This window comes from Lacerta agilis, chromosome 6 (genome assembly GCF_009819535.1).
Source record: "Lacerta agilis isolate rLacAgi1 chromosome 6, rLacAgi1.pri, whole genome shotgun sequence".
Taxonomy (NCBI): domain Eukaryota; kingdom Metazoa; phylum Chordata; class Lepidosauria; order Squamata; family Lacertidae; genus Lacerta; species Lacerta agilis.
Window position 1 is genome coordinate 21,276,939 of NC_046317.1, and position 1,153,433 is coordinate 22,430,371.

General features: G+C 42.9%; 2 protein-coding genes and 2 long non-coding RNA genes across 10 annotated transcripts; 2 read left to right on the forward strand and 2 right to left on the reverse strand.

The window, feature by feature from the left end:
* Positions 1 to 247,637: 247,637 nt before the first annotated feature.
* On the forward strand, positions 247,638 to 297,680 carry PTBP2 (polypyrimidine tract binding protein 2). 6 transcript variants are annotated; one of them, XM_033151580.1, is made up of 14 exons: positions 247,638 to 247,827; positions 250,195 to 250,225; positions 260,240 to 260,315; positions 271,314 to 271,486; positions 274,926 to 275,069; positions 282,611 to 282,775; positions 284,777 to 284,887; positions 288,071 to 288,266; positions 292,590 to 292,744; positions 294,213 to 294,246; positions 294,662 to 294,754; positions 295,508 to 295,724; positions 295,823 to 295,900; positions 296,023 to 297,680. In XM_033151580.1, the coding sequence occupies exons 1-14, from the start codon at positions 247,820 to 247,822 to the stop codon at positions 296,153 to 296,155; spliced, it is 1,614 nt and encodes a 537-aa protein (XP_033007471.1). In that variant the 5' UTR covers positions 247,638 to 247,819; the 3' UTR covers positions 296,156 to 297,680. The 6 variants fall into 6 exon arrangements, with proteins under 6 accessions (XP_033007471.1, XP_033007472.1, XP_033007466.1 ...); XM_033151575.1 differs by lacking the exon at positions 247,638 to 247,827 and adding an exon at positions 248,628 to 248,651; XM_033151578.1 differs by lacking the exon at positions 247,638 to 247,827 and adding an exon at positions 248,628 to 248,651 and having other exon boundaries at positions 292,605 to 292,744.
* A 104,475-nt stretch (positions 297,681 to 402,155) lies between these two features.
* Positions 402,156 to 897,289, reverse strand: DPYD (dihydropyrimidine dehydrogenase). Of its 2 annotated transcripts, XM_033151582.1 has the most exons (23): positions 897,078 to 897,284; positions 858,511 to 858,621; positions 827,234 to 827,316; positions 757,878 to 757,965; positions 738,455 to 738,616; positions 731,637 to 731,833; positions 727,795 to 727,876; positions 723,318 to 723,405; positions 661,674 to 661,781; positions 657,774 to 657,943; positions 649,471 to 649,681; positions 637,426 to 637,610; positions 623,263 to 623,478; positions 573,808 to 573,972; positions 548,907 to 548,975; positions 541,265 to 541,348; positions 516,534 to 516,654; positions 515,078 to 515,197; positions 481,094 to 481,236; positions 467,120 to 467,299; positions 419,269 to 419,412; positions 406,988 to 407,128; positions 402,156 to 403,113 (listed from the first exon to the last, which is right to left on the reverse strand). In XM_033151582.1, exons 1-23 carry the CDS (start codon positions 897,114 to 897,116, stop codon positions 402,943 to 402,945), a joined length of 3,078 nt encoding a protein of 1,025 aa, XP_033007473.1. In that variant the 5' UTR covers positions 897,117 to 897,284; the 3' UTR covers positions 402,156 to 402,942. The 2 variants fall into 2 exon arrangements, with proteins under 2 accessions (XP_033007473.1, XP_033007474.1); XM_033151583.1 differs by lacking the exons at positions 402,156 to 403,113; positions 406,988 to 407,128; positions 419,269 to 419,412; positions 481,094 to 481,236 and having other exon boundaries at positions 467,131 to 467,299; positions 897,078 to 897,289.
* Positions 407,139 to 410,128, forward strand: LOC117048144. Its single transcript, XR_004426810.1, has 2 exons — positions 407,139 to 407,330; positions 410,006 to 410,128. It is a non-coding gene; the product is annotated as an uncharacterized LOC117048144 (long non-coding RNA).
* A 140,613-nt stretch (positions 897,290 to 1,037,902) lies between the features above and the next one.
* Positions 1,037,903 to 1,042,913, reverse strand: LOC117047764. The gene is made up of 3 exons (XR_004426758.1): positions 1,042,799 to 1,042,913; positions 1,040,617 to 1,040,891; positions 1,037,903 to 1,038,006 (listed from the first exon to the last, which is right to left on the reverse strand). It is a non-coding gene; the product is annotated as an uncharacterized LOC117047764 (long non-coding RNA).
* Positions 1,042,914 to 1,153,433: the final 110,520 nt, after the last annotated feature.

Below are 1,153,433 nucleotides of genomic sequence, written 5' to 3' on the forward strand. Positions count from 1 at the left end.
GTCTCTAAGTTGTAGAACTCAGCAGGGGAGAAGGAGGAGGGAGAGAAACCTAGGATTGGTTGGCTCCACCTGTCATTAACTGTGGCATCAACTCTTGCTCTTCTCCTGGCCTTCCCATCTACCAGACATCATAGGCCCCAGTCACCCTTTGGGGTGAAGGGAGTATTATTGCTGACTCTACTGCTGTTCTGTGTCAGAGCTGCAAATGATTATGCTGTTGACTTTTAAAAACTCTTGTTTATGATTGTGTTTATGTTGGTTGTTATTTGTTAGTCTTCTTCAGGAGGAAGAGCAGGATAGAAGATGGATGGTATAAATAATGAAAAGGACACACTAGCATTCCTAGAAAGGTTCTGCTATTCATGTGATGTTGAGAAAGATGTGGGTTGTTTCAATATCACCATCATCATTTTCATTAATATCATCATTATTGCCATTCATATATGACAGAACAAAGCACAGTCTAATGCTCGCTTATGGAACAGGTCTCTTGAATGTAAATCCTGTTTATAGGGCTTATATGGTGTCCAAATAATGCATTTTGGGTTGAGATGTAAGTCTATTAAAAGGGTCATTAATGATCTGAACTTTATTGTGGTTTAATTAGCTGAACTTCATTGTGGCTTAATTAGCTGTAGCTACAGTGAAATAAATGATGCTCAACAAAAGAAGAGGAAAAATCTCCCCCCCTCCACTCCACAATGCATTAGGTAACATTAGCTAAAAATATAAAAGGCTGTCAAGTCATGATGCTTTCTGTAGCTATTTTCTTAAATTCCGAGGCAGGAGCTAAAATGGAGAGGTGCGGTCATTGTTATATTTTTCATTCCCGTGAACCCATTTACCACCGGGATGAGCAAACCTAGTTAATTTTCAGTAATGCCAATTATTGTGGATTCTGCTTTGATTCCATGCATCCTCCAGAACTTGTTACTTTCTTGTAAACAGTGTGAATGGCTGTTAATCCTCTTTGGATGTGTTACATGCTTGAGGGAGTTCATTGTTCAAACATCTTTCAGAGACATGATGCTGTATGCGGAGTTCACCCAGTAAGGGCAGCCCTGCCCTCATTAGTTGGACAAACAAGAGAGTGTTTCCAATGCAAGACGAAAGGAAAAGCAACAGAAACCGCAGCCAGGGAAATCTGGAGCAATTGCCTACATCTGACAATGCGGTCGCTTTCACACTTTCAAAGAAGCGAGGGCATTTGCATCTCACGAAATCAGCCCACAGAGCCAACGTGAGGGACCAGCTTTGCAACAAGTGAAAACAGCCTGATATACTGGAGACTGCCTAGTTAGGACATCAAAAGTGGGAAAAGCTAATTTGCCTACCTCCACAAGTCTCAGATAAATGGATATTTCACCTATATATCAGATATTTTAGTCCCTTGCTTAAATCACTTTTCTTCAGGCTAGCCTATTCAGATATGTACCGTATTTACTCAAGTTTAGTGTGCCACCGAATCTAATGTGCTGCTCAATTTTCAGAACCTTCAAACAAACAAACAAACAAACAAACAAACCAAAAAGGTATTTGCTGGCGAATGCAAATGTGCCATCAAATCTAATGCGCACCTTAATTTTCTCAACGTCATTTGGCCAAAAAGGTGAGCATTAGATTTGAGTAAATATGGTAAGAATGCTGACATGTGCTTTAACCTCCCCCCCCTTTGGTTACTGTTGATTTTAATTTTCTGAACGTTTTAAAAATATCTCCCTTTAACTGTTTTTTAAAAATTGATAATGTAGAATGTTTTATTGACAAATTTGTAAACTAGTTAGAAGTTTTATTACAACCGAGTAGTATATAAATGCTGCAAAATATGTAAATAAATGCAAGTGTGCAGAAGGAACAGATCTAAGTGAGAATGTTAAGAGGCCCAGAAACTTTTTTGCTGTGCCACTGTATATATTAGAAGGTTGCTTGCAATTTCAAAATTATTTGATGGGCTCTTTGCCTGGGGCTCGTGACCCCATGAGTAGAGAAAGAGCCCAGTGCCTCCTACAAAGGGACTATGGGAAGGGGCTTTCTTAACTATCCCAGATGATGGGAAGACACTGTGGATCTTATCAGGGACATGTTGTCCAGCTCCATTAACCTGTGACTTCACATCCCCCTTCACAACAGATGTCAAATGGAGCTATGTTCTCTCTCTCCTCTGAAAACAACTTAGAATAGGTCGTTTTAAGGGTGAAAACCAACTCAGGACTAAAAACTAGGAAGGAGCTGCCTGCCTGGGGTTACACTGTTGCACTGGGTGGAGAAATCACCTCCCCAAAGTAGTACAGTGGTACCTCGGTTTATGAACAGTCCTGTTTACGAACTATTCGGTTTATGAACTCCGCAAACGTAGTGTTCCGGTTTGCGAACTTTACCTCGGTCTAAGAACGGAATCCGAACGGTGGAAGGGCACCAGCGGCAAGAGTCCTCATTAGGGAATGTGCACCATGGTTCAAGAACGGATTCAGTTTAAGAATGGACTTCAGGAACTGATTAAGTTTGTAAACCAAGGTACCACTGTATGTCTGCTCAGCTCAGGGCTCAGCAGCCATTTCTGATACTTTTTGAAGTATTCAGAGCTTGCATTGAACTGCATGAATTGTTTGCTGAATTTGATTGCCTTTGCCTTATTTATATGCCATTGTGCTATGATTGTATTGATAGAAACATTTGCTAGTTTTTAATTCTGTTGTCATTCCTGTGAGTCGCTTTGAGCTCAACATTGTTGCTGGAAAAGTCTGCTCACCTTTTGGGTTGAGGGCGTTGTGGCCAGGCATCGGGGCCCCTGCAGTGATCTGGTGGGGGGTGGAGATTGATGCCCCCCTCATCATCACTGAGCAGGGCCCCACCCAGGGGTGGTCCTGCTGTCCAATCAGCACCAGCGGGAGGCATGGCCATGGGAAATTAACTGCGGTACTGCCAGGGAACCCTACTCTCATGCCCATTCGCTGGATCTCCCAGCCCGCCCACCCTCTTTTCATGCTTTGCTATGACACAACCTGGATATGGACAAATGTTGGCCACCATAGTCTCAGAACTGGGTAGGATTTTATTTTCCACTTGGCAAATTGGCACCAGCCATTTGGTTTTTGCCTACCATGTAGCAATCATCACAACTTGTGAGGTTAGGCATTGGGTAAGCTTTTGTTTGGATGGAGGGGAGGTTGTAGCCTCCACCTGCCCCTCATCATTAAGGGTATCTTGTTAAAGGGATCTGGGGGTGTGGATTCTGTCTGATGCCTGGATGTGGGAAAGGGCCATGCCACAACCCCAACGGGGACCCCTCGGGGTGCCCCTATTTGATGTAAGTCATAGGGCTCCCCCTATGGTGAAACCCTTAGGTGGACTCCCTGCAAACGGGCAGGAGTCAAGATATAGTCTTGCTTCACCCAATGCCTAAGCCAAACCACTCACATCTGTAACCAATAAAGTTGTGGCCTATTTGAACCAATAAACCTAAATACTCATGTCCATGTGTGTATTATCTACTAGGGAACTGCGGGTCACGGGGCCTTGGCCATAATGAGATGTAAAGGTATGATCCTGGAACCCTAATTACAAGCCCATTACATAAATAGGGAAAGTGAGAAATGATTCTGATATCATGTGCGAAAACATCTGTGAATAGCTCTGCCTTAAAAGTTTCAATAAACTAGCTATCTGAACGAGCCATCAAGCAAAATTTCAGAAACTGAGCTGACATGTTGGAAATATGGAGTGAAGGCCAGTTTTATTTTATTTTTTCCTGGTGTGGATTTGTTGGCAGCATTCAGTCCCCCTTTATGAGTTTCACATTGATATCATTGTATTTACTGTCAGCCACTGTTACTGAACATTCAAGAGTTCTCTGAATTTGTGAGCTTGATTTCCTTAACTTTAGAAGCTGAAACTGTAGTCATGTTCATTGTTATGAATGCAAGAAAAGCTCTGAGGTTTAACAAGGAACTTCCTCCTCTTAACCGTTTTGGAATTATCTGTTTCAAATCCGGAATCTTGGCTCAATCAATAAGTCTCATCAGAATTTGACGCATTCGTGGATGCTAACAACAACAACAGTTGGTTTTTAGCGTAGAATAAGAGAGCTATGTACATTGACTGCATAGAGAACCTTCAGATTTAGCAAAGAGAAAGTGTGAGGCAGCAGTAGTTGGAGGAGAACAACGCATGGACAAGAGGGAATTAAAATAGGAACAAGAGGTTCACAATCCATACTAAGATGAGGTATGGACTGGGTAAAATCTACACTATAGGCTTCAAACGTATGATACAGACATATTCTTGATCTAGGTCACCCCATTAAAGAGTGATTAGCATTCCCACAATATCCTTCCTGGTGCCTGGAAAATGTTGATAGGGAACAGCTGTGAGTGAGCAGCTGACCATCTGGATCTCAAGATACATGGTGGCAGCCTTCCCCTTAAGTAAAAATATTCCCCCAAGCACTGCAGCATGCTGCTTGAAAGATTCCATTGCTGATTCTTATCTCAAGTGAATTGATCTCAAGTGGAGTTGCAACACGACAAATCTTGTACAACGTGACCAACAGAAGTGCTGCTATGTTTGGTTCCTTTGCCACCAAAGCAGATAGGTGGGAATGAAGGAGCAAGAGAAGCTGGGAATGGGGAGAAGACATAGAAGCTTTTCCTAAGTGGAAAAGATTGCAAACCAGCTGAGGCATTCAGAATGACAAAAGTTGTGGTCCAGCTACCTGGACAGCACCATGCATGCTGTAACATGGCCCATTGAGGCAACCCCCATTCATTTGCGTTATTTCATCTGCTTTGTAATAGTTCGTCTCTTATTAAGAAGTTTAATCACACCTTTTCCTATAATGCAAGACTGGGGAGGACAGGCAAATGAACTGAAAGGTTGAAGATAATTAAAGGGAGGTAATGCCATGGAAACACTCCAGGCATAATGTATCTGTCCAAGGTACATGACATGGAAATGGGGGTGAGAGGGAAAAGAATGAAGTTTTTTTTTATTTTATTTTTTAAATAGTGCTTTACTCTCATACTGGTGGTATGAAGAAGTATATCTGCCTATTAAAGGCTAACAAGTTTACATGGAGTAAACGAATGGAGTAACTATGTAGAGTCTCTTGCAGCAAAAACAGCAGAGAGTCTTCCAGCACCTAAAGACTAATAGATTTATGATGACGTACGCTATCAAGGATTGGGGTCCACATCGTAAAGGTTTGATAACATTCTCTAAATTCTGAAGTGGTGATTCTTACCAACTTGAGTGACTGTGAGGACTGGGTTAGCCCTGGAATAATTAATTGGGAATAATTTGGAATCAATTTATGTGCTAAGGCAAAAATGACCCAACTCTCCAGTCTGCATTTCTCCTGCCCAAGCTGCTTGAGGTTTGTGGCCACTATCAATCATATCATCTCGCAACAGAGCAGCTCGGCCAGCTAGAATCCTCAAGTGGAAGAAGCTGGTGATCTTATAATTCAGCCAGTGGATGTACCTCCTATTGGGCAATAGGGATAGGCAAATTTGTCAATTTTGGTTACATTCAGTTTCTCGTTTTGCAATACTAAGTTCACTTCTCCACATTTCCACATGAGTTTTTTTTTTAATCCTCCTGAAGATCCAGCAGCATTGTAGTGCAAATTCACTAGCAAGGAGAGGGCTGTCACACTCATTTACTCACAGTGAGCACAGGATGCTAGACTAGATTTGTCTTAGGTTTGATCTTGCAGGTCTCTCCTTATCTAATGAGAAGGACACATTTACAGGCAACAACTGATTAACACACATCCGAAAGACGTGCAATTGCACACACAAACAGCTCTGAATCTGAAAGTTGCCTGAAAATGTCACTCAACACATCACAGAAAGGGAAGAATGGGAGAGGGGAATAACGGGGGCAGGAAATAACCAACTGTGGCACAAGGAAGGCCACATGTTTGAGCATCTATGCTATGGAGCATTGGCTGCAGCCAGCTGATCACTTATTGGCTAACTCTCCCTTGTTTAGTGAATGCCTATTTAACAGCTTCCACTCTCTCCCCACTGGCAGTAGAAAACACCAATGCCTCAAAGAAGACAACACTGTGCTTTGTGTTGCCGTTTCATTGATATTTCTCAAAATCTGACATGTAAGCCGTTTCCTCTGGGAAGGACCAAACAAACTGTAACTGATCAACACTTGCAGTCCAGGTTATCACCTCTGTTCTGAAAGTACCCCAGGCGATCAACAACTGAACCTGGATATCTAAGTCCAGATAGCATCCTGTTTTATTTTTACTTTCCTTCAGGTTTGTTTTGTCCTTGGAGGCTTTTGTAACTTGAATCCTTCCAGCAACTCCTAACAATTAGGGATCTTCAACTTCCTGGTTCTTTGTTCTCAGAAGAGCCAACACAGCAAGAGGTGATCATCAACTGAGCCAAGCAACACCTTTCTTTGCTTTTGGTCAAGCATTGTGTGTAATAACTAAAACAACAACAACCCACAAACCTGCATCCGGGATTTTATTTGTTCTAATGACTTTGTTTCCTCTGTTTTTCATGATTCTTCAAGAGTTCCTTATACTCTACACAAGCTTTTCTGCTCCCTTCTGAAATGTTTCAATTTGCATGACCATCTGGTACTTATTACTTCCTCGGCTACATCTTCCCCATCCATCGCCACTGCTCCTCACTGCACTGCATCACCAACCATTCCCACTATTTCCTCATTTCTACCCTATGAGTTTCACATTCCTCCTCTCCTACCAGAGTTTGGGAGTTAACTTTTAGCATACCAGGCAGAAAATTCAATCAAACACAGAGGCTTGTAGTCCAGGTCCAAAATTTTTCCCAGTGATATTAGAGGTCCCCCCCCCCACACCTACCTTCCTTCTTCACTTTCTTTAATCACTTTCTTTAATCAGTATTTAATTGTTTACTGTATCGTGCAATATTACTTCTTCTCTTGCTTGCTATCATTGTTTAACTGCAGATTTATCTTCTGAAGTATCTATATCTATCTATCTATCTATCTATCTATCTATCTATCTATCTATCATCTATCATTGTATTGTGTGTGTGTGTGTGTATAAGATGTTACAGGAGTAGCCAACATGGTGCCCTCAACATGTTGTGGACTACAATTCCCATAATCCAATACCATTTGCCATGCTGGCTGGAGCTGATGGGAGGTATAGTCCAAAACATCTGAAGGGCACCACATTGACTACTCCTGCTACCAGTCACGCTACACATGTGTATTTGACTCTCTCGTTGCCTGGTGTGGCATGCCTTAGAGCATATCTAAGGCAGCCACAAACAGCCTTGGCCCAGTATACCTGAAGGAGCGTCTCCACCCCCATTGTTCTGCCTGGACACTGAGGTCCAGCACCGAGGGCCTTTTGGCGATTCCCTCACTGCAAGAAGGAAAGCTACAGGGAACCAGGCAGGGGGCCTTCTCAGTAGTGGTGCCCGCCCTGTGGAATGCCCTCCTTTCAGATGTCAAAGAGATAAACAATTACCTGACATTTAGAAGACATCTGAAGGCAGCCCTGTTTAGGGAAGTTTTTAATGTGTGACATTTTAATGTATTTTTAATCTTTGTTGGAAGCCACCCAGAGTGGCTGGGGAAACCCAGCCAGATGGATGGGGTATAAACAAACAAACAAACAAACAAACAAACAAACAACAATAATAATTATCTGAAGCCTTCCTGGGCTCCTAAAGCCAGTCTTCTTCTTTTCAGCTAAGGAAAGGGGGGATGTAAAAAGTGTGTGTGTGTGTAGGATCATAATGAACTAAATAAATTAAATAAAGACAGAAGCATAAAGAGTATTGCTTTTTCACGGAATGCAGAAGGCACCTAGTGAGTGGAAGCAACTTCCGGGTTTGGCAGAACTGCTGCTCTTTGTTACTGGCAGGTAGCTTACTGGAAGGGAGAGGGAAGCAAAGTTACAGGGAAGAAGAAGAAGAGTTTGGACTTGATATTCCGCCTTTCACTCCCCTTAAGGAGTCTCAAAGCAGCTAACAATCTCCTTTCCCTTCCTCCCCCACAACAAACACTCTGTGAGGTGAGTGAGGCTGAGAGACTTCAGAGAAGTGTGACTAGCCCAAGGTCACCCAGCAGCTGCATGTGGAGGAGTGGAGATGTGAACTCGGTTCACCAGATTACGAGTCCACTGCTCTTAACCACTACACCATGCTGACTCTCAGGGAGGTCAGCCACAGTGCAAACACACCAGCCAAAAGCTCCTGATTGGCTTTGCCATTGCACATGTGTCCTGCTAACCTCCCCACCACCTTGCCTATCCCCCTAAGCAACTGTGACTCGATGAGCTGCTTCTGTGTTTGGGTGCAGTGTGCCTCTTTCTGGATGGATGGAGGTAGCAGATCTCCTACCTGGTAGGAGTGTGCATGCAGCTTGCTGCCCTGGTGTTCTACTTCTATATTTGTAAGTAAACCAAATATTATTGAATTGTAAGTGTCTAGCACCCTTTTCTCCAAAGGAAGGCAAACCCTTGCAGTTTTACCTCTAGCACTTCCCACCGTGGAAGTTTGTATGTAACAATATTACCCTGGGGCTGCAATGACATCGGGGATTGCTTTTCTCAAAGCTGAGGGGGACTTCTTAAAATAGGAGACATCTGGCATCTTTAATCAAGAGTTGCAGAATATCTAAAGAGAGCGGAAAACAGCCACTAAACCAAATGAACGGTTGTGGTCAGTCATTACTGTGCTTTAACTAGAACTGATTGGATAAATCCAGAGGTTTAAACCGAAATGGGTAAACCTTGGAGCTTGAGGATGCAGGCAATTTCTCAGCATCAACTATGATGGCAATACCAAAAAACAGTAGAGAGCAGTGTGGAGCCATTTCTGAAGCAGGTAAGTAATATGAAGTCTCTTGAAGAAGGGAAAGGAATAAGAAGCCTGTTGGTTAATGGCTTTCCAACTTCCTGTCCTACCTATGTGTGTTCCCATATGTACTGCACATTTTCAAATGTTGCTTGTATGAAATGCATATATAGAAGCTGCAGTGCTTTCATATCTTCCCTTTCCTCTAAGATGGCTGAACGTGGTATTGTTTGAAGGTGGGGAAATGCAGTTTGGGATTATATGCAAAAGAGACTTTGTCTTAGAATACAGGATGCACCTAACTAGATCCATTATCTCATGTGCACATATTCTATATGCTTTAGCGGGGGGGGGGGGGGGGGACGACGACGACACCTTGTGTTTTCTTGCTATCTAACCTGTTTTGTTTTTAGAATGCTGTCACACTGTTCATCTCAGTTTGGTTGCACTTGAATATAATTAAAGTCAGGAATGAGCCATTAAAACAAAGCACTGTTGTGTGAAAGAGTATGTCTGCTGGCATAGCGCTGCTTGTCACAAAATGTGTGCGCTTTTGCTCTAATTAAGTAAGGAAGATGTAAGCCAGAAAGATGTTCATAAGTGACACAATCTGGTCCTGTCTTTGCTCATCGCATCATATGATAATACTGTCCATCCTCACTCTTGAAAAGAACTCATTAGCCTCAAGTAGTTTATTAGTCATGAAATGTAATGTTTCAGAATGGGATAGCACCAGAAGCGTCTGTGACTGTCTCCCAATATATGAATGGCAAATGACAGGAACTCTGAGAAACCTTTCAAGACGTTCATCTGAGACTACAACTCCCACAATCCCTTGCTACTGGCCATGTAGGCTGGGAGTCAAACAAGCTCTGGAGGTCCACAGGTTCACTGCCACAGTCCTAATTCCCAACAGAAAGCAAATATATGTGAAAATAATTAACTGACCCTGGATAGCTCAGTTGGTTAGAGCATGGTGCTGATAATGCCAAGGTTGCAGGTTTGATCCCTATATGCAAAAGCTGCATATTCTGCATTGCAGGGAGTTGGACTAGATGATCCTCGGGGTCCCTTTCAACCATGATTCTGTGAATCAAATGTATACAATACAATACAATACAATACAATACAATACAATATGTGTGTGTGTGTGTGTGTGTGTGTGTGTGTGTGTGTGTGTGTATTAGGGGTCCTCAATTTTTTTAAACAGGGGGCTGGTTCACTGTCCCTCAGCCATTGTTGGGGGCCGGATGGGAAGTTTTGGAGAGTGGGCTGGCACGCTTGCGGGAGCTGGGCGCCTCAGAAGCTGGGAGCCTGCAGGAGCTGCCCGAGAGTGGCCTTTTCAAGGAGCATGGAGCTGGTCAAGGACAAGGACAAGCTGGTCCCTTACCTGAAGCTGCCGTCCTGTGCGGGCGTTTCCACCCCTTCGTCCTCCTGCTCCCTAGAGGTGAAGGCCGCCGCCTGGGCCACTTTGCTGCTGGCCTCATCATCCTCCACCATCACGTTGGCTGCCAATGGGAGCACGGCGGCGGCCCTGCCGAGCCCTAGCCTGGGCCGGCTGTCCTACTCCAGGAACGCTGCTGCCGCCCCCCTCACGGGGATGCAGAGCAGCAGCAGCAGCCACAGGAGCACCAGGGTGGCGGTGGGAGGAAGAGGCCGAGTGGCGGTGGCTTTGCCAATCAAACACCATGCCTGGTTTACCTTGGTGTGGTGTGGTGTTTGATTGGCAGAGACGTTCCCATGCCGCACTGAGGTAAACCAGGCATGGTGTTTGATTGGCAGAGGCGCCACCACTCGGCCTCTTCCTCCCATCGCCATCGCCGGGAGTCTCGGCTTCGCGGCAGGTTCTTAAATGGCCAGGCGGGCCAGATTTAGAACCCTGCCAGGCCTGATCCAGCCTGGGAGCTGTAGTTTGCCAACCTCCCCGTGTGTGTGTGTGTGTGTGTATTGTTTCCTTTGCTTCTTCATACAGTAACTCTTTGTTTGTTTCTCCACTCCATTGTGCTGCTCTTCCCCTGCTAAATTTTATGTTGTATATTATATTGGCAAAGACCTTTAGTTATTGCTGTACAAAACATCAGGTACTATGTTGGTGATGTGTGAATTAATAAGTAAACAAACAAACAAACAAACAAACACAGCAGCAGCAGAAAACATTGTTACAAATATTTCACAATTTGCCCACTCTTTTCTAAAGGCTGGAGATGGTGTAATGGCTGATATGCAGAAGCCTTAAATAGCTTTCAGGATTATTCTCGTCTCAGAGTGAGTTTAAAGGTTATTCACCACTTAAGGCTACCTCTGTCAAGCTAGCATTGGTCTTCTCCCATCTGCAAGCTTTAGAAACGAAACAGCTCTTCTCCCAAGGCCCAGCCACCTAGCTATTAGAGGAAGATGCAGAGATAGTCTCTATCAAAAAGGTTAAACTCATAGGATTATATGTAAACATTCAATTCCTCCCTCCCATCCCCTGATATAGCCTGTAAAGGTTTCATTTTGGCTCACTTATCTTCTCTCTTACCCTATGCAAAACTGCCCCGGCCTTTGATGAAAGAATCATGTCTCTGTTCATTTCCTATCTTTCTGAATTGCTTTCGCATTTCCTATCATCTGCACATAATCCTATTTTCTCCATTATTGTCTTAATATCAAGTACAGCACAAGATAATGGATAGGCACTGTAATAACAGTGTGGCCTGTAGGAGCCCCTCAAGGGAAATATCTTTGATGCTGGTGGAATATTAATGCATCTCAGGTCCCTGATCTTCCTCTTTCACTTCATCTCCTGTTTTCTAAACTGCATAATGATTTTCATATACATGACAAAAGCATCAGAACAGGGGCTAAGGGAGGGCTCAGTGTTGAAACACAGGATGGCTCGCTGCTAAGTAGTTCTGCACTTCAAGCTTGGTACACTTTCTGACCACCATCAGACTAGACTATTTATGCCGGCAATTTCCAATTTTGAATGACTGGAAGCCGAGCAGAGGCGTATACCATTGCTGCTCTACTCTCTTAATCCAAATGGCCCCTACGGACACAGCGTGAAAAGGAATTAAAATGTAATTATTCAATAATGCAACTGTTGACAGGGTGGTTTTTGATAGAATCAAAGCACAGTGCTTGGTATTGCTACTTAGATACCACGCCTTCAGTGCGTTTGCTCTGCTTATCCAATCCGAGCTGGAGGAAGGTAGTGGTTAAGAGACTGTGCTATGAATCAGGAAGTCTCAAGTTTGAATCTTGCCTCTGCATTAAACACTCCTTGGGCCTCATTTCCCCCACCTGAAACATGGCAGGCAGCAATACAGACATCATCATCATCATCATCATCATCATCATGCCTTACTGGGTTGTTGTTACATGAATTGCAACGAGATCATCCTTGCAACTTGTGATAATGCATGTGAAATGCTTTGAGCACCAGAAAGCGCTGTGCAGATTTAAGTATACACGAAGCCCTGCTATGCATGCATGGGAATCCCCAATATTTACTATTAATATGGAACCTTGCTTAGTAATCCCACCCACTGCCCTGGCTCACAACCATACCCTCTTGCTTATTAGCATGAATTGTGTGTCATGAGATGGCGGAAGCAATAATAAGCCTGCCGGGTTCCTGACTTATAACCAGCATATTAAAAACAATCCAGCTATTGGCTATCAATCATTACAGATAATATCAGCAGGGAGATGATTTCAAATGAAAGCAGCTGGGGTTGTGTGTGTGTGTGTGTGTGTGTGTGTGTGCTTTTAGTGGCAATGCAGAACAGTAGGAAGGATGAGAGATCAGAAGCAGAGGCATCGCGCCTAAAAATAGCAATAAAAAGAATGCTGAGTCCATTGAGAATGTCAGATATTGAGAGAACAGGGTGGGGGGAGGGGAGGGTAGGTGAGGAGGAAGGAAGAAGAGGTCAAGGCACCATCAGTATGCACAGCTGCATTTACTCCTCATCAGGACTGGGCACTGTCTAATTCACTCCCCTCTTCAGGGTTTTGCAGAACCGCATAGCCTTGAACTTCCACTCAGCAGAGCGTTTAACTAATTTTAGACTCCAGACTTAATGGTCTTGTGATGCCCCTTCTATGGGCTATTGGTCTTACAAGGGCACTCCTTGTTAGATTGCAACGTGTATTGCTTCACTCCCTTAGAAACGTAGCAAGTCAGCTCTGATTTGATCCTGGAATGTCCCGCTTTTCCTTAGAACGTCCGCATTTTCACCGGACAGTTGTTGGAGGGTACGGTGGGACATCCCTATTTTCATTGGATAAGTGTTGGAGGGTATGGAGCTATGCAACTCTTGAGCCAAGGAGATAAGTATCCATGCTAGGGTTGCCATATTTCAAAAAGTGAAAATCTAGACACAAAAGTTGTGTGGTGTTGTTATTTTTGGTAAAGTTGTTGAGCTTCGGTAGATCTCAGCTTCGGAAGATCCCAGACATTGGTTGCCATATGTCTGGATTTTCCCAGACATTTAAGCAGTTTCTGCCTGGACACTGTTTACAGTGGCCAAATCCCAACAATGTCTGGGAAATTCCAGGCATATGGCAGCCCTAAAGGATGCAACCATTAGAAGACATTTGAGGGCAGCCCTGTATGGCAAAGTTTTTTTTTTTTTAATGTTTAATGCTCTATTATGTTTTTATATATGTTGGAAGTCCCCAGAGTGGCTGGAGCAACCCAGTCCCATGGGTGGGATATAAATAATATAATTATAATATCTCTATTTTCATCAGAGAAATGTTGGAGGATATGTGAGTTGGGGTGCTGAACTTCTGCCCTGAAGCCCAGAGCTGGTGACACCACTTCAGGTAGCTGTGAAACTTAGGAAACACTGTATGAAAGCAATTGACTGAAAGAGGAGTGCCCCAAAGGAGGAAAAAGGTGGGTGGTGGAGTTGGAAGGAGACAGACTGTCCATGTTCTCTTCTGACATTTGGAAAAAAAGAAACTTTAATGTTATTTCAAAATAATGAATTTGATTCCTGGTCCTTCTAATGCTGTTATTTCTGCTGTGTTGTAAAAGTGCAGCACTGGGGAGCAGGCCTGTGATTGGATTATAATGCCTCTGCATTTTAAACCACACTAGGCAAGGAGGGATAATTGAATATGCAGCTCGGAGACATGGTCCCCTACTTTAGCAATCAACTTCTGTTTCCTTTCTAGCCCGTTGAGGATAGTGTCACCTGGCCCTGTTGCTATCTCAGCCGTGCCGCTCACGCTTTCACATGTATTAGTCTGCCAGCAACACTGTTGGTGTTAAGAGTCTAGCGTGAGGCAGTACATTACAAGGAAGGTTGTCGGAAGGATGGGCGCAGATGAGGGAAAGCTGCTATTTTGAGAGAAAACTAAATGTAGAGCAAAGTTTCTCCCCAAAGTATATTAAGAACTGGCATCAGGCAGGTTGTTCAAAATATTGCCCACACTGGAAGACTAATGCTAGCGGCTAATGATATTTCACAGTCACTGAATTTGTGGCTGATTAGGTTTTCAGTGTTGCTTCTTCTTTTTTAGGGGACAATTCAAAGTACTCTTTTCAATCTTTAAAACTCTAAAGCTGCATACGCAAGACATTTTATTCTAGAATCAATGGAGACAATGTACTCTCTAAGGCATGGAATATGAATTTTCATAGTATTAGTCTAATTAGAATAAGGGCTATACCCAGTGCTTTTTTTTCCTGGGGGGACGCAGGGGTATGCATACCCCTAAACTTTTTGTGAATCTAATGGGAGAAGAAACTAAAAATTTTAATTTTTTTTAGTTTCTTCTCTAGCACGGTGAATTGTCAGTTCCATTGAATAGCACGATGAATCGTCAGTTCCATTGCTACCCCTGTCATTTCCTGTCACGGTGTTTCCTGAGTCTCAGATGGAAGTGTTTAATGTGTGAAGTAGAAGTTGGAATTTAGCACGGTGATTGGTCAGTGTTAGGAATCCTCCTAAGCCCCTTCAAGGTGTTCTCCCCTCACAAACTAACAATCTCTTGCAGGAGAAAGCAGGCACCAATGCTGTGTCTTTGCTGGCCTTTCCTTGATTCGTTGGGCAAGGGAGCTTCTTGTATGTGTGTCAGCTCCCCATGTGATTTACAACTCAAATGTTTAGACCTTGCCCCATTGTGTAGATTGTGTGGGAATGTGGCGTCAGGTGTTGGGCCAGCAAGCACATTCTCATTCTCTCCCTCTCGTGTGAGTGTCATTGTGTGAAGGGAGAAGATGTGAAAAGGAGTCTACTTAAATTGGAATTTGGGAGGGCGTGGAATCCGGTGCAGAGTTGAATCCATAAAGAACTATAAAGGAACATAATGGGGGCAATTGTTGTAAACCAAACCAAACCACAACCCCAGAGCTTGAGGAGAGTTCACAGGGGTCTGTGCAGGGGTGCCAACTTGAATAAAATATGGGGGGGCAGGTAAGCCCCACCCCACATAATGGATCACATGACATGGTGCACACATACCATTTGAATGGCAGTGCCCATCAACTTTGGGGAGGCCCAGCCCCCTCAAATATTTTATTTGGGGGCTGAAGCCCCCATAGCCCCTAGAGTTAGTGAGATACAGGAGTTAAAGGAAGTATCCCAAAGACATCAGAATGGCCACTTCTAATGCTTTATGGAAGAAAAGGATAGGTTTACCGCAAACAGCCTGCTAGTTCCCCATGAGCCGGCTCAAAGCCGTCTGTGGGATGGACTCCACAGCAAGGAGTTGGCTTGTCCACATCCAAGCAGCCACTTGGTGAGCTACCTGACCAAAGACTGCAGGTGGCCTATACCCAAACATTACAGATAGTACCTCTTCTGGGCTCTGAGCCCAACATCCCCGTTCCCACAGATAAGGGTGACATCAAAGCAAACCAATTAAGGTCTATCAAAGAAGGCATAGCAACTACCAATTAATTGTAGGGTTATCTTGAAGTTATACACTTTTGGGGGGCACTTGATCTGCAAGGATAAAGTATTGGCTATGGGTGCGTTATTTTATTTTACAGTGAGTCATGTTATGTCACCATCACATGCTAGGTTACCATGCCTGAGCAGGGTGTGACATTGCTACCATAGATATGATACTCTTGTGACTCCTTTTAGCGGTTCCTCTTCCTGTGACAACATTCACTTTGGGAAATACAGGAACAGCCTTGAGTCTTTTTTTGCATCCAGCCTCCATGTAACATTGTAGAAAGTAATGCGGATGAGTTGATTGTTATGCAACCATCTGCCCATGCCTGGCTCTGCAGATCATGCCAACAGGACATGTGTTGACATTCAGAAAGGAGGGGGAAAGAGTCCGATTATGCTTGCGAAAATATTATATAGTATTTCGGGCAGATAGCAGTTCACTGGAATGGAAATGCACACAACTCCATTTATGGTACCTGTGAAATTAAAATAAAAAGCCAACATTGAAAAACACCTTCACCCTACATTATTTGAATACAGACTTCATTTTTATAAAAGCTAATGGTCATGACTGAAATCTTAAGGTGCTCCTATGTGCGTCATGGAGTTTCCTTTAAACAAAATCCACCCTTTCACTGCAAAAGGAAGAAATCCTCTATTCATTTTCTTTTGTGTGCCTGCATTTCAAAACTGATAAACCACTTTTAAAATGTTGGCAATTTGGTGACCATATTATGAAAAGCAGTGCTATTTTAGCTACTGTTATCTGAGTCATTTGTTTAAGTAAAACATTTTTACATAACCCTTCAGTTGAAAAGCTTCCCAGAGCTGATTACAGAGCAATAAGCAACAAGGCGGTCATTGCCTTCAGGCATGTTGTTGTTTAGTGGTTTAGTCATGTCCGACTCTTCGTGACCGCATGGACCAGAGCACGCCAGGCACTCCTGTATTCCACTGCTTCCTGCAGTTTGGTCAGACTCATGCTGGTAGCTTCAAGAACAATGTCCAAGCATCTCGCCCTCTGTCGTTCCCTTCTCCTTGCACCCTCCATCTTTCCCAACATCAGGGTCTTTTCCAGGGAGTCTTCTCTTCTCATGAGGTGGCCAAAGTATTGGAGCCTCAGCTTCAGGATCTGTCCTTCCAGTGAAAACTCAGGGCTGATTTCCTTAAGAATGGATAGGTTTGATCTTCTTGCAGTCCATGGGACTCTCAAGAGTCTCCTCCAGCACCATAATTCAAAAGCATCAATTCTTTGCTTTCAGGCATATTGCAGTCTAAAACAGTGTTTTTCAACCACTGTTCCGTGGCACACTAGTGTGCCGCGAGATGTTTCCTGGTGTGCCGTGGGAAAAATTGAAAAATTCAAGAGAATTACTTTATATATAGTCAATAGAGGCACAGAGTTAAATTTTTTAACATTTTCTAATGGTGGTGTGCCTCGTGATTTTTTTCATGAAACAAGTGTGCCTTTGCCCAAAAAAGGTTGAAAAACACTGGTCTAAAAGACACAACACAAAAGGAAAGAGAGAGGAGGAGGGAGGAGTGAAAGCCAAGCCAAGCAACAGGTTTTTTTTTTTTTTAATGTAAGAGATACAGTCTCCTGATTAGGATTAGTGGGATGGAAACCGTTCAGGGAGATAAAGGAGCTGACCTCTAAGCAGACCTGATGGAGTGCCCTTGCTTCCCTCCTTACCCTCTGCCGCAGCCTGATGGAATAGCTGTTGCTTGGGGATAGTTCAGGGAGAGGAATGGTGATTTATTGGGGGGAGTCGCTATACAAAAATAAAGTGCTAATGACCTGTGATAGCATACAGCAGTGATACACTGAAACTCTATCCATTCATTTGCTTCTACAGAGTTTTTAAAAGATGCTGAATGCAAAATACTTCCATATAAGATATATTCAAGCTATTCTCAAGCAAATAGGCAAAGCAAACAATAAGTTTCCAAGGAACTGCAACTTAAAAGGTTGGGGGGGGGGGATATCATCTCCATGGCCTGTGTAATGTGATGACGACCACCATCATTTTCTACTGTAATCTTTGCTGTCGGCAAATAAACATCATTTCTGCTTTGATGGAACAGTTATGTTAAGACTCAAATATGCAATGACATCTCACAGTATCGGTTATTTTTCTTTTCTTTTCTTAAATGATGGTATTGAAATGAATGTAAGAGAGAATTTTATTGCACATTGCATGAGTATCATGTTCTGTTGCTAAATGATGTGATTTTATAAAATGTGCACAAATGTTGGTAATAAAAATGACAAAATTCCTCTGCAGCTTGTTTGATTGAGGTGTGATTCTCCACCAAGACACTATTTTTATCATCTCTTTTTAATCACATGTGAAGTGTCATATTCAAACCACATGCTTCAACTCCCTAAGCAATGTAATCTTGAATGTGCCTAACCTTTTTATGAGAATCTTAGCCTTGATACTGGAATCTTCTTCAAACCATAGTTAGAAGCAAGTTTCAACTTCTGATTTGAAGCTAACAATGGTTATTGTTGAACTCAGTGCAGACGGGCAACCCATAATTAGCCACAAAAAGGAATGAAAGAAGAAAATTCAAGCAACACAGGAAAGTAGGAGCTTACTGAAGTGTAGATGTGTTCCCACAAGGCAAGACACAGTGATAACAGCAAGAACCTTTATTAAACTAACAGAACTGGACAACAGGGGCAAAGCAACTGCTTATATACATTTCTGAAGGCCTGGGCCACTCCCACTCCCTGTGGGAATGTTTAGGAATGTGGATGAGTATATATTATTTATATATCTCAATCCCAGCTTGTGTGAGCAAGCTCCAAACTTAGCAGAGTTTACATTCCCTTTTAAAACACAGCAAAAAACGTTTGCATAGGCTTGCTTAAGCCAGCTATATTCCTGGTATATTTCCCCTTGTTCCCTCTTAAAAGCAAAAAGACACAATACAGTACTGATTATTAGATATAATAGAGTTTACTCACGGACATCCAAGAGTCACAGTACAGGCTTCAAGGAGGCATATAAACTTAGATAAATGTATTTACATGTGGTGAAGCTGCTTCCATAGGGGAACAGCCTTCACCCCTGCTTCTCTCAGCTGCAGGCTGAGAGATAGCATGCTGCTTCTTCAAAGGACGAGGCAAAATGGGGAGTCTTCTTTGGGATCTTGTTCCCAGGTAAGACCACACCTACTTCTGGTTCCTGTAACTCAGTCCAGGTAAACAGGAAGTTAAGCCTGGAGGACTGAGTTACCTTCATGTCCTCTCTAGGAGTGTTGTGTTTGGCTGCTCTGTGTTTACATCCCACAAACCCCTTCTCAGACGAACACAACATACAAAAATATACAACTTTATTCAACCACCCAGAGTCCCAGCTTGACACGTAGATTCTGGAAACTCTCTCTTGGGAGGGGCTTCGTCAGGATGTCCGCAGCCATCTCATTGGTGCAACAGTACGACAGTTCCACAAGTCCATCCTGGACTGCCTGACGTATATAATGGTACCTCACACCTATATGTTTTGTCCTGGCAAGGAACTTTTCACTCTGAGTCAGTTTTATGCAACTCTGATTGTCCTCCAGCAAACTGACAGCTTGCTTTCTCACCAAACCAAAGTCCTTGATGAGTTCATCAAGCCAGGCAATCTCTCGGCACGCTTCCGATGCAGAAATATATTCAGCTTCTGTGGAAGATAATGCTACACAGTTCTGTTTATAACTGCCCCACACAACAGGTCCATCCCCAAACATAAAAACATGACCACTTGTTGATTTATAGTCAGCATTATCCCCAGCCCAATCTGCATCAGTGTACCCCACCAACTTAGGGTCACTGACAGCTGGCAACCTTAATTTACAGTTCACTGTACCCTTCAGATAACGCACCACCCTCTTCACACCAGCCCAATCATGCTCAGTGGGAGAACTCACTTTCCTGCTAAGAATCCCCACTGCATTGGCTATGTCAGGTCTACATGTGGTAACTAAATACAAAAGTTTACCAATTACCGACCTATATTCACTGTTATCTGGCAACAGCTTCGAATCCTGCTGATTCTTCAGGAAGTCTGTGGCCATGGGCGTTGCAACTGTGTTTGCATCTTGCAACTGCATGCATTCAATCAGTTCATTTATTTTCTGTCGCTGGCTGAGAAGAAACGATCCGTCTTCTTCTCTTTCCACTTGGATTCCTAGGTAGTACTTGACATCTCCTAGTTCTTTGACTCCCACCTCTTTGCTGAGGTGCTTCACAATTTGCACATAGTCTCTGTTATTAGATGTTGCGATAATCAAGTCATCAACGAAAGCCAATATATAAGAAAATTGTCCATTACTTGACTTACTGTACAAGCACTTGTCAGCGTTTCCTTGCTTGTATCCAAGTTGCACCAGCATACTGTGCAATTTCTGATTCCAAGCTCTAGCAGCCTGCCTTAATCCATAAAGTCCTTTTTCTAATTTGCAGACTAGATGAGCCTCATTCGGTTTTATAAAACCCTTAGGCTGTTTCATATAAATCTGTTCTGTAATCTCGCCATGCAAAAACGCAGTCGAAATATCGATGTGACGCACGTCCATTTGCTTAGAGGCTGCTATGCTCAAAAGCATTCTTACGCTATTGTATCTTACAGTTGGTGCAAACGTTTCATCATAATCTTCACCATATTTCTGCGAAAATCCTTGTGCTACTAGCCTTGCTTTGTAGCGTTGCACTTCCCCTTCTGACCCCTTCTTAACCTTGAAAACCCACTTGCAGCCAATGGCTTTCTTACCCGGAGGTAGTTCTGTGAGGGTCCAAGTCTTGTTTTGATGCAGTGCATCCATCTCCTCCTGCGCGGCCTTCTTCCAGAGACTAGCTTCTGCAGTTGGCATCCGCTGAATCTCTTCCCATGTGGAAGGTTCCTGTGGTGACGCCGACCCTGCAAGGTAGGACAACCTTACCGGTGGAACACCTCTGTTGGTTCTGGATGAGCGTCTGACCTCTGGTTCTGGTTCCTGAACCGCATCAGCTTCTTCATCATCCTCCAACGCTGGCATGTCCCCTTCTGGATCCTCTTCGTCTCTGGAGCCGCCAGGATTCTGGTCCTCTGCGTCTTCTGGTGCATCACCTGTAGGGGGCGCTATGACACTAGAAGGCAGATTAGTACTTTGTGGGGTTACAGAAGGAAAGTGTATAAGTTCTTGAGTCCATTCTGACTCTTTGGAACAGTCAATGACAGTCTTCCTTGTGTCAACCTTTGCAGACTGGCTTTCTGAAAGATCAACCTCATAAACATTATTGATTAGCTTTCCTTGGATATACACTTCACCATGCTTGGTTACATTGCATTGTCCATTTTCAAATGTGACCTTGAAACCTTTCTTTTCAAATGTGGATACACTAAGTAAGTTGCAGTTCAATTCCGGTACAAACAGAACATTAGACACTCTGGTTCTAAATGGTTCATTGTCTACATTGAATTCCAAATGCACAGAACCTGCACCTTTCGACTTCAAAATGCGGCCATCTGGTATCTGAATTTCAGATTCTTCATCATTTAGTTCATCAAAGTACTTTTCATTAAAACAAAAATGGGAGCTCGCTCCAGAATCTAAATACCACTTATTATGCACATTTTCATAATTCTGGACAGCTAAGCTCCTTTCTTGCAGCAGCATGTTGCACTCATGCTTCCCCCTTTTGTCCCCTTCTGGCTTAAAGGGGCGGGGTTTGTTCACTTTAGGAGATTTACAGTCCTTTGCCATGTGATCTCTCCTCTGGCAGTTAAAACAAGTTATTTCTTTGGCCTTTTTAAATTGCTTTGAAGCATAATTACAGTCACTTCTCCTAGAGTTGCGTTCTTGAGAATCCAAGCTTTCTCTGCATTCCTCTCTTAAGTGGCTGATTAATTCATTAAAAGTCAGATCTTTTGTGTGATCCATTAGGCTTCTAAATGAAGAAAATGCTGGTCCTAGCGATGCTAGCAAGAAAGTCACCTTAGTCACTTCATTAAGAGCTTCAGGAGTGAGAGCAATTCTTTGCACAATCTCTGAAAAACTCTTAACATGCTCTGTGAACTGCTCTCTGGAGTTCATCTTTAACTTGAGCAATTTATCTAGCAAATGCCTGTAGGAGTTCTGTGTAGATGCTCCATAAATCCACTCAATGTCTTTTAAAATCTGGGATGCATCATCCTCAATGTTTATTAAGGATAGATGCTCATCGCGAAGTGCACTTAAAATTATGTGCTTGGCTTCGCTATTCTTCCTTTCCCAGGCTTCAATTTTGGCTAAATCTTCTTCTTTATCTCCTGTAGGCTTTTCATCTTTTATAGCCTGCAGAACGTTCCTTGCACTCAGATATACCATTAAGCGTTGCTTCCAGTGCACAAAATTATGGTCGTTCAGCAGCATATAGTTTGGCCTTGCTTCACTAACAAAAGCTACACTAGCCATCTTAAAATTCAAAAAGTTGAAAAAAAAAATTCAAAAATCCAAAAATTTGTCAAAAATTCCAAAAACAAAAACTCAAAAATGCTCAAAAATACAAAAACCTCAAATAAATCTTCACTGCCTCTGAGTACTGTAAACTCTGAGGGAGGGGAGGGGGGTTAATCCCTTTTCAGCACAGTAACAAAAGAACAAAGACAAAGACATGTGCTCACCAGGAAGTACTTTCAAAAAAAAATCCAACTCAACTCAAAAACACAATCCAATGCAATCCTTCAAAAATACACAAAAATATGCAATACTGGGGCCAATAACCCTTTGTGGGAATGTTTAGGAATGTGGATGAGTATATATTATTTATATATCTCAATCCCAGCTTGTGTGAGCAAGCTCCAAACTTAGCAGAGTTTACATTCCCTTTTAAAACACAGCAAAAAACGTTTGCATAGGCTTGCTTAAGCCAGCTATATTCCTGGTATATTTCCCCTTGTTCCCTCTTAAAAGCAAAAAGACACAATACAGTACTGATTATTAGATATAATAGAGTTTACTCACGGACATCCAAGAGTCACAGTACAGGCTTCAAGGAGGCATATAAACTTAGATAAATGTATTTACATGTGGTGAAGCTGCTTCCATAGGGGAACAGCCTTCACCCCTGCTTCTCTCAGCTGCAGGCTGAGAGATAGCATGCTGCTTCTTCAAAGGATGAGGCAAAATGGGGAGTCTTCTTTGGGATCTTGTTCCCAGGTAAGACCACACCTACTTCTGGTTCCTGTAACTCAGTCCAGGTAAACAGGAAGTTAAGCCTGGTGGACTGAGTTACCTTCATGTCCTCTCTAGGAGTGTTGTGTTTGGCTGCTCTGTGTTTACATCCCACACTCCCAACATGATTGGCTGTCTAAACTTCCAAGCTGCGAATCATGACTCAGAGTTTAAGTGCCAATGGCAGAGGCCCAAATCCTGAAATGTTCTGTGATTGGATATCATGCATTGAATCAGAACACAGGGGCTAAAGATGTAAAATTTCTGGAAATTTTGAAGCCACGAGAGAGAGAAAAAGCCCCCCCCCTTTTTTATGGGAAAATTGAAGTTTTAGAAAAAATGAAAAAAAAAGTTCAGTGTGGAGTAGTTTTACAAATTGTGCGAAACACAGTGTAGATAAAAGTATTATGCTTGCAATAAAACAGGTAACCACCCCCTTTCCCTCAAAAGTAACAAAAAAAGGAAGAAACAATCAACATTTTTTTTTATCAGATTTGCCCCTTAGCACCAACAGCAAATAAAGTTAAGGTCCACCTCAATATTTAAGCTCCATAGAAGGTCTACCCTTTGAGTAGTGCTTAAAACAAAACAAACAAACAAACAAACAAAAACCAGAAGGCACAACATATACATTCAGTTTATTCTATCTCATTTACTTAACTACTGCTACCATGTTCCATTTCTTCTTGTTCTTCCTCTGTCATTTTTTATTTTTAAAATCACACAGAGCTTTTCTCATGGACTTCTAAAAACAGCTTTGGGGGAAAAACAGTGTATGGGGGCACCTGTTTCCCTCCCAATTTTTCTGGTTTCCCACCATACCTTTCCATCTCTACTTGAGGACAGCCAGGGCAAAGCATAAGGCAATTTCTTTGTATGCCAGGCCCGGAAGTAACCAACATCCAGTTACTGAGTAGTATGCTGCACTAAGGCTCAAACTCTGAAAGGAAAAGAAGTGTGTGTGTGTGTGTGTGTGTGTGTTTTAAAAAAATATATACAACAGAATATTAATATGATTGGTGAAACACAGTTAAAAGCAGGTATTTAAGAGTATTCAAAAGACGATTAAAGTCAGCAGTGGTTAAAAGGAAGTAAATTGCATGCAGCTTCTATGTGTTCAGATGGGCTGGTCCTAACGAAAATGTTTTGAGCAGTTGCCGAAAAGAGTACAGTGAGAGCACCTGCCTGGTGTCAGTCGGCAGGGAGCTCCAAAGTGTGAGTGCTGGAAGGCCTGGGAGAAAAATGGAAGAATAGGGGGGAGGGAACAAGTCCCCCCCCCCCCAAGCCATTTTTTTCCAGGGAAAATTGGGGGGGGGGAAATAGTGTGTGGAATACTCAAACTATATCAAACTACCAGAATTTTTTCATTTTTTCCGGGAAAAAAGGCTTTGGGGGGGGGAACGGGGGGGACTGCCCCCCCATTTTTTCAGGGGTTTTTCCAGGCCTTCCCATCTCTAGTCCAGACTCAAGCTTAGGCAAACAAAGACCACTGAATGCATAACACTTACAAATCTAAAGGGCATGCAGGAGAAGGGAGCAGTGGAAGGAATGCATGAGCCCTAGTCCTGATCTCTAAGCTTTGCTTAAGAACTGGGGAATATGACTGCATTGTAAAAGTCTGCCCCATCCAAGGGAAATTAGGAAGCTTTGCTGTCATGCCATTCTTCTTGGTCTTCATTGGGGGCTTCAGAAGCTCTGCACACCTGGCTTGCCTATATTATAGACAAATCCCGGTGGCTATGTGGTGTTATGAAGCCAGATCAGAGTGAGGGCAATGATCCCTGCCCTCATTCTTGTGGGTAAACATGATGAGAGAAATGGTGTATCTCAATAGTACCAAGGAACACTCTTGCTGCCACTTCCAGGACCACACAAGCAGATATAGAGACCAGTGGGAAAAGGTGGACATGTGCGTATTTGTGTAAAATCTTTTGCTCTCTCAAATTACCACTTTTGAGCACACCTGTTTAGCATTGTGCATGAGCGTTCTGTCAGAATTTGATGGTTTGCAGTGTCAAACTTCATTAAAATTAGTTGTAAGATCAACAGAAATTATTTATTTTGTCAGGCTCCAGATACAGATTGCCTATTTTTTTTATAAATCATTTTTATTAGTTTTCCAATAAGAACATCTAATTAACAAATCCACCAAATCATAATCCATTTAAAATAATAAAATAAAATAAAAAACAGCCAAATTACAATACAAATTATTAATTATTATTTTTTCCGGGCTTCCCATAGGCTGGACCTCTGAAGTATATCTTGCAATATTTTCATTTATGCCTTTTTCTTGTTGTTCTCATATTTTCCACATTCCGATCTTAACACTTTAAAGTTCCCCGTCCCTGGCTGTGCGATTCTCAATCATGTCAGAAATCATATATCCTTTCATTCATCGGGTACAGCTCTATTTGTGTATATATATATTTTTAAACTGTCTATTTGCCAGCGCAGCTTTTCCTGACTTCATTCCGATCTTCCAATCCGGGCTGTTGTCCAAGCCTTTCATTTGAAGTTTAATGACACAGTAACTCCCAAGTTGTTAAATTGTTACTGTTCACGATAAATTCCCAATATTAGGTTGTTAAGCATACTGTTTGCAATATTGCAATGTAAATGAACTTTATTCCACAGATGTTAAGTCATTTGGCGACCGATCAGCTTTCCTGGAGACCACACCCCCCTCTGGGCCGTAGAAGGGGGGTTGCTAGACATCCACTTAGCCTTCTCTCTCGCTCATAATGAAAAATTATGCAAACAGATGCACTGTATGTTGTTCCAAATTGTTATCTCAAGTCATTATAAAGTCAGCTAGCAAGTATTTCCCACTTCTCTCGAAAAAGGGAGGAATTCTCATTTTTCCGTGCTGCGTCATACTAACAAGCACCATCTTGTTTCTTCTTTTATCTTTATCAAGTCTAAGTAGCTGAATACTTAATTATAAATAGAAGTTCATCTGCACTCCATTTTTTTAAATAAAAATAGATTTCTTAATGAGGCTTGGCATAGAAAAACAATTGTAGGTATAGAAAAGAAGAAAAAAGAACTTACCAATCACCTCCATAAATCCAAACACCATGATGAGAATCTCTTTGAAGTCCGAGCTTAAACACCAGGGACTGTGCAATTCTGCAGATTTTTTCTCAGTCTTCTGTGGTCCAGACTATGTCTGTTTATTGTCCAAATCTAATTATTTTATCAAACAGATATTTCTGGCTTGTGAGAGTGACTTTGGAGAGTGCCAGCCATGCCGTGCTCTGGGACCCAGCGTCCTGCCACTTGCACCTTGATGCCAGCTGACAATCTTGGACGATCTGCGGGTCTACAAGACAGTCCTCCCCCACCCTGGGGAGTCTGTCATGGCTAATTACCCCCATATCAACCCTGAATTACTGGCATGGCTGAGGTCCGATTGTGTGGGAGTCAGCCATTTCTCACCACCGGAAACAGGAAGCCCGCCTGCTAGGACAATTGGGAGGTGGTTGATCAGTAGTGGGACTTGCTGTTGGCTTGATATGGATTCTAATACTGGTTTTATTGTGTTTTATAAAATACCCATTTCACAGAAGAAGTGGTGATGCGCAGACCTCTCCCCCCTCCCACAGGCAAAACACCTACGCACTTCAAGCAAATAAAACAAAGGCAAAAAAAACCCCCGCAGGCATCCCCCAACAGAGCAACCCTCAGTTTCTTTTAAAAATAAATAATTGGCAGAAGTCTTTGACAGAAAGGTGTAGTGTCCATTGTGCGGGTGCAGAAGATTTGCAGCTGTTTCCCCCCCCAGTGCTTTTTACTCGATTTTGATACTCAAGACTATCAGTCCACTTTTATTGGAAGCCTTGGCTCAATTTTTAAAGTGCATGTTTGGAGATATCATCATGCCCTTTAGGCCATGTGTTTCCTTAGATATGACTTGACTGCACATCCATCCTCACATGGCCCATGTTTACTGGAGACTAGGCTGAGAGAATTTATGCCCAGAAGTTCCTTCCAGCACCATCGGTGCAACAGACCTAGTTATTCCAGCTATATCGCATTACCTGTATGAAATCATCCTGAATCAATCAGCTGCATACCTGATTTCCTAAACCTATCGGCGGAATTTCATTGAGATTTGTCTATTGCATTTGGGCTATTCTCCAGAGAAGCCTGACTTATGAACCTGAATGGGAAGAAACCTGTTTCTCTTAAACGGTCTCCTTCTGGCTGATTTGCCTCATATTCTCAGGAAATCTCATGGAAAATATTTGTCTCTTACTAAGGAAGCATATTGGAAACTGCAGCCAAACTCTTGTTTTGATATTCTCTCTCTCTCTCTCTCTCTCTCTCCCCCGCCCCCTGGCTTCCCCCACAAAGCACAAACAAGGCAGCTCTTTCAAGTACATCAGACACTTCAAAAGAGCCAGCATGTTTTAATAGAAACATGATGAGTGTTCAGGGGATGGAGTTGTCCTAATGGGCTGGTACATCATACCATTATACCCCAAAAGCAATTACAAACTTGTAGCAGGTACAGATTGGGGATTTGTGATAGACTTCATTTAAGTCGAAAGCAACTGCATCTTGTTGACACATCTTAAATCATAAGTAAGGTTTATGTTCTGTCACTTTTCCTGTGCTTCACTGAAGCGTTAATGGCAAATCTTGATGATAAAAAGGCCGACATGTAACTAAGTAGTAAACCTGTCCGTTTATTTATTTCATTTCATTTGACTCGGTAGATTGGTGTGTGCTTTTTTGTCTCTTAAATGTCGGTCTTCCGTTCCATATCGGGCATTTACTTTTATTGTAGTATCACTGGTATTTGTTTCATCGATTCCAACTTTTGAGGTGTCTTATGTATTTCAAAAGGGAATATAGTGTATTATGACTGGGTTTCAAGCCTGCATCATGCTCAAGTCATGTTCCCAGTGTATCTGCACAGGACAATCAGTGGTGCATGGTGACATTCACCATGGAAAGCAGCCTTGTGAACATTCACTAATGCAGTCTTTGCCAACCTGGTGCCCTCCAGATTTGTTGAATGTGCTGGCAGGGGCTGATGGGAGTTATAGGGTTGCCATGGGTGTCCTCTTTTTCCAGGACATGTCCTGTTTTTCGGGGGCAAAATTTGAGACAAATTGAATTTATTTGCTTTGAATGGCCATCATGGCTTCTTCTTTTTTGCTCTTCAAAATATGGCAACCCTAGAGTTGTAGTTCAAACCATCTGGAGAGAACCGTGTTAGTGAAGGCTGCATTGGTGAATGCCTTCAGTCCTTAGGTTCTAATGGTTTACCATATTTTCCGGCGTATAAGACGACTGGGCATATAAGACGACCCCCAACTTTCCCAGTTAAAATATAGAGTTTGAGATATACTCGACCGCAGATTCTCCACCCGGCATATAAAACGACCCCCGACTTTTGAGAAGATTTCCCTGGATTAAAAAGTAGTCTTATATGCCAGAATATACAGTATTTATTTCTCCTCCACATTTATTCTGTTAGGACATCTTCTGCTAAAGAAACCGTATCCCAAGCAATGGGAAGGGATAAAGTGGAAGAGTTATTGGCCAATTGTTCTCTGTGGTTAATGTGGTTTTAGTGATAGGTAAGGAATGGCATTGTTCCCATTTATGAGACATTTGGAACACCAGTAGCCTTTCAGCCAAACAGAAGCAAAATAGGTAATTAACAGGGTAAAAGGAAATACGCATGCTATTTAATATGTTTATATGATTGTGAATGTATTGACAGCAAGTATTCAGAAAAAAAGCATGTGGTACTCTTGTCCGGATGCAGGATGCTTCTTATGTACATACTACACTGATTAATTTATTTTTATTGCTTTTAATCTGTTTTTATTTATTTGTGGGCCACCTTGCTGGCTATTGTGGCAGAAAGGTGGTACTGAAAAATCTGCTAAGGGGATAAATAAAACACTGGGCCTATATCAAAATCAGATGCACATGGGGGAAATGCGTTGTTTGAATGCTTTTCCACATCAGTTCATGGAAGGCCGGCATATTATGGAGAAAGCTAGGCTTGGGTCCTTCCTCCTGACATGCAAACTTTCTCCGATGAAAGGAAAGGCTTTTAATCTGGAAGCATTCAAATAAGCAGTGCCCCCTACCTCTATTCTGAAACAGTACATTCCTAAGATTGGTAGCATGAGATGCATTTTCTGAACCTGTGGATTGTAGTGTCATCAGCCCAGCCCCGTGGCATGCTTTTCCCATTGAGATTCAGCAAGCACCTTCTGTTTTAAGTTTCAAACATATTCAAACTTTTCTATGTCATTGTGCAGGCAATTAACAAAATACATTTTTATAAATAGTGGATGATCTCCGGTTATAATTTTTATTTATATTATTATTTATATTATTTTTATTATTAAAGGTAAAGGGACCCCTGACCATTAGGTCCAGTCGTGTACGACTCTGGGGTTGCGGCGCTCATCTCGCGTTACTGGCTGAGCGAGCCGGCGTACAGCTTCTGGGTCATGTGGCCAGCATGACAAAGCCGCTTCTGGCAAAGCAGAGCAGTGCACGGAAATGCCACTTACCTTCCCGCCAGAGCGGTACCTATTTATCTACTTGCACTTTTGACGTGCTTTCGAACTGCTAGGTGGGCAGGAGCTGGGACCGAGCAACGGGAGCTCACCCTGTCACGGGGATTGGAACCGCCGACCTTCTGATCAGCAAGCCCTAGGCTCTGCTGTTTAACCCACAGAACCACCCACGTCCCATTAATAATAATAATAATAATTTGTTGTTAACTGCTTTGGTTATTTTGTGGACTTAAAAGGTAAAGGGACCCCTGACCATCAGGTCCAGTCGTGTCCGACTCTGGGGTTGCGGCGCTCATCTCGCTCTATAGGCCGAGGGAGCCGGTGTTTGTCCGCAGACAGCTTCCGGGTCATGTGGCCAGCATGACTAAGCTGCTTCTGGCGAACCAGGGCAGCGCACGGAAACACCGTTTACCTTCCCGCTGGAGCGGTCCCTATTTATCTACTTGCACTTTGACGTGCTTTCGAACTGCTAGGTGGGCAGGAGCTGGGACCGAGCAACGGGAGCTCACCCCGTGGCAGGGATTCGAACCGCTGACCTTCTGATCAGCAAGCCCTAGGCTCTGTGGTTTAACCCACAGCGCCACCTGGGTCCCTCTTTGTGGACTTAGCGGTATACAATTTTTTATATATATGTAAAGCCATAAATGAATAAAGTGTACATTGATGTGGCAATTTTGTATTTAAAGATCTAGCTTGGTTAGTCATTTTTGTTTCATACACTTTTGTACACGCAGGAGAAAAGCGTTGCTGTGAGGCAGGCAAGCGAGACGGGTGAAATCTGCGAAGCACGCTACATAAAGAATCGCTGGTCTGAAAATCAGGTCTAGAAAGGAGAATAAAGACACTAATAGCATGATACAAATAAGGCGTGAACTCTGCGATTGACTCGTGGCACTCGGCAGGAGGGTCTGAAAAGAATAAAACTCACTTGTGTGCAGTGGGCCAAAAATAAGGACACCAGGAATTCAAAAGAGTTAGGCAGAAAAATCTCACCTGGGCAAATATGGAACAATGGGAGTTGGGAGGGAAGGGGGTTAATGGTAGAAAAACCTGGCCAGGATATTGCGAGTTTAAAAGTAGGAGGCCCAGTCTTCCTACTGACACAATATGAAGAAGATACCGCAAACTTTGTCCTTATATCAGGTGAGGATGGAAGATAGTAATGACAGGATTCCTGACTGACACTTGGCACTAGTTAGAGGAGTCCTGAAGTCACTTTCAGAAGAAGGATTGGTGACATGTTTGATACTCTGATAATGAACTAACTGTATCAAATTTACCCATGTGGAGTTAGAAATGGCAGCTGCCTTTTTTTTTTTTTTACCAATTAGTGATCTCATGAGAATCATGCAGAGCTGCTATAGGTAGTGAGAAAGCCCAGCATCCCAAGAGACAGTGTCAGGCCTGAAAGTGATATGTCACTGGCTTCCTGAATGGGCTTCGATGCTCACCTGAGTGATTCCAGGTAGAACAAAATGTCAAGTTTGAGGGAGAAAGTTTGTGCCTGAAGAAATGTACCCTCCCAAGTGTACAGCAGGTGACAGACAGAGAGGCAGACAGAAAGGGAGAAAGTGAGCAACCCTAAAGGCAAAATAAAAAAAATAAAAATAAATAAACCGAAAGACTTGGTGATTGGTCTCAGGGCACGCCATACAGCTCTACTGATAATGTTAAAGGGGGTCTGATCCTGAGTATTACCTGGACGAGATGGGAGGCCACCTGACAGCCATCTACGAACTGCCATGGCAAAAGTGTGGAATAGCAGTGGCGGGGGGAGTATACATAATTCATTGCGAGTTGTCAATGGGCAGAATAGTTGCTTATTAGGAGGATCAACTTAACAATAGTAGTTACCTTCAAATTGGTGTGCAACTTGCTGAATGCCTCAGAAATCCTCCAGAGGCTTCTAAACATTGCCTTCCGGTTGGAGGACTGTGAATGAATGGCTGTTGAGCTGAATGTGCTTAAATCAGGAACTCCACCTTATTATGGTTTCCAGTGGTAAGAAGGATTCTAAGCACGTTCACCGCAAAATGCTTGTAATCCCATTTCCCGCCTTCCTTCTCATTGTCAGAATGTCTGAACTATAGCCAACAAATCCAGGGAAGGTCTGCTCTTTAGCAAATGACTGAAGAAGCCTATGGTCTCCTTTCTGGACCAGATAAGTGGTACCTTGGTTCTCAAACGTAATCCATTCTGGAAGTCTGTTCCAAAACCAGAGTGTTCCAAAACCAAGGCGCGCTTTCCCATAGAAAGTAATGCAAAACGGATTAATCAGTTCCAGATTTTTTTTAAAACAACCCCTAAAACAGCAATTTAACATGAATTTTACTATCTAACGAGACCATTGATCCATAAAATGAAAGCAAGAATCAATGCACTGTACTATAAAATAAATAAGACAGTATTGCAGATGATAAAAATGAAAATTATTATTATTATTATTATTCTTACCTGCACTGATGATAGTCATTGTTTGGATGGGGGGGGGGCTTTTATCCATTTCTGCAGTCACACAATCAATCAATCAGTAGCTGAACTGGGTTCCACACAGTCACAAAAACAAATTGACCGGAAAAGCCTCAAAAACAAAAACGCAGAATAAATAGCAAAAAGCAAAAGTGCCAACCTTAATCCGTTCCAGAAATCCGTTTGACTTCCGAAATGTTCAAAAACCAAGGCGCAGCTTCTGATTGGTGCAGGCACCCCAGAAACAATAGCCAACAGCCGCATCAGGTGTTTGGCTTCTGAAAAACATTTACTTCTGGGTTTTCGGTGTTTGGGAACCAAGTACCACCATATGCATATGTATTCAGTGCTGTACAAATGGTTTGTAGCAGTAGCAGCTGGTAGCCCCTGGACCTGGTGGGGTGTCCTGTGGCCAAGGAGGTCATGTAGGCAGGACCAATTAGGTCATGTGGGTGGGGCCAAGGAGGGGCCAAGCTATTCTGGTTTTCTTCCCACCCTCCTCTTTTGCAAAGGTGTGGATACAAAAGCACTGAAGTTGTATAACTTAGAGCCTAAGTAAACCGAAAAGTGTCTAGCCTGGGGTTAGTGGGGGTCCCTGATGTCACAATTTCTAGTGTGGATTAATGTCACAATAGCCATACATTACTCAGAAGTAAGCATCACCAAATTCCTTAGGGATAGCCCTCAGATAGGACTGGAGTCTGAATTGGGTAGTCTCAAAGGTCCCAGAAAGAATTGTTAACAAGGTCACCTACTAAACTTTCTGACAAAATAATCTACTGTCCTTCCCGGGCCTTTTGTATGGGAGAGAGTTGCTGGAGACAGGGGTGGGACCTCCTGGTTGTGATGATTTTGATTGGCTAAGTGGAAGAGATGGTCAGAATCATGATCTAGTAAGCTGCTCAGTCATTGGAAATGTGTTAATAATGACTGTGAGTGACAGGAGAAAGTCTAGGCTATGGCTTTGTGGGTTTTTGTGGGTGTGGGGCTCAGTATCTTAGGAGGGTTATGCCACACTTTGCCAAACAGAGGAACTTCCACTGGTTTGGAGCTATCAGCTTTTATATCACCCGCCACCTGTTTAGGCACTCATTTCGCATCCACACAATACACTTAGAGCGTTCTTATTAAGAGGCATGGGGTGTCCCCACCCCAAGAATCCTGGGAACTGTAGTTTGTGAAGGTTGCTGAGAGTTGTTAGGAGACTCCTCAAAGATCTCCTGCTCTCATCACAGCCACTCTCTTAGGGTGCCAAGTTTGGGTAGTAGCAAACATGCAAACATGGCATTTTGTACAAGCAAACACATTGTTTTCATTCAGAGCACATATCAGAAAGATGAAGTGATAGATGCACTGAACATTATTAGCATCCCATTTATAAACTCAGCGACAGCATTAGGATCTGGGGTAGGGTTATTATGTGCAAAAGTAATAGGCAGCATTTGCATCTATAGTGAGCCCTAGCAAAGAATTTGGGCCGCACTAAGTTCATTTAACAGTATTTCACATCTTCTGAAACTCGAATTGTGTAGCATGCAAAACAATTTATATTTTATCTGTACCATCTAATTAATTAAATGGCCCCAGAGTAGCAGACTCACAAATCTCGTTAATAGCTGAATACTGAAATAAAGGCTGTTCACCCCTACTAGAATAATATTTGCATATCCCCACCTGTGATGGGTAATAAGTACCTGCCACAAATCAGAATTATGAATTTTGTACGCCTAACAAAACCGCAGGGGAAATTATACCTCAGACATTCCATAATAATTGCAGCTAAGCTGTTTAGTGCCATCCACTTATTCTGCCTGAAGTGTTTAAAACAGCAACAGTTGTAAATGAATTCAGGCACATATCCAAGGAAGAATGTTTTTTAAAAAGTTTCCTCTGTCTTACCATATGTATTTATCTTTCTAAAAATGTTCAGCTGCGCATTGTAACACACGCACACTTTAAACCTGAAAAAAAATGTCAAAAGACTTTAAATTATGGTTGTTTGGGATGACTGTTGTGTTGTTTCTTTAGCGTTTTTAGTACAAAAGTCTAGAAAATGCCCCAAACTGTATTTGTTTTATCAGTTACCTAGAGCTAATATAGTGCTATATAAATAAACCGGCCCAGTAGCTTGATTTAACAGTGCTTTCTTTCCATATAATCCAAATTCTGCAGGGGAGTATTAAGTGTAAAATGTTGCACAGAACTATATTGCAATGTAGATATTTTTTTCATAGGTTTGGGAATTGGGGACGGTAAGGGCAGACAAGTAGAAGTTGCCTCTGGTTTATTTATTTTCCTGTCAGGAGAAGAAACTATATCCTGGAAGGCAGCCAGAATGTGGGATGCACGGGGGGAGCTCTGATATGCTAGTGGTTTGACTTCCCCCCTAGAAATATAAAGGCACAAAAAAGCAGCATTTTATATTCCACATAGCAAATAGAATCCCTAAGGACTCCAAGGGGCCCAAAATCTGCAAAAGCTTATTAAGGTAAAATGTTTCAAATACACCCTTCTTTTGGCAAAGCACTGTTGAAGTCTCCCACACAGAAGGCATAGGGTGAGCCATTCTTTCTTCACAGTTGCACCTCATAGATTGTATTATTTATCTGCCATTATTACCATCTTCATAATTTCCCTTCATGGTTTCTGCATACGTAAAGCAACTCCCTTAGAATGCAGGAGCACATTACTTTGTAAACTAAAAAGACACATGCCCTCTAACATATTTCTGAGGAAAATAGGGATGTCCTATTTATTATTATTAATAATAATAATAATAATAATAATCATACCTCATCCATTTGACTGGGTTGCCCCAGCCACTGTGGGTGGCTTCCAGCATATTAAAACATTAAACAACTTCCCTATACTGGGTTGCCTTCGGATGTCTTCTAAAGGTAGTATAGTTACTTCTCTCCTTGGCTCGGGGGTCATCTATCTCCATACGCTCCAACATTTATCCAATGAAAATAGGAATGTCCTACAATACCCTCCAACATTTCTGTTAGGATTGCCAAGAATGTATGCTCATACAAAGATATTTTTTTAAAAATGCCCTTATACTCCACTGTGGTCCACCATTTTGTTGCCCCTAAATGCGAGGGCAACAATGGGAATGGGGAAGTCTACCAGCAATGTGCTGTGAATTATGCATATGTGAGAGCACATTTTTAAATGAGTTGGAGCAGAATTATTATTATTATTATTATTATTATTATTATTATTATTATTATTTGTATGCCACCTATCTGACTGGGTTGTCCCGGCCACTCTGGGCGACTCCCAACAGAACATTAAAGACACGATAAACACCAAACATTAAAAACTTCCCTAAACAGGGCTGCTTTCAGATGTCTTCTAGAAGTCAGATAGTTGTTTATTTCCTTGACATCAGATGGGAGTGTGTTCCACAGGGCGGGCGCCACTACTGAGAAGGCCCTCTGCCTAGCTCCCTGCAACCTCACCTCTCGCAGACAATAATGGATTATTGTTTGTCTAAACAACTTAAGGCAAGTCCTTCAAAACATCCCTGCTACTTCACTGCACTCTTGAAAAAATAGCCCAAAGCTCTCCCAAATGGGAAATGGGAAGAGTCATTTTGGTTCAGAACTATTAAAGATATTTTGTGGTGAATATTGATATTCACATAAGAATGTTGGCAATTCCAGATAATTTCAGCTGCAGCTCTCCAGTGCTTCAGACAAAGGTCTTTCCTACTGCATGAAATCCTTTTAACTGGAGATGTCCCAGGATTGAACATAGAACCTTCTGCACACAAAGCATGGGCTCATCAAATGCCACATATGTCCTCAGTTTCTGTACACACGCAAGTGAATATGAAGAGCCACATTTCTGCAACTGTCATGATTCGCTGGTCTTATCTTTAGGTTTTCAGACATTCGTGACACCTGTCTGGGATTGGTAACATTTGTGTGACATATTATAAATGTTAATATGTCACCTAATTGTGTATACTCTCTGTAACATACCCATGCCTGTATCTGCCCTACATTAGCCTCTTTGGGGTTTCTGCTGCAGTCAAGAAATGCCTGTAAAATAACTGGCACCTCTTATGACTGCCCAAATGTTAAAACGTCCACTATCTGCTCATTTTTCATTGCAAATAAGTATAGTGATAGCTGATAATGCTTTAGTTAAGACACTAGCCACCCCTTTCTTAAAAGTTGGTGATTTGTGGATGTGGCCTAGGGTCACATGGGGCTGTTGAAGCAGAGGAAGTGTTAAAAATGCAGTTGCCAACAGAAGCTCTGCTTTATGCCAGTTCTCATTCTAATGTTTTGTGGACCCCAAATCATTACAATGAGGATTTGGTGGGCCAAAATAGAGGTGATAAGCAAAATCTGAAAGAGATATGGCAAGAGCTTCCCAGAGTACACTGGGAAGACAAATTGGTTGTTACACCACTCTGGGAATTGTAGGTTTGTGAGGGGAATAGGAGTCTCCAAAGAACTCTCAGCATTCTGAACAATCTACAGTTCCCAGGATTCCTGGGTGAAAGCCATAACCACCAAAGTAGTACAATAAAGTTTTGCATGTATAGTGCAGATGGGGCCCAAGAAGCAGAACCAACAAGGACTTCTCAGCTCCATCGCCCAGCCTGATGGGGATCAAGGAAAGTCACTGAGGGCCCAACTAGACATGACCTTTAAAAAACAACAACCCCTAAATAGATGAAGAGGGAGCAGCAACTTTGGGGTCATGACATTGGGGGGAGGGGACACAGGGAGAAGCACCTGCCTAGAATGAGACACACACTGCCTTCATGGCGCCAATGGAAGCTTCCCTCCTATTGTGAATGGCAGACACATGGGGCCTGAATCAGATAGGTACTGAAGCAGGGGCAAAGGATTTAAGCTTCCCCATGCTTCCCCAATGGCACAGTCCTGACTTGGATCTCCTGCTGCACAAACATTTACTTATAAACCAGCTACACGAAAACATCTCATTTGGACCCTATGACCCCTTTGTGATGACCACCTGGAAAGATGCTCCTAGTTCTGGTTTGAGGATGCAGATCTGAGGCACTCTGCTGATCCCACCTCTCTAGCTCTAGATATTGCTGGTGCATCACTTCTTCTTAGCTCATTTCTCTGTAACTGGGCAGAACCGTTCTTCTCATGGAAACTTTGCTCCCTCATTGGTTGGCCAGTCTTGCAGATAAGAGAAGAATCTAAGCCATCCAGTTGCCACAATGGAAATGGGATACCCTTTCAAGTCAATACTGCCTGATTCCTTCTGTGTCTGGTAGCTGATGGAATTACACAGTCTATGCGGAGTTCCAGTTAGACATCACCAGGGTGCAGTTTGCTGTCAGGCTACCTTTCAAGCTGCACAGGGCTGAATATTTCCCTGTAACAGACCCAACTTGAGTGACACAGGACGGGCAGGGTCATGGGACTGGGTGGTCTTTACCAATACATGTGTGAAGTATTTTACAGTATTCTGCAGGAAACTGCAGTTACCTGCTCTTTTAAATTTGACCATTCTTGGTTTTATTTTTTATTTTTAAAATCACCCAGGGCTTTTATACCATCTTCTACAGAGTGTTTATTAGTTTCCTTGATGTATAAATAAATCACTATATATAATGCAAGTCTTCTGTTGAATAAATTATGAAAAGAAAACCCACCTGAGGAAAAAGAATTGAAGGAAACAATCACTTTTCAGGGTGACTATTTATAAACCATTCTTCTTTTCTTTTTAAAAAAGTATGTTGTCTTCATAGCCTTGAGTGTTAAAAAGTCTGAAATTTCAATAAAACGTAGCATTTTGGAAGGGAAGAAAGCTCTCACTCAATCCCAAAACAACAAAGGGATTATAAATTGTCAAATCAGGTTCTTCTAGATGGCTGCTGTTTTTTTTGTATGGTGTGAACTGTCTGAGGAACAAACTGTTGGGCATAAAATATGAGGACAATATTTTAAGCACAGAAAAAAGCCACAATTTCTCATCTCCCTTCCCTGTTCTGAGAAAGACACATGAAATCTTCCTGACTGATTAGCAGAAGTACTTTCTCCCATCACTATTGACCCTGAAGATATTGGTATTAAGTGGCACATTGGAGCTTATAAATCTGGTGGTGCCTGCATTCTTAATGGCAAATTTTGTAAATGTGTATAATCAGTAAATTAGAGAGGAACAGGAAAGGCAAGCACACTGTAAATCTTCAGTACAGAGAAATCTATGCTTTTCTCATTCTGCTAGTACTTTTGTGGTTCTTAATAGTTACTGAAATGTGTTCTTAATATATACTGTTAATCAGGCGTCTGGAAATAGCTTGTGGATGTAAACAAGGGCTATAATTGAGGCTGTGCAACTGCAGCTAATATTCCATTCATATTTATAGACTTGCATTTTGCTTTTTTTTTTAAAAAAAAGTGTGGGGAGTACCTCTTCAGGACTGGCAGTTCCATTGGGGGGGGGAACCCAGCTGTTATAGGACTACAATAAATTGAAGGGGTTGTGCAAATCAAACATCATATAATGATTTCCTAACATGCAAATATGGTGCCTATTTTCTGGTACATGTCCTGGAAAATCTCGGATCCTATTCTGAACTCTGGGGAAGGTTTTGTCAATTCCTGTTCAAAATGTTCTTAGTAGCAGAGTTGCTAGACTTTTCTTCTCAGATTTTAGCACTCTTTCCCAGGTCCCCAGAAGTTAAATCTCTTGGGAAGGATTATTATTATTTTCTGTGGCGCATGAGTCTGGAGCACGGTGCATGCACACAAACATTAAAGGCTGCAATCCTATATCTATATACCTGGGTAAACCCTATTGAATGCAGTGAGACTTACTTCTGAGTAGACATGCATGATAGGGTTGTCCTCTAAAACACTACATAGTTGCCAGCTTCCTGTTGTTTCACACACCATGCTAGTTGAGGTTCCTTTTGAACAGTTTGTAACTAAAAATATTATAGGACAATTATGCTCCTAGTAGGTTGTGGACTAGGAAATGTTCAAACTGCTTTTAAGTCAATGCAAAGTAGGTTCCTTGGGAAGTAAATTGATGTAGCCTGTAGCACAGCTTTGTGAATAAGCTCACAAAACATGGTGTGTTAGTAAAAGAAAAATGCCTATCTCACTGGGGGTTGACAGTGGAAAGACAGAATGCTCCGTCCCTTCTGGAGCAACCCAGTTGGTTTGTGTATGCTGGGTGTGGAGAAGCGAGACTCCCTCCTGAACACCTGGCATGGTTTCTATGCTGGCACAGAGGTAGGCTAGAATCTACAGTTTCTGGGAATCACAAGTGAAGAGGGTCCTGTTGAACATTTGTGCTCTTCCCAGATGCATCCGGTTGGCAGAATGAGAGCAGAATGCTGGACTAGGCCTGACCCAGCAGAGCTCTTATTTTGTTCTTGTGGATTGCTCCATTCCTCCTCCACCAGCTTGCTCACCTTCCTGCAGTAGTGGCTGGTGAGGTGGTGCGGGTAGAGCACCATTGCTCTCTTGGCTTCCCAACAAAGGGGGTCACTGATGTTTACCAAGAGGAAGAGAGTTGAGGCATGAGGAGCTTGGCCTTGTGTGGTGAATGCTGGCAGGAACATCAGATTATCTCTCCTCTCTCAATTAAGTGCCAGTGACCTGTTGTGTTGAGAAGCCAGGAGAGCAACAGTGCCTCACCTGTGATGCTTCACTGGCTGCTACAGCTCTTCTGCATGGAATTCTGTGGCCTCACCTGTGCAAAATTCCTTGTAACCAATGCCTACCAGGCAGGTGCATAAATACAAGGCTGATATAGCAGGTGGGGTGGGAGTGGACTACATAAATATGTCGTGTCTGTGGGGGATGGTAGCAGCATTCCTTGGTGCTAGGAAAATTGCAAGTGCACAAAAATGCTACTATTTATATATTTGAATGTTGGAGCTTGCTGTTCTATAGAATGTAATAACACCTTTTGGAGATTTCAGTGACAACTCTTGGACAACTCTCAAGCAGGCCATGAAAGAGATCTTTCTCAGCATATGCTTTGCATTCAAAATGCCCCAATTTCAAACATCAGTGTGTCCCTTTCCTAGTAAGCCACAGTGTCTCTGGTAACAGGAGATCATCAGTGCCCCACCAGCGTCTACTGATCTCATTATGTCTCTTGTATTGATGGAAGGAGCTGTTCCACCTTCCATGCTGTTCTGAAGGACCCCCCAAGCTTGTGAACCAGATATGGGGATTGATGGAGCTGGCGGGGGAGAGAATGGAATACTCCTCTATAGTCTAAGGAATCGGTTTTGATTGAATGCTGCAGTCTACTGCCACTGAATATAGAAGTTTCATATGCCTACAAGCAATGGGTAGACCTTTTGGTTTACCTTACTTTTTAAAAAAAATAATCATAGCTGTTCTTGCATCAGGTAACTGTGCCACAATTTATTCACAAAACAAAAACATGTATAGTAATTGCTCTATAGCTTGGCAACTTTGTCTGCGCTGAACCAGTCCTCCACTCGATGTCCCTTCTTCCTGCTACCTGCCTTTTCAGATTATATCTCTCATCAAATTGTGCTCCCAGGCCCATTGACTGCAGTCAATACTGTACCTAAGAACACCACAGCTTCCTGTGACAATTAATTTCATTAGTCAATTATACTGTGTGTTTAGAAGTATTTCCTTTTGTCTCTCCTGAAACTGCGATGAATCTGTTTACTTGGATGATGCAGAGATGTTGTGTTTGGAAAGTTATATTTTCTCTAAGGAAAAAAGCTTCAAAGTTCGATTAAATAAGAATAAGGGAGATATTCTCTAAGGCCTATACCCTGATCGTTTTGATTGCCCTTTGTAAAGGAACTGCTGTGATTGTACACAGCATGTGGGGAGGGGCAGCAGGAATCATGTTGACCAATCCATTTCCTGATGTCTGCACATTGGACATCACAATTTGCATATGTCATACATGCATCAGCTGAAAACATGTGAGGGGAGAGACTCCATCAGGCAAGGCCTTCTTCCACCTACCTTGCCCCACCCTCCAGCCTCTGTTTCTTCAGCTTGTAAACCACCTTGAGTTGATAGAAAGGCGGTATACAAATTAAAAGTGATGATGATGATGATGATGATGATGATGATCTGCAGTACCAACACCAGGGGAGGACTTTGATCCAGATGCCCAGTCGCAAAATGCACAGGAAGACCCCCAAATGCGGCAGCGCTGCCTTGCCACATTTTGTGGTAAGCCAAGTACGACGTATTACCAGTGAAAAACAGGGTCCAAAGAATGACAGGAAGGACGCACACACAAAACACTATGACTATTTCAAAAATAAGTCGAACCCAAGAAAAAAAAACACCCCTGCACCTGTTTCATGGAATTCCACCAAAATGTGTCAGAAGCATAATAATAATAATAATAATAATAATAATAATAATAATAATAATAATAATATTTTTCTTTATACCCCACCCATCTGGCTGGGTTTCCCCATCCACTCTGGGTGGCTCCCAACAGAATATAAAAAATACAATAAAACATCAAACCTTTAAAAATTTCCCTAAATAGGGCTGCCTTCAGATGTCCTCTAAAAGTCAGATACAGTCATACCTCGTTACATTTGCTTCACGTTGCGTTTTTTCAGGTTAAGAATGCGGCAAACCAGGAAGTGTTAACTTCCAGGTTCACCACTTCACGCATGCACAGGAGTGATCTGCGCGCTTCGCGCATGCGCAGGAGCACTCTATCATGTTACGCACATGCGCAGAAACGGCACTCTACTTACGGACTTTTCGGGGTGCGAACGGCACTCCGGAATGGATTGCGTCTGTAAGTAGAGATACCACTGTAGTTGTTTATTTCCTTGACATCTGATGGAAGGGCGTTCCATAGACGGCGGGTGCCACTACCGAGAAGGCCCTCTGCCTGGTTGCTTATAACCTCACTTCTCACAGTGAGGGAACAGCCAGAAGGCCCTCGGCGCTGGCCCTCATTGTCTGGGCTGAACGAAGTGGGTGGAGATGCTTCTTCAGGTATAAGGAGATGCTGGGATATTTGTGGTTGAGCAGTGATGCCATGTTATGAACACTGGTACCTAGTCATAGAGTAAAGGTAAAGGACCCCTGGATGGTTAAGTCCAGTCAGAGGCAACTGTGGGGTTGTGGCACTCATCTAGATTTTCACGCCAAGGGAGCCAGTGTTTGTCCACAGACAGCTTTCCGGGTCATGTGGCCGGCATGACTAAACCACTACTGGTGCACGGAGGACTGTGATGAGTGCCAGAGCGCACGGAAATGCTGCTTACCTTCCTGCCGCAGTGCTACCTATTTATCTACTTGCACTGGTATGCTTTCAAACTGCTAGGCTGGCTGGAGCTGCAACAAAGCAATGGGAGCTCGGGTGGACTCGAACTGCCGACCTTCCGATCGGCAAGCCCAGGAGGCTCAGTGGTTTAGACCACACCACAACTCTGAATTCTAGAACGGAAAACTATTCACACAGCTCCTGTTGGCAAACATGGTTCCTTCACTGGCTAGGGATGAAAACAAACCATGAAAGCGTACATCATGTTATAAGCCACTCTGAGCACTGTGACTCTAGTGAAAGGGTGGGATATACACCAAGTGAGGTCTAGAGAGTGGCAACATGAGAACAACCCTTTTCTGGAATACACTCCCCAGGGAGGTTCATCTAGTGCAGGCTTCCTCAGCCTCAGCCCTCCAGATGTTTTGAGACTACAATTCCCATCATCCCTGACCACTGGTCCTGCTAGCTAGGGATCATGGGAGTTGTAGGCCAAAAACATCTGGAGGGACGAGGTTAAGAAGCCTGATCTAGTGCCTTCATTATATATCTTTAGGCACCAGGCAAAAACGTTCCTCTTCAACCAGGCCTTCGGCTAATAAATATTCTATAGCTTTTTTATTGTTTCGTTGTTCCTGTTGTAACTATTTATTTGTGCTTTTATCTCATGTGTTAATCTTGTGAACCGTTCTGAGATCTTTTGATGAAGAGTGGTATATAAATCTAATTAATAATAATAATAATAATAATAATAATAATAATAAACCAGTAAGCAAATAATTTTATGGTTATCTAAATCACATCACGTGGGCAAACCTTTATTTGTACTGGTATTTTGCAGTTGTTTTAATTTGTTCGCGACATGTGCTCATTAATGCTGGAAACAGAAACGTACTCTATCTCAGACCCATAAGCGTTTTCTGTAGGAAGATGTATGAGGACACTGACAGGAAACACATACATAGGGTTTATTTTAAAAAATAAAAATAAATGTGAAATATGGAAAATAAAGCATTTTTTTGGATTGCATATAATTACCGAAGCTTCTAGGATTTCACATATGTGAACTTGTTACTTTTGTTTTTGTTAGCTGTCATTAAAACGCTCACCAGAGTGTGTACACCGTCCATTTTAACTAGATCTTGAACATTACTAATTTAAACCTCCTGCATTTGCATGCTACTCCTCAGCTACGCTGCTTTCAAGCCTCTCTCTGTTTTGTTCTCCTGTCAAGAATTCAGCCGTGGTGTCTTCTTCGCTCTGCTATTTCTGCATTACAGCCTGAAGGACAGATCTGTTTTGTATGCTCAGGAACTAGGCCTGCCTTGCACTTATCACATCTATTTTATATTCTACATTGGTTAATTTTTTATTTCCCTGGCACCTGGGCAAGGAATAGTCAACACCATTAACAATACATTGTGCCACAATAAATATTTTATTGGACATATATCCATGTATAATCTGCAAAATTACAAAGTAGGTTTTTTTTTTGGAAGGCTGTTGGGATCCAACTAGAATTTATATTATCTAGCAAATGTACATATTCATAATATGCCACTGTGTTGCTGGCAACCATCCCTCTTCCTTACATAACAGCTTTGCAGCATTTCTCTGGGTGACAGCAAGGATAAAGTCTCCTTTTCTGCAAAAACCTGAGAAATAATAGAAAGACTCAGCCTTGATCAACCGAAGCCCTTCCATGTGACGTCACAAGTTGAAGAGGGAATGCAGCAGCTAAGATATCTGGCAATGGCTTTGTTCCAGGGGTTTGGTGGGTCATGTATAAGCACCTAATTCCTCACAAGGGCCCTTTCCACCTTTTGCCTGGGTGGAAGCATGAAAGCTTCATATCTCTCCAGCTAGTCACAAGCCACTGGGAGCCACAAGTTTAGTAACGGCGGTTTGTACTTGATACATCAAAGGGGCGCGATTGGGTCACTTGAGTGCTTAGTGGTCTGGTGTCTGTGCTGTGAATACACAACTGCTTGCTGCTGAGTCTCCTGTTGGAGGTGCAAAAGCTTGCCCTTTGATTTCTGTGGATGTTCCCACCTTCCCATGCACCAGCATTATATGCTATGGGCACTTAATCTGCGAAAATCCGCGTGCTGATGTTGCAACGCAAACCTGAAAATTCGCAAGGGAGCAATCCCGCTGTACATTTACGGGCTGGGGGAGATCATCTGCTGTGGGAATATGTTATGTAGGTGCCCTAAATAACCAGGTGCATTTGTGGTTATTTATGTTTATTTATGCTTGTTTATGTTTATTTGATGATATCCTTCCACCTTGGAGGGAAGGGTAAGAAAGGGGATCCGACAGGCAGTTCGCTGCATGGATCCCTCTGCGGGTAGAAAAAGGCTCCAACTTTGAACAAGGTAACGGTTGTTAGTCTTCTTCCCGCCTAAACTTAGCCCGGTAACAGGACTGTAATTGGTTGTTATGTTTATTATGATGTTGGTTGATCTTCTAATAAATAGTGGCCGCTCCCTGTTTGTGGTGTGGAGAAAGCACGAGGCAAGCTGAGGAAGAACATCGTTGCGTGGCAAGCACAGATAGAAAGAGAAACTGAAACCAACCACGCAGGGTAGCGGTAGGCTTCTTCACCAGACTGCAGTCTCCGTTGTATTTATTTCATTTTCGTTTTTACTTTAAAACCTTTTATTTGGCCGTTAGTTTTTGGCCACCTTTTAGTTTAGTTCTTCTTATTTCCCGGAACATTTTGGAACTCACAGACGCTCGCAGAAGACTCACGAGGCATCAACAATCCGAACTCACAAGCTCAACCTTCAGATTCCAGCCAGCGGACCCTTTTTCACGGCATGGTGGGAGCAGGGCTCAAGAATTATCGGCCGTCCCATCCGCAGGCTGGCCCCATAGCCGGTGCCCGCAAGGCATCGGCTATCCCCACAATCTGCTGTTTTGCTGCAGACAGTGCAGGAGGCGCTGGGGGGGGGGGCAGGCTTTTCTTTCTAAACCGATGCCAGGACGTGTGTGAAGTTGTGCTATTTCTCTTAGCATGTCAGAGAAATCGAGAGGCTTCAGATGTGATGTATCCACTCCTGCCCATGACACAACCCATTTCTCCCTGCTTTGATATTATAATAAAATAATAATTTTTATTTATACCCCACCCTCCCCAGCCAAAACCGAGCTCAGTGCGGCTAACATCAAATGTACAGCACATTAACATAAAATCAGACAATCAATTAAAATACATCCTAAAATGTAATATCACCAGGAAGCATCTATACCACTTAAAGCTTTCCAGTGGCATGCCTGTTGACTTCTACCACTGTAAGTGTTGTTTTGATGGTGGGGGACATGAGTGGCGCTGTGGTCTAAACCACTGAGCCTTGCTGATTGGAAGGTTGGCAGTTCAAATCCTCGCGACGGGGTGAGCTCCTGTTTGCTCTGTCCCAGCTCCTGCCAACATAGCAGCTTGAAAGCACGCCAGTGCTAGTAGATAAATAGGTACCACTGCAGCGGGAAGGTAAATGGTGTTTCCGTGCGCCCTGGCACTCATTACAGTGTACCGCCAGAAAAGCAAGATGGGCACCGCACCCCATAGTCTCCTTTGACTGCACTTAACCATCAAGGGGTCCTTTACCTTTTTTTTACTTTTTTTTTTGATGGCACAACTCCATCTTCTCTGGTGGTGTAGCATTTAGGCAGCATTCTTAGGCCTCTCACCCAGGTTTATGGTAAGTATAGGACTTCCCCCTAAATTGCATCATGATCTCCTTTCAAATGTGTAAGCTTCTCTCTAAACAGTATAGAGCAAATTGGAATCATTGCCACAAGACGCATACGGAGTTGACTGAAATGTACTGTTTTCTTTCAAAACCTTACTAGAATAACCCCCAAACACATGCCGCTTTAGGACATTTTAAGCACTATTTTATTTTTTATTGATTTAACAAATATTATATAACATTTGATTGTAAAACACAACCGCAAAAATATAAAACAAAACATAAAAATTCTAAGCCAAAAAACAAAACAAAAAAAAGCATTCAAATGATGAATTAAAACAGTCCCAGTTCTGCAGGTCAAAGTGGTCAAAGGGGCATCTATGGGGATGTATCCCATTCATGTCTACTCAGGAGTTCAATGGGACTTACTCCCAGGTAAGTATGTATAGGATTGCAGCCTCCTAAGTGGATATGCAGTTTTTATATCTGGAGTAGAATACTAAAGATATCTCTGTATCTCCGACATCTCCACTTATATTGCAGATAAGCACTTCCACGCTGTACTGTAGTGGCTTGACAGATTTGACTGCGACTGATCAGTAATGAGAGAGAAATAAGAGGTCTCCGTCATATATGCACTGTTGGCTGAGTTATAGACTGTGTGTGTGAGAGTGTGTGTGTATATATATATATATATATATATATATATATATAATATGCAGTTTAATACAGCTGTATATGCAGTGGTACCTCGGGTTAGCGTCTGTAACCCGAGGTACCACTGTATGTGTTACATTTCAAGTTGCGTGCATAGTACATTATATTTCATCGCTCCTCCTACTGGACTCTGCCACCTAACTGCCCTCTATGAGACAGTTTAATCACACACTATAAAAGGAAGATAAATATCTTCATAATATATATTTAAGTTGATCAACTACATTTCCTTTTTTCTTTCTATGCCTTTTGGGCTGGGCGTAGGAAAGAGAGAGAGAGAGAGAGAGAGAGAGAGACAGAGAGACAGAGAGAGAGAGAGAAATGTTCAGTTTGCGAAGCCATCCCCTGCTGTCTTTAGTGACACTTCATCCAAGTGCCAATATTGTAATCTAGAGAGTTTGGCATATATCTTTTCACTGAGATGCTTTGGATAGATCTTCACACACCATACTACTGTGTTTTCTTAACTTTGCCATGGGGCATGTTCTGAGCTTTGCTTCCTGTAATAGAAGAGTCAACATTTGTAACCAGTGACCAAAAAAGGAATCTTTTAACAGCCCAAGCCCTCCATAGAACTGTAGAGTCTTAAGGTATGAGCCTGTGCACCAGGGGAGCCAACTTGAATAAAATATGGGGGGGGGCAGGTAAGCCCTGTCCTGCATAACTGGTCACACGATGCAGTGCACAAACACCATTTGAATAGCAATGTTCATCAACTTTGGGGGCCCCGACTCCCTTAAATATTTCAGGGGGAGGTGAATGGACCTCAGCCCCTAGAAGTTGGCTCCTATGTTGGTGCCCACTTATCTGAGAGTAAGCTGAATTACAGTCCAAACCATCCTACTCAAAAGTAAGTAAGTCCTATTTAACCCAGTGGGGCTTTTTCTCAGGGAAGTGGGGTTAGGATTGTAGCATTGCTTCTGAGTAAAGATGCACTGTTAAGCACAAACAGGAAGAGAAGTTACAGGAAGCTTTCATTTGAAAACTGGTGCTTCAAGTTTGGCGGTGCTTTCAGAATGGGTTCAGTTCTTCCAGTCCTTGTTCAGCATCACTTCAGGTCTCAAATAACTATTTTTCTGCCCCAGGAAAAATGACTTTGGCAATCCCACCTGCCATTGAACCCAGTGTATTTTGACTATACACAATTTTGGCTTTAGGTGTTATCCCTGGAATGTAACCCACACATAAATTGTGGGCTCAGCTGTATTTCATCAGTGAATAATGGCACTATGCTAAGGATGGCCATTACTGAGGAACTGGGAGAACCAAAACCAACCATTTGCCCATTCCTAGATGGTAGTCATGTTTTACCTAGAAATATACATGCAACATGAAGTTAACTAACTGGATGGGAAAGAATAAAAGTTGATTTAGTTCTTACTTGACCCTGAATGTTAAAGCTACCTTTCAAAGCTTGTTGTGGGTGTAGGTTTTAAGACCTGGAGGTCTCAAAATAATAATAAGAAAGTTTCGAACATCAATTGTAGATGGTTAAAGTAAGGTTGAAATTAGGTCAGATTCCTGATGGCGATACATTGGGCAACCCAGGTTATTTTTACTTTAGATCTGCCTACTAGGTAGAGACTGTGGATGTGAGTGTAATGGGCTGGATCCATAGTTGGGTGAAATGAGCTCATGCAAAGAAGCTTTCTTGCCTCCTCTGCCTCTAGAACTAACAGTGCCTTCTCAATAGCTGATCTTGAGCGATAACAACAACAACAACAACAATTTATTGTTTGTACCCCATCCATCTGACTGGGTAGCCCCAGCCACTCTGAGCGGCTTCCAGCATATATAAGGGTTTCTAGACAAGAGTTTGTCTGGAATGCCATGTGATGGAGGAAGAGAGAGACTCCAAGATGGGAAAAATCAGGAGAAACTGGCTTTTCCCAAATCTCTGATTTCCAAGCCTGTGTTCTTTCCAGAGATAGGGAGTTTCAGTGAATTTCTGTGAATTTGGGCAGTCAGCCACCCCTGCCACATTCTCTAGGAAGGAGATTGTGCTTCAGCTGCATCGACGGCAAATTCCTCCTTGTGCTGTTCTCCTTTAAAACCGTTTTCAGCTGCCAAACGCCATTCCCCTTTCAATAATGCCAATTAAAGGCGCTTATGTGAAATGCACTCCTCAAATGCCAAAGCCCAAATATTTTTGCACTATAGTGAAAAGATGTTGCTTCCTCCCTCTTTCTCCTTTGCAAATGTTGTTTAAACACAGCAGCTCCACCCCAAACAGCCCCCCCCGCCTCCCCAGCCTGCTCCTATCCACCACCAACGCCGTGCCTCCTGTTCAAACAAAACTCTCGTGTTTTCCCTTTGGTCCTCCAAATGCTACCTCCAGAATTTCTCAAACATTGCAGTGCATTCAGAGCCACAGCAGATGGTGCTTTTTGATGATGTCTTTCTACATGAAGCAACGTTTTGTAGTGTATGCTGTATTATCCCCAAAAAGGAGGGGGGGGGGAAATCAAACATGTAATTATGCAAATATGTATGCCTTTATAATAATCAAGTTTTATTGTAAATGGTTGATGCACATCAATTTGATCCTGTAGTGCTACTTTAAGTGCAGTTTAAGTGGTTTTTCAGTGTACCCAGAGGCAACACAAATGCATCTCTGGAATATTAATAAAATCCTGAATCTTTGAGACACCAACTGGTGTTGCATTGCTCATACTGAAACTAAATGCTAATCCTTTCCTTTATTTAAATAGATCCCCTTTGTTATTTAAAACACTGATATCAGTATGGTATGAAGAGCCATTTTATTTCAAATTGTATTGTAATGTAGTGGCTAAAATAATGCCTAATCATACTACATTCAATTTCTACAATGTAATTTTGATGAGGCATGAATCCAATCATTTTGCAGCTATGAATATAATGTTATATTTTAACCAGTCCATTTCCCCCCCCCTTAATTCTATAAATTTATGTAGCAAATGTCCTCTTCAAGATTTTAGTCTCGGGTCCTGTAGTTGTGTAGCTAATTTTCGAGAGCTTGCATGCCAGAGACAATGGATTGCAAAAATGGTTAAGCTGAACACTTGTGGGATTCTTTCCTTGTCTCGTTTTTTTTAACACACACACACACACACACACACACAGAGAGAGAGAGAGAGAGAGAGAGAGAGAGAGAGAGAGAGAGAGAGATATATTTCTACATGGGAAGTGGTTGAATCTTATTACACAGAACTGTGTTTTTATTTTTAAACAAAGCCAGTTATCGTTTTATCTCTCAGTACACATACAAAGGCAGATGCTCTGTTGTTTCTGGAAATAACAGGGGATGCCTCAGTCTTAGTGCCAATGTTAAAGTCACAGTGCAATGCTGTGCATGATGACTCAGTGATGGGTTGTGTGTATGTGCCGTTGACATCCTCCTGGTGGCAGTGATGCTGTTCTCATTGGGATGGGGAAAGGAAAGGGTGGTGGTGAGGTCAGAGGATCTCTACGACAGCAGTTACCCTGCAGGTGTGAAGGCACCTGCATGAATGCCACTGCTGACCCAGAGATCCACAGAGCTCGCTGCTGCTGCCTTGCCCCATCTCATCCCTAGCCCAACAAGTAAGATAGAGCCACCACCAAGAGCAGTGGCGAAATTTTTCCTAGGGGAACAGTTACGGCCAGAGGCACCAGCTTGTGAGGACAATTGGGGGGCACGTGAGCATTGCATCTCCCTCCCTAAGCCAGGCAGAAGCTTCCCAGCATTAGGGGAGGAGACACCAGGCCTGGAGCCCTTCTGCCTCTTCCCAAAGCCAGGTGGGCTTTGGGAAGGTGGTGGTAGGGCTCTTGGATCCTGTAGGGGACTAGCCCAGTTCCCCAAGTCCACTGATCGCACGCCACTTACCAGGAGCACCCCACTGCCTCAGCATCCCTCACTTGCGAGTCTATTTCTCAGGTGTAGAAATAGGTGAGAATGAATTTGGAATGATTTAGAAGTCTTTCACCCAAGGCGGATGTGATATTAATTCTGTGAATGCAATTGATGCACATCTTTTTGGGAATGGATGACTGAGTTTGCCTTGTGAATGCAAACAGCAACTTTGGAGAGGTAATTTTTGTCAAGACCATGGCAGGGAGAGAAAGGGTTAATCTCCCCTTTCCCTGCTCCCCACACTGCTGAGGCTGCTGTTTGCACAACAAAGGCATGCATTGATCAATTTCTTGCCACATCTAATTTGGCCCTTAGTGGATGCCCAGAATCCAATACTTGGGGGATTTTCATTATTCTACTCAGAAGCAAAAAGTCTGGGATTTGTTGTTTCTCCATGGGAGGAGGTGGGCAAGGCAGTACCCTTCAAATGTTTTAGGGCTCCAACTCCGACCGGCCCCAGACAACACGACCAGTGGTCAGGGATTATGGGAGTTGCAGTCCAAAAACAACTGGAGGGCACAATGTTGACTGTCTCTGGCTATGGCTAGAAAAATAGTATGAATTTCCCAGAGCTGGAGTCAGCTGTTCAGAAGACAGACCTGCACAGAATGCAGGAAGAGTGTAAAATCTTAGCTACCAGGGTCAAACATTTAAGTGCCTGGGCTAACTCTATTTTTAAAGCCCTGGGTTTGTCATTTGCAGCAAACAGGTTTGTTCCAATGAAACCCTAGCTACTGATTTTCATGGGATCACAATGGTTGTATCTGAGCAACACTCATACGCCTCTAGAACAGCCTTTCTCCACCTTGGGTCCCCAGATGTTATTGGACTACAACTCCCATCAGCCTCGATCACTGATCCTGCTAGCTAGGGACCAGTGGGAATCCATCTGGGAACCCAAAGTGGAAAAAAGCTGATCTAGAGTAAGAAAAATGAGCAGAACCCACCTGCACAAAGCTCTGGAATGTGGCCAGTTTTTTTGTTTTTTTTAAAATCCACAGCTCTCTGGTAATAAATGGTACATTACAAAAACAACAATGTTGGAAATACACGAGTGTGTTGTTGTTTTTTAAAGCAGTGGTTTCTTCTTGCTGCAAACTGCTTCTAATGATGGGCTCAGAAGACAAACTGGCTGTTTGACTCACCCCCCCAAAAGCACACAAAGAACTGAACCAAGTATTTGAAGTCCAGCGAATGAATATAATAGCAGTGCATTCTGCTGCCAAGCCCTGGATTTCAATAGCAGAGCAGATGATATGACTATATATTCTCTCCTAAGGGTTTGTTCTGTGTCAGAGAAGGCCGCAGTTGCATTTCACTGTCTCTCTGTAGAGTGAACAAGCTTTAATTAGCATCTGATAGTTTTCTATTGTAATATCACACTTGTAAAAAACAAAGAGATCTAACCATAGTCTCATAAATGACAGTTTTAATTGCATCAGTGATGGTCCTGAGGTTTTCAAGCTCCACATTTCTGCCACCCCACCCTGCTTTGAAGCTTGCTGTAAACTCATCATATTTTTTTTTTAATCAGACAAAGTATCGTTAAACATGGAGATGCAACACACACCCCCTGACTGTGTATGGTATTTCATAAAACACCTGCATTTTCATATCACAGTGCTCTGTAGATGAAAACATCTGATTAGAGATGTGTCTCTAGCAATTTATGACTGATACGTGTGCTACACAAACAGGATAAATATCTGAGACAAAAAGGAATTGCCATTTCATTTCCTCCACCCCCCCCCCCTTTGAATTGTGTATAGATCACTGTACCTTTGTAGGACTTTAGATTGTTTTTTTCTCTAGTTCCGTTTATGTCCAGTCAAGATGAGTCATCACAAAATTGCCACCCATTTCAATGTTCTCAACCCTTTGGGCTTAGATTGCTTTCAAAGAATAAGACTGGGCCTATTTATTAAGCTCATTAGGGTATATTTGCATGGTATGGAGGGAGAGATGGGCTTGGTAGCAATATAGTTCTGATCTAGGTCCAAACATTGGAGGGAGCTTGGGCTTGGCTTGTAATGGGCAAGGATATTCTGAACTGGAAGGGTTTTCCTACAGCTGAAAAGGGTGCCAATCTTCCCTTATCGTGTGTTGACATACTAAGCACCACGACTTCATTAGTAGAGAAATGCATACCCTCCAACCCTTGAGCCCTCCTTCTCTGATGAAAATAGGGACGTCCTATTCCATAATAACAATAATTTTATTATTTATACCCCGCTCTTCTGACTGGGTTGCCCCAGCCACTGTGGGTGGCTTCCAACATATACATATATAAAAACATAAGAAAACATTAAACATTTAAAAACTTCCCTGTCCAGGGCGGCCTTCAGATGTCTTCTAAAGGTTGTACTTTATCTCAATGGCTGCATAACTCCATACCCTTCAACATCTCCCTGATGGAAATAGGGCCGTCGTACCGTACCTTCAAACATTTCTCCAAATAAAATAGGGACAGCTGTCGGGATAACCAGTTGTCTGAGAGCCTGCTCCGACTGGTTATGAAGGTTCGCTGGTTATGAAGGTTCTTGAAGGTCGTGAGAAGTTTTAGGAGTTGCAGAAGGTCTGAAGAGGATAGGATAGGCAGCAAGAAGCAAAGCAAAAGGTGTGGCCGAAGAAGCAAGAGGAGGCCAAATAAATGAGACTGCAGTTGGTAGTTTTGCGAGCGAGCTCTCTGTCTCTCTGTCGCTCTGCTCATACTCGTTGTTGAGCTAACAGAGGCAGGGCTATTTATTGGCAAATTATACAGCGTCATCAAATAAGCATCAACCAATAACAGCATTGCAATAACGAGTGTTTCCGGGCGGGAAACCAGCCTTGCGACCGTTACCAGGAGGCTTCCTGGCATGCTTTTGGGGAGGCGCGGAGGGATCCAGGCTCCAATCTCCGGCCGGATCTTCTTTCCTTCTGCGCAGTAGCGCGGAAGGATTAGCAAAGCGGCTATCGCGCAGGAAAATCCTAAAACGTATTCCCACAGACAGCCTAAAGAAAAGCAGGATATTCTGGGATCAAATCAGAAACCGGGACAGTTTCTTTAAATGTGGAACTGTCTGTTGAAAATAGGAGGGTCTGGAAATGGTTTGGGGCACATGGTAACATATTATTTCTTTAACAGGGCTCTCCTTTAAACTTCTTCTACCTGAGGAAGAGGACTACTGGCAGTCCCTGAGCAGGTCTCCTTCACATCTTTTCTGAGCTCAGAAGGTGGCTATTCTTCTGACAGGCTGCAGAATATGGTTCGCTTTATGGGCCCACGTACCCATCAATCTGTCCTTCGTAGAAATACATAGCAGTTTTATGGCTGGCGTGGAGAACTTGCTCACCTTAGGGTGTTGAAATAAGTCCAGAGTGCCAATCACATGTGAAATAATTAAATTGTTGTAGCCTTAATTGTAAGTGAATGTTGTCTTTAATTGTGCTTTAATAATGCCATACCCTTTTATAACCCAAATTAATGTATCTGTCTGGTTTTTGAAGTACATGTCAGTTTAATTAAACTATTAATGGTAGACAGATTTTTAAGTACTTTATATTCTTCATTAAATTGTATCTGTTCTACAAGCGTAAACAAGAAAATAGACTCAGTTAGGAGCAGATTCATGTTCTGCCTGATAAATCATTCATCATCGGAGGAGATGATGAGGCGTGCTTGTTTTTCTTCATGCTGCCAATGATAAACAAATCCACTTTTATACTCTAATATTCATTGGGTTCATTGAAAAATAAACAAGCCTGCTCTTTCTTTCTTTTTTTTAAATATTAGCAGCAAGGCTCAGAGCTGTTACTTGTGTTTATGAAAAGCCAGAAAGCAGAAAACAATATTTGTGGGGGTTGTTCACTTCATTGCCCCTTCTTTTTTGGGGGGGAGTGGTTGTGGTGATGGAAGCGAATGGAAGCGAATGCTTGTTAGTGGAATATTTCCATTCCAGTTGTAATGGGATGTGGGCGTGTCCCTCTTCTTTGCAGCATTGCCTAATTGCTACAGGGATCTCTCTGAAAGCATTATTTGATTTTCCAGAAATGATGGTTTTTCTAAAGCAAACACCTCAGCTTCAGTTGGCGCCAGTTCAAGGGAAGTAATCAATAATTATTCTTTGAAGATTAAAGAGGAGGTTGGTGTGTGATGAGTTCCTTCCCTTTTCAGTGATGAGGTGTGTAAATCATTACAGGGATTTTAATTGGCTAATTCTAAGAAGCTGGGAAAACACCACGGCTATTCTTCCCTAACAAGAGGAATGGTTTTGTTTGCCGCGTTCTGGTACACATGTGATATCGTCAAAACTGTGGCTTGTTCCCATAGATGCAACTTTGTTCTTTTGTGTGGCAGATCAGTCAACAGCCATGCAAGTGATCTCGTTCACTATTGTGTTGGTAATGAAAACCTCGTGTGATGTGGCAACTGTAGCATAACATTTGGTCACAAAGCTGGTGTTAACAAGCAGAACTCGCACTCTGGTAATTAGATTGATTCCTGGTTTTCTTTAGCAGATTGTCAATAAATGTGGTAAGCAACCATTGGGCTTCTCTTTTAAAACCATTTCATCATACACCAGGCAACCGTGCTGCTGTATTGTACTCTCATTTTTGTTTTTGTTGTTTAATTGCAGACCATGACAAAACGGGAAGAAGACATGCCTCTTTCCTTGATTAAAACAAAATCACAGTCTGTAATAGATGCTATACATCCTTTGTGCAATGATCACCCAATTAACCTAAGCATTTGTCTGCTAGGAAGGTGATTTATTTCCCAGTTGCACTTTGCAGGTAGACAGTAAGCCACTAGTCATCAGGTTAAAAACTCCGACATTCTCTACTTCCTGACAGGAGCTCCGAGAGAAATGGGTTTCACAGCCTCTTCTTCATACACTTCTAGAAGCACCATTGTGCAAATGCAATTAGCTCTATTTTTATCTGCGCTCAGAGATTCTGCCTGGAGATATATGTTCTAAGGAGCAAGAATGTTAACACACGTAGGCACACTCTTAGTTTCTTTCCATGACCAAACCGGTCTTGCTGGTTCAAATGAAAATCCTTGCTGATACAGACCTAATATAAGAATGTAGGAAGGCCTGCTGTATTCAGCCAAATATCTATCAAATCAATTATTCTGTTACCAACAGTGGTCATTCAGATGCCCATGAGAAGCTCAAAAGCAAGACAGGGACAAATGAGTGATCGGCTGTGCTTTCTACACCATCTGATATTCAGAGTTATAGTGGAATTATGTATATGACTCCTCAGCAGACACAGCTAGTTTCATTAATGCACCTTATGACATATGTATTGACCATTGAAAAGGTTTTGTGGGGAGCTGCCAGCCCTTATACACTTCAGCAGTTAGTAAAAGGACTGGCAGCTTTTTAAAAAAAATGCTGAACCTTTTGTATGATGCCATAATAATAATAATAATAATAATAATAATAATAATAATAATAATTTATTATTTATATCCTGCCCATCCGGCTGAGTTTCCCCAGCCACTCTGTGCGGCTCCCAATCGAGTGTTAAAAACAATACAGCATTAAATATTAAAAACTTCCCTAAACAGGGCTGCCTTCAGATGTCTTTTAAAAATAGGATAGCTGCTTATTTCCTTGACATCTGATGGGAGGGCGTTCCACAGGGCGGGAGCCACTACCAAGAAGGCCCTTTGTCACGTTCCCTGTAACCTCACTTCTTGCAATGAGGGAACCGCCAGAAGGCCCTCGGCACTGGATCTCAGTGTCCGGGCTGAATGATGGGGGTGGAGACGCTCCTTCAGGTATACTGGGCCAAGGCCGTGTAGGGCTTTAAACGTCAGCACCAACACTTTGAATTGTGCTCGGAAACGTACTGGGAGCCAATGCAGATCTCTCAGGACCAGTATTATATGGTCCCCGTGGCCACTCCCAGTCACCAGTCTAGCTGCCGCATTCTGGATTAATTGCAGTTTCCGGGTCACGTTCCAAGGTAGCCCCACGTAGAGCGCATTGCAGTAGTCCAAGTGGGAGATAACTAGAGCATGCACCACTTTGGCGAGTCCGCAGGCAGGTAGGGTCTCAGCCTGCGTACCAGATGGAGCTGGTAAACAGCTGCCCTGGACGCAGAATTAACCTGCGCTTCCATGGACAGCTGTGAGTCCAAAATGACTCCCAGGCTGCACACCTTCTCCTTCGGGGGCACAGTTACCCTATTCAGGACCAGGGAGTCCCCCACACCCACCCGCCCCCTGTCCCACACAAAACAATACTTCTGTCTTGTCAGGATTCAACCTCAATCTGTTAGCCGCCATCCATCTTCCAACTGCCTCCAGGCACTCACACAGGACATTCACCTCCTTCATTGGTTCTGATTTAAAAGAGAGGTAGAGCTGGGTGTCATCTGCATACTGATGAACACAAAACCTTGTGTATTTCATTATGTGTGGATTTTGATACTGGCTCTCAGACAAAATACAAATTTGTGCGCCATACACACACACTTTAAAAAATACACACACACATGATGATGATGATGATTATTATTATAATTTATTATTTATACCCCGCCCATCTGGCTGGGTTTCCCCAGCCACTCTGAGTGGCTCCCAACAGAACATTAAAAACAATAAAAGATCAAACATTAAAAACTTCCCTAAACAGGGCTGCCTTCAGATGTCTTCTAGAAGTCAGATAGTTGTTTATTTCCTTGGCATCTGATGGGAGGGTGTTCCACAGGGTGGGTGCCACTACCGAGAAGGCCCTCTGCCTGGTTCCCTGCAACCTCACCTCTCACAGTGAGGGAACCGTCGGAATGACCTTGGAGCAGGACCTCAGTGTCCGGGCTGAACGCTCCTTCAGGGAACCCTAATTATGTAGGACACCTTTGGAATCTTGATAAATAATTATGAGAAAGTGCTGTGGGTGCCAGTCACAAAATGGCTGCCACAGTGGGGTGGCCTAACACAAAACAACTGCTGCATCTAAAAGAGCAGAAAAGGAGGCAAGACCAGACAAAGGCACAGGCATGTTCCTCCCTCCCATCAATGAGGAAAAGGCACCTATCTACATCAGGCACAACAGCATTTACTCACAGAGGTGACTTCTTTGTGGTTCTCTGTTCAGAATGGATGGGTATCCAATCTTGGCATCCAATGAATTGTTTGCATGTTAAAAGGTGTGTGTTTGGTGTAAAATAGGCTGTGCCAATGCAAACAGCAACCGAGCAGGGAGAGGAATCAGTCTCTCATTCATCGTGGATTTTTGTGGGAATATTTACGAAGACCTTTTGTGGGTGCCATAAGAGGATATGGTGGGCACACTGACATTTGTTGGTCTGCATTGGTGACCCTGGGCTAAAAAGAGACCCTAATGCTGTTGAAATAGATGGTTTGGCAGGCTGGCAGTGGTGAGGACTATGAGTAATGCAGTTTACAGGCATCATTAGATTTCATCTAATGTGTGCGCTTGGACTTTTCGGTGAGTATCTATCAAGTAAAATCCTATAACTGGATCCTCTTGGCAAAAACAAAGACCGGACATAGCCTTGCAAGGGAAGCTGCCGATCACTATTAATTCAGGATGAGTTCACACATTGTTTGATCACATGATAGCTGCAGCAACAACGCTTGTGAAACAACTGCCACAGATCATTCACTTTTACTAAACCTAATGATGAGGATAAAGCTAAGAGGTGAAAGGATGATCACTTCTGTTTGCATCCACTTAGAGTGATCATTACCTCAATCCTTGTTATTTGCTTAGTAGTTAAATCCCATTAAATTAAGTAGAATTGAGTTCCTGATAAGCAGACTTAGCATTTCACCTTGAGGTGGTGAAAAGGCAGTGCGATGGCCAAAGGAACTCACAACACACAATACTGTGTTAGCTAGGAAGATTATATTATAAACAATATTATAAAGTAACTTTAAACAACAGCTCCCATCATCACTGCACCCTTGCGCTAATGTGGAACTCTAAAAATTTCTCTTTTTTTAAAAAAGTGGCTGGCCATCTTTGACAGGGAGCAAGCTGTCAAGGGTCATGTAAATCCCACAGATTCAGGATTTTGACTATAGTCCCTAGACACACTTCCCCGTGGGAGTAAGTACTGTGTTGAACACTGTGGGAATTGCAAGTTAATATTAGACCTGGCCTTGAGTCTGAATGCTCTGAAGTGCAAGCCCTATTTTTTTTAATTTAGTTTTTATAACCCACAATTTTATAAAAGCATATTGAAAATTATATTTAAAATTGTAATAAAATCAGCAAAAGCATCAATAAAACATCAGTAAACACTGTTGAGTTGAAAAGAGTCATTCATATTGGAAAGCCCTGCCTAAACAAGACAGTTTTCAAAAGATGTATTAAAGAAGGTGGGATGGTTCCTGGCGAACCTTTATTGGTAGGCAGTAGGTCCTTATTGAAGGCCAACTGAACCTCAGTGGCATGTGGAACCACCAGAAGTGTCCCACTAGAGGATCTGAGTGAATGAGGTAGAGCATAAAGGATCAGGAGGCCCTTAGGGTAAATTGGCAACCAGCATAGCGCTCTCTCTCTCTCTCTCTCTCTCTCTCTCTCTCTCTCTCTCTCTCTCTCTCTGTCGTATAATCTTTTTATTGAGTTTTACATTGCAGATTTAAATTCAAACTTTCATCATCATCATCATCATCATCATCATCATTTAGGATTCCCTGAACCCTTAGGCTCCCCTCCATGCTTCCATGGTTACCATTTTCAATTTCAAATGTCATCACATACATAAATAATCGTTTCTGCTCCTCTGGTATCTCTGCACCTAAAATTCCTAATAAAAGAGCCCCCCCACCAAATATTATTTTAAACATTTTTAACTCATTATATATCATCTCCCAGAATGCTTTTGTTATCTTGCACGTCCTACCACATGTGGTAGGACGTGCCTTCCTTCTCTTTACATTTCCAACATACATTTGAAGCAGTTCAACCAGCACAGCTCTCTCAGCCATCAGCAGGACCGGTGCTAGGGCTTCTTGCGCCCTAGACAAACCACCTTCTGGCGCCCCCGCCCCCTGCCAAAGCCTGCATTAGTGGGAGGTGGGGGGGGGGGTGGAGAGGCAAGCAGCAGTTTCTCCGCTGTAGCAGAGAGCTGCTGCTCGCCCGCCCCGCCCCCCGCCCCCGCCAAAGCCTGCTTTAGCGGGGTGTAGGGGGCAAGCAGCACCTCTCCACTACAACGGAGAAGCTGCTGCTAGCCCATCCCGCCCAAGCCTGGCCAGCGCCCCCTCCATTTTGGCGCCCTAGACAATTGCCTAGTTCGCCTAAATGGACGCGCCGGCCCTAGCCATCAGAGTAACATGTAGCCAGGCAGCTGTTCCTGTGAGCATTCTGGCCGCTGTACTCTGCAATAGTTGCAGCTGCTGGACGAGCTTCAAGGAAAGCCGCACATAGGGGGTTGGACTGGATGGCCTTTGTGGTCTCTTCCAACTCTATGATTCTATGATATAAAGTGTGTTATTGTATGGAGAGTAGTGCTTATAGTGAGAACTCAGAAAGGGACAAGAGGTGGGGGAGGGGAGCCGGTCGGAAGCAAGGCTTCTTCAGCAAACCTCCGCTTGGGATTCCATTCGTACGCAAAAGTGCTTGAAGTAACACATTCGAAATCGGGGCCGGAACTGGCAGAAACAGTCCAGGAAGACAGCAGCTTCTATGGAGGCAGGATTCTGAATCTGTCTTTGAGACCCTGGAAACTTTTGACTCCATTAAAATATCATTTCAATAATGTATATCAATATCTGGGGATTTTGCTTTTAAAAGCTGCTGAGAGACCTTTCATCAGATTAGGAAGTAGCAGAGGCCAGCATCTCACCTGACTTGTCTGGGTATCCTGCATTCGGTAGAACCATCCTCGGTGAGGCCTCTGTCCCCAATTATTTCCCCGCCTCAATTTCTCGTGAAGAAGATCACGGGGAAATAAAAGCCAAGGGGCGCTGCTTGTGAGCCTTCTTTCAGCTTTCTCCCAGCAGCAAACTGCTTAGCTGTGATGTGCGTGAAAGGCCTCTGACATAACTCCCTGTGACATTCAGAGCTGAGTCAACCTTTCAGCATCTACTGTGCATTGCTTTCACCATTCACCGTGAGCAGAGGGAAAAGGCGAAGAGATTGAGAATGAGCTCAGAACAGAAGTAGCAAGGGAATAGAACTACCATATTTTTCTGTGTATTGGACGCCCCCATGTATAGGACACCCCCTGTTTTGGGGGACCCCAAATTAAGAAAATGGGGGGAAATTGCCCTGACTTGTTGAAATTTTTTGGAGGGAGGATTGCCCAAAGGCTAACAGGCCCATGCATCTAACAGGCCACCTATCAGCTGTTCCCTCGCCAGCAATCGCTGAGCTTTTTTTGGGGGGGGCAGAGTTGAGCTTTCTTTGTGGGGGAGAGTGGGGAAGCTTTTTCCCCAATTACTTTTCGCCTTTCCTGTGGAGCCTCCGTACAGCCTCCTTCCACTCTGCCTGACCTACAGCAGGGAGGGAGGCTGTAGGCAGTCTGTTTTTGCCGTGCGGTGTCTTCGCGTGGCTCCATTTGTGTGTGGGCGGCGCAATGTTACACAGGAGGAGTGGGGCGGTTGAAGTAATATCCCCCCTCTGCGCCTTTAACACCAGTGAAACACTGCGCCTTGCGCTCCTCCTGTGTAACGGTGTGCCGCCTGCACTCAAATGGAGCTGCGTGAAGACCCTGCACAGAAAAAAACACAGATCGCACGCAGCCTCCGCCACGCAGCCTCTGCCTATAGGGTGGGCAAAGTGGGAGGAGGCAAGCAGACTGAGAATGCCCCATGGGAAAGGCGTGGAGGGGAGAGATATCTTCGATCGCCGTGGCCAACTGGAGAGGCAGCGTGAAGACACTTCACGGTAAAGATGGTCTGCCCACAGCCTCCCTCCCCGCTGTAGGGCAGGCAGAGTGGGAGGAGGCAAGCAGACTACGGAGGCCCCGCGGCTTGCCACTGCCAGGAGCTGCGGCTGCTAGAGCAAGTTCCATATTTATTTATTTATATATATATTCTGTTTTATGCATGGCGCATGAATTTGTGCCACAGCATCTTCTGCTCTGACAACTTACCCAGCTGTGCCACAGGTTCAGGGCGGACAGCTTGATAAACGGAGGGAAATAACCACAAATCTAATTGACTGAATCTCCTTTGGCCTTCCCTCCTCTTGTTTCAGGCCCAGAAGGAGGAAGCCCTTAAAGCTGATGAGATAATAAATTCAATTATGCTGCAAACTGGCTTTGGCTGCCAGGGTTCTGTGCTGCCTTTACCTGCTCTTGCCATCCATTCTACTGGAATTGTTTAAATTTGCTCCTATGGTAGGTTTGCCTATTAGCGTTGCTAATGAATTTACTAGTGCAAAAGACCACTTGCAGGGCTGTTTGAAACACAATTAATGCAATTATTTAGCACCAAACTGGGGCACCGGCTTCTCCCCATTTGACAAGAATAATTCTTTACTCTCTCATTAGCCATGGGCCTTGGTCCCCGTAAACTAGTTATCGAACCACTTGTTTAAAGGAGCTTTGCTCTCAATGTACCTTCCCTTATTTAACTTGGACAAGTTTCTCTCATTTCTCTTCTCCGTGCATTGCTGCTAGCATGCAAAAAGTAACCATTGTTCATGTTGTTGTTGTTGTTGTTGCTGTTGTTGTTGAGAAAGCGACGTGACGGGGAGCTGTCCTTAGTGAGACGCTTGGCTTCTCGACAAGCTCCTTTGCCTGTCCTGCTCATAATGGATACAAAACTGTATGGGGTTAGTAGACATCATATAAACGCCATAGGAAATCAGAGCCAATGAATCATAGAGACAGACCCCTACTGAGTGGTGTATGTCTGAGCAGCCTGTAACTGCACAGAGAAGGAGGCAGCGAGGGAAAAACCCACTTAAGCAAGTAGCTTTCGCATGACATGGTCGCGGAAATTTGAAACGAGTCCGTTTAGGTACAGCCATGACTGAAAATAACCAAGGACTGCTGGCCTGGGTGGGCATGATGATCACTGTAGCAATACTAAAGCTGTTAAGTACACTTACAGTGCGATCCTGTGCATGCCTGTAAGCCCCACTGAGTTCAATGATCCCAGGTATGGGTGTACATAGGATTGCAGCATCCATGTCTAAAGGTGCTTTAGGATGCAGGCTGAATATTGCAAATGTAACTGGCAACAGGTTTTTTTTTTTTTAAAGAAACTCCTTGGATTTTCAGGAAAGCTTAAATCCATATTAAAGAGGGGCGGGAGGATATGCAGTGGCATTTTCAGGCCCACAGTGTCATGCCGACCCTGGAAAAACTTGCATGCATGAGCAGGATCAGTCCCACAATAAACGCCCATCTGCAGCACCTTACAAAGCAGAAAGAGAGAGAGAGAGAGAGAGAGAGCGTGCTGCAGCGGCGAGGAAGCTGCCCAGAGTGCTGGGCAAACCCAATAAGAGTGGGGTATATATAGTAAAATTATCATTATGGAATGGGACGTCCCTGTTTTAATCGGAGAAATGTTGGGAGGGTATGTTGGAGTTCTTGAGCACATTCCAGCCAGGCCAAATGTCAAGGAGCTGTCAACAAGGCAGGTCAGCCACAGGGCAGGCACACACATGGGAGACATGGAATTCAATTAGCTTTTCATTACCAGAAAAACAACAACATTGCAGCAATGTCCCTGGTTTGTTTTAACTCAACGAAGCTGTTGCTGAAACAAAGCTCTAGGCATGCCCTTCCCCTTTAGCCTTTCACTCTGGATCCCTCCCAACCAAATTAAGGCTGCACTGAGGGGGAGAGTGCCTCCTCTGAGCCCATCTGGCACCTTGCTCAGCAATGTACAGGACCTTTCTTGAGCAGGAAGTCAGAGTAGGAAGAGAGTCCGCAGGACTGGTAATGTCTGTGCGCACACTGTGACTCTTGGCTTCTAATCCTATCCTGGAAGGGCCTCTGTCTCCCAACCCCTCTTGATCGCTCAAGTCTCCTGCTTCTATCAGCTCCCAGGTTGTTCCTTCTGATGACTGCTCCTCAGTGTCCCACCTCCAGGCTCCAGGTGTCCTCTTCAGAGCTCTCTCTGGGAGGATCCTGGGAGGAAGGCTCCCACCACGCTTTTTCATCCAGCCTATCCCTGACACCAAAACACTCAAGGAGGGTGTGAAGGAAGGCTGGTTGGAGGTGTGACCTGGGGAGAGAAGGTGTGACTGGGGAATGGGTGTGGCCTGGAGAGAGCCCCAAGGGGCTCCAGGCCTGATTTTCTGTGGCACATTGTGCAGGCATAGATTCAGCCACCACTTTGACTTTGCATGTATACTTTGAGACACAATGATGGATGTATTGCCTGTCAGAATGAGGGGAATGGACAATTGCCTAGGGTAATACAATGAATATAAAATAGTTGTGCACCCAGAGGTGGGAATAAAATTAAAAACCTTATTAATCTTTCTGCATTAACCACATTATTGATATATTTCATTGCAAGAAGATACTTATTGCCTAGAGATGCCAAATCCTCATTTTTTTCTCTCTCCATACCCTTCCATTTTTAAAATCAAAGCTTATTTCCATGATGTCAACATGTTCAAGCTTCTCAAAGGTAAATCCAGGGAACGAATGCCATATTTTAAAAAGTAACATTTGTTTGAGCAGATGGAACTGTAGTACAAAAAAAAACCCCACCAAAAAAAATCCAAACCCACATCAGGGGAACCTTGTTAACATTTATATTAGCTGTTCTCTTTTAAGGCATGAATAATGATGCTCTTATATATCATTATATAGCATGGCAAAAATCCCTGAGTCGTTATGAAAATAATCTGAGCGTTTTTCATGTGAAAGACAAATGCATGAAAGGAAAAGCAAGTTAGTTAACAGGTCTTGAAAGTACAGGTGGAGATGGGAAGTATGCATGAAGAAGTTGCCCCTAACCCTGTTCAAAATGAATATGAGATTCTTTCATGGTGTTTGTTTGAGTCTTACGCACTTGTGGATCAGGCTCCCCATTCAGACTATTCTCCTTCCATCTGTGGAAGGCAGGCAGAGCAAAGTTAGCACGTGTGTGTGTGCGCACACACACACACACACACACACACACACACAATCAATCAATCAATCAATCAATTAAATGTTGGTTTGCACAATTCCCTGAATGCCTGAAGAGAATCTACTTGGCATAAGGAGCCAGTGTGGTGTAGTGGTTAAGAGCGGTGGACTCGTAATCTGGTGAACCGGGTTTGCATCCCTGCTCCTCCACATGCAGCTGCTGTGGGTGAACTTGGGCTAGTCACACAGAGTGTTTGTTGTGGGGGAGGAAGGGAAAAGGAGATTGTTAGCCACTTTGAGACTCCTTCGGGTAGTGATAAAGTGGGATATCAAATCCAAACTCTTCTTCTTCTTCTTCTTCTTCTTCTTCTTCTTCTTCTTCTTCTTCTTCTTCTTCTTCTTCTTCTTCTTCTTCTTCTTCTTCTTCTTCTTTAGAATCATAGAGTTGGAAGAGACCACAAGGGCCATCCAGTCCAACCCCCTGCCAAGCAGGAAACACCATCAAAGTATTCCTGACAGATGGCTGTCAAGCCTCTGCTTAAAGACCTCCAAAGAAGGAGACTCCACCACACTCCTTGGTAGCAAATTCCACTGCCGAACAGCTCTCACTGTCAGGAAGTTCTTCCTAATGTTTAGGTGGAATCTTCTTTCTTGTAGTTTGAATCCATTGCTCCGTGTCCGCTTCTCTGGAGCAGCAGAAAACAACCTTTCACCCTCCTTTATATGACATCCTTTTATATATTTGAACATGGCTATCATATCACCCCTTAACCTTCTCTTCTCCAGGCTAAACATACCCAGCTCCCTAAGCCGTTCCTCATAAGGCATTGTTTCCAGGCCTTTGACCATTTTGGTTGCCCTCTTCTGGACACGTTCCAGCTTGTCAGTATCCTTCTTGAACATGTATTGAATACATGTTTTTCCTTCCGATTGTTTTCCAGGAAACACTGGTGTTCTCTGGAAACTTTTCTAGTGTTTCTCAGTGGCTACGTGCAAAGCTTTAATCTGCACTACAATTCTTATCGGCCTTAGCCACTCAGGGGAAATAGTGTGAAACATCTTTAGGCTACCAGATTGGGAAAGGCTACCCTAAACTTCCGAGAGCAGGATAACTGAAGGACCGTCTTTTCCCAGATAAGCATGTCCCATGTCCTGTTGCCTACTAAGGTGTGTTGGCTGGGATGCAGGGAATGTTCTTCATGGCAGCACTGAGATTCTGGAACTTGTCGGACTCCTTCTTTGATGGAGTTTAGATGGATTGTGGATTTTTTGTTTGTTTGAATTTAATTTTACACCTGCTTTGGTTGGTTTCTGATTGATTTTCACTCGCTCTGGGGTTTTTGTGTTTGTATTTATTAATTTATTATTATTTAAGGCATTTACTATATTTTTCCATGTATAAGACACCCCCTGAGGGAGAATCACCCTAGTCAACTAGTTCATATCAGTAGTACAATGTGCTACAAGTCAGAGAGGAAGAGATATCACAAGACTAAAATCCAGGATGCATGTTGGTATGTCTGTATGTATGAGTTTGAAACCAGATCTCCCCTGTCTGAACCTGATCCGCTATTGATTATGCCACAATGGTTCTCAGGAAGTACGTAGTTACTTTTTAGCTGCTAAGAAGGTCCTAGATATGTTTACGGTGTCAGAAATAATTTACCGGAAATTGCATCTGCGCATGTCCGCGACACCGGAAATTGCATCTGTGCATGTCCATGATGCCGGAAATGGCGTCTGCGCATGCCCAGACGCCGAAAACCGTACCTGTGCAGAAGCGATTTCCGGTGTCTGGACATGCGCAGACACGATTTCCGGTGTCGCAGACATGCGCAAACGCAATTTCCGGCATCACGGACATGCACAGACGCGATTTCCGGCATCATGTGCAGATCCCATTTCCAGCACCACTCGGCGAGTCCCCACGCTGTGCCAGTTTAGCGCGGCGCGTAGGGGACTTGCCGAGTGGGCGGCTCGGTGAGTGGGCGGCTCGTGGGCCAGTAAAGCGGTCTTCGTGGGCCGCATCCGGCGGTTGCCAACCTCTGCTCTAAATCATTTGCTGTGGTTCCACTTTTTTGTACTCCATAGCAATCCTAGCAATGTTATCAACACAGGTCAGAAACAATCACCCATCAAGCAGGAATAAGGAAACTGCAGCTCTTCCAAATGATGTTGTTCTCCAATTCCCATCATCCCTAGCCAGCATGTTGAAAGTTCAGGAATAATGGGAGTAGTAGGCTAAGGAGGGCAACAGGATACCCATCCAGGAGTTACAGCTCAGGGCCATGCAACAAATTTGTGGATGCCTGTACCCTTCATGGGGTATTTTGTGGGTGCTTGGGCACCCAGGGTCCTAGGGAGTTGGCATTTATGTACCCATCCCTGTTTTAAAATGAGAGGATTTGCGTCTTCGGCATGCATATCGAGTAAATAGGCCTATTTAATTGCTCAGAATACAAATCACTGAATAAAACCAGAAGAGTTGCTCCTGGAGAGTAATCACTGGTGATCTGAAATAAGCTTTGGATGCAGTCCCCAGATTATCCCGGCAACTCAGAAGTCCTAACACCCTAATCATTGTTTTGAAATTTATGGTATTTAGACTGCAAAACGAATAACATATTTCCAACACTGCACCTACATATTATTAGATCACATCATTGTGCTCTCAGAATACTAGCTAGCAACTTAATGAGAGATACAGCAGTAAAGAATGAGCAGAGGGGAAGACAACTGCGGTGCTTTAATTAATTTCCCACATTTTTCCTAGTTCTAGCAGTCATTGCATTTCTATGGGAAGTGATTTGGCACAGAAATATTATTGTAAGCTGCAAGATGATTTATTCATCTCATTGCCTGCCAAGTGTTCCTGTTACATAGTCAATAACCAAACCTTAAATCTTACTTTGGTTTTACATATTGGATTCAAATTAATCTTATGGAAAGTTAAGGTAATTTGGGATGTAAAAAATCCTGCTAGTTCTTCTTTCCTCTGGCTAGAATCCTCCCTTATGTTTGCCTTTTGTTTTTAAATGTGTTCAGCTAACTTTTGAGCAAGACACTACAAATAAGGTTTATTATGTTACTACAATGAAATGATCATTGGTCAATTATTTAGAACATGTTTATGGTGCTATTACACATTCCACTGAGACCATTTATTTGAGAAGAATATAAAAAGCGGCATGTGAAATATATGAAAATGGTGGCCTTACTTACTGGGCCATCATTGGTAGTATTTCTAGAACAGAGGAGTGTGAGGCGGGCAAGCAGGGGAATCAATGCATACATATGCATATATTATATACAATTGTTGGAATTTAAAAATGCCTATAACTTTTCCCCTTTTGGACAAAGTGGGTGAAATTTACAAGCATAGGCGTCTTTCCAGGATGGATTAAGCCTGCCATATTTCAGAAAACTAGGTCCAGGTCATATTGGGGGAGAAGTAAATGGGATTCAGACATAGGTTTCTGATTGTTGTTGTTGTTGCTGCTGCTGCTGCTGCTGCTGCTGCTGCTGTGGCGGTGGCGGTGAGGGGTTTGTAGCTACAGCTTGTTGACTTACTTTCAGCCTTTATATGACTGAACCCCACATACCATGACACGGTGCTGAAGAGAAGCAACGAGAAGCAATGGGTTGTGCCTGTTGGGAGACTCTTGAGAGTCCCATGGACTGCAAAAAGATCAAACTTATCCATCCTTAAAGAAATCAGCCCTGAGTGCTCACTGGAAGGACAGATCCTGAAGTTGAGGCTCCAGTACTTTGGCTACCTCATGAGAAGAGAAGACTACCTAGAAATGACCCTGATGTTGGGAAAGATGGAGGGCACAAGGAGAAGGGGACGACAGAGGATGAGATGGTTGGACAGTGTTCTCGAAGCGACTGGCATGAGTTTGGCCAAACTGCGGGAGGCAGTGGAGGATGGGGTGCCTGGCATGCTCTGGTCCATGGGGTCACGAAGAGTCGGACACGACTGAACGACTGAACAACAAATGGGATTATACATTTCAGAACTGACTTTTAAGAAACTGCTTTATTTGTTCATTAGCAGTTAGTAAGGCACTAGAAAGACATACAGCTTCAATTATTGAAGAACAATACCATTGGACTCTAAACCAAATTCTAAGGGTCATTTTCACACCTTTTACACTGAATCTCCTTTGGCTGTGGTGATGCAAATTCTGAAACCACTCGGGCTTTTTTTGGTTAATGCTTGATATGTCCATAACATGAAGAAAATGTAATACAAAGTGGATAGTTCTGTGGACGTCTGACCTGTCTGTGTGTCTGTCTGTGGACCTCTGACTTTAACATGCCTATAATGTCGCTGAAGTGTCCGTGGGTTTCCACGAGGTGAGACACAGTGATAATAGCACGAGACTTTGGACTCAGCTACATTAGCCACGACTGAACGACTGAACAACAACAACAACACATTAGCCAAGAAACAGTGTTTTGAATGCGTTATAAACATGCAACACCAGATGGCGCCAGAGAACAAAAAAAATTATAAGCGATTTTCTATAGCGTTTTTTTTCCTTTCGTAATAACGATTTAATTTCTGACTTATTTATAGCGTTTCCCCCCTATGTGTAGATCCATCCTTTATTGAGCAAACAGAACAGAACAACAGGTGCAAAGCAACTGCTTATATGTATTTCTGAAGGCCTGGGCCACTCCCAATCTCAACATGATTGGCTGTCTAAACCCCCCAAGCTGTGAATCATAACTCAAAGCTTAAGAGCCAATGCCAGTAGCCCAAACCCTTATAATGCTACGTGACTGGATAGCATGTATGGAATCAGAGCACAGGGGCTTAAAATCCTTAGTGCAGACTCAAGCTCAGGCCACTGAATAGATAATAGTAGCCTACTGTGTAAAGATAGGAGTTGCATGCATTACTCTACTTACTTTGGGCCTCGGGCCCCACTCAGCACTGGCATGTGGCCTCTGGAAAGTTGCCTGGAAAAGTATATGGCCCTCAGGTTGAAAAAGTTCCCCCACTTGGTGTAGAGCTTTGTAGATATGAGAAAGAGAGAGAGAGAGAGAGAGAGAGAGAGAGAGAGAGAGAGATGGGTGGAGAATAAATAACACGATGCCAATATTATAGCAAACTCAAGAAAAAACAGGAGGAAACTTATAGGTATGCATCTTCCGGGAGTGGGAGGCTGTCACCAGCAGTGGAGTGCCACCAGTCCGACAATGACAGGTACAACAGTAACATTGTAAAAGAATGAGATATACTTTGGTCCAATACACATCAAACAAGCCAAGAGGGATATTTCTCAGCAGGCTGGGAGATGATCATTAATTTTTAATAGTGTTAATGTTTATTAGTGAAAGATGATTGACTTTAAGTGCCTGATGAATAATAAATAAATGATGTAGATTTCTGGCGTCTTGAGTTGCATTAATATGGAAGGCCGGTGGGAATATACCCTTTATTCTTTAAGAGGGGTACTGCAACGGTCCCCGGAGGGGTGCAGCGCTTGATTGAAGCTTTCCGATTCAGAACACGCCAAAAAACTTTGAATGGCTTCCCCCCGCTCCTCCCACCCCAACCAACCCTCCGTGTTTTTTGGTTACTTTTCTTTCGGTCGTGAGGATTATTGCAAAGCCCCAGGACGACACAGGCAAGTTCATCCCAGCTGTTGTCGCTAATCCGAGACTGCTGGAGAAGGTGTGTGATTCACTTGGAGGCCCTGTTGGGTTTCATAACAAACACCTGTGTCCATCAAAGAGAACACACAGGATCTCTGCAAGAGCTCTCCTTGACTTTGTAATTTCATTGACTGACAGTTTAATATCTATTTATTTTCACATCTGACTCCAGTAGAGACAGGCTGGCATCCTAAATGTCAAGATATTATGCTGACAACTGTGTTTTTTTCATTATTTAAGAGGAGAAAAAGGTTCTTCGTAAGTAAAGTGTCATTTTCAAGCACAGCAGATACAATAAAGATCAAATTATAGTGCATATATAATTGCCAGTATAACCACTGGTAGGTTATCAGTACACATTTTTTCTATTATTATTATATAGGAATAGGTAGAGGTATGTGATTCGATTTCCTTGCAAGCTTACTCCCCCCCCCCCTCATATTCTGACTTTGAAATGTGCAAATTGCATAATTTCAATTGATGGAGCAGCTGTCATTTCTGGGGACTTATGTGAGCCGTGTTTCCTTTGCTAAAATTAAATATTTTAATAGAGGGCCTTCTGTTTTGATCCAGTCTTGTTTTGTCTGTAAATGGAAACAAGGGGTTTTGCTCCATCTAAATTCTGTAACACTGAAATGGCTTAAGAAGAAGAGACGAAATGAAGAGTAAAAACATAAATATAAGCCTTAATCAAGACCACAGTGATTGTCAGGACGTCAAGAAAGAACATAACAAACACCACACATGGGACATGGGACAAACAATGGCGATTGTGCAATAATGTTCTCCAGATGTTAGACTCTTAAACCAGGGCTAGATTGCACTGCATTTGCTAACTTAAAAGCCATTCACCACATTCCGTGTTGAAAAGAGAATTGCTACATTTAATCTCGCTTTTTCAATGGCTTATGATTACTATTGTAATAGTACCAATTCATCAGAACTTTTTAGCTCAGACTTTTGGGACAGCAGGGAGGGGAAGTGTGTCTCATTGTAAGAAAAAGTGGTAATGATTTACTCAGGCTGCATGCTGCATCTGGTACAGAACAGATCTGCAGCCTAAAATCACTGCATGGTAGAGGTCTGCTACCTCCACCATTGTATAGTTAAAGAAAAATCACTTGGAATCAAGTGAGAAAATGGCTTTCTTAAGCCCACCACCATTTCATTTTGCTGCTAAGAAAGTGTTCATTCTCACAAGGAATAGTACTGCACTATGTTTAAGATTTCATATTAGTTGGTGTGTCTGCCTTCCACATCTGGGTGCCTCCCAGGTGATCTGTTTTGCAACTCGCAATTGCCACCCTAAACATCTGGAGGGCACCAGGTTGGGATACATAGTTACAGACCACCTTGGTTAATCTCTCTTTCATTCCTGGGGGGATTGACATTTTAGGGTACTTACATATGACATTTGGTCCATGCATAGTACAAGGCATCATAATTAGTAGAAAAACCAGGAGGGGAAATAAAATATTTTCACACCTCCCCTTCAAAGTATATCCCAAAATGTTTAAGTTTCTCAATCCTCTGGGACTCCCTGTCTATTGATATTAGAGAGGGTTGCCATATTCCAAAGAGCAAAAAAGAGGACACGTGTGTGTGTGATGGGAGAGGGGGGGGGAATAGCAGTGTGTGCAGTAAAAGATAAAAGGTGTATTGAAATATTTAATAATGGCAACTCACCGCCTTAAGTCCTAGAGAGGCCCTGGTAAAAATGGTACAAAAGATTAAAATTAAAACCTGGACATTTTGCAAAATATATAAAAAACAACAACTGCCCAGATGGTGATTTTACCTTTGAAAAAGAGCCCTACCTGCACAGTACTGATATTGATGTATGAATGAACGAATAATTGAATAAATAAATGTTGAGATAAGCCTACCAAGACGTGTTAGTTTATTATGGACATTTGTTTTCAAAATCTGTTGATTTTACCTATATATTGATAGTTTTATTGTGTTTACTGTTTCAAAGCCAGTTTTTTATTGCTATTTTCTATAACACTAAGTGATAAATGGCAAGCTATTACACTGACATCTGTGGTTTTTCTCATTATTTAAGAGGAGAAAAGGTTCTTCATAAGTAGATGTCTTTTTCTTTTGTTCCTGTGTGTTATTGAAGGGCATGTGCTTGCTTATACAAATAAAAAGATGTTTAAAAAACCAAACAAAATAAAAAGAAAGGATGCTTACAAATGTCTCCACATCTAAATTTCTTCCCAGGTTTGGGGTTCTAATGCCTATTTTGGCATCAAAGTGCATCTAATTAATTATCTATTAATTTGTGGCATGGCACAATTGCATTCAGTATTCTTTTGCTGCCTAAATGTCCAAGAGGCCACTGTATGAAGCATTATCTGTAGCCAGGATCAAGGCATGCAAATAGTGGCCCAGATAAAATTCCAGTCATGTCCTTATTTAAATATATGCTAAAATAGGGACACAGGTGGCGCTGTGGTCTAACCACTGAGCTGTCATGTGACAAAGGTATTTGAGAGCAGAAGCAGTAAAGGAAAGCAGTAAAGGAGTTTAGAAATGCTGTGAAGTGCTGAAAAGCTGCACAATCATTCAGCATGCTGAATCACTGTGACTCATCTTGAGGATGACTCATTCTCTATATAAATGTATTGTATCTGCTTGCAGGCATTTTGGAGCCTATGAGCTGTGGAGCTATAAGTTAGGGTGGAGTCAGTGTGTGTTTGGAGCCTGACTCAGAAGTAAAGCCTGTAACTCTGTGTATGCTCTGAAGCTAGTTTAATCTTCTGTTCACTATGCTGTTTATTTGCCAACAAGTTTTAACTCAGTAAAGCTTTTATTCTTTTACTGAAGAAGACTGCATTATTAATTTATCGCTGCGTTTCACGAGCCTCTTGGGCTTGCTGATCAGAAGGTCGGTGGTTTGAATCCCTGCAACGGGGTGAGCTCCTGCCAACCTAGCAGTTTGAAACACGCCAATGCAAGTAGATAAATAGGTACCATTGTGGTGGGAAGGTAAACGGTGTTTCCGTGCGCTCTGGTTTCCCGTTGCGCCAGAAGCGGTTTAGTCATGTTGGCCACATGACCTGGAAAGCTGTCTCCCTTGGCTTGAAAACAAGATGAGCGCTGCAACCCCATAGTCACCTTTGACTGGACTTAACCCTCCAGGGGTTCTTTACCTTTATCTTTTTACCTATATGCTAAAATAATATTCAGGTGACTCTCAGCAGCACTTAATGGCGCTCAGTTTCAGGACTGTTGTTGTTGTTGTTACTATGCCCTTCATCTGTAGAACAGAATGAGGTAATAAGAATTCTGAGGTGGTAGAAGTTCAAGTTGCAGGTGTGGGATCCATTACTGAATGCTCATCAAACTATAAACAAAAGGGGGGACACACTACTGCAAGTTGTTGTTGTTTAAAAAAGAACCCTAAAATCCTCTAGCTAGGGACTGAGGGTGAGACGATCAGTTTTGATCACATTTTCTGAAACAATATGCGTACCTAAACACAGCTGCTCTTCAAAATCTGTACCTACCCAAATTTCAAGATGTTCTTCAACCAAACGTTGTTTGCAAAAACTCATATATGAGGAAAAGTGTGTATACATTGGTGAAAATAATGTACAAAAGGGCATTAACTTAGGGGAGATCGCTTTCAAATGTGCGTCCTTAAGTCAAAACTGAGTACAAAACGTAGGAGGAATTCGTGCAAAAATGTTGATGAATTTTTGTGAGGATTTTTTAATCGCAAATTGCTGCAGAAAGGCAGAGAGCTGGATTTAAGATATGGAAAAATGAGAAACGGAGGTAACTGAAACTGACAGGGTCTTCCACCCCTATCTCTAGCACGGGGTAGCCATTTGGACACCTCCCAGATGTTGTTGGACTGCAGCTCTCAAGTAATGACCATGCTGTCTTGGGGTGACAAGAGCATCCAGAGAGCACCTCGTTGACCACCCCTGCTTTAGCGCATAAGGCACATAAATTGTAGCCCCGCCTGCCGCACCGCTGTGCTAGTTTTCTACTAGCAGAGAGTTTTCAGCAGAATACTCTTTAAAAATGTGATCTCCTGGTTGTCGTCTAAAGTGCCACAGTCCTTCATTCTACCACCTCAGGCCCCTGCCACCTCATTTGGGACATGAGTGCAGCTGGCCTGAAAAGGGGGGGGGAATGTGAATTGCCTCCACTGTGTTTGAGGTAATAGGAGAGTTCTGTCTCTGGTGTTTGACTTGCGATGGGTCATTCCCTCAAGCAATTCACCAGCCTGCGCTGCCATCTCCATTCCTGTCCTCTTGCTGTGCTCCTTCACCCTGTTGACAATTCAGCCTATCAGACCGTCAACATGGAGCTGACATCTCTGATCATTAGAGCAGTAGACTGTGTTTTGGGGTTGGTTGTTTTTTTAGGGAAAGAAGGTATTCAACGACTGACTTACAAATGAACTGAATAGCCCATACGTATTTATTCTGCTGGAAGAGCCCTCGTTTTAATTATTCCCTCTTGCCCTGCTGTGAAATTCTCTATAAACATTAGCTGACAGCTGATCCACACATGGACACATAGCAATATATTAATATGCACGCATTTACCACAGATCTTCCGTCACCATCATATACTTTGGAGTAGGCTATTTTTGGTGCTGTCCTCCCCCCCTCCTTTTTTTGTTATTTCAAAGATTAGAAATACAGAACGGCAAGCAGTTTCTCTTCTCTTATAGGAAGCTAGCTTGGAATGTAAAATGTCAGGCCGAATGCCCCTTTGCTCATACGCTGCAGGTTTAAATTGTGAACAAGACAGATAGTTCAAACTCACCCTGAGCACAGTGAGAAAGTAATTACTCAGTCATTGAAAAAGGTCCTATTATCATTACCAGATAACCTGAATGTCCACTGAATATCTGGCTATTATTTTAAATGGTTTCCCAAAAGCATTTTCAGAATCTCAAATTTAAATCACATGGAAATAGTTCAATTTATCATTCCCCCCATTTTATTTTATTTTTTTGAAAAAAAGGGGAGTTCTGCGATTATTCTAAATGTCAATTTAGCATATATTTTAGCCTACCGGATATGGAAAAAGTATTGAATGGAACCTTCCTTTCATGGAATAAATGCCTTTTTTGTAAACTAAAAGGGACAGTGATATGTAAAGGTCAGTTAACATGGTGAGTTGAGTTTTGTTATTAATATATCCAAGTATATTACCTTTACACAACATTACCCCACCAATTCCCATTAAAAAAAAATTTGCAACATCAAAACGCATCTCTGCCTGCTGCCACCGCCATCCTACTTTTCCAACCCTCTCCTTAATTCTACAGTTTTTCATTCTTCTGTTACTTTTTTTTCTGCATGTAACAATTTCTCCGGCAAATAACGCTAGATGATCTTCACTCTGCTTCTGCCACAGTGCATTCAAAAGAGTCATACATTACGGTTGCTGTCAGTGCTGTGAACTAGAAAGCACCTCTCATTTCTACATTACATTCTGCCTCCACAAAGCCGTGGCACACAAACCGCCTCGCAAGCAATTGTTTAACCGCTTTCGCTTGCTAGGAAATGACAATTGATTTCATTCTAAGGTTGCGGGGGGGGGGGGAATAATAGTGATAACAGTAGCGACCATAATAACAACCCCTTGCAAAGTGGAAAGTGCCTCGTATAACGTAACACTTGATTGAAAGACAATATGGCATTTGGCCATCTGTTCATCCATGATCTACTGCAAAGCTATATTCTGCACAATGGAATTATTCGAGTTGGGTTAGATGGAGACCAGCAGCAGAAGCTATGGGTTAGAGCAGGCATCCCCAAACTTGGCCCTCCCCTCCAGATGTTTTGGGACTACAATTCCCATCATCCCTGACCACTGGTCCTGTTAGCTAAGGATGGTGGGAGTTGTAGTCCCAAAACATTTGAAGGGCCGAGTTTGGGGATGCCTGGGTTAGAGGGCAGTCCTATGGCCAGGTCCACCAGGGCAGCAGCTTAGGATGTTGTGGGACGGCAGCTCAGTTGGCTGACTCTTGGCTCAGCCACACTCTGACCCTGACCCCAGCACATCCGAAGATACACAGACATAGCTTGCTCATTGTGACTGAGTCAAGGATGGCGTAAGTCCCCCCACCAGTGGTGTTCCAGGCACGTGGTGGGGGCAGGACCAAAGAAGGGGTCATGTGACCAGGCAACCCAGCATAGAACAGTATTTTGAAGGCTTGCTTCTCCTCTGCCAGTGCAACTTTACGCTGGCTTCATTTTTACTGGCTTGCTTTACACCAGCTTCTTGTGTCCAGGATCACTCCCTTAGCTGGGGTGCCAACTTGAATAAAATATTGGGGGGGCAGGTAAGCCGTGCCTCACATAATTGATCACATGACATGGTACACAGGCGCCATTTGAATGGCAATGTCCATTAACTGGGGGGCTTGGGCCCCTCAAATATTTTATTGGGGGTTAAAAAATATTTTATTGGGGGAGGCCAAAGACCCCTCGGCCCCTAGGAGTTGGCACCTATGTCTCTTAGTCATATAAGACCTATTTAAATCAACATTATTTTTTTTTAGGGGGGTTCCTGGATTCCTAAGAGTTACTGAGGAGCTAATTTATGTACTAAAGAAAGAGCGATCTGAATGCGGTATAAACATGCAACACCAGATGGTGCCAGAGAGCAGGAAATTTTAAAACACAGTTTTCCATAGAAATTTCTTTCCTTTGTTATAACGATCTAATTTCTTACTTATTTCTAGCGGGCGGGAATCCGGGTCCTCGCAGCGACCCTGGAGTGGGCGGAGTAACGCTGCCCATGTCATCAGGATCCCCACCCGTGTCACGCCGCTGGCCAGCCAATTGGGTTTGCCTGGGAGCGTGGCTACGCCTGTTTAAATCGTGCCGTGGCCGGGGAAGCAGCCTCCTTGTTTGCCTCCATTCGTGGGACCTCCCAGCCCGCCCACCCTCTTTGCTTGCGTGGATTGACTATAGCCTTGCTATGACTTATGTCGGTCACCTGGTTGTCGGGGCTGGGTAGGAATTTTTCCACTTGGCAAAATTGGCACTAGCCATTAGGTTTTCACCTACCTAGTAGCAATCGTCACAACTTTGTAAGGTTAGGTATTGGGTAAGCCTTATTAAGGGAGGGGAGGTTGAAAAATATGGTCTGAAATAAAAATAAATTTAGAAATATGGAGTAGAATGAACCTTTCCCTACCAGGAAGAATAGCGGCGATAAAAATGAATGTGCTACCAAAAATGCTCTTTCTTTTCCAGACAGTCCCAGTAATGACAGCCTCAAAAGATGGCAAAAGGATATTTCCAAGTTTGTCTGGGAGGGCAAAAGGCCAAGGATTAAACATAAGATACTTACAGATATAAAAGAATAAGGAGGCTTCACCCTCCCAGACCTTAAACTGTACTATGAGGCTGCATGTTTGGTTTGGATTAGGGACTGGATAAAACTGGAAAAGGAGGAAGCTTTAGATTTGGAAGGCCCCTCCACTTTAAGGTGTTATGGAAAAGTCCAAGTGCCTGGGCATGGGCTAGGGCCATGCCACAATCCCAACAGTGACCCTGGAGGTGCTCAATTGATGTACATCATAGGGCTCCCCCTTCCGGTGGTAGACCCTTAAGAGACTCCCTGCAGTTGGGCAGGAGTCAGGCTATAGTCTTGCTTCACCCAATTGCCTAAGCCAAACCACTCACATCTGTAACCAATAAAGTTGTGGCCTTATTTATCCCATTAACCCAATATACTTGTGTTGGTGTATTTATTTCGGGGGAAGCTAAGGGGTCTGGGGCCTCACCACGCAAATGGCTCAACATTACTTCAGCAATTCAGGTTTTTCAGGGCTGCTTTGTTTTACAATACAGGGAAGCGAGGTCCCTTGCTTTTTGACCTGGAAGAGGATTCCACCTTCATCACCCGCTACAGAACAATCTGTCAAACACTCCAGTATTTGAGCTTTCCATTCCACCTGGTTACATCAAGGCTCTAAACAAGCGAACCACCTACTTGCATATGCTAACAAATGTTTGACTGGGGAAGAATGGCAAACTAAAAGCAGCTATTAAGGATTTATTTAGAAAGCTTGCCTGAAACTTCTAAAGGCAAGACAAGGTGTAATTCAGAAGATTTGTTTCTTTTGTTAGTGATTTCTTTTGAACATTTTTAATCCGCAGTGCTAGCAGAGCCTGGTGAATAAATGCCCCCCCCCTTTATAACCTAGTTTCGAGCCAAACTTTACTGTCAGTAAAACTAATCAAACACTATAAACTTTATGAAATACTTGTTTGCACAGGTCTTATGGTTAGAATTTGCAGGTGTCTTTCATTTCCCCGTACTTTTTTACATGAATTTTTTTTTTTACACACATGGCAACCTCCGTTGGAGGGCTGGGAACATAAAAGCTCCCTTGCTTTTCATTAACACTGCAGGGTGAACCATGAAAAAAGAGGCATCATATGGTACGAGTAGGAGAAGGATCCTGGTAATGTGCCAAGGTGACCATCTGTGCATGCCCAACAGAAATTTTACAGATGCTTTGATATGATGCGATGCAGGATACTGGTCAAGCCACCAAGAGCGCTTCCTTCTGGACTTCGCAGATGTTTGTAAATCCTACAGCTGCTACAGACGTACTGCATGGGATGTTTGAAATCTCCCCGCATCAGAAGCTCGAGAAACATGCTCCCAAAAGCAAACACAGAGCTCCAGATAATGTGTGTGCATTAGATGCAATTAATAATATCCCTATACAGAATAGCACAGACATTCCCTGTTCTGCAGCACAGATCTCTAAGTAGAACAATGTAAGCTGGGGTGGCTGTTGTTAAATTAATGTAGGTATGCACCATTCTGCAGTTCCTGTGTTTAGCTATATGCACATGCTTATTTGATCATAATAATCTCAACCCCACTTTGTTGTGGTTACCTCTACCTCTTTCGAAAGAGGGCCTGCCTCCGAATATCAGTTGATTATTAGTTTCTCTGAAACATCATACTGTTTACTGTTAAGACGCCATATGTTGGACTGAATGGACTTTTTAAAAATTTCATGCTCTTAATATTATTATTTTATTGAAAAATCTTCAAATAAGAAAACAAAAAAGGAGAAAGAAACAAAAATACGTAGAGGGGAAAAAAGTGAATATATATTAAAAATACCATAATCAGGGGCAGTATTTCAATATGAGTAGGAAAATGAGAGTACCCCTAAACATTTTTTTAAGAAAAAAGCACTGCCCTAATCCATACATTCTTCTATAAGTTTGATATTATTATCCTAATTATACATATGTAAAAATTAATAGCCTACCACATTTTGTATAAACTCATTCCAAATATTTTGTATAAACTCATTCCAAATATTGTCATATTATCCAAACAAGGTCTACTGAATGGACTCTTGGACTGATCTAGAGATTTTTTTTACATTCTTTTGCCAAGTTTTATATTCATCCTAGGAAGTTTCCCAACAACCCTTCTCTCGTCAAAGCTCTTAGCTACATTGGGAACAAACGAGAGTGAAAAGGAACCTGCCTATAGTTTTCATGTAGTGAGGATGAATGGACAGGTGATGTTCTGAGGTTTTGTCTTAAATTCAGCCCCAAAGCAGTTAATAACTGTAGTTGTGTTGTGCAATGTGCATTCTCTCCAACCTGCCAGATTCCTGTGTGTGTACTAAACATTACAGCAGTAAATCCTGCTGGCCGGAACATCTGCTTCTGGTACCCTCAGCAGTACTAATAACAGATTCTCTGACAGCAGCTGACAGGTGGATGCTATAGGTAGAGCTGAGAGGCGTGGAGGAGAAGCTTTTGTTGTTCAGAAGATGCTGTCCAAGTTTGGTGGGTGTTTTTAATAAATAATAATAATAATAATAATAATAATAATAATAATAATAATAATAATAATAATACAGAGATGCAGTGTCCAGGATTAATACTGACAAGCCAGAGATGAAACCTGCCTGTTCACCGAAAGCAAATACTGTACAATAGGCCGGGGGGGGGGGAGGGGGAGAGAATTTGCCTTTATCCTAAACTATATGGGGTTTTTTTCCATCACCATTTCTGGTATATGGCTATAATCATATAGGCACGCTCTGAAATTTCTCTCTGGGTTCTATTTTGTGCGAATGATTTTTCTAAAGAAAAGAAAGCTGAGGACATCTTACATCAAAACAAATAACGACAGAAGAAATACTTGGAGAAACGGAACATAAGTGATTTCCCAAACATTGGACCACATGGCAGCTTTGATCACATGGGCCCTGAAATCCTATGGCCCCTGTAAGGGCACCCTAGACACTACAGGATCTCTTTGCAGGGTATACTGCTTGTTGGAACCCTCAAACAAAGGAGTTCCATGTCAGCTGGGATAGCTCAGTCAGTAGAGCATGAGACTCTTAATTTGGGGGCCGTGGGTTCGAGCCCCATGTTGGGCAACTGTTTCCTATATTGCAGGGGGGACCCTCACGGTCCCTTCCAACTCTACAATGCTATGATTCTATGTCATTTTCTAACACTTGGCAACTGTAAATGTCAACACAAGGAGGGAAAACCGATTCTCTGAAATCATCTGGGAAGTCAGGCTGGATGTCTATATGCACTTTAGAAGCTTTACAGAAGCTTGTACCTCTGTACAAATTCTCTGCAGTACATTCAGTATGCTACAACCACCACCAATGATTTTTCAGGCCGGCTTCATTTTACCCAAAATGAACAGCTGAAAAAGAAACTTTTGACATGTTCAGCATAACTGTAGCTGAATCAGAAACCAGGAGTTGTGAACCAATGGCAGGTGAGCGTCCTTTCTGCTGTGTTCCTTCCACTTTCTGATTTTAGAAAATGGTCATAAAAAAATCTAGCCTTAGGCCTCACCAGGGGTGCCAACTATAGGGGGCTCTAGGTGCCTGAGCACCCACAAAAATTGTTGTGGGTGCTCAGCACCCATACCACATGGCCCACAACACAACCTCCGAGGTCTCGCAAGGCCTTGGACAGCATCTCTGAGGCCTCAGAGATGCTTTCCGAGGCCTTGCGAGGTCTCAAAACATGACCTGGTGCTGTCATGATGTCATGCCACATGTGACATCATGACATCATGTGCACTGGGCACCCATAACCTGGGACCCAAGTTGGCTCCCCTGGGCCTCACCTGTTCCTCTAGTTCATCTACCTGCTTGCCTGACTGCCCACCACTTTCACCTTGGGATCATGCCTGTGTTTCATCCTAGCCAGTCTCTGTCACATATTTTTCTCATTTGCTGTTCTCTGTGTTGCAAGGGACCACATCTCTCCAGAACTTCTGGTGGAGACCTGCATGTTGTATTGCTCATTTTATTCACTGATTTCTGACACTTCTACATTCCCTTTCTATATAGTAGTATAACTAAATCTATTTAGAAATAATAATACAGCAATCAGCAACAATAAGTAACGGCTTACAACAAAGGTAAAAGCAGCAGCACAATCTTTTCAGAAAATCAGTAATATGGAAAGGGCTGCTTGAAACCATTTTTCATTGCTCATCTAAAAATACAGTGTCTTTGGGGGCGTTTGGAGATTATGCATGCTACAACAAAAAGGTCTTGCTTTTGTTGCCCATCTGGAGACCAACAAACTGGTGACATGGGTGCATAGCAAGATCTCAGGAGAAGTGAGGCAAAATACTCAGGCAGGCTCATCATGCCATCCAACATTTATCCAATGGAAATAGGGACATCCTATTCAATCATCAGCATCTGTGCTATTTTTCCAGAAAAAGAGGTGCCAGAACCTACCATAAATGACTCCTGTGTTCTCTTATATTGGCAATGGTGCCCACCTGGGAGGGGCCAGCACTTAGGTCCGGTGAGTTCCAGCTGAAAAAAAGCCCTGATAATAATTTTATTATTTATACTCCAGCAACTCTGGGCAATTTCCAAAATACAAAAAAGGTAATAAAGCATTAAACATTAAACAAATCTTCCCTAAACAGGGCTGCCTTCAGATGTCTTCTAAAGGCTGTATACTGGTAGGTACTTATCTCCTTGCCTTGAGGGTCGCATAACTCTATATCCTGCAACATTTCTCCAATGGAAATTTGTTGTTGTTCAGTCGTTCAGTCGTGTCCAACTCTTCGTGACCCCATGGACCAGAGCACGCCAGGCACCCCTATCCTCCACTGCCTCCCGCAGTTTGGCCAAACTCATGCCAGTCGCTTCGAGAACACTGTCCAACCATCTCATCCTCTGTCGTCCCCTTCTCCTTGTGACCTCCATCTTTCCCAACATCAGGGTCTTTTCCAGGGAGTCTTCTCTTCTCATGAGGTGGCCAAAGTATTGGAACCTCAACTTCAGGATCTGCCCTTCCAGTGAGCACTCAGGGCAGACATTACACAATCAAATCAGAAACTGGGATGGCTTCTGTAAATTAGGGTTGCCATATTTTGAAGAGCAAAAAAGAGGACACATTTGCCGACTTCTACTTTTAACTATAGGGACCCAGGTGGCGCTGTGGGTTAAACCACAGAGTCTAAGGCTTGCTGATCATAAGGTCGGCAGTTCGAATCCCTGCCACGGGGTGAGCTCCCGTTGCTCGGTCCCAGCTCCTGCCCACCTAGCAGTTCAAAAGCATATCAAAGTGCAAGTAGATAAATAGGGACCGCTCCAGCGGGAAGGTAAACGGCGTTTCCGTGCACTGCTCTGGTTCGCCAGAAGCGGCTTTGTCATGCTGGCCACATGACCCGGAAGCTGTCTGCGGACAAATGCCGGCTCCCTTGGCCTATAAAGCGAGATGAGCGCCGCAACCCCAGAGTCGGACACGACTGGACCTGATGGTCAGGGGTCCCTTTACCTTTACCTTACTTTTAACTATGGAACGCTATGATGACTCTACCCATGAAAAAGAGGACATGTCCTGGAAAAAGAGGGCACATGACAACCCTACGATAAATATGGGACTGTCTCTGGAAAATATGGACACTTGGAGGGTCTGTCATATGGTGGAAAGCAGTCCTTGTGATACTCTCGGGTCCAAGGGTTCAAAGACTGGGACAACCATCTTGAATTAAACACCAGAAATCAATGAAATTGATAAAGGGTCAGGGTAATCTACCAGTTCCAGGCAAGACCCTGGCATCTTCATTCTGAAGCAACTGGAATTTCCAGGTTGCCTATATAGTTATAGGGAGTGATGAAGCTAAAAACATTTATTTGTTGGGTTTTTCTTTCAGCCCATGTTAAGAAAATGTCAAGCAGGAGTTGTCCAATGGTCATGAATTACCTAAGTCTGATACCTCTGATCAAAAAAGCATGCATCCACTCAAAATCCGCAGCAGGAAAGATTGCTAAGTAACCCGCATACTTTTAACAACCGTGCACTAGGTCTTCAAAAGCACACATTCATTTAAAGATGGTATTCAGTATAGGACTGTTGCTGGTTTATTTTCTGATACATCTTGCCAGTGTCTGTGGCAATGCTCCACTGACTACTGAAATATAATAGCTGCCTTTTCTTCACCGTACACAATTTGACAGCATTTATTCTTTCCTTCAGTGAACATAATTACTTCACATATGGAACCTGTGATAGCCTACAGGCGTCTGAGGGAAACCTGAATCATACAATCTGTCCCCTTTGTGAGCTTAATTTACATTCACAAGTGTCATTTTAATAGTGCCGGCAACATGTAGGATAAAAATTACAGGTCAGCGGCAGCATGTCACAAGAAACTATGCTTAACTCAATAACATGGGTATTATTACATTCCGGATAATTTTACAAGGTGGATTGCCCGGGAAGAACTTGACCCCTATTTCTGATTGTCTTTTTAAAAGTTCTCATAGGTTATTCGTTTTAGAGACAAATGCCACAGATCTACAAACATGTTTATTATAATTAAATAGGTTCTTCTGTGGCCAATAGTTGCACCGTGTGTAGTTGCGTCCTCCAGTGTGACATCATTGCCTTTTTCAGAGCCAGATGGATGTGAGTGTGTTTTAAAGTTTCCATTGCTTGCTCATCAGTTGCTCTGATTCATGTGGTCTCCACACTGACTACAAGGAAGAGCCTTCTGCCCTGTGAGTAACAGAGCGGTGCTGCCAACTGACCCAGGGAAACCCGGCACAGCCATTTATTTTATTTTATTTTTTATTTGTTAAACTGTGGCCTGCTGTGTGTATAAAAGCCAGGCATTTGGGCCGGTGGATTTCTTTTATAAAGCAAAAGTCAGCCGCGGTATTTTCACTTTCACACATGCCTGAGCTATGTGGCCCGAGCAACTAAGAATGAAAAGAGATGTGGTATTTAAAGCCAAATCACGCCTGCAGCATGAGCCTGGTGTTCTCCTGACCTCACAATCTCCATCACAGACTAGCATCCTATGAAATCAAACCACAGGCTAAACATCTGTCTTTCCACTCCCCAGACTTTGAGCAAGCTGTTTCATTTTAAAGAGGGGGGGCATGGATAAGTTCATCTATTATCATTTTTTAAATGAACACTTAAAAAAAAATACAAACACACCCCCTCCCGGGAATTTGGGATGGTGATGTCTTGTTCACATTATAGGTAGTAGACAATTGCCACCATCCATATATTACTTTTGCTGCAAACTTGCCTAACTATGACACTTGACCCTTGACACTATGTTTCCATCATGGAGAGGAAACCAGCTGCAATGCTCTACAAATGATACCCACTCTGTTTGGTTTTTAAAAAAATGACTAAAAGGCAGAACATCTGGTTCATAACTCAAGGAAAGAACAGTCACAAAAAGGAGAGGAAGGTACAGAGTGGAGGGGACAGAGATGAAGAGCTGGCTATGGTTGGAGGAATCTTCTCTAGGAGAAATCCCATCCCCTTAGGGCTGCCGTATGCCTGGGATTAAAAAGGCAGAAGTGACCCTTTCCCCCCTCAACTTTTGTGGTGTCCTGGTTTGCTTTTGTTTTCTAAAGGGAGAGTTTCCCTAAAACATATTGTGCACACTTTTAAATAATAATAAAAAAACATGGCAACCTTAAGTTTTTAGCCACAGAGCATGTAAGAAGTGGGCTGACCCTGTGCCTCCCAGACATTGGTGTACTGTAGTATGAAAAAGGCTGAAGATAGATCAGTCAGTAGAGCATGAGACTCTTCATCTCAGGGTCATTGATTTGAGTCCTACATTGGACAAAAAAAGATTCCTGCATTGCAGGGGGTTGGGCTAGTTGACCCTCGGGGTCCCTTCCAATACTACAATTATATGATTCTATGAATTAGAAGAGTGTAACTCTAGGGATATAAGGAAGCAGTGACTACCTTCACAACCTGGGTTCATCACAACCAGTACTGCTTCTGTTCTGCTGCAGTTCAGCTTCTGCTAAACCTCTTCATTACCCGTCTAGTTATCTGCTGTGGACAAAGTTTATGTAATTAATCACACAATTAATTTCAGTGGAGTAAATAACACAGTAAATAGTGTCATTATTTATGTAACATTTGCAAATGAAAAAACTATTTTACAAAAAAAAGATCACTGTGTGATTTCGGTTCTGGGCTTGTAAATAGACAAGCAAATTGTGTGGTTTTCCACCCACATTTCTAATCCAACATCCGTTCCTGTGGTGGGTGTGGTGTGGCAAAAAAGAGTAAGTTATCTGTAGAGCAACTACTATTAGAGAGGATAGTTCATGTACACCAAATTTCCTTCCTCATTGACACTGGCTAACTGCCTTGCCTGCAGGCTGCCGAGTAAAGCTTTAGGACACAAGGGGTCAAGGATGACAGAGAGGCAGGGCGCCGCAGTAACAGTACCATGGCACATGGGGTAGATGAACAGGTATATCACATTTAGAACAGTACAATTAGTTGCATCAGCTTTGGTGTTTTTTTAAGCACTCAAAATTTAATGGATCTAGATAAGTATGTGCTTATGAATTTTTTAGCTAGGAATTTTCCTTCTGCACTTTATGTAATTGTGAGAAGTATAAACTAGACTGTTCCATTGTGTTCATTTGTATTTTACCTCTTTCTATAACTTTGTGTCTTGTAGGGTGCATGATCTTATTCTCTGGATTATTACTCCGTATGGAACTAAGTGGTCAGAGGGCATTTAAAATATATTTAAAAAACGAAACATAGCCCCCTGAACTTGTATGATGGTTGGTTGCTAAAAATACAATGAAGTCTATTACCACTACTACCTGTGAGATGGGTGGCAGAATCAGCTTTGTGATGTTCCTCCACATTCACACACACACACACACACACACACACACACACACACACACACACAACAAGTAGAAAAGCTTAGAACCATTCTCCATGGTTAGCTAGTTTCCCAGCTTCTCACAGGTCTTAGCTAGATTCCCACATGTCACCTCAGGGCTTCTCAGGATCAGCCCATATGTGGAGGTGGAAATCCGTTTTACACACTTGGTGCTGGTATTTCACCATGCTGGTGAAGGTATTTCACCATCTGTCCGTTTGCTGTTCTCCCAACCAAAATCTACCCTGCCCAAGTTGTTGGTAGGCTATGGAGGTAAAATACAGGCACTTTGTTAGATACCACTGCACACGGACTGCTGCCCAAACAAATTGGCATTTTCCCAGACCTAAATCTGGAAGGAAGGAAGGAAGGAAGGAAGGAGGAGAAAGAAAAGCTAGTAATTGATTTCTCATGTCAGGTATGGTTTGATCCGGGTAGAATGTGGCCTTTCTGTTGAAGTGCTTTGGTTGAGGTGCTTGACCAAGAGACAAGCTCAATGTATGGGTCTGAGCAGTTTTGCATTTGCTCTGCCATTTTCCATCAGAAAATGTACTCTTTAGTGCTGAATCGGAACAAATGGCAGTCCATGCTAAACCTCGGGTATCCCTGTGGGAAAGCAGCGGGGCAAACGAAAGTGTGGATGAGCCCTTCAAGAGGTTAAAGTGAGGTGAAGTACAACCTAGGGAGATGATTTCAGTGAGACAAACTGGAAGCAAGAATGGCAGGGCAGAGGACCAGGGAGCAAACCGGGAACAAAAAGAGAAGCAGAGTTTTTGACCAGCACAAAGATGATTTGACGGGGTTTATGGAGGGCAGGAATGGACAGTGGCAAGGGGTGGTTGTGGAGCAAGGCACTGGGAAAGCTATGGGTTTCTGGAGGCCTACAGCTTCCATCGACGCAATAACTCAAGGAACAGGAGCTCCAGGAATGCCTGCAGCTGGTTTTCCAGCAGTCCCACACTTACATAAGAAAAAGAGTATTTAAAAAACAAGGTCTAAAAGCATATTGCTCAAGATAAGAAATGTCTACCTTTCCGTGTGATATTTAACAAGCTTGATCTCTTCCATCTATCAAAGATCAGCTTAAGATTTTGCTTGAAAACCCTTTAAGTATGTCTGTGAGCAAACTGGAGGATAACTAAAGAGGAAAGATAACTTGATCGTAAAATGAGAGATTGGAATGCTGGCGAAGGAAAGGATGGGAGAGAAAACAGATTATTTGAGCTAAGTGAAAGGAACGAGAGAAGGGAGATTGATTGCTTGATGAAATTCTCAGGTAACAAATATGTTATTTAAGATACATAAAACAAGATATACCTGGGAAGAAGAGGAGATGCAAGAAGGCAGCAAATGGATTAAATAATAATCAGTTTAAGAATCCAGTAAGATCATGCAGGAGGAGCCAGTACAGACAGCAACTATAGTTTGATCATGATGAAATGTGGGCCCATTATTTGATATCCTATTAGTACTACTACTACTACGAAGTTGCTACAGATAACAACTATAGCAGGATTGGGGAAGCAGTGGCCCTCCAGATGTTGTCCAGTTCCAACCCCTATCAGCTCCAGATATCAGGGCCAAAAGTAGGTAAAGATAAAGGACCTCTGGATGGTTAAGTCCAGTCAAAGGTAACTACAGACTCATCTCGCTTTCAGGCTGAGGGAGGCGGCGTTTGTCCACAGACAGCTTTCTGGGTCATGTGGCCAGCATGACTAAACCACTACTGGCACATGGAGGGTTGTGACAAGTGCCAGAGCGCATGGAAACACCGTTTACCTTGCCGCCACAGTGGTACCTATTTCTCTATTTGCACTGGCATGCTTTCAAATTGCTAGGTTGGCAGAAGCTGGGACAGATCAACAGGAGCTCGCTCCATTGTGTGGATTTGAACCACTGACCTTCCGATCAGCAAGCCCAAGAGGCTCAGTGGTTTAGACCACAGGACCACAGGGCTTTTGGCCAATAGTACATAGCTGTCAACTTTCCCTTTTTTTGCAGGAAATTTCCTTATTCCAGCGCCGTTTCCCATTGCAAAAAAAAGGGAAAGTCGAAAGTTATGGCTGTTTCCCAATGGAAAAAAAGGAAGGTTGACAGCTCTGCAATAGTAGCTGAACAACAGTGTAAGGCAAAATTCAGTGTCATCTAAAGTACCAAGGCAAACAGAAGCTAGCACCCAACATATTGTAATATTAAGACAAGACGTGACTCTGAAGGCCAGGGCTCCACTGAAGAAACCTTCACTAAAGAGGGTACTTGAAAAAAGGGCTTCTACAGACAATCTTAAGACACAAGCAGGCTGGTATGTGGAATGTGGCCCCTATATTGGAACAACTTACTGGAACCAACGTGTAGAGCTGCTAGAATTTTGAGGTGGAATAGGAAGAGACTGGCAGGAAAGGATGACTCAAAAATGCCCTGGAAGGGGGGGGGGAATGACAGCAAACATGAGAACAAAACAATTGCCCACCCAACGGCAGATCCAAAAGGAGATACCGTGAGAGTAAAGACCCATTGGAGACTTGGAGACTTCCCACATGTGAGACAGAGGGAGAAATGGTAACTGGGACATGACTAATGGTACACTACAAATCCACAAACACGGGCAGGTAGCAGTGTCCTCCAGGATCTCCAGTGAACAGAAATTCACAAGGTAATAAACTTCTCCCTGTGGATCCCACAGGGCATTGCTGACAAATGGGATGTAAGAAAGCAGTAGCAAGAGAAGGCGGATTAGCCCAAGAACTTCTGCAGAACTTTGTGGCTGAAAGCAGCACCTGAAGTGGTGGTGGAATTGATCGTGCAGTGTTTAGCAAACGTATTTACAAAAGATGTGTTGTTTTGAGCATCCATCTGTTTTGAGACACAATGGAATGCACTTTCAGGGGTGAAGCCAAACCACTGTGTTAGCAGCACCAAAGTGACTTACCTGGGGCACAAACCTGGACAGTGCTTATGGAGGTCCCAGGCTGCCCAGATGACAAGACCCCGCTCGGCCCCACTGAAGTGGGTCCAAAGGAAAGCAGTTTGACTGCAGGAGTTGCCCAACTGTCTTAGGGACTCCACTCTGGATTTGTATAGGGGTTTCTCCTTAGCCTCTTCTTCTCCTGAAGATATCCTGCAAGGCAGTGGAGGTTTAGGATGAGAGTTTTCCTTCTCCTAGATGCTGTACCTTCAAAGGTTGACAACCCCATCTGGCCCCTGCAAAGGATGTGGCCAATAGGTTTTTAAATATTTTTTGTGGATAGTATATTAGTATTCAGATGCCAAAGGAAAGCTGCAGAACATATTCAACAAAAGGACTTTGGTTTTTCCAGGGCATTGAGCAGGCACTAGAAAATCTAGAGGGGTGTGTGGACAGAATAGGGTGGCATCACAAGACTTAAATGCCTGGTGAAATGTACATTATATGAAACATTTACTGGCAGGGGAAATCGGTTTACAAGTGAAAAAGAAATTATCTTTAAAAAACAAACCTATGAAGTATAGCTCTTTAAGAATATGAAGTATGGGTGACGGGGAGGAAAAGGAATAAGGAACCAAAGGTGTGTGAAATGGGAGTTTGAAAAGTAATTTATAAAAGGAGCTGGATATGAATAAACGCTGGGCAGAACTGTTTGATACGGAATGATGCAAGTGGGAGGAAGATGAAAATCAGTTGTGATGGAACACATTCCCAAAATGAGGGGCTACTTCAAGAAATGATTGAAGAGAAGTTAGAAGCGAGAGGAGGGAAGCAAGAGGAAGGTCTGCATACAGCAAATTTAAGAAAAATGGGGTGGGGGATATTTGAACCTAAAGGGATTAGCATAATAATAGGGGGTTGGACTGAAGCACACAAAGAGGTGCAGAAACCGAGGCTTCTAATCTGCCATATGAATCAGACCTTGATTACAAGTGTATTGCAAGTCTTTAGACCTAAGGAGGCCGATGACAGTTAAGGCCAACACTTGTCAGGTAAATCTGAAAGCCAACGGAAAATAAACCAAAATTCATTCCGGCCTCTTCATGGGAAATACAATTTAACGTGGGGAGATTATAAATGTAAAATACTTGTGATACAAGATTTTTGTCCTGACATTTGTTGCATATTTCAAAGTCAACCAAAATGTCTACATAATGAAACAAAAATGCCATGTACCTGGCCCTAATTTTAGCTGTAGGCATGGTCTGATTGTGGTGTGGAGAGAGTGAGAATGAGATTGATTGATTTATTATATTTCTGTGCTGCTTTTCTTTTACACACACACACACACACACACCCCAATATCCAGTAGAGATGGTAGGAAGAAAACAGAGTATACGAAACCCAGTATAATGCATTAATTAAGTACAGTATTAAATGTAGAATTAAGAACAATCCCAGAGCAGCTTACCAACAATAAATAATAATAAAATGAAAGGACTTAATAGAACCTCACAAGTACAGCATAACTCACATAGCTTTAATTAACAATCATCAGTGAAACCATCTTTAAAACACAATTGAAGCCAAAGTAATATTAAATGTTTAAACAAATCAATACAGCCAGTGTTATTTTTCTAGAAAAAGAGGTGCCGGAGAACTCACCATGAACCTCCCCTGTTCTCTTATAATGACAGTGGCACCCACCTGAGAGGTGCCGGAAATGAGTTTCCAGCGTGTTCTGGCTGAATAAAACCCCAAATACAGCCTTAATAACCTATAAACAATAATAACAGCATTAACCAAGAGCAACCAAAAAATGGGACACGGGTGGCGCTGTGGGTTAAACCACAGAGCCTAGGCTTGCCGATCAGAAGGGTCAGTGGTTCGACTCCCTGCGACGGGGTGAGCTCCCGTTGCTCAGTCCCAGCTCCTGCCCACCTAGCAGTTCGAAAGCATGTCAAAGTGCAAGTAGATAAATAGGTACCGATCTCCAGCGGAAGGTAACGGTGTTTCCGTGTGCTGCTCCAGTTCGCCAGAAAGCGGCTTTGTCATGCTGGCCACGTGACCCAGAAGCTGTACGCCGGCTCCCTCGGCCAGTAACGCAAGATGTGCGCCGCAACCCCAGAGTCGGACATGACTGGACCTAATGGTCAGGGCCCCCTTTACCTTACAACCAAAAAATAAACTAAGTTCACACTCACTCACTCACTCACTCACTCCACACTCCCATGACTCATAACCTTTGTTCAATTCATTAAATTGTGATGGCCTGGGACTCGGGCTCGGACTCAGAACCAGAGGAGTCTCAGTCTGCACCGGATCCTCTGCCTCAGACATCATCTGAACCAAGTCTGGGGCCTGATCCTGAAGTGCCCCAGTCTGCACAGGTTCCCCTGCAACAAGCAACCAGCTGGGCCGAAGTCCAGGGGCCTGGCCTGGCCTGGCTCCAGATGCGGGGAATACCTGTTGCCGTCAGCTGGGTCATCATTTACAGCTGCTCCACTACCGGCTGGGTCAAGAGAGGCTGAGGCGGCCCCTGGGTCTAGTAACCCACCAGTGTCTCCCGAGTTGCAGAGACTCAGGTCTGAGAGAACGAGAGACCGGAGTACTCGCAGGAGGAGTGCTTGCTTTTGGGCAAGACAGGGTGGTGAGTCATCAGGAGATCGGGATCGGCCATTATCTCATCAGAGATAAAAGGCTGTTGGACCCGCCCCAGGTTGCAGGAGCAACATTGCTGTTTGCCAGATTCTGCCTGGTGATCCTGTTCCTGACCTTGCCTGGTTTCTTGCCCTGTATCCTGCCTTGGCTTTGCCAACTGACTCCTCGCTGACTCTTTGGACCCCGGACCGGACCTGGACCTCGCTTCTTGGATTGCCCTTGGGACCAGCACAAAATTAAACATGCACTAATGACTGCGGCAGCAACTTCCTTTGATGGTTCCTTGGGCTGGTTATGTTGGGCTGAAATCAACCACCCACTGATGGAAAGAGAGTGAGAGAGGCATTCCATCACTGGCTTTCCTTTGTTATATTGGTTCCTTCCAAAAAATAATTGTGATAGGCCATCAATAGACATGTTGAATCTCTTGATGGACTGTAGGCTATCCAGCTGCTTGTAACCTTCTGAGTTTTTCTGCTAAGAGCTGGTCTCTCCTCACACACACACACACACACACACACGAGAAATTTTGGATTTGCTTTCTCAAAGAATACCCCAGATTCAATCCCCAGCTTCTCCAACTAGGTCCAGAAAAGATCCCTGCCTTACATCCTAGACAACAGCCTTTTTGTTCCTAATGAAGGGAGGGGGTAGAAGGTTGTTTAGTGTGGGGGATTTCAAGGAACTGGAGGATTTTAGCATACATAAAAATTGAGGAATAAGATCACCACCGGCTTATAGGAACAGCCATGCTTTTGTGAAAGCTACAGTCGTTTGGGGTTGTATCACCCGCATGACCCTTACAGCAGCCATTGTGCTAGAATGAGCTGCCTCTGGAAGGTTGTGAACTGGGTAACAAGATAATTGTGAAGTTTGGCAGGGATGGGTGGTTTGCTGAATGGACCCACAGGAAGACCTCCATATACCCTGAAAGGGCCTACGGACTCCCATTTTGAAAACCACAGTTAAGCAAAAATCAGAGTCCTACCAGTGTTCAGCATTTCATATACTTTCATCGTAGCAGGGAGATCCTGTTTTGTTCCTCCCCTTGTAAATTATTACATGCTCCACAGACTTCAGTGTCAGGAAGCAAGAGATAAGTGGTATGCTGTGATTATGTGTGTTTTTCTCTTTCCCATCTGCAATAATACGATTCAGTGCCTGGTTTTACTGGAAATGATTGCCAGTGGGGAAGACAGGATGGTGCATATTACAATTATAAGCCAAAGCTGCTAAAAAAAAAATAAAAATGCATGGCAAAAATACATGCATTCTCATGTGCAGATCTAAATATGCTCCGAGTCACACCTAGAAAATTTCCCCATCCCATTTATTTAGATTGGAACAGGCTAATCTGCATATGAGGGTTTCTTTTCTGCTTTGGAACTGATAATGTGTTAGGGAAGCTGCACATGTGGATGAAGGTTCCCTGGATAAGAACAGTTGGAGAGAGAACAAAAGAATCATAGTGTTGGAATGGGTCCCAGGGATCATTTAGTCCAACCCACTGCAATGCAGGAATCTCAACTGAAGCATCCATGGCAGATGGCCACCCGACCTCTGCTTAAAAAAAGGCAGTTTGCAGTTTGAGGCCCATTGACAGGCCTGGCACCAATGGTTGCCCAGTCAGGCACTGGCCTGGAATTAGTGGTTGCAGAGATATTTTCCTAGTTACCTCACCCAGAATGCTCAGCTCTGAAGAAGGCACTCCACTTTGTCTATCTTTCAGCTAGCTCCTAGAGGGCTCCCTCATAAAATATTTGAGGGGGCCAATCCCCCCCCCCAGTTCACGGGCATTGCCATTCAAATTGCATGTGTGTACTGTGTCATGTGGGGACACGAGTGGCGCTGTGGTGTAAACCACTGAGCCAGGGCTTGCCGATCGGAAGGTCGGCGGTTCGAATCCCCACGGCGGGGTGAGCTCCCGTTGCTCGGTCCCAGCTCCTGCCAACCTAGCAGTTCGAAAGCACGTCAAAGTGCAAGTAGATAAATAGGTACCGCTCCGGCGGAAAGGTAAACGGTGTTTCCGTGCGCTGCTCTGGTTTCGCCAGAAGCGGCTTAGTCATGCTGGCCACATGACCTGGAAAAAACTGCAGACAAACGCCGGCTCCCTCGGCCTGTAAAGCGAGATGAGCTCTACAACCCCAGAGTCGTTCACGACTGGACTTAACTGTCAGGGGTCCTTTACCTTCTTACTGTGTCATGTGATTGACTATGTAAGGTGAGGCTCACCTCCCCCCCAACTTTTTATTCAATTTGGCACCCCGTTCTCAGATCTCAGAGGTGGCAGAGAAGCTGTTCCAAACTGCTTGGAGGAGCTGCACACTGTTGGGATGAGGCCCAAGAGGCAGCTCCACAGTCCCTTTCTCGCTGCTTTGCCCCTTCAGCTTGGGATGGTCAGTCCGTTTGCCTGACTATCGTCAGTAGGACACTCTAGCGAGGTTTGTTAATCTTTTTGTGGGGAGCATGTGCTCTAGGTAAATATATCTGAGTTCTGTGTGCAGAGTCATTAGCAGCTCAGAAACTGTGGCTGGAATGAGAGCATTGGAGGGCAGGAGAATTTTTGCACATTTTGTAATTAGCTATCAGTACCACAGCACAAAATAATAAGAAGCCATCCATTGTCTCTGATGTTCTAAAGTGGTTTTTCTTCTTCTCCTCAGCTGATTAGTTTTCATTGAGATTTGAGGCTACTCAGTACCTCGGTGCATCCCATTCACAATTTTGGAAATGCTTTTTTTAATCTTTTAAAAGAAAACATTCACTAACTAGAGGGGAAATGTGCTGTTAAGAAGAGAGAGAAGGCTGCGTTTTTCTTCAGTTGGTTGAAAATCCATATTCCTTATAACACTGAGGGGAAACTGGAAAAAAGAAAAGAAAAGAAAAAAGTAGTTGCTTGTGTTAGGGCCATATGGGAGTCATTTAGGGGATTGTGTCCATTTACTGTTCAATAAAACATGAACGCTTACCATAGCAACCGCAGTGGCATGTGGTATAATGCTGCCTCTGAGATGCAGGATGCAGCATTTAATAGAAGAAAAATGCTCAGTTTTGAGAGCGTAACAACCCAAGAATACTTTTCGTGATAATTTTCTTTTTTAACACCAGAAAACAATTTTGTTCAACAAAGCACTTCCTCCTACCAAGTAAATACAAATAAATGAATAAAAAGAGCATAGATAATAATTAATTCTCTGTGTTACTTTGCATTTTGGGAGGTCTTGTTTAATGGTGTTAAAAGTGGTTGTCTGTTCAATGGAATCAGCACAACCACACAGTTTTGTTTCAGCCATAGTGACAGATTGTGATTTTATCATCCTTCTGTTGATGCTGTAGGGAGAGGCAGATTTGGGCCCAAGAAGGTGAAATGCTTCATTTTTAATTTTTTTGTATCCATTTCTGTGCTGCCTACTCCATACAGAACCCTTTTCTGTGACTATCTACCTCAGAGCCAGAAACAGAATCTATTTGGAGCCCACACGCTAAACCCTGTCCCCGGAGCCTATCCCACCTCCCACCGAAATGAGAAATGACAACAATGTATGGGTTTAAATTAGGCCACAACTTTATTGAATTTCAGGTGTAGGAACCTTGGCTTAGGCCTTGGAGAAGGTATCCCTCTCAACCCAACAGGGGCTGAGGATGTGCAGGGCAGTCAGGTGCAGTGGGAGGGGACTGTAAAGCATGAATTTACACAGCGCGCCCTCCCACTTTAACAAAGCCAGGAGTCCGACCTATATGCCGCCGCTCTAGGGCCAGTGACTCCCGCAACCAACCCCTTTAACAGGCCCTGCAAAACGCCGCTGTGGTGGGTGCATGAAGATGTTAACCCCCCCCCCATCTTGAAGATAGACTATAGGATACCGACCAAGGCCTAAAACCATCAAAGTTGTGACGAATTGCTATGGGGAAGGCAAAACCTGCCAATGCGGGAAATTCCTTCCCGGTTCTGAATACAGCAACCATCTTATGACCACAGCAGCGCCTGCTGACCTAGGAAGCAAGAGGTTAGCCTGCAAAAGAAGACCATGTCATTTTTAGGGAGGGTGGGTGGGTGACTCCAGCATGAAAACAAAGTGAGTCTGGGCCGAAGAGCATCAGCCCTTTTTCTAAATCAGGGACCCCTGGAAAATAGGGACACTTGGAGGGTCTGCAGTTGAATGCAACCCAACTCTGGTGAGGGTTCATCATCGAGCCTACTTTGTGGCAGTGAAAGCTGCGAGGAAGGCATGCTTTGCATTGATTGTGCCAGCAGAGTTTACTTCCTGTGGTTTCAAGAAGTCACTACTTAGGATTTAGAGTGCTTCTAACATTCCCTTTCATCAAACTCGTCTGGGCTGTGTTCAACTTCAGTTCCAATCTTTATTGGGAATGTATCAGATTAATCATGCATATTAATTACAAACTGCACGTTATATTTATCCATGATAAAAGTGTGTTCTTTGTGCAAAGATTCATAGCAAAATAACATTTCTCACCAGCAGAAGTAAATTAAATTGAAGTAAGACCCCTAATACCACCATCTGTACAAGTAAATTACTTTCCGAGTAATTAAATATGCATATCTGAGCTGCACACTGTACAGATGAACCAGGTTTTATTGAAGCAATATGCTTATAAATCCCTTAGGTATTAAAGATGAAGTATCATTGGCATTTTGTATTCATGCAGCTATGAATAAGGAGTACATGTGAGTGAGTGTGTGTCTGTCTGTCTGTCTGTGGGCTGAATGGGCGCCATATTATGGCTGTCACATATTTTTTTTAGGGATGTGTTTGATTAACTTTTCATGATTAATTATTATTTGCCAGCAAATAACCAACATGATCAGTCTATTTATAATGGTGACATTTCACGGAAATGTTAGGCTCCATAAGCTATATTAATATTGTATGTGTTTGAATTTACGACGGCAGGACGCTCGCTTGCCTTCTCCGGGTTCTGAGAAAGTGGAGCAATGCTGTGAAGCTACTTTTCATTATATTGAAGGGATTCATTACAGCTGCATTCGTCCCTCCATGAAATACCAGTAGGCGGCCAGTTGGAATTCATGGTCACAGCCCTTTATTAGATCATCAGAGTTTGTAACCCATAACAAATACAAGTACAGAAAGGAACAATGTCATTAGGAAATGACTCACCTACTACCCAACCGGCCATGGGTCTTGCAGAATAGCAACTTGCTGGCTAGAAATGTCTGACCTTGGCCCTGCAGCTATCAACACCCTGTTTTCACAAAAGAGAACAAATGAGCAGCGTGTTCAAGTTATCAAGTTATATGGAAGGATTTACAGGGCTATGTTTTTCACACAGTGACTGAAATGATCTCAAGGTAATATATACACCTGAAGCTTTCAGCACTCTTTTTTTTTTAATATGATGGTTTAGTATATGTGGGTATTAGATGTCATTGGGGGATAATTTGCCCATGATGAGCTGGTAAACAACTGAATGAGACTTCGGTGTGTTCTCTGAATTCACTCTTAGCGATCTGAAAATAGAAACTTCTTTAGTTGAGGGAGTAAAGGGAGGGAAAAAAGATCCAGGAGCAATATCCTGAGCCTTAAAAAGGAGCTTTGTGGCAGCAGAAATTGCAAGATAGAGAGGAAAGTTACTATAACTGCATGCCATGGGAACCGTGAAAAAAATAACAACAGACTTTCAAAAAAGTTCATCATTGTCTCCTTAGATTTTCTCCCACATTTAAATATGGATACGACCAGTGCTTCTTGTTTTTTAAGAAAAAAGGTGCCAGTACTCACTATGAAGTTGTTGCAATTGGTGCCACTGGACAGAATCACTACATGATCTGCAAGCGATCAAAACCTCCCAATGCTCTCCTTGGTTCCCCCTTCTAAAAACATTGCATTTTAGAGCCAGATACCTGTTGAATCTCCTGCCAGCCTCACTTAGATCCGCTTTTACTGAGCTGTGTTTCCAAGCTATGCTCTCTGCCGTCCTAGACGGATGATATAACAGGGTACCGTACAAAGACAGACTCTGTATAAGTGGGCAACCGCAGGTGGAAGACATCTTGCACTATTTACTATATTGCCCACGATACATTGGACCCAGGAGAAGATTTCTCACCTTTCTGTCCAAACAGGAAAGATGTCTCTCCCTGGCAGAGAAGGTCCTTTGGTTTCTTAGTGATGTAAATGCTTCAGTGACTCATAAAGTCACCCTTTTTGCTTTGGTGACCAAAAAATCAGAAAGAAGACCCAGGACAATATAGCAGTGAACTGTAAGGTAGACGCAGAGATCTAAATAGATACCATTGTTTGTGTCATGACACCCCTTTTGCTTTATTTATTCTTGGATTCAGATCTGTCATGTCCAATGGCTAGTACAATAAAGTTACTTGGATTGGATTGGCATTGTTACGGTAAGTGCCACAGTTTTAACATGCAGGGGGAAAGGTGCTGGTACTGTGTACCCCTGAGTACCCCCAAGAAAAAATCACTAGATATGACTGCAGATAGTCTAAATCCAGAAATAACTTAGTCATGATATTACTTTAATGTCGTCGTGAGTAGTGCTTGTAGTCTGAAGAGATTTCAAAGTGCCTACGTGCAGAAAGTCAGCTATCTACCTTTTGGCAATTAACTGTTGGCTGAAAGCCAAGATCTGCTCTCTCTCCAGACCCTTAGCAACAACTTGTGACTGGTTAAGGAGTTCCTAAAGAATGAGCTCTGTGTGAGAGCTGTGTGGTGGTGTGGTGTTTGTAGTTTGGTTACTGAAGGTTGAGAGAGAGAGAGACAGAGAGGAAAGGTTTTACTTTTGTTTCTTTTATTTCCAAAGTCTACATAGTAACTTATGGATACTAGTTGCTTCAATAAATACTGTATATAGTTATCCAAGTGAGTTGCTGAGTTCCTGCGTTGTGCTGTCCAGTCAATGCTCTACTGCCAGAAGCTGCCAGAAAACCTGCGTTCACTCTGCTGTGTCCAGGACTACGTTATTTCCTGACACTAAATCTTAAGATGAATGAGTCAAATGAATGAACCTTCTTTTGTTATGACCCCCTGCTGTGCAGATGCGTTTGCAGATCAGCCAGCAGAGTATATCAAATGCCCTATGTCTAAGTTTCCATTGTCACCCAGTAGCCATATTGGTACATTTGCTTGCAGAATATTTGAGACTTCATTCTCCCCCTTTTTGTAAGAGGTAGCTGCTTGCAGCCTCGGTTGCAGACAGACTGCACATTTAAAGCACATTGCTTCCAACAAAGGTGTAGTTTACCTTTCATAGAGTTACAGTTCCCAGAACGTTTAGCAAGCTACAGTTTCCATGTTTCTTTGGGGGAAGTCATGTGCTTTAAATCTGATTTTAATGTTCTATAAACATGGGGTGTGCACTCCTGAACCAAGACTTCGGCTGATTCGCATCCAGTACCCTTTTAAATGTGTTGGGGAGGGGATGCATTATTGGGTTGTTCCTGTTATTATTTTTATTATGTGTATTGTGTTTTTATATTGTAACCGCCCTGAGAGCTGCAGGTATAGGGCAGTATACAAATAAATAAATAAATAAAAATACCAAGCCATGACTTTTTTTAAAAAAAATAAATAGGTGAGGCTGACATTATGGGGAACTGCTGAGTATGATTTTGCTATGATTGAGAATATACTGCTGCAATCCAGAGTACACTTAGTAGAGATTAAAAAGGTAAAGGACCCCTGACAGTTAAGTCCAGTCATGATCGACTCTGGGGTTGCGGTGCTCGCTTTACTGGCCGAGGGAGTCGGCGTTTGTCCGCAGACAACTTCCGGGTCATGTGGCCAGCATGACTAAGCCGCTTCTGGTGAAACCAGAGCAGCGCACGGAAACACCGTTTACCTTCCTGCCAACGGTACCTATTTATCTACTTGCACTTTGACGTGCTTTTCGAACATCTAACTAAAAACAGCGGAACTTACTTAAAAGGAAACATGCTTAGGATAGTTAACACTGGATTTTTTTTTTTTTGGAGTGCTACAAAACTGTTGCTATAAACCCCATGCCTTACTGAGGCATTTGAAAATTATATATGTGGCTATATGAAACAACAAAAAAACAACAACAACAATGTATTGTGCAAGAGCGGGAGGGAGAGATAAAAAATTTCTGCCTTCGGTTTTGCTATCTAACAGTAACATGCCTCGAAATTGTATTGAGAGGTGGATATTAAGTCTCCACTTGCCATTTCTAACCATTAAGGCATCATTTTGTTCAGGGACCGTTGAGCCTTTTTGCAAGCTAGGAGTAGCATATCCCATCAGGATTTCCTCCTCCTCTGTCTAGCTTTCATCTACTTACAAAATTGAGTTAAGAAAGAAACCTTCACCTGAAAAGCTTTTTGCTGGTTGCTGTATCTTTAAAGCTTTAAAAGCCTTCCCCCCCCCTTGCATTGCTCTTTCCTCTTTTTTTGTGGAAAGGGTCCCTATTTTTATTATATTTCCCCCTAGAGAAACAGCATCATTTGAACATTTTTTGGGGGGGGGCAGCTGCATTTCATTGTAAAATAATAATTCAGGGCAGATCAATCATACGGACATTTTTATGGAGTGCAGGGGAGGAGGGGAGCAAGGCCCCCAAATAAAAATCTACATTTCCCTGTCCAAAGTACAGATGTTTTTACAACCAGCCCTGCCCTCAACAACCCCTCACATCTCCATTTGCCAACAGCATGCTAATGTTCCAGAGAGATATGTGCTAATGCTTCCTTCTCCTTCGTTAATGGGAATGCTACTTTGTAGAGGAATATCACGCCTAATGTGCAAATCTTAGTCATTTTTAACAAATAATAAAACCTTTTTTTTAATCTTCTGCTGGTGTTTACTTTTCAGCGCCTGCAAGTTTTTTTTTTGTATCTGGGAATAGCCTTGGCCAATTTTGTATCGATGTGGTAAGATGAGAAACAAGCAGATATCAAATGAAAATGAAGTATCTTAATAGATATGGACCGGAGGCGCTGCAAACCACTATCATGCATTTCCATTTTCTCTGATCCTCCTAAACACTTCAGATTTCACCTTTGAACGAGATGGCACTAACTTTGATCTTTTCAATTTTGTTCAACTCCAGGCGAGGGCAAACTACTTGAAGACTGTTATCATTTAGATCTTTGACTCCATCTCACCTCCCTGCTGCCGCTCTGTTGTTTTATTTTTTAATAAAACAAAACAAAACAAAAATAAAATAAGCATGAAAACTGTGTTCAATATTTATTTTAGCATTTAAAGTCAATACTCTACGCCATTTTACATAAAACCGAGTATGTACATAAAAATAACATCTACAGTTGCAAGATTGAAATAACAGCCAGTTGATTTCATTTAAAGGATCCAAGTTCTGCTTTGTATAATGCTTTTTTTTTAATTGAAAAAGAAATTATAGGAATCCTGGTCACTGAAAATATAATGCAACTGAGCTGTGGTGATACATCAAATTACGCTCACAGTTCAACAGCATAATCAGAGATAAACAAACTTTCAAATATCCATCACAAATTTACATGTTCACATGAAGATTGGAAGAAATCTAAAGACTATTTGAAACGACGTGAAAAGATAGACATTTGAAATTGAAATCAGAGGACATTTAAGGCTACAGTAATGTCAGAAGTTATATTAAGACAGGACATAAGAAGTAGGTAGAAGTGTGTTATGTTGATTTTCATTAGGATTAAGATTATAGGTAAATGATGTTTATGGTTTATAAAGATTAAGATTAGTTGAGAAGGAAGATTTTATAATGTTATAAAGTTACTAAAGATAATTAGAAATGTACGCAGAAGAGAGGATGTGAGGAGGTCCCAAAAACAATGTTAGGAACAAGATAAGAATAGTTGAATAAGTGTTTGTTTGTTATGATTTTTGTATTTTTTGTAGTTTTGTAGTTTTTGTAGTGTTTTGTAGTGTATTTTGTAGTGTGTATTTGGTATTGTTGTTAAAACTCAATAAATTTCTATGGGGAAAAAACACATTTACATGTTCACAGACACACAGATTTGTAAGATGAGCTTGTTAACCATTTTGCAGCATCCTGTACGCAAATGCTTGCCAAAAGTTTTCAGTTATTTTGAGTTTACCTCGTGTATTCATTTAATTGCAAAAAAAAGGTTAGCCGTGTTCTGTAAGAAAACTCATGTTGGGGCAATATTGCTCCCCATTTTTATTATACAAAACGAAACACCACAAAATAGTGTGCAGCCTTTCAAGTTTTTCAGAACTCTTTATCAAACTAGCTAGCTAGCAAACAGAGAAATGGTTGTTGTTATGTATTGAAGTTCTCACCCTAGGCCACTAGGGGTGTGTGTATATAGTTCATTCTGCTGCAGTTTTCACTCAGGTCAGCATATGCAAAAGAGGGATTGTAAAGGGACGTTTGGGGATTGGTTAACTGTGGAAAGTTGTTACTGTTGCTTTGTAGCTGAGTTCTATATAAGCAGGCTGCTGAGGCCTTCAGCTCACTTCTGTTCCAGCCTGAGAATAAACAGGAGCTTTTTGGAAATCACTGTGTCGTCTGCTGTGTCCACCCACAACTTAACAGTTGTGGTGGCTATTTCTTTTTTGGGGGGTGGGGGTTGATATTGAAAGCATGGAGTCTACATGCGCTCACAGTCTTAAAAATGGAATGGGGAAGAGGCAGCAAAAATTCAAATGAGGGTTCTTTTTAGTACTATGCAGGTATCAAAACAAGAAGTATAATTTGGCTGATTCCTAATCTCTGGCAACACAAGAACAGACTGTTGCTCAGGCCTCTCCTCATCCTTAAGCAAAGCGTGCAGATTTCTTGACAGGTGGAAGATAGGAATCGACAGGAACTAGGAAGTATTTATGTTAGCAAAGGTGAGATGGTGTGATGGCAAAAAAGCTAAATAGGGTAGCTTTACCTAGCAGTTTGGAGATACAGACCCTGTGGATTCGACAATGGCCAACCCTGCCCACATTACTACCTAGCCTAGGATTTCTCACACTTGGGTCTCCAGTTGTTTTTGGACTACAGTTCCCATCACCCCTGAACACTGGTCCTGCTAACAAAGAATGATGGGAGTTGTAGTCCAAAACAACTCCAAGTTTGGGGACCGCTAATCTAGCCTGATGAAAAGTGCTGCAGAACTCAAATGCTTGCACACTATTTTGTGATACTTGATTGACAGCAAAGAGGAACAAATAAAGAGCTTCAGGGGGGGTAACAACAACAACAACAACAACAACAGATTTATATACCACCCTTTATCAAAAGATCTCAGGACGGTCACAAGATGAAAATACAAGGTGAAAGCACAAAATAAATAAAAAAAAAAAAAAAAAAAAAAATAAAAAATAGTTAAACAAAATAATACCCTACCTTTCCCCCCCCCCTACACATTTAAAAGAGTATCGGATTTCAATCAGCCAAGGCCTGGTTGAAGAGGAGCATTTTGCCTGGTGCCTAAAGGTGTATAATGAAGTTGCCAGCTGAACCTCCCTGGGGAGAGCATCCCACAAATGGGGAGCCACCGCAGAAGAGGCTCGCCCATGTGGAGGAGGCACACGAAGAAGGGCCTCAGATGATCACAGAGTCCGGGTGGGTTTAGGTATTTCAACTACCCTCCCGTTTATGGAGCAAATTCCCAACTACAGAGAATCTCAAAACAGTTTCAGATGTTTGATTTGCCTTAATGCAAGTGTGTCCCCTTTCCTGTATGTGCATTTTGTTGCTCTGAAGCTTCTCCAATTTCCTTAACAAGTAAAGAGCTGTGTGTTTATCATGTACTCTTTCCAACCTTCAAGTGCCATTTTAAACCATTTTAGAAATTGTTGATTTTTATTTAGGATTCCATTGTCCTTTTCTTTCTTTGCACTTATCTTACATCTGAAAATCAATTGTCTCCCCAATGCCTTCCCATTCAGGTTTGCTGTTTCATTTCTCCTAAACAACCTATTTCAATGGCCGATCTTGCAGAAGAATATCGAGTGCAAACGGTTCAATTAAAACAAAAATCACTTTAGAGAAATGTCTACCCATCATACCACACGTGAACCTCATTACTTAAAAAATATATGATTTCAGTACCAAAAATAAAAATCAGGCTTGGCATTTTAATAATTGTTTTCATTTAAGTTGTTTGCCTAGAGGTATTTAAGTCAAAATTCCTAGATGCATCCTAAGCAAAAACATCCATTAGAACCCATTCTTCAAGACTAATCAGTAGATTTAAACCTCATTTCCCCTGCTTGTAAATTCTGAGCTGTCCACTTCCTGTGAGTTCTCTTTGTAAGACCTTAGAGCTGAGCTACTCAGCTTCTGCTATAGCAAGTGACTCTTGATTATTTTAAGTCATCTTGCAATGAGATCTACTTTGATCTGGCAGCTGACAGTCAAAGCATGTATCATGATGTAAGAGCTGAGCTTTATCCATGCAAAATGTGTTGCCTTAGCTGTTTAAGTGGTTACAGTCATGAAGCCCTAATTAAGTGGAAGGGACACGAAAGTGCTCTGTTTTAATCTACCAAACTTGGTCTTAATTATGCATAGTGAAAGTTAACTGGGCCGATTAAAGGGGAAATGGGGAGAGCAGAGTGCCAAACTAGACAAAGTGAGAACACTCTGAAAACTAACTGTCACCAACTCCAGCATGGGAAAGTGACAGGACTGTAGATGCAATGTAGTTCCAAGTCAGTTCAGTTTTCAACAGGCAGCTGGATATTCTGCAATATATTGCAGAAACTTAACAGCACACCGTTCCAATTTCCACTGCCTGTGGGCCCATCCAGCCTGAAGACAAGCACCTGTTTAAATTCCCCATCACTGTCATGTGAGCTTCTGTGACAACCCGTTTCCATGGAAACCAAATTATCTTGACAAATGTTCAACAGACTGCTGCCTAATCCATCTACACAGCGTTGTAAATTAGTCATCTGTCTACTCTAGATCTCCTGTTCCTGATTACAACAGGCCTCCAGCTGGCCGGTAGCAGAAGTCAATGTATCGGATTGCTTTCTGAGCTGAGGCATTGGCCGTAAAGGACCTCGGGCAGATGCAGTTTAGAGGAAGTTAGAGGAAGTGTGGCAGAATTGTGAAAATAATAATAATTGCGAATCAGACTATGCACATCAGTCCACTTCTTGTTTTCATAGGGATCTTGAATCAGGCTGAAAATGTCAGTCCTCTCAAATGAATCCCCCCCCCCCAAATACTGAGGGATAAACCAGAATGTCAGTTCTATTTCACGGATTAAGATGTTCTCTTGGCCAAGGAGACATGCTAACAGAAAAAGAGAACTACATGGCTAAGATGAGTCACTGGATGAACAATGTTATATGGGTTGACAAGGGGTGATTTAGGGCAGCAGCCATAGTTTAGTGTGAAGCTCACATTTTATAAGGTCCGTGTAATCCCTACCATCTCAATTTACAGATCTCAAATAGCAGGACTTGGAAAGGCTATTGCCTACGACCTTGGAGATCTTTGTCAGTCACAGTGGGCAGTCCTAAGCTTGATAGGCCAATGGTTTGATTCAATATAAGGCATCTGTCTCCCCCTTTTGTTATTTTAGCATGGTTTTAAGGCTGCAGAACAGATGAGCAATAATCAGTGGATGGCAATTTGGTGCTTAACAGCGATATATCCAGGAGAAGATGACTCCTGGTCTAAGCTGGAATGAGATGAACTTTGAGGAAACTAAGGACTCCGTCTCTAGGGTGCTAAGCCATTATTTTGTGTAGCTGTGGGAAATACCACAAAGAAGTATTGCTGATGTCATGCAAAGATTCACTGCATGACCAACCAACACTGCTATGAAATGCTGCAAGTTCAAGTTCCTTTTTAAAAAAATGTATTATTTGTATCCCGTATTTAAACTTAACCAAAATTCAAAAGGCAGCTTCCACAAAGCATCACATAACCCTTGTCCTTCGCAACTGATGAGCAACTGAGGTTCCAAAAATAACTTGCTGAAGTCTCCAGTGAGCACATCATAAAAATCAAGCCTGGGTGTGTCTAGACACAGGGGTTGCTGTGGCCAAATCAGAGCTCTCTCAGTAGGGCCACAGTTGGCACACCAGCCAAAGCTGATGAAATGCGTTCCTCAGCTAGGAGTTCAGCAAAGAGTCTTGCCAGTCATAGCAGATTCTCAGCCACGCCAGGTATGGTCCTCCAATTTTCCCTTTGGATGCACATGGCAATACCCTGTAACATGTAATTCCAGAGTTTGGGCTATGCCAAACCCTGTTAAGGTAAACTATCTTTCCTGGTGTTAAGTAAGTTGCCGTCTGTTCTTTTAGCCCAACACTGTTGCCAAGGGTGCTTTCTCTCACCGTTATATGATGGAAGTTCATAATGGTGTAAAATATTTCCTCTGAATTGCTGTTATCCATAATTCTTACGAGCGTCTGATAGTTAAAAGCCACCCTTACGGTTACATTAAGGAAGTGAAACCCACACTTATTAGTCTCTCATTTCATCCTGTTTCACGTCGCCTCACCTTTTTGGCCTCCGCAGCTCTTTTGCCCATAATGAACTCCATTTAGCTTCCCTGCAGTAGGACCTTGTCTTTGTTAATCACTGACCTGGCAGCATGAAACTGCATGGAAGAGCAGGCTAGGATTTCTTTTGTTGCTTTTCTGGATTCTCCACTTCCTCCAGCAGTCGTAGCTTCCAAAGAAAGGGAGAAAAATAGCCTGAAGAATAAAAGATAACTAAAATAAAATACTTTAAAGTTGCACAAGTTAGAGTCCCTGATTTCGCCTTCGTCTCTCCACAATAGTCAGATATGTGGGAATTTTAAGGGGAGGAGACAAAATGTTCAGGCAGTCTGACCAACAGACCAAATTAGGTCTGCATTGGTCCTGATTTGACTCCAACTGTGCAAACCAGTATCACACTTGACGCTGCAGGTGATGTCAGGTGTGAGGAAGGTGGAGGCACAACCACTGAGGAGCAATTGCAAAGGCTCGTTGCCAGCACTGATTGGTGGTAATAGCAATCCTGCCAGGATTGGCTGTGCTTTGGAGTTCCCTGTCAGGAACATTGAACCACAGCCAATGCCTGCCTAAAGCAGACTTGCTGGAAGCACAACTAACCCTGTACATCATTGGTTTGAATTGAAGTCAGCAGAGTACAGGAATTTCTTCTCAGGTGCATCATTGCTGCCACCTGTTGCTTGCTCGCCCACCTCTTCCTCTGTCCCACAGAGAGCAAACAACTTAGATGGGGAACACAGCTATAATGGAGAAGGCAGGGAGAGATGAAGACAGTCACTCAATGAGGATACCATGGTTAACGTAATCAAATACTCCTAAGAAGTTCAGGAGAACTAACAACAATACATAAGTTATCCACCAGGGTGACCAAGGCTGTTTCTGGTCCACAACATGGCTTAAAGCTGGATTGGAATACAGTGGAACCTTGGTTTGCAACCGTTTTGGATTACAACCATGTCTAACCCTGAAGTACGTGTCCCTTTTGGGGGGATTGCAACCCTTTTTTCTTTTTTCTTTTGGATTACAACCCATTTTTTTGGAGGCCCCATTGGCGAAAACGCACCTTGGGTTACAACCTGTTTTGGTTTACAACCAGACCTCTGGAACGGATTATGGTTGTAGACCAAGGTACCACTGTAGATCCAAACTGAGGCACCACTCGGTAGATCCACTGAGGAAATATGCAGATTATCATCCCAAGAGTGCATACCAGGAATCCATCCTGAGAACCTATTGAGAACCAGTGGATAAATTCCATAAAGAGAGCATGTTTTGCCACAGTTCTCAGATCCTGGAGAACGAACGTGAACACAGAGGAATGGTTGGCCACAAATTCTCAGCTCATGAGTAGATAACAGAATGCATAGTTGCGCATGCACAGAAATCTATATGCTGGGGAGCACACTATTTCCTTTATTTAGAGAAGGGATTTTCATTCAAGTGTTCTGTCATACTTACCCAGCTGCTAGAGCTGCTCCCCCGCCCATCTCTTGACCTTTGGATTCTGTGCTGTTGCAAAGATGGCAGGATGTCAATGCCCCCCAAATTGAACCTGTGATGTGTTTTTCTTTGATTTATGGGTTTGTAGTCAAACTTTATAAATAAAGTATCAAGCTGAGCAATCAATCAAAAGATAAGCAGATTCCTATCTTTTAGAAGGATTCTGGCCCAGTAAGTGAGGTCTCATCCATCTTTTGCAAGCTTCACTTCCAGCTTCTGACCATGAGGGAACTCCTCCCGATTGCGGGTTTCTTGGCATTAAATACTACTCAAACCACAAGCTCTTAAAATGTATCTTTCACTTGTTGCTTTTGCTGTTCCAATCCAATTTCAAGAACACTTACATTTTCTCCTTGCACTTTATTATCCAAACCTTCCTTCAATGCTGTAAATTCCAAGGAAATGGTGCCATTTTAAATCCTCCTAGGTATTAGTGTAAATCTGTTTTGCAATTCCAAACAACACACACCACAATCGAGCACACTCAAACTGAATCCCCATTTGTTCTATTAGCATCCTCTGAATTTTTCTTCCAAACAAGACCAATATTATCATGTAATGTTTTGCTTTTCTTTAGCACAGATGGTATGAATATGCAGATTGGTGATTTTCTAATCAATACTGTTGCACTTGGGAGTATATGTAAGTATTGTAATAATGCATTAGTCAGTGATGTTGTAACACACTGAGATCACACACATAAATCTAAGACACCACGTCTAGACACTCCAGGGAAGACAGCAAGCCACGGGTTAGAGCAGGCTTTAAGGGAGTGAAGACTTTCAAATATGATGGGGAAATAATGCAATTTGCAGACTTTAATAAAACCATTGGGGAATTAATTTCAGCAGGGCAATATTCTTTCTCGAGACATCCATGATCTTATGTTAGCTTTGCAGCTAATCAGAACAAGAGGCATTTTACCTGTTATCTCTGGCATAAGCACAGTGTGGTATCTGTGAATTGCACTAGATCTTTAATGTGCTGAAAATGAAAATAATCCCTTTATAGATAGCGGTTTAGCACTATAAAACTGCATTATGCAAACAGCACACAGGCAGCATAAACCTTGGAGATTCAGAATCTGAAGAGCTTACAAATTAATCTCATAAATGCCGGCTGGAGCATGCTCTTGCAGAAGGCATCCAGCCATGAAACCTGACCAACTGAACCTGCAAAGTTTTAATTAGTAGCATTTTTTATGATATGGTATAAAAGGACAATGCATGATTTGTGCCTGTTTTTATTTTTGCACACACATGTGTGCGATACACATTCTGCGCACTTGAGTTCCTCGTGAAGGTCTAGCTTTAATTCCCTCTCCTTCCTCTCTTTGTGACTTGAGTTGCCTTTGGCAATTTTGCTGTTGGTACGGCTTTTGGCATCTGATTTTTAATCAGGCAACCTCTGTTTAAATTACTGCCAACCGATCAGAGACACAAGCAAGTAATCTGCTGCACCATGCCAGCAGTCGTGTGATAAAAATGTCAATTTAAACTTGGCTAAGGATGACAAGGCACAATATTTTCCCCGAGCACAGAATGAACTGCATGCATAACAGGATCCTGTCTATTAGGTTTACCAGAGCTATATAAGCAGTCAAGCCCACCCTCTAGATCTGTACTGAAGAACACTTGAAGACGCTAATCAGAGGAGACAGGTACAACTTTCTGGAGTTGCTTGTCACTCAGTGATGGCATTCAAAAGCCAGCCTGGGATGCTTCAGAAAGGTGGTGTGTGGATACCACCCATTATATAGATTAGTCACTAGGTGGCACAGGATTTTTGTAAGGTAAAAAGGTAAAGGACCCCTGGTTGGTTAAGTTAAGTCACAGGCAACAATGGGGTTGCAGCACTCATCTCGCTTCCAGGCTGAGGGAGACGGTGTTTGTCCACAGACAGTTTTCCGGGTCATGTACTCTGTATGACTAAACCATGACAGAAACCATAGCGCATGGAAACACCATTTACCTTCCCGTCGCAATGGTATCTATTTATCCACGTGCACTGGTGTGCTTTTGAACTGCTAGGTTGGCAGGAGCTTGGACAGAGCAACAGGAGCTCACCCCGTTGCAGGGATTCAAACTACTGACCTTCTGACCCATTATATAGATTAGTCACTAGGTGGCACAGGATTTAGTTGTAGCCGAGGAAACTAGGAGTTTGTTGTATCTGTTCTGCTCTCTGTTTAAGAGAATCAATGAAGTTCTTCACCTGCTTCCCAACTAGTGTTTCTTCTAAACCTTCCATAACAGGTGGCACTCTAGAGAAAGATATGAGAACCTCTTCACACAGTACATAATTAAACTATGGAACTTTACAGTGCAACTGAATATCTGAAAGTTCAAAATATGACTTAACTGTGTGCAGGGGGAGTCAAGCCACATCCACTTAACCTATATCTCATCACCTGTGAATTGCTGGGTAACATTGAAATTCTGTCTTTCTTTCCTTTGTTTGTTTGTTTTGCCATTCTTATCTTTAAGGTAAAGGGACCCCTGACCAGTTGTGTCCGACTCTGGGGTTGTGGCGCTTATCTTGCATTACTGGCCAGAGAGCCGGCATACAGTTTCCAGGTCATGTGGCCAGCATGACAAAGCCGCTTCTGGCGAACCAGAGCAGCGCATGGAAACACCGTTTACCTTCCTGCCGGAGCAGTACCTATTTATCTACTTGCACTTTGATGTGCTTTCAAACTGCTAGGTGGGCAGGAGCTGGGACCAAGCAACGGGGGCTCACCCCATCGTGGGGATTCGAACCACTGACCTTCTGATCAGCAAGCCCTAGGCTCTGTGGTTTAACCCACAGCGCCACCCGTGTCCCTATTCTTATCTTTATTTTAGCCCAAACCACGAGGTAGTGTATTTGCTAGAACATCCCTCTTTCCTCTGCTTTAAGACACGGAAAACTGTCACCTCGGGTGCATATGGCCATCAATGCAAGTCTCTGTTTTTAGAGAGTTGACATGACATACCTGCCAACTCTACCCTTTTCAATTAAACCATAGTCCTGATCTATGGAGAATGAAGATACTGGCTGGCTCATCTGCACACAGAGAGAAAGAGGGTGGAGTGAAGTCAGAAACATTTCAAAACAATCAACACCATTATTATTATTATTATTATTATTATTATTATTATTATTTGTACCCCACCCATCTGACCATGTTGCAATATATGGAATATGTGGCTATGTGGCATCAGTTTGGGTAACATGTTTTAGATTTGGCAGGTGAATAACATATCGATCAGAAACATGTTTACTTAGGCAAGGATATTAATCACCGAAGAGGGTGAGCTTGTGAGTTCTTAATGAAACCTTTTAAAAAAACAAGAAGTCATGAAATTCACAGAGTCAGAAGTCTGGCCCCCACTGGCTGCATATGTGAAAAAAATATAACTCTTATTTTGTACAGAAGTGGGTGGGGAAGGTGAGAGTGAAAGCTCTCATAAGAATTTGTGGCAGGTGTCTAAACACGGAGGTAAGTAATAAGCTGATATTGGCTCCTGTTGGGATCAATATGGAGGTTTGGTGACCCGAAGAGGTTAAAATTGACTCAAAAGTAGAGCAGTAAATCTTGCCATTGATCCAAAAAGCAGAAATCAATATATATATTATTATAAACATTTTTCTCTTTGTTGGAGATGATAAAGGTAGGGTGGGTTTTAAGACTTTATGCTGACATGGCTTGGACAGCTGAGTTGTTTATGCCATTTAACTAAGGAAGGAAGACAGGATTTTTCTGGACTTCCTTCCCTAGCCGCTTCTGCCTATGAATTTGTTCTGAACAGATTTCAAATCCTATGCCCTTGTTTCCATTGCTATACAGCTTGGCTGTGGAAACATGCTTAGGCTAGGCGACCGGAGGCACACCTAGGGTCCCTTGAACCCTTGGCAAAGAGCTGTATTGGCATACCCCCTCTGGAAAAAAGTCACGTTACCGCAATAACTACATGAGAAATTATTACATTTTGTGCAACCTGAGTACTTGAAATGTCCGGAGTGATGGCAAGGCAAAGAGGAAAGGTGAAAGGAAATTGCCTGCCTTTGTGCCATGGTGCGAGAAGGACGGGAAGCTTCTCCTGTGTTTGATCTTGCCGTGATAGCATCATTGCATCAGTACATTTTGCTCTGAGCATTGAATCAATGCCTGGATGTGCTTGTGCGCATTGGTAACCTGTAGGGAAAACAAGGAGATGCGACCTGAACTGCATCTTCTGTCTTCACATTTAATGTACGCCTCTTCCTCAACGAGAGCTGGGCTCCCAGATTAGGCAGGATTGGGGAAGAACAAAACATCCCAAAAGCCAGGGTTGTTCTGTGTCCTGTCACATCTGCAGAGGAAGCAATTCTCTCTGAGAGCCTGTGTGGTGTAGTGGTTAAGAGTGGTAGACTCATAATCTGGGGAACCGGGTTCGTGTCTCCACTCCTCCACATGCAGCTGCTGGGTGACCTTGGGCTAGTCACACTTCTTTGAAGTCTCTCAGCCCCACTCACCTCACAGAGTGTTTGCTGTGGGGGAGGAAGGGAAAGAGAATGTTAGCCGCTTTGAGACTCCTTCGGGTAGTGATAAAGCGGGATATCAAATCCAAACTCTTCTTCTTCTTCTATAATGGCAGAATTTTCTGGCAAAGCATAATAGAAAAGCCAAATTAGGGCCAGCTTGTCCCTCATGCTGTAAATGGGCAGTGAAAGAGAGAGAAAGAAGTGTTCACAGTACATAACATACTCCATAGTTTCCAGACCTTTGAGCCATGTAGAACTCCCCACCCCTTCCATACCCTCCAACAAACCACTGATCAAAAACGGGGTGCTTGTTTTTGAGTCCCGGACTCTTGCAGGAACCAGGTGATTTGCACAAGAGCATGAGACCAGGGAACAAGCATATTTTGGTCTGGCACAAACCAGCTGGCTCACACCATAACAGGGCATTCTGGGATCTCATCAGAAGACAGGATGGCTACTGTAATTCCAGGATATCATGCTGAGCGGTATGCCCTTCCCTAAAGAGGGTGACCAGAGGCGGGAGAACATCATGGTGTGTGATCTAGAAAGGAAGTCCTACAAGAGCTGGGAATTTTTAGCCTGGAGACTACAAGATTAAGGGAAAGCATGCCAGCTGTTTTCAAACATCTGAAGGGCTGCTATGCAGAAGACAGAGCAGACTTGTTCTCTTTTGTTCCAAAGAGGAGGATTACAGCTGATGGGTAGATACTATGGATGGGGTGGAAGAAGATCTTGGATAAACATCAGAAGAAACTACCTAATACTAAGAATGTGTGACAGGGGCACTTACTGCTTTGGAGCCACATCCACACCATACATTAATGCACATTTTTTTAACTTTAACAGTCATGGCTTCCTCGCAAAGAATCCTGGGAATGGTAGTTTATCCCTCACAAAGCTATGATTCCCAGCACCCTTAAAAAAAAAACCTGTTCTCAGGATTCTTGGGTGTAGGGATTTAAATGTGCTTTAAATGTATGTGGTTGTGACCGAGATGGTGGGATCTCTTTCACTGGAGGTGTTTTAGCACAGCCTAGACAACCATCTGTCACAGATGCTGAAGTTCCAACGTCCCACATGCAGTTGGGCTAGACACTCTCCAAACCACCTGCCCAGCTAATTCTAAATTCTTGGTATACTTCATTACTCTCCTTGTTTTGCCACTCTCCAAATGGCATGCTGCATATCGATTTCCTAGCTGTCTTATGGTCTACTTATACAGCAAATGCAGAATATTTTCTTTTCTTTTTTTCTTTTTAAAGCACGCACACAGGCAAATGGTACTTCAGCCTTCTCCAAAAATATATTTTTTAATTAAGAGACTATCATCATGACATTTTAGTACCGTAAAAGCTGCATTTAGGGGGCAACGTGAGGTTTGCCTTTAGATATGTATCTCTACAGGAAATCTTCTTAACTCATTTTCTCCTTCACCCTCCATGTGTTTCTCCACTGGAGTTAAAAACACACTGTACAACCCATTTCCTCTGTAACTGCGTTTTCCTTTGCTTCTGTGGTTTTAGTTCTTGGCTAGTGAATTGACAAGATGTTCACTCAGTTTTCATATACGTGCACTTCATTACAACTTTAAACTTCTAGAGAACAAAGTACCTAGGAATGCTGTCCTCCCTCCTTCATTCTTTGAAACTTCCACTTTGTATATATCCAATAAACCAAAGTGATATCGCCCATCAAAAGTTTAAATGAGCAGAACCTACCATCTAAACATTTCGAGATGACGCCTTGACCCTGTATACCCGAAGAAGTGCCTCAACCTCTGATGTCGAAGCATCAGGCACTGAGGCCCAGCTCTGAGGGTCTTCTGGTCATTTCCTTACTATGAGGCATGAAGCTACAGGGAACCAGGCAGTGGTGCCCGCCCTGTGGAATCCCCTCCCATCAGATGTCAAGGAGATGAACAACACTATAACCTTTAGAAGACATCTGAAGACAGCCCTTTAATGTTTGGATATTTTATTATGTTTTTAGATGTGTTGGAAGCTGCCCAGAGTGGCTGGGATAACCCTGTCAGGTGGGCTGCATATAAAATTATAATAATTATTATTATTATTATTATTATTGTCATAGAAAACACTGGAAATAACTTCATGGCCTTCCTGTACAGTGAACTGCACTGCTGTACTGTATAGACATTTGCTTCTTCCTTTTTCACTGCAGTTATGTGGCATGGCATTTTTTTAAAATTCCCTCATACCAAACCTCTGGCTTAGAAACAGCCCACCCATTGGATAACTGAGCCATTTGTTCTGTATGTTAATCAACTATAACACAAGTATCAATATGTTACTGGAAGCATTTGGGCAGAGGCATTCCAAGTACAAATTACCAACCTGTATATTGTTGGTCTATTTCAGGGATGGTGAATCTGTGGCCTTCTGGAAATTGTCAGGCTCCGATCCCCATGACAGATGGTCAGGGACAATGGGACATGCACTGCAACAACCTCTGAAGGCCACAGGTTCTCCATCCTAGGTCTAGCAAATGAAACTATGTTGAATAACCAGTACAGGTTTTCCACGCCTATCAGCTGATCACCCATTCCCACCACCCTTCTGAGTAATACCCCTCCCCACTCCCTCACTATATTTAAGGATCTGGTGACTTCTGTTTCAGTGGATCTGAAGAAGTGTGCATGCACACAAAAGCTCATACCAAGAACAAACTCAGTTGCTCTCTAAGGTGCTACTGGAAAGAATTTTCTATTTTGTTTCGACTATGGCAGACCAACATGGCTACCCACCTATAGCCAGTACTGGGTTTGAAAAGCCATTAATTTCAAGCTTCTGCCATTAATGTTCAAATAATACATTGACAAGCCTATTTATCCACAAGTCTTCCATTCTGAGAGTGACCTAAAAATAAATGTGACAAGTCTACTGTGCAGCCCTACTTAGACGGATGCTGAAGTGACTGACATGTCCGTGAGTTATTTATTTAAAAGCCACAAAACTACATGGCCTTCCATTTTTATCTAACTTCTGCTCGTCAGCATTGTCCCCCCCCCTTTGATGGCACAATTCCTTAGCAACAGTTTGAAATATGGATAGCTAATGAGAGAATTGTTTCCTTGCTGAGCTTCATTCATGTATTCCCCTCACATCTAAGTCTCTCTAGTTTGAAAACTCTGATGAGAAGCAGAGGAGGCAGGAAAGGAAGGCAGCACTCCCCAAATTTCGAAACCTGAATTTGGCACTTCATAAACCCGAGGTACCTGACATGCTGCCCTCCAGACATGGTTGAAATACAACTTCCATCAGTCCTAGCTAACATAGCCAAAGGCCAGGGATGGTGGGAACTGCAGTCCAATAATATCTGTAGGACATCGTACTAGCTACCCTGTCATAAATTCTGAGCCATCTTGTCTCCAGCTGTACCTGAATAGTACTTCTAAGTGTAGCTCAATTTGTGAATGTTTTGAATAATTCTTTTTATGTAACTGACAGAGAATCAGAATCCCATCTTCTCTTCTCTTCTCCTCTTCTTCTTTCCCTTTTCCTCTCCCTTCTTTTTCTTGTTTTATTAAAAAAAACTTTAATAAAGATAAGTATGCAAAAAAAAATGTAGCTCAATTTAACCAAACAACAACCAAAAACCCTTACACATTAATACAGGGGTGGGAGACATCTTACAGTCAGCAGACGGGATTCTGAGTTGCCCTATCCCCTGGTGGGCCATTCTGATAGGTGGACAAGGCTGCCCAACTGTCAATCACCTGATGTCAGCATGATGTCAGGTGACCCACTCTTTCCTCTGTAGAGTGTCTTGAATTCAAACCACACTGCAAAGGGCAATCCAAGTGGATTGGTGCTGACCTCAAGTCCTGCTTTCAGATCTCCACTGAGATCAGCCTATCAGGTGGCTGGTGCTGACTTCAAGCCCTGCTTTTCACAGAGTTCAGCTGCACTGCAAAGTTCCCAGTAGCACAGTTGATTCCAGTGGGATCCCAGTAATTTAACAGCTGTAATTTCCTGGCATTTTGGAGCTCAAGTAAACATGGAAAGCCCTTAAGTGATGTGTTAAACCAGAAGGTTGTTTGTTAATTGAATCTGATTACTTTTTGAGAAGCCTGCAACTCTCTCATTAGGCAGACTGAAAGTTACAAAGGGAGAAATAGCTCCTTAATAAGAAATCACACACCATTTAAGAGCAAGAAGTCGCATCCAGCTAATCCTATATCTATTGAGTGTCAAATTTATTGGGTGAAGTAAGATTAGAAAGAAGGGTTGCCAACTATTTTGCTAACTAGGCTGCTGTGTTCACTGGGTGGTATTAGCATGGGGTATTAGCTGGTTGCCATGTCCTACAAACACCCTGGATAATTTCTGTACATTGTGCGGTTGTTAAAGGCTCAGGAACAGGCCCACCTTGGGGGTTTCAGGTCAATTGGCAAGTCTAGGATTTAAAGGCTGCAATAGGAAAGTCAGCATTCTCCCTTTTTTCCTGAAGGCTCTCCTATGCTTTCAGAAGCTTCCCACCAGTAATCAAGCCACTGTGTGCCTCAGAGATATTTTCCGCTTCCTCTATGCCTCTCAAATTATTTCTACTCATCTCCTGTGATTTCTTCTCCTTGCCTTTCACACCTAACGTCTGATCTCTTGACCTACCTGAACTGTACAAGGTTGACACCAAGTCTCCAAGTATCTTGCCTAGCAATAACAAACTTCTATGGTTTCAGAGGCTAAGATTGGCCAGAAGCCATTGCCTAGCAACAGCAAAATGAGCAAGTCCATTGACTAACATTGGCCAGAAAAATGCCAGTGTTAGTCAATGAACTTGCATATTCTGCTGTGGCTAGGCAATGGTTTCTGCCAAATCTTTTCATAAAAATGACAAATATGTCATAAATTCATGGGTAAAGAGCATTCAAAAAAAACTAAGATCATGGCCACTGGTCCCATCACCTCCTGGCAAATAGAAGGGGAAGAAATGGAGGCAGTGAGAGATTTCACTTTCTTGGGTTCCATGATCACTGCAGATGGTGACAGCAGTCACGAAATTAGAAGACGCCTGCTTCTTGGGAGAAAAGCAATGACAAACCTAGACAGCATCTTAAAAAGCAAAGACATCACCTTGCCAACAAAGGTCCGTATAGTTAAAGCTATGGTTTTCCCAGTAGTAATGTACGGAAGTGAGAGCTGGACCATCAAGAAGGCTGATCGCCGAAGAATTGATGCTTTTGAATTATGGTGCTGGAGGAGACTCTTGAGAGTCCCATGGACTGCAAGAAGATCAAACCTATCCATTCTCAAGGAAATCGGCCCTGAGTGCTCACTAGAAGGACAGATCCTGAAGTTGAGGCTCCAGTACTTTGGCCACCTCATGAGAAGAGAAGACTCCCTGGAAAAGACCCTGATGTTGGGAAAGATGGAGGGCACAAGGAGAAGGGGACGACAAAGGATGAGATGGTTGGACAGTATTATCAAACCTACTAACATGAGTTTGGCCAAACTGCGGGAGGCAGTGAAGGATAGGCGTGCCTGGCGTGCTCTGGTCCATGGGGTCACGAAGAGTCGGACACGACTGAACGACTGAACAACAACAAAGAGCATGTGCTAGACTTTCCCCTTAACCTAAAACAACAACCTGTTTCCCAAACACGTAACACAAAAAAATATTTCTGGAAAAACTACTCCAGCATCCATAGAAGAAAAACATACAATGTCAACATGCCATCAAACATTTACCTCATTCAAAACAAGCCATTTCTTATTCTTTCCCCCCAAATCAAGCAAATCTTACTGCCATTTTCAAACTGTAAGTCCTAGAAGATACTACCCCCTGGTTTCTCATCCTAAAGGCATAATGTGATTTAAAAATGGCTGTGGTATACACACACACACATACACACACACAGAGAGAGAGAATTTCTCCCCCATTTCTTTTAAGTCCCCCATACCAGCTCCTGAGTGTGTCAGGTTTAAAGCCAATTCAGTTGAGTCTTTGAGAGATGTACGATTCCTCTGTCCAGACATTTGCAATTAAGGCAAAGTTGCCGCTGCAAACTGTTGACTCATTATATGATGAACCTGGGCAAATAAGAAAGGTGTAGAGGGTGCATACATTTAATAATCAGGAGATATTGACTTTTGCTGAAGGTCAGGATCACAATTTATTAACCCAATAGGTAAATATGACTGAAACTTTAGACAGCTCTTGCCCACCTCGCTTATCCCCCCCCCACTTCTTTTAGCCTAGAGGACTCAGGACTTGCTAAATAATTCTGTCTGCTACTTAGTAAGTTGTAGGATTCATGTTTTACTTGCAGAGAGTTCGTATTGCTCTCTTGGGGAGCAGAGAAATTTGCAATGTATTTTAAGAGGATACTTAAAATCATGCTAATTACTTTCGATCAGTTCTGCATTTCTCAAGCAGAATCCTTTTGCTGAACTGGGTTTTCATATCCTTTTCTAGTGATAATTGTCCACGTTTCTTTCTAATTTTCCCTGTTCTTCTTTGGACTTTTGGTGGATCCCATTCATTTCTACTGCCTTTGGAAGAATTTACTCTGGTGTCCATAGAGAGAGGTTGTTTACCCTTTTAAAATACTTGGTTAGCTCCCCCATCTCTTTTGCAATAAAATTCTTTGCAAATCTCATTCCTTGTACATAGTATACAAATAAAAGTTACAGCACATTTCCACGGCAGTGCTAAATCACTCTTCCTGACCTGATTAAAAATACATCTTTTCACCCAGTAGACCTGACACGGCCCGTAAGTGCGCAATATGACGAAACTCTAAATAATATGCAACTAGTATAGATTGTGAAAATTGCTGAGTTTTGTTTTTATTTTCTCTACAGGGTACAAGGTTGTAAGGCTGTGTTTCTCTGTCTGCAGGCTGGGTACCAGAAGTGGATCTCATCTCCCAAGCATTGGTTCTTGGACGAACAACAGCTGCCTATATATGTCGTACATGTGTGGAAGTGGAATCTGGTTAAGGAGTGTGTCCGTCACTCCTTAAAATCCATCACAGTTGAAAGGGAGGAAAGGAAAGGAAAGGAGAGGAGAGGGAACCAGACAGAGTGACTGGCAGAGTCTGAGGGAAAGAAGAGAAAGAACTTAAAGGAGGAGGCGAAAGGAATGGATGGACTGAGGTAAAGGAAAAGCCTATGTCCAGCTTTGTTTGAAGACCTCCATCAAGACAGAGCCCACCATCTTTCCTCTTGGTAATTGGGCTCTGTTCAATTAGCCTTTTTTTGCAGCCACATCACACTATTGCCCAGGTGTGCCAACTTGACTAAAATATTGTGGAGGCCAAAGCCTTCACGGCCTCTAGGAGCTGGTTCCTATGCTACTGCCTTATGTTCAGTTTATGACTGGCTGCAATCCTGAGATGGTTTTTCCGTGATATGCTACTGCCATGCCAGGTATCTCTCCACCTCTTCCAATTTATACATGTACACTGGGATTTCCCCCCGTAATGCAGCCCTTTATGCCAGTCCTCTTTCTATGATTTTGTGGGGCCCAAGAAGGATTTGGTGGGCTGAAAAAGAGGTGATAGTCTCATACTTGTATATTTTAGACAAGTAAATAGGTGTGCGTTAACAAATGGCTGTCCCCAACCCCAACAAGGAATCCCTATTTGCTTCCAAACAAATACCCACCCAGTCCAGTTCTACAGGTCTGGGATGGTCACAAGGGATGTACAATCCTAATGCTCATTTGCATTGGTGATGCGGTGCCGCCAGGGCTGAGCTATCTGAGGTGAGCCAGGAACTGGGAAGCAAGAGTAAACAAAATAATAATAATGGATAGACCAGGAGAAAGGCCCAAGTCAGGACTGACAAATATCCAAGGATGCAGAGCTCAGGAAGACCTTGTTGCTCTAGCAAGGTTCAACTGGAAAAAGAATCCCTTTTGTACTCCTTCCCACCAAGAAGGAGCCAATGGTCAGCCTGGGTGGACAGAATCAGTCAAGAGAAGCTGCCACCTGCAGTTCAGTCGTTCATCATGCATGGCAGCTGCAAACAGATCTAGCAGTGGAAAGCTGCTTCTATTTCACATTCTTGTAGGACATTTCCTAATGGTCTTTTTTTTTTAATTAATGGGGCAAATATATTCCCCAAATGCTTTCTTGGGATGTTGCGTTGCATTATATCCCTTGAGCTCTCACAAACACACACACACACACACACACACACACACACACACACACACACTGCAGCCAATATCATTTAATTTGAATTTAGATTCTGCCCTAAACAAAGAGTTATGTGGCCTGCATTTTTTTTTTACTGCCATATCATGATTTACTAACTCCATTTTGGGGGTTAAAGGGAGCATGACCTTGCTCCGTATTAATATTTAAAGATTACCTTGTGCATGAAATCAGATGCTGACACAAGTCTCACAGGACTGGGGAGCTTTCTAATCTTTTGAACGAAGCGGTGCCACATTGCAAATATGTCTTGCAAAATATTCAAGCTACGGGATATAACAAAACGTTAAGCCAGCAGGAAGCATGTCGTGAAAATTTCAATCTGTACAAGCAGTTTGGCAATAATCTATTTTTAAGTGAATTGCAATACCATGAAGGACATTGCTTAACATCGTAGCAAAGGCCAACAGCTTAATCTGAGAGACTGCAGCAAGGAGAATAATTCTCCTAGTCAGTCATAAATGCATTTTGTGCCCTTTTCAAGGTAATAAACAGAATCGACTCTTTTGAAAAGGGGAAAAGGGGGCGGGGTGGAAATCATCCCAAATTTTACATACAGTTTGTGCAACAATTTTGCACTTTGGGGCTGGGGGGGAATCAACCTTGAAATGTTTTGAAATTACAGCTGGTCACCCTGAAGCAATAACTGGTGACAATGTTTATATAGATTACAAACACACAAATACTCACATACAATTTTGTGTGTGTGTTTGTGTAACTATAAGAACTAGCGAGAATAAGGAGGAGAAATCTCCATCTCATTTCAATTTTTCTCAGTAGTCAAAATGTCCTCTTCAAAGTTCCCCTTTGTCATGCTCATCTCAAGGAACTATTGTAAAATCAAGGGATTGGCAACCTGTGTTTTTTTCAGATCTTGTTGGAATCCAACTCACCTCAGCACCTGCCAGTATGACCAATGACCAGGGCTGATGGTCACTGTCTGTCTTGAGATACAATGGAGTGCGCCTCTGGGGATAAAGTCAAATCACTGCACCAGCAGCACCAAAGTGGCAATGTGTATGGACATCCTGGGCTGTCCAGACAATGACACACACCCCCAGCCTCCCTGATGTGGTCCAAAGGAAAGCAGAGCAGTGTGTTTGGCACCAGCTTGGCTGTAGGAGTTGACGGGAGGAGGCATACAAGACGCCATCCAACCATTTTAGGGACTCCAGGTTTGTGTAGGGTTTACTCCTTAGCCTTTTCTTCTCTCAAAGATATCCCACAATACAGCAGGAGTTTAGGATCCTAGTTTTCCTACCTTTCCAGGTTGACAAGCCCCATTTGCCCCTCACTTCCCTCTACAGCAATGTGCAGAAACCACCTTCTGACTGTTGGACCCCACGATTGGCTTTGTCCTCTCATACCACTGGAACCTGTCTTTGCATGCAGGGGAAGTTCATACGTCACTGAAGGTTGAGACCCATCAGCTAGTGTCACCTGGTTGCTGGCCAGTCGAAGCGGTTTCCCTGGGTTTGACCGCTGAGTGCAGGGCGGGACCAAAGGTGGACAAACTACCTCAGAAGGAGCACGACTTGTCCCTCACCAGACTTACCACCGCTCCCCTAATAACCCACACTTCCCAATGGTTGTTGTAGTCCTACAACATTTGGAGGGTCACAGGTTGTCTTCCTTGGCAGGGTGTGGAATGAGATATGACCATGAGAGCAAATGTTAGCATCCTGGGGGGGAAATCAGCTGCTGTAACCACTGAAAGCAACAAAACTGGTGGTGGTGGTGATGAAGACGACGACAACACATATGTGTGTGTGTGCGAGGAGAAGGAGAGGTGTGTGAAGGAGAGGCCCTTTACACTTTTTCATACACTCTAGGGCTTTTTATAGTGTAGACCAAACCTTGGATGCTCAGATGTTATTGGACTACAACCCCCATCATCCCTAGCTAGCAGGACGGTGGTCAGGGATGATGGAGTTGCAGTCCAATAACACCTGGGGACCCGAGGCTGAGAAAGTATTGGTGTAGACAAACAAATATTCTTCTCATGTTAATCAAAATAAGTCAGTGCATTTCTACAGTTTCTCTCAAAAGCATATGTGGTTTGCTGAGAAATCTCGAGGTCAATTTGATCCCTTTTAATCTCATACTTAGCATCAAGCCCTCAAACAATTAGTGACTGCATAAGAGAGCACGGTCTTGCTTATCTTCCAAGACAACATCCTTGAAGATGGTCCGGGGAAACCAGCTGATACAGAATATCGCTGGTGCCCAACTGTCAATTGGCACCATTATTTTATTTTACTTTATTTATTTGACAACATTTATATACCACTTGATTGTGAGAAAACTCCCAGCGGTTCACAAAAATATAAATAAAACGATACAGTAAATTCTCAATTAACAGCAGGTATTTAGAAGCATTCACAGATTAAAACCAACAATAAACTAAATACAGATAATGACACCCACACCCCAACACCATGCAGCTTCTACATGTCTGGAAACAAAACAAACAAAACAAAAATGTTTTTGTAACAGGCACTAAAAAGAACATAGTGAATAGATGAATCTTGCTTAAAATAGGAGAAAAATGGAATCCAAGAAGGGAAGATCGAAGGAGGTGCCATCAAGATGTAAGAAAATTAGATAAAAATAGTATATTGTTGTTGTTGTAATGGTTTTAAGCGTGTTCTACTTCATGGAGAGCACGTGTTGCGGTGGGGGCTAGCAAGTCACCCCTCTGTTGCTGGGCGGGTTTGTATGGATGGCCACTACTGCGATTGGGCTCTGGCTGTCATTGGGGAGATTCATATGTTGCAACTGGTTGATGGACAGTCCAGAGCCTATAAATGACCCTGCACTCAGCGTAGGAGCCCTCCTGGCTTCGTGCATCGGATCGCCCGCCCTCCTGCCCTGTTATTAGGCCTCTGCATTGACCTTGCTATGCCTGTCATGGGGTCGTCTGCATTGGGCAGGGGCCTGGTAGGAATTTTTCCATGTGGCTGATTGGCTGGTGCCATTTGGTTTTCGCATACTGCGTAGCAATTAGTCACAACTTGTAAGGTTGGCGTTTAGGCATGGCATTGGTTATAAATTGGTTGAGGAGGGGCAGAGTTGGCTGTGGTTGCCCTCCTATGCTGCGAAGGGGCAGGTTGGCTGTGGTTGCCCCTTCAAGGCTGCTGCTGCAAGGGGAATTCCATTAAAGGAATCCAGGGGCTCACCATGCTTGTCCGTTTCCCCCGGTCAGGGGATAGGACCCACGCAAGAGCCCCTGGGAGCATTAGGGGAGAACGGGTGCACATTCTCTCCCCAAAGTGTTTTCCCCTATACTGACTCCACAGGCGGGTGGATGTCAGTTCTGTCCCCCAGAGGGACAGATAGTCTTAACCAATGCCTAAGCAACCACTCACTTATTTTGTATTCAATAAAGTTGTGGCCAAATTAATGCCAAAAACCTTAAACTTATATCTGGTGTGATGTGTGTTTTACTTGAGGGGTGGTTGTTGTTGTTGTTGTGGTGGTGGTGGTGGTGGTGGTGTTTGTTTTGTTATATATTATAAAATGAATAAAATTATTTTTTTTAAAAAGAACACAGTGAAGATAGGTGCTTGGTTTCAATAGGAAGGGATTATATTATACCAATTTTTAAACAACTGTATTTGGTTACCGGTTTGTTTCTGTCCTAGTTCAAGGGGTTATCCTACATGATGTTTGGCATTATCCTAAATGCCTCTTAATTATCTCAAGGAGTGCCTTCTCCCACAATTCCCCCCCTCCCTGCTTTGCCCACTGAAAACTGCCAAAGAAGTCGCCCCTATTTTTTTTATGCCGATTGTTTTAATTTAAAAGTGGCTGCCAAAACAGATTAAAGAACCGTTCAAATATCTTTAAAAGACCAATGCTCCAGATACTTTGGAGTGCATCTCCCGCCATCCTTGCCCATTGCATGTGCTGGCTAGGGCTGATGAGAGCTGTCATTCAGAACAACTGGTTGTGGAAGGCTGGAGTAGACAATGCTGAGCCAGGGGTCTGACCTGGTATAAGGAAGCACACCCTATGTTCCTAACCATACGGCTGCAAACTGCATAGGAACCTAGAAAGCACCCTTATAGCATATCACAGTATGCATCCATCCAGGCCAGAAGCGCAGCAGCAGCCCTCCAGCATCTCAGGGAGAGGTTTTTTTCCTATGGCTGCTATCAAATACTTTTAAGCGGAGATGTCAGGAATGCAAGTTGGGACCATCTGCATTCCATTGCACTCTGGGATGTCCCTGCCTCTTGGTCCTGCGGTTCTTGCAACCAATCCTGCATGTATTTTCTACCACATTGGCTCTTAGGATGAGGCCGCCAGTGCGGCATGAGTCTCAGATAACACGGAGCTATTTAGTGAAAGGAACTCACGTCCCCGAAACATTTTGCAATATCATACAATATTCATATTTTGGAGAGTTCTGATAATATAAATGGAATTGAACTACGTGATAAGGTTTCTGGTCTGCTGGATTCACTTCCTGATGTCTTTTCTCCTATTCACATTTCTAAACTTTTTTTTTGGGGGGGGAATCCCATTAAATTCTCTTTAAATACCCTTATTGCTGGTTTGATGCTCTCAGCCAAGAGTGATCACAATTTGTTAAGATAATATATACTAGATCATGAATGTTTCATGAATCAGGCTTGGAAAATAAGGATAACATCTTTTTATATATATGTGAAAGGAAAGTGAGCCTCTTTTCCATAGTGAAATTATTTCGCTGGGGGAGGAGAATGAATGCTATTTCGGAGGCTTAGGACACCTGATGTACCGTTCTAGATGAATTCAGATCATTTAGGAAAATGCTACAAGGTACTTTAGCTTATGACTCTCACCTGTTAACGCACGGCTTGTTTAAAGTAATAAAAAGCTAATTACAGAGTGGAAGGATTTTGGTAACTAAATTAACGTAGATTTATCCCTCTAAACAAAAGCCCTTGCTTGAATATTACTATTGCATTGTGTTTCCTTGCTGATATAAATGTGTATGGGTGACACCACCAGGTGGCAGCCTTGTGCACAATCTTCCAACTAGTCGTCCCCCCCCCCCTCACTTTAGTGTGTAGCAAATGCTCATATTTTGCAAATATAAGTTTATTTTGGGCATGCTTGTTTCTGAATATTGGGGACCGTGTGTACTGTCAGCTCTGCATTTTTAGCTTTACTTGGGGACAATTTTTTTGTTCTGACAGTGCTTTTCATGAAAACAAATTGGGAAACAGATACGGAGCTGGACTGAAATTCCCTTCAAGAATCTTCAAGATGTGTGGCCCATTCTGTTCTTTGATTATGATAGAGGTGCGAAAATATACTTTTGAAATCCTCCAAGGTAACTCACTAAAATATATGATAGGAATCAGCAACTGGTAGCCTCAGGGTCAAAACTGTATGTCTGCATACACACACCTTCCCTCATTCATTCATAAAAATATTTCTATACTGCCCTCTTATGTAAAATACCGAGGCCTCTCATGTACAGTGGTACCTCGGGTTAAGAACTTAATTTGTTCTGGAGGTCCCTTCTTAACCTGAAACTGTTCTTAACCTGAGGTACCACTTTAGCTAATGGGCCTCCTGCTGCCACTGCTGCACGATTTCTGTTCTCATCCTGAAGCAAAGTTCTTAACCCGAGGTACTATTTCTGGGTTAGCGGAGTCTGTAACCTGAAGCGTCCGTAACCTGAAGCGTCTGTAACCCGAGGTACCACTGTAAAATATACAATAAAAAGCAGCTCAAAATATTATTTAAACTGACTGGCTAGTCAAGAACATATTAACAGCTGCACAGCCTGCATAAAAAGTTTCTGGACACACCTGGAAGTCAATAGTGAGGACCAGCTCTCTGCGAGAAGTGGATTCCACAACATGGGAATGGTGACATTGTATATATTAGGGATGAGGGAATAAATCCGATTGAGGTCATATTGATTAGTGAACCTAAACTAATTAGCACTTTCTGAAATGATGTGAGAGCTGAATCAACAGGCGTCCTTCAAAATTCGCACTTCTCCAAATTTTTCAGTGTGGTTCTCCTGCAAAAAAAAAAAAAAAATGTAGACTAAACTGCATATAACAAAATGAAGTAGCCAAACAAACAAACAAACAAAGGCATGTATTGGTAGAAATAACACACAGAAATTGCAAAAATGTGTGTGTTGGCAAAAATATAGACAAACTCCCTTTTAAAAAGAAATCGCATTAAAATGCTTATGAATTTTTGTGAGGACGTTTTAAAAAACAAATCAAAACTGGCAAACTGGTTGGTTTGGGTCTTACCCTCCAGAGCAGGAGGAAAACAAGCTTGAGCCAGTGTGGTGTAGTGGTTAAGAGTGTGGTAGACGCCTAATCTGGGGAACCGGGTTTGCGTCTCCGCTCCTCCACATGCAGCTGCTGGGTGACCTTGGGCTAGTCACACTTCTTTGAAGTCTCTCAGCCCCACTCACCTCACAGAGTGTTTGTTTGGGGAGGAAGGGAAAGGAGAATGTTAATCGCTTTGAGACTCCTTCGGGTAGTGATAAAGCGGGATATCAAATCCAAACTCCTCCTCCTCCTCCTCCTCCTCCTCCTCCTCCTCCTCCTCCTCCCTCCTCTTCTTCTTCTTCTTCTTCTTCTTCCTCCTCCTCCTCCTCCTCCCCCATGTGACAGCCCTTTAGATATTTGAAAATGGCTACCATGTCTCCTCTCAGTCTCCTCTTTTCCAGGCTAAACATACCCAACTCCCTCAATGCTCTCTTTGTGTGAGATTCATTGAAGGTGTTAGGACTTACTTTCCATGCTGGCCTAATGGCGGGTTGGAATGGGTCGTTCTTCCTTCAGGGCAATCGATTTTAGTACAGAACTACATTGCCTTGGACCCAGTTAGCCCACTGTACTTTGGTTCTCAGAGCTTTGTTTGTGTAAACAGGGTATACCGAGTCCAGTGTGGACAGTAGCTGAGGATGACTTGCATATGAAGCCCAAAATAGCTTGGGACCCAAACACCTCAAAGGGCACTTTCCCCAGTATCAACCATCTTGAACCCAATGAATGGCAAGTGAGGCCTTGCTGGAGGTGCTGCCAGTGGGGGTGCTCTGTGACTGGTCCTTTGTTTAGTGGCGGTTCCCCAATTGTGGAATGACCTCCATGGTGATATGCCCACCCCACCTCCCTACTTACCGACGTTACCCAGGCATGTGGTGTCTGAAAGCTACTGTTCCTGACATCCCAAAAACCATTGGTTGACTGAATGCTTTAAAGCTGTTTTTAGGATGCTTTTCAAAATGATTTTGTTATTGGTGTGTTGGCTAGCCTAGGTTCCTTGGAAAGAAGGGTTGGGATATAAGTTGAATAAATTATAATAATTATAATAAAGATAATATAAAGTAATACTTGAATTCTGTGGTACTTCCTCATGCAAATCAGAGGCACTTAATGAAAGGACCTGAGCCTTAACTCTCAGTGTAACGTTGGACAAAGGACAACATCCCTCTGAAAGGTAACTTCTGGGAAAACCAAACATGATAACCAATGCCACAATATTAAGTATATCATAAAATATACAGCAGCTGTTGATCTTGCTGTTTGATCCATCAAAACAGGCAATTTGAACATAATCTGCAAATTAAATTCAAAGCAAGCTCCATGCTTCTGAACTTTAGGCATTAAAAAAAATAATTTTTACAGAGCCAGAAAATAAACAAATCTTGTTCTCGTGGTTAAACTGTGAGAACTATTGGGGGGGGCATTTTCAAATGAGATCTACCAGGGTGTCTCCTAGGACTGAGGTTTTAAACCAAAGTTGCATCAATTACTGGCTGTTTGTTAGGGCAGCTCCTTGCTGAGTAAAGGTCTCTGGGCTTTCATCGAAACCTCCCTCCCTTCCTGTTTGTTCTTTAGACAGAGCGAGGCAAACACCTCCTCCCAGCACCAAAAGAATGCAAATGCATCGTATATTTTATTTTTCTTTCTTCAGAAATTCATACAAATATTTAAAAGGTAGCGGATGATACAGTCATAGAGATGCACATCTTCAGAGTTGGGGAAATACTTCCTTTGATGCTTTGCAAATGAATCTCTTTTTTAAAAAGAAAAAAAAAAACTAGAAAAAGCAAGGTTAGGAGAGAGCCACAAGAAGTAGAAATTTTACAATAATTTTACAAGGAAAAGGAAACTCGTTAACACATGGCGTGTTATTTTCTTCAGAAGTGAAGGCCCCATGGGACTATGGTCCTTACTACTTAATCACTACAGTAATTAGACATGATGTGGGTGAGTATTTAATTGAACCAGTGGGCCATTTCAGATGTTAAAGCACTTTGGCATAACATTTCATTTCCTTTCCCTCATGTTCAGGGGATGATTAAATACATACCAACTTTGGTAGGAAAAGGGAGAACTTGGCCTGTTAAGCTATTAATTGGTATTAAAAACTCTATTTGTTTGCACTCATTGCGGAAGAGAGTAACAGAATTGTTTAGTAACAAATTAATAGAATATCTTATGCAAATCAGGTTATGTGTAATGCACCAAGAACCCCAAGAAATCTCACTAATATATAAAGCATGGTGTTTTAACATACTGTGCAAAAAAAAAATATATATTCTGTGGTTCCCCCCACCCTACCATTCTGATCCCTTAATAAGAAGACATTGCATTCAAGGAATAGAGAATTTCCCTTAATTTCTCATAGGTAGAGTGTGGGGCTGGGGGAATCCACCAGTTCTATATGGTCTACTAAGAACCTCACCGAAGAATCGCCGAATAATTGATGCTTTTGAATGATGGTGCTGGAGGAGACTCTTGAGAGTCCCATGGACTGCAAGAAGATCAAACCTACCCATTCTTAAAGAAATCAGCCCTGAGTGCTCACTAGAAGGACAGATCCTGAAGTTGAGGCTCCAGTACTTTGGCCACCTCATGAGAAGAGAAGACTCCCTAGAAAAGACCCTGATGTTGGGAAAGATGGAGGGCACAAGGAGAAGGGGACAACAGAGGATGAGATGGTTGGACAGTGTTCTCGAAGCTACTAACATGAGTTTGGCCAAACTGCGAGAGGCAGTGAAGGATAGGCGTGCCTGGCGTGCTCTGGTCCATGGGGTCACGAAGAGTCGGACACGACTGAACGACTGAACAACAACAAGAACCTCAGCAATTTTCAAGCGGTCCATGGAGAGGAGGGAGGTTTGGGAACAACTGATTCAGGATATAATATTTGTGAGTGTGCTGAAAACAGTGATGCACTCAATGGGTCCTGTGAATTTTCGTACACCCTGTAAGAAAAAGAAATTTTAGAGCAGAATCTTTCATGTAAATAATCTCAGAAAATGTTGCCTTTCATATGAGACAGGGAGGAATGATTGCCAAGAAGTTTTGAGCTAGAAAACGGAACCTTCTTTTTTCATTGTCTTTCCCCCCCGGTTCATTTTCTCGAACAATACGACGTTAGCATCCCACAAGTGGCCTAAAAACCCACAGATAATTAAATATGCTGGTATCGTTTGGCCACCTGGAATCAAATATCATGGATGGTAGGAAATGACTTATCATAAGCTCGGAGCGCACAATGGGGATCTTTGTGTTATTATTTGTTTAAGCCCCTGCAGCCCTTTTGCACTTTTGATGGTAATCTGTGTTTTTCAAAACATCAATTCAAAATGACATTTTTTGAATGTTGCTTTTGTGAATAGCTTTTGATGAATAGAGGGTTCCTTTGAAAGGTTACATGTGGGCAGGAAAGCGAGGGCACAGCTGAACTGGATCTTCCCTCCCCCTCCCCCACTTTTTTTGACCTTATAAAGGTGACTATGACACCTTTTCCTGTTATTGTTTATACTGAAGGCAATGACTTACCAAAAAAAAAAAAATTCTGCATAATGGTAAAAACAAAAGTGTTCCACTTTTAGCCATGAATCCAGTTCTCCTTTCTTGCACTGAAATAAAACTTTGAATCATAGAATTGTAGAGTTGGAAGGGATCCCGAGACCAAACCCAGTGAAATGCAGGAATCACAACTTCATTAAAAATAGGGCACATCCACACTGTACAGTCAACACACATTTAATTACATGGCTTCCCACAAGGAATCCTGGGAATTTAAGGGTTCTGGGAATTGTTACTCTGTGAAGAATAAACTACTGTTCCCAGGATTCTTTGGGGAAATTCATGTGCTTTAAACACACTTCAGATATGCTTTAAATCTGCTGTGGATGTGGCCTTAGAGTCCCTGGCCCATTTCAGAGGCTCAGAAATTATTTTAAAAAGCAAAGTTATGCATGTTGGTTTAGGAGGAGGAGGAGGAGGAGGAGAAACAAGTATGGAACACACAGTTGTTTTCCGATACTGGACCCAACCCTAATGCCTTAAAAGCACGACAATTTCTCCAGAACACTTCCTCAAGCAAGGTGTCACATGTGGACAAAGAAAAATGAAAAGCAAAGAAGTATTTTAAAATAGCTTGAGGTTCTACAGGGGCGTACTTTGGTAATATGGCGCCTGAGCAAGGACAAAATCCGCCCCTCCCCTAAATATATATATTTAATTTCACAGTACAGACGACTCCCCATTTGCGTGGGGGTTAGGTTCTGAACCATTGTGTGCATACACCAAATCTTGTAAAATGAGGAGTCACCTGTATCAGCTCAGTTGATGGGCAGGAAGAACCTTCCCCACCTGTCAGCTAAGCGAGAACCACGTTGTCCCTCCATGTGTGACAGGCGGATGGACGGCTTGGCTCTCACACAGCTGACAGGAAGGGAAGTGCTCAGCAACAAAGAGACAAAAGTTTTGAAGGTGCATTACATATATTTATTTCATATTTTATTATCCTACCTTTTCTTCCAGCTGCGAAAAAAATAATCTCTGTAGAAATTGGAGTTTGCTCCTTAATCTTAGGGGTAACATTAGCAGCGGTCCAATCAGGCTGCAGCCGGTTCTCTTATCACACAGCTTTATTACCTCAACCTCTGGAGAGCCTAATTACTTAAGTATTTCTTGAATAAATTTAAGAAGTGGTCACAGTCCATTTATTGAAGAAAATCTATTACCTCTGGTGTAAAAATGTTTTGCCAGCAGTTCGGATAGTAATAATAGTCGTCTGAGGGTGCTCCTATTACAAAATGGCCAGGTAACTGCCTACTGCCCCCAACCCCCAAAATGGATTCACTCTTGGGGAAACCTGTGTGGTTGCAAAACAAACAAACAAACTAGTTTCCATTCGGTGATTGCTGGCTACAAAGGGTGAGGATGGATATAACATACAAAGATACGTCATAGAGCAGCCTTCCCCTGCAATGTGAGCCTGGCTTGTGGTTTGGATGACACATGTACAGTGTTCTTTAAACAGAGCTTTTTTGTTTTCTAAGTGGCATATATGCATTCTGTACATATTCATCCAGTTTCATCTTTGATTTTTTTTTTAAAATAAAAGTGAAAAAGGCAGGGCAAAAAATGATGTGCTGCTGAGGATTCATTTATTCTGATCTCACAATGCTCTGTTTCTAAATTACTATTTCTATCCGATGATTAAAAACCACGGCATTTTCTCATTTGAAATGTGTGGCCTTCCCTTTCTTTCTCTCTATCCCCCCCCCCCCCAACATCTAATTCCACCTACACTGACTCACCCACGCGGAAGTAAAGCAGTGCTGGCACTGGGCATTTACACAGAAAGCAAGAAATAATTGCACAACAGCTATCCTCAACTTGTATTGGGACTTTTTAAAATCCACAGTGCAGGGCTGTAAGCAGGCATCCGTTTCCGTTCCAACCAGCGTTTGGTGCTGTTTCTATTCCACTGCAACTCAGCTACCTTATCTGGCTCACTGTCCACAGTAGTGAAATTTTACTTATTATTGTTGTTATTGTTTTGCATTTGTATGTCTCGAGACACAACAGAGCACACCTCTGCATTAGCAGCAACAAAGTGACCTCCTCAGAGCACAAGCCTGGGCAGCATGTATGAAGGTTCTGGGCTCCCCAAGTGACAAGCCCACCCGACTCAGCCTCACTGATGTGGTCCAAAGGAAAGCTTGGCTGCAGGAGTTGCAAGAAGGAGGTGAATAAGATGTCCCCAACCATCTTAGGGACTGCACTTCAGACCTAGCCTTTTCTTGTCATTAAGATATTCCCGGGACACGGGTGGCGCTGTGGGTTAAAAAACAGAGCCTAGGGCTTGCTGGTCAGAAGGTCAGTGGTTCGAATCCCTGTGATGGGGTGAGCTCCCGTTGCTTGGTCCCAGCTCCTGCCCACCTAGCAGTTCGAAAGCACGTCAAAGTGCAAGTAGATAAATAGGTACCACTCCGGCAGGAAGGTAAACGGCGTTTCCGTGCGCTGCTCTGGTTCGCCAGAAGTGGCTTTGTCATGCTGGCCACATGACCCGGAAGCTGTATGCCGGCTCCCTCGGCCATTAACATGAGATGAGCGCCGCAACCCCAGTCGGACATGACCGGACCTAATGGTCAGGGGTCCCTTTACCTTTACCTTTAAGATATCCCGCCAGGCAGGGGAACATTAGGATCAGAGTTTCCCTTCTCCTAGATGGGCTGTCTTCCCAGGATGGCAAGCCTCATTTGCCCCTCATTTCCCTCTACAACACGTGCAGAAACCACCCTCTTGACCATTGGATCCCTTATTGGTTTCATTCACTCAATCCTCTGGAGCCTGTCTTCACATGCAGGGGAAGTCCCTAACCCACTGAAGGTTTAAGACCCATTGGTTACCTTCATCTGGTTTAGCTGGCCAGCTGAAGCCATTCCCAGGGTGTGGCCGCTGTTGCATTTTGAGAGCTTCTAGGAGCCACAGGTGAGAGCTGAGTGCCGAGAGAGGATTAAAACTGGACAAACAACAGCATAAGGTGCATGAACTGTCCCCTGCTAGAGGTACTACCCTTCTCTTAAAACCACATATATTATTGTTACATTATTTTACACCATTTCAATGCAAATAAAACACAATGCAAATTAGGAGGGTGAAATATGGTAACATCATATTTCATCATATTTCAGTTTGCAGACTGAAAACAGCCACGGCTGTTGATTTTCATTCGGGACATGGGAAAAATAAGCAAACATTTTCTCCTTTCGTTTCCACTGGAGTCCTCCAGCAACCCTACTTAAGTGTTACGTATTTGTGACATATGGAATTTCAACATGTTTCCAGTTTCATGGATGGTTTTCTTTTGCCACAGAGTTTTTATCCTTTAAAAAAGCGTATATTACTGAGCACTGCTTTTCTAAAGTGTGATAAAATCTCACGAGATATGACCAGCAAAACGTAACTCCGTACTATATGCCTGTTGTAACTGACTGAAGGACACCCTGCCACACACACACACACACACACACACACACACACACAAAATGTGGTTCATCTATACATTTGCCAAAGTGTAATTTGGATATATCAGGTCCATTTGATGAAAAGGCTGCAGTAGTTGCTCTTCCTGAAAACCTCCATAAAATAGGGGCAACAGCAAAAAGAGTTTTTCAAGATGAGCAGCTCCTTCCATCCACAGAGGACTTTTGATCCAGCTTTCCGGGTGGAAGGGGAGAAGAGGCAATCTTTGCTGTTTTTCCCCTCCCTTGAAGCCCACCACAAACTGTTCCAGAGGACCCTCAACCCTCCAGAGCAGATGTCTGAGAAGATGCAAGGAAATGTAGATGGAGTGAAACTCTATTGGTGGGAGCAAAGTCTGGATCCAAGCCATAGTACTATTAGTTCCTATAATGACCCCCAAGGCAGCATACAATGGAGGTCATCCCATTTTATCTTCACACCAACCCTATTAGGTTGTTAACAGTGAATGGCCCACTAGACTGCCTTCCCAGCTCAAGAATTTCCTGGACGAAACCCACAATCTTGATACATTTCAACCCAGCTTCTGGCTTGGTTTTAGAAACGGTTGTTCTATTGCACAGCCTATAGCAGTGATATAGCATTTGATAGTTGGCATACATATTGTCAAATACTAAAACAGCTGGCAACGGTAGTACCTGATTTTACTGATAAATGACACATATTTAATATTTGACAGTTGTCAGCTTATGAGATTTCATACTTGATGCCTGCCAAAATCAAAACTATCAAGAGATGCTAATAAGGCATTCACGCTCACATTTTGAAGGGAAAGTTGCACACTCAGGATCTGAACTTGAATTGCAATGGAGAAATGCTGCATTTTCCATTTTAATGGAGCAACTAGACATGTTAATGGATATTTGCAACAACAAAAAATTGTTTCAGCTCTAATCTTTTCAGATAATGGAGTGGCTTTATGCTTGTGGTATTTGACACGTTCGCCCACTGTTTCTCAAAGAAGAAGAAGGCGAGCAGCATGATGGATCAAAAGCGTTTTTTCACCATAAATGGTCCCCCAACCTCATCAAATCTCTTTGAATTGCTGGGGAGTGACAGAGGTGATCTTTTCTATATCCATTATCCACTCAGTATAATACAGCAGGATATGTCATTTGTGTTTCCAGCGCTATCAATAATAAGAGTCTCTTTAGATTCTATATTTGCTTGTTGGAATTTCCTTGGACGCCCATGTTCAAGGAAAGCTACAACTAAAATAGATGTCATGTAATGCTATTAGCATACTATTCTCATGTTGAGCTTTTCTCAGAAGGACTCCTGATTTTGAACCAATGTGGTTGTATCTTGTGGGCAATGCGTCTCAGCATCAGTTGACAAAAAAAAACCAAACCCTAATTTCCTGATGAAGAATTACATCTGCAGATAAACACATCAAGATCACAGGCATCAGTGTACTAGAATAAATCATCTATCATTTTGGGCAGTGTATTTTTTTGCAATGCTGGTTGTGAACTCCCCTTGTGTCACAGGAGGACAGCCTCTAACTGCTTCTGGTCAAGCCTTTGATCCAGAGGGCTCTTGCCACTTGCTGTTTTTAAAAAGAGGCAAACAGAAGAATGCAAGGAAGGAAGTACTTGCAACTTATCATATCACATCTGTAGAAAACTGGTTAGCATACGGGTGCACTTATTGCATGGAGCAACATTTATAGCATAGAGTAGGAAAAGCGCATGCATTTAAAGCATTTCACCTACAAAAGCCATGTGAAGCAACTTAAGATAATAAAAGAAAGTGCAAAGGTTCTGGGCAGGCCAATCTAACCCCACCTCCCTTGTGTTGGGATAAGGGGTGGGTGCCCTTCCACCAATGCAGCAGCCAAGGAAAACCTCTGAAATGAAGCTATCTTCATGAAAAACAGTGCATAGCTAGGAACTGTAAGTTCCACATTTTTTTCTTTTCTTTTCTTTTTTGATGAATTGGGGCTGAAGAGGGCTAAAAATTGACTGTAGAAAGCTCAATGAGGTATTGAAATGGTTTTTGGGAGCTGCAGAATGGACCAAAATCTGCAAAAAATTGTAAATCATGCACGGAAAAATACTTACAGCTTGGTGGTGGACAAGCTATGCTTGGTCTTCTGCATGTTGTCCACCAGCTGGGAGAAACAATAGTGCCTAGAGAGTGTGGGTGATGCTCCACCCTTATAATGTATTGAAGTTTTAATGTACTTTTAATCTTCTGCTGGAAGCCACCCAGAGTGGGCGGGGTAAAATAATAATAATAATAATAATAATAATAATAATAATAATAATAATCATCATCATCATCATCATCATCATCATCAATATGAAATCAATATGAGGCAAGCTCAAGATCAACTGCAGAAAGGAGGGGAGAACATTCTTCACAGTCTTCAGCACTGCCATTTTGTTTTCCTAGAATGCCTGCGATGGTGAATCATTCCAGGGCATTCAAGTAGAGGGGTAACAGTTGCCACAAAAATGGTGACAGCTTGTAGGGTTGGTGGCCTTATTTTTGGTGGTCAGTATTCCTCTGCTCCCTGAGAATGTTCTGGAGCAAGGTCTGTGACCTTCTGGGGAAATAAAATGGCACCCACCACTACGGACAGTGACAATTTTTTTTTTAAAAAAAAAACCCCAAACAATAACATAACTACACCAATCCGAGCAACAGAAGCAAATGTGATTAAATAATGGACGCTGAAACGAAAGTGTGTCCCCCCCCCCCCCCGCAACCCTATAAAAGACCAGAAAGGGGAAGGAATGGGAAGAGCTACCAAGATGTAGAAAGCTGAAGTTCATGTACCACACACTCTTATTCTGTGGGTACTACTACTAACCTCCCTACTTACTAGGAAAGAGAGGGCTGGGTGAGGCAGTGCGGAGGTTAACATTGTGCAAATCAAAGAATTGTGGAGGTACAAGGGATCCCGAGGGTCATCTAGTCCAACCCCCTGCAATGCAGAAATCCCAGCTAAAGCATCCATGACAGATGGCCATCCAACCTCTGCTTGAAAACCTCCAAGGAAGGAGAGCCCACAACCTCCCGAGGGAGACTGTTCCACTGTCAAACAGCTCTTACTGTCAGAAAGTTCTTTCTGATGTTTAGTCGGAATCTCCTTTCTTGTAATTTGAAGCCTAGGGTTGAATCCTACCCCCCACCCCATGCAGGAGAAAACAAGGTTGTTCCCTCTTCTGTGTGACAGTCCTTGACATATTTGAAGGTGGCTATCTGATCTCCCCTCAGTTCTAATGAACTAGGAGGAACACCAGCTTGGCTCCACATGTCCATTTGCATCACACCAACCTCCCCACCACTTTGCCCTTCTGCTGCCTGTAAACTCTAGTGACTCAGCTGCCAGGAGGTCAGGCGGGCGCCACCCCCTCACCACACCTTATGCCGGTGCAGACCCACCTCTGCTGCTGTTCCCTCCATCACCAAGTATCCCCCCCCCCAGTAATCACAGGCCCCTCTCCCACATTACCTCAGACACAACTCAGTATCAATACCTGTAGTGTTTACACAAATACACCCACAGGCACTGTCACTGCGCCTCAAATTGACTCAGGCCGCCTCATTCGACTGAATCTCTATCATGGTGCAAATGTGACTTCGTCAAAGCCAATGCTATGGGTGTGAAAAAGCCATTTCTTTTTAGTGCCCATTATTTGCTAGCTTCTAATCATTGCCCTGTTGACAGGCGCTAGCTGTGCTTCTTCATAATCATAACATAAATAGCCTGGCAGACAAGCTATTGGGATAATTTATGCAATTTTTGACTGGGTTCTGGAGTTATGTCGGCTAAGTTGGTCTGTGAGGGCTTTGCTTTTTCTCGCTTCCATCTTCACCCCTTTACTACGGTGCATTTCCCATTAACATTACTCACCTGCCTGCCCCACTGCCCCCTCCTTGCCAAAAAGGAATGGAATCTTTGGTTCCATTTTGAAATTTCACAGCATAAAAAAAACAAAAAACACACCACCAACCACTTTCCATTTCCAAAGCACTTACAAGTCATAAAGGTACTGTGTGCAGTTAAAGTCAAATAATAATAATAACCCTTCTGTACAACCAATGGCTGCCTTCAGCATTATTGTTTCTCCCCCTCCCCTTTCCCCCCTTTCCAGATCCATAACTGTCTTTAAAATCACTGTTCCCTCCAGCACCAGAGAGGCTGTAAAGATTTCAGGGAGAGCCTTTACTGTCTATCACTGCTTCCTATTTTGTTGTCACTGGCAATTTCAGTTCATTTCATTCCAACGTTTGTGTCGTTCCTGCTTCTACCCTCAGTTTTCGGAGGTCTGGAGAACTTCTAAGCTAGGCTTCCTTCATATCAGGCCTCCCCTGCAAAATAAATGAAGGGAAGGTAAAACGGGACAAGAGTGAGCTTACTGGCTTTCTTCAAGCCTGTCCAAGACATTTTGTTATCTGAGGCAGTGCAGGAAATTGTTTTCAAGGGTAGGGAACCAGGCCCGTCTTAGAGGGATCTGCCGCCCTGGCGCAACGATCCCTCGGCGCCCCCAGCCTGCCGCCTCTCCGCCCGCCTCCCTCCCGCGCTGGCCGCCCCTCGGGAGGGGGGGTGGGCGAGCGGGGGATGAGAGGCGTGGCGTTGGAGCGGGCGCCCGCGCTCCGGCGGGCGGAGGATGAGGGGGGGCGGGCGGGCGGGCTGCAAGCCGGTCGCCCTCGCTTCCCAGAGCCCCAGGTGGAGTGCTGGAAGGTCGCGCAAAGCCCCGCGCCGCTCCAGCGCTCCAGCTGGGGCTCCGGGAGGCGAGGGCGGGCGGCTTACAGCCCGCCTGCCTGCCCGCCCGCCGGCGCGCGAGTGCCCGCCTGCCCATGGGGGCGGGGGCTGGTTGGGGAGGGGGAGCCCGGTATGCCGGCGGGCTCACGGGGGCGCCCCTGGGGTGCCCTGCGCCCTGGCGCACCGCGCCACCGGCCTCTATGGATGAGACGGCTCTGTAGGGAACCTAAGGCCTTTGGGTCCAAAAGTGTCCCTCCAGGCCTCTTTATAACGCCAATATTTTATTTTTTTACATAGTTCTCTTCAGTGCTATATTTCTAGAAAAAGAGGTGCTGGAACTCCCCATGAATGCTTCCCTTGTTCTTTTATAATGTCAATAGCTCCCACATTGAATTCTGGTGACTTCTGGCTGGAAAAAAGTCCTGGTTCACTGCCTCTCCATTTTATCCTCACCACCTGGGTTTTTTTTCCCCCAGGAGGAAGTCACAGGATCTTAGTTACAGCATCTCTCAGGTGGGTGCCATTGCCATTCAGTGGGCGGTGCGTGGTGGCAAAAGCCCTGTCCAGTTGCCGCTGTGGTGCGCAAGTGTGCGTTTGCCGTGCCGTCATGATGTCACAATGTGACAGTGTGCGGTGCGCACCGACATTGGGCACCCACAGTGTGGGGCCCAAGTTGGCGCACCGCTCTGCCCAACTAGTCTTTCCACCAGACAGGGGATAGGTACCCCCTCCTTCAGGCAGTAGCTTTCGGGATGCAATTAAAAGTAACAAACTATCATTTCCCCACCCCCCAAAAAGTTAACCTGAATTTTCTTCCTCAAGCAACAAAATTTCTCTGGAAGAAAATACTAACTTGACTGATGTGAGAGACGAGTGGATATGCTGGTGTATTTATATGCCCTTCTACGACAAGTCAGTAGGCTGGATCATGTACAGTGGTACCTCTGGTTAAGTACTTAATTGGTTCCGGAGGTCCGTTCTTAACCTGAAACTGTTCTTAACCTGAAGCCCCACTTTAGCTAATGGGACCTCCCGCTGCCGCTGCACCGCCAGAGCACAATTTCTGTTCTTATCCTGAAGCAAAGTTCTTAACCTGAAGCGTTATTTCTGGGTTAGTGGAGTCTGTAACCTGAGGCGTACTTAACCTGAAGCGTATGTAACCCGAGGTACCACTGTATATGGCAGCCAGCCCTCACACGGTTGCTTACGTTATCTGCCATGTGGCCTTCTGCATTGTGAGTGGGCCATAATGGCAACAGTACTTTCGAGAGCTACTGCTAACCCTGACCAGGGTAATGTCCACCAGGACGGAGTCATTTGTTTTGTTTGTGTTGAAAGCTGTTGATTGGCCGGTCCCTCATTTGCCATTTTCTCAAGGGTCAGGCAAAGCGAAATCATTTTCGCCCTTCTCAGAGACACCCCCAAAAGCTGATTAGAAGCAGCAGCAGCTAGAATCTTGTACGTGCAGAAGTGGAAAGAAGAGAAAACACCAACAGAAGACAAATGGATTTTATAGCTAATGGACTATGTGGAGCTGGCAAAACTAACAGCAAAAATAAGACAAAATGATTTTTTTTTAAAAAAATCCTTCCAGTAGCACCTTAGAGACCAACGAAGTTTGTTCTTGGTATGAGCTTTTGTGTGAAGAAGTGTGCATGCACACGGAAGCTCATACCAAGAACAAACTTTTATTTTTTAATTTTGTTTTGACTATGGCAGACCAACACGGCTACCTACCTGTAGCAAAAATAAGACACCAACATAACAGACTATTCATGGAAGAATGGAAGCCCCTTTTTTGGGATATCTGAAAAAATATCATAATCCGAAGAAATCACGAGCAGGATTTGAAATAGGAGCAGCAGTAGAAAATTGATAATATATGAAAGTACTAGTAGATGTATTAGGTGAAATGTTTATTAGAATGCAGTGTGTTAATGGGATGGAACTAAGAACAGCATGGAGGGAAATATGGGAAGTCAAAGTTTAAAGAGAAATGTACAACAAATGTAGAATCTGGAATTTATATGTAAAGATTTAAAAATTAATAAAAAAATTGACCAAAAATAAATCATATTTTTTTTGCCCCTCCTAAAGGCAAAAAAGCACTCTTTCCGATGGTTTTCTTACTTTTCCCCATAAGGATTTGAACTTTAAACAGGAATCGCTAACACAACCAATCTTGTGTTTTACACCTCCGTTCCCGCACCACTTAAATCAGTGTGCAGCAGCAGCAACAGCTCGTATCCTGCTGGGACTCCAACCCAGTCCTTAGCTTCTGTTTCCGTGGCTGTAAAGCACATCTTTTTCCTGGCTGTAAGTATGCTGGATCAAACAGGCTTCTTCCTTCTCTCTCCCCTGATGCCTTCCTGCCTGATTTCTCTACATTCCTAGGAAAGGTGCCATAACACTTTAAAATTCTTAACTTGCAATTCTCTGGCTCAAAGCAATATAATGGCCCTGGAGTGGACTTTCTAAATCTCTCCTTTCTCTCTGAGGCCTCGTGGATCCGGTTGCCTCATCTGAGCACTGGCCTGGTTTCTTGCAAATTAGAAGCTGGCGTTAGGGGACGGAGTGGGTTGGAGGTTTCGCTCATACTCTCCAAGGTTTCATGTCTTCTAGCACTTTATCCTTACTTGTATTCATTATAGCATTTTTTTTCTCCTCACAGCTCCGTAAAAAGGGTCTCAGGAGGCCCTTGTCAATGTCGGCTCGCTACTCTTGGTACGCACAGGTAATGTTTTCATGCTTCATTTTTGGCTCTCCCAACACTAGGCCTTGTAAACAGCACGGCCAGAATCCGACTCTAATTTAAGCACATGTAAGTTCCATTAGTGTGTAAAATAAATGCACAAAAACATTACTTATTCAAGCATTATATGCTTGGAATGTACTCACTTGTTTTAGTAGGAGCGACCTGCCCCTGGCATCACATTTGGGGCTAGCCCCACCCTCCAATGTACACATGTTGAGCATGGGTGATGGAGTAGGGCATGCTTGTGCACGTAATTGTGGGGGTGGGGCCAATAGCACAGTCCCACTCCTATGGCGACATGTGAGTGACTTGCACACATGTAACACATAAAAGCGGCTGCTCTAGAGTGTTGATACTGATGTATCCTATTTAACAGAAGGCCATAACTCAGTGGTAGAGAATCTCCTTTAGATGCAGAAGGTCACAGGTTCAATGTGAAGTTTCGCTGTCTGAATCCCTTGGCTGCCACTGCCAGTCAGGGTGGACAACTGTGGTAAATGAACCAATGATCTGACTCACAGAAGGTAGATTTAGATGCTCCTTAATGCTTCTTGTCAGAATCTCCAAGTTTTCCAAGGGATTGTTGAAGGTGTAGCACGGACTAAACAAACAAACAAGTCACACTCCTCCTATTATCACAAAATACTTTTGTGGTGCAGAAGAAGAAGAAGAAGAAGAAGAAGAAGAAGAAGAAGAAGAAGAAGAAGAAGAAGAAGAAGAAGAAGAAGAAGAAGAAGAAGAAACAAACAAACAAACCCACAAGGCTTAGAGCAGAACAAAAGGTAGGAGAGTGTCCAGCAAGAGGAATGCTGTCATGCCAACATTGATTCACTTAAAAATTATTGTCTTTAACCTTTTCTTCTTCAAATTTGTACTCTACCATTTTGCCACTCAGTGTGATTTGCAACAACACAAATCTTATTAAACACACATATCTTTACTGTCAAAACAGTGAGCAAAGATAAGAGAGCAAATAAATAGAAGTAAATCAGCCTGACAAAGCCCCCACAAAATCCTTCAGGGCATTTCTAAACATCATGAGCATGTAGAGTTTCTTAGGTAACAGTTGACACTTTCCACGGTATGAGTGCCATCCCACAAAAGGCCCTTCTCTTATGACTTTCCACCTTTGTTCTACAGTCCAAAGTACTTGTTGCAAAATCTCATCTGAGTACATAGTGTAAAAAATACAGAACTGAATGGGATCCCAAAGGGACTAGGGCAAAAACGGAACTCCATAGTGCCGTCTGGTGTCACAGTGTTATATCACATATAAAACACTTTTTTTTTTTTAAACCAATCTAGCTGAGTCCGTAGACTTTTTCTTGACTGCTGGGGTAAGAATGCCAAGATCACTATGCCAAACAACTGTATTCTGAAGTGTTTTATGAAGCTAACATGCGATTGTATTGCAATAATTACATGTTAGAACAATTATATATAAAAGAGCCGTGGCCCTGTAACTCGAGGTACACTTATTTGACGAACAAACTGCCCATCTCTGCTTTTGTGCCATGCTAATTGTTATGTTCCAGATTAGATTCAGACATCTCCTTATTTCAAACTAGCAGGCGTGCTCTACTTTACTTCATTTGCCTCTTTAATTTAAAACAGATGCCGGGGGTGGGTGCAGCCTCCGAGCCCTGGCACAAATTGTGCCCATTGTAAACTACTTTGACTTTGCTTCTCCATCAAGCTCTAATAGAAGGGAAGAGTATATTAACATTTCAATCTTGTCATATAGGTAACGTTTTGGAAATTTCCTTTCGAAACAGGGGATGGTGCATTTTCAACCCTCGTACAGGACTTGACCCGTTTGCCAATAAAGTCAAAGGAATGGCTTTGATTTTGCTTTAATATGTAATAGATCAGATCACTGGGGAGTCTGCAGAATGTGACAGGTGCAAGATTTGAATTAAAAGGGGGCAAAATACTAATACAAAAATGGATTGCCTTAATATCAGATGCTTGCAGGCACTTAGCTCATTTCCATGCTGTCACAGCTTCTGAAAATTCTGTAGCATCCCCTGGGGTGACCTGAACTCAGATAAGGGCATCTACACAAGAGTAGGAAATGTCTGTGTATTGAATTGCGAAGTACAGACAGTCCTCATAATCTTGAATTAATGGAGTGGACCCTGATCATGTAAATGAACAGCACCACACATATCAGACCGTATGGCTGTAGATATTTGGGTCCAGTGCTTTGCTGGCTAATGATTCTAAGAAAGCCATTCTGCTGCATGAATAAGTTTGGGGTGGGGGTGGGGGGGTTGGAGAAAATAACTTGGCTCTCTGGATTATGCAAGGACCACAGATGAAACAAAGTTTATTTATGTTGGTGGTACAGTTTAAATTGTTCATCAACTTTCTTTCTTTCTTTTTTCAAATGCATTCAATTCTTTAAAACTTTGCAATTATCAAAATATTTAAAACAAAGGATTTGCATGTTGTATATCTGATCTTCATGAAAATCAGTGAGACCCCCCTTGGGCTTAAATGCCTTATAGTGGGTATAGATAGGAACCCCAGGCTGCATGCTGATAGCCACTTGCCTAGGAGATACAGCGTATCTCAAACAATCCCAGCATGTCTATGCTTAATTTGTTTTTATTTAGAGAACAAAATGTTCTGTCCATTTTTTTAACAAAATAATAATAATGAGGTGCCAATACTCACATCCTTATAAAAGTACTGTGCGTGACGGTTCAAAATGGTGCCATGGACAGCAAAGAAGAGAGGGGAAAGTACTCCAGGCCATCACAAAAAAGTTCTGGTGGGAATAAATAAAGTGTTTAGGCTCTCCCTACTTGCAAAGCATCATAGGAATAGTTACCTTTTACTCACATTGAATTAAAACAAATATTGGAGGCCTGTGTGTCCGTTATCCATTTAGCAACCCACAAAACTTTGCAAAATACCCTTTAATGACAGACCGTAATGCGGTCTTATAAATATTGAAAAAGGGCAGCTTGAATTCTTCATGGCAGACACACTGAAGATACGCAAATCCAATACTTCCACAGATTCAAATATGCTTGCATCTTGTCCGAAATGTCCCTGCTAATTTGTCTTGGTTCGACTCCCCTCCCCTCCCCTCCCAACTTTTGCCACAAATTGCTTTTGTCAGGGACCCTAGCGGATATGTTGCTGTTAAAATGTTCTCCTGAAACATCAAACACCCGCTGAGAAAATTATCTCAAAAGGTTAACACAGTAAGGCTTAAACATAAAATGCCAGTGCCACTCTCACATTCCGCCACCTTAAAAAATAAATAAATTACCCACAGACTGGTAGAGATGGCCATCAGAGTTTTAAGTGTAGGCCACTCCCAAACATCAGGAATGCTTTGTAGTGGGGCAAAGCTGTTTGCTCAATGCATACAGCCTGATGTCTACACTGGCAGTGCCGTAAGAGCTTATACAAACCCAGTGAAATATTCAGGCTTGTCTCTCATTCAAAATCGTCCTCCCTGAACTCTCCAAGAGAACCGAGCAATTTAAATCAATGGACAACTACAAGGGTGGGAAATGGCGGGCAGGAAGAATTAATAACATGCTAAATCTCAGCCTGAGAATAGCCATCGGGGTCTGATGTCAGCTGTTTCTGTTTTGGAGGATGCAATGGTATTTGGCAAGGAATGGTGCTTTACAAAGAAAATGGGGAGTCCCATCTGCTCTCCTGCGATGCGACGTAATAGCAGAGGCTGAGATGGCCTATGATGCATTGGGTCACTGGCTGCTTGATATTACTGCTGCTAGGATGACTATTTAACATTTATTGCTCCTTCGCATTGGGGGGTAATATTTCAGTTAGGCCATATAAAATATAATTTTAAATCATTATTATGTCTCTATCCCTGATGGCAGGGCACAGGTGGAAACCATTAAGTATAAACTATGACCAGTAACTGTTGTATGTTGATGGCAATACAGCAGAGCGCTGCTTCCAAGGAAACACTCTCAAGGAACGGATCGTTTCTTCCGATTCACTGGCGCATTGAGATAGCACCAGCCCTCGCAGTGAGGCAACTCAGTTGCGCTGCGAAGGGCAGCCCTACAGACTGTCTTGTTACATATGAGAGTAAGGGGCAGTGGTGTGCGGTCAGTGGGCTAAGGGGACTAGGCTAGTCTCCTAAATGTTCCCAGTAAATTAGAATATTATAGTGTTGAAGCCTGGGGCCTCCTTCCCAAAATCCAGGATTCTTCTGCTAGCCCCCCACCCATCGCCCTTGCAAGCTGGCACTTCTGGCTCCAACTATTCCCCTACAAAAAATTTCACTGCACACCACTGGGAAGGGGTAAAACCCTGCTGTGCTAGAGGGAGTCTTTTTGCTAGCTTCGACTAGCAAAATACGTTTAGTTGAATCCGGCCCTAAATATTCACATCCCACCTTTCCTACAATCTACCAAGAGAATGTCGTCCCCCCCCCCCGTTCAATCAAGCCTTACCTTTCTTAACTTATCGTTCTCCCTTGTGTATCTATTCCAAGTATTATGCATTGCAAAGGGCATGATCCTGCCAACGTTAAGTGCATCAGTCATTGGCTTTGTGGGAATTAAGCACTTCAGCAAGTTTTATAGATCCTGATCAGCCAGCTAGGCTTAATCCCCCCCCCACTAAACTCAGTGGCACTCCAAAGTGCTTTACTTTGCCTGGGTCACGTCTAACAGCAACAAAGAATATTAATTACAATAATTACTATCTATCCAGAGCTTACAGTGCTTAGCTTCTGTACATAGAATTTTTTTAAAAAATTATTAATTCAATTTTTATCTTGCCCTTCCTCCAAGCACCTTGGGGTGGCATCAGTGGTGCCAGCTCCAGGGGGTGAGCCCTTTTGGCCCTCCCCATATATTTTGGGGGGTCAGGGCCATGCTCCCCAATATTCCAGAATTACAGACATGAAGTGTGCAACTGACCATGGTGTGGCTTCAGTGGTGTGGCTTCTCCTCCTCCTGCTGCTGGCATGTCTGGGTGGCATACATGATTTCTCCTTCCCTCCCACCCATTTAATTCTCACAACAACCCTAGGAAGCAGGAAATTAGACTGAGGAAGAAAATGGCTGGCCCAAGTCACACAGTGAAGTTCATGGCCAAATGGGGATTTGAACCTGGATCTCCTCAATCAGTTTCCCCAACTTAAACCAGTAGTCCCAGTTTCTGATTTGACCCTGGAATGTCCCACTTTTCCTTAGGACATCCCTATTTTCATCAGAGAAATGTTGGGTGGTATGGAGTTATGTGACCCCCCGAGCCAAGGAGACAAGTAACTAGATAATCTTTAGAAGACATCTGAAAACAGCTGTCTATAGGGAATTTTAAAAATGCTTTATTATGTTTTAATATTTGTTGGAAGCCACCCTGAGTGGGTGGGGGAACCCAGTAAGATGGGTTGGGTGTATTATTTGTTTGTTTGTTTGTTTGTTTATACATACCCCACCCATCTGGCAGGGTTTCCCCAGCCACTCTGGGCGGCTTCCAGCAGAATATTAAAAACACGATAAAAATATCATACATTAAAAACTTCCCTGAGCAGGGTTTGCCTTCAGATGTCTTCTAAAAGTCAGATAGTTGTTTATTTCTTTGACACCTGATGGGATGGCGTTCCACAGGGTGGGAGCCACTACCGAGAAGGCCCTCTGCCTGGTTATTATTATATAATTATAATAATTGAATAGGACGTACATCAGAGAAATGTTGGAGGGTATGCTGTCACCTGAGGGAAGTAAGGGATCACAAAGAAAATCTGTGACTTACATATATATATATCTCCCCAATTGAATTATTTAGTGCATGATGATGGTGCTTTTCATTAGGAAAACCAAGCACTGTATAAGCTATCTCCGACAAGGTGAAGGATCCAGGTCCCTTGAATGGCAATGAAGAAAAAGAGAGACAAGGTGGAAACACTTTGGGATTGAATTGTGACACTCATCTGTTCTTTAATCTTTCATAAGGCATTGACTCTTCTATAACCTTTCTTGAAACAGCACACCAAGTCACGGTACTATACACCTCTGCTGTCACTTCCCGAGACACATATTGCAATGTTTATCTTTTTATCCATATGCCCTATGAGTTTCCGTGTGAGTCCTTTCATAGATGGCTGTTCCTCGCAGCTGGCTTTATTCTCTTTGACACTGTTGTACTGACGCAGCACTGTGATAGCTGCAAAATATGTTTCAGGTGACACGTTTGACTTTGGTGACATGACAAGGAAAATAATTTAAAGCTTCCTCTGTTTGAACGGAATGCTTAACAGGTCACCACTAGCTACCAGGTGGCACTGGGGCCTTCAGATCAGTTCTGGAGAGCCTACTGGACAGTTCCACGTTAATGAAACTATATAAGAATTGAATGTATAGAATTGTCCTTTGTCAACAACAAATTGTCACTGTTTTTTGTGTTCAATGTATGCTATATGGTAATTTATGGACCTAATAGGTATCTAAAGCCATTTGCACATGCAGAATGTAAGCACCCTGTATATAGAAATGAGCAAACCAGTGATATTTTAGAGAGCAGGCTAGCAGGTGGGGCCCATTATTTACATCATAGGACACAACACAAAACACTGTTGCTGTATGTAGGTTTTATTTTATTTGTTTTTTTATCTTATATTTTGGAGATGTACATCCAGGTTTTTTTTCTTTAATTTTTTGGGGGGCCCCCAAGAGAGTGGGGCCCTAAGCTATAGCTTGTTTATTTTATACGTAAATCTGGCACTGAATTGCACCCAAGGCTACTACCGCTCCCTCGAGGGGGGGGAATAGTATCACCCACTTTGGGAAACATTGATATAGCCCACCAGAATATTCAGGAGTGGGATGCGGGTGGCGCTGTGGATTAAACCACTGAGCCTAGGGCTTGCCGATCAGAAGGTCGGCGGTTCAAATCCCCACGACGGGATGAGCTCCCGTTGCTCGGTCCCTGCTCCTGCCAACCTAGCAATTCGAAAGCACGTCAAAGTGCAAGTAGATAAATAGGTACGCTTCCGGCGGGAAGGTAAATGGCATTTCCATGTGCTGCTCTGGTTTGCCAGAAGTAGCTTAGTCATGCTGGCCACATGACCCTGAAGCTGTCTGTGGACAAACGCCGGCTCCCTCGGCCAGTAAAGCGAGATGAGCGCTGCAACCCCAGAGTCGTCCGTGACTGGACCTAATGGTCAGGGGTCCCTTTACCTTTATATTCAGGAGTAGGGGGTTGCCTTTTAAAAAACATCTCTAAATTGCCAGCTAGACCCTTTTCCGATCCAAACAGTTGCACTTGTCTGACACTTGAAGTCTCAATTGTGAAGAGAGAGAGAGAGAGAGAGAGAGAGAGAGAGAGAGAGAGAGTCCCCCAGAAGAAAGCATTTACGCGGTGGGATTCTCTCATAGCAATGCTAGATGACTAGTTTTAAAGGTCAGGGTGATTAAAGCATATTAAATAATTCATTACCCTGAAACACACTCAGAAAATGAAGAGACTGTTCACGTGCTGGGATAAGAGTCTGAGACAGTTTTGGGGAGCAATTGTGCATTTGCAGATGGTGCCTGGCCTCACTTCCAACAGAGGCCGGAGCAGTATATGTGTGTGTTTGTGTGTGTGTGTGTGTGTGTATGTGTATATATATATATATATATATATATATATATATATATATATATATATATATATATATATATATATATATAATCTCAGAGCCAGGAAAGGCATTGATTTCAGGTACCAAGCTCCTCAGTCCTGAAGTGCCTCCTCTTCGAGCTTTGCACCTTATGACAGCTGCAGAGAGAGAGGCGCCCAAATGAGAGATGTGCTGAGTGAGAGATTATTTGAAAGGAGGCCAGGTGCAAAGAGGCCTCCAACACAGCAGCAGGCACAACTCGCAGCCAAAAGGAGCAGCTGCATCCCCAAGGAGCAGCAGAGCTCTGTGGCTGAGCGTTGTGCTAGAAATAGCCCTGGTAATAGCCCCTGCAGGAGGAACAAGCCAGTTTTTATATAAAGTTGTACCGGTGGAGTTCCAGTCCAGGTGGCCAAAATGTCTGAAGATGCTGCTTAGGTAAAGTTTGGCCCTTGTGTCGTTTCCATCAATCTCTAATAAGCAACAACAGTTCTGGTAAGAGTGGCTGCTATCAGTGGACATACAGTCCATGGTTTAGTGGTAAAAGCACCACCAAACCATGGGAGGTATGTTCATGCAGCATCTCAGATCACCTTGGCATTGGCCACAAAACTGCATTTGTTCTGAACGGTTTGTGTCCCAGGCTGAACGTGTGTTTCTCAGTGGCTTATGTGATCAGGCTGTTAATATCTCCAAAATGAATATCTATCTACTCAACACCCACAAGCAGAAACAGGATTATATTTTTATTTTCAAATTGCCACATAGATTATGGTGAGAAGTCTCCAAAGATTATCTGCTGAATGCCAGTTTTTAATGAATCACATTTGTCTTTCTTGATTAAGTCCATTATTACCCCCTTTAGTCTTTCACCAACCTATTAGCTGGATTTTTCACTTCACAGTTTGGAAGAAGAATTAGCCAATGAGGAAGGCACTTATCATCAGTCGGTTTATGTAATGCAGTTTACAGTTTATGAATTCAAGAAATTGTAGTTTCATATAAGAAAAATTAATAACAATGTAGTATCTAAATTGTAGCAGTACTGTTCAGTCCAGGCAAAGCAGCTTGCATGGAGTTTATAAAGTTTTCTTTGTTTTGTCATGACTACATTTAGGAGCAACATCCCCTAGAGAAGAGCATCTATTTTGTGGTCTAAACCACAGAGCCTAGGGCTTGCCGATCAGAAGGTCGGCGGTTCGAATCCCCGCGATGGGGTGAGCTTCCATTGCTCAGTCCCTGCTCCTGCCAACCAAGCAGTTTGAAAGCACATCAAAGTGCAAGTAGATAAATAGGTACCGCTCCGACAGGAAAGTAAACGGCATTTCCGTGCTCTGCTCTGGTTTGCCAGAAAACAGCTTTGTCATGCTGGCCACATGACCCGGAAGCTGTCTGCGGACAAATGCCGGCTCCCTTGGCCAATAAAGCGAGATGAGCTCCGCAACCCCAGAGTAGTCCGCGACTGGACTTAACAGTCAGGGGTCCCTTTACCTTTAACAACTCATCACTCTTGACAAACTACAGCCCCCAGAATTCTTTGTGGGAATCCACGATTGTTTAAATTGGTATGATACTGCTTTAAATGTATAGCGTAGATGGAAGCACAGAAAGCATGGCTGCTAGGGTGCATGGCTGGGGTGTGGTGCCACTTCCCCACATATGCGCATTTGACATCATGTTGCCAGTGCCCTACTTACTTAAGTAATGGAACTACCTTTAAAAGAAAGATAAATTGTTGATCTGAATTAAAAGTGTGCGCGGGAAAACTATCTCAGGTTATGCCAAATCTTTTACTTACTGGATTCCAAATAAGAGCACATGTACTAAGTCACCTCAGAGCATATAAGCCGTTTAATGATTACTCACAAATCCCTGGGTATTTTTAACATTATGGGAGTGATGAGAAGCACCAAAACTACTGTCGTCACTGCCTCTGTGCTTTCCCCCCAAGCTGGTTAGGGTCTGCATAAAGGTTTGACCCATGTGGTTTGTCTGACAGTATGTTTAGTACGTTCCACAAGAGATGTCCTTCCCAAGAGGTTGGTCATCTCTTGCATAGCAGGTTAAAAACACTGCCAGAGGATTCACAGGGAGAAAAGCTTTTACTCAGAGACAAACTGGTATGGCAACATCTATAGGAAGGAATATAGGAAGCTGCTTGGTTCATAGCACTGTGCCCTCCCCTCCAAAAAATTATCCTGCATTTCCCCCTACCATTCTCCATCAATTTATGAGAAACTAAACTGCATTTGGATCATTAAAGGTGCTAGAGATGTTTGGTGAAATTCTCATGGATGGGATGGAGAAACATAAAGAACCAAAACTGATTTGTCCACCCCTAATTGAAAAGAAACCTGTCCGTTTCTGTTTGTCTTGGTTTCATCTTTTACTGTCTTAAGTTCATTCTCCGCTTTTCCACAGCTGATTGTTAGTATGGGTTTCTCCTAACAGAAGCACTTTTGTGTGCAATTTTGCTGAATGCAAAACATTTTTGCAAAGCAATTTCCCCCCAATGTGCTGAAATTTTGTATGTTATTTTCACTAAAATATGCATTTTATGATTACTTTACCTTGGTATGTGCATTTTTGAATACATTGCTTGGCTGGAGAAGTGCAGTGCAAAATTCAAAGAAGTGTAAGCTTCGAAGGACGGCTGTGTTTCAGTTCATGTATTGTTTCAGAAACTGTGGGTTAGGTAGGTTTGGCTTATGTGAACTGAGAGTAACTCTCTGGAGTTTCAGATGGGACTTTTCCCTAGTGCTGTAAATGTTGAGGGTTCAACCTGGCGCCATTTGCACACAGAGCATGTCCTCTGCCACTGATCTGCAGCCTTTCCCCAAGAAGGGGCCTGTGTAAAAAAAATGTTTTGGAAATGTAAAATTTCTTCACAGTGCTACAGTTCATTCATTGGGAGCCATGAAAGTTAAATGGGCTTCAAATTGGGTTTTATTTTCAAGTGGAGATATACTATGATTCTTAGATACAGTGTGCTGCTTTCAGAATTTCTCTCAAAAACAGAGTTCTTTCATTTGGCCTAGCTTTAAAGCTCAGGGGTGAATGGCTATTTTGTTATATTGCTTTCTGTCATATTGCAGGGAGAGGGGTGCTTTAAGCATGTTTTAGAGAGGACAAACCATCCCTTCCCACACTACATAGACAACACGAGGATATCAGAGCAGCTACTGCTGTGACTAGAAGTCTAGGTTAGTGGCAATCATTGTTGCAGCTCAGGAGAGCCCTTCTAGCACAGGAGGGCATCATAGAGACCCTGGAGTTAATCAAGAAATGACAACAAGACATGTTTCCATCATGTATCATGTGACTTGACCCTGTGGCACCATGGCACCATGCATTCATACATGCTAAAAGTGTGCTGTCCTAATCTCGGAAGTACATGAAGTGTTCCCCACATCACCAGTCACCATATCAAGTCCCCCGAACATCTGGGCTTGAGAAGAAGGATCTCTTTCACCCGACACTTTTTAAGAATTGGGGACTAAGCTGCTTTCTTGCACAAGATCAGTTTTGGGTGCAATACACGATGCGCAACCTCCATACAGACCCTAGAAAACTCGAACGGTCCTCAAAAACTTCCAGACTGATTCTGAGAATGCTATTCAGTATACAGAGTAGTTTAAGTAGTTCATCATCCCTAGAGGGATAAATTGTACAGGCATTTTATTGAGATGATTTGTTTTAAACTCAGCTTCTCCTCTTTCTTTCTTTCTTTTTAAAAAAAAATTCTGGTGGAAATTCTGTGACCTATAATCCTGCAAATGGTCATTTTGACACTCGTAAAGAATTGCTGGTTATTTCAGGTTAATTCATCTCTTAAAAGCAGAAAAGCTTTGAAAATGATGTGGCTTCCCTGTTATTATAGCCACTGTATACGCACACCCCTTTCCCCTTTTAGTTTCAGCCAGAGACGTGCGCTTTGTGTGACCTCTGCAGCTTCTACTAGATACTCAAAAAGCATGACCAAGGTTAAGGGCAGGCAACAGTTATTAAAATACATTGTCAAGTACCATTGAAAACTCTAGCATAGATGCATCCTTGACCTTAACTACTACCATCTACCTTCATGCCTTCCCATGCTAGTATTAGCATTTCTTTCTGATTCTGTAAGCCCAGAGCAGCTAACTTGTGATCATCGCCCTCCGTTGTTGATAAGACAACGAGGAATGCAGACGTCTGTGGCTCGCGGCGCCATTTTTGTTGTCCCTGGCAATTGCCGCAGAAAGACGGAATCTCAAGCGGGAAAGATTTATCAGTCCAATTGCACTGTGGGGGAAATTGTAGGGTGGGGACTCCCTCAGATGTCATTTCTGATTCCCTGTAATTTCCCCCTGGTTTCCACATCAGCCTTCCCTCATGTGATAAAAACTACCGCAGAAATAATGAGAAAAGGAATCTGCAAGACTGTGATTGAATTAATGATATGGGCTACATCTTTGAGATTACATTTATTTGTTTACTTGGTTTACCGGTATATACAGTTAAAACACGATGCCATAAAGTAACAACCTGCTGCCTAAAAGTTTCCATCAGAGAGAGAGAGAGAGAGAGAGAAAAACACACACCTTAGATGACTAAAAGCAAAAAAACAAAACCCACCCCATTGTTTTTCAAAACAGTAAAATCAAATATATTTTAAAAGCCCAGGAGAATTTGTTTAAAGAACAACTGACCCAATAATGACTTTAGAGAAGAAAGCAGCTACTAGCCATGATCCCTATGTTCTACTTTCCATGCCAGAGATAGTATGGGAGTCACAGGTGGGCAGAGTGCCCACAAGCATCTGGAAGGCCACTATGACAACAGGATGCTGGACTAAATGGGCCATTGGCCTGATCCAGCAAGGCTCTTCTTATGTTAAGGTGCCAGGTGAGCCTCTCTGGGGAAGGCTATCATCTTTGAGAAGGCCCTCTTCCACATCACTTCACATGCAGGAGGCATCCAGAGCAGGACCTCTGAAGAAGAGCTGTCTAAATTCTTGTAAAACAACACTTGCCTCTCAGCGTCCGTATGTGTCAGGGACTGGGCAGAGGAATGGTGGAGACCACCTCCCCAGCCTGGCCCTTCCAGAGAAGAAGACAATTCAGAATTACAACAAGGGTTTAAGGGAAGTCACAGCTCAGAGGAAGTTGAGGGGGAAAGTTGGAAAATAATGGGAGATGAGGAGGAAGAGCCGGAGCAGCTGGCTGACACATTATCACTAGAAAGCATTCCAGACCCACCATCTCCCAGAACCTGGTGAGCCTTAAAAGTAGGGGAGCAAAGAGCTCGGAGACAAATGGCCCTAAGCAGCAACCATAAGGGGGGTGCTATTGACGAATGAGGTAGTGGGAGAAAAGCAGGGTTGAGATTTACACGGGGCAATGCCTTTATTTCAAGAGGCTGCATTCTCAAATTTCTCTCTGTAAATATTGAATAAAAAGCAGGTGGTAAGAACTTTTCCTTGTCTTATCCGTTCCTGGCAACCTGCCATGGGGGTTGATTCCTCTGCTGCCTGACAGTATGTAGTCCAGAAAGAGAAGAGCACCCTAGGTTCAAACCCTGTCATGTCCTGCCTGAAGAGACTCCTGCCTCATACCCCTGCAAGCCTCTTTCAGTCGCTGAGCTAGATGGACTCAGTCTTAGACAGCAGCTTCCAATGTTCATTATGATGCCTCTTCCTTTGCCCATGAGAGTGATCTCAGGATGGTTTCTGAGACTGGGGAGGGCATCACCTTCTGCACAACTGAGGCTGTGTGAGACATGATGCTGTTGTTGGCGTGCAGTCAGAAGCACTCTGTATCCATGTCAAACCTAGTGTGTTATGAACCCCTTGGGTGGGTCCATGCAGAGTCCAACCTCCTATAGAGTTGAGAAGATGTTTGTTGAGTGCAATGGTAGGTCTTTACTGGTCCACGTCAGTAGTAGAAGTATTCCTTGCCCAATAAAGTATACTGCCAAATTGTATTCAGTGGGAACTAGCAAAAGCCATGCTGACTGAGGCTTGAGGACATGGACAAGGTGCTTTTGATGGCCTGTCCCACTACTTGCCCTCTTGACCATTGCCCATTCTAGCTTCTTTGCGCAAGTTTGGAGGAGACCCAGGAGTTGGTGAACTCACCCTTGTATGAGGGGACAGTTCAAATAAGGTTACTGTTGATGTCAAACTATGGAAATATGGGATTCAGATGCTGGACTGTTGGTAAATGGGAGGGTTCCACCCTCTTTGAGGCCTGTGTAAAAAGCCTAGACTAAAAAATAGGGTGCAAATGATTCAGAATGTCTTCTCTGAGGCTAGTAGGTCCCAACCTCTACGTCTCTTGCACCCCTCCCAGCATGAACCAGACCCCATTCTGCCCTCCCTGCTTGGATGGGGAAGAGGGACTCAATATTTATAACAACAGTAGAATCAAAGCTCAAGGCCCTCCAAGTCTCCTCCTGCCAGAAGAGGTCCCCAAGGACTGCAAAGATGTTTAGAGATCAGGCCCATCTGCATCTGGGAAATGATGGGCGTGCATTTTCCTGGATTAAGTGCTAATCAAACCAAGAGAAAGGACTGACTGCCAATCCCTTGCAAGAGAGCTGAGAGATATTCTAGCTGTTACAACAGGGGCTTGACTGCTCTGAGTATACTGGTGTGTGGAGTTTAGTGTTTTAACAGAAAGTAGCACATTTGTGAAGATGTAAACGGCATTTAATGCACTGAAGTAACTATATGATTTGTAGTTTCCAGCATTCCCACCTACGCAGCAGAAAGCCTCTAGGAACTTTGCACTTTCTGATTTTCTCTCCCTCTCCCTCCAACGTCCCAAGCAATTATCCCTCTTCAGTGCCAGTTAATTTGTGAATAGAATATCAATAATTTATACGAGTATTAACGACGCTGATCACACAGGGGCAGAAAAGAAACATGTTGCTTGACTTCTCTCTCCAATCCATAAAAAAGAGGCAATTAATTTTGGGTTTCTCCTCTCAAATCTGAAGAAAACATATTACATCTCGAAGTATATTTAGCAAGTGTTCTCCTCTTTAAAGTGGAATAATTCATCACTGTCTCTAAAATGAGGTTTATTCGAATGGAAATAACATGGTTTTTAAATAAAATATTTCATTGCCAGCTCCTAGTCTCCATATCATTACCTGCATTTTTTTTTAAAGAGAGAGAGGAAAAATATGCCCCTCACTTCTTCTTTCAAGAGTCTCTTTAAAAATACATTTCTTCTGATGTTGATCCTGCTAACTCTGGCCCTTCCCGCCATCTCGTTTCCGAATCACTCCACCATGTAATTGTATATTACTGAGATAAGTTGTGACTTGTTCTGACTTTAGTATATTTCTATTTCTATTTAATTAAATGGGGTTTAGCACAGTGTTGAGAGGGGGGCCCAGCTGCAAGGAGCAATGCTGGGTGTCGGGTTTATTCTCTTTATCTTCCTCCACTTGAACCATCCTCCCATAGCATCGCAGCCATATAAATAACCTATGTGGTACTCGAATCAGGTTTGCTCCAGGCTTGAGATTGGAAAGTCTTTAGGTCAGGAAGGCAGAAGTGTAATATGAATCAAGGTGACAGGAATGGCTTTTGAATAATTTTGTTAATCAGGCACCTTCAGCAGCTCCAGTCTCGTAACTTGTTTACCAGACAAGCCTCGACTAAATCTATGCATTTTTTTTTAATTGCTAGGCGAGCTTTATTGAACCGAGCCTTAATTAGGGCAGCTGTGATTGTCTTGCATAATTAACTGGGCTTCATTTATAATTATTTTCTGATAGTTGAAATTGTTTTCCACATGTAGTGACACACAGTACTAATGGCATGGCTGCAACCCCTTTGATTTCTGTTTATTAAGTAAAGATGTGGACTGGACAGATGGAAAGGAGGCCATTGCTCTTGATGAAAGGAACCGCTTGCCACACGGGTCCTAGAAAAGCCAAGGTAAAGGTAAAGGACCCCTGGATGGTTAAGTCCAGTCTAAGGCGACTATGGGGTTGCGGCGCTCATTTCGCTTTCAGGCCGAGGGAGCCGGCATTTGTGCACACACACACAGCATTCCAGGTCATGTGGCCAGCATGACTCAACCGCTTCTGCCACAACGGAACACTGTAATGGAAACCAGAGCGCACAGAAACATCATTTACCTTCCCGCCACAGCAGTACCTATTTATCTACTTGCACTGGTGTGCTTTCGAACTGCCAGGTTGATAGGGGCTTGGACAGAGCAACGGGAGCTCACCCCGTTGCAGGGGTTCAAACCACCGACCTTCTGATCGGCAATCCCAAGAGGCTCAGTGGTTTAGACCACAGCGCCACCAGCATCCCTATAGAAAAACAGTGTTTCCATGTGCTCTAGCTTATGTCACATTGTTCCATTGCGCCAGAAGCTGTTTAGTCATACTAGCCACATGACCCGGAAAGCTGTCAGAAGGCAAACACTGGCTCTCTTGGCCTGAAAGCGAGATGAGCGCCGCAACCCCATAGTCGCCTTTGACTGGACAGGGGTCCTTTACCTTTACCTAGAAAAGCCAAACATGGCAATGGAACATGTTTAATAAATATCATAAATGACTGTTTTTTCAGAAAAAGAAGAAAAACAACTGTGTTTTCTGACATTTCTCTTCTGTGCAACTGCTAATGGTACAGATATCCTGTCACCTTTTGCCTCTGTCCTCTCAAAGTAATAATTCTCAGCCTTCATTTCCATTAGGATTAAGGTGGTTTTGTTTTGTGGGTTACCTGTGCAAAGGGGTATCCCGAGTGGAATGAGGTTTCAGGGGTGTGACTCTGGTCCTACTCGTGACAACCTGTGACTTCTCCTAATACCACCACTCTCCACCCATATGTTAGCACAGATGTCTGAGGCAGGGAACTCTCTACATGTAGCAGTGGTGTAGCATGGGAGGGGGCCCAGAGGGGTGGCGCAAAATTCTGAGAGGGATGTAAGCAGGCGCAACATTTGAGCACTCTGCCCTTGATCTGGCCAAGCCAAGAGGCAGTGGAGCTGCTGAGCCAAGAAACGTGTGCAGCCATCACTAGCAGCAGTGCCAGCAGTCACTGCCTCATGGACTCTGTGTGTGCCCCCACACTGGCTCACGCCTCAACCCCAGCTGCCTTGTTCACTGGGTGGATGCAACACTTTCCCTGTCCCGGGCACCAGCAACCCATGTTATGCCACTGGCATGTAGATCTCTCTGCAGATAGGCTTGCCTGGATCGTGGAAACCTGAACTTGCAGGGTGCCAGGACCTGCCTCATATGCCCATGCTGATGCATGGACTGTTGCAATGGAGGGAAGTGGGAGCTACGCATTGTCACCAGAGTGTGTCCTTTTCCTCCTCTTAATATGTCATTTCTTAAGCACCTAAATAAAAATAATCTGTATTTGCTATATATTTGGGAAAGTTACTTGTCTGTTTGCTATGCATCTGGGGTTCCTATTTCAGCCTTGCATATTTGGATGGTACCCATGCCAGTGCGTCCCACCAGTGCAAGGATTTAATCTTGCTCAATGGAACTTCTCCCTCCCCTTCTCTCAGTGTGCACCTCATGCTGTCCCGCAATCTGCTGTGGAGGGTGGTGGGGGTGAACCCTGGACATATTTAGGGGGCACACAAGGGAAGGAGAGGGGGAAAGTTTCTTTGCGCAAGTGTAAATGCGTCTGCTGATGGGAAAAGTTGTGTGGCACTACATTGAATACAACCCATAGTTCCAAAAACATAAAGCTTTTGGGGGGCAGGATGAAGAAAGAATTACATATAATGCTGTTTTCATGAAATGTATCCTGCAAGAGTTCTGTCTCTTGGGGGGAAATTGCATTCTGCCGTTTTAGCAATTACTGCAAGTGTTTCTTAACTACAACCCCTGGGGCTTATGATTTTGCTTTTGTCAGCTATTCCTTTTTTGGTGGTGGTGGTGGCAGTATGTGTGTGTGTTTCTCTCTCTCTCTCTCTCTCTCTCTCTCTCTCTCTCTCTCTCTCTCTCTGTGTGTGTGTGTGTGTGTGAAACTTGCTCATTTTTACCTGATAATTCAGAATCATTTGTTTAGCCTGCGATCCCACATATACAAAGCAAAATATATTTTTAGGAAAAGATTAACTCAGCAACAGTGTGATCTGAAAAAATATGCTGTATTCAGAAAGTAACCCTTTCCCCATAGCTATAACGTCGTTCTGAAATGAAATGTTCACTTTTGTCTTGATTTGAATTACCAAAAGGTTTAATTTATTTTAATCATTGTTTAAGTGACTTGAATTTTCCTTAAATGCTAGTCAATAAGAAGATTAAAACATAAATGGCAGTAAATGTGCTCTAAATATCAGGCTTCCTGAAATATTTCCAAGGCCCTGGATCCTCTTAACCATAATCTCCTTTTGAAAACAGGGGGAAAAAATGTCATCCATATGAGCATCTCATGAATTTAAGCTCTGATTAGGCAAGGAATTATGTGCAGTAGCTTTAGAAATCTGATAATTAAAAAGGAAACACAAGATCCTTTTAGTTGTGACATTTAAAAGCCTAATAATGCTAGAGAAAGGTTTCCAGCATTTCAGGACCTCACGTTGGGAACTACACTAGGTAGTTTATAGGTGCTTAAAACACCAGTTTAATCATTATGTTACTTGAAAGCAATAACTGGGTTGACATTACTTGGGTTTCAAGCCTCGCTGGCCTTTCCTAGTGAAAGGGAAAACAAAGACGATTAACAACAATAACTAGCATTTTTTTCACCACTTTCCAAAGCTGGAGATTGGAGTCGGTTGTTTTAATTTGTACGGTACACCTATGACACAGCCCTGCCTATTTTACAGATGGAAAGAGAAGGTGTGTAGACAAGGCCGATAATTTTAATTCAGAGTGCTTTCCTAGTTTCCCAGACATTCATGGAGAGTAGATTTGAAGGGCCTCTCTGTGTGAAGCAGAGAAATCTTCCCCTCCTTCCTGCTTCCACTGAGAAGCCACAGCTGTTGTTGCATCCTCTTTCCCCCCTTCATCGTATCTCACCTTTTACATATGAGACATTTACTATTTACTACTACTACTACTAGCTCACCCTCCATTGCATAGCATCAGAGGTTGGTAGTCAACCGTCTAATAAAACACATTATAAATACAGCAAGAGCAGTGAACAAAAGCACAACATCAAATACCGAAAGGCAGCAGCTTACTGTGCTTTCTCTCAAAACACGTTTCAGAAATGTATTTTGTGATTTGCTTAAACTGTTGAGAACTATGCCACGATACCGAGAGAAGTGCAAAAAACGATGGGATGCTAATATCTGGTCTACACCCAGATCAAATTCCTCAAGCAGTCCTTGAGCCAAAGTCATCTTTCTGCCAAGAGCAGCTAGCATACGTGGTAGCCCAGCAATGAGGAAGTTGCTGGGTCTTTCTGTGAAAATTGCAGAATGGTTTCTACTCTAGACAAGGGGTAGGGAACCTGTAGCAACACGTTGGGGGGGGGAGGACAAATCTGGCAATTTCTGGTAATTTCATTGTTCAGTTCTCCACATTTCCTCATCAGTTTGCATTTGCAATTTTTTTTTGTCAGAAAGTAGTCCTCATGAAAATTCATCAACCTTTCCTAACGTTCAGTTTTTGTATGCAATTTTGCCTAACATGCAAAATTTTGCTATATAATATAATGTATATAATGTATATGTAATGTAATGTTTTGCTATATAATATAATGTATATATTTGTATGCTGGTTTGGCTAATACATGCATTTAATGACACCCTCATCTATACATTTTTGTACATATTATGTGGCTGGAGGACTACATTGCGTAATTCAGAGAAATGTGAATGTCAAAGGATAGCTATGCGTCAGTTCATGCATTGTCTTGGAAAGTGTGAATTAAGTGGCTTTGCTAAGTATACTTGGTTTAATTCACACTGAAATGAAAATCCCTGTGCATTAATGAAGGTTTACTATATACAGACTAGACTAGACTAGACTAGACTAGACACATAAATGCTCACAGCCACACACAGCCTTCTTAGATCACAACATCAGCTCACATTGGCTTGTGACCATGTCAGATTTTCTTTTTGCCTTTGCTGATGTAATGCTGCAATGCACAGAAAGAGACAGCAGGTGGTGACTATCATATATTCTTGCTAGGGTCAGAGGATAAATTCAACCCAGTTCACATTTAAAGACGAACTTTCCTAGTTTGTGCTTTCTGAAACAATACGAGAGCTGAAACACAACCATCCTTTCAAAATTCTCACTTCTCCTATTTTTGCAATGCAGTTCTCCAGCCAAGTGATGTGTGCAAAAAATGCATATACTATGGTGTATGTGTGCATATAAATGTGCATATTAGTGGAAATAACACAAAGGCCTCGGGATGAGAGTTTGTTTGTTCAGCATACCAAGGCCAGTGAATCCAGATCATGTGTGCATGTGAGATTTATCCCTCTGTCACTAGACATTTACTGAGATTCCACAAAGTTCTGTGTGGTCCAGGAACACTGCTTATGCAAGGATTCAAATCTGGATTTGGATCCAAAGGATGTGGGGATAACTGTCTCTTTCCCCTACTGCCACAACTGACACACTTATTTCCATACCAAGTTTCCACAATTGTATCAGCTAGTCTTTCCTGCTCCCACGCACATGCACATGTGATTCTGGCAGTGATAACCGTAACTGAGACAGAACAATGGTGCAAAGGTTATGATCAGCAGGAGCATCAGGGACAATCGAACTCTCCAAATCTTCATGAACACATTTGGGGAGATAGACTGCAGACAAATCCGATGCCCTAATAAAAATAGCTATTTAAACTTGATGCCGCTTGGCCCAGGTGCTGGCAAACTTCCCTACTAATTTAAGATTTGGATTCAGGCATCTGGAGAGCATCCCGCTGACATACACACACCTTTTACATTTATTTGGATCAGTGGATTCCAAACCTTTTTCCTTGGGGGAACCCTTTCCTCATCAACTTGTCTGTCTTGCCATATTACTTGGTCTGCCCAGGTACCGGTAGTTTGCTTTGGAATGTGTTGCAGAGCATTCTGGGATACAGTCTAGGGTCCATATGGAGCATTAGCCAGGCCCATTGGGTTTTGCTGTTGCTGGGCTACATACAGCTCCTATCATCCAGACCCTGACTATTAGCAATGCCAGCTGGGCCTGATGGGGGTTGGGGGTCCAACAACAACAAGGCCCATAGGTTAACAACTCCTGCCCTATATGTGTTCCTTAAAGGTAAATGTAAAGGGACCCCTGACCATTAGGTCCAGTCGTGTTCGACTCTGGGGTTGTGGCGCTCATCTCGCGTTACTAGCTGAGGGAGCCAACGTACAGCTTCTGGGTCATGTGGCGAACCAGAGCAGCACACAGAAATGTCATTTACCTTCCTGCTGGAGCAGTACCTATTTATCTACTTGCACTTTTGACGTGCTTTCGAACTGCTAGGTGGTCAGGAGCTGGGACCGAGCAACGGGAGCTCACCCCATCGTGGGGATTCGAACTGCTGACCTTCTGATCAGCAAGCCCTAGGCTCTGTGGTTTAACTCACAGCGCCACCCGCATCCCTATATGTGTTCCTTAGACTGCATCAAATACTCCCCTCTAGTTACACACAGCAGTTGACAACCAGCAGTGGTGCACAAGCTGTCTTTCAAGAAAGCTGGTCTGTCATTATTGATCTTCTTATCAAGGAACCCCTCATAAGCTCCCAAGGAAGCCCAAGATTCCCCGGAGTATGAATTGAAAGCTACTGATTTAGATTGCTGGTAATCCAGGACGCCCAACCTGGTTGAACATCAATATCTCTTTTCACCTTCCCTTTTCTGCTCCGACATGATTCATCTCTAGTCGTAAGCGACGAGTAATTGCTTAGTACAAGTGAATCCTCATAAATATTGATTGTGAAATATCCTGTAAATGTGCAATGAAACTAGTGAGAAACATTAAAAGAAACATGTTTACCAAAGAATCTTTAAAGGCAGGAAGGTGGTGGGGGGGACTAATTCCAGAAGGAAGTCACACGTGTCAACCCTTTTCTCCAGTTGGCTAAGTAACAGCAAGGCTGTTTCCTAACTAAACAGTCTAATTAACATAAGCATAACTACAGGGTAAATTTTCAAGCTCATTCCACGGAATTCATGGAAGGGGAGGGGATATTCTTTTAATATGCACAAGTCATGCAGACGATGATATGAAGCTAATTCGTTTCATATTATCACCGTATCACATTAGCTTAAAAGAAATAATAATGCAACATGTAAAATGTTTGCATATTAGTGGAAACTCTCATTGTACCCTATTAGCACCATATCATATTAGTATTGCATTAGGCGATTATGCTTCAGTGCTAAAATGATGAAATCCCCACTGCGAAAACTGATATTGAATTCTTGTAATGTTTTAGAACCATTTTTAGCTCCACACATAAATAATTCATGGGAGAAGATCTAATGAATTGATGAGAGAGAGAGAGAGAGAGAGAGAGAGAGAGAGGAACCATCCCTTGACATTATGAGAATATTTATGAATGTAAAGTCATGAAAAAGGATTTTTTTTAAAAAAAAATGGAGACCAAAATATCTGGCTTATTGCCATAGCCTGCTTACATACCCTGAGCAGAAAACTGAGGCAGGCACCCATGTTTTCATGTGAACCTGCCGAATTGATTGAAAGAAATGACTGTCTATGGGCTGGCAGAGTCTTGACATCTTGCCTGAAGCAACTATAGAATCATAGAGCCGGGTGTCAAAGGTCATCTAAGCTGACAGCCACCATCACCTCTGCCAACAAGAATTTCCAGGACTGCAAACAATTGCCCCAGAAACACTTATATTTGAAATGAAGCCATTTTCACAATTTCTCTAGGCAACCAGGAGCTGGAATACATAACCAGGAGAATCGCATGGTGTGGCTTTCAGACCACAAGTGAAAAGATCACAGTATTTTTAAAGAGAGAGAGAAATCCTGCACATTGAAAACTAGTTCATCAGGAACAAAGGTTTCGCCCCTGGTGCAATAGTTATCATTGCTTTAGACATGGGGACAGTGAGGCGGGGTGGACTGAGCAGTTTAAAAGTACCCCTTTATATCCAGATGAAGATGGTGGAAGCAATCTTAGCCCATGAGCAGATCAAGAGATAGACTTGATAGAAATAGGTTTATGAGTCTGGGGTGGTAGTTTTATCCTGGTATATCTGGAGCTGTGCTGTCATTCTTTCCAGGGCAGGGGGCTATTTCCAGTATAGTTTCAGGTGTATGAGCAAAAAAACATCAAAATGTTGGTGTAGCATTAAAAACACACAAATGCCTAGAGCTGATAATGCCTGCAGGTAATATCTGAAGTTCAATCCCATGTTGACCAGCATTGGTTGTTGGGCGTTGTTAGGAGACCTCTGTTCCTCTCCCAGAGGTACAATTCACAAAGTTTCCTGAGAAGAGGGGCTTGATTGCCAAATCACTCCAGACTTTTCTTCCTTTTTGGGGGCTCTGGGTGAGCAATAGGGGTGTTCTAACGACTTTTTGCATCCTTAACTAGGGTTGCCATATTTCAAAAAGTGAAAATCCAGACAAGTTGTTGAGCTTTTTCTATAGGCTGCTTGTTGTAAAAACAACAACAACAACAACCCTGAAAGTGGTTTATATAAACCCACTAAGAGGAAAACATACCCTTGGGGAAAGTGAGGCACTGAGGCAGGGATGTCACTGGGTGAGTAAGCCCGCTTCTGCCTAACCATGTCCCAGAGCATTTTGAAACACTGCCTTGCATATACCCCGCAACATTGCTCCAATGAAAATAGGGACATCCTATTCCATAATAATAATTCTACTATTTATACCCTGCCCATTTGAGTGGGTTGCCCCAGTCTCTCTGGGTGGCTTCCCTGCCTTCAGATGGCTCGGGTGTCAAATAACTCCATACTCTCTAACATTCCTCCAATGCAAATAGAGATGTCCTACCATACCCTCCAACATTTCTCTGATGAAAATAGGGTTGTCCTAAGGAAAAGCAGGATATTCTGGCATTAAATCAGAAACAGGGACAGCTTCTGTAAATCCGGGACTGTCACCGAAAAATAGGGACACTTGGTTGGGTGGAGAGAAAACATCCATCTATGGACTATGTATATTTCAGCTGCTGTCTCCAGGTTGAGGAGAAACTCCATGTTCAGGTAAGCTGAGTTGTTATTCAAAGAAATCTGCTGATTTCCTAACGCCTCTGATGGCAAAAATATATCTTACATTATTTTAAAAAGAACTTAAGCATGCCTTCCAATCTGTGGATCACACCTAAGTACCAGAAGAAGAATTGGGCCAAGCTCTTTCAGATAACTAAACAGCCTTTGGATACAATGACAATAGGCTTCTGCATTTTTCTACAAAATGTAGGTGGATGAACTACTTTGTGATCAGATTCACTGAGTTCAGCTCTTCTTCATTACAAGCATGAATGCACCCACCAAGTTTACACTGAAGAGCAAGAAAGCTTATGGAAAACATTTGCCCTTATATTCTTTACACAGCATGCCGGAATTTTTGTAGCAAATCTCTATAAAGGCTAATGGCTACCTGACTGTGCACAACTGTGAATATTCAAGGTATAAAAAAAAAAAGCTCTCGGAATGATAGGGGTTCTTTTCCCCTTAGTGATATGACCACTGAATGCTAATTTGATTATGGGAACATATATATTTTCATGGAATTGATGTGATGTTCTCAATTCAGAATTCAATGGGCAAAGATAAGGAAGTGCTTCCTAGTTCACAGGCCTTGGGCTTGATTCGGAGTTGGCCTATGCTTATGGCAAATATATACAGCCATATTTAGGACTGGAGCCATAAGAAGCTGATCCTAACACCCCCAAATCATGATGTGGTGCCTAGGAATTTGAAATATTTTCCCTGCCATATGATAAAGTTGCCAGATTCAGGACGTCTCTCTCTCTCTCTCTCTCTCTCTTGAGACTCTCCTAGACCACATCTACACGATTCATTCAGGGACTATCACACCACCTTAAACAGCCATGGCTTCTCCCAATAATCTTGGCAAATACAATTTGTGGTTGAGTTGGCTACGGAGATTGTCTGCATCACCACTACTTTGCAAGGAATGCAGTGGCGGCGGCAGCACTCCAAGAGTGGTGGGTAGGCAGGCAGGAAGTACTCCATCTCTGGCTGTATAGTGGGCAGGAAGTGGCAGGAAGTTAAACTAGGATTGCCATACATCTGGATTTTCCTGGACATTATTGGGATTTCAAAGGCGGATTTGACGTCCATGGGAAATTTCTGAAAGGTGGTGCTTTGTCCCAAATCTTAGGCAAGTCAATCAAAAAACCATGTTTTTTTGTTTTGTTTTTACTTTTTGAAATTTGGCAACCCTAAGTTAAACAGCAGTCAAGCGAGAAGACTGGCAGACCACAAAGGTGACATTCCCATTGGTGTCAGATGAGGGGGTGCAGCCTGTCACCTCCTGAGCTCACCCTGGCTCATCATTGGGTTGATTCTGGACAGGAAGTGAGCTGGTCCACTTTTTTGAAAGATGCGCTCATATACATCACACAGCTTGTCACTGTATATTTAAATTAGGTAAAGGTAAAGGTAAAGGGACCCCTGACCATCAGGTCCAGTCGTGTCCGACTCTGGGGTTGCGGCGCTCATCTCACTCTATAGGCCGAGGGAGCCGGCGTTTGTCCGCAGACAGCTTCCGGGTCATGTGGCCAGCATGACAAAGCTGCTTCTGGCGAACCAGAGCAGCGCACGGAAATGCCATTTACCTTCCCGCTGGAGCGGTCCCTATTTATCTACTTGCACTTTGATGTGCTTTCGAACTGCTAGGTGGGCAGGAGCTGGGACCAAGCAACGGGAGCTCACCCCGTGGCAGGGATTCGAACCGCCGACCTTCTGATCAGCAAGCCCTAGACTCTGTGGTTTAACCCACAGCGCCACCTGGGTCCCTATATTTAAATTACCACCACTACAAATAAGTTTAAGTAACCTAGCTAATGCTCAGGGATAGTCTTCTGTATTTGGAAAGAGATATAACAGAGAAAATGGCCTGTGGAAAAAAAGGGAGGGCAATATTTCACCCCCTCTAATCACATTTTTTTTGGACTCTATTTTTTATTTTATTTTTTTTGTTCCCCTCGCCCCGTGCTCTTTGTATGGGAGATATTACCACAGCTGCTGCAACAGATGCTCTTCTGGCCCTGCACAGATTTCATGTTTCATCTCCAAAACCTTGAAATTTTTACAATATTCATTTTGCAGCTGAATCTGAAAGTAAAATGCAACCGCCATTGCCAAGGAAAAAGAAAACACAGCTTTCTCCAAGGAATCAGAAGAGCATAATCCCCTCAAGCTGAGAAAAGCACCTCGCATTCTAACAAATGCTGGCTACATGGCTGATGTGCCTGGATTCCCCCCACTGAAAACATGGAACAGAAAAGCTCAAATATTTGACTTCGCTCTGCATCCTTCTTGCTAATGGTGAGGTATGTGATGAGTGCCATCCACCCCCGAAACCATATTCTTGGCTTGCTTGAGGAGTTGTCAACTGTCCAGTGCCATCAATCTAAGTAAGGTTAATTATGGTGATCTTAAGGACATTGCCAGGTGGAAGATTTTGTATTCCTGAAACCCACAGTGGGAGATGCCTTTCCAATGTTGTTGGACTCCAGTTCCCATCAGCCACAGCCAGCATGGTCAATGGTCAGGGATGATGGGAATTGCAGTCCAGCAGCATTTGGACTCCCCAAATTAGGGAAGACTGTAAAATACATTTTTAAAAGGGGGGCTTGGGCATATCCACACTGCAGACTTAACCTGGTTCAGTGCTCATTCCCTATGGAACTCTTGGAACCATTGTTCTGTGAGGAGCTTAGAGTATCTAATGAGTCTCCGGGATAGCTCAGTTGATAAGAGCATGAGACTATTAATCTCAGGGTCTTGGGTTTGACCTCCCTGTTGGGCAAAAGATTCCTGCATTGCAAGTGGTTGGACTTGATGACCCTCGTGGTCCCTTCCAACTCTACAATTCTAAGCTTCAAAATGTCTCAGCCAATTGCTAGTCCCAGGAGCTTTTTGTTTTGTTTTGTTTTGCCTTAGGGGAGAACCTGTGAAAATTAAAGAGGTATAACCCTTTTTAGGGTTTTGCAGTGAAGATAGACCCTTTGAAACAGTACTCAGTTTGCCCGAGGTGCCAACATTCATTCTTCGTCTCTTGCGTGGCTTATGGTCAAAACCATTCTGCATTACTTTAGGCTGAATTCCAGAATATCTGAAGTCCCCCAGAGGCATGATCAGTGCTGCTTCAATAGGCAGGTATGTTCTGATGTGATGCTGCAGAAGGATGCCAAAATAAAAGCAATGCTGCATCAGGTCCCATCATAAGCCTAGTAGTTAGGAATAGTGAGTCAGTTATATCCTCACTGCAAATACACGGATTCCTTTTTTATCTGACGTTGGGTTGCAAAGCTCTTGCTTTCTGAGCTGCTTTCAGGTTGATCAAATGCGAACAAAAGCCACGTTTGAATTTTTCTACCACCTCTTCTACATATTCCTCCGTGTGCAAGTGAGACGCATGGGAATGGGGCAATACCTCATTGCCTTCTTCTTCTAACTGTCTGTCCTGAAGCTAGCATAGATTTAGTCATTTTCCATCCACATAGTGCCAGGGTGGGGGGACCTGATGCCTAGGGGCCAAATGGAGCCCCCTATCTGCCTCATTTCATCTCATTTCACTTTTAATTTGCATGCTACCTTTCTTACATTATTATACACAAGGCAGTTTACAAGCTGAAGAAACAACAAGATAGGCAGCAAAGACCACACACCTAATAATCTGATCAAATACCTGTACAAAAAAGTCACAATAACTGAAGCAATACTCAACAATCCATCAGAATATAATAGGAAACAGTAAAATTAAATATAAGCAAATAATAATTACACAGTTTACATTTATCAATTACAATAAAGAATTACTAAATTATAACCAATAGTCTGGTCCTTATGACTTGCCCCAGGCCACCCACCCACTTGTCAGGCCACATCCTCACCATCTTCACCCACTCCTTGAGTATTTTTGCCTGACTGGAACGTGTCCTTGAATTCTGACAAATGACTCTTTCTTCCCTGGGTGGAGTACAGAGAGCAGCATGTGGAGCAACTGGCAAGATGTGCATAGGTAAATTTTAGTTGTGTTTCTCCGCCCACTTCTGCCTCTAGCCCCGCCCATCACCTCCATGTATCCCCCATAAGGTTGACACCAAGGAAATGTGGTTCTTGTGCTCTGATTCCTCAGCTGTGATGTAGTGGCAATGGGAGAGGGAATTTACAAATGGCTAAATGGAGAAATAACAGAGAGCCAGTGTGGTGTAGTGGTTAAGAGCAGTGGACTCGTAATCTGGGGAACCGGGTTCGTGTCTCCACTCCTCCACATGCAGCTGCTGGGTGACCTTGGGCTAGTCACACTTCTTTGAAGTCTCTCAGCCCCACTCACCTCACAGAGTGTTTGTTGTGGGGGGAGGAAGGGTAAGGAGAACGTTAGCCGCTTTGAGACTCCTTCGGGTATTGAAAAGCGGGATATCAAATCCAAACTCTTCCTCTTCTTCTTCTTCTAACACCTCTGAATACTGTTTCTCCTGGTTGGGATGAACTGGCAGGGCCAAGAAAGTGGTGGTTTCTCCATTGTGGAATTTCCCCCCTTCCACCACCTGAGGATCACTCGGCCGCTCTTACCTGGATTACTAATCCAACCTGATTTCATAGAATCTCAGAAATGCAGAGTTAGTTGTAAGGGACCCCGGGGCTCATCTAGTCCAACCCCCTGCATTGCAGGAATCTCCACTAAAGTATCCATGATAGATGACCATCCAACAGCTGCTTGAAAACCTCCAGGGATGGAGAGTCCACCAAATAGTGCATTGCCTATTTACTGTGGAAGAACTTTGAAAGCAGCCTTGCCAAACAAAACTTTGTCAACTGGCCAAAGGGTGTCCAAAAAGCTTTTAAAGGCAATAACAATGCGATGCAATGATGAAACACACCACAAAAAAACTGAATTGTGTTCCCTGGCACGATAGCAACAATGTGGATGTATGCATTCCAAAGTGCCGTTCTTTATTCATTCATTTTGACAGGAGTGCCTGAAAGAAAGATAATTGTTCAGAGTTTGGATGGATGTGTCCTCCGCAAAGACAATGAATTTTCCACTCATGAGCTATTTCTACAACCTTCTGCCATTAACCCATCTTCACTGAAATGGAAGGGAAGAGTGCCATTTCTGAGCAGAAATTCCAAAATGTGCTGATTGGCGAGCTTCCCTGTCGCCTTCTAACTAGATAGCACAGCAGGCCTTTGGCAAATTCCTTCTGCCAAAGAGTCAGTGACAAATGACGCTCCTGGTATGTGTTATGGAGACACAGTAGGCAGTGAGTCTCATTTGGCCAAACTTCAGCTTTAGGAAACTTTTTCCAAAGTGGAAAACTTGGGGCAAGGCTGCTTGGCTACTGTGGAAGCTGAAGGAGAGCAAATGATCATTTTCTTCAATTTAACAACAACAACAACAACAACAACAACAACAACAACAACAACAACAACAACAATTCCATCAGTGGTGTGTGGAACTAGGATTTTTTTTTTTTTTTTAAAAAAGTTTTTAAACATTATTTTTGTGTTCTTTTTTAAAAAAATGCTTCACTTTGGCATCTCTGTATGTGATGTGATTGCATATAGCTTATGCGGCGGTTAGACAATGTCTGGTCTTCATTGACTGTTCATTCTGATTTGTATATAGTGTGGTTATACGACAGCGAGCATTTGTTCGTAGGATGCTTACACGTTTCCCTGTTAAACGTGGGTGGTGCTGTGGTGTAAACCAGCTAGACTCTTGGGCTTGCCGATCAGAAGGTCGGCGGTTCGAATCCCCGCAATGGGGTGAGCTCCTGTTGCTCAGTCCCAGCTCCTGCCAGCTTAGCAGTCCGAAAGCACGCCAGTGCAAGTAGATAAATAGGTACCGCTCCGGCAGGAAGGTAAATGGTGTTCCTGTGTGCTCTGACTTGTGTCACGGTGTTCTATTGCACAAGAAGTGGTTTAGTCATCCTGGCCACATGACCCAGAAAGCTGTCTGTGGACAAACACTGGCTCCCTTGGCCTGAAAGCGAGATGAGCACTGCAACCCCATAGTTGTGGCACTATGGGATTGCAGCGCTCATCTCGCTTTCAGGCCGAGGGCTCCTTTACCTTTGTAAAAATCATTTGTTCATCCCACACTTTACAATACATTCCCCCATTGCTTTCCAATGACAAAATGGCAGATTTGTTGTGCTAAGCCCTCACTGCACAAATTCAAAGTTCCAGGATGCACTTGAATCCCTCCCACAAAATGACAACAGTCTAGAGGCACCCTGTGAGTGGAGACACTGAAAACACAACAGAACTCAATGGTAGCCTATCCCCACTTTTCTAGTGCATGAGGACTGACATCATGGGGGGGGGGACATCAGTGGGTGCTTGCCAAGGCTGACACTCCAGGAGGGGGTCCACCACCAACCACCAGAGCCCCCAGGCCCTGATGCTCCTCTCTTTGCTGCTGCCGCCTTTTCACCAACCCCCTCCAAGCAGGGATGGGAGAAAAGGGAAGGTGTAGCAACCACTACTCTCCTTATATGTTCTTTCTGGCTGTGTTGGTTGGGTCCAAAGTGGAAAGAGGCAGACAGGGCCGTCTTAAAGGGATCGGCCGCCATGGCGCAACGATCCCTCGGCACCCCCGGCGTGCCGCCTCTCTGCCCACCTCCCTCCGGCACTGGCCGCCCCTCAGGAGCGGATGAGGGGAGTGGTGCTGGAGCAGCGTGGGGCTTTGTGCGCCCTTCCCAGCACTCCAGCTGGGGCTCCGGAGGGTGGCCGGCTTGCAAGTCGCCTACCGGCGCGCGAGCGCCCACCTGCCCACCCATGGGGGCAGGGGCGGGTTGGGGAGGGGGCGCCCAGTATGCCGTGGGCTCACGGTGGCGCCCCTGGGGGGCCCGGCGCCCTGGCGCGCCGCACCACCCAGCATCTATGACGAGATGGCCTTGGAGGCAGATATATGGGCAGCAAATGACAGCAGCAAGGAGGAGGTGGATAAACGCCCAAGGTTTCTTCAAATTCTGGGGCTGGCCTCAGGGGCACATCGATTGTGAAACTAATGAAGCTTACATTTCAGGGAGTCTATTCCCAGAGGGGCCCCTGGGGGGGGAACCTTTAGTCCACATTACTGCTTTTTTTTAATGGTCCAGTAGACCCAACCTGAGTTGCATGACTCAAAATGATTGATTTTTGTTATATATATTTCATCAGTCCCAAAATCTGAGAGTCGGTAGCACAGATGTTGTAGAGATGGAGTGTTGTGGTGAGTTGGCTGTTCTGCTGGGACTGTTCTGCCCCCTTTTAACAGAGGTTAAGACCCCGGAGGAATAACAATGAATTCATAGTTCAAGCTTCAGGGCCCCCAAAATGTAGGTCCATCACTGGCTGGCCATGCACACACTGGGAGGCCCCTGCTCACTTCCCTACACCCATCCCTTCCAGAAGGAACTCACCTTCCTAATACTGTACCCCGGCTTGCAAGTAACTTGGGCCCAAAGGCTTGCATGAGTGAGACTCCACATTCCTATCCCCAGATGGGAATCCATACACTCAGTTACTGGGCGTGTGTTCTTATACTGAAACTGTGTCTGCTCATAGGCATCTGGTTGGCCACTGTGGGAAAAGGATGCAGCCTCTGCCAGCCCATTGAGTTCCTGTCCTACACTTTCCCTTTGCTGGGCTTTGGCTCAAATGCATCTCTGGCCCAGCCCTCTCTGCCTCACCCCTTCCCTTGTTCTGGAGTTATAAAGAACCCTGACGACTTGCTACCAACAAACTATCTCCCAGCCATTTGCCCCCAGCCAGCCCGGCTGACCAAGGACCTGATCCCAGGGGGCAGTGGGGTGTTGGTACCAGGCAGTCTCTCGCACTGTGCTATTATTTCAGAGTCTCCGTATTTCGTTCCCATTCTGTAGTCCGCTCCCCCTATCCCCAGCTCCCTTTTCTAAACACGAACGCAAGAGCGGTAGAAGTCGCAGACTTTTCTGAGCTGGGCTAGCTCGGAAATCTATAATTCATTACCATAGTTAAAAAACAGACCAAGGAAATAACTGGAACAGTTTTAAGGAAGCATAACTGTCAATATGGCAGGACCCCAGCCATATAGATTCTGCCATAATTGCCACTGCAGACACGGCATTAGATGAGTATCATTTTGTCAATTAACCTTTTTTTCCCGTTTCATAGTTTATTATACCCCGGAAGAATCCATTTGTAATGACCTTACTTTACATGATGCCCACCACTTTAAACAATTTACTACCTGCCCCTTTTACCCTTTGCACATATTCGGTTACACTTTCTCAGTGTAATGCATAACCTTATGGCTTGCAGTGAAAGCAACTCTTTTTTTAAAAAAAATTATGGAGTGTTTCCTTTAATTAAATATTATGCTGGTGGTAAACTCTTTCTAACTCTTTTTTATCAGGCTAGCTAAGCATGCGAATATATCTAAGGAGATCCTCTTAGTTTATCATCCTTTAAAGCGTTGGTTCCATTATTGAAAATGCTTTCTTTTCTGCCTAATTAGTAATAGAAAACATGCTTCTTTCTTGATATTTATCTCCTAGAAAGGATGATAAAATATTAACCCAATTAAAATTTATTGTGATAATCCAGCTGAGAACACAACTGCAAATCTCTCACCAATTGACCTTTCAATTTGAAATACATTTAAAACTGAAGGCTTGATATAACCAAAATGTAAGTTCCATTGATCTTAGTAGGAGAGCTTTTAAGCATCTCTGTAACTTTTGTATTGAAACAAATAGGAGCTAAAAGCTCCTCTCCTTGACGGAATAACATTTTGGCTCTTTATTCTAATTTCTTTTTTTAAGCTGTTGTTTATCTGCAATCGACAAAAAAACAACAGAAAAGAGTATTTTTGTGGCCTTGCCGCCTTTGAAGCAGCCAACAATTTATGCAAACAACTTACCCTCAAAAGTTCTGACAATGCGGAGTGCAAGGACTTGTACGGGGAATAGTTAACAAATAGAAAAGAAAGGATATATTTTAATTTCAAGGTTCACTGGAAAAATAACATGGGAGGGAATCAATGTTTGCCAAACAGAAGGACAAACTCAGATGGGAAATAAAAAATGTATTTACAAGATTCAAAGACAGTCTGATAAGTGATGGCAAGCTGAAAAGAAAATGTTAAAGCAAAGCGGGTTGTTTTTTTTCAGGTTTGCATCCAGATTTGGCTGGAAAACTATTATTATTCAAGGATGATGCAACAATACCCAAACCTCTTAGAATTCAGTTTCTAACCCTACAAGGGCCTATTGGGAACTCCTCGCACCCTTTAAGGTATGAATGAAAATGGAACAGATCTAAATACCAATGCATCGGCTTCCATTCTGCTTAACCCCTTCTCCAGCTTTCTTTTGTCTCCTTGCTTCCTTCCGTTCTCATATTCTTGTTCATCTTGCAGTACAATTAAGGAAGCTTACAAAAATAAACATTGACTCGCACAAACAATTCACATGACCTCCGGGCACCCAATTTGCCCGTCCAAAACCCCTGAATACTTTGGCTCTTTTGCGCGGGGTCAGCTCGCCATCTGCAAACACCAGCAGACATTTCAGAAATGACTTTTATGATTAAGTGCACAAGGCTGTGTGTCGCAGCAGCAGCAGCTGCTCCCTGCCAGGTCTTTGAGCCTCACGCCCTAAGTGCCTGCAGGCAAGCCCAACCACTGATTGATTGCCCCATGTGGTACCTGAAGTGGGGACAGGGTAGCAAATTAGAGAGCTTGCCGGGAAGAAAACGATTTCTTTTCTCCCTCCCTGCACCTTGTGCCCGGGTCTCCCTGTCTGCCTGGTGTTCTCAGGAAGCTGGCATTTGGTGGGGTGCAAAATATATACAGTTCACACACACACACACACACACACACACACACACACACACACACACATATATATATATATAAACTGTACTGTACATATTGCTTTAAATGGAAAACTGGCTTCTTCTCTTTCAGCAGTTTCTGGCGTTGTTGTTCTGCAGTTCAGACATCTGCCAGGTGGGGGCAGGAGTGGAGCTGGACAAGGTAAATCTCACCAACACAGGCTATGTTGCGAAGCATCGGTCCTCATTCCATACTGGTGATTCCAGAGAATGGTATATTTTTTTGTGTCTTTCTTTTTTCTTTTTCTTTTTTTTTTAAAAAAAGCAAGTTAGACAAGCTGAATCAACTGATTTATTTCTCTTTCCCATTCCTCCCACCTCCCCTCTCCCCATTCTCCATTTGTTCGCTAAGTTGTTAACCACAAACAGAGAGAAAAGATGAAAAATCCAGCAGCTTTGATAATAAGATGAAAATGTCTCTCAATGCCAAGGCTTTCACGCGACCACATCGATAACAGCTTAAAGCTTCCCTCTTTGGACGGAGAAAATCACAGCCATTGAGGGAGCCTAACCAATGAATCCTCGGGGAGAGATTTTCTCTTTATGACATTCTCCTTCCTCATCAGCTGCTCCTGGTAAGTAGAGCCTGTGGAGAAAGCGAAAGCCTCACCTATCTGTAATAACTAGCAAACAGAAGCCGAGATGACATTCTGCACCATGACAGCAACTGCTAACTTTGGACAGCTTTCACATTTAGTCCTTTGGCTGAATGAGGGTTTTCCAAAAGTCTGCTTACCCTTTTGCACATTTTTTTCCTCAGTCTAGATTTGGATATGGAAGTTAGATGGAGAAGAAAGATGGTAATGCATTCAAGTTCTCATGCATCTTACCACACAAGCCCAGCCCCTCCAAGTGTCCCTATCTTCCAGGGATGGTCCTGGATTTACAGAAGCCATCCCACTTTCTGACTTGATCCCGGAATGTCCCACTTTTCCTTAGGACGCCCCTATTTTCATTAGGAAAAATCTTAGAGGATATAGAGTTATGTGACCCCCGAGCCGAGGAGATAAGTAACTATACAACCTTTAGAAGACACCTGAACACAAACATTTTTAATGTTTAACAATTTATTATGTTTTTATATATGTTGGAAGCTGCCCAGAGTGGCTGGGGCAACCCAGTCAGATAGGTGGGGTATTATTAATAATAATAATTTATTATGTTGGGCTTTTGGTTTTAACTGGAAAAGCCTCAAAACCAGTTTAGCACGTGGTGTCCAGCTATGCTTCCTCTATGTTTTCCTGCTTCTCCACTGCTTTTGCAGAGTTTTTCAAACCTCTTACTTCTTCTTCTTGTGCAACGGTATGTGTGCCTTTCTTGCCGGCAAATAAACTCCCACAACGTCTGGGTTGTTTCAAAGCAAGTACACTTTATTTACAAGCATATAAATCACAGAGCATATAAAAGCACAACAATACATCAAACATTAAAAACCTCCCTAAACAGGGCTGCCTTCAGGTGTCTTCTAAAAGACAGATAGTTATTTATTTCATTGACATCTGATGGGAGGGCATTCCACAGGGTGGGCGCCACTACCAAGAAGGTCTTCCACCTGGTTCCCTGTAACCTCACTTCTCGCAGTGAGGGAACCACCAGAAGACCCTCGGAACTGGACCTCAGTTTCCGGACTGAACAATGGGGGTGGAGACGCTCCTTCAGGTATACTGGGCTGAGGCTGTTTAGAGGTTTAAAGGTCAGCACCAACACTTTGAATTGTGCTCGGAAACGTACTGGGAGCCAATGTAGGTCTTTCAGGACCGGTGTTATATGGTCTTGGCGGCCACTCCCATAAACATATTGTTTTGGATATTTCATACCAAATCTCCCAGGGTCCCTTGTTAAATATAGAAAAGTTTAATGGTTTGAATGCTTTGTATTTAAAATGCTATGCAGAGAGATTTGCATTAGACAAAAGAGAGGGTTCACTTTTGCATTAGACAAAAGAGAGTGGCTGGGGAGACCCAGCCAGATGGCGGGGTACAAATATATTATTATTATTATTATTATTATTATTATTATTATTATTATTATTATTATTATTATTCACTTGGACAAATGCGGCAAGGAGAGGCTGAAAATTGCTATTTCATAGTGAAGGCTAATTAATGACTCATTTCTGGAAACCCAAACAGTCTATCATCTGCAGGAAGAGGAAACCTGAAACCTCACCACTGAGACCCAGCTTAGCATGGTTTGTCAACGACTGAGTGATAGTTGTACTGTAGATGTGAAGCTCCACAATGATGAACAAGCTGAGGATCTCTCTCTGGGACCAGAGAGAGGAAAGTTTATTGAATTGTAATGGTAAAGGTAAAGGGACCCCTGACCATTAGGTCCAGTCGTGACTAAAAAAAAGGACTAAAAAGAAGATGGGGCCACATTACAAGATCATTAAATAGCAATGTGTTACTTTGTAACTTGCAATGTTTAACTGTAACTATTAAATACTGTTTTAGTAAAGCTTTGAAACTCATTCTTTGTGGTAGATGGCAAATTCTCTTCTACTTTACACAGGGTCCAGATCAGGTATTTCATTGTAACAACATTCCTGATAGCTGGAGTGACAAAGGCAGCCTTGGGAGCGAACTACTGAATCTCTGAATTTCCCTGCATTGGATTTTGCCACTTCCTGGCTGTAGAATGTGGATTGTTTTTAGCCCAAACTATGACTTAAACGTATGATTACTACATTTATCTAAAGGAGGAGGAGGAGGAGGAGGAGTTTGGATTTGATATCCCGCTTTATCACTACCAACTCTCCAAAGCTAGCGAGTGCTGCTCATTATGAGAAAAGTTGCCACCCAAACAATGTTCTTGTGTGGCTGTGAGCAAGCCAATTATGGGAGGGAGGTAGCTACCCACTGGCCCTCTAGATGTTGCTGGGCAACAACTCCCATCATCCCTGACCAATGGCCATGTTGGCTGGGGCACATGGGGCAGTTGAAAAACAATAATATCAGAAGGGCCACCAGTTTACTACCCTTGCTTTAAAGGCTAATGGTGCCCTGCACTGGCAGTGTTTTTGGCACAATGGCAGCAACCCCAATAATAGGTTAACAGTGGGGGACTGGGTAGGAATGTTTTAGGTAGTTCCCACTACAGGCTGCAGAGATCTCCCCTTTCTCCCACCAACTTGACACTGGTTTTTACTTACTGAGGTGAGCAGTCACAATTGAACTGGTCTGGTTTTTCCTTGCACTGGCCATTGTAGGCTGTATCAATGCAACATGGGAAACATGAAGCACAAATTACGTGCATGCCTAAGGAAGCAGGAAAAAATGTACACCCTTTGTGCTACAAGGGGCTCAATTTTTTTCCCCCAGGACCCAAGCCAAAATTTAAATCCAACTTTGCACAATTAAATCTTGATGTCAGACTTACATACGACTGCATTAGACAAAACTTTGTTTACAGTATCAGCTTGGTGTGATCCTGCCGGTGGTTCAAGTGAGTGTGGTTTCAACATATAATTTCTGCAGAATTATGCCAAGGGAGCTGCTTCCTCAGCTCTCTGAACAATTTCTGAATGCTTCAGCCTCATCAAGGGCAATTGAAAAAAAGATGAGTAAGATAACATACGGAGCTATTGATGCACAACAATATGTCATCTGGGATTCAAACTGGACTCTGAGGGACTTAGACCAATATATCATCAGCTGGATCTGTGTTAGTTACGTAGTCACTCTATCTACTGATGTCATGTCCAGTGCCAACGAAACTTCAAATATGGATCTCCTCTTATGCTAGAAATAAAGCACAAAAGGAATCTGTGGTCTAATCCGTATAATTCTTTGATCATGGTGACATGCACCACCAAGCACTGCATGAAGGTTCTACCACACAGTCTCTTTGTAATGCAAACCATAAATAACTCAAAACTGGCTCCGTGATTCAGCCTTATAAGACAGATATGGAGGGAGATGGAGGTAGGGAGAGGCACTGATCTCGGTCTTCAACCAACTGAAGAAGTAGAGTTGGCAGAGCTGTACTCACACTCAAAGGGCACAATGCAGTAAGGAAGCAGACCTTGTAAGCCTCAGATGAAATACAGAATGAAGGGATCAGCCTTTGATGGGGAGAGATAAAGTCAATAACTCCACTCAGATCCACACAGCAGCGCTCACCTTTGACATTTCGGCTCGCTCTACGTGAGTGACGTGCCATTGATATCAACAGGAGTCCCTGGCACATATTGGGAAGGAAAGAATATCAGAGGAAAGTACTACTGAGAAAGATTTCCCCTAACTCTGTAAAGGAAAAAGACTTCAGTACCAGGCTTGTGTTGGATTATCGTAAACAGTAAAGGGGATTGTGTGGTGTGTGTGTGTGTGTGTGTGTGTGTGTGTGTGTGTTTTCTTGTTTAAAAAAAACTTTTCACAGCAACCCTCTTAAAAATTAATGACTGAACTTTCATAGGTTCTTTACAAATGTGAGACACCTTAGAAAGAAAATGTAGAGCTGCCATCCTGTTGCCCTGATGGTTTTTTACCTGTTCATGAAGCATTTGCCCCAGAATTGCTGCCAGTGTAATAATCCAAATGTGGGGGCAACATCCACTTGCATTCCTCATCAACTTTACAAGTTTTGGGGCTTATTCTTAAAGTTCCTGGAGCAGCATTGTTGGCACTGCCTCATGGCTCCATAGCACACCACTTAGCTGACTTTGCATACAGGAAATGACATGGGATGGGGTGATCATTGCTCTCTCAAGTATTTGAACAGTTTGCATTTTAATTGTTGGAAGCAATCATTTTTTTAAGCAGCAGAAATGCAGTTTTTGCTCTACTTAAAAAAACAAAACCTTGTATTTAAATATATTGGTTCTGATTCTACTAGCCGATTCCTCTAACAGAAGCCATCTCCATGTGTTGCCTTTTAAGCTAGATCTACTATTTCCTGTGCTCATACACTGGCAAATCATTAGGAATGCTTCAATATCTTATTTCAGAGTGACTTAAGTTGCGTTTTCATTGAGGTTCCTTTGTGCGTAAGAGAATTTGTACACCATTATTTTGAAACCGAAGCACGTTGTGTTTTCAGTGTTCCTAATTCAGGTAGGTGTTGGTCTGACACAGTCTCTCTCTCTCTCTCTCTCTCTCTCTCTCTCTCTCTCTCTCTCTCTCATTGTCCAGTAGAACCTTAGAGACCAGCTAGGTTTGTTCTTGGTATAAGCTTTCATGTGCATGCACACTTCTTCAGATACTGTGTGCATGCACACCAAAGCTTATACCAAGAACAAACTTAGTTGGTCTCTAAGGGGCTACTGGACAATTTTTTTTAATAGTGTTCCTAATTGTTTAGCTTTGGAGCTTTCGGGGGGGGGGGGAAGTCTCTTCTTGTGTGCTTGCTCTAGAGTGACCTAGGAGCTGATCCTCAATGGCTGACTCATCTCCTTGGTTCCAATCAGCCCAAAGGGTGAGAAGCCTTCTTAGTGGCTAAAAAAAAATCCTCTTTCATGCTGATTGGTTGGCTCTAGAATGCTAGAGTCAGGACTCCTGCTGCGGAAGCAGTATGGGGTGTTCAACCCCTCATGACCGCAGACTGTTACACCTCTGAGCCTGACAAGGGGTCTGACAGTGTGAAGTACCTTTTAGCCAAATAGTTTGCAGTTAGTTTGCACCGATTTGCTCTTATGGGATTTTTGTTCGAATAAATAGTAGGTTTGTGGCCCAGTGCAAATGTTACTGTAGAAAGATGAGGAGGTGCTAGCTGCCTCTTGAATAGCCTCCCCATTTGATGAAGGGATAATCTCAAACTCCGTGATAGAAGACGAAGTAGATATATTTGAAATATTGATTATATACAGCTTCTGAAAAATGGTAATGGGGAATTCCTGGATGTAGTATGCATGGTTCTCCTCATCTGAAAAGTTTGATTAATGCACACCTAATCTTTCTTTCCTGCTAATAGACTGTAAAGTGTTCCCTTGGAAAGAAATGAATTATCAGACCAGTAGTACAAGTGGTTTTAAAGAAGTTCATTTATAATGCTGCATCTTCAGCAAGTAATTCTTGACCTAGAAAACTGTTTCACTAAAAATGACTAATTTTGCCAATTTGATATTTTTGCTTTGGGTGTGATTTTACACCAGCAGGCTAATCTATTCTATAGCGTGCTTACCAATGGGAGAACAGAAGAGTCAAATGAACAACAGCATCAACCCCCCCTTTCTTTCTTTCCCCCCCAAACAAATGCCTAGATTATATTTTCCCTCCTTTTAAAAAAAATATCAAGTGGAATCAAGCCATTTCAGGTTGGGAACTCCAAAACCTCTAAAGGTTTGGGCTTGAAGTTGTTTAGCTTTGGAGCATTGGGGGGGGGGGGAGTCTCCAAAGGTTTGGGCTTGAAATTGCACATCACACTTGAGAAGCAGAATTTGGTCCTTTTTAATTGCCGCTTTTGCCTCCATGCTTGTGTTCCAGAGGGTAAGAAACAATTTTCCATTGTGCAGTAGAAGTTTATGTTTTTGTTTTGTTTTTTAATCTGGCGGTAAGTATCACTGTATTCAGTGTCAGCTACTTCCCAGATAAATATGCACAATATTACAGCCCTGTAGTTAGGGAGGGTGGGCTTCAAATTAGGGTTGCCATGTTTCAAAAAGTGAAAATCCAGGTTCAAAAGTTGTTGAGCTTTTCAGTGATTTCTGCCCGGACACTGTTTACAGGGGCCGAATACCAGACGTATGTCAGCCCTGCTTCAGCTGAATTATGTGAACCAAAGTTCAATCACACTTCTCCAACCAAAATATATGTACAGAAGTGCATATATTACGGGGAGATGTGCACAAAAGCCTAAATATTAGTGAGAATAGCATAGAAAATGCATCAGAGAAGGGAAATTGCTCACAAAAAATATGTGTATTATAAAATTGTGTTTATTAGGACTAAAATGCTGACTAATTTCCATGAGGATATTTCTAAAATTAAAATTGCAGCAGAAATGTGGAGGACGGAAATTGACAGATTTGTCCATTCCTGGTAATGGGACAAACCAGGATCCCATAAAAGCTTCTGGGTCAGGCTGAGTTGCTGCTCTGAGCCTTGAAGAGACCTGCTCTTGTTCTCTACAGAGTGTCTTTTCTGGCACAGGAGCTGGATCTGTGCAACTAATTAACAAGATTAGATGGTACCCTGTGCGGATTTCTTTGTCTAATCAATCAGAGTTCAAAAGATGAAAATGTGACTCTGGGTTGTGTTAAAGTGCATTGATTTAAAGTTTGTGTGAGGTGTGTCAATCCCTTTTTCATGAATGTTTTAAGGGGGGGGGGGATATTCTTATGAAAATGCACCAGTTAAATTAGAGATATTTCCCCTTCCTCGGGAGCATGCAGGATCTGAAAGGGCAAAATTCTTCCCCTACATTTATGCCATCTCCTCAGGCAAAGTTGAGGGCCCTGTGTACTAATGCTGCTTGATGTTTAAATAGCACTTTTGAGTCTTCAAAGTCTTCCACATGTTCTCTTGGCAATCTGCTGTGGAAGGTAAACTGATATTATTGCCCCCATATGGAAGATAAGAGCACAAGAAAAACCCTGTTGCAACAGACCAAAGGTTATATATAGTCCTGCCTTCTGTTTCCCACAGAAGCCTACCAGATTCTTCTGGAAAGACCACAAGCTAGTCTTGAAGTCAACAGGGCTCTCCTTCTGTTATTCAGAGACGAAGGTTCCATAGGCTTATTGCCATTGAGAGGCTCCATTAATTTCTCTAGTTTCAGCTACGTTCCATCACACCTTGTAGCAGTGACTTCTGTGAACAAAATACTGTTTGCTTTCTTTTCCTTATCCTGACTCTTCTGTCATGCAATTTTGTTCATGCTAGTTTGCATACTTAAAAGACTCATAAGCTGGTTCATCTAAGGCATGGGTGATTCTGAAATCCAGCCAAACTCAAACCTGCAATGAATCTTGAGCTGGTGACCTAAGATAGGTGAACTGTCAGTCTAGGCACAACCACAGACCTGTCATTTATATACGTTTGCAGGCAAGTGGGGCTGACTGCTCTCCTGAGACACTGGGATATTTATACAGCTGCAACACAGATCTCAGGGACGAAGCATGCCAACCCCACTCACACCTGCCTTGATAGCAGTGAACTTGTAACACGAGTGCTTGCTGAAGTGACGTTACCTATCTGGTTCAGTCTAAGGCTGCCATATTTCAAAAGTGAAAATCCAGACACAAAAGTTGTTGAATTCCAGACGTATGGTAGCCCTAGTTCAGTCACAACCCTGCAAATCTTCTGTTGCTCTCCCAGTTCCAATTTGTATCAGTAATATATATATATATATATATATATATATATATATATATATATATATATATATATATATTTGCTGCCCAACTGACTGGGTTACCCAACGTACCCCGGGCGACTTCCAACAAGTCAAAACACAATACGACATCAAACATTTTTTAAAAATACCCTATACAGAGCTGCCTTCTGGAAGTTGTATGGTTACTTATCTCCTTGCTGTCTCATGGGAGGGTATTCCACAGAGTGGAGCACCACTACCGAGAAGGCCCTCTGCCTGGTTCCCTGTAACCTCACTTCTTGTAGTGAGGGAACTGCAGAAGGCCCTCGGAGATGGACCTCAGTGTCTTGGGCTGAACGATGGGGGAGGAGATGCTCCTTCAGGTATACAGGGATGAGGCCATTTAGGGCCATTTAAAGGTCAGCAATGACACTTTGTAGATCCTTTAAGACTGGTGTCACCAGTCTGGCAGCTGTGTTCTGGATTAGTTTCTGAGTCACCTTCAAAGGTAGCCCCATGTGCTAATGAGAATTATTATTAATGTCTATTTGTCATGCAAAAGGGCAGATTTTCAGTTCTTCTCTCTCCACCAGCTCCCCTTACTACCAAAACCTGCTCCCCTCAACATGGCAATTAGGCTTTAAAGCAACTTCTATTGGCAATTGTCTCTTCTGACTATTTACAGAATTAAGAAGGATATTGACAAGCTGGAACGTGTGCAGAGGATGGCGACCAAGATGGTCAAGGGTATGGAAACCAAGCCTTATGAGGAACGGTTGATGGAGCTGGCTATGCTTAGCCTGGATAAGAGGAGATTGAGAGGAGATACGATAGCCATCTTCAAATATCTGAAGGGCTGACACATGGAAGATGGAGCAAGCTTGTTTTCTCCTGCTCCGGAGGGTACGACCCGAACCAATGGATCCAAGTTACAAGAAAGAAAGAAGATTCCAACCAAACATCAGGAACTAAGTCCCCCAGAAGGGGATGGACTCTCCTTCATTGGAGGTTTTTAAGTGAAGGTTGGATGGCTATCTGCCATGGATGCTTTAGTTGAAATTCCTGCATTGATTGGGGTTGGACTAGATGACTCTGGGGCTCCCTTCCAACTTTACAGTTCTATGATTCTATGTGGGGGAGATCGAGGCCTAACATCACAATCTCAATTCCCCCACCAGATGCACTAAATAGGCAACGACTGATTGTGGGAACACGGCTTTTCAGAGTCAATGAAAGAGAGTATGAGAAATATTGATGGACTCTCTGTCTAAATGTGCCAGCTGTTGAGAGAGAGTTGTTTTCACTTGGACCGGAGAACGGCATGTGCCCAATGGGGAACTCAAGGCCATCTCTTTATACTGTGCTTTCTACTAACAAGTTCCGTGCAGCGTGTTTCCATCTGCCTGCATATGCTAGGAATGCTTGTTGTTGTTGTTGTTGTTGTTGTTAGGTTTCTTCATACCTTTCAAGCTTTGCAGTCCCCCCTTCAGCTTAAAATTTCCCATATGGCTGATCATCACTGTCTTACAAACTCGAGCTGACAATTGGTATATCTACAGTATTTAGCAAGCACTAGCATGGCTTATTGCTGCAGATTGGAATGCTTACAAATAAGTGACCTTTGGCAGGGCTGTTAAACGTTGCCTTCTATCGCCCATAACTCAGTGGTAATGCACATGCCTGGCATGCGAAAAGTGCCAGCTTCAAGCCCTGGCATTCCTATGTGAAACCCTGGAGAGACAATGCCAATCAATGCAAACTAACCCTTTGCTAGGAGGGCTGGTGTTCTCGCTTCGTATAAGGAAGTTTTCCCCCAAAGAACCCCGGGAAGTGTAGCATGTCAAGGGGGCTGAGAATTGTTAGGAGACGTGATTCCCCTCGCAGAGATATAATTTTCAGAGCCGTTTAACAACCAATCCCTGCAGCTCTGTGAGAGGAATAGAGATCTCCCCTCAGCACCCTTAAAAATAACACCTTTCCCAGAATCCTTGGTGGGGAAGCACTTTAAACTCATAGGGTGAATGTGGCCTAAGGCTGTGATTTTAAGCGTGCTAGCCTAGAAGTCAGTCTCTTCCACTATGTGGAAACCAGCACCAGAATTGAGAGCAAACTGCAAAATGGCACCTCATGGACCAATGCATTCAAACACAAACTGATCCACATGAGCTTGCAGGCATCGGTGACACCACTATCTCAAAAGCTCCAACTGTCCCTATTTTCCGGAGACAATGCCGGATTTGCAGAAGCGTCCCTGGATTCTGATTTGATCCAGGAATGTCCCACTTTTCCTTTGTTGTTGTTGTTGTTGTTTAGTCGTTCAGTCGTGTCCGACTCTTCGTGACCCCATGGACCAGAGCACGCCAGGCACCCCCATCCTCCACTGCCTCCTGCAATTTGGCCAAACTCATGTTGGTAGCTTCGAGAACACTGTCCAACCATCTCATCCTCTGTTGTCCCCTTTTCCTTGTGCCCTCCATCTTTCCCAACATCAGGGTCTTTTCTAGGGAGTCTTCCCTTCTCATGAGACTGAGCAAGGAGATAAATGGAGTTATGTGACCCCTGAGCAAGGAGATAAACATTTAAAAAAGCCCCAAACCCTCTGTTTTTTAAAACAGGGTGTTTTTTTAAAAAAAATAATTAATGTTTTATTACGTTTTTATATGTTTTGGAAGCTGTCCAGAGTGGCTGGCGCAACCCAATCAGATGGGTGGGGTAATAATAATAATAATAATAATAATAATAATAATGGAATAGGATGTCCCTATTTTCATCAGAGAAATGTTGGAGGGTATGCACCTGCATGCTGTCTGTCATTAACACCCCCACAATACCCTGGCATAGTGTCACTCCAGGGCACTGGGCAAAGGTTAAAATAGTGACTTTCTACCTGTCCACAGCTGCTACTTGGCAGTAGGAGTGTGGATAAGGAGGGCCCTGCTGAAGTGATACTATACCCTCCCAGGGCATTGAGCCATTTGCAATCACCTAGCCATACTGGGCGTCGCCACTGGTTTTGGCCTCATTGAAAGGGGCAGTTTTTTTGCCACACTGTCAAATTGTCCTCACATGTAACACTCCCCCCCCCCCCGAGTGGATGGATGGCTGCTATTCATTTTTATATAAAGGACAGTAGAGACTTTAGTTTGAGACTTAGTGTCTGAGGTAACTGTAGCTGTGGATTTATCTCACTACATGGTGAGTCGCTCTATTTATGAGGTGGTAAAGCAACTGTTTGGAACAGCTTCTCTTTTTTCACTGTTCACCGGTCAAAACAGTTGAATCAGGAAATTGAACGTGTCTCAGCAAATAGAAATCAGCTAATACATGGAAATGCGGGCCTCCACATGCATTTTCCTGCAATGCGCACATGTCAAAAAGAAGCACGTGTGGGGTTATTTTTAATGATGGAAGTTTGTTCGGATGAATTAACTTTTTTAATTTTGTTTTTTTCTCAACAGATAAACTGAGAGTGAAGTCTTTTACACGTCCACCCAGAAGCAAGTGCCGCTGAAGTGAATAGGACCTACTCCCAAGTAAGTGGGCATGAGATTGCAACCTCACTTACTGCATAAATCAGAGGTTGCCAATGTGGCACCCACTTGTGCCAGAGTGCCCACCGTTATTACCTATGATGCCCATGAAAAGTATCAGGAACTCTCCCCTCAAAAATCCACAATGCATTTTTGCTCTTCCTGCTCATTTCAGCCTCTCCTACCTTGAAGCAATTATGCCATGCCTCCACGGCAGCCATTTTGTGTGTTAAGCCACACCCCTGTAACTGGCACCCACAGGCACTTTCCTCAAAATTCCTCACGTTCACACTGGCCGAAGAAGTTTGACAATACCTGCTTAGGAGACCTCACTGGAGTACAGCTTAACTTGCCTTCTACCCCTTTGTCCAATTTTTTGGGGAAATGTTTTCCATCTCTCCCAACAAAGGAGCTGGTTACAGCTTATACACCAAAACTATCTCCACCTCCGTGTGTGTGTGTGTGTGTGTGTGTGTGTCCAGTCCAGCCTAAAGAACACCCAAAACATGACTTGCCAAAATGATAGGCTGTAGCACTTTGGAATTGATTGCAGTTCATTGACGGACAGCCAGGAATCTTGACTTTCGCCTCGTCTTGTAAAGGAGTCAAATGGTTTTTGATTGCCAGGCCATATCTCCTAAATCCCATTTTAGTTCTTGCCGCCAATGAAGCTAGAAAGATCTCTAACAACAACAACAACAACACACCAAACAAAGGATTATGTGTGCAGAGCTTGAGTGCCACTGCACATGTCTTGATTTTGCTGCCTAGACATATATTTAGCCTGCGTAGGGAGCAGTAAATCAGTGGGGTGGTGCATGGTTGCCTGACTTGCCAATGCAGAGTGTTGCTGCTGGTTGCGAAAGGGGTGAGGCGGAAGTGAACCTGGTTCTGTGGAGATGTAGCGGTAAAGCCAATTTCCCCCAGAATTCCCCCTTCCCCCAGCACATTTCCTTTCCTCTTTTCAGTAACCAGGAGCAACACTCAGTGTTGGGAAACCAGGTGAGCAATGCCACCACACCTATGCCTCCCTGCTATTGGTGAGGTGAAAATGCCATCATTTAACAGTTTTTAAATTTACAGTGGTACCTCGGTTTTCAAACGTAACCTGTTCTGGAAGACCATTCGAGTTCCGAAATGTTTGAAAACCAAAGCATTTACTTACAGAAGCATTTACTTATGGAAAACTCAATACAGAAGCCACATAGCATATTTGACTTCCAAAAAGCGTTCAAAAACCGAAACATGTACTTCTGGGTTTTCGGCATTTGAAAACCGAAAGGTTTGACTTCTGAGACATTTGAAAACTGAGGTACCACTGTATTTTTATTAAAGTAAGCTAGGATTTCATTGTACATAACTAAAAAAACCAAAACCCCAGATTCAGTAGATTTTATTACAACTTTTCATAGTGGAGATTTTTTCTGGCTCTTGTCAAGGCCAATGGCTAGTACAGTCAAGTTGTTGCTTAGTTGTCTTGCTTTATCCCATGGTGAGGAGCCTGGTGATTCGCAATTTGCAAGTCCAAACAAATTCAAGTATATGCAAAGCTGAAGTCCACCTGAACAGGGCAGCAAGATGTTACGTTCACAAAGCTCCAAGACTTGTTTTCGTTCCAGCTTTTTATTGGGTGGAGAATGAGAGCATCTCTGTGGCCTTTCCGGACAATCTTTTAACTAGCTGACAGCTGCTTGGAAGCCCTGATGAAATACCTCTGCTTTGACTCTCCCGTGGCACCGCACACTTTGATCAGGAAACTGACAAGGAATGTTTTGCCTCAGGCTTCCTCACTAGCATCCCTCATGTTCTGCTGTAAAGCTATTATTGTTTGTAATACCTGTTAAATATGGTGATAGTGAAGCGCTTGGCAGTGGGCCGCTTCAGGAAACAAACTGTAACTGGAGATCAGAAGCTCGTCCAGTCTTTTTCTCTCCTTTCCTTCTCTCTCTCTCTCACACACAACATGCCCCCTCAAAAATCTGCACCCGGGGCCACGGCCCCTCTGGCACACCCAATGCTATGCCCCTGCACTGATAGAGGTTTGAAAGGATACAAAAAGGGTGAGAGCCTTCTCCCCACTGATGGGGTGCTCTCCCCAGTGAGGTCCACCAGGCATCATCATCCACATCCTTTTGGCACCAGGTAAAAACTTATCTGACCAAACATATCTGACCAAACTGCGGGAGGCAGTGGAAGACAGGAGTGCCTGGCGTGCTCTGGTCCATGGGGTCATGAAGAGTTGGACATGACTAAACGACTTAACAACAACAACATATCTCTTCTCTTAGGCATTTGATGGATGAGGATGTTTTTGCTGTTTGCTGACGGGGTCTTTTTGCTACTGGATTTGTTTTACAGCTTTCATTGGGTCAGCTTTATATGCCAAAGTCAGATTAATATATGTCTAACAACAAATAAGTGGAAATGATAATAGCCTTCAATAGCCGTAATCTTCCATGAATGTGTCTAAGCTGGTGGCCGTCGCTAAATCCTGTTGCAGGAAATCCTGTTGTTCCCTTCTAAGAACCTGGTGCTCACCTACCACCACAGCACACAATAATAACGATGCCACAGCCCAGCTAGGAAGCCATTCCTGTCCGCATCACTCTTTCACTTGACCTTAGGCCTGAAGTGCATCATATCCCCTTCGGTTCGATGGGTAGCACTGACTCATTGCTGACCAAAGTCAAGGTTGCTGATGAGGTCAGAGAAGCGAAAGCACGGAAGGGTGAATCAGTTCATTACAGCGCTCCATTCCGCCTGACCTGTCCTGGTAAAGGCACAGCTATTCGATAAAGGAATGCGCCAAGGGCCGTGGTATATGAATGCCAGTCCTTATGTTTAGATTTTAAGTTTCCGAGCAGGTCAGTTTCGACCAAATTGCCTCTGTAAATATAAAAGTGCCCTGAGTGTAGCAAACTCCGAGACATTCAGGCCTTGCTATTAAAGGGGCATAGCCGCCTCCTCAGTGGCTTTCCGTGTTACAGAGGAAATCATCTGTGAGATGTATTGAAGCTTTGCCAAGTTGCTTCCCTGACGATGACCTGACTGTGGTGGTTATTGTTGGGAAGGCCCTACTTGAAGGCTTTATTGTGCTGTAGTATTTCAGCCCAGGAAACAGAGCAAATATTGGCATGAAATACCGTTTGCTGTTGCTGCTGGTACTTTGGAACACACCAGCCAAGAGCATAAAGTCGTAAAATAAAGATGTATGCTTTAATTTCCAACCGGTATCTTGGTAGTCTATAAAACTGAAATACAGTACCATTATTAGCCCTTTCTTTACATCATTATTGTATCGAGCATTCCCTGCATGCTAGATTTTTCAAAATGGGCAGGGGAGTGAAAACGACAACAACTCTATTCCTATTAGAAAGGTCAGAATAAGAGAGATGTTCGTGCAACCACACTAGCTGGGGACTAGGCCCCTACCGGTATGTAGGCAACAGGCCATTTTTTAAAAATGCAAATAATTCACTTTGTTTTGCAATTCTTTGGGGAATCGGTTAAACCAGGATGGGGAACCAATGGTCATCCAGACATGTTGTTAAATTGGTCATCCCTGACCACTGGCCATGGTACCTAGGGCTGATAGGAATTGGAATCCAACAGGTTCCCCATCCCTGATTTAAATGCACACAAAGAGAGTTATTAGTTATACAATGAGTTGCCTGAGACTGTGTTGTACTATGTGTACAATATGAATGCATAGTTTTCTTTTGGGATTCTTGGCCAATCAAGCCTTGGACCTGGAATTGAGTGTTGGTTGCAAATTTTGGACCAGCCAATATGGAAGTGTCAATAAGCATGTGATTAATTAATAAAGAGAAATGTGGATGGAAAAGGATAACAATCTGATAAAGCTGGGGTGTTCCTTAACAGTTGCCACATCTAGGTACCTATCAGTGTGTGTTTTCATCAGACGACCGGAACATGTGCACATTTGAAGAGAGAATGGGTGAAAGACATCTCAGTGGGGACACACTTGCAGTTTCCTAAAAGTGACAAATCCAGCTTCCTCTGACATTTATTCTGGAGCCAGTTTTGAATCATGGATATTTAGTATATCAAAATGTATCACAAATAATGGCCATAATTTATCAGAAAATAATTGAAATAAAAGAACTTAAGCATGCTTACCTTTCCAATGGATTGCGGTCAGTGCTTCTATCTATCTATCTATCTATCTATCTATCTATCATCTATCATCTATCTATCTATCTATCTATCTATCTATCTATCTATCTATCTATCTATCATCTCTATCATCTATCTGGTGCTTTTTTCTTAAAAAATGTTTATTATTCTCCTACTCATATTGAAATACTGCCCCTCAATGAGGCCAAACTTAGATTCACAAAATTCTTAGGGATATGCGTACCCCTGCATCCCCCCAGAAAAAAGCAGTCTGTCTGTCTGTCTGTCTGGCTGGCTGGCTATCTATCTATCTATCTATCTATCTATCTATCTATCTATCTATCTATCATGATCTCTATCATCTATCTAAATATCTATCTGTCTATATATTCATGCTATGAATGATTAATCACAGCCAACTTGTCAAAGGAAGTAATGGTGTAGAATTCAGTTGGAATGAGGTGAACAAAAATGGGCGGTGGAACCCTTGTGCATGGTAAGAAATATGACCCTCTAGTTCAGGCATCCCCAACCTGTGGCCCTCCAGATGTTTTGGCCTACAACTCCCATGATCCCTAGCTAACAGGACCAGTGGTCGGGGATGATGCGAATTGTAGTCCAAAACATCTGGAGGGCCAAAGGTTGGGGATGCCTGCTCTAGTTCATTTGAGTAAGACTATATTTTTGGTGTGAAACAAGGAGAAGAAGAAGAAAGTAGATGCAAGGGTACATCAGCATCAGCATAATGAAAACAGATAGTAAAGGTATGCATGCACACATATGCACAGCCCTACTTGAGCTTTATTCTAATGGGTAATTTATCATCTAAATGCATTCATTCAGGGAAGGGGGAATTACACTCAGTTATCAGTAAAATAAATGGAGTCGGCTGAGATTACTTATTCATGCAATTGGGGTGTTCCAGACTATGGGAATGAAGCAGATGAGTGATCTTCAAGGAATACTCACCATGCTCTTGATGCTCATGTTTATCATATTTCTTAGGGATAGTAGTCTTAACAGACCAAAGAAAATCAGATAAATACTGACCAGGCAGACAGTGCTGTGTTTGTATCTGCCACTGCCGGCTAATTATATGGTGAGGAATTAATAAGATGGAAAGTGGTCGTGTTTACTCTCTGGCAATGTTATCAAGTGCACATCCTCAAGCTAGAAAGGTCAGTGCATTCAGCTAATGAAATGCCGAGTATTAGAGCAAGGCATATTTCTGTACCCCTCTGGGTAAACTGGGCCTAAATTCGCTCACTTACTGATAGAGGGACTGAAATTGCTAGAGAGAAAGCTGAATGTGGGTACTGCAATCTGTGCTGGCATCTGTCTGACTCAGGAGACAATGGAGGAGTGAGCCTTTGGAGATGAGGTCAAACTGTTGGAAGGTTGCAGTGCCTGCTGTGGCTGTAAAGACTGATGCGGGAGAGACATGTTTTATTGCAGCTGAGGCAGATGAAGGCATCCAGTTGTTCTACTGCAGATGCACCATGGCGTTTCTTCTCTCTGAGCTCCTCCCAACAGTCATTTCTCCTATGGTCACTGCTATGGAGACATGACCTGACTGTCTCCAGGCGCTGCGGTTGTCTGCAATGGATTCTCATATGGTGCAGTTAATGTTGCCAGCCTTCATGTCATCTTTCTAACACAGAGTTGGCCTGACAACAGGCCTGGTGCCTGGTTGCCACAGAGCACACCCTTGGGGATCCTGCCATCTTCCATTCTGTGGACATGACGAAGCCAGAATAGACATTGCTTAGACAGGAGTGCGAACCTGCTAGGAATGTGGGCTTTGAAGAGCACATCTCTTTTTGAAATTCTGCCCTGCCATTTGATACCCAAAATCCTCCTGATACAGTGGCTGTGGAAGGTGTTGAGGCATCACTCCTGATGGCTGTAAGTTGCTCACAACTCAATTCCATAAAGCAGCGTGCTCAACTCGCAAGCCTGGTGTACCTCATCTTGGATGTTAGCATCGCATTCTCCCATACACTTTTGGAGAAGCGAGCCATTGCCGTAGCTGCCTTGCCAATACATTTGTCCAGCTCAGCATCGCTGGAGAGATTACTGGTTATGGTGGAACCCAGGTAGACAAAATTGTCTACCACCTCAAGTGTGTGGTCTGTTAGTATTTCACCCCCTCCCTTTGTGAGAATCGTATGACTTGTGGTCTGAGAGAAGGGGGAGGGAACTGAGTCTTTGATCTCCTATTTAGCTTCTCTGTGTTAGTAAGACAGACAGGGTTTGTTCTGTTTCAGTTCAGTTCTAGTTATGAGTTAGTTCTATCTCTGCTGTAGATAAGATGTGTGGAAGAAACTTAGCCACACAGGCTGTATAATTTATGTATATAATGTAGCTTGTAGAAATAAAGAAGAACTGTTTCAAGTTACCATAGCCAGCGCTTTATTCGACCTCTGAAGTAGTGCAGGTGCTCATGGCACACAGTCGTGAGTCCAGTTATCCGGATTAAGCTGAAGGTGTTCCAGTCTTCTTGCCTGGCCCAGTCGGGGCACAAAGAGGGGCACAAGACATGGACAGAGCCTGGCTTAAATCTACATGGTCACCAATGTTGATGCGTGAAGTGCTGGTGATGTCCTGACCCAATATGATGGTCTTCGTCAGACGAAAAGGAACAAAAACAGCAAATAGTGATAATATCCACTGGTTTGTTTACCCATTCTGGACAAGGCAATTTCTGCTCTCATTTCTGTTTTCTCCAGCATTCTTCAACATCCCTAACTCAGGCATTAGATTCCTATCTACCATGTGATGTGGAGCTCATTTTACATAGAGATCTGAGAACTGGACTTTTTAGCTTTCACATGGCAATCCTGAGCAGGTCTGCTAAGAAGTATGGAATTCAATGCGACTTACTCTTAGGAAATTGGGAAGAACTTTGCAACCTGTCTCTCATTCATTTCCCATAACAGATCACCATATTTGAGAGTGAGAAGGAAATTGTATCCATGTCAGAATGGTTTGTGGTCCTTGCTGAACTTTTTGCATGAGTTTCTTTGTTCCCCTTTGTCTTCCATTAACTGGTAGCTGACTTGTTTCAGTCATCTGGAGCCATTTTCCCCAAACTTAAATTCAGTTCTCCAGATTTCTGCCGCAATTTGTGTGTGTGTGTTTTAAAAAATACTCATGAAAATTCAACAGCATTTTGCTGAGAATTTCTCCTCATGAACACATTTTTATAGGCAGTTGTGGCTAACGTACACATTTTCGCAAGCAATTTCACCTAATATAATGCATTTTGTATGTTATTTTCACTAATATGTTCACATTGATGCACACGTTTACCTAGTATATTCTTTCCTGAGAACTCTGTATGTTTGGAGAACTGCATCACAAAATTCAGATAAATGCGAATTTTTAAGGATGACTGTATTTTGGTTCTCACATTGCTTAGGGAAGTATGGATTGGAAAAATTTGCCGTTAAATGTGAACTGAATCAGATTTCTCCCTCACCTCTAGCATCAATTGAAACCTCTCTCAACTGAAGGCTGGCAACTGGGATTTCATCTTGAAGATGCTTAAATTCAAGTAGGCTATTTTATTTGGTTGTAAGTCAGATCTGTATATAAGGGAATTAATAAAACCAACATTCTCCTTTCACAGACACCTCCTTGCACAAGCTGCTGTGAGCGTCTCATAATCAGGCTTTGTATAATGTTGCTTTGTACCTCGTTATTGATTAAATAAATAGATCAGGGATCATCCAAGCACACAACTTTAAATGAATCCAAACATCTGCCCTTGAAAATATTTGAATGTTAGACTTTTGTTTGGAAGATTGTCATGAGCAGTAACAAATGCAAAGCAGGGCTTTCAAAATGACTTTTGTTAGAGGCATATTCTTGAACTATTCATCTGTGCTAAATGCATTTTGCTTGAATTGTATGTCATGTTGCCAGAAAAGAGTTGTTTCCATGCCAACTCATTTGCAGCATGGGAAAGAGGAGCGAGGGGGTGGGGGGGAAAGGGAGAGGAAAGTGGGGTGGACGGAATCAAAGCCACTAACATCTGGAAGATGTCAGTACTGATAGAAGCTACTTGCCATGAAAGGCAAAAGACTGCAGGAGGCTTTGCCAAATAGACGTTATGTAGAGGGTAGCACACTGTAAACTCACTGCTCAACAGTGAATCATTATTCCATTTTTGGCAATATGTTGGGTCTAACCCTTGCGCCAAAGATAGGTTTGCTATGAAAGGAATATAAATACCATCCATAATTCTCATGTGCATGTTCTCTCTCTCCCTCTCTGACAAAGATCTAAGTGGCATATTTTTTACACTATTATTCTTACCATATCCACCCCATGTAAAGCAAAGTGAACTAGTGAAAGAACTGCACTCCGCTTCCCAGACTATTTCTTTCCATTCTCAGTACTGCTGGGTCTCCCTTTTATAGAGACCCAATTTATCAGTAAGATTTGCGAGTGCTGGGTGTCTGAAACTATGGATTTGGTCTTTGTGTCCACTCCATTCTCTCCTGCACCCACATGCAGAAATTCTTTCCTCCTCCTCCTCCTCTTCCTCCTCCTCCTCCTCCTCCTGCTCTCTCCCATTTTCTTTCCTTGTTTTGCCCTCAGATAGAAATGAGATTGTTTGGTTGTTACCTAAGCATTATGAAATGCCCATGGCCAGAGCTGTGGTACTTGAAAACTTCACGTACCTAGATATATTTAATTTTGAGACTGTCTGGGAGCTGCTGTGCTGTTAGGGCAACAGCAAGCGGCAGAAGCAGCATTTTTTGCTTCATGGTGCTGGGACACTTCTAATTTTCTTAACTACGGGCTTACAGCTTCATTTAATTTATATTTGTAGAGGCACAGTTATTGCTAACTGAAATGTTCTGCAGTAGAAGCGGTGGATGCAATACTCCTGCCGTCAGTGGATGGAAAAAAATACCATTGGTTTTAATGGATTATGCTGTTTCTGTGGTTCTTTCTCTCTCTTATAATACACTAGTAGCAAAAACTCAATTTATGCGGAAGCTTGGTTCAGGTTCCCAAACACCTTGCATTACAGGCCCATGTTTCCTCATGTTTTGTTTTGTTTTTTAAATGTATTTATTAACTTTTTTCAAAACATCAACAAAACACATAAAATAAACCAATACAACAACTACAAACACTCCACAAATACAAAAACAAAAACTATACAAACTACAAAATAAAAAAAATAAAAAACCAAAAAATTATTTGTTAAAGACTGCTTCTTTCCTTAACATTGTTGCTTGACTTCCTCACGTCTGCCCTTCCTGCATTCATTGTCCTTCATCTTTAGTAATTGCTTTACATTATACCAACCATATTTTCCAAAAAAAAAATCTTATCCATTTCTTAAAATTATTTTCTTAATTCATTATTTCACATTCCGTTAACACTTAACGTAAGTCTAAATCTGCAGTCTAACATTTCTTCCAAGTTCTTTCTAAATTTCAATCTTACTATATTTTTTCAAATACATTTTAAATTTCTTCCATTCTTCTCCCACCGCGTCATCCCTCTGGTCACGGAGTTTCCCGGTCATCTCAGCAAGTTCCATATAGTCCATCATTTTCATTATTTTCAGTCGTTGGTAGTTCCTCTGTCTTCCAGCTTTTAGCTATCAAAATTCTAGCTGCTGTTGTGGCATACATAAATACAGTTTTATCACATTTTGGGATTTCTCAGCCTAGGATGCCCAGTAAAAAAGTTTCCCCGTGTTTTAAACCCTTCCCAAACAGCCACCTCATGGCCTCAATAAACCAGAAGTGTTCAACTGTTTTCCAGGGAAGCAGGGTTTTCTTAGAGCCCTCTCAGGAGTTCCTCGGTAAGGGCAGGCAAGTTTCACGAAAGGGAATTTGATTACTTTCCTAATGGGTAGCAGAAGATCAGGTGAGGCAGAATAAGGCCTTTCAAACACACCTGGCTTTAGTGCTGCATAACATACCTGGGTAGAGCTTCACCCATCAGCTGCAGAAACAAGACAAATACAGGAGTCCTAAAGATGCAAAAAAATAAAATAAAAAAGTTAGCACACCGTGTGAGTCTACCTACAGAACATTGTCCAGTGTCAAGGGAGCTGACACGTAGCACAGTTCGTTTGCAGATCAGAGAGAGACAAGGCAACAGTAGTTGCCTTGCAGTTGGCCGTTTTATTAAGGAACCAGAAAAAGAAAACATACACAGATTCCTGAAACATACTCCATTATTGCAAGCCTGTTGCTCAGACTGTCTTGTACCTCCCACTTCACTCTGTTCCCTCGGTGTCAGGACCCTTGGTGAGCCCCAAGGGACCCTCTCTGTCTCTGTCTGGCTCTCTGCTCTGTTATGTGCATCAAACACCATTTTCAGGGACCGGGAGGAGTTGGCAGGCTGTCAGCAGAAACAGGCTGTGGGGGCTCTGTGGTGAAGCTGCCGACTCCTGCTTGTTTGCCCCTTTTCCTCATTCTCCAAGCTCCGAGTTTCTCGTACCTCCCAGCTCTTCCCCTCCTCCTGGGTGTGCCCCGTTTCCCACCACCAGGAGCCCGGATCCAAGTCCTCTTCCTCTGCACTTTCCCTGGGGGGCTCTTGGTCAGGCGGTTTCCACCGCTCCGCCTCACCTAGCCAGTCCCTGACATCCAGTAATGCACAGCCACAGGGGGCTATTAACTCAGCATTCTAAGGCAGGGGTGGGGGACTTTTTTCCACTCAAGGGCCACATTCCCTTCTGAGCAACGCTCTGAGGGCCACATGCCAGGGGCGGGGGGGGGGTGTGGAGCCAGAGACAGAAGGGTGTGAAGAGTGAATTGCAAATGTCACCTTTGGACAATAGGCTAGTTTCTACACACACACACACACACACACACACACACCATCTGTATCCTCAAGGACACATTCCAGCTAGGCGAAAAACAAAACCCTGGGATGTGAGGGATGTGTGCTGGGGAGAGTTCCAAGGGCCTGCTTGAACGGCCACATTTGGCCCCCACACCTGAGGTCCCCCACCCCTGTCCTCATGTGTGCTTTTGGGGCAGCGGCAATAGGGATGCCAGTGTATCACTTCTTCTCATTTACATGACTTTGTCTCCTTTACATCTGGAGGTGTGGTTGTTGTCTTGCCTTGGTAATAGATTAGATGGGAGCCAGCAAATGTCTTTACGGTATAGTTGTTTAGTTATTTTAGCTCCTTCCTTCCTTCCTTCCTTCCTTCCTTCCTTCCTTCCTTCCTTTACCATCATTCTGAGGGGGGATAGGTAATGTAAGAGCTATTGTTCTGACACCCTACACGTTTAATATTTTCTATCTGTCGGTGCATCACTTTGGGAGATTCTTGTTAAAAAGCTGGGGACCCCCACCACACCCCACACACATAGGGATTATCAGAGGCCAGTGGATTTCAAATTTTCCACTTTCAGGGAACCCTCACTTTGCCTTCTTGTTTCTTGCTGAGGATTCTGGATTCAAAGCATGCTCTGCCATATTTATTTATTTTATTAAATCCTATACCGCCCTTCATCTGAGGATCACAGGGCCATTTACAGTATTAAAAAACACAGCGATATATAACATAACGACAGACAAAACAATACCCCTCCACACATACACACAGTTTAAAAGGCCATAGATTGTTTAATGGGGGCGGCTCTATCAAAGAAACACACACACATACATTCAGGACTGCTAAAATTAGTATATTAAGTTTTCAATCCCTTTGATTTCAAGGGGGAAAGAAAACATCTTGATCATGTAAGCGGAGTGTTGCCGAGCTGGGCCTTGAAATATTTTTAAGTGTTCCAATGAGAAACCATTTCCAAGTCAGCATTTGAAGCCGTTCGAATGTAATTTTAAACCACACTGTGGTTGTAATTTTATACACACTTACCTGGGAACACGCTCCAATGGAAACAATGAGACACACTTGTATAGGAGTGTGTTGTAACTGCGCTGCATTGATTTTTGTCTTTCTCCTAATCAAATATTTCAGTTCAGTTAATTTTGGCTATTTGGTGGGGCAGGGGAGGAATTTCAAATGATTCATCCAAGTTTCCTCACTGTATTTTTTTCCTGTCTCTTTTGCCCATCTGTCCTAGAGAAGTGGGGAACTTCTAAGCCCTTGAGATGATGTTGGATTTGCGAATCCCATCCTCTCTGGCCATTGGCTGAGGCTGATGGGAGCTTGGAGTCGTCAACATCTGGGGGGGGGGCAAAGGTTCCCACCGCTAATCTATCCTTTACTCCATTTCCCCAGACCCCTTTGTTTCTTTTTATTATTATTATTTTGCTAGTTATTTTTTATTGATTTTCCATCATTTTTAACAAATTGTCACCAAATTTATACAAATTAATAAAAATTTAAAAGATGACTTCCCACCCACCCCAGATGCTCCCTCTATTTTCCTCCCTCCTTTGCTGCTACTAGTAGAATAACTTTTCCAGATATCATTTCAAAAAGCAGTCATCCCGCAAATTTGAAGATTTGTCCTAAGACAAAACATCTCAAGAAAGTGAAGGCGATGGAATTAAAGGTTTCTTTATAATGGTATTAACTTATTTTATTTATATTTTACTATCATACTATATTAAAGTAGCATATACTGCCTCTCCTCGATCTGAGACTGGTTGCATTTGATAAGACTAACCAAAGGAAAACAGCTATTGGTGAGATGGAAGAGAAACTACACATCTAGGTAAACTATTCAAACTGATCTGTTTATGCTGTACTTAAATCCCAAACTTTTCTTAGTAAAATAAAATCAGTGTTTTGCCTCTAAGGTGTCGCCAAAGTGAGTCAGTAAGTGATGGTGGTGGGGGGGGGGGAAGGAGCCCCACAAGTAATCTGTCCTTAAACAAACGGAATATTTATTGATGCCAAATCATGTTCCTATTGTTAGAGAGGCTTGATCACAATGCCAAATTGTATTGTTCGGCAGGGATACAAAAAGCACCAGCTTTGCTTCTGTTATGTAAAATAGGCATTATATAATTATGATGCCTCGTCTTCTTACAAAGTCTCTAAATCAACAGTAAATGCTCTGCACTCTCTCGCTGTAAATAGGAACATATTGGCTTTGATTTCTCCAGAACGTTACATAATTGCTTTGATCTTTATCGTGAATTACTCTTCAGCTGAGTTTCATGGCCTGTGTTGTCAGTTTAAAATTTAGGGGTTGGGGAAGAGGTATTATAGACCAAAATGAGAAGAGACAAGGGTTTTGTTTTGTGCCGGAACAGCTGCTCTGAATACCAAGGCGTCCGTGAAAGAGATTAGGGCTCTTCACTTGAGACAAGAGATGGCTGAGTGGAAGACATGGTAGAGGTATATAAAATCATTAATGGCTTGCGAGATGTGCTTAGGAAACACCTGTTTACCCTTTCACAGAGCTCAAACACACACACACACACAGAGGAGCACCTGATGATTTCCCCTAGCAACAGGTATTTTTTTTAAAAAGCAGAATGCACACAGTGCAAACTTTATCTATAAAATGCTCTCTATCAGAGGTTATAATAATGGCCAGTCACAGAATTAAAATTGCTACAGTCTTTATGTGGCAATTCTGTTTGCCACGGTTATCCCTCCTTTGTCTCTCCTTCTCCTTCTCACCGTTTGCTCCATAAAGGCCCTCTGAAGTAGCGAGAGATGTGCTGGGAGCAGGGCATCTAGAAAAGTGTGTGTGTACGCGAGGCTGGTGGAAATAATCTCCCTCCCCATTTGTGGAAGTCTCCACTATGTCAAAATGAGCAAGCAAAGCACCCTTCCATTCACAAAAGGACCTCTTTGAATCCAAGCCTGGGGTTACCAATGTGTCACCCACAGGCACCCATGCACCCATGCACCCATTCCCCCTTCCTCAGCCCAAAATTAGGCTTGAAATAAGATTATATTGTAGACAGCAAACTGCAGCCCATCTGCGCTATACATTTAAAGCAGTATCATACCACTTGTAACAGCCATGGCTTCCACAAAGAATCCTGGAAACTCAAGTGTGTTAAAGGTGCCGAGAGATGTTAGGAGATGCTAATTCCCCTCACAGAGCTACAGTTCTGAGTGGTTTAACAGCCAGTCCCTCTTCTCTGGGAATGCAGAAGGGGCCAAGCAACTATTAACTGGGAAAGGGTTCCACAACTGCGGAGCCACCACCAAGGAGGCCCTGCTATGTGTGCTCACCAACGTAGTTTATTTCATTGGCAGACCCACAAGCAGAACTTCTGGTACGGATCTTAAATTACAAGCAGGGTCATATGGGCACAGGTAGTCCTTTAGGTAACTTCCTTCTGACTCCACTGAAGTCTTAATTCAGCACTGCTGCTGCACCTTAGAGGTGATCATTGCTTTGCATTGTTTTTATGCATGCCTGTTTTGTCATAGCTTGGTCCCCGTGACATTATCTTATGGCTGAAGGCATATGGGTAGTCTGTGCTTTGATGACAGTTTATGGTGTTGATGTGACCAAGGTAGGAAAAAGGAAACACAGCAATCGTGACCATTTTACGCCATAAAAATGTTAAATTTTGTGGTATGATCAGCAACGGACATGAGATTCATTTTAAATCTCAGCCTTAAAAAGACCCTACATGCACACTCCTTTGCAAAAATTTAGCCGGGTCATCATGAACCATATATGAGGCCATTAAAGCTAAGAAGAAATCTACTGTCAAGATATTGCAATAAAGAATTGAAAGTAGAATAGGAGAGTCTTATTGCTACACTGTGCCAATTATATTACCACATTGTTTCTTTGCTACAAGACTGATAAGAATCTACAAGCGCCCAGAGCCCAGGGGACTTGAACATGTCTGGTGAAAATTGGAAATCAATAGGACTCTATAATCGCAAGCAAACTGCATCATTTTCACTGGGGTGAAAGATGACAGGCATTATCACATTGCCAGAGACATCGTTACACAAAAGTGAAAGCCTTCTTTACTCCTCTGGAGTAATCCATCAGGATAGTACAGAAGAAGCACTTGGCTTTCTTCTTAAAGGAGGCATTTAAACAGATGGTCCTTTTGGAGAACAAAAATAGGAAACAAATGTATTATTAGCCTTTATATATATATTCTTTAAAAAAGATGGATGCGTTGTGCATTTAAGAAAATGATTATTCTTTGGAAGATGCCTCTTGCTGACTGAGCAAATGCTGGCTAGCTTATCGTCGCACCTTCACCTGATCATCTCTCTTGAAGCAAAGTGTGGGTGGAGAGATCATTTGACTCACAAAGTCCAGGTGCGGGTTGGGTGTAACTTAAACAAGGGCAGCCAGATCTGATTGTTAGATTTGCTTTCAGTCATGCAGTTGTTTTCATTCCAGGTTTTGGGAAGCCCTAGGTTCCTTAGAAGCTCCTCAGAGGTTTCACCATTAGATCAGGAATGGCAGAGAAACTTCAGCTGAGAGGGGACCCCTTTGAATCCAGTTTTGAAGGCGCTCAGAGCACCCACCAGCTGATCAGCACTGAGAGGAGCTCATTTGAAGGTGATTTGTCAGCTGATTTGGCATGGACAGTGTACTTTCACAGGAGCCTTGCTCTCAGCACTTGGTGGGTGCTGAGGGGTAGCCTCTTTGGTGCTGCCACATGACATCATGATGACATCTAGTGACCTCATCCACTTGTCAAAGTTGGCCCTTGAAGTGGTGAGGGAGGTAAGGATCCAAGCCACTAGGCAGAACCTGTTCCCCACCCCTACTCCCTTCACAGAACAACAATTCCCAGAGTTCCCTGTGAGGAAGAGGGATTGATTGTAGCTCTGAGAGGGGAACAGAGGTCTCCTAAGAACTCTCATCGCCCTTAACAAACTACAGTTCCCAGGCTTCTTGGTGGGGGGGGGGAGCCATAACTGTTTAAAGCTGCTGTTGTTGTTACTGGTAATTGATTTTGTATACGGCTCTTCATCCACAGATCTCAGGGTGGTTCACAATATAAAATCACAATATAAAAAACACAAAACATACAGTAAAAAATAAGAACAACAAACCAATAACCCCCCTCCCACAACACATTTAAAAGGGCATTGGATGTCAATCAGAACAAAGGACTGGTTGAAGAGGAACTTTTTTGCGTAGCGTGTGAAGGTGTATAATGAAGGTACCAGTTGAACCGCCTTGGGGAGAACACTCTACAAATGGGAACCCAATGCAGAAAAGGCCCATTTTTGTGCTGCCACCCTCCAGATCTCTTGAAGAGGATGCACACAAAGAAGGGACTCAGAAGATTATCTCAGAATCTGGAGAGGTTCATACGGAGAGAGGCGACCTTTGAAATATTGGGGTCCTCAGCCGTTTAAAGCTTTGTGGGTCAAAACCAGCACTTTGAATTGGGCCTGGAAACTAATTGGCAGCCAGTGGTATCATAAAGTGGTATCTGAGTGTTCTTTGCCGAAACCAACAGCACACCGTCCTTCACATTTTACACATTCTCAAAATAATGAGGGTACAGTATAGAAAGTAGAAGGCCCTGTTTGTAAGCTGGTGGTTGCGCTATTCAATTGAGTTTCAGGGGATTATTTTAGCCTTATTCTAGGTGACATTGGGAAGATTAACAGAACATTCAGTTTTATTATTATTATTTCACTCTTCCCACAAAGCAATGAAAATAAACATTAAAAATAAGTATTAACGCACACACCCCATCAAAGTTTATTAAAATGGAGATGGGTACAAAGGAGTGGTGGTCAACCCTTTCTTCATACATCTTTCTCTCTGTGCCAGTGATAACTATTTATTCATGCAACCCTTGCCTTGAGGGTTTCTGTGTCATGAAGAGCCAGGAAAAAATATAATCAATAAGTAGCTACCTAAAATGCCTTGCTATATCGAGAAGACTGGTATCTTCATTTCTTACCAACTCATCCCAACATTTTATTTTTGCTGCATCAAGGAAACCTAAAAGCAGGCTTTAGCCCTGCCATTAGAACAGTGTCTCGCTCATTGATTAGAGACTTGCTAATGTCAGCATGCTTTTTTTATAACCCTGTAGCAATTCTGCAGTATTTACACAATGAGGAGGATTATGGTACGGGGAAACTGCTGGTAGCTGTCTCAGAAAACCAGACATCACATGAGCAAAATGTGCAAAGGGTTCTCCTGCATACATATCAGCAAAATGTAGGTGGCTCATATTAATGGGGAAATGTTGGGCTAAATATTTGGGGGAGGAGGGTGTGCCGGTTCTGCTCTGGTCCACAGAAACCCCACCTCATGAAGGAAGAGATGATGCGACTCCCTGCATGTAAAATCTTAACACACACACCCCCTCCCAGTACTCACTTCTCATTACAACCTACCTGAATAATGAAAAGAACAAAGAGTCTTGTGGTATCTTGAAGTCTAATGCATTAGTTAGTGCTGTAGAATCATAGAATAGAATCATAGAATGATAGAGTTGGAAGAGACCACAAGGGCCATCCAGTCCAACCCCCTGCCAAGCAGGAAATACCATCAAAGCATTCCTGACAGATGACTGTCAAGCCTCTGCTTGTTGTTGTTGTTGTTGTTGTTGTTGTTGTTGTTGTTCAGTCGTTCAGTCGTGTCCGACTCTTCGTGACCCCATGGACCAGAGCACACCAGTCACGCCTATCCTTCACTGCCTCCCGCAGTTTGGCCAAACTCATGTTAGTAGCTTCGAGAACACTGTCCAACCATCTCATCCTCTGTCGTCCCCTTCTCCTTGTGCCCTCCATCTTTCCCAACATCAGGGTCTTTTCCAGGGAGTCTTCTCTTCTCATGAGGTGGCCAAAGAAAGACCTCCAAAGAAGGAGACTCCACCACACTCCTTGGTAGCGAATTCCACTGCCGAACAGCTCTCACTGTCAGGAAGTTCTTCCTAATGTTTAGGTGGAATCTTCTTTCTTGTAGTTTGAATCCATTGCTCCGTGTACACTTCTCTGGAGCAGCAGAAAACAACCTTTCACCCTCCTCTATATGACATCCTTTTATATATTTGAACATGGCTATCATATCACCCCTTAACCTTCTCTTCTCCAGGCTAAACATACCCAGCTCCCTAAGCCGTTCCTCATAAGGCATCGTTTCCAGGCCTTTGACCATTTTGGTTGCCCTCTTCTGGACACGTTCCAGCTTGTCAGTATCCTTCTTGAACTGTGGTGCCCAGAACTGGACACAGTATTCCAGGTGAGGTCTGACCAGAGCAGAATATAGTGGTACTATTACTTCCCTTGATCTAGACGCTATACTCCTATTGATGCAGCCCAGAATTGCATTGGCTTTTTTAGCTCTGTGGTAGAACATTTGCGTTGCACACATAATGTTTCAGTTTCAACCTCTGGCATTTCTAGGTAGGGCTGGGAATGTTTTCCAGTCTGGAATCTTGGAGAGATGCTGACAGTCAGTTTAGGCACTATTGAGCTAGATCATGGGTAAGCAACCTAAGGCCCGGGGGCAAGTCCGGTCCAATCGCCTTCTAAATCCGGCCCATGGACGGTCCGGGAATCAGCATGTTTTTACATGAGTCAAATGTGTCTTTTTTTTTTTTTTTTTTTTTAAATGCATCTCTGGGTTATTTGTGAGGCCTGCCTGGTGTTTTTACGTGAGTCGAATGTGTGCTTTTATTTAAAATACATCTCTGGGTTACTTGTGGGGCATAGGAATTCATTCATTCCCCCCCTCAAAATATCATCTGGCCCCCCACAAGGTCTGAGGGACAGTGAACCGGCCCCCTGCTGAAAAAGTTTGCTGATCCCTGAGCTAGATGGACCAATGGTCTCACTCAATATAAGGTAGCTTCCTATGTTGATATATTCCTATTTATTGTGGCGTAAGCTTCTGTGGATGAGTGTCCCACTTCACTGGATGTATGATGTGGATTCAAGCCCACAAAAGCTTGTGCCATATTTATTCTGTTCCTCTTTACGGTGTCTCTTTGTTATTTTTGCTGCCATAAACAACCATGGCTATCTCTATGAAAACTGAACAATGAAATGCCCAGTTTAGAGGTGTTTGTTCTGTAATTGTTGTTGTTGTCGTTATATTTCAAATCACTTTAATCTGACATCACTACATTCACCAGTGAGAAGGAACTTCTGACTTGTGGGCCAAATTAGGTGTGCCAAAATTCCGAATTTAGCCTGTGAAATTGACGGGAGCCAGCCCGTCCTGTGCGAAATGACCAGTCTCACAACAGTGTAGGTTGAAAGAATCTGATAGCTCAAAGACTCCAGGAGCCTTTATTTATACAAAAACATACAGAAACATTTCATCATATTTGGACTACATTGCATCAGCCAGGGGTATGGAAGTGCCATATATGGGTAGGGTGGGCTTCATACTTAGAACATGCCATGTTTACGTAAGTAAATGGGCCTGTGTGTATGTGATTCTCACTACACCCAGTTAGGTGTGGTGCACGTTGGTGCATGGTCTTTCTGATAAGGGCAGTTAGTGGTCTGTGTCATATACGCCCAAACGGCCAGTTTCCCTACATGAAATCTACCTTATGATAAAAGGCAGGATATCATTTTTTTTTAAAATCCTCCGAGTCAGTATGCCACTCTAAATTTCTGGATTGGAATCGCTGCTCATTTAAGGACCAGGTTGTTAGGGTGCATAGAGAAGAGATCCACATACATATATGAAAAAGGTAGCAGTAAAAAATAATGAAGAATGATGCAACTTGGGATCTGGTCCAAATTCAGTCATCTCTCTCTCTTTCTCTCTCCTGCTTGCAGATTTGCCTTAAGTGCAAGTCAAACAAGATTTTTAACACCTTCATCACCTATAGGGGATCAGGATAATAGGATTGTAATGACGGTGAGGGCAACTTTTGATAGGAGGTGGGGCATGGTGCAAAACAGAATGCTACCCTTTCTGATATCCAGCCATCTGGAGGATTGAAAAGCATAAAGATGGGTGCATCAGGGGTGAGTTAGAGAGTCTAGGCTCTTCCCATCAAAGGTGTCGAGCATTCTGATCTGGAAAAATGATTGACACATTCCTTTTACTGAGGTTGCTCTCATATCGAATCATAATATTATACGTTTGTCAAGCGATATAAATGGCACCAGAACCTAGCTGCAATGCCTGTCCCTCTGCCTTTGATATCCCGCTGGTGATGTTAAGCATTGGCAATATAGCAGCAGGAATTGTAGTATTAGTCATTCTATAAGCAAAGCTTACTAGGATGTTATTCATCCTATCAGTTCTTGTCATATTTGAGATTTAGAAATGAGCGTGTTTCATTTTTATTGCAAGTACTCTACCATTTAACAGCCCTTTTACTTCCTGCAGAATAATAGGGCAGCAACTTGCCAAATAAGAATCTTCTGAGTGTGCCATGCTTTTCCTAAATTCTTTATTGTGGAGCAAAGTAATAAATGACCTCCAATCTGTGGGATCTATTAAAATAAATAAAACCTAGAGGCATCTCCCCCCAGTCAATTGCCACCCAGATTATAAAAGGTTAAGTGTTTATCCAGCAGTGCACACATATCCCAGCTCCCTTATTAATTTGGCACTCAGTTTAGCAACAGCACAAAATCTTTCCATATAGCTGCAATGCCCACAAAGTGCTTGAGAGAGAAAATTGTGCCATACTAATCTTGTTAGGCTTTCTGGTGTCATTGACAATGAAATATTGAAAAAATACCTCTTTTTTTTAGTAGTTTCAGTCATTTTTACAAGGGAGACTATGGACTGGCACATAGCATTTGGTATTGCCTTTGCCCTAACGCTGATGGCAACCAACTCTGTTTCCCATTCCACCAGGTGCTATGGTGCTTATTTAGTTTATCTCATCATCAAGCCTCCTGAAACTGAATTGAGGAAAAAACTAAGGTAATAATGATCAGCCACAGGTCACGTTTATGAAATTCATGTGTGTGCATGCTCTCTTCCTTGGGTCAGCTAAAAGCATACCATGTACCAAGAGTAAGAGCCGATTCCTTCATTCATTTGGTAATCAAATCTGACCAGGGAGACCCTTGTCTACTTTGAAAGTGACCTAAAGGGGTAGCTTCAAAGAGGAAACTGATCACGGGGGAGGGAGAAAAAAAAAGAGGAAACTGCTTTTTCTGATCAAAAGATTAATTACTTTGGAGTGGATGGTTAGTACAAACTAAATGAGAAACCACAAAAGCAGCTGAATGGAAAACCAAAGAGATGATGTTTGCTTTGAACTAAAAGTGGAGTAGATATTTTTATAAAATGGATGTCATTCTACTGAGTCAATCTGAGAGTGGTCTCTTTCAGAAGTGGATGGTAGGATTAATGGCCTTTTTAGCTGGTAGCAATCTAAGTAGCCCCAAGGAAACAGATGTTCAAAAATTATGGAGCATTGGGGGTCTGCCTTTATACCACACACTCTGCTGGAGAAACTAGGAACACTTGCCCAGTGATGTGAATATTCCTTGGAGAAGGTTTGTGAAAATGTAGTCTATACACTAACAGGGCAATCTCAGAGATGCTTTCTTGGTAGTTAATCCTATTGGGGCTCACTCCCAGGTAAGTGGGTACGGTCACACTTACATTCCCGTAAACCTCCCCGAAGCCAACAGCACACACTTCCGTCCTCCATTGAGACAAGCAAGAGGCATTATTAGAGATCAAAGACTTATTCCTGTCAGGCAAAAATACTCAAGGAGGGTGGAAAACAGGGCTGGTGAGGCTGTGGTGCCAAGGGAGAGAGGGAGAGTCCCAATGGTCAGAAAGGGAGGAATACATTTGGACCTCAGGCCTGAAGTTCCCTGCTTCTGGCATGCCACATCTCTGGATATGAATGAATGGGGACATGCAACGGATCCATAATGGTTGGCTGTACAGAATGGCATGGCCAGCCCTACCATTTGGTAGAGTGAGGCAAGTGCTTTGAGCAGTTGATTTTATTTTTATTTTTTGTAATGAAAGAGCCCCAAATTTTTCCTTTTCAACGTATTATTGTATTTTTATTCCCGATGAGAGGGTCTTGTGGGGCGTTCTGTCCCAAATGACAAAGTAAATGGTTGGCATTGAGGACTATATACACTTTGACCAGCTTAGAGGCAGCCATCTGTCTTGGGTTGAGCCAGAAGAATGAAGGCAAATATAGTGGTTGCCTGGAACATTTTTGTCATATTTGGGTCTCTGACAGATCAATTCTATGTGTGCTTACATAGATGTAAAACCCCACTGTGCTCAATGAGGCTCTCTCTCCCTCTCATCTTGCAGCCTTGATACAGGAGACCAGGGTCAATGCAATTCTCCTTAAGGCAGAAGAATTAAATTAGGTTATTATTGCATTTCTCTCCGAGCTTCGACTTTGTAATAAAATGCTAAGATTTTATTTTAAAACAAAGTTTTGTAAAATAGTGACTTAGTAGGAGATATCAAGCAAATCCACCGAGGTAGATTAGAGGAGAACAGATAAGAAAGCATTTACTGGGTTATTTGGAGAATATAGCCAATTTTGTAGGCAATGAAAACTAACAGGTTCTCATTTAAACATTAGGGATAAAAGTGCTATTATGAAAAATAATAATCTAAAATGTTTTAGAGACCACCAGGGAACCTTTTGCTATTCTCTCATTTAAGAAAGTAAGAAGAATTTTGCTGGATCGTATTAATGTCCCACCGACTCCAGCATTCTTCTCTTATAGTGGCCAACCAGGTGCCTATGGGGAGCCCAGAAGGAGGAAATGAGTGCAACAGCACTGTCCCCATTTGAGATTCCAGCCGATTCATTCGGCTTCCAGGAGTGTACAGGTTGCGCACAGATGCACCTGTCTCTAGGAAGTGAGTGTAGGTATTCCTGCCTTGAGGTTTGCTCCATCTCACCTTTAGTCAAGGGTCTGCCAAGGTTTTGGGAAAGCTATTCCAGTGACATGTCATCTGGCTGCCCTGCCGCAGTCCCCCCTTCTTCTAACACTTCCCAACTTTTCTGTTCTTCTCTCTCTGAGCTGTGACTTTCCTCAAACCCCTGCTGTAAATCAAGGCTGTCTCCCTCTTCTCCTGCAGCGTCAGGAGAAGGGGGGGGGGGGTTGATCTCGTCCTCTTGAGTCTGATCACTGACACCTTTGTTAGGTTGGGAAATGACTCTGCTTTCTTAGGTGGCTCTTTCTGGCCAGATAGTCAAAGGAACTTTTTTCTGGCTGGAAAGGCTGGAGGCCTTTCCATTCTGAAAAGAGAGTTATTTTAGATGAGCAAATGCAATACCTCAGGAAAGGAGCTTCAGGAACAGAGTGAGACAAAGCAATGGAGATGCCAGGAGGCAGGAACTGCACACAGTGTGCACTGATGGAGATTTACTGTTTATCTAGAGCCAGCCACCTAAAGGAACAAGCGACTGTCATCACTAGGGCAGCCACAGGGGCTTTGGGTGCTCATTATAAGCCAAGCTGGGATAGCTCAATTGGTAGAACATGAGATTCTTAATCTCAAGATTGTGGGTTCAAGCCCCACATTGGGCAAAAAAAAAAATCCTGCATTGCAAGGGGGGTTGGACTAGATGACCCCCGTGACCCCTACAATTCTATGACTCTGGCTCAAATATTGATTTTTGCTGCTTCTCCACACTTGAGCAAGCTTTGGGATTTGCAGGGGCGGCGGGGGGTGGCAGGATATATTTCTTTCAAACACTGAACATGCTTATCATGATAAATTTTTGTTTGGCAGCCTCCATTAAAAAGCCTCCATGCACTGGCAGAGGAAGGGGTACGGGGGTGCGGTCAACCCCGGGTGTCATCCCTGAGGGGGTGACATTGCCGCCCCGCCCCCGCCCCCCGCTCGCAGCATAGGCGATGGGTGGCTAGGGATGCTCGCCGAGCGGGCGGCTACTCCCACCCCCACAGGCTGGCTAGCCCTGCCCCCCACCACTCTGGGTGCCGGTGCCGGTAGCTCCGCCTCTGCCTCCATGATTGCCATAAAGGCCAGCCAATTGAACCTGAGCACAGCTGGGAGGGGATAGGAGAGATGGCTGCGTCATTGTCACCTGGGACAGCCAATCAACGCTCTGCACAGCCAGCATCTATTGGACTTAGATTCGGCTGCTCTTGACTTTGATTCATTTAAAAAGAGATAAATGTGAAATTATGCCAGACACACGTCTCAGGATATGCACATCTGTACACAACCTAAAAGGGAATTAGTCTACCACGGTCTTCTAAAGCTGTCCTGGCCTCTAAGGAATAAAGACAGCTTGTCTGTAGTGTGGTTTTGATGCTAAATCCAAAAATGTTTCTCTCCTTGTGTCTAAATTTAGTAATGAGGCTATAATGGAGCAGTTTCCAAGCTTCTGTCTTCTTTATGCTGTAGGAAACTGCAGCTTAAAATTGTGTCAAATACTCAATATTAATTTGTCTAATCAAATAGATTTTCTGCTTCAAGGAATGTGGATCAGAGCCAACGTTGCTCTGAACATATGATAGCTCTAGACATCTATATTTCATTCCAGTTAGTTTGAGATATGTCTAAATCCTCACCATTTCTGAAGCTTAGTATTATTGCCTTTATGCTCTGTTGCTGTATTTACCGATGAGCCAATGCCCCAGAGTTACGTATGTTTACTCAGAGGTAAATACCACTGAGTTCAATGGGGCTTATTCCCCAGTAAGTGCACGTAGGGGAATTGCAGCTATACAGGGGAATCTATACCTGGAAATCTGGCAGGCTGTTTTCCTTCATTACTCAGAGGACAAGGAAGCTGCTAGCAATCTAATGCAGAGGGATTTTAAAAAAACACTTTTACCATTAATACTTCCGTCTAACGTTCAACCAAACTCTACCTTCCTGTAATGTAGGCTCATTAGACGTAGTCCTAATGGGCAAAAAGCTGAGAGCAGTTAAGGAATTAGACAGGGCAGGATCACTTACTTCTGGGTATTTCAGCTAAATATATATATATGGATATATCTACAAAAGCAACCACTGCTGATTTTGCTGGAGTTGGCTCCCTTAAGAGTTCAGCTGGATCCACTCCTGTAGAACTTGCCAAACAGCTTGTAATTTTGTTTTAAGAAAGAACAATGTGTCAGTTATATTATTTTGTAATAAAATGTTTGTATCTCTGCTTTATTTATTTTATTTTTTACTATTGTGGTGGTGGTAGTGATGAACTCTTGTTGGAGAGGTGGATCATAAATGAAATGACTCTCTTATCTTATGCTCAAGAAGCAAAACTCGGAGTAGCAGATCTTTTTCTTTCTTTCTTAGCATGGTGCTGATAAAGCCAAGGTCGCAGGTTCAATCCCCATAGGGGACAGCTATATATTCCTGCATTGCCGGGGGTTAACTAGATGATCCTCAGGGTCCCTTCCAACTCTACAATCCATCCATCCATCCATCCATCCTTCCATCCATCCATCCTTCCTTCCTTCCTTCCTTCCTTCCTTCCTTCCTTCCTTCCTTTTGCTGCGGCGTATTTATTATGTGCCAAGAACTCAATCACAGCTTATTCCACGCATCTGTAAGAGAGCACAGTCTCGCCTGCATATACTACAACGAGGCAGAGACTTCACATATTAATTCACAAAACCCCACAAAGAGCAGCTGGAATATGCAACATCAGCTCAGCAAGGAAGAAGGGAGAATTTAGGACACTAGTTCTTTGGCACACAGCTTCCAAAAGAGAAGAAATAATAAAACAAAATCAAAAGTCCCAGCACAATCTATAGGTTGCGCTGCTGGCTTTACCAAATTCCCTAAGGGCAGTGGCATAGCATGGGGGGAACACAGGGGGGGGGGGTTGCCCCAGGGGCAAATTTTGTTAGGGGTGCAAAATTTCAGCACCCGGTGCTGCCTCAATACAGCTTTGCGCTTCTGTCACTAGGCTCTGTTGAAAATAGCTTCTCCATGCGAACCAGGAAGTGACCTCTCCAGACAACGGAATGACTCTTCTTTCCTTAACTCTGCTGCTGTGATCTCCTGGGTGACATGGAGACCTTAGGCACTTGAATGTGCATGTGTACATTTCCCTCCCACCCACCCCCACCTGCATGCAGTCCCAGGCATTGGCAACCCACTCTATGCCACTGCTTAAGGGTACCTCTCTTCCCTCAGAACAGAATAGCGCAGAGAGTGGCAGCTCCTGAGCTTGCTGGTGACAGAGAAGGGGAGCTCACTTGCAGCCAGACTTCCTGGTTATCTGCTGTTGGGGAGGAGGGCTGAATTTGCATAGCCTTGTCCCATCCTGCATGCCAATATCATGCAGTGGCGATTCGGCCACTGTGTGTGGGGTAGCAAAGTCACTTAAAGAGCTGGGAGTCCAGAGAGAAAAGTCTTGATTACTGAATACTGCTCTGGGCAAAAAATAGCTGTAAGAATGGACCACATCTTGCATTTAAAACTTCAGAGTTGTTGCAGGTTACAAGCGATGTATTCTAGAAATGTATTTTTTAAAAATAATAACAACAACAACAAATAAACCTCATTTTAAGAATAGAGGCGTTTAGATATACTACTTCAAATTGTGATCACAGACCCACTTCAGAGAAAGGTGGGGTGGTGTTTACCTTTTGAAATGCAAGCTTCCCTCTCACCGTCCATTTCTCTCTGTTCGAAGAAAAGAGCCCCACGCTTCTTAACCTAATGACTTTCCGATATTCTCTCCCAATTCCATGGGATAAAAACTGTCACTCCCTTATTTTATCCGCTTCCTCTCCAGCCAAGAGTCATTACAGCTCTATATTTAAAGTGAAGCTCTTTTTTTCAGGAAAGGGGACAATTATGTAAAAGCAAAAAGTGACGATTTTCTGTTAAAATATCAGCAGAAGGCTGCTTTGCACATCCAAAAAGGCTATGACCTGGAGAGTTATGAAAACCGTATGTCCTACTCTGAAGTTAAGCGCCCTCTTTCTGAAGGCATCCTCTATTCAAAAGGCTGTCTGGTCCAAGTTGGGTTCAAAGATAAAGAACCAGAGGGAGGGGAGGGGAGGGACCTTGGCCAGGTGAGCTGTGCACCCACACAGAAGAAGAAGAAGAAGAAGAGTTTGGATTTGATATCCCGCTTTTCACTACCCGAAGGAGTCTCAAAGTGGCTAACATTCTCTTTCCCCTTCCTCCCCCACAACAAACACTCTGTGAGGTGAGTGGGGCTGAGAGACTTCAAAGAAGTGTGACTAGCCCAAGGTCACCCAGCAGCTGCATGTGGAGGAGCGGAGACGCGAACCCGGTTCCCCAGATTACGAGTCTACCGCTCTTAACCACTACACCACACTGGCTTGTTCAGGTGCTAACTGGTGAAGCTGCCCATCAACACCACCTGGACCAGCACTCTGAGCAGGTACAGAGCCCACCTGGTCACAGTCTTCCCTACTACAGTAAGATGTATTGTATTTCTGTACAAACTATAGTAATTTTTTGCACCTGTTGTTGGCATCCATCTGTCTCAAGAGACAATGGAGTGTGCCTCTGGGGGTGAAACCAAACCGCTGTGTTAGCAGCACCAAGTGACCTCCCTGGGGCACAAGCCTGGATGGTGTGTGTGGAGGTCTTGGGCTGCCCAGACAACAAGACTCCCTTCTCAGCCTCACTGATGCAGTACAAAGGAAAATGAGTAATACGTTTGGCACCAGCTTGGCTGCAGGAGTTGCTAGAAGGATGCTGACAAGTCACCATCCAACCATCTTAGAAACTCCACTCTGGATTTTTGGAGAGTTTGTTCCTTAGTATTTTCTTCTCCTGATTATGTGTCAGAGGTACTTCTCCTAACACCCCATACATCTCTATTTGCACCAACACATATGAATTAACATATGAATATTTCATGCAAATTTCTGTCCAAATTTTGGTAATGCATTTCCTCTTTGGTACAAGTGCCCTAGAACTGAAAGTGCAATCCTATGGCTCCTTACCTGGGAGTAAGTCCCACTGAACTCAATGAGACTTATTTTCCATGTGATAGGATTGTACTGCCATTCACTCACAAGCTTGTCTCTCCTCCTCCCAAGTTCAGGCAATCTATACAAGACAAAAACTTGCTCATTTATTAGTAACTGGTCTTTGACCATTTCTTTAATGCAAGCCTCCTACTTTCCTTGGCAAGCTGATTTGCATAATGTGTTATTATGTCTAAATGCAAAACTAAATGTCTCCATGTGGTCTTTAAATGACAAGTGCTTGTCAGCTTCATGCAATATTCAAAAGTAATGGATCCAAATCACAACAGCTCGAAACAAAGAAGTTAAAATAAAAACTTGTTGTGTATCCTTCCTTGACAAATTTACACTTTGGTATGGAATTGTCAATTAGAGTTTTCATGTGTTAAACATTTCAGTTCAACTGTGAACGAATTTAGTGTAGCTTTTATTCTGCCGTGCTTTGAGAAATTACTATTCACACAACAGGTTTTCGTCCCCCCTCTTCCTCTCAAACAATTGCTGCACAGGGAATAATCTTCAGATGACCTTGGCAAGATATACTCAAGAACTTCAGCATTAATTATTATGGGAAACACAAATGCCTCGTGACAATGGTTCCAAGCGCTGTGAAGGAAAAAAAACCTGTTACCAATCTTCCATTTTAAATAGTGATTGACTTGAAATCTCCGACATTGGCATACTGTCTTGGGTTATTCCTTGGAAAGTTCAGGACAGCTTTCATGGAAATCTTGTTTTTGGGTGTTCACATACGACTATGAAATGAATATGTTTGTGCGTTGAGCCTCAGAATATGCAAGCTGAGAATTCTCTTAGGCTCCATCTGATGTTTTTGGTTACACTTGCAAATTGTAAATTGTGCCACTGTTAGGGCAGAGGATTTTTGGCTGAGCTTTGGACATTTCCATTTTCTGGAGAAGGCCCTGGTCTTGTGAAGGAATTAGGATGAGGCCCAGTGGCCTTGTCCCCTGCCTCTATGCAGTCAAGTATCCTGTTTTTAGTACAGAGCTTTTCTGCATATACCTAGACATTTATGGGCTCTTGTGTATGTGATCCACACCCCTCATTTTTCCAGGTGTATGTGGGACACTGTGAAAAAACGGGATGCCTAAGTTGTGGTGATCGGGGGCAGAGATAGAGGTGCAACTCTGAGCCCTTCTCAACTACCCACTGTAGCCTCATCAACAAACAGACCGCACCAAAGCCTATAAAGGTCAAACCACTCTAAGTAACCAGCAAGCATTGATCTAAAGTATTCCTTGGGTTGTACAAAGGCATCTGTGAATGTACCGGGACCTCCATCACACCTGAACACACAACTGAGGATCATAGAATTGCAGAGTTGGAAGGGAGCCCAAGGGTCATTTAGTCCAACCTCTTGCAATGCAGGAATATGCAGGTAGCCCATACGGGGATCAAACCTGTGACCTTGGAGTCATCAGCACCATGCTCTCGCCAACTGAGCTAACTGCCACAGCTTCAATGCTGAACTAGATCCAACAAGGCTTGGTCTAGCAGAGCTGCTGCTATGTTATTGAGACACACCTTTGTGCATCCATAAAAATGCTTTTACCATTCTTAACATTTGTCTTCCCAAACAATTTCCTTGGCAGATTCAGCTGATAGGCGATAGTGGTAAGTTTCACAGCTGAGCAACGATTTGAACCTTTTCAGGCACAGAATTCATTGGTCCTCATTGGCTCATAAAGATGTCTGAGCATTCCTTGCCCTCACTTTCTCTTTCTTTTTTTAAAGCATCCAATTCCAAATCAGTTTGAGAGCAGGTAAGATGCTCTCTGAACATCTTCTTCTTCATTGGTGATCACTCGTAGCCAAGTAAGATTGTCTTCCATAAACACAGTTTTAAACGTGAGTCAGTAAATGATTGTGGAGGCCAATTCTAGATCCACGCGTCCTTCCACAGTGGGGACATAGGTTTCTGGGTGGGAGTTGATCACGGTGAGGGTTTGCCAAGCGTGCCTTCCTCTTAGCGTGTTTCTCCCTTTCATCCTGAGTTCAAGCGTCTTCAAAGCCCATGACACCTTTGGTAAAGGCAGGCCAGTGTTTCCTAGTTGTCGGTGTTTATACTACATTTTTAAAGATTTGGCTTGAGAGAGTCTTTGAACCTATTTTGTTGACCACCAGCATTGCTCTTTCCATTTTCAAGTTCGGAATAGAGTAGTTGCTTTGAAAGACGATAATCAGGCATCTGAACAACATGACCAGTCCAACGAAGTTGATGTTGAAGAATCATTGTTGAAGAACATACAGAGTTCCAAAGACAGTGTGAAGCCTCTGCACAGAAATGCCTCTCCACACAAGGCCTTCCCCTTCCCCCATGGTGGTGGGGCCAGCAAACATAACCCCACTTTCCCCCTTCACATGATTTTTTGGGGGTGGGGGTGGGGGGCAGAAAATGACTTGAATAGGGCTGTGAAGGCTTCTGTTTCTGAACAAGAGGGGCAGGTTTTCACAATTCATGTAGCTGCGGCTAACTCTAAAATTATCTTTGGTGAAATGATATCAGAGACTGAAGACTTTATCTATCATAATGGCAAGCAAATTTTGTGCTCCAAGTGGCTGTTAAATAGCCTCATAGGCTGCTGTGTATTGAAATAAGGTACAGTACAGTTCCTTCTGTTTTTGTATATTCCTGAGTATTGGTGTTTTCTCTCTCTCTCTCTCTCTCTCTCTCTCTCTCTCTCTCTCTCTTGCTGTTGCTATTTGTTAAGAAGACTTATAGTCTAGATATACGCACAGTGATTTATACATGCAGCTCTCCATGTATCAAAATGAGAACAAACCCCCCGTTGGGTGAAAACAGTAGAAATGAAGAAAAGCTTCCCAGTGCAGCTTTTAGTAATCTGCCCTCGCCGAAAGAATAGATTTAATTATCTAACGAGATGGCAATCATTCCTGATCTTAGTGCAAAAGAAAAGCGTCTGGCAATGTGCTATTTTTTTAAAAAAAAATTGAACGAAAACAAAAACAACCCACTGCTATTAATTTTTGCTTTTATTCTCCTGCAGACAAAAAAAAAGATTTTTAAAGGAAATATGGGAGTCCCTTATGGGTCTGGCGGAAACCGTATTCGAGAGACTAATCACGCCTGTGGAAGTCTCAGTGAGGGATTCTGCGTCCAGGGAATGCACATTGCGTTTTTTCGGCTGCTGACGAGGTCCAGTTGCGTTATAAGGCAGTTGGACCCTCCAGCCAACTTCGAGGGGGGCAATTAGGACACATTTTTGAGTGAGTCGCACACTGTGATCAAGCTGATAGGAGGGACTCAGCATCAGCCCTCGCCTTGAAAGGGGGACTGATTACCATTTGTGCTCTGCATTTTAGTAATCAGAAATCATTATACAAAAATACCAGGACACATCTCTTATAGCTGAGTTAAATTGGCAGCATGGAAAAAAAGCAACTTGTAAAAAATAATAATATTACTTTTATCTGCACGGCAGCCTGATCCTAAACGCAGCAATATCTGCCATGAAAGATGGTGCAATGCTTCTGAAACACCAACACGCTGTTTTAAACATTGTCCTGGAACCAGAGGTAGGTCACCTCAGATCTGGATGTGGACCTCCAGGCCTTTCTATATGGCCCTTGGGAGCCTTCTCAAGACCCACCCCTTTTCCTAGGCCATATCCCTCACCTACACCCTCTGTGAGTGCCTTTGCCTGGTTGGAATGTGTCACTGAGCAATGATTATGCCTATTTCTTGCCCAGTTGAAGGATGAAAGCATGTTTGCGTTTTGTCTACAGAACCGCCAGATTTCTGTGTGGTTGAAATGTAGCCTAGGCTAGAAAAAGAATTATATGAAAATTATGTACCAGGGGTATTTGACTCCTACAAAGTTGGCAAAAAAATGTATAGGACAAGTACAAATACCTACTGGAAATGGAAAGAAAACGAAGGTACCTTTTGCGTGTTAAAATCCCCAGGAGCTTCCCAATAAAAAAAGACACAATTGACACGGAATTTAGTTTTAGGTTATTGGCGTAATTTTGGCCACAACTTTATTGATTATAGATAGTGAGTGGTTTGTTTAGGCATTGGTTCCCGACTAGCTGCACCTGACCTCAGCAGGGCAGCACTGACGACTGGGCCCCCACCATATCGTCAGTACAGGTAAACATCGTGGAGGAGCAATGGTCCAGGGTCAGACTCAAGCTCACCCCAAATGCTCCCAGGGACTCTTGCATGGCCCTACCCCCTGAAAGGGGTCAACAAAAGCATGGTGAATCCCTGAATTCTTTTAACGCAATACCTTTGTGCATTGGAAGGGACAGGTGCTTCAACCCCACCTCCAGACCACCTTGAACCAATGCCTAACTGCCAAACCTTACAAAGCTGTGACGATTTGCCATGCAGCAGGCGAAACCCAAGTGGCACCAGCCAATCCGCCAAATGGGAAAATTCCTACTGGGCCCCACCCCAACAGCAGATGACCCACAATGCCATAGCAAGGTCATAGCAAGACCCTAAATATAGGGAGAGTGGGCAGGTCATCTGGTGCAATAAGCAAAAGAGAAAGCTCTACACAACGTGTAGTGATATATAAAGGTCCCTCGGTTAATACACAAAATTCCCCATTGGCCAGATCTGTCCAGCAGCCCAATTGGGTTGTTGTGGCTATCCAATTGCTCCCACCCACACAAACAGTGAGGTCAGTCCTGATGATCTCACCGCAACACATGCCTTCTGTGAGGAGGACTCGATTTATCATATGTGGTAGACCTGTAAGGTGGTAAAAGCTTTCTGGGAGATGATATACAATGATGTGAGAGAAAAAATGTTTAAAATAACCTTTGTTTAAAAAAACCAGAAAGCTTTTTTATTAGGAATTGCAGGTACCGAGATCCCAAAGGACCAGAAAAGACTTTTTATGTATGGAACAACAGCTGCCCAGATGCTACTAGCCCAGAGATGGAAAGAAGGTAAAGTCCCTACCAGAGAAGAATGGCAAAGCTGACTGGAAAACTGGAAAACTGAGGAACCAAGAGGGCAAAAACTTTAAAAAAGAATGGGGGGGGGAGAGAATTATAAGTTATTTAAGAGACCACTGTAACCAAATGGAAACATTGGCAGGATTTTGATTTCACTTGTAGTGTAACAATTACCATGGAAAATATGGATTGATATGATACTTAGCGTTTGGAAGAAGATGCAGTTTTAATGGTTTAAAACAGGATTCCAGTGAGGGGGTGGGGGGAAAGCCCCGGGATTCGGAGGAATCTCTGTATATGGATATGTATTTGATTTTTTTTAAATAATTTTGTACTGTAAAATGATTTGAAAAAGAAAATAAAATAAATGTAGCCTAGGCCAGTGTTTTTCAACCTTTTTTGGGCAAAGGCACACTTGTTTCATGAAAAAAATCACGAGGCACACCACCATTAGAAAATGTTAAAAAATTTAACTCTGTGCCTATATTGACTATATATAAAGTAATTCTCTTGAATAGGAATCAAATAAACACAATTTTCCCCACGGCACACCAGGCAACATCTCACGGCACACTAGTGTGCCGCGGAACAGTGGTTGAAAAACACTGGCCTAGGCTACATTTAAAGCAGTATCATACGAATTTAAACAGACTTGCCTTTGCCTAGATAATCCTGGGAAGTGTAATCTGTTAAGGGGGTTGAGAGTTGTTTGGAAACTGCTATCCTCCTCAGAGGGCTACAATTCCCAAACAATCCATCTTTCTGTTGAACTCTGGGAATTGTAGCTCTCTGAGGGGAACGGTGGTCTCCTGATGACTCATCACCCTTGGCAAACGACAGCTCCCAGAATTCTTTGGGAGAAGCCATGACTGCTTAAAAGGGTATCATACTACGGTACCTGACTTTAAAAATATGGCATAAATGTGGCCGTAGTTCTAATTGCAGACAGGGGTGTGTCTGTATTACTTATGCTGTGTAACCTTTTTTCCTACTAGGGTTTGAGTCAACCATAAAATATTATATTCAAAATATACACCGTCTAGTCCATGACACTTTATTTTTTGTTAATATCAATTCATTTCTAAGAAAACAAGACAACTTCATTTCCCTTAAAAAAAAAAAAAGCTCTTCCAGAAACATGTTAACAGGTGTGAAATTCCATGTTAGAGTTACTGAATTTTTAGACTGAATTACCATTGATCAGAATATAGAAAAAACATCTTCTGGAGGACTCATATGGTTCTCCACACCCCCACCCCATTCCCTGTAAAGTACCAAAGTGATGCTTTTTGACATATTTTGACACCTGGCTCTTCAAATGATTTGCATCAATTATGTTATGGTTATAACGCTGGTTCAGTCCTCCTGTTTGTCATCGAAATCGGAATGCCTCCTTTACACAAACATACACACACAGAGAAAGCTCACGTGCTCCACTTACCTTTGTAGGCAGTCCAATCGCCATTTTCCTCTGAAGCAATGTCAGTGAAGTCAATGGAACAATGGATGTCAGCCACGATCCAGAGGGCCACGAGGGGAAGAAAAAGCAATTGCTTCTGCAGAACCATCTGCAAATTAGAAATGTACACATCACCAGCAGCCTCCTCAGTTTGAAAAACTATGAGGTGCTCCTTCGAGGAGCAGCTTCAAACACTGAAACCATTTGAGTGGAGTTGACCCACTTGCTAAAAGGGCTTGGTATTCTGTTCAGGTTGGCTGGTATGGAAGGATCTTCTTTGGGGTCTGAATTGGAGGGTGAAAGCTAAGCCCTCACACCGCCCCAAGATTACCCATGGTCAGGTAGCTCTCAGCACCCATTCTCCAGTTTTGCCTCTGCAACTTGTTCATGTGGGGCCAGGAACAAGCACCTTAGAAATTGGAGTGGGGGTTTTTGTGTGTGTGTGTGTGCTGAAGATAGAGGTGACTTTTGGCCTCGACTCTCAGCTTTTCCCCAGCCTCATAGTGTCGCCCGAAGCACTTGAATAACGCAGTTGAGTCTGGAGAGAAATTCTTGGTGAATGTTTACTGAACAAAATGAACAAAATAGTGTACTGCTTTAGCTGTAGAGAGGCATGCCAGTGTATCTGTCAAAAGCGCCAGTTCTATATCACAACAGGCAGTGTACATTAGAAAACAAGACAGAAACACTAGTCTTATAACCAGGAAAACTAACACAATAATCCCCACATCTGAATGCACTTCTAGGTTTGTAACTGGGGGGGGGGGGGTATTACCCAATTTGGCTAATTTATATTTCAGAAGTATACTAGATTATTAATGTCTGTGACAATGCGAAAGTGTCTTTGTCAGATTAAGAACAGAATGTAGGCTGTGGTTCTAAATGTGTTTGCCAAACTATAACTCCCATAATCTCTGGCCATGCTGTCTGGGACTGGTGGGAGTTCAGCAACATCTGGGGGCACCCCTGCCTTAGAACATTCTTGGTGAGAGAGCGTACCACAAACTTCTTGCTGGTACACACTGAGGAAAAAATCAGTACTGAGTGGACTGGCTAACCTTTCATTACTCTATTCTCATGGGATGCTGAGGGTTTATCTGAAAACCATGTGAAAATCCCAATTAGAGTTCTTTTTTGACATTGCTCTCCTATGAATTTTTTTTTACTGAGGGGTCTTTGATGAAAAAAATTACAGGGTCTGCTGTTTGTGTTGTGTAGGAACTCCAAAACGTGTGTGTGTGCATATAGATATACAGACACATATGTGCATATGCTGTACTGAACAAGTGCAATTTGAAATAAATGAATTGGGCTTTATTTTTTAATAAGGTAAGACATGCAATTATGTGATACCTAATTTCTGTGCATAATTAACATGATTGTATGTGCAGATCAAGTAATTATGCATGCAAATAATCGCAATTAACTGTTTTATGGGTAATTATTCAATTATTCAATTTCCACACACAATCACAGTAATTGAGTGCACAAATTAAGAATGCAATTGTGTGTACCAAGTTCAGTGCACACTTGTGTGCTTAATAATCAAGCTCTCATAGGGGACCCCCCTCCCAAAAAAAATTGCCTGCTTGACATGGGAATTCTAAGGATACGTCCTATTATAGTTTGCCACCGGCAATCTCTCGTCTATGGTTTATGTCATAAGACTGCAGTAAGTGGTTATAATTTCTCTTCCCAGATTTCTTTTTTGTTTTGCTAATGTTTCCCTTGAGTACTGTGAATGCAAATGATCCCTCAGCTGAGGGAAGCCTGATTTACACATGCAAGTAATCTCTAAAGTTGTCCAAAGGAAGAATGGCAAGTTCCTCCTGCTATCTCAGGTGCATTCTTGTTAGCTTTGCCTCCTTGGGCACGCGCGTGCGCGCACACACACACACACACACACACACACAAGCTTTCTCTAAATATCTGGATTGGGTCAAAATCATTGATTTAAAGCTGGTGGCAGCCACACGAAATCATGGTCAGTTACATCACATGACAGGTATCCTTTCATTGTGACCTGTTTGTGGGCAAAGGAATCGCCACAGGCCAAGGCCTGAGTATTGTATGTAAAATGGTCTATTGGATGGCTTTCAGACAAGCCTTGGTTCCTTTTTCCTAATGCTGCCTTAACCTGATAATGCCTGTTTCACGTGATCACACAATGTAAAATGCAGTTCTGGTGGAATTGAGTAGAAGCTTCGCACTCATTTCTGTGTTAACTGCTTCCAGGAAAAAAAATCCTTTCGCAAACTTGTTAACCCGAAAAACATTGGGGTTTTGCACTGTAATTTCCCCGCCATTGTCACGTGACAAAATTTGGGGTGCTGTTCTTTCCTGCCATTCCCATGGGTGAAGAGAGGCACACATGCACATAAAGGGTGAAGATATGTCCAACAACATCCACTGTTGCGTCACCCTGGTATGAATGCAATTTAGCACAACATGGCTGTGTATCCATCAAAAAGACACAGGAACAGAACAGGGAAGGCAGTGTGAAGGGAATGTTAGAAACCAGAACAGAAGCACTTGAATTCTAACCAGGAAAACTAACACAATAACCTCCATGTCTGAATTCACCCAATGTCTTGTTATATCATAGGTGGGGAGCTTTTTTTTTTTTTTAAGCCCAGCCACCATATTCCCTGGTAGGCAAACTCCCAAGTGCCACATTCCAGCAATCAGTGGGGCAAGATACAAAACTCAGAGATTTCTACACACGCAAACACCCCTCTCTCTTCATCCTCCATGCAGGGAGGCATTCAAACAGTTCAAGGACACCTTGCAGTCAGGCAAAAGCACTTGAGGAGGGCGCAGTCAAAGCGAAACACATTTAGGAGTCAATGGGATTTGAAATCGGCCATTTCCTGTATATTCTCCAACATTTTCTCTCTCCCTTGGAAACAAACCAATCTTTTAAGTCCACCGTCTGGGCCTCACTAGTTTTTATTCACAGTATATACACCCACGTCCACCCAAACTAGAATTAAAACCTCTAGAAAAGGATAATTTTGAAATATCCATAAATGAGCATAATTGGAATGACTTCCCACCCAGTAATATGAGCATGGAATTTGAAGTGGAGGGACAAATCGCCAATTAGCAACAATAAAAACGTTGGATGGTGTTGTGTGTGTTTCCCCCCACCACCACCACTTTTGCTGATTTCACAGCTTGCAGCTGCTTTGTAGATAGGGTTCCCATTTTATTGTTCTGTTAGGTTTATGCTTTACCCCTCCCCCTTTGTGATTTCAATATTTCTTTACCCTTATTTTTGTGTTTCTAAAGAAAATCCTGATTTCCTTTCACTTCTCCTCGTCTCTCCAGGGCACGTCTGCTTAACGGCTTATCATGCATGCAAAGGAAATCCAGATGCATTGACAAAACCCACATTTCCCTCAGGTTAAAGTTGCCCTCTGCTATAATAAAAAAAGGATCAACCTGGTGATCATATCTGACCTAGTGCTCCACCTCTTTCTTATTGCGACAGATTCAGTCAGACAAGTTGTTCCTCAAGACAGACAAGACATGACCTTGTGGAGACTCGGGAGAATTCAGGACAAGCTGGAATTCTAAGTAATTTATCTGCTGTTAACAATATTACTTCAAATGTCCTAGAAATCTCTTCCTAGAAGAAAGGACTTTCCACAAATAGTAGTGATATTAATCTCAGAGAGACACACACACACACAAATCAAAGATGGTGCGGAAATCAAAAATGATGACACAAGTAGAGAGATCTGAACTCATCTTTAAAGGGGACACAAGCCTATGCAATTTTAATCTGAAGCAATTTTTTTGCTGTGCTCAATGAGACTTACTTCCAGGTAAGTGTGCATCGGATTGCAGTCTTGATCTTCTTTGCCCATATATGAGAATGTGTTCGTGTAGCTAGTAAAAGGCTGAGGTCTTTCATTCCCAGATAAACTTTACAGTAATACTAGTATGGTTTGTCTACAGAGTTGAAGATAATAATGTTTATTGTCTTCCTTTACCAAGTGGAGGGGGGGAGCTTAACGGGGATATGGGAGGTGCATGCAGGATGCAGGTTTTCTATAATGGTCTCCGCTACAGTGGAGAAGCTGCTGCTAGCCCGCCCCTCCCCGCCCCCCCCTGCCCAAGCCTGGCCAGCGCCCCCTCCATTTTGGCGCCCTAGGCAATTGCCTAGTTCGCCTTAATGGATACGCCGGCCCTGTGTGTGAGGCAGGTGTGGGGAACCTTTGGCTTGCCAAATGTTACTAAAATACATAGCCCATCAGCTCCTGCAAGCATAACCAATGACCAGGGGTGATGGGAGTTGGGTTTCAGCAACATCTTGGGGGTGGGGGGTTGAGCAAAAGTTACCCACACCTGGTATGAGGGATCTAACAGTGGTAGTTTAATGTCTATAATTTGTACAGCTAAATAATTTGCTAGTTATGTTCCTTTGACTCTATAGAAAAAGCCTAATAGGAAAATGAAGACAGGAGTCCCTTCTACTTATTTGAGACATTAGAAAACTGAAACGTTACTAATTGCACATTTCAAACCTTTTTTATGTCATTCCTTTGATTGGAACATTATACCATGAGTTATAATAGAGTAGGAGCACTTGGCTTGCTTTGTATCCGTTTTTTCTTTCTCTTTGCAGGAATTCATTGAGCACGCTGTTTTGAAGGAAAGGCCTTTTTGTGTGTATTTTTAACAGCCAGTTGACGATGACTTGCTTTCCGTCACGTGAAAGGCTTTGCTCATAGATCTGATAATGAGAAGCATTTTAATAAGTTATTGTTGTTGGCATCCATGTTTCTCAAAAGACAATGGTGTGCGCTTCCGGGGGTGAAGTCAGACTGCTGCATTAGCAGCACCGAAGTGACCTCCCCTGGGATGCAAACCTGGGCAGTGTGTATGGAGGTCCTGGGCTGTCCAGATTACAAGACCCCATCCCAACCCTTGGCCTCACTGATGTGAAAGCGAGCAGTATGTTTGGCACCAGCTTGGCTGCAGGAGTTGCCAGAAAGAGGTGCGCACCTTAAGGACTTTGTGTAGGGTTTACTCTTTAGCCTTTTCTTCTCCTGAAGATATCCCACAAGGCACTGGAGGTTTGGGATCTGAGTTTTCCTTCTCCTAGATGGGCTACCTTCCTGAGTTGATGAGCCCTCATTTCCTTCTACAGCACGTGCAGAAACTTCCTTCTTGACTGTTGGACCCACTTGACTGTTGGTCTCGCCCACTCAATCCATCAAAACCTGTTTTCTCATTCAGGGGAAATCCCTAACTCACTGAGGGTTTGAGACCCATCGGCACACCTTCACCTGGTTTAGCTGTCCAGTCAAAGTTGTTCCCAGAGTGTGGCCACTGCCACATGATTTGCAACAGGGCAAAGATATGATTTAAACTTCTAAGTTTTCAAATGGTCATTAGTGACATTGCTGTAGCTCTCCTAAAGAGCCATAGTTTATGTAAAGGAGGCACAGTCAGAACACACTTTCCCAACTTTGGCTCTAACTCTCTTCTGTGTTATTTTCTATCACTGGTTAAAAGTTGAACAGAGCCAAATACCAGCTCTCGGTCATCCGTGTAAAAGCATATTAAAGGCATATCTCAGAAAAAAATAACAGAGTCACTGTAGCGCCTTTTCAGATCTCTTGTTTTTTTTTCAGTCTAAAGTACATTAGCAATGAATAACACTCTGCTAGGGATGTCTGGCAAGCAATATAATTAGATTATTGGCATGTCACAGTATGAACCAGGAGCACGTCAATCTGTTTGATAGTATAGTAGATACTTTAGGAAAGTTCCCCATTTGGCTCGGGAAACTTGTTATTTTCTTCAGATGATGCAGCTGTAGTGAACGGGGGGGGGGAAGCATTTCAATCTTCTTTTGGCTCGTAGCACTTTATACAGGTGCAAATCATGCGCCCTCTCTCTCTCTCTCTCTCTGCCTAATGTTTACAATGAGTGACTGTTAGCTACCTGTATAAATGTATCTGGCAATGGGAATGGAGAAATGATCACAGCTCCCTCAGCCCCCTCCACCCCATTCTCTCTCTTGTCTCTCTCGCAGTACCTTGAAGCATGCAAATGAAAGGCGGCATTCTGCAGAGGCAGAGGAATGTGGCTGAAAGACCAAGGGAAAGTTAGGAAGCACAGAGGCTGAGTCCTAAGCGAGGTGAAGCTGTAAGTGGGCGTCAGGGGCAACGTGTGTGGGCTTTTTGTGTAGCAGCTCTACACCAGTGGGATGACCTCCTCTCTACAGTGTGCCTTGCCTAGTGAAAGGGGAGAAATTTGATTTAATATTAATTAATATATTGCTAAATCATAATCATATTCTTTTTTTTAATGATAAGACACAAGACATTGTGTAATCACACCCACTCCTTCACACAGAAATACATTAGTTAGAATAAACCACAATGAAAATTAGAAGCCTGGGGCCTTTATAATGTCCTTCATTTAGGCCTGGGGACAGAAATACCATTCCGATATCTAGGGGTGGGGGGGAGGAACATTTTTTTTAACATTTTTATTGTAGCCGCCTTCTTTTAAAAGATGAATAAGTAAAATAAAGTTGGCGCCTAGGATGTTTTTTTAAATAAGTAATGCAATCAATTGTCACTTCCTAGATCTCTATTCGGCCCTGAGTGCTCACTAGAAGGACAGATCCTGAAGTTGAGGCTCCAGTACTTTGGCCATCTCATGAGAAGAGAAGACTCCCTGGAAAAGACCCTGATGTTGGGAAAGATTGAGGGCACAAGGAGAAGGGGATGACAGAGGATGAGATGGTTGGACAGTGTTCTCGAAGCTACTAACATGAGTTTGGCCAAACTGCGAGAGGCAGTGAAGGATAGGCGTGCCTGGCGTGCTCTGGTCCATGGGGTCACGAAGAGTCGGACACGACTGAACGACTGAACAACAAAGATCTCTATTTGCTTTATGTATTTCTGGGCTATAAACCTGAGGTACATTGCATAGTTCAGGTTTAATCAATTGAATAATTATTTCATCCAAGGAATGGAGAAGAGAGTTAAGACTCCACCCATTTTCAGTCTGGATGCTATATAAGTAACATGAACCAGATCCAAATATGTGTGCTATTTTTTTTTGGGGGGGGGTGTTAATTCTCAGCTATGCACACACTTCTAGAATACAACTTCCTTGTGTGATGGAGACATATAAAAAGCTCTGCAGAGTCTTGGTCCAGTGTAGTTAAGCTAATGCCTGCTCCCACATGAACCTCCTCAAAGCAATATGGCCTTCAAATACCTCAAACCACTGATGCTTCAAGGCACAGAGACTTTCCATAAGTTTCACACTGCCATGGTATTCCCTGCTAGAGAAGCCAGACTTCCTCTCTAATGGTCTTCTGGGGACTGGTAAAAAAGTATTTGTTTGGAAAGAGCATTTTTGAATGAGCAAGGTGCTGTTTTAATGCTTAGATTATTAAGTTTTTCTCCTTGTTTTTATTGGAGCTGCTATTATTTGAGATTAAAATGTGACGAATTTCTACTACCAGCAAGCAGACAGCGCTGATAGACCTTGATCAAGAAAACAACATTCATAAATGGGGTTTCCAGAATGACCCACTTGCTAGATTCTGTGGCAATGCTTGTGGGTACCATTCCTATAATCGAAGAAACAATGGAATAACTTATATTGTTGCTCCTTTGCTCAGACTTGACAGGGTTAAAAGCCGTATGGCTGTTTGGAAAGCATGAAGCCAATGCGATGCGACCTTCATTGTTCAGCATCCTCTGGCCCGAAAGCAGCTAAGTTTTCCATGTGCTTAGTATTCATAGGCAGCATTTTCACACCCCAGTGGACACTTGTACTGTGATTTCAGGACAGTCATGGCACTTGGAAGCTGCTTTGCAGACAAGAAGAAAGGGAGTACAGACTTCTTGCACAGTCAGGATCCCAGCTACAAATCTATTCAGACCTAGCTTCCAGTGACATGCTGGTACTTGACAAGGGCACAGCTCACCTACCTTCCAGGTGAAGCAGTTACTATGGCAGAGTATGCATTTCCCCCTCTGAATAGTAGGAAAAGACATCCAGAGACTGCATCATGGAACTCCCATGTCATGTCGCATTTGACCATGACAGCCCATTGGTCTCTACAGAAGGCTTGAATAGGGTTCAGTTGGGACTTGATTGCCTGGTTTTAGTCAGCAGTGCATTTAGGCAACAGATATCCAATCTCAGGGAGCCAAACCGACAGAGCAGGAAGTGGTCAACCTATTCAGGACCTGGGAGAGCTCCAGAATTATTTGGACACAACCTGAGCAAATCTGAGTATTTAAATTAAGGTTACCAGATTTTTTTTTCAATGGATCTGGGGACACTATAAATAAATAAATAAATAAATAAATATGTTTTTTTAAATAAAAAAAAAGAGGGGAAAAGTTATTTTAAAAAATGAAGAAGTAATATCTTCTCTTCTGTGGTCTCCTCCGTTGCGCGGCCTTCCTCTGGGTCCCGGCCTTTCTTGTAGCGCTAGCCATGCTTCCCCCCTCCCTCCCCCTCCTTGCACTGTGATCCCCTACAGGCTTACTCAGGAGTAAGCATTAGTAGAAACCCCCTCCTCCTGCGGCTGGCCTGCCCACTTGTCTGGGCATCTCCTGCTCAGGAATCGTCCGGCGGATGCCCATCTGCACCATGGCATGCCCAGTCAGCAGGTCTGGGGCAGAGCTGGTGACGAGCGAGTGGGAGGAGGTGCGCTTGGGCCGGATCAGCTCGTCTCCTGCTCGCCTCCTGTCTGCAGTGGCCAAAGACGAGCTGGCCAACAAGCTGAGCCATCGCTTGCAAGCCGAGGAGCAAAATGGTGAAGCCGAGCAGCAGCTGCAGCCACCCAAGCACCACCCGGAGGCCGAGCCAGAGCCTGAGATGCTGGTCTTGCACAGCAGCACCAACAGTGAATTGAGTGCCAAGTCACAGTGGTGCACCGAGCTCAACGACCCTGCGCAGCTCTGACCTGGCGGCAGTGCCCAGCACCACGTCTCCAGCCCCTACACCAAGTCCCCATATGATGTGTCTTGTGTGCAACACATCATATAGGGACTTCCAGCGAGGCAAAATGGCAGGCGCCATGGCAGCGAGCAGCTCCTGAAGCCAGCCAGAGCCAACTGTGCTACCGGGCTGGCTTCGGGCTCCTGAGATTGCTGCTGCCGCTGCTGCTGCCACATTTCCCAGGGACATTAGATGAAATCCGGGGACATTCCAGCGATTGAATTTGTCCGGGGACAAATTTGCAAATCCGGGGAAACCCTAATTTAAATAGCAAAACAAATCTGGTGGGTGCTCAGACTGGTTTCAGGATTCAATGCTTTTTTGTGTTTTTTTTAAGCAGGCCCTGGTTTGAACCTTAGATGCCTCCCCTCCACAACCTGATATGCTTGCTGTCTTTTCTGCTCAGAAATTACAGGAGGTGAAAAAGATTGGGCAGGTAGGTAAGCTGTGGGTTCTGGTTCTTTGCTTAAGGTGCTTGAACCCAAGCCCTCGGTGATAAAATCCTGTATCAAGTCTTCTTCCTATGAGTGGGCTGCAAAGTGTTCTCTTTTTCGGCTAGTCCTTGGGCAGGTTTGGAGCCTGCAGGATCCCTGAACTAAATTTTTGATGACTCACAGTTATACTAATACTTTCTGGCTTAGAATTATCAGTTTTTCCCAATCTGATATTCTCTTGGCTGTTTTGGACTACGATACCCATCATCCGTAACCATTGACCCTGCCATCTGTGGCTGATGGCTGTTGTAGTCCAAAATATATGAAAGGCACCAGGTTAGGGGAAAGCTGTTCTGAGGCCAGGGTGGCTAACCTGTAATCCTCCAGATGTCGTTGGATGATAACTCCCGCCACCTGCATGGTCAATGGTCAGGGATGATGGGAGTTGTAGTCCAGCAACATCAGGATAGCCTGACATCAAAGGTGTCTGGAGACTTGGATGTGATAGATAATGTAAAGGATCCCCCCCCCCTTGTAAAAATGTAAGTATGTCATCACACAGCCCCCTTTGGAGGATTTGTAGTGTGAATCACCACAAACCTGGATTTGCATGAAGTTAGGGTGGGAAACGGGAGCAAAAGGTTACACGATGTGCAGGTGGAAGAAGATGCAGGAAGTCACCATGGAGATGGTGCACAAAATGTGAGAGAGGAGGCATGAAAATGGGTACAAAGCCTGGCTGCAGAATAGAAGAGAGAGATGGCTTCAGAAATGGGGTTGGGAAGGTGAAAAGCAAGCTAGGAGGTCAATGTGGGGAGATTGCAGGGGGGTTGGAGTCAGCAGTGGTACAGCCCCAAGTTGGAAATATGTGGGGAAAGCTAATGCCTCTGTTGGTTCACCCTGAAGTACAAACCATCAGCTATATTGCCAGTGTACATTTGTGCAAACAGACAAGGATCTAATAAGTTCAAACGTATTTTGTTTAGCTGCTGATGCGGATACGCTCACCATTATGACAGGTAGCCTTAGACTTCATTTCGCGCCTTATATGCATTGTTATTTGTATCCTATGGGGTAAATCAGACGTGTTACCAGTCTCCGTGAGATCGATGGAAATTTCTGATGTGTCTGCTGCCACACTCGAGTGCAAAGCACTGGAGGGCATTTCACACGCCGAGAAAGGTCAGAGCAAGACTTACATCAGTCTCTGAACCTAAAATATTCTGAACTCTTCGCTACCCATTAAGAAGAATGAAGAAAAGCTGTGATTTGATGTACACCATCCAAAAGAACTGCTTGAGGCAGGAAAAAAAGTTACTACTACTCACTGGGCGGAAACTAGGTCTCTTTAAAAGATAGGAGTGTGAAACTGCTTTTTAAAAGCAAGAACGGCCAGGAAGATCCTCTCTCTCTCTCAGTAATTCCTTGTCAGGGCTTTGCAGGGATCTCTCCTGAAAGCAATCAGCTGGAAGGGCCACAGGCAAGCAGACAGTCTAGGTCAGGCAGACATCAAGGGTGCAGAATGGTCAGTCGAGGAGGCATAGGCAAGATATACAGCCAAGATGGTCTGGATCCTGAAGCTGAGAGTCCGTGGGAAGAACAAGTAAGGCAAGGCACAGGAGCCTCAAAGGCAACTGCTCCCTCTTATAAGCTGAAGTCCTGCTCATGGACTTTCCACTGGTTGGCCACTGTGAGAACAAGGATGATGGGCTAGAGGGGCCTCTGGCTTGGCCTGGCAGAGCTTTCCATGTGTTTTTAAGTTGCTTGGACTGAAGAACCAAGCCTGAAGAGCCAATGGTGCTACTAGGGCAGCCACCCAGGCCCTGATTGGCTCCCCAGGTCACCTAGTACACAAGCTGTGGTACCCATCTCATGTCTGGACATTATCTGGGGGTGGCATTTAGAGGAGTAAATAATAATTCCATCTGCTGTAGAGATGCTCTGGCGGTGCAGAAGGTCACCGTTCTTTGGTCTCTGCTGCCAGATCGTCTGATGTGCACCTACTGGCACCTTAAGTTCCCAAACAGCACCAAGAGAACTACATTACTTCATTAACGCTCCTGTAACTCCAAAGAAAACACCTAGAGAGAAGGCTGCCCTCTGTGTGTCAGAGTACTTTGTTCTGGACTCAACTCCCTCTAATTGGAGGCTGTTCTCTCTGTATGTAATCATATCGTTCAATCTTTGCAATGGGCGCGATGGGTGAAAAAATCTTTACTTTTCCATTACTCCCAGTGCAACAGAATTAACTGCCCTCAAAGTACACTTGTGACTGGGCCAGGCCCAGCAATCTGAAGTTATTCAGACTCCAGGAACCATGCAAAAGCCAGGAGGCAGGAATGAAGGACAAACTAGGAAGCAGGAGCAAGGGGCAAACCAGAGGAGTCACTGGGCCACACCAGAGCTCAGACAGACCATGTAGTCCTGCTCAGAAGTATCCAGTGGCAAGGGTCTAAGAAGACTGTGGAGTTCATGGGGCAGGTGCCTACAGATCCAGCGGCTTCTGACAGACTACTCTCATATTTGCTTCCTTTCAATCAAGACCCATGCCCAGCAACTTATGCCAAAAAATAAGTGTGAGTAGCTACTCTAAGAACAGGTAATTTTTATGCATATGCACCCTAAAAGGGGAACCCTTTCGGAAGTAAAGGGTGTGTCCATTTTTAGATTTTAGGAAGAATCCAGTGCCTTAGTTATCCGGTATTTGGGAAGCTGGATCAAAGTTTTGCCACCTTTCTCTGTTGATTGTATAACCCAGTCTTACCCAAACTCGTGCCCTCTAGATGTTATTCCAGCGGAATAACTTTCTGACAGTAAGAGTTGTTTGACAGTGGAACGGTCTCCCTCAGAAGGTGGTGGACTTTACTTCCTTGGAGGTTTTTAAGCAGAGGCTGGATGGCCGTTTGTCATGGATGCTTTAGTTAAAATTCCTGCATTGCAGCAGGGGGTTGGGCCAGATGACCCTTGGGGTCCCTTCTAGCTCTACCATTCTATGATTCTATCATTCCTGTCATTCTTGCCAGCTGGGGCTGATGGGAGTTGTAGTCCAAGGCATCTGGAAGGGGTACCAGGTTGGACAAGGCTAGTATAAACTGACCATCCCTGCTCTACAGATAGCTTTGGTGAGGCGTACCTCGTCCCCTCCTGCCCTCTGCTTGTGACAGCTTGTGGTCTCGATTACGAGTATCAATCTGTAGTGGACCAAAGTGCAAAAGATGCTGCCTTGCCTCCAGTCAAGGGATCGGAACGGATGACCTTCTCATTCTTCCCAGTCCTATAATTCTAGATTAAGTAATTAAGCATAAGGCTCGACATGGATAATTAATACAAAATGTTCATCAGCCTAGTGGCTCTGGGAAGTAATAATTTACATCTGTAAATTAATCAGTTAATTAATTGGTTAAAAGCAAGAGGGATAATTGATTAAAAATCTTTAATCAGCTGGCAGCCATACTTACAAGGTGAGTTGCAAAGCTAACACCCTGGTCGTCCGCACACGTAGTCGGAACCAAGTTCTATTGATTTCAGTGGAATTATGCTCCCAGCAAGCACGCTTACGATCAAATTTTGAATTTATAATCTCTGGTGAAATGAGTTCATGACTTATAGGAGCATTACATTGTTTCACTATTGCTATTCAGCTCATCGTTTAGGGAAGCGCATTGGAGAGCCGGCCCACACTATCCTTATCTCTGTGACATAATCTCTAACTAAATACTTGCATTGGTTGGCCATCCCAGTAAACTGTTTCCAATACATTAATGCCATTATCTTGTTAACTCCGACAAATCCTAACCTTGTTATAAATGTGTCATTAGATGAAGAATTATTATAGAATCAGCAAACATAATGAAAGGAAAGCAAGGAGTGCAGATGTGTGTATGTGGGGGGTGGAATTGCTCCTGAAATTGTTGCAGTGTTTGTAGTTTTGTAATTCATTAATACATTACCATGGCCTCCGAATGTGGGTTTGAAGGATCTGGGCGTTGTGAATCGCGCCAAAAATCCATATGTGAAATTGATCTGCAGGCGCAGTGCATATCTGCAGCGATAAAAGAACAAATCCAAAATACGAACCTGGCTTTCTCCTAATTCAGGCATAGGCAAACTCGGCTCTCCAGATGTTTTGGGACTACAACTCCCATCATCCCTAGCTAACAGGACCAGTGGTCAGGGGTGATGGGAATTGTAGTCTCAAAACATCTGGAGGGCCGAGTTTGCCTATGCCTGTCCTAATTGATAACCCCTCATCCCTTGCCTTCTGAAGCATAAGCGGGCTAGTGAGAGCAACAGTGTTTTGCAAACTGGATCATAGATGTCTCATATTAATTGGTTATCAATTAATAAGTAGGGCCTATTTCACCCACACCCACGTACCTGATACTACGCACATTTCATCGATGGCAGTTTTGCCACCTGCATGCTTATTTCTCGGGCCTGATTTACCCATTTGACAGAATGAGGTGGTAGAATCCTGAGACTGTGCCACATTAGTTTGAAGGGGTGTACATCACCTTTGGAACGCCGTCTCATTTTTGCAGTGAAATGTAGCTCAGTTGGTTAGAGCATGGTGCCGATAATGCCAAGGTTGCGGGTTCGATCCCCGTGTGGGACAGTCACATATTCCTGCATTGCACGGGGTTGGACTAGATGATCCTCGGGGTCCCTTCCAATTCTATAATTCTACAAAAGCTCCCTGCAAGTTTGAAACACACAAACCCAACACAGGAGAAAGGTGCTGGCTCAGCCAGTACTTTTGCTTCTGCTTGGGTGGAAGTGTGGTTTTTTTGTTTTTGTTTTCTTTTTCTTTCTTTTTTTAATTAAATAGGGAAGCGTTTAAAACTGTAGCAAACAAAGTGATGCCCTCATGCAGCCAGAAGTAATATGGTTCATTTTACCCAGTGCTTAAAAAAATGTTTAGGGGTACTCTCATTTTCCTACTCACATTAAAATACTGTCCCTCAATGAGGCCAAACTTAGATTCACAAAATGTTTAGGGGTATGCGTACCCCTGCGTCCTCCCAGGAAAAAAAGCACAGATTTCACCACCTCAGGGCTCTACCACACTATATTTTTTAAGTGGATTATTTCCCTCAAAGAATTCTGGGCACTGCAGTTTACCCCTCACAGAGCTAACTACAGTTCCCAGAATTCTTTGAGGAAAAGAATGTGCTTAAAGGTGCTCTAAACGTATATAAGTGTATACACAGCCCCATTGCTAAATGTGGGAAGGGGAAAACAAAGTAGGGCCAGCTGGCCCCATCCCACCATTGCACCCCTGCTTGCCCCACTCATCTTTCAGTAGGATTCTAGATTTTTCCAGGAAACCCAGTCCAAGGATTATATGCAACAAGAGGTCTAGGAATGTTGTCAGTTGCTCTCACGATTATAATTTGCATTTGTTGTGATGCAGCCCCAGGTTCTAAAATTAATAATTCTAGAAAAGCAGTGGCTTTAATGTTTTGCTAAGTACGACACGGCCTAACATATCGAAGTGTGCTTTCCTAGAACCACTTGTCTCTGCGGGGCATTTATGTTCCTTTAAGGGGACCGATGAACTTACTCCAACAGTTTATCAAACAAGCTACGCTTTCGAAGAGCAGATCTGCTATACCAAAATATATGAACGCCTCCAGATGTATTCAGCTTATTGCCGATTCATTGGTGCACTATTGCTCCATCTGTCTACTTAAAAGCTTTTTATGAAGAGGAATGAATTAACTGTTCCTACAGGGAAAACTCATTGGACACTGTGAGCGCAATGCTGGTGCCAGAGGGAGACCAGAAGGGGAACACCTTCAGCCAAAGGACAAAGTGAAGGGGGCATATCTAAATTGATGCTGAGGTGAGTGTAAGGTCCGTGAAGCGATACAGACACAGAGTTGCTTTGCTGCTCTTAATGTTGAGGATGAGATGGCTAACAGAAGACTAAACTGATTGAGATGGCTGAGGAAATAACTGAAGGTTATTAGGCTGGACAGGGTATCGGGCACAAAACTGCTTGGACCTTTGCTTTCTAGGCATGAGACAACCACAAGTCTGGATGAACCCTTGTTTCATTGCAAATACATGGTGAATTTATTATTATTATTATTATTATTATTATTATTATTATTATTATTATTGGAATGGTGGAGACCGCCTCCCCATCCTGAGCCTTCCACGGAGGAGGAAGATGAAGACAGTATAGATTCACAACAGGGGTTTGAGGGAGGTAGCAGTTCAGAGGCAGTTGAGGGGGAAAGCTGGGAAATCATGGGACAGCTGGAACAATACCCAGCTGACACGTTGTCATTAGAAAGCATTCCAGACCCGCCATCTCCCAGAACCCAGTGAGCCTTAAAAGTAGGAGAGCAAAGAGCTCAGAGACAGAGGGCACTTAGCAACACCCGTAGAGGAGATGATGACGACGAAGTGGGAGAGATTCACTTGGGACAATGCCATGATCCAAGAGGCTGGGTTCTATAGCCCCTCTCTGTAAAGACTGAAATAAAAAAGGACTGTAGGAAACTTTCCCTTCCCTTTATACATTCCTGGGTAATCAGCCAGGAGCTGCTGACAGCATCCTGACAGTCATGGAGAGAAACGTAGGATCTGGGATTTCCCCCCCCCCTCATGGTGGACCAAGCATATACACCAAACTCTCCTCTGCTAGCTTCCAGGAGCCATTGCAAGAGTGTAGGGACTGTCTAAAATCCTGAAAGGCTCTCATTGCCTCTCCTCCTAAGTTCTGAACATGCCCCCCTTCCCTTGGAAGATTTGTAAGTCACTCCCTGAGAGGCAGCATGACCTCAATCAAGCGTGACTGGTCTGCTGGATCAGACCAAATATCCATTTAGACTAGGGGTGAAGAACCTGTGATCCTCCAGATACTGCTGGACTACAAATCCCATCACCCCTGACCATTGGCTATACTGATGGTGCTGATGGAAGTGTGAGTCCAACAGTATCTGGAGGGCCACAGGTTCCCCAGCCCTGACCTAGGCTGGCACCTTGTTGCCAGCCAGGTGCTTCAGATCATTAAGTCAACAGCTCAACCATATTTGTCCCCAGCACCTGGTAATTCAGGGCATAGGTTTTGCAGGTCCAGTTTAGGGATGTGAACAGTTTAGAGGTGCAGCAGTGGAAGAACAGAATTATGCTGGTCATTTTAGAGTCCCCGTCCTAACCTCCTTAAAATGATGTATGTGAGGTATTTTGGGCACATGAGGAAAGTGTGCCTTGGAAATAATTAAAGAAGACGGGACTGTTGAAATATTTTATTAAAAGTCCTTGGAATGTTAGAGCAATGCATTCATTCCTCTGCCCAATTGCATTGCTATTGTGGAATTCATTCTATTAGCTGGAATATATTGTTCAATCTAGTGGAGCTCGGCTGGTACAAATGCATTTGGGATGGCAGCCAATGTTTCCCAGCCTAAACATGTTGCTTATCTACTAGGCAATCGTTTGGCTCCGTTGATTACAAACCTCTTTAAATCTCACTCTTCTCCTGCAAGGGGAAAACAGAAGGAAAGGCCACCTTTTTCGAGGCTGACAATGCTGTCATTTCCTCCGTGAGGAATGTTAAATAGTAAGAACTTTTGAGATCCCCCCCCCCCCCCGCTTTGAAAGTTTATTCATCACTGAAGGGATTTCACCTTCAAAGATCATCATTCCAGAGGGAATCCCCTTTTGAGGATTTTCACTCTGCAGAGGAAAGTCTTATTGCCTTTGATTTCCTTCTTCAGACACAGTCACATTGCTTGGGTATCCTCTTTGAAGTTGAGTTTCTTCTCTCTCTCTCTCTCTCTCTCTCTCTCTCTCTCTCTCTCTCTCTCTCTCTTTCTCTCTCCACCTTAAAGGATTTCCCCTTTGAATACTTTCACATTGCTGAGAGGTGATCGTTCCTTCACTGACATTGATCGTCTTTGATGATTTGCAGGATGTGGAAGAGAATCCACAAAACCGGCATTGTGATAATAATTGCACTGTGGTTAAATGGGAGTGCTGTGGGCTTAGCCACTATTCATACTGAAAAGGATAATAGTGATACTTTAAACTATAGTCCTCTTTGTCCAGATTTGGTTATAACTCATTAGCATGGCACGTCCTTTTCACATATGAGACACCGTCTCCAGAAAATACATTTAGAAGCTGCCTGAGAACAGGCCAGATAATATTAGCTATTACATTTTTATTCCGCTCTTGTGCCAAGGAAGCAATGTGCCATACAAGTCATTATCCCATTTTAACTTTGCAGCAGGCAGAGGCAGAATGTTCCAAAATAGAGGCTGTGTTCACAGACCACAGTAAGCCAGGGTTTCTGGGTTATCGTGGTCAGAATCTGTAAGTCAACAATGAATTGTGTTTAAGGCCCGCTAGTGTTTGTGGCTTGCTGAGAAAGAAGCCACGATCTCAGATTCAGATGGAGTAGGAAGCCAAGGCTTCTGGGGTTTTTTTTTTATCACAGTTACACCAGGGAAGTGTGAGCTGCTTGTTCACAGTAAGCCATGATAAACCAAAAAAATCTGGTTTATTGTTGCATGCGGATGCATCCACCGTGACTTTCCCAAGGTTAAGGCATTTGAACCAAGATGTTTCTTCTTTCCATGACAGAACAATGACTCTAATGATGGGTGAACACACGTTGATCTGATGTGGAATTAAACATCACTTTATTCTACATGCGGAGAGTCATCCTCATTTGCATGTAGCACTAAGCCAAAACATGGCTTTGCACATTGTACCAGCTCCCAGGGCGGAGATTGTACCTGCTTTGATCCTCTCTAGCCCTTTTAGTTTGGTGCTGCGCAACAGCTAAGTCAAAGTTTGGCTTTGCATGTCATCCAAATGTTGGATTGTGGTTAAGTTCTATCCTCTTTAACGATGATTTGTAGCCAAGAAGAAACTATGGTTGCAGATCTAGGTTAAAGGGGAGAGAGCTTAACCACAGTCCCATGTTCAGGCAACATGTCAAGCCAACCCATGGCTTAGTTGCTGCATTGCCCTAAGCTAAAAGGAGCAGGGACAAATCTCCTCTCCAGGATCCAAAACATGTGTGTGCTCATTATATTAGCACCACCACCACCATCATCACCACTCCACCTTTCCCCCTGACAGGGATCCAAGGTGACTTACAGCTAAAATAAGAACAGCTAAAGGCATTGAAAAAGAACAAACTAAACATTAATCAAATTAAAACTCTCTCTCTCTGTGTGTGTGTGTGTTTGTGTGTGTGTGTGAGAGAGAGATCTATTAAAAACAAACAGATAATTCCAATAAAAACAGCATGACACCAGCTCTTTCATTAAAAACAACCAGTTTCCAAAAGCCTGTTGCTATAAGAAAGGCTTCACCCATTGGAGAAGGACAATAAGGAGAGAGCCAGTCTAACTCATCTAGGGAAGGAGGTCCAAAGCTGTCTGGGAGCAGCCACCAAGAAGGCCCTCTCCTGCATAGCTACCAAGTGTGCCTGTGAGGAGGGTGGGACCGAGAGAAGGACATCTCCCATTCCAACAAGGGTGACTCTTTTGGTGATGACATTGTATTATTAGATACATTGCTGATATGGTATAAAGCTGGGGGTGAGGGGTGGGGCATGGCCAGTCAGGTGTGTGTGTGTGTGTGTGTGTGTGTGTGTGTGTGAGAGAGAGAGAGAGAGAGAGAGAGAGAGAGAGAGAGAGAGAGACAGGTTAGCCACTCCCGTAGCTGTTATAGCCCGCAAACATTTTATATAGGGAAATCACAGGTTCATAGACAGATCTTCCTTTCCTCGGTCACTAAAATGGAGATGCATCTCTACAAAGACAAAGGGGTTTGTATTTGTGCTACCCCCTCTACTGAAGTTCAGTAGGGGAAGTACAATCAGGCAGCTTCATCCTATGCATGGGGACAGTCCTTGTAATTTGGATTGGAGGTGATCCTCCATTCAGCCTACATGGTCCAGTCAACTCATATGCCATGGCGGTTTTCTATGCTGGCGATGTAACACAGAAGGCTGGCCACAGGAAACAATTGGGTCTTATTGATAGCATTTTTGGAACTCTGCTGGCTTGCTAGCCACTTCAGATGGTAGGAAGGCTGGAGACTGGGAATTCTCCAAAATAGTTGTTTTTCTCTGAAAGCTTCTGCCATTTCCCCAGGGGCACCGCAGACGGAGCCAGCATTTGTACATGGGCTTTGAGATCTCCAGATGAAATGGATTCCTCAATTGTTTGGCTTCGGAACAGTCACAAAGCATCCCACCACTGGCTCCTTCTTTAAGGGGGGGGTTGTGCTCAGTGGCATTCTGTCCAGCCATCTGCTTCTCTGCGAACACCTCTGAGAATTTTGGTCGTGAACAAAAGTAACACAGACATCTAGGCTGTCACCGAGAGCTTTTTATGTGTGAGACAAAGAAAAACCAATCTAGGGGACTGAGAAATGAGAATTTGAATTTAAGCATCTGTACTGGGAGGGGAAGGCAGAAAACAATGTCCTGGGGCTCCTTTCGCGCTGCAGAGGATTGGATTGTTTCCCAGTTCTATTTTTTAAAAAAATAATATTTGAAACCAGTGGGAAGGAAATAGCCTTGATGGCAAAGGAACGGATGTCTTCACCCACCCTCCAGAAGCCTGAGAAGGTGGAAGATGAACAGTTAAATCTTACATGCTTTGACCTGTAGATAGACAAGGCCAACCGGCATGTCGTCCCAGAGAATGGCTTGTTTTTATTTCAGGGAAATAAACCATAACCTGCTAAGAAAGAAAATGCCAGAGGATAGCCTATAGGACTTGTTTTGACATTTCAGATCCCTTGCACTAACAGGAGAGCTTCTGATCTGAATGTTGAAAGAAAAATACCTTTATGGAGGCTTTCACCTATAATGTCACCTTTACGCAGCTGCACGGCTGGGTCCACTAAAGCAAGTCAAAACCAAAGCTGACTTTTGGAAATGGTTAGTTTACAGAGCCACCAAATCAAATAAATAAAAAAAGGCCTAGTTAATGGAACAAACCGTCTAGCTTGTCAATTGTGCAAATTGACTACTGGGACAAAACTGATAAAACCCCTAGCTGGGCTGAGATGATGAGTACTGAGCAATGAGGTTTAAAGGAGAGATGGATGAACACACACTTCCGTAAATTCTTACTCCATATGTTTTCTTGGTTGTAGCTTAATGGTTGTTCAGAGTTAGCAATGTGATGTGCATTAAACTCCTTAAAAGGTAAAGGTGAAGGGACCCCTGACCATTAGGTCCAGTCGTATCCGACTCTGGGGTTGCAGCGCTCATCTCGCGTTACTGGCCGAGGGAGCCGGCATACAGTTTCCGGGTCATGTGGCCAGCATGACTAAGCCGCTTCTGGCGAACCAGAGCAGTGCACGGAAACGCCGTTTACCTTCCCGCCGGAGCAGTACCTATTTATCTACTTGCACTTTTGACGTGCTTTCGAACTGCTAGGTGGGCAGGAGCTGGGACCGAGCAACGGGAGCTCATCCCGTCACGGGGATTCGAACCGCCGACCTTCTGATCAGCAAGCCCTAGGCTCTGTGGTTTAACCCACAGCGCCACCCACTTAAATCCAGGCTAATAATCACCATTGATCTTCACATCCAACTCCTTTATTCAGAGACTGCATGCTTCATACGGGTCTCAAACCATCAAGTGAAGGAAAGTAGAATTTCCCATAGTTTTAAAGGCACATTTTAATTTCTATAAATTATTTACTAAAGTAGAACATATGTGCATACTTTACAAATGGCATGAGAGAAAATACTTGCATGTGGTTGTGGATATTCCTGGAGGAGAGGGGTCATGGCTTCCTTGTCCAATACTTACTTAATACCCATTAATTAATACTTAATACCCATTCCATTTTCCACTGTAGATATGACATGAATTTATTCTCCGGTAAGCTCAGTATCTTGCAGCAGACTTATCTGTGCGCAACCCTTTCCTGTACTCACAACATGTTGGCTTTGCGTATAAGATCTTTAGGTATATAGTGGAGCTGAAAAGGTCCCCCTCTCTTGGTATGCAAGCTCTGGGAGCTTGTGAGGAGATAAGCTAGAGGCAAAGAAATTCAGTAGGTTTCACACGGAACACTCAGCATCCCATCACTATTTCATCCCTGTCTCAGGTATTGAGCAAAGAGAACAGACTGAGTTTACTTTTTATCTGCACCTTTGAATTGGACTGTCTTCTCTTTCCATACCACATCCAGCATGACAGAAGCAGAAAATTGTACCAGAGAACTGGCGACGTCTGAAGATATGTAGTATTTTTATATCACTTACGACATGTGGTTGTCTATACAGGGCTGAAGAGTCCTTTCGTCTTGGATGAAGAAAAAGGAAAGTGGGGGGGGGGGTCAGAAAATCAAATATTTCTAGTAGGTCACATCCATTTTGTAGCTAACATGAAAGATCCCATTAGACCTCATCTAATTCGAACATGTTTAAACCAGCACATTTAACTCAACTTTGCTAATGACTCTGTCTTTAATGTGTTTCCCTGAACCAGAACAAATTACGTGGTACATTTAAAATGCAAATATGCCCACTTAAGAATTAGGGCTATGATCCACAAATCGCTAACTTTCTAAAAGCCCAGTTCTAACCACATTGACACAAAAGTCCCACTGTGTTTACTCCTGGGTAAGTTTGCAAGTGAGTGTAGACTAATCATCTTTATTGTGGTCTGTGGGGCTACTCCAGAGTAAGAGATATGAAATTCCAAGCTGTGCCAGGCTGATCTTATGCATACATGTTTAGATTAATTTCACTATGCTCAGTGGAGCTTACTAACAAATGTGTGCACAGGATCACACTATGATTGTATACTGTGAAAAAAATGAACAAAACCTTCAAAATCTTTGTGGACCCTACAGATACACATACTTTTAGTTATCATACTTCTTTACAATGTCCTAGACTCTGCTTCTTAAATACCTGGATGTTGTCTGAGATACAGGCTATATTGTGTAAAATCTGTTATTGTTTCAGATAATATGTTATGAAATACTATAGAGTTTCTGCTTATGCTTAGGATAGTTTTTAATGCATAAATGGACTCTGATCCAAAATCCAGTTAAACCACAGTATTTTGTAAGGCACATTATATGTGTAGACTGGGCTAAACATGACAAGTTGCAATTATATTGTGCATAATGGCACAACTACTTTCACTGTCATCAGGAGGACATCATATGATGTCTGTATGATGTCTACCTGTAACTGGATCATATGATCATATAAACCTATGACATAAAAACAAATTATATTCCATCTTTATCATTGCACAACCTGTTGCATGGAGGCAAAGTGCTGTCCTCACAATATGGAGGGTGGTGCCCTCCACATGGTGGACTCTCGTCATCTCTATTGTCTATGCTGGTTGAGACTGGTGGGACTTCTGTAGAGCACCTCATAGGCAACTCCTGTATTATGGGGTGATTATATCTTCTGAAGCTTTCTTCTCCAAAGACCTCCTAACTTTACAATTTATACTTGGTTATGGACAGTACTTTGTTTCTAGAACAAGTACTCTGGGCGGTTACCCTGGGTGCAAAATTTCCTCTACTTCTGCTTCATTGACTATGCAAAAGCATTTGACTGTGTCGACCACAGCAAACTATGGCAAGTTCTTAAAGAAATGGGAGTGCCTGATCACCTCATCCGTCTCTTGAGAAATCTCTATGTGGGACAAGAAGCTACAGTTAGAACTGGATATGGAATAAATGATTGGTTCAAAATTGGGAAAGGAGTACGACAAGGCTGTATATTGTCTCCCTGCTTATTTAACTTATATGCAGAATTCATCATGTGAAAGGCTGGGCTGGATGAATCCCAAACCGGAATTAAGATTGCCGGAAAAAATATCAGCAACCTCAGATATGCTGATGATACAACCTTGATGGCAGAAAGTGAGGAGGAATTGAAGAACCTTTTAATGAGGGTGAAAGAGGAAAGCGCAAAATATGGTCTGAAGCTCAACATCAAAAAAACTAAGATCATGGCCACTGGTCCCATCACCTCCTGGCAAATAGAAGGGGAAGAAATGGAGGCAGTGAGAGATTTCACTTTCTTGGGTTCCATGATCACTGCAGATGGTGACAGCAGTCACGAAATTAGAAGACGCCTGCTTCTTGGGAGAAAAGCAATGACAAACCTAGACAGCATCTTAAAAAGCAAAGACATCACCTTGCCGACAAAGGTCCGTATAGTTAAAGCTATGGTTTTCCCAGTAGTAATGTACGGAAGTGAGAGCTGGACCATCAAGAAGGCTGATCGCCGAAGAATTGATGCTTTTGAATTATGGTGCTGGAGGAGACTCTTGAGAGTCCCATGGACTGCAAGAAGATCAAACCTATCCATTCTCAAGGAAATCGGCCCTGAGTGCTCACTAGAAGGACTGATCCTGAAGTTGAGGCTCCAGTACTTTGGCCACCTCATGAGAAGAGAAGACTCCCTGGAAAAGACCCTGATGTTGGGAAAGATGGAGGGCACAAGGAGAAGGGGACGACAGAGGATGAGATGGTTGGACAGTGTTCTCGAAGCTACTAATATGAGTTTGGCCAAACTGCGGGAGGCAGTGGAGGATAGGCGTGCCTGGCGTGCTCTGGTCCATGGGGTCACGAAGAGTCGGACACGACTGAACAACTGAACAACAACAACATGGAGGAGGATTGTTGGAGAACTGGGAAGACTGAAGTTGTAGGACTTCAGCAACTATGGACTTGCTGGGAACTTTAAGCAAGAACTCTGATAGCTGAAAACCCTCTCTGGGCTCAGAGAGAGAAACATTCTTGAAGCAACTGTATATAGTGTGTGTATGGTGCGTTTCATGTTTACTGAGTAAAACTCTGTTACACTTTGTCTGCTGTAGGAAGTTTAATCGCTTTGCTGAACTCCTGACTGCGCAGTCACCCAGCAGGTTATTGGGAACAAACATCCAACAGAGACATTGTGCATATACTCTTCAATCCTTGGAAATTTGCAGGTGTTCACATTTCGCAGAGCTCAGATATTCTGAATATTTCTTTGCCCATTATTCAGTCATCTAACAGAGAACTGAAGTTTCCAAAGGCTAGAGGAAAGCTGTTTTGAAATGAGTGAACAGTGAAACAAGTTTTTGGAACTGTGTTCTATTTCCAAGGATATGCTTTGAGGGACTGTCCTTATTTTGGAGCCTCTGTTGGAATGCTACCAGACTTGGTTGGCCTTGTTGACATGCTTGAGTTTCTGATGAGATTAAGGCTGCATTTGGATTTTGAGTTTATTGTGTTACTTTTACTTGTTATAATGCAAGTGTTTCTGTCCCAATTTCTAATGTTTCTTTTACACTGTATTACCTGCTGTGTTACGGAACTGTGGATTTTTGATAAATATATTTCCATGCTGCCCTAGATTTCATTCACACCAGTAGACATGGTGTGACACAAAAAACAAACAGCCTTGGATGTGTTGCTGTTCCCCAACCCATTCCCTTGTGATTCACTATGCAGTATGCCAAAATATCACCCAATTTCTTTGTTGCATGAGCAAAACTCATGTAATGTTATAGGTTTCCAGGGCTGCAGATGGACTACCCCCCCCCCCGCCGCCGCCCCCTGTAAACAACATGGGAATTAGCACTAAACCTCCACTCAGGTTCCAGCTGTGGATTTTATGTTGTGCGGGAGATCAAATAAAATGTGGAAATAAAGAGATAAGGAAATGTCAGAAAGCTGAATATAGTGCACTCTGAACACAGGCATAGTAACCATGTGACCCCCAAGATATTTGTGCAGGCTGTGGGGGTAGCAAGGAGGATTTACAAATATGTAACCAGAGGATGAGACACACACATATGTGTCAAGTACACTGAAGGCCTGTCTGCTTGAATATTATGATTGGAAGTAAGAGAAAGGTAATTAGTTAATTAATTATATTTGTATGGGCTGTGGATTTGTATCTGTCTTTACTTTTTGGCCTTTCTGGTCCATCCTGTTTTATTAATATACAAAGGAATATATATTTATAATAAAAAAGGCTGAAGCTAAGGAAGAACGACCCCTGTTCTTATTTGTCAAAGCAAGGCGCTGCCACGGAGCCTGCCTATCTGAGGGACGTTCTTGTCCCTGGGAAATTTGAGGCTTGCAGCATCTCTACTGCTTTCCATGTTTCATCACTCAAGTAGGAAGTCTCTGATCTCTGGCACATGCAGCCTTGGAGTTACGTTCTGTGGTGTGGGGACTAACAGATGCGCAACGTAAATGGACCCTGTGAGCCCTTATGATTGCAAAAATACTTATGCAGCAAGGCTGAAATACCCAACATCTACTACTCAGTGCTCTGAATTTGTCCTTGCCCTTTCTACATCAATCTCATCTGGATACCTGTTCAGACATATGGGCTGCCTATATTAATTTATACGTTTAAATCAGGACCAAAGGAGTATTTTTTATCGTTCATGTCAGCTGATGATGTTCCTGTCTTTTGTTTTACTGCTATATTTGCAAAAACAAAATTTAAGTGAAAATGGAGCAGACGTGTGCAGTCTCAACCTGTAACTTCGGTGGCAATCTTGCCACCCATTCCTTTTTAATAATAATAATGATGATGATCTTCCATTCCTAACTTCCTTGTCTAAAGCCTGCTTGGGCATCATTAAGTATATTCCTAACTTCTCTTTCTGGAAGTAAACCCCACTAATGTCAATGCTGTATCTATTCATACACCGAGGGGCAAAATCAACGGAAGTTAGGGAAAATATAGTTCTTGAAGTAGGCAAAAGGGGGTGTGTGGAGGGAGGGGAAGACCCAGTGTATGAGAGGGTTTATTTCTCTCTCAGATCAAAGTCAGGCAATTTATGGAGTCTCTCCCCCTGCAAATAACCATTATTATCAAAGATATGCATATTAATATGCACAGAGATGAAACTCCAGGGTGAAGAGATCCTATCCTAAACATGTGCCTCAAAAAAACCCAACCCAGGTTACCCCCTCCCTTTTAACTCGTGCTTCAATGCCCAATATAGGGAAAGAAAGACAAATCCCGCTCTTTTTTCTTTCTTTTTTTTGTGCGTGCGTGCGTGCGCGCGTCCCATTTCTCTCGCCACCTCTCCCCCGTTTGCCTTCTGAGGGCAAGAAATATATATACACAAAAGCCCTCAGCCGCGCGCACTGCGCATGCCCGAGGCCTCTCGCGCATGCCCACTGAGAACAAAGGAGTTCCGCGGGTTTGATGGGGAGAGCGGAGCCTGCTAGATAGAGCGCTCGGCAACCTTCGGCGGTTTCCGTTGGGGCCCGGCCGCCATTTTCTCGCTCCCCTCTCTCTCTCTCTCTCTCTCTCGCTGCTCGCTACCTGCGCGGCTCCCTGCCCTGGTCGCCAGCGCTTTGTCCTGTTCGGCGATGGACGGGTGAGTGAGGGAAGGAGTGAGGGACGACGGACGCCGCCACTGCCGCCGCCGCCACCGGGAGGAAGAGAGGGAGGAGAGAGTTGCCGCCGCCGCCTCTCCCGCCTCCCTTCTCCCCCTTTTCCGAGGGGGGCAGGCAGCGCATCCCTTACGTGTCAGGGGCGCTTCCCGAGCTCCTTCCTTCCCGCCTGCCGGGCTCGGGGCGTGAGGAAAGCCTGGGGGTCCCGGGAGGAGGGGAGAAGAGGGGCGTGTGTGTGTGTTTTCCTCTCCCCGGGGGGAGGCGCCTGGCGAGGCGGCTGTCACTGCCCCGGGTAAGGGGCGGTGGTTGGGGGGCCGGTCTTGCCTTTTGACAGAGGCCTGGGCCTCTGGAAGGAGGCATCCCCGCTAGGATGATTAGGCTAGACAAGGCCCCTGTGGGGAGAGGCCCCCCTTTCCCCTATTACATCCCCGCGACCCGTGGCATCCCCGCGTTCACACGTTACTGGCCCTTTTCCCCCCATGGGGAACGCCCTTTTCTTCCCTTCCCTTGTCTCCTCCCTTGTCCCGTCCCTTCTGAGCTCACCCCTCCCCATTGTTTTATTTGGGTTAGGGTGACAGAGGAACAGCAGCAACAGCGATGCCCCCCATTTGGGGCAAAGGAAGCAGAAGGAAGGAGGCTCTTTTGTTTCCATTTGGGCCTTGTGTGTGTACATACCACCTCTTTTCTCCCAACCAACCTCCCAAGGTGGGGGAAAAAGATGCCTTTGTGTTTGCTGGAGACGAGGCAGACCAAGGATTGCAGGCATCAGCCATATGGAAACAAGGCAAAGGGCCTCCCTCCATTGGTGGTGAGGAGCTTGGGTGGGCAGCCTGCGGACGTATCACAGGCAAGACCCTCTTTTTATTGGAAGCTGGGAGGTCCCGCTTTCGGGGCCCTGCTCAGTGACAGCGTAAATAGAGGGCTGATTATTATTTTTTTAACTGCCTTCGCCAGACCTGAATCTGCTTTTGAAATGAAGTCGGCCAGCTCTTGTGCACATGATAAAATGGTTGCACTGGCTATATGTATGTGTGTGTGTGTGTGTATATATATATATATATATATATATGTATATATGAAATAAGATAACAGCACGATGGTTGGCGATCATAACAGGGGCATGACGAGCCCTGCTAAAACTTGGGAAAGTTAGTCAACTTCCATGGCCCAGGCTTGCATGTAACTCGAAACCAAGCGGGTGAATGGGCAGTGGGCAAGATTATTATACACACAAATTGTATTCTCTTGAGCAATTATTTGCTACATCCACATTCATCACCGGGATCTAGTTCTAGGCTTTATGAAGTTTCTTGCCCTGCCTTGCTAAAATCCATTTGCTGAATTGCCTGTGCAACTCTTTGTTGACATTAAAACATAAGAAGAGTCCTGTTTGTTGGTTTAGGCCAGAGGTCTATCTAGTCCAGCATCCTTTTCTCACCTTGGCCAACCAGACGCCTGCAACATGAGGGCAGTACCCCTATTTCACTCTTGTTCCCCAGCAACTGGTATTCAGAGGTGTGCTGTCTCAAATGCTGGAGGTAGCATATAGCCATTATGTAGCTGTGATAGCCTTTTTTCTCCATTAACTTTTCTAATACCTTTCTGAAATAATCATCACATTTCATAGTAGCATAGTGTTAACTACATACTGTGTAAAGAAGTACAGTGGTACCTTGGTTCTCGAATGGCTTAGTTGTCGAATAAATCGGCTCCTGAACGCCGCAAACCCAGAAGTAAGTAAGTATTCTGGTTTGCAGATGTTTTTCAGAAGCCGAACATCCGACGCAGCTTCCAATTGAGTACAGGAAGCTCCTGCAGCCAATTGGAAGCTATGCCTTGGTTTTCGAGCGGTTTTGGGAGTCGAATGGACTCCTGGAATGAATTAAGTTCGAGAACCAAGGTACCACTGTACTTCCTTTTGTTTATCCTGATTTTCCCACTATTCTGCTTCACCGACTCCCGACTCTTGTTTTGAGACATGGAAAATAACTTCCTCTACATCTAGTTTTATAAGCCTGGTCAGTTGTGCTTGATTAGATCTGCCTAGGATTTGCTCTCTTGTATGTGGTTTTACAATTGTAAAGAAAACATGAACAAAAGTTATTCTTTATCCTCTTTTGCTCCCCATTATCACCAATCCAAGTTTGGTTGTATGTGTGGCACCAAGGTAGTTTTTGCCACCTTGTTACTTTAGTATGTCATGAGTAAGTCTAAATTATTACAAATAAGCATTTTAATGCCAATATATTTAAAATATATTGAATGTTTGGTTTCAAAGAGAATGCCTTTCTTATTAGAAAGGAGAAATAAAAGTGAATTTCCTCTTTTAAACATTTCTTTTCCTTTTTCAGCATTGTCACTGATGTTGCAGTTGGTGTGAAGGTAGGTTATGAATTTAATAAATAATCCCAAATTTGGTATGAAAAGGTTAATTTGTAATGTTGACTATTTGTCCCGGTCACTTTCGGTCAGGGGTGCCAGCAGCATTTTCTGCTTCTACACTGTTATGTGGATTGAACCCTCAGCCTCACCCACAAAAGAAGGACCAATCTGCAAATAACTTGAGTACTGTGTGTTAATTTATAGATAAATTTAGAAATAATAACTAACTTAAATAGAAATTGAATATTTTGCCATAGTGGGAAAGACTTATCCTTGTCAGGTGACCTTGTAACTCTATGTGAATTTGATTGTTTGGTAAGTATAAGGCCGTGATGAGAAAATTTTTCTTTCTATAAAGGGTCATTGCCCCCCCCCAAAAAAAATCATTCCAGGAGCAATACACAAATACAGTGACTGACAGACAGAATGTCAACAGATGAAGCTTTCCCCATACTGTAATTGTATTTCCATCCTAGAAAGGACTTAACCAGTTGAATTTTGGCCTGCTATGCAGCTCTTAAGGGCACAAGAACACCACTCTCCTCCAATAACAATCCTAAAGTATGCAAAGAATACACGTTTCACGAGTCCTAAACTGGCTATATTTTCGTAGGTCCTTTGATCAATTGATCTTAGTCTGGCAACATTCTGTCCAAGGCCAGGCAGGATATTTCAAATGTGGGTATCAAAAGAGATTTAAGATTTACAGCAACATAGGTTCAATTTCCTGTGCTTGGATAATTCAATATGTGTAAGGGTCGGTGGGGGACATAACTGAAAGTGGATGAACTGCCTCTTTCCATGCCCTGCCACACCCATGTTTTTTTAAATTTTTTTCTACTAGTTGTGTAATTTGTCCCGTATTCCAGGTGTGTGTCTGGAGAATGGAGGAGATGTGGATCCACAGCCTCTTCTGGAATGCGTTCTTCCTGCACTTTCCAGTGTTCATGCTCTGTCAGAACAGCACTGGCTATGTACCTTTCCCTTGCCTCATACTGAAGGCCTAGGAAATCACATCTCCCTCTCTGCAATATTTGCAATATATCTCTGCCCTCATAGTGAAAAATCTGATGACTTCCTGGGGCCTCCCGTGGGCTGCAGGATTGGTATAACCCATGCTCTCACAATAACAGTCCACTGCCCTCTCCTTCAGTATATATGTGTGTGAATATACTAGTGATGGACTGCCTTTGCAGGGTAATTGTTGTCATTGTTGTTGTTCACCTGTACCATCCTCTTGTCAGGCCTACTGTTAAGTGGTTCTTTTCTCAACAAGTTTTAGCAAATGGAAAGTGGACGTTAGCCACCTGAAATACCTTCCTATAGGTAGCAAATGATTAAGTAATAGTCAGGGGCGTAGCAAGGTAAATTGGTACCCGGGAGCAAAAAATTTTTTTGTCCCCCCCCCCCCCGAGGCGTAGGAAGGTCAGGTGGTACCCGGTGCAGAAAATTTCTTGTCACCTCCTCATTGATCTCTCCCCCCCCCGCAAAAATGGTTTTACATTATTTCATATTTTCTTACAAAGGAATGATAACAATAACAATAATAATAAACTTTTATTTATATCCCACCCTCCCTGGCCGAAGTCAGGCTCAGGGCGGCTAACATCAGATACATAACATGGTATAAAATCAAACAATAATTAAATTACCTCCTAAAAACATCTCAAAATCAAAATAACGTCTAATTAGATGGCTTTCCACAGGGTTAGGGTTGGGAACAGTAAGTGCTCCACTGAACTGAAATTTCAGCCTTCACGACATAGAAAAACAGCCAAGTAAACAGCTGTTTTGGTGGAGGAGGGTCAAGATATTAACCGATATGCATGAAATTTCATATATAGCTATATAATCCTTAGTATAGTAAGGTAAGACCTTTGGAGCAGGCATTTTTTTTTTAAAAAAAGTTTTTTATGAACTGCCCTAGTAGGGCAGTAATTGTTCCTTGATAATTTGTCAACCCCTCCATTATGGAACCTGGGGTGGTCCGCCCCTACCTTGCTACGCCCCTAGTAATAGTCCTCTGTATCCAACCAGCTTTATGTCTGTGGAAGAAAAATATTTCTGTTTTTACCTCATGGTGAATTGAAATACTTTGATATTTTTCTTATCATAGTTCCTACTGTAGGGACTGTGTGTCTTAAGTGGAACTAGAATTGGAGAGTTTTTAATAGATTTAATACCCAGTTCATAAAATAGGACTGAAAGGAACTAGATTCTAGCTATACTATGAACATTGCAAAGCTCTAGGATTCTAATCAGTGACCCAAATGTAGCCATAATGTTCTCAGTTTCTGGACCGCAGACTGGAAGTATGTTGTAGATTTGTGCACTCATATCTCCTTTCTTCCTTTTGTGGCTTGCTTTTACTGTGGTATTACATTACATATGTGATTCAAATATTGCCAAATTGTGGTTTGACATTACATGCATGAGCAGACACCTCCAAGTCACCCTCCTGCTTCCCTTCATGTGTCATGATTTCTTTACTTAATTCTGGGTTCTGGGTTCTCCACAAACTGCAGTTTTCCATTTAATACAAACCCAAGCTATGGTTTGAGCAACCAAGACCAAACCATGGTCATTGGTATTGTGTCCCTGCTTCTGCATGCAGTATTAAATGATGTGAACTAACCTTATGTATGGAATACTAATTCTGTAACATTAGTGTTAAACAGGGTGGCTTTTGTATGCAGGCTTTGAAGTGGGTTTGCAAACCCTGGTTATGAAGGATTCAGGTTAATGTTAATTATGTATTTGCACCAATGTACCTGTAATGTTACATCATAACAAAAGCAGGCCATGAAATGGAAAGGGGAATTCACATTGAAGATGGGAACATGCAATCTCAAAGAATTCTCACAGGGATAAAAAAAAAAAAAACATGCTTGCACTGGACTTGCAGTAAGAATCTTCAAAATTGTCTAATCTGAGTACATATTATACTAGGAGAACAGGAAGTAATAACCTTTAATTTTGGGGTATTTGAGATCCTGGTTTATTTTGGGTAATCTTGATTAAAACCGCTACTGCTCTGAAACACGGAACTAGTAACATTATAAATTCGGATTAACATAGGGTAAAGGCCAGGTGCTTTGTACTTTATACTCATATACCGTACTGCATCAGTGCTTGAAAAATGGTGGTGGTAAGAGAAAGAATTAAGCAACGAAGTACCTCTGAGCATACATTCAGTCTAGGAATTTGTTTTCAGTATCAGAATTGCTTTTGAAATCCTTTCACATGCAAATCACTCTTATTTTCCCCAGCTTCCTTTGTTTTTAAATATTTGATAGCCAGGCACCCTTTAGATCCATTGTAAATTATTCATCTACCAGTGGATCCTGAGATGTCTGCTACCCCATACCTGACTTAGCTAAACCTTGATATGGTACGATACTGTGCTTATAAAATGAATATGCCTTTCTTTTGGGAGCATGTGAACGTATTTGGACCAGCAACAGGAGTAGAATCTCTCATAGCTACGCATTTTTCTTTGAGAATGGAATTGAATTCTGGGAGCACCCATCTTATATTCTTCAACTCAACTGCCTGTAAGAAGAATATAAACTGTCATTCTTCCAGATGGCATTTTGCCTTTTGCAGAGTTGAACTGACAGTTTTGAGGAGATAGTTTAATTTGTCAAAAGCATCATTGGTGATATCAGCACAGTTCTGGTCAAAGGACTGTCTGGCTTGCTGCCTTCTTCAGCAGAATAAGCATGTCATTAATTGCACCTCTTAACTGGAAATGACTTAAAATAAAGTAATACATATTAACTAATAACTTATAAGAATACAATGGTAGTGGGAAGCAAAACATTTCCTGGCATGCTTTGTAGCTGACCAGCTGATTGACATAAAAAAAAACAATTAATTGAATGGAGCTCTGTTGTTAAATGGCTTTTCATAAAGTGAAAATTGGGCAGTGCAGGTTAAAAATCTGTCTGGCTATATGGATTCATTGGGCACACACATCTTTCTGAAATGATCACAGTTTTCTTCCTCAAGGCAAGTCATATAGTTTAATCTGTATGAACTCTTCTAACTAGAGCTATAGACCAAATTTTATAGGCCCTAAATGAGTTGTGTGAATATTCTAGAACATTTCCAAAAGCCAAAACAAAATAAATAAATAAATAAATTTCCTTCCAGTAGCACCTTAGAGACCAACTAAGTTTGTTCTTCCAAAAGCATGAGTCTAGGATGTACTTTTTGTGCACCTAACAACCTAATCTTGCTGTTCCTCCTTGGAACATGTTTAAAACAGCTAGAGCTGGATATGAGTCTGGGCAACAAAGTCTTAGAGGAGGGTCTGTATTGATTGGGGGTTGGGGTGAAAGCTGGCCTTTGTTAGACTGATTTTGGTTTAGGAGTTTCCATCTGGCAACTTCTTGGCTATGGTGATGATTCCATTTTTTGCCTGCAAAAAGTGCTAGCACAAGAAATTGCTGGTTTACAGTTCTACTTTACAAAATGTATATTTCCTATTCCAGTTATCAGTATAGGAATTGCTGTTTGAATAGTAGCTGATTATAGGTTTTGCAGATTTATGTGGTCCTTGCTATGATGGGACAGGTACATTTGTACAAATATGCAGTGCTTCGCCATATATTCCATTGCAGTTATTTCTGTTAGTGAAACTAGGCTATTAGTTTTGTAAATCAGTATTTGACTTGTAGACTGAATCACTTTTTGTTTGAAACCACCTACACAGATTTGTTTGGAAATATTTGGAACACACAACCCACTTGATTTTTTAAAAATATTTTGAGGCATGGGAGATAATGACAAGAACTTTATTCCAAGGAAGGTCAAAATCTGTACTGTCGAAGTGTATGAAAACATGTTTCAGGTCCAGGTTTCCATTCAAGAAAACAACTTGCCAGAATTCTTGGAACACTATAATCATAGTATCTTTTTTGTTAGGCAATGAAATGTTGTATGTAGTCTACAGAAAGCATTAGGGGGGCAGCTTAAATGAATAAGAATTGATTTATTTACAATTGTCTGTAATTAGATATAACCTATTTTATAAATGATTTTTTTTCATATCTATATCCTCACTGCCCATGAGCATTATAGCGCAGGTTAACAAAAAACAAACAAACACTTTTCCTGTAAGAAATCCTTCCTAGTTAATGGCTCCGGAGGCAAAGTAATATACAAAAAATACTTTAACCTTTCAAGTTATGTTACTATTCTCATGCCTTTCACAAGAATGTGAGAGCCTTGCTGGATCTGACCAAGGGCCCACCAGGTCCAACCTTCTGTTCTCAGAGCTGCCAATCAGAGACCAGTGGGAAGCAGAATATAAACAGGAGAACACTTACCCACTTACGTCCCCTCCTCCATAAATTAATTTGCCTAATCCGCTTTTAAAGCTATCCAAATTGACGGCCATCACAATGTCTTATGGTAGTGAATTCCATAGTTTAATTATGTGCTGTGTGAAAAATTACCGGTACTTCCTTTTGTGTGTCCTGAATCTTCCAACATTTAGCATAATTAGATGACCCTGGGTTCTAGTATTTATGTGAGATGGAGAAAAACTTCTCTTTATCTACTTTTTCCATACAATGCACCTCTTACTATGTCCTCTGTTTGCTTCCTTTTTTCTAAACTAAAAAGCCCCAACTGCTGTAACTTTTTCTCATAGGGTAGTTGCTCCATCCCTGGAGTCATGATAGTTTTTTGCTGTAAAAAGAGCAAGAACCAAGACTCTTGTGGGACCTTAAGCCATAATAAACTTGTTAGTCATTAAATCCAACGATACTCTTTTTTGTATTTTTAAATATTTTTTTTTACCTTTTTCTACACCTTTTCCTGCTTTCCTTTTTGAGGTGTGGCAAACAAAACTGGACACAGTATTCCAAGCATGGTTGCACCACAGATTTTTTTTTAACGCCTTCTGTATTACTGCAGTGTTCTTTAATCTTGTAGAAATGCCCTACCTAACATTACTATTCTTATTCTTATTCCAAAGTTAGTGGCTTAATGAAGTGACAAGGTTTTGAATACTTGAGAATTCAAAGTTTTTCTTCTTGCTATTCAAAAACCTAAATGCCTGTGTTATGCTTTCCTAGTAATTAAAGAGATTAAAGGGCGAGTCATCACTTGACCTACTATGATAGGCTCAGAGAATTGGAGAGAATTTATGGCCCTGTTTCAGCTATGTGGACAGATGGCATAAAAAAAAAAAACCTCTACTGTGGCAAATCTAGAACAGATCTATTCTGTACGCCTAGGAGACAAGAATGTCATGCCAAGATACTACATCTTTGCAGGTGCAAGGATAAGATTAATATTTGTAGAATCAGATCTTTGACTGTACCTAGCATATTGTTGGCACTAATTAAGTACCTAACCCTCTGTATTACTATATTATGGTGCTTAAGGAAGGGAATACAATTTAAATTTCCTCTCTTTGGGGGAATAAATTCCAAGATATGGAGGTGCTTGGAGGAATACAGCCTAAATCCAGCCTGTCTGTTCAATTCCATGCCTCTCCTGACTCATTTATGCTGATCAGGAGAGGGTTGACCAGCTGGATTCAGGGAGTGATTAATATCTCTCCGTGAGAAGAAATAGTTGCAGTCATTTTGAAGGAGGTGGGTTTGAGGCCATTTCCAAAGGAACTCTTTCTAGACACCAAATATAGTCATGATTATTGTCCTAATAAAACCTTCCCTGTACTGGAAAGGTTGTCTATGGCTAGAGGGTGGTGACTGTAAAATTCAGGCATAGTTTGAATGATGATGAAATAGATTGACTTCAGTGTGGCTTCCGACTTGTCATCAGAACTGAAACTGCATTGGTTGTTATTTTATATGAACTATATTAGGAGAAGGAAAAGTGAAGTGTGATCCTGCTAATATGTCTGGATCTCTCAGCATTTCTTGATACCATCAAACATAGTATACTGCTGGAGGGGCTACCTAGTATTGGAACTGGAGGGGGCCATGATTCAATAGTTTTCTACCTGCTTAGAGAGACAGTTCCAGAAGGTGGTGCTGGGGGCTATTGCTCTGAGCCATTGCATCCGTGTTCTGGAGTTCACTAGCACTTCCTTTTGTGCCTTATGCTCTATATAACTTTGGATAAGGGATTATCACCAGGCTTTTTCTTCATTTTATCAGTGCATGTGAGATGACATGGGCATACTGAATTTGTGTCTGAAGACAGTAGTGGTTTGCATGAAATTTAACAACATTAACTCAGTTCAGACAAGATGGAGGTGCTGTTGGTAGGTGGCTGGTATGACCGCTAATGCAGTGTTCAGTCTCATTTGGGACTGCACTCCCCCAAGTGGTGCCCTCCAGATGGTTTGGACTAAAACTCCTGTCATTCCTAACTATGGACCATGCTGGCTATGGCTTTATGGAAATGGGTGGTGAACCTGTGATCTGAGGATCAATCTTGGCTTTCATATTTGGCCTGTGATCCCGTCCCCCTAGTTATTGTGTGGTGATTCATCCCTTTCAAGAGATCAAGCAGGTAGTGGCTGCTGAGCTCTAGGGCATTCGTGAGTGATCCTGATTTTCTAGATGTACTTTACTCTGACCTCTGCTTCATTTTTGAGACAGTCTGATGGATTGCTTGTCCAGGATGAGTTTTCCGGCTCAATTCTGAGTTATACCAGCATCTGTCCACCAAGAAGGAACTGAAAGTGATGGTGGGAGACTGTAGCTCACTATCAGGGCATTTATTCTGTGGTATTCCTCACGGTTTTGTATTGTGCCTTGCACTGTTCAACATCTTCATGAAACTACTGGTAGAACTCATTTTGATGGCTGCAATCAATATATGGTTGATACCAAGCTCTCTCTCATTTCTTTTCATTAAATCCAGGTGTAGCCATAGGTGCATACTCATTAGTAAACTGACAAGACGAGAGAAGTGCCATTAGCTGATAATGGCATATCTTTCCATGGAAGCAATATTGAACCTGTTCTGAATTGGGTTGGCTTCTTCTTGAAGGATCAGCTTCACATTTGATGTTATTTTACATTCAGCATTGCTGCTGGATGCATAGGTGGCATCCATAATGTGCAGTGCCTTCAACCAACTTCAGTCATAATGTGGTCTATTTAGGCTTCCTTTTGAAAACAATTTGGAAATTCAACTGATGCAAAATGTGAAAGTGGGACTGACTACTCAGAACATATGCCAGTCACAAAAACATCACTAACTACTACTTTACTTTAGGGCTCATTTCTAAGTGATAGTATCCACTTGGGAGGCTTGGTGAATAAGTTAATTAAATTATTATTGAAATGAGCAGGAAGAAAATTTGCCTTAAATCATTGATTTGAATTAAGATTTTCATTGATAGCTTATTCATATATTTCCTAAACAGGGCTCCAAGAAAATAAATATCCAGGCAATTTTGTTGATTCATAATTTCCTGCAATGAGAACATAATCTGTGACTGCTTGTAACATATTTATATCAATTGCCATTTGAAGTGAATTCGTTTTCTTTTTACATAGAAAGAGACTTTAATTCAATGTTCTTGTTTGAACGTAGTGCTAAATAATGGTTTAGAGGTACATTCCAACTTTAGCCTTAGTTTTAATTGTGGTTCGTTGGTCCAAGAGCAGTTTGTAAACCATCGTTTGAAATTTACTTGTTTTGACAAACTATAGTTAAAGTTAACAATAGTTTGCAATGGTTTTGATATATTGGCAAATCCTGGTTGGTAGAAAATGGAAGTAAATGCTTCTAGTCACCATTTGCAGCTGTGCCAGAGATGGGGAAGTAGAATTGGATGAGTCTAAAGCTTGTTTATGTAGCACCAAATCATAGTTTAATGTTGTGGCTGAACACATCCATTATATTTGAAAAGGGTTATATGTGCAGTTTTAAGATAAGTATATAATTTACATTTTTTGTATTAAGTTCATATTTCATTTTCATCCTGCTTATTAAAAAACCACTTAATTGAAATTTAAAGAAAAAAATCAGTTTTAAATAAAATATCAATAAAAAGTCTACTGTGATTGCAACATGAGGAAGCAGCAAAAAGAATATACTTTGCCACATTTCATATGCATTGCAAGAAATTGATCTTAGTTTACAAATTTAAGGGTGACTTGACCCTTTATGAAATATATCTTTGGAATATTTCTTCTCTTTCCAATGTGTCAGAAAAGTTCATTTTGAAACTGGAAAAGACCAAAAAGGAGATGGGACCTAAATAGCTAGATTAAAAATCATAGTGTGCGCACACATACACACAAAATCTTTTTGGGCTAACATTCAGGTTCCTTTACAAATATTAATTTTGATTGTATATAGATATTTTTTTATGACTGTTGCAAGCTAAGGATGCACTCTTAGTTGCTTAAAACATTTTAATCTTTCCATAGGCTGTTGAGTAACTCTTGCTATCTTTACAAGTTATGTGTAGTTTTCAGTGAAGAAATTGTCTGGATTGGATGAACAATTGCATGTAAATAATTTTAGTTTCTTTTGACTGGCTACCTGAAAAGAGTGGTGGAGGAAATCTGATAAGTCTATGTTCGCACATCACCTTAAACCATAGTTTAAAACAAACTGTGATTTAATGGGAACAAGCTCTGTGCTGTTGCATGCTGCTCAAAAATTCCTGAGGTTCTCATTTCCCATGTCTGAACCTGAATTCGTGCTTTGTTTCCCCCACCCAAAAAACCACAAGCAGTGAGAAGTTGGTTACCGCTTCTGGTTTGTTTAGGGGGAAAACAAACTAGGAGTCTTAATTTGGATGACAAGCCAGGCTCTGGTTTGTTTTGTCTATGTCATGGCAGGAGGAGGGGAGGAGTACTCATGAATATTTGAGTTGTTTGCACTAGTGTGCTGCTCGTTGACATTAAGCAATAGTTTGTTTTAAACTTTTGTTTGATGTGACATGTGAATCAGGCCTCTAGGTTTCCTAGATACTCATTTTTAAAAAAAGATTTGTCAAACTTACATGCTTAATATTAGTGTTTGCATTTTTAAATGGCAAAGTGCTTACTGTTTCTTTCTTTTTAGAGAGGATCTGACGAGCTTCTTTCAGGCAGTGTACTCAATAGTCCGAACTCTAACATGAGCAGCATAGTAGTTACTGGTAAGTGATGCTTTTTGAAAGGAGACTTTTTTCATTGTAGTATCAAAATGTATCCATGTTGCAGAAGAAGAATGGACATCTGGACAAACAGTGTGTATTATGCCTTCTTAGGATCTGAGCACTGAAGTTTTAAAATATCAAATGCCTAATACAATACTTGTAAAAAAAAAATTCTGATGCATGGCTTGGATTCGGAGTTGCTCAGAGCAGAACTACACTAGCTGGAATTTCACGGGGGCAGAATGGGATGGGGGTGGTGAGGCAATCTTCACCAATTCCTTCTGTGGCCCCCTATACATTTCCCCCTGAAAATCTGTTCTGGAGGGTTGGGGAACCTTCTGTAATACTGTGGAGAGGAGGCATAAAGGACTGCAAGGGGAAGGGAGAATCATTGGACATTACCAAGGAGCCTCCATTGGATCTTAGTCCCTTCTTTAAATGATAGAAACTCTTATTTACTGCAACACCAGGTCTGAGTCCAAACCTGCATAACTTTAAAAAAGGGATTCTCACAGTTTATTCTTAATACCTTTATTTTTTATTGGTTTTTGGAGAGGGACCTTCCATCAGGCAAGGAAATACTCATGCAGGCATTTGCACTTCCTGCCTGTCTGCACTGTGTCATCCAGCCAGGATCTGTTTTTATATCCTGTGTTTCATTCATGTTGAAACCTCTCACCCACCCATATTTTTTTAGACAGGTTTTGTTGCTTCAGGAAGTCAGAGGAACACATGTCGTTTGTACCAGGTCTCCTATTCCTCTTTGCAGGTTACCTCTCCATCCCTAAGTGAAACACCAATTCAAATAATGAAGTGTAATAAAGTTTGCTCTGCTAAAGGAATGGCTATACCCTATTAGTTTGGGTGGCTTTTTGAACTACTGATAGTACTACTACTGTCCATAGCTATTATACCTGGTTGTAGCAGGAGAGGAGCGGGAAAATACAAGCCCCCTCCAGCGATCTGTCCAGGATCAACTGTCATATGTCTCCTTCCCTCCAAGGACTCTGTTGTGTAGTCATTATATAGCTATTAGTAACTGGCACTTGAATCTGCATATTTTCACTTCCACTCTTCCTCCTGCCTTCCCTTAGTGCAGGGAAGGGACTCCCACTCACATTAGTTGCAGGCAGCATGGGCAGTAGTCAGGAGTAATGAAAGTTGTAGTCCAGCAACAGTTGGAGGGCCACAGGTTCCCCAAGCCTGCTTTAGTGTCATATGTCTCAGCTTGTAAGATCTGTTCCAATCATTGTACAAAGCTTAAGAATGTATTAAGTGCATAATAGAACTTATTGTGAATTGTGAATAGTTACCCTTGAATACTGGTGTCAGCTTTGCAGATAGGTCTGAAGGGGGTACCTGTCAGAGTGGCTGTGGTGTGTGTGTGTGTGTGTGTGTGTGTGTGTGTGTGTGTGTAAATAAATAAATAAATAAATAAATAAAATTATTATTATTTCTGCATGAGCCTTTGTCTCCCAATACTAAGAGGGGAAGAGAAAATCCCATACTCAAGCCTTCATGATATAGTTGTACAATGTCATAGATATTGAGTGCTGAATTATTTCTCTTCTGTCACCTTAGATAATTAATGTGTGCTCTTTATGCTGGACTTTTAACTGTCCCATCAAATTCGGGTTTGTCAGATTTTATTGTTTATTTAATAAGCCACTCTGGGAGGTATGGCTGAAGACTGGGTAATATATGTTTTGAAATCATATATAAATATATTAAAATAGAATTAGAGTGGGAGAGCCATATAGCTATATCCCTGCATCTGTGGAGACTTGTGCAGTAGCCTGGAGGCAATTTTTAATTGCTAGGTAAGTTGCTAATTATAAACTTGAGTTATGTAAATGTTAATTATGGAGCACTGTAAACACATTTCTTGTTTATAAGATTTCAAGCAGGGATCAAAATTAATGATGTAGCAATATATTTAAAATTACCTTTACCTTAAGTATTGAAATTAGTTCCAAGTTAAAATCGAAGGGCAAGGGAAATAATTTTGTTAATATTTTCATGAACCCCTCCACAAGCTGTTCCTTGGGTGACTTTTTTTGGATGAAGCGGGGGTGAAAGGCTATAAAAAACTTGTTTATTGTGAGAGGGAAGTATTTCTTCAGTCTATGAAGATAGGAAGCAAACTTTTTGCTGAAAATGTAGATTGCCTTGGGAGCTGGGAAGTTCCTTGCCCCTCTTCATGAACATCCAAACTGAAGTCAAAATACTCCTTCATTTGCTCTCAGTAACATAGCCAATCACCTTTGGCTTTTCACATTCAGCACTTGATTCCTATTTTTTGATGAAGAAGAGTTACTTTTTTCCAAATGATGTAGCAGCAGCGTAATATCTAATAATAATAATAATAATAATAATAATAATAATAATAATCGGCAGAAGGTCTGGAGAAGATTTTGCATCTTTTAAAGGTTTTTGCCATTAAAATCTAAGTGTTAGTATTTAGTGCAGCACTAATTGGAAAGAAGAGTCCCATGTTAACGCCCAAAAGAGTAGCTCAAGGGTTTTTGAATATATATATATATATATATATATATATATATATATATATATATATATATATATATATATATATTGGTTGCAGCTCCTTACATGTCAGATGCTACATTATAGGAGACCTTCCCCCAGCCCAAAAAGGGGCCTAAAAAGCACCCCCACTCCTCTGCATTCATGCTTGATATTTTGGTCACATATGCCAGGCTACTATTTTCTTTGACTTGTGGTGTGATTTTAGGAAGTTTATTGTAACAAAAATAACAATAAATACTGGCTCTTAAACTTCCTGTTAGCACATAGCCATCTTAAAAATTATACCAGATTTTGTTTACAGTAATTTAAAGATTTTATCACTATGCATTTAGTTTCTGCTCTTAAATCAAGAGTATCCCAACATGATACACTCTTATGCTGTTGGTATACTACAATGTTATTTAAAACACAATTAACCCAGTTAGTATTGGCAATGGTCATATGTGAGGGGAGTTGTTGTCTAGCAACATTTGGAGGTACCATGTTGGCTATCATCAACTTAAATGGTCATTTATGAAGTATAATGAAAGTTATGGGGTTAGATGTGGCTGACTTGCTTCTAGTATATTTGTAATCTTGAAAGTTGCTGTTCCTGTTTGGATGAGAAACAATATTGACACTACCAATATTGGACTTTGTTACATGTGATATAAGTTTAAATATTTGCATATTCAGATTCCTTAAATTGAAAGAAAAGTTTCCTGCATTTCTCTAAAGATCCTCAGCATCATGAATAAGTTAAGATCCTAGACCAGTGTTTTTCAACCACTGTTCCGCGGCACACTAGTGTGCCACGAGATGTTGCCTGGTGTGCCGTGGGAAAAATTGAAAAATTACTTTATATATAGTCAATATAGGCACAGAGTTAAATTTTTTAACATTTTCTAATGGTGGTGTGCCTCATGATTTTTTTCCATGAAACAAGTGTGCCTTTGCCCAAAAAAGGTTGAAAAACACTGTCCTAGACTGACTTAGAACAGACTCTCTATGTGGTCCTACTGTTGATTTTCTAATAAGGCAGAGATTTGTTTAACCTTTTGTAAAAGAGAGAGTGAAAATGTTATCAAAAAATTCCACATTAATACAGAAGTCTTTCTGTTGTGCACCAAGAGGCCTACTGCAGTCTTGTAACCTCTGAAGCAACACTGGATTCACCCTTTGCCATGAGAGGTCTGGTGTCTGATGAGGTAACAGTTGCTCTGCGGGCTTTCCCAGCACCCTTTGCTGAAGATGCCAGGGATCACCACATGCTAAATGGGGCCACTCTGTGCCCTTTTTATTAGCAGGCTAAAATTCTCTCCTAAGCAGCTCACCACAGGTACTCTGGTAACTTTCAACCTTCAACGATTGATGAAGGAAGGTTGCTTCATCAGTGGAGGCAGGTGTTAGAACATGCAACAGAGCCAAGAAAATGAACAGCAAGGACTCTAATGGTGGTGGCCTGCAATGTAAGTTTCTTGCCTGAAAGCACTATAGACCACACCAGCTGCACGTATAACCCTGTTGCTCTGTTGGAAGAGATGAAAAGAGGATAACAGGAGCAAATTTCCATACTTCCATTCCTCATTGGAGAATAGAAGGAGATCTTGAGCAGGAAATAGCAAGCATTGTAGCAAAGACAAAAGAAGAAAGAATATTGGAGTAGAAGATGACAACCGGAGTTGTGAAGAAACTGCAAGAAAGACATCCTATTAGGAGCAGGAGAATCAGAAGGCAGCTTGAACAATAGAACTAAGAAATCACTTTCAGTATTAATTGAACAAGAACAGCTCTGAACATCTTGTTGGATAGCTACAGAAAGATATTCTTGGTGGGAAGGAAGACTCTCAGTGCTTCAAGAACCAAGGTGACAGTCATAGCCTGCAGAAAGAGGAAGAGAAGTGTCGTGGTGGTGGTTGAAGACTCTCTACTGAGAGGTACAGAGTGGCTTTGTGAATGTTCCAGACCTGTTAACTCGTGACATAAGCTGCCTTCCCATTGTGTAAATTCAGGAAGTGATGGACTGGTTTGCCAGACTTACCAAACCTGCTGGTTATCCCTTCTTGCACACCATGTGAGATCAAACAGTACTGCCTAGCACAACTATGACTATCATATGTAAGTATGAAGTTCTGGGGATGAAAGTGAAGGACTTTGGAGCTTAAGTAGTGGTCATGCCATTTCTGCTTATTAAAGGTGGAGGGCTATGAAGAGAGAGAATAATACTTCAAGTTATTAGAGTTGATGGGAGAAGTTCTGTTTCTGGGACTGGTGTAAGCATCCTTAAGAAGGACTATTGAAGGAGATGGGCTGCAACTTACTAGGACTGGAAAAATGTGTCTGGCAAAAGAAAAAGTATGAACCTGATCAAGAGCTTTGAACTAAATTCTGTAGCAGTTGGAGATAGGTAAGTTCAAAAGGTAAGCACTGATGATAGGGATCTGTGTGCTGTAGTAGAACGGAATTGTGTGGCTGACTAGCTAACTAAAATCTCAGGAGAGTGGAGCAGAATTTTCAAGGCTTTCAATGACTATACACTAATATGCAGCATATTGAAAATAAATGAGTTTGAACTCCAAATACAGGAAGATAAATACAATTTGCTGGGTATAACAGACTTGGTGGGAAAACTCATGTGATTTGAATGTAATAATTGAAGGTTACAAATTGTTCAAAAAAAGGTGCAAGAGAAAGAGAGTAGCATTATATGTCAAAGATGCTCATATCTGCACAGAATTCATGAGAGTGAACATGGTAGCTTTGTGGATATACCATCTGGGTCAAAATAAATGGAGAGAGAAAAATAAAATTGTGGTTGGAGTTTTCTATGGACAGTCAAACAAACGTGGTGATGTGAATTATCCTTTCCTGAAACAATTTACAGGTGTTTCATGGAAGCAGATTTAGTAGTATAAGAGGGTACTTCAACTGATGTCTTCTGACTGATACCACGGAAAATACTAGAACAGAGAAGAAGGGAATCAGTTTGAAAGTGCTTAGTAGAACCCAGCATTCGTCAAGAATAAATCTTATAACTCTTTAAAATCATGTTAATGGATGGTGGGAATGCTATGGGTGTAATCTATCTTGATTTCAGCAAAGTGTCTGACAGAGTACCCCTTGATAATTTTGTTAAATGTGGCTTAAATGTGGGCTAGGTAATAGTATTGTCAGAAGGATTCACAGCTGGTTGGAAAACCATACTTAGTGCTCATCAGTAGCTCCTCATCAAACTGGAGGGAGGTTTTGAGTGGGGTTCTTCTGCAGGCCTTTGTCCTACCCACTTTCAACATTTTTCATCAGTCAGTGACTTAGATGAAGGGGTAGAAAAAATTCTTACAATATTTGTGGATGACACAGTTGCTAATTAGATAAAAAGTATGATTGTGTATATTATTTATAAAATCAAATAAAAATGTACAAGGAATTAAAATGTGATATAAGACAATCATTAGTTTTTCCATCAATAATGCAGCTTTCTAACCTTTTAAGAAGAAGCTAAACATAGCTTAAAATGTGTATCATTGCAACAGTCTATTCCAACTAAATAGGTCAGAAAATTGTATAGATTTCAAAAGAGTTACATTTTTCAATTCTTCTTTAGCAAGTGAATACTCCTCAATTATTACTCCAAATTTCAAGATGCTTTTTTTTACCTTTATTGTCAGGTTATTGAATGACCTTAGCACTTACTACATTGATGAGTATAGGGTTCATTTGAAGTAAAAGTTTACCAATGCTGATACATGGCTGCTTTTAACATAGTAAATTAGCATTTCATAAATACAGTTTTGGGAATCATCATGTATTGAAAATGAGTATAAATAATTGGCTTCCACATAGCAAGAATATTCCATCATAGGCTTTGAGTAGTAGCTTTATGAGAAATAATTTTTTATTTCTCTTACAAATCACTGTAATTCTGAAGTACAGAGTTTGGCTTTTCATATCTCCCTGGTATTTGAATTGGTAGAGGAAACCTGAGTTGTACAGTAAGGTCAGCCTCTGAAAAGTGTTGTCTTCCTCTCTTGCAATATACAGAAGCCACCCATGACAGAAAAGTTTTCAGACAGGCTGTGCTGCACTAGATTACTTTATGAGTGAAAAGAAAGCAGGACTGTGGAACAATTAAATCATGCCCGTATCTACTTCCATCAATATGCAACAACTTTGGTTTTATTTTATTTTAAATTTTGTTGGAAGCCACCCAGAGTGGCTGGGGAAATCCAGCCAGAAGGGCGGGGTATAAATAAATTATTGTTATTACCAGAATAATAATAATAATACAACACCCCTGTGTTATCCACTTGCAACTATCATTTTCTAAGAAAATGCAGTTGAAGTAGGGGCTGTAATGTTTATTATAGCACCTGTGCTGGGGAAGGGGGAGGCACAAAGTGGGTGATTGATAGTTTTCCATCCATTGGGGAATTGTGAGTGTGTAGATTGGTGGAATCACAAAACCACCCATCCACTAATGCTGCTTGCTTAAGTTACCAGCTTTGCTGCCCCCTTGTCTGTACAAAAACCTGAAATCACTACATGTAGTTTTAGCCTCTCTTTTTTAAAAAGTGCCCTAAAAGGCTGTCTCCTGCCAACCTAGCAGTTCGAAAGCACTTCAGAGTGCAAGTAGATAAATAGGTACGGCTCCGGCAGAAAGGTAAAGTGTTTCCGTGTGTTGCTCTGGTTCGCCAGAAGCGGCTTAGTCATGCTGGCCACATGACCCGGAAGCTGTACGCCGGCTCTCTCGGCCAGTAAAGCGAGATGAGCGCCGCAACCCCTGAGTCGTCCGCGACTGGACCTAATGGTCAGGGATCCCTTTACCTAAATGGCTACAGTAGAAGTTACTACTCTTTTAGTGATTTGTTCTGTTTACAACTCTCTTTTTCTTTTTTCTTAACTGGCAATCAATGCTATGTTTACAGTTAAACTAGTTACATTGGAGCAAATTCAGTGCCAAATGCTTAGATTGGCTCTGCTTAGGAGCTCCCTAGTGTTCTTCCAATTGTTTCTTTGCAACAGGGCTTGCATCTGGCCCTGTTTAAATTCAACATGGTATACAAACCCTGCTGCTTTCAAGTGGACTCAGAATCCCCCCACATCTGATGACGTAAGGCGATTGACAGAGCCACCCACCTGATAAAAAGTGGTTCCCCACCCTTGCTCTTAGGAGAAAGAAAAGGCTAATTGTATAAGCGGCAACCTTTTTGAGTGGCATATGATGCATTTGTATTGGGTTAACTTGTGGTAGGAAGTGGTGAGAGACAAACTGCAGTTTAGTGTATACAGTGGTACCCCGCAAGACGAATGCCTCGCACAACGAAAAACTCGCAAAACGAAAGGGTTTTGCGAGTTTTTAGTTGACTCGCGAGACGAATTCGTCTATGGCTCTTTTTCGCAAGACGAATTCGTCTGGCGAGGTACCACTGTAAGCACCGGATCCTCGCCCCGCCGTGTTTTAAAGCTGCAGGGAGTGCTGCTGTTCGCTCCTTGCAGCTTTAAAACGCTGCGCGACGCGGATCCGGTGCGCGGGGGGCGCCGTCGGATCGCACACGGCCATCCAAAATGGCGGCGCGATCCCCCCCGCCCCCCGGAGCCTTGCCCCGCCGTGTTTTAAAGCTGCAGGGAGTGCTGTTGTTCGCTCCTTGCAGCTTTAAAACGCGGCGCGGCGCGGATCTGGTGCGCGGGGGGCGGCGTCGGATCGCGCACGGCCATCCAAAATGGCGGTGCGATCCCCCCACCCCCCGGAGCCTTGCCCCGCCGTGTTTTAAAGCTGCAGGGAGTGCTGCTGTTCGCTCCTTGCAGCTTTAAAACGCGGCGCGACGCAGATCCGGTGCGCGGGGGGGCGGCGTCGGATCGCGCACGGCCATCCAAAATGGCGGCGCGATCCCACTCCGCCCCCCCGCGCACCGGAGCCTCGTCGCGCCGTGTTTTAAAGCTGCAGGGAGCCAACAGCAGCACTCCTGTTCGCTCCCTGCAGCTTTAAAACGCGGTGCCGCGCCATTACAGGGAGCTGTAAAGGCTTACCTTTTTCTCCGGTCGGGAGGGGTGTTGTGCATCGCGTCCATCTTGGATCGACTGTGCATGTCAGACATGCACAGACGATCCAAGATGGACCCGATCCATCTTGGATCGACTGTGCATGTCTGCGATCTCCAGACATGCACAGTCGATCCAAGATGGATGCGATGCACAACACCCCTCCCGACCGGAGAAAAAGGTAAGCCTTTACAGCTCCCTGTAATGGCGCGGCACCGCGTTTTAAAGCTGCAGGGAGCGAACAGGAGTGCTGCTGTTGGCTCCCTGCAGCTTTAAAACACGGCGCGACGAGGCTCCGGTGCGCGGGGGGGGCAGAGTGGGATCGCGCCGCCATTTTGGATGGCCGTGCGCGATCCGACGCCGCCCCCCGCGCACCGGAGCCTCATCGCGCCGCGTTTTAAAGCTGCAGGGAGCCAACAGCAATGCTTCTGTTCGCTCCCTGTAGCTTTAAAACACGGCGCGGCGAGGCTCCGGTGCGCGGGGGGCGGAGTGGGATCGCGCCGCCATTTTGGATGGCCGTGCGCGATCCGACGCCGCCTCTCCCCACCGGAGCCTCATCGCGCCACGTTTTAAAGCTGCATGGAGCGAACAGCAGTGCTGCTGTTCGCTCCCTGTAGCTTTAAAACACGGCGCGGCGAGGCTCCGGTGACGGTCGGAAGGGGCCCCCGGACTTTTTTTCCCATAGGAACGCATTAATTAAATTTTAATGCGTTCCTATGGGAAACGGTGCCTCGCAAGACGAAATTTCCGCAAGACGAAAAGTCTTGCGGAACGAATTAATTTCGTCTTGCGGGGTACCACTGTATCACTAAGACGGCAGTCCTGTGCACACTTGTCTTATGAGTAAAAAAAATATAGGATTGTGCTGTAACTATTGTCACAAGTACATTCCCTCAAAGGAATTATTTTTTCCAATTCATCATTTCTATGTATGTGTTGGAAATGTGACCAAATGCTTATCTAATGCAGTCACTGGTAGGTAGAGTTGGAGATATACTGCCTGTGATCCAGAAGGTAGCACATAGCCATCATGGCTAGTAGCTACTAACAGCCTTATCTTCCATGAATTTGTCTAATCCCCTTTGAGTGCTTCAGGTAATTAATTGTAATGAGCGATCAAATTTAAAACCTGATAATAGCCATGCTGCTAGATTTTGTAGGACAGTATTATTGCATTCTTCACTTCGATTTTAATACATTATTTCTATTAAATCATAGGAAATAAGAGAACATTTACATTGTTAACTATTCTCTACATTGTGATAACCATTCTCTGTCTCACTGGTGCATTCTTCGTTGTTTCTAATCTAATTGCCTGTTTCTCAGTTGCCAGTTCCCCCCTCCACAAGTAATTGATTTCACCTTCTAGTAGCTATTAATATCTGCTTTTTTCTCTGTGCTAATTGTGATCACATCCCTTGCTCACAACATAAATCAACCATCTCATGTTGAGTAGCACATTACGATAGCAGCCTGAATTTTGAATAGTATTTTTAGTATCATTTAAGGATTCTTAAACTTTTGGCATACTGTTCTATCTAACAGAAAACAAAAGGTGGAAGCAATGCATTATGTCTGTTTGGAAAGAAATAGGGCCTTCTCAGTGGTTGTCCATGTTGCTTGACTACTTAGGATGAATTCATACATTTTTTTTCTGAAACATCTGACAGCTAAAGCACTTTGTTTTTAAACCTCAATTAAAATTGAACGTAGATATCACACTCAAAGCCCAGGCAGTTTTCTTGGTTTAATGAGAATTGTCTGCCATCAGAACTCCTTTTTGCGTGGTTCCTGACTGGAAAAAGGCCAAGCCACATCAGTAACATATAAAGACTCTGTGAGCTACTTTCTAGGATAGGTAATTATCTGTGATTGCACTGGGATGATGTCGATCCCACCATAACTGTGATGGAGCAGGACTATTTACCCATGGAGCAGTGAAGGTTAATTCAAAGAAAACCAAGACTAGAGCAGTCAGCCATGCAAAAGCACAGTGAGGAGGCTCCTTTCTTGCTGAATTATTGCCTTTTGGGCTCACCAGTGTTTTTATTTTTTGAGGTGTGCTACCAGTTATCCCATGGCACATTAGTGTTTCCTAGCACATAGTTTGGGATAACCTGAAATGGTTATCAGTTATTGTACAATTATCATTGCTTTTCAGTGCTTCAGGCAATTAATTATGTAATGGTTGCAGGAAAAATCCATGGTAAGTTGATTCGCAAATATTACAGGGCTTTGTGAGGAAGCACATTAGCAGCTGCATTTTACTTCAGTTAATCTCCTTTTTTAAATGTTGGTTGAAAGAAAAAAATACTCATTTCACATACTGATTTGGAAACTGTATGCATGCACAAATTGTATTTTTTCTTGATGAGTTTATAATAAATAGGGTAGCTTTCAGATATGAAATGAATTATAAAAAATGTCTTTCAGCCAATGGTAACGACAACAAGAAATTCAAAGGTGAAGATAAAATGGATGGGGCTCCTTCTCGTGTTCTTCATATCAGGAAATTACCAGGGGAAGTGACAGAAACAGAAGTTATTGCTTTAGGCTTACCTTTTGGTAAGGTAACCAACATTCTCATGCTGAAAGGAAAGAACCAGGTACTTTCTAATTTTGTCTTACTATTTTAGTATAGAAAACATCTACCCACCAATCAGTCTAAATACTCTGTCTGCCTTAAGTTGAGGCCATATCCCAGCAACGGAGCCTACTCTACTAGCCAGGCTTGGAGAAATATTTCAAGTTAATAAGTGCAGAATTCAGTGTTAATGGACACACACACACACCTTCTACAAGAGTGAGATAAAAGGTCAGATTTCAAGCATCAGTACCCATTGGTTGGTCATTTGCTTTTATTCACTTGATCCTATCCTTCTGCTGTTGTGTTGCAGTACATAGGTTTGGGTCCTAAGCACAATCCAGTTAAAGGTAACTACATCTAGCTCATGCTGATTTCAGTGGGAGAGAATTATGCACATTCTAATCTCCCCTTGAAATTGATTATGGTGGTAGATTTCAAAATGGTGGACTCAAGTGTGTCTCCTCCCCCTGCCCCCAGTCTCATTTTCCAAGCTGTGCACAGGCCCATTCAGACCTACCAAAAAAAGGGCTGTTTTTTGTATGACCATGCCCCTCACTACCAGTTTCACCTTTCCCAAGCCTTCTCTTGTTAGAGTGGGGGACTACCAATACAGTGGTCTTCTGGCACTGGGAGCTACCTTTCCCACATTCCCCAGATGTTTCTGCAGATACAGTAATGAACAGTTTAAGTTCTCTGCTACTGTCACCACCTTATGAGCATCAATTCAGAGAGGGACAGCAGCAGTGGCCTGTGCTGTGGCCCAATCATATCCATATTTGATTGAGCCCAATCCATATTGAGCTCCATGAAACTCATCATGAAGAGCCTAACTGATGCTACACTCTCCAATGTGAGAGCTGCCTGTTTGCTGAGAATTCTGAAGACTCAGAGTTCTGATGGAGATACAAGCTAACACTCTTAAGAAGTCCCCCCCCCCCCGTTTCATATCTCTGTAACTCATTCATTTCCCCTGCTCCTGCCAACTTTAAAGGAAGGCAATCATTATGGGGCAGATAAGTAAATACCAGTTCTTCCTTGCCCTGCCTCTGTTTTTTTGTACCTAAATAGTAGGAAGGGAGAGCAGCACTTCAGATTCTCAGCAATCGGAGCCAAGTTGCTCTTTTGCTTAGCATATCAGGTTCTTAAATATGGCTTGATGGTTGCATTTCTTTCCAATACTGGTTAATGCAGTGTCTCTTCAGTTATCATTCTATATTTCTATTTTTTGTTTTTAAAAAGTGTGTCTTTCAATGTGTTTTGTGAAAAGCTTATGTTTTGGTGTCTGAAAACTAATCTTATCTAAAAATATTTCATTTGAAGAAACCTAATTTTTTCAAACTGTAAATTCTGATAGCACTTTACCAAATCTTGTATAACAAAGATTATAGTTCTGCTATGATAATAAAGACTTAAGAAGATGAAAACTTTTGAGGAGCTTCTCCTGCCTCCTTAACATGGGATCACATTCACAGCCTAATTCTAAACATTCAGAAATAAATCCCATTTAGGCTGCAATCCAGCCCTGCAAGCTTCAGCCTGTGGAAGTGCAGGAAGTGGGAGGGACTGAATCAGCTCAAGACTGCTGTATCCCAAGCTGGCTCCACCGCCATCCATTGACACCATCAACCTTGATCTAGCCTTGAGTGCTGGTGTGGTGGTTTTCCTATCCACTCCCACCTTCCACCCTGGCCAGCGTGACCAAGGGGCTGTGGATGTGGCAGTGGCTGTCATGCCTTGCAACCGGGCTTTGGATTGTCATGTTACACTCACAGAGTTTACTCCTTCTAAAAGGGACTGCTATTTCTTCAAAGGGCTAAACTTGGAGAATGAGGACGAGATAACTATCCATCTTGTTTTGCTACTTAATCGAAAATTACATACATGGGTTTGCAGGAAACAATAGACTCGGGGAACTATGAGATGTGATGTATCTTGTTGAGCAAGATTATTGAGGATGTTCTTGAGCAAAAAGCCTGAGGAATGCTTTCTGCTGAATAGTGTTTTTACATAGTTATTAGAAGATGCAATGAAAGAGCACTTAACTCTGTAACCAGCCTGAAGACTCATTTTAGGCAAATAGAATAGTTAGTCCTGCTTCATATTCTTTCCCCAAATATACCCAATATTAGTACATGATCCAAATGAAATGTTTGTTTTCTTCACCATAATAGCTTCTGCAAAGGCCACTAAAAGCTCTCTCACATAATTTGTGCAGATTACCGGTAGCTAAGGAAGACAATTCTTAACCCTTCCCAACTCACAAAATTATTGAACTGATGGCCAGATTTAAACCTCTCCATCGAGCCGAGCACTGTATCTTCTTTTTTTGCAGTCAAAATCAGCATGGTCTTGGGAGGCCCAAAAACTGTTTTTGGGGGCCTGGTTCAGGTCCCCACACCAGGAGTCAGCCCCTCCCTGCTATAAGCCATTTCTGACAGGCACATTATAAACTTTTGACTTCTTGGTCAGGAGTTCTAACAGCTAAGTCAGGAGATCACAGGCCTTTATAACCTATGGTAAAGGGATATAACTCCAGATCCTTTCTCCTACAGCATTGGATGCTGTCTGTTGAAAATAACCTTTGCCCGATTCCCTCCTGTGGTTCGCAGCCACATGGTTTACTGGAGGTTTTTATATGAAGGCTTTTAAATAGTCACCTACCAATTTGAAACCTGTGGAAAAATGAATACTTTTATTGGGTCGGGGGAAGGTAATTGGCCATCATGTCGTTCAACATATTGCTGGAGCCTGCATATTTCTCTCAGAAATTGGGATAGTGGAGCAGTGCTCCCTTTCATTTAGGATCAGGTTTGGCAAACTTCAAATAGCCACAGTGATCTGGTGGTGGGTGTAACAAGTCATTTGCTTTTTAAGGTTATGGAGTTTGGAGTGCTGTTACTTGTTCAGACCTCTGTGCTTCTCCCTTCAGCCAGGCTGGTACTGGTCCTCCTGTCATCTGTGTTTTGGAGAGAAGAACCCACGTAAAAGTACTTTTCTTTCTGAAAATTGTTCTTGGGATTCCCTCTGCCATTTTTTATTATTTTTATTGTTTTTTTTTACTGTTTGCCATGTTTTGGTTGTCAACAACCTATGGATAAGAGCAAGTCGACAACCTTAACTGTCAGATTGTAAATATCTCCAAGTTTGCTTCAAGTGGGTATGTCTGAAAAAATTGTACATGCTCATTTCCATAAACAGACATCAGAGCTGTGGCTGCTTTTGCCCTCGAGGGGACCTGTAGCATTTTGTGAACAGTTGGGGCACATTCTGACCTAGTCCTTGCTTAGTAAGGTCTATAGATCTGTAATGTGTACATTTTTACATTTTAAGGTCTGGATTCTGAATGATTTTGGCAAGTGTTTTAAATGTCTCATCATGAAAAAGCCTGGCAAATTCAGAAACAGAATATAGTTATGTATGCTGCAAATACTACAAAACCATTTTTAATATTTTTATAGGCTTTTTTGGAATTGGCAACAGAAGAAGCTGCGATCACTATGGTCAATTATTACTCTGCTGTGACACCTCACCTTCGTAATCAGCCCATTTATATCCAGTATTCAAACCATAAAGAGTTAAAGACCGACAATACACTGAATCAGGTAACTTGTCCATTCTCAAGATTATAGTTGTTAATGTTGAATTGATTCCTTGTGTGTAAACACCCCATCATCAATGTAACCCCCCCCCATTCTGGTTAACATAGGAGGTTTGCATTTGGTATTATTTTATGGTAAAGGCAAATAGTGCAAATGCCTAATAGTGTTAAACAGTTAAACTTCCTAAACATTTTTTCCTCAAGTCAACTTAGACATTAATTTTGGCTCAAGAGCTCGAGTTCACCTATACCTTGGTACCTCTGTTTGGCTCAAGAGCTCGAGTTCACCTATACCTTGGTACCTCTGTTTGCGAATGGGATCCGTTCCAGAGCCCTGCTCACAACATGAGCAGAATGCAACATGAAGCGTCACGTCTGTGCATGTGCACCGCGTGATTCGGCGCTTCTGCGCAAGCGTGAAGCGCCAAACCCAGAAGTAACCCATTCCGGTACTTCCGGGTTCGGTGCGTTCGTATCCCGTGACGAACGCAACCCGCAGCGAACGTAACCAGAGGTATGACTGTAAAAGGAACTTGTTTCCTTCTTATGTGGATAATGTGCAGTCTTATTTCCAGTATGTTTAAATAATCCATTTAAATTTCATAGCACTGGTAACCTCACTTTATTTGATCTACTCTTCCCATAATGCAGTCACTGCAAAATATATTCATATTCACTCCAGGAAATAACTGAGAATATAGTCATTTGATCTTAAAGACGTTAAAAACCTATTCTTTCAGATCAAGACTGTATTCTTACTGGAGCAGGGAAACTACTGTTCCTACAGGTGCTAACTTTAAAGATCTTTTTAAGCATTTGATGTTCCCATTTCCTATGAAGGATGTTAAAGCTGCACTGACCCATGCTATGTCAAATGGTAATATCTTCATGTTCGTTTCTTGTGGTTTTTCCCTTGATCATACTAACAGTGCTATAACAAGCAACACTTTTTAGGACTCTTTCTGTTCTAGTCCTCTCTTCGTTAAGCCTTTCCTAGAGACTGAGCATGTCTCATTTGAAATATAATTGTCCAATCAACTTTTTAGCCAGTTTTCCATAGGTGTTAAAAACTTGCTTGTTACCTGTAGTGGTAATCCTTAGAAAGTGTGTATTTTCTGGTAAGACCTGTTGGCAATTAGCCTTCATGAGCTGTTAGAGTTACAAAATAATTTTACATAACAGGAGCAGGGAAAACTGTCTTGATGGTTGCTGAATTCTGTTCTGATAACATCCAGTTGAATGACACTTTTAAGTGTGACAGCCAGAGAATGTGCTGCAATTTGAAGAGCTTAATTATTCCATAATAGGAGGCCAACACAATTTTTAGAAGTGCTGCATCCTGCCCTGCACTCATTGGACATTGCCTTTATGGGCTAGCACTGTGAACTAGTACAGATGTCATTGTCCTAAAGTGCTGCTGTGTCATCAGCTCTCCTTTTCTTGTACAGTGGACCCTCCAGATACGAAGTAAATTCATTCCAGGGGTCCGTCCGCAACCTAAAAAGTCTGTAGGCAGAGGTGCCGCTTTTGCATACACGCGAGGCGCCATTGAGCACTTCTGTGCATGCACGCAGTGTGCAGAGCACTTCTGCGCATGCATGAAGAAACTCGGAAGTTACGTATCCAGAGCGGTACATAACTAGAGGGTCCACTGTACTTTAACAAACTGCATGTTTTAGTATATATTGGTTCCCTCCTCACATAGGATTCCCATTTATAACCCTGTAGTCATCATTGTAGTAGCTGATATAACCCAATCATATTGAACTGAAGAAATGTTTGCATATTAGTAGACAGAAGAGGGAACTATTATTGCTGCTGTATTGAACTTGACTCTCAATCATGTAAGATGTAAAGAGTGTCCGTGTAGATTGTAATGGGTTTTTAAAGATTGAGAAAGAGCAAATGGCAATGCTAAAGTGAGAGTTCCAGAAGATTCCTTTCAGTCCAAAGCACATTTACTGGGAAGTAAGACTTACCTATTGATATCCAGCTATCTTGCTTTTAATGAAAGGTGGCATAATGCCAAGCATAGCTTTTTCAGTATGATTTTATAATATTGCTGGTGGGGGGGTGTCTCCTATTGACTTCTTAAACATAATTCCATTTTGCTACCACAAAAGTTTTGTGTAAGTATTAAGAAAACAATATTCATAAAATAAAGTTTTAAAGACATAAACAAAAAGGTTATGTTCCATTGATTTCAGTGGTAACAAGACACCATTTTATTTACATTCTGCCCACTAGAACGTAAAACATGTATATTTTATTGTTGGTGTTCTTATGGGGTGTTTTATGGGAAGTGAAATATGAAATAAGAGTGGCATTCCTTTCCGGCATATTTTATTTAAAATTATGCTGGTGGGCGTAAATATGCACGTGTGTTGTTTAAGTTGTGACAAATAATAATAATGAGAATATTTGTATACATTTTTGTAGCATCTCTATAGTGATACATTCAGGCCAAATGGATCTACGCTTTATTTAAGGAAAAAAGCAGTATTGACAAAAGTATGGACAATTTTAGAAATGGTGACTGCATTCTGATTATCATATTTCAGCTTAAGAAAAAAAAAGCTGAGATATGAACAAGCATTTTGGCATTTTCATGCAGCTCCTTCATGTGAGTGAGCAAACCAGGAAGTCTTTCATTAACTGTAGTTTCCCTTTTTGGTCAAACCATTAAACTTTGATTAACAGCAGCAGAACAAGCTAGACAATGAAGGTTAAGAGTGGGTGGAGTGTTGGGATAGGTCCTGGTAAACCAGGAGTCAAATCCCAGTCATATGAAGTCTACTGGGTGATCTTAGACAACTGATTCTCTCTCTCTCTCTCAACCTAACCTACCTCACAGGGTTATAAAATGGAGAGAGAAGAGAAGCACATATGCCACATTGGGTTTCTTAGTGGAAAAGTGGGATATAATTGTAGTAATAAATTTTAGAATAAATGGTTTGAAGTTGGACTTCTATCCTGGTTTTGCTGATGTTAACCATAGTTTCCTGATCAAACACTCAAATCAAGATCAACCACTCAAGGCACCATTACCTTGAAACACTGACTTTCCCACAGCTGCATAGGACTAAGGTTCCAACAGATGCCCTCAATGTATTTAGAGGGGAGATACCTGAAACTCCACATGGAACGCAGGTGCATTTATGGATGCAGTCAGGTTGAGGATGCTGTGCATTACGATATGCTTTGCCCCTTATATTCAATGTTGAGAGATTTTTTTAAATCACCTGTTCTTGACTGTCTCTCAGTCCGATCACCACACAAGGTGACAGTTGAGCTCCTAGTTCAGGGGTCGGCAAAGTTTTTGTAGCTTGGGCCCATTCATGGTCCCGCAGACACCATGGTGGGCCAGAGTGTGCCCGCACGCATGCGCAAACACTATTTCCGGCACTCCTCCAGTGCGGAGGAGGCCAATGGCCTCCTGCAGCCAATGGGAAGCCAGCCAGCGTCGTGGAAGACAGTCCCTAATCTGCTCCACGCCGTTTTAGCATGGCACACGGGAGCTGACCAAGTGGGTGGCAGGGGTCCCCGAGCGGGCGGCGGGGTCCATGGGCCGGTTAAATGACCCCCATGGCCGCTTGTGGCCCTTGGGCCTTTGGTTGCCCACCCCTGTCCTAATTGATAAATATCTGTAGATTACATATCTGGTACCAAGTTCGCTCTGGCAGCTGAAAAGCTCAGTTCTAGATACGTTAATGCTTCCTAATTTTAAAACCTCATGCTGTAAATCTTCATTTTAACTTTTATAGGTCATGTTGTGTATTTCAGCATTGTTCTTATCCCCTGCTGTACAGTGGTACCTCAGGTTACAGACACTTCAGGTTACAGACTCCGCTAACCTGGAAGTAGTACCTCGGGTTAAGAACTTTACCTCAGGATGAGAACAGAAATTGTGCAGCGGCGGCAGCAGTGGGAGGCCCTATTAGCTAAAGTGGTACCTCAGGTTAAGAATGGTTTCAGGTTAAGAACGAACCTCCGGAACGAGGTTTGTAACCAGAGGTACCACTGTACATTGTAAAGGCCTTTGGATATATACAATAAATTGATTGACTTTAAAAGTGTAAGTTCACTGTGTCAGTGGGAATTCTGTCACTGTGTTGAGTATAAAGTTGATGTGGAGAAATGGTAAAAGTTGCATAAATATGAAATAAATGTATATGTACATTTATTGGGTTGGTAGATAACAGTGTACTTTTCACTGAGATACAGTGTTCAGGCTGCCTTGAGTTGGCAAACTGCCAAGAAACAGCTAGCCAAATACATTCCTAAAGAGGTGATTGTGTGTCCCTTGAGCTTTTTGTCAGTTGATGTGCAAAACCATTGCTCTTGTGTCAGATAGTGGAATCAGAAAGGTCAGGCTCTGATAGGTCCTTAGTGGACTTTCCAAACTTAAAAATCAGTGAGCTGTTGAATTATCAGAGAGTAGCTTTTGCTTGGTTAAAGGGTTTTGGTTGAAGAGAATTAAAGTGCAGACACACCACTTTAAGATTCTATTCAGAGTTTGGAGAAGAAGCTGGAGCAGGGCTGAGAAGCGAAAGGTCCTGGTGACATCAGGGAGAAAGAATTCAGGACACTAGGGCTGAAACCACAGAAGGCTGAAGCTGAAGAAGTGACTAGAGGCAAGACTTAAGGTTAAATCCTCTGCAAAGCCCGTGTGTTAGCTTGAAGGGAGGGATAAAGGCTATTAACTTAGAATAGGGAAGAAAACTAGAGCATAGTACTTTGAAATAACAGTAACATTTTAAAGTAAATATCAAACAAAATGTTTCACACCTAACTTGCAAATATCATGTAATCTGATAATATAAGCAGATTGTTATAAATATTTGACTTTCAGTGTTAAATCTTCTGGTCTGTTCATCACATAGTCTAAACACAGTTATTCTGGGCTAACAGGTGAATCTTTAAAACTAATGGGGAGTTTAAAGAAATAAAAATGGATACCTTCAATATATAAGCTGTAAATGGCAAGGATCCTGTACAAGATCTTTACCTTGTACAGATAAAGGCAGGATCGTAGACTTAGAGATAATACATAAAAAGTAACAAGGCATCACAGTGGATTACACCTGCATGACTCCGTACATGGATTATAATGCCCATCCAGGCATCATTAGGCTGACTGGACACAAATAATAATAATAATAATAATAATAATAATAATAATAATAATAATAATAATAATAATTTATTTAATTATTTAATTATTTATTTGTACCCCGCCCATCTGGCTGGGTCTCCCCGGCCACTCTGGGCAGCTTCCAACAAATATTAAAATACATTAGAAATATTTGATACATATGTAGATTCTCATTGCCATCCAGGGTCATTTGTTGTTGCATAGGACTAGGTTTGCATGACTAGAGCTGAACTGCGAATAGAACTTTTAATCACATTTAAAAAGTGTTGTCAAAATACTTTGGGGTGCCTCGTGGGAGGTGACTCATAAATGAAAAAACAATAGTACCTAATATTTTATTTATTTATTTAAACTAATTGCACACTGATTAATTACAATAGTCTCTAGGTGGTTTATGAGGATCCAGTACAAAAAGTAAAAAATCAATTAAAACTATAAAATTGGTTAAAATGCCTTCTGAAATAATAATAAAATAGACTTCAGTAGGCACCACAAAGGTGGTCCAGGAGGAAACCATGGTCTGTGGGATCAAAAGCCCCGAGAGATTGAGAAGCAGAGTTGCACTCCCCCATTCACCTCTTGATAAAGGTCATCCATTATGGCAAACAAGGCTCATTCAGTCACAAAACTGCACCAGATCCCAGATGGAAAAAAATCCAACTATTCATGTCCTCCAGGAATTCCTGTAAGTGCTTGTCCTCCAGCCTCTCTTACCTGAGAAAGGGATATTTGCAACCAGGTAATAGTTGTAAACCATAGGATCCAGGGTGGGTTTCTTCAGGCGTGGTTGTGCCACTGCCTGTTTATGGGCAGCAGGTGCCACTCCATCACATAAAAATGCAATTCACCATGCCCAGCTCCCATTCGGTCAGCCCCTCTTGACTGGATTTCACTAACCAGAGTGGGTAGGGGTCAAGAGAGTCCTGCAATTATGAAATAGCATTTAACAATTTACAATATGATTTCTCCCACTCTTTTTCTACTTGTTTAATTCATTTAAGGGGCATGTTGTGGGATCTTCAGTTTGTACAATAGCTTGGGCAAAAATGTTAAAATATATGGTACTGATCATTACCTGCCATGCATTTTTTTTAAATAGATAAAATTGGGCAGTATCAACCAACACGTTCTGTCAGCACAAGTATTTCTGCTCATGGAATGGAACGTTCCTCTCCTTTTCCCATGTGCCCCAAACCCTCCCCAAAATCTGTTCCAGAAGGTTTGGAAGAACTCCAGACTTAGGGGGCATGTTGGAGGAGGAGGAAAGGAGAAGTTTCAGCGTATAGGTGGGAATCCTCGCATTGGTGGGAATGAGTTCATTGGATGCCACCCATTGATTTGCCTTCTTAAAGCTCTCTGTGTGACAAATCACTTAAACCAATTTGACCATAGTAGTAATTACACTGACTTGTTTGCATCTGTGCCATTAATAGAAATTGACTGTGCTATCAAGATTTTTATCCCATGGTCAGGGGTGATAGAGTTTGCATTCCATCAACATTTTTGAACTCAAGGCTGAAGAACACTTGGTTAAGCTGACCTTTATTTTTGACTGGCTCCAGTTAAGTTTTATAGTACAAAGAATTGTTGAGTTACCTAAAACGCTAACTGCAAAAAGTGGGAGGGGTCCTTTTTGTTAAAACTGAGTGATACATTATCCAGAAGTGTTCTGTAAGAAAATAATTATTCAGAATGCAGTAGCTTGGCTTCCTTTGCACTCTTATGTTCTCATGCAGTCTTATTATTTACTTCTTCCTGTTCAACAGCAAGCAGTTGTATTTTCTTTACTGGAGGTTTCCTTCCAATCTTTGGAACTGGTTGGACTGAAGAGGAAAGGTGGGGAATAATGGGTCTTGGGCCCATCAATGAAAAAGAAAATAAAAAATGGCTAAGCTTACATTCCTGTGCATCTAGAATATACCCCAATCTTCTAGAGCTTGCTTGTAGCCAAATGCTGCACCTTATTTCAACAAAATCAGCTGATGAGAAGCCATCTCTGGCTTCTCTTCAGCTGATGAGAGTACTGTTGTTTCAGATGCTTAGAAGTGATAGGTAAGTCCTGCAATAGCACAGATTTCTCCCCTTCCATCTTGATTTCATTTCAGAAAAATATACATCTGCTAAGCATTAACAAATTTAGTCTAAATTATTACACTCAGATACACTATCAACATCCAGTTTATTGTAGATAAAGAGTGTCAAGATGTGGTGCATGAAAGTATTCATACTGTCATATGGAGAGGAAAAATAAAACCTAAAATATTTTTAGAAATTCCATCCTGTCATTGACTTTTTAAAAAGGTGCATTGAAGCAACTACGGAATATACTAATCTTTCAATCTAATTCACATATTCTCATTTTGAATGCTTTCCCTTCTCTTTTATTGTAGCGAGCTCAAGCTGTTCTACAAGCAGTGACTGCAGTACAGACAACAAATACTCCCATAAGCGGAACCACAGTTAGCGAGAGTGCAGTAACGCCAGCTCAGAGTCCTGTCCTTAGAATAATTATTGATAACATGTATTACCCTGTAACTCTTGATGTTCTCCACCAAGTAAGTCTTTCTTTTTAAGGGGATTTTTGAGCAGAGAACCAAGCAAATGTATCAGTAAACATGGTCATTGAGTAAACAAAACAACTTCAGTTTGTGTAATGGAACTTACCTTCCCACTCCTCCTCCTGTGACCCTCCACACTCCCCCCCCACCTGCTCTGGGGAGTTCTTCCAACCTTCCAGAGCATATTTGAAAGAGGGGGAGAGGGAAGGGGAGGTTCTGCTGCACAATTCAACTCACAGAAACCGGCCAGGAAATACACTTTCAGGATCTATGTAGAATGTTTGTTTTGCCCCCAGATGTGGAAGGGGGTAGAAACTTTTAGCAAGAATTTAGCAGAACCTTGTGTTCCAAGATTCATGAATGTTTTCAGAAGTGCACATTTCCATGAGTTTCATATTCCTGAGACTTCCTGAATTTGCCACACTGTTGCAATGAAACTGCTACAGAACAGCATTGCAAAATACAATGTGTTGGGTTGGGTGTATCTCTGAGTGCAGATATTGTATGTTGACACTTGACTGCTCTTAGTGCAGTGTTTTTCAACCACTGTTCCGCGGCACACTAGTGTGCCGCGAGATGTTGCCTGGTGTGCCGTGGGAAAAATTTGTTTATTTGATTCCTATTCAAGAGAATTACTTTATGTATAGTCAATATAGGCACAGAGTTAATTTTTTTTAACATTTTCTAATGGTGGTGTGCCTCGTGATTTTTTTCATGAAACAAGTGTGCCTTTGCCCAAAAAAGGTTGAAAAACACTGTCTTAGTGAATTGTGTACTTACATGTGCCTTCTGGTGCAATTAGAGCTGAATCAGGGCTGCAGACTGGCCTTGTGACATCTTCATGTAGCCAGAAAACAATGGGCTGAATGTCTTTGACATTTATCATGGTAACTGCATGAAGGGCTCAGTGAATGGTCTTATGGTACTTGATCCTGAAGCTTTACTACAGTTTAGGTGGGGTGGACCTGATCAGTTCCTTAGGTGGGAAACAAGTTGGGGCATCATGTAAGAGCAGGCTACAAATAGAATGTGTTCATTATGTGATCCCTGATTGGTTGGTATTATGTCATAAAGGAGAGAGAAGTCCTGTTAAACTTTTTTTGTAAGTGGAAAACGGGGGAACTCAAAAATGTTTGAAGGTGAAAATTCAGTTCAGCTCCACTTGTAAATGCCTGACATTCACCTGTTTGCTAGAATAAGCACAGTGGAAAAAATAGGACTTTAGGGTGCTGGGTGACTGCCCATTGAAGAGCCCTGACATGAGCTCTTCATGTCTCTCCTGGCAGTGTTTATTTTCATTGCTATAATTGGATGTGTCATTCTTTTGGCAGATGTACAAACATAGGTACAGGTGGAGGGATTGGGAAAGCTGTGGCTAGATGGAAATAAAAAGCCAAAAGACAAACAAACCCCAGTTCTGAAACTACTACATTAAAAGCTTTAATGTACAATTTGCTTGGTGGCAGTAGCAAAGTTAAGGGTTGGTTTGACTGGTTTGCTTGCCTCCCATGATATCGACTATTTTATTGTTCAAGTTTGTATTTGGGTCTTTATGCTGGCTGTCGCTTAAGGTTTTTGTGGTTCTAACGTTACCCACCCAAAAAAGAATCAAAGTGTATGATGCCTAGATTGTTTCATTCATTTATCACAAATTGAATGAATGAATGAATGAATGAGTAAATGTACCTAACTAATTACCCAAGGGAATGCAACCCTCAATAGGAAAACAAATAAATCTTATCCTGCTGTAAATCCATGTGTGTACATACCTGCCAAGTGAGCATAACGCTTTCTGCCTCTGATGAAGTGGCCTCTAGTCCAAAAAGTATTCATTTTTTTAATGTGCCCCAAGACTCTTTGCTGCAACAGACCATTGCAGCTGCCCCTCTGAAACTAACCAGATACATTGATGTGAACATCTTAGCGGTTTGTGTGGGTGTGTTTTCTTTTGTGACTTGTAAAGTTGAGTACCTGTGTACTTTTGATTGTTTTTCACAGATATTCTCTAAATTTGGTGCAGTTTTGAAAATAATTACATTCACAAAAAATAATCAATTTCAAGCACTGTTACAGTATGGTGATCCAGTAAATGCCCAACAAGCAAAGCTAGTAAGTATATTTAATTCTGTTTAGCCTTTATTAATAAGTATAGGGTTAGGTATAGTTGGCAGTACTTGTTTTGTCAAAAATGTATTTATGTGGACAAATTATGTAACTTTTGAGATTATAAATGAACATCAGCATTTTACTGCCTGTGAGTAAACATTTTGTTCCTAAATCAACAGTATCATCACTGTTTCACCCAAAAATAACCTGGGACCAAAATGAATATGTTATTAATTGAAAACGAGTTTCTTATTCTAATACTAATGTAAATTACTAAGTTTCTCTTAACTGTTTTCTTAAGGCTTTGAGAAATAAACTAATGGAAAGTATTGACAGAGGTTCTTTTTAAGAAAATGCTGGGCAGGGAACTTCATAGCTAATATTTCTAGCTAATGCTTAACTACGTGGAGTTGGTACATTGATTTAGGTTGAACACCTGAATTTTGTTTATGTGCTACATTTAGAAAATAATCTAAATTGGGGTGGAGATCCTATAGCCTGCTTTCTAATCTTAGCCAGCATTTATAAACATTAATCTAAACATTAGTTGAATTGATAAGTAAAGCTACAAAGCAGAAATGTGAAGAGATAATTTACAATGCAATCATTTGTGTGTCTATTTTAAAGCAAGTCCCACTGAATTCTATTGGATTTGCTCCCAAGAAAATATGTATAGGATTACAGACCTTAGACATCTAAATACACTGTTAAGATGCTTTTTAAAGTGGTTCATGATGTGCCTCTGGGTGATAAAATATCCAACATTCTGAAGGGTCAGTTTAAAAACCTACTATTGCAGAAGAGAAGCTAAATGAAATTTTCAGTTTTTTACCATAAAGGTTAATGGTAAAATTACTTTGCAGATAGTGCTCTTTATAGGGAATCGGAATGTGGCCTTCAAAGAAATTGAAGGCTCAATAGGGAAGTTTAAAGAGCAATTTAAGAAAATCAAGCACCTAGATGAAGTAGCATTTCCTAAGGAGTCTGATGAAAATAGCCTTGTCAACATCACTGTTGGCTATGAAGTGCCTATGATGTTCAGACTTGCTATTCAGGTTGAAAAAGTGAATTCTGGCATAAAATGATTCTCTTTATTTCACATTGGCTCACGTTGGGTTATTTCCCTATCAGACTGTTGTTATTGTAGCTGAAGAAGTTGCCTTTGCCTTAAAATTTCTGCCTTTGCAAAACACACCTAGTTATAAATAAGCTCTTCTATGCATACCATCATGGTGGATAAATGTTGGCTTTTAAGATCAAGTGTGCAAGTAATTTGTATATACGTATAAGATCAAATGTCTCCATCAAAAATAACCAGCAATACATTAAAATCTGGATTTAACAGAAACAAGTGTTAGTCTACTACTTTCAATCTGCTCAATTAATTGGAAACTTTTCCTTAATCAAAAAGTTTTTAAGTGATCAGTTTGATTAATCAGCTATACATTGCCGCACAGCTTATTGCCAATTAATTCTGAAAGAAAGGCCTTGATTAGTTCTCTTCACAGGAATATTGTCAAACTGACAAGTGTTGCAACATTGTTGTGTGTTACTTTGTTTTCAGATAAACACATTCCTCAATCCAATCCCCCTGTTCTCAGTTTTAATGTGCCTGGAGGACAGCGCCATTTCATTTTTTTTTAGTACACCTGCTGTCCATATACTTTGACATTGCTTGGTGTTTCTTGACTGAGGTGGTGATAAGATACTGTTGAAGATGGGAGAGAGATGAGAGAGAAATTTGAGAAGAGGTGTGAGACAGGGAAAAGTGTTATCACCACAGCTATTCATAGTGTCAGAGCTTGTGTTCCATAGGTTGGATTGGTTTCCTTGAGGTCTCAAAACAGATGGCAAATGTTTGCATCATCTAAGAGATGCTAATTATGTGCATGCATGCTGTGAGATGCTTTTATGGATGCTCATTTAGAGTCACTTGTGAGCTCAAGTTTTTCTTGTTTCCTCATTTTTGAAGTTGGAAAGGAACTTCTATATTTATTTTTACAATTTAGTAGGGAACATGACAACATAACCTATATTTTATGCTTTTGTGCCTGTATGGTATCTATTTGAGCTTATTTTGGGGGCATTTTTTTCATACTTACAATATACATTATATTGAAGCCTTACAGGAGTTCGATATGAAAAGATGATCAGTTTCTGCCCTTAAAACTACTGTCATCCAGCTATGCCATCTGTGCCATTGGGTGTTTCACTCACCTGGAAGGCTTGCATTGATACGCCATTTCTCATTTCATCTGAGGGAAGGAATAGGTCTATCTGTAGTAGCCATGTTCACCTCTATTTCAGTGGAAGGTATGATCGCTGAAGTTTAGATTTGAGGAAGGAAATACCTATTTTGAACTTTGTAACTGACACCAGTTGCTGGAAACTGCAGGAGAGGAGAGTGTTCTTGTGCTCAGGGCCTGCTTACATGTTTTCCATAGGCATCAGGTTGGCCGCTGTGAGTCCAAACCTGAGCTCGGGCCATACACATCTGAGCCCAAACCCAAGCCTGGGGCACCCAGGCCAGAACCCAGGCCTAGGCTGCCTGCACTAGAGCCCAAACCCAAGCCCAGGTCGCCTGTACCAGAACCCAAGCCCAGGCCAGCTGTGCTCAGGCAGCCCGCACCCAAGCCCAAACCCGGGCTGCCTGTGCCAGAACCCAAGCCCTGACTGCCCGCATCAGAACCCAAACTTAAGCCCACGCTGCCCATGCCAAAGACTGAACCTGAGCCCGGGCCACCTGAGCCTCTGTGCATTCACCATCCATGTATAAGACAACCCCCAATTTTTGACTAATTATTTTTTTTAGCAAAAACCATTGTCTTATACACAGAAAAATATGGTAATTCTAGTTCCAATGGTTTTAGTAAAATTTCTAGAATAACTAGGCTAACCAGCCTGTAATTTCCTGGCTCTCTTTTTACCTTACATCCCCTGTTTTTGTAAAATAAAAAATAATACAAAGTTAATAAACCAACTATAATTATATCAGCATTATCTAGCTGACAATGTCCAACTACTATTGAATATAATATTTGATAGTATCCAGTTCCATATATACAATGATGCATTTTAAACATTCTCATATTAATTACAGTGGACGTACAGTATGGGTATATATACTTAAACCTCAGCTGTAACACATGTCATGTGATCTTCATTAATATTTTCCTATTTTTCTAGGCGTTAGATGGTCAGAATATTTATAATGCCTGTTGTACCTTACGGATTGATTTTTCCAAATTGGTCAACTTGAATGTAAAGTATAATAATGATAAAAGTAGGGATTATACTCGCCCTGACCTTCCCTCTGGTGATGGCCAACCAGCTTTGGATCCTGCTATTGCTGCTGCCTTTGCAAAGGAGACCTCTCTTCTAGGTATGATTTTGTTTCTTTCTCTCTCCATTCTCATTATTTATTTACTTCTAAGATAGTATCTGCAGATTGTATTAACTTTTTATCCATGCAATCATTAATGAGAATACTGAATAAAGTAGACCCTGAGCTCTGAAGAATAGGTCTGTTGATTATTACTTTCAATAAACTTTTCTTCCCTTTCAACAAATTCTGCCCAGATTAGCTGATTGCTCACTCATTAACCTGTATCCCTTCCATTCTTTTAGTTTGAGTACCTGCTACTGAAGCTAACAGGGCTGCGCATTATTTCAGCTTCTTTTATTCCATTTCTTCACTACGTATGTTTTATATTCATTGGGTACCCCCCAGAATCTATAAAATGAATCTTAATACTTGTGCTGTTTCATGTAAGGCCTTTTCTAGTATTATTGGATGGGGATTGCGTGGCCCCACATAGTTGAGAGCAAGAGCACCTGGTTTTTCCTCAATCTCAGATGCATTAACTCCTATATCGCTACGGTTCCTCTTTTATGAAAACTGAAGCAATGCGGTCTTCCCATCACAGAACTGATGAAACCTTACTGCTTCAGGCATGACTTTAAACCTTCTCTGTGTATAGCATTTGCTCTACCATTAAGTTACAGCCACTCTCATGTCATCTGCTGCCAGGTTTGCAGTCTGTATATATGTATTACAGTGAAGCTCAGTGGCATATCAAGGCATTTTTAATAAGTTTGAAAATGTAATTCTTATGTTTACTTCTTTCTATATGTTCTTGCTGCAGAGTTGAGAATTATTTCTCATTTTCCTTTTGCTTACCTCTCTGTGGTGTAAGCAGTGGGGTGGGGGCAACCTTGTTGCTGAAATCATATTACTCTTTCCCTTCATTGGGGCAACACATTGTATTGTCGAAAGACAATTAAATTTACTTTTTGCTTTGTGCTGATGAATATTGCTTCAAGGGAAAATGCACTGAACTGTGAGTATGGCTATAGGTGAATATGCATGCAATTTGATTCTATTTATTTTATTTATCAGCCAGGCCCCATTTGATATAGAAGCAAGAATGTTCTCTTGAGAAATACTTAGGTGCACATGAGCTAGTGATTTTCCTGACCGTGTGAAGTTTGGACATAATCCCTCAGTTTAAAAAAACCCCAACAACTTTGGGACTCTGCTGTCTGTGTCTGCTATCTCCTGATGTAACATAATATTCAGAACTAGTGCAGTGCTATTTGTACTTCCTCTTAACTTTCATTCTTTAATGCATCTGAGGTATATACAGTCTGGTGCTATTTCTGGGTCTTTCTGGGTGTCCAGGATTAAAAGGTTAAACTTTAATGGATATCATTGGCCCAGATGTATACGTATGATGTGTTTCCTCATACAATTTTTTCTTCTACAAAAGGATAACTGTTCATTAAAAAGGATGGCCAATTTACAAATAGAAAAACTTGCTTTCAATCTATTAGGAGAAGTGCTTGATTCCTATTGATGATATGAATTTTGTACTTTGTTAAAGAAAATTGGATGAGGAGAAATGCCAGAAGTTCACTATGTCTATTTGTGTATCTTAAGAGCAATAACATGATGGTGGTGACTTAATTCCCACCCATGGGAATTAATTTAAATTCCCACCCATGGGAATTAAAAGTTCGCAAATTTAAAACTAAAGATGCATTTGAGTCATTCCTGTCTGCATTTGGATACTTTCACCAGAATTCACTCCTGTATTTTCTGTGAATAAGCCAATCGCTGTCAGTCTTCTCTGTGAGTCCTTATACTACAAGTAATACCTAGTTGTAAGAAAGAATTAGCGTTGAATTGGCTTTAGTAAATTTATTCAACGTGGTTAAAAACAATGGATACCAGCATATAGCAAATCAATACATAAAACAACAACAGCATCCACAAAAAACAATTTTATCAGCAAACCAGAGTAACACCATTAAAAAAAAAATTAATTGCTTACTAACATAAAACCTTGGTACATATCATATTTCATCAAATGCATGGGAGAAAAAGGAAGCCATAACCTGGTGCCTGTGAGAAAAGGAAAGTGTTGGCGCCAGACCCGTGTGGCTGGAGAGATGTTGTCTGGATAGTAGTTGCAAAATATGTGTGCTTCTTCTGATGCTGTGGAGGTAGCATGCCTCTGAATACCAGTTGTTAGGAACACCAGTAGACAGTGTGTTGTTGCACTTCCATTCTGCTTGTGAACTTCACATAAGGATCTGGTTGGCCACTGGGAACAGTAGGGTTCTTCTTACGTTTTTATGTTTGAATTTTTAAAAATGAATTCATAACACGAGAAATGTGGTTCGGAAGGTTTTGCCTACGTATAGCTTCCTTAAGGAAATACTTTGTGTAAAAGGAGTAGGGGCTGTGCCCATATCTTATGTAATGTTTATATGTGTTTGCTCTTCTCCGGCCTTTAGTAGAAATGGGAGAAAAACAAAAACATTTTAAGCAATAAAATTAGGAGTATGGCAGAGAGTTGAAAAAGAGTAACTTTTAGAGGGTAGATAATTTTCAATAAACCTATAGACTTTTTTTTAGCACCCTTTCATACAATCATAAAAGGGGATTTATTTTTTTTGAAAAAATGACTTTAAAATGAAAAGGGTAATAGTGCTAAAGGCTGAGATCATTATCACCTTTGAGTGAGTTTTGAAAAAAAAATGCTTTGTATTCACTCACTACAGATTGGCAGAGTGCTTAAAGAGGAAGATTAAGAGTAATTTAAAGCAGTCTTCCAAAAAAAGCACCACCCTTTAAATTACCCCCTTTAAACATCCTCACAAGTCACAGTAGCTTCCAGGATCACCTAGCCACAATGAAGGTGGTAATATTCTTCCCAAATACACCTTGAGCCAGGAGACCTCTTGGTAAGGGAGAACTGGGTGAGTCATTGGGTGAAGTTTGCTGTACTTCTGCTTTCTTGTAAGTTGATGGAGCAGAGGAATGACAACAGCTGCAACTGGGTTTTGTTTTTTTACTAGAAATGTTCTGTTCTCAGAACAAGCATACATTCTTTATATGGAAGCTTTAATGTTCCAGGGTTTTTTTTAATAATAAAAAGCTTGTTTTGTTAATTTTTAAAACATCCTTAGATGAGGTGAGTGCGGCAGATGGCATTGTGCACCTAGTAGCTCTTTAGCAGCTACAGCACTGCTACAGGGTGTTCCCCCATTAATCGCCAACGGTTTCAGCTGATAGTACATGCACATTTTCCAATTAATCTCTGCAGCATTGAATAATTATTTATTTAGACTGTATTGAACAACCAGTTCTTATAAGACATTAGTTAGGTACACGTGACTTCTACATCCGGCACAGGTAGATTGTGAATAAAGGATTCTGGGAAAGGTGTGCCATGGTGTTACTTGTTGCTCCTTATCTACAGCATTTTCTTTTAGAAGGCATTTGATTTACAAAGTTGTGGTTTCTGTGTTAGGAGGAGTGACTGTCCAGACTTGAGATTTGGTGCTTTGTGGCTCTGGGCCTTCTCTCTAACTGTATATCGTTGCAGGAAGTTGTGATGAATGAAGTGGTAGGAGGAATGCTTTTCCTCACAGCATTTAGACTCAAGATTTAGACCCATCAGAAAAATCAAGGAGATGAAAACCACACAGCTTTTAGAAGGCATCTGTTGAAGGCAGCCCTATATTGGGAAGTTTTTAATGTTTGATGTTTTCTTATGTTTTTCTGTGTGCTGGAAGCCGCCCAGAGCGTCTGGGGAAACCCAGCCAGGTGCGCAGGATATAAATAATAAATTTATTATTATTATTATTATTATTATATGATGGTTTGTGGCTATAAGCCTTCCTTCACTATCTGTAGATACTTGCAAAATATCAAGGGGAGCAGGTCAGATGTATTTATCTTTTCTTTGTTTTCTTATTGATAAAGGCACGTTGGAGGCATGCCTTATAGAGTAGCTGAACTTGAAAGTGCTTTGCCCATGTGTTAGTGTGACTTGTTTTCATGTGCCATTGAAGCTGCTGTAGATTTCTGATGGGTAAATTAAGCACAAATACCTTCAGTGAGCTATTTCTTACAGGATAGTGTTTGTGTTAACTGAAATGGTAAGCTAAGGACTAATATGGAGGAAATGCAAGGTTCTGTGTTGCGTGCTAGAGAACTAGTAACGAGGCAGCTGCTTTTCGCTCTCAGGATTCTTTGGAACTTTGGTTTGTCATAAAAGAAGCGGAATTTCACATAGGTCAACCTACAAATGGATAGATCTGGACAAAGGCGCAAAACCAACACAACACTTCTAAATTAGATTATATTGGAACGACTTGTGTGTGTTTCGTAAAATATGCTTTATTTTAAAATTAGGGCTTCCTGTTGCAGCTGTTCCAGGAGCGCTGAGTCCATTGGGAATTCCAAATGCGGCGGCTGCCGCGGCGGCGGCTGCTGCTGGCCGTGTGGGTATGTCTGGAGTTTCAGCTGGTGGCAACACAGTCCTCCTGGTTAGCAATTTAAATGAAGAGGTCAGTGAACCTACTTGTTCACCCTTCTTTTCCTTTTCTTTACCATGCTTCATTTGTAAACTGCATAAGTGCTTCTTTATCTTGAGCTTGCTTCTACTTTTTTTTAATTAATATCATTGGCTCCCCCCCCCAATGCTACTCAATATTGTTTTACAACTAGATTCCAATAAATTGTTTCTGTTATAGTTAAATACTTCTGTTTTCCTAGGTAGCCAGCATCTTTTAAAATACCCTTTGCTATTCGGCTACCTATTTTTCCTAAGAAAAATATGGTAAATATTGCATGTTCTGGATGCCTTTTAGTTTATTTTTCCAAGTACCTATGTGCTCAATTTTGTAAATTAGTTCTTAAGAAAACTGCCATTCTGTTTTGCCTGAGCTAATTATTTGCTTGTTCATTTCATGCTTACATGTCATTGCATTTTTGTAGTATTAATTTGTGAACAGCTCTAACACATTTTTCTTTGAAGGTTCTCCCAAAGATCTTGCTGCAGCACTCTTCAATCTCTCTTAGTAATTTTATCTTTCCTTCACAGTTTTTATTCATCTTTTCTCCTAAAAACAACACTTTACTTCAATACTTCTTTAACTCTGAAATCGAAGTTGTTTTCTTTAGTTTTGCATTTTATCATCTTGTACCTTTACTTTGACTTGCTGTGAAAGCTGGTATGAAATGTGGGATAGTTTGTATCCGTTTGTCTCCTTTAAATATGTGTTTCATTTTTTTATTGGCCTCTGTTTTTTAATATGAGCCATTATGCTTTTCTCATTTTTGTCATTTACACTCTTGCACATTAAAATGCTTGGATCAGAGTGCCATTTTGAAAAACTCCTGCCTGCATTTCATAACCAGCCATGCTTATGCAGTTAAAGTTTAGATTTGGGCTTGTTTTTTTGTTTTTGTTTTAAGTTTCTATTGCATGGATTTTTCTTTTCTTTTCACATTCAGATGAGACGTAATTTACTGTTTGATATGGATGTACTTTACCCATATTTTGTCTTGGGTGACTACATTTTACTCAGTTTTCTTGTACAATACATAAACCAACCATTTTCTGACCAAATTCCTGCATTTCCTATGTACTGACCTATATTTTATTTTTTTTTGTTCCCCACTTCCTTATTTTTCTTCTGCATTGCTGTTTCCCTTCCCCATTTCATCCTTCTCCCTTTGTTCTCACCTACCCTTTCCCTGTCTCTTCCCAAATTCCCACACCCTTCCCTGTCTTTTCCTCTGCCTACCTTGTCTACACCCCCTGTCTCCATCCCCCTATGTTCATGCTTCTGTGCTTGAACAAAATGTTCCTCGGACCAACTTGCCCCAATTAACCGCCTTGAACCATGATCCATGACCACCTCACCATTCTGCGGGAACCACCCTTCGTTATGGATGATCTGTTCATCTCCGCTCTTCCTCGACTCTTCTCTCTTCTTGTCTTATGCTGCTTGCTCTTCTCTCCTTCTAAAGATGGTTACGCCCCAAAGTCTGTTTACCCTCTTCGGTATGTTATCGTTAGCACTATACTTTTATTATTGATTTAATTATTTGTTTCACCTTAATTCTTATTTGTAGCTAGCACTTTGGCTTTAAAGTTGAATAGTAAATCTTTTGCTATTTTTCTTTTGCTGTTTTTAAAGCTCTCCATAGATGCAAATTTTTCTTTTAATGCATGCTTTTTTATTTTGCATGATCTTTAATTTAATATCATTCACATAGCTTTGAGGGTTTATCAAAAAAATGTCTTCCTTTTTTCAAAATTCACCTATTCAAAATCTTGTTCTTCTTTATTCATTTGCGTGAATGTTGGGAGAAGTGAGAGACATGTTCCGAATGTTTCATTGATATGTCAAAATGTGCTATTCAGCTATCCTTAAAAATGCTGTTTCTTTTGGATTTACTTCTCTGATTCTAAAAAGGTGTTTATGGGGATGTGCAGCGTGTGAAGATTTTATACAATAAGAAAGACAGTGCTCTTATACAGATGGCTGATGGAAACCAATCACAGCTCGGTGAGATTAGTTGGTTTTTCTCTCTCTTATTTGCCACTTAAATGTTAGTTTTCGGTGTCCTTCAAGACATGTTTAAATTTCAGCGTTTGCTTCTAATCTTTCTAAAATCTGAGATTGTGTAGGAAGAATGTTTTTTCCCCTCAGATCACAACTCCTTACACCGCTTTGGAAATCTGATCCTGAAGTTCCCCTTGCTTTTGAGTGGCTTGCTAGGACAAAGAGTTCCTTGTTATTAAAACGAGCTCCTTTTGTGAATACCATGGTTGGGATCCAAAGAGCCGTGTGTACACATAAAATGCTTCTTTGCTTGCACAGGTGGAAATAACTGCATCTTAAGGCATAGCTTTTGGGAAGGGGGGGGGCAGATGTATGTGGAGCTCAATGTGTATGGCCTTTTGGATACTTGCCCATAAACTTAACATACGTCTGAAGAAAATAAAGCCCTATTAAAATCATAATTTGCATTAATACAGTGACCATAATAATGACTTACTCAAGTCTGGCAATGTATGTAAAAGTAATTTGTTTATTGCATTGCTGGGCACATTTGCAAATATGAGCACAGCTTTTAGATTAGCTGTCAGTAAAATTTAGACTGAAAGATTTCCAGATAGCAATAATAGCTAAATTTGTCAATTTATCGAAAGAAAATTGCCGTCAAATGCTCCACCCCAAACACTGAACAGATTAGAAATCACAATACTGAATTCAATAGAAGAAACACTGAAATGAATAATTGGTTTTGTTTTCCAGCCATGAGCCATCTGAACGGACAGAAAATGTATGGAAAGATTATTCGCGTGACTCTTTCCAAACACCAGACAGTTCAGCTACCTCGAGAAGGGCTTGATGACCAAGGACTGACTAAAGACTTTGGCAATTCACCTCTTCATCGTTTCAAGAAGCCTGGGTCAAAAAACTTTCAGAATATTTTCCCTCCATCTGCAACTCTTCATTTATCTAATATCCCGTAAGTGTGGGGAACACGGCTGAAAGAGTCATACAAGATCCAAACGTTGGCTTCTAATCGTCTCTCTCTTCTCCCCTTTGTCCTCCTTTTTTGTTTAGACCATCAGTATCCGAAGATGACCTACGCATGCTGTTTGCTAATACTGGGGGAACTGTGAAAGCATTTAAATTTTTTCAGTAAGCATGTTTTCTTTGAAACTTCATTTAAAACGAGAGAACAGCTGCCTTTGGTAAGAACAAGGTTTATGTTACAATTTTCTAGTGCTGTTTTGGTATCTAATTTTATTGCTTTGTTCCAGAAGAGATCACAAGATGGCTCTTCTTCAGATGTCAACAGTAGAAGAAGCTATCCAGGCTTTGATTGATCTGCATAATTACAATCTTGGAGAAAATCATCATCTGAGAGTTTCTTTTTCCAAATCAACCATTTGAAGTGCGAGATCAAAATAATAAGGTTGTATCACGTTGTTTAGTGTTGTCATCTATGACTGTTCGGGAAAGCGGGGACCAGAGATGGACATCTGTTTTTCATGCTGTTACCATTCCTTGATTGTTTATGTATAAATGAAAACAAAAAAGGATTTACAAGGAAGAAGCAGTGGTATTATCTGCTGGTTTTGCATATGTTTATGAAAGGATTTTGTTTAAAAAGGGATTCTGAGGAAATCCCATAGTTTTTCAACTTAGTTAACATATGTGCCTTAAAAAAGGAAAACCTAGAGTTGCTAGAATTGCATTTGCTAGTTTAAGAAATTGGTTGTCTGGGGCACATTGTTACATGGGAATTAATGGGTGCAATCCAGTAAACATTAGGTTTGCCTACATCCCATTGAAATCTATTGATTTTTAAAGCATTGATTTCAGAGGGACATCGCTGCACCTAACTTTTGCAGGATTATGCCAAATGTGTATTAGGCAGGAGTGTGTAAAAAGGGTTAAGCTTTGTTTCTCCTGCTTGGAATTTATTGGCTTTCATGAATCTTTTTTTTTATAATGAAATATGTTGCGTTACTTTAAGAGAGATGCAGCACATTTGACTTGTGCTTCTCTCTTGTTTCTTTCTTTTTTAATTAAGTAAAAAGGCCTTGTGTATTCCAGATTTAGTTTGGTCAATGATATAGGCATAAGTCAGAGTTAACAAGATGCAGAGAAATAATTTCTTTTAAAGACAGGATGATTATTTTGTTTGGGGTTTGTTAGTTAGTTTGTTTTATCCCTCAGGCTTTGAGCCTCTGTGAGGAAAGCATTGTTAAGTCTTAACCTTTTTTGTACACACACTCTGGGGGCGTATCATATAAATGTTGGCACTAAGTAATGTCTTGTTTGTGGCTGAATATTTTTTGTAGATGTTTTTTGAAGTTGACATGACTTATGTGCATTTAAATATATATTGCCATTTTTAGTTAGTAATTACAATTTGAAATATGGTTGTGGATTTCTGAGCATGTGCAGACCGGTCTAGCTAGTTCAGGAGTTGGTGCATGTATTTCAAGGATGAAGAAAGTGTATTGCAAACTTTTGCAGGAAGATTAATAATTTTTGTGGCAGTTTTCTTTATAAAACAAAAACAAAACTGACAACCAGGTGGGACCAAAGTTTATGTGCCTTTAGTCTTAATTTACCTTGCATTGTAATATTCAGTTTTAATAAATCTCTTCAAAATATTTTGTATCTAGAAATGGATCTGACTTTACTATAAACATGACTCAGAATCTACAGGAAAAATTAATTAATTTGAAAGCAGTTCCTCTGTCAGTCTGAACTGTTGTCTTGATTCTGTTCAAATGACCAATACTTTTTGCAATTGATGTACTTAGTTCCAAGAGTCATAGATTCTGTTATCTATGTAGAAAAAGGTCATGTATATTTTCTATTAGTTGAGTTTTTACATCTTTAGAAATGTAATATTTCAGTATAGTTTGAAAGCGGCACAATTAAAAATTAATTTTCTAACAAAGTTGGGAGGTTTGATGGTTGTTTAATTTCTTCTTATGTGTACGCTGCTTGCCTCTGTAGCATGCTCAATAAACACTTCTGTAGCTCTGTATTCACCTCTTCTGTCTTTCTCTGCTGCCTTTTCTCTCTTTTCTTCTTTGTTTTCCACTTCCACTGTGCTTCTGAATTCATGTTTATTCTCTGCCAGGGTGGGAAAAGCATAATAATCTGATTTTTACAATTGTCTGGATTTATACAATATGAAAATCAAATGCTACAGAGAATGTAGCATCTCTTAATGTGTATATATTTCACCAATTTAAGATTGTAAATGCTTTGTTGAAGCACAGATAGAAATCGATATTAAACATTTCCCACCCTGTTATAACCTACAGCTTTAAAGACATAACTTTTATTGTAGCTTGTAAGTTCTATCTTTTCTGTTTTTTGAATATATTTATGCACTAATTGACCTTTCAGGTTTGCCATGCTTTTGCTGCAGTTTCATCTTCCATTTTCTGTGTCTGCTAAACAAATTTCCACTAATCATAAGATAACCTTCATGGGTTCAAAGCAAAATAGCCAACTTGCTCATACAGAAATTTTGCGGTGGCTGTGTTCAAGATACAATGAAGGGGTGGGAGAGGGATGGAAGGAAATGGTTGTGGGGACACATCATCAACTCCATGCTCTAAACAGTGCTGAAAAGATTAGTCTGACATTTTCCAGGGGGAAAAAACTGGCATCAAATACTGTACAGACTTAACTTCCTATATGTTCAAACTATAAATGCTACTATACATTTCCTTCATTTAACTTCAGCTGAACAGTTTAGTAATTCCAGATTACTTTGAACTTCATGTTCTTTAGGATAACATCATCCGTATTTAAAACACACATATCAATGATGGTTGCTTATTGATTTCAGTAGGGTGTACCTTGGACTAGTCTGCTGATTTTCAGCCATCATCTGTATATTGGTCACAATATGTTGATAATTTGGACCTTGATATCTTAATTCCATGTACTTTGTTAATGGGCCATGTTTCATTATAGTGAAAACAACACAGCACAGACTCATTACATTTAATTGCTGCTTACATGCGTGACAACATTAACACGTCGTTGTAGGTTCTGGTCCTGCTTGATCTCAGAGTACACAGATTAGGAGACAGGTAGGCAAAGTATTTACCAATAGTGAAGAAAACCCTCCCTTGCAGTAACAAAAAGTGTGTGTGTGTAACCCCAATCCTCACATCTAAATACTTGTGTTTTAAGTTGTTTGTGTTGTTTTAGACATTTTATTCCTCCGAATCTTTTGAAAATCTCTAGGCAGCTTACAATACAGAAACGGACATTATAGTGCAAGAAGCAGAGTACAAAAGATGTTCACTACCATGCAGTACAGCTTGCACACACTATTAGATAATCTTTTTGAAAAGTATTATGCCAGAGATGAGAATAGCTGCTTTAGGAAAAAAGCTAAAAGTCGCACTAGACAGGAATGGATCTTTGCACCCACAAAGGGCATCTTAACTTTACAGCATATGATTTGCTGGTGAACCCATTACATTTACTCTGCAATAATTTTGTCATACAAGTCATTCTTAAAAGTGTGAAACTTGAAACATACCTTGCCAGATCTGGAGAGATGGACTTGAGGATTGAAAAGAAGAGGATTTTGGCTTCCCTCAACATGTCTTTTTTATTCCTGATTCTTCAGGAACAAAATGTCTTCTTACGTTAGAATTTCCCCCCATTAAGTTCAACATTTTATTTTAAGCTTTCTTGATATTTAAGAACAAGTTTGGCTAGAACAGTACATTTTTCATTTTCCAGGAAAGCTGGGATTTTGAGAATTTTTGCAAACCCACACTGGCTTGTAGAAAAATATTTCAGTGGCTACAATTTACTATTCCTTGCTTTAAAGCAGGAGTTATAAGATGACAGTGTTTTCTTTAAGGTTTTAGTTGTTGACATTGAGTGACTCATCTCTTCATTTTGTTCATTATGGGTCTGTTAAAAGTTCACAAAATTAATAAGCAATTGGTACGATGCCTTTGTCAGGTGACATGCAAATGATGTGAATGTCATTTGCAAAACCAGGTGAGCTTTTTAAAAATGTAAATAACTTCAGATACCATGGGCTTAGTTGATGAAGAGCAAATGTACCGTTGAATGATTTATTAGAATCATTTTTCCTGATTAGTAATTGCATCAGATTTTTCATTTTGGAGTTGCACATTATTCGGAGGGTGTTTTTCTGTGCAACAGCAACATATTTCTGAACATCTATCAAATTTCTAATAAGCACTTGAACATTACTAGTCATATATTTGGCATTTACTAGAATTTGTTATTGGAACTTTTTTTGTATAGAATTGCAAGCCTGGATTCAGGTTCATGCATACAAATCTGTACAATGAGTTACTCCACATTGAATTAAGCATTGGGCAGTGTTTAGAGTTTGGATCATTCACTTGACATTGATGTCAGGGAGAAACTCCATCTCTGCTAACATTGGATTCCATATATATCTATCTGCCTTTGGATCTATACCAAAGTCTCTGTGCCAAAACAGACATTACAGGGAACATTTATCCTTGCTAAGTCACCTCTACCTGAAAGATCTAGATTAACTTTTCCTATATCCTGATGTCATCATGATGTGTATGTCTCTGACATCATATATATGACACCTTCCTCCAAAACTCCTAAAGACAACCACCAACAGCTTCATATATATGTTAAATGGCATTGCTGGAAGAATAGTTCCCTGTGGAACCCATTGGAAGAAATACCAGGCGGCAGATGAGCCCTCACCCATTTCTCCTTTCTGAACATGGGCCTGAAGATAAGAATGGAGCCATTATAATACGGTGCCTTTGATACCCACCCCACTGAGCTAGTGGAGGAAGATACAATGGTCAACGGTATCAAAAACTGCTGAGAGATTGAACAGAAGTAGCAGGGTTGCACTACTCTTGTCTCACATGATAATGGTCATCCATCAGGGCAACCATCAGATTGTAGTAATCCTCCTCCAGGAATATCTGCAGTTGCTCCACAACCACCTTCTCCACCACCTTTGCCAAGAAAGGGGCATTCATGACTGGGTCCAGTTATTACAGCTAATTACACTCCCCTGGGTCCAGTGTGGGATTTTTAAGGATGGGCCACTTCCTCTTTAAGGGCAGCATGCAACCCTACATCACACAGAGATAGGTTTACCACACCTGTGGACCCATTTAGTCACCCCACTCTTAGCTAGCTTAAAAAAGGCAGGATGGACAAGGCTCTGATGGGTTGTTTGTATAGAAATAGATATTGTCAAGACATAAGATTGCAGAGGAGCTTAAAGTAGCTGCAAGGGGAAGCTCAGTTCTGCCATTTTTGGTGATTGCACTCTGTTCTTCGTAGTGAGTTTTGCCCTCTGGTACACTTTTGAAATAAAAGGTTTAAGGCAGGGATAGGGCACCCCAGGATCAAGAGCAAAATGCAGTCCTCCAGGCCCCTCTGTCTGACTCTCAGGACTTTGCCAAGCTGCAATGTATCCTTGAGTTGGGATAATGCTTTTTGCGTGCCTGGGTGAAAGATAAGGTTGGAGGCGAGCAGGAAGAAAGCCAACTGCACAAAGGTCACTCTCCACTTTACCTCTATGCCGACACATCAACAGCATGTGGTCCTTGGAAGGTTGCCTCAAAGGGCTGAAGAAGATTCCCCATCTGTAGTTTAAGGGGAAAGGTTGAGGCACTCATTGTTCATAACTTACCCAACCAAAATCCTAAACTTGATGTACATCCCAGTAAAAAGCTCGTTGAAGAATCTCCCTCTGGTAGAGGAATTGTTAAAGGTAAGCAACTGTTTACTTGCTGTATATAGCTTTTTCAGGGAAATGTCAGATCATCTTCGTGATCCTCCCAAAATTTTACAGTCAATTGGAAGTTTTTCAATTATTAGAAGCAATAGGCAAAAGGAATAAGCACCCAGAATGAAGAAGTGTTTTAGTATGTGGCCTAGATCTGGTTCATCTCTTGCGCCTTGGGTAAAACACTCGGGTGTCACCTTACTGCTTTAATGAAATCTTGCAGCTCTCATATAGTGAGAAAATAATAAGGTAAGCAACTTTATTCTACTCACTGGAAATTAGATATTTCAGGCATGAGACTTAGTAGTAGATATTCAGCCTCGGGGAAATGTCTGGTATAAAAGTATAGATTTTTAACATTAAGTGTGGAACAGGGAATAGATACCCAAGATACTTTTATAGTAAGCAAACAAGACTAAACAGCTGTCTGCTTTTAATCTGGATATGTTGGATCCATTTGTGCTGTATTAATGCAGCCAACTAATGTCTTTACAATTATGCTAAGTTGTACCACGCACATTGTGTGTGTGTGTTTTTTTAAGATGCATACTTTGCACACTGGTGTTTCTTGTTTTTAAGCAGGGGTAGGCAACCTAAGGCCCGGATGCGGCCCATTCGCCTTCTAAATCCGGCCAGCAGACGGTCCGGGAATCAGCGTGTTTTTACATGAGTAGAATGTGTGCTTTTATTTAAAATGCATCTCTGGGTTATTTGTGAGGCATAGGAATCCATTCTCCCCTCCAAAAAAAAAAATATAGTCCAGGCCACCACCTGGTCTGAGGAACAGTGGACCAGCCCACGGCTGAAAAAGGTTGCTGACCCCTGTTTTTAAGAGTGAAAATAGTATTGAGAACGGACTGTCTGCTTTGGGGAGTTAAAATGTTGCACTTGGATCTGAAGACAACTGCAGAAAGATTCCTTCTATTTTCCAATTTTCTGGTTTGAGTTCCACTGCTTGTATAGTCAAAATGGCACCACAAATGCACAAGAGGGATGTATTAGCAGGGGTGGGGGAGCCCCAAGCTTTGCAGCAACAGCAGCAACAACAACAACTTTGGGGGGGGCCCTAAAGGAGGAGCTCTACTCCTGAACTATGTCCCTTTCACAAGCACATGTGCTCTATATCCATAACACTTAATAGGCAATAATTTCATTATAAGGTTTGATCAGAGTTTCAGATTGTGCGGCAATGAATTCAATCCAATTCTGTGCCTTCATATCTACTCGAAAGTAAGTTTTTTTCCCAGTGCCGCACCCTAGTGGAGTTGGGGAGACTGCTAAATGTTTTACCTGCTAAAATAAAACATCAAATACAGATTTCTTCTTTTTACTTAGAAAAAGGTGTTAACTATATCTAGTAAACCTATTACAAACTTGGATCCTAGTGTCATGTTATTCACAGGGTATTTCTTGATGGTACCAAATCCTGAGTCACTAGCAGATTGTGTTGTTACCTCAATTCACATTGTGAGCATCTCTGTGTATATGTGCATACTATAAGCTGTTTTGCAATACTGTGAATAATGCATTTCTTGACTGGAGAACTAGCTCATATATTTTATCCTGACAAGATGATACTCTCAGCTACCTAGGGCTCCATTTGCTTACCAGGAAGTACGTTCCACTGAACTCAGTAGGACGTAGCTCATTCTTCTGCCCTTTCCATTTCTCATAGAATCATGGAATTGGAAGGGACTACAAGGATCATCTAGTTCAACCCCCTGCAATGCAGGAATCTTGTCCAATGTGGGGCTCAAACCCATGACCCTGAGATTAAGAAGCACACGCCCTATTGACTAAGCTACTCCGGCTGTGCTATCCCAGCACATAGAATCACAGAACCATAGAATTGTAGAGTTGGAAGGGATCCCAAGGGTCATGTAGTCCAACCCTCTTCAAGCTTTTTTAAAAAAACAAAAACATAAAAACACAGAAACAAAAAACACGCTTTTTGCCCCAGGATAGCATAGCAAAACAGTACTGCACAAGTTATTCTTTCTTTGGGTACAAAATTCCTATTAGAACTACAAATGTGAATATCCTGAAAGCATCAGTGTTGTTTTTTGTAGTTAATAGATCTCCAATAAATTTTTCTGGGATTGCCAGGGGCCGTTTCTGAAGATGCTCAAATTGCAGCCCAAAGAGAAGTTGTGGTCTTCTTTTAGCAGCACTGGAAGTAAATACAGGCACTTCAAGCTTGCTTTCTTTCTTTCTTTCTTTCTTTCTTTCTTTCTTTCTTTCTTTCTCTATTCAGGACAAGGGGAAATAGACAGGGGATGAGCCAAATCATGGCCCCCACACTTTTTCTGTGGAAGATGATGGGTGCTCTGCAGGTTGCTATGGCCTGGCAAACCCTAGCTGCATCCCAGTATGTACTTCCTTTGCATACGCATCATAAACTGCAGCACCTAACAGCGACTATGTAGCCTGGAGAGGAGGGAAATAATGCACCTTCCAAGGCAGCTAATTAACACTCCTGGAGGAAAACACACTTATCGCAACGTTCAAAAGCAGCGAGCACGTATGAATAGTGAACTTATTAACCTGCAGAGAGGGCACAGTGGCCAGAACAGAATACAATTAGTGTCCCTGTAGCTGTAAACACGATTCAACCAGCAAGACTAGAGAACACCGGGGTGATTGCATAAATGCAGAAGGGGAAGCAATCTGAAGGGAGGCAGCTATAATCCAGGAATCTCTTAAAAGAGAAATATGCTCGGAAGTCAGTAACAGGCACACCTACCCGTTTTAGCAATGTTTGGGGTGGGTGACACTCATTTTGCAAACTTTATCTCATTTGTTAGTTGCATAACACGGGGCAGTATTTAGGTGACCTGCAATTGAGGTTTAAAGCTTCACATTTCATCAAATGCCTGGGTGAAAAGTCTTGACCGGAGGCCAAAAAGATGCCAGTATTGGCACCAGACAGACCTCACATTCCACAGACAAGGGGACCACAACAAAACATACCCTCTCCCTCATTGTCATTCTCCGAGCCTCCCTTGGTTCTCATAGGGTTTCAGATGGTGCTCATAAGGCCTGGCTATGTTCTTGTTGGGAGAGATCGTCAGTCAGGTATTCTGGATCCTGAGCCATTTAAAGCTTTATAAGCTTGAATTGTGTCCAGAAATGTATAGGCAGCCACTGCAGTTGTGTCAGACTACTTAGAATAATTGAATTGTAGAGTTGGAAGGGACCACAAGGGTCATCTTTTGCCCAACGAGAGGCTTGAACCCCCGACCCTGAGATTAAGAGCCTCGCGCTCTACCGACTAATGCCTATCAGCAGTCTGGCAACTGGCAGAGGAAAGCCCAGAATGAACCCTCAAGCTCCAAACCTGGTCCTTCAGGGAGAGTCTGACCCTGTCTGGAACAGCCAACTCCACTCACATGAACATGGAAGATAGGGCTAAATCTTGCTTAGAAATCACCCCCTGTCTCAAGGTCCGATTCCCATGTTTTAAAGAAAAAGCATAATATCCAGGCCTTTCTAGACCAAGGATGAACCTGCGGCTCTCCAGATGTTGGACTTCAGTTACCTTCCGCTCCAGCCAGTATGCAGTGGCCAAGGAATTTGGGAATGCAGCAACAGCTGAAAGCCGCAGATTCCCCACCCCTGTTGTAGACTATACCATGTGTCCCCGGATGTTAGGCTACAACTCCCATCATATGACCACTGCCCTTGCTAACTAGGAATGGCAGCTGTGCTCTTAACAGGCTTCCTCAAACTTGGCCCTCCAGATGTTTTTGGCCTACAACTCCCATGATCTCTAGCTAGCAGGACCAGTGATCAGGGATGATGGGAATTGTAGTCTCAAAACATCTGGAGGGCCGAGTTTGAAGAAGCCTGCTTAACAACATATGGGGGGGCAAGGTCGTGAAACACTGTAGAACGTTGGGCTGTTAAAGAGAGTCCCTAGCCCAGATTTCCATGTGCTGGCTTTTTTCTATGCAAGAAAAAACATTCAAAAGAGATTTCCTCACCATTTGTGTTCCGTAGCATCAGAAGTCCCAAAGAAAGGAAGGCCGTGTTTGTTTTTCCTGATTAGTTGTCTACAATGACTCGTACCGAATCCAACCAATGGTCTAATCTAATACGGTTGGCACTGACTAGTTTTGGCTTTTCATGTCTTGGGGTTTCCCAACTCTGTTGTATTTTACCCTTTAGCTGGAGATGCTGAGATTTTGAGTATGAGGCCTACGAAAAGCATGTGGGGTTAGCACTGAGCTGTGCACTACTTTCCCGAATGTTTGCATGTTTCAAGTTTGAGCGTTGGCATGAACAGCTGACTATGGTGCTAAGCTGCTCTAAATCCCAATCTTGACAGCTGGTTCCAGTGTTAAAACTCAAAAAGCCCCGAACCGGACACATCTATCAATCCCCCCCTTTCTTTTTATAAAAAAGCAACTTGTTCCATTTGCAGTATCATCACATGTGAGGCCACTCCAAAAAACAACAAAACTATAAACAAGGACATGTAGGCTTATGCTTCCTGTTCCTCTATATATTCTATTTCATGAAAAATAGAACATTTGCATCACCCTTTGGACAAACTGCCCCAACAGTGTTTGCTTGCCAAAAAGGAGATCCGTGAAAATTCAAATTTGGGTGTAATAAAGATGGCCAGGAGACTGGATGTACAGTCATACCTCCGTTTATGTAACGCTCTGGTTATGTAAACTTCAGGATGCGTGTGTGGCAAATCCGGAAGTATTTTACCAGGTTTTGCCGCATGTGCAGAAGCGGTCCGCTCATGCGCAGAAGCGGTCCTCGGGTTGTGGAAACCTCGGGATCCGACCGGACGTCTGGAACAGATCTCGTCTGCAACCGGAGGTACCACTGTATTTGCACAAAATGTTGCATCTTCTGCCTTGGTTCTCAGCTGAAGGGTTAAAACTGAAGTTGGGCAGTACATATTCAGGTTGCAGGCAAAGGGCTCGTGATCGAATGGTTCTGCACAAAACACAATCCAGAAAACTAGATGTTGGAGACGAGCATTCTAGTTTAGCTTCCTGTCATCTACTTTTTGGTATGCTTCAATCTTATGAGTCCCTTTCCATCCTTCTGAAATGATGCTGCCCACAGAATACCAGTTACCTCAAGTTCAACCAATTTGTTCATGGCTATTTGGAGGAGCACAATATGAGTAGATTCCCCGCCTGCCCGCCCCTGTTTTAGCAAGCAGTTTTACACAGTCAGAAACAGCACTTAAGATGCAGTAGGTACTTGCCGCTGACATCAGAAAATGTCAAGTTCATCAGGCATGTTAAAGAGAAGAAAGACTATTTTAAGCCTAAAAAATTAAATCGGATCCCACTTATTTCATAGCAGCAGTACACAGATTTGATTTGCTATTGATTTGCAAGGAACAAACAAGTAGGGTATATTCCATAGATGGACTGGGGTTGCAATTTGTGGGAAGAAACTAAAAATGAACTGGCAGGACAATAGGGAGGAGAAAGAGGAGGGAGAGGAACCCAGTGAGGGGTGTAGCCAGGACTGGGGCAAGCTGGGGATGGGCAAGGAGAGGTTGGATGGGGGTCAGGGCACAGGAACCAGAGGGGGCCCTGTTTCCATGAACTTGGTGGCCTCTGAGGCATAGGGAGCAGCAGGAGGGGCGCTCTAGAAATTGGAGGCAGGCAAGGGCCCATAGCCCAGCTCTCTAGCTGGTTGGGGGGGGCTCACTAGCTCTGGAAGGAGGGAAATAGGTTTGGAACAGGTGAGCTTCACCTGCCTCATCAAGCCCAGATGCTGCAATCAGCATGGAAATTCCAAAAGGAAGCAGAGCTGAGGTGTTATGTCTGCTCAGCTGCCTATATTGATGGGCCTTGGCTTGGAAGCTCCATGATTTCTGTGGGACTGTGCTTTGGTTTGGACACTGGACACATGGATTGACCCTCGTCTGGGGTCTCAACATACTGAATTGCTGTCAGGTAGGCCAAGGGTTCAGGACAACTTGCCTGTTTCCTTCGCTATGTTGCCGCCCAGTAAGCGTTTGAATGGAACCAGTTCACAATATGCCAGTTAAGTGTACTGAGCATTAGCAATTGCTTATTTTGTTCTTAAAGCAGCTAATGGAATTCTAATGGGGTGGTGAAACTTGAAAGGAATAATGGGCAAGGGTTTGAATAAACATGCCGTCAATGGTGTTAATTTTCATAATATTGATCATCTCTGATTCACCAGGCAATGATCTACAAAAGGTATTTTTTATGATGTGGTTGTAGTGGAACGTTCTGAATAGGAATTAGCTCTGTTCCACACCTGTTAAAGATAACTTCAGCTTGGAATGAGGAGAAGAACAATTATATCTAGGTCAAAGAGCTAGTCCCCACCCAGATACTGCATAGACCCAAAGGTGAGAGAGCCTCAGGCTCAGGGACCAAATGCAACCCCCCCCCCCCCCCCAGAATCTCTGCCGGACCCTTAAGACTTTCTCCAGGCCACAACATTTCACTGCCCCCACTTTATGCCCACCTTGGATGTTTCTGCCTGACTGGAATATGTCCTTAAACTCTGATCGTGCCTTTTGCTTGCCTGGATGAAAGATAGGGAGAGGTGTGTGACTGTGTGTAGAAACCAGCCTACAATACACAGTCGTACCTTGGCTCCCGAACACCATGGGAGTCAAATGTTCCGGCTCCCGAATGATCGGAAACCGGAAACGTTCCGGTTTTCAAACGTTCTTTTGGAAGTCAAATGTCTGGCGGGGCTTCCACGGCTTCCTATTGGCTGCCGTGAATGGATTCTGTTCAACTTCCAAGGTACAACCGTAAAGGTAAATTATACATCAGTTGCTCCACTCAGTGTAGCTGAAGGAGTGTCTCCACCCTCATCGTTCAGCCCGGACACAGGTCCAGCTCCGAGGGCCTTCTGGCAGTTCCCTCACTGCGAGAAGTGAGGTTACAGGGAACCAGGCAGAGGGCCTTCTTGGTAGTGGCGCCTGCTTTGTGGAACGCCCTCCCATCAGATGTCAAGGAAATAAACAACTATCTGCCTTTTAGAAGACATCTGAAAGCAGCCCTGTTTAGGGAAGTTTTTAATGTTTGATATTTTATCGTGTTTTTAATATCCTGGTGGGAGCTGCCCAGAATGGCTGGGGAAACACAGCCAGATGATGGATGGGGTACAAATTAGTAGTAGTAGTAGAAGAAGAAGAAGAAGAAGAAGAAGAAGAAGAAGAAGAAGAAGAAGAAGAAGAAGAAGAAGAAGAAGAAGAATTTCTCAGGCTCTGCCCGACACTGCCACGTGGCCCCTGGGAGGTTTCCCCAAAGGCAATGTGGCCCTTGGGATAAGAAGGGTTCCCTCACCCTGCTCTGGATGTTCAGTAAGAGTGCAGCACTAAGAGCCAGGCCAAACCCACAGCAAAGTTAGCAACTGAGTTTTCTCCCTATAGATAAGGGTTTGTTTTCTCACAAGGTTGGAGCAGGAAATACCTCTGTGCATTTGGAAGAGAGCAATGCTCCCTACCTCCCAGCTCTGTCCTCATGTTTTGTCATTTCAGTATTTCTGCCTTTGGTGCTGATGCGCTCTTCATTCCCGCTTCTGTTTGTTCCCACCGCTGCTGTCATCCTGCGCTGTTTCAGCCATACACTATTCCAGGCTTTTTAATCTATCTTCTGTAGTTCATTTTCCTTTCATTAATAAAACAATGACCTCTGCAAATAAAAATCAAATCAGTGTGAAAGTCTCATTTGATCAGGGTTACTGTTAATGGTTACTTAGAAAATGAGTTCTTATTTCAAGTGCCTGATTAATGGATCTAAGAATTAATCAATTACAGATTCCTGATTACTTTTGCCAGAGAGTTAATAGGCCATTGATTACCTTGGGTTGGGTGTCTGAGTGCACACGGATCTGAACAGTACGTGGACTCCTTGCTTCCTATGTCCCGTCCCCACCCCTGCCCCTCCGACAACCACCACAGGGATAAAAGTGATGCCTCTCGGCTTATGGGAATATTTTAGTGTGCTGTGCTCTAAAGTCTTTGCTGCTTTGCCATCTCAATCAACCAATGATGATGATGATGATGATGATAATTTTTTTATTTGTACCCCACCCATCTGACTGGGTTGCCCCAGCCGCTCTGGGTATCTTCCAGCATATATAAAGACATAATAAAACATTAAACATTGAAAACTTCCTTATGCAGGGCTGCCTTCAGAGGTCTTCTAAAGTTTGTATAGTCACTTGGCATTTGATGGGAAGGGCATTCCACAGGGTGGGCACCAGTAATGAGAAAGCTCTCTGCCTGATTCCCTGTAACCTCACTTCTTGAAAGCTCATACCAATAACAAACTTAGTTGGTCTCTAAGGTGCTACCGGGATGGGAAAAAATTATTTTGTTTCAACTACAGCAGACCAACAGGGCTACCTACCTGTAACTACTCACTTCTTGCAGTGAAGGAACCGCCAGAAAGGCCCTCAGAGCTAGAGCTCAGTGTCTAGGCTGAACAATGGGGATGGAGAGAGGGCTGAGGCTGTTTAGGGTTGATTGACCAAGTCGTGTTCCATTCTTTGCAGAAATGACCCAAGCCATTTTGTCGCCTGAGGCAAAGGACAAGATGGTGTATTTCGCGTTCTGTGCACAAAATTTGACTAGACCCGGGTTGACTCTTCCTTCAGCACTGGTGATGGAACAAATCTTCCTCTGCGCCCCAGGGCAGCAAGCTAGCTTAGGGGTTGCAGGGCAAATGGCACACATTTCTAGCCACTTCCCACCCCTCAGAATTTGACACCTGATACAGCTGGTTCACATTGCCTCATGCAAGCGCTGGCCCTGGTTCTCTGACTCCTTTTTAGCATTTATGTGAAATACTTAAGGATGCAGTCGTTAAACCATCAAAGCATTTGCCTATTTAATTGGCAGGAAAGTCCATGAATTAGGTGCTCAATTGCTTACTTTAGAGGCTATTTTTGGGGTGTGTGAGAAATGTATGTTTCAACTCTTGACCGCCCTTCATCTGAGAAGACGGTATACGACTATATTAAAAAATCTTGCAAAAAAATTAAAAATCACAATATTTAAACTTCATAAAACATACATTATGTGGCAATCCTCTTTGGAACTCTTAAGTGTTATGTGCAATATTCACCTATACTCTGTTCGTGCAAAGATTTTTTGCTTGCACAATGGAACTATCCCCCTCATCCCCCCACACATTGAGGCTAGCCAGCGACCTGGGGTTATGGGAGTTGTAGTTCGGCAATGTCTGGAGGGAACCACAGGTTAGCCACCCCGGAAACGTATATGCCTAATTATCTCTCCAAGAAGAGAAAACCAGTCTGTTTAATGTCCTTGGCACACGTGGCTATACTACTCTATTTCCTTCAGCGACAGAGTATTTTTCTAGAGCTGAGAAAACTGCAAGATTGGGAAATACGCACTTTGTTTGGTGCCAGCAACCTCATAATCATTTAATATGGTTGCCAGCCACAGTATTTACACACTGCAGCTGTTTGGAAAGATTGAGCTAATCAAGGAGCATTAAAATGTGGTTGGTTTCTCCCCTCTCCCCCTCCCACCACCTCGTTCAGCCTACCAGCTTGTATATGATGACAACAAAATAGTTGTGGCATCCCTTTGAAGCTGACATTTCAGCTACGCAGTCATTTCCATGTAGGAAACTGCCCGTATCCTATATGCATGCCATCACATCTGATCAACATACAAGTATATTGTTCATTGGTTGTACAAGTGATGGGGAAGCCTTGGTTTTATTTAGATTTTGGGTGTGTTTCTTTTAAAATTTGTTTTTAACTTTTAACTTTTATGGACAATTTCAATGTATAGTTTGTAGTCTTTGTAAAGACACCTAGAGGTTTTTATTTATTTAGAGAGCCAGTGTGGTGTAGTGGTTAAGAGCGGTAGACTCGTAATCTGGGGAACCGGGTTCGTGTCTCCACTCCTCCACATGCAGCTGCTGGGTGACCTTGGGCTAGTCACACTTCTCTGAAGTCTCTCAGCCCCACTCACCTCACAGAGTGTTTGTTGTGGGGGAGGAAGGGAAAGGAGAATGTTAGCTGCTTTGAGACTCCTTCGGGTAGTGATAACGCGGGATATCAAATCCAAACTCTTCTTCTTCTTCTACAACTGAGTGTAATACAAAGTCTGTTAAATAAGTCCTGATTGGCAGTGATGAAGTAGACTTTGGCTACAAAATGTATGTGCTGTATATTCATCACACGATAAAGTGTACATTAGGTGCTTTTCCTGTGTGGAAATGTTATCCATACAGAAATTCCATCCCCGATCAAAGTAGCTGCAAAAACGTATTTTCCGTTTACAGTGTATGTCCTTTGTGAAAGTGAATGTGGTATATGGATGCTTGAAGGGAGATTTTGAAGTTATTCTATTCCACACCGTGTTTGGGAAAAGCAAAAACCAGAGCAGAGAGGGAGGAGATTCTGTGTCGCCAAGAAAATGACTAGAGCTACAAGCCTAACCCCACTGTGGGGTAAGCCCCATTGGCTACAATAGGGACTTCTCAGCAGACAAGGTGAGGATTGTGCCGTTATTTATCAGTTAAGTGAGGACAGCCATTAGGCTGCTGGAATGTCAGCAGATGCACACCCTCTGCACATGAAATTTCAACAGGGGCGGAGGAAGGGGGTGCGGTGGGGGCAGGCCGCCCTGGGTGTCACCACTGAGGGGGGTGACGAAATGCTGGGTGGCACTCACTGCGGGGCTGCAGCGCACCCGAGCCACACATCTCTCCTGAGAGTGACGTGGTGGCTTGGGCACTTATAGGCTCCGTGCTGCCCCAAAGGGTCTGCCCACCGCCTCCCCCTCAGCTGTAGGGTGGTGGAGTGGGAGGAGGCAGGCAGACTCCCCGGAGGCCCCGCAGAGTGCCCTGCCCTGGCTCGCCCCACCCCTGCGGGCAGGTGGCCCCGCCCCTGGGTGCAGGGCACACATGCCACCCCAGGCGCCCGATCGGCTTGCTCCGCCGCTGAATTTCAAGAATGAAGCCTAACGGCGATTGCTTGATGTGTTTCTTTCTACATGGTTTTTTCCCATCTCTCTGTCCTCCCCCCCTCTCTCTTCCCCCCAAAATTGTTCCCTTGAAATGTTTACCCAGTGCCATTGCCACAAATCTGCTTGAGTACACACCAGTCCTGGTTCCTATCCCTTTCTCAAGCCCCCTGATCTGTGGTAAATGTCTGAGAAGCTCCAGAAGGAAGATGCACCTCTGTGTCAGGTGCATTTGGCCACTCAATGAACTCTGTACGTTCTCAGAGTCTTCGAACAGCAACGTAATCAGCAGAATCACAGAGATTCTTCACCGACTGCATGTTGGGAATGGATTAAGTGTTTCAGCACACTTATTATATACCTCAATGTACAAAAGTGAATTCTAAAGAAAAGGGGTTCTAGTTTGTTTGCTGGCTGTTAAATTATATATACGCATGTAGGTGCATTTCAGCATTTGACCCCTACACCTGTAATTTGGCTCTTATTTCCGCCAGCAGAGGCTGAAGATAAAACCTCTTATGAGAAGCTACCATAGAGAGCAGCTGTCTAAACCAGGGATGGGTGCCCTATGGCTTGCCAACTCCAACTCCCATCAGCCCCGGCCAGGAGGGACAATGGTCAGGGGATGATGGGAGTTGTAGTTCAACACCTGGAGGACCACAGTTTCTCCATCCCTGGCTAAACCTTGTTGCACTTGCCATTGCACACACATTGCAGGCTTGGGTTCATTTGCATCCGAGTGCTAATATTTTCATGTAGCAAGATGTGCTTCCACTTAACTTACTCTTGAAGATTTTAGATGGCTTCTTGTCCTCTCCTGGTTGTTTTATCAGGGAGTTGATAATTGAAACTCTCGGAGAAAAAGAGAGCAATTTCTGCTCAAGGCAAGCAATTGGAGGGAGCGGGGGTGAAGCCTATGGTTATTTGGTTACAATTTTAAACAAGTGCTTTATATAATATCTGAGGTATACTTCTGTTCAGGTCCAGCAGGCTTCACTAAATCAACTTCCCGCTCTGTTCAGTTAATGTTTCCCTCCACCCCCTGTGTCTGAGGAGACTACAAGGTGGGAGGTTTGGAGAATAAAAACAGAGAAGGTAAGATTAAAGAACCTGTCGAAAATTACCAGAGCCTATTTTAATAACCCGCTCTGATTGCTGTGCACGAGGAGTTGGGAGGCAAGAGGTTTAATCTCAGTGCAGGTGCCTTTGCAATTATAATCGGAATTGAGCAGAAATACTGGTCAATACAGCCTGCACTCCTTAGGGTAGGGAGAGGACAGTAAGTGGAATTAAGTCTTGGGACTTTAGGTAAGGAAACATAAAAAATAAACCTAAGTGGTTATGGAGTTCTCTCTGATTCAGAGATGACCGTTACAAAGAATGTGTGAGTTTTTGGTCGTGTGCGCACACACGTACACATATGCACACACATGCATAATCGGCAATAAATTAATAAAGACTAGATTATCCAGGGCAGCCGCAGAGCAGAAATGTTGGTTTCTCATTAATGTTTAGTGAGTTTTGATTGAAGAGAAAAGAAATGCTTCCAGCTTTACCTTTAGGAAAGATGCGTGTTCTCCTTTTCTTCCAATTTAGGGTTAAATTGGTGTGGTGTGTAAAGTGTGGGGGGGAGGAAGTTCCATTAATTTTAGACAGGCTAAGGGTTGTGAAAATATATAGGGTGTTAATTGAAAATACCAGCCTCCAGGCTGCCTTCTCCCTTGATCTCTCGGGCTAAAACCTTGCTCTGTTTTCTACTCTCACTCCCTTTCCTTCGGACATTTTGTCGCATAATGCCCGTTGAGCGTGTGTGTTGTTGCTGTTTTTAATTAAATGTGGGCTGGAGAATGGCTGAGGCAGTACTATATAGAAGCTGGCTTGAGGAAGCTTTTGAAAGCCACCCCCCCCCATCCTCCTGCGTCTTTTCTGCACCTTTGTCAGGATGAAATGCGGATAGCTCAGGCAAGCCTACGAAAAACCTTCAGCTCCCTAAGTGAGATTCCAAGGGAATCCCCAAAGACATATAAATAAACCTCAGATAGCATATAAATTTTCGGGGGGGGGGGGGATGCCACGTAGTTCCCAATTTTTACAAATTCCACCAACTTCAGACTTGCCACCCCTTTCTCACCTGCCCATTGTGATTTAGTGTTTCTTAAGTCACTGGAGAGAAACGAGAGATTCCGTAGCTGAAGACAAGCTTTTAAAGCATTGCGCCTTGAGCCGACAGTATGTTGACATTAATAAAATACTTACGTATCTAAGGAGAGTGCCTAGGTTTGAATATTCCGTCTCTGAACTCTTGCAATAGAACAATTTGGTTCGAAATATTACTTTCCCTGGCTTGGTGCAGTCCCAGTGTGTAATCGTGGTTAATCCAAGCTACACCTTGTTGCCTTAACCCTGATTAAGACTCACAAGCAGGCTGCATACAAGCTATATACTGTATTTAAAAAAAACATCAGTTCCCAAAGAATCCTGGGAATTGCCATGGAGCTACAGTTGCCAGCACCCTTAACAATCTACAGTTCCCACAGTTCTTTGCAGGGATTAGTGTTTTTTAATGATTGGCGCCCATGCAGTCACAGTGAAAGGCTTCCTGGCTGTGAGGAACAAGTAAGCAGATTAGGGAGGGTGGAGGGTTTCAAGGAGGCTTGCAAATAGTAATGTCTGTCCAACTTTGCTAGTATTAAAGTTAGAGATGCATTACTATTCTCTGTGCCCTTTTAGTGCATAGAAATAGAAATAGAATTTTATTTACGGCCATAGGCCCATACAAGTGAAAAAACAACACCACATAGATAACAACTTGTGCAAGTGGGAACAACAGCTGCTAAAACACCACAGTAACAATAAAATACAATAAAATAGAATGGCATACTAAGCCTTAGCTAGCTTGTAGTGCTCCTTGGCGTCGCTTTTGGGTAAGGACAGCGACCAGGAACCTTGCCACTTTCAGGGTCGTATGAGTATCCTTATCCTGCAAGATTTGGGCGAGGTGGAATTCTGGTGGGGTGCCCTCTAGTTTCTGTATGATTGATCCCAGCAAATTTGCCCGTGGCACGTTGAACAAGGGGCAAGCGAACATAATGTGCTGGAGAGACTCCAGTGTCTCCTTATCACATTCGCACATGGCGGAGACTTGGCCCTTTGAGAATCTATGTCTCAGGACGTTGGAGGGAAAAACATTGAACCTCACTTTGGTGAAGACCAGTCTATGGACAACAGTCGAAAGGGAGGAGAGGTATGATGGAACGCAGTAAGTTAAGGTGATACCGATGTTCTGGGGCAAACAAACACCTCCCCCCCAGCATATAATTTCACTGTAGATCGATGTCATCCAGTCTTTGGCGGATCAGTCTTTGAGCAGTAATTTGATCTAATTTTAGGGAATCTGAAGGAGAGATTCCATAACTCAGGAGTTTAGCATGAATTCTACTAGTCCAAAGGCTAGAGAATTCATCTCGCCATAAGCATTGGACAAGGTAGTGGCTTTTAGTGCATGATTTACCCCACAGGCAGGGAACCTGTTTCGGTCAGAGACTACAGCAGTTCTTGGTTATCCTTCTGAGAGTCATCTTCAAATATCCGAAGGGCTGTCACATGGAAGATGGAGCGAGCGTGTTTTCTCCTGCTCTGGAGGGTGGGACGCGAACCAATGGCTTTGAGTTGCAAGAAAGGAGACTCTGACTAAACATCAGGAAAACTTTCTGATAGTAAGGGCCGTTTGACAGTGGAACAGTCTCCTTCGGGAGGTTGTGGATTCTCCTTCCTTGGAGGTTTTTAAGAGTGGCTGGATGGCCATCTGTCATGGATGCTTTAGCTGAGATTCCTGCACTCAACAGAGGGTTGGATTAGATGACGGGGCGTGGCGCTGGAGCGGCGCAGGGCTTTACGCGCCCTTCCAGCGCTCCAGCTGGGGCTCCGGGAGGCGAGCGCGGTTGGCTTGCAGTCTGCCCACCAGCGCGCGAGTGCCCGCCCACCTGTGGTGGCGGGGGCGGGTTGGGGAGGGGGAGCCCGGTATGCTGGTGGGCTCGCGGGGGCGCCCCTGGGGGGCCCAGCGCCCTGGTGCACCGCGCCACCAGCCCCTATGGACGAGACGGCCCTGCACACACACATACATTCCCCTACACTCTCCTCTTCTCAACATTTAGACTCAGAGAAGATGTCACAGGCCGGATTGGAAGTCGCCCTCCCTACCCTGGTTTACATGAAATGAGTCCACGTGTTGGAGTCCACATGCAACTCTTAAATCCTCTGGAGACTCCCTTTTCTTTCCTTAGATTTGGATGGGTCATGTCTGTGATTTCTAGATCTTCTTACTTACCTGCCCCACTGCAGCGAAAGCTGTTGATTGGCTTATTTACTTGAGTCTTCTGGGCTATTTCTCTAGAAGCCTGTGATACAACTTGTGAGCTAAAGTTTCCTGTCAACTATTAATAATAATAATAATAATAATAATAATAATAATAATAATAATAAACCTTTATTGTCACTACACCACCTGTGTGCAGTGAAATTAAACGAGCATGGGGCACCTGTGCTTTTAAGAGATGGGCAGCTGTTTAATAGATGGAGGGTTCCCTCACTGCATTTCTTTGCGGAGCATATCTTCACCTGTTCCATTTCAGCCTGTTGTACAGTAGCTAACAGCAAACCTTTCTACCTGGACATCTATAGGAGGGTTCCCACGACTGTTGTTTCATCAAAGAAAACAAGAACAACAGATATTTGGATAAAAACCCAAAATATATCAAATCCTTTAAAATAACTGCTACAATCCTAAACCTTCTTATTTCGGGTATAAATCGTATTGAACAATTGGAACAGTTTAAATACGTTGAGGGGGAAAGTTTTGATTTAATGTGAAATACAGAGAGGTTTTCTGAGTCAGGGCTTGACTCCTCAGTATCTGCTATATGCCCCTCCCTCATTCTGTTTTCTGACTCACTTCAATTAGAAATGTCACAGAAGTTCTTTTTATCTGTTTAATTAAATGCGCATCCTGCCCTTCCTCCCAAAGGAGCCCAGGGTGACAAACAAGAAGTGATAAAACAATTTTTAGAATCTCAAACTATTCCAATACAGATGCAGACTGATCATTCCCAAGCTGTATAGGGCTTTGTACACCAAAAACCTATTTGCAAATTGGCCGCCACTGCAGTTCTTCAGACTGTGGAATCATTAGGTGTTGGGGTTTGGTAATAGGCCCATTTCATATGTGCAGAGGCTTAAAGTGTGGCTGTGCAGGTCTGGGCAGTACACAGTATATAGACTGAGCGTGCACCCTAAAACAGGTGTGGGGGATATTTTTCAGCCTAGGGCCCCCATTCCTTTCTAGTCAAACTTCTGGGAGCCAAAGGTGGGCAGAGTCAGAGGTGAAAGTTGGGTGGAGCAATGTGGATTTTCCTTTTTAACAATACACGCCCACCCCCCACACACCCACACCCACACACCCTACTCTGACCTCCATTCAGACATAAAAGATGCATTTTCAGAACTCAATGACATCTTCCAGCCAGGCAAAAACACTCAGTGACAGTGCAGAGCAGGTTTGGGTCAGGAAGGTGTGCAGCCTAGGGAAGAGTATTGAGGGGCAGGTAAAGAGCCCTGCAGGACTGAATTTTGGCCCCAGAAGCTGAGGTTCACCTGGCCGCCCCCTTAAATAGGCTAGGTGTGGGCTGGTTGCAGGCCCAAGCCCCTGCCTCCAACTGGCTGAGCAGGTATTGCCCACCTGAGAGCCTGACACACCTGGAGGCGGACAACACCTGCCATCACCTCTCCCTGCCGTGCCAGAAGATGGCCTTCCTGGACCCACCGCAGTTGTGCCATGTGGCAACAGCTGCCCACCTGGAATCCCAGTTGAGCAGATAGTCCCTGCCCCCTTTCCTGTCCCAGAACGTGGCCTCTCCAAGTCCTCCATTCCATGTGAGGGTTCTTTGGTAGGCAAGCTGACGGCTTTGCCTGCAGGAAGAAAGTATAATTCCAGTGAAACGGAATTATACTGCTTTGTCTTTTGCATGGACCTTAAAATGTTGACCAGCTAGATTTGACTGGTCAGAATTTTACGCAGCCACCCTTGAATTTACGTATTGGTGGAAGCAACCTTCCCTCTTCCCTTGTAGCTTTTGCAGGATAATAGCAGCATTTGGTTTTTGTGATATGATAAGAGTGTGCAATTTAAAACAAAAACAAAAAGGGCTGCTTCTTGTATTTTTATACCACTAAGAGCTGAAAAACCCATTTACATTACAATGAACATTTAGTACGTTTGCGTTATTTCCCCCGATCCAGGATATAGCATTTGAGATCTGCAAAGCAATATACCAGTATTAGGCAGAGGCCTCTTCTGATGTAATGGCGGGCGCTGCCATTACATAAGATGGCTTTTAGAGATTGATGAGTAGATATTTCTGGAGGGCGGGGAATGCATTGGAATTCATTATCCGTGCACATTTCTGTAGGCAGTTCCAGAAAGCACAAGATTTTGCCTAGGAAAGTTAGACAAGTATAATGAAAGTTAGAACACATAGGTACTTAAGAGGTTGTTTCCTAAAGTCATCCTGAGTGGGATAGAATTGATGCTAAAATTACCTTGGAACAAACCCCATTTCCTGTTGCCAAAGCAATCTTTAAAAGGCAGGGATATTTTTGAAAACAGTTTTCCAAATGTGTGCTAATGTGTCTTTTGGATGGGTAATTTATCACAACTGTAGTGCTTTTATATCCTTTACACTGCACTGTTGTACAAATGCCCATTACGTACCCAGGTGTGCGTATTATACTATGCCTAAAGTTTGAATAAACTCATTAAGTTTTCCTAAGGTACAGGAGAAGATCATTAAAAATCTTGCTTCAGACAGCTGACAACTTAATATTTTTTACAGCATTCATAAAGTTATCTGTTCAGTCACAGTGGGACCAATCCTGATCATGGGAATTGCGGGTACAAAACAGCTACAGACTGTGGTCCAAAATGTATGCAAAATAAGATGCTTAGAATGCTATTAATATTCAGACATGAGTAGTGTAATTATGCAGCCTTATTCACATCTAGACTGTACCTCTTTAGTTTAAAATTAGCATCAATCGTTTGGAATTCTTAAACATGCTATTAAGGAATTAACATATTATTAGGGAAATAAAGTTATGTTGTTCCAAGTTTACTCTTGGCATAAAGATGCAAAGACACACAGTGTTCCTAACAAAAAGGAAGTGAATGCAGAGTTTGGTGAATGTATGGCTTGTGTACATGCCTGGCCTAATAAAAAACAAAACAGGATTATTCCAGATGAAGTGATATGCCATAAGAAGTGTCTTGCTTTAAACCAGGGATGGGAAACCTGTAGTCTATTATTAGCAGTAGTGGTAGTAACAGCGGCAGTCATTCTCTTTCTCCTTGACATCTGATGGAGGGCGTTCCACAGGGAGGGCGCCACTGCCAAAAAGGCCCTCTGCCTGGCTCCCTGTAATTTCACTTCTCTCAGTAAAGGAACTGTCAGAAGGCCCTCAGAGCTGGACCTCAGTGTCTGGGCTGAACGATGGGGGGTGGAGACACTCCTCCAGGTATACAGGGCCGATGCCATTTAGGGCTTTTAAAGATTAGCACCAACACTTTGAATTTTGCTTGGAAACGGACCAGGAGCCAGTGTAGGTCTTTCAGAACCAGTGCTATTCTAGGCCCTTGTTGGGACTCCACCCACATCAGTCGCAGCCAGTATGGCCAATGGGAATTACATTATATCAGGGATTCTGGGAATTGTTTTTTTTATATATAAAGATTTTATTAGTTTTTCATAACACAAAACACTCCATCACCTTCACCAACATTAACCCCAACACTTACCCACCACTATGACTAAACAAATACATACATACTAACAATTCTTCTTCTTATTTAAAAAAAAAAAAATTGAATCTTCATTATGACTTCCCCTGTTTTCTCTCCTTCGGTTCCTATTCCAAATTTACTTGAATAACTTCATATCTCTAAAATTAAATTCACTTCAAAATTCAAAACTATACATTCTTCAAAAAATCTTATTTTTTTCAGTTTACAATAATATTTTTGTCCTTATCTTGTATAAAATCAGATCATATTGCAACTTCATATAGTTAATCACAAAACATATTATTCTTTATATCTTAACATATTATTAACATATCTTAACAAATTATCCTTCATATCTTAACAAATTATTCTTAGATCAAATCATATCAAACAGCTTCTTTCTCTAAAACTGTTGCTAATATAGAAATAAAACGAAATATCCCTTATCTAGTTTAAAAGCTTAAAAGAAAAATAACTTGACCCACCGGCTTCAGGCTAACAATACAGTTCATCCTATCCCACTTCTAACCATTTTCCAAAGGGATTCTGGGAATTGTAGTCCAATGGTAGCTGGAAGCCATCAGGTTCCCCATCCCTGCTCCAGACCCTGACAGAGGACATATGCAAGAGAAGAGATCCCCTTTCTCCTCTATAGTCCAGGATAGCCAACATGGCATCTCCCAGATGTTTGGGACAACAACTCCCATCAGCCCCACTCAGAATGGCCAATGGCCAAGGGTGTTGGGTGTCCCAAACCTGTGGAGGGCACCACATTGGCAACCCCTGGTTTAGTCCATAACCAGCCTATTTATAACCCAACTTTTCAGAGCAGGATTAAAGTAGTTACCCCTCCTCAGTGCACTTTTTTCAAAGCTAAGCATGCTCAGTCATCCACCCACCCACCCTGCTACATTGACACCAGTAATTTGATGTGGTCATCTTGCGCCTTAATTTTAAGTAGGTGCTGGGGAATAAAGCAACAAGATACAGTGTTGTGCTTGTTTGTTTATCTGCTACACGTAAACCCCACCTTTTCTCTCAGAACGCGCTGGTCACTAAATCACACACTTCAAAGTTGGAGCTAACTCTTTATTAGCAAAAACACAATCTCCATAGACTTGACTGAGTGTCAGGCCTAATAAGCAGAGCAGCCCATTCCCTGTGGGTCATACTCCATGAAATCAATCCCTACAGCTGTCTATGTCTCCTCGCCTTCAGGGCTTTCCTCAAGCAATCGGAGACTGTCTGCATGTAGCCAATCTCTCCTCTGCCCTTTTCATGCCTCTTCTGGTTCTGGGAGGCAAGGGAGAAGGGCAGCTAGTTGCAGCAGGAGGGGGAGACTTCTGTGGCTCTCCATCAGTCTGACTCATCTGACTCACCAGCCTCTTGACTTCTTTCTGCCACAGACTCTCCCAGCTCACTAAGCCCTATTGCAAACCCGTTCCACTTTTAGAAAATAACAGAACCACCTGTCTTGCTTTTAAAAAATTAATAATAAAAAGGCACAGCCCTAAGTGTGCCCAGCAACAATATTGTTATGATGTGGTGGAGTGTGCTGCATTTCTAATAGAAAGATAATTCTTTTTTTTTTTTTAATCCCTTCAAAATTAGACTTCGGAGCAACATCCTAAACATTCCCATTGTGAGAGGGCTTCTGATGATGTCCCTGCACTGACTGGCTTATCTCCTACCAGCAGAGCTCTGGGCATTGAGAGGTAGCAATAAATATTTATTTTACACCATACTCTGCTGAAATGTAATCCATTTGGAAGGGACAGGTGGGTATTCCACACACACACCCCGCAATGGTTCTTCCACTGTAATCTTTTTGGAGAACAGGGCAATGAAAACTACAGGCACCATTCCGCTCTAATATTCTAGTAAATGGAAGTTGAATCCTTCAGTTTCCATAAGCAATGAGCACCTCCCATGATGCTCCAGAGGCTGCGAGGAGCCAGTACAGATTCCAGTATACTGCTCTTGTACCATTACCTGTACCATACAGGTTAAGTCCAGTCAAAGGCGACTATGGGGTTGCGGCGCTCATCTCGCTTTCAGGCCGAGGGAGCCGGCATTTGTCCACAGACAGCTTTCCAGGTCATGTAGGCAGCATGACTAAACCGCTTCTGGCACAACGGAACACTGTGATGGAAACCAGAGCGCACAGAAACACTGTTTACCTTCCCGCTGCAGCGGTACCTATTTATCTACTTGCATTAGCATGCTTTTGAACTGCTAGGTTGGCAGGAGCTGGGACTGAGCAACGGGAGCTCACCCTATTGTGGAGATTTGAACCACCAACCTTCTGATCGGCAAGCCCAAGAGGCTCAGTGGTTTAGACCACACCGCCACCTGCACAACAGTATATGCTAAATCAGGTGTTGTTGTTTTTGCTGAAGGCCACAAATACTTTCCCGGAGATCTTCCTTTCCCAGCAAATCTCAACATTTCTGATCTACTATGGATGTCCATGCACAGTTTACCCAGAAGTCTGTGGCCGCTGCACAGTTTTGCCGAAAAGGATATTGTGGCTACGTCAGGCCAATGCCACCACATTATTACAGGCTGTAGTCTAATGAAGGTCCAACCGCATCTCTCCATTCTGGCATTCAAATTCAGCAGGTTCCTTTCCCCACTGCCCACGTCAGAGGAATTGGTTCTGTGTTTTGCCCTCTCTTAGTGGTCTGCCAGCTAAATGCAGAATTGGTTTCATTACCTGGTCTGACTACTGAAGAGGATGACTCAGGCAGGGGTGATATTCTGTGCTTCCTGCAATTTTTCTTCCATGCATATAGCTGGGTTGTTAAAAGGCTATTTTTAGCAGGCACTGGAGTACAAGTGAAGTTCCTTGTTTTTGAATAAAGACAGAGTACAAAGCAGAAGGTGAGGAGCACAATGGATCTTGCCCCGGAGGGTATAGGACTTTAATCACATTTATATCTTCATCTGAAGAAAGTGCCTGAGAATTATTTGCCTCCTGCAAGCAGATGTGATGTAGTGAAGGAAAGAAACGAGTTCGAAATCAAAAAACACAGAAAACATGAAGATACCAATATTCTGTGTTACATAACAGTGTGTGTGTTTGTGTGTGTGTGTCACATATAAAACAGAAGTATTAAGCTAAAATGGTAAAAACCATAAGTCATAGATCTAGGATGTCAGAGTCTGTTAGTGAATGGTAGAAACTAATACATGGTAGCATTTAGATAATACTTGGGATATGAATAATAGACTTGGTAGGTACCCCAAGGGTCATCTAGTCTAACCCCTTGCAGTGCAGGAATCTCAACTAAAGCATCCATGACAGATGCCCATCCAACCTCTACTTAAAAACTTCCAAGGAAGGAGAGTCCACCACCTTCCAAGGGAGTCCGTTCCACTGTCAAAACAGCTCATACCATCATAAAGTTCTTCCTGATGTTTAGATGGAATCTCCTTTCTTGCAACTTGAAGCCACTCATTTGAGTTCCACCCTCCAGAGCAGGAGAAAACATGCTTGCTCCATCTTCCATGTGACAACACTTGAAATATTTGAAGATGGCTATCACATCTCCTCTCAGTCTTCTCTTTTCCATGCTAAACATACCGGTACCTAGCTGCTTCAACCATTCCTCATAAGACTCGGTTTCCAGACCCTTAATCATCTTGGTTGCCCTCCTCTGCACAAATACAAGCTACAGAAATGTGTCAGACAAAAAAATCCTGGATTGGCTCATGCAAAGTAGTCTGGCAAGGCTAGCTAAGTGCAGAGCCATAGTGAAACAATGTGGAGCCAGGTGCTGGGCCATTTGTGACAAGTAGAAATGCAAAGAAACATCCTTGCTGCCTGCCCCAGGAATGGACAAAGAAAGGAGATTTGGGAGGTTGCCAAGGTGACTGGGGGCATGGAGTCACAGAAAAATGTGTCCTTTTTGAAACCTAAAGGTGTTCTGGGAACAAGATGGAGGAAGGAAGCAGAACCATCTTGACACTGGCTGGAGGTGGCTGCACAAAGAGACTGGGAGCCATGACTCACTGTTGCTTTGAACCCAAGGTTGCTGAAACTATGAGAGTGGCAATGAGAGACATTCTTGGAGTTTAACTGGTGACTGGGAGTGGCCGCTGAGACCATATAACACCGGTCCTGAAAGACTTACATTGGCTCCAAGTATGTTTCCGAGCACAATTCAAAGTGTTGGTGCTGACCTTTAAAGCCCTAAATGGCCTCGGCCCAGTATACCTGAAGGAGCGTCTCCATCCCCATCATTCAGCCCGGACACTGAGGTCCAGCGCCGAGGGCCTTCTGGTGGTTCCCTCACTGTGAGAAGTGAGGTTGCAGGGAACCAGGCAGAGGCCCTTCTCAGTAGTGACACCCACCCTGTGGAACGCCCTCCCACCAGATGTCAAGGGAATAAAAAACTATCTAACTTTTAGAAGACATCTGAAGGCAGCCCTGTTTAGGGAATTTTTTTCATGTTTAATGTTTTGTTGTGTTTTTCATATTCTGTTGGGGGCTGCCCAGAGTGGCAGGGGAAACCCAGCCAGATGGGTGTGGTATAAATAAATTATTGTAATTATTGTTATTGTTGTTGTTGTTGTTATTATTATTAATGTTCCACACCCCCTCCAACGAAGACTCCCGGTGTAAATATGTGTAAAAGAAACCATATTTCTTAAAGACACTAGCCTCTGCTGTCCCTCAATTTGCCTAATTTAAACACAACGCCCGGAACCCTGTGGAATCTTGCTGCCACTTGGCAGAGTTTGGGGGTGACATGCAACCTTACTATATTTCCCCCCTCTGGATGATAGCAGAGTAAAGCCAAGTTGATGCACGCACACACGCACCAATGCACGTCCATAGCTGATGCATCAAGCTGCATTTGGAATGCTTCCTCTGTTCCCTTTTCTTCTAATCTAGTGCCCTTTCTTCCTTATCCAAAATAAGCTTCTGAAAGTTCAGGTTAGATTCAACTTCCCTGTCGCTTTGGCAGGTGAACGGAAAGCTGAGCGGACTGATCACACACTTCCCATCTGTCAGCTCTGTCACTGCCGGTATGTGCTTAAAGGAAGCAGCACTCATTTTCTCAGGTGCTACGTTTAGACAATTCGCACAATAAGCAGAAGTCTGCTTACAAAAAAAGGAAGGTGAAATGTTACGGAGTGTGTGTTTACAAGAATCCGTCTCTGGGCTTGCTGAAGGTGGTGGCATGGCTGTCATGGAATGTCCAGCTTTTCCTTAGGATGTCCCTATTTTCATGGGAGAAATGTTGGAGGGCAAGAAGTTATGTGACACCCCCCCCAAACAATCTGAAGGCTGCCCTGTATATGGAAGCTTTTAAAAATATGTTTAACGTTTTATTAAGTTTTTATATGCCGTACTTTTCTGTCTATAAGACACTCCAATGTATAAGATGCCCCCTATTTTGGGGGACTCAAATTTAAGAAAATGGGGGGAGATGGCACAGAGTTGAGCTTTTTTTTGCGGGGGATTGCCCAGGGTTGTTGAGCTTTTTTAAGGGGGGATTGCCAGAGCGTCAGCCAATCAACACCACCCATTGACGCAGTGACCAATCAAATGTCCACCCTATTCACCAACCATGTACAAGACGACCCCCACTTTCTAGCATGATTTTTTAATGAGAAAAGCATAGTCTTATACACAGAGAACTACGGTATGTTGGAAAGTGCCCAGAACGGCTGGGACAGTCCAGTCAGATGGATGGGGTATAAATAGTAAAATAATTAATGTAGGGTTGCCATATGTCTGGAATTTCCCAGACATATGCAGAATGCTGTGGTTGGCAGCAGTGTCTGGGTGGAAATTGGCAAAATGTCCGGGAAAATCCAGATGTATGGCAGCCCATGTAAGCAGTGCAACTTTGGACAAGTTCTGTCTGGATTTTTCACTGTTTGAAATTCCTGATTTATGACATAGGGTGTCCCTATTCTCATCGGAGAAATGTTGGAGGGTATGAGATGCTCTAACACTGAGCTACAGGCCTACCCTTAAGGGAGTATGTCCAAGTATACTGAATGCCAGAAGTCACAATCCCATTTCGGTTACTGTTCATTGAACAAATCATTTTTGAGTGGGGCTGGGAGTGCTCCGCAGTCCACTTGAACAAATAAAGTCATTTATGCCCCAACTCCCCCCCCCCCATTAAGGCAGTGAAATACAGCAAAGAGTTTACTGCTGTTGGCCCTCTTGAACTTGCTAAGAGGGTGGTCTCAAGCACTTTTGTCTAAAGGTGTCTAAAAGTCGCTTAGTGGCTGCCTGGAACTTTTGACGGAGGCCTCTGAGAAACCATTTCAGCAGCTTATGGTGGCTTAAGAGCTTAATTCATCACTGTAGGCTGTCTCAGCACTTTGCTGGTAGGAGGGGGACAATTTTTTATTTATTTGCTGACCATTGTTGCTTTTCTCCCCACTTACAACAAGCTTGTTGCTGTTGGAGTCAGCTTTTATATTAACTGACGGAAAGCAGCCAAATGCACATCTGCCTGAGAAAGTTCAGGGAGGGCTTGGGAGGATGAACTGAAATTATCCTAGTTTAAGAGAGTTGGAGGTGGGCGGCACTTCTGTGGTTGCAGGAACGTTAGCATTTGTCCTTGTCATTTGTCGCTTGCTTAGCCTAGTGTCATCAGTGAAATGAGCGAGGAGAAAGCATGCAAGAGATAGGTCCCAACAGGGAACTATGTACCCTGTCCCTTCAAGGAGCTTAAATCTACATTTAGACTAAAAGAGCGAGAGGACAACAAAGAGGTAGAATGGGAAGAAGAAGAAGAAGAAGAAGAAGAAGAAGAAGAAGAGGAGGAGGAGTTTGGATTTGATATCCCGCTTTATCACTACCCTAAGGAGTCTCAAAGCGGCTAACATTCTCCTTTCCCTTCCTCCCCCACAACAAACACTATGTGAGGTGGGTGGGGCTGAGAGACTTCAGAGAAGTGTGACTAGCCCAAGGTCACCCAGCAGCTGCATGTGGAGGAGCAGAGACACGAACCCGGTTCCCCAGATTACGAGACTATCGTAACAATGGGTAAAAAAGCCAATACATTTATATTGTAGGGCAGGGCCAGGAACCCTTTTTCACACTGACAGCTGCATTCCCTTCCAAACCCTCCAAGTGCTCCTATTTTCCAGGGACAGTCCCGGATGTACAGAAGCCATCCCAGTTTCTGATTTGATCCCCAAATGTCCCGCTTTTCCTTAGGACGTCCCTATTTTCATCAGAGAAATATTGGAGGGTATGGAGTTAGGTGACCCCCGAGCCAAAGAGATAAATAACTAGACAACCTGTAGAAGACATCTGAAGGCAGCCCTGTATAGGGAAGTTTTTTTAAAAAAAAAGTTTAATGTTTTATTATGTTTTTATATATGTTGGAAGCTACCCAGAGTGTCTGGGGCAACCTGGTCAGATGGGTGTGGTGTAAACAATAAAATGGTGATTATTATGATTATGATTATTGAATGGGACGCCCCTATTTTCACCAGAGAAATGTTGGATGGTATGCCCTTCTGGTCAACCCTCAGAAGGGCATCCTGATTTTGCTTTTGCTTATGTTTTTAGTTTTTTGATGTCCAGTTTAATGAGGATATGCACACGAAGGTGATGGAAGACTGGTGAAAGACTCTGTGTGAGAGGCAGGGAAGGGAAGATCTGCCAAGGTGGGAGAAGAGAGGGAAACCGCCATGTGTGAGCTGGGGGGTGGGGTTCCACTCCCTTCTGTGTGAGACAAGGGTAAGATAATGGTGGATAGGTCCAACATATATAAATTTTGCCTCTGTACATTAAGCTCATTTCTAGACACATGCTCACACCACTCTCTGTCATCCATCCTGTAAGGGTGTGTGTAGATGCTAGGAGAGGATATATTTATTAGACGTTATCCTTCCTTCCTCACACTTGTGAGTTCAGCAGAGTGCATCCCTTTGCAACTCCCACCCTCGGTGCGTTCCTTGAAGGCAAGGGGGGTGTTGTCTGAATGCCCCACTTGAGTGTATATGTCTGCGTGTTGCTTATAGCCCAGCTCTCCCATAACCTGTCAAGGGAGAGTTTTGCTATTTGAAACAGCCATTGTGGTTTATCTGTGGAGAGCCATCTCTCTTCTTTGCATGTGAACATAAATGGAAGGAAGGTGGGGGGGGGGGAGAGAGAGACAGAGAGTAAGAAGTTTACGTGGCACTTACTGCCGAAATGAATTTTGTGAGCTGAGACTTAATCAAAGGAGGGAGGTGAACTGAAAAATTGCATCTTCGCTACATTAGCTAATACAAAACAAGAGTTTCGGGGCAGTAAAAACAGGGCTCTGTCGTATCACCACACAGCACCGTGACATCAACCCTAGAAAGGGTTCCATGTAACATTCCATCACCTGGAGAATGCAGGGGTGTGCCTTTGGTTGACGAAGAGCTCACAGATTCTTCAATATCTTTGTTATGTCCATTTCCTCCTTCACAATCTCTCACATCCTCCCCCCGTTCTTACTCTCACACACTCATTCCTACTAACATGCGGTACTCATGTACCTGTGCCATTCACACAAGACCCTCACACATGTGTTAACAGTGACTGAACATTTGGATGGTGGGGCCTAGTCCTCTGATGAAGCCCTTCCCACACACAGTACACTTGAGGTGCAGTGGTACATTCTGAAGTGCAGGTTACTCTTTGTGACAGTCCCCACAGCCACACCCTCACACAACAATTCTGATTTTTTTTTTTAACCAATGCAGATGAGGTGGCTTCAATATTAAGCCAGCCCTTCCCTGCCCCACATGCCCAGACCTATTTATCTTAACCGCCTGATCAAGAGCTTGCTAATTTTTGACATTTTGGCTGGTCTGAGAAAGGGGCTTTGCACTCCAGCCCCTTGTGGAAAAAAAAAGTGGTTGTTTAACCCTTTTCATGCATGCAATTCTCCTCTTCCTGGCTGATCTGGCGAGTTCCTCTCTGGGGAAAAAAATTGGCAAGTCAGGTCCTGGGACGCACTTTCGCCATCTCCCACTGCCTTTGGCTTCTGGGCAGGGGTCCCTGAGGTGCCCCTTAGGCTTAGCATGCACACTTTAGTGAACTATGGAAAGGGGCTTTGGTGTGTGCATGCCAGGTTCACATACCAAAGGAGGGGAATTTCTTCCAGTTCTTTGCTGTGTTACCACAGTTGAAGCTGTAAGCGGGCCCAAGACATGAGGTGTGTGTGTGTGTGTGTGTGTGTGTGTGTTCTCCTTCCTTGTTGCATAAACTCACTCTTTTGATTTAGCTAATCTGGGTAATTGTTTTTTTGCAAATCTTCTAATTTTATTATATTTAATAACTCTAACAATTTTACTACTCTGTTTGGCTGTCAAGTCTCCTTTATGGGTGTGCTGGCAATATTCATTTACATGCTGTGCAATGTTCTGTCTGCTGGTTTGTTTCATTTCAGCTTGCTGTTAAATGCACAAAACAGCCTAGCCATATGTGATGGATTGGCCCTAGGGTGCAGGAGGTATTACATCCCAGCACAGAAGGAGTTAATCCACCTTCATCTTGATGGACAGTTCATCCTTTGGGGGCGGGATGATCCCCGGTTTAAAAGGAGGGAACGGGCCGTTTTTGGCAGTTGAGAAGAGGGAGGGTGTGTGTGGAGACAGGGAAGAAGAGGGGTGTGGGGCCAGGATAGTGGTGGTTAGGCTAGGATAGGATGAAGATTAGTCGGTTATACTGAAAGAGTTTATACTTTAGATGTAACTAAGCTGATGAACTATTGAAGTACTTGAAAATGATGTTCTGAAATAAATAAAGACTTGTTTTTGTTAAGCCAAGAGAAAAGAGGCATTTATTTGGTCCAGCGATATATGGATGCTCATGAGGAGGTGAACTCAGGGAAAAGACAAAACTGACCTGCAGGGTGATAGTTTGTGTCTTGGAGTTTCACTCAGGAGGGGCAAAAGGGCAGAAACCTTGGTAAGGCTACACAGTTGCTAAAAGGGTTTAGCTAACTGAAGCGGTGGGGGGATCTAATGAGAGAGAGAGACCCGGAACTGATAGAGCTGAGAGGTATTCTTAACCCAGGAGCCCAGAGCAATATATATATATATATATAACAAGCCACGACGGCTGGACAAGAGAACCCCGTTACTAAGTTACCCCCAGTTATAGTAAAAGGGGATTATCCACACAGACGGACCTCAAGGATCGAGGTGGGGTGAATAGAAAAAGTGACCCGGAACACCTCAGAAATAATACACTTAGTAACAGAAGGGAAGTTGGCAGGGAGGTTCATCGCTCCATGCCACACACACACCCCGGACAACCCAACTCGGTCCCTTAGTCACAAGCCATCATAGACAAGTAGGCACTTTGATTTCCACAGGCTATAATCTATTGGATAGATGCTTACTGTATATACTGGCTAGTGGAGCATTAACGTATTCCAGTGTGTGTGTGTGTGTGTGTGTTTAGCACACTGCACTGACTTGAACTGCAAGCAACTGAAAGGCCCATTAAAATTAATTTAAAATCAATGTAACCACTTGTCAAGCTTAAATATTTCCACCTTTCATTTTCCCCCTCTTAGGCACCTAGTAAATAATTCTCGGCTGTGAAATAAGTAAGTAAAATTGTCTACTTTGCTACTCCCTCATGACCTGTATTTTCCCCAAACCTGGCCTTTGTGCTCTCCTGAACACTCTGCTTAAAAACCTTGTTCTTGCATTCTTTCTTAACCTAGTGCAAATTATTTGAAAGGTTTTTCTTGTCCTCCAAAGCATTTGAAGCTTTCAGCATAAATTTGATGGATGCCATCTCTTCCTCTCCCTCTTGCTGGCAAAACAGAGAAGTCAAAGGCAGATTGTTCCATTACGTATCTGATCTGATTTGGGATCTAGGGGCAGATTGTGGGGGCAAAGTGTTCAAAATTACCTCTTGGAAAACTGGTCTTTTGATATCTCTACGTCAGCTTTTGTCAATTTGCAAGTTGCTAAATATTAGCGGTGACACTGTGGTCTAAACCACAGAGCTTAGGGCTTGCCAATCAGGTGGTTGGCGGTTCAAATCCCTGTGATGGGGTGAGTTCCCGTTGCTCGGTCCCTGCTCCTGCCAACCTAGCAATTCGAAAGCATGTCAAAGTGCAAGTAGATAAATAGGTACCTCTCTGGTGGGAAGGTAAACAGCGTTTACGTGCGCTGCTCTGGTTCACCAGAAGCGGCTTAGTCATGCTAGCTACATGACCTGGAAGCTGTCTGTGGACAAATGCTGGCTCCCTCGGCCAGTAAAGCAAGATGAGTGCCGCAACCCTAGAGTCGTCCACGACTGGACTTAATGGTCAGGGGTCCCTTTACCTTAATATTAGCTTCACAATTAGAGGACCACAGTAGAGTCAGGGCCTACCCCATGGGGGCACCTCTGTTATGGGCCATGGCTCTGCTGTACAACATCTGCTTTGTACACAGAAGTCCCTGGTTTAATCCCCAGCATCTCTGGGTAGGACTGGGAGACCCTGTGGTCTGAAATTGTGGTGCTCCGGTAATCAGTGCGTTTTTACATGAGTAGAATGTGTGCTTTTATTTAAAATATATCTCTGGGTTAATTGTGGGGCATAGGAATTCGTTCATTCCCCCCCCAAAAAAAAAATATCGTTCAGCCCCCCACAAGGTCTGAGGGACAGTGGACCAGCCCCCTGCTGAAAAAGTTTTTGACCCCTGGTGTAGACAATCCTGAGCTAGATAGAACCACTGAGCTGACATAGAATCGTAGAATTGTAGAGTTGGAAGGAACCCTGAGGGTCATGTGGTCCAACCCCCAGCAATGCAGGAATCTCAGCTAAAGCATCCATGGCAGATGACCACCCAACCTCTGCTTAAAAGTCTCCAGTGAAGGAGAGTCCCTCACCTCCCAAGGGAGACTGCTCCACCCAGTATATGGTAGCTTCCTATGTTCCTAGGAATATCCTTCCCAGGGAGTCCAGCACTGATTTGTTTGATACCTACTCATTTGCCCAGGCCAAACCTTAATATCTGTATTAGTTGTTGCTATTGTAAGAGTTGCACTGGTTGCAGAGTGTGTTTCTAGGATTGCTTACAGTTTATTTTTAGGTGTGTGTGTGTGTGTGTTTGTTTTTTGCTAGTTTTTTGCTAGGTTTTTTTGGGGGGTTGTGTTATATTTGCATTCCCATTTTAATTGTTGTAGCTCATGCTGATATTGTAACATGAAGGATGGGACAAATATATGCTAAATAATAAATACGGTGGTTTAAAACATGGGGAATTCTTAAATCAACCATTCAATCTAACATACTTCAGAACGGCAAAATGGTGTTTTAAAGGGAACGGGCCCAAGTCGTGATATTTGATCATCACTATAGAACCTCAATCAATTTTTATTATGATACCATACAAACCTTATTATCTACAAACCTTGTAGTTAGAGCCCAAACTTTGGATTAATGAGGGATGATTCTTTTATTGCTGTTATTTAAATCAGTAATGCATTTTTAAACATTCATTATATGTAATATTAATAACTAATAACAGAAATGAAGGAGAATAATTGTAACTAAAAATGGAACAAAAAATAAATCCATAAAATAATTACCGTTGCTCTGGGCTGGTATATACAGTCAGGAAGAGGTTTCTTATAACATTAATTATTGCAATCTAGTGACTGTACAGAATTACAGAATATCTGGGCTCCCTTTTCCAATCTCAAATTCAGGAACAACATAGAAGAAGTAAGAGCTGAGCAGGAGCGGGGGCATATTTTTGTGTCTCAGCTGAATAGTAAGTCATATTTCTAAGTCACAGCAAATGTCATTTTTGACAATAAAATTTAGGGCAATATTTTGTAGTCTAAACACTCCTATGGTACTTCTAGTGTAATTTTCCTCACCATTTTCAACTTGCGGTACTTTATGTAATGTCCAAAGAGTTTACTTCCCCCCCCCCAAAAAAAACCACCTCACAAAAAACCTGAGACAGGATATGCAGCAGTTCACTTGAAGACGAGGAGCTGAACTTATCTTGAGTGCAATAATTACTTTCCCAATGTATCCCACATCCTGTAATGCATTTTGAAAAACAAATGTTTGACGACCCAGACATTAAAAATTTACAGCATTTTCGAGGTTCTTCAGAGAGTCATTAACTTTTTAACCTGTGTTTGGACACAGTTCCTTTTCTTTCATTTCTTATCTCCAACTGACCTCCTATAGGTTAACTGTCTGAAATGGTCTCCATGTGCAATTTTTGCATGAGAAAATCCTCCCCAAGCTTACTGTCATCTTTACATAGCAAGCTGAACAATCAATTGGTTATAAACTATATTTATCTGACGGTGGTGTTTGTTTGAGAACTTCAATCAATCACTTTATTTCAGCTTTAAGCTCATATAAAACAATACTAAGACAAATACACACATTAAATTTAAAAATTAATGACAATAAAAGCCTCAATAAGGATACAAAATTAAATATGGGAATTATAAGGAAATTGTGTTCGAGAACTTATTCTATAATGCAGGGTGGGCACCATTTTTTCCTGATGAGGGTCACATTCTCTCCATGGCAGTGTGCCACTGGTGGGTGGCATCAGAGCCAGTCATGGGCAGAGACAGAGACTGAAAAGTGTTTTGGGTTAACTAATCCAGAGTGAAGTCTGCCTTGCTTTTGTTTTCAAAACAAATTCAATACCTTGCTATGCAAATACAGTTATCACAATACGTAAAGCACAACAGGCTGAATAATAATAACTGTAAACATTTTATTGGTCTGCTGATCTATAAGCAAAAAACATTTGTGTTACTATATTTTCCAGTAACGATACAGCAGCTATCTTATTCACTATTATTGTACCTTGGATACCAAATATTGTATTACCAAGCGTTTATTTATATTATATAGCTCTAATATCAGCAGAGGAAGCCCTTCGGGGTGAAACAAGGAAGATACCTGGAAACCTTGTTCTGCCCAGGTTAGCAGTTTGCACCTGCACCAGCCAGCTTGTAGCAGCAGTCTACATCAGCTGTGTTGTTCTTGTTACCTTGAGGACTTTTCTATTTTTACCTAAGGACTGTGTTATACAGGAACTTACAAGAAGAAACAATAAGAAAGCCCAAGGATTGTGTTATACAGGAAGTTATAAGAAGAAGCAATAAGAAAAGATAAGAAAAGAAGAAATGTATTAATATTGGAATTAGTCTCATAGGTTATATACCGTGCATAGGAACTGTATATGTTGCACATACTGGGCTAGATCTTTACGTTAGGAAATAACCAGTACAATGTTTACAGTTGTTATTATTCAGCCTGTATTGCTTCTGTTTTCATCATGGCTACTTCATCTTAGAATTCCCAGTCCTGGGCAGGGATAGGAGTGAAATTTGATTAGGTTTGCATTTAAAGATCCTTATCTTATTCACATCCTCTGAAACTGACGTGTGAAGCGAAAAACAGCCATCCGTTGAAATTTGCACTTCCCCGAATTTTGCAATGGCGATTTCCACTCGGCGTGTTCAAAACTGCATATACCAGAGGAAAGTGTACATATAAATGCATATGTAAGAGTGGCGGGGGAATACCAGAATGCATTGTGGAAGAGGAAAATAGCTTTGCAAAAATGTGTATGCCAAGCAAAACTGCACACACCAAAAGTGCACATTATAATAAATTTGCACTAAAATGCTGATGAATTTTCATGAGGAGATCACCCAAAAGTGTGTGTGTGTGGGGGGGGGGAAGAAATCACAAAACTGGTGTGGAAATATGGTGAACTGAACTTCAGAATGGAAAAAGGAGAAACCGAGATAAACCAAAATGGACAGATTTGCTTTTCCCTACTCAGAGGTAAGCCCCACTGGGTTTGTCCTGGTTACTTGCAAACACAGATATAGAGGATTTCCCCCCCACCACTATAATAGACTAATTCAGCTCCTGTTCTAGAAAGTGAACAATGGTAATTCCCCATCCACTCCTGGCTTTGGTGTGTTACACACACATACACAGCAGAAGCCTACCAATTTGTTCTCAGAAAACCACCTTTTCCTCAAGCCATACAACCAGGGTAAAAAAAAGAAAGAAATATCAGTGTGCTTTTTATCAAATACAATACTGCCCCTTTAGATTGTTCAAAAACTGCATACAAAGAAGGAAGAAACCCATTAAAAAGCCTGGAGTCATAAGAAGGGAATGTCCAGGAAGGAAGGATGAAAGAATGGTGCCTTTTCAAGTAGTGTTGGGAGCTGCAGAAAATGAGGTTGAGGCTGCAGGTTGCCCACCTGAGCTATGACAGCGGACCTGAAATACATTGGCATTTGGTTCAGGGCATAAGAGGGGTGGAAAGCACATCTTCATTCTTAAGGGGTTTGGGAAGTCAAGCTCCTATAGTAGCCATTAGCTTAGATGGGTTAAAAATGTATTAGACAAATTGATGAAGGATAGGTCTGTTAAGAGAAGATAGCCAAGAGAGCAAAATGTGCGCTCCTAAATTTCGATCATTTATGAATGTGTTAAGAAGCACAGGTCCCATGACTGACCTTGGGGGACTTACCTTCCTACATCTCTCAATTCAGAGAACTGTCCATCCAGCCCAACTCTCTGCTTCCTACAACTTAATCTGTTCCTGGTCCACGCTAGGTCCTCTCCTGTTATTCCCTGCCTGCTAAGCTTACTCAAGAGTCTTTGGTGAAGTACCTTGTTGAAAGCTTTCTGAAAGTCCAAGTTCACGAGCGACCCACCCACACCCTAATTTAATGTGGATTGTGAACATCTTGTGCCTTCTTTAACCACCACCTATCCATGTGGTGTCCTTCAACTACAGTTGTCCAACACTTTCTTCTCCCTAAATCTGGCAATTCCCTATACTTTGAAAACTGGAGTAGGAGAGCTAGGTTTTTCGGGGGTGGGGTGGGGTTAAGCATTCCTTACTGTCTGCTTGCAGAGCTTTTATTTTTGCAACAGTTTATGTTCCTTTTTGTTCTCTTCAGGTGGACAAGACTTCCATTTTTTGAAGGATGCATTCTTGCCTCTAATAGTTTCTTTGACCTGCTGAATAACCACACTGCTATCCTCTTGGCCCTCACAGCAGCGTTCACACTCTACTTGAACTTCTAATATTGTGGTTTTAAAAAAAAACAAAAAACAAAACTCCCAAGCATTTCAGAGTGATTTTGACCCTCTTGACTTTTCCTTTCAACTTCCTTTTTATCAATCTCCTCATTTTGGGGAACTTCCCTTTAAAAAAAAATCAAATGCCCCTATGTCAGATTTTCTTGACAATTGGCCATTTATGTGTATATCAAATTTAATGGCACTGTGGTCGCTGCTCCCAATTGGCTCGACAACACTTACATCTCACACCACATCCTGGGCGCTATTCAAGAAGCCACGCTAATCCCCATGACAAAGTCAGAAATCCATAGTTTGGCACTACTGCATTTGGACCAACCTGGGATGGCCTGGGATTCGGACTCGGACTCAGAACCGGAGGAGTCTCAGTCCGCATCGGATCCTCTGCCACAGGCATCAGCTGAACCTAGTCTGGGGCCTGATCCTGAAGAGCCTCAGTCTGCTCAGGTTCCCCTGCAACAAGCGCCACCTGGGCCGAGTCAGGGGCCTGAGCCTGTCCTGGCTCCAGGTGTTGAGGATACCTCATTGCCATCAGCTGGGCCATCAGAGGCTGAGATGGCCCCTGGGTCTAGTAACCCTCCGGCGTCTCCTGAGCTGCAGAGACTAAGGGCTGAGAGAAGGAGGGACCTGAGTACTCGCAGGAGGAGTGCTCGCCTTCAGGTGAGGCAGGGTGGTGAGTCATCGGGGGATTGGGACCAGCCATTACCTTGGCAGAGATAAAAGGGCGGTCAGATCCCACCCCAGGTTGCAGGAGCAACATTGCTGCTTGCCAGATCCTGCCCGTGTTCCTGTGTCTGCCCTCGCCTAGTTTCCTGCCCTGCACCCTGCCTCAGCTTCATCGGACTGACCCCTCGTTGATTCCTTAGATTTCGGACCGGACCCAGACCTCGCCTCTTGGAATACCCTTTGACCAGCACACAACCAAAATGTCACAAAATAGTAAGCTTTCAAGTTATGAGCAACATAGAAACATAGAGTTGGAAGGGACAACAAGGATCACCTAGTCCTGGGTTTCCTAAACTCGGGCCTCCATTTGTTTTTGGACTACAACTCCCATCATCCCTTGCTAGCAGGGCCAGTGGACAGGGATGATGGGAGTTGTAGTCTAAAAACAGCTGGAGGCCCAACTTTGGGAAACCCTGATCTAGTCCAACCCCCTGCAATGAAGGAATATTTTGCTCAATGTGGGGCTTGAACCCACAGCCCTGAGATTAAGAGTCTTGTGCTCTCCTGACTGAGCTACATGCTCAAGACAACACACAATTTTTTCACTCATCTGTTTATCATCACAGCACAACCTTGGTGGGTAATCCTCCCTCCATTCAAAGGTGGATGGCATTTTAATAAACTACTGTATATATTTTTAAAAAGCACTACATAAAACTAAAATGACATGTGGTGGTATTTATTGGATGTTTCTATTATTTACACGATTGTCTCTATTTTTAAAATACTACACACATAGTGCAAAGAGTTTAGCAGTTGCCTGGGAAAAATAATAATTGAAGTCTGTCTGCCATCCATTTAGAATTAGCTCCTCCGGTTTGTTCGGTGTTCGTGGATAAATGGAGCTAGCAAATCTTATCCATTCAGGTCATGGAGATGAGGAAATAGCCTGACTGATGTGAGGAAATGGGGGCTTATATTCTGATGGGCTTTAAACTGAAATAGCACAATTTGAAGTCAATTAAGGCACACAGCTTCTCTGCTGTATAATAGAAAGGAAGTCATTTTAATAAAATTAACGCTGGAAAAAGAGAGGAGAGGATTATGGCAAGGGCTCTGCAGTGGAGTTCAACAATGACAGGAAGCTGTACTGCTAAGGGGAGCAAGACTGCCGAAAGGATAGACATCAGGCACATTCCCAGCTTGACTTCTGGGATACATATATGGTGCAGATCAGAAGTAGGCCAGAATCAGCTTGACTGTCATTGTTGCTCCACAAAGGAACCCTGGCTTTATTGTTGAATACGCCTCTGTCATTAAGTCAAGATGCTTCTCTCTGTGGAGTAGTGCGAAAGCCCAATTCTTCTTCTAAGAGCGTGGAATGTAAGCAGGACTCATCTAGACCAGCATCCTGTTCTCACAGTAGCCAACTAGTATAGTTATTTAATTCACTGAAGTTGTAGGTTCTTGCGTGTATTACTATGTGTTTTAATTTTTACTGGTTGGTAACTGAATGCTAGAGAGTTCTCTAGTAGTTCTCATGTGATTGGCTAATGTTGGCTCACATAGGCGGTATCTCATGAAGGAGAGACTCCATTTTATGTGAAGCAAGATGACTGTGTTTTAGAATCCACTGTGAACACTGCTAATTTCAATAGAGTGTTGGAGTGCTTCCTCTCTACTTGAAAGGAAGAGAGCAAGACTGCAGAAAAAGGTGAAAGTGGAAACCTCTCCTAGGAGCTGCCAGGCATGGCTTAGTTGAGATACAGAAGACTCTGGAAAAACAGGAAAACACAGTTGTTTGGAAGTTAGAAGAAGAGACTGTAAACCCATGCTTGGAGAAGCATGTGACTGCAAATATCATGTTTTGATTCATCTATAACTAAGTTTCTGCAAGTAAAGTTTTTGAATGTTAAAAGTCTAGACATTGGTTTAATTTGCAAAGAAGGGTGTCAGTCATGTATGATTTCAGCTTCTTAGCTGCAATTTTGCTACCCTAACCTCAACAACTAGATGCTGGCAGGAAGCCTGCAAGCTGAACCTGAATGCAACAGCACTCTCCGACCCTGAACTGCACAGCAAAGTGTGTTCTCCTTCATGGAGAGCACGTGTTGCGGTGGGGGCCAGCAAATCACCCCTCCAGAGTTGGGCGGGATCGTATAGATGGCCACAGCTACCATTGGGTCTCTGGTGTTGTTGGGGAGATTTCTACGTTGCAATATGTTGATGGACAGCCCAGTGGGTTTGAAAGGCTTGGCACACCCTGCGTTATTCCTCTTTGCTGCGTGCAACGGATCACCCGCCCTCCCCTCCCCTTGTTTATTAGGCCTCTGCGTTGACCTTGCTATGCCTGTCATGGGGTCGTCTGCTTTTGTGGCAGGGGCCTGGTAGGAATTTTTTCCAGTTGGCTGATTGGCTGGTGCTTTTGAGGTTTTTTGCCTACTGCATAGCAATTAGTCACAACTTGTAAGGCTGGCGGTTAGGCATTGGTTTTGGTGTTCGTCGCTGGAGGGGTAAAGATTGGCTGTGTCTGCCCCTCCAATGCTGCTGCTGCTGCGCGAGGAATTCCATTAAAGAAATCCAGGGGCTCGCCATGCTTTTGTCCATATCCCCCGGTTGGGGGCCAGGGCCATGCAAGAGCCCCTGGGAGCATTTGGGGAGAGTCGTTGGGTCTGACCCCCGGCTCCTATTCTCTCCCCAAAGTGTTTTCCCTTTACTGACGGTCGTCAGTTCTGTCCCCAGTGGGACAGATAGTCTAAACCAATGCCTATGCAACCACTCACTTATTATGTATTTTAATAAAGTTGTGGCCAAAATTATGCCAAAAACCAAAACCTAAATTACTGTCTGTGGTGTGAGTTATTCTGAGGGGTGATTGGGGACCTCGGCGTGCAACTGGTGTTCAGAAGCACACAGTGGAGATCAGAGGGGTTTGCATTAACCAGAGAAGACCTTCAGGTCAGAGGCTATGGCTTTCAAGCAAATGTGAACCCTGACACCTCTCAGTTAAACACTAATGGGTATATATGAGTGAAGGCGAGATTGTGATCAGAATGAAGCAGTGAAAACAAGCCTCTTTCCTGACATTGGTACATGTAGGTCTTGGCCCCCACCCTGCAAGCTATTTGGCTTCCAAGTTTTGCAAAACATTTTGCTCTCCGGCAATTAGTTGCTTGCAGCCTGGAACCTCAAGATTCATATTTTAAGTCTGAAAATTAAATAGAACTATAGTCCAGCCCATTCTGTCAGTGACAATTGTGAGAGCTGAAAAACAGAACATGATTAAAGAATGGTCATCTTCACCGAGATAATATTTAGTATTTAGTTGCATATCCTGAACTATGGATCTGTGAATTAGGACATCAAATATACAACACTGGTAGAAAAAACTTCTGATCTGACCTACATGATGAAAAGCTTTGGTTAGTAAAGTAGCACTCAATCCATTACAAGAAAGGGGGCCTGCTTTTGCTCAACATAAAGGAGATGGTTAATTAAGCTTTCATTTTTTAAAATATTACATATTGATTTACAGATGTTCAAGCAGCAGACACAAAGCTCTCTTGTGGGGATAGCAGCAATTGAAATATATATAGAGGGGGAAATTCTCTATGTAGAATTTAGTATTTATTTTTAATTAAAAATGTATGAAAGAAGGGTTAAAAATATTATGAAGTCTTTCAAATGGGGAGTTGGTTCCACCCTCTGAGGCCCCTTCAAATGGAAACGGATACATTTCCGAGAAGCTTTATATTGCCTTTTGGTTTATTGAAGTGTCAAAGGGTTTATGAGCTCTTCAGCTCAGGTTCTGATTGTTTTACCCAACTGCTGTCACTTCTTATCACTATTAAAGGCAGGGATCGAAGTGAGGGACCCAGGAGAGAGAGAGAGGCTCCCAAAAATGCAGAGTGACTCTGTCTATGCCACAAGCGTTGCTCACTCTAGGCCTAAAAGCGGATCCCAGCAGTTGGGAAACAAGGTTAAAACTCCACATGTCTCATGTGTAATAGTGGTCTGTTTTTTTGGTTATGTTACAGAAGTTGGGTATCTGCCAGGTGGTGGCAAGAGTCCATGGGATTCCATGCACTCACTCAGGGTCTGTGTTCCTTTGGAGAAATGAGGCATAGTAGAGACTGTTGGAGCATTCAGAAATGTGGGTGGCTGTTATGTATTGAAGTTCTCACCCTAGGCCACTAGGGATGTGTATATAGTTCATTCTACTGCAGTTTTCACTCAGGTCCGCATATGCAAATGAGGAATTGAAAAGTGATGTTCAGGGATTGGGTGACTGCAGAAAGTTGTTACTGTTGCTTTGTAGCTGAGTTCTATATAAGCTAAGGCCTTCAGCTCACTTCTGTTCCAGCCTGAGAATAAACAAGAGCTGCTTGGAATCACTGTGTCATTTGCTGTGTCCACCCACAACTTAACAGTGGCCATCTGCCATGGATGCAGTGGTTGAGATTCCTGCATTGCAGGGGGTTGGGCTGGATGACCCTTGGGGTCCCTTCCAACTCTACAGTTCATTGATACTATGATCCCGGTGATCAGGATGATTGTTCTTGGTCATAAGCTCTCATGGGAGCCAGCTGACTCACGTGAGAGCAACAAAAAATGAGTGTCTTTTGGTCTGCCGCTATGGCGTGAGCCAGCTAACTCGCCCCAGAGTGCCAGACAAAAAATAAAATAAAAATAGGACATTCCAGGATCTAATCAGAAGCTGGGATGTCTTCTGTAATTCAGAGATGTCTCACTCAAATTGGGATGTTGAGGGGTATGTTACGAGAGATGTAAGGGATTGAACCTGGGATGTTCTGCAGGCAGTTATGGTGCCAAATGATGGAACCATGGGTGGCTCTGACCACTTGTCCAAGCTGACCACTTGACCAACCCAACAGGGGTGTGGGGAGATGAAGATCTAGCCTGCTAGGCGAAATTTCCCCCCACCCCTGACCTAGAGTGATTGCTGCTCTCATGCCAATTTTTTTTAAACCCCCCCATTTAAAGTTCTGTAGTGCTTTAAATTCAAATTGTCTGTAGCCTTTTTACTGCATTTTAAATAAAAATGTATATATTTTAAAAAGTTATGTAGCTGAACTACATAATGCTATCTAAAGGAGACAGTATTTCAGTTTGCCAATATGCGAGGATATTTGAGACTATAAAAACATGCCACCTCGGCCGCCATTTTGCTGTTTCAAATTGTATAATTTAATTTGCCATGTAGCCTGCGTTAGTTTACCAGAGGATTTCTCTACCCCACCCCCCACCCCAGAAAACACACCACTACATACCCGACAAATTCTCATAGTCCATTTTGCTTTGCTGATTTCCCAAGTATATACAATTTGCAGCACATACAATTCGCAATTGACTGTTTAAGGCTGATCTGATCCATTTCGGAACGTTCTGCAGGATATGCAGAAACACTTTATGCAAGGTGGGGGGAACGCAGCCTTTCTCACCGTCGTATCAGTTTATTAGGTTTTCAGAAATGTATTCACTTTGCTATCAACAACAGTAAGTAGGAGAGAGGGAAGAGAAATGACAGAAAATCCATTTGACAGAGTAAATGGGCTCTCTCTACATGCATGTATATGAGCAAGAGTGTATATAGGGAAAGTAACCTTAGGAGTGCAAATAGAAGAGGCACCTTTTAGCATTAGAATGGCAAATCATAAAGATGATGTGCGCCGGAGACTTTATTATTTCATATCCAAAGCAAATAGAAAATTGACTTAAGCTTGAGAATCTGGCGACTTTGGATCTGAATGCAAAATTTAGTTGTAGCTACACGGTAAGTAAAAAAACAATTCAAAGGGCAAGACACTCATGTGACCCAGGCGAAGAGGATGCTTTGTAGAGAGAGAGAGAGAAAGGCATCCCATCAGCAGAGGATGAAGTCAATATTTAAATCTTGAACGCCCGCGGTTATAAAGGGAAATTGTTTCAGCTTGGGAGTACTGCAAGCCCCATAAAGATGAGGCATTCACAACAGTTTATTCAAAAACATCATAATACAGTGGTACCTTGGTTTAAGAACAGCTTAGTTTATGAACAACTTGGATTAAGAATGCTGCAAACCTGGAAGTAGGTGTTTTGGTTTGTGAACTTTGCCTTGGAAGCAGAACATGTCCCGCTTCCTGTTGAGTGTGTTCCATTTGTAAATTGAGTCCTGCGCTGCTATGGGAAAGCACACCTTGGTTTAAGAACGCTTTGGTTTAAGAACAGACTTCCGGAACGGATTAAGTTCGTAAACCAAAGTACCACTCTATACAAAAATGTATATTACTTCTATAGTATTATGGGCTTACTAGTGAAGGCTGATCATTTCCAAGGCTGTCGACTATCACCTTGTTGGCTTTGCCATGGATGGAGAAGGAAGGAGAGGGTGGCCTTATGGGTCTGCTGCCTTTTCCTTCCAGCAGGCTAATACATTCATTATGACAAATGCGGTTTTCTGCAGCCAACAAGACCACCTCTCTTTCAGACTAATACAGTGGTACCTTGGTTCTCAAACTTAATGCGTTCCAGAAGTCTGTTCCAAAACCAAAGCATTCCAAAACCAAGGCATGCTTTCCCATAGAAAGTAATGCAAAATGGATTAATCCATTCCAGACTTTTAAAAACAACCCCTAAAACAGCAATTTAGCATGAATTTCACTATCTAGCAAGACCATTGATCCATAAAATGAAAGCAATAATCAATGTAACTGTACTATAAAATAAATAAGACAGTATTGTAGATGATTTAAATATTTTTTTTCTTACCTGCACTGATGATAGTCATTGTTTGAAGGGGGGGGGCTTTTTATCCATTTCCGCAATCACACAATCAATCAATCAGTAGCTGAACTGGGTTCCACACAGTCACAAAAATAAATTATCCGAAAAAGCCTCAAAAACAAAAATGCAAAATAAATAGCAAAAATAAAAGCACCAAACTTAATCCATTCCAGAAGTCCATTTGACTTCTGAAATGTTCGAAAACCAAGGCACAGCTTCTGATTGGTGCAGGCGCCCTGGAAACAATAGCTGACAGCCACATCAGACGTTCAGCTCCCAAAAAATGTTCGAAAACCAGAACACTTACTTCCAGGTTTTCGGCATTTGGGAACCAAGGCATTTGAATATCAAGGTACCACTGTAAATATTCCTGACCTAAATACATTTTAGAGAGATCAGAAATGTACCAACTGACCCACTCTTACATATTGTTGAGAGGAGGCTTCCTTGGCTGGTGTGATATGGCTGGTTTCTCTCTTTTGAGTTGGGTAATGAGAACCCTCCAGTTACCTGCTCATGCCTCACAGCTGGCTTGAGTCCTGACTTTAGAGTACTAGCCAACCCTTAAGGGGTTTATCAGGGGATGAGCAACCCATTTTCATTGTTGCTTCTAGCTCAAACCATGTCTGGGAGGTTTTCACTGGGCACAACAGTAACTTGTGGCAGCCTTTGGGAAATCAAAATGGTGGGGTAAACTGTCCCAGAGCAGCTTGACTCACTCTGTTTTGGGACATGGTGGCGGAATTCCAAGAGGTTAGCCCTCACTAATTTCACTCCATCCCCACCATATAGGAACACAGGAAACTTCCTTACATTGAGTCACACCATTGGTCCAACCAGCTGAGTACTGTCAACACTAATTGGCAGAGACCCTCCTTCCCAACCGTACTTGGAGACGCTGGGGCTCAAACCTGGGAACTTTTGCATGCAATGTGTGTGCTCTATCTCTGAGCTGTGGCCCCTTCCCCAGCTTCTTTGGATGGAAGCTCAGCTGTGTAGAATTGCGTCTGCATAATTTGTGTGCCAGGAACTGCTGTCGTGCCACCACAGGGACCCGTTTTCTAGCTTCACCGTGGAAATGGTCCGGACTATTCACTCTTAATTGGGATATATTTTAAATGGGAGAAAACAGAAGAAGAAAACAGTAATGACGGGAGAGGCAATCAATGTTTGGGTCAGTGGGAAGCGGGTGATGCCCACTGCTTCTGATGTGGACTCGTTGCACCAGCCTTCAGAAGAATGTATTTGTCCGTGTAAACACAAAGCAGCCCCCCCCCCCTTATTGGTATGTGGGGAAGTTTCTTCGGCTATGAAAATGTTAGATTCTCTCCGACCAAGCCTTGGCCGATAATGAAGTGTTCAGGGATGAACCGGCATCCCGTACTGACATTTTTGGAATGCTAAGTTTTGCATTTTGATGGTAATGCATTCTGAAAAGAGGGCAACACGGCTCGTTTAATAATGTATACATCATTTACAGTTTGGAGAGTTAGCCAGCTTCGGGGTGATGAGACCTCTCCCAGCCAAATGGTTATCAATGTGGAGTTCTAACATTTTTAAACAGAGGGTACCCCACCCAACCACCCCCACACCCCCAACTGAATGATACACTCAAAATGATCCATGAAGAGGAAAGAGTATGTATTGCAAAATGGGAGAATATTTGTGCATTATTTAACAGCAATAATGTTTGAATTCATACATTATGCAAATATCTTTATAATCAGGGAGAATGAAAGAACTTGGACTGCTCTGGCCTCTTTAGATCTGTCATTAGCGACTTATTTGTGCATAACATTTAGTCTGACAAAACTGCCGCAGCCTGTCAGTTGAGAAGAAAGGTTATCATCAGAACTTAATGGTCCCGCTAGAAAGAAAAGGTGACAAATCACAGGCTGTTACCTTGAGGCTGTCTTCTGCAAACATATCGGCAACAAGTGTTAAGGAGGGATGGTGGCTTCTGAGGCCCAATCCAGTTTTGAAACATAGAGGTTTCCTTTTGGGGGTTTCCGATACTTGCATGTACCAGCTGCAGAAAATGTGTCTGAAAACGGGAGCTTGCTGTAATAGGCTCCTATTAAAATATCAGCAAACCTGTTCTGTAGCAGTCAAAGCAATCAGTCACTCTCCCAGTAAAACCACGAACATTCACCTCTTGTCTCCTTCCAGAAATAATCAATTCTTTCCCATCTAAAAACATACCCATTCAGATCTTCAGCGTATTTTTTCTTAGTGTGCTATATAGTATTGTGAGTATTTGGCAGGGGGGGGGGGCACAGTTAGGCTGTATGTCCGAGTCCTTTCTAATTCCTGAATCATAGAGTTGTAGAGTTGGAAGGGACCATGGGGTTTTTTCTAGTCCGACCCGCTGCAAAGTAGGAATCTTTTGCCCAGTGTGGGGCTTGAACCCACGACCTTGAGATTAAGAGCCTCATGCTCTACCGCAGGCATCCCCAAACTCGGCCCTCCAGCTGTTTTGGGACTACAACTCCCAACATCCCTAGCTAACAGGACGAGTGCTCAGGGATGATGGGAGTTGTAGTCCCAAAACATCTGGAGGGCCGAGTTTGGGGGATGCCTGCTCTACCGACTGAGCTATTCCAACAGGGATTCAATTGCTAGAATTGCCAGCCCAGCTTCCTGGTGAGGTAATGGCCTAAGTATGGGTTGTTAAGGGAGCAAAGGAATGGGCTCTGTGCCAAGGGACAAGTGGGTGGGTGGGGTCTCCACTCGCTGGTAGTTAGGAAGACAAAAGCCCAAGTTGAGGTGTTTGTGGGCTAGCAGCTAGAAGCAGGAGGGAGCAGACTGCAATTATTTTCCTCCCAGAAAAGTTTTTGTCTTTCCTTTCCACTGACTTGGCTGTGTCCTTTTGTCTTTCCACATCCATAAAAAGGTATAATTCCACACTCTCGAGTCAAGAGTGGGACACAGAGGAGAGGTATCTCCCCATTTCACAGACACACCCAGAGACATACCTAAAATATATGCCAGAACAGAACCTGATGCAAGCAATTACCCTCTCTTGGACTTTAATGGGGGAGAACAGACTGAAATATTGCTTTTCCTGTCATGGTGTTTCTATTTCCTCCTCTCTCCTCTTGAGCTGGCATTGGTTTCAGCCTTGTGGGGCTCGGGGCCTCCACATTCCCAGTCACAGGAGTGCTCAGCTTGTTTATATATTTATTGCTTACATATTTATTGTAATATGTGTTGATTGGGCTAAGAGGCAGTTACTGGCCCAAAGCCAGCAGGTGAGCTCTTCATGGCCGAGTGAGGATTTAAACCCTGGTCTCCCAGGTTCCAGCCCAGCACTCTAACCACCAAACCACATTGGCTCTTATTTATTTCAGGTTATTTACATCATGTGTTTTTCCACCACACAAGTGGTCTCTGGAAATGGTTTATAGTCACAAACAATGCAGTCACAGAATAAAAAAATAAAATGCATGTCATCAGTTAGCGAGTATGGGATCATCAAAAGATGATGTCCTGCTCCACTCATGGGTGCATAGGGGGATTATGCAAACTTGCTGGGTGCCATAATGTTGAGGGCTCTCAACATCTTGGTACAGACATCTGCTGCAGATGAAGAAGCAGTTGTACCTTACTCAGTGGAATGTACGCAACAGATCTGGACTATAAAGCAATGGGTGAAAATCTTTGGTGAGGATGGTTGTTAAGATGTTAGAAACACTCAGGACTTTGTGATAAGCATGACAAAAGCTGCAGGTGGGTTGCTTTGAACCATACTTAAGCAAACTGGCTGGAAAATGTATTCCCACAAGTCTGCATGAACCACAAAAGTGCTCAGTTGCATCCCCAGATGGATTGCGTCCCACAGATGAGTGCAGCTTTAGTAAATGGAAACTGATAATCACCTAAGATCTACCACAGTTCTGTGGAGTAAATCCCACTGTGTCCAATAGTGCTTATTTCCTAGTAAGTGTGTTTAGGACGGGGGGGCAGCAAACTTTTTCAGCAGGGGGGTGGTCCACTGTCCCTCAGACCTTGTGGGGGCTGGACTATATTTTGAACTGGGGGGGAGGAGAATGAATTCCTATGCCTCACAAATAACCCAGAGATGGATTTTAAATAAAAGGACACATTCTACTCATGTAAAAACCACGCTGATTCCCGGACTGTTCGCGGGCCGGATTTAGAAGGCGATTGGGCCGGATCCGGCCCCCGGGCCATAGTTTGCCTACCCATGGTTTAGGATGTGGACTTATTCACTTTATAAGGCTGCCCACGGAAAAAGAACTCACTAGGTGAATATTTTTTACCCTTTTAAAAGTCTGCAACCCTTATAAATATTTACCCAGGAGTGAGCCCTATTGAACTCAGTGGGACTTACTTCTGAGTAAACATGCTAATAATAAGTTTGCCAAAATGAAAGCAAAGAAGATGTCATTCAAGTAGTATTAAATGAGTCATTAATTATTGTAATAGGGAAATTTTGTTTGAATTATGCTAATGTTCAATAATTTCTGCTCTTAATTTTAGTAGATGTAAATAATGTTTATTTGATACTGTTGATTCTTAATTCCTTGAGACGGGCAAGATACTCATTCTGCATTCCATTAAAGGAGGTTGGATAAAGCAGATACATTCATTAATAACCACAAATGCTGATTCACTAGATGGGCAAACTATTCACGTAACTACTGAATCGTCGTTCAGGGTTGCTAGGTAATATTGTATATCACTATTAAATACTACAAATTGAACTATATAAATATATATATTGTGTTGATATTCCATATGCTCAAAAGAGGATCTGACCACAGGGCACATTTCAAATTTGGGGAGAGCGCTCGGCGCACCACTCACAAAATATTTGCTGGGGAGGGTTGTGTGTATGTGGCGTAACACAAAATGCCTGCCATGGAGAGCATGGCAAAACAAAAAACTAGAAAGACAGTCACTCCCAACGACATTATATTTATCATGGGAAGTCAGCCACATCCTGCTATCCCTAATTGTCCTTGCTCTTCCTTTCTGGTGAATCTTTTTAAACAATGTTTGGAGGTTTTAATTGGCAAATCTGCTCACCCACAAACATTCACAAGTCAGTAGGACTTATTTCTGAACACATTTCTATTCAGAAGGGACCCCCACGGCAACCTAAGGGCCTGTTTATACTATCAAGTAGCAATTGATTTTCTGGGCTGCACTACTTAAATTCAGCACTATGTATGTATGTATGTATGTATGTATGTATGTATGTGTATATATATCCCTGCACACAGAAAACAAGCATGCCAAGGAAGAAATGCTCAGCCTAGCTTTCTTCTTGATATACACCATTTCTAAATGCAGGCAGATTTCCCCTTTTTCTTTCTAGGGGGATTTTGTGCTGTGGAGGGGGGATATTCTACTTTGCCCACAGTCCAGTGCCATTTTGTTACTACTAGTAGACTCCCAATGTAAGACCATAATGGGCTCTTGAGCTCTTGAGTGGTGGATTCAGGAACACGAAGAGGCAAAACACCATGCAGGGTTCAACAGGATTTATTTTGAGTTGCATATGCAAAGCAAAAGGCACAATCCAAAAGTTGGACTGAGCACTGAGAGACTGGCGCGTATTCCTTATAAAGACAATACAGAAACCAAAAATAGAAACCGAAAATTGGCTCAAGGTCCACATGTTCCCTAGGAGGGTAACCTCCCTAGCCTTCCCAGCTCGCTCTCCCCAGTCTGGGAATGTGTACCTGGCGAGCTTTGAATATACTTGGCAGGCTTCCCAGAAATATAGCAACATCACCTAGCTTGTCAGCACACAGATCCGCTATTGTATGCTGAAAGCTGTATCTATCTATAGGACATGTGTCTGCCTAAACAATATCAAAGCATAACTTTAATTAACCGGCAATAATACTTGTTGCATTAGATAGGAAATACAAAAGCATAAATCAATAATACCCATGCAGGGGGATGAGTCTACTAACTAGGAAATACCTTACATCTTAATGGACTGAATATAATGTTAATACAGTTGGCAGGAGCCAACTCCAGCTGCATTCCTCCTGTCTGCTCAGAAAGCGCGTGCATCCCGTCCAAGGCTGAGAGCCCCCCCTTGCTCACACAACTCAGAGCTGCCCCTCTCCCAAAGACCCATAGGAACAATACACAAAATATAAATCAATACATACCAATACATGTAAGGATACACAACTCCAACAAGCCTGATGCCTCCAGTATGATCAATCAACAAGACCAGCTCTTAAGCCCATTAAAGGCTAACCACAATTAATATTAACGGCACATTCCTTAAAAGGGGCCCCTGTGATGTTTCTATGGTAACAGGCAAGGTGCTGGACACTTTCAAGACCTCATTGTCTTTAGCCCAGACAGTGTACCGTTATCTAAACCTTGAAGCTGCTGACTAGTTTTGGCTGATTTCCCAGAAATAGTTGAAGAAGCAACATTAGGCACATTCCTTTGTCTCTCTTAATATTACAGAAAAATACAGAAAATATATTAATGCACAAATGCTGTGAATGATACACAAATAAACAAGCTTAGAAAGCAATTAAGGCATTCATAATCAATATGGGATATTTAGCTATTTGAACTGTCCCCTTCACCAATGCAAATCTCTGAAAAGTCACAGGCCTCGTTTCCTGTTAGCCATCTCTCTTCTGAATTCTTACCATGTCAGTCGTTGCTCTAGAGAAATGTCAGACCTTTATTGAGCTACAATGCCCATAATCCCTGGCCATTGGTCATTCTGGCAAGGGTTGGTAAGCACTGGAGACTCACAACACATGGGGTCCCAGAAACATACATCTGCTCTGATGTTTTGGATGCCATCATAATGATACACGGTTTTTACAGAGAGAACAAAAAAAGAGATACGCAGACCTTATTGAACACTTTGTATGAAATGACATCTCCATGGCATCTTATAAACATGCAATGATGTTTCTTTTGGGAGTCCATAACTAATTTGGAGCCTGATGAAATAGATATTTCAAACATTTTTAATGTGCTTCAGCTTCGACTGAAGTGTGTTTGGAATTATTTCATCAGATTTCCTGTTGTATAACGGGTTTAGTGGTATGCCGACTCTGAACTCACTGCCAGTTCCTTTGGGATTTAATAAGCAAGACTCTTTTTCTTTAACAGAGCTTTGTGTGTTGTGTAAACACTGTCGTGTCCAACACAGCAATGCAGGGTTGCAATCCTTCCGAGTGTCCCTATTTTCCAGGGACAGTTCCAGATTTACAGAAGCCATCCCGGTTTCTGATTTGATCCCAGAATGCCCTGCTTTTCCTTAGGACATCCCTATTTTCATCAGAGAAATGTTGGAGGGTATGGAATTATTTGACTCCTGAGCCAAGGAGATAAGTAACTATACAATCTTTGGAAGACATCTGAAGGCAGTTGTGCATAGGGAAGTCTTTTTTAAAAAATGTTTCATTATTATTTTTTATATGTTGGAAGCTTCCCAGAATGTCTGGGGCATCCCAGCCAGATTGGTGGGGTAATAACAATAACAATAACAATAATAATAATAATAACTACTACTACTACTACTATTGAATAGGACACCCCTATTTTCATCAGAGAAATGTTGGAGGGTATAGAGTTGCTAGCTGTTAATAGATTCTTTAAAAAATATTCTTTTTAAATGCCTTTTTAAAAGAAGATAGCTCTGAATATAGTTGCCATAATAAATGCACATTTTTGATGATATTCTTTTCTTATCTGATAAGCAGGAAAAGGTCAGCCTGACGTTAAATTGGCTACTGAGCGAAGGATCAGAGTGTAAATGGAATCTTGAAAGTTGGTAAGCAGGAGTGTGATAGTGTAAATAATGTATTAATTATTGACAGCCAGGGGACAGGAAATCCCTATCCTGTCCCAACAGCTTTGTTTTCCTTTGACTGACAGCATTTTCGGTGTATTAATTAAAGGGGCCTTCTCCAACTCCGAATGGGTATGATCCTGCAAAGAGTTAAGGATGCTTAAGCCCACTGATGTTGTCCCAAAACAATATGTTTGGCACCTGCTTGGCTGCAGGAGTTGGCAGAAGGAGGCCTGCAGGGCACCATCCAACCATCTTAGGGACTCCACTCTGGATTTGTGCAGCGTTTACTCCTTAGATTTTCTTCTGAAAATATCCCACAAAGCAGCAGAGGTTTAGGATCAGAGTTTTCCTTCTGGGCTACCTTCCCAGGTTGACAAGCCCCATCTGCCCCTCACTTCCTCCTACAGCATCTGCAGGTAACTGCCTTATTGACCATTGGATTCACTGTTGTTCTCGTCCTAGAGACTGTCTTCACATGCAGGGGAAGTCTCTAACTCACTGAGGGTTTGAGACCCATCGACTACCCTCACCTCGTTTAGCCAACCAGTCAGAACCATTCCCAGGGTGTGGCTGCTGCCGCATGCTGAAGAAGCAGAGAAGAGTTTGGATTTGATATCCCACTTTATCACTACCCTAAGGAGTCACAAAGCAGCCAACAGTCTCTTTTCCCTTCCTCCCTCACAACAAACACTCTGTGACACCTCACAGTGAGGCTGAGAGACTTCAGAGAAGTGTGACAAGCCCAAGGTCACCCAGCAGCTGCATGTGGAGGAGCAGGGAATCGAAGCCGGTTCACCAGATTACAAGTCCACCACTCTTAACCACTACACCACACTGTCTCTCTCTGACAGCTTCTAGGAACCGCAGATGAGAGTTGAGGTTCAGGATGGGGACCAAAGGTGGACAAACCACCACAGAAGGAGCATAACGTGTACCCTCTTCTCCTAACACGTAATGTACCTATATGGGACCACAGTGAGACTGACTTAGCTTGGGTCGGGTGGAGAACCATGGCATTAGATGACCCATTTTTCCTTTGTGATAGGTGGTGACTTCAAGCCCAGCGGGGATGCACTTTAGAGCTCCCAGTGGGAAATGACCCAGGGCAATTGATCCCAGCAGGCTTGGTGACGAGCAATTGAAAACACAGCTTACGGCTCCCAGTCCTGCCCTGACAGCCGTGCTTCTACTTGCCCCATGCCTGATGTTTCTTGGGTGGGTATGGTTTTGGAGAAACAGCCTCGTGGGCCAAGTTGGTACCTAGGCTAAGGCTAATTGCGCCCATAGGCCAGACACTCCCCATTCCTGCTATATATTCTCAAAGAAGGACTGGCCTGGGCCACTGTGTCTCATCAGCAGAGAATTCTGCACCTTGAAAAAGGAATGCCTTATCTCTTCGCCTTTCATAAATTGAACCTAATCCAAATTAATGTACATGCAAGATTTAGGCTCATTGCTGCTATTGTTTAATGAGATGCATGTGAAGGATCTTATTAACCCGGACACCCAATTCTCTCATGCTCTGTGATGTAGAATATCTTCATACAGACTAAACGGTGCTGCTTTTAATGGGGCTAATAACAATGCATATAGCTGCTACATCATGAAAGTAAACACCCATTGAACTCAGCACCCCAAGGACAGGTATTTTTCAGGGCACCCAGAACTGGGAAATTAATTGCTAGTGGTTTTCTTCCATTATGAAACAAAGCAAAAATGGATTTTTGTTTTTTTTTTCCATTTTAAAGTGCGAATGACTGACTGGAGCAGAGAGGAATCTGTCAGAGGAGGGTGGCAAGGGGTCGGGGGCCAGTGCATAGGAACCAGAGCAGAGGCATAGGGACAAGCAGGAGGGGTGCTCTAGGAGGCTGAGGCAGGCAAGGCCCCACAGCCCAGCTCCATAGCTGGCCAGGTGGGGCTCGCTAGCTCTGGGAAGGTGTGTGTGACTCCTCATCTGGAGTAGGCTTAGAACAGGTGAGGGTCACATGCCTCATCAAGCCCAGATGCTGCAATCAGCAGGCAAAGCAGCAAAGGGAAGCAAAGCTAAAGGGCTGTGTTTGCTCAACTGCCCACATCGATAGACCTTGACTTGGATGTTCCTAGACTGTGCTTCAGGTCTGACTCTGAACTGTATCCTGACTGCTGGACTTCAGACCTGGCTACTTGGATTGACTGTGGACTGCATTTCCTAACCTCTGGACTTGGCTTGTGTGGAAATTTTGGACTTCACTTGCTACGAGGTAGGCCAGGGGTTCAGGACAGAAGTGTTTATTTTGCATTGTTTAAAAACCCATCTTTCATTGGGTTTTCTGCCATTTTTAAAGCTACTTTTAGCTACTTTATGGTGTGTTTGTAAATTGCCTTGAAATGCATGCAAAAGGCGACTCTCTTTAATAATGATGACAACAATAATTAATATACCTGGGTTTGGTGCCCACTGATATTTATTTCTTTCCATTTTGTTATGTGGTATGGGCCTCTTTTTGGTTGAATGAAACCATCCTATTGCAAGCAAATTAACCCTTATGTGATGAGTGCTCGGAAGGCCTTCACCTCCTGATATTGCTGTACTATCCCTCTCATCACCCTGACCACTGACCATGCTGTCTGGGGCTGAAGTCCCAATTATGCCTAGAGGGCACCAGACTGACGAAGACTTTACTTGCATTGTAGTGATGATTCAGTGATGACGGTAGGATCAGCACCTAGGGAGCATTGGATCATTAATCATGTTTGGTTTTTGGTGTACTATTTACTAGATGCTCAGTTCTGGATTTGGCTAGTCCAGTCCAAAACCTGTCATTTGCAATTGCCAATGCTTTTAGTGCAAGGTTTGACTTCTCGTCACTAGAAATCCACTGCTATTTGCAGAACCTGTGCATCAAAAACATTTTTTTTTAAACCAAATGCCATTGTGGCTGGATATATTAATTTCTCTGCCTTTACTTCCTAATATAACTTTGTCAGAACGAGGCTTCCTGCACTCTTAAGCCAGTCACCATGGCAACTGCATTGTTCACCTGCGGCAGGCACAAGCTGTTGGAACCTGAGAGCTAGCCAGGATGAGTCACGCTTCTCCCCCATTGATGGTGGAACAGGTGTGCTTCCTATGCATCTTCAGAATGTGTGGGAGCCTATAGCACAAGGGGAATGCACTTCGCTTACGTGAAGTATGGCGGTAGCATGTTGACAGTGCCTTGGCTTATCCACAAATGCATGATTCTCAAAATATAAGGGGAACTGAAGACACTGAGGAAGTTGCAAGCGAGAGAGGTGGAATTATGTTTGTGTGGAGAAGGTGGATGGAGAGTAGTTGTTCTCCCTCTATCATAACACTAGAACCCTGGGTCATGCAATGAAGCTGAATTTTGGGAGACAAGAGGGCAGGCAAAAAGAAGCATTTATTTGCACAGGCCATGGTTACAGGAGATGTACTGCTGGCTACCAACTGGGAAAATTCATGGAAGAAAAAGCTACCGGTCAAGATGGTTGTTGCATTGCCTCTACTATTTGAGGCAGTTAAGGATTGAAACACCTGTTGCTGAGGATCGCAAGTGGGAAAGTGCTGTTTTGCTCACGCCCTCCTTCTGTGTGTCCTAAACAGGGATCTGGTTAGTCACTATGAGAACAGGATACTGGACTGGATGGGCCTTTGGCCTCCTCCAGCTGGGTTCTTTGTATGTTCTTATGTAAACTGTCTCTTGATGTCTCTCCATGAATCCCTGCTTCTGTGATCGGCTCAGAATTAAAGCACAGACTTGTTGCATTCGCTTAACAGAATAGCTGCTAGAGAAAAGATGGGTTAAACTCAGGCTCAGAGGTCAAATGTGGAAGCCCACTCAGGAGTGCCATTATGTGGCCTAGACCAGGGACACAAATTGCCTTGAGAAATTACCAGATCTGTGGTGCTTTTCATGTCCAAGTTCTGAAATCTATTCACTGGATTACAGCCATTGCTTTGAGCTGGGCCACATTCTCACAATTCATTGAAAGCGGTAGTTTGTTCAAGCTGCTGAGAGTAGTTTGGAGACCCCTCTTCCCCTCACCGGGCTACAATTTCCAGAGTTCCCTGTGAAAAGGGATTCATTGATAAATTACCCACCCCTAAAATAAACCCAATTCTGTGTGCGAATAACCTCCCTGCTACAACATTTAATTACAATTTTAATGGCGAGCTGGACACAACACTAAACCCCTGGGCCACCCAAATGGAATTCAGACCCTTGTGTATCCCATAGCTTGTAATGAAATACAACTCGCCAATAAGAAACAAATGCTCACATTTGGCAAAAATGTGAAATTTATTTCCCGGAGCCGTTACTGAGATCATTACACAGGGACATGCCCCCATGCTGGTAAAAGCAGAAGCGTGACAGCTACCTACTTGCACTGGATATTTTGAGGTGCAAAAACTGCTTTTAACTGAATGCAAACTTCAGAGTGGAATGTTTCTGCTAGCGCTAAAATGATAATTAGTGCTAGCAAAATATGAATGGGTCCCCCACGCCTATATTATGCTGGTAAGCTTCCTTGCCGTTAAGTCACTGCCTTTGCTCTTAAAAACTCCCCCCCCTCCCCACACTTAGCTTGACATTGTGAATTCTTGACTACAGGTGAAGCAAAGAGCAGAGGCAGAATGATCTATGATGGAAAGATGTTCAAAACTGATTGCTACAGGTTGCTCTGAAAATGTAGCACGCTGTCCTTGACATGAAATACTTCCCCCCTTGCTTTTATTATAGTTCTCATTTCAGTGTCAGTGTTTACACTTCTGATGCAAGCCTTCACCTCCACGTTCATTCAGAGAGTGGAGAGGCAAAGCCCCTTTCTTTTGTATTTTAATAAAGGAAAAGCGGGAGCTAGGTGACTCATCCGAAAAGCTGCCATCGAGTTAGCTCCGTGGCCGTGTAGATAACTTTGGCTGAATAGGAAAGCCGGAATATTGGTGGTTCAAAGAGTGGGAAGAGAACCCTGAAATCTATCCTCTCCCTCTCCCTTCCTCCCACTCTTTATGTCAAGGTGGTCTCCCTGGCACAGTATGGAGGTTGTCCCATTAACGTCAATGTCAGTGCTTTCAATTCCAAGGACATTTGTTTGGAAGCAAGTTCTACTGAAGTCAAGAACATGTGTTTGAGTGGAGTGTGAATGTGCTCATAAACAAGCTAATGGTGTGAAGTGTTGCAAAACCTCCGACCAGAATTTTGCAGCCAGAAAAGATTAGCCTGTATTATGATGGAGAATGGCCATAGCTCCATGATACCTTTCTATGCGGAAGGTCCCAGTTTCCATCCCTGGCATTTCCCTTAGCTGGGCTGAGGCTAGTGCTTCAGGCGGCGGAAGCTGCCGGGGCAGCACCACCACAGGTGCAGGTGTACTAGGCTGAGATCTCACCCAAAATTGCCACTCATGCTGGCACCGGTTCTCCAGCGGCAGCAGAGATGGCAGGGCAGGTGGCAGGCAGGGGTGACAACTTGAGTAAAATATTGAGGCGGCTCAGGTAAGCCCCACCCCCCCCCCCACATAACCAACCACAAGACATGGTGCACACAGACCATTTCAATGCCATCAACTTTGGGGGGGGGGCCCTGCCCCTTCAAATATTTTATTGGGGGAGTGAAGGGACCTTGGCCCCTAGTAGTTGGTTGGCACTTTCTGTTTCACTTCAAATGGCAAATGGGGACAAGCTGCCCCTCTCTCTAGGTAGGGCTGGGAATGTTCCCTCCCTGAAACCCTAATGAAAACCCAGTGTAAACAATACTGAGTCAGATGGACCCCTAAGTATAAAACAACTTCCTGTGCTATTTTAAGGTTTCTCCTGTCCCATAAGGTCCTTTAATCCCTGCACTCAGCGCTGTATTTTTAATAGCACACATGTATGTATGGGCCTTCATTCTCCTCAATCCAGAGCTCCTGCAAAGTCCCTGCACAGAGTCCTGGTCACTTTCCTGAGAGCCAGTGTGCTGTAGCGGGTAGAGTGCTGGACTAGGATCAGGGAGAACCAGGTTCAAATCCCCCCTCCCCTCCCCCAAAGATGGCTTTGTATGTCTTCTGGAAAACCTGGGGTTTCCCCAAGCCTGCTGACACCTCCCACTTGTGTGTGGACATCGCCGTTGGGCTGCCAAGGGATCCGCACTCGGAGAGTGAATGTGCAACTGGTATATATAGGATGAGCAGCTGCAGCAGAAAGTTCAATGTCAACTTCCATACCGCATATGCATCTATCTAGCTTTCTAGGACTGTGGCCAATGGGGCTTCTGCCAGCGTGGTTTCCAGCAGTAAAGGAGATTATTGCAATCTATTCAATTCATTTTGTATTATTTTTTTGCAAGGTGAGAGGAATCTGGGGAATGCTCTCTATTGACCAAGTATCTTCAGTTAGTGAACTATTTCATATTGCAATGTAGATATTCGCCGTTTCCCTATTAAAACGAACCGGAGCTCCGGCAAAGTGGAATTCCAGCTTGTTGATCCTGTCAAACCTGCTTCTGATTTACGGCAGGAAAGATGAGCCCTGATAAGAGCAGGTGAACTTGCTCATCCGAAAGTCAGCTTTAAAATTAAAACAGGGTGAGTGGCGGCAACATATTCTTCCTGACCCCTTGCCAAGCAAAAGGGAAGGGAAGGAAGGAAATCTCTGCTGCCTTCAATGGCTGTAATGAAAGCTGAATTCCCCCCCCCACTCTTTGAATGCCCTAAAATAATTTCTTGGTTAATTTTATGCCTCTTATTTTGACTGCGAAAGCAAGCCATCCCTCCCACCTCTCCGCCATACCATTAATAGGGTCAGTCTGTGTGCTGGTGGTGGTTACCATGCCTTCAGTCGTGTGGAATCCTAACAACCATTATAATTTGTTTCTAAACAGATCAAGAGCTATTTACCAGCTCAATGTTTTGTGCACAGCTGGGTGCCTGGCAAATGTCCAATACCCATTAACATTTAAAAAATTAGTCCCATAATGCATCTTTTCTATGGCTTGAGGAGTATACACACTGACACATGTTGGGACCCAATTAGACTTCCACCACCATTATGTTGGCTGCATTCAACGTCTCTGTAAATGAGGGCTAATTTAGTTGCCAGAATGGTCTATCTTGAAGGCACACAAATGACCTTCTGCTGCAAGGGGCTAAGGGAACACACAAATTGGGGGGGGGGAGAAGGCTCATTTCCTCCCCCCAATTCCTTTTTGGAAGCAGAAGCGTGGGTGCACTTGGTGGGCTGATCACTGCACATTAGCCAGAAGCCCATCAAATGTTGGAAATGTCTGCTGTGGTCATAAAGAGGGGCTGTCAGTGAGTAGGACCAGTCAGCCCCCACCTTCATAGCGGATTGCCCAACTTTTCTTTCCCTTGGCCCCCTGATTACTTTCTCTTGTCTGCATTGTTGGCATCGGTCTGTTTCAAAGGGCAATGGAGTGCGCCTCTGGGTGTGAAATCAAAATGCTGGAGGATCACAGCACCTGCTGTGGCTGCAGAAACTGGCAACTGGTAAATACTGCCTCCCTTGTTGTTTTTGCTGCATTAGCAGCATCAAACAAACATCTCCAGGGCACGAGCCTGGACAGTGTGCATGGAGGTCCTGGGCTGCCCAGACGACAAGACCCCCTCTCAGCCTTGCTGATGAGGTCCAAAGGAAAGCAGAGCCAGTAAAGGATTTATGTATAAGCTAAACAAGCTATAGCTTAGGGCCCCACTCTCTTGGGGGCCCCCAAAAAAATTTAAAGGGGAAAAAACCCTCAATGTACATTTCCAAAATATAAGATAAAAAACAAATAAAACAAAACCTACAATACCTATTAGGTCCATAAATTACCATATAGCATATATTCAACACAAAAAACAGTGACAATTTGCTGCTGACAAAGGACAGCTGGACATATAAAGGGCCCCATTACTTTCAGTAGCTTAGGGCCTCATCAAACCTAAATCCGGCCCTGAGCAGAGCAATACATTTGGTACCAGTATGGCAGCAGAAGTTGCCGGAAGGAGGTGTGCAAGGTGCCATCCAACCGTCATAGGGAGTCCACTCCAGATTTGTGTAGGGTTTACTCCTGTGCCTTTAATTCTCCTGACGATGTCCCGCAAGGCAGCAGGCACAGATTTTATCTTGGGGTTTACTCCTAAAGCTTTTCTCAAGAATGAGTTTAGTCTCAAGGCAGCAGAGGTTTAGGATCAGTGTTTTCCTCCTCCTAGATGGGCTACCTTCCCAGGTAGATGAGTCGCACCTGCCCCTCTGTCTGCGTATACACCATATATATAGAGCACGTGGCTTCCTCTTGAGGTAAAATTAAAAAGCAAAATAAACCCTGTAAGTCTTTGTGGGCTTCTTCTGAAATAAACAGTTTGTTTAGAGAATAATATTTTGAAGAATAAGAAGAGGTAATTTGAGCACGTTAACAAAGAAATGTATCCCTTCTGCTTAATTTGTTAGTCTCCTACTAAGAAATAGCTCCTCGGAGGTCAGTTATTCTTCAGGGATCTCTTGAACAAAAAGGAAAAAAAAATGCCTTGATTTTCTCTTGAATGTGGAACTTGTGACAATAGTGTGTGCTGAGAAAATAAAAACAAAAAAACCCCTCAAAGATAATACCGGTAATCACTCCTGATATGTACTGTGATGAGTTCCCTCTAATTGCAACTTTATTTATTTATTTAGAAACCCTGCTACAATCCAATATCATCAGCCTCACAAAGGATCTCTCGTCCCACAATATTTGGGATTTGAAAATGCAAACAAGAAAAGTCTCATGAAAGAAAAGCAAACCGTGGTATTTCTCAGGTGCCCAGAACCCTGAAAGAAACACTATTGGATCTGGTGGGGAAAGACATTGAGTGTTTGATTTCAAATGAAACAACCACACACTAAATATTTGGAAACGCCATGAATATGTCACTTGTTAGTGAATACTACACGAACAAATGCCTGTTTTCTTGGTACATCCCATGCAGTTCGGTGGGAGGAGATATTTTGGGTGGCTGAGGAAAATTGTGCATATTTTGCTAGGTTATGTATGTGTGTGTGTGTGTGTGTTTTAAATAAAAGGAATTGTGGCAGGAGGTGTCATGGAGGGACTGTAATTGATCGTGTGCTAGGATGGGACTCCACAAAGACACTAGTCAGACTTGGAGTATTGGTACAAGAGATCAGGATCCCCATCAGCTGTCTGTGGTGCAGCAAGCTTAAGAGCATTGCTTTCATTTTTTGTATTTTGTTTGTTACTCACCCTGCACCCTGGGGTATAATGATGGACAGGAGGGTGTTGTTGGAGAATGTTGTCTTTGTCAAGTGATATACAACGTTGTTGTTGTTCAGTCATTCAGTCGTGTCCGACTCTTCGTGACCCCATGGACCAGAGCACGCCAGGCACGCCTATCTTTCACTGCCTCCCGCAGTTTGGCCAAACTCATGCTAGTCGCTTCGAGAACACTGTCCAACCATCTCATCCTCTGCCGTCCCCTTCTCCTTGTGCCCTCCATCTTTATACAACGTTAGTCGTACTCGAAGTTGACCTATTGAAACCAATAGGCTTGAAATTGTGTTTTATGTTACACACCAAAATCAGACTTTTTGCAGTAATGAAAGCAACAGGAAAGTGTTCTGGGGAGTGTGGAATAACAGTTGTTTGCGGCAACTTCATATAACCTCCCCACAAACAAATAAGGATGAATGATTGATAGCAGCTCCTCTGGAAGCAACTTGTGAGCGGAGGGTTTTTCCTCTCTTTCCCCCCTCCGAGGGAAAGCTGTTATAACTTTAAAATGCTATGCCCTCTTTGGCAGCCATAGGCTCTGATGAGGCCTGACAGTCTTCTTCGCTCCCTGGCTGTGGGGCAGTAGCAACGGGGTGCCCTCTTGCACAGAAGACAGTTCTGCGAAATCTTACATGAAGTTTCAGGTGGGGAGAGCCTGCACCTGAGACGACTCCGCTGTGAAACTCTCTGGCAAGTTGGGTATTTTCATGGACCTACATGGTTCTGCTCCTGGTCTTCCACATCACGTGTGGAAACAGGGCCAAACTGTAATGTAAAGAATGATGGATGGGATGCTTGAGTAAGAGAAGGAAATATGAATGTAGTCCATGTAAGAAAAGGTGGTTAGTCATGCAGTGCTCTGGAGCCTTGCCTCTTTATTTGAATAATCTTGATAATTAAAAAATATGAGCTATGAGCAATTCCTGTTCTGGGACTGAACACTGTGGGTTACCGGCCAGGCAAGTAGGCAGTAGGGATGGTTTGTGTGTTTGAACGAAGGCCTATATTTTCCAGAAAGCAACATTTGCTCCAACACCAGATTCTGTATGAAAAACTGCAGATAATTATTTGGGACAAGGAAGCAAGTGTACATAGATCTTGGAAGCCAAGGGGAGTGGTGGTTAGCCAAGGGATTCAGACTCCTGTTGGGCAATGTTGGCTGCTGGAGTTGGGCACCTGGAAGCCACACATTTGAAATGTCATCAATGGTTTAAGAATATCACATTATGTCCACAAGCAGATTGCATATTCTTCAGCAATATCGGGTTTTTTTGGATTTCAAATGATGCCTGGTTTTCAGATGTCCAAAAACTCTTGATTGCATGGCTTACTTTCAGAAATAGCATGTTGAGGAGAATGAGTTAATCAAATGGCACAAGGGGAAACTTGAAATTCTCATCATGCAAACATTCAGGCGGCTTGGGGAGAGAAGGCAGTGATGCTGAAGTACAATGGCCGTACGCCAATGATTCTCACAAGGAGCAGTGGGCTGAACGCTTGAAGCAGCATGCAAGGCTTGCTCTTTTCCCCAAAACGAGAGGCTCGGTGCTTTCTGTTCTAACTGGGCCGAACATTTGTTAGGCCCTGAATCAAGGTGTTGGCTGTGGGGTCCCCACCTTAATGTGCATGGCCTGTCTATGCATTGGAAACATTGCTTAAGTGTTAATAATAGTACTAGTAATTATAAATATAATTTATTGTTTATATGCCACCCATCTGACTGGGTTGCCCCAGCCACTCTGTGTGACTTCCAACAGATTAGACAAATTAGACACATTAAACACAGTCAAACATCAAACATTAAAAACTTCCCTATGTAGGGCTGCCTTCAGATGTCTTCTAAAAGTCAGGCAGTTGTTTCTTTGACATCTGATGGCAGGGCATTCCACAGGGCGGGTGCCACTACCGAGAAGACCCTCTGCCTGGTTCTCTGTAACCTCACTTCTCGCAGTGAGGGAACCGCCAGAAGGCCTTCGGCGCTGGACCTCAGTGTCCGGGCTGAACAATGCGGGTGGAGATGCTCCTTCAGGTATAGTGTGTGTTTTTAATGGATATGAAACATACACATTATTGAAATTATCTCAATAATGAAAATGGCATGGAGAGATAAATACTATGGTTATATGTATCATTCCAGTATTGAATAGATAGGTCCCATGCTTCATGAAACTTCTCTACTAATTGGCAGCCCCTTGTCAATAATTATCCAATAATCTTTTTGAACTGCTGAACTGGGGCCCTCGCATATATGACCTTCTAATGAAAGAAAGCAAAATGATAGCAATGGCCATTTATACCAGAGGTAATTGCTATTATTTTCTTCATCTATGAGAAAGTCATATGTGTTAGGGCCCCAGTCCAGCTCAAATTAGTCATGACTAATGGCACAATACTGTGCGTATTTACACAGAAACAAATTCCATTATTTACAGTGAAGCTGCCTCCCAGATAAGTATTCCCAAGGTTGTAGCCTATTTTGGCAGTCAAAGACTTAAGTCTGCTGTGATGAATCATAGAATTGTAGAGTTGGAAGGGACCCAAGGGTCATCTAGTCCAACCCCCTGCAATGCAGGAATCTCAGCTAAAGCATCCATGACAGATGGCCACCCAACCTTTGCTTTAAAACCTCCAAGGAAGGAGAGTCCACAACCTCTTGTGGGAGTCTGTTCCACTGCCTAGTTTCACTGGGACTTTGTCATGATGTCCAGCCATAAACGGAGTAGGAGTAGGTTTTCAGTTTAACTCGCTTTCCAAGCAGCAGGCGTAACCACCCTAGCAGAGCAAAGCAAGCCAATTTTAATGTTCACCACTAGATCTCCTAATGGAATTGTTCCTGGATCCATGATTTCATGATTCCGACTTGAATTCATGCACTCCAGTTCACCATGTGTAAAACAGCACTTATTTGTTTTTGTTTTTTTAAAGGTTTTTAATTTGAAATGCAACAGCCAACATCACATAAATAGTTATATATGAAAGCTTGGGCGTCCCAGACTGGCTTACTGATTTTGAGGCTATCAAGATAGTTTGAGTTGGTCCCAGTGAACTAGAATGGTGACATTTGGTGTATATCTATAGTCAAAAAAGCACTTGTTCTAGTATTCTAGGCAGTTTATGAATAGCAACCAGACCTTTGCCTTCTTGAATGACTATTCAATGTCTTTAAACTTCAAATCGCAAGAAATTCTCATGGGGTCTAGGCTGACTGCTGCTTTAATGCAGAGTTGTACAGATAAAACATTTGATAGTGCTGTAATAGGGTATAACTTGTGAACCTTTAATTGGGATTCAAAGTTCAGTACCAATAAATCATGCTGATTTTAATGGGAAAGTTAAGCATGCTCTCTCTCTCTCTCTCTCATGTAGTAGAAACTGACTAAATTTAAAGATGTTTCCATTTAGCTGGATTGCTGTCTCTGTAAACCTCAACTTTCAGAATCTCAAAGCATGAGTTTCCTTCCCTGAAATGTGACAGTGATGGAAGCCAATATTAATTTTAAAAGTGCATCCCACTTCACAATAATAACATCACAGAACTTTTAGAAACAGAATAATCAGTGTTGTAGTGGCTTGTTGTAGACTCTGGAAAACCAAAAAAGTGTATTACTTTTCAAAGTGCATTTTTTAAAAAGTGAAATTCAACACATGGGTTGCAAGATTTTTTATTTTTTTTTGGCTTGGACTTCCATTCACACTACTTGTAGCCTTGGAATTTGGATAGATTTTTTTTAACTGTTGCAACTCAAAAGATAATCCCATGTGCCCTGTAGATCTAAGCCAACTGAGAACATGCTAAGTTCAGTGAACCTCAGATGCAAAAGGGAAATGGTTTAGGAGGACGAAGCAATTGAAATCCGCCTGGGTAACCTTATTGTGAAGCAGCTTGCCTCTCTGCCTATGTGTCCCATTCAAAGAGCAGGCACAATAGCAACAACTCATATGGAATTTGTAAAGTTCACTGCATTTCTGATTCTGGTCAACTGTTACTTGCTTGCAGCCAATTGCACTATGCCACTGTGATTAAATTAGCACTTGAAAGGCTCTTAAGTTCCCGGCTGATCAGAGGCTTGGGACACACAGTTCCTGTAATCTTTTAAGAGGCCTGTGCTAGCAACTGCAGAGTGAGCCGAGATCTCTTATGTCATGTTCAACGTATGGGGATTCTTTGTAGTGCCTTGGTATCATCGTTGTGTGAGGTGCTTGATGGACAGCGAGTTAACTACACGAAAGCTGACAACAAAGAACCAGAGTTCAACACTCTCATTGTGGGGTTTTCATTTATTTATTATTATTTTTATTTAAAAAAAATAAAAACCAAGTTCAGAGACACCATATCTGCCATTTTCACACAGGGCAAGGCAGCCCCAGAACTTTGCTCACAAATTGTTCAGCAGATATGCCTTGCTGAATGTCGGAGGTGAATGGCAACAGAGGGGTGGTTGGGCAGGGAGAGAGAACCTCTTCCACTGACAGTAAGGAACAAGAAACAGTAGAAGGTTGACCAGACTTTTAAAACAGCACAGTGAGGCAGGTCAAGAGAATCTGGTTGCCAGCAGTGTGGTCAAATGCATTCCTTGCATCTAGCCTTTTCATAAGTATTGAAGCATGGACGAAACCTTCAGCAAATTTCCCCTCAATATATAATATTTCTCTCTCTCTCTCTCTCTCTCTCTCTCTCTCTCTCTCTCTCTCTCTCTCTCTCTCTGTTTCTATTTTATCTCATTGGAACCTCTGCTTTCTCTTACAAATTTGTCTTATGGTGGAGTTGTGGATCTGTTGAAATGTTCCTTGGAAGTTAATACCATTGTGCTCAACGCGTGTTATTTGCCTTTCATGTTACAGTCCTGTAGCCACATATCTAGGAATTAGCCCCATTGAACTCAGTGGGGCTTACTTCTGAGTTGACATGTAAAGGATTCCATTTAGGATTGCAATCAAAGGCAGGATCGGAAATAGCTACTTGCTTTGGGGTAGACTGACAGATATACCGGGAGTATGGCTAAGCTTTAGTTAATTTGGGTCATGATGTTTTTCACCCTTTGACCAGACAATATCAGGGATTGCATATATAGCTCTTTTCCTCCAAGCTGCAGAGCTTCCATGTGCTGTGTTTGTTGTCAGAAGCTCAGAGGCTACCTTGTTCTCCTACACCACCACCACCACAGTCGTCACGGATTGCCCTTATACATAATTGTAATAGGCTGCATCCTCCTTGAAGGCACTGTGGAGATTTAGTGTCTGTAGATATGTTTAGTGGCCATAATCCAACCAAGAGTTAAGTGAAATCAATAGGCATCCTTCAGAATGGCAAGCATTAAATAGTACCTTTAGCAACAAAGTGTTAAGATGATGAATTGGTGGTGGGGCGATTTTTAATGGATGGCACTAAGTTAAGGAACACTTTGTTTACATGTTGTGTTCTTTGGAGGTTATGTGTTGAGGTACGATGTTGTAGTTGTAATAAAAAAATGAAAAATATTTTTGTAAGAACAAGTGGGTAGTGTAGACTGGTTCTGCTCAGGGTTTCAACCACTCTATTATATTATCCCTCCTCCTGCCCCCTCTCCCTCTAGCCAGTCAACATTCTGTGTTCATTGGGCATGCTCTGGCCTCCTTGAGGTCTTCCTTCCTTCCTTCCTTCCTTCCTTCCTTCCTTCCTTCTTTTTTTGCACTTCTGCAAACCTTGAGGCTCCCCTGAGCATGCTGAAACTTCTCCTTTCTGCACAAATGGTCTTGTTCTGACTACATGATGGCAGAACACTTGGAAATTTGAGTTTGCTATTGGTATATTTTTTCAAAAAACTTTTTTCAAAAACAAAAACCGGTGTGGATTTTCACTGTGAAAAAATGTATTATATTGAGCTTTTGGTGCTATGTAAATATATTTAAATTAAGGAAGCATCCTTCTTTAATTGATTGACAATCTGGTACCCTCAAAATGTTGTTGGATTCCAATTCCCATCAGCCCCAGCCAGCATGGCCTATGGTCAGCGGAGCTGTAGTCCAACATCTGGAGAAACTTGATCTACACAAAGAGAAAGAGAAGGAGCTTCCACATCCTTTTTCTCTCTTTGTCCAATTTACTTAAAAATAAATAAATAAATACATCAACTGAACTTTGTGCTCAGGCTGTACTGAAGTCATGCTTCTGCATTTATTAACATTTTAAGGAGTGTTATTAAAACAGCCCTGAAGAGAATAATTATAAAAGCATGTTTGGAAGGATACGGGGGTGGGGCAATGTGAGGGAAGAATTAGGATTGGCAGCTTTTGCATTTGTACCCAGCATTGCCACCTCTTCGGCTTCATCCAATTACTGAGCTGTTTAGCTCTTCACATGGGCCATGTTTATTCCTTCCCTGTCCTCAGATATGAGCCTCATTAAGGCAAAATCTGACAAGTTCACACTCTGCCAAATGAGAACTCTGGAGTTCTTGCTCTATTTGGATACATCATCGGGTCATGGACTTTCAGTCAGATTTGAGAAGATGAACTGGCATAAAAATAATCTCCTAATGGTTCCCCTCTTCATATACTTGGAGAATTTAAGAAAAGCAAGTCAGGGGGGGGGGAGCGCACATAAATATTCCCAGGCTCCAGAGAGTCTAGCAACACAATGGGGAGGAGGGGGGGGGGGGAGACGGAAATCCTCCATGTCAATCTGCCACAAAAGTATTTCAGTGACCTGGCAGTAAATTGCTACAGCAATTTTGTGACAAGTGTGGGAATGGATGCGCGAATGATTTGCTCTATATTCTTCACATTTCTGACATGCCGAAATGTCATGAGTAGCAAACAGCTACTAATACACTCTTTTGATAGTCAAAGATTCCATTGTTCCACCTCTGGTGTGCTTCATTCTCCAGGAACGTTGAGGAAAGTGGTACACACAGCTTCCTGATAGACCCTCAAAATGCTCAGCTATAGGGAGAGAGAGCTCACTTCTGGGTTCCCTTCCATCTCTTCACATCACCACCAGTTAGTGTCCCCCCCCTGTACTTAACCCCTATTCCCTTCACAGAAATACTATTTGTCAATCTCTCTTCCCAGGGAACTCTGGGAATTGTAGCTCTGAGAGAGGAATAGGGGTCTCAGTTAAGCCACAGAGGCTAGGGCTTGCCGATCAGAAGGTCAGCGGTTTGAATCCCCACAACGGGGTGAGCTCCAGTTGCTCAGTCCCTGCTCCTGCCAATCTAGCAGTTTGAAAGCACAAAGTAGATAAATAGGTACCACTCTAGTGGGGAAGGTAAACAGTGTTTCCGTGTGGTGATCTGGTTTGCCAGAAGCGGCTTTGTCATGCTGGCCACATGACCCGGAAGCTGTACGCCGGCTCCCTCGGCCAATAAAGTGAGATGAGCGCCACAACCCCAGAGTCGTCCATGACTGGACCTAATGTTCAGGGGTCCCTTTACCTTTACCTTTACCAACCCACAGCACACTTAACAAACTACACTTTCCAGGATTGGGGGGGGGGGAGGGAATCCATGACTGTCTGATGTGGTATGATAAATGTATAGTGCAGATGGGTATAGTGCAGATCTGCTCTGCTATAGTTCTGTATTACATTTTATACTAATAGTGGGGTAGGAGAACTGAAAATAATATCAATATATCTCACATCTGGCAACCAATGCGTCCCTTTGGTTTCCGATAGTACATGGGTAGACGAGTCTAAAAAAAAGCCTGGGACACAAATTTCCATGCCCCTCTAGAAGCTATGGTTGCTCATTTACCAGAAGTAATGTAGTTAGCATTAACTCAGGAAGTGTATACTCGACTCTGGCCAAACTAAGCCTCATATGAGGCTCTATGAAAACAAACAAAACTGGATTCATGAAGGATGAGGCTGTCTGCTGATGGGGGGCACCTGAGGAAATGGTGCTGTTGTACCAGGCATCTGGTTGGTGTTGGGAGCCAGAGTCAAGTGCAGGACAGCAATAAAAACACAGCGTAGGTGACGTAAACTCTTTATTCAAAGCAACCAAAACAGACCAGACCTAGTAATCCCAGGAAGTCTTCCCAGTAGGTCTTGCCACAATGAAGCAGCTGCGACAACTGAAGGTGCCCTCTTCCCATAGCTCCCTAAATCCCCTCCTCTCTGGGATTTCCCTCCCCCCCAAGCAGTTGTATTCTGTGTCTGGGCACAACCAATCTCTGTCTGCCCTTTTCATTTCTCTGTGTGTTCCAGGAGACCAGCGGGGAGGGGAGCTGTTTGCAACAGGAGGGGGAGACCCCTTGGATTCTTCAGCCTCTTGCTTCATTGCTGCCTCTTGGCCCCCTCCGCCTCCAGCCTCCACTTCTGCTTCTGAGTCCACACTGCTCTCTGCCCAAGCCTCTTCCTGCTCACTAAATCCTGTTGCCCCTTCAGTTTCTGAGACCACCACCTCCCAGTCTGCTCCCTGACCACTCATCATTGTCCCACCACCAATCCCCGGCTTCTGAGCCTTCTTCCCTTGGGTGTTCCCCAGCTGGTGCCTCCCACCACTTCTCTGCATTCAGCCAGTCCGTAAGAGCTGGCCACCATGTGGAGGAGATGATTGCCGACATAAGCCTTTGGCCTGATCCAGCAAAGCTCTTTCTATGTTCTTCTGAAAGTTTAGTGCAGTCACATATATCAACTTGTTTAATACAGCAGGTGTATTTGAACCATGCTGATTTTGCATCTGTGCATCTCTACAAGCTGCTTTCCACATTAATTATAGTGTTAATAGCACCATGTCCTCTTCAGCACTGCTACTGCGGTTCCTTTCTCTTCCTGGTCCACATCAGAGCCTTTGTAAGGAGAGCAAACAACACAGTGTCATCTCTTGGTTCCATCAGCATGCCTTAGCTGTATGGATGCTTTTGACTAGACAACTTATTAAAGGTCTTGGCAGAAGGCTGCTACTTCTATTTGTACTTCACATGCTTACCAATGCTGCACACATTTATCTCTCCTAAACCTGTTCAGACATGACACAGAAAGTAAATGCTCTCTTTCATGTCACCAGGGATGGATGTCATCCCTTGAAACGTCTGCATTTTCAAGCAATGAATTCTGCATTACTGACACACAATAAAACTCCCACTCTGTTAAGGCTCAGTCACGTTGCTTGTCAACTCTCAAGCTCAAATTGAGCTGAAGCACCTACAACTGGACAACTGACAATTCCTTTGAATTTGGTAAGGGGGGGGGAATCTCTTCTATTGATCTTAAAAGGGAGAAAATGACAAGGTGTGAATTATTCCAACAGAAATGATCCAGGAGATAAAGCAAGCTGGCCTGTTGGACTTTAAGGAGATCTTAAATATTGGGGTGGTGAATTTGTCAATTCTGGTTTCTCTTAGTTTCTATATTTTCCAGTCATACTGTGTAACTTGCCCCTTAAAGATAAATAATGTGGATCTCTGATTCTGCTAGGTTCTGAGCCTTGGTTTGTAGTGAATTAATCTGACAGAGTCCGGCTACATGTTACATGTTCAGGCAGTGGACAGAGGGTTGATGATAGGTAAACACACAGACTAGTAGGAGATGCTACTTTCCCCTTCCATTGTTAATCTCTGCCTTTTCTCTCTGCTAAATGGCTAATTCCCCTCTTCTCAACATCTAAGCAAAATTACCCACCAAGCAGAGAGAGATCAGGTCTATATAGTATGTCAAAACACACACACACACACACACACACACATTTGTGGCATAAAGTCACCTTGTGCATCAAGCTGTGATGAAACTTCAAGCCGTTTTGTCTTCTGACCAAATCATAAAAGCTGCCACAGCCTGTGCATATGGGTTCTGCCTTCAGTCTCCTCAGCCTTAACATTTTGCAGAGCTGAAGATGGATTCACAAGACCTTAGTCAGCTGAAATTCCCATTGAGTGTCTGTTCTCGTACAGCCACTGCCTCGCATGCCAGCGCTACCTGTCAATTGAAGGCAAAGCTTACATGCGACAATCACAATGTGAACTGCTCATGTGAATCCAGCCTTAGCAAAATATCCTACGCACTTTCCTCCCTACTGATGCTGCCTCTTTGCTTGTGAGTGTCCAGCATTTTACAAACTGGCAGCGTGTGCAGAATATCGTGCAGTGAGGGCTGAAACAATTCCAAATCGTCATGTTTTCTCCTCCCCCTCTTTCTTTCTCTTCCTCCCGCTTTCTTCTTGTTAATTTTGACAGCCACTCCCATTATATTCGCTTTGAAAGGTATGTGAGTTGGCAGGATGCCAGACTCCAGTGTCAAACGTACAAGGAATGTTGCAGGCTCCTTAGCTAGCACAGCCAAAAATAAAATAAAATTTAAAAATATCTTGTGCTTTTGCTACCCATTTCCCACTCCTTGCTCCCACCATTTTCCCTTTCTATGAAGGGATCCACAAATTCGTTGCTAATTAAAATGTCGCAGTTACAGTTCTTCACAATGTTAGCTCTGATATTTATATAGAGTCCCCCTATTTAGCTTCAACAGCTAATAAGCAAAGATAGAGTGTAGCTGTCAGCGCACACACAGAAAGTCGTAAGAAACTTCATTGAGCTTGCTTTAAATTGCTATGCACCCCGGTATCTCTCTTACAGCCATGCTTGCTGGGTTTTCGCCGAGTGTCCTGATGCACAAACTGGGTTTATCTGCCATTTCTCCATCAAATATTGAGGCATTATTGGTAATTTTGTGGAGATGCCTTAATTCCCTGGCGAACTAGAAAAGGATAGCGGACCAAACCCAAGCGGTTTCAGTTGTGGAAAAGGACAGTTCCATAGAGGTCTCCAGACGTTGCTGGACTACAATTCCCATCAACCCTGGCCATTGGTCAGGCTACCTGAAGCTGATGAGAAAGCACTGTTTCAGGTGCGTGGCAATGAGAAGCAAGGCTTTCTCTGTGGTGGCCCCCTTCCTGTCAAGCAAAACCTATCTGGCTAACTAAAACAACAAACACCATTCAGCCAACCATTCTCTGGCCTCTGGGCCATATTTGACTTTTTGGGTGGGGTTTCCACACACACACACATGGTGTGTGTGTGTGTGTGTGTGTTGTTGTTGTTGTTGTTCAGTCGTGTCCGACTCTTCGTGACCCCATGGACCAGAGCACGCCAGGCACGCCTATCCTTCACTGTCTCTCGCAGTTTGGCCAAACTCATGCCAGTTGCTTCGAGAACACTGTCCAACCATCTCATCCTCTGTCGTCCCCTTCTCCTTGTGCCCTCCATCTTTCCCAACATCAGGGTCTTTTCTAGGGAGTCTTCTCTTCTCATGAGGTGGCCAAAGTACTGGAGCCTCAACTTCAGGATCTGTCCTTCTAGTGAGCACTCAGGGCCGATTTCTTTGAGAATGGATAGGTTTGATCTTCTTGCAGTCCATGGGACTCTCAAGAGTCTCCTCCAGCACCATAATTCAAAAGCATCAATTCTTCGGCGATCAGCCTTCTTGATAGTCCAGCTCTCACTTCCGTACATTACTACTGGGAAAACCATAGCTTTAACTATACAGACCTTTGTCGGCAAGGTGATGTCTTTGCTTTTTAAGATGCTGTCTAGGTTTGTCATTGCTTTTCTCCCAAGAAGCAGGCGTCTTCTAATTTCGTGACTGCTGTCACCATCTGCAGTGATGATGGAACCCAAGAAAGTAAAATCTCTCACTGCCTCCATTTCTTCCCCTTCTATTTGCCAGGAGGTGATGGGACCAGTGGCCATGATCTTAGTTTTTTTGATGTTGAGCTTCAGACCATATTTTGCGCTCTCCTCTTTCACCCTCATTAAAAGGTTCTTTAATTCCTCCTCACTTTCTGCCATCAAGGTAGTATCATCAGCATATCTGAGGTTGTTGATATTTTTTTCCGGCAATCTTAATTCCGGTTTGGGATTCATCCAGTCCAGCCTTTCGCATGATGAATTCTGCATATAAGTTAAATAAGCAGGGAGACAATATACAGCCTTGTCGTACTCCTTTCCCAATTTTGAACCAATCAGTTGTTCCATATCCAGTTCTAACTGTAGCTTCTTGTCCCACATAGAGATTTCTCAGGAGACAATTGAGGTGATCCGGCACTCCCATTTCTTTAAGAACTTGCCATAGTTTGCTGTGGTCGACACAGTCAAATGCTTTTGCGTAGTCAATGAAGCAGAAGTAGATGTTTTTCTGGAACTCTCTAGCTTTTTCCATAATCCAACGCATGTTTGCAATTTGGTCTCTGGTTCCTCTGCCCCTTCGAAATCCAGCTTGCACTTCTGGGAGTTCTCTGTCCACATACTGCTTAAGCCTGCCTTGTAGAATTTTAAGCATAACTTTGCTAGCGTGTGAAATGAGCGCAATTGTGCGGTAGTTGGAGCATTCTTTGGCACTGCCCTTCTTTGGGATTGGGATGTAGACTGATCTTCTTGTGTGTGTGTACACTTATATAAACATTGAAATTAACCCCAGCCTGTTGATACCTCTCCCTTTTGTGTGGATGGTGCAGGTTTGACAATGTAAGGCTAATGGAAAACAATATAATATCCATGTTTTATTTTTAAAAACACACACCAAACAAATAAGGTTTTTGTGTTAATAAATTTCTGCCATGAACATCCTGAGGAGCGAGAGGGGGAAAGTAAACAAAGCTAGATCATGTGGGTTCTCTCCCCCCCTCCCCCCGTATTTTATACTTTTTGCTTTCTGCTAGTGAAATAGAATATAGGCTTCACTAGACTTTTCTTCAGCCGTATCAGCTGCCTTTAACTCCCTAGGAGAAAAATCATCCACCTTATCTAAAATAGCTGGTCGATGATACAAGCCATTTTTAAACGCTGGGAGTCTCTCTTCCTCCTCCCCCCCCCCCGCCTCCATGTCTCAGGTAAAGTTTACAATTCGGTAAATAATGTGGGAGGGTTTCAACCTAGGCTTTCTGACAAGGGCACAGGCGTATGGATTTATCCAGACCTTTAAAGCTGCCAATAAGAACATTTAGAGTTTATCACAGAAAACCGTAGTCTCATGAAAAGGGATTAGATAAGGGCATAATGCTAGGAGCCAAAGTCGAGTTTCAGATTCTGACAGGCCCCTCTTCTGTAAGATCACCCCATGCTGAAGATGCGAGGGAAACCAAGCATCCTTGAACAGCCATTTTAACTGGGATGAGGGTCAGGTCAGGAAAGAGTGATGAAAGCCAGAGCATACAAGCATGGCTGAGTCTCTTCAGTGCGAGCCACAGGCTTGGCAGACAGTGCCTCACTGAAGAATTAGATCATGAAATGTGGGGATATATATGTATATGTTTATTTATACCCTGTCTTTCCCTCTGATTGGCCTTTGCTGGAGCACTTGGCGCTTTGGCTACTGCTGAAGGGACTGCATACTTTTCAACATTTCTCCAATGAAAATAGGGATATCCTATTTAATAATAATATTTATACCCCACCAATCTGAATGGGTTGCCCCAGCCACTCTGGGAGTCTTTCAGTATATATAAAGACATTAAAAAAATTAAACATTAAAATAACTATAAATCTGAAGGCAGCCCCATATAGATAAGTTATCTCCTTGGCCTGGGGGTTGCATAGCTGACTGTAGTCTTAGGTACCGTGAGCTGACCGCCTCAGGCAGCATATGCTAGGAGGAATCCCAGCCCCCTGATTGTTTGCCAGTATTTAAGTACGATTCAACTGCCACTGGAGCTTCTGTCTGTGGAAATTGAAGGGTGCCATCTTGATCTTTGCCTCAGGCAGCAAAATGTCTTGGGCCGGACCTGCTCTCAATGACTTGGTAGGAGACCACTGGAAACACCATGAAACACATTTTACATTTATTTTTAAAGAAAGGACAAGAGGATATAAATGAAATAAAAATTTCCTTTTGAATGTGTGGGTATCTGTTTCCTTGTGTCCAACCCGCTCCAGAGACTTAACTACCCCCTTAGGCTGGTCACCAGAATGAATTCTGCTGCCAATAGGCAAAGTAATGCGTCATAAATGGGATACCAACGATGGTAGCTCTTTGTACCCATTCATTGCTCATTACATTTGCTTCAGAATGAGGGACAATGGAACCCAACAAGCCCATTTGACTTGCATGTTAAAAATTCATTCTGAAACAAATGCACACCTCTGAAACCCTCATCAACCCCTCCTTACATGTATCCCAGGAACGGTATGTCACTCTACTAGTGCAAAACTTTTAGATATTCCACTACTTGGGGCTTCAGGGCGTTGTTTTCAGGGAGCATTGCTGCATAATTCAGCTGAATGGCAGTGTGCGAATGGCATTATTTATAAACCGTGCATTTAAAACCCTCCAGTTCTTGAGTAACTTAATGATGTAAATTAGGAGTCCAGGTTTTTTGGTTTCTTAGTGCTGTCTCTTCTCACAAAATCAGCAGACAGAAATTCTAGCATTGCTCTCCAGTCAATTAGCAGCATGGGAGTTGGCTAGGAAGCGTCTTGCAGTTTTTCATGAGCTCTGCTGGAAAGACCAAATCTATATCTCAGGTAAGAATCAAAGGCAATCCCATGAGTTTGAGGAATGTTCTGTCTGCTACAGAATCTTTGCTTGTCTTATTAAATAGTTTTACAAACACTTTCTACATTGGGGAAAGCCATTTCTCACAACACCTGAATTTTCCCAGTTAAAAATGCGAAAGTAGAGTGCTTCGACAACCACGCAAAACGAAGCATAGAGTCACGTGTGTGTATCCATCCCTGACACTTGAGGTGGGGTTTTCCAATAAATATTGCAATAGAGCCTGGCCTTGTGAATGGACAGAATACATTATGGCTGCCATCCGTCTGAAATTTTCTGGACATAACCCTAATACTGCAGTCAGCAGCTAAATGAATCTGGTGAATTTGCCAAAAAAAAAAAAAAAGGCTCAGCAACTTTGTCCCAAAACCTTTGTGTCTGGGTTTTCACTGTTTGAAATATGGCAACCCTAGGATATATGGTATGCATGGATAGAGTCACTCTCTCCAAGAGAACCAGTTTTGAAGCTTGAAATCCCTTGTAGTGGTCTGTGGCCCATAGGCTGATAGACCAGGCACCCATTCATAGAAGACTGTGACCTGTCCCTTGTCATTCATGATTAGGTTACCCTGCGTAGGACTTCCTATGAAGGTGGTCTGCCACTGCAGAGTGCTGCTGCCTGATCGTTTGTGGCTTTCCACCTATCTTAACACACCCGCATCAGTTTGTTTCTGGCCTAATTCACAAATCCTGATTATTTAGGGAACTCCTGGCCCTTCACATTTGATCTCCTAATGAGGCCCTGCTAAAACGTCAATGTTGTATAGAGGCTATGTTGACCTCCATTAGAAGCAGAGGGAGTAGATCCAGTTATTTGGACTTAAGTCTCAATGACATTAATGGGGCAAGTTAGCCACAACTTTTCTGAAGTCCCATTGATTTGAATGGGAATGGAGTTCAAACTGTCTTAAGCTGGGTCTAAATGGGAGTTAAGCTCACCACTGAGCTCAATGGCCTGATTCAGTATAAGGCAGCTTAGCCTGGATCCAACCCAATATATTTTCTGGTGAGGCCCAGCTGCTTAGAATGCATTCATTGGGAGGGTCACACCTTATTTCACAGGCAAGTTAAGACTCCTTGTGCCTTTGTAAAATTAATCAGATTTACGGGATGGTTAGTCTCTGCTGTTCTATGATACCCCCCCCCCCAGCCGATTTTGTTAGTGTTGATTTTAAATGTATATACCACTTTGATCATGTTACTGAATAGCAGTTGGATCCACCACAAAGTCCCTCTCTCCATAAGCTAGAACTGGTCAGGTGGCCATGAACAATTGTGGTAGGCCTCAAGGTCTTGGGTTGATACTAAAGCTGTTTCTGTAACACCACACTCTGCCTTATCTGCATTTTCAAATGTCCCTGGAGATACTCGCACAATGTGATGTTGTGGGATAATTAAGCTAAGCAAGAACTTTGGGCAGGCTGTGATGGGTACCTGTTTTCTGAAAGGGCAGGAGATGGAAACCTTCAGAAGTCAATGATCTCCAGCTGTGATGCTAATGAACTAGACTGGGGTTGATTCACTGGAAGGCATATTGGGAAGAAACACAATGTGCGTCAATGGCAACTGCTGAGTCATCTGGCTGAGTCATCTCCATACACAAACAACATGGAAAGGATTGCAACTGAAGTGGAAGCAATTCTTTCAAGTGGGCATTACTGATGTATTTGACCATGCGGAGCTAATTTTGGAGCAGGGACCAAGGAATCCTTTGAGAAAGTGGACAGTGTGTCCATGATCCTTAGGACCTGATTCTGCAGCCACTGAGAATGGGAGCTATAACCTGGGAATTCCCTGGTTCCGAGCTTGCTTTGGCCATAAACTCTCCTAACAAGCAGTTTCTTGACCTGCTCCTTCCTTCTCCATTCACAGGATTGACAATAACATAGCCTTCCAAGTCAGATAAAGCATGTGCATGATCTAAAAAGTGGGATAAGCAGCATAATGTTGGTATGTGAAGTGCTCCTTCCACTCCATTCAATTTGCTTTCCAGAGTGTTCTGTTCCTCCAAAAGTCATTCAGGGTATGGCCACCCTCAGATCTCATTATGGGTTGGTTTGTTTTTCTTACATTTCTATCACACCTTTCCTCCAAGAAGCTTGATGTGGTGCATGATTTCCCCCTCTCGCAATTTTGTCTTCTCAACAACCCTGTGAGATCAGATAGGCTGAGAGACAGTGACTGGCTCAAGGTCACCCATAAAGCTTCATGCCTGAGGGTGGATTTGAACCCTGGTTCAGCACTTGAACCACTAAGCCACGCTGGCTTACAGACATGCCTACTATCACCCAGAGGTCCTTACAATGGGCAATCCCTCTCCCTCCTCGTACAACCCATCTGTCATCATGATGGGCATTTTGCTGGGGGTGGGGGTGGGGGAGAGAATCTCCCATGAACTTAATGAAGCTTCTCTGACATGTCTTTTGAGGATAGCAGTCCTTCCAATTATATGAAAAGCATTCACAGCTGTGAGTAATTTTTTTCTAATGAGACATCACCGAGATAATATAATATTTAGACATTGCATAAAATGCTGCTTCATAGGACTTCTGACAACTACACATCTCTCCACAAATAACGCACTACCATTTCAGCATCTCCTAGACATCTCTGTATATCTTTTGTCCTCAATGTTGTGGACTGTTTGAATATATATATGGAATTCATTTGAGAGTCCTGTCCTGAAGGTATGGTAAATCTTCTAAGGCTCAAATTAGAAAGAAGAGGGAAGGAATTAATCAACAATTAATATATGGATGGCATGTCCAGTAAACAAGATTTTCTGTAATGAGATTAGCCTCAGACAGGATAAACCACTTGATGAGTTCATAGAGGTCTGACACAACCCTGAAATGATGGTGGAGGGGGGAGAGTGTTGGAATAAACAGCAAAAACAAGACTCTTAAGCTGCAGTTCACTCACCTGGCAATAAGCCTCATCAGACTCAGTTGGTCTTACTTCTGAGTAAATATGCTTTGGATCACCCTATAATTTTTTTAATAATAGTTTTTATTAAGGTTTTTTTGTGTTACAAAGGAAATGGATAAACAGAGAGTGGTACATCTATTGTCTCCATTTTCAATTAATAGGCTTTTTCACAGTTCATTTACGTTTGGTGAGAGAGACTTTTGTCATAGACATCTTGCACTTGGGGGAGAGGAGACATCACGAGCCCCCTGCAGCCTCCCCTGCTGCCAGGTTTCAATGAAACCACAGAGGGAGACAGGAGATCTCCCCCATGGGGCTTTTTTCAGATCAGGAACCACAGGCAGGCTGCAGGCAAATGCTCACTGGCAGGGGCACTGAATATAGGGGGTGAAGAGAGCTTCAGTCCCCTCAATATTTTGGGACAGGGGGCTTAGCCCCCCCAATATTGAGGGGGCTGCCACCCCCTGCTGTGCCCCATCCCCCCACTGCTGGGTGGGACATGTAAGGGTGAACATTACCCAATGTGCACCCCATCCCTCTCCCCCCACCGAGTGAGTGCTCCCAAGCATTCGGCAGGACGTGTGAGGGTGAACATCACACTCGGTGCACCCCTTCCCCCACATACCGCAGCCCCTCTCCGCTACTCAAGTTAGGCTTGACCTGGGGATGGAGCAGTCATGGTGGGGTGCCTCGTGTGCCGCAGCCTCTCTCTTCCCCTGGGTCAAGCTTGACCCAGGGATGGAGCTGCCATGGCTGGCAGCCTCTCTCTGCTGCAGTGGAGCTGTGCATGGTGTAGCCAGCCCAGTTGAGGAGAGGGGCAGTAGCTCTTTACCACCAACTCTCCACTCCAAGGAAGTTTTCTCAGCAGCTTCCTCACATGCTGGAAGCCAGACTTTAATGGGAGCCTGTTTTTTGGGGGGGGGGGACCTGGTTGTGCCTCTTCCAGAAAATGTGCCCAGCGGATGGCGGGCAGAATGGGTCTGGCCAGGTTGAGGGGGCATTATGAGTGTGATGTCATGCATACGTGATGCGTGTTGGGCGCAACTTGGGAGCCCCTGCTCACTACCCTCAGTAAGCTCAAGATGCGGCACCCACCAAAACGCAAAAGAAATTCTCAAGTGTCCCCACAATGAGACATTAAAATGGACGCCCTTTCGCATTGGACGAAAACGCTGGAGAAATTGGAAGGCGGGTTTGGGCCCAGCACCTGTCGCAGCAACTATCTGGGTCACTTGTGACGCTGTCTGCTCGCATTAGTCACCTGCATGGATATCTCAAGGCCGACTCATAACATACGAATCGGCCCTCTGACAACAGACCTTCAGATTTCTGCAACCGTAAAGCAACATCTGAAGCAGAGAGAGGCTTAGAGCTATTTGCTTCCTCCACACTCCCGAAATCCAGTCCTCCTGATCTCTCACTTCAGCGCTTGGCTCGTCGGTTAGTTCAGCGTCTCCAAATGCCATCATGTCAAAAAGGGACCATTCACCCGTAACTAATTAGCATGGCAATTTGGCATTCGCTCCTCACATTACATCTCACATTGTACGCACCATTATCCTTGCGAATCCAGCTGGCACAGGAAGTTTCAGTTTTAACTTTATGAAGGAATGCATTTTGTCTCCGAATGCATCATCCATAAGTCCCCCTAGTTAAGTTCCTGTCTTGGGAATGGCGCCGCCGTCTCACAGAGAGAAGGGCCTATTCCCAGAACATCCTCGTCACAGCAATACATCCAGCATATTTATTGCATTGCTTGTGTGTTTGTGTGCATGCGCAAAAAGAAGACAATTCGATGGTTGCGTTTCATGCCTACTAAATAAAGGCCAGGCAACAGAGTGAATCAATGCTCTGGAATGTCAAACGAACAAACAGTGCTTGATTTAAATTTGTGGCTACACTGCTTAAGTGCTGTAATGATAGAGAGCTGAGCTACACAACTCATTAACCCATTTGTAAATAGAAGACTCTTATTGGGCTTGTGTGGAATCATAATGAAAAGCGGGGAAATGCTCTCTGATATGGTAAAGAGAGACTTCTTTGCTAATGCAATCCTCTGTGGAAACATAAATTCTGATTCCACAACAAACAGATTAATGAACTAGGGCAAACATCTCCATATTACTGCTTAAACCCTCATTCTTCTGCCCAGCTTTGGCTGAAAAAGAAATGCATGCGAAAGGAAACCTATTTTCTCTGCTGACAATGCCTTTGCTTGTTCGGTCTACATTATGTCGGTATTTCAGGCTGCACCTTGTTGCTTTCTACTGTCCACTTTCCTTGCACTTTGGAGGTCACCATTCAGCAGCATGGTGTGATAACTTCATTACCCTACCTTTTAACCCCTAATCTATACCAAGGGTAGTCAATGTATTGCCCCCCAGTGGTCATTGAGCTACAACTCCCATTATTCCAAACTATAGGCCATAGGATATTTTTTTTTTTTTACTATATCCCCCATTATCGCTAACCAAGGGTCTAACCTGGAGCTCATGAGAAGTGGTTTCCAACACCTGGAGGGCAGCATATTGACTATCCCTGATCTATACCGAAGGACCACTTTAATGTTTTTTGATCTGGATGTATTTATCACACTTGTTTCTTGCCTTTGCTCGAGAAGTTTAGGGTGGCATACATTGGATTGGCTCACTTTATCATCACACCCAACTTGTGAAGTGGGTTAGACAGAGAAATAGCTGCTAGCTGATCTCCCTGGTCCCAGTGCAATGCTCTGTTCATTACAACGGGTTTGCAAGATCTAACTGTTAGCAAAGTCACTTGCAGTCCAGAGAGAAAATAAATCTTAATAATACTTTCCTGAGGAAACTGAACCAAAACACAGAGGTTTTCTCTTTCTTACCTTAGGGTTTGTACATAGCAAGGAGACATTCAACCAAACATGCAAAGAAAAGTTCCCTCAAGACTACACACCCAATCAGGACATGTGTTACCTCAAAACTAAGTCCCATTGAGTTCTGTGGGACTGACTCCCTTATCCTACCAGTAGATCCCAATTTACCCTCTGCCCAGAATGACATTTCCCAGCAAGCTCTGCTATGAACGTTTTCTCTGGCCTGGAGGAAGGAAGCTACCATCCTTATGAGAAAGAGGGTGGAATGAAGGAGAGATGAGAGAGAGAGAGAGAGAGAGAGAAGAGAACAGCCTGAAAGCAGGTCTGCGAAGGCTACTAAAGCACAAGTTGGAGTGGAGGACAGTTATTAACAGACTGAAAACCAAGGTAGCTCTGTGATTGTACACAAACCAAGTGTGTCAGAAAAGCTCTGGGAGAGAAAGGCCTAATATGTTCCTGAACTTGGCAAGGCCTACCCGGACCGTCCGTATCATGAGGGAGAGTGAAATGCCAGCCTTGGGCAGTTGGATTTTGATGTCATGAAAGGGCAGCACATTTTTAACCTGCTTGATTTATTATTACTGTATTTTTACTCCCAGGGAGAGGCACTTGAGGAATTTTCTGCCTCAGGTGCCAAAATGAGTTGAGCAGCTTACACACCTTGACTTGGAGGGGACATTTGCTGTTCAACCTCAGACAGCAAAATGTCTTGGGCTGGAAGAGGCATGACTTCAAGCTGCCAGTTAATCACCGCCTGTATATGTGGATGTCAGGAAACAGAAGATATTTACCAGTCACTTTGAGATGTTCTATTTATACACTGCAGAGAGCTGCTGTTGTCTTGGTCCCTAGTTTATAGATTCCACTGCTGCTGGGGATGACTTGAACAAAACCTGCAATTTCCAGAGAAATCAAAATGTGTGTGCCACTCAGGGTCGTCTTAAGCATATCCAGCGCCGTGGTGCAAAGATCCCTCCTGCGGCGGCCCCCGTTTCCCAGAGTTGTTGACCTTTTCCCAAGCCTTTGTGGGGATTGCTCTCCTCCCGCGGAGGCTTGGGAAGGAAATTGCACGCCCGCCAGCCATATAGTTGACGGGGCGCATCTTCCATCCTAAGCCTCTGCAGGCATCACTCTCCTCCCACAGAGGCTTGGGAGGCAAGCTGCATGCCCGCCAGCCATATGGTTGACGGGGCACAGCTGGTGGGCATGCAGGGAAAGGGGCGGCCGCTGGCAAAGCCGCACAGCTCCCCCACTCGCTGGGGCGCCCCTGAGAGGCCAGCGCCCTGGTGCAATGCGCCAGTAAGCCCAATAGGAAAGATGGCTCTGGTGCCACTTACAATATTGCATTGTGGCACAGAAACTTAGGGTAGTATTCAACTAAGTTTTACTTGGAGCAGGCCCTACAAATTTCAGTGGGTCTGCTCTGAGTAATATTGCACTGGATGCTACTCCCAAGAAAAAAAAAAACTTTGCTAAAACAAACACTGTCTTCTATATCCAGTGTTTCTGATAGCACAAAGTCTTGAGGAGCTGTAGTTGAGTTATAGGTAGTGTTCTGCCTCCATGGCTGGAGTCAGTATGTCTTCTCTACACCAGCTGCTGAGGACAGTGCTGTTGTGGTCATGTCCTCTCCATGAACAATCTGTAGGCCTCTGGTTGACCACTGTCAGAACAGAATACTAAGCTAGATGGGCCTTCAGCTGATCCAGCAAGGTTGTTCTTATGTTCATAAACAATAAACTTCCACGGCAGCTCAGCTTCCTTAATCTGATAATGGGACTTATACACTTGGAGTGGGCACTCAACTTTATTTTAACATGTTCTAGATCACTGGTCTTGAACTAGTGGGTTGTGGCCTACTAGTGGGTCATGACCTGATACAAGGTGGATCGCAACAGGAGCACTTCCACCATGCAAATATATGATAAAAGATTAAGAAATGGCATACCCTCCAACATTTCTCTGATGAAAATAGGGACATCCTAAGGAAAGGTAGGACATCCCAGGATCAAATCAGAAACCAGGGCGCCTTCTGTACATCTGGGACTGTCCCTGGAAAATAAGGACACTTGGAGGGTCTGAAAAGGGTCCTGGAATGGATAAAGTTGATAATAGCTGTTCTAGATTGTACGTTTGTAATTACCTATGGCTAATTTTATGCTGTGAACTGCCCTGGCATTGTCAGATGAAGGTTGGTATACAAATTTAATCAATAAAATAAATCAATGGAATGTGTGCATTTATTTTCGAAATACTGCTCTTCTCCTCCAAAACGAAAGCAAGGGGCTAGATTATATCTTGCAAATCTCTGCTTTCTTCTGTTCGCCAAAGAGTTGTTTGAGTGTCAGAGTACCTACGTAACTGGGGCTGTGCATATATTTGGACCGGGGCCATATCACGTAGCTAAACCAGAAGTTTGAGTGCCGAATGTATTTAGCAGAGGCTGTCTGTTTTCCTAGGTTTTGTATGCACCATTTTTGATGTGGCTTTCCGATCAACATGCCATGCATGTTCCAGCCCCTGCATGGAAGAAACAAAACGTCCCTGTCACTTGGTGTTGTTTGACTTTGCAAATGTAATTAGGCAACTACCTGATGTTGGTACATCGGGGCACCTCATGGAGTTTTTAATAGCGCTAAGTTATGAGTCGCTGTAGCATGGAGCTGAGTTGTAATTGTCACACTTTACTTTTGGCAGTGTATTAACTCCCGCCAGATTTCTAACTCCCAGAATGTAGGTGGTTGCCAAGTTAGGCCATCTGTAAACACTAACACTTGGTGAACTAACCAAATACACAGTTTGACTATATATTTTTTTCCAGGACACGAATAGATATTATCTCTGGGGATGCAAAAGAGAGAGAGAGCATAATCCAGCCAGAGTTAAATCTCATTGATTTTAACAACAGAAACTTAAAACACCTAATTAGCTCTTCCACCAAACTCATTGTTACTCTGAGAGTGCAAGTCTCACTCAGAAGCAAGTTGCTGTGAATTGAATGGGTCTTATTCCTCATTGCAACCTTAGACTGCAATCCTGAGCACATTTATCTAGGAATACGGATAGACCAAACTGTTAATTTGGATCTCTTTCAGTCCCCGCCTCTGTTAAATTCAGTTCTAGACATTTCCATATCTGATTTAAATACTTAAAAAAAAGCCCTCATGAACATTTAAGTGTGAATTTCTCCTAAAATACACAATTTTGCCTGATACACTTTTTTTTGCAAAACAATTTCGCTTACGATAATGCTTTTTAATGCACTATTTTCATCAACCTATGCATTTTTAGGCACACTTTGCCCTAGTATATGCTTTTTGGCACACATTACTTGGCTGAAGAACTGCATTGTTTTGTAAAATGAGAATTGGGTAGGTTTACTTTCACGCCTACCTGGGTCTGGTCTCGGTTGTAGGTAGTGGATCTTCTTTTGGATAACTATGCTTAGAAATAGATGGCAATGGATCACTCTCAGAGGTTAACGTGTGAGGTGAATCTACGTGAACCTTTTCTTCAAACCAGGCACTCTCTTTTGGAATATTTTGGAAGGATTGTCTTGGTTACAAACCTGTAGCAAATAAGCTGAATAAACAGGCATACTTTTTATGGCACAATCCTATACATGTCTACTCAAAAGTAAGCCCTATTGAGTTCAGTGGGGCTGACTCCTGAGTAAATGGGCACAGGGTTGCAGCCACAATCTATTGTGTCTGTACGATGATAGCATCCTCAGCTATGCTATCCATGTTCCAGTGTTACTATTTCATTTTCTGAGAAATGCCCACTATTTTCAGTGTTGAAGAGGCCACACACTGTGTGGGAGTGCCAGGAGTACTATATTTCTCTGTTGTAAAGATGATGATCAGTGGCTGATAATGTCCATCTTGAGACTGTAGCTGTTTGCAAGAATAATGTATGTCAAGCAAACCATTCACATTAAATAGACAGACCTCTGGAGTTTCGAACAGCAAAGGATTATTATGTACCCACCACTTCCTATGTGTGCATTAACCACACTTGGTGTGGGGGGCAGGGAGTTCATAAACCATGTAAGACAATGTGTGTGCCTGTGTGTATTAAGCAAAAATCACAGAATTGATTGAACGTACCAAATTGAACGTGCAAGTACATTTCAGTGAGAAATGTATGCTGTCTGCAGAAACATGGGAGCAGCAGACAAACACAGTTTAGAATACATGTCAAATATGAGGTCACCTGTGTGATCACCACATCTAGACAACATATCAAATGAAAATAAAGATATACAAAAAGGCAGTACATTGCTTCACATGGGCTTTGTGTGTGAGGGTAGCCTTCCTGTTGTTTGCTCCTGGGTAAAAAAAAAGAAAGAGATGGGGCAGGGTGATAAAACAAATTGTGCCTTCATGTGGAAGGGAAGGGAAGGAGAACATATATGTTGCTCTTTATTAATAGTGTTACCAACCCCCCCCCCAAAAAAAATAGCCCGATAGATTCTCATGCACTTACACAATTACATTCTGCACAGCAACAAATCACAATGTCACATTTTCCCTGGCATAGAATATTGCGCCTTGAATATTTCAGAAATGCAACAGAAGTGCTCCTGCAAAGAACAAATGGGTTATCTTTTCAGTATCGTCAGCTAACACCAGCTTTTTCTTTATAACCAAAGAGTGCAAGTAGCAGATCCAAAGGCAGTTTGGCACCTGTTATGGTTTGGATTTATTCTTTTAGACCAAAACGGTCTTATCTCCGGGCAAGACCATAATATGTGGAGTGAATCAGGATTACAGAAAGCACATCTCCAAGAGGAGTTCTTTGCACCATATGGTTGAGTCTCTTAAGTGTTTTGTAAAAACCGAAAAAAACAAAGCTTTCATGCACTGAACATGGTAATTCAAATGTTGGTGACGTCTCATCAAGGTAATTAAAAACTTCAGTGAGAAGTCACCAGTTGGATTGCCATGTTCAATGAAGAAACTTGTTGAGTTCCTAATGCTCAGCTGCATTGCGGACCAAGGACCATTTGCCCCATAAAGTCTTCTCTTACTTACAGAGTGATCCAAAGTCCCCTTAGACCAAGTGGGATGTGTGTGTGTGTGTTGAACAGAGGTTTCCTTCCACTCAACACAAGTGGCAGAGCTGCCTACAACTGGTTGCTGAGCAGCAGGCAGATCTCTCGAGATTTCTCGAAAGCCCTTAAGCATTGTGTTCCAGGAGTGGGGCAAAGCTGGCCAGGGATCTCGTAGATTTGCTGCCTCTGCAAAGTGGTTGGACCAATAGCACAACCCAGGAGACAACTCTATGAAACAGATATGCTTTTTTCCCCAAAAGCCTACAGGAAACCCTTTAACGATTGAGCCAGTTCCCAAACTGAGTCAAGGAGAACCACAACCAATGAGAAATGAATGGCTATTTATTGAGGCTGGGTGGGTGGAGAGGGAATTGTGGGAAATAATGTTGTTTATGGAAGTGGCCTCGTTCGCTCTGTTGTGTTGTTCCTTGTGACTTGAGAGGTGTCTTCTCGTTTGTCCCTGGGCTCTCAAGCAACATTTTTAATTACAAAGGAGAGACGAATTGGTGAGACCCGTTATTGCTTGTTCTTGGCAAAGTGTACGCAGCTTCAGTGAATTGCTGTTGGGAGCCACAGGAGGGAGGGACGAAGGATTTAAACCTGGGAAGCATGGAAGGATTAAGTGTAGGAAACAGCGGGAATAAATGTTACGAGAAAAGGACTGACACAGGCTTGCATTTTCTTGGTCGGAAAACAAGTGCACAAGAGGAACATAGCCTTCAAAGAACTATTTGATGGGGGAGGGTCAGGTTTTAATTTGGGGGGGCTGCAATGACTGGCATGGTACAGCATTATTTATGGCATGTGACTGCTTGTGATGGTGACTGGTGGAAAGGAAAACAGTCCGCCTACATACTACCGCTGCAGCAAATGGCTTTTGTTTATTTCAGTGACTGGGTTGTTCACCTAGTAAAGGGAGCTTTTTTGAGTTGATTAATGTGCCTTTCCACCAATTAGGCTGTAATCCAAAGGGGGTTCAGCACCATATCCTAAGCCCGGCTCTTACCAGCAGGGGAGAGAACTGAATTCCTGTGGGTTTCCCACCTCCAAGAATTTCCCTTCCACTAGAATGATAGAAGAAGCTCAAGTAAGGGCTTGGCAACACCTCCATTTGATCTGCTTTCCTTCAGGGAAACTGAGTTTACTTCTGAATCAGACCAAAGAGCAAGCAGGTTTCCTGCAGAATGCTGTTTGGTAAAGAATTGCCTGTCTAGTGATAAAAAAGACTTGTCTTGTCATGATATGACATGACATGACCGGCCCTGTTATGACATGACCTGACCTGACCTGTCATGACCTGACATTACCTGTCAAATGCAAAACAAAAACACAACAGAGGGCGTAGATTCAGGTATGTAGCTGTGTTGGTCTGACACAGTCGAATATAAAATTTTTTTTAAAAAATTATGTCCAGTATCACCTTAGAGACCAACTAAGTTTTGTTCATGGTATAATCTTCGTGTGCATGCACACTTCTTCAGTGTATCTGACGAAGTGTACATGCACACAAAAGCTTATACAGTACCAAGAACAAACTTAGTTGGTCTCTAAGGTGATACTGGACATATTTTTATTATTATTTATATTTCGATAACAGAGGATGAACGTCCTAGAGTGGCAAAAAACAGGAATGAGGGCAAAACTCTTTTAAACTGCTCTGACTTGCCCTGGGATGATTGTCTGGATGCAAAGAGCAGAATGGGGCCTCCGCTGCCCTCCCCCACAGCTGATAGGCTGGGCAGTCAGTTCCTGCAGTGGTGCTGGAGGGGGGAAAGGGGACATTCCTAGATCCAATCGGATGCTGGGGTGAGCTTTGTGAATTTGTGATGTCCCAGGAAATTCAGGGCACTGGAGGGTGTGCAAAAAACAACCTACACATGCGAACCTGTCTACGCAATAAACCCAGGGTTAGCAACCTTTTTCAGCTGTGGGCCAGTCCACTGTCCCTCAGACCATGTGGTGAGCTGGACTGTATTCTTTTTTGGGGGGGAGGGGAATGAACAAATTTCTATTCCCCACAAATAACCCAGAGGTGCATTTTAAATAAAAGAACACATTCTACTCATGTAAAAACATGCTGATTCCTGGACTGTTCGTGGGCCAGATTGAGGCGGTGATTGTGCTGCATGTGGCCCACGGGCCTTAGGTTGCCTACCCCTGCAATAAACAGTGTGATTCTAAACACACTTCCGAAAAAGTAATTTCATTGAGCTCAATGCACTGTATGGGACCTCCCTCTGTGTAAACATGGTCAAGATTGCACTGCAGGTTTCTGATTGAAACTTCATTAACAAGGGATGGATCCTTTCTTTTGTGTAGCAGCAGCTCAAGCTCCATTTGTGATCTACAGTAATACCTCCACGAACGTCCGCCTTGTCTAGCGTCCATTCCGGCGAACATCTGCAGCAAACCTGGAAGTACTGGAATGGGTTACTTATGGGTTTGCCACTTGCACATGCGCAGAAGCGCAAACCACTCCATGCGCGTGCGCAGACATGGCGCTTTGCCCGCGTCCTTTTAACTAGTGGCTGGGGCTCGTTAAAACGAGGTACGATTGTATTTGCAAGTACAATTCTTTAATCCTGGAAACTGAAAACATTTTGGCAGTTTCATTTGTGCCCCACAAAAACTGTTCTGTTCCCCTCAAGGGACAGTCATTAGGGTGTTGTGTGACCAGCCAGCAAGGCGGACAAGAATGGTATTTATTTTGCTTATCGTGATCGTTCATTCTTCCACATACAAATAAGGAGAGCATAAAATCCAGAGCCCCTTTCTGCTGTGGCAAACAATTTAGTTTTTAATGCCCCTCGTTTCTCGCCTGTAAGATTGTGATTCCCCACCCCACCAGATAACCAGGATAAAGTTAGAGCTACGAAGGTAGAACAGCTTCTCTTGGGGTTTAGTGACTTTACAACATGTAGCCTATCATAACCTGCAGTCTCCTTCTTGCCTCAGTTACGTGAAAGACAGCTCTGGAGCAGAGAGGCATCAGGTATTCAAACATTTATGTAACACTGGAGATAAAATGTCACTAGCAATATAAACAGTTGACTTGCAGCCCACGCCATAAATCCTTGGGCACACAAGAAAGGAGTCAGCCGGCATAGGGATTCCTGACATCTTCTGGTAACTGTACTTGCTCCAGATAGCAAGCTAAGCCGGGCAGGAGCTTATTTCATGCATTAAATTACTGTGGCCGAGGCAATTAGAAAATCCAAACAATTAGTAAGATATCACATGTCTGCCATGTTATTGTAAACCGGCACAAAAGCTCTTCCCAAAGTGCCATGTTCCCCGGATTTAAGGAAACGCTGCCCTCTTGTGCAGGAAAATGAAGCAACCACAATATTTCCCCCCCTTTTCTTTGCCAAATAGCCCACTTCCTAACAGCAAGCACAACACAGGGACTCAGCCCTGAAAACCCATTCACAAGGGGAGCAGGGTAGGCGGAGGAAATCTTTTCCTTTTTTTCCTCTCCTCTGTATCCCAGAGAGGAGGTTGTATGCACAGGTGAAATATTGCTTAACTTTGCAAGCAGTCTAGGAATTTCGTATCTTTTGTAGTGTGTCTCAACACTCAGATCCAAATTACATGGGGGAACTGGTCTCTTTCCTGCCTTTGTATTATTAGGTCCATAATAGCCTGGTGTGATGTAATGCTGGAAAAGGCTCTTGCTCAGTGGTACAGCATGCAAAAATCCTCAGGTTCAATCCCTGGTGTCTGTAGGCAGGAGAAGTCTCCTGCCTAAACTCTGGTTAGGCACTGCCAATCAATGTAGACAACACTGAGCTATGCTGAGCTAGATAGACCAATGGCCTGATTCAATATAAGGTGGCTTTGCGTGTGCCACTAATGAAAAAGGGGTTTGATTTTAGCAGTTAAGCATAATGAATTCTGTCCACTCTCGTTACATGAGAATCTGATGGCCTCAGAGTCATGCTTATGTTCACAAACGTCATGTCTGTGTAACCGTTTTTGCTGTCTGTCTTTCTCTTAGAACCATCCTTCAGGCAGTAAAGCGCCAAGCAACGATTAAGATTTGCTGCAATTGCGAAGTCTGGCCGGACGGAGGGCCCCCAACAGTTCATCGCCTTCACTGAACTGTTTAACAAACGCGGCACATTGGTAAGTGGCAGAAATGAAATCCGGTCCCTCTGTTGCGCAGAGCGAGGGATGCAAAGCAGATAACAACTTGCAAGCATCCAGGATCGCTGTAGAGGCTGGAGTGAGCGGGGCTGTTGCTCTTTGTTTAGGCAGCCATAAAAATCCTTTACAGCTTCATCTCTGTGGTGGAAAAATGGAACAGGGACAGAGGGCGATGAAACTTCTTTCCAAATTCATGTTTAGGCTGCATCCTGTAGCCCATGAATAAGCTGCATTGAATTTCACAGGGCTTCCATCTGAGATCACACTTTTTAATTACTTAACCGCAATACCATCGGATGTGGCCATAATGACAGCCATTGATGCAGTTTAAACCAAGACCCACTGCCCTGAAATAAAGTCCTCATTGTAGCAGGCCAGGATGTTGCTGTGCTGTTTAGAACATTGGTGGGGAACCTGTGGACCTCCAAATGGTGTTGGAATCCAGTTCCCTTCAGTCCCAGCCAGCATGACAAACCCTGATTGAGAAACAGGGACAGTCAAAGACATTATGCTGCCTGAGGCAAAGGTGACAATCCCTCTCAATTCTATGTGTAGAGGCCAGTGGGCTGGTAGCTGAATCTTCCTTCAGCACTGGTGATGGGATAGCATCCTCCACCATACCAGAGGACCTCAGAAGATACTGCATGCAACGAAGAAGAATGGCTGGGTGCTCAAGAGGAATGGCTGGAGACTGTTCCTGTTTCCCCTGAGCATCTGCTGCCTGAAATCGTTTCCTGTCTCTGCCAAATAGTAGGGCCAGCCTTGTTTAGAAGACAGTAAGCAGGGAGAGAAATATTTATAACATTATGCAGTGTGTAGAGAAAGCACACAGAGAGACATAAGACTAAAATGAAGCTGGTTGGTGGAAGATTCAGGACAAGAAGAAGAAGAGGAGGAGTTTGGATTTGATATCCCACTTTATCACTACCCGAAGGAGTCTCAAAGTGGCTAACATTCTCCTTTCCCTTCTCCCCCACAACGAACACTCTGAGAGGTGAGTGGGGCTGAGAGACTTCAAAGAAGTGTGACTAGCCCAAGGTCACCCAGCAGCTGCATGTGGAGGAGCGGAGACGCAAACCCGGTTCCCCAGATAACGAGTCTACCGCTCTTAACCACTACACCACACTGGTTCTCTTCTTCATAAGAAAGCTATGTAACTCAGAACTTGGAAGGCGTGGTTATGGTCAGCAATTTAGATGGCTTTACAAGGAGATTAGGTAAAAAATGGAGGACAAGTTTATAACCACTCTTAGTCATGTTGGCTTTGTACTAACCTCCAGGTTCAGAGGCATGAACCTACCAAATTTGCACATTCTGAAACAATAGAAGAACTGAAACACAGCATTCCTTCAAAATGCCCACTCCTCTGAATTTTGCAATGCAGTTCTTCCACGAAGTAATGCATACAATAGTGAATATTATTCGGCAAAGTGTCCATAAAACATGAATATACTTGTGAAAACAACATATACAATGCATTATTTTAGGGGAAATTGCCTCGGGGGGGGTGTGCATTTGGGGCAAAATTGCATACAAACATCCCTCTTAGGAGGGGGGAAATCACAAACTGATGTGAAAATGTAGAATGCTGAATTTAACATTTGAAAACTAAGAAACAGAGAGAAGCCAAAATTAACAGATTCACCCCTTCCTAGAGGGGACCATTATGCTCAGCTTTGGCCTTCCCAAGATCTGGTTGGCCATTGTGGGAAACAGGATGCTGAAGTAAATCATCATTTTGTCTGATCCATCAGAGCTCTTAATATGTTTCTAACTAGAATTTGGGGGGGGGTGTCAAACAGCCTGGTTTGCACAACCAGGGAGGTGGCTAGGCAGATATTTGTTGGGAGTGAGTTACTTACAGCGGTGTCAGGAGCAAGCTAGCAGTAAATCACACTGTGCATGTTGGAGTCCCCCTCCCCAAAGCAACCAGACTGTGCCTGTGTGGCTGTCTTTGCTTCTCCGCTTCATGCCCGGGAGATGAGTGGGGAAGGGAACTTGCCACAGCAGGCGGGGGAGACACCTGTGACTCTACACCAGGGGTGAGCAAACTTTTTCAGCAGGGGGCCGCTCCACTGTCCCTCAAACCTTGTGGGGGGCCAGATTATATTTTGGGGGAAAAAAATGAACGAATTCCTATGCCCCAGAAATAACCCAGAGATGCATTTTAAATAAAGCACACATTTACTCATGTAAAAACATGCAGATTTAGAAGGCCTTAGTTTGGGGACCCCTGCTCTTCACCATCCTGACTTATCTCTGCTATTGGCCTCTCTCCTCCACCCTCCTGCTTCAGCTTCTCTGATTCTGGACTTCTCTCTGCCACATAGACTGTTCCAGCTCACTAAGTCCTGTTACCTCCTCAGCTTTGAAGTCCTCCTCCCAGTCTTCTCCCTCTTCTCCCCTGACCATTCATCATTGTACCAACACCACTCCCTGGGCTCTGGGCCTTCTTCCCTTGTGGTTCCCCTACTGGTTCCTCCCACCATTCATGTGCATCCAACCAGTACATGACAGGCATGTGTCACAACAGAAGAGGTTAAGAACACCATGCATACTGTTGCACTCTTTATGGAGCAATCATTTGGATTTGTTTATGGGGCAGTTGTAGTCAATAAGCATTCATTCTGCAGTTGATCTCACACTTTTCAACTCGGTTCCTCTTCACTTTCCCAAACCTACTATTTTTTGATTATTTTTTACATGTGCATTCGTTGTGCTATGGAAACAGAGCACTTTAATTCCTTTTAATAGCATAAATGCGAAGTTCTGTCTTGCTAAATGCTGAGCTACGACCCTTGCCTCCTTTTATGGGCTGGTATTGATTGGACCCAGAAGAAGAGGCAAGGAGATAGGCAACAGCAACAATGGCAAGATGGTGATGGGTGAACTGTTTTTTTGTTTGTTTGTTTGTTTTTTGGAGGAGGGCAAACAAGCTTGAATTCTGGGGGAAGGGTTCCTCTCCACTCACTTAATATCCAGAACTGCTGCTAGTCTTGTGTCATCTAATGCTCAAATAACCCCTCACACAGAATGTTGATTTTCTAACTCTTACTATTTCCATTTTTACAAAATCTGAAAAGGGAGGCAGTCGCTATGAACAAAGCCCTTGTCTTGCCAAACGTGGAATGGAGGTTGAGACGAAACAAGCGATTTTCTTTTCTTTTTTTCTGGTTCCTTTATGAGGTTGTTAAATGACTGCATCCTCACTTCCAGTGGTCATTTGTTCTGTAGTCTACTTGCCTTCTCATGGGGACACTTAGCAGCCAATGAAGCAAAATGAAATGTAATGATAAAATACACTCTCACTTAAAAAAAAAATCCTTCAGAAGCATTGAGATAATAAGTTGGGCATAAGGGGAAATCCCCCAGAATTCAAGCTTGTTAAATATTTTGAAATCTGAGGGGGGGGGGGATTAACTGGGAGGACAAAGAAGTTTAGAATGCGGTTTATTCCATTATGTTAATGAAATGGTTAATTCTATTGCCATAGCAACAAAGAGCAGCCATGAAAAAAGCTAAAGGTCTCCACACAAATGCCTGATACAAGGTCTCTCTAGTTCTAAAGCTGATTTTTAGTAGCTACAATAGAAGTGATATGTGTTTTCAATATCGTCTTAAGCTTCCGTATCAAAACCCTCTCGCTTAATCCAATAAATAGACTAGTAGCATAAAGTGGCATATATGTTTGCACGTTTAAAACCTGACAAAAGAGGTTTACCGCTACACAATCTTAGCGGAGGATCTCAAGCGAAGATACGGAGGGCAGGAGGGGGACCATAGGCAAGAGTAAAACCGAAAATAAAATATTGTAAGTGGGGAATAGCTGTCAGACACACAATACTATATTAAATGCCCAGAAAGAGAACCAAGAGAGAGAATGAAATTTAAAACTGAGGATGCAGACTATTGCTCCTTTTTAGTCCCCTTCTGCTTGCTTGGCTTTCTTGAAAAAGCTGTAACAGGGCTTCAGGCAGGATGGATGGAAGCAAGATGATGGAGAAAGCAGCAGGGCACACCAGGTGATCTGGATTAAGAGACTGAGACCTGGTTCGAAGTATAGGTGTAAACAGCTGGGAGGTGTTTGCGCCATCTTAAGAGTCATATTCTTTCTCATTCTGTCCAATTAGAAAAAACTGAGAGGGTGTGCTAGGATAACTATGCAAAGGGCTGAATTAACAACAACAACAACAACAACCTCACCCTGGCAAATCATTACTTTGGCTGCCTTGCAAAACTTGTAGAAGTGCAAAATTTGAAGGGAGGTTATGCGTTTCAGTTCACATCTCATTTCAGAAACTCAAATGAGGTAAGTTTGCCTTTAAATGTGAATTCAATCAGATTTCTCCCCCCCCCTTCCCTACTAACAACCTTGACTTACCACATGCGAACACTGTCTACAGCTGTTTATTTCTAAAGAGAAAGCCAAAAACAAGCCTCTTGGGTTCAAAGAAGATTTCTAAGGACAGGTTTAAAAAACATCGTGCATCACTAGCAATTAAAAATATAGCGCCAACTAAAAGGTGAGCATGTGTAAGTCAGGGAGCAGTGCCATATTTATCTGAATTTGTGAAATGGTTTATTTTTTAAAGAATAATCGGAGAGGTGCAAAATCCCACTGAAGCCAAGTATGAGCAAGAGTTTTGACAAATAATAAATTAAGAGAAGATTTAGATTGTCTGACTGCCAACATATAGCTAGACAGGGAGATAATTCTGCCAATTTTAGGGCTTGGTTGAGCCCAATTAGTTTTTCTTCTCTCAAAAAGTTAGAGAGTTAAGAGAGTGCTAAATACATAAATCCTAGTAATTAGTATCTGATTCCCATGCATTCATCATTTGATTTTATGCTTTGATTTTTTTTTTATACTATCCCCAAGGAAACCTGGCTAGCTGTGAAACCTGTGACCTCTTTAGCAACGTAGCATCACCCTGTCACCGCCATGGATATGAATAGATATTACAATTCACAGAGGGGATGAAGCTACAGTGCCATCCGATTCTTGGTAAGACAAGTCTTGATATGCCATCTGTCCAATTGCATTACAGATAGTTACCATGGAACGTTTAGGATTGGACCCAGATTACTTACTTTATTTCAGGATTTTGCTGTTTTTTACTTTACGTATACTTTATTTATTAAGGCAATCCTATGCACTCTAAGAGTGCAATCCAAACCCAAGATCTGTCAGGATGAGTGAGTTTGGAACAGGCAGATCTTGCGAGGGTTATTCCAGTGTAAATTCCTCATTCTGGCCATGAATATGCCAGCATAACACCTTCAACCTGGCTGAGTTTGATCATGCTGGCTAAGCCGCAGCTCAGCAGAGGAACTTAAGCTGGAGGAATTTATACCATCTTAAGTTCCCCAAAGGCGGAGCAAGCAGACACTTGCATGTGTTCCAAGTTAGTCACATGATCTGGCAACCCAGTGGGACTCATGCCAGCCAAACTCTATTTTAAAGACTTGTTTTTCTGCCAGGTTTGGGCTGGGTCTGCTGGCAAGAGTCCAGTTCCTGAAGCAAGCTTGGAATATGGGTAGGTAACACCGGCTTAACTTAAAATACCAGTTTCCTATGCTTCATATTGCACTGTAACTTGGAAATAAGGCCAGTTGAACTCAGTGGGATGTTCATTTGCCTAGGCATGCACAGGATTGCAGCATATACTGCCTTTAGGGTGCTGGGCAGCTAAATTAATATCATCCTGGAAAAAGATTCAGCATGTTGATATACTCTTAGAAAGCGTTAGTTGTCAAAGTCATCTGTAGAAGTCATGGTCCTTTTGTTCAGCCAACTTCTGTGAACAAAGGGGGAAAAGCTGGTTGACTTTCCCCCACCAAAACTTGAGTTGCTGTTTTCCTATTAACAAAGTGAAGAAATCCTCAAGAAGGATTTGTTTTCTGAGTCTAATATAATATAATATATATAATATAATTCTACCACCCATCTGGCTGGGTTTCCCAGCCACTCTGGGCAGCTTTCAACAGAACATTTAAAAAAGAAAAAACTTCAAACATTAAAAACTTCCCAACAGGGCTGCCTTCAGATGTCTTCTAAAAGTCAGATAGTTGTTTATTTTCTTAACATCTGTTGGGAGGGCGTTCCACAGGGGGCGCCACTACCGAGAAGGCCCTCTGCCTGGTTCCCTGTAACCTCACTTCTCACAGTGAGGGAACCGCCAGAAGGCTTTCAGAGCTGGACCTCAGTGTCTGGGCAGAATGATGGGGATGGAGATGCTCCTTCAGGTATACTGGACCGAGGCCATTTAGGGCTTTAAAGGTCAGCACCAACACTTTGAATTGTGCTCAGAAACATACTGGGAGCCAATCTAGGTCTTTCAGGGCCGGTGTTATATGGTCTCGGCGGCCACTCCCAGTCACCAGTCTGGCTGCTGCATTCTGGATTAATTGCTGTTTCCGAGTCACCTTCAAAGGTAGCCCCACGTAGAGCGCATTGTAATAGTCCAAGCAGGAGATAATTAGAGCATGCACTATTCTGGTGAGACAGTCCATGGGCAGGTAGGATCTCAGCCTGCGTACCAGATGGAGCTGGTAGACAGCTGCCCTGGACACAGACTCTCCATGGACAGCTGAGAGTCCAAAATGACTCCCAGGCTGTGCACCTGCTCCTTCAGGGGCACAGCTGTCCCATTCAGGACCAGGGAGTCCCCCACTCCCGACCACCCCGTCCCCACAAGCCAAAATAACTGAGAGTCTCTTAGGAAATCACAACACATCTAAAACAGCATTATTTCACAAGTAAGCAGACGAATGCTGAAATCTGTATGCATAATGACATATTTAGAATTATATCTCTTGCAACCATGGCAATTTTTGCATTGCATGTTTCTGTGGTTCAGGAAAGCTGTAGTGACCAACGCCCAGCTAGTTTCTTCTTTCAACATTAATGATGCCAGTTGTGAATTAAGAACTCTCGACATTGTGGCAAAGATGTTCCTGTAATACGGTGAACAATTATAGCACCTCAGAACAAGATAACACACAGCAGGTGGTCTGTTAATGGTGCCTCTTGAGGTCCTCGGGGGAAGTTGCAAGACAGAAAGAGCATTTTGATACGACTTGGAAACATACCCACAATTTTCTTCTTCTTTTTTGGCCTCTATTTTTATTGATGACATAAGTAAGGAGATGCAACTTGTTATAAAACAGCCTTACTATAGAATCTGTTTGTCAAGAAGATCTCTGAGAGAGATCGAGAGATTGTACACAAACGCCTAAGGTATGCATTCTTCTAGAATGCTCCCAAAGGAAGCTGAAAACTTTTCATCTGGATTTAAGTACAAGACATGAGTGTGAGACGCAGAAGCTCCTCAGGGCTTTGCAGTTGGGCCAAGTTTATTTCCATTTAGGTGTGTAAAAATACTCAGAATAATTACATAACACAAACCATGTGGTGGAACTGCCCCCTGGATGGGTGTTGGAATTATGTAGTCGGGCACTAGGAGGCAAGCGGGCAGTGGAGGTGTCAATGACTATCAGACTCCGAAAAGCTGGTACCACTGGAACAAGTTCATCAGTTTTGTTGAATTAATTAAACTAAATAGTTTTACTTGGATTTAGAATAAATGTGCAATTAACTGTTCTTGTTTTGAAATTTACTGTGTTATTGCGGGCCCAGTCACAGAGCTGCCCACTCCCAGGTCAGTGTCTACGTGTAATATATGAGATAAACTAAGGAAAAGAATCCTGTATACCTGAAGGAGCGTCTCCGCCCTCATCGTTCAGCCCGGACACTGAGATCCAGCGCCAAGGGCCTTCTGGCGGTTCCCTCACTGTCAGAAGCAAAGCTACAGGGAACCAGGCAGACAGCCTTCTTGGTAGTGGCGCCCACCCTGTGGAACGCCCTCCCATTTAATATTTGTTGGAAGCTGCCCAGAGTGGCTGGGGAAACCCAGCCAGATGGGCGGGGTACAAATAAATTATTATTATTATTATTATTATTATTATTATTATTATTATGGTCACAACTTTATTGACTACAGATGTAGGTGGAATTTTGGTTCAGGGATTCCATTCCAGCCCCTTGCTGGAAGGCTGGAAGCACTGCAGGGCTGTGTCAGGATTATGGCCTCCTCAAGTTGTTGATCCACTGAGTTGGCCACCCCAAGACCGCAGAGTGTGAGAGGCCCCAACAGTCGCCACCCAGAGGAAGGGGTAAGCATCTATTATCTTCCTTAGTGGGTTGGGCAAAGAACTATTCTGAACAATGCTTTCTATAGGATAGGGGAAATCAATTTATGGAACCACTGCTTTAAAACTCGACTGACAAAAGGACACACCAAAGACAAACAGTGTAGATTTATCTGCAATGCTGTTGGGTTTTTGATACTTTCTAGAAACCAGGTGGTCCAAGCCTCACAGGTTCAATACAGTTTAAATTACACAAACTCTTGATATATATTTTAAAATTTTTTTTATGGGTTCCATTGAAAAGAATGGAAAGGAAGAAAACCCAACAAATGTTTCCAATGACATGCTTTTTTTTTACCAGATATCAAAATGCCATTTTTGTGTCTGCATCTTTATGAAACTGTTCTGATGTTGTGTTTTTGTATACCGCTTATAGATTTTAAAATACTAAGTTGTTTAGGAATACTTAAAGACAAAACCAAATAGCTCCAAGAGAAGCAGTGCAACTTAGCCAAGCTATGAATCGATTTAGTCTGTGAAAATATCACATTAATCTGCTTTGTCTTTGATTTGCTTACCTGCTTGGATGTTATTATTTAATGTTAATTAAAAGCTATGAAAAGATCCCTGACACATAGCCACAGAAAACACAACATCTGTCAGAGGTAGTAGGTACTTTTAACATGCCTGTGATCACTTTAGGATTGCTACCTTTTAAGTGTCAACGGGGCATGTGTATCTGGTCATGTTGGATTATTAAATATAGAGGGGGAATCTCTCTCCCTAGCAACATTATAACTAAGTGTCATGAGGTTGATGGAGAATTACACAGTATCTACATTGCCTGATAGAGTGAATTAATCAATATGTCCTCTATCAAAATGGTGAACACATCATCTTTGATTTGTTAATGCTGTAAAAATTACCATTGTGTGCTGGGATTTTATTTCCTATGAAAAATAAGTCATGGCAGCCACACCTATGAAGGAAGTTTCAAGTTGCTATGGGCAGAGCTCTTGAAAAATGAACAATCTGCATGGGTAATTTCATTTATTTGCACATTTAAATCCTGGTTGTTGTTGTTTTGCATGCAGGGAGGTCCCCACCTGCACCCCCCAAAATAAAAAGAATTGCTTCTCTATATCCCCAAAATTATGGAGGGCTGTTAATTAATTTCAACAATACTATGGTCAGTAAAATATTAGTTGAATACCATCCTACAGATAGTGATGAAATTGAATCTGCAAATTTCCCCACAAAAGCCATTTAGAAAGACACATAAAACAAGGTTGCACAATGTTCTTTAATTCTGATTTATTTATAACCTTGTAAAAAGTACAGAAATCTGAACATAAGGATTATTTAATAAACATGATCCAAATTTTGTATTTTTAAGTTGATGGCAGAGAGTATAAAGAAAGGAAGAGATCCATTGTTAGCTACTTTAAATATTGAACAGCACATGGCTTTCTTTGAGATACAGCAGTTAGTGCATGAACACCCTTACTGAAAATGAGGAATAAGTTGTAACTGACTAGGCTTGGGCAATATCCGGCATGCCAGCTTTACTCAGCGGTATATCACTGGTGAAACCACCACGGTTCTTGAGTCCCCCTGCCTCCAGCACCCAGAGGGAAAAACAAGCTGCAGGCAGAGGACTCAGGAGCGGTGGCGGTTTCACCAGAGATACACCCCGAGTAAGACCGGCATTGCACTCTGCCCTCCAAGTGTTGCAGATGAAGAAACAAGCTGCTTTGGTGAGGCACGATACAGCTTGTTCCTCCCTCCTCTTCCTTAAACAGTTTGGCCAAGGAGCGCACTGCTGCCCTCGCCTCTGCCAAGCAGTTTTAGGGATCCCCGACCCGCTGCCAGCTTGCATGACCCAGTGGCAGGGTGGGGGCTCTGCTAAAGTGCTCCCCTTCCCAGCAGAGCGAGCCCCGATTGTGCTCCTGTTTGCTTGTTGGGGAGGGATTGTGGCTGCTCAGCGGGCTCCAAGCAGATGCTGCAGCTTTTCTTCCTGGGTTGAACAACCACCGCAGGAGGAAAGAGGCAATGCTCCTGCATGGTCGAAACAAAATAGAAAATTCTTTCCAGTAGCACCTTAGAGACCAACTGAGTTTGTTCTTGGTATGAGCTTTGTGTGCATGCACACTTCTTCAGATACCCAGCACACGAAAGCTCATACCAAGAACAAACTCAGTTGGTCTCTAAGGTGCTACTGGAAAGAATTTTCTATTTTGTTTCGACTATGGCAGACCAGCACGGCTACCCACCTGTAACTGCTCCTGCATGGGTGAAGGTAAACGTAGTCCAACGTATGGAGCCTGACAGGCTCTGTGCCCTTAGCTACTGCAGCCTGGTCCATCTTCGGGGATTGCGGGGTGAGGTAGCTCACTCAGCTGGTGGCAGAAGCCTTTTTGCTGTCCGCTGCATTGGCCGCAGCCCAGGAGCCACTGGGGTGAAAGCAGGGTAGCTTCACTCCACGCCTCGCCGGCTGGGGCCAATACAACTTCTTTCAACATTGTGGTTTATCGGCAAACTGCGATGCTCGGCTGGTGATACGCCACAATGTTGAAAACCCAACATCGCCCAGCCCCTGTTACTGACATTCTGATTTAGAATAGTGGGAAATCTCTGTCTCTCCCTCCCTCCCTTACAGTAGTTCTACTGTAAACAAACACACAGCCAATTTAGGTTGAAAACTCTGAGGTAAATAGTTGTCAGCATATTACTGCCATATGTTGCAAAGACATGGGTTCTATTTTTGAGAAGCAAATACTCAAAAATAAAACACATGCCTTTGCAACATATGGCAATAATATGCTGACAACTATTTACCTCAGAGTTTTCAACCTAAATTGGTTGTGTGTTTGTTTGCAGTGAAATACACGGCTAATAAACATTTCTCATGTAATTAAAAAGTTATTCACTTGCTGGCATGGTGCTTACTTACCGCACAGTTGCAGAACGTGAGCGTAACTTCATCTATATGCATTTCCCAAGCCATACTGCACAAGATAGATATAAAATTGCTCTACTGTGCCTAGAACTTTCCACTCACAAAATTCTGCCCATGTGGAATGGATGCCACTGTGGCCTGCTTCCCATGGGTGCCTTCCACGTGGATGGGTTATGCCACTGTCCTGGATGCACAAGAACCCTCCTGGCTGTTCCCAAAAACGTGAGGGCCTCCTGCACTTCACTTAACTTTGGGCTGCTCCTCTGCCCCAGGGCCCATCAATCTTTTGGAAGACAGGATGTGTGCCTGGAGTGGGCACCTCAGTGTTAGTAAGGTACAGGAGGTCATCTGGAAATATCTGGGCCCCATTCTGTATACTCAGCACAGAGGCTGTATAGGTCTGGGGTGAGGAGAGATGGCCCAGTGGAAACGTGTGGGCTCCCCATCCATGCATGAAATGGACATCTGTAGGGCTGGAAAACATTCACATATGTGACATTTTCACTTAGCGTATCTGCGTTACTGCTACAACTGGTACCACTCTCTTTTGTTTGGCAAGAGTTGCAAAGAGCCTCTCTTTATGGGCAAAAAAAAAAAAAGAATTGCCGCCTTGCACTGCAAGAATAATCTCATCTTCCAAAGAGTGCACGGATGCAACAGAAAGACGCCATCAATCAGATTCTTGAGCTAACGCTTGCATTTGAAATAATATAGCTAATAGACATGCTCTGGAGATTCATTAACAGAAACAAAGAAATCATGCAAGCTACTGAAAAAGCCCTGAATGGTGAAGAGTGCATTGTATTTGCAAATTTAGTTTTTAATGCCTAGTCAAAGCAGAATTTAGGGAGAATTAAGGTAATACAGTGCCATATGCTGCAGCCGTTGAAACTGATTAATAGTTCAGAAATACCCATTTAAACTCTTTTTACATCCTCCTGTAAAACACACACACATTGAATCTGCATTGCTTTGTTTGTGTGTTTTGCAGTTAATTACATCTTCTAAAAAACAGTTTAAAAGGAAATGAAATGTGTAATTACCAAATGTTTCCCTGGTAACAAAGTTGGTTTGCGTGTTGGGGTTTAGCTGATTTGGTGGGAGCGGGGAGAGACCCCTCTCCTAATTTTGTGGGTTGTTATGAGGAAGAAGTCACCAAAGTCGTCATAGCGTACAAGAATTTGCAGAAAGAAAAAAGAAAAAGTTAAGTTCTGCTTCTGGGGGGTGGGGGTGGGGAAGACAAGGATAGCTAACATTTGATAAAACTAGCCGCTGCTGGTCTGAAGACTAAAAAATAAAATAAAAATTAAATTGGAAAATGCAGCTGACATTATAGCAGTCTCCCATCATTAGGTGTCCCCCCGCAATTCTTTTTTAACATAGTTGTTGTTGCTGGTACTAATTAGATAGCAAATCAATAGAATCAAGTAAATGTAAGGTTCGCTTTAACTGCTGGTCTGATCACCTCAGCACACTGGGTTCACAGCTAAGGGCAGGCCTCTCTTTGGTTCATAAGGTGTTGTCCTGGAAACCATTCGGATGCAGTCAATAATAGGGCAGACACTGAGACACAGAGTGCAGCCTGTACAACTGTCAGTAACAGTGGGCAGGTGGGTTTCTGGATCAAATTGTATAGCCTGCAAGCAGAAATAAACAGCACTGATGTCACTCACAGAAAAGGTCAAAAACAACCCCATTTTTAGCATCCACATTTCCTGTAGTTGAGGTGCTTGGAGACATCTTTGTCTGCAGCTATAGTAACGGTTTCAACCATTAAGAAAATGCATTTTGAAAAATTACGAACACAGTAGCCCTGCTAGAAATCAACACACACACCATTTTTAGTTAAAAACAGAGCTGAGCCTCCGAGCCTCAGGACACGTTGTGTCCATGATATTTAACTTCCATGAAGATATTTTTGTTTTCTGTGAAATCAATCTTTCGGAGCACAATGATTTACTGGTGTTATTACTGCAGAAAGCTAAACAGCTTGGTTCTGTGTGGCTTCTGCAGAAAGATTTCTACAAATGTTAATATTATTAATAGTGGTGCTGTAGCAGTAGTAGTAATAATAATAAGCTACATAAAGTCATTGAAAACAGCAACAAATCTTGGTTTTGCCAGAAGGTGTACCTAAATTTATCAGTGAGCTGCAGCCAATGGATTTTCATTGAATGATACACATCTTTTAAAAATGCATTTTGGAACGCTTGAAAAATCTTCAGTGTGTATCTGATATGCCCCATTTCCTTATTCTGCTTCTGCAGACCATGAGACAGCACCCTTCAGAGAATTAACTCTGAAGGCGGCTTACTGATTTACACTAGGGGTGGATCTACACAGTGAAAAAACACACTAAAACAAGTCAGAATTTAAATCATTTTAAGAAAAAATGCTATGTAAAATTGCATAGAAAAGTTTTCTGCTCTACAGCACCATCTGGTGTTGCATGTTTATTTAAAATGCTGGTTTTTGTTTGTTTTTTACTAACGTAGTCAATGTGTGTTGGCTCCATTTCTGAAGAACAGGCTAGGCACTTGCCACACTTCATGTGTGACTGCTTTGATTTTTCTTGGGGGGAGGCCACCTTCTCTAGTGGTTCATTTGCTTTGTTTGCTCCAGATATTAGAGCTTTTGCCTGACTGGGAAGCATCCTCAAATTGTGTAATGCCTCCATTACTGAGGTAAGAGTTACCCCTGTTGCTCTGCACACCTAGGCTCATGGCTGCATCTCCCCTGTCAATGCCCCAGGATTAGGGAGCATGGACCTCTGTCCCTAATGCAAAGACTTCTACTCCCCATATGTCTGAGCTTCCTGGCAGCTTTGCAAACCACCACAACACAGTGGACCTCTCAAGGGGCTGGGCACTCCTGGCATGGTTTGCAAACACATCAGAAATCTGATCCACACACCCGAATCAAAGGAGAAGCAGCTAACGAAGCAGCAGCTACTATGATGCAAAATTGAATACAGTGGTACCCCGGGTTACGTACTTAATCCGTTTCTGGGTTACAGTACATAACCCAAAAAGGATGTAACCCGAAAAAACGCTCTGCGCATGCGCAATCGCATGCGTCGGGTTGCGCTTCCGGGTTAGCGGAGTTCCTAACCCGAAAAGTACGCAACCTGGAGCGTACGTAACTCGAGGCACGACTGTACTTTAAAAGAGACCAGAGAGGCTATAGGTTTTGGCAAGCAGACCTAGCACAGCGCTGCTTACATCAGGGAATCACGATCAGGGCTTCCCAACTAGCACTGCCAGATCAATTATTAGAGTGCAAGGACTGTTGGTCAGGGTTAGTGCGACTTTTCCAGTGCTACCACAGCATGATGCACGGATATGCTTTATTTTCAGCATCATGCATTACTATGCCCCCTTTGAAATGCATGGGTTAATCACATTCTTTTGTTGTTGTTGCCACTGCTTCATTTCAGAGCAAGTTCCTTTGGCACAGAGAGGCCACTATTCGCATTGTTAAAAACAAAACACCCGAAACATTATTGCTGCTGCAAGTGAACTAAATTATTTTGCACTGTCACTGTAACATATTATAGTACATTTTTTATTAGACTATGATGGTCTTTGATAACAGCGCTCTGTAAGACAAACTCAGCACTGTTGGCTCTCTTATCTTCCGTTTCCATAGTTTCAACTATGCGAAGCTGGGTTTTAAACTTCATGTTTACTGCATTAACCCTTTTCTGGGGAAATATCTCTGCGGACCCAGACAGGCTGTTCGGCCTCCACGCCCTGCGATTTGCAGTAACCTCAGATATATATATATATACTGAACTTTACAAATGGTTTGCTTGCTGCTTGCAGCCACCTGCGGAGAACATGTGCTTGCCAGCTCACCTTAAGCAGACATACAAATTGATCTGACCGGTGGAGCTTAGGGGGAAGCAATGTACCAGCAAAGACTGCTAGTTGGCAGTGGAGGCGGGGCTGGCTGAGAGGGGTAAACATTTGGGAAAAGATACACAATTTTTTTTAAAACAACAACAACAACAACAACATATCACTGCTTCCGGCAGGCAGGCTCTGTGGGGAGGTCTTTTACAGGATTATCTAGCTAGAGCAAGGGTTGCCAAACATTTTGGGCCTATGGGCACATTTGGGATTTGAAGAGAGTGCCAAAAGGCACAGCATCTCCGCTCACTTCTCTCCCTGTGCCTCCTGGGTCATGCCTCTCAGTGTTGAGCAGGCACAGAGAAAATGCATAAACATACACACATGCACCTGCCAGAGTTTCTCTGCTTTTCCAAGAGGTCTGAGAAAAGCCAGATCTGCAGAATTAAAACAACTGCTTGATTTCCTCGCAAAGTCAGCCTCAAATTAAAGCGTACAGTAGTAGACTGCACAGTAAAAACCAATGAGACAGCACAAAGCTCCTGTCCAGTGCTAGCTGCTGCATGTTGCCACACAGCTAGTAGTGCAGATATGAAAGCCCATCTCTACCAAAAGATGCAGAAGACCGGTATGCACACTGCAATGTGGACACATAAATGTAGGAGTTGTATATGTTCATATCCTCACTGGATCAGGATGCTGGTTGTGAACAAGGGCTCACCACCACCACCACCACACTGCCTTGCCTTCCAGCAACAATTTCTTTCCTTATTTTCAGGATAAAAGGTAAAGGGACCCCTGACCATTAGGTCCAGTCATGTCCGACTCTGGGTGCGGCGCTCATCTCGCGTTACTGGCCGAGGGAGCCGGCGTACAGCTTCAGGGTCATGTGGCCAGCTATGATAAGCCATTCTGGTGAACCAGAGCAGAAACGCCGTTTACCTTCCTGCCGGAGCGGTACCTATTTATCTACTTGCATTTTTGACGTGCTTTCGAACTGCTAGGAGGGCAGGAGCTGGGACCGAGCAACGGGAGCTCACCCCATCGCGGGGATTCGAACCGCCGACCTTCTGATCAGGCAAGCCCTAGGCTCTGTAGTTTAACCCAAAGCGCCACACACGTCCCTTATTTTCAGGATATTTGCTATTTAATCTATACTACGTGCCTTACCGAAGCTGAAAACTTTCTTGCTCTGATATAGATACCGAGGCTGTCACTGAACCAGCTGAAACCTATTGGAGTTTTACATAATTTGTTTAGACTCTGGCGGTACACCATCAAAAGGGACGCATGGCCCCATTGCAAGCACAATTCTCTCAGTGTGGATCTTTCACAGTTTTCTGCAGCCTGCAATGTTGGGAGGAACATGGCAGCTCCGCTCTGGATGCTGTGCAGCAGGAAAATAAACAAGGAAAGGCGAAGGCGTGTGCTCTGTGCAATCCCAAGTCTCTAAGAAACCGCTTTATTGACAACCCCTGCAAATGGATCAGACACGGTTCATGCAGTCTATACCTGAGAGTGCGCCAGTGTTAATTTCCAGTATCTTGTAAATCTCCTTTTCCCACATGCCCATCAACAGACAGACAGTAGATCCCTTCTGCCTCAGCGGCGGAAAAGATAACTCACAGTGCCCTTTTGCTAATTACAGCTGTACTCTTACCTGGTAGCCAGAATCATTACAGGTCATGTAGCATTTGCCACAGTTGATACACATTTCCTCATCAATCAGAGCCAGAACTTGCTCCGTATTACTGAGCTCTCCATATGTTCCAATATACCGCAGTGCTTTTCCAATTACATCCTAGGGTGGGGAGGTGGGAGGAAGAGAAGAAAAGCATTATTGAAACACTTTGGAGATACCCAAGGTTGTTTTATGGCCAAAGCAAAGCACTGACAGCATGTTTCTGAAGGATGTTGTTTTTCAGGCACTACGGCAATGCTGGGAATGATGGGACAAGTCAAAAGCACTTCATGCTTGCTACACTGCAAAATGTGGATAACAGGTATTGATGGATACGCAGCTCAGGCATTGGCAGAGCTAAAAATAGCCCAATCCACACAAGGACCCTGCCTTTCAGATCTGCATGCATCAGAGGTAGCATTTAATTAAATCATCCTCAGTGACCCATTGTTTAGCGCAACAGGAAGCAACGGGAGAAGTGACATGACACGCACAGCCTGCCTATAGCATCCATGGCTGCTGTTCATTAGCACACCTCGGAGTACTCATTACGAGAGAAGAAAAGGAGGCCATTAAACAACAGGGAACAAAGGACAGCGCCATTGGAAAGAACATGCAAATGGCCTGGCGACCCAAACACACGTTATTGCAGTCATCATTAGTTTTCAGCCAATTGAGCCGATCGTGCCGTGCTGTAGTTTCGTTACCCAAATCTTGTTTGGATGAATTTTGCCAGGGGGTATTTACAAAGATGGCGTGCTAGCCCTCTGTACCTAAGGGCCGCACAACTTTTGCAATAGGACAGGGGCAGCCAATGTGCTGCCTCCGGGATGTCATTGGACTCCGACTCCCAACAAACGCCAGCCAGCCTGACCAATGGGCAGGGATGATGGGAGTTGCAGTCCTGCCACATCTGGAGGCACCAGGATGGCTACTCCTGTAATAGAGGTTCAGGTTGGCCTCTTGCAAGTTTGCAAAAGTGGGATTTGTGAATGATTTTATTTCACAACGTTTATATACCTCTAATAAAACCTTTAAGCGGTCAACAAAACAAAACGAGTAGCACAACGTTGGAGAAGCAACGGGGCAGAGCCAAACAAGGCAGCAGCGTGGCTTCAATAGCCGGCAGCAGCTCCTCCTACTGGCCAGGAGCTGCTTCCCCCTCCTTCCCCTCTGTGGCAGGAGGAGGAGGAGGAGCCAACCACTGAAACCACGTGGCTCCACGTTTGGCCCTGACTTTTTTTGGACACAGCCCTCTCAAATACTGGGGGTCTCAAAGAGTTGGGCCCCCAGGAGTTGGCACCCTGGATTGACATATTAGCCGATGCTGAGTGTTACTGAATATGAATAATGTGGGAATTAGAGTCTGGTTCCCACTTGCAGAGTATGCAGAAGACATCAATTAGTTCTCTTTCCCCCTCCTATAAAACTACGCAAGACACTCTCTGTTTAAAGTTTAAAAAATATACAACTTTTACTTACTGTACTTGCACTTGCAGATTAAAATCTACAATGCAGTTGGATGTTTCTTAAATTGATAAAACCTTCCTACATGAATTAAACTGTTACAGACTGACGAACTCTGAGGCAGACAGCACACAACACAACACAACACAACACAACACAACACAACACATGTGCTGCTCTAACTGTTAAGACTGTACAACTAACTGCCATAACTGCACCAACCACCATCACAGAGTTTCTACAGCTCTTGCAATTAACTCTTTACATATGCATTTTGGATGCTAGCACCCCACAAATAACACTGAAGGAGCACAACAGACAACCAAAACTATTAAGATAAGAAAAAAAATGGCTACAAATGCAGAACACCTTCACTAAGTGCTTGTAGATTTCCAGTGGGATTTATTCCCCACCCACGCCAGGAGCATCAATTCAGCATGCTGCATCCCGAACTGTTTTTGTGAGTCCCCCTTTTAAAGTGCTTTGCTAGAACACACAAAGAAGAAAAAGCCAAATCGCTCCACTGAGTGTGAACATTCAAACATCTATTATGGAAATAATAGTTGAGCTGGGTGCAAGTTTGGCAAAGTTGGGCTGGATGCGGATCCTGGGTGCAGGATCTTTGGCAAAGTGCCTCCTAACGAGATCCCTCTGAAATAGGAGCACCAATTAATTAATTTTCCCACTATGTACTGTAGAGGGAAGTGAGGGGCAGATGGAGCTTGTCTCTAGATGGGAAGGTAGCCCATCTAGGAGAAGAAAGAAAACTCTGACCCTAAACCTCCACTGTCTTGTGGGACATCTTCGGGAGAAGAAAAGGCTAAGGAGTAAACCCTACAGAAATCTGGCGTGCAGTCCCTAAGACGGTTGGACGGCACCTTGTACGCCTCCTTCCAGCCACTCCTGTAGCCAAGCTGGTGCCAAACACATTGCTCTGCTTCCATTGGACCACATCGACGAGGCCACTTTGGTGCCGCTAACACAGCAGTTTGACTTTACCCCCAGAGACATACTCCATTGTCTCTCGAGACAGATGGATGCCAACAAGCACTGTTCTCTACACTGGACCCTACTATTTTTAATTGCCCATTATGTTTCAGAGCAATGCTACATTGGTGAGCGCTGGGGGAAACTTAAATGGCAGTTCTCAGATGCAAACTATTCAATGCAACAACAACAACAACAACAACAATATTTAAATGTGGTTTTGGGGGGGTGTGCAGGTTGGTGTTACCACACTAGACAGAAGCCCTGGCAGCTGTCTAGAGATGTCACGTGATGATGTTGGCCTGGCAGCATGGGCAATCGAGTTGTGCCTCGCATTTTTCCGTCACATGATCTGAAACCAATGCAGATTATCCTGACAGAGAATGCAATGAACAGGAAGCACAAATCACCTAAGTTTCTTGTTTCCTTCGCGTATCATCGTGTCCAGAACATTGCCTTGTCACAGTTCTCTGGATTGTGCCTTATGTGAGGAACAAACTCCATTTGTCTGAAATTCTATGTTTCCGTCTTTGTTTTATACAGAACAACCCAGCATCTAGTCAGCCAGGAATCTGAGCGTTGAAAAAAAATATAAGTAAGCCCCCTTTCTATTTCTTCCGCAAACAAAACTATTTATAGATCAACAAATACACTTTAGTAGATTGATGGACTTAGCATTTTGTTTTTATTGCTCTCTAGCTGTTCTAATGACTCAGTAAGGAGATAGGCATGCTTAAATCTAATGGAAATCTATGACACTTAATATGTGCTTAACAGAGCAACCCCATATTGGGAAAGGAGAAGTCCAGTGGCTCAGATATTGCCACTTCCTAAGCTTTGCTGTTTCATTGCGGCCATTTCTTTTAGCCTTGTTTTCTTTTCTCTCTACCAATAGGAGATGATTTCTTTGCCAGATCCAGAACTGGTGCAGTTTATATCCATGTTGGGGTGGGGGTGGGGTTCTAGTAAATAAGGAGGTTTAGGATCTTACAGATATATGGCTGCCCCGACACCCAAATCACATAACCTCTACTGTTGATGGACATTACACCTGTGATGATTTCTGCAGGTGTACCAGCAGCACTAAGTACCACCCCAGTGGCAAACCAGCATTCAAATGCTCTGCTAGGCTGTCCTTTGGACTGCTCTATAAGCCTTGCTGATTTCATTAGGGGCTGTGCACTTAAGCAGGGTGTTGGAGGAATCCACTGAAAACGATCAGGTGGAATTCCTTCTACCTGCCCATTTGACATGCATCATGTCACAGAATCTTGCTATGCATGCTTTTCACCTTAGTTTCCTACAAAAAAGGTGTCTTTTAAACATGCACCCATTATATATCAATTGTTTTGCAATGGATGCCCCTTTACAGGTGCCTTCTTGCGTTTCTTCCTGAAGTGATGCTTGTTGACTTTGTGCAAGTTGTTTGTTGCTAGAGGCAACCTGTATGCACTAATTTGCAATCCTGTCTACTCAGAAGTAAGACCCACTGAATTAAATGGAGCTCATTCCCAGATATGTGGGTTTAGAATTGCATCCTCAATCCATTCCTATTGTGAATGCTATTCTTTTTTGTTATCTGTAGGCTTTATCTGTACGCCTCAGTTCAAGACCAAGCCTCTTCGGGAGAACTATCTGGATTTGACCATTTATTTTTCTCTGTCCATCGATCAATTCGCTAAATCTGTATTTTAAGACTGTCCTCAATCCACTCCCAGCAAATCTTAGGTGCTTTCCTTCCTCCCAACGTGAAGTTTTGTTGACTTATAACTCATTCTTTACTCAGTGTCCTCTGTGTTGTGAATTTATTCACAGCACATTGGCACAAATAAGAATATAAAGCTGTCAAATGGAAATCGTGTTTACAGTGAACATTTTCATAAATTAGCTTTAGCTTTTTTTCAGCACACACACACACACAACCATTTTCTGAACAAAGTATAGATTTATGTAACAAAATGCTGTAATCAAAAGGGACTTGTTTGCTCACCCTTTCGGTGCGGTGGGGTTGCGGGATAACAGAGGCTCCACTAAGGCCCCGATGAGGGAATCGTGGCATCAATGCCCTGTCTGGATAGGTGGCGGGGGCGTAAGCTATATTGTGGCTATGGTGGTCGCCGTATTAAGGGGCTGGGTAGGCATTTGTCCACCGGGCAAATTGGCTCTAGCCCAGTGGTTTTGCCTACCTCATAGCAATCACCGTGGTCCCTTGGGGGGGGGGGTCACCCTATTTGATGTAAGACTTAGGAGACCCCACCAGGATTGACCCATGTGTCATTTCCGGTGGGCGGGCCGGAAGTATTTTGATTGCCCCATGCCAAGCCAAACCTCTTTCATCTGTATTCAATCAAGTTGTGGCCTATTTCGATCCAAAGCAGACTTAGTGGTTTTTTATTTACCTGGGGGTTGGGGAATGGGGAGCATGATGCCTGGGCCTGCAATTACCATTAATCTGCTCGAAAAAGAAATTGATACAATCCAGGACACAAGGAGCCAAAGTTCAACAGGGGGTTAAGATGGGATGACAAATTTATACTGAACTATGAAATCAAGCTAGTGAAATAGTCCTAACCCCATTTACCTGAGAGTATGCTTTACTGAATTCAATGGGGCGTATGTCTAAGTAGACATTGATTAGAATTGCATTGTGTAGGGCACTGGCCACTGCATTTACTTTTTCTTTATAGGTGTCATAAGACAAATTGCTATTTTTGTTGCCAAACACTAACAGATTTGTAAATCTCTGTTGATGACTGTGATGTGTGTGTCTATTGAACATTACAATGTACATGAAAACAATGTACAGCAAATGATGAAATGGAAGAAAGACTTGTGGAAAATAAACTAATTGCAGGACAGAAAATACTACATGAAAGTGTGAATGAATATCGGAACAGACTGAGGTAGGTTTGCACATCCCTACACTTAAGGTTCTTTTTAGATGGTGGTCATGGATTACCATGGTTTACAGTTCTAATTAGGTTACTCTACTTTTTAAAAGGGATGCAGGTGGTGCTGAGGGTTAAACCACAGAGCCTAGGGCTTGCTGATCAGAAGGTCGGCGGTTCAAATCCCCACAACGGGGTGAGCTCCCGTTGCTCGCTCACAGCTCCTGCCCACCTAGCAGTTCGAAAGCACGTCAAAGCACAAGTAGATAAATAGGTACTGCTCCGGCGGAAAGGTAAACGGTGTTTCCATGCACTGCTCTGGTTCACCAGAAGCGGCTTAGTCATGCTGGTCACATGACCCAGAAGCTGTACACCGGCTCCCTCGGCCAGTAACGCGAGATGAGCGCCGCAACCCCAGAGTCAGACACGACTGGACCTAATGGTCAGGGGTCCCTTTACCTTTACCTTACTTTTTAAAAATTGTGGCAGAATTTGAATGAGGAGGAAATAAAGGCATAGCTGGGCTAAGAACCTAAGAGATCAGCCTGGGGTGCACGTGGTGGGATATACACCCTTCCCCCTTTCAATCCTCCCCTTTATTACTTTTGCACAGTAATTAGCTTAGCCAATTTTGGGAAGGATTGGCACAAATGTAGCTGCCCCCCCCCATCATTCCGGTTATGCCTCGATCTCTATAAGAGGCAAGTTCCATGGGTTTTGTGCTGGGGGTTGTTCTTCCATGTATAGTTTCATGAGAACCTCATTAAACTGTGCATCATTTAATTGCAAATGGCTTGCATCAGTACCGTTTTGTTAAGTCAAGAACGGGGGCATTACTTGTGTGGCAAAACAAGTTATGCAGCTACAGATAATAAGCGCAGAAGTTGCTTTGCAGGTGCAACGCTTTACGGCCTCTGAAACCACCTTAAGAGCTTTCTCCTTGGGCTATCTCAGGCATTCTTGGAACAAAATCATCTACCCATCAAGATTAATTTGGTGAGTTCTCTCCCCGCCTCCCAATGTGAAGCAGAGATTTGCTCCCGAAGAGTGAGATGCTTCAAAATGGCACTGTGGGCTTTATCTTGGTTTCCTTTCCTCTAGATTGCATTTGTTCAGTTTACAAGCATAATGATGTTTTTGTTAACTGCCAGCTCCATATGAGGGCACGCCAGTTCTTCTGATAGTCAAGCTGTGTTCTTTCTGACTGGTGCATTATCTCCAGTAATGAGGATTGCACCGGCCAAATCCTGCCCTTAATTAGACCTCTGCTATCCTGTTGCTACCTAATTCTGCCCTTGGTGACACCTGTGCAGCTCATCCTTGTCAGTGGGGCTACCAGGTGTGTGAACAGAACTGGAGCCAGCTGACGATTCGGTTGCTAATGACCTAACTCCACAGTCAAAAAACAATTAGCTGCTGGGAAAACAGAAGCAGGGAGAAAAGGAGGATTTAAAGTGATTTTTAATTTGACAGTGCTCCACGGATTCAGTGGGAAACAAATTAGACCCAGACGAGGGAAACCTGGACTTGTGTCCCAGGATGCTGTGTTGGGCAAGAACAGCCCAAGAGTGGGATTGCACAATAAGGGTAATGGCAAGGCTGGCATTGAAAATGGTGGGGCTGGAGCTAAACCCACCATTCCCTGCAGTATAACTTAACTGGGTCCTGAAGTCCTGCCATTCTGCATTATGGCTCTGCTCAATATCATTGCCTGTCGTTTGCAAGTCAGCCCCTCCACAGGGTGCTACTGTGAGCCTCCATTTCCTCCCGGCAATGATGTGGCATCATTAGAAGTGAGGCGTTGTGCGGGGGGAGGGGGAGCAGCAACTTGGGGGGAGATCCTATGCACAAGAATCTGGCATAAAGTTACACTAGATCCAAACCCTGTTCAGCAGCTCGGTTGCTCCTGCTGCTGCTGCTCTGCCTAAGCCTGGTAGAGCAAGCCTTTTAAATAGTGTGACTTAACTAAGCGGGCTTAGGATCCAGCCCAAGTCGCCCCAGCCACACTGGAATGACTCTTTTAGAGCGGCTTACACCAGCCTCAGCTCAGTCAGCTTGGGCTGAGCTGGCAGGATGAGCAAGTTATGATGGCGTATCTTCAGCTGAGCTGGGGTTGGGGAGCCAGGAGTCAGTCAGCTGAGCTAGAGGTCCTCTGCATCCTCAACTGCTCATCCTGGCTGATCATACCATAGGATTGCTCTCCCTCCATTTGCTGAGAGCGGCATCACTACTGCTTGTGGTGACAGCGAAGCTACAGCGTCTTCTTCTTTTTTAGAAAACAGAAGACTACTTGTCTGTAAATACTTGTGTAGAAAGCACCCCCTGAAAAGTTTCTGATTTTTCCTCTCTCTCGCCATTGTCCCCAAACACACCCCACTTTTGCAGTCTGTGAATGGGGATGCAAAATTTTCAACTTAGTTTTAGACTGTGCTGTAAACAAGGCTACACAGATGACAGTTTACCAACAACTGAAGCCGGACTATGTGAAGGCAAATGCAACAGGGGGGGGGGGGAACACAGTAGGGAAGAAGGTGTACTTTTTAATAAAAAAAATTAACATTTTAAATTGATTGCTACAAGAACAACCTCAATCGTGATGATGTGGTTTACCAGCGAGGTTATTGTCTTGTTTTGCGATATTGTAAAATACAGCAAACCCAAGAGACCAGGGCATAAATTAAGAGGAATTCTTTTATCCAAGGCTCCAACACAATGCTTGTATTATGTCTCCCAGAAGACATACTCAAGGGGAACACACATGTGCCTGAAAAGTCGCATTGTTCATTTTAAAATGAAAAGAGCTATTTTGGTGTACAGCACAATATCTGGGAAAATGAAAGATTTGCAGATTAGATATGTCAAGCAGTTATTAATCAACAGCAATGGAGAAATGCGGGGGGGGGGGGAGGGGAGGAAAATTAGACAAAAACAGAGGGGAGGGAATAAATGTCTGACGGGAGGGAAGATGGATGGGAGCTAAGTTGCCAAAATGGAGGAAAAGGGGATGTATTTCTTCTGAGGAGTAACATCCTACTCGGTGGAAAGGCCAAGGAGTTTCAGTCATCATAGAGAACACGGAGATGCAGAAAAGCTTCAGTGATAAAGTTGTAAGAAAATAACCATAACAAAGTGGTTACATTAGATCCTACCAATCATATTCGATTAAATCATTTATATGCACGTGCTGTCATGTTCATTGCACTAGTCTTCAGTTGGTGTAGATTTAATGAGTCCAGGATATAATTAGGAAAAGGAAATTAAAAACAGAGGGAACCTAATAAGCTATTCTGTGTTTTGGGGAAACTTGGAGCTCAGGGTTAGCACTACCATTAGGTAGAACGAGCCACGATCCATTCTACAGTGGTACCTCGGGTTAAGAACTTAATTTGTTCTGGAGGTCTGTTCTTAACCTGAGGTACCACTTTAGCTAATGGGGCCTCCTGCTGCTGCTGTGCCACCGCCGTGCGATTTCTGTTCTCATCCTGAAGCAAAGTTCTTAACCCGAGGTACTATTTCTGGGTTAGCGGAGTCTGTAACCTGAAGCATCTGTAACCTGAAGTGCCTGTAACCCGAGGTACCACTGTACATCATTGTTGTGGTGCCGTCTGCAGGGGCACTACCCTTAAACCACACTACCCTAAAACCACCTCTGCTAGACTTGTAAAGGCCACATCATACTGTGCTCACTAAGATGAAGAAAGTTGGGTCAAATACTTTAAACAACAAACAGGATAATCTTCACAGAGAAGCCAGTAGTGGAAAGGAGCTATGAGGTAAAACAACAGTATTGCAGCTGGAATGGCAATATTATTAAACAGGTGACACTGGCCCCAAAGAGAAGGGGGAAATGAAGTGATGAGAAAAGCTCACAAGATCTAGTAAGAAAAGGGGAAAATAAATGAGAAATATGGGGAGGGAAGAGCATTCGGAGGGTATATACAGATAAAAGGAGCTTAAGAAAATAAGGAGCCACAAGTATCCTCTGGATGTCATGAGGAAATCAGATACTAAGAAAATAATATGACACTCGCTGACGAAGAACACCCCAACGGAGAGAGCTTATCGCTGGCTAAAGTGTTTATTGTACATGGATTGCGAACTGAGAGGAGTTGGGGGAGGTACTTACGGGCTGCTTACGCTCAGCTGGGAATATCATCAATGTTCTGTGTGTTCTAGTGCTAGTTACACAAAGTGTTGCCTAGTAGCAATTTCCTAGTCATTCTTGGGGAAATACCTTGAGTGAAAGTGGTTGTGGGAACAAAATGCGTTAAGCTGACAGGTGATGACAGAGATGAGGAGGAAACAATGGAGGTCTGGGGAGATCAAGGGCCAGGGCAGTCCTGAACTCAAATCAACCTTGCCCAGGTGCTGAGGAATGGATTTAAACCTGATAATACATTCCAGTTCCGCAGCCTCTCATTAAACACTGGGCCATTGTACTGAAGCTAGGAATGGGTGAATTAGTCTTTGAGTTTGTGCTACCTTTGCATTTGCTCATCAGTCCCATTTCTGCATTTATAAGAGACTTTATTTTTAAAACATGAAAATTCATATTTAAGTATTTTAAAAAGTATTTCCCTTTAGAAAACATCTCTAAATATATTTTATCTCCAATTGCAAATTGCTAAACTTTATTGATTGATTGATTGATTGAATGCACTAAGAACTGTATTGAAATATTCAGGAAGTGCAAAAGGCTGTGGATAACTACCTTCCAGTCTGTAAATTAGCCTGGGAGGTCTGGATTTGTGCAGCAGAATTTGAAATTTGAATTTGCAAGCATTCCTAACTGAAGCATAATATATATTTTTTTAAATGCATTTTTCTTTTTGCACTTGGCAATTTCAATTACTAGTCCAGTGAAGTAGGCTGTTGCCAACATATATCATGTCAAAGTGTCTAAGGTCCAACTTGCACTATACATTCAAAGCAGTATCACACCACTTCAAACACTCATAGCTTCTCCCAGAGAAGTTTTTTTTAAGGGTACAGAGAGTTGCTAGGAGACCCCTATTCCCTCTGCAGAGCTCCAATTCTGAGTGGTATTTTTTACTATTTTTTTACCTGCTGTTCTAGGGTTCATATGGATTTGTTCTAGGATTTTGACTTGGTCATCATATGATAGTAATTGTAATATCTGATAATAAGTCATATTGAGGTTCCAAAAAGCAGAGTATAAACATTTTATTTTATTAAGTATTATTCTTTGTCTATCTTATTTTCCCCCCTTTTCATCATTCCAGGCCCTAGATCGGTATCAGTGCCCTGTTCAGACTGTGGTATATATATTTTATATATTTCTACTAGGTTCTATCCTTTCCTACCAAAATGCCTGATATATTTCTGGTCTCTCCACCCCCAAACACTGCCTGCCCTTTCACACCTCTCCAGTATTTGTTCTTGTTTCATCTGCCATGGCAAAGTTAGCTCTCATTGAAACTGCAGGTGTTTTTCTCTCTGACAATTACATCAATATTTTCCCTGAAAATAAAAAAAAACTCCAGTAAAACCCCTAAGGTGAGAGAAGTCTTTGAAAGCTTCAAGCCTCTTTCAAAACAAACAAACAAACAACGATATTTGCTGGGTGTTTCCATGTACACAGAGAGAAGGCTTGCAGTCAGAACAATATCAGAATAGAGCTGTTTGAACTATCAGTATGATGTAAGTCAAGGGTAAACTAACGTGGTACCTTCCAGCTGCCATCAACCCTTACTGTCATGCTGTCTGGGGCTTATGGGAGTTGTAGTCTGACAAAATCTGGAGGGTATATTCCCTTAATGTAAGCCAAGGGAAAGAGAAGGAGACCAGACATACTGTACATGAGGCTATAACACCATTAACAGTCATGTACAGACCAATCATGGCTAGGAGCAGCCAGGAGATAGGTGAAGTCATAGATCTAAAGAAACAAAAAAACACTTTGGCCAGCTTCCGTTTTGACTTCTAAGAAGTATGTAAATGCAAAAAGCAGGCAGGGGGAGCACCAGTCCGGAACACCAGGTACGCTCTGGTGAAAAAATGCATTGCATATGGGTGAAATGTCTGATTGGGGCTTGAGTATCCTCTGAATTGAGAGTGTACACAAGTGCCTTCTTCCCATCCATGCATCCAGCATGAAGACTGGCCCCACTTTTGCCTATAACACTCACCTGCTACTTCAGAATATGAGATGCTTACTAACAGACATGAATTAATCTGGATCTGGTATATATCACAAAACTACCCCAAGATGATCTCTCTCATCCCAGAATAATCTGGTCTTTTGTATCATCTTGGCAGACGAAAAGCAGAAGGCGCATAAGGTAAAACGGTGTACAGTGGTACCTCGGGTTACAAACACCTTGGGTTACAAACACTTTGGGTTACAGACTCCGCTAACCTGGAAGTAGTACCTCGGGTTAAGAACTTTACCTCAGGATGAGAACAAAAATCGCGCGACAGCAGCAGCGGGAGGCCTCATTAGCTAAAGTGGTACCTCAGGTTAAGAACAGTTTCAGGTTAACAAATTAAGTTCATAACCAGATGTACCACTGTATATTGTCATCAATTTGAAAGGGAGTGTGTTCTTCCCTCACCCGCAAATGAAGATACACAAAACATTTTAACCATTTAAATCAGGCTGGGAAACCTGTGGATCTTCAGATATTGCTGCACTACAGTTCCCATCATCCCTAACCACTGGACATGCTAGCTGAGGCTAAGGAGAGTTGGACATAACACACACACATACATTCTGTTTTTCAAAAAATAAATAAACACCCTCACCTAAGGCTGGCGTTGCATCTCCTAAAGGCTTGTAGGATTTAGTTTTCTTCCGTCACTGTTCCAGTGCATATGACAACCATAAGCCATCCCAAACTCTCACCACTGAACCACGACACTTTGTACAAGAGGCCCACATTCTGTGATGCTACTTACTTTCACAGCTGGGATGGGCTTTTTAGGAACAAGATGTTTTCTCTCAAGCTGGGAAACCAGGGTGCTCTGTTCCATCATGTTCACTTTGGACTCAGCTATTATTTTCTTGCGCTGCTCAAGGTAGGGGCCAAAACTAGGAAGTTTCTAAAAGAGATAGAAAGTATGCCATTACTGTTGTATAGAAAACAGTGGCCCCAGTGAGAGCGAATGACTTCATTCCACATTTGACAGACATGATCAATGATTTGAATGCTGAATCTATCTTTCTTGCCCTTCTGCCATGCTTCAGGGAGGCTATCCACCTTCTTCATTTTAAAAGTGCCACGTGCATATTTATCCAATTAAAACATATATTCATCAATATATGAAAACTTATTTTAAAATATTTTTAATAGTAAAAATTGTGCTAGGTTGTGTGTTTGTTTATATCCGTTTGGTTCTTAGCCAGTTAGCCACAATTTCCCCAAGAAAATTTTTGATAGGAGTTTAAGTGGCATCATTAGTCTTGATGCAAAACAAATAAACCAATCAACCATGGATAAAGACTGCAATGTATGGACAACAACAAAAATTGGAAAGTTTGGTAGTGGGATAATCTGTCCCTCAGTTACTGCTTTTCTTTGGGGTCCTGCTATATAAAAATACACATCACTCATTAAAATAAATGAAATTCAGTCTATGTTTATTATTATGGTGCAGGGAATATTATGCACTAAAGATTCATAGAACTTGGGTGACAAACCTCCATTTGCTTAATGCCTTGCATCAGTTTCCCCTTACAGCTAATGGATTTGCTAGCTAACTTTATAAAGCATGCTCTGAGATTATTTTGACATGGCGCTTAAAGGGATATTGGATCGGTTACTATAATGGCAGCCAGTTCCAAGCAAACTCTGGAAAGTGCTAATTTTATTCATTTCACTATTTGACCTCATTGAGCTTCTTAATCTTTAGCCTCTGGGCTTCTTTCATATAATGCAGCAAAGGGAAAGAATACTAAGCTCCAAAATACTCCACTTCCAGCCAGAAACCTATAAACGCCGGCTCCAATTTCTAAGCACACCAGTCCCAACAGATAATGACTCTACACCACCAATCCATTAAAGTTCCTTGCAATCCATGAAGGTCATTGTGATCTTCCACCTAAGAAAGAGAACCATAACTCATGACACAGCGTCTGCTTTGCATGTAGAAGGCCCCAGGCTCAAACTATGATATCTCCAGGTAGAGTTACCAGCAGCCAAAAAAGTGTAGCATAGGCAAGGCAATGTGCTATGCAATGGTACTACATCACATATTTCAGGAGTCATCCTCATGCGTTCAAGAGAATACCTGAATACCCAAAGGAGCATCTCCACCTTCATTGTTCAGCCCAGATACTAAGATCCAGCTCCAAGGGCATTCTGATGGTTCCCTCATTGCGAGAAGTGAGGTTACAGGGAGCCAAACAGAGGTTCTTCTCGGTAGTCATGCATGCCCTGTGGAATGCCCTCCCGTCAGACGTCAAGGAAATAAACAACTACCTGACTTTTAGAAGACATCTGAATGATGTCTGATGCTTTTATTTGCTGGAAGCCATCCAGGGTGGCTGGGGCAACCCAGTCAGATGGGCAGAATGAATGAATGAATGAATGATATAAATAAATAAATAAATCTAATAATAATAATAGAATATGTGTGCAGGGGGAACAGGTGTGGGCACTGTTCCAATGTCCCAGAGCAGATTTACAGGGCATGCAGGAGGCATGAAGTTAGAGGAAAAGGCAGGGAAATACCATTGCACTAGTGGAACTGTTTAGTTGGATACTGTCCTCTGTTCACATTACGTTCATTTCCATCAAAACAACCATATGGTGAGATTACCACCTGAAGATCATATAATCCCACTTTAAAGTGAAAAATTCACTATGATCAGCCACATATTCCACACCCCATATTGACCCCATCCGAGAAGTCACCCCAAAGGAAATGTATCTGGGATATCTATGTCTCTTCCAACATCCCTGATCCTATCTGACATATTCAGGAGAACTGTCTGTTGAGATGTACATTTTGCCCACATAAGGTCTGCATTCTGGAACCTGTGACTTTCTTTGAGGAAGGCTATTGGCGCTGTGGGTTAAACCACAGAGTCTAGGACTTGCTGATCAGAAGGTCGGCGGTTCGAATCCCTGCCAAGGGGTGAGCTCCCGTTGCTCGGTCCCAGCTCCTGCCCACCTAGCAGTTCGAAAGCACATCAAAGTGCAAGTAGATAAATAGGGACCGCTCCAGCGGGAAGGTAAACGGTGTTTCCGTGCGCTGCTCTGGTTCACCAGAAGCGGCTTAGTCATGCTGGCCACATGACCCGGAAGCTGTCTGCGGACAAACGCCGGCTCCCTTGGCCTATAGAGCGAGATGAGCGCCGCAACCCCAGAGTCGGACACGACTGGACCTGATGGTCAGGGGTCCCTTTACCTTTTTAAGAGTTGAGAAGAGAAATGGGACAAGCTGATGGATCCTGATGGAGCTGTCCATTCAGCACTTCACCTGAGCTCTTCTTCAGATTGCAAGAGGAAGGTAAGGAAACACACATTGTCCTTCACTTGAAGCAACAATGTGTCTATGGCTGGCCTTGAAGATGACCCAGTGCTGGATCCTCATGATGGGGTTTGAATAGAACTGGCAAGCTGACCCTGATATAGACAGTACAGATCAGAATAATTTGTAGGATGGCAAAGTATCCCAGTGTGAAATGTGGCAGAACTCCCTGTCCCTTTGGTTTCAAGCGTTACAGTGCAGGGCTTTTCTCTTGCCTCCCCTTTTTATCCAAAAGTAAATCTCTGGCACTCAGCTTCCAAAAGCAACCTTGTAACTGATGAAGTGTACAAATCTCCTGCAACCATGTGGTTTTTGTTTCAGTATTTCTCCAGGGATTCATCATTGATGAATTTGTTCTCACTGGATAAGCTAAATCCTACTCATTTAAAGATAACAGTATCTACCAGTAGAACTGTTTCTATCTAGATATAAAAAGCATTAGACTGCCAATAGAGAACTGACAACATAATGAATCAACAATGAAACCTTAAGCCAGCAAAGCTTTAAGGTGAATAAGCCTGTTTCGATTATAATTTATTCACAGATCAATCTAAAGCCAATTGAGCATATTATGAACTAGAAAAGAGGCTGGTTTCCTAAGAGAAGCAGGCGCCTGATATCTTCATTTTCAAATTACTGTATCTTTTTTTTTAATGGAAGAAACACTGGCCATGTTCGAGTAAGGAAGATAATATGACCAGCTCATACTAATTCTCTCAGATAATAATACTAGTAGTTCATTACTTAATTATGAATACATGTACCTTATCCCGACTAGATATTTGCAAAACTAATGCACTTGCAGGTATTTAGTAACCTGGCAAAACATTTCTTCTGCTTCCAAGATTACAGGACTTTAGAGTGTCTCACTAGCCCTTTCAGTAATCATGTGATTACCACTGCATAAAGGTAAGAGGAGGGCTGTCCTCACTGACCTTGCCATGGTGTTCTCAGTGGCTCTGCCCCCTAAACCCAGTCCATTCATTGGAGGGGAAGTCTTAAGCGGGAGCCTACTCTACACATGCAGGCTCCCCACTCAGTTTAGAAACCTAATTGTGCATGGTTCAAAATTCCATAGGGAAAATATGTATGCGCAATGGGCTCTCCATTTCAGACTTCCCCTGCCCCACAGTGGTGTGGGCAGCAATGATGCAAGGACAGGGGTCCACAAACACAGCCCACTATTTCCCTCTCATGACATTAATCAAATATTGAGTGGGCATCAGTATACCACTTAGTCAAGTCTCAGATATATTTTAAGATTAAAATTCAAAGCAGTAGCCAGTTTTAAGAATATGGGTTTTGTCGGGGCTTTCTTTCAGCTGGAGTTTGCCGGAACTCAGTGAGTTGTGACACCTCTTTTAAAAAAAATAGCACTGGGTTTCGTAACGATTTGAGGAGGAATTCAACACCACGTTCTTCTGATCTTTCTTTTCATGACAATCATTTCTGCTTGGCAGGCAAAATGTTTCCCCCCTGCTCCCCTTACATGCTGTTCTGGGGGTTCTCCTGACCCTCCAGAGCAGATCTGGAGAGGTGCAGGGAGCATGGGAAGAGGAAAGAGGTGAAGTCCCATTTGACTAGTGGGAGCCCTAGCACTGTCTTCCACTTGTATTGTAGCTTAACTGAATCCAAATCCAATTTTTTTTCCAGGCCTCATAATAAACTGCCTTAATGTTATTTTTTAATGTAACGCAATTCATTAAATTTGTATACAGGCAACCCTCATTTTGTGTGGGGGGTTCCATTCCGGACTCCTGCACACATAAGCCCACTCCACCCCCCCCACTCTGCTCCTTTCCAAGATGTCTTTATGATATTTTGTGGCTGCTTCCAGGTTCAGCACATCATTCGGATGTGCCTAAATTGGGAGTTGCCTGTACTGCCTTTCATCCATAGATCTCGGGGCAGTTCACAGCACAGAAATAGTCACATCATAATCACCATCATATGATTTTATGAAATACATGTCTTTTTGCTCACTTTGTTAGGACAAAGGCTCGTTTCATTATTTAAAACACCGCCAGTGGATTCACCAAGACTTAATTTGAACAGTTCAAGGCATGGGTCACTTATAAGGTTTTTCTTTTTTGTTCAGGGGTGATGAACCTGTGGTACTCATGATTTGTTGGGCTCAAATTCCCAGCATCCCCGGGCAGCATGGCCAATGTCTGGCAACACTCGGAGCCCTACTTTTTCTCCACCGCTGTTATAAAAAGCAATTCCTAGGGTTCTGTGCAAGTGAAGCAGCCATAAGCAGTTTGACTGAACATCAGTGTTTGTGTGTTGTATTTTGATAGCAGCACATCTGTGGGGATTCCAAAAGAAGTAAGAAGAATATTGACAAGATTAATGAAGTATCAGGGGAGGAGGGAGACGTTCCTCACACATCTAATCCCCTTGTAGCTAAACAACAGGGAGTGTAGCCTTCATCCCCCTTGAGAAATTTTGTTCACCTTAAAAAAAACAAAAACAACTTTCTGCCTTCAACATTCCACGAACGTTTTGCTTGAACAGGGACCACCCAAATCTGCCTCCAAGTTTCGGCTTGGATAACATCACTCTCTGCAACATCACATCATTTGCTCATCTGTTAAAGGCAACACCATTCCTTCCTGCTTAAACTTCACTCAATGATCTTGATCTGATTTATTTGTCAGCTTTGAAACAAGAAGAGTTGAGGGATTATTCTTTGCTACAGTACAACAACATTTCGTGTTCCAAAAGACCAACTGGTCTGGTCTTCTGGCTATGTAATATTCATCACACACAAAAAAGCACCATACTGCGTGTTTAACCAAATGCTTGATTAGCAAGGATGCCAAAATGAATGATATACCTCTGTTGTGGGACGTAGGGAGGTGTTGGATAGAGGGGGCAAAAAACACAATGGAAGATTTCAACAGATTACTGTGCTACTTGGTGAACATCTGGCAGACTGTCACTTAATAGACAATAACATCTTCTCTAAACAGAAGAGACTTGAATCCATCAGGGATTCCTTCAGTACCGTATGTGCTTAACTTAGGCTGCAATCCTACAAACACTTGCTTGGGAGTAAATCCCATGGAAACCAGCAGGGCTTACTCCTGAGTAAGACATGCCTACACTTCCACTGCACAACATCTGCTTTGTGCTCTTTCCATAGATTATCATATTCATGACACTTTGAAGTGAAAACCGTTTTACTGTCTCACTCTAGCCAAAGCATGAAAAAGAAATTAAAAACACTGGCAGGTTCTTTGCTTTCAGTTTTTTTCGGGCATGTATGAGGAAGGCCTCCCTGGCCATTTTGGGGAAAGAAATTCTGACAGCTTAGCAGACTAAAGTTGTAACAATGGCGACAGCAGACTGCCTATTAAGAAACACCACAGAGCAACAAAATGTAGCTGCTTTCCCCTCGCCTGAATAAATATGGCAGGGGGACTCTATGCTTCTGTACTAGCAAAGTGTGTGCAAATAACACTGTGGATCATTCTTGGGGTGTTTTCACAAGCAAGCTTACAATTTTGTTTTGCACACTGCAAAAGTGGCACTGCATATAAAATATACAGCTGAGAAATGGCCACTGTCCATTTTCTTTTTCACATTTAACAGAGTTCAGAAACTCTTGGCAAGTTGTATTTCCAAAGAGGACACACCTGATGTGATCTGCCCGGAACCATGCGGAGATCAGAGCATGAGAATCTATGCACTGCTGGAGTCCCGCTCTCTTACAAAATTGCACACAGGGTGGTCTGAGGGTTATCTGTCGGTCTTCTCTAAAAAGCGATTCCTGCCACCTAGGAGCAGCTAGCTAGTGCACATGGGTCTTGCTGCTACGCACTATAAAATCAGTGTAGGAAGTTCTGCTGGGAGAGATGTGTATTGATGACACATGCTCTCAGGGTTCTTTTTACACATTTTACTTACTTTGCAGACTCCAAGGGGGAAACTGATCACAAAAGACATAAAATGCACCCAAAATATGTATGTGACAGGATGTAATTAGGACCCGTTGCTCCCAGCAAGACTTGCTACACCGATTTTTGGTGGCTGAAATTACTTTTTAAAAGCAACAAAAATGACAGACCAGCAGCCCTCAGAGCACCTCAGAATCACTCACAACCCCACACACGTTTTTATTATTTTTGTGTGTCATTTTGGGGGGGGGGGGGTAGCTTTTCAAGGATACAATCATTAAAAACCCAGCATGGAAATGAGATGGAAGAAACTTTAGCCTGACATAGATTTTTGTCAATCTCTACTTTTCACATGCTGCAAACACATGCAGAATGATGGGCGGCGTGAAAAGCGTAGGGGCATTGTCTGATAAGGGCAGTTTTCCAAGGCAGATTACCTGGCCAAGGAAGCCTTGAATTTATTCAGGCTGGCATCACTCAAAGCAACTCTCCTTCTAGCTAATAAAGACAGATAAATCAAGGACACTGCTTTTTTCCGTATTCTATGTCTGTTTCCTAAAACCTGCACCAGCCACTCAAAGCCCTACCTTCTAGCTGCCTCAAGCTGTTTTCTTTGGCAAGGAAAAGCCTGTTGCCGACACAGCGCGAGTTAATTTATTGAAGGGTTTACCATTCCCTTTGGTTCTGATCCCAAGTTATAAAGGAAATAATTTAGTTCTGTGAAGTGTCCTTCATGCTCGGTGCTCACCAAAACCCTTTATATTACAGCAATGATTTAAATTCTTGTAAAGGAAAAAGACAAAACAGCACTGCTGGCCAACTTACGGAATCGTGAAAACAATTAATTTTGCCCAGCAATAAAAGTTCCACCTCCAAACAAAATATCAAAGCAAATGGAAGTAGAACTACAACTTTCGTTTTACTGTAGTTTGCCTTCTGCCAATGAGCTGGGATGAGCTGTCCCATTCAGTTTCTGAAAAGTGTATTTTTCCCCCCTATACTGCTTTATATTTTTAATAAAACTCTCCAAGTGGTTTACAGCATATTAAATCAATCAATCAATAAAACAATAGCCGGGCAATGTTCCTCCAGCCTCATGAGGAGCATCTTCAGTAGGTCTGGTGAATCTGGGCCCAGCCCCCTAGACCAGGTGGAAAGGGTCTTGCAGGGACTGGCCTTCACACTCACAGCTAGGCGATGTTCCTCCGGCCTCATGAGAAGCCTTTTAAGCAAAGCTTCACCAGAGACAGTTTTAGCTTCTTGAGTTCTTCAAGCCTCGAGGAGCAGAGTGCCCTACAGGGTCCTACTGAAATGAGACTAGATGGGGCCAACCTGGGGAAGCTTCCAGGTGAGCATCTCCAAGTTCCACACTACCAGGGGAATAGGAACACGGAAAACAGTCTTCTACTGAGTCAGACCACTGGTCCTTCTAGCTTGGTATTGTCTACGATGACTGGCAGTGGCTCTCCAGGGGTTTCCTTCAGTCCTAACCTGGAGATGCTGGGAAGTGAACCTGGGACCTCCTTCATGCAAAGCAGACACCCCACAACTAAGCCATGGCCTTTCCTATTGTGAATAGCTGACATTGAAAGGGGTGTGTGATTCTGTGGGATAAGAATAAAGCTGCCTTTCCCTCATGCCATGTCTCCAATCCAGCTCAGCCCTCTCCCACTACAGTTTCTCAAGTGATCTGGTAAGAATCTCATGGGGGACACAGAGAGATATCTATATCTCTAGCACAGTTGGCCAGTTGATGCACTGACATTTTGGGGATGGGGCTATGAAGGAGTATCCCTTCGGTTTACATCAATAAGAAACCTAGCTTAGGCTTTGAAAAGCACGACTTAGGAACTGTGAGGATTCTGTAGGTTGACATTTTCTTGAAATTTACACTTTAATGTAAAAAAAAATAAAAAATAAAAAACAGAATCTAATCTCAAATGTATGCATTTCAGATCCAGAAAACAAAACCACTCTCCTTCTGGCCTGGCCTAATAAATGTCTACTTAGGATATTTTTTTCTACTGAGGTCACCGAAAGGTTCTTTGGTACACAGAAATGCCAAGCATTTCTCATAATGGTTTCCTCATCTCTCTTTTATATTAATTTATTAGTGCACAAGTGACAGTTCCTGGTACTCGAAGCAGCTTTTTTTTAAAGATTAAAAATATGTGATAATACAATGCTCAGATGCTCTGAGACACATGCTTTATATCTTGAACTACTCTAAAGGGAAAATATTAACTTCTAGCAAGCACTGGTGATTTAGAACAGTGTGCAATTGAGGTATGTGCATACTTTGTGTAAGCACACAGGTTATATATGGGTATGGAAAAGTCAAAGGAAGATTCAGTTGCATTTTTGTTTCTCTCCCATGTTGAATTCTTTTGTTTCGTTTTTTCAAAAAAAAGGAGAGAAAAAAAATAGCATGTGCCTTGCATATATTAGGTTCTGAGCTGCATTGTAAATAGGAAATCTCTCTGATAAATCTAGAAGTAAACTCCCCCTTCTGCTGGATCACATAACTCTCCTTGTGTTATACTAATAGATTACATAAATGCAAACCATTGCTAATAATTCCTAAATAAACCTTCTTCCACTTCAGATTCACTGTAATCCATCTCTTATGTCAGATGAACTGTGGTACTTATCCTCCTTACTGCAAAGGCTATAATGCGGCTCCTTATTCATCTCTCATACACAGTAATCCCTCCACCTCAACTTTGCAGATTTCTAATTTAAATGTAAAATATTCATGGCAGACAAAGGAGCCCTAGTCTAAACAACAGCTCTTATAGCTAATACAAAGGATTCTGACATTGTCTTTACCTAATCTTTTTAATAAAATAAAAAACCCACAGGCTACATAGTGATTTTATTCATCACAATGATTATCTGCATTTTCTGCAGAAATACAGGCTTTAATAATAGCAATTAGGAATAATCTTGAAGCTGCTATAAAGGTAAAACATTCTTCCAGATATTTTTTTAAAGTCTTGTTGTTTTATTCTGCAAGACCATATGCTGTCTTGAATACTACATTTTTTAAAAAAAATTCCATGATATTAAAATGTATGGCATTCACAGCTACAATGTCGGGCACTGGCCATTGGCCACTGGCCACTGTTTATGGTTTTAAAGGAGGATTAGACAAATTGCCATAATGGAGAAAAGGGCTATAATATGCTTAACTCAACCATCCTGTTCTGAGGCAAGAAGCCTTTGAATTCCAGTTGCTGGAGTTGGGAGGCAACTGGGTAGGGGTGCTTCCTCCATGGCCTGCTTGTGGATTTCTGGAAGCATCTAGCTGGTTACTGCTGAGAACAGAAAGCAGGACTGTTGTTGTTTAGTCATGTCCGACTCTTGTAAGCCCATGGACCAAGCTGGACTAGATGCACCTTTGATCTCATCCAACAGGGGTATACTTTATGCATCCAGATTTGGGATGACGAACCTGAAACCCCCTAGATGTTGTTGGATTCTAGCTCTCACCAGCCCCAGCCACCACACCCAATGGTCAGAGTTGTGGTTGAACAACATTTGGAGCACCACAGGTACCCTATACAGATCTATCTATACAGATACGCAATTGTTTTGTTGTTGTTTAGTCGTTTAGTAGTGTCCGACTCTTCGTGACCCTATGGACCAGAGCACGCCAGGCACTCCTGTCCTCCACTGCCTCCCGCAGTTTGGTAGTGAAATCTTACAGTGGTGCCACATGGGAATGGAATCATTCCCCGTCCCCAACCTTCTGAAACTGAGTAATTTAAATTTCTTTGTAAGAATAGGGCACATGCATTATCCCACTTTTATGGGACTACTGAAGAGCTCATTGCAAATCAGAAAAATGCATCCCTATGCAGCAATTTACAAGGAGTAAGAGGAGCATAACTCTATATTCAAAGAGCAAATGGATAGGGTTATGGTTGAGCAGGGACCTGAGCTCATTCACTGCTGACTTCAGCCTTCCCAACTGCAGAGGATTATGAATTATTACAGTAGCTAATGAAAATATATTTATTGTTTTTGATTTATTTTAACAACCCTAAGTCCACGAGGCAAGTAACGTTACTAAGCAAGTAACAAGCACCAAGGAAGTGTCACAGGGGAGAACAACACTATCTCTTGGGTGTGCAAAGCCAAAGCTCTTTCGGGTCAAAAATCAACATCTAGAACTGAGCCCAGAAATAAACTCTGGAACAGAGGTCTAAAGTCCTCTGGTGGCCCATCCATTTAAGGAAACACATACTTTAAAAATATATATTCTGAATATAGCAGCTTTTGCTAAACCATTCATTCATTCAGTCATTTTATTCACACCCCACTTTTCTCCAAGGAACTCAAGTGGCATACATAGCCCCCCCCCCATTTTATCCCCACAACAACCCTGTGAAGTAGGATAGGTTTGGAGAGAGTGACTGGCCCCAGGTCATCCTGTGAGTTTAGTGGGTAGGTGGGGGATTTGAACCCAGGTCTCCGCACTTCTAGTGCAACACTCTAAAAACTACGCCACAGTGGCTCTATTGAACTTTGGTATCCGATTCTGAGTCGATTGTTCTTTGCCAACCAGCCTTTTTAAAAAATAAAATAAAATAAAATTAGAGTCAGCGTGGATGCAGTTACTCAGAAGGCTAGAATATTGAGACTCAGCTCCTTCTGCAGCCCCATATAACTGCATGAAATATGCAAAGGGAGAGAAGGAAGCAGTGAGAGTGGGATCACGCAGCATTTCCAGTTGAGTCATGAATGATAACCACACTGATTCTGTGTAACCACCCAGTATCGGTAGTTTAGATGGACACACCTGGGAATTTTAACCTAACACCACCTTGCGAGGAATTCCAGTTAACAGGAACAAGTAATTAATCTGGATAATTAATCTGGGACGACCCAACCAGCTTCTGCTCGCAGTTCATGCTGTGCTTGCTAAGTCTCTAGAACTTTCATTAAGTTTTAAATATTTTAGATACACATCTAGAGACAACTCAAAATCATTAAAATATGATAAATCATCACAGCATTATAAATCATTATAAAGATTATACAAATCCATGTCACGAGTACAATAATAATGGTCCTGGTACCTAAATGAGAGTAAAATGTTCCTTCCCTGTAGCAATAGTGAAATGTCAAGGCCTAGCTTTCAACGTGATAAAACGATACTATATAATACGTAGGGCAGATAGATAAAAGAAAGATGCATTATAATAAAGTTTCTTTATTTCCTCAAATAATGAAATGCCCCCCTTATCTAACAATCACTAACTATAACCATCACAATTTTCCCAAGGAAAAATGAGCTTGCGCTATTCATGCATTTTCAAAGAGCTTACACTATTCATTCATGTTGTGGGCAGTGAACTCCAGGGAGAAAGCTGTCAACCCTCCCTGCTGTTTCCCAATGCTATAATAAGGAAATTTCCCGCAAAAAAAGGGGAAAGGTTGGATCTGGCAGTGGCAATGGCAGCAGTGGTGCTGGCAGTGAAACCAGCAGCACCAGCCATTTAAGTTCTTCCCCCAACAAATGCACACCTACCAGCACAGTTGCAGGCAGGAGCAATTTGCCTGCAATTGGGCAGATTTCTTACCCAGGGAAACGTCTCTCACGTCTGCTATTTTGATATCATTTGCAAGTATTTCTGCTTGCCCAACAGAACACACACACCCCTTTTCAAGCTACCACTAGTGGAAATGTAAGGGCTGCATTTGAGGAAAAACCACTGCAGCTATCCTTCTGAAAAATGAGCAAGATTAGTGTTAGTGACAACAGAGAAGGGGCAATGGCTGCAAATTTCATCCACTTCTGCTCACTAAGTTATAGACAATTCCTTAAGCTAATATTCCCTACCAATAAACCCTACATGTATTCGCCTGTGATTTGGCAGCCTTAATCCACACGAGAGAGGTTGGCCTGCCTGAAAATGCCATTTGCTTCTGCTAAAAGGGGAAAACGTTATAGTCATTTTTTATTCCCCATAATAGTGAATGTAGAAAAGCAAAGTTCAATTCTTTCTGAAATGAATTTGGACCCTGAGCCAAATTGCACAGCCTCCAAGTGCTTCAAACCAAATCTTCTGTTCTGAAGCACTGAACCCAGATCCAAACTGAACCCATACTATGAACATTTTTCCAATGAGTAAAACCCATATGTGGCCAGATATTGGACTATATAAAAAGTTACAGACTGATTGTCTATATATATAGACAAAAGCCGCCGCTGCCGCCGCCTCAAGAGCAAGCCCAGCTGCAAAAGCCACCTCCACCACTGCCTCCAGAGCCAGTCTGCCCCCAAAGCCGCCTCCGCCGCCACCTCGAGAGGCACCCCAGCCCCAAAACCTGCCTCCGACGCCTTCGCCCCCCCCCCTTGAAAGTCAGGCAGGGCCCAAAAGCCACCTCCGCCTCGAGACCCAGGCCGGGCCCAGAAGCCGCCTCAGACACTGAGACAGGCCGCATCCAAAATATAGTCTACCCTCAAGTATGATATTTTACAACTTCAAAACGTCACCTTCTCTTTCCTTTCTTTTCAATTTCACACACTAAGCCACAGCAACGCGTGGCCAGGTACAGTTTAAGATTAAAAAGGTACAGTTTGAGATTAAAAAAAAAAATCAGTTGAAAAGTTTTATGTCACTCTCAAATTTTGCCAAAATTTTAATCCTGTGAGTTGCTACTATGATTTCAACTCCTATATTTAGAACTAAGCATATATTCAGATGAATCCTAGAGCAGTGTCTTTGAATTTAACTGCAAATTAGCATAGACTAGCCCACCTGTCTATCTTCACCTGGAGAGAAAATGAGATTTTTGCTACAGTGGAAGCTCTGCTTAAAATGACCGTCTCATCTTCATCCTGACTGCACTCAAATAGCTTCCAAATAATATATTTCAGATGAGCAATTGCAGAGATCCTGCAGTGCTTGTATATTCAGAAACATAATGCTTCATACCAAGTATTCATTGAAATTGCAGGAAATGTATTTTTTTTATTTTATGTCTGGACTTAATTTTTCTTTCTGAAGTGATGAATGATACTTAAAAATGCTTATTAAAAACAAAGGAATCCCCATTGGTCCACAGGGGGGGAAAGCAAATCCAAATCCACAGTCGAGCTATCCCTATAATTAGAACCAAGAAAACTTGTCATAAAATACAAAGGAAGCTTTTGAGTTTTCTGGAACCCTTCGTCAGGTGGGCTGTTACACAAAGAAGCGAGTGCTGTAGAGGATGAGGAAAGATAAGGAACTGCACAAAGCATTTGCTTTATGTTCTAGTTATAAGGTCCACAAAAGGCAGGACTGGAACATTTGTGTCCCTCCAAATGTTGCTGGACTCCAATTCCCATCAGCCTCAGCCAGCATGGCCAATGGTCAGGAATGATGGGAGTGGTAGTCAAACAGCAGTCCATGGGCCCCAGACTCCTCATCCCTGGCTATAAGGTTCTGGCTATAAGGCACTTGTGTGTTTCTGGGTAAGTTCTGGACTTTGTGTTTCAAAAAATGGGGGTGGATCAGCCATGCCTTTTCTGTCTTAGAACCCTAGACAGCACCATGAGATCCGCAGCATCTAGCAGAGACTAATCTGATTAAGTCTGCAGTGTTCGTCTTCAGACTGAACATAAATGTAGACCTTATGCCTACAATATTAAACAATTTTGGGTTTCTTTTTTACACCCCCTTATTCTCCCTACCTGTATTGCATAATAGAAAACTTGACGAATATAGTTCTTGTTGTTTCTGATACAAGTGTTGCCTAACTTCTAAATTTCTGAAAGGTTTTACTTAGCATCTCTTTTTATAGGTCACACTCTTGATTGGACAGTGGTTTTTCATGTTAAACTATGGTCCTGCACCACCACTGAATTTGTCACAGGGCTTTTGGTTTCTCAGGTTCCTTTTGTTTTGCAGCCCTTAATAAAACATTTGCAGACTGGGGCCATGAAAGCTTTCAGTTGACATATACCGTATTTTTTGTTCCATAAGACGCACTTTTTTCCTCCTAAAAAGTAAGGGGAAATATCTGTGCGTCTTATGGAGCAAATGGTGGTCCCTGGAGCTGAATTGCCCAGGGGCCAAAAGAGGATCATGCTTTTTATTTTACAAAGAGAAAAAGGGGGTGTTGAAAGGACCCCGCTCAGCAGCTGATCGACAAGAGATCGGGAGAGAGATAAGAGTCCCCGGCTCCCTTTCAGCCCCGCCCCCTTGCCCAGGCCTCCATTGTTGAATGTGCTGCAGAGGGAGGTTGTTTGTTTCCCCAGCTACTTGTGACTGGCTGATTAGATTATCTGTCTGGAAACTGTAGAAAAGGCTCCCTTTCCTTTAGAAGCTGAAGAAATGTGAGTTGAACCCCATAAAAACAGAGCTTTTCCTCTTTGCTTTTCCCCCTTTGCAAAAAAACTGCAAAACTTTTAGCTGTTCCTCAAAAAAGGGGGGCTTTTCCCTTTGCAAAAAGCTGCAAAACTTTTAGCTGATCCTCAAAAAACCAGGGCTTTTCCCTTTGCAAAAAAAGCTGCAAAACTTTTAGCTGGTCCTCAAAAAAACAGGGCTTTTAGAGGAGGAAAACCAGAAAAATATTTTTTGCTTGTTTCCTCCTCTAAAAACGAGGTGCGCCCTATGGTCTGGTGCGCCCTATGGAGCGAAAAATACAGTAATTCCTGAGAGTTTGTTCTGCATCTCAAACAGTGCTTGGGAAGTTCTAGTTTATCCTCTCCAAAAGGAACTAGTTCAAAATCAAGTTCATCCTTTCACAAAATGAACCAGTTCATTTCAAGTTCACCCAATTTCCTCAGCATTCAGAAAGTTACAATTTAAATTTGTGCAAGTCACACAGCTGTTAAAAGCAGAAGGCAACATTCATTGTTTTCTTATACCTGCCCTTCTCACTGTAAGCCAGTGATGGTTAAACTTGGTCCTCCAGCTGTTTTGGGACTACAATTCCCATCATCCCTGACCACTGGTCCTGTTAGCTAGGGATGATGGGAGTTGTAGTCCCAAAACAGCTGGAGGGCCAAGTTTGGCCATCACTGCTGTAAGCCATTCTTGTTGGATGAGAGTGAATCTCAGCAGCAGGGAAGACAAGGAAATGCCTCACATTCTTTCCTTTAGATTTATTAGCAACCGTGATTAAGCAACTAAGTATTCTTAGCAACATCAACACCTCTCTAACTGCCTAATAAGACCATAAATGTTGCCTCCATGTTTTGCTTACTAACTTTGTTTATGGATGTCTGATTAAATTATTATTATTTTTTAATGAAAGCTTCTAATTTTTTTTTGGGGGGGGGTGTAGCTGGATGAAGGAATGAAGCTGAATTAGCAATTAGTTAAAATTCTAACCCAAAATGAACTTAGTTCACCCAGCAGGTGTCGTTCAGAGATTTTTGAACTAGACCAGTGAATGTTGTTCAGCTGAACTAATTCATTTCAAGCACTGATTTCAACCAACCTCACCTCAGGGTTACTATGCGGTCAACAAGGGAAACATCTAATAGAAAGATAGGTAGCCTTTCTACCAAAACTCTGCCATACTTATTGTGAGAGAGCCAGTCACACAGATTTGACACTAAATCCTAGCTAGTGCTTGTAGGCTGTGTTGTTGAGCCATAGAAAAAGCATGCCTAAGGCAGGCACCCCCAAACTCGGCCCTCCAGGTGTTTTGGGACTATGACTCCCATCATCCCTAGCTAACAGGACCAGTGGTCAGGGATGATTGGAATTGTAGTCCCAAAACATCTGGAGGCCCGAGTTTGGGGATGCCTGACCTAAGGCATCAGACATGTTGTCTGCAGAGGTAAGAAGTGGTGGAACAAGGTCACCTCATTTCCAAATTTGGAACCGTGTAGCTGGGTGAACTAAGGGTAGACATTTAGCAAGAAACTTGGACTTGCAAATTTCAGGAATATAATCAAGCTTGCATTGAGGACAATGCTTAGAAACAATCACGCTAAAACACCTTTTCTTTTTTTTTTATACATGAGAAACAATGGCCAAACCCTTTGTCATAAATTTAACTGGGGCCAGATGAACTCTCCTTGGGCTTTGGATCTGGTCCACAGGCCAGCATTTGACCTTCTCTGATTTAAACACAGGAATAATTTTCCTTAGATATTTCAACTGGATTTGCTGGTCTTGTCTAAATCTCCTGTTCTAATTGGTATGAACACTTGGCCATTGTACCTCATACCACTTCCTAACAGAAGGTGGTAAATAAGAGAAATAATAAATCCTTCATTATAAATGCAGACTGAGCAGAGCTAAAAGGAAAATCAATGTTGCAATTTTAATTTACCACTTCATTGTGTAAATTTATATGCAAGCCTTGTGCAATAAAGTTTTCTCTGGCATATTAACCAATTCTTGTCAAACAGAAATGCTGCACTTTCATTTTGCATTCTTTTCTACACCGAATAAAGGGCCCCATTTTTTTTTCTTAACTTTGTCCAAAAAACATAGGCTTCAAGCAAGACAAACTAAACATATTGTCATTGGTTTATCTGAGAGCTATCAATTCTACGAGCCATTGTGGTAAGGACATTATTTAAACAAGAGTCCATCAAATGCAGAACATCGCAGCTGATGCTTTATTGCTTCCATAAAAGCCATCTTGGCTTCAGTATACAAGGACCAGCACAAACACAAACTCCAACACAGCTGCATAGCCAAACCTACTTAAAAATGTATTGTTTTCTAATTCTGCTCAGATATTCAATTTAACACACTTATTTAAATAATCTTTGAAGTTCTTCCATTCCTTGTACACCTTCTCCTCCCTCTGGTCTCGGATTCTCGCGGTCAGTTCAGCAAGTTCCATAAAATCCATCAGCTTCATCTGCCATTCTTCCACTGTCGGGATCTCTTCACCTTTCCAGTTTCTTGCAAGTAGAATTTGGAAAGGTGAAGAGCAGAATTAGCTAGATTAATTGGCTTTAGCTAGTTGATGTTACATAAAATTGTGTATAAGAAGTATTGTTATGATGGACTTAGTTGTTTAAGAATTTTAGAATATATAGTGTAAGTGATGAAATATATGTGATCAATTATTTTTAAAGATTTTAAGAAGTTTGGTTAATGTTTATGGGGAAAAGATACAAAGTTACCACAGTATATTGATATTGAATGCAGCCGAGTTTGCGGGGGAGGTCCCCGGTTAAAGAAGATCGAAACATGAGAGAGATAAGGATTAATGTAAGTTTGTGTTTATTTAGGTAGGTATAAGTTCTTTTTTCTTTGTTTATTGTGTTTTTCTGTTTAATTGTTTATTATGTTTTTCTTTATGTGTATTTGAGTACGTGTATTGTCGTTTTTTCCTTATACTGAAAAATAAAAAAAATTATAAAAAAATGTATTGTTTTTGACAAAGGGCAACTAAGCCAGTTTTGAACAACATCTTCTGAAATGCCACTTCCAGAGAACTAGTCCAGAACACATGGCAAATAGCCAAATATTAAGAGCTTGCAGCTTTCAAGCTGTGTATGGGGAAACCTTGGAGTTCCTTGGAAGCTTATGAAGGACTCCTCAATGTGAGTATCAGAAATGGCACACATGGTTACCCAACAAGCAGGCTGCCTACCCACATGGGGTGGTTGTTATATGCTCAAGCCAGAATGCAGCGTTCACCAAGCTTTCTGGATCTGTTGGCTCAAACTATGTGAGCCTGTAGATCATTTTAAACCAGAAATGTTATGTCCAGCCCAAGTTCCCATTAAACAATACAGGAATAAATACTTCAATTTATATAAATTGAAAAGGAATAAAATTGAACATGTGTAGTGGAAACTCGCGGAAGATCTTTGTAATCACGAGGAGTCAGGTTACATGTCCTATTCCCTTTTCCTCCTCTTATTAGCAAAGTAAGGTTGCTTGTGAGGAGGATGCAATTAGTCGAGAACACCTTCAGCTGCCAATGACCTTGGCCAAGCCACACTCAGGTGCCTGATTCCCTGACCATTCGGGAATGGTGCCTGATAGCCAGGTGAAAACAATCAAACTTAAGTCAGCTATATAAGCAAAGGAATGGAGGGGACAGAGGGGGGCTTCGCCACAGACTAGGTCCCGGGTGCTGTGGGGTTCCTGGTGTGAGGGATCTCTCCCGCTGCTCTCTTGAAGCCCCGGGCGGCAGAAGAGGAGGAGATTTGTGTTTGGGCGTTGGTCAGGTACGCTACGTTTGTCTGATTGTATCTAGAAAATTAAAGCATACTTTTTTTGTGTGTTCTTCTTCCATCTGTGTGTTTTATTGGATCCAGATTCAAAAAAAAGGAGAACCCTGCCCCTTGGCAGAACATTTGGCGCTGTGAGCAGGATCTGGAGACAATGCCCTGGTGGAAGAAGAAAAGCCCTAGGCAGGAGGATGGCCAGAGCCACATCCCTGGTTGGCCCAGCACTAGTGCTTGGGCACCAGTGGCTCAAATTTTGAACCAGTTGACCCCACCAGTGTCATGGGATGCTGAGATGGCTGGGTTTGGAGGTGCTACCCCTATGGCTGTGTCTAAGTGTCTGCAGCTAATGGGGATAGAGAAAGGTGCGGGGCAGAAGACAGTGGGGGGGCTTGGATGGGTCCTACTCACTGCGCTCCGGAGTGTTTGGGAGCAATTAGAAGCCTCTCAGAGGAAGGTACAGCAGCAATTAGAGGACATCGCTGCTTTAAAGGACCAGCAGGCAATTCTTAAGGAGGTGCTAGAAAACGCTCGGGGGAGGGAAGAACTGGCTAAGGAGCGGGCTGCCACTATGGCTATTCGCTTCGCTAAAATGAAACACCCAAAGCGGGTAAGAAAGAAGTGTATCCCTAACCCTCGGAAGGTTAGAGCCCTCATTGCTTCCCGGGAATGGGACCCCAAGACATGGAGTGGGGACATTTGGGATTCTAGTGATGAGGAGTCAGAATGGACAGAGGGAGAAGATGAGGGGAATGAAGAGGAATGGGTTGCTGAGGCACGTCCTCTAGTGACCAACAAGAGTAAGGGACCGCCAGGTAACCCACAGGCGGCCCAGGCCACCCGGATAGTACGGGATTACACTCAGCAGGAGTTGGCGGAAATGGCAAAGACAAACAGGCAAAAACCCGGGGAGGGGTTGAGCCAATGGCTGGTTAGGTTGTGGGACCAGGGAACTACCAGTCTTTACTTGACGGGGGAGGAGTTGGTAAAATTGGGAACCCTATCCCGTGATACATTGGTTAATCAGTTTTTGCGCATGCCTAATTTGGGTGCAACAGGTTCCCTATTTCAGTGGTGTGTAGAGGCTGTATACGCCAGATACCCCGCCCCAATGGATTGGGAAGAACAGCCAGGCCTCTGGCAAACCATTGAGGAAGCCATAGAACAGCTGCGTGGCATGGCTTTGCAGGCTGGGATCTATCAGCAAGGGTTCCAGGGACCAGAGAGTCAGCGTCTCACTGCCGGCATGAGGGCGCGGCTGTTAAAGGGCGCACCTTCACATATGCGTGGCCCATTGTTAGCGCTGCTGGGCCCCGCCCAAGGGAGACCTGTTGGTGAAGTTGTTCTCTTGATAGGACAATTAGGGGAGGCAGAGAGAGAAAATGTCGCTAAACCCCGCGCCCGAATAGCACAGGAGAAGGGAAAATCAGGGACTGATAAGAAGTCCTTCACCAGGACAGATAAAACATCCTCCACCCCTAAGGTGACGAGGAAGCAGATGTTTTTGGAACTATTGGAAGCAGGGGTTCGCAAGGAAGATATAGATGGCATTCCCACTGCAGAAATGTACAACTTGTGGAAGCAAAAATGTGCAGGGAAAATTAAAAAGGAGGGGACTGGCCCCCGGGTCAGGGGCACGGTTACGCCGACTGCCCCACCCCCGGAGTCACTGTACCCCTCTTTGTCAGAACATAGGTGGGAAATACCCCAACCTACTGGATAGGGGTGTGGCAGGGCTCCAGCGGTGAGGCCAATAAAGACGGCTATCCCTGGGGACCCGCGCCCACACATTCCCTTAACCATTCATTGGTCCAAAGCAAATGTGCAGCGAGTGTTAGCTCTCATGGATACTGGAGCTGAGGTCACTCTGATACATGGTAATCCGGCAAAACATAAGGGAGAGATTGTATATATTAACGCGTATGGGGATGGGGAAGAACTCACCACCCGAGTAAGACTGCGTGTGGCCTTGGGGGATTCGCTCCCCTTTTGGGCAAGAGTCTACATATCCCATGTACCAGAGTACATCATTGGGATAGACCTGTTGCAAGGTCGGGAGTTTTATACCCCGCTAGGAAGATACGTTTTTGGGGTCAGAGCAATCACAGTAGGTAGGGCCAAGTGGACCCCACTCAAGATACCACCACCTGCCAAGCCTGTAAATGTTAAACAATATCGGCTTCCAGGTGGCCATGAAGAAATATCTCGTACAATCCAAGGGCTCCTTGAGGTGGGGATATTAAGGCCGGCTGTATCTCCCTTTAACGCCCCCGTGTGGCCAGTGAAAAAGCCTGACGGTACATGGAGGATGACGGTAGATTATCGTCAACTGAACAAACATGCCCCGCCCCTGGCCGTAGCTGTACCTGATATGGTAACTTTGTTAGAACATATTGAGAAGAACGCCGGGGTGTGGCATGCGGTAATTGACTTAGCAAATGCCTTCTTCTCTATCCCAATTGATGCAGAATCGCAAGATCAGTTTGCTTTTACATGGGAGGGAAGACAGTATACTTTCCAAGTCTTACCGCAAGGGTATCTGCATAGTCCCACCTTATGTCATGGGCTAGTGGCTAGGGACCTGCAGCAGATTACACTGAGCCTAGCCCTGTTTTTAGCCCACTACATTGATGATGTCTTTATCTCGGGACCCACGGAAGAAGATGTGCAGCAAGGGTTAATAACAGTGATTGACCATATGCAGTCCCGAGGGTGGGAGATCAACCCCAAGAAAATTCAGGGCCCTGCTCAGCAGGTACAATTCCTAGGGGTGGTGTGGGCTGGACCAGTGAGGCATATCCCTGAAAAAGTTCTGAATGTAATCGCTACCCTCCAGGCTCCTACGTCCAAAACCGAAGCCCAGCGGCTGGTAGGACTGATGGGGTACTGGAGACAGCATATACCACATCTAGCCCAGATACTAAGACCCGTGTATAACGTGACACGAAAGAAGGCTCAGTTTGAATGGGGGGAGCTGCAGGAGAAAGCTCTGTCTGATGCCAAAGCGGCCGTGGCAGCTGCTATGCCTTTAGGTCCTTACCTTAAAGGGCAACCATTTGAGTTACAAGTCTCTGCAAATAAGGAAGTTGCAGTCTGGAGCTTGTGGCAGAAAAGCCTGCAGGGGAAGCGCGTCCCCCTAGGATTTTGGTCTCGTAAATTGCCCACGGTTCAGTACACCCCTTTTGAAAAGCAGCTTTTAGCATGCTATTGGGCCTTGGTTGAAACTGCTAGGCTAACTGGATCCGACCCTGTTGTATTACGACCAGCCATTCCTATCATGGCTTGGGTGAATGATGATTCTACCAGTCCCAGGGTAGGGAGAGCTCAACAATCTTCCCTTATAAAGTGGAAGTGGTATATTGCAGAAAGAGCTAGACCTGGTTCTCATGGGGTGAGCGCACTGCAGGAGCAAGTGTTGGCTGTGACTCCTACAGGGGAAGAAATCCAAGAAATTCCTAGCTTAGAACTTAAAGATCCCCCAGCACAGGAAGCTCCCCCGTATGAGCAGGTTACTCATGACGAAGTCTGGTTCACCGATGGCTCCGCCCGTTACCAGGGAAATGAGCGAGTCTGGCGTGCCGCCGCTTTAAATCCTCGAAAACAAATTACTCTGACCAGAGGAGGAAAAGGGAAGTCCAGCCAATATGCTGAGTTAATGGCTGTATTAATGGTCATGGAACATGCAATTGAGCAAGGAGGGGATGTTGTATATATCTATACTGATTCTTGGGCTGTGTTTAAAGGGCTGACTGTATGGTTTCCAAAGTGGAAACAGGATGGCTTTTGCATCCACAACCGACCATTGTGGGGGCAGGACCTCTGGATAAAACTGGATCAAATGCTCTCAAAAGTACAAATGCACATTGGACATGTAGATGGACATACAACAGGGACACCTGTTGCCCTGTACAATCAGGCTGCTGATCGGTTAGCAAGAGTACGGACAGCTACTCCAGAAGACGAAGAAGAGGAGTTATTGGTATTAGCACGCTGGGCGCATGTCAAGGCAGGGCATCTGGGGGCCAAAGCCACCAAAGAATGGGCCATCAAGAGAGGCATTCCATGTTCAGTGAGTGCCGCTGCCACAGTGGTTGCTAATTGTCAAGTGTGCTCCCAGGTGAGACAGATGCCTCTGTCTAAGACACCCATGGGAAAATTACATCGGGGAAGTGGTCCTGGGCAAATATGGCAGATTGATTATATAGGACCCTTACCCAAATGTGGACGTTGGCAGTATGCATTAACCATGGTAGACACCTTTTCAGGGTATCTTTTGACTTACCCCTGCGCACGAGCGAACCAGCAGAACACCATAAAGGGGTTGGAGATGTTAATACGGAGGTATGGAGCGCCCCTTCAGGTACAGAGTGACAATGGGAGTCATTTTGCAGGGGGAGAGGTAAAAGATTGGGCAAATGAATGGAATATCCAGTGGATATATCATATTCCTCACCACCCACAGGCTTCTGGGTTGGTAGAACGGCTAAATGGGTTACTGAAGCAAAAGCTTAAACAGTTGACCCCCACCCATACCCTGAAGGGGTGGGGTAAAGTTCTAGATCAGGCTGAATTTGAACTAAATAGCCGTCCAATATGCGCTGGCCAAACACCATTGCAACGAATGATAAGTTTGCCAGCGCCAGCACCAGTGGAGCACCTAAAGGTCTGGAAACTCCAACCTTATGGCCAGCCACCCCTCCGAGCGACGCCCGATAGTGCTGGGGCTGACCTCATAACCCCTAAGGATGTGGTGGTACCAGCCGGAGGGCAGGTACTAGTACCCTTGGGGATTGGGGTCACCGTTCCCCATGGAACCTATGGGCGCATCGCACCTCGATCCAGCCTAGCTTTAAAAGGCTTGCAGGTTTTAGGAGGGGTGGTGGACGCCGACTACCAAGGAGAAGTAAAGGTGCTCCTCCATAATGTCAGCACTCAAGATGCATCTCTGCTAACAGGACAACGAATAGCGCAACTCATTTGCGAGCGTATCAGTGTACCCGATATTCAGGAAGCACCAGGTCCACCTCCATCTACTGTCAGGAGGAGAGGAGAGTTTGGATCTACAGATACCACTCTCACCTCTGGACAGAAGGTATGGGTGGTATACCCCGATCAGCCAAACAGACCTGGAGAGATTGTTAGTAAGGGACCTGGGGCCACCTACTGGGTGCTTCTGGCAAATGCTACTGCACCCATATGTTTAGATGCAGCCAAGCTGAAGCGGCGAGAATAATGACTCTCCTATTTCTTTGTAATACGCCATAATAATTTTCTTATTATATGCTTCTAGGACACCATGAATTGGTGGTGGTGGGTAATAGTCTGCCTCTGTGCGCACATCTATGATCAATCGAATCCTCCTGAGTTGAACACGACTACGCTGCTGCTGTGTGAACAACCAGCTCTGTCTCAAAGGCGATGGCTCCCCGGCATCCATGGCAGATGTATGAATGTGACTGGACAGGGGACATGGATGATGTCTGGCAAACGACTGTACTTCTCCATCCCATGGACGTATGATAATTTTACGCTGTCATGGTCCATCACATGGAATGTCACTTTCCAATATTTTAATGGCCAACGATGGATAACGCAGGGGAGTTGGCAGGATATCACCAGGTGGAAAGATTCCAGAGAGGGCAGATTGAGGGGGGATCATATAGATAGTCATGAGTATGGTTTTTTCTTTGTAAATTTGATTAGAGCACACCGTTTGCAGGAGGCAAGTCCTTCCACTGTTATTTTGTTAAGGGATCAGCCGCATGCCGTAATAGAAGCCTCACAACGGCGCATTTACCATATAAGTATTAATACCACGGCATACAACATTTCTATGTTCGAACCACAATGTAGGCTATGGGCGTTACCAATTTACAACTCCTGGATGCAGACAAGGCATAAGCGATCTTTAACGGAAACTATTCTAGGAGGGATAGGAACAGGGACAGGTGTTATTAACTCCATGGATATAGAAGCCTTGGAAAACAAAATGGCTGCACTAGGGCATAATATACAAGTAATGAGCTCGATCACTGAAAAGCAAGTCGTACAAGAAGTGAATGTGCTCCACCAGAATATAGAAGTAATATTAAGCTATTTCAATCTAACCTCATATATGATTAATGTAACCCAGCAGGGACAGCGTATGTTATCTACCATGACTCGTTGTGCCCTAATGCAGATGGGAAATATCATGAAATTGGAACACAGTATCCAAGACTGGTCAGCTGGAGAGACAAATGCTTGGAAAGAAATTATTACCGATTCAGATATAGATTGGGAGTGGATCCGGGTTACCCGGGTTAAAAAGCAATACCCTCTCTTGAAATTCGCGGTTACGGCTATAGTAAAAGGCACAGTTGTAACTGCCTACCCCTATCTTCCACTCCCTGATGTAGTAGGCAATCATCTTTGGATACCCCATTTCAATTCCCGGTTGGCGACTGACCAATATTTTATAATGACCACTCGTTGTGAGCAGTGGGGATTCCAAAAGTGGATATGCCCCAGCTATAGCACCCCTTTTGAACCCTGTGGCTATAATTTCAGTAGCGCTACTTGCATATGGATCCAATTAAATGATGATACCCCTAGAATAATTGATAATGGAAGGGGGTGTGTTTGTGTAGCCTCCACCGACCCTGTACAATGGGAAGATAATCACATAACACACCCTCCTGTTCGGGAATGTAGATGTAATGTATCCCGTGTTCAGACCACTATTGGATATTATGTGACGATTAAATATGAAGAGCGAACCCTAGGTTGGGAAGCCAAGGAATGGAATTTTACTTTACCAATGGGATTTAATGTTAGTTCTATAGCCCAAGTATTATGGAAGGATAATAAGATTCAAGCTCAATTACTAGCCCTAGCTAAACAAGACAAAGGAATGATGTTAAAAATTAAACATGAGGGAGCAGAGTTAGTGCGAGTGATGCGAGATGTTGGGGATCTCACTGTGCATCATTGGTGGGACATATTCTCCGGATGGAGTCCCACCATGACCAATATTTTGAACCTGGCCTTGCATCCGGTTATCATTGTTTTGGTGATTATATGTATTTCCATGATCTTCACTTGTTTTTTGTTTGTTAAAATTAAGCAGCTGTATGCAAAGGTGCAACCTATGTGGGCTATACTCAATCAAATGACACCGAGGATGAAAAGGAAATAGGATATGTTAAGGGGTGGAGTGTAGTGGAAACTCGCGGAAGATCTTTGTAATCACGAGGAGTCAGGTTACATGTCCTATTCCCTTTTCCTCCTCTTATTAGCAAAGTAAGGTTGCTTGTGAGGAGGATGCAATTAGTCGAGAACACCTTCAGCTGCCAATGACCTTGGCCAAGCCACACTCAGGTGCCTGATTCCCTGACCATTCGGGAATGGTGCCTGATAGCCAGGTGAAAACAATCAAACTTAAGTCAGCTATATAAGCAAAGGAATGGAGGGGACAGAGGGGGGCTTCGCCACAGACTAGGTCCCGGGTGCTGTGGGGTTCCTGGTGTGAGGGATCTCTCCCGCTGCTCTCTTGAAGCCCCGGGCGGCAGAAGAGGAGGAGATTTGTGTTTGGGCGTTGGTCAGGTACGCTACGTTTGTCTGATTGTATCTAGAAAATTAAAGCATACTTTTTTTTGTGTTCTTCTTCCATCTGTGTGTTTTATTGGATCCAGATTCAAAAAAAAGGAGAACCCTGCCCCTTGGCAGAACAACATGTATTACAAAAAGAAAATTTGGACATTATATGTTGGCAAGAAACTCATGTAGCAAGAAAACATAGAATAGTATTGACAAATAAAAGATATGGGATTGACTTTATAACATCAGGTAAGACAAAAACCCCGAGGTGTGGTAATTTACGTAAAAGACAAATACAACACCAAACAGCTATTTAAATATGAGGACAGAAGAATGATAGCTATAGAGATAACATTACAAGGCGAAAACATTGTGAAATAATCGGAATCTACAACCAAATGATAAAAAATTGGAATTTTATAAAGAATTGGAAGAAAAATTGTTTGATTTTATGGATAAAAAATAATTTTAATGAGTGACTTAAATGGGGTAGTCTCATTAGAAATGGATAGGACAATAAGAAAAATGGATTCAACAGAAGGTAGACTACCTCTGACTTTCTTCAATTTGGTGGAGAAATTAAAATTGACTGATGTTTGGCAATTTAGACACCCATTTGAAAAAGAATATACCCATTATTTAGAGCCAAATCAGTCTGCTGGAAGAATCAACTTGATGAAGGTATCAAATGAGTTAACACTGAGAATAAAAAGAACTGAAATATTAGAGTTAAAAGGAGAATAAAACTCCACATTGAGGTGGAGGCGAAATGAAAGTCTTCAAGGTAACCAAATAACTATGCAAAAAGCTGAAAAAATTCTGAAGGATTATTTTGAACTGAACTGAATTTGGATAAAGGGACAGATCTAAATGTATTATGGGATACAAGCAAAGTGGTAATGAGAGGTTTTTTTATTCAGCAAAGTGCACATCAAAAAAGAATTTGAGAAGGTAAAAACAAAGGAAATTATGGATGAATTGATAAAATATGAAAGAGTTGAGACAAAGAAATTTTGAATTTGCAAACTAACCAGGGAAATTGCTTCATGTTTGTGAAATGCTCTTCACAGAGAAGCTATGATTAGGTGCTAGGCAAAAACATTCCTCTATAACTAGGCCTTTGGCTGATTAAACAATCTATGGCCTTTTAAACATATTTGTGGGAGAGGGTTTATGGGTTGTTTTTGTTATTATAAGTATTCTGTGTTTTCTGTAGTTTTAAGCTATGACTCACCCTATGATCTTCAGATGATGGGTGATATATATAAATAATAATGATGATGATGATTTTATACTTAGAAGAGGCAATAACTGTTCTCGGAGTTGCTCAGGTCTAAATCCAATGTAGAGATGGGGTTGCTTGTATCAACCATGCCTTTCTCTGTGTTGGATTTAAACCCCAAATTCTTACACACAATGCTTCCTCATAGCTTTATTAGTGTACATGTTGTGTGTGTGTGTGTGTGTGTGTGTGTACTAATTCCAGTATTTCTGAAACTTCGATGTAAGCACACAAAAAGGTTCTGTGCCTAATGTTTTAATTCTGTTCAATATTCATATTCACACACACACACACAAAGAAAACTTTACCATATTTTTTTCCTGTGGCATCTGGTGCTTGCTGAAGAGGAAATAAGTTTATGGGCTGAGATGATGAGAAAATGTGAAGTACTCTTGCAGGACCGAGCTGGGAGCGTTGACGATAGTTGTGGGTTAAGACTGTTATGCATCAGTTGCTTACAACCCAAATTGTTTCACTGCCAGTTCATTACTGAATGACAGCACAGAAGCAACAAGAATGCGACTGTAATCATGATATTACAGACTCGCTCATCATGGTCTCAAGATGAACACCTCTGTCTTCTCAAAAGTATTTATAGAGCCTCCATACATGATGAAGCTGAAATGTCCCTGCAGTCAAAATGGTTGGGTGATGAGCAAGACCTTCCGCCTGAGACCCAGGAGAGGCAGTGCGAGTCAGAGTGGACATTATGGGGCTGGATGGACAAATAGACTGGCCTGGCACCCTACGTTCCATGTCTGCATATTAAATTTAAGTTAAATTGAATAATTAACCACGAATGCAATGTTGTTGAATATAAATATTCAGCATACCACCAAGTCATAGGGTGGAATTCAGTGCTGCACTATGACAAATGCTTCACCAGTAGAAGCACTGCACTTAGCCAGATAGAGTGATCCCTCGTCTCCTCCCCCTGGGATTTCCTGACATGCACATGCAGCCAATTTTGGGGTGCATGCAGTGGATGGAGAGGAGGAGAAGCCCCATTGTGCAAGCAGGTGTCCTTCCACAGGGCTTCCACTCACATGGCTCATTAGTTGGACACAACCCTTTGAGCAGGATTCACCTAAGCATTACTCAATTAGCTTCAATTGGGAAATAGCTTCTACCAAAAGCGTCATGGACTTTGAAGAAGGATGAAAGTGAGAAATGAGCTAAGAGGAAGGCAAATTTGGCAAATCTTCACCGTGATCAACTCCTGCCCGGAAACCTATGTCCTCACAGTGGAAGGTGTGGCTCCAGAATTAGCCTGCACAGTCACTTACGGACACACCGTTAAGGCCATGTTCATGGAAGACAACCTTACTTGGCTACGAGTGATTGCCAAAGAAGATGAGGACTCAGTAGGAGACCTACATTGAAACCTGACTCTTTATCCAGGTAGGGCTGAGAGAGAATCCAGCCTGAAATCCTGGAGAAAATACTGAGCTAGATAGAAGAATTGTGTGAGTCACTATAAGGCAGTGTCCTATGTTTTGTCTCTTACAGCCCTTCGTATATTTATCTGGTCATTTAATATAAAAATAATTAATGGCCTGCCCTTTGTCTGTAAATCTCAGGATAGGTTGCAACAGTAATTACTGAAATAAGTTTACAACCATCATCCCATGGTCGACAGCTATCTAAAGACAGCTATCGTATCTTCCCTGAATCTTCTGTTCTCCAGGCTAAACATGCACCAGGGGATTGAAGGAAAACTAAAAGGCTTGCCTGTGGACACAGCTGGTTGGCATGTGGGTCCATCAGAGGTAGTGATGGAACGAGTCAGCACTCTAGGACTTTGGCATCTGTCCTGGAATGTCAGGTGCCGACTCTGGGATTGTGCTTTTCATGCAGGACGGATATTGCAATCATACACACACCAAGTGCAACTTACACCGATTTCCTAAAGGACATGCTTCTCGGTATGAGTGCTTAGGACTGAAGAATGAACAAAAGGTCAAGGAATATGTACAACAACCTTAAGCTATTATTTAGTATCGTGATTTATCATCCCTTGTTTAGGGGTGAGATGACAATGTTTGTCACCACAGTGTTTTCATATAGTGAGAGACTGGCTTTTAAAAAAATCTGTTTCTCAGTTTCTACAGCAGCCCTCCATGCTTTCGGCAGGGTACTCATCTTGATTAAAGCTGAAAGCTTGGTCTGCATGTTTATCCACTTATCTTTGAAAAATAATAAACCTGCAAATATTTTCGAGAAGACTTGCAGAGCTGCTCTAGAGATTAGAGTGGGTCATGGGGCTGGTGACATTATAGCGTTGGCCAATAAATGCCCTCCACAAATTCATCTTCCCCATTTTATATCCTGCCTGCTAAACTGTTTTGTGTTAAGCACTTGCATAGGAGCTGAAGAAATGCACATGTTTACAGAACAGCGAAACGGCCTCCATCGGTCAAAAAATGGCACATTTGTACACACCCTTATTGAAGCTCACAGAAAGCCTGTGAAGGAAGTTAGTAATTTCTTACTACCCTGTGATGTCACACAGTCAGCTTTATGGGTACACAGGAGACCTGGTGGGTCTGCTATATCCAAATCCAATAAAACTATTCACCATTACGCCAATCCCATTAAATAAAATTAAATGAATGTTCAAATAATGAATGAATAACTAAATAATAAAAGACCAATACATTCTTCAAATTAATATTAACACCTATCTACTCATTAAATATATTATTAGGACACCTTTCATCAAAATTAATTCCAGGTTGGTTTACAACAAGAACAAATTATATAATATATATGTGCCTGTATACACTAACAAAGACCACAAAAAACCAGCAGATAGAAAATCAGGAACACTGTGGAGAATGGTTCAATAAGAAAAAAGTTTTTTGACTAACATTAAAAGGTAACAATGCTGGCATCCAAATGCATTTGCAAATTATTATTTTTTAGTCCTATGAAAAGTCATCAGTATTTTAGTGTGTATTTCTAATATACAAAGCTTGAAATGTGATTTTTGCCTAACATACACCTATTTGCAAAGCAATTTTATCTAGTATAATGCTTTTTTGTATGGTATTTTACTAATGAATGCATTTTTAGACACATGTTCCCCTACCATTTCTGGATTTTTGTACACATAACTGGGCTGGAGAACCACATTTCAAATTTCAGAGGACTGAGAATGTCAAAGGATAGCTCTGTTTCAGTTTTTGTATTGCTTTGGAACGTGCAAATTAGCTAGGTTCGCCTTTAAATGACAACTGATTTAATTTCCCCCCTCATCCCTCTTTGTGACCCTCCAGATGTTAGATTCCAATTACCGTATTTTCCGGCGTATAAGACTGGGTATATAAAACGACCCCCAACTTTTCCAGTTAAAATATAGAGTTTGAGATATACTCGACCGCAGATTCTCCACCCGGCGTATAAGACGACCCCCGACTTTTGAGAAGATTTTCCTGGATTAAAAAGTAGTTTTATACTCCAGAATATCAGTAGCCCAAGCTAGCACAGCCAATGCATGATCAGGGGGTGATGGGAGTTGCAGTCTACTAACATCTGGAAGGCTATAATTTAGCCATTCCTTGGATGAGGTTACAACTGTGGTTGTCTTGGTTTTGTTAGAATGTCTGCTTTTGGTTTTAAAGCAAATTCTTTACTTATTTTTTTTTCAAACAGTGCTCCTCTTTTGTTACCTGCCATGATGTAGCACACACAGAGTGACACTCCATTACATCTGCATAATTGGATTGTTAGAAATCAACACCTTATATACTGGATTCCTAAAGTAACACTAAATTTCACTGAAGTAAAATATCGCTTGCTATTTACAAACTGTGAAACAGTGTACCATTGGCGAGGGATCTCCATACATACGGTGCGTGGAGCAGCATTCCTAAATAATTCCCAGTTGTTAAAGGGGCAGGTTGTAGAAAATGATATATGTAAGAATGAAGATGCAAGGCATGGCTTATAGTCACCGAGTTACACAATGAATTACATGAAAATCTCTAATGAATATGACAATCAAAATCTAAGATGCAAAGCACAGCGTATCACGGAGCTTTCTTCATTAAAAATGGTCTACCGCTGATCTGAATAAAGGGCAAATAAGGTCAGCAGGGAGGAGGCATAATCATTTTAAGCGTCAGTTTTCAAAATACAGAAGTGCAGTGAGAATGAGTAAGATTCCAAGAAATTAATAGGATGCTTCCCAGAATCTTTTGAACAACTCCAGGCACGCCTGGAAGAAGCGGACCATTTGGATCCCTTCCAGTTGGGATTGAGGCCTCATCATGGGACTGAAACTGCCTTGGTTGCACTGGTCAATGATCTCCAGCGGGCTAGGGACAAAGGGGAGAGCTGTTTCCTAGTTCTGCTGGATCTCTCAGCGGCTTTTGACACCATCAACCATAACATCCTTCTAGACCGTCTAGAGGGGTTGGGAGCTGGGGGCACTGTTATACAGTGGTTCTGCTCCTTCCTCCTGGGCCATGTTCAGAAAGTGGTGGTGGGGGATGAGTGTTCAGACCCCTGGGCTCTCACTTGTGGGGTGCCTCAGGGTTCTGTCCTCTCCCCCATGCTTTTTAACATCTACATGCAGCCACTGGGAGAGATCATCAGGAGGTTTGGGCTGGGTGTTCATCAGTATGCGGATGATACCCAGCTCTGCCTCTCTTTTAAATCAGAACCAGTGAAGGCGGTGAAGGTCCTGTGTGAGTGTCTGGAGGCGGTTGGAGGATGGATGGCTAACAGATTGAGGTTGAATCCTGACAAGACAGAAGTACTGTTCTTGGGGGACAGGAAGCGGGCAGGTGTGGAGGACTCCCTGGTCCTGAATGGGGTAACTGTGCCCCTGAAGGACCAGATGCACAGCCTGGGAGTCATTTTGGACGCGCAGGTTAATTCTGTGTCCAGGGCAGCTGTCTACCAGCTCCCTCTGGTACACAGGCTGAGACCCTCCCTGCCCGCGGACTGTCTCGCCAGAGTGGTGCATGCTCTAGTTATCTCTCGTTTGGATTACTGCAATGCGCTCTATGTGGGGCTACCTTTGAAGGTGACCCGGAAACTACAACTAATCCACTTGAAAGACCTATAGGTACATTGGCTCCCAGTACTTTTCTGAGCACAATTCAAAGTATTGGTGCTGACCTTTAAAGCCCTAAACGGCTTTGGTCCAGTATACCTGAAGGAGCGTGTCCACCTCCATCGTTCTGCCCGGACACTGAGGTCCATTGCCGAGGGCCTTCTAGCGGTTCCCTTGCTGCGAGAAGCCAAGTTACAAGGAACCAGGCACAGGGCCTTCTTGGTAGTGGCACCAGCCCTGTGGAACACCCTCCCACCAGATGTCAAAGAGAAAAACAACTACCAGACTTTTAGAAGACACATGAAAGCAGCCCTGTTTAGGGAAGCTTTTAATGTTTAATAGATTATTGTATTTTAACATTCTGTTGGAATCCGCCCAGAGTAGCTGGGGAAACCCAGCCAGATGGGCGGGGTATAAATAAATTATTATCATTATTATTACTGCACTGCTGTAACATGTCCCCAAGTCATAGATTAGGCAGAGGCTGAAATCCTGCACTTACTGGGGCAGAAGGGCTTCTGCTAATGTTTTGTTTTTTGTTTTTTGTTTTTTAGCAAACTGGACAATGCAAGAAGTTAGCCCCTTCAAAAAGGCAACCTAATTTTTGCAGCCTGGGTGTGCCTGAACTAGCCACTCACAAGCCTGCAGGAGTTTCTTCAACTCCATGTATCAGAGCTGGAGTACAGGATGCACCAGGTTAACTGCCTGTGAGGGAATGGGAATATGCAGTCAATGTGCACATCTATTTTGGTGGAAGACAGTGGCATAGCATGGGTTGCAGGACCGCGTAGAGGGAGGGAAAGGGACAGAGTATGCATGTGCATTCAACTGCCTAACAGTGTCTGTGTCACCCAGGAGATCCTATCCGCGGAGATAAGAAAAGAGGAGTCAATTCTGTTGTCTGGAGAGATCACTTCCTGCATTGCACGGAGAAGCTGCTTTCATCAGAGCCCAGCAATGGAAGCATGCAACTGTACTGAGGCAGCAGTGAGTGTTGAAATTTTGTGCACCTAACAATTTGGCTCCTGGGGCAACCACACCAGTGCCACCCCCCCCCCCACGCTACACCACTGTTGGAAGATGCCTGATGATTGACGCATGCTATGCATGCACCAGACAGCAAATCATTGTTGTGAGGAATAAAGATTGGACATGGACAATCAAAAGAAATATTAGATAGTGCATGACAAGAAAGTTAACTTCTTGTCACAGCTCTCATAGATAATTAAAACGTTCAATTGCGTAATTGTTTTAATTAATTGATTTTCAAAACTTCTGATCAACTAAAAAGGTCACCTGAAAACAGCAGATGGCAAACTTCACCTTCTAAGAACACTTAGGATAACCCATCTTCTAAGATGGTGTCTGCTGAAATAAACACGTGCTGAACTTAAAACAAGGATGAAGCATTTTTGGGCTTCGAGATGTTGCTGAATTGCAACTCCCATCATCCCTGACCACAGACCATGGCAGGTGGGGAAGATGGGAGTCAGAGTCCAAAATCTGAAGGGTGATAGATTCCGGATCCCTGATGTAAAAGAAATGTCTTCTTTTTTTGTTGCTTCAGAACTACTGCTTTACTTATATGAGAATGCAAAATTAATGAATGAATGAATCAACTAAAACCCACATGAATAATGACTAAGATGGTGACATAGCCTTGATTAAAATCATTCTTTCTAAACAAGTAGATTAAAATCATTCTTTCTAAACAAGAACTTCTGTTTCCCAGTCTGTTCTGAACTCCTTTCTGCTTAATAACTAGTTGACAACAGAGTGAGCCATAAATGAACACAATGAATGCAGCTATTTTTTGCAGATTTGTCACAATGGAAAAGGAAAACTTTGCATCTATTGTGTTTCATAGTTATTTGTGCTTCCCCCACCCCTGTCCCGTCCTTCAGTGATTTTCCAATTGAGGACTGCCTGCCCAAGAACTCCTCTAGATGACCTGTTTATTGAGCATTCATACAGATTTGCTTGCACAAAGCTTATGCAGAGGTTATATGGTGTCTGTGGTTTATTGAGTATTTGTTCCAATTTATTTGTGGGGATGTTATATGACAAATAACATTCATCCTGATTTTTTTTTTATGTAGAGGTTTTCAGTTTTCCCATCAGTCTATTTGGGTTTAGTGCATTTCCCATCCTTTTCCTAATCATATAAAGTCAGTATTTTTAAAAAGTGGATTTGTTGCAACATAACACGTTAATCCACTTTAATTGTGCAAACTTAACTTCCTGGTGCGTAACTGAATTCCTCCCATAAACAGTCTGGAGACAACCCTAAATTACCAATGAAATAAGAATGCTAGTCAAAATAAGAGTGAACATATACTGTGACATACATGAAAGCATCACTTCTAAGAAACATTACTAAATAAAAGGAGAAAAAACTAAGTAACTAGACCCTGGTTGCCATTTGGCCACTATCTTAGTGTTCAGTTAGCCTCCATCTCCAAGATGAAAGTAAAAAAAATAAAAATGGCCCATTTCAAAAGGGTGTTTGTTATACGGGAAACAAAATGAAATGGTGCTAAACACTTTCCAGATTACAAGTGCAGTTAATTATATAATAAGTAATTGCAATGCATTTAAGCAACGGACAATCTTGAATATGCATTTCACCAGTGCAATTCAAATATTCTACAGTGCTTTAGACATAACAAAAGTTGAGGTGCGGGGGAGAGAGAAAGAGACGGAAAGCTTGCTCGGAATTTAAAGAACTGCCCTTCTCTGCCATTGAAGAAAATTCTTCCACCAGCAAATTCTGGCTGACTGCTAAAACAGTGATTATTATTCTTGTCATGACCCCTCCGGTCATCAAATCATAGGGTCTTTTGTCATGAAACAACTGTCCAATAAGGAATAATCTAGGGAAAAGCCTGTAGCATAATATCTTCTACCTCTTTGTAGTCACAGTAGGTGTTGGAAAAATCTACTCCTTCAAGTTATTGCTTGCTTAAACCCTTTTTTGGAGGAGAATATATCTTTAATTATGTGACATAAGAAACTGGGCTTCCATAGCAGTTGAAAAAGAACAGTTTCTGTTTCAAAACAACCTGAAAGTACTCGCAGAGTTCAGCAAAGGTTAAGCTCTACACAGATACTAATAGTCTGGTATATTTCCCAAATAAGCATGGCAAGAACCTGCCTCAGTGGGACAGGTGGAGAAATTTAACCTCATTTGAATTTTGCACTATTTGGATCAGATTGAGAGCAGATCCTACTCAGGAACTGCACTGCAGTTGCCTAGACAAAACCATTTCAAAAGCAAGGCTTGTTTACAGTAGGTTCTCAGATGGCCCCACCCAAGATATAATGCTAAATGCTTCATTAGTTGTGCAGTTTGAGGCACTCCTTATATTGCTATTGTGTGTTGTTGTTTATATCTACCGATTTACCTATCTATCAAATCTATTTATTTAATAAAAAAATATCACTACTTAAAAACATATATAGTTGTGCTGAAACATTCAGAATTATTGTTGTTTTAATGTCATGCTATGCATTTTGTGTTTTTATACTGTAAACTGCCCTGTGGTCTTTAGATGAAGGGCAGTAAGTAAATTTAATAATTATATTTATATTAGCCACTACTTCTATTTTAATTTACTACAGAAGTAATAAAAGGTGACTTATTGCTTTTGAGTTTCTTGAGCTCTATTCACTTAGAAGAAAGCTCCATTATGGTCAGAGCCCCATAACTTAGTTATACCTGCAATCCAGAGCATCACGCGTGCAAATGTCTCCCATTTTCTACTTATATGTGCCGAGAATTTTCCCATCTCACAGACTATGAAGCTACATGACTATGTCATACTTTCATGTTATATATATGTATAATATCCCACAGCTTTTCAGGCCGTAGTTGGCTTACAACAATGCACAGAACACCGTAAAATGGTAAGAAATCAATTAAAAACCACACCATCAAATAAAAATACATTAAACAGCGGGAATAAAAAATATATAGGAACATATTATCATAGAATGGTAGAGTTTGAAGGTATTCCAAGGGTCATCTAGTCGAACTCCCTGCAACACAGGAATCTCAACTAAAGTATCCATAACAGGTGGCCATTCAGCCTCCACTTAAAAACCTTCCAAAAAGGAGAGTCTGCCACCTCCTGAGGGAGATCGTTCCACTGTCAAACAGCTCTTCCTGATATTTAGTCAAAATCTCCTTTCTTGTAACTTGAAGCCATTAGCTTTTTTTTTTTAAAACAAACAAACTGGTGAATCACATTGCTGACTCACGTTAAATTAGTAGTCTACTAAGACTCGGGACACGGGTGGCGCTGTGGGTTAAACCACAGAGCCTAGGGCTTGCCGATCAGAAGGTTGGCTTTTCGAATCCCTGCGATGGGGTGAGTTCCCGTTGCTCTGTCCCTGCTCCTGCCAACCTAGCAGTTCGAAAGCACGTCAAAGTACAAGTATGAGCTTGTTGTTTCAGGAACTTTCTTAGCACTTCAACATTAAGGGTTATGCAAAGAAATGAATCAATAAATACTGTATATACTTGAGTATAAGCCTAGTTTTTCAGCACATTTTTGTGATGAAAAAGCTGCCCTCGGTTTATACTTGAGTGAGGCGGGCAGTGGGGGCAGTGAGAAAGAAGCCCTTTCTCTCTGCTCGTGCCGCCACCCACTCTCCCCAGTCAACCATTCCTTAAGAAGCGTACAAGAACGGCGGTTCTTTACTCTCCCCCAGGCAGCTTGTTCCATTCCTGAACTGCTCACATAAATGCAAACTTGGCAGAGGAGGAAGAGGAAGGAGCGGCTCGTTCCTTCTCCTCCTCCACAGCGGCAAAGGTGAACCGGCTTATACTCGAGTCAATAAGCTTTCCCAGGTTTTTGTGGGAAAATTAGGTGACTCGGTTTATATTCGGGTCGGCTTATGCTCGGGTATATACGTAAATAGAAAAGGACCACAAGTAGGCTGATTTACTCCCAGAATTTTTCCACATGACCATACACACCATGAGCCAGCATTTATCACCATGAACCTAATTTCTGGAGGGAAAGCAGACCAAGCCTATCTACCTGCGTCTGTGATCATGCAGAGACATTTGGCAGCAAACTGCTTCAACAAACGCAAACACAAAAATTGGGATCTGAAGGCTTGCCACCACAAGTCACTTGTTTCCTCGTCATTTGCCTCGCTGCTGCCCTTTCTGGCGACGCATAAACCCAAGGCTCTTTCCTTGCAACATCCCATCTATTAATCTAACCCTAAGCCATGAAAAATGTGTGTGTGTCGGGGGGGGGAATGTATTGAGTGAAGCCACACTTAGTGCGAAGGGGTTGATGGAACATACAGAGATGTTATGTATGGCAAGAGGTAGAAGGGGGTAAGGGTTCATCGTTAATAGGAAAAGATGTCAAAAAAATTGAAACATAATAATAGTGCAATTTATCCTTGCTAAACGTACTGCAGTGCACTGTAATTAAATATGAAAACCTAAATTTATCTCTGTGTTCGGCTGTCATTAATTTAACAGGGAATGCACATGTTGTAATCTAATGGCTGATTCCACCAGTTCCCCTACCAACGTGCAGCATATTAAAATGTATATTAGCCTCAAGGTGCATAAACACAAAATAATAGGGCAAAGGTTTTGGTGTGTGGAGTAGGGGAGAGAAAAAAAAAAACCCATGCTCAAAGGCCGTCAAGTAGCTGGTGATGCAAGGGAGCCACTCACTTAGCCTCATTAAGCCAAAGCTCTCTTTTGCTTGTCTTTTGTTCTGCATGACAGCAGCCTCTTTGTTGTATAATAATTCATTCCAAGTTCGTTCCAAGCTACCGAAACTGGTGAACTGTGGCCATTTTAATGAGAAGTATTGGTGCTATGCATAATCTGGGAGGCCACGTGGACCAGGCAATCACAGAGCACTGCAGCCAGCAAAATGAGACACTGTCGAAATCACAAATTTGTCAACTTGTTTTTGGACAGGGGTATTATAATAAGCACTAAAATATGCATCCTATTACTTTGCATCTGCCAGTCAAAGATCACTGTAATGAATGCATGCTGCAGGGTATGACCAGGCCGTTGTTGTAAGTAAAACAAACTGGAGAGTACAAAAAAGAATTATGTATTTTTGGCAGGGCTTGACTTATTTTTAAATCCTTTTGCATCAGGAGCTGGATTTTTTTCTGGCACTGTGTCCAATGCCAGCAGTGAACACACTAAAACTGCCAAAGCTAAAGAGTTAACTGGAATACATTGCTGTTGATCTCTCTCTCTCTTTCTCTCTCCCACTCTCTCTAATGGCTGTGTTTACTAGCTGAAAAAGACAAAATCTTAAAACACAGCACTCCCAGCAAATGTAACATACAGCCCACGAAGGCACACAGAGATTAAAACATTTTAAAACTCACCTCGCCAAAAATAATAATGATAATAACTCACCTCGCAATCATTTTAGCATCGTTTGTTTAAAAGTTGCTACTGAAAATAGCTTGGCGCTTTGCAGAAAGTACACCCCTCACCCCCAGACTGGTATGGTTGGGCACAAGCTTTAGGCTTGCGGATGCATTGCATGCAGAATCTTCACTGATATCGGTTGCGTGCGAGTGTTCATCCCTGTGCACAAACTCGCTATATTCAAATTCCATTTGACACAATCAAGGATGGGCAACTTGGACAGAGGCACATGCTAATGGGCATGCTCACACATGACATTCCTGGGAGGGGGGCGGGGGCTTGCAGACCTTCCAAGTGTCCCTATTGTCCAGGGACAGTCCTGGATCTACAGAAACCATCCCGGTTTCTGATTTGATCCAGGAATGCCCCCATTTTCCTTAGGATGTCCCTATTTTCATCGGAGGATATGGAGCTATGCGACCCCTGATCCAAGGAGATAAGTAACTATACAACCTTTATAAGGCATCTGAAGGCAGCCCTGTATAGGGAAGTTGTTTAATGCTCATTATGTCTTTATATATGTTGGAAGCTGCCCAGAGTGGTAAGGGCATATGGGCGAGGTCATATAGGCGAGGTATTATTAATTTATTATTATTATTATTATTACTACTGAATAGGGCTAGCATATTTATGGGCTTGTGAGGGCAGAGACTCATTTCCTGCTCTCCACTACACACCAGAGGGCTCTGTGGACTGGGCTGCCAGAAAGAAGAGGAATGCTAGGCAATCTCCACCTTTTTACACAGTGGTGAGATTCAAAACTGCTTCATGCTGTTCAGATTCTTACCACTTTGTTGATAATTGGGATAATTGGTGAGATTTCTCCTCACTGCCCCGATCGCACGTCCTGACTTAATGCTGCAATAACGAGGGGTTAGTATTTTCATTCTTTAAAACGGCAAGCTGCCTTCTTTACACAAGCACAAATTTGCTACGTGTAGTATATATCTACAACCAAGTTGCGCAGTTATGTTACTAATCTATGTAGCCGTTTCTAATCATGTGTACGTTTGTAATTGAATAGCAAACAATAGATTGAATGATAAATATGTGGTCTGCCTCAGTTTATGTGTATATGATGCATATGATTTACATGTATAAAACGCATATGCCTAGTGAAGCACTGGTTTGTTTGTTTTTTAAATAGCCATTGGGGTGGGCAACTAGGCAGGTTGAGGAAGGTCTTTAACCCTTTTCCTGCCTCTGCGCTTTCCTCTCAAAAACGGCCTCTCCCCAAACTGGTTTTCCCACTGTGGGAATGCAGGTGCTGCTTACTGAATGTGAACCTCAAATTCCAAAGTAGGAGCAGCAGTAGCTGCATGGGGATAATTTTGTGAGGAATGACACTAAAGAGTGGGGGGGGGGGGGAAGAGTCAGGCACTTCCTGCATCTCTTCCGTTCAAAACAAAGGCCTCCCCAAGCTGCATCTCCTCCTCAGGACAGTGCTTGGCTGCATGTAACACGCTGCTTGCCTCGCAAGAGGCTCTTTCTGCAGCTCAGCCTATATCGGCTCAGAATCAATAATGGAGCCGGAATGCATATCTCTGAGGTAAAAGTAAACAATGGAACTGAGCTAGCCCTTTAATGCAGAGTGATGGGAATGTTCTCCTCCGGGAGTCAAAAAGCAGCTCATGGATTTTTCAGTTCTGTTGGAAATTATCAACTTTTGTATTCCAATGCCTACAACACATTTCGTTTGGTGGCCCAAAGTCGCTGGGTTGTGTGTGTGTGTGTGTGTTAAAAAAAACCTGACTGATTTAAAAAGGCCACAATGGAAGTGAATCTGTTCTGGTTTCCTAAAAAGTATTTAAAAGCAGTGTTTTTTTTGTTTCCCAGGGGTACGCACACCCCTGAACATTTTGTGAATCTAAGTTTTGCCTCACTGAGGGGCAGTATTTCAATATGTGAATGGAAATGAGAGTACCCCTAGACATTTTTTAAATAAAAAGCACTGTTTAAAAGTATTGGATCTCCTGTCTTGTGCAGCAATATAGTTTGATGTTATGCACAATAATCCTAAACTGATACTACACCCTTAATAATTTTGTATCAGCGCCCTTAATAATTTTGTATCAGTTCTCTCTCCCTCGCTCTCTCTCTCTCTGTGTGTGTGTGTGTTTGTGTTTGCATATGTGTGTGGTGGTGGAGTGGAGAGAGCAAGCTTTATTTACATGTTTGTACACTGGTGGCACCTGAATAGGTAGATGAACTGACTTAAAGGCGGTTATAGACTAGAACATTTATGTTACCACCAGCAGACACAAGTACATTTTTCCAACATAATTGCAGAAAGTCTGCAGAGAGCGATCAAGTAAGCAACCAATGAAAGACTCTGGGAAGAGACAGACAGCACCAGATAGTGACTACTTATCGATCCAATTCTACTATGGGGAATATGATGTGAAAACACACACACGTTTTAGCAGACTATTTTTTTACACTATCCTGAATGTCCCCTGGAACATTAGTTTGAAGGCAAAAGCACCCTTACACCTATATTAATCAGCTAATGCTGTTTTATATCCAAAGTTTTTATTTCTGTTCCACAGTACAGTTTGTCAGGTTGCAAGGGAATACCAAAGGAATCGTGGAAATTAATGAAAAACATAATGTGCCATGTTTGCTGTGCTGGGTTTTCACATGAGAAGTTAGATCCTTTTTCTCTCTCCCCCCCCCACCAAAGGTTTTCCACAATTCACTGTACTGTATTACAAACCTTCCCTCCAAACTAATACTTGCTGGATGAAACGACATCAGAGTCTGATACAAACAATTGCTGAAGCTTAAAACATTGCATGGACACATTATTAACAATGCAAAAGAATCAACAAACCCGCAACAAAAAAATAGGCTGCTATTGTTATCAATTAAAAAAAAAAAATCACCACCAGCTAACACAAAAGTTAAGTAGAAGCAATTCACAGCAGGACGTCTGACAGCACCTAAAACAGCACAAGGCTTACGAGAGCTTTTATTAAACGCTTTAATACACTTAAATTCTAACTAACCTATGATGAAAAAGTGATGCAGAGAAAGAACTTCTGTCAGCAACAAGAACAATGAAGCAAATTCAATAAGCACAAGTCACAAACTGCACTGATGGAGAGAGACAACAGTTGATAATCGTGCTATTGCTGCCTTTGACTGGAGTGAGGTAGGATAGGCAAGAGCTAACATCGTGAGTACAGGAGTCTGCTACACAAGGCATTGCTGTTCTACACTTCAGCCCCCCAACCCCCCCGAAAAACTGCTCTGGAAGGGGGGGGAGGACTCTCCAGAGCAGATTCTTTCTTTTGAGGAGGGGGGGAAATATGGGATCTGGAGAGAAGAAACCCAAAGTCCTGTTGCACAAGCAGTGTTCCTTTTCTGCAAGCAAGCAGATGTAATTGAGTCTTGTCCTATATCTTTGATTGACCACACAGTTCTGTCCTTGTAAATTTCTGCTCAGAGGTAAGCACTATTTAGTCCAGTGGCGCTTATTCCCAAGTAAGTTTGTATAAGATTCAAGGCTTGGACCTATCTCGTTAGCAGGGCTGTGCGAGATTCTTCAAGGTTCTTCAGAACTTCCTCACCCCTTCCCCTGAGTCAACCTTCCTGGCATGCTTCTAGAAAGCAACATTCAAAATCCCACCTGCATCTTATCCATATCCAAAATATCTAATCTACAGTGGTACCTTGGTTTACGAACTTAATCCGTTCCTAAAGTCTGTTCTTAAACCAAAGCGTTCTTAAACCAAGGCGTGTTTTCCCATAGCAGCGGGGGACTCAATTTACACTCAATAGGAAGTAGAACATGTTCTGCTTCCAAGGCAAAGTTCACAAACCAAAACACCTACTTCTGGGTTTGCAGCATTCTTAATCCAAGTTGTTCATAAACTAAGCAGTTCTTAAACCAAGGTACCACTGTATTGTTGTTCAGTCGTTCAGTCGTGTCCGACTCTTTGTGACCCCATGGACCAGAGCACGCCAGGCACCCCTATCCTCCACTGCCTCCCGCAGTTTGGCCAAACTCATGCCAGTCGCTTCAAGAACACTGTCCAACCATCTCTGTCGTCCCCTTCTCCTTGTGCCCTCCATCTTTCCCAACATCAGGGTCTTTTCCAGGGAGTCTTCTCTTCTCATGGGGTGGCCAAAGTATTGGAGCCTCAACTTCACGATCTGTCCTTCCAGTGAGCACTCAGGGCTGATTTTTTAAGGATGGATAAGTTTGATCTTCTTGCAGTCCATGGGACTCTCAAGAGTCTCCTCCAGCACCATAATTCAAAAGCATCAATTCTTCGGCAATCAGTCTTCTTTATGGTCCAGCTCTCACTTCTGTACATTACTACTGGGAAAACCATAGCTTTAACTATACGGACCTTTGTCAGCAAGGTGATGTCTCTGCTTTTTAAGATGCTGTCTGTATACCATTAGCTAGATATGCAATTGGGTAGTTGTCCACATGGAGGAAACAAAAGTCACTATTTATTTCATTTTGAAACTTCAAAGTAAAAAATAATAATCACCAAATGGTATACAGATAAAATTATACTTAAAACCTGATCAAAATCTATAAACTATTTAAAAACAGATTTAAGAGCTGCTACATTTTTTCTTTTTTTAAAAATCATACCTTGGCATTTATTTATTTATTTATTTTAATTGTAGTGCATCCCTTTGAAAATAACAACATCATTATGAAAATCATAGTGTTCTGACCACTTTACTCACTTGGAAGTAGATCCTTTGACTGATACTAAGTGAGATAATTCCCTTTTATACATAGTTATAACTAATTTGTCAAGTTTTTGAATCATGGGTTACACAGCTGTGGGGTTGAGCAGTCTGTCAATATTTCTGTTCAGATTCTCCTAGTAAATGACCTACATTGCTGGGTCACATTAACAGGGAAGGGGAATTTGGATAACATCTGCTAAATGTTTACGGTGGCTGGGAGCAGGCAAAGCATTCCAAATTCATTGGGTGTTCTCCAGGCACAGTTAAGCAAATCATTGGCACTTAGCTGTGCCCTTCAATAGAATATAGGGAGTAGATTACACCCTTTTCATTTCTTTCCAATGTATAGGCTCTTGCGCTAAATACGGCTTCCAAAACGAACAGGACTTTGGACTAAACATGTTGAAGATCAGACTGCAAATGACAGGACATGGGTGGGATAATTTGTTTACTTTATTCCTTAAATGTATATCCCCCCCCACCCTTCCTCTCAAATGAAGGGTTTCAGAGAGCATTCCTGAGACAGAAGGCAAGGTTCCGCTTCCTGCATGGGCCACATTGCCACTTGATGCAGGGTTCTGTCAATATTTTTAGATGACACCCAGATGCAAGTTTTGCCACTTATCTCCATCAGCCTTCTCACCCCGGAAAATGAATGTGGCGCCTTATCTGCATCTATAAATGTATGTTGTAAAAGAAGACTAGAGGATGAAAGGAATGGTTTTCTGTTTTGGGGCTCAGACCCCATTTGTATTCCCTTCTGTGAAATGGGTGTCTTGTGGCTGGTTACGCCCACATCGGCAGCCATCTTGTGAATGAGCATGACAGCTCATCCAGGGCATTCATTTTGTAATGGCACCCAAGGTGCACTCTCAAAATTCCAAATGTATCCATCCATGGGCCCCCCAAAAAGCTGGAGAACCCATGCATTAGACTCAGGGCTGTGTCCAAATACCCACTCAACCATGGAGTTCACAGATTGACCACCAGGCACTCACTACATCTCAGCTTAAACGTGTCTCAAAAAGTTGTTGTGAAGATTAAATGGGAGGAGAGCCATGTGCGCTGCCCTGAGCTCAAGGATAAAGGGAAGGGGAGCATAAAATTGTAATGCTAGAATCCCATTGGTGATCTGCAAGGGCTTTTCAACCAGGTGGAAGCATTCATTAAGGAGGGAGGAGGACAAGGGGAGGCAATTTTTCGGGAGGCAGTTTTCTCAATCGTCCATCCCTTTTGCAGTCTCCAGAACCCCCCCCCCCCAAATCTGGAGGATGTCACAACCCAACCCCACCCCTTAGAATAAATTTCGGAGGTGTGCTGGGGGACTGCATTGGGGAGGGGAAGTCAGCAAAAATTCCTTTCCTGCCTGCATTAGCAGACACCTCTGCTTCAGCAACAGTCCCTTTGTTTTTCCATTCATGTTAGATTTCCAACATAGCCAGGTAAGCTAAAAAAAGAAGAAGTAAAGTTAAAGGACCCCTGGATGGTTAGGTCCAGTCAAAGGTGACTATGGGGTGTGGCGTTCATCTTGCTTTCAGGCCAAGGGAGCAGGCATTTGTCCACAGACAGCTTTCTGGGTCATGTGGCCAGCATGACTAACCCGCTTCTGGCGCAATGAAACACTGTGACAGAACCCAGAGCGCATGGAAATGTTGTTCCCACCACAGTGGTACCTATTTATCTACTTGCCACTGGTGTGCTTTCAAAATGATAGGTTGGCAGAAACTGGTAAAGTGTAACAGGCGCTCACCACCGTCATGCAGATTCGAACCGCTGACCTTCTGATCAGCAAGCCCAAGAGGAGCAGTGTTTTAGACCACAGCACCATCTGCATCCCTTCTAGCCAGCTGAGCTACCTTGGATATGACAATATTCCCTCTTCCCTCACCCACTTCAATCTTTTCCATGGCATCAGCCTTTGGGTTAAGATTCATTTATTTTACTAAATGTTTAAGAAGCTTTTTGCACCATACCTTTATATAGAATTATTTCTTGATATAGTGACAAGCTGAGTAAAGTATGAATTGCAGTCCCTCTTCTCATTCAAAACACTGAAAAGTGGGGTGAGATGGGAGGGGGAGATTCTCCCACAAGTGCTATTTTGCATCATGCAAAGATACAACAAAAGATGAAAGTCCTTGTGTTTCTGGATGGCCCTGTGTTAGGCAAAGGAGAACAAGCCTTGCGATACTATGAAAATAAGTGTCTGGGGAGGGGACTGCTAAAGGGGAGGGGGTGGCGGCAAAGAGACCCCAAGCAGAAGAGAGTTAGTACATAACCTCAGGCACCTGAGTTTAACCACTGAGCTTCAGAAGTTGAAACAACCCCCCAAAATGTTTAATTATAATTCTTTCTTTTTTCTAAAAAAAAAAGACCTAGAAAGACTGTATTCTCCAGAGCTTAGTGATAGGATTGTCTCTACAATCGAAAGGTAATGTTATAATTTTCAGAGCTTCACAGAGAACAAAGAAACCTTCCCCCCTCCCACTAACCCCTTCCTGAAAAGAACTCCAGTCTCCAGCAATGATAACCAGAGATTTGGAGGTATCTGACACTCCAAATCCTATTCTTTTGTAAATCTTTGCTTTATACAACATTTTCAACCATGTTATATTAGATTTTTCGAAGGATAATCAATAGGCATGATGTATAACTGAAAGCACTCTTCAAAGTGAATCTCTTCCAGAAGCCAGAAACAAAAGCCTAGTGCTTTCTCTCTTTCTTTCTTTCTTTCTTTCTTTCTCTCTCCTCCTCCTCCTGCTGAAAATCTAGCCTGAGCAGTGGGGGGGAGGCAAAAGCCGCCGGGGAGCAAATTAAAAAGCCAGTTTTGACCACGGCTCTCCTCGTTGAAAGCAAAAGTCACCCTGAGCCGGCTGTAACTTATTCCAGCTGGCAACAGTCCCCGAGGAATCCTGTTGCAAATTGGGAATGCTTAAGCATGGCAACGACGTGGAGAGAATTCCGACATGGCTTCAGTAGCGTGAGCTATCTGGGTTTCCTCTGCACCAACCCGATCAGCTGGAAAGGGAGGTGGAGCTCCTCCAGGGAATGGGTCTCTGTGTTCAAGACTGTGACCCAAACTCTAAATCTGATTTAATTGGTACGACATTTCCCCCCAAAAAATAAAAATAAAATAAAATAAATTGTTGTATTTACTAATTATAAGGAAATAAAAGTTTGCCCTGATAAAGCCTGAATGAGCCCCACATACATCAAGACTGGCTTAGTTCAAGGTATTGGAGATGACCTACAAAGCTGGAAGTGGCCTGACTCCAGCAATATCTGGAGACTTGGCTGCCTCTACTCTCACGTTGGGGGACGCGGGTGGCACTGTGGGTTAAACCACAGAGCCTAGGGCTTCTCGATCAGAAGGTCGGCGGTTCAAATCCCCACGATGGGGTGAGCTCCTGTTCTTCGGTCCCTGCTCCTGCCAACCTAGCAGTTTGAAAGCACGTCAAAGTGCAAATAGATAAATAGGTACCGCTCCGGCGGGAAGGTAAATGGCGCTTCCGTGCGCTGCTCTGGTTCACCAGAAGCAGCTTAATCATGCTGGCCACATGACCCAGAAGCTGTACGCTGGCTCCCTCGGCCAATAAAGCAAGATGAGCGCCACAACCCCAGAGTTGTCCGCAACTGGACCTAATGGTCAGGGGTCCCTTTACTTTTACCTTACTCTCACATACCTTTAAGACCCATTTGCAGCCCTATGAACAGACTAGGCGTCCGTGGGGATCCCTTCTATCTTGACAATTCTATGGTTCCATGAAACCCCACATTACCAAGCTGTAAGGTCTCGATGGGATTTGATAATAGTGTGTTCCCATACCTGCACACCATGTAATGATGATTTTTAATGGATCAGCTCAACAACTGCTTTTCTGGCATGTTTTTTTTTAAAGGGGAGAAAAACTGAAGTTGGCTAAGTGGGAGGTTAGGAATGTGGCACAGCTTCCATTGTGAGTCCAAAACTTACTAATTAAATACTTGGGACCCCCCCCCCCCCTTCTCCACCCCAGACAGTAGCATAGTGGCAAGCTTCATACTATGTTGAAAGGTGGCATAAAAATCTTGTAAACAAATAACTAATTAACAAGCCTTGGAGCCCAGTAGCCAGCATAGCCAAGCATCTGAGAGTGAGTGGTCTAATGTAACATACCTGTCCCACCAAGTCAGCGATCTTGGGCACAGGCTTTCCCTTCTGATGCCTTATAGTTGGTGGGCTCTGTCCATCCCAGTCTTGAAACTCCTCTATGCTTTGCAGATAAAGCAGAGCTCTCAGCCCAGTGCAGTAATCCTCAATCACGGTAAAATCTTGATTCTGTATTGCGCTGCAAACCTACAATAGAAGATGCAAACTTTGTTAACTATGGGAATGTGTATCTATTGATGTTAGAGGCAGAAGGTACAAAACTCAAGTGAATGAAGATGACTTATCCTTAGTACCCAAGTCTTTTTGAGGCACTCATTGATCATGGATTGTTTTACTTGATGTAGCGTTTCAGGTAAATTGTAGCCATGAGTAGGTTCAAACAGGAGAGAGTAATCAGTTGTTCTTTACTCTTTTCTTTTCTTTGTTTTAGTACTATGAATTTGGCAACCAATCCATTGGTCCAGTTCTATTTGTCAGTAAGTGTTCATTGAATATTCAGAATTTTTAGCCCATATTACTGCTACACAATAACGCAAGTACTTGGATGTATTCACTGATAAGCAAGCTGCAGCAAAATAACTGGAACTTGCCCCTTGTGCATTTTATTAGTGTGTGGCATAAAAAAAATGCTTTTCCTGATCAAAATAACTTGAAAGCTTGCCATTTCCAATTGCTTTTCCTACCTGCTTGTTTCAAACTTTAATTGGAAATGAGCCTTGAAGAACAACCCTCGAAAGAAGAATTCAACATTATAATATACCTCCCTGGCTTCCATTTGCATTAATAACAAAGAATTGCATTATTTAGTGCTGTGCTGAAATGTGTTCTCCAAATTTTTCAAAAATCTTCTTCCCCTATAAAAGCAGCTTAAGTTTTTCTGCCTCTTTGTCAGAGTGCTTTAGAAAGTCTTCAGAATTTCTGTTTTTTTCAGCTTTGGAGGGTGTGGAGTTAAGCTTAGCTTTATTGGGGGGGGGGCATGGATCTGTGCTTTTCTTTCCATTAGACATTACTCTAGAACAGCCTTTCTCCACACTGGGTCCCCAGATGATGTTGGACTGCAACTCTCACCATCCCTAGCTAGCAGGACCAGTGGTCAGGTATGATGGGAGTTGCAGTCCAACAACATCTGGGGGACCCAAGGTGGAGAAAGGCTGCTCTAGAACTTTGCAGCCTCCCTGGCTGCCTGCGCTCTCTGATCTGAAAAAGCCACATGGAAGGAGTTGCTTCCTGGTGGCTCCTTCTGAACTTTCATTAAAGAATGGGAAGTCAGAGAGTTCGGCTTCTGAGCACCTGAGACCAATGTGCTCACTGGTTTGGCTTTTGAAGTGTGTCCTTTTAGCTGCTTTTTTTTAAAAAAAGGAAAATCTGCACTGATTTGTTTACAAGTAAAAATACTTTAAAAAGAAACAAGGAACAGTGTTACACGCACACTAGGCAGCCTCCCCAACTTTTCATGTTTATAGTAAAACCCAGCTGTGGACTTGAGTTTTTCAGGAAACAAAGGCACCCAGGAGGACTGCAGAGTGCAGAGAAATGGTCAGTAGTCTGAACGAAAAGAAACTCACACACTCTCCAGGCCACTTTAAAAGGTAAAGCAAGCACACACATTAAAATGGCACATTCCTCCCCCCCTCCCGGGGTCCGCTTTGATCTTTTTTTGAAAGTAACTTCTTTTCTGATTAATAGACTGAGAATAGTAAAATAAAAAGGCAGGAAGAATTTTCAGCACAGTGCTAGTATTATTCCAAAGCAAGGCAAACACTCTTGCACATTTGGGCATAATATGAAATGCCCAGCTATTCCAAAGACACACACATACACACACCACCTGACCACCTAAAATTAACCTGCACAACTTTGAAGCCACAACTGATGAAATCCTAGGTAACATCATCAAAGTTTTTTTGGGTGCCACATGCTATATCATACAAGCTATTGTTCATGGGGCAGGGTGGAGAGGAAGGGGGGGGGGAGAGTATACTTTGAAATATTGTGCACTACAGCTGCTCAGGAAGAAACAAGGAACAAGTATAAAATATGCACAAGAACATTTCCTATGCAGCCCATTTACATTACACAAAATCTGTTTCTCTGGAGGAACAGTGTGAGCATTAATTAGGTCTGTTATACCTTCCATAGATTTAAGCTTTATCTTTCTTTCTCTCTCTCTCTCTCTCCCTCCCCCGCCTCTCTTTCCTTCTCAGAACAATTATAGAGAACATCATTATAATTTCCTCCACAGGTTATTTAACTGTAAAACTCAACCAATGCTTTATTTAAATTTCTTTGTTCACTAAGGGCTTCTAATTTTTAAATATATGAGTAATATTTTTTTTTCTTCCTGGATGCTGGGGGAAAAAGAAAGGGGGCATTGAAAATGCAGGTAAAAGATATGCTGGCTTATATAATTCAAACACGCCAGATTCCCATGCCGAAACATTATGGTATTTTGACAGTTTGTATGCAGTTGAAATACGCAGGGGCACAACTATTCTAATTTTATACACAATGTGACTTTTAACATGGTGTTTTTTTTTTTTTAACCTTATTTTAATGGTACCAATTGAAATAATATCAGGATGCACTGCCTTCATAGAAATAGGGAGGCCAGCCAATCAAATTCCCAGCTGTGCATCAAAGCATATATCATGACTGATCCAGGCTGGCTGAGATACCACACCGGACTAGAAAGCAAAGCAGGGTGCTGCGACAATTATGTATTAGGAAATGCAAAAACCAGTCGGTAGGGTACTGCATGATCTCAACAAATATATCAGGCGAAACTAAATTCTTACATCCCCAAGCAGGGCCAGTGCCCCCCTTATGAAGGCAGGATGCAATTGAGTATGTGAGAGATCACCATGTGGCATGGATCCAGAGCTGTTTACTGCGGCACAACTGAATGCCCCTCCACTTGAACTTTCTACCTCCACCAACAAGGCATTAAAGAGAGTGGGCAGTTTTGGATGGTTGCTGTTTTGATTAGGAGTCCTCAACCCCACCCCACCCCACCCCACCCCACAATCTATACTGCTACAACCATGATCTTTATCAGAGAGGCAGCTCATTAGTCAAGGTTGGCCCGAGACATTTTGCTGCCTGAGATGCTTCAAAAAATGGTGTCTATCCCATCCCACGTCAAGGTGCATAGGACCCAAAGGTGGTCAAGTTATTTTGGCACCCGAGGCAGGAAATCCCACAAGAGCTGCTCCCTGAGAGTAGAAATACATTGGTAATAAATTAATAACCGTCCTTTCGTGACACCCCAAATCAGCCACATCTTTCTTACTCTGCCTAATCATAGGGCTGACCGAGAGAGCTTAACCTACCACTTAAACCTGGAGATTGCACCTGTAGATTTAACTGTCATGAAGTGAAGGAAAGAGAAAGAATGAGCTTTTCTGAGCCCCTTTTCTCCCTTTTCTTCATTCAAGGCAATGTCCAAAATCCCTTGTTGATGCGCTTTACTTCTGCACACTCCCCATTTATTAGCCACATCACCTACTGCATGCGAAAGAGCATGTTTGCCTGTGCTTATGTACATCCATCAGCTAACATTATAAATATTTGTTCCCACTTAATATATCTGTACAACACCAAAAACAGCGATATCTCTGTGTACTGCATTTAGCAAAAGAAGAAAAAGAAACATTAACAGACAATCAGTGGAGATCAAAGTGAGTTTCCAAGTAGTTTCCTGGCAATTGAGACAGCAGCCTCTTTCATCTGTGCTGTTACGGTGGCAGCGTATTCTTTGGAGATCACAAATGTTTCACTCGACTATCATTTCCCCCCTTTGTCAAAGTGATAAAATTCTAGCATTTACCAGAATGCCACCTTGCTTCCCCCAAAAGGTGGAGGCTCAGTTCAGCTTTGCTACTGAACTGCAGAAGATTGCCAAGTAAAAGAGCTTTCCAAATGCCATCCTATTAGGAAGCCAGCCTTTCACCTCAGTGTTTCTAATATTCTCACCGTATCAATGGGATAAGCAACAAAAACTGTACTCAAGGTATCTTAGAAAGGTCCTGCAATGGATAGGTTGTTTTGATTATATTATGTTTAATTTGGCTGACTTTGAAATGTTACTCAGTGGTAATACATGAAAGGTAAGTAAAAAGTTATGCATGCAGTCCATTAAGCACACTTGCCGCATTATTTCCTTGCATTTTAAATTGGCAATGAGAGACGCAAAATAAATCCACTGATGACTTCAGGGTTACAAAAGTGCCTTATTCGTTTCTTTTTGCAAAGTCTGATCAAGACCATTTCCATTTTTTGCTCACTTGGGTAATATTTTTGGCACTATAGAAAGTGGCATGAAAGCACATCATGCAAGTGTCATCAAAACTTCAGTAGATGCTGATGTGTCTAATACAAATTAACACTTTGGGTGGTGAAAAGGTGCATATCATGGGTGGGATTTATCTAACACACCCGGTCAGTGGAAGTCTCAAACAAGGACTTAACATTAATAATAGTTTAATTATTTGTACCCCACCCATCTGACTGGGTGGCCCCAGCCACTCTGGGGAGCTTCCAGCATATATAAAAAAAACATAATAAAACATTACACATTAAATCCTTCACAGTACATGGCTGCCTTCAGATGTATTTTAAAGGTTGTGTAGCTATTTCTCTCCTTGACATCTAATGGGAGGGTGTTTCACAGGGTGGCTACCATTACTGAGAAGACCCTCTGCCTGGTTCCCTGTGACCTCACCTTTTGCAGTGAGGGCCCTCAGAGCTGGATCTTCTGCTTGCACAATGGGGCATTCTCTCTTATCCTCCTGCACTACGCAAAATTGGCTCCGGGGTAGTAGAGAGAAACCCCAGAACAATGCAAGGTGAGGAGAGGAGAGGGGGGTTGTTTTATCTGATAATCAGAAATGCTTGCACTATTGGAGGGATCCGCTTATTGCAACACTGCATTCTAATCCCTGCACAGATGGAATGTTCAGAACAGCACAATGTTAAATTCTACCCAAGATTTTATAACATGATACGCATATTATAACATACTTTCTTGAGACTGTAATAGCACACTGCTGTGGAGAATAAAATTCCATAGCAGATGGAATCCCTGCTCCCAGAGAACTTGCCAAACAGGTTGAGGTCCATTTGCTGGAATCTACCATACACGGGTAGGACGCAGGTGGCGCTGTGGGTTAAACCACAGAGCCTAGGGCTTCCGTTGCTCGGTCCCAGCTCCTGCCCACCTAGCAGTTCGAAAGCACGGCAAAAGTGCAAGTAGATAAATAGGTACCACTCCGGCGGGAAGGTAAACTGCGCTTCCGTGTGCTGCTCTGGTTCACCAGAAGCGGCTTAGTCATGCTGGCCACATGACCCGGAAGCTGTACACCGGCCAATAATGCGAGATGAGATGTATGGTAAGATTTACCTTACCATACATCTTGCCCATTTCTTGAACTCCTCATGATTGAGCTACAAGCAATGTTAGGTCTTTGGAGAGGCTTCTGGGCACCAACACAGTCAAATGGCATCAAACAGCTTCTCCAAAGGCCTACCAAGAACCCTGCCTTCCAGTGAAGGATCTCAGAACCAGGTGCTTTCTAAATATATATATATATATATATATATATATATATATATATATATATATACACACACTAGGATTGAAGTAAATTTAACATTTTCAGAATTAAAACAGTTTAGTGTTGGCCATCTCTATAATCAAATGCAGGGCCGAACATGTATTTCTGGACCCCCTTCTTCATCTTCGATTGTATATTCTTACGTTGTTAGTGATGCTTTTGTAACCTGCAACAGATCAGGCTGAGTCATTCATTAGTGAATCCTGACTGTCAGTTGGAAACCAATGATCTAATAAGCACAGTCTACGGGAGTAAGGTTGAACATACAATGGGTGAGATCTAGAGTTCCTTTGAGTGGAAATCTACTCATAGGATGTTCCTGTTGAAGGAAGGGGAGAGGAGTGATTTTTGCAACTTCCTCCTTCCCTCTGGAGTTCCTGTGCTCCCTGAAAGCTGCTCCAGAGGCATGGAAAGTGCCCTGGAAACTGCAGATAGGAAGAAAAGTGTGAATTGAAATAACTATTACATTCATATAAATTCTATGCAAAATATAGGTTTGCTAAATTCTTCGGTTGTGAGGGCTGATTCACATACCTGTATACGGGTTCACTACCAGAAGTCTCCACATTTGCTGGCTTATCACTTGACTCTCAGTTAATTTTGTTGGGGCGGGTGCAGAGTGCCCATTCAACTCCCCAGCAGAGTGTGGCAATGGAACAGAAAAACACCAGACAACTCTTGGAAGGGTCAGTCCACTTACTGACAGTAAAATGCAGTCCCACTGCTTAGCAGTTACATACAGTAGTAGTATACAGTCCTTCCAGCAGCATATAATCTCCTTGCAGCGTTCCAGCACAGACTAAGTTCTGATCAAGAAGCCTTGCTTCACACAAGTGCATTTATACTTTAGATTGTGCTGAATCACTCTCACATGCTTGTTCAACCACTCTCACGTGCTTAACTAGCTGCAGGTGCAGAACAAGCGCACCCAAAATTAACTAGCACACCTAACTTAACCCTTTCTTGTCCTAATATATAACCTTTCTTGTCCTTTTTCTTTGCATGCATAAACCCTTTGTACATCATCAGATTTCCTGGGAGCTAAGCTGATAGGGCAAGGCAAATAAAAAAACAATAAACAACATTGTCTTCATTCAGAAGTACTGGTGCTAGCTTTGGATGATACAGATATTCTGAGGGAACTGAGAATACTTTAGTATTGTATTCATTTATTCATAAAATTTATATACTGCTTGGTTGTTGTTGTTTTAAAAAAACCCTCAAAGAGTAACAAAAAGAATTACCCGATGAAATTATCAGTAAAAACAATTCAAAACCTTCAAAAAAAGTTTATAGTCAACAATAAGCTAAAAAATAAAGTTAAAACACACATCAACGTTCTACTTGTCTGGATATGCTTGCCTAAATAAAATGTTTTTAGCAGGTGTCAAAGAGACTACAGAGAAGGATACACACCTGACCCAGCACATCAGGAAGAAGCTTGCCTCCCCTCGCCCGCTAATTTTGCATGAACTTATATAAGAGCAGCATTCAAAATTGCACAGTGGTATCTTGGTTCTCAAACTTCATCCGTTCCAGAAGTCTGTTCCAAAACCAAGGCATTCCAAAACCAAGGCACGCTTTCCCATAGAAAGTAATGCAAAATGGATTAATCCGTTCCAGACTTTTAAAAACACTCCTAAAAGAGCAATTTAACATGAATTTTACTATCTAACGAGACCATTGATCCATAAAATGAAAGCAATGCACAATGTGCTGCAGTCACACACTCAATCAATCAATAGCTTAACTGGGTTCCACGCAGTCACAAAAACAAAACAAAAAAGGCACAAAAACGCAAAATAAATAGCAAAAACAGACAGACCTCAGCATAACACTCAAAACAGATGTGTGGCACTCAAATCGGAACCGTAACACTCAAAATGGAGCACGTTCGGCTTCCGGAAAATGTTTGCAAACCGGAACACTTCCGGTTTTGTGGTGTTTGGGTTCCAAGTTGTTTGAGTACCAAGGCGTTTGAGAACCAAGGTACCACTGTAATTTCTCACCTGCCATATATAATGGTTTTGTCCATATGATGCTCTGCCGCTCAAGTTTGCCAAATGCACAAGGTGGCCCAGAGCCTATGATTGCTGTCAAAAATCCAAGACCACTTGAACATCAACAGACCCATGTATCTGCAAATGGTCTTAAAACATTTAAACCAAAAAAACTGAGGCAGAAAAATGGAAAACAAAGGTGGGATGAGCTAGAATGCAAAGAATTTCAGTATTTTTGGCTGAATTCAGGATGGACCGTCCTTGGTCCACAGAGACGGCATTGTGGGCAGACAAAAATCTGTAATGAACAATATCATTACAGCAGGAGTCTGTTGTTCCCTTGAGACACATTCCCAAGGGGCCATATTTTTGTAAACTGCAAGTCTATCAAAACCAGCCAGCAAAACAATTTTTCTGTCTTGGGACCTCAATTTAGTCCTGGAGTGATTAACCTCTCATCCTTTTGAGCTTCTTCCTTCAATACTGCTATATTTTCTTTCCGTTAAAATTGCTTTCGGGCTCCATCAGCTTGGCTATAAGAATTTGTGAACTCAATTTGGTGTCCACGAAAGAAACTTATTTGTGATCTATGAAAGGAGAAATGTTCTCTGACCCCTAGAGTCCTACAGGAATAAAGTAGAAAACCCACTTTCACACCACCCAAGAGACTGTTTTCTACTTCTTGTCTTTCTACCCAGATAATAACTTTCAAGAAGGAGGAGTAAAATGGAGGCTCTTGGAACGTTTTTACAAATAAATAAATAAATAAAAATCTCAGTTTCTACAATATTTCTCTTTCTTCCTTTCATACTTTCTGCTTCTGAGAAATCACTTCTGGGCAAGGTAGCCCATGTGCTATTTCACAGAAGGTCAATTTTGGAAAAGATGTTCATGGGCCATTCTATAAGATGGTGCATTAGTTCCTCCTTGGAAGAGTAGACATCAAACGTAATTGAAAATTGGGCACAGTCAACCTTTAGTGATACAGCCGAACCATGGTTACACCCACACAAATAAGGGCTGCGCTGTGAAGTTTGAAAACTACTGCACTCTCACCAATAGATTTTTTCCCCCAATACAGAAGAGAATTAATGGTTTTTCTCCTTTTACTTTCTCCTGTGGAAGCAGCGTTGAAGAACAAGCATTCTTTCACATGGTATTTTGCAAGGGAACTAGAGGATGCTAAGACTTCCAAATATTATTTTTAGGGACTTAAGCCTGCTGAAAAGCAGCAGCAGCAGCATTCAGGACATGTTTCTGAAGCCACTTTTTCATTCAGTGGACATCAGAGGTCAACCATGGAAAAGAAAGGAAGGCACATCGCTAGGAATATGCATTATATCACATGTCTGATATCCTGTCCGAAAGGACAAATGCATTCGTCCAGCTGAGCAGCTAATCATTCAAAGATTTCTTAAAGCAAAAACAGGCCAGGTTTCATATTCTAGAGCTGCTGCTATATGAAATGTCCACATGGTCGAAATAAACCCCTTCATTCTATTCCCTTTCCGGTTACAGCTGCTAGAAATAATGACTGCAGAATCCTTTTCAACAAAAGGTCATTTATGTCAATGGACAGCACATAGAGGATCAGATCACCTGCGGTAATTGCAAATTAATGCTCTACTGCTAATGCATTAACTACACACTATTGATCTACAATTGAATCATACGGGCTGCTGTGAAGTGATTTTTTTACTTTAATATTTTTTGTGCTTTTATGGAGTTTTCCATAATGCATTTTCTCTTTCAACTGGAGTTTTCTATAATTGTCTCCATTTTTAATTTCCTACAGTGAGATGACTTCTAAAAATGCATGTCTCTGCCTCAAAACCTACACACACACACACACACCAAAATGAAAGATGTGACTCAGTAGAACACATACGCGAGAGAAAAGAGATATGCGAAAAGGGATGAAAGTCTTACTTGTCAAATCAAAGATTTTTTTTGGGGGGGCTCACTTTTAGAAAAGCAAAACATATGTTGAACTGGAATGCTACACTTTGTTAAAAATAACTAAATCTAAGGATTAATTTGCCTCTCTTCAAAGAAATATCAAGCATCTGGAGTGATGTATATACCGGGAACTGACTTTTTCTTAACACTATTACCTTTGGGCTTTTTTTTCATATGTACGCAGCAAAGGAAATGATGGCTCTAATATGTTTAAGCAATAACTACTGCATATCCCACTAATTAGAAAAATACCTAAGAATTTATAATGCTCAGAAAGAGTCAGAGGTTGGGTTTTGTCTCACACTCCACCTACATCACCAAAGCAAATTCTTCCCTTAATTAAAAATGTTCAATTCAGCTGTTGAATGTGCTTAAATTAACTGTACTGGCATTTGTTCAGATGCTGATCTCCTGGTTATATATATATATATATATATATATATATATATATATATATATATATGGGAGAACCCTAAAAGAAAGCCTCGGTGACATTACAGAGGGTGAAATGGGTCCCAAATCAACTCAAGGCCCATATCCAATGTTTAATTAGGAATTTAAACCCTAAGTAAACATGCAGCCAGGAACAGAAGAGCAGGAGAAAGAGGACGCATTGTGTTTACCTCCTCCCCTCCCAACTCTGTGTTTAATTAGGGTTTAAAACCCCTAATTAAACATATGGTCAGGAAGAAGAAGCAATAGAGTGGCTGGAAGCAGACAAAGAGGGATAAGGCAGCAGGGATATCTGGGTGGGGTGGAAGCTGCAGTGGAGTCAATCCAACACTCTGGCCACAACACCCACACTGCACACAGCTTCCTCCTGCCTCCCCCTTTCGATAAGTGTGTGGCATTGGAAAGACAGGTAAGCAATGCTTCTCTGCCCACGCTACCCCCTCAGTCACTGCAAGGCAACCTTGCTCTGCCAAACACTACTGCACATGTTGACTTGAAAGCAAGTCCCAGAGAATAAAGAGAGTTTAATTTCTAGTAAGAATGCATGTCTGTGTCCACCCCTCACCCCAGAGCTACCACTAGGCCCGTCTTAAGCATATCAGGCGCCGTGGTGCAAAGATCCCCCCCCACCGTTTCCCAGAGTTGTTGACCTTTTTACGACACTGGTGGCAGCTTTGCGGGTCTGGAGGAGGTGGGCAGCAGCTGGAGGGTGGCTCCTCCGGTGGGGAAGAGGCAGAGGCTCCGGGCGTGGCAGTGCTTCGGTACAGCATGGCGGAGGTGGGCAAGGGCAGCGAGCTGATGCCAGGAGCCGCCGCGTCCAGCCTCCGCCTCTTCCCTGGCGCCCTCCAGAACTTGGCGCCCTGGTGCCCTGTGCCACTTGCCTCTATGGGCAAGATGCCCCTGGCTACTGCCCTGCTTTTTCATAGCCCCGGGCTGATCTAGGGTCATCTTAATCTGATTCGCCCAAAGACTGGAACCACCCAAATTTGTTTCAGAATTCAGACCTCAGCTGAATCTGGTGCTTAGCTCTAGTGTTTTAGCTTTTAAAACAAGAAAACTGGTATTTAGTACAGCAGGTGGAACCAGTTCAACGGACGGGTAAAACAGGAACGTATTTGGAAACATCTTGCATGCACAAGCTTAAATTTGTTTGTAGAGAAGAAAGCATGGGCACTGTGTTGAGGGGGGAAAACATTGGAAGGATCTGTGCTCTTCAAAAGGTTTTGATAGGGGAAATTGTTTGATAAAGATCGATAAAGCTGAAGTCCAACTAAACTTGTACTTTTAAATTGTTGCAATCCACCTGGGATGTTATGGTGAAGGGTGAGTAAGAAATCAAATAAATACATAATATATATATATATATATATATATATATATATATATATATATATATATATATAAGCACTTGCTTTAACCTACTGGCACCATGGGAGATCTAAGCAGCAGTTTAACTTTCTGGCATGAAAACGCTTAACATGAGCAGGACTAACACATGCTTGCAACCAAATCTTGTCACTCTCCTGTGGGAATGTCACTGAAGCAGTAGAAGAGAGCCCTCGGTTCATTTCAGTGGGGCAAGCATGAAGACATTTCCTATGGTGCTGGTTCCTTTGCCTTTATCATTGCACATGCCTAGATTCTGCAGAAACCTCTCCTTCCAAGTTGTTTTGGTAATTGTATTTCCCCCACGCTCAACAGAAAGGTGTTGGGAGTTCAAGCACAACCGGGAATAACACCATGCGATAAATTTGGGCCTTGTCCACTAGCTCCCAGTTTTCTGGAAGCTGGTGGTTGTGGTTAACCAACGGCAACAAAGACACCCTTCTATGAAGAGAAGGACTCTTTCCAATAATGGGAGGGATTCTCCTGCAGTGGCAGCCTCTGCAGGATGGGAGAGTCAATTTTCACTGATCGCCCCATTCTCCCGTGCCCCCCCATCCAGTGAACTGCCCTGAAACATCGCCACCACACTGGGGGCATGGAGTCACTGCCTCACGCCCCCCCCCCATTTAGGAAGATGACTAAAGGATTCCGCCCAAGGCCTGAAACCACCAAAGTTGTGACAAATTGCTACGGGAAAGGCAAAACCTGCCAGTGCAGGGAAATTCCTTTCTGACCCTTCAACAGCGGCCTTGGCATAGCAGCGCCTGCGTGCCTGTGGAAAAATGGTTAACCTGCAAAGTAAGCATTAATTGAGGGAGTGGAGGGTGAGAGAAGCTCTGGAGCCGACTGCTGCTTCTCAGGTAAGCTACACACTCTATTGTGTGGGCTGGGTAGTCCCTACCCTTACCTGGCCAATCCCTTGGCAACGCCTCCCCCAGGTGGGATTGGACGGTTAACTGGATAGGCGGAAACCCCAGGTATCCCTTCTGGGGGAAGGCAAAGCCAGTCCGAACTACCAGGTGTCGCCCAGGAATTCAGGGGGCTGCGCCCGACCACGCAAACGTCGCCCTCCATTTGAAGTGGGGAGCGGTCATTGTTTTTTTAAAAAAAGAGTAACATTGAACCTATTCACTTTTGCCTAACTATACATTAGTCAACTAATCAAGTCATCCATTTTTTTAATGTCAAATCAAAGTCCTTAAGCAAGTTGAGTACAAATGGAAGGAGCACTGCAATATATTTCAGCTAATATAACATTTTAATGGAAATCTTCAGAGGCTTGGTGACAAATTGTAGGAAGTTATATACTCCTTTGGTTGAGGTTCAGTTCTAATTAGCAGTCATAAATGAAATCAATGGAATATTCCCTTCCTGATCATACTTTTCTGCAGACATAAATGCTGCTTTAGATTCAGGAAGGCAAAACGAGAAAAAGAAAGGCTCAGAACTGAAGTCTCAGAAATCAGCTATTTTTATTTAGACAATCCTGTGGCGTATAACTACAAGACTGTCTAAATAAAGCAAATGTAAGTTTCTCTACAGCTATAAAATAATATTAATACCAGCCAAATTAAAGAGTTTGAGACATGGAGAAGGGATACCTAGGTTCTCATACTCTTCTCAACCACTCAGCCTAATCCAGCACTTGAATTATGGAGGGAAGATTATATCCTTAAATCACTCCCTGATTTCACCCAATTTTAGGCAAATTGGCTCTTCCAAGAAGGGGACCATCACAAAATGTATGGAACTGAGTCTCCTACACACCTGAGAGCTACAGAACTGTGCAATAAAATGCACACCATCTGCGACTTTCTTAGAGGAACAAATCTGATAAATCAATCAATATGTGTGCACAATAAATTAATTACCAACACATCTAAAGTTGAAATGCAATGGCTCTCAATTTACCTGCCCATCATATATGTAACTTGAAATTTGCCATGACTGTAGGTAGCAAGAAGAATTTTAAGCCCACCAAAACTTAGAACATACTGCGTAGTAGGATTGAAATACTTTTCTAATACAGCAGCTTGGCAATATTCAGGAGGTGGTTCCAAAGACTGGAAGAAACATCTGTCCCAGCAGCCTGACTGAGCAATAGTTTATAATACCCAAAGTTCAAAACTGAACTCGGTGGAGGCTTCTCTATTAGGGCAAAAAAAGAAAATGACTTTACAACACAAGATTATTTTCAACAGCAAACCTTCAGGTGCTCATTCATTGCACAGACATACCCTTGCCATTCCTGGTATGAGTAACATCCTAAAGTAACGAGTTGATCAAATGGTGTTGTCATGGGAGCTACATGGAAATCCAACTAGAGAAGAGGTGGTTATTGTGGCCCCTGCAGATCTTGCTGGACTATAACTCCCAACATTGCATTGGCTCTGCTGGCATCCACACATTAATTTTCATAGCAATTCCCAGAAAAAAAGAGATAAGGGTAAAGAGATATATTTGGACTTACCATGGGCATGTCCCTCCTCCAAATCTCAGTTGTTGTTTTATTGTAAAACATACTAAAATACTGTGGTTTTTTTTTAAAGCTATCAGAATAAAAGTAGTACCTGCAAAACTGAGGCGCCACTCTGAAGAAATTGCAAGCCACTCTCAGCTGAGTCAATGCCTCCTGTTGCCAGGACAGGAAACCCTGGAAGAGCACGGGCTATTGCAGAAACTGCTCGAAGGGCAATGGGTCTTATGGCATTTCCTGTACAGAGAAAGAGTGAGAGTGCATTAGTGAGGCGGCAGGCAAGGAGGGTCACGGACTCTCGACTCCTCTCTTTCCTCTTCTCTCCATCCAGTTGCGGGCTTCATTTCCTATCCTGCCCCCTTTTCTACGCTTGGAACCACCACTTCATCTGTTATTTGTCCAGCCACACCCACCCACCCACCCACCCACCCACCAACCAACCAACTCTCCTCCTCAGCATAGTTTCCCCTGGACTCGCACAGAATTGCTGTGGTTACCCACCCAGAAAACCTGCTCTGTTGACAGGGTGGTGGTTGTTTCCTTTTTGGAAAATTCCAGAAATTTGGATGAGTTGCTAGAGAAAATCCTGCGTGTGTCCGAGGATCTACAGCCCTGTTCTGGTGTTGATAAGACTGTGGAAGGCACAGTGGACACACAATCACTGTATGGGAAGGTCGAGGTTGGAGTGGCCAGGAGTGACACATGCAGCGCTATGAAATTCTGGCTTCATCTCTATATTTATTATTATTTACCATAATCCTTATTTTAATTAGAAGCATTTATGGACCACTTAATCATAAACTCTCTAAGCAGTGCATATATTAAATTTATCTATTTATTTAGAAAGATGTCTAGGTTACCGAACCAGAAACCTCTCTAAGTTTATAGTATATCACTTATATGTATAAACACGTATGTATAATAATGCATATACTATGAAATAACTGCTCATTTTTAAGTGATACCAGTAAAAAAACCAAAAAAACAAACCAACATGTTCTTGTTAATATCAAGGAGTGAAACGGGGCTTAGCAAGGAACCAGGAAGGTAAACTTGCTTTTGAGTTTTTCAGAAACTTGTTTGAACTAACTGCGACCCCAGAGTCGTCCGCGACTGGACCTAACGGTCAGGGGTCCCTTTACCTTCATGAAAAGGCCAAGCAACATGGGGAAAATCACCCAGTAAGTTTGAATGGGGATTTGCACCTGGATCTCCCAATCCTAGCCTGAAGCTGTAGCTACTGCAGCACCTCGGGCGTCCCCTTTCTTGACCTTGTGCTATGTCTGGCTCTTCATAAACACTGCACACAAGACAGCAAGAGTAGTTTACATTTTAAGGGAACTGGCATAATAAAGCAAATGCTTCATGGGGCACACTTGTTGCATCAAGCTCGCCGCGAACTGGAAAATGGGGTGAGACAAGTGTGATCCATGGTCATCAGATAGTTTTGTGCATCCAGATGGATATATCCTGTAGTTGCTTCCACACTCTCCTCCTTGATTCCTTTTGTGAATCACCAGTGTTAAGTCACAGCATGTACATATACAATACAGCAGAATACACAATGGCCACTCGGCAAAGGATCTTTCAGCCAACAAGTTTGTGGGCTGCCAGCATAGTGAGGAAGCAACACCCCACTAAGGTGTCTGAAGTATTTATGGAATATTGCACTACCATTTTTTCATATATATATTTTAAAAAGCAGGGATCTGTTTGCTGATATGGTTTTTCAATGGAACACAGAAAAATCTGTTGTGTTGTCAATTTTCGAAAGGTGTTTCTTCTGTGCTTATTGCCTCCAGCGAAATGTCACCTCCCTCTCTCAGCCCACCATTTTTACAGTCAACACTGTGGTCTTTACAAACAGGATGTCTGACAAGCCTCTCCCATCAATGCTAGTTGCTACTGAATCAGCATCCAAATACTCAGACAAGCTGTCTGTATTGACATCTGCTCCTGATTCAGCATACGAATTATCCTCTAGGGTTGTGCCACCTTCAGCTGCTTCAGCACAGATTCCTCTTCATTATTCACCTACGCTGGCATTTCCTCCATTCTCAACGCTGAACTTGCACACACCCCCATCAACAACCGCTCCAGAACCAATATTCAAGCTAGCCCCGCAGGAACCCCATTAACAACACATGTCTTCAGGGGATAGAGAACCATCGGCGACAAAGAATGCTGATTCCCCTCCCCCCCGCTTTGCATAGGTATGAAGGTGCAGCGAAATTGTCCTTCAGACAGGCAGAATAGTGATTGAAGGCAACGAGGGGGAAAGATATGAAGTTTAATTAGGCCCCTGACTCCAAACTGCAAAGGTGGTGAAGGGTGTGCGAATGTGTATGTTTGAGCAGAGGTGGGGATTTCTGCAAGAAGACCTAAAAGAGCGTAAGTAAAGATCATAGCAAAACAGAAGCTCACAGGGGGAGAAGCGAGAGGGCAAAGAACTCCCATTGGTCATTAATGGATGGCTTGATATTTGCAGTTAGCTTAGCAAAATCAATCTTAAGGAGACTGGGAGGAACACAAAGAGTCTTCCTAAAGTCATACCGGTGGCATGTGCTCTCTCAACACTGCAAAACCTAGTCTTTCCTGTATTGACTGTGAACGCCACGATATGTGTTATTGGGTGGGGGGGAGGTTGCTGCTGTTTAATAATTTGTGTTTTAAAATTGGCTCACGGTTGGGGTTTTTTCATATTTACTTTTATATGCTGCTTTTGGCATATGCTTAAAACTCAAGCACTCCTGGGCCATTAATGGTGAATTTTGGACCAGCACAGATACCATCTACAGTGGATATTGTTAACAGATAATATTGTTAATCGTGCTTAGCGTATACTCACTGAAATCCATTAGACTTAAGTGACCAATGACTCACTTGTCCCCTTGATTTCTTTGGGTCAACTCTAAGTGTAACTAAGGCTGCAATGCTCACCCCATGCCACAGAGCTTGGCAAGGACAATACTGCATCCAGAGTGGATGGGTGGGGTGATTTGGCCTGATTCCTGTGCCAGGGATCAGGCCCATATCACGCCTGATGTTGTCTCCTAACAGAAGTAATATGCCGGGCCAGCTTATACACAACCCTTCCTGCCCTCAGAACACACATTTTGGGGGGTTTCTGCTGGAGGGGGTGTCATCAGCAGGCCTCCCACCTACCCACCCAGTGGCTGGTGGCTTGCCTCTGCTCAACCCAACGCTCCCAAAATTCGGTGCAAGGGTGTGGCTTGAAGTGCTCTGTCTGTCTGGATCCAATTCACTGTTTGTTGTGGCAAGTCTGGGTGATGCCTTTCACTGGTAGAATGGTAATTACCCTGACAAATAACTCTTACACACATGTGGTTTGTCTTTTTCCTTCATCGTTACTTCAAAAGCCCGCCTGGATCTTTTGTCCTATCAACAGAAACAAAAGATACACCACAGGGTTGGGGGCAGACGCTTCCTGCAATATCTATCGTACCGTGTTCCTAGCATAAAAATGAAATTGGATCATAATTCTCAGTAGTGCACTGCATACAGCAAAGCAAAATTTAGCTTTAATTTATTTATGTTACAGTAATTACAGCATGGATCTTCCTTGCAAAATTAAATTTAAGATTCACTCAGCGCTGTATTAAACATGAACTAAGAATAAACTAAGAAGCTAACATAATATTAAACATACAATTTATTTTTAGAGAACTGAGGGTAATTTTGGATACTGTGCTGTTATTAAAGGGGGGGAAACAATTGGCATATATTAGTACTTGTTGTGTTTTACATGTATGCAGGGCTTTTTTGTTTTTATCCGGAACTCGCTGGAACTGAGTTCCGGCATCTCTCAGGTGGGTGCCATTGCCATTCGAAGAGAACGAGGGAGGTGTTCATGGTGAGGTCCGGCACCTCTTTTTCTAGAAAAACAGCACTGCATGTATAGCTGGTGTGTGGGCCATGGGGAAACTGTCTTATGCTGAGCCAGACTGTGATTCTAGCTCAGTATTGGGCTCACCCCTTGCTCTGTTGCTTTTCCCTGGAAAAACTCAATCTTTACTGCTGAATCAGAGCAAATATCAATTGGGTATTTTCCAAATTGATGTTTGCACTGATTTATTGCTAAACGGCGGGTATTCCAGGGGAATGTGGTGGGAGAAGAAGAAGAAGAAGAAGAAGAAGAAGAAGAAGAAGAAGAAGAAGAAGAAGAAGAGTTTGGATTTGATACCTGCTTTATCACTACCCGAAGGAGTCTCAAAGCCGCTAACATTCTCCTTTCCCTTCCTCCCCCACAACAAACACTCTGTGAGGTGAGTGGGGCTGAGAGACTTTGAAGAAGAGAAACCAGTAGAACACTTCAGTCTCCCAGGACATTCTCTACACGATCTCAAAGTAGCTGTCTTACTACAAAGGAATTTCAAAAATAGACTGGAAAGAGAAGTTGCTGAATTGCAACTAATTACCAAACTTAAAACCATGGAGAGACCTGGTCTGAACAAAGACATTGGATTCTTATCTCATTATACACGACAAAGCTATCTTTAGCCATCTCACCCCTTGCTTTTTCCTGTAAGACCAATTGCAGTCATTAACGGTCGTCAACAGGTTTTCCACACCCATCAGCCAATCACCCATTCCCACCACCCTTCTGAGTAATACCCCTCCCCACTCTCTCACTATATATAAGGGTCTGGTGACTTCCATTTCAGTGTATCTGAAGAAGTGTGCATGCACACGAAAGCTCATACCAAGAACAAACTTAGTTGATCTCTAAGGTGCTACTGGAAGGAATTTTTTTTACTCTTTAGACAGATTCAGCTGCAAATTCAAAGGTGCCAGCTATATGACACCACCTGTGTGCCAACAGAGAGGTACGTAGGGTTGCCAAAACACACACAAAAAACACAGTTCTTCACAGTTATAATGCCCTCCTCGCATTTCCCCAAGAGTCTAACCCACCCTAATTTACTCTGCTTTCAGAAGTCAGTATTTTGGAGGCAGGAGTGTGAGCGGCATTTTCATAGTACTATAATCTAATTATTTTACTCTAATGTGTGGGTTAAGTCAGTACCTAGACGGGATGTGTTCCATAGGAGCCAACTCCTAAGGGATGAGGTCCCTTCGGCCCCTGCAATAAAATATTTGAGGAGGCCGTATGCCCAAAGCTGATGGGCACAGTTATTCAGGTGGTGTGTGTGCGACACATCTTGTGATAGATTATGCAGGGTGGGGCTGACCTGCCCCTTCCCCAATATTTTATTCAAGTAGGCACCCCTGACGTGTTCTAACTCAAAATAAACAAGCTCCTACCTAGAGAGGAGGCGCCCACTATTAAGATGTGATTTTGGTGGAAACACCTTCAAACTAAGCTTGCTTGGGATTGCGTCCAACTAGCTATGCTGTTGGGCATGCAGCACACTGTTGGTTTCCTACCATTACAGTTAATAAAATTGCTGAATATGGCAACAAGTGGTTTTTGTTAAGCAAACAAGCACCTAAGAGTAAATATCAGCACTCAAAATGGCAGAACGGGAATTAATCTGGAAACATTTGCGATTCACTTATTGTAAACACGTTAGCGTAAATACTAATTAAACTAGACATTTCAAGGATTAGGGCAAACAAGCAAATAAAGCAAACGGAGAAGTCTAACCTTCCCTGGCAGAGAAACTCCATAAACTTGCAGTTTGCAACGTGACATTTGGGAAGTACTTGACGCAGACTGATGCAAATATAATAAACAAGACATCTGCATCCACCTCCTTATTTGGGGTAGCAAATTCAATATTGTTTTTGCTCCCTTCCACCTGTAGGTGGCCTTCAAAAGCTGCACTTATCACATAACTCATTAGCAGGGTTTTCAATACTGTCATATCCAGATAATTAGCAATTTATTTAAATAACCAATTTCTGTGGAAATAATTGCCATGGAATGCCCTGAACCTTCTTTTTATAAACTATAATAAAAGTGTTAAGATAATCCCTGACATTTGCAAATGCCATTAGTTCACCTTTCCTTTTGATAGTGCTGTGGCTTTATGTTTAAACAATTACCCGATAACGCGGCAGCTTAATGAAACAGCGCAGCAAGCACATCTTTCAAAATGGCCAATGAATGCATTTAAATGCAGAAGAAACGCAGTATACATTCAAGTTTGTAGAATATATGAAACTACAGTTACATTGTAAGACGAAATTCAGTGTTGTAGCATCACACTTAATCTCTTATTTAAGACAAAAATATCAGAATACTGCATTAACTATAAAAATATGAAAATCTCTAATGTCTTTGGAATCTTCATGGGAATTATTTAAGCTACCTCACAGTCCTGATCTACACTACAACCTCATATTGGTTTTATATCAATTTAGCTGCCATGGCTATTCCTCCATTTGCCCTGAAAATTGTAACCTGATAGGATGTGGAGATAGGTTCATCCCTTCAAAGAACTACAACTTCTCAGATCTCCGGGGAATCACATTAAACCACTTTAAGCAGCACCTGTAGTCTGGGGTAACCCCTCAGAATCAATAGGAACAACATGATTTTCTTTTCTTTTTCAGAAGTATCTGTTGATGGTAAATCTGATCATCATTTTTCTTGAGCCGCATCAAGAAACTACACAAAGAAGTGTGGTTCTTCTGCCATTTGTAGAGCAATAATCAAATTTATCCTTAGGGTGATAGATACAGCCTACAGTCACTTATAACCTGAAGGAGCATCTCCAACCACATCATTCAACCCAGACACTGAGATGAGGGTTTTCTGGTGGTTCCCTCACTGCGAGAAGTGAAGTTACAAGGAACCAGGCAGAGGGCCTTCTTGGTAGTGGCGCCCACGCTGTGGAACACCCTCCCATTATATGTCAAGGAGATAAATAACTATACAACTTTTAGAAGACATCTGAAGACAGCCTTGTATAGGGAAGTTTATAATGTGTGGTGTTTTATTATGTTTTTATATGTGTTGGAAGCTGTGCAGAGTGGGGTCAGATGGGTGGGGTACAAATAATAAAATTATTATTAATATCATGTCCTTGTTCAAGACTTCCCCTGACAGGGTGTGTTAGTTAAATCCCACCCATGATGTGCACTTTTTCACCACACAAAGTGTTCTTTTGTATTAGGCAGATCAGTATCTCCGGAGTGGCTGGGGCAACGCAGCCAGATGAGCGGGGCACAAAGAAGAAGAAGAAGAGGAAGAAGAAGAAGAAGAAGAAGAAGAAGAAGAAGAAGAAGAAGAAGAAGAAGAAGAAGAAGAAGAAGTGGGAGTTATATTTTTCTAGAAAAAGAGGTGCTGAACTCACCATGAACTCCTCCCTCTTTCTCTTAGAATGGCAATACACCCACCTGAGAGATGCTGGAACTGAGTTCCAGTGAGTGATCCCTAATAATGATAATAATAATAATACCACAGAATAAAATTGCTACATCAGTATGAAGAACTGGCTATCTGTACTTTCAGCTTACACTGTGAGGTGGTTTGCCAAATAAGCACTCAGAGCTTTGGGGTGGTGTGCAAGGGCTTCTATCTGCACAATCAAGCTCCTCCCGTAAATGACTCTGGGGAAGGTTGGGACAAACCCTTGTCGGGAGAGGGAACCATTCCATCTAGCCACTGAAGTGCTGCAAATACTCCATCATCGGCTAGTTTGTTACCGCAGCAAGCTGGCGGGCTTCCCCACCACAACTGGAAGATACCAATTTCCCACTCTGCCCATTGAAGCAACTTTGGGGCATTCAAGTAGTGAGGTGGGGATGGGGCACATATTGCTGCCCTCCCACTTCCACTGGTAGAAGCCTCCACTGATCAATTCTCCTTCTGTCAGCGTAAGGGTCACAACTGGATACAACCCAGGATTTGGGTATAAGATTAGCAGCATTGTACATACTTTTTTTTTTTTTTAAGATTTTTAGCACAGGGCTTCTCTTAATTTTCTTTGGAAAAACTAAGGCTTAGTAAACCGAGTGATCTTGAAACTTCTGGAAGACATAAATTCAAACACATTAGCACACGGCATGCTCGGTGTTTTACCTCAGGATACACGAGCAGAAATGCTCCTTTGTATTCAGGAGCAGTGCGCTGAGGGCTCGGCACATAACTTGTCTCATTGACTTGTGAAAGCCAGACGACTGTGGTGCTTAACATTCCTCGTGGGGATGGTGGGAGAGTAATATGAAATGAGTGTATTTTAATTAAGGCTGCCAACTGATGAGAAAGGATTTTAACTGATTGCCTTTTTAACTAATTCATTGATTAAACAGAGATAAAATATGCATATAATCAGAGCCTCGATATAGGTGCCTTGTAGAAATATTAAAAGGGTATATGAGGCAGCTAAAAAACACAATAAACAAATACTACCACTCATTTTTAGGACTAGGCCTTCTCCTTTTCCCCCTGTTGCTGCCTGAACTTTTCCATCACCGATTCAAATTGAGCCTCACCAATAATCAACTAAAGCTTGAGTAGATGACACCCACCAGCCCTAACATTCAAGTGAATTTGGGATGCAGCGGGAGGGAAATCTAAATAAATAAACTATAGCAAACAGCCTTCTGGAGGGTCCCTCATTGCAAGAAGGGAGTTTATAGGGAACCAGACAATGGAGGAGCAGAACTATAATAGTCTGTATAGAAGCTCCAGATTCAGAGAGGGTATTCCTGAGGAGAAACAGCCAGTGATGTCCGCCATGTCAGCTTTCCGGGGGCATCTGGTTGGCTCTTGGGCTTGGGTATGCTCTAACAGGACTCTCATTTTGTTATTCATTCCCAAAATCCTTATGCCGCCATTCAGTTAAAGGTTTCCAGGAGAGTGGGCAACCACAAGGTCAAAACACAGCACCAAAAACATAAAGATGTTTAATCACACCACCAATGGAAAGGCAAGATAACAAGTCTCAGCATAAAATAAAAATCAGATATCAAGCACTTATGTTCCTAAACTTTGCCAGGGTGTGGAATAGGTGGGACATTCATGAGGCATGGTATAAGATGGCCCTTAAATCCTATAGATCAGGCATCCCCAAACTCGGCCCTCCAGATATTTTGGGACTACAATTCCCATCATCCCTGACCACAGGTCCTGTTAGCTAGAGATCATGGGAGTTGTAGTCCCAAAACATCTGGAGGGCCAAGTTTGGGGATGCCTGCTATAAATGCTCATTTTCCAAAGTAACTCCTCATATATTATAAACTCTTTATATCGTATATTACAAATTATTTGTCTAAACCTCCAGCAGAATAAAGACATGTTCCACCGCTGTCACCATTGACAGATAAAACACCACCATCATTTGGTAGTGGAATGGGGATAAAATGCAATGAAAGTTGTTCGGGGAGGGTAGACAGGGAGATATCATGATTTCAACCCTTTAACTTTCTACTGCGGTGATTAGTTCCAGAAAGATGAAGTATCATCATTTCTGTGAAGGCATTCTGGCTTATAAGATTGGTCCTTAGGAGCTGGCAACGTATAATAGATATCTTTTATTCCTAAACATCAATCAGTTTCAAGAAAGGCGCTTGCTTGCTGAATGGTAATAACAGGAATATTCAGCTAATAACTACCACAAGCATTAAACCACTAGATGACAGATGTGGAGTCTGCTTGTGCAACAAGAATACTTTTTGTAATTATGTCTTCATAACCATTTCCAAACATTTCTTTCTGCTATTGTTTCTATAGCTTTGAACTGAAACCCCACATTGTTGTTTTTTTAAAATGAAAATATTCACAGAAGTCAATGAAGCTTCTGTTTTTAATGCATCACTTCTTTTTTATTTAATTGCTTTTTAATTTGCAGCATTTTTTAAATGAAAGACTTATTATTATTATTTTAAAAAACCCAACTACAACAAGGGAAAGCAAGGAACCTAAAATAAATGAGATGCAGGATGTGCCAAACAATTCATGCTCATACTATGTCTGAGACTATATTTAGGAAGCTAATATTATGGAGCTCTGGATCTATTGCTAATGACACAATCCTCTGTGCCTTTACTCAGAAGTAGGTCAGAGTAAATTCAATCAGAGTTACACCCTACTGCTTCCTGGATCCGAAAGTGGGCTACCACAAACAATGCAGCACAACTTTAATTCTACCACCCATTACTATACTCGAGAGTAATTCGGATTTCTAGAAACGTATTTGTCATCAACATTTTTGGGGCCCATGGGCCCAAATGGAAAAATAAATAAATGGTGTGGGCAGCACACACATACACACACACTGCAAACTATTTTATCAACTACCCTATTTTCAGGATGGAGAGAGGCCCCTGTGGGTACTACGGGAGGCCACTGGGGTTGCATGTGTGCCCACTGGTGCCACGTTGACAATCCTTGCTGTACTGTAGCATAATGAACCTAGAGTAGCAGTTAACGATGATTGAAAGAGAAGAGTTACATCATCAATGGACAAAAGGAGGGAAAAAACAATTTGCATTAAATGTGCGTATGGCAATTTATATACGAATTCAGAAATAATTTATATAATTTAAATAGAAATACAATTCAATATCTCACTATAGTGGGGAAGACCCCCAGGTGACCTGTGTGCCTGCTCAGTTGCTGGCCAGGTGTCGGCCACTCCCGTGGGCCCTGTGCTGTGATGCTGAAAATCCAAAAAAGGATTTCTGAGCCCTGCAGAACCCTAAAATGGACCCCCTTTTAAGCAAAAATTAATAAAAATTGGACATGCCCACTTTGATATGCAGCACCCAAAGGGTTGACTGTTAGTCACTGCGTCCACAGGGCAGAGAAAGTTTAGCCAGCCCTGCTCTAAATGTAATGGGGTGAAGGAGAAAGTCTGGGGCTCATCTGTGCATTTCCTCATGTGTCATCGGCTGTATACATGCATACACCTGCCATAACAGTGTCATCCATCCATCCATCCATTAATTATTTGGGCAGAAAATATAGAGCACACATGAGTTGGCTATACATGCTGTCTAACTCACAAGAAGGAGAACAGGCATGCTCACTCTTCTGGGTCTATTAGGCAAGGAGCCTGCATGCATCAGCTATTCAGATATTACCATCACTACTTGGCTGGTCAGTTAGAGGGGATGCCATGGTTTATCGGATTGCCCCAGTAAGTAAGCTACTGCTTCACACGACTGACTGTGTATTACTCACACAGACTGGTAAGTATAGTATCTTTCTTTTTCTTTTTTTCAGAGGGAGGCAGTTTCCCAGCTAGTTTAATTAGCCTAATATACATACTCCCAGTATGCTGGCTTCAGGTTTTGCAGGTCATATTTTGGTTCAGAGTTTTTGCATTGATGAAAGTTAAACAGGATTAGCGGCAGTGCTTGATTTATTCAGAAGCAACACAAAGAGATGCAAGAGAATCCCAACGTGCTGCTGTATCAGATCATTTTAATTGTTATCTAACAAGGGCATCTCAGAGGGTGAGGAGGGTCCTTAATTTTCGTACACAGCGAGTTCCCCAGCCTGCATGAAAGAGAAAGATGGCAATCATACAAAAGTGTGCCTAACTGTGCTCAGCAGATTTCTTCTTTTGGAGCAATGCTGGCTGATCAAAACTGAGTTGAATTAACTCTGTTCCATGCACCCACAAAGAACATGCCTGTTTGATCTGACAACATTTAGCATCAGACCCAACCAATCTTTGCAAGTAACATGCCTCTTTCATCGGAAAATATCAAAGTGTTTTAACAAAAAAAGAGAGAGGTATTACACAGAATCACATCTCACAGGGGACACAGATGCAGGAAAATCAATGCCTTGCAACAAATGCAGAGAGGTCTCACCTTAAATATCATCCATACAGGTGAGCACCTCTTGAAATAAAAGAAAATGAGATCTGAAAACATACATGTGTACTACAAGGTAAGAAAGAAGTATAACTTGAGGCAATGAGGCATTAGAGGGGATAGAGTGTTGCCCTTTCCCCATTGTCATGAGTGTGCAACCTCTCTCCCATTGCAAACATCGCTAGGCTGTCAAAATGCTACAAGTGAAAACATTTTTCTCAACTGTCTTGAAGATTCTGCTTACACTGATATCCCATATTTCTTTCAGGATGACAGCCAAGGTATGAAGCCCGTTACTAATCCCAGATTGATCTGGTCTTCACCTGTTTACATGCCTCGCGTATAAGGCCTGAGGGTTTACTTTATTTGCGTAATTTATAACCTGCTCCTTCAACACAAACGTCTGTTTCCAGGGTGCTTAGCAAGGTAGTTAAGAAACAACAGAAGTGCAATAAAAACATAGATAATAAAGCAACACATTCCATCATGAGACGAGCTAAAACAGCAAACATCCATTCAAGTAGACAGTAAACTCAAAACCGTTCTCAGCTTAAAATACAGTGGAAACCTTGGTTCTCAAACGCCTTGGTTCCCAAACGCCAAAAACCCGGAAGTTAATGTTTCAGTTTTTGAAGGTTTTTCCGAAACCGAACATCCGATGCAGCTGTTGGCTATTGTTTCCAGGGCGCCTGCACCAATCAGAAGCTGCGCCTTGGTTTTTGAACATTTTGGAAGTCAAACGAACAGATTAAGTTTGGTGCTTTTGTTTTTGCTATTTATTTTGCGTTTTTCGGTTAATCTGTTTTTGTAAGTGTGTGGAACCCAGTTCAGCTACTGATTGATTGATTGTGTGACTGTGGAAATGGATAAAAGCCCCCCCATTCAAACAATGACTATCAGTGCAGGTAAGAAAAAAATAATCATTTTCATTTTTATCATCTACAATACTGTCTTATTTATTTTATAGTAGAGTGCATTGATTATTGCTTTCATTTTAAGGATGAATGGTCTCGTTAGATAGTAAAATTCATGTTAAATTGCTGCTTTAGGGGTTGTTTTTAAAAGTCTGGAAGGAATTAATCCATTTTGCATTAGAGTGGTACCTCTGATTACGTACTTAATTCGTTCCGGAGGTCCGTTCTTAACCTGAAACTTTTCTTAACCTGAAGCACCACTTTAGGTAATGGGACCTCCCGTTGCCGCCCTGCCGCCAGAGCACGATTTCTGTTCTTATCCTCAAGCAAAGTTCTTAACCTGAAGCGTTATTTCTGGGTTAGTGGAGTATGTAACCTGAAGCGTATGTAACCCAATGTACCACTGTACTTTCTATGGGAAAGTGCGCCTTGGTTTTGGAACGCTTTGGTTTTGGAATGGAGTTCCGAAACGGATTAAGTTTGAGAACCAAGGTACCACTGTACTAACACTGGTGGCTCTTAAAAGCCTGGAAAAAAACAGGAAAAGGGGGGGAAATTATTTTGCCTGATGTCTGAATGAGAGTAACCAGGATACCACATGGCCTTCCTGGGGAAGGCTTTCTAAAGGTGAGGAGCTGTCACGAAAAGGACTCTCTTCAGTGTCACCACCCACCACATTTGAGATGGAGGAGGGCATCCAGAAAAAGGCCTCAGATGACAATCTCAGCCTGATGTGGGATGAGAATGTGGTCCAACAGGTACTGGGGTTCTAAGCCATGGAGGGCTATGAAGCTTAAGACGAATATTTTGAACCCAGCTAAGAAGCTTATAGGGAGCCAGATGAGTTATTTAAAGACAGGAGAGGTATGATCTCTTTGCCTGGTCTTTGTTACCGGTGTAGCTGCTGACGCTAGGAGGGCTCAAAAGAGAAGGAGGTGTGGTTCGTGTACACTAAAGAATGTGTGTATGTTGTGTGCCCTGGCACAGTCCAGGTCTCTTCCATTTAAGTCCTGGAAACGTTCTATGTACTTAAATCCCATCCTTAGAATACGCAACCCCCAAGCCAAAGGGGCCTACAGTTCTACTATACAACCTTTAGAAGACATCTGAAGGCAGCCTTGCATAGGGAAGTCTTTAAATGTTATTTGTTTTATTGTGTTTTTACATATGTTGGAAGCTGCCTAGAGTAGCTGGAGCAACCCAGTCAGATGGGCAGGGTATAATAATAATAATAATAATAATAATAATAATAATAATAATAATAATAGGGACCCCTGACCATCAGGTCCAGTTGTGTCCAACTCTGGGGTTGCAGCGCTCATCTCGCTTTATAGGCTGAGGGAGCCGGCATTTTTCCACAGACAGCTTCTGGGCCACGTGGCCAGCATGACAAAGCCGCTTCTGGCGAACCAGAGCAGCGCACAGAAACGCCATTTACCTTCCCGCTGGAGCGGTCCCTATTTATCTAGTTGTACTTTGACGTGCTTTCCAACTGCTAGGTGGGCAGGAGCTGGGACCGAGCAACGGGAGCTCACCCCGTGGCAGGGATTCGAATCGCCAACCTTCTGATCAGCAAGCCCTAGACTCTGTGGTTTTACCCACAGCGCCACCTGGGTCCCTAATAATAATAATAATAATAATAATAATAATAATAATAGGATGTACCTATTTTCATTGGAGAAATGTTGGAGGGTATGGAATAGATAGAAATAGAATAGAATATAAAGGGTATCTGCCCTTTTCTTTCTTTTAAAGGAAGGAAGGCTTTGCTGTTTATTTTATCAATTACCGATTTTCTTTTCTCAGGGATTTGGTATAGCTAGAACAATGAACCTGAAGTTAGATTCTGTGCATCTGGTGTTAGTATAGAGCAGAGAGAGAGAGAGATTTTAAATAATACTTTTTTAATGTGTTCTGTGAACTGTCTTAAGGGAATTGAGAAGCGGGGAAGAAATATATTTTTACAGGTTGATATAAATATACCAAACAGGAAAATGAAATGTGGGCAACTTTCATGTTATACAAGCAGCTATGAAGAAAGATTAATCTTTTTTTAATCTGCAAGATACAGAATATAAAAAGAGCAATAATAATATTCAAAATTCAACTGGACAGCATCACCTATAATGTCAAAACAAATGGAGTAGAATAATAGTTTTCAGACTCGGGTTACTGTGTCAATGCAGAGACTTGAGCTGTGTTAATTCAACAAGCTTGATCCTGCTTGCCAGAGCATGCTTGTCAATATTTAGCACCCAGGGAGCATGTCACGAGTCTTTACAAAAACTCGCTTATAGACAAAACACTGGAGAGGCTGCTGTGATCCTTTTTCTAACATTGAGATTAAACTGTTGAAATTTGTTTTGAGCCTTTTAAAGTAGAGGGGTGTGTGGGTGTGGGGGTGTGTACACACACACATTCCTATATACCATTGGCAACTGAAAAGTGATAAAGTGCATTATGCGATTGAAAATGCTGTTTGTATGAGCGTATTAGATACTTTTTACCTTTATTAAATACTAGGCACTTTACATCTTTGCGGCGTTTCTTTTGCATCAAATGCCAAAATCCACCTTCCTTCCTTCTCTTTTGCTATGATATTGAAAACTGAGCAAAGTTCATATCAGATGCCTTGGGCAGCCCTTTGATGAAGCAACTGCTGTAGAGACGAATTCACTTACATTTCCAAAATGTTCCCCCAAAATCATAAGGAGGAACAAACTTCCATTTGCTCATATCACCTGAGACTATTTGCTTTGTGAGTTGTGCAGTGTGGTGTGCCTGCTCTCTGGCTGCAGCACACGCCTTTAGGATGAGTACAGAAAGCCCTTTTGTTAGGGCTGCCATTCTGAATGATTTCCCCAAGCCTGAATTTTCGACTTCCTTTGCCCACCAAAACTTCATGTATACTCAAAGAGCAGCAAATGGTTTCCTTGTTCACTGTCCTTCAACTCACAGGCACCCATTGTAGTCTATTTTCTATTCAGATCGTCTGAGCGTGTCTCAGAGATTCACCCCTTCTAAAGGACCATATGAGTCATGCTTGCTCTTGGGCTCCCATTGCTGCTGGTGCTGCCTTATATATTATGGGATTTGGGTCTTGACACCAACCTTGTAATATTTCTGGTTGACCTCAACGCAGTAAGAGCTCTTTGCCAACCACATTTTCAGTATGTGCATACATGCTCACAGTTCTCAAGTAGCCCTGCCCCTCCGCCCACCTTTATTCCATTCTCCTCGCTTTATCAATCTGGAAGTGAATAGACCTACGTGCAGGCAGGTGTTTACTCAACAGCTTGTTTGCTTCTAGAGCCATGGCAGTAGATCGGTTACAAACTTATGATACAAAGGAAGCAATAGTGTCTTGGTGCAAGTGACAACGATGGAATTACAGCAAGTAATTTCACAGGCAAAACCTTTGAAAGCACCAGGACCTGATGGTCTTTCAAGCAATATACTATAAGAAGTTGCAGGATTATCTTATACAAAAAATTAAAGGACATTATGAATATGATTTTAAATACAGGCGAGCTGCCAGAATCATGGAAGAATACTTACATAGCTTTGATTCCTAAACAAGACATGTTAAATTAATTGTAAAACTAATGAAATGTATAAACTTGAAAAGTATAAATTAAAAACCTAAAAAATAAAATAGTGTCTTGGTGCACAGAACACCATGCTTACCAGAACAACATAACATATAATCATTTCTGTTCTTCATTCCAAAGAAGAACATGACTTATAGCTATCTACTTGCCCGTTCCCCCCTTCAAGGATCACTGCCTTGTCGTGGCAAAGAGGCTTGAATAACTCCAAGAAGCTATGGGCTATGCCGCGCAGGGCCACCCAAGACGGACAAGTCATAGCCGACAGTTTAGACTAAATGTGATCCACCTGGAGAAGGAACTGGCAAACCACTCCAGTATTTGGCCAAGAAAACTCCATGGACATAAAAAAGGAGAAGCTTTGAGAAGAAAGTGAGTGTTTCCAAGGCATGTTCTGGTTCATGGGGTTAAAGAGAGTCAAACACAACTAAGACGACTAAAGAACAACACTTGCCTGTTCCACCTTCTCATTCCCTTGACAACTGGGCATTTGTGCCCATCGATGGACCCTCTTATAGCTGTCAGTATGAAACTCAGTAATAATGGCTTAAAAGCATGTTTTGAATAGTGTTGATATTGGGTCATAAAAACTTTGACCCAAGTAGTGCTGCTGGCCGGCACTGCAATCAATCACCTTTACGATCGTCTCCGACATCAATGGCGCCCAGGCACACTTCTGCTTCGCCCTGAGCGTTCTCCAATTGCAGAGTTAAGCACAGCGTCGGGATGGCTTTTTAGGTCTGCTTCTCCGTGGCGTCGTGAAATAACTTGACAGACGCCAGTGCTACTAAACTAAACTAGACTTTATTTAGTAGCACACACACACAAGTCCTCCAGACTTGAGCTGCATGCTTGCAGCAAACTAACATACCGCAGTAACACAAAGCAATAAGGCAGAATGAAGCAGAGGGGAAAGTGAAACCAAACCTCCCCTTTTCTAGACAAAGGAAAAGTGCCCGTATTACAGTGGGCAAGGCTAAACTCCCAGGATCAGAACGCCTCTTGCATCATTAACTCTAAGATGCCCAGAAAACCTGACACCCCCTCTCGTTCGCAATCCTGGGTAGACATATATACATTTCATTCAACATTTAACCCATCACAGAAAACTTCGTGTTTCTGGAAACGCAAGGGCTTTGTAAATCCATCGGCAAGATTCATTTCGCTAGGACAATATTTCAGCGTGACCACATTTGTCCTAACGCTCTCATGCACATTTTTGAACCGAATATCCAGATGTTTGGTTCGTGCGTTGAATTGACCGGATTCAGCCAACTTCAGGCATGGCTGGTTATCCTCCCATATGGTGATGGGTAGGTAACACTTCTCACACACTTCCTGCACTAGGCACTTGTAGAATTCAAGCTCTCGACACATTTCTGAAAGAGCACTGAACTCTGCCTCAGTTGACGATAGAGCAATTAAACTCTGCTTTTTGGATCTCCAGCCAATTACAGAACCTCCAAATTTTACCACTATTCCAGAAATTGACTTTCTGTCTGAGCCGCAAGCCCAATCAGCATCCACCCAACATTGAAGCTGTTCATCACCTTGGGCTGTCAGTGTGAGGCTAAACTCTTTGGTCTCTTGCAAATATCTAAGAACTCTTTTGACCCCATTCCATGCCGTCACACTGGGCTTTGCTGCCTCTTGGCTCAGCAGATTAACTGCAAATGCAATATCGGGCCTGCTCCACTGCGAGAGATAGAGCAAGCTTCCCAGAGCAGATTGATATACCTCTTGGTTCTCAAATTCTCTTTTTTCAACAGACTGGTTATCAGTTACAAAACTCGTCTCCATTGGTGTCCTTGCACCTTTGCAGTCTGCCATATTGAATTTCCTGAGTAACTGATCAATCTTTGCACTCTGGTTCAACACAAAACTGCCATCTTGGTCTCTGTGAATCTGAACCCCTAGATACATGTTCACAGGACCCAACTCCTTGAGTTTGAAGTGCTGCCTCAGCTTACTTGCAAACTCCTGCACCTGTTTGTTTGTGTTGGCCACTAGAACAATGTCGTCGACAAAGATCAGGGCCAATTCTTGTTGCTGACCTGTCCCTTTTATGTACAAACAGTTGTCCGCATGGCTTTTCCTAAAGCCTAGCTTCTCCAGCGCTTGGTCGAGACACTGATTCCAGTTTCTCGCGGACTGTTTGAGACCATAAATGGAGCGGTGTAGCCTCCATACCAGACCTGGCCTGTCGCCCTCAAAACCCGGAGGAGGTAGCATATAAATTTCCTCCTGCAGCGGTGCATTTAAGTAGGCGACATCAATATCAAAATGAGCAGCTTCTGCGCCTCTCTGCGCTGCTACAGCAAGAAGCAATCTCATTGTTTCACTACGGGACGTGGGTGCATAGACTTGTGAGTAATGCACTCCTGGCCTCTGACTGAAACCTCTTGCCACCAATCTAGCCTTATATTGTGGCTCTCCACTTGCAGTGGGTTTCAATCTATAGACCCAGCGACAGCTCACAGCTTGCTGTCCAGCTGGCAAAGTGGTCAGCGTGAAAACTCCAAGAGATTTCATGGCACTAAGTTCTTTCTCCATTGCTTGTTGCCACTTGCTGGATTCTGCCTGAGGTAATCTCTGCACCTCAGCGAAACTTTCCGGTTCGCAGTGAGCAAAACCGGCCCAAACATTAGTGGCTTGAAACTTGTCAGGAGGTTTCCCCTTTGTAGTGCGCTTGGAACGCCGTGGCACCACCGGTGACTCGCCCCCTGACCCAGACGTGCTAGACTCAGCCTGGGAGTCCCTGGCGTCTGGTGAACCACCAAGCGACCTACTGCGCTTGCTATGTCCCCCTGGACTGGGCTTCCCTGTTGGGGACCTTGGAGACCTACCTCGCTTGCCTCTCCTAGCTACTTCTGGAGATGTGGGTGCACTCCTTGGTTCTGTCTTCACCTGTCTTTTTGGGATTGCCCCCTCTGACACTGCACCCTGGTCGTGTTCGGGAATGCGGCCCGAAACACCAGCAGGTTGACCACCTTCTGCACCACTAGCAGGTGTAACTGGCTGATCTTCATAGTCAAGATCGCTGAACGGATCTGTGAGCACCTCAGGATTTCCATGAATCCTTTTCCAGCCTTGCTGCTCACAAAACTCAGCGCTCCTGCTGATTATGACTCGTGAACGATCGCCATCTGGGAAAGCAAATCTCCAGGCTTTCGAACCTGTCTCGTAGCCACAGAAAATCAACTTTTGTGATCTTGGACTGCCCTTTCTACGTAAATGTTTGGGGATAAGAACCCAAGCTTCTGCCCCGAAAGTCCGAAAATAGTGGACCTTGGGCTTCTTTCCATAAAGTAGAAAGTAGGGCGTGGTCCCTATCACAGAACTATATGTCCTGTTAAGAGTGTGGCAGACAGTTCTCCAGGCTTCAGCCCAATAGCATCTTGGCAAGCCTGAATCAAACAAGAGAGCATCTACTGCCTCCTGCATTGTTCTATTCCTCCTCTCAGAAACACCATTCTCTTGAGGAGAATAAGGAGCAGTTTTTCTATGCTTGATACCTTTGGCACGAAAGAAATCCTGCAGCTTAGATGCAGTAAATTCTGTGCCTCGGTCTGTCTGAAACGCTTTCACGCGGGTTCCAAACTCCACCTCTACTGCTTCCACCCATTCTATAATCTCCTTCGCTGTTTGTCCCTTGTCTTTGAGCGTGAAAATCCAACCTGCTCGACTAAAATCATCAGTGAGACAAAGAACATAACGAGAATTACCCATGCTTGGCACCCCCATTGGACCACAGAGATCCGCATGCACAAGCTCGAAAGCTTGCTTGGTCACCCTATCAGATGATGGGTAGCTGCAAGAATGCACTTTGGCTCTTTTACAAGCTCTACAGTCTAGAAACTTGGAGCACTCCTTCATTTTACAACCATCAGTGCACTCTACCTGCTTGCGCACGTATTTCCAATTCACGTGCGAGAATCTGCGATGCCATAAATGCAAACACTGATCATGCGTGGGTAAGTTGGCATACTGAGCTTGAGTCTCCTCAGAGATGCCATTACTTGTTTCAGCACCCTGCGCCCTCTCTGTGGCGCTGTTGTCAGTTTCCAGCATATACACCCCATCATGGCCTTTCACCTGGACCAATTGTTTCCCATCTTTGGAGATGGTGCATACCTGGTTCCCAAAACTGACCAGATAACCTGCATTGTCTAAAGCTGAAACAGAAAGTAAACCAAATTTCATACCATCTAAAACATACACATCAATATCATCATTAAGACAAGGCATGAACATAACACCAGTTTTGGTAACAGGTCTTGTGGTTGAATCAGCCAGAGTGACTGCAGTTGCATCTTGGATCGGCCTGCAGTTCCGCAACTGGCTGCTAGGTGGCGCGAGATGTCTCCCCGCACCACTGTCGATAAGCCAACGCAGCTTGGGGGTAGCAACTGTCTTTCCAACCAAAGCATATGCAGCTGCTTTGCAGTGGGCTCCAGCCCCTCCTCTGCTTGCTCTGGAAGGTCCTCTTCTCCCACGACGTGGTCTTCCTTTCATCTCCCGGTTGCCATGGAAACCATCTTTGAAGTCAGCCTGATCGCAGTCTGCCTGAAGATGGTTATCAGAATTGCATAGATAACAGCGCTTAGCTGCAAAAGCTTTAACAGAGCTCTCAGCGTTTTCTCCACTCCTGGGCTTAGGCAAAAAGCAACCCCCCTTAACAGCTTTCCCTTTCTCTCTCTGCCTCCGGTCCTGTTCGTCCTGCAGCCTCCCAGTAACATAGTCCAGATTCAACTGGCTTGCAGGCATGGACTCCAGCGTTAGGGAAAGAGTCTCATAACTGGGGTCTAGTGAGCTCAAAAGGATATAGACCTTTTGTTCCTCTGAAAAAGGAGCATTCAGCTGTCTCAACTTGTTGAAGAGTGCCAGCATTTTGGCCACATGTTGATGCACACAGCCTCCTTCTTGCAAACGTAACTCAAACAGCTGTCTAGTTGTATGAAGTTTGGCACCAGCTGACGTTCTTTGAAACACACGCTTAAGACACTCCCAAATTTGGTGGGCATTAGTGGCAGCGTCTATGTGCACCATCAGCTCTTCCTCTATGCCCATGACTATGTGAGCAGTAGCCCTCTGGTCTTTCTTAAGTGCTGCAGCAGCTTCAGCAGCAGGGGCTTGAACTGGTGGGCTCTGAGTACAAGTCCAAAGGTCTTTAGCAATCAGAAAAATCTCCATTTTCTTGGCCCAATCTTGCCAATTCCTCCCATCCAACCTTGGAAAGGGTGGCACGAAACTCTCATGGGACTGCGCCATCTCCCCCCTGGGGCTTGAGGTAACTCACGTGGCTGCAAACTCAGCACTCGCCTCTCAGCTCCCAGCTCCGGAAAACGGCTTCTCTTCACCAGCGAGGTTTCCCTGCTTTGTGCCTCAAAAGCATGGCACAAAACAGTCCTCCAGCTGGGCTATCGGCTGCCGGCCCCGCAGACATGCAGACCTCCCGTCCTGGCAATCAATCTCCTCAGGACGCCTCGCCATCAAAGCGTAGCTTCTTGGCAATAAAGCAATTAAGCCATTAAGCCATAACCTGTTTTGAATAGTGTTGATATTGGGTCATAAAAACTTTGACCCAAGTAGTGCTGCTGGCCGGCACTGCAATCAATCACCTTTACGATCGTCTCCGACATCAATGGCGCCCAGGCACACTTCTGCTTCGCCCTGAGCGTTCTCCAATTGCAGAGTTAAGCACAGCGTCGGGATGGCTTTTTAGGTCTGCTTCTCCGTGGCGTCGTGAAATAACTTGACAGACGCCAGTGCTACTAAACTAAACTAGACTTTATTTAGTAGCACACACACACAAGTCCTCCAGACTTGAGCTGCATGCTTGCAGCAAACTAACATACCGCAGTAACACAAAGCAATAAGGCAGAATGAAGCAGAGGGGAAAGTGAAACCAAACCTCCCCTTTTCTAGACAAAGGAAAAGTGCCCGTATTACAGTGGGCAAGGCTAAACTCCCAGGATCAGAACGCCTCTTGCATCATTAACTCTAAGATGCCCAGAAAACCTGACAAAGCATCAGAAGTATTACATGAGAAAGCCTAGCGCAAAATGTTCCACTGCTTTAATGATTATTATTTATTAAATTTCAATATCACCTTTCATCCAAAGATCCAGTTCACAGCATAACAATGCAAAATGAAAACACAAAATAAAATGAAAACAAAGCAAACCAATAACCCCCCACAATTTTTTTTTAAATTTTACAATGTAATTATACAACAATACATAGCATAATAACAAACTGAAACAATACCCCCCCACACACACGGCACTAATGGCATTACAATGACCACACTATTAGATTCATGTTTGAAAGGTTCAAAAGGATGGGTGGAAGAGCTGGCCTTATAGGAGCAGGAAATCAGGGGACAGGAGACAGGGGAAATCAAAAGCCCTATACAGTAGATACTGTCCAGAAAGACCTAACACAGATATGGTTGCCTATCAAATGAAATTATCTGACCCACTATTACTGCTCAGCATAAAAGATGTACTATTGGATTATTGGGATGCAGTCTATGTGGGGCTGTCATTGAAAGGAGATTGGTAATTCCAGCTAGTCCACAAGATTGGTGGACCCGAAGTTACAGAAGCAAGTGATTTCCTTATTACATCAACTGTACCAACTTCCAGCTCACTTCTGGGCCCAATTCAAGGTACTGGTTAGGGTTAGGACCAGGTAACCTAAACAGCTTGGAACCTGCCTGTCTATTAAGCTCTGCAGGAGACACTCTCCTCCACATTCCATCAACATCTGATGCACGTTGAGCAGAGATGGATGTGAGGGCCTCCTCAGAAGGGCTGTAGCTCAGTGGCACAGCATTTGCTTTCCATGCAGACAATCCCAGGTTCAATCCTCTGAACCTCCAGGCAAGGTTGGGAAAGTCATCAGTCTCAATCCCTGAAGAGCAGCTGTCAGTGTAGAGAATACTGAACTAGATTGTTTGACTTGGTATAAAGCATTTTTCTATGTTCCTCTATGTGTCCAGGCTCTGGTTTGAACTCCCTGCCTCGAGGTAACCCATCTAGCTGTTTCTCTGTCAGCTTTTCCTCAATACACCAATAGCTTTTTGGTTTGGCTTACTAGGTTTTGGTTTGCTATACAGTAGTACCTCTAGTTACGAACTTAATTCATTCCGGAGGTCCATTCTTAACCTGAAACTGTTCTTAACTAGAGGCGTGCTTTCGCTAATGGGGCCTCTTGCTGCTGCTGCGCTGCTGGCACACAATTTCCGTTCTCAGCCTGGGCCAAAGTTCTCAACTCGAGGTAACTCTTCCAGGTTAGCAGAGTTTGTAACCTGAAGAGTTTGTAACCTGAGGCGTTTGTAACTCGAGGTGCCACTGTATTGATTTCTCGGCTGTGTTACACTGTTTGTGGTTCAGGTAGGTAGCTGTGTTGGTCTGACGCAGTCGAAATAAATCAATAAAAATAAAAAATTGTCCAGCAGCACCTTAGAGACCAACTAAGTTTGTTCTGTGTATAAGCTTTCGTGTGCATGCATCTTCACACGATCTGAAGAAGTGTGTGGTAATTCTTACCATTAAAAAAAAAAAACAACAACCTGTGCATGTATAATACTCAGTAAACACACCATGTTAATTAATGCAGCCTACTGTGTTTCGAAATGTGAAAGCAAACGTGTGTTTGAATCCCTGCATGTGGCAAATTTGGAGCTGGGAAATGGCAGGCAGGGAAGGTCTCAGGTCCCACCTACACTTCACTTTTGCTGCTCTCAAGTCAGTGTTTTGCAAAGCAGCTGTCCACTGAAACAGACAAAAGAAAGGCCATCACGCCAATGGTACATATGTGGGCATGATATGTGTATTTTGGGCTCAGCTAACTAAAAACTGTATGCTGCAGACTTCTCTGTGTGTACCTGTGTTTCCTCTCCTGTTCCCTCACTGCACCCTTGTGTGCCTTCAAAGTCTGCTTCACAGGGTTGGGGGACCCATCAGGGAAGCAGCAGGGGAAGGAGAGCAAACGGAAGTCCCACAGTGCCAATGGAACATCAGATACAACTCCATGTCAGCCACACAACACACTCTGATTAATAACAAAACAAAACAAAAAAATCCCCTATTTTACAAGGATTAGAGATAGCGAGTGCTGATTTGTGCGGACTCCAAGGCTCTGGAGCAAGATGCTTTGGCTCTTAGCCTAAAAGCAGCACTGGGCATTTCTGTCTGATACTTGGGAGATACAAGGCAACTCGCAGATAAATTTTGTGGAGAATCTCATTCCAGTCATGCCTTCCTTTCCTAATTTCCCTTTTCACTGTTTTGTCTTCCTTTCCTTTTTCCTTGGGGAGAAGGGTGATTGATAGCCTAATCCAATGACTGTATTACAGCTGCCTCAAGTTGGACTCTTTTCCTTATCATTAGCAGTTAGCCTATGGTTAAATTCACAGCTCACTGCTTGGTACAACCCCTGAGATTTAAGGTTCTGGCCTTTTAGAAAATATTTAACATAAAATTGAAATCTTGACATACTCAGAACTCAGTTCCCAGCAAGGATTCTTTAATTAATCCAATGTACTGTGCCATTGTTCTATGTAATACTGTGCTACAGTGAACAACTATCTAGCCACCAAAAGAAGTATAGCACTAAATTAAACAGACTCTGGCAGAATCTACATCCTAAGGTGTATTCCCCCCCCCCCCTTCCTGAACAAAGTAGATGATTTTTGAATATTTAAATTCACTCTCAAGAAATGTTACCGGGGGTGGGAGATGAGGGGGAGGAAGGACCCCAAATTCCATTCCCTTCTTGCTGCAATTTCTATTCCCAATTACTTAGGAGTAAGTGCTCTTGAACTTAATGGGGTGTATGGATGTATAGGGATGTATTGTGATATAGTTAAACATATGGAAAGCGGGGGTGGTGGTGGTGGATAAATATATATATACATAAAAAAGAGAGATGCTGGGCAGCCAATTATGGAACTAGGTATCGTAACTGTGTGAGCCAGTGAGTCCTCAATTTAAATTAAGCTGCAGACATGAACTCACCAGCTTGCCTAAGGTGAAATATTATTCTCAGCCGAAACACACCATCTGCAATGTGCTGAGAAGAATACTGGCCCACCTTGCAAGGCTATTGCAAAATTTAATCAAGCTCTGAACCCCTGAAACACACCAAAAATGCTAAGTATTATTATTATTATTATTATTATTATTATTATTATTATTAATTCATGAGCTTAAAAGTGTCTGAGAGAACAACATATGCTGCTGTTCGTTGTGAAAATTAAGGCAAAAAATTGCAGGTAAGCCTCTCTGAGCTTCCCAAACAATAGGAATAAAACAATGTCCATTCATTCTTCTTTAAAAATCTACTTAAGACTGCACATGTGTTTTGACAAAGGCTGCATGAAACACATGACTTGGCGGTTGTGTGGGAAGAGTTGCAACTTTTAAGGCTTCTTGTTTATTTAAAAGAAGTGCTGATTGTGAACTTCCTGAGGATTCAGATTATATCCCTCGCCTTTTGAAAAACAGCAGCGGAAGGGGACATAGCCCCTGGTCCGTGCTCCATAAACCTTTGCCCTGGTTCTTAAGTCAGTCGATGAGCTGCGAGCTTCTATGGAAATGGCAGCTGAGTCCCAGCTGAAAAATTATGCATCTCATAAGCTGCTATTCTGCTGAAATGTCAAGCTATGGCAGGCCTGTACCTCAAACTCAGCACTTGGCATTTTCCTCCTGTCTGCTTTGTTGCCATGAAGCAAACATGAACAGTGGGGATTAGTGTAGGGCAGGTAGCAGGCAAGCTCACTGTCAAAAATCTATTATTAGGACTCTGATCTCTTTCTGCACAGACCACTGACGGCAGTGCGTTGGAGGGGGGTGGGGGGAAGCGAGACGGCATGCAGTACTGCCCTAATGGAATAAAGAGAATTCTTTGTAAGTCTGTGTACATAATGCATGCAAATGAGCCGCTCTTAATGGGTGAGCTACACTTAACAGAAATAATAGCCCCAAATTAAAATCGTATCCGATTTGTGTTGCAGCCCTGCTCTCAGAGTAGGCTCTTCGTGGCCCCCCGGCTCTCCAAAGCAGGCTCTAACGTGCTCTCGCCTATTCTGTCTGATTCTCTCTCCAGGTGCAATTTACCTCCCACTAAAATAAATGGTAAAAGTCCAATTGATTTTAACCGCGCTGAATTGCACCCTCTGCTCTCGGCGCGCATGCATATCACATACGTTTCCTGCCTCGCGATGGCTGGATTTCGATTCGTGTCTAATGACTAGAGCTGACATCACGTAATCAATAAACAACTTGTGACTTAGAAAACAGAAAGCTCTTTGCTTCCCCCCCCCCACGCTAGGTCTCCACCAAGTGATGTGTCAAAGAATAACAACAACAACAACAACAACAACAACAACAAAAAGCTAGTATTCCTTCAGCCTCTTTGCTCTTCAAATTAACGTTATCTGTTTCTAAGAGATTCAACATATATGGGTTCTATTGATAACATTTATTTCACTGTGTGTTTCGACGTAAAAAATTATCTTATTGGTAATTCCCTGTCAGGATTTTGTCAGATGGTTTAATTACATTATTTGAAAGACAGACAGATTTTTAAAAATATTTTTGTTAAAGATTCTTTCCCCCTGTTCAAATGAAAACCATGGCAGGAATGTTTTGTGTGTGGCCTCTTAAGATGAGAGGCAAGATTGTGGGTTTTTCTGCGTAAGAGTTAGTTGGTGGTTTCTGGTTTTATTGTTTTTATGCGTTTTTATTACATACAGAAACTATTGTAAACCACTTTGATATTTTTATGATATGGCAGTATATAAATATTTTAATGCATAAATAAATAAAATATCCCCAGACCCTCCAAACACAGAAATTAGTAGGGATTGACAAACTCAGCATCCATTGCAATACTTTATCTCTTAAAAAAAGAGAGAAAGAGGCAAAAACATAATTAGGAATACTTTTGGTTAGGACCTGAATGTGTAATTTTACATTCCTCTCAGCTGAAGAAAACAGCTTTTTGATTTTTATTCTCTAGTCAAAACATAGTCACCAAACTCTGTAGCAGTCAGTTCTTTCCCATCTCTGCATAAGACAAAAGGATCCTCTCTCATTATATGTAGACAATGTGATTTTAATATCATATCCATTAATTAGATTAAGGCAGCTACTAAAGGCTCTGTTATAATAAACAGGTTACATGGCTGGTTACATGAGACAGGGCCTTTTTCATGGTGGCTCCCCATCACAGGAATGCTCTCCCCAGAGTATTGCTGCTGTTGCCAACCTCACAAGTTGAAGTCCTTTTTAGTTGCCCAGGCCAGTTAGATCTTCTGCCTTACGTTTATGATTTGAAGATAAATTGTCACCTTTTCTTGTTCTATTTTCTTGTTCTGTTTTCATAAGCTCCATTGTTTTCACCTAGCCATTCTGAGAGATTTCCTGCTAAAATTAAGTGAAGCACACACCTAGCATCTGTATTGGTCTTCTAAATGTTTAAAATGAAGATTGGATGTTGCTAGCATCTCTGAACTCACCCACAGGCGTATCAGATTCTGATGTAAATCTTTATTTCCTCCTTGTTCCTGAGGTAGATCTTCACTCGCCCCTTATTCCCCGACAAGGAAGGGGCACCATTTTGTGGTTCGCCTCAGGTGTCAAAATGTTTTGGGCAGGCCTGTCTCTTGGGGTCCCAGGCCTGAGCACACCCATCTTGAAATATGATAATCTTAATTATTGACTAAACTTTGGCTGCAGATACTCACTTTACTGGACTAAATTACAACCCAGGGGTGAGGAAAAGCCACCTAAATTTTATCATATAGTAATTCATTTGTTTCAAGTGTCAGTATAGAGGAAACTTTGCTACATAATTTAAATGATTTATTGAAAAAAGGGGTGTGGGGAAAGGAGTTGCTATCTGGCACTTAAATCCAAGTCAATTTAAGCAGAGAATTAATGGCAAATATGTCAACCCAAGCACTACACAGGGTGAACAATAACTGTGACCTTTTAAGAAACAACAAAAATGTTACTAGTAGTAGTAGTACCTGAGCACTCAGGGATTCCTGATAAATTTAACTTTTGCAAATTCCAGTATGAACTGAACTGACCACTATCTCCCAGGCGAATGTGTAGAGCAGAACTTTATCCTTCAGATTTTGCACTTCTCCCCCCGCCCCCCAAATGATGAAATTTTCTGCTCCGAACAATGCATTAAAATGCATTTTAAAATTTATGAGATAACATACATTTAGAACTGCATGTTCTGAGAAGGAAGAACAGGCTATTGATGTTGGTCAGGAACATAGATTTAGTTAGGATTATTTCATATTTTACACTTCCTTGCTGATGGAAAGTGCCCAGTCAGCTCTCATAAGGGAATGTGTTTTCACAAAAAAGGTGAAAACAGCTCAAAATCTGGGTTTTAGGTGGGTCACACAAGGTCACAGTGACTCATAAATCCTCAGGCATCCAACTACCCTTATCCTCTGCGTGCCAGCATGGACAATCCCCTATTTGTTATGTACTGCAGATGTGTTATATACCATGAGTCCAAATCATGATTTGTTATATAAATAATATGAAGAAGGCTGTACTATATTATTCCTCAAGGAGAGAAGCGCCCTCTTCCTATTGTGCAAGTTGGCTACCTGCCCTGAATTCTTCATAAAGGGTGGGCAAAATTCAAATAAATAATTTGCATTATTTATAGATTTTTCTTTGCTGCCATTCATTCTGAAAAAAATGGGCTTTTCTTTTAAATAAATAAATAAATAAATAAATAAATAAATAAATAAATAAATACCAACAGCCAGTAATGCAAACTATATTACTCTTTACAAATCTATAATTTAGAGCTAATCCTATTAGAATAATTTATTTCAGTAATACAAAAATAGCATGGCAGCTTGCAAACAGCAGGCTGCCCACCTATAGAACAAATTGTAGCCACAATTGCACAGCACAGAAATAACCGCAGCCAGACAGTTTGAACTATAAATCCTTTTAAGTGGAAAGCTTCCAAATAAAAAGTGCCTGTGTTCCGCTTTGTACTCTCAGGGCAATCCACGGGACAAATACTGTTGGGTTTATATTTTAAAACACGCAGGCAGTCATGACTGATGGAGACTTGTGGCATTTTGCATTGGGAGGTGCAAAATTCTCCGGGTGTGAGGGACTGGGCAGAGGAGGAATGGCGGAGAACGCCTCCCGAGCCTGATCCTTTCAGAGGAGAAGAAGACAGTTCAGAATTACAACAGGGGTTTGAGGGAGATCACAGCTCAGCGGAAGATGAGGGGGAAAGGTGGGGAATCATGCGGGAGGAGGAGGAGGAGGAGGCACAGCAGGAGCAGCTGGCTAGCTGACATGTTACCACTAGAAAGCATTCCAGACCCACCATCTCCCAGAACCCGGCGAGCCTTAAAAATAGGAGAGCAAAGGACTCAGAAGCAAAGGGCCCTTAGAGCCACCCGTAGAAGAAATGACAAATGAGGAAGTGGGAGAGAAGGGGAGTGGAGATTTACTGAGGGCAACACCATTATTACAAGAGGATGCATTCCCAAGCCTCTCTCTGTAAATGTTGAATAAAAAGTAGATAAGGACTTTTCCTTGTCTTATCCGTTCCTGGCAACCTGCCGTGGGGGTTGGTTCCTCTGCCGCCTGACACTGGGGCATTTCTAAGATGGATCTTTTCATACATGACTGAAACTCCAATTCCTGGGACCACCTAGGTCCAGCAGTGAGCCTGACTCATGCTCAGAGGCGTGGTCTTGCACCCAACATTGAGGGGACCCAGCACCACATGCTCCTGTGATGTCTCGTATGCAATGCATGTACATCGTCGGGAGGAGGCTGAACCCAGAGCCCAGCACCGTGTGGCTTCAATGACTGGCGGCTCCTCCTCTCTCATGCTCAGGAGGAGCCAGCCACTGATGTTCCACCATGCTCAGCCTCCTACGCTCTCTCAACATTGGGCCCCTTGCCAACAAATATTGAGGGGGCTGAAGACCCCGTCACCCCACCTGTGTTCATGCGTGAGCAGGCCCCAGTCCGGTGATGGCTTAAAAAAATGCACAGGTATGCAAACAACCCATGTGGTACCTTGATATTCCCTGGGGAGGAACCCAATGGGCTTTGGCCAGAACTTAAAGAGTCCTATGTTAGCCAGGTATCAGAAGACTGGTGAGTGAAGTAAGCACTTTCAGAACACTCGCCTGCTCCATCAGAAACACAACTTTTGAACAGATTTCTCCTTGGGTGGAAATCTACATTGTTCCTCACCACTCAAGTTGCAGTGCCAAAGGGAGCGAGCCTGGCATGAGCCACTCTGCACCTTCCTCCTCTTCCTCCGGCTTATATATACTGCAGCAAACTGGCTCTTTGGTACATGTAGAGGACTGTGTATACACATACCAAGCAACAATCTTGCCTTCATTCTTCCCAAGTTACTCCTGCACTGAGTCAAGGGACTGGGGTTATAGGGAGGAAATAATCTAGGTGGGATGGATGCCCTAGCTTGCCATTGTACAGATGGCCATCAGTCTGTGATCCACTTGTGCATACAACAGCAGGCAGCGAGTCTCACTAAGCGCATGGACACAGCAACCCTTGCAGGAGTCTAAAATGTTCTCTCTGTCCAGTCATGTCAGGAGGTGCTTGGGGGACAGCCAGGAGAACTCGCAGGAGCAAGAAACATATTAACAAGTTCTACTAAGCAAAGTGGATTAGTGTCTCTTGACGAAGATAGCACACACATTTCCATACACAGGTATCCTAAGGGGTGAAGTTTCTTCTGGCTCTCATATTGGAAAAGCCAGACCCTAGTAAAAGCTGAAGTCCTGGGCAACACAAAGAGCCTGAGCTAATAAAGACCAGAAGGCTTGTACCCATATCCGTTCCTTCCAGCAACACTTCAACATAGGCAAAGCATGTTTGTTTGTTTTTGGCATGTAGGTATTGCCCTTTCGGCACAAGGGCTCTCAGAGCAGCTTAAATAATCAGTATTAAAGCAGTCCCTGCTCTCAGGATAGCAATCTAAATGACATGACACACAAGGAAAAGGGAATGGGAGGGAGGAGGGGAAAGCAAGCACAAGCTCTTAAAGTAACAGCTGAATAACTGTTTGGCTCTCTTTGGAATTGATTTACCCCTAGCCTACATCTGGATGTTTTTTAATGAAGTTAATTAAAATATAGGATAACTTATTGGTCAACTATCAACTTCCCCCCCCCCTGAAAGCTACCATGCTTAACAGCTGAATGAATGAGCTGATCCCCTGCTTATCAATCTCCCATTCAGTGGTGTGTGGTCAGTGGACTAGGGGGGTCTAGGCTAGTCCCCTAGAGGCACAAAGGAAGGAGAACCGCCCCCCGGTGTGGGATGTCGGGGTCGGGGCAAATCGCCCGGCGTGCATATGTGTGTACCGCTACGTACTGCGCATGCACGTGCGCATGTGCCGTATGAATGGTGGCGGGGTCCTCTGCTCGCGGCTGCAGCGGCGGCACAGGGATCCCACCGCTGCCTGTAAGGCATTCGAGTGCCATACAGATGGCGGCGGAGGGCGCATCCATGAGCGGAGGATTCTCCGCATGTGGCTGCAGCAGTGCAATAGCAGCGGCTTGTGCTGCCACGCCCGGGGGGCAGGGTGAGTCCCCCACGGGTTGCCTTCTTGTCGCCCCCTCAGAGATGGCACCCGGGGCAGACCGCCACCCTGCCCCTTCCTCTGCCACTGGTCCCCTAAATGTTCCCCAGGCGCCTCCTTCCCAAAGCCCGGGAAGCTTCTGCTTAGCTTAGGGAGGGAAGATCGATTCTCACGCACATGACATCAGGACGTCAAGATGTCATGCATGTGACGTCTCTCTGCCCATCACCTTCGCAAGCCGGCGCCTCTGGCCCTAAATGTTCCCCTACGAAAAATTTCACCCCACCCCACACTGCTCCCATTGAAAACAATGGGACTTGAAATGCTTGCTTAAGCTTGGTTGTCCTACTTAATTTTGCTCTCCCACTCTCCTCCCGTGTAACTGCGGAACATTTAAAGCCTAGCTACAAAAGAAAAGAAAAGGGCGGAAGGCTGTCTATTATTGTTTTCAATACTCTTTAAGTTTAGCTTCGGAAATCTCTCACCCTTTTTTTTTTCACAGATCAGGAGGGTTCCAGTTGTGAGTGATATTTCCTTGCTCCCCAAAGAGGTGGATTTCCAACCGTGAAAGCAGAGCTTTACTATGGAAATGGGGACAGGCCTGGAAAAGCGCAAGGAGTCCAGGTACTGCTGTAATCTGTACTATACACATACTTAAAATATGTGCCATAGAGGACATGCTTTTCATCATGCAGCAATTTTATAGTTTTATTGGTCTGACATTGCCATGAAGGAATTCAGAAATGGCAGCTTAAAATGAAAGAAAGGGAGGGGGGGGGAAGACCACCGAACTGCATTACTTATATAAAATACTACTGCAATAGTTCTTTTATTAATTTTTAATGTGCAGCACCCTCTGTGACCTCTTTTATTCTTTTGCTGTCAACATGGCAGACTGGGAAAAAATTGAAGTGGGATAATAAAGCCTAGGAAGTCCTTAAACCCCAAGAGAACACACGTGGGTCTCCTCTTCCTCTCCTGTCCGTCTGTCTGCGTCTCAGTCCCTTTGCGCACACTTGGCGCGCACAGAGATTAAACCGAATGGCTCTATTTTTGCCTCAAGCTAATGCCTTTCTTTACATTTCTATATTTACTTTAAATACTGCCTATTAAGCACAAAAGTGTATTTATCTGTGCAAGGCTACAGACCAATTTACTGCAGTAAACGATTTCCATACATTTATAAGTCAATTAAAACACACACACACACACACACACACACACACACACACACGGCACACTCAGCAAGATAATCGCCACAGGACAGCCTTCCTGTTTTTGACACACAATAGAACTACATGAAAGAAAGCTGTTTCCTTTTGTCTGTCCGGCCTGATTCAGCTGCATTTTGCTTGAACAGTGGGGCACCATTATGCGATGAATATTTACCACTGTTTATATCTCCAAGGAGACTAATCTCCATACCACTACAGTCCAGAAGCTCACGGCATTTTCTCGGCAGGACCAGGTTCATGTTGTCACAGCAACTGAGGCCACGGGGTCAAACAGATTAATCCATCAGTGAAAATAAAGCATGGCACGGGTGCACCACAACTCCCCCTACGCCTCCGACAGAGGGTTTAAAATCATGTTTTGTGCAGGCACCCACTGTAGAGTGTGTGTGTGTGTGTGTGTGTGTGTGTGTGACAAAGGAGTGAGACAGAGAAAAAATTAAATTGGGGAGTGTGGTTTCACATCCCTGGGGGAGCCACTTATGGAAACATGGCGGGAAGGTGGATTTCGAGAGGGAGACAGATGCCAAGTGCAGCACATAAAGAAACTCCCACGATGCATTGGGAATGCTTGTATTTTCCTCTCGTGGTGCCCTTTGATTAGCCTCTGTCTAACATGTGGCCTGACAACTGTGACAGAATGAAAAATTCCAGGAAAACTGTGGGTCACGAGAGAAAAGAGATTTCCCCCTTCCTCGGGGTTGACCCTATCACTGCCTTTCGTTGCAGTGTTTCACCATTAAGGAAAGGGCAGCCCAAGAGTGTTCACACTCAATCTGCTCCATCTGTCATGACTATTAGGGAACACACTGGCCGGCAAAAAAGCGTGGAGAACAGAGCAGCCACAACGCCCCTAGCCGTGCTGCAAGTACTGCCTGATCTTTCGCTGGCCCCAGAGGAGGCGTTTTTGTCGGGAAAGGGCAACACTTACCTGACACTCCGCCGTAGGTAGTCCTCTTCCCCAGCCCGACAGCTGGCCAAGGTGTGCCATCTGCTCTCAGTCCCATCAGCCCTGACACGGTGTTGGTGGCTGTAACACCATCTGCGCCACCTGAGGACAAATTTAGGTACAGACTTAATAAGCTGGAAAAGAGATGCTGGAAGTTATCCCACAGTGGTAGCGCAAGAAGACCATAAAGCTAAGTCAGCCTTTCTTTCTAGCCATAATCCACCCTCAACCAATTCGTTGTCCTATATATATCTTACAAATTTAGAATTTATAGAGTGCATTTCAAATATCCCAAGGATGTCACACAGAGTAATCTTTACACCAGCTGCTCTTGTCATGGAGTGGGGATTGCTTTCAGCTCCTGGCTAGCGGCTGTGGTCAGAGAAGGGCTGTGGCTCATTGGTGGAGCACATGCATGCAGAAAGTACCAGGTCCATTCCCCCAACATCTCCAGGTAGGACTGAGAAATAGCTCTGCCTGAAATTCTGGAGAGCTGCCATCTGTCAGTGGAGAAATACTGAGCTAGATGGACCAAGGGTCTGACAATGAAGGTTCCTATGTTCCTGTGTTAAGTGCACACTTGATAACAAACCCATATTTATTTTGATGTAATGCTGGAAATGGTCCAAAAAACCAGAGGGATGCAGCCAGGGAACTCTGGCCTTCTCTAGCATGGGGTGCTTGGTTTATATGTGAGGGCATCTGCATGGCAGAAGAAAGCAGGCCCAGAAACAGGGATTGGCATGATTAGACACCTGCTGAAGCCCACATCCCAGTGAGGGCTCCACAACCAAGCCCCCCCTCCAGATCTGCTCCTCTTCTTCCTCACCATCAACACCTGCTTGCTCACAAGCCCTCCCCTTCTGGTCCAAATGGAGTAAAGCAAATGACCAGTGGTGGAAAATAAGGAGGAGGAGTTGCCACAACTCTTTGTACTCTGCCTGCCAAATGAGAGCAGGTGGCAGCAATGGTGAGGAGCAGCAGCATCTGGTGGTGCAGGCAGTCAACCTGGTGCCCTCAAGATATCTTGGACTACGACTTTCAACAGCCCCAGCTAGCATGGCCAAATAGTCAGTGAAGCTGCGAGTTTAGGGAGGCCACAAAGTTGGGGGAAAGTTGCACTAAGGGATTCAGACTTGCACAGAGAATAGGATGGACTGAGGGTGTCTTGCCCCCATCCCACCTCAACCCCCCCCCTCCTGAAAGACAGCCCTGGAGAAGAAAAGATGACATAACCTCCTTCAGGCCCAGATAATGTATGAACCAGTGGCATCCCTTCACATACGTTTCTCAGTGAGAAAAGAGGGCGAAAATGAAAATGGCAAATGTCTCGTGTCCCTTGGTAGATTTCTCTTGCTACAACGCCACTTACATGTCCTGATTAATCAAGCTGTGAGCTTATATGACAAGTAGATGCCAAAACATCTGAGCTTGGTACCTTCTTGGGAAGCCCTTGCAATGCTCACAATATCCGTGACATTTGGGGTCAGCTTGGCAAAGAAAGGAATCCGAACAGCTTGCCTCACCCAGCGACAGATGTTGCGCACCAGCTCTGGATCCTGTTCAAATAGGTCAGATAAATACAGTGCATAATTAAAAGTAATGTGATCAAAACTTTCCAACAATCTGCTGCACCGCGGCTTGCTGAAATGATACTTAAATGCTCTGCTTTGCCTCATTATCTTAAGCTGCATCTGCATTCCTTCTTCCCAGTCCAAGGCAGCAGGAAAAGAATGCCTGCCATATTATATCTGATACCTAAAAATAAAACTTAAAAGAGGGCTGGCAGTATGATATAAAATTGCTCAAGCTATCACTGTGGACAGCCATAAGTATCCGCTAGTGGAATGCCTCAAAACTGTGTGGATTGCCCTGGAAGGGAAACAAGTGCATGGTCTATGGTGGGGGCTGTTTTTTTTGGGGGGGGGGAAGGGGCTTTCAAAAAATGTGAGCCTCCTATTTGAAAAAAACAACACAAAGCCTTATGACCCATTTTAAGTGATTCTAGAACCTGTGTTGATCCTTGAAGTGGGTTGCAGTGGGTCACAAACACAAATATCCCTCCCCTGCCAATTCCTCTCCCTCTCACTTTGCAAGGGTCAAATAGTGCACTGAAAAGCACTTGGATATCTGGATTTATTCTTAAACATGACTGGATTTCATTTTATTAAAATGGCGTAATAAGTTGAGCAGCTTTAATTTGACCATATAAGATTGTACGTAGGATTTAGCTGTTTTGCACCGAGGAATTATGATGAGCTGCACATATAGCACAGAAAGGTTAAACGCCACAAATAGGAAGAGAACGTCTTTACTATGGCTGTACCATGGGTGAGCAATTCCACAGCAATGCACAAGTCCAAGAAGAATTAAACCTTAACCACAGACCAAAACATTTCATACCAAACTGAAACAAAAAGTCAAAGTCAAATATTTATATTTTGATTATTCTGTAGCCCAGCGCCAGCCAACTGGTAGACCCTTGTAGGGGTATGGACCCAAACATGACTGTATCTATTTTTATCTGCCCTCCACGGGAGTTGCCATTTTTATTCAAAATGTTTCCCCATTGTTGCAATTTTAAGAAAACAAAGAAAAGTAACCAAGATGTATGAAATTCCACACTTGTGATTACACTTCGTATGAACCTCTATGCAACCTGTACTTCTGTAGGGCAGGGATCAGGGGTCTGTGGCTCTCTAGGGGATGTTGGACTTTAGCTCTCATTAGCCTGGCAAATGCACAGGGATAGTGGGAGTTGCAATCCAATAGCATCTGAAAGGCCATAGGTTCCCCATCCCTGCTGTAGGTAATGCTATTCCTGAGTGCAGGTGATTTTGAACAGTGAGCCCCCCCCCTACTACTAAGCAGAAATTTGTTTTCAGGTCTGGTGCCAGCATCTGGAATCCTAAAAGGTAAAGGTAAAGGTATCCCTGACCATTAGGTCCAGTCGCGGACGACTCTGGGGTTGTGGTGGGCCTAAATCCTGCCCTGGGTCTGCCACACAAGGCACTGCGTGGCTACCAGCTGCCACCTTAAATTCCCCACAATGCAGCATTCTGTGGCACTGTGAGAAGTCTAAAATAGTGCCTTGTGGTCACCTGCCACTACCACTGGTGAAGTGCATTTCCACCCAGCCCCAACATAGAAGGGGTCCCATGAAGGGCGCTTTCCCGCCGGGCTGTGAAAGCTCAGACTACTCCTGTTTATTATGTTATTTGTCCAGTGGTCAGTTTGTGAGGGGGGTGGGAAGACACTTCAGACCCATGGACTGGACCATACAGTGGTCCTACAGAACTATCCCGGAGGTAATCAATGCCATTTGAGCCACAGGAGTCTTCAATAAACTAAACATGAGTTGACAAAGATGTATTACTGTAAGTCATCCCCTCATACCTCCCTCCCCCAAATAGCTCCTAAGCACAGTTATTTTGGAGAGGTCAAATGGTTTTTCTGAACACTCATTGCCTTTGAAGAACGGTTCAGGATGACAAAAAGCTAAATGGGGAAGAAGAAGAAGAAAAAAATCAACTCGCTCTCTTTAAAGCTAGAAATAGAAATCTTCAAGCACTTACTGCCCTCGTGGGACAGCCATCTTTTAGAGGACAATCAGCTATCTGTTCTATTGATAATGGGTCTATAGTAATAATGCTCTTTGATTCCAGAGCATGGAACAGTCTTTCACTTTATTACTCTGTAATAAGTTTCTCCCTCTTGTGACAGCTACTGATAATGCCTTTTGATACATTATGTTAAAATCGGCAACACCGATTCCGTGACTAATATCTTAATGAGTTAAAAAAGTTCTGAGGAAAATGATAAATAATTTATCCCAAAACAAACCATACGAGCGCGCGAGTCGTGTGTCAGCTGGATCCTTTCCTATAATTATTTACATGTATTCCTCCCATGTTCTTTGCTGAAGTTAATTAAATTTGTCATAAAGAAAAAGGCCTTTGATGAAAGGGGGTATCGTCACACACAAAAAACAGCCAATAACCAGATTTAGATATAGGCTGAATTTGCACATCAACACTAAGCCAAACCATGGCTTACTTAGTGTGAATGCAGAGGCTTTCATGGCAGAAGCCATTTTACTCCTTCTGGGTCCATTTAGCTCAGTGTGGAGTGGCAGTTGAGCCAAGGTTTGGCTTGGTATGTCTTCTGTTCGTGCTTAAGCACTTTCCTCCTTAACTTTGGCTTTGGTGTCACATTGCCCTGAGCTAAAGGGCAAGGGAAGGGGGGGGGAAAGGTGTGAGCTCTTCTCTGGGATCCAGCATGTTTGTGTAGTATTGGTAAGCTGTTCTTTTGGCTTGCCGTGCTGTGCAAACCTGGCCACTGCGATCCTAATCTGATAAAACCACCATTCATCAGGCCAAGAATGACGTTTGTATTGAACAGATGTAACATTTTAAGTGCAGTGGAAATAGCTCAAATGAGCATATCTGTTTTCAGGGTAGTCAACGTATGTCAAACCACTTCCATCACATTTAAATGTTATGTCTGCATCTTCAGCCTGAGGTAAGCATCACTATATTTAAACCACTGCTGGCTGACTTACAGTGCAGAGCGTTATCTTAAAATATTCTGATAATGGAGCACCCATAAATAACGATGTGTTCCATTGCTCGTCCTTGCACGTGTCTTGGGTTATTCCTCAGCAATGCACCTTCCTCTTTATTGAATTAAGAGATTTCTTTGCTAAGGTTTCAATGGAGAACAGGTGACCTGTGCTTTTGATTGTTGAGAACAGCCTGTGTGGTACCATTGTGAAGAGACACTTAAGTCTGAGTTGTGTGGTAGATACGGGGGGAGGGGCACTGTAGACTGCTGGGCTTGCATTGTTGTTGTTGTTGTTGTTGTTATTGTTGTTGTTGTAGTAGTAGTAATAGTAGTAATATTCATAACCCACCTAGCTGGCTGGGTTTCGCCAGCCACTCTGGGTGGCTTCCAAAAGAATTGATAATAATAATAATAATAATAATAATAATAATAATAATAATAATAATGATGCAGTGATAAAACATCAGACATTAAAAACTTCCCTTAAAAGGGCTGACCTTACAGGATTATTTTGAGGACAAAATGGGCCCAATCGTATAATATACTGGATTTCTTGGAGGAACAGTGAAATGTAATAATACTAATAATAATAATAATACTAACAACAATAATTCAAGAGCACTGCTATCCATAGGGGCTCATTTTCTATTTTACCCATTTCACAACAAAATGTTTACCATGTGCAGTTATAATTCCCAGGGAGAGTTTTCCACTTAGGAATAATGGTGGATATGAGCAGAGCTTAAAGAGGAGGATGTGTTATGCTTTTGATCCGCAGCTCCCGTTTAGCAAAACTTCAGGGGCATTTCCCTTTTCCCCCCCTGTTGTGTTTTGAACGCTTTAATAATTAATCGCAGGCATTCAAAGACACATGCCACGTGCATCGGCAGGGCCTAAGGTGTATTTACATGAACGATGCCCCTCCCAGACTTAGGTCTGCACATTTCTAGCTAATAAAAATGGTGATCTCCCCTGCACATGCAGCCTTCATGAAATATTCATGAGAGTTGCACCGGCGTTTCGAAAGCAGCTGCATCCTTGCGACTTCCATTGCTCTTCTTATGAATATCCTGATGGGACCCACTTTAGAAGAGAGAGAACCTCCAGAAGGTACAAATCATACAGGCTTTCGTGATAATTTTCTCCAGCTTAGGCATTTTAACAATAATGGGGAGAATATCTGTATTATAAGCAAAGCAGCGTGTGCCGTGCCAACATAATCTCTCTCTCTCTCTCTCTCTCTCTCTCTCTCGTCATCCTAACACAAGGAAGCTTTTCAAAACAGAATCTGGAAGATCCAATATTGTTTATTTCCACCTGCCTAAAAGTGTCAGTGGTCTACCTGTTCAAAGGAGTCAGCGGTTCAAAGCTTTTTTATTATTATTTAAAGGATGTATTCCTAGACCTTTTTGAAATTGCCAAAGTAGGTCTTTGTATTCAGGCATCCGTGTCCTAGAGACAGAGATGAATGAATTTGTCCATTTCAGCTTCTCGCAGTTTTTCGTTTTTCCAATTTTATGTTGTTTTCCACATTTCCCCATCAGTTTGTGAATTTCTTGAAAATTCAACAGGATTGTAATGTGAATTTCTTTTTTTATATATCCATGTTCATATGCTGTTTTGCCTATCATGCACATTTTTGCAAGGCATTTCCCCACAATATAATGCATTTCTGCATATTATAATGCATATTATAATGCATTTCTGCATATTATTTTCAATGACATATGCATTTTTATGCACGTTACTTGGCTGGATAACTCCATTGCAAAATACAGAGATGTACAAATTTTGAAGGGCAGCTGTTTTTCCGTATGGTTTTGGAAAGTCCAAATTAGTTAGGTTCACCTTTAAATGTGAAGCCAATCAAAATTATCTCCCTATAAATGTGAAATCAATTAATTTTTTCCTCCCATCTCCACACGGTCATTGAATTGCTGAAGTTAAAGCAGAGTTAGCACCACTATAGCAGCATGAAGAAAGTTGCTCTACAGAAATAATACTCTACAGAGCAAATAATCTGCTGCCACTTTTTCTCACAACAAATGTTATCAACATTTCTCACAACAAATGTTATCAACGCTACACTGATTTTTCTCTCATTCATATTCAGTTCCTTAGCAAGTGTCTCAAATTAGCCTTCGCACCTGAGATGGCAGATTTTCATCAGCTTGCAAAATGTCAATGATGACAGAAAATGGATGAAAATTGATTTGCTTTATCAAATACTGATTTACTTTATTTCTCTAATGTATAGTTTGCTATTTAATATAGCTAGGACTTTGTGGAGATTTCAAGTAATAATAATAATAATGATGATGATGATGATGATGCAAGAGTGAGTGGGTGGATAGAGAGATACAGCTGAAAAAGTGTGCAGAGAATCTGCTCCTGTATACTTGTTGGAGAGCCTGGTTTACAGACCATAGCTCCCCAAGAAAGTATACATTCTTCAGACATAACCCCCCCCTTAAAAAATAGAGCATTTATCAGGTTTAGGGGGCTGTACCAAGGCAACCATGGCTACCAGCTAACCATAGTTCACCATTCAAAGGCAGCAGTTTCCTTCCCTAAGAAAAAAATCCCCATTAAGCACAACTAAACAATTCATAAGCACCAGCATTACCCACAGTTGAGACTAATGGTGATTTTCCATAAACCAGAACCTGAAAACTGTAGCTAGAAGTGGATATCCGATCTTGCATCAGCCCCCAGTAAACAATGAACATAAGTTAACGATATACTGTGCTTATAACAGCATGGAAGCTACATCTTGATGGCACAATTACATGCCACAAAGGCACATGTGTGACTGAGCCTACCTACTCTGTCGCCCCCCATGGTCTGATTGCACTGGGTAGCTACACGAGACAGAGCCTTCTTAGTGGCAGCACCTAGACTGTGGAACTTTCACCTGGCTTCATCATTACTGGTGTTCAACTGGCACATTAAGACCTCACAGAACACTTGGGACTGGGGGAACCAATTTCTGCTTCATGTCCTTATTCAACTTCTTGTTTTATAGATGGGTGGGGCTGTCAAAAGCTCCCTAGAGCACGCGCCTCCCGCCTGAGAAACAAATGCTTCCCTACAAGCAGGACTCTTTGTGTGGGTCATTCCCAAGCAAGCTGCTTCACAACCGCAGAGATGGTAGTAATCAGATGGGAACCATGCACTCAAGTCACCTCTGCCCACCTTGCCATGTTATTCATACACACAGCCTTGCATTGTGGGATTCACACCAATCAGAATTGGCTCTGGCACTGCTAGGAGGACGTCTGATGAGAGTCTGAGCTGAATTGAAACAGGTTACAGTTTCACTAAAAGGGCTGCCCATCTGGAGTTTTACTGAGTTATCTAAGCTGGTTTATATTCCTTAGTGTAAATCTCTGTGAAGTCAAGGCTTTAACATACAAAGACCGGTATTATGAAGACTGAAGATAGGAATGTAGCCTATAAAAGACCGTACCTTGGGGCACTCAAATTAAATTAAACAATGATCTTCTTTCTGCTCAGAATACCTGCGTGACTAGTAGTGTAATACAAATCTCTCCTTTATCCAAAACTCAACGTTATGAGAGAGCCTTAGGCCTGTACTTCTGCTATTATATATAAAAATAAAAAGTTGAGGAAGCTTATGTGGAAAAAAGGGTTTTTTTTACTGCTTGGTATGCAAAACATATTAGCTGCAAAAAAGGGGGGAAACAGATGGGCATTTGCATTTGCAAAATCAACAAATGCAAACCACCCCAAAATGGCTTTACTTAATCAGGTTAAAGGATCTTAATGTTTGGGGTTGAACAACAAACAAACAACACTATAATAATTACAGCATAATTTATGCCTTGCCATATTGAAAATATATCTCGCTTTGGTTATCTCTCCCCCCCCTCTCTTTTACTAATGACTGTTTATTGTAATAATAATTTTAAATTTGTAACATAGTTTCAGTCCAGGGAAATAAGTAGATGACCCCGAGGGCCAGGAGAGATTTACTGTAGCACAGAAATCTGCTAATTTGGCTTCCAGTACCCCTATTACTTTAGCTTCCTGTACCAAAATGCATTTAGCTTATGGATGCTGTTATATTCTGCTAATCAGTTCAGAAGCAACTGGCAGCAGCAGAACCACTGTGGATGACTCTCGGAGAAGGAATCAGATGTTCAGCCCTTGTTCCCTCTCTCCCCTCCCATATCATCTCCATCTATTTAATGTACTGCATATTATTATTAGTAGCATTAGTATTATTTCACTGCCAGAGACCATAAAATGGTCTCATGGTGACTTACAGAGAAAAATCTAAAACAAGGGCAAGAAACACAGTTACAATTGAAACACATAAACCAAATAAATGTGATCCCATATTCATTCCCCACCCCAAATAAATAAATAAATAAATTGCTCACAAACTCCACGCCCTAGCATCATATAACCAGTGACTCCCATTTCTCCCCCTCTGGGCTACACTTTCAGAATAAAAATTTGTTCGCCCCACACATTTTTTTATTGATAAGAAATACATTTGAAAAGAAAACCAACTCCCACCAGTGCTTGGTTTATAACATAGAACACAACTACTTTACAATATGATCATAGGGCACACAGAAAGCATAAAACAATGCAGCTATGTAAGAACATGGATCATTCCCAAAATATAAATATAAACGAGCCTCTTACATATGTACCTTAGGAATGTAAACAAACTCAGTGAGAGACGCGAGCTTCCTTTTGCTGGGTAATCTCATTTATATTGGGTCTAACATGAGACAAACAAACTCTCATTTCCTCATCAACACGAAGAAGCCTTTGTTTTTATTTATTTATTTATTTATTTATTTATTTATTTGTTTATTTATTATTAAAGATTTTCTTGGTTTACAAAGTGTGTGTAATGCCTCTCATATTTTTCCATAAAACATTTTTACAGATCAATTTTAGTTGTTGAGACATTAGGGAGAGAGGGGGGGAAGGGAGTGGGTGGGATGGGTGGGAGGATGGGGTGGGGAGATGATGTTTCTATTTTCCTCAATATATGTAGGATTTGGTATCAGCGTCGCTAGCAACCTTAAACTAGCACGGGGAGATACAGAAGAAGACACCTTCACCCCTGTATGGTCCCCCTTCATCGCACACACAGCCCAACAAGACAATGACAAAAATCTACCGACAGCATACAAATCAATATGGCTAACCTGATCCAAAACACCCACCCACCCCACACACACAGGAAACCAAAAACCACCACAGCCAACCACAAATGAACAACCAAACCCTACGCCAATCGCGACCTCTCACCGCCAAAGAAACACACGCAAACAACAGAGAAGCCTTTGTCATGTCTGATCTTTCATATTTGCCAGAGTTGAAGATCACTGTTTATGACAATATGTCGTGGAGATACTGTTTCTGGTTGTGTATATGTGTACGCTTCACAGGCTCATGTGTAAACCAATTGGCAGAGTATAACCAAGTGATGCAACCAGGCCTATATCCCGAGGATAAAGCTCCAGAGCATCCATTGTAAGACCACTGCTTTTTAACACACAACTTGCATCTAAGGCAGTGTTTTTCAACCACTGTTCCGCGGCACACTAGTGTGCCGCGAGATGTTGCCTGGTGTGCCGTGGGAAAAATTGTGTTTATTTGATTCCTATTCAAGAGAATTACTTTATATATAGTCAATATAGGCACAGAGTTAATTTTTTTAACATTTTCTAATGGTGGTGTGCCTCGTGATTTTTTTTCATAAAACAAGTGTGCCCTTGCCCAAAAAAGGTTGAAAAACACTGATCTAAGGAAACATCCCACCCCAGCCCCCATTAGCCTCCAACAAACACCCCACAGAATTATGCTATGTAATTCTGGAAATAATGTTGACCTCACTGAAAAACATTCCATAGTTACTAATTTTTGGAGGTTAACTGCATATTGAGTGTTTGAAAAACGTATTAATGTTTTATGGTTTTAAGAACAGGTGCATTTCAGATTTATTGCCCCTGTTTTGGAAAAGTTTTTTTTTTTTTTAGTTAACCTGTCTTGTGTGGATGACTCTGGGAAAAGGAAGTGTTGCTAACTCTTGTTTCAAACGGTAAAACCAAGAAATGGGGCCACTGTGCATTTTAAAAGATATCTAATCAGAACTTTTTAGAAATTTATCAGCACAATGTTTGAAAGACATTCCTCTTCAAACAACTCTGCAGCCACTCCACACCAGGAAAAGCTGAGAACCAAGTATAGAAAGTCAAGTAATATACAGGTTTGCAGGCCCTCCCGAACTTTTGAAAATAAGAGAAAAGCATAACTCTAATTGACACCTCAAAGACATAGTTCTCTTAAACTACAGATAAGCTGGAATAATAATAATAATGATAATAATAATAGGTCTTGATTGAACCACTTCACACTATCAACAGGAGCTCGCATGACTGAAATTTAGGCTGCACCATGTAGTTTCCAAGTCACTGGAAATAATAGTTCCATTTTACTCTGTGCTGCTCAAATGGGGAACAGTGTCCAGTTCTTGCCACCATCATTTAGGGAGGACATAGAAAATTGAAACAGGTTCAGAGAATGGTAATGAATATTATCAGCAGTATGGAAAAGAAGTCCTACTAAAAAGTTGAAGGATTTAGGTTTATTAACCTCCAGAAGAGAAGACTGAGGAGAGGAGTTGAGAGAAGTAGAGAAGGGGACAAAGACCTGTTCTCTGCTGTCTCAGAGGGAAGCACTGGATTTAACGGGCTTAAATTACAGGATAGTACATTTCAGTTGAGTGGGGGGGGGGGAAGCCACTGGACTCTACAGCTCTGTGATTCTCAACAGTTTGACAACATCCAGGATTTTGACTTGAACATATAATACCAATTCTGGCACGGCTGCACCAGCTACCAATTTGTTTTGGGGCTCAATTCAAAGTGCTGGTTTCAACTTATACAGCCTTATGTGGCTCAGGATTCACAGTACTTCAAGGCCTGCCTTGAACATCAACTAGCCTGGTCCCTGTGGTCATCATCTGAGGCCCTTCTTCATATGGGAGGTTTAGAGAAGGGCCTTTCCAGTGGTGGCCCCTTACTTGTGGAATGCTCTCCCCAGGAAGGCATGGCTGGCACCATCTTTATCTATTTTGAGGTGCCACAAAGACTTTTCTCTCTACACAGGTTTTGACCTTTTAATGTGAAGAGTCACACTGTGGATTCTTTCAGTGGGGTGGGATCAGTAAGTCCTGAATTGTTTTATATCTTTAGCTGTGTTCTTACATTTTTATTGGGTACTCTTAATTGGTTTCAATGTACGTCACTCGGGGTCCCTATGTGAGAAAAGCAGCTAACAGATATAAGAAATAAACTATGCAAAATACAAAAGCATCACCAAGAGCATCAGCCAAATTCATGAAGAATAAACTCCAAAAATGGTTATTAGTCATAGCAAGTGGGGCCCTGTGACAGAATGTTGCAACGAGGTGTGTTTCCCGCTCAGGATACTCCATTCCATTCCCTTTCACTCTTGGGTATCCCATCCCCAACAGTCAGTCTGCATTCAATGGCCACTGACCATGCTCAGTCCTAATTGGGCTATTTGGGTTTCCCCCCACCCTTTAGGGATATATATATATATTCTGAAAACCTTGGATTTCTCCAAGACTATGGAAAGTTCTTTCTTGCGTGAATGTCTGCTGATTTGGATACAGCACTCTGAACATCAGAAACAGGAGAAGTGATAGCCAGTATGGAATCTTCACCTTCAGAATCATAGCATCATAGAACGGTAGAGCTGGGAGGGACCACAGGGGTCTCTAGTCCAGCCCCCTGCAGTGCAGGAATCTTTTGCCCAACGTGGGGCTCGAACCCACAAATAGCATGCCAGCGCATATCTGTTTGTGGGGGGGGGGGTCTGGGAAAATAGCAGGAAATAGTTACTGGCTTCATGCGCTGCTGGTGGGCTCTGATGGCTACTGCAGGGAATGGGAGTCTGGGCTAGATGGGGCTTGTTGTGGTTCGGCAGGGCTGTGTTCTTAGAAGCTGAACCTAACAATTGCTTTGAAAATTGTCAATCTGTTGGTAGCTTAATTGCTATTGTTAATACTGCTACTACCACATTTATTTATCTCCAGCTCTTCCACTGGAAGCACCTAGGGCAACCCATGAAGCCTCATAATATAATCAATAAAACTGCCAGAACAGCTTACAAACAATTGCTAAAAGCAGCTAACAAATTAACATATAATACAACAACCTAAAAACAAAAACATAATGGATATTAATATTAGTATCAAAGCTCCCATCTCTTGTCAGTAGTACAGGATCAGGCATGTGCTAAGTACTCTGTTGTTTGTTTCCACCAAACTGCAAGCAATGCCAAAAAAGTGAAAAAGCAAAAGGCTTCGTTTTCCATTATTGCAAGATCAATGCTTTCTAAGTGCCTTTCCACTATCCGAATTCCACCTCTTAGATTATTCTTTGCCTTGTTCATGATGATACACCAAGAACATAATCGCTTCCCACTCCTCCTGTGGGATGTCCAAAATTACCTTCAGAAAATTGAATCTGCCTTAATCCTACCCGAAATTTCACAGTACCTAATTACAGAATTGCAATCAATCATTAAAGCAAAAGAGACACCATTTGTGAATTTCACAGCTAATCTTATTGCAGACTCATGTCCTAGCAAGGGGCTTTTTAGTCTATGTGCTTGTCCCATTTCAAACTTAATTAAAGCTAACAATTTGCTTAAAGCCTGTCAAATTAAGGGGGGAAATTTCCCAGGGTAGGAAGAAAAATAACTCTTGGCTTAGGGTTCTGCAGAATGTATTTCCTTACTTCTCAGGAAACTTGACAGTAAAAACTCAGCCGGCATCGTCTACCATTGACAGCTGTCAGAAGAGACAGAAAAAGGGGAGCTTCTAATGCCACAGTAATCATTTCCATAGCTAAGTGTGCAGTCACTTGCACAACGCTGCTACTGGAGACACTCAGAATCCACTCCTATTGTTTGGTTAGCTTATTTCCCTTTTACACCATGTGCCTTCCTATTTTGCAAATGCACAAGGGTTCCCGAAGAGGTCACCTTTCGTTCATTAGAACACATGAATGGTAGAACACACCAGTCTTCCCTATAGGGCTTCTCTAGGTAACTCATGTATTCAACATTCATCCCAATTTGCTTGCACTAAGCTTACATGGGGGTTAGATTACTTCATACTGATTTGTTTACTGAGTGCTAAAGGATGAATATTCTTCCTGCATTCTTCCTAATTTGTTTGTAGGGTCTTCTCATTGGTAATCCACCCATCCATCCACACCTTCTCGTTGGTAATCCATCCACCCACCCCATACTTTTCAGTGCATGTCCCCACCACTTTCCTAATCACGGAAGTCATTAGGAAAAAAGTGGATCTATTGCATTTGGACAGCAGTTTGTTTCCATCCCTTTTATTGCTCCAGTGCCTCCTGCAACGGAGTGCCTGTGTGGAGACACCCATAGTTCAGCAGTGCGTTTCTGACAGTGACCAAGCATGTGCATCAGGGCAGTAGGGATGTGCCCAAATGGCTGCCCCCAATTTGCCTGTGTTTTCATAGATGGCTGAACTGGGGTTGTCTGTTCAGTTCTGTTTTAGGAATCAAAATCCAACCCTCAAAATGATCCTTGAAATTGTTTCAAAGGACAAAGGGGATGCTTGCAATTCTGGAGTGAGGAGGAGGAATCTTTTAAGTTGCAGCTTAAAAAAATAATAATGGAGGCTTTATTGTTTTTTTATTCCTTTTCTGACAACCTATTGCAGTTTAAAAGCACAAGCTTCATTCCCAATGTGAAATGCAAGGGCTTTTGGCTGCACTTAAGTAAAGCTGTAAGCAGAGTGTCGTGACTTGCACAGGTGTTCTGAAGATCACTCACTCCAAGTTCCACTTGGCGGCGCCTTAATGGAGACAGATTCTCCCTTTTTTCCAATCATACTGACTGTTCCTGGACAGAATCAAGTTACTCTGAATTAGGTCTGGGCTTTCTGTCATGGCTGAACTGAGACGTCACAGCTCGAATCATTGCCTGAGCTATGAGAAATAGTGGCAGCTAGCTGAGAAAAGACTTGAGCGCTCGGCTGTGACCAAGTGGGTGTTCCCAAACCTCTCCTCACAATTGGGAGCTTCGTAAACCATTTTTTGTCAGAGAACTCCAGCTTAAAATCCAGTGTAGTAGCATGAAGCATATGTACTGGATAGCAAGAACAGAGTATAAACGAGGCTCATTTTGAATACACACACACACACACACACACTCATTTATTCACACTCTTGTTTTTGTTATATGTCTAGAAGCTCAAAGTATGGTGTGGGCAATTATAGTAGGTCAGTCACAATGTCTTTTTTTAAGCTTTCAATTGGCTCTATTCTCTGGTGAGTACCGTATTTTTCCATGTATAAGACTAGGTTATTTTCTTAAAATATTGTGCTAAAAAATTGGGGTCGTCTTATACATGGATAGTGGACAGGTGGGACAGGCGATTGGTGGGTGCTGCAGCGTTTTTGTTGGTGATTGGTGGGTGCTGCAAGGTCCACTGGCTATTGGCTGCTGCGGCAATTTGGCGGGCGATTGGTGCTTCCAGTTGGTGAGCGTGCAGCCGGTTGCTTGCTTTGCCGATGTGCGTGTGATTGACTATTGCGTGCCTGCTGCAGGTGAGCGATTTTTGGCACCCCCCCCAAAAAAAGTTCAACAAGTCTGGGCAATCCCCCTCCCCCGAAGAAAGCTCAACAACTCTGGGCAATCTCCCCCCCCCCATTTTCTTTATGCGGAGTCCCAAAAAAGAGGGGGTGTCTGGGGCAGTCTCACACATGGAAAAGTACTGTACTTCTTAGGTGCTACTTAATGTTTTAGGTAGGGTTGCCATATTTCAAATAGTTAAAAGTCCGGACAGAAAAGTTGTTGCACTACATTTTTGAGCTCTTTTTATAGAAAATCAGCAAAAACGACACTGGCGACATGGGTTGCCACACTTCCAGATTTTCCTGTTTCCCGATTTTCGCCTAGATATTGCTGCTGTCTGCAGTATTCTGCATGTGTCCGGGAAATTCCGGACGTATGGCAACCCTGTTTTAGGGTGACCTGGGGAGCTAGGACTGAAAGGAAGATAGGCTGGAAATAGCACAGACTTTTTAGGGGGAGGGAAGGAAGGTAGTAAGAAGCAGGAGTCAACAGCTATGACTCTTCTCATGTTTGTTACTGGGGACAATATCCAACCTATCTTCTTTGACACACTACTCAGAATTGATCTGGCATGTGTAACCACTTCACCATGCCAATGCCACCCATCCATCCATTCTCTAAAGCACTTTCTGAAAGTTGGCTTGCCTCCTGTCAACTATAGCTACCACAATGTGTTAGTTTAGGATATGCCCGAACTCAGCTTGTCTGCCAGACACATCTGCACATTAAACTCCAATGACCAGAATAACCACACATGAGTTGCAGCACAAAACAGAAAATGAGATTCCCCCCCTACTAATTATACCAGTAGGCACAAATTTGAAGTACAGGGTTGCATTGAACCATGTGTTACTCAGAGCAAAACCCACTGAAATTAATGAATCTTAGACAGCAATGAATGTTGACTTCAATAGGTCTACTCTGAGTAGCACTAGCACTGAATACCACCCATAGGAATTTTCCCTTGAGTTGCGAATGCTGATGGGAAAGTTGCCAGGTCCAAGTAAGGATGGACCAATGTGTCAATTTCAATTTCTCTGTTTCTCATTTGTCCAGTCTTAAGTTCAGTTTTCCAAATGTCCACGTCAATTTAGGATTATTTTTTTTAAAAAAGTCCTCATGAAAATTCATCAGCATTTAATTGCATTTCCCCGATACACTAGTTTGCATGCAATTTTATCTAATATACACTTTTAAAAAAGCAATTCTCCCTAATACAATGCATCTTTGTAAGTTAATTTGAACAATATATATATATACTTCTCTGCACAATTTGTCCCAGTTTATGTATTTTGTACACATTATGGAAATTGCAAAATTGGGAGAAGCACGAATTTCGAAGAATGGCTGTGCTTCTGTTCTTGAATTATTTTTGGTGGTGCAAATTAAATAGGCTCACCTTCAGATGCAAACTAAATTGAATTATCCCTTCATCTCTAGTGGCAACTACAGTCCTATCTTTAAAAGTTTTTGAGAGAACTTTGCAACAACTCCCTTTTCCAGCTCAAATGAAGGCTTCCCCGCCTTCAGTTTACCTCAAAGTCTGAATTTATCAAAATGTTTTCTTTAGTGACCATGTTACATGAAATAAAATATTCCTTAGTGATGGAATATCTCGAGCTACTGTAACAAGACACAAGGCATGGCATGCAAGAGTGCTCTTAAAAACCATGGCATACCAGTTAAATCTGGAGCAATAACCATTTACACTATTGATTTCTGTGTGACATTAAGACATTATTCTCTTTGGTTGTCAAAGGTTAATAATAGCTGAATTTTGGACAGAAGAATCAACACAAACATTGCCAGGTAAAAACAGTAAATTGTTTCCTTCTGAAGCAAAGTCAATACATGACTCTTTTCTTCTTTTTCTTCCAAGTGGCAGCTTCTTGTGAAGGCCTGGGGGAGAAGGGTAAGAGAAGGAAATGCCTTCCTCCTTTCAAGCCCACTGGTTCTTCACTAACCAGTTCCTCCACTAACCTACTCATCTTCAGTCAATTCTGCCAAATATTTGATCACTCTCCCACAGAAAAGGTCCGTTCTGTCTACTTTCCATATAGAAAATAGTTTCGTGGGGAAGGAAAGTGGCTTTCATATTGCTCCTCCAATTCAGTTCCCCAGAATCTCCATTTAAAATGTGTTAGGTGGAAGTAGGGTTGAGCAAATGTGTCAATTTTAGTTTCTCTCAGATTCTCATTTTTCCAGTCTCAGGTCGATTCCCCCCACATTTCCGTGACAGTTTTCTTTTCTTTTCTTTTCTGAAGACCTCATGGAAATTCATCAGAGTTTTATTTCGAATGTCTCTTAATATATACGTTTGAATGCAATTTTGCCTAATATACGCCTTCGTGAAAAGCAATCTGTTATCACACAAGGCATATTTTGCATGCTATTTCCATGAACATATGCATCTTTACACACACTTTACCCCTATTCTTGAACATGTTACTTGGCTGAGGACCCCATTACAAAATTTGGATAAGTGCACATTTTGAATGATGCCTGTATTTCAGTTCACACATTGCTTTTCTATGTGTTGGAAGCCTCCCAGAGTGGCTGGGGCACCACAGCCAGATAAACAACAATAATTAATTAAAATGTGAACTGAATTGAACTTCTCCTCCATCTCTAGGTAGACAGATGCTTGCTATTTCCTCAGTTCCCAGCATGTTCACAGCAGCATCTCCTGGGTCTCAGGCCATGCGGTGGAAATTCCAACCATCCCTCCTCCTCACATTGAATAGTTTGCACAAAAGGTGAGGTCAGGGTCAGGGATCCGGGTAAAGACAGTGGGTAGAATTGACTGAAGTGAGTGTGAGAACACAGCAACTTTGGGTCGCAGAACCAAAGCTTCCTTCCTTCTCCTTCCCTAATTGCATCCTCCAGATCGACTCCGGATGCTTGGAGAAGGAGCCCCCAGAGCAAATTTTGAGAGTGCATGGACACAAAGGAGAGGGGATGTTTTCTTGTGTGAGTGGAAATAATTCCACTCATGTAATGACTTCGAAGGATACAATCCACTGACACTTGCATTTCAGACGAAGGACGACTGTGGTTGCTCTAAGGTCCAATTCAAAGTGGATCCAAAGAAGCAGATGTATAAAGTCCAGCATCCCTCCTCTCCTGCCACATCACGCATCACTAATATATTGTGCAGATTGAATTAAAAATGCTCCATGCAAGCAGGTATCTCTAATCTTATTTATGCCACTGAAAAACGCAAAAGATTTAGCTGAAAAATGCAAAAGAATTAGCTGTAGAGCGCCCTTTTAAACTGATAGCCAATGGGGAGAAAATAGACTTTCCTGACTCTTACAGGGCAAAACATTTTATCCTGGCCATTTCTATAGGAGTAAAATAGTATTTCTTCTATCACTGTACAAAAAGGTGGTAGGTGGTATGATTAAACAATATTTCAGCTCTTTAGTTCATGCAGAGGTTACCTGCCAGAGGGCATAAAGGTTTGATTAGGTTTATGTCGGACATGAGAAATTTCAAAGGAAAACCATACACCTTTTCTAATATATGAGTGCTGCACCTACAAATGACTTTTTTTTCTCTCCTGTGGCCAGGTATGGCAAGCATTTAGTCCCTTTCTGATTACTAACAGGAAGAAAAGAATAGGAATCACGGGAAAATAATAATAACAGTCTTTCATACAATCAAGGGTGTGCATTAAAGAGCATAAGGATTATGTACTGGCTAGATCTTTCATTTTTATTTGGTTTTTGGAGCAGAATAAATAGATTGTTGATGGTATTTGATCTCAGCCCTGATAAAAATAAAATGGAAAATGATTTTAAAGCCTTGAAACTGCTCTGTTTGGTAATTTCAACAGTCCATCTAGCCAAGCTCCCTGCATCTGAGAACAACTCCTCCTGTGTTTAAAGAACCTACGAGGTGTAACAAATTCCTTTAGAGCAGTGATGGCCAAACTTGGCCCCCCAGCGATTTTGGGACTACAGTTCCCATCATCCCTGACCACTGGTCCTGTTAGCTAGGGGTGATGGGACTTGTAGTCCCCAAACAGCTGGAGGGCCAAGTTTGGCCATCGCTGCTTGAGAGAAAGGGGCACATTCAGGCAAGTTAATGGCATCAATCCAATGTCTGTGTACTAAAGCAGAGATAGCAAATCTGTGGACTCAAACTCCCATGGGCTCCAGCCAACACAGCCAATGGTCAGGATTGATAGGAGCTGTAGCCCAAACGCAGATTCCAACAGGACCACAGATTCCCCCGTTGCTGTATTGTAACCTTGTGCTGAGGCTACACTGACGTTGGTGCATGTGAGAACATAGTAACATAATAAGAGTCCTCCTGGGTCAGAACAAACATTGATCTACTTCCAAGTCGGTCTCCCATCCCCCTTCTCCCTGTGCTCACTCATCAGTATCCAGCCATTCCCTGACTTCTGCACCTTTCCCAGCTCTATAACCACCATTTTGGGGTGTTCCAACCAGGAACTGTACACAATGTTCTGAGGGTGTTTACATCATGGATTTTATACTGGCATTATGTTATTGGCAGTTTTTATTTCTTTCTTTTCCATTTCTAAGAATCCATAACACAGAATTTCATCATTTCCACAGCTTTTAATGTTTAATAGACTATTGTATTTTTTAAATATTTTGTTGGAAGCCACCCAAAACGGCTGGGGAAACCCAGCCAGATGGGCAGGGTATAAATAAATTATTATTATTATTATTATTATTATTATTATTATTATTATTATTATTATTATTATTATTATTATTATTATTATTACTACTACTACTACTACTGCAAACTGGGCTGATGTTTTCATTAAGCTATCTGCCATGGCTCAAAGTTCTATTCCCTGGTCAGTTACTGCAAATTCAGACATGCATGGGAGCATATAGTGTGGTGTATTGGAAAATGTTGGACACTGACCAGAGATATTTAGGGAAAAAGGAAGTAAGCTTTATATTAAGTCAAACCATTTATACCTCTAACTCAGTATTGTCTACACTGACAGTGGCTCGCTGGGGTTTCAGATATCCATCTTTCCGAGATCTATCTTGAGATTTTAAGGACTGGACATGAGACCTTTTGCATGCAAAGAATATGCTCCATCTCTGAATTACAAGCCTTCCTTTATCAGGTTCAAATCCCTGCTGAGGCACAAAGGAAACCGGGTGATCATCTCTGACCTAATTTTTATGAGGGGGAAGGGGAATGAGCAATGTGCACCACCCAAAACATTTGGAGGGCGTGGATAAAAATGGAATAAACAAATAAGTATAAATCATTGAACCAAAAGTAATAATTTAACCATATTATTAAATAATACATTGAAGAAATAAATATAAATAATTGAATCTCTGCAAGAGGAGGGTCACTGGTTTGTTTTTCTTTTCTTTTTGTTTTGTGTTGCCAATTTGTATTTTTAATGTTGTGAACTGCCCTGTGATTTTTGGATGAACACCAGCATACAAATTAAATAAATAATAGGAGTTATTAATAAGGTTACCTTATTAAATGTTATGGTCCGCTTTATAAACACTTACTTTCTGGATTCTACAATGATATTGGGCCAAAAAAAAAAAAAAAAACAACCCTTCACAATGGTTTGTGCTTTCAAAGTCTGCCTTAAGGCTGAATAACACTAAATGCAGCAGATATGTTTGTTCCAGATACCCTGAGGTTAGCTATGGCGAATGCAGGCTTGAAACTGTGACCGGTTTTATGTACAGGGATGGAAAGACCTGTCCATTTCTGACCTGTGTCAGATTCAAGAGAGCAGATTACAAGAAAGCAAATTCCCACTGAACATTAGGAAATATTTATTGTTATTTCTTGGAATTTGGCTTAAAATCAAGGAACGCAGGGGAGGAGAGGTGGATCTAAAAAATGTAGGAATAAAACATATTTGGAAAGCAGCCAGCAGCAAAAGGAAGACATGGAACTAAATGAGTTATTGGTATATTCCAGTAACAGTAGTAATTTTGTCCTTGCTAGAAAGCAACAGCAGGAGAGGAGATTAAAGAAAGCAACAGGGAGAAATGGAAAACAGACACCCAGAAGGCAAAGGGAAAGAAAAGCAGTTAAAGCACACAGAACTCAATAAAGAAATAGTGGGAAATTATATGTGACCTAGTAAAATACGATAAACAAATAAGAAAAAAAAATGCTAACGAGAAATGGCAACAAATCTGAAAGAAAAGTAAAAGGTAAAGGGCTGATTTGTGCTTGGTTCGATCTCGTTGTTTGTCATTCCAACTTGAATTAACCAATGATTGCTGGATGGGTGAACAGTTTCAATCAATCAATAAATATATCAATCAATCAATCAATCAAAACATTTGATGTTTGGGCCAGAGGTCATAATGAGATCAAGTAGACAAAAAGCTTAACTCAACTGTGTGCAGACACGGTTCAAAATATAATAGAGAGTAGGCAGCCAAACGTAAAACAGAAGGAATTGTCACAAACTGTTGCAATTTAATCTGCAATGCAAATACATCTTTACAAGCCTCATGCACTGCAAACAAAAATTGATAACTGCTTCTTTAAGATTCAGAGGGGTCTCATGTCTCTTGCTTACTAGGTAGGCTCATGTCCCTCTGAAATGTATTCTCCAGATCTGCTAGTGGAATTTTCCATGTGAGATACCAGAGTAGGGCCTATTACTAAACGACTGGGCCCGAGACAAAGGTCACTGAAACATCACAGGTATTTAGCCTTGCCTTGCGGCTGAGATGCTTAAAGTCAGCTGGTCAATTTTATTTTTAACCCTTGACCTCATCTAGCCATAACAAATTCTTTTGGGGAACCATCAATCTTCAGTCCTTGCTAGGTTGTAATTATAGTTCCATCCAACATGGGATAAAATGAGAGTCTGGATTTCTCCCATAGGGGGAACATTATTTCATTGGAAGGTACCGATACTTTCCCCAAGAATAAAAATTAGGGTCGTATATATAGCATTAGTATATATATGTTAGTGCCAAAGAGTGAATCAAACTACACACCGCACTATTCCTGAGACACTGAAAAGCAAAGCTGTGTGCAACCCTTACAGAGAAGAAAAGAAAGTCTGCAAGAAATCCAGTTTTATATGTGTGTATGCATTACATATGGTGCATTTGAGTTCTTGTATAATGCACAAGTGGGAATGGGTGAAAAATCGAGAAGCAGCAAGTTTGGATTAATTAAATTTTGTCATAAGATTTGAAGCTCATTCATTGTTGGAGGCAGATAAGCATTTGACCTTCAAACAAACTTCTAATTTCACAGCATATTGGGGGGTAGCGGGAGGGGGAGAAAAGGGACACAGATGGCCAGATGGATACTTTCTGATATAGGATGGAATAGCACACACACGCTATTCCACACACACACATTCAAGGTTTTGTGTTTCTAGTCAAGGTAAATCCTGAAGGGGTTTTTCATCAAGATAGAAATTCAAGCTTCCCCCCTCCCCCACCCATTTCTTTCTTTTGCATAAGCCGTTTTCAACCTGCGCCAGCAGGAATAATGTATGCAAGTACTGGAAGCCTCTTGAATGTGTAGTCAGTGGGGAGCAGCCTGGCTACATGCGTTTTTACATATCTTCGAGCTAGAGCGGAATCAAAGAGCCAACTGCTGAATTTCAGAGCCCAAGGCTATCCTGTGGATTTATAAGACCCCTTGAAGGAATCAGATCCATAAGCCAATAATATGCCAACGTTATTATTATAAAAACATATATGTATATAACAGTAGTGTGTTTTGCTTCCCGTATAAAGTGGATTTTTTTATTTTAATATTTTATACTCTTCTATTATCTTTTTAACCAAGTTACTCATTTAAAAGTTATTTCACTGGCTCGGAGCATCGCACTATGGAAATCGAGTCGGTGTTAACTTACAATTTTCATCCCGAAGAATGCTGTGCACCCCAAAACACTTCCTGATTGTTTTTATTTGAATTCATAAAGCGGAACAACTTGTATTTCAGCTCCCCTCTTCCTTGGTATAAACACTCTTGTCACCTTTCCAACCTTCCCTTTTCTCGGTCCTTCCTTAAACAAGCAGGCATCCCCTTCCGAGGGGATGAATACTGTGACATTTCAGACAGATAGGTGCAGGGATTTTTGTGTGCAAGGAGAGTCTTCAAAGTTTTTAAGGGAGGGAAGAGATGCACACATACACATCATTGGGGGTAAGCATACAACACAGAAGTGCCCCTAGCAAGTAATCTGCAAAATTTCAGGAAGATTGGTGCAGGGGTTTTTGTGCAAACGCAATTAGTTGCGTGTTTAGACCTTTAACCCTCCCCACATAAATTCACACAAGAGACAAATATTTGGTTTGGTTTTTGGCAGAATTTAGGCCACAACGTTATTGATTACAACCAAGTGAGTGGTTGCATAGGTTCTGGTTCGACTATCTCCTTGCACCCTTGCAGGTAGAACTGTCCCAGAGCCACGTTCGTAGGGCAGACAAGGATGAACACCAGGGACAGCTGCTGGTAGGGGTATCAGCTGTCCTGATGTCCCCGGGACTCAGGCACCGGCCGGACCCCTTTCGGGGACCGACAAACCAATGAGTCCCTGGATTCCTGTACCGGAATAGCCTGCATTTGCATAGGTGTGGCCACATCACGTGCCATGCCTATCACCTGAACCAGAGCCTATCCGCAACTTACAAGTTGTGACTAATTGCTACACGGCAGGCGAAATCCAAATGGCACCAGCCAATCAGCCAAGTGGGGAAAATTCCTGCCGTGCCCCTGCCCCAAAAGCAGGCTACACACGACAGCATATATTAGGTGCAAGCCCTAAATATAGGGTGAGGTGGGTGGGTGTTCCGATGTGAAAGGCCCCAAAGAGGAAGCTCAGCACCCTCGCATGGGCTTAAATAGGTCCCGCGTTGCTGTATTTTACGACGTCCCATTGGTCAGATTTCACCCCAGCAACACGGGACCGACCTATCAGGGGTTGTGGCCATGATTTCTAATTACCCCCACAACAGTGGGTCGGGTTGCCGGTCGCACCACAACATGGGCCCTCTTTCAATGGAGGACCCGATTTTCTAAAGTTGTGTGTGGGAGATGGCTACTTCGTTTCCTGCTCAGTTGATTTCAGCTGGAAAGTCCCTTCTACATATCTTCCAAAAGCACAGCGATTGGATGTGAAAAAGAGAGCTTTGGTAAGATTATCTTCTGATTTGAAGCTATAGCCATCCAATACAAAATAAAAGCTCCTCCTCTCGCTCCCTCCTGTTACATGGAGAGCTTCTGGAAATACAACAACGAAAGCTTCTAAAGATCTTCCCTAAATAATTGTTGTCCCTTTTCCGGGACTGAGGCCCAGTCGTTACTTTATGTAAGGTTTTAATTGGTGTTTTCATGTGTGGGACAGTGGTGGCAATACTGATTTCTATCATTGTATTTTTATGGTTGCAAGGTGCATTTGGAAAGTTTTGCCTGGAAAAGCAGCAGAGAAATAATTTAAAACAACAACCACCATCAGTCTGTTTTCTTAGACCTCTGAAGTGCTGACGTGGTCCAGTGGCTTCAGAGGAAGCCTGATTCATGCCCCTTGAGACACAATGTCACCTCAGAAGATCCCCACATTTCCCCCCAGAGCTGTCCAATTTGACTCTCGGTTCAAGATTGATCAAACAGAATGCACACCCCTAAATAATACATGTAAATCTGAAAGAGTTCCTAAAGTGACTGACATGTTTGGCCATTTATAAATGATCTCCTTTACTAGTATGAACATGTTCATGGAGAGCTCACACAATACATCAACATACTTTGTGATTTTGTGTCCCCTAAAATGACATGATGGCAGTGCACCATGCCACTGGAAAGTTGTCAGCAACACAGTCCAACCTGCACTGCTGTCTGCTACTGCAGTCCAAACAATACAAAATAAGAGGAGCGAGGCAACCCGTAAGTCACTGCCATTATTCATCAAATAAACAGAGAAGGGCAGATACAGTCAAATGTTGGATCCCGAACGCCTCCGTTTTGGAACGTCTCGGCTCCCAAAGACTGAAAACCCGGAAGTAAATGCTCCGGTTTTAGAATGTTTTTCGGAAGCCGAACGTCCGATGCGGCTTCCACTTGAGTGCAGTAAGCTCCTGCAACCAATCGGAAGCTGTGCCTCGGTTGTCAAACATTTCAGAAGCTAAACAAGCTTCCAGAACAGATTACGTTTGAAAACCGTGTTTTGACTGTAATTAATTCGGTGTAAAGGATGCATGAAACACTCAAGTCTCAGTAGAATGCCAATAAGGAGTCAAACCACTTGGGCTTCCCGGACGAATTTGGGTGCTACAATTGAAAGGGCCCTGTCCTACGTCCCTCGCCAATTGGATTCTCAGCGTCCAATGAATGTGGAACAAGGCCTCAGGCACTGATAGTAGTGGACTGGTGTGTCTACTTTGGAGTTTACAAGTGCAGGATTGGACTACCAGGCATTCAGTTAACAGAATGACAAACCCACCAGTTTAGAAGGAGCCTCATGTTGTCTCCTCGCCCAGCTTCTAATAGCCATAAAATGCCACGGCTGTAGCTAACCTTCTGTAAAATGCCTCTGAGCTCAAAATCGCTTGTACTGCATTTCCCCAGAGACGCTGGTCAACATTAAGAATGTATAAAGTACAATTCTCTCAGAGCATTTTGGCAACTATTTGTTATGATATTGCTTCCTGTCAAGCGCATAATGCAATTTTGCCTTCCATAAAAATAAACGCGCTGTTTGTGTGTGTGTGTGTGAAATCTCAGGCTCTTGTCATTTCCCACATTTCTGCCACTAAATATTTAAACAAGGGGAGGCCAGAGAATCCCAAGCTAGCAATCGGCTTCATGTAGTTTACCTCCCTAAGGTTAGACTACGAATGAAATGGTGCTGCATCATAGAAGAGACTTAAAAGAGATAGCCATTAAAAGCCCTACCTGCCCACAGGCTAGGCCCATGCCTCTCTCTCCCATGCCATGCGGACATGATAAATTTAACTCCAGGGCATCTGCTCCAGAAGCCTGTATGACACACAAGAAAGAAAATATCAAATATTAACTGCTAAAATGGTACACCACTTCAGTGAAGGTAATTTCCCAAATGACAACCTGATGTGTAGATGTATAACTCATGCCACATGTAATATCCACCCCCCCTCACAACCCATCAATATTTACTTTTAGTTTATGACTAATTCAGTGCAAAATGCAATTTGAAGGAACAAAACACAACAAACTTTTAAAGGGGTTACATTGCAAAATGAACTATAATCTGACACAGACAACTTTTGTTAACCTCTCTTTCCCCCTTCCAAAAATACCTCTGGAATCATGGCAGTTCTACTAATTGTACTGAATAATCATATGAGTAATATGCTAAATAATGATAGAAGTCTGGGCTGTATCACTTCATAATGCAGGTGAAAGGCCAAAGGTGTATGAAATGGTTGAACATTTCTCCCAAGTAAAATATATAGGGGACAGATGCAACAGAGAATAGTCTATTAAACCCTTCTCTCTGACAAACTTGTATTTTACATGACCAAAATTTCTCACAATGGGTATTTTGTTAATTGTTTCAGATAACAGCTTATGGCTGGTGGTCTCCAAACATGGATAAATCCATTACATTTGTTTGATGTTGGTTTGCTTGTAAAACAGAAACAATTTTAGAGGACGTTATTAGTTCTGGAAATACATTAGGGTTCTGTAGAGAATGGACTTATTGGAGGATATAAACATACACGATACATATACCAGAAACTGTTACATAAAATCCAAGCTGGGATGGGGCTGTGTCTAAAGACTTTTCATGCTAAAATCTAACCAAATGCAATTTGAGCTTTTCCACTGCAAGCCACCTCTTTGGGCTTAAATTGCCCCAGCCTTCCCTTGGGATTCTATTCCTCACACTTTATTATCAGGAGCACAGAGCTCCCAATCCTGGAAATATGCAGATAAATTGCATGGTGCAGTGAAGTATGAGCAAAACAACATGTCAAGGAGGTTTGCGGATCAGGCGGCAGTGTGAAAGAGGGATTGCTACCCATGGCTTGTATATGCACTCCTCCGTGGATCAGCTGTACCATTAGGTAGAGTGGGGCAGCCACCTCAGGCAGCAGGTGCTAGGGAGTAGGAAGTGGGGCAAGGTGTTTGAAGGCAGATCTGTGAGTGCCAAGTGGCCTGGTCTGTTCATCCTTAGAGAAGCACCTCACCAGGTGAGATGGAAGCAGCTCCTATCCTAGTTTCCCAGCAGGTAAGTCACTGCCGCTTGCTGGGAGGGAGACAGGGAGGGGCGAGGCGGCAGGAAGGTCAGTGCAGTGTAGACGCACCAGCAGGAAGGCTGGATTGGCTCTGACTGTGCAATTGCTGCTGTGGCAACAATGACCCACTGGCCAGGAAGCTATCTCCACCTCACCATTCACTGCTACACCTTTAGCTAGCCTGTGGTCCTTGGCTTTCAATGGAGAACAGAATCCAGTTGCCAGCACTGAAGTTAAGATTCATCTGCATCCGTTTGACTTTTGTAAATGTAATTTTGGGGTTGAGTACCTTGTCCTTTGCCTCTGAAAGCAAAATGTCTTGGTAGCCAACCCTGCTCACCTTTGCCACTGGTGAATATATATATATGCATTGTTTTAAAAATAGGAGTCACAGTGGGGTAAAATGAAGCATGAATGTTGTGCATCCGTGCATCAGAGGAATCAAAAGTTCCCTGCACTGGTTTCTGGATTTGCACATTGAGAAAGGTTTCATGGAACTAATCTCCCTACTAAGATCTGGTGGTGGCAGCAAATTTTCCTCTATGTGCTTAGTTCTTTAGCCCCCTCAGCCCTCTACCAGTATGCACTTAAGTGCAGCACATGAATGGGGAGATGGCAGATATGGTTGGCAATAAAATCTCATGATCACTTGAGGAAATCTCAGCAGTTGCAAGTCATAAGGATTGTTGCTGCTAATGAAACCTGCTATCCCTTTTCACACAATGTGTTCTGTCCAAGGAAGGTCCCAAATTCAAAGTGTATTGTTTGAATTGATCCTTAATCCCATTTAGGGTTCGCGGGCAAGGCTTCGAGGTAGGTCTCATCACAGAATAAATAATGATAATTGAGCTGCCCAATATTTGGCTGTCTATCTAAAGGTTAGCAAAAGTCATTTAAGCCAAGGATCTGATGGCAAACACTCTTGCTGTTGATTCCAAAGTGAAGTCAAGAAAAGCGCACTGAGAATATGGAAGCAAGCAAGAGAGAAAGAAGTCGGCTAAACTTCTTTAAAGGTCACATTTAATTGTGAGACAGGAAATAGGTCTTATATTATCTGAACACTTTCCCAATTGTTGTGAATTATGAAGGAATAGCAGGTCTACTGTTAAAAGACTTGGGCCACAAAAATCTTTATTCAAGTCTCAAGAAAGAGGAAAAACCTGGTGATTTCTAGAGAATTATGGTGTGGACTTCAGGAAATCTGTGCTTGAAACGAAATATGTTATCTTCACCATTCAAGACACCATTAAAACAGGTCTAGCCCACCTAAGTAAATGCTCCTGCTCAGAGGCTTATAACTCCACACAAAGAAGAAGGGCAAAAGCAAAAAATCTGCCCCTTTGTCCCAATTTAAAAGCCCCAGGGCATTATGTGGAGAACGTTGGTTCCTCAAGGCTGCGTTTTAGAGGCTGCTTTGAAGTCAGGCAGCAACAAATGTGAAATGAAAGCTCAACAGAATTGTCTTGAGTTCAGGCTTGAACCCTCAAAATACCATTAGAATATCTTATCACCTGAGCCACAGACGACATGGCCTCCTCAGGCTATTAGTCTCCTCAGGAAACTGCATCTGTGTGCCGTAATAGATGTGACTTTAACAGCAAGCAAGCATGGAAGCGTAGTTTTTAAAATCCCAATAGCTGCTGCAGGAGTGTGTGTGAACAGAGATGAGAAATGTGCACAGAAGATGCAGCAACATCTTCCACAATGCTTCATGAGGGGAATCTTAACATATACATGCAGCGGAATTTATTCCTAGGCCAAGGGAAGGAGCATGTGAGAAGGGGTGGGATCCAGTTGTACTTAAATGGCCAGGGCTGTTCCAGTCACAAAACAACCACCCCAGACCAAAGAATTCTGAAGTATATCTCTTCATTGAATTCAGAAACAAAGGGTCAACCCACACAATGGAGACTCCTGCATACCTTTAGGGTGTTTTGTGGTTTGTTTGTTTTTAAGAAAAAGAGGTGCCAGAGCTCACCATGAACTTCTCCCTTGTTCTCTTAGAATGGCAGTGATGCCCACCTGAGAGCTGCTAGAACTGAGTTCTGGTGAGTTGCAGCTGGAAAAAAGCCCTGAGCTTTAGAACCTTTTTAGAATAAATGGTTTTATGTAACTTGCTTTTAAAGAATATTTTAGACTACTATAAACCACTTAGAGGACTTTTGTCCTAGGAAGCGGTATATAAATTTTGTAATAGACCCTTGAAATCTACTCCTTTTTAATTACTGAAGGTGCAGGGACACAATTTTCTGTTGTAGCTGTCACCTTTATCAGTAGATACTGATCTACTAGCAAACCCAATAAAAGCCAAAGCAACTGTGGATTTGGTGAGTGGTTCTGCAGCAGTTCTCGCCTTATCAAAGTCAGCGGTACTGCGATAGAGTAAGTGGTTTAAGAGTCAAGCGGGGAGAGGGGGATAACTTCAGTCAGTATTAAACATACTTTCTGATTTAGCAAAGCAGGAAAAAACCCCTCTCCATGTGCTTTAAAATTATTACTTAGGCAAGGTTAGAATCTGGTTTGCATTTTGTTGTTTCTGAGCGACAGGAGTGACTTTTGCCTGCTGTGTGGCCATGGTTTAGAAAGTCCAAAGAGACCCATCAGAAGAAATGCTATCCATCATTTTCCTCAAGCGTTCCCCTTCCCGTTGAGCTTCACAACCTATGCATGTGGGCTTGTTGTTATTTTTGTTATTTACTTCCATGACAGGTTGACCTTTAGTGTATATGGCTGGCCTCCTATGGAGACCTGACTGCAACTCCTCTAGGGCTTATGCACCTTGGAAGGTCACAAGTATTTGGCAGGGAGAGGGTTGTTTTCTTTCTTCTGTTTTTTTTTTTTATTATTATTAAAAATTCATGTAGGCCATAACCTGTGGGGCAATGTTGAGAATTTGCAAAATAAGAATGATTTTATCATTTCTAGAAAAACAATAATTGAGAAGTAATAATTGAGGGGGGAAACCTGCCATGCTTTTAAAAAAATATTAAGACCAAATGGAATGATATACATGACCAATAAAAAACTGCTGAAGCAGAATTTCACAAGGTATACTCTCCATTCATTTCAGAAGAAGAGGAACTTGAACAGCAGGGATGAGGACCGAGGGCCTTCCAGATGTTGGACTACAATTCCTGTCGTTCTGACCATGGTGGCTGGGGTTGATGGAGATCAGAGTTCAACCACAACTGGAAAGGAACCACCAGTTCCTAATCCCTGTTGCACAATACCAACATTTATGGATGTAAACAGTGGAGACCATTTTAGATTTTAATAAGGAAAGATGGGGAAACGAGATTTAGCAGTGCATCCCAGGCACTCAACTGGAAGCTGCGGAAGCTGCGTCTGCGTCAGACGTTCAGCTTCCAAAAAACGTTTGCAAACTGGAACACTCACGTTCGGGAGCCAAAATGTTCGAGTCGCAAGGCGTTTGAGAATCAAGGTATATTTGCTCTGAGGACTTTCCTATTTATATCTCCTAATCACTACAATAACTTTATCAACATAAAAAAAATTATAATATTTTTACAACTACTTCGATCAAATTTTAATTTTCATGGGAGTATGCAATAAGTGAACAAATGTGTGTGTGTGTGTGTGTGTGTGTGTGTGTGTGTGTGTGTGATAGATATGCAAAAATAAGAGGCAGAAAATTAAACCGTAGAAACAACACATTTTAAATGCCTTGGTGACTAACAACTAATGTTGTGATCTGACATCTAAAATCTTGCATCGTGGATGCAAGGCACACCTTCCCAAATAGGGAATTCCAGTCAGGGTGCTACCACTGAAAAGGCCATCTTCTTTGTAGCCACATAGCACATTTCCTATAAGGAAAGTACTTGGAACAGGGTCTCAGCAGAATATCTTAAGGCAAGAGTAGACTGGTATGGGAAGACACAAAACACTGCCTCAGGTTTTTGGGTCCCATGCCATTTAATGCTTTAAAGGTTAAGTAACCTCACCTTGAATTCAACAAACTATTTAAAAATTAATCTAGTTTTGAAGCAATGAGACATGCACCTTTTGCAATTGCCCTGACCCAGCTAGGGCCCTTTCATGTGTGGGGGTGAACTTACTCCTCCAAGTGAATGTTGCACATGTAATTTCATAGCTGAATCCACCAACCAGGGCTGTGCCTGCTTTACTCTGGTAATGCAGATTTATCAGCTGTTTAGGATGGGGAGTGGGACAACTGCTCGTTTCTTTTCAGGAGGATCTCACTGGGGCTGTGATGAAGAAAACAATCATTTCATAAAACTCTATCGTTTTGACTATTCCATTTTCTTTTGAGCCTATGGCCTAGCTAAACTGAAAGGGCCTATTCCTGCCTGCTAGTTGTTTTCAGGTACTGCATATAGCGAATGTTCATTTTGGAACACTGAAACCAATATAAACTATTAGAATCGATGGTGGCCATTGTATGCAGGAAAAGAGAATCGGCTAGGTGTGGCAATAGTGGTTCATCTTGAATTGTTTTGTAGACAGATGAAAGAGGATATGGGGAGGCAGTTAATACGTACGGAAATTAGTCAAAGCCTTCATAAGGAAATATATTGGGGGGGGGGGAAACGATTATATGTAATTACATGATATTATGATGAAGCCTGATCTGAAGAGCTACATGGTTTTGATTGGTTCAGGATGGTGACATTGGACTGCAACTGTTAAGATCGCTGTGATCCTTTGAATGGTAAAATGAAATGATGTGTGTAATCTAGAAGTGTATAAGAAACATTGCTTTGGATTATGTTCTTAGCACCTCTTCATTTTCAAGGCTGTCCCAATCCAATTAAGGGCCATCTTTTTACAGTGGTACCTCTAGTTATGAACTTAATTCGTTCCGGAGGTCCGTTCTTAACCTGGAACTGTTCTTAACTAGAGGCGTGCTTTCGCTAATGGGGCCTCTTGCTGCTGCTGTGCCACCGGCACACGTTTTCCGTTCTCATCCTGGGGCAAAGTTCTCAGCTCGAGGTAACTCTTCCAGGTTAGCGGAGTTTGTAACCTGAAGCGTTTGTAACCTGAGGCGTTTGTAACTTGAGGTACCACTGTACTTGGAGCCTGCATCTTATTTTGGGTTTCTGGGAGGGATAGCGCCAGTCTAGGAACACCTTTTAAATTTCTCCAACAGCTGCACACTTGTAGATTTGGATTAGGTCCTAATATTTCACTTTATTTCTCCAAGGACTTGCAGTTTCATTACAGTGCGAGATGAAAACGGTACATTCAGCAGAATCAAACGGCAACATTTTTCCTGTCCCATATCATTTGACACTGCAGACGGCAGAGTCTGTGTTTTGATGCTCCTTCTGTGGTTTGTTTGTTTTTTAATCCTACCTACTCACGGGGGGGGGGGGGATATCAAGGGGAAGACTAAGCCTGAGTCCTTCTCCTTCACACACTAGCTTTTTGATGTACAGGAGAGCCCCCTCCACACTCCCCATGGATGTATTCAAGTGTGCAAACCCCACCTGTAGTCTGCAGTGAAACAGTCCACGAAAAAATTACCACTTGAATATCTAGAGTTCTGGGAAAGGGTAGGAAGATTTGCAGCTTCATTTATAATTTCAGCACACACATTGATGCAGGCAATGCATCTTTCAGCCTATATATTACTGCCTTAATAAAGTATTTCTTGGGTAACCTTGATAAAGCTGCATTTTTAAAGGTTGCTTTAAAAGGGGGGGGGAGTGTGTATGCTAAAATTCCAGGTGCTTGACCAAGATGTTTCATTTGTACAAGTAGGTATTTATTTTATAGGAAAACCAACAAACTGCTATTATGTACAATAGCTTTTGTGTCGCCGACACTCCCCACCCCACCCCCCCTTTGCAAATCTGTATTAGAAGCAGAACAGCATTAAATGAGCCTTTTATACTTTAAATATTCAAGAGTTTTATATTCAAAATTTCTTCTGGTGCTGTCAAACTAGAGTGCCTGAAGGCAGGGTAAGATCAAGTTAGGTTCTCAAAGGTAGAATTAAATTTTATCAGGGCATCCGTCATAATACCGGTATGTGGGTTGCTTAAAATGCAAATAAAAAGTGTAGAGATTCAAAGGCTAAAGAATTTTCAGGTAGAATGCAAAGTCCAGGGGACCGCTTCTATGCAATAGAGTCATTTAATTTACATTTCTACCATTTTAATGAAAACACAGAAGAAACAAGCAATAATAGATATGTCTTAAGCTCTCGGTTTTTTTGCTTGGAATTTCCTTCCTTTCGCAGTCTCTCTCATGGAATAAAAAAGTAAAAAGGGTAAGAGAGAGGAAGGGAGGGAGAGGGAATAGGATGAGAAAGCATATTAAGACACCATTACCTCAGCCACTTTGGAAAGTTCAGTCCAGTCGTCTTTATTATAGCTGCACATGATACTGGCGATGACAATCTGAAAAGATAAGTATTGGTTTATACAATGCTGTATTCCTGAATAATTCCTTCTGCATATATTGCAGTGTTTCTGCTTCTAACCCTCTTCTGATCCTATTTTCTTGTTTTAACTGCAATACAGCAGCCTTGGGGATTTATTTATATACTCGTTGTGATAAAAGACAACAAACGTTGGGCATGAATGGGATTGGGAGGCACTGTGGGGCCACGTAACAATCTTCCAGCACTACCAACCTGAAATCAAATGGCTATTTACTGTAACACCCCCTCCCCAACAATTCCTCAACTCTTCGGCCTTTTCCGTTGGAATTCTGCTAAATGTAAACTTGCCAAATTCAAGATCTTAATAGCTATCTTTAAAAAAAAACCACCTTGAATTTGGCAGCACCTATATCAGGAATTTTGGAGACAAGTAAATAAATAAGATGAAACTAACAGAAAATAAAAATTGAATTTTTGCAAGCAAGCTGGAGACAGGATAATTCGTATGAGAATTTCCCTCCAGTACAGTGGGGTATTACTCCTTAGAAATCATCTCCATGTAAGAAAATAATGTAATGTGCAAAGAGTCTCTAAATGCACAAACACACAGGTTTGCAAAAGTTAACATTAGGGAGGTACAAAGGAAATTGACAGCAACTCAAAAACTCAACAACTTCATCTCTATAGGTGCGAATTAGCACAGTCAGACAAGTAACTGGAGTTTCGAATGGGTCACATTCTTATATTGTATACATCCGGTGTCTGCACAGAAATGCGACAGATTTCAACCACCCCTTGCATGGTCCCACTGATTACAACCCCCCCCCCCCGCCCAATAAGGGTGTACATGTGAATTCACACTCACATATAGATAGATTTAGGGGTAGATGACACAATCAACCCTCTGAGTTTCCAGGCTTGGGGAGCCCCAAACTGTCCCTCAACTACCCATTCTGTCAACTATTGAGCAGCTGGAAGCAATTCTCACAAGCAATTCATCTTCACTTTGTAAAGCTGGCGGTACTGACATACTGTAGGTGCCCAATGCTGTGTTAACTTCTTTAAAATTATTCTTTGTATGAGCTTTAACAAATGGCATTCAGAAGAGCGACTGCGGTCACATGCATCCATGCAAATTTATCATCTTACGTGGCAGGGATGAATCATGCATGCACACTGTGTGTTCAAAGCAATGATACAGGCTTCAATTCAATAAAAAAATAAGGTGTTAAAAATTAAATGGCTGGAGGGAGGGTGCCAATGACGCCCCTTACCTTGGGCATCTTTGGTTTAAGGCCAGCCTATTATATGCAAGAACTGCTATCCTCAGTTAATAGTTTTATCTGAATATGATACACTCACAGACACATATATACTTACCAGCTAAGGATAACAGCTCACACAAAGAACAAAGTGATGTGCCTACAATTATGCCACAATAAAATCCTTAATCTTCACGGTGTCGTGGGACTCTGTTCTTGCTACAACACGCATATCTTCTGCTGCTGCACCCCCAATATTTGTCTCAAATTGAGTGAGGCACAATAACTAATAAATCTGTCATCTACTATAGTTTATTTGCTGGAACAAACTGTGATGGTGCCAGACTATGTTATTATCTGACAGCAACAAAAGCCGGTATCTTCTGTAGCTTCACTGTGTGTATATGAGGGAGATGCAGATTTCCGTTTTATAGCAAAATTATTTCAAACATTAGGCTTAAACTTTCCATGTGGAGATAATTGTGACTGACAGTGCTGTCCAAAACACCTTTTTTCAAAGGAAGGCAGCGGTGGTGGGTTGGGGAGAGAGATGCTTAATTGGATTACTGACATGTGTTCATTTAAGAGAGTGTCCTAATTTTCAAATAACTTTATTCTTAATGTACTATCTGTTAACTGTCCTTCTATTCTTTACAGACACCCAAAAAATCTTCTAGTCTAGGTCCAATTCAAAGGGGTGCTATTAACCTTTAAATCAGCCTTCGACTAGCTGATGCTTTGCAGAAGTTTTGGACTATCCAATCCTATCAGCCCCAGCTAGCAAGCCCTGGTCGAGGCTGATAGGAGTTGTAGTCCAAGCCATCTGGAGAACACCAGGTTGGCAAAGCCTGATGTAAAGCCTTAAATGAATTGGGGCCAAGTTACCGGAAGAAATCCCCCCTCCTTTCTGTTCATACCTGTCCAGAGATCTTCACTGGAGACTTTTACCCAGTTTCTTGCAGTAAAGAATCTGGCTGCATGATGGCCCTGCAAAGGACAGGTCCCACCACCCTATATTTCGTGCTAATGAGACCACCACACAACTTTAAGGAAACGGCGGGGAGACAGGACGGGACAAGTTAAGGCTAATCAGTGACTTAAAAAAAAAATGCACCGTGGTCCAGTCACAGCACCCTAAACCCCTTTGCAAAGGTAGTAGCTATGTTGTAAAGGAACAAACTTAACAAGGCTTGATCTGGGATAAAAAATGGCCACAACTTTATTGATTACAGATGAAGGTGGACTTTGGCTCAGGCATTGGCTACTGGAGGGCTGAAATTTAGAACAGGGTTGCGCCAAGGATTGTCGCATCCCCAAGACACTAATCTACCAAGGTAGCCACACCCAGGCTACCACTGGAAGCGCTATGGCCCATCTGCCCAACACTTTGCTTCTGAACAGAAACTTCCATCTAGACCCCTCTGATAGGGTACCCTGAGTTCACACTTGCTTTAAATTGGGGGTGGTGTATCACTTCACGCAAACCTAGATGACTAGGATTCCACACCCAAAAAGTTGTGACATTTTGCTATGAGGAAGGCAAAACCACCCAACGAGCCAAATCTGTTTGCAGGGAAATTCCTTACCGGCTCTGAATATGGCAACCATTGGGAAACCATAGCAAAGACAAATGCAGCATGCACAGGAAGAAAAACATGGTTAAGACAATTATGTCTTATGTCTTCAGAGGTATCTGAAGAAGTGTGCATGCACACGAAAGCTCATACCAAGAACAAACTTAGTTGTTCTCTAAGGTGCTACTGTGGAAGGAATTTTTTAATTTTTAATTTTTTTATGGTTAAGACAAAATTAACTCAAGGCAGCATGAAAGGAGGGAGGGAAGGGGGGTTTGCTCTGCAGCCAACTGAGCTGCAAACACTAGACACAGTCAGCTTTTCTCTTCAGTCGGCAGACAAGAAATGCTCAGGTCCAATAACCAGACTGCGCTTTATTGGCTTACCATGTTTCTGCATCATTTTGTGCCTTCTTTAAAAAACAAAAGTCAAAAAAATTGTCAGCGTTTTAGAATGTAGTTCTTCTAATATTCACTTTTTTGGTAATAATTTTTCTGTAATACAATATATATATATATATATATATATATATATATATATATATATATATATATATATATATATATAAAATTTATGCACGCTTCCCCTAATATATGCACTTTTGTGCACTTTTGGGGTATGTGTGGAGAAATATATCAGAACATTCAGAGAGGTGTGGATTTTTTAAATATATTTTTTGGGATAGTTGTTCCGGTTTCAGAACGCATGAATCAAGTTCCCATTACAATGTGAAGTAAATGAAATCTCTACTAGTAGCACTAGGGTAGGAAGTAACTTCACCTTCTTTAGGAGCTTTTAATTGCCTGCATATTTCAGTAGGCACATTTGTTATATCATGTTATTCTGTGCCATTTTGGTTTGCTTTCATCCTACTGTTGCAGGGGGGTAGCAACTCCCTTGACAAACACACATTGGAAAGGCAGATTTAAAACAATAACAAAAGAATCCACATGATGCACACAGGTCCTGTGCACAGAAATGAACAGTGCACCCTGGGACTGGATTGTGCAGAAGTGCTCATCATGCAACATGGCCTACAAATGAACTGGTGGTCCCAGGATAGAACGATGAAAAACGGTATACTTCCTCCTCTCTCACACACATCTTACAGGCTAAGCAGAGTTGCACAGGAGGGGAATTTGGACCAAATGGTTAAAGCTATTTGCCCTACAAGAGAAAGGCAGCTGACCATTAGATCTGACCAGGGAATTTGTCTTGCTTAAGGCTTTCATAGGTAACCTGTAGTGTTTAAATCCCAGAACTGAACCATCTGCACAGTGCAGACAAGCAGGAACTACTGAGAGTTTTTTTTTCTTTTCTTTTTCTGTATCTCCCATCTGAGCATTCAGTCAGGTGTGTATAGTGCTGAGTACATTGCAATTCACTTGGCTATGGCCTGAGGACACATGGTGCGATCACCCGGCTGAAGTAAAGCAGGTCTGAATATACATGGAAGCCTTATGGATGATGCCTTGAATTCCCTGATATTAATGTGTTAAATAAATCGTTTGAGAGGTCCACCTTCATCTCTGAGAGAGGGATCCAGTGACTCCTCTCCTCTTGGCATACTCGGGTGCCAAGAGGTTGCAGAGTGTGATTGCCATATCTTTGTATGGGAGCCCAGAGTTGGAATGGGCTGCCCCAGAAGTTGTGCTGCCATGCACAGTGTGCTTAGGATGTCAGCCAAGGCACCTTTTGGTAGATTTGTGGGGACAAAAATCAATGGGTTGGCTGGTTGGGTTAAAATAGGCACACTAAGCAAAACAAGCCTGCCTTGAAAAAATAATGTAGATATGCAAAACATGTTGCTAGCATCTGCTATCCATGTACAAAAAGTTAACCTTTCTTGGTTTTTTGGTTTCACTAACCACCACAAATGTTTCCTTGATTAAACATGATCAATCACTGCTGTGTGCTGCATTTTATTCAACCTTGAAAAACACACAAGAGGAACAAAATGTCAATTATGCAAACAATATCCTTTTATAATGCTGCATTTTTTTATGTGAAGGCCCTTCTAGAGTTAGAGAACAGATGGAATGTTATTTCGTAAGTATTTAGAAGTCGGCAAAGTCTCTTTTCCAAAACAGCAGACTTGCAGTTCCCAATATCAGAGATAGAAATCATGCTTCAATTTGCACGGGGCTAAATTAAAAAAAGGGTCCTTCAGAATTTGCCACCCCTTTTACGGCAGTGAATATTGCGGGCAGGGGCATTCCAGAGGTTTGGGGAGAGAGGAGGCAAATTTCATCAAAGTCTTTTGGTAAGGAAAGTGTGTGCATCCCATTCCGAGCTAGTCTGTGGAGTGACCTCTTTGGAGGAAGAGACTTTGGGCCCCACAGAGAGCCCCATGGCAATGAAAGACCTTGAGGAACCTGTCATAGTCCAAAGCAGCCTGAATTGTTCCATCTCAAGGATGCCTTACCCAGACCCCCTCCAACCCTTCCTGCCATGAAGGTGATTTTCATATCATCAATGGTTTTCCGTGAAATCTGAAAAAGCTGAGTTTCAAAAAACGTGGAAATGATACAGGAGATGCAATGCTTTGAATACTCTTAACTAAGATAGCTAATTTTAAAGTGTTGGTTCATCTAGTATTCACTTTTCAGAATCAATGATATATGTATGATGAAAATAGTGTCTTCTACTAGAAACAAAATATTTCAAAACTGGCCTCTCATTTCGTGTGTATGGAAGTGAGAGCTGGACCATAAAGAAGACTGATGGCCGAAGAATCAATGCTTTTGAATTATGGTGCTGGAGGAGACTCTTGAGAGTCCCATGGACTGCAAAAAGATCAAACTTATCCATCCTTAAAGAAATCAGCCCTGAGTGCTCACTGGAAGGGCAGATCCTGAAGTTGAGGCTCCAGTACTTTGGCCACCTCATGAGAAGAGAAGACTCCCTGGAAAAGACCCTGATGTTGGAAAAGATGGAGGACACAAGGAGAAGGGGACGACAGAGGATGAGATGGTTGGACAGTGTTCTCGAAGCGACTGGCATGAGTTTGGTCAAACTGCGGGAGGCAGTGGAGGATAGAGGTGCCTGGCATGCTCTGGTCCATGGGGTCACGAAGAGTCAGACACGACTGAATGACTGAACAACAACAACATGTTCATGTGACATCAGCAGTGATGGAAAAGAAACCCTATACAGTACTTTCAATCTATTATGCATCCAGGGTGTTCATAACAGTAGAAGCCATTCATTTCGTTTCTAAGAAGCTTATTTACAAGCCACTGTCTATTCTTATACGAAAAGCGCTTATACCAAAAGATCAGTTCCCCCCCCCCATGATAATATGTAGTAGAAAAACTGGCAGGGCTTGTTCAAGTGTAGTTTTCCTTTCTTTTCCCTTTCGATAAATGCATTTTCCTATATTTCTAATGGAGCATATTTTAAAGCTTTCTTCTGGCCAGTTCAGACAACACTCTCCATTAACTTCACCATAGGCACAGTGAAGGAGCCAGACTGCACTTTCCTGCTCTGTCTACCAGACATACAGGTACGTGCTCTAACCAAACATCAATGCATATAGGTGTGATATTTGGAAAGGGGGTCTCTCTCTCTCTCTCTCTCTCTCTGTGTGTGTGTGTTATATAAGCCCAAATTGCATGGTTGATTTGCCCACTCCTCCCAAAAGTAGAAATCAATGAGATAAAATAACTATACAACTTTTAGAAGACATCTGAAGGCATCCCTGTATAGGGAAGTTTTTAATGATTGATGTTTTAGTATGCTTTTATATTTGTTGAAAGCCATCCAGAGTGGCTGGGGCAACCCAGTCAGATGGGCGGATATTATTATTATTATTATTATTATTATTATTATTATTATTATTTACATGACTCACATTCACAATTCAAAACCATGTCTAATGATACAGGCCTTTGAGGCTCAAAACTGGCACTGTTAATTGAAACTATTTGGCAGTCAGGCTGGAACTAGTGTTATATATCATCACACTTTCCTATGACTTTCTGCATTATCTGAAGTTTTCCAATAGTCTTCAAAGGCAGTCCCATTGGCAGTGCTGTGCAGTAATCCAGCCAGAGGCTACTAGAACATAGGCAACTGAAGCAAAGCTGTCTCTGTCCCATATATTTATTAAACACATTCAGGGGGTCATGGAAGTAACGATATTTTTTTTGGGGGGGGGGTTCATGCATTCCTAAGAACTTCAGGGTATATTGGGTCATCTCCGCTGGTACTGGGTAAGTGTAATAAGGTGATCCAGGGAAGGGGGCAATGGAGAAGACGGATTGCTAACCCAAAGACCTCAGACTCTGCTGAGGCCTCAGATGCTGCCCATGCAGAAGTGCAATCCCACTGAAGTCTTGCATGGAAACCCCAATGAACTTTTCAAGACCAGCCACCAGAAAGGACTTAAGTAAAGGCAAAGGGACCCCTGACAGTTAAGTCCAGTCGCAAACGACTCTGGGGTTGCGGCGCACATCTCGCTTTACTGGCTGAGGGAGCCGGCGTTTTTCCGCAGATAGCTTCTGGGTCATGTGGCCTTAGAATGTTTTAAATAGATGGGTGCTGTACAAAAGCGCCACTTTCAAATGAGTGGAATCTCCACAAGATCACTGCCTTCATGCCATTTGCAGCTCCGATTCACTTTCGGGTGGTTTATCTCCCAAGTATTTTATAGACTGAAACCATTTCAATGGATACAGCTACTCAATCTTGCACTGCCCATAATCTTGTCTCTGGATAGCGCATATTATGAAGAACATTCTCTATGGGATATTTATTTTAGAACATTTCCATGCTTCCTCCCGACCCACCAAAATAACAATAAAATGAGATAAATGAGATAGTAATATGAGACATGCAAAATGTTCTCTATTGTGCACACCAAAACTTTGGAAAAAAGAAAGCTTTTCAATAAAGTATGACTCGAGTGCATGTGAAACAATAAGATGAATGCTTGGCATTAGATTACAGGATTCTAAGCTACGCTTACAATTACTGTATGATAATGAAGGCATTAGTAATTGTTGTTCTCCGAAAGACACTACCAAGATACATCCCTGCAGTTCTTGCATGTTATTTTACAACTCCCTCAGAGCTAAGAAAGAAAGACAAACTGCTGACTAATATTGTCCTCCTTTTCATTAGGTTTGTGCCTTTGCATTATAAATGCTGAAATGCTGGTTTGCTTGTTCCCACCCCTAAAAAAACTTCCATTGAAATACTTGCTTTGAATATAATTCACTAGTAACAAATCTTTACAATGAACTCTAAAATGATTACACACACACACACACACACACACACACACACCATGAAATCCAACAGTGCCCATGGGAATTGGAGGGGAGAGAACATCTTTGGGCATTATATTCTTTTACATTTCCTGCTCAAAATGTGGTGCGTTTGTGTTAAATCTTTGAGCTACATCCTTCCTTTTAATTTGGCTGGACAAACAATGGAATGTTGCTTCTATCGGCATATCCAGTACAACTGTAACATTTGCTAGAACCTCATCTTTTCTCCTTAAGTTTCAAGGCCTTGGTGTTTACAAAGGAAAGGGTTAAAAATGAATGGCTTCTCTGTTTATGGCTCTGAGACACGCAAGCCAGCCTGGTAGCATGTAGACAGCTGCTGTGGATGGGTCAGTACAGATTTACCTTCTCTCTCTGCTGGTACCCATTAATAGATGGGATGAAGCATAGTCAAAAAGGGAAGTCTTTATGCCTCCTTTATTGTACGGGCAGGTTTTGGTCCTATACAAGGAACGCTGCATCTGATCATTTACTTTACTAATCCTCATCTAGTCCATGTAAACAAGCTGTTTTAACATTTGCACATGTGAGAAAGCTCATTTATCGTATGGAATAAATTTAGCTTGCTACTATCATCGACCATCCATAGTGCTATCCATAGATGTTTGGACATAATAGAAAGGGCCAAGCTCTTTGAAATGGGGGCAAGACAGATGTTGGAAACCCCCTCCCTTGCAAGTATGGCTGCCTTATGGACCTTTTTAAAAAACATATTGTGTTTTTCCCTTGAAATTTTGATTCGCCACTGGATTGAAATAAAAAAAAATAAGCTTCTTATTAAAACCCTCTTAGAGCTTCAAATCCCATGCAATAAGAGAGTTAACCGTTGTAAACCCTGTCATGTCTGTGAGAAGCAGAGGAATTATCTTGTTATCAATTTAATAATGGAGCATTGAAGTAAATGATGCCATCCACTGACACCAGTAACGCTGCGCTCCCCTGGGAAATTCAAGTCTGTAGAAACTGTCAATCTAGATGGATATGGACATACTAAACAATGTACCTCCAAGTCCATAAATCTATTCTTTCGATGCCGCCTTGCTAAAAGAGATTCTGCATAGAGATAGAGACAAGTAATGCAGGGTGTCTTTGACATTACTGTCCTGCAAGCCTCTTCTCTCTCTCTCTCTCTCTCTCTCTCTCTCTCTCTCTCTCTCTCTCTCTCTCTCTCTGTAGGGAGAATTAAAAATAAATAAATAAACCCAGAGTGGGGCCAGTAAGCAATTTAACCATTTCTTCCCTTCTTCTGTTTTGATCCACAACCTGCATTTAAGATTTGCTGCTTCTGCAGCAGGGGAGGTCTCACACATGCAAACCTTTTAATAACTGAATTTGAGTGGTAGATTCTCTCGTAACAAATTACTCATCTGTTTATGCCTAGAAGCCTTCTTGGCTTTTCCTTTCTTTTCTTTTCCCCCTTTCCCTTTTCTTTCGGCTGCTTGCTCGTCTGTCGCTTTGTGGCACTGTCCGCTGCCCGACCAGATTGAGATGCAGCGGATCTTTTGCCGCCGCCGCTGTTTGTTTTTAATAAAGCAAATATCCTTCCGGCGGGCAAATAATCTCGGATAGCAGCAGCCTTGAATACAAGCATGTTGGCGTTTGTTCACAGTGGGGCAGAGAACACAGAATGGGACTGGCAAACAACAAAGGCTAAATCAGGGGCGTTCCATCTGAGTGCAGGAAATGGGGAGCATGCAACCAGCGCTGCATTACAGTAACCCTCCTTGGGCTGCGTCTCAGGGATGGCCAGCATGAGCCTCTGAGCATGTGCAAAGCAGAGAAGATCAAGTGGTGATAATTTTAATCTAGCAACGAGGTAAGGCGTTGAGCTGCTAAGAAGACGGCAGCATTAAACATTCCCGGTGGAAGTACTGGAAACCAAAGGCAACTATAACAAACGGGTTTCGTAGCACCTCAAAAGACTGGCGGCTTTATTGCGGCATAAGTGTTTGTGGACATGAGTCCTGCTTCATCAGATGCATGGAGTGTTATCCTAATTTGCAGAGTTGGGGAAAGGGGACTGAGAGCGGTGATGTCACAGGGAAATGATGCGCAGAAAGTGCCGAAAGTGACAGCGATGCAAAAGTTTAACGGGGGCCCTTCCGAAAGCAGTGCTGGCATGGTAGCACAAACATCCCGGCACTGGGGAACCAATTAACATGTGAGATACAAAAATCCCATTATCTAAGCCACAGGTGATAGAACTTCTTAATACGGTAAATTGCAATTCTGTGGGTTCACACCGGAGTCCACCTTCAAACCTATTTATTCAAGAATAGCCACATTAAGGTTAGTTCTGCAAGGTTGAAATGTTTCTTTGCTAGGCTCTGTACCATGACAACTATTGCAGCAATTTCCAGAGGGGGCAGCTGTGTCAAATCTGTTGCTGCAAAACACGTGCAGTGTCTTGTGGTACTTTAAAGACTAACAAATATATTATACCATAAGCTTTCATGGACTACAGTCCACCACCATAAATTTACTAGTTTTTTTTTAATAAAAAAGCCACAAAACTGCTGTTTTTACAGTAACAATGCCACGCCTCTCCCCTCCCATTCCTCCTCTTTCTTTGCTACCATTTCCATACCCTGCCCTTCCTCTTTAGTTTTTTTTTAATCTTCTCTCCTGTGCAAATCTGCATGCTTGCTGTAAATTTGCCTTAATATGTCTTCAACCCATCAAAGCTACTCTTCATTAAAGCCTTCATTTCCTGCCTTGCCCATTTACTGCTGGCTGCAGGCTTGGTTTTCCATTTATGATCAAAATGAACACATCTTTATTTGGGATGTTTTTGGCAACTCCTTGAGATGTTTGCTACATTCTGCTCAATTCCTGACTGTAAGCTTTTGATGCAGGGCCATGCCATTTCTGAATATAGAACCCAAGACTTGTGATTGCGGCTAATTACTTCACAAACATGGGGAATAAAACCTTTGTCCCTGTGAAGATGTACATCGCTGGCTTGCTAAATCATAGTTTATCAGGTAGGAGGAGTCTGGGCCTCTGGACTATCCCTTTTGACTCCTCCCTTGAGAAGTGTGTTCACAGGGCTTTCTTTCCACCAGAAATCACCAGAATTCAGTTCCCGCACCTCTCAGGTGGGTGCCACTGTCATTATGAGAGAACAAGGGATGTTCTCATGGTGAGTTCTGGCACCTCTTTTTCTAGAAAAATAGCACTGAGTATTTGTTTGCTCTGTTTGAGATACTGTACTGTCATAGCATATTCATCCTTTGGAAGGACTCCTTTATTGTGGGGCTTCCATTCCATTCCAAGTCTGGTTAAAAAAATAAAATACCCCAAGAAGGGAGACTAGGGACCTTGAATGGTTAGCACTTGGGCACCAAACTGAGCAGAAAGACAACACCTGGCCACAGTCTTCCTCATCAAGTGAAATGTATTGTGGAACCATCACCACTATACATTTAAAACAGTATCATACCACTTTGAACAGGGGATCCTGGTTTGTTTAGGGTGCTGAGAGTTGTTAGGAGGCCTCTATTCCCCTCACAGAGATTGGCTCTTAACACACTCAAAGAACTTTATCTCTGTGAGGGGAATAGGTGTCTCCAACAACTCTCAGCACCCTTAACAAGCTACAGTTCCCATGGTTCCTTGGGGGAAGCCATGACTGTATAAAGTGCTATTTAAATGCATAGCACAGGTGGGGGCCCGTATTTCATTCTAAAGGTAAAGGGACCCATGATCATTAGGTCCAGTCATGGACGACTCTTGGGTTGCGGCACTCATCTCGCTTTATTGGCCAAGGGAGCATGTGTACAACTTCCAGGTCATGTGGCCAGCATGACTAAGCTGCTTCTGGCAAACCAGAGCAGTGCACAGAAATGCCATTTACCTTCCCACCGGAGCAGTACCTATTTATCTACTTGCACTTTGACATGCTTTCGAACTGCTAGGTTGGCAGGAGCTAGGACCGAGCAATGGGAGCTCACCCTGTCGCGGGGATTCGAACCGCCAACCTTCTGATCGGCAAGCCCTAGGCTCTGTGGTTTAACCCGCAGCGCCACCCGCATTTCATTCTACATGCGTGCATTTATTTCTAAATTTCCACAAATCTCTCTGTCCCTAAAAATACAAGTCCTTGTTTCACTGCAAAATCACATCCTTTCTCTGCTGCAGAAAGAGGTTTGGGGCAGCATTAACTTGCTATTCAGAATGTTGCTTGCTGTGCTCTAACATGGCTTCCAATTGGCTCCAGCAACTCCCACGAGATTGGGAGAACTGGCACATGGATATGTTTCCATAGACAAACTCAAGCACAATCTTCGCTTTAGCCTCAATGCTCCCTGCTCTGCTAATATGATTGCAGGAAAAGCCACAAGTAGAAACTCCCATTGACCCATGTTGGGTCCCCATTTGAATGAGAGAACTGGTGCTTAATGTGCATTAACTAACCAGCATGATGCAACGTTGAAGGGATGGAACCAGGGGAGGGGAGCATGCAGATCCAACACTTGTTCGTAGCTTGATAAACTGGTTGAACAGACCCTCCAAGAAGACCTTCCAGAGACAGTCCGAGATTTACAGAAGCTGTCCAGGTTTCTGATTTGACCCTGGAATGTCCCACTTTTCCTTAGGGCATCCCTATTTTCATTGGAGAAATGTTGGAGGGCATGGGGTTATCTGACCCTAAGGCCATCTGAAGGCAGCCATTTATAGAGAAGTGTTTTAATGTTTAATGTTTTATTATATTTTAATATATGTTGGAAGCCTCCCGGAGTGGCTGGGGTAACCCAGTCAGATGGGTGGGGTACAAATAGTAAATTAGTTAGTTAGTTAGCTAGTTAGTTAGAAGAAATGTTGGAGGGCATGTGAGAGTATGCATCCAAACCGACCCTTCCTCTTGCTATTTCAGATCATTGCTGTTGAAGGCCAAAAGTCTGAGAGAAATAAGTACTGGCGATGAGGAAGCGGTATCAACATATGAGCCAAGAGCAAAAGAGCAAAAACAACAAAACCACAACGATGCTCACTCAGAAGGGAATGTGGAATGAAAGATCCTTACCATTTGCAGCTCAGCCATCCCCACCCAGCCAAGCATGGAAAATTCTGAATGGCTTGAGAATAGCCGGCCACCCCACTTTGCCAACCCTAGCAGGAACAGCATACTTTTAAGATATTGCCTTGGTATCAGGGGAACAGGAGAGGCCAAGGAACAATCAGAAGAGCTAATGGAAAGTGGTTATGTCTAGTTTTACAATATTTCAAACACCTAAACTATAACCTGCAGCAAAAAACTTAACAACAGGGTGCTGACACCTTATTGATTCTTGAGACCACACACTGAAAAACAAGGTAGGCAGAAGGCAAAGAAATCTCCAGGGTTTTCCCCTTTCACTACGCATTTCCTCTCCAGTATTTTTATCTGAAAATGAGGCACAAGCATTCGGAGCAACAGATGCATGCACAATAGCAAAGAAGCAGGAACAATGCAGTCTTCTTTTACCATTTAAACAAGAGACGGGGAACCTGTGGCTCTGCAGATGCTGGTGAATTCCAGCTCTCATCATCATCCTATGCTGCCTCCAATCACTGTAAGCCAGGCATAGGCAAACTCGGCCCTCCAGATGTTTTGGGACTACAACTCCCATGATCCCTAGCTAACAGGACCACTGCTCAGGGGTGATGGGAGTTGTAGTCCCAAAACATCTAGAGGGCTGAGTTTGCCTATGCCTGCTGCAAGCTGATGGCATCCCATGTGAAGTATCTTCACAGTTGGGACACCTGCCCGAAAATTGCCTAGGCGTACCTGGAAAATTTATTCTTACTAGACACATTTTTGCTTTGAAACTATTTGTTTTTGCTATGTAGCAGAGCTGAAAATAATGCCAATCTATTTCATATATGGCAATCAATGGGCCCCTTTCTTTCTTTTAAAAATCTTTTTTATTGAATTATTATGCAAATACAAACGAAACAAAGCATACAAACATTTCAACTGAATATAAAAAAAGAAAAGAGAAAAGAAAGGAAACAAAAAACCAAAAAAGAAACAAAAAAGAAAACAGAGCAAACGCAAAAAGTAAGACCGTAAGTGAAATATACTCAGGGTCAAGTGTGCATTTCATGCTCTTTATTCAGCTCATAGTAGTAATGAACGAATCTTTCCCCAAAATGTCTGCTATATATACATTATTTACACCAGTGTTTTTCAACCACTGTTCCGCGGCACACTAGTGTGCCGCGAGATGTTGCCTGGTGTGCCGTGGGAAAAATTGAAAAATTACTATATATATAGTCAATATAGGCACAGAGTTAATTTTTTTAACATTTTCTAATGGTGGTGTGCCTCGTGATTTTTTTCATGAAACAAGTGTGCCTTTGCCCCAAAAAGGTTGAAAAACACTGATTTACACAATGGGCCCCACATGTTTGGCTAATTCCGGGCTACTCCTGTTGGCCAATCAGGTTGCGGATTCACTTCCACATGGAGCTGGATTGGGTGGCTCCTGCGGACCAATCAGACTGCTGCATTCTGGATCCTATTGTTCTAGGACCAATCAGACTGCTGCATTCTGAATCCTATTGTTCTAGGATTCGGCTCAGTACATAACAGTAAGTATAATACAAGGTAACTAAAATAGACATTCCAGAGTGTTATTTCTCTACCAAGATGCTGACCCTTCTGGGGTGGATCTCTTTTTATTATACTTTTGACTTCCATCGACCTCACGGTGGTTCATTTCCTACAGCTAGTACAATTTCTCTGTATTTCAATATATTCCTCATCTTGGTATAAGGAGACATTTTCCCACTTACAGGTTTATTCTAAACACAACCAAATGTTGGTTGTTGAACCTTGACTCTATAGATAGGTATTTAGGCATTCCTTCTGGACTATTTTATTTGGCTTGTTCCTTAAGGCATCAGTCAACTTAGCGATTTCCATGTACTTGCTCAGCTTTTGTAGCCATTCTTCTCTAGTTGGTATATGGTCACCCTTCCAGTGCTTGCAATGGGCCCCTTTCATTTCAGATAGTACATGGGTAGATGAATCTAAAAGCCTGGGACACAAATTTTCACGGCCTTCAAGCAGCTATCGTGGCTCATTTACCAAATGTAATGTACTTAGCATTTACTCCGGAAGTGTATACTCGATTCTGACCAAACTAAGCCTCCTAGAACAAAATATGCATCAGGAAGTTTCTACAAAATAGGCACTCCTCCCCTTAAAGGTAAAGGGACCCCTGACCATTAGGTCCAGTCATGGACGACTCTGGGGTTGCGGCACTCATCTCACTTTATTGGCCGAGGGAGCTGGCATACAGCTTCCGGGTCATGTGGCCAGCATGACTAAGCCGTTTCTGGCAAACCAGAGCAGCGCACGGAAATGCCGTTTACCTTCCCGCCGGAGCAGTACCTATTTATCTACTTGCACTTTGACGTGCTTTCGAACTGCTAGGTTGGCAGGAGCAGGGAGCAAGCAACAGGAGCTCACCCTGTCACGGGGATTCGAACCGCCGACCTTCTGATCAACAAGCCCTAGGCTCTGTGGTTTAACCCACAGCCTTCACACAATTTGAAATGACGTATTAGACTACCAGCCCAAAAAGGGAAAAATAGCACACAGGAAAAGTATGGAAGCTTGTATTTCTGGCATCATTCTACATATTTGAAAATAGCACATACACATACACATACTCTCCTTGGCCCAAACTGATAGCTCGGCACAACAAAGGGCTCTTAACAGCTGGGCTTTGCAGCTGAAGGTGGATATCCCCATCTGCTCCCTTCCCCAAATATTCAGTGCTTAAACTGAGCCAGCATTTGCTCAATACGAGAAGCTGCCTTCAGTGCCAGGTCTCAGCTCTGAACATATGAAGACTAAAGCAAAGGAACACTAGGCATGTGGAAACTTTTTTCCAGTTTAGTAGCCTTGATCAGCCTACATATTACCCCCCCCAAAAAAAAACCCAAAGGAAAATAACCACATTTTGAAAAGAGATGTGTGCTGCTACTACCCTTCTGTGAAGAAGCCGAAAGCAAAAAGAAGACCCAAATTTCTTTTTTTTTCCTTTTTTTGCCCAGACCTGTTACCCATAAAGAGCAATTCCCAGCAAACTTTGCAGCCAACTATGTACATTAATCTTTTGTCTGCCAGGCAGTGCCTGGGAGGTTCCAACATCTGTGAAGTACTGAAGGGCCTCTAAACATGTGCAAAATACCTTTGGTCAAAAATATACCACTCAAATTAACCTGAACACATTCAGGAGCAGGGAGAACTTGGGAATTCCTAGAATAAACTGCAGGTATCCAAAAGGGACCCAGGTGGTGCTGTGGGTTAAACCACAGAGTCTAGGGCTTGCTGATCAGAAGGTCGGCGGTTCGAATCCCTGCCACAGGGTGAGCTCCCATTGCTCGGTCCCAGCTCCTGTCCACCTAGCAGTTCGAAAGCATGTCAAAGTGCAAGTAGATAAATAGGGACCGCTCTGGCGGGAAGGTAAACGGCGTTTCCGTGCGCTGCTCTGGTTCGCCAGAAGTGGCTTTGTCATGCTGGCCACATGACCCGGAAGCTGTCTGTGGACAAACGCCGGCTCCCTCGGCCTATAGAGCGAGATGAGCACCGCAACCCCAGAGTCGGACACGGCTAGACCTGATGGTCAGGGGCCCCTTTACCTTTACCTTTTATCCAGAGCAAAGCAGCTATCCAGGTTTCACTTCTTTTTCTCCCTCATCAACAAACAAAATACAGTTTGTTGTATGATAAGATTGTGTTTTAAGAAGTTTGTCCTGAACTAGTCCTGAACTAGTTGAAGGAGAACAAATAGGCAGAAAGGAATATAACAAGAATGTGACTGGATTTTATGAATAAAGGTTAAGGATCTTCTTAAGAACCACTAGAATCTATTTCTCATGTATAAGGGAGTAGATACCAATCAGTTCATACATTAATTAATAGTGAATGATTAGTTAATTAATAGTGAATAGAAAATGTAAGGATTAAATCCCAGCCATTCTGACAACTTTCCCTTTCCTCACTGAAGCTGAACGACAAGCATTCTGAGCAATGAGAAAGCGCGTTTACATTCTGTGCTATCATGCCGTCTTAGCTAATCAGCAACCGGAGGGTTCACTTCCATGCGTGATACAATATTGATGTCTTTTCCTATTCTATCTTGTAAGTTCTGTCTCTGTTGTCTTAGGAGACCCCCACATGCCATTATCTCATGAGCATTACTAGTCCCGTGTTACTTCCGAATTCCATCTTTTGTCAAATAGTCAACAGATGGGCTGTCATAGAACTGCTTTTTTTTAAAAAAAACACCATCAGCTACGGTGCATATCAGCATCGATTTCTGTCCTCAAGAAACCAGTATTGTGATTTCAAAGCTAAAATGGACAGCTACTGGATTAATGGATTCCTGCAGCTCATAGTCAAAATGGCCAAATGAGAGTAGCAGCTCTTTCAATATGATTTTTTATGAGAGGGTGAAGAATTGCAGAGAATAAAGCTACGGAAAACTAGGGCTGAATGATTGAAGATGGTTGTGAATGCCCTCTGCATACCGTGGCATGCCAAAAACTTGTTCCCCCTTCCTACAGCCTATTTTTTTTTCCCCTGGCAAGAGTCAGGAAGAATGGTTCCATATTGGATGTGAAATTTGGGATTAAAAAGTAGCAATGATGGAAACAAATGTTTTGGAATGGGGGGGCTGAAAATGAATGCAAATCCCCTAAAAAGAAATACCCAGCATATCATAAGCTAAGCAATGTGAAAGCCTTTTCCAAGTAAACTTATCTTTGTGAAATGGAGGAAAGCTGGGGTAAAGAAGAGCTAACTGATAACAGCAGGGATTTTGTGGGCCTTTTTGTTCCACAAGACAGTGGCACAATGGGTCACGGTATCTGTCTGCTAACCAGAAGGTTTGAGCCCACCCAGGGATGGCTATGGGAAGGATTCCTGCAATGCAGGGGGTTGGATTAGATGACCCTTGGGGTCCCTTCCAACTCTACAATTTTATGAATGGAAACATCCCTTCCCATGCATCCCTCTAGCCTTCGGGATGAAGTCTTCAAGGCGTCTGCTTCGACTTTTCTTGTACCGAGTATCTGTGATGCTTCTCTGGAGAAGGCATGTGACAGGCATACAGCAAAACCATGGAGATGCGTGTCTCATCCCTTCAATAAATGTCCTTTTGGACTTGACGGAATGGCACCTGGCAAACTGTAAAATCCTTATTACACTATTTAACTTCTACTGGAAAAATGGAACTGTGCAGTTGGGCTCCAGGGCTGGAGAAAGGCAAAGATGGCTTATTGCCAACTCCTCAGCTTCACCCATTATTCCTGGTTACAACTATGCCCAAATGTTTCCTCATGGTATTGTGGAATATTCCAAGGCCAATATTTATATACTGCAGGTATAATTGAATTCACTGGTTTGAAAGCTCCACAGGCATGATCCCAAAGCTAGAGCTGAAAAGGAGAAGGAGCCAGGGGACCTATCCTAGTCAGCATGAACCAGCAAGGTTTCAGGATACAGTGATAAATCCTCCATATCGCTCCACCCCAACATCTCATTAGGATAGGTCTGTTAGCTGCAATCCTACACTCACTGATTTGGAAGTAAGTCTCACTATATGAAACGGAGCATATCTTGGAGTAAAAACACACAGGGCTGTGTTCAGAATCCTATCTCACTGTTCCATTGAGCAGAATGTGTGTCGATATAATTTTATATTTTTTTATTTATCCATGTATACCCCACTCCTCAGCCAAAAAGGGTCCTAGAGCAGCTTACGTTCAATCAAAACAAGACAGTTCTTAACCACAGGCTTACAATACAACAACAACAACAACAACAACAACAACAACAACAACAACAACAACAACCCACACAAGGGGGAAAGGACAGGCATGGAAGAAGAAAATAAAAACCAAAACTCAGGCACCGGTTTCTAAACAGCTGTTCCTATAATGACCAGCTGGCACTGTTCAGGGGCAGAAGGTGCCTTATGGAGCTGTAGTTCCAGTAAAAAGGATGAAATGTTGTCCAGCCTAGACAATGAGGTGTCCTGCTCTGAGGACCTTCTGGTGGTTCCCTCATAGTGAGACATGAAGCTATGGGAAGTCAGATAAAGGGCCTTTTTTGGTAGTGGCGCTTGTCCTGTGGAACACCTTCCCACCAGATGTCAAACTGATAAACAACTATTTGACTTTTAGAAGACATCTGAAGGCAACCCTGTTCAGGAAAGTTTTTTATGGTTTATGAGTTATTGTGTTTTTAATATTTTGTTGGGAGCTGCCCAGAGAGGCTGGGACAACCCAGTCAGATGGGTGACATTTTATTTATTTATTTATTTATTTATTTATTTATTTATTTATTTATTTATTATTCCTATTCCCCCCCCCCCATCCATTGAGGCAGCCTGATGGAATGGCTCCTCTGGGGAGGGGGAGAATAGGCCTGATGGGGCCAGCCTGCCACAGCAGAGCCAGTGGAGTGAGCTCTGCTTCTCAGATCTCCCACTGCTGGAATGCAAAATTTAAGCAAGGTTCTGCAATAAGAGGAAAATGTATTTGTGCACATGAATATTCATGCGTGTGTGTGTGTGCGCGCACACACACACAAACACAAACACACACACAGAGCACTTTTAACAATAGAATTGTGCGTCATATTTCAGGAGAAAAGGAATGCTGAGCTACAATATGGCTCACATTTTAAGCCATGCTCCATATTCTTGCAAAGAGCTCTTCTCCCGTTCCTTCATAGAGGAGCTTTCAGCACAGACATTAGCTGAATTGTTAAGATCAGGTGCTGTGAGTACTAAAGCTGTCTTTCGCTATTAAGGGTTTTTTTTCCCCAGTAATCAAGAGAAGCTCTCAGCTCATTTTCCGGAAGAGGCCTGGCAGATTATTTCAGAAACAGCTTTAATTTTCTCCTACTTTACACCTTGGGGCAACTTCTTCAAGATGTGCTTATCATCCTCATCAAATTGTGAAATGCGTTCCTTCCTAATAGGACCAATGTCTTGCGCTCTAAGCAAAGGATGCTTCTTACTGAAGATACAAATCTCCAATGTGTGTTACTGTTTTGTACCATTGGCTATCGCTTTTTTCATAAAAAGCTATTTCAGCAACACAAAGGCATGGGATGGAGAGAGAGACGGCCATTCTGCACAACTGAAGGTAAATCCACAAAAAACTTGGGAAATGGAGCCCTTACTTCTCTCTCGCACAAGCCCTTGACATAATTCCCTCCCTGCCCTAGGAAAAAAAAATACAATGTGTATGCCATATGCATTTCTGCCTAGGGAACACCTTTTCTGGTGTGAGATCTCAAATCGAAGTGTTTCATGGCAATAAATTGTAATGCATCTTCCTGATAATGAATCACAGCCAGCCAATAAGGCACAGTGGTTCCTTCAGGAGTGCAAACTGATACTTTACAGGTGTAGTTTGTGGCCTTCTTTCTAAGAGAGGGAGGAGAGAGGAGAGAGGAGAGAGAGAGAGAGAGAGAGAACTCCAAACACTCAACTATACATTTGCTTAGACACTCTCGTCATTTCGAGATAGTGAACACTTCCTTTCCAACTTCAAGGTTCTTCACTCAAGAACCTAAACATCTCATATAAAATGAACACCTGTGATTCCATCAGACTGGACAGGATATTATAGTTCGGCTATGAAAATATAGCTCAATAAAGTGTTGCTTTTAGATATCAGTCCCCAGTTATAAAGAGTATGGAAGACAAAAGGGTTTCTGACAGACACCATAAATATATATTCTTCATAGCAGCACTGTAATTACATATATGTGCTCTCTCTCTCTCTCTCTCTCTCTCTCTCTCTCTCTCTCTCACACACACACACACACACACACACACACACACAAATAATAATACACACACACACACACAGGTTCCCGAAAAGGAATATTTACGTGACAAGAAGCATATCTACATTATACCACTTTCCCTGGGGAAAGCCAAAACAGTGAATTGTAGGAACTGTAATTAGGCAAATTGTTAGTAATTCCAGTAGTTCCTAATTCTCTCACAGAGCTCACTGGAGAAAGGTGATATTAAACTTAGCCTGTAGGTCTAGGTTGTCAATAGGATAGTTACAACTACCATGCCTCCCCAAAACCCCCACCCATCATTGTATTAATTGTATTATCGCAATGTGCTTTGTATGGGGCAACCCTTAACACTGGTCCGGAAGCTACAGCCAGTGCAGAATGCTGCAGCAAGGTGTGCTCTTGTGCTGAAAGAGCTGTGCCAGCTACCAATATCCTACCAGTCAAGTCTAAGGTCTTGCTTTTGGTTTAGAGAGCCCTGAGCAACTTGGGACCAGATTGCCTCCTGCCACTTCAGTCCTCACAAGAGACTTTCTTAGTGGTGCCATAGGTTCCCAAAGTTTGTCTTATGGCCACTAATGCCAGAGCCTTTTAGTGTGGTGACATCTGCCCTTTGGACTACAGTATTGGCATTTAGGTGCCCGCTTAAAGGCCCCCTTTTCACCCAGGCTTTCCCTGAGGGGTGAACCAACCATGTTGACGCATCCATCACAAATCAGTACATCAGATTAACACATTTTGCATTTGTTTTATGAATGTAATGTTACTGTATCATTGGATACATTGGAAGGACAAAAATTATAGCCTCTTTCGATCAATGGATAGATGACACAACAGCCCTTGCAACCCATTAATGGATCGCTTTCAGACGAAGATTATGTACGGACAAGTTTAATGATATCTGGAACATATTTACTGAAGCCATCATGACCCATGAATCAATTGACATTTGAGGGAAACAATAAGTTTATCCATTTACATACATGTTATGTAGTTCTGCAATCTTAATTATAATTTGCTGTCATATTATTGTTTTTCCCCTCAACCTTTTGAAATGTTTTATGTATTCTTCCCCCCTTTTTGCTTTTAGCTCATTGTACTATTGTACTATTCTTAATAAAATTATTTTTTAAAAATGAATACGTTATTGTTGATTTTACGTTTTTCACCACAGTCTTTTTGCCTTTAGATCGGTGATGTATGCAAATAAATAAATCGACTTGGTGGCTATTATAAACAGACATGTATTGCTAGACGACTAAGACTCCCTTCATGTACACCTTAGGGCGGTATAGAAGTAGACACAAATGTGATGGCAACCCACAGCTCAAATTATGTGGGACCTAAGTCTACAATCTTGTACCAGTCTATATCCAGTCTCTCTCTCTCTCTCTCTCTCTCTCTCTCTCTCTCTCTCTCAAAAATAAATAAATGTTTAGCTCTTGTGGTATGGTTTTTAGTTTGCTTAGCAAGTCATTATTTACTGACAATAAATATATTTCCTGAACCAATGGTGAAAGGATTTAATTGTCAGTCAAACATCACTAATATACTTTACTCAAGATTTCTGTTTGGCTAAGGAAATCCCTGTTTCCAGGACAGCTTAATTTATCAAATGTTCCATTAAAATGCCACGACATGCACTGTCAAATACCGAATAAGGGTCACTAAGTGCTTATGTACACTCAGGGAAACTTGTCACTCACTTTCAATGATATTTTTTTAAAAGCTGTATTCATTGTGGATGTCTTTATTAATAGTCAATCTTCTAAAGCCCTTTCTTGTGCTCCATTCATTACAATGACGGTCTGGCAGACACCCGCACATCAAAATTGATTGACTGACATTATGAGCCAATTCACTGACTGCTTACATTTGTGCAATCCCACTGAAGGTGACAGAACTACACCAGAGGAAGGAGGTACTGCATCCACCCACCACCCTAGCTCCAGTTGATGATTTCACCTGAAAGTCAGAAGTGTTGTGCTTTATTCAATGGCTGCCATGGTGGTGAGCAAGCTCTGCTCATGCTTAACTACATGCCTTAACTACATGCCTGAAGGAGCATCTCCACCTCCATCGATCAGCCCCAATATTGAGGTCCAGCTCTGAGGGCCTTCTGGCGGTTGCCTCGCTGTGAGAAGTGAGGTTACAGGGAACCAGGCAGAGGGCCTTCTCGGTAGTGGCGCCCACCCTATAGAATGCCCTCCCATCAGATGTCAAGGAAATAAACAACGATCTGACTTTTAGAAGACATCTGAAGGCAGCCCTGTTCAGGCAAGTTTTTAATGTTTGATGTTTTGCTGCATCATCATCATCATCATTAATTCTGTTGGGAAACCCAGCCAGATCAGCATGGTATAAATAAATTATTATTATTATTATTATTATTATTATTATTATTATTATTATTATTAACTAGGCCTTGAGATGTTCAGCTGCCTCCAGTTCAGTTGTAATGTCTCTCTATGTATGGAATACATGGTCAATGCAAGGTCATGTTTCCCATGCTGCATGTTCTGGAGAACCAAATAATATCATTCCTTGAGTATCTTAGGAGAAGATAAAAGCAACTAGACTCCAGACAGTCACCACAGTGAGCATCCTGACTTACTCTTTCTCTCATTCTCACTAAGATTCTGACAATTTTTTGTGAGGCTTCCCCCCCCCCCAAGTGCTAATTGCGGCTGAAATGTGGAGGACTGAATTTAAAATAGGAATCAGAAACTGAAAGAAACCGAAATTGACAGATGCATCCATTCCCTAGTGGAGAGGTTCTCTGAAATCACGTCAAACAGCTGTTATCTCACACCTCCCAGTGCATTTCCTATCACTTTCCTTATCCACTAAAATGGCTTTTTAAAGGCGTGAGCTTGTTGTGCCAAATCCACTTTAATTGTGCAACCTGCATTTGCTGGTGCACAATTGAATCCCATCTGAAAATTAGCAACAGCCCCTTGCAAGCTCAACTCCTGTCAGGGCCATGCGAATCATAAGAGTTAATGCAGCTAAATTTTGGATAATCTGAATACAATTCCTTTTGTACCAAACATCAATTCAAAGCACTGTCAACTGCCTTGATAGTGACAAAGGCTTAATTCTTAGCATGGTGACTTTTGAACCCACTGTTTAAACTGCATCTATTACAATGCAAGGCAATTATACATCAAATTTCCTTCTGTTTTTAATATTTACCATAACACAATAATTTACTTTACTGTAATCACTAGTTGATATTCTTTTGTACACTCGTCTCTGCTTTTTCTCTCATTTGAGCAGAGGATGTCATTCACTTGCTCATTAAGTTCATTTAGGAAAGGATAAACAACAACAACCTTTCTGAGTATTGTCTAAGGAAATAAGTAAGTAAAAACAATGCACCCCCTTATCAAGCATTATATGCTTTTTCAGGGATATGAACAAAAAACTTCCTAAAAGCCCTAATTACACAGAGCATTTTATTATAAGCACCAAGAGATTTCTACTCAGGCTGCAAAAATTTTTCCTCATTTAGTGATAAATTTACCATTACAATAAGGATAGTTTGTAACTGAATGCATGGCTACATTTAACTACATTACATGCATTACTATTTGCTATTGTACAAACAATGTATTTGCACATAGAACTGGAGACGAAAATACAGTAGTGTTTTTTTTAAGCAAGCAGTTCATGGCATAAACACATTTCTTTTGTCCTACTTTCGCCTCTAGTTAAACAGGTTTTGCAGGTTCCTAAGCCATTAAACCCTGCAGAACCCATTTACCAGATGTGAAAACAGGATGAATATACGCATCATGACAGCTGTCTCTCAGACTACAACTCCACTCCTCGGAAAAGAGTTGTTGCCTTTCTCCAGCCCTTATGGGAACTTCCTTTGCATCAAAGCTCAACTTACTTTGTCAGGGAAGTCCATCTTCAGCTCAGAGACACTTTTACACCAGTAGGCTGCTGTTTTCTCACTGATGAGCTCAATGTTCAGGAAAGAGCCTTGGCCTGGACCATAGATGGGGCCTGAGGTAACACCACGTATTATTCTTGGAGAAACGTTTGTTACAATGTCCTATTAACACAACGAGAGAGAGAAAATAAGTTACACAACAAGAAGAAAATATCACGTAGAGTAGTGCAGGGGGGAAATAGTTTTGGAGAAAATGTAGAAATGTCGTAATAGAGGAGAGTCTGCCACGTATATCTGAACAGATGCCTGCTAATCTTACAGCGAAAATGTAGCTATGGCATTACTGTTTTGTCAAGTGCTGTGTGCAATGTGTAAGAGGAATTTGGCACACGCAAGGAAGACAGCAGAGAAGGGACAGGGGGAGAAGTGGAATCTGGGTAAAAGGAGTGATACAGCAAGCAATTGGCCTAGTAGGCCATGGATGGTGTTAAAGACACAGACAGGCTGAGCTACCACTTTGAGGCTGGGTTCAACCATATCTGGGATGTGGCTATTTCAGAGCAACTAACTGGGCTTAGAGGGGTCACAATAGGTGTTGTAAAGAGAGACACCTTTGATGTAACAACCTGGGCCCCTTTCTTTTCCTAGGGAAGTAGATAGAAAATTTCTCCCATCAATTTCACAAACATGTTTGTGGAAAGCCTACATTGACCATTAATGTTTTAATAATATGTGAAATGATGCTATCAGCTCAATGCTCTGTTGTTGTTGTTGTTGTTGTTGTTGTTGTTGTGTGGAGACTTAGTAAATTTAGTAATAATAATAATAATAATAATAATAATAATAATAATGTTGTTGTTCAGTCGTGTCTGACTCTTTGTGACCCCATGGACCAGAGCACACCAGGCACGCCTATCTTTCACTGCCTCCCGCAGTTTGGCCAAACTCATGCTAGTCACTTCGAGAACACTGTCCAACCATCTCATCATCATTATCTCCATGCACAGCTAGAAGGAGGAGGAGGAGGAGGAGGAGGAGTTTGGATTTGATATCCCGCTTTTCACTACCCGAAGGAGTCTCAAAGCAGCTAACATTCTCCTTTCCCTTCCTGCCCCACAACAAACACTCTGTGAGGTGAGTGGGGCTGAGAGACTTCAGAGAAGTGTGACTAGCCCAAGGTCACCCAGCAGCTGCATGTGGAGGAGTGGAGATGCGAACCCGGTTCCCCAGATAACGAGTCTACCGCTCTTAACCACTACACCACACTGGCTCTCTAGAGGCAATTCCCACCTATCTTTTGAGTGTCTGAAGATGGGGACAAAGACAATGCTGTCTATTGGCCATACATTTAGTTGCAAAGCTAGATGTGGGCCTGGGATCACACCAATGTGTTAACACAATGAGAAGTGGAACACCTTCTATAGAACTGAGAGAGAGAGAGAGAGCACAAATGAATGAACCTCCAGGCATTGAAAATGAAAATGAGCGTTTTCATTTCAGTAAACCAACATTCTTTTATTTCAGCCAGACAGCTCAGCAACCACTCAGGGTGAATGATATGGACAATATTAAGAGTCCAATATTATAATATGCTATAATCAAACCACTTCAGATCAAAACCATAAAGTTATAAGGAAATCTTCATCCTGTGGAGGAAAGCAAAATTAAGCTTCCTCCTCATTCCCCCCCTCCCTACCTGTCTCTCTCTCTCTCTCTCTCTCTGTGTGTGTGTTTTAAGACACTTAAATCAGAAAAAAATGCTGTATGTAAATAAGTTATTTTGGCAATTTATAATAAAAAATGATTTTTTTTGGGTAAAGGCCATTTAGTTAAGGATTTCATAGAATTATTTGGTTAAGTACCCCTACTCACCATCTTGTCACTTCTGGAGAGATAACATGAACCCCCATTAGTATATAGCAATTAAGGTCAATTTACATATTTTAATTAAGATCCATCCCATATAAAACAATTAGGGTAATAGGCATACTAACTGATTTCATAACATTTGGACGTTTTTCCAACTAGATAGACAGGAAACCTTAATTAGCATTAATTAGTGCTGATCTGCATATGTTTGATAAGGCATACCCTCACCACAAATGATTATTTATTCCCGAATCTGCCAAATGCTACCATTGCAGAGGATAAAGGGACTTGCTTCATATTGTATGTAAATGTCTAGTGATTTCTATTTGTTTTTCTGTTTGGACTATTTATTATAAAATAAATGGCGAGAAATGGTGTGAATGTACAAATATGTACATTCGCATATAGAGAAAGCATACCAATTAATGTGCAGTGGTTAATCAGCACGGCTGACATTTCAGTGGTAACTGGGGAAAGGATAATAGCACTTAGAACTTTTCCTGTCATATATTCTCCTTACATCCCAAGGCACTGCGTGTCAATAAAGTTTTCAGTTAATTTTCCAGCAGCCTCTGAAGATGCGGGCATTGTGATACACAAAGAAATGCAGCCCTGTTGTCAGCTTTATTAATCGTCATTAATGATCTACCTATGCTACATTTCCCTTAGTTTTGTCCAGCAGTTATACTCACAAAGTGGCTTGTTATTTCATCAAAATCAATTGGGCGGTGGGATTCTCCTGTGCTTGTGATCATTTTGTTTGTATCACAGAGATCTTCTTTTCAAAAAAACAAACAAACCCAACCCTCAAATATTTAGGTATAGTCTCTGAAATGTACACAGCCTTTGATCCTCTTTATTTTAATTTGTTTTTAAGCTGATGGGGTTGATACTGCTGCAGCATTCCTGCTTGTAAACCGCCATAAATTTTGTTGATCGATTTTTGTCTTTTATTTCCTGTAAGCGATGATCTGTTTTCTCTCTTATTTTAATTGTGGATTGTGATCTCCTTGGGCTATGAGCAATGAAGCTTGTGTAGTTTTATATATAGATATTTTAAGATCACAGAGATGGGATTAAACCTATGGATCACCTGTCACAGTTCCATCCCCAAGGGAAGGACAGATTGGCTATGCAAAGCTATCACATAGCCAATTCACACTCAGGACAATGCAATGTGCTTACACAAAATAAGTGTCAGGTTCCACCATCTGCCGCAACACTTTAAGCAGTCGTGGCTTCCCCCAGAGAAGCCTGGGAACTGTAGTTTGCTATGGCTGCTGAGAGTTGCCAGGAGACCCCTGTTCCCCTCACAGAGCTACAGTTCTCACAGCGGTTTAACGATCCATCTTTGTTCCTAGAGAACTCCAGCTCCGTGAGGGGAACAGGGGTTTCTCAATAACTCTTAACACACTTAACAAACTGCAGTCCTGCTACTGCTCCGCTCATGTGGGCTAAAACTTCCCCAACCCACCTCATGCAACTCCTAAACCCCCTTTCTCCTTCCCAACCCCATTTCTGAAGCCACTTCTCTCATCTATTTTGCAATCCTGGTGTGCGCCCATTTTCACATTCAACCCCATGTCCATGTTTCCTCCTTCCCTCCTTTCCTGCAACTCCCCTTGCAAACAGACCACTCCCATAGTCAAAACAATAAAAAATAAAAAAAAAATCCTTCCAGTAACACCTTAGAGACCAACTAAGTCACACGAAAGCTCATAACAGGAACAAACTTAGTTGGTCTCTAACGTGCTGCTGGAACAATTTTTTATTTTTTATTTTGTTTTGACTATGGTAGACCAACACGGCTACCTACCTGTAACTAACACTCCCATAGTGACCTCCTTGTCCCACACACTACAGCTGCTGAACTTCCTCTACACTTTACACTGAAATATGAATCTGCCTTTTATTACCCTGCATTCCCTATTGTACCCCATTTCACCTCCACTCCCTATTTCTCCTTCCCCCACCCCTCCTTGTACAAAAACCAACCCATTTCCATGCCTCCTTCTACCTCCTATTTGGCAGCCCCCTATTGCAATTTTGATGAACTGAATGTTTGGTTGAATTATTTTTAACAGACTTATTATTTAAAATATATAAATTGCCATGTTATGAATGTGCATTTTAACTATTGGGGTGTTGCAGACAAATTGTTCATAATCTTATTGTTCTGCATTTTTTTTGTCAGATGGATGTAAACCACCTCGAACATATATGGGAAGGTGGTGTGTAAGTAATATTGACATGGGAGGAAACCAGACCAGAAAGTCTCCTATTTTCCAGGGATAGTCCCAGATTTACAGAAGCCATCCTGGTTTCTGATATGATCCTGGAAAGTCCCGCTTCTCCATAAAGGTAAAGGGACCCCTGACCGTTAGGTCCAGTCGCGCAAGACTCTGGGGTTGCGGTGCTCATCTCGCTTTATAGGCTGAGAGAGCCGGCATACAGCTTCCGGGTCATGTGGCCAGCATGCCTAAGCCGCTTCTGGCAAACCAGAGCAGCGCACAGAAACACTGTTTACCTTCCCGCCGGAGCGGTACCTATTTACCTCCTTGCACTTTGACTTGCTTTCGAACTGCTAGGTTGGCAGGAGCTGGGACCGAGCAATGGGAGCTCACTCTGTTGTGGGGATTCGAACTGCTGACCTCCTTAGGACGTCCCTATTTTCATTCAAGAAATGTTGGAGGGTATGGAGTTACGCAAACCCCGAGGCAAGAAAGATAAGTAACTATGCAACCTTTAGAAGACACCTGAAGGCATCTCTGTATAGGGAAGTTTTTTAATGCTCAAATTTTTATTATGTTTTTATATATGTTGGAAGCTGCCCAGAGTGGCTGGGGCAACCCAGTCAGATGGGGTGGGGGGGTGGGAGGGTTATAAATAATAAAAATATTATAGAATATGATGTCCCTATTTTCATCAGAGAAATGTTGGAGAATATGGGAAACTGAGTTGATGGCAATTGCAAAAAAATAATAATTAGGATTTCCACAGGTGAAAGTAGGTGCCCTGCATCCCATGCAATGCTCCCCCCACTGCTGTTCAAGGAATTATCATACATGCCAACCGACTGTAAAACCCAGCCACCCACACCCCACTTTCAAACCTCACCTATTCCCCACTTCACCCAGAGAAACATGGCCTAGGTATCAGAGTCCTATGCAAGCTCTGCTTCAGGTGGGGAAGTTGCCATCACATCCACACTAATCCAGGGAGCTGGAGAAGCAGGAATGCCTAATCAGAGGAGGAGGAGGCAGCGACACTTTCAACTGTAGGTTGATACACTTTCCAAGTGGAATTTAGCCATATACTGGCGAATTCAAGTAGCACAAATATAATTGATTGGGATGTCTGCTGCTGCAACAAACCCACCTCCCCCAAAACATGGACTTTTTGTGATAGGGAAAGTGAGGGGGGGGGGAGAAGAAGAAGAGTTTGGATTTGATATCCCGCTTTTCACTACCCAAAGGAGTCTCAAAGCGGCTAACATTCTCCTTTCCCTTCCTCCCCCACAACAAACACTCTGTGAGGTGAGTGGGGCTGAGAGACTTCAAAGAAGTGTGACTAGCCCAAGGTCACCCAGCAGCTGCATGTGGAGGAGTGGAGACACGAAGCCAGTTCCCCAGATTACAAGTCTACCACTCTTAACCACTACACCAGTGTTTTTGGGCAAAGGCACACTTGTTTCATGAAGAAAATCACGAGGCACACCACCATTAGAAAATGTTAAAAAAATTAACTCTGTGCCTATATTGACTATATATAAAGTAATTTTTCAATTTTTCCCACAGCACACCAGGCAACATCTCGCGGCACACTAGTGTGCCGCGGAACAGTGGTTGAAAAACACTGCACTACACCACACTGGCTCTCTGGAAAGAGTCCTGGAAAGTGTGGGATGACATTCGCTTCGATGCACCAACATCTAACCTCCCTACAAACAAATCAGAATAGACAACGTTGTCTGATTGGGATGAACATTCAATACACAGGTCATCTGGAAGTCCCTCCCCCCTCAAACAAACATCCACACAGATTAATTGAAGCAATTCAAAGTCTACCGAGTCTTCAGCAAAACTCATCGCATCTTGCCTGGAAAGGAGCTTTGCAGTGTTTGGACTCTCAGAAGCAAAAGAGACTAGGACAAATGCCAGCCTGGAAGCACATTGCCTTTTAGGCCCTGTTTCCACAATTATATACAAGTGAAAATGTTTTTACAAAGTAAATAAATAAATCATACATATGCTCGTGGTGCATAACACACACACACACACACATACAACAAACAAACTGGTAACAAATAAGATAAGAATTCACTGCACCCTAATATAAATGAATTAGACTAAATCATCTTAAACTTATTTTGCACTGATTCAAGTACGGGGAAAACAGCTGCTTTGCATTACAAATGTCTGTAGACAAATGAAGGTCTTGGATATGGATAATTTTACAAAGAACTAATTTTATTACATCTTTCTCACATTATACATTTCCTCAATTGCAATCTACTCTTGAGGGCCTCCTTAAATATTGTTACTTTTCCAAATGGATTGTGGAAAATGGAACTGAATAAATTGAAACACAAAATATATTTATTGGCACAAGTTAGAGGGCTGCGATGTAAATGCTCACATTTTCCCCTCCTTAATTGTTGCCTCAGGCTCCTTTCCCAGTTTGAGACAATTTTTTGTGCCACTGCATTTGAAATTTTTCTCTCTCTCTCTTATTTACTCACTATGACATGGTGTCTGATTTACTGGAGCTCCAAAAGATTTTATTTGTGGTTGTTCCATGACATCACAGCATCATGTGTCAAATCAATCACATCACTTTGTCTGCTACGTGGTACCTGATTTTGTTTTCAGAGTCACATGACCCTATTTGTCAACAGTTGCAACTAGAGTAGCAGAGGAAACTATTGACCCAAAGAATTCAGATAAATTGTAACCCAACAAGTTAGCCAACGAAGAAATGCTACAACCCCAAATATCTATACATAGATATATAACCTTTCTCCATCATTTATCTTACTGCAGATTTAATGTTTTTAATGGTCAACTATGGGTTAAACCACAGAGCCTAGGGCTTGCTGATCAAGGTCGGTGGTTCAAATCCCTGTGACGGGGTGAGCTCCCGTTGCTCTGTCCCAGCTCCTGCCCACCTAGCCGTTTGAAAGCATGTCAAAGTGCAAGTAGATAAATAGGTACCACACCAGTGGGAAGGTAAACGGCGTTTCCGTGCGCTGCTCTGGTTCACCAGCAGCGGCTTAGTCATGCTGGCCACATGACCTGGAAGCTGTACACTGGCTCCCTCGGCCAGTAACGCGAGATGAGCACCGCAACCCCAAAGACATATGGATGCCAACAACAACAAAAAGGTGTATTGGCGCATGGAACAAATTTTGTGTTTCCTTGGATCCTGGCCACAGATTTCAGTTGCCACAGAGACTATATACTTTGGCACATTGGGTCATATCCAGAGAGAGATGGCAGAATTCCACTCTCTCAATCAGGTTTTCCAAGCTCCTTCTGCCTGCACCCATTGAAGGTCACTCCTGAGGTCAAGGGACTTTAGGGAATGTGGGGAGGGGGAGCTGTAGAACTACAGGAAAACAGAGATAAATAAGCTCCCTTGAGCCATCGTAAGTACGTTTCTGCTCACACTAGGTATTTATTGGACCCAAGCCAATATGAGCGCATTCAACACACTCTTCAGATCCACCATGTGTGTCTAAGTCAGTTTCATCTAGTCTGTTTAGCTCTCAGGTAAATTGTCAGTTTAAATTGCAACTTAGCTAGGATGGCACAGATATAGCAAACATCCAGATGAACCAAACTAGAATTAAGGATCTCGCATTTCTGTTCAAGAGGGAGACTGTGCTAAATATTCAAAGAAGTCACCAGTGAATTTAAAAAAAAAAAAAAAAACTAAGGGAAAATGAAGTCATAAACCTGAAATAAACTAGCCAAGAATATCCCCTTTGATTAAAAGAGGAGGAGGAGGAGATACAAAATCCAGGAAGCCTACAACCAACTTGGTGGCTGTCACTGCTTTCACGTGGAAAGTGCACCTCTATAGTGGGGAGGAACGTTAATGAGACAGAATTAAATGCTTAAGGCAGATCTTTTGTTAACTTTGGAATATGAAATTGTTGTATTTAGTGAACTGTGTGACCTTTGTCAGTTTCCCTTCATTATAGATGATGTAAAGTTTTAAACAAAGTGATCACATTATGTCTTTTTCAGAAGTTAATTTATATGACCTTTCCTCATCTAGAGTGCTTTTTAGGTGCTTTGAAGTAAGTTCCAGAGTGTAACTGTGGTTACTTCTTACTAAATGTCAGTACTGGAATAAAGACAGTCACAATGGCCTTATTGTGAACGATTCCACAGGGATGTCTTACGAAACTATTCTGGGGGGCGGGTGGGGAGACGACTTTCATGTCTCCGTACAACATAATTGTAGGTAAAGTTTGAACAGGCACTCAGTTGTAGTGTGCAAGAACAGACTTCATGTTCTTAACAGAATACATTACTGAATTTGTGATCGAAATCCACAATCCACAGATGCTTGGTTTGGAGCACTGGGTTAGATCCAAATTGAAGTAATTTGCACTTTATTCCCATTGGAATCAATGGGGTTTCTGTTAAGTCATGACTTCCTTTGCACATTTATTTCAATGGGACTTGTGTGCAACTGACTTCATGGTGATCCAGGCATGGTGTGGCTCACACCTGCTATCCTGTGTTTGCATGTCAATATCCCGACCCCTCCTGTGGTGAAATAAAGACACAGGACTCAACAAGTAAGGTTAATGGGCATGAAAAGGCCACAACTTTATTGGCTACGGATGTTGAGCGGTATTGGCTTAGGCATTGGAACTAACCGACTATATCCGACTCCAGTAAGTCGTGCTGGCAGTCTGGGAAGGGTTAAGCACTGATGGGAGAGCCCTGCTGCTGCACATCAGCTAGGGACTCACCCTGTGGTCACCGATATGGGGCGTGCCTTTGGCCCTCACCTACCATGGCTTTGGACAGGGACACGCCCCCCAGACTCATTTAACGAAGTACCCTTCAGCATTTGGGGGAGATGATGGCCCAACCTCCCCCCCCACCACCTTCAGCCTTCCCGAGATAATCCAATGCCTAACTGCCAATACCAAAGTTGTGACGAATTGCTATGAGGTAGGTGAAAACCACTAGGCCAAAGCCAATTTGCCAAGTGGGAAAATTCCTACCAGGCCCCTCAATGGCGACCAACTGTGGTCCATAGCAAGGTCAGGAAGAAACCCTGCCTAAAGGGAGGGTGGGCGGGGAAAACGTGACAGCTGGGAGCAGGAAGCAAGAGGCTGAGCCCTGGCCGCGCGCTTGTTTAAATGCAACCAGCCGCACCGGTTGGTCAACCAGCCAGGCACCGCATCTAGGGCTCAGCCAATGGTGTCAGGGGATGAAGCTATCCCCTGTGCACGTGAAGGGCTTGTGATGCCTGCAACTCCCCCTCCTTTCTATGGGCGGAAGGGGCTTTGTCTGTAACTTGTGCAGTGGGGAACCGCTTGATTAAAAAGCTCCAGTCATCCTTATCTGTGCTGGGAGCCTCCTTGAATAGAAAATTCTCTACTGCAGAAGTTAAAGGCTCCCTTGCCTACCCTGAGAAGCAGGGCTGGTCCAAGATATTTTGCTGCAAAAGACAAGGTGGCACTATAATTGGGATACTCTATACAGTTCTGGTCAACTCACCTCTAAAGGATATTGATTGAATTGGAAAAGCTTCAGAAAAAGGCAACCAAAATGATTGAGGGAATAGAGACAACTCCCCCATTAGGAAAGGTTGAAGTATTTAACAGAAACATGGAATTGTAGAGTTGGAAGGGACCACAAGCCCAGGGTTTCCCAAATTTGGGTTCCCTGCTGTTTTTGGACTACAATTCACATCATTCCTGATCATTGGTCCAGCTAGCTAGGGGTGATGGGAGTTGTAGTCCAACAACAGCTGGTGTTCCAAGTTTTGGAAACCCTGATCTAGTCCGAATCCCCAGCAATGCAGGAATCTCAGCTAAAGCATCCATGACAGACGGCCAACCAACATCTGCTTAAAAACCTCCAAGAGGTAGACCATTCCAGTTTAGAGAAAAGGCAAGCAAGAAGTGACAGGACAGAAATGATAGAACAAAAGTATGCTATGGAGGAAATGGGCTCACTAGAGCTCGTGGACATCCAATGAAGCAGAGCATTGGAAAATCCAGCACAGTTAAAATAAAGGATGTCTTCCTATAGCTCACGGTTAAACTATGGAACTTGCTCCCACAAATAAACCCGTCTGGTTTTAAAAGAGGATTGCAGAAGTTCATGGAGGATAAGGCTATCGATGGCTACTACCCATGGTGGCTATATTCTGCCTCCATGCTCAGTGGCAGTGATGCTTCTGAATACCAGTTTCTGGAAACCACGCGAGGGGAGAGTGCTTTTGTGCTCAGGTCCTGCTCAGGGATCTGGGTGGTCATTGTGAGAACAGGATGCTGGACTAGATAGGCCACTGGCCTGATCCAGAAAGCTCTTCTTATGACAACAAATATGCAATACAGAGCGTGTAAGACAGAAGTAAGACATTATTAGAGAAGACACAGGATATTGTGGGTATAAAAGGCAAAATAGATTAGATGGTCATGCAAATTTTAAATCCTCTCTGTTCTTTTCATAAAGATGACCCTCTTTCTGCCCAGTCAGGAAGAAGTGCAGCTAAAGAAAGCACTTAATCAATATTTCAGTATCATCCCAGGATTGCTCACGTATACTTGTGAGAGAAACTAAATCCACCAATCTGTGGGGAATGGTACAACTGTTCATTTAGCTTGGATAATTTGCTTGTTCCTTCAGTGGGCGTCCCTAGAGCTCGTGTCATAATTAAAAAGGAAGTCCCAGGATCTGAATAAAATAATGTTAGGCTTTTATTCATTGTTGTTTTCATGTTACAAAACAAACTTTAATAGAAATGTGGCTTCCCCAACTCAGCACACATAAAGGAGTCTTAATCTAACAGAACAAACTCAAACAAGTCAGAAGTAGTAGCAAATTCTCTTTATCCCTCTTGTGTGAGGTAACCATATGGAAACATGCCGACCTGTTTTGCATGTTGCATTAAACCATAGTTAAACTATGTGCTTTGTTCCTCCCCTACTTCTCCTGATGCCATATTGCTGGAAATTAAGTCATGGTCTGTCTTGGCATTATGTATGAACCCAGACTCATGGTTTATTTCAAGCATAGGCAACCTCGGCCCTCCAGATGTTTTGGGACTACAATTCCCATCATCCCTGACCACTGGTCCTGTTAGCTAGGGATAATGGGAGTTGCAGTCCCAAAACATCTGGAGGGCAAAGGTTGCCTATTCCTGGTTTATTTCTTTTCAATAAACCACCAGCTGTAACCAAGGTTTGTTTCTGACTTACTGTCAGTGGTTTGTTTGGAGAGACGAACCACAAACCCTCATTTGGACTTAACGCTAAGACAAACCATGGCTTAACTCCCAGCAGCATCGCAGAAGCAGTGGAGAAATGATGTGATCACACACTGCACGTTCATCTTTAAACCATGCCTGGGCTTCCACAGAATGTTTCCAAAAGCCACATGTATGTGGTGAGAGGGGGAAGCAAGGGGAGCCAGAAGAGTGATGGTGACATTAGAAAGCAGTGATCGGGTTGGGGGGAAATTTGCAAACAGGGAAAATGCACAGAACCGTATGCAGCTAGGAGGAGAAATCAGGAGATGGGAGGAAAGGGGGAGACTACAAAAGCAGAAATTACAATAGAGGAGAGGTGAAAAGGCAAATAAGGGAGGAGAGAGCAGGACAAATTGGTTGGTCATTTCTGACCACCCTGAATCTTCTTTTTAAAATGAAAATTAAATTTTAAATTCCTTTCCTCTCCCGCAGCCAACTGATTTTTTTCTTGACTGAGCTGTCATGTTTAGGTTTGCAGAGAATGATAATTTTGCAGTGGACCATTAGCCAATTTACTAACTTTGTCTTAAGATGCCACCAGGCTTCTTCGTTTTTGCTGCAAAAGACTAAGAGGGCAACCTCTCTGGAAACTCATTAACTTTGAAAAGGAACACAGAGGGGAGGTAATTGATTTGTAAATATCAGTTGATGGCTGAAATATCCATTATCTACTGTGTGCCAAGTTAAAATAAAATATACATTTTAAAAATAGATATATTTCCGCATTAGCGGACAACAAAATGGAGCACAGACTTGTGCAAAATAAACCAACTGCAGCACTGTGAGTAAATATTGGAAGAGACTGAGATGTCCGTGCATCGCTCCTTAGGAAGGATCATGCCAGAAACCAAGAAAGAAGCCATGAAATGACTGCTGCCTTCAGATACACTGGAGAGTCATTGCCAGTCAAAGTGGACAACAGGCTAGAATTGCTTGATACATCAGATCAATTGTCTTTGATGCACTGTTTTGTCTAATAAAGCAAGCAAGTAAACCTCAAAGGAAATTTAGAGTAAAAACGAAACCTCAAGAAAAATGTTTTTCTTTTTGTTTCAAGTATTGTGCTGATATTTTAAATAAAACAGCTACTCTCGCTTCTAATTCTCTTTAAAAAGTTCAGCATCTCGATTGCTTCAAGAAGCATTTAATACAAATAAACACTGGGGAAAATAAAAATAAAAATAAAAATTGAAACTCTCATGCATTTCTGACATCTGTATTTGACAGCATTTTTCCAGACCTTTAGAATGCCTCTTCTGCCATTACAAAAACATTATTTTAAGAAGCTATTATGTCCTGCACCACTTAGCCTTGACAAACAATTACGGCATATCACATTCAACAGAATACAAAAAGTAATCTGTATGACAAGGTTAAAATTAGACTTGGAACAATAGGTGCTTTGCAGAGCAATTCCAAACTCTGTGCTGCTTTATGAAATTTTCCATTGAGGAGGCAATATGGGGAAAGGGTGGGGGAGAGAAAGAAAAGTGAAGGACATCTGTCATGGGAGGCTTAGAGGACATAGCAGCCTGATGAAAACTTGTCTCTATCCAGCAAGGATGGAAGAGACACCGGAAACTCCTGGCTCCACTCAGGTATAGCTGAGGGGCACTGGGTTGAGTAAGGCTGGTCTGGATCTGTTGTAGAACAGAACTTTGCTTGGAAAATTTAGTGCAACTAGTACAATCACCAAGTACATGGATGCCATACAGTCTGATGCAATCTTCACTGCAGCATCCCTTTGTTGGTGGTACTTTGGGGATGGAATGAGGGTGTTGGCCAGCCCCCTTGAGTTAATGGAGATGGGGTTTTAACTTGGGTGAATATTGTTTTATTTGGAAGGTGGAGTTGTTTTAAATTGTTGCTAAATGTTGTATGTTAATTTAGATTTTTGTATTTGTGGGCTGGGGTATTGTTTATGGGCTTTGGTTGGGGAATGTATTATTTATTGGTGTGTCTTTTGATTATATTTGGTAATTTTTATTTTTATTATGTTCTGATTACACTGGGGAACAAAAATTTTGTTGCATTGACACCTGCAGTTGTTCTAACCTAATTTTGATGTGCTAATTTCATATCTGAAGTCGGTTTTGTCCTGTAAGCTCTAGGTTTATTTTGCAATTCATGTTTTTTCACTTTTCACCATAATCTTCATTTTTCACAATGCAAGAATTCAATATTTTATAAAACACATAGCCAAAGTAGTACAATATGAGTATAAATGTAAGTGACTTATATAGCATCGCACATGACATGTATATCTATGCACAGTTGGAGGTATGCAAAAAAAAAAAATGTAGCAGCATTCCCTTGGGATACACAGTATCTGCAAGCTGTTGTTATTCAGGTAAGAATTTGCGCTTGTAGCTCTTGCGTTTGTGGACTTGAACAGGAGATTCTCATTTGATGGTCCAACAGTAGTCTGACATCATAGTTTTGTCCCATCTCCCTTGATAACGCTCTTCCATTGTCTTCAGGTCTTGATAGAAGCGCTCTCCCTGTTCATCACTGACTGCTCCAAGGTTTTTGGGGAATTGATCTAGGTGACTGTTCAGGAAATGGAACTTCACACTCATATTGCACCCAAGATTGTGGAAAGCCAACAACATTTTTTTTTCAACCACAACCTCATAGCTGTCTGCTTTTTTGTTGCCAAGGAAGTTTTTGATAACTGCCACGAAAGACAGCCACACTTTCTTCTCTTTGTCATTCATCTTCCTGACAAATTCCTCATCTTGAACAAGGCCACGAATCTGAGGTCCATCGAACAAACCTGCTTTGATCTTCTCGAAAGACTAAGCGGGAAAAGTTGCAACTATATGTTGAAAACATTTACGTTCAGTATTTAATGCCTTCACAAACTGTTTCATCAAGCCATCTTTTTCCATGTCTCCTATGTCGCTTTTCAAACTCCAGATTAATTCTTTTAAATCCAACTTAGAATAAAATCCAGAATTCCTCCTTCCATGTTGATTGTGAAGCAATATGAGTTGCACAAACTCTGCGGATCCCAAGTGTGCTAATGTCTCTTGGCATTAGTTGCTGTGATGTTCGGGCTGAAGAAAGCTTATAAAGCTCCCGAACAATCAACCAGGAGGGAGGGAACATGCCAGTCGGGCATGTGTCTCTGCCAAGCTCCTACTCGTGTGTAGGAGATCCTAACATTACCTGGAGGTCTTGCTTACATTTCGTCAAAAGCTTTGCTTCTGTTATTTATTTGCAAAGCCAATACAGCTGACTGTAGCCTGCTGTCAGGGCTGGTTTTCCAAAGATGAGATAAGAAGAAATCAACTATTCAGGCAGGCAGTACGCAAGGGCTGAACACTATAAGAGCTGCTCATCTGAGAATGAAGAGCCAGAGCAGAGTGGATCAGATGTAAGAGTTATAGGATCATATGGAACCCTACTGGCTGCTTGTATCACCTGATGCCTAATGAGCCAAGGCAGCACTCACAAATAAGGGGAGGCTGCTAGATGTAAGCACTGCAAGAAAATAAGAGAATGGAGCAGGAAACGATGGGAAGAGCAGACACTTAAGCGAAGCTTTGATCCATCCAGAGAAAAAGAAAATTCAGTTTCCACAGCTCAAAACCCAGTGGTTTGGGGTCACTGCTTTCACCACTTATTGGATCAGGGAAATTGAAGTTTTTTTTGGGGGGGGGGAGGAATGTATGCTGTGGACATCATGTGGGCCATGCTAAATTAACAAGAAACAAGCAGCTTTGAATTCCAGATTATGCTCTGGTGTGGACAAGGCCTGTAGGGTGTTTTGGGGTTGAAGGGAGGCACAGAGTTTGTGCTGGAGTTTCCTGGGGGTTGCATGTTATCCCCTCTCCTACCCCCCTACCCCAGTTTTTAATGTGATAAAACGTGAAGATACGCAAAAGAATTTATTCCTGAAGTGAAGCCAAGATATAATTATTTGCTTTGACTTTATTGCCGAGGGGGTTCATAACAACTGATGTTGCATGGTTTCAGTTTAGTACAATGGCAGTTGTTATGGTCTGCAGAATAATAAATGGTATGATCTGGAATTGACCCCATTTTAAAGCAGCCAGTGTTTCACCATGCAGGAAGGTGGTTTCTACAAAGTGTATCTTATGATGTAATAAATAGTCCACATCACCCCTTTTCAGAGATTTGGAAAGGAGCTAAACCCCAACAACTCTGGTCAGATTGGATAGTCTGCAATCACATACTTATTCAATAGATACAGGTTGTGTCATCTGCATACCTTATGACATAATTATTAAACTCCAAAAGGAGTGGGGGGGGGTTGTGTTTTTTGGCGGGGGTAGAGATGCCACCTACTAAACACCCCAGCAGCCACTGTTAAGATTGGTAGTTATGGAAATGCCACAACTTTTGTAGGAAGCCTAGCTATCCAAACTTTCCGTACCTTATGACAATAGTCCAAAAACAAGTGTAGAAAAAACAACAACAAACAGCCAATGCCACCTGCACAATCCCAGTCTTATCATCATAGCCACTGGTTACCATTTCAACTAGGATCAAAGCCATCACGAAGACAAAGGTTGAATCTGGCTGGTTACAAATGAAGATATAAACCAGAAATAATGCCCAAATCTATTGTGAGGCATTGGCAACATTGGCATCTGTAATGCCATGCTTTAAATCTACATAAAGTTAAATTGTACTGAAATCACAGCAATTTCCACGGGTCTCATGCAGGCATAACTAAGCAGGATTTGCAGCCTTAGCTGCCTGCCAGGATGTCCATTTGCAGAAAACAAGGTAGGAGGAGGAACTAATTACAGAGAATTCATTATGACTTTGATTTACAATAACATTAAACAGAAAACTATTTGAAATATGGATTTGACTCACTTGACAGGGGTTAAATCATTCTTATAGAAAGTTTAGCTTGGAGGGGGGGGAGAAACAAGAAAGCCCAACCAAAAAAAACCCAAACAAATAAAAAAACCCTACTAATATGAATGGCCTGTGTTTCATACTACTGCTTAAGCTCAGACAGACAAATTGCAGGAAGCCAATTATTATTGATAGCAAACGTCAGGCAGGAAAAATGCAGAACTATGAAAAACAACCTGAGAGACATCGACAGTGTTATGTATTCACATTAAAACAAGGTGCTATAACACTAATGACTGCTCTTGAAATCCTCTGACAACTCCTCAATCTTAATCAGTTACCAACTGTGGCCTTTCCACCACTGTTTATTGTGCTTGTAGCATTAAGGGAAGACTCCTGCACAACCAGCGCAATCAGTCCTCATTCGGATTGGTTTAATAGTATTTTAACAATAAGAGAAACACAAGCCGTTTTGATGCTGGGTCTCTCTCTCTCTCTCTCTCTCTCTCTCTCTCTCTCTCTCTCTGTGTGTGTGTGTCACTGTTCTGGAGCAGAAATCGATGGTCAGCTTTTGAAGAACCACACACAGCTAGTTCTCTACCCATGTCCAAAGGAGCTTGCTTGCATCCTAAAAAAAACCCAACAACATATGGAAACAAGAGAAAAGAGACATGGAGGGGGAAAGAGTAAAAACCAACTCGGGGACCAGCCCCTAAACAGTAGTTCTTATAAATGACCAGGTGGCACAGAAACAGACCAAGGGAGGGAGGTGGACTGAATGGAGCTGGACTTTTGGCAAAGCTAACGGAATGTGCCCTGCTTCTCATCTCTCCCACTGGTGGAATGGTGAGATTTGAACTGTGGACTTTGCAGCTGCCAGAGTGAAAGATACTCGGAGTCCAGTGTGACTTTCATGCTCTTTATTCAGCTCATAGTAGTGAGGAATGTAGTTCCCCCAAAACGTTTGCTTTATATACACTATTTACACAATGGGCCCCACGTGATTGGCTAATTCCGGGGTACTCCTGTATGCCAATCAGAGTGTGGATTCACTTCCACCTGGAGCTGGATTGGGTGGCTCCTGCAGACCAATCAGACTGCTGCAATCTCAATCCTATTGTTCTGGGACCAGTCAGACTGCTGCAATCTCAATCCTATTGTTCTAGGACCAATCAGACTGCTGCAGTTTGGATCCTATTCAACTCAGTACATAACACAGAGCGATCCTCCTTGGCACCTGACTGGAGAGTGAGGGGAATCAGTTTAATGGAGATGTATCTCCCCCATCCCTGCCAGCCTCCACTGGCCTCCTGCTGACAGAGTGAAACTACGAGTTGACCCCGATGGCCGACAGCTGCTCTTTCCCCTGGCCAAACATGTGAGTGGAAGTGCCACTGGTTCACAGGTGCCGAGTTGCCCCCAAGATTGGGGGGTGGTGTGTGGCACGTCTGTGCATGACATCACATGTGCCACACAGCATGTGATGTCACACACATCTTCCAAGGCCATGCAGGCTGAACTGGTGTGGCTTAGCAGAAGTGTTGGGAGATGCTGCAAAGGCTGGTGCAACCTTGCTAGACAGTTCAGCCTCCTCTGCCCCCTTGATGTTCAGGTGGGTGAGTACCCTGATAAGGAATATTGAGGGGGCTGACAAAACCTCTGCCAGTAGAGTTGGTGTTCCTGCACTGGTGTGATTCCTGCTGGCAGTGCCCGGAAATGGGGCTTTCCAGGGGAGAGGAGATCTGTCTGCTCCCCACCAGGATGCCATGCACAACAGCCTTGTGGATATGGCCATAGTCCTACTGCTGCACAAAGCCCTGCCAGGTTTGGGGTGAGTCTGGATAGTTCCCTAAGGGCCACTAAGATACAGAAGCTCAGAAAGCTTAAGCACGGGAAGAAAGGCTGAGAGCTGCAGGAATATACGGAGGAGAGAGAAAGCATTAAAACAATACCAGGCCCACACATACGTTCAAAGATCATGGCTGCGATGCTTGCCAATTAAGCATCAACATTCACACTTGCGCACAATCAAAGAGGCGACTCTTTGCTTAAGGCAGAATTTACCCACACACTAGTAAAGCCCTTAACAACAATGGACACCTGTTCAAGACTCACTTATTGCCTAATTAAATATTAACATGTCTTGATCCAATCTGTGGCATAATTTTAATTACTGTTGTCTCTTAGGATAGCCACATAATCAATGTATTTAGAGCTGTTCCTAGAGGCTATTTTGTAATTCAAATTGTGATCCATCATTACAATATTTTCCTCCGGATTGCTGTTAGAAAAACCAGCCCCATTAAACTCTCCTAAGGGGAGGGAGCGGGGATTAAAATAGCCCAGTTTCTTTTTAAACAAAGTGAAAACTTATTTGAGACCTAAATGGAGCCAACTATTGAAACCAATTTGCAAGCAGCTGCTTCTGTTAACATTGTAGCTTTTCCTAGATTAATCTTCGGCATGGCCAACCCACAATGCACCTATTAGTATTTAATACATGGAAACACTGCACCATGTTTATGTTTTGATTGCGCCGGCTTTCAAAAAGCAAGCCTCACAGTGCACATCTATGCAGAAGCAAGTCCTACTTAAAAAAAAAAAAAAACTTTTATTGAGTTGTGTTTTTTAAAAAAAATGGGCAACTACGGCAGACGAAAACACTATGGTGAAATGCAGACTCTTAAATGCAGTCATCTACCAAGGGTAATATGGGACGCGGGTGGTGCTGTGGTCTAAACCACAGAGCATAGGGCTTGCTGATCGGAAGGTCAGCGGTTTGAATCCTGGTGACGGGGTGATCTCCCGTTGTTCTGTCCCAGCTCCTACCCACCTAGCAGTTCGAAAGCAAGACAAAGTTCAAGTAGATAAATAGGTACCGCTCCGGCAGGAAGGTAAACGGCGTTTCCGTGCGCTGCTCTGGTTTGCCAGAAGTGGCTTACTCATGCTGGCCACATGACCCGGAAGCTGTCTGCGGACAAATGCCAGGTCCCTCGGCCTATAGAGCGAGATTAGTGCGCAACCCCAAAGTCGTCCGCGACTGGACCTAATGGCCAGGGGTACCTTTACCTTTTTACCAAGGGTATTGCAAGTGCGCATTTCAATCATGCTTTAGATTGCAAAATTAGATTCATGTTAATTCTTCATTTCCCTGATTTTATAAATGTGCCTTAGTATCAAAGACCTAGGACAAAACACCTGCTGTACATATAAATTAGTGTATCTTTTTTCTTCCTCTGCAATTTTAGGCACACTCACTTTTAAGTAAGCTCCACCTATTGGACCCATCTAAGAAATCAGGACCAAGATATTGGTCAGACAATCAAAAATTGCTTCCTCTCACAACACACAAAAATTGCCAAATGGTGCTGCTGGGTGGTATTTTCAAACCAGAGCCTTACTGTGTATATGGCTGGAAAACTGACAAAACTGTGCAGGAAATAAACCCTGGAAATGTCAATTTTACCTAATTCAATCATTGATGCTAATCCAGCACTTCTACAATGTGTAATAGATTCAAACCATTTTAGGTCAATACTTGCCTTTACTGGGATCTTTATTACAGATTTTGATCATGGCTTGTGGCCTTATCTACTTGAAAATCCATGAAATAAACCAAATGTTTTCCCTTAAGCTCTGGTAATAGCAATGTGCCGGGTACAAGCTACAAGAGTCCTGTCTGGTTTCCCTGCCCCTTTGCCACCACGCACGCTTCCCTTTTAAACATTTAAGAGCTGTGGGTGAACTATATGAATGAACACAGTGGATATACTTATTGTATGCCAGAATTAAAAAATGAGTCATTTGCTTGCTTAGACAAATTTACCTGCTGACTTTGACTCCATTAATTGTACCAGATTGTTGGAGAAACTCCTAAACACCAATATAGAACATAGACTCCTCCTGTTGATCTGAGAGCTGTACAGCAATACCAGCATGAGAGTCAGAGTGGGCCAATATGGCTGCTTGTCTCAATTTTTCAAGTCAACTAGTGGTGTAAAACAATGCTGCACTTTAGCCCTCTCGCTTTCAACTTTTACATCAATGACATAGTTCTACATCTAGCCCAAGCTCATTTCCCCTCTCTGGTATTTAGAAACAGGAAGGTGTCCTGCCTGCTGTATGTGGACAATATAGTCCACCTTTCACTTTCCTGTCTGTGCCTTAAAAACCTCCTGGAGGCTCTCGATTCATATTGTAAGCAATAAGACCTCCTTGGTTAACGGTTAACCACTCCAAATAAAAAATCATGGTCTTCTGAAAACATAGCCCCCAATATTAATGGACCCTTGAGCACCATGAACTAGAGTGAACCCGTGTTTTCAAATCTCAGAGTGCTTTTTAGTGAAACGTCGACTTGGAAGTGGCACATCAAGACGGTGAAAACCAGAGCCTCTGATGAAGTTTTACTTCACTAAGGGTGGGAAACAGTTCGAGCCCACGCTAAAAATATTTGGCAGTAAACTGATCCCTCAAATGCTTCATGGAGTTGAAATATGGGGCGAGGATGAGAGTGCTATTAAAGGGTTAGAAATGGTGCAAATCCAATTTCTCAAGAGACTATTTTCTCTACCCAAGGGAACAGCAGCTGCACTCCAACACATGGAAGCTGGATGGCCAACGTTAACTGCAAGAGCTGATTGCACCAGATTTAATTACCTGAAAAGACTGTCCTTCATGCCTTGTGAGCGCTTGCCAACCCTGAGCTATGCGGAATTGGAGAACAGCCAATGGTGGAAATCTAACACCCAACATTATTTGAACTCTTATTATTTCCATAAACTTGAGGAGATTATATCCACAAATGCCAATTAAGGGATTGGTGCCACTGGGCAGAATCACCACATGATCTGCAAGTGATCAAAACCTCTCAATGCTCTCCTTGGTTTCCCCTTTTAAAATTAGTACATTTTAGACCTGTTGAATCTCCTGCCAGCCTCACTTAGATCCGCTTTTACTGAGCTGTGTTTCCATGCTATGCCCTCTGCCATCCTAGACGGATGATATAACATGGTACCGTACAAAGACAGACTCTGTATATGTGGGCAACCACAGGTGGAAGACATCTTGCACTATTTACTATATTGCCCACTATACATTGGACCCAGGAGAAGATTTCTCATCCTACTGCCCATACAGAAAAGATGTCAGTGACTCATAGAGTGGCTCTTTTTTTCTTTGGCAGCCAAAAAAATCAGAAAGAAGACCCTGGACAATACAGCAGTGAACTGTAAGTGAAACACAGAGATCTAAATAGAGACCATTATTCATGGCGCAACACCCATTTTGCTTGTATTTATTTTTGATTCAGATTTGCCAAGGCCAATGGCTAGCACAATAAAGTTATTTGGATCGGATTGGCTATACATATTTATTTACTAATGAACTCATGAGGAATTACCTGAAGGGGCAAGCAATATTTGTTTCAACTGAAAGTAATTTCCGGTACACACTTCTATTATATTGCATATACTTCATGGAGGGTATAATCAGTCTCTCCATAAATGAAGTACAAACTGCCTTGGAACACAACAATGTTCAGGGTCAGGTTAAGCAGAAGCCCACCTAAGAGAAAACTCTATCATTCTGCTGTAAAGCAAGCACTGGAACTACAATAAATTACCATGCAGGGATGGGTAGGAGAGTGGAGTGTAACAATACCCACACCAAGGGCAAAGCCACAGACTAGAGACCTGCCCACTATAATTCCCATGGGAAACTGAAGTTGCACCAGAGCCAAGGCCAAATGCGTCAACTGTGGTTTCTATGTGCTCCTCAAATATCCGCGATCTCATGTCTCGGTCACTCTATTCTGCCTTGGTCAGACCACACCTGGAATACTTTCTAGGCACCACAAATAAAGAAGTACATTGACAAGCTGGAATGTGTACAGAGGAGGGTGCCCAAGATGATCAAAGGTATGGAAACTAAGCCTTATGATGAAAGGTTGATGGAACTGGGGATGTTTAGCCTGGAAAAGAGGAGACCGAGAGGAGATATGATAGTCATCTTCAAATATTTGAAGGGCTGTCACATGGAAGATGGAGCAAGCTTCTTTTCTCCTGCTCTGGAGCGTAGGACTCAAACCAATGGCTTCAGATTACCAGAAAGGAGGTTCCAACTAAACTTCAGAAGAACTTTGTGACAGTAAGAGCTGTTCAACATTGGAACGCCGGTTTCCCTTGGGAAGTTTGGGTGGGTCCTTCCTTGGAGGTTTTTAAGCAGAGGTTGGACGGCCACCTGTCATTGATGCTTTAGCTGAGATTCCTGCAATGCAGGGGGTTGGACTAGATGACCCTTGGGGTCTAAGACCCTATCAAGTTTCCTGGATGCTGTGAACAAGGATGCTGTGAAGATGCATGTATGCAACAACAGACTATCTGTGTGCCATTGAAAAACACCAGTGTTCTGTCAGAGTTGCACCTAGCAGAGGCTTCTGTTTCAGAGTGTTGCCTGAACATTCTGTCTTCGTTATGTTCAAGTGGCACTGATAGACATTTATGTTTATACAATATACTCTTCCTGCAAAAATACAACAGGCAAACAAAATACGCCCTAGACTTAAAAGGGGGGGGGCAGTATTATGGCACCATGGTTTCCATTTATCTCCTGCAAGGAAGCCCTTCAAGTTCCTAATCAAATTCCAGTTGAGTACAGGTGCATATATTTCCCCGACAACTATGTATATGCAATATATCTAACTTGCAAATGATACAGTTAGTAAGCTTCTCCTTGGGCGGTTTAGCTGTCCCACAAGCATGCTAGGATTGTAATCAGCCAGCTTCTTTATTCCTTTAGCGAGCCTGCCGTATTGCTGTGTTTTGTTGCCTTCATTTCAAACTTACTTTAAGTTCAAATTAAAATGCCATGATATACCTCTGGGGAGGAAGGGGCGGGGAGAAGGAGGAGAGCTGTGAGTCAACTTGAACAAAGAGACATCGAGCTAGGATGAGCTTCAGCCTTCACTGCTGGACACAGAGGACCACGTTGTGGGAGAGGCGACGCTTTATTACAGTTGCACTATGGCCTTCCTTCCCATCTTCATGCACCCCACATTCCAAACTCCAATTAACTTCCGTGTGCATTTCAGTCCTGAAGTGATTGCAAGCTCCCTCGTATGGCAATGCAATTTCTCCTTAAGTAGCTCCTTTCCTCAAGTAGATGCATGCTGAGAATAGCAAACTACCTGCACACTGGATGCTCCGCCAACACTCTGCTCCTTGTCATAATATTTCCTGTACAAATAAGAGTGCCTCTGGCTGTGGCAAGATGCTGTAATATGGCTTGCTTGCCTTCATCTACCACTCTGGCTTCACAATGGAGCAACGTAATTTGTTCATGAGCATATTTAAAATATATATATATATATATTATGAGAAAACCTTCCTAAGCCAACCAACTCCTATCATTCCATAGCACCACTGTTTTATATATCGCCTTGAACTAGCTCAAGGATTCTTCTGTTGTTCATAATGAGCCTCTCCCTACCTGCCCAATGCTAAGGCAAAAACCATTTAAGCATCTTGAAGGGTTATCCAAGAGCAATCTTTGGCGCTATAAACATGCGGTGAGAAAGGAAGCACAGGTAATGTTCAGAACAAAATAAGCAAAGGAAGCCCAGGTGAGAGCTGGGAGGGCACATCTTTCTCTGTAGGGGATGAAAGTTAAGCTTTAGTGATGAGGGAGAATCTTGTAGTTTCCTTTTCTGTTTCTTCTTTTTAGTTTCCTTTTTTCTCTTTATTTTCTGTAGATTAGTTTGTTTCTTTTATTGCATTGTGAAAAATTCAAAAAAAAAGTTACAAAACAACAACTAGGCAAAGGAGTGACCTGTGCTCTGTTGTTGTTGTTTAGTCGTTTAGTTGTGTCCGACTCTTCGTGACCCCATGGACCTGAGCATGCCAGGCACTCCTGTCTTCCACTGCCTCCCGCAGTTTGGTCAGACTCACGTTGGTAGCTTCAAGAACAATGTCCAACCATCTCGTCCTCTGTTGTCACCTTCTCCTTGTGCCCTCAATCTTTCCCAACATCAGGGTCTTTTTCTTTTTATAAAAAAAATCTTTTATTTATTTATTTCATCAACATACAAACGAAACACAAAAACTACAAATAAGAACAACATCAAAATCCAATAAATCCCTCTTACCCCCAACACCCCCATCACCCTGTGTAACTTCCCATCTTCCTTCTTCTTAAAGTATTTCCTTTATTTTTGCATTGATTTCCACCCTTCCCATCCTTAATCTGATAATATGCATCTTTACCACATATACAATTATACTTGTCAATATTACAGCTTCCCTTACTGTTCCACTATAACACCTTCCATTTACGTTACGAGATCTATCTCAACCTTGTAATTTTAACATATCTTTCCTATATATTCCATAAACTTTCTCCATTCTTCTTGAAATGTTTCATTGACCTGTTGCCTGATTTTCACTGTTAATCTTGCAATTTCCGCATACTCTGTTATTTTCTGTTGCCATTTGCTCCACTGCTGGCATTTGTTGCGACTTCCAAACCTGTGCCAGCAATAGCCTCGCCCCGTTGTCAAATATAAGAATAATTTTTGATCTGTTTTTTCTGACATCTTCCCCTACCATTCCTAACAAAAAAGCATCAGGCTTTTTCTTAAATGTGTACCTAAATATTTTTTTAATTCATTGTAAATATTTTCCCAATAGATCTTTATTATATCGCATGTCCACCACATGTGAAATAAGCTGCCTTCTTTCACCCCACATTCCCAGCAGTTCTTATTCGCCGTTCTGTACATTTTTGCCAATTTGACAGGCGTAAGATGCCACCTATACATCATTTTGTATATATTTTCCTTCAGTGATGTACATGCTGTAAATTTTATTCCAGTGTTCCATAATTTCTGCCATTTTACACATTCCATGTTATAACCAATATCTATTGCCCATTTTATCACGACGCTCTTAATCTCTTCATCTTTAGTGTTCCCCATTCAAGTAAATAATCATACATTTTTGATAGTATTTTCTTCTTATTTTGTATTAATATTTTCTCTCCAGGGAGTCTTCTCTTCTCATGAGGTGGCCAAAGTATTGGAGCCTCAGCTTCAGGATCTGTCCTTCCAGTGAACACCCAGAGCTGATTTCCTTCAGAATGGATAGGTTTGATCTTCTTGCAGTCCGTGGGACTCTCAAGAGTCTCCTCCAGCACCATAATTCAAAAGCATCAATTCAAAAGCATCTGTGCTCTGAGGTATCTGAAATCTAAACTCAGATAAGCAGAGTGTAAAAGTTGGGAGGGGGGAGAATTTGAAGGTGGCAAGAGGCAAGTGTAACTTATTGTGAATATGCAGGAAGCTCCTGCAGTGAGGTGTGTTTTAATTTTTCTAGACTTGTTATTTATATTATATGCAGTGTTGTTTTTTCTTCAGGGGGTACGGAAGGGTACACAGTGCCAGCACCTCACTCTCTTTTTGGTTAAAAAGTGTGATGCTTACTGTAAAAACTTCATGGTGAGTACCAGCACCTATTTTTCAAGAAGAAGAAGAAGAAGAAGAAGAAGAAGAAGAAGAAGAAGAAGAAGAAGAAGCACTGATGATACGTCCAAAGTCTAGAATGTATTACTGATGTATTTGGTGTCATTTTCGTAGAATCATAGAATCATAGAGTTGGAAGAGACCACAAGGGCCATCCAGTCCAACCCCCTGCCAAGCAGGAAACACCATCAAAGCATTCCTGACAGATGGCTGTCAAGCCTCCGCTTAAAGACCTCCAAAGAAGGAGACTCCACCACACTCCTTGGCAGCAAATTCCACTGTCGGACAGCTCTTACTGTCAGGAAGTTCTTCCTAATGTTTAGGTGGAATCTTCTTTCTTGTAGTTTGAATCCATTGTTCCGTGTCCGCTTCTCTGGAGCAGCAGAAAACAACCTTTCACCCTCCTCTATATGACATCCTTTTATATATTTGAACATGGCTATCATATCACCCCTTAACCTTCTCTTCTCCAGGCCAAACATACCCAGTTCCCTAAGCCGTTCCTCATAAGGCATCGTTTCCAAGCCTTTGACCATTTTGGTTGCCCTCCTCTGGACACGTTTTGTTTTGCTTCAAATGCAACAGAAGTTGAGATGGGTACTTTGTGAGATGGGTATTTCCAATGTGTGGGAAGGAGGAAGATGCTGGAGGTTATAATGGATGTTGTTTGTGTGCAAGGATGGTGTGTTGTGCAGGAGGAGGAGGAGGAGGCATGAACATGAGGACAAGCACAGCTGCAGAACAGAAGGGAAGTGGCTTCGGAAATGGGGATGGGAAGCAGAAAAGAGAGCTTAGTAGTTGCATGGGGTGAGAAGGGGAAACCCTAGGAGGACAACCTCTCTCTGTATTTTTAAGTCATTTAATTTTGCAGGCTATTTACTTAACCTTTATGTAGTCCACAATACATTGCTATGAATATTGCCATTGCAAATCCCAGACCATTAAACTTTTGCTCCTGGGAAGGAATGGAATATTCCCAACAATCAACCAAACACTGGGAAGAACTCACATGAAGATTATTTGAAATGTACAACCTTTTCAGTAAAGAATTAGCTGCGAACTGTTCCCTCCCTCAGAAATCACATGGAAAACCTGCTTGAAATACAGGTTCAATGTGAAAAAAAATCAATCAATAATTTAAAACCACAGGTTGAAATTTTTACAGCTTCCTCTGAAAACTGTAATGTTTTAAAATGAAAATGCTAATGGCACAAATGGGGCAAGATGTACCCAAAAAAAAGATGCATGGAAGCATAGATTTGCTAGTCGTGCTGGCGTATTCTCAACCTCTTTCCTTTTTTTTTTTTTAAACAGAATTTATTGACATTTTCACAAAATAACACAAACCCAACCCCACACCTACAAATACCAAAACAAATACAGATACACATAATGTCAGGATTCTTCTTCTTATCTATATACCTTACAAAAAAAAAAAAAAATCTAGTTCTGAATCTTGACGTTTGACTTCCCCCGCCTATACACCTTCGGTTTTAAAACAGTAAACTATTCCCTTAACAACTTTTCTCTATAAAAAATTTAACTTTACTTAAAAAGAAAAAACACAATTGTCTTAATCTTTGCATTATAACCTAAATCTTAACCAAGTATTCTTATAGCTAAACTTATTTCTTCTATCGTTTATCATGCTGCTTTTAACTTAAAGTTCAATATCTCCTTACTTATTTAAAATAAACTTATAATTAACAGACTTCACACTCCGATTTCGGATACCGTGGCAGACCATTCGGATTATACATTTAATATTTCAACCCACTCCCCCTCTGTCCATTGTTTTTTTCCGCCTTTCACCAGAACCGGTTCTCCAATTATCTTCTTCTGGATGTCCAGGATGTCCACAGATCCAGGCTGCATTCACAACAAACCTTGCATCGAGCTTCATCCCCTCCATTCTGGGTTTCTCCGTTTCTTTGTGCCATACTACTTCTTCTTGTAAAAATCTTAATTCTATGTCCCTTGCCCCCGAGCTGCCACCTCGGGGTCTGGATATTAAAAATCTTCCCGTTCCAGGGCTGCCACCCCCAGAAACCGGCCCCCCTTCCAGTCGGAGTTGCCCAGCCGTCTCAGACCATCCTTCCAACACCTCTCCCAGCTCTTTGCAAAAGTCTGTTTCCATTGTGTAAAACTTTTGAAAAGCCTCTTCTGTGGATAATAAGTTCTTTCCATTTATAATTCCACTCAAGACTTTTAGTTTTCGATCAAGCAGTTCCAGTTGAAAGACAGTAAGCTTTTCCTCATCCTCCCAATCCTTCAATGCCAACACGAGCGCAAAATCCAGCATCTTGGGGGGGGAGGATGGGTATCAAGTTTCAGTTCCTGTCTCTTCCTTCCTTTGTTTCAATTTTTCCCCACGAAAGTCCAAGTCTCCGCCATTTCTCCTACGCCGGAGTATAAAGACCAAAACTTCAAATGGAGATATTTTTTCCTCAGTTAACCCCCAAAAGGAGATCTCAACAGACTCAGTTTTCAAATTCCAGATGCTTTCAATGATTGTTGTAGCAGCAGTCACTTAAAGAGTTAATTTCTTTCACCCCCCGAAGGGAGGGAGGCGGGCTGCCTTTCTTCTTTCCCCAGATCGTTCCAGGAAAACAAAGAGTCAATCAATTACTTACAGCCTCTGGGTTCTTAACAGCTCCTTAATGACAGGTAGAACTTAGACGCTCATCACAGGCTTTGTCGCCGCATTTGCATCCCGGTTGGGGCATTTCCCCTGTAGCCCGGCTCCGTCGTCCCTTCACCCCCACTCCCCCTTTACAGGGGGAGCGGGGGAAGGGTTCGGAGCCACAACGGGCACAGCCGGGGAGCCCAGAGTGCGGGACGCTCTTCCCGCACCCCAACCGGAGCCCCGCTTTGCGGTAGCAGGGCTCCTAACCCCCGGGATGGACTGGGTGCTTCGCAGCCGAAGCAACCCACGACCACCCGCAATGGCGTCCGCCGCCGGAAGTGTTCTCAACCTCTTTCCCCTCCCTTGACTCCTTACTCATTTATGGCAAAACAACTTATAAAACCCCCTGTTTTTCATTCTAGAATTTCTAAGGTGTGCACCATTCCTTTGGTCAGTATTATTTTCTCTATGAGAAGTTAAATAGATCAAGACATTTGTGGGCAATGCATTTTTAAAGTTTTATTATTAAGTTCCCTTCTTTCTGGCATAGCCTTCAATGTCAACACCTTAAATAATGCCTGGAATACTTTTCAGATATATAATAAATTCTGTAAGCATTGGGTTGTATCCAAAGTAGTGAGTTGTTCCATCAGTGTAAGGATTCCTACTTCCCCAGGGGAACTTTCTCCCCTCTTCTCACCCCACATGCTTCCTATATCTGTCCTGGATTTCTCCCCAACCCTTCAGAGCGGATTTGGGGAGGATTCAATGCATGCAAATGGGAAGGAGGGGAGGAAGTTCCACTGTGCATGCACAAATCATTGCACTAAAAGAACAAATGCATTTGATATGGCCCATAATAAACAAAGTTTCCCAATGGCTGCAGTCTACAGGTGAAACTCGAAAAATTAGAATATTGCGGAAAGGTTCATTTCTTTCAGTAATTCAACTTAAAAGGTGAAACTAATATATGAGATAGACTCATGACATGCAAAGCGAGATATGCCAAGCCATTATTTGTGATAATTGTGATGATTATGGCGTGCAGCTGATGAGAATCCCAAATTAACAATTTCAACTTTGGGGTTTTCATCAGCTGTACGCCATAATCATCACAAACAAAGGCTTGGCATATCTCGTTTTGCATGTCATGAGTCTATCTCATATATTAAACTCCGGTAGCTAATGAAGACAATTGCTTACATAAATGGACTTTTCCACAATATTCTAATTTTTTGAGTTCCACCTGTATATATTTTTATTAATATTTATGTGTTTAGCAGTCATTAATGAACTTCAAAATTATCAGAAAACCAAAGTTATGGTTTTCTCAAGAAACTGTAAGCCCCACAGTTGGCGTATGGACAATCAGCCAATCGAACAGGTCAAAGATTTCAAATATTTGGGCCTCAACTTCCAGTCCACGGGGTCATGTGGGGAGCACACCAAAAATGTGCAAAAGAAAAAGCATCCCAAAGTGCCAAAACTCTGACATGCTTTTTCCATACAAAGGGTGGTAAACACATACCCTCAGTCCTAGAAGTCTTCCCTAGCACAGCTATTATACAGGGCTCAGATTTGGACTGGTAACCATCTTGGCACTTTGGAAGCTGTTCAATCAAAGTTCTTAATGCATATTTTTTCTGTACCACTGCAACTGGAGGGAACTCTCCCCTCGGTAGAAGTACAGACTTGCCAAATAACTTTTAACTTCTGACTCCGCCTAAATTCAAATCCCCCTGGTTTATTATCCCTAGTACTTCAAGACTACACACAAAAGTGCCTGGCTTAAAACCGTTTACCAAAAACTCCACTCTTGCGGCCTAACCCCACAACACCTACCCTAAAAGGTATCAAGCATCAGAACAACCTGGCCACTATAAGGAAATTCTGCCCATGGTATGATCAATTTCTATCTTCCCATTTTGATTCTCCGGCTCCATACCTGCACTAACTAGCTATCCCAAAATACAGACGTGCTTTCACACTCGCAAGACTGAACATTTTTCCACCTGCTGTACTTGAGGGTTGATTCCAAAAGAAACGCCTTTGTTCCTGTGGAGATAGTAGCACCGAAACAGTGGCACACATCCTCCTGTCTTGCACTCTCTACAAAGACCTGAGGAACGAGATCACCACCCCACTCGTACTGACCATCCCAGGGTGCACAACCACGGCCACAGTGTCCTTTCTCCTGTTAGACCAAACAGAGCAGATAACAGCAAAGGTTGCTAGGTTCTCAGCAGGAGCAATCAGAATAAGGGCCACTATCTGTTGATTCAGGACCCTAAACTGTGCTTTTATACTAAATGTCCTTTTTACTGTGCATATTGTAATGTTTCATTGTTGCTATGGCCATCGGCTAATGTGAATAAAGTTTCCATCTATCTATCTATCTATCATCTTCTTTATGTGTTTATCAATCTACAATGTCCAATTCTGACCATGGGATCTTGAGCAATGCCAACCACCTTGAGCCATGAAACAAACCAGAGGTGTGGTACTGTACAAACACCCAAACAAGTAAAAGAACAGTAAAACCACAATACAAACAAAAAGAATACCCAACAATCTGTTAAAACAAATTTTGAAGAATCAGACCCAGCGACACACATGCGGGGGGAATCAGCAGAAAGTTCACGGCAGAAAGTCAAAGCAAAAGAGAACCAGATTGCTGGTGCTTGACATCAAAAAAGATCACAGAGCTGCCTTTAAACTCACTACTAGAGGAAAGTGGGAAAGAGTTGAGAAACATCTGTTGTGGGAGACATCACCCCTTGTGGGGGATGAAAGTCCTATGCCCTCAAACCAAGGACATGAGGAAAGAAGTTGATGAGGACACTGTCTAGTAACTAGATTGTCAAGGTTTAAAAATAAAATAAAATAAAACACCTTTTTACAAATTTACCCTTTCACCCAGCCATTTTAAAGGCACTAGTGATATGCAGTACAATTTTATATTTTTGTATTTATATGCATTATATTTACTAAATCATAATTGATTAATCTAGCTCATTAATAAAGCTATTTGAAAATAAGCATTATTCGAAACATTAATTGCCATATATAATAGTATCTTACCATTACTCTTCTTCCTTTTGTAATCTCTCTTTAAAATTTGATTAGACAGATAGATGGAGAGTCAGTCAGATAGAATTACCCATCATTGGAGAAAACTACCTGTTGTCTCTTTGGTTGCTTCATTGCTCAGGGAACACCTGAGAACAGGTGGTGGGTTACTCCAAGAACAGGGAACCCTAACTCTTACACACCCTAAAAGTAAGCAGTAAAAGGGATCATCAATTTTAATTGAGGAAAGAAGAGAGAGAGAGAGAGAGAGAGAGAGAGAGAGAGAGAGAGAGAGAGAGAGAGAACACAATAGAGTTATGAATGCTTGAGAAATTCAACCTCTGGAATTTCAATGTGACTGATCAACATCTCCTGGACTAATGTGCAAATTGGAAGTTAAGTTTTCCAATGGCTTTCAAATACCCCAAATGTTCTGTCAGAATTTTTGGCTCAACAAATGTCTTCTTCTTTGGTGATCACTCATAGCAGAGTAAGATTGTGTTTAGAATGTGATTAGTGCAGATATGGAACAGGCTGGAGTGGCGGGTGAACAAGTATGAAAGTCACATGGACCAGGTATAGGACTGATGCATTCACCTCTAGGGAATCTGCAAACTAAGGATAGATGCGTGAAAACCAACATGTTAGGGTTAGGAAAGAGGTGCCTGCCTGGTTTTGAAAGAAAAGGTAGATGTTGTGGGAAGATCAGAAACCTCATAGTTTGGGGAGAAAGTGCAGAGGAGGAAGGTTTAGCTCAACCCTCCTGCCACTCATGCTTAGTTTTAATTACACTTACACACACACACACACACACACACCTCAACCAGAGTGGGCCTTCTTAGTGGTGGTGCACCAGAGAAATTTACACACCTTATTATCCTTTCAGTGCCAGGCAAAACCTTCTTATTTATTTTATTTTATTTCCCCAAGCTTTTCAGACACAATCTTAGCTTACGGTATTATTTGTAATTAAATTTAATTGCTTTATTCTTTTCATAAACCACCCAGGGGATATATTTCAAGGGCAGCATCAAAATACTTAAAATAAATTTAAAAACCAAAGATAATGTATAGAAGAGATTCTTTTACGCAGGTAGGAGAAAGGTCAACAGATGCAGTCAGGGGCGCTGCTGTAGGAGGACTAAACCTGATCACTACCCTGGTTGACCCAACACAAGATATTCAAAAGAAGGCTGCTTCTCCTAAATTCCCAAATTCAGGTCTCCTGCTTTTATTAGACTACAATTCCCATCACCCCTGACCACTGGTCTTGCTAGGTAGGGATGATGGGAATTGTAGTCCAAAAACAGCCGGAGAGCCAAGTTTGGGGAACCCTGATCTACATAGTCCCATCCTGGGACCTGATTCTCAGTCATTCTAAAGCATGACAAAACACTGGTTTTATTTTTATTTATCTTTTCAAGGCAAAGCCTTATACCAATTCTCCATTATTTTTCAAAAACAAAGATTTTTTTAAATAAAAAAATACCACAAACAATGGACACTTAAGCCTTAATGTATTCCAAGATCCCAGCAGCTACATTCCCCTGCCCCTTGAATGCACAGTAGCACAGGACCATGGCACCCTAACAATTCCACCAGTGTTCACATGACGAGACTTATTTCCAATGCCTCCTTATTCTGTCATCTACTGGCAGTGTGCTCTCCAGTCATGTTCCCTGCCAGTCTTTACCAGTTTGCCAATTATACAAGCTGCTTCCTAGACATCAGACAAAAATTCCACAAGACTGCTGTGCAAGCGCACCCTAATTAACCATCAGCTTAATTAGACAATTTACTGTGTAATTAGCAGGCAATTAGTCAACACCTCTCAGATCTTATTGACTGCTGTGACAGCCTTCTCTACTCTGCACATTCCAATACACAACCACCACTATGTCTCTAGCACTCTCTAATCCCTGTACTACACAATTCTGGGCAAAGAGCAAGGAATGATAGAACACAGCAAATGTGTGTGTGTGTGTGTGTGTGTGTGTGTGTGTGTGTGTAAATCAATGTGTGGTCTGTCGGCATATTGAACTTTTTTCTGGCCGGCCTAAATTGTTTGGTGTTACTTGAGCAGCTGCTGAAAGAAGCGGCTGAACATCTGATCTGCTTAGATCATGGGTGCTCATTCTGTACACCAGCTCGAGGAGGGAGGGAAGCAAGCCGAAGACAAATCCATATCCTGAACTAGGAAATCAATTCCCCCTCCCCACCCCCACAACCAGAATAAATAACAGGAAAAATCCGCCTTACACCAAGTCGGCCCATTGGCCCATCTACTATTGGTCTGAAGCAATTTTGGCATATAAGCTGCATATAAATTAATAAATAATAATAGTGGTAGTCCATGTGACACCCTCAGGATATTGCTGTATTTCATCTGTCCGAGGCAGTGTGGTTAATGGCCATGAATAGTGGGGATCATCGGTCAACAACAGTGTGTGGAAGGCTGGGCAGGCCCAAAGCATTTTGGCACTGAGGCAAACGCCAAAATTGTGACACCCCTTCCTGTTAGCATGTGAGTGCCAAGTCTTGGGGTTTCTTTTATTTGTCTCGGCAGTGTTACTCAGAAAGTCTTCCTGCATCTTCACAACAGCAGCAGCAGAAGCAGCAGCAGTCCAGCCCTCTCTTGGTGAATTCCTGTGACAGGAATAACCACTTCACACACCCAATTCTTCTCTAAAGTCTTTATTATTTACATTACAAGTTACATCACACTACTGGTCTACATATATTCAAACCTCAGTTCCCGAACAGCTCCGTTTTGGAAGGTTCCGACTCCCGAACGCTGAAAACCCAAAAGTAAATGCTATGGTTTTTGAACGTTTTTCGGAAGCCAAATGTCCGACGTGGCTTCCGCCTGAGTGCAGGAAGCTCTTGCAGCCAACTGGAAGCCGCGCTTTGGTTGTCGAATATTTCGTAAGCTGAACAGGCTTCCGGAATGGATTATGTTCATCAACTGAGGTTTGACTGTATAAGAAATGGAACTATATACAGATCTCTGCTTCCTTCAGGCATCCGGTCACACAGACAGGCTCACAGACTTTCACATATTCTGGCAGCCACACGGACCGACACTACCTGCCTCATACTCAACTACATCTCTCCAGACATACCCTGATGAAGAACCTGTTGCTGGGGAGAATTCTTGTTGCTTCGCAGATGTTTTAGGTGTGCCTCAAGGATGTGCTTCAAGGCTCGTTTCAAGGTTATTTTGGCACTATGCCAACACTCCCCACCAGGGAAGAGATAAATGAAGATCCATATCAGGAACAAGGGGCAGGTGGAGGTGGGGAGATTGACGTTGGGATCTGCTGCCCCTGAAGACCCTTCTACCTGAGGTGGTCACCTCATCTCGCCACAAGTGGGCCATCCCTGTTGGAGGGCTGAAGCCGGCCGGCCACCTCAGTGTCTTGCTGGCTCAGTCGCCCCCAAACTCGCAGCACAGAGCCGCCTGCAACAGAAGAGCCCATTGCAGAGCTCCGACCGATGGGCAGGCTCTTCCCCGGACTCAACTGTCGGGCCCCGGACTCTCGGCCTGGTGACCCTGAGAGCCCGGCACCCGGGTGCCCTGCACCTCTAGCGCCTATTGGTAAGACGGCCCTGGGACGGCCATCACTTTGGTCTACAGTGACTGGCCTTCACCATCAAGGGTTTCATACAGGAGTCTTTCCAACCTCACTTGCCGATGCTAGGATTGAACCAGGCACCTTCTGCACGCAAAGCATATGTGCTGGTTAAAGATATGTCTAAGCATATTTTCATTAAGATTGAAAGAATCACTCTGTTCTGGTCTGCAGTGCTTCCACATCTGCTCATTCATACCATTCCTACGTTAATCTGCCACTTAAACAAATACACATGGAAAAGTGTATTTTTTAAATGTGCGTTTCATTTTCTGTCACATTTCAAACTCCTTTCAAAATACACATTTTTAAAGAAATCTAGTTTCATATATCTTTTTTGAGACAAAAGCTGCCTCAGAAAATTATGGAAGTGCATTTTCATGCAATTTTGCCTAATGTTTCTCTCCCATAAACGATTCTGTATTTTAGAATATTTTTAGGGAGTGGGAAGATAGCAAGGACTAAATGAAATAGGGGGTGGGGATCACTAAAATATTTCTAGACTTTTCTTCATCACTGAGAAACCCGATGGCATATTTTTAAAGATTCAGATGGATACAGTAAATGAAAAATCTTAACCCATTTTTAATAGAAAATGCTGTATTTGAAACTCACTCAAATAAATACCAGCCTATCCAAATGATACGTAAATATACAGTAGACAAATGCAGTCCATGAAAGGAGTTATCCACAAACAGAGATCACTTACCAACAGCCTGAGTAATAATGAAGCAGCAGAGTTGCAACCCCTCCTATTGTACAATGGAAGAGAAGGCTGGAGTTGTCAAAACCTTTTCTCTGGGATATTAAACATACTTTGTGGCTAGCTACTTTTACGGATATGTGATTTGCACATTTCTCTTCCATCAACTCAAATATAGTTAGATTTGCAAGCCGCAAACCTTCCTTTGCTGACAACTGGATGTGTTCGCGTTCCCACACAATATTGGTTAAATACAGGTTGTTGTAAATCTGGAATGGAGATTAATGAGGGGAATTGTTTAGAACAGCAAATATTAATCCACTACCAGAAGCTCTGCAAAAGTGTTCTTAGAAGCCTAGAATGCTATCCTCGTCATTTTATTGCAGACTCGCCAAATTCACTATATTGAGACATATAATTGCTATTCTAAGATATATTGAGTTGTAGTCCACTAATTTTTACTCAGAGTAGGCATATTGGAATTAATAAACCTACATTAATCAAGACTATTTATTTCAATGGGCCTACTCTGAGGAACTGTTACTTTAATACAACCTTTTATCTCCCCCCTATACAAATTTGGACTTATTCTACAGCTATCTTTGTTTTTTTTTTTTTTTAATAAGAATTTATTGGCATTTTCATAACAAAACATAAACCCACACCCACACCCACATATATAAATCAAATACAAACACAAATACAATTCTTCTTGTTTACTCACTTAAGAAAATCTTCTAGTTCCAAATCTTAACAATTGACTTCCCCCACCCTCTCTCCTTCGGTTTTATATCCATATTCTACTTTAATAACATCCTTTCTCTAAAAATTTTATTCACTTAATAAAATTCGAACCTTAAACCACAATCTTAATAACAATTCTTTGGATCTTAACAAATTACTCTTATATTAAATCTAAACTATTCTTCTTCCCTTAAACTGCTGCTAATATCAAGAAATTTCAAAATATCCCTTTTCTTATTAAAAATTAAAATAAAGCTTACTGTCTTAACCCTCCGATTTCAGATTACCATAACAAAGCATTTATATTTTATACTTAATATAGTTCACCCTATCCCCCCTCTGTCCAATGTCCTTCTCCGTCTTTCACCGGAACCGCTCCTCAGATTGTCCTCTTTTCTTATACGTCCACAGGACCAGACCAGCCAGACACCGTCCCCAACCATCCTTGCATCGAGCATCAGGATACACTGTTCATCTCTTGGCTTCTCCCATTCAATGCTGCATTCTTCTATTTGTAAATATCTTAGTTTCTTGACCATCGCTCCCGAGCTCACACCTCGGGGGCTGGATATAACATTCCTAGCCGTTCTCGAGCTGCCACCACCGAGAAACGCTCCTTTTTCCGGGGATCGCCGTGCCAACTCACTCAATTTTTCAAACAACTCCTTCAGCTCTTTGCCCAGACTTTGTTCCATAGTATCGAGTATCTGGAAGGTCTCCTCTGTGGGAAATAGATTTTTCTTCAAATCCCCACTCAAAACCTTCAATTTCCGATTAATCAGTTCCAGTTTCAGTATAATAATCCTTTCTTCATCAGTTAGTTCAGAGTCCAAAACAGTTTCAAAAACAAAGCCCAGCATGGTGATGATGGGCATAGGTATCAAATTTCAGTTTCTATTTCAGTGTTGTTCATCATATAGCAGTACTTTTCCACTTCGGTTCAAAGTTTTCGCGGCCATTTTCTCTGAAACCGGGACGCAAAGACTAAAACTTTCAAAAGGAATATTTTCCATCCTCTTCCTCCCCCAAGGGAGATCTATAAAGTCTCACTCCTCAAAAAGTCTTAACAATATATCCATCCAATAGCAACAGCATCACAATCTGTTATTCTTCTCGGCTCCGAAGGGAGACAGGCAGACTGCCTTTATCTAAAGCCTCCAGGGTCGTTAAGTCGTTAAGTCTTTAAACTCAGCAGTTAATCCAATTAAGTACTTACGACCTCCAGCTTCTTTTCCTTTCATCTCTCTCAGGGAGAACGTCTCGCTCACCACGGCCAGTTCTCGCCGCTTTTCCGCCCGGTTGGGGCATTTCCCCTAATGGCCCAGCTCCGCATTCCCTTCACCCCCACTCCCCCTTTACAGGGGGAGCGAGGGAAGGGCGCGTAGCTTAGCGGGCCCGCCGGGGAGCCCGAGGCACGGGACGCTCTTCCCGGCCTCACCGGAGCCCCGCGTAGCGGTGGCGGGGCTCCAACCCCCGGGCTGGACTGGGTGGCCTCGCAGCCGAGGCAACCCAGCGACCGCCCGCGATGGCGACCTCGCCGGAAGTCCTATTCTACAGCTATCTTTGAACCTGTTCTGGTCAAATTCATTTCTACTTAGATGGGTTAGCATAGTTGGCAAGCAGTGTATGCGTGTGGGGTGGGGTGGGGGAACCAGAATCCAATAATGATGGCATAAATATATCAGTTAAAGCAACATATATTTATTTTTGTTGCAATCCTGAACTTAAATGTCAAGAGATGCTTCCTACCTTTCTTTTAAAAAGTATATGCTCAATAAAACAGTATAGTAAATGAATTCATGCGATCTCTCAAAGCCTTATTGGATTCCTGTAACCCTTTTTTACAACTAAGTTTCCCATTTTGCATTTAATAGATATGTATAGTTAGTTAGGAAAAATGAGGGCAGATACCATAAGATTAGGTAATAAAACTTCACAGAACTTCAGAAAAGTCCAATCACTAATTATAGCAGTAAAGGTAAAGGTAAAGGGACCCCTGACCATTAGGTCCAGTCGTGTCCAACTCTGGGGTTGCAGCACTCATCTCGCTTTATTGACTGAGGGAGCTGGTGTACAGCTTCCGGGTCATGTGGCCAGCATGACTAAACCACTTCTGGCGAACCAGAGCAGCACACGGAAACGCCGTTTACCTTCCCGCCGGAACGGTACCAATTTATCTACTTGCACTTCGTGCTTTCGAACTGCTAGGTTGGCAGCAGCAGGGACCGAGCAATGGGAGCTCACTCAATCGTGGGGATTCAAACAGCTGACCTTCTGATCAGCAAGCCCTAAGCTCTGTGGTTTAACCCACAGTGCCACCGCGTCCCTAATTATAGCAGTAGTAGTAGCTAAAAACAATGCAAACGATCTCTCATCTCTATTTCTCTATAACACACACACACTGTGAAGAAACATTCTGGTTCAGCCTGTTCCCTGTTATGTGGGAAACTTTTGGGTTAAAGGATCTAAATTTCACACACACACACACACACACACACACCAGACTTGTGGATACAAGTGGTGGTCAACTTTGACAAGGAAGACCTGAACTCAGCCATGAATGTATGTTGTATATGGAGTCCAACTTTCTCTCCCTCCCTCATTCTAGCTAGCTTGACTCATAAGGTTGTTGTGAGGATAAAATAAAGTGTTGGGGCGGGAGATATAACTACGCCAACCCCAGTTTGACGGAAGACGAATAGGAAAAAAATGTAACAAGGAGCAGCAACTGTTTACAAGTGCACTTGAAAATACTGAAATAGGAACTGCTTCAAATGTATGGAGAAATATGCAGTAAGCATAGCTCTGTTTCAAATTCTGAATTCCTCTTTCAAAAGCAGTAAATGCAGAAGGCTGAAATCCTCAAACCCTTCAGTCCAAAATTACGTGGATGCAAGCACTTGAGAATAGATGGTTTGAAACTCATTGATACACAGTGTGAAGAATTTGCAAAACAAGATAGAATTAATCAGCCTTTTAAAACAAAAACAAACAAAAACCCAAGGGCAGGTGAGACCCACCTCCTATCCTACCCTTCATTGCAATTCTCTCAGTTTATATACACCTCTCAAATTGAGGGGGGAAGTGGAGCATTTATTTGTAAAACAATAAATAATTCAAGTCACAGGGCGAAAAGCTCAGTGTGCTAAGAAATCTTGCAAAATGCTTGCTGTTTCCTTTCCCCACTCTCTCCCTAGGATCAGTGCTAATAAAAATAGTCTTTGATGTTATTTATTGGAAAGGCAAACAGTTGTCGTCATCGTTGTCTATTTTTTTTATTTGACATTAACAATCTGATCATTTGTCTCTCCAAAGAAAGCCTACGTAGCTTTCATATGGTCTACACAATAAAGCATCAAATATTTCTGTTTACTGAGATATCAGCTGGCATTTCACTGCAAGTCAATGGTCCGTCTTGGCTACAGCACACTACACACTTCAATCTGGCATCTACAAATGTCAAGAGTATATATGGAAATCAAAAGCAGGTTCTAAATTCTGTCTTCCTTTTTTTTTAAGGGAAACAAAGTTCACCTAAATATATTTCATGCAAGCAAATAAAAAAGTAAGTTAAAATAAAAAATATCAGTGCAATATTCGGCTGTCAGTCTAGAAGAATAACAAGGGAAACACTGTCAGTAGGACAGGATAATAAAATTTCAAGCAGATGTTCAAGCTAAGTCTCTAATTCTCATGCAACTCCCTTGGCAAGCATATACTTATTTTATCACATGCAAGCGAGGCAAATTGCACTTCATCATCACAACTGAATTGTGAAATATTAATATTTCATATTCCAACAAAACTCCCATAGAACAAACTTTGTTATGTTAAAAGCACCAAGAGTTCTGCATTTTAATATCATTTAAAGTCATTTTTCCGAGAGGGAGGGAGGGGGTGCAGGCAGACTTGCAACCCGAAATCTAGGATATTGCAAATTACTGGGCTGTGATATAAGAGAAAGAAAATATGCTTTTTTGAGTTCAATTCAAAAAAAAAAATAATACTGACAAAACTGAGGACAATGCAAGTCATTGTGCTTCAGTGTAGGCACTTATAATTATGAGGAGAGGCATGGGCCTCCCATATCCGTCCCTATGGAAACACCACTGGTTGCAGCATGAATTAGAATGTCTAATGTTATGGAGGAATGCCATTTCATTGCACAATTAGTAAATTCATACAGGCAACGGCTCTAATTGGCAAGCAACATCTACAGTTACACTATGCCGTCTTCCTCGTTACAAGTTGCTGTGAATCATGTTCAGTGTGTGCACACATTCACACTGCAATAGCTTGATGATTATTATTTTTTTCCCCAAATTGTTGCATCTTTCTTCAGGTTCAATCGGAATCCAATCAGAAATCTATTCTTGAAACCGTTGGTAAATATTGCAGCAGTCAGAGGTGATGTTTGGGTGCAACACTAAACCATTGTTTAGGTTTAAAACCCACCACCACCACCACCCCAAAAAAAGTTTGAGTCAGTTCCAGGGACACACACTGCCTCCTCATTTCTCCTCCAGTGCTGCCAGGAATATATTTGAAGAGTCCATCTCTAATTAACTACAGTTTTGTGTGTTGTATGAGCCATAAACTGTGGCTAATTTTATAGTCTAACTACAAATTACAACTAATAGGCAGCCTAGCATTACATATGTAATTTTAATATTGCTCATAAAAAAGCACGAGAGGCCTGGATTGGGACCGCAGCACGCCAGAAAACTCACACATACACAGCTGTTACCAATAAGTGTCTGTTATGCCAGTGATGGCGAAACTTGGCCCTCCAGCTGCTTTGGGACTACAATTTCCATCATCCCTAGCTAACAGGACCAGTGGTCAGCGATGATGGGAATTGTAGTCCCAAAACAGCTGGAGGGCCAAGTTTGGCCATCACTGATTTATGCTAATGGAAGCATTTTTGCTATCGCTAACTGTTGCCCAGGGGTGGGGTGAGGCAGGACGGGGAAAGGATTGAGTGTTCCCTTGTACAGTAGTCCCAGATCACTGCTTCAGTTACTTTGGGGTAAGGAAAAACACACAGGTGCTGTAGGCTGCACGCTAAACCAAATGTGTAATTTGACATCTGACTATGGTAAACTGAAATAAGGCAACTTCAGAAGCTACAGTTTAATGGTACCTTGCTTCAACAATTCATTACTAGCATTAAACAGCCTGTTTAGATTGAGGCAACACACAAAAAAACCTGTAGTCATAGAATTATAGATTTGGAAGGGACCCTGAGGGTCATTTAGTCTTTTCAACTAAAGCATCCATGACAGATGACCATCCAACGTCTGCTTAAAAACCTCCAAGGTTTGGAACCTATCCCTCCAGAGCAGGAGAAAACAAGTTTGTTCCTTCTTCCATGGGACTGCCCTTGAGATATTTGCAGGAGGCTCTCAGTCTCCTCTTTTCTAGGCTAAACATGCACGAGACTATTAAAATGGTAAGTGAAAACTTCGGAACTGGTCCTTAGTGCCACAAAGGAGGAGGGTTGGGATTCTGCAAGATACATCCACACCATATATTTAAAGCATGCAACTTCCCTCAGAGAATCCTGGAATCTGTAGTTTGTTAAAGGTGTTTGGAATGGTAGCTCTACGGAGGGGTGAACTACAGCTCTCAGGATTTTTTGGAGTAAGCCAAAAGTCTTAAAGGGATATGGATGTGCTTTAAATGTATGGTGCAGATGTGAAGAAAGACTTCCTGAGAAACACTTCCTTGTAACACTAAACTATGGTTTAGCGTTAATCAGCCACTTAAAAGAAAATACTAGAGATTTCAGATGAAGTGGCTCCACATGTTTATTTCTGCTGGTGAGCCTTAATAAAGGCAACAGCTTCCACGTTATTGAAAGCGACAGCATCACAAATCAATGCATGTCACCAGCAGAGTAAAGACAGATGCCTCTGATTAATCAGAATTACATTTTTAACAACCAAGGAAACAGCTAAAATCAAAGCAAATATTTCAGCCATGCCTGCTGTGTTTTATTCTTGCTCCTCTATGCCAACTGTACACAGTGAGGCAGCTACGACTCTAAATCTAGAATTTTTTAAATCTATAAAAGTTCTTCTACACGCACTTTTTATTAACTTTAGCAGACAAACAGAGTTTTGAAAAAGACAAGTGAAAAAATTGAAATATAAATTTTGGTCAAGACTCATATGTCTGCGATGTAGATTCCAATAAGAAATAAAACAAAACCATTTATCAGCGACATTGATTATCTGTTGTGGTCTGGTTCTCCTACGAATTGCATCAGTTATTTTGTCTCTTTCTGCTGCATCAAGACATTTTAATAAACATTCCCAGACTGAAGGAGTTCTCCACCCCCTCGCGAAATCGAGCCTAAACACATTTAAAAGAAATCAATGAATGCATTATAAGAGTTCTTAAAATGTTAGGTTTGGATCCCCCCCCCCAATTATGCTGAATGATATAATCAAAGTATTTCAACCCAACTTATAATGTGCAATTTACAAAACTGCATCTAATATTTGTCCCCAATCATTCCATGCGGTTTGGCATCCTCTTTCGCAGAAGGGCAGCATGGAGAGTTACACATTTCCAGCACTAAAAACCTGACAACAGGAAACACCTGGTTAAGCCTACCTGGCATTAAATACCAGGGAAGGTCAAATGTTGTATTGTATGTCATGCATCCAAAGTCTTAGGTCCCACCTTCCCTATAACTTTAAAACAGTGTAATACCATTTGAAATAGCCATAGCTTCCCCAAAAGAATTATGGGAACAGTCGTTTGTTAATGGTGCTGAGTTGTTAGAAGACCCAAGGGCTCGCTTTGGTTAAAAAGTGAGGTGCTAGTACTCATAGTGATAAGGGTGTTGTGGGTGTTGGCATGCTGCTACAGGAAGCGAAATAAAAGAATAAAAAGGTGGTGGCACTCTTCACCAGTGATAACTGCCACAAAAAAAGCCCTGGAGACCCCTATTCCCTTCATATAGCTACAATTTTCAGAGCTCCTTAGGAACAGGGGTCGATTGTTAAACCACTCCGAAAATTGTAGCTACATGAAAGGAATAGGTGTTTCCTAGCAACGCTCATCACCCTTAAACTACCATTCCCAGGATTCTTTGGCCACAACTGTTTAAACAGTTAAAACACCGCTTTGCATTTATAGTGCAGATAGGGCCTTTCACATAAAACCTTCTGGAGTTGCAAACTTTGTTCCATTTTTGCTCTGAAATTGTAATTCCAACACTATGTGCACCTTGCAGTGGGTAAAAACAATCCTAATGCAATCGTTTTTAATTATTTTATGCAAGCTACTATGGGGGTCCTTTCTGGAAGGAAATACAGCATGAAATCAGATGGAGGCAGGAAGAGAGATAACCTACAGTGAATTAAGCCAACTAATTGATAATCTCGTTCCTGTGTTTTCTACCCAAACTATCAGAAGTTTTCTAAGGTTTCAGGTAAGGTAAAGGGACCCCTGACCATTAGGTCCAGTCGTGAATGCCTCTGGGGTTGCGGCGCTCATCTTACTTTATTGGCCGAGGGAGCCAGCGTACAGCTTCCTGGTCATGTGGCCAGCAAGACTAAGCCGCTTCTGGCAGTCTTCTTCAATGGGGTTTTTTACAACAGCATCTGTGCCACTGACTCTCAGACTTTGGGATTGTTGAAATATATACAACAATGTGAATCGTGCAACCAAAATTTACATGAGGCTAAGTGGTAATTTTTTTAAGGGACATGGGTGGCGCTGTAGGTTAAACCATAGAGCCTAGGGCTTGCCGATCAGAAGGTCAGCAGTTTGAATCCCCATGATGGAGTGAGCTCCCGTTGCTCGGTCCCTGCTCCTGCCAACCTTGCAGTTCAAAAGCAAAGTGCAAGTAGATAAATAGGTACTGCTTTGGCAGGAAGGTATTCAGCGTTTCCGTGCAGTGCTCTGGTTCGCCAGAAGCAGCTTCTGGCAGTCTCAGACCTATCTGCACTATGCATTTAAAGCAGCATAGTACCACTTCAAACTGGGAGCTGCAGTTTATTAAGGGTGCTCAGAGTTCTTAGAAGCTCCCAATCCCTCTCATAGAGCTACAATTCCCAAAGTTCCCTGGGAAAAAGGATTGATTGTTAAACCACTCTGAGAACTGCCACACTGTGCGGGGAACAGGAGACTCCTAAGAACTCTTAGTTCCCAAAAACTACATTTCCCAGGATACCTTGGGGAGGAGCCATGGCTACTTAAAGTGGCATGTGTGAGGACTTACTGGATATTGTTTTAACTTGAGAAGCCAATGACTGAAACTGGGAGCTTCTTAAGACTGCGCCTTAAAGACTAACAAATTCAGTATGCCATAAGCTTTCATGTAACAGAGCCCACTTCAGCAGTTGTAGGAAATGTAACCCTAAATTGGAAGGCGTATATACATACATGATGCGATGTATGTTGTCCTGAACCCTCGGCCTACCTGGCGGCAAGTCCCACTGGCCTATACAGTAGGACAAGTCCAAAGCTCAGCAATCAGGAAACACAACCCAGGGTCAATCCACACAAGCCAAGTCCAGAGTCCAAAGGTCAGAAAATGCAGTTCAGGGTCAATCCAAGTAAACCAAGTCCAAAATCCAACAGTCAGGAAACACAGACCAGAGTCAAATCCAAAGCATAGTCCTGTAGACATCCAAGCCAAGACCCAACAGGTAGCTGAGCTGAGCAGACACAGCACCACAGCTCTGTTCCCAATTTCTCCTCTCGAGTCTTGATTGTAGCACCTGGGCTTGATGAGGCAGGTGACCCTCACCTGTCCTGAGCCTAATACAGCTGAGGAATCACATACCTCCTCCCAGAGCTAATGAGTCCCACATGGCCAGCTAGTAAACTGGGCTGTGGGCCCTTGCTTGCCTCAGCCTCTCTGACCCTACCTCTTCTTGCTCCCTATGCCTCAGAGCCTGCCTTGAGACAGGAGCCCCTCTGACTCTGGTGTTGGATCCTGCTCTTCTGCTCCATGCACACTGACCCCCACCCCACCCCCTTGCCATCCTGTGTGTACTTTCCACAACCCCAACCTCTCTTTTCCCATCACCAGCTTGCCCCGGTGGGTCCCAGTTACGACTGCACCCCTCGCCGGGATCCTCTTCCTGTTGTCCTGCCAGTTCATGACATGTCTGTGTGGTGGTAAGAGGAGTGAGGTCAACGGGACAGAAAAGGAAATATGCAATTCAGGGGGGAAATTCCCCAGATTGCAAACGCGTGCAAATGACAACAAGCACTCCGTTTTAGGTAATTAGCTAACATCGAATCTCTCTCATGCCAAATTGGTGTGTGTTTTTTTAAATTCACACACAGCAAGAATATACACACTTCCAGGAAGCTTATATTCATTCTTAGATGTTAATTTAATAGGAATTCCATTTCAACTGGTTGGTGCACTCAGTACTGAAATATTAACCACAATCTGCAATGTACCCTTTTTCCAGTTCCAATTAGATATGGACTAAAGGGATTTTAGATTTTTTTTTCTCCGGGCAATTCCACAGACATGGAGCTAAATGGAGTGGTTTTGTAGGACAAACTGTATTAAATTGGTACAGCCAAGGTCTACTCTATCTAATCTCCCAATCTCTTCTCCCTCTAATATGCAACATGGCATCATTGCATGGCCATTAAAAAAAAGTATTTCAGACATATGAATGCTGACTATTAATTCTATGGCAAAGAAATAAAGGTGGAGATGGATTTATGGGTCTAGGCCAGGTGGAAAACACATATACACTGCAGTTTCCTTCCCCCTTCATCTCATATGACAACCTCACGTTAACATCAAGTACCCCTTTGTCAGATCTGCCAGTCAGCTTCATGGATTTTGGACTCAGCTAGACTCATAAAGAAAAAACGATTTATATGCGTTGTATATGTGATATAACATTGTGCCACCAGATGGTGATGTGGAGCCCCGTTTTTCTCTGCCTGTTTTCCCTGTTTAAATTTACAACGCTTTAAACTGAAACACTTCTCTGATGTGTCTAGATCTAGCCTTGGTGTGCATGGTGTGTGTGGTGTGAGAGGAATAGCAAATCTGAAACTAGGGAAAGGTGAAACGATCGGTTTATCGTTTCTCTGGTACCAAGTTCAAGGCCACACATTTCATTTAGCTTGGCTTTTTCTTTAAATGCCCCCATGAAAATTAATCAGCATTTTAGTGTAATTTTTCTAAATATACACATTTTTGTATGCAATTTTGTCAAATCTGCATTTTTTTGCAAGCAAATTTTCCCAGTACAATGCATTTTTGCATGCCAGTTTCTCTCTCTCTCTCTCTCTCTCTCTCTCTCTCTCTCTCCTTTCCTCGTGCATGAATTTTGTATACATTTTGCAGTTGGTGAAGTGCGCTGCAATATTTGCAAAAGTTGTTTCAGTTTGAGTAATGTTTCAGGAGTTGAAATTCAAGCTAGGTTTCCATTAAAACATGAACAAGACCAAATTCAAGACTCATGAAATATATCCAGTGTAGCAAACCATTCCCTTTCAGGGTACTACTTGTCTTTTGCCCTCAGTGTACCGTTAACCGAAGAGGCAATGCTATATATTTTCCCCCACTGCAGCCATTTCCATGGGTGAAAATAAGCCAGGGACACCACAATCTCAAACTCCTCCTGACCCAAGTCCGAGAATTAATGAGAACTGAGTCAGTCCCCTGAGTTCTGTTATTGTGACTCTATAGTGTGGAGGAATGCAAATACTCTTCATTATAACACGAAGGGTGGGTGGGTGGGTGGGATGCCCAGGGAAGGCTTTTCTCCACAATACAAATAGCAGATTTTGGTTTCTGTGTGTACAACACAGGGTAACAGAAGGACCTTTTTTTTAAATCTACATCCTATATTCCAGAACCATCACATGGAAATACATTAGCTAATTTTTTACTTGTTGTACAGAAACATGCCTTGTAAGTCCCGTTAATGTGATTTTCTGCAGCTTACCAATAAGAGTGCCTTGGGGAAGGAGAGGAAAAGCAAATGTGTAATAGAACCGTCCGTGAGTGGCAGGGATGAGCCTGCGTGACACGGGGCAAAGAGGTGTCAGCAGAAGCCATGGAGACAATGGCGGGGAGACTGGAGAAAACCAGAGCTGGACTTGGGTCACATGATGGTTCACAAGTGCAGTCGGTAGGTCAGTGGCTTTGCAAATGTGCTGTAAAGCAGGAGACACAATGACGGCGGCAGCTATTACAGCACCTTAATTAAGGAATTGGCTGCTTCAGTGATCCAGAATTAATTTTGGCTAGACAACAATTGTAACACAGCCTTCTGGGTGACTCCATCCTTGGTTAGACACATATGCAGCTCTGACCTGTAGACACAGACTTTGACCTGACTGAGCATTGAAAGAAAGAGAAAAAAGCAACCCTATGTTTTGAAAGTGAAGGGAACAGAAGGAAAGTGCATTTTGATTTCAAAGGGCACCACCTTATCTCCTCTTCCTACAACTCAACCCCTCTCTAGAAACATGATTGCTTTTAGGCTACCAGAGAAGGACAGACAAGTGACAACCAAAAATGAGAACAGAACTGTGTTGTGGATTAGTTTGGTAGCGCCTGTTAGCAGGGAACAATTTGACATAGGAATGGAGCAGAAACTCAGTTTCATTAAGATCTGAATGTGACTCTCCTTAATTTGTGCTCCTCAAAACTATACAAAGCAGTATGAGAACCAACAGTGGATATATTATACAAAACTATACAAAGCAGTATGAGAACCAACAGTGGATATATTATACAAAATTGCATGCAAACATGAGCATATTGGGAGGAATGAATGTTAAAAGGGATTCTTAAGATGATTTTCAATGAGAATGTTTTTAAAAGAAAATTGCATGCTTCTCAGGGTTCAATGGCACAAGCAAGTCCAAGGAATGACCCTATGACTGCGAACTACTGACAACAGTGTGATCACATTTCAATAATCACAGCCTTTCATAGAAAGGAAAAAAAAAAAAACCCTACAAATTGCAATACCAGAGTCATTTGTTTGTGAAGGTTCAATTCACATCCCACTTGCATGGAATAAAGAGAGAGAATTACAGATAATTCAAATCATGCCACAAATTTGAAATTAAATCTCTGAAATCTGAAAATCTCAAAAGACAAAATGGGGGAAAAATGCCCTCACACTTTTCAGACATTAAATATAGAAGCCAAAATCTACTGTTTTTAATTTCCAGCTTGCAGCTGGTCACTCAGATGACACGTGGGTAACAGTTTTAAAAGTATGCACAATCAAAACATCTCTCATTCAAAACAATCTAAGCGGCTTCCAGACAAGTGGAGGATGTGATTATATATATATATATATATATATATATATATATATATATATATATAGTTTGGAGTGAAAATGTAGCTTAGTCCAACAACCCCCTACTTGCTTAATATGGCCACCAGAGGCCAGTCCATTCAAAAATATACATGGATAACTTTCCTTCTATATATTCTATACTGAATTGTATAGTAGAACTACTATTTAGAACTACGGAATAATGAACTCCTTGGTGTTCTTGGCACCTGAACCTATCATATAAATTGCATCCCTGGGGCTGCTTTTGGGTATTCCAGTGCGACACAAAGAAACATACCATTTCTGGAATATTTGTACATGCAGGTCCCACCATGCACTCCTAGGACATTGTTCGTTAGACAAGTGTTCGCATAATGAGCTGATGATTTCCATTATTTCCCATGAGAACATTTCTAACCCATACTTTCTCCCACCATGCTTTCTGCCTGAAACTGTTACAGCCAATCAGCAAAAGCCAAACAAAGGGGAAACTATCCAATCTCTCCTATTCTCCAATTTGTCTGATCTCGCTCCCTCTCCCCACGGTTTCTGCTGGAAATGGCTGCCACCGACCAGCAACACACAAACAACACACGGCGTCACAAAATTATTTCAAACATGGTGGTTGAGGTGGGTGGGGAGCCAGCTTTCATTACCTTGTCCAGAGAAAAGGTTTTGGTCAGTGCAAATCCCCATCCAGCTTCGAAAGCTCTGCGGATCATTGGCGAACTTGTGGTGGGAGTCGCACTGGCAAGGCCAAAGGGGTTTGGGAACCGGAGTCCAGCAACTTCTATGCTGATGTCTACTGAGTCCACAGGCGTGTAGAAAAGAGGAAGCTGGGGTACAGTAGGAACAGCAATACCATATAAAGACTGTGGAAAGAAAAACAATGACAGCACAGAAGTTGGCTTCATCATCATCATATATTATTTATACCATGCCCATCTGCTGGGTTTCCCCAGGCACTCTGGGTGGCTCCCAACAGAACATTAAAAACACAATAAAAGATCAAACACTGAAAACTTCCCTATTCAGGGCTGCCTTCAGATCTCTTCTAAAAGTCAGATAGTTGTTTATTTCCTTGACACCTGATGGGAGGGCGTTCCACAGGGCAGGCACCACTACCAAGAAGGCCCTCTGCCTGGTTCCCTGTAACCTCACTTCTCGCAGAGAGGGAACCGCCAGAAGGCTTTCAGAGCTGGACCTCAGTGTCCGGGCTGAACAATGGTGGTAGAGACGTTTCTTCAGGTATACTGGGCCGAAGCTGTTTAGGGCAGGCATAGGCAAACTCAACCCTCCAGATGTTTTGGGACTACAACTCCCATCATCCCTGACCACTGGCCCTGTTAGCTAGGGATGATGGGAGTTGTAGTCCCAAAACATCTGGAGGGCCGAGTTTGCCTATGCCTGGTTTAGGGCTTTAAAGGTCAGCAATAACACTTTGAATTGTGCTAGGAAACGTACTGGGAGCCAATGTTATTTCAACTCCATTTCACAACCCCATCTTCTGAGAAACTAAAGTTAGTGCAATGTGGGGTTGCTCTCAGAGTAACCCTATGAAAGTTGTCTAGCTGAGAGTAGGGAAAGATAAAATGGTCAATTTTCACTTAGCCTCATATACATATTTTTGCAACACAGTTTTGCTTAATATATACATACAAACAATGTTCTTTAATATAACACATTTCCGTATGGTTTTTCTTTAAAAAAACACAAAAATATACACTTTTATGCACAATTTATCCCTGCATAAGCATTTTTGCACACATTATTTGGCTGGAGAACGGCACTGCTACATTCAGAGACATGCAAAATCCAAATGATGGCTGGGTTTCACTTTGTGTATTGTCTCAGAAAGTGTGAGTTCACCTTTAAATGGTGAACTCACACTTTCTCTGCCACTTGACAACTTTCCTTAATCAGAATGAAGGGAATCACTCATATATTTGTGTGTTCATAATGCCAATGAATATACTGCAGACAATCCAGTCAAGTTATGAAAACAATTAAATGTAAGATCCCAACAAGTTCAGTCACCTACCCTCCAATATTTCTCCAATGAAAATAGGGATGTCTGTAACAACAACAACAACAACAAACAACAACAACAACAACATATTTATACCCCACACATCTGACTGTGTTGCCCCAGCCACTCTATGAGGCTTCCAACATATATACAGGGCTGCCCTCAGATGTCTTCTAAAGGATGTGTAGTTATTTCTTTCCTTAGTTTGGGGGTTATCTAACTTCATACCCTCCAATATTTCTCTGATAAAAATAGGGACGTCCTAAGGAAAAGTGGGACATTCTGGGATCAAATAAGAAACTGGGATTGCTTGTGCAAATCCAGGACTCTCCCTGTAAAGTAGGGACACCTGGAAGATCTGCAGTCATAAGCCACGATGAGAGTTCAAGACTAAACCTGTCTGTCACTCTAAGAGGTTGGAGACACTGATCAGGTAGAATGATGGGCCTTAAGCTCACTGCTATCCTCCCCATCTTTTCCTCTTATCTGCTCCTCACACACAAAGTGGGTGTGGGAGGAGGCGAGGAAATATGGGAGCAAGCGCTGTGCATGCGACAACAAACCATAGCTTGGCATTAAGTCTGAACAGATCTCCGAGACAGCTCGAGAACCGTGCTTTCCCCCAGACCACTGTTGTCCAAGCCTCTTTCTTGCCTCCCACAGCAAGCAGGCAGAAAATGCAGGCAAACAATATTTATTTAACAAAAACTGTCCGCTTCTTAGCTGTAAATAACACCTCAGACCTTCCAAGTGCTTCTGTTTCCCATGGATTTACAGAAGCCGTGCCAGTTTCTGATTTGATCCCGGAATGTCCCGCTTTTCCTTAGGACGTCCCTGTGGCGGAATAATGCCTGCTGATGATTCAGGTTCATCATGGGTTAACCTATCACTCCCATGTTAGGCAGGTGTTCCCTGGGAGGCGGAGCTAGTTGGCATTCTAAAAGGAGGGGGAACAACATTGAAAGGCAGTTGGGGGTTTGGCAGTTGGGGGTGGAGGATTAGAGAGAGAGAATGGGAGGTTAGGCTTTGGGGAATGTGAGGAAAGGTCATTACCATTGCTATATTATAACAAAGCTGAATTACATGAGAAGAAGATTTGTACCAGTAATAACCCGAGACATCCATGTTTTCAAGTTACCTAATAAAGTTAAATGTGCTTAAACGTTCGCTGACTGTGGCAGTGTATCAGTACCTTAAGAGGTGTGACTAAGAGGAGAGAACAAAGCTTTCCTGGGGAAGAGGAAACTGTTTGCTTATTCTCCTGTCATACAGTGAAGCCCAGTGTGCCACTTATTTGCCTAAAGGGAAGGCCAACTGCAGTAGTTGGGAACCCTGGTAGGGAGATCCCATAGGTGGCAAGAGGTTTTCAAACGTAGAGCCCAGAGGTACCCCAGAGACACCTCCCATATGAACACTGAAGGATTCATCCTAGTTGTCAGTGAAACTTAGGGAAAGTCACTGTTGGGGAAGTATTGAAGGGGAGGGAATAGGATCCCTCACAGTCCCCACTTAGGCCAATTTTCTGCATAACATATGGAACATTTTTTTTAAAAAAAAAAAAACAGCAAACAAACAAACAGAGCCTTCTCCTGCAGTCTGAAGCAGTACCGTCCATTCTACTACTTCACAATTCTAACATTGAGACCCTGCTAACATGCCCGGTAGAGCTGGTTTAAGACAGCTAGTTTCTGTCTGCTCCCCTATCTACATCTTCCTCATTGTTCTCCCAAGGACGCTACATGGTGTGATGAGTTAATGCACTCGCCTCCTACATCTCTCTAAAAATGAAACACTCCATCGGCATCCTTTTTAAAATTCGTCTGTACCTTCCAGCTTTTGTAAGTAAATTCCTCCACATCTCTGCACCTTATTGACCTGCTCTCCATTTCAATCTTACCCCTCCCCTCCCCAAAAAATACGATTTCTATTCTTCCTCCCTTGTATTTCCACTGCCTTCCCCTCGTCTATTATTTATTATTTAATTCTGTAATTGCATTATTTACAGTCAGTCAGGGATGCATTTTGTATGAAAGTCACTATTCAAATTAAAATTGTATCGCGCTGCAGTACATTATGCCCTGGCTCTGGATTCTTCAAGAGACTCAACAGCATTTTCTAAAGAGATGCACTTATTCTCCTTACAGAAACACAATAAGGAAACTTAAGGATGTGAATTAATACCAATTTCTCCTCCCCCATCCCACCTCCCAAATAACTTGTACTCAAATTATCTCTGAAATGTTTGAATGTTGCATTGAGGCAAAGCTACATAAAAGATAAAACTCCTGGCAAACCAAATGTAAAAGCTCAAATATTATTCTTTTACTGAGAAAGAAAGAAGATTTTCATGCAGCATAACACCAAGGAAGTGCTCTTAAAGCTATAATGAAGTGAATGGAAGCTTCTGTGAACCATCAATGAATCTGGCCCCTCTGTTATGAAGTGCCCAAGTGCCTTTCATCTTAACAGGGATAAAATACAGACAGGAAGAACTCAGAAGAGGAGGGAAATGGAACTAGGACTTAATTTATTCACTTCCTGTTTGTGAACTCCACAAGAGATATAATGCTAAGGGAAGGAAAAGAAGGGATATTGCAAATGCAGTTCCTTATTATCACAGCTCACCCAAATGTGGGTGATGCCTACAGTGTGAACAGAAATAACTGGTTACAGGTAGGTAGCCATGTTAGTCTGCCGTAGTCAAAACAAAATAAAAAAAATTCCTTCCAGTAGCACCTTAGAGACCAACTAAGTTTGTTATTGGTGTGAACTTTCGTGTGCATGTATCTGAAGAAGTGTGCATGCACACGAAAGCTCATACCAATTACAAACTTAGTTGGTCTCTAAGGTGCTACTGGAAGGTTTTGGGGTTTTTTTTAGAAATAACTGGGATCAAGAACAAATTAGTTCATATACACCAGGGCCTAAGTGAGGGCACCAGAAGCTGAACAATACACAAGGAGGGAAGAGGAAAAGAGAGGAAGTGGCGAAGTGTCAAGTCAAAGCCAGGAGGAGGACAAAAGGGAAGAGATAGAAACATAAGTGCTGCTTCTACATATAGAGTCAAATGTATCCTCAGGCTTCTGTTAAGAGCAGGCAATGCTGTTTGTTGGGGAGGTGTATTAGCTTTGCCTGTACCCTGAATAATCAGGTGAATTGGGGTATGTTGGGTCATAATCTCACATCCCCAAGTTTGATCCTGCTCCAGAGTCGCTCTGTTGCCTCCTGTTTTCAAAAAAGTTCCACACACAACTCTTGCCTTTCTTTTCTAAGGTGGAATATACACACATATATAAAAAAAAACTCTGTGAAAATGCTTTTTAAAAGTTTGGGAAAATACATTGAATTTGGCATAGCTCACTCTCACCATCTAGTGTAACATTTGTATATTGCACTTTACAACACATTTAAAATGTTTTATATGCAGCTGTATAGCTGAGTCCTAAGTAACAAAACCATTCCTAGTGGGGAAATGGCCATAACTTGAGAGCAGAGGGGGTGGGAAAGGGGGAAGAAATCTTTTCATTTGACAGACAGGTCTAGCTCTTCTTGATGACAGTGAATACCCCCTGCCCAGGCAGTCCAATCACAATGATTTGGGGGAAGGTTGCTGAAGTCAAGATGTGGGTCAGCCTCCTTTTCTGAGTTTGGTGAGGAGAGCAAGGCATGATTAAGACTACTTGTGGCCAACCCCTTTCCCAAACATATTTTCTTTTTTTTTCTTTTTGCAAACAAAACAAAACAAAACAAAACAAAACAAAACAAAACAAAACAAAACAAAACAAAACAAAACAAAACAAAACAAAACAAAACAAAACAAAACAAAACAAAACAAAACAAAACAAAACAAAGGCTAACCACAGAGCCTAGGGTTTGCTGATCAGAAGGCCGGCAGTTCAAATCCCCGTGACAGGGTGAGCTCCCGTTGCTCGGTCCCTGCTCCTGCCAACCTAGCAGTTCGAAAGCACGTCAAAGTGCAAGTAGATAAATAGGTAACACTCTGGCGGGAAGGTAAACGGGCATTTCGGTGCGTTGCTCTGATTTGCCAGTAGCAGCTTAGTCATGCTGGCCACATGAACTGGAAGCTGTACGCTGGTTCCCTCAGCCAATAAAGTGAGATGAGCACCGCAACCCCAGAGTCATCCACGACTGGACCTAATGGTCAGGGGTCCCTTTACCTTTTAAATGTGTATGTATTTATGGCTGGTCCCTTCTAAAGCTTTGGTCTTAGCTTTTACTGAGATGGTATACTGCACGGATGGAGAACTTATGGCCTTGCAGTTGGGAGATGGACTCCAACTCCCATCAGCCCCAGCTAGCAACATCTGGAGGGCCCTTCCTTACACACAAATTGTTGATAGTAGTTTTCAGTAATAGCCTATAGCTTCTATACTGCACTATAGAGAAATTACCCAAACTACACACCATTAACTAATGTGAAATTGGCAGGCTGGATGGGTCGCCATCTCGTGTATTCAAGAGCATGCCAATCTGCTTCGCAAATATATTTTTAATTTCAAGATGGAGAGGCTACAACGGTGAGAACAATGCAGAGGAATGTCCTCATGTAGATGAGAAAGGCAGAGAGAGCGCTATGCTAGCCCTGAAAAAAGCAACAACCCAGGGATGCCTTGACCTGCCTCTAAATTACAACTGTCCCCAAATAATGCCCCAAATCCAACAACTAAAATTGCATGTGGTCCCAGTACTGCCAAAGCAATTGCCAAATTATAGTAATCGCTGCCACAGCAACCAGATTTTACTGAGACCGCACACCCAAATAAATGCCTCGTGGCTACCCATTCATCTAGCAGCTGGAAAGATGACACTTGACATTTGGAAACTTTCCTGTGAAGATTGCTGCAAGGCTTTTCCCATTAGCTTCATGGTGAGATAGTAAGGTCGAATAAGCTCCCTCAAAACCTGCAAAGGGTAACGGAAACAACTCTAACATTAAGCCTGCTTGATCTAAAATTCCAATTGACAAGCTACGAATTGTCAGATTTCCTCCAATGCCTTTAGTTATATTCCGGGGAAACGTGTGTTTTATTGTGCAGATCCGTGCCCAACAAGGCATACGTGGAAGAAAAAGCGACACACTTAGAAATCAAAGGGCCGATTCACATTCTACTACTCAGAGGCATTTGCCATTGTGAGCATCGTAAAGGGTGATGGGGAAGATGCCTAGAAAAAGCTCTGAAGGCACAATGATACAGTTCCATGACTGAAGCTGAGGTCAGGTCTTGTCATCTGAACGGGAGATTTCCTGGGCACTCCGCGCTCCCCAGAGGAAGGGTGGAGTTTTAATGTACTGTATAAGGGTTTGTACATGCAGAGAAAAAGGACAAGAAAGGTGTGCTTTCTTGGCCTGCTGTTTAAATAATTTCAGCATCTGCAGCTTGTTAAGCATGTGAGAATGAGTCAGCAAGCATGTGAGAACGACTCAGCACAATCTACAGTACAAATGCTGCTGTGTTTAAGGCAAGTTTGCTCTTGGCCCCCGTCCTTGGCCAGAGCATAGTCTGTATGCTGTATGGAGACTGTATCTACAACTGTATGTAACTGAAACTGCATTATACTGTCAGTAAAAGACAGTCATTCACGGCATAGTGTGTTACCAACTGTTTTCATGGTGACTATGGTCCCAGCTGCCCTTGGATCATCGACAAGTTCCCCCTGTGTAGTTCTGGGCTGCTTCATCACCATTCTCATGATCATTGCAACTCCACGAGATGAGATCTTGCATGGAGCCCCAGACCGAGGGGGGTTGACAGTTATTTTGTGTATCTTCCATTTGCGAATTATTGCACCAACTGTTGTCACCTTCTCACCAAACTGCTTGCCTTGTAGCCCAGTCCAGCCTTGTGCAGGTCTACAATCTTGTCCCTGGCATCCTTGGACAGCTCTTTGGTCTTGGTCATGGCGGTTACTTTGGAATCTGCTGGATTGATTGCTTCTGTCGACGGGTGTCTTTTGTACAGGTACTGTAACGAGCTGCGATTACAGGTAAGACCTCTCCCTTACAGCGGCGCTTCTAATCTCAGCTCCTTACATACAGTGAAGATACCAGGTAGTCCGACATCTGGCTGGTTGATAGGGGATCAAATACTTATTTCACTCATTATAATGCACATCAATCTCTGACTTTTGTCTTCTGGATTTCTGGGGTTTTTTCTGTTGTTATTCTGTCTCTCACCGCTACAATAAACCTACCATTAAAATTATGGACTGGTCATTCCTTTGTCAGAGGGCAAACGGGCATATTTAGCAGGGGATCAAATACTTTTCCTCCTCACTGTACTAGACAACAATATCCAAATGGCTCTTCAGTGCATGTCTGTGCAAGTCTGGTTTTTATGACATTCACTAGGATAAATGTACATACACGCGAAAGAAATGACTGCCAAGTACAGTGTGAATCAGCCAACAGTTGTCTATTATTCTATGTGCTAGCAAAGAATATAAGCACTGTTTTGTCCTTATTCCAATGCACATATGGGCATCCTCTGAAATGCCACGAACATCAGTGCTGAAGAGGGCTCCACAGCCACATCAGTGTGTGTGAATGCATGTGCATGCCAGAATCCCCCAACAATTCCAGAGAATTGGGCAGTCCCTGGTCATACAAGGCCCATGGCTCTCAATGGAGACCCTTGGAATTTAGGGTTAAGCAACAGTTTACTAGTAGCACCTTGGTATAATACAGTACATGTGTCTGGAGGCAGGGGAGCTTAACCCTACAAAGAACCACAAGATGTGCTGCCAATCAGATGAACACAACACAGATGAACACCCAAAAGCCATGCCATCATGGATATCAGTGCTACAAAAACCCTCAGACATATCAACAAGATACTACTCACACCAAAGTTACAAGATGGTCTGATAATACAGATCATCTCCATATGGGAGAGAATACTATTAGGCTTGCCTAATAGCAAAGGGATAGCAACAGGAGAGAACAGTGGCTTGTAGAGCGCCACTTTAGTGTGCTTGTGATTAAGATGAGAGATGTACTAGACATTTCAGCCAGGGCTGTTGGTCTGGACACCAGCTGAAGAAGGAGCAAGGCAGTCAAGCAGGTATATATGGAGAGGCAATCAGAGATGAGACTGACATTGACCATGAAAAGTGTGTTTGGACTTAGGAGCCAGCCAGGTGGAAGCCTCTTGGCCTCATGAACCCTCTTGAGTTCGTGGTTGCAGTATTAGCCTTTGACTGTCTCCAGTGAAAGTGCGGAAGTGGAGGAGAACAGCAGCTCCTTCTTCCAGGAAGCTGGTCACTGTAGCATAGAGAATGACATACTTGGATCTAAAATCCCTGGTTAGTGATGTTGGAACCTTACTACTTCCTGGCTCTGAGTTGCTGCACTGCACCAGCCCCACTACATACACATGGACATCTGCCTGCCATTGCACACTTTTTTCCTGATAAATGCTCTACTGCAATAACTGCCACATTGTAATGACGGGAAGATGTCCCCTTTTCCCAATACCTGCAAAAAAAACCCCACGACACACCAAACACCTAACTACCCCCTGCCCTCCTTTAAAAACAACAACAACAACAACAACAACAACAACAACAACAAATGTTTCTATAATTTGGACTTTGACTCAGTAGAAATCTATTGGCATCTCACTTTATAGAATGTGGAATATTCGGACACTTTCTTCCGAAAGCTACAATTTGAGGCATATTCCACCATGTATATAACAATGTACCGATAACTATGTTAACAGAAAAGAGCTGGCAGCATTTATAGCACTTATTTCCCTTTCCCTTAAAAACAAACAAACAAACAAACAAAAACCCCAACAACCACTTTGCTTTAAAGTCCCTGGGTTAAAGTACTGCAGAGGCTCTTATAAAGATTTTTTTTTTCCTTACAAAAAAAAATCTTACCCACAGACTGACATACAGCCAATTGGGTCTAATTCAGCGTAAGTATTTTGCCTCAAAGCACTCAGTGCAATCCCCACAGAAATGCACGGAAGCCAGAGCCAGTGGAGAAATTTAAAGATCATGATCTAGATGCTGCAAATTACCTTGTGAGTGATAACCAAGTCGGTATCACCCTAAACATTTTAGCAAAATAGCACTGCTGGCTTCTTGCTGCAACCTCAGATCCAGCTCCTTATACTATCACTGAATATAAATGGGATTCCTTCTTTCCTGTCTCCCCTTGCTCTCCATCCCACCATTTTAGCTATGCAGAACTGGTAAGTCCCGGTCTACTCCAGAGGCCACAATTTTGCTGAGTTGCCATTTGGTTCAAATAAAATGCAATTCTCTCTCTCTCTCTCTCTCTCTCTCTCTCTCTCTCTCTCTCTCGAATTTAGGAACACTGAGTATTCAGGTTAGGGGGGAAACAAACAAACCCTGGAAGGAATAGTTTTCCAACCCTGAATAACCATTTCCAAATCACAGCACCACCATTTGGTCTACGACAAAGGCTTGATGGAGCCAGGAAAACACGGAAACTGTCCCCAGAGAAAGTGCTTCCATAGTTCACAGGAAGCGTCACATTGCGTTTCCGTATTTGAACCCTACTTGCTTTAGCTGCAGCAGATTAACATGGCTCTCCTCTAAAAATAACGAAGAAATGCTCAGTAAATCAGAGGTGTGGTACCCATGGCCCTCCGCGTTGTCCAGGTTGGCATGGCCACAGCCTCCCCCTCAAGGCTTTAAATATTCTTTTCTACCACTCCCTGAAACCGATTCCCATGCCATCGTTACAGAATGGGCACATAAAAAATGAATGTGCTGCCAAAATGTGTGTGTATGTACTGCTTCATCACTTCCCACATAAATTCTCTTGACTGACACCAAAGTGTGGTTTTCATTCTGCTTCAAATGGCTCTGGAAAAAGAAATCGCTAACAAAAAGGAGTATCTGAAATTTTCTATTACGGTAATGGGCGTTTGGGAAGGAAATGGTTGTACCCATTTCGCTCGCCCCTCAGAGGGCCAGTTTTTATGTTAGAAGGGGAGGGAAGTGATAGCATATGTGCCATTGCATTAACTTAAAAGACAAGGGCTGCTTCCAAACAAACCAAAAATCTTATGGAAAATATAGCACGTTTGGCTACATGAACCAGCTATGTAGTTTTAGGAGCCATGGCAAGTAAACAATCATTTGGAAAATAGCCACTCTTCAGTACAGAAACAAATATAATTGGTGAAAGGGTAGGGAGTGGTGTTCTTTATGCTAAATCAATCTGCATAAAGTGGTACCTTGGTTCTCAAATGCCTTGGTACTCAAACAACTTGGAACCCAAACACTGCAAACCTGGAAGTAAGTTTGCGAACTGTTTTTGAAAGCCGAACGTGAATGTTACACTTCTGATTTGAGTGCCACACTTCCGTGTTGAGTGTTACGCTGAGGTCTGTCTGCTTTTGCTATTTATTTTGCATTTTTGTGGCTTTTTTGTTTTGTTTTTGTGACTGTGTGGAACCCAGTTCAGCTACTGATGGTCTGATTGTGTGACTGCAGTACATTGTTTATTGCTTTCATTTTATGGATCAATGGTCTCGTTAGATAGTAAAAGTCATGTTAAATTGCTGTTTTAGGGGTTGTTTTTAAAAGTCTGGAACAGATTAATCCATTTTGCATTACTTTCTATGGGAAAGCGCACCTTGGTTTTGGAACACTTTGGTTTTGGAACGGAATTGCGGAATAGATTAAGTTTGAGAACCAAGGTATATGAAAATGCCTCTGGTTTCTCTAAAAAATGCCTGTAGTTCTATAAAGTGACCCACCTCTTATATTGCGAACCATCACTGAGAACCATCACTCCAGTTACTTATCAACTGGAGATCTGCTTAACACAAGTAGCCAACCTCTTTTGGCCTGTTGGCACATCTGGAGGTTTGAAATATGCCAGGAGTGGCAGAAACAAAATGGCTGCCATGGGGATGTGTCATAACGGAAATAGTTTACACATCTGCAGGAAAAAGAGACAGTGGCACAAAACGGTTTGTGGACACATGCCCCATCAGCTCCCCATGAATGGAAGAAAACCACTAACATCAGCTATTTGCTCATAGCGAGAAGGGATTTGCACCTCTTCTCTGTTCAGAACAGGAGAGAGACTGAGCCAGTGCAAACAGGAACTGAGCAGGTACAACAAACCAACACTCTTTCACGCAATGTGGATTTTTGAGGGGGTATTTACTGAAACCTTTTGTGGCCACCAGATGAGGCCACATTGCCACCTATGGGTACCTTGCTAGCAACCCCTGGATGGCACAAACTTATCCAATGAATAATGAAAACAATGGTCAACTAAGAACTGGCTGGAAACACTGCTATTACGAGCTGACGGTTTAAATAATTTTCCTGGTCTGGAATTTATTTTATTTTTGAGGCAAAACTACTGACAAATCATTATGGAGGCGGGTCTTAATATTGAGTACAAAAGAGCAGGAAATGTTTCCACACTAATCAACAGCATTTTTTGTTTCTTTGTTTTAAACCAAGCCCTCTCCCCACCAGCATTCAGTATTTGAACAAGGGTATTTTCCAGCTTGAATAGTTAAAAATGAAATCTTCGGTACCACTTTTCAGTTCCAAGTTGTTAGGAAAAGCAAGGCCACTGTATTTCCTTCTTCGTTTTTCATTAATGACATCTTTTTTCTTTTTTTAGGATAATCCATGTTCTACAAACTGCATCTTATGAATGGTTTACAAGAAGGCCTATGCAAGACAGCCAAACAAACATGCATGCCTCTCCATATCCAGTCAGAGAATTTGCTTCTTCTCCTATTTGAGCATTTTCCTTACACATATTTTCCTCTCCCTTCCCCCCCCCCTTGTATAAATTTCTGTCCACAAGCAAGGGATCTCTTGCCTTCCTCCTGCGGGTCTCTTGTGTGACTGCCAGATTTATCTGACAGGTAGGCAGCTTGCTTTGTGCAGGTGCCCTTGTTTTGTATGTGTATATGTATTTTAGAAAGTGATGGTGTGATCACACCCCGTACATAATAATTTCTGCCCCAGGTGACAACGCTAAAAGTATTTTTTTAAAACAAAACAAAACAAAACCCAAAAACAGAACAAAAACTTCCATGCTGTTCAAAACACTGAGATCCTTTAATATTTATAAGCTATTTCCCCATCCAATTACTTGAGTAAAGTGTATTATGCAGTGTATTATGCATTGAGTTGCATCCCCTTTGGGTACAAATAAGAATTGTTAACCAATGAGAATTACTTAACTTTTTTTTTTTAAAGCATACTAATCAAACCAACCAACCAACCCCTAAACAATAATCCAGGCCCTCTCTTATTTTCCAGTTTCTATAGCTAATTTGGGGTGGAGAACCTATAACCCTCCATATGTTGTTGGACTCCATAAGAGGATAAAAAGAGTCTTGATAGATTGGAAGGCCTATCTGCTGTTTTCACAGTGTTCAAGCACTGTTTTCACCAGTGCTTTTTTGGGGGGGGGGGGGGGCGGGACGGGGACGCAAAGGTATGCATACCCCTAAACATTTTGTGAATCTTTGTACTTTTGTCCATTTACTGTATTTATTTTCCCTGATTTGAACTATAAAATGGTGATTTTCTTGAGTCAAAATGAGAGTATCCCTAAACATTTTTAAAGGGAAAAAAAGCACTGGTTTTCACAGTGGTCAGTCAGAAACCTCTGAGAAGCCCAAGGGCAGAATGGGAAGAGAATACAGTGGTGCCTCGCAAGACGAAATTAATTCGTTCTGCAAGTGCTGTCATATAGCGAAAATTTCGTCTTGCGAAGCAACAACGGGGGAAGAGCGGTTTGACCGGGGGGGGGGGAATTGCGGAAATTTTTCGTCTTGCGAGGCAAGCCCATAGGAAAATTCATCTTGCGAGACAGCCTTTCGCTAGTGAATGCCTTTCGTCTAGCAAGTTTTGCGTCTAGCGAGGCATTCGTCTAGCGAGCTACAACTGTATCATTCATAACCCTTAGCAATTGGTATTCAGTTCCCTATGGTACTGGACGTAATACAGCCATCATGACTAGTAGCCATTGATATCTTTATCTTCCATGAATTGATCTAATCCCCTTCCAGCTCAGTAGGTAGAACAAGAGGCTTGTAATATCAGGGTTGTGAGTTCGAGCCCCACGTTGGGCAAAAAAAATCCTGCATTGCAGGGGATTGGACTAGATGACCCTCAGGCATAGCTGTCAACCTTTCCCTTTTTGTGGGAAATTCCCTTATTATAGCACTGGGAAACAGCAGGGAGGGTTGACAGCTATGTATATAGCAGTGGGGAACAGCAGGGAGGGTTGACAGCTATGCCCTCAGGGTCTCTTCCAACTCTACAATCTATGATTCTAAAACTGTCCAAGTAGATGGTCATCACCCAATTTTGTGTGAGCAAATTCCATACTTTAGGAATACACTGATTGAATGTGTTCTTCCATTTGTATGTTCCGAATCTCTCACCACCCAGTTTTATTGAATGATGCCTGGTTCTAGTATTATTTGAGAGAGAGAAACAACTTTTCCTCATCCATAACCACCAATGTCCCTGACCATTGGCCATGTTTGTTAGGAGGATCTATGGGAGTCACAGTCAAACAGGATCTGGAGGGCACAGGTTCCCCATCCCTGATCCAACCCTTTCCAGTGATCCTGATAATGCCAAGGTTTGATCCCTTTTTGTGATAACTGCATATTACTACATTGCAGAGGGTTGGACTAGATGATCCCCAGAGTCCTTTCCAACTCTACAATTCCATGCTTCTACACACCCGGCAGGAGAAATGAAGGTAAAGGCAAAGGAGAGTCCACTGAAAACTCACCTGTAAGTATTTGTGCATGAACCAGGAAGCTTGCTTTCCGTCATTCACTGATTCCACTGTAGTGTTGGCCAGTCCACTAACGTCACCTCCTGCAAAAATCCCCGGTTCGCTCGTTTGCATGGTCTCTTGATCAATTTCAGGGAGACCCCATCTGTTGAACTTGAGAGGGTGCATGGCTTCTTTTACTGTTTTGTAAGGAAAGGGTGGGTGGGTGGGAGGGAGGGAAACAGAAGAAAGTAGATGGCACAGGTATCTACTGTATGTTTTGAAAAACTCTTTGTCTGTACACTTGTATTTTCAGATACCCCTTAAAATATCTTAACTAAATTTTGCAAGTCAGCTCCTAAAACCACGAGGAACAGGTTTTTGTCTGTTTTGGAATACCACTGAATGCCGTTTCAAAACAAAATGACAGATTGCACCTTTCAAAACTGCAGCAATTTGGACACCACTTAAGACACCATAACCAAACTTGGCACAATGTTTCCTAAGGTCAAAGAGCAGTTGTCTGTCTTTATTTGGATACTGTTGGGTGCCCTTTTGAAACATAATGGCATACTCAATCTTTCAGAGATTTGGACACATCTTAGGATATCATAACCAAATTTGTCATGATGGCCCCTGAGACAGAGGAGGTCTCTGGTTGAGTACCATTGGATGCCATTTTGACTCAAGATGGTGGACTCGACATTTCAAAAACGCACTCATTGTCAATGTGGGCTGCTGTTCAAGTCTTAGAATTCCCAAGCAAGCTGGATGCCCCTGCTACTAACCAACACTTAAAATGTTGCATATTATCAGGTACCTGAAGGACTGGTACCACTTCACACTGCCCATGGGGGGAGTATCACATAATGGAATGCTGTTTAGTACAAAACCATTCCCTGCATGTATCTCACAAGCATCTCAGAGAAACAACAAGGCCAGAACCTTGTCAATATTACGAGCCACTACCTTCAATCTGAAAAAGCACAGTCCAAAAATCAGGTTTAAATCTTTACCTGCTTTTTTGGGGAAACTAGGACTACTTTACAGGGCAAGATGATCCTCACATGCTTCTCTGGTTGTTTATGACTATCGTCTCACTTTAAGGTCATTGAAACAGTATGTTGCTGTGAGTAGAGTAGCAGGCACTAGCGAACAACATGGTGTGGCTGTGTTGCTCATCTCCCTCCCTCCAGCTTACTCGCTGCTTCATACGAGGAGGAGGAGAGGGGAGAAATACGGCAACAGTAAGGCCAGTACAGTGCAAACACACTGGTAGAACCAATCTAGCACTCCTTCTGGTGCATTTGGAGCATGGTGACCTTGCTGCTGCCTCTCCTCTTCTTGGTAGGCATCAGTGACTCAATTGCCGGGAGGTCAGGTGAATGGTGCTGCCACGTCACACCAGCTGCTGGTGGTAGAAGAATCTTAGACTGGAAAGTCTGGCTTCATATCCCCATTCCTCTATAAAACTCCTTTGGTGACTTTGCATCAGCCATGAAGTCTCAGCCTCAACCTCAAAGGGTTTCTATGGGGATAATATGTGGGGCGAGATGTAGATTCCCTTGTATTCTTTGGAGAAACAGCAGGGAACATGCGTAATAAACAACGAAACAACACATTTTTTTAATGTATCATTCATTATGGTTTGATGCAAGATGTCTTGGAAAGGTTTCGCCCTGAAAACCGGCAAACAATGAAACCAACAATAGCTATGATAAATTAAACCAGGAAACAATTAGGCAAATAAACAAAACGGCGAAAAAATAAAAGAATGGAAGATTGTTCTCTTGCTCATGGCAAAAAGTAATTTTAACTTCAAAATAATGTCATTTATTCTGCTATAGTTTAAAATTCAGAACAATCTGTCATTTAAAAAGCACTAGCTCCTTAATTTTAGCCGCATATGAAAGTACATTTGAGTATTATTTTAGCACATATTGATGCCCTGCATCGAATGAATGACTTTTATGTAGGTATTACTCTATTATGGTACCCAGGTTCTACCCCCCCTCCTCCAAGTGACAGGGTGGGAGGTTTTTTTTTAGCATCCCTTGGGGACATACCACACACAGATGCAGATTGCTAAGGTCAATTAAACTGATGTAGCTGTGCTGTCATATATGTAAAAGAGAATCCTGCTAGTATATTTCTCAGTTGTCATAGACAGTGTCAAAGATGTGTTCTGTTTCTACAAGAGATGAGCATAGGCAGCTGTGTTTTGCCTTGGGAAACCCTCTGTAAAGTCAAAACTATCATTATAGGAAGGGATCAGATTTCCATAATTTCCCATTCTCTATTTCCATGCCAATGAGTTAAATAATGGGATAGAGGGCAACCATGTGTCAAGGGCTTGTTAGTGGGACAGATCAAGTGAGGGCGGGGTAATGGACTTCCAGGATGGATTTGAAGGAGGAAAGGCAACTGAGGCTGTAGTAGACATAGGGCTGCCCCACAGAAGTTATATGGAGGTGCACAGTCAAGGCTTTCTTTCAAACATTTTCTGCAGCTGCTCCAGAAGCGGAAGAGTTAAGCCTCTTTAATGTTTACAAGTGGCTAGATTCTTCAGCCTCAGAGATGCTATGGTAAATAAAGTCTATTTGGGTCATGGTCACCACTGTGACTGGAAACATCGAGAGGAGAATCTGTGGGGTGGCAGTGGGTGGGGGGGGAAGCAAAGCAAATTAGATTTAGACCCTCACACAGGCACTATCTCAAAATGCATGGGAAGGAAGTAATAATTAAGGCCAATATCTCATTTTATGATACAGTCAACAAAACGCTATTATGACAAATTAATATGACTACCACATAGGGGCTGCTAATACTGATAGTGCCAAGCACGAAACGTTTTGAAACCCTGAATGCTAAGATAAAGCACTGATGTCTTGGACAAAAATACCAGGAAAAGAAACTGTTTTGCATGTTTCAGCAGCTAATTTTAAAACTGGAAATACTGTGTCACTTTCAGGATCAGAAGCGATTAGTCTCCTTTAATGTCCCACCACTTGCAGAAAACTGAACTGAACTGAAGCAAACAAAGCATGCATTTGGTTAAGTCTGCTAAAATAATTTACAAAGTCCCAAGACCAGATTTCTTTTCTCCAGGTATCTGACTTCAAAGCAGCTGAGTTGGTTTAATATTTCTACGGATAAAACGAAGAGGACCTAATGTTCCAGGCTATATTTCTCAAAACCTTAATAGGCACTTCATAGCTGTTGGAGAACGGTAGTTTCACAACTATAGTAAACATAGGGGAAATTGGCTAATTAGACTATTAGCTGTGTGGTGTAGCGGTTAGGATGCTGGACTAGGGTTCAAATCCTCACACAGCCCTGAAGCTCATTGGGTGTACTTGGGCAGTCACAGCCTAACAGGGTGGTTTTGATCATAAAATGGGGAGGGGAAGTTGAACCATGAGCATTACTACCTTGAGATCTTTGGAGGAGAGGTAGGATATAAAAGAGGAGACTCTTGAGAGTCCCATGGACTGCAAGAAGATCAAACCTATCCATTCTCAAGGAAATCAGCCCTGAATGCTCACTAGAAGGACAGATCCTGAAGTTGAGGCTCCAGTACTTTGGCCACCTCATGAGAAGAGAAGACTCCCTAGAAAAGACCCTGATGTTGGGAAAGATGGAGGGCACAAGGAGAAGGGGATGACAGAGGATGAGATGGTTGGACAGTGTTCTCGAAGCTACTAACATGAGTTTGGCCAAACTGCGAGAGGCAGTGAAGGATAGGCATGCCTGGCGTGCTCTGGTCCATGGGGTCACGAAGAGTCGGACACGACTGAACAACAACAAGGATATAAATGCAAAAAATATTGACCACTACTCTGAATCCAGACTCTTGATGTTCCTGTGTGGTTCATCTTGCACAGTCTAACCCCTCCCAGCTTACTGTGGCATTAGTGAGAGGGGAGAAAAGTAGCTCTGATACCACTATCAGGAAACAGGACCCTGTTTTCACTATCTAGAAACATTTTATTCCACTGCAGGGACAACTTATATTCTTCCAGCAGCACTTGAAAGGATGCCGGTACTGAGAGTAAGACAATAGCTATGCAATCTGAACAGATCATTCAAACTGGATGACAGCACACCAAAGTTACCAAGAGATAGCAGCACAAATGCAGAAACCAAAATAATTTTGTAGACTACATTATAGTTCAAGCTGCTGTGTTCATTGAGCAAATAGACACAAATAGGAAAGCATCAACCAATTATACACCACTTGGCGTGGGGGGGGGCGACTACGAGTAATATTAAGATATATCGAAAAGCTGGAAAATATTTTAATTAGCAAAACAAATCAAATGGAAAAGATTCCTCAAATAAAGCTTTAAAAGTGACACAGTGTGTGCTTGACTGCCATTACTAATTAGGTATCCATGTAATGTGTGTTCAATTTGGGCTTATTTAAATAGCAGAAATGCTCATTAGCTGCAGTATTTCTGTGAAGCCTCAGTAAACAGTTTAATGGTATTTTATGTTTAACCAATTTCATAAGTTCCTGTAATTTTGGCGTTTGCAGCTCATTAATGTTATTTTTGATATACATCTTGCAGACTTCTTTCACCGAAAACTGGCAGTATTCCCTTGACTGCACTTGGGATATAGTGACTTCTGCATAAAACAGAAACGTAAAGAAAGGAGAGGGTGGCAATAATTTTATGATAGAGCCAGTTTGGCTCTTGTGTTGTTAAGGCAAAACAACAACAACAATAAAAACAAAAACCCTTAAAAGGTTCAACAGAAAGTGGCACAGGGGAACATTGCTTGGGAGCCTAAATTGACTGGCTTTCTTAGGGAACTGCAGCAGATAGAAAAGCATATTTCTGAGCTCTTCCTGTAATGTATTGTACAGTTTGCGCCATCATTTTGATACATCATAAATGAAGTAAGCTAGATGCAGCTAGGTGATTTTAGACCCTGGTAAGGATGAGTGAATAGAACAGTATCTCTCATTGATTTCAAGTCTTATGGTCAGTTCTCCATATTTCCACAGCACCCTTCGCTTCTTCTTTTTTAAGCTCTCATGAAAATTTATCAGCTTTTCAGTGCACCCGCACAGAGTGATGATATAGGTGGCCTGCTAAGGATGTGGGCCTTCCTCCATTTTCTTTGGGACTTCCTCACTCCCAGCCCATCAACCTCAGGCACAACCTGGCCTCTGCTGCTCTTGTAGCCAATGAAATGCCTCTTGTGGCACATTAAGGATGTACAAACTCTTTCCTCAGCTAAACTGATACAGTGGTACCTCTAGATGTGAATGGGATCCGTTCCGGAGCCCCGTTCGCATCCGGAGCAGTCCGCAACCCGCAGCACCGCTTCTGCGCACGAGTGGGTTGTGATTCGGCGCATCTGCGCATGCGCGTGATGTCACTGCGCATGTCTGCGCATGCACGACCTGCTGAACCCGTAAGTTATCTGTTCCGCTACTTCCGGGTTCAGCACATTCGTAACCCGTGCCGTTCGCAACCCGCAGCGAACGCGACACGAAGTACGACTGTACATTTCTCTAGCCCTATTGAAATTATGTTGTCTTCTCTCGAAACTTCAGGCATTTCTCCTGAGAAAAACCCTCAAGTACTTCAAATTTTACCTCATGTCTTATTGGGACAGCAACTTTAGAAGAACATGGATCTTCGTTGCTTCACAGTATTTCAATTTTATTTAAAACAGGCAGGAGGTGGGAGTGGGGGAAATTTCCATATTCCTCTACCTAAAGAGCTTGTATTCATCATTAACATTTCTTTAATTCTAAAAGTGAGACCAAAGCAGTGAGGGTCCACTCATCTCCAGTGCTATTTTTCTAGGAAAAGAGGTGCTGGAACTCACCTTGAACACCTCTCTCGTTCTCTTAAAAAAGAAAGAAAGTTATTTTATTATTCAAGAGATGAACAGTTTTTGTTTTTTTCCAGCCAGAGATCACCAGAACTCAGTTCTGGCACCTCTCAATGGCACCCACCTGAGAGGTGCCAGAACTCTGGCTGGGAAAAAAAAAATCATGTTCATCTCTTGATTAATAAAATAACTTGCTTTCTTTTTTTAAAAAAAAATGGGAGGGGAAATAGCTATAGGCCTCTACCTCGAAAACTTGTGTGCATTATTCTTTCTTTATTTCTAAAATTGTGACTGCAATAGTCAAGGTCCAATCTTCATCCAATGTATTTTCTTGCTTATTTAGGTATGACATAGTTCCCTTAAGGTGTGTACTTCTGGATTCTAAGAAACATTTTATACATATGTACACATCTATATTCCTCTCTATTCTGTTCTTTACAGCAGCTAATGTGGAAATAAAACACATTATTCTGGGCTCAGGTCTGCTGCCAAACTTAAGATTATCAATGGCCTCTTAGTAAGAGCATATGTGATATCAACTCCTAGTGAAACCTGGCAAATAATGATAAGCAGAAACTCTGAGCATAGCTATTCACAAGGGAGGGAAGCCTATTTTTGTGCAGGTATTGGGGAAATGGGAAATAATAATAATTACAGAAAGATCACGTTGTGCTTCACAGCAACTGTCTGAGGCAACACGAATCTGTGCTTAAAATAGCCTTCTAAAGTAACTCGGCTTTTTATCCCCTGTAAAAACAATCCCATTGAAAATTATGCACTTTCTGTATTATTCGTAATGGGTGTGCCTCATAATTGGTATCACACGAACAAGGCTTTTTTTTCCCCATGTGATCACGCTTTTACCTCTCATCACTGAGTTGTTTCAAAGGCATGATAGCAAAGCACATATGCGGCAACATATAACGGTGACAATAAACTTTGTGAATTGTGATTGTATAGCAGAATGTTTCCCTTCTGGAAAGGCAGCCTTGTTACTGGGTGCCTCTTCAGCAAGGCTATAATGACTTTAATTGTGACGTTTAGCTTATTTTTTTAGTTGTTGCTTTGTTAATAATGCTTCATAGATTGCAATTGCTTCACTCCTGATTTGTTAACGATTCTATACAGCTTATGCCATATTTGTGATGTTCTATTATGTCCTATGCTGTTTTTGTTATTTATTGTTTGTAAGCCGCAGTGTTTCCCAAGCTTGGGTCTCTAGCTGTTTTTGGACTACAGCTCCCATCATCCTGTAATAAAAATTAGGTTCAACCCCAGAAGGGAGTCCACAAACCCGGGGGAGAGCCTTAGTAGGGCTCCCCTCCTCTCAAGAGCACTTATGAATAAATAGAGACGATACAGAATCTCCCAATGCAAGGCGATAGCCCTTTATTTGTTACTGCTGCAGCAGGGTGTCTTGCAAGCAAAAGACCCCCAACAAAGGCGCGCAAGCTCCTATATAGACTTTTGAAATTGCCCCCCTCCAGCTCAAGACCACCCCTCCATACATTAGAATTACATCACAAATTGGGAGGGTCTGGTAGCAGTGATCTGAGCATCTTGGACCCTGCCCCCATGTCTCCTCTTGTCCTCCACCAAAAACCCATCAAGTGAAACAAAAGATATTTACATTTCCCTATATCCCAGCCAAGTTAATCACACCCTTTTGTCTGACACTCAGGTATCAGGATGCCAGAGATTATCACTCAGGCAGAGGGCTGCTGAGTAGCTGGAGGGGCAACCCCCCCCTTTGTTCCTGAGACAAAGAAATACTTGGTCAGTTGGGAGTCAAAATGGAGTGAGGCCTGTCTGTGCTGTTTTTCAGACAAGTGGCCTTATTTGTTTTGGTACATTAATAACAATTATTATATATAAATAAAATACCTTAAAATTCTTACAACAATCCCTAGCTACCAAGATGAGTGGTCAGGGATGATGGGAACTGTAGTCTGAAAAAAACAGCTTGAGACCCAAGTTTAGGAAACACATAATAATAATAATAATAATAATAATAATAATAATAATAATAATAATTTATTATTTGTACCCTGCCCATCTGGTTGAGTTGCTCCAGCCATTCTGGGCTGCTTCCGGCATATATCCAAAAACATAATAAGACATTAAACATTAAAATGGATGAAAAGCAGCATAGAAATATAGTCAATCAATCCGTGGCAAACATTTTCAACAGTGGGGAGTGGCTTCCACATAGTGGCAGGGCATAGGCTGTGCATGGAAAAGGTCCCAGGGTTCATCTGTGTGGCATCTTCATGAATGGGTGGGAAAGATGCTTCTCTGCAACCCTGGAGAGAGAGCTGCTGCCAGTCAGTGTGGACAATATTGAGATGGACCAATGGATTGACAGCATTATCAGTGTGCATTTCATGGTACAGAAAGTATTGATCTGATGTGTAAATATCTTTCCTATTCTAATTGATTCAAGGGGGTTGGGGAAGCTTCTCTGTGTGATACAAGCTGGTGCAAGCTGGAAGTTCCATGCTGACAAGTAAGTTTCTATTCTGCTTAGAAACAAGAAGAAGGTTCCTGATCTTTGGGTTATTCCTTCAGAGAAGCTGAACAGCTGGTTTAAACTGGTTCTGTTATCTCTTTCACCCACCCAAGTCATTCTGACTATAATAATAGGCCAGAAGGAGCCTGAGCTTCTCTCTCTCTCCTTCTGGTGTGGTGTTCTGTACATACTATGCTTAGTATTAAGGTTTTAGTCCTATTGTAAGTTATTTTAAGTCAGGCATCCCCAAACTCGGCCCTTTCAGATGTTTTGGGACTACAACTCCCATCATCCCTAGCTAACAGGACCAGTGGTCAGGGATGATGGGAGTTGCAGTCCCAAAACATCTGGAGGGCCGAGTTTCGGGATGCCTGGTTTAAGTTAAGTCTGCTGCAACTGGATTTCTTATGGACTGTCCTAATGCTGAATGTATTGGATTTGTGACCATTATGCTCATTTGCCTTCAGTAGCAGTAAAGCTCTGCTGGGATGAAATACAATTGCCTCTGGTCTATTTTGGGGGAAATCCTAAAACGTGTCTTAAGTTTATTTATTTTTTACTCTGCTAACAATACGTTGGATTCTATCTCTGGATCAATATTGAGCAGAATTCATGACAAGCATAAGGCAGCTTCCTGCGCTGTATAAATGGCAACTCTGACTATAGCCAAGAACAGCCCTTTCAGGAGAAAATGGAGTCCCTGTGGCAACAACAGGAAATTGAAGTGCGGAGAACAAAGGAGGACAACTTTTTGCAGCCGAGAAACAAATATGGGGAAGGGTGGCAGACTATTTGTATTGTGAGTTTTATTGCGGCTCTTTTGCCTTTTTTTTTCTTTTTCTCCAAAGCAACCTTAAATAATTCATTCCTTAAAAGCTACTAACAAATACATATTTATCATCACCCTCGTCATCTACCATGAATACATTCCTTGTGGAAGCTGTGGAGACCAGGCTGAAAAGAGACCTAGTGCAGGGAAACAACAAAACATAATCATGTTTCACAACTATGAGGGGTAAATGGTTTTCGGGGGCACCCTTTTGAAAGGGTTGAGGGCACAGGGGGAATCTTTCTCAGGATTCCCGCTGTCTCAGGTGTTATTATCCCCCAGAAACATAAATGTCTCCAGTTATTTCAAAATCACATGAAATAATCACAGTAAGTTATCTTAAGATGAATTCTTGTGATTATATTTTAAATTTAACCTTGGATATATCTTATATGCAAAATTCATCATGCGAAAGGCTGGGCTGGATGAATCCCAAACTGGAATTAAGATTGCCGGAAAAAATATCAACAACCTCAGATATGCTGATGATACAACCTTGATGGCAGAAAGTGAGGAGGAATTGAAGAACCTTTTAATGAGGGTGAAAGAGGAAAGCGCAAAATACGGTCTGAAGCTCAACATCAAAAAAACTAAGATCATGGCCACTGGTTCCATCACCTCCTGGCAAATAGAAGGGGAAGAAATGGAGGCAGTGAGAGATTTCACTTTCTTGGGTTCCATGATCACTGCAGATGGTGACAGCAGTCACGAAATTAGAAGACGCCTGCTTCTTTGGAGAAAAGCAATGACAAACCTAGACAGCATCTTAAAAAGCAAAGACATCACCTTGCCGACAAAGGTCTGTATAGTTAAAGCTATGGTTTTTCCAGTAGTAATGTACGGAAGTGAGAGCTGGACCATTAAGAAGGCTGATCGCCGAAGAATTGATGCTTTTGAATTATGGTGCTGGAGGAGACTCTTGAGAGTCCCATGGACTGCAAGAAGATCAAACCTATCCATTCTCAAGGAAATCGGCCCTGAGTGCTCACTAGAAGTGTGTGTGTGTGTGTATATATATATATATATGAATGAAAATTGGGATTTAATCAGGTTACTGGATAGCATTAGTTGCTGAGTTCACCACAGGACTACAATAAAAGAGGATGAATAAGACCAAAAAACTGATTGATATTACAGCTGGATGAGACTACAGACACTACTGGCGTCATTTGGCAAATCTATATTCAGCTTCTTATTTAATAGGTCAGCTTTTCAAATATGTTCTCATAAGATCCAATTAAAGTTAACTTCAGCAATGAGGACTTCATTAGTGATTCAATGGTTGCTCGTTTCTTTTCTCTTCGGGGCATAAGCAACCGATAAATCAAATTCCCTATAAAAAGTTTTGGCAGGGTTGGGTTGGGGATGACAGAAAAGCAAAAGAAATATCAGAAGAGCCCAACCTAAATGACACCAAAGGCTCACCCAGCCCAGCACTAAGGGCGTACATTCCCTTTTTCCAGTGAACAAAGACCTGAATTAAATTAGGCCCATTCAGTTCAATGTTCATGCATACGAAAAGAATACACAGAGGAATAAATTGGTACACATGGAACACCCCCATTCATAAAATCATAGAATCATTCATGTCTATTCATGTGTGAGTGGGGAGGAAATGGGTGATGGTGACAGCAGACCTCACCTCTCTGGCTGTTCCTGCCAGCTGCCATTTTTATATGTCCAAACAGGTTTACATGGTGACTCTCACACACCTTCGTGAATAACTTTACTTCAACGCAAGTTTTCTCATTCCATCTCTTGCTTAAAGTGCCCAATCTAGACAGTTCCCTTGCCAGATCAATGTATCTGCCGAAGGGGCCACTGGGTTGCTCACAGCAGTCCTATAATAGCTAAGAGACTTACTGCAGTTGCAACAAAATCCCAAGCAACAGTTACTTTCACGAAGGGGCAATGGCTGTGCAAAGCAAAGATGGAGCCTTCATCCTCAAAGAACTCACTTCCCCCGCGTTTGGGTGCATCTTCCACAGTGTGGTTCCTTTTCCCTTCCTTGAGGGTTCTAGATCGCACAGGGAACCTACATGACTAGAAAAACTTCCCCACAAGCCCTTCACATGAGCAATGACTGAATAAGGTTATAATGTATATAGATTTGACCCACTACACCTAAAGCAGCATGATGAGATGGGCAGAGGCATTCACTTTTAAAATGGAAAAGTGGCTCAGGGGTAGGGCACCTACTTTGCATGCAGAAGGTCACAGGTTCAACCCCTGGAATCTCCAGTTAGAGCTGCCAGTCAGTGTAAACCAGGGTTTCCCAAACTTGGGTATCCAGCTGTTTTTAGACTACAGTTCCCATCATCGCTGACCACTGGTCCTGCTAGCTAGGGATGGTGGGAGCTAGAGATGGGAGCTGGGGACCCAAGCTTGATGTAGACCATTCTGAGCTATATGGACCAATGGTGTGAGTCAGCATAAGGCCGGTTCCTATACACAATTAAAAATTGACCTCCCTAACTTGTTCCTTCCTACCTAAGTTTCCTGCAGAGTTGTTAGGGAACAGAAAAGAGATTTAGTGATCTACGTTTTCTACAGAGGAACACGAATGCAAGTTACGAAAGGAACAAATAAGAAAATGAATGTGCTCTTTTTAAAGAATGAAATTGAGGCAGGAAACAATATTTCAAATCAAATTTCACCCTCTGTTCTATTGCAGCCATTTGAAATGTGCACATTCCAGTCAACAATGTGTTTATTCTTAGGAATTTAGTACATCCTGGGAGAAAACCCAACCAAAAGTAAGCACTTTTAAGTTCCACTGATTTCAATGTGACAACTATGCATATACTTCAATCAGTGGGATTTAAATGCGCATAACTGCAGCTGGATCATGCCCCTTGTAACTGAGAGATACCTTTAGGGTCACTTAGGACTGAACCAAAGGCACTGATCACCACATCAGCTTTCAGGCGGACAATCTGATCCTGGTCCTCATTCCAATTTCCGTCTTCATCTTGCTCTGTCCGAACAAATTCCATAGCAACAATCTTCCCTCCTTTCACTACAACCTTCCGAGGAGAAAGGAAAGGTAGAAATTCACATTTTTCTTCCTTCGCAAGATCTACCTGGAAGGGGGAAAAATAACATAGTTGCTATTGATTTTTTCAAAAAACGGTGAATTTGTATGTTGAAAGCTATCTTGAGAGAGTCTGACCCTAAAAGAAAAGTCTACAAATACTCTATATAAATAGATAACGCTTGTGTTACTTTCTAACCCTGCAATCCTATTGCAGGCATCCCAGGAGTGCTGAGTATTTGAATCTCCCTCTTTGAGGATAGAGAGAAAGGTCTACCATCAGAGGTGGAAATCTGATATCTCAAGCCTCTCCATGAGGCTGTGGAAAGATCCAGAGCCAGTTATTGTGATACTGGAGATGGCACAGGGGAGATATGCCAGGGGGGGGGGGTTCTGGGAGGGTCTGTAGGTCCACAGGATTTACAACCCTCTCTATCCCAAGACACACCTCCAAAAGAGGGAATAAACCACAGCATTGGCACAACCTATTTCCTTTCCATTGTTTCCAAGGGGGAGGCAATCTGAAATGAAACATAAACTGGCAAAGTAAAACAGGAACGCAATAAATCCACTCCATCTTCACTTTCTGCTCTGCTGAGCTGGTGGGACATTGGAATAAAGTAAGTCATCCACCTCCAGCTCTCCTCCACTTTGACCCCTTTGGATTGCAGTCTAAATCTTCTACACACTGGGCTGCAATCTATTATTGCGGCTTCTTCTGTAGATTCCAGTGTTAGCAGGTTGAGATATGCATGCGAACAGGACAATGGTAATATTCTCAATACACATTAACCTCCCCCCCCCCAAATCAGAAGATCAAACTGTCTTTTTATCCATCTTTTCTACCACCCACCACTTCTGGAATTGCATTACTTTTAATTAGCAGCATCTGTTAGGAGACCTCTTGGATTTGAAGTCAGAAACGGAATCGGCTTCATCTTTGTGAAAGACTCTTACAGTAGGCTTCATTATCATTCCAATACGAAAGGAGACCACACAATCTGTTCTGGGAGTAGCAGTTAGACCTACACACATTCCGTTGTCAGCTACTTGCTGTGGTGCCCAATTATCAAATCCACAAATGTTTTAAATGAATTAAAATGTGTAAGGCAAGGATGTCGTTGTAAAATATTCCTCATGTCTGGGATTCATCCAGTCTCTTTTTGCATTTAAATTATCATTTGTGACTATTTTTATTTCCATTCATTTGACACATACTGAATCTACACAAAAGCAACATCTTCCATGACCAATAGTCACAATTCTTTCTACTCCTGTTGGTCAGATGTCTTTTCTTAAATGTCAATGATTTCAGCTGAAGAATGAATTCAAAGCAGCAAAGCCCAATTTAGTGAGAGCAGCAAACCTGCACTCTCTGTTTTCCCCCAAGCTCCTTTCTCCCAAAATTCTACTATTGCTATGTGCACCTCATTAAAGTGCATGAAGGAAGCCAACATGAAGGTGAAGTTTTAGTACAGGTGTGGGGAGCCTGTGGCATTCTAGGTGTTGCTGAACTACAACTCCCATCAGCCCCAGCAAGCCTGGCCAACAGCCAGAGATGATGAGAGTTGTAGTTCAGCAGCATCTGGAGGGCCAAAGGTTCCCAACACCTGGCTTAGTAAACCAGAAAATGGTGCCTCCGCAGACATACACACTGCCTCCACATATCTGCAAGAAATACGGCAGATGGAATCACTGGCAGATAGCAGTCTATTGCACACACACACAGGACTTCAGAACTTAGACAAAGAGGAGATGGGTGGCATATCAGACAGTATTGACAGTATGCATTAATACTTTTACTTGTTTTGATTATTTTGATTATGTATTTGATTATGTATTTTGTGCTTTGTACATTGTCTAGGTGTTGTGAACTGCCCAGAGACCTACGGGTATAGGGCGGTATACAAATTTAATCAATCAATCAATCATCATCATCATCATGCCTCTTTCTCTCTGTCAATCTACAAAAATGGGAGGTTCCGACTGTGAGGCCACAGCGAAAGGGCAACAGTACAGCAGCTACAGTCTTGGGTAACAACCATGACAGGACAAGCACCGCCCCAAATTCCAGCTAGAGAATGGACCCTCTTGGAGTGAGATCCCACACAGCTAACCTGATCCCAACATGCCTATCAAACAGAGCAGATGTGCATTGTACATTGACAACACAATGCCACCGGTACGTAACTATGACCTCATAATAGCTTGTCCTGAAAAAGAGAAACAGACATTTGTAACAATGACAGGACCTTTGAGGATGAGCCCTGCCATAGAGACCAGGGCTTGAATTCAAAGGAGTGCTAAGTAACTTCTTGTGCAAGTGGAACAACATCTGCTTGTGCAAGGAGACTTCCTACTCTCCTCTCCCTGCGCGCCACCATATTTCACTGTGATCGTGGCAGCAAACCACCCAGAGGCTGCTGACTATATTCCCCACTCCCTGCCAGTGCTATTTTTTTTTGGGGGGGGGGAAGTGCCAGAACTCACCATGAACACCTCCCTCATTCTCTTAGAATGGCAATGCCGCTTACCTGAGAGGTGCCAGAACCCACCTGAGAGGTGCTGGAACTAAGTTCCTGTGAGTTCCCCTGGAAAAAGCCCTGCCCCCTTCTATCATCATGATACTATGTCAAGATGTAGTGCTATTCTGAGACTGGGATGAGTGCTGCCATTGTTACAAAACAGGAGACAGAACTAAAAGGGAAAAAGAGATATGCCAGTTTCACTGCCTCGATTTTGCCCACCAAAATTAAGACCCCCTGGAATGCTTCTGCAAACCTCCTGAAATGTCACCAAAATGACCTCCATTATTTACTTCAGGGGTCAGCAAACGTTTTCAGCAGGGGGCCGGTCCACTGTCCCTCAGACCTTCTGGGGGCCGGACTATTTTTTTTTGGGGGGGGGGGATGAATGAATTCCTATGCCTCACAAATAACCCAGAGATTCATTTTAAATAAAAGCACACATTCTACTCATGTAAAAACACCAGGCAGGCCCCACAAATAACCCAGAGATGCATTTCAAATAAAAGGACACATTCTGCTCATGTAAAAACACGCTGATTACTGGACCGTCCATGGGCCAGATTTAGAAGGCGATTGGGCCAGATTCGGCCCCCAGGCCTTAGTTTGCCTACCCATGATTTACTTCTTGCTTCAACAGCACCCACCATTTTGAGTGAATCTATTCTTTGTGAATTTAAGAATATAACTTCTAGTCATGCTACCAGATGCTTGACTTGCTAATTTGGTCAAAGATGTTTTCACATTAAGGCAGGAGTAGAAATTATTCCAAAAACTGGGCATCTCTTGAAAGGATTATGTAAAATGGATATGAAATTTAAAGGAGAGCTTAACTCTTCTTCTCAGAGCCAGACCTTTAGGGTTCATTGTGTTCTTTTTGTGTTCACTAAAGTTGATAAGATTACTAACTTTTATGGTTTAAAAAAAATATTGTGGCAGGAATTAGAAAAGCTGTCCCGGTTTCTGATTTGATCCTGGAATGTCCTGTTTTTCTTTGGATGTCCCTATTCTCATCAAATAAATGTTGGAGGGTGTGGAGTTATGCAACCCCTGAATCAAGGAGATAATTACATTTAGAAGACATCTGATGGCAGCCCTGTATAGGAAAGTTCTTTTTTAAATGTTTAATGTTTTATTATGTTTTTAGACATGTTGGAAGCCACCCAGAATGGCAGGGGCAACCCAGTCAGATGGGTGGGGTGTTGTTGTTGTTGTTGTTGTTGTTGTTAATATTAAATAGGGCATTCCTATTATCACAGGGATAAATGTTGGAGGGTATGGCATAGTCCATGGTCAGAGGTGATAGTGGCTGTGGTTCAACCGTATATAGAAAGCCAATGGTTTGCTACCTCTGTTTTAGGGAGGAAAAAAATCTGCAAACAATATTTACACCCCATCAAAATAACAACAACAGTTCATACACAAGAACCAGGGAACTACCATCAGAGTTGTGCTAAGAATAAATTAGTGTATTTATTACATTTGTTCAAAATAATCTCTCTAAATTATTACTCTCTGACAAAATAACTCCAGAACATAAATTATGTAGCATGAAAAATTACTCTCTGTTCTAGATGATTCCCCACTAGTCACCTTGTGCAACCGTTAGGTCTCTACAATCTACATCTGTCCCCGAAGAGAGGGGGCTATTTCTGCATATATTTTGTAACTGGGGCATATCTGATGTCTCATTAGTGTGAATTATGCAATAATCCGTGGTATGCGGCACATAAATTACAACAAAGCAAGCCCAACACGTTGCGATAATTAAAGCTGAAATAAAAAGCTTTCATAATAAAATAAATGATTAAGATGCCAATCAGAAGCTTAATATGTGTGTGGCGTATGCATGTTGGCTACTGAAACTCTGATCTGAGTTCCAAATTAAGTTGTGCCTCAAACGCTGGTAACTTTAAAGAAAAAAAAGCACACGAATTCAACACACAGACTTTGTTTCTGAGGATCTCTCCCACATGTAAATAAAATTCCTGGCCTGCTCTTCATAGACGTCTAAAAGTTGTTCAATTTTATGGTGGCCAGTTAGACAAGGCCTGTAAATATCACACACAGTTTGGAGTGGTTCTACATGTACATTTCCTCTAACAAAGGTCAGGTCATGTGAGTCATGTCACATTGTCACAAAGGTGAACTGACTCATGAAAACAGCCACATGTGAACTGGAGTGATGAGCCAATGAAACTCAAGCAGACATTGCTTTGGGGACTTGCCAACCCTGGGTGATTTTATTGCTGGGATGCTCTCATCACCTCAGATACATGGATTTCCTCCCCAAAGTATTTTTTTTTTTAATAACAACATTCCCACCTTGTGGTAAGTGATCATTTGAATGCAACCTAGAATGGAGTATGGTAATCTTTTGAATTATGGTGCTGGAGGAGACTCTTGAGAGTCCCATGGACTGCAAGAAGATCAGACCTATCCATTCTGAAGGAAATCAGCCCTGAGTGCTCACTGGAAAGACAGATCCTGAAGCTGAGGCTCCAATACTTTGGCCACATCATGAGAAGAGAAGACTCCCTGGAAAAGACCCTGATGCTGGGAAAGATTGAGGGCACTAGGAGAAGGGGATGACAGAGGGCGAGATGGTTGGACAGTGTTCTCGAAGCTACCAACATGAGTTTGACCAAACTGTGGGAGGCAGTGGAAGCCAGGTGTGCCTGGTGTGCTCTGGTCCATGGGGTCACGAAGAGTTGGACATGACTAAATGACTAAATAACAACAACAACAACAATAACAACAACAACAAATCTGTACAGTGCGACTGGATAGTTATAATTTATAGATTTGGAAAACTTAAGTAACCACCCAAAATTCAATCTCTTTCTTTGTGTGTGTATAATTTTTTCCCAGTCTCAATTGGAATTACAAAAGTATCACCAAGTGCTAAACTGAATGTCTATAAATCATGTAATGGGAACTTTCAAATGCCATCATATATTTTTTTTAAAAAAAATAACAGTAGCAGACCCTCCAACTGTCCCTATTTTCCAGAGAGAGTCCTGGATTTACAGAAGTCGTGGCTTCTGGTTTGATCCCAGAATGTCCTGCTTTTTCCTTAGGATGACCCTAGTTTCCTCAGTGAAATGTTGGAGGGTATGGAGCTATGCCACTCCCGAGCCAACGAGATAACTAACTCTACAGCCTTTTGAAGACATCTGAAGGCAGCTCTGTATAGGGAAGTTGTTTAATGTTTCATCATGTTTTTATATATGTCGGAAGCAGCCCAGATGGGTAGGGTATAAATAATAAAAATGTTGTGGTTGTGGTTGTTATGGAATAGGACGTCCCTATTTCATTGGAGAAATGGAGGGTATGCAATAGAGATCATAGGAACATAGGAAGATGACTTATACTGATTTAGATAATTGGTCTATATAACTCAGTACTGCCCCAGCTTTTACTTGGAAATGCTGAGTGTTGAACCAGGGATCTTTTGCATAGAAAGCCTGAGGCACAGAGCAACCCATACATAGAGCCAGGCCTGTGCAGAGTGCAAGGGGCAGCCTGATACACTTACCCCGGGGTTTGGAAGGATAAGCTGGCCAGGGAGCCCCCTCAGGGGCCTGGTGGACTTGCCTTGTCATGCCAAAAATGTCCCATGCCTCTTAGCTGACTGGGAATTCCTGCCCCAGGCCTCTGACAAGCTCTGCACAGGCTTGCATAGAGCCCATGTGTCTTGTTTTAAAAGTCTGACATTCAACTGTTGGCATCTCTGGTTAAATGATATCTAGTAGGAGGGTTGGGCCCATGAAGAGGTGCCAGTTAGAGAAAGCAAGACTAGGCTAGATGGTCTGAATGAGTATAAACTTAGGAACATCATATAGTTCCTAAGAAGACCACAGTAAACACCTCATAGCAATATTTTATTTCAAGTGGGTGGCACAGTGTTATGCGACGGCAAAAACCATCAGGTGTGAGACAGGTTTATTATATCTCAATGTCTTCCTGAGGGGAAATATTTCCACACTTGTATAATTTTTAGTTACATGAAGGTTTTCTTACGATAGAAAACTCTCCTCACAGTTGACAGAAACATGCTGTGAATAAAGAACCTGTCTTGCACACACTTGTTTTTGTATTTCAGGGCCAACTCTAAAGGGCTTGAGGTTGGGCATGTGCCAGAACTCCAAGAGTCCATGAAGAGTCCACCAGGTCAACAGCGCTAAGGTCAAAAGGAGGCACAAGAGACATTAATTGACACACTCTCAGGGCTGGTGCCAAAGACTGGCATGTCTGTCGAAAGCCTGATGGACCTCCTTCTCCTCTTCAGCATGTGTTCACCCACCTCTTACCCTGGGCCACATAACAGTGGTGGTGAGAAGGAGGAGGAAATGTTATGAGTCTCTGCCAAGCAAGCAAGCAAGTAGGTTGAATAATAAAAGCAGCAAGCAATTAGTGATATGGAGGTAGATGCATTGACAGAGGGCCCGTGGAGGATGTCTTATCCTGCAAAAACCTGGAGCTGACCCTCCATGCACTGCCTTTTCCTGGTTAAAGGAGACTCACTGAAGGACACCCAAATTCATGCAGCTGGAACTCATTTTCACAAGTGGTATGTGATGTTCTCCCAGATGCACCAGTAAAGGCAGATATCAATGTAATGTTTCATTTAATTTTTTTACAATCAGAGAGTAGATTTAGTATTTATTTTATTGTGGTCCTATTCTATGCTGGCTGCCTCACACACAAACACCCACCTGCACGCTGCCTCTGGCTGAGGTTCTAGCCTCCTCCTTTAACCTCCCAGAGGGGTCTTCCCTCCAAAACATAACAATACATAACAAACTTCTTAAAGGGATAGCACCACATGGGAGAAGCTGTCTCTGGGCTTGTCTACGCTTCCGCTTGTCCTGTGCCTAGAAAGCATGGCTCCGAGCGGTTTATTGCTTGACCTGAGCTTTCTAGACATGGGTCCAAATGATTTCCCCATTGCTCTGCTCCTTTCCCAGGGAAAACTAGCTCTTTAGCTCTAAATCAAAGCAAACATGAATCTGGAGAAAACCTGAATTGCTTCGACTGAGCACTAAAGAGCGGTTTTTCCCAGGGGAAAGTAGTGGGACAAAAGGAAGTGTGGATAAGTCCTCTGTAGCTACAGCGCAACATGTGAAGATGAAACCACACACTATTTGTGACTATTTGTACCTTTCCTTCTGACTTTCTGTTTATGTATTTGTTTTCAAACAAAAGCAGAAGGGAGCAAATGATAGGCAGGGAGCAGGGGAAGAACTATCTTGTCCTTTGCTTGCTAGCCACCATGTTGCTCAAAGTTTCTTCTTTCCAATGCTACTTTTTTTTCTGTCCCACCATGGGCAGGGAGGGGAGGGGTACAGACCTCAGTATCTTATCCCCTTGGATGAAATAAAGTAAATTGTTTGGGGGGGAGTCGAATTTTGAGTGTAACAAATGACCCATTGGGAAATGGCTGCTCCCCTCACCCCTAGTTCTCTGATCAACTCCCAAGCCGGTTGGCCCCAATTGCCCATGTTTTAATGTTAGGGGGAATGCGGCAATAACTCCCCCCCCCCAAACCAGTGTTTCACACCTTAATGTATTTCCTATTAGTACTTCCGGCGTTTCAGTTTTGGGAAAACTTACCTCCTCAGGGACAGCCCGTATATTGGTAAATCCTTTCCTGAACACCACAAATACGCGGCGAGCTCCACAGCGCAAAGCTGATGTTGCACAGTCAAAAGCAGTGTCGCCCGCTCCAAGAACAATCACTGCTCCCTGTATTGATGGCAATGGAGAGCGACAGGCGCACATTCCTGAATGATGAAAGGAAAACCCCATTTTCAAGGAGAGGAAGGGGGGAAACAGAAAGCTATTTCTGCATGACAGCTCAAACGGCACTTATACTCGAAGCAATGTAAAATTGCATCTTGCAGTTTCCGAGCATGGAGAGTCACTATCAAATTATTCTGCTTCATTGAAAGACAGTTTTATTCCCATTTTTTAAGATATGCTCATACATGTAATTTCATAGTCAGTACCCTTTAGCAGCACTGCCTTCCTGTCTTGGCAGGAAATAAAATACAATGCATTTCTTCTTTAAAAATAAAAATAAAGGGGAGACTGTAGGGCCTTGTCAGACTGAGTGAAACTGATTTAAGATCCTGGTATTCAAAAAATTAAACCTTTGACTCATTCTTATCGGCATCACTATTCCTTGAGAAAGAGAGAGGGAAATCTTCTTACCAGAAATTCTGTCTGTCACCTTATCTAATGTGACTAGAGTCCCACTTACTCAAGCCCTTGTCCAAAGAAGTCTCCACAATTGTGGAGGTAGGCTACAAGGGGCAGAAACTGAGGTTATAAAAAGGAAAACAGCTCCAACCACTCTTACTTTGCGAATCATGTCCACTGAAACAAAACAGCGTCCAGCACATGGGAAGAATATTCGTGCTTCATATCTAGGGCTCCTGGCTCTGGTTCAATCTACGTAGAGCCTGTTGTCATCACCATATTTATTTATGTGCATACCATCAGGTGTGGGGAATCTTTGGCCCTCCAGCTGTTTCTGGATTACAACTCCCATCATGGCTTTGGCCATGCCTGCCATATTTGTTTCCTATTTGTTTTGTTTCCTTATGAGAAGAAATATGGAAGTCTGTACAGTGTCAATAAGTCACTGTCTGGTAAGGTACAGGATACTGAGAAAGACTTAAAAAAAAAACCCTTAAAAGATACAAAATCCATACAATGTGTTGCACTTTAAAAGCAGCCAGAATGCAGCTAACCACTGATTAAACAAATTACTGTAATTTTTAAAATGATACCATAAATAGAATAAACCTGTAATCTGAAGGGGCCTGTGATAGTTTCATTCAAAAGACTATTTTTTTTTTAAGCCTATCACCAGTGGTCTATAATTCTTACGTTTGTGCTGCGGTAGTTGTGAATTTTCACAGCAAGGGGGGAGAACCACAAGTATCAATTTCTTCCAAGAACAAAAAAAAAGTTAAACACAGGCCTTTGGAAACTTAAAAAAAAAACCCACCACACACACATGGAAACCTTCAGCATAGCATAGTACATAACCATTTATTTTTCCATATGGAGACAGAATTGAATTTTATCAGGACTGGGTCACATTTTCACCCGTTTTATTTCAGACAACTAAAGTACTACAGTAGTTTGGGGTAAAAGAGTTCATTGAACTATTTCCTGAACCCATCCCCATGCTGAGTATATTCCTTCTGATTTATTTATTTTTTCTGTTTGTTTCCCCAATGTGCTGTTCTTTTATTGGGTTTTCTTCCTGGCCAAAGTCATTTGAACAAGCCTAGCAAATCAGGGATCACATTAGAAATATACATAGCTAACAAGATTTAGAAATGTGCTGATGTCACTGAGAGCAGATAAAGCTGCTTAATGGATCCACTGCCCCTACCCACGATTATTTTATTTTATTTATTTAACAAAGTTTATATACTGTTTGAATGTCAAACAAAAACCCACCACAACCTCTAAGTGGTTTACAACAGTAAAATCAATAAACCAATCAATAAAATATTGATAAAAACAGGTATTGAAATCAACATTAGCTAAAATGGGTGACCATGTTCGCTTTTCAATATAATGACTGAAAAAGGGACATATTCGTAAGCTGCTGGAAATGTCAGTGAGATGTTCTGTCCTCTTTGGCTAATTCCTAGATTCCATTCAACTGATGTCTTTACATAAACCCAAATTCTTCCCACAATACTGTATTTAAGACAAAGGGTTTTGACACAGAGGTGAGCCAAGTGCCAATTGTAAATAATTGTGAATTACATTCGATGCAGAGATTGGGATGCTGAAGTAAAACGTTTGGGCCCACAGTACCACACATTCCTGGCCAATGCTGCCACAGATATGGTAAGTTGTCAGGTCTATTTGTGGAATGGGCAACTTAGCTGTATTATGGTTCTCATGTGGAGTTCTTGGCAACTTGCACAAGGAGAAGCACTCTGCTTCAATAAGTACAGTTGTACCTTGGAAGTCGAATGGAATCGGTTCTGAAAGTCCGTTCGACTTCCAAAATGTTCAGAAACCAAATTGTGGCTTCTGATTGGCTGCAGGAAGCTCCTGCAGCCAATCAGAAGCTGTGGAAGCCCCGTCATACATTTGGCTTCCAAAAGAACGTTCGAAAACCGGAACAATCACTTCTGGGTTTCGATCGTTCAGGAGCCAAAACATTAGAGAACCAGGCTGTTCAACCTCCAAGGTACGACTGTATTAACATTCACACTGGATAAAATAATTCAGCTTTGCTGAATTTCATAGGTTCATAGACTCCACCTCCCAAAGACTGTAGACAAATTTAAGAAATGTTCATCATCTTACCCTATGAGGTGGCAGAGAGTGGGGCTTTTTCTTTATTTAACAAAAAAAAAAGCCTTGTCATCACTTTAAGTGGCAGCATGGTTGTTCTGTGAATGTTGCTGGGCAAAATACGCCCAGGAACAGGGCTACTTCAGGAAGTAGCGTCATTTCCTACCTTGGGTTATTATTGCAGCTGGTGGTAGATAGACCAATGGGAGACTTCACCTCAAAATAAATAAATCAATCACTGGGAGCAACTCTGTCATGGCCCTGTATCATTTCCATTGGGCTTTTCTTTCATAATGAGGAATGCTACTGACCTAATTGCAGCCCTATTGCTGCAATTGCTGGAGCAATGACAAAACTATTTTTCCTAGCAAAATGAAGACCGCATCCCTCTGCTGATTTGCATTTATCATGGTAATCCACACAACTGAAAAATAAATGAGATCCCCCCCAATATAAAGGTATCCAAAAATATTCCACCACCACCACTTTCATGGAAAACTATTGTTTCTTTTTTTCTTTTTTTGCCAGGAAACTGTAATGTCCCCTAGTTTGGGCATAACACATAACCACAGCCAGTTAAAAATCCTCTTTGCACAGGGGGAGAAAAAGGGAGGGAATGTGACAGAGCCCTAAGGCTCATGCACATAACACTAAATCATAATTGCGTGCTCTTCTATGAATGACTTTTCATTGTAAGCCGCTGGAAAAGCAACACTATGGCCTGTGTTTAAAGACCTCTTCTGCACACACAGCTCCATTTTCCTTCAGAGCAGGAGAGTCTCACAATGTTTTAAAGAGGCTTGCTAAAGGAAACTCAAGAATGTGCACAAAAAATGGCATCTCTGGCTCACTGAATGCCACCCTATGGGCAGGGGCAAAACTATATGCTCAGTAGTGTGAATGACTTGCATTGTTCCCTGCATACCAGTTTATATTGTTTTATTAAAGCCATGTTCTGTGTACCCTCCATATGGAGCATTACAACATATATGTCTCCTTCCTGGTTCAGGGTGGAGGACAGAATGCAAGGCTTCCCTTTATTGAAGACTTTTTTTTAGTAAGATTCTGAATTACTATAGATCCTGATACTTCATATTTCATTTTTGTATTAAGCATATTGAAATGTGAGGATATAAATGTTTTGCATAAATAGAACATATCAGCATGTATCTTTCCAGCTACCTGGTTTACTTGCCATAGCCACCAATGGCAGGAAGTCTTTAGATGTGTAAAATCCTTGATCCACTCCCAGACCTTGAAATACAGCTTCTCTCTTTGGTTCTGGTAGACCTGATACACAAAAAAGTAGAAACGGTATGTGAGTATGTCAAGTATAAGAAAGGAAAATATCTTCATCCTCTCAACCATTAAATTAGAAGAACGTTTAAAACTTTGCTGACAACCAAAGATGACAATTCATGATCATTGTATTTTGTGCACAGTAACTTTTTATTCAACAAAGGCATGTTCATCATCAAAATCAAGTGGTCAAGGCGTTTCACATCTATTACATACAGTATCATGCAATGCCAGTGAATATTCTTATCCTCTGTGTTGCAGGTGGGGAAACTGAACCAAAGAGAAAAGTGTTGTTTGGCCTGAGCTCACCTAGTGAGTTCATAGCCAAATAAAGACCTCAAATGGGGGGTAATCCAAACCCTACAGAGCAGATTTAGAGGGGCACGGGGGGAGAGAAGAAGATGAGGAAGTTACATTATGCAGACAGAAATCTTTGTACTAATGGGATGACTTTGTTGGATACAACCCAATTAAACCATTTTGATATTTGTATGATTTGCATAAGGGCTTGACAAAAGAGCTCTTCATGTTGATTACACATATTTCAGCACTAACAACTCTCTACACAATTAGGGCTCATCTCTATATTCCACCCCCCCCCCCCAAAGATCCTGTACACTTTCAGAAAGATCTACTTGGTACCTTCAATAAGGGAGGAAGGGGTGCTGCCATCAGGAAATATATCTCCGTGGAGCGTTCTGGCAGCTTTTCTCTTACTGTAATAAATACTGATAAGCTGCTACCTGACAAGGATTTGTTTCAGCCACTTGAATAGACAACTGTAACAAATATTTAACCAGTCACCACAGTGTCGACACATTGTCTTTTCGGACCTCAAAAGCCCCTCACTTGAACTTCGTATGAAAGAATACACCAAGTGCCATTTTACTTCACCCTGAGACCTCAGTCAAGACAAGAAAATGTCTGAAGACAGGAAAATGAAACATTTCTCTATATTTGGAGCAGGGAGAGTGCAAAAAATAAAATAAAAATTAAACCACACTTAGAAAAAGAAAATCCAGAGATATACCTGCAAGGATGAAGGGCCCTGCAAGACCATATCCTTGGATGCCTGCCACACTCACTGCCAAGAGTCATTCAATGCTCCATCAAACAAATAACATGCAGATACCCACAATGCCCCCACACAATTGAATGCCCATAAATTTCCAAGGAAGCAAGCGCCACATCTATTTCCCTTGAAAACAGAGGTGTCAGAGCAAAAACTGGTGTGTGTGTGTTGCATTTAAGAGGAGGAATTCTTGGACCAAACTCGACATCCCAGATTCGGGTGGCACTGTGGTCTAAACCACTCAGCCTCCTAGGCTTGTCGATCAGAAGGCTGGCGGTTCGAATCCCAGTGACAGGGTGAGCTCCCATTGCTCTGTCCCAGCTCCTGCCAACCTAGCAGTTCGAAAGCATGCCAGTGCAAGCAGATAAATAGGTGCCGCTGCAACGGGAAGGTAAACGGCATTCCAGTGCGCTCTGGTTTCCGTCACGGTGTCCCATTGCGCCAGAAGCGGTTTAGTCATGTTGGCCACATGATCCAGAAAGCTATCTGTGGACAAACGCTGGCTCCCTCGGCCTGAAAGCGAGATGTGCGCCGCAACCCCATAGTCGACTTTGACTGGACTTAACTGTCCAAGCGTCCTTTACCTTGATTTTTTTTTTTTTTTTTACATCCCACACTAAACCCTTCCACCCTTCCTCAAAGAGAGCAAGACAGACAATGTAATGTGAGATCAGAATGAAAGTTGATGTGTTCATAACACAGGGCAAGGGCATAATTATACATTTCCAGTTGTATCTATTATACCACAGGTGCAAGGATGTCTCCTCATAGCAGCCCTGTGCATGCTGCTTTCCTGGAAATGAGCTGAAATCCCTTGAAGTTTGACTTGTATTGAGAGAAAGCTTAGGTACTTCAGCTCCTGAAGGCATTTGAGGCAATACGAATAGATAGGCCCCTATTCTTTACTACACGATACAGGGGTTGCCAATCCCCTCATTTACTACCCTGACTACTGTTGAATCAACCTCCTGTGTACCTCTCTTTCCTCCTAAATATGGAAGGGATGTTCTTTCTGGAGCTTGCTGTTCCTTAGTGAGTACGCGGAGACAGTCTCACTCTCACATGCCTCCTCCTCCCCGGAAGGAGCTGGTTTGGATGGTGGGAAAATGAGACAAGCCTGGTGTGGGGAGGGCATGGGCAGGGAATCAAGAGGTACTTTCCTCTTCCCAATTCTCATTCTCCCTAATGAAGGCCCCCACAGCCCATTGGGATCATCCTCTTCCCATTCTGCATTTCCCCGAGGCTCGTGCACCACTCAAAAAGCCACTCCTAAGTTTGGGACATGGGGCAGAGAGTTGCAGTGGGAGCCTGCTCACACTAGTTCTGAATCATGGGAAGAGTCTTGCAACATGCAACAGGATTCTCCATTGCAGACCTTACCCACAACACATGGTGGGAAAGGGGATGAGGTGACAGTGGAGAGGGCCCTCCAACATCGGCCCTCCTGTGAACTGTTTCCTACTCTTTTTTTGACAAACAGCGTCAAAAGGTGAAGGCACATCTCGCAAAAGATGTGGAGCTCCTCAGAAAGATACAATCTGAGGTACCGGTAATACTATCTCTCCAGCCTCTTGCTTTTGTGTGTGTTTTGTGCGCGTCGCAAAAGCAGAGGTGCGTCTAACTAAAGCCTTGTTAACGCAGAGTATTAGTAAGCCCTGGGGGGAAGCAATTCTAGAGGGGAAGAAGGCTTATTAATAAATTAGGAAGAAAATAAAAATGATGGTTTTTAAATGGCAAAGCTATTAAGCAGTTCTTTTAAATCAGTTTTTAACAAGGAAAAATAAGCAGAAGTAACTATGGTACAATTAAGAAAGTAATGGCCCAGATCCTGAGTTGCAGTTAAGAGTTCCTCAGCGCAGCTTCTGGGAGGGGCTGGCTAGGTGGATTTCAGTTCATCCTGCGGCTGTCTGGGAAGTGGAGGGCTCCTTCTCCCAGTCTCTATAATCATTGTTGGTGACAGGGAACTCACCTGACAAGTTGCTAAGACATTCACCTATACACGCAACCACTGCTGACAGTGGCACCTCCAGCACAAGACGAATGCAAAACACTCTGCTGAAGGAATCTCTGCCTCGCAAAGACAGGGCTAAGATAGACAGACACATTTATAGACTGATGGTGCTGGGTTGGGAGTGGGCTCGTGTGTTGAATATAAACTTTTTTTTTTAAAAGAAGAATAAGTTTATTTTCAAATAAAATTGAAAATGCAGGCAACAAAAAAAGTAAAATCAGCACTTAATAGTAAAGCAAAGTCACTCATTAAGAGGGTAGTAAATGAGTACATAAATAAAATATTAAATTGGCCGGTTACCATCTTTAGTATAGCCTGTAGGCTAGTTCAGAGTAAAGATTGCTAACTATCGACTATGCAACCGCAACCTAGTCAGAAATAATATATGCCTCTATAGTTGATTGGATCATGGTCAGAACACCAAGGAGCTTCCACACAGGAGATAATGGAAAACCAGGTGCTATGACAACTTTTTAAACCATTTTCATCTCCCACAGTGAGCTCAGTTCTGCAGCCTTTTTCTTTTTTTGGACAGATTAATTTGAAGAGAGCAAAGCTGTCAGCAGTCAGGTTTGATCTGAAAGTACCTGTACTGCACCTGTCTATTTTTTCTTCTCTCTCTCAAATGCACACATTCACCTGTAGTGTATTTTATAACTATTTTTGATTTGTGGGTCCTTTTTTTCCTTAAAAGTGAGGAATGAATGGTGAAGCATATATATAAAAGAAAAAGTTGGACATGCCGGCCTATAGGAGGAAACCACACTGACAGCTAAGCCAACGTTCAATTTTCTGGTCTGTAGAGCCATGGTAGAAATTACAAATCCAGGACTTTATTCTCCCTTGTGTGAACATTCTCCGCTGTGTGTGAGTATGTGCATACTGACTTCTGGCTTAAGTGTTGGTTTTGTCTTAACAGACCCTGTAGATTTTACTCCACGTGCAATGTAAAGGTTTAAAGCTCTGGGTGGTATACTACCTAGGGAATTAGGAACACCAATTCGCGAACAATTATTTGCATAGGAGAATAAAGTTCTAAATTTCATAATGCAGAAAGGACCTGTTCAGGTATAACAGGACTATTGGACAAAGTACAGCTTGTTTGAGGGTGAACAAGTGATGAGCTTATTTCCCTGGGTGCTTTGATGGCTTCAGGTTGGCAAGCGCAACATGGCAGCTATGAAGATTACACAGAATCACAAAATTGCAGAGTCGGAAGGGACCCCGAGGATCATCTAGTCCAACCTCCTGAAATGCAAGAATATGAAACAATCCCATATGGGGATTGAACCTGCAACATTGGCATTATCAGCACTGTGCTCTAACAGGCAGTTTAAGAATTTGTAAAGTAAAGTATTAAAACTTAGTGCACAGCAGCACTACTCGTTGAAGACTTGCAGTCCAGACTATTCCTGGGTCTCAGAGAATTGAAGCTATTGGAACTGAAACGAGGGAAGAATTTGGCTGTGTTTGTGTATAGCAACATCATCAACAGAGTGTGCTGCTACTTACATGTGTGCCTTTTCAATTTGTGGGCAATCGAGCAAAGCTATATTTTTGATCCTGTCATCTGAAAGCAGTATTTGGGGACATTTTCTCAGTTACCATTTCAATACGCCACCTCTCTGGCACTAAAGGGCACAGAGAACTTTGTTAAGCAAAGATCTAGTAATGGGCAGATGGGAGAGTGAGATCAAGATTATCGGATAGAGAGCCCATAGTCACACTGGAGAGACACTGTTTGGTAATGAACAGCCACCCAGCAGAAACACACTTCAGAGAGAGATCAAATATTGATATATCACCCAGCAGCTACCCAGGAGGAAAAGAATTTGGAGTTAAAAAACCCCCCACAAAAAACCACACCCACCCACCCACACTACTTGGGGAAGAACATAATTGAGAACATAGAGACACACAATCTGTATAAAAGCCAACAGCAAGAAGAGATACAGGGGGAATAAAATCTGAAATAGATAAATGATTTGGAAGTAACATGCACCCAGGACAGATGCCATTTAAACAGATGTTGGACATCCCCACTTTTATGGTGAGTGCAGTAAATGCCCAGGAATCACATGCTTTGGTAATACATATGCCACTCTCAAATTTAGCTGCTTCAAGGCCTATTAAACACTTCTGCTACCCAGGTTGTTTTACAATCACCACAACCCAACAAAATAATCCTCTTTCTAGCATTTATATTATACAAGCACATATATTTAAAAGGTGGATAGGTGGATAGGTCAAACCCTGTTCCAGCATCATAAAACCTGAGCACCCCAATTATTATAAAATCAAAATGATTTGTTCCAACCATCCAAAGGCTGACACAGACACAGTGAACCTACAATACTATAAAGTTTGCCAAACTTTTCAAAACTCCAACAAGAAAGGGCTGTGATATAGCAGCGGAAAATGTCTCCTTGAACTACCGATGCTTGAGGGATTTCTGTGAATTCTGATGCAAACAGAATGTGGACCAGGAATCCTTCTGATGTCACACTTCTCAGAATGGGAGGGATGGACAAAAATACCAACACAACACTAATTAAAATCTCTTAAATTGTACTACAACTAGGGATGGGGGAGAAACTCAGTTCAGTTTGCATTTAAAGGTAAAACCTACCAAGTCCACACTTTCTGTAACTTTCTGAAGCACAACCATCCTTTTAAATTTGCACTTCTTTGAATTTTGCAATGCAGTTCCCAAGACAAGTCACACACACAAAAATGCATGTGCTGTGCATAGAAACACAGATATTATTGAAAATAACATTAAAAATGCATTATATTAGGGAAAACTGATTTGCAAAAAAATGTGTACATAAGGACAAATTTCTATAAATGGCAGGCAAATTTCGATGAGGACTTTGTTTTTTTAAAACGTGCACAAACTGATGTAGAAATGTGCAGAGCTGAATGTAGAAGACTGAAAAAATAAGAAACCAAGAGAAACCAAAATCGACAGATTCACCCATCCCTAATTACAACACATATTTGGTATACATTGATTTTTTTCCCCCTGGCTGAAGTCATTCCCCCAAAAGAAATGGCTGTCACCAGTTAAGTTGCTGAAGTCTATCAGCAGGAGAGATTGAGTGGCAGAGTCCTCCATTTCTGCCTGTTTGTGTGTGAAGTCCTTGAGTATGTATTTGTTTGTGTTTGTGGTCCTTGTGTGGAAGAGAGGAATAACCAAATTCTCACATAGTTATCTTAAATTGGATATCCACAAATGATCGTTTACTTTCCCCATTTGCTTTCGGTTGGGTTAGAAAGAATGGCATTTGCTAGGCTGCATGTAACCGGAACAAGGCTGAGAGGTGCAGGGTGCTCCAACACTGGAGCGAGACTGGAGCAGGCAAACTTTGGGGCTAATGCCTGTACCATCATGAGGCAGGCAACACACACACACACACACACACACACTACATCTGCAATAGAAAGGAAGCAGTGACTTGGTGGAACAGTCTATCACAAGAGACCAGGGCCCTGCAGGATTTGGCATCTTTCCACAGGGCCTGCAAGACGGAGCTGTTCCACCTGGCCTTTGGGTTGGTTTCTGTTTGATATTTATGCTTCATTCTTTTATTGGTGGGTTATTTGAAAATGAGACTGCAGTTTTAATATTGAATTTTTAAATTTGTATTTTAATCTGTTATTTTAAATTGATTGTGTTTATGTTTTTGCTGTGATTTTAATTAGTGTTAGCCGCCCTGAGCCCAGTTTTTGGCTGGGAAGGGCGGGGTATAAATAAAAATTTATTATTATTATTATTATTATTATTATTATTATTATTATTATTATTAGTGAATCCCACACTTGTGAATAAACAGGACTTTGCAAAATAGATCTGTTTAAAACAAATGAACAAACTATTTAGAACTGACAAGCATTGCATACCAAGGGAACTCTCCCAACTGTGATGTTCTGACAACGTGTGCCATTGTTTTGCTGACTGCAGCTAAAAAAAACAAAGTTTGCAAGAGATTAGCAGAGGGAGCTAAAAGTATGAGGAGGTCCAGTCACAGCAGACCAAGGACTGTTAAACATTCAAATGATCATGTTTTGCAACTTTAGCTATACAGGTACAAGAGGCTGGGTATCAAAATTAAGAGTTTAGAATGTTGAAGTCTATAGCTCAATTAACATTAGGTATACTGCTGCAAAACCCACCTTCAGCTCCCCACCAACCTCCAAAGGAATACAACTATGGCAGAAACACTAGTTGTGTGTGTGTGGACACTAAGTTGTGCGTAAGTAATCCCAACCAGTGAGACTGCATATGCATGTGCCCTTCAAAGTGATTTCTGTAAAATGAGCCAGGCAGCTGCTCCAGCCTGTCAGTATTTTTAACCAATGGAGTGAAGTCTGAGCTGTGATTGATAAGTGAATTGTTTGGACCCCCATGCAACAGGAATTCCTGGGGTCCTAAAGAACAGCTGTTTTCCCCTCCTAGTTAGCACATTTTCCCTGCTTTTGTCTTATTTTCTGGTAGTTTTTAGAAATCTCTGTAGTTTGGCCTTTCTTTTTTCCTAGCAACGAGGATTCAGCTTTCCTGGAGTGAGTTAATATGAGAGCAGGTACTCTCTAGAAGTTATTTTCTGCAAATAATAGAACAAAATACGTACACGTGGATCCCATCTTCAAACGGCAAAGAGGCTTAGCCATGTCTCCTGGTGTGCAAGACCTATATCCAATCACTCAGAATCCACTGTACAGGCCAATGGCACACATGTCTACTCAGAAGGAAGCCTCTTTGTGTTTAATGGGGCTTACGCCCAGGTAAGTTGGTACATGATGGCAGCCTAGACTTTGGTTTACTGTTGCCATTGGGGAAAACTGAATTCTTGTGCTTTTAACAGCTGTATGATCACAATCAGGAACAGGTAAGTATGATTTTGGGGGTGGTGTGGTGTGGGGTGGAGAATGGACAAGCCACAATGACTGTACTGTCTTTAATTTTGTGTTATGTCATGCCCCCATGGGAGTCTTTTTGTAACACTCAAAATATGCTCACTGATACGAAAACATTGGCAAGCCCCTTTATACACACTTTAAAAGGTAAAGGACCCCTGGCAGTTAAGTAAGTCCAGTCGCAAATGACTCTGGGGTTGTGGCGCTCATCTCACTTTAGAGGCCGAGGGAGCTGGCGTTTTTCTGGGTCATGTGGCCAGCATGACTAGCTGCTTCTGGAGCAACGGGACACCGAAACCAGAGCAGCGCACAGAAACCCCGTTTACCTTCCCGCTGGAGTGGTACCTATTTATCTACTTGCACTTCTTTTGGTGTGCTTTCAAACTATGTTGGCAGGAGTTGGGACTGAGCAACGGGTGCTCACCCAGTCATGGGGAACCACTAACCTTCTGATCGGCAAGCCCAAGAGGCTCAGTGGTTTAGACCACAGCGCCACCCGCGTTCCACCTTATACACACTTACTTGGGAGTAAACTTAATGGAGATAATTTCTGAGTAGACATGAATAGGGCTGCATTATTTCTATCTTAGTCATTCTTCCACACACCCTTATTTATTCTCTACTCAAAGGCCATCTCCTCATACTGTGGGATTCATTCAATAACTCTTTTAGAACTGCCCTTGAAGGGAGAGTTGATGGAGGAGAAGCCTAGAAGTAACTTGTCCAGGACCTAGTTATACAAAATTCAAGAGATGTACATATCTGAATGGAATATGCTGGCCAGCTTATATAAAGAGAGAGAGAGAAAAAAAAAATCATTCTCCATTTCTCCCTAACCCCAGGTGAATTCTAGCACAAACATAGCCATTTTTTTAAATCTACAGGGGGGAAAAATCCCTTCAAGTTATCCGTTGTACACAAAGTTCTTTCAATGGCTTCTTGCATTTCCATTTCAGAGATAGCATGATGATTGTTAACATTCATAGGTTTGCAAAAACAGAGAAGATGGCTTGTACTTTGAGTACACTGAAAGTAAACATCAAACGTGCATAAAAGTACATATTCTAAATTCAGTCTGCATAAGCATCACATAATGTTCTGGGAAACTCTGATCTCTTCAACAAGCCCATTTAGAAACAAAGATGGTAATTACGTACAAAAACTATTGTGTACAAAAACTAAAAAAGGAAGTACTAGAAGTTTCAAATGCTACTTCCTTGAGATAAGTATTAGTCCAAGATAACCAAACCATTCTCAAGTTGGATTTTCATCCTATATATTAAAACCGTTTATACATAAAACCACAAGGTGACATATAACAAGAGAACATTTACAATTTATACTATTAACAGTCTTGCATTTGGCGGCTTCAATAAAACAGTGATTTAGTTTCGAACAGCTCTAGATAGAGCCTGTCACCTTGTGCTATAATAACAGCTATAGAATACTAAAACACATACTGCAATTGTATATTCCTCATCATATGAATATGTTCTTAACAGGATCCCCACCACCGCTACCCCGGGAGGAGGGGGAGTGGGAAAGGACTTACATTCCTAAGGAAATGTGTAGACTTCACATTACATTGTAGACATTTTGCAATTTTAACATAAAATATTTATTCATGCTGGAAGACACAGCCTCATCCCACTCATTCATTAAATATATTTATTTGAGAACAAATCTTTTTGATTGAATACTTTGTAAGGAAAAGCCCTAGGACTCGCAATGTCACCACTCGGCAAGCTATGGAAGGCTGATGTCAGTGACAGATCGTGTGGGCCACTGGATGTGACAGCTCATGCCTGCAGGATGTCCTCTGATGGGAAGTGCATGAAAAAGAATTACAGGTAAAGTTTGCTTTAAGTGCCGGAAAAATGAATATTTATGCGCCTCTTTCGCAAATGGGAATATTTCATAGGGAAGGTGCACGCTGTCTGTTACTGGAAGAATTTCGCGAAAAGGAGAGCATGACAACAAACCCAAACAAGGAAACAGAGGCGGAGGGAGAAAATACACCAGCTCTTGGCTATTAAAATTCATTCCAATTAGAAGGAAATGAAAACAGAAAGGCAGCGACATCTCTAACTAGATACTTGGTATAGAGTTATTAAGGTTTGATTTTCGGAGATGAAAAGAACCAAAGGCTTCATAGGCAAGAGCAGGTGACCAGTATCTCTCAAGGTCAGGCTGACAGCAGTTGGCATGCTAGCAAGGTCTGTTTGTTGTTGTTGTTTTTTAAGAAAAGAAGCCCTCCCTTTACTGAAAACCCTTCCCTTTTCTATGGTGGCAGTTTGGTGACTTCCCATTGCGAAGTTCAATCAAATATGGATGCTCCCCTCTTTTTTCTGGTGTTTGGATTTGTGGGGGTAGGGGCTGTTTTTGTTGGTTTGTTATGTATGTTGATGGAGATAAGTGTTTTAATTACTTCTTTAATGTCTGGGCTTTTGTATTTTTCTCCTCTCTCCCTCTTTATTTCCTGCTGTTGAGATTAATGCCTCATCTCCACAGCAGGTGCCACTTTGATTATTATTTTTTTCTCTTTTTCTTTGGAAGACTGACTGGGCAGATTTATTTTGTAACGTAACTGCTTCTTTTTATGCTCTCTCTCTCTCTCTCTCTCTCTCTCTCTCTCTCTCTGTGTGTGTGTGTGTGTTTACACACACACAATACATACATACACACTTATTTGGAGATATCCAAAGCTAATATCCAAAGCTAATCACTGAAAACAATGAGATTTAACACACTTGATTTTAATGGGTCTACTTTGAGTGGAGATATTCTTACTACAGTAAGTGGTGTTTTCATTTTTTAATTTAAATTAAATTTAAATTAATCCTAAATGGTAATTCTCCAGCGAAGCCTACCACTTCATAATAAGAAAAATAAAATCATGTGTCAATGACTCACAATTTAGTGTTTCCTTCAAGGGAGAATAAAAGGGGCCATTCCCAACATTACTTCGTTACTGTGCATGCTTAAAATGAGGGATGGAGAAACCTTGTGACCGTTCAGATGTTGTTAAGACTACAAAAGTTATCAACTCCAACCACCATTGCAAATGGGCAGGGATTGTGGGAGCAACATCTGGAGGGCCAAAAGTTTTCCACAAGTGGTTTATATATATATATAAAAAGAGAACCTCAAAATAATGAAGTGTTTCAAAGAAAAGTTGGAAGAAGCAGAGGACAAATGAAAGGCTTTCTTCTTCCACAGGTGCCTTTTGGGGCCTATACAAAAAGGGAAAAGAAATTATTTGGCAATCACCAAAAACCATCTGTATGTATTTACACATTACAACACCTACAATGGAACTTTCTCATTCCTTCCCCACAACACGTAAGCTTGAGGAGGAAATACCAATTTGTGGTGATGGCACAGAGCTAGCGCACTGCCTCCACCTGTTCAGTCCAGGCCTTCCCAAGTTGTGCAGGGAAGTTCTACCCTGTTCACCTCCACGTCAGTAGAAGCAGAAGAGGCTTGCTCACTGTGGGGAGGCTTGTGTGGTGCGCCAGGCTGCCTGCCGCAAGCCCATCTCCTTGCCATCTCTTCCCTCTCCCTCCTGGTAACACACCTGTTGGGAAGCTAGCATCATGACACCACACCACCACCAAACGGCTTCTGAGTAGAAGCAGTCATGTGACTGGAAGCTCTGCATCAGACCTTCCCTTCATCACATGGGAATTTCTGCTACTGAATGGCTGGGAAGGAAGATATTTCTCTATTGTGATGACAGCTTTTAAAACTGCTGCTGAGAAACCTGAGTCCCTCCAAATGCACCCCCCCCACACACACACATTTTCCTGTTGAAAATAGGCATGTCCTATTTCCTATTCCATAACGATGGTGATGGTGATGATTTTATTTATACCCTACCCATTAAACATTTTAAAACTTCTCTACACAGTCCTGCCTTCAGGTGTCTTCTAAAGGTTGTATGGTTACTCATCTCCTTGGCTTAGGGTTCACATAACTCTGTATCCTCCAACATTTCTCCAATGAAATGACATGCTAAGGAAAAGCGGGACATTCCAGGATCAAATCAGAAACCGGGATGACTTCTGTAAATCCGAGATTTCCCTAGAAAATAAGGATACTAGGAGCATCTGCAGATGTTGCTAAACTACAGTTTCCATCTTCTCTGATCATTGGTCGTGCTGTCTGGTTTGATGGGTGCTGTGTGTCCAATAACACCTGGAAACACACCAATTTCCCACTGGCATGCATGGGGATGTTAGGGGCGAGACCAGTGCATGTGGCCTCATGCCTCCTACATGCAAGGTTACCTGTTTGGCAATAATGCTTCAGCTCAATGTACTCAATAAACTTAAGTTAGTTAAGTGTATGGGATGTCAAAGGTTTACTCTGAGTATGACTTAGTCAGATATTACCCAGTGCTGAATATCAAATATTTGTCAGACAACAGAAATGATCTATACTAATATGTTGGCCTATAGGAATATATCATTTATGTACTGTTACAGAGTGTTCTTACTTTGTGGAAATTCTATTCTATTAACATTTTGTATTTTCAGGTAATAGTATTATTGTTGTTGTCTCATCACCTGCTTTTAACTGACTGAACAATTATTTATTTAGCTTTTTAAAAATAATAGTAATAATAATAATAATATAAATAATAAACACACACACACACACACACCACACATATATAATTAATTTCCAAATGATTAAATACCAATATAAATGCTTTGGGGAGAATATGGAGGGAAAGTGCAAAATAAGTTTAAAAAACAAAAGCAACCGTTTTCATTGTTTTTCTAGAAACACCTTTAATCTGTTTAGTAGGTGGAAAATGTTCTTTTGCATATCCAGTTGCAGTAACAAACCAGAATCAAAAGAGCCTCAAAAAATAAACGTGTGCCTTTAACTTTTATCACCCTCACCCTCTTAAAATTTGCCCTCACTGATTACAACTTGCATCCAACTTAATTAATTGATTGATCGGTGAAGGCAGATGTTTAATCAACTAAATATTATTTAATTGGCTGACGGCCCTAGTGAAAAACGTTATATCAGAAAGGCAAACTCTATGCTAATTATGCAGAACACATTTACGAACAGGAGCAGGAAGGAATCTCGACTCTCTTTCACATAATTTTCCTGGAGGAGGGAGAACATTTGGTTTCCCATCACATTTTAAATGTTAGAATCCCTTTTTGCAGGAGAAGGGAGTTTCTGTGAAAACGAATGATGATTATTCATAAACTAAGGGACATCAGAGCAGAAAGCACAAAAGCAGAAGGCACGCAAGGAAAAGGACTTGGGCACTGATGTACTTGTATGCTTGGTATTAGTGAGATGGAAACCAGGAAAAGATGACCATCACAAGGGCATGAATCACATGACCTGCTTTTGCATGTTAAAAATCAGCATGTTTTGCCATTGTTACAAGGTTTGTAGTTGAAACAGACTGGCAGGCATTTCAAAACATACAGTATATATAGCATCTCACCAACACAATATACCAAACAACAGAAACAACAGACTCACTGAGCAAGTACAGCAAGTCAGAGCCAATCTACAGTCGCCCAGTATACCTGAAGGAGCATCTCCACCCCCATCGTTCAGCTGTGGACACTGAGGTCCAGCTCTGAGGGTCTTCTGGAGGTTCCCTCACTGTGAGAAGTAAAGGTTACAGGGAACCAGGCAGAGGGCCTTCTTGGTAGTGGCGCCTGCTCTGTGGAATGCCCTCCCATCAGATGTCAAGGAAATAAACTATCTGACTTTTACAAGTCATCTGAAGGCAGCCTTGTTTGGGGAAGTTTTTAATGTTTGGTGTCTTATCATGTTTTAATATTCTGGTGGGAGCCACCAAGAGTGGGCATCATATAAATTATTAATTATTATTATTATTATCATTAACCCATTACAGAACCATTCCCCAACCTAGATGGAGGAACTGATGGACCTAGATGGAGGAACTGATGGAAGTTGAACAACATGTGGTGGACACGAGCTTGGGAATGACTGATTTAGAGAACAGTGGTGATTTCTGCCTTTTTACTGGATCTGCACATTTAGAATCTAATAACTGTAGGGGATAGTTTGTGAAAGAACCCTTCAAAATCCCTTGAAAGTACTGAAGCAATTTGGAACATTGGCTGAGCATTAAGCATTGAGGTGGTCAGCACTGAGTAGCAAAAACACTTAGGAAAGCCAGTCAGCAAGTTACAGCTCTTTAAGAAAGCTCTGTTCTGTGTGACTCATTTTTAACTTTAAATAGCAACTGTGTGTTGTGTGTCCGTGAAAGAAAAAGAGATCAGGTCTTGGACTGCGGTGCGTACAGACATGTGTTAATCCTTTTCTCCTGTCCAACAATCCCAATTAATATTCTCTACCCTGGAAGTATTTGATATGAGAGAAGATTCCATTTTTTTATCTGCTCGCTTAAGAGTCCTGGTGCCAAGGCTCTTCAGGTCCACCATCTGATCAAGGGACAAAACAGTATCTTCTTAATAGAATATAAGGAGAGGGAAATATAATTAAACACAGGGTTGATTTCATTGAACACAATGTCTGCGCAATATACAGCGTTGTTTGGTTTTATCTGCTCATCTACTAAATTTGCTCATCCATGATGGTGTACATGAGATTTATTATCCACTTTTATTCTGCCTTTTATTCTGCCCTGTGAAGTAAGTTGGGCGGAAAGACTGCAACTTGTTCCATTCATGTCTGTGCAAAGGATTTGAAGTCCTACATTATATCCATTGGAAATTTTTGCTAACTATTCCCCAATGTTCCTGTGATTTTAATAGCCAAATGACAAGCAGGTAAAGCTTTTTCCAAATGTACAGATGCAAAGTCTGCTTGTCATGCAACCCTTACAGGTGCAGAGGATTTGTCAGAAAAGAAAAATTGGCAATCTGTTTTTTTAATGTTCCAAGTATATAATTTACAGGTAAAATCAAGAGGACTAACATTAGTGCTTTGTGAATGAATGAATTTATTTTTACGGTCACAGACCAACTCACTAGTGCTTTGTTTAGTAAGCTACTACAAGAGGCCTGACAGGAACAGAAAGATAACACAGCTTCATACCTTGCCATGTTGGCATTTGCTCAGCTTCTTTCTCTACGTTCTGTTTGCCAAGGCTGAAAAAGCTGAAACGGTTAGCCATGAATCATGATTTGCTGGGCTTAAGAGTCCTGCACGTATTTGTAGAATAAGTGAAGAAACAGCTGCTGGAAAAGGGAGGAGGAGGGATAAAGTGGAAGATTGCTCCAGACCTCCCTCACTCTCTGTCATCCTGGCTACAAAACTGAAAAGGTCACAAGGGAAAATGAGTTTAGCGATCTCAGCCTGGGGCCAAAGCCAGCCTTTATAGAGCATGTGAAATTTCTGCGAAGGCAATGAAGTAGGACCGTTCTCACGCCAAGGCTAAATTTCCACTACTAGGAAACAGGTCACTTCACACAATTGGGCCCAAATGGCCAATTTTTGGCAGCATCCCAGCACTGGCAGAGCAAGGTACAGTACTGCATTTACATCGACATGTTACAGCTATCTACCCTTCTTCTGTGATGCAATATCTGGAAATATTTTGCTACTATGTTGATCCATCAACAGTTCCCAAAGCACAAGGACTCTCGCCAATTATTGTTTGACGTGCGTGATCACGCTAGAGTGCCACCGAGCAACCATTCTTCCTCACATTGTGTAGGGACTGGATCACTGGCCAAATGAGAGGGACATGGTCTGTTCCAACCCTTTCAGAGTTAATGCTGAGTCAAAGGAATGGAAGGTATCTACAGGTCTATTCAGATGTTCCTTCCAGAGCAGAAACTGTAGTTCAATAGGAACCCCAGGTGTGTGTAAACCTGCCTCCAACAGGAAGGGACTGAATTGATTTGAACATGATCGTTGTTGGGGTGTTTTTTTTTGGGGGGGGGGGGTTGAATGCCTGAAGGACAAGTTGAGCAAGATTTGGACCCACCCACTACCTGTGCAATGTGTGATTAGTCTGAAGGCGACTGTCTTCTCTGTGCACATGGCTTCCAACATGGAGAGGGGATCTCCAGTCAATCAGAGCACACATTGGCTGAAGAATGTGCTCTGCAAATGCAGCATCACTGACAGGTGGCTGGGTTTCAACCCACATGGTCCCATTTCAGCACATTTCCAAATGTGCCCCCCCAAAGGTTGAGCACCTCTGTGCTAGCCTACCCTAATTAATTAGCACAGCGTGGATATGTTGCCAAATATTGGGAGAAAGGAAAGAGATGAGAAGAGGCTAGCACCATGTTCAGAGGGAATATCCCACCAAATACCAGTTGCTGGGAAAGCGCTTGCTTTGTTCGTGGGCTTCCTGATGGCAAGTTGTTGGTCACTGCAATAAGCTGGGTGCTGAACTATGCTGTACATTCGTAAAGCAAATGATATTAATCTTTTAAAATACATGAAAACAGCAGCCATAACCCATCTTTAGTTCAGCCACTAGCCATGCACAGAAAGATGCAGAAGCCAATTCACATAGAAGTATGCATCTAGCTAGAGCAATAGGGCCTAGATGAATTGTCCATGCTGGTGGAAATCAGAGAAAGGCACAGGAACTCTAGTGCTCCAAGGCTGTAATTCCATGTTCACCTTCTCTGGAATAAGACCCATTGGTTTAGTGGGATTTACTTCTAAGTAAACACACATTGGACTGTTCTACAGGTCAATGACATTCATCAGAAACAAGTGGTACAAAACTGCTCTGGTTCTAAGCCCTTTCGCTTAGGATCAGGACACAACAAAATGGAGATTTCTATAGGGAAAATATATAGCTGCATGTGGAGTAAGAACGGCATAGTGCACTTCTCTAAACAAAACCCTTAAAACAAGATCAATTCCCCATATAGTTAGATGTGGTGGGAGGAAAGTTAGATCAATGTTAGTGGCACTGAGAGGCAAAGTGGATATTCATTCAATGCTAGCAAATCCTAATGAAATTATAAATGGCCGGGTCACTTGTATTATATGGTACTACCATCCCTCACTGGTGTAAATCAATGAGATCAAATAGAGCTTTACCAAATCACATCAGCAGATGGTTCAGCTGAAGGCATACAATATTGTCTTAATCTATTAAGTAATTAACATTTATAATGCACCAACTGTAAAACTAAATTGCATCCCATTTCACATTTGTTTTTATATAATATTCATAATATTCAATAAGGAGACGGAAAATCACCAAGAAATTAATTTTATACCCTAAGAACATATCATTTGAGTTACAGCTCGTCTACCTCTATCATAGAAAATGAGATTCTCTAGCTTCCACTAGACGTTTTAGAAATGAGTAACCTCTTAAAATGAGACTTGAGCACTGATTTTAATCTTTTTTTGACTGATCTGATGACTATTCATTAATTTGTTAAATTTGCATAAATTTGCATACGTTGCATTGGTGCCTTTTTGAGGCTGTTGGATGAAGAAAGAGATAACAGGCAGTATAATAAACAAATGTTACCAATCAATTGGCACATTCATCTGAGAAGTTCTCCTCTGCAAGATCCACTGGAATAGCGCAAAACAGTTGTGATTTTCCCATTTCTTTCAGTGGTGATGGCTTAGGAACATACCTTAGTGGTGCCTTTAGTTCTAGTGTGGAAGAATGGTAGTATATAAATGTACTTAAGGGGGGGGAATGAAGATGGTGTCCATTCTTGGGGGAGAGACATCATCAGAATTCTCTCCCTCATTTTGCATTACATTGTTAAAATAACTTTTTAAAAGTACCGGTATGTTCTTCAATATGAGCCTCACACACTTTGCCCACTCCATTTTGGTTATCTCATCAATACTTTACACCATGCTTAAGAGGGAGCGAGAGTTGTGCCTATCACAATATTATAAAGTCCTAGTAAAAGGTGTGGAAACCTAATCAGTTGGCTGTAATCAGCAATTACATTTTCTCCAGCCCTCCCTTAACCACCTTTCCATATGCCCATGGTGGTTAAAAGTACTAAACAGGATTAAGAGTCCGTCCCATCGAGCATTTCATGCTTCAGTCTAAATGACATTACTGAACAACTATTCTGGTAGTTCGTCTCTCTTTGGGATTCCACAATGCAGCATAAAAGGTGGTCTTGTGTGTACAGACCTTGAATCAACTTATAGGGGTTTCCAAAACCCGTGCATCATGGTGGTGAAGGGTTATCTCTACCCAGTCATATGTTGGGGTGGCAGGAAGTGAATCTACACTAGCCCACCTGGAGGGTATCTCTAGGTAGAGCTAGGAGAGACTCCTGCCAGAAACCCTAGAGAGCTAGTATATACTGTTGTTGTTGTTCAGTCGTTCAGTCGTGTCCGACTCTTCGTGACCCCATGGACCAGAGCACGCCAGGCACGCCTATCCTTCACTGCCTCTCGCAGTTTGGCCAAACTCATGTTAGTAGCTTCAAGAACACTGTCCAACCATCTCATCCTCTGTCGTCCCCTTCTCCTTGTGCCCTCCATCTTTCCCAACATCAGGGTCTTTTCTAGGGATTCTTCTCTTCTCATGAGGTGGCCAAAGTACTGGAGCCTCAACTTCAGGATCTGTCCTTCTAGTGAGTACTCAGGGCTGATTTCTTTGAGAATGGATAGGTTTGATCTTCTTGCAGTCCACGGGACTCTCAAGAGTCTCCTCCAGCACCATAATTCAAAAGCATCAATTCTACGGCGATCAGCCTTCTTTATGGTCCAGCTCTCACTTCCGTACATTACTACTGGGAAAACCATAGCTTTAACTATACGGACTTTTGTCGGCAAGGTGATGTCTTTGCTTTTTAAGATGCTGTCTAGGTTTGTCATTGCTTTTCTCCCAAGAAGCAGGCGTCTTCTGATTTCGTGACTGCTGTCACCATCTGCAGTGATCATGGAACCCAAGAAAGTGAAATCTCTCACTGCCTCCATTTCTTCCCCTTCTATTTGCCAGGAGGTGATGGGACCAGTGGCCATGATCTTAGTTTTTTTGATGTTGAGCTTCAGACCATATTTTGCGCTCTCTTCTTTCACCCTCATTAAAAGGTTCTTCAATTCTTCCTCACTTTCTGCCATCAAGGTAGTATCCAGCATATCTGAGGTTGTTGATATTTTTTCCGGCAATCTTAATTCCGGTTGGGGATTCATCCAGTCCAGCCTTTCGCATGATGTATTCTGCATATAAGTTAAATAAGCAGGGAGACAATATACAGCCTTGTCGTACTCCTTTCCCAATTTTGAACCAATCAGTTGTTCCATATCCAGTTCTAACTGTAGCTTCTTGTCCCACATAGAGATTTCTCAGGAGGCAAATGAGGTGATCCGGCACTCCCATTTCTTTAAGAACTTGCCATAGTTTGCTGTGGTCGACACAGTCAAATGCTTTTGCATAATCAATGAAGCAGAAGTAGATGTTTTTCTGGAACTCTCTGGCTTTCTCCATAATCCAGCGCATGTTTGCAATTTGGTCTCTGGTTCCTCTGCCCCTTCGAAATCCAGCTTGCACTTCTGGGAGTTCTCGGTCGACATACTGCTTAAGCCTGCCTTGTAGAATTTTAAGCATAATCTTGCTAGCGTGTGAAATGAGTGCAATTGTGCGGTAGTTGGAGCATTCTTTGGCACTGCCCTTCTTTGGGATTGGGATGTAGACTGATCTTCTCCAATCCTCTGGCCACTGCTGAGTTTTCCAAACTTGCTGGCATATTGAGTGCAGCACCTTAACAGCATCCTCTTTTAAAATTTTAAATAGTTCAGCTGGAATATCATCACTTCCACTGGCCTTGTTGTTAGCAAGGCTTTCTAAGGCCCATTTGACTTCACTCTCCAGGATGTCTGGCTCAAGGTCAGCAACCACATTTCCTGGGGTGTATGAGACCTCCATATCTTTCTGGTATAATTCCTCTGTGTATTCTTGCCACCTCTTCTTGATGTCTTCTGCTTCTGTTAGGTCCTTTCCACTTTTGTCCTTAATTGTGGTAATCTTTGTACGAAATGTTCCTTTCATATCTCCAATTTTCTTGAATAAATCTCTGGTTTTTCCCATTCTGTTATTTTCCTCTATTTCTTTGCATTGCTCGTTTAGAAAGGCCCTCTTGTCTCTCCTTGCTATTCTTTGGAAATCTGCATTCAATTTCCTGTATCTTTCACGATCTCCTTCGCATTTTGCTTGTCTTCTCTCCCCCGCTATTTGTAAGGCCTCATTGGTCAGCCACTTTGCTTTCTTGCATTTCTTTTTCATTGGGATGGTTTTCGTTGCTGTCTCCTGTATAATGTTACGAGCCTCCATCCACAGTTCTTCAGGTACTCTATCCACCAAATCTAAATCCTTGAACCTGTTCTTCACTTCAACTGTGTATTCATAAGGAATTTGATTTAGATTGAATCTTACTGGCCCAGTGGTTTTTCCTACTTTCTTCAGTTTAAGCTGGAATTTTGCTATAAGAAGCTGATGATCTGAGCCACAGTCAGCTCCAGGTCTTGTTTTTGCTGAGTGTATAGAGCTTCTCCATCTTTGGCTGCAGAGAATATAATCAATCTGATTTCGATGTTGCCCATCTGGTGATGTCCATGTGTAGAGTCGTCTCTTGTGTTGTTGGAAAAGAGTGTTTGTGATGACCAGCTTGTTCTCTTGACAGAACTCTATTAGCCTTTGCCCTGCTTCATTTTGATCTCCAAGGCCAAACTTGCCAGTTGTTCCTTTTATCTCTTGACTTCCTACTTTAGCATTCCAATCCCCTATAATGAGAAGAACATCCTTCTTTGGTGTCATTTCTATAAGGTGTTGTAAGTCTTCATAGAATTGATCAATTTCGGTTTCTTCAGCACTGGTAGTTGGTGCATAAACTTGGATTACTGTGATGTTAAAAGGACTGCCTTGGATTCGTATCGAGATCATTCTATCATTTTTGAAGTTGCATCCCAGTACAGCTTTCGCCACTCTTTTGTTGACTATGAGGGCCACTCCATTTCTTTTACGGGATTCCTGCCCACAGTAGTAGATATGATAGTCATCCGAACTGAATTCGCCCATTCCTGTCCATTTTAGTTCACTGATGCCTAGGATGTCAATGTTTATTCTTGCCATCTCATTTTTTACCACATCCAGCTTACCAAGGTTCATGGTTCTTACATTCCAGGTTCCTATGCAATACTTTTCTTTACAGCATTGGACTTTCCTTTCGCTTCCAGGCATATCCGCAACTGAGCGTCCTTTCGGCTTTGGCCCAGCCGCTTCATCAGCTCTGGATCTACTTGTACTTGTCCTCCGCTCTTCCCCAGTAGCAAGTTGGACGCCTTCCGACCTGAGGGGCTCATCTTCCAGCGTCATATCTTTTATATGCCTGTTGTCTTTGTCCATGGAGTTTTCTTGGCAGGGATACTGGAGCGGCTTGCCAGTTCCTTCTCCAGGTGGATCACGTTTGGTCCAAACTCTCCGCTATGACCTGTCCATCTTGACCTGTCCATAGCTTGCCTGAGTAATTCAAGCCCCTTCGCCACGACAAGGCAGTGATCCATGAAGGGGAGTATATACTAGAGCTAGTATATACAACACTGAGTATGATGGACCAGTGGTCTGACTCAGTATAACACAGCTTCCTATGTTTGTATGAACTATCAGCAAATTATTGGTCCAGGACTGGACAAGTTATCAGGAAGGTCGCCTAAATACCTACTGGGAGATAAAACCCCATGAGTTGCATTGTTAGTGGTGAAATTTCTATCACTGGTGGTGAGAATTGGAAGGCAATAAACCACATGAAGCTGGAAGGATTGCTTTCAGGGTCTTACATAGGATTAGTTGTTATTTTGTACAGAACTGAGCAGTTATTAATATGCAGCATGTTTTTGCATTTGTCCTGTATTTAAGATTTTGGTGTATTGTCTGGTTTATTTTTGGTCATGTTTCTGACGTGTTGACCATAAGCTGAAGATGAGTTTTGCAGGATCTGTGACTGGCTTCCGTCTGTTGAGACAGCAGGCTGGGTTAGGTTGGGTTGAAAAGGTTCATGTGGTGTTAAGTCTATTTCCGCTGCACTCTCGCAATGACTCCTCAAACTGCACATTTTTAAAGGCACAAAATGGAGCTAAGATTTCATACCATGCAGCCAAAGGCATGTAGCAGTTAAAGTTACTAGGATTCAGGAGAAACAGGTTCAGATCCCCACGCACCCATGAAGCCCAGTGAATGAATTGGGCCAGTCATTGTCTCTAAGCCTAAACTTCACCACAGGGTTGCTGTGAGGATGACATGGCATGGGAGGAGAAGGATACATGTCAGCTTAGGCTACTTGGGGGAAAGATAGGATAGATATGTAATGAATGTTTCTTTTAAATCAAATGTCCATTAGAGAAGTAACTCTGGAATTCCCACTGCTCAATGAAGAAAGAGTGCAAAACAATACCACAACGAGAGTCCTCGGTGATACGTGAAACAAATGTAAAACTTTTTCAATGTACTCAAAAATATGTGGCATGTCTCTAGTTTAGTCCAACATACAGAGGGAACAAGAGTGTACATCAGTGGGACTCTTACCAACTCTGCTGTGTTCCTTGTTTTTATCTATACAAAATGGTTGTTGAAATGCAGTTCAATGATCTCAGGAGACCATTAGGAGATAATTAAAGATAAGTGCAAGTAGCAAGACCCTTCACCTCATCCTTGAATTCTAGGAGGCAATGGGTTGTATCCAATATTAATCTGACTCAGAATAAGCCTACGGAAATTAATGAACCATTTATGTGCAGAAGACTGCAGTGCCTGGAGACAGACAGTCAGGTTGTGTATCCATTGCAGTGACCAGAGGAGGAGTGACCGGTGGGAGGACTGCAGAGAGGAAACAATGTCAAGATGCGTTTGCATGAGCACAACTGGACGCCTTCATCTGTCCCAGCTGCAACAAAACTCATCTCTTCCATATTGGTCTCTACAGCCACAGCAGGTGCTGTAACCTTCCATTGGCAGCTGGAAAATAGACGTCAGTAATAGTCCAAGTCCTGCCTTCCAGATTTGGAAGATAACGCCCATCTGCCCTACCTAACATGGCCAACGATCAGGGATGATTGGAGTTGTATTCTTCAACATTTGGATGGCAACAAAGTTGGCTACCCTTGGACTAGACAGAGCTTTGGTCTGATCTAGCTGGGGTCTAGTTATGTTCTTAGCGAGAAATTATCATAAATAATTTTGTGTCTGCAAGCCTAAGAGATTAGGAAGTGTGTGTGTGCGCGCACACATGCGTGCTTATGTGTAGTTATGTATCTGGAGAGCTCTGATAAGGAGGATGGTGTAGCTCCTCTTTCATTATACCAGAAGACAGCTGGAAGGTGAACCTAAAAAACAACAACAATAAGCAAATGGCTAGATGCTTACATGATCGTATGGCACAGGATCCTGGATGCACAACATCTCTTGCCCGGAGCACTTAAGTTTCATGCCCACAAGCCATGCTAAATTAGCAGAAACTTTCATTTTTGAATACTTTCTCTACCTCGGCGGGGGCGGGGACTTTGCAAACTCTAGCTTGCTTTAATCCTGCAGAGTATTTACAGCTACTTGAACGAACAAGAAAAGAAAAAAGGGAAAGAAAACACTAAAGGCTGTTCAAACAATTTTTTTCACATATTGTTCCACCTACGCCACACTGCTCAAATCGCTTTATGTAAACCATCTCTAACATACATTAAAATGATGCCCTGTGAAAGGGATTTTAAGCAATGTTCATTTGTCTAGAAGCAGTGGATGTGGGACTGAAAACCACATCATCAGTTCGTTTTGACAAAAATGTAATAATTAAAGTCTTTTAACTCCCCTCCTCCTCTTCCGGCACATCATTTGACCTATGATAAAACAGCCTATCAGATTTCCATCCATTATTCTACCTGAAGGGCTTTGCCAGCTCACACGTATATAAATCTCCATTTGTCAGCTTTAAACTATACCTGTCCCGCCCGCTACGAGGGCTCATTGCTCTTGTCCCTTAAAAATTGCCAAATGCCGTCAAGTGACATAACCTGCCTTCAGCCTCCATGACCCCTTGCAATCAATATATTTTGTAACCTGTAAGTGCAGAGTTAAGTAGAACAGAAGCGATGCACCGTCCTCGGTAACCACATTGAGCTGTGATACTGCAACCGGCTCCCCTGTGCCTCCCGTGATCAATTTTAATCTCTGGCCCAGGAATAAAAAGAATGCAGGCTCCTGCTTCTGAATTCATCTCAAAAGGATGCTATAGATTTGTGTGTCTGCGAGGGAATGAAAGATTTAATTCAACCAGGGGCTGAAGGAAAGAATGCGTCTAAACTATCATTCCTTCTCATTACCCTTGGTAATATTTAAGCCTTCAGTTGACAGTATTAAACACAGGGAGGGGGGGAAATACACAGCAATAGGTTAAGAGCAGACCTCTCTCGTTCTTTCTTACATACCAGAGGCTCACAGTTGCTCATTATAGCATTTGTGATTAGTATAACTGTCATCACAGCAGGGTCCGTTTTGTATCATAAACACTGGCTATACAGAAAGCACAAACCTGGCAGCTAATGCACATTGCAAAATTGGATTCACGGCACACTGTAAAAAATAAAGGAAATTGTGTGTGGGTGTGTGTGTGTGTGTGTGTGTGTGTGTGTATACACCATAGACTTGTAATCACCAGATTACAAGATCTACCACCTCTAACCACTACACCACAATGGTTTGATAAATCTAGTGGAACATCTTGGGGGGGGGGGAGGATAACATTCTAGACCATCAGTTCAAAGTTCCTCCCAAACTTACCATGACTGGAAGGGAAAGATTGGAAATTTGTCAGAAGCTAAGAGGTGCACAAGGGAGCAAAGGAACCAGAACTATCACCACCAATGGGATTATGCCAGTGAGTTTAAATGCTGCACACCTGCCTGCTGCTGAGGAGTATTTTGCTTCCCTTAGTTTGGACCCCTTAAGGCAGGTTTGCTACATGTTTTTTTTTACATTCAGTATCTGAGCTCAAGAGGTGCCCATCTCAATGGAGATCCACATGACAAGAAAAAAACAAGAAGCATCTAATCGATAAATAGAAAATCAAGTTACATGCTCCCAATAGGTCCCTCTTAACTAGGATTTCTCGGTGAAATGTTCAGCCCTGTCTACAGCTGCTGCTGTTGCTTTTAATCCTTTCACACCAGTGGGTCCAACATGCCTGCCCATTAGCGTTAATGTAAAACGAATGAGCATTTTACACCAAGATCGGCCAGCGCTCTTCCTCGGGAAAAGGGGTTAACACCAGAGTAAGCTTTAGCAATGTAAATTATTTCCCCCATGCGGCTGCAGAATCACACAAGTTATTCATTTAAAAATTATTAGCATATAAAAACATTATTATCTCTGCAGTTAATGTACACTTCGCTGACAACCTTTTGGACCATTACAATTAAAGGAAGGCAGCATCCCCCTAATGAAGTTACAAAACATATTGTGTTATTAAAGAGCAATTATATCTTTAATTAACTTTAAATATTATAATCCAATGAAAAAACTCTCTCATAAACTAAAAGGCCTTTCAAGTGCTCAAGGCTGGAGCCAACGGTATAATTTAAGGAGATGATTTTGAGTTGCCGTGGTTGTCTCTAAAATCTAAAAATATTTTGCTTTGGTTTTCTGCCAGCAGTTTTAGCTTTTTACATGGATTTGCCACTACTACTAAACAGGATTATTTATTTATTGAATTTATATACTGCCCACTACCTGGAAGTCTCAGGGCGGTTCACAGAATAATAATAATAATAATAATAATAATAATAATAATAATAATAATAATAATAATAATAATAATAATAATAATATGTTGTTGTTGTTGTTGTTGTACAGAGGATCAGCCCAAATTCAGATTTTTTATTGGTTCCTAGAATGAGGAGATGTTGGGTCAACTCTTAATTATTTTGCACTGATCCTCCATTGAGCAAAGATAAAAGTGCAGAATACTATTAGTATTTAGCAGTTACAAGCCACACAGCACGGAAGTCAGTGGCAAAAATATGCATTGATTAAATGAAATGGGCAAAATTACAACTAATCATCTTCATAAAGGGTAGTGAAGCAGAACTAAGCAAATGTAATAGTTGAAACGTATTTTTAGTAACCCAACAATGCCAGATACGAAAAAGGCACCACTCAGTTCCTGGAACCTAATGTGAAAATAAGTTCTACAGATGTCAAGCATCACAATGTACCACTTGGAAACAGTGAAGAGCTCATTAGGAGTGTCCAAATCTCTCTTGCTGAATAGGTAATACATTTATAGACAGTAGCAAAATGGCCATCACTTTGGGTGGCAGCATATAATGGGTGGCGGTCACTATGGTATCTGTATACTCTGCACACAGGGTTGAATCCAACTAAGTCATTACACTTACAAGTGATTGCTGATCCAGGGCCATTTGATGTACCTTTGGGGACAATGGAATTTCCTGATGAAGACTATCATTGAAACAGTTCATTATCCTGGAAGAACTGTACGATTTGCTGCTGTCCTTGGAGCAACCTCTTGCTAGATTTGGGGTGCAGGCAGAGGTTGCCTTGTGGAAGCAAAAGTAGTTCTTTGCGTGAAGTAAGTGAGTGAGATACAATCAGTATGCACATTGCATACTGAGGGAGCCTTCACAATGGAAACCGCACCGCTAGTTTCTTCAAGTTGCAACCATTCACTTATATGGGTCAATTAAAGCCATGCGTTCAGCGGCACATCTTTCGAGGGAGCGCAGCTTCTCGCAGGTAGATCGTGCTCTGAAGGGAGCAGACTTTTTACTCTCTTGCAAAGGTTTGAGGGCTGCAGCCCATGCATTTTACCTCCTTAGCACTGAAGGGAGATACTGAGGGTGTGATTGTCGACAAAGAGACACAACTGAGTAAGTAGAAGCTCCTTCTCGAAAGAGCGGCCACACGATACCCAACTCTACCAAACTTGTAGCCAAGGAACAAAAGATTTAGGCAGCTAACCTTGGTAATCTCCCCCTCTAGCTTTCTTTAACAAGTTTTGACATTGCTAGTTAATCATCAGGGTCTTATTTTATTATTTTTTAAAAGCAAGCCATGACAAGGGATTGAGCTGCATAAATTGGTTCACACCACAGTCCACAGAAGCCCCGAGACTGTGAAAGCAAAACAAATTTTCTGCATAGTTGCAGTAACTGAGGAATGCATATGCACATAATGGGGAAAAAAATTAAAAATGCTTGCTTCTCAGAAGAGGATTGTTGAGTAATTGATGAAATGCTTTTTAGAGCAGGAAATCAGCGGTTTTCTCTTGACATTAAAGCGAAAATCATTTCATGCCTATAGAGATTGACACAATGGCATTGGATTTAAACAAACACTTTTTTTTACATTGTGGGCAAAGCTTTTTCTGCAAAAAAAGCAATTGCTTATTTTTAAAAGCATGCACGGCATGGATAAAATCTGTATGATGTGCTCAAATTATTCTGCAAACTACATTTGTCATGGGAAAAAAATTCAAAAACACAGAGAAACAGCACGGATCCTACTTTAATTACTTTCTTAACCAAGATAGTTTTGAGCAAGTTCCCAACAAATTTAAGAGGCTGAATCCAGACTAAGTTACTCGTATTTGGATTCCATTGAAACAAATGAGACCAGTTAGCCATGACTGGTTTTCAGTGAGAACCAAGCGTGACTACCTCATCCTAAATCTAATCCAACCATTTAAGCTTTCTTAATTCTCACTAAAACAAAATTGGATTTAAACATGCTATGACGCTATCCCACGGTCCAGTTATTCTCAAATAGCTTCCGTCTATCACCTCCCACCAACTCTTGAACGAGCTAAGCTTCTCAAAGAAAGCTGGGCAACTCACTCTCTTCCTTAAAACGATCCATGACGAATGGAGTGAGCGCCGAGTCCAAAAAAAACCAGGAGTTTGCTGTAAAAAACCTATTAGCCAGCAGGCAAATCTGGATCGCCTTTCGGGCATGGGGCGACTAACGGACACCTCTCAGTAAGAAATGCAAAGAAAGTGAAAGGCAAAACAAAGCAAGTAGCTTCTTGCCAGAAGAGGTAGGTGATTTCATACATGAAGTTTTTAGGTTTGGCAGTGGCCACTTCTCCATATGGACTTGGCATCATCTTTCCTTCCATTCAAAGAAGGCCAACTTGCTTTGAAGTGGCTGAATCCTAAACCTGTAGCAACAGCATCATCGTGCAGCCATTAACAGACTACCAATCCATGGCAATCCATCCCACATTTGAAGCTGATGGAGGGATGAGAATCAAAAGAAGCTTCAGGGTCTGCCCTCTTCGTATCTCACCCACTTGGATTTGGCATTACACCAGTGCTCTGAAGCAAACTCCCTTCCTCCGTCCCACTGTCCTCTGAAAATGTCACAGGTGAACTACAAAGTGATACCTCTTCCAGTCGTTCCATCTGCCAAGCACTACAGCTTGCGGGGCAGAATGACCCTCCCTTATCTCACCACATGCTGCTCTCCTGACCCCCCGAGTCATTTCAGCAGGGGCATGCAGGGGGTCAGGAGAGGAGGAAAGCCCCATTGCACACACGGAAGTCCTTGCACAAGGCTTCCACTGACAGGGCTGGTTAGGTGAATCCCGCCCCACATCTCTAAACCTGCTCTCTCAACTCTGGAGAATCACGATGACTCTCCACTGTGGTGGACACACTGTGCTCAGCTGACAATGGTTAGATCCTGCCTATCATAGTCACAGGTGAAGCAATAACCGCTGGAAGCTGCTGGACAGGGAAAACAAAAGCCCCTTTGGCGACCGTTAGGTCGATGGGCAAATGCTGGATTAAGAACTGACCTTTCAAATGCATGGATTTACATATCAAATGTTGATTTATTTTAATGCCAGCTGCTATTGCACATATTCTTGAAATTGTACAAGCCATTTGTGGAGGTTGACAGCTACGGAGCAAAATCATCAAATAAATCAAATTTTAGCATAGTGGAATAAATAAATGCTCAAAGGCAAGAAAGCAATGTATTTCTAAATGCAATCTTTACAAGATAAAAAGAGATTACTGTTGGGGCTCCATAGGCAGAGGTTGGGGACTACGGCTATTTACTTATTTATTCATTCAATTATTTACACAAACAGCTGGATCGCTGTGTTGAAACCAAGATGCCTAAGAATGCAGATGTTACAAAACCGAGAGGCACATTAATTAATAATGAAATAAGCAGTTTACACATCCCACGATTATTTAACTGGGTAGATTAACAAATCACAGAAGTAGATAAGTAGACGAGGAGGTTTCGTGAAAGCAGGAAAAAATGCCAGGGAGGAAGGATTAAAATTGTGCCATAAATTAAACACTGTTGTAATATGGTAATAAAGAGAATATATGGAGCAACCTTTAATGAGATGGGTAGCTGAAAATTCCAGAAAAAAAACCCCACAAATCTTTTGATCCTGCTAAGTCATATGCAATGAATGTAATGCCTGAGGACCCAGAAGGTGCCCAGAGTTCCCACTGCCATATGCAGCTCCAGGAATGTACAAGGCACTTCATTTTTAATAGCTGGAGAGCCTCAGTTCCATACTCAAATACTCAGGTTTTTTTTTTTTTTAAAAAAGAGGTCCCATAAATACAGTTTACCACTCCTGACATTAGGGCCGCCGGAAAAACTCAGGATTTTTATCCCTAAAATGGCATCCGAGTGGAACTTGTTATGTCTGTTCTAAATCTCCATGAAAACCCAGATGTATGTCAACCCATGTCATAAGTGTTGTTGTTGTTAACTTTGCTGTCTGGTCTTTGATCGCGATAAAGATTGACTGATTGATCGACTGTTTGTGCTCACGTTTTTGCATCATCCAGCTTCCTAGATTGAAAGTCATTTAAGCTCTTCCCAACCTCTTATTACTGATCAGAGGCACTGGGCTGCCCCCAAGAAAGAGGGGGCCAGAGCACGTTATGCCACACATCTCCTAACACCACGAAGGCTAGTGAAACCTTCTGCTGGGCCATGGCAGTCCCCGCAGTGTCTCCTCATGCTGTGATGGCCAGTGCAAATTTGTGCCATGCCGTGTCGGTCCCTGCGGCGTCTCCTGACACCGTGCAAGCCAGTGCAGCCTTACGGGATGTCATGCTGAGCCCCCTCAACATTGGGGGGGGGCTAGGCCCCCTTCAAACAAATCTTGAAGGGGTTGAAGACAGCTCCACCACTGGTGTCCCTGTTACTGACTGCTACTGGGTGGTTAGGGTAGTGCTTCCCCCCCTTTAAAAGTGTTTAGGGGTACTGCCTTTTTGACTCAAGAAAACATCATTTTATAGTTCAAATCTGGAAAAACAAATACAGTGAATGGACAAAAGTACAGAGATTCACAAAATGTTTAGAGGTATGTGTACCCCTGCGTACCCCCCGGGGGGGGAAGCACTGGTTAGGGGTATGTACAACATTGTGCTGTGGGGACCCAGGTAAACTGCCTTGGATTAGATGGGGGTAAGAAGGAAAGGGAATTAAAATCAACTGCTCTTTTCAACAACAACCACACATATAATGAAGGTGCAGGGAACCTCTTTTATCTGAGGGACACATCTCCTTCTGGGCAACCTGAGGAGCACCTGCCAATGGTGGGTACAGCAAAAGTAGGCCGAGCGACAAATGTACATGTTACATTTTGTACAGTAGGCTAGTTTTTACACACACCCTTCTCTAGCGTCCATTCAGGCAAGTGAGAGAAATTGGTGGAATCTACACACATATAAAAAAATGTTCTGAAAATGCTTGTTTTTTTAAATAAAAAAACACAATGTATTTAAAAATAAAATACATTGAATTTTCCATAAGGCTCACCATCGCCATCTAGTGTCACATTGTATATTGCACTTAAAACACACTTAAAACCTTTTATTTGCAGCTGTATAGCTGAGTCCATTACGAGAGTTCAAGGGGACACACAGCAAAGCCAGGCAAAAGCATTCAAAGGAGGTACAAAAGAAGGCTGGTGAGGCGTGTGGCTGGGCAGCAGGTGAAGCCTACAGAGGCTCCTGACACCTAGACAGAGAAGTCTGAAGGGCCAGATTTGGGCCCCAGGCCTGAGGTTTTGCACCCCCTTTTTGATGTAATGTGCAGTACCAACTGTCGCGGGCCCTTCGCCCTGTACAGCCCACCCCCGGACGTTTTACGGTCTATGAGTGCTGCACCAACGACAAACAGTCCCCCAGCTGCAGCCCTTCAGACTACTAGCTGGATCCTGCTTACTTCATTCACCACAGACGAGGATATTGTGAACTAAAAAGATGTTTATTGCGTACAAAGCTTGTGGTTGCTGATAAACTAAAAGTTGTTCAATAAGCTTATAACAGTTGTCCTATACCGGCCTAATACCTCTAAAATGTTACCGGCCTAATACCTCTAAATGTTAACTAAATAGCAATAACAATGCGTTTCACAATCTCTTTATCCTCTCTGCTAACATCCACCTAAGACTCTAAACTCCCAGCTCTATCTCTTGACTCACACTTCAACTCCCCGCACTTAACTCCCCCACTGCCCACTGGGAGGGGTGTTTTATACCCAGGCTAAGCCCGCCCCTGAGGGTTCTAACTGTCAGAAAAAATTAACCCCTACCTGGCATTGGGCTAGTTCTCCACATACCTCCCTCCTTTTTAGGTTTGTATCAGAGGAGTTACTAGCCAAAGTATCCCTCTGATACAAACAACATTTTTAAACATTAACATAAACAATACATTTTATAACTCTTACCTATATTACCTATCTATAACATAAACAGTTACATCTTCAGTAAAAGTACATATGGTTGTGAACATTATATACATGCAATATTACATAGTACCAGTGACATGCAATATCGTTGTGGTGATGTCTTGTCTTCGGATCAGCCGTGGCTCCCTGGTTTTCGAGACAACGCATCAGCCACAATGTTCAGGGTTCCTTTTACTGATTTGATGGTGAAATCAAAGTCTTGCAAGATTAATGCCCACCTCATTAACTTGCTGTTGGTCTTCATGGATCGTAGCCAGATCAGCGGTGAGTGATCCGTACAAAGTTCAAATGTTCGTCCCCACAGATACGGCTTTAAACGTTGCAGAGCCCAGATGATGGCCAAACACTCTTTCTCGATCGTCGACAGATGTTTCTCCCGAGGCAACAACTTTTTGCTGAGGTAGACGACCGGATGTAGTTCGTCCTCAGCTCCCGGCTGGCATAACACAGCGCCAAGTCCATCATTAGACGCGTCAGTGTAGACCGTAAATGGCTTGCCAAAATCAGGTGTAGCTAGTATTGGTTGGGATATCAGTGCGTTCTTCAGCTTGTCAAAAGCAGTTTGACAGGCTGCTGTCCACGTGATGGGGTCTGTTATTTTTTTCCCTGTCAGACTAGACAAAGGAGCAGCTATTTCACTAAATTTGGGGATGAATTTACGATAATACCCCACCAGTCCCAAGAATGCCCTCACTTTCTTCTTGGTTGTGGGTTTCGGCCAGGTCGCGATGGCTTCTACTTTTGCAGATAAGGGTTTAATCTGCCCATCCCCAATCATATGACCCAAATATTTGATAGAACTGCCCCCAATGTGACATTTTGCCGCCTTGATGGTTAGGCCTGCCTCTTGGATTCTTTGTAGCACTATTTTTAAGTGCCCTTTATGCTCCTCCCAAGTTTTACTAAATATGGCGATATCGTCAAGATACGCAATTGTAAAGTCATATAACCCATTTAAAACTTTATCCATGAGGCGTTGGAAAGTGGCTGGTGCGTTTTTTAGACCGAACGCCATGACTGTAAATTCATATAAACCGATAGGACTTCTGAAAGCGGTCTTTTCCCTATCTTTTGGGTGCATTGGAATCTGATAGTATCCTTTTGTTAAGTCCAAACTAGATATATATTTACAGCTTCCAATTTTCTCGATTAAATTGTCGAGCCTAGGCATAGGATAGGCATCTGATTTTGTCACATGGTTAAGACGGCGAAAATCCAGACAAAATCTTATAGTTCCATCGGGCTTATCTAATAAAAGAACAGGGGCTGCCCATGCACTGCTCGAAGGAACAATAATGCCTGCTTTTAACATCTCCTGAACTTCCTCGGTTACAGTCTTTATATAATGGCCTGTAATCCTGTACGGAGCCAATGCAATGGGTTTGGCATCGCCCGTATCAATCTGATGCATTACCCCTTTAGCAATACCTGGTTTATTGCTGAACGTGGGTGCATAGTGTGTCAAAATTTGTTTTACATCTTCTTGTTGGGACTGCGTTAGTTGGGGGTCCAACTTAATGTCAGTTATTGGACAGGGTTTCTTCTCCCTTTCCCAACAAGGTATTGGCATGTCTTGGGGATCTTCTTTAATAGCAAATAATGACCACCCTTCTGCTTTATAATAAGGCTTTATCATGTTCACATGCACGACCCGCCTGCCTTCACCGTATTGAATTATATAGTTTACATCATTCATTTTTGAAATGATTTTAAAAGGACCTTCCCAGGTCAGTTGTAACTTATTCCCTTTTACTGGTCTGATTAATAAAATATCCTGTCCTGGCTCAAAAGATCTCACACGTGCCTTTTTGTCATACCAAACTTTCTGTTTGTGCTGAGCAACCTTGCAATGTTCTCCTGCCAGTTCTAGTGATCGTTTGAGAGTGTTTTGCAATTTAAATAGGTAATCAACTACATTCTCCGAATCTCCAACCGGCCGTCCTTCCCAATTAAATCTTAATAAATCTAGGGGACCCTTGACTTTTCTCCCAAACAATAATTCAAAGGGACTAAAACCCGTGCTTTCCTGGGGTATGGATCTATAAGCATATAATAAGGCTTGTATATTGTCATCCCAATCGTGAGGATGTTCCGTTACATATGCCCTCAGCATTCTTATCAGGCTTCCATTAAAACGTTCTGCCAAGCCGTTCGTCTGAGGGTGATAAGCGGTACTGGTGATATGTTTTATCCCACACCTCTCCCACAAACGCTGCATCAGTTTAGAGGTAAATGAGGCTCCAAGGTCTGTCACGATCTGTTCTGCAAACCCTAGCCGACACATATAACTTATTAGAGCTGAAGCCACTGTTTCAGTCTCTATGTTTCGTAATGGAATCGCTTCCGGATACCTAGTCGCAAAATCCACAATAGTCAATAAATAATGATGTCCCCTGCGACTGGCTTTTGGCAGTCGTCCAATAATATCTATTGCTAAGCGTTGGAAGGGTTGGGAAATGATAGGCAAGGGGCATAATTGTGCTTTCGTTTTATCTTGCCCATGTCCTTGTAATTGGCAAGTATGGCACGTTCGACAAAATAACTTTATTTGCTTGCCCATCCCAGGCCAAAAGAAATTTGGGACACCCTTTGTTTGGTTCTGGTGATTCCCAAGTGACCTCCAAAGATACTGCCATGTGCATGTTGTATTATCTTGGTTCTGAATTCAGTAGGTACTATCAGTTGCCTGTGGATCTCATTACCCCCTCTATTAGGCTTTAAAAGAATCTCCCTGTATAGCAACCCATTGTTGACTATAAACCGCTCCGGGCTTTCAGGGGTTAATACTGTATTCACGGCTATGGCTTGAAAATATTTCTGTAAATCTGTATCTAGTTTCTGCTTGGCTGCAAAACTAGCTGCTTGACTATTTGTAACTGGCATTATACTTGTATCTTGTGTCAGTTCAGCAATTGTATCAGGCCTTTCCTCCTGAGGTAACTGTCGCAGTTTTTGTGCCCTAGTTATTACAAATGCACTCTGTACATGGTCAAATAGATCCCACCCGATTAACATTGGAGCTGGGATTTCTGGCGAAACTGCTACTTGCCATTCTCCAGACCATTGTTTATATGTCAGATTAACTAATGCGACTGGCAAGATTTCTGGCTGTTTTGATATTCCTTTTAAACTGATTGTTTTGTCTTTAATAAAGTCTTCTGGCTTTAACAAATCAGGATGTACAATACTAATCTGAGACCCTGTGTCTTTTAAGCCTTTATATGGTTTACCATTCACCCAAATTTCTTCTCCTGTTTTGTGTAATAACATGTCATCTTGTTGAATTATATAGCACCTCACAACTTGGGCCACTGGTAACTCATCAGCCTCTGACTGGGCCTCGGTTGCCGTGGCAACCATGTTGGCAGTTGGCTCTGTCTCCACAGTTTGGACACAATATGTCTGCTTCTGAGGGATAGTATTTGCACTCCTAGTTCTGAGTTCAGTTCTACAGTCCAATTGTCTATGGCCTTTTTTTCCACATTGCCAACAGATTAATTCAGGCCTTTTACCCTCACTATATTTATTTACTTTTCCCTCAGTCCCCCCCGTTGTCATAGGCGTGTTATGGGGAACATTTGCATTGGCGGGAAAAATTTTCCTGGCAGTTTCTGTGGTAAACTTTGTGGGCTGTTGCATTCTCTTAAACTTATTTGTTTCCCACTGTTTGTCCTTATATTTTGGGGCATCATAAGCGTGTTCTCGGATTTCATTTATTTCATCTGCCAGATTAGCAGCTTCCAGGATGGTTTTAGGGCGTCTTTCTTTAATTAAATACTTCAGATGACTATTAATCGTGTCATAAAATTGTTCCAATGCGATCACCTCTTTTATTTTTGCCACAGAATCGGCACCCTCCTGTTCTAGCCACTTGTTTAAATAATTTGTAGTTTTAGCTCCTAGTTGAGCAAATGTTTCCTCACGCACTTTTTTTATTGTTCTAAACTTTTGTCTCAGTTGTTCTGCAGTAATTCCGAATCTAACATAAACCAACTGTTTAAATGCTTCAAAGTCTTTAGATTGATCAGATGGCATTTGAGAATAAATCTCGGTTAATGTTCCACTAATACGCGCTCTCAGTATTTGCATTTTCTCCTCATCTTTTACTTCAAAATCCTCGCAAGCCCTCTCAAAAGAAATGATAAACGCTTCAGGATCGTCTTTATCTTTGAAGTCAGGGAATCTTTTTAAATCCACCCTGCTAGGATTTTGTGTGGAACTATTGTTGTTGTTTCTATTTTCTACGGCTGATAATTCAAGTCTTTTCATTTCTAATAAATATTCTCTTTCCTCCCGTTCTCTTTCTCTCTCAATAGCTAAGGTCATTTCTTTCTCTTTCAGTTCTCTCTCTTTTGCCTCAGCTTGTAATTTTAATTCTCTCTCTTTTGCCTCAATAGTTAATATCATTTCCTTCTCTTTTAGTGCTCTTGCCTCTCTCTCTCTTTCAATATTTAAGGTCATTTCTTTCTCTTTTGCCTCAGCTTGTAACTTTAATTCTAATTCCTTCAGTTTATATTCTTGTTCTAACTTCCATTTCTCAAATTCCTCTGAGGCTTTAAAACTAGTCCCCTCAGCAGGATTTTTGTTAACTGTTTCAGTACTGGTTTCCTCAATCTGCGAAACCCCATTTTCTTCTTCAGAGCTTTCTACTTGTGAGTCCCTAAGATCTGGTTTTGTCTTCCTAGGTGGCATTTTCTATTTATTTGGTGGTATTATTTCGGTACTTAAATCAAGGATGTTTCCGTTAAACTATTTCTCCAGGCTTAGTTTCCACAGTTTAGGTCCAAAGTCACGCCTAAAGTTACCTCAGTGCACTTTGTCCAGCGTACTTTTCCGACCTCTCACTATAAACCTTTCTGCCTGAAATAGTTTCCAACGCAAAGTATCTTTGTAATTCTCTCACAATCTCACAGTCTTAGGCGCTATCACACCACACCCTAGGGCCAGGTAATTCCTCTCTGAATTCCCCTTCTCCCTTCCCAGGTGTATGCGATCCCCTTTCTGACTAGATTGTAGAGTCTCACAGAAGTTTGCTTAAATCCTCTTTAAGCCTCACACTTCACACAATGCGTCACCCTTAAATCTTTCTTGTACCTTGGCACGTTTTGCCAACACTTTAGATCTTTGATCTCAATGTGACCACCACTTTAAGACTATCTTTCGTCCCGACGCTGCCACCACTTTAATGTCGCGGGCCCTTCGCCCTGTACAGCCCACCCCCGGACGTTTTACGGTCTATGAGTGCTGCACCAACGACAAACAGTCCCCCAGCTGCAGCCCTTCAGACTACTAGCTGGATCCTGCTTACTTCATTCACCACAGACGAGGATATTGTGAACTAAAAAGATGTTTATTGCGTACAAAGCTTGTGGTTGCTGATAAACTAAAAGTTGTTCAATAAGCTTATAACAGTTGTCCTATACCGGCCTAATACCTCTAAAATGTTACCGGCCTAATACCTCTAAATGTTAACTAAATAGCAATAACAATGCGTTTCACAATCTCTTTATCCTCTCTGCTAACATCCACCTAAGACTCTAAACTCCCAGCTCTATCTCTTGACTCACACTTCAACTCCCCGCACTTAACTCCCCCACTGCCCACTGGGAGGGGTGTTTTATACCCAGGCTAAGCCCGCCCCTGAGGGTTCTAACTGTCAGAAAAAATTAACCCCTACCTGGCATTGGGCTAGTTCTCCACACCAACCAAAGGGATGAAGCCACCACAAAGGATAGGCTAGATATCTGCAGTAAGACCACAAGCTACACTCAGGATGATGGCAAAGCATATAACTGGAATGGCCACAAAAATACTAAAGGTCAGCCTATCGTTTAAAATGAAATATATTCTACAAGGCGGAAAGGTATTTATTGAATACAATGGTTAGCAAAGGAAATGAGCAATCCAAATAAATTATAAGAAAAGTTCCTTTTCAAAAAATCAAGATGGTTTTTAAAATCCCCAAAGACACCCCCCACCCCACACACATACTCAATTTGATTATCTGAAATAACCTTTGGATCAAATTTCTTATTTTGGATGAAACAAAGAAAATCATTTTCAAGAGACATGAGAGTAGACTCAGAGATCCTGCAAGACTGCAGAAACCAGATAGGGTATTATAGGGTTTACTTTTTACTGGGTACATAATTGCAGTCTTTTTATATATTAAAATAATAATTAACCACCACCACCCTGGAAATTAAGACCCAGTTTGTACACAAATATAGTCATAGGATCGTGCTATTAAAAAAAAAAAAAATAATTCAGGCCTGCCACTCGATTGCAATCGAGGGAAGAGTGCTTAACCACAAGTCTGTGTACCTCTTCTCCGGTAAGAATAACTAATATGAGAGGGAGTGAAATGAAAAGAGCTGGCAATGCATTCAACCCCCCCCCCCCACCAGCATATCAAGCAGGTTTTCATAAGGAAGCAGTGGTCATCAATCACTACCTCATTACCAACCTGTCATCTGGGCTTAGGCTAAATGTATTCTGGCTTGCTGCCATACTAAATGTTCAATGAAACATCCTTAAGGCTCTCTACAAGTTCAGCTGAAGTCGCACATGCTATACATCAAAGAGGAACATTAGCGTTATCATAGCTTAATAAATAGTGCCATTCCGGCAACGTAATCCTGTGTTCTAGAGCTATCTCCCATTCCCTGGTATTATGCAGTTTAAGTAAACAATCTGGCTGTCCTGCGTGATGTTTACTTAATGATAAATGCATGTCATGATAATTAGTCATTCTGGGACATGTGCACTTCCATTCCCTGTTGAAATTTATATATAGATATAGATATATATGAAATTTCAACAGGGAAGGGAAGTGCATACAAATACACACACACACACACACACACACACACACACACACCCCTTGATCACTGATTGCCTTAACAAAGGGTTCTGTGACACCAACATAGAATTAGGGATGGAACACAGTTTCAAAACGTTTCCGCTGGATGAAATTAACAGTCCTCAGATGATTATGAAGTGCCCAGAAAATCTCTTCTGTTCTTCCAATAGACCAGTTAACCAACTGCCTAATGCATTAAATGAAAATAAAAGGGTGCACATTAAATCCTTGTTAGCAAGTAATGTACTCCATTTTATTTTCATTTCGGACACCTACACCTTATGAAGGAGTTTTGAAGAGTTCCAAAGTATGCAACACTTTTAGGCACATTTTGAACCCAATAAAAGGTATCACCAATTTACTAAACACTTTGAAGAACATGATACCATAGGCTAAAATGTCCAGTTGCTAAGGAATTGCTATTCACTCTTCTGTTTTGTACTTCTCCCTACTGGGAGATGCCAATAAGAGGGTATGGTCCACATAACTGCCGGTACTTTTAATAATAGGTCTTGTTTCCGAGCACAATTCAGTGTTGGTTGTGACCCTTAGAAACGTCAATGGTTTAAGATCAGAGTATGTAAAAGATACTCTGCCACGTGAACTTGCCTGCCCACAGAAACCAGTGGAGGCTCTGCTCTGTGTTCTGCCACCGATGGAAGTATAACCAATGGCAACCAGTGGGAAGGCCTTTTCCAGTATTGGTTCCAAGACTGTGGAACTCCCCAAAGTCTGTCTCTGTCTCTATCCCATCTCCCCCTAGCCTAGAATCTATTTACCTACGATCTATTCACCTAACTGCCTTCCCCTATATCATCCTGCTCAAATCCTGAGGCCATCAAGTGATGTTATCTTAATGAGATGGCACCTTCAGTGCCCCGACTTCCACTTGCAGAAAAAGGGGCTTGGGCTTGATTAATATGAAGATTGTATTCAAAAACCACTACATGGCTTAAACCAGGACACCACTGGGTGATTGAAAGCAAGGCAGAAATTGAGATGTTGCCTCAACCCCTATTACACCCCCTTCTACCCTCCTTTCGGAGAGTGGGACAGGCACAATCATTCCCAAATTTCAGGCCCTGAGTGATGGGACTGGACAAGCAATATGTTTTCCTGCTTTCTGGCAAGGAGGAAAGGGGAACCTTCCTCAAGTTCACACATTGTTCCAGGTATTTCCCTGGCTTAGCAAGGTGTCAAGTTCTGGTTCCTGCCTAAAAACTAAACTGAGTGAACCTCCAAGATCCTCTCTGATGGGATGCTGACACTGTTGTCCATCCAACTCCTCCTGTCCCAAACTTAATTTTAAATGATTAAATTGTAAAAGGTTGGGATGTGCTTTTGGGCCATTTCCCTTTAGCTTTTGGACTATCACGCAACTGAGATCTGTATCTCACACTAGACAAAAGAGGGGTGCTGTCCACGAAGCAAGTGCTTAAAACATTATTAGAATTACACCAGTCTAAGACTGGTTAGGAAAGGAAAGGCTGCATTGAAAACTATGTCAGACATCTGAAATTTACTGATTTGGTGCATATCTTAGGATTTATCTTTCTAAGTTTCTAACCATCTTGGGTCTGTGCTACATTTTTGTAAGGCAATTTACATGAGAATAAGAGGGTTCAGTTCAGCTGTTCGTGACCAGTGGGCCTGAGGAGTGCTACTGCCCTACTTGCAAGAAACCCCCAACTGGTTGTAGTATACTAGACTAAGGACATAGAGGGCTTAGAAATGTACCTATGTTTTTGTGTTGATGTGCACACATACAAGGATCAAGGAGCCTGATTTCATTAGGATGGTTGATTTCTCCTAGACACAAGAGCTTTATTATCAAGATGGCAAGTGCAATGCAATATCTTCCTAATGCTCACCATCAGCCAAGCAATTTAAACCTTGTTTCCAATACCCCATACTGTAGCTGCTAGGTCACATTACATAGCTCATATGAATGCAAAATTGAGAACCACCCTAGACTGGAAATATCTGCAAACACCCATCCAAGAAGTGCCAAAAGAAGCATCAAGGTGCCCTACCCCCTACCCATTATTATTATTATTATTTTGAAATTTCCATATAACAAAAGTGAGTTGCTAACAAATATTCGGGGTGGCAGGGACTGCAATATGTAAACAGTATTTTAGACTGTTTCAGTCATCAGAAAGAAAATCAGCCCTGGCCAACAAGCCCACACAATGTGTTTTCTTATATCTTCTCTTGCTGTGGGAGTGAGTGAGAAAACCAGTTGCCATCCTGCAATAATATATTTACCAGTCCTATCTCTCTGAAGGGTTTAACAGCAGCAGCAGCTGCTGCTCCCAGCATTTCAGGGTGAAACAGAGAAGCGGGTTCACTCTAAAAACATTACCATCAGAAACTGCAATAGCCTTTAACTTGTGTGAAGCGTAACCTGGTGAACAGGCAATTCTTTATTTCAGATTTATTTGTTTAAGTGTTTCATAACACGAACAATAACAACTTACACTATTGGCCTTAGAAGAAGTCCTTTAAGAAGAGTTATTTAAAGCCTTGATAAATGCAATGTAATGTTCCCCCCCCCTTCCAGTTTTCTTATTATGGTCATAATCTTCCCATGACCTCTTTACAGATGAATGATGGTATGAAATCCATTTCTTTACATTCTCTTATGAGAGGCAAAGAAGCTGAAAGAAAGAAAAAAGCTTTGATCCTAAGGCAAGGTAGAGCGCTGGTGGAATATTACAGGTCTCAGAGACCCTAAACCAAGACGCTGGCATGTAGACATCTGCTAATATATGCTTGCCAAGATACTGAGTTGCCTGCTAAGTGATAACATTTAGTCCCCCCAGAATAGAGGCAACAGATGCGTAAGGATCTCCCCCAGCTAGTCTTTGCTTCCAGCACCTTCAACATGTTTCTTCAATTATACATTACAGGAGTGACTGCACAGCAGTATACCCATAAACTCTAACTACCTAATTCTTCTCTTTCCAAAATTTACAAGGGTCAAGATACTGCTGAAGCCCATAGGACATTAGTGTGCAGCTGTTCTTCCATATGTTCTCTAGGTTTACATCTGTTACAGAGATAATCCCAAAGCATGGTAGTTGGCATGACATGACACTAACATATCTGATGAGCTTGGGGGGTTGAAAGTCACTTCTCTCTCCTATTTAGGGTTCCGGGACACTTTTGGAAGGTAATCACAGTTACTGCTAGAGTGTAACTATGCGCAACATCTGTGATAAAAGAAATCAAATGCTTTTATTGGGGGGGGGGGTTAGACATTTTCTCAATTGCAGAGGGCAACAGATAAAACACCTTTTTGTTGTTGTAGGAGAAAACAAGAAAAATAATGTAAAAGCAGACAAAACAGAAGCCAATCTGACCAAAGCCGTTAATTGAGGAAAAATTAAAAATTCCTCCATTCAGCATACTCATAATCTTGCTTTCCTTATTTATTTACAAAAACAAAACAAAACAATGCACACTACAATTTCATTAAAGAAATTACAACGGTTATAGCCATACAATAAAAAAGTTAAAACCAGGGATAATTCACTAATAACTGACAGAAAGATGTTTTCTTAATTGCCTGCCTAAGCTTGGCAGCCTAGAAAAGTTTTCAGGAGACATTTAAAGGTTAAAACAGCAGGTGTTTGCTGAATCTCTATTGGAAGAATGTTCCATAGTACTTGCCCAATGTCACTAAAAGCTCAATTTTGTGTCCATATCAGAAGAATTTCATTAACATTGGGGATTAGCAACTAAACTCCTGTGGATGATCTCAGTGATTGAGCTGGGATACAAGGATTCAGATCCCTAAGGTAACATGGACCTATCTTGTTCAGAGCTTTGTAAATTAACACAAGGACTTTGAACCTGACTTGGTAGTTGATGGGTTGTCGGTGCAGATGGTTTAAGAATGGTGTTACGTGTTGCTAGCCATGTAACCCCATCAGCAGTTTGGCCACTGCATTCATTCTACACCAGCTGGAGCTTCCACTGTAGGCCCTCAAAGATGAGGGTAACTAACTTCTGGCTTTTGTGTTTTCCTTGAGTACAGATCTGTACAGGTTGTCAAAAGACCAGGTTTCCACTTGTAAATTCATGTTGCAGTGGAGCATCCAGACAACCATGGTCTTTGGGTAGACTGTGTGAGTCTGCTTTTATGGAACAGGCTAGAGCAGGCATGGCCAAATTTGGCTCTCCAGCTGTTTTGGGACTACGATTCCTATCATCCCTGACCACTGGTCCTGTTAGCTAGGGATGATGGGAGTTATAGTCCCAAAACAGCTGGAGGGTCAAGTTTGGGCATGCCTGGGCTAGAGGGATAGGAAGAATATATGATATTGTGTACAGATCTTCATGGGCATAGCCAGGGGGGGGAGCTGCCCCCCTCCGATCAAGTAAATTAATAGAAATACTTAACTAACTGACCAATCATGTCGGTTCTGCCTCCCCTAACAATAGTCCTGGCTAGGCCCATGCAGATCTCCCCTTGAGATGCAACAGTGGTGTGTCTTGGAGTGGAACAACATGATGACCAGACACAGGTCTCATTTGATTTTATAAATTATATGTAGAAAGCCAGTCATTTCCCCCCCTAAATGGTTAATGTGACTGATATTTGTGCCTACATCCATTTTACTTCCAGGTAAATAAAAATGTTGGGAATCTTGGGTGGAGGGACTAAACTCCAGATAGAAGAAGAAGAAGAAGAAGAAGAAGAAGAAGAAGAAGAAGAAGAAGAAGAAGAAGAAGAAGCAAAAGAACTCAGGTAAGTAAATGAAAATCCATTAAGACAACAATTTCCCTAAATGCCCATAGTCCTACTTCATATTTTTGAAACATTTAATATAAACTTCCATATTCATATTTAGACAAATCCATCCCACTATGAAGACTGGTGAAAGTATACACAAGATCCCTTATATTTTGAACAACATCAATGTTTAGGGTATTTCTGATGGTGGATTGTAATTGTGTCAGGTTTTTCTTCTTTATTAGCCAGACAAAATGTCTGCAATTTATGTATATCATCCTCTAAGTCAGAGAGAGCCAATATGGTGGCAGATCGGCCATTACTTCCATGATTCCTGACCATTCGCTATGCCGACAACATCTGTCCAACAACATCTGTCTACCCCTGCTCTAAGTATTTGACCAGAATATTTCCCATGCGCTCAAGAAACTAGAAATTTAAATTAAATATCCCACCAACAGCTACAAAAACTGAAGTCTGGTGAAGTATTGCAATTCCTTGCTTTGAACAGAACGGCAACAATATCGACATGCACCATGGAAAGAATTCACCCCAACCCACAATTTTGCATTACTATCATACCTCAAAAAATTAAGCATTCTTATAGCATTCACTTGCAGAAAAGCACCTAGAGCAATCTCATCAATCACAGTCATAGAGTAGAAATCCTGTACGTATGCAAAGTGTTTATGCAGCTTTAAGATCACAAATTGCATGATGCAGTGCAACTAGGAGTGAAAATCATACATTAAAACTTCTGGGGTTCTTGATTTCTAATAATATATTAACTAAGCATAGAAGAGCAACTTGGTGAAAGCTTGAGTCAGCTGAAAGATTCCATAGGTTTTCTGGGAAAATTTATTCCACAGGTTCAGGAAAGGAGAACCAAAATTAGAACCCTTTCTGCAGGTTTTGCACTTTAAATTAGTAAAGTGCTTGCTCTTGTTTTATTTAGTGATGCTGCCAAGATTCAAAAATAACAGGCATAAAATATTATCATTCTCAGCGCACAATTCCTGACTGTATTGCAAATTAAGCTCCCTTGCTCTGCAATTCTTACTCTGCTCATTTAAATCGTGTTATATTATGAGAGTAAATACGGTACCAATATGCAAATACAGTCAGGGGGAGAAAACCCTGTTCTATCACTTATATAATTAAGGAACAGGTCCTGATCTCTCAGCAAGAAAGTAAAAATATATCCAAAAGCAAGGTTAAAACCCTGTTCCACATGAAATCTGAAGTCGTCTTCATTTTTAGCATATGGAATCAAATTATTATTTTAAAAAAGGAGAGAAGCCCGACAGCAGCTTTGGATGTTGCAAGTGAAACAGGAACCTGTGCTTCCTTTCCCCATGACTCTTCTAGGTCTTGTCCAAAGTCATCAGGTGTATATATTTTGCAACTGTATCAAGATAATCTGCATTTCCCACAAGAATCCAGGTAGGGAGTGGAGCCTAGTATCTATGCGCCCTCGCCTCTCTCATCTACTCTTGTTGAGTAGACAGCTGTCCTCAGTTGACTTTGCAGAAATGGAGGGAAAGGTCATCAGCCCAGATACCAGATGGAGAAGAAAGATGTTCCTTACAAGAGAAGGGCAGATAGGATGGGTTTAGGCAGCAGCAGGGATTATGTTATAAATTACGATAAAGGTTGCAGAAGAGTCGGGGTTTATAGGGTGCTGCATTTTTTCCTGGTGTTCATGAAGTTAATCAGTGCAGTTTACATTTTCGTTTTGAAATAAGAAGGCAGTTCTCTCATCACTATTTTTTTTTTGCCCGATATGTGTCATTTCAATAGCTGAACACAATAAAAACATGAACATTTAAGGAAAGTTACAGCACATTAAGTTTAACCCTCATTTCTGTCTTGGATGATAGATGCAAGAATTCCAACTGAGTTGATTTTATGAACCAGTTAAATGATTTGTATTCAGAACCACATTAAAAAATCCCCATGACAAAGTGCACTTGAACGAAAATACCCTGCTAGTGACACATCCTTTGCAAGTAATGTGTTTTCATTTTTCACATGTTGCATCTCATTTATTTTATTCAGGCACACATAGTTAAATCTGCAAGATACGGCAAGCTCCCAATACCCTTGAAATAATAAATCATTTCTTACAGATGTTTTCACCCACTGCAAAGCTGCCTCTCATTAATCAAACATTATCGGTTTCTATCAATGCCCAGTCCTAAACAGGGAAGGCACTTCATTCTCAGTTCTGACTTTCATTCACTGGCTAGCCCCACGACCCTTCTTTATTACTGGATACTCGTTTGAACCATGGAATCCCTTAATGTGTGCTGCATTTTGGTGGGTTTTCTTTAACCACACAAGTGTTTTATAAGGGTGTAATTCTTATGTTTTATGCTACAATTAAATTCACACACAGAATCTTAGTTGGAGCTCTAAGTCACAGCAGAAATGCATAAATATTATGTTCAGGCCTCCTTAGGTAGGCCATTCTTTAAAGAAATTGCAAATCCATAAACAAAGCAACTCAAAGATATATTGTTTTGTTTCAAAGTGTGAAATAGTTCTCCGAGCAGAATCTATGCAATATAAATCTTTCCTTTTTTTCATTTTGGATAAATTATTAAAACTTCATTTCAGAAAATAGTATGGTACACATGATAGAGTCTTATCAAGACAGTTCTTTGGAGAACACAGAAATGTATGTGAACAAAGGGCTATCAGATACAGCAATTTTTTTATTATTGTTATTTTGTCTTAAGAGTAACAGTAGCCAGAAATTATTTGAGTATTGGAAACTCGCCCCTGAATAGGAAATAGTTCTTCTAGTAATACATTGTTTTGATCTTTCCTCATAATGCTTCATATTCTATCACACAGGGAGTCAAGCTGGATAATGAGCAAAACCCCTCTTTGTTCTGAATAATTATATAACCAAAAAGCTCAATTTTTCATACCCACCCCCCCTTTCTTTTGGGTTTGAGAACAAATATTTTTGATATTAAAATTTTGTGTTTATGGTATCTGCTGGGTTGCACAATGGCTGTAATACAAGCCTACTTGCATGTTGCTTCGAGCGGCCCCCACATGAGACACGCATCGCCGTTGGCATCAAAAGGACAGGATGAGCATCATGTTTGGGGGCACAAAAGCAAGGCGCGGATATTTTGTAAACCTTGTGGACAACCATGTCCCCTCACCCCATACAATTCCCCCTGGGAGCAGCTGAGCACCATCAAGCCCTGTCTCTTCCAGGGGACATTCCTCTATGTGCATTCAAGGTGTTCAGTTGCTACAAGACCCCTTGTTAGCCATTATGGGCAGCCTGAATAAACAGTTTTAAAGTATAAAAAAGCAGCAAAAAAGACATGAGGAGAAGGCCACAGGCAATGGGGAAGGGCTGGTGTGGGTAACAAAGAGACCTGACCTTCAGTCTTCCCTCTCCTTTCACCTCAACCAGTCCTTGGCTTCATGGGACTGACAGAAATGAGCACGACCTCCTAGCTTCAGTAATGGCAAAACATTTGTATACTATCTGTTACTACTACAGACAGCAGAATATTTGCCCCTGATCAAAGACTTTGTATTTCCCCTTTTTAATGCAACAAGAAATCCGTAATATTTTTACAGAAACAAAGATTCCATGACCAAAGAGAGCCTGTTGTTATTGTTTAGAATACAGGAAATGAAACAAAAAAAGTTATTATTTAATTTATACCAAAAAAATCCAACTTTTGACTTAGGCCAAAAATTGTTTAATAAACGGTGGCTTTAAAGACTAATTGACCACATCTTTTTGACCATTAAATTGTAATCACTGATTTCCCCTCATTAAACTCTAATCAGGAAAAGGTCATTAATTAGGAAGGTCTTTGAACAAGTACAATATTGAGCCACTGAAACTTATTTATAATTTTCCATTATGGCCTATGTTACAGTTCTTCCTCTGGCATAGACACATTGCCTAAAATCAATTTAAATTACAGAAAGGAGGAGTACGTCTGGCAATACCTAGGAAATTAGAATGCCAACTGTTCAAATGTTATGTATCAATTCAATGCCACTCAGTATACGTGTGGAAATGAATAGACAATAGCCAATGAAGTCCTTTTAATAGAAACCACTGCCAAGGACAACAGACTCTGAAAATATTTTCTCTTGTGATGTAGCCAGCCATTTTATTATTAGGTGAATACAGTATGTGGTTTTATTATCTGGCCTGCATATTCTTTTCCTTCCAGTTTTCTAACAGTTCCCTCCCTTAAATCTTCCTGTGAAGTGTACAGATATTGTACATACAACACAAAACCCATCTAGTAAGGGTGCAGACGTTCCCGTAAAACTCCCTAGAAATTATGGCACGTATTACACAAGACAGCTCAGGCATGGCTTACAAGAGCCTTTCTATTCAAGTACTGGGCCAGAAAGTCAACTGTTCCAAATTACAGGATGAATTTATGGTGCAGTAATGTAGATCAATGTCATCCGCACAAAGAACTATTTATGATGGATTTGTCCAACATGGCACAACAAAACACATAAAATGCATCACCTATCGCCATCAGGGAAAAAATAGCTTTATGTGCATGTTATTCTTGCTCCTAAACCATTCTCCAGATAATTTATATTGCCATAGAGTACACTCAAAAAGGAATGTTTAATTAAGTGACTAACATCATGATCCTAAACACATTATGTGGCAATAAGTCCCATTGATTTTAGCAAAACAATCTTTCATGTAATGTGTTTAGGATCACTGTGTAAAGTGTCCATTCTTCATGGCTTTCCTTCTTCACATTGACCCAAGAAATAAATAGCCTTGACAAGAGAGAGAGAAAAGCAATGTTGTTTTCTTTTTTGGGGTCTGAAGCTAGGAAGCAAATAATGGTGCACAGCAGCTTCTGAAAGCTTGTTCTATAACAGTGTGGAAGTGTCGCCTAAGTAATGCCCTTTAAAAAAAGTGATATTGCAGTTTTAAAATTATGCATATAAAAACAGTGTTTCCTCCTTTAGCCTTCACTTATAGGCACAAAGGAAAATAACAAGGAACCCGTGCATTATTGAAAAATAAAAATAAAAATCCTGTTACATCATAAAACCTAGCAGTTATCTGGTGCAAGCAAAGACAGAATTGAAACTAAGCAAAATGAGATCTTCCTTTGCTGCCTTTAAAAGTTCCCTAAAATACTTGAGTCTAAAGCTATGCCTGTGCAAATCCTTGTCCCACTGAACTTTTTTTTTGTTACCCCAAAGTGCAATAGAATGTTTTCTTTAAGACTTCTTAGATTCTGAGAATATTCCCCTTTATTAAGCTGACTTAGGGCCATCATTTTCCCTATCCATTGCTAATGCTCAACAACAACTACCAGAGTTTTAGAAGACACCTGAAGGCAGCCCTGTTTAGGGAAGCTTTTAATATTTGACGGACTACTGTATTAATATCTTGTTGGAAGCTGCCCAGAGTGGCTTATATCATAAGGTAAAGGTAAAGGGACCCCTGACAGTTAAGTTCAGTCATGTCCAACTCTGGGGTTGTGGCTCTCATCTCGCGTTACTGGCCGAGGGAGCCGGCGTTTGTCCGCAGACAGCTTCCGGGTCATGTGGCCAGCATGACTAAACCACTTCTGGTGAACCAGAGCAGCGCATGGAAACGCCGTTTACCTTCCCGCTGGAGCAGTACCTATTTATCTACTTGCACTTTGACGTGCTTTCAAACTGCTAGGTGGGCAGGAGCTGGGACCGAACAACGGGAGCTCACCCCGCCATGGGGATTTGAACCGCTGACCTTCTGATCAGCAAGCCCTAGGCTCTGTGGTTTAACCCACAGCGTCACCCGCGTATGATATCATGATATCATACTTCTCAATTGTGTTTATTGCTTTTTTCTTCTCCTTGAATGAGACACATCGATGATCCCAGCCGACTGGAGATCACGTGGTGAATGGAATTACATAAAAGGATGGTTTTGCCAATCAGATTTGGCATATGAAGTCCACCAAGAGTGTGCCGAAGCTTTCTGTTAAATGGTGATCACACACTCAATGGAATGGCACCACAGCCAATCAGATTTGCCTACATGATGTCAACACAGCCAATGAAGAGATACGACAGATGAATAGGTGATTCCCCCTCCCCAACACACAAGCATTGGCAAAATATCACTGGAAGAAAGAGATGCCAAAATAGTTTTGGCTCAGCCCTAGTTAAGATATCCAAGAAAAGGAAATTTGAAGGGACAAATGGTTTGAGCACGTTGGGGCACCAAGTCAAGACTAGCTGTGCTGGCTACTGAAATAATTAACCTCAATTGGTTTAAATTAAGTCTGGCATGAGCTTGGCCCTTCTACAACAGGATTATCAACTGAGAACTAGACAAGCAGGATACCGGTAAGTTATAGCAAACTGTCTTCCTAGAGGAGTTCCTGGACAACCCTTTGACACATTCTTAAAATCTCCTTCATATATCTGAGATTTCTTTTTTAATGTGTCAAAGCAGATGCACCCCTTACTGGGCAGGCAATAAGAAGAACTTATGGGGGGGGAATTGATTGTATTTATAAAAATACATTTTTACATGGGAAAATTGCTTGGAACCTTTTATTCCTTAGCATGAAAAACACCCGCCAGTAATTGGCACCAGACATCAAGATATTTTGCTGCATCTCCTCCCACATTTTTATTTCCAGTAGAGTTTCAGAATCTAAGAAGCTTAGCTCACTACCTTGCCTCAGGGGGGAGGTAAAATGAAGGGGGGAAATGAGCATGCATTTCAGGAGCCATTATTTAAATTTTGTATTTCATCACGGCTCATATGAAATAAGGTAGCACAACATTAAAATAAAATTGTCTGGAAGCAAGAAACTGTTGCTCAGTGGTAGAGCATCCTAAGCTGTACCGGGTCAAATGAACTGAACTCCATGACACATTAAGAGCCCAAAGTAGAAACTCTCTTTGCAGCAATACATACAGCAATTTTGTGCATGGTTTGCCCACCTGCCCCCCTCGCACTTCGATGCCCCGGCATCTTATCTGCATAATTTAAATATCCCAAAGTATAGACGTGCTTTTACGTTGGCAAGATTGGACGTACTACCCTCTGCCGTGCTCGAAGGCCGATATCAGAAACTCCCCAGGGAGAATCGACTCTGCCCGTGTGGAGATGGAAACTTGGAGACAGCGTCACATGTTCTTCTGACCTGCCCCCTGTACAAAGACCTGAGGAGCGAGATCATTACTCCCCTCCTACTTTCCATCCCAGGTCGCTCATCAGCGGCCGCAATGTTTTATTTGTTAGCGGACCAGAACATCCAGACAACAGAGAAGGTTGCCAGATTCATTGAGAGGGCAATGAGACTAAGGGCCACAATTTGACAGACAACTCGAACGAGGCCACCACTTGAACGGCCTTTTAGCCTGGGGGTTTCATATGATTTATCAGTATATTTATATATTTGTGTACCTGACTGGTCTTTCTCCAGTATTTTTATCTGTTTTATCTGGCCTGTTGGCTACGTGAATAAAGTTTGATTTGATTTGATTAGAAAAATCAATACATTTGGAGTGGGCCTGTTTGGGCCTTTTGGCTTGGGGACCAAGTGGGTGGAGTAGCTTAGGGATCAGCTTGCTAGACCCAAGTCAGATTTTGAGAATGCTCATGATGGCAAGTGGCTGTAACATTTAGATATACAGTAGCATAATAAAGGAATCACTGTGCTCCCCACCCCCATTACACAGCCATAAGATTACGGTAGACTCGTAATCTGGGGGACCGGGTTCGCGTCTCCGCTCCTCCTCATGCAGCTGCTGGGTGACCTTGGGCTGGTCACACTTCTTTGAAGTCCCTCAGCCCCACTCACCTCACAGAGTGTTTGTTGTGGGGGAGGAAGGGAAAGGAGAATGTTAGCTGCTTTGAGACTCCTTCGGGTAGTGATAAAGCGGGATATCAAATCCAAACTCTTCTTCTTCTTCTTCTTAAAATGCTGCCCAAACAAAAGCTTTGTTGTTGCTTTAAAAGAAAAATGCTTTAGTGCAATCTACTGAATAATCAGTTTGGCAGGAAAATAAAACAAGATTGCAGCGAAAAGAGCACAGACACACAGTGGCCCCCATTCTGCATGCTCCTCGTATTACTGCTCAGACATCTCTCTCTTCCTGGAGAATCTCAAATAGTGCCTCCTGCAGAATGTAGCCATCGTTTCCTCTATCTTTCTCAGTCTTATTTATTTATTTATTTAACAGAAAATGTAGCCATATTGGGCAGAGAAGATGTGAAAAATGCTTCAGATGATCCTGCCCTCCCACTCTCCTTATGGGAGGTGAGAAACTCAGTAGGGAGGTTTAGAAGGGATGGTGGAGGCTGGAATGTACAGTAATAATGAGACAAAATTGGCATGAGAAATTATGTGTGTATACGTATTCCTAAAATACTTGTGCTGGCCTCTGGTCAAAAAAGAAAAGGGGGAAAAAGTCCATATGCAGAAAATATCTTCCAAATTTAGTTTATTAATCAGGAGCAAGAGGCATAATTTCTTTCTGCATCACAAGCAAAATGAACATCTGTTCACTTTTTGTCACATAGGTTTTTAATGCATGTGGGTGGGTGTGAACAGAGCCCTTGATATGTAATATTCTTCCCATCTGCACACCAGGTGGCACTGCATAGTTAATCAGAAGATAATAATTGGCACTAGGTGATTACTTACTTTTTAGGGATAAGGGAATAAATCAATCTTGCGACATAAAAAAATAAAATAAAGTGCACCAATGCTCAGACTTTTAATTTCTCTTTTGCTGCCCAATTTGGTAACGATCAATGAGATTATCTGATGACACTATTGTTTCCAATCGTATGTTAATTAGCACTGAACAAATGCAATTACAGAGAGGATCTTTCCATGAATGGTTTGATTTGCTCTTTCCGATATAGTTCTGTAACCTTCAGCTACGGAAAATTATATAGCATTTGAGCAGGAGGGAAGGGGGAGAATGTTGTCTGTGCATTCATTTAAAAAGGGCTACCCAGGACACAATAGGATTCACTGGCACGCAAGACCTCTAGGCAGCTAAGAAAGGAGTAACAGGTGCTATAGCAACATCACAGCTATATACAGAGGGAAGAAATAATGCACCCGACAAAGGCAGCCAAACCCCCCATGAAAGCATCTCACAATTTAGAGTTGCAAAAAGCTGCCCGATAACTGCATTCACCCCCTGCAAATGTAACCATTCCTCTACTGTGTTTCTACAAAGACTTAAGCTGTGAATGACTCGAGCAATGAGGATTCCAGCACTTCTCTAGGCAAAAGGAGCTCCTGAAACTCACTTTGAATATTCATCAGCCTAGCTTCCTTTTATTGCCCTTAGCCCTTTTCCAGCTCTGCTCCATGCTTCCTCTTTGGTGGCCTTTTGCAATAGTCAAGCGCAAGAGGAAAACGGCAGCGATAAAAACCGCTAGCACGGAATAGTTGCAGTTGTGCAAGTTCTACAGAACAAGAGAAATGGAACGAGTTAGCAGTCTCTTTGCGGAGTCAACGTTTTGACTGCATTATCCCAAGAGGAACTGCTACCTCATTGCGCTCCTCAGACCTTCAGGTAACCGAATTTAAATCAACGGTATTAATTTCTTCCTACTCTGATTGACATAGATTAATTCTGAAGTGTTAACACCCATAGTTACCTTTGTTTTGCATAAAGACGGGAGAGCCATTTGGTCCATATTTTAATGCAAATGTAACCTGAGTTGCACTTGCGGAAGCAATATGGGAACTGAAACACAGGTATCCTTTGAAATTTCAACTTCCATTTTGAGGTGCAGTTCCCCCGAGTGAAAAATGTGTAGAAAAACATACATACTCTCTACCCACTTATGCCCTACACATGAGTAGCACATGGATATGGCTTATGGTGACCCACAAAAGAAGATTATTCATGAAAACAACTGCAAAGCCATTAAAAAAAAAATGTGAGCAGCCAGGAACTCCATGAAATGCCCATCTAGTTGTTGCTGTTGTTATGGATACAAGTATTGTGTCTGCAATCAGCTGCAAAGCTGGCCTGTGGTCTTCTGTAAAAGAGATACATAGCTGTGGTGGTACAGCTCAGAATGGCCTGCCCCCATCAGTATCTCACTTCCTTGCAAAGCTGAACAATTAAGGGAGAGTCCTGGTCAATCTAGAAATGCTCAAGGGAAAGCTTTGATGTTTAAGCAGAATAAAAGTTTCTGGGAAGTTTTATTGGCCAATTAGTGGGGTGGGTGGGTGTGTTTAAAAAATAGGAAAATATTTCTGCTTTTGAGTAAAGGAAATCATCCCAATGTAGTTCAATGCCAATGTCTCCCACAATCAATCATTTTGAAACATACACTGGGCTTTAGGCAGCACAATGGTCCTTCTGTGTCTGAAGAATGAAGGAAGGAAGGAAGGAAGGAAGGAGGGAGGGAGGGAGGGAAGGAAGGAAAACCAACTGGAATTCAAAATTAATTATAGAAATGAAGGAGCTACATACCCCTACCTTATTGATTAATTTCTAAAGTTTGTGGCATTTTCCTTTAATAACTGATAATGAAAGTGATGGCAATTACACACAAGACACATGTAGCTAAGAGTGAATGTCTACAAATGTCATTTTGAAATTCAGGGTCTCCAAGCCATATATTTAAGGTTCCAGAATTTGTTTGTTTAAAAACACCGATTAGGTACAATTAATCATAACAGAAGCTTTTAGGCTAACAAAGATTAAAAGCAGGTGATTCCTTTAAAGCAGGTAGTGCCAGTGCACATTGTATGGTTGTTACCTGGTGACAGCTACAAAAATTTCCTGTAGTGGCTTTATCTGCACAGAAAGCCACTACAAGCAGCAAACAATTGAGGATTTTGTTCAATTCTTAATAGTGGAATGGATAAAGGTTCCTACTAGCAGTGCTTTTTTCAGGGGGTATTATTAAAAAGTGTGGCACTTAATGCAACAGTATCATGGTGAGTACCGTCACCTCTCTCTCTCTTGGTTAAAAAGTGTGACAGTTACTACACCAACTTCATGGTGAGTACCAGCATCTGTTTTTCTAGAGAGAGAAAAAGCACTGCCCACGACACACTATTGGATGTGAATGTCTCGCCACATAGAGCAATACCCATTATATGAGATGAGGGTTGGTGGGAATTCTGACCTTCTGACAACTGAAACACTCCCAACACAATGCAAAACAAGTTTGCAAAAGGTAAAAGCAGCTGTGATCTCCAGCCGGTAGAAACATCAGCTCCCTGTGTTTAGGATCTCATTTGCCTGGACCATGGTGACATCAACAACCAACACAACCATCACCTCTATTTTCACTCTCCAGTGTAACCAATGAAGGAATATGAGAAAAAACGCAACCCGATGCATGGTATTGAAAGAAAGCAGCTGCAGATTTGAGGACAGGGCCCAACTGGAATGAGAGAGGGAGAAGGCAGGGGAAAGATAAATGAAAACCATTGGGAAGAGAAGACCAGGCTTATCCACCCACTCAGAAGCAGTTAAATTTCCACACATTGTCAATTTCCAGCACTCTGTGGTCAACTAATTTCATGTCCAAGGGCATGAAAATTACCCTAGAGCAAACTCTCTGGTCATCTTAACATATCCTTTACATCAGTAGTGACCTAAGGGCTGCATTCACTGTAGACCAATCATCCAATGGCCACACATACCCTTGTGCAAATTAATTGAATCAAACAATGTAGTTTATTGTACAAAACTCACATATACACAAACAAAACTCACACATACGTACATTAGTAACGGATATGACCTCCGCTATTTTTAGGCAGCATTTGAACACGGTTTGGCATGGAGTGTACTGGTTTCGAACAGTCACTGTTGATTTTCGGATCCCTGTACCACACTTCAATCAGCGCCTGAATGAGCTTCTCCATAGTACAACAGTCTACAGCACAGAGACAACTTTTGCATATAGCCCACAAATTCCCAATGGGATTTACGTCTGGGGAATTCCCTGGCCAATCAAGTACCTGTATTTGCTGCTCTGTCATGAATTTCTTCACCACTTTCGATGTGTGACAGGGGGCTAGGTCCTGCTGCAATATCCCAGTACCATCAAGATGCCCCTTTTCCAGCTCTGGAATAACTCTCTTTCATAGAACCTCAATATATTGTGGCAAGTGCATCATTCCTTCTATTGACTGCAGGCTTCCGACACCATAATGATCAACTGACTTTTTGAGTTTGTTTTGAGTACAGGATTACGAGTAAGATAGAAAACATGCTTTGTTTCAATTAATTTGCACAAGGGTGCACTAGTAGCAAGTGTGTTCAAAGCAAAAGGGGGTGTTTGTGGGTATCCCACAAACTCCCTTACACAAGCACACATATATAGAATACATAGACTGCATATATTGCCCATCTCTCTCTCACTCCTCACACACACATCCCTCACATGCACTACAATGATGAAAATCATGCACTCACTTCTTTCCCTGCTTCCAAACTTCCAGAATTCTTATTTACCATGGTAGTGGTACATACAAGACAAAATCGCTTGCAGCTCACATGTCATAACCCTGGCATTTCCCTTATTGCATCTGCAAGCTCATTCTCAGCCCAAGGGGGATTTTTGTTTTGAAAAGAATCCTTCTAGCACCACTGGCCACCCTTATGCTGGCCTACTCTAGGACAGGCTTTTAGTGAGGCACTTCAGTAAGAAGGAATGTCAGGATTATCCCAAGTCTCTTATTCAGGATCTGGAACTGCAACACGATCGGCACTGAAGGGGGCATTTATGTGCTGCTGTGTTTCAACCAGCAGCTATACTGCAAGACATCTGGGGTTGGCATCCTGATCAAGTTTGCAGATGACACCAAATTGGGAGGGGTGGCTAATACCCCAGAGGACAGGATCACACTTCAAAATGACCTTAACAGATTAGACAACTGGGCAAGATGAATTTTAACAAGGAGAAATGTAAAGTACTACACTTGGGCAAAAGAAATGAAGAGCAGTACATGTGAAAAGGATCTAGGAGTCTTGGTAGACCACAAACTTGACATGAGTCAACAGTGTGATGCAGCAGCTAAAAAAGCCAATGCAATTCTGGGCTGCATCAATAGGAGTATAGTGTCTAGATCAAGGGAAGTAATAGTACCACTATATTCTGCTCTGGTCAGACCTCACCTGGAATACTGTGTCCAGTTCTGGGCACCACAGTTCAAGAAGGATACTGACAAGCTGGAACGTGTCCAGAAGAGGGCAACCAAAATGGTCAAAGGCCTGGAAACAATGCCTTATGAGGAACGACTTAGGGAGCTGGGTATGTTTAGCCTGGAGAAGAGAAGGTTAAGGGGTGATATGATAGCCATGTTCAAATATATAAAAGGATGTCATATAGAGGAGGGTGAAAGGTTGTTTTCTGCTGCTCCAGAGAAGTGGACACGGGGCAATGGATTCAAACTACAAGAAAGAAGATTCCACCTAAACATTAGTAAGAACTTCCTGACAGTGAGAGCTGTTCAGCAGTGGAATTTGCTACCAAGGAGTGTGGTGGAGTCTCCTTCTTTGGAGGTCTTTAAGCAGAGGCTTGACAGCCATCTGTCAGGAATGCGTTGATGGTGTTTCCTGCTTGGCAGGGGGTTGGACTGGATGGCCCTTGTGGTCTCTTCCAACTCTAGGATTCTATGATTCTATGGTTTGGAACCTGAAAGGTTTGGTGGGGTACATTAGGCTGGGCTGTATGGCACTGCAGTTGGAAAGAATTCAGGTTTAAGCATCTTCTTGCAGTACGCCAATTCTTTGCTTCAAATTGCATCCTTCCAGTGCCAAGATATATGGAATAGGGGAAGAGGCAAGTGCTCTGCAAATGCACTGGAACTAAGCTACACATTGCTCCTCAAAATCGGTACAATTCACCACCTCTACGCTGCCAAGAAACACCCTTTCTTGTTGCCTTTCAACTCTGTGAAACTGGTGGGCTGTCTTCAAAACTTGCTGTGATACTTTTCATTACCAGCACCACCATCAATCACACTAGTACTGGGAAACACATGCGTAGTGGTTGTACCAATCACACTGGCAGCAACTGGAGTAAGCAACAAACAGGCATAGACAAACTCACAATAGGATTCCTCTAGCAATAAAGCTCACATGTTTCATAATGCAACAAAGGACTAGGACAACAAGCTTGCTGGCCACAGGCATTCCATCCTCCCCATGTGGATTTGAGACCATGCAAAAGTGGAGTTGCACAGAACAGAAGTTGGAAGCAAGAAACATTTATAGCATAGCACAACAACACAACCGCTCACTTAAATGCAACTGTTAAAGCACCAATCTTTGTTTCCTATTTCCTGACTTTTTGGAGGTTGAGTCACCTTAATTCTGGTCTCAAACCTTTGGTTTGTTTGGATTTTTATTTTATTTTTTAGAATAATTGGATAAGTATATTTTGTTGCTGCAGGAACCTGTCCACCATGCACTTTCATACCTAATTGGACAGAAGTCCCCATTAATGCCAACTATTGGGGGAGGGGGGACAGGAATTGATGCCGGGGAAATTCAAACTGGGAAATTCATCAGTTCAATCCATTATTCTCACCACAGTCACCCCATTTTCACTAGTGAAAACAACTGCTGCTTTGCAAATGTAAAAGAATGGCAGCTACTCAAGGCAGCCTTGAATGCATGCTATGATCATGGAATGGATTCATCATAAAGCCAACGTGAGTGAGAACAGCTATAGCTCAGAGACAAACCACCTGTTTTGCATGTACAAAATTCGGGTTGTGGAGCTGGGGGGAAAGGACTTCTTCCTGAATCTCCGGAGAGTTGCTGTCAGTCAGAGGAGACAATAATAGGAGAGGTGGGTTCAATGGTTTGACAGAGCATAAGGCAGCTTCCTATGTACATTCCACTATGAGATCAGTATTAACACAGTAGGTCAAAAGGAAAGGAGCTCTTGATTTCACTTTTCCCCTCGCAGACATTATTTCTTGTCTGTACTCCTCACAAAATCCCAACTGTGCCTAGCCAAGCAATCTCAGAACAGAGGAAAGATTGCTGATAGTTTAGCCTAGCTCTCGGTTATAGAGACAACCAAAGCTTTTTATGTATTCCCACCTAACTTCTGGGATTTCCCCCCCCCTCCCTCCCTGAGCAAAGGGTGGGATGAAGAATGAAGGGTACATGGTTTGTCAGATGGATTAAATCAAGAGGGACGGTAACCTGGCATGTTGCCTCGTGTACAATTATCAAGAAATATGACCCCATGGAAATTCCTACGCGTGGAAGGTCTCAAACAATGAGAGGATTTAGGATTATATAAATCACAATGGCCTGTAGTATAATCACATGAGAGAACAAACCTGGAAAGCTTATTATACTGAATACCCAGATGGAGAACAACAGTTGTTGCTGTACTAAGAATTACCACTCTTGTAATCAATAACAAGGAAAAAAGAACAGTTGGGCAACTTGTTTCTTATTATGTTCACTTAGGCAACGTCTAGATCAATAAAGAGCATTAAGTCTCATACCACTCTTGGCTGTGCATACTCAATTTGCTGAGCGTATGCTGGGGAGGGATTTGGTTGTACATTCACATTCTTTTAGCAGATAAACATGCATTCCACTTGGAAAGCCATTGTTTAAATGCCGGGAAATTTTTTTTGCAGCATATCAATACAGCAAAAAGGGAAAAAGGGGGGGGGAGAGGTCTTGGTGAAGAATGCTAAATATATATTTTTAAGAAAATGAAAAACATAACCAGAGAGGTTATTGTTTATTGCCCTTAATTTCCAATAGCACTTATTGTTCCTAAGGTTGACATCTAGGCCATCTTCAAGGAAAAGAAGCAATTTTGGAGTATAGAAAACGTGTGTGTCTGTGATGTTGCCCGTATACCTCAACATCTACTAAGATCAGAGGAACTTCAACATATTTATGCTTCTTTCCTACTCCTTCCTCAATCTGCTCACTGCATGTTTTGGTTTTGACCTATAAAGCCTTAACCATCTCAGGACCGCAATACCTCAAGGACTGCCTCTTTTCGTATGAACCTACCCGGACCCTGAAATCATCATCTGAGGCCCTTCTTCATGTGCCTCTTCCTCGAGAGGTTCGGAGGGTGGCAACACAAGAAGGGGCCTTCTCTGCAGTGGCTCCCTGTCTGTGGAATGCTCTCCCCAGGGAAGTTCGCCCTGAGCCTTCATTATACGCCTTTAGTCACCAGGCAAAAACATTCCTTTTTAACCAGGACTTTGGTGGTTCTGATTTACATCCTATGCCCTGTTAAAATGTGTTTTTTGTGTGTGTGGTGGTGGTGGGGCTACTGGGTTGTTGTTTTTGTTTTTATTGTGTATTTTGTGGTTTTATAACTTGATTTTATTCTGTGATGCCCAGGGGTCTCAGGACAGTATATAAATTCTAATAATAATAATAATAATAATAATAATAATAATAATAATAATAATAATATAACCACATGTAAGATAACCACAGATCTCTTGATCTGGGCGTTGCTTTCTATGTATGGTGAAGATTGTAAGTGAATGAACCTGAGGATGATTCCAAAAGGGGAAACCAAGCCAGATGGGTAGGGTATAAATAATAAAATCATCATCATCATCAAATCTCAATGTGCATAGACATGTGAGTCATTAACGTCAAAACAGCCCTACTCTCTCTTTCTAGGTAGTCAATTAATGATGCTTTTGTCAAGATGGTTTTGGGAGATTCCTTCTACCTTGTCTTAATGACAGGTGCATGGAATTTGCAGGAGAGGAACAAGATGCAGGGGATACAATGCAGGACATGACGTATCCCCAGGATGTATTATATCTTTTGCACAGAGGGGAATTGCTTCCAGCTAGGGCTGTCACTCAATCAAAATCTTTGCTGACTAATGCTATGAGTTCCAATTGATTAACCAATTCAACAAATTTGCATAGAACTTGCATATAGGCCAAGACAGGGTACTTTGTTTTTCGATGATGCATACAAGTGTTATAGCTAGCATCGCCATAGAAGAGTTATTCCTGTGCAGAGGAAATGCCTCTTTCAGATAATACCTGAGATCTGCATGCATAAGTACAATACAGTGGTACCACGGGTTAAGAAGAAGAAGAAGAGGAGTTTGGATTTGATATCCCACTTTATCACTACCCGAAGGAGTCTCACTACCCGAAGGAGTCTTCCACAAGCAGAGATATTCACTAGACCAGGCATAGGCAAACTCAGCCCTCCAGATGTTTTGGGACTACAACTCCAATCATCCCTAGCTAACAGGACCAGTGGTCAGGGATGATGGGAGTTGTAGTCCCAAAACATCTGGGGGGGGCAGAGTTTGCTAATGCCTGCACTAGATCAAAAGCTTTAACATGGGTGCAAGTGTAATAATTCGATTATACCCTTTAAAAAATGCTGCCAAGTCACATTTATTCTATTGAATCCAACTAACTTGTTTACCAAATGCTTAATCTCTGCTTCCTCTATCTGCAGACAGCGCTAAAGTCTTGAACCGGAAGCTTGAAAAGCACATGGGCAGGCAGAACAGACCACACAAAAATAATAGTGGACAGCCCTTAAAATTACAATTATTGTAGTTTTTAAATTATGTATACTACTACCGTACCTACCTGCTTACCATAGTAAACATTAAGGGAAGGGCTACCAAAAAAAGCAATATGTTCCTTGTGTGTGTGTGTGTTGTTGTTTTTTTTTTTTTTTTTTTTAAAAAGATAATGTTGATCCTGCAATCTGCTGACATTAATTTAGCATAAATAAGTCCCCTAAGGATTTTGTTACTTAATGATCATATTGAGATCTTGACTAAATTAGTGACATCTATTAAATAAAGTGCTCCTTAGGAATGTGATAATTGTACTAGAACATATTGATTCAGGTTTTATTAACTCTGTCCCTAATATAACACAGCAGCCCATTGCCAAAGCCAACACCGTTTCATACTTCCACAGCCCCAGAGAAATATTTCATGTAGGTAATAGGCATAATTATATATTGGGGAAAGTGGTCGGTACCAGAGAAGGTCGCATTAAAACTAGTTAGAGGGTGGCGAAAGCTCCTCACATGCTAACGCTACCACTTCGTGAGGTTAGTGTTTAAAGGTCTCTTGCTGAGACACAGGAACACGGCCCGTTTATTACAGCATTAATCATACATACAATACTTCCAGTAAAACCAAGTACAGTACAGAGGAAGAATGATGAATCCCTACCAATTCCAATAAAGATTGCTTTGTAATCATCTTCCTTCAAGGCAGCGAGCGTCAATCCTTCTGCCGAAAGCCCTCCGCCGCAAATTATCTGAAAGATAATATTAGGAAGCTCATCATCACTTTATCAGTCACTTTTAAGCTCAAGACATTCAGAAGCTTCGTCCCGGTCATTCAATCAATCATTTTAAGAAAAATATAAAATTCCACTAAAGGCCCAAGGATTTTTTTTTTAAATGTTGTTGACCCTAGACTTATATCTGAGCCAAGACTGTGAACTTATAGCAGAAACTGATTAAATACCTTTGCTGGTTCTTTATGCGCACTTCTAAATGCAGTTCAAAGTGCTGGTGCTTACCTCCGTGGTCTGTGAAGAAACCTGCTCACTTTCTATGGTGGGCAGTGTAGCGGCCAAGCTGTGGGCCACGCCAGTTATCTGAAAATTGGCAGGGCTGGATCACCCAGCTGCCAGAAACTGGCCAATGCCAGCAGGTTTCGGGCAGGTGTTCCCTGGGGGGGTGGCCCCAACTGGCCAATAGGCATCATCATCATCATCTATTATTATTTATACCCCGCCCATCTGCTGGGTTTCCCCAGCCACTCTGGGCAGCTCCCAATAGAATATTAAAAACAAAAATAAAACATCAAGCATTGAAAACTTCCCTAAACAGGGCTGCCTTCAGATGTCTTCCAAAAGGCAGATAGTTGTTTATTTCCTTGACATCTGATTGGAGGGCGTTCCACAGGGCGGGCGCCACTACCGAGAAGGCCCTCTGTCTGGTTCCCTGTAGCTTCACTTCTTGTAGTGAGGGAACTGCTAGAAGGCCCTCGGAGCTGGACCTCAGTCTCTGGGCTGAACAATGGGGGTGGAGACGCTCCTTCAGGTATACTGGGCTGAGGCCTTTTAGGGCTTTAAACACCAGCACCAACACTTTGAATTGTGCTCAGAAACATATCGGGAGCCACTTGGGCCCACTCCCAGGAGGGAATAAATGGTGGCCTGCCCCAGTTCTTCTCCTCAGCCTTCATCAGACACCTTTGCTCCTGTAACAACTGGCCTAAGTACTGAGGTAACTTTGAAGGCACTCCTTCAGGTGCAACTGCCATCTGTGGTTAGGCAAGCAGCATCAAGACTGCTGTGCCCCATTTATGACATCCTTACAAAAGCTGCCCTGGTACCAACCTTACTATTGCGATTTTTTTTAATGTAGTACTTTATCATGCTATCACTTAGTCTCAACAATAAAAGGACCGCTAATAATCAGAGCATGAGGTCTTGCTGAACTTTGCTTCACCCCCTGCCCTTATACTGCTTCCTCTTCTGCTTACGCATTTCTAAACTACATGCAACTTGCTCCACTTGTTAGTGTCCATTACTGTCATGGTTCTCTTAAGCAGTGTTTGAAGTTGCTTGCTGGAACATGGTGAGAAAGGGCATAAAGATAGTTCAGCACTGAGGAGGGCTTTAGGATTTAGAAGGAAGCATCTGTAATAGAATGGAATGCATGGATAAGATAAGGAATTTCCTATCACAAGATGGCCACTAATTTTGATGGCTTTAAAAGTGACTTAGACAAACCGGTGGAGGAGATGGCTAACAGCTACTGTTCATGAGGACTATATGGCACTTCTAGGGACAGAGGCAGCAGGAGAGGATAGTGCCCTCATGTCCTGCTTGTGGACTATTTCTGAGTATCTATTTGGGCATGGTAGAAAACAAGATGCTGAACTAAATGACAGGCCTTTAGCCTGGTCACATAGAGCTCTTGTTATATTCTTAGGAAATGGTGTGGAGGGCTCCCTGGTCCTGAATGGGGTAACTGTGCCCCTAAAAGACCAGGTGCACAGCCTGTGAGTCATTTTGGACTCACAGCTGACCAAGGAGGTGCAGGATAATTCTGTATCCAGGACAGCTGTCTACCAGCTCCATCTGGAACGCAGGCATACCCAGAGGCATACCGAGCCACTTGGCGGCGCCTCCCTCCGTAGCATATGCGTCATGGTGCATGCGCTACAGAGCGCAGCCCGGGCGGACTGCGCAGTCCTGCGGGCTGCTGCGGACATGCACAGTCTGCCCAGACTCCCAAGTCGCCGCCCGGCACCCCTTCAATGTGGCGGCTGCTTGCGTGGAAGGCCTGCCGGGCAGTGGCATGGGAGTCGCACTCACGGGGGGGGGGTGGCCAGGTAGCGGCTTGGGTGTCAGTCCACCCGGACTCCCAAGCCGCCGCCCAGCAACCCTTCCATGTGAGCAGCCACCACACGGAAGGGACGAAAAAGGGGTGCCGGGCGGCGGCTTGGGAGTCACAACCGCGGGGGTGGTGGTGGCTCAGAGTGTCACCCTCCCCAAGCTAGAACACGGGGCGCCCCGCCCTCGCTACGCCACTGACCCTACCTGCCCACGGACTGTCTCGCCGGAGTGATGCATGCTCTAGTTATCTCTCGCTTGGATTACTGCAATGCGCTCTGTGGAGTTACCTTTGAAGGTGACCCGGAAACTACAACTAATCCAGAATGCGGCAGCTAGACTGGTGACTGGGAGTGGCTGCTGAGACCACGTAACACCGGTCTTGATCTACATTGGCTCCCAGTACGTTTCTGAGCACAATTCAAAGTGTTGGTGCTTTAAAGCCCTAAACAGCCTCGGTCCAGTATACCTGAAGGAGCGTCTCCACCCCCATCATTCTGCCCGGACACTGAGGTCCAGTGCCGAGGGCCTTCGGCCGGTTACCTCACTACGAGAAGCCACGTTGCAGGGAACCAGGCACAGGGCCTTCTCAGTAGTGGCACCCACCCTGTGGAACGCCCTCCCACCAGATATCAAAGAGAAAAACAACTACCAGACTTTTAGAAGACATATGAAGGCAGTCCTGTTTAGGGAGGCTTTTAATGTTTAATAGATTATTGTATTTTAATGTTCTGTTGGAAGCCGCCCAGAGTGGCTGGGGAAACCCAGCCAGATGGGTGGGGTAAAAATAGTATATTATTATTATTATTATTATTATTATTATTATTATTATTATTATTATTATTATTTGATTTGATTATTTGACATGTATTGTCACTATTGCATACTGAAATTCTAAGAAGACCCTGGACCTCCAACCAGAAGGATAGATACTCCTGCCAGTGACTCAGTGTCTTTCTACCTGGTTTGCATTTGTGAAAAAAATATTTAAAGAAGCAGGTTAAAAATAAAGAAAAGCTTTATTCCCATCCAAGTTGTAGACAGCACTACAAGCACATACACACACTGCGCGTGTTGAGTCGTCCATAACATTGAAGTGAATGGAAGATCTTTGCTAATATGGAAACCGAAGGTATATATCCAAGACCTTTAATTCTTGGTTGATTCAATGTTAAAAATCATCTTTCCCCCTCTATTCGTTTAAAAGATGTGGTATAACTCATAATTATGAAATGATAACCAAAGTACAGTTGCAATCCTCCTCAAACGGATACTTTATATTCACTGGGAACAAAACATTTATCATACAATGATGTGGATTACACACACACACTTGGGGTGGTGGGATTTAGTATTCTTTAGGCCTAGTCCTGTAACTTTCAAAAGCCCAAATTATTCTTAGAAAAAGAATTACATGCATAAATAACTTCCAGTGCTCAAGACAATATTGCATTCTTCATCTGAGAGCAGCGCAATTACTCTGATTTTGCCAAGGAAAGAGTTCTGCGCGGTGGATATGCAAAGAACTGAAAGAGATCTCTCCATCATACTCATTAAGGGCCATGATAATATCAGGAAAAATGAAAGGCTTTGGAAGTATTGCATCTTAACAGTGTGCCAGCATATACTTTGCTGCTTAATAGTTTTATTATCATGATATTAGCTCTGTGCAAATGATCACATACGTACAGGGACAACATTATGATAATCAATTAAAAATATACATCACAAAACACGAATAGCTGAGTCTTTTCAAGGAAGTTTAACAATCATGCAAGCCCCCCCCCCCCAAAAAATGTATTATTAATGCTCCACTTAGTTATTGTGCAAGACAGGTCTTCCTCCCGAGGTGATAACTGTACACATTGTAAGAAAATGGAAAGTGTCACGGATTAATGTTTTTCAACTAATATTTAACTTGCATAAAAGGAGGAAGAGGGGGCGGGGTGGAAACAGCAACACCACGACGTGATTAAAGAAATCAAATCCTTCCAATAGCTACACTGAACCCCTAAAGCAATTTAGGTATTTGTTTCTTACAGACAATTAATCACATGCAGGCAAGCCAGATGAGAACTATTGATTGCCCTTTTCCAAACTAGTGGCATTCAGACAGCAGACAGACAAATGCCCTGAGCAAGAGAAAGCATCTTCCTCCCTCTGTCTGGTGTAGCTTTTAATTGTTCTTCACTAATGTGCATGACATTTTGCTGTTAATCTTTGGTAGAGCTCGGCTCCCCCCCCTTTTTTTTCTTCCCTGCAAGCTATACCAAAGCAGTTTATATTTTTCATTACCTTCACTCCGAGGTCTTTCATAAGCTCAGTTTCAAAATGTACTACATCATATGGCAGCCGGAACTGGGGGATTTCAGATGTACTAGAGAGAACAAATAGAACAGAGCTGATGAAACATTTCCCAGCTGTTTTACAAAAGAGAAGGCATCCTGGAATATTAAACATTTAAACACACGCACACAGAGAGACAGGCAGGGCATACTTAAAGGTGCTAAACACAAAGCAGAAAGTACACCTTAAAACTTGCAAGAGCATGGCTAATCTAACGAACAGACAGCAGATACCCATGTTGGCACCTGTGGTAGAAACTCAAGGAAAATATTTCAACCCATGTAAAAAGATAAGGCATGCTGAAAAATGATATGGCATGCTATTATTATTTTTTTTAAAAAGCCACTTAGAATAAGAAGTAAATACTGTATAGGAAAAACGAAACTTATATTCATCTTTTTACCTAAAAGCAAAATATGCTTATTTAAAGCAAAAATAATAATAAATGTTATACGAAGACTTGCTATAATTGAATACATAAAAAGAAAAGGGTAACCACAAATCTCCGTGTTGGCACAGAGATCAGGTTCAGATTGGGTCTGACGCAGGTCACTAACAGCTGTATATTTTTTGAATATAAAGACCCCAGCAATGCAATATTTAAAGGGTAAGGACAGAAGTTTACCATAACGCTCCTGGGTAGATTGGAAATGTTATCTAGTCTTCCCCCGTCCCGCGCCCCAATTAATTTGTTAAGAAGTAACTGGCACATCAGTTTCACCAAACCTGGGATCAAGATTGCAGCTCTTTATCCTCTTTACCTTCTTTCCTGTTTCCATAATACATAAAGGTCCCAGTTTCAGGTAGGTAGCCGTGTTGGTCTGCCATAGTCAAAACAAAATAAAATAAAAAATTCCTTCCAGTAGCACCTTAGAGACCAACTAACTTTGTTCTTGGTATGCGCTTTCGTGTATCTGAAGAAGTGTGCATGCACACGAAAGCTCATACCAAGAACAAACTTAGTTGGTCTCTAAGGTGCTACTGGAAGGAATTTTTTATTTTATTTTGGTTTGACATAAAGGTCCAGTTTTCCAAATCCTCACTACGCAAAATTTCACTTATCCAAACATAGATATGCAGAAACCTCACTAAACACACAGCTGATTCAGATATCTAAACAACTTGCCCACTTCCTTGTTTGTGCTTTGCTGGTTGATGGCAGCCAATTTCCGAAAGGAAACCAAGGAGAAAATGAGGGTGGGCGAGAGAAAGATCAGCCAAATAATCAAAAGATCAGGAGAGATCGAACATAAAAGTTTTTCTTTTGTCTCTCTTTTGCTTGTTGGCTGCAGTCATTTTAGGAAAACCATAGTGGGAGTGGGGAGAGTGGTCATGGATTAGAAATGTTCCCATAGGAAATAATGGGGAACATTGGCTCATTATGGGAACACTCACCTAATGTAAGGTCCTTGGAAGGTTGCTCATGAGTAACCAGGCAAAACTCCAGCCGTTCCTTTAGTAGTTTTATTGTGCATACTATGTACAGTGCAGAGCTTAAAAGTTCATGTCTGTATCAAACGTCTGCAGAATCCAGGAGTGGCCCCTTCCGGTTCTGATCTCAACATAAGAGCTTTGGTATACGAAATCCCCACCTCCCCTCTTTTCGTTTCACCCCTCTATGCATTTGGGGCAATGGAAATGGCGTGTCCCTCTCCTCTCCCTCTGCGTGAGGGGAGTGCAGGGTCTCTCCAACATCCCCAGAGCCTCAGCTCTCAGTTCCCTGGGCTGCCTCCCCCTCCCTACTGGAGACATCGCTGTCTCCCCTGCTGGAAGAGGAAGTGCTACTGGTCAGGTGGGACTGGGGCTCTCTGTAGTATCCCGAGAGCCCTTCCACCACCCTGCACTGAGCCTGGGACAATCCCCTGACACCTAACAAATGATTTCCTGGAATCACATTGTGTTCAGAAAGTGTGACCTGCAGGTATTTGTGTTAATAAAATATTCCCCTTCCTGCATGAGCAGTTACTCACAAGCCCCCAAAACAAAAACAGAGATGAATACATCAGGTAAAAAACGTAAAGGACCCCTGGACAGTTAAGTCCAGTCAAAGGCGACAGTTAAGTCCAGTCAAAGGCGACATCTCACTTTCAGGTCGAGGGAGACGACGTTTGTCCACAGACAGCTTTCCAGGTCATGTGGCCAGCATGACTAAACCACTTCTGGTGCAACAGAACACTGTGACGGAAACCAGAGCACATGGAAATGCCATTTACCTTCCCTCCACAGCAGTACCTATTTATCTACTTGCACTGGCATGCTTTCGAACTGCTAGGATGGCAGGAACTGGGACAGAGCAACGGGGGCTCACCCCGTCATGGGGAGTCGAACTGCTGACCTTCTGATCAGCAAGTCCAAGAGGTTCAGTGTTTTAGACCACAGTGCTACCTGTGTCCAGGTATCCCTCTTCTAGACCAAGCCAATACATGTCAGTTTGTATCCCTCAGTTCAGCTCCTGGATCCCTCCATAGTTCTCTCCTGGTTTCCTCTTTCTGCAGCAGCCAATAATGCTATTTAGAACTTTCTAGTAGTATTTCAGATCTGCTTTAGTCCTTTTCCCTCTCTTGTAGTCTCTTTTAACTCCAGCCCTTCAACTTTCTGACTCCACAAATGCTCGTTTCTAGCTTGATTTATATACTGAATTTTCACTTCCCCTCCAAAACCTTTCGACAATCAACAAGGTGACTACTCTCCTTTTAAGCTTCTGATTCTCCTTAACTGCTAGGTTCTTAGTATGAACCTTGGATCCTCCTGTGAACGACAAGCCCATTGCACAAAACATTCTCTTATACTCTTAACCTCCCTGTAAACTTTTGACCCTCCTGTGCATGGGAGCCTTTAAAGCAAGCAAGCAACTGTTTAACAATCCAAGTCTTTCAACCAAAAACCAAACACAAAATGGCTGAAAGTTTTATCTCCTCACAGGCAGCATTATGATAAAATGTAGTGTAGATTGCTTAAACCTACTACCTTGAATACGTGGCATCAAACTATTGAGGAAATTGCTAAGAAGAGCAAGAGGGTCTCTGCTGTGCAACTACCCAACATTCTATGCCCCTTCCTAATAATTTATTGGCCACTTTTATGCTTTTAAGCTTTATGTTCATGCTGTTCCTTTCCTTGGGGCTTTTAACTTCATAAACTGCCTAGTCGTACCTTGGAAGTCGAATGGAATCCATTCTTGAAGTCCATTCGACTTCCAAAACGTTCAGAAACCAAAGTGTGGCTTCTGATTGGCTGCAGGAGGCTCCTGCAGCCAATCAGAAGCCGCAGAAGCCTCATCGGTTGTTTGGGTTCCAAAGAACTTTCGCAAACTGGAACACTCACTTCTGGATTTGTGGCATTCGGGAGCCAAAACATCTGAGTACCAAGGTGTTCAAGATCCAAGGTACGACTATATGATAGAAATCTATAGCTATATGATGGTGTAAGAATGCATATGAAATTAATTTATTAAAATGAATGGCCTGATTCTGTCTTCAGTGTTGCTACTCAGCAAAAGCTACAAAAGTTAGAAGTGGAAGACTGAACCTCAAATTCCCTCCCCAAATGCTATCCATATTGAATAAATAAAAGTATATTGTTTACAATAAAAAGATGAACTGGGGCTTTTTAGGGGGTGAGGGGATTTGATACTTAGAATGAATATTTTGCAGAAAACCATGTCCCCCCACCCCTACACTTCAAATTGTTGTGGAGTGGAATGATGAAAACATGGTGTTCAGAATGCTTTATTTCCAAATTTAATTATACTTTATATAATTAATTTAATTCCAAATTTAATTTAAATCTACCTTAAGCCCCCAACATAGCCTTCCTTTTCAAATATGGTGATATTCGAGTAGCCCAATCGAGCCAGAAAGGTGGCACAGCTGATGCTTGCAGGCCCTGCTCCAAGAAGAGCTATCTTAGCATGGTAGGCTTCCGGCATTTCTTCTGGCGATGGCAAGGATGGACTTCTACTCTGAGGAATATTCATTGCTCTGAATACCTGAAAAGGAAATACATTAAAGTAGTTAATGAGTACAGGAGACAATACCCCTCTCTTCAAGCCACAACAGTTAAGTTGTTTGGAAAATGTCCATTCGTAGAGTTTGTCATCACATATGAAAAGGGTAATTCTCAGTGTTAAGTATTACTGTAAGTAAGTTCACCGCACAGTGAACACTGAAGTTGCAAACTGTCCTTAGGGAATGTATTCCAATGACTGCCAATCACAGACAGCTGCTGCCAGGGACTGGCAGGACACTGATGAGTGTGCACCGGGAGAAAGCGGGCTGGAGTCTGACTCGGGAGAGGGGGATCACTGATTTGTGGGGGACTGTTCCAGCCAGGAATCAGAGACTGGGGAAGCTTCAGAGATGGAGGGTGGAGCACAAGATGGATAAGAAAAAGAGGCAGGCCAGGCAAGTGAAGGGCCAGATGCTATGCCACCCTCTCCTGCACCACTGTCCCCTGGAACCAGAAGGGGATTGAAATGGGAGGAGCAGAGGAAGTTGCCACGCAGGCGCAGTCTTTGGCTCCATGTGCCCAGCCTGTCAGGGGAAGATGCATAAACTGGTGGAAGGGGAATGGTCGCCTGTTGCTGCAACTGCTCCATAGAGCACAGACCTTGGAATAGCTGCCTAGACACTAGATTGGTGTGCACAGGTATCCAGAGCTGTAGAAGCAATAGTGTTATCTTTGACAATAAAGAATTAACTATCTGTAAGTGCATTCCTTTGGCTGGGAAGCATCCTTGACAACTGCAGAGAATCTGAGATTTACTTGCCATTTGCCTCCACTTTTATCTGTTGGATCGCGTGATGGAAGATTTGTGGGGAGCGGGGCGGTCAAAAGCAATGATAGCTGGGGCAAGCTATGATTCTTCCTTACAACCTAAAATAGGTTTCATGGGAGTGAATTCTACTTATTTAGAATGTATTTTTAATCAAGTAATTCCAGTCCAGGTGAATAAATAATATAGAGAACCACATAGATGTCACCGTTATTAGATCCCACACACGCCCAGCCCAAAAAACCCAGGACCAGAAGCATTTATTTGACAGAAGTAGACCAAACCAAGAGTCTAGTCAATTGTAATTTTAAATGAAGAAAAGTTGAGCATGACTGCAATGTAGTGGTTGAGAAATCATGCAGCCATGCAAGAAATTCTAAAAATTCAAGGTTGAGTGCCTTGCTTTTAATTTTGCCTTCTCGTGCATATGGCTTTGAGTAGCAGTACAATATAGGGTTTAAAAATAAAAGACCTATGCTGACCATCTATGATGCTCAGTCAGTGTTCCACGCTGTGAAGAAATGTGGGGTGCTCTTTCATAATTATTTATAAATGATTTTTAATAGTACAGACCCTATAAACAGATATACATTTTCACTACTTTCTAAATCAGTATTCTCCAAAGTGGTGCCCCCCCAATGTTTCTGAGTATAATTCTCATCAGTCCCAGCTATCATGGTTAATAGAGTTGATGGGAATGGAGGTCTTCAACATCTGAAGGTCACCAGATTAGGAAAGCCTATTGGAAAAGGGCAGCATTATAGAAAGGAACATGATTCCTACCATTTACAGCAATGCCAGCAATGCGCTCCAGGTGGAATTGTGCTTGGACCTGGTCTGAAAGATCCAGCCAGGGCAGCAGATGGACAACAGAATGCTAAAACATCTGCAGAGGCTATCCATATACTACCAGGTCAGGTTCAAGGATCTTGCATGCCTTTTTAAGAGTCATGGGGCAATTTAAACGATGCCAGGCAAATGCCAGAAATACAAGATGCTAATCGGCAGAAACAATTTGCCTTTGTGGCACCTTGATGCTGACCATTTGCACTTATCTACCTGCAAAGCCAGCGTGATGTCTTGTTTTGTGCTGCGTTACTGGCACAGCCAGTCAATAAGTCTCCCACCCTATGCACTTAATCTGCTGGCACAGTATGTTTTCAATTGGGCTGTAAATCTTGCAAGGCACAAAAAGGCAAGGACCACAAACCATTTAAAGTGCCACATGGAAGACAAAGGGATTAACCCAGCTTAATTGGTTTATAACAGCACAGTTTAAGCACTTAGGCAGGTATCCTACCCGAATGCTTAGGGAAGGCTGCACAAATATTTGAGGCAGAAGCACAACAGGCACTTTGAACTACCGAGGGCAGGAGACAATTCCCTAATCGCTTACATATGCCCTCCCTGACATTGCTCCCATACCTTTGCTAAGAAGCAAACCTGGAGGTGAACCTAAAAAGATGAAGAGCACACTGCAAAATAGCTTCTTGGAAGTAAATATTACAACCCAGTGGTTTCCAAACTTAGGACATCCATAGAAGCCTTTCTTCAAGTCCACCAAGGAACCCTTGCCTGTAAAGACCTGTTGTGACTCAATGTCACCCTGCACGGATCAGCACACATTCAACACTTCTCTACACATACCCGCTGCAGTGAATGATGGATAGTGGTGCCCAAATAGTCAATCAGGGAGGCCTATCCACCATCAGTGAGAAACCTCATATATGTTTCCATGGAGCCCTGGGGATGCAGATTGAAAGCCATCGCTGCTGCTCAAAATGTTTCACGTTTCTCTCTCTCAAGGAGATCTGGGATGGAGCTCATTTTATTGAAGTTTTCTTTTCACCCCACCTTCTTCCCTTAAGATCATGATTCTCCCCTTCTTCGTTTAATCCCCACACCAATCCTGTGAGGTAGGTTAGGCTGAGAGGCAGTGACTGGCCCAAGGTCACCCTGTGAGCTTCATGGCTGAGTAGGATTTTAAATCCTGGTCTCCTAGGTCTCAGCCCAACAATCTAACCACTACATCACACTGGCTTTTCATGACAGACCTTTCCCCCTAATGGAATTGAAGGCCTTCCTGCTTTGTTCAGATGTCCATCAGAGTCATCGTCTCTGGGAAAATGTGCTTGACTAGATAGCCCAGAAATGTTCCTACATGAACTATTCTCTCTGCGAGCTGCTTTTCTTTAGAGGCTTGTGGAATAAGTTTCAGTTGCCCCGGAAAAAGAAGAGTAATTGTATTCAAAATATTCTGGGGCACTGATACTTGAGCTTCTTTCTGAAAAGCTAGCTCACAAGACTTTGAGGTCCACCTCTTGATTTCCTCCTGTCCTTTTGGTGCTGCTCAGCTTCTTCTTCTGACATGCATTTGTCAGCGCAGTTTATAGCTACAGTAGATGCTGAACATGTTAATTTTGATAGATTTCGTCTGCTGAAGATAGCAAGAAATTATTCAATCTTGCATGCTTGGAATGCAAGTGGAATATTACCCCCAAAATGCATTATGAATATGACAGATTATTGTTCCTTATCATTTCTATAATATATGAAATAGTCATTAAAAACCACTGCCAAACTTGAGGGGGGGGGTTGCCCTAAAGTTTGCAACATTTATGAGCATGATCTGGGTATAAAATGAGTGTATATATTCTAAGTATATATTTGTGCACGTACATATTTCAATAAATTTTAAATTATGCAGAACTACCACATTGCTCAACTGTATTAGAACCCTTGATACCAATAGATCACTTTAAATAAACTTAAAATGCTGTGATGAAAACTATTCAGAGCTATTCATCCTATGCCAGTTTTAATATCAATCATTGTGCCAGCGCACAGCATTTTTAATAGATTTCTAAAGATTTTTGAAGAAGAATGGTGGATATTTAGCAAAATCTATCAAGGCATAATTCTTCCCTATTAATCAAAGCATTAAGGCTAAAAGGAGACACAAATCAAGGTTTAACAGATATTGCTCACATTTGGTTTTAAAAACAGTAATAATTCAGTATTATATCACTCACACATTTGACAAGAGTTTAATCTATTTCTTTTACGCGAGCTGCAAATGTGCGTATTTTTAAAGAAGAAAAAGCAAACTGGAATGGTTCTCTTTCTGTGGCAAGCCAAAAAACATTCACTATTAGTAAAGGATTAATAAAGCATCAGACATTGACTGTGCTCAACGAAACTTGCAAGCACAATCTTTCAACAGTCCTCCTGGCCTCTCCTTGGGAAGTCCAAAGCCAGTTGCCTGTCACAAACGGGTGGTCAAAAAGATGACGGCTCCAACAGGAAATTAAATATCTCATTTGCCAGCTTTTTTTGCAGGAAGAGTTGCAGGTAAGCTACAGGTAGAGTGTAGCAACGGACTATTTACTCAAAGGAACGCCTGCCCATAGAACACCATGCAGGAGGAGAAAAATGCATGATCTAGAGCTGAAGAATTGAGGTGAATCAACTCTTAATGGGTTCAGCCCAGTTTATTCTACCATCTGGGACAAAAGGAACCGTGATTCAAATCTTTTCCCATTAAGTATTCTTAAGAAGAGCATATTACATTCATTTTTGGAGTGTACTTCAGGTATGAATAGCTACAGAGCAAAGTTCAAATGATTAGCTGCCAAAATCTTAGTCATTTTTTACATATATATCTATATTTTAAGGCGGACCCAGGTGGCGCTGTGGGTTAAACCACAGAGTCTAGGGCTTGCTGATCAGAAGGTCGGCGGTTCGAAACCCTGCGATGGGGTGAGCTCCCGTTGTTTGGTCCCAGCTCCTGCCAACCTAGCAGTTCGAAAGCACGTCAAAGTGCAAGTAGATAAATAGGGACCGCTCCGGTGGGAAGGTAAACGGCGTTTCCGTGCACTGCTCTGGTTTGCCAGAAAGCGGCTTAGTCATGCTGGCCACATGACCCGGAAAGCTGTCTGCGGACAAACACCGGCTTCCTCGGCCTATAGAGCGAGATGAGCACCGCAACCGCAGAGTTGGACACGACTGGACCTAATGGTCAGGGGTCCCTTTACCTTATATTATAAGGCGCACCATTTTTTTAACTGGAGCAGTGGCGGATTCGAGGTCTCAAATTTCAGCAGTGTCCTCTGCAATACCCCCTGCTTCTCATCTTCCATTCTACATCATAGTTGCAGTGCCCCTCCCTGTGGCACCCCTGAGACTCTTTGCCCAGTGTGACTGTCATGCAGTCATGCTCCCCTAAATCCACCTCTGACTGGAGGGGTAGGTGGGCAGAGCTACGACACTTGTGCCCACTCTCTCACAATTCATGAGGGATCAGAACAGGGCTACACTGCAAATCAAACCTTAGACCATGGCTGAATATAAAGGATGATTTGCCAAGTGGCAAGTTAGCAGAATGTGCATGGAGCTGCTCAGTAAGTCAAGGTGAACAGACCAATCTTTAGGGATTATTAATTTCTTTATTATTTCACATTTACACCCCACCCTTGTTCGCCAAGTAGGGAGGGCAGGGTGTCTTACTTACAACAATGAAATTACACAAATCTGTTCAAAACAAGTTTCTAATATGTTGGCAACCTCATACCTGGCATTGCTCAAAAATCCCAAGAAACCAAAATGACCAGTGCAGTTTTGAAAGGTTCCATCCACCATATCGATTCAAAATAGCATGCAACTGTATGCAAGCACAGACAGAAAACATGCTCCCAATATCTCAGGAACCATCATGCGAAATTGGGTTATGGTATCTTCAGAGCTGTCCCAATTCATAGCAAGCAAGCAAGGGACTTTCCAAATTAGCCTGAAAAGATAGAGTCAACATGGCAGGGAAGGGAGGGGGGTCTCCAAAACTAGTGTGAGGGTGAGCAAGAGTTCCAATGGTCAGGTGGCTAAAGCTTGTGTAGATTTTATAGCTGCTTTCCTCCTGCCCTTCAAGTTGCCCAGAAAAAAAGACCATCTGGCTGATAACTGGGCCTCCAGTATGTGTAATAATGTGGTGGGAGCTAAGTATATAAAGAAGACTGATCGCCGGAGAATTGATGCTTTTGAATTATGGTGCTGGAGGAGACTCTCGAGAGTCCCGTGGACTGCAAAAAGATCAAACATGCATCCTTAAAGAAATCAGCCCTGAGTGCTCACTGGAAGGACAGATCCTGAAGTTGAGGCTCCAGTACTTTGGCCACCTCATGAGAAGAGAAGACTCCCTAGAAAAGACCCTGGTGTTGGGAAAGATGGAGGGCACAAGGAGAAGGGGATGACAGAGGATGAGATGGTTGGACAGTGTTCTCGAAGCGACTAGCATGAGTATGGCCAAACTGTGGGAGGCAGTGAAGGATAGGCGTGCCTGGCGTGCTCTGGTCCATGGAGTCACGAAGAGTTGGACACGACTGAACGACTGAACAACAACAATTATTGTTCTTGCCCCCATAAGTCATCCCCTGAACTTGTTGTAAATAGGAGGACAGTCAGATGGGGACTGGCTGAGGGCAGAGAGAGGCTGGTTGAGCATTGCCCTAATGGACCAGCCTCCCCTGCTGGGCAAAGAGGGGAGGGAAGGAAGGAGGTGGCAGAAAGCGAGAAAATTTTGCCCTGACCTACCAATGGCACAACGCAGAGAGAGCCTGTTCTTTCACACACAAAACAAATGTTCCCCAACCCTGCTTTATAACCAAAAGTATTTATGGATTACATCTAGCTCTTTGTACATTCTTTTATTCAACACAAAGAAGGGAGCGGAGAACTACCACATTTGACTTAGTCTGGTTGCCAACAAGATGTGGAATCAAATCTCATTAGTAAACAAAAAAACCCCCCCAAAAAACTCCCTGAACTCTACACATCTTCACTTACCTCTGTAGCAAATTGCTGCAGTCCGCCAATATTAATTGGTCCCTCCTCGGTGGCATATAAATTGCATCCACCCACGCAGAGGTCTGAAGTTGGACACACCATCCCGCACGTCAGCCCAAGTGGGTTGTCAGAAAAGATCATTCTGGCAGCTCCGTAGTAGTTCTGCACAAGCAGGAAAACAGCAGCAGCATCATGTTAGAAGGAATGTGGAAGCTTAGAGGCGAAGCTTTCAGCATTGCATCTGAACAATGTGTGTAGCATTATCCCAACGATTCCACACAAAATGTAGCCACGTTACTCAGACACACAAGTTTCAAATCCATTTTCAATCATGTCAACCTTATTTTGAAGACTGAAATGTTGTGATTAGTTTAGGCAGATTTTAAGTCCTCCGCGTAGCAAAATGGTCTTGCTATAGAAATAATATTGTAGCTGCAAAACCTTCCTGCAATGGCACCCTCTGTTCCTAAATCAATTACATACAAGGGGAGAGGGAACCCCACAAGATAATGTAATTTCTTTCCCAATTTTCTCCTCATTCCACAGAATCCACATCAAGACAATTCCTATCTTTCATTATTACCGGTACTTGAAAGATACTTATAAATTCCACCACTGATCCTCAGCAAAATAAGCTGGTTAACACATCCAAGGTTGATGCAACAAAAAAGTTTCTATGATTTTATAATTCTATTATGTATCTGTACCCATTGTTTCCTCAATATGTGTCCAAGGGCAGGTTAGGAACAGCTTTCAGTGCCCTCAATAAGGTTAATACTCCAGGAAAAGCCCCTGGCAACATGTTCCTGCTGCTTGAAATGGCAACCAAAGGCATCTACTCAGAATTAATGGGATGTTGTGCAGTGGTTACAGTACTGAAGTAGAGTCACATCCACACCGTGCATTACAAGCACTTAAGTACATTACAGTATGGTCACATCTTGCACACATTTAATTTGTGTGATCTCAACTATACACAGTTGTAGGTCAGCTAGCTGAAATCCTGTACGTTAAATGCAGAGCCGGTACATGGAGAGGGTCTCCCCACACCAAGTCTGAATTGCTCGCATGACATCTCATGGGAACTAAAACACCACGTGAGATCTTGCAAGAGCATCCTGGGGCTTCTGGATCCAGTGAGATTAGAGAGCCTTGCTTGGAAACCAAGGCTCTCTAATCATGCTGGGTCTGGGGGGAAGAACTCAAACAACCCCATGAGAGCTCACAGGAGCAACCTGGGACTTTTGGAGGCAGCACACCAGTTCCTGAAGCCTTGAGATGATTGCAGGGGGTTTGGTTCCAAGGATTTGAGTATATGCATTTTTGCATATACGCAGAACCCTTGGAACCAACCGCCGTGTAAGACACAATCCTACTGTACATCCCCCAAAGAGTCCTAGGAATGTAGTTTGTCAAGGGTGCTGGGAATTTTACTTCTCTGATGGGTACACTATGGTTCTTTGCATTCCGGGGATGGGGTGGGGCAGAAGCAATGTGCTTTACATGTACGGTGTAGATGGGTGGCGCTGTGGTCTAAACCACTGAGCCTCTTGGGCTTGCTGATCAGAAGGTTGGCAGTTCGAAGCCCCATGACAGGGTCAGCCTCCATTGCTCTGTTCCAACTCCTGCCAACCTAGCAGTTCAAAAGCACACCAATGCAAGTAGATAAATAGGTACCACTGCATTGGGAAGGTAAACAGCGTTTCTGTGTGCTCTGGTTTCTGTCACGGTGTTCTGTTGCAGCAGAAGTGGTTTAGTCATGCTGGCCACATAACCTGGAAACTGTCTGTGGACAAACGCTGGCTCCCTTGGCCTATAGAGCAAGGTGAACGCTGCAACCCCAGAGTTGTCTGCGACTGGACCTAACGGTCAGGGGTACCTTTACCTTTACCTAACCCGTCCAGGAGTCCTTTACCTTTTTACCTTGTAGATGGGACCTAGACCTGGAGAAAACTAGGTTCGAATCCTAACTCATTCAAGAGGTTCCTCATACTGTCATACTGTCTCAGCCCTACCTATGTCACAGGATTAGTATGAGCGTAAAAATGAGGACAAAACATGTACCCAACCTTGAGCTCACTGTTGGAAAGCTGGGGCCTTTAATGTGGTAGTAACAATGAGAATTCCTTCTGTTTTAAAAGTGGGTTGCAGCACCCTCTCAAGAACATAAGAAGAACCCATCATAACCACCTGAGGATCTTCAGGTTTAGTGCACTGCATCTAACAATGGATAGCCATGGAAGCCCACAAGCAAAGCAAGATGGTAACTGCCCTTCTGCTAGCAACTGGCACTCAGAGCACGTTACCCCTGAACCATAATTTACTACGGGGTAGCAGATAGCAAAGAGGTGTGTAGGAGACAAAGGCAGAGCTGTCCTGCTCTTCCTTCCACCAGCTCATTCCAGCTTGCAACCAGGGGAAAACCAGTCAGAAAGGAGAGCATCAGTGGGCTGGCGATGTGAGGAATGAATAGAGAAAATATTTTAGTTCCAACTAGCTACCTCATTATGAGGAACGGTTATATCACTCCACACAAATTAAAAGGCAGCGGGGCAGGGGAGCTAGGAAAACATTTCACCTACACAAACTTTGTTTACTGCCAGTTCTGTGTTCCTAGCACCAAGCAATGCATTTCCATAGAAAATCCACAGGTAATTTGGAAATCTGCCATGTTGCAAATGTGCTCACTTTATTTGCTGCTTTATTAGTTGTTTGGCTCCAGGTAGCCTCAGACAGTTTCATGCAGCCTCAAGGACTCCGTTAATGTGAGTCTGAATGAAAAAGAAACACAGACTACGTGTAGGAGTAAATGTGTTTTAAAAAATAACATAAACAGGTCATCTTGCAAAATAAAAAATAAAAAAGTGATTTCACAGGACTGGGCAAGATGAGAAGAGGTGCTTTGGCGTGAAAATATTAACCATGTCACTATGATGACAGATAGGAACACGGGTGGCACTGTGGTCTAAACCACAGAGCCTCTTGAACTTGCTGATCAGAAGGTCAGCGGTTCGAATCCCCACGACGGGGTGAGCTCCCGTTGCTCAGTCCCAGCTCCTGCCAACCTAGCAGTTCGAAAGCATGTCAAAGTGCAAGTAGATAAATAGGTACCGCTCCGGTGGGAAGGTAAACAGTGCTTCCATGTGCTGCTCTGGTTCGCCAGAAGCAGCTTAGTCATGCTGGCCACATGACCTGGAAAAACTGTCTGTTGACAAATGCTGGCTCCCTAGGCCAGTAAAGCGAGATGAGCGCTACAACCCCAGAGTCGTCTGTGACTGGACTTAACTGTCAGGGGTCCTTTACCTTTACCTTTATGATGACAGATATTGTGAGGATGCAGGCTGCACATAGAAAATGCACGGCCCGAACAGAAGAGTTTTGGATGAACAGATTAAAGAATGTGCCCTTGTGGATTTCAATAAGCTTGCCTAAAAATATGAAATAATATCCCAAATGACTGGAATGGCAGACTCAGATACTGGTGGATTTCAGTGGCAGCTGTATTTGCAACTGGACAACTACAGGAGAAGAGGAAAGTGCGAGATATACACACAGGTTGCATCATCCATGTGTCTATGCATCACTGAAACATGTCATGTGGTCATCTTGCCCATCAGACATCAGAGAGCAAACTGGCAGCAGACATTATTTAAGCAGGTTTTTTGTTAAAGATTATCAGAAAAATCCAATTTTAAACAAGCAAATAAACAGGTTGCACTCTAGGCTTTGGAATCCACAGTCTATAAGGTAAAAATTAAGTCCAGCCAAAGGTGACTGTGGGATTGCGGCGCTCATCTCGCTTTCAGGCCGAGGGAGTCAGCATTTGTCCACAGACAGCTTTCCAGGTCATGTGGCCAGCATGACTAACACACTTCTGGCACAACGGGACACGGTGACGGAAACCAGAGCGCACAGAAACACCATTTACCTTCCTGCCGCAACAGTACCTATTTATCTACTTGCACTGGCATGCTTTCGAAGTGCTGGGTTGGCAGGAGCTGGGACAGAGCAACGGGAGCTCACTCCATCGCGGGGATTCAAACCGCCTACCTTCTGATCTGCAAGTTCAAGAGGCTCAATGGTTTAGACCACAGCATCACCCGCCACTTTCTATAACGGGAATGGGCAGGCTGCTGTTCAGATGTTGCTACACTCTAACTCCTATCGTCCTTGATCATTGGCAATGCTGGCTTGGGCTGATGGGAGTTGGAGTCCAGCAACATCTGGAGGGCCACAAGTTCCCCATTGCTTTATTGCTTGATTTATCCCCATTGTTGCTGCTCTATGAGCACAACAGTGGCAGCCAAGTGGCTAAGGGAGAATGGAGAAGTCTTATGTCACCCTTCCTGCGGACTGCCTCACATTAGCATTCTAGTCAATCTAGCTGGTAACCAGAAAGCTACACACTGTCATTTTAAAGGGAATAATGCATGAAAGTATAGCTTAATTTATTTGTCAAAATTCTAAAGCCTTTTAGCACATGATGGAAGTTGAAATATCAAACCAGATGTCTTTTACACTGAGGCTGAAATCTAAAAAGGTATTTATTTACAACTGCCAAATCAGTATATGCAAATCACTATCCATTTTAATTTATTAACTAAATGTTCTTCATGGAAATCAAATTGCAACCAATTCAACAGGTGGCTATTTGTTTCCCCCCCTGTGCTTTCCTCTAAAACACAATTAATTATATAATGGTTAAAAGACAAATTTTCACATACTAATATACTTGTGTGGCATCTTCATTAGAATACTTCCATTATGTAAATTCAAATGTTGATTGTTTTCCTCTGTTACTGGATTATTATTGTGATTAAATTTATGCCAAAATGCATTATTCATTGGATTTAAAGCCATTATGTACATTTTATATGGACTGTTACAACTACAGTGAGGTATGCATTGTGGACTTCCACGCTATTAGAGACTAACACAGTAACACAACAAATGCATTAAAGGGAACAGCCACAATCCAACATGCCTAATTCTGCATTTGATGATAGCTGACGCATTTTGCAGTTCACTTTCAAATTATTTCAGAGCTCATAAATGCACCAAAACTTTAATTAAATGGGCAAATGTGAATAATTACCAATGAAACAATTTACTTAGTGGTTATTGCTGATTTCAATAGCCATGAAAACTTCCACAAGCTCTTTCACCATCATGTCCAAAACGATGGCATGAACCACTTTCAAAAGAACTGAAAGATAAATTCAGGGCAGTTACACCTTCCTTGTCCTACATAATTAGACAGATGGGCACCATATGAAACTTGTCACGGTTACTATCCTGTCTGAAAGAGTCATGTAACGTGAAATGGAAAAAAAATATTGGGGACATAAAGAACCCAGAAATAAGGAAGAATCTCAATTAGAGGCTAATGGAGATTAATAGACTAATTAGAGAACTCTAATAGAGAGCTCCAGATAAACATGATTTTCTCCCATAAACAATTCAGAGGGAAGTGTTGGCAAACCAATGCCTACTTAATTTACCAACAATATGGCTGGTTATAGCCTGTGTTAATTATGATACTGGCTGCAATGATGCTGGGTTTCTGCTTGAAACCTTGGGATACAATTCTACTAGTCCATTGGTAAGTCACCCTGATGGCCAGTTGGACTAACAGTGATGGTTATCATGAAGAATTGTAAAACACTTTGTATATAAACAATCCTATAAAAATAAACAAAAGGTGATTTTCTATTAATTTCTAGGCAGCTGTAAGCAAGTTACTGACATCTAAAGGCAGCATTCAGTACTGGGAAGAAATACTGCTTCATCTCTTGAGTTAGATTAAACCCTGCTGGGATCAAAAAATATTTTCTTCTCTGAGCTGTTCATTATTAATTGTTCCAACCATGGGCCAATACAATACAATACAATACAATACAATACAATACAATACAATACAAAGTATACGTTGAAGGGCAGTTTGTGTTGATGCAAAGGTGAACTGTTCCGGATGCAAACACCATCTTGGTAGTCAAGATAACACCACAATTAATAGTTGTTGCAGCATGGAGCTCATGTTTATATTCGCTTGCTTTGATATAAGCTCATTGGCTTGTTTTGATGTTATCCTTATCTGTGGGCTGGGGGCATTTTGCCCTGAGCCTAGGAAGGGGAACTCTCTGAAAGATTTGGGTATTTGCCACCTATGCCCTCATCTGGTCAGGTGGAGTGATGGGAAGTCCTGGCTAGAGTGAAGCATGCTGTTTTGTGTATAAAGAATGTAGATACATTTCCTTGGGTGCAGACAAGCCATCTCCTTGTTGTGGTGTCTGTCCTGTGCCTGCCAAGGCTAGGAGACCTGGCAGGCTGCTTTGTTTTAAGTCTACACCGGTGTTTCCCAAACTTGGGTCTCCAGCTGTTTTGGAACTACAACTCCACCATCCCTAGCTAACAGGACCAGTGGTCAGGGATGTTGGGAATTCCCAAAACAGCTGGAGACCCAAGTTTGGGAAATCCTGGTCTACACCTTCTTTAATAAAGCATTAGAACTGATCACTCTGCTGTTTTTGACATCTTTGGTATCCCTTTACCCAACCACTCTCGTGAGCCCTCCTTTTGACCTGAGGTTCAGAACACAGTTCTTTAAAAGTACTGGCCACAGCACATTAAAGAGAGTTTCACCAAAGAGAAATAACGATCCATATGCCTTTGGTATCTATGAACTCCCACTACCCTCATCGGCATCAAGGGTGCCAAAATGAAAACACAAAACTCAAATACGTTAGGAAGCCAACACAGTGTCCTCTAGATGTTGTGGACTCCAACTCCCATCAGCCCCAGGCAGCATGACCAAATGACAAGGGATGGTGGGAATTGTAGTCCATAACATCCTAAGCATGTCACATTGCCTACCCTGCCTTATACTGAGAGTATTAATCTAGCTAGGCCAGTGTTACTCAGGCTGCCTTTGGACAACACTGTATTCTGTCTTCCCAATGTTTCCTTACCTGATAATTTCCACATTTTATGTGACCTGTCACATGACATAAAAGCCACTCAGCTTAGCGCTCATTTCAATGTTATTTGTTTGCAGGAATAAATCTGTTTGCAACCCTGTTAACCAAGGAAATCACTGGAGTTTTGCATTGTAAATTCATACAAAAAACTTCAGGTGGTATTCCAGCATACAGTTCTTTCCTACCATTTAAAATTTAGCATGACATGGCACTATAAGCGATCCAAAAGCACCAGTTCCATAGCTCAGCAAGCAATGCAGTGTCAAGGGTTGTTAGAATCCAGGATAGAAAAACTGGCATTAGAATCAGGAAAACTAGCACAATCATCCTCACGTCTAAATGCTCTACAGGATCTCAAGCAGGGATTTTCTCCACGACCATCTACCCAAGCCTCTTAGTTGGGGACTTCTGCATGCAGAAGATGTGCTTAGCCCCTGAGTTATAGTCCACCTTCTTTGAAAGTCTATGGAAATAGCTCCTCTTTCAAAATCTGGTTGCCCTTGGGAAGAAATTCTGCACTAGTGTTTAAGGAAACATGACCCAAGATTTTAAGCTTTTAGCCTTTTCCCCTCCCCATTCCCTATGTGTGGCTTGTCGGCACTTCTAGACTTCTCTACAATGATGGTCACCTTTGGTCTGCCTCAGATTGTTTCCACTCTGCTCTTTATATAGAGCACACTGTGAATAAAAATTGCCTTGCGGGATTAGGCCAAAAGTAATATAGTCCAAAATTTGGTTGCCGATAGCAGCCAGACAGATGCCCTGGGAAGCCTACAAGCAGGGTGTTACAGTGACAGCCTTTTCCTGTTTGCTCCCAGCATCTGGCAATCAAAGGTTTCATATCTGATCATGGGGATCCCATTTAGTTGTCATTGCTAATAGCTGGTGATAAACCTGTCGATAACCCTACACTTCCATTGAATTGCAATGGGCAAATATCTACACACTTGCACCGACTTTCCGAAAGGAGGTAAATAGAAGCTGGACAATCATCTAACCCCTTCTAGCATGGATTTCACAAGCCGCTTAGTGTTAGCACATAGACTGCCTGAAAAGAATGGTGCTTGACATTTGCCTCATTTACACTTGGTCACTAAAACGGAGACTTCTGGATATTGCCCCAAGGATACGGCCTTTGTTAAATGTTTAAGCAGGTCAGTCACATACCTTGCTTGTTAAATCAGCACATTTCCTAAAGGTATGTTATAAAATGGTAAGCTTTTTTCTTAAGAAAAACAGAGAGTTCTGGTTTTTTAAAATAATAATAATAATAATCTTACAGTTTGTTGAAGAATTAAAAAATATAGAAATGCTAAGGAGCTGTAGGCTAAGTTCCCACTTCCTTGACAGGGTGAGGGGCTACTGTATTTTAACTTCTCTATACACCCCTAAGAGTATTAAACCACTGTGCACAAGCCTGTTTCTCACCAAGGAACAGTCCAACAGTTAAAAAGACAGCATTTCCCTTACACTGACATCTCTCAAGTACATTGCTAATGGCTATTTTAGAGGTAAAGCAACATTTGTTAAGCACAAAAGAGGTGAAATCCTTCCCACCTTATCAATTGTTGAACTGCTAGTACTGGTAGAAGTTCTTGAGGGGGGTTTAATGCAAATCAACTTCCTGTAGCTTGAAATGTTGTTTGTTTATGCTTCAGTCTATGTTAGAATTAAAACTATTGCCCGCCTTCCTCCTAGGGCTGCATTACAATAGTGTCACCAATACGTAATAGGTGTGTAAGCAATGCTTTGGCTGGTAAATGACACCACATACAATCCTCTCTCCAATCAATGAGGTATGGAAGAATTTCTCACCTTCCCATGATTCCCCTCCATCCATGATTCCATTCTCTGTCACACATCTATTTCTCTCCCCCCCCCCCGGTCTTCTGTCACCCATCTCTCACTCTCAGCCTCTTTCAAGACGGATACAAGCATCATACAATATTATTTATATAACTCAGGGGTGGTGAGTCTATGGCCTGTGGGCATAAACCAATAAAACCTGATTAAAAATACAACATTAAACTTACATTCTGGTAGAGGTAGAATAGAACGGAATGGGCTCAGTCTCTGAGTCTTTTGGGGAAGTAATCGTTGAAAGTTTGTGTCTGACAATGTTTGTTCCTGACATTTTGCCAAGCTCGGAGACATGTAGTCCAGGATAATATTCTCCTAATTTCTCCTGATCAAAAAGCCAGAAGGAATAAGAACTTCCAATCATTCACAGTGTTATACATATTCTAAAACTCAGGAGGAGCTTAGAAACTAGCTTTAGTTTAGGTTGTTCATTTCCCTCCTCTCTTATGTCAGAACTTGGTAAATTTGCAAAATTTGAGTGAAGAGGCAATGTTGCATTCAGATGAGGGCTTGGCTTGGCATGTAGCGATTTTTTAACTTAATTTTCCCATCCCCCATATGCCAACCAGTATTCTTCACCCATACTTCATATCATTATCCCTCTGCTACAGGGATGATTAAGGTTACTCAGTGACTTAATGGCTGAGGTAAGGTTTGATATAAACCCTTCTAACTAATTTTTTAAAAAAATATTATTACATGACACCAGTTAGGGATGGGTAAACCTGACAATTTCAGTTTCTTTCGGATTTTAAGTTTTCCAGTCTTGTATTTGGTTTATCCCTATTTCCACATCAGTGTGTGATAAGCCCAGATAAAAATCTGTAAGCATTTCAGTTGCATCTTATATTCATTTATATATAAGCAATTTCCCTAAATACAATGCAATTTTGTATGTAATTTTTATGAATATAAGAATTTCAATGCACAATTTTCCCATGTGCAACTTTCGGTTGGAGAACTGCATTGCAAAATTCAGAGCGATGTGAATTTTGATAGCCATGTTTTGCTTTACATGTTGGTTGGAGAAATATGAATTAGGTAGGTTGACATTAACATTCAAACCGAACAGTTTTCTCCCCATCCCTCATGCCAGTCTCTATAAATGTTACAAGTCAAATCAAAATTCACCAAGGAAGCTTTGCAACTATAGCATTTTACAAACTTTCACATACTACCCTAACTCGAATCCCTTTGACTTGGGTTTGCTTTTTACTGCTGAATAAACTGGAGCTCCCCATTCTGTGCAAGGCCAGACACAAAGCCACATTCCTCACAAATGAAACCAAATGATTTACTGCAGACACTACAGCCTTTCCCAAGCATGCTGTGATCTCCAACTAATAAGATTTAACTGAACATGAAGAAGGTAGCAAGACTCTGTGGCTGCATCAGGAAGATAGGTTCCAAAATGAATTATGATTATTCAGGGAAGTCTGACGTTTACCATTATTCATCAATAAAAATGGGTTTGGAACCAGAATGCTTTGTAAATGTTTTTAATTAAATAGATGCCTGCTCATGCTTTGTTTATAAAATGCCTTCTCCTGGGCAATTCCACAAGAAGACATGCATCTAAGTGGATAGGATGTTTTGTGGTTTCCTTTATCAAAATGTCAATAAGTACTGCATTGGTAACCAAGAGAACAGAAGCCAGCCTTAAACAGACATCAATAATTGGTAGCAGACAGAGGTGGATCTTCACATGTATCACTTGGAAGCATTACATAATATGCATGTAAATGAGAATGTTTTTACTAGAGAAAACCTATTAAAAGATGTAGGATCAATACTGTTAGACCAGAAGAAATTGCGTCTTCTATCAGGAAATGCTTGTACCATTTAGACTGTCCTTCAATTCTGGCATCCATTATTTATACTCCACACTGAAACTTCCTGATATTGTAACTTTCTCAAATGCACAGTGACTGTAAGTTTGCATTCTGCGTACTGGTAATTAGAATGGAACTTATGGCTCGCAACTGGTAGCAAAATCCTAAACAGCCTTTGCATGGAAATAAATCCCGCTGATTTCACTGAAACCTGCACCAAAAATGTATGTCGTGAATCGCCCTGCAATCTTCAGATGGAATTTTAAAGTAATAATAACCCAAGTTCATTTTCTGCTGCAAGGAAGTGAGCAATTCTAAAATAGAAACCAATTGAAATGGTAGAATTTGGACAGCTAGCCTTGTGTTAAAATAGTTCCAGTAGATCTATTTATTGTCATGGTCAATGGCTAGTACAATAAAATTATTTGGATTAGATTTAGATTGCTCTGTACATAGTGCTATACTAGGATATATAGAATTAGCCATACTAATATAGAAAAAAAGAACTGTAAGGAAGTTTTGTAAGAGCTTCCAGATCATTTTTTTAGTACCTAAATTAAAGTTCCGTAAAACTGAAATCCTACAAGAATCCTAAGGCTCCAATGAATACTTGCAAACTATGCACAGAGCTTTGTTTTGTGGGAGGAGAGAGAATGTTCCCCACAGAGGATACCAGAAGCAACAGGCAATCTCTGGAGACTTACGCAGGCATTCAGCTAAATGCATGATGGCACAAACTGTGTAGGGGAACACATTCAGGCCCTAATGTCCCCATTCCTACTCACTCTACCCCCAAAACTTTCCATATTGAAAAGCAAGGTCCGAAAGGCTTATGCGTTCAGCTAATTCAGCTGCTTAGCACAATGCCTTCTGAAATTGTACATATTCTCCCCTGAAAAAAACACGGGGAAGCTTTCTGGTTCACATCACAGTTGGCGTTTGATGCGGCGAGGCCTGACAAATTCAGGATGACGGAGCATGAAGCGCAACGCCGTGCCTGATACGGGATTATGATTATATCTCCAGTGGTGTAGTAAGGATCCAAGCAACTCTGAAGCTGATTCCTTGAGCTCAACTGGGACCGATTTGTGCTTTGTTTGTTACTAACAAAAGGTCCCCAAGCCACAAATGTGGAGGGTTTCTTATTTATCAAAGTTTCATAATGTTTAATTATGATAAATTCAAAGTTAAGGAAATTTTATTAAGTGTTACAAATTGAATGAATAAGCAAACAAAAGGAGATTACATAGTCAAAATAATGCACCATATGCAGCATTTACAGAGTCACAATCTCAAAGGTGTTTATTTTATTTTATTCCTAGAGTGTGTGTCCAGAACGTCTCAGAGGTTGTAACAGTATAAGAACACAAGGACTGTTTTTCACATGGTTTAAGAACAGCTTAGTTTATGAACAACTTGGATTAAGAACGCTGCAAACCCGGAAGGAGGTGTTTTTGTTTGTGAACTTTGCCTTGGAAGCAGAACATGTTTTGGTTTACTAACAGACTTCCGGAACAGATTAAGTTCGTAAACCAAGGTACCACTGTAATCAAGTTTGGCCAAATTTCTTGACATCCTTCATTCGTGAGTCATTTCCCCCGCTACAAGGTCACAACCCATACATGGGTGTATCATTTCTCAAAAGAGCCACTATCAGAGAGTTTCAAAATGTGGGCAATTTCTATGTGAGCAGCAACCATCAAGAAGACAACTCACTCTTCATTGTGCTCATCAGCAAGTAATATTAGCAGCATTAGAGAGAAACAAGACCTTCTGGGGGTGTTAATGCTGTGAGCCCCTCCATTGTAGGTCCAGGTTGTGTATATGTGTAAATAACCCGTATATCAATAAAAAAAACCATAGTTCACACTGTCCTTTATTCCAAGAAAACTGAACCCTGAATAAATGCCTGGAACTAGTGGCGTACCATGGGGAGGGCATAACCCCAGGCACACTTTTTTTGAGTGGATTCAACCAGGTGCCCCCACAACAGGTTCCCACATTGAAGGAAGCCACGGCCAGGTCAGGCCTGACCTTGGGGGGGGGGGAGAGGCAGGCTCCAAGCTACTCCAGGCTGCAATAGGAGACACTGTGCCGCTTCCCAGAACCCCTGAAATCTTGATTGCTCAGAGGTTGGAGTGGTATGCAACAATGTTGTGGGCTGTGTTGAAAGTTAGTAAATTCAATTGGTTTAAATAAGTACTCTGTCTTTGCCTTACTTGTATATAACCCTCACATCCTTCTACACATCTACTCAGAAGTAAATGCCACTCAGTTTAATGGAGCTTACTTCCATGTAAGTGGCTGCAGTCGTACCTTAGTTCTCAAATGCCTTGGTCCCCAAACACCTTGGTTCCTAAACACTGAAAACCCAGAAGTAAGTGTTCCGGTTTGTGAATACTTTTCGGAAGCCGAACGTCTGATACTATTGTTTCCGGCGGCCCTGCGCCAATCAGAGGCTGTGCCTTGCTTTTCGAACAGTATGGAAGTCAAACAGACTTCCAGAACGGATAACGTTTGGCGCTTTAGTTTTTGCTATTTATTTTGCGTTTTTGTTTTTGAGACTTTTTCGGTTCGTTTGTTTTTGTGACTGTGTGGAACCCAGTTCAGCTACTGATTGATGGATTGACTGATTGTGTGATTGCGGAAATGGATAAAAGCCTCCCATCCAAACAATGACTATCATCAGTGCAGGTAAGAAAAAATATATATTTTAATTTTTATCATTGACAATACTGTCTTATTTATTTTATAGTACAGAACATTGATTATTGCTTTCAATGGTCTCGTTAGATAGTAAAATTCATGTTAAATTGCTGTTTTAGGGGTCGTTTTTAAAAGTCTGGAATGGATTAATCTGTTTTGCATTACTTTCTATGGGAAAGTTTGCCTTGGTTTTAGAACGCTTTGGTTTTGGAACAGACTTCCAGAATGGATTAAGTTTGAGAACCAAGGTACCACTGTATTATATTATGGCCTAACCAACTAACCACTTGCTTCAGCACAAGGATTTACAGTTGAGCAATGGAACTTTCCCCTCCTCCTGCTAAATCTCTCCTGGGGTTTTCCCCAACGTTCTGTGACAGAATGGAGCGGAAATCTTTGCACTGGTGCAGCAAGTTATTTGGGTAGTCCAATAACTGTGTTGTCCAACTCCCATTAAACTAGAAGCTGTGGCTTTGGAAATCGGAAATGAAAAGCGCTGAGCTTTGAACTGTCGTAAGGTTTTAAAAACTATTATTTTCAAATTCCAGTAATGCAGACTGCAGACTAAATTGGAAGAGGGGGAGTGGAACAAACGCAAACCTTGACAGGGTATCAATATCCCTCATATTTTGCCATTGATTGTTACATCGCACCATTTGACTTGCGTCACCAAAACAACCCTGTAGTTTTACACCGCTAACGAAAAAAGAACCCCATAAGTTGGTGCTTATACTGTCACTTTAGTCTTTAGTCTTTGTCATCGAGAATGCAAGATATTCTTTCATCGAAACGGTGTCACCGAGACAGTCTATTCTACATAATTACACTATGGCAACCGAAACCAGCTGTCAGCCATCTCAGTACATTAAGTACTGATAGATATCTTAAGAAAAGTCAATGTTTCAAATACATCAAGAACATCCTTACTTTTCATCTGAATGCTTTTGTACTTAGCGACCTGGAAAAAATATCAAGATGCACATAAAATACTGAATAAAATTCAACTTTCAAAAACCCAGCACCCCAGAAATCCTTCATGAAAGGTTAATTAAAATGCAGATTTCTATGTAATTATAACTCAGTGCATACTAGCAGCTTTAGTTTCCTTTTTAAAAATAATAATAATAATAATCAGTTCCTCATATTAATGATTCCCTGTATCATTTTGCTTCTGAACTCTGGCAGATGATTTTTTGGCAACAATTTGCAGTGGCATGTAGGTGACATCTATCCTGTATCGAAAATTAAAGACACTTCCTTGAAGCCCCACTTATTAAAATTAAATGTAGCAGTTTTAAATGGCATGCATGAGCGCGCATGGCTTGTGCAAATGAGTACAGACTTTCACACACAGTCTCCAATTTGCATGCACAATTTGAGCTGTCATTTTGAGAACAGGCCCTCTTGCGTCTAACGTCTGTGTTTCATTACATTTTAAATCTTAAATGAAAGAATTAAACACAAAACAGAGGAAAAGGGGAGAAAAGAGAGAAGAAAGCAGAAGTAATAAATAATTTGAGGGAGAGGGAGTAAGAAAGAGGTGGGGGGGGGAGAGAGAGAAAGATGGAGGATGAAAGAGTTGGTGAAAGCAGGAACAGTAGACCAGAGGAATGGAAAGCAGGTAAATAAGGAAACGAATTTGAGGGTGGGGGAGTGGAAGGGAAGGAATGAGACATTTGGAAAGAGAAAAGGTTAAAATACTAGATCAATCAGAATATTAAAGGGGTAATACCTATTATTAGGAATAACTAAAACGACGCAAAATAACGAGCAAGCTTTCAAGTTATCCATAAGACTTCTTTATGCTGGATACAAAACAAAAAAGCAAAAATATAGAGTAAAGGAGAGGAGAAGATGGGTTTAATGGTGGAGCACCAAACTGCACAGTTTGTAAGTCTTAGGATGGTGTGCAGGTGTTAGGCAGACTTAATCTGCAATCCTATACACATTCATTTGAGAGTAAGCTGCAATGAAACCAATGAGACTCACAGCAGTGGCGTAGGAAGGGGGTGGGGGGAGCGCCCCGGGTGCCACTCTGGGAGGGGTGACAAGATGGCCCCTGCCTCCCCCCAGGTGTACAGCTCCTTACAGGCTGCCGCTCATGAGTGGGAGCTCGTAAGGCTGCCATGCACGAGCAGCAGCCCGTACGGAATGCGCGTGCGCAGTATGCCGCACATGCGCAGCCCATACAGGGTGCAAAAATTTTTTCGCACCAGGTACCATCAGGCTTGCTACGCCAGTGACTCACAGAGCAATTCAAACCCTGGTTGAGGAGCAAGGATCCTTCAGCTACAACTGTGCCTAAGCCACTCTTGTTGGCCAAGTGCACAAAGTAGGAAGCAGGCCAGTCATTGTACTAGCCTGGACCTGGCACAACAATCTGGTCCAGCTCAGCCTCTATGCTGTAATGAAACAGCAGTGGGTCTGATTCGGGATCCAACAGATCCCTAAGCCAGCTCAACCAATCAATCTAACGGGGCAAAGGAGGTGGGAAAAGGTGCTTCCTTCTGAAGACTGACTGCTCAATCAATCAAATTTTATTAAACGGTCACAGACCAAATCGTGAAGACTGACTGCTGTTGTGGGCTCACAGCCTGCTGTAGGGAACTGGCAGTGGGCGTAGGGGCAATTTCATCTCCCTGACTTCCAGTCCCGGCCCTTTCTGTTTCCTTTCCACTTCCTCGCTCTCTCCATTTCGTTTCCTCACAAACGATACACACCTCAGGCATTGGCACGCAGTGATTTTTATTTTTATTTTATTTTGTAGGGGAACAGTTAGGACCAGAGGTGCCAGCTTGCAAGGCTGATTGAGCAGGGTGCCAACATCACACAAGTGAGCATCGCACCTCCCTCCCTAAGCCGGGCAGAAACTTCCTGGGATTTGGGAAGGAGACACCAGGCCTCTTGACAGGATGCTAAAGCCCTGCTGCCTCCTTTCCAAAGCCGAGTGGGCTTTAGAGAGGTGGCGACAGGGCTCTTGGACCCTTTAGGGGACTAGCCTAGTTCCCATAGTCCATTGACTGCATGCCACTGACCTCAGGATATCTGGGCTACAGCACACAAAAGGATGGGCCCCACTGACATGACTGGGAAATAAACCAGAACACTGCACCCATATTCTCACTTGGTTCCTTCCGCTCTTACGCTGAGCAAACATTTGCTTTTTAACACGGCTTGTCTCCAGTGAAAGCATGAATAAATTATGATACCTTCAAGCTTCTCAGCAAAATCATTTCTTTACACGTCTGATCTTCTGTAGCAGTCTATGTAGTGACAAAATGCATGCTTGTTGCGTCTCCCTCCCTCTCCCAAACAAGCATTCGCAGTACGGGGAACCTCAAAGTTGTCTGTCACCTATTGAGCGAACACAACAGAAATAGGCTGTTTGCACATTATGGTGAATATTGACTAGAAAGGGCACGACAGGATAGTCTGCATGCTTTGGAAAGCAGGGCTGTGTAATCCCATTGTATGAGAAGTAAGGAAAGGAAGTTCTGGCCTAGACTTTGCAGAAATGTGGAAACCTAGCACAATGTCGCCGAAGCCAGTGACATCCTTTTCCTCAAGGAGGCTCAAGGCTCATTGCGCCTGGCAATTCAATTACCCTCTCAACCCAGAAAGGCGGCCCCCCCAACCCCTTTCTTGCCAAGCTGAGGTCTACAGGCAATGAAATGTAGAACAGACCACATTGTGCAAGACCTGCAAATATCTAAAATGCCCCAGGCTTGAGAGAACAAGAATCCCTGACCTTTTATGATTGCTACAGTAGTTTCCCAACAAAACACACAATATACAATAAAGCCCCTTAAATACCTGACAAAAGAATGCATTTGCTACACTCCACCATCCAAAGAACTTGCAATAATGAAAGCTCCTTCAGTGAAAACCTGAGAGTCACACAGCTTCCCAGTTAGCGAGACAGCATGGACAGAAATGGATGGTGTGTAGCAGGAATCTTAGTATACTGCCTTCTCTGTCTCTGATATACACCTTTGGACACTGCATTCAGGGCTCAATTAAGCCATACTGAGGCCCTAAAATACATCAATTTTAAGATGCCCGTAGCAGAACTAAGAGACACACAAGAAAATGTGCATTATTCTAAAAGAAATGACGATGAAAATATAATGAACTAACTTGTATAGCTGCATATGTGCCAGGATCTAGGCAAGATGCAACTAAAAACTATCAAATGGAAACATTTTTATTTTTTTTGCAAACTGTATTTGCATATGAAATACTTCAAACAAAAATATCTTATGATTTCCTACTTGGCATATGTGAAAAGAGTTTCAATGTCTGCTTTGGAGTGTTTCCCTTGCTTCCTTTCTTTTCTAAACCAATGAGTGACACTTGAAATTGAGTTTAAAAGATTGTATTTAGAGCCCCCTCATAATCTGAAGCAATAAACTTTACCATAGCTCGCATGTAAATTCGCTCTGATTGCACATACTTAAAAGTCCTGTTCGCACATGAGCACAGGCACTGACTCCTAGGGACCAAGGCAGTTTCGAGCCCCCTAATATATATTTTTGAATGGGCTGGGCCCTCTCAATATTCAGAGGACGTTGTGTGTGTGATGTCAGGACAACATGCAACACTGCATCGCACGCGCATCCGATCCTCTGGAGCCGCTGATGCCTCTGCGCATGAGCCACATGGAGGGCTAATACCACTGGGAATTGGTGCCTCCTGACGTGAGAACTAATTGTGGTCCCATATCACACCTTTCTAAGCTACAAGGCTGCCAGAATGGCAGCAGAAGCTCACCACTACTGCACATGCTTATTAGAGAAAATACTAAATGGTTCAAGGTTTCTGAAGATCACCCTCTAGGCCAGGGGTAGTCAACCTTTTTATACCTACCGCCCACTAATGCATCTTTCTTGATGGTAAAATTTCCATACCGCCCACCAGTGCTCGATGGAAGGAGGATTCAGTTTGTGCTGTAGAACCCTCTACCACCCACCTAGAATCCTGAAACGCCCACTAGTGGGCGGTAGGGACCAAGTTGACAACCCCTGCTCTAGACAGATAATGCTAGACAAATAATACTGATTATTATTAAGGGAAGAAGAACAAGTGCAGAAACCCAATACTCAGTTACAGTCCAACCCACCGCAAAATTCGAAAGCACAAAATATTTGCCAGAAAAGGTACATAAGGTTTGGTTTTTTATTTGCGACACACACACACACACACACACACACACACACACACACACACACGTACCACAGTCAAGGCCGAAACTGAGTGGCTTTCAATGTTTTCTTTTGTTAGTTCCATTCCATCCTATTAACTGAAGTAAGTGTTACTTATTAGCACTCTCATAACTAGGTTTTGCCATTAAACAAGAAAAAAAGTTTTAGTTGAAGGAATCTTTTGGAACAAAAACAAAAACAAAAACCTACATTGCCACTGCCCTCATAAAAGGCCTTGCACTTCAAAGTTTAGTTCAAGGTGCTTTAAAAAAAATCTCTCTCAAGTAAACTAAAAATGAAACTAGAAGAAAGTATCGGCTCTCCTCCTCTAGCACATCATTCTGGCGTGGGTTCCACAAACCATTTAGCTCATTTTACATTAGCGGAGCTCTCTGAGGACAAGACATTATCTTCTTAAGAGAAATAAAACAAAATAAAATAAAGCCGCAGAAGCCTAGTAAACTTCTATAGTGAATCTTACTCCACAAACCGCTTATTTTTTTCTTTAAAAAAATTAATTAATAGTATCAATTAAGAAGGTCCATCCAAAGCCAACAGTTTTATGCAAAGAAAAAAGATATATAATTACTTGAAAAGGCAGACTGAACACATACAGTGGCTATACGCTTATTGCACAATATCTCCACAGGAAAGTAGCAAGAATAATTATGCAATTAAGAAAAGACTGCTAAATTTTATAATAGCTGCTTCTAAACATTATTTCATTAAGCTACATACAAAGATAAGGGCTGTAATTCAATCACACGAAAAGGAATGCAGCAACTGCAGGTTTTGGCTTTCATTTTCTTGGTGAAACAGCCTCTTCCTCTTTCTTTCTTCTTCTTACCTTGTTTGCAATACTTGTGATAAATGACTTGATGTCTAGATTAGTTGGGCAGCTCTTCTGACAGGGGGCATCTGCACACTTTAAGCATCTGGGGAAGAAAGTAAATGAGTTAAAGCGACTTGCAGCACAGAACGCTGCCAACAGCATACATTCCTCCCCCCCCCTTGCACCTGACAGAAGCTAATCAATCTAAAAATTAATAATGCTTCACCGTTTGGGCAACAACTAAAAAAAATGTTCCTGGGAGAAGTGCCATTATTCCCATGCCACAGACAGGCAAACCAAGGCAACCACCAGCAGATCACTCAGGCCACCAAAGTCAGAAGGAAGCCGCTCATAAAAGAGAACTCTCTTGCGAGTGAGTGTGTCGTGCTTAGAATTATGCGACAACATAGTCTTCTTCTCCAGAGTTTTTATTTCTAAGGGCAAAAGGAACAGGAGCTGTTCCCTGAATCAGTAGCTATGACATCCTCTCTCCACCTCCCTTCACAGTCTTCTGATGTTCACACTGAGGTTATCGGCAAATATAATGCTCGATGTTCATTTTTTTTTTAATGAATTACAAATACATACAATACAAACAAAACAACACAATACACACCATACACACAAAACAACACAATTAATTAAAAATCCTTCACTTCTTTAAAATCCTAAACTTGGGACTTCCTCACGACCTCTCTTATGCGTTCATTTCTAATCTTCTTCAGTAACTTTGTAACATTGTAAAATCTAGTTTCTTACTTCTAATCTTAGTCTTACAATTATAATCAACATATCTTAAATCATACAACTTATTCTTATCAAATAAAACATCAAGTTCCAAATCTTCCCTTCTTATATCCTTTCTTCTCTTAACTTAGTAAAGCTGTTGCTCTTGTTACTTCTAATGCCAACTTCAAAAATATATAAATCCACACATTTTAACCAAAAACCTAAACATTTCTTCCATTCTCAAATTCCTTTCCCCCCTCTGATGTCGGAGTACCGTGGTCAGCGTTCATTATACATCTCTTAAATCCCATTACCCCACCCCCTCCTCACCAACCTCCCCCCTCCCATTCCCATCTCCCACCAGGCTCCCCCCCCCAACATTTTCCCAGTCCAAGTTCTTCTTCTGTAATGCTCGATGTTCAAACAATATGCTGAATGACAAATAATGAATTAAATTCTAGCTTTCCTACTGAGCAGGTTTTCACAGATATTCATGAATTTATTATCCTACATCCAACAGGATGAATCAATGACTGAAAAAGGTTTAAAAAGCTGGAGGAGTGACTAAAACCAGATCATTTAGGCTAGGGTCAGCCATAACACTGAACTACGTGACTGAGCCTTGGGTCCATGCACTTCTCCTTCATTTCCTTCTCTGGTATGGCCATAAGAAGCACTTCCTTCCATTTTCAGTTAACCATGGTTTACCATTGTGTCTAAGCCAGGACTGTGGTTAATCTTAATTGTGGTTTGTTCAAACAAGTCAGCTTCAATATCGTGGCCTATTGAGATAAACCAGATTCAAAACTAACCAGAGTTCCGGTTTGAATGAAACTATAAACAAAGTGAGTTCAAAATGGAAGCGATGCCTCTGATCTCCTCACAACCAGGCTGAAGGAAGAGAGGGGAGCAGGTTCGTGCACTTGATTTAGTGTTATGTCTCAGCAAAGTCCAACTGGGCCAAGGGTAGGCAAACTAAGGCCCAGGGGCCAAATCCAGCCCAATCACCTTCTAAATTTGGCCTGTGGATGGTGCAGGAATCAGCGTGTTTTTACATGAGTAGAATGTGTCCTTTTATTTAAAATGCATCTCTGGGTTATTTGTGGGGCATAGGAATTCATTCATTCTTTTCTTTCAAAATATAATCTGGCCCCCCACAAGGTCTGAGGGACAGTGGACCAGCCCCCTGCTGAAAAAGTTTGCTGACCCCTGTACTAGGTAAAGTACTTAGTGTGTGTGGACTAATTCATGAGAGCAATTAAGCACAATAACTGCATGCACGTGATGTCAAAGGGAAATAGGAAAGCAAATAGGGTGTAACTCCCTTGCCCCATCAGCTCAAAAATTTCCACTTGTACAATGGGATTGCCCCTTTTCCCCTTCCCCATGCATGTCCTACACCTGGGGTCAGCAAACCTTTTCAGCAGGGGGCCGGCCCACTGTCCTTCAGACCTTGTGGGGGGCCGGACTATATTTTGGGGGGGGAAATGAACAAATCAAATTCCTATGTCCCACAAATAATCCAGAGATGCATTTTAAATAAAAGCACACATTCTACTCATGTAAAAACACCAGACAGGTTCCACAAATAACCCAGAGATGCATTTTAAATAAAGGACACATTCTACTCAAGTAAAAACACACTGATTCCCACACCGTCCATGGACCAGGGGCCTTAGTTTGGGGAGCCCTGTCCTACACACTCCCCAAATCTTCCCCAGAGAGTTGGAGGAACCCTTAGAACAGATTTAGGGGGAACATTGGGGGGTGTGTGGAGGAGATAAGGCACTCCATTGTGCAATTGGAAATTCTTGTGCTTATGGGACAGATACTTAGCACTACATTGGTTACAAGCCAAAGACTGGAGATAGTTTTCAGGCATGTTCAGCTCCAGGGACAAACTCTGACAGAGGCATCACAGCTAGTTCACAGTTGACATATTGCTTTCTTCTGCCCACTGTTGTCTCTTAGCCAAACAAGTTCGAGAAAAACTACAACACCTGAATGCAGGAATGATCATAGCATGAGTATGTACACCACAGGCAACAATCCCTTTATGCCCCCTTCATCATTCTAGAAACATTTCACCGGCCTCCAGGAAGGCTATGGAAATGGCCCTACAAGACTCTGCATGCTTAATCCAACGCCAAATGATATATTAAATTGGAAGAAACCACTTCATTCTGGACCGGCAAAACAGGAGCAGTAATACCGCCCTACCTTGCCTGTTGCAAGAATTGTAGCACTAATGTAGGTAAAGCACTCTGAGTACTTGATATGCATTATATAAAACCTTAAGGATTATTGCTGTTTCTACAGCACATCATCCCATTCCAATGCCTCACAATTATGGTGAGCCCTGAAATTTCTGGCAAGCAGAATATTGTATTCTGTTCAAACAATAAACCTGTGGTTGGTATGAGATAGTAAGTTTGGACCACATACGGGAGGAAGAGTGTTTAGTCCATACAGGGTGGTTTTGTTTTGTTTTTTATTTGACGATGTTAGACCAATAATAAAAAGAGACAGCTTCAGAGCACATTTCAGCAAGTCTAGAGCAACCACAGTGATCAAAGAAAGGAAAGGCTTAGATGTAGGTCTAAGCTTTAAATAAAATACACGAAAATTCAATTTTAGAGAAGCTACGTATGAGGAAAATATTAATTGTGTGGGCTCTTGTTTTGAAGATCTTCTAGGAAAGCAGATTTTAAATAAAATATAACCTGTTTTAAATATGACACCTTGGGGGGATGGTGCTAAACAAACACCACAACTGATAATGGGTCTCACCCATCTAACTTTAAACCTGCAAAGAGAACATCTGAAAGAACCGCCTAGGAAGCCATCTTAGCAATAGATTATTGCGTAGCGTCGTTATGCATCCTCCGTCAATAATATATACAGTATTTATTTGCATTATTGTTACTGGAGTGATAACAACAATAACAGTAACTGTCTCACAAGGAACAGCTGGTTGAAAATGTCAGATGCTAATGAGGCAGGGCAATGTGAGCCTGAATTTGTGGCACTGGGTGGGGAAAGTGGGGAGAGAGTGCTGTGAATATGCCAGTATAGACAGACGCTTATAACAACACCATCTTCCAATTCTCAGAGCACTCTGCAGACTAAAGTGCATCAGGCTGCCATTAATCCCACTTATCACTCTGACAGCTCAGTAATTACACCACTGCTATAGCCCAGGTACTGCAGTTGTAATAAAATATCAACCGCTGTGCAGGATGCATGCTGGTGAGATGTTTTATTAAACTTGGGGGGGTTTGATCATCAAGTGACATTAGGGTTGACCTATTTTTTTCTATTTGACAATAAATTATCCTTTGACCATGCCATAATAGATATTACAGAGTGCATTTACTGTACCAAAACAGAAAAAGGTACCACATTCCGAAGAACCAGACAAATGGCATAAAACAAGACAGTAGAAAGGCATGCCTGAGTGTTATTACCTAAATGGCTTTAAATGATAGATACTGTGAGAAATTACAAACATGGCTCCGTACTTAAGCGGAAGATGACAATTACTGCAAACCACAATTCAACACAAATTGTCACATGCACACGTATTTTGTGTGTGTGTGTGTGTGTGTGTGTGTGCATGTCACTCTTCACTTTCTTTGTAAGAGGTCCCCTTCTACATAGTTATGCACTTGAATTAAACATTTTTAGAGCAATTAAGAAGTCATTAATCAAGGTGGAGGTGCTGTTCCTACCCAAAGTAAAAAAAAACACAGTACACAAAGCCAGCCAGGGGGAAAAAACAGACAAGCACTTCTCCACTCACCGCACCTATAGCAGAAACAATTCAAAAACAATACATAAAATAACTACCACTTTGCTGTCCAAAGATCAGCAGCTACAATCTGCCTAATGGCAGTGCCTGCCCTTACACTTATTTAGTTAATTTAAATAATGATAAAATGGAAAATATACTTTTATTTTACTGGGGGAGTCCAGAGAAAACTACCTACAGCTTTGTAAGAACACAGGTATGTCGACATCATGCACCGGGCATGTGTAAGCAATCTTTTGATGGAACAATAATTTACTTCAGAGAGTCAGAGTGATGATAAATGCTGAGCTTCTTCCAATAAAAATAGCCCTGTGGCCTCTCTTCTGTAATAGATGAATTACTAGCAACAATGTTCTGTTTAGCTCTGTTCTATGAGAAAGTAACAGGGGTGCGGAACCCTAGTTTTGGCCTTCTAAATGAGACAATAGCTGCATTCAGACAGCACTTTGTTCCTTTTCCCAGACAGTTCCCTACCTGGCTTTATTTATTTATTTATTTATTTATGCATTTTATACAATTTTACACAACATCTTAAAAGCACTCTGTGTGGACTCAAACTGCTGACCTTATAATCTTACCATTGGAAGCCCAAGAGGCTCGGTCGTTTAGACCACAGCACCACCCACTTCCCTCGTAGTTCATAGTTCATAGTTCACACCACTGCTGCCCACATGACAGAATTGGGGCATACATATTCCAACACAAGAGATCTTTCTCACCATTCTCATGGGCGAATCATGGAGAAAAAAGACATGCGCATGCACATAAAAGGAGGGAGGACAACATGTCCAACAACGTCCGCTGTTGTTTCACACCACGCCCACCAGTGTGAATGAAAGTTGCAGAAGCATGGCAGTCGATCACTCAACAAGCCACAGTGGCATAATGCAGCTGGCAATGCGCCATAACCAGAATGTTAGAAACTAGGACCAAAGTGCTAGCATTATAACCAGGAAAATGGATCCCCACTCCTGTATGCACCCAGTGATGAACAGGTATGAATGGGGCAATTTCCAAAAGCAAAAAAATGTGTGCAGAAAGAGGTTTCCACTTGAAACCTCTGCTCCTCTCACCCCTAGTTACAATGGCTACTAGGAGAGGGAGAGATCTGCATCTGAGATCGGCACATGTATTTGCTCCAGTTCCACATACATCCTGCAGATCAATGCTCAGTGATATCAGTTCTGATCACATAGGAGGGCACCAAAGGGGATGGGAGATCCATCTTCTGCTTCTATTACTCTGCAAATAATAGCAGCCACAGATAACATTGCACCAGGTACCCCTTTCTACCTACCCCCTCCATCCTTGTTGGCTAACTTTATAAAACTGTTAACAAAACTATATTTAAGGATTAAGACGGCTGGGGAAAACAGAAGTGACACACATACCTATTTTCACAAAACTTGTTTTGAGTAAAGATACTGGACCTAACGGTCAGGGGTACCTTTAAAGGTAAAGGGAACCCTGACCATTAGGTCCAGTTGCGGACGACTCTGGGGTTGTGGTGCTCATCTCTCTTTATTGGCCAAGGGAGCCGGTGTACAGCTTACCTTCCCGCTGGAGTGATACCTATTTATCTACTTGCACTTTGTGCTTTCGAACTGCTAGGTGGGCAGTATCAGGGGTACCTTTAAAGATAAAGGTAAAGGGACCCCTAACCATTAAGTTCAGTCGCAGGTGACTCTGGGGTTATGGTGCTCATCTCTCTTTATTGGCCGAGGGAGCCGGTGTACAGCTTACACAACCTGTTGCAAAACTGGCTTCTGCTAGTGCAAATGTTGCACTGGATTTCATATTGCACAAGCATTCTTCGCACCCTTATGCTAGCATAACAGCCTTTGCACTGGCAGTCAGAGAACTGACCCGTAATCAGATTGTCCATCTAGACCAGTATCATCTGCTCTGACTGGCAGTGACTCTCCAGGGTCTCTGGCAGAATCGTTTCCCTTCACCTGCTACCCAATTCCTTTAAACTGGACGTGTCAAGGGGCTAAACGTGCATGCAAAGCATGTACCCAGCCAAGGCTTTCCTATATACCTGTCTAAGAATGTGAATAAAGGTGGTAGAAGGAGGGGAAAATATTCCCATTCACACCACACTGAAGTTTTCTTTTTTGGGATGGCCTGTAGCTTCTGAGAATCACTTTCCTTTTACTCACAACCTTTTGTGCAATGACGGAAAGCAGGAAAAAGACAGCCTGTGATAGTATTCACACACACACACAAAAAAACACACGTGCCCAAAAGGAAGAAGAAAATATCTTCACGCATGCAGCCTCCAGTTCCCTTCAGGACAATGTCAGATGCTACCTATAGTATCTCAAATAGCCAGAATTATGTAGCCTTTTTCATATTCATGATCACAAAATATATCCCCACCAATACTATTTCATCAGTGAAACACAGTGCTTTTGTCCTTGCCTATTAGGAAACTAATCTGCATGTGCAAACTTTCTACATGGCATGAAATGCCACCAGTGTTAAGAAGCAAGGTCGGCAATAAGGGGCAAATATGAACTTCTTGCAGATTTAATAGTAAGTTCAACACATTTTCAACTGCACAAAACTGTTCATCGGTAGGAAGTGGAATCCAAAGGGAAAGAAGCATTAAGGAGAAACAGTGACCATGTAACTCTCAGCTCCCTTTATACTTGTTGAACAACATGAAGTTACACCAGGAAACATGGCAATGCACTGAGAATATTTTTCTGTATTTTCTGTGTTTGTCCCAAGACCATAGTATGATTTATTTATTTATTGGATGTGGTACAGTTGTGTTGTTCGTTGCTGGCCTTGACGAAGAAATGTACAGCACCTGTATTCAAGTCAGCTTTCCCAAGTGACGCAACTGCTCGGGTTTTTTGTGTTTTTTTTGTGAAGATGTTTTTAGTATTGGGATTTTGAAGGCTTATTTGTGATAGCTTTGTTAACTGCCTCAAGCATTCTGAGAACTGCCATTTAATTAATTATTTTTAAAAAAATTATTCATTGACATTTTATTTCCAGTGAAAGTATATTGTCCACAGAACAAGCTATGGAAATGACCCACAAGTCAGTTATTGGCTACAGATACAGGAGACCAGAAGTTCACTTGAGAGGATACTGCCACCCCATAGCCTACAGGAAAATAGTGAGCTCCAGATCATTGTCAAATGTTATTTCTGGCTTCAGCAGCCATTTCATTCACCTAAATTGGAAGATTTCTAAAACCAGAAACACTGGCAAACTTGCAATAAGCCATATTGACTCAAGAACGACATTGAGGCATACTTGTCTAAAGCATCTTATATTCTCAAACTGTCCCCAAACATTATTACTTCTTTTAGTTGTGGTATCTGAAATAGTCTCCTGATACACGTTTTCCCTTGTTGATAACTGACCCTTCAACACAACAAGTGTGATTAAAAAAAACAGCAAAGACCAGGGAATAAGAGGGTTGGCAAGGGCAACGTTAGGGGAAAGGCTACCTGCACCGAGAGGTCGGGTATTTTGCTTTCTTTCTCAACACCCAGATTTCCTATCCAAGACTCCTGGGAAGCCACACTGTCAAGGAGCAGTAGGTTGGTCACATAACACACCAACCTCAAAAGAGGAAATGTATCACCGAAAAGGAGGACAAAGGCTAGTCAGATTTGCATAAACTTTGCATATGCTAATCAACAGGCACACATTTAGAAATGATAACTGTAATTTAAAAAGAAATACAAGGCAGCTGTCCACAGTGTGGGAGATGGTGACTAAGTGGTCGGTGTGCCTGCCCCTTCAAGACATCCACTCTGCTTTCTTATGGTTCATAATCTTTAGAACTGGCCTTGGGACAGAGCTAGCTTTGAACGGAGAACTTCCCTCTGTAATTTAGGACATGATGCCACCCATTCACTGCCTTGAACTTCCTTTGCATTTATCTGTCATCTGCCCTTTGCAAATATGACATTTGTGTGGCCAAAGCAGTCCTTTTTTTTCTTCAGCAGGCTACACCTTCCCCCAGGTTTTATCCTCAGTTTTCTGGCTCTGAAGATGCATCTTCCCCGAGGTATCGCCGCTTTCTATCCTAATATTTGTGTGCGCTAGAGCTAAAAATCGATGGAGGTGGAGAGAACCTGCTGCTAAGAAGGTAACCTACAGCGTTGCCATAAAAACAATGAATAAATGCAGGGATGTTCAATGAGAATACCTTTTCACCTGCTGTCTAGAGACTCAAAGCCAGGGATCCTTTGGAGGGAAAAGTTCCTGAGGAGATAGCAGTCAAAGAAAACCCTGAAGCAAATGCGGTGATTCTAGCCAATTCTACCAAGGGTATGTAGTTCTGCCGGTCATATCTCTCTACTGAACCCGCATATCAATAGAATGAAGAAGAAAAAACCCCAGTAATCTTCTCCTTTCCTCCTAATACAATTATCTACAATGTGGTAAGAAATACCACAATCCTTCCTTTTATAGGTCCGGCTTCCAAAATACAGTTTGCACTGTTTGTACAATGTATGTTCCTAATAACAGGAAAATATCAAAATGTTTTATTTTATTTTATTTAGGTCTCAAATGTTTCGTGGGTCACTTCTGGAGCATTTGCTGGGAATCGGGGTAGAAATCTTCCAAACAGAATATGTTTAATTTATTCATCAAATTATTTTCAAACATTTCTTGAGCATTCGCTTGAATTACCAACCTACCTATACAATGTCATTTTGTTTCGGCTGCATCTAGAGTTTCAACGTTGCAAAGTAAGTGGAGGCAGAACCCTTTCTTTCATTGGTACCATGAATCACTAGAAGTACCTCTAACGTGCCATGGAAGTCGTTTGCTCCGTGTTTTGGTCCCTCGCAAATCACACTTGCAAACAGGTACATGACATTATTGGTTACAGAAAATAGTCAGCACTAATGAAGGAATGGGGATGGGGACAGACTGACCAACCAGTAGCTTTCAGTAACGGAAGCGTGTTTTATAACATTTGGTTCAACATATTTTGGACACTGGATTGTATGCTCCCCAACCCCAACTCCTGTACACGATGGGGCTGAGGGAGAACAAGGAGAGATGGCAAAATTATCTATATTCAGCACTAGCAGACAACTGTGACACATAAAATTCTATAGGGGCCAGAGATATGACCCGATGAAGTCTGTACTGCTAGTCAGTGCAAGGATGTCTCCTTGACCGTTGTGGCTTCACTTTCCTCCATTAAAGAGACAAAGTGGATAGATAAAAGTGTTTCCTCCTCCTCTTATAATGCTAGAATTCAGGGCCATCCAATGAAGCTGAATGCTGGAGGACTCGGGACAGGCAAAAGGAAGAACTTCTTCCCTCAGTTCATCACTCCCACAAGGTGTAGAAAATTGGAGAAATTCATGGTATTCAGAGACTGCATGCCATTGGGAATCACAAGTGGAGAGAGAAAAGTTGAGCTCAGATCCTGCTTTCAGGTTCCCCATGAGCATCTGGGTTGGCCACTGTGAGACCAGAGCACTAGAGGAAGATGGCCTTTGGCCTGATCCAGCATGATCTTCCTAAATTCTTATGATGTGTGGACTGAATTCCTCCCAGGCGCTCGTCAGGTCACCAGTTCAAGACCAGCTGTGTGTGCAAGCCACAACAAATTGTGAAGAAAAATGTAGCTGGGGAGGGGAAAGAATGGAATACAGCTTTTCAATTTATCGAAATTGTTGCCACAAGATGCTGTGAAGGCCACTAGATTAGATGGGCTTTTATGTGGATTATTTGCGTATTATCAATGGATCTTATATATCCTGCATTTCTGCTGTAAAAAATAGTGTTCAAGGCAGCAATTAAAAACAAACAAACCAATGAAATTATTATAAACTATTAAAACAGTGGGTGGTAGGAAGCCGAATGTTGAACTTGACTGACCCTTGAAATGAGCAGGACTCATCTTACGTTCTTACTAGCAGAAAGTACCCAGCTTTGCCCAGGAATTCTAAGGTTCGAAATGGTGCCCAGCATTCAAACTTAGACAAAGACTGCCTCTTCCACCTCATTAACTGCCATGTTGAGCTTGGTGTTGATATCTTCAGAGGCATCCAAACTGAAACAGGATGGAACCACCCTTCGCAGCTGGGCAATGATATCTTCAGAGACAGCTAAACTGGCACAGGTTGGAACCATCATGCCCACCAAAAGTGGTGGTGATGATATCTTCAGAGGTGTTCAAATTGTCACAGTTGGGACTCGTCACACCAAATCTGGCAAAGTTATACCAAAGCCACATTTCAGTCCACCATCTTGATTCAAAATGGCACCCAGGATCCAAATTTAGACAAAGACCTCTGCCCCACCCCAGAACACCCGTGCCAAGTTTGGTGACGCTATCTTGAGAGGCATCCAAATATACGGAGGACAGACAGACAAACCACTTTCCAAAATATATAGCAGATGAGAGGCCAAAGTTGGACTTTCAAGCACCATTCTCTCAAATGACACTCAGAGTTCATATTTTGATAGGTGAACTGTAGGATCAACTGTAAGCAATAAAATACATGGCTACATTTCTGAAAGGCTAAATTAAACCACTAATCAAACACTGTAGTTCAGGAAGCAGCTGTACCTTACCAAACCTGGTGCTATTTGACCTGACTAACAATGCATAGATAAAATGATACAATATCTACATGGAACATTATTATGCCCTGTAATCTGGACTGGACTCATAAACCTGCCAGTTGGATCCAAGTGAATCAAATTAAATGTGATTACCCAAACAGCAATGCTAAATGTGTATGCATTATAATGGGTAAATCAGTAACCATGATCGTGAAAATGAACATGACCTCGGATAATCCAATTATTTTACAGAAGAAGAACAGTTGGTCAGTTCAGCCGTGCATAATCAGGTAGTATAATTCACAGATCCGGATAGTCACATTATACTGTCATAGCCCAAGTATTTATTTTATTTTTAAGAAAGTGTGTAAATGTTACCAGAGTTTTTAAGAAGCTTGTGATAATATGAATCTGGAACCATAGTCAAGAACAGGCATGGAACAACAACACAGCAATTTTAGCATTACCAGAATCTTAAACAAGTTTACTTAGAAGAAATTCACTGGAAGGGGACAAAAAATATTTTTACATATGCATGTTAAGGTTTGGATTAGCTCTGTGCAAAAAGCGACCATTGGTAAATTTTGTATTGCAAGAAGAGAAGTACTATTGCAAATTAGTGATTGATGAATCAAACTATGTCTTGCCTGCACGACTTCCGCATGTATTAAGTCATGCAGAACTGGCAATGTTACAAGTTCAACACTTGTTCCACACTTGTGAGAAATCAGTGTTTAGCACCTATATGTTGGAACTTCCTGTGTATTGACCTCAGCCAAGTACATTTGCTATACTGTTTTCAGCTTTTATTTAAAACATTTTTATTTTGGCAAACCTATTCAGACATGTAGAAGTTACACATGCCTTATCTCTTTTCAGCTACTGGTGGTTTTAATCATCTTTTGAATGCTTTTATCTTCTGCACATGCCTTCAACTGTTTTATAAAAAATGTTAAATGTTTTAATTTGTATTATTTTATCGTATGAGCTAAGAACTGTGCCAGAACTTTAAATATCCACTGGATAGGTAAGTTCCAATGTCCGTATTAAATACAGGTCTTACCAGAATCCACAAACGAAGAATTCCTTACACATCCCTATTCCAAATAAAAGTGGCCGTATTTGTCTAGGTCAGGCATAGGCAAACTCGGCCCTCCAGAAGTTTGGGGACTGCAACTCCCATAATCCCTGACTACTGGTCCTGTTAGCTAGGGATGATGGGAGTTGTGGTCCCAAAACATCTGGAGGGCCGAGTTTGGGGGTGCCTGGTCTAAGTCATACTCAGAGTGGACTTAGCTAGTCATGCTTACCTTATTTAGCAGAATCAAAGAGGGAAAGATTTTCCTGGACTGTACTACTTTATTCCACAGGTGAAGGTTGCCTGTATGAATGATCACTGTTGAAAAACAACATTTTCCAGAATATGGAAAATGAGCATGTTAGGAAGAAGGGCTGAGCCTTGTCTCCTCTGCACTATGCTAATATTCACTTTATCAATTGGTTATGCCGATGCACACAATGCATCAGATTTATTGCTGGTGGACAAGTCATGCACCTTTATGGTCTTGATACAAGAAGACAAATTTTGGACCACATGTATCCAGCAAATATACAGCAAGATGGTGAGAATCAGTAAACACGATGGGTATAATTTATGTTTGCTAAGCTCACAAACTTAATCAACCATCTTGCAACTTGCAACATAATATCAGCAGTAGGTTGAGATCATCTCTGGTAGTGTTTGACCTTGCAAAACTATGTGGAAGATCCTGTTCTGGGATTCCCAGCCCATTTATTCTAACCGCACACAGTAGTTCAGTCACATGTAGCAGACATGGTCTGAAGGGCACATGGTGCAGTTCCTGGCTGAAGCTAAGAAAGGTTACTCAGTGCCTGGGTAGAAAACCTCCTGAGAACTCTCCATATACCTTGAGTTCCATGATGGAAGAAAAGCAGGATACAAATGTACTATAAGCAAGCAAGCAAATATACACCTTAGACAAATCGTGATCAACAACAACAACAACAACAACAACAACAACAATTTACTGTTATTGTTATTGTTTATATGCCACCCATCTGACTGGGTTGCCCTAGCCACTCTGAGCAACTTCCAGCAAATACAGAAGCATAATAAAACATCAAACATTCAGGGCTGCCTTCAGATGTCTTCTAAAAGTTGTATAGTTATTTATCTCCTTGACACCTGATATCATTCTACAGGGCGGGCACAACTACCAAGAAGGCGCTCTGCCTGATTCCCTGTAACCTCACTTCTCGGAGTGAGGTCCTTGGAGCTGGATCTCAGTGTCTGGGCTGAATGATGGGGGGGGGGTGGAGGCGCTCCTTCAGGTATTCAGGGCCAAAGCTGTTTACGGCTTTAAAGGTCAGCACCAACACTTCTGCTTGGAAGTGTAATGGGAGCCAATGTAGATCCTTCAAGACTGGTGTTATATGATCCTGGCAGCTGGTCCCAGTCACAAGTCTGACAGCCGCGTTCTGGATTAGTTGTAGTTTCCGAGTCACCTTCAAAGGCAGCCCCACATAGAGAGCATTGCAGTAGTCCAAGCGGGAGATAACCAGAGCATGCACCACTCTGGCGAGACAGCACAAAGGTAGCCAGGGTCTCAGTTGAATGCCTGCAGAATTTTATGTCTATGCATTTTGCGAACCTATGTACATAACACTTCCTCCGTCCGAGGTAATACACACAGTAAATCCTTTTTCAATAGCTGCCAACGCAAGTCCCTATTGCTACCTGCAATATTACGGCAGCCAAACCTAGCAGTTGTGGTTCTGAAGCATGCCAAAGCTAACAGCCGTTTTAAAAGCATCACATAGGTGTTCACCATAGAAGTGGCCACCTCCACATAGGAGACAGCTGTTACATGATGTTCAATATCCTTTTAATCCTCTATAGACCTTAGACAGAATGGGTTGACAGAACTGACAGCTTTTATTATAGCTTTCCTAGTACACAATAATCTTCTTTCACCTGGCCTATTCTCCCAGTAGTGTTATAAGACTTTTGACTTATATCGAGGCATCATTCGTAGCCTGCTTAGGAGAGGAGAAATTATTTTTGTGTGCTGCGACCCATATGCTGTGTAAATTATCTTTTCAAAATTTGGAACACCTGTTGTCGGGTTATCTTAATACCAGTGGAATTCCTGAAGGACTCAGCTCTGGAGGTGGAGGCAGGGGGAGAGAGAGAGAGAGAGAGAGAGAGAGAGAGAGAAAGAAAGAAAGAAAGAGAGAGAGAGAGACCTCTTCCGCAAACCATTCCTGCACTAAGGAGAGCCTGCATCTTTTATAACCTATTTACCAAGATATACTGTTCTTCACCATGCGCCAAACAGCAATAACCCGTTTCCAGTCTTTCCCATTTCCAGAAGGTATTATTTAGTACTCGCATTTAGTCTATCTACCACCCCAGTGAGCTACGATAAAGCTCACTGTAGCACAAATGCAAAACAACAATAATATGGTCTCATTGTTTAAAAATCCAGAAAGGGCTGATTTAATTATGGCAGTACCATTATTATTCTCCTCCCGACCATTCCTTCAACCCATGTATCTTGTTACTATTTCAGGGAAATGCACACCAAATAGAATTATTCAGGACTTTCTGCAAGAGAAGGGTGGGGAAAACCTGATAGGAATGTCATAATAGTTTATAAAAGCAGAGACTGAAATATTGAATTTCACTGAAATACAGAGGTACCTTGGTTCTCAAACGCCTTGGTACTCAAACGCCTTATTTCCCAAACGCTGAAAACCTGGAAGTAAGTGTTCCGGTTTTTCGAATGTATTTCAGAAGCCGAACATCCAATGTGGCCATTGGCTACTGTTTCCAGGGCACCTGTGCCAATCAGAAGCTGCGCCTTGGTTTTCGAACATTCTGGAAGTCAAACGGACTTCTGGAACGGATTAAGTTTGGCGCTTTTGTTTTTTCTATTTATTTTGCGTTTTTGTTTTTGAGGCTTTTTCGGTTAATTTGTTTTTGTGACTGTGTGGAACCCAGTTCAGCCACTGATTGATTGTGCAACAATGACTATCATCAATGCAGGTAAGGAAAAAATAAAAATTTTTATTTTTATCATCTACAATACTGTCTGATTTATTTTATAGTACAGTACATTGATTACTGCTTTCATTTTATGGATCAATGGTCTCATTAGATAGTAAAATTAATGTTAAATTGCTGTTTTAGGGGTTGTTTTTAAAAGTCTGGAACCGATTAATTGCTTTCAAAAAACAACCGTTTTGCATTACTTTCTATGGGAAAGCGCGTCTTAGTTTTGGAAAGCTTTAAGTTTTCCGGAGCAGATTAAGTTTCAGAACCAAGGTACCACTGTATAACACTTTGTTTGTAATCTCACAAAAAATGCTCACTAAAAGAAAATGGAAAGTAAAAATAAATAAATAAATAAGTGAGCCAATGTGCAACTTTATGTTGTATACTATGTCGGATGAGTTCTCAGAAACCTTCAGACCCCAATACAAACAAAAAGGGGGTTCCTTAGTAGCACCTTCCCCTGGAAAAGCATACCTTTTAATGGGATCAATAAGGTCTAAAAAACACAAATGTGTTAACAGTCAGCATTTGCTATCCCTAAAGTACCATGACTCATTCAAAACCTTCTAACAGCTCACCGATGTACCAACGTTGCTTTAAATCTGATTTTGCTATATAGTCCCCCCTCCCCCCTCCCCCAGCTCCAGGAGGGAGATTGGGAGAGGAAGGATTGCAGAACAGGACATAGCAACAAGATAAATGAATGGCTCTCTGTTTTATATTCAGGTGTAGGGCAGTCCATAGGGAAATCACCAATCCTCGCCGGAATCAGACAGATTTCTTTCAGCAATTGATTTGGCCATGGAGCAAACTGCCATAGGAAATCATATTAATTCCACAATCTGATCATATTCAAGGTACGCTGCAAAACTGCCATTTCTGATTTCCCATCAAAACCAGCTTGATACTCCAAACTTTCAAAAACCCAAGGAGTGAAAATAACAGGTGTGGGTTGTGGGTATTCATGTGTGTGTGTGTGTGTGTGTGTGTGTGTGTGTGCATGTGTGTAAATCAATACTTTCAGAGGCACCTTGAAGTTGCTTAATGAACACCACAGAAAACAAATCAGTCCTTATGGTCTATGGAAGACCATGAGAAGCCCCCAGCCTGTGATCTAACCATACAAAATTGAAAACCTTGCTTTATTCTAAAGGGCTCGACACCTGACTATCTGAACCCCACGGATTGCAACACATGCATGCCATATTTCATATAAACTCTTCTGCGGAATGAAACTGATGTTCGTTATTTCGATACCCCCCAGCTCTATAGGGTTCATACAAAAAAAGAGTCCTGCACGAAAGCTAAGCTAAGCTGGAACAGAACGACTATCACCAGCAGCTAGCCTCCTGTAGGAAATGCACACATCAAGTAAGAGACTTTAGGTAAACTGCCTACTTGCCAAAAACTTAACTTTAATTAAAGAGTGCTGAAAATGGTCAGTGAGCCGTCTGTCTTAAACCTTCATGCTCATCTCTGCAATGATCATATAAAAAGATCTCAAACATTCCTCATATGGCTAAAGGTTTGTTTCGTATTACCCAGAATAGAGGTAAAGGGACCCCTGACCATTAGGTCCAGTCGTGGACGACTCTGGGGTTGCGGCGCTCATCTCACTTTACTGGCCAAGGGAGCTAGGATACAGCTTCCGGGTCATGTGGCCAGCATGACTAAGCCGCTTCTGGAGAACCAGAGCAGCACACAGAAACGCAGTTTACCTTCCCGCCGGAGTGGTACCTATTTATCTACTTGTGCTTTCGAACTGCTAGGTTGGCAGGAGCAGGGACTGAGCAAGGAGAGCTCACCCCGTTGCGGGGATTCAAACCGTCGACCTTCTGATCGGCAAGCCCTAGGCTCTGTGGTTTAACCCACAGTGCCACCCGCATCCCAAAATAGGAAGCGATTTAAGCCATTTACACTTTTGTAGATACACATAAACATACAGTACATTTGGGGCCTGCTAAAACTTGCAACTGCAGCAGCAAGCCCCATTTTGCTTTACATCACACATATTCAGATGTAATCATATGATTGTTGGTGCCACGACCAAAATCCAAAGTCTCTTTCTTGTTCTATATTGGAGATGTCAAAAGGAATTCTGCTCTACAAAACTTAAGCAAGCTTTGGAAAAGAAGGGAAGAGAGCATACGGAAACCTCGGCTTCTGGGCAAATCCTGAATTCATTGTTTTAATGATGCATGTGTTCTTTTATGCTCTCCCCCTAAATCACTCTGAAACCTCAACGATAATGTGCAATTGTGAAACATATCTAGAATTTATTGAAGCTATATATTTTTACCTGCTCATAGTCTATTTGCATCACTGGTTACCTCAGGTTTTATTACTCTGACTCTAAATGCGTATACAGAGCTACAAGCTCAAACATCCAAAAATGTTCCCTGTGAGGTACAGCACCATCCCTGCCTATCCACTCCAAAAAACCACCTTCATTCGCCATCAGTTTGCAGGTGGTGGTAGCTGTGCCAGGCATTTGGAGCAGGAAATGCCATGGATTTAAAACCTCCAGACACATGATGGACAGATTTTAGTGTCTACAGATTTTACAAGATCTATATGCCCATTTAATATCAAGAAATTTAAGGTCTGGTTTTGGGTGAAGACAGAAATGATGCAAACAGAGAAATCACAGCAGTTTATTTTCCAGTGGAGTATGCAAGCCCATTTCCTAATTTCCATGATGGATTCATACCTGCAAAATGTCAAGGTGCTACCCTTTCTTAGAGCTTCAGGTGAATTGCCCAATTTCCCTCTCCCCTTTTTTATTTCTAGAACACCACTTGCACATTTATATTGTTGTTTCGCATGAATTACTTAAAAAAACAACAACCTTGCAAACATTTTAAGGAAATTTAGGCATGTACTTCAGATATTTAGGAGAGGGGGCTATCAAAGAGTGATGGGTTCATGACGCCACAGCTCTGGCCAGTAAGTGCTCTACACTAGTGCTCTACACTAGTCTCCACCTCCAAAACAAAGTTAAGAGCTTGGCTGTGGTTTTCCATGCTCCAGACTAACGTATTGGAAAACCTGTCCTGATACACAAGTCATTTACCCACATCTTTAAACAAAATAAAAATCAGCAGGCACCAAATTGAAAGGCGCAACAGGCTCAGTAATTGCATGTTCAGACCTTTAACCTCCCCCTTAAATAGATTCAGAAAAGACTCAAATTTTGGTTTGGTTTTTGGAAGAATTTAGGCCACAACTTTATTGATTACATCAAGTGAGTGGTTGCATAGGCTCTGGTTCGACTAGCTCCCTACACCGTTGCAGGTAGCGCTGACCCAGGGCACCAGCATAGGTCAGCCTAGGGTGAGCACCTGGAACAGCGGAAAGCCGGGGTCAGGCCAGTCCACCACCCAGATGTCCCCCTGGACTCAGGCACGGGCACAACCCCTCTCGGGGATTGACCAAACAATTGAGTCCCTGTATTCCTTTAACGGAATACCCTTCACATAGGGATGGCGAGAGCATTCCCCCATCCCTATCACCTGAATCAGAGCCTATCCGCAACCTTACAAGTTGTGACGATTTGCTACGCGGCAGGCGAAACCCAAGTGGCAACAGCCAATCAGCCAAATGGGGGAAATCCCTGCCGTGCCCCTGTCCCAATGACAGACGACACACGACTGCATAGCAAGGTCAAGCGCAAGCCCTAAATATAGGGATAGGTGGGTGGGTGTTCCGATGCACTGGCCCCAAGAGGAAGCTCAGGTACACATGCATGGGCTTATGTAGGTCCCTCGATCTGTTTTGCTAGCATCCCATTGGTCTGATTACACCCAGCATCAAGGGACCTACCAATAGGGTGTTGTGGCTATCCAATCGAACCCACCCACAACACAGGGTTTGGTTGCCAGGTCACACCGCAACACGTGACCTCTTTGAGGGAGGACACGATTAATAATTCTTACTATTTTAGGCTGATGTAGCTAAATTATTTACAATTTATTGAATTTATAACCTGTTCTTCCTTCCCAAAGCAGCCCTGGGTGGTAAGTTGTAGGACTGAGCATGAAGCAACCCAGTTTTAAATTCATTTGACCTAAAACTAGAAGATATTAAACCATCTGAACACTAGATTTGTATGATTACTTGCTTAAGAAATGAGAGGTAGTGCCATATATTCTTCCATTTGTTTTGAAAGGGAAGATCATGATACGTACAGCACAAAATAAGACACCTTAAGAAAATGTGTTAAACAGCTACTCATTAACTGTGTCTAAATACAAAACAAGATATGTACACCTTTTTGCATTTCCCCCTCATTTTCTTCTTACCCCTGGGGTCTTTTTTGGTGGGGGGGGGGAGAATACATCTCTTTTACAATATTATGAAAGTCATAGATGGCATTTCCTTGCATGCTATGACATTTGTGTTGGTGTTAAAGGGGATTAGTCTAGATTTGCTTTTTGTCCTGAAAGAAGAAAATTATTCAAAAAGCCAAGACTGAAAAGGCTCTCTCTCTCTCTCTCTCTCTCTCTCTCTCACACACACACACACACACACAGAGAGAGAGAGAGAGAGAGAGAGAGAGAGAGAGAGAGAGAGGCTGCAGGGGTCAGCGCAGAGCAGATGAGGAAAGCTGTAAACTCCTACACAAATCAGACTTTATAATCTGTGAACGTTTCATTTTAACCCATAAATTCAACATGGCAAGGCAGCAACAAGTTGCTTCTCTAGCGTCTGAGTGACTTTATGCCTCAGATCACAAAGCTTTGTGCCATTGCCGCTTGTGGCCAATTAGAATGAAAATATTTAGCAGGAGAAACAGTACAGTGAGATTTTTTGACACACCATGAAATGTGACACAGCACCCCGTCCTCCCAGCACAGAACCCCTCGGGCATTCAGATGTCTAATACACAGATGATTGTTGTGGCGGTGGCATGAGGGGGGGAGTCATCAAGCAATGTAGAATGAAAGGCATTAGTTTTTTCCTGATCCCCCTGTGTCAAAATTAAAAATGACCGACTTTAAGGCCCGGAAGAACTCAGCCGCCTTGTTGTCAGGGCAGCAAAATCCCACAGCCCCTAAAAAGAGCGCCCCATTAGCCTGTTTCTTCGCACATGCAAGTTCCAACAGTTAGATACTGTTGCTTAACGTCTGAGCGGACTCTGGCCAAAAAAGATTGCATTCCGAGTAGCTAAAAAAAAGAAACGATCCATTCACACATGCAAATTACAACATGGTCGGGAAGCGGGCTTGACGACTCAGTGTATGGTCTGAAGATGCATAGTTCAGCAAGCTGGTTGAAGCAAATTTGAGCCTGGCCAGTGTGTGGATGCTAGTCTTTTTTCAGTAACGAGAAGTGGGATTATTTATTGAGGGCAGTATCCAGTACACTTGTCCCATTGGCACGGGGATTTATGCTTGCACAACAAAACTTTCCCCCGTCTCTGACACTTTCCTCAAATTTGCTCCTTTCTCCACTGCCTGCAACTGTTCACATGGCTACGTATATATGTTTGCCTTGATATTACTTAATTTATTAAATTTCTAAACCCTCCTTTCTTCTCAAAGGAGATCAGGGTAGCTCAGAGGGGTCGCTGGGATCAGGTTTCAGGGAGAACACACTGTACTGTTTTGCATGGAGTACTGGGTGCCAAATGTTGGCACCAGCAAACTACAGATCATCAGTATATCTTAAAATGTATGAAACTGACTTTCTTTCTAAGGGCAGTGGAGATGATCTAAAAAGAATATTACAAAGTTCCTTTTAAATAAAATAAATTGGCTTGGTTTTGAGCCTGGAATCCAGTGGAGTCTCCTACTGGCATGTTTGAGAGTGACAGGGGAAAATAAAATTTCCTTAATTAATTAATTTTATTATTAATTATTATTATTATTAATTTCATTTCTATACCGCCCTATACCCAAAGGTCTCAGGGCAGTTCACATAAAGGATCACATACATAAAAGCAAAATACAAACAACAAACCAATAAGAAACCATAAAAAGAGCCAGCACTTTTTAGGATATAGGATATAGAACAGGCATCCCCAACATGCGGCCCTCCAGATGTTTTGACCTACAACTCCCATGATCCCTAGCTTATAGGACCAGTGGTTGATGATGGGAATTGTAGTCCAAAACATCTGGAGAGACAAAGGTTGGGGATGCCTGATATAGAACGTTTTTGCCTGGTGCCTAAAGTTGTACAGTGGGGGAGAACATGCCATAGACAGGGAGCCACTGCAGAGAAGACCCATTCTTGTGTTGCCACCCTCTGGACATCTCGAGGAGGCACACGAAGAAGGTCCTCAGAAGATGATCTCAGGGTCATATGGAAAGGTTCATATGGAAAGAGGTGGTCCTTGAGGTTTTGTAATTCCTTCCTTTCCTGCTGCCTTCAGTGCCACTTCCCATGCAGTTCAGAAAGTCCCACCCCAAGACCTTACTCCCTTATAGACATCTGGTTGGCCTCTGTGAGAACAGGATGCTGGACAAGATGGGCCCTTGGCCTGATCCAGCAAGCTCTTCCTATGTTCTTTCATTAAGATTTCTACGAATAACGTTCCTCTCATGGGCACTCAGGATCCAAGCCATTAAACATAATAAGAACTCAGACTAAAACAACACAAGAATGCAAAATACCTGCAGTGGAATAATTTCAGGATCCTAACATTGTAATACTAAACAACTGACAATTGATTAAAGTTTGCATTATATCTGAATTTCATGAGGACACAAGGGGGGGGGGGGAGAGACAAACAGAGCTGAACAAGTGATTCACTTGCAGCTGGAAATGAGGCCTTGAAAAATTGTCTCAGGGTCACCCAAATGATTTCAGCATCTCTCACTAATAGCCCTACATTCACATTGAAATACAATTGGTTTTGTGAAACGCAGTGCTTTTATCATTACCAAATAGTTGAAAAGCAGAGCAAAAAAGTTCTCCCCTGCTATTTTTTTAATAACTAGCATATTATAGTTATTTCTCTTGACCTATATAAAACCTTTTAAGAGAATTTTGAAAACTTCTTCATCAGTAAGCTTTTTAAATCTTAATTATTAAGATATATTTATTCATTTGTAGAATTTCTTAACCCATTCTTAGCAAGTTGCAGGGTGCCCTATAATATTTTTTTTTTGGGGGGGGAATCAACAAATAATTAAATATTGGATTATATCCCATTGGTGCTCGTGTAAAAAGTGCAAGCACTTTTGATCCAATGTTTAGGGCTGCTGGGGGTGAAGAAGGGAGGAGGAGAAAATCACTTGCTGTCGGAATACGTTTCACGGATCCGCCATGGATTCATATTTATTTGGTTATTTTATAAGTTTTTCGAGGTCTACTTTTGGTATAATTGCGCATAAAAGCGAAAGTGAAAGCATGAATGAATAGTGTGGTTCACTTATGAGATTAATCCGCCTTTATTTTGTAGATCCGGTCATGTTCAAAGTTGTTAATGAGCGTTAAACTTGCTTCCCGCCTTTTTGGAGGGCAGCAACAGTGATTTTATTGGTTAAAGTACTAATGATGATGTCACGTTTGTTCCCTAATAAAAGGCAGAGGCACCCCGCTTAGGCAGAGGAGTTCGTTCATGTTCTTTTAGTTGGGTTTTAGTTGAAGTCAAGTTTAGTTTAAGGGACTAGGAGCGGGCTGGATGGGTTGGATGGGTTTTTCTTTAGTTAGAGTTAGATCGCGGAAGATCATTCGGTTTTAGTTTTAGTTAGGTTTTCTTTTAGGTTAGCCTAGGGTTAGGCCCGCGGAAGATATTTCGGTTTTAGTTTATTTAGTTAGCCTCGCGGAAGATTGGGCGCGCAGGGTCTTTAAGCTTAGGAGAACTTAGCCTAGGGGACGAGCCTACGCGGGTTCTGCCGAAGCCACTAAAGATACAACCGGTGTCTGTCTTCCTTTGGGGTTAAAGGAGGGAGTAAAGTAAAAATTTTAATTTCTTTAATTTGGTCCGCCTATTCAGAGTCAGGGTATATATTTTATTTCACGAGGCAACTTTTCATTAAAGAAGGCAATTAGGAACTCACACACCACCAGAGTCTTCAATTGGCTTACTCATCATCCTTCAGACTGTGAGGCTTGGCCGGCGACCGTGCTCAAAAGCACGCGGAACGCTGGCCGCTTTCCCCGCAACTGGTACCTCGTGCATAACCAGTCCAAGGCCGTGCACGAGGAGCTCCAGCAACCAAACCCCGACAACTTGCCGCCCTCTTCCATTACTGGAAGTCTCATGCTGAAGCAAAAACATATGGAGGACCAGCTGAAATCTCTGAATTGTATCACTTAATATACTGTTTTGGTGCTGAATAGCCTAGTAAAATCTTCTACAAAGCATGTATAGGAAATCTTGAGATTCAGAGGAAGTCAACATCCTCCATGCCTGATCCAGCAGCCTCTCCTTATGTAAGAACATTTTTGTTATTGTGTGTTTTTTTTAAAAAAAAAACAACAACAAAAAACATTTATATACCTTCCTTTTCATATCCTTTATTTATAAATTGCACAGTGTGTGTTTATGTTATTGGACCAAAACAGGCAGCTGGGCTTTCATTTCATTTTCCTTATTATTAGCTTCTTTAAAAAAATCTTTTTAACAATACAATTCACCTTATGTGGTTTCTTCATCTTCTATGGCAACTACCTGGATTACCAATTATCTCAGCAAATACGACAGTCTCCTTTTAACTGACAGCCCTTTCAGTTTCACAGGTAGTCCTCAATCCTATGTGATGGAGGGTTTTGTGGGCTTTCTCCAAATGCTTTAGCAATGGCATCAGATCCCTGCAAAAAAGGGGAACCTAAACAATGAATGCATGCATAAAGATAGGGTGCCTATAAACTGGTGTCATAAACAGCATCTCCTAAATCATGATGGCACCACTTGCATAACACAAAATCCCTCAAGTTCACCAGGCTGCTAACAGGGTAAGGGATGTGGGTGGCGCTGTGGTTTAAACCACCGAGCCTCCTGGGCTTGCCGATCAGAAGGTCGGCGGTTCGAATCCCTATGATGGGGTGAGCTCCCGTTGTTCAGTGCTAGTAGATAAATAGGTACCGCTCCGGTGGGAAGGTAAATGGTGTTTCCGTGCACTCTGGTTTCCATCACGGTGTTTTGTTGCACCAGAAGCGGTTTAGTCATGCTGGCCACATGACCCGGAAAGCTGTCTGCGGACAAACGCCGGCTACCTCGGCCTGAAAGCAAGAAAAGCGCCACAACCCCATAGTCACCTTTTACTGGACTTAACCGTCCAGGGGTCCTTTTATCAGGGTGTAGAGAAAACGATTTGTTTTTGCTGGCCAGAACTGTGAAAACCAGCACTTGCACACTGGTCATTTGGCTTGGTACATTAAACAAAGGATTCTACCAAGAATTCATCCTGGTTTAGTCAAGACAGGATTACTAGACTTGCTGCCAATGTCTTAGAATCAGCATCACCTTAAGTGAAACTGCTTGTGGAAGGACCACCCACCTGGAGGGAGGCTTTTTTCCCCCTTGGCTCTCTTCAGCCCCTCCTGCCCCCTTAAAAAGCTACTCTGGAGGGTAAGAGGTGCAAATTAACCAATGGAAAACATCTGAATAAACTTGCATTTGAGTACAAACAGTTATAAAGCAAAAGGAGATGTACTTTGTTTGTACATGATATATGCAACTGTAGAAGACTGCATACTTTTCCAGGACAAAATACTTATCTGAAAGACTCTTCTTCCAATCTGCAGCTTCTGAAAATATTTGGACTGAAATGTTTTCTTAAAAAACATACGCCTCCTGGCCAATCTATCATGGCACCTTTTTAGTCAATCCATTAAGAAAGCAAATAAACAAAATAAAATCAATTAATAGGATTCGAGAAATCTGTTGTTGTTGTTGTTGTTGTTGTTGTTGTTGTTGTTAATTTGTACCCCGCCCATCTGGCTGGGTCTCCCCAGCCACTCTGGGCGGCTTCCATCAAATATTAAAATACATTTAAAATATCACAGTTTAAAAACTTCCCTAAACAGGGCTGCCTTCAGCTATTTTCTGAATGTCAGGTAGTTGTTTATTCCCTTGACCTCTGATGGGAGGGCGTTCCACAGGGCGGGCGCCACTACCGAGAAGGCCCTCTGCCTGGTTCCCTGTAGTTTTGCTTCTCGCAGTGAGGGAACCGACAGAAGGCCCTCGGTGCTGGATCTCAGTGTCCGGGCTGAATGATGGGGGTGGAGACGCTCCTTCAGGTATACAGGACTGAGGCCGTTGTTAAAACATTCCACCTCTGTGAAATATATTTGCTTAGAAGTAAGTTCAAATGATACACAGAAACTTCCAGCTAGGGGCTGTGAATACCCAAACATGAGAAGATCACTTTAAACAAGACCCATTGTTAACAGTCTCCATGCAGATAGTCATTTTGTGTGCAGATGGGGGATTTGTAGGAAATAAGTTATGTAGAGTGCTCAACTTGGATTCTATGAGGCAATGACCTATATTTTTGCTTACGCTGCTCTGCAAAACTCTGTGTATACTGATGGAGGTATAGGAACTATTATAACTAGTAATAATAATAATCAATAACATCATGAAGGGCCCATCAAGGGAAAGGATTAGAAATGTGGAATAATAACATTCCAAATATATAAAATAAGCTTTGCAAAATTTTGTGCTTCTTAAAAAAAGAACTCTTCCCTCTTTAAAAAAAAAATATTTAATTATCTGAAATGATACAGTTGAAGGGTAGGAACAGAAGAGGGGATTGTCAGCAAACTGGGGGGGATTATTACAGAACAGTGGAAAGGCTAAAATTCTTTGAAATGGAAGGCAGTGAATTGGGAGACAAAAGAAAAACAGCCTTTTCAATTTTCTTTTAAAACTCAAGAAGAGTAGGAAGCCCTAACACAGATAAGCCAAGCATCATGCATGCAAGATAACAAGCCGTTTGGGTTAATTACTGTTTTGTTGCAAGTCTACCCAAATTTTAATCAACGGAACTCTATTCTTACACAGATTGCAAAGAGGGGACATCTGTAGAAGTTAGTGCCATTTTTAACTCCTCGGGCACTGCAACACCTGGGAAAGCCACGGGAAAGAAATCATGGATCCTTTCGGAAATTACTGCGGCATCTGTCAACTCAGAAGGAGGTATACAATACTGACTTACACGGCAACAGGCATTATGCCGCAGCAAGCATCGTACAAAATGCTCAGCACTTCCTCTCAGGCACGCTTCACCAAAACTCTGGGGGAAATCCATGCAAGTGAGCGTGAGTTTAGCTCGAGGTGGAGGGAGCAAGCCATGCCCTTGTGGATCCGACAAGTTTTCCATCAGGCCCAGCAAGTAAAACAGTGGGCGGGCTGGAAAGCTCCCAAGTAATGCATCATTTGGGCAATGTTGCTTCCTGCTGGTGTCCAGCATCTGGAGATCAGAGGCAATACTAACCCAGCTCAATTTTTGGCAGTCATGACTATAATCCTGTTTAAAAGCTATTTAGGCCAATGCCCATCACTTTCCCCCCAAAAAATAAATGAGTGTGTAAGAGTGTGATTGTAAGGGCACACACACACACACACACCTACCTTGCCCTGGTCCCTGGTGCAACTGCTGGCAGAACCTCAAAGCAGATCATATGTGGCTTGTTCAGAGCATCTCTGTGGCACTCAAGCAGGAGAATGGGCAGGCATGCAAACCCTACCCCACCAAATCTCCATGGGCTGGTGAAGCACTTCTGGCCATCCTAGGATGGTGGAGAGTCTGAAGCTACTATAGCAGAAAACAAGCTGGTCTTTCCACACATATGTGCTGGTCAGGGCCATCCCTACCTTCAGGCAGCTGCCTCACACAACAGATTTGGGGTGTCATGAAAGGGCAGCAAATCTGTAGTTACTTAATTTATGAGTGTCAAATTTTAATGCCAGGGGGAGAGGACCAGTGCTTGTGAGTTTTTCCTGTCTCAGGTACCAAAACTGACTACTGTGTACTTTGGGCAGGGGACACCCTTTGTTGTTCCCTCTCCAAGGCAACAAAATATTCAGGGCTCTCTAGTGCTTGTGGAAACAATTTATTATAATGTATTTATTCCTTGTTAAATGCCTACTGCCAGTGCTCCTTTTCCTTTAAAAAATGTTTAGGGGTACTCTCACTTTCCTACTCATATTGAAATACTGCCCCTCAATGAGGCCAAACTTAGATTCGCAAAATGTTTAGGGGTATGCATACACCTGCGTCCCCCCAGAAAAAAGCACTGCCTGCTGCTATAAAGAACCTGATGTTGGGAAAGACTGAGGGCACAAGGAGAAGGGGACGACAGAGGACGAGATGGTTGGACAGTGTTCTCGAAGCTACTAACGAGTCTGACCAAACTGCAGGAGGCAGTGGAAGACAGGAGTGCCTGGCGTGCTCTGGTCCATGGGGTCACGAAGAGTCGGACATGACTAAACGACTAAACAACAACAACTGCTATGAATGTCTCAAGGCAACCTACAGCACGGTACAAAATACAGTCAATATGACCTATAAACAAGTCTTGCTACCTCATCTTAAAACAATCAGTACAGATTCTTTAAACAAAAACAAGAAACAGGAAGGCAACCCCAGGAAAAGACACACAATCATAACCAACTCAGAACCCCACACCGAAGGCTCCGCAGGATCAAGTAGGAGCAGAACTACTGCAAAGAAGTACCCCTTTTCAGTCCTGACAGCCACAGGTGCCATGGTTGGTGGTATCAAGAGCCACTGGGAAATTAAAGATTCTTTCTGGGATCTGAATAACAGACACAAGAGCTGGCTAAAACAATGAAGAATTTTGCAGCACCTTAACTCATTTATTAGAGTATGAACGTTGGTAGGCAAAAGGCCTTCACTAGATGCACAAAGTGACAAATGAAGATGAAGGATATTTATAGCTACACAAGCCCCAGAAAAGGATAGCTATGCAAAGTGGAATTGAAAAAGATACCACGCATGATTTAAACAACTGAATTAAAGGAGAATCAGTCACTAAGACGGTCTGATGCTGAGAATCAAACGGGCATTTGTTTCTGTTTTGTCTCTGCTACAGATATTCAGGCTTATCTGAGCAACCATGAAGTCATCAGACTTATTAAACAAATGAAATTTTGGTCTGAGTGCCCATAGGCATCGTGCTACACACCTCCTCTGAGCCTCTTCTCCATTTTAACACATTAACTCAGCATGTGCCCTCCACATCTTCCTCCTCCATGCCATCTATTTTTTTCCCCTATCACAACTCCTTCCCCCAGCAGATGCTCTGTCATTGCGGCCTCCACTTCAGCTCCAAGAAGCTGCATCACGGTACCTTTGGCTATGTACACACAATACACTTAAAACATCTTCCTCCACACAAAGAAACAACCCTGGGAACCCTAGTTTGCACCTCATAGAGCTACAATTCCCAGCACCTTTTTCAAACTACCAAGTTTCTTTTCTGGGCGGGGGGGGGGGGTTGGCTTTCTTGGTTGCATTATGTGCAAACAGCCTCCAGGGATGTGTGCAAATGGCTTCTAGAAATTATCCAGCACAGGGTAGGGGGGAATGGGAGTGGGGGACGTATCAGCCCTGTACCCCTGGCCTACCTACTTCAAGTCCAAAGTTCAACAGTCGGGAAACATGGTCCGGGGGGGTCAACCCATGTAAGCAAAGTCCAACAGTCAGGAAATGCAGTCCAGGGTCAATCCAAGTAAGCAAAGAGTGAAGTCCAGAGTCAAACCCAAAGCACAGTACCACAGAGGTCCAGGAGCATCCAAGCCAAGGTCCATCAACGTGGACTGTTGAGGAGACAAAGCACCTCAGCTCTGCTTCCCTTTTGTACTTTGCATGCGAATTGCAGCATCTGGGCTTGACGTGACCGTCACCTGTTCCTAGCCTACTCCAGCTGAGGAATCACACACCTCCTCCCTGAACTAACAAGCCACACCTGGGCTGTGGGCCCTTGCCTGCCTCAGCCTCTCAGTGTGTACTTTACACAACCCCAACCTCTCATTCCCCATCCCCAGTTTGCCCTGGTGGGTCCCAGCCATGGCTGCACCCCTTCCCAAGATCCTCTTGTTCCCCCCTGTTGTCCTGCCAGTTCATGACAATCTCCAGGAAATGGAGACATACTTCAACTGTTTTGCCACGGGTGGTGTCATGGCATTAGCAGTAGCACAGCAGCTGTGCTGGCCACCTGGCTGCCATTTTGCATCCTCCACTGAGGGCCTGGACCTTGTGTCATTCTGGGGCATTTTCAGGAGGAGGAGTGAACGGAAACGGCCACCAAGGAAAAAAGAGAATTGGGAAACTTGGAGACAATTCTGCAAAGTCGCTTTCTTTTTCTAGGGACTGTCAAAAAATCTCAGAAATTGTTTCTTCTGAGAAGCACTGACTCAAGTCAAATTCTCTATCTTGCATTTCAGTCCCCTCCCCCCCTGCTTTCTAAGAACTGTTCAGAGGCTGTAAGATCACCCTCTGGTGGTCAGAAAAGAGAAAAATTGAGAGCTGAGAGTGTCAGAGCTTGAGACAGAATTTTAGGATTTCCCTTGCAGCGCAGAGAGTAATATCTCATGATTTTTTTTTTAAATTAAAAAAAATACTTTGTGGGTTCTTTTTCCTAGAGGTTTCCCCATGTATATTGCCTTAGCTGCCAAAACAGAATACCAGAACCTTGTGGGACAACAAAGAAAAAAGTGACTTGCGTAAAGAAGCATGTTTCTGAATAATCAAACATTCTACTTCATTGGATGCCCACAAAGTTCTGGCATTAGGAGAAAGGGATAAATAAAAGTTTTCCCTGCTTTCTCCATGTCATGCATAATTTTATAAACGTCTATCATGTCATCTCTTACTAGCATTTTCTCTAAACTAAAAAGTCCCAGATGCTGCAACCCAGTGCTTTTTTATTTTTTAGAAAAAGAAGGTGCCAGTGCTTATCATGAAGCTGATACAGTAAGTGTCATACTTCTAACATTGGGGGGTAAGGTGCCGGTACTGCATACCCTTGAGTACCCCCAGGGGGGGACCTTTCTTCACATAAGAGTCACTCTGTTCCTTTGATCTATAATATCCTTTTTGAGGTAAGATGACCAGAGAGCTATACACAGCATTCCAAACTCAGTGCAACACAGATTTGTAGAATGGCATTATGATACTGGGAGTTTTATTTTCAATTCCTTTCCTAATGATCCCTAGCATGGGTTTTGCCTTTTTCATGGCCTCCACGCAGAAATAAGAGATTCCAGGAAACCCCACAGTCATACAACCAGTGCTTTTTTTTTCCTGAGGGGATGCATACCCCTAAACATTTTGTGAATCTAACGGGAGAAGAAGAACACGGTGAATCGTCAGTTCCGTTGCTACCCCTGATGGCGGCCTCATTTCCTGTCAAGGTGTTTCCTGAGTCTCAGATGGAAGCAAGCGTTTAATGTGTGAAGGAGTTGGAATCTAGCACAGTGATTGGTCAGTTTCATTGTTGCCACCTCCGATGGCAGCTTCCCTTCCTTTCCCAGTGAAATATACTCGGAGTGAAGTGTGAATTTCATGCTCTTTATTCAGGTCATAGTAGTGAGGAATGCAGTTCCCCCCAAATGCCTGCTTTATATACACTATTTACACAATGGGCCCCACGTGATTGGCTAATTCCGGGATACTCCTGTGTGCCAATCAGATTGCGGATTCACTTCCACCTGTAGCTGGATTGGGTGGCTCCTGCGGACCAATCAGACTGCTGCATTCTGGATCCTATTGTTCTAGGACCAATCAGAGTGCTGCATTTTGGATCCTATTCAACTCAGTACATAACACCCAGTGTTTCCTAAGTCTCAGAGGAAGCGAGCGTGTAATATGAGGTAATGCATGTTCTTTGTACTTTTGTCCATTTAGTGTATTTATTTTTTTCTTGAGTCGAAATGAGAATACCCCTAAACATTTTTTTTTGGGGGGGGGAGCATAGCATACAATCCAATGTCAGCAAAGTCCAGCAGGTCCTGCCATCCAAACTAAACATTGTCCACCAGCAATATAAATAACATAACAAGAGGCCTGCTGGATCAGGCCAATGGCCCATCCAGCCTAGCATCCTGTTCTCACGGTGGCCAACCAGATGCCAATGGGAAGCCTGTGAGCTGTACCTGAGCGCCAAAGCACTCACCCCACTTGCTATATTTCGTTTCATTTCACTTTTAATTTGTATACCACCTTTCTGTATTAGATCACACAAACCTTAGAACAATCTGTTCCAATACAAAAAAAGTCATAATAAAAACATAAATATTTCAAACAAAGCAACACCCATTTGAATATAATGGTACACAATGAAATTAAATACCAGCAAACAATAATTAAACAGAAATTAACTCTTAACAATTGCAAAAAAATAATAATTATCCAGCAAATGGCATTCAGAGGCACACTGCCTCCAATGCTCCAGGTACAACATAGCATTTGTTGCTAGCAGTCATCCCCAAGGCACTGGCCATCTTGAAGGAAATAATTCCATAGCTTAACTATGTGCTCCATGAAGAAATACTTTGTCTCTCCTGAATCTCTCATCCTTTGACTTTATTGGATGGCTCTGGGTTCTAGTAAGAAAAGACAAAAAGAAAATCTCTCTCTCTCTCCACTTCCTCCAATTCCTATAGGGGCCTTCTGAGGATCTGATAAACCCTCCTGTCTCTGTCGCCAGCCTGCAAAAATGGGGGAGTTAAAACATCCGGCAAGTCACAACACAGAGCTGGTGTACTGCTACATTTGGCTTTTCAGATCACAAGTTGTACTGTTTAACTTTATGGAAATATGGGTGGGGGAAAGAGAAAGAGAGATTTCCTAGTGTTGCAGTCAAGGATAACAGAAGTAGACACTGTTGCCCACATATAACGCAAATCTGATACCAGGCTGGCTTGGCTGTGTTTTTAAAACACTGAGAGGCTTTGTGTGTGTGTGTGCTCTGTGAGTGTATGTGCTGTGTGTGTGTGTGTGTGTGTGTGTGTGTGTGTGTTAAGAGCACTGATTATCACAGAGGCTCTTTCTAGAGTACTGATTATCCCCGAGATCCCCATGACCCGTTGCCGGCAGTACAACCCTTGAAAAAATTAGAAGGAGCCAGAAAACAGATGCAATTATATTTTCGTTTCATGAAACATGAAAAATGGTAGAAAATAAAACACACACTGCATCGCAACGTATTCATAACATACCCCTACTGCAACTGAGGCTACAGTATCTCATAACAGTTAATGAAGCGGTCTGCTTGGAACATGCAGATGGAAAAACGGACTCCCATTTTTCATTGCAGAAATGGAGTTGGGCTGCTTATATCACTTGAACTATAACACAGTATCAGCATCTTTCCAAGCCCCCTCCTCCCCGATTCCCCGAGGTTACTGTAAAACAACCCAACATCAACAGATGAAGAGTTCAATATATATGTTAAATATTATTTGCTTACTAAACATCCTTGTCCATTTTGATTGCTAAGGGTACAGTAGCAAGCATTTTCTAAATCACACTCTTTGAAAAGAGAGAGAAAGCAGAGCTGTGCTGTGTGCCAGGAGTTTCCATTGTACCAAGAGGGAATAAAGCTAAAGAAGCTTTTAAAAGAAAATATCCAAGCACTGAAAAAAAATGTTATTATTTACCTGCGGTATGTCAATGTCGGGGTTTGGGTGCTGGAGCTCCTCGTGCACGGCCTTGGACTGGTTATGCACGAGGCACCAGTTGCGGGGAAAGCGGCCAGCGTTCCGCGTGCTTTTGAGCACGGTCGCCGGCCAAGCCTCACAGTCTGAAGGATGATGAGTAAGCCAATTGAAGACTCTGGTGGTGTGTGAGTTCCTAATTGCCTTCTTTAGTGAAAAGTTGCCTCGTGAAAATAAATATATACCCTGACTCTGAATAGGCGGACCAAATTAAAGAAATTAAAATTTTTACTTTACTCCCCCCTTTAACCCCAAAGGAAGACAGACACCGGTTGTATCTTTAGTGGCTTCGGCAGAACCCGCATAGGCTCGTCCCCTAAGCTAAGTTCCCCTAAGCTTAAAGACCCTGCGCGCCCAATCTTCCGCGAGGCTAACTAAATAAACTAAAACCGAAATATCTTCCGCGGGCCTAACCCTAGGCTAACCTAAAAGAAAACCTAACTAAAACTAAAACCGAATGATCTTCCGCGATCTAACTCTAACTAAAGAAAAACCCATCCAACCCGTCCAGCCCGCTCCTAGCCCCTTAAACTAAACTTGACTTCAACTAAAACCCAACTAAAAGAACATGAACGAAATCCTCTAACCCAAACAGAACGTGCGGTCTCGTGCCTAGGCGGGGTGCCTCTGCCTTTTATTAGGGAACAAACGTGACATCATCATTAATACTTTAACCAATAAAATCACTGTTGCTGCCCTCCAAAAAGGCGGGAAGCAAGTTTAACGCTCATTAACAACTTTGAACATGACCGGATCTACAAAATAAAGGCGGATTAATCTTGTAAGTGAATCACACTATTCATTCATGCTTTCACTTTCACTTTTGCGCGCAATTATACCAAAAGTAGACCTTGAAAAACCCATAAAATAACCAATTAATTATGAATCCATGGCGGATCCGTGAAACGTATTCCGACATATCATCTTTCTTTTTTTGTTTTAAATTAAATTAATTTTGTTTTAGTTATATAAAAAAAAATTAGAGATATCATAAGCATTTATCTGACATAAACATTACCATATGCTTCGATATAAACCTCGACATGAAAAGGCAAAGCGTCAACAGTGCTGACAGTGTCCACATCAAGACTGTGATATAAACACCAGCAAAACTATCAACATCCACCCCTTTCATAGGAGGAAATACTTGTACAATAATGTAGCAATAAAGTCATGAAAATAACAAACCACTAGCCGAACATAAAAAATGATCGATCCGATACACTGTAAACCTTCTAGGCATATATAAATACTTCAATATGTAGTGTAATACAACAAATCACCTCATAAGCATGTATACTTTCGCGTGCAGCGTAAAACAACAAATTACTCCCCAAACATAAGAGAGGACCTGATACAGGTCCAAAATTAAAAATAACGGATAACGACTGCCCAAACATAAGAGAGGTCCCGATCCGGGACCCAAAATTAAAGTATAACTAGAGCTGGGGCTACATGGCCTACCCAGACCCCTCCCCCATTTTTTTTAATTTTTTATTTGGCCGATTCCAGAAAGGGGATTTAAGGCACCTATGTACAAGTGGTTTGCGCCACAAGAGGGGATTTAAGCTACCTATATAAAGGTGTCCCAGCCAGGATGAGGATTTCTACGCAAGGGTTTCCAGCGAAACGAGATTGGAATTAAACCAACTACATAAAGGTCTCCCATGAACAGCAGGAAACAAGGTGAAGGGAAAAGCTGGGAACCTGGTTTACTGCCAAAGGTAGCATATAGAGGGGTATGCTTCAAAGAAAATAGGGGTACCAAAAGGGTAGGACGCCACCAGACTTGACATATATATCTTGAACAAATCCGAGAATGACCAATTCTTTGACCAAAGGAAATATTTCAAATAAGGCATATAAGTGTTACCACATTTTGAACTACAACTTTTGTAAGCACAACGTGGAGATTTAGGATTATTGAAATAAAACATATATGTATAAATATGTCTATGACTAGAACTGCACAAAGATGATGCTTTGACCTTACATAAACATTTCCATATCATCAAAATTGTGACGCTCTAAATGGAAACCATTTCAGAAAAGCTTTGCATATATAAACATCCATGTCATTAATTATCAAGCTATAAGGAAAACACATGTAACATGCGAGGCGGATATTTCAAGAAGCATACAAAGGTAAATATGCAATTTTTACAAATACAATACAGGTTTAGAACTGCAAAATGGTGTTGGAGAGGAGGATGAAGACGATGAATGAGTTGCCGGTCGTCTTCTTCTCCGAGTACACACGACCATGTAGAATAAATAGTCCTGGAACTCAGGAAAAGTTCATGGAGCTCAGGAAAGTACTGAAACATCGAGTTCTGAAGAAACAACGATACCTGTAGAAGAAAGGAGGTTAAGCAAGCAAATCAAGGTGATCTGCTAGTGAATGCAGGTATGAGAGTAACTGGAACAAATCTAGGCAGCCAGGAACCAAGGGGCTGCCCAGAGGCAAACAAAAGGCATAGGTTGAGGATAGTTGAAGAGTTGCTGCATTTGACACTGGAAACTAGTGCAGTCAAACAACGAGGTGGATATTCTCAACTTGGTTGATGCAGGAAAAGATACTCCAGAAGAATACCTGGGGAGATGCGGAGCATATTTGCAACCAGGTAGAGAGCAACAGAAAGCAGGTGAAAAGGGTTTGCGGTTTTGGTTGGAAACAGGTATGCTGCAAGAAGTGATGGCAGCAATCTGTAGGCACGGTGAGTACCATTCAAAACCAGCCAACAGAATGCCCATGCAAAAGACAGCACGGAACATAGCAAGGAGCGTCCCATGGTTGACGATTGGATCACTGAGACAAAGGAAAGTTTCAACGGCGTGAGAGTGCTTGAAGATGCTGCTGAACAGAACTTGTAGACAGGAGAATTCACCTTACCAAGCAGTGAAATTCTCCAGGAGAACTTTGCAATAGGTTTTCTGCAAGGGACAGTTTGAAGACTATCAAGGGAACACTCTAAAGTCAATGACTGTGGAGCTTTATCCATGAGGTACTGATGGAGAGTAAAGAGTTGCATGTGATTCTGGTGTAGCAGCTCTTTGATTAGGGCCTCTGCTGCAGCGAGCTTTTCTGACGTCAGCGCCCATTGGTCGACCCATACAGGGGGTCCTTCCTTCCATGTGAGTGGAAGAGCATGTACTGGCGCTGATGCAAAGGCCCACATCAAAAATGTGTATGGACAACAGTTCTTGCTTTAGACAATAAGTCTCTACCCCAAAGGGTGATAGGTACATCCATAACAAGTGGACGGAGCTGCACCATGGAGCCTGAGTCTGACTGGAAGGTAATCGGATGCACACTCTGGTGGGCGGGTTCGAAACCTCCGACTCCGAAGACTTCCTGGGTGACAGTCGTTGCCCACTGGTCAGGCCAATCCTTTCTGGCGATCACTGTGACATCTGCGCCTGTATCAAGAAGACCCTTGATCTTTCGTCCACCCATTTCTAAGACGAGATGAGGGCGTTCTTCTGTAATCTTGATTAGCGCCATTGCTGTCTGAGGAGGCAAAGAGTCTACAGGAGCTGTAGGTGTAGAAGTAAGCAAATAGAGTCTGGCAATTTCCAAACCTTTTGTTAGGACACAAGGAACAGTTGAAAATCCTGGAATCAGCAACTGCGATGAATCTGTGATTCGAACTAGGCCTGCAGTCAGTGTGACTGTGGCAGGGAGGCGATCCATCCTAGGCAGGATAAGGCAAATTGAGGTGTCTGGGAATGGACCACGAATGGATGTTGGCAATTGCTGAGCAAACCATGGATTTGAAAAGTAACAGTCCTCTGTTAAGAAGAGTGGTATACCTGGGACAGAAGATTCTTCTTGTTCTTCGTTGGCAGTGTTTGAAGATATCTTTTTGGCTTCGGGTTTTTTGCACTGCTGAAGTTGGCAACTCTGAAGCTGCTTGGCGTTGAGTTGGCAAACTTGAGGTTCCTCTGTTGGTAAAAGTTGCTGATGCTGTTGAATCTGCTGGCATTCAGTCAGTTGTGCATCAAACTGGCAGGATGGAACTTCTTCTTTGACACGAGGCAGTAGAAGTTGTTGTTCCTGATAGTTGTTTGGTTGTGGCGGGCTGAGCTTAAAAGCTGGAGGTGACACAAAGGTGTGGACATTGTTAACTGGAGTGATGCTTAAGCTTCCACAAGAGGGAGCTGGCCCACCCACTTGCATTCTTTGGCCACATGAAAAGTGATCATCAGCTGGGTTGCAACTTGAACACTGCTGTTTCATCAAGGGCAAATGTCCTTCAATGACAGATTGACCTTGATTTGAAGATGAATAAAGCTCAGGAGTTGCGAGATTGATCTCAGTAGGATGTCTTCTCAACGTTGAAGGCAATTCTGCGATCAAAGACTTGACTGTGATTGCTTGCTGTGAAGCAGGATCAACATCAGCAGGAACTGAAGGGCGGTCAGCAGAAGGTGAACTGAATGCTGTGTTCTCTACTGGAACCCTTTGAATAGGTAAGGCAGATGATGAAACCTCTGGAACCTGAATGCTTGATGAGGTCACATCTTTTCTCTGGACATCTGAAGAGTAGATATCTCTCTGGATCACTCTTTTTTCCTGATGACCTGGATAAGGAGTAGCGTTGTTCACCTTTCTGGGATGGTTGACCTTCATGATGTTCTTGAACTTGCACCCTATTGTTTTACCGGGGCCGGGGCGCGGCCCGCAGAACCGTTTCCCTGAACTGGAGATGAGGTAGGTGATGTGTTTTGTGGATTCAAGCGACAATCATTCGCCCAATGAAATCCTTTCTGACAGATGGGACATCTCTCTGGCGGCTTGGCAGAAGGCCTTGGCGTTGTTGTGCACTGCGACCGGAAATGCCCATCGCCTCCACACCCATAGCACTTCTTGACTGGCGTAGAGCTGTCTTGACGTGGCATCTGTACCGCAGCTGCCAAGAGCTGTGCTTTGTAGGAGTGGGTACCGACATTCTGGCAGACGCGTAGCATCTCAGTCAATGTGGCATCTGGACGAGCTGCAACTGCTGTTAGGGCATTCTTGCAGTCATCATTGGCATTTTCAAAGGCAAGTTGTTTTGTCAGCATGTTTCTGGCATGACGATCTTCTATCTGGCGTTCCACTGCAACAATCAGGCGATCCACGAAGTCCCCATAAGGTTCTTTTGGACCTTGCCTAACTGCAGCGAATCCTGATACTGAGCTAGCATCTGTGCGATTGGGTAGTCTGCGCCAAGCTTTGACTACAATGTCTGCTATGGTGACAAGTGCAGCATCAGGTATGGCTAGCTGTTGATTGAGATTGGAGTAATGTCCTGATCCTGTGAGCATATCTTCTGTGGCAAGTGGCGTTGCACGTCTGGCTGCTACTTCTTTCCACTCTTGCAGGCACAGAAGAGCATCTGTAGGCGACAGGAAGGTGCGAAGTATCAACTTCCAATCAGATGGCAGAAGTCTACTAGTGGACAGTCCTTCAAGTAAACTTCTAGTATAAGGAGCTTGAAGTCCATTTTCGCGTATGGCTTTTCGCAGTTCACGTAGTGTTTCAAAAGGAATGGCTTGATATCTTGCAGGTTGTCCTCCATTAGCACGAATCACTGGAAAGATGTGCATTGGATCAGCACTAAAGTCTATTTGTCCCAAAGCTGCTTCCAAAGCTTGGGTTCTGCAGATGGGCTGCATTGCTGTTGGATCTGTAGGTGGCATCAGTGAGTTTAAATCTTCTTGATGCTTTCCAAATGATGAGCCACTAGATGGTGCTAAAGAGTCTTTGACATCTGGATGCCTTGAAGATGGCTGACTATGAAGACAAGATGGCTGACTTGAAGTTGGATGAAGACAAGATGGCTGACTTGAAGTTGGATGAAGACAAGATGGCTGACTTGAAGTTGGATGAAGACAAGATGGCTGACTTGAAGTTGGAGCATAAGGTTGTTGGCTCTGTACTGCAAGTCCTGGCATCTGGATCATCATTGTTTGGCTTTGCTCTTGTCTTGGAATCTGCATTGGCATTGGAGGTGCTGAAGGGTTGGTAAATTGCTGTTGTGCTGCTTGCATTGAAGCTTGGATTGCTGTTGATTGGAAATCAGCTTGCTGCAAAACTGGAGCTGCTGGCTTGAGCGCGGCCTGCAGGGCAGCAGGGTTTGCTGGCAAAAAGGCTGCTTGCTGCTGCTGCTGCTGGATCGCTGGCAAAAGCGCGGCTTGCGATGGAGGAAGCGGGACCGTTGCTTGGAGCGAGGTCCGCGGCTGCTGCTGACTTGAAATCGCTGGCTGGTAAAAGGCCTGCGATGACTGCTGAGCGACTGGCGGTGGGGCAGTCCGCGGCGGGGCTTGAAAGGCCGACGGCGTCTGCTGCACCGGCACAGGCGGCAATGAATCTGGCAACGACAAATTGGACAAGGGCGAGTGCGTGTACGACAACGGGGCCTGAACTGGCTGCTGCGAGGGGGCCGAAAATGGCACAACCGCAAGCGGCAGCACAGGGGCACTATTAAAAGCAGTATTTCCTAAATTCACTGTTCCATTAAGCAAAACATTTCTTGGAGCGATTTGTTGAAAGCAGTTTCTTACTTTGCTCCATACTAATTGTACAGGAATTCCGATTTTCGGGTTGGCCATAAATTCTAACCCGATCCTTTCCCATGAGGCTAAATCTTTCGTTCCCTCCTTAGGGACCCAGGGACAAATTTCCCCAATGGTTTTAACTAAAAGCTCTACTTCTGATTCAGAGACAGGGTGACCATTTCTTTTCAAAAGGTACAATAAATCTTCACAAAATTTTACTTGAGCAGTTGAGAGTGAGGAGCCCATTTTTTAAACACTTTTCCAAAACTTTTCCTCCCCCACCCGTAGGCTTCTACTAGGGGACACCGGTTCTACCCGTAGGCTTTAACCGAAAAACCTGGCACCCGTAGGCTTTAGCCAGAAAACCTCCGCCCCCACCCGTGGGCTTCTACTAGGGGCTACCGGCCCTACCCGTAGGCTTTGACCGAAAAACCTGGCACCCGTAGGCTTTAGCCAGAAAACCTTTCCCTCCCACCCGTAGGCTTTTTCGGGAGACACCGGCCCTACCCGTAGGCTTTGACCGAAAACCCTGGCACCCGTAGGCTTTTGCCAGACCCTGGCACCCGTAGGCTTTTGCCAGAACCCTTCCCATCCGTAGGCTTTAGGGAAGACCTTACTCTGCCCGTAGGCTTACACTAAACTCCTTGCCGCTCTACCCGGGGACCCCTTGGGGCAAAATATACGCGCGCGACTTCTATTTACACTACTTTGGGCAAGTGGTGGATTCGCGCTACTGCAGCGAAATCCTGGATAAACCGGGCCGTTATACCTCACCTCTCAATGTCTGTTTCCGAGCCACTTCCGATATGTTGCCTTTAACCGGAGTCTTCGTGGAAGCGATTTTTGACTACGCTTTGCCTCAGAGAGGGCACCACTTGTCGGGGTTTGGGTGCTGGAGCTCCTCGTGCACGGCCTTGGACTGGTTATGCACGAGGCACCAGTTGCGGGGAAAGCGGCCAGCGTTCCGCGTGCTTTTGAGCACGGTCGCCGGCCAAGCCTCACAGTCTGAAGGATGATGAGTAAGCCAATTGAAGACTCTGGTGGTGTGTGAGTTCCTAATTGCCTTCTTTAGTGAAAAGTTGCCTCGTGAAAATAAATATATACCCTGACTCTGAATAGGCGGACCAAATTAAAGAAATTAAAATTTTTACTTTACTCCCCCCTTTAACCCCAAAGGAAGACAGACACCGGTTGTATCTTTAGTGGCTTCGGCAGAACCCGCATAGGCTCGTCCCCTAAGCTAAGTTCCCCTAAGCTTAAAGACCCTGCGCGCCCAATCTTCCACGAGGCTAACTAAATAAACTAAAACCGAAATATCTTCCGCGGGCCTAACCCTAGGCTAACCTAAAAGAAAACCTAACTAAAACTAAAACCGAATGATCTTCCGCGATCTAACTCTAACTAAAGAAAAACCCATCCAACCCGTCCAGCCCGCTCCTAGCCCCTTAAACTAAACTTGACTTCAACTAAAACCCAACTAAAAGAACATGAACGAAATCCTCTAACCCAAACAGAACGTGCGGTCTCGTGCCTAGGCGGGGTGCCTCTGCCTTTTATTAGGGAACAAACGTGACATCATCATTAATACTTTAACCAATAAAATCACTGTTGCTGCCCTCCAAAAAGGCGGGAAGCAAGTTTAACGCTCATTAACAACTTTGAACATGACCGGATCTACAAAATAAAGGCGGATTAATCTTGTAAGTGAATCACACTATTCATTCATGCTTTCACTTTCACTTTTGCGCGCAATTATACCAAAAGTAGACCTTGAAAAACCCATAAAATAACCAATTAATTATGAATCCATGGCGGATCCGTGAAACGTATTCCGACATGTCAACTTGGACAAAAAGCAACGGCTAACCTTCAGTGGATCATCCTCTAAAATGGTATTTTCAGAGAAATGAATGGCTGTCTTATTCGTGCAAATTAGCACATATGTAAAATTGTCCCTTGGACAGTGTTCTCGAAGCGACTAGCATGAGTTTGGCCAAACTGCGGGAGGCAGTGAAAGATAGGCATGCCTGGCGTGCTCTGGTCCATGGGGTCACGAAGAGTCGGACACGACTGAACGACTGAACAACAACAAAATTTCCCTTGGTTATTACCAGAACTGAGCCACAGAAACAGAGTGTGGCAACTTGTACATAGGGGGGGAAATGACCAAGATCGTACAGAAATGCTGCAGTCTCAAAGCCTGCCTCTGGCCGCACACTGTTAGGAATTCAGGAAACACCCTTATACCAAGACCATTGGTCCATCTTACTTAGTCTTGTCTACACTTAGTGGTAGCAGCTCAAACCAGAGTCTTTCCCAGAGCTAACTGGAAATGCTGGGGCTCAAACCTGTGACCTTTTTTCTCTTTTTTTGCAAAGCATGTGCTCGACAGATTGGTGCATGAGAATAGGGACTTTTGGCCTTTGCAGGAGTGTTAGGCTGGTGGCTCTCTTGGATTTTCCAAATGTCCTGGGGAGTTGTCAATCAGTCTAACTGACCATCCTGTCAAAGTGCTAGTCAGTCTCTGGAATAAGGAGTTGAACTTAGGCACAAACCCTCTTCCACAGGCTAGAGTCCATGCTCCAGAGAGCTGGCTCACGAAGCATCACAGACAATATAGGTTAGGTGACAATGGAAGAAAACGCAGGACAAAATCCTGCCAAAGGCTAGAATCCACTTGCAGGCCTATGCTGTAGCAGTGATAGAAGCAAAGAGACGTCATTTCTCTACCACGGTTGCGTCTGTTCAGCACCACCCAGCATAATGTTTACCAGAAATAATCCTGTTAAAACCTGGTTTAAATCCTGATCCAATTTGCTACTGCTATATGACATGACTGAGAGGCACTCTGTGGACAGAATTATTCACATCCATTCATACTCAATACACCATGTGGAGTGCCGGTCCAGTGAATGAGGAACTCTGAAGTTGAGCTCGCCACCTTGGCTGGAGGACTTTGCATTGATGACACCAAAAGACGTCCTTCAAAAACTGCACTGGGTAACACGTGTGCTTCATCCTTTTGCCCATCCTTGACTGGCTCCTGCCAGTAGAAAATGGTTAGACAGAAACATCAATTAGTTCAGTGGACGTGAAGGCGTCCTCTTTTATTTGTCCCCATGTTAGTTTCAGTTTGTTGGTTAGCTTTTCTAGTAAGAGGAGATGTGGGTGGCGCTGTGGTCTAAACCACTGAGCCTCTTGGGCTTGCCGATCAGAAGGTTGGTGGTTCAAATCCGTACGGCGGTGGTGATTTCCCATTGCTCTGTCCCAGCTCCAGTCAACCTAGCAGTTCGAAAGCACACCAGTGCAAGCAGATAAATAGGTCCCGCTGTGGCGGGAAGGTAAACAGTGTTTCCATGCGCTCTGGTTTCCGTCACAGTGTCCCGTTGCGCCAGAAGTGGTTTAGTCATGTTGGCCACATGACCCGGAAATCTGTCTGTGGACAAACGCCGGCTCCCTTGGCCTGAAAGCGAGATGAGCGCCTTTGACTGGACTTAACCGTCCAGGGGTCTTTTACCTTACCTCTAGTAAGACTGTTTCCCATACAGTTTGGTACCAGTGGTCCATGTTCACTCCTTTCAGGTGACCTCCAGTATGGCTCCCCTTCATTACATACGCAGCCCAACAAGATAACGAGAACCCAGCGATAACATACTGATAACAACCCCCCCCCCCCATGCAAACAAAACTCACTGTAGTCAACTGAAGGGAACCAACCATGCCCTAGCGCACCCCCTCTCAATGCCAATGTAAACTAATAATGAAGAAAAATAATCTACCCACGTGACACTGACACAAAAACCTTCCACATACACTATATAAAAGAATGAAAGTTGGCTACCCCTCTCTTCTCCCCCAACCTTATACTGTATACATCAAAGTCTCACATCGAATATAACTGATCTGTAAAAAGGACTTTATGATCGGGAAATAGAGATGATGTATGTACTTTCGTAACCCAAGAAAATATTTAATAAAAACTTTCTTTAAGAAACAGTCCAGCGGACATCAGCCGGATAATTAGCAGCCAGATGATTAGTCGGAGTTAACCAATAGGGTCACATAATTCCTGTGCAATGAAGCTCTGGGGTCTTAATTTTCAAGGCCAAAATAGCCTAGATTCCATTTGTCTCACAGAGCCCCTTCATAGCACTGAGGTCATTTTTAGGGGCTCTTCTCCATATGTATTCTTTTTCATTGTCAGTCTGCTCTCTGACCATGTGCAAAGCGTTTTCTGCAGCAGCATCCGCACTTGTGGAACTCTTTCCACCGAGGTGGTCTTATTTCAGCAGGCCTTTAGAGGGTTAGTCTCTGTTGTTTAAGCAAGCCAGAGTGGGTTTGTACATTCTCTGAAATCTGCCAGTCAAAGGATTATCCTATATCTAAAATGCATAACATATATATTTTATATGGTCTGGGGCTACGGCTGCTTTGTTGTTTTTTAAAATGTTTCATTTCTGTACTTCAGATGATACTTGCTTATTGTTTATAATGTCAGTCGCCTTGAGGGTCTACGCAGCCATGTTAGTGGGGTATACATTTTTTAAAAAATGGACGGGGGGGAGATAGGTTTGAAACATGCCACAGGAAACTGCTGGCTCTTTTCCCTTTGAAGTAAGTAAATAAATAAATAATCCCCCCCCCTTGTGCAGCCCCAAGTCTCACCTAAATTGCTACTTGGGGTCCGAGCCTTTCTCTTTGGCCTAGGATGAGGCATTTTGGGTTAACCACAAAGCCTTGCAATCTGGCCAATTGTTTATTACACGCATGGTTACATCTTGTTTCATATTCTGCAGTGAGTCTCCAGTATTGATTGGGCCCGTTGGGCTCACTACACTATAAATACATTATAAATGAATGGAACACAACAAAGGAAAGAACAAGAAGAATACAGGATATTTGATGTATTAGGTAGCTATACATGCAGAGCGTCTACTTTGCCTAAATTATAGCAATTGTGTGTGTGTGTCTGTGTGCGCACACACACACACACGTGCATGCACGCACACACACACACACACACACACACAGTTTTTGTGTTTATTTTGAGGAAGACACCCTTTCTTTTCAAGTAGTCTTACAGGAGAAAAAAAAATTCAAAACTCTCAATTTCCCCTGTTGAACAGATAGATAGCATTAAAAAGCACTTTTAACAGAGGAAAAGGTCAAAATGGACATTTCCAAGGATACAAGTTAGATACTGTATGCAGCAGACATATCTATTTCTATTTAGTATGATATGAAGCACTTTTAGACATTGTTTTGGTGTGATGTGCGGTACATTATTCATTTTGAAGGGATGCTTAGAGTGGTATTTTACAAATGGAAGAAAATAACTACTTTCACATACATTTGTGATTCAAAGCCTTCATTTGAGCAATGACACCCATCCATCAACACTATCCCAATGTTGCATGCGCCTTTTATTTAATAGAACTTCTTTATCACAGTTCTTTATATAGAATAAGAAAACCTACATATGCAATGCAGTTGTAGCACATCAGAAATTCACAGGCATTTTTAATACATCCCTACAGGAGCAACCGAAATGAGATGAATGACCTTTCTTCAGAGGCCAACATAACCTGACTGCAATGATGGGTGCCCACTTTGCCCTTTAAATCTTAGGGCAACATGTCTCAACAAAATAATTTTTTTTAAAGCTATTTAGTGTATTGGCTTCCATATAAATGATTTGCTCAAAGAGCATATTTAAATTCTGGTGCATTTATCATAGAATTTTCCTTATTGATTTTTTTTTTTTTTAAAAAAATTAAGATTAAATTGTTCCATTTTGCTAATTGCTCTGCTTTATCTATTACTGCCAGACTTAAAAGACAGGATCTGGTGAAACAATTGTGCTAGTATTGGTACGGCAGGACAGCTTATTCCCCCAAGCACTTAGACCTGAGCCTGCAACAGATTCAGGTCTGAATGGGGGGGAGCACTCAGTAACATACAATTACAGTGCGAGCAACAGAAGAACTAAGGGGAGGGAAAGGTCTCCTTTCAGACACAGCTACACATCATGAGGACACTTTGTACTTCAAAGCAGGTTCAGCAATAGCACTCAGTAAGGTGGTCAAGCAGGAGGATGCGCAGATGGAACAGCTTGGGATTCTTCTCCGATACAGGCTTCATGAGCAGGCTGTATCTGCTGCCATTCCAAAACAGCACAGGAAAGCCTACATAATTATATTTGCATGCTGCCTTTCCACAGTTCAAACCATGCTCAAGGCAGCTGACAACATGAAAAAAACATGCATAACCGCAACGTGACAAAAGTAGTCATAAAAAAATAAATAAAACATCCAAAAATGCACAACCAAACTGAACAATTTCCACTTAAATCACAATATCTAAAATGCAGATTCAAAAAACAACAGCAACAAATCCCCGCCCCCACCAACCAAAAACCCCAAACAACACCTTGCCCAGGAGTTTGTTCAGCAGCCTCAGCTTTTGTAGCTGGAGTCAGTCAGGGCCTCCCAGGCCAGGTGGGAAAAGGCCTGCAAGGCAGGGATCAGGTCTTCTAGGGCTCATTGCCCAAAGGATGTTTGGCTTCCTGAGCATCTCAGCTCTCATTTAAGGAGGAGCAAATTTCTAGCTCTCCTGGAGAAGGAACACTTGCTCAAATTTCAGAAGTGTAGCTAAGTAATATTTCCAGTGCTTGGGGTGTGTTTCAATGGCCAAAACTGTGTCTTCCTTGCTACCATAAATTATGCACATCTATTCCATTCATGCAGATTACAGAATTCCGGCTTTCTTAATACAGTTGTACCTCAGAAGTCAAACGGAATCCGTTCTGGAAGTCCGGTCAACTTCCAAAAAGTTTGCTAGGCAAAGTGTGGCTTCCAATTGGCTGCAGGAAGCTCCAGCAGCCAATCAGAAGCCGTGGAAGCCCCGTCGGACATTCTGCTTCCCAAAATAGTTTGCAAACCGGAACAGTCGCTTCTGGGTTTGTGGCGTTCGGGAGCCAAAACATTCAAGAACTAAGCTGTTCGAAAACCAAGGTATGACTGTACAAGATTTGGATTATCAAAGCATAGAATTTCACACAACCCCATCTCAAGGTATCATATTTTCAACTCTGAGTGTGTAAGGTCCAACTAGCCATTGAAATGAATGTCTCTTGGTTATGTAATTTGGATTGGAGGTTCTTTTTGTGGGGGGCGGGTCATCTCCCCCCACAAAATTATCTAGATTATGACCTCGGCAAGCCCAGACTGAAATGTCCACTTCAATCCATAATGATAAATTGCATATATATATGATCTCTGAAGGGACCCAGGTGGCGCTGTGGGTTAAACCACAGAGCCTAGGGCTTGCTGATCAGAAGGTCAGCGGTTCGAATCCCTGCCACGGGGTGAGCTCCCGTTGCTCGGTCCCAGCTCCTGCCCACCTAGCAGTTCGAAAGCACATCAAAGTGCAAGTAGATAAATAGGTACCGCTCCAGCGGGAAGGTAAACGGTGTTTCCGTGCGCTGCTCTGGTTCGCCAGAAGCGGCTTTGTCATGCTGGCCACATGACCCGGAAGCTGTCTGCGGACAAACGCCGGCTCCCTCGGCCTATAGAGCGAGATGAGCGCCGCAACCCCAGAGTCGGACACGACTGGACCTGATGGTCAGGGGTCCCTTTACCTTTACCTTTATGATCTCTGAAAACACAGGCTCTTGAATAACCTATGACCATGGTTAGGATGGAATATACCGAATTCATCTCTCAGCCATGGAAGTGTCTTTTTAAATTTTGTGTGCATGAGCAAGAGAGAGAGAGAGAGGCACAGATATAAAACATGCTTAGTCTGATCTGAATTGCTGTAGTGCTCTTGTTAAAAACCGCCATCTGTCAGAGATTATCCTATTTTACACGCAGGAACATGCATTAATTATTAATCCTATTCCTCGTAGAAATGTACTCACACAAGATCAGGACTATTCTCGGCGTGAAAGCACCATTAGTGGTCTTAGCAGGTGGTCTTGGGATGGAACTTAGAAGGGATTCCCTAGAGTGCTCTCAGCAGATGAGCTCTTTCAGGGTCAGCCCACCAGCCATGTGGCAGGAGCTCTAAACTGTAGACGGCATGCAGGAAACAAATGTTGAATAAATTTCCTTCCCTACCCGTGGTAGACCAATTCCTTTGGCAGACAAGAAAACCTCGGGAAGGCCACCGTTTTTTAAGGGCCTCAGTTAAGCAGAGCATCTGAATACATGAGTAATCCTACTGATAGCTTGGCCAGGTCGTTTCGCATAGGCTAGCCCAGGAATTCCTTTTCCGTTTGTATAACATTTGGAGCACTATTATTTTAGTTTTTTTTTTTTTATTAAATTTACATACTGCCTTTTATCAAGGTATCCTAGGACGGTTCACAAAATAAAATACAGAATAAAACACAAGTAAATATTCAACTACAAAACCCATCCCCTCTTACCACAGATACGTTTAAAAGACTGTAGGATATTAAACAGCCAAAGGCCTGGTTGAAGATGAACGTTGCAAAAGTGTCGTGGGGCACACCTGGAAGATACCTGTGGAGGTGTGGCCAGTCCCGAAACAGCTTCTGCGGGGGGGGGGACATGGGCAGTCGCAAATGTTGGGGGATTCCACTATAAGAAAAGCATGAAAAAGAGACAGGTCCTTGAAATGGTGATAATATTGGGTGCTGTAATAATGTTTCCAGACTACATAAGATGAACCATGCTGGATGAGACCAAAGTGCCCTCCCCATTTCTGATTTCCAGCAACTGATATTCAGAGATCTACTGCCTCTGACAGGGGAGCTAGCACACAGCTGCATAGCTAGTATCCATGAATTTGTCTAATCCTCTTTTAAAGACATCTCCACCAGCATTTTTTTTTTTTGGGGGGGGGGTGAGTTTCATCAATCAAGCAGATTCCAAAAATTGCCGTGACTTGAATCAGATGTATTTATTTGTAAGTTTTAGATGTTTCTAAGCTGTCTTTTAAGGCCACAGCCTCCTCAAATTAAGTTGTAAATACACGATTTAATTAAAAACAAGCGCTGAAACATACCATCCATTTCGCAATAAAACATACCATTCACAATAAATCACAACAAAATGGCCAGTTTAAATGTGCTCAATACAATAAAATTCAATAAGCACACACACAAAAAAAAAACTCCGCCCCCCAAAAAACAGCAACCTACACAATAAAACCATTTGATTAAAAGCCACAGCAAACAGATGAGTTTTAAGAACTTTCCTTAAAAAGCTGAGCTGAAGGAGCCAGCTGCCTATCCTTTGGGAAGGAATTCCATAGAGTGGAAGACATCACTGAGATTGTAAAATTAAGTCATTTTGAAGGCCCACAACACTCAGCCTGACTCCTTTGCCCCTGCAGATTCTGCCCCCAAATAAACTTCTCAGCGTTTAACCATCAATGCACTCATTTCCCATCTTGTCACCAGCCTCACTACCTCTCTCCCACACCCAACTCACCTCAGGCTCTGTCACTCTGTTCTTTTGGACAACCTCTCTAACCCGTTCTTTTGGGTCCTCTCCTCTCCTACTCTTTGCTGAGATCTTGATTCCTCATCTCTCCCCCCCCCTTTCTCCAGCTAGGTATTCTCTCTGCTCTGGTTCCCTTCCTTTCTTCCATCTCTTCCTTCCACAGCCAACCCCAGTTGTCCCTGCAGTGCGAGTTGGCCACATTCCCTGTTAAGTGTACTGTAATTGGTTTAGTTGACACTGAAATGGAAAATGGCTAAATGTGTAACACTGGGATTTTCCACAGTAGTTTTCTTAGTTGACTCTGAACACTTGAGTTGAAAATTAAATAATTGTTGTTTTCTGCTACGTAACACGTGAGTAACCTTAGATCAGGTGACGAAGGTATTTGGTTACAACTCTCCATTCTGAAGGGAGTTGCCTCTCAGTCTTTATTCTCTCCATGAAAACGTTAAATGAAACTCTCTAGGAAAGCAGATCCAGGCAAAATGGATGCTGTTTGGATTATTTCATGATTTATAAGATGCTGAGCCTGTGCTGGACAGCAGAAGATATTGTATGGACATATTTGGACGTATCATTTGATGATTCTGTTTTGTTTTGAAGAGTTCTGCAAGTAAAAGTTTGAATAATATTTTCAAAGGTCTGGACAATCATTTCTTCCAAAAGGACTCAGTTTTCTTGCAACCAGTCTCTTCAGACTATGCAGTATTAATCTCTGCAATATCCCTTGCTTCTCTCTATTTTGTTCTGGTATTGCAGAGTCCTTGCAGTACAGCACCTTCCAGGTCTGGATGACTGGCAGCCACATACCACTGCCAATGGTAGTGGCCAGAACCCGCTGCCAGTCCCTACCAACACCAGAAGCACCAGAGACCCTCACAAATGCCATGTCACATCTTCCACAGGTGACACTGCAAATGGAAGACCCACAGTCCAGAGAAAGAGTGCAATTTCACACACCTGTGGTTCCAATACAACTCACGGTCAGAGTGCAAACAACACATTTCAAAAGCAATGGTGATGCAGTAGCTGGAGGGATCTAATCTCTACCCAAAGACATTTTGTGCGGCCCCTAACACCTTCTGAAGCTGCCCTATTCCATCAAAATTCCTTCAGTACTGCCATTCTTTTTTCTTGCTCCTGCGGATCATGTGTGTAGCACATTAAAGTCAGAAAGGAATTGCTCTCCCTTTCAGAACTGTAGGGGGGAAGAACAATACTGCATATACTTCTTTAAAAGTAACCTCAGTGTGTTTTCCATCTAGGGATTGGGAATTATAATTTGAGGCCATCATGGTGAAAATCAGAGCAATGTGGTCTTTATTCCAGGTTACCTAATCCAGAACACTCTGGTTCTGGCTCTCCCCATCTTTAGCTCCAGCCCTGCCCACTATTAGTATGGGTGCCCCAAGAATCTACCCCGCTACCACGTTACAGGGTTGTTGTGAGGATAAAGTGGGGCAAGCAGAGTATCATGCTGCCCCATGTTATTTGAAAGAAGAATACGCCTACTGATGGAGCTGCATTGGATTTAGATGAATCCAGAATCTCATGCTGGTTGAAGGTGCTTCTGAGGCATGCTGGGCTGGTCACGAGACCAAGTCAGATCTGTATGAGGTGGCACAGGTCAAAGCAGGGACCTCGGAAGCACTTCACTGTGACTCAACTATCCAGACATCAAAATAATGCTGCAGACATAAGACTACAATGTGTTTGGCAACTAAAGGTGCTGCTTATTTGTAGCAAGACATTATTTGTTGTTCTGCCTCTCAATATATATTGAATCAAGTCACTGGGTTTAGAAGCCATTTTATCTTATTGCTTGACAAATGTCTGATAATTTGAATCAGGCTGTCAAGCTGCATTTACTTGTGTTTTAAAAGATATATCGAATTGTATCATTATGTCTGGAATGGTTATGTCATTGGAAACTTTTTTTGTAAATACAGTAATTACATATTGTGTAAAATTTAGTATTTACAGTTTGTTTGGGGGGCAGACTTTTTATAATCTGGGAAGGCAGGGAAAGCACCTGAGTGGGGAGAGAAAGGGAGAGGTCCACTGAGACTGACAGGTCAAGTTTATAATCTTGTAAGCGTTCTCGAGTTTACCTGGAAAGCAAGACAAGTTTAGTTTTCTCCTCTATCCATTTTAAATGTGCCTAACACAACAGCCCTGGGACCTGTTGTTGTTGTTCAGTCGTTCAGTCGTGTCCGATTCTTCGTGACCCCATGGACCAGAGCACGCCAGGCACGCCTATCCTTCACTGCCTCTCGCAGTTTGGCCAAACTCATGTTAGTAGCTTCGAGAACACTGTCCAACCATCTCATCCTCTGTCGTCCCCTTCTCCTTGTGCCCTCCATCTTTCCCAACATCAGGGTCTTTTCTAGGGAGTCTTCTCTTCTCATGAGGTGGCCAAAGTACTGGAGCCTCAACTTCAGGATCTGTCCTTCTAGTGAGCACTCAGGGCTGATTTCTTTGAGAATGAATAGGTTTGATCTTCTTGCAGTCCATGGGACTCTCAAGAGTCTCCTCCAGCACCATAATTCAAAAGCATCAATTCTATGGCGATCAGCCTTCTTTATGGTCCAGCTCTCACTTCTGTACATTACTACTGGGAAAACCATAGCTTTAACTATACAGACCTTTATCGGCAAGGTGATGTCTTTGCTTTTTAAGATGCTGTCTAGGTTTGTCATTGCTTTTCTCCCAAGAAGCAGGCGTCTTCTAATTTCGTGACTGCTGTCACCATCTGCAGTGATCATGGAACCCAAGAAAGTGAAATCTCTCACTGCCTCCATTTCTTCCCCTTCTATTTGCCAGGAAGTGATGGGACCAGTGGCCATGATCTTAGTTTTTTTGATGTTGAGCTTCAGACCATATTTTGCGCTCTCTTCTGGGACCTATATTTTGCCCTGGGACCTATTTGTCTGCAATTTGACAGATTTCTTACCCCGAAGTACCTCTCTCATGTCTACAACTTTCAGGTCAATTGCCCAGAAAACATATGGGGAAATTAAGTTAATCCTTTTTGCACTCTCCTCAAAACTATAATGGCTACTCTTGCAGTAAAACTATTACAGCTCTATCCTTCTGAAACTGAAAAGATTCATGCCACTAGAAGGGGAAACTTTGACCACAGACTGCATAAAATTATACATAAAAATAAAGCGTTAAAACTGCCCCCCTTTTCTAAAGACTTCAAAAGAAAAGTCCCAGGCAGGCATTCTTGATGGACCGATTTGCCTGCAAATTTCACACACTTCTGTCAAAAGGGGGAAAGTTACAGCCTTTTTTTAATTTTCGGAGAGTTAATGAAGGAGGAAACAAGAAGGGCACTGAGTTGAAATGGGGAGTCTTCAGAGTCCCTTGGACTGAGGCAGACGGTTTTCTGAAGCATCAAATCAGCAGTCAGCTGAACTTTGAGGCCAGTGCAAATCCCTTAAAATGCATAATCAAATAAAACCATGAACTACAGTTTGAGTTTTGTGAACAGTCGAGGGATGATCTTCCTCAAATACTGCTCATAATAATTTCCTGTTTATATTGAAAAACTCAAGGTTGAAAAGCAAGCAACTTCAATACAAAGAGATGCATGTGAAATAATAAATAAAAATATCCTCCCCACCCTAAGGAGACATAATACCAGTTTTCCACTTTCCTATTTGACACTGGATCTGGAGAAATTGTATTATAGGATGCAGGCAGGGTGATATGTTAGAACAGTGTGTGTAACAATGCCATTTTCTTTTTCCCTGTCCCCCCCCTCTTTTTCTCAGTTTTTTTAGGATGGTCTGTCCATTTACTCCCCCCCCCATTTTTTCTTCACTTTAAGCAGTGACCTCAAACATACAAGGATTTTTATTTTATTTTTACAATTTATTCACTTTGTAGAGAAAACAAATCAGATCTGTCCTTCGAGAACAGGTGTTCACAAACTTTTGATAGTGGAGTCTGTATTCCCTTAGCAAAAGGAATTTTTTCCTAGCCAGTTTTGAGATGATATTTGTGTCTGCCTCCTACATTTCCTGTTGGCAATTTGGCTAAATGCAGCAGCACCCCTGTTGTTTAACCAGTGATATTGGAAAACAGCCACACTATCACATTCATTCGTTTATTTCTATCTATAAGATAGAAAACGACCTGTTTCACAAAAAAGCGTTCCCCGTTTCTTTAAAAGAAGGGTTGCAAAAAACAACAACACCAAACCACTTATTAGAGCTTCCAACTTTATGGTCAGGGATTATATTTAGTCCTTATGGCTGGCATATGAATATGGAAGTGTACTCAGTAGGAAGCTATGTTTGTACGCTACGAACTGGTACCCACAGTCCTGTGATGCCCCCATCACTTAAAGTACCCTTTAGTACAAATGCTGGCAAAGGAAACCATCCTCTTTTTGCAATTGAACAGTGATGCACAAATGGAGAAGCTGAACATCTCTCCCACAGGGAGATGCACATGCTCTAAATATGGGAAAGCTCATGCATTGTCCCTCAGAGAAGATGCTTGTGCACTGCAGAACAGGTGCTTACTTCTTAAGACTCTACATGGCTTGGGATACAGTTACCTTAATTGGCTCCACTTTTTGTGGTGATGGGTTGCGGTCAGGGAGACCCTGGCCATGCCACGTAACCAGGCAGCCGATCAGGTTGCTTCGGGGGCATGCCCAGTTCCAATTTAAGCCACGGTGCGACTCTGAGGCTTCCCTTTCAGCCTCGTGCCACAGATCTTCAGCCCTCCCACCCTTTTTTCAGGGTTCGTCATTGGCCTTGCTATGGATTTCAGTTGGTCGCCATTGAGGGGCCTGGTAGGACTTTTTCCACTAGGCAAATTGGCACCAGCCACTTGGTTTTCGCCTACCTCATAGCAATCGTCACAACTTTGTAAGGTTAGGCAGTTAGGCATTGGAATAGCGATGTGGAGGGGGGATACATGGCTTGGGACACAGTTACCTTAAGGGTTGTCTTTTCGTATCTCTCCCTCCCTCCCTGTCAAGTCCCTATGCCTTCCAAAACAAGAAATAGTGATTAAGGAGCAACCTCTTTTTTGGAATAATTGTTGCAGGGAGGCTATCTGGTGCTGAATTTGTGATCGATTTGGTGCCAGCCATTTTTTAATTCCCCTCAGGCCAGGCCTTGGGGGGGGGGGAATCAATTAACATTCTTCTAACTTGCCTTTTTGCATTTTACCTGGCTCCCTTGCTTGTTTGTTCAACTCTTTTACCATATTATTAAGATATTTGCCGTCACCTGCTCTTGGAATATTGCCGAATGGGGAAATAAAACCTTAATCAATGTAACAGAAATTCACAGCAGAAGTGCAGAAGAAGCACGACTCACTCTCACACGCATCCTGTTAATGGCACTTCCTGCATGATCCAAAGCAATTCTCAGTGGGTCATGTGAAATCTGCAGAGAAAACCCACCGTAAGATGCTCACATTGCGGCAGTGAACAGAGACCTGGACTGATGATGAAACATTTCGACATGAAAGGTAGCATAGCAGGATACCATGGAATGGTCCACATTACTAAAACTAAGGTGGGGGAAAGGTCAAAGCTGTGTGGCAGAGCATCACTGCTAGGGGCCCCTAGTGGGTCATAAGAGGAGCTGGTCTGCTTTGAAAAAAAAAGGAAGCCATCATATTGGATACATCTACAAACCTGCCCCTGCTCCTCAGGGCGGAATGCCCCAGGCAGCAGTAACAAAATACAAGCATTAGCATATTCCTAAAGGAAGGAATAAAGGGCATCAGGATCTTTCAATGCAAGCTAGAGAATTAGAGACTGGAATGCCCAAGAAGCATTGTTATTGCCCAGAAAGCCCCAACCCATTCCTGAGCCCTGGAATGTCAGGAGACATTATTAAGCAGTTATTCCACAGCTGCAAAAAAGGGTGCTGGCCCAAATTTCAAAGGAAATGCATCTATTTTATCTCTCTCTCACACACACACAAGTCTCACTCAGGCAGCTGTCAAAGGGCATTGCCCCATCAAAAGCAAACTGAATGACTGTGGATTATGTTTTGGAACAACACTCCAAAGCTGGAAGGGTAATGGTGTAGGTCTTCTTCAGCCCATGACGAAATCACGGAAGACTAATGGGTTAGAATATGTTGGGTAGATATGAGATATGAGCCACACCAGAACCATGTCCCATAGGGAAAGCTAAGGTGAATGGCTGAGTTGGTGTTCAATTGCTTGTTTCAAAGTGTTATTGTGCTGGTTTGAAGGTCTGATGGTGGGGGAAGATCATATACTGCGGAGGGTGTTTAAACATATAGGGTTGTATCCAACTAAGCTCATTCTGACTTGACCCACTGAAATTAATGAGCCTTAGTCGTGTCTTAATTTCAGTGGGTCTACTCTGAGTAGGACTAGCACTGAATACAACCTTCTAACAAGCGTCAGGTATTGAAAGTTTGGGAAAGACTTTGATCAGATCATTGCAGATCTTGATGCAGTCGACATTGCTCCAGCTTTGAAAGGAAACACACACCAAATACTGTAAGAATTAAACGAACAACAATCGTAACAGTAGATGTGAGAATTATGTTCATTGTCGTTCTGTAGATAGACCCCATGATTTTGCATTTCTGGTAAACCTTCTATAACCAATAAGCTACTCACATAAAACGACCAAAAGCAGCACGAGAGCACCTTTTAATAATAACTGTTCACGACCTCTTTTCTTCTGATTATTTGAACATTTCTCTGCAAGGAGACACCGTAAGAATGCCTTTTGTTCTTGCCAGCATGCTACCTCTGGAAATAACCCAAGAACAGCAGTGCCTTGGATTTTCTGCTAATTTCAAGCTTCTAATTTGATGCTTTCAGATTCAAATATCATGAAGAGCAGATTTTCATTCCACAATTATTTTGTGGCTACATCTATTTTTATTTTATTTTTTAATTTCAGTCTTTTGTTTACATTTGGAGAGAAATCTGAAGTATGGCAAGAGGGAGAGAGGAGAGAAGAAAGAAACAAAACACATCCCAACACCTACAAGGATGGCATGCTTTTATTTGTGGAGTTGCCTCAAAAGTCATATAATTACACTGTAACTCCGTGGGAACAATGGTAATTTCACAGCAGTTCATGTTGCTGTTATCACCCTACATCCTGATAACTATTAAATTAATTTGTGGCATCACTGTATGTGTCAGCCATAAGCTGTTCCCTAGGTAACATTATGCAACCCCAGAAAAGGAATTTGGTGCAGTAGAATCAGCTGCAGCAGACCATGGATAAAGGCAGCATTGCCAGGCATGAACCCGCAGCAATGATTTGGCTATCAGTGAAGCTCAGGGCTACAGTTTCACGTTTTCCAATGCTTCAGTCAAAAGTTGGGGACACAATTGCAGCACCCAAACTCCTAACAAGGATCACTTCCCAACCCCAACCCCCACGAACACACATGCCATTGAAGGTTCTCCTTGGCATGTGGACAAAGGACTTCCAAAAGGAGGTTCACTGTAAGATTGGTGCTGCCCATGCACACAAGGTTTGTTTGATTGTTTGTTTGTTTGCATCATCCACATGATGTCATCAAAATGACATCCTGTACTACTACTTTTTCCCCCCAAGTGGTGCATCTTCTTCTTCTTTCTTCTTCTTTGGCAATCACTCATAGCCGAATAAGATTGTCTTAGTACAATAGCTTTGTAAACAAGCAATTTGGTTTCCCTGTGAATGTCCTGGTCCTCAAACACTCTGCAGTTCAATCGGGAGAAAGCCTCACTCGCAGAGCTCAGGCGGTGCTGAATTTCAGCATCAGTGTCGGCCCTTGTGGAAAGATAACTGCCCAGGTAGGAGAAGTGATCGACATTTTCCAATGTTACACCATTGAGTTGGATTTGTGGCGCTGCTGTAGAGGGGTTGTTTTGTACTTGTTGGTGCAGCACTTTTGTGTTTTGGATGTTGAGAGATAGGCCAAGCTTTTCGTAAGCTTCTGCAAAGATATTTAGGGTGGTTTGGAGGTCATCCTCTGAGCGTGCACACACTATGTTATCACCGGCATACTGAAGCTCTGTGACGGAAGTTACGGTAACCTTACTCTTTGCTTTCAGCCTGCTCAGATTAAAGAGCTTTCCATCTGTTCAATATATGATTTCTACTCTGGTGGGGAGTTTCCCTTCGACAAACCAGTAGCATATTCAGGGTAGCATATTGAGGGTACCCCATTGGGGGGGGTCTCATTGGAAGTCTCTGTCCAGAAGCTAAGCATAGGGCAGATGCATCATACAGCTTTCAGCAGCTGCCTTAGGGCAGCCATCTCAGTAGATCAGTGTATTGGGGAAGCCATAATCCTGGGCACAGCCCTGAAAAAGTTTCAGCCCTCAGGCAGGAGGCTGGGATAGCTATGCACCCAATGCCTGAGACAAAATTCCACCTGCATCTGTAATCAATAAAGTTGTGGCCATTTTTAATCCAGGCTGTTGTCTGCTTGAGTTTATTTTATCACACCCCAGTTTAGTCATAGCCTAGGGGAGGATGGCGGAACCCAGGTGGCGCTGTGGGTTAAACCACAGAGTCTAGGGCTTGCTGATCAGAAGGTCGGCGGTTCGAATCCCTGCCATGGGGTGAGCTCCCATTGCTTGGTCCCAGCTCCTGCCCACCTAGCACGTCAAAGTGCAAGTAGATAAATAGGGACCGCTCCAGCGGGAAGGTAAATGACGTTTCCGTGTGCTGCTCTGGTTCGCCAGAAGTGGCTTAGTCATGCTGGCCACATGACCCGGAAGCTGTCTGCAGACAAACGCCGGCTCCCTCGGCCTATAGAGCGAGATGAGCGCCGCAACCCCAGAGTCGGACACGACTGGACCTGATGGTCAGGGGTCCCTTTACCTTTTTAGGGGAGGATGGCAATGGAACAGGGACAGCAATTGTCTTACTTATATTTATTAAGGTTATCTTTCATTCTTTCTCCAATAATTGGTGAATGATTTTCATAGACGATCCCCCAAAAAAGTTCCCCATTCAGGCAGAGACTGGTCTGAAACCTAGTAGTCTTTAACTCAGTCCTAAGCAATTTTCAGAGTACTTAGCAAAAAAAGGGGGGGGGGACCTTGCCGCAACATTTTGGTACAGATTTATATTGCATTTCCAGATGCAAGCCTGTGGATAAAAAAACTATTATTCATATCATGTTAGAAGGGGTATTTTATTCTTTTTTTTTAATATAGACCCTGCTTTTCCTCTGATCTGTAGAACCAGACTGCTAAAGCTACATTTGGGAGCATTAGAAACTAGGATTACACTGTGTTCTTTTATTTTGCCACTGTCTTCCAGGAAACGGGAAAAGCAACTGCTGCATTTGTTATACATACAGATTCAGCGGCTTTGCTGGGGATTTTGTTGGTGAGTAAAAGCAACATCTCAATGTCAGCGGCAGCGCTAGTCATCAAAGCAATCCAAGGTGTTGAACAGCCACTGTGATCCACTATATCCAGGGATGAACAAGTTTTGTCATTCGCTGGTTCTGATCTTTATCTCCAACTGATCTGCCTTTTGTGATTGTTACCACAAGGCATAGCCCTAAGACCCCTGACAATGTTCAAATAAAGCCCTATTTTTTCCAAATTCAAAAACAAAGCTTTCACTCAGTTTTAATAGCAGGTGTGAGGTCTTTCGCCGACTTGTGCTAGTTCAATCCAGAAACACATTCTCCATTAAGAACAGGCTTCTGCCACAAGCCAAACTTCACCACTGCTCCCGAGGAAACTGAGAGGACCCTATTTAATTTTATTATGACACCTGTGGGGACTTCTAAACATTTTCTCAAGCACTCACTTCTAGTTATGATTTAGTGTTCTTTTTTTAAAAAAATTTTTAGGAATGTCGAACCGGTAGCCCTCCAGATATTGGTAGATTGTAAAAGAATCGCCCTGCTAGATCATGCCTATGTGAAGCTAGCAAGTAAAAGAAGCACAACATCACTCTTGTGCTATCCAGAAACTAGCGTTCAGACACACAGTGCTTCCTATACAGGACATAATCATCACCAGGCATGGCCAAACTTGGCCCTCCAGATGTTTTGGGACTACAATTCCCATCATCCTATCATCCCTGACCACTGCTCCTTTTAGCTAGGGATGATGGGAGTTGTGGTCGCAAAACATCTGGAGGGCCAAGTTTGGCTATGCCTGGTCATCACAATATATTCTCCATTAATTTGTCTAAACCCCTATTGAAAGCATCAAAGTTGTTGCTGCTCCCAGTGAGAGCAAATTCCATAGTTTGAACTTCACACCATGTGAACTACCTGCTTTTGCCTGTCCTGAATCTTCTAATATTCAGCTACACAGGATTGTCAGGGACTGGCTAGATGAGGAAGAGCAGTGGAAGCCACCTGATCAAGAGCCCCCCAAGGAAAGCACAAAGGGAGAGGACTTGGATCCTGGATCCTGGTGGTGGGGAACCGGCCCCACCCCAGAGGAGGAGAAGTGCTGGAGACTGGGAGCTTGGAGGAGGATGAAGAGGGAGAAACAGGAAGGTGCCCCAGAACAGGGAAGAAACAGGAATCTGACTTGGCAGCTCCATCAAAGAGCCACCTTGGCAGCTTCTCTGCTGACAGCCTGCAAGCCCTCCCCCCACTCCCAGAACAAGGCATTTATTGCATGTTTCCAAGCAGAGAGACAGACAGAAACAGAGAGGATCCCTTGGAGTTCGCCTTAGATAGAGGGAGAGTCCTGACACAGAGGGATAGGGAGCGGAGGGGACATCACAAGCTAGTCTGGGCAACTGCTTCATCTAGACAGGAGCAACCCTCAAAAGTATCTCTGTGTTTTCTTTTTGCTTCCTTAATAAAGAAATTAACTCTTAAGTTAGCCAGTGGTTCACTGTCTTTCTCTGATCTGCAAATGACCTGTTCTCCTTGTCAGCTCCCTGACACTGGATATCACAAAGTCCTTACCATGACCTTTCTACCTTTATAATACTCTTTCTGAAGTGCAGCAACAAAAACTGCACATAGTGCTCCGAGTGCAATTCCCCCAAAGATTTGTATAATGGTGTTAGGATTTTGCCAGCTTTATTTCCTAATGATCCCCAGCATGTAGCTCACCATTTTTGCAGTGGCTGCACAATGGGGTCAGCACCATGACTCCAAGGTGTCTTGCCTGAAATTTGGTGTCATCAACAAACTTGGAGATCATCCCTAATTCCAAGTCGTTTATGAAGCACAAGTCCCAACACTAAACCTTAGAGGACCCCCTCTTCTCACATCTTTCCATTCTGAGAACTTTCTGTTAATTCCTACTCTCTTCTTCCTGTTCTTTAATCAACTATCAGTTCATATGTGGACTTCACCTCTGAACCCATGACTAGTCAGTGGTCTTTGGTGATGAGCTTCATTGACACTTTTTGAAAATCTAAGCACCATCTACTGAATCACCCCTATCCCTATGCTTTTTTACATGCTCAAAAAAAATCAGTTAGACAGGAGGACATCAGTATAGAAGCCATGCCGCTTGGTGTTTAGCAAGATTTGTTTTTTCTTGTTTGGAATTCTATGTTTGATAATTCTATCTTTAATAAGATAGCCTGATCACACCTCTCATTCAGCTCTCCAGGAGCTGGTCTCTTGAGTTATAACCGTTTCTCGTAAAGGGGCCGCATACCATATATTTAGTTGACTGTGCATACAATACAAGGTCAGCCCCACAGCTACAGGTACCAGAATTATAAAGACATCCTAATGCTTTCTGCAAAGAAGGCAGAGAAATGGAAGCATTTTCCATGATGAAGGAAACCTTTTCAAAAATCCCTCCAAACTTGGATTCCTTCAGTAATACTTTCTTCGAGTAACTAATCAAAAGCCAACCAGAACTAAAACTTGCTTCTCAGAAACACCGGCATTGCCAGTGACAAGTAACCTCCTTGGTGTCAAGCCAAAAGCTGCTGGAGACATCTTAGATGAACTTTTATTTCCAGAAAATGAAACAAATGTGAAGTGTTCTTCAAATCAATGGAAAGGAAAGTAAACAATGTCACCCGCTGATAAGAGTTATGTGACATTTCAGCACCTATGAGGCTTCTAGAACGCATAGAATTTGAGGAGCTAAATAGAGATGGAGTTGGAGCAATTTACTTCTCACTCTGTCAGTCTACAGTAAGCCACACATATAACTGAACTCTGCCCAGTTCTTCTGTAGAACCTATTCAACAGGCACAATGCCATACTTTCTCTCTGGATATGGCTTACCTACCACAGAGACTTTTGTGACAGAGTCCTGCCAGTGTTAACTAGCTTTGCATTAGCTCCCTTAGCTTGGTCTCTCAGGCCATATCTTGTCAGTTGTTCCCACCCCACGTGTTGCTCGGTGCCCCAACCTGCAGCTTAGCAAGATTCTGGGGAAGTTTAGGAATGTTTTGAAATGGAAGTTCGTATATTTAAAGGTGGAAGTTTCCAATTCTCCATTAGAAGCCTAACCAGCTTGTTAACTCCATTTTGGAGAGCTACAAATGATACCATCAAACTACTGCTACCACTTTGCCTACTGAAGTTCCTGAGTTGTTAATTAGGGATGGATGAATCCTTCAGTTTCTCCTTTTCCCAATCATAAGCTCAGTTCATCACATTTCTGTATCACTTTGCACTTTCATTTTTTTAAAAAGCCCTCACATTTTAGTGTACATTTCTTCAAATGTCAGAACACAATTAAGTAGGCATTTTTGCAAGCAATTCCCCCCAATGTAATTTATTTTTGGTGTCATTTTCATTAGTATGTAGATTTTTTTTGTGCAGTTTCCCCTAATAGATGCAATTTTGCACACATTTCTGGCTTGAATAATTGCATTGCAAAATTTGAAGAAGTGCAAGTTTTGAAGAGCAGCTGCATTGTGGTTCACACATTGTTTTGGGAATTGCAAATGAACCGGGTTCGCACGAAAATGCAAGCTACACAAATTGAATTCCTGCCCCTTCCCTGGGCTGTTATCCAGCAAAGATGGTTGATCTCAAGACGCTCGAGGACACCTAACTCTGAGCAGAATTGCAGCTTCAGACTAAAAACGTCCTTGTCATTGCAACCTTGAGGTCACAGATGGAACATCCATCTCAATGACCACTCCAACATGTTCTGTACCTGTAAGGAGCAGGTTAGGAGATCAAGACCCAAACACTAAGAGTGGGAACTTCTATTTGCTTATCAACTAGCTTTATATTTTACTGCCATGAATTCTTTTTTCTAATTGACTCTTTTCTTTCCCATCCCCGTCATACTCCTTTTATCCTTGATATAAGACAATTCCAGCCAGCCTTATGCTAAGAGCATGAAATCGCAAGATCATCGCAGTAACTCAGTGTTACAAAGAAGTGCCATTCCTGTTGTGCTGTCCAATTACAAAATAGTAAAGCAGGGATAGTGCACAGCAATGATGTTTTTTCCTATTTGTTTCGGTAAGTTTAGCACAGCAGGAAATGTGGCATTCTCCCTAGATAATGTGTCAAAACCGCAGTTAGAATTTAAGTGCAAATGGAAGTTATCTTAAAGGCTTCATATGTAGGCTAATAACCTCGGTTGCTTAAATGAGATAATTATACCTTACATAATATATTTTACTTCAAGGATTTGGTATCTTCATTTTAATAAAATAATAATTTGCTCTTGGAGGGGCGAGTGCAAATAGCCCTTTCATGTGAAGTCCCTGTAACACTAACATGCCAGTATATGCTCAGAATTATTATTTTATATAGTTTCAAAATTGTGGGACCATTCCCCCCAGCACCTTCAAGATATTTTTAGTGAAAACAGGCTTCAACTTTGACTCAAATGATTGAATGCGTAGGTGCTGAAAATCCATCAGCTTGACAGCATTTGCTGTCAATATTTAGAAACGCCACTACAAAGTTAACCATGGAAGACATTAATGGTCTATCTGTGCCCAGGAAGGCCATGTGCAATCAGATTGCACCAAAAGGAACAAACTCCATCCAAATATCATGCCAAGAATGCTCACATTACATATTCAAAATAAATTACTGAAATCAAACACGGAGATTTTGCATAATGCTGCCCTATTTGCATAACTTTATCCTCCAATCAATCTCAAAAAAATTTAAAATTATATGGCAAGCATTATATCCTACCTTTCAGCTACAAAAAAAGAAAAATGGTCAAGGCAGCTAATAACAGTTAAAATAATAAAAAGAGCAGGTGACAATTCCCTAACAAACACTATTTAATCAATGGGAAGGCTCATTTGAAAGAAAGCAGTCCATCAGATGAGCTTTGAAACCCTAAACAGTTCGGAGCCAGAATATCACCAGCACTTTGAACTGGGTGCTACTGCAGATGTTTCAACAACAAAGCCACAGCTAGCATATTCTGGACCAGTTGCAGTTTCTGGGCACTCAACACAGGCAGCCCCACACAGAGCACACAGCAGTAGTCCAGAGATGATATAATCAAGGGTTGTATCACCATGGCCACTTCTGTATTTTCCAAGAAAGGATCAATGGGTAATTAATGGGCACTGTGATTCTTCAAGAAGAGAAGCATTAATGAAACGGCACAAAAACAACAATTTTTAGCATATTGTAGATATGATCTATATTTGTTTGAACACTCTTCAATGTTCCATGCATCTGATAAGGACACAAAAGCCATATTACAGACAATTTTGTTGCACATAGTACCACAAGTGGAAGAGCTCAGGTTATCTGAAGCTTACTAGACCTGGCCACGATACTAACCAATTTTCTTGAGAATCAGTTTTCTGCTCACTCAAATTGTCTTGAGGATGCAAAACAGCCATGTTGGCTACCCGTAGTATAACACAACACAGACGTTATTTACATTTGGGTAGTTCCCATCATCATTGACCAATAGTAATGTTGGCTAGAGTGGATGGGATCTGGAGTCCAACAGCATCTAGAGAGTCACAAATTCCCCATCCCTAATCTAATAGACACCCATAACAATTCTACCGAAACATGTTAGGTTATCAACTATTTGAATAAATATTTCTATCTTAAATGTCATTGCTAGTATGGAACCTGAGCTCTTGGAAAATAAATTATTTTTGTATGAAAGCAGTGTACCTAAACACACACACTAAACCTTTTAAAAGAACTAATTATTATTTTTTAAATCATATATTTGTCAATATACAGCAGTGCTTGCATTTTTCCACATAACTTGGCACTTCTTGTCAGTCTTGCTCAGGAGAATCTGTACAGGATAAGTTGTTTTCTGGGAGGGGCTAAAATGCGGAATTAAGAGATTAATTTTGAGTACCTGACTTTTTAAAAAATTGCACTTTGCTAATCCTAACAAAATTAAAATGTTGATTTCAATAAAGGTTTCTTTAGCACAGAACATTTCTTATAAACAATCTGTTTTAGTTTTTCTCAAGTAGCCAAAAGTCAAGGAAACAGAATTTTAATGGCATGGTGTTGACAAAGAGTGAACTACTTCACTTATCTTAGAACACAATAGGAAATATAGTTTACATTCTTAAATCACAGAAAAATTACTCTGAAGTTACATGCCTAAGATTTAATAAATATAGTGAAGTGCTTTCAACAATCTGTGAGCAAAAACATTCTTAAATAAAATAAAGTAAGTAAGTAACATTAGGACTGGTAGCAGTATGTGCTCCATCTGTGCTAGAGAATTTATGTAGGCATTGTTGTGGAGCCAAGTGCCAGTGCCCAGGTGCAAGGGGGCTACATAAAGCCGTAAGACACCCAGGAGAGGGGTGATGTAATCAGCAGTGGCTGAAAGAGTGGAGCAGTGTTGGGACAGCACTGGTTACCTGGCTTCCTAACATAGAAGTCACTTCCAGTAACCAAGAGGGAGAGGGACAAGGCACCAGAGAGGTATATGCAATAGAGATGCAGCGGTGGGGCTAATTTGACATTCCCACTGCTGTGTTCCCACTGCACTGGCTTCCCTGCCATCTAATTTCTCACGCTCTTGGTTTGGAAGAGAAATGAAAAGGCAAAATTCCCTATACGCCATCGGAGGTGGTGGGGAATCATTAATGTATTTTGTGGGTTGAGGACTATTGTACATGATGAACAACTCAACAAGCCATCCTTGGCATGGGCCACTTCACACTAAAGATGTGCTTTTTCATAACTGATTTCTAGCAATGGGGGAGCGGGCAATAAAACGTAACTACAGTCCCAGCCACTCTACTGCGCACTGGCAAAGTTGGAGCTTTAGGGCAAGGATGGAGATGCTGTAGCCCACCAGATGTTGTTGGACCACAACTGCTACCATCCTTCATCATTGGTCATGTTTCCAGAGGTGATGGGAAGTGGAGTCCAGTAACAACTGGAAGTTCATAGGTTCCCCATTCCTGCTTAACGGGTTATTGTTCCTTTAATTAAAAGCTTCCTCCCTGCAGATTGTCCCCTTTTTATTGCTTCTTCTTCACCAGAACTGGGGGATTAGTGGTGACTTCCTCATAGCTAACCATCTTCTATTCCATGCAGTGGGGAAGGGGAGGTGTTAATGAATGACTTCTTTTAATCAAGTTTTTTTTCTTTAACAGAAACAAAACCATCTACTAGATCCCTTCACAACCCCAACTCATTTGCACGGGGAACAATAGATGGCTAATTCAAGGCAGTTCATCACTAATTCTCTTAACTGTTCTGAACTTCAATAAAATAGAAGTCACAGAACCTGGAAGTAGGAATCTACTGATTTATATTGCTGGGGACCTTGATTGAATAGGACGAACTTATGAGTGAAAATTACAGAAGGAATTTGGCCAAGGGGAAAGTTAGCATTTGATGATGCAGCACTGTAGCATCTAAAACTACCATTTTTAATTCCCACTTCCAACTGATAATGGAAAGAAAATGGCATTGCAGCACTAAAGCTTCCTAATGGGGAAGCAACCTCTGATGTGATTAAAAAGTCATTGCAAGTGGACTTGAGCCCCTAAGAAAAAGCTTGCCAATCAGTTCTAATATACAAATATATATATATATATATTTCTAAATAGAAAAATTAAAGGGGGAAAACACACAACTGGTGATCTGACATTCCATCCGTATTTTGAGAGAAATCCATTCAGCATGCTAAGGATTTGCAAGCAACAAAGTAAGACTTTTTTACAGGCCTTCCAAAATTTGGCATTTCATCCACCTCAGACTATGCCTTGAATTTCATTACTAATTACAACAATATCAATGGTGGCAATTATAATGACATCACTGGACAACAAGCAGGCTGCTTTTGCTTGCAGTGCAAAATAGCAGCCCTGCGAGTGACATAAAGCATTGCGGCACTATATAAAGCAACTTGATTAGCAGGTGTAACGTGCAATTAAACTTTACGGGCTCACACACACACCAAAAAAAAGCCTAAGTGTTATAAATATATTTCTTAACATAATGGAGATTTACCTCCTCTTGTGTTTTGTTTTGAAGAGTCCAGTACAATATAAGCAGCTTAGGTGTGCTTGTTCGTTTGGAACAAAACAAGTCTGTTAAAAGAAATGTCTGCAAGTTGAGACACTTTTCAGTAGGCATTTCCACAGAATTCAATAGAAGTTTATAACTGCCAGTTCTGACCATGTATAATACGTAACCTTAGGTCAGTTAAAATTAAAGAATTTTGGTTTATTTGAGACAGGTGATTGAAGGAATGTTCAAGGGAAATCACAATCTCTCCACACTCCCATATTCCCCCTTCACTACACTATTCTCTAAGGGGGAAGGCTTGCTCTCCGATTTATCTCTGCAGCTCACACAGTAAATTAAAATTCCCAACTGGAAAAAAACGAGAAATTACAGATGAAATCTTGGACAATATAAAGTACAGAACCACCTAAGCCTGTACAATCTTATAAGCCCATATGAAGTTGAGAAAACAACTCAACATAAACATTCTGTGTCAACGGTGGCATAAAGGAGACTACTTCATCAAATATCAATCTTGCAATCAAGCTCAAAACAAGACTTTTATGGGCTTCCTGATTTATACTTTAAATATATTTAAGGCAGTGCAATCACTTTTTCTAAAGCCCTGGAGATAACCGCCATTGTGGAATACTGTGACAAGATATTCCCTTTGAGTTATTCTGCAACTAGAAACCATATGGCTCTCTATTTCAAAGCTACACTGATCGTTTGGGGAGTGTTTGCAAAATCAGATCAAAAACAAAACAAAACACATGAGCACACTGAGGCAATATGTTATTGGACTACAACTCTGATCCTACCTGGCCATAGACTAAACTGGCTGGGGGGCGGGGGGGGAGGGGAGAGATTAGTAGTCCAACGCCATCTGGGGAAATTAGGTTGAAGAACATTGCTATAGCATGTGTGTGCTATAACCAGCAACTAAAACATCAGATAAAGCCAGATCTAAAATCTATTGCTGCTATATTAGCAATCAAAGTAAACATTTTAACACTTCAAGACTGCAGCTGTCTCTATGGCACCCTGTCTACTTTCCCATCTATACAAAACCGGTGGTGTTGATGGCTATCCACCTCCAGTCCACAGAGCAGCTCTGGTTTAAGAGAAGAAATTCTGTGCATACCAGAATTTTGGCACTTCTCATTTTTTTCCCCTTCTCCTCCTTAAAAAGCAGTTGCACAAACTTTTGTCTTTTAACATTAGGCTCATCACATGCACGTTGACTAGATATGGTAACTGCTTAGCTTCTGTAACAGTTTATTCCAGGGTGAAGAAACCTGCTTTAGGATGCACCATGAGGGAGTGATAAGACGAAAGTAGGAACTGATACCTGAATGGTAAAGTGATACTTGAAAGCTGGGATAGGGGGGAAGACTGGGTTCCACTTCACACTTCAAAATGTAACAAGCAATTTAAGTGATCTGTAGATACAGCTACTAGAAGCAGCTTCAGTGGCCATGACAGCTGAAAAACACAGAGATGGTGGCTATACCCAGACATAACAAGTCATGGCCCAGTTCGCAAGTAATGCTAAGCTAAATAATGCCCTAGCTTTAATGCATTAAATTATGGCATCTTTCCAAATTCTCCCACTGCTGGGCTAAGTTTGGCTTAGTGGTACATTCAAAACCAAGCTCAAGGTTTGTCTCCCCTGAAAAACTGGGAGTGGTAAGACAAAAACAAGCCTTGGCTACAACTTATGGTTTGTCTGGAATGAGACAAACCACAAGCCCAGGTTCAGATGTACCACTAGAGTCAAATTATGGCCTAGCTTCAGGTAGCATGGTAGCAGGACCACTGGGAGAGGAACAAAGTGGATGAGGTTTCTGCTATGAATACCCACATGCTCACATAGGCATGGTTTGGCTTAGCGTTATGTACAATCTGGACCCGTGTTTTAGGAGAAGTGAAGTGGGGAAGAGGATAAGCCTGCAGAGGCAGAGAAAGAATTATGAGCGGAGGCGTGTCATAATTCTGCTATCCTTTGGATACGCTGGAAAATTCACCAGACCAAACCTGCTGTAACCTGGAATCTGTGCAATGAAGCAATTTGAGTGCTGAATAGGACACAACTGTGAACAACCTGAGGAAACTACATCAACCAAAAGCAAGTCTATGGTGAGAGACCTGGGAGATGTCAAGAGGGTTCCAGGAACTCACCTCTACATTGTGAGATTCTGGAGTTGATCTATGAGTTTATCTAAGCCCTGGGGGAGAACCAGAATACTGATTGTGGAGTCCTGCATGAGAGCCAGGAGGCTAAGATGTGTAATAACTACTAATTATTTTATGTATTTTGTAAAATCAGTTGCTGCTGTTGTTTGAGCTTTCTGTCCAATGTCTAGAGACATTTCCTACATATTCAGCTATATAGAAATGGTCTAAGGAACTAAATAAATGTGTTGCACTCTCCATGTTAGTGGAAACCATCAGAGCACACAAAATGGAGGGGAAAAAATCTTGGATGTGTGTATCAGCTTTCCATTCACAAAATAGTTTCAGCGGCCTTAGTATTTGTACTGGTGTATTTGCCAGACATCCATGCAATGCTGTCTTAAGATTCCCATCACCTTTCAAATGTCCCATCCCATGTCCTGGGACCTGAGTGAATAAGCAGAGCTGTACGAACTCCTGCGATCATAAAAGTGGAAAAGCAAGAAAAGCACTTTCTCTCTTTGAAAGGAGGAGGTCATTCATTTTAACATACAGTAGTATAATCCCATTAAAGTCTAATAGAAAAGAAATTACATGGGCTGCTATATCCTGAAAATTAAATACAAATTAGGAGCAAAAGGGGAAAAAAAAACATAAGAAAGAAAGAAATCGCTGTACAATTTCCTTAATACTTGCACAATTCGGATGAACAATCTTCATTCATTCACACAGTTTAGTATAAATATAAAACAAGGCACCCCCTTAAGCATTTTCAGTAACAAATTAAACATTTGCGTTTTTTAGTGTGCAGAGAGGCTTAGCATTCGCGCAGCTTCAAAACCAAAGTACAGCCTCAAGGGAAGCCTCTCCGCTGACAAATTAATACCTTAGAGAATAGAGCTGAATGGTGGCAATGAACTCATTTGTTCCCCCAATAATGAAGAATGACTCTTTCTTTACCACATCTGTGACTGTTGCTATGGTGACCCAGACTTACCTCATTGCTTCTCGAAGTGCTCCTCGCTCACCAAGAGTCGTGTGCTTGATGTCATCAAAATTATTTTCCAGCTTCTCACAGTTCTGTAACAACAATAATAAAAAAACCAGGAGAATCCACATTAAAAAAGCGGAATTTCCAAGTTGGGTGAAGCCCTCATTCTAGTTAAGATAAATTGCCCACATTCACTCTCAGTGCAAACATAGCTGATTATATTGATTACATATTCACACAAATTACTCATTTTTTTGCTTTTAATTGCATAGGAGTAATTAAAAATGACACTGTGAACTCAGCAACAAAGTACGCATGAAGCTTATGATATGGTTGCCATGGCAATTCTCTTATCAACATTCCATAATGTGAGAGATAAAATTTCCTCCTATCCGTTTTGTTCCCGCAACCCAAGCAAGAAGAACAAATGTGTATTATCTTTTTTGCGTGTGTCATTTTCCAACGAAAGAGTTGCCATCAGATAGACCCAATAAAGTTGCATATGTTTATTGTGTGGAAAGGAAATGCCTTGAATATAAAGATAACGAATCATGTTTTGTACTGATTCAGCGAGAGCAAGTGTCGAAGGAAGACCGAAAACTCTAAATTCCATAAGTTCTTACAGAGCGCCTGATTTGTTGAAACTGCCATCGACTAACTTTATTTCATTTAAACATACAGACACACACACTTGAAAGCAAGATGCAATAAATTCAATATCAGAAAGCTCTGTAAGCCCCCGTCTGCACAGTACCACTAAAGCAGTACCACACCAGTTTAAACAAGGCTTCCCCCAAAGAATCCCAGGAGCTGTAGTTTGTCAAGGGTGCTGAGACATGTTAGGAGACACCCATTCCCCTCACAGAGCTGCAATTCCCAAAATTCCCTGGAAAGAGGAATTGATTATTAAACCACTCTGAGAACTGGAACTCCGTGAGAGGAATAAGGGTCTCCTTTGGCGATGAGATCCTAGAGTTACAGAGCAACACTGCTCCCCGTCCCAAAACATAATCAGACTCTCAGGTATGAGCAGAAAATCAATGTTTAATTATTTCAGGTACATTGTAGAATTATTGCAGGAACTGAGAATGGCTATAACCACTGCATAAACAAGCAAACATGATCTCCCCTAATCAGGATATGTATGTATGATATATTTGCAATACGGATCTTCATAATAATCCCCAGAAAATTTCCAATCTCCTCCCTTCAGTGTTAAAACTGTGGCATTTTATATCATATCATATCGTATCATATGATATCTACACACACACACACACACACACACATATATATATATATATATATATATATATATATATATATATATATATATATACACTCTGTGTGTGTTTGTGTAGATATCATATGATACGATACACACACACACACACACACAGAGAGAGAGAGAGAGAGAGAGAGAGATAGATGATAAATTTGTATGCTTTGCAGCCCTATAAAGTTTTGTTTTGTTCAGTCGTTCAGTCGTGTCCGACTCTTCGTGACCCCATGGACCAGAGCACGCCAGGCACGCCTATCCTTCACTGCCTCCCGCAGTTTGGCCAAACTCATGTTAGTAGCTTCGAGAACACTGTCCAACCATCTCATCCTCTGTCGTCCCCTTCTCCTTGTGCCCTCCATCTTTCCCAACATCAGGGTCTTTTCTAGGGAGTCTTCTCTTCTCATGAGGTGGCCAAAGTACTGGAGCCTCAACTTCAGGATCTGTCCTTCTAGTGAGTACTCAGGGCTGATTTCTTTGAGAATGGATAGGTTTGATCTTCTTGCAGTCCATGGGACTCTCAAGAGTCTCCTCCAGCACCATAATTCAAAAGCATCAATTCTTCGGCGATCAGCCTTCTTTATGGTCCAGCTCTCACTTCCATACATTACTACTGGGAAAACCATAGCTTTAACTATACGGACCTTTGTCGGCAAGGTGATGTCTTTGCTTTTTAAGATGTTGTCTAGGTTTGTCATTGCTTTTCTCCCAAGAAGCAGGCGTCTTCTAATTTCGTGACTGCTGTCACCATCTGCAGTGATCATGGAACCCAAGAAAGTGAAATCTCTCACTGCCTCCATTTCTTCCCCTTCTATTTGCCAGGAGGTGATGGGACCAGTGGCCATGATCTTAGTTTTTTTGATGTTGAGCTTCAGACCATATTTAGCGCTCTCCTCTTTCACCCTCATTAAAAGGTTCTTTAATTCCTCCTCACTTTCTGCCATCAGGGTAGTATCATCAGCATATCTGAGGTTGTTGATATTTTTTCCGGCAATCTTAATTCCGGTTTGGGATTCATCCAGTCCAGCCTTTCGCATGATGAATTCTGCATATAAGTTAAATAAGCAGGGAGACAATATACAGCCTTGTCGTACTCCTTTCCCAATTTTGAACCAATCAGTTGTTCCATATCCAGTTCTAACTGTAGCTTCTTGTCCCACATAAAGATTTATCAGGAGACAAATGAGGTGATCCGGCACTCCCATTTCTTTAAGAACTTGCCATAGTTTGCTGTGGTCGACACAGTCAAATGCTTTTGCGTAGTCAATGAAGCAGAAGTAGATGTTTTTCTGGAACTCTCTAGCTTTCTCCATAATCCAGCGCATGTTTGCAATTTGGTCTCTGGTTCCTCTGCCCCTTCGAAATCCAGCTTGCACTTCTGGGAGTTCTCGGTCCACATACTGCTTAAGCCTGCCTTGTAGAATTTTAAGCATAACCTTGCTAGCGTGTGAAATGAGTGCAATTGTGCGGTGGTTGGAGCATTCTTTGGCACTGCCCTTCTTTGGGATTGGGATGTAGACTGATCTTCTCCAATCCTCTGGCCACTGCTGAGTTTTCCAAATTTGCTGGCATATTGAGTGTAGCACCTTAACAGCATCATCTTTTAAAATTTTAAATAGTTCAGCTGGAATATCATCACTTCCACTGGCCTTGTTGTTAGCGAGGCTTTCTAAGGCCCATTTGACTTCACTCTCCAGGATGTCTGGCTCAAGGTCAGCAACCACATTACCTGGGGTGTATGAGACCTCCATATCTTTCTGGTATAATTCCTCTGTGTATTCTTGCCACCTCTTCTTGATGTCTTCTGCTTCTGTTAGGTCCTTTCCACTTTTGTCCTTGATTGTGGTAATCTTTGTACGAAATGTTCCTTTCATATCTCCAATTTTCTTGAATAAATCTCTGGTTTTTCCCATTCTGTTATTTTCCTCTATTTCTTTGCATTGCTCGTTTAGAAAGGCCCTCTTGTCTCTCCTTGCTATTCTTTGGAAATCTGCATTCAATTTCCTGTATCTTTCACGATCTCCCTCGCATTTTGCTTGCCTTCTCTCCCCCGCTATTTGTAAGGCCTCATTGGACAGCCACTTTGCTTTCTTGCATTTCTTTTTCATTGGGATGGTTTTCGTTGCTGTCTCCTGTATAATGTTACGAGCCTCCATCCACAGTTCTTCAGGCACTCTATCCACCAAATCTAAATCCTTAAACCTGTTCTTCACTTCAACTGTGTATTCATAAGGAATTTGATTTAGATTGTATCTTACTGGCCCAGTGGTTTTTCCTACTTTCTTCAGTTTAAGCTGGAATTTTGCTATAAGAAGCTGATGATCTGAGCCACAGTCAGCTCCAGGTCTTGTTTTTGCTGAGTGTATAGAGCTTCTCCATCTTTGGCTGCAGAGAATATAATCAATCTGATTTCGATGTTGCCCATCTGGTGATGTCCATGTGTAGAGTCGTCTCTTGTGTTGTTGGAAAAGAGTGTTTGTGATGACCAGCTTGTTCTCTTGACAGAACTCTATTAGCCTTTGCCCTGCTTCATTTTGAACTCCAAGGCCAAACTTGCCAGTTGTTCCTTTTATCTCTTGACTCCCTACTTTAGCATTCCAATCCCCTATAATGAGAAGAACATCCTTCTTTGGTGTCATTTCTATAAGGTGTTGTAAGTCTTCATAGAATTGATCAATTTCAGTTTCTTCAGCACTGGTAGTTGGTGCATAAACTTGTATTACTGTGATGTTAAAAGGTCTGCCTTGGATTCGTATCGAGATCATTCTATCATTTTTGAAATTGCATCCCAGTACAGCTTTCGCCACTCTTTTGTTGACTATGAGGGCCACTCCATTTCTTTTACGGGATTCCTGCCCACAGTAGTAGATATGATAGTCATCCGAACTGAATTCGCCCATTCCTGTCCATTTTAGTTCACTGATGCCTAGGATGTCAATGTTTATTCTTGCCATCTCATTTTTTACCACATCCAGCTTTCCAAGGTTCATGGTTCTTACATTCCAGGTTCCTATGCAATACTTTTCTTTACAGCATTGGACTTTCCTTTCGCTTCTATAAAGTTTACATAAGTGTAAACTATGAGTGACATCTAAAATGATTCTTGAAATGAATAGGTGACATCCTAGACATGTAAAGGAAAAGTAAACTACTGCATGGATTGCAAGTTTCAACAATGCCTCATTCTCAAGACGGCTTCTTCGGATGGCAGCAACATGCAGAGAAAAGTCATTTGGAAGGTTCGGAGTTAGACACGTCACAGTTCTAAGGCGCTTGGAAATCCTTCCTGTGCATAGCTGTCAACCTTCCCTTTTTTGCGGGAAATTCTTTCCTGCAAAAAGAGGGAAGGTTGACGGCTATGTTCCTGTGCCCACCATTCATGACCCCCCGTCAAACTTAGGAGCCTGATTGCACTCAACGGATTCAGTGTGAAAGAAACATTTACCCCTATGGGATCGGGACAGTCTGCATGGTTTTTTCAGGCAGCAAAACTGAACAGGCCATCCCTGTCAGCTCCTCACCAACTTAATGAGTTGAGGTTTTATGCTGCAAAATAGCAAAATCTTTGAAGATGGGGTGGCACCTTAAGTCCAGCAACCTTATTATTCCTATCCTGTTTTTTTCCTGATGGAAGGCAATGAGAGCACCTTACAAAATAAAGAACATCTAAGCAGAAGCACATCAATAATAATCTGAGCTAGAAAACCAAGCACTGAAATAGCCCAGATTGTTAAAACAGAAAACCAAACAAAAAACCAATGCAGCTTGTTAAAGCAGTCAACAGTAATCTCAAAGCTAGGAGCCACAATTATATTTTCAAAGCAAATTAAAACAAAAGGGTCTTTGCAAGCCTGGACCTAACATTTAGTTAATTTGGAGTATCATGGAAGGGCTGAAAATTGCTCCATGGTTTATTATCTTTGTATTCTTACAGCCAAGAAGGCAGAGAGAGACACGTGATATTGTGTCCCATTTTTTTGCAAAAATAGTTTGGCCAGCTGTGGGCACTATACATCTTCACTTCAGCAGAGAAAAGGGTGCCATTTATTCCTCTATCACAGGCAGCAAAATTTCTCAGGTGAACTCTCACCTTCAGTAATCATCTACAACCAACCAACAAAGGAGTGATGTGGCAGGTTTCAACTGTCAATGAGTTCCACAGCCTCCATGCTGCCCCTTGAAAATATCCTGTCTGAAAAAAGGTGCTGCTATTTACATTTTGGAAATACAGAAGTTTATTTAAACTTATTGATTAAAAAACAACAACAACAACAGAAGATCTGAAATTGGTTGATGTCTCTGAAACATTTCTCCACAAATGCTGGTACAGCAACCCTAAAACATCCATAAGGCTTCTTCCCATTTCTGCTCCTTTACTTGCATTTTATTATTCTTTATAATATTTAGATGCATGGTCCAATCTGTGTGTTAAATGTGTTCTGCCTAGAAGAGGATGGTACACACGTATTTACATAATGTCGCCCACTCTGCCAATCTTGCAGCCATTTCCTAATGATGCCCTGTCTTCGGCTATTGTGAAATTATGACAGATAGCTCGGTTCTTTAAAAGACAAACATGAATGAAAAATAATTACCCAAGCTCCTTTATATCACTTTATTAAAAAAGGCCTTATCAACTTGCCCAGCTAACGTCAAAATTAGCTGTTATAACTTTTGAGATAATGCTACAGACATTTTAATATACACTATTAAACATCATGCTACTCTACTGACACTGCTAAGACATAATTACCAAATCAGCAAAGGATATTTGAAGCAAGGCTGTGTTAGGAGTTCTTTTCTTTCATCTCTTTTTCAAGGAATCTGCAAGGCCACTTAAAAAAAATAAATCACACATTAGTTCTGTCCTCTGTTTAGTCTCATGTGTTTTCTGTTCCTCATCAGCAATATATTATTCACCATTGTAAAGGCTGCAGGAAGACTACCCATCTGCCTTTACTCTTTGCAACCAGAAGATAGATTTGGTTCCATTTGACAACATTTAGTGTTCTTTATATTGGTGAACAACTATGGGTGCATATGTGCACAAAGTAATAATATAAAATGCAAAAAAGCAGGCTGCTGCATTATTGAATTCTCAAACATACTGGAGGAAAAAAAATCTTCCTGAGAGAGTTAACGCAAGAAGCAGTTTTCAAAACTAGGTAGTGACAAGTTATTCCAAGGACTATTTTGTAAAGAATAACACCAACAAAAAAACTCTCTGCAGTCTTCTACCCTAAGGCATTATAGCACCAATGGTAAAAAGAAGCAGGAGGAGACATCTCTAAATCAAACTAAACTGCTCAGTCTGAAATTGTTTCATTGGGGCAAAAAGTTGCAAAAGACTGGTGACATTTAAAGCAACTGCAACAGCCATGAACACCAGAGTCATTTCAGAAGGTTGCAAATCTGACAGCACGTATAATTGAGGGAGGGATAAACATGGCCTGACTACATCCTTCTCTATGGATCAAAAAAAGAGAGCATCCTACATGTCGTCACAGCTGTCCCCATAATTTACTTTTGTGGACCACCACCGTTCAAATGCATTCATTTGAGGTAAAAACGCCGTAATGCACAGGAAAGGTCTATTCCACTCTTCTGGTTTCCTGCTCCACAAACCTTCTTCTTATGTAGCTCCATCCAGTTCCAACGTGTACAGCGGTAAACAGGGAGGATATTTACAAACACACACTGCCCAAGCTGCACTATCCTTACTCATTTAAAACTGAAAATTTCTAAACTTGAACAGGAACTAGAATGTGCAGGTGTCAGAAGGGACTGGGGCAGGTGCAATTTCGGTTCTCCACTGTGTGTACATAACTCTGCATGTACTAGATTCAGTTAGGTAGCCGTGTTGGTCTGACGTAGTCAAAATAAATTGTCCTGTAGCACCCGCATGTACTGTATATAGGATTCTGATAATGTACACAGCTGGCCAAGTCCTCTCCTCTCCAGAGTTTTTCCCAAGCAAACTGAGACTGTGCCTGTGTGAAGCTAACTTCTCCTCTGCCTCTTCATGCCGCTCCTGGTTCTGGGAGACTAGGGAGAGGGGCGTTTGTCACAGCAGGATGGGGAGACACCTGTGCTTCTTCACCAGCTGGACTCATCTCTGCCTCTTGGCCCCCCTCCTCTCCTGCTTCAGCCTCTGCCTCTGATTCTGGACTTCTCTCTGCCACAGATTCCTCCTGCTCACTAAGCTGTTACCTCTTCAGCTTCCGACACCTCCTCCCAGTCTTCTCCCTCTGACCACTCAACATTGTCCCACCACCAATCCCCACGCTCTCAGCCTTCTTCCCTTGGGGGTTCCCCAGCTGGTTCCTCCCACCATTCCTTTGCGTCCAACCAGCCTGTGACATGATGCCAATCCACAGGTAGGTTACTGGGGGAAGGGTGGGGTGTTTCAACAGCAAGCCACACATTCATCATCATGCCTAACTTGGCCCTATGACACTTCCAAGACAAGGAGATAAAAAGTAATTAATTCCCAGTTTTTAACAGCAATTAAAGTAGAAAATGAAAACACAGGCGGAGGGGGACGTTTTGGTGGCTTTCTGCCAAGTTATTTCCTGCGGGTCTCGATAAGGTCTAAAAGTTTCCACTGTGGTGGAATAATTATACAGAATTTATATCTTATCTCTCTTAACAGTGCTGTAATGCTGTATGATACCAAACCACACAACTCCGACAGGTTTATGATAGCAAAGCAAATACAACAGAGAAACAATCACAAAGTGAGAAGTAAATGTTGGGGGTGTCAGAGAGAAAAGTCACTAAAAGTTGTGGTCCGTTTGCCTAGGACAGAGAACTCAATGCTGAAATTAGGTTTTAAGGGGAGACTGGGATTTTAAGAATGATCATTTCACAAGAAATGAGTTTAATTTATACAAATATCTTATTTTTGCATACAAAAATATAGCGTACACCCTATTATCTACCATAGGCATGTGTGTCTAGTTGTCCACTGTTGGAGACAAATGTTTGTTTGTTTGCTTTTTCCACCAGGCTTTTAGGATATTTTAATTTTGTTAGTTGTGGTTTTAGTTTTAACTGTTTTATTTTGGCTTCTAATTCTTCTGATCTGAGATTTGGCTGTTCTGAGACCTTGCTAGAGCCAAAAGACAGTATTAAAATGCAGTGCTTCGTTGTTGTTGTTGTTGTTGTTGTTGTTGTTGTTGTTGTTGTTGTTGTTGTTTTTAAGAAAAAAAAGGTGCCAGTATTTACTATGAAGTTGTTACAGTAAGTTCCACACTTTTAACTTTTTTTTGGGGGGGTGCCAGTAAACAGCACACCTAAAACATATTAAATAGATAAAAATGCTATACATCCACATGGACTGATGTACATCTGCAGCAATCATTCCCAGTGGTTCTACAGAACGGACGAGAAAGTCATTGGCCAGCGCAAGATTTAGGTTGGTGTGAGCTGTCCCCACACACCGCGTGCTGAGTCAAACGGGCGCAAAATAACGATAGCAACAGCAATAAAACCTACCAGTATATTTATATCAGTATCTACTGAGAAGATCCTTAAAACCACAACTGTACTAAAAGAAATTATTGTGAAACTAATGAATAATGGGGGGAGGCACAAAATTTTGTCTTCAATCAGGGTGCCATATTACCAAATTCCACGCCGGCAGTGCTCCCCCAGATGTCGCAGCACTACAACCCCATCAACCCACACCAGGAAGGCCTACTGATGGTTGCCAGGCGCATCATCCTTTAAGAAGACATTTCTTCTTAAAGAGCTGTGTCGAATACAGCCAACCCCCCATTTACGCGGCGGTTACGTTCCAAGGCACTGTGCGTTCAAGTGAAATCAAGTATATTTGAAACACACTTGAAAAAGCCTGCAAACACCCCATTTCCAGCCCCGCTCCGCTCCATTCCACCCCTTTTTGTGACATTTTCAGGTCACTTCCGGGTTCAGCGCAATGAACATGTGCACGGTTGAGCAGATGCATAGTTGCACACATGTTACATGTGTGTAAATGGTAAAGGGGGTGTGCCTTATAAGACGGCTCTTCTTTAAGTTCACCACAATTTGATGGAGTTTTTAAGAGCCAAAATGCAAAAGCTTGAGCTACGGTGCTAGTGACAATGGCCCCCGTAGATCAGCTACCACTTAAGAGAGGAAATGTGCCTAGCGAGGAAAGAACACCCAGAACCCAGTTTGGATTCCACTGAATCTGTAACTAAGGTAAGCAACAGAATTAATCGCCAACCTTGTTAGTATAAAGGGATACCACGTTTTCCTTTACCTCTGCTCCCGCACCTTTACCCCCGCCTTGCAAAAAGGCTTGTGAATTCCAGCCAGTACAAGAGAGTGACTCAGCTAATGACCAGCCATTTTTCAAAGAGAGCCATTATCATTTCTTGTTTGTCTCTCCACATACTCCTGTGTAATCCAAGATCTTAAAAACACAAGGCACAGTTCTAAGCTCATTAACCCTGCAGGAGCATCTTACATTACCATCTTAACTGCAGATGAGGTATTAACACCATCTCACATTACCCTTTACACACAGAGAGAGAGAGAGAGAGAGAGAGAGACAAACACAAACACACACTTTCGTTTCATGGCATCGGGGCGGAGGGAGTTGTGCTGCACATTGCAGCTGCTCCAGTCATCCATCAGTATTGTCCTTCCTTCCCTAAAGGCCAATGTTGAGTGTGGAAAACAGCCACAACAGCTGCATGGGCTCCAAGACTTCTGGCATTGCCTTTCCAGTTCTTCAAAGGTAATGTGATAAAAAGGGCCTGAGTAATATTTTGACCCATTCACATCCAGCTTGTGGGTGCATTTTTTTACACGCTGGAAGCTTCACGCTGATTAGTTCTAATGAAATAAGTGTTGGAGATTCATTCCCCATGTGCAGTCATGGGTTTGCTGCCTATCACATGACTGGGTATGTGTTTTGATTCCACAGGAATGGGATGTGACAAAGACAGGATGTTTGTGTTACTGTGTTTCCTGAAGTGGGACTATTGTCCTTTGTTCCTTCTCATTGCTGACTGATGCTAGAGAGCCATGTTAAAGTGTTCCATGTGTGTTTATATGCAAATAAAGTAGATTAGCCAAGATGCTGAGTTGCTGAGTTCTGTTACGCAACTGCACAAACCTCTGCAGATCCCTAAGTGTGCTGATGTCTTCTGGCATCAGTCGCTGTGATGTTCAGGCTGAGGAATGCTTTTGAAGCTCCTGAATGATTGCCCAGGAGGGAGGGAACATGCCAGTTGGGCATGTGTCTCTGCCAAGCTCCTACTCGTGTGTAGGACATCCTGACAATAAGAACTAGCCATGATGGGTTAGAAGTCTGTTGTGTTCCCTTTAAGGTTTCCCATGGGCATCTGGTTGGCCACTGTGAGAACAGGATGTTGCACTAGATGAATCATTGGCCTGGTTCTGCAGGCTCTTCTAATGTTTAGGGTGTAACGTTTTGCTGTAATGAACCAATATGGCACTATAATGTTAAAACTGCAGGACAACCTTTTAACAACAACAACAACCCTGATCTAGCAATAGTAGCACAGCCTTTGGCTGTTTCACACATTCTTCTTTTGTTCGTGTGACCAGATAGAATCCTTTCTCCTTGTCCCACAGTAGGAAACAAGCACTCACAATATACGTGTGCATCATTTCAGGAACTAGTGCCTGGTATCATGGGTTGTCTCCAACTACGTGTTCCAGAATCCAAACCGATTAATAGGCCCGAGTCATGTTGTTAATTTCAATGGGTCTACTTTGAGTAGGACTAGAACTGAATACCATCCAATGGCACCCTCACTACCTTGGATGGGTTGATTTCAGTTGACATGCTAGTCCTTGTCTCTCTTTGCCCTTTACAGCATCAGGTTGGCACAATGAAAACAAGAAGTATTCTAACTGTCAAGTTGTACTACTGGCAGCCGCCATTTTAATTCCCCAACAATTCCCCCAAGGCCCAATGTAGCATTACACTGGAGTTATGTTGTACAAGTGTCCTGGAAGCAGTACTGGTTGTGGGGTTTAGAATGGCATGTGCAATCACAGCCATCTGGTCTTCAGCCCAGAGCACCAAAAAACCAGAACTGGAAGGACCATCAGCATTTGATGCTAATGGCAGCATAGCAGATTCAGTCCTGGGCCACCACAGGGGACCCCTGAAAGCAGGCCTCCATTATTTATATATCACAGTTCTAACAAGCTGCCCAGAGTTTTGTCAAAAATAGAACACAAAATGTTAATCACACACCAAAATCAATATCTCTCTCTCTCTCTCTCTCTCTCTCTCTCTCTCACACACACACACACACACACACACACACACACACACATGCTTTTTGATAAAGGTAGCTTTCGTTAGAAAACACATCATTCTAGGAGCAAATACTGTGCTAAGCAGAGGTTTTCCATTTACTAGTGTTATTTAGTCATAAGCCTTCAAAGTACTGAGAACAGATTTCTGGGAAGGTTTCCTGGGTGCTTCATAAATTATTTCAGCAAACAAGGATAAACAGAGGAATTTACATCAGGGCCCTCAGGGGGGGGGGGGTGATGGCTTTCTTGGTGGCCTGCTGAGACCAGTGTGTGAGATGCTTTGTGTACAAAGTCATTTACATCTGCTCTGACTTTGACTCCACATTGCCAACACCAACTGATGCATTCTGGGCATCTGTCTCTCTCCTGTTGCGATGGGTCTTTTTTCGACTTGGGCTGCCTGAGGAGATGGGCAGGGTTCAGGGAAGCCTGAAGCTGGCTACATGTCCATTCTGACCAATTAAGGCTGCCGGAGATGGACTGGCCCAGTATATGAAGATTGTGATTAATTCTTCCCTAAGGGTGGATGATATACCATCATCTAGCTGACAAACCAAAGTTAAAAGACCACCTCTTCCACCCAGTGTACATGCCCCTCCTGGTGAAAGAAAGTCCTTTTTTGCATTTGGCATCTTTCTGAGGTATGGCTGGTGGTACATATGAGAAGCCTCTTGCTTTTGTGATGTTCAGAAGGAGGGAAATTCATTTGTCTTTTTTTGCTGGCATTTCATTATCGACTGAAGACCTTAACTCTTCCAAAGGGCTCTCGATGTATCTGCTTTTCAATTAAATTTGTCCTTTTGACTACTGTATTCTCCACGTGATTCTCACCAGCTGCCTTTTTAAATATATTTTAATTATAAATTTGATTGCTGCTATATTTTATTGTTTCCTTTCCATATATTTATCTTATGTAAGCCGCTTTAAGCGCTTCCATTTTAAAAAAATGAAAAAGTGGGGTCTAAGTCTTTAAATAAATGAATAATCTGAATACATCGTCAAGCCGTTTACATCAATTAATTTAGTTCTAATCCAGAAGCTAATTAACGGCACCAGTGTGATGGGCATTCAGTTTCTGGGCTTAACTGCAAGTTGAACATGCAGATATAATACCATTGGCCACGCAGTATGTAAAAAGTTATCTGAAAACAAGAAATAATTGTCAACATTCTTGAGCACACAGAACATCTGCTTTCAAGCAATTCCCAGTTTCCTGGGAAAATAAATGTGGTTTGAGCCACGTATGGGCATCATCTCAGAAATGAAATCTATTCTGCATGTGTAGGGATAGCTGCTGTGCTCCACTGGCTTGGAATGCATTCACTTCTAGTGACATACATATATTTGTGCTATAATTGTAATTCCCCCCCCCAGTCTATTTTGCTCACACTTCTCCATGCATGCTCCCGTTCCAGTATCAAAGGTCACAGATAGGAACAAACATATGCTGTGTTTTGTGCTTCATTCTACTGTGGCTCCTTAATTTTGCAATATTATCGCTTTGGATAATTATCTTTTCCCATCTTGAGAAACTCATATTGTGATGGTTTGCTGCTTTATTTCTAGTTGTAAAATCTGACATTTATTATTATTTTAGATAGGTTCCCTGCCACTTATATATTGAAGGTACCTGCTTTCTTATTCCTTTAATCTCTGCTGCCACCAAATATCTGAATACTGTATTCCTTTATTCATCTATTTGCACTCAGTAGCAGGGTCTAGGCTATGTTTAGTTTGGGTTCAGGTCTAACACAAAACCATGGGCTGGCATAACGGGTATGGGCCGCAACCAGTCTTGGGTTCACACTCCCTTCTTTTCCTTTGTGCATGTGAAGACTGGAAATTTCCACTTTGGTTTTGACTAAACCATGTTTCCTATTATTCCTTCTCTTGAAACTGTGGTTGTTGTTTATCATAATGTTTAAAAGGTAAAGGGACCCCTGCCCATTAGGCCCAGTCGCAGATGACTCTGGGGTTGCGGTGCTCATCTCGCTCTATAGGCAGAGGGAGCAGGCGTTTGTCCGCAGACAGCCTCCAGGTCATGTGAAGGTGAAGGTATCTGCATATCACAATGTTTAGCTGGTTATATATCATAATGTTGAAAAACTGATATTGCCAGAGGGGTTTTCCAGTGAGAACTTGCTGGAATTCAGTTCCGGCACCTCTCAGGTGGGTGCCATTGTCATTCTAAGAGGACAAGGAAGAAGAAGAAGAAGAAGAAGAAGAAGAAGAAGAAGAAGAAGAAGAAGAAGAGTTTGGATTTGATATCCCACTTTTCACTACCCGAAGGAGTCTCAAAGCGGCTAACATTCTCCTTTCCCTTCCTCCCCCACAACAAACACTCTGTGAGGTGAGTGGGGCTGAGAGACTTCAGAGAAGTGTGACTAGCCCAAGGTCACCCAGCAGCTGCATGTGGAGGAGCAGGGATGCGAACCCGGTTCACCAGTTTAGGAATCTACCGCTCTTAACCACTACACCACACTGGCTCTCCAGGGAGGTGCTCATGGTGATTTCTGGCAGCTCTTTTTCTAGAAAAATAGCACCAGATATCATCCAGCCCTGGCAGTTCCAGTTTCACATCATCTGGTACCCAATGTTTGCCTGAGACTCAGCAGAGCTGTTGCCAGGCAGACTCAGACAATGCTGGGCTAGGTGAACTAACAGTCTGACTTGAGATAAGACAGCGTCCTATTTTTAAAGCCACCCAAGTGAGATGTGTGATGAAGAATGCTAATAATCCTTTATACAGTGCCACCCAACATAGGCTTCTTCAGTTCTAACTTTTAGAATCACAGAGGACCCAGAACTTTCATCCTGAACACCTAATTTGAATTTCAAGAAGGTGCCATCTGTCTCAGCGCTGCAACACCCTAAGCCATTCATGTTTAGAATATGCTTGTGAAAATTTAAGCTTCACAAAACCATCCTCTTAAAATCTCACTTACACTCCAAAAGACAATTGCCGCCTTCCAAATAGGATTTATAATTCAACAAGGATTGTTCTCTTTTTTCCTCTTTATTGATTTGCTTATTGATATTTAGAATGTTAGACATGATAATCACTTGTTATTTTGAGAAGTCTTTGGATTATTTAATCAGCAGAAAACTTTAGAAACAACTGTCTAGTGCTTTATAAACCCACAGCAAAATTATAACAGAAATTTAAAACTGTAATATATTGCTGCAAGGATGATTATTAAGGGAAAACACAGCTGACATTTTCTGATTTATGCACACAATCAGAGATGGAGTCCAAGGACTGTGACATAATTATCTTCATGCTAACCATTTTTGTAAATCTCTCGACAGAATTTTAGCTAATTTTAAAATGCCTTCTGAAGATTAGCTCTTAAAATTGTTGGGGAAAATAACACAACTTATTAGCAAGGGTATAATTGTAAACCTTCCAAATACTCATTGTGAATATCATTTAGACAGTAACTCCTGCTTCAGCAGCTGGTAGAAAAGACTCCAGTTTATGGAATCTTGAAACAACCGAGTGGAATCTAATTAAAGAGGATTACATGCCAAAGAAAAATTATTAAAAAACCAACAACAACCAGACTAATAGACCATTGTTATGAATTTAAAAGCCCCTTCCAGCTTCTTTTCCCCCATGCAAACCTTTGTAACCATAACAAGGGAAGTGTTATTCCCTATAAAATTTGAACTTCCGTTGACTTCTAATTCTCTTCAGATTCTAGAAAGTCTTCCTCTAATGAAAATGGGACACAATCAGGCAAACAAAGGCCTCTAACCAGACATCACTGCAGCTCGCCTTGCCTTCCTGGCCACAGAGCTATTCCCCACTATCAGCACTGGGTGCCTTCATACAGTAACAAACCAACACAGGACTCAGGGTGGCCCTGCATCTTACTTTAGAGAGGACCATCATCTGTCTGGTCCAGGTCCAGTTTAAAAACAAGTAACCTTAGGAAAAGAGATGGGGGTCTTGGAGTTCCCCATCCACAGTTAACACCAGGACAGAAGTCTGAAGAGGCATCCATGTGTCAAGGCGCGTACACACACACACACACACACACACACACACACACACAGCAATTAGCTCTTTATTAACAGAAAATAACAACACAGTAGGGGCCTCTGGTCCATCTTAATCCAGCTGAGACATTGCTTAAACTGACCACTAGCTTTGCCCTTCCTTCTCTAACCCTTTGCTCTAGATCCCTCCGAAGCAGATGAAGAGCTCCTCCTCTGGACCTGCCTGGCCCATTGCTCAGCAACATGCAGGGCTCTTCCTTGAGCGGGATGCCAGGGTGGGAGGAGAGCCAGTAGGGCTGGGACTATCCTGCTGCTGTGTAGCAGGGCCAACCTCTGACTCCTCTCTGTATGAGTCTGTGACCCTAACCCTTTCCTGGAAGGCCCTCCTTCTCCTGAACCCTCTGGAATGCTCAAACCCCCTGCTAGCTTGTCCCTTCTGCAGACTGCTCTTCAGTGTCCCACCAGCAGGATCCGGGATCTAAGTTGTCATTTTCTGTGCCCTCCCTGGGGGGCTCTTGGGCAGGCAGATTGCACCACTCTTCCTCATCCAGCCAGTCCCTGACACCAGGTCACTTGATCACTGTCTTCCCTACTATGAAGAGATGCGTTTTGTTTCTATTCAGATTTTGCCTATACGTCAGTAGATGCCACTTTAAGCAAAACTTTGTCCCCTTTTTGGGTGGTGTGTAAGTGGTGACCCTGATAGGTGGTCTCTTCCCCACATGTGTTCTCCCCCCCACATTACCAGGGTAATAGCTGGAACCTTGTGGTCATGGCCAATTGAGCGCATTTTAGTTGGAAGAGAGGGAGGGAACTGAGAGGGCATGACCATGAAGCAATATATGAAATGCGGTTGGAAAGGAAATGGCTTTAAATCATATGAATATCATTTAGGTCAGGCAGGCCTGCACGATTTATAATCCTCCAGGCCAAAGCCATGTCTGGCCACTCACTAAGGTCTCAGTAGAATTCCAGTTTACTTGCCTTCTTGGGAATGCAAAAACAGAGAGGTTGCCAAATAACAGGCAGGAGGTCACAATTCTTGACACTCGGGCTTTGTGAGTCATGAGGTGTTTGGATCAGCATTAAAAGTTGTGCATTGTATTCATGCATAGAGCTTCTCCCCACCACCCATAAATGTGTTTTATTAATTTTTCAATGGGGTTCTACAGTAGGTAAAAGGGGAAACAATCAAGTACAGTCAAGCAGATACTGAACTCATAGTGAATTAACCACACACTAGCCCTCATGTGGACAACATGGCACCCTCCATGTTATGCACTACAAATCCCATCAGCCTCAAATGGCATGGTTAATAGCCAGGGATGATGGGAAATTTAGTAACAGCATATGAAGGACTCCACATATCTTACTCTGTGGTGCCTCATAAACCCATGTGGCGCCTGTGTGAATAATCAACAGTCAGACAACACAGTTGACTTAATTGTGCATTCCACACACATTTTGAAGACAACAGAATACAATAGAATGACGTGTGTGCAGAACTAGATGTACTAAATTTTGATCCACTAGATTCGATAACCCCCTTCAGGCACCATGGGCCAGGAGAGTGGGCTTCATCCTTGCCTTTATTAGGGTTGCCAATATCCGGAATTTTCCAGACATATCCAGATTACTGCAGCCGCAAGCAGTGTCCGGGTGGAAATGTCCAGGAAAATCATTTTTGCCGATTTCCCTTCGAAATAGCTGAAAAACGCCCAATTTCTGCGGGCAAAACTTTAAAAAGCTCAACCACTTTGCCAGAAAAAGCTCAACTGCTTTTCTGTCTCTATCTTTATGCTCCCAATGGTAATCACTGTCCACATTCTGGGGCTGAAGACCTGAAGAGTAGGGTGTACTATATACATGGCTCCCCAGTGTGATTTAGAACCCTGTACTATCAGGATTCAGAATTGCACGGGGAGCACAGCAAGCTCCCATGGTCAGATCTTGACCCCCAATGTGTGAATGACTGTGAAGCCAGACTTTTGGGGATGCAGTGGAGGAGAGTGAAGTTAGCAAGTGCTACACCACTCCCCCTTTCACAGAATGAGAACTGTTTGAAGGTTTGAATGCCCAAATAGGACAAATGTCTGGTTACAACACTGTTCTCAATAGAAACATTGTACAGTATTCCTATTCTATCCCTTTGAACTTGATCCCACTGCTCCTTTCAAACTTGTCTATACCACAGGATTCTAGACCTCACAAAGGAAAACAAACTACTTAGAGGAATTAAAGACAGAGAGAGACAGACAGACTGACAAATATACTTTTCCTTCTAAAAACACATGAGTTTCTTCTAGGTTGAGACAGGCAACATTAAGCTCAAGGCAATTTACATAACATCATTATTCATAATATATGAGTATGTTTTTACAATAATCTTTGCCTTTCATTATATATTCATTTTTGATGAACAAGCTGCTGTAGCTTTTGAGGAGTCAAGAATCTATCTATATAAAATATTTTTTAAAAAGGCTTCTACTCCATGCAATACTGATATTTTTCAGTAGGGTATTTACCGTGCTTTTAACTAATACATAATAATATTATGCCAAATTGACATGCAAACATTTTTGTGTTTAGCTTCTGATGGGGGGGGGGGTCAAAAAGCACCCGAGGAAAAACCCTACCTTAATTGTTTTTCATAAAATTTCTTTTTCATGTCTCTTCACAGCCCAAATTTGTTCCTAGCTTGGTGATATTTTTAAGGCTTGGTCTCTCTCTCTCTCTCTCTCTCTCTCTCTCTCTCTCTCTCTCTCTCTCTCCCCCACACACACACACACACATCATCTTCAGGAATCACATAATGTGAAGTATGTAGGTCTTGAGAAGCTGCAATGTGTACAGAGGAGGATGACCAAGATGATCAAGGGTCTGGAAACCATGCCTTATGAGGAATGCTGGAGGGAGTTGGGCATGTTTAAGCCTGGAGAAGAGGTAACTGAGAGGAGATAAAATAGCCATCTTCAAATATCTAAACAGCTGTCACATGGAAAATAGAGGAAGTTTCTTTTGTCCTGCCTTGGAGGGTAGGACTCGAACCAATGGCTTCAAGTTGCAAGAAAGGAGATTCCAACGAAACACCAGGAAGAACTTTCTGATGGTAAGGTGGCGGACTCTCCATCCTTAAAGATTTTTAATCAGAGATGGGATGGGCATCCCTCATGTATGTTTTAATTGAGATTCTGGCATTGCAAGGCATTGGACTAGATGATCCCTTCCACCTCTACAAGTCATGATTCTATGTGAATAATTAGGAGTTTTGAGGCTCAATTCTCTGTTATATCTGAATCAGGAGAGGTTGTGACCATTGGGAACCAGTGTTTGGATGCAGTGGTGGACAGGATGAGGGCTAACAGACTGAGGCGGAATCCTGTTAAGATGAAGGCACAGCAGGTTAGTGAATCTCAGGTGTGATAGTTGGGGAATTTGGCACTTCTACGTGGGGTTACGCCTCTCTCTTCCAAAGCAACAGGTATATAGTTTAGGCGGTGCTCCAAGACCCATCTTTGACACTGGAGACCCAGGTAACCTTCACAATGAGGAGTGACTATTATTACATTAGTAACCCAACTGTGTCCTTTTCTGGACAGGGATCGCTTGACTGCCATGATTCAGGCATGGTACCAGTAACTTTGCTACTGAAATACAGCAACGTGCTTTATGTGGGAATTCCTTTCAGGCTGGTGTGGAAGCTGCAGCTGGTATGCAACACTGCTGCCAGGTTGTTGAGCTGGGGCACATTCAAGGCCTTGTTATTAAGACAAAAAACCCTGAACACCTCAGGACCATGTTATGTACCTGAGAGACTCCTTGCCTGTCATAGACTTCTTGCTGAGCAACAATGTGCAGAGCTCAATGGAGTGGGAAGCCAGCCAACCAGAAGAGTCTCTGATATGTACTTGCCTGGAGGCGGTGTCAGCATCCAAAGTCAGGTCCAGTCGGGCAAACAGCAACCCACATGGTCAGACAGTCCAGGGGTCCAGGAATCTGATGATCATGGGGTCAAGATGAACAGGAAGCAGCAAGACAGGGGCTAGGAAATATAATCATTGTTACCAGCATCTGACTGCAGCTGGAAGCTTTGCTGGAGAGCCAGTGTGGTGTAGTGGTTAAGAGCGGTAGACTCATAATCTGGGGAATCGGGTTCGTGTCTCCACTCCTCCACATGCAGCTGCTGGGTGACCTTGGGCTAGTCACACTTCTCTGAAGTCTCTCAGCCCCACTCACCTCACAGAGTGTTTGTTGTGGGGGAGGAAGGGTAAGGAGAATGTTAGCCGCTTTGAGACTCCTTCAGGTAGTGAAAAGCGGGATATCAAATCCAAACTCTTCTTCTTCTTTTCTTCTTCTTCTTCTTCTTCTTCTTCTTCTTCTTCTTCAGAAGGCTGAAGCCAGCTGGTTCACATCAGAGTCCTTGAAGGCTGATCAGATGCAGGTGGAGTCACTCTGCCTTCTCCCCCTTCAGGCTGCTGTTCAGCAGGTGAAGCTGACTCCTGGCCCATGACACTGCCCTTGCGCAAATTAGATTAATCTCAGGAAATGTTACTCGGTACAACACACCCTGGAGAATATCACAGGGCAGTGACATCCAAAATGGTCATTTTCTCAGTGTTAGAAACTCATATGAAAGCTCGGAGCTAAATGGCACCGTAAACCTAAGTTATGGGCGCAACAACAGAATGTCTAGGCATGCTTTTTTTTAATAACAAGAATACAAAGCTGAAAATGAATAAACTGCAGTAAAAATATTATGTTCATTTCTCACATGGTCTAGTCCTTCCCCTGCCTAAACCCCTAAAATTCTTAAGAGGGTCTCCCTCTCCATTCTTCAGAGTAGCTGCAAGTGGGGAGGCAGAAAAGGGTCTTCTTTTCCTCCCATTCTGCAGTTTCAATCTGAAGCTCAGAAATTGCTTGTGCTAATGTAATTCCATGTCACAAAATGCGCCTAGAACAATGGGAGTTTCGAACACTGCCCACACTGTGGAATGCTCTTCTCCCTGCCTTACATGAAGAATCATCCATCCGTTGCTTATCGCCCAGGCTTTCCTTCCACGATAAGAACAGGCCCTGTTATTGCTGAGTTTTTTGTTTTTATAACTTGGTTTTAGGAAGGTCTCTTCTACCATCAGACTACTGGTCCAGTTACCCCAGTATTGTCTTCACTGACTGGCAGCAACCATTCAGGTCTTTCCCTGACCTAGAGAATCTGGGGGTTGAACCTAGAACCTTCTGTATAAAAAAAAGATGTTCTAGCACTGAGCTGGGTCCCCTCCCTTTTACTCTTTTTAAAGACTGTTTTATCTCTTTTTATTAATCTGCTTTATTGTTTTCACGAGGAATTTTTGTTCAGAGTTTCCCCCCCCCCCCAAATACTGAGTGGTTTAGAAATGCTTTCAATTGAATAAACACAGGACAATGTAGAAAGGCGGGACATTGAATTTTCAGCTGAGATCCAGAAGCCGGATTCTTGATTCCATGTGGATTTCCTATTCAGTTTTTAACATTTTCTACCCTCATTCAGCTATAGAAGACATTTCCAAAAGCAGCCCCGCGGAAGAAAACATTTATGTTTCAATCAGCCCCGTAGCCTCACAGCTTTTTTGTTGAGCAATTCCGTCCTTTTGTCCACGGGCACGTTTCGAATTATATATTCTTCAGTAGCATTAATGCAAAATGCAAAGAATCTTATTTCTGTTCAAACTCAGCTGACAGCAGAGAGAAAAGAGGGAACAGAATGCGGTCCAGCTGGGACCACCACAACAGATAATATTGATATAGTGAAGATGAGACAGACAAGGCTGAAAGGAGCAGTGGGACCAAGCTCAAAACATAACAAATAGAGTGCAAGAGAGCCAGGAGTTTGTATTGAGGGAACGGAGAGTAAAGCAGCGCTGATGTGTCAAGACAGCACAGCACAGTGGGAGCAATGTATTACAGAGAGGTGGAGTGTTGGAGATTCTGTTACAGGCTCCAGTTTTCAGTGTGTGTGGCTGTATCATGGGGATGGGCAAAGACAGGCGCTTCTGATAAATCCCGTGCTTTCAAGTAACACCACCCGCGTGAATGGATTTATTCATTTGTTTCAGATTATTATTATTAATTATTATTATTATTATTATTATTATTATTATTATTATTATTATTATTATTAAAATCAGCTTCATGCTAGCTGATGTTCCCTTTGTAATTATCTTGGGGAGGAATGTTTTAGCAGTCAACCCAAGACCTGGATGCAAGGAAAGAAAAGGCACTCGTCATCCAGCAAGACAAGTCACATCTTATTGCGTTAGCCAAAGATCATATCCAAAGCCATAATTCAGAATTGTTAAGCTGATAGTTTTATTCTGGGTCACACACACACACCCGCTCTAATACAGCCCGGGGCTGGTGTCTCCAGATGTTTTTGGACTACAACTCCCATCATCCCTGACCACTGGCGATGCTGACTGGTACAGATGGGAATTGTTGCACAACGCATCAGAAGGACAAAAGGTTGCGCAAGTGTGTTCTACCTTTGCATATCCACTCACCAAATAATTCCACAGCAGTTGACACAGGCATACTCTCCTCCCCCCCAAAAAAGACAGCCTTTTTTTTTCTCTTCAAGATCCACCAGTTATGCCTCATTTCCTGCAGGTTAAAACCTACCCATTCATTACTTGACTCTATTAAAGGCTCATTTGAGCCATTGACGAAGTTGTACTTTGGAGCAGGGCACTTGAAGACAATGCATCAGTGCCAGATTAATATGACACAGTAGAGGAATATTTAATAACGGCTAGGAACCAAACGGGGCCTCTTCATACGTGCAAACACTTTCGTACACACAAGGGACTGTATAGATTTCCCCTTTCATAAACAGCTCATTTTGCATAATCATGAAATGCTGTTCTGGAAGGTACCCAGATAAAGGACATAAGAGGCTGCCTTATATGGAATGAAACACACACTAAACCAGCCACCTGAGTCTCTTGGATACTGATTGCCAGTGGCTCCCCAGGGTTTCCTACTGGGGTCCTTTACAGCCCTATCTGGAGATGCCAAGAATTGAAGCAGACCTTTTGCATGCAAAGAAACATTTGGGGACAGCATTTCAGAAAGGACAAAGGAATATATATAGTATATAGCCGTGTGTGTGTGTGTGTGTGTGTGTGTGCATCACACCTGAAAGTGTCATTTACTGTGTAGGGACATGGAATAAGGTCTTCTCAGTAAACGTGCCTCAACTGTGGGACTCCCTTTCCCTTGAAGCACAGAGGGTTGCATCATTGATGGTCTTCATCCAGATGTCCAACAACATTCAGATGTTCAACAACTTTGGGATGGTCATAGGTACCCCAACTCATGAATTAGATCATCTGACCCACCCTGCTGGCTCTGCAAAGCCCCAGGATACCCTACTCCAGCCATAGGCTAACTCGGCCCTCCAGATGTTTTGAGACTACAATTCCCATCATCCCTGACTACCGGTCCTGTTAGCTAGGGATGATAGGAGTTGTAGCCCAAAAAAATCTGGAGGGCCGTTTGCCTATGCCTGGCCTACTCCTGAAATAATTTTAGCAGATCCTCACCAACCATTTTTTAAAAATAATTTATTAACTAGGAATTAAATATGGATCCCTGAATGGTGGCCAAGAATTCAAATCTCTATCAATATTTGAGTACAAATGTAAAATCTAGTTGCAAAAACTTACTTTAATGAAACTTTATATCTCATATGCATTATTTGTATCTTTTATACATTCCAGGGGAAGCCAGGTCTTGAAATCCAGAATTCATGTTTTGAAAACTAATACAGATGACAACCATTTCAGGTGCATCCAACTGACACGTGATTGCTGACACACTGGTCCTTTTTGACCTGGAACAGGGCAGGACGGGGGCAGGACGGAGAAGGGGGCGGAACAGGGTAGAGTACACTTAAACACGCTCCACCGACACATGCAGGGGTCAGGAATGGAAGCCCCACACGAAATGGTTGCCGCTTGTACTTAATATTCCTTTAAATAATTTCAAAATAAATTCTTCATTTAAACTGATTTTTTTTTAAAAAAAAATCATTCTTTTTCTGTTCTGTTAGAACAGAAACATGAGAGCTCAAATATCACTTTGCACTACTCCTTCTACCTAATGCAAGGACAGTTCTGATATCACCATAAAAACAATTTTAAAAATCCCTTATAAGGACAATCAATAGTACAAAAACTAGGGCTGTGCAAAACATTTTGCTATAATGTAATTTTCATATCATAAACAGTGCTTTGGAACAATGTAAAATATTTATGGAGAAGACCATTGGCTGTGATTTTCACATTACATTCAAACCTCAGTTGTTGAATGTAATCCATTCCAGAAAGCCGTTCAGCTTCCGAAATGTTCGACAACCGAGGCAGGGCTTCCGAACGGTTGCAAAAGCTTCCTGCACTCAAGCGGAAGCTGCATCAGATGTTCGGCTTCTGAAAAACGTTCAAAAACCGGAGCATTTACTTCTGGGTTTTGGGAACCAAAACGTTCCAAAACGGAAGCATTCAGGAGCCGAGGTTTGACTGTATCTTCAAGGTCGGATTTAGGTTTGATGAGGCCCTAAGCTACTGAAGGTAATGGGGCCTTTATATGTCCACCTGTCCTTTGTCAACAACAAATTGTCGCTGTTTTTTGTGTTGAATATATGCTATATATGGTAATTTATGGACCTAATGGGTATCTAAAGCCATTTGCACATAACAAAATATGTATTTTATCAAAGTATTTGATATAGAAATTAGCAAACCAGTGATATTTTAGGGAGCAGGCTAGCAGGCGGGGTCGATTACAGTGGTACCTCGGGTTACATATGCTTCAGATTACAGACTCCACTAATGCAGAAATAACGCTTCAGGTTAAGAACTTTGCTTCAGGATAAGAACAGAAATCGTGCTCTGGTGGCACAGCGGCAGTGGGAGGTCCCATTAGCTAAAGTGGTGCTTCAGGTTAAAAACAGTTTCAGGTTAAGAACGGACCTCCAGAATGAATTAAGTACGTAACCAGAGGTAGCACTGTACTTACATCATAGGAGCCTACACAACACAAAACACTGTTGCTGTATGTAGGTTTTATTTTATTTGTTTTTTTATCTTATATTTTTTGGGGGGGGGCAAGAGAGTGGGGCCCTAAGCTATAGCTTGTTTAGCCTGTACGTAAATCTGGCACTGTGTATCTCGATCCTGTATTCCTGGGGTTGCTAACTCAGCACCCACGGGCACCACTGCAGCCATGAAGGCTTTCACTGGGCAGATGCCCCAGACTCAGAGCTTTCATTTAAAGGGAGGGAGGGAGGAATGCATCTAAGCCCTCCTAGAAGGAAAGTTATGGGGCAAAACATTCTATTCCCCCCCCCCCAATAATTTTTATTAATTTTTTTCCAAATATCTTAAACACAATACATCTTAACAATATTATTTCCCTTTCAATCCACATTCTAAACGGTATCTGTGAAATGAAAGTGCATGTGCTGTGGCCAGCATGTATATTCTTTTCCTGGGAATGCTCTGTGTTGCTATTGGACAGCCTCTCTCTCTCTCTCTCTCTCTCTCTCTCTCTCTGTGTGTGTGTGTGTGTGTGTAAAATCAATGTGGTGTGATCTCCACAGTCTGGACCAGCAGGACATAGCTGCGTTCCAATTGCAAGCATAAGGTTATTGGAGGTGGCTGCCTCTCTAACGGTGTGTTATGCCGCTCTCCCCCTGGCAGCCATTTTGTGTTAGGCCATGCCCCACCATCCATAGCAGCTACTTGGTGCCTGGCGCCTCCACCAGCACTCTCTCAAAATTCAGAATGTGCCCCCTGGTCCAAAAAGGTCATTGACCCCTGCTGCCCTCTTATCAGTTTTCCCTGTCTACTGCCATTTCAGGACCATTTTCCTTTTCTATTTATTTTATTTTAAGTACTGTTCATACTGCCCCCTTGAATTACATTCTCTTTGCCTACTGCACTTGAGTTATTCCAACTGATGAGGGATCGCAAAATTAATGGGATCATATGAGATGTGGCTATGCTTAGACATCGCTATGGGAAACAAAGTTAATTCGGTAATATCAGTGCTTCCGTCCTGAATAACTGAACCCTTTCAAAGCAAGCACACCCACAAAATTCCCAAATAATGGGTTCTTGGTTGGGTGGGAGGTATGCTGCCAAAGAATGTCCACAAAAACGAGTACTCTTAGCTCAGCCCTAGTGGAAACTCCAGTAAACAAACACTTTTAAATCCAATTCTCACTATCCCAACGCACGATCCAGAGCTAGTGCTTATTTTAGGGAACTGGAGACACGTGGAGCAGAAAGCCAGCTGTATCAAAACAACATTCCTCCAGGTGAAGTGTGAATATATTTATCATGGCCCAAGCCAGATACAAAATGAGAAAGACCCTTTCCAAAGGGATTACACCATGCAATAAGCGTCACTGGCAATCTGCTGCCAGAGTCTGAGGCATGAGCTGGAACTATCAGAAAATATGTTTTCCCAGATGGATGATGCCGTCCAGCTGAAAAGCCTCTCCTTTGCCCTAAAAATAAAAAAAGAACCCTGGTTTGCCAAGTACTGGTGACCTTTTTTCCTCTCTCACTCTCGTTTCATTGCCTTCTTCTAACTGGGGGGAAAACAAAAAAGAAAGCTCCCACATCAATTCCACAGGAAACTACAGCTTGGGAGCCTCATACCATCAGTATGATTGCAAGTGTGAAAGGGAGGGAGAAGGGGGAATGTGGCTTATTTCAGTTACTATTTATGAAGCAGTTTCAGCTTTGAATTTTATGCCATTCCTCCCATTGGTAAAGGCCAACCCAATGTCCGCCGAACTGTGCACAAGATTCCAGGGGTCTCGGTCCTTATCCAGGGTGTGCATTTCCTTTGGGAATGAGGAATGATGATGACTGTAGTGACTTTATGAAGGACAGTTTATTTACACACACACACACACACACACACACACACACACACAGCCCTGAGAGGCAGATGGGGCTCATCAACCTGGGAAGGTAGCCCATCCAGGAGAAGGAAAACTCTTATCTTAAACCTCCGTTGGCTTGTGGGATACCTTTGGGAGAAGAAGAGGCTAAGGAGTAAACCAGGGGTCAGCAAACTTTTTCAGCAGAGGGCCGGTCCACTGTCCCTCAGACCTTGTGGGGGGCTGGACTATATTTTGAAAAAAAAATATGAACAAATTCCTATGCCCCACAAATAACCCAGAGGTGCATTTTAAATAAAAGGACACATTCTATTCATGTAAAAACACGCTGATTCCCGGACCATCCGCGAGCCACATTTAGAAGACAATAGGGCCGCATCCGGCCCCCGGGCCTTAGTTTGGGGACCCCTGGAGTAAACCCTACAACAAATCCAGAATGGATTCTCTAAGACGGTTGGATGGTGCTTTGTATGCCCCTTTCTGGCAGCTCCTGCAGCCAAGCTGGTGCCAAATGTATTGCTCTGCTTTCCTTTGGACAGCATCAGCGAGACCAAGAGGGGGGTCTTGTCGTCTGGGCAGCCCAGAACCTCCACACACACTGCCCAAGCTCACACCCTGAGGAGGTCACTTGGGTGCTGCTAATGCAGAGGTTTGACTCCACCCTTGGAGGTGTAATGCATTGCCTCTCAAGACAGATGGATGCCAACAACAACACACATTCATATCTCATGAGGGGCTTGCTTCCTCCAGGAGTGCAGAATTGGATTCAAGGGTATTCCCAGTGTCTCTCCAGTTTGGCTCAGTCACACACACACACACACACACAAGTTATCCGGGCACAGGGTAACTGTTTGTGTCAATTGTCCATTGCTAGGCTGTCTCGCGGACCCAGGTGGCACTGTGGGTTAAACCACAGAGCCTAGGGGTTGCTGATCAGAAGGTCGACGGTTCAAATTCCTGCAATGGGGTGAGCTCCCATTCTGCGGTCCCAGTTCCTGCCAACCTAGCAGTTCCAAAGCACGTCAAAGTGCAAGTAGATAAACAGGTACTGCTCCGGCGGGAAGGTAAATGGTGTTTCCGTGTGCTGCTCTGGTTCACCAGAAGTGGTTTAGTCATGCAGGCCACATGACCTGGAAGCTGTACGCCGGCTCCCTCGGCCAGTAACGCGAGATGAGCGCCGCAACGCCAGAGTCGGACACGACTGGACCTAATGGTCACGGGTCCCTTTACCTTTACCTAGGCTGTCTCGCACCAGGTGAAGACATCAAGCATTTTGTAATCTCCTACATCTACCAACTCAATAAATTATGGGGAGAACCTAGCACTCAGGAATTTTAGGGGATCCATGGGCGCTCCCAACACTATGCACTAGTTCTTTTAATTTTGAAACCACACACTGCCTTTCTGCATTGCTATACTCAAGACAGTTTACAACCCTCAGAAATGGAAACATGTACAGCAAAAATCACATCGCCATATTGTGATGAATTCAGAATATAAATAAAAGTACTAAAATCCAATGCAGAGGATACGAACCAAATGTCAGTAAACAGAAAAAAACAAAATCCCTCCACTCAATTAAGATAAATGAGTCACAAGCAGCCAAGATAGCATCAGCAAAAAGAAAAAAGAAAATGCACAAAATAATTTTAAAAGATTAGTTGCTGCTACTGGAAATTTGCTGTTGTGATTAGTTAGAAGTTATTCCATTGTTATTTTAAGGATGGATTTATTTTATGGATGTATTCTTTATGTATTCTTACTTTATTTTGTAGTATACCGCTTCTGTTTTTGGTTTGATTGACCAATTTAGTGTGTCATATGAACCATAAACTGTGGTCAAGCTTAACTATAGCTAGGGAAAATAAGCCAGCTTCAAAAACCATGCCTTGAAGTTGACTTGTTTCCACTAACCTCAGTTAAGATTAATCAAAATATTGAAGCAAAGGCTTCTCAGCTGTACTGGAGGGAGAATGGGAATATATGAGTCCTGATTTGGGGGGGGGGGCTAGTTTCATTCTCAAATTACTAGAATATGGTTTAGTGCAGCCCAACTCAAATTTTTGCTTCCAGATGTTTTAGACCCAAACTCAACAAACATGGTAAATGACCAGGGATGGTGGGATTTATAGTCTAATAACATCTGGAAGGTTCCAAGTTGGGGAAGGCCGATTTAAGGTTATGTCTGAACCAGCCCTCCAGTTAACTAAATTGCTTCTTTGCTTTCTGCAATATGTTATAACACTTTCCCCTGACCCTTCCTTTAATTTATTCCTGCACCTTTGAGATATCTTCTCCTCCTCCTCCTGGCTTCTACCCAACCAGCTCCAAGCAGGACATTCTCAAAACTATGATCCATGGTAGTATCAGTGTTGCCTAGCAATAGTATACATTTTCCTACACCTAGTCTTCAGCTTTTGTAGTTTTTCAGAGTCAGCTACAAAAAAAAACCCACAAGCCATACACACAAATCTGCTACCTTCCTAGCAAATGGTACATGAAATCAAAACTTACAGATTCCGAATAACAATCATCAAAAGGTAAGCTTCTCCACACTGCTATAATAAACCAAAACCACTTGGGAGCTAGAGAGCATCTCCTTTCTTCCCTTTCCCCAGGAAGCTGCTACAACAAAGTTGTGTAAGTAAAATTCTGTTTATTTTGCTATTTGGGTTTTCTTTTCTTCTTTTTTAAAGGCCTCAAATACTACTATTCCTAACTGGGTTTATCTAAATTTTTATCGTCAACTGTGGATTCAAACCAAGTGTATTAGTCGTTTGAGCTTTAATCTAAGCAGAGTCAATAAACACTTTCAACTATGCATACAACCAGGAAAAATAACAAACAACTTAGAAAGTATAGCAGATAATCAAAAGAATTTAGTTTGTTCTTGAAGCTTTTGAACCAAATCCTCAGAGAATATGAGAACTTGCAATTCCCATCGACTTCAGATGCAACGTAAGTGGAAGCTGAACCAGCATGCAGAGTAAAATCCCCCATCTAAAAACACAAGGCTTATTTGCTTAGAAGAACAGTTGTGTCGGCAGCATTTTACAAAACACTGCCAGCTAAGCATCTTTAGCATCATGTGATTCCCAATCACCGCTAGAGCACATTAATTTGTCCGTTTTGGGGGTCACAGCTTTATTCAGACAGTGATCTTCTAGATTTGGGCTAAGATCTCTGACTTCCAAGTGATCAGTAAGAGCTGAAAAGTGGTGCTTGTACTGTATTTGCAGTAACTAATATGTATGTACATTATTTTTCAAACACACACACGCTAACACAATCACTTCAATACTTTTTTGTGCAGTTTCCACAATGTTAAGTCAACCCGCAATGGACTTTGAAATATTGCAACAACAAAAAAGTGTAGCTCAGAACAGACATCAGTTCAAACAGTCCAATGTCAAAGTCCTTCCTTTTGATGCCCCTTGACAAATTACACCAATTATTGGCTGAATAGTTGTGATTGAAAAGATCAATGATTCATAGAACCAGCATTCTACCTACGTGTCTCTAATTGCTGTTGAACTAAGGTAGTGATTAGAGAGAGATCTGTCTGACATTGTATGCGGAGGGGTTTTTTTTTAAGCACACATGGTGCCGAAGAGCACCTAATAAATACTGCCCTTCCCCCCCCCCAAAAGGTAATCCGAACCCACCAGGAATATCCACAAGTCTAAAAAGCTTATACTTGATCCCTGTATGAAGGGTGGTATATGAATTTAATAAATACATAACCTAGCATGTTGGAAGAAGGATAAAGCAATAAGAACTTTCCGTGACATGCTAGTGTTGTAGGTGCAGGGATTTTCTGTTTTTTTCTGGAGAACATTCAGACATCAGATTTTCCCCAAAGTAATTCCCACTTCCCAATTCTTGCCACCCCCAACCCCAATACTGTTGTTGATTCAGATGTGGTAGACCAGCACATCCTCTAATCATATATATATACTGATGGCTCAGTCAATCCCTATGCATTTCACAGGGTCTTGATGGAAATTCTCAAATCTTTTAAAACTGATTCTAGGGTACTCATTGTAACAAGGTTTGAAAATGTCTGGGAAAGCATCAGGCACAATTTAATTAGGTTTCTGAGCCGGATGGACCTCTAGCATCTGCATGACTACAAAAAAATCATTCTATAGCCCTTCTGATCAGGACGTTCTTGCAACAAAGCACTGGGCAGGGTGGGGCAGAGAATCAAAATTAACAATGGGATTAAATACCATAACAAGTAACGAATAGCATCTTTGGTGGGAGGAGAAACGGGGTGTTATCAGAGAATTTTAAAAAGTTTATAATAGAAGCCCAAGCAGACAAGGAGCATAATTTAAACAGATTTTCTATGTGGTTTCCACTTGCAATAGCATTTTTCACAATAAAGTTAATTTAAGAGCATCTCCTTAATCTTCTTTCATTTGGAAGCTTAACTCAGCAAGACACAAAAATGATGGCTGCATTTAGACATAATGTTCTTCATCCTCCCAAACATGGTCTGGAGGGACTAGGAATGTGTGACAAATGCAAGCACTCCCTCTTCCCTTCCGGAATAATAGATCACATCCCCCCACCCACCCAAAACCACACCACTGTGTGTTGTACCATTCAGACCAGCCAACCGTGGTCTTAGCAAGCCTTCCAGATCAGGAATATCTGACTTGGAGGATCCAGCATGCCCAGATGTAGGCAGTGAGCGTTCCCAAGTTATGTGTGAAAAGCAGCAGAAACAGCTGTGGTACTTACCGGGCAGCTTTTATCTGCATTCCTTTTCCAGTGCTTTTTCTCATGTTTCTTTGCTGCGGTTGAATTCAAAGACGCGTGAGTTTGTCTTCGAGGGTTTAGTGCTAGGATATTCTGTGGATAGAGAAAACGAGGCTTTGATTTTTGGGGAAAGTGAAAGGTTCAGGTGGGGACACAGTTAAGAAAGAAAATTTAACAAACCTACTAAATCACAGCACTCTAGGTCTGTTTATGTGTGTGTGTGTTGTGTGTGTGTGTGTGTGTGTGTGTATACATATATATATATATATACACACACACACACACACACACACACACATATATGAAACTTATCTGTATAAAATAGACTTGTGAATCAGTCATATTAACACATTCAGTAACCATTAAAGTTATCTAGTCTTCCCTCTTAAAAGCTCTATGAATTTGCATGCACACGAAAGCTCATACCAAGAACAAACTTAGTTGGTCTCTAAGGTGCTACTGGAAAGAATTTTTTATTTTGTTTTGACTATGGCAGACCAACACAGCTACCCACCTGTAACTGGAACTATGAATTTGGGAAAGAGTTAGAAATAAGAGTTACGTTGGTTTGCTTTAATAAATTTAGTTCTCCCATTTATCTGCAATAATTTTCATTTTAAATCTTCTCTCAATTTAAATTCCATGTACATACACCATATTTATTTGCTCTAGATTGCTGTGAATAATACACCCTCTGTTTTCAAAACCAGATGATTTTGCAGCACTGTGCTACGGATTCATTTCCCACACCTCGGGAACAGCCTTCTCCTATGTAAATGAATGGATGCTATCCTATGGATGTCTACATAGAAACCAGCCTCACAGAGGTCAATGGGATTAACTCTGAAGTAAGGGTGTATACAATTGCAGCCTCAGTTTCCTTGCAATTGCTCCTCTTCAAAGCACCCCTCCACAGGGGCAAAGTACCGTAATCACAGTAGTCTATTGTAGAAAGCAGGGGGGGGGAACAGAACCCTGTTCGCTTTTGTTGGCCTTCAAGGTGGTGCAGGTCTTATGTTTTTAAAGCAACTTGTCATTCAGGGGGAGGGGGAAAATTAAACAGAGCACTGTGCAAATGACATTCAAAACTTATACCCCAAGCCATGAAATTCTAATGTAAATTGGAGCCGCATAGCTGGCTCCTACTGTCTGCCATTGCCATTCATACCTACATATGACTAGCCATAGACTGTTATTCAGCCAAGGCTCTCAGAGAAGCGACTCACCCAGTGGAGCAAAGCCATAAGGTGAGCTTCCTAGCAACAGCTTTGCTGGGACATGCCATGAAGAGGTCAGGGAGGAGTGTGCACAACAGCAGGAGCAATGCATTGGCTCTGTCATTGATTCCACACAACTCTGACCTTCCTGCTGTGCTTCCCAGTTGGTGAACCTGCGCGTGGAACGAGTCTGTCAAATGGGGTGCCAAAACTGAAAAGGTCCTGTCAACGGTCACCACCTCAATTCACCCCAAAGGCAGTGGGACTTGAAGCGGGTCCCCAGATGCTGATCTTAATATCCAAGAAAGCTTATGCGGGAGGGAATGGTACCCTGTTCACAGGCTGCTTAAGAGCTTTATAGGTCACACTCAGAACTTCGGATTTTGCTCAGAAACGAACTGGAAGCCAACATAGCTGTCTCAAAACCAACGAGATGTGTTTCATATTCCCAGACGCAATAAGTGTATCATGCAACCATAAGACGGTCCCATGTACGACACACTGCATTATTCTAAATGTAATGTTACCAATGTATGGGTAATTGTGTCCAGGCTATCACACTCACACACGCACAAGAGAATAGCCAGATTTTGATCAAATGATGTTAAAAAAAGTAATCAGGTATCAGAAGAATTGACTTTGTAGAACAGAGAATGATGCCAACTACAAAAGCTACTATTTTACTGAGGAACAGCAGAGAATCCCTCCAGAGTTTTGCAAATCATTGTTGCCTATTACATGAAGGCCCCTTCTCTCCACAGTAGTTTAAAATATTAATCCTGGCTACCACATCATGTCCAGCTTTTGTTTCTTGGTCAAAAGACCAAGACATTCTGCAAATCTTCAATGGCATCCTTTCTTTCATAAGTGCTGCAGAAGTCCTGATCTGGAAAGTGAGAAGCAATTAAAAAAACAACAACTGTAACACCAACAATTTGGGCAAGATGTGGTAGTGGTAGAGTGGTTTGCATCATTTTACACTGCAAATTGGTGGTGGGGGGAGAGAGAGAGATTTCTGAATACTTGGGCAAGCCATTATATGGAGGAGCATTCAGAAAGTGACGCCACCACTACCCCATACACACCTGTAACCTGAAATGGTACAATCCACTCTGCCATTTTAGGATTCCACCACCTCATACCTGATAAAAATGAGTTTTCACAGTATATGGGAATGGACATTACATAAGAAGAGCAGGTGATTATTCGGAGCAGGGTGGATAAAAATCAATTATTTAAAAAAATCAGATTTTTATTTAAATTGGATTTTTAAAAATAAAATGCTTTTGGAGGAAACATCTTTCTAAAGATAGTTTTCTATTTAAGTTACATGATAGTCCAAAGGCTATTCATCAGAAAATAAGGGTTTGTTTTAAGTTTTTTCATGAGTGCTAAAACTCAGTCCAAGTTTTTTTTAAAAAAAATAACAAAAATAATATATTGTTTAACCACATCAGTTAAACATGGATACATATACTATAATGTTATTGTTTTAGTTAAATAAATGGTTTAAATTGTTATTAAGGAAATGATTATTTTTCTCCTTCCAATAAAGTTCAGCAGAAAAGTTGTCCAAATATAAGCAGAAAAGTTGTCCAAATATAAACTTACGAAACCTCACAATAATTTCTTAATTAACTGTTTATGTATTTCTAACAGCGTAAGCAAATCAGTAATTTTTTATATAACTGTAAAAACTTTTATATAACTGTAAAAACTGAAAATTATTCCAAAAACGAAACCTTCATCTGGTTCTAAATATTAAGATTATAGCAGCAAGAACGAGTCTTTCTGGGTTTTTTTTAATATATATATAAAAACTGATTTAAATCAAGTCTTACTGGCTAGTGATTTAAATTGTGGTTTAAATCAATTTGAATTGAATCAAATCCACCCTGATTCAAAGATTTAAAATTCAGTACAGTTGCAAAATAAATAAATAAATAAATAAATAAATCTTTCAAAACCGTTCCATCCAGTTGTTTCTGCTAGTGAAGCTCCAAAACCAAAAGCAACTCCTGCCCGCAGAAGAAAAGCCCGGAGAGAAGCCAGATTGGGAACAAGCACACGGGATGTGGGATGCCTCAGTTCACCCCTCCTGCCTACCCATGCTGCGCTTTAAATTGCCTCAGCTCCACTTCACACAAGTTCAGCACAATATGAGTTATGTCGCACCACTGTAACGCCTCATTTGGTCCTAAGCCACAGAGATGAAATCCCTCATATGAACTAGAAGTGCAATTTTTAAAAAATAAAAAAAAACAACACACAGAATATTCCAGGCACAGGCAGGCCCTCTAAAGAACCCAGATGTGTGGCCAGCTGCTAAAGTACCCAGGAGGAGTCTAGGGGCTGGCCTTACAGCCTATTTTTATGGAAGTTAAAATGCATAGGCTTCTATCTTTTTTAAATGTTTAATGCGGCTCTGCTAAACAGACGACGCGCTAGAAATCTCTCTGCAGCCTTTGAACTGAATAATATATTCTTAATATCATACCATAACAGATGTAATCCATTGGGCATGACACCATATGGTTTAAAAAGAGAACTCTTGGAAGAAACCCTCGCGTTTGCTACTCTTGGAATCCTGTATCGGCTAGGATGGCTCTGAGGGTAACAGTTGCTGAAATCCAGCAAGAGTTCACAGTACAGCATATTCCAGAAATAATGATGCAAAAAGTGTTTGGCACATAATACCACCAGCATCCATTAGAGATTAGAGGCTTTAATTATTTATTTATCGTGATTTATATTTTTGTTTAGGGGGTGGGAGGGCCAGGGGAAAACACCATTATGGAGTATTTTCTTTCAGAATGAGTAAAATGCTCTTAGACTTCTCTTTTTTAATGCAAGACTCTGAAGAGCGTTAGATAATGGTAACTGTGACATGCACAGCACTCAAATCCAAGACGCATTTCTCCACCTAGAAGTATGCCTGCCATCTTTGTGAGAGGTGCGTACACAGCAGGGATATCCAAAGATCAAGGTTTTACGTAGTCAAAAATGGCACTGTCCTTTCATGAGAAGACATCTGAAGGCAGCCCTGTTTAGCGAAGTTTTGAATGAGTGATGGCTTAATGTATTTTTTGATCTTTTGTTGGAAGCTGCCCAGAGTGGCTAGGGAAACCCAGCCAGATGAGCGGGGTATAAATTATTATTATTATTATTATTATTATTATTAGATGGAGGTATCAGTGAAGTGGGTGAATGCCAAGGTTTACAGAAGTATCAATATTTTTTAAAGAAATATTCTGGGGGGCACACCCTAAAACACCCCAGTAGGAACTGAACATGCTCTATAGTCACAGAACACTGATAGCTGAAAAATAAAATGGGGACGGGGAGTGGGGGTAATGGAATAGGCTGGCAGCAGTCATGGAAGATGTACATGAGTAGAGTCAAGGACAGCCACACACATGACCTCACTATCCAGTTATAGCACAATACTGATTGAAGACCTGTGGGCTTCACCTAGGTTTCTGATTGTCTGCTGCAAGAACAGAAGGTTGGTCTAAGTGACTCTGACAGAAAACATGGGGACCAAAAATATGGCTTGCATGCTTTTATTTTGGAAAAGGTCTACCTCACTGAAAGAGTAAGTTTCCCACGTGAAAATTTAAACCCATAAAAATTTAGTTCGGTTGTAAACTTGTGGATCCATGTGAGTTGCGTACTATTTCAGAAGCACCTCAATGTTAGAAATATTTCACATTCTCGTCTTCAAGAATCCGAGCAATTTGCATTTCTCAAACACACATCCCCTAGCATTAAAAAACAGCCTTGGACTGATATAGTATTAGGTCTCTATTGTAATCTCAATCTCTCTCATCTTTCTACTAATGTATCGTGAAAAAGAAAAAAAACTCCCTTAAAATTCTGTCTCCCTTCTGTTATTATAAGCTTTATGATGGCTTTATAGTTTCAGATTGATCCTCTCTATATTGTAAAATGTTTTGTATGCTTTTGCGTGTGTCATCAGAAGCGATGGCCTTGCGGAGCAGAATTCCATTAAGTCACACAAGATGTTACAAAAAAATACTATCTTGACATTGTGACACATTTTATGTAAAGCAGCTCCAATTAAAACTTTTGAGAAGTCAAACGAAAAACCTGGAAAAGTCTCCCTGGCAAAAGATGATAGCTTTCTCCAGTCACCCTAAGCATCTGACTCTGGAATCAGCAGAGTTTCATCTATCATAAATTTATCATTCTACATCATGACTTGTTCTAGGTGCCTTCCAAGAGAAGATGATGGTTAATTAAATGGTGTGTGCGTGTGTGTGAAGGCCATTATATAAAACCAAGGAAACTGCTCAATGCAGTAGAAGATGCCCCATAAAGTGCAATGAAATCCTTTACATGTCTACTCAGAAGTAAGTCCTAATGAGCTCAATAGGACTTACTCCCATGTAAGTGGGTATGGGATTGCATCCTGTGGCGCTCTCTCTCTCTCTCCTCCTTCTTCAAGAAGAAACACAGGACCTGATAGTGGGCAGCAGCTGCAAAATTAAATCTTTTGATTTTAAGAAGTACCACAACATTCTAGTCCTCATGCTTGCAAAGGTATGCTGGAAGCATGCTAGGCAATGTCTGACAAAATCTCAGAAGCCAGAGGACTTTCTTAATGAAATATTTAGTGTTCAGAAGACAAGGCACATGTGGTCTTCCCCAACAAAAACACACACACACACACACACACACACACACAAAGAGAAATCCTTGAGTTGCATATTTATACAGGTTAAATGGCCCACATTCTAGGGCACACACACACCCAAAGCTGAATTACCTTGGCACAGTAGACACACTCCTGCAACCTTGCATAATGGTTATTTTAAAGGGCCAAATTCACGTTGCTCAGCTCTTTCATCAATCATACATAAAAAGAGCTCTGCTGGCACAGACCAAAGGCCTACCTCAGAGGTTTTCAACCTTTTTGAGTCCAAGGCTCCCTTGACCAACTACATTCTTTCTGCGGCACCCTGTGGGGCTCAGGAGCCCAGTTATGTCACCCCTTGCCTGCAAAGCAGGCAGTCTCTCACTCTGTTTCGAACACACTCCCTTGTGGAGCCTCCTCTCCTCTCCCCTCTCCTTGGAAGTCCTCTGGGCAGTCGCTGCTGCTGCCCCTAGTCTCTGAGCTGCCCCCACCCCCCACCCAGCCCTCAAAGAGAGGTGCCTCCTCACATTGCCCCACAGAAGCCTGGGACTTGTCTGTCCATTGCCAACAGCAAGGGCTGGCAGACTGGTTGGCTGTTCTCCCTCACCCGCTTGTTTACTTCGAGGCTGCCTCAGCTCCTGGCAGCCAGCACCCCCTGGCCAGCCCCAGAGGAATCATTCTCTTGTGCATCTTGTAGCCAGGGCTGCTGAAACCAACAGCTGTGCAAGCCTTTGGGAGGCAGAGGCATGAGAAGGCATCAGTGGCGAGAAGGAAGGAAAGAGGGACTGAGGCCAGTGTTGCCTGCAGCACCCCTGACCCTCATTCAAGGCACCCCAGGGTGCCACGGCACACTGGTTGAAAACCACTAGCCTACCTAGTCCAGCATCATGTTTGCCAGAATAGCCAACCAGGTGTCTCTAGGAAGCCTGCAAACTCCCCTCTGGGAAGCCCACATACAGGCAACAGCCCTCTCTCTCTGTTGTTGCCTGTCAGTTGGCATTCAGAGCCATGGCGCCTCTGATCCTGGAAGCTGTGGTGGCAAAGGCGAGCCCTGAAATTAGATAAATCTGTGTAAATCATAGCCATTTCCATGACTGTGGCCATGAGCATGCTACATGTACACCTAGCCTCTGCCACGCCCCCACCCCACCACCATTACAGTGGTACCTCTGCTTACAAACTTAATTCGTTCCAGAGGTCCATTCTTAACCTGAAACCGTTCTTAACCTGAGTTACCACTTTAGCTAATGGGGCCTCCCGCCGCTGCCACACAATTTCTGTTCTCAACCTGAGGTAAATTTCTTACCCTGAGGTACCAATTCCAGGTTAGCGGAGTCTGTAAGTGTTTGTAACCTGAGATACCACTGTATTTGTACCCTGCCAATCTGACTGGGTTACCCCAGCCACTCTGGGTGGCTTCCAGCATATACAAAAACATAATTAAACATTAAACATTAAAAACTTCCCTATAGAGGGCTGCCTTCAGGTGTCTTCTAAAGGCTGTATAGTTACTTATCTCCTTGACATCTGATGGGAGGGTGTACTACACAGGGGTGGGCACCACTACCGAGAAGGCCCTGCACCTGCCTGTGAATAATAACATGGAGGAATCTAGCCACCCTCTTCAGACATTTCTTAAAATGTATCCAGTAAACACATAAAGGGGGTGGGGTGGGAATGAGAAGGCTAGCTCTGCCCCTGGCTTAGTTCTAGCGAACAACAACACACACAGAAAAAACTAATTTAGGCTACAAAATAAATCCACCCATAGAAAAAACAGCCCTCTGATCAAACTGTAATTGATTATCTGGGCTTTGGCATGTATGCTGAGGGGAGCTTAAACTCATCTATTTACCATTTTTTATAAACCACTCGCTACTTTATCCTTCACAGCAAGTCGTGTTCAGTGTATTACAAAGTACATCTGTTTCCCAAGCGAGAACAATTGGAATATGATTCTGCCCCCCTCCCAAAAAGTAATGGGCAGATTAGAACAATTAAGCTAAGTATCTTAAGAGTTTTGATCCACAGTGAGAAATAAGCATCTGCAGATTTTCCCAAGACATCTGTTTTATTTGAGCTTGAAACTAATCTTCTGATCAGGTAACAATCATTTGAACATCACCATTAAGATGTAAGCTTATGAATGTTTGGCAAGTCAGACTGGCAAGTCAGATGGAACATAATGCTGGATCTGCTCAGCTCAAGTATACCATACGATCGCACCGTATGTGGTGGTTCGGTTCCAAGGGTTCTAGAAATACAGGAAAATTGTGCATACCCTAACCCTCAGAGCCACCCCCCAGTAGGTGGGTGAGAATGAGAAAGACAGAATCCCCTATACTCCCAGAACCCACATACCTTGCCCAACAAGCAAACAGGGTGGATGATTAAAAAGTCCTATCTGGATTGCAAGTCTTAACATGGCATTATATTTTATACCATTGGACTTTGTTTCAGAAAAAAAGCAGAGCAGCCAGGAGAGAGAGAGGCAGAGAGAAAGTGCAATGATCCTAGTCTGTTTATTTTGTGCAGGACATCTGGGAAGCTGTGCAACTCTGTTAAGCAAAGTGAAAGAACTGGGCACATAAACTATCATGACTAGTACAATAAAGTGATTGATTGATTGATTGATTGAGCGCATTTGATTTTTTGAGTGAGTGCCATGGGTACTATCCACTCTGATCATTTCCCCACTCCCAAGAGGAAGTACACACACTTTGCCTTCCCAAGAGATATGGGTAAAACTAAAGACATTACACTGAGCCTTGAAAAGCACATAAAGCTGAAAGAGGAAGTGGGAAAGTGTCCTTCTTCTAACTTCCTCTTTCAGCTCTATGTACTGAAGGAAAATGTAACTACCCTCAGCACCTCAGGACCAAGGAAGCAGTGACTAGGGAGGCTCTGGGGCTTCATGAGTTGTAGGTTATAAGGCTGGCTACCTTCTTCCCACTTGAAAAGCACACTGAACAGAAAGAGGAGGCTGGAAAATTGATACTGTTTCCCATTTCCTCTTTCAATGTGTTTTCAAGGCTCAGATTGATTCTGCTAGATCTACCTTGATCCCTTGGGAAGTGATGTGTGCACTTCCACACTTTCTCTCTTTTTGTCCTGGAGGGGATGCTGATCCAGTGGAGAGAAGTGACCAAAGGTAGTGGTGACCGCAGCACTCACTCGAAAATCCAAACATGACCAGAGGTCTAAAAAGGTTAGAAACTTCTGCATGGAATTTTGATGCAAAAATAACTACAAACGATGCCTCCTGGAACTACCGAGTAAACCTGTGCATGCACCCTAGTCTCCCCAATCAAGCAAATATATGTGACTACAAAGCACAACATCACCTTGCAAGTAACTTACTAAATTTGAAGGAGCAAAGTACTTAAAACAAGACCTAAACCCACCGAGCTCTTTGGTTTGACACTGAACTGATAATACTTGGCAGAGCACCATAGCTCATTATAAATAATTGGTTTTATAAAGTGCATCTGATTTATGGAACAGCACATTAAAAATGGTGGTGGGGGGGAATCAAGTAGGGTTAATAGAACAAATTTTGCTCAGGAAAGCATGAACAGGAGCTCTCAGTGGCCGGCTCGATGGATGAACTCCACATCCTACATTCAGAAGTACAATTTAACTTCTTTACCAAAAGAAAGCAGCTTGAACACATTGTAATTTATTCCCAGTATACTGCTAAATGATAACTAATACCATTACTAATCCATTATCCACAAAATATTTATTTTCAGTTAATTTCATTAAGCATTTCAATGCATCTTAATATTATGCTCGCTTGATAGAGACAGGTTGCTCACACTTACAAATTCTTATCCACTTTGCAAGGAACCATCCATCTTGAAGACACCATTCCGCCTGGCCCAATCCAGTCTGATTATGCAGTTTTACAAATGAACCGTAGCGCCAAAAGCAGAGTGAGAATATGCCCTGGCCTATGGTGTAGTGGTTAAGAGTGGTAGACTCGTAAACTGGGGAACCGGGTTCGCGTCTCTGCTCCTCCACATGCGGCTGCTGGGTGACCTTGGGCTAGTCACACTTCTCTGAAGTCTCTGAGCCCCACTCACCTCACAGAGTGTTTGTTGTGGGGGAGGAAGGGAAAGGAGAATGTTAGCCGCTTTGAGACTCCTTCAGGTAGTGATAAAGCGGGATATCAAATCCAAACTCCTCTTCTTCTCTTCTTCCTAGCCACTGTGATTCAAGCTGGCACTAGCCATTTGGCAGAAACCATGGAATTCCCAGTTCTATGGTTGAGTGTCTGAAGCTTAGACTGGGAGGAGTCACCAGCAAGGATGAGGTAGTGAGTGAGAGGCATGGAATGCACTTTGGAGGCAAAGATGGCATTGATATTCCTCTTTGCTTAATGCCTTGAGCCTACCTAAACATTAACAATCTTCTCATGGCAGTCCTGTTGAAACTGAACCACTTCAGACTGTGTGTTGTCTGAATACAGTGGTACCTCGGGCTACATACGCTTCAGGTTACATACTCCGCTAACCCAGAAATAACGCTTCAGATGAAGAACTTTGCTTCATGATAAGAACAGAAATCGTGCTCTGGCGGCGCAGTGGCAGTGGGAGGTCCCATTAGCTAAAGTAGTGCTTCAGGTTAAGAACAGCTTCAGGTTAAGAATGGACCTCCAGAACGAATTAAGTTCTTAACCCGAGGTACCACTGTACTCTAAAAAACAAAACAAAAAAAACAACCCACTCTCTGAATGAATGCACCACAGCAAGGAGAAATGGAAGAAACCACTGCCCCTAGAATGCTAATACAGTAATTAGGAATACATATGTATGTGGAAGCATTCAAACACACCACAGTTTGAAGTAGACCACATCATGGAATAGCTCTAAAATTGCAGACTGGCATACAAGTGGCATCAAAGACCAAAAGAACAAACAGAACAAAATTTTGAAAGTTAAACACATCTGCACACCAAGGATGAGAAGAGTAAGGGGAAGCTAAGACTTTTCCAAAATATTACAAGTCATAAACATTCGCTCTTAAGTAAATTATTGGTCTAATTGTAGGTGTAATTACCCATCAAATGTAAAAGGTTTGGGCTATGCACTCTGCTTCACTGAAGATTTATCTTATTTTTGTACTCCATGAATCAGGATGGGAAGTTTGATCATATGGAGGCAGAATTAATTAATTTTCTCTTTGACTGACTGACCTCACAATTACTGATCTGGGGCAGAGAAATAATTTTCCACCAAAATATTGGTGAGTGAGTCTTCTCTAACTATTAAGGTTGTAACCACCTTCAGCAGAGCCCCTGTTATCTGATTCTGAACATCTGAATTGAATGCTCAGAAGCAGCCAGATTCCAGTATTTTTTTTCGGAGGACACCCCCCCCCGGTGTAGGGATGTAAGCATGTTTTGCCACATAAACCAACCTGTCTCGGAGGTCTGTAACAAAATTTATAATAGAATCTACAACATCTGGAAGCAAGGAATTCGTTGTTATAAGGGTTAATTTCCATACACAGCCAGGATTGCATACATAGCCCAAAAGATAACATTGTAGTTCAGATTTTTGCACCATTTGAAAGCATTGATTTCCACAATGTAACAGGGGGGAATCTGCTAGCCATTTGACTGGGACTGGCTGATCTGTGAAGGTGTATATGGAAATGCTGGTGAAGTGATGGCCTCTCCAAGGACTAAGTGGCAACTCACTTTCTTCATCTCAGCTTAACAACAAAAATGTGATAGAACCGAAATTGTGTAAATGTAATTTAACATGTCCCTTCTCGATGCCAAATATTACTGATCTCATTTTGGGCAAGTCTTAAATACATCCTTCACTAATTCTAGTTCTCTGAAATCCTATGACACACACCCCCCACACACAAAAAAGGTAGGCAATGGGAACATTAGGAAGTGGGCATGTATTTTGCTTCTTGATTAGGATACCTGAATGTAAATGTTCCAATAGCCAGAGTTACATCTCATTCAAAGCAAATAAGGAGAAACTGCAACTCAAGTTCGATGTACAGTGGTACTTTGGGTTAAGAAGTTAGGTCGTTCCAGAGGTCCGTTCTTAACCTGAAATGGTTCTTAACCTGAGGTGTGCTTTCACTAATGGGGCCTTCCTGGTTAGCGGAGTTTGTAACCTGAAGCGTCTGTAACCTGAAGCTTCTGTAACCCGAGGTACCAATGTAATACAAAAAAAAAAAAACTGCAACTACTCCAATGAGTGAAAGTACAGGAATGGGATCTTCATTTGGTATACATATTCATTTGGTATACAAACTTTGTATACTATAGTGCATTCTGTTGTTGTTGGAGAATCTGCAAACTTTTTTAAGATCAGCCTCCCACATACACACACTGCCCAAACAACAAAGAATTATTTTAAACACTCCAGGGCCAAATGAGGATTATCCTGCCCATGCATTTGAGTTTCTTTTTTAAAGTACATAATATTTCAACAGGGTTGGAATCGATAAAATCAATACGTACTACTTTCCTCTGGGCTACATCCTAGAAGCTCAACCTGCCTAATATCCAAACTGCCAGGAGATTAAAGGTCCTGTCCTGGAAAAGGTTATGAATGTTTATTCAAACCCAAAATGGGCTCAGATGGCCATGCATCAGCCGGCAGAAAGTTAATGATCTACAGATTCCAATCACAGGATGAGTTAGAACTGAAGTTACTTCTGCTTTTAAGTTTAATCAGCAAGTTATTATTTTTTTGCCGACCAGTGTAGCTTTTTAGAAGGGAGTTTTTTTATTTTAAGACTAACACTCTGAGCCCCATAAAGCAACACATCAGCAAACTGCTGCTGCGCCGCCAGACAAGTGCAAACTGGCTTTATGTTGGCATTCCATACCAATCTGTCATGTCTGGCCATCAGCCTGAATCATCTTTATGATGCCAGCAGCAGGCACCATCGCAAGTTCATATATGTATACAATTACGCAGAGGTGTCACAGAAATGGTGGAAGACCCAGTCTGCAGGCTTTTCAATCCCAAGAGCCAGCTACTAGGTGGCATCTTGTGCGAGAGACAGAATGCGAGGATGTTTCCAGGGAACTGGAAGTAGCACTCAGGAAGTCTTTCTTTCCCGCTATGGTGTCATTTAGGTGATCCAGTAGTTCTGGTCAAGAAACCATCCCTGCCCATTTTAGATTCTGCCTCAAGTTCATTTCATTTGCCCAATTGCTTGCCACGCCCAACTTGCATGATTTTAGATAAATACGATAAAGAAAACAAGAGTAACTTTTCACCATAGCCAGAGGAGGGTTGCATATACACTCTCTACAATGAAAGCACATTATTTCTCCCAAAGAATCACAGAAGCTGTAGCTTATCAATGGTGCTGCAAATTGTAGCTATGTGAATGATAAAATATAGTTCCCAGGATTCTTTGAGGGGGGATAAGCCACTTTCAATGTACGGTGTGTACGCGCCCATAATGTGATTCTATTCTGCACTGCAGTTCATATGCAGCACCCTCTGCCAATACCATAGTATGGCTTGGCTTATAGTTTATGGATTTGGGAAGCAGACAGTAGTGTAAGCAGGAGCGCCATTTTGGCTATGCCATTCATTTGATCAAAGGCATCTAGAAAATGCTTGGTATTTTTAAAATGTCCTAGTCAAGTCCACCATGGGCCCTTCTGCCCAGGAATGCCAGAATCAGCCACATCTAAGCTACTGGTGATACCCATAATGCAAATTAGCCACGCATGCCTGGTAAATGTACGTCTCTTAATGAGTGTGAAGGACTTGTTAACCAGGCCCACCTTTGGTCTGTGAGTGCTACATCCGCACTCAGCTTTTACGTCAGAGTCATTCATTCTTTCTTTCCAGTCTCATGGAGTTCCAACAGCCTTTGGCAGTCAAAGGCAACCAGGATTCGGGGTAAGGAGTGAAGAGAAAGGTAGATATCTAATGGCTCCCTTTCCCCCCTACCAGTACAAAGAACATGGATGTGCAATGTAAACAGATTGGCTTATTTATTTTTTGCTGTTCCCAAAACATAGGTAAGGATCTTCCAACAATTTAAGCATGGGCAAGCAGAAAAAAGTAATGTGTCTTTGGCACAACTGAAATGTGTTCATTTTAGATGCATTAGAGTTGGCAGCAGAGGGCACAGCTAACATGGCCAGAGCAAGGAGCTTATTGTGCAGCCGCTAAACCTTTCCCACAGGATGTGGTTATTGCAATCAAACCTCATCAACCTGGCAATGAGGATAGCAAGCTCCCCTTGCAAGGTGAAAAATCCCTGGCCTCTCATTGGTCCAAAAACTTACCCTCCCCACTCTCTGAACCAGTAGAAAAGGTCACCAGAGAATAGAGCCAGTTTTAACTCCACTCTAACTTGCCTCCGGGTCTGTTATATATTAAACATGTTAAGTCAGGGCAACGCTGGGCATTTTACATTCTGTTATTTAAGGTCTATTGCTGTAGAACTTGAACTCATTTTCTTCCCCTTTTATGTCTCCTCACCCCTTGGATCTCATTAAAGCCTGTTAAACTTCCTTTATTTTAACTGGCTTCTCTGTACTTAAGCTCATTCTTCCCAGGGTGGCTGGCATGCCAAAGCCAGCAGGGTGAGAGCCAGACACCTCTGTCAGATAACAGGTAAAGGTACAACAGGATGGTGGTAGCAGCATGACTCTTCAGGGCAGTGCATCTAAGCGGGAGGATTCTAAGAGCTGGCAAATGCAGTGGAGAGTGCCACTAACACACAGCTTGAAAAAGAGAGCAGACAAATTAATGTGGCATCCATCTATTATTGGCCAACAGTCATGATGGCTATAAGGAATCTAGATTTTCGGAGACAATAATAACAGCAACAACAATCCAATTTATAGGTCATTTGACAGTCTCCAAACAACTTGCAAAATTTAAAAACAAAAACATGGCATGAAATAAAATAAAAAAGAATGATGCATTACAATAAAAGCAATGCGTTAACGTACAAAACAAACCGAACAAAATGGCAGCAAAAAACATGCCACCAGCAGGCAGCAAAATTATCCTAATCCATCAAATGCTTTGGAGAAGAGGCATGTTTTTACCTGGGGTTGAAAGGATGTTAATGATGGTGCCAGGCAGACCTCAAAGGAAGGATCATTCCACAACTGAAAAGACCCCATCTCTTGTTGCAACCCCTGGAAACTTCTCAGAGCAGGAACCCAGCGAAAGGCCCCAAATGAAGACTGAAGGGTCTAGATAGGCACTCCAAAATATATTGGGGGTCCTGAACTTTATAGGTCACAAACAAAACTTTGAATTCTAGTTCGAAAACCAGTTGCTGGGGAGCGACTGCAGAAAATACCTGCTGCCTTCAAGCCCTGCTCATATGTTTCCCTGAGGCATCTGTTTGCTGGCTTTGGGAAGCAGGATAGATACTGGACTAGTAAATAGACCTATACTCTGATTTAGGAAGACTCTTTCAGAGTTCTTATTCATACACATAGAATGCTTTGAGATTTTGAATGCTCTCCCCTGGTTAACTGAATATAAGACAACAATGCTAATACCATGTGCCACAAAATATGTTGTAATAAATAATTAATAATAATAATAATAATAATAATAATATTTATTATTTGTACCCCACCCATCTGGCTGGGTCTCCCCAGGCACTCTGGGCGGCTTCCACCAAACATTAAAATGCATTTAAAATGTCACAGTTTAAAAACTTCCCTAAACAGGGCTGCCTTCAGGTATTTTCTGAATGTCAGGTAGTTGTTTATTCCCTTGACTTCTGATGGGAGGGCGTTCCACAGGGCGGGCGCCACTACTGAGAAGGCCCTCTGCCTGGTTCCCTGTAGTTTTGCTTCTCGCAGTGAGGGAACCGACAGAAGGCCCTCGGCGCTGGATCTCAGTGTCCGGGCTGAATGATGGGGGTGGAGACGCTCCTTCAGGTATACAGGACCGAGGCCATTTAGGGCTTTAAAGGTCAGCACCAACACTTTGAATTGTGCTTGGAAACGTACTGGGAGCCAATGCAGATCTCTCAGGACCGGTGTTATGTGGTCCCGGCGGTCACTCCCAGTCACCAGTCTAGCTGCTGCATTCTGGATTAATTGCAGTTTCCGGGTCACCTTTAAAGGTAGCCCACATAGAGCGCATTGCAGTAGTCCAAGCGGGAGATAACCAGAGCATGTACCACTCTGGCGAGACAGTCTGCGGGCAGGTAGGGTCTCAGCCTGCGTACCAGATGGAGCTGGTAGACAGCTGCCCTGGACACAGAATTAACCTGTGCCTCCATGGACAGCTGTGAGTCCAAAATGACTCCCAGGCTGCGCACCTGGTCCTTCAGGGGCACAGTTACCCCATTCAGGACCACACCCACCCACCCCCTATCCCCCCAAAACAGTACTTCTGTCTTATCAGGATTCAACCTCAATCCGTTAACCGCCATCCATCCTTGTTGTTGTTATTTCTGAAGGCAGCCCTGTTCAGAGAAGTTATTTACGGTTAATGTTGTGTTCTTAATATGTTGTTGGAAGCTGCCAAGAGTGGCTGAGGCAACCCAGTCAGATGGGCAACATAAAAATAATAAAATTGTTGCTATTATTTAAATTTGTATACAGCCCTTCATCTGCATATCACTGGGAAGTTCACAACATGAAAATACAAAAGGAAAAGTCAAACTACATCATAAAACAGGAACAAAACAAAACAAAACAATAGTCCCACTCCCTTAAACACAATGAAAAGGCCATAGAACATCAGCCAAAGGCCTGGTTACAGAGAAAGGTTTTCAATTGGGGCCTAAAGATGTGCAATGAAGGTGTCGGGTGAGCCATTCTGGGGAGAGCATTCCACCAATGGAGAGCCACTGCAGAAAAGGCCCGTTTTCGTGCTGCCACTCTCTGGACCTCTCGTGGGTCCCAAAGATCTCACCTATAAAGATGTCTGCCCATTGTATCTCTCTGCCAGAGTTAACAATGCTGGGCTTGCCTTGTAATCCTTTTCAGGCTGGAACATAGAACGTACCTTCAAATTTAAATTCAGTAACAGTGATATAGAAGTACAGTCGCACCTTGGATCTCAAACGCCTTGGCTCCCGAACGATTGAAACCTGGGAGTGTGTGTTCTGGTTTTCGAACAATTTTTTTGCAAGCTGAACATCTGGCACTGCTTACGCAGCTTCCGACTAGCTGCAGGACGCTCCTGCAACCAATCAGAAGCTGTGCCTTGGTTTTCTAACAGTTCTGGGACTCGAACAGACTCCCAGAATGCATTCTGTTCAAGAACTAAGGTACTACAGTGTATATATTTGGGGACACCAGGCATGCGGCATAGAACTGTTGTGGACAGTGGGGGTGAGTAAAACAAATCAATCCTCCTGTTAGACTGGGAATATCCCCTCACTCCTCCAGTTTAGGATATTCCACCAATCTTCAACAGAGTTTCTTTTCTTTCAGCAAAGTAAGCGGCTCACATCTATGTCAAGCAAAGCTTTAATAATAAAGAAAATGGTAACACAATAACATGCTACTGAGAAAAACTGAAACAACCTCATGAGGCAAGAATGACAGTTGGTCTCTCTAACAGAACTTAACTGAACATGCAAAGGGAGGGGGCGATTCCGGAGCACAACACAAAAGCCCCGCCCACCAGATGCCAGACACTCTACTAATCCAATTAGCCCCCGGTGTTTTTCTTACAAGAACAGACATTGCTACTTCCCTTAGTGCTTATATAAATCCCACAACCATTTTAATAAGTGAAGTAAGAAAGGGAAATGAAACACACAAATATGCCTACTCAGAGTTATTTGTTAGCGATTGCATTATAAGAATACTGAACAAATCACAACAGAGAAAACTGCTGAGGAGGAAAGGAAAATAAAAATGGTCCCGATCAATAGGACAAAAGCAGAAGCTGCATCCAATCTATTTTTTATTTTATTTTTACTTTCAGTTGATCTTCATTTTCTTCTCTTTGCAGGTCCATAAGACGGCAATCTTTAAATTCTTTGGCGTCAAGTTGTATGACAGCTCAGAACACATTCTGCTCAAAATGTCATAAGCACCATAGATCAGCGATGAAGCATAGAGGCTGCCTCTGGGGAACAAAAAGGTAATTCCCTTGTTTTTCCAATATTCAGCAATTACAGGCTATAAACCTTATGAATACAAATGAGGGCTGACTGTGTGCATGAGAGAGAGAAAAATTAGCTACATGATGGTGGGGTTTGCATAACAGTTTTATTAGCATAAATTGAGGGCTATTGGATTATAAATAGGACGTCTTAAACAAATGCATTAAAAAAAAAAAAACTTTCATACAAGATCCTGCAGGGGGAAATGAACACTTTTTTGAAATGTATTTAAATGTTCATTTATTCATTTAAATTGACATTTCTGAAGCAGCTAACCTTTCTAAAGCAGGGCTGTCAATGCAGCCAGAATGCCTTACATCATACATCTTCCATCAGGTAGCAGCATCCTGACCTAAGACGGATAGCATCGTCAACATTTGGGTGGTTGTTAAAGTTTTCTTAAGAGGTGAAAAATGTAGGGGGGGGGAGCAGGAAGAGGAAAATAAACAGAATGTCAAATACATAGATTAAACAAATGAAACGTGGGTTCCATGTTGCAGGATGGGGCATAATTGTAGAATGGGGGAATCTGTCAATTTCAGTTTCTATTAAATTTCTGCATCGGTTTGTGGGTGTGGGTTTGTATCTGGAGCAAAGTGCACTAAAACGCTGGTGGTGCTTTATATAAATCCATCAGTATGTCATTTTCACACACACACCAATTTACATATATTCCCAGATATCCACTTTGTTGTTGTTGGGGCACTGGGACACAAAATTCAGTGAGTGAGTTTCAATGGACAACTGGTTTTTTGGTTTGTGCACTGTTTCAGAAAGCGTGAGTTAAGTGAGTATATAATAAAGTGCAAACCAGATGAAATTTCACCCCTACCCCTTTTTTTCTGGTCTGAAGAAGGTGAAGATATTAACACCCTTAGCTTTCACTGCCATTCTAAAAACCGCAGCAGCGCCACTGAAATTAGCACCACTACTATAGTAAGCAACTGTGATAACAGATGGAACAGACATAAAATTTACACCACTTATACATCAGTGTTCTCCAACTGTGAGACAAGTCTTCAAAATGAGGTGTGGGCAATTACTAGGGAGAGCACGGAGTTTTTCCATAGCCCCTCTGAGCCCAATTATTGCAAACTCTGACCAGAAGCAACCCTTATTCTATGTTCTCCTCACCACTTTGAAACCAAGAACTTCAACCAAAGATGGCAGTCTCACCTATCTCCTTCAGGTGACCAATGACATCATAGTGCTATATTTGAGCAAACCCAAAATTATAGGGTTACTAAACTGCATTCTGGATTATTTTGCCCTTCAACTGTTTCCTTCTGAATGGCCACTTGCTTTCTCAGTCTTACATCTTATTCTCCCTGAAAACCTATCCAACGGACTGAGAGTACACCAGAAACGAAAAGCTGAAAACTAATATAGCTAATCATTGCCTCACATTAAGAACTGGTTAAGATCAAGTGTTTGACCACATCTCTCTCCTGCCCAGAAAGAAATACCTTATGTACCTTTTCCCGAACAAAATCACAAGATTTGTCTCCAAGGCAACATTCCATGAACATTGTAAACACCATTCCACATTTTAAATAGTCACTGGAATGCCATATTTCACACACACACACACGTGTATAATTCAAAAGTCCTTCATACTTTAGCTGCCTTAAAAAAACATAGACCAATTTTTTTCCCAAAAAAAGAATTCAGAGTTACATGGTAGAAAGTAATAATTTCACTAATTAGCATCCATTCAGTACTCACCCATCTCTTGCCTATTCCAAGCCTATTTACAAATATGATATAGAAATCTGGGTAGTTTTTCCTTTCAAGAATTGGGGAGGGGGGGTTACATCTGAAAGAGCTTGATTCCCCTCCTCGCTTATTTTACAGGTAGATAATCTATCAATTTTGTCAAAGGTTTCTATTTACTACATTGCTTATGGTAATACGGTACTTAGAATCAAAATAATGTTCGTTCTTAAGTATTCCCAACATATGATATATCCATTATCTGTAGGTGAAGTCTAATTGTGGGTAGTAATCCTATGAGTTTGATTGGCGTTATTTACAGATTCGTGGCTGCATAAGGAGGACACTGAGGAGAGAGGCATGTATAATGACACTCACCCAATGACCTTATTGCTCGGTTGTCCTTTGAACCACAGACATCCCTCTTCTCTGCTGATTCTCTTTACCACTGCCTCCTCTGCATTAACATCTATAAGCAGCACTTTCTGTCGATCACACCATTTGACCACTCACCACCACGTGGTATATATGGGATTTAAGACAATTTAAATGCATGCATGAGGTGGGGTTGATGTCTCATGTGAGCTAGCCAAGATAATGCACCCCTGCTCTCCAGTGACCACAAGAAAAAAGTCTCTATGGGGCTACCAAAATTTGTGCAGGGTAGCTATGGTTTTCCCAGTAGTGATGTATGGAATTGAGAGCTGGACCATAAAGAAGGCTGATCGCCGAAGAATTGATGCTTTTGAATTATGGTGCTGGAGGAGACTCTTGAGAGTCCCATGGACTGCAAGAAGATCAAACCTATCCATTCTTAAGGTAATCAGCCCTGAGTGTTCACTGGAAGGACAGATCCTGAAGCTGAGGCTCCAATACTTTGGCCACCTCATGACAAGAGAAGACTCCATGGAAAAAACCATGATGTTGGGAAAGATGGGGGGCACAAGGAGAAGGGGACAACAGAGGAGGAGATGGTTGGAAAGTGTTCTTGAAGCTACCAACATGAGTCTGACCAAACTGCGGGAGGCAGTGGAAGACAGGAGTGCCTGGCGTGCTCTGGTCCATGGGGTCACAAAGAGTCAGACACGACTAAACAACAACAAGCTCACATGACCTCACAGATGCCCCAACATGCTTTTAATGCTTGAGGGAGTCACTTGACCCCCTAATGGAACATTATATCAATGCACAGAATTACCCATTCAGAAGAGCTTTTGTTGCCTGCTTGCAGTGAATGTATCAAAGCTGAAGTGTGGCATCTTGCTACAAAATCACTTCCAGCCCTAGTATGAGCAGCCAGAATGGGTTGCAACCAGGCACAGAAGGGCAGAAAGTTGACAGCAACGGGCACCGGAGAAAACACACAGCTCCCCACAACCAACGCAGTCATCTACTCCTTTTCTCTTATTAATCAGACACTACTATTGATTTTGTAACAGGTAGTCACACTGCAGCTGCAGAAGATCAGCACAATATTTTCAGCAGTCTTGCAGGCTTTTAAATACCCACCCCCCTCAGGAACATGGTACGATTTATTTTAAACATATATATCCCTGCTTTTCTCAAAAATGATAAAGCAGTATCAATAATAAAGCAGCCTGCCTTTCCAAGATCTCTGAATCTGTGTCAAGCAAAACAGGATTGTTTACAACAAATTATCCACCACTTTTTTGCCAACATAAAACTGGCATCTACAGCCATGCTCAAGAGCTACTGCTCAAAAAGGAAAAACCACTTTGTCCGGGCCACCAATGCAAAACCTGAAGAATCCTGCTCCTCAATTAACTGCAGAGCAACCATGCACCCACAACCGCAGCCACACTTTGCAATAAAAAGATCCAATAGTTACTTGTTCCAAGTTCCAAGCTAGCCAAAAATGAGTGGACCTCATCAGTTCTAATGCAATAAACAGTCACACTTACTTCTTCCAGGCAGTCACTGGCCACATAGCTTGCTATTTCTGACAGCAGCAGTAGCAGCTGTGAACAGCAAAAAGTGCTCTAGAGCCCTGGGACATTCAGATTTCATAGTTGTATGACATCATAGGTGCCTGTTAACATCCCATAAGCAACCATCTAAAAGGGGCAACAGATATATGGCAATTATGACAACGCTTCCAATTAGGGTTGATAAAAATCAATTGTTTAAAAATAGGATTTTTGATTTAAATCAGATTTTTAAAATAAAATGCTTTTGGAGGAAAAATATTTCTAAAGGTAATTTTCTATTTAAGTTACATTATAGTCCAAAGGCTATTCATCAGGAAATAAGGATTTGTTTTAAGTTTTTCATGTGTACTAAAACTCAGTCTAAGTTTTCTTTTTTTAAAAATTGCTTGACCACATCAGTTAACAAACATGGATACATACGCTATGGTGTTATTGTTTCAGTTAAATACATTGTTTAAATTGTTATTAAGGAAATGATTATTTTTCTCCTTCCAATAATGTGCAGCAGCAAAGTTGTCCAAATATAAACAGTTTTAAACCTCACAATAATTTCATTATTATCTGTTTATGTATTTTCAATAGTATAACCAAATCAGTAATTTTTGATGTAACTAAAAACTTCTCTGAAATTTTTTTACTCCACAAATGAAACCTTCGTCTGGTTGTAAATATTAAGGTTATACCAACAAGAATGAGTATTTCTGTAAAAAAAAATAAAAATTAAATCAAGTCTTACTGACTAGTGATCTAAATCGATTTGATTTAAATCCAATCCACCCCGCTTCCAGTTTTAAAATTTGGAGTAAACACGAGGAGAAGAAATAGACAAACTTTGGCAATTGTTTTTCTTTTCCCCCAAGACATTAAGAAAAAAATCACAAGGTAGCATTTGCACTAGTTCAATACAAGCATGTATTTGGTTGTGACACTTCAGCATGCATGAGAAGGCAATGCACCTCTGGGTGTTAGACAAGAAGATGCAGAAGAGTTCCTGCCTCTGCATTGCTTCCATAGCCAGCCGAAAATAATTCACTCACTCACTCACATTGTCAAACTATTCCTGCGAGTTTTGAAAAGTCGGCACTGGATTTGCTTAAAAACGGCGAGGAGAAGATACAGAATTGTGACTGTGCGTCAGGGTAAATACTGCGCATATATCATCATTCACATTGCCTAACACAGACTGGGAAGGAGTCTGGACGTTTTTCTGGACTCCAGCAGGCACCCCTGCGGTTACAGGAAAAAGATAATTATCCTGGACCTGCATAATCCAGACTAGGATCCATTTATCCCTGCTCCCAATGTAGTGAGTCCCCCCCATGAAGCTTTGGCAGCCCTCAGCTCACTGAAACAGCCTTCAACATATCTCCGACCAACTGGCCAGTACAGTCAAAGCCTGAGGCAGCTCCACGTGATTTTTGCTTTCCTCTGCCTACTTTCTCTTACTAACTGATAGATGCAGTGCCTGAGGCAGCCTCAGTTCTTCTTCTGAAGTCTACCTCCTCCTTGCATCAGAGCTGCAGGTCCTAAGCCTGCCTCCAACAGCCCTTTCCCTTTAATGTCGAGATCCATGATAAGCCAGAGTTAAAATAAAATTCTAGGCAATCCTATTATAGTTGCAAGTATCTCGTGGGGGGAAGGGACAAGTGCACAAGTCTCCTGACCTACAAGAAAGCCTTTCTTAAGCTTTCTATGAAAAGAGGCTCATTGTGTTTTAATTGTTGGAACCCATCCTCGGACCTCAGGGTGAAGGGTGGAAGAATTATCATTATTATTATTATTATTATTATTATTATGCCGGAACATGGCCCCAGTTCTGTGTGGAATTACCTCAGCTGACATACAGACATAGAAGAGTTCGCTTGCTGGTCTCAACCCAAAACAGCAAAAAATGAAAGCTGGGCAATGGGCAATTTTATCTGCTCAGCATGTGAGGATGCCTTTTAAATCCAAACAATTTCTCTCCTTTTTTTATTTCTCTCCCCCCAGCCCGCTTCAGTCACATATTTTCTCCTCTCTCTCTCTCTCTCTGATTTTTTGCCAAGTCAAACGCTTGCCAAAACCTGCATTGGGCTGAACAAGAATGCTTAACGTGGCTTAGTCCTGTAATAAAAAGGAATTAAACTGTATGCTAATAAAGGGGAGGGAGGTTGCTAGGCAACTGTGAACAGGGAGGGGGGGTAGAGAAAGCTGCTTTTGTTTTGAACTCTGCCACTGCTGAAGGGTTAAACAAACAAAAACCTGCTCATTTTCTCCCTGATGCTTTAAGTAAAGATGCGGAAATGTTCTGTGGTGAAACGCAGGATGGCTAGGCCCCAAGAACAAGGTCCTATTTACATAAAATACCATCCCCAAGGACGATCAACAAACATGGAGGCTATTTGAATGTCACGGTGGTGGTAAAACACGTTTGACTCTCAGCCTATTCAGACGCCACGGGCTCCACAGGGAGGCCGCCAGAAGTGACATGGAAAAAGTGTAACATCTGAAAACTGCATGCCGCATGGACACCCCATGGTCTCAGGGGGTCCCATGTCTACAGGAGTAACCATCAACCATACAGGGTCCTGCTCTCCACATGATAGGCCAGTTTCAATCTTGGACCACATCTGCACTATACATTTAAAGCACTCTAATGCTACTTACGGGTGCGGGTGGCGCTGCGGATTAAGCCACAGAGCCTAGCGCTTGCCAATCAGAAGGTCGGCAGTTCGAATCCTCGCGACGGGGTGAGCTTCCATTGCTCGGTCCCTGCTCTTGGCAACCTAGCAGTTTGAAAGCATGCAGTGCAAGTAGATAAATAGGTACCGCTCCAACAGGAAGATAAACAGTGTTTCCGTGCACTGCTCTGGCTCGCCAGAAGTGGCTTAGTCATGCTGGCCACATGACCTGGAAGCTGTACGCCGGCTCCCTCAGCCAGTAAAGCGAGATGAGTGCCGCAACCCCAGAGACGTCCGTGACTGGACCTAACGGTCAGGGGTCCCTTTACCTAATGCTACTTATTTACTTACGTGGGTGGCGCTGTGGTCTAAACCACTGAGCCTCTTGGGCTTGCCAATCAGAAGGTCGGCGGTTCGAATCCCCGCGATGGGCTGAGCTCCCATTGTTCGGTCCCAGCTCCTGCCCACCTAGCAGTTCGAAAGCATGCCCCCCAAAAAAAGTTCAAGTAGATAAATAGGTACTGCTCCGGCGGGAAGGTAAATGGCGTTTCCATGCGCTGCTCTGATTTCGGTGTTTTGTTGCGCCAGAAGCGGTTTAGTCATGCTGGCCACATGACCCGGAAAAACTGACTGTGGACAAACGCCGGCTCCCTCGGCCTAAAAAGCGAGACGAGTGCTGCAACCCCGGAGTCATCTGTCACTGGACTTAATTGTCAGGGGTCCTTTACCTTTTTTTTAATGCTACTTCAATCTTCATGGCTTGCCGCCTGGGAACTGTAATTTGTTAAGGACGCTGAGAGTTGTTAGTAGACCCCTCAACAGAGATACAGTTCCCAAGGAAGAAGGGCCAGCTGTTAAAACCACTCAAGGAACCGTAACTCTGTGAGGGGAATGGGGTCTCCGAACAACTCCCAGCACCCTTAACAGTTCTTTGGGGGAAGCCATGTCTGATAAAGCAGTAAGATAAGGCAGCTCCAGCCCACAGGCGTAGATCTAGAAGACATGGCGCAAGTGGAAGAAAAAAGAAATCTTGGGCACTATTTATTGGTTAGAAAGTCTTGCAGTGACCAGATTTCAAATTGCTGGTCTTTCAGAAGCCCAGTTCACAGGGGCGCAAATTAATGCACGGCAAAATTTGCCTCAGAATGCAGCGAAATTTTATATTGTATTCAGGCTACCTCTAATTACATGGTCGGTTCTTTGAAGATAGTAGTTGTGGGGTAGAGAAAAGAATGTCTTAGGTCAGAAATGATAGCTGCAGAGGAAAATGTGATATGCCATAATCAAGTAACACTTTAATTTTGTCCCCACCCATTAAGAGGTTCTATGGCAAACAATTCTTAAGGATGAAACACCATACTCAGAAAAAAACACATAAAACAGGAAATGTGACTTCCTTATGATGCATGACTAGTTCATACATATGAAGAAATCCACATCTCTTCATTATACTACAAACTAAAGTCTCCTTTCGGCTTCAAAACAGCATCACAAGCTACTGCTGCAAAAATGTAAATTTAATGGTATAAGAGGTCAGATTTCTGTTGCTTGTTTAAATTAAAATCAAAGTTTCCTTATAATAATTGTGATTGTGTAGTCATAGTCCTGGTCATTTGATTTATCACACACTGCATTTTACACAAATACAGTTGTTGCAATCCTATACCCACTTACCAGGGAGAACAGTATGTCCAATTGAGAACAATGGGACTTAATTATGAGTAGACATATATTGGATTACACTGATTGTACTGAAAGCAATTCACATAAAATCAAGTGACAACAATCTAAATACAATAGCAGCACAAATTATTTAGCTATTTAAATAATGTATTACACCACTGACAACCCAAGTGTTTATCAAAAGTTTAAGCGTAAAACATACCTATATAGCCTATTGAATAGGTCAATTAACTGCATCTAATTTCAATATCATCATTAAGACAGAGAGAGAGACAGAGAGAGAAGAGAGACAGAGGAGAGACAGAGAGGGAGAGGAGAGAGGAGAGAGGAGAGAGGAGAGAGAGAGAGAGAGAGAGAGAGAGAGAGAGAGAGGTGTAGTGGTGAAGAGTGGTAGACTCGTAATCTGGGGAACCGGGTTCGCGTCTCCACTCCTCCACATGCAGCTGCTGGGTGACCTTGGGCTAGTCACACTTCTCTGAAGTCTCTCAGCCCCACTCACCTCACAGAGTGTTTGTTGTGGGGGAGGAAGGGAAAGGAGAATGTGAGCCGCTTTGAGACTCCTTCAGGTAGTGAAAAGCGGGATATCAAATCCAAACTCTTCTTCTTCTTCTTCTTCTTCTTCTTCTTCTTCTTCTTCTTCTTCTTCTTCTAAGCAATCCACTCAGCAATTAACAATAGGGGAGGGAATGTACAACTAAGAAAATTTAACTATTTTTAGCACCATACTTGAGCCAACCCACAAGCACAGCAAAGATAAAAGGCAACAAGAAACCACACTTTTAGTCTGCACACACACACACACACCAATCACGATTCACCTCTTGCCCCAAAAGAAAAAGGCATTTACAGAATTGGAGAGTTGGAAGGCACCTAAGGATTATCTTGTACAACCCCCTGTAATGCAAGAACCAAAATCCTGATCTTCCAGCTGCCACCCCTACACAAGAGCTCCAGAACGGCCTTCTACATTTCCCCCCTAGCTCAGCCCCTTCAGCACCCACTTGGCGGGGTAGCAGCAGAACCTCTTTGCACCCTTCCACCATTTGGTGGAACTTGCCCAATTTGGCATCACGGGTCAAACTGCACTGATCTGGGTGGTTCTGAAGGGATTGTTGCCCAATATGGCATGGCAAGGAGAAGGGGACAACAGAGGATGAGATGGTTGGACAGTGTTCTCGAAGCTACTAACATGAGTTTGGCCAAACTGTGAGAGGCAGTGAAGGATAGGCGTGCCTGGTGTGCTCTGGTCCATGGGGTCACGAAGAGTCGGACACGACTGAACAATAACAACATGGCATGGCAAGTCACAACTGCGCCAATGTGTATGCCTCTCAAGATGTCATTGCCTAACTTGGCACAAGAGTTCCTGATGTAGGATGAAGCAGTCTCCTTCTGTGCTTGGATGCCATACTCCATTTTGAATCAAGATGGCAGACCAAGATGGCGTGACAGTTAAAAATAAGGTTTTCCAAGCTGGAAGAGGCAGTTTTCACTTACAATCAGATGTCGTTGGATGCAATGTGTGTGTGTGTGTCTCTCTGTGTGTGTGTGCACAAAGTCCCCAAACTCACAAATTACAGTAACCATTAAAAAAACCCCACAATATTATTTTAGTTTCTTCAAGTTCCTAAACAGTGCCCGGGCACTCTCTGCTAATCTGACTGGAATTAGCCAAAAGAATGTCATTTGTTTTCCCCATACCAGATGCTCAGTTCTTGCTGTGGCTGCTGTCCATTGTGCTGTAAATCCATCCCAAAACTATTCTCACAACTTTCAGGATGCTATGTGCAACGTTACATGTGAATAATCTTAACTGCAAAGTAACTTCATTTCCCCCCAAACTGCTTTAATGGCCCACCTTATTTTCTTATCTTATTCATCCATAACAATCCTACAAAAGACAACCTCTGATATTCACATTTTGCAGGTTAGGAAACAAAACTTGAGAAGAGGCTAAGAGTCTTCCAATAAGCACACCTATGGAAGCTTAGCTCTGGATCCCGTTTTACTGCACTTCCCTTCCAGTTCACAGAGGAAAATAGGAGTTAACAGTTTTATGACAGCTCTGTGCATATGCCATTCAGATATTCTTTTAATTTTCATTCATCGCATTTGCATCCTGCCCTTCTTTCAAGGTAGCAGACAAAAGAGATATTCCAAGTGCCATGAAATAAAGGCAGAAACAGATTTGTTTTGTTCTTGGGAGCCCTTCCACTGCAAAGGGGACATCTGGAGTTGGCAACCAAGCCGAGGCCTCTGAGTGGAGGAACAATAGGCTTCATCAGGAACCTAGTGCTTATCAAAGTGCTCTTTAAAATAGTAATAAAAAAAAAAGCTTGCTACAAACAGACCCTATGTTGTTAGCCAGGAAAGATTGCCTTACAATGAAGGAGAAGACTCCCACAGGGTCATCCTGGATCAAGGACTTAATGAAAATGTGTCACTGTGGAGGACAGGAGAAAAATTGCCAAAAAGTTGAAGCAATCTGGAGGATCTTTTCCAAACTACCTTGGGAATGACACATAATCCATATATCTGGCCAAACCCAGAGTCAGACACATAAATTTAATATAAAAAGGCAAGGAGCAGCAACAGATAAAAGCTGGCAATGTAACAAACTCACCCATCATATTTTAACTTCAAACAAATGAAGTCATAGATAAAAGGATGTGCATACTAAATATATAAGGAAGAAGAAAAGCCATGCAAGCTGAAATTTGCTTTTTCTAAAAACTTGATAATAGATCTTTGTGAGCTTAAAAAACAACAACCCCACAAACATATTAAAGACATCTACCCAACAGAGCTATTTTCTGCAGTTACCATGTCAAAGCACAATGAAAGGTTGTTTGGTTTTAATCATTTAAACTTTTCAATTCTTTTCTAAAGATAGATGCCCACTGCATTTGTTCAGCAGTTCAGAAAAGAACTAGAACACCCAAACTGAGATGAACAGAAATGTGGGGATAGGAGTAACCTATATGAAAAATGGTTGTCAATGAAACATTTCAAATTGAAATTCTAGGTTTCTTATTGTTTTTCGTATTTTTTCTTAAGAAAGTGGAAATACTAAAACTATCTGTGATAGCTCATTCAAGAAGCTGTGACAACTTTAAAAATAATGAATGAATTAATTCTGTTTGGGGTTCCATTCCTTGTTGTTGTTGTTTTAAAAAAGAAAAGCTGTCGAGGCAGACAATTTTATTAATGGTCTTTTAATATGTTCCTTTCCTTCCAAGGGGAAGTTAAGAATCTGGTCAAAATGTTATTTTAAAGAGTCATACTCCATAAATTATGCAATGGGCCTTATTAAATAAACCAGGGCAGAGGTAAACAACTGGAAGCATAGAACTAAGGCTGCAATCTTGGAACTGACCTAAAAGCGAGTCCTATTGAGCTCAGTGGGGCTTACTTCTGAGAGATGTGGGTGGCGCTGTGGTCTAAACCACTGAGCCTCTTGGGCTTGCCGATCGTAAGGTCGGCGGTTCAAAGCCCCGTGAGGGGGTGAGCTCCCGTTGCTCTGTCCCAGCTTCTGCCAACCTAGCAGTTCGAAAGCACGCCAGTGCAAGTAGATAAATAGTTACCGCTGCAGTGGGAAGGTAAATGGCATTGCAGTGCACTCTGGTTTCCGTCACGGTGTTTTGTTGCACCAGAAGTGGTTTAGTCATGCTAGCCTCAAGACCCAGAAAACTGTCTGCGGACAAACGCCAGCTCCCTCGGCCTGAAAGCGAGAACAGTGCTGCAACCCCATAGTTGCCTTTGACTGGACTCAACCATCCGGGATCCTTTACCTTTTACCTTACTTCTGAGTGTGTAGGATAGCACGGTAATCCATGGGTCACTGACCTAGGCAAGACACACATTAGCAGCTTAAAACACAGCGAGGTCATTTTCTCCTGCTGCAAGCATTTCAAATCATATTTGCACCTTGCACCCCCAGTGATGGGGTGGGAATGCCTTTACCTGATCTGTTTGGTTTCCCTGGCCCCTACAACACCCCCCAGAACTCAGTGAAACTGTTACCTGCACATGCACCACGGCTGTCTCAAACGTACACACTTCACCTTAACCGTAGTTTATGTTTTCAAATCAGATCGAAGCTGGTTTGGGGGAACACACATCAAAACAGCAGGACTTCTCAAGAAGCTATGGGACAGATATGGCTAACCTCGTGTGGACACAGCTTCAGGGACCGGTGGCGGTGGTGGATTCACATGGGAGCCAGAGCAAACGGTGATATGTACACAGGCGCAAGAGGATTTGCTGTTTAAGTCACTACTTTGAGAGCCTTAATTGTCTGTTCTAACACAGAGATCCTTCAAAGAAATAGTCACAGGTAAAAGAACATGAGCTTTGCAAAGCACTCATTAAACAAATGTGCACCATGTGGCTCTGGCTCGTCTTGTATTACGCCCAAGTTCCAGAACATGCTTGAAAAGACTCAATTACTGATGGGGTGGGTGATATCTGGTTTTCAACACTGTGATAGATCACCAGCTAAACATCACGATAAACTGATACATATCACAAAGTCTAAAATAAGGACGGAGCTATGTAGAGGCATTGGCTGGTTTCATGGTTTTCCCCACATTGTGATTTTTGCATAGCACACACAGAGACATCATGATTTGCAATATATTGCTAGGTCAAAATTTATGAAACCAATATCATGATATGGACTTCGAACCGATTTTGGATGATATATCAATATACCGCCCAGCCCTAATTATGGGTGCATCCTAGAAAGAGAAAGGGGGGGGGGAATGCAGGGGACAAAGGAAAGATGAAACTGTCCCACCGATTCACAAAGTCACTGGTCAGTACTAGCTGGTCAACTGAATTAAGCTGATTAGATCAGGGTGGGCACCCCTTTTATCTCTCTCCCAAAGGCCGCATTCCCTCAGGAATATGTGCAGATCTGCTCAGAAATCACCACCACTAGATTAAATGGGGTTACTCTCAAATAAATACACAGAAAGGTGTTTAAAAAAAGAAAAAAGAACAGACCAATACAGCTACTGTCCTCAGAAGCAAAAGAAAATAATTAGTGTGCTATACACACAGATTGCCAATAAACTGGGATTTTCCAAACTTTCCCCAGGCTCATTTTGTTTAGTAAACAAAACACCTTTGGAATCTGCCAAGCTTACCTGATATTGCATTTGCAGTTGGCACCATTCGTTGTTACTAATGAGGTTATGGAATGGAAAAATTCCATGGGAAAATAAAAGCACTGGAAAATTTGCCACTTTGGGAAACTTGACACCCCACATTACAGCACACAGCAGAACTGAATGGTTCTAAAGCCAGGGGTGATTCCCCACTTCGCTGGAGGTATAAAACAAGGAGGAATGTTTAAGAAAAACCATTTTTTTTCTCAAAAGAAATACCAGCCCTTTCAATTGTTCTGAAACTACACAGGAAGCAGAGAGAGGGAAACACTTTCAAAAGCCAGTAAGAATAAGGAGCAAGCAGCAGGACAACAAGAACTCAGTTGGGATAGAAGAATGAAGGCAGCTTCAGGAGACTTTGGGGCAATTAAATGAAAGTTGAGGGATATTTGCAGCTCCTGGTTCACATGTTGCCCACTTGGGGATTAGGTACCACCAAGTTCTGGAACCCTACGCATTTTCATTAGTAAGGATATCTCACTGAAGAAAATTGGAACTGTGTTGGCATCCCTCTGTCTCGAGAGACAACGAGGTGCATCTCCAGGGCTGAAGTTCAACTGCTGTGTTAACATCACTGAAGTGACCTCCCCGGAAGGTGTGCATGGAGGTCCCAAGCTGCCCGGATGACAAGACTCCCCTCTTGGCCTCACTGATGTGGTCCAAAGGAAAGCAATGCAATACACTTGGCACCAGCTTGGCTGCAGGAATCGCCAGAAGGAGTCATACAAAGGTGCCATCCAACCATCTTAAGGACTCCACTCCGGATTTTGGTTGGGTTTACTCCTTAGCCTTTTCTCCTCCCGAAGGTGTTCTGCAAGGCACCTGACTTACTTTCAGAAAAATGCTCAACGCAAAGTGGATGTGACAACATGCAGTACTGAGTCCAGAGTCATCTCCCTATAAGGTAGGGGGGAAGAAGGCAGGATCAAAACTAGGGGGTGGGCAAGCCATGGTCGCCCCCCCTCCCCGGTTTCAGGAGCCGATTACAGTGAGGGAGAGCCGCTTTAGAATTAGGCTACTGTCCTCCCCTCCCTGGCTCACGTCCTCAGCCCTCAGAGCGCGACAGGGTCCTATCGCCTCCAGAGGGGTGCTGGAGGCGCGAAGGCACCAAGCCGCTGCTCCGCCTCACTTACCTCCCTGCTCTCCCCTCCCTGGACTCTCCCCGGACTCTGCTTCTGGGGGGGGGCAGCTGCCCCCCTGGGTACGCCCATGGTTGGGTGGGTGTGATAGAGGAGTGGGGAACCACTGGCACGCTGGCCTGATTTGGCCCACATGGCGACTTTGGCCAAGCTGTGCCCATCCACCCCACACCTGATGCTAGTAAAGGTGAGGCTTGGATAAAAAGGGGTTTGTAGATACCACTGATCAGCTATGCCTGCAAAGTCCCTTACACAGTGTGCCCCTTGCTGATTGTCAGTGGTTTGTAAGTCAGTGCATATGGTGTTTCCCAGCCCCTCTCTCCAGCCCCTAGAACAACACTTCCCAAGCGGCTTTGCAAACATCCTTTGGAAAGAAAGAAAAAATGCAGCATTTGCAAAAGCAGCATTTTTTTTATTTTTTACTTTACAGAGGAATAGAGAGAGGGGGGGGACTTTATTCGCATTAGCCAATGGCCATAGCAACAATAAAACATTACAATGTATACAGAAATGAGAATTTGATCTAAAAGCAGAGGAAATAAGTTTGCATTCAAAAGAATTGTGGAATCAATCATTAACAGTATCTCCAACAGCACACCCCCACCAAAGGGCAGGACAAAGGCGGTTCCTAGCCCAATGGGAATGAAAGGGAGTTACACATTACGAAAGTCATAAACCTCAAGGGTGTTAAGGACATGCAATTATGAACAGATTACCAACTCAAGTAAACACAATCCTGGGTCCCTGAAAAGATTTGTCTCAGAGAGTAAAAATAAATAAATAAACAAATTCCGTGTTTTGGCTTCACTTAGGTAGCGACCTTAAATACCTCCTTGGAACAGAACTAAACTACCACCAGCATCGATAGAGTTTGCACCTACATGTTTAGGATTGCAGTATTTCACACATGTGCAAAGATCCATTGAACAGAATGGATCCATTGAACAGAAAGCCACACACACCAAAAAGCCATTAGTGGTTAAATATTAATTCTGGGTATGATCTAAAGGAAGATGTCACCATCTGTTATTGAGTGATAACTTTCAACGAAGGAATTCTTTTTTTTAAAAAAAAAAAGTGACTCGAAAGGCAAAAGTTAAACTGTCCACTTCGTTTCTGTTCTTCTGGCACGCTGACCAGACATCTGCCCTACTACAATCAAGTATTTTATAGCCACAGTTAATGCTTGTGGGGGTGTTGTCTTTTTAAAGTGATACAGTGAAAGCTGTGTGTCAAAAATGGGGAAATGCTAGAAGATTGCTAAGATTAAAAGATCACAGCACTCTAATCGTATCACCAGCTGTGAGCCTAATGAACTAAATTTAAGACAGCCATTATCTCCAGAGGGTAAAAAAAATGGCCATTGCTCATCTTCATGTGCTAATTAATTTAGATGTATGCTTATTTACAGCTGTCCACTGCCGAGCATTGAAGCTGTCCTTCAAGACTGTTCAACGGGCACATAACATGACAAATACATTTTGATGAGGCTGACTTGTAACCAGAGTCTGTGCTGACTTGTTATAGCTTTCAGGGGTTGATCTGTAAAAGCTCTGCACCTCATAACAGCACATATCTAAGAAACCAGTTCCTCTCCTATGCCCACTCAAAATATCCACCACAGACCAATACCATCCCCCTGAACCATGTGTCATTTCAGCCTTGCCAATGAGAAGTCCACAAAAATTAGTTACGCTACACACATTATTATTAAGCTGGGACACCTCAAGAGCCTGAAATAACAGAAACAACACTTCCTCAAGTTTGGAGGAAGTTCTCTACCTGAACACCTGGCGGGTACACGTCTGTGCAGAAATCACCTCCTACAATTATGTAATTCTGTCTTGAGATTCAAAGCCCAAACTTAAGCATTCAGAAGCACTGCACATTCTGCTGTTAGGATTCAACAATGTGTAGATAGCTGTGAGGCTTAACAGCTCTTATTTTCAAAATGCATGTCTTTAGGGTGTTGTTGCTGTTTTATGCCCTGCTTGCAAGCTTCCCACACACATCTCACTGGTCCCAGGCACAGCTGGGGGGGGGGAGAGAGAATGCTAGACTAGTGTGACATTTTGCTATCTTGCTCTGTCCTAAATTTTCCAGTAAGTTGCCTAAGCAAAGTCCTGTTGACACAGGCCAATCTTGATGAATAAAATGCTAGGCCGAGGACAACAGACATGTGGTCAACCCATTTTTGCTCCTAGCCAGCTGAGAACACTAGCAAAACCTGCAATCCTAATCACACATACCTGGGAGGTAAGGAGCACTGAACTCAGTGGGGCTTATTTCCAAGAAAATACACAAATGATTGCATTGTAAAAAATAAATAAATCCATACACTGAGTAGCACAGGGAGGTGCAGAAGGCACCCCCCCCAGCAACTACCACCTCAAGATTCCAAAGTGAGGAGAGACTTTGTGCTGGTCATCAGCCAAATCCCTCTTCCACCTGCCTTGCCCCACCCTCCAGCCCTAGGAGCCCTTCCCAAACCACTACTTTGACAACAGCAGAAGCAGCTGGGAAGAGAGGAGTTCGGGGATATTTTTTAAGAAATATGTTGTAAGTTGTGTGTCCTTGTTTCCCAATTTGATCCTTTTATATGGCTTTGTATGTTTGGGATTTTTATGCATTGTGACTTGCAGTTATTTTTATTGAGTAGTAATTCTTTATTGTAATTGATGAGTGTAAACTGTTTTTTTTATTTGCTGATATTTAATTTTACTGTTTACTATTATATCCTAATGGATTGTTGAATATTGCTTTATTTGATGAAAAGTTGTCAATTTTAAAGTTATTGTGACTTTGTTGTATTGGATCAGATTGTTATTATGTGTGTGATCTTTCTTATCTATTTTGTTGTTTCTTCAGCTCATAAACCGCCTTGTGTATAGGAATATAGAAAGGCAGCATGGTCATACCTCAGTTCTCGAATGCTCTGGAACTTGTATGTTGTGACTCCCGAAAGACTGAAAACCGGAAGTGAGTGTTCCGGTTTTCGAATGTTCTTTTGGAAGGCAAACGTCCGACGGGGCTTCCGCGTCTTCTGATTGGCTGCAGGAGCTTCCTGCAGCCAATCAGAAGCCGTGCTTTGGAAGTCAAACATTTTGAAAGTCAAACTGGTTCTATTCGACTTCTGAGGTGCGACTGTATACAAATTAGAAGTGAAATGAAATGAAAGTGTCTATGGCAAGCCAGCCATGTTGGAAGTGTTGGTGGGAGTCTCAAATTTGGGGAAGGAAAATATATGGATATCAGCAGTCCTTTTCCTCAATTGAAGGAGATATACACAAAAGTTTAAGAACTTAATGGGCAATTTTAGCTCACTAGGGCAGGAGATAGCAACTTCAGAAGCACCTTTTAACTCCTGACACACCACTGTAGAAGATCTAATTTTAAGAAGGGGGGGGCTCTATGTACTGGATGGCTCATGGCTGCTTCAGATTTTATATCAGGGTTGGGAACCTTTGTCTCTACAAATGTTATTGGGCTACAACCCTAATGATGAGATTTGGAATCCAACATCTAGAGGGCCAAAGGTTCCCCATCCCTACTTTGTATAATGAGCAGATTGGCTGCAGCCACATAATGCAGCAAGTATTGAAGTCAAAAGCATGGTTCCAGATATGCAGCAGACACATACATAAGGGACAACAGGCAATCTAGGTTCTTCAGAACAAATCCCCAAGTATTTCAGACGGACTGTGCCTGTCACGTTAATGACAGGAAGCACCAATGCAACTGATTGTTGCAAAGAGCAGTCCTTAGCCCTTGCATAACAAAGAGTGGAGAAGTTCTACTGCGCAACAGTATGATTTTCACAACACACCACCAATGAGGAATCAAAAACTAGAGGGGAAAGGACTCAGGAGGTTGGCATCTCTGGGGATGTTTTGTTGGCCTTTTAAAATAAACATGAAAATAAATGATTAATCCCCTGCTGTGGGATAGTCTGAAAGGAACCTTTCATGTGACAATCATCCCAGGGAACAACATTCCAGACCTTCAATGTTCTGTATCTAGTTTGTGAGAGTTAAAAGCTTTACTAATTCAAGATGGATGACATGTGTCTCACATCTCAAATGCAGCATTCCCAGCAAGTATCACACATTCCACCTATAAAGAGATTGGAAGCACCTTTGGGTGACATGCTAGACACTGCCCACTTGGGGCACTGCCCACTTTTGACTTTTGACTTTGGATGCAGGCCCCAGTGGTATGCTATTTCCCCAACCACTTGACATACACACACACACACACACACACACATATATATATATATATATATATATATATATATATATATATATATCTGCCCCTGCATTATGGGAAACTGGCACACCCAGCACTTACTCCTGAGCAGACTGATTTAGGGGAGAAGCAGTCAGGAAGAGAGTGACACATTCCGTCTTATACAATTCCATCCTGTATTAATCCACTTAATGGGAATGTTGATTGCAGTACTCTGGATTCAGCTCTTGGGGTCCCTTAAAAGGGCAGTCAGTTGCCAGTTCAGGCCTCAGTTTAAATTGGAATAAGCCCCATTGAACAAAAAGTGACTTATGTCACTTCCAGATGACCTGTTAACTGAGCATTCGCCTGATTTGTTTGCATGAGGTTTACAGGCAGGTTAGATGACCACAACAATTTATTTGTGGGTGAACTGTGAGTTTCTTTGAGCCCTGGGTCACAGCCAAAGTGGATGTGTGAAGATGCATGAGGTGAGAGCCAGGAGGCTGAGAGGGGAGGTGTATCCAAAAGGGTTTATGTTGCTAATTTTGGAAATTTGCACTGATGTAACATTTTTTATGTGCAACTGAGTATTTTTGTATATTTGTTATATGTTGTTCAGCTGCTTGTTTACTTTAGTTTTTTTTTTGGTACTGCACACACACACACACACACCCCATAGTATAGAAATGGTTTAAATAATCAAGTAAATCAAACTGAGCATTTGTTCCAATTCGTTTTGGAAAAGCTGGACGATACAGTACTACCTCAAGCAATTGTTATCCTATTCTTTCAATTGCATGTTGCCATCACTTTTTTCATCAAATCGGGGTAGCAAGTAGCAGGTAGCAGAGGTTTTTTTTTATGCAAGAGCATCAAATCAGCTGTCGTTGCACAACCCAAGCCTTTGGCTGATTAATATTCTACAGCCTTTTAATATGTGCCTGTGGGAAGGAAGGGTATTGTTTCGCTGTTTTAATTTACTTGTGTTTCTATATAATTTTTTATTCTGTGAACCACTCTGAGATTTTGAAGGGCAGTATATAACAAATTTAATGAAGAAAAATAAATAAAATTTGCCAGTATGTGATTGACTCTCATCCCAAAATAGCAACACTCCAGAAGCACCCTTACTCTTTTTTTTGTAAGGATGCTTACTGCACTGCTGGTGAAATGTTATTTAGAAATATATTGAGAAATAGGTAGATGGGACAAAAGAGCACTGTTTGGATTTGCTGACATCAAAAGATTCTCTGCAATCTCTGCATTTTGACCTCCAGATGAGGCTATAACTATATGTATCCAGAAGAGGAGAAACCAGAAAATATTGGTCTGCCAAAGACTATCCTGTGCAGTCACAGGTGGCTAGACAGCGATAGGCAAGAAATACAGGCCAAATTACATTGCCTGAACCACACAGCTTGGAGAACGGAGGTTTCCTTCTGTTGGGAAAAGCAGGAGTGACAAACCCGTGGGTCTCCCAGAGTTGTTGAACTGCAGCTCCCATCAGCCTCGGCCACCATGGCCAATGGCAAAGGATGATGGGATTTGTAGTTCAGCAACATTTGGGGGCGGGGGAAGGGGCACAGGGTAGTCACTCCCTTCTGCAGCCTGTGTAGCTTGGGCACTGCATTGTGGTCTTGCCTACGGATACCTATCTATCTTTGGCAAAGCAGTATTCTCTGGTTCCTTGGCATAGGGGATATTCAGAGCTTAGTCTCCTTCATTACGCACACGCCCCCCGCGCGTGCACACACACACACGTGGAAAGGCTCCAGTTTGTTTACAAGCCTCTCTTGATAACCAGCCACGGGAGGGGGAAACCCCCCACTCTGCACATGCCCAGAGGCTCACATATCGTTCGAGCGCACAAGTCAAGCCTGCGGCCACCAAGGACTCCGGACAACTTGCAATGCTTGGCGACTGCAGCAGAGGCTCTTTGGGTCCCAGGTTTCTTCCTCCCGGTTTCCAGACGCCACTGGGCTCCTCGCGCGCCCTCATCTGCCGCCCCCCTGCTCGAGGACGCGGCCGTACCTCTATGTCCACGGGGTCCCGGCTCAGCAAACGGGCCATACTCGCGCCAACCACGTCCGCCCTTTCGCCGCCGCCTTCCAGGAATCGTCTAGCGGGCGAAGCGAAAGCGCGACGCGGACCCAGCACGCCCAGCAACGCCCCCAGTGGGCGGACGCGGCGGAGATCTTCCTCGGCGCTGCCCCTTCGGTTCCGCAGCTCCCTCCTGGCTCGCTCTCTCCAGCCTCTTGGCGTTTTCTGCTGAGCTTGCAGGGAGGAAAACATTCAAACATGGCCTTGCTTTAAAGAAGAGGGCGTGGGGAGGGGATATTGATTACTTAATTGCGTAACCGTGTGCAGCTTGCAACAATGTAAGTAAACATACATAAAAGGAAAGGATAAACGAAATACTGTAACTAAAATCTAAGTTTTGTAAACTGGTGAGAGAGCGGTGCAAAAGTTACAGTAAAAGGATATTGTAGCATTTAGACTGGCGAACACAGATAAGTCAGAGTTTGAGCATTTCAGTGATTTGGTTGTTGTTCACATATTCGTTGACACCTTTTAATTCAAACATTGCCTTTATAGGATTTTCTGGTGAGGGCACAGTGCTGGATTAAACCCTGTGGAGGCCCCTAGGCAGTTGAAATCTTGCCCCCCCCCCCCAATTATCTCCCAATTGTTGTTGTCGTTCAGTCGTGTCCGACTCTTCGTGACCCCATGGACCAGAGCACGCCAGGCACGCCTATCCTTCACTGCCTCTCGCAGTTTGGCCAAACTCATGTTAGTAGCTTCGAGAACACTGTCCAACCACCTCATCCTCTGTCGTCCCCTTCTCCTTGTGCCCTCCATCTTTCCCAACATCAGGGTCTTTTCCAGGGAGTCTTCCCTTCTCATGAGGTGGCCAAAGTACTGGAGCCTCAACTTCAGGATCTGCCCTTCCAGTGAGCACTCAGGGCTGATTTCTTTAAGCATGGATAGGTTTGATCTTCTTGCAGTCCATGGGACTCTCAAGAGTCTCCTCCAGCACCAATACTCAAGAGTCTCCTCCAGCACCAAAACTATCTCCCAATATTTTTTGTACTTTTCTTTCAAGATGGAATCAATATTATTTTGATCTGTTGCCAGGCAAAAGAAGAATGGATAAAACTTAGTAAATATGCAGAAATGGCGAAACTTACTGGAAAAATAAGAAATCAAGATGATAAACTTTTTATAAAAGTGTGGAAATCGTTTACTGGATATTTACAAATAAATTGTAAACAGAACATTGGCAGGATTATTGTAATAACTTGCAGTTTTATAAGAGTATATTTAAAGTAGATGAGTAAATTAAGTTAATTTGGATCTGCAGAAAATATTAAAAATAAATTTAAGAAACCACAGAAAGAGGGGGAAGTCAAGTTTTGAAATGTTAAAATGATTATAAAATTGTTGTAATGTATAAAATTGAAAATCATAAATAAAAAAGAACTGTATGTATTAAATTTGTTGAAAATTATTAAATAAAAAAAATCGTAGAACTGGAAAGGACCACAAGGGTCACCTAGTTCAACCTCCTTGTGGTCCCTTAATACTCTACAATTCTCAGTTCTGGTGCCTCATCTCACTTGATGGTGATGCTGGGGCTGAAAGTTACTATGGGGAATGTGGAAGACTAAACAGGAACACAACTTCCTTGCAAGTCAAGTAATTGTTTTGATTATATTACCCTTTGTAACCTGCTAATGCCACTTCTTTTAAAAAAAGAAAAGACCACACATCAGAACAAAATTAAATTTTAAAGCACACACACTCTCTCTCTCTCTATGTGTGTGTGTGTCTAATTTGTTTAATTTGTTGCTCCTCAGCTACTGCGTGTAACACTAACATGCCTTAAAACAGTTACAGGTAGGTAGCCATGTTGGTCTGCCATAGTCAAAACAAAATAAAAAATAAAAAATTCCTTCCAATAGCACCTTAGAGACCACACACACACTCTCTCTCTATGTGTGTGTGTGTCTAATTTGTTTAATTTGTTGCTCCTCAGCTACTGCGTGTAACACTAACATGCCTTAAAACAGTTACAGGTAGGTAGCCATGTTGGTCTGCCATAGTCAAAACAAAATAAAAAATAAAAAATTCCTTCCAATAGCACCTTAGAGACCAACTAAGTTTGTTCTTGGTATGAGCTTTCATGTATCTGAAGAAGTGTGCATGCACACGAAAGCTCATACCAAGAACAAACTTAGTTGGTCTCTAAGGTGCTACTGGAAGGAATTTTTTTTTATTTTGTTATGACTTAAAACAGTGTTTCCCAACATATCCAGTCTTTCTCCAGCTGTTTTTGGACTATATCTCCCCATCCACGCTGACTAGGGTTAATGGGAGTTGTAGTCCAAAACATCTGGACAGTAATAGGTTGGCTGCCCCTGGTTTGTGCTGTTATACTGCTGAAGAGCAACAGTGAAGAACCACAGAACAAACTTGCTTCCTGCCTGCCTGCAAGGATTCTCTCACATTTCCCAGGGTGATGGCAAAACCGTCAGTTAGGGAGCACCTACTGACCTGCGATAAAAATGTTGGTTGAGGCAAGCTTGCTGAGAATATTACGGTGAAAATGCACTAGCTCTGATTCAAGTTGAAATAAATAAATAAATAAATAAATAAATAAATAAATAAATAAATAAATAAATAAATAAATAGGGTTGGATAGGAAATGGCTGAGCGTACCAGCACTTTTAATGGGCAATTTGAGAATGGCTGTCAAATTTGTGCCCTGAGCATCACTTGCTGTTGTAAATATGATTGTGCATCAAAACTGATGGCATTACCACTCAACCAGCTTTCACAGTATCACAGATGCTTGTTTTTTGCAAACAAGGTTGTAAGCCAAATGGAAGGCACACAGACACAAAATCCTCCTTTGGCAGTGTTCTTGATATGTGGAAAATAGGAAGGAAAGGAAACATTCCATTCCATTTGCCTGCTTATAGGAACTCTTGACGTCTCTATTGCTGTCAGATCTGCAGATGGAGGAAGGAGTTGGCAGAGATTCCTCCCCTTATCCAAATGGAGGAACAACTTAGGATCCAAGCTTCTGCATGTGTGTCTCCCCTCCTACTGAATGGAGACGGTATTTGGATGACCAGCTGAGGCAACTGGGGTCATCACAACTCCCAAAATTGTAGGGTACAAGCTGCAAGCTGCTGAAAGCAAAGAATGATTAATGAAAATTTCTGGCTGCAGCTGATCAAGACAATCTTGTGCTGCAAAGTGTACATACCCGGTACTAAGACGACAGTTAAATTTGATCTGGACATCTATTTTTGTTTCTGCAAAACACAATGATATGTTATATTGACAGAAGTGCCAGAAACCAGAATCATATTCAATTATACTGAAGATTTGAAGTTATGTTGTTTACAAGTTACACCCAAGGAAAGGGAAGTTATGAGCATGGAGACTGCTTGCTTCAGACGGTGGTCTTTAATGGGGTATAATTAAATATATGCATTCATTTATATTATTTCTTTGCTGCTTTCCCACAAAAACATGATCAAAGTGGCTTACAACTAAGAAAGCATTTTTAAAGAAAACCCTCTACAAAACAATTTCACAATAACGTAGCAAAATAACACCATAGTAACAATTTCATAATGGCATAGCAAAACAAAAATACAACATACAAAGTCTCACATTTCCATACTGTATGTATGACAAGGTTACTTGAACAGCATGCAGCACCCAATAGCAAAAATTAAAAGGGTGATTTGCATTTTCACCTTAGTCCTAGAAACACATGTGCCAAGATGTGGCTCACAGTTCCCTCTCCTGCAGCAGCTTCTTGTAAAGCTACCAAGGGCATAGGGTTGGGTATCTGGAAATAATGATGATGATGATGATGATGATGATGATGATGATGTCGGGAAAAACGCTCACTGGGACTGGACAGCAAACTCCCCAAGTCTCCGGAGCGTCTCCCTGGCCTCTCTGGCTGGCATCCTCTCTCAGTCCAGAGCACCGGCAATCTGCGACTCTTCTGTCATGAAAAGAGCACATGATGTCTTCTGGCATTACTCAGCAAGAAGAAAGACTCATATGTAGCTCTAAGCTACTTTATTTACAGTCTGAGATATTCAGAGACTCCATAGGCACGCCTGTGTGTTCTATTACAGTGTTTTTCAACCTTTTTTGGGCAAAGGCACACTTGTTTCATGAAAAAAATCACGAGGCACACCACCATTAGAAAATGTTAAAAAATTTAACTCTGTGCCTATATTGACTATATATAAAGTAATTCTCTTGAATAGGAATCAAATAAACACAATTTTTCCCACGGCACACCAGGCAACATCTCGCGGCAGACTAGTGTGCCGTGGAACAGTGGTTGAAAAACACTGTTCTATGAACACCAGTACAGAACTGCGACACTGCAAAAGTCAAACTAAAACACAATAAACTTACTCAGACGGAAGAGATAAGACCAAATTCCTTTCTCACACTTTAACTCAGACACTCATGTGATTCACACAAATCATACCAGCTGTTGCTGAAGCAGCAGATGATAGATAAGCATCCCAACAAATATAGCCTCTTTTTTTTTTTACTCTAATCAAGTGACTTGGAGAAAACTCCCCCCCCCCCAGCATAGTTCTGGACATCTTGTAAACCACCCCCCCCCCCAATGGCATGATATGTCACTTCCAGTATGATTATGTCGCCAGAACCTCAAACTACTTTCCAGACAGGCAGCCACATTAGGCTTCTGCAGCAAAAATAACCAAGGGTCTTGTGGCACCTTACACATTTATTATGGCATAAGATTTCATGGGCTACAGTCCACTTCATCATCAACATAAAAAATGCAACACTAAATAATGGATTGCAACTTGCAGCTGAACATTCACAGAAGAAATATAAATCTTTTATTGTGTGTGAATCCGACTGACTCATGATGGTTTGTCAAAGTCAATTTTTATTTGTAAATGTCCTCTTCTGCCCATTTTCTTTTTCGGCTTTGTAACATCATACTGTAATGCACAATTTTTGTAGCACTTAGCTTTCCTTTGAATATTCCTCCCCCCCCCCACCCCCACCCCATTCCACTGTGGCCTTTGTAAAAGTTCTGCAAATCAATGCTGGTTGGTAGTGCATCAATATTTTTGAATTCTCTGAGATGGTTGGGCAAGATCACACACCCTGTTTGATGTAATATCTCATTAGTGTTTTACAGGGCTGCCAAAACCACTGACATTTGGATTTTGACACAGGATGTGCAAAGACCTATATGTAGGTATAGACTGTGTATTGCTATTTAGCCCCAGACTGGATTTGTGAGTGAGTTTAAAGTGTTTGGGTTTCATCAGCATTAGTTCCTTCCATTGTGGGTGGGTGGGGGGGGTACAGTATTAGATCGAACAGCTGAAACAGAAACAATAGAAACAAAATTCCAATAATACAAAATAAATAAATAAATATGTATTTAAAAGCTCAGCATTATTCAAATGTATTTTAATGCTTTCAAGTCCATTTCTTAATCTCCAGAACTACAGAGACAACAATATACACCCCTGTTTATATGCTGAGGAGAACCTGAACTAAAAAACACATATCAGAAGAAGAAGAAGCTGTCTTATTGGAATCTGTGCACTTCCCAAGATGGCTCCACATTTGAAATTGACCATCAAAATAACACGGACAATTTTGCAAAAGCCGGCATTCACAGCTTGTTTTCTTTTTAACAACCCAACAAATTGGGTTGCCGGGGACTTTGTACTGTTACGTGCACAGGGCTTGAGGGCATGTGCTCCCTTCTTCCCCCTCCTCCTCTGGCACAGTGATGGAGACAGCAGGAGCATTTGCTTCTCCTCCTGCGTCCAAACAGGGAACTGTTGTTAGTGATGTTATTTAGTCCTGTGGCAACTGCGGGTGGTAGCATGGGGCTCTGGTGCTTACCCAAACTCCCAACAGTGGAGCCCCTGCTGCTTACCTGGAGGGAGAGGGAGAGGGGCAAGGCACCAGGGATGTTGGTGCTGTAGCTGCCAGTGTGTTTGCACCACACCAACCTCTGCACCGCCTTGCCCCTCTGACTCTCTTTCCCCGTAGGCAGCAGAAACTCCATTGATGGGATGTCAGGTTAGTGCAGCCACCCAACCCCACTGTCCACTACCGTGTTGTGCTTTGCTGAAAGGAGCCAGCATCATTAACCTGTTGCAATGTACGGAAGTCCCACAAGAAGCCCTATGGAGTCAAGCTGCATTTTAAGTAGGGCTTTATTCCAGTTGCAGTCTTGCATCATCATAAAGCAGTCTTCTTACAGTATATCCAGGAATCAGTATACACAGGTGGGATTACATACAGGAGAGAAGCCAGCGTGTGGAAGTCAACCATACCTCTTTATGCTGGTTGGCTATAAACCAATTAGGCAATGCCTCATATCTCATGATGCTGACTCATCGCGTGATACTGAGTCAGCATTTCTGTGTCGCACAGAGTGTTAACTCCTTGATACCCACAACACTTCTACATAACCATGGTTTGAAGATGGTTTGTCTCAATGATTCACAGTGAACATTATGGCTCCTTGCTCCTTGCAGAGGCGCCAACTTGAGCAGAAGATTGGGGATTGTGCGTCAATGATGCACGCATGATATGTGTGTGATGCTGGGAGGAGCTGGGGTGGAGCCAAACACAGCAGGGATGTGGCTTCAATGGTTGGCAGTTCCTCTTCTCAGGTACTCAGCCTCCTCGTCCTCCTGTTGCCACCACTGGCCAAGGACTGCTTCCCCCTCCCTCTCCTCCATGGCAGCAGGAGGAAGATCTGCTAGTCACTGAAGCCACACTGCAGTGTGATTGGCTCTGTGATTGGCCTTCTCTGCCTCGGTTGTCCTCAACATTGGTGGGTGCCCCCCCAATGTTATATTGGAGTAGCCAAAGGAGATCTGGGCCCTTACGAGTTGGCACCTCTGACTCCTTGACAGAAGAGTAGGGTCCCTCTAAATAAAATATTTTTATCTATTTGACTTGTAGCAATGCAATTCAGCTGCACATTTTTTTCCTCTGTATTTTTAAGATTGACTGGTTTGTTTTAAAATTTGGATATACAGTTGCACCAGCTGAATTTCTGTCTTCTGTGTGCTCTTGCTAAAGGCACAGAAACCCTGTCATATTGGGGGGGGGGGGAGTCGCCTGCCTTAAATCCATTAGGTGCTGCTATTCCAACGCACAATGCAGTGGGTGGCTTTTAAATGTAATCATGACTTCTTCCCCCACAAGAGTACCCTGAAGAGGAGGAAAGAAAACCCTGATCATTACTACAGCAGAGCTTTTCCCCTCTACAATTCCTCACCTTAAGTGAATCACACTAAGCAGCCACTTTGTGAAACTGAGAAGCGTCCAAATGCATTTTAAAGTTATAATGACTGTTTAGTGACTCCACTAATTTATTCTAGCCATCTGGGGCAAAATCGACGAATGCATCTCTTCTAAAAATGCTTCCTAATGTTTTGATGTACTGGTACAGACCATAAATGTACTTCTTAAGAAGAAGAAGTAGAGGGAGCCCATATATTTTCTGGCTAAATTCATCATGAGAAAATAATTATCATTATTATTTTTATTTTTTAAAAAAATCACTCACAATGTATTTTCCAAACAAAATAAAAAAATTCTTTCCAGTAGCACCTTAGAGACCAACTGAGTTTGTTCTTGGTATGAGCTTTCGTGTGCATGCACACTTCTTCATTTTTTCCAGTTTAAGACTTCAATTCCTATGTAGCTTAACTCCTTTCTTGGGTGTAAGTCCTATTCACCACATTAGAACTTACTTCTGAGTAAACATGCATAAAACCAGGCTCTACTTCCAGCAAATAAATAATGGGAGCATATTTTTTTCCCTGGAAATTAACAAAACCGAAAAGCATTTTCAGTATTTTCAACATTTTTTTTTTAAATCAAGTTTTATATCCAGTGGCTGGATAGAGAAGTAAGATTGGGTGGGTTACATTAAGGATCAATCTAGACAGCTTGTGGGTGTGTACAGCAGCATATCAGTGACACATTAATAGCACATTTGAAGCAGATTTATTATGGACCATCCATACACCATCCTACTTCATCAGTTGTTCTGCAGTGCTTCCCCAGTGTTTCCATATTATTGCATTCACACTTTAAATCTACCCATTTTATTAGAAGAGATGAAGTTACTAAAGTAAATTGGTACTGAACGCAGTCAAGAGAATGGGGGAAGCCCCCACATAAGATTCGAATTTCGAATTTCAATAAGCATATTATGATTTAATGTCGGCGTGTTAGGTGATAGGTATGTGTAAGTTTTCTTTTTTCTTTCTTTAGTGTTTGTTTTCTTTTTTTCTTTTTAATGTATTTGTATCTGTATTGTGTATTTGTTGTGTTTTTGTTGTTTATTGTGGAAAATCAATAAAATTTCTTTTAAAAATAAATAAATAAATAAATCTACCCATTTTATTGACTATGTTCCCAACATCTCCAATTCCCCACTTTCCTGCTATGGGTGCAAGTAAATCATGTTATGACACGAAGCTGTCATGCTTTCATTTATATACCTTTAAAGTTTTATATACCTAGGCTGTGACTGCTGTGCTAAGTCATGCTCGTCTGCAGAAAACACCAGCATCTGGCATTACTGGGGGGAAAGGTGGCGGTGGCTACATCACAAAGAACTGGACAAATATTACCAGCTTTCCAAGATGCTCTTCTGCTAAAGCATGTTAAAAGCTGGAATAAGCAAAGAACCAGAGGATTCGTAGAATAAAAGGATTTAATAGAGGACACGCACCAATTGCGGCCAATGCAGTATAACTACCCCAGTTTTTTGTGGGCACAAATGGTATTGCAAGTCTAACCATCCTGATAACATCACAAGCACAAATCATGATGAATGCATGCCTAGAGGGAGCCTGAGTATATTTCAGCAAGGGACCATTTTTCACTTGTTGCAAACTGGAAAAACTATATTGGATAACAGATGTTTTACCACCATGCTAAAACATGAAAGCACCACAGTTGCTCCATATTACTGGGATCTGCTGTACTAGATGGGAGCTGTAGGGTTAGGTGAAGCTAAAGGACCCTGGATGGTTAAGTCCAGTCAAACTTGACTATGGGGCGCGGCGCTCATCTGGCTTCAGGCCGAAGGAGATGGCATTTGTCCACATAAAGCTTTATGGGCCATATGGCCAGCATGACCAAACTGCTTCTGGTGCAACGATACACCATGACGAGTTCCAGAGTGCATTGAAACGCTGTTTACCTTCTCACCACAGTGGTACCTATTTATCTTCTTGCACTGATGTGCTTTTGAACTGCTAGTTTGGCAGAAGCTGGTTGGCAGGAGCTCACCCCGTTGGGTGGATTCGAACCGCCAACCTCCCGATCGGCAAGCCCAAGAGGCTCAGTGATTAGTTGAGAGGAACACTGGTGGGTCAATAATGGATGCACTGTTCTCACATTTAGATTAGATTAGATTAGATTTATTTATTTATTGTCATTGTCCGTATATACACAGTATACACAACAACAAAAATCAAACACCCAGATTTCATGTTTTCTTGGGTGGAGGGGACATACATTCCTAAAAGAAGCAGTGTGCACTTAAATAACTAAGGTTAGTTAAGTGCCAGTACCAAGCCTATAAATTCTATAAGCTTAAGAATGTGTAAGCTAAATAATAACACAGTTGTCTCCTCTTTACCACACAGCCATCATTTCCCAAACTCTGTCGTCTCCCTTGTGTCTATTTTTAGATTGTACAGGGCATGGACTTCCCCTGTCATTCTTTGGGAAACACCATGTAGAGGAATGGAACTATGTAGACAATACTAAATACTAGGATGGTCGGGTGCAAAAGAGGTGAGAGCTCCTGTGCCTTTAAACAGTGTTGTAGGAGGGCTGAAATTCCCTCTTCTCCACCACGGTTTGAAAGTGCAGGTGCCCTCTCCTCTGATATCCAGTATGTAGTGACTGGTGCCCATTGCAAATGGTAGGGCAGAAGGCAGGGGGTCCAAGCAGTGGGTGGAGTCAGAGCCAACTAATGCTGGTTTTGCCCCTATCCTTCTCCTCCTCTGCTGACCACTACAATGGGTAACACAGAGACTAAATAGAAAAGGGGAGGTGACAGCCAGTGCCATTCACCTGGACTGGTTGGAAGTCAGAAGGCAGGCTGGCAGCGTTGGCTGGAGGAGCAGAGCCCCATTTGCCCTAATGGACTAGCCTCTGCTGCTAAGACCAACAATGTTCCTAAAGACATTCCATTTCTACCAGTCTGCGGATTAGACTTTCACACATGTAAGTTCACCTGGGTGCTTGCAGGACACCAAAAGGCCTTGTGGAGTGCATGAATCAAGTCGTTTGCTTAAGGAATCTGAAGGCTGGCTTCTAACTCAGAGTCTGGCATTAAATTATCTTCTCGGGGATAGATAACTCTTAAATGCTATTCCTCAGCCTGGGCCTCAGGCAGGCTTGGGGACCAGTCCAATATCTTTGTAGCCATGTGTAGAATTATGGCCCTAGGAGTCTCCGATAATGTTAACTCGTCCTACGAAGCTTTGTGAGCAGGTTTGCCTTTTGATTCAAAACTGAAGTCAAAGTTTAGAGAGATGAGCTGCTATCCCTAGAGTTCTTATAACAAGCCTGCTATCCCCTTTTCTGACTAAGCATTGGCTTGATGTGCACACTGGTCCCCGGAGTATTATACATCTGCTCACAATGACCTTCTGCCAGAAGCTGGAATGGTTTCTCGATTTTAGGTGATGCAATTTATAAGCGATATTAATCTTTTACTTGTGTCAAACCTTAAGGAATGAAATTGCAATGAATGGAATGAAATTCAATAGTACAAAGAGTAAGGTCATGCATCTGGGACTAATAAATGCTTTTGTTATCTGCTGGAAGAGTGGAAAAGATACCAGAGTTCTTGGACAGTTGGAAGACAGCGAGCCATCTACATGATCCTTCAGCAGCGAGAGCAAATGCTATTCAATATATGAAAAGGGGCATTTCTTTATTTTTTATTATTTTTTGCAGGAATACAGAAATGGAGACATTGGGGAGGCCATATTTGGAACAATACTTCAATTCCCTCACATTCCGCCAGATTTATGTAAAGGCTAAGTAAGCTGAAGTTCTCCAGCAGGCAACCTCCCCTCTCCCAGATTTCATGCAAGGGCGGGGCAACTTGGGCCTCTAAATCTAGGGGGCCTCGCCAGCCTGCCATCTCCCCATCTCCCCAGTGCCGCAGTCTCCCCTCTCCCAAAATTGCAAACCCAAGACTTCATGCAAGGGCAGGGCAACTCAGACCCAGCAACTATGAGACTCAGGGCTAGCCAGTGGGGCCCAATTTGAAGAAGTGGGGCCCAAATTTAGGTGGTTTGTTTTTTGGTAGGGTCCCAGTTCACAGCCAAAGTCTGCAAAATCTTATAGATATAAAGAAAACCCATCTAGATTGCCCTGGTGCTGGGGCCCTCTTAGGAGTGGGCCTAATTTGGCCAAATTGCTCCAATTGCCTTAAGGTCAGCCATGATGAGACTGTGCAGGGGTTGGGCTGACAAGCCTGGCACCTTCTAGGTCCCTGGTGTCACTATTCGGAGTACAGACTCAAAGACTTGTTATAGAAATAAAGGGACTTTGAAGTTCCCAACAGCTGTTAATCAAGCAAGCAATCACACAGGTCACCTTTGTCACAGGACGCCTATGTCCTGGCCAGGCCTGCACCCAATCTTGTTTATGTACAATCTTGTTTGTTCTAAGTACAGTAAAACCTCTGCGAACGTCTGCCTCATCTAGCGTCCATTCTGCCGAACGTCCACGGCAAACCCGGAAGTACCGGAACAGGTCACCTCCGGGTTTACCACTCACGCAAGCGCAGAAGCCCTAAATCGCACTTCGTGCATGCGCAAAAACACAAACCGTTCTGCACGTGTGCACAGATGCGGCACTTTGTCCTGCATCCTTTTCAGCTAGCGGCTGGGGCTCTGGAATGGATCCCAGCCGCAAAACAAGGTACGACTGTAACCAAATTATATTATCAGCATATACAAGCAGAAAAGTTGTTTTCCTTCATTTGCAAGGAATCGTACAAAACAAAGTGGCACTAATAAAAAAAAAAGTTCCAGGGTGGCAACAGAAAGCAAACTAAAAATGCTTTTGCAGTTCATCAGAACTATCCAGCAATATTGTTATAGGAAAACTGGTGCTATTAACAGTAACCCTTCTAGTTGGTTAATTGATTTGGCAACTTTCATGCACATGACGTCTGATGCTAATTCCCCCTCAAAGAGTTAAATGATAACTCATCAGAGGCAGCTACAGTTGCAAATGGAAACAAAATATCTGTGAAAGGAAGAGTAGCAGGTTTGCTCAAGTGTGTTGCAGGTAGAAATACTGTTTGTAATGAAGTGATGGCAGTAGTTGCTCGAATTAAAAAATAAGAAAGTTTTGAGAATTTACATGCTAGATTAAAATTGATTAATTCATTGCGAAGGGGATTGTAAGAAAAACACTGGGGCCCAATTTGAATAATAGAGTGCCTGGTATCTGGAGGGCAATCTCCCCCTTTCTTTCTACACTGTGGCTGCAGACCAAATCACCTGTCAGGAGACCTATGAGATTCAGGTGAGGGTCAGATGCCTTGTCAATCCCTGCGGCCTGCCCAGGCCTCATATGAAGGTATTTTTATCTTCAACACTTGAAGAATATAAGAAGTGCCTGCTGGATGAGGCCAAGTCCAGCATCCTGTTTTCACAGTAGCCAACCAGTTGGCCTCCAGAAGCTTGCAAGCAGGACCTGAACTCAACAGCACTCTCCCCATAATGTCCAGCAACTGGTATTCTGTGGTGTTACTGCCTCTGATAGTAGAGTCAATTTAGCCACCATGACTAGCAGCCATTGATAGCCTTATCCTCCATGAATTTATTTAAGTGCATATTGTGATTTTTTTAACTGTATGCACTGGGCATTTTGAAATGTAAACTGGATTTGCAATGCGATGTTTTACATGTCTACTCAGAGGCAAACCCCACTGAGTTCAGTGGGATTTAATCACAAAGAAAAGTTAATCCTACAGTCCCATGCACACTTAACTAGGATTAAGTTTCATTGATTGCAACTGGTTTACGTCTGAACAGATATGTAGAAGATTGTGCTCTATGTCTTTCATGCATACAGAATATAGCATTATTTCAAATATCAAATTGAGTTATTTACAACTTGCTATAAGTAATAACGTGGCTGCATCCTACCCTCCACAAATTTGAGGGAGAGCAACCTTTACATCAACCATTTGCCCCTAATTTACATGGGCTAAATGAACAAACAAATAAAACACACGTAGAAGCCAAAGTGATGGAAACAAATTTAGACTGATGCTTCCTGGCTTACATACCCTCCCACATTTCTCCGGTGAAAATAGGGACATCCTAAAGAAAAGCAAGAGATTGTGGGATCACATCAGAAACCGGGATGGTTTCTGTAAATCTGGGACTGTCCCTGGAAAATAGGGACACTTGGAAGGTCTGGGAAGGCGTGAGGTGAAGAAAACCAAGTAACTCTCACAGACTGGTCGTGCTTATATTTTAGACATAAAATTTCCCACCTGGGTAACAAAAGTAGACTTCCCAGAGCAATAGACCAATCAGCTGTTTTTTGTGAATCAGTTCAGCAACACTGGAGTTTGGTAGCCATACTTCCTCCAGGTAATAGTGGCTATTAACATTTTAATTGAAAAACAATCAGGAAGGAGAAGGAGACAGGGAATACACAGAATCCCTCCCCAGGAGCCTTTGGCTCTAGGCAGCACACCAATTAACTGGCTAGGAAATTGGATAAGATAGAGCAACAGGAACAATGAGGTGGTACATTCAGATTGATTATAGAGTGACTGACTTGGAGGCTGGCTGACAGGCCTTCCTGTCTCTCAAAATGGAGTTTTGTACTTTTAAAACCGGCATCAATCACATCAACCTCAGGCCAGTCACACAACTTTCCTTGGTGAAGGTGAGGAATGCAAGCCAAGTGAGCAAAAATTCTGGTTAGATTCAAAGATACCTTAAACTGGTGTGGGTGGGAGACAGAAAGAGAGAGATTAATTCCCATAGTGGCTCTCATTTTGGAATTATTTAATCATTATCCATTGTGGGAATGCAGACCCTCCCAGTGTCCCTATTTTCCAGGGACAGTCCCAGATTTACAGACGCCGTTCTGGTTTCTGATCTGATTCTGGAACGTCCTGCTTTTCCTTGGAGGGTATGGAGTTAAGTGACCCCCCGAGTCAATGAGACAAGTAACTATACAACCTTTAGAAGACATCTGAAGGCAGCCATGTTGAGGAAAGTTTTTAAATGTTTAACATTTTATTATGTTTTGATATATGGTGGAAACCGACCAGAGTGGCTGAGGCAACCCCGTCAGATGGATTGGGTATAAATTAATAACAAAAATAAAAATTCTTATTGAATAAGACACCCCTAATTTCGTAAGAGAAATGTTGGAGGGTATGGGAATGCTTATTTCCTCTTTAGAAACAAAGCTTCACTTCACTTTAATTTTGTTTCCCTCACCACCACCTTCCCCACTACATTTCTTGTTTGCTGCACTTAGTTTATCACGATGCTGGGTCAATGCAGGTAAAAATCATCAACATTAAGTAAGTGCTCGGTAAGTGGATTGAAATAAATTATTCCCTCTCCGAATGCTAGAAGTTGGTGTGATTTAATGCGATTGGTAGCAAATTCAGGACAGAGAAGAGAGAAAGCGGCTTTGCACAATCCATAATTAACATATCAAATTCGCTATTCCAAGATGCGGCGAAGGGCATTAGCTTAACACAGAATTTGGCATTCCTTAGATCTGATCCAGCAGAGCTAATCTGATGAGCTTTATCCTGGTGTTGGGCACAGAGGGGTTTTGCAACCTGTGATTATGTCAATTGCATATTCTCTAAAGAGGTTGACCTCGGCTGGATCTACCACATTTTTAGGTAATCTCCTCTTGGTGCACAGACAGCTCCCTCCAACACCTGCCATAGGTCTCGCTGAATGTGCTTTAATTTATGGAGCATTTTAAACACCACACACTCCTAACCCTGAAATGAAGTTCTCTTCTATGGCTACAAGCAGAAGCTGTTCCGAATGAGGATGATCAAATATTGCTTCCATTGGGTCCTTGAGCAAGTCTGTCTTCCTAGCCTGACATATAATTCAGCTTGTTATTGAATGAGGTGCAGAGCACACAGTCCAGAAGAACAGACGCTAACCTCTTGGATTGTCTGGCTAAAAGATAAATCAAGCATTTGAGCTACTCACCTTCCAATTAACAAGATGTTGGAGATGAACATATTGCCAGCACTCTGAAGATGGATTCAGAAATGCTGTGCTGAAGTCTTTTGTTTTGTTTTTTAAAGTAAAGTGGTCCCTCACAGTTATATAAACGGACAATATATAATGCATTGATTTTCTTTATAGAAGACAACAGGATCTCATAAAACTGAGGGATAAGCAAGGCAATTTCCCCCAGTTCCTCTCCACTATTGTTCTGACATTCCTATAGCCCTTAGGGTTCCACTCCATGTTGGCAAATCTGGATTTTGGAATGCTGAAAACATCCTCTGAGCATGCAGATAACACTGATGATAGCACAAAAATCTCACAATGCTTTTGAAGCTTTTTAAAACAACAACAACAACAACAACAACAACAACAACAACAACAACAACAACGTGTTTTTACAGGCATATAGCTGTGCTTATCTTGCAGGATGATGAAAAAACAACAACAACAGCAGCTAACAGTATTAAAAATATAAATGTAAAAATAGTCTCAGGCATTATTATTTTTTAAGTCCACATTGTAGAAATACACAATTAAAAACAATAGGTGTCAGGGACCATGCTGAGGAGGGCTGCACTAAGGAAGAATGGTGGGAGCCACCCCCTCCCCCTCATCCTGAATCTTCCCAGGAGCAGAAGGACAGTATAGATTTGGAAGAGTGTTTTGCAGAGAGGCATAGTTCAGAAGGCAGAAGCTTGGAGATAATGGATGGGGAACAGCTAGCAGAAGAAACACTAGAAAAGAGAGAGAGCTAACAGATTCACAGTCTCTGGATAGTATCCACCCCCCCCTTCTCCAAAATCACAGAGAGCTCAGAAAGTGCCAGAACAGAAGGTGCAGAGGTTACAAACTCAGATTACAAAACGTAAGAGTGACATAGATTAATAGGGATGGAGGGGGGAGTGAGCCTTAATTGGGAGCATCACCATTTCTAGGGAGATGTGTTCTTGGTTCTTTCACTGTGATTATTAAAGATTCTAACTGGTAAGACGTTCCTTTAGTTTGATATTCTTATCTACTGCCACCAGGGGGGGAGTCAATTTCTCAAAACCTGACAATAGGCTGTCTACAACTAAGTTCTACTCAGAGCAGAGTCATTGAAATTAATAGACCTGAGTTCACATCATGTCCATTTATTTCAATGGGTCTACTCTGAGTAGGACTAGCATTGGAGACAACCCAATAAAACAGGTCATAAAACAGAAACGGGGAGGTCTGTTTATTTCCATTCATTTATCATTATCACTCTGCAATATTTCAGAAACAGATATTTGAAAGAACCCTAGGAGACATTTCCCTGCATCCAGTAAAGTGGAATGACAGAGGGATCTCACAGGTGTGGGGATTCCATAGACAATGCTGCAAAAGAAGTCAGAAAAAAAGAAGAGTGGTTGATAAAGGGGGATCAACAAGAAGAATGTTTAGGCTCAAGCATTTGCTATCAAAATCTATTAATGCAATTGTGGTTTTCCACTCTGCCAATGAAATTTATTTTCTGGGAAATAGGTGTTTGTGCAAATTTTGGCCCCAATCCAGCATATGCAGCCTGATAACTGGCAACAGTACCAAGAAGCTGTTTTAGGGTGAGAGATATGCAGCCTTCTGTTCCTTCTCCTGAACAGATGATCCAATAATATCATAGACTTTCTTGCGTAAAGAGAATATAACACATTTCTCATCATCCCCTTTGCACAAGTAGTTCCTAATCCAGACAGGAATGTTTGATCAGAAGCTAAGAGCAGGTCCTCCAAGTGCCCCTATTTTCCAGGGATAGTCCCTGGTTTAGAGAAGCCGTCCCGGTTTCTGATTTGATCCCAGAATGTCCTGCTTTTCCTTAGGACGTCTTTATTTACATCGGAGAAATGTTGGAGGGTATGAAGTTATGCAACCCCCAAGCCAAGGAGTTAAGTAACTAAACAACCTTTAGAAGACATCTGAAGACAGCCTTGTATAGGTATTTTTTATGTTTAATGTTTTATTATGTTTTTTATATATGTTGGAAGCTGCCCAGAGTGGCTGAGGCAACCCAGTCAGATGGGTGGAGTATAAATAATAAAATTCTTATGATGATGATGGAATAGGACATCCCTATTTTCATCGGAGAAATGTTGGGGGGGGGTAGGGATTCCCCGCCCCTGATGCAGCTCAAACCAGTTTGGCCTGCAAGCTCCAACTACTGTGCTGAACAACCACATTTTTTAAACAGAAAAGCACATTTTTTAAACAGAAGAAGTGTGCATGCATACGAAAGCTCATACCAAGAACAAACTCAGTTGGTCTCTAAGGTGCTACTGGAAAGAATTTTCTATTTTGTTTCGACTATGGCAGACCAGCACGGCTACCCACCTGTAACAGAAAAGCAATAAGAAATGCTAAAATAGAGAAGTAATAAGATGAGCTACAAACAATCTGTTTTGTGTTGCTTTGCATGCTATGACATATACTCTTATTCCTCATTAAAATTATTTATTAGATGTTTGCTGACAGTGGATGTTGATATTTACATACACTGCAGGAAAAATACTACCTCGGTTCTTTAGTTCCACATGTTTTGTGAAAGTGCTGTGCTCAGTTATGCCAAGATCACAGGCTGGTTTAGGCAAGGTGTATTAAGTCATGAAACAGATTCCTGCATTGCAAGGGACTGGGCTAGATGAGCCTTAAGGTCCCTTCGAACTCTACAATTCTGTGATTCTGTTGTTTTCTTTTCCATGCCTCATGCTTGTTTCAGGATTTCAGAAAGGCCATCAACACTCTGGCTTAAGGGGAGCCTGTTGTCCTGGCTTAGGTTTCCATATTCCAAAAAGTAAAATTCCTGACACCTGCAAAAATATTTTTAGGAGGACCTGAAAATTGTTGAGTTTCTTTTTTTATTCAGTTTTTTTGGGGGGAGTCCTCACCCAAAAATATTGATTTTAAGCTTCTGGAGCTGTTTCCACTGCTTTTTCCATCACATTTCCATACATTCGGGTTTCCCCTGACATTTTGCCAATTAGAAAACCAGGGCATGTCAGGAATTACCCTTGAATTTAGGTTATGAGTGCATTTCTCGGGAGTGTGCAGGACATGATTCCAAATAAGGATCAAAGGAGTGAAGCACAAGGTTGCAATATGCATGGTCACCTTTTAAATTCACAGGGCCTTAACTTCTAGGCTATTGCGGATAGTATCAGGCTACATGATGATGATGATGATGATGATGATGATGATGATGATGATGATTTCATTTTATTATTTATACCCCACCTATCTGGTTGGGTTTCCCCAGCCACTCTGGTGCAGCTTACATCGTATATAAAACATAGTAGAATATCAAATATTAAAAACTTCCTAATTTGGGCTGCCTGCGGATATCTTCTAAAAGTCATGTAGTTCTTTATCTCCTTGACCTCTGAAGGGAGGGTGTTCCACAAGGAGGGTGCCACTACCGAGAAGGCCCTCTGCCTGGTTCCCTGTAACTTCACTTCTCGCAGGGAGGGAACCACCAGAAGGCCCTCAGAGAAGGACCTCAGGAGCATTTATCAGAAACCATTTTATCCAGTGTTGCTGAGGGAAACGCGAGAAAGCAAAATACTGTTACCAATAACAATAGTTAATACTATTAAACAGTTAGTGTTGCTATATATAATTACTATGAGACATGATATTATTACAAATACTAATACTAACAAATTTCAGTGTGCATTTTAAGCACATCCAGTGCTGCATTGGATTGTGGCCAGTGCAAATCTTTTATAGTGCTATCCTATGCATCATTCTCCTCTGAATCCTATACACTCCCAGGTATGTATATAGGATTGTGTACTCTGGGGTACTATCTCAAACCAGTGTGACTGCTTTTGCCTAAGTTACTTACAGTAAATTCTGGTGTATGCCTAAAAAAATATTTAATCACTTTTATTTTATTTATATCTATATATTTATAATTAGAATAAGCCTATGGATTATGATTTTTAATTCTGAAATCAATCATATATTAATTTAACAGTTATTTTTACTATCAGCCAACTGTAAAATTTTATATTTTACTACTATGGTAACATAATGAACCATTAATTTCCGATTTGAAAACCTGTATACTGGTGAATTTGTAATTCCCTCTTGCACATGGTTGAAGGGATTTTTTTTTCCAAAGCATGTCTAATACCGCAGAAGATCTGTCTTAGTGTTTGATGATAATTAGCTACAAAATTAGCCAGCTAGAAATGTTATTTATCAAAACACCACTGAGTCCTGGAAAGACTGAGAAACTCTCCAATGGAGTGTTTTCAGACATGGACAACTCTGTTGTATGAGGTTTGAATGACAAAGTATTGATTAAAAGTCTCTCTCAATTACATCTCCACCCCCACCCCACCCAGTTTGAAAAAGGTAAAGCAAAAAACGCTTATGCTATTTGCGTGACCATATAGGAGCAGATTCCCTTTGCAAGCAGATGTTGCCACTGATGCAGCTTGCTAATAAGAAAGTGCTGAAATTGGATATATATTCATTCATTCATTCATTCATTCATTCATTCACATTCATAGTGCCTTTAAGACTGAGGGGCTCTAATCCAACACAAAACACTCAAACCAGGGAAACATAATGGTGTCTAGACCCAACCAGTAGGGATGATCCACTGCTCAGAGAGAAGGAGCAGGTTGCCCCAAATCCAAACTCCTATCAGAAGCAGCTTGCATGGTGGGGAGAGCTGCTAGCCTAGATTCCTGGCAGGTGAGTTGCAGCAAGGTGGCAGAACCAATCCAAGATGCCTGCAGGTGCATTTGCGCCACACTGACCTCCAGGTCGACTTCCCCTCTCCCTCTCAATAAGCAACAGCAACCCTTTGTTAGTCATTTATAAAGGTGCTTATACAGGGCCAGATTTAGGTTTTATAAGGCCCTAAGCTACTGAAGTTAATGGGGCCCTTTATATGTCCAGCTGTCCTTCGTCAACAACAAATTGTTGCTTTTTTGTGTTGAATATATGCTATATGGTAATTTATGGACCTAATAGGTGTCTAGGGACGCGGGTGGTGCTGTGGTCTAAACCACAGAGCCTAGGGCTTGCCGATCAGAAGGTCGGCGGTTCAAATCCCCGCGACGGGGTGAGCTCCCGTTGCTTGGTCCCTGCTCCTGCCAACCTAGCAGTTTTAAAGCACGTCAAAGTGCAAGTGGATAAATAGGTACCGCTCCAGTGGGAAGGTAAACAGCGTTTCCGTGCGCTGCTCTGGTTCGCCAGAAGTGGCTTAGTCATGCTGGCCACATGACCCGGAAGCTGTACGCCGGCTCCCTTGGCCAATAAAGTGAAATGAGCGCCACAACCCCAGAGTCATCCACGACTGGACCTAACGGTCAGGGGTCCCTTTACCTTTAATAGGTATCTAAAGCCATTTGCACATGTTGCCCTGCAACCAGTCCATGCAGAATGTAGGCACCCTATATATATAGAAATGAGCAAACCAGTGATGTTTTAGGGAGCAGGCTAGCAGGTGCGGTCCATTACTTACATCACAGGAGCCTACACAACACAAAACACTGTTGTTGTATGTAGGTTTTGTCTTATTTGTTTTTTATCTTATATTATGGAAATGTACACCCAGTTTTTTCCCTCCTTTAAATTTTTTGGGGTCCCCCAAGAGAGTGGGGTCCTAAGCTATAGCTTGGTCAGCTTATACATAAATCCAGTCCTGTTCTTAAATATTTAAGAGATACAGTGGTACCTCGGGTTAAGAAATTAATTCGTTCTGGAGGTCCGTTCTTAACCTGAAATTGTTCTTAACCTGAGGTACAACTTTAGCTATTGTGCCATTGTCTTATTGTGCTATTGTGCCATTGTCTTAGCAAAACCCACCCTCTTGCCAAAACTGTTGGGATGGACACTGCCATTTGACACCTTCTCTCCTGGACCAGATGAAGGGGAGGGGATTTTTTGACAGCTACATGGGCACAGGGCTGGGGAGCTTTACAAACCGGCCTGTGTGTCACAGCCCCAGTCTTGATTGGGGCCCCTAATTACACCATATATGTTAAATATCTTCATACTTTTCTTGTGGGTGGTACTGTATGGATGAGTCCCATCAGCATAAGGAGTTCCACTTGCACAAAGGCAATTCCCTCTCCTCCCCTCAAACACACCTTCTGCCCATGGGTGTGGCCGGGGGGAGCAGCTGCTCCCCAAATCAAGTAAATATATAAAAATACTTAACTAACTGAGCAATTGCATCACAGATAATTCAGTCCCGTCCCCCCCGGCAACATAAAGTCTAACCCCTCGCCCTCCCCAGAGCTGCTCCAGGAGTGGGGTTGCCTTATTTCTGGGCACAAAAGTTGTTGAGCTTTTTTTTGGGACGTATGGCAACCACATCCTAATATTTGTATGTATGGACATCCCTTTTGTGTTCCAGAATCTTTTGTATTTTTCCAATCCTTTCCCTTTGTACCATTGTCTCAACAAAAACCACCCATTTCCCCAATGCTGTTGTTTGTCCTGGGATATGTAGCTCACGCCCCTTCATGGATCACTGCCTTGTTGTGGCGAAGGGGCTTGAATTACTCAGGAAGCTATGGACAGGTCAAGATGGACAGGTCATAGTGGAGAGTTTGGACCAAACGTGATCCACCTGGAGTAGGAACTGGCAAGCCACTCCAGTATCCCTGCCAAGAAAACTCCATGGACAAAGACAACAGGCATATAAAAGATATGACGCTGGAAGATGAGCCCCTCAGGTCGGAAGGCGTCCAACATGCTACTGGGGAAGAGCGGAGGACAAGTACAAGTAGATCCAGAGCTGATGAAGCGGCTGGGCCAAAGCCGAAAGGACGCACAGTTGCTGATATGCCTGGAAGCGAAAGGAAAGTCCAATGCTGTAAAGAAAAGTATTGCATAGGAACCTGGAATGTAAGAACCATGAACCTTGGAAAGCTGGATGTGGTAAAAAATGAGATGGCAAGAATAAACATTGACATCCTAGGCATCAGTGAACTAAAATGGACAGGAATGGGCGAATTCAGTTCGGATGACTATCATATCTACTACTGTGGGCAGGAATCCCGTAAAAGAAATGGAGTGGCCCTCATAGTCAACAAAAGAGTGGCGAAAGCTGTACTGGGATGCAATTTCAAAAATGATAGAATGATCTCGATACGAATCCAAGGCAGACCTTTTAACATCACAGTAATCCAAGTTTATGCACCAACTACCAGTGCTGAAGAAACTGAAATTGATCAATTCTATGAAGACTTACAACACCTTATAGAAATGACACCAAAGAAGGATGTTCTTCTCATTATAGGGGATTGGAATGCTAAAGTAGGGAGTCAAGAGATAAAAGGAACAACTGGCAAGTTTGGCCTTGGAGTTCAAAATGAAGCAGGGCAAAGGCTAATAGAGTTCTGTCAAGAGAACAAGCTGGTCATCACAAACACTCTTTTCCAACAACACAAGAGACGACTCTACACATGGACATCACCAGATGGGCAACATCGAAATCAGATTGATTATATTCTCTGCAGCCAAAGATGGAGAAGCTCTATACACTCAGCAAAAACAAGACCTGGAGCTGACTGTGGCTCAGATCATCAGCTTCTTATAGCAAAATTCCAGCTTAAACTGAAGAAAGTAGGAAAAACCACTGGGCCAGTAAGATACAATCAAAATCAAATTCCTTATGAATACACAGTTGAAGTGAAGAACAGGTTTAAGGATTTAGATTTGGTGGATAGAGTGCCTGAAGAACTGTGGATGGAGGCTCGTAACATTATACAGGAGACAGCAATGAAAACCATCCCAATGAAAAAGAAATGCAAGAAAGCAAAGTGGCTGTCCAATGAGGCCTTACAAATAGCGGGGGAGAGAAGGCAAGCAAAATGCGAGGGAAATCGTGAAAGATACAGGAAATTGAATGCAGATTTCCAAAGAATAGCAAGAAGAGACAAGAGGGCCTTTCTAAACGAGCAATGCAAAGAAATAGAGGAAAATAACAGAATGGGAAAAACCAGAGATTTGTTCAAGAAAATTGGAGATATGAAAGGAAGATTTCGTACAAAGATTACCACAATTAAGGACAAAAGTGGAAAGGACCTAACAGAAGCAGAAGACATCAAGAAGAGGTGGCAAGAATACACAGAGGAATTATACCAGAAAGATATGGAGGTCTCATACACCCCAGGTAATGTGGTTGCTGACCTTGAGCCAGACATCCTGGAGAGTGAAGTCAAATGGGCCTTAGAAAGCCTCGCTAACAACAAGGCCAGTGGAAGTGATGATATTCCAGCTGAACTATTTAAAATTTTAAAAGATGATGCTGTTAAGGTGCTACACTCAATATGCCAGCAAATTTGGAAAACTCAGCAGTGGCCAGAGGATTGGAGAAGATCAGTCTACATCCCAATCCCAAAGAAGGGCAGTGCCAAAGAATGCTCCAACTACCGCACAATTGCACTCATTTCACACGCTAGCAAGGTTATGCTTAAAATTCTACAAGGCAGGCTTAAGCAGTATGTGGACCGAGAACTCCCAGAAGTGCAAGCTGGATTTCGAAGGGGCAGAGGAACCAGAGACCAAATTGCAAACATGCGCTGGATTATGGAGAAAGCTAGAGAGTTCCAGAAAAACATCTACTTCTGCTTCATTGACTACACAAAAGCATTTGACTGTGTCGACCACAGCAAACTATGGCAAGTTCTTAAAGAAATGGGAGTGCCGGATCACCTCATTTGTCTCCTGAGAAATCTCTATGTGGGACAAGAAGCTACAGTTAGAACTGGATATGGAACAACTGATTGGTTCAAAATTGGGAAAGGAGTACGACAAGGCTGTATATTGTCTCCCTGCTTATTTAACTTATATGCAGAATTCATCATGCGAAAGGCTGGGCTGGATGAATCCCAAACCGGAATTAAGATTGCCGGAAAAAAATATCAACAACCTCAGATATGCTGATGATACTACCCTGATGGCAGAAAGTGAGGAGGAATTAAAGAACCTTTTAATGAGGGTGAAAGAGGAGAGCGCTAAATATGGTCTGAAGCTCAACATCAAAAAAACTAAGATCATGGCCACTGGTCCCATCACCTCCTGGCAAATAGAAGGGGAAGAAATGGAGGCAGTGAGAGATTTCACTTTCTTGGGTTCCATGATCACTGCAGATGGTGACAGCAGTCACGAAATTAGAAGACGCCTGCTTCTTGGGAGAAAAGCAATGACAAACCTAGACAACATCTTAAAAAGCAAAGACATCACCTTGCCGACAAAGGTCCGTATAGTTAAAGCTATGGTTTTCCCAGTAGTAATGTATGGAAGTGAGAGCTGGACCATAAAGAAGGCTGATCGCCGAAGAATTGATGCTTTTGAATTATGGTGCTGGAGGAGACTCTTGAGAGTCCCATGGACTGCAAGAAGATCAAACCTATCCATTCTCAAAGAAATCAGCCCTGAGTGCTCACTAGAAGGACAGATCCTGAAGTTGAGGCTCCAGTACTTTGGCCACCTCATGAGAAGAGAAGACTCCCTAGAAAAGACCCTGATGTTGGGAAAGATGGAGGGCACAAGGAGAAGGGGACGACAGAGGATGAGATGGTTGGACAGTGTTCTCGAAGCTACTAACATGAGTTTGGCCAAACTGCGGGAGGCAGTGAAGGATAGGCGTGCCTGGCGTGCTCTGGTCCATGGGGTCACGAAGAGTCGGACACGACTGAACGACTGAACAACAACAACATGTAGCTCACGATTCTGAATCTTCTGTGCATACCTGTTCTTCCTTTGTGCAGAAGATTTTTTATTTTATTTTTTACAGTTGCAGTAGAAGCAGCAGTTCCATACAGACCTCTTCATAATCATATTAATTCCTCCCATCAGAACGTTGCAAAGTATTCATTTGCTTGACTTTGCCTCTTGATTTTGGCCCAGAGCCGCCATTCCTCCTCCCGCCCCAATTGCTGAAAACTTTCATGGAAAACTGGCTTCTCCCACATGAGCTCGTTTATGCATCAAGATCTTCTGAGTCATTGCTTGGAAATGTGTCAAATCAAGATCTACTAAGTGCCGTGCCTCTGAAAAGATTTTTGATGGCGAGTTCCATACATGCTGAGTCATCGTCTTCAAAAATCCTAAGCACATTTCTGCAAAAAAAAAAAGAATACATTCTGAATCAAACAATTTTGAATCACTAAGTCAATCCAAATTAAGTCACATTGTGTAAAAGTACCAAGCTGTATACATTTATTATATGTTACATCAGTATTTGTACAAAAGAGGAGCTGTTATTCTAAGAAGATTCTGAATCATGATCTGCAAATGTGCTAAGCCTGTGCAAATAAGTCTGTCAGCAACACCCAAATCACCTTGGGGACGTGTGTCAAATCATGCTATGATTTCTGAGTTCCAAAATGCTGAGTTACTGTCAGAAGGTGCTACCAGGCTCTTAAGCCGCATACACAGCATGTTCAGCATACTATGTTGTGAGTCATATCAAAATATGACTCAGGAAAAGTGTTGAACTAAATCCAGACCCTCCAAGTGTCCCTGTATTCCAGAGACAGTCCTGGATTTACAGAAGCCATCCTGGTTTCTGATTTGATCCTGGAATGTCCTGTTTTTCCTTAGACGTCCCTATTTCCATTGGAGAAATGTTGGAGGATATGGAATTATACAACCCCCAAGCCGTCTGAAGGCAGTCCTGTATAGGGAAGGTGTTGTTGTTGTTGTTCAGTCGTTCAGTCGTGTCCGACTCTTCGTGACCCCATGGACCAGAGTACGCCAGGCACGCCTATCCTTCACTGCCTCTCGCAGTTTGGCCAAACTCATGTTAGTAGCTTCGAGAACACTGTCCAACCATCTCATCCTCTGTCATCCCCTTCTCCTTGTGCCCTCCATCTTTCCCAACATCAGGGTCTTTTCTAGGGATTCTTCTCTTCTCATGAGGTGGCCAAAGTACTGGAGCCTCAACTTCAGGATCTGTCCTTCTAGTGAGTACTCAGGGCTGATTTCTTTGAGAATGGATAGGTTTGATCTTCTTGCAGTCCGCGGGACTCTCAAGAGTCTCCTCCAGCACCATAATTCAAAAGCATCAATTCTACAGCGATCAGCCTTCTTTATGGTCCAGCTCTCACTTCCGTACATTACTACTGGGAAAACCATAGCTTTAACTATACGGACTTTTGTCGGCAAGGTGATGTCTTTGCTTTTTAAGATGCTGTCTAGGTTTGTCATTGCTTTTCTCCCAAGAAGCAGGCGTCTTCTGATTTCGTGACTGCTGTCACCATCTGCAGTGATCATGGAACCCAAGAAAGTGAAATCTCTCACTGCCTCCATTTCTTCCCCTTCTATTTGCCAGGAGGTGATGGGACCAGTGGCCATGATCTTAGTTTTTTTATGTTGAGCTTCAGACCATATTTTGCGCTCTCTTCTTTCACCCTCAGGGAAGGTGGGTTATTATTATTATTTTATTTTTTATTTTTTAGTTTAGTGTTTTATTATGTTTTTGTATGTATTTGAAGCCACTCAGGGTGGCTGGGGAAACTCAGTCAGATGGGTGGGGTATAAATGATAACATTATTTTCATTATTATTATTATGGAATAGGGCATGCTTATTTTCATCACAGAAATGTTGGTGGGTATACTAAATCTGAGGCCTGCTTTGAGCTTGAGACTGTCCTGTTCCCCCTCCCTGTCCCTCTGGTTGACCCGGGTCCGAAATATAGATTCGCAAACCAGCCTGCCTATCTATGAAGAGATCTACACATACAGTACTAATAAGGGCTGCCTGATTTCTTTTTGAAACATTTTACAGTTATTCTTCTGTGGCGATTGCAAGATGTACTGTTTCTACAATGGATACTTTGTTTTCTTTCTCTGTATGGTGTGTTAAAGTGAATTATAACAAGATTTTTTTTAAAAAAAAAGAAAGAAAAAGAAAGCACGCCAATGCAAATAGATAAATAGGTACCACTGTGGCGGGAAGGTAAATGGCATTTCTGTGCACTCTGGTTTCTGTCACGGTGTTCCATTGCGGCAGAAGCGGTTTAGTCATGCTTGCCACATGACCTGGAAAGCTGTCTGTCGACAAACACTGGCTCCCTTGGCCTGAAAGTGAGATGAGTGCTGCAACCCCATAGTCACCTTTGACTGAACTTAACCGTCCGGGGGTCCTTTACCTTTACCTTTGCCTAGTTCTGATCCACACATGGCTTCAGTATAAGTGACTTGGACAGCTCTGTTCCAGAATGTAGAGTGAAAAAAATACCCCAGGATAATAAATACTGGGCTGATCTCCATGAGCTAAGCATTACATGCAGCCCAGTGCTTGTTCTTCGGGGGGAATTTCCTGTGCAGTATTTTAGAGTAAACATTTATTTTGACTTTTCTTTAGAAAGTGGAGTGGAAAGTCATTCCAATAAGTACAGTAGATTACTGATATGTCTGCACACAATGCAGATCAAAAGAGAGTTTTAATCGTTACGGCTCGTTTTAATTACTACTTGACACATTGTCTCTATTGTCCTTCCTCAAGTCCCTCTTTTGAATGAAATATTAAAGACGAGCCGCAGATGAAAATATGCACGGCCAACAAAGGAAATGGCTTTGAACTCCTTGCAGAGATTTATTGTCCACATTTTCTTTATGAATATTTATTTGCCATAACGAAAGCAATTCATTGAAGAGAAAACACGACGACTTGTTAACGGAGCATTTGCATACACTAATGGTTAAAAGCAAGGAAGGTGGTGGTGGGAAGTAAATGTAATGGGTTTTCATCATGCTAATTCTACATTTTTGTTCCTATTTACTGTAGCTAATTCCAAACGTCGGACATGTAAAGGAAGGAAGCTGAGCCTGGCTCAGAGAATCAAATAAAGCTATAAAAGGACAACTGATCTGTTTCTCTGTATATGTTGAGGGTGAGATTACTGTACTGTTTTAACCCTCATATTGTTCTGCTTTAGGTCACATGCACAACACACATTTAAAGCACATTTAAAACATATGGTTCCCCCTCCAACGGTAGTTTACCTCTCACAGACCTATAATTCTCAGCACCCATCACAAACTACAGTTCCCAGCAGAGCCGTCTTAAGGGGATCTGCCGCCCTGGCGCGGCTATCCCTCCGGCGCCCCCGCCATGCCGCCTCCCTCCCGCGCTTGCCGCCCCTTGGGAGGGGTGTGGGCGAGCGGGGGGTGAGGGGCGTGGCGCTGGAGCGGCGCGGGGCTCTGCGCGCCCTTCCAGCGCTTCCGGGATGGGAGGCGAGGGCGGCCGGCTCGCGCAGCTGGACGGCGCGGCGCTGCTGGGCAGCTCGCGCTGCATCGGGCGGGCGGCCGGCTGCGCGCGGGAGCGCGAGCCGGCCGCCCTCGCCTTCCAGAGCCCCAGCTGGAGTGCTGGAAGGTCGCGCAAAGCCCCACGCCACTCCAGTGCTCCAGCTGGGGCTCTGGGAGGCGAGGGCGGGCGGCTTACAGCCCGCCCGCCGGCGCGCGAGTGCCCGCCTGCCCGTGGGGGCAGGGGCGGGTTGGGGAGGAGGAGCCCGGTATGCCGGCGGGCTCGCGGGGGCGCCCCTGGGGCGCCCAGCGCCCTGGCGCACCGCGCCACCGGCTTCTATGGATGAGACGGCTCTGGTTCCCAGATTCTTTGAGGACAGTCATGTGCTTTAAATGGCTTTAAATGGATGGCATGCATGTTGACCTTAGATTCACCCTACCGATATGCTTGCTGAAGGCCTCTGCTGGTTTTTAAATTCCTGTTTCACAGAATCATGAAGGTATCTTTGTGGTCTTTCGATATACAATATTATATTTCTTCTTCTTCTTCTTCTTCTTCTTCTTCTTCTTCTTCTTCTTCTTCTTCTTCTTCTTCTTCTTCTTCCCAAAAGCTAAAGGGTGGTGCATTCATAGTTCTCCCCATGGCCATGCCATCCTCACAACAATACCCTGCAAAGTGGTTGGGCTGCTTCTGCCATAAGTGTGTGAGTCAACTGGCAACGGTGCCACCCCAGATCAAAGATGAACATCTTCTCAGTAGTGGCTTCCTTCGTGTGGAACACCCTCCCTTCAGATGTCAAGGAGATAAAGAACTACATAACTTTTAGAAGACATCTGAAGGGAGCCCTTTATCAGGAAGTTTTTAATGTTTGGTGTTTTGTTATGTTTCAATATATGCTGTATGGGTGGGGTAATAATAATAATAATAATAATCCATTTCCATTGAATGTAGACTTTCAAGGGCACTTGGCATCTTTCAAGGATGTGTCATGGACCCAGAGCCTGCTTTCTCTTGTTTATCAACAGGGGGAGCGGGGATGAAATGATTCATAGGATCTGATTCACTGCCCAAAACGTAAGATTTCACTGTAATGGGATACATTATAAAAAGCTATTATCAAGAGAACTGAAACATAGCCTTAAAATGCCTTTGCAGTACCCTTACACTGTCACTAATGTAAGTTGACATATTTGTATTCATTATCCTATTTCTCCCCCCTTTTAATATATTTCAAATCCTTTATTTTCAGCTAAAAATAGTGTTAGGTTGGCAGTGAAAAACTTCCTTCTGGTGGGCAATTCAATTAAGGCGGCCATTAGGTTTGCATAGAAGGCTAAAGGAAGACAGGCAGACTTTGAGGTACTGACATAATATGGCCTTGATGGGAGCATGTGCTGCATTCTGGCTGTAGCTCGGTGCAGGCCTACATAAATGTGCATTGTAGTGTTCAGCTTCTGAAGTTACGAAGACCTGAATTAATTGTTTGATTGTTGCTCTAATGATGAGGTGTTTGTAGAAGAATAGAAACCCTTGTCGGATGACTTAAGTAGATACTTTAATTCTTGTCCAATACGACATGGATTTATATCTCGAGGAACAGAAGAACAACAATATGTTATTTTCAGATTTATATTTTACACTTTGTGCAGTGCCAGATTTATGTATAAGCTAAGTAGGCTGAAGCTGGGGGCCTCGCCAGCCTGCCCGCTTTGCGCATGCGCATAATGATAGGGTGCCCACTTGCCCTCCTTCTTGACATGGAATGCTCTCTATTGGAGTCTCCAGGTCCAGGAAAAATACCATAAGAAGGGAGAGCAGGGACCTTGAAGTTCCCAACAGCTGTTAATCAAGCAAGCAAGCAAGCACATAGGTCACCTTTGTCACAGGATGCCTATGTCCTGGCCAGGCCTGCACCCAATCTTGTTTATGTACAATCTTGTTTGTTCTAAGTACAGTAAAACCTCTGTGAACACCTGCCTCGTCTAGCATCCATTCCAGCGAACGTCCGCGGCAAATCCAGAAGTACCGGAACAGGTCACTTCCAGGTTTGCCGCTTGCGCAATCACAGAAGCACTAAATCGCACTTCGTGCATGCACAAAAACACAAACCACTCTGCGCATGTGCGTAGTTACAGCGCTTTGCCCTGCATCCTTTTCAGCTAGCGGCTGTGGCTCTGGAATGGATCCCAGCCGCACAACAAGATTCCACTGTAACCAAATTATATTATCAGCATATACAAGCAGAAAAGTTGTTTTCCTTCATTTGCAAGGAATCGTACAAAACAAAGTGGCACTAATAAATAAAAGTTCCAGGGTGGCAACAGAAAGCAAACTAAAAATGCTTTTGCAGTTCATCAAAACTATCCAGCAATATCAAGTTATAGGGAAACTAGTGCTATTAACAGTAACCCTTCTAGTTGGTTAATTGATTTGGCAACTTTCATGCACATGGCGTCTGATGCTAATTCCCCCTCAAAGAGTTAAATGATAACTCATCAGAGGCAGCTACAGTTGCAAATGGAAACAAAATATCTGTGAAAGGAAGAGGAGTATGTTTGCTCAAGTGTGTTGCAGGTAGAAATACTGTTTGTAATGAAGTGATGGCAGTAAATTGCTCGAATTAACAAATAAGAAAGTTTTGAGAATTTACATGCTAGATTAAAATTGATTAATTAATTGAGAAGGGGATTGTAAGAAAAACACTGGGGCCCAGTTTGAATACTGGTGGGCAATCTCCTCCTTTATTTCTACACTGTGGCTGCAGACCAAATCACCTGTCAGGAGAGCTATGAGATTCAGATGAGGGTCAGATGCCTTGTCAATCCCAGCACGTATATAACAGGAAGACTGGCCTGCCCAGGCCTGCGGGGCCTGGAAGTGACAAACTTAGACAAACAAATTTTGGTGAAGTGTGGGATGATTTTTACTATCAGGAAGGCTGGGGGGCGGGGGAACATGGGACTCTCAAGAGTCTTCTCTAGCGCCATAATTCAAAAGCATCAATTCTTTGGCGATTAGCCTTCTTTATGGTCCAGCTCTCACTTCCAGCCTTCTTTATGGTCCAGCTGTGGTTTGTCATGCAAGCTGAGCAAACCTCTGCAGATCCGTGAGAGTGCTGATGTCTTCTGGCATCAGTCGCAGTGATGTTCGGGCTGAAGAATGCATAAGCAGCTCCCAAATGATCACCCAGGAGAGAGGGAACATGCCAGTCAGGCATGTGTCTCTACCAGAGTCCTCCTTGCGAGTAGGCTATTTCCTGACATACATTACTACTGGGAAAACCATAGCTTTAACTATACGGATCTTTGTCATCAAGGTGATGTCTCTGCTTTATAAGATGCTGTCTAGGTTTGTCATTGCTTTTCTTCCTAGAAGCAGGCATCTTTTAATTTCGTGACAGCTGTCACCATCTGCAGTGATCATGGAGCCCAAGAAAGTAAAATCTCAAGTTGGGGGCATTGCCCTTCAAATAGTGTGTGTGTCATGTCATGTGATGGATTATGTGGGATGTGGCTCCCCCCCCCCCCCAATATTTTAATCAAGTTGGCATCCCTGGATTGCCATTAGGAAGAGGAGCTGAAAAGCCCAGCAACTCCATGTGCAGAAAATTAAATATAATCTCCCATGTGCTGGTGTACGGAGCATGGATAGCATCGTTACCCAGGCGCCACTAGACATTTAGATATGTAGGCACATTATATAATTTCCCTTCTGAAAGTGAGGCTATTGTCATAGACAGAAAAGTGTTATTTTAAAGGAATGGTGCTGATGTGGCAAGTCACAGTATATGTATTCATGAAGTTATTTGCCAAGGCTTGAAAGGTCTGGCGACCAATCAAACTCATCCTTCTATGCAGCCCATTTTGAGATGCTCCTTATACAATGACTGCCAGTTACAATTTCATTAGCACTACATTGTTGCCATGGCAATGTGATACCAACTCAATTGATGGGCTTTTCATCATGGGCTTATTACGGAATTTCTCTTTCCATCAAAGACACATTATAGGAAAGCTGCCAACAGACCCTATAATCTAAACTTTAACAAGGATTTCTTTTGCACTACGAGGTGGAATATCTTCTTTGTGAAATCCAGACTGGGCTCTAGACACAAAGAGAGGAGAATTGTGATGTGACACACATGTCAAGGTCTAACTTGGGAATCCAGGAGAGTTGTAGTGTTTTGAACCTGGCAGCAATGTACTCTGCTGCTTTATACCCGAAGCATGCGATGATCATATGTTGTGGTGTCACATTTTCTGAGAGAATATTATAGTCTAGGGCACTTCCTTTGTAATTCAGTTTTTACAGAGGATCTTCTGTGCAAGCTAATGTCACCAACCTTCACAGTGCTTGCTATCATTTCCCATTGGAAATTAAACCAGAATCCCATCGAGACTGAAGGCTCAAGTCTTCTCTGCGATTCTAATTGCTATTGTTCATTGAGAATGTGAAGAATGTACCTAGTTAGTGAACCACAGGAAACATGTATGGTATTTCCATGATGACCACATGCTCTCGGGAATCACATTTTTTAAAAAAGCTTCTAGTCCTCATGGTAGCAGGAAAACTGCAAGGGCATTTATTTTATTTAACAGGATTTATATACCACTGAATCATGAAAAACTCTAAGCAGCAGACATAAAATATAAAATATAAATGTGATCTTAAATACCAGTTGACCTTAAAAAGTGAAAATATGAACAAAATCAGCTTTCAAATCTATAAAATAAGATTACACTTTAAAATATATGTCAAATTGCATTTGGAAATAATGCCTGCCTTGTGTCCTGGAAGATTTTATTTCTGTTAAAGTTCCCAGCTTTTTCAAACCAGCCACGCATTTTTTGAATGTAGATGTTGACTAGATGTCTAAGTAAATATATTCAGCCTGAACCTGTGCATACTTACTTGGAAGTGAGTATCACTGCATTCAGAGGGGCTTGATTTCTGCTAAGTGTACAATTGATAAATGTCCTAGGGTGTTTCAGTCCCTGAACTGCAAATGTACCTGAAAAATTAATATCTAGGCCTATTTATTTGTGCTACTGTTGTTACTTGTTCCATGGTGGCCCATTGGGATGACAAAGTGGATTGATGCTGCTCTCCCAACTGTATCACAGTAAAATCATGTACAGCTTAAGTATGGTTGGTGAATCTCTGTGTATGTGTGTGAGAGAGACAGGGTGTGTGGCGCTAGCATGGTTTGAAGATTCAGCAATTAAAAGCTGCATTCGCCCTCATCCCCAGGATCTTTCAATATATTTGTGCAGAAATATTTACAACCTTTAAGAATGTCTGGATTGTGATCTCAGTTAACTTGACCACTATCTCAAACGGAACCTAAGAATTGCTTCTCCTTTTTAATCCCACACAGGATATTAAATCACACAGTTAGCATAACAGAAGATATGCCAATATCTCCAAGTAGTTGTGTTTATGTAAATGTCATGCAAAATACATTCATTATGCTAAAACGAAATATGAAAATCCTCCAGCGTAATTTGTTCCTCCAGAATTCTTCTGTGGTGAAGTGCTTGTAAGAAATAAGTAGGGTTCTCCACCAATTGATGTTTTCAGTTGATCAGGCTTGTATCTTTCAGCTGATTACCAAAACCTCAAGATAGGTGCCTCTTGATGAGACTGAATGAAGTTTGAGATAACTTAGAAATTAATAAAGCCACCATTCATTGTTTGAAGGGAAAGCTGTCTTTCTCCTTTTTTTCTGAGTTTCCTTGTGCACCAGAAGCAAAATAAACAAGTGCATCCTTAGTTCTCAGGCTTACCATTCAAAATTTGTTTACTGTGATTCAAATTGTCCCCTCTTGGGCTGTAGGTTGTTTTATTGTATTGGCTTTAATCTGCAGAACAGCTGCTGTTGGTTGTAGGGTCTCCAGATCAGGAGAACCAAAGACCCTGAGATTTCAAAGACCAAACCTGAGATCTAGGGGCAGCCCAGTGATGTCACAGAGGGTGGGCCCCAGTGATATCACAGAAAGAGAGCCTCTTTCCTCTCAGCTACCACGTCCTTTTGTGACATCACTGGTGGTTGGCAACCAATGGCAACAGCTGCCGAGGCAGCAACACAGCCTCTCCAGGCCTAACATTGTGGGGCACCTCAGCATTGATTTATTTGTTTATTATTTATTGATATGCAATATCAATAAATTGATATGTCTTTGATTGCAGAGATATGAGGAAGCAGGAGACCATAAACCTCATTTTAAATTTTCTTGAAAGCTTTGTTTTACTAATAATCTAGCTGTTTTATTCTTTTTTGTAAGCCGCTCTGAGGTTTTCCACAACCAAGATAGCTCAGTTGTTTAGAGTATGGTGATGATGATACCAAGGTTGTGGGTTTGATCCCCATATGGGATAGCTGCATATTCTTGCATTGCGGGGGGTTAGACTAGATGATCCTCAGGGTCCCTTCCAATTCTATGATTCTATAAGAGGCATATGGATTTTATTACATGAAAAAATAAATATATAAATTTACAAACACATGCTTATGCCAACTGACATCCATGAAGTATACCAATTGACACATTCACTCTCCATTTATTCATATTCAATCCACAAATATCCTCTGGCTTCTGTTGATGGAAGGTGAATTTAAACCAGCTTATATCTGCAAGCACCAGCTTGCTTCAGCCTTGCAGCACCCACTGGTTTTCGAATGCAAACTCCACTGGCTTCCACCCACCAACATCTGCCAGCTTCTGCTAGGTCCAACACTAGACATCAACCAGCTTCCAATCACAGATATCAGCCTCTTTCAAGCCACGATCCCACTCAGCAAGAGAACTTGCCTTATTAGTGCTCCACAGCATCTCACAGCTGGAGGGTCACTTCTGTCCATCTGCCAATCCCCCTCCTGCAGGTGGAAGAAGACTGGGCAAGGCCGAATATCACAGCTGTTGCCTGCTGCATTATTTTGGAGAAGATAAAAAGGGGCACCTTGATATCTGCTCAGCTGCCTTGTGCTCCTGTAATATCACAGGTCGTCTGTAGCCAATAGCAACAGCTTGGGAAGCCTAGAAGTTATGGGTTTGCATCAGCAGCAATAAATGCTTGTTTATGATTAAACGTATTTATTTTAATAGCCCACTCTTCATTTGCACTGATACCAGGGGACCCCACAAAAAAGCTACTCTGGGGGACCTCAATCGCATTCCCTTGCAGGGAACCTGCCAATGTTGGGCAGGGCCAAAGGCAAAGGGAAAAGGAGCAACAGGGGAACACACCTCCTCCATCAGTTTATGTACCTTCCTCCAACAGGATGCATGCACACAGCCAGAGACTATGCCTGTGCAGAAACGTCCTCTGCTCCTCACTTTTTAGTCCCCTCCTGGTTCTGGAGGACAGTGGGGCAGGAGAGGATGGGGAAGCACCTGGGCCCTTCTCTTGCCTCACCTGCCTCTGACTCCTCTTCTTCCAACCAATCATGTGCTCCACCTTCCAGCTCAGAAGCTTCCCTTACCTCTGATTCTTGCCTCCTGGCTGGTACAAGTCCCCACAAACCACTGCCCCCCTCTCTTGAGTCAGACTGCGGCCCCCTTTCCCAACTTTTAAATGGCAAAAAATATAATAAGCTAGCTATTTTTGAAAATCAGTAGAAATCATAAGACTTTGGTGACCAGGAAGAAAATTATTTGTGGACAGAAATGTCCTTAGAAATTTGAAGAGAAAGAGGTAGTCTGTTTTTCTTACTTATTGCAAGCAATGGGTTATGAAAGCCTACATGGAACTGTAGTCTGCAAAAAAAAAAACCCAAAACAAAACAAAACAAAACCCACCCCCAAACATTAAAAAAGCAGCAGCAGCAGCAAGGTCTACATACTGTTTACATGGGGCTTGCCTGGAAGAAACAATTAATTTGGATATTCAGGAGGTTCAGATAATTGATATTCAATTAACAAAGGTTCTACTGGAGCAGGGGATTATTTATTATTTCCTGACTGTTGAGTAAATATTCACATTTTCCTGCTGCACTCCACTCTGCTGGCCTTGTTGCGTCGGCGCAGCCTCCGAAAAAGGCTTAGGGGATGTCTCACCAGATTTGAACTATCAATTTTTTATTAAGAAATCTGAAGGAAAGAGTTTATAATAATCCAAATTTAACTTTTTCTATTAAGATTGCATTGATTTTTACTTTATCCATTTAATATTTTAATAAAAGCTGGAAATAAGCTGTCAATGTGGATTTGATTTCATATACATATCTGATAAAAGAGTTCTGAGCTGCTGTCATTGAAACGGGGATATAAAAACTGCTAGCTCTACAACAAACATGTTCAGCTTACGGCAGAAGCTGTGCAAGGATGGTGCTGGAGTTTAAAGTTGCAGAACATCTCAGCAGGTGAGGCGGCTTGGCACCTGAGGCCACCTCTACCCAGTCCAAGGCTAACATGTTGCTTGCTGTCTGAGATGGGTTTGATCCAGACTTGGCCTTCCACAGATGGAAAGCTGCTTGAAACAGCAGGAAGGGGGAGAGTGTTCTTGTGCTTGCATCCTGCCTGCAGACTTCCCACAGGCATCTGGCTTATCACTGTGAGAACAGGATGCTGGACTGGATGAGCCATTGGCCTCATCCAGCAGGCTGCTCTCACCTTCTTGCACTTTTAAGAAACGTTCACAGAGGCCATTGCATGCAAGAGGTCTCTGGTTCGATCCCTGGCATCACCAAGTGGGCTGGGAATGAACGCTCACACCTCCCTTTGTGGGCACCCTTTGCAGGACTGCGTGGAGCACCCCCGGGCCACGTGGGACTCACCAGCTGGTTGGGCTGGCCCACCTCCCTGCCGACAGCCATTGGGGGTTCCCACCAAACCCCAGTTTAAACTTATTAGCAGGAGCTAGTGTGGTGTAGTGGTTAAGAGCGGTAGACTCGTAATCTGGTGAACCGGGTTCGCGTCTTCGCTCCTCCACATGCAGCTGCTGGGTGACCTTGGGCTAGTCACACTTCTCTGAAGTCTCTCAGCCCCACTCAGCTCACAGAGTGTTTGTTGTGGGGGAGGAAGGGAAAGGAGAATGTTAGCCGCTTTGAGACTCCTTCGGGTAGTGATAAAGCGGGATATCAAATCCAAATTCTTCTTCTTCTTCTTCTTCTTCTTCTTCTTCTTCTTCTTCTTCTTCTTCTTCTTCTTCTTCTTTTTCTTCTGAGACAGGTTGGCAGGGCTGCCTATGTGTCACTCCTGTGAAGTCAGGTTCAAGCTTGGGGGTGTAAAGGAAGCTTGAGTTTAAGCCGAGGATGCAGAGGTGGACAGCCTTCTATGCATCACTTTGGCAGGACCACCCACCTGTCAATTGCCTGATGTCATAAGGATATTGGGTGGTTGAAAGTTCAAGCCGCCACTGTGAAGGTTCTTCCTTTGCAGCTCCGGCTTGAATTCAACCTGTGGCTGCAAAGAAAGAACCAGAAGCACACCGTCACCCCTCTGCTCATCAAATTATTGAGCAGATGACCAGCAGAATGGCTGTTTGTATCCCCATCCATCCTGGTTGCTGTCCCAAAACATGACAGCAGATGCTCTTACTTGTAAGTACAGAAATTGTGTTTATTAAATAGGAGTAATGGAGGAAAGGAGTTAATCCAGTCCCAGAGGTCAAACAAAGTAAAGGGTCAGCAGGGAGGCATCCAGTCTAGGAGCAAGAGCAAAGCTTCATGAGTTCAAGATTGGGGACCAGAAGTTCAAGGCTACATGGGAGCCGAGAGGATGTTCCAGTCTTTGACTCAACCACTGTCCTGTCCCCCAAACCCCAACAGCTCCTGCTGTGCTGAGAACCTACACAATCACTCATAAAAATCTTGCTCTACTTGCACCCAGCAGGAGATTGGGTGGCAATGGCAGCAGTGGCACCGTGGCAACAGGTGCCTCTTCTCAGGTGGCAACTGCACTCATCTGGGCAACACAGTCACTAACGTACCCATTTCCACTGCACGTGCCAATCTGCCGCCGCTTCCTGCTGCGCCCCATACTAGAATTCCCAAGCAGCAGTGCAAGAATACACATGCAGGAAAAACAAGCGAGAAAGATAATTTAGAGCTTGCAGTTCTGGAAGTCCAATTGCGATTTGAGCCGAGCAAAGTTCAGCCATCAGGAATGGCCAATGATGCAGAGCTGGCCAGTTTGGAGCACGGAAAGCAGAGCTACACGTAAGGAGCACGTAAAAAGTTCTGCCCACAGAGAACCCAAATGTTACATGAGCCAGCCTTTCTTTTGTCCTTCTTAAAGGAAGTGGGGTGAGTCTGTGGGAACCAGAATGTTGCTTTAATCGCTCTGTATCTGCTGTACTTGCAGTTTATTTATTTATTTACTTGTTTTATTGCAGGAACATTGTTAATCAATTAATTAATTTATTAATTAATAATTTATTATTTGTACCCCGCCCATCTGGCTGGGTCTCCCCAGCCTCTCTGGGCAGCTTCCACCAAACATTAAAATACATTAAAAAAATTAAAAAGGGGGGGGGGATTCTGAGGTTTCATATTTAAAACAGAAGAATGTAAGGAGAAGCCACGGTGAATCATATCAAAGGGCCATCTCATCCATCATCCTGGCCAGTTGGGTGCTTCTGAAAAGGCTATATCATCTGAAGACAAAAGCAAGTCTGTGTACTTTTGCTGCAAGGCCAACACACACACACACACACACACACACACAGAGAGAGAGAGAGAGAGAGAGAGAGAGAGAGAGAGAGACCCACACTTCTGTTTTGCTGCCTTATGCTCCACAGGTTTTTCCTTTTTTCTCCCTTTCCATTGAGCCTGACCCAGGGTGGGCTGCAGCCGTCCCACAGTAGCTCACAAATTCTGCTTTCTGAATAGAAACAGCCAAGTAATAACTGCCGGTTATTGACGTCTGACATGTTTTTGAACTACTCTGCAGCAGATGACCTGGGCAACTTGCTATTAGCTTTGTACTTAATAACCCTCAAAGCTGATAGAAAGGCACACTGTGAATGAATCAGAATTAGCATATAAATGATAGCGTATGAGCTCAGCAATGCGCAGGGGCCCCCGAGTATAAACTTCTCTCATCATTTCCTGTGACACATGCATTCAGCATGTGCTCCCGGGCTCCACATGCTGATGTTCTGTGAAGTTACTGCATCCCATTGCACACGGATTAAATCACTGCTTCGTCGTGATACTTTCCAGCTCTGGTAGGTCATGGTGGCTTTTGTGCATTGTGCCGTCATAAATCTCAATCCAGTCTGACGGCACCCCTGATTTGCTTTTGCCTTTCGCTGATGTCATCCTGTCACTCTTATTTATCTGGGTTGTGATATTGTCTGGCTCCATGTGTTCCAAGTCTGTCCTGTGACCCAGCTGCATATTTCTAATAATTCTAAACTATTATGGAGATGTAACAGTAAATAACTAGCATATGTCTAAGTGGCAGGCATGACGGAATTGCAGTTGCTTCGTAAGTTAACTCCAGAAACAGTTGTGAAATTTCTCCAGAGGTGGCTCCGTGTATGTTCAGGCACATGCTTCTCTTTGGGTCTGTCTACATGTGCATGAACTGCCCACTTGCCGGTTTTTCTAGCTGTTTGACAGTATGGCTACATATTTCACGGGTTTTCATCTGCATGAGAAATATTTTCAAGAGGTTTGAGAAGCAGAAATACTTCATACTTTGATATTTCTAATAGTCTGTAGCTGTGGGACACTTATTGCTACCCACCATTGACTGAGGCTGTCCCGTGTCCCCCCCCCCCACTTCAACTTCTACCTCTGATTCTTGACTTATCTCTGTCACCGACTCTCCCAGCCCACTAAGCTCTATTACTTCTTCAGCCTTTGGAGAACAGCCTTTACCAAAGGTGTCATGGGCTTTGAAGATGCCTGAACTCAGGACAAAAGGGAGAAACATGCTAAGAGGATGGCATGCTTGGCAAACCCTCATTGTGATCAGCTCCCACCAGGAAACCTATGTCTCCACTGTGGAAGGATGTGTGGATCCAGAATTGGCCTTCACAGTCACTTACGGACTCACTGTTAAAACCATGTTTATCAAAGACAATCTTTCTCGGCTCTGAGTGACCGCCAAAGAAAGAGAGAAGAAGACTTCTTCAGCTTCTGACACCTCTTCCTCCCAGTCTTCTCCTTCTTCTCCCTCTGATGACTCATTGTTGTCCCACCACCAATCCCTTTACTCTGACCCTTCTTCCCTTGGGGGTTCCCCAGCTGGTTCCTCCCACCATTCTTCTGCACTCAGCCAGTCCATGACACCCACCTGTTCTATACATGAAACCATTGTAGCCATCAGGTGTGGGACAAATGAAGATGTGACAATGAGGGAACACACCTTGATTGATCCTTGGCAATGGGGGGGGGGTTCACTGATGACACCAATCAACTGATTGGCAGTTACAGTGAGCCCTGTGGAATTCCTTTTGCAGGAACAGTTTAATGTTTCCTGGTGTTGCCTTTCCATTCTGATAACTTTGCTATTTGAAAGGCAACATTATTCTAATGCCCAACTTGTTTGGAGAGAAAGAAAAAAAGTCCCTTACTTTCCCTATATCTTCCATTGGCTTAATCATTGCTCTTGTAACTTTAAATGATGTATTGATTCTGAAGGAATTTTGGGACCATTTAAACAAAGGTTACTGAAGCACAGAAGATTTTTCTGCAGAACGTAGGTGTTTCTCGCTTTTATTGCAGTGATCTCGATTTTGTCTCTTAAATGCATGAAATCAAGCATATTTGTTTTGCTCTAGGTGGATGAAGCAATTGCTTCTCTCTCTCCCCCCCCCCCCCCCGATTTTCTCTTGAATATACATATTTGCAGAGAGAAGTGGCTGTCCATAAAGGATGTCCTGTGCTTTAAGGTGTTTTGCTGTCCTGTCCCTTGGCCCCTGGGCAATAGGAAGCTGAGCACACTGGGAGCCCTGGGAAGATTGGCAACTGATTTGGATGGAGCACTGGAGAAAGAGAGTCGGTGCAGGCATGGAGTTAACTGCAGAGTTGGAGCCAAGAAGTCTATCCAATATGGTTCTGAAGGTATACAGCTAAACAAAGAGATGTGGAGAGTGGAGAAGGAGGGAGGGAAGAAGGTAGGCAGGGAGACAGGGCAGGTACAGGCAGCCTGGCAGGCAAGGGGCACCTGGAGCAAGATTACAGAGCCATGCAGACAAGACAACAGCCTGCCTGTTGAAAAGATCCAGATCTCATCAAGAAGCATTTACATCTACTGGTTTATGCTGATGTTAGAGATGGCTCAGGGTAAATTTACGACATCCACAGATGCTTGTAACACCATCAGACACAGCGAAGGAAGCATATTGCCAAGGCTACACTTCTGAATAAGACCCCTTACCAATTGAATTCAGTTTTCCCTGGAATATGCATTGTCAAAAGCATGGAATACAATGGCTGCTCAATATACGTATTGGTGTTTCCTAGCTTTGCACTTCTGTGGTGTGTCTTGACTGGGTTCTTCTACCTTCTTACTGTGCTTGGCTTAAATCCGGCACCATGCAACACAGTTCTGCACTTGTGTGTGTGTGAAGGTGCAAAAGAACTAGGCTGTGTAACAAAGTGCTTTCCTTTATCTCTGAAGCTTTTGGGGGGGGGGTCTATTGTTCATGCATTAAGCATGGCAATTAAAGGCTTTTTAATGATTCTGCTTTTAGCATATTTTTAAGAAACATGGTCTGAATAAATGAAAGCATTTAAGCAGCTACCTTGTTTGCTTTTCTTTAAATTATGGTTCAAGTTGGGAAGATTTTGAGGTAAGAATGAGAAACCTGTATTTATTTATTTTTTTAATGAAAATTGCTTTATCACGCCTTTCTTTGTACAGTCCAAGGCAGCTAACACAAGAATAATAACATAAAATAAATAAATAAAAATCCGTGAACATCTCTTTTTTTGGATTTTCAGAAGTGAGCAGATATCCCTCCTGAGTGTTTTTTGACTCGGGGCATTTCTTGTGAGTTGGGGGAAACTGCTCTTAAATATGATTCCTGGATTTGTCTTGCTTGGTCTTTGTGTTACCCACAACTCCTAGGATGGATGAATGAGCAATTCAACTCAGTTTGGATTTAAAGGTGAATTTACCTAATTTGCTTTTTCCTAAACAAGACATGAACTGAAACGCAGCCATCCTTCCAAGTTCACATTCTCACCTACTCAGAGATGACACAAATGAATTTGATGTCATCTTATGGGATGACATCACCAAATAAAATCCCAACCAAATGTAGAAAAGTGAGAGAGGGGAAAACTCAGGTAATTTAAGCATATATGTATATGAGAGAGAGAGAGAGAGAGAGAAGAAACTTAGCTGGTCTCCAAGGTGCTATTGGAAGGAATTTTTTTTATTTTTTATTTTGTTCAGGAAAAAAAATAGTTTTGGCTCAGCTTTAGTAAAAGCATTTGACACTGCACCTAGGAATTCTTTTTATTACTGATAAGGTCATATGTTTCACTTTATTTTCCAGTGGATAGTCATCTCACCAAAAAGCATATCATTCTAATGTATAAAGAAGACAGGCATATTTTGCTGGAACATCAATAGGGCTGGCACTCTTTTTTCACAATTATGAATCCTTGGAAGATCTTGACCTTCCGGGAATGCCTACAGCTGCGGCAATGGCCTCTGCTCCTTTCATTAACACCGACACATTTGTATTCTCTGACCATCAAGCTGCTCTTCATTTGCATGCCTGCCAAGCAGTGCAAATTCTGTCGACTGTAATTAAAAAATAATATGAGAGATGCAATATATTAGAAATAACATTTTGTGGTTCTGCAGTACCTTCTGGCTCAAAGAACTGAGATACATAGTAACTCCATTATGGACCTAGAATCTGACTGCTCTTGGTCTTATCAAAGATGTAACCATCAACATGAGAATGCTGTCCTTTGCATAGGTTACTTTTCATAGTTAGCTGCAGGATTGGTCCTCATGAAAAACCAGCAGCCATGGCCCTGATATTCTGGCAGCGGGAACCATGCTTCTTCCTCTTTGGGCCACTGCAGCAGGTTGCCAGGAGGAAGTTGGCTGTAATGCCACCACTTCTGGTGGCCAAAGGGCGGTATTGTAGTTACCTGCCAAAAAAGAATCAGGCGACATACGGAGCCAACATAATTCTACCTGGTTCTATGAAGCCACTGTGGCATGTCTCCTAATTCTGCACCATTATCAATGCTCACATGTTTCAAGTTTAGTTAGTGCAAAGTGGAAATATTCCACAAGCTACTTACAGGTACAGCTCCCTTCACCTGAAATTTGTACAAAGTTGAAATGCTATCTTTAAACTTCTTGCTGTCGCAATTTGTAATTTCACCTTCATTTCTTTAGCAATGGGTCTTAAACATATGACCTGGAACACAGGCAGGAAATTGTACTGAATGCCAAGTGAGTGGAATTCTGCTTCCATAGTGGGACTTTGCATTTCTCTACTTTCCCCACCTGCCCCCCAAATTGGGGGATCCTCTGAAGCTGATTTTGGGCATGCACCAGTCAGAACAGTCACATTGGTTATGATCCTGGGTGTCCCTGTATATAGGTAAGATGGGGGTTCTGTACCTTTGGTTTCTTGGCAGAAGAGGAAATATTGACTTCTGAAATTCTTTCTTCTGCCCTCCTCATTCTTTTTTTCTTTTGTGCTGTGCCTTTTAGATTATAAGCCTGAGGGCAGGCATGCACAGCCTGCATGTTAGTTGACGTTATATGAGCCAGCCTGGGAGTGTTTTTAGGATGCAAATAAACCATGAAACGAAATAATATGACAAGTAGGCTTACAATTCAGTCACAAGAACTACCTGCAATATTAGCTGTGACAAGAAGTAGTCCTTGACCAAAGTGAATTTTACAGAATGTCTCGGGCAAGTGACTCAGAAGAATGCACTATGCCCATCATTTTATAACACCAGTTGCCAACTGTCCCACTACTGTCAAAGGTGCAGGATGGAGCCATGGTCTTCTGTTGCCACATCTAGTCTTCCTACACATAGAGTTCTCTGCTCTGACACAGCTGCAGCAACATCCCTAGCAAGGCAATCATGTTGTCACATTATGCAACACTTGCAATTCATTTCAAATATTAAGCACAGCAGTTTGAATGAATATAGCCAGTGAGTGGAATATGTTTAGAAAAGCATGGAGACAGCCTACCCTAGCTCCTAGGATTGAAGCAAAATCAACCTCATTTCTTTTTTGCTAAAAAGGGTCAAAATTTGCCTTCCCTATTCAGTTATTATTATTTTTTTGCAAACACAATGAGAGAATTTTGATTCTGTTCTTCTCTGCACCATTACCTTCTCCTCCTCCTCACCCCATGCCCCAACAATCTCCCTCATTTACCTACCACACTCAAGTTCAATCCTATTGGCTATGGGGGCTCAATGTGATTTTATGGATAATATTGACAAGAGATAAAGAGATAACACCTTGTCTGCTGGTAGACAAAATCAGGTTGGGCACCTTACCTAATGAAGAAGGAAAATGGAAACAAGAAGCTGTAGCAGTCAATGAAACAAAAAGATGAAAAAGAGCATAAAAAAACCAAACAAACATGATGCTTTGTTTAGGTGAACATTTGATCGGTTGTGCCAAGTGTGCTAATTTTAAGTGCCTGCCCAAATCGGAGAAGATTTGGCCCTGCTCCAGCAAGTTTGACATAGGATGGTATCCACCCAACTTCTACTCAGAGTCAGTGGTGTAGCGTGGGTTGCCAGCACCTGTGGCTGCATGGTAGGTGGGAGGGAAACAGACAGAGTATGCATGCACATACAACTGCCTAACAGTGTCTGCATCACCTTGGAGATCACAGCTGCAGAGGTAAGAAAAGAAGAGTGGTTCTGTTGTCTGGAGAAGTCACTTCCTGGTTTGCATGACGAATCCATTTTCAATGGAGTCCAGTGACAGAAGTGCATAGCTGTACTGAGGCTGTACTGAAATTTTGTGCCCCTAACAATTTTGCACCCAGGGAAACTGCCCCTGTAGCCCATCCTCCCCACCCCCAAAAGCCACTGCTCAGAGCAGACCCATTAAAATGCATAAGCTTAAGGCTGCAAACTTAACTCCAGTTACCTGGGAATAAGCCCTGCTGAATTTAATAGAATTTGCTTCTGAGCAGACAGGGTTAGAATTGCACTCTTAGATTAGTCATGCCTATTAACATCAGTGGCTCAGCTCTGAGAAGGACCAGTATTAAAGGCAACCTATAAAATACTGCCTTATACTGAGCCAGACCATTGGATAATCTAGCTCAGCATTGTCTATGCCAGGGGTGGCCAACTCCCAAGAGACTATGATCTACTCACAAAGACTGGCAGTGATCTACCCCCTTTTGGGGGGTTAGGTCAAAGTTATTCACCCTTCTTTTTTTTTAAGGAAGGAAATCCCTGTTTTGGGGGGTTCAGGTCAAAGTTGTTGAGCTTTTTTTTAGGTTCTCTACCTGTTGGACATGCCTGGTCTATGCTGTCAGGCAATAACTCTCCATTGTTTCAAGTAGGACTTTCCCCCAGTCCTACCTGGAGTCACCAGAGATTGAAGCTGGGACCTGCTGTGTTGCTCTGCCATTGAGTTTTATCCTTTCACTATCCCGTCCCATCTCTCTTTCTGTACCCCAAGCTTGACTTGAGGCTGTTGCCATGATAATCTGGTGTGCTCCCAACACAACAGGGCCAATCTGTCCCTCCGGCTGCACCAATCATAATGCTCTGGCTACGTTCATGATGCTGGTTTGACGCCATGTGTCCCAAGATTATGCTGCTGCACTTACTGACTTTTGTTGCTAAAATGTTGATTCCACAGTCCACTCAAAACAGGCTCGCAGCATGAAAGCATGAATGCAACACATAAAAACCATGCCCACCATAAAATTTACAATAAACCGAATTCCACAAAGCATCAATCATGGAGGCAACGAAAAGAACAGAGCAGTTCGGTCGGCATTGTGCTCCATCCTGATGCTTATTTACTGCGGTATAATTCAGAGGGCCAGACCTTAACTCCCTTACCTGACGGTATTTTATGCCATTCCTAGTGCTTGACTGTAAAGGCATAGGGCTTGTGAGGCTGCAGTGGTGCAGAATCTCAGGCTTATCTCTACGGGAGGTCCTGACACAATAGGAAATGTTAATACAGTTCTGCAGTGAATAGTAAATCTGTCATTCTCCTATGAATGGCAAATCTGCTGTTGAGCGAAGCAGGCAGATTAGCAGAATATTGCTTTGTGGAGATCACTGGGTGTAGGCCATATAAGGCAACTCCCCCCCCTCCTCTTCAAACAGCACCTTTGTGTGTGTCAAAACATTTAATGCAAAAGGCTTAAGTAAATACAGTGAATTCACACAGTTTCATATAGCAGTCCCGGGTTTGGTCAGCTGGAGAATGGATCACCCATTGCTACAAATTGTGCCAGCATCTATGTTAACAAAAGAAGCTATAGGTTGGCACCACAACCCTCTCATTCTTTGTGCCAGTATTACATTGGTCTGGGGTGGGGGGGGAACCCTGGCATGGAGACATTTATTAAGCTGAAAGTTTGAACCAGTTTTGAATGGCTGGGTTCTGCTTTAATTTAATAATTAACCAAGACAATCAATACTTATCCCAGGGAATGGTTTGAGAATTAGGGCGGCTGAAAAAGTCTGGAAAGTCTGGAAAGCCAAAAACCACAGGAATGTACAAGGTCATAGCATTGTAGAGTTGGAAGGGACCTCAAGGGCCATAGAGTCCAACCCTCTGCAATCAATATGTATCTGGAGGAACCAATGAGATATCGGGAAAGCATGGAGAAATAGAATAAGGAGCTATACAGGAGTAGAAGCATTTTCACTCTATTTAACATTGTTCCTAGAATTTAGGTAGCAGCTTCAGATTAGGCTGGCTTCTTCAGTAAACTTGCCATCTGTTCCTTGTTTCAGTGAAAGATTTCTCATCTTTTATCAATGTGCGGTCCTTCCCAATAAAAATGCAATACTAACCTGGCCTGCTCCCTGGCTTGCTGCCAAGTTTGTTGGAATTGCCACCCTAGGACAAGAGCTCTGTCCCTGGTGGCTGATCTATGATGACGGGTTCATGCATACAAGCCATTACTCAATAATGGCAGCCATAGTAGGTGTGGCTTTCAGGTCAATAGGTGTGGCTTCTACACAGGCTTGATCTCTCTCCCTCTCCATTGGCAGAATGCCAGTGTTGCCATGTGCTAATTTGAAAAAAAAGGAAAGAACTGCAAACCAATTCCGGAAATCAGCAAATGCATGCAGACCACAAACCCTAATGCTGCCACCTTTGAAAATGATTTTGCGGCAATGTCTCCAGTGATGTTCTTGTTAAAACTCCCATTTCGAATACAAGGCTCATGAATAAAGAATAAGCTACAACTTCTTGATCCATTAACATTTTTATGAAGCACTCTGAGTGGGTGGAAGCTACGTAGAACAACAGGATCAAAGGGCCTTGAAAACGTGGCTACATGGAGATGGATTCCCTTTTCCTCTGTAGATAACAGAGTCAGTGCTGAGTTGTCAGAGGACAGCTTCAAAACTCCTCCGCCCTAAACAAATCTGTTTGGAATTGTAGAGATGTCAGTAGATCCTATCTCCATGTAAGGGGCCCATTCTCGTTACAATGGCAGTCTAAACATTGTGGCACGCCCATGATGTTCTGCTTCCTGGGAAGGTACAGCAAATGGCTCAGCCCACAAGACCCATTCAAGATACAGGTCCCCCGGTGCTGCTAACATTTACTTCGGCACCTAAGGCAGAAAACCCCATAAGGGCCTCCCCGCCTCGTTAGCAGTAGTAAATTTGATGTTGTTCAGTCGTTCAGTCGTGTCCGACTCTTCGTGACCCCATGGACCAGAGCACGCCAGGCACGCCTATCCTCCACTGCCTCCTGCAGTTTGGCCAAACACATGCTGGTCACTTCGAGAACACTGTCCAACCATCTCATCCTCTGTTGTCCCCTTCTCCTTGTGCCCTCCATCTTTCCCAACACCAGGGTCTTTTCCAGGGAGTCTTCTCTTCTCATGAGGTGGCCAAAGTACTGGAGCCTCAACTTCCGGATCTGTCCTATCCATCTTTAAGGATGGATAAGTTTGATCTTTTTGCAGTCTATGGACTTTCAAGAGTCTCCTCCAGCACCATAATTCAAAAGCATCAATTTTTTGGCGATCAGCCTTCTTTATGGTCCAGCTCTCACTTCCATACATTACTACTGGGAAAACCATAGCTTTAACTATACGAACCCTTGTTGGCAAGGTGATGTCTCTGCTTTTTAATGAAACAATCATAAATCAAATAACCAACAATTTGCTGCAGTTTTATGACACCCAAAACCTGCTTCCTGAGGCACTTTGCCTAATGGTAGGACTGGCACTGATACTTCACTCACTGCCTGGATAACATGAGGAGGACAGGGATAGGTGGGAGGAGCCTACTCTGTGGCTCATCCCCCTGCCAGCATCACCTCCTCAGGAAATTTCAGTTGTGCTGGTGTGGAAAGAAAAGTAGCATGGTGTCAGGGCGACAACAAGTTGGTGTGCTGCAGCGCAGCAGTCAGGACGAGATAAGCCAAGGTCAACAGTCCAGGTCGGAAGCCAGCCGAAGTCAGGTAACAGTATTGGGGTCAAGAGAAGCCGAAGTCAGAAACAGTCCAAGTCAGAACAAGCCAAGTCAGTCAGATACGAACCAGGAACACAGGAACAAGACGAGTACAGCAACCACGCGCCCAACACAATTGTTGCAGACGCAATGGAGTAGGGGAGTAGCTTTCTTAAGTAGTCGGCTCACTCCCACGCTTCCTATGAGCTACAGCTGTCTCTAATTGCTGCCTTCGCTTCTCAGCTCGGCGTTCTACAGCTGAGAAGGGAGGAGGAGAGGGGATCGGCTGATTCCGCTCTGGACTGGGACCTGCTCCTGCCCCCACTTCTTCCTCTAGCTCTGGTCTTTCCTCCTCCTCCCTATCAGATTCCTCCTCTTCTGAGGAATGCCGCCACCAGTCTTCCCCAGGTACGAATTCCTCAGATTCCTCTGTGGGTGCTGCCTTGTCAGGGGGGGCTTGCCACCACTCCTCCTCATCTGACTCGACCCTGACATCACCCCCCTCTCCAGAGCAGCTCTCCTCCTCCCAATCTGGTGGTCTAGGCCGAGTTGGGTGCTCCGCGTGGAAGGTTTTCTGTAGTGCTGGGGCATGGACAAGCTCTGCATCTTCCCAGGAGTTTGCCTCCGGCCCATACCCCTTCCAGGCAATGAGATATTGCAGCTTCCGCCGTCGCCACCGGGAGTCCAGGATCTGTTCCACTTCGTACTCCACTTCCCCATCCACCGTGACGGGCGGTGGTATCTCTTTGACAGGTTGATAGCGGTGTGCTGGTATCGCTGGCGATAACAGTGAACGGTGGAACACCGGGTGAATCCGCATTGTAGCCGGTAGGCGGAGCCGGAAGGCCACAGGGTTGATCTGCTGTACTACCTCGAATGGCCCCACTCTCTGTGGGGCTAACTTCTTGCAGCGACCTTTCTGCGGCAGGTCTCGTGTAGACAGCCATACCTTGTCCCCCACCTTGATATCTGCGCCAGGTTGGCGGTGAGCATCCGTCGTTCTCTTATAGTTCTCCTTGGCCCGTTCTAGCTGATCTCGTAGAAGCCCTTGTATAGCTGATAATTCTTCTACGAATTCATCAGCGGCTGGTAGCGGCAGTAATGATTCCGGAGACGGGAAGGCACGCGGGTGGAACCCATAGTTGGCAAAGAACGGGGACTGTTGTGAGGAGGCATGCAAGGCATTGTTATATGCAAATTCCGCCAAGGGAAGTAGACTCACCCAGTCGTCCTGCCGATAGTTAACATAGCAGCGCAGGTATTGTTGTAGTGTGGCATTGGTCCTTTCCGCCTCGCCATTGCTCTCAGGGTGCCGCGCGGAGGTCAAGCATACCTCCACCTTTAGCAATTGCATGACTTTCCTCCAGAACTGGGAAGTGAACTGGGCCCCTCTATCTGACACAATTTGACGGGGTAGCCCGTGCAGTCGGAAAATGTGATCAATGAACAACCGGGCTGTTTCTTGGGCGGTCGGCAGCGCCTTACAGGGTATGAAGTGGGCCATTTTGGTGAAAAGGTCTACAACCACCCAGATTACTGTCTGTTGTTGTGAGGCCGGGAGGTCAGTAATGAAATCCATAGCTATCGTCTCCCACGGCCCCTCTGGAGTAGGTAGTGGTTGTAGCAGCCCCGCCGGCACTTCTCGGGGTCGCTTGGCGCGCTGGCAAACATCACAGGCTCTGACGTACTCCCAGACATCCTTCCGCACTTGCGGCCACCAAAACTGACGCGTCACATGGTACAGTGTCTTGTACCTCCCAAAGTGACCAGCTGTCGGACAGTCATGACACTGGCGTAGCACCCTGGCTCGCAGTTCTCCGTCTGGCACATACAGAGCGTCTCTGTGATAGAGTAGACCATTTTCCTCCGAAAACAGTTCCATCCCGGGATTGCCTTCCCTTAGTGCTGCTAGTTTGTCCCTGGCGAACGGGTCTGCTGCTGTGTGGCATTGGAATTCAGAGATGGCCACGGCTGATCCCGTGGCTAACTGCAACTGGTGGGGTTGCAGAATGTGCCTCAATACCTGGTCTTGACTGGCATCCCCGTATTCTGGCTTCCGGGACAATGCGTCAGCTCCTTTATTCTGTTCGCTTGGCACATATACTACCCTAAAATGGAACCTGGAAAAGAACTGAGACCACCGGATCTGTCTCTGATTGAGGTGGCGGGCTGTCTGCCAGTATTCTAGGTTACGGTGGTCGGTACGGACCTCTATCAGGTGCTGGGCGCCCTCCAGGAAGTGCCTCCAGGCTGCGAAGGCATCTTTGATGGCTAATAGTTCTTTATCCCAGATTGTATAGTTCTTTTCTGAATCGTTCAACTTCCGGGAATGGAAGGCGCAAGGCCGCAAGAACCCTTCTTTGTCAGCTTGCAGCAACACTGCTCCAATGGCTCTATCAGAGGCATCGGTCTCTACTATGAAAGGCCGTCGGGGATCTGCATGGGCCAGGTACGCCTCGGCTGAGAACAAGGCCTTGAGGCGTACAAAGGCTTGTTGCGCCTCTTCAGTCCAGTGAAACGGTTTCTTACCCCTCAAGCAATCAGTGAGGGGTGCCGTGAGCCAGGAGTACTTGGGCAGGAACTTCCTATAATAATTCGCAAACCCCAAGAACCGTTGAAGGTCCTTCTTTGTCCGCGGGGCCTGCCAAGAACGCACACTTTGTACCTTGGCAGGGTCCATTTTTATGCCCTCTGGGGTCAGACGATAACCCAAGAAGTCTACCGAGGAGACGTGAAATTGACACTTTTCTAACTTCGCATACAAGCGATGTTCCCTCAGCCTTTGCAGCACAGTCCGTACATGTTGCACATGTTGTGTCAGATTTTCTGAATAGATCAGAATGTCATCCAAATAAACCACCACAAACCGGTCTACCAGGTCTGCCAACACGTGGTTTATGAAGGCCTGGAACGTCGCAGTTCCCGATTGTATTCCGAAGGGCATCACCAAGTGCTCGAAGCTACCGTACCGAGTATTGAAAGTGGTTTTCCATTCATCCCCTTCTCGTATACGGATTAAATTGTAGGCACCTCGTAAGTCCAACTTTGTATAAAATTGTGCATCACGCAACCTCTCTAACAACTCACCAATGAGCGGCAAGGGGTAACGGACTGGAACAATGATGCGGTTCAACTTCCTGTAGTCCATGCAAGGCCTCAACTCAGAGGAGCCTTTTTTCTTCACAAATAGGACAGGCGCACCACCCGGTGCCTTTGAGGGCCTGATGAACCCTCTGGCCAGATTTTTGTCCAAGAATTCCCGCAATGCCACCAGTTCTGTTTCGGACATTGGATAAAGCCGACTCGTGGGCAGTTGTGAGCCTGGAAGGAGGTCAATTTTGCAGTCGTACGGCCGATGGGGTGGTAACTGGTCCGCCTCCTTTTTGCAAAACACGTCTTGGAAGGCGTGGTACTCCACTGGTAGCTGACTCTCCATTCCTGTGAGAGTTCCCTCTTGTGCCCCCTGTGCTGCTGTTTCCCTTGCGACATTCCGCTTTCCCAGGCAATGATGCCGACAATACGCTGAAGCAAACACAAGGGAGCGCTGCCCCCACGCAATGGACGGGTCATGTTGCGTCAGCCATGGCATTCCCAGCACCAGCGGAGCCGCAGACATCTTGGCTAGATACAGGACTATTTGTTCTCGGTGTCCCGGTAACTCCAGCATCAAGGGTGCGGTGGCATGGGTAACAGCACCGGAGAGCAGGGGACGGCCGTCGATGGTGTGCACAGTCAATGGTACCTCCAACTTTCGAGTCTCCAGCCCTAGCTGCTGGGCTACGCCCTCATCTAGAAAGTTGTTTGAGGCACCTGAGTCGACCAAGCCCAACACTCGCACCTGGTGCCCATCTGGAAATCGTAGCAGTGCATTCAAAACCAGGCTTGGAATAGTTAACGGAGGAGGCGAAGGGGTAGGCCATTGTGGTTCAGAGATCCAAGCCCTTCCCAGCCCTGTGGCCTCTACCAGAGCTGGGAGTTGGTGTTTCCCTGTGGCTGGGGATTAGTACCAGACCCTTCCCCCACACCGGCTACAGGGCGAGAGCTGGCAACGCTCTTTGCTGGACAGTTGCGAACAAAATGACCCCCCTTGCCACAGTACAAGCAAAGTCGCTCTCTGCGTCGCCGCTCCTTCTCAGCCCCTGTCAACGGCCCCCGCACTGCCCCAAGCTGCATGGGTTCTTCAGCTGGCGGGTCAGAAGGACTTGCTCTCACCGGGCGGGGAGGTGCGAAGGGAAGAGGTTCCCCCTTCCCTGGTGGCCTGTGCGCCATCCTTCTTTCTCTCCTTCTCCCCTGCAGGCGTTCATCGATTTGGGCACTGAGTTGAATGGCGGCATCCAGGGAACTAGGGGGCCCGACCCTGGCCATCTCATCCAGTATGTCATCCTGGAGCCCCGCCTTGAAGTGCGCTAACAGGGCCTCTTCATTCCACCCCAGTTCCTGAGAGAGGAGGCAAAACTCCGTAACATAGTCCATTAAAGGCCCATCACCCTGCTGGAGCTGCAAGAGCTTCCGGGTGTTGGCTGCTTTCCTCTGTCTGTCCTCAAACATATTCGTCATGTCCTCCAGGAAACGGTCATAGTCCCTCAAGTGAGGGTGATTGCCCACCAGCATAGGTGTCACCCAACGCCTGGCAGTTCCTTCCAACAAACTGATCAAGAATGCCACTTTGGCCTCAGGAGAACCAAACTCTGCTTCCCTTACTCGAATGTACAGCATGGCCTGTGCCTTAAAAGCTGGAAACTCTTGCCTGTCCCCCTTGAATTTTGCAGGTGGTAACACAGGGGGAGGCCGAGGAGGTAGAACTCCTGCTGAGCCATGCTGTGCTTGCTGGGTGTTCACAGCAATAGTCAACTGTTCCACATGTCCTTGAAGCACCAGATTAGCTCGTAACAATTGCTGTACAGTCTCCTGCAGCTGGTCTATCTGTGCTTGTGGAGAAGGAGGAGGGGTTGTGGGAGACCCCCCAGCAGCCCCCTGTTCTGTCATACTCACAGAGCAAGAGGGTTTGTAGGCGTCTGCAATCTGTCAGGGCGACAACAAGTTGGTGTGCTGCAGCGCAGCAGTCAGGACGAGATAAGCCAAGGTCAACAGTCCAGGTCGGAAGCCAGCCGAAGTCAGGTAACAGTATTGGGGTCAAGAGAAGCCGAAGTCAGAAACAGTCCAAGTCAGAACAAGCCAAGTCAGTCAGATACGAACCAGGAACACAGGAACAAGACGAGTACAGCAACCACGCGCCCAACACAATTGTTGCAGACGCAATGGAGTAGGGGAGTAGCTTTCTTAAGTAGTCGGCTCACTCCCACGCTTCCTATGAGCTACAGCTGTCTCTAATTGCTGCCTTCGCTTCTCAGCTCGGCGTTCTACAGCTGAGAAGGGAGGAGGAGAGGGGATCGGCTGATTCCGCTCTGGACTGGGACCTGCTCCTGCCCCCACTTCTTCCTCTAGCTCTGGTCTTTCCTCCTCCTCCCTATCAGATTCCTCCTCTTCTGAGGAATGCCGCCACCAGTCTTCCCCAGGTACGAATTCCTCAGATTCCTCTGTGGGTGCTGCCTTGTCAGGGGGGGCTTGCCACCACTCCTCCTCATCTGACTCGACCCTGACACATGGGCTCCTTCCTTGTGGGCTGGGCTTTGAGAGTGCTATCTTATTTTTTTTGAGAAGAGGCTCTGAATATGCAGAGAAGTACAGTGGAACCTCTGGATATGAACTCAATTCATTCCGGAGGTCCATTCTTAAACTGAAACTGTTCTTAACCTGAGGTACAACTTTAGCTAATGGGGCCTCCTGCTGCCGCCATGCGGCCACACAATTTCTGTTCTCATCCTGGGGCAAAGTTCTTAACCCAAGGTACTATTTCCGGGTTAGCGGAGTCTGTAACCTGAGGTGTTTGTAACCTGAGGTACAACTGTATAACCTTCGGTTTTCTTTAAAAAAAAAATCATTTTATGGTAAGAAAGTTAACGCACAATTATTGATTGCATCACTTTAAAGAGCATGTATTATAGTGCACAAACAATACAAACTCTGATGAATAATTAATTGTTAATAATAAAGCATCACCACATTTAATCCATTCCAAGCTGATTTTCCATCCTGTAAGCTGCTGTCCCAAATGAGGTCTCTTTTTCTCTCTCTTGCACTAATTTTGCAACATGCTCATCCACCTAACCCTGCATACATTGGGACAGATATACTCGCTAATCATCCTCCTGAGTTCCCCCCAGCACTTTCCCCTCATCTGCTTCCCCCATCTCTTCACAGTTCTCAAAGGTTTTGTTCTGCAGCTCTGTAAAGCCTTATCCACGAGCCATCATTTGAGAGTCCCCTAATGTCCTAATCGGAAAGGTTAAAATATCATTAATATTCCATCTTGAACTTTGAAGAGCCATGACATTCAGACTAAGGCTACCTTTTGCATGGTTAATTTGGGCAATTGTGCTTGAATGTTGAGGACAGTTCCCAGCAAATGAAATGGGTCTAGAAATATAGCGTAATGAGACAGAAGAGAGACAGCACGAACCACAAACTGTTTAAGCTATGCAGCTGAAGGTTCTGTTCACAATGCTTAAGTGGCGTTCTGATGGGTTGGGAAGATGGATGAGGCCACGTGATAGTTTTTGCCAGAAGCCTAGCTTGCAATTCAAAAAACATTTACCATGCTCAGCTTACTTTTAATTATGCGACTCATTTATGGAATGTGGTACCACAAAAGGAGTTGTGCACCAGCTCAGATGGCTTTGAAAAAAAAGACCAGACCTTCCTGGGAGGGAAGCCATAACAGTCTGTAGCAGTGAAAACCATGTGGCACCCTAAGAAGTAATAGATTTATTACTATTACATGCACAATAAACCTGGAAGGCTGGGTGTTGTGGATTCCTTGGACAGCCTTTTGTGAGCCATTGGCCCAGTTTGAACATCACAGCAAACCATAGTTATTGGTTTACCCTGAATGCATCTAAGGGGATTCTTTTGCTTCTCTCTGCTTGTGTCAAAACCAGCAGTCATGGTTTTGTTTCTGTCCAACAAACCACAACATCTTATAAGCCAAATGACAAGTGAGTTTCACTTGGGAAGCAAACCATGATCTCTGTTTCAGATGTAATGCTAAGCCAAGGATCATTATATTTTTGTTTAAAGTGTCAGCAGTAGGAGCGAAACACACCAAAAGGGCACGATCATGGTAAACCATTAACTTTGGTTTACTGCCATGTGTGAACAAGGTCATTGTCACGCAGCCTTTATTAAAATGGAGGGAAAGTAACATTCTAAATGTCCTTGGTGTGATGATGAACGATCTAAAAGTTTGTAAGAAGCTCCTCAAATCAAAAGTGCTTCATAACAGATTAATAATGCACGATGCTTGCTGCATTTCAAGTGATGGCACCTCAACCACTTCCATCAGGGTTGCTATTATATTTTTAATTGATTTCTAGCAGCTCAATCTGACTCCTTCATTCAAAACACCCATTTTTTATTTTTATTTTTGCAACTGACTGTCTTCCTACATATCTCTGTAGATGTTTACAACGCAATGGAATTTCTGCATTGATTGACATGTGCCGATAGCACATAAGTTCCTTGGTGTTAGAAACAAGGGTGTAGTGCTTAGCATTTTACATTGGGCCTCACGGTGACAGGAGGCATGTAATATTCTCTCCGGGATATGTAAGTACCCATCTCCTGGATAAATAATTTAAGAAATTGTTGGGAAATCATACCCATTATTAGGATCTGTGCTCAACAAGTGCCATTTTCTCTGAATTGTATTTGTATTTTGATAGGTATTGATTTTAGGAGTAGAAGCAATGAATAATACATTTCATCTTCCTCCAGTGCTCATAACAATAAGCTGAAAGAAATAATGGAAGAAGGGTTTTCTTTTAATGGAACACACTCCTTTTGAAGACCACAGGCTGTCTTCTCCTAAGTAAAGGGTGGAATGGGAGAAAACTGCAAGAAGGCTAAAAGGAAACTGAAGACCAAAGCAACAAGGGAGTGTGTGAAGCTCAAGCTCATGGAGATCTATGCTTCTGCTGTGCTGTGGACAAGGAGGGCCAAGTAATCCCCAAGCAATGCTATTTTTCTAGAAAAAGAGGTGCCAGAACTCACCATGAATGCCTCCCTTGTTCTTCTATAATGGCAATGGTGCCCACCTGAGAGGTGCCGGAACTGAATTCTGGTGAGTTCCGGCTGAAAAAAGGCCTGTCCCTAAGCACACTTCACCTCTGATCTTTTTGCCACTGCACTGAAAAGTCAACATGATGCTCCTACTGATTTTTATTAGTATTATAATGCTGTCTGTTATTATGCTTTTAATTATTTAATTATTATGTTTTTATTCTTGATACTTTGTAATGCATTCTTAACATTTTGTACTGCCCTGGGATCTTTTGATAAAGGGTGGTATATAAATGAAATCATCAATCAATCAATCAATCAGTCTCTGGAGCTCATTTCTTAAACTGACTCATAAAGGTGGAAGTTGGTGGTAGCATGATGGTGCTCTCCTCTAGAATTTTCTGGAACTGCCAGGTCATCAGGAGCCCAGGAAGCATCTGCTCTCTAGCTGATGGATAATGTTAAGAGGGGGAAAACTGTTAGTTGAGTATAAGGAATGATATGTGAATTAGGGATAAATGTATAATATCAAGCAGCAGTGGGGGAAAGCGGAGACATATCTAGGACAAAGAGCGGGAAGTCTACTTTTTGGAAAAATTGTATTAAATTTGATGTAATTTGGCATTGATTTGTTAATTTTTTTCTGAAAACTAATAAATATAATTTGGCAAAAAAAGCACCTGTCCTCTAGAAGCAACTGCCAATTCTCATCCCTGACAACAAGTATTATTTGGTGTGGTTGCCAAGTCAAATTTCTTTGTGGCCACTTCTCACAGGATGATTTCTCAGGTCAATGTGGTTATTGGCCTTCAGGAAATTCTCATGTACCATCCCCACTGAAATCAATGGAAACAGTCCAAGAGCACACACCCTCTTGTTCATTTCAATGTGATGCACACAAAAGAAACTCCCTGAGGATTGCGTCTCTTCTTAGCTCTTATAGTCAGATATTTTTCAGTCCAAGGCACACACTCTCTGGTGGGCAACCTTCTTAGGTCCACATCTCCTTTGTAGATGGAGCAGCACATGTGACTATTCTGACCTTTGAACTGTAGACTGTATTCCAGTTTGTGAAATCTAGAGGTTTCTACACGCAAAGCTCTCCATCTAGGCAAGCAAGAATTCACAGACACATTCCAGGCAGGCAAAAGAACAAGAGGAGGGTGTGGACCAGGTCTAATGAGGGCTGTGACCAGGGGAGGAGAAGTGGCCTGAGGAGAGTCCTGAAGGTCAGGCAGAGAGTCCTGGAGACTTCATTTGCCCATGGATCTGTCAGGCATCAGGGAATCCAATCTCCACATGGCAGGTTGCCAGGAGCGAATAAGACAAGGAAAAGTTCTTACCACCTGCTTTTTATTCAATATTTGCAGAGAGAGGCTTGAGAATGCAGCCTCTTGTAATAATGGCATTGCCCCGAGTAAATCTCAACCCCACTTTTCTCCCACTACCTCATTCGTCGACAGCACCCCCCCCCCATGGTTGCCGCTTAGGGCCATCTGTCTCCGAGCTCTTTGCTCTCCTACTTTTAAGGCTTGCTGGGTTCTGGGAGATGGTGAGTCTGGAATGCTTTCTAGTGATAATGTGTCCGGCTCTGCCTCCTCAACTTTGCCCCTCATCTATCTCTGAGCTGTGACCTTCCGCAAACCACTTCTGTAAATCTATACTGTCTTCCTCTCCTCTGGAAGATTCAGGAGGAAGGGGAGGTGGTCTTCACCATTCCTCCTCTGTCCAGTCCCTGACAGGATCTGAGGTTCCCCCTCTCTGTTATAGAGTCTTTCTTTTTTCAATGAACAAAAAGATAACTTAAAAAAAGGCAATCATAAATATATTCTTGGTGGCTGAACAGGGTGGTTATTGAACACTTCCATATTTTTCCCCCACATGAGAATACAGGTGCCCTCTGTGTACAACAGAAACTCAGAAAAATATCGAGCGTGAGCATAAACGTGTTTGTGTGATTTTTTTGTGAACAGGAGATGAAAAAGAGGCAACAGCACCACTGAGCTGAAGAGCAATTTGGAATTCAGACAAATGTTTGCAAACACCGCGTTGCAGCGTCCAGCCAGCTGTATCTATTATGAAACACACCAGATAGTGATTTTTGAAGGAAGGTACATAAAGCTTTTTCTCTCCCCCCCCCCCAAATATGCTGTCTTCGATTAGAAGGGGAAATGAGATTCAACATTGTGCCATACCACAAATCACGGGCAACAAATTCAGAACCAAAGAGAAAGGGATCTAGGTTTCTGGCTAACTTGACCATCTCTCAGGTGAAAGAGACAGTGTAGGAATCGATCTATCTATCTATCATCTATGTATCTATCACCTTTATTTTCTTTCTTTCTTTCTTTCTTTCTTTCTTTCTTTCTTTCTTTCTTTCTTTCTTTCTTTCTTTCTCCAGGCTTTCAACATAATAAATTCTCACCACACACCAAATCAAGATACACAGACCCAGCCAGAACAAGAGATTTAAAACTGGATGTATATCAATAGTACACCCAGCCAAACACCAAATGAGTTAAGAGGTTCCATTTTTAAAAGGGAGCAATGTCTTAAGGAATCATCTGGCTTGAGAGCCAGTTCTTTTCATCATCTGTGCCTCAGATATATTGGAACTCATCTATTAGAGCCTTTCTGTTTTGCTGCTTCGAACAGACAGCAGTCATGGCCCATTTAAAATACAATGGCTGCTTAGGCACTTCCGATTATCGTTTGAGGATGCATCTTTTCTCCCTGTCTACATTTCAGAAAAGCTTGGCCAGGAATCAGGACACTGAATCATGGAACTGGGAGTTTTTGTAGCATGAAGGATAAACAGATGCATTCTAGTCCTTTAGTTTCTTCTCTCTAAATGCAGCAGGGTGGACTCCTTTTAGTGTGGTCAAGGATATGATTTGCTGTGTGTTAAGGAACTGGCTCAGGGCATGCTTTAAACACCAGTGGTCTTTCTGAGAGCAGGGGGAAAGCATCCGAAGTCACACACTCTTTCCGAGTCCCCAGCCGGGGCACACCACCCATCCCAACCAGCCAAGTTAAGACATGGAAAAGCGCCATGACACATCTCCAGACCCCACTTAGAGCCAGTACTTTGGATTTATGACAGAGTATGCACAAAGGCACTGTGGGTTAAACCACAGAGCCTAGGGCTTGCCATTCAGAAGGTCGGCGGTTTGAAGCCCCTCGACGGTATGAACTCTCATTGCTCAGTCCCTGCTCCTGCCAACCTAGCAGTTAAAAAGCACATCAAAGTGCAAGTAGATAAATAGGTACCACTCCGGCGGGAAGGTAAATGGCATTTCCATGCGCTGCTCTGGTTAACCAGAAGCAGCTTAGTCATGCTGGCCACATGACCTGGAAGCTGTACGCCGGCTCCCTTGGCCACTAAAGCGAGATGAGCGCCACAACCCCAGAGTCGTCCACGACTGGACCTAATGTTGCACCAGGTTGCACACAGGGATGCCTGGGATGATGGCTCCCTTGCCCCCTGCTACACACCCTGGAGCAGTGTGTCAACTGCCACACATGAAAGCAATAAGTTAGCTTTAGGGGCACAGTGTGGCATCCACAGCTATCCTTCCCTCTAGCATCCACCATCTGAAGCGGCCACCTCACTCTGCCTAATGGGATGGCTTGGCCATTAAAAAAGGACATTGATGGAAAATGAAGTGCTAATAAATGCACTTTAAGACCTTTATGGAACCTCCATTTTAATTCCTCTTCCAGCTAATTGGGAGAGGGAGAAGGGGCTCAGCAGGAGTAAAGGGCTCTACTTTTGAAGGAACCCCAACACAGGACTGTAAAATTGGAGTGTCACCACAATTCTGTGGTAGCTTATGTGTGGGTTTTTTTCCACCCAAAAGGCTGCACATTGGATCCCTGGCAAGTCTGGTTTAAAGGACCCCATATTTCTGGCTTGGGAAATTCTCCTGCCAGAGACATGTTTCTTGGCAGAGCTGCCTGCCCTGGAATTTTATGACAGAGTCTTATGTTCAGATAAAAAGAGACCACTCATTGCTTTGAAACCTGAAACTAACAATGGCTGGTGGTGGGGAAATGGGTGGTTATCTTACATACTCAATATGCATCTTCTAAACAAAATAAAAATGGATTTTCTTGTGGGGGCTTTTTGTGTTTAAAGTTTGTTCCAAAATAAGCAGACAATAAGGTTTCACTCTCCTTGCATTCAGTAAGAGGACAGCACTGGAATTATAAGTGGCTATATTTTTATACAGGAATGCACCATGAATTTCAAATATTTTAAATGTGCCTTGTTGACCAGTCTTGCCACCTCCACCTTCTGCTGTATAAATGTTTGATGTGTTTTTGTTCAATAAGTGCATGTGCTTTCCCCTTGAAGCACCGAATCAGTTCTCCCCCCCCCCCCAGCTGCACATCACCCTGGGAAAGTCTCATTGTGCAGCTGAAAAAAAAGAAAGGGGGGGAATAACAAAGAAGGAGAGGATATATTTCACCGTGAAATATTTGCTTTATAGTATAATAGAGGTTTCTGCAGCATCTGAATGCTGCATATTTTCTGCAGAGCATGCCCGAGCTATTGACAAACCATTGGTTTTATACGTCCCAAGATGCATGAATTATTACTGCTGTTCACCATTTTATACTTCTAGTTCCATAGCCTATAGCAACGCTTTCCTGTTAGCTGTTGGAGACTGTAAGGGACCTCTGGCAATGGTGGTTATTGATCAAGCAGTGTTCAGTGTTTGCCTGCCAAGTAATGGAAAGATGAGCTAATTCTCCAAAACATCATAAAACCCTCCAGTTACTGTGATTGTGATTTCTTGACTTCTTAGCAATGCCAGGTGGGAAGCCAGAGCTGGCAAACTGTCCATGAAGCCAACCCTCCGCATGTGGAATAAAACTGGCACCTGAATTCTGAGATTGATGTTGTATTATAGATGCAAAGTACACTATGCAGAAATGAAAACAGGCTACGCATTATTAACAAACATGTTGCCCAAAGGAAAGTTATTAATAAGTGATACATGGAGAAGGGAAACGAAAGACTGAGTGTGTAATCCGCTAAGCACTGCCTCCGGGCAGCCTTCATTTATTTTCCTATAGTTGTGTGGAAGTGAACAGTGGATGCATGGTGGATTGGTCCCAAAGCAGTCACCATGTTGATTAATTTTTGTGATAATCCTATACTCAGTCTTCTTAAGAGCAAAAAAGAGAGAACGCATATTATATATATATATATATATATATATATATATATATATATATCCGCAAAGAGATTCTAATGGCAGGAAAAAGCACGAGAAACGGATGCATCCTTTTATGAGCCTAGGAAATGAAATTTTGTTTCATTTTCATTTGGAACACTTTGCCAAGAGAAAATAAGAGTGCAGGGATTGTGCTCTTAATGTAAAAAGCTGGAAGCATTAAAATGATGCCACTAATTAGTGCTTAAGAGCTCCAGCATGGATGCATTTTCTGTTCACATAATACTTAAAGGCCTCGTCCAAAGACAACTAGAAAATCAATGAAGAGATTCCCATTGGGGCTTGGATTTAGCTCTTCCAAGGACTACGCCCAGGAGAATGTTTGCAAGCATAGCTCTTGTTTTGTAGGAATTATCATTTACTTCATCCTGTTGTTTTTCTCCCTTTGGCTTTTGTTCCCCATGCCAACCCAGTTTTCTTTCCCCATTCCTGCTTCTCAGCTAGGTCTTTGGGATTGTGTACAGTAGAAACCCTGTATCTAGATTCCTGATTTGGAATTGCCCCAAAGTGACTGCTTACAAAACAAAAATAATAATCCCAAAAGGGTCTTTCAACCCTATCTTTTTAAAAAATAAAATAAAAAGGATACTTGCTGAAGAAAAGCTAGTGAAAATGTATCTCCATGTCCCAATCTTGTGGCTTGCTGAAGATGCATTCGTGGTTATTTTCATGATCCCTGAATCCAGTAGCAGTCCAAACACAGAGCTGAAGGCTGCAAAGGCACCAGCTAAGGAGCTGGAGCTGGTTTAGGCTGGAGCTGGTTCAGGGCTCTGAATCAGCTGCTGGGGATCAGGGCACCATTGCAATTGAGGGACTGGGGAACTTCCTACACCACCAGGGCCTCTGGGGCCAGAGCCTGGACCCACACAGGTGCCTTCCTCTTAGCCTATAGAGCCAGATGGATTCACACATATCTCACATAAATTGTCCGGAAGTAAAGGAAATGCAAGAGGAAGAAAGTTCTGCAACAGAGGAGGGGAGGTTGTCTTCAGGCCACTGGGTTGGCCGTTTAGGGCTCTCCACAAGTAGAGGGAGCATGGAGCTAGTTTGGTGACAGAGGCTTATAGAGCCTCAGTCTGCTGTAACCAATTGCTCACTTGGAGCTATCCTTGGTCCTGAAACTTCTTTTCAGCTGTGACCTGCTGACTTGTCCCCTTATGCACACACAGTGCTCTTCTGCCTTCAAGCGTTTCCACTTTCACCACGTCTGAGGGAGAGGTTCTGTTCATGAACCTGTTTGCTTATGTCAGGGGTCGAGGAAGAGCTTTGTCTGAGGGTGGCATTTCCTCATGGGCAATCTTTCAGGAGCCACATGCTGGTGGTGATCAGAGCAACAGGTGTTACCCTTGCCTTAATACAGTAAAAGTCAGATATTTTCGCATACACCTCACACGCATTTCTCTATTTGCCATCAAGTCAAGCAAGAGGGCAAATTACTTGACGAAGGCATGGATTATGGCTATTGAGAGCTGTAGCCCAGGGACTGAGGTGTGTGGACTGGGAATGGGTGTGGACTGGGAAGAGTCCTGATGGCCACATTCAGTCCCCAAGCTTGAGGTTTCTCACTCTTGGCTCATGTGGAACCATCTCAACACATTGATATGAATGGGGAAACCAGCCACACACACACACACACACACACACACACACACAGGATCTGGGTTCCATCCAGGATCTGAAGTGTACAGCAGATGTGAGCCGATCTAAGACCATATAGACAGAGCAGAACTGAAACAAGAGTCTCAGGCCCCATGCATCCTGTACATTTAGAACAATGTTTCTTGCAAGTATGCTATGCTTTTCCACAGTTCTGTTACTTACAGGATCATCCCACTTTGAGCTTGCTGTTAAGTGTATACCGTATGGTTATTATTGGATATTATTTGCTGTAACTATGTATTTGGAACTCACCCTCCAGATGTTGCACTGTATTGCCAATGCTGGCTGGTGCGGATGGAAGTTGGAGCTCGATAGCACCTGGTTCCCTACCCATGACCTAGATCCAGCAAGGGATATTTACATGCATATGACGTGTGATGCTAATTATTTTCCCCAAGAGTTAAATGATAACTAATCAGAGGCAGCTACAGGAAAGCTATGAGATTCAGGTGAGGGTCAGATGCCTTGTCAATCCCAGCAGGTATATGAGAGGACGACCCGGCCTGCCTGGGCCACAGATGTGCCTTTAGATGAGCTTCTGGGTTGTATCCGATTGGATTTGTAGGTGCATTCCGACAGCGGCAGCTTATTACATGCAGCAAAGCTTGAGAATGGCTGGGCCAGGGAGATCATGCCTGCAACTGTCACCAGTGAAACAAAGCACCTGTGCACGTAACAGCCTGTGCAAAACACAGCAGAGCATTCTTTTAAATCTATACTTCCAAAGGACAGATGCGTCCAAAGCCTACTCTTTTCTCCTTCCATCTGCAGGCTTCAGAGAATTAGCAGCATCTGTTTCTCAGTCTATAGCTGTGGCAATGAAATCTTCTGTTATGTACAGAACCTACAGAAGCCACAGACATGTAAGTTAACTTTGTGGGAGTCCAGAAAAAATGAAATAGTGTAACGTAGCTGTACTTCCTGTTCCTCTTTGAATGCCACCTCTGGGAAGTATAGGGACAAAGGAAGTTGCCTTATTCTGAGTCAGAGTATTGGTTGCCTACAGTAACTGGCAGCAGCTGTCTAGGATTTCAGACAAAGATCTCTCCAGCCCCACCTTGAGATGCAAGGGATTGAACAAAGTAGATATTCTACTATTGAGTTGTGGCCCTACCCCCTTTCCAGACCCTTTAAGCAGGAGCAGGTAACTCATATGCCTGCCATTGGTCCCCACTCAACCAGTCACGTGCTGAAACTAATCAACCTGCCTTGCAGTGAAGAACGCTTGGTAGATGGAAGGCTGTGTAGTGGGGGAGGGGGGTGGCAGGGAAGACCTTGGAATGGCATGCATAAGAGGGATAGTGAGAAGGAAACTCCCCCCCCCTCTTTTATGACTGTGGACATAATTTTGTTTGTCTGCTCTCAAAATAACCTGCAACAACTTCAGGTATTGTCAACTGCAATGTGGCGCAGTAAATATTTGCTTCTGTATATTGCAGTTCATTAAAAAAAAACACACCATTTGATCTACTGTTTCATTCTGGAACACTCATAAAGGCAGGTTAATATTTCATAGATTTATAAGGCCAGGTCCTCAGCTGGAGAAACTGGCATGGGACCATTGATACCCGCAGAGCTATCATGGCTGATTTGTACCAGCTGAGGACCTGTTATGCTGAGGGGTGTGTGTGTGTGTGTGTGTGTGTGTGTGTTTCTGGTTTATTTATTTATTGCCTTAAAGAAGCTATTTGTGCTTGACTGTCAGAAGACAAATATCCTGGCCATGAGCAATGTTGACAGTGTGGAACTGTGTCACCTCTGGTAGAGGCTGGGAAAGCAATTGTTGACTAGTTACAATACCAGGAGCTATTTCCATCTGTCCCCATCCTCGTAACATTTCTTGCAAGGCTGCACCCAATTCCCCTTCATGTTGTAACATAGCAGGGACAACAGAATCCCTATTCAGACTGCATTCTGATTCCCCGCTTAAACTGTGACATCTCAAGGCAAGGCAAGAATCAGGAGCCTACGGAGACGTATGCTAGATTTCAATATCAAAGCAGAGATTTGGGGCTTTCATTTTTTTCCATGAGTTGCTATTGCAACATTATTGAAATGTTGCCATTGCATTACAAAGGAAATATTTATTGAATATTATTATGTACCACTGTTATTTGCTTACTTCATTGGCTGCTTTGAACACAACGTCCCTTGTGGAAAGGCAGCAAATAAAGTCCCATCTGATCTGATCTGCTCCTGGACTGCAGTGCTGCAAAGGGAGAAATAAATGCTTGATTGCTTTTTTTAGGGAAGGGCCACAGCTCAGGGGGAGAACATCTGCTTTGAATGCAGTAGGTCCCAAGTTCAGTGCCTGGCATCTCCAGATAGGGATGGGAATTCCAGTCTCAAACCCTGGAGATCCCCTGCCACTCAGTGTAGACAACACTGAGGGAAAGGGACCAATGGTATGACTGGAAACCGAGGGTCTGGAAAACAAACCTTAAAAGGAGTGCTTGAAAGAGCTGGGTATTGTTAGCCTGGAAATGAGGAGACTGAGTAGAGATATGATAGCCATATTCAAATATCTCAAGGGCTGTCACATGGAAGAGGGGACAAGCTTGTTTTCTCCTGCTTCAAGTTGCAAGAAAGGAAATTCCGACTAAACATATGAAAAAACTTTCTGACAGTAAGAGCTGTTCAACAGTGGAATGGTCTTCCTCAGGAGGTTGTGGGCTCTCCTTCCTTGGAGGTTTTTAAGCAGAGGTTGGATGGCCACCTGTCACGGATGCTTTAGTTGAGATTCCTGCATTACAGGAGGCTGGACTACATGACCACTGGGGGTTCTCTTCCAATTCTACAGTTCTATGATTCTATGTGCTGAGTGGAGAGGTATCTTTATATTAGCCTGAGAGCAACACCTGTGTTCTTAATTTTTATCTTAGTCATCTTCAACATCCTCATCATCAGCTTTAGGAAGTTTATACTAGATGAGACTATTAGTCCATCTAGTCTAGTTTGGTCTTCTCTAACGGGCAACAACTCATTTGCTACTTGGTCCTTGCTGTGGGAATTGAAGCTCAAACCTCCTGCGTGCTCCAGCATATGAACTATGGGCTCATCTCTATTGCTTTTACACTTGGTCCTCAGATTTTTGAGTTCAGAGTAATGGCATAAATATTATGCCTTTGATAAACAACCAGATACAGAAAAGGCTTTTGATAACCTTTCCTGGATTTTTTTGGGGTGAAAGCTACTGGATTGAATGGTAATGTGAGAGAAATTTGTGAGGGGAATAAATGCAATATATACAGAGCAATTTGCAAGTATAATAGTGAATGGGGTGTTAACAGAAAAACATATTATAAAAAATTAATGGCACAGGTACAGTGTGATCCCTGGTCATGTTGAAATCAATAGGATTGTGCAGTTAGGAAAGGCTAAGACAGTGACTCCTAGCAGTAAGGCATTGCAGTGACCTTTCCTCTTTTTCTTTTAGGTAGTTTTTTGATTCCTTCTTCCAAAGGGAGACGTACCTTGAGTGTTTGGACATGATGAGGCCTATGAGAAAGCAGTGTGATGTTGAGTGGTGGAAGTTAGGTTGCAACAACTTAAGCCAGGGCTTGTCGCTACGGTTGGTGAACTGTCAAGCCTTGTGGTCTCAGCTTCCCTTGAGAGAAAGCATTCCTCTAGACCTGACATCTTCAGTCAACGTCAGGCAGCTGTGGACGCGATTATCAGTACCTTGATCCTTGCTTTCCACTTCAGAGACAGAATGCTATCATTCCCTCCTCAAGAGCTTTGAAGTGCTCCACTGCTCCCTGTTAAGGGCATCTCTCCCCAACTTCCATCCTGGTGCCCTGTTGCTCTGAAGTATAATACTCCAGACAAAGATGAAGGCAAACAAATTCTCTCCTTGGGCAGTGATGCCTGACATGATACCCTAATGGTGTCTGAGCTCTAGATGTCTATCTATTTCCTTGCCGGCTCTCTTGGAAGCACCAGGTTGTCAGTTTATGCTCTCTGTCAGAGATTTCTTTTTGGAAGCCAAGGAAACTGAAAGCTGGTTCTAGTGAAATGTTATTTTGTTGATTCCTCCCCACTTCACACTTCACTTTAAAATAAAAAATAAAAATCTATCTATTGAGACTGAAACTCCATATACAGTTCCATGGCAAAGTGCATGTAATGGTACTGGGAGAGCAATGAGTTAATAATTGTAGGAGGAGCCATCCAGAGGCAACATGGGAAGAAGAACGCCATGATGTTGTTTGTGTTATGAATAAGACAGGTGACTTGCAACAGGCTCTAGGCCTCAATTGTGTTTTATATTGACATAAATGGTAGGCAGAGCAATATAAACCCCCCCCCCCCCAATCCACAGTGCTGGAAGGGGCTTGGATGGGGTGAGGTGTCCCCTCAAGTGAGCTTTGCTGGGGGGGGGGAGCTTCACTGTCAGCAGAGAAGCTTCAGGTACAATGTGTACCCCATTGTGCCCATCCAAATGTTGGGCACGCAGAGTTTACTGCAGGTGGCATTCTTGTCCGTAGTAGCCCCATAAAAGGGCATTTCAGGGTCTGTGCTGTGCCAACCATGCTGCCATCATTTGAGAGGAAGTGGCCTGATCCAGTCTGGAAACTGGTGCCCCCCTGTCCCTTACCTTCCATTAGGGCTGGGTGATGGATGCACTGCTGGCTGTGCCATTCTTTCATATTCTGCCACACTGCTGTTCAGAATTGTGCCCTACGTCCTAAGCACCAGTGTCTGTTCTTGTTGGAAGCCTGAGGGCAGCGCTGACTTTCTGCCAGAGCTGTTTCCAACTGTGTTGCACACATGAACATGTTTGCCTACATGAGTGATACAGGTGAGAACCCTGGTCAGGCTTCTGTTTCACCTGAGTCGAAGGGAATAATGGAAACACCACCCCTTTCAGCTTAAAGGCAAATGGCGAAACTTATATCAGAATGGGCATTGTTATGGAGAAAAGAGACACCGCATTGAATAATCTCATGACTGAAGGAAATTACATGAGTAAGCAGCCTCCTCTTACAATTATTTACATTGCCACACCTGCGAGCCCCTTCTTCTGCTTTCCACCACACAAGTACAGGAGATATATTGCATAATGGCAACCTTAAATGTTGCATTTTACTGGAGTGGAAGGACCTTATCAGGGCATATGACAATGAAAATAAACTTGGAAGAAATGGGGACAACCATTTATAGCACAGGTGTGGACAACCAAGGGCCCTCAGCCTAAGGGGTCAGTCCCTACTTCTTCTGACAGGAGTGTTTGTTACTCCTCAAGCAACCTGGCAGAAAGAAAGAAAGGCCTGTCAGAAAGGGAGAAATGGAAAAGGGGATGGCAGAATGAGAGAGAGAGAGAGAGAGAGAGAGAGAGAGAGAGAGAGAGAGAGATATGGGTTGGCCCCTCCCACTTTGGGCTCTGCTCATTGCTGGATTCTGCTCTTGACAGTTTACTCCCAGAGGAATGCAGCCTTTTTAGACCAGTGTTTTTCAACCACTGTTCCGCGGCACACTAGTGTGCCGCGAGATGTTGCCTGGTGTGCCGTGGGAAAAATTGTGTTTATTTGATTCCTATTCAAGAGAATCACTTTATATATAGTCAATATAGGCACAGAGTTAAATTTTTTAACATTTTCTAATGGTGGTGTGCCTCGTGATTTTTTTCATAAAACAAGTGTGCCCTTGCCCAAAAAAGGTTGAAAAACACTGTTTTAGACACACACACAACTTGTCCTGCTTAAATCTCTGACGATGCAGTGCATGATGCCCACTGATCAAAGGGGTAAAACAAGGGCATGATGATGTATGCAGGAACTGTTTATGTTGTTAATATTTTTATAAATGCTGTATTGATTCATTAATCATATTACTTATAATAAAAAATTTAATGACAATTTTATTATCTGTCCCCCGCCCACACCATTTGCCCCAGCCACTCTGGGTGGCTAAACTTTTGCTGAAATTGTGGTGTTTAGTTTGCTTGTTTTTTCAGTTGCTGCTTTGCTAATAGCATTTTATGGGTTGTAATTGCTTTATTGGTGATTTATTAATTATTTTATATAATTTATGCTGTGCTTGTGGTGTTCTATTGTGCCGTTTATTGTCTGTAAGCTGCTTGGAGATTCACTTGAATGAAAAGCGGAATGGAAATGCAATAGATCAGATCAAATCAAACTTTGGTCAGGCCTGGGCTGCATAGAAGCGGGACGTAGGAACATCAGATGCTGCCTGATACAGAATCAGCCCAGCAGCCCATCTAGCTTATTACTGTCTACAATGACTGGGATTGAACCTGGAACTTTCTACATGCAAATCATGTGCTCTACCACTGGGAGATGGCAATGGGGCCATGAGTGCAATCCTCTAAACGTCTATTCAAAAGCAAGTCCCACTGAGTTCAATGGGGCTCACTCCAACGTAAGTGGATTGCAGCTTACACAGTGCATCTGCACAATGTCATAAACCCGAAGCACCCCGCTCCTTTCCTCTCCTTGGCCGTTGCTTAGTAATAGTAGAGCATAAAACTCTTAATCTCAGGGTTGTGGGTTTGAGCCCCACGTTGGGCAAAATAATCCTGCATTGCAGGGGGTTGGATGGTTGGTTACGCTTCCAACTCTGCAATTCTGTGATTTGACCCCTACAGGGGCCACAACCAGCTCCTCAACCATTCCCATGGCTAACTGAAGAACCAGTGGGGCAAAATATGTGCGAATCTATTGAGCTTTCTATTTGATTTGGAGAACCTGGACAATTTTGTATGGGCAGGCACCTAGAGAGCCAGTGTGGTGTAGTGGTTAAGAGCGGTAGTCTCGTAATCTGGAGAACCGGGTTCGCGTCTCCGCTCCTCCACATGCAGCTGCTGGGTGACCTTGGGCTAGTCACACTTCTCTGAAGTCTCTCAGCCCCACTCACTTCACAGAGTGTTTGTTGTGGGGGAGGAAGGGAAAGGAGAATGTTAGCCGTTTTGAGACTCCTTCGGGTAGTGAAAAGCGGGATATCAAATCCAAACTCTTCTTCTTCTTCTTCTTCTTCTAGAACAAGGGTGAGGAGCCTTCAGCCTGGGAGCCAAATGCAGCCCTTCCCAGCCTGTCTGTCTGTGTCTCTCTCGCTACCACCCTTCTTCTACCCCAGGCTGCACTCCTCATTGGCCATACTCTGCACCCTCAAGTGCTTCTGGCAGGCTGTAATGTGTCCTTGAACTCTCATAAGGCCTTTTGCTTCCTGGATGGACAAGAGAGAGGGTGTTGGGGTGTGTGTGTGGAAATTAGTATTTCTGTAGAATTTACCGGTACCTTTGTTGCTCCAACTAGTGCTATACTCACCACGGACACCTCCCTCGTTCTCATAGAACGGGAGTGGCAGCCACTTAATAGGTTTTGAAACCCACCTGAAAGGTGCCAGAACTGATTTCCTGTAAGTTCCGACTGAAAGCCCTGGCTCCACCCACTTTTGCTTCTGACCACTCCCACCGCTGATAAGTGACCCCTGGAACATTGCCCTTGGGCTCAAAAGTTTACTGGCCCCTGTTACAGAGGCACTGCTGCTTTTGCCGCAAATTTATCTGCTCGTTTCCCCTTTCCCCTTTTGTAATTGTGGTGGCTGGTTTCAGTTTGCGATGTTGCATCCCACCCCAGCATTGCCTTGCAATGAAAGGCAGGTTAGAAATAGTTGCTTTTCTTTCTTTTATTTATTAATAGAAATATATACAGCATACAAAGCACATTGAATATATTAGGAAAACACAGAAAAACAACCAGCCATGTATCACAGTAATAGATTAGAAACATTTTCACTAAATTAAAGAATAAAATAAAACTGTCCTGGTTGAATTCTGCCCTTTGCTTGCTTCTAGACTGATGTCTCAACAAATCTGTTTGTTTGTTTGTTTTTTGAAGAAGAAGAAGAAGAGAAAAACATTTCTAATTGGTTGTAATTCAGAGATGCACACAGCCTGGAATTTGGATGTTAAAGGGTTGCATTCCTATCTGGTTTTCTCTAGCGTGAGGCTGAGTGGAATCAACACACAGCATGTCTTAGTAGCTCGTAATTCTAATGCTTCATTTAAAACATCCCACTTCCGTGGAGTGACAAAATACATTTCAAATACGGTTTTAAAAAAATCCATTATGAAAGATTAAAATATTCCATTGTTACAGTGAAAGCATCACAAACTGTTAAAAGCCTATTGTCAGATGTAATTTGAAAGCAGGAACACTCTCCCCACTCTCCCCACATGAGATGGAATTTAATTCAACTTTCTATACATTGCATATAAACAGCAGTTTAGACTGGTGCACATTTTTGGAAGTCACGTTTTTTTAAAAAAAAAATCATGACAACAGGTATTCCAAAGATCCAGAGATCTTAACAATGAAGCAAAAGTAAGGTGAGTACCACTTTGGGTGTACAAAGATCTTTATTCAAAAATTCTTTATTCAGTGCAACTATTTACAATATTGAAATGCCAGTGTAAGGAAGCAAAAGCTGGTTGCAGCTTCTTTAGCTGCTGGTATAGATTGTAAAAGCAAAAGGTTTGCAATAACCACATTTACTATTGACAATATTTGAAATAATTGCTCAGGACACGATGTGTTTTGTTCTCAATACAGCCCTGCTAGATAGAGAGAGGCAGGGACTGGTCCAAGTAAGGTTCATGGCTGAATGGGTTTGCACCGAGGTGTCCCTGATCCCAATCTGATCCACAATCCACTGTACTGCAATGGTCATCTGTCAGTAGTTGATTGTGCACATTTCACAACATATTAAAACAGAGACAGCATAGGCTGAGCATTGCCCCCCAGAGAACACAATTCTGCCTTTGCACTTGCTGAATCCAACTCCTTTTTCCTCCCCCCTCTTCTTGTCTATCTGCTCCTCTGCCTCTGCACCAGGCTCCTTCATTTCTCATCATCGTTCCCTCTGCTTCCTATTATTTCTGCCTTAAATCAATTTGTGTTAAACAATCACCATTGCCCATGACAACTCCACTTTATTTCTGTCTCTCTTCTGCTCATTTGGAAGCAGACTTTGTGGTGCCATCCTAACAAATGAGAGTTATTTAAAGAGTGGCCCAGTTCCCTTTTTTAAAAAACAACAACACCATGATGCTTTGATCCTGCAGCCCGATAATCCAACCAGCCTGCCCACCCCCCAGATGATCAGTCACAATAAAGTATGACTAACATAGCTAGTCCACATAGCCTAGCAGAGTGCTGTGTAAACAAACCATAGATGCTGTGAAACATCATGCTGAGCGTGGCAATAGGAAGGCAGATGGGGCTGGTTCTACGACTAGATAAACTGAAGGGTGCTTTAAGAGTGGCTGGGCAGGAGACACATCTGATCCATTGGGCAGAATCCACCAGGAAGTTATGTTAGAGTGTCATTGAAATTCCTGTCTGGGGCTGCCATCTAAAACATCTAGAGGACCCTTGGTTGAGGAAATTCTCCTTGGTTGGTAGCATCTCCCTGGAGTCTTGGGCTCTCTCAAAAGCTCCATCATCTCATCCCTGACCTTAAAACAAAACCAGAGGCTCCAGAAACCAAATCTGGGTTTTTGTGTGTGCGAAGCATGTGCTCTTCCATTCTGCTGCGACCCTTCTGACAGTTCCTGGTTGGTTGTGTTTGCCACATTGCTTATTGGCAAGGTGGGAGTCATTTCCATTTGTCTTCATCAGGAACCACCCAAAAACCTGAGCCAGCTCTAAACCTGGCCATGGTGCCCTTTGTTCTATGCTGCTTAAAAGGCATAGAGGTTGTGGCCTTGTGCAGAACAAAAGCACCAGCTTCTGAGGCTCTGATCCTGTGGACAGGATGCAAGTCAAATAAGCACCTGCCCAATCAGAGCTGAACAAGCTCACTTTGCATGGCACCATTGGACCAAGTTAGCAGATTGTCGCCATGCTCCTACAGTGGTGTAGCTGAATGTGTACTTCTTCTAGGGAGCAGGCCTGAATGCACAATTTTGAGCCAGTGCAGAATTTTGGATTTGTCACAAACGTTTAAAGCAAATTTCTAGACCTTAAGGACTCAGAGATAAAGCTGAAAACATCAGGGTTGATCTCTCACAAGCCAGCATCAGGTATAGAACTTGGGGTCCCTTCCAACTCTGTGATTCTATGATTCTACTACTCAAGGTGTGTGAATGAATGAATAAATCAATTTATTTTGGTCACTGACCAGAATGAGTGCCTCATGTTTCTTCCAGGAGCTAATGGAAACATGCTAAAACACAGATGTTCACAAATGCACTTACGTCTTCTAATTAATTTTCGTTGCGGAATTTTGTTTTTCTCCGTGCAGAAATCAGGTGGGGAGGGTTGCAAGTTTGCATATTTTCCTGCTTATGCATCACGTCAGTGCAATGTCTCTCAGGATCAAGGCATCAATGTCCGAAATACAGGTTAGTTCTCTGTTTTTGCATCCTTCTGTTCTCACCAGGAAAAAAAATCACCTCTTGCCTTTCCCAACTCCCCCATCTCATTTTACAGCTCCTGCTCTCCACCATCCCCCTCCAGCCCCATCTGAGATTATTGCCCTATCACAGGCTCACCAGAATAGTCTCCATAAGCTCCTAGTTGTGGTGTGAACATCTCCGCAAACTGGCTCCAAGTGTGGAACTTCAGAGCCCTGAATGAACTGACTGATGAACGCTAGATTGATTTGAAAATTCCCTTGATGATTTAGAAGTGGTGAAGGTGCAGTTTGTGGCTGGCGTGCTTACCGGGGCCTTCTCCCATTGTGGAACTTGTGCTGTTGGCTTCAGAAGATCAGGGAGGCATCCTATTGGCTGCAAGAAAACACAGGCTAAAGATTTGTGCAACGCATGCATTTATTTCTTTGTTATTCACCCCACATCTGGCATTCAGTTTAGAAATGCTAAGTCAATAAGTTCTTTCAGATATGATCTTAAATCTTGTCTTTTTCAACTCAGGTCTACTCATATTGATCTGGTGTTTCTTGCTTTACACCCCCCCCCCCTTCTCAAGAGCAGGGGAAGCTTTCTTTTTCATTTTTTTCTCCCCCTTTATTAGCTTACTACGTACTAAGCTTTGCTTAGTCTTCAGCTAGATAGTGATGAATGCCACAGTATTATTAGTTTCGCCATTTATGCCTGTATTTGGAAAAAAAATAAAAAAATAAAAAGAATGAGAGCATGAGAAGAGGGGAGGGGATATCTGAAAATGTGCAGGGAATAAAACCCCGAAACTGCCAGCTTTTGTAGAGATGTATATTGATTTCATCACACTGTATGTGGAATTCAGGTATTGGGATCAGAATATGATTTTGTTAAAAGGAAAATAAAAGCACCCCCTTTTTTAAAAAGCCAAGCAAACTGGAGAGAGAGAGAGGGAGGGAGGGAGGGAGAGAGAGAGAGAAGTATAATCACCCCTGGCTGTTGTAGGTCTGATAAACATCCATAGAAGAAGAGTAGAAGAAGAGAAGAGTTTGGATTTGATATCCCGCTTTTCACTACCCGAAGGAGTCTCAAAGCGGCTAACATTCTCCTTTCCCTTCCTCCCCCACAACAAACACTCTGTGAGGTGAGTGGGGCTGAGAGACTTCAAAGAAGTGTGACTAGCCCAAGGTCACCCAGCAGCTGCATGTGGAGGAGCGGAGACGCGAACCTGGTTCCCCAGATTACGAGTCTACTGTCTTAACCACTACACCACACTGGATGAACACATCACCACATGTGATTTCAAAAAGTCCACATGCCTTCATCTTCTGCACTGACTTTTTAAAGAGGAAGCTGATAAACAGGAAAGTGTGTAGCAAGTTCTTCGGGAATCAGCCTGAAGCTAAGTAAAGAGATTCTGATTCCCCACGCTTGAATCACAGAAAAATAATGTGTTGGTCACGCTACTTCTAAAAGGACAACACGAATATTCTAAAGAATACTTTTTTGGGATACCTGCCCAAATACACACAATATCTAGACAAAAAGGAAACTGTGTGTGTGTTACAGTGAATGCCCAGCATTTGGTTAATGTCAATGTTCAAAGCTGAATGCTGATAACATCTGGTGGGTTTTCTGAATATCTGGGCCCACCAGCATATTTCCTCACTTTTCAGACACACTCAAGCAGGGACAGCACATCCTGTTTCACCACCTGAGGCAAAACTGGAACATGTTGCTGCCTCTGCTTAATGGTGCCCTGTCACTGACACTGTGCCCATCTTACCCGTGTTGTGTGGCAGCACCTGAGAAGCACCCACAGCAGCACTTGACTTCTGGTGAGACCTCATGAGATCTCACCAAAGTCTCATGAGAGCTCATGCGCTCCATGAGACCAAGGTGGAAAATGGTGCTACTGCTGTGCTGCTTCTCTGCTGAAGGAGGAGATAGTGGGAAGGGGGGTGGAGGTGAGGTGGATGACACCTCCTGGGCTTCTGCCACTCAAAGCAGGTGCCTCGCCCTGCCTCATCAGTGGGCCAGACTGTTCTTCAAGTGAACACGGTTAATTCCTATTAGGCAATACTCACTGTTGATGCTGATAATCACCTAAACCTGGATGGGGGAACCTGTGGCCCTCCATAATTTGTTGGACTAGAACCCCCATCATCCCCTACTCTTGGCCATGCTGGCTGGCACTTATGGGAATCGGTGTCCAAGAAAATACGGAGGGCCAATGGGTCATCACATCTGACTCATACCATAGTTTAGTTGAGAGGTAGACATCATGGTACTCTCCAGATGCTACAGCTCCCATCTTTTGTAAAAATTGGCCATACTGCCTGGTGCTGAACATCTGCAGGTCACCACATTTCCCAGCCCTGGTTTAGTTATCAGGGTCAAGTCATGGCGAGCTTCAGGCTCATGTGATCCCAACTCGGTTCCTGGAGTGGAACAGAGCTCAGTCCTCCTTTTTAGGGGTGGGACAATCATTCAAAGTGGGGCTGGAAATTGTGAACACCACTGCTTTTATTAAAGCAGCCCCCATTCAAGGCTCCCATTTTTGAGAGCCACCAGCCATTTACCAAAGGCTCAATGAAACCTGGTTTTGCAGCCTGCCTGGAACAGAAAAAAAAAATGTTATTGTGAAAGACCCAGCAAGCCACAGCCTAGGGTTGGTAAGCTGTTTTTGCCTTGGCAGGCCATGAGTCCTAGAGACCTGAGGGTTAAACCCACCCAACAGCACAAAAAGAGAGGAACTTGCTAGATTCCCTTATGGTATTCCTTTGTACTGACATATTGCCCCCACCTGCAAATGGTAGTCCAACATTGTAAAGTTCCTCTTTCCTAGACATGAAAATCCACCTAGAAGGTTACGGCAGCTTTCCACATTTTATCACCTCCGTAATACTGTGTAACATTATTTATCTGTAGATTTAATGCAAGTTCAGTGATCTTTAAAGATTAACATTGAGAAGCGTGATATTAAAAAAATACCCAGAGGCTTTCAGAACGCTATTCGGAGCACAGAACTGCAGCCTCTCTCTCCCCCCCCCCCCTCGTCCAGTTCCTTTGTCTGGGAAGTGGCATGGATAGCATTAATAAATCAAAAATTTGTTTTCAGATCCGTATCAAGGGCTGTGAAATAGGGGTGAAATTTACAATTCCCTTCTATTCCATAATTGTTTCTATACATGAGAGAAATGTAGAATCTTCACCACAGTCACATCCCCTTCACCCTGTTTGCTCAGGGCAGCTTTCTTTTGATTTTTTAGTGTTTGGTAGCGTCACTAGAGATCATGGATCTAGTTCATTTAGAAGAGACTTGTGTGCAACATAAGGCCTGCATCCTGATCACGACACACACGGCGGAAAAGGCTGTACGTAACAGTATAACTTCTATTTTTTTAAAAAAAAACAATTCAACATATCATATTACAATACGTAATCCCATAGACCAACTTATCATATGAGCGGAACATATTCTGAGAGATTAAAGTCCAGCGGATTGATCAAGAGATACAGTCCAGTCAGTTCTTATATTAGCAATAACCATGATGTGGAATGCTCATATCAATCTTGTAATGTTCCATGTGTTGATGCTTTTGAGAATTCTAGCATTCCTTGTAAGTAGGTATCAGATGAAAAACTTGAAAGTATGGCACATGCAGAAAATAAGACAAGGGTTCCAGGATAATTCCTTGTTTCGCCCAACTGGGCTTTGTCAGCCGTGCATACTCTGCATTATATATTTTCTGCATCATAGTTATTGCTAATATAAGAACTGAATAGACCGTATCTCCTGATCAACCCACTGGACTTTAATCTCTCAGAATATGTTCCGCTCATATGATAAGTTGGTCTATGGAATTATATATTGTGATATGATATGATGAATTGTTCCTTGAACTAGAAGTTGCTACTGGAAAGAATTTTTTATTTTGTTTCAATTTTCATAAATCACTTCTCAAAAAGATGATTCCCTGCCTCGGCCCTCTGGCTCATTCAGCCAGCCCATGTGTTCCCATCAGCAATTGTCTAAGAGGTGCAGCCTGCTGTTCTTCACACAGATTTGTCCTCTGCCTCTGTTCCTCTTGGCCAGCTCACATGGCTCCTTCCACGTTGCACAGAGCAAACCGTGATGGATTTGAGCAAACGAGATATGCAATTCAAGTGCAGCTTGCCAGACACCACCGAAACACAAGGCTGTCACACCACGTGAAGAATTAGGGGACAGCAAGAGAAGCTTAGCATGCAGCACCATGAGAATGAATGTCTTTAAATATATCTTAATATCACAGTGGGTTTGGCAGCTCTAATATGAGATTGCTTTTCTTTTTTTTAATGTAAAAGATTTAATTCCAGGGGGGAGCTCAGGCTGCAACCGGTTGAAGTATGGTGAGATTAAAAATATATATAATTATGATCTTCTTAAATGATGCACTGGGCGGGGGGAAAGAAGCAGCAAGAATAAGAAGACATTTTCTTCTAGACTGCTAAATAGCTTTTCTATATATTATGATTGCAAAGAGACTTGTGCTTCAAAGCTGGAAAAGGTGAAGACCCACCATCCATTCCTCAGTGGTCCTTCCACAGTTGAACACCTATCTTAATAATCAACAATCTCATCTGGATACCAATTTGGGTGTATGGGTGGCTTATAGTAATATCTATGTTTAAAACTGGATTGGTGGGTTATTCTTATTGTTAATGGGAAATGACGTCTCCTCTTTTCTGCTGTATTTGCAATTAAAAATTAGAAGAAAAGCACAGAGTTAAACAAAGCCTTATAGGCTGCTTGGTAGTAGTCTAACCCTCTGTCTGAGGTGGGAAATCCAGAGCTAATTCCAACAGATATGTATTCTGCCTCTACTTCAAGACCTCCAGCAAGGGAGATCGCAGCACCACTGTGGGTGATTGGTTCTATGCCAGGCCTACTATCCAGAGGATTCATCTAATGTCCACATCTGAAAGGGTAGGCACGCATGGGAGCCAAAACGGAGGAAGAGGAATTTTTGTGTGTGGCTGAAAAGCAACATCTATGAACAAACCACCATAATATTATTTATCATCACCACCAGTGCTTGTCTTACAATTTGCAGACCCAGATTCTTTGGGGAACATGAACAGCCTGAGATGTTCCATACCTATTCAAAATTATGCTCCTCAGCTTTCTCCCATCAGATTTCTCTGATGTCCAGATCAGCTAATGATTCAATTCAGCCTCATAACCACAAAATGTCATATATGCCAGGGGGTCCTGCCTTTGATAGCTTCATTTCCTGAGTGCAGCAGCCTCAGTCTGTGCAGCATTTAGACAGTCAGGAGGCCTTCACTCTGTTAGATGCAAAAGTGTAAAAGTCTTAGGCAGCTTTTCAAGGATGCTTTAATTCGGGGGTGGGGGTGGTGGCCTTTTGATGTGGTTGGACTCCAACTCCCATCAGCCCCAACCAGCATGGGAATGAAGGGTGTTGTAGTCCAACAACCTCTGTAAGGTCACAGGTTCCCCATTCCTGCTTTAATCAAAGCCCCTTTCTTCCTTTTACTAGGCTCTGCCATTCTGAAAGAAGAAATTTAAAATGCTTTGGTTTGCGACAACTATATTTGTCTGTATGCTGTGCCAGAATGATCATTGCCCAACGGTATAGATTTCCAGCATCTTAGCATTGGTTTTGTGTGTGTGTGTGTGTGTGTGTGTGTGGCAGTGTGTTATAACAAGGCAACATCTGGATAACTTTGTATTGTTAACAAGGACCAGCTCACACTTGTAGCTTGCCCACCTCTGAGCAATGGATCCACCATTCATTAATTATAATTTCAACAAATGCAGATAAAAATTAAGAAGGAGTGGCGTATGAGCGTCTAGGTCACTCCTAATTTCATGACTCAGAACAGACTTCCCTGATTTATTTTATAAACTCTCTTGGGCATGGGTGTTCCAATAAGAAAGATGGAAACAACACCATAGAAGGAGTAGACACAGATAATTAAAATAAAAACCACCTTTAGACATAATCCAGATAAGTTAATCGTTTTAAGTCCCAACAATTTCAGTGGGAAAGATTTAAATATGTGCTTGACCCAGGGAAATAAAACAGACCAAGTCCAGCATGGGAGCACTATCTAGTCATATTTGTTTATTAAAAATGTCAATCATAATTCAGAAATGTGCCCACTGCAGTGCCCCATCTTTTTTTTGTGTGAGGCCCACAACATTCTGTGACCATTTTGTTTTAAATTTTACTTAATCAAAGTGAAGGTTTTTTTTTCAAAAAATACTTTTTTGGGAAGCTGTCCACTGCTATTATGCAGAAGTGCACGTCTAGCCAGATTTTAAAATAAGCAGACAGTGGTGAGGCTATATTGTCTGCAAGCTTTAATATTTTAGATGCACTACAACACAACCCATTACATGCAGATGGAATATGATGCCACTGTCGCTAGGAAATCAATTAGAGAAGTATTGTGCAATGGCTAAAAATGCGCTAGCGTCAAAAGGTCCAAAATTGCATGAGAATGACTTCTTGATTTTAGCCTGATCCTAAATAAGCTCATTTAGCAAGAATAACCAGTGAACTCAGTCGAACTCACTTGCTAGCAAGGCAGCTTAGGCTTGCTGTTGTGTATCGCTGTCTTCTCAAGAAGTATTGTGGTACAGCTAAATGCCTCTTTACAGCACTGGGTTGACAAGTTCGTGAATTTTTACTAGTTTTTCTGTACTTACATTTAGTGTGTGTGTGTGTGTGTGTGTGTGCGCGTGTGCAGTGAATATCCAAAAGATGCTCACTTGTGCATATTGGCAAATCCAGACACATTTGGGCAATGTCTGAAAACTCTTTACATCATGAATATTCACTGGGATATATCTGAAAAGAGGTCAAACACAAATCGATTTTCTGATCTATATAAAAATGGGATTGTCAGTATTCACATAAATGCCAACAGCCAATAGTCACTGTCCCATTTCAGACAATCACAGTAACATAAAGGTAGCCAGAGGAGCCAAATCCAGCTCTGAAAAGCAGGGACAGTTACAGTATGCTGTGGCTAGACCACAATTCCCATCATTCCAGAAGACTGGTCATGGTGGCTGGAGCTGAAAGAAGCTGGAGTCCAACAACAAAGGAAGGGCCATATGTTCTTCGTACTGCTTTAAAGGTTTCCCATCTGGTTGATGTTAGGCATGGGCTTACAGTACATTTCTGGGCCTATTCTACAGTGCTAGTTTTAACCTATAAAAACTTCCATGGCTCTGGACCCCCGTTCCTTATGGAACACATATTTCCATATCAGCCTACATGGAGCCTGAGCTCATCATTGGAGGACCTCCTTCAAAGTGCCATCATAGAGAGTCTTTTCTGTGGTGGACCCATGTTTATGGAACACTCTCCCCAAGGAAACTCACCTGGCACCTACATTTTCATCCTTTTTGCACCCGCTGAAGACTTTCCTCCCTGTCCCAGGCATTTGATTGCTGTACTTTTTCTGCTGCTTTGGAGAGCACCTTTTCATTTACTATTTTAACTGGTCAGTTTTTCTGGTGATTATACTGATGTTGTTGTGGGAGAAATACAGTAAAAAAAAAAACAACCTCGGTGGTATAATGCATTGCCACTTTTAGTGTTTTGCTGTTTGTCGTGTCTTTAAAATGTTATGCACTTGTTGCTGCTGCTGTTGTTGTTATTTAACAACAACAACAACAACAACAACAACAACAACAATAATAATAATAAATTATTTATACCCTGCCTATCTGGCTGGGTTTCCCCAGCCACTCTGGGCAGCTTCCAACAGAACATTAAAATGCAACAATCTATTAAACATTAAAAGCTTCCCTAAACATTGTATTTATTTCTTATATTTTCATAATAAGTTGTCTGGGGTCTCTTTTGTACAAGGTGATGAATGGTAATCAAATCTACTTTGTGCACCACCTTTCTATGAATGCAGGCTAAGGGCATATTGTAACCAGGAAGGAAATGTAAAAGAAATGCATATCTTTAATATTGCAATTGTAATATTTTGCCCAAGGGGGGAGGGAACACAGCACTTCGAGTTGCGAACATTTCACGTTATGGACGGGCCTCCGGAACGGATCCTGTCCATAACATGAGGTACCACTGTACTGGAGTCCACCAGGAGCTCAACAAACTGCCTGTCATTTCCCCCAAACTAGTTGTGTAGAACGCTAAAAATGAGAGAGGTTGTCAAGCAGGCCATGATATATGGCGAACAATTCGTCCTCAGAATCTACTGGATGGCTCACAAGCCTGGCTGTGCACAGGTTACTATCATAGAGGCAACTGCCTGCCAAAATACCAATTTGGCTGAGAGCTCATCAATATGTCACAGTCTCCATCCTTCTGTAGCAGGTTCCTCTCTTCTGACCGGCTTCCCTTCTCTACAGATTCCAAACTGACCTTCATTTGCAAGATGCTCCTAATCATACTGTCACTTTTATTTTTACATTGGAAGCTGACAGGAGTCTTCCCCCATTTTACCTGGCGATAGTCTTACCTGGGATCGAACATGAGACCTCTTGCATGCAAAGCATTGGCTCTACCCTTGAGCTACAGCCCTTGTAATTTCCCTTTTTCCTTTCTATGTCCTGCCTTTTATCACAAGAGATATCAATGCCTCCCTTTCTTCTCAGGGCTTACGGTCCTGTGATGTGCTTAGAACACAGCAGCAATGGACAAAATATATCATAACATGTACCCCAGAGCCCAGCTGAGCCACTTGTGACACTCCCAAGTTTTGGAACAGAGGAACGCAGGAAGCATTTGAGCATAGAAAGTCAAACTCTTGGCCAAACTAGCTCGGTGTTGTCTAACTGGTGGCATCTCTCTAGAGTTTCGGGCAGGGGACATTCACAACCTTTTGCATGCCAAGCAGGTGCTCTGCTATTGAGCTACAGTCTTCTCCAAAAAGCAAGCTGAAGGTACCAGGTTTGGCTTCTCCTAGCATTGTGAAAGGGAGATGAACAACTCTGTCAGTTTCAGTTTCACTCAGTTTCTCATATTTCCAATCTTAAAATCGGTTCACCACATTTCTGCACCGCTTTGAATTTATTTAAAAAATCCTCACAAAAATTGACTGGCATTTTAGCACCTATTTCTCCTAATACACACATTTTAAAGCTACTAATAACACATTTGTGCTCATTTCCCCCTAATATGTGCATTTTTTGTGCACAACCTTTGGACAGAGAACTGCTTTGCAACATTCAGAGAAGTGCAATTCTTGACGGATAGCTGGAATTTGGTCTGTGTGCTATATTAGAATGTGCAAATTAACAATGCTCCTGTTAAAATGCAAACAGAATCGAATTTATTCCCCCTTCCTAGTCACACTTGATACAACCCGGTCTTCTGTTGCATTTTTAAAGGCAATGCCAGCGCAATGCTAATCTGAAGGGGACCTCAAATTGCACTTCCCTGATGAGGCCCACACTGTAAACAGTAAACACTGTAAACAGTTCTGCTTCACCACTCAATTCCTGCCATCACCTCTCTGTTTCCTCACACGGTGCTCCCAGAAGCAGGTTGTGCCACCCTTTGCTGCATGGCAATGCCAACTCTGCTTAAACTTCCAGAGGCTAAATTCCACACAGGAAGGACTCCATTGGTCATTCCAGCTCAGTATTGTCTGCACTGACCACTAGAGGCTCTCCAGGGTTTTCAGGCAAGAGGCCTTCCAAGCGCTGTCTGGAGATACCAGGAATTCCAGAACCTTCCACATGCAAAGCAGCAGTGGTGCTCAGCGGCACAGCGGTGCTTACCTGAGCTCCCACCACCGGTGTTGCTGCAGATTACCAGGGAGAAGAGGAGAGGAGAGGCAGCGGTGAGGTTGGCATGGTGCGAATGCTCTGGTGGAGCCAATCCAGTGCTCCCAGCGGGGCCTCTACACCATGCTGACCCCCCACCCTGGTAATCTGCAGTGATGCTGGCGATGGGTAAGCAGTGCCGCACCACCACTGCTGAGAAGCTCTGAGCTATGGCTACTGAGCTATGGCCCTCCATGTTTCGCACTATGGAGGAAGAGATGTGCTTGCGGGATTTCCTTGCCTCATCTTTCACCTTGATGGGAACGTGAGGGATGTCATTTGTTGCTCTGCTTCAGAAGGCAGTTGCCTCACCACTGAGCCATGACCCTCCCCCTAACGTTGAATGCAAAGAAGAAAGTCTTTGTTCATTAGGCAAACGTTAATATTTCTATTTACAACTGGAAATGCTCCAAGTGAATCTTTATCTTTTTTTTTTCATTGTCATGAATTTCGAAAGTTATCAGAAAGGCACTCTGAATTTAGGAAGTCACTGCTCAAATCCCAGGTAAAGCGATGCACGCCAATAAACCATTTTAGCATGTTGTAGGTTTCTTTTGTTTCCGTCGCACAAACGCCCATCTACTGAGGTTTGTGCTTTCGCCTTTAATGAAATGATTAGCCCCATCAGGCTGCTGACCTGTTACAATTAAAAAAATGATGGGATTCTGTTCCCCACCCCCAAATTCAAATTCCCACCTCTTATGAAACAGAAGCACTTCATCTTCAAATGTTAACATGTCACACTAATGATAAATCTTTTCTGCTCTTGGGGGGAGGGGAGAACACTTCACTTCTTTCACATCAGTTACTAGCTGGAATATTGGAAGCTTGAATTGTATTTTCGCAACATGATTTTGAGGGCCACTTCATGCATTACGTTTGATGACATGGAGATGATTAATCGAAGAGCTGGACAAGGAGCCTGCTTTGGGGCTAACTAAATGCTAAGCATAAATGTGTGCAAGAGAAACTTCTTTTTTTTTCTTTTCAGGAAAATCACCCTAGGGAGGGGGGGGTTTGAGTGGAGAAATGGCAAGGGAGGTACTTAACCCATTCCACACCCGTACTGTCTCTACGTCATGCTTCTCCCTTCATGGATCAAATTGAACGTTGAATCATTTGGGACAGAGAAATTGTGGGCAGGGAGAGAATCAAGAACTCCCTTTCCCTCCCCATACTACTTTTCCACTTTGAGCCACCACTTCTCAAAGTTGTACAAAGGCCAGAGAAGAATGGTGTCAGGGCTGTGTGCAATGTGTCATTTGCCCCTCTGAAATGGAGGAAAACAGCATTGCTTGTGGCTTTCTCAGTCAATGAAAATAAATTGGGAAACATTGAGTGGCTTCTTGTTGCATGCACTTCCATTGTCATTCATAGATTTCAAGATACAGGGAAGCAAGGCAACTGATTAAACTAAGTTGCATTAAAGAGAGAGAGAGTATTTGTTAAATAGGCATGTTTCACAACACATCTGTCTGTCTGTCTGTCTGTCTGTCTGTCTGTCTGTCTGTCTGTCTATTTGCCTTCTCCCAGGACCCACTTTGCCAACACAGACAGGGAAAGGTTGTATCTGAAAAGGGAAAGAGACTGCAAGGTAATTCAGCATATTTGGGGAATTGGTAACCTTTGAGGAAAGTCCTCAAACACTGTCTTGGATATCAGTGCCTTTGTGAGATCAGTACTCATCACACCAATTGGCTTGCAAAATAAAAATAAAAATGAACACGTTCTAGATAACAGGGATGGGGGAGAAAATTCTGTTCAGTTTGCAGTTTAATGCAAACCTTCCTAATCTGCACTTTTTGGAGCAATGTAGGAACTAGCATGCAGTTGCCATTCAAAACTTGCACTTCTCTACATGCTGAGATGCAATTGTCTAAGAAAAAAAGTGCACAACAATGCATATTATATATAGAAACCTATACATATAGTGCATATATAGAACCCCCCCCCCGTGTGTGTGTGTGTGTGTGTGTGTGTGTGTGTGGCAAAATTGCATGTATTAAGAGAAATGCACACTAAATGCTGATGAACTTCCACAAGGACTTGTTTGTTTCTTTTAATTGCAAACCAGTGCAGAAATATGGTGAATTGAACTGAAGACTGGAAAAAAGAGGAAGCAAAATAATGGTCAGATTCGTGCCTCCCTGGTAGATGAGGCATTAAATGAAATGAAAGTGAGGCTACCATGGGATGGGGTGGGTAGCTAAGAGAGAAAAATGTGGAGAAATTGGGGACAGACATTTGTCCATATCCTGAGCTACAGCTCATAGTTGTAGCCACTTTTTTGTAAACATTCCCACCATTTGATGGGAAAATTGCAACCCGTCTGACTTGCCCTCTGTTGTGCCAAGTGGTCCTTTCTAACGGCTGATGAAGTCCTAATTTCATTACAAGTTTCCCACTCCACATTTGAGTCTGTGCTCTCTAGCTCTGGAATCACCTCAATACTATTTTTCAATAGAAACTTTTACTATTCATGATCGTAGTAGGTTGAATCCAGCAATAAACTTCTGAACTCTCACTAAAATCAACAGTGGTTGAAAGTAATAGGCCTAGGTGAGGACTGCAAGTTATTTAACTAAAGCCCTTGCACCAATAATATACTATGGTGAATGGAATCATAAAGGCCTAACATGAAGGCAAAATGCCTTCTGTATTTTCTTAGTTATTAAATACTGGTAGGGAGTGGCATCTTTTTTTTTCTTCTCCTGACAGAGTTCCTGAAAGTCAGGTAGAAGTTCCACTGTTGCAGCTTCCAAAAGGGTGTATATTTCGATTTCTGCCTGTCATTGAGCTATTCAAAGCTCACAACCTCTGGACAGGTAAAAGATGGCAAAAGCCCTAGATGTAAACAACTGTTGCGGTGTAGTGGTTAAGAGCAGTAGACTTGTAATCTGGTGAACCGGCTTCGCGTCTCCGCTCCTCCACATGCAGCTGCTGGGTGACCTTGGGCTAGTCACACTTCTTTGAAGTCTCTCAGCCCCACTCACCTCACAGAGTGTTTGTTGTGGGGGAGGAAGGGAAAGGAGAATGTTAGCCGCTTTGAGACTCCTTTGGGTAGTGATAAAGCGGGATATCAAATCCAAACTCTTCTTCTTCTTCTTCTTCTTCTTCTTCTTCTTCTTCTTCTTCTTCTTCTTCTTCTTCTTCTTCTTCTTCTTCATCCTTTGCAGCCTTCATTGCACAGTGGCAGCATTCAAAACCCCTTAAATCCCATCTGATTTGTATTCAGCTCAGACCCTTCAAATGTCCCTATATTCCAAGGGACGTCCCTGATTTACAGAAAATGCCCCAGTTTCTGATTTGATCCCAGAATGTCCCACTTTCCCTTAGGATGTCCCTTTTTTCATTGGAGAAATGTTGGAGGGTATGGAGTTATCTGACTCCAGAACCGTCTGAAGGCAATCTTGTATAGGGAAGGTTTTTATGTTTAATGTTTCATTATGTTTTCATATATGTTGGAAGCTGTCCGGAGTAGCTGGGCAACCCAGTAAGATGTGTGGGGTATAAATAGTAAAATTATCATTACAGAATGGGACGTCCCTATTTTCATCGGATAAATGTTGGAGGATATGTCAGCCATCCAGTGCTTCCCAAATAATGGAGTCAATAAGGTGAGCTGTGGGCAAATCATGGAGTCACTGAAAGAAAACTAAAGTCAACAGACAGCAGCAGCAAATGAGATAAAGCAGCAGCACTACCCTGTGAAAAAGCTCCAATTAAAGTGCCTGGGACAACTAAACAGATTTTAATGACTTCCCTGGTGCTAAGCAATGAGGTGGCCTGATGGGCTTCCTTCAAGAACATAGCTCATAACGCAACAGATAAAGCTGTGCCCCTAGCGTCACCACATCTTCCCTCTCCAATAGAAACTAAAACCTCTCAGGGGTCCACCCTAAGAACGGTGATGTGAGAAGCGGCTCTTATAGCTTGACACAAACGATAATGTTTCATAAAACAACAGGGCTGTTTTCCTAAGCACAGCACACTTAATTGGACATGGAATCCATATTTCCTTTTTTAGGGCTCCTGAAGGGTCTCCATGCCTTGGGCCGGAACTTTGGGCTCATTGCCATGGAAACGTGAGATCATATCACCCTGCAGCAAAGGTTTCCTGTTTCAGCTGCACTTCATTAGGTACCGCTTACAGGGGAAGAAAAACCTGCACCATAACAGCATCATCACGGCACAGGTGGTCTGTTTGTTTTAACTGGAGTCCGGAGGTGGGGAACTTCTGGTCTGTGGGCTGAATGGGGCCCTCAGGACCAGTAGCAGGCCTACATTTTGGGGGCCCTCAAGTTGAACTGTTATGGGGCCCCTTTGCAACCAGCAGTGAGGTCTGGGTAACCACTTTTTTCATCTTCAGTGCGGTTGTTCCACACAGTGCTATCTTTCTAGAAAAAGTGGTGCTGGAACTAAACATGAACATCTCCCTCAATCGCTTAGAAGAGCAATGGTGCCCATCTGAGAGGTGCTGGCAAGTTCTAGCTGAGAAAAAAGCCCTGGTTCCATGACAGATCACCACACGTTTACAACTTCTGTGCTACTGACGCTAACTTTGGGGTTGTTGAAATACATACAACGAAAAAATAACAATCAATTTGAGTTGCGCAACCCAAATTGGGTCTACTAGACCCCAAAAATTTAAGTAATGTGGACTATAAGTCACTTCTGGGACCCCTCTGGGATTAGGGGCCCCGAAGCTTCAACTTTATTAGTTTCATAGTAGATTTGTCCCTGCTCAGGACTCTTCCCCAAACCATGCCCCTCAAGGGCCCTTCCCCATGTCATGTTTGAGTGTTTTGACCTAGCTGGAATATTTTTTGAGCTCTGGTGATGCCTCTCTCACTTGCCTGGATGGAGGACAGAGAGAGGTGTACATGTGGAAACTTCGGCACCTGTGGCATGTGAGCCTACTGTACAAAGGTTACCTATGTCGCTCTGTCCAGTATTGCTTCTTGGCCCACCCATCACTTCCATGCGGCCCCCAGAAGGGTTGCCCACAAAGGAATGAGGCCCTTGAGGTAGAAAAATGTTCCCCACCCCCGAAGAGGGTCACAACCTCCCTGAATTCAGTTCTGATCTTTTCTACTCGTTTTAGAATAGAGTAGCTCCAAAACAAATATTGGACAACATTTGAGAAGTTTTGTTTGCACCACCAGATGATGGAAATCCAGGCAGAATTTGCTCCCATTTTTCAGGATAGTTCACCCTGCCACTTTGGGAACCTGTGACAAAACAAAACTGTCTTTCCCAGCACAAGTGTTGCCCTGCTGGAGATAGGCCTGGTGTTGTTGCAGAAGAAGGAGCTCTATACAACTCAGCTATATAACAACAGAAAGCTATACTAATCATTTCACTCTCTCTCTCTCTTTTCCCCCAGCAGTAATTTTAATTTAAGGCACTAGAGGAGATGCAATTTGGTACGATTTAAGAGCTGCATTTGTATCATTATTTCCACTCTCCTGAATCATTACTATTTCAGTAACAGCTTGGATGGAAGCCACAATCTGCACAACTCTACCAAAATCCTCCTTATCGCCATGTGCACCCAGCCCCATCACTCATTATACCACTGTAGGCACAATTGGTTAAATCCGTAAATAAGCTATTGATATACATCTTGGGGCTTGTACTAAAATCAACAGAGATACTTCAGATATAGCCAAACATAATTAAGGCGGCACTCCTCAGCAAGCTTCCTAAGACACAAGTCCTAGTGAATTCAGTAGGGCTTACTGCCAAGTTAATCATGTTTAGAAAGGGACTCTGCATCTTTTTGGCACCAGGAAAAAAAAAAACATTTTTATTTTCAGGGGCATTTTGACAGTATCAATGATCCAACCTTTAGCAGCTGTTTCTGGTGTTTGTTCTAGGTAAAAGGTAAAGGTAAAGGACCCCTGGATGGTTAAGTCCAGTCAAAGGTGACTATGGGGTTGTGGTGCTCATCTCGCCTTCAGGGGGCCAGCATTTGTCCACAGACAGCTTTCCAGGTCATGTGGCCAGCATGACTAAACTGCTTCTGGTGCACGGAGGACCGTGATGAGTGCCAGAATGCACGGAAACACCGTTTACCTTCCTGCCACAGAGGTACCTATTTATCTACTTGCACTGGTGTGCTTTCAAACTGCTAGGTTGGCAGGAGCTGGGACAGAGCAATGGGAGCTCACCCCGTTATGCGGATTCAAACCACTGACCTTCTGTTCGGCAAGCATTGGGTGTGGGGTAGATGTTCTGTGCTTTAGGTGATTTGGGGTGTATTTGCCTTGAATTTGGTGGGAATGTTTTATTATGTCGCTTTGTATATTACTTTTCTTGTAAATTGCTTTGAGATGTGTGAAGCGAGAAATGAAGTCAATATACTAAACCAGCTTTAACAGCGAAATCCTATGCATGTTCACCTGGAAAAGGCTCCATCTGGAAATATCTCACTGGTAGATCACAGGTTCCGCATTTAGAAAGTCCCAGATTTCCTTATAGGTATAATAGGGACAGGGGTTCCAAAGGAGATGACTAAATTATTTGTTTTATTGTGAACTGCGCGACAAGAATGGCCAAGAAAACCTGCTGACGTGGGGGAGGGGAGTAATAGCTCGGCAGAGCATTGTTTAAAATGTATTGTATTTTGATGTTGAATTGGCTGTAATTTGGTATATTTGGAAAATAATAAAAATTCATTATAAAAAATAAATAAATTATTTATATATGTGACAACAGCAGCTAGAATATTATATGCACAGAAATGGAAAAAAAATAAGAAGCTTCCAACGAAGGAGGGGCGGCTTTTGAAAGTAATGGACTGGGAAGAAATGGCAAAGCTGTCAGCAAAATTAAGAGATCAAAATGATGAACTTTTTGTAGAAGAATGGAGGCTTTTTGTGGACTGTTTGAAAAAGCATTACAGCCAAATGAAATCACAGGCAAGGTATGGATAAAAGCAGCAGAAGAAAAATGACAAAGTAATTGCAATAGAGAAACTTTTTTTGTAATAAATAAAGATATAATGCAGTAGAAAAGCTTTGAGTAAAAACACTATGGAGGTAAGGGTGGGAAGTCAATGTGTGAAATAATGCAATTTTTTGATTTGACAGCTATTGTGAAAATATTTGAAAAATTCAATAAAATTCTCTCTCTCTCTCTCTCTCTCTCTCTCTCTCTGTGTGTGTGTGTGTAAATGAGAAAGTTTCAGGTTCAATCCCTGTCATCTCTAGAGTATCTCCAATACTGAGCTAGGTGGACCAAATGGTCCAACTTTGTGTTGGGTACTGAGCTACAACTGTTCGCCAAATTGCTCGTTATTTAATTTATTCTTATTGTACCTTTATTGTTATGGAGGAAGAGAGGTCCATGTGGGATTTGCTTACCTGAGCTACTACAATAACTCACCTTGCCTTTTACCATTACTATTGATGCACCTGAACTGGAAGGGGAGGGATACCATTCGCTGCTTTGCCTCAGGAAGCAACATTTCTTGGGTCACCAATGTTCTACCCAGTTGCATCAGCCTCTGCTGAAGGGGCACACATGTACCCTTGGAGCTCAGGATAAAACAAAACCCTGTAGAGATCGCAGCTTGCATGGAACCAACAGCAACACAATAAGCGTCCGACTTCCAAAGCCAATTCTAAAGCACGGATGTGCTTTAGAGAAGCTATGGTGTTATAGTACTGTATATAAATTGCCCACTCTGGTCAGTGACCGAAATAAGTTGATTCATTCATAAATTGCTGGCATAAATTTAAAGAACTATTGAAATGTCCTAAGGATTTTTTTTTTTAAATTCAATAGCAAAAAAAAAATGCAGCAAGTCACTTATTGGATTGTTAGCAAGGTCAGGTATATGGGAGCAGAAGGATCTGCAGGAGAATGACACCTATGTCCCACAAGCCTTGTGGGTTAAACATTGTGGCAATTTGGCACCTGGAATGGGGGCAACAATTGCATGGATAGATGATAGATGATAGACAGTTAGATAGATAGATGCAGTGCTTTTTATATTAAAAAAATGTTTAGGGGTATTCTCATTTTCCTACTCATTTTGAAATACTGCCCCCCAATGAGGCCAAACTTAGATTCACAAAATGTTTAGGGGTATGCATCCCCCTGCGTCTCCCCAGAAAAAAACAAACAGTGGATGGATGGTTGGATGGATAGATAGATGATAGATAGATAGATAAAATCCAGTTGCCACTATGCTTTTATATGTGAATTCTCTTACATACTTTTTTTTTTAAAGAGCCACAGCTTAATGCATAAATGGAACTTCTAGAGAAGCACATGCAAAACTGAGTCCGACTGGAAACAGACGGATCTATCTCTTCATCATCCCAAGGAATAAGATGCAGCCCCACATACGTCAGCAGCCATTTTGTGAGTAGCACCCACGGCACTGTCTCACTAGCTTCCCATTGCTCCTTTGGCCTTGGGCCCCATTTGCAATGAGGGAACAACAACACTGAGACTGCAGAAGCAATGCATTTCATTATAGTGCCATCTGCTTCTTTTACTTTCTTTTCGGTGTCCACTGCTGCTGTTTTACTGTCGTTGACTTATTTGTTCTGAGGGGGTTGCATTTTTGTTTGGGTTTTCATGTGTGTTGATTTTAACGGCATTGTATATTGCCTCGGAAGTTGAGCCAAAGGAGCAGGATGGGGAAGGGATATTTTTATATCAATTGATTAATCCGATAATAACTGATGCTTTAAAAGGGGACGTTGCGATTTATTCACACTTGTGCCATCGTAACAGATGTGATAAAATACGAATTTGTCCTCGGGTTTCTGAACCTGAGCCCAAACCCTTTGTGGCACAAGGCCAGCAAATTGTCAAAATCTGATTATTTATCTGTGGGGTCTACCTGGGCTGATTCAGATAGGACTGTATTCCACGATGAGAGATGAAACGTTCTTAGAAGCCAAGCAGTTTTGCACCATCCCTGGACTGATTTTCTCCTTCCCCTGAATGAGGCTTGGGATAGGGTTGTATATGGAGGTAAGAAAGGGTGATGTTCCTCTGGTTATTGATCAGCATAATAGCCTGCCAGAGAGATACAGCTGGAGCTGATCTGAGCTGTGTGCCACACAGCAGTTGTGCTGCTGGGCCCAAATGAAAGAGATGAAAAGATGGCTGTAAAGCTCTCTTGGCCCCCGACCCAATTTGCTATTACAGAACAGGACAATCTGTAAGGGAGAAGAAGGAGAGAGAGGGGAAAAAACTCACTAGCTCTTGAGGTTCTTTATTGCCTGTGCTTGGCATGTTCTGTAATGCCGGCTACACCATTGCGGCTGCAATTTACTATTTAACTGGGAAAGAATCCAACCAAGGGGATACCAGCTGGAGAGCAGCATTTATATCAATATTGGAAGCCAGTGATATCCCTGAAGGACCCCAGGGGCTCACTGTCCATTTCGGAGCAGGCAGAGCCATGCCAGGGATGAAAGAATTTTGCTGCAATTGTTAGTGGTTTTTGTTTGGGTTTTTTTTTTTCCTTTGGAGGAAGGGGGTGGTAATTGCAGCAGCAGCAGTTCTGGTGGCAGTCCAGACACAGAAAGCTAAATTGACACCGCTCCAGAGCTGGGATAATATCCCTGAGTAGAAAATTGGGCCTGCTCTACTCTGGAGGACAAACCCTGAGATGAATGACCGCAACGTGATCCAACCAGAAGGCCAAAGCTGAGGAGAAATGTGTTCCTACTCTGGCTGCCTGGTCAGAAGGGGCAGCTTTCCTGCCAGCAGTGCAAACAAACCGAGGGGCAACTGAAGCACCATCCTTTGCTGTACAAATGATTTTGTAAGTCCTTGTTTCTCAATTTGATCCTTTTACGTGGTTTTGCAGGGTTTATGGAATTTTATGCATTCTAACTTGCCATGATTTTTATTGATTATGGTTTAGTTATTCTTTATTGTAACTGATAAGTGTAAACTGTTTAACTATTGTTTGCTGGTATTTAATTTCACTGTTTACTCTCAAATTCTAATGGATTGCTGACTATATTGCTTTATTTGATATAAGTTGTTCTTTTAAAAGTGTAAGGATTTAGGGAAGAGGCATCACATTATTGGAGTGACCAAGAACTTTTGATACAGATACAATGGGTACTTGATGCAAATTGGTACATATCTAAGGTTTACATGATGGTCCCAGGCATCAAGGCTGGGGAACCTACAACAATTCAGAGGCCACACACACACACACACACACCCTCACCCTCGGGAGGTTGTGGGCTCTCCTTCCTTGGAGGGTTTTAAGCAGAGGTTGGATGACCATCTGCCGTGGATGCTTGAGTTGAGATTCCTGAATTGCAGGGGGTTGGACTAGATGACCCTAGGGGTCCCTTCCAACTCTACAATTCTATGATTCTGTGACACACACACACACAAATGGGAAAAAAACGAAAGGAGGAAAGCCACATTCCAGAGGAAGCCTTGACAATAACAAATGAATGTTCCTGATGAAGACAATAACTTAACCCCAGGCCAGCTTGGCCATACAGGTGAGTAGGCGATTCCTCCAAGGCCCAGGTGATTAATGACCAGTGTCCAAGGCCTAATTGACCTGCTTGCTGGTGTTCATGAAAATTAAACACCATGGCAATAATGTTAAGTTCTGGCAAAACCGAAACAAAGCAAAAACATTTGAAAATCAAACCAAGCCCAGATACGGATGTAGAATGAAAGGGGAGTTGGGTGCCTACCTACTACGCTCATTTTATTCTGATTTGCCAGCTGGTTGGCTTTATATACACAGGAGATCTGGCAAAGGACAAATGGGCTTCTACTAAAGTGGATGATGGAAGCAGGATCTGTTCTGTTTCCTTCTGCCTAGGCTGTGCTTTCCTATGCCAGTCGTCGGCTAAATGGACTCTTACCTTATCCTTCTCCACAAATGCAGTAGGGATATAATATTATAGGGATCCCATTATTTCTGTTTCTGCACGTGATGGTTAATTGCTATAAAACCCTTACAGAGCTCCACAGGCAATTCCCTTAACATGGAAGAAGAAGGACACAGGATATCAGAATCCTCTCCAGCTGGTCTCTGATCTCTGACTTACTAAGGTGCCCCGTGCGAATGGCAAATGACTGATATCCCCACCCTTGATTTTAAAGCAAAATAAAATAGCCTTAGCAACGACAGCAAAACCAGCCAGGCTGTTTTTCTTCTGGTCAACTGAAAATCCTGGTACAGTACATTTCAAACTGAGGCTGAAAGAAGTGAGATCTGCAACAAAATGTTGCAGTGTATCCTCACCATCACAGAGAAATGCTCTTGTTCAAGGTTTTAGGCAGCTAGATCCACCTCCAGGATAACATAGCAGTCAGGGGTCAAGCAGACTGGTTCAGTTACAACACCCTCCATAAGTTCCCCACCTTGGATGTGTTACTTAAAAGACCATAGCTCCTGGAAGTCAAGAAGCATGCTCAGTTCTCATTAGGGTGTTTTGGCTTTTGAAAATCACCTTTTTTATTGTTGTTTTGCACTTCTGCACACCATGGGGTTTACCCCAACAACCAGGTATCTCCCTTTCGTTTCTCAGTGGCACCATTTTGGCTTCGCTCTTGCTGGGAGATTGATCCACTTCTTTCCAAAACCAACCTTTTGCTTCCTTTTATAATTATTAAATGAACCTATACATGGCTGACATTGTCTCATCCTGCACCCCCACCCCCCACATCAACAACAAGAGATCTCAGGCACTGACCTGCACATCATACTCAATAGCATCTTTTGATAGCCTGATTACTTAAGAAGATAAGAATAGCTTTGCTGAATCAGGGCAATGGTCCGGCATCCTGTTCTCACAGTGGCCACCTAGATGCCTGTGGGAATCCCACAGGTTCTCTAATATAATTTGACAAGCGGGATCTGCAGCAAAATTTGCAGCCTATCCTGATTTCCTTGGGGAAAAAATGCTTCTGTTCAGTCAGCCATATTCAATAACTACTCAGCATGTTCAGTCCTCATTGGGATCTTTTGAATTTTTTTGCCCTGACCAACATTTTTGTACTTTCACAGTCGTCAGGATTCCCCAGAGCATGCTGATGTTTTTCTCTTGATCCTCAGTGCTCCCACCCACTTCGACATTCACCACCTGAGTTTGCTGTTAGAGAAAATGATGCAGCGACAGGGCATTGGTGAAGAAGAAGAAGAAGAAGAAGAAGAAGAAGAAGAAGAAGAAGAAGAAGAAGAAGAAGAATCATAGAGTTGGAAGAGACCACAAGGGCCATCCAGTCCAACCCCCTGCCAAGCAGGAAGAAGAGGAGGAGGAGGAGGAGTTTGGATGTGATATCCCGCTTGGATTTGATATCCCGCTTTATCACTACCCGAAGGAGTCTCAAAGCAGCTAACATTCTCCTTTCCCTTCCCCCCCCACAACAAACACTCTGTGAGGTGAGTGGGGCTTCAGAGAAGCGTGACTAGCCCAAGGTTACCCAGCAGCTGCATGTGGAGGAGCGGAGACGCGAACCCAGTTCACCAGATTACGGGTCTACCGCTCTTAACCACTACACCACACTACAGCACCAAATACATTATGCCCAGATTTATCTATATGTTTATTAGCCCTGGATGCAATGCAACCATCCACTTGGCATGAACTGGGGAGGGTTAGAGTGGCTCACCCTAGACTACCTTTTAATAAGTAATTTTAAAAGTTGGCAACATTTGGTTTACAACAAGCAACAAAGAGTTTTAGACCAAGGGTGTGTGTGTGTGTGTGTGTGTGTGTGTGTGTGTGTGTGTTTTAAATGATGTCAGTTAGTTCTCACAGCCTTATGGGCTTGAAAAACATTTAGGCGATCAATGCTACAGCTTAAGGGGACTGTTGTTTACATCATGCCATGCTGACCTGGGGATACAACAAAGGACACATGCACTAGGAATTAGATATCTAAAGGCCTGTACAGATGTTCTATTGGAGCACAAAAATATTGGGGGGTGGGCAGGTAAGCTCTGCCCCACCTAATCGATCACATGATGTGGTTCATGCACACCATTTAAATGGCAATGCCCATCAACTTTGGGGGACAGCCCCCAAAATATTTAATTGGGAGGCGAAGAGTGGGATCACACCTGCTGGCTTTGCTCTCCTACCTTTTTTTGCACATACAGCATACAGTTGAAAGGGGCTAACATGCATTACAAACTAGCTGTGATTAGGTTCTGTGTGTACAATCAATGATAGTGCTTTTTGTAAGGCTCTTAACACATTGGCAAGAGCTTATGTGCATGCAGCATACTGGGTACTTGCTCAGGGATGGCTTCTGCACCCAGAATTCTGTGGGCTCACTAGTGCTTGCACTTGAAGTTTGCTCTCCCAATTCTTCCCCATACTGGTTGTCTGAAATTTACCAACTGGAAGCACCGGGAGTCAGGGCAGCATTCAACGAACACGTCCTGTCAGCACAAAGGATTTCTGCTTGTGCCATGGGACCTCCTCTTGCCTGCCCCCACCTTGTGTGCCTGGGCCCATCCCCAAATCTGCTCCAGATGGTTGGTAGAACCCATAGAACAGGTTAGCAGAAGGAGGAGAGAAGGTGAATGTTCTGTTGTGCAAGCAGAAATTCTTGTGCTGATGGAACATTCACATAGCACTACCCTGGATACAGGAAGTTGTCATCTAGATGTTTCCGAAGCCCTGGAATAACACTAGGTCAGAGCCTGGTAGAAACATCAGAATGAATGTCTTTTGCTGGTGTCTGCTGGAAACCTCAGCAATGCTTCTTTCTGCTTGCCACACTGCTCTTGCCTGCTGTGCTGTTGCAGGTGCTAGGAGAACCAAGGACACAATATTTTATTGAGTCAGACTATTGGTCCCTCCAGCTCAGTATTGCCTACACTGAGCTGGCAGCAACTCCTCAGGGTTTCAGACAGTTGACCCTCTGATTCCCCACTTGAAGATGCTGGGGATTGAATCTGGGAGCTTCTGTCACTGATGCTGTATGATGGCCTCATCTATAAGGCTATTATTATTATTATTATTATTATTATTATTATTATTATTATTCCCCACCTATCTGACTGGGTTACCCCAGCCACTCTGGGTGGCTTCCAACGTATGTAAAAACATAATAAAACGTTACACATTTTTTAAAAATTCCTATACAGGGATGCCTTCTGATGTCTTCTAAAGGTTACATAGTTACTCATTTGCTTGACATCTGATGGGACGGTGTACCACAGGGTGGGTGCCACTACCGAGAAGGTCCTCTACCTGGTAACTTCACTTCTTGCGGTGAGAGAACTGCCAGAAGACCCTTGGAGCTGGACCTCAGTGTCCAGGCTGGACGATGGGGTTGGAGACGCTCCTTCAGCTTTTTGCTGTTTGGGTAGCTTTGTTATTGCTTTAAAATGTCCCTTAATTGGCACTGCCCTTCATCAAAGGGTTTCAGGGAGGTGTGAGAAAGAAGTATGAATAAAACGAATTCGCACAATATACCAACACAATTTAAACCCACTAAAAACACGCAATCTAACGAATTTTGTAAAAAAATAAGGAAGAGCACAATTCCAAAAACCATCTGAAATCTGGGCAAATGCAAGGCCTTCACATCTGTGTCCTTAGAGAGGGTGTTTCAAAGTGTCAGGGCAGTACCACCTTTCATTCGTGGAAACCATAAGTACCTGTGCTCAAGAGTGTACTTGGCACAGAAGGCCGTCAGTGTGGATAGCTCAGTTGGTTAGAGAGTGGTGCTGATAATGACAAGGTTGGGGGTTTGATCCCCGTATGGGGCAGCTGCCTATTCCTGCATTGCAGGGGGTTGGACTGGATGATCCTCAGGGTCCCTTCCAACTCTACAGTTCTATGATTCTATAATGTAGGTGGCTGAGGAGGCTTAGGATAGTCCTTGGTGGCCTTTCTGCCAGCGGCAACCTACTGAAAGCCCCCCAAACCAGTTTTAGAACTGGTGGAGCAATTAAAAAAAGAAGGTGGTAGTCAACTAAATTTTACTCAGAGTAGACTCGCTGAAAGTAATGGACCTAATTTGTCGTGTTCATAAATTCCAAGGGGGCTGCTCTGCATAAAGCTTAGCTAGATACCACCACAAAAATGCCCCCACATTTTCTAACCTTGTTGTGTTCTACACATGGCCTTTCATTCAGATTAGTCTGCAAATTATTCTGAAGAAGTTGGGGGCAGAGCTGGCTATTGTGCTTTCAAACACACCCTCCACTTAGCACAGTCCCTAGGGATGTAGAATAGCTGAGAATCAAAAGATGGGGTTCAATCTGGGGGGCAAGATACAAGCCTGGCAGGACTTATGCACCTGTAATAGTTGTGTAGAAGACCAGCAGGTGCGGTTTGTCTGGCAAGGTGCGCCTGCTGACCTCCCCTTTGCTACACACCTTCCACAGGTGAAGGAGCCCTTACACACTTTTGCACATGTTTGAGAACCGAAGGCCATTTGCAACATTTGCCTGTGGGCTGCAAACACGCCAGCTAACTTTCTCTCGCCTAAGCCTGGGACAACTGCAGCTATTTCCAAACAGTAATTGGTTTATTGTATGATGTTGTGGTGGAAACTGGACGAGGCAAGCTCGCGGCTGTTGATGTTCGCACATCAGAACATGCCTTTTCCTGTTGCTGACATTTCCCTGAGCTCGCCAACTGACTGAACTTCACTTGCATGGTAAGCGAATTGCAAGAACAGATTCGTCAATGGCTCGGGCTGCAATCGGATTTACTTCTGAGTCGACTTGGTTGAAACTGCATACAAAACTGTGTTTATAAGGATTAAAATGCCGAAAAATATGTTGTTGTTGTTGTTTTTAAAGTGAATTGCTGCAGAAATGTGGATAACTGGATTTAAGATTTGAAAAATGACAAAGTTAAGGTTACCAGAATTGAAAGATTCATCTATGGTTGCCCATGGCATAACTGCCAATCAAAATATAAATGTAGTTTGTAGTTAGGACCTCAGGCTGGAACCATGTAACTGAAACACATTCTTTCTCTGTTTACCTGCTGGCCTCCACTTCCTTTCCCTTCTTCTGTGCCCCCCCCCAGTGTTGAATTTTAGACTGGATGCTCCTTGGGGCAGGGACCTGTCCTCTTAGGATGCAAAGCCCCATGCTTTATGAATGGACGATATCTCTAAACACATAAATATAACTCAATTGATGTTTGTATGGGGAAAGTCATGGTGGCACTGCCTTCAGTTTTACACTCAATAGGCTCCACATTTTAATAGCCCTACATTGAAGTCTTTTGGCTTTACTGTGAAGCTGTTGTTTTCTCTTTAATCCCATTCTTCTTGAAAGCACCATCAAAGTTCTACCCTTTGCTTGGTATCGAACACAGATATGTGCATTTGTTTGTTTGTTCGTCTGCTTGTGGGTTTTTCCCCCCTTGTTTATTCCAATGCTGGATTTTATTTTATTTTTTTAGTGATGTTTTTCTCTGATGTTGTCTCTGGCTATTTCATTTGAGGCTCTTTTTCTTCTTGGTTTATGTTTGATTCTACTGCTTCTGGGCTTTCAACGCTGCCTTTACAGCATATTTCTAACCATCTCTGCTCAGAAGGAAGTTTACTGAATTCAATCAGGCTTACTCCCAGGCTAGTAGGGTTATGGTTACAGCCTAATTTGTGCTACCATACATTTTTTGATACCCTCCCCCAATCATTACCCATCTTGGACATTATTATTTTTTTTAAAAAGGTGAGGTGCAAATGTTTTACATATTATTTGGATCCTTATCAGCAACCCCCTCTAAGGCTCTGAGTGGCATGCAGTGCGATCTTAGGCAGGTTTACTTGCCTAACTCTAGGAGAAGTCACATCTTTAGAATATTTCCATCTTTGAAAAATGAAAGATTTTTGTGTGTTTTTCCTTCCCTTTCCATTTTTGCCTTCATGATAAAGGGGGGGGGGCGAGTCACAGAATTTCTTGTTGGGGGAGTGCAGCCTTCCAGGAAAATTTTTTTTCCTTTGGGGTAGAGAGCGGAGGGTATGTTTTATTGTATTTTTGATATTTTGTTGGGAGCCACCCAGAGTGACTGGGGCAACCCAGTCAGATGGGCGGCTGATTATTATTATTATTATTATTATTATTATTATTATTATTATTATTATTAATGTTCTTCCCCTCGACTTTGCAGCCGTGTGGTATATTTGTGTCTGTACATGTGTATGTGTGTGGTCTGATGAACTGCCTTCTTGTGAATGAATAAATGCACATACATGTGTTTTGTGTGTGAGTGTGTGTGTGTTTGTGTGTGTGTGGATAAATGCATGCATTTGTGAGTGTACACACACACACACACACACACACACACCAGCTTTGAGCAACCGTCTTCCTGTGAATGAATAAAACTGCAGCTGGCATCCTTGGATGTAGCAAAATCAGTGAATCCTGTGGCACCTTAAAAACTAACCAATGTTATTATGGCATGAACCTTTGTGAAGGAGATCCCATTTCATCAGATGCGGTGGACTGCATCTGACGAAGTGGCCTCTAATCCACAAAATCTTTCTGCCATAATACAATGATGCTTTTAAGGTGCCACAATATGATTTTCCAATTTTGCTGCTACAAACTAGTGTGGCTGCCCTCCTCAGAGCGTGTTTGTAGCAAGACTGCGGCATCCGCTTCTTGGGGGGGGGGGACATTTGCCAGGTAAAACAGTGGCTCAGTGGCATATGCTGGCAAGGCGAAGCAAAGTTGCACTAATTCCCTTCCTTTGTTTTTCTCTCCTCTCAGGGGGTCAACTGTTCCAACAATTCAGACCACCAGCCTAGCAAGTGGAGATTTAGAAACTTACTAACTAATTACAGTGTTTACAATCCACAACCTGTTTGCTGGCACTGTCAAGCAAACCACAGCCTCTCGAGTGCACCAAAAGACACTTGCTGGCAGGAGTTTGTGAAGGTTCCAGGCTGGTTACATTAATTACTGTTAACTTAATTTTTATGCATCAGGCAGAAGCTTTTAACTGGCTGTTTGAGAGGATTAAAATCAGCCATTTGTAAATGTTAAAGACACATTGCCCCTGGTTAGCCAATCTGTACAATAGAATTTCAAGCAAGAAATTTGGTTGTAAATTTTCACTTACCGCCATTTTTTGGGGGGGGGGTGAATAGGGTTGGAAGGCATACAATTCCTGCCAAGAATGTTAATATATTTTGTCTTCCCCCTGCAATAAAAGTACTAGCTCTAAAAAGATGTCTTATTCAACAGTATCAATTTTAAAGGACAGCCCAACTAGTAACAGGGTGGTTCAATACGTATTGCACTATGATGCCTTATGTAGATATCACATATAGCCTTTACAACCCAAGCTAAAGAAAAAACACAACAAATATTGGGTTAAACATGGGTGGGTTATCCAGGAGCAGCCATATTCTTTAGCCTTGGAGGGCATTCACCCATTTCCCAGACTCCTATCTAGATGGCAGAATTTGTAAAAAAAATAAAAAAAAAAATAGGAAGAGTGATACTGACTGAGTAGCAGACATTGCTGGTTATATGTTCATACAGTATATTGGAGATTGTGTAAACCACTTAGAGACCATCTTGAGTATTAAGTGATGTATCAATAGTAAGAGTAGCTCTTTAAAGCTGTGGAATACACTTCTCCATAAGTAATCTCCAGTAATCTTAGACTGTGGACTTAATGGTGTTATGGGCTCTGTTTTAGATGGTAATGTGTGTTACTTTGCTGACTTCAAAATGTGGCAAACCAGATATGGCAGACACTCTATACTCACACAGAACAATGGCTGCTAGAACACCTGGGATCTATCACCATATCCCCTGTTTCTGCTGCATGGGACCTCTGGCTCAAAACTCCTGTCCCACCATCCCCATTAGGAACACATTCGGTCTTGGTGAGGACAATTACATTGTTGGGCTTTATGGCCATTCTGCACAGAGTTTGGAAGCCTCTTCCAAATGCCAAGCTCTGGAAAACGCAGAGGAACAACATCACTTTCTATTTCAAGACACACTGACTGAGGCCTAGTCATGCCAGCTTCACAGCCTGTAGTTTGTTTTCCCATGCAATATCTTCTATAATAACCTTTCATGCACCTGCAAATCTAACTGTCTGTCTGCACCCACTGTCTCCTTTTTAACCTGATGCTGTTGGAAAGTCATGAAGTTGTAGAAAACCACAGGATGGGTTAGAGAGAGACTTGCAATTCTTCAACCCTCCCTATTAAGTACCGTATATACTTGAGTATAAGCCAACTTTTCAGCACATTTTTTAATGCTGAAAAAGCCCCCCTTGGCTTATACTCAAGTAAGGCAGGAGGAGGTGGCAGAGGGACAAGCAACGCGAAAGGAGCCCTTTCTCGCTGCTCATCCCTCCGTCGCTACGCTGCACCTCTCCCAACAGCGGCTCCTATGCCTGCTCTTGCAAGCGGCAGAGGCGGCGGTGGAGTGACAAGCAGCCCGAAAGGGCTGCTCCTTCCTCCTCCACCGGTTTGTGGTGTGGTGAACCGGCTTATACTTGAGTCAATAAGTTTTTCCAGTTTTTGGGTAAAATTAGGTGCCTCAGCTTATATTCGAATAGGCTTATACTCGAGTATATACGGTATATGGGGGCATCACAGATTTCCCTTGCTTTAGGGAGATGGGCTTTTGTAGCATCAGTATTATTACACCAGTCCTTACTGGTGCTGGGTTAGGTGTATGAGATCATCATCTGGGGATGGAGACCAGGGAAGCAATTCACATCCTGAGAGATCCTCTTGAAAGACAGATTGGCAGTGCCCCTTTGTCACTGCACAAAGTACATCAGATGGCAATAGAATAAAATTTGCATGAAATTTACTGTGAACAACATTCTCTTTCGTCTCTTTGATTAAAATGTGATTGGGTCTGTCAGAGGCCACAGAAAGGTGCTTTGCGGAAAACCACACCTTCTCTCATTGAACCTCCTCAACACGCAGTGCATGAACTCCAGAATGCAGCTTCTTTGCAAAACAATGGAAATCAAGGTGCTTTCATAAGACACACAGAATGCTTTTTGAAAACGTTAGCGTGTCTGCAGAGATGTCACCGATGTCTGCAATTATGCACACAAGAAACATTTCAGCTAGCTATCTAAATTAAGCACACACTTATGAGCCCCACCTTCCACTGCCCCACTCCTGCACACCCTATTGAAGGATGGAAGAGGCAGGCCTACCACAGATGTGCCACTTCTCTCAAGTGGTGCTAACATGCTTTTTAAAGGCTGCAATCCTATATGTGCTTGCCTGGGAGTAAGCCCAACTCAGTGGGATTGCACAATCTGCACACTCTAAGGAGATGCGCATAGAATTGCACCAGAAGGGGGCATTTCACATGCCCACATGATGCCCACCAGACCATTCATACTACACTCTGATGAAGGGTTTCCCATACTAGATATGGCAATAACAGCAATATTCACTGGCAGCAAAGAGTCTTTGTAGTGTATGCTATGTTCTACATCCACTGCCAAAGCCAGTGTGCCTCTGAATCCCATTTCCCAGAAATTGCATGTGAAGCGAGTGCTGTTGCACTCAGATCCTGTTTGCAGACTTCTCCATGGGCATCTGGTTGGCCACTGGGAGAAAAGGATACAGGACTAGATGGGCCTTTGACCAATTTAGCAGGGCTCATATTCTTACTTCCCAGGGAGAGGGGGAAATTGAACAAAATTCTGATACATCTCTCTCTCTCTCTCTGCTGGATAATTCCAGTACCTTCTCCATTATTATATTTAGCAAAATGGGCTCCTCAATTTCCCACTCACTGATAGGGTTCAACTGCTGATTTAATTCTTAATATTGTTTAATGTTATTTTAATGTTGTTGTAGGAAGCAATGGACCTGCCTACCTCCTTCCAGCTCTCCTCTCTTGGCCCATTCCTCTCTCTTCATCTACCGATATGACTTAACAGAGCTCCTTTCAACACTGAGCCACCATTTCTTTGCTGATAGTTTCATTTATAAGGAGCGCAACGTATTTCCAAAACATGCAAGACTGCACACTTGGCCTGGGAATAAATCCCACACAATGGAACATCCTTCAGAGTCAACCTGTACATAACTGGACTGAGAGAGAGAGAGATTTCACATTTGTCTTTGGGTTTTGTATGTGTTGGAGTGCATTAACTGGGAGGCCACTGCAGCTTGGTGGTGCAGACATTACTATAGAGTGTGAGCTCCAATACAGGAGTTGGTGTGTGTGTGGCAAGATACATTCCTGGCCTCCCAGCCGCTATCTGGAAATTTAAGCAGCCCTTGAAAAAAACTGATGTGGCCATCGCTGCCATAAAGAATTTATGACCACACGCCTTTCAACTGCAGGCTTACACCTGACTGAAGAAAATGTTGACTTGGTGGACTTTAATCTACACATCACTTGCTGGGTAAGGATGGGTTGCTGGGTCAGAAAGACATGAAATAGCATTTCCCACCTGCACATTGTGCCAGAATGCTACACTCCGCAAAGGGCTTTTCAGTTTCCAAGCACAGATCTTGGTTGCTCATCACCGTTGCCTATCATTTCTGCAAAGAAGGGATGGGGAACGCATGGCTGTTCAGATGTTGCTGTGATTCCAGCTCCCATTAGCCCCAGCCAACATGGCCAGTGATAATGGGAGCCATTGTACAACAACATCTGGAGGGCCACAGTTTCCTCTGCTTTAATGGACAGTTCTGTCTTCCTTGTACCAGACTCTGCTGTTCTAAAGAGTATAGATTTAAAATGTTGTGTTTGCCTAATTTATCCGCCCCGCGAGTTCTCTGTCAAATCCCCACAGAGAAGAATCAATGCTTTCCACAAGCAGAGTGGAAAGTCCTGCCCAGTAAAGGAACCATGTATCACCACCCCATAGAGAACACCACTGCAGTCAATCCACTTCAGATTTGAGGAACCTGTGGCCCTCCACACATTGGACTAAAGCTTCCACCACCCCTGGATATTAGCCATGCTGCCTGCAGGGGCAGATTTAGGGCTTTTGCAAGTGGTGCACATGCACTGGGTGCTGAGCCAAGGGGGAACCACCTCAGAGCCCAGTAAGTGGGGCATTGAGCTTTGGGAAGGAAGTGTGAGGGCTCTGGCAGAATCCCAGAGCCCTCCCACCTCTTCTCCAAAGCCTAGTTAATGCTTTCCCAGCTCTGGGAAGGAGGTGATGTTACGAGTGTGTACCTGGACTCACATGTGCACAGCCAACACTCGTGTATGTTCATATGCACACTGCTGAGAGGTTTAAATAACTTTTGCTGGCATTCTGATGTGTGCTTGTCATGGATGTGTGCTAACCTTGTAACAGTGGGAAGTCTCTAGGACCCTCCAGAACCTCGTGCCTCTTTCCCAAGTTTGGGCGCTTCCTTAGTCACCTTTGGGAAGGCAGTGCAAGGTCTGTGGGTATGTGTGAGCCAATTTTAAGTCTCAAACAGGGTGCCATAGTTCCTAAGTTTGCCACTGCTGTCTGGGGGCAGATGGAAGTTGGAGTTGAGCAACGTCTAGAGACCCACAGGTCCCCTATCCCTGATCTAGTTCCTGCAAAAGGGCACAACCCACTCAGAAATCAGATCCACAAAACACTCAAAATGCCTGGGAACCGCACAAAAGCACAGCTATTTTCTTTCCTCGTGAGCTGCTCCTTTGTGGACCGCCCCCACTTGCGACAAATTACAATTGACAAGAAATGCATGTTGATAGCTGAAACTGGATTTAAGCTCTGTTTACGGTAAATGGAAAAAGACTGTTTGGGTTGTGGCCAAAACTCAAGGATTATGGCTGATTATTGGCAGAAGCACAGAAGAAGCTGGCACAAATATTTATATATCTGCACTGTCTCACACTTGCTGATTGCTCCTGGTCTCCTATTCCAGAGGAAGTTGATGAATCAAAATCACTTTTAATTAAGAGAGAGAACAAAGACCATGGGCATCTGTTCTCCTCTAGGCCATCTATTGCTTGTCCCCAGCCCCGCCCTCCTTTGGAATGCAGCTGCACCTGAGGCCTGGCCAACCTTCCAGCAACCCATCCATAAATGGAAAGCAAAGAGACAACTGGCAGATGGGCTAACAGCCCATGTAAGACCTCCCTAGTGAGTTGCCCTCCATTAAGTAAAGTGATTTGGGGTGTTGCGATAATGTTTGGGTGGAGGATGTTGGGAGAAATTTCTGGCACAGTGCTTAAAATATTTTGGCCAGTCTTGGGTTTCTGTTCACCTTGATTTAGGTGAAGGTAAATCATTTGGTGTTCCATCTAAGGTAGCCAGAAACCTTGGGCAGGCCCTCTCCATCGCTGTGTCTCAAAGCCACCATATTTTCTCTTGTCCCTTTGCCTTATTCTTCTTTGACCCTCGTGCAGCCAATACTGTTTTGTGTCCCACTGTTTCTGCTTGCTTCCTCTCTTATCCCATTGTGCCATCTCTATGCTGGTTTTTGCTCAGGGCAGTCAGCTTCACTACTTTTCTTCCTTTATCACCAATTCACACTCAAAGAGGTTGCATTGCTTTATTTATCACAAATCACACCTTTCTTCCCCAGAGTACAGGACAGTGCGCCTAGAGTAATTGTTAATCTCACTGGATCTTCACAACAATGTAAGCTAGGTTCAATTGGGCATGTCAAAGGCCTTTTCATTGACCTTCAAAAAGGATTGATAGGATAGTTTGGCTAGAATATCATCGATAGCAAAAACTGAGAACCTGTAGCCCTTTAGCTATTGTTGGATTCCCAAGTCCCATCAGCCCCAGCCAGCATGGCCATTGGTCAGGGATGCTGGGAGTTGCAGTCCATCAACATCTGGAGGACCAAAGGGCCCCTTTCCGGGTTTCGATGCTCGTGCATTTGCATAAGCACTAAATCACGCTTTGCGCATGTGCAGAAGTGCCAAATCGTGACCTGCACATGCGCAGATGTGGCGCTGCAGGTTGCAAACACTGCAGGTTGTGAACGTGCCTCCCACACGAATCACATTCGCAACCCAAGCATCCACTGTATACAGCTTGAAGCCATGTCATTTGATTTCAGGTAATGCACGGCAAAACCAGGAAATATCCTGAGGATGAATGGCGGACGGCGGACAACACAGCTGCATTTGCCCATTTGGAAAGACTTTGCTTTAATGTGATTTTCTTATCTGGCATATGCCAAATTATAGGAATTTAAGTCTAAATGTGGAACCGCATTGCCAGAGATCGGCCTGTTTCCCCCTGTCCATTTAAGCAGCATTAGAAGGGCTTGACCAAAGCTTATATTCAGCTGGGAGGCCTTTGTGGCCGAGATGACAATCAGGCCTGTTCCAATGCTAATGTCACCGCCAATTAAATTAATTAACCAATAAAGTAAGGCTGAGATGTAGGGGATGAAGCCAGAGCCCCTCGCACAAGCTGTAGCGTTGGCGCCGTTCTGTTTTATGTAACATGGGTGCTACAAACAGTAAGCACTTAGCAACTCATGGCTATACGATAATCGGGAAAATACAGATCTGAAACCTCTAGCTGCGGATCCACATACCCACATTCTTAAAGCTAAGTGCTTAATGCCAGGTTAGATCAGGGCTTGCCTGTGAAAACGCTGATGAGTCAGGGCTGATGTGAATCATCCATTTTGACCAGCTGCACTGGCAACAACTGGAAATGGTAAGTGAGACACAGTGTGGTTTTGCTGTGCTAAAAAGTGCCCTCCAATCCTTCAAAAATATTTATGTGGAGACAGATCCTGTCGTTCAGTGGATCAGTGCACAGTTTCAACCATTTCTTATGGGCGCAGGAGTTCTGAAATGCACCTGAGGCTTCTCGAAGGGCTCTCCTATTTATATTGATGGAGATAAGACATTTGTGTGTCTGTATTCCCATCTCTTGCTTCTTTTCTTTCTCTCGGTTGACACTGATAAGAGAAACCTGTGCACCTTGAAGCAAACCAGCCCAATTCTCTGGTCCCAAACTTATATGCCGATTGGAAGACAGTTATCAATTAGCTGATGCAGTTCCCCCAATTTTTGTGATTCAGTTTCGGTTTTAAAAAGAGTGTACAAAAAATAAAATGTGCTTTGGGGGAATGCACTGGAAAGCATTCCCTGTGCGAGAATGCTAATAGATGTTAATAAAATGAAGAATGTTAATAAAATGCATATAAACAGCATATGATTTAAATGCGAATTTACATGCGCTAAAAAAAATATTCAAAGAAAAGAAAACAGGACAGAAGGGCTCTATGATTGAGTACACACAAGACTGACATGAAATGGAAGCAGCCTGCTCTGTCCACACCTAGCCTGGATAGACAACATGGCTGTAGTTTGCAGGCAAAGCCAATAAACTAAATTATCCAAGATTCCAAAAGTGATGTTTGACACTGTTACAGCTTTAATTATTATCATCACTGCTATCACTAGTAGTAGGATTTTGCAAATGCTATAGCTTAGTCCCATCCGCCTCCCTTATAAGAAATGACACAAAGAGTCTAAAAAAGATACCTCTTTATAAGCAGCATGCTCGTTACCAGCAAATATCTAATTGTACAGTTCTTGTCAAGAAGCACTTTTTTAAGGAAGGGAAAGATTTCATCATGGTAGAAGAAAAACTGCTTCCCTCTCCCCTCCCTTCGCAGTATCAAAATTTACATTGCAAGCTCTGCAATGCACCATGCGGGCTATATTTATCCTCCTCCTCCTCCTTATCATCAACATCATCATCTGGATTTGTTAATATGACACTCCTTGGAATACCCTCTTCCTCCATTTCTCTTCCCAGAAATGCTTTCATTAAATTCCTTCATTTTTCATTGGGAACACCAGACCTGGGGGGGGGGGGGCAGGAGTAAATATGGGACAAAGTACATTTCCAGAGTGACAGTCAAGGAGGTGACACTTGTCAGATTTCAGGAACAGAAATGGCAATATGTTTCATATTAACTCCCCCATCTTATGTCGCTTCCAGATAACCCATTTATTGAGCATTCATTCAGATTTGTTTGCGCAAAGTTTGCGGGGAGATCAGATGATGCTGGCTGTTTATTGAGCTGATTTGTTTGTGGGGAGGTTATACAATGTTACACTGAAAAGGGTCTGTTCCACACTTTCCAGTGTACTTTTAACATCACTTTCTTATTGCAAAAGAACCCGTTTTGAGGAGGAGAAGGCAATTTGTTGCGCAAGAGGGCTGAATCAACTTTAATTCTGCAACCTGAATTTGCCAGCATATGACTGAATTTCACACCAAAATAGTGACAGTTTGGAAGCAACCCTGAACATATTGGGTGATATTCAACTAAGTGTTACTCACACTGAAACGAACATAACAAAATTAGGTCCATTGATTCCATTGGGACTAAGTAAAACTTAGTCAAATAACACTCATTTTCTCTGAAGTAAACCCTACTGGTTTCAACTGAGTTGATTTTTAAGTAATTATTCTAAGGATTGAAGCCTGATTTTAATTTCCCAGCTAAATGTGGGTGATACATGGAGAGCTAGCTATATGTCTGGGTTGCTTGCCCCTTCTGGGCCATCTAAGCCATTTTCTTTTGTTTTCTCCCACCCTCTCTCCCTTATACTACCTTACCTTGTGTGTGTGCGCGCACACAAATGTTTATGAGCATCTTAAGAAGTGCAGGGGTTTAGGAGGGTGATGGAAACCCAACCACTGCTGCGTTTGCTTATTGACAGCTCCATTGTTCCAGTCGCAAAGAACCATTTACTAACCACAGGATGTGCTTCTAACAGAGAAAGACTGAAGGAAACAGATGAGATAACGGCAACAAGCACATGAGGGGAGTTTGAAAACGAATGTATGTGACTATAATGCTCTGCAGTCCCCATGAGCTGGTGGTGCTTTTCAAGCTGTGTGACTCTGGTGTTTGCTGAACTATGCTGAATGATAAGGCTGTTGCAGCTGCATTCTCTGACAGGTTGGATCTTGCTTTGCAAGCATGCACATCACCAAGGGGAGCTTGGGAGGACGCATCATGCATGGAAGATCTTGCTTCAGTGAACTAGCGGTAAGGCACGCAGAAGTCATAATATGGCCTGGGTTGCCAGTAGTACATGTGAAAAGCATCTAGGGGGTCTTAGCAGAGCACAAGCTTAACATGAGTCAACAGTATGATGCAGCAGCAAAAGAAAGAAAGAAAGAAAAAAAGCTAATGTTATTATTGGCTGCATCAACAGAAGCATAGTGCCCAGATCAAAGGAAGTACTGGTAATAGTCCCACTCTATTCTGCCTTGGTAAGACCACACCTGGAATACTGTGTCCAGTTCTGGGTTACACAATTTAAGAAGGATATTGACAAGCTGGAAGGTGTGCAGAAGAGGGCTAGCAAGATGTTCAAGAGTCTGGAAACTAACCCTTATGAGGAACTGTTGAGGGAGTTGGATATGTTTAGCATGGAAAAGAGGAAACTGAGAAGAGATATGATAACCACCTTCAAATATCTAAAGGGCTGTCACGTGGAGAAGAGGAGGAGGAGGAGGAGGAGTTTGGATTTGATATCCCGCTTTATCACTACCCGAAGGAGTCTCAAAGCAGCTAACATTCTCCTTTCCCTTCCTCCCCACAACAAACACTCTGTGAGGTGAGTGGGGCTGAGAGACTTCAAAGAAGTGTGTCTCGGCAGCCACTCCCAGTGTTCCCATACTTAGTCAGATACACTAACCACTACACCACACTGCCTAGTTAGATATATTTCAAGGTACTAAAGGTTATGCTGATGGGGATCATATTCTGAGACCGACACAAGCATCCATCCACGAATTCAAGAGCTGTTCCTTTTGTGCAAAGGCTAATTTAAGAGTGGCATCAAGTAGCAAAGAAAGCCCTAGAGACTCTCATATCAGTTGGAATGTATTTGCATATGAAGAAAAGAAAAGAAAAGAAAACTCTGGAAAGGCTACATCGGTTGAGCTGCAGTTAAGCGGGTAGGTGGGTGGAAGCCATATGGCTCATATTCCTTTGGCGATTCTCCTTCCTCCTTCACATGCCCAGATTGGAAGGTGCTAAGTTTCACTTCTCACATTTGGTATCACACATACCGTACTTTAATTCGGAAGGGACTCGTCCAATTTAGAATCCATCCAGCATAGTTACTCCAGCCTCCTCATTTACCAGAAGTGTGTTTTAAAGAGGATGGAAGAAAAAGCAAGGGAACACATGGGCCAGCAGAACAACTCCCTAGGATGAAGGCACTTGGAAGAAGCCCACGGCCAGCTTGTCAGAACAAGGTCCGTTTCTGTGGGTCTACTCTCAGTAAAACTTAGCTGAATACCACCCAATGTAAGCCATCTTGCGCAATTTCGCTAGCTGTTCAAACATTTGTCTTGCGATCCACCTTTCTGTTTTTGCTCATCAAGGAGACATGAGAGCCACTGAGGCCCAGATTCTCAGTCAGTTTTGCACCCCAGACTGCATGCTGAGGTTTGACTGTGCTCTTTACAGAATCATGGCACAAACACAGATCTGGCTAAACTTGACTCAGATCCTATTATTAGGGCATCATAACAAAGTCATGCACTGCCAGTAACCCAAACTAACATTGGACTTGGCTATGGTACAGCAGCGGTATACTTGGAAGAAGATCAAATGGTTACTGTTCTACAGGTTAGGTACAAAGCCAAGCCAGTTATTTCTTATTTTGTAGTGAATATTTATTTATTTCATTTTATTTACTCCCCTTTTTCCTTCCTTCACAAATTCCAATCGCACACCCCGCTAGGACAATTTGCACCCTATGGTCGACTATTTCAGGAGTAAGTTCCATTGAGCACAATGGTACTTATTCCCAGACGTGTGTATAATTCCAATACCCACTTTGAAAGCACCATTGAACTCAATAGGATTTACTCTTGTGTAAACAGGTACAGGATTGCACTATTAAATGCTTGGAAAGACGTGTCAGCAAAGCCTCTAAATTTAATTTGTGTATAGTAGCAATTCCCCCCCCCCACGACTACCTGTTCTGTAGACCAGGAGCCAAACTGCAAAATAATATTCCCTTTCTCTTCTTCCTCCCTGCCACCTCATTCATAGATTAGTTGATTTTTTTTCTCTGTAGATCATAAGAGTCATTGCAAAACTGGCGAAAGGTGTTTTTTAAAAAAATATTCTTCACCAGCAGAGATTTCTTTGAACACTGCAATCGATTTTCCTCCTCTTGCTGCATTAAAGTTTCCCTGCCCGTGTTTTCGTAGTCGACTAGTAAAGGGCTCATCGCTCACGTTCTTTGCGAGCATCAGAAACCACATTATGTTTAACAAATAGCAGTTATTGCTTTCAAATTAGGGGTGTCCCCCCCTTAAATAAATATTGTTTTGACTTTTTAACTGCATCTGCAGCTTCGTGCCCCCAAATTGCAATTATTACATCAAAATGAGAACTGCGTGAAAGAGAATGTCGTCTTTAAGGGAATGACTGAGGAAAGAATAGAGACCCCCCACCCACAGAAGGTGCTGCAATTTCTATAGGTAGATGGCTCTAAATTCACAAGCTTTTTTGGATTTAATGAGAGGGGAGGGGGTCCCTGCATTGTAGAAATATAGAAAAATCTGCAAAAAGAACTTGTGAATGTTGCCGAAACCACTACAACAGGAAAGGAGCCTGAGAACCATCTAGTCCAAACCACTGCAATGCAGGAATATGCAGCTGTCCCATTTGGGGATCGAACCTGCAAACTTGGCAATATCAGCACCACACTCTAACCAACTGAGCTATATTATAGGATTGTTAATACAGTTATTTTCTATTGTTCCCTTTTTCTTTTGCTCCACTGAGCCCTATTGACTTGGATAAAAAACAACAACATTTGAATATGAATATTTATAACACCCATCGCTGTTCTCTGCCCTCAGTTCATTTAGAAATGCCATTCATTGGTAATGTTATGGGGCTACTTAATCCTTCAAAGAATACTATTACATTACAGTGGGTTGTGTGTGTTTTTTTTAAAGTTATCCTCACTAAATATAGTTGAAAAAGAAGGACCCTGTGATCTTTGTACCTTTTCATCAATCTCCACATTATATTGCCATTTCCAGTTAATAGTAGGTAATTGCATACTACACACTCTAATAAGATGGGGGGAAACAGTCCTAAATGAAAGCAAATTAGAATAAAGTATTTATTGTCTGTTATGGCTTATTAAACACAATGCCAGAAATTTACCTGCGCAGTAATCCACACAGCCAGTGTCGTGTCTAAACAGGATCACGGCACTTACCTTTACTGTACAGTGTTAGCCCATCAGTGGGAACACATCAGTGTGATAACTGCACAAAGGAATCTGGTTGTGTTAGTGTGGCATGTATAGTGGGGTGGTCCGGTTTAGAGTTGCCATTGGCTGTGCAAATCCCACATGGAAAGGTTAAAACACCCACAGTGTTTTAACAACAAATAAATAAGTAGCACAACTGCAAATAAATAAGTAGCACAATTTTTGAGATTTTAGTTTATTGAGTGGGTAATCTTTGATTTTATTGTACACTGCTTTGGTAGCTTTCAGATATGGACCGGTTTATAACGCTTCAAATAAATTAAACAACAAAACAACAGCAATATGCCCAGGAGCTACATCTAAAGCAGGCTTCACCTTTCTCTTAGCATGAATTGGCATAGACACAATATTATTATTATTATTATTATTAGCAAAAATTTATGGCGTCAAAGAACAGTGTTATCTGAGCAGCTTATAACGATAAAAATAATATGATTCCACTACTACTACTACTACTACTACTACTACAACTTGGAGCAGGATTTTTAGTGAGGCTGCCCCTGTTTTGTGGAATAGCATTCTTGTCAGGTGCATACTGTCAGCAGTTTCCAGAAATAATCCAAGTCATTTTTGTTCTGACACACTTTCCCAGCTGGAACCGCCCTGAGATCTTTGGATGAAGGGCAGTATATAAATTTAAGAAATAACTAGTAAACGTAACTGGGTCTTTGCCATGAGTGTCTATTTTGCATGGTTTTAGTTTTATTTGCTTTTGTGTTTTTTTAGTTGCCTTTGCTCTCATTCAGCTTGAGACGGTGATCTAGAAGGCAATCAATATATCAGTAATGATGATGATGTCTAGAGAGGAAAATTTAAGAGAACACTAATTCTAGAGAGACTATTTCAATTGTTTTTAGTTTTTCAAATAGATGGTGTTCCCATTCGCCAGGTATGACAGATCAAAATATTTATTGAATTTTTCCTAAAGGAGACGAATGGGTGACTTGGCAGGATACTGTGACAGAAATTAGGTGGGTTTCTAAAGTCTGGTCAGCCCAACCAGACCGGCTCCATCTTGTCTACAGCCCCAAAGCCCCATTTACAAGTAACCTCTTGGTTACTATGTTTGTTTAAATTACTTTGTGTAAAAGGGTTTATCACTGTGAAAGCAGAAGCTTCAAATCCTCCCACTGGCCCATTTTTACATGTTGTTACCTGATAACTTGTTCAGAGAACTTACCCAATTCCTGTCTGCTTACCCTGAGGGGTATAAAGCATTCCTATAGATTTCCTTAACTCCACTTAGGCTACAATTCTGTGCCCACATAACTCATTGAAATCAATGGGACTTATCAGAGCCGTCTTAAGGGGATCTGCCGCCCTGGCGCGGCTATCCCTCCGGCGCCCCCGCCATGCCGCCTCTCCGCCGCCTCCCTCCCGCGCTTGCCGCCCCTTGGGAGGGGGGTGGGCGAGCGGGGGGGTGAGGGGCGTGGCGCTGGAGCGGCGCGGGGCTCTGCGCGCCCTTCCAGCGCTTCCGGGATGGGAGGCGAGGGCGGCCGGCTCGCGCTCCCGCGCAGCTCGCGCTCCGCGCGCAGCTGGATGGCGCGGCGCTGCTGGGCAGCTCGCGCTGCATTGGGCGGGCGGCCGGCTGCGCGCGGGAGCGCGAGCCGGCCGCCCTCGCCTCCCAGAGCCCCAGCTGGAGTGCTGGAAGGTCGCGCAAAGCCCCGCGCCGCTCCAGCGCTCCAGCTGGGGCTCTGGGAGGCGAGGGCGGGCGGCTTACAGCCCGCCCGCCGGCGCGCGAGTGCCCGCCTGCCCGTGGGGGCGGGGGCGGGTTGGGGAGGAGGAGCCCGGTATGCCGGCGGGCTCGTGGGGGCGCCCCTGGGGTGCCCAGCGCCCTGGCGCACCGCGCCACCGGCTTCTATGGATGAGACGGCTCTGGGACTTATGATGGAGTAACTGTTTATAGGATAACACTGTTAATTCAAAATGGCTGCTGCCCATTTTTAAAGATGGCTGCCTCCTTTGCTGCTTACTGGGGGCCACCATTATCATGGTGAGTAGTTGACTATCTACATGCTTTTACAGAGTGGGCAGATGGTTGCTAATTTCATTTGAGAGATCCAGTGTTAAACAACCCTCCAAAGAAAAGGTAGTTAATAAAGCAGCCTTGTAAGGAGGAGGAGATCACACAGTATGCCATTCCACACAACTCTATTTTTTAATCCTAAAATATAAGGAAAACAGGTTTCACCTCTGAAACTTTCAAACCACAAGAATGTCTTGCAATGAAGCAAGCATGCTTTATTTGAAGGTTCAAAAGGCATCTCTTGCTACTGTGGGGGTACATGTGAGTGGAAATCAAAGATTAACACTGCAGTCTTACAGATGTCTAATCAGAGATAAGCCCCGTGAGTTCGGTGGGACTAAGTCTCAAGTCAGCTTGCTGAAGAATCAGTGAGATGACTCAAAGAAGCAAAGGGCTGTGGTGATTTCACGAAGGTTTCCCTTAAATTACAATACATTCCGCATCGATTTCCTGAATTTTTGTTCAGATCACTGTTTCTCCTGAATCCTGGCAGCACATCTTTCATTTATCTCATACGTGAAAGCCTTTCAAGCTTCTGACCACGTTCTAATCAAATACAGACACATATATTAATTTCTGGGTATGATCTGGTTACACTTGCATGTCCAGACTTGCTCAATAGTTGAGGGTCTTCTGTTTTGGGCTACCTATGCTAAGGATTGTAACCAGAGAGTTTTGTTTTACCCTTTTGCACTTAATTTGTAATGCTATTGCTGTTGTTACATTTTCTTTTTTTACACCCCCCCCCCAAAAAAAACCACTTAATTTCTAAATCAGGCATGGCCAAACTTGGCCCTCCAGCTGTTTGGGACTACAACTCACATGATCCCTAGCTAACATGGCCAGTGGCCAGGGATGATGGGAATTCTAGTCCCAAACAGCTGGAGGGCCAAGTTTGGCCATGCCTGTTCCAAATGAAAATTCTGTGGGTTTTGGTGTTTGTTTGTTTTTAAAAAAGAAACACCCAACAATACCTCTGGCATGATGTGCCTTTATTGTATCACCCTGTAAGGCATATTATATATATATATATATATATATATATATATATATATATATATATATATATATATATCCTACCCCCTTCAACAAACTCAACGCATCTGCATTTCTATGTCATTGTATGCAGTTTCTGGCAAGGTGGCTGGTCTAATCCAAAATTCGGCAGTCATTGCCTTTAGAAAGCCCACTTCCTCATCATTCAGAATCATAAGCAGCTGGAAAGAAATTGATGCGCTTAATGAGCCTCCAAACTTCGATCAAACTGAACTTTCTGGTCAAAGCACCCACTAGACTTAATTGGAGAAGCATAATATGTCAGGAGAATAGCACGGCCCATTTTCCCGAGTCAAGTTGAAGAACCAATATTTATCTTTTGTTGCAAAGCAGTATGCAGAGGTTCTAAACAGAAATGAAGAAATCACAGAATAAAATTAAAAGATCAATGCCAATCAATTTTGGCATTCCCTACCTTGCTACAAATAAAATGCTTTAAAAACGAAGCAAAACACTGTCTTCCCAATTTGATAAGCATTGTTCCTTAAAACAAGGAGGGTCAACTGGTGCCATAGACCAGATCCAGCCCTCAAGTCAATTTTATCCACTGGTCCTGCTAAATTTAATTGAAATGTGCTATGTTCGGCTCACGTATGACAGGAGCAAAAGGAATCTTACATATTTCTGTTTCTACCTCATCCATATTCTGCAAAGAATATGTCACCAATTTGCTTCTGGGAGATCTATCAAAAGAATGAATTTAATTTTCACCCACCCCTTGAAAAACCTCAAAACATCCCAATTAAAGTACTGTGAAGTAGCAATGGGAAGAAAACTTTGGTTCAATTCACAATCAAAAGAGAATCTGCCAAATTCTCATTTTCTGAAACAATATGCAAACTGAGACACTTGCCTCCTTCAAAATTTGTACTTCTCTGAATTTTGCAATGCAGTTCTCCAGCAACATAATGCTTACAAAGGTGCACATATTGGGGTAAAGTGTGCCCATAAATGCATATATTGATGAAAATAACATATAAAATGCCCTAGGTTCAGGGAAAATATTTAATATACAAAAATGTGTATATTAGGAGAAGTTCACCCTAAGATGCTGGTGAATTTTCATGGGAACTTAAAAAAACAAACAAACCTAAAACTGATGAAGAAATATGAAGAACTGAAGACTGGAAAATGAGAAACAGAGAAAAAAATGAAACTGACAGATTTGCCCATTCCTAGTGTGAAGCCCTTATTGTGGATAATTCCAGCTTCATTATGCAGCTTGACCATATACAAAGATGTTTGATCTTTACAGTTTTGAGCCACTTTCTGGAGAAGAGAGAGTAGCTTCTAAGAACACAGAAGCTGTCTTTCTATGTTCTTCCGCTTGTTGATTCTACAGACTCTCACACACAAACACCAGTTCTTAATTCCATTAGAAGGCAACCACCCTGTAAGCCTGACAAAAGGAACCCACTTCGGCAAGAAAGCTACATAGGGCAAAGTGGTGAATCCGTTTCAGCAATGGAAATCCCACCACCCTAAAAAAATACCCACCCAACTAAGTAAATTTCGTTTCCAGATTCTAAATGATGTACTTTGTAAAGGAAACCTAGAAGCTTCCATGCCTGCCATGGGAAACCTGCCTAAATCTAAAAAGAAAAAAAAAATCACTTAAACTTCTTCACAAGCAATCCCCCACCTATGAGTTGCAGACACCCCTCCCAGTTTAACCATGGGTAAGAGGATTCATTGGAAAGCTCATGGGGTGGGAGGATTGCCTCCCCTATGGTTTGCCCACATGCTCACTTACCCTTCACTGGTTTAGAGAATGCCTATTACAGCTCTCTCCCCTTGATCAATCAAAGTTATGCATGAAAACTAGACCAGGGAATGTCACCAATGTGTTTTGATCAACTGCTGTGTAGTCCACCTCCTGGTCTGAAAACCAAGGGCCTATAATGGTGATGACAAGCGGTGTTTCATTTTTTCTTCTGCACTGGAAATGCCAGACTTTATGTATACATTTTAATTTGGATTATTGAGAAGGGCAATGGAAATAAAGGTTCTATTGATACCTCCCTCACTGATCTCCTATCTCCCCAATATCGTATTAGCACCACCTCCAAATACATATGACTTCTGCACTTTCCATTTGCACTATGAATTGGTTTGCACTATGCCACAATGTGGCACAATGTACCGGTAAATGCATGAGCATGAGGATTCCCAGAGAAGAAATCATGGCTGCTGTACTTCTCCCTGAGTCTGAGTCCTCCTGTGCTGATGTGAAATAAGCTATGGTTTCTCTTAGTGCATCATCCGAACCCAAGCTCATGGTTTGTCTCCTATAGAGCTATAAATGCAAGGGCAAACCTTGGTCACAGAGTGAGACAAACCATGGGAGTGGGCGCAGACAACACACAAAGACAAACCATGGTTTAACTGATGTCAGCACAGCAGAAGTAAGACCAGAGGAGAAGCAAAGTGGCTGTGATCTCTCCAGGAACCCAAACACTCACATGTTACCTGTGAACTAGTTCAATCTCTGCATATCCACTGGTAATTTTTAGCATCGTAGGAATGAACAGTATATTGGAGGCCAGAGTTGGGCAAGGTTTTATATGTCAGTTAAACCACCCCTCCCCCATTTGCTAACACATAATTTAATTCTAATCTCCCCAAAAATGGTCCAGGAGAAAGATTTTAAACTCGGCTAAAGCCATAATGCAACTGCGAAGCGAGAAGAAAGCCCTTTTACAAAATCCAGCATGCTTTTTTTAAGACAACAAAGGAAATTTAGTACTTGGGTATTTTCTAAGGTTAAGAGCAAAGAGAATAAAATCCTTCTTAGCCTCACTGTGCATATCACAAGGAATCAATTGGCCAAAAGGATTTTTTTTCTCTCTCTCCATAAATAACAAGAACAAAAGATAGAGAAGCGCTCCTCCAATCCCTTTGTGGGCTGTCATTGACTACTATTGCTGTGGACAAAACAGTGTGTAACAGCCAACACCTGAATGAAACAGCAGGTGCTAAACTGTATAATTTTAGATTTAAAGAAAGCTTGTTCCACATTGCAGCTAAGGCCATCATACTGCTGCTACATGTGCTTAGTATAATTCTGTGATCATTCATTTTCCTTTAAAATATAATTAGGCTACATTACCATTTTAGATTCCAAAATATGATGCATTATTTGGAACGCTGGCTAGTTACAGCGTGCTTATCTGCTGACATTCAACTTTTCTTTCCTTTTTTTAAAGCCCTCTTCCTCTAATGTAATGTCAGTAATGCATTTTTGAAATACAGATTTTCCATCAAGGAACTATCTTGATAAAAAAAAAAAGGAAAGAGAAAGAAAGATGCGGTCCTTATAAAGACATTACTCTCTGTTAATGTAAAATGAGTCACTGAAATTCTACATTTTCTATGCAAACATTCATACATGGTGCAATGCTGTGCTCCCCATCTGTGGATTTTATGGACAGGCTGTCCATTTAAATTCCATTTGGCTCTATACATTATTGTATTTCCCACTAGAAAAGTCCATTTCCCTCACCAAATGGCAATATATATTTCCCCACCCCTTTCTTCTATGGGCTTGATTTGGCCTCAACAGGGTGAACAAATTCTGTGAATATTATTTTTTAAAATCTTGCTAAAAGGACAGCTAAATTTGCCAAGGGAGATAGATCACGAATCAGCATCTTTTTCACAGTTACAGGATTTCAATAGTTATGCCAGATCAACTCTTAACTAGTGTATGTTGCATTTTCTTTTTAGATAGAAATAAATTAATGCAGAGTGGTGGTGGTGGTGGGGAGCAAATAAACATTTGCTGGCAATTAGTTTTTGGAGCAGAGACAGAAGACGGAAATGGTTTTGTACAGTCTGCCTGAAAGAGATTCACTGTGAAAGAACTCTCTCTCCCTTTTTCAAAGCTCAATATGAACCTGGTTTCTCTCTCTCTCTAATGGCACAAAATATCAGAAATAGCCGAGTCATTTTGATCTCATGGAAAGATATTGTACCGGGGGGGGGGGGGTGTCTCCAGAATTAGATATCTCTCTTTTATAGGATTCTTGCTCTTTTCCTCCATGTTTCTTAGCTGATTGACTGTACTATATATTTTTTTTTCAAACGGGGGGTGGGGTGGGTGGAATATAAGGTTTTCATGGGGAGAAAATCTACCTACTAGATTGTGCTCACTTTTCAGCAGCCAGGAGCATTGCTCCCATTGGAAATCTGACTTCCCTACTTTATAGCCATCCTACAGGTCCTCCCACTCCAATACTCTCTAAGAAAGAGAAAGCTGCAGTTAAACTAGCAGCAAAATTTATGATTAACTCATTGATGCATTTTATTTTATTTTATGCTCATTAGAACTTGGCGATATAGATGTAGCCTTATGGAGTTTCTTTAAACCACTATCCGCGCCCTGCCCTTTGCTGCATTTATGGTTTTCTGTGCCCACCCACAGTGTCTCCTTTAATTGGAGACTTTTTAACAACTCAATTCCCGATCCTGGAAGCAAATTTCTTGCTTAGGTCTCGGCTACTATGAGATTTCCCCCTTTTATTGGATTTCATATACACAACCATATTAGGTCCCTGTGACCTTAGCGGCAACCGTTAGGCACTCAAAAAAGTGTCCTGCTCTCTTAATTACCTTTCTCCCTTGCTGACCGTTATGCCTGAAATCCTCCAAACACCAACGTGGTGGGGCCTCCACTCTCTTTTCCTACAGACACTTCCCAAAAACTCTTCTCTTCAGAGAAGTCTTCAGTTTAAACCCTTAAACCCCACCCCCAACTAGAAGAAAACCTAGCAGTATTTGCACATCATCATATGGACAGCATCATTATATAGTTTAAAGCACTATGTGGCACTGGGCTTTGTTGTACCTTGGTGGAGTCAGGAGTTTTGTGTTGCTATTATGTCTAGCTGTCTGAGTGCATGCTTTAAAGTTTTAAACCCACAGATTCTCAACAAAAGGAAGAAAATTGTAGAGTTCTCCACCCTAGGAACCAACAGCTTTAATAATCCAACAGTGCCGCCTAAATCAAAAGTAAGATCTGGTTGCTTCCACTGAGTTTGAAAGCTTTACAAGGGGAAGGAATTGTGCCAGTACATTCATTCCTTTATGCCATGGGGAAAGAAGCCAATGATGTTTATGAATTCTTAACCTTCGCTGAAGAGGTCCATATACACAATGGTGAGCATGGTCTGGCCAAGTTGAATGCTCATCTGACCCCCAAAAGGAATGTGTTTTGAGATGTGTCCTGCTTCAAGGTGACGGTCTTCTACTTGAAGGTCTGTTGGAAGGAGTCTTCTTTTTGGAAAGCTGTCTGATCCAAGTCTAGTTTAAAGATAAAGAATCCTAAGAAGGGAGACCAAGGGACACGAAGGAGCCCCTCAACTCACAATCTTTGGACATCATATATATATATATATTGTTAGCATATGCCAATTATTAGGCAGATCTGTGTTCCATCTTTTGATGGTGCATCTCCTCTCTTTCGGCAATACCTATGTGACCATCCTAACCAAAGAGCTTAGTAGGCAGGAGAAACTGCTGAGTCATTTGTTAGGGCTGTGCATGAATTATGAACAGGGTGGATTCTGTGAGCTGGCTGATGAAAAGAGATTTGTACTTGGAATTCTAGAGAGTCCTTTCTGAAAGAATGCAAGCCCTTCACAAAGTCATAGAGAATAAGGGATAGCAAGGCAATCCGAGTTGATCAAAGCCCAGACCAGGCAACAAAGAAACCTTGGGAGCAACTGGGAAGAGGTAACCAACCTCCACTCAGTAAAACGCCAGAAACCATCACAGCAGCCATTTTGAAAAGGATAGTCCTGACAGAAGCCACAGAGAAGGAAGCCTTTAAAAAGAAGTCCATACATTTTTAAAGCATCCTGCAGCAAAAAGTCCTACAGTTTCAGACTGCATGCGCAAGATGTAGAAAGACTCATCGATTAGAAGGCTTTGTCTGGCTCAAGGAGAACACTGCAGTGCCGTAGTTCAGTGGTACAGCATCACTTTTGCAGCTAGAAGGTCCCAGGTTCAATCCCCAGCATCTCTAAGTAACAGCTCTCTGTCTGAAACCATGAATTACTACAGCCAATCACTCTAGGCAAAACTGTGCTAGATGGACCATCGGTTTGGCCTGCTTTAAGGCAGCTTCCTATGTTTCTTACAGGTGGTATTCAAAAGCAGGCATTTTGCTATCGTGTGTCATATTCAGATGGCCCCCAAAAGCAAAACACCAGAGGCAGACAACAATTTAGGTACCACAAAGTTAACTATTATTTTCAAAGTCGACTCAGGGGCAGTTTTTGTTCACAGTATATGTGCTACAAGCTCCTAAGCTGGATAATCACATCGGTTATGGAGAAGCTCCAAGGCTGAGACTAATGAAAACAGTGAGATAATCAGAAGAAGTGTTTGGAGACAATGGTCTACTACAGTGGTTTTCAACCAGTGTGCCGTGACACCCTGGAGTGCCTTGAATTATGGTCAAGGGTGCTGCCGGCAACACTGGCCTCTGTCCCTCTTTCCTTCCCTCCCTCCTCTGATGCCCTCTCAGGTCTCTGCTTCCCAAAGGCTTGCATGGCTGTTTGTTGCAGGTGAATGGTGACTCAGGGGCTGGCCAGGGGGTGCTTCCCAGACTTCTGTGGGGCACTGTGAGGAGGCACCTCTTTTGGGGGTGGCAGTGGCTCAGAGACCAGGGCAGCAGCAGTGGCTTTCCAGGGGACTCCCAAGAGAGGGGAGAGGATAGAAGGCTGAGGGAAAACTTCACAAGAGATGGTGTTTGAAAAGCGGTGAGGGGCTGCCGGCTCTGCAGGCAAGGGGTGACATAACTGGGGTCCTTTGCCCTCCAGGAGTGCCGCAGAAAGAATGTAGTCGGTCAAGGTAGCCGTTGACCCAAAATGGTTGAAAACCTCTGGTCTACTAAAAGGTGATCCTGTAGAAAAGCAACCCACGGCATCCCCATTTCCTTATTCTACAAGGTGTGTGGAGGTGGGAAGGATGAACAAACATGACGTCATTAAAGAAATTACCAACTCTACATCATTTACCAATGGTTCCAAACATCAAAAAATGAGGGGAATGTAAGCCTGTGTAGATCTTTTAAAAAGTAATGAAGTTGTAGTCAGAAAAAAAGCACTTCCAACAAGTCTTTTCTTAAAAGTGGTAAGATTTTCCAAATCTTTTCCTTTGACAAACCAGAGTGCTAAATTGACTATGTTTATCACACCCTCTGGGAGACTTTACTTTCCATGCCTACCATTTGGTATCAAAAGTGCTCCCAAGATTTTTTCAAAGGAAGATGACAGAACTCCTCAGAGATGAAAAAAGAGACATTGTCTTCTTGACTGACATCTTAATTCATGGCACACCAATGAGAAGGCATGACAAAATGTTGACCATTGGCTTGAAAAGGATCCATGAATCTGGACTCAAGGTAAATGAGGAAAAGCATGTTATTCATGAAGGCGAAATAGAGTATTTAGAACACTACTCATGCAGCATGGAACAAAAGCAAACCTAGAGATGGATTCATAGCAGACATCCTACCATAAAACCTTGCAATTCAATTAGATGCTTGCAAGTTAGGTGAAGGTGTGGTGCCCACCTCTTTATCAACATCTGAAAATAGGCTTAATCAGATACAAGTAGCCATTCATGTAGTTTCAGACCTTCAAGAAGTCTCACACGGCATCAGATCAGGATGGGCTTCTCAGTGCTTCAGAGATTACTAGAAACTGTGCTAACTATGGACAACTGAGTGAACTGGCAGGCCTAACAACAGAAAAGAACTGTATTGTTGCCTCATAAATTATCAGAAAAGAAATAACAGACCATCCAGGTCTAATCAAATGCTACAAGTAAGCCAAGTAGACAGTCTGGTGGTAGAAATGACAAAACAAAGAAAATCTTATCCTGTGAATACTGCAGAAGATTTAGGTCAGCACCATGAGAGGAACTTTTATCACAATACCCTTATCCAATAGACTTTGGAAAAAGGCTAGTAGTTGACCTGTGTGGATCGAGAGATCGACACGATTGTCATGGACCACAGTTTTATATGTCCTGAGATGCTTCCTGTGCTTGATATTACCTGCCCCAGCAATGTTGCACAACTGTTCACTTAGGCATACATGATGCATGTGACCAACACTGCAATCTTGATTGCCATACAGAATCCTAGTTGTTTCAGACATTTTACACCTTGAATCATATTACCACTATTCCCTGCTACTGTCAAGCAAATGGTGAGGCAGAGAGAACAATACAGACTGCAAACCAAATCTTCTAGACAATCACCCATATATTGCAGTTTTAAGGTGCAGATCAGCACCACTGGTAGCTACTGGATAAAGCACAGAAGAATTGTTCAATAAGTGTACATCTAAAAAATAAATTACCTGTGCAGAGACATTTCTTTGAAAGGCCTGGGAAGCATCACAACAACTGAAGGATTAAATATATGGAATGCTTGCTGAACTCAGAAATACGTGGTGATTGAAATATAGTGGTCCTTCCATAATTGAGTTTCAAATATATCCTGGTAGTTAGTAACAGCTCTCAGTGTCTCTAATTCCAGGCTATTTTGAATATTGTGCTTACAATTCTAGTTCTCAAGGATTCTTTGAGCAGTTCTTATCTGTATTCAAAGCTAGCAATACTGAAGGATGGCGAAATAATGAAACAATTACTTCATAGACTGCAGATACACGCATTCTTTGTACTAAGATTGATCTTGTTGGTACTTATGCATTTAAATATTTGAATTTGTTTTGGTGGACATACGAGGGTCAATATATAAATTAGAAGATTTATTGGTGTCATGTAATATTTCGCTTGGTTTTACAATGTAGAACCTAATCTTAGACATACTGACTTGGAAACTAGTCCCACTAAATTTAGTGGCATTTACTTTCAAATAAATGTGCACCGATTTGCAGTCACCATGTTATAATAAAGGACATGCATACAGCCTTTAAAAATGCAAAGGTGTGGATTGATGTGTGCTCATTTTCAGTTTCTTTGCTATTTTTTTTTCTTGCAGCACAGTAAACAATGCAAATGTGCAAGGAGTTGGTTTCTGTTCCTCTTTTTTCTTTCTTTCTTTCTTTCTTTTTTTGCTAAATAAAAGCTTTGCCAGCATCAGGAACATGAGAAGTTTATTACAGGAATGGTTTTGATACAAAATCTGCATATGAACATTTGGTGCAAACTAAAATCCCTTTCGAAATCAATGGGAAGTGTTGTTGGATGTAGAAGGGAAGCTGGATTGGCCCCCAAGGAAAACACGGCTTCTGTGCCAAGCTGTATTGCTAAGCTGCATATACAAGCTGTTGTTTATGACAAATCGGCACTCGGGCGTGTGTAGGCTATTGAATACCGATTATGGTCTGATCTTGCAGCCTTTGCTGAGGTCAGCGAGGACCGTGCCTAAATCAAGACTGCAAAAACAGAAGTTAAATGTGAAGAGCCAGGAGCAATATGCTCTTTAATATATTTCCTAAATATAGTTCTTTTTTAAAAAAAAAATTGCACTCGCATAGCTGTCCACCAATGACTAAACCAACAGAATTTGACTTAAGATTGTTTTATCCCGTTGACGCTGGTGGGGCTAGAGCACCTTAAAAGCAAATACTATAGGTTTCATTTTGAACTGCCAATCATGCTGAAGAGTAGAGGAAAAGCTTTAAGGCCAGAACACGTAGGTGGAGCCCGGATATGTGGCCCTCCAGATGTTGTTGAATTTCAACTCTCATCAGCCCCATCAAGAATGTCCTGTGGTTTTGGATGATGGGAGTTGCAGTTCAGCAACACCTGGAGGGCCAAGGGTCCCTCACACAAGATGTGGCCCATCCTGTTAAGAGAAGACCTAGCCAGAACATTTTCTTTTCTTGGATTACACTGAGAAATTGGGTCTACTTTCCTTACAGAGACCAATTTATCCCTGGAAATTCTCCCCGCACAATGGCTTCATTTATGGCCATTCAGTTTAAACACGCTTGCCAAGACTTAAACACCTGAAACTGAAGAGAAAGAGTAATGTGAAGCCATCATGAGGAGAGAATCATATAGTGTGTGTATGTGAGGTCAGGGCACGCAAAATGTTTAGACAGAACTGCTTAGCACTGGCAGGATCTAACGCCTCAGCAAGGAGTAGCATATGTACTTAGTGGATATGAGATAAGGAAGGCCATAATTCTATGTAGGCATTTTCTGCAATCGTGCAAATGTGCATCATTAGAGTGAAGTGACTATAAACACACTTGTGTTTAAAGCTATTCATGTATGTAGGTTGTGTCTATGTGATACGCATACACACACATTTGGGGAGGGAGTGAAATTCCATGCAACTAATTAAACACGATGTACTTCTCCATCAGGGATGTGGGTGGCGCTGTGGGTTAAACCACAGAGCCTAGGGCTTGCCGATCAGAAGGTTGGCGGTTCGAATCCCCACAACGGGGTGAGCTCCCGTTGCTCAGTCCCTGCTCCTGCCAACCTAACAGTTCGAAAGCACGTCAAAGTGCAAGTAGATAAATAGGTCCCACTCCGGCGGGAAGGTAAACGCCATTTCTGTGCGCTGCTCTGGTTTGCCAGAAGTGGCTTAGTCATGCTAGCCACATCACCCGGAAGCTGTATGCCGGCTCCCTCGGCCAGTAACACGAGATGAGTGCTGCACCCCCAGAGTCGTCCGTGACTGGACCTAATGGTCAGGGGTCCCTTTACCCACTTACTTCTCTGTCAACGGTTGATTTACTCCATATTTTTATTGACCTATATATATATTTAATAGTACTTATTTAAAGTCCAGTGCAATGCTATGCATGCTTACTGAAAAGTAAACCCATTGTGTTCAATTGGGCTTACACCCAAGACAGTAAACATAAGATTTCAGTTTAAGGTTGCCATTCTACACTCACTTACCTGGGAGTAAGTCCCACTGAACTCACTGGATCTAAGCAGGCATGTATAGGGTTGCATGGCTGCTTAGAGATATGCTTGTGAAAGCATTAAAAAAAATGCATGTGGTAATAAAAAAGGACACATTAATCAGTGTAATGATTTTTTAAAAACTGCTCAGTTTTAGTTAAATGCCCAGACTTGTGTGAAATCTTGACTTCTGGTTTTATTTTTTTTTAAATGAGTAGTTATAACGAAAATTTCAGACATAAGAGTAATTATGATGATATAATAATTTGCCATTTTTTAAATATAGCAACCAAAACTATAGATTGCTTAAAAGGAAGGGTGTACTCTTCTGGCTATACAATATATTCAATTTTATTTTTCTGTGAAACAAATATATATACATTAGGGTTTTTTTTAGGGAAATACTGTACTGGGAAGAAACAATCCTTTATTATATTACTATCTTAAACAAGTTGCAGAATTGGGGCCTCATTCATTAATCATGACGTCTTTCAATTCATTTTACTCTAAACCCCTTGATTTCTATGGGACCATTCCTGCTAAAATGATCTAAGAATGCTTCCACTGCATCTGAATTATTTTCTGTTGGAGAAGCTCATAAACCAATGGGCTAGATGCACTGAGTAGACCTGGAACTCAGCTATGAACTAATCATTCATACCTTACTTTACAGGTTTGTTTCAGTGGATTAAGTACTCCACCTAGCATCCTAAGCTGTTTGATAGACAGAGGTGTACTTAGGGTCCCTTATGTCCTTGGCAAGGAGATGTTTCAGTGCCCCACAGCCCCTTGCAGGGGAAAAAAAACACTTTTCCGCAATAACCACATTAGAAATTACTACATTTTACCTGACCCAAGTAATCAAATTGTCCCCAGCGCGGATGAGATGTGGAAGAAGAACACATTTGTGCTGCAATGTGAAAAGGATGGGGAGCTTCTCCTGTGTTTGATATTGCCGCAACAGCAGTGGTGTGTTGCCACACAAATATATGTCACACACTCTTTAGTCTGATAGGTGATTTTGTGTGTGTGTGTGTGTGCCCTACCCCAGGGCCTGCACCCCTTGGAGGGGGGTGGTTTTTCCAACCCCTAGGCACGCGTCTGAGGAGAAATTATTGATCAAGCTTACGGAATATTTGTCCCTTCAAATGTTGCAGGACTTAAGACTCCCATCATTGGCCATGCTGGGAGGGGCTGATGGGAGTTGGAGAACCAACAACATATGGAGGTTCACTACCCTTGACATAAACGGAAGACAAGCTGGTGATGATGGAGAGATACAGACTCAGCTTTCATGCTCAGGACAACTAAATGCTACTACTACTACTACTACTACTATGCTGCCCATCTGACTGGGTTGCCCCAGCCACACAGGGTAGCTCCCAACAGAATATTTAGAACACAATAAAACATCAAACATTAAAAACTTCCCTATCCAGGGCTGCCTTCAGATGTCTACTAAAGGTTGTATAGTTACTTCTGCCGCTGCTACTGCTACTACTGCTACTAACAACACAACAACAACAACAATTTTATTATTTATACCCTGCCCTTCTGGCTGGGTTTCTCCAGCCACTCTGGGCAGCTTACAGCACATCTAAAAACATAGTAAAACCATCAAGCATTAAAAAATTCCCTATACAGGGCTGCCTCCAGATGTCTTCTAAAAGTTGTGTAATTCTTTATCGCCTTGACATCTGAAGGAAGGGTGTTTTACAGGGAAGGCGCCACTACCAAGAAGGCCCTCTGCCTGGTTCCCTGTAGCTTCACTTCTTGCAGTGAGGGAACCGCCAGAAGGCCCTCAGAGCTGGACCTCAATGTCCGGGCTGAACAATGGGGGTGGAGATGCTTCTTCAGGTATACAGGGTTGAGGCCATTTAGGGCTCTAAAGACTTTGAATTGTTGAACACTTTCAACATGATACATTGGGGAAGAGATTCGTGCCCAGCTCAGAGTACTTGGCAATCCCAATAGGACAGGATTTTTCACTTTGCAGTGTGTGGAGCATGCTGCTCTTGCAGGTTTTATTAAATGTCTGTTTGCTTGATAGAGTGCTCTGGCATGGGACTCCCTGGCTTCCCTTGCTCTCCAGTATTATTACTTGGTTGATAACAGGCTGATCTCTAGAGGTGGGTAGGCACAGGCAAGTAGATTTCCACACAAATGTGTGTGTGTGTTTCTATTTAGCCACAGAAGCTCCGGCCTCGATTCGGGGAGGTGGAGAAGTTTGCCTGCAGCCTTGTGGAAGGTGCAGAGACACAGCTCCCTGTGGGATATACCAGCCCCTTCTTTGAACACTTAAGGTAAAGGTAAAGGGACCCCTAAACATTAGGTCCAGTCATGGACGACTTTGGGGTTGCAGCGCTCATCTTGCTTTATTGGCCGAGGGAGCCGGCGTACAGCTTCCGGGTCATGTGGCCAGCATGACTAAGCCGCTTCTGGCGAACCAGAGCAGCGCACAAAAATGCCGTTTACCTTCCCGCCGGAGCGGTACCTATTTATCTACTTGCACTTTGATGTGCTTTTGAACTGTTAGGTTGGCAGGAGCAGGGACCGAGCAATGGGAGCTTACCCTGTCACGGGGATTCGAACCGCCGACCTTCTGATCGGCAAGCCCTAGACTCTGTGGTTTAACTCACCCACGTCCCTTTGAACACTTAGTTTCCATTAATCATAGAAGTAGATATCTCCCCAATGAAGATCATAGGGAAAACATGCCCTTACTAATCCATGCTTCCAATGTTCTGGCCAATATAAATATTCACTTGAATATCTGCCCTGCATCTAGCATTTATTTTTAGTTTTTAAGAATTAGAGTTACGTAATTAACTTTTAGTGCAACCCATTAGACTACTTGTGTTTCAGTTTTTGCTGTTTCACAGTGTGGTGTTCCTCCTCTAGGCTCTTAACTCCCACCTCATTAAACACACACACACACACACACACACACACACACCATGCTGGGCTCTGGGCATGAGCAAATGCAATACTGACCTCTAAAGCCCTAAACAGCCTCAGCCCAGTATACCTGAATGAGCATCTCCACCGCCATCCTTCAGCCAGGACACTGAGGTCCAGCTCTGAGGGCCTTCTAGTGGTTCCCTCACTGTGAGATGTGAAGCTACAGGGAACCAGGCAGAGAGCCTTCTCAGTGGTAATGTCCACCCTGGGTACACCCTCCCATCAGATGTCAAGGAAATAAACAACTATCTGATTTTTAGAAGACATCTGAAGGCAGCACTGTATAGGGAAGTTTTTAATGTATGCTGTTTTGTTGTGTTTTTAATATTCTGTTGGGAGCTGCCCAGAGCAGCTGAGGCAACCCAGTCAGATGGGCAGCATATAAATAACAATTAATAATAATAATAATAATAATAATAATAATAATTACTACTGCTACTACTACTAGACAAGGGCACTGAGGGGAGTCAGTTCCTCACTCAGCTATCAGCAGCTGACTTATGCCTCTTTCTAACCTGCCTCACAGGGTCGTTGTGAGGAACAATGAGATATTATAAACCATAAACGCCTATTATACCCTTGCAGGGGGTGGGGGTGGAAATGATTACAAAAGCCTTTCAGGCTCCTTGTATTTCTAGGATTCTAGGAGCCTTGCTGTTCCCTTAAAATTGTATCTGGATGGCAGATCCCAGAAGCAGCTAGGCCATTTGCTAAGGGTATATATTATACAAGGCCACTGGGAATGTAATTCTAGCTGCTTTTGCACCATCTAGCATTTGTCAACATTATATATTTCTGAACAGGCCATATACATCGGCTATTATTAGCCCCACAATGCAGCAATCTCTAAAATGCTAGGTGAGGGGAGAAAGAAACCCATGGTCATCAAAATGTTAATTTAGACGACGACAAAAAGAGCACAAAGAGTACATGCATTAAAAATGCATCAGCCCCTATCATTAAGACATTATATATATATATATATATTCCACCAGCAAATCATATTAAACAAGGAAACCATAGAAATACAAGTTCAAATAGATGTTTACCTAAGCTTATATACTAATAGCTGAAACACTTCAAACCCCACAAGATACACAGCCACACCATAAAGCAAATAATTCTTGTATATTCCATCTCATTTTTGTGTTGAACTTGATGCCCAGATAGTGTTTTTGACACCAGAGAGAGGATATGTGCAGAGGCATGTAATACAAATCAGAATCTTTCAGATCCTGCCTCATTTTCTCTTCAGTCTCCCATTTGCTATGTTGTTCTCCTACTGACTGAGGATTTTAGGCTGCTACCTGTACTGAGCTAACAGTAAGTGCCATGGAACTAAAAGGCTGCAAACCTAACTCCATTTACCAGGGGACAAACCACACTGAGTTCCGCAGGATTTACTTCTGAGTTAACATACATAGGATTGCACTATAGGACACTGGTCTGGGTTAACGTTGCCAACCAGCTTCTTAAAACATAAAAGAAAGCTTTGATTTTTTTAAAAAAATATATCTTAGCATTTTAAATGATCCTGAAAAGAATAACATTAAAATGAATAAGAGTTAAATGCAAAAAGGCCGACACATATCATAATAGGATTCACAAAGGAAAGATAAATTTATCTTCAAAAATATACAAGCAATGTTTCCTTTTCTAGCACGTTCTTTCTGGCGGGGAAGAAGAGGGAAGAGGAAAAGTCATGTTCAGGAGCATCGTTAGACTGTTAAAAATGTATTTTAGGGAAGAAGACAGATCTGGCTACATAAACCTGGTGAGAAATGAAAAGGAACTGGGGTAAAGAATCTCTTTGAAATGATGCCGGAAGAGGCCAACTTGGCTACTACTGGGTCCCCCCCCCCCACAAAAAAATGAAATGCAATTTGGCCCACCCTTCACTAGGTATGCATTGAGTGTAGCAACCTGTTTTTATGAAATTTTGGTTGTTCTAATAAAGGTTTTGTCTTAACCTAATTTGGACTGGAATTATTTCATGTCGTTTATGTGAGCTATAACTGCAGCCACAAGAAGCATGAACTAAGCCACTGCTGGGCTCTCTTAAGCCAGTACTGACCTTTCTCTCCCTGCACTTGAAAAATACCCTTTACTCTGCCCTTTAGTTTATTTCTATTTGCCTCTAATACTGCTCTGTATTCTTATGCATGCTCGTTGGTTTCAATATTGCATTGTTTATGTTGTCCGAATAATTTCAATCACGCCTTTGTAAACTGCCTTGGAATCAGTTGGTGAAGCACGTTTAAGAGACATTTAAATCAAACAAATAACCAGCTCCCTTTAGTAGTACAGTAGTACCTCGGGTTGCATACGCTTCAGGTTACATATGCTTCAGGTTACAGACTCCGCTAACCCAGAAATAACGCTTCAGGTTAAGAACTTTGCTTCAGGATAAGAACAGAAATCGTGCTCTGGCGGCGCAGTGGCAGCAGGAGGTCCCATTAGCTAAAGTGGTGCTTCAGGTTAAGAACAGTTTCAGGTTAAGAACGGACCTCCGGAATAATTAAGTACATAACCGGTGGAACCACTGTATAAAAGTGCACCACTGACATACATGTGGGACAAAAGTCCGAAAGAGACGCTCCACTTTCACGCTAGAAAGAGGGACGCCTCTTGCAGAGGTTAAGTGGGGGGGGGGTACCGTGTCCCAATACGAGGCCCTGCTAACAGGGCTACAAATTCTCCATCTCAGCATCCACCATTGCCTGGCTAGTAGGCTGTTCAGGGTGTGGTCTACATTCCCTCTTCCCACATAATATATGAGATGATCCTTCCTGCTCAAAGAACTCCAGCTGGAGAAAGTGAATTAAACGGAACACGAAAATTTGATTTGGAGAATAAGCACATCTGGCTTTCAGACTGAGATAACTAAGTGCTCACGGCAACAAAGCAGAATCTCCAACTGTATTTTATATACATTACTTTGTATGTCGGTTTATCGCAACGCTGAATGAGTCCAGAGCTTTCCAGCTGTAGCCAAGCCTAAGTGCAGGTCTAAGTGCATCTGCTCAGATTTCTCCCTTGCTCATGTTTTGTTTGTTTGTTTTTTGTCTCTGCCTCTCTTCTCCTTCCTTTATCATTAATGTCTCCACCACTGTCAGGATTTAGACTGGAAACATCTTGAACGCAGGGACCTTGATATAACAGTTGTAATATATAAATAATGCCACCGGCAGTAGTAACAACAACTGAGAGCCAGTGTGGTGTAGTGGTTAAGAGCGGTAGACTCATAATCTGGGGAACCGGGTTCGTGTCTCCGCTCCTCCACATGCAGCTGCTGGGTGACCTTGGGCCAGTCACACTTCTTTGAAGTCTCTCAGCCCCACTCACCTCACAGAGTGTTTGTAGTGGGAGAGGAAGGGAAAGGAGAATGTTAGTCGCTTTGAGACTCCTTCGGGTAGTGAAAAGCGGGATATCAAATCCAAACTCTTCTTCTTCAATAATAATAATAATCTTATTTGTTGGTGTTCTTTTGTTTGTTTGTTTGTTTGTCTGTCTGTTAGTCACCTCATGATTCTCTGCAACTGAAGTGAGGTATATATATTTTAAATAAACAATTCCTAAATAAACTACCAAAGGCCCATCTAGTCCAGCATTCTGTCTTTGAAAGCAGCAAGCCGCTGGAAGACTCACAAACTGGTTATGATGGCAATAGCATTCTCCTGTTGTTTGCTCCCATCAGTTAGCCAGAGGTAGACTGCTTTTGGCACTGGAGGTTCCATTCTCAGTGGTACTTTACACACATCTTCCCCGAGATATCCCTCCATAATCTGCTCTTATGATAAAATGAACTCTTACGATAAACATTGGCACTGCACTTTGCAAACATGGTCTTGTTTCTCTCTGCCCGCTTTCCTCTGCACAATTATCTCCATGCAGGAATAACATCATTGTGAAGTGGCCCTTAGCTATGATGACTAACAGCCATATCCATGAATTTGTCTAATTCTCTTAAGAAACCATCTATACTAATGGCCATGACTTAATTATGACCGGAAATATTAGGGGATAGGAAAAAAATAGGAGAAAGACACACCCAACACCTTCTTTTTCCAGAGTCACTACATTGCTTTTTAAGTATGTACCCAACATAGCTGCCCAGTGTGAACAATTGAAAGCTTTTCCCCATCTGAATTTGGAAACTGTAACATCCCTCCTTGCTCCTCACCTGCCACCCTAATAAAGGATAACTCTGGGCTTCTGGACTGACAAATGGAAAACAATGAATTGTTGATCCAAGGCTGCCTAATTTACTCTTTTCCACAAACTGTTTGCGTGTTTTTGTTCAGGCTTTTGAATTGTAAGCCACCAAAACGCAATCGCCAGGGTGTTTTTTTTTTTTGGTGTGACACTCAAGTTTGTTGCTGCTGCTTTAAGCCCTTTTGCTTGGTGTAAATCGCCTAGCACACATTTCAATTGCGCTTTTTGAATACGTTGCCACTGCGTGGACCTGGGGGTTAATAAGCAGGATGTCGTTCAATCAATCAGGATGTAAGATCAATATAGGGAAGAAGAGGAAAGGGGGACACACGAGCGCGCGCGCACGATTTGGGAAGAGCCGCCCTATCGAAGAAGGCGCCTCTAAGCAATAGGAGGGACTCTCGCCAAATGGGGCTCCACTGGAAAGAGAAAGCGCCAGTCCCCATTGGAGGCCTTGCCCCTCCCACGCTCCCCTCTCCAACAACTCCACCCTGGTTGCTGGAATGTTCAGCAGCTCCAACATTCGGCAGGGAGGTTGGAAATTTCGGGTACTCTCACTTTTCTGGTTCTTGTACGCGCTTTGAATTTCACCTAACAATTTCTTGGATTAACTCCGTTACGCCTTTGACCGCTTTAGTCATGTGGGCAGGATTTTTACTGGGCTTTTGTGAGACACACACACACACACACACACACACACACACATATTAAATTAGAGAAGAACAAAGATCTCATAAATCCTACCAACCTCTTTATTTTCGCCCCCGCACTGAAAAAAAACATGCTGTTGAAAATGATGCTGGTGGTTTTTTTTCTGTTGTGCACCCCTATCCAGAAATTTCCTGCTCCTTTTCGTGTTCTAATGCGGCACAGCCGAAAGGAAACTTGGGTGTGGCCAGGAATGGGGAAGAAGAATGCTGTTAAAATGGAAGCAATTCTTCCCCATCTCTCACGAATTCAAATCCTGGGTGTTTCCTCCCTGACTCCTGACAAAAGAAATGTGTATTCTTCGGGGCAGGGATTTGCTTTGCTTTGCTTTGCTAATACTTAAGGCGCCGTCTACACTTATGGAAACACCACTATCTCCCAACAACCCACTCATAAGGACCAATGACCAGAGGAGTCGACGACTTAGGAGAAGGGCCTTTGCTTAGTCTCCGCCACACACAAATCAGCGAGTTCAAAAATCCACCAATCATTTCTCCAAGCGGAGGGGGTGTCTAAAATAAACAGCGGCTCCCCTCCCATGCCCCCACAAGGATCAGGTGGACAAATAAAGAAGAGAGGAGTGAATTAAGCGATTATACAACAGATTTTAAAAAAAAAATGCAGAAGAAATCCTAGCAGCTTTCGCTGCAAGAAACGATTAGAAAGGAGGCCCATACTCGCAGTAGTAACTAAAACGTTTGGACAGAGACATCCTTTTGTGAAGTTTATTCTGGTGACGTTTCTCACTGATCGACCTTTTTGCCCATCCCCGTTCACTCTCTTTGCTCACACACAAACACACATCTAAGGCACACCACGTATCTAACGACGGGCCACCATAAACGTCCCGGGCTGTAATCCTAAAACCACGACTACTCAAAGTCCTGTTTAATTCAGTGGGGTTTACTCCCAGGCAAGCCGGGTTAGAATTGCAGCCGAATGAGTGCTCAGGATGCTCCCAGACTCTGGTGTATTTGGGCTGCAAAAGCCAAACCCGGCTAGGCTAGTCTTCTAGAATGGGGTCAGTCGTCCGTTGAATCCCAAGGGTCAGAGGAGGAGGAGGAGCGTCCTTGCTGTCGCCTGGTTTTATTACATATCCCCCTCCCCCACCACCAATGGGGTTTGCTTCGGACAAGGCAGCCTTCGGGCAGTAGTAACAACTTACAGCGAAAGAAGGGCAGTTTACCCAGGCGAGAGAGAGAGACAGGCTACTTGGAACCGAGGAGAAAGGGAAGAGCTCAGCAAGAGCTCTAGTCTGGCTGGGAAAGAATTTAGGCGAGGAGTCCCTTCGACAGCGTTGCTCTGCTCCAGTTGGTTGTCCCGCAATGAGAGAAGGACAGCCAGCAAATTATGGATCGGGTGTGGGAAGCAAGCAAGGGACAGGATTGAACCCAGAGGTGAATGTGCCACTTCAGCCTCTCCACACTGACACAACCACCATAACTACATAGTATGTTTTCTATTGCCAGACCACGAGTTAAATTTAATAGCTGCTAGGGCGAAGAATTGCGGACAAAGGGATTTGGAACAAACAACCCACTACCACTCTCTCAACTACACCAGGGTATATTCCTATTGCTCTGGACTAATTACTCCCTCTCCCAAATTGGACTCCCCCGAATTACTTTTGGGGGAATCGTCATCCCCACAAGATAAGTTATGTCAAAGGAGAGGGAGACCAAACGGACATCACTAGGGACTGGGTTGTATTTTGACCATAGAACTGAAAGGAGAGCAGGCGCTCTTTCTTCGAGTCTGTATCTCTCTCTGGTTAGATAATCATGTTCCTCTCCCGCGTAATAAGAGAAGCGAGTTCAGAGCTGTGATTTAAAATGGTGGTCGCTAGTGGAGGGAGGCTGGGTGGTAAAATGCTAACCCAGGGTGTGCGGTAGCTCGTCCCAGACTCTGCTTCCTTTTTTTCTTGCAGGAAAGCGATGGACCCAGATCCTCCTCTTTTACAATAGGGCAGGCTACATGCCCTACTTTGGGAAAGTTTCTCCCTACTGTCTCGGCCTTGGGTGCAAAGTAATAATAATAACAATGGTAATTATTATATATAGAGAGATATACAACCCCGCCTTAGGCCTGAGGGAAGCGGCTCCCTATTCCATCAGTCAGGCACTCATTAGGGTCACCGAAGCCTCCCTACACAGAACCATGGCGTGGGAAGTCCAAAAGAATCTCTGCCCCGGCCTGTCTACACAGAGGCACTGCGGGAGGACTTCTCGATCAAAATGCCGCAATGTTGCGCACCTTTACTATCCCAAATAAACTGAAACTCCAGATTGTGTGCGCGTGAAGTGTATAAAAATGACACTATACATATAATTCATATTGTGGAAATATTGGGTCTTCTTCATCCCTGTTCCGTGGAGCTGATCAAGGTAGCTAGTAGCAAGGATTGAAGCAACTCTCTAAGGTTGCAGTTTTATACACATATAGAACTCAGTGAGATGCGCAACCGGATCCTGTGCCGGTTTTAAAGGGCTCGTTCGAGTCTAGGATCTCGGCCAGACTTCCAAGAAAACAGTTCAAAGATCGAGCTGTAATCCCATGCATTAGGATCGCTAGAAAATAAGGCTGTCCCTCTGTGCACAGTTAGCTGCCAATTAGCCTGCTGAATAAGGTCGGACTTGCTTCTCAGTAAACACGCCAATGGGGTTGACATCCGAGCCAACGTGTTTAGGACCGCATCGCAAGAGACAAGAGAGAAGGAACGGGTGACACTGCTACCCCACCTCCCTCGAGTGAGAAACCAAGTGGCCAGGGCTAAACCGAATTAAACCTGTCGCTACTCCCTCAAGTTTTGTTTTGTTCCCACCGAGCACGCAGCCCTTGTTCAAAAACCCAATAGAACCGGGCTAGGCAAAAGCGGGAAGCAAAGCTGGTTACCAATGTACAAATTGTATTTGAACACCCAATCCGCTAGTCCTCCTTGAGATCTACTCCCATCTCCACCTTTGGGTCAAACACACAAAGCCACTTCTTTCCATCCTGACAATCCACCGCCGCCACTCTACCAACCCCAACCTCACCACCCCTTCCTTCCATCCATACGTGCCCCGGCTCCACCCTCCCAATGACTTAAGGCGGATCAGAATCCCCGCTTGCGCGTCTGGCACCCGGGCGGACCAATTCCACTCCGGTTGGGAGTGGATCAGAAGTAACAAAGTGGGGGAGTCAATAATCCGCATTAAGCAAGAGGACGTCCGGAGCCCGAGCGCAGACGCCAGGACTCCACAGACGCCCCCCTCCCTCCCTGCCTCCCATCTCTGCAGTATCCGAGTGGGAAGCTGCAGTGAGGCAACCCCGCCCCGGTTGAAGGGGTGGAGAGGTCTGGTGCAGCCGGAGATTGCGAGGTACGAGAAAAGGGAAGTACGAGGACAAAATGAAATAATTATTATTATTTAAAGATATATGTTTAAAAAATGATGCGCTACCTTGGCAACTAGAGCCGTTTAAGGAGCCAACCGGGGTGGGTGGTCGCTGCCCACCCGCCTGCCGCGAGTACTCTCCTCGACTACGCGTATTCTTAAGCAATAACAACGTAATCCGTATTATCCACCCAAGAATACCCGTCACCGAAGAGAGTCAGAAAGCCGGTGGTGGTGCTGGCGTCGGTGGTGGTGGTGGTGGAGGACGCGGAAGAGGCGAAGAGGAGGCTGGAGCTGCACGCACCGCGACAATAAATCCACAACTGTACGTCCGGTGGCCCAGAGGAACGGGAGGAGGAGCAGGAGGAGAATCCAAGAGAGAGTCGCCCAGCGAGCGATGATCCCAAATCCACGCAAGGTTACTGGACTCCGGGGCACTGGCAAGGCAAAGGAGAAGAGGCACCCATGAAGGACTGGAGCGAGGGCAACTCCCGGGAGCAATTGCCAGCAGGGCAGATGCCCAAGTCCAAAGGCGGAGGCAGGCGAGGGCCACAGGCACACACACACGCATGCACCCCGCAAGCATGCGGCCACATCAAGACACGAGCCTTGCCACGCCACGTTCAGATAGATGCGTGGCCCCTCCGAGGAAGCAGCCCTATTCCCAGGCGACGCGTGGACGGGGCTGATCCAGGTCCATCTGGGCGCTGCACAGCCCCCGTCCACGAATGCCCCAGACGTGCTTGGATACCCCGGCAGCAAACATAAATAACCGAGCTGACAATCCAGCCTGCTTGCGTGTCACACAACACACACACATGTTCATATCAAACCCCACAGACCGTCTATCCGCATAAAAGACGTAGGCGCGCGTTACAGACGCATCAGCTGCATGCAAAGACTGTACACCCAGGAAGCCGGCTGCATGCACCTCTCCAAAGCACCGTTATACGCATTCACTGCTCCGTCTATCTATCCATCCATCCACCCATCCATCCATGCATGCATCCATGCATCCATTCATTGCTCCGTCCGCCCAGCGTTACCTGGCCAGCTTCCAGCTTCTTCTTCTGGGCTTATCTGACATCCTTTCACCTCTCTCGAGTTCTCCCTGGGGTTGCGCTGAACGGCTCTTCATGGCAGCCGACGCGATTTCTGGAGAAGAGACGCACAGTTAAGCACACAAGTCTTACCGAGCTGTTTGCTTAGACTAGCAAGGTGAGAAAGAGCGCATGGGTGGAAATCTGATCAAGAAAACCGCGCACGCCCGGGAGAATTTCATCGAGGGGCTTGGAGAGGTCCCGGCTCGCAGGGGGAAATAAACAAAAAACATACTCTCTCCGCCGTTGTCAGCTGCTAGAAGGCGCCCCCGGAGCTGTCGGAGAGAAGCAAGTGCCTCTCCGCTCCAGGCCTCTCGGAAGCTGTATAACCTAGGGCTAAAAAGTCCCTTCCGAGCGCAATAAGACAAGATAAAATAGAAACCATCCGTTTTCCTTTCCCGCGTGCCCCGAAAGAGCTGGGGCTCAGTGGCGAGGGCTTGACGTTTCCTTAAAGCAGCGTTTTTGAGATCGCCTGATAAACGCGTGATAGCACATCCTAGGCATACTCTCTACGCCTTACGGTCTGGCCAGCATGTCTCCAAAGTGAAAGCGCTTAACCGAGTTCCTCCGTCTCTCCCCTCCTCACTCCGTCCCTATGTACATTTGTACGGATCCATTCACATTTCTTTTTTTACAAAAAAGTTTTCTCATCCTGCAATGCTGGTATTGTCAGACACAACGTGTGAATGAACACTCTACAATCAAGAGCCAGAGTGGGGGCGGTAAAGGAGGTCTTTGTTTGTCGAACCTGCAGCGGTTGCCCCTGAGGATAAGGGTTTAGGATTCGGTTTCCTCTAAAGGAGCAAACAGAATAAAATAAAACAGATTCTTTTAAAAAAAATCCCAGCGCACAGTAAGTTTGGGGTGGTTTTGTTCCGCCTTGGCTGCAAAATACAAAGAAGCGCCGCTAGAAGACTGGGTGTGGGTGGGTGCTGCGCTCTTCCTCCCACCAAGACTCATTGTAAGGCATCTGCCTAGCTAGAGAGCTCTGTAACTGACCAGCTTGTATATCAGATTGCAAGTGACATTCACACAAGATGTTTGCGTTTATTCTTGCCAGATTTCCTCCTTCAGGACCAGCTCCTGCTTAAATACCAGATCATTACAAAGACCTAGAAAGAATAACTGCTTCTTCTTTTTTTAAAAAAATGTATATAGACCAACAACATCCCAAACTACTTACACGATACAGATAATAATTTCAATCATTAAAAAATAATGACACATGCAACTTCAATGCTTTCTCTTCAGTTTTCAGCTACATTTCTCACCCTCCTGAAGGCAGAAGGCTGAGGCTGCACTACGAGAATAACAGCTATAAAAGAAACACCACCAGCAGCACACACAGATTCCTTTCCCTCCGCTGTGCACAATCGAAGATTGACACACTACAGAGAGCTCGGGCAGGGGAGGAAAAGAGACGGGGGCAGTCTGTCCTCCTACTGAACTCTCAGCCAGAAAAGCCGCTTGAGGGAAGTCAACACGCCACCACTTTGAGGCACCTCACCTCTCTCGCCTTAATTCCGAAAACAACGTGTCCGAGAATCCCCTCGTGCCAAAAACTCGTGGTAGGGGAAAGGCTGAGGATTGATAGCCAAACTTTTCCAATAGTAGCATTACTATTATTACCCCAAAACACAGAAGCCCGCATAACAAAATGCACTTTGGCGATTTTCCTCCCCGTGCTGAGAAATCAGCCCCAACTCACCACCCCCACCACCACCCCGGAGTATCAAGCGCCCATTTCCAAACTTGCTCTATCAGTCGCGCCCGTTGACCGCTTCAATGCAGTGATTACTGTACATTGCTGGATAGCACCTACCAAAATGGTCGAAGGCAGTTCAGTTCAGCACCGGGGCGAGTGGACAGCTCCGTCCTTGGGGAATCCCCCCCCCCCTTGCACCAGCGAGAGAGCTCTGATGAGCCCTAAGCCAACAACAGCGGTCCCTCCTTCAGGCAGGGCACGGGGACTTAACGAGAACACCATTTCCTACCAGATCGCTTGCCTCTGGGCTCATATTCCATTCAAACCTCCTTAAACTGTCGGCTCCATCGCCACCCCACCCCTCAACGCTCTCTCTCTCTCTCGCACAGAGACATATACAAACACGCCATGCCACGCCACAAACCCCAGTGCCATCTCTGGCGCTTTGTTGCTCCTTCGATACCTTTTGCAGCTTCTGGAGCCCGGAGCGACGCTCAGCATCAGCATTAACTACCTTTGTTCATGGAAAGCCATGTTGATTAGAATCTTCCTCCCTCCCTACCGTAATAACTGGAGGGATTGAGCCCTCCCAAAGCCACCGATCGGAATAACAGGCAAGGAAGGCTCGGCTTAAAATGTCAAATATTTCTCTGTGTTGATTTGGGGTGGGTAGGAGGGTGAGGGGCTAGGAAGAGATGAGCAAACCATTGCCAGCAATTGAGAATAAAGCTTTAGGGATTGCCAAGAAGAAGAGAAACCCCACCAATATAAGCCAGGGATGCGATGACTTATATGAACTGTGGACCAGGCAGGATAAGGTGCAAGTGCACGCAGGGGGTTAATCAGAGAAATATTTATCTTGATTAAAGTGCTGCCTCCTTTTCGAGAGCAGAGAGAGTCACTCCTCGCCACTTCCTCCCCATGCAACTCCCAGAAATCCACCTCTATTGAAGCGCTTACCCTTTAAATCCTGGTTTCAAGCAGAACTCCAACTGTGTGTAAAACCCAGGGAGGCATCTGATGAGCTATGGAAAGAAGCTCTGGGCAGCGGAAAGCTGCCTCCCCTCCCCGCTCCGCACTCTCGCCTTCCCTCCTGGTGCCGGATTATAGTGTTAACAAGCCCTGGGAAAGGGACCTCGGCGCTTCTGGCTGGCTTTGTGTGCTCCGCTGCCTTCCCACCTCCCGGATGCTGGTGCTCTCCAAGTCCCCGACGATCGCCTTTCAGATGCTGCGAGCTTCCAGAAAAGAAGTGATGGTGGGGGTGGGAGGGAGGAGGGAGGGAGGGAGGGAGAGAGAGAGAGAGAGAGAGAGAGAGAAGAGGAGGGAGAAGAAGAGAGAGAGGAGAGAGAAAAAAATCGCCTAATGCAATCAAATCGATCTGATCTACACCATCTGTCGCCTGCCACTACACACAAACGTTAAAATAAGGAAAAACGGGAGTCACTGACAGCTCAGGAAAGGCTGGTCTTGCGGAGTTCATTTTGAGCAGAGCTTAATTGGGGATGGCCAAGCACATACACCGAAGCTCCTGTTAAGCCATCAAGCACCAGATCCCAAGCATGCTAATGGTGGATTAATTGAGGAAGATCTGACGTGCAGGCTTCATACAGCTCATATTCATGACTTCCTATTGGGAAAGGACCGATGCTGGGTGGTATGACGGTAAACGTGCAGTCCAAAAGGGGGCGAAGGGGGGGGGGAGCTGCTGAGAAAAATGGCTCTGTGTTTCCAGCCTTTCCCTCTAATAACAAACATGTGTCGAGCAGAACCGTTTAGCAGGGTGGTGTGTGAGTGTGTTTGTGTGTTTATGCATGCTCTTGAACCAGAGCTAGCAATCCCCGCAAGTTGCATTGTAAGAATAGATATGTATATCAATTTTTTAGGGACTGTATCTGTCTCGAACGTATGGTTGTTACAGGGTCTTGCTCCTTTCGAAGAAGTTAGGCGCCCTTCTTTTCATGGTGTGTGTGTGTGTGTGTGTGTGTGTGTGTTTAATCTATACCATCTCACTTGCGCTCAAAGCACACCCAGATAATGTCTCTTAAAATCTCAGCGCTGCTAATTTCATCAGGATTGAATCAAAGTCGCTTTCTTGCCAGCAAACCCCGGGACCTTTCCCCCCACCCAACCTCCCAGTGGGAATTATTTTTGAGAAAGACATTTCCGATCACTGAAATTTGGACATGGACTGATTAAATATGGGTTTTCCACCCGTTCTTCCTAAGGCTCAGACAGGGGAGGGAGGGGGAGACCCGTGTGTGTGTGTGTGTGTGTGTGTGTGTGTGTGTGTGTTTAGAACAGCATTTACTCTGTCTGCCACCACCAAATTTCCTTGCAGCTTCCAGTCCGTTTGGGCTAGTTGTTAAAATATATAAAGGATGCAGAAAAAGTTGGAAGGAATACACACTCCGCTGTTTCCTCTCCTCTATTCTAATGAATACGCCGTTAATGGAGTGGGAGCAGGGTACACTACAGCAGCTCAAAAAAAAAAAACAAATTAACCAAAAGTCTTTTTTTAAAAAACTAATAAGCAAGCAAACAAACAAGGAGCGCGGATATTATTTTCGTGTGAACGCGTTTTTTTAAAAGGGGACGGCAAAGGGAGTTGAGTATGATATGCAAATTAGCGTGTCGCTGTCCACATACTTGGTGCTGAAACGGAAAGGTGAACCGCTCTAAAAGCGGAGACAATAGCCAGATAGGAAGCAAACAGCAAATTTATTACCGGGAATTGGGACGTGGTTCACTGCTTGCTTTGGAGGGGGGAGGGAGTGGAGACGGGAGGGGGGGGTGTCCCGTCCCTGTATAAAGCCCACACGTTTCTCTTGCCAATGGCTGAAGCAATTAAGATTCTTGTCATTTCCCACTCCTCCCTATTTGATTAGCAGAGAACTAAAAAAGAAGAAGGGGGGTGCATCTAAATGACCGACTTTAAATATTCCAGTAAACAATTAACCGTTTAGGATAATTCTAGAGTTAACTGGACCTGTCTCTTGAAAGTTTGGGTTAATCTCTTTAGAACAAACCTAACGGTTATGAATTAGATTAGCCTTGGAAAATGTAGCCTAAAGACAAACACACAAACACACACACACACACCATCTTTTGTTTCAATATCCATTAATTAAGCACTACTGCCTACCTACGCAGCAGTCCTGGGTCACAGCCACGTGTCTGAGCCTAATCTCCCCAGCTGCCTTTGTTATCATCCGTGTCCAACGATTGCCCTCTGCAGGTCAGCCTTCGAGTCCTCCCAGGCAAGGCTATTGCGAAAGAAAGAAAGAAAGAAAGGAAGGAAGAAAGAAAGAAAGAAAGAAAGAAAGAAAGAAAGAAAGAAAGAAAGAAAGAAAGAAAGAAAGAAAGAAAGAAAGAAAGAAAGAAAGAAAGAAAGAAAAAAGTATGGCAGACGAATTGGTCGCTCGTTTTAGAGGCAGGTAGGGATCTTTACAAGCATTCCCGGAGGCTTAGCATTAGGACACTAAATGTTTATTTAGCACTGTATGTATGTATGCGCGCGCATGTGTGTGTGGCCGCGCTTAGCATATTACACACACACACAACCCAACACACTCACGCTTGTTTATGATCTGAAGTTCTGTTCTTTCTGTTCTACTCCGCTAGTTGGGGAGTTTTATGCTAACAATTTTCAGCCTCTGCTATGTGCTCGAGTGGATCCCATCCTACTGTCCACAACTCACCCCAAATTGAAACCCGGCCAGGAACCTGACCCGCAGAAAATCTCTGGGCTTCAATTGGGTGTTTAAACACAGCAAGGAATTCAGTTTCTCCTTAATCACAAACGTATGGGGGGTATTTAAGGTAGAACAGTCATCTGGGGACTCACGGTCGTAAGTCCTAGAGAACGAGAATCCCTTGGCCAGTCAGAAAGGCGACTCAGACTACACCTTTCTACTTGGAAGTTGCACAGGAAAGATTGCTTAGTACAGCTTAGATTCCTCTGAATGCACGCCAGATCCCTCCCCCACCCCCACCACAACGCTCCCCCCTCCCCCTTTTATTGCACACATGACTAAAATGACTAAAGGAGAAAACATTTTCTGCCTTTTCAGTATCATGAAGATTCTGAATGGAGATTCCGGCCCTTGTTAGTGACTGTAAAAAAAGAAAGAAAGAAAGAAACTGCCCAAACCAGAGGTAGCTATTATTCTGGATGAATTATTCCACTGATAAAAGGTGTGTTCGTTTGTATAGATGTGCTTGTAGACTGGACTGGACGTGTTGGGCTTTACAGGAAAACTGATCCAATGGAGAAAGAGAGAGAAAGAGAGCGAGGGAGAGAGAGAGAGAACAGCCCAGTTAATTGCCTCTTGATAAGGATCGTTTTATATTTCTGTAAAGAGGATTGTAACTTTTGATTCTCTGTCAGGTATGATTCCCGCAGTGATAGTTGGCCGAACTTCATACAGCGCAAGCGAAGAGTCAATCAATAATATGCAAAATGCCCTATTAGGAGATACTAAGGCAGACTAATTATTAATCGCTCGCTTAAAGGTAATTGAAGAGCGTTTGATTTGTCCTGTTTAAAAAACATTAAAGGGGAAAAATCGGAGTCGTAGGCGTAAGATGGGGCGGGGAGTTGTTTTGTTTTGCCTTGGTGACTTGCATACATTTCCACGTGTGCAGTTGAGGAATCAAATATTTCTCAACAAGGTAAAGGGATGGGAAAGCAAGAAACGTCCATGCAAAACTCCCTCCCAGCCCTCTAAAAACAATAATTTTGTCACTGGGGTCTGTGGGATGAGGACTGCACGCCACTCCTCCTTCGGGAGACCATCACTACGTGAAAATTCTTTTTTTAAAATTATTATTAAAGGACTGTCCCAGCTCAGTGAGGTATCTGACTTTGCACTGGGTGCCTCAACTCAAAAGTAAGAAAATGGTGGGGTAGCAGCTGTCATTCCAGGGCCGCAAAGGAGGGCTAAGAGTACAGTAGTTGATGCTTTGATGGCCCAGCTCGCCTCTCCACTCCCCGCCCTCCTAGGCAAAGGACAGAGTTGAAGATTTGCTATGCAAGTTGCTCTTTACCCTTTAGAGTAATCGGGACGAGCTTCTCAGATGAGCACATGGAGTGGCTGACTATGACCCCTGGGAGGTAAAGCTATCCACGTCGGGGGGCGGGAGGATGGCCATACAATGCAAATCTGACTCAATGCAGTTCTTTTTTTGGGTGGAGGTAACCAGCGACGTCCCCTTCTTCTCTTCTCTGGTGGTGATTTCCTTTCCTTCTTTCAAATCATCGTGGTGACAGCAGGATAAGCCCGGTGATGTGCCATTCAGAAACATGAGTGATACTCCCAGGCTGTTTGGGAACTGAGGGTCCATCCATATTATAGCATACATCATATCCCCTCTGGAACTAGGCTTGCTAGCACCCGACGATGCTTTTCTGATGGTTCATTGGGTGTGCCTTAAATCAGAGATTGCCCACGGGCCACCTTGGCTAGGGCACTGTGGTCCAAAGAAACATGGACGGCACTCTGCTGACTACCCTTGCCTTAAATCAGAAGTGGGGGACCTTTGACCCTCCATATATTCATGAACTCCCTTCATCCCTGGTTATAGGCCTTGCTTTCTGAGGCTGACTGGAGATGCATTTCACCTGGAGCGCCGAAGGTTCTCTACACCTGCCTTAACTCAAAGGAGAGTAACTCCGATGTAGCAGAAAGAACACGGGGGACAGGAAGGATTTCCGTTTGAGATGGCGGAGTATCTACTGCGTCCCCTTCTCAAGCCACTCCCGGGCACACCCGTTCTGTACTTTCAGAGGAGGGCAGACTTAGGCTTGTCAGATCTTTGATTCAAAGACAGGGTGCCTCTGAGCATATTCCGAGCCCAGATAATTGCTCTCAGTACCAGAACTGAACTGAGATCACCGTTCTTTTGCACAAAATTCTACGCCTGCCCTGGTTAGCTTTCTTCATTTCAGCAGCCTTATGTAGGTGGGAGAAGCCATTTTGTTGATATTGCTAATAAAAGGGAGTCAGAAACCCTTGGCGATCCACTGCAGGTCCCCAGAGATCCCGACCAACCTACCCCTGCTATTAGAAACCCTTAGAGGAGGGATGAGGGACCGGTGACTTCTCCGGGTGTTGGAAACTGCAGGACTGTAGATTAACCCAATGTTTCCCAAACTTGTGTCTCCAACTGCTTTTGGACTACAACTCCCACCATCCCTATCTAGCAGGACCAGTGGTCAGGGAACATGGGAACTGTAGTCCAAAAACAGCTGACGACCCAAGTTTGGGAAACACTGGATTAACCGGACCCGAAGTAGCCTTTTCTCAGATGTACCTGGGAGTTAATTAACTACCTTCTGTGTGTAGCGAATGAAAATAACACGCGCTCTGTGCATGTTCAGGAGCCTCCTCTTCCACATCACAACATTACACCAGGCATATGCTGCGGATGCTGAACCCTCGCGTTGACCTGAGGCTCAAGGAGGAGTCCTTTAAAGGAAGCCAAGGAGGAAGGAACAGCAAGGAACGAGAAGGCAAGCCGCAATGTTAGCATGCAAGGAGTGGAAAAGCGAAGTCCGGATCCAGTGACGGGCCCAGTTCAAAGGGAACACCATCAGCCCTCGTGGTGATCTTGAGCCCAGCGTCTCCAGAGGGGGGAGAGATGCCGATTGATGGGCGGAGCCGCAAGCGCCTCATTGCCAGGCAACTCACGGAGCAGTTAAAGGGCAGTGCTCAAAGGCCAGCGAGCAGCACACCCCTCCAGTGGCAACGGGCGGGCCAACTCCGAGGCTGAGAGGGCGGAGGGAGGCTTTCAGACAGAAGGCAAAAGCACGGGACGCGGCTAGCAGCGCTGAAGAGGAGACAGAAGGAGAGTTTCAGATCTACTGCCTGATCATCCTCGACCTCGAGGCTCTGTCTGCTTCCTTTGATCTCTCGTCCTCGCCTTTCTCCCTCTCCACCCCTCACATGCATGCGCACGAGTTCAACCCACGGTTGCCAGACGTTCCTTCTTTCAGAGGGGAATCCACTTCTGCTTCCGAGAACTTCTTCTGCTCAGAAAGTTGACGACGGTGCTGCTGCTGCCAAATTTTCACACGGTGGCTACTACCGCTCCCGGACAAGCCATCTCTGGGGTAGCTCAGTCGGCAGAGCAAGAGACTGTTAATCTCAGGGCATTGTAGGGCGTTGACCAGATGATCCTCGTGGTCCCTTCTATGATTCTTTGATAATACGGTCAGTCTTCCGTGAGCTCAGTCGTCCATGCCCCTGCCCTTTTGATCATTTGTTTCTCTCCTTTCCCGTTTTGACGAACGAAGGCAAGGTTAGGCAAGGTTCAGCAATGGAAGGGATGCCGTCTAGAGAGCCTCTTTTGAACTAGGCCAGAATAATTCAGTGGGCAACCAAATCACACCCAACCCCACAATCTTATCTGGGAGACACACTTGAACTTGATCGTGGACATGGCTTGCTTTCCGACGTGTAAATGTTTGGCCATTTCAAATGTATGATTTTATTTTATTGAACAGACTCTGGATCCTGCATAATTGTGCACCAGACCTCTTACACAGTTTTCCAGAGTGGTCCTTGTTTTGTATCTCTGTGTGCTTTAAATGATGCTCTTACAACTCAAGCCCTATCATAATATCAGTTGTAGCCAATCCATTAGGGCAAATAGGCAAGGCTGGCACAAGACATTTTGGCACCTGAGGTGCACCACGAAATGGCATCCCCCTCCCTGCCAGGGAAGGAGGAGGAATAGAGATCGACTTCAGGGACAAAGGGGGAAGAAAGGTCTACATCGGGATCCACTGCCCTTGCCACCTGAGGCAGTTGTCCCACCTTGTCTCATGGGTGGGCCGGCCCTGCAAATAGGCCACCGTCCTACCAACCTCAGCCAGCTCCACCCGACTGCCTTCTTATATTCCGTCCATACACAAGAAGAGCCTGCTGGATCAGGCCAATGGTCCAGCATCATGTTCTCACAGTGGCCAACCTGTAGAAAACCAGCAAGCAGAATTTGGGCACAAGATCCCTCTCTGCTCCAGTGTTTTCCAGCAACTGGTATTCAGAAGCACTGCTGCCTCCAACTGTGGCAGTGTGAATAGGTATTTTCTTTTCTCTGCCCCCAGTCTTTCAAGACTGAGCAGTCCAAGGTGCTGGTAGGATGAGAGCCAATTCCTTGGCCTTAGGTCCCTTTAGCTCCCCCAGTAAAATATTTGAGGCCACCCCCCATGAGTTAATGGACATTGCTATTCAAATGGTGTGTGCATGCTGCATCTTGTGATTGATTATGATGGGCTGGGCTTACAAGAACCCCCCCCCCAATATTTTATTCAAGTTGGCACCTCTGGTTAGTAGCCTTGAGTATCAGCTTAGTCCCAGTGTTGGCACTGCAGAAGTCAGCAGGGAGGAGGATGGTGGCCAAACTAGGACTCCTGGGCTCTGCCTATGATTGGCTCTGCATACACTTCCTATTGGGCTCTTCGCTTTCCTCCTCTCCAGTTCCAATGCGCACCTGTCATACAGCGGTCTGCATAACAGGGCGTAACCACATGCGACCCATGTTTGAACCTCTTTCTGGTCTATGCAGATGGCAGTAGAGGTGTGGCCTGTTTTGACTCAGGCCCACGCCAGTACCAGCTTACCAAATAGGAAGAGTAGCCACCAACCCAGGGGTGCCAACTTGAATAAAATATTGGAGGGAGGGGGCCAGGTAAGCTTCCTCCCTCAGAATCAATCACATAACACGGACACCACTGGAATGGCAATGCCCATTAACTTTGTGGGCCCCTGGCCCCTTCAAATATTTTATTGAGGGGGCAAAGACCCCTCGGTCCCCGGGAGTTGGCTCCTATTCACCAGCCTATGGGCCCTACGCCTTTTAGGGGCCTCATGACAATGGATTTAAAAAAATTGACCTTGAAAGAAAATTGCAATTAAGGCTTTCTTAGTTTAATGTTATACCACTAGAGCGGCCCCGAGATTTCGACTGCCTACGGGTCTCCACAGGGTTTAATCCGGCACTGGCGCATGCCTCGCCTTCTCCTTTTTGACCCGCGTAGGGCTCATCAAACTCCCGCCTGCATCTGCACACACTTCCAGCGGATCGTTAATTTCCTTTGTGAGCTGGTTTCCAGCAGACAGATACTGATTTACGCAGCACGGGTGACTACGATCGCACGCATACACGTGGTTGTTTTTTTTTGGGTTTTTTTCCGGTGACCGGGCAGAGTGTGGGTCTCTGAAGGAGCGCTTCTTGTGGAGAGAGCGATGACACGTGTACATCCCCAAAGGTCGCCTGACTCGCATCTTTTTTGCCAAGCAGAGCAAAAGCAAGCCCAAGTAAAGGCAAGCTCCTTTGAAAGCGGGGACTTCCCTTCCTTCCCTGTGGACTACCTTGCAAGCGGGACTGGGTGGCTCGTCTCCCTTCCTAGCCGGTTCAAGCGTCGCACCCATCCCGCCTGCTTCGAGCCCAAACGGAACTCTGTTCGGCAGAGCGAAGGAGCCCCCTGCTGGCCAGACGGCGGTAGGCGCGCAGAGGCGAAGCTTGCCTACAAAGAGCCTGGGCGGGTCCGCAGAGTGAATGGAGCCGAGGCAGTGTGGCATGTGAGATGCTGTACAGAAACCCATAGAGCTCGTTCAGCGCGTCAGCCGCCGGCTCCCCCCTTCCCCCGCCTCCCCCCTTGCTTCTGAAGCCTTGAAGGAAACACTGAATTAACACCAGGACGGTTGTGAGCAGAAATCCTAGATTTCCGTTGTTTGTGGCCTTAGATAAGTGTTTTTAGGATTCATCAGCCTCATACTTCGGGGTACTTGAGGGTACAGGTAGCAATGCAGCCCTCGTACATTTTTTTTTTAATATCCTCTTGAGAAATAAGTGATATTGCAGATCTCTCTCCCCCCCCCCCCCCTTTATGGGTAGGTAAGTTTGTTTGTTTGTTTTCCTTAGAGAAGCTGCAAGAAGTTCATATTTTCCATATGCTCCAGTAGTTCTTATGTTGGACACTTTTTTGTTGTTTCTGTTGTTAATGGGAAAGAGCTGTATTTATTTATTTATTTATTTGAAAGGATCTACTGATTTATGTGAAGTCTGTGAAGTCTTTGGCTTTGGTGTTAACCTTAGGGCTGCAAACCTATCCCCTCATCCCTGGGTCCCGAGGCCCATTGAATTCAATGGAACTTCCTTCTAGGTACACAGTATGTAGTAAGGCTTCCAGCCTAAGACAGAGTACACAAAAATTGTTTAAAGCACATGACTTTCCCCCAAAGGATCCTGGGAATTGTAGTTTGCTGGAAATCATAGATCTCTGTGGGGTGAGCTATGGTTCCTAGGAGTCTCTGGGGAAAGTAATGTGTTTTAAACGTGCCTGAAATGTATGGTGTGCAGCCATGGAGCTACAGCCCCCAGCCCTTGCCTTCTGTTTTCTCTGGTTTGGGCTTCTTGGACTTGAATTTAGTTTAGATCCATCCCTGTGACTTTTGCTCACGTGACTAAATAGACTCTCACCTTGTTTAAACTTTGTGTGTTAACCAGGAATCCCAAACCCTTGTGGTTTTGAGTGTCACAGTAGCCTTTCTCCTGAGATAGGAAAACATGCAGCGTGTGGTCCAGGGTGTGAGATGTGAGCAGTGAACTCTTCAGTTCAAATATTAACATAGCCTAAAACTCCCTTGGGGGCCTTAGGCAAAAAAGCCCCCACTATGTCTCCTTCCCTTCCTAGCTGCAAAATGAGTATAATAATACCTGCGCACCCTTTGTTATATTAGGGTAAGGATTACGGGGATAATGTGTGAGAGAAGCACTGGACATTTTTAAAGCTCTGTGTATTGCAGTCTTATAAATTTACCCACTCTCCTGCAAAAGTGTAGCCCGGTAAAAGTTGCACTGCATTTTCGCACTAGACATTATGGCTAGCCATACTGGCCAACTAGTCATGTCCAGCGTGGAAATACTCTCGTTTGCCAGAAGTGGCTTAGTCATCATGCTGGCCTCATGACCTGGAAGCTGTACGCCGGCTCCCTCGGCCAGTAAAGAGAGATGAGTGCTGCAACCCCAGAGTCGTCCGTGACTGGACCTAATGGTCAGGGGTCCCTTTACGCAGGCAGGCAGAGGAGAAATGATCACTCAGTTTCCTCAGCACCACCACCGCTGGTTAATCAGTAGTACAGTATCCATTCCTGCTAACCTCTCCTCCACCCTTTTCATGCCTCTTCTGGTTGTGGAAGGCCCCGGGGAAGGGAGAAGACACCTGTGACTCTTAACCAGTCTGACTCATCTCTGCCTCTTGGCTTCCCTCTTCCCATTCTCGTGCTTCAGCTTCTCCCACTGATTCTAGACTTCTCTCTGCCACAGACTCTCCCAGCTCATGAAGCCCTGTTACCTCTTCAGCTTCCAACACCCCCTCTTCCTAGTCTTCTCCCCCTGACCACTCATCATCATCCCACTACCACTCCCCAGGCTCTGAGCTTTCTTCCCTTGGTGGTTCCTCCCACCATTCCCTAGAGTTCAACCAGTCTGTGATGCCAAGGCTGCCCAGAAAAGAATGTGGCCATCTAGCTGAATTTTCCCACCCAACCCTATTTTAGCACCTCAGAACTTCTCCATCTAACTATACCAGGCCTTGCTCACCTTCCAACCTCTCTTCTAGCCTAGAATCACAACCCGAGTCCACTGGCCTGCTAGTCTCTCTCTCTCTCTCTCTCTCTCTCTCTCTCTCTCTCTCTCTCACACACACACACACACACACACCTCCTCCTCCTGACCCCAGATGTTATGTGTGGCTGATTATCACCAATAAGTGTTGGGAAACATTTGACTCTCATCAATGGAAAATCTTTCCACTGTCGGCTGCTATCAGCTCAGTTGTGACTGAGCTGAAGTACACAATAGGCCGGGGGGGGGGGGTCAGACATGCTGTCCCAAGAGGTTGATATGATCAAATCCTTTTAGCGAAACAAGCATCTGCTTCAGCACATTTGATAGTACTGTGTTTGACAGCCTTCTCTTCCTTGCAGAGAAGTGGTTTGAAGAAACACTGACCAACAGCTACTGTGAGCCTTTTGGGGGGGGTAGGTGAAGAAGTGGATCTCTGTCCATGACACAGCATTACACTGACACCATCTCAACTCTCTCCCTCCGCCAAGCACCAGAATGGAATAGCTGATCCCACAACATAATGTTAATTCAGTTGTGCTTACGCCCTGTTTAATCTGTCTGGTGCTAGGCAGTCATATTTTTTCTGGGTAATTTCATCTCTGTGAAACCTTTATTTTCCACTTGTGAGATCTGTTGTTGGATGGTTTCTTCTCATGTGATCAGTGTTGCATAAATTGCCTCAGATGTGCTATACATTGCTGCAAATTGGTGCCATCACCAATTACGAGTGGTGGACTCGTAATCTGGTGAACCGGGTTCATGTCTCCACTCTTCCACATGCAGCTGCTGGGTGACCTTGAGCTAGTCACATTTCTCTGAAGTCTCTCACCCTCACTCACCTCACAGAGTGTTTGTTGTGGAGGAGGAAGGGAAAGGAGATTGTTATCCGCTTTGAGATTCCTTAGGGTAGTGATAAAGCGGGATATCAAATCCGAACTCCACCACCTCCTCCTCCTCCTCCTCCTCCTCCTCCTCCTCCTCCTCCTCCTCCTCTTCTTCTTCTTCTTCTTCTTCTTCTTCTTCTTCTTCTTCTTCCTTCCTTCTCTGTGGTGGCACCCTTCTTGTGGAAACCGCTGGGTACCCCCAGAAACAAAGCACTGGTCATGCCCATCTACATGGTTACACCCAGAAGAGAGGTGTCTCTCACAGGTATGACAGGAAGTCCTCCTTGTTGGAGCCACATTCCTCTGTGTGCCCATTCTAGCAAACAGGAAATGTTGGACTTGACTGCTCTGTGTATATATCCCACACTAGTCCAGCATCTCATCCTCAAAGTGGCCAACCAGATGCCTGCAGGAAGCCTGCAAGCCTGAGCACAGGAGCATGCTCTCCTCCTGCAGCTTCCAGCAACTGGTATTCAGAATGATATTGCTTTCAACTGTGGATGACGGGTTGACACATGCCAAATGAGGAAGCCTGGCAAGCCAAATTAGGCCTATGGGTTGGCCGCTCTAGTAGAATGAATCGTCTGTCTGATACAGAGCGATAAAGGAGAGCAGGAAGGGTCTTGAATTTGCCCATCCATCCACAGTGAGCACCTGGGCCAGGCAACCATATAGTCTGCCTGGGCACAGCCTTCCCCCACTAGGCTGATCTATCTTGCATATGCCTTTCTATTTAATTATAGTACTTATTGCTCCATTTGGTTCTGTTCCATACCAATTGGCACGTGCAAACCTGTTGTTTTCTTTTGGTGAATGCATTTCTACTTGTTTAGGAAGTGCATAATTGGTCAACCAAGTCCGTGGACTCTGACAATCTCAAACAGCTGTCATTTATTCTCCAGCACTAAATGACTTTATCCCGTAGGTGTGCCTTGCAAAGTGTTAACTCCCCCAGCAGTGTGGACGATGCAGAAGTACTTTATGGTGGAATAAGCTGCTGCTTGATAGCATGGGTGCGAATTGCCCTGGCACTTAGAAAACCATTCCAAAAGAGATGCTTTGGTATATGCATTTTAATTCTGGACTGCGGCCTCCATCAGTAAATAAGTGCATCCTGCTCGATCCCCTTTAAAAACCGTGTTCTCCATGATAAAAGCAAAACGTAGCACATCAGATGCAAACATGCTGTAATTGAATTCTAGAAAGCAAGCATTCCTCCTGGCTAGTATTCCTACAGGCCTCTTCAAAATATGGAAATATATTGGTGTGTCCTGGAAAAGGCAAAGAAAAAAAAGCCTTCCTTAAAACAACAAAAACCCACACAAAATCCAGCAGTTCTGGACACTTAGTTGACATATGTCTCATTATCTTACACCAGAAATGTGACAATGAGTGACAGGAGTCCGCCGAGAGATTTAAAGTGATGATAAAGGCAGCAAGGCTTCCCAGAAACACCGAGTCTAGTTCTTAATAGCTACATGCTTCTTTACATGCATCCTAATAATTTGACATTTATAATTCACTGTGCTGTTGAATTCCTTATCGTTTTCTTACTGTCAGCTTCTTCACATTTGGAAATAAATGTCCTTCCTAATTATTACGTGTAGTTGAACTCCTAACATTCTTTTTTTAATCTACCTTGTATTATCCCCCACCTCCATCCCATGAACAAAATGGGAACTAGGAAACTATTAATGCTCAGTGCCCTTTCATTAAAATTTAAACTCACACTGGTCTTAAATGTCATGCTTAAAAAAAAAATAACACAGCTTATGGCTCACTAATAAGTTTGTAAGTAAAGCAGGGCACATGCCACCGTTTAAATCATGCTTTCCTTTATTATGGACTGAAAGCAAGTTTCCATGACCCATTTTTCTTCTCATCCAAAACGACTGTTGTGTGGTGCTCTTGAAGTAAACATTGTCCTTGCTAACCACCTCTTTCTGTGCTACTGACTCTCAAACTTTGGGATTGTTGAAATATATACAGCAGAAAAATCAAGTCATGTGATTCAAATTGGGTCTACTAGACCCAATTTTTTAAAGCAACATAGACTAAAGTCACTTGTGGGGCTCCTCCAGGATTAGGGGCCCTGAAGCTTAAGCTTCATTCATTTCATAATAGATCCATCCCTGGTTGGAAGTGACTTTAAAGGACCTCTGGTTCAACCCCTGAAAGCTAATGCTACAACATCCCTGATAAGTGACCATCTAGTTTGTGATCTGAAGGTGCAACAGACCAACAAAACTGCTGAAGTTTAAGCAGGTCTAGGTCTGGTCTGGTCATGGTCTGGATGGGTAACCACCTGAGAACTACATGCACACAGTTTTTGGTTCCATGATGGAAGAAAGGTCAACGCAAATACAGAAATCGAATAAATCCAACTTCTCTAGCCAAGGTGGTTCCATCTCATTCTAAGGCAGATCCTACGTGTCCCTTCTATGAGTAGGAATTGGGGAGAATTCAGTTCATTTCACATTTTAATGCAAGGCTATTTAATTTGCTTCCCTGAAAAGACATGTGAACTGAGATGCAGCTATCTCTAAAAATGCATACAGAAATGCAGATATATGTAAGATGCATAGATTTGTGGAAAAGGACATACTGAAACACATTATAATTAGGTGAGATTGCTTGCAGAATGTGTACACTGAGCAAGAATTGCATACAAAAATTCCTACGTTGGGAGAAAGTACACCAAAGTGGTGACGAATTTTCACGAGGACTTAAAAGCAACTTTGTAAATCGATGCAGAAATGTGGCAAGCCAACCTTAAGAGTGGGAAAGAGAGGAGCTTGTCTATGAGGCCTGCCATGTGGCTAACATGTAAATAATGCCAAGACAACATTATTATCCTTGGTTTTCAATTATAGCTGCCAAATCTGTCATTAAAAAAAAAAAAACCAACCCCACCCCAAACATCAAATAATAGCTGCTTTGTGTCTTTCTGTACTTGCTTGTATTGAACAGTGCCAAAATTTTCAGCCCAAACTGGGAATGCTTCTTAGCCTGCTACATTTATATCCAGGCATGATTTATATGTTCTGTTTTCTCCAGATCAGTGATGGGAATGCATTCTTGAGGAGCAAAAATAAATATGAGACAACTACAGCCCATTAAACATTTTTTATCTGCTTGTGGAATTGGGAAGCAGGTAATTCTTAGTGTCACACTTCTCTGGTGGTTTTCTTTAAACACACACACACACCAAAACAACTTCAAATTATTTCAATGTATTCCATGGCACTGCCAGTTAAATTTCATGAATAATGAAATGCTGCCTCAGACCTGTATAGTGAGTTCTTTTTCTTCACACGGGGTTGGAATAGCTAGATCAGAGATGGGAAACTTATTTCAGGCTGATGGCTGCATTCCATTCCGGGGGACCTTTTGTGGGGCACATGGTGGTTGTGACTGGGGCCAGAGGTGAAAGTGGGCAGAGGAATGATTTGAGAATATTATCTTCGTAGTTTCTACACCTACACACCACTATTTATCCTCCATCCAGACAAGCGAGAAACACTATCAGAGTCCAAGGACATATTTCTGCAATGCAAAAACACTCAAGGAGAAAGGGTGTGCCCTTGGTAGAGTCTCAAAGACAGAAGGGCCTCTTGGCAAAGTAGCTAAATTGCAGCTCAGAAACCAAAACATGTGCAAAGATGACACAAACAACCAATAAGTATTGTATCTAATTTTATTAACATTTTGTATTGGTTTGAGCTGGTTTGGTAAATCAATGGATAAGATATTCATGTACAGTTGATTCGTATCTGCTACTTTGTTAATTTGAAATTTATGTGGGAACAAAGTTACGTTTTTGTTGTTCGTTAATTTGAATTTTCTTGTAAAATAAAACTATGCAATTAAAAACGAAAAAAAAAATACTGGCTCTTTTCTTGAAATTAAAGCAATGTCCAAAACACTCATTAAAATATTCAAAAACTTTTGCTTGCATATAACTAAATAAGAATATATGCAAAGTATTTAGATTCATATGTTTATCCAAGAATGGGCTTTAGGTTTTTCTTAGTTGAAGATTACAGCTTCTTCCTTAAGCCTTCCAACTGTGTCTTTCTCTCTTTCCAGTCCTTGCACTCAGCCTTCTGTACTTTATCCAGATAGGCCATGCAGTTCCTTCTGAGAGGTCTCCACTTTCTCCTTCCAGCAGACTTCTGCTCACTGCTTCTCTGGGAGAACATCAACTTCTGTACTTCTTTCTGTCACATACATCCACACAGAATCATTAGCACTCCACTCTTCTATTGCATCTATCTAACACTGCCTTTTCTTCAGTGTTCACGGAGATGCAGCCATTGCAGTCAAGTCACTCACACACAAAACAAAATGGAGAATGTCATAAGATACCTCCCATGTGATTAAAGTTAACCAATCACACAAGAGTTACTGGGGAACATCACAGAATTAAACATACACAATGCATTCAAGCATTCCCAATTTCAGTGAATTAAATTGCTATACTTAAAAGGGCCTAGAACCAAATTTGGTTCCCAGGTATGATATTCTCCGTCCCTGAGTTAGATGATAGTGATTTTGTGCTCATACATAGTTGAAGCTAAATCTGCTGGAGTATCCCTTGGGTGTGCTATTTAGCTTAGCAGAGGATATGGCTAATTGGACATGCTACTGTGTAAGCCTGTATCAGGCTGCAACCCTCAACACACTTCCTTAGCAGTCCCATTTTGCTCAGTGGAACGGCCTTCTTTTTGGATATTGCCTCACAGAGTTGAGCATGCAGACCATCTCCTCTCGCTCGAGTTCTCTGGATTGCACGGGCTGGCCCTTTGCTTTTTAACCATAATGTTTGCAGCCTGGAATAAAATTTGCAATTAAATTTTACTCTTTGCAGTTACAATGGGCAAAACGCTGCGGATGCCAACAGCTGGGGACTGCCAATGTTGAGACGTATTCAATTTCCATATAATGGGTTGAAACAACCTCTATTATTGCGGCAATCTGTTGCCTTTCCCATTAAGGTTCCAAACTTCAATTCTTCCAAATGAGACGGTGATGCTAACCTCTGCAAAATTTCTGCTGTCTCCAGAATGCGACTGCTTGGTAAAAAGGATTTTTCAAATACTGAAATTACAAAGATATTGTCAGTTAAGAGATCTAACCATGATGAAGAAAATGATTGAGAGTTACTATAATACTTGTGTGCTGGATATATATATATATATATATATATATATATATATATATATATATATATAGTTTCAGATAGAACCTTTAAAGAACGTACAGATCAACGTAGACATGAAATGGGCTTAGGTAGGGCTATTACAGAAGATCATGGAAGAGGATTGTAAATATACATATAGATTACTTGTTTATTATGCCCTTGAATCTGAGAGGGGGGAGTACTAATAACACAGTTCAATATTTATGCATGAACTAGACAACAGTAGCGAGAAACCTACTGCATTCCAGATGTACGTGAACTCCACCTTCCATCAACCCTAGTCAACATGGCCAATGGCCAAGGGTTGGGGTTTGCTGTTCTGAACCTGTCCATCTTCTGATCAAGTTCTGATCATAACTCAAACTTGGTCCATTGTGGCTCAGCCCAATCTGGTGGCTTGTGAAAATAACACGATTGCTTTCTATCCTCTTGACAGTGTTGCAAGTATGGCTATTGTTGCTTACATAATGGCTCCTGTTGTTTACTGTACTGCTACTGTTATTCATTGCACATCAACAAGTAGCTATTTGCATGCCCTCCGAGGATCATCTGTCTTGTGGTACCACTTTAATTTTGAGGTATCCCTTTCTTCTTCCCACATTCTTTAGTCATGAATATTCCAGAGCTTGCATTAAGTTTTGATTATTGGAAACTTACTTAGAATCCCTATTACAGGTAGGTAGCCGTGTTGGTCTGCCATAGTTGAAACAAAATAAAAAAATAAAAAAATTCCATCCAGTAGCATCTTAGAGACCAACTAAGTTTGTTCTTGGTATAAGCTTTCGTGTGCATGCACACGGAGTTGTAGTCCAACAACATCCCCACGCTTGCTTTACAGCATAGTTGACTGAATTTCAAGAAGTTCTTAGCAGAATTACAGAGTCAAGTGAAATAACATTTGATTCCTAAAAGTGCAGATAAAACTGAAGTTAGAAGGTAAGACTGGGTTGAAACGACTAACAATTGTTATGCACATTTTTGGAAGTGCTGAAAAACACACTTTTTGGCAAAGACACTTGGAAACATGTTCATGCATTCAATTACTTTCTGCTCTCTTGCACTTATTTTCAGATAACTTCACATGTTGTCAGTAGCATGTCTGCATAGCCAGTTCTGATTGGCTGTGTATTATTGTGACATCATTCCAGTCATTCCATAATCCTTTTTTCACTAGGATCCCCTATTTAACTAATCTAAAAGCATTGCTGTTTCTCTCAGTTATATCGACTTGTCCACATCATCATGCAGCCATGATGGGGTATGTGTTTATCTTCACCCATTAACCATGCTCTCTATCACTCACTCTCTCTGTGTGTGTGTATGAAGCTTCAGCAAAGTGGTTAAGCTCACCAACACAAAACAGTGTTGTTTTAAGCAGAGCTGTTTTACTTAGTACACACAAGGCACGCTATATTTGCACACTATATAAAGGTTACATTTAGGCTTTTCTCCTTCTGCTCCCTGAGGAGTTTCTGTATGAACAAAATCCACCCACAAGTTCTGAATCAACTCACACATAGTCCTGCAGCAGGTTAGAGTTCTCTGAGTCCCAAAGTCCGGTAATTCTCCAAGTCTTCTTAGACAAGCACTTCTCAAAGTGGAGTTCAGATAACTCCACAGTTCCATAACAATCCCTTCCTTCCTGATAACAAGCAACAGCACCCAACCAGTGCTGTAATCCAAGCCCTTTTATACACAAAGTTGTGTGCTTAACACACATAAGGAAGTCACAAGATTCAGCCAGGTACATCTCAGGAATGAGTCAGCTCTTTCCCCATTAATGGAATAAACCCATTAACTGCCCCCATCCCAGTCAATATTATTTGTGTTCTGCTAAATTGTATGGTTTCTTATAGCTGTTACGCTCTGCTGTTTTTATCTATTTAATTGTTCTTTGGTTAAAAACAATTATTATTGTTTCCAACTGCATTTTAAAATTATGACTCTTGCTTTTATTAACTGGTTGCAAGCTACCATAGGACATTTACTGAATTAACAGATAATAAATAAATAAATAAATAAATAAATAAATAAATAAATAAATGTTTCCCAGTTGTCTGGGATAGCCCATGTGCCTAATCCAAGGAAAAGAAGGAAGCAGTAGATAATTCATGAAGCCAATGGCATTGAACAGGACTGAACAGAACATTCTAAATTCTTCAAAAATGTTTCTTCTGTACTGAAATTATTATTTTTCAGCATAAAAATCTGAAACTGGGGAATGTTTGGGGCAGGCCTAGTGGAAGGGGCCCATGGATATGGAGAAATGGATCCAGCAGATGAACACAGAACTTAATTACTGATGGTGGCTTTGCATGCTATAGAGGAACAGCCATAGTGTGGTTGCCAGTGATTATTCTATCTCTGCTTCTCTAATTGCACATCTTCATCCAAGTGGATCATGTGTGAGTTCGCAATGTACCTGGGCCTCACGGCCTATGCGAGATGGACAACTTTCTTTTGTGCATTTCACAGGAAGTAGATACCCTTTTCCGGGGAAGACACACTTGTATACATTACATTGAGAAGGTACCATCTTATTGCAGGTTTTGCTACAGCAGTGTTGGCAACACAGGGCAAGCAAGTGCCCATTGTTTTCAAGCAAGTGCCCATTGATAAACCTAGAACATTTGTTCATTCAACTGTTTATAACAATAGTTGCTCAATCCTATGCCTGTCTGACATAGGTCCCACTGAGCTGAATGAAGATTTCTTCCAATGTAGTATGCAGACAATGCAATCTCTGTGTTTAGCACAGGAGAGCAGTGTTTCATATAGTTTACTTAAGACTTGCCATGTTGTTAAAAGAGAGAGGGGGAGAGAGAGAGAGAGAGAGAGAGAGAGTAGAAGGTCTGCCTCCTTACTCTACCAAAATGGCACCGCTGACAGGAGCATGAAAAGAGGACCTAGAAGTCACAACTGCTTCCACTACCAAAGTTTCCTTGTGGTGCATGAAAGTATCCTTAGAGAACACTTTGTCCTAGCATAAAATGAGATTATCTGCCTTACACAGGCAATATACTGTATTTTTCCGTGTATAATACCCCTCCCAGTGTATAAGACAACCCCTGTTTTTGGGACCCAAAATTAAGGAAATGGGAGGAGATGGTCCAGAGTTGTTGAGCTTTTCTTGGGGAGGCAGGGGAGATTTCTGACAATCTCTCACCCACCTAACTGCCACTGTCAATTGCACGCTTCGCCGAAGCCACCAATCACCTGCCCGCCCACTGCCAATACCTGCCAATTGCCTGCCCAATTGCCGCAGCAGCAGCCAATTGTCAGCAGGGCTTGCCGCAGCCACCAATCACCCGCCCAATCACCTCTGACAATCTCCTGCTCGCGGCTGCCTCCAATCGCCCATCCTGCCACTGCACTATCTGTGTATAAGATGACCTCCAATTTTTAGCATTTTAAAATAATAATAAAAATCACCTTATACTCGGGAAAATACGGTAGTTATTTGTAGGACTGGGATGAATAGATAAAGGATTAGATGTAGGTTTAGTCCTTGGCGATGAGCTAAGGAAGATTATCTATGCGAATACTTATTTAGGACTTTATATCCCACCCATCTAAAGCACACACATTACTCAGGGTATCTTACATTGATTAAAGTCACCAATTCACAATGAAATAACAATAAGCAAATCAAGCAATGTAAGATAAATCAGAGTCAGGCTCATCAGATAAATCTATGAATAAATAGATAAAATGTTATCTATCTGGTTACACAAAGCCTGCCAGAATCATAAGAATAAAGTAGTTATCAACCCATGGACTGAGCAAGAGAGGAAGCCAACTGAGGTTCCTGAGGCGAGGAATGTCACACTGTGGGTGTGGCCACTGAGAAAGCCCAGGCTTCCATCTTGGGTGGGACAGAGGGAAATACCTGTCCATCCAATCTTGGGGAGCAGGCAGGCTGCTATGGGAGGAGGAGGAGGAGGTGGTACCTAAGGTCTAATCACAGACACTTTTAATTGTGTCCAAAACCAAACTGGGAACCAATGCTGTTGCTGCTGGATATGTGTAGCATGGTCCTATGTGTGAGCATCCACAAACATGCTTGTTTCCAAATTCTGAACCACCTGAAGTTTCTGAAGGGTCTTTAAAGGTAGTCATATGTAGATCACATTGCAGCAATGTATTACAAAGATGTAACTAAGGCACATATTGCCATGGCCAATTCTGGTCTCCTCAGGATTGGGTGCAGTTGGCACACCAGCCGTACCTGAGCTAAGGCACTCCTGACTGCAGCCACCATCTCATCATTCAGTGGAAAAGCAAATCCAGGAGCCTGATTCTTCAAGATGAGTGCTACCCCAATACAAAACATGTTGCTTGTCTATTCCAGAGTCCACCTCTGAATTAAGCCTCCTGAGAATGAGTTCAGAGCATCACCATATTTCCTGGTAATAAATAAAAACAAGGAATAGAGCTGAATGTTGTGTGCATGCTGGTGACAATGAGACCCAAATTTCTGGATGACCTCTCCCAGAAGTTTCATGCATATATTAAATAAAATGGAGATCATAACTGATCCCTCAGAGACACCATCCACCAGTGGTCAAAGTGTCAAACAGGAGGCACCTAGAGTTACCTTCTGAAACTACCACCCAAGGATAGAAGAACTTTCATGGTTTTATCATAATGCCATCCTTTCCTGGTGGACCAGAGGGGCACCATGGTCAAATGCCATTGAGAGCTCCAGGATAACCAATACAGCCATACTACTACTGGCTAGATTCAAGTGTAGCTTGTCTCTTAGGATGAGTAAAGCTGCCTCAGATCTAGACAACAATGCAAGGAAAGATTTAAGGCAGGAGCTTAGGAAAAAATTATGTCCAATATAGGAAGGCAATTAGGATCTGAAAATAGAACAAGGATGGTCCAGAAGAGAGTCAAAGTATCACCTGGAGAGAAACAGGACTCCATTCCTCTGCAGCCAAGGGTGTGATCACATTATATGAGATAGTGCATGTTATACTTCTGGTTTTGATAATCAGTTAAACAGCACATCATTGTTGCTTATTAGTTACTTATTTTGAATAGAGATTACTGTGTGAGTCTCTGTAATTGAAAAGATTATGGGTGTTTGAACTGAGTGTTATCATGGCCCCAACTTAATTCCCTCTCCAGTTTTCACTGGTGCATTTGAAAGCCTGCCCGTGTGCAATAAAGGAGATCATGCGATTCCCGTCTCCAGTTTGTACCTATTCCTTTTTACATCTAAGGTGAGCCAACCTTCCTACCAATGTTTTCTGAAGAAGTTCAGAAAAGGAGAACCAAAATAATCAAGGGGATGGAGTGACTCCCCTATGAAGTAAGGTTGCAGGGTTTGGGATTCTTTTAGTTTAAAGAAAATCCAAGTAAAAGGTGACATGATGGAAGTTTATAAAATGATGCATGCCCTGAAGAAAGTTGGTAGAAGCTTTTCTCCATCCCTTATAACTCATAGACAGCCCATTGTTATAAAAAAAATTCTGTAACTGGGTCCGTCTCCAGAAGGGAGTCCGTAACCCTGGGAAGAGCGCTATAATTTAAGAGCCCCTTCCCGACAACGCAGCACAAAGACAAAGACAATACCGAGTCTTCCAAAGCAAGGCCTTGTTTATTAGAAACTGTTGCAGCAGGGTGTTTTGCAAGCAAAAGACCTAGAACAATGGCGCGCAAGCTCCTATATAGACTTTTGAAACTGCCCCCCTCCAGCTCAAGACCACCCCTCCATACATCATACATACATCAGAATTACATCACAAATTGGGATGGTCAGAGGAGGTAACCTGAGAATTCTCACACCTGTGCCATCCCTCCTTGAACCCCTCCCAGGCACACACTTCAGCAAAACGAAAGTGTTCATGGTTTCCTGTCCTGGGCAGGCAGGGCTAATGCAGGGCTAATGACCGTCCTTTGTTCTAGCCCAGGGCCAAATCCATGGGGAAATGGCCCATCAGAATGCCAGAGATTATCACTCAGGCAGAGGGCTGCTCACCTCCTTCCTCGTTGCAGAGAAACAGTTTGTGAGTTTGGGAGTGAAAAATGGTGTGAGGCCTGTTCTTCCTGTGTTTGCTTGGTGAATTTTATATATATATATATATATATATATATATATATATATATATATATATATATACCTTAAATGCTTACAACACCATGAAGCTGAATGTTGGAAAGTTCAGGATGGATAAAACAAAGTACTTTTTAATGCAATGCATGTGAAACTATGGGTCTCATTCCCACAGGAGTTAGTGATGGCCACCAACCTGGATGGATTTAAAAGAAGATCAGACAAATTCGTGGAGGAGAGGGCTACCAAGGGCTACTAGCTATGATGCTTACCATCTGCCCCTACAGCTGGAGGCAGCCATGCTTCTGAATACCACTTGCTGGAAATCACAGGAGGGGAGAGGGCTCTTGTGACTGAATCCTGCTTACTGGTTTCCCACAGGCATTTGGTTGGCCACTGTGAGAACAGGATGTTGGGCAAGATGGGCCATTGGCTCATATGTTCTTATGTCAGGGCCCTTGTAATGGATCAGCTCTTAGGGAGGGTATGGTCAGGAGCCCAGCGTGTTAGGAGTTAACATACACTCTATGTGACTGGCGGCTCACTCGCAGGAGGCGGGACTTTTCACCCTTTAAATAGGGGAGAATGGCAGTTGGTCAGGAGGGTTAGAGGGTTGGAGAGAGATAATGAGAGGTTAGGCTTTGGGGGGGGATGGGAGGAAAGGTCTTTACCATTGCTATATTATAACCAAGCTGAATTACATGAGAAGAAGATTTGTAACAGTAATAACCCTAGACATCCATGTTTTCAAGTTACCTAATAAAGTTAAATGTGTTTCAACGTTTGTTGACTCTGGCAGTGTATCAGTACCTTAAGAGGTGTGACTAAGAGGAGAGAACAAAGTTTTCCTGTGGAAGAGGAAACGGTTTGCTTATTCTCCTGTCATACAGAGGGCTGGACAGTGAAGCCAAAGGTGCCACGTAGTTGCTTAAAGGGAAGGCAAACTGCTGTACCAGGGAACCCTGGTAGGGAGATTCCCATAGGTGGCAAGAGGTTTTCAAACGTAGAGCCCTGAGGTACCCCAGAGACATCTCCCATATGAACACTTTAGGATTCATCCTAGTTGTCAGTGAAACCTAGGGAGAGTCACTGTTGGGGAAGCATTGAAGGGGAGGGATCGGGTATAGGATCCCTCACAGCCCTCCTATAACTTTCACGGTTGTGCAGATGAGGAAATTTTTGCAAGAGCTGGATTCCTTTTTTTCACACCTGGAGCCCTGCAACGTACAGTAATAAACTTCCTCTGTGACATGACTGACAAAAACACTGGACGTCGCTGTTGAAAAGATGAGCCCCGAGGTGTCCCTTGCACCCAGTTTAACAAGAGAACGTTTCCTTGCAGAAGTCTTTCCATCTGCCATTTCCATCGCTGAGATATGGAAATGATCTATGTGACATGTAGACAAATATGTAAATTATTCAGAGCCTTTCAGCTAATTATGCCCCTCCTATGTTGCCTTAGGTTTTTCTGCCCCTGTTTGCAATCAGACAAAACCATCAGATCGTTGCATTGTTCCACAGCAGGGTTTAAACACACACGCACACACACACACACACACATTTCTCAAAAGTACTTTTCACTTTCTCCCCCACAAATAAAAAAATATGAAAAAGAAATCAATAGTAAAGAGGAGTCGATGGACAAGAGAAAGAAATAGAGGGAGGGAGGGAGGGAGAGGGAGAGAGAATGCATTCTACATTAAATTAGTGTGATGGAAAATGAATAAAAAATGATCACACCAGATATTCTTCCTTGAAAATTATTAAAATTCATAGCTCAGAGGTGTGAATGCTTCTTTAAGAAAGGTACTTATGTTATCCCCAAAATAGCACCAGCACCATGTGATGGTTTCAGTTGCTATGGTTACTACACATTTGTTATTTAATAGCAAAGAAAATAGATGCACAAAACATGCTAATTATAACTGGTACAATTCCCCCCCCCTAAATGTTTGAGATGAATATGCATACATGTTTTATGCATAAGGGACAGGAATGTCCTTCTCCAAGAATTCTGTATTTTCGGTGGTGGTGGTGGTGGTGGGGAGAGTATTTTAGTACCTGCCTGGGAAATACTTATGTGGTTATTTCAACCCAGAGTATAAAGAGACGGGAAAATTGTAAGGCAAGCGCATTTTGTATGAAGTACAGTCGATTCCCCTTCCGACAGCATGGGGATGAGAGCATGAGAATCGAAAAGGTTTCCTAATCTATTCAGTTCTGTTTATTACTGAGTGTTCTGAGAAAAGAAAAGCTGAACACATAGACATGGATGCTCAAATCCTGTTGCAGAGAGCAAGCGAGTCAAGGCTTTATTGCAATTATTCTGGCCAAGTGCAATTTCATGGGCTTGCAGCTGTGGGTAACGGCTGGAGCTGCCCATTGGGGCCTCCAGTCCGATTATTTGTAGTACTGCCAGTCTGGTTTTTTTTTTTTTGCATCCCCCGTGTTAAAATAACCACATAAACAAATCCTGCCCCCCCTCCACACTTCCCTGCACAAGTGATTGGTGATTTTAGTAGTAATGTGATGGATAGTATCAGAAGACATCTGATGTAGCTACCTGGCTGAAGCTAAGCAGGTGTTGGTGTGGTTAGTTCCTGGGTGGGAAACTACATGGGAACCCAGTATATGTTAGATTTGCCATATTTCAAACAGTGAAAACGGCAAAAATGGCACTGCTGACATGGGGCAACCCTAAATTACCTTGAGGTCCATCATGGAAAGAAAGGCTTGGCTAAAATTGTGACCCTCTAGAAGTTGTAGGAGTCCTGTTCCTGTAATCTTGGACCATTGGTCATGCTGGCTGGGACTGATAGGGGTTGGCGTTCAACAGCAGGTTCAGAAGTTCCATATCTATACAAGAAGAAATCTGTAAATGAATAAAGCAGTGTTTTATAGCTTTCTTACTCCCCCTCCTCAGAAAAAGGTGGGCACAGAACCGATATGAGAATTTTGTTGTCAAATGTTTTCCAATTCGTGCTCAAAGATTTCCTGAACAGTATTCAAATATTTTCAAGCTGCATTTGGGTTTAAGATACTTTATTTCCATATATTCGGGAGCTGATGTTTGCTAGGGGGCATGTACTTCTGTTTAGGACTTGACGGCATTTGATAGCTGGAATATTTACTATTGCACAACATTGGAAATAAGACACTGTCACAAAACTACTCAGCTGAAGGGATTTGACCACATCCTTCAACATGGGCCCTGAAAGCTGGTGTTAAAGTCTTCTGAGAGCTACCGGTAATTAGCTCCCACCAGAAAAAGTAATTAGTTCCCACCAGATCTCTAACCAACTGTTTCTCCAAGAGATATATCTTGGAGAGATAGTGGGTATTTAGTATTGGGCAGTGCTTCACAGCTGAGGCATTTATGAGATTTCATATTTTATGAAAACAATCAGGAGATGCCAAGAAATAAAGCATTCTAATTCTGAGGTGGTATTTTGATTCAAAATCTGAGTTTTCACATTTTATGTTTGAGGGGCAGTATGTCGTCGTCTTCTTCTGCTTTGGGAATCACCCGTAGCCAAGTAAGATTGTCTTCCATGAACATGGTCTTATCAGTGTGTCCGTTGGTGACTGGAGCCCAATTCTGGATCCACACGTCCTTCCACAGCGGGGACATAAGTTTCCAGATGGGAGTTGATCATGATGAGAGTTTGCCAAGCATGCCTTCCTCTTAGCTCATTTCTCCCTTTTGTCCTGAGTTAGAGCGTCTTCCATGACACCTTTGGTAAAGGCTGTTCTCCAACTGGAGTGCTTGTAGGCCAGTGTTTCCCAATTGTCTGTGTTTATACTACATTTTTAAAGATTTGCCTTGAGAGAGTCTTTAAACTTTCTGTGTTGACCACCAGCATTATGCTTTTCATTACGAAGTTCGGAATAGTGGAGTTGCTTTGGAAGATGATAATCAGGCATCTGAACAACATGACCAGTCCAACAATGCTGATGTTGAAAAACACATAGCAAATGCTGACCTGTTTCAGCTCCAGGAAGGTGAATGGGGATAATTTCTAAACATAAAATGAAGAATTATGTCCTATATTTACACACCATTTTTTGAATGATTAATTTTAGTGTTTTGAGAGACATAGTCAATTATACCCAGAGATGAAAAAGGTCAAAGCCATGGCTTTACTTTACTTGACCAGCTATGTGGATTGCCAATTAAATAAGCATTGTAAGTAAATGCTAGCCTAGAAACCACACATGACTAGGAATTACATGCTGGTCAGAGAGGTTGGAGCACTCTATTCCTCCTCTGCAAGAAACCAGGTCAGAGGAAGGAAGGCTTCTCCTCTACACCCTTTGTAGAAATGCCAGCCCTTTACTGTCTAGAAACTTTATTTGGGGGGGGGGGGGCTTATTTATGTGACTGCATTCAATAATGCAAATTAGCTTATTAACTATTTCTGCAATGCAAGAAAGATAAAAAAGCAACTCCTCAAATAAGTGGTTATAACATACTTAGGAATGTGTAGCGGCACTCTAATACCATACAGTTAGCTGTGGCTGGTGCATTTTTACTCTGAACCATAGAGTTGTGTGTGCTCAGATATGCACACCAGTCCTTTCTCGCCTAGGGCTAGAACTCTCAACTCTGTATGCTGCACCATGGTGGTGACCCATAGAATTGCGGTCTGGAGCATCTCTCTACTGGTCACTGGAACCTCCTGCAAAGGATGGGCTATAAGATATACTTTGTCTCGCAACAATTTCCTTCCTAGCTATGGTTGTATTTCAGTGTGCTCTTTGGTTTTGATTCCTGGTTTCATCGTTCACCCGACTCTCTAGCATAATTCCTGGCTTTCCACAGACTGCTAATTATGATGTATCCCTGTTTACAGCCTTTGTCCAATATTTAAAAAATATACTTAAGGAAATCCACATTGCATTCATTGCATCTGGGTGCACACGAATGTGCAGAATCTTGAATGTAATTAGAGTGGCCAGATTCTAAAACTTGCAGAATGGCAAAAAAAACCCAACAAAAAACCCCTGCATACACCACACATTATGCCAACTTTGCAGTGATGTTATTACACCATAGTTGCAGCTATGGACATCAGTGGCAATTTTTTTTTAAGGGTTGAAATGCCAGACTGCAGCCTCTGAACATCTGGATTCCTGGTCTGTGCAGTCGTTTTAAGAACAACAAATTAGCTGTGCAGCACTCTTCTGCTAAGAAAACGGTCAATTATTTAAGACTTTAGATGAGCTGATGTTAGGAGCAAATCTGTCTAGCAGTTTTCAGACCTGTTATCCTGTGTGGGAGTACGTACGATGCTTTCACAGTCAATGTGAGAACACCGGAGTCACATTTTTGCTTATTGCTCTGCTGCACACTTTACATGGTTGCTCCTCGGAGGAATTATTCGGAGTACAACCCCAGCCCTCACCCAAATTTTCATGAAGGGATGGAATTGTTGGGCCTGACAAGTTTTACAGAAGCCTGTATGGTAGCACTAGGACAGAATGTATACTTATTCTCTCACTGGCACCTGACATGGGTTCCAGGCTCTGTCACATGCACACCAAACTGTCTAGGAGTTACTTCTCACTTTCCTGTACAACTGTGGTAAGTGTGTGGGAACGAATATCACAACCACACAACCACTGAACCCCCTCCTGAGGTCACAGCTCATAAGGTCAAAGCCTATTGTGGGTTCCTGTCCTGATACACCTCCAGGAATTTCAGCGCAGCTGCAGTTGCAGATTTCATTCATTCTTCGACTGCTAGGAGTCTCATATAATTCTGACAAAAACAGAAATGGGAGCAGAAATTGCCGACAATCCCTTATTCATCCCATATGCACAGAATGGAAATCAATCCAGAGAATAAAATTGGCATTTGCTCTTCTTGTTGCTTTCAGTCTGCAAATGATATGTAATTGATTAGATTTCCTTCCCCCTTTGCATTGAATTTCCATTGCATTGAAATGAATGGGGTGAAATAATATAATGTCCATGCAACTCAGGTCATTTGCGTACTTATCCATGTCAATTAGTAAGTTACATAATTTCAGCACAGTGGACAGCAAGATGAACAACATAGCTTTTGGCGGATGATTAATTGTAGCAGAATGGACAAATACAGAGTAAATACAGAGGAATGGGAAAAGATGCATTGGGAGATCTCTGTCCGCTGCAGTCCAGCTCTGGAGTAGTCACTGTGACTTCAATTTGGCTATTTCAGAAATAGGTGGCATTGACTATTGGGTTCCTGAGAAGGCAGTGATGGATGTGGCTGGAGGGTAGTCGCATCACAACCAGGCAATCATGGATGCATGTAGCAAAGCCCAAATTCCTCTAAAGGCAGTTGCTTTGCGATACTCTCCAGGGGGACTTACGAGTGCATGGGTATGCTGGACTTCCAAATGGCTGCAGTGAGGAACATAAACCCTTCAGTCCATCTCTCATTTCTTTCAGTCACACCAGTTTCCATCCAAAGTACATGGCAGTCAGTTGCTGTATTTCAGATGTTCCAGCATGTCAGTGATATTGACTGAAAAGCCTTCTGCACAGCCTGCTGTCGGACTGATTGATACCAGCTATAACAATATCAAATGTTATGGCATCATAATTCCATTTGAAGCAAGAGGCAATCTTTGATCTTTTACTATCAAGAGATTACAATATATCCTTTGATAAATAATACCCTTCCACTGGTGTTGTAGAAAGTGCAGTTGTTAACCATTGAACAACTACAATATTAATTGTAACAACAACAATAACAACACACACACACACACACACACACACACAGAGAGAGAGAGAGAGAGAGAGAGAGAGAGAGAGAGATTGGAAGGCGTAATATTTTGAGAACAGAGAATGCAACTGAGGTGCTTTTAAAATGCTTTTAGATAGCTTTTAATTGCTTTTAATATGTTTTCATTTCACGTTTAATTTGTATTATTATAACACAGGCATAGGCAACCTTCGGTCCCCCAGATGTTTTGGACTACAATTCCCATCATCCCTGACCACTGGTCCTGTTAGCTAGGGATGATGGGAGTTGTAGGCCAAAACATCTGGAGGGCCAAAGGTTGCCTATGCCTGTTCTAACATGTTGATGATTGCTGCCCTGGGCACAGTACAGGTTGGAAATGTATAGGAAAATGTTGGGAGATTCCTTATTGGGCAGGTTATATCTAATGGGATAGAATGAACAAGTTTGGCTATAGAGACATACCATGGCATTTTTAGCTGTGATGAGCTCCCGTCAGGGCTGTGGTCAGAGGTCACCATCCATGTGCATCTGCCATGACCCACACTGCCAGCGGGGGGGGGTGTTGATGCTGCTGCTGGTGCTCCCTGGTGCCACTGCTCATTCACATGTCCTTGCTAAACAAGTAAGGAACAAGAGGAAGGAGGAGGATCTCTCTGCTTGCTTTGCTCTCGTCCTTTGGGTTGTCATAGATTGGGCTCAAAGGGTCAAACCATATGGTAACAGCTGGGAGAAGGACATAGGTCCACTCACAGCATCTTGCCCATGGGCCTCTCAAAACCTCTGGTTCTCAGGAAATGCGTTTATATTTCTGAAGTCTGTAAAATATTTTAAACCAGAGCCGGAGAACCTGCAGCCCTCTAGAAGTTGCAGAACTACAGCTCCCACCATCCCTCATCACTGGTTAGCTAGCCTGACCAGCCACAAATTGGTAGAATGAGTTTTCAGTGTGTTCAATCCAGTCCATGCATCTACAAATGTACTCTTCCACAGCAGACACACACTGGGCCCATGTACATATGCATGCCTTCCCCTTCAGTGCCCTCATTGGCAGGATAAGGCATTTTAATCAGACAATTAAATAGAAGCATCATTGGGGGGAACCATAAATTACTAATTTTGAAAATGCGTGGCAAAGAAATAATTCTCTATTTAACCAACAAACTTTTCTTTACCAATGAATTAGCTCTCTTGCAAAGTGGGATTGGCTGGGATCGTCCTAATCCTCTGTTACTTTACACTGGCATTAAATGCCTGAGCAGATTGTCTATAAATAATTACTAATATCTCTTCCAGCCCAGGAGTCAGTGTTGTTTGGCTCGCTTGCCCAGGCATGTTTACACTATGGCTAACCTTCGTTAAGGAGAGAGAGAGAGAGAGAAATACACATGGCAATTTGAAACAACATCATAATTTAGATTAACTGAAGCACCCTATGCTGTGGGCTCCTTTTCCATCATATAAGTAGTAACCATCTGTAAAAAGCATAGAGGTGGGAATCTTTTTGAAGGTTATGTCAGTCATTGAGAAAACTCCTCCACTATAGTTAACGGGCTGGTGATTCACATACCAGCTATTTCTGTTTATTTTTCATTCATTCCATTCTCTCTCTCTCTCTCTCTCTCTCTCTGTGTGTGTGTGTGTGTGTTTAAGTGAGTAAGTAAGAGAGAGAAAGCGTTTCCCCATACTCTTTAAAATTACTCTTTCATGTTACATATATCAAGTAGGACTATGACAGGTTAGTATCCTGCCTTTGAAAATAAAATAAAAAATGTCATTATGAATAGTAAGTTTACCATGACCATCTCACAATGGTTGCTGCCTCCACAAATCGGTTGCTGGGATCAGTAAACTGAATAGGCTAATCTGTCAGTTTCAAATGAAGATGCTGCAATATCGGTGGAGCAGGAATGGTGGGGGAGCACAAACCCGGGACTTTTTTTTCTTTTTCTTTTTCCAGAGCAGAAGCAATGACATAATCTGCTTGAGTACCAGAGTAATTGATGGACCCTCCCGGCATTAGCCAGTGAGCGAGGTGAAAATGAGGCTTTTAAGTGTTGCTATTATTTGAGTCATGTTAGCTCTCTGGAAGCCAGGGAATGAGGAAAAAGTTTTTTTGTGTTTGTTTGTTTTTTGAGTGGTAACACTTCTTTGCAAGATTGTCTGCATTTCTAATGAAAAGGGAACATGTTGCATTACAACCTTTTTGAAGTTGTGCTAAACCTCTGTGCCGTTTTTCAAAGTGAACCATATGCAGTCAGATGTTGTTGTTGTTGTTCAGTCGTTCAGTCGTGTCCGACTCTTCGTGACCCCATGGACCAGAGCACGCCAGGCACGCCTATCCTTCACTTCCTCCCGCAGTTTGGCCAAACTCATGTTAGTAGCTTCGAGAATACTGTCCAACCATCTCATCCTTTGTCGTCCCCTTCTCCTTGTGCCCTGCATCTTTCCCAACATCAGGGTCTTTTCCAGGGAGTCTTCCCTTCTCATGAGGTGGCCAAAGTACTGGAGCCTCAACTTCAGGATCTGTCCTTCTAGTGAGCACTGAGGGCTGATTTCTTTAAGAATGGATAGGTTTGATCTTCTTGCAGTCCATGGGACTCTCAAGAGTCTCCTCCAGCACCATAATTCAAAAGCATCAATTCTTCGGCGATCAGATGTAAGCCCCACTAAGTTCAATGGAGCTCACCCCCAGATGGCTATGAACAGGTCTCCCCACAACTAAATTCCAATATGCTAACCCCGACACCACCTTTCGCAATGCTATGACTGCCAGCTTATCGTAATCAATTGGGTATTCTGCTATATGCTGCTGCTCTTTGGGGAGGTGTATATAATTCATATGTAATAGTTATTGTACCCCCCCTCTCTTTTTTGCCTTTTAGTAATGGGGGAGGGGGAAGGAAAAACCAATTAAATAAAAAAAATTGTCCTTATGGAACTTGGTTTCCCTTATTCTTACAGGGAAATTGATAACAGAGGCACATTCTGCTTTTGTCTTAAATGGTTCGTAAAATGGTTGGTAACTTCATAGTTTTTCTCTTCAGCTGATACAGAGGCCCAATTAGTGAGGAGTTTCACAGTATAGAATATATATATATATATATATATATATATATATATATATATAGAGAGAGAGAGAGAGAGAGAGAGAGAGAGAGTCAGATTACTCTTCATAATCTTTTAATAGGGTGTCTGAATATGGGCTCCATTGAATTTATTTTCCTTAGCAGCTCTGCTTTTCATGGCCAGCTGTTCTCAAATTCTTTTCCTTAAAAAAACCTAGCCTTTCTATATGAAATGCATTGTGGCTGATTCCATGTGGAGGTACTTAAGATTTTTAGCAATTAAGGCTGCCCCACTATGCCCTCTTAATTAGGGGTCAGGGCTGGTTGAAGATACTTTACTGCATGGGGTGGCACAGCAAATACTGCTTCCTTCCAATGTCAAGGGGGATGGCATCACTGATCATGCACAAATAGCCTTTAAACTCAATGGGTCTTACTTCTGAGTAGAGTTGGGGAGGAAATCAACTCAATTTGCATTGAAAGGTGAACCTGCTTACCGGTAATTCTCGCTTTCCAAAGCAATAAGCAAAGCGGAACAGAACCCTCCTTCAAAATTTGAATTTTTGCAATGAATTTCTTCAGCCAACTAAATACAAAATAGTTGCAAAAAATGTGCATATTAGCGATGTTAATGTTGGGGGGTGGGTTAGAAAAACGATGCTGCTACTCACCATGAGGTTGTTACAGTAAGGCAAGGCTTCTGCCAACCTAGCAGTTCAAAAGCATACCAGTACAAGTAGATAAATAGGTACCACTGCGCCGGGAAAGTAAACGGTGTTTCCATGTGCTCCAGTTTCCGTCACGATGTTCTGTTGCACCAGAGGCGGTCTAGTCATGCTGGTCACATGATCCAGAAATCTGTCTGCGGACAAACGCCGGCTCCCTCGGCCTGAAAGCGAGATGTGTGTCACACCACATAGTCGCCTTTGACTGGACTTAACCATCCAGGGATCCTTTAACTTTACCTGAGCAGACATGGATAGGATAGCCCTGTAAACAGCTTTGGATGAGTCTACCTAAAGAACTGTTTCCTCTCATGACATTATCCTATACATATCTACTCAGAAGCAAGTCCCACTGAGTTTAAGAAAGCTCTCTCCCAGGTAAGCAGGTAGATAGAAAGCATCTCTCTCGATGTGCTGAGAAGAGTCTTCTCTATGCCCTATTGATAGGTAAGGTGCAACAAGTGAGGATGCAGGAGAGAACTTATTTGAAGCTGTACTCCAGGTGTGCATCTTGTGACCTAGAGAGGCTCATCTATTCTGGTCTCCTCTCAGACCATCCTTTGCTGTCTTGCAAATACATTCCCTTACCAGCAGGTTTTGGGCCTACTGAGCTGAAGCTATTTTTTCTGATCCTTTGGAAGGATATATTTGATCCAGTTGGACTGGTGCCATATACTGTGTCTAGTTAGTGATTTATTGTGCAGCAGCGGGGGCTGGGGGGGGGGGGAAAGCCTTTAAGATACACATGTAATGTAAATTGAGAGACATTCCCCCAAATCCAAACCTGTCTGTCTGTTGGAACTGCCAGTGACATTTCTTGTTCCCATCTGACCTGGCGTTCATAGCCAGAAGATCAGTAAATGTATTCTATATTAGAATTCCTTTGGGTTGACTATCAGATACAATTAATATTTCAAAACCTGCTGGATCTTGTAATGAGCCACGAATCTGTAATAATTTATTTACTATATCCTTACTTGAACTTACCAAGACAAGGGGTAGCTGTGTGTGATCTAGAGTTTGTTTAATTTGTTGGTATGCTTTTAAAACTTAAGATCAATTAAACCGTGTTTTTCTCAAAGTCATTTCCACAAATAAATATTTTTATGGCATTCACTATTGCACTAAATTGCAGTGAATAGCGACAGCTTCAGACTCAGTTTCCTTTAAAATTTTCCTCTATATTAAATGAATATTGTTGGGGACTAAGCTTCTGCTTATTGTTGAGAGATTTTTCCAATCACTTTTCCTTGAAGGGTGATTTTTTTCTTTTCTTTATCTGCTGCATTCCTGCCTTTCAACTTGACATTTATTTTATTTGTTGATATTAGGAATTGGTTATATTTATATCTTGCCTTTTTCCTATCCTTCCCCAGTTTATCCTTTCAACAACGCTGCCGGATAGATTAGCAGGAGAGGTACTGGCCCAAAGTGCCCCAGTCAGCTTCATGGCAGCGTAGGGAGCATATGGTGTCCTCAGTCCCAGTCTGAAACTCTAACACTACACTGCTTTTCTCAAATATTTTGTCTATTCTTAATGCTGTAAATCTAGAAGAAGAAGAAGAAGAAGAAGAAGAAGAAGAAGAAGAAGAAGAAGAAGAAGAGTTTGTATTTGATATCCCACTTTATCACTACCTGAAGGAGTCTCAAAGCGGCTAACAATCTCCTTTCCCTTCCTCCCCCACAACAAACACTCTGTGAGGTGAGTGGGGCTGAGAGACTTCAAAGAAGTGTGACTAGCCCAAGGTTACCCAGCAGCTGCATGTGGAGGAGTGGGGAAGCGAACCCGGTTCCCCAGATTACGAGTCTACCACTCTTAACCATTACACCACACTGGCTCTACATCACACTTGAGCATTTCTTTTCCAATAGAAAGAAATTGTATACTTTTTAAAAAATAATAATAAAAATAGTTTTGTCCTGATAATTCTAAAGTCTTCTCAAATGACTTGATTTGTCACTCTGACCTTTCTAATGCTTGTCTGCATCTCCCGAGAGGCCGTACGGACCCCCCCCCCCCAAATTATAGAATCATAGAATTGCAGAGTTGGAAGGGTCTTCTCCCTACCTGTAGAAGTCTGAGGAGCTTTGGAGCTTTCCTTTCATTTGTTGTTAAAGCAGGGCACCATAGAGTTTTTCCTTCAGCCCTAAACTAAACTTTTAACAACAGCAAAACATTTTGCATAGCCTCATACAAAGCCCAGGACCCAGAGAAACATAGAGACATAAGAAAGTACAGAGCTATAAGCGACAAAAACAAGTGAGTGACAGAGACGCACAAAGCTTTATGGGGACCCTGATTCAACTGGAGGGGGGGTATCGACTTTGCACTTTGTGGGTGAAAGCACCCTGAACCACCTTGTTATTTGCTCCCACGCAGGGCTGCTGCTGACCCCTGGTGCTTATTATTTAGCCTTTGTGGACTATGCCTTTAGAAACAGTTGCCCGCCATCTCTCTTCAGCATTGTATTCATGAACCCATTTGATTACACTGAAGAGAAGCACAGGAAATAAGAATGAATTGTTAACCAAGCAAGCTCTCTGTGACTCATCAATGATAAGCTCATTACTTCAATTATTAGGATGCGGATAGACAATACAGATGCTAAAACCTCAGGTAGCCGAAACAAACTAGCCAATATTTAGTGCTGGGTTAGACAGAAATAACCAGGCATGCATGTGTTTGTGTGTGCAGGCACATGTGTATACTGCTAGGGATCAAATGTGGGACCTCTTGTGCGCAAACATTCTGTACCACTGTGCTATGGTCATTCTATAATGTCTCTGGAAAGCTAGACTAGAGGCAAAGGGCATAAACTTGAGATTGCAGCTCCTGTTTTCAGGAAGTTCTTTCCTCTCTACAATAGAAGGTGACCTTTGTTTCTGTCTCCAACTTCTGGTGGCTTGGTAGCTATAGTTTTGTTAATCTTAGCTCTTGGGCATGATAGAACCTTCTGATGATGCATGATAATAGTTCCCTCTTTCTGGAGACAGCTGGTTTGGAGAAGCTCCTCCTCCTTCCGCCCTCATAGCAATCAGCCTCATTTTCCCACCACACTTCTGTTCAATCCTATTGGCAGTTGGGGCACAATGTGATTTTATGGGTAACATTGCCATGAAGTAAAGAGATAACATCATGTCTGCTTGTGGACTAAATCAGGTTGGTCACTCTACCTAATGAAGAAGGAAAATGGTAGCAAGAAGCAGCAGTAGTCAGAGAAACAAAAGTATGCAGAGCAACTTTTTTTTAAAAAAAAGTTGTTCGTGTGAATATTTGATTGGCTGAGTCAAATGTGCTTATTTTGTTGTTGTTGTTCAGTCGTTCAGTCGTGTCCGACTCTTCGTGACCCCATGGACCAGAGCACGCCAGGCACGCCTATCCTTCACTGCCTCTCGCATTTTGGCCAAACTCATGTTAGTAGCTTCGAGAACACTGTCCAACCATCTCATCCTCTGTCGTCCCCTTCTCCTTGTGCCCTCCATCTTTCCCAACATCAGGGTCTTTTCCAGGGAGTCTTCCCTTCTCATGAGGTGGCCAAAGTACTGGAGCCTCAACTTCAGGATCTGTCCTTCTAGTGATCACTCAGGGCTGATTTCTTTAAGAATGGATAGGTTTGATCTTCTTGCAATCCATGGGACTCTCAAGAGTCTCCTCCAGCACCATATTTTAAGTGCATGCTTATTTTAAGTGCATGCAAAAAATGAGAGTGAATTTGGCACTGCTCTAGTGAGCTCTACATAGAAACAAATGGCTCAGGATCGCAATACCTCAAGGACCGCCTCTTTCCATATGAACCTACCTGGACCCTGAGATCACCTTCTGAGGTCCTTCTTCATGTGCCTCCTCCATGAGACGTCTCTGTTCCTTTTTAACCAGGCCTTGGGTTGATCTGATTTACAAACTGTGTTCTTTTTTAAAAAAAACGGGGGGGGGTAGTGGGATGTTGTTTTTATTTTTTATTATGTATTTTGTGGTTTTATATCTTGATTTCATTCTGTGGACCTCCCTGAGACCCCCAGGTATAGGGCAGTATATAAATTCAATAAACAACAACAACAACAACAACAACAACAACAACAACAACAACAACAACGTAAAATAATGCCTGAAAGGAAGGTGAGCGCCGCACCCCATAGTCGCCTTTGACTGGACTTAACCATCCGGGGTCCTTTACCTTTACATAGGAACAGAGGTTTGTTGCTCAAAGTAGACCCACTAAAATAAATGATCCTCAGGCTGCAATCCTAGCTCCACTTACCTTTGAGTAAGCCCTACTGAATTCAATAGAATTTCTGACCAGACATGATTAGGTTTGTTCTCTAAGTCAGTTGTGCCTGTTGATGAATAGGACTAGTAGTGGACACAACCCATCAAACATTGCCTTATATTGAGTCAGACTATTGATCCATCTAGCTCAGCATTGTCAACACAGGCAAGCAATGACTCTCCGGGGTTTCTTCTCCTTCTCTCTCTAAAGCCTATCAGATTAGTTTCACCCAGTGAATTCCAACCTTAAAGCAAAACTAAATTCTAAATGCAACATACAAACCACAACATCTGAAGGATCAATGTACACCAGAAATAGTAAAGGCAGATCTCATTTTAATTTTAATTTTTTTTGCAGAACATTTTTTTAAAAGGCTTTCAGCCAATGACTGTTCTCTTTCTGTGTGCGGTCTAGTACCAGGATTAGAAAGCATCCTTTGCAATAATCTTCTTGGAATCTGGTTTGTTAACAAACAACATTAATAAGCCACAAGGCAGTTTATCCAAATGAAAACGTGTAAGAATCTGCAACAACAGCAGACATTCTACTTGCACAATGTTAGAAAACATGGAATTAAGAGGGATTTAAATATCTCACTGCTGCTATCTGATTGCCCTTGTGAGATTTTAAGGACTGGGGACACGGCTCTCATTTATACAAATAGTAGTTTACATGATGTATCATGGATGTATTGTAGCTACTGCCATGTGTCTGTATATAACTAGAGTTTATTTGGATGGAAGAGATCAAGGCCCAAATCCAGCAGATAGTTAAGCGGTGCTCATTGGTTTCAATGGGCTTAAGCATGCCTAACTCTGTTGGATTTAGGTCAAATAATTTGCACCAGAGAGAAGAGGATTCATTTGAAAGGGCGACTGTCAACCACATTATTGAAGCATAATCAATATGCTCTAATCTGTTGAGTGATGAGTTCTGCATTTCGAGAAAGAACAATTCGGGTTTTGATTTACATTTACATTTTCTTATTAGTATGATTTATCTTCCACTTATTAATCTTCTTGTTGGTATTAATCTGTTTTGTAAGTAATGCGTGGTGTGCCCTTTAAAACATCCCCCCAGCTAATCTATAAGGAGATCCCACATGGCCGTCAGCCTGTATAACAGAGCAACTTAGGGCATGTCTGTTCAGAAGGAAGTTGCATTGTAAGGCGCCATGCTCTAATTGCGAGGTTTGTGAGTTTGAGCACCACATTGGGTACAGCACTGCTTGAAAAGGGCCAAAGCTCAACATTAGAGGATATGCTATGCTATGCATGCAGAAATTACTTAGTTCAATCTTCAGCATCTCCAGGTAGGGCTAGGAGAGACCCTGGTGTGGAATATTGGAGAGCTGTTCACAATTCAGTGTTGACAGTGCTGAGCTAGAAGAACCAATGGTTTGACCTCTACAAGGCAGCTTCCTGTGCTCCTTTGTAAGCCTTTTCAGGTGCTTGGTGGTGGGGGGGGGCACTGCACATTTTCACTCCTCACGCCACCCTGTCAGCCCTGAGCCACTTTGCAAGGCTGGGAGAGCCACTGCTCATCAGTGCAGAACAGGATTGGGAAACCATTGACCTGCCAGATATTTCTGAACAACAACTGTCATCATCCCCAACTACTGGTCATTTAGTGGGGAAGGAGAGCTGAAAAAACTTCATATCTGGCAACCAAAGCCCGCCCACCCTTCCTGATGTAGATCTTCACTCACCAGGGGCATAGCAAGGGGGGGGGCGCCCCGTGTTCCATAATGGAGGGGGTGACAAATTATGAAGGAATATTTTTTTTGAAAATGCCTGCTCCGAAGGTCTTATCTTACTATACTAGGGATTATATAGCTATATATGAAATTTCATGCATATCGGTTAATATCTTGACCCTCCTCCACCAAAATAGCTGTTCACTTGACTGTTTTCCTATGTCATAAAGGCTGAAATTTCAGTTCAGAGAACACTTTACTGTTCCCAACCCTAACCCTGTGGAAAGCCATCTAATTAGACTTTACAAAATCGAAAATTCTTTCTAGTAGCACCTTAGAGACCAACTGAGTTTGTTCCTGGTATGAGCTTTCGTGTGCATGCACACTTCTTCAGATACCGAAAGCTCATACCAGGAACAAACTCAGTTGGTCTCTAAGGTGCTCGAAAGCTCATACCAGGAACAAACTCAGTTGGTCTCTAAGGTGCTACTAGAAAGAATTTTCGATTTTGTTTTGACTATGGCAGACCAACACGGCTACCCACCTGTAACTATAATTAGACTTTAATTTGATTCTGAGATGTTTTTAGGAGGTAATTTAATTATTGTTTGATTTTTATACCAATGTTATGTATCTGATGTTAGCCACCCTGAGCCCGACTTTGGCCGGGGAGGGTGGGATATAAATAAAAGTTTATTATTATTATTACTTGTTATTATTCCTTTGTAAAAAATATGAAATAATGTAAAACCATTTTTACGGGGGGGGATCAATGGGGGGGGTTGACAAGAAATTCCGCACCAGGTACCACCTGACCTTCCCATGCCTGGGGTGGGGGGGTTGACAAAAAAATTTGAAGCTGTTTTGTCTATCAGCACGTTGCCATACATACATTTTGCAAGTTCAGCAAAATCCCCCCGATGCCATTTTTGCACCTGAAAGCCAGGACATCAGGAATTGTCCTGACTTATGGCAAGCCTACTTAAACCAGTGTGCCAACAAGAAGATTTTTCAGCATATGGTGACGCTGAGGGCATAATGAATTGGCTCACCACTATATTATCCTGTACAGTGGTACCTCGGGTTACAGATGCTTCAGGTTACAGACGCTTCAGGTTACAGACTCCGCTAACCCAGAAATAGTACCTCGGGTTAAGAACTTTGCTTCAGGATGAGAACAGAAATCTCGCGGCAGCAGTGGGGGGGCCCCATTAGCTAAAGTTGTACCTCAGGTTAAGAACAGTTTCAGGTTAAGAAAGGACATCCAGAGTGAATTAAGTTCTTAACCCGAGGTACCACTGTATAAAAAATAACCCTGCAACCCTACAATGGGAAAACCTGGCCATTTGATTCTACCTTATAGTGTCTCTATCAAATGGAGCAGAACATGCTTTTCTAATTGGGATGTTTCTGGTTTTCACTTTGACAAACATCATTTTCTTCTTATTGTCCAAGGGAGATTGATAGTCCAATGGGAGAGCAGAGAGTATGGAGAGCTGACTTCCCATGGGTCCATTATGCCTTTGTATCGATTCACTGAGCAGTGGACGACACATCATAGATATTTCCCTGATGGAGTCAATCAGCAATTTTGCTTAAATAATCAATGTTTTGTGTTTTGTTTGGAGCAATCAGGCATCTACTTTTGGGTGCACTGAGCAGGCTGGGAGGAAAGCAAACGGAGAGCAATAGCTTCTCACGTGTCTATCGGTGATTAACCATCCCCAGAGACACAATCATGTTGAAGATGTAATGTGTAAGAGATTCTCCTCTTCTCCTCTGTTAGCCATCCACAATACAGTGGGGGTAGCGGTGGTGAAAACTGGGAATGAATGTTTGTCTCCAATGAAAAATAAAGGGAGAAAGCTGAAGCTACCAGTACTTCTTAGACCGGATCAGGGTACGAAAATCAGTAGGGAGAGAGGAAGCATATATCAGTGAGGGATAGTTTCTCTTCCACTGTTTGGTTTGAATGTTCATTGCTAAGCCTACACCTCTTCACTGGCAGTTGATGCATACTCTCCAACATTTCTCCGATGAAAATAGAGACATCCTACCATACTCTCCAACATTTCTCCGATGAAAATAGGGGCATCCTAAGGGACATTCCAGGATCAAATCAGAAACCGGGTCAGCTTCTGTAAATCCGGGACTGTCCCTGGAAAATAGGGACACTTGGAGGTTCTGTAGAGGCATCTTCCAGATTGGAGAGATGGCGACATACTAACTAGGCCTAGAAATAGGAAATACATTAGGCAACTCACATTTTCTTTTCACCCTGCTGTTCGTTTTAAACACTTGGAGCCACACACAGGATGCTTTGAAACTGACTCCTAAGCTTTAGGCTGTGTGGTGGCACATGCAAAAAAAATGACTTTTTTTTTAACCTAATGTTTCTGTGGAAGTAAGTATTGGGCAGGGTTTTTTTTCCCAAATGCAAATTGTGTATGGAAGATTGCTATGAGGATTAAGTGGCATCTGACTCAGCAGTAGGGGATGGGAGAGGAATTCAATCCAGTTTCGCTTTTAAAGGCGAACCTACGCCATTCATGCTTTCAGAAACAATGCAAAGCGAAGCACAGACATCCTCTGAAAGTCACACCTCTTCAAATTTTCCAATGCAGTTCTCCTGCCAGGTAATGTGTACAAAAAACCATACGCTAGGATAAAGTGTGTATAAAAATACATATATTGGTGGAAAGAGCACGTACAAATGCAGTATATTAGGGAAAATACACTTTGCAAAAATGTGCGCATTAGACATAATTTCATAAACACGTGCTATTGGGAGAACTTCACTCTAAAATGCTGGTGATTTTCCTGAGGACTTAAAGTAATTTGCCAACTGATGTGGAAATGTGGGGAACTGAAAAATAAGAAACAGAGGGAAACTGAAATTGACAGATTTGCCCGTTGCTACTCAACACATCTACAAATGCTGCCCCAACAATTTAGCAGTGATTTATTTGCTTCCAGTTGCATTCCACCACCCACGACACACATGAAGTAGGATGCATTTTGCATTGCACTTAAGCAGAAGGGCTTACAGTCCCCCCCCTTTAAAAAAAAAGCCCTGGCAGCTGTCCTAAATGGAATTGCCATTGGAAATAAGACTGCATCCTGGTATGCAGTTTAACATGGAGGTGTGAATGGGAGTCCTATACAACTGAGCACACTTTCTTCTGCAAAGTATTCAGTGTAGACCCATTCTGAAATAATCGCTACCCAAAGGGAATTCCAATTCTTTTTTCTTTTCTTTCTTTTTTATTATTTTCATTAAACATTACAAACATCAACCGTAACACACAATCCCAAACCATTTCAGTTACAAGCTTGTACAAATAAAAGCCCAGTGCTGTAACAAGGGAAGTGTCCACCCATGTAATGTTGTGAGTGCTCTTTTTTCATGCATATGGAAATTCATCTTATTGCAAGGATCCCGTGCCACATGTAGCACCTCATTTTAAGTGGGGCCCCACATGGCCTCTCCACATAGGGGTTTGAGCAATCGGGTGATAGAGAGTATATGTCCCTTATTTATGAAGAAGAACAGAAACCAAACCTCCTCAAATTCATTCCCTGCAGAGTTCTATTACACAGTTTGTGGTTAACTGCAGTTTCTATTCTCTTGCTCCTAGCACACTGTGGTCTTGATGATGATGACTGCAAACCCAAATGCATGATTGCCTACAACAAACTTCTTGATTTTGCTGCCTAGGCTGGCAGAAATCAAGATGTTGTCAAGTATGTGGGCAGGCTACCATGTACATGTGCCCCCATCATGGGGGGCTCATTGATGCTCTTTGTTTTAATACTATAAATTGTTGTTTGTATGCAACTAAGCTTTACTTATAGCAGACCCAATGAAATTAATAGGCCTAAGTTAGCCATGTCTATTAATTTCAAAGAGTCTGTTTTGAGTAGGACTAACGATGGATACATTCCCTTGTGTGTAACTGGAAACCTGCTTATGTCCGTCTCTGGAGTTGCGGCGCTCATCTTGCTCTATAGGCCGAGGGAGCCAGCGTTTGTCTGCAGACAGCTTCCAGGTTGTGGCCAGCATGACAAAGCTGCTTCTGGCAAACCAGAGCAGCGCATGGAAATGCTGTTTACCTTCCCTATTTATCTACTTGCACTTTGACGTGCTTTCGAACTGCTAGGTGGACAGGAGCTGGGACCGAGCAACAGGAGCTCACCCCATGGCGGGGATTCGAACCACTGACCTTCTGATCAGCAAGCCCTAGACTCTGTGGTTTAACCCACAGCACCACCTGGGTCTACCTTGCCCTAAATTAAAAGCCTACCTTGCCCTAAATTACCAGATTAGTAACATTTAATATTTGGTCCTGTGCATCTCCAGCAAAGAGGTGTATATTCAGGCCGTAAGGTCCTTCTCAAACTAGTATTTGTTTAAAAAAGATAGTTTGCTGAATAACATAACCTCGATGGTTTGTGTGTGTCTCACACTGTTTTGGAGGACATGGTAGAATTGCCTGAATAATGAGATGAACAAAGCATTTTAATTTTTTCTCCGTCTGTTTTCCTCCTCACAGATATCTCTAGGTTCAGTTCGAAGGAGATGGTTATCTTTTCCCCTTCAAAGTCCTTGTTTCCGAGTATTCAGAATGTTCTCCTTATCTCAGCCTTCCATTAAAGTCCCTGTGCCATGGTATTGTTAGAGATGGCTCCCTTGGGTCAACTGTGGGTGAATCACCATCTATGGCGTCATCCTTTTCTAAGCAAAAGAATAATTTACCCTTGTAATCAACAACCTGTTTACAGAGTTCTTCTGTTTGGCTTCGAATTTAAATGTATCTTTGTTCCATATTTTTATGCCGTTAGGCTACGTTCTTCAAATCTTTTGTCCTTGAAGCCAATGGGACTATTTGATGGCAAGTAGAGTAATGATAGCTCTCTCCCTCCCTGCTTCCGCTGCAGTAACTGTTGACTTGCACACTACTTGAAAGAAGACATTATATGAAACAAAGTTGGTGACATGGTCCGATGAGCCTTCGGCTCCAAGTCCACCACAGACAAGCTCATTGGGTCAATTTATGAATAATTTTCTTTAGGTAGAAGAGTCACTGTGAGATGACATAGGAAGCCACCTTATACTGGGCCAGGCCATTGGTCCATGTAGCTCAGTCTATACTGACTGGTGGTGGCACTCTTGGATTTCAAATGGAAAGTCTTTCCTACTCCTATCTAGAGATTCTTGGGATTGAACTAGGGAGTGTCTGCATTCAGAGCATGAGCTCTTCAGCTTAGCTATTGCCCATCCCCTAACCTCCCTCAATAGTCATACAGCAAAATAATCCTGTGATAGAATGGCTGAATGTTGCCTAACATTCGCGACAAGTCAGAAAGAAAGCTAAGTTAGATGCCTTCTCTCTAACTCATTAATTTTCCATGAGGGGTGTGTGTGTGTGTGTGTGTGTGTGTGTGTGTCTATATCTATATCTATATCTATATCTATATCTATATCTATATCTATATCTATATCTATATCTATATCTATATCTATATCTATATCTATCTGTCTATCTATATATCTACACACACACACACACACACACACACACACACACACACCTCATGGAAAATTAATGAGTAATGGAAATATATATATAATGCTGAGAGATATTCTAACATTTGATTCCATGTTGTACAGTCCAGTCAATCTGATTATATATTGTAGCTCTTTAGACCGCTGCATTCCTAAAATGACACATTTTGAAATTTTAGCCAGGGCTGGGTCCAGGTTCTGGGGTCCCTTGATCACAGAGTATCAGTGTGTTCCTTGTCCCCTGCTTTCTTCCCCAAATCATGTTCATCCACCCCTGGGGCAACACCCCTTAACAATAACTCAAATCTTGGCTGATATGGCAACCCCATCTTGTAAAAACAGAAACAACTATGAAATTTTGATTGTTTTTAAAAATTGTTGGGGGTAAATTTGTCTACTTTGTATAACTCAGCTACAAAGGATTCATTCTGGTTTACTGTGTAAATGATGGGGAGATTATATGGATAATGTCAGAGCTTGGGATCTTCCACACAGCATACAGGCCACTGACAAATAACCTCTCTTTTTCCCATTCTCTGAGAAACTTCAGACAACGGCAACAAAGCACAAAATGGTGCTTGCAACCTACCAGCTGAAACCTGTGCTCAACACTGAACCTTTGATTGCATGTGTTTGGAATGATAAACCAATACATATTCCTTTAGCTGATGTTGGTATTATTGGCAGGGTGTGACCCCTGTGGAGAAAGGGAAACTATCTCATTCCACAAAGCCAAGTAGCATATTGTAATGTAACAAAGTGCCAAAATATCACTCATATTAAGATTGTAGGATGCTCTTTCCTGAAGCATTAGCACTCAACTTGGGCTGTTGAAACTGAATATGTTCCGGCTCACATGCTATTATTAATGCCTCGGTAAAGCACACCTTACATAACTTACATTCATTCCATTTCAGTGTAAAGGAAATGTCAAAACAATGGTTTTAAAAAGTCGTCGACTGCATATCATTAAAAAAAAAAGCGTGATGTGAATGAATACCAATCATGTTCCCTCAACTGATTTCCCTTCCTGACCACAGAAGAACAGGTGAACTTCATTTTCCATCAGAATTCTCCGATATCCCAATTTGGTGAAAGGAAGCATAGTTGTGAGTGTACTTCATATTATGTACTTGGTGGTGAGGAGTGAGCTACAGCACCCTCTGCATGCTAGTATGCCAGGGATTGGCTGGGTGATGAGGAGTGGTGGGAGACACCAGTTGAGGAACCCTCTAGGGAAGCCTCAGAGGACAAAGGCTTAGAGCCAGGGGAGTGGTGGTGGCACACTGAGAACACGTCAGAGAGGGAAGGAGGCGAGGAATGGTTGGATGCTGAAGAGGCAACAGGCTTTAGCAAGCAAGAAGAGCCAGGTGCAGAAAGTGTTTCAGACTCAGCAGATGAAGCAGGGGAGGAAGGGGCAGAAACTGCAGAAGTATCCCAGGATTTTGCCATTCCTAGTGTACTAAGTTCCTCTCCCCTCTTGTCTCTAAGGACACGGGGAGCTGTTCTGCTGTAGCAGAACAAAGAGCACAGATTCTCTCCCAGCATAGTTTGAGTCTGCTTGGGAAACATCCAGCTGAGGAGGAGGAGACTTAGGGGGAAATAGAGGGTGGAGACCTTCAGTCCTGGCAACTCTTTCACAGCGGCCAGTCCTGTTTGGAGGCATTTCTTCCTTGTATGCAGTTTCCTTGAATAAAGAGTTAACTTTTCTGCTTGTCTCTGCGTCTTGAGTGCTGACCTGCATCTGAACCAGCCCTGACATAGTAGCGGCACTGTTGCTGGGGACATGAACATGACTGGGCAATAAGACACTAAGAAGACACACTATGGCTTATTTTCAGGGGGTGTCTTATTTTTATTATGTCAGTTGCTGCCCGTCTTCTTAACCGCTCCACGTCGGTACGCTGCATAGCCACACCTATCACTATGTCTTATTTTCGGGGTATGGCTTATATCACGCAAATGCTTAGAAAGCCTGCTACGGCTTATTTTATGGGTATGTCTTATTTTCAGGGAAACAGGGTAGTGAGAAGTTCTAAAACACATGCTTCCTAGGGTGTGTAACTGCAGGGAAGGGCTTTTCCGTGGTTTCTGTGTAAGGGCTATAAAATATGTGCTGATGGTTGGTATCAAATGCCAGTAATAAGGCTGTCCTGGATGAGGTTTAGAGGTATTGGAGTTGGGAAATAATGAACCACAAGTTTCTGCTGGTACTGCTACATAGGCTGGGATGGCCACTTACACAGCACAAAAAAAGAGGACAGAGAATTGCGTAACATTTGCATGTGCTAATTCATATGTATATGTGCCATACATGTCACCATAGTGGCCAGTTGAGCTGTGTGTTCACTCAGTCTGATGTTCAAGTGCTCGCTTCAACTTCAACCCCCACCCCCACGTTTCTTACTGTAATCTTTAAACTGGACCTCAGCATCACAGCCCTTCTAAATTAGGGAAGCTTGAGGAAGTTGATCTTTTGAAATTTGGATGCCAACTGATCTGAACCACACTGATCTGAACAGAGTTATCCTTCAGATTTTGCACTTTGCTGAATGTTGCAGCGCAATCTTCAGTTCACAAACTGTGCTAAAATGCTTTAAAAAAATACATTGTGGTTAAACAAGACCTGCATTTGTGAGAATATGCATTAAAAATACCACTCTAAATATATATTTCAATACATTGCAAATGCTTTGTCATTTTCAATTACAGACGCAATGTGAATGGACTGACGAATAAACACAGGTGAGAAATCAGTCCAGACTAGAAATACACAGATGAACTTGTCCCTACTTCACCTGGAGAACTGCCCTCCGTAAAGTAAGACCCACAGCCACCTTAGAGCTACCCTATAACCACAGCCAGGGCTGGATTTAGGCTTGATGAGGCCCTAAGCTACTGAAGGTAATGGGGCCCTTTATATGTCCAGCTGTCCTTTGTCAACAACAAATTGTCACTATTTTTTTTTGTGTTGAATATATGTTATATGGTAATTTATGGACCTAATAGGTATCTAAAGCCATTTGCGCATAACAGAATATGTATTTTATCAAAGTAATTGTTGAACTGAAATGCAATTATGAAGAGGTCTGTTAATAGTGAAATACAATTAAGAAGAAGTATAATGGGGGGGGAGCCCTAAGCTATAGCTTGTTTAGCTTATAGGTAAATCCGGCACTAACCACAGCTTTTGGATTAAAGTCATCTGTCACACCTGTGCAATCTCTGAGCACCCCAAAATGGGTGGATGTAAAAATGGAAAATGCACAGTGTTATCAAATAAGAGGAAATCGGTGTGCCTTGCGTGCTGAGGGTGGATTGGAACGGTGGCACAGCGAGTCTGGCTTCTGATCCTGCCTGCTTCCCCGGTGGACTCCTCCTCTGTGTGGCTGGCTGCCACAAGACCTCGGGGCTGACAAAACCTTGTAATCATTGTGATGGATAAGGAAGCAAATATTTGCAGGAGGAGTGCTCTGAATGGGATTGCAGGTGACAAGATTGAAGTAGTTTAAAAAAAAAAAAACCAGCAGAGAAACTGAGATTACAGTTGCAGAGAGATGCTAGATAAGAGTCTGGCTAAGAGCTTTGGCAGACTCTAGACAGAGAGAAGAGCTTGGATCTTTGGGCGGGGGGGGGGGAGCAATAGAGGTTTGAACTTCATAATGAATGAAAAGCAAACAGCCAATTTTCCACGCCAGGAAGAATCCTAGTAAGTACAGCAATTAGAAAACACACACACACACACCCCGCTGCTGCCACTCTTATGTAGGTGCTGTAGTTTTCTGGGTGCCGGTATATTTATTTGAGTCCACCAAACATCAATGATAAAGAACATTAAAAAAAAAAATCCCTATGTGAAAAATAATTAAAAATAATTTCATATATGCAAACAATTAAAGGCAACGACATATATAAAAACAATTAAAATGACATCATATGCAAAGGAACAAACAAACCAATTTCTTTCTTATTTTTGAAATAATTTTTATTTGAGTTTGCAAGTATAAAGATATAACAATCCAACTATACACATCCACAGTTAAAGATTCCTCCAGACCTCTGGACTTCCATTTTCCCTTTCATGGGTTCTATTGTTAACCTTTTTCTACTGCATATTTTTCAACAGTCCATATTTTATATCACTCCATTGTCTCCATAATACTTGCTACATTGCAAGTGTTATTGCAATCCTGCCATTGTTTTTTATCTGCTTACATAAACAAACCAATTTCAAATCCAACAAATCCAAATATAGATTGGGATAAAGGTCTCCAGTAAAAAGGCTCGAGGAAAAAAGAAGGTTTTCAATATGCGTTGAAAGGCAATATAGATAGTGCCTCAATGTGTATGTCATTATGAATAAATGAAATTGATAACGTGCTTGGGAATCTATGTGGTATAGCACACAGAGATGCCTGAATCCCAGCACAAAGCTGTAGCAGGGCTGCCAACTTGAATAAAATATTGGGGTGGGAAGGGTGGGCAGGTAAGCCCTATACCATTTGAATGGCAATGCCCATCAAGTGGGGGGGGGCAGCCCCCTCAAATACTTTGTTGGCGTCAAAGACCCCCTCAGCCCCTAGGAGTTGGCTCCTATTTTTTATTTTTTTATTTCCAGTGTGGTGTAGTGGTTAAGAGCGGTGGACTTGTAATGTGGGGAACCGGGTTCGCGTCTCCTCTCCTCCGCATGCAGCTGCTGGGTGACCTTGGGCTAGTCACACTTCTCTGAAGTCTCTCAGCCCCACTCACCTCACAGAGTGTGTGAGTGTTGTGGGGGAGGAAGGGAAAAGGAGAATGTTAGCCGCTTTGAGACTCCTTCGGGTAGTGAAAAGCGGGATATCAAATCCAAACTCTTCTTCTTCTGTCCCACTTTATGTTTTTAATAAAAACCTCAAAGCGCTTTACAGCACATTAAATCAATAAAACAATAAAACAATAGCCGGGCGATGTTCCTCTGGTCTCATGAGGAGCATCTTCAGTAGGGCTGGTGAGTGTGGACCTCGCCCCCTAGGCCAGGTGGAATGGGCCTTGCGGGGAGTGGCCTTCACGCCTCACAGCCAGGAGGTGTTCCTTCTATGAGCTGTACAGTGCAGTCTCTTCAGAAATAAAATGAAAATTTTCTAGACCCATTTGATTGATGCAAAACTTTTCTTGCAGTACTTTCTTCAAAACAGAACAGAAACATCAAAGACACATCCAAACGATTCCATAAAACATATGCTTATCCAAGCATAGATTCAGCATCTTCACGGTGGTGGTCCTTCAAGGTGGAAAGCAACCCCATCTGAGGTTGGTTGTTAACCTCTATCCAGAGGTGCTATCCTTAGCCACAGTACCTCCATCATGTCTGGATTATGTTTTGGCTCATCCAGGCCATAACCACCTCCAGGTGTCAGTCCAGAAGTTCAACAGCCTCCTTGGAGCAAGTAGGTGGGAAAGAGCTGTAGAGTTGAATGTCATCCCCGTACTGATGACATTTCTGTCATAAATCTCTGGATGACCTCCCCCAGTGGCTTCATGTAGGTAGCTAAAAGCATGGCAGACAGGGTAGAACCCGGAGGAACCCCATAGCCGAGTATCTAAGGGCTGGAACAGAAGTCCTGCTGCGCTACCTTCTGAGACAGATTCTCCGGAAAAGACTAGTCCTACCACAACACCTTGCCTTCTATTGCTACGGGTTGCTGTTGCACCCATCATTGTTTCTCCAAAAACACAGCACTGAAAAGGTTAAAAAAATAATGCCTTTATTGCTGTTGCTTTAGCAGAGGTTGCTCAGTGGCACCACAACAAATGAGAACGTTCCTTCCACGCAGTTGCTAAGTAAGAATTAAATTAGTGTTTAACAAAGCACTGCAAAATTTCTCATATGGTGTTGTTAACTAAAAACTAATCAAGGATACGAGGCAGGTTATAATGCAGTTCATATAGCTAGCAACCAAAATAAGAGGAGGGTGAGTAGGAAAAGGGGGCACCCTAACATTTAATGAAGGAGCGCAAAATTTATCAGATGACATTTGGAGACTAACAATTAACTGAGTGCCACAAAATGGTTTGTAACGTGGTCCATAGAGCTAGCTAATGGCGTGCTGGGCTGGGGTGTGGGTGCCATTGAGAATCATTTGCAAGGAGGCATTTTTTTGCAATGCTTGTAGAACAGACTCTGTTATTGATCAAGTATCTTTCATTCACAGGAATAGTAACACGAGAAAAAAACAAAAACAAAGCCATGCTGCAGGGTCAGCTATTTATTGCCATTCTGGTAGAAACTCTGAATGTGGAAAGTGCCCTCCAATCTAGCCTGCAGGGGAACTCAGAGACTTCATGCCTCTTCCACAGAAGTATGGAAGGCATAGGAAGCTGCCTTATATTTATTATTACTGTATTTATTGAAGTTGGAACATTGGGCCATTTACTTAAGCATTGTCTATGCCGATTGCTGCTGCTCTCCAGGGTTTCAGGCAGTAGCTATCCAGGGTTTCAGACAGGGGTCTCTCCCAGGGTTGAACTTGGGACCTTCTGTATGCATAATAAGAAAAAGAATAAGAATAATACTTTGCATACTGCCCTATATCTGCAGGTCTCAAGGCGGTTCACAAGATAAAATCACAATATTAAAATATAAAATACGCAATAAAAATAAAAACCAATAACAACTCAATAATTCCCCTGTCTCCAACACATTTTAAAAGGGGCATCAGCCCAAGGCCTGATTTTTGCCTGGCGCCTAAAGGTCTATACTGAAGGCACCAGCTGAACCTCCCTGGGGAGGGCATTCCACAAACAGGGAGCCACTGCAGCAAAGGCTCATTCTCGTGTTGCCACCCTCTGGACCTCTTGTGGAGGAGGCACACGAAGAAGGGCCTCAGATGATGATCTCAGCAGCCCCTCCAAGCAGGCCCTTGCAGAACCAGGTAGAGGCCCGGGCCAGTTAGATAATGTGCCCCCCCTTCTTTTTACCCTGGGGATCTCTGAAGTCGTATAAATAAGTATATAAATATACTTGAACCGTATCTGCATATAAAGACAAAATGGAAAATGTAGATATACAATACAGCTTTTTAAAAATACATAGGGAAAAGGATTGTTTTAAGTATTTACATTTAAATAATGGTGAGTGATTATGAATATGCTGACCGAGCCCCCCTTTGGAATCGGAGGCCCGGGCCAAGTGGCCCATATGACCCCCCCCCCCCGTTTGTGCCTGCCTCCAAGTGTCCCTATTTTCCAGGGACGTTCCTGATTTAGTAATGCCATTCCGGTTTCTGATTTGATCCCGGAATGTCCCGCGTTTCCTTAGGACATCCCTATTTTCATTGGAGAAATGTTGGAGGGTATGTCTTAGGGTCCAAGTAGGTTCATATGGAGAGAGGTGTGGTCCTTGAGGTATTGCGGTCCTGAGCAATACTCCATCACTGAGTTATGGTCCTAGCAGCAGAAGGGAGGGAGCCTCCCAGTGCATCAGTTAACATGGGAAACTGATAACAGCAGAAATGGGATAGTAAGCTAAGTATCAAGCGAGAAAGCCCACCCTTATTCTCAAGTTAGTAAATATATTTGTTACAGACAGTGACTCAGATCCAGATGAAATCCACTTCCATTGCAACTTGCAGCCATGGGGAAGTTTTCTCTAATGTAAGCTTACAAGTCTGGTTGCGAGCAATGAACAAAACGCACTTGTGAGTAAGCAAAAACATTGTTGTTGTTCATTCGTTCAGTCGTGTCCGACTCTTCGTGACCCCATGGACCAGAGCACGCCAGGCACCCCTATCCTTCACTGCCTCTCGCAGTTTGGCCAAACTCATGTTAGTAGCTTCGAGAACACTGTCCAACCATCTCATCCTCTGTCGTCCCCTTCTCCTTGTGCCCTCCATCTTTCCCAACATCAGGGTCTTTTCTAGGGAGTCTTCTCTTCTCATGAGGTGGCCAAAGTACTGGAGCCTCAACTTCAGGATCTGTCCTTCTAGTGAGCACTCAGGGCTGAATTCTTTGAGAATGGATAGGTTTGATCTTCTTGCAGTCCATGGGACTCTCAAGAGTCTCCTCCAGCACCATAATTCAAAAGCATCATTTCTTCGGCGATCAGCCTTCTTTATGGTCCAGCTCTCACTTCCGTACATTACTACTGGGAAAACCATAGCTTTAACTATACGGACCTTTGTCGGCAAGGTGATGTCTTCGCTTTTTAAGATGCTGTCTAGGTTTGTCATTGCTTTTCTCCCAAGAAGCAGGCGTCTTCTAATTTCGTGACTGCTGTCACCATCTGCAGTGATCATGGAACCCAAGAAAGTGAAATCTCTCACTGCCTCCATTTCTTCCCCTTCTATTTGCCAGGAGGTGATGGGACCAGTGGCCATGATCTTAGTTTATTTGATGTTGAGCTTCAGACCATATTTTGCGCTCTCCTCTTTCACCCTCGTTAAAAGGTGCTCAGCACTCAAAGAGAGGGTTTGTGGCTCAGTGGCTTCTATAGTTTCTAGGATCACAAGGAAAGTTGCAAAGTTCAGAAGGTTTGTGCGATGATGAGCGATGTACATGTCAAACAATTAGTCCAAGATATAGAGCAAAATAATATGCATAATATAATATATAATGCAAAATAATGCATAATATCAATGAAAAATGTTATATTTAGGCAGAATGTAGATTGATGCCACCGAAAGCTCTTTAGGGTGTGGAATAATGAAGACAAACACTTGATGGATGCATTTTCTACTCTTATTTACATAACGTGGATTCAATATACTTACAATATATTTGCATCAGAAACATATCTATATATTCAGCCAATGGGAAAGAATAACAGGGTTTTACCAACATGCTTATACATTAATAATATTACTTGACAATCTGATGTTTCAAGACCCAGGGTGAACTACTTATTAAAAACCCATATACAGCTATCTGTCTTTATCTTTCTTTTCTGTGTGGGTCATAATGGCTCTGATTGTTTTCAAAATTACATTTGGACAGGATATGACTGTTACATGAGAACTCTCCAACCAATATCATTTCCCTCACTCATAAAATACATTATACTGCTGGGTGCACTGAGCCAAATCATTAATGAAGGAAGATTTAACCTAACCTTTGTGCTTCTGACCAGTCATTATTATAGCAAACTAACATTTTAGAAAATGTTTTTAAGAAGTGAAACTGACATGATTATGAATATTGATATTAAGTTCACTTAATATTGATATTAAGTTCACTTAATTTTTCAGCTGTCTCCTGGCATTAGTGTTCTTAATGGTTTGGCTTTTATAGGGAATGAGGTTTTTGTGTACCAAAAAGAGAGAGAGAAATGCTTCCAACTCAAAATGGTTCTATAAACTCACACAGCACTAACAGATTGATTTTATATAATCAATTCGTTTTTAAAATATATTCTTTGTTTTTTGTTTTAAAAAACCTGACTCATAAAAAGAAGGTATAATACATGGAATTGTTTTCCCTTTGTAAGCTGATGTTCACAATGCTTTCTGGAAATAGGGAGGAGATCCTTCTCTTCCAAGCACGACAGATCCTTGTTGAAGGTTCACAAGGGAGAGACCTAAGCTCTGGGAGACCCTTTGACTGCCAGGGTCTTGATTACTGATGTTTTAAAACTTTCAGACACCATGGATGTTTAATATGCATAAAATTTCATATTTAAGTGCATCAAAGTTTGAAAAAAAATATTATGTAAAGGTTTGCATTTGCAAGGAGAGATTTGCATGAGAGGTTTCACTCTGGCAAATGCGGCAGAAAAGGTCGGATGTTTCCACTCCAGTCTTTAGGCCAGTCAATGACTCATTCCAGAAACTCAAGCTGCCGATCTCTCACAGCAAGAAGGTGGAACCAGAGAAGACAGAGTCTTTGCGACCAGAGAGTAGAAAGCTCTTGGACTGAATTAAGGACTTAAAAGAAGACAAACAGCATTGCTTACTTGTTTAAGAGTAACGTGTTACTTTGTATTTTTGTAACGTTTATTTGTAACTATTTTGAGACTTTCCAATAAAGCTTTGAAACCCATTCTTGTGGTGAAGAGCAAATTCATTTCTGCTCTGCACATGGTTCAGATCAGGTTCAGATGCAGTGACCTGCCTGCAATTTAAATAAGGGGGAAGGGGCTATGACTTAGTGGCAGAGCATGTACTTTGTCCTGTGTTCAACCCCTAGCTTCACCAGGTAGGGCTCAGAAAGACTCCTGCATGAGAATCTGCAGTGCAGCAATACCAAGCTAGATGGACCAATGGATCTTACTTGGTGACATGATTTATGCAGTTGGTTGGTGACTCTATCAGCTTCTGTTCCTGACTGAGCTGGGATTTGAACCCAGGTGTCTCAGATCCAAATCTGAAGGATTGCTCCCAGGGCCCTAAATCTGAGGCTTTGTAGTTAACATCCCTCAAGTCGGAACAAAATAAAAAAAATAAAAAAATTCCTTCCAGTAGCACCTTAGAGACCAACTAAGTTTGTTCTTGGTATGAGCTTTCGTGTGCATGCACACTTCTTCAGATACACTGAAACAGAAGTCACCAGACCCTTATATATAGTGAAAGGGTGGGGAGGGGTATTACTCAGAAGACTGGTGGGAATGGGTGATTGGCTGATAGGTCCCTGAAGGTTAGGCTTCCATTTTAGAAAGAGGATCTTGAAACTAGAACAAAATTTCCAATAGGTATCACTAATTCACATGCTCAGTGTGGCGCCATTCAGCTAAACACAACCGAAATGCAGCTAAATCCTCTTTCTGAAATGCTATTTCCAACAGAGAAATCCAGAAGATCAGGGTTCCCTTCTTGTCCCTTCTTGCTATGCACTTGCTGTCCTTTACATCTGCCAATCACCATAGCTGGAAATATCAAAACCAGATTTTTAGAGCCGAGTCAAATATTTGCAATGAGCTTTGAATTCAAGAAATGTCATTCATTCACAGAGTGCAAACTGAACTGGAAAATTGCCTTTCAATTATCATACAGCACCCTAGAAGCTTACCAGAGAGGCCTTTGTCACTCTGCTATGAGTGAATTCACTATTTGATATGTGTGAATTCACAACTCGTTGGGCAAGAGGTACCATGGAAGTTTACTCCCTCTGGGTGACTGCAATTTTGCAAGGATGGCAAACGGGCAATTGTTTCACTTGTATACTAGCTTCTGATCCCAAAAACAACAGTCTCTTGGGGTATACCAGGAGGGCAGAGCCCAGGCAAAACTTGGCAAGCCAACAATGGAGCCTGGGATAATTTAGTGTACGAATAGCCAACATGGTGCCTGACATGCTGTTGGATCACAACTCTCACCATCTTTGTCCATTGGCCATTCTGGCTGTGACTGATGAGATCTGTAGTCCAATAACATCTGAAAGGCACCATATTGACCACCCCTGATCTAGTGGGGCTGGGGTGGCATCAGAACAGAAACCAGTGAGCCAGAGGGGGAGATAGACATTGTGCATCAGCAGAAGACACGATGAGCTTGAGATTATTCATATCTAGCAGCAACATTTAATTGTTTTCTCTTCTCTCTCTCTATTTTTACACTGATGGGGGGGGGACCCCAACGCTGCACTGAGTTTGAGCTTCTGTGTGAACATTGCAATACAAAAAAATTCTGAAGAAACAAACAAACAAACAAACAAACAAACAAGTCAGGCAAGTCAGCAGAATACACACTGATTGACTATCCTAATGGTTCCCGCAGACAAAGCAAAGACTATCAGCTGTTTTAGAGCAAGGCATGAAATGCTCCACCGCAGGGAGTTACTTCTTAATTGAGATCTCCCCGCCACTTTCTGGTCATTCTGAAAACCAGGAGCCACCAGCCTTTGTCCTGCATTCCAGAGTCCCACAAACCCTTCCCCTTCTATAGAGGAGGTAGGAAGTTTTGGCATGTCAGTCGTCATGAACTGGGCATTGCATAACTCATTTATATAACTTGTAGCTGGTTTCCTGGATGCCACAGACGTGTTAACAAAGTGCCGGCTTCTATTTTTTGCTTTGGCACAAATACATTCCTTGATTCGAGTAGACAAGAAACCAGCTGAAGTAGTCTGATCACACATCGTCGTAGGTATGTTAAAGTAATGTCGACAGCTTGTTTTCTTGCTAACCTGCTTCAATTTTGGAGTGTTAGAGCTGCAAAACTATCCGTGTAGAGACATGATTTATAGCAGAGGAGCTATGGGACCAGTGTTGCTCAAATTTCTCATAGCTGAGTTACATCTCCTGCCCTGCCAGGGTGCTGTCACACTACCCTCTTCCCTTGGTGTTGATATTGTTCAGCCATGCATTTCTCACTGAAAATACAAACTGTGTTCCTCCCAAGCAACTGTATTCTTTCATTTTCTGTTCACAAAGAGGGAAATGATATTGTGGAGTGTGCACAGTTATGAGTGCTTTACCCCTCAAGTGGAGTGTTTGTGTGTTTCAAACAAATATAAAACCCCAGTGATATTGCAGAGGTATTGTAAACAGACTCTAGCACAGGGGTCGGCAACCTAAGGCCCATGGGCCACAAGCGGCCCATGGGGGTTGTTTAACCAGCCCATGGACCCCCACTGCCCGCTCGGTCGGCTCCCAGCAGAGGGAGGACCGCCTTCTGCGACACTGGCCGGCTTCCCATTGGCTGCAAGAAGCTCCTGCAGCCAATGGGAAGCTGCGCACGCCTCCTCCGTGCCAGAAGGAGTGCTGGAAATAGTGTTTGTGCATGCGTGCGTGTGCACTCTGGCCCACTGCCGCGTCTGTGGGACCGTGAACCGGCCCAAGCCACAAAAACTTTGCTGACCCCTGCTCTAGTGCTATTGCTTTACCTGGGGTGGAAGACTGGTGACCTCAACTTCCTGCACTCTCTATTTCCACTGCTGCTTTCATAGAATCATAGAATCATAGAGTTGGAAGAGACCACAAGGGCCATCCAGTCCAACCCCCTGCTTTCTTCGCTGTCCCTGCTCTTTGAGTGAAACTGATAAACAGAAGGCATTGTCAGATCCACCTCATCCTTGTAAAAAAACCTGTTGGGAAAGAATGCCAATCTAGGGGCTAGATACTATGCAATCAGAACACGGTTAGAACTAGGATACCATTAGGAAAAAACACTTGTTGCTGTTGGAAGCATCCTGAAGTAAACTTGGAAGTGCAATTGACTTTCAAATCTGTAAATGGCATGAGGATGGGTAAGGCTAGTGTGGCCCATTTCGCCAACTCAGAATGTTATTTCTTCCTTCCCTTGCGAAGTTAACTCCATCAGAGGAGTTGCAGAGGGACGCAATGTTCCTCTGCATTATGTTCCCTCTGTGTTGCATTGCAGGGGGTTGGACTGGGTAACACTTGGGATCACTTCCAACATTCTATGGGTTTTTATTTATTTCTAAGCAGCCTGGAAGTTTAAAAGAGAAAGGAAGAAAACAGCCAGAAGAGGACTAGGCTCTCTCCCTTATGTGTGCTAGTATTTTGTTCGGGGGAGATTTCTTTACCTGGGTATATTCCACCTGTGATCTGAGGAGCCAGTGGCGGAGTAAGGCTCCGCGGTACCCGGGGCGGCAAAGGAAACGCCCCGGGGGCGGGGCGTCGTGACATCACATTGTGACGTCATGACGCTCCGCCCCCAGGGCGTTTCCGGGGGTGCCGGCGCCGCTTCTGCAGCCCTCTTTTAAGCCGAAGAGCTCGCTTTTAAGCTCTCCGGCTCAAAAGGAGGCTGTGGAAGCGGCGATCTGATGACAGAGTGCGCCTGCGTGTGCAGGCGCACTCCGTCGTCGGGCCGTGCGCTGCCGCTCCCAGGGTGACGGAGGGAGCGGCAGCGCGTGGGAATGGTGGGAGGGGCTGCCTCTTGTCACCCCCACGTGCCGCCGTTCGCTCCGTTGCCCCAGGAGCAGCAGCACCGCACACACCGTGCGCTGCTGCTCCCGGGGGGACAGAGCCAGCGGCAGCGCGTGGGGCTGACAAGCGCCGGCCCCTCCTGCCACTCCCCACGCTGCCGGTCATCCCGGGAGCAGCAGAGCTGCACGGACGGGGTGCTCCCTCGGCCGTGCGCTGTTGCTCCTGGGGTGACGGAGGGAGCGGCAGCGCTTGGGAATGGCGGGAGGGGCTGCCGCTTGTCACCCCCATGCGCCGCCGCTCGCTCCGGTCGCCCCGGGAGCAACAGCGCACGGCCGAGGGAGCACCCCATCCGTGCAGCGCTGCTGCTCCCGGGGTGACCGGCGTTGCCTGGGGAGTGGCGGGAGGGGCGCCGCTTGTCGCCCCCACCCGCCGCTTGTCGCCCCCACCCGCCGCTTGTGGCCCCTGTCGCCCGGGGGCGTACCGCCCCCACCGCACCCCCCTAGCGACGCCCCTGTGAGGAGCTACAGTTGGCTGGATACTCACTCTACTGCATGTTTAGGCCAGGCCTAAATAGTTAGCCTTTAGGTGGAGAGAAATCCAGCTCTGTATTGGAATGCAGGTACAAATTCCTCTTCCTCTTCCTCTTTTTAGTCTTCCATTTCTGTTAGGTGGTCTGAGTGGTCCCTTTCCTTCCCTAAAATGGATGTTCGCTTCACTTTGTGCAAGGTTCATAATCACATAGGCATTATCTGACGTTACAAGAGATTGTTTCTGGAAAACTAGAGCAGTGGGAGATGCCGCTACCCCTAGATGAAGAGGCACTGTAAGTAATGCAGTAAACATGTCCCCCTGTTTAAGTAGGAATCTGCTCAGAATTAATAAATACAACTCTCTGGCTTGCGCAGCGAAGGCACTCAAAATGGAACCTGGCTGCTGCCTTTTTCAAACACTCGCCTTAACGTGTGCAGCGCAGAAAGTGGGAAAGCTCAGAAATCTTTTCATTTGAACTCTTTCCAATTGCATTCAGCAGGATACTGGGAGACCACTTTCATGTGTTAATTATTTCTGCCCTGATTGCCTGGCAACACATAGCAGCGGAGAGAGGCAAGATCACACTTTGCTGTTTGTTAAAGCTTCCAGTCGAACAGCAGAAAGAAGCCGGAGTGCAGAAGCCTCACCTGGAGAAAAAGAGCATATAAAGACAAGGGAAGAGAAAAGTGGTTCTATGTTTAGAGCAATTTTTTAAAAAGAAAGAAAACCCATGCAATGGTAACACATGTTCAAGCCCCAGTTGGAACTATTTTTTAAAAAATATCTTAATTTTTTTAAAATAAAAAATAAAAATCTGCACCACCAATTTCAACAGCATGGAATTAGGGTCTCTGTTATTCAGTTAACAGAAGGACAATCATGCCGTTATTGGTGAGATGCTGAAGTCTGCTGGGGGAGTCTTTACTGCCTCATCGTCACTTGCCTCCACCTGTCCCCCATCCCCTGTCCCCAGTTTATGAAGCATGCAGCAGGCAGAAATTCACCAGGCACATATTTTCTATTTTTTTTGTATATAAATTTTTATTATCATTTTTCAAATATACCAATTTTACAACCAATTCAAAATCAAATACAAATTGTATTAAACCATCGCTCCGCCGAGCTGCGACTTCCCTCCCCCACATCAACAGGCTTTCTAGTCCAATCTTATCGCGCAGTTTTTGTTCACCATATTCACCTATGTCAAAGGTTTATTCCAATCCTACTAGTGTCTTTAAACTTCCTCTGTTCAATCTTAAGTACTCCACAAATTTACTCCATTCTTTTTGAAACCTCAAGTTGTCCTGGTTTCTGACCCTGCTGGTCAGTTTTGCAAGTTCCACATATTTTCTATTTTTGTGTATCTCCATGCTATGTCCAGTGAATTTCCACATGCCACACATGCAGCTGGACATAACACAGAACACTGTTGGCATCACAAAATGGCATCACCCCTCCAGGAATCTGTTTTGAGGCCTGGTTTACACATGCAGAAGGTTTCTTTGTGGGTTGCCAACTTTTTAGCTCTCCCCTGTAGCTCTGCATTTAACACCGGCTTGCTGTGCATGCATGGTGTGGATTTCATTCGGCACATCTTCCTTCAAGGCACAAAAGTATTTTTCCTGGGTTAGTTGGTAACTTTATATCAAAATCAGAGATGGGGAACATGTGGCTTTCCAATGACTCAAACTCCCATCAGTCTCAACCAGTGGGAAGATGGGAACTGTAGTCTTTTAACCTCTGGAGGACTGCAGGTTCCTCATCCCTGATCTCTGCAAAATAGTTTTCTATATACAAGGATGCTGCTTTTTTTGTTCTAAGAGAATAAAAGATGGCACAGAATCATTAAGGTGTAGTTCATTTTTAACTAATATCTGTTAACATGAAAGATACTGAGTTTCCTTACATGGAATACACAGATAGTGAACTTTTAAGACTTCAATGCCAGGGATATTTTTGTCAGGGATAATAAGTCCCACTGAGCTGATTCTTAGTAAAAGTGCTTCTGATAGGATTGCATGAGAGTAGGGGACTTAAATGCTTTTGGAGCGGGGGGGGGGGGGACTTACATATCTTGTTCGTTTGCAACAGAGCTCAAGGCAGCAGACTTTTTATTGCTGCAACAAGCCTGTGTCCTGCCTTGAGCTCTGTGGCATGGACCACGAGGGTCATCTAGTCCAATGCCTTGCAATGCAGGAATCTTCCTCCCAATGGGGCTCAAACTCACAACCCTGAGATTAAGAGTCTCGTGCTCTACAGGTTGAGCTATCCCACTGAGGAGAACAGAAGTAGAATAATAGAATTAGAGAGTTAGAAGGGACCCTGAGGACGATCTAGTCCAACCGCCTACCATGTAGGAATATGCAGCTGTCCCTTCTGGGAATGGAACCTGTGACCTTGGCACTATCAATGCCCCCCCCCAAAATCAGCTCCCAGACACCATCAGCAACTGGCAAAAGTTTGGAAGCCTTTGGTTTAATTTTGGGGGGAACCACCACAATTTCCTAAGCCAAACCTGACAAACTGTGTTTAATCTTAACTATGTCAAGAGGAGACTCTTGAGAGTCCCACGGACTGCAAAAAGATCAAACTTATCCATCCTTAAAGAAATCAGCCTTGAGTGCTCACTGGAAGGGCAGATCCTGAAGTTGAGGCTCCAGTACTTTGGCCACCTCATGAGAAGAGAAGACTCCCTGGAAAAGACCCTGATGTTGGGAAAGATGGAGGGCACAAGGAGAAGGGGACGACAGAGGATGAGATGGTTGGACAGTGTTCTCGAAGCGACTGGCATGAGTTTGGCCAAACTGCGGGAGGCAGTGAAAGATAGGCGTGCCTGGCGTGCTCTGGTCCATGGGGTCATGAAGAGTCGGACATGACTGAATGACTGAACAACAACAATGGTTTTTTTAAAACAACAACAACAACAACAAAGCAACATCAAACCATAGTTTAAGAAGCTGGATTGTTTTATTGGTTAGTTGTATTTAAAATGGACCACTGTTAGAATTCGGATGTAATGCTAAACCGTGGTTAGCCCCAAATGGAAGCTTGTGATATCTTTGTGGTTGCACCAGAGTAGGAAAGATAGGAAGCACATGTAATGGCTTTAACATCCAATGTGAATGGGGACAATGTCTCATCCTCTGAAATATGGGATAGTGATACTGATTGACCTTACAGGGTTGTTGTAAGGATTACCGTGGCAGCACGTGCAAAATGCTTTGAACACTTGAAATGCGCCATATAAATGCTAAGTAGTACTGTATATTTATAACTCCTAATTGGAATGAGGGCAACAGAGGAGAAGAGCCGGCCGCGGCAATCAGTTTGCTCAACTTCTGTGCCTTCATCTCCTTCTCCTCCCCCAATCCATCTCACTGAAGCCTGGATTAATACAAATTGAATTTGGAATTAATCACAGAATTGTAATTGCAAGAACTCCTAAGAAAGCATCAAGCAATCACTTATTCTTTTTTGCACAAGCTGTCATCTGATGTTATGAAGAGCCTGTTGAATGGCCTTTTTGTCTATTTTACCACGGAGCGAAATAAATAAATAAATAAATAAAGCCAAAAAATATATATTAATCAAGTGCCTTTAAAAAAGTGAACACACCCACACACTGCAGATTTGTCTTTGTGATTCGACACTTGGTAGCTGCTCAGGTAAAATCCACTTTCTCCCCTCCCTTTCCTCCTCTACTTTCAGCATCCTGTGTATAAGGAAGACACAGCAAAATATTTTTTTTAAACAACCATAACAACCACAGTATGGTTCAGAGCATTCACTAAATATCTGTAGGAGTTAGTACAAAAAGAATAATCTTCCAATAAAGGCAAAAAGTTGGGAAATTTTCCTTCTGATCTCAACATCACTCTAAGTAACACACATCAGTGCACACATTTTAATGCTGTTCATCTTTATTGTTTAGAAAGCCAACACTGACAACAACAATCCTCACCCAACTGTCACATATCATCTGTAATGACAGGGTAGCTTCTGTTCTAAATTCACTTTCATAAAGCCCTTCATTTTAATATTCCAATTCCCTGCACTTCACCTTAAAATAGTGCCAGCTACAAGCATTCTCTACCAATAGCAATGTGCCTTTACAATAGAATACCGACTTGAATTCCTTTGCTTTTCTAATGACACACACTCTCTTCCCGCACCCAGATCTTGCACTCAGTAATTTCCCCCCAAATACATGCTTTTGTATTTGACTCCCCAGAACAGAATCAAACTATCTACTTAAAAAAAAAAAAAGTCTGTTTGAAATATTCGGGCTTTAGTCTGTTGTTCATGAAAGATCCATGGACTCGTTTGAGTTACTAGTAGTTTCCCCCAACATGGTGGCCTCCAAAAATTGATGGGCTCCAACTCCTGTCAGCTCTATCCAGCAGGGATGATGGGAGTTGGAAGAAGAGTTGGATTTGATATCCCGCTTTATCACTACCCGGAGGAGTCTCAAAGCGGCTAACATTCTCCTTTCCCTTCCTCCCCCACAACAAACACTCTGTGAGGTGAGTGGGGCTGAGAGACTTCAGAGAAGTGTGACTAGCCCAAGGTCACCCAGCAGCTGCATGTGGAGGAGCGGAGACGCGAACCCGGTTCCCCAGATTACGAGTCTACTGCTCTTAACCACTACACCACACTGGCTCTCATTGGAGTCCAATGGTGTCCACAATGATTCTCTCTCTTTCTTTGATATATTAGGTTTACGTCCCGCTTTTCTGTCGAGATTGTCTCCAAAAGGGGCTGACAACAGTTAGAATCCATAACGAAGGTCTGTGGAAGTAGCAACTGGGAGCTATCTCTGAAGTATATTTTACACAAATGAAGCATCATCGCCTGTACTGTTTTTATATATACATACACAAGCACCTTTCTATCTGTGGTTCTGTTTGGCACAGAAAGCAGCCATTAAAAAAAAAAATCTATATGAAACACCAGAGAAACTTGATCTCGGTTGCATTACAGTAGGGTCAACAACACAAAGGATATGCCCCACTTTTCAGAGAGCAGAATGACAGTGTAGAAAACCATCATGACCTCAGGATATTGTAAAAAGAAATGGAGAAGCATTCAAATATTAGTGAGTGTCAGGGCTTTAATATCCTGGATAAAACTAATATGCCCTGTAGGAGGGAAATGTGTGCTGATGCTGAAGAGAAGGGGGGGGGGAGAGAATCATTTCTGTAGTCAGACACTGGGAAAGCTGTCCAAGAATATTTCATGTGCGAAAACAGAACTCCAGCTTTGGTGTTAAAAATAATGAAATCTAGGGTGTTAAGTACCACATGTGTTGTGGGATATGTTAGAACTGCCCAAGGCGGTTTTAATTTTATTTTCCCAATTGTTCAAGCTGCTTTTTTTCTTCAACCTGAAATATTTAAGTGGTTCAAGAGAGAACAAAAGCTAAGGGTGTGTGTGTGATAGAAGTATTGCATTTAACACTCCAATAATAACATTCTGAAGGAGGGCTTGCATGGTGAGAACTAATTCCCCCCCCCCAAAAAAAAGTCCAGCCTATTTTGATGTGTATGAGATATGCCTATGACTAGGGAATGTGGCATTCAATGCAACAGATACAAAATTCTGTAGTCAGGCTATGTAAATTTTGACACAAATAAATGTTTTCTCAGACCTAGCACCAGCTTTTGCAGTAATCGGGGAGTAGACAAGCACCATGGATCTCAGCAGGGCTGGGATCTGTGCTGCCCACCCTGTGGTGGGCATCATGGGTGGTCCCCTCTGGTGGTGCCAGCACACCCCCTGTGACAACCAACAACTGCTCAGCTTCCATGAAATGAAATGAAATGAAATGAAATGAAATGGTGGCTGCCATTTCCCATCATGCAGTGTTGCAGAGCACCCAACGTGGCAAGCACTGCCATACTGGAAAACCGTGGGCAATTTATTTTGGAAGGAAGAAATAAATGACGGCTCTCGTAGGAAGTGTGCCATCCATGCCATGCAAGCTTAATTCTTTGAGGGAGGTGATGGGATGGGCCTTTGCCAACATTGCAAATTTAGCCTGGCTGGGCCAGGGTGCTGGTGGCATGGCATTAATTTTCTATTTACGTTGTTCCTTTTAGTTCAAAACTTTGTTGAGAGAGAGGGCTAGGACCCGATACATATTATGGATGGCATATTGAGAAAAATATGATTAGTACTCAGGGACAGACCACAGCTAAATTATGCATTTTGTTTTTTTTATTTTGTATTTTAATGTTGTGAACTGCCCTGTGATCTTCAGATGAAGGAAGGTACAGTATACAAATTTACATACATACATACATACATACATACATACATACATACATACATACATCCTAGAGATGGGACAGAGTATGCATGCACATTCAACTGCCTAAGGTGTTCATATCACCCAGGAGATTGCAGCTGCAGGGGTAAGAAAAGAAGAGTTGTTCTGTTGTCTATAGAGGTCATTTCCTTGTTTGCATGGAGACACTCTTTTCAATGGAGCCCAGTGACAGAAGTGAACAGCCATATTGAGGCAGCACCAGCAGGGGCAGAGCGAGGGAGGTGTAGGGGGGGGTGACACTCGGGGCGGGGCTCCGCCCCCACGATCGGCGCCTCCAAAGCTCCCTACACCACTGAGCACCAGGCATTGAAATTTTGCGCCCCTAACAACTTTGCTCTTGGGCAACTGTGCCTGTGTCCCCACTCACCCACCCACCCCACTAGGCTGCTGGACACCCTAAGCAGCCTCTGCCAATACCTGGCTGCATGGACAAATTATTGGTGTAGCCTTAGTGTTTCTCATCACTGGGTATTAGAGGCAACAAGATCAATGCTAACTTCAAATAAAATAGCTCCAAATAAATGGAAACAACAACCACATTCTTTTTTTAAATAAATCATTTTTAGCAAATTTTCATTTTAACAAACCAATCAAAATTACATTAAATATTCTAAATTATACATATAGATATCAAATAGTCCAAATGAACTGCCAAATTATTCACTTTCAAGCATTTAGCAGAACCCCCTACATTCTCCTTTGAAAACTCTGGTTGTGGGAATCCATGGCAGCTAGCAGATTTTGATGTTTCCTAGGCATCCTGAGTAATTCTATGAAGAATAAATTGGGAGAAAAGTCCCACTGAAATAGAACAAATATGCGTAAGGGCACTGGTGTGGTAGGATGCCAATTGCAGCACCCTTCCTACTGTTTCTCGGGTGAAATTATAACTGACCTGAAAAAACAACCACCTCCCATGTTATTTACTTCCCTGGTGGTGGCATTGAAACGTCTATGTGAATATAAAGGGAAGTGGCATCTTCCAAGATGTTTTAATTAGTTTGGGCTCAGTCATTAGATGCACAAGCTTGGTTTGATTTATTGCTCTTGGATAATAACTTGTGAACTGTCATTACTCTGTGCTGCTGAGAAGTTTATGAAACAAGCACCGGAAGGTACTTCATGAATTACAAGTTGGCTCTCTCTCACACACACACAAAAACTTTCCTACAACCCAGGCCACAGATTCTTTCAACATACAGAGCATACATGGGAACCTTCACAAGTAAAAAGGACCCTTGGATGGTTAAGTCCAGTCAAAGGCAACTATGGGGTTGCGGCGCTCATCTTGCTTTCAGGCCGAGGGAGCCGGCGGTTGTCCACAGACAGCTTTCTGGGTCATGTGGCCAGCATGACTAAAACACTTCTGGTGCAACATAACACTGTGACGAAACCCAGAGTGCATGCAAAATGCAGCTTACCTTCCTGCCACAGCAGTACCTATTTATCTATCTGTACTGGTGTGCTTTCGAGCTCACCCTGTCGCACCGTCATGGGGATTCGAACTGCTGACCTTCCATATTGGCAAGCCCAAGAGACTCAGTGGGTAGATGTTATTAAGGCATGTGATCTCTCAATAAATCAGTAGATGGAGGTGACAGACACCCTCACTTTAGCTTGGTGCTGGGTAACATGACCACTGTTATAAATGTGTTATTAGATAAATATCTTCCTGTATTCTCTCAGCAGAGGTTTTCAATTAACTGTTTACAGTAGCATTTTGGTTTACCAGCAGCAAGGTAAATGTCAACTATTCTAGTTTATTGTAGCTCAGTGTGTTTCAGAACTTTCTGAAGCAGTTTGCAGAAATAGCCAAAGTAGCAGATGCCAGTTACTTGAGGAAGAACTTCCATAAGTTGCTTTAGAATATTTAAGATTGCGCCTAAAGATGTAACTTCAGTAACCAAATGCTTTGGACTACAATGAATTTAATAGAAAGAATTTGGTGGTTTTTTGTTTGTTTTTTTGCATTGTATTTCAGACATCTGAAATGCCAATTCAGACCAGGTTCAGACATCCAGGTAGAATAACCTGTCCCATCTGAATTATTTTCCTGAATTGGGCTGTGATGGAAAGAGAAGTTCATACTAACTTAAGATAAGGTTACCAGGTTTTTTTCAATGAATCCGGGGACACTTTTCAACTTCCTATTAAATAGATAGATTTCGTCAGGGGATTAATTTGTAAATCCAGGGACTTTCCCCTGGAAACGGGGACGTCTGGTAACCTTAACTTTAGATGGTCTGAATGCATATTTTGAACATCTGAAACAGCCATCTTCCTTTGGCGGATTTGATTATAAACCATTTTGCAGTATTTTTGGTTTTGTTTTGTTTCCACAGTTCCCATACAAAGAACTTCAGAGCTCAAACGTGCCAAGTATTAACAGGCTGCATTGCCTTCTGATTTAAAGTTCCTCAATCAGATTGATCAGAACAGATGCCACATTCGTTTTTCCTGCGTAAACAAGATTTAGTTTTATATTAGCATCTTCGATGCAGCTTAACTGGCAGTATGTTATTTCACTGGCTTAACATCTTGCTTCTCTGTTACTCATAACTACGCTCAGACTGTCAAGAAAGTAGTGAAATTAAATTATCAATCAAAATGATGAAATCTGAGAGGCATAATAGAAACTTGGATGCACGCGGCAACTGACAGAAACCTGAGAACATCCCTCGCTGCCATTTCCCTCCTGGATAGATAGTAAGAGTGTTGGTCGGATTGTACCTCTAACACACATGTGGGCAACTCATATCCTAGGGGGCCACACTGCAGGCCTTCCATGTGACCTGTCCTGCCCCTACATTATCCATACCATGGCCTATTTCGCTGCTTCTCCTTGTGCAGACTCTCACTCCTCCAGCCCACCTGACAGCTATTTGGTGGACTGGAAGAGAACCACTGCAATGGGGCAGAGGCAAATAATAATAATAATAATAATAATAATAATAATAATAATAATAATAATGAAGTCAGCGCAGAAAGATTTGTTCAAAAGGTAAAAGAAAAGACTTCCCTTAAAAACAAAATCAGTGAGTGTACGAATCTCAGGGTTTCAATAGTCAGCCTCCCTGGTGTGCTGGCCCCAAGGGTTTGTCCATGAAGCGAGGTCCAAATCCAGTCCTGGGTCTAGGGGTCCAAAGGAGGTCAATCCGGCAGGGAGCGAGGCAGGGAGCAGATCAAGGTCCAAGGCAGGTTCAGGCACAAGGTTGCAGGTTGAGCACACGCTTGCAACTAAGTTGCTCACGCAACTTGGGCTGGGTCTGGCTGGCTTTTATCTGGCCCTATGCTTAGGGCGGTCCCGATCCTCCGGAGACTCGCCTCTCCTCCGGGCCTGGAGGCGAGCACTCCTCCTGCAGACACTTAACTCCCTTCGCCTCTCTGCCCTGAGCCTCTGTAGCTCAGGAGAGGATGGTGGGTTACTGGACCCAGGGGATGCCTCAGCTTCCTCTGAAGAGGCTGGGAGTGGAGCACCTGCAGGCAATGGGTCCTCCCTCCCATCAGGAGCCAGAGCAGACTCTGCTGATGCCTGCACCTGGGGATCCAGCACAGGTGGGGATCCTTCAGGCTCAAGCCCTGGCCCCGGCTCAGCTGGTTCTGGAGGCGGGGAATCCCGTGCAGGCTGGGATCCCTCAGGTTCAGCATCAGAGTCTGACTCCCAGGCCATCACACCATCCCCCCTCCCAGGCCCCCCCCTCAACCGAGGGGCCGGACCAGGCTTGCTGGGGTAAGCTGCATGGAAATCACGGAGGCAGGCAGGTGCGTGGACGTTTTCCGCTGGTTCCCATGAACGATCCTCAGGCCCATACCCCTTCCAGTCGATGAGGTATTGGAGCTTCCCCCTGCGGTATCGTGAGTCGAGAATGCGCTCCACCTCGTACTCAGGCTCCCCCTCAACCAAAACTGGCTGCGGTCGTGGATTGTCTGGGTGGAACTCGTCGGGCGGGGCGACTGGACTAAGTAGGGACCGGTGGAACACTGGGTGAACCTTGAGCGATGGAGGTAACTGGAGGCGAAACGCCACCGGCGACACCTGCGCAGTGATGGTGAATGGGCCGGCAAACCGTGCATCCAGCTTTCGTGAGGGGCCGAGAAGGATGCAGGTGACGGGTAGAGAGCCACACCCGATCGCCAACATGGAGTTCTGGCCCCTCCTGACGATGTCGGTCAGCCTGGGCCTTGTATGCGTCCTTGGCCTGGCCAGTTGCTCCATCAATAATTGTTGCTGGGACTGAAGCTCCTGAAGCCAGTCTGTCACTGCGGGGGACCGCGGAAGCTGGCAGCACGTCCGGGAACAAACGAGGATGGTAGCCGTAGGAGGCCTGGAACGGGGTCTGCTGGGTGGAGGCGTTCACTGCATTGTTGTAGGCGAACTCCGCCAATGGCAAGTGATCGACCCAGTCATCCTGCTGGAAACTGCAGTAACACCGGAGGTACTGCTCCAGCACCGCATTTGCCCGTTCCGTCTGGCCATCGGTCTGCGGGTGGTGGGCCGAAGATAGACAGACCTCCGTCCCAAGGGTCTGGTGCAGGGCTCGCCAGAAGTGGGATGTGAACTGGACGCCGCGGTCGGAAACCACACGCTCGGGCAGGCCATGCAGGCGGAAGATGTGCTGCAAGTACAGTTGAGCCGTTTCCTTAGCTGTGGGTATGGACGGGCAGGGGGCACAGTGCACCATCTTAGTGAAATGGTCCGTGAAAACCAGGAGGCAGGTACAGTGACGAGATGGGGGCAAGTCCACCACAAAGTCCAGCGAGACCGTGTGCCAGGGACGCGGTGGGACTGGTAATGGCTGGAGCAGACCGGGGGGGGTCGCCCGGTAGGACCCTTGGCCCTCCGGCAGACATCGCAACCAGCAACATAGCGTGCCACATCAGCCTTCAGGCGGGGCCACCAGAACTCCCGGCTTACCAGATGGGTGGTCCGGTACCAGCCCAAAGTGCCCTGCTGCTGGGGCATCGTGGGACATCTGGAGAACCTCAGCCCGCAATGGTCCTGGTGTGGATGTATAGACGACCCTGGTGCAGCAGTAGGCCCTGGTGCAGGGCCAGCCCCGGATATCGAGGGCATGACCCGTCAGACAGTTCCCGGAGCCGTTCCTGTGCCCAAGCGTCGACCCGTTGGCTGTTCTCGCACCCGAGCCTGCAGCGGCTTGGCCTCCTGAGTGGCCAGGAATGCGGCTGGTGGTAAGATAGTCGTCGGTACTGCCTGCTGTACAGTGTCTGCGACGTCCTCAGGTTTCCGGGACAGGGCATCCCGTTTCCGGTTTTGGGAGCTAGGGATGTAGCGGATCCGGAACTGGAACGGCGGGAGAAAAACAGCGCCCACCGGATCTGCCTTTGGTTCAACTTGCGGGTGGTCTGGAGGTACTCCAGATTCCGGTGGTCCGTTCTCACTTCCACCGGGTGTCGTGCCCCCTCAAGATGATGGCGCCAGACCTCAAAGGCCACCTTGATGGCCAGTAGTTCCCGCTCCCACACGGTATAGTTACGCTCCGCCGGAAGGAGCTGCCGGGAGTAGTAAGCGCAGGTAACAGTGGCGCATCGGGTCCGTGTTGCTGAGACAGGATGGCACCGAGAGCCGTACTGGAGGCATCAGTCTCCACCACGAAGGGACGAGAGAGATCAGGATGCTGTAAAATCGGCGCCCTCTGGAAACAGGCTTTCAACCCCTGAAATGCCACTTCAGCCTCCTCATCCCAGGAGAAGGGCGTCTTGGGGCGCAGCAGTCGGGTTAATGGGGTGGTGCGATGAGCATAATCTGCAATGAAGGTCCGGTAATAGTTGGCGAACCCTAGGAACCGCTGTAAGTCCTTGCGGTTCCGGGGCGCTGCCCACTCTCGAACCGCAGCCACCTTCCCAGGGTCCATCTGCACCCCGTCAGGGGAGAGTCGGTGTCCAAGGAAGTCTACTGACCGCTGGTGGAACTCGCACTTGCTGAGCTTGGCGTACAGTCGTGCTCCGCAAGCGCTGCAACACGGACCGAACAATGACTCTCGTGACGGGCTTGGGTCACGGGAATAAACCAGAATATCATCTAGGTACACCACCACGTATTTGTCTAGCAAGTCCTGGAACACGTGGTTGATGTACCGTTGAAACACGGCGGGCGCGTTGCATAATCCGAACGGCATAACCAGGTATTCAAACTGCCCATACCGGGTCCCGAATGCAGTCTTCCACTCGTCCCCGGCACGGATCCGAATCAGGTTGTAGGCCCCTCGGAGGTCCAGTTTGGTGAACATCTGCGCCCCCTGCACCCGCTCCAGCAATTCTGCAATAAGGGGCAAGGGGTGGGTACGGTCTGGATGGTGATCTTATTCAGGGCCCGGTAGTCATGGCAGAGGCGAAGCTTCCCCACACTCTCTCTTAACGAAGAGTACAGGAGCGGCAGTGGGTGAGGGTAGAGGGCCAATGAACCCGCGTTCCAGGTTCTTGCGAAGGAAGTCCTGCAAGGCTTCACGCTCTGGCTCCGAAAGAGAATATAAGCGGCTCACAGGCAGGGGCGCCCCAGGCTGTAGGTCTATGCCGCAGTCGAAGGACCGATGAGGCGGCAGCTTGTCTGCTCCCTGTTCCTCGAAACACGTCTAATAGTCCTGGTACACAGCAGGGAGCGTTGACAAAAGCCTGACCATGGGGCAGCTGCTACTAACTCGGACTGAGCATGGGAACCGGGTCTGGGAAGCGTACCGTCCGATTGACCCAGTCGATCTGAACATTGTGCGACTCCAGCCAGTCCATCCCAAGCACCAGGGGGAAACCGGGGCATGGTGGCAATGTCCAGGGTTCGCACCTCCCGGTGCTGCTGGTAGCACAGGACCAAGGGCTGGGTCTCCCGAGTAACAGCGCCCGAGCGTAGGAGCCGTCCGTCAATTGCCTCCACCTGTACTGGTGCCGGCTTGTTCTGAAGCGGCACCTGATGCTGAGTGGCGAAGGCAGAGTCCATATAGGAGCGGGTTGCCCCCGAATCCACCAGAGCGTGGGTGAGAATCCAGGGCCCACCGGGGGGGTTATAGACGCACCGGTATCATGAGGTGTTGCAATTCCACTGGTGAGGGCCCATCATGCGATGCTTGGGACCCCAGGTAGCCTGGGTCATCGGCTACTGGGGTTGGCCGTTTTCCCTGCGGCTGGCGTTTCTCAGGGCAGGTTTGGGCGTAGTGTCCCCTCCCACCGCAGTAGAGACACAGGTTCCCCTCCCGACGCCGAGTCCTTTTCCGAGGGGGAGAGGCGATGGCCGCGCTGCCACGAGCTGCATCGGCTCCTCCAATGACTCAGCTCTGGCCACGGAACTGCAGGGAAGCACCGGCGCCGGGAGGCCGGAGTGCCGGCGGCCCCCGGGCCTGGCGACGGGTCCTCCAACCGATCGTCTATCTGCAGACTCCGTTGGATGAGGGCATCCAGTGTGGCAGGGCGATCCAACGTGGCCAGCTGATCCAGTATCTCGTCTGAAAGTCCCTCGAGATACTGGTCCCCGCAGGGCAGAGTCGTTCCAGGTCAAGTCCTGCGCCAGCAGCCGAAATTCCGTGGCATAGGTGGCCACTGTGGACTTGCCTGTTTCAACCGCCGAATTTGCCCGATTGGCTTGACTCCCCTTCTGAGGGTTGGCGAACGTGGTTTCCAGATGATTGCAAAACCCAGTATAGTCTGTCAGCAAGGGGGAGTCTTGCCGGAGCAGCGGCAACGCCCACTTGGCCGCCTGGTCCTTCAGCAAGCTGATCAGGAAGTGCACCTTAGTGTGATCGTCAGGGAAATCCCGAGCTCGCCCCTGAATATACAGCTTGGCCTGGGCGAGAAACATGGGAAGCTGGCTGGGGACCCATCAAATTTCTCTGGCAGGGCCACTGGGTACTTGCCAGGAGCTGGGGCGGCGGCCCCAGGAGCCAGTAAGGCATCCAAACGCTGCTGAAGCGCCGTAACCACATTGCTTAGCTGCTGCACGGTGGGGGTCAAGGCCTGGTTCTCCTGGGCCAATGCCACCAGCGCAGCCGCCTGGTCAGCCATGGCTACTAGTTCCTCCCGAACGCACCCCAGCGAAGGGGGAGTTGCGGGTGGGGCGTGAGCAAAACTGTGCTGGCCCCAAGGGTTTGTCCATGAAGCGAGGTCCAAATCCAGTCCTGGGTCTAGGGGTCCAAAGGAGGTCAATCCGGCAGGGAGCGAGGCAGGGAGCAGATCAAGGTCCAAGGCAGGTTCAGGCACAAGGTTGCAGGTTGAGCACACGCTTGCAACTAAGTTGCTCACGCAACTTGGGCTGGGTCTGGCTGGCTTTTATCTGGCCTATGCTTAGGGCGGTCCCGATCCTCCGGAGACTCGCCTCTCCTCCGGGCCTGGAGGCGAGCACTCCTCCTGCAAGACACTTAACTCCCTTCGCCTCTCTGCCCTGAGCCTCTGTAGCTCAGGAGAGGATGGTGGGTTACTGGACCCAGGGGATGCCTCAGCTTCCTTGAAGAGGCTGGGAGTGGAGCACCTGCAGGCAATGGGTTCCTCCCTCCCATCAGGAGCCAGAGCAGACTCTGCTGATGCCTGCACCTGGGGATCCAGCACAGGTGGGGATCCTTCAGGCTCAAGCCCTGGCCCCGGCTCAGCTGGTTCTGGAGGCGGGGAATCCCGTGCAGGCTGGGATCCCTCAGTTCAGCATCAGAGTCTGACTCCCAGGCCATCACACTGGCTTCAATTAATGCTTGGGAGAAGGTGTCATATGATAACTTTTTCAGTGCAGGCAACCAGGGAGGCTGCAGAATGCTGGAGAAATGGTTAATGGGAACACACACACACACACACACACACACACACACCACACAACATTGAAGGGTGGTTCTTGGGGCAAATGAGCCACCAACTTCAGTCTCTCTATAAACCACTCACTCGAAGATAAATGAGACACGAGGACACAGAATATAAGGTTAATGTACTGGGGCAAATTTTGGCCACAACTTTATTGGTTACAGAATGTGAGCGGTAATTGCTGTAGGTATTGGATAGACCAGACTATATCGACTCCTGCCCGCTGGTCAGGAAGTCTGATAAAGGTAAACCACCGGTGAGGGGAGCCCTGTCAATGTGGACAAACTCAAGCTCACCCTGGATTCCCACGGGGTCGTGGCATGGCCCTAGCCCCGCCCTGGGCTTCGGACAAGATCCACACACCCGATTCCTTTAACGGAATACCCTTAAGCTTGGAGGGGCAGGCGATGGCCGGGCCTCCCCTCCCCCAACATGAGGTCACCCAATGCATAACCGCCAAAAGGGTCAAGGCTACCACCAAATACCCTCACAACTGCAACCAATACCTCAAGCCCTCCGATATGTCGGCCAACCAGATATCATTTCCCTAATCAGAAAGGTGTACGCCATCATCTCGAAACAATGCCATCTTTGCTGTAAACTATAGTGGATGCGGAATCACCCGGCCATCAAGCATGTGCACCTTCTGTGCCACTGAAGCGTTTTCGAGTATGATCCGTTGCAGCAGGGGAGTTACTACCACGCCAAACGCATCTCTCAAGAAGCTGCGACCCTATAAGAGTCATTTTGGAAAGTTCATTGCCATAAAGTCCAAGTCCTTTTTGATGTTTGTGAGCAAGTTCAAGCATCCACCATCATGGAACACTGCCGGTAAGGCAGGGAGCGAGCCACTCGTTTAGCTCAATGAGCATGACAGAAATTTGCATAGTTCACCTGCATCCAATTGACTTTATTTGCATGCCATTTTCAGAAACATGACAGATGCCACTCTACGTTTCTTAGGTGTTCTACAGTATTCTCAGGGCAGAACGGTGGGCAGGATAACTCTGCACAACTTGCATCCCTATCGGGGGATTTTAAATTGCACAACTGCAATGTCATGGAGGGAGAGCACCTCCCCTCCCTGCTACTTCACTTGCGGGGGGGGGGATAAAGATATCCGCTGAGGAGAGCCTACTCTACGCATGAAGACCCCTCTGCCCATGATGGGGAACCCAGTGCAATCACAAGGAAACCTATAGGCACACAACAGGCTGCCTTTTATGTACAGACTTTTGAAGTGAATGGGGGGTGATAGTGATTGTGGGGCAACAGGGGACAGGATGGGCAGGGAGAAGTCAGTGGCCATGACCAATGCAATTGTAATTATGTGATTTTGAACCCCCCAATAGGACTTAAAATGGATTTGCATCCCAAACCAGTAATAATAATAATAATATAATAATAATAATAATAATAATAATAATAATTTTATTTATACCCCGCCCTTCCCGCAGAGAACCAGGCTCATGGCGGCTACATCAATTAAAATCCACAACAAAAAACATAAAAACGACTCAATTTAAAATACAGATTAAATACAAATTTAAAATTCAATTAAAACTGCAGGGTCTCAATTTCAAAATAACCCCCAATAAAAGATGAAGCATAATATTAAACCGAAACCAACCCAAATGCAGGTGGACAGCTCCGTCTTGCAGGCCCTGCGGAAAGATGCCAAATCCCGCAGGGCCCTGGTCTCCCGTGATAGGCTGTTCCACCAAGTCGGGGCCAATATTGAGAAGGCCCTGGCCCTAGTTGAGGCCAACCTAACGTCTTTGTTGCTCGGGACCTCCAAAGATTATCACTTGAGGACCTTAAGGTCCTACATGGGACATACCAGGAGAGGCGGTCCCTTAAATACGAGGGTCCCAAACCGCATAGGGCTTTAAAGGTCAAACCAGCACCTTAAACCTGATCCTGTACGCCACCGGGAGCCAGTGCAGCTGGTAAAGCACTGGATGAATGTGGTCCCGCGGCATAGACCGGTAAGGAGCCTCGCCACGGCATTCTGCACCCGCTGGAGTTTCTGGGTCAGCTTTAGGGGCAGCCCCGCGTAGAGCGAGTTACAATAGTCAAGTCTGGAGGTGACCGTCGCATGGATCACTGTGGCCAGATCAGGGCGAGAGAGGTAGGGGGCCAACTGCTTAATACGGCGGAGATGGAAAAATGCCACCTTTGCTGTGATTGCAACCTGTGCCTCCATAGAAAGAGAGGCATCAAAGGTTACGCCCAAACTCTTGACGGAAGGCGCTGGCACTAGGGCCCCCGCAAGAGATGGGAGTTGACCTCCCAACCCCATGTCGTCCCGACCAGCCAGAGGACCTCTGTCTTCGAAGGGTTTAACTTCAACCGGCTCCCACGCATCCATGCAGCCACAGCCTCCAAGCACCTGGCCAGTGTGTCTGGGACCGAGTCAGGGCGGCCGTCCATCAACAGAAAAAGCTGGGTGTCATCAGCATATTGATGACAGCCCAGCCCGAAACTCCGGACAATCTGGGCAAGAGGGCGCATAAAGATATTAAAAAGCATCGGGGAAAGGATTGTGCCCTGCGGAACTCCACACACCAAGGAGTGTTGCGGCGACAACTCCCTCCTAGCACCACTCTCTGTCCCTGACCTGAGATAAAGGAGCGCAGCCATTGTCGGACTGTGCCCTGAATCCCCACGTCGGCATGTTTCAGCATAAAACATCCATCCATTTTAGCAGATAACTTCAAGCATAAAAATAAAATTACCAGTAACTACAAAATATCTGGCACATGACCGACAATCCTTACTGTTTGTATGTTGACAGAGTTGAGGAGCAAGTGGGGGATCTTTTGTGAACTCTTTCAGCCTGTGAGTCTTCTTGACAAAGACAGGCATCTCTCATTCTTCTCCCCACTGTATGGATGAAACGTAAATAGCATTTTTCATGGTGCATTTTGAACTGCAAGCTGGATTTTTCACCTATTTGGAGTTACATGGCATTGGTTCTGGTTCCTTGATTTGCTGAGCCTACCCCAGGTGGTCTGGAGATTAAGCACAAGCCAATTTTTATCATCTTCCCTGCAGTTAATGCTCTGTAAAAAAGTCTGCCAGCTTGCACTGGTTTCTTTTCTTTCGCATTTTCTTGTACTGAAGTCTAACCAACTTCAGAAAGGATCGTTTGACAATGTTGCACACATTTCATATTGGTCCACGTCCACGCACACCCCTTCTGGTTTTGCTGCCTCTCGGGATGGGTTCTGGGGCATGCCTGTCCCAAGCCAAATCATTTCCACTTGCATTGCACACAGAGAAAGAGTGAAGCAGGGCTGGTTGGGGACATGGGAGTAATGCATGGGTCCCTCTCCTTTCCTTTAATGCCATTGAGCTGGAGACCTTTGCCAGCCAAGCTACCCATTTCCTTGAGTTTCCCACTCCGAGTCATCTTTGTGCTTCTGCACAGGTCTGCTCACCTACTGGATAGAGCTCAGAAAGGCACACCAATGTCACGTTCATGCAGCTGCACTGATGGAAGTATCACCACCTCTTACCCACCCACATTCTCCACGCAAGGAGGGAGTTCTGCTGCTCCTTCCCATCATACTTGGAGCTACTAGTCCCATTGATCCTTCTTTCCAGGTTCTTCTCAGCTGCCAAAGCCAGGTCTACAATGTATTTCCCTCAAAGTTGCCTATAAATTACACATCTGATAGTTTTACTATCCCCATCTCCATAATATTTTGCAACACCAAGAGCAGACTTCTATAGATTGACGATACTTAGGTTTCAATCATTCTCTCTCTCTATTTTTTTTTTACTAAATTTTCTGTTTTACAATTTAAAGTACTCATTTTTACAACCTTATGATATCAATGACTTCCGTTCTTCTCTTTCCATGGTCATTTTACATATCATAAATCCCTGCTATTTTATAAAAAACTTTACCATTCAGTATCCCATTATTACATCCATCAAAACTTATTTACACTGTTGAATCTATCTTAATGCTGCCAGCATTTTCAGCTGTACACAGTTATTTCCCATATATCAATAAACATTTTCCAATCTTATCTTACGTACGTTCTTCCTGTCTCTTCTATATGTTAAGTGTGCAAGCTGCACGTATTCTGTCAATTTAAGTTGCCATTCTTCTTTGGTTAAGACCTCACTCATTTTCCATTTTGGGGCTAACAAAACAACGGCCACAGTAGTGCCATACATAAATAGCCTTTTTGACACCTGGGAATTTCTGTCTGAATTACCCCAACAAAAAGGACTCAGGTTTTTTTGTGGAAAGTACTTTCAACATCCCCCCCCAATTCATTCTGGATCATTTCCCAATATGATCATTTCTTTTACAAGTCCACACATATGAAAGAACGTCCCCTCTAGTTCTTTGCCCTAGCACTTATCTGATTCAGTCTTATACATCTTAGCAAGCCTACTCAGATTTAAATACCATCTGTAGATCATTTTCAAGTAGTTCAAGTAAGTTTCAATCATTCTAATTTCTTTTTTCCAGAACACATCCTGCAAACTTGGATAGGTAGACCTTGGATAGGTAGAGCAGAGAGCAGGCCATTCTTCTGTGGCTCTAGTGCAAGGTTATTCCATAAAACCTGTGATCTCTGAAACAAGTAGAAACCTCCTTGAATTTCACCCAATAAGTAACTGGATGAGTTGCATTTTCATTATCCATAGAGGAGGCAGACATACTTCAAGATTCCATAAGGAACTTGGAGTGGCTCTCATTTAGAAGAAAGAAAGAAAAGAAAGAAGAAGAAGAAAGAAAGAGAAAGAAGAAAAGGAAAGAAAAAGAAAAAAGAAAGAAAAAGAAAGAAAGAAAGAAGAAGCGTAAGTGTCTGATAGGCAACCTGAACTGGACATAAGGATTTATCCATGAATGCAGATGAAACCTTTCATCTGCCAGTCAAAGAGTAGGTTCATCACTCGTTGCTTTTCTTAGAGAGGTATTTAAAAACCCCTATGCATGTGGCACAAAGCAAGCTCTGCATGCTGTGAGAAATGTGATTGTGGGGGGGGCGATAATGGTATTTAGATCCTTGTACACCTGCATTTCAAACTCAGCCAAGGCTGGCAGTGAAAATGTGGGAGGAGGCCTCATCTGGTGGCTTTTTGTGCAGTCAACTGGATGCCCCATTTTTGTTTTCAGGTGTCCACATCTGAAAAGATATCCCCACACTTGATTTCCTTGCTGGGATTCTCCGCCACAGCCAAAGACTCATTGAGCACAAATGCTGAACTAATCTTCTTCCAGAGACACCAGCCCTATTATTTGGCAGAGCTATTTGCCAACTGGCATTCAAGTGAGCAGGGAGCTGAACTTTGGGGAAATAAACAGAAGGCTTATCACTTTACATTCTCCTCACTGAACTTATTGAGCAGCTGTAGCTTTCATTCTGATGTGTGCCGGTGGCTTACGGGGAGGGGCGTGCTTCTCAAAAGCTCACGTCGCTTCTCCGTATGGGTCATTTCACAGGCTACGGCCTCGAAGGAAACAAGGTGCACTTAAAATATGTGTGACAGGCATGCTTTTACAAAGCACGGCAAACCCGCCACCCAGTTCTGGCTGAAGGGTGGTGGGAACCCTTGAGAAAGATGGCATAATGCAAAGGAAATGGATAAAGCAGGACAGTGGCAACACCAGAACAAAAAGGAGAGTTCTGAAAGTGCTTTTCTGGGCAGCCAGCTTTACCTCACATATTCGGTTTCTAAGGGGGGAAACAGTGGTATATATATCATGTGGAAAATTCCATATTAGCAGAGCAATCCAAACCTTCATTGGCCTATGCTGGGAGGCTGGTTGGATGTGGTGTCTTTCTACCTCTCAGCCACCTGCCAGCTGACACCAGAACTTTTAAGAGGCTGGGTGAGACTGATATGGCCCAGGGTCCTAGATGGGCGCAATCGTTGCACCAGCTGCAGGCTAGTGCAACAATCTTCCTGCCACCCGCTTCTACCCCAATGACTATGCATGGAAGGGCTGCAGATGCCGCAGTGCACTGCCGTTCTAAAGCCTCACCTCAAAGGCAGGTGCTGCAGTCTAGATACCGTATATTTTATTGAAAGCAGGTGCTTTGCATATCAATGGAATTAATTTTGGAGTTTCAATTTTGTTTTATTCTGTCTCTGCTAGGGAAAGTTTTATGTTGTCGTTATTTTATTAATTTTTGTTTTCATTTTTGAATTTCGAACTTTCAAATACTGTATTATTATTATTATTATTATTATTATTATTATATGTGTAAATCAGCTAGATAATTTTACTGATGGAGCAGACTAAATGTAATGAAATAATAATGATACCTGAGATTTCAGTCTTATTTTAATTTCTAGCAAATGATTCAATTACAATGTATGGTGGTACCTCAGGTTACAGACGCTTCAGGTTACAGATGCTTCAGGTTACAGACTCCACTACCTGGAAGTAATACCTTGGGTTAAGAACTTTGTATGTTGGCAGAGTTGAGGAGCAGCGGCAGTGGGAGGCCCCATTAGCTAAAGTGGTATCTCAGGTTAAGAACAGTTTCAGGTTAAGAACAGACCTCCAGAACGAATTAAGTTCTTAACCCTAGGTACCACTGTATATTTGAAATTCTCTTCTACTTCATTTGCATCTCCTGAAAAAAGTATGCAAACTGGAACACACCTAGCCTTCAAAATTTGCATTTCTCTGAAATTTGTCATGCAGTTCTCCAAACCAACCAAACCCACCACCCAAATGCACATAATTGTGAAATAACACACAAAATTGCATTGTATTGAGGGAAATGTACATCATAGGTAAAATTCCATACAAAAGCATCTATATTAGGAGAAATGTGTACAAAAGGCTGACGCATTTTCATGAGGTGAGGGTTTTTTTGTAATAAAAATGCAGAGTGATATGGAAATGTGGTAACCAAACTTAATACTGGAAAAATGAGAAATGGATGAACTGAAACTGAAAGATACATCCATCCCTGCCTCAAGTGTGCAACATGGTGGCTGAGAGATCAGCAATTGGTGTAAGCCCAGCCAAGACGGAGAATGTTTTGCAACATTTCTTGCTATCATTAAACAATTGGGAGCCAGAAATCTTCATAAATCTACTGGTAATCCCTCTGACCCCTACCAATAGATCTCAATCTATCTTCTGCTCATCGTGATTTATCAACTGTTTGCTTGTGAAACTTACAGCTTCCTTTTCTTTACAAATTTATGGCAAGAGGGGGAAGAACCAGGCAGATATCTGGGTAGTCAATTCCAGGTGTAAATGGTATCATCCATCTCCATAAATACAACAGGTGGCCTGTGAACTCAGGCTCAACTTTCCCCCTTCCAGGCAGATGCATGGAGTGGATGGCATGGTGTGGGGGGTGTGTTTACCTGACCTCCTGGTAGGTGAGTTGCTGATGCTTACTTGGAGGCAAGAGTGCTGGCTCCTGGGGATCAAGGCAATGTGACCCTCTGAACTTTTTTTATGGGGCTGGGCACTCTCAATGTTCAGAGGGGGCCCCGTGCAACATCCTCACACCATGAGTATGATGTCAGGATGTTGTACCTGGCCTCCTCAATCCTCCAGAGAAGGTAGCGCCTCTACTGGTAGCGAGAGAGAGGTGGTTAGAAGGGAGACTAGTGGTGTTGTGTGGGAGACTAGCTAGCTAGCTGGCTAGTGTGCTTGCACTGTGCTGAACTTGCCACCAGATCTCCCTTCCTCCTATCCCACTAAGTAAACAGCAGTGACTCATCTGCTGGAAGATCAAGTAAACACCTGCATCCCACCATGCCATCTACTACTGGAAAGATGGTGGGATTTTTCTTTCAGCCTTCCTTTCCAAATTTATTTTAGCTCCTGCTCTGGCAAGACAATGGGGCTGTCAGCGCCTCCCCTGCCAAAGGCAATATGCCTCTGAGTCCTAGTTGCTGGGAATATCAGGTGTGAGCAAGTGCTGTTGCACTCATGTTTTGCTTGGTGGCTTCCCATGGGCATCTAGTTCATCACTGTGAGAACAGAGTGCTGGACTAGATGGGCCACTAGCCTGATCCATTATCTTCCTATGAAAGCAAACACTTTCCATTCTTAAGCTGTCCAAAGGCCTAGGCAGATGGTTGTCTCACCAGCTCTTACAACAGAACATCACAGCAATAACAGTGTTATGTTAGTAACAATTAATACCCATTGTGCAATGTACAACCCAATGTCCTTGTGGCACCAACAAATAAGCTGAAAGAGACGGTGTACGGTTGAGGTTAAAGGATTGCTTCCCCTCCCCCCCCCCAAAGTGGGGTGTACATATGAGTGAGGAATGAAATGATAAGAATTTTGAGCCACATCCACTCTAATGACAAATATAAAACTAAAGTGTGTAATAGCACATAAAACAACTCATTGACTTCCGAGAATTATTCCATGTTCCTAAAAAGGATTATTAAGATGCCATTAACATACCCTTAGCGGCTCGATATTTTCTACTGCTGATTATGCATTAGCACATTTTTTAAAAATAAAAAAATACATGTTGACCTCCCAAGTTTACTGGCCCAACCCTTGAAAGCACTAGACCACAACTGAAAGATAAACTGAGTTGGTTAGCCTCTTCTGCAGTGCCAAGAAAGAGGAGAGGCTTCATCAAGAAAGAGGACTGACAAAGGGACATACAATTTGCATAGGCTGATTTAAAACACAGTCCAGTTGTGAATGACTCTGGGGTTGCGGCACTCATCTCGCTTACTGGCTGAGGGAGCTGACGTTTGTCAGCACACAGTTTTCCGGGTCATGTGGCCAGCATGACCAAGCAGCTTCTAGCGAAACCAGAGCAGTGCATTGAAATGCTGATACCTTCCCACTGGAACAGTACCTATTTGTCTACTTGCACTGGGTGCTTTCGAACTGCTAAGTTGGCAGGAGCCGGGACCGAGCAATGGGATCTCACCCCATCGCAGGGATTTGAACCGCCGACCTTCCGATTGGCAAGCCCTAGGCTCAGTGGTTTAGACCATAGTGCCACCACGTAAATGGGAAAATACATCTCACCTTCATGGGAAGACAGAGACTAGGTGCCCATTATGCCCACTTGGTCTGCTGCTCAAGTGCTAACTGTCAATGGGTAACTTCAAGGCTGTCACTCTCCTTTCTTAGAGTTTCCTTATCTTTAAACTGGGGTGGCAGTCCTTCAATTACAGAACACCTTCAGACAGAGGACTGTCCTCTGTAAAGTAGGACATAGGGAAACACTAGTCATTTTCTACTTTTATTTGGCGTTTGTTTTAAACCTCTAAGTTTCAATTAATTGTAACCATTAAGGAGGGAGGTGGGTCCTATTTAAAAGTACATTTGACAATACATTTTATATTTGGTGGTCAATGGATAGGGCTTCTGTATCTTTTCAGCTTCTCCCAGTAGAATTGGAATAAATGCAAACTAGCAAAAAAAATGCAGAACATTTTAATTTGCGCACTGTGCACTGAATTTTATTTTATATTTAATTGTTTATTTTGTTTGATACTGAAGAATACCTTTAATCCTGTGCTTCAGGCGCAGTGCCAGTCTGAGACTTATTCCAATAAGAATCAGCAGATCCGAGATCATAACACTTCTCCTATAACCATTAATTTATTTGGGTTGATTTCCATGCTAACATGCAAACTACTTAGAATTTATAAAAGGAAGATGCAACCCCAGATGGATCCAATTATGCACTTGAATTTTATTTTTATTATTTTTATTTTAAAAAAAGAAATGTCTTTGTGTATTCTAGTAATGGTTGCCGCATGAATCTATTGTCACAAGAGAACAGAATGGGGTGGCAAGCCACTTTTCCATCAGCCTTATTCCACTCAAGCAAATCTCTCCGTGTTTTGGCCCCACAGTTCACTCTACCTGCAGCTCCACCAATGTCACCCAACCCTTGCTTCACCCCTGCACGAACATGGCCCCCTTGTGTAACTATAGAATATTGAATTTGGACCTGGGTTCAAAACTCTGCTGAAGCATGAGATACAGTTACACTCCACCTTTCCACCTGGTTCCATTTCTTTCTGGTGGCCATTTTGCTTCTAGCCTATACGTTCTCCTGATGTATTCAAAATGGTACTCTCCCAGAAAGACAGTATTCCTTTGGGGGGGGAGTTGTTATGATACGTCCCGGGGGGGGGGGGAGTTGTGAGACTGACCCCAGGTAGGGACGAAGCCTGTGTGCCTCCTGGCTACTCAAGTCTAGGGGCACACTGATAATATGTGATTGCTCTCCAGCGTGAAGAACAACCACACAAGCCATTAAGGCTAAAAGCTACTTTATTGCAGATAAAATGCAGAATATGTCTCTGCTAGCCAGCTCAGATAGTCAGAGCTGTGCAAAATATGTCCAGCATCTCTTGAGCCAGAACTGAAAGTAAAATACAATAGTACAGTACAAAAACATCACGTGTGTGGGAAAGCTGGAAGGACTAGTGGCTTTCCCACAAGATAAAAACAGACACAGTCATGTGAGGCTCGCTGCTGAGGCTTTTGCAGCTCGGCTTGTAATATATAATAACAGGAGTATGCCCTTTATGCTAGACCCAGAGAAGAGCTTTGTATCTCTAAACAGGTGTGCTTTTATTAATAGGATTTTTAACCATTATTTATCTGTTAAGAAAGCAACCTTTCCACGGTCATAGCGTCAAATGTAATCACACTCCTTTCACTGTCCTTTGAATAAAAATGTTGCATCATTGCACCCCCCTTAAAAATAAAAGTTGTAAAGTGCATTTTCTAGGTTGCACTTAGCACTTTCAGAATCTTTACAGCCAGATTGTTTCCCCGCCCTCTTTGACTCAATTTCACCTAGGGATGCTCAGCAAAGTCTTCCACTGGCTAAGGGTTGATTCACACGGTCATCTGTTACCGTCTGACATGGACATGACTTGCCCATTTCAGTGAATTATGATGGGCTGAATCTGCCCAATGGAATGATAGAACACATGTCCAGCTAATGAATCACCGCTGCTCACTTCAACCCACTCTTTTGAAGATATATTCAGGGCACTGGCAGGTCATGATCTGGGCATGCATTGCATCATTCATAAGTTTTCCACCATATGCCCCAAATCACTGTGTTAAAATGGTTGTATAAATCCCCCCTCCATATGATTTTCAAGTGTCAAACTCTGATTTATCAGTCATCATGCAATTGGAACACGAGAGGAAGAAGCCTTTTTCATTTCAATACTTCATCCAGGTTGTTTCTTGGAGAGGGAATCTTATGTTTAATTAGCATTGAAAGAACATCAGTTTAATGGGGGGGGAATGGCTATAGATCAGCCACCCCCAAACTTGCCCCTCCAGCTATTTTGGGACTACAACTCCCATCATCCCTAGCTAACAGGATGATGGGAATTGTAGTCCCAAAACAGCTGGAGGGCCAAGTTTGGGGATGTGTGCCATAGATCATACAAAGGAGTTTGCGGAAGTTGACTTGAAACAGTTCACAGGTCACTCAACATTAGCAGGGCGAAGACATTTACCCTGGGCTTTTAAGTGCTGTTACCAGCTTTTAAAATACCTTATCTCTTAACTTCCTCTCACTAACTGTGCTAAAAATAAAGTTCCTTAGAATTATACTGTCTGCAGCTTTCTACTAGGCGTAAGTTCACACGTAGTTAACCGCATTGTGATTGCAGCTGTCATGTGTTAGCCTGTCTACTTCCATCAGTCATCACATGATGGGTCATGAAGGCAATTGGCTTTTATCACCCTCAGCAATTATCAAAGAGCAGCAGCTAAAGTGGAAAGTGATAAAACTCATTCAATCGGCTATCACCAATTCCACAGTGTCTCTCTCTTCAACAGAACTAAAATGGGGAGGGGCGGCATCAGAAGAGGAAAAGACTAGTATGCCTTTCCCCCTGAGGTTGTATGACAACTACTCCACCCAAAGTTAAGATTTAAATTGGGAGCATGACAAGACAGGCAGAATCTGTTGCACTCTAGATGCTGACAGACTCCAATTCCCATCATCCGTGACCATTGATCATGCTGGCTAGGGCTAATGGGAGCTGGAATCCAACAACTGTTTCCTAGAATGCTTTAGGCTATAGGCATGGTGACGAAGCTGTGGGGCCCAGAAGCAAATGTGTCCCCCAGCTACAATGAAGTTTATGCCCACAGACTGATGTTACTGATGAGCATAAGGATCAAGGAATCCAACTGCATCATGGCATATGGAGAACCTGTCACGAGAAGAAGGCAGCATCAACAAAGGATGGTGATCGGTGAGATCTGATGTAATATTTTCAAGATTAGATTGTGGGAAGGAACACAGTAATGATAACTGTGGAAAGAAAGTGGTTGTAGTTGTTGGGAAAGACATTAAGAGATATGGTTTCAGGTGGATCTGACTGTTATTGGTCATATCAAAGTGCTGGAATACAATTTTGTGGATTTTATATCTGGGGATTACTCTAATAATTCGAACCAGCTGGCACATTCTCTCATCATGTAATTTCACCACAGTCTTTTACTCACTGTTCTTGCACAGTGAGCATTTTTCTAAGTGTCCTTCTAAGCAAAGAAATCTCAGGTGTGCCTTGTCCTGGAAAATGCTACTTTTTGATGGTTCTTCAGGTCATAGTAAACCCCAGGTCTCTCAATCTAAGGAGAGACATTGTGAAGAAATGATTGCCACCTGAAAATAGCCAGAAAAAATAATGGGGTGGGGAGCCAATATCGTGATGAGTAAGCATGTTTTGTCAAAACACGAAATAGAAAATCAGGCCTGATGAGTTGCCCTTCTGCCATGTTTGTGTATTAAGTGTATTTTGTGAACATAATACATTTTAAAGGCATTAGAGGCAAGGCAAGAAGATATTACAAGCTGATAATTAAAAACAACCTTTTCTTCTCCGCTGCTTTGTTCAGGAGGAGAGAGAAAACCTCAGCATCAAAAATCGATTGCTATGAAACAAATCACAATTATTTACACATGTCTGATTGCAGCTACCAATTTAAAGCAGCTACCAATTTAAAGCAGCCAATTATACCCAACATGCAAATGCACCACTTCAGAAAATGACTGTGTCCCTAGAGCTGTCCACTCGCTCATATGCTTCCTTTCCCCATCACCCCATCGTCCGAAATGTCCAATAGTTTTTTCAACAGCCACTGGGATTGGTGGTATATATTTTGCTTCCTTCTGAAATTTCTGAAAGAACGGGTCTCATTAGGCACAAAATTGGCAGGTTCAGACATGCAACGCTAACTTGTCTTTTGTTTAAAAAAAGTAGCTCCCAAAGTCTAACAACGAAACTTTCAAAATATTCTCCCAATTAAATAATTTGGTAAGAGGAGTAGAAGCCCTGTGCTCTATATTAATCTCCATTCAGGAGAGGCATTCGAAAGCGAACACAATTCTAGGCTGTTTTTAGCATACAAAAAAATACAATACAATAAAAAGTGACTTGGTTTCCCACATCACATTACAGAAGGGCCTTTGTGCACCATCAGTTTATTGTGCTATAAATGTGCACTTTGTTTTTCATTTGTTGTATGCAGTCAGCTCGTCTGCTTTTAAGGCTGCACTGCTGAGGCGGAGGTACTGCATTTTCCTAGCACTCAGAAGGCAATTGTGAGGATATCTGGGGAACTGTGTGATATGTACCTCCCAAATAACATTGTGCTTGCATGTGCAATGCATGCAGAATGTGAGCCTCATGAGTACTCTTATGTGAATTGGGAATCATAGAATCATAGGATTGTTGAGCTGGAAGGAACCATCAGGGTTATCTAGTCCAACCCCCTACAATTCAGAAATCTTTTACCCAACATGTGGCTCAAACCTACGACCCTGAGATTGAATCTCATGCTCTGCCAACTGAGCTATGACTGATATAGCTGTTTAATCTTCACAGTCCATCCCATACCTGCAGGATTTTGTCATTTATTTATTTTTAAAAAGCATCATTGGTGGGTTTTTTTAAAAAAAAAGACTGCATGATCAGTCACTGTAGAACTCTAGCATGGGATCACACTTATCATCTATCTGTCTATCTATCTATCTATCTATATATCTATCTATCTATCTATCTATATCTATCTACCCAGTGATATTTTTCTAGAAAAAGAGGTGCCAGAGCTCACCATCAACTTCTCTCTTGTTCTCTTACAATGGCAATGGCACCCACCTGAAAAACTATATATCTATCTATCTATCTATCTATCTATCTATCTATCTATCTATATCTATATCCAGTGCTTTTTTCGGGGGGGGGATGCAGGGGGATGCATACCCCTAAACATTTTGTGAATCTAATGGGAGTAGAAACTAAAAATCTTAAAAATTTTAGTTTCTTTCTAGCACGGTGAGCCATCAGTTCCATTGCTACCTCTGATGGCGGCCTCATTTCCTGTCACAGTGTTTCCTGAGTCTCAGACAGAAGTGAGCTGTCAGCTATGTAATATGAGGTAATGCATGTTCTTTGTACTTTTGTCCATTTACTGTATTTATTTTTCCCAAAATGCACTGTATCTATCTATCCATCGAGTTAGCTTTCATTCAGATGGTAAATACCATTAAACTTTTTAAAGAAAGCAAGAGGTGGGGGTGCCAAATTTTGGTACTGCACAGGGCGCTGCTGAAATTTGAGATCCCAAAGTCCACCACTGCTCCCGCCCTGACCACCACCAGGGACATCAGTCTAGACCCCAACAACAACCTAAGAGGATGAAGCTGGAACTGAAGAAAGCTTTTCCAAGCTCTCCTACCTAGTGTGAACTGGAGATCCTGAAAGTGTTTTCCAAGAACCACATAAGTTTTGAGATGATAGACATGCGTTTTTTATTGCTGAGAAGAGATAAGGCTTTGAGCATAACTCTCTCTCTCTTTTTGTTCTTTTTGTACTGAAACCCACCAAAGCAGAGTGAAATTTAAATTTTTACTAATTCACTGGAAAAAAGGGATAAAGGCAAGGACAAAGGAGCTTTGATGCAGAGAATAAACCATGATTTAATTCAGATGATGGGCTGCCAGTATGGTTCTGAAAAGAATCAGCATAGCAGGAGAAAAGATGAACTCAGAAGCACAACCCCCAAAAGGCATAAGGCGCATTCTAGATTTCAATGGGACTTGGGTGTTTACCTACTTTCTTCTGTTTTCCCAGTTCTAAATAAATACGTATTTAGAGCAAATATTCTCAAAATGTTGTCAAGGTGGCCCTCTATGAATGATAATAACTGCTACCGTGTTTCCCAGAAAATAAGACATACCCATAAAATAAGCCGTAGCAGGATTTCTAAGCATTTGCACGATATAAGCCATACCCCAATAATAAGCCATAGTGACAGGCGTGGCTATGCAGCATACTGACGCAGAGCAGTTAAGAAGATGGGCAGCAACTGATGTAATAAAAATAAGCCATACCCCGAAAATAAGCCATAGTGTCTTCTTGAGGAAAAATAAATATCAGAAATTGTCTTATTTTCGGGGGGCGGTGGCGGTATTTGATTCTCTTTGCACATCTAACAAAAATAGAGCTAAGAGTGAAGTCATTAGTTATGTTTAATGAGGAATCACATGGGGTCCTTCACATGTGGAGGTTATTCAGATTCACAATATGCGTGATTGACGTGTATGCTATCAAGTCAAATGCTAGCATAGCTTGCCTCCCCTCACTCTTACCCATGTTCCAGTTGGGATGTCTGATTTTTAATGGTTCCATGTGTATGTCTGACTATTCATCCCATTAAACATGTTTTGCAAACTTGCTCCAGGGCAGTGGTGGCGAACCTTTTAGAGACTGAGTGCCCAAACTGCAAACCAAACCCACTTATTTATCGCAAAGTGCCCAGAGTTGTTGAGCTTTTTGGAGGAAGCTGCTGACCAAAATTTTGGAGCTTTTTGGGAGGGTCTCACACAAAAGTTGCTTTGCTTTTGCAGGGGGGGGGCGTTCCCCCAAGCTGCTGAGCTTTTTTGGGGAGAGAGAGAGAACAGAAATAATTGACGAATAATACCTTCGCTGGAACTAACGTGCAGCACCGACATCATTGTCTACCAAAGCGCCAAAAAACCCCAGCACAATAAGGGTTAAAAAATGAATGCTGTTACGCCCAATCAGAAACAGCCACTGACACAGCAAATTGAAAAACAGACCAATTGCTGAACACAATCTCTGGCTAACAGAAAAAAGAAAAAGAAAGAAAGAAAGAAAGAAAGGTTCCGGGTTTTAACAGCAGACGCAAGTTGTAGCCGGGGGGGAGAGAGAGAGAGAGAAAATGGGGGAAAAGCAACAACAGCACGGATGGGCCGATGGCGCTCGTACCAGCAGTGAGGGCTCTGCGTGCCAAGTCTGGCACGTGTGCCACAGGTTCGCCACCACTGCTCTAGGGGGTCAGCGCATGATGGCATGATGACGTCACAGGCATTGGCTAGTCAGTGCTGCCCATCTGCTGCATACTTTTCGAATGGACTCTGGAGAAGAAATTTATGCGTCCATTTAACACAACAAGGGTGCTTTGAACTCAGCTTTCATTTATATACAAATATTGTAATCCCAAATATCATTTTAAGATTGAGGGTTTGAGACAGCAGAGGATGAATTGAGCCAGGACACCTTCCTTCCTTCCTACCTTCCTTCCTTCCTTCCTTCCTTCCTTCCTTAATTTAGGCAACAGCTCAAGTTGTAAGGCACATCAATTCTCAAGGAAACTACAACTAAAAAGCTAGGATAAATAACCTCCTTACCTACAGACCTCTAGGTCTTAGGACTGGCAGAGGCAGCTCTCTTGTTAGTTCTGCTGCCCTCGGAGGTTTGGGGAGTGACCAAGAGGACAGCTAGCATAAAGTATGGATGAGAATATGATGGAAACAAGAGAGCTGAATTTGGTCTCTGTAATCTAGGAGCATTTGTGGGTTGCTTGATGCTGCTCATTAAAATTCCAATGTGGAAGCAACAATCTCTGCAGAGTTTAATCTGGGACTCCACCTATACTCAACCCACTATTTGTAAGGAAAAACAAATGCTGTCATTATTGGTGCCCAGAGTATGGAAACCCCCATCCTCAGAGAGACGTGCCTAATGCCTACATAACGATCCCTTCAAGGCCACTTGCAAATGAATGCCCTTTTAATTTCCACAGGCTAATTTCAGCCTTAAACATTTTGAGTACTTATAGATGTGCTGTACTAATATTCTTCTTTGCTGCTAATTGTTTTCATGGTGCATTTTTTAATTTTACGGTTTAATTTGTACTTGTGAACCACCCAGAGAACTCTTGCTATTGGGTAATTTAAAAACCACTGAAAACAAACTGGCCCTCCTGATATTTCCAATCAGCCCCAATAAGCACGGCCAATGCGCAGAGATGATAGAAGCTGACATTGGCAACATCTGAGGGGCCAAAGGTTCCTCACACCTACTTTAGCATGTGCTCCAGCTGTTCGCTATGCCAGCTGGAAGGGAAATACTTAATATGCAACCAGTTGCCTCCTAGTTCTTACACCTTTGTTTTAGGCTATATTATGTCCCTGTTGACAGCTGCTAAACTAGGGATGGGAAACAGATGTTGTTTTACTCCAACTCCATCCATCCCAGCCACCATGGTCTGGGATGATGGAAGTTCTGGTCCAACAATTCTGGAGGGTCACAGGTTCCCCTACTTTAACCAAGCAACTCTCTATAACAGTAATGGACCCATTACCCAAGTGTGGACCCTTAAGGCAGCCATTTTTTATTTATTTTATTTTTTGCAAGCATTTGTTGCAGGTTCCATTTGTCATTGCTAGAATCCAAACACTGTGCTGCTCTTGCCCCTACTCCCAGCTAGGAGTTATTAGATCAGCAATATCAAATGCTTGATTTCCACCTTTTGTTATTTATTCCAAGCTTCTTAGATTTACAAGATTTTAATCACATTGTGAATACAGAATTGCATCTCTTGTCATTATCTCTCTGGTTTTATAAACAAGCAAAGCTATATTGCCACCTCTACATGTTAACCCACCTGGGATATTGAAAGATTCATTCCATCTCAAGCTTAAACTGTACAGGAATCTGCCTCCTCCATTGGGCGGGTGGGGTGGTGGTGCTTAGGGAATTTACCAATAGTTCTTTTTATATAATATCTGTAAAAGATAAATAAACATGAAAATTGAAGCAAATGTTCTTTAAAAAGTTTTTTGAAGCTTTGCTTAATTTTAAATGGGTTTGAAGGCAGAATTCTTTCTAATTGTCCTAATTAGCATCTCAATTGCTGTGCAATGGCCTCCAACGCTGAACTTGAGCTACATTAACTCATAGTATTTCCAGGCTACAGTTCTGTTTCTGAAACTGAGTTTACAATGCATTTTGCCAGAGAAGAATGGGAACATTAAGCAAAGCGAAGGGGAGGGGGGGGAGAGAGAGAGAGAGAAAGAAAGAAGAGAAAGAAAGAAAGAAGAAAGAGAGAGAGAGAGAGAGAGAGAGAGAGAGAGACTGACTATACTGAGCTGCTTTGAAAGGCTGTGAAACTTCCTGGATGCAACCCCAAGAGATCCATCAAGTCTGAAAAGCCATTTTGCGAACACATTATTTAATTCACGAAGGAATCAAGAAACACTTTGTCAGGCCCTGACCAAAAAATAAAAAAATCATTATTTCTCCTTTTATTTTATTTTTTTACATTTCCTGGGGCAAATGTCCATGGTAAGTCATGGTGGTGAGAAAGAACTGCTGCCCCCCCCCCCGCCGCCCTTTGTTTCATCCTGAGCAGAAGTATTTCCCCTCTTAAGTTGTGAATTTGCCATTCCTGAGATGTTAGGTGTTGCTAAAAATAAAACAAGGGTACAGGTTGCACAATGTGATGTTTTGCATGTCAACTCAGAAGTATGTTCCATTAAGATCCAGGTTGAATTGCTGTAATGGGCTCTGCCTTTGTCTACAAACCTCAGCTGGTGCAGAATGAGCCAGCAGAGTTCTGGAAGGGCTGAGGAGATCAGAACACATCACTTAAATTTTTCACCACCAGCAGGGTTACTAGTTTGGTTTCCAGGCTCAATTCACAGTGCTGGCTTTGAGTTTTACAAACCTTTAAGTCTGAGGGCCAAGGAACCTTTGGAATTGCATTCTCCCATATGAACCTGCCAGGAACTTCATTCCACTACAGATGACTTCTCTCTGTTCTTTCCTGTCTGAAGCAATCAGTGGGCAAGATGGATGGGTGTGTGTGTGTGTCTCAGTTGTGACACCCAGATAGCAGAACAGCCTTACCTAGGGATCTACACTTGGAACATAGAATTGCAGAGTTGGAATGAATCCCGAGGGTGATCTAGTCTAATGCAGGAATATTCCACTGTCACGTATTGCGATCGAACCTGAAACTTTGGTGTTGCCAGTACCACACTCTAACCAACCGAGCTATCCAGGCATTCTTGCCCCCTAAGTGCCTGCCTCTTTCCTAGTTGTGTCTCTTTGATGTTTAATGGCTGCCTTTATAACTGCTTTGGTGTTTTACTATTTGTGATTGTGTCTTTGCGTGAACTGCTGTGAACTGCTTTAGCATAGCAAAGTAAGAATCAAATCACGGGATGGATCAGGGGCGCTGCCTTGCCCCCTAAATTGAGGGGCCTGGCCACAAGACCTTATGCACCCAGCATGCGCTGGGTGGGAGCGGAACATGCGGAGGGAGTTGCGCCCCTGGCATGGATCCAGAAGGTTGAGAGGGCAGAAGCTCTGGTTTATGTGCAGGTAGTATGATGTTACAAAGCCAATAAGATGTGGCACATGATGAAGACCATTCCGAGAAAGAGCAAGGCACATTGCCCTCGCTCTGAATGGTTGGCAGGAGCTCAACCATTGTTCCTATTGTCATGGGAAGGAATAATAATATAATAATAATATTTTATTTATTTATACCCCGCCCTTCCCCACCAAACCGGGCTCAGGGCGGTTAACAGCAATAAAATCACAACAAAAACATAAAACAATTCATTAAAATACAGATTAAAAATACAATTTAAAATTTAATCCAGACTGCAGCATCACCTCTAAGCAGCCCACCAATCACACCAAAAGAATGAAACATCAGGGTTAAACTGAAACCAACCCAAAGGAAGGGTGTGTCACTGCTTCAAAAGGAATGCAAATGTTCCTGCCAGCATGCTGCAGTGGCAGGTCTTTCAATCACCTTCCTTATTTACCTGCACAATACATTTACGTGTTACTAGCTGCCCCTGCACTATGGACAAATGCTTTCACTCAGTTTTGAACCCCCCCCCCCCCCCCCAGGAAAGACTGCTGAATAAGGAGAGCACTTCTTGTAGCAGGCCAAGCATTCACAGAAAGTGGTCACCCTTTCCCCCTAGTCGGTGGTCTGAATAGTCAAAGGCTGCTTCATGTATTCTGGCCTTTTATCAATTAATTTAAGACTGAGTCATGAATTCCCCCTGCACAGAAAATCTTATCAACATTATTAAAAGAATCAATGCATCCATTTCCCCCCCTCATCTCTCCAGGGTTTTTTTCCTTTTTCTTTTTTCAAATCCATTTTGCAATAAGAATGATCTCTCTGTTTGACCTAATATATGTCTGGCTCATGAAAACTCCAAATTGGGCATTCACCCCCCCCCCCACACACCACTTCCTATAAAATCTTTTCTCCTCCTCCCTCCATCATGCCAATACTTTAGGCAAGAAGATTCCACTGTGCTGAACAGAAGCAGTGGGCTCTGCGAGCTTCATTTCAACTAAGGAACAATGAAGCTCAGACAAGTGTACTACCTGCAAAATGAAAATGTAAAAACTGTGGTCACTGGAGTTTTTCATGAGAAAACTCACAGAAGGAGAGGGAGTAGCTCAGAACTGAAACTGTAGTAGTGGAAGAGGAACTGGACTGCTAAGGCAAGAATCTGGAGATCGAGGATTTCATGTAGGATAACACAGGGGCAGGCAGTTATCAGGTTTGCAGGATCATTATATATTCAGAGAAAGAGAGTGCAAGGACATGCACAAACAGTGGCTAGGCTCTTGGGGTGTGTGGGGGGGTCAGACATAGGTCAAGTTTCAATTTTTGTCCATTTCCCAAATTTAAATTCAGTTTCTCCAGCTCTCCACAGCAATTGTGAATTTGTTAAACTCCTCATGAAAATTTGTCAGTGAGGATATTTCCATGCAGGCCTGGGAGGAAGATAAAGGGAGGAAAATTACTTGCTTTTTTTTCAAGCTCAGTGTTCTTACTTTAAAATGTAATGTAATTTATTTCTTAAATTGGTTGCTTTATCTAGTCCAGGCAGCCCAAAGTTACTGACAACCAACCAACCAACCAACGAATAAACAAAACAAAAACCCACACAGAGATGCATTAAAACCGGGGTGGGGTGGGGTGGGAATACATTTTTAAAAAATCTTACCCACTTCTAAAAGGCCACAGGTAGTGTTAAAGGCCAAAGGCCTAGTTATAAGGGAAAATCTTTGCTTGCTGCCTAAAGATATACATTCAGTGCCCAATAACTGGCAGCTCCTCTTCAGTCTGTTTTGTTGTTTAGTCGTTTAGTTGTGTCCGACTCTTCGTGACCCCATGGACCAGAGCACGCCAGGCACTCCTGTCTTCCACTGCCTCCCGCAGTTTGGTCAGACTCATGTTGGTAGCTTCGAGAACACTGTCCAAGCATCTCATCCTCTGTCGTCCCCTTCTCCTTGTGCCCTCAATCTTTCCCAACATCAGGGTATTTTCCAGGGAGTCTTCTCTTCTCATGAGGTGGCCAAAGTATTGGAGCCTCAGCTTCAGGATCTGTCTCTCCAGTGAGCACTCAGGGCTGATTTCCTTCAGAATGGATAGGTTTGATCTTCTTGCAGTCAGAGTTTGAAGGAATCCAGAGGGTTATCTAGTCCAATGCCCTGCGATGCAGGAATCACAGCTGAAGAATCACTGACAGATGGCCACCCAACTGACAACTATCTCATCACTTTCACACTGAAAAGGTCCATTCTGTCTTCTTTCCTTATGGAAGATGTTTTGTAAGGAAAGAAGGTGGCTTTTATATTACAAGTACTCCTCAAATTCAGTCCCAGAATTTTCATTTAAAGTATATTAGGCAGTAGGTGGGATGAGAAAATCTATCCATTTTGTTTTCTCTTTGTTTTTCATTTTTTTCCAATCTTAAATTCATATCTCCACATTTCCACAACAGCTAAACATCCTCATGGAAATTTATCAAATTTTTAGGGTGAATTTATCAAAACGTACACAGGTTTGTATGCAATTTTCCCTAATATGCATATTTTTGCAAAGCAATTTCCCATGCATTTTTAACTGAGTGGGGGGCATTTAAATGGAAGCCTGCTGGTAGCACTGCTTCTGGTAATTGAAATTCCCTCAGTGTAGCATTGTGGGGGGGGTGACTATGGGGCAGAGAGGCACAATCTGGAGTACCAGAAACTGATGCCACCACTCAATTCAGCAGGGCCTCATTCACAGTAACTGGACTTTGGAGTCCACCTAAACTAGTCTCCAAGCATCCCAAAGAGCTTCCATTGGTGGTGCAAATCTGCTTGGAAAGTAACTGATGCCAATGTGTTTTCTTCGAAGCCCAACAGTCTGACAGTGTGCTTGGTTTCCGGTGAGAAAAGAAAACAGATCCGAACTATGTGAAAGAACTCGATGTCAGGGAGAGTGTCACTACTATGTATATGAAGTAAAGGAGATAATTGCATCAAATCAAGTTCTCGAGTGTGACTTTTCCCTTTCGCGCGGAGAATGGACTGATTTGTTCTCCCCAATCAATGGAAATTTCTTGTGGTTTCTAGAAGAGATTGCTCTGTGTGCTCCATTACTCCCTGATATCAGTTTGCCATGTTCAGCAACAAGAGGGAGGGTTAAACTCATCTTATCCGGAGTCCACAGTTTATGAAAAGATAATGAAGCTCATAGGAAATGAGGTGCTGCAAGCATTTTGTTGAAGTGATACAGTTCTCTGTCAGCATGGATTCGTCTTCAATATGTTTCATACTGATCTGGGGACTATTTTATGCCATGTTGATCCACCTGAGAATAATTGGAAAGTTGCTATTCTGTGTGTTTGTGCACACACACATTTCACTAATATGTTGCCTACTAAAGAAGAAGAAGAAGAAGAAGAAGAAGAAGAAGGAAGAAGAAGAAGAAGAAGAAGAAGAAGTGGAGGAGGAGGAGGAGTTTGGATTTGATATCCCGCTTTATCACTACCCTAAGGAGTCTCAAAGCGGCTAACATTCTCCTTCCCCTTCCTCCCCACAACACTCACACACTCTGTGAGGTGAGGTGAGGCTAAGAGACTTCAAAGAAGTGTGACTAGCCCAAGGTCACCAGCAGCTGCAAATGGAGGAGCAGGGAATCGAACCCGGTTCACCAGATTATGAGACTACTGCTCTTCACCACTACACCACACTGGCACACCATGATAAGGAGGAGAAAGTACATGAGTGTTACAGGCTCCAAATTCTCTGCCTACGAAATGACCACCTGTGGTGGAAATTACACATTCACAATCTCTGTATATTTCTAGGAGTTGTATCCAACAAAGTTGTCCCATTGGACAAGCATTTCCACTTGCACAATGGAAATTTCCTTCCCTCTCCTCCCTCCTTCCCACCTCACACATGCTATGTGCTCCAGAGGATATGGGTGGGTGGGGGAACAGAATAGATTTGTGGGTGCATGTGGAGAGGAAAGGGAGGGAAATTTCCATACTACAAGTGAAAGTCATTTTGTGAATAAGAATGACTTCATTGGATGTGGCCCCAGTGTTCACAAAAATAACCATTATTGTTGTTGCTGTTGTTATTGACTATACATTTAAAAAATCTTAATACAGTCAAACCCTTGGTTGTCGAACGCCTTGGTACTCGCATGTTTCAACTCTTGAACGATCAAAACCTGGAAGTTAGTGTTCCAGTTTCTGAACGGGTTGGTTTTTTTTAAGCTGAACATCTGATGCAGCTTCCGTGGCTTCCGATTGGCTGCAGGAGCTTCCTACAGCCAATCAGAAGCTGCGCTTTGGTTTCCGAACATTTTGGAAGTCAAACGGAATTTCGGAAGGGATTTCCGTTCGACTTCCAAGGTAGACTGTAATATCTTTCAGTACATTGTGCTTTCATGTATGTCTCATAAACCCACAGAACTGAGCTGATGGTTAAGAACAGATAACACCTTTTACTCCAGTTTAATGTCTGTCTCTGGATTATTTATTTATTTACACACACAATTAAAATCAGTTAAAACTTCCAGAGAGTTTTCTTTTTGAAGAAATGTGAGGACATTTGTTACATGCTGACAGATGGGAAGCATAAATATACTACATGCAAGGTTTCTAGGTTTCTAGGCCCAACGGATCAGGCAAAATTTCATTGTACAACAAGGGTATGTGGTCTGCTGGGAACCACTTGAGCTAAAGTGAACCTTTGCAAGGGATGAGTGAATCAATCCATTCAGGTTCTCTCATTTTCCCATTTTCCCAATCTTCACATTGGTTTGCATATTTTTTTAAAGGCCTCATGAAAATTCACCAGCATTTCAGAGTGAATTTTTCCCGATGCACCCATTTTTGCATGCAGTTTTGCACAATATTTGTATTTTTGCAAAGCAATTTCCCCTACGGTTCTTTCCACTTAACATACGCCTTTTTGTATTCAATGTGAACTTCAGATAAACACAGATCTTTGCAGGATACCTTTGTTTCAGTTCACATATTGTTTTTTTTTTTTTTTTTGAAAGGAATGAATTAGAGATATTCACTTGCAAATGGGAACTTCCATCTTTAAACTCAGCCGGTTTGTATTTTTTGTCTTGGCTAATGGTTTTTAGCAAATAAATGTGACTGTCGGTTAAGAAAATTGTGTCATTTGTGTACTGTACTACCAACTTGGTTGGTTGGTTAACTGCCCCAAAGGCAGTATAAAAGTATTTATAAATAAATAAATGCCTACCAACAATGCTCTCTGCTTTGCATATCATCTTCCACCCATTGTCCCTCCCCACACCCTGCACTCAGCCTGTTTTTGCTAGGTCTGGTTGTCTTGTAATTTGCCGATACTAAATCAGCTTGCATTCTTGCACAATGTTTAAGAAATTCGTGTTTGCCAATAAGAGTTTAATTTCCTCCTGTATTGATTCATTAGGTTTCTAAGTACTTCAATAATAAAACTCAAAATGCTTGAAACTTCCATCAAGCGCCTGCTTTGAAAGAACATGTCTTGTATGCATACTAAGTCATTCTCTTCTCTTCTCTTCTCAGAGGATGGCTCTGTGGCATTTGCTGAAGAATGTAGAATCCCATAGCAAAGATTCAAAATAGGGAAGGTCAAAAATACAAAGGATCGATAAATAGAAAAAAATAATAAAATTTGCTTTTATAGAGCCTTTTATCTTCTAACAATTCATTTGCTGGTCCCAAATGGATGCTGCCAGTGTATGATTCGATCTGTAGGTGTTTTTTAATCTTTGAAAGTGACTCCCAGATACCTAAACCTCTTGTTCTTCTACCTAATTTCCCCTTTTCAGCTGCATTTTGCTAGGTGTAGAGGTCTTGTAATTTGCCAGTACTATATCAGCTGGCATTCTCGCTCAAGGTTTTTAAAATGTGTGTTATCCATTGCTGTTGTTGTGTGCCACCAAATGTACATGGTACCTTAAATAGTTTACATATAGGCAGATCCTTGTTCCCAGAGTTTACAGTCTGAAACGTCCCAGTGGGGAAGAAGAAGAAGAAGAAGAAGAAGAAGAAGAAGAAGAAGAAGAGTTTGGATTTGATATCCCGCTTTTCACTACCCGAAGGAGTCTCAAAGCGGCTAACATTCCCCTTTCCCTTCCTCCCCCACAACAAACACTCTGTGAGGTGAGTGAGGCTGAGAGACTTCAGAGAAGTGTGACTAGCCCAAGGTCACCCAGCAGCTGCATGTGGAGGAGCGGAGACGCGAACCCGGTTCACCAGATTACGAGGTCTACTGCTCTTAACCACTACACCACACTGGCTCTGAAGGACAGAGGGACATATGAAAGAATGTAGACTAAAATAGCCAGTGCGGTGTAGTGGTTAGAGTGTTGAAGTAAGACCTGGGAGACCAGGGTTCAAATCAATACTCACCCATTAAGCTCACTCGGGGACCTGAGACCAGTCACTTTCTCTCAACCTAACCTACCTCACAAGGTGGTTGGGAGGATAAAATGGGGAGGAGGATAACCACGCACACCACCTTTAGCTCCTCAAAAGAAAATCTGGTATATAAATGTAATAAAGTAATAGGTCACATTTATGACAATTTGCTGCCTTCATATGGCATGCTAAACTATGGTTTGGCATGATGAGCACAAGCAGAGCTGAGCCACAGGGAGCCTCCCTCTCCTCCTCTTCAGATGTTCTATGCTTTACCTTCAGCACCTTCTCTCCAAGCTGGAGGCAGTGGCATAGGAAGGGGGGGTGCAGGCCGCCCCGGGTGTCATCACTGAGGGAGGAGACAAAATGGCAAAAATATGAGGTGTTTTGAATAAAAAAATTGGGCTCACAAAACTTTTTAGAAACAAAATAGAAAATTCTTTCCAGTAGCACCTTATAGACCAACTGACTTTGTTCTTGGTATGAGCTTTCGTGTGCATGCACACTTCTTCAGATACACCAACTTTTTAGTTCAGTCAACAAAAGCAATGAAACATGGCTGGCACTGGGTGCCACACTGCGGGGGCTGGCACTTACAGCAAGACCTGCAGCGTGCCCGAGCCACACGTCTCTCCTGGGAGTGACGTGGTGGCTTGAGTGCCTGCAGGCTCCGCGCTGCCTGAAACGGCGGCTTGGGGCTTGCGTCTGCCCACCACCTCTCCCTCAGCTGCCCTACAGCTGAAGGGGAGGTAGCAGAGAGGCTTTGCACAGTGCGCCCTGCCCTGGCTCGCCCCACCCCCATGGGCGGCTTGCTCCACCCCCAGGTGCAGGGCACATGCGCTGCCCTGGGCACCCGAGCGGTTAGCTACACTGTTGGCTGAAGGTCATGGTTTATGACAGCAGCAAGCCACGCCGAGCAAGTTTATTAGCAAACCCTTCCTTAGCAAAACAGGATCTGCACAAAGGTGTCAGACCTAATGATCGCAGCAACTATCTCCAGTAGGTCTTGCCCCCATGAAGCAGTTGCTGAGACTGAAGGACCCAGCACCTCTGCTCCCCCTCCAGGGCTTTCCCCAAGCAATCAAAGACTGCTGCTGCATGGAGCTAAATTCGCCACCACCCTCTTCATGCTTCTCCTGGTTCTAGGAGACCACGGGGGACGGGAGCTTGTCACAGCAGGATTGGGAGACAGCCATACTTCTTCATAAGCCACACTAATCTCTGCCTCTTGGCTCCCCTCCTCTCCTGTTTTAGCTTCTGCCTCTGGTTCTGGACTTCTCTCTACCGCAGACTCCCCTTGCTCACTAAGCCCTGTTACCTCTTCATCTTATGACACCTCCTCCCAGTCTTCTCCCTCTTCTCCCTCTGACCACTCATCATCATCCCACCCAGTGCTTTTCTTCCAGGAAAAAAGGTGCCAGTACTCTGTACCCTTGAGTCCCCCTGAAAAAAACCCAGTGATCCCACCAATTCCCTGGTGATGAGCCTTCTTCCCTTGAGGGTTCCCCAGCTGGCTCCTCTCACCATTCCTCTGTGTCCAACTAGTCCATGACAGTTTCTTGCTAAGCAAGTCAGCTTTGTAACTCATGCTTGTTTGGAAGCTGACCATAGTTGGTGATTAATTGCAATTCTCAGTTCAGGTGCAGCAATAAGGGAAAGTCATAAGAACAGCTTTCAAAGTCCTCCTCCCAACCGAATGGGAAGAGGAGAGGGAGAAGGGAACTTGTGAGCCAGAAGCTCAGGCTTGCTCATGGCCATTGTGCTAAGCCACGGTTTAGTGTGGTATGGGACCGTGACCGATGCCATGCTTATGGAGGTGTAAAATTATTTTTATACCAAAGAAAAGATAACTTAGCCCAAAATCTCCCCATAAATATGCCCCTATTGTTTGTTTGTTTTCCTCTCTTTCAGAGCCTCCAGCAGTATTAAAACAAGCAGGCCTGAGTAAAGCTGGGTGATTTGCTTGGCATGAGCTCATGCCTTGCTTTTCCTAATCTTTTTGTTTCCACTGCTGTCAAAAAAGCAGAGATGCAGAAAGGGTGAATTCCAGCTGAAAAGTCAGTTTTCATTGCTAAAGCAAGAATTATCCCTCAGGGTCAAGGATTGTCTGAATCAATAACACACTCATTTCACTGGTCTCATGTAAATGGTGAGTCAGTACAACTAATCCAGCAGTACATCATCTGACAAAATAATAATAATGCTGTATTAAATACCACCACCTTGTCTGTTTTTAAGAACTGATTAGTATGAAATTAACGACTCTTGCTTTGCTATTGTGCCTGTAAAGCAATTTTTAAGGCATTTTTATGTAGTGCCACTTATCAAGTACTTTTTGATACCCACATATTTACTTTCAAGAAGCATTTGGAAAATATTAATGAGAATTGCTGCTTATACAGAAATTTTTAAGCCACTTATTCCACTTCCAATTAAGAAATGCATTTCAAAGGCGGAGGAAAACTGATTTAAAAAACCCTGCCACACAGCGACTGCACACAACACAAAATCATTTATCTCTAAGAGAATCCTACATTTAAAAATAGGCATCGCTTACCATGCAGATAGCAGTAAATAAAATGTGAGATTTTTCTTGTCTATACACTTGAAGAATTATATGTTGGCACATTCCTTTTTACAATACAAAGTGTCCTGATCTGCATTTCCTGGACTAATGTGCAGATTAGAATTTACTTTTGCACTTCTTGAATATTATTAGAAATAATAATAATAATAATAATAATAATAATAATAATATGCAAAAATGGGACAGGACAGACTTATGGTTAAATACATACAAAAGTGGAGCACACTAGGAAGACACAATTAGCTGAAAACACAATTTGGTTTTGTAGCTTATTGAAATTCATCCTAAATGCAAGAAATGTGTTGGCTGAAGCTGGATTCCCAGTGCATTCCTGCACCCTCCACTCATGCTGGTCTAAGAATCATAGGAGCATAGAATTGTTGAGTTGGAAGGGACTCAGATGTTATCTAGTCCAACCCCTTGCAATGCAGGAATCTCAAAACATGCCCCCCCCATCCAATTTGAAACCATACCTTGCTTAGCTTTGTAAATGTGCTAGCAGTTTTGTTGCTGCACCAGAAGATAGAAGAGACTTGATTATGATACCTCAGCATTAGCAGAAGTATCCCAGAAGATCATTCATAGTAGTTCTGCCGCCCGCAGAAGTGTGGAGTGTCCGGGAGAGTTGCGGAATTCCTTCCCCACAGTGCCACACATGACACTTTCACTACAGAGCTTTTGTCAAATGCTAAAAATACACCTCTTTTAACCTGGGCATTGGCCCTTGAAGTCTGTGTTCTCAGCACCCACCCTATTTCTGTGGCTGTTGTTTGGTTTATTTGTTTTTAATTCCGGATTTTAAATGATTGGAACTTGCCTTGGGACCTGATGGTAAAGGGTGGGCAATAAATGATGATGATAAAAATAACAGAATATAAAACCCAAGTGAAAACCCTCAGCGATGCTGATCTCCAGATTAGGCTAGCATGCAATTACAAGTAGCATTTCTGTGACTAAATGCTGGTCTCAAACAAGGAAAACGTGGGGTTCTGTTGGATTTATACAGCGAAGGACTGGAATTGCTTATTCGCTTAATATATTTATACCCCACATTCTCCCAAGTTGGGATTCGAGGTGGCTTACAACATTTAAAAACAGCATTATAAAGTGCAAAGTAATAAAAATAAATTAGTTAAACAACCAAAACTAAAATACAGTCGTGCCTCGGAAGTCGAATGGAATCCGTTCTGGAAGTCCATTTGACTTCCAAAATGTTCAGAAACCAAAGCACAGCTTCTGATTGGCTTCAGGAAGCTCCTGCAGCCAATCAGAACCTGCGGAAGCCCCGTTGGATGTTTGGCTTCCGAAAATTGTTCGAAAACCGGAACACTCGCTTCTGGGTTTGCGGCGTTTGGGAGCCAAAACGTCTGAGTACCAAGGCGTTTGGGATCCAAGGTACGATTGTACATTGAAACACATTTAAAACCAGCACTTAAAAGCAGTTTGCCCTGGCAGCAGCCCAGTTACCAGCATCCTCTGCATTTTGCTTTTCAAAAGCCTGCCTTCAAGAAGGACTATAGCTCAGGGTTATTGCTCCTGCCTTGGATGCGGAAGATCCCAGGTTCAACCCCAGCATCACCGGGGTCAAGGCAGAAAAATTCTTGCCTGAAGGTCCAGAGACCTGGTGCCAGTTAGTGGCAGCAAGCCTGAGCTAGATGAGCCAATGGCCTGGCTCAGGATGAAGCAGCTTACTATGTGGGCCATTCCATGAAAAATGAGCCTCATAAGAATGCTAGATGAGTGGTGGACTTTGGTGAGGAAGATTCCAAACGTGCAGTCTAACCATTTTTTTTAAAGCTAAAGACAAAAGAAGTTTAGTTTATGGACCTTCTATTCAAAAGTCCACCCACGTAGTCTTCACAGAAGTGTTCAAGTTAAAAGTTTTCTGATGATTGTCCCACCCGTGACAGCATTTTTTCCTTAATTTTGTATCGTTAAATTTCTTAAACTTAATTTCTGATTGCATAGTTGTAACCGATAAACATTGATTTAAACAGATATGCTGAGTTTATCATTGATTCACCTTCCAACTCAGTTTTTCCATAAAACTTATCTCAAGCTCCATGTCCTTTTTTTGTCCCACCCATGACAATACTTTAACATTTAATAAAATTGTCAAAAATATCTATAAAAATAATAAAAAATTAGTAAAATGTTCAGTATCTTATTAAGAACATAGTTTAAATTTTGATTGTTAATTTTTATGTATATTTACATTGTTACACATGTGTGAATACAAAAAAACACGGTCCAAGTGTCCCACCCGTGACAATGGAATGGCCCATGTATTCTAAAGACAAGCTTACCCCAGAGCCAATGAAAACCCTGGCAATTCAAGCGACAAAGGCATCAAACAATGCAGCTGAGATCAGAGGCCTACTGAGACTAATTAGCTGCATCTCAAGATCCGGAGACTGCATTCATCCCATATTTACACAGAGCCACTATGGTACTGAGCTAAGATTTGTATGCTGGGAATGAGACAATAAAGGTTGAGAATAGTAAAGCAGACCTAGAATCATGGAATTACAGAATTGTAGAGTTGGAAGGGACCCGCAGAGTAATCTTGTTCAACCCCCTGCAATGCAGGAATCTCAACTAAAACATCAATGGCAGATGGTCATCCAAACTCTGCTTAAAAACATCCAAGGAAGGAGAGTCCACAACCTCCTAAGAGGGTCAGTTCCACTGTCAGAAAGCTCTTACCATCAGAAAGTTCTTCCTGATGTTAAGTCAGAATCTCATTTCTTGTATCTTGAATCCGTTGACTCATGTCCTATCCTCCAGAGCAGGAGAAAACAAGCTTGCTCCATCTTCCATGTGATAGCTCTTTAGATATTTGTAGATGGCTTTCAAATCTCCTCTCCATCTCCTCTTTTCCAGACTAAACATACCCAACTCCATGATAAGGCTTGGTTTCCAGACCTTTGATCATCTTGGCCGCCCTCCCTCTGCACATGTTCCAGCTTGTCAACATCCTTCTTAAATTGTGGCTCCCAGAAGGCAATAGTAGTCGAAACTGGAATAATTGTGGTTTTGATGATATCTTTGGTTCCCCTCCAGGTCTGTGGTTTTATATGTGTAAGGTGGTATTTTTTAGTGGAAGGAACTGCTGAAGTGGTCAAACCAGTCTCATTGTTTAATTAATGGCCCAGACAAGCCTGCTAAACATCCTTTTTACATTACTAAAGAGTTGCCCATGTTGTCTTAGAAACAACTAGCTAGTAATGCTTCCAGAAGGAAAGGTCTGGCTTCCTCCCTCACACTTCCTTGACAGGGGGCCACTTCGTCCTAGGCGCAGGAGAATGATAAGCACAGGGCTTGCTTCACATGGAGATGGTGGCTGGGAAGACACAGAGATTTGACTTGTTCTTTATGCAGAAATGAAAGCTATTACTTTGGGGACCCTCCAAGAAACCTAATAGGGATGCAAGATCTGTTGGAGTGCTAAATGCTGTCAGCTCTTCCATTTTATGCTCAGGTTGTATATATGTGTAAATAAACCACATATCAAAAAGGCACCACAGTCTCCAGTGATTTTCATTCCAAGCAAACAAACCTGAGTAAGTGATGGAACACTGAAGTCTCTCACCACTTGGAGGCTCATAACAATAAGCAACCACAGTGGAAAGCTCTGAGAGTTATGTGGGATGTGAATGCTTCCATGTACATGCAAATTTATCTCAGTTAGAGCTAGGGATTAGAGAGAAAACTGATTCACTTTGCATTTAATGGCAAATCTATCTAATTCCAAAACAATATGCCAACCAAAACACAACCATCTTTCAAAATTTGCATTCCTCTAGTTTCTGCAACAGTTTTCCAGACCAATAATGTGCACAAAAAATGCATGTGCCATGGCAAAGTGTGCATAAAATGCATCTGTTCGTGACAATAAAATGTCAAAATGCATTATACTAAAATATAAATACTGAGGAAAATATAAATATGAGGGGAAATTTGCTTTGCAAAATGCAAACATTTGGCAAAAATGCATATAAAAATGTGTGCATTCAGAGCAATTTGCACTAAAATGCTGATCGGTTTCATGGGAAAAGAAATTTGCACACTGATGTGGAAATGTGGAGAACTCAAGGTTGGGAAAATGAGAAACCGAGAGACACTGAAAAGGACAGATTCCCTGAGCTGTCATCAGAGTTCTAGAAATGAGCCTATCAATAATCTATAATCCTTCAGTGACAATTCCGAGACTTGGTACTCTAATTCTTTACCTCTGCCATGAAGGGCAAATTAGGGAAAGACAATCCAACCGACTGTCTATCCAGGCAGCCAAATGACACAGGGCTATTTGGCTATTTCCAATCTTGTACAGTTGAAGCATTTGTCAATTTCCTTGCTCCACATAATGCCAAATGCTACCCTTCAGTGGTGTCAAATGACAAAGGACATAACCTGAGAGAAAACAATTGTCTTTATAATCATAGAACAGACGACAGGGAGCAACTGAGAGGGAATCGTTCCACTCCATAGTGCAATGCACCTGCTGTGTCTACAAGACAAGGTGCCAGTCTAAATGTTAAAGTCCCCATGGAGATCCGCATTCCTATGGCAAGTTTCCAACACATGCAGCTCCAGCAGTTAGTATCGTTCGGAATAATTTGCTGTGATTTGGTTTTAACGGCAAGTGAAACACCATTGATATGGATTGAGGGGGGGGGGCAGAAATCTTACTGTGACTTGACCCAATGTACACAGTGAGTTGATCTGCATTATATGGCAGGATGAGAACCTAAGAAGAACTCTGCTGGATCACACAAAAAGTTTACATCCTATTCTCACAGGGACCAGCCAGATGTGATGCATGCAAGAAGAAGAAGAAGAGTTTGGATTTGATATATTGAATTTTTAAATTTGTATTTTAATCTGTTATTTTAAATTGATTGTGTTTATGTTTTTGCTGTGATTTTAATTAGTGTTCGCCACCCTGAGCCCGGTTTTTGGCTGGGAAGGGTGGGGTATAAATAAAAATTATTATTATTATTATTATTATTATTATTATTATTATTATTATTAGTGTGTGGAGGCAGGGGGAGTGACCCAGAAGAGAGGACCAGTGATTTATGGGATGGGATGACACCCGCATGGCAGGAGCTAGGGGAGGAGAGAGAGTCAGGATGGTCCAAGGAGGAGGAAGATGCACAGGATGTGGTGGAGGAAGAAGGGACAGGTCAGGAGAGGGACAGGTCAGAACTATCACATGAGTGTGTCTTCCTTCATCTGGGATGGGCCATGACATCAGTTTGTGTAAGAGTGTGGTGGAAAAGTGTGTTTCTCTCTATAGAATAAAGCTGTAACAATGGCATTGTGCACCCCCCCCCATTGGAAGATTCGTAGTGCCTTGTAACAACCGTGCCTTGTAGGGGATTTGCATGAAGTCAGGGTGGGGTAGGGGAGCAAAAGGTGGAGGCAGCTATAAAGGTAGAAAGAATAATTGAGAGCTCCACATCCTTTATCTCTCACACATGAGGCAGTTATGGAGTGGAAGAAAGAGAAGTTTAAGTACAGCAAGAAGGGACAGACACTGAAAGGAAAATTTGCTGAACAACTGCAGAGGTAAGAAGAAGAAGAAGAAGAAGAAGAAGAAGAAGAAGAAGAAGAAGAAGAAGAAGAAGAAGAAGAAGAGCAGTTTGGATTTGATATCCCGCTTTATCACTACCCGAAGGAGTCTCAAAGCGGCTAACATTCTCCTTTCCCTTCCTCCCCCACAACAAACACTCTGTGAGGTGAGTGGGGCTGAGAGACTTCAAAAAAGTGTGACTAGCCCAAGGTCACCCAGCAGCTGCATGTGGAGGAGCGGGGAAGTGAACCCGGTTCCCCAGATTACAAGTCTACCGCTCTTAACCACTACACCACACAGCACTCCCCCCCCCTTGTGAATCTCCAGCAACTGGTAGACAGAGACTCGCTGCTTCTGGAAGTGGAGATACGACATAGCCACGATGGCTAGTAATCATTAATCGCATTAACGTCCATGAGGATAGAAAACATACCTTTGGCGTGCCAATCTCTACGATGGCCGTGTGGGAATGTTCAGGGAGGCAGGAGAGGATATATTGTTTATTAACATCCTTCCTAACTTGCGCTAGCAAGTTCTATAACTTAGCACGGTTTTAACATTCCCCTTTAAATGCACAGTGGGTAGCTGGTTGTAAGCTTGTTTAAGCTTTTCAATATAGATTCCTGGGAAGATCCCTTATTTCCCTCTTAAAAGAATGAACGCGCCAGAATCTTATATAAGATATATAAAAGTAGTTTACTCACATTCAACATCAGTTCACAGATGGATCCCTGAAGGCAGACTTAGTTACAGATATATAATATATATACATACATGTGAGTCTATCCCATATGGAAATAGTCTCTTTGTCCTCTGTTGGCTGAAAGCATCTCTGGCTAAAAAGCTGCTGGTCCAATGACGAGGTCCAAAAAGAGAAAGGTGGCTGCATACCTAGACCTTTTGTTACCTGCACAGGTAAGGTCATGCCCACCTCTAGTCACATGCAAGAGGAAGGATGCTCCAGCCCAGGAGGAAACAGGAAGTTTTCGAGTGGCTGGAACAAACATCCCCTTTGCATGTCCACTCTAGGCAAACAAGGAATGTTGTACTTGACTTCTACTTGTGTTTCATATCCCACAGGCAGGACCATCTAGATGGGTTCAAATGCAGTTCTGCCACCTTGGAACTCTACTCATCAAACCTGCTATTCTCATCCCCTGCCAATTGACATTAGGTGGCTAGATTTGAAAACAAACAAACCCAGAGCTCTCCAGTTCCTCCAAATTAGAATAACAAGCTATTCTGCCTGGTTGGTGTTTTCCCCATCACAGGGCCTTATCAGTGGTGGCTCCTCATTTGTGAGATGCCCTTCTTTGTGAGGTGTATCTCTCTCCCTCATTATTTGATTTTGGGAGGAGCTTTAAAACATTCTTCTTCACCCAGGGACTTACCAGTAAATGGCTAAAAGATACTGTTTCTAGAAACCTAGAAACCTTTGAGGGTATGTGATTGTTTTGAAATGTTCTTAAATACTTTTTAATAATAATAATAATAATAATAATAATAATAATAATAATAATAGTTAACGTTGTTAATTTTTTTTAACTTTTTTAAATCTTGTTTTAACGTTCTGGTGTTTGTCACTCTGGCCTCCTTTGGGAAGAAGGGTACGGTAGAAATAGAATAAATAAATAAATAAATACGCTAAAATCACTCACTTGTGTGAGTAGTCCAGCACAAATCAGTGGGATTACTTACAACAAAGGAACCCCAGGATTGTAGGGGGGGCCCCCAATTCATTTAAACAAACAGTGCTTCACTGGGCGAGTTTATCAACTGTGACTTCAATACTTAATTAGTTATTTTTCTGTACATTTTGATTGAGCCTCCTATTCATGGCCATGTTGCTCTACAATTACTTTGAAACAGAAAGGTGAATTTAGATAACATTAAACTGTGTCTAGACTTGAAGTCCTAATGTAGTAAATTATATGCTAGTGTCAGAGTAAGTCAGGGAATCAATAGTCTTTTACAAACACATTCCCAGTTTGGCCTTCAGCAGACAATATGCCGCATTTACACATTTTTAATAGAAAAATGAGCAGTGGAAATAAAGAGAGAGAATAATTATCTTACCAAGCCACAAGATTCTGCCTCCTCCCCCCATGCCTCAGGATGCTAAATAAATATAAGAAAAGGATGGCTAATTCTCTTGAGAGTGATTATGCTGTTGTTATATCCAGAGGGGTGTTGTTATTGTGGGAAAAGAAAAGAAAAAAGAACTGTCCATCATGTGCAGTCATGTTGTTGTTGTTGTTGTTGTTGTTGTTGTTGTTGTTGTTGTTGCTTTACGGACAGGGCAGCCCCACAAGCCGCTGCTCGCTCGGCGGCCTGCCTCCCCATCGTGGGAGCAGCAGCGCCAACTCGGATGCACTGTGCATGCCCAGAATTTCCGGGCATGCGCAGTGCATCCCGCCCGGTGCTGCTGCTCCTGCAGCGACTGGGGGAGCCGCTAGGTGAGCGGCGGCTCATGGGGCTGCACCGGCCGTCTGCGGAGCAGCACAGATGGGTGCCGGGCAGCAGGGAGTGGAGGGAGGGGCCGCCAAGTGTCACCCCCCCCTCCCCTGGAACCTGGGACGAAACGCCCCCTACGCCCTGCCCTTCCTATGCCACTGGATGGGACACATTCCTGCCAACTCCTTCATGCATTTGGGTGCCATGGGTACCAAGCACCCAAACAGGGCTAATGCATACACCAAAAATATCTAGCTAATCTCAAAGGTGCTTTATTTTCTACTTCACATGGGGTCGTGACCATGACTGATACACAACACCTGCCTTTGTGGATTAATTTGCAAATGCAGGAAGAATGCTTTCTGCTTTGATGTGCATCTTTCAGCGGGGCATGGATGGCTGAAAAAAATCTTCTCTTCCCCGCAATGTATCTCAAAGCATCCTCTGAGCATCCTTTGTAAGGTGGCATTGACTTGTGTCTCCTTTCCTATGATAATATCACTCAAATTGGGTTTAATAGGTGCAATTACTTTGAAAGGCAGAGTGTTACCTTTTGACACTGGGGGATAAATGTGAAGACAGATAGATTGCTGGTTTGTTCTGTACTTATCCTTGGGAGCCTAGGGCCTATCAGCGCCGGAAAATTTTGCACTGAGGAATAGGTAACACTGAAAACTGACTGTCAGACTGATGAAGCCATGATGTTGAAGGTGTAACACAGAGAAAAGATTAGAATCTTACAATAAGCAAGGGCTGGGATTCAAAGAGCATGCCATTCCAGGAGAGGATATTCTCTGTGGTAGCCCCTTAGCTGTGGAATTCCCTCCCCACAGAGGTGTGGAGTGTGAATGGCACCTTTATTGTATAGCTTTCATCAGAGGCTAAATACTTTATTTTGGCCTTTGACACCTGATAGAGAGATATCTCTTTGATAGAGAGATAGAGATAAGGAACCACTCAGTTCCTCTGATTGTAAACTGTTTTAAGGTAAAGGTAAAGGTAAAGGGACCCCTGACCATCAGGTCCAGTCGTGTCCGACTCTGGGGTTGCGGCGCTCATCTCGCTCTATAGGCCAAGGGAGCCGGCGTTTGTCCGCAGACAGCTTCCGGGTCATGTGGCCAGCATGACAAAGCCGCTTCTGGTGAACCAGAGCAGCGCACGGAAACACCGGTAAACTGTTTTAACTTCTCTAAATTTTGCGTTTTTCTATTGTTGTAACCTACCCTGGGAGGCGGAATAAGAAATCTAAACAATAGTAAGTAAGTAAGTAAATACCAATGAATAAACAAAGGCCTTAATTTTTTTCAAAAAATAACAAAAGCTAAAGAGCATGATAAAGCGAATGGCGCAGATGATCTAAAACCTCAATTGACTGGTCAAAGAGGAAGGTCTTCATCTGCCACAGAAATGTGGAGAGGGCATTCCAGAGTCAGGGAACCATCACAGAAAAGTCCCTGTCCTCTGTGAAAGCAGAATGTACTTAATACTGAAGAAACTACTTGGAGCAGGCCCTCTACAGAGGATCTCAAGACATGAGCAGCCTGGTATGGGAAGACATGCATAGGATGGTGTGTGTGTGTGTAGTGCTACATACCTTTCTGGTGCAACTCCTTGTGCATACTGGATTGCCGCTTTTGAAAGTCCCCCAACCTTCGAGACAGTCCCAAAGCTCCTATGCACATCCCAAAGTATTGCTCTTTTTAAATAAAAGGAAAAAGGAAAGGAAACACCAGCAGCAACGAACATTCCGCATTACGGTATCATGTCACATGTTGACTTAAGTTAATATTACTCTATTTCCAAGCAGTGAGTTGTTTTACCGAAA

Excerpts from the sequence above, each read along its gene's own strand:
- PTBP2 (XM_033151580.1), top strand. Across the intron at positions 288,267-292,589 it reads AAAGGAGACCTCTCTTCTAG|GGCTTCCTGTTGCAGCTGTT; the intron begins GTATGATTTTGT and ends TTTTAAAATTAG. Across the intron at positions 295,725-295,822 it reads CTTCATTTATCTAATATCCC|ACCATCAGTATCCGAAGATG; the intron begins GTAAGTGTGGGG and ends TTTTTTGTTTAG.
- DPYD (XM_033151582.1), bottom strand. The coding sequence starts at position 897,116 with ATGGCCCGTTTGCTGAGCCGGGACCCCGTGGACATAGAG. Across the intron at positions 827,317-858,510 it reads ATGCAGATAAAAGCTGCCCG|AACTGTGAGAAGCTGGAAAA; the intron begins GTAAGTACCACA and ends TTGTTGTTACAG. Across the intron at positions 657,944-661,673 it reads GGCTATGGCAAGTAAACCAG|GAATGTGCGCCTGTCGCTCT; the intron begins GTAGCTGGAAAG and ends TTCATCATTCAG.